Genomic DNA, 935,000 nt, shown 5'->3' with positions numbered 1-935,000 from the left:
CCCGGAAGTTCTTGTGCAACGTTGCTTTTGCTGGCAAGGACGATCTCCTACCTGTGCTTTGGTTTTGGAACCATAAATACGGCACGCTGGGAATGGAGGAGAATCTAATATCGTCCCCCAAACAAGCTTTATTCTCTCTGGCAGACGCAGTCTGGTTCACTTGGCTGGGTGTGTTAATAATATAAAGGGAAAGTGAACTTTATCAAAAAGTAGTGACTCATAGTCCTCATCCGGTAAAACCCATGAAAGATTTAGGCATGACCCAAACAATTTACATCTTAAATATTCATGCCCTGGTCCCGGCCCTGAAATGACATTTAAATTGTGTCTGGGGACGAGGTTGTGAGCTGATTGCACAGCCCACTTCGGAGGGCTTCGAAGACTGGCGAGAGAGAGGAATATTGAGAAGTTTCCATTTCAGAGATTTACGAGGGGGCAAATGAAATTCTCTCCCGGACAACCCCTGGGAAAGAAAACATTGTCCAGATCAAGTAAATAAGCCCCCCGCCCCATGTCAGCAAAGGCTGTGATGGGTGAAACAAGTGTGAATCGTAATCCTGGAGTGTCTCCGATGCGTTTCTTTTAAAGCGGCTTTCCCGACCTGAGAACTGCTGACGCTTGGGGCTGAGGATTCTGCATTGCGGGGAGGGTCTGTCTACGCGCTGTAGGATGTTCAGCAGTGTCATGGCCTCTAGGTAGATGCCAGTTGCGGTCCCCAAAATGCGACAACCAAAACTGTCTCCCGACACTGCCAAAGGTTGAGGGTGGCGGGGAGGGAAGAAGGAAGATAAAATCTCCCTCGGCTGACAACCGCTGTTTTAAAGAATTGTCACGAACGGAACACACCTGTGCTGCTGAAACCCAGGCCAAGGAGCCGACCATCACCAGGTGCCCAGGAGCCCACCTCGAGCCTCGTCCAAGCACCGCCCTCCCCGCAGAGGGCCCCCTATAGGACAGGTGGGTTTTGATGGGGCTCCCTGTCGCAGGCCTTACGCCGCTGGCCTGAGGCACTAATGACAGAAAAGGTTGTGGAGTCATTGGATAACGAACTTTTGCTGATTCCCTACCGGGGGCCAGGCTCTGTTTCGAACAGTGGGGATACCACCAGTTCTCGCTCTCATGGGGCCTCCGTTCTAGGGGAAGACGGGAGGTAAGCAGACAAAATGTTAAACTCATTGAGATAGGTCGAGACAGTGATAAACACGAGGAGAGAGATCTTACAACGGAAGGCAATGAAGACTTCAAGAGTGGGACAAGGGGGTCCACTAAAGATATGGGGACCGAAGAAGGTTTTTCTGAGGGGCTAATGGTTGAGCTGTAAGTGTGCAATACTGTGTCATACACTTACGATTTGGTTAAGAGCATATATCTCACGTTGGATGTTCTTACCGCAATGACACACAATTAAAAAAGGAAAGGAAGAAAGAAAGAAAGAAAAGAAAAGAAAAGGAAAGGAAAGGAAGAAGGAAAGAAAGAAAGAAAGAAAGAAAGAAAGAAAGAAAGAAAGAAAGAAAGAAAGAAAGAAAGAAAGAAAGAAAGAAAGAAAGTGAGTGGACTAGAGAAGTGCAGTGTGGTTGCCTGGCAGTGTTAAGGGCCCGTCCGAGATTCCTGGCAAGTTGGATGAAGTTTTGTATATTTCTCCAGCCACGTTCAGCTTCTCAAGGGCAAGTACAGACTAGACAGAGAGTCGAATTTAACCAGGGTTATCACTTTGCTAAGCACATAATGCAAGAAAGGGACTGAGGAGCCAAGAGTACGCGCGAGGAGGAGATTATACATGTTGGCGATAGCTGTGAGTTGGGAGAGGTGGGGAAGGGTCGACGTCAGTGGCTGGAGAAAGGAGATCAATGCCTTAGAGCTCCGCATTAGTATCCCGGGCAGAGGGGGGTTAAGACCACGGCTCCGCCTTCGCTCGACTACTTCCGAGCTGCATGACCTTGGGCAAGCTGCTAACCCTCCACGTGTCCTCACCTGTTATAGTGGGGTCATAAGAGAGCCTGCCTCCTACACTGCTGCGGTAAGGACCAAACGAGGCGATGATGGTATGAGGCTTAGAACAGTGGTTCACTAAGTGTGGTCCCTGGACCACCAACCTCAGCATCATCCACGAATGCTAGAACATCCTCAGGCATTTCCCCTTCCATCAAGGGAACCAGAACCCCTGGGGGCGGGGCTCTGCAATCTCTGTTTTAACAAGCCCTCCAAGTAATTCTGATACATGCTTAAGTCTGTGGATCATTAGAACAATACCACTGATTTATAGTAAAAACAATAAGATGAGGATGAGGATGATTGATGATGACGATGCTGATGAAATAGCTTTTAGTGTAGGATGGACTGAAATAATAGTAAATAACAGTTATTAATTATTAACAAGTTTCCAGGCAAGAATCTAAGTACTTTACATGTATTATTTCGGCTAATTCTCTCAACAAACTTTGAGGTGGGTTTTGTTATTATTCCCAATTTACTTGTTGATGAAACGAGGTTCATATTAAGTAGTTTACAGAAAGTCACATAAGCAGTAAGTGGCAAGATTTGGATTCAAACTCAGAATTTCCAGTAGCCCTGAAAGCCAAAATTACTCTTTGGAACTTTGGTTCTAGTATGTCCAATCAAGGATAGAGAACGGTGTTGTTACCAATAATGTAAATGATGTAATAGCAATTTCGTGAATTTTGAAAAACATCTAGATGGTATTAAGGGTTTGATAATCAAGAGTGCACTAACCAACCAGCAATAGCGAAAAACATTTCCAGTCAACAGATGTCAACAGTGGCATTTAGACAGCCTCTCATGCAATAACAAATGAAGCCACTAACTTTTTCAGTAAAGGGATAATTTATCCTAAAAAAAGATATTTTCATTTACAAGCGCATGTATAAAATGAACATATTCATTCTCTAGAGCATAAAAAGTAATTGGCATTAAAACTTTGAAAGGAAAATAACGACAAAGACGTTAGTGAATTTCTATTCAGATTCTTGATCTAATTGGTCATCCTGGTATAGAAATCACAAGTGACTACGGCTTTCTTTTAAGTCTAGATATTTTAGTTTCCATTTATATTCCCTTCTGAGAAGTTAAAGCTACTTCTGAAAAGTTAAGCCTTTTTCCCTCCATGCACCTTCCTTCTTTTTTAATTGTGGAATTTATCTTGCCAATAATAATAATAAATAATAATAATAATAATAATGCCTCCAATAAGAACTTGATGACAAGGTAATTTTAGAGCATCTTATCTGGATCACAAAATCAGAATTTAAAAAAATACTAATAATCATTCGAATTTTGATATATATGAAAAGTTGCCCAATCAATTAAAGAAATAAAATACAAAACAACGTATATTATTTAACAAGGATGAAATACTAAAATAGTATATGTGTATTTGTGGAAAACAGTTCCGTGGTTGGCAATTATGCGATATCTATCAAAATTCTTTGTCATGGTGATTTCAGTTCTAGACCAAAATCATAAAACCTTAGAGCTGAGAGGGACTTTCTTATAAATATTTGGACTAGCGCCATCATTTCCTAAGTGAAGAAACTAAGGTACAGAGAGCTACCCAAGATCTTACAGCCAGACATTGGCAAATTCCTTTTGTCTTCCGCAAGATTTTGCCTGCAGTGTGGTTCGGGAACTCCCGATCCCAAATTTAAAATCTCCTATCTTCAAGAAGAGTCCAAGATGCCTAATGCCTAACGTTTTGTCCAGCATGTCCACCAACTTTCTTTATTACCCCAGAACCACTGAAGGAAATGCCGATGCATTGATTGAGCGAATTGTTTTGAACGACAGTATAATGGCAAAATTGAACCTGTTTCATTTAAAATCCATGCCTTGGGTTTATTTCCTTAAAAAAATCAATGAAGTCTGTCACGAGCACTTAAAAATGGACCGGGGGTACTGAAGTACGGGAACTTATTTCAAGCTTCTGAAGTACGGGAACCTTATCTCTGTTTCCAACTTCAGTACCAAGGACAGCGCTCCCTGAATTCAATCATTAGAGAGGTAGGAATTCGAAATATCATGGGGGGGAAAAATCACGGAAGAGGTCCCATACATGAAAAGTAGTGCTGAAAAACAGAATGTAAGACAACATAATCCAGCTCTAAGTGAATGTCAAGGTGCCCTAACCCACGGGCCCTGGAAATTCACCTCCTGGCTCAGGACATCTGTTCCCTAAGCCATGCGCAGGCCGCTCACGCGCTCCGGGCACCCAGGCAGCCTGACCCCGCTGTGGGGATGTTCTTGGGCTCAGCCCAGATGCCCACTGAGTCCCATGCCACAACCAAGACGCCTAAGGGTTTCTCGTCCTTGAATCGTAAAATCAGCTTTTATCAAGAAGAGTCCATTCTCCTCATGTGGGAAGTGTCTCGTTGTCCCTTAGGTATGAGAAGGGGAAGAAAATAGAAGCAGATGTCTTATTTAGACGTTTTAGGGGCTGGCCATACCCAAGCAATCAAATCCCCCTTCTCAAACCAGGAAAGAACTCGGTCTGTTCCTGAGATCATAAGACCAGAAACGATCAGAGCCCAACATACAATTCATAAAGGCAAAACTCTCACCCTGTCATTCTGTGGACCTCCCTTCCTTATGAAGCCCCTGGGCACGGTCTCACCCTAACCCTACAGACACCCTCCGAGAGAAGCTAATGAGGCAATAGGCGGTACAGTGGGAATTCCCTGGTTTGGGTCCCAGATCTGCCTCTTACCAGCTGCGCCACCTTCAGCAAATCAGTCCTCTGACCTTTCGCTTCCTCGGTGGCAAAATGAGAACGGTACCAGTACCTCCCTTATAGGACCGCAATGAGCCCCAAATGAGATGCGGTATGTGCCAAGGATCAATAAGTTGTCTTTTTTATCACCACCAGTCTAGTCGGTCAAATATGACCATTGTCGTCCTCATTGCTTTTGGTCACCTCCATACTGGTATACTGACCACATTTTCCCTCCTACACTGATGACCTTCCTCTCCAGAGTACCTCACAAACTCCACAGGTGAAAAACCCTTCTCTGAGTACTCCAATTAATAATAATAATAATAATAATAATAATAATAGTAATAATAATGTCAGCTAGTATTTACTGAAGGCTTACTATGTTCATGGATGGCATTAGCTTAGAATGCTACTTGTGCTATCGTAAGTCCTCATACAACCCTGAAATGTAGGTTCCATTACCTAGATGTGAAAAATGAGCCTCGGAGAATGAAGTGGCTAGCCCAAGATCGCCCACTAACACAGGATGAAGCTGGGATTCACTTCCAGTTGGTCTGTCTCCAGGGCCTTTTCTTTCCCCTGGTACTCTAGAATTTTCTCTCTCTCTTCAGGAGTCCATAAGCAGTACACCTGGCTTTCACTGTTCTCTAAGTTTCCATGCGGTTTAATATTAAACCCTGAACTAGGTCTCTTGGTCTTCGAAGGCAGGGTCATCATCCTTGTTTGGCGGTCCAGCGGAACACCTAGTCTGATGCCACATGGTTAGTAAGTCCTTGCCAGCAGCATACATTAAACCACTTCCTCCTTTCTCTCCAGAATTCATCAGGTAAATGCCAGTCATTTAAGATGACCTCATTTCTCACCAGTCTCCTGCTCGTCCTCTCTGGTCCAGCCTCACCTGCTCCTTGCTGACTCAAACACACCAGCCACACATCCACCTCACGAACTCTGCACTCTCTGGTTTCGCTTCCTGGGACGTTCTTCCCACCGATATCCACATGGCTCACTCTCTTGCCTCTTCTCATCGAGTCTTTGCTCAAAAGTCCCCTTCTCCAGGAGACTTTTCCCGGATCGCTCCATTTAAAATCAAAACCTCCTCGATTCCTCAACAAGTTAAAAAACAGAACTACCATATGATTTAGCAATCCCAATTTTGGGTACATCTTCAAAGGGAACAAAACCATTATCTCAAAGAGATATCATCTGTTCGCCATATTGATTGCAGCTAATTCACAATAGCCACGTTATAGAAACAAACGAAGTGTCCATCAGATGAATGGATAAAGAAAACGTGATGTATGCACACAATGGAACATTATTCGGTCTTCAAGAAGAAGGAAATTCTGCCTTTCTGACAACATGGATGAACCTGGAGGGCATTATGCTAAGCGAAATAAGCCAGACAGAGAAAAACAAATGCTGCGTGACATCACTTAAATACAGAATCATTAAAAAAATAAATAAATAAAAATAAAAAAAGAAAGTAGAGGTGGGTAAAAGGGCGCAAATCTTCAGTTAGAAGATGAATAAAGTCTGAGACTCTGATACAAACCATAGTGACTGTCGTGGATAACACCGTGTTGTATAATTAAAATCTGCAAGAGAGCAGACCTTAAATGTTCTCATCAAAAAAAGGGGGTGGTAAATGTGTGAAGTGATGGATATGTTAATTACCTTGAGGGGGGCGACCCTTTCACAGTGTATACACCCTGTCGGATCGTCGCATTGTACCCGTCAAAATATTTACGGTTTCGTCAATTATACTCCAACAAAATTTTTTAATTAAATAAAATGATAACCTCCTCCACTCCCTCTCTGCTGTCCTTATCTCATTTTCTTGCTTAATTTTCTCCATTAAACTTATCACCTTCCAACATACTACATACTTTTCTTTCTTATTTTGCTTAACGTTTATCTCTCCCCGCTAGAATATATAGTAGTAAAAAAAACCAGGAGTGGGACCCCCCCCCCCAACTCCAGAGTTCCTTCTATCATATTAAGGTAAAATTTTAATAGAGATTCATGATTAAGAGGGAAATCATAATCTAACAACTTGAGCTCTATAGTCAGGTCGATTTCAAGTGTAAATTTTGGCTTGGCCAACTTTTATTTCTGCAATCTTAGACAAGTCATTTAACCTTTCTGTACCAAAACTTCGTATTAAAATTAAGAATGACGGTGTTAACCACACCACATTAAATGCTTATTCCTGACTCCCCCAGGGCGGACAGAGGCTGTCGTCCGTTTTGCCGACCGCCTTCTCCCTGGCACCCAGAGTGTGACCCGGAACAAAGCAGGTGTTCGGTAGATACGTGTTAAGTATCTCTGTCCACTGCTCGCCTTCACCCCTCCCGCAGAAGAAATTCTGCAAAGAAAAACGCAGTTTCTCTTCCATTTTCTGGGTCCTACAAGCAGGCTGATGAAAAGGAAAGGAAAAAACAAAAAACAAAAAAAAAGCAGCCATTTTTCTACCAGCTCCCCGGAAAACACTGAGAAGTCCATCTTCCCTAAGGGGCAGAGTCAGGCTTTCTGCTGTGCGTACAGGCCGGGGATAATTTCTAACAAGTGGCCTTCACTAAGGAAGATAAAAATCAGTGGGGAAGCTGGCCAGACTCCATCTGAATTATACAATTTGCCGCTGCGAAGTCGGGCTCTGTCTTTCTAAAGGAAAAACGATCTGGAAAATGAGGGAACCTGTGGTCTCAGGAGTGAGTCCCTCCAGCAATGGGCTCTCCCAGTTTTACTGCCTGTTGAGCAGGACAAAAACCCAGAGCCTGTGACCACACTGGGCCGGGCCGCGAACTTGGGCTTTCTAAGTTGAAAGCAGTGTGCTATATATATATATTTTTTCAGCCAACGACTAAAGTGCCTTTCATTTGCAGCATGGTGCCTGTTTCGCCTCGGAGCTGTCTAAGGCTTCAGAAACCTCTCCCTTCCATCATTGTCCCCGAGGCTGGTGGAGGGAGAATGTAGTCTAACTCAAGGGGACGTCTTTACCCTCACAAGAAGAGAGATTCCCATATCCAGTGACCTGCTCTAATGAGAGTTTCCAGGACTCTCCTCCACTCTGGGCCCTGGCAGAATCGAGGTGCTGGATTTAACGTGGCGTGGAAGAAAAAATGGACGCCTCAGCTCTGGCTTCTAGACTTCTTCATGGTTAGACCTTGGGCGAGTCAATTAACCTCCCTGGACATCAAGTTCGCCAAGCACCTATTACTGGGGCGAAAAGAGAGCAGTCTCACTGGCCGAAGTCAGAGCCAGAATCCACATCCCGCATTCATCTCTGCGGCACGGTTCTCCCTTCCCCTCTAAAATTTTACTCTCTCTTCCCTCAGACTAGAGATTTTTTTCTTTTCAAGTTATGTGGATGGTTTTAACAAAACAACACATTTTCTTCTTTGATATCATCTGAAGTAATCACAGTCGTTACTGTGCATTGCGATTCTGATAAAAAAAAAAAAAAAAGGCAAGTGTAAACATTATGTCTTTCCGAGACTCAATTTACACAAATTACATATTAGGCGAAGCGGGCCCGAGAAGGCATCGTGTCGGGAGGAGGGTGAGACGACGCAAGCATCAGGAAAGAGCCGAGCACGCTTCGGAGAGCCTTACGGGCAAGATGCAGCGGCGGACGGGGTGAGGAGTGTGGGCCGTGAGACACTCTCCTCTCTTACAATGTCACTATTTTCTGGTTTAATTAGAATCAGATAGTGTGCAATATAATCATCACCTGATAACATAATTCCGTCAAACATGGAAGAGTAATAGTCGAGTGATTGAAGCATGAACATAATTCACCGCAAGCAAGGAGAGAAATTGTGTTAGCAAAATGCTGCCAGGTTCACTAATTAATTTGCTATATTATGCATGACAGGAAACAGCATAGAACGGGGGAAAAAAGCCTAATTTTTCTGAGTTAGGGAGGTAGCAATGGATGTGCTTCCTCATAATTTATTTCTGCAATGGCTTCATTATTTGATCAAGGACTGGCTGAAAGGGGATTTCCCAGGGAGAGGCAGGAATACGGCAGGCAGCCGGGAGAGTCGGTGGACTTACTCAGTTAGCAGATGTCGGAATCCCTCGGCTTCACCGGGAGCTGTCTTGGTGTCGAGAGCGTCTTTCTCCAGTCGAACACTCATCTGTACCCTGCTTCTCTGCAAATGGGAAACTAGCAGGTGCGACCCTTGGGCAGTGCATCAGGACGAGTTGATAGTCTTCAACGCTTCTGTGTTTCAAGGCAAGCAAAATAATATCAAATTCTTTACTGTCTTACCTTGAAGGGACAGACTCGCACAAGGTTGAAAATTTCATTACATCCTTCAACCCATGTGTTGACAGTAATCTGGATTGAGGTCAACAGCGTACGCCTTCAAATAATTTATTTATAACTTTTCACACAGTGATTAAGATTTCAAACTCTGCGTTCAGAAAAAAGCTGGGCTCAAATCGGCACTCTGTCGCTGCAGAGCCTTGGTCGGGTCCCTCGTAAGTCTCTCTGGGCTTCAGTTTTCTCTTCCGTGCCCTGGAGGGGCAATAATGGTACCCATCATGTCACTGAAATAATACTCATCAAGGGTTTTGTTGACTAACTTGCCACCTTGTCTTCCTGCCGTATTGCGGCCTCTGTTGCTTGAACACAGATGTCTTATGTGGCCAGTGGGGAGTGCGACGAGCCAGGCACAGCTGGCCCCCGCTGGAGACCTCGGTGGCACCGTCACTCTCCAGGAGTGGAATAAGCCCTTGCCTTTTGCTCCCCACGGCTCAGCGGAGACCCCTCTGAGAATCCGCAGAAGGCGTGCGTGTGATGGAAAGAACGCACAACGCCAAGAACCATTCCCAGCTAACAGGACGTCACAGTTTAATCCAACCACGTTGGTAACGACACTAACTGTAAACAGTCTAGACACACACATTAAGATGCAGAGACTGATATAAGGGATTAAAAAAAAAAACGAGTCCCAGCTATACAAAATCTACAAGGAATCCACTTTAAATATGAAAACCTCAATGGGTAAAAAGCAGCATATACCATGCAAACACTATTGAAAACTATATATTTATTATATGTATGTACTTAACTAAAGAGCTTGGAAATAATGAGGCAAAAACTGATGGAACTAAAAAGAGAAAAAGATAAACCCACAATTGCACTTGGCGACGTTACGATGTCTCTCAGTGATTTATAGAACAGTAGACAGATAATCAGCAAGAATAAATAAGACTATCAACCATGTTGATCTAATTGACTTTTATAGAATATTTCATTCAACAAAAACAGAATACACATTCTTTTCAAGTCCACCTGAACCATTCAACAAGATATTCTGGACCATAAAGCAAACTCTATCAAGCTGAAATGATTCAAAGTTTGTTCTGTGAGAATGACAAGAATTAAATTCAAAATAGTAACATAAAGATATCTCGAAATTTTTCCAAATACTCGGAAATTAAATACAGTTCTAAGTAGCCCATGGATCAAAAAGGAAAATACAACAGAAATTAGAAAATATTTTTAATTTACCAAAAAAGAAAAGCTGACATAGCAAAATTTGTGGGGCATAGTTAAAACAGTGTCTAAAGGGAAATCATTAATTGTTTATGTCAGAAAATAAGACATAAATATCTTACTTATATGGCCTAAGCTTATACCTTAAGAAACTAGGAAAAAAATAAAAAATAAATAAAGCCAAGGCAAGCAGAAAGAGAGAAATACTAAAGATGAGTGAAAAATCAGTAAAACTGAAAACAGAAAAGCTATAGGGAAATATCAATGAAACTGAAAGTTGGTTCTTTAAAATAAATCAATAGATTCAATAAACCCTTAGCCAGACTGGTCAAGAGGAAAAAAAAGAGAGGACATAACATACCAACAGCAAGAATTAAAGAGGTGACAGCTCTACCGAGACGGTGGACGCTAAGATGATAATAAGGGATTGTTGCGAACAACTTTATGCCAATAAATTCAACCACCGAGATAAATTGGACAGATTCCTTGACAAACACAAGCTATCAATGCTCACTCAAGAAAGTAAAGAAGATCAATATACGAAAAGCAATTGTATTCTATACATCAGCAATGAACAAACCAAAAATAAAATTAAGATGGTTCAATTCACAGTAGTATCAAAAAGAATAAAATACTTAGGAATAAATTTAACAAAAGAAGTACAAGACTTGTACACTGAAAACTACAAAAACGTTGTTGACGAATCTAAATAAATGGAGAGACACCCCAAGTTCAAGGATCAGAAGATCCGTGTTGTTAAGATGGCAATTCTCTCCAAATTGGTCTATAGATCCACCATCATTCCTATCAAAACCCCAGAAGACTTTTTTCAGAAAGCTGATACTTAAATGTACATCGGTCCCCTCTAATACACAGGAGATACATTCTAGGATGCCCAATGGACACTTGAAAACGCAGATGATACTGAACCCTATAGATACCATGTTTTTTCCTATATATGCATACCTATGGTAAAGTTTAATCTGTAAATTAGGCACAGGAGGAGACTATTTAAAGAACACTTAGAACTCAATAAGAAACAAGCAACACAGTAAAAAATGGGCAAAAGATTTGAACAGACGCTCAACCAAAATATATATATATGTGTGTGTGTGTGTGTGTGTGTGTATATATATATATAGCAAATTAGCGCCCAAGAAGGAGCTCAAGCATCATTAGTCATTAACAAAAAGCACGGAGACACCACTACGCACCTATTAGAAAGGTTTGTCTGGTTTGGTTTTTTAATGAACAATAGCCTATGTTGGCGAGGATATGAAGCAACCAGATGCTCGTACATTGCTAGTGGGGATTCGAAACAATCCAGCCACGTTGGAAAGCGTCCTGGAAGTGTCTTATAAAGTTTGGTATGTACTTATCACGTGATTCAGCAAACCCACTCCAAGGCATTTCCCTCGTGAAATAAAAATGCATGTTCACACAAAATCCTGCATGCAAATATTGCGGCAACTTTTTCATAGTCACCCAGGCTTGGAAACACCCTAAATATCCTTCGGCAGGGGAATGAATCGATTATGCGACATGCCCGTGCAATGGACTCAGCGACAACGAGGAAGGAACCGCGACACGCCCAATGATCCTCCGAATCTCTAGTACTGAGTGGAGGGAGGCCACGTGCTGTGTGATTCCCTTGATACGACAGCCTGGAAACGGCGAAACGGTAGAGAGACAGATAACGGATGGGCGGTGGCCGGAGGCGGGGGGGTGGAGGAGGGCGGACTACAAGGACACAGGGGACCGTTTGGGGGGGCGATTGGAATGTTCAATGTCTTGATCAGTGTTTGTTAAAATTCACAACAGAACAAGGTTAGAGGACCGACACGTGCCATTTTCAAAACTTACTACCACTTTATCACAGCACCAAAAGATATGGACTGTCACGTGTCTGAGGAAGGTTGGCTTTTACTCTAGGTGAAGTATGTCTCGATAAAAAGGGTACATTTTTCTGTAAGCGATACCTCGATATGTTTTTTAATATGATGTCCATTTCTCATTTTACGATCTAAGGTAGGATCTAGACCCATGTCTGGCCCATAACAGATGCTGAATAAACATCTGTCGAATGGATACTGTCGTTATTAGTAGAAGTGACTTCTCATCAGTGTGGGGTCTACACCTCTCTGGCCACAATAACCTGGCCCACCGCGGGCACGTGACACAAATTTGGACAATCGGAGTCTTTCCTCGGGATTTTTTTCCACCTGAAACTAGTCCTTAAAGTACCTTTCTCCCGCGGAATACTACTCGGCCATAAGAAAAATGAAAGACGGCCACGTGCACCCGCGGGGCTGGGTCTTGAGATTAGCGTGTAAAGTGAAATAAGTCAGATGGAAAAAGTCAAGAACCGTATGATTTCACCCATATGTGGGATACGAAACTGAAAGCAACAAAGAAAAACTCATAGACACTGACAGGTGCATGGTGGTGGCCAGAGGGTACGGGGTGAGGGGGAGGCGGGCAAGGGTAACGGGGGTCAAACATGCGGTGACGGAAGGAGACTTGACCTTGAGCGGTGAACGCACGATGTGATATACCGAAGCCGTACTATAGAACTGTACACTTGAAACCTAGATAATTTTAAAAACAAATGTCACCCCGATACATTTAATTTTTTTTACAACAAAAAAATTTTTTAAAGCTTTGTCCTTTGTAGACTGTGTGCCCGATCGGCCGGAAGCGATGCCGTCCCCGCGCGGAGAAGCCAGTCCGCGCGGACCTGAGAGACAGCCAGGGAGAGCGGCCGGCGTGGAGTCCTCGGACCCCGTGAGGCCATTCGCCCCGGCCTTTCCGTAGGCTTGGTTACCTGAATCAGCAGATACCCCCTTTTCCCCTAAAACCAGTTTCTATCACGTCTATCGAAGATTCTGGAAGCCGGGAATAACATCGGGGGTAACGACAAGAGCCAACATTTACCGAACGCGGACCCTCTGCCAGCCGCGCTGTTCTTATTAATCTCCTCCAGTCCTCGCCATGAACCGATGAGTCAGGCCCTCCTTTTATGCGCATTTTATAGACAGGGCACCTTGGAGAGTTCAAGTCCAAGGTCTCGCAACAGGCCCAGTCGGTATCCACACGGCATAGCTACCATTTGTTTTCTATACATTAATCCGTTTACAGGGGAAACTCTGAACTTTAAAACTGGTTTATACAGTGCTTCTCTCTCAGCTGTGGCTCCACATCAGAGTCACCTGGGACGCTTAAAAAACAATGTCATCGGTCAGGTCACACCCGGTGACCAACCAAATCTAAACCTCTGGGTTGGGACCTGGGTGTCAGTATTTATTTAGAGCTCCCCAGTGGGGTCCAGGTCAAGAAGCCCGGACTCGAGAGTCTAGGGTTTTCTTTACCACTGAAGACGCTTCCTGCGCCCCCTCCCCCACCGTGACGGGAGGACAGAAATGTGATCCTCCGCAGATTTTAACGGGGATGCAGAATTCAAACGGGATTTCCAGAATTTCCAGTTAGATGGGGGATCTCCGTTAAAACGCTTTCAAGGAAGAAAAATAAGGCTTCTGTGCCAGGGTCTTGGAGGGGGGAATAAAAAACAGAGGTTTTCTATGCTGTTTTTATAGTGTTGTTTATCTGGGCCACAAAGGGAAGTAGTTACAACATGATAATGCTCAACCTTATTAATAAAAGCCCCAGTGACGCATGCCTTTTGCCCATGCAGCCAGCTGTCAAAACAGGAGACGCAGGAAGAATGTTATCTGAGCCCTGGTGGCTCCACAATTATGCCACGTTTGGGTCTGAACGCCTGGATCCTGGCTCTTACGTAACAGCAATGATAATACTAACACATGTCACCCAGACAGCGGGCTTTCATCCATCCCATTTTCAGGGAGTGTCTTGAAGGACAAAGACTTTGTCTTTGGAGGACACTTGCAGAAAGATAAAACTTGGGGTCTGCCACTGCATTTACCCATCAGTCTGTCACTGGTTGTGAGGAACAAATCCATCACTCCATTATCCTTCCGTTTTCCGGCAAAGAGAGTTGCGACTAAGGCTCTCAGCATGGCCTTTTAGACAGAAATAAAGCTGTTTCTGTCCCAGCAAAGAGTTTTCTTGTATTCTGCATTCTCTTGACAAGATGGAGCTATGTTGGACTCCAGCCCACATGAGAGAAAGGTTGGCAGGTCGCAAGCATTAGCCGACATCTGCTGGAAGGCTTAGGATCCATCCTGCCAAGTGGACATGACTTTGCACTACCCTTCTAGATTCATGACCCCAGGAAGGTTCTAGCCCTATTGAGGAGGCAGCCCCATCCTCAGGCCGTGGTCTGCAACGGTCCTTTATTCATGTATTAAACTGGTGGGCTCTGGCAGATGGGGAGCATGGTCGGCGTTAGTCGGCTGGCTTGGGGGTTAAAAAGCTGAGATCTGGACCCAAGCGGGCATCTCCTCCACCCATTCTCCTCCATCAGAGCACATATTTCCACTGAGGCATCATGGACCTGAGTTTGAATCCTGGCTCTGCTGCTCACTCATTGTGTAACACTACACAAGGGATTTATCTCCCTTGTCTTAGTCGGCTCGGCTGCCATGACAAAATCCCACGGATTAGGTGGTTTAAACAACAAACGTTTATTCCTCATAGTTCTAGAGGCCGGGAAGTCCAAGGTCCAGGGTTTGGTCCACTTGGTTCCTGGCTTGCCGAGAGCCACCTTCCCACTGTGTCCTCAGAGGATGGAGAGAGAGAGTTCCGGCCTCTTTCTCTTTTCATAAGAACGCTAATCCCATCTTGAGAACCCACCCTCATGACCTCATCTCAACCTAATTCTGTCCCAAAGGCCCCACCTCCAAATGCCACCACCCAGTGGGCTAGGGCTTCGACACATGAACTTTGGGGGGACATGAACATTTGGTCCCTAACACTCTCCCAGACTGATGCATCAGGACTTTTTCCACTCAAGTGACAGAAAACCCAGACCAAAGCGGGGGGACGAAGCACAGAAAGGACTTCGTTGATTCACAAACTGAAGAGTCCGGGGATGTCCCGCTCGGGGCATGTCTGAATTCAGAGGCTCAAAGGACAACGGGAACCGGGCTCCCTTTTCCGCCTCTCTTTCCTTGAAGTTGGTTTTTCTCTCAGGTAGGCTAGGATGCCACTATTTCTGCTGGGCTCACATCCTGCATCCTGAGCCAAGAAAAAAGACAGCGGAACTCATTGCATCTCCAACGAGTTCCCTGTCTAGCTCCCATTGGCCTCATACGTCCATCCCTGAACCAATCAGAGGCCAAAGGGGTAGGATATCCAGATGGGCCAGTTCTCAGGCAGGAGGGGCCGAGAGAGGTCCATCCTACTTGAGCTGCCTGCTGAGAACGGGGTGTGCGGGGGGAGGGATGCTGGGTAAGATAGACAGCAGGTGCCTCTACAATATAGAGCGCAGGTTTCCTAATCCGTAAAATGGGGAAATGGTACCAAACTTCCAGGACTTCTGTGAGAATAAAATTAAATAATATGTGTTAATATAATACTGCATGGTGCTGGCGGCACCAGCTGGGGCTAAATAAATTATTTAGTATGTGTGTGCGTGCACACACACACACACACACACACACACGCCACTCTTCTATTCCATAAGGGCCTGCCCTTGGCATCCTTGCTTCCCCCTACGATGGCAATCATACATCTCCTGCAACCCACGGTGGAGGTGATCAGTGGAGAGCATTTCGCAGGCATACGGTCCTCCCGAGGCAAGGTGTTAATGAGACCTCAACAAAGAGGGGGGACTCTTTCGAAGGGTCATCTCCAGCGTCTCCTGAGAGGGGGACATCAATGGCCCCTAAATGCTTTGAATGAGGGAGCCACTGGGGTCTCAGGGATTCCCCAGTGACATGCAAATGGACCGAGGAAGGGCTTATCTTAAATGCCAGCTAATAGCTCAGTTATCACTTCACACAGAGCAGGGATTATCTGAAATGGCACTTGATACCAGCTCTGGAGGGAGAAGGGAAAGGAAGCCATAAGAAGTGGGAGCAGAGAGAGGGTGGGGGGCCTGATTCCTGCTTTTACTTCTCCCTGGGGCGCGGTTTCCACCACTTCCCCCTCAGACCTGAGCTTAAAAGAATGTCAGCAGCTACGGTTTAGAGAGTACGCCTTGCCGGGCACCCGTGACTTTAGCTCCCACTGTGCTCTAGCTGTGTGGCCTTGGGCAAGGTACAGCAGCTCAATGAGACTCCATTTCTTTCTTTCTTTCTTTCTTTTTTTTCAGCAAAAATGTCTAATAATAAGGCGTTAACACATATTGAGTTTTTATTCTACATCGGGCATGTTTTTACATGTATTAACTCATTTGAGTTTCATAATATCCCTGTGGAGTACTATCATTATTTTACTTTATGGATGAGAATACTGAAGTTCAGAGAGGTTAAGTAACTTGACCGAGGTCACACAGCCAGGAACTGACAGCCTTGATTTGCACCCAAGAAAGCCCGAGCTTTTAGCCTCTGTACCGCTTCCTGACACTGAGTTCGGCAAACAGCATTTGATGACATTAGCTGTTATTGCTACTTCTTTATGCTAATAGGAAGAAATTAACAATGAAAGAATATTTTTATCCCCAACGCCATCATTATTAAAAGATTCCACAAAAGTATTTTCATTCGGGAAAATAAAAATAATAAAATAAACTACCACGAGCTATCTACATTTGCATTACTTAGATATATTTAAAATCAAGCAATAGAAACCTACCCTAACACACTAAAGCAAGAACTAATATTTATCAAAAGGTTACTTGGAAGGTCATAGAAATGAAGGAGATGATGATAGTGATGATGATATAGCTATATAGCCATAGATATAAATATAGATGATGATGTAGATATAGATATTGATGGATGTCTTAATTACCAGGTGGGAGAATTCCTTTCATGATGTGTACGTATATCAACTCATCACAACTTACACTTTAAATATCTTATAATTTTATTTGTCAATTGTATCTCGATAAAGGTGAAAAAAATTTTTTTTCAAGAAGGGGAGCAGAAACTTATCAACAGGCTTTGAAGCAAATGACTTTGCTTCAATCACCTCCCACCCCGGTGTGTCTTGGATTCCCAGAAGAGAGAGTGGGATTGACCTCGGAGGGTCAGAGACCCGGCCCTGCAGCCAGGGGTGGAGTTCCATGATTGACAGCCCCGTCAGAGCCATGCAACACAGACAAGGGACAGCTCCCCAAAGGAAGTGACACTGAGCAAACAGAAACAACCAATGACAAACACAGCCACTGCCATAGCACAGGACTCCTTCTAAGAATAACAGAATCCCCGGGGAGAGAGGTCCTTATCTAAGCTTTCACATCTATTATCGGAAGCAATCCAGACAGGGCTCAAATCACAGAGATAATGTCACACGCGGTCAGGAGTCTGGAGTGCCTTTGAGATTCAAGGCCAGAGCTGGGTAAGGACCTTCAAGCAGCTTCCCAAGGCGCAGCACCCAGAAGACGACGCTAACTGAATTTATGGGGCACGTTATTGATAAACTCAAGGACCATGTGTCATAATTCATTACGCTGACAGAGAAGCAATTGGCACTAAAGGCTTTGTAGTAACTTGATAGACTTGCGCCTGATTTATGTGTTGAGTGCAAATTGCTCCCAGGGGTACCCGGGGTGCCAGGTCCGAACTACCCCTTCGGACTCCCTCCTGTGTGCCTGAAAGGGTTCACTCGGCAGGATGACCTCTGCAATGTCACCACTGCTGGTTGCGTCCGTGTGGGGAGCTGGATATAAAGATACACCAGGGGTGAAGCCGTACCTGAGACTATTTGCCTTTGCAATGGGCCACGGCCACAGCTGGACATTGTTAAAATACTCCAGAAGGAGATATCGTTTCTCGTGTTTCCATGAGAGCTGCTCTCAGGGTATAACGAGCCATCTACTGGTTTCTTTTTCTAACGCTTACTGACAACTGTTAAGAAACAGACTCTCTGTTAGCGCTTTATGGTTACAAAAATACCTAAGAGGTAGCTCCCGCCATGAAACAGGAGTGAAAAGACCTGGGTTCTTAGTGCATCGGGACCGTTTAGCTATCTGCTCATACTCGAGCATACTACTCCCCCTCTTTGATCCCCAGTTTTCTCAACGGAAAGATGCAGATCACAGTGAATCTGTGCCTGTACCCAAAGGCCTTGGGAAGCTCAAAGATCTGGCACACGTAGAATTGCGTGATTCACTCTATAAATTCAGTATGATTCCCACATTCATGTACATTATCATACATTGCTTGAGCATCAGTTTTCACAGGCTAATGCCAAAGACAAGATTTGAATCCACTATAGCCCTTTAAACTTTAAATAAAAGCTATTCTTATTTATCCTAGTCTGCTAGGGCTGCATAATGAAACACCACAGACTGGCTGGATTGAACAATAGAAATTTATTTTCTTCCAGTTTTGGAGGCTGGAAGTCCCAGATCAGGGTGCCAGCCAGGTCGACTTCTGGCGAAACCTCTGTCCTTGCCTGGCAGCCTGGTGCCTTCTCGCTGTGCTCTCTACTTCATTTAGCTCTTTAAAGGCCCGATGTCCAGCCTGGCTCCCCTCGCCAACATGACCGCCAGCACGACCAGGGGCAGCGGGCCTCTAACTCAACTACAGTGGAGAAAAACTAAATTTTCCTTCCCAGAAGCCCTCAGCAAGATCCTCCCAGCATCTCATTGGCCCGGGTTAGCATGGGCCTGCCCATCCCTGAACCAGTCACTGACGAGGGGGTGGACTTCTCTCCTGGTTCAATAAACCTCTTGGAGTGAAATGGACTCATGGAGTCAATCATGGTTCCTGTCATGCTTCCCTATCCTCAAGGGGTTTCTATTCTAAAAATGAAAAGGCAAAGATGTCTTCAAAAAGGGGATGTTGGCAGGGGAGATGTTTCTTTTTCATTTTCCATTTTTCTTGATGCGTAATGGATATCTGCTCTTGGTATCCATCTGGTTAGAAAAGGCAACGTTTGTAAGTTGACTTCAAATGAAGAAAAGGGGATTGTTTCATGAGGAAATGGTGCCGCTGTGTGATAAACTTTTTACCTCTTCACTAGGGAAGCAAAGGAACGCCTTTCTGAGCATCTATGGGCCAGTCACTGTGCGTTACTAGTTTGTGATGTCATCTTATGCTCACATCCTACCTAGAATACGTATAGGATGAGCATTATTCCTGCTGCCGAAGAAACAAGGCCCAGAGATTCAAGAAATGTGTTCGAGGTCGCACAGCTAGCTCATGGCGGGGTCAGAACCAGAACACAGGGGTGTGTGTCTGGCTCCACGTTCATATTATTTATGGCATGTCACGATCATTCTTGTATACGGTTGGAGACTTCCCTCCACGATTTCCCCCCTTTTATAACAGCTATAACAATAGTAAGTACAATTTACCGAGTACTGGGTATCATGCAGAATATTTAAAACATGAGAGCAGCCAAAAATATAATGTGTCTAGGAATTAACCCTCCTCAAAAAAAAAAAAAAAATGAATGCACTAGAGCTTCATGGATAAAAGTAAAGCTCTTATAAAGACCATTAAAAAAGGCATGAATAAATTAAGACAAACACCAGATTCATGAATAGAATAACAACATTGTAAGGATATTAATTTTCTCCCAGCATTAATCCATGGATTTAATGTAGTTCTAATCAAAATTCCGGCAGAATTGTTTGAAGAATTTGAAAAACTTAGTCTAAAATATATAGAGAAATAAAAAGGCACAAATATTCAAGGTAATTCTGAAAAAAATAAAATGGAAGTTGAGGAAGGAATCACTTTACTGAAAATGAAGACATATTACCGTAGTAAGTCGTAGTAACGTTTTTAAGTGTGGTGTAATCTTAGAAACAGACGAGTCGATCTATAAAGCAGCATAGAGACTCCGGAAAAACTCCTACACGTATAGAAGATCTGGCGTCACATCCCAATTGGGAAAGAATGAATTATTGAGTAGATTTTGTTGGGAAAATTGGTTCACCAGAAGGAAAAAGAAAATTGGATTCCTTCCTTCGCTCCCGAAAGTGAAAGACAAATTATAAAAGTAATCAAAGAAGATGGAGGAAGTATTTTTGAGACTTCACAATAGGGCAGGTTCTCAATGAAGATCTGAAAAAAGCCAATAGGATGCAAAGTGTATGGCTACATCGAAATGGAGATTTCCACTCAAGAAAAGACATCACCGTACAAAGATACATGTAATGTCTCAAACGCCTGGTGCTGATTTCTAGGGAAACGCCTACAAAATTACAAGAAAAATTCAGAAAACCCATTAGAAAAATGAGCTGAGTCTATGAAAGAAAATAGAAGAGGAAACACTAATAAACGTATGACGAGATTATCAATCTCATTGCTAATCGGAGGAAAGCCCATTAAACCCACAATGATATAGCATTTTACACTCATCGGATTGGAAGAAATTACAATCCGAGAACATCGAGCCTTAGGGCCAAGCGTAACGGACGGGGCGGTCCAAGGAAAAACCTCGGGACTCAGTACTGCTAACTAGCCCTCCGCCCGCCGTCCACGTGGGCATGTGCCCCCGGAGGGGCTTTCCCACATGACCGTAGGGACCTGTGCGTAAAGACGTCCCCACAGGTTTCTCTGTGACCGCAACAACTCTGAAGTCCCCATTCTTCATCATTAGGGGGACGGGATAAGCAACTGGCATCTATAAACGCATGAACTCCTGGGCCAAAGTCAGGATTTAATGAATTAGATGGAAAGACATGAAGAGACGTCAAAATATATATATATATATATATATATAGCGTTGCATCTATTGTATCAATTCCGCGCACAGGTCTGCTGCATTCACGCACTAGGGCAGACCTGGGGAAACATGTATTTCATATGCTAGAATGACGCGGGAGGAGAGTTAAAGGGAGAACCGGGTTGGGGGAGAAGACACAGTAAAAAAAAAAAAAAAGTGAGGACCTTGCTCTGCCCAGGAACATGATCAAACCCACCCTGTGCCCCTAAAGTACCAACCTCGCTCGCCAAAATGGTGGGAAAATCGCTTGGCGCGCACGCTCTCACTTAATCCTCACAAAAAATGCTGTGAGGTTAAGTATCGTCGTTTGTCCTACTTTTGTTTTGAAAACGAAGGCTCAGAGAGGGTAAGGAACTTTTTTCAAGGCCACAGGGCAAGCAAGAGGCAGGAGAGGGGCTTGAAATGGGGTCGTGCCCCTCCGGGTCCTCTACTGTTAGCATCGTTCTCCACCACCTGTGTTTAAAGAAAAAAATCTGCCGAAGTTCTACATGGTAGAGTACAACAAAGTGCTGGTGTATTAAATTATTTCGCTCACATCTGAGTTTTCTTCGAACCTAAGATGTTCACTGCTACAGGTTTATTTATAGTTGAGTAGCAACACCTGACCAAGCAAAATAACAACTCGTGCTCAACAATTTCACAGCCTCTAATGGAAAACAAAGCCCCAACATAAACTGTTTCTTGCGGCCCATCTTTTTGCATGATGCAGTAATTCTACCGTAGACCATCTTTTCCCAAGTAAGTTGCATAAGGTTTTCAATGCCAACTGTACAGTTATATAAGCGTCAAAATCTATATAAACTCAATATAATGTTTCGCTTCACCTTAACAAAAACCCCGAGAGCAAATTTACCTTCCATAATTATATTGGAATGAAAAGTGCAGTCCTGGAACTCCCTGAGAACCAAGTATTGATAGTCGCAGATAAGGCCTAGTACTTTGTCTGTGCTTGACAAATGCTGAGTAGATAGGAAAAATGGATGGATAGATGAGTGGAGGATGGGTGGATGGATAGGTGGGTGGGTGGGTGGATGGATGGATGGATGGATGGATGGATGGATGAGTAAATGGATGGATGAGTGAGAGGATGGGAGAGTGAGTGGCTAAATTACATATGTCCATTCTTAGCCCCATAGCTGGGCTTCTTAAGTAATGACATAACCAAGATGTGTCCACAAGTCCATCAAGGTGATGACTGTATTTTACCCTCTCTCAAAAAAATGCCCTTGAAAATGTTAGTGCTATTTTTAAGCTGGTATTTCCTCTTAACCTTCAGAACACTTAAAATCTGCCAATAACTACTCTGAAAGTGTGGCATCTTTTGGGAGATGACAGCAGTGTGACTTAGTTCAAAAGCCATCCTTAGGGCCCCAGAGGCTACGGAAAGTGCTTTTTGTTATTTCTTCCCTTGCATCTTGCCTGGTCTCGGTGTTGGGACGAAAGTGGAAGAGGAAACGCATCGCCAGCTTGGCGGGATGTCGGCGCTTTCAGAGGAGGCTGCATCAGACCCTGGGCCCAGCGCCCACATCTCAAACGCCCTGGAAAGTGTGTTTCCTTGAGGTGCCCTTCAGAGATGTCACCCTCAGCTAACAGAGTCCCAGCTTCTGCTGCCGAGCACTAACTCGCCGCCTCCCTCCCCACGCTGAGCTCATCCCCCTGACCCCTGACACCGGGCAGAGCCACCAGAATGCCACATCGAACGCGCCCTTGACATAGATCTGGGCTCAGGAGACCAGAGACTAAGAAGTGAGGAATTACAGTTTAGGTTCCTAAAACGATCCTTTTGGTTTCCATTAAAGATTTCCCTGCTAGAGTCGTTTTCACTGGAGCTTGGTCCAGCACCGTTAGGCAATGTTCTCCCTGCTCGCGAGTTTGACGGAGGCACAGCTGTCTGTCATAAAAATGGCCACGCGGTTCCCTGCATGGTAACCCGGCCTGACGCAGCCTTCGTTAACCTATCTGTATTGGAATGTATGAAAACCCCAGAGAGCCCTTTAGCTTATATAATATCTATCTCAATTCTCGGCTGAAGGAGGAAATTTCGGGATTATCAGATTATACGTTATGAATGCTCGTTTCTGGCTTGGGGTAAGTTCCTTAACCATCCTAAGCCTAAATCTGCTCATGTGTAAAATGGAGAGAAAGTACTCATCTTATAAAACTGTTATAAAGATTCCTCCATTCAGTAAACAGTTCTGGAGGACCTACCCTGTGCGTACAATACGTTGAGCGCCGAGTAGGGAGTAGCTCAGCTGGACTCAGAGCCGTCGTAGCCTGGGCCGAAGCCTCGCTTGCCCCTTGCCCTCACTGCACACCCCTGGGACACCATTGACCTTTCTCAGCCTCAGTTTACCCTGCTACTGATGCCTTCCTCCCGATTTTATGAACATTAAATTAGGTGCGACTTGATAGGACACTTAGCACAGCGTCCGCACCCTAAAAAGCATCAAACGGGCAACGACCGAAGAGTCGTGGGAAACACGAGGTGGTATGAGCGCACGTAAGCCAATAGGGGGCCTGCGGCGCAGAGGGCACGCTGTCGAGGTGCGCCCACCCCCCTCGCTCCGTCATCTCTCCCCCCACAGATTACCTGAGTTGAGCGAGGTAAGGAAAGAGCTAGAAACGGATCCAAGATCTCAGAGACGCAAAGCTGGGAAAAGACGCCAGGAACCGGCTGCCGAGAGGGCTCCTTCCGGACTCTCCCTGGAGCAGAGGGAAGCACATGAGCATCCAGAAGCCATTCCTGGACTGCTGGGCGAGCACGGGGAGAGCGCAGGTAGGTACGGTGACCGCGGGGCATGGATATGGGGAGCCCTGAGTAACTCCAGCCGTGAGAAGTCCTGGGAAGATGACACGTGCTGGACCAAGATCCCCCGACGAGCTATGGACAGGAGCAGTCGCTCGGGCCCAAAGATAGTTCCATTATGCAATGGTGACCACGACAACCGGGCAAAGGGGGGCTGATGTCATATTATTATTATTATAGACACGGGTAACGCTAGTGCCGGACTTGCTGTCCCACACACGAGACTTTACTGAAAGTTGGAAAACACATGTGTTTAGGACTCTTTTAGAGGCAAGTAGTGGAAACCCAGCTTAACTGATTTAAGCAAAAATATTAAAATGTGCTAGCTTACCTAACTGATGGGTGAGATTTCAGGCATGACAAGATTCAAGCACTCAGGTGATGCCCTCAGGAATCTGTCTCCATTTCTCAGCCGTTTTTCTCTGTTTTGTCTCCCTTCAAGGGTGCTCTTCACGTGGAGAGGGAAGAGAACCTCTTTAAGGAGGTTTAGATCTTGTTCTTTCAAGAATTCCAAAAAGTTCCCTTTCCCCATAGTTGCAACAAAAGGGCCAAGATGCTCACTGGCTCTGATCGGTCCAACTTGATGGGTAATGTTTTGAAAGGCCAGGTCTGGCTCATACACTCAGCTCTACACTAGGAATAGATCAAGCCAGCTGGGCCACCTGCCCTCAAAGGGAAACGGGGCATTACTCCTCAAATAGGGGTCACGGCCCTGAGGACAGGTAAAAAGTCCAGATATAGATCACAGTTCCCTACAGCTCTTTCCCTAGGCATCCAAAGAAGATCTGAGAGCATATTCAGCAGTTAACCAATCTCATATGGTTTCAGCAGTGATAGAAAGAGAAACAGACTCAGAAACGCCATTATGACAGTTAATTAGGTGACATTTATCACCCTGATTGATCGCGCAGCATTTAGCCTCAACGTTTTTTTTTCCTTTGACAAATTGAGGCAAGGTTTACAAAAACTAGCAGACATGACGATGACTTGACAAATGAGAAAAGTAAACAGGAAACGCAATTTGATATGATTTAATAAAAGATTTTTTCCATCACTTCTTTTCCCTGGCACATTTTCTTTCCACCGACAATTCTTATCTCTACCTTTACTGAACAAAGACACTGGAACGCAACTGCTGAGGATCAGTAAAGAAAATCCTTCTTTTATTAACAAGACTGGTGTTAGTAGAGGAACAAAATCCATGTTTGGGGGTTCGCACTGAACTCGCGGGCCATTTCGAAGAAATATGGCTGACGAGTGCCGACGTTATTTCAGGCAATTTCATGATGAAATGTCTTATTAGGTTGTTTAAAATTTTTTATAGAGATTGTAAATCAGAACTATTTTCTAGTTGCCCTAAATATTTAGGTGCTACAAGGAAAGCAGATCAAATCGAAGGGTATTGTGCACATTTTTTACTGAGATCCCCAGGGGTATAAATCATTCCACCTGAAGCATGGACTTCTTCAGTTAACATAGTCGTGAAAACAACATTCGATGCTCTTTCAGCGACCTCATCAAAGGGGGGACTTGGGTTACAACAGCAGTGCCAAGCTCTTGTCCCCTTCAAATTGGGGACCACATGCCAAGAATCAAAGGATACTACTCAGAGCCTCCCCAGAGACAGTCGTGAGCTACTTTATTCCATTGTTTTGGCCCCAAAGAATACCGCGGAACAAGAATCAGAAGACAGATAGACAGACAAAGGTGTGTAGACACTTTGGAAGGAATTTAAAAACTTTTTATAGGAATTTTAAAACTCCCTTCTTTTTAAAAACAGAGGGTCACTACCCATCAAACTCGAAGGTACATATCCTTGGATCTAGCAATTTCTGTTTAGAGATTTAACGTACTGATATACACAGACCTGTGCACAAAGACAATGTCCCGGGATATTTAATGCAGCCTTGGTTACAGTGGCAAAGATCAGAAAGAAGGCAGAGGACTTTCAACATGGTGCTGATTAAATCAATGATGGCACAGCCTTGTAAGAGTATGGCCATTAAACAGAACAAACAGGTCTAGATGAACTGAATGACCCTACCTCCAAGATGTGTCATTAAACAAGAAAAAAAAAAAGGTACAGAGGAACAAGTACAGTAGGATGCCGTTTTGTTATTCGTTCATGTACGCAAATATTTTGTTGTGCACGCACAGAATATCTCTGCGACAAAAACAAAAACAAAAAAAAACACCAAAAACCTAGTATTCGCCTCTGTGGAAGGAAACAGGGGTGAGCCTCATTCTCACTGTTATGCCTTTTAGAACTACTTTTTGAAGTTTTTACCATGTGTTTGTACATAATTTTTTAAGTAGAATTTTAAACAAAAAGATATATGGTGGCTTGCATTAAATCTAGCAGGAAATATAAAAGATTTCTGAAAAAAAAAAAAACAAAGGAAAACTATTCAGACATACATGAGATCTCTGATGGTATGGCAGATTGAATTCTTGTCCCCAACTCTGCACTCTCTCCCTTAAAGGAATTAAACATCCTCGTCCCTTTGCAATCTTCCGCCCGTGGGTAGGGTGTTCCTCCCGACACACTGATCTCAGTCCTGGCCACGTGACGTGCTGTGGCCAGCAGTGTTCGTAGATGTGATGTCAGCAGAGGCTTTCAATGTGCCTCTGGGATCTAGCTTGGCCTCTTGCACGTCTGCCATCCACCATGAAAAGATCAAACCCTGGGCAGCCATTGGCCCCAGGATGAGGCACTATATAGAGCAGATCTGGACCAACCCGCCACCTGGAATCAAGCCAAGCTAATCCAACAGAGCCCAGAACTACAGGCTACATGCAGACCTGTGAGCGAGAAACGAATCATTTTTGTCACAAGCAGAGATTTGGGGGGATGTATGTTATGCAGCTCTATCACAGCCATTTCTGACTGATACAGATTGGAGACTAAACTGCTTGGGTGGCTCTCTCCCACGTCCCCTAGGAAATTGTTCCCGATCGTGACCTCTTCAATGGCACGGACTGTGCGCTATTCATCCCTGTGTCCCTTGACTTCTGCACCATGCCTGACACAGAATTTAAGAACTTGAAAAATCCTTCCCTGTAGCTATCTCTACCCACGAGTTCATCTCTATCATATCACACAGTTTACTTCCTTCGGACCATTAATCACAATCTGTAAATACCCTGCTTTTTTCTTATCTCGTCTCCCTCACTAGAATATAAATTCACCAAAGGAAATGAACCAACAAACAGGGGAGAAAAAAATGAAGACACGACTCTCTCACTCCGATTTGCCTAAGCACCCAGACTCTGTTTTGCTGCCCTCCCCGTTTCTTAGCCTGCCCTGAAAGGTCTCTCAGAAGCTGGCCCCGAACTGCTCCCCGTTCTAACACTCACTGTTCCCCTTATGTAATACCATGGAGTTTTCCACTGCTTCCCACCAGGGAATTGTGGTCATCTTTGCAAGGAATAGTCCAAAGAACTATAGTCTTTCCGGGGACAGGGGTGGGGAGAAGGACCCAGCTGGAAATTAGGGATTTTATTCCTAGGGAAGTAGAGGGGAATGGATATCAGGGCACGGCTTGCATGCTCTCTGACACCTGCTCCAAATCACTTCCTCCTCCTGGAAGCCTTCCTGGAACCACAGAGCCAGACTCCTGACCGCTGAAGACTTCCACCTGTGCGCTCTATGGCTCTCGCGTAACCACCGATGGAGACACGCCCGCCCATCAATGATTGTGCAAGATGTAGACTGTGAACCCTTAAGCCCTCCTTCGAAGCCCCGTGAGCTTGGACACCGTCTTTACTGAGGTACTAACATTTCTGTTGGGACGAGCGCCTTTATTATTTGAAAGTAATACAGCTCTTCTGCAAATGGCAAGGGTATGAGGCTGTGACTCTGCCTTTCAGCAACCCCACAAGAGGTACAAAGAACCCATGTGATCCAAAGACGATAGGTCAAATACTAGACCATGGGAGGAATCTCTTAACATCCAGAGCACAAACTGGCCCACGCACTCCACACCGGAGAAGGCGTGGGAACGAAGCCGACGCGGATGCGTTGGCGTTCTTCCTCCCTTTGTAATTTCTTTCCCTCTCTGCACAACTAGAATATCAATCAGTAGCCTGGAGTCCTTCTGGTTAGCAAGATTCTCATTTGGGAGGCTGCAGCCGAGAAGGCTATTAAAAAGAGAAAGAAAAGCTCCTTCTACAAACATTTCCTGCTGAGGGCTGGAGAGGAGGGAGGGGCCCAGGAAAGAAAATCCGTAAAGAGTAAGAACTCTTGGTCCACAGCTCTGGCTGGCGATCCATGAATAAAAGACCGACACACAAAAGCAAAACCCCCAGGGCAGGAAGGAGCCCCCCACTGCTGCCGGCCCAGGCTCAGCAGGAGGGTGAAAACCCTGAGGCTGCTTCCAGCTGCTCAGGACCGAACACCTGGACTTTAAAAGCTGGAGGAGGGGTGGTCCCGTGCCTCCCACACCCTCCATCAACGCCTACAGGAAAGGCAGGAAGTTTGTATTTGTTGGGCTATCACCTTGGCCAGCACAGCATTGAGCAACAGACTTGCATTTATTGTCTCAACTAACCTCCCCAATGCCATGGGGCCAGGGCTATTGTTATCCTCATTTTACTGCTGGGCCCGGTGATGCTCCTTCTGTGCCAAGGTCACGTGGTTAATTAGTGCAAGTGCCCCAGTTCGTTTCTCTGACCGCATGGGCTTTACCCTCGGACCTGTGCACCATCCTGCCCTTTTATGCTATGACAGAATGAAACAGGAGGTGTGCCAGGTCGTATCACAGAGCCACCGGTCTCCAGGGTGACCCAGGGGCGGAAACAGCTGACGGACACAGCCCTTTTCATTGACCAGCTCCTGAGCTTTGGGGAAGACACCTGAGAACCTATAAATAAGAGTACGGCAGCAGCAATCATGATAATAAACAGAGTCGCTGAACTGCACCAGGCGCTACACAAATCATCTCGCTCGATCCTCTGATGTAAGGATTATTGACCCTATTTCTGTTTTGTTTTTAATTTTTAAAAATTTTCAGCCGCAGTTGACATACAGTATTATATTCGTTTTGGGTGTACAACACGGTGATTAGACATTTACGGAACTTACGAAGTGATGCCCCTCATAAGCTCAGCACCCCCGCCACAATTCGGAGTTATTAAAATAGTATCGACGACGTTCCCTGTGCTGTACCCCACAGCCCTGTGACTGGTTTGTAACTACCAATTTGTACTTCTTAATCCCTTCCCCTTTTTCACCCGACCCCCCAAACTCACTCCCATCTGGGAACTGTCGGTTTGTTCTCTGTATCTACGAGTTCATTAGCTTTGTTTGTTCATTTATCTTGTTTTTTAGATTCTACATGTAAGTGAAATCAAATGGTATTTGTCTTTCTCTGACTTCCTTCGCTTGCATTAGTACCCTCTAGCTATCCATGTTGTAACGAATGGCGAGATTCCGTTCCTCTTTATGATCGTCCTCCTTTTAGAGAGGAGAACACAGCACAGAGAAGTCAGGTCACATGGCGAGGATGTCACAGCCGATGAGCAGCAGAGCTGGAATTCAAAAGCAGGTCCGAAGCCACGGAGCACTGGGTGCCAGCCCCGAGGTGGCTCCCCGCAGTCGAATCTGGTAAACTAAGCCCCCTTCGCCCAGCTCACATCCACTGCCCTGCTCAGGGGATTGCCAGATGCCAGTTGGCGTAACACATCCGGATCCATTCACGAAGTCTGGAGAAGACTGGCTGCCTGAACAAAGCCTAAGTTCTGTGAGGAAGGAGGATTCTGGGGACCCCACCCTTAGCCGGGGTGACCAAGGGTGTTCACTACCTTCTATAGCCTCCAGAATTCCAGTGGAACTGTTCCTCTCAAAAACAAAACAAACGGAAACAAAAACAAAAACAAAAAAGTGGGAAAAGACTCCATCTCCAGGGTAGCCTGGTGTGTGGGTGAGTGATCGGGGGTGGGAGGGGTTAGTAGTTGCCATGGATGTAAAACTTTGTAGTGAGACAATGGCGAACAGTCTCCCCTGTGCGTAAGGAAACGCGGTTTCCTGTTAATGTATCTCGGACACATCATTTATTTTACTTTAGAATAAAGGCGGAGAAGAAACACAAGATTTGGGGCAGTGCTTTACCTCTGGCAGGTGAGGCAGACATGGGTAAATGTAGGTCACTAGCGCGTTTTGGCTGGCGGACGCGGCAGTGGATTCACAGGTGCCCGTCCTGTCATCGGTGAGCAGATCAGAGAGAGGGCTACGGAGACGTCGTGATGATGGCGTGTCCCGACCCACCGCGCCCGGTGAATGCAACGCTGGGCCCCCCCAAATAAGATGCAGGGAGAGGGCCAGACGTGTGGTGTTATAGATCCATCCGCCCTATTTTTTTTTTTTTTTAGTAATTTGATTTATTCACCCTATTCTTTTTAATGGTGACACTGTGTTCTATCATATGGTTGTCCTAAAATGGATTTAGTCCAGCAGTCTATTGGTAGAAATTTATATTATTTCCAGTTTGGGTGTTCTTTTTTTTTCTTTTTTCCTTCTAAACCGTTTTTATTGTCAGGATGGTTTGGGGACAAGAATAAAATTGTCTCTCACGGGCAAAGAGATGCCACTTCCCTTTAGGAAAGGCCAGCATCTGTCCCCAGGTAAGTAGTATCCGTGATATGACTCATCCTGGCTGTGGCCATCGCGAAAGCATCTTTTCCCAGGATCCTCTCTGGCCCTCCGCGAATCGACTTCCAAGATCCACTTGAAAGCCGGGGACCTGAGACCCCAGCGGGCACCTGGGACGGCTGCGGAAGGCTGCGCAGACAGACCGCGCTTGCGCTGTTAGTAACACCTAATTACTCGTGACCACCAGACCGATTGTCCACGAGCAGCGGGTCCCTTTCCGCTCCGTTTGAAGAGGATGCTGAATGAACCCGGAGAGCCAGGAGACAGCCCCTCCTGCAAGCCGGCGCCTTCCTCGGGCTGGTCGGTCCTCCCCGCTCCATCCGCCGCTCTGGATAACCGAGCGCCCGTCACCGGCTGCGTAGACCTTTCCGTGCGATGTAATGACGATGTTGGCAATAACAACGGCCGTCGCGTATTGGACCGCTTACCACATGCTACGTGTTTCACGATTTTATTAACATAAATGTGAAAACAGGCAAAGAGCATAAACCTGTTGCCCGGTAACAGGCAGCTCGCACTGGCGTCCCGGGGTCTGTCTGCTCCAAGTCCCCAGGTCCAGTGAGATGAACTGAACCTGACGGCCAGGAGGAGGAAAGAAATAACAAACACTTCACTACTGAGATGCCCGAGATGATTTGCGTTATGTTTCCACTGTCTAGCTCTCTGCTTGGCACGTAGTAGGTGCTCGATACAATTTTGTCACGTGAATGGAGAAAACTGGGAGCCCTTAGGGGTTGCTTTGTGGGTTACGGAAAGTCAGCCAGGGGGGAAGCGTCACTGTAGTTGGCTGACTTGGTTTCCCACTCCGCAGGCAGCGCGCAGAGTCGGCGCCGGGGAACGCATGAGCGCTTACGCCGCCCGCGGCCCTCACAGGCCAGCCCTTCGGAGGGGGCGGGCGGCCTCGCAAGCGATTAGAAAGGTCCTAGGCATCTTCCATAGCTCTTCCCCAACATCACCGAGGGACGTCATAACCAAACATCCTCCAATCAGAAAGGACCAAAAAAAAAAAAAAAAGACTGCGTAACTATCCAAAATGAAATAAACGCAAAATATGGTAATTCACGACATTATGAAACCTAGGTCGGGCTTTGGTTTATTCTGCAGCCATGTGTGTAGCACAAACTCATCGACAGCAGAGAAACAAAAAAAATGCTCTCAATAGTAAAAAAGTTAAATCAATCACGACTATGAAAAGGACTACCTCGAGGCTACTACAAAGGGTAAATCCACAGATGCTTAAGGTCAAAGATGTTTTGAGAACTAAGTGAAGTCAGGAATAAAGCAGGAGATGTAGTATAATCCCATTTTTTCAAAAAGTATAAAATCATTTTGAAAAGAAAAGTCTGGAAGGACATAGAATAGAACAAAATATAAACGAGTTGTTTACCCATGCTCGGTTTATGGGTGATTTTTAAAATTTTACTTGATGTATCTGTGGGGTTTTTTTTATTTTTAATAATAAATATGTATTAATTGTCAAACTAAAACTAAATTAAGCCTGTTTTGCTGGTGGCGCTTCTTTAAAGAGAAGACTGAGAGAAGAACTTGGTCACGGCCCAGGGCGGGCCAGGAAACAAACATCGGAAACTGCAGACCCACGCCGAGGAACTGCCAGGGACCCAGGAGGACTTGGCGGGGCGTCAGAAGACGTCGAAACTAGTGGAAGAGTTTTTAAAACTCCACTCTGCTGTGATTCACAAGAAGTCCCCGCAAAACCCTGCTATAACTAATTTTAAATGTCGGTGAAACACATGTCCCTTGGAGACATCTAAAAACATCTCGAAGCCTGATATGCAGTGTGAAAAAAACAGCCAGCACTTGTCACAGTTTAGCTGTCACGTCGGCAAGCTCGCAAAGAACTTTCCTGAGTGTTGGTCAGCTCTCCGAGTGGACACTTCGATCTTCCCAAAGATGCCATATTACTTCATGGAGAAGGTCAGGCCTGGGAGTCAGGAGAGGGGCCCAGCTCTGCTATTAGGGCCGTGTGACCTCGGCCCCAGCTCTGCTACTAGGGCCGTGTGACCTGGGGCAAGTCCTTCCTCGCTCTCTCGGCCGGTTGAACTCTTGGACCCAAACAATAAGATTCTCTCCTTCGGGGATTCAAGACTTGGAAACCGAGTCTGGGGAGGGAGACACATCGATGGCAGGACTGAGGAGGTGGGCCATGAATCCCCCCCGCCATCCGCTCCCCAGGCCCACGCTGGCATCTCCCGTCCTGACAAACGCTTCCCTCACTCTGTGACAGCGCCCTGTGTTAACCAAGCGCCCATTTCTGTTGCTTAGAACCAACGAGACTTCACTACTGGGGCTCAGATGGAAGGAAGTCCCTCCCGCCCAGCGAGAAGGGAATTGTTCAGTCAGGCGAAGGACCTGACCCACGGGGAAAGGCTGCCACGCAGAGCAGCTGTCATCCCTGTGCTAAAAGGCAGGGGCCCGGCAGGGCGAGCTGTCACATTCGATAAGCATTCTCAGTCAGCCCAGCCAGGCTCTCTGAGTACCCAGGCATGAAGTCCCCAGGGGTGAGAGAGCAAAAACAGTGACAGTGGACATCGTGGGCAGTCTACGTCCGCCACCTTCCCCCACCTGGCTGACCACGTGCCCACCTGGAGCCACACCTGGCTGACGGTGTGCCAGCCAGACCCGGGGCACTGATTTCTTTCCTCGGTGACTTTTCGCAGCTGCCGTTAGACTCTTTCTAGCACGGTGCTTCTCCATCGAGGACGACCTTGTTTTCCCAGGGGACATCCAGCAAGAATGCCCGCAGACATTTGTGGTTATCGCGACTCGTTCCTGGCATCTCTCGGGTAGACACCAGAAGCATTCGCTGCTGGAACAAATCACTACAAACTCAGGGGTTGAAAACAACGCGGACTCATTATCTTACAATTCTGGAGGTCAGAAGAGTAAGCTGAACCCCCAGGGCTGGTTCCTCCTGGAGGCTCTAGGAAAAAAACCTGTCTTCTTGCCTTTCCCACCTTCTAGAGGCCGCCTGCATTCCAAGGCCCGCGGCCCGCGGCCCGAACCCCACCGTCAAGGCCGACAGCCATGTCTCACCTCTCCCCTGTCTGTCTCCATCATCACATCAACCTTTTCTCTTACGGAGACCCTGGGGTCAGATCGGACCCACCTGGATCACCCAGGACAGGTTTCCCATCTCGGGATCCTGAGTTTAAATCATATCTGCAAGGGGTTTGCTTTGATTTTTTTTTTTTTTGCCATGTAAAGTGACAGATTCGCAGCGTGGGGGACTTAGGCCACAGATGTCAGCGGGCGGGGGCTCATTCTCTCTCCCACACGGGGTCTGCTGCCGGGCTCCTGCGGCCCCCAGAGCAAACGCTCACCCAGTGGACAATATCAAGTGCAGAGGTGGGAACACCTGAGCGCTCTCCGCCGCTGCAGGTGCGCGTCCCACGTGCTTTAACCTCACACGGCTTCCGAAGGTGGGTGATGGCCGCAGACCCCTGACGTGACCGCTGCCCGCCCCTGCCCGATGTCGCTGCACCCCCGTGTTAGCTCCGGCTGGAAGTGAGGTGCAGGCCAGACGGGCCACTGTTTCCGATGACCCCGTGGAGCCCGTCTGACCCCACCCCGGTGCCCGAGGCGTGCGGGTTCCCTGGCCCTGCCCCGGACAAGCACAGAAAGCAGATTCCCCTTCCCTGGGCAAGTCACTCCCCGGGACCCCGTCCATCCTGCCCTGTCCTACAGACTCCTTAGCGCTGCCGCTGGGCGAGGGATAAACATGTTGTCTCGCCGATGCCCAAGACAAGCCTCATGTGTAAATTCCCCTAGCGAACTTTTAACATAATGATGGAGCCTCGGCCTCTTTCTCTGGTTCCCTGGCTCTGGGAAATTTTACATAACACCCCTGTTCCTTGATCCCATCAATCTAAGACGCGCCCTAAATTTTAAAATAGTTGTGAAAGTTGCTCAGCTCAAGTAAATGACAGTAATCCTGTTTCCCTAAAAGCAGCAGAAACAGGTATCCATTTCTAGCCTTGACACGAATCCTGTGATTTAGAGGTTGTGGGCTTTTCAGTGTGTGGAAGTGACTCAGGACAAAAGGACCGGCCTCTCCAAACTTAGGGACGGGCTCCCGAGCGCACACTGAATCCTACCAGTTCTCCAACTTGCCACTCCCGATGCAATTCCTCTTCTCCGCCTGTTTCTTTCTTTCTACTTCCTAGAAACCAAAGTCGGTGGGAGGAAACAGGAAACCGAAGTTGGTGGCGCGTGGCGCGTGCACCAGAAGCCCAGCTCCGGGCCGTGCGCCCCGCACAGGCCACCCTGCGGGACCCGTCTCCTGATTTCCATTCAACACGAGCAGACCGCGCATCTCTCCGAAATAAAAATTTGACCAAGGTTAGAAAGCCATTAAATGAGGGATCGAAATTCGATCTGCTTTGCTTCAAAGCCTGTGGGTTTGGGGACAAGATGTTTGCTGTTTCCTCCAAATGCCAAACCGGAAGCACCTCCTACAACCTTAAAAAGAGAACGATGACACCCCAAAAGTAAGATAACCTCTCTAACTAAATAAAGCAGGAATCTCTCTCTCTCTCTCTCTCTCTCTCTCTCTCTCTCTCTCTCTCTCTCCCGCCATTACACTCTGGGGTGAGAGCCCAAATCACGTACAGTCTTTCTGCAGAGCAGGTGAGCGATATGACCCAGCCACTCCATGACCAGGACGAGAGCGCTGACTGCAGGGGACGCAGGGGAAAGACTCCAACTGTCCACTGGTGACGAGTCACTCAACAAACGCTGCTACATGCAAAGCATTACCGTGGCCGTGAAATGATTAAAAGTAGTTTTACGGTTAGTGACGTAGAAACGAAGCCAGGATATATTTGAAAACCGGGTCATAAATGTTATGTGTGCGATCATCTTATTTTTATTTTAAAAATATGTGTGCATAGATGTGATTGTTCTTGTGTGTGCCGACTGGACAGGGCGGAGGTGTGCCCAGACAGCTGGCAGAACAGTATTTCTAGGTGTGTCTGGAAGAGACTAGCGTATGAACCAGCAGACTAAGGGCGGAAGGTGGTCCTCGCCATGTGAGCGGGCACCGTCCAGTCCCCTGGGGGCCCTGAGAGAACAAAAGGGCGGGGCAGGGTAAATCACTCTCTCTGCGGAGCCGAAGCATCCGTCACCTCCCGCCCTTGACATCAGCACTCCTGGTACCTGAGACCAGAACTCACACCATCAGCACCTCGATTTTCGGGCTTCTGAACTCAGACTGAATCCTGCCAGTTCTCCGGCGTGCCAAAGGCAGATCAGAGGACTTCTCGGCCCCCATCACCACGTCAGCCAATTCCCGTAATAAATTTCCTCTCATATCAACCTATTCATTCTGTTTCTCTGGAGAAACAATACAATAAATAGACTTTTTAAAAATCTCTAATGACCAATACCAAATGTTTATGGTGGTTATTTCTAGGTGGGAAGGGATTTTAAGGGTTTTTTTTTTATTATTATTATTGGCTTCTTTATTAAACTTGGTAGCTCCAGCGCTACCCAGTTCCACACCGGCACATAGTAGGTGCTCAGGAAAGGTTTGCTGATGAGGTGAAAGAATCTTCCCAGTGTGTGCTCATGCTAGAGCACGGGGAGTCCCACCTGGCTATAACAGAAACATCGTCGCCATGATTGGTGGGAAACACGGGGAAATATAATAAAAACAGCAGCTGGAATCACCTTTCCTGAAGATATTTTTTAAAGATTGGAGTCCTGATCTTAGAATCGGGCACAAATCCAGAAGCCATAAAAATGTATAAATATACATTTGATTACATAAAAGCGAAAAAAGAGAAACTCTGCAGACCCAGGACCCCCCGTAAGCAAAGTCAAAACACAAATGACAAGTCGGGAAATAATAATGTTTATAAAGCTTATCACAGAAAAGGGCTAATTTCCCAAACGTATAAAATCGATAAGGAAAAGAGCAGACCGATAGAAAAATGGGCAAAAGATAAGGACACTTTGTACGCGAAGAAATACAAGCGACTCTCGAATGCATTTAAAAAATGCCCCACGTTATTCCGAATAAGAGAAATGCAAATTAAAACCATGCCGAGATATCAATTTTCACCTATCGGGTTGGCAAAATTAAAAAGAGCCCGATAATCCACTGCGATCATGCCGCTGTCAGGGAACCGGCACCCTCGGACACGGCGGGGAAGGGGGTGTCAACCGGTCCAGCCGCCGCGGAGAGCATTTTGACAATATCTATGAACAAAGTGTATCATTTGCCCCAACTGTTCCACCTTTAGGAATTTATCCCGCAGATATATTACCACGTGAGCAAATTACACAGGTGTCAGATTACGGATTGCGGCTTGTACATAATAGCAAAAGGGTGGGAACGGCCCAAACGCCCCTCAGCAGGAGACGGCTTAAATGAACTGCGGGGCGGGGCGCGCTCCACAGATGGAGAAGGAGGAGGAGAAGGTTCTCTGCGCGGTGGTATGGAAGGATCGCTAATGTATATATTTAAGAGGGAGCGGGGAAGGCAAATAACAGAAAAAGTGGGTACCTTTTATGCTAATAAAAAGAGAGAGGGAATGTAGGTACACGCATGTATGCATAACACACATTTTGCTTGTGTATATATATTTCTAGAAGGGTTCGTTTGTTGCCTTGAGGGCAGGGGAGGTGGTAAAGGGAAAAGTGAGAGACTTCTCGCTGTTTATCCTTTTGTATGTTTTGAAGTTCAAACTATGTGAAAGTAACTATTTCGAACTATGGAAAAACTTGAGACTCCTTCGTACTTCAGAGCTTTCTATGCAGTGTTCTCAGGCAGAGGTGCTCTGCCCTTACACACACACACACACACACACACACACACACACACACACACTCCTCCTGGAAATATCTTGTTTTTCTTTAAGGATGCAGTTCAGATGTCACTTCCTCCAGGAAGTCTTCCCTGACTAAACTCACCTCCTCTGTGGAAAGCGAGCTATCTCTGTCATACCCATTCGCAGTAACCCGTGGCACTTGTCACGACTGGTGTCGTTAGTAATGCTTTAATACTTGTCTCCCTCGCTGGAGACGCCCCAAAGGACTAGTTCACCCAGGGACCCCTAGCACCGAGCTGAGCATCTGCCACATAAGACATGTTTGTAAGAGGCTTATCTCCTTTGGAAGGGTGGTGTTAAGGATTGAATGTTTGGGCCCCCACAAAATTCACAAGCTGAGATCCTGACCCCCATGGGATGGTGTTAGGAGGTGGTGCCCTTGGGAGGCGATGAGGTCGTGAGGGCCGACCCCAGGGAGCTGGCTAGCTCCGGTCCCCCCACGTGAGGATATGTGGGGAACATGGCCTTCTGCAGAAAGGGCCCAGGCACAAAGCCAACCAGCAGCCGCCCTGACCTTGGACTCCCGGCCTCCAGGGCTGCGAGAAATAAATGTTGGTTTAAGACACCCAGACTGTGGCATTTTTTTTTTTTACGGCAGCTCAAGCTGACTAAGACAGGAGGGAAGGAAAAAGAAAGGAATAAATAATAATAATAATAATAATAATAATAATAATAATACTAACAGCAATTGTCATGCCCCTCCTGTGAGCCAGACAGTGGTCTGTATGTTTCACTCCTGGTAACACATTTCACGCCACAACGAGCAGGTGCCATTATTACCAGCATTTTATAGACAAGGAAACGGAGGCGCGAGGGGACAAAGCCCCCTTCCCGCGGTCGCCACGCAGAGCAGGATGCAGACACAGGCGGTCTGGTTCCAGAGCTCACGCACTCAGGCCCCGGGAGGGAGGGTGGGGCGAGAGAGGAGGGAGGAAGAGGGAAGAAGATTCCAGAAACAGGAGGACGGAGCGCCTCACACACCCCCCCCCCCCGCCTCCGGCGTGGGGCCTCGCCAAGCCGGCACACCGCAGGCTCTATGGGAAGTTATAAAAACACCATTAAAAAGGGTTCTATAAGATGCGTGAAATGCTTGCAAACTGACAATATTGAACCTCAACAAAGAGACAGCAGGCTTGATGTACCGACGGCCGCCTTGTCTAGAGGAACAGGTGACAGGCATTGCAGATAAATGGATGATCTGATGTGGGTTAATAGGCCTCACTGAATTGATGGTCGCAGAATAATTACCACCACAAGCGACAGCAGCAGGGGGCTGGGGATTCTAACTGAGGATCATTCCAGCGCCAGGCGAGACAGGAAGATTTTGACTTTAGGACGATGGAAACTTCCCTGAGATTGGACTTTATTTTATTTTATTTTATTATTTTATTTTATTATTTTATTTTATTTATTTTATTATTTTAAGTCAATAGCATCTGCCACGACTTGTCTGAGTTCTCTGCAAATCACCAGGAAGTTATCTGCAGGACAGGAAATATGAATTAGAGAAACAGAAAGTGATTGGAACTTAAAAAAAAAAAAAGCAGAGTTCTGATTTCTGCCAATTGTTCTCGAGTAGGATTCGACCCTAAAAAATGGAGATTCCATTTAGGTATTCACGACGGCAGTAAAAACAGCTACCATTAATTGAACGCTGGCCTCCGGCCAAGCTCTGCAGTAAGCATCCTTTGTGCCTGGCCTGCTGAAGTCCCCAGATAATTGTGTGGTGTGGGAACGAACGTGTTCCTCTGTCTCCCGACTAAGACAGCTGCGGCTCAGGGAAGCAAAGTGACTTGCCCAGGACCACACAGGTGGGACGCTGCAGAAAGGGGTTCTAGACTGCAGTTGAGAAAGCAAAGCCTAGAAAAAGAACCAGTTCTGAGGGAGGCGGTAGAATAAAGCCCACGTCGGAGGGCCAGACCTAGGTACGATTTGTCGAGGAGCGCGGATTCCATTCAATTCAGTAAGGATCTGCTGGATACTTGCCATGGGCCCAGCACAGGGCAAGGCCCCTGCTGGAGGCTGTTTTCTCCAAAGATGGCCACGACAATAGCTCTCGTGCCACAGGTCCTTATAATGTGACCTTGGATGCTCTTCATGTTGAATGGTGGGGTCTCTGATCCCACTTCCTTGAACCTTAGCAACTGCCTGTATCAATAGATTATAGAGGAAACGATGCACTTGACACACAGAGGGAGAGCATGGAAATGATATGCCCTTCCTCCTCGCTGTCTTGCGCACGCTTGGACCCGGTCACCATGTTGTGAGGATGCCCAACGAGCCCGCGTGGAGAGGCCACCTGGAGATGTTTTAGATAACTGGCGAGCTGAGGTCCCAGCTAACTAGCAGCGTGAAACATAAACAGGTGACAAGAGATGCCTCCAGAGGCCACCAAGTTCCTCTCAACCTCTGAGTTTTCCCCGCCGAGTCCCCAGGGAGCCCTCCCTTCCAGTCTGAATCACTGACCCACAGGACCCAGGAGAATCACGAAACTGCACTTATGCCACTGAATATGGGTGTGATTTTTTACATAGAAATAGTAACTGATGAGCCCCCATTGAGTAATTTTTTAAGTGTACGAAACAAGATCTGCCCTTCTGTCTAACTTGAAAAGCAAGACTCCTATGACCGAATTTTCATCAAAAGACAATGTGCTTCATTTAGCACAGCCAAAGGGCGGAAATAATCCGTGTCCATCAACTAAGTGAGGGATGGATAACCGAAGTGTGGCATAGGCCTACAACGGACTGCTATTTGGCCATGAAATGGAATAAAGTGCTGGCGCATGCCGCGACATGCACGGACCTAGAAAACATCACGTTCGATGAAAGAGGACAGACACGGAAGGCCACACGTGGTCTGATTCCATTTACACGAAACATTCGGAGGGCAGACCCAGCGAAACAGAAAGTGGCCTAGTGCTGGCCAGAGGGCGGGGGAGGGGCAAACGAGGACGCCTGCTCAGTGAGTAAAGGGTGTCTTTTTGGGGGGATGCAGATTCACCAGAGTTACATAGTGGTGAGAGCTGAAAAATCCTCTGAATACACTCAAGCCCCTGAATCGCGCACTTTTAAATGGTGGATTTTATGGGCCGTGAATTACATTTCGGTTATTTTTAAAAGAAATATGCCGTATTAGGGGCTTCTGTGCGAGGGTCGAGTAGATCTGGGTTGGCGTCCGGGAATTACCAGTTTCTAATTGTGTGGCCTCAGACGAGTTCCTTGGTTGCCCATCTGTAGAATGGGAACAAGAAGCCTGACTTCACAGGGCTGCTCTCGGGGTTAGTGCGTGCCTTTGTCAGAGACTGCAACGGAAACCCACTCCAGCAGCGTGAACCAACTAAGTATTTCATTAAAGGAATCAGGGGTGTCTCACAGGAGTCTGGGTCATTAAGAAGAACTTGGCCTCATAAGAAACTTGAACCAGGAATTCAAATGCTATCAAAAATCAAAGCTGAGATTCATTCCGGCGTATGTGCATTGAATCGGGGAATCGCTTTCAAATTCTGATTCACAGAAAATTGAGATTTTGTATTGTATTTTAAAGGTAATCCATTCGAGTCACTTCGTTACTTACAAAAATAACATTTTTATAAAGGAGAAGTAATTTGAATACCAAATTAAAAAAGGCCAGGTATCCAAACTGGTAGAGTCGCAGATTAGTTCATGCATGGAGCAGTCGAGGCTTAGAGTACAGAATCAGCCTCCTGTGACAAATTTAGCCTGTGACCGCAGGAAGACAAATGGACTTTCCCTGCAACGAATATTCAAACAAACATAGTTTCCTATAACACATTTTTTAAATCTCAAAGTTATAAGTTGATGGTCCTAGGGACCCTTCAAACAGATGTTTTAATTGTATAGGAAAGTGCTTTCCTAGTTTATAAGTAAAATTAGAAAGATACTGAACTCGATGCTGACAAGTGGCTGAATTATAGATACTGCACTCAATTCTTCACGGTGGCGGCCCTCATATTCGATGGCCTTCTTTATTCACCTGAAGGTCTAATTCTCAGCCCTGACTGCATGTCAGAATCACGGAAGAGCTTTTTAAAAATACCAATGCCCAGGCCCCACCCCAAAAGTCTGCTTTAGTCACTATGAAATAGAGACCAGCGTGTCTGAGGGACGGCAAGGGGACCGCCGTGGCAGCCACAGAGTGAGCAGCGGCGGGAGGGGTAAGAGATGAAGTCGCTGACGTCGAGGAGGCTAGTCACGGAGGTTCTTGTCTGCCAACGTGAGGACGCTAGGTTTTACTCTAAAAGAAAGTGGGGAGCCGTGGGTTGCAAGCAACATAAACCCAACCCATTCAGCCTGAGCAAAACTGGGAAATTACCGATTCTGAATCTGAGAATATGGGGCTGATCTAGGCTCAGCATTATTCATTCTCTCTCTCTCCCACTCCCTCTCTCTCTCCCCTATCCCATGCTCGCTTTAATGAAACAAGCCGCCGCATAGCCAGCTGCCTTACAGAGAGAGCCATCAAGCTAGGAGCTGAGGCTCTCAGCCCAACGACGCTCGAGGAACTTAATCCTGATGACGGTGACCTGAGCTTGGAAGGGAAGGGGACCCTCCCCTGGTCCTCCATTAAGATGGTCGTGGCCCTAGCAGACCCTTGATGTGAAGCCTGCGAGACACACTGAGCCAGAGGACCCAGCTGAGCTGTACCCAAGCTCTTGACCCACAGAAACTGTGTTGTTTTAAGCTGCTAAGTTTGGGGGTCATTCGTTGTGCCGTCATAGAAAACTAACACCGTGACTTAGACCAGGAGGGGGACGGTGAGGATGGAGAGAAGCGAGCGAATGTCAGGTACACTTTGGAGGTTGAAATGATGGGTCTTAGGGACGAGTTGAATGATGAGAAATCAGTATGACCCCTAGAATTCTGTCTCCATCAGCTGTGGAGATGCGACGTGCTGAGACGGAGAGGAATGGAAGATGAACAGGCGAAAGGGATGAAGAAGAGTTCTCTCTGCAACGCCACGGTCAAGGTGCCTGTGAGACATCCACGCAGAGGTGCCGCGCGGCCGGGCGGCGGTTCCAGCCTGGAGGTCAGAGAGCGGATGACCCTCTGCCTCCCTGAGCCTCGGCGTCCTTGTCTCGATCAGAAAGGCCTTTCATCTCGTGCCCTCTGCTCTCGGGAAAGCTTTCCAGGACCAAGATGAACCCGATCCCTAGCCAGGTAGACCAGGTACCAACCCCGGATCAAAATGGAGCCAGTTCCCAGGGAATCGATCAGGGAATTGAAACAGAGACAGTAGCATCTCCCTGGCCCTTAACTCAGAGCGCCCTGGAACCATGACTCAGCCAAGCATCTCTAGTCATGTGGACCCAAAGTGCTGCCGAGGCAGAGTCAAGTAGGCGTGCCAAAAGAGACGCAGAGACGAGAAACGTGTCACCCCAGAGAAAGGGAAATGGGGAGAGGCTGCCTCGGTCACTGTCCTCCCAGTCTGAGCTCTAGTGGCACTTTCTGCCTGAGTCCCAGTAAAGATCCACATTTTCTTACAATAAATTCCCTTTAGTACTTAAGATATTTTGATAGGTTTCTGTCACTTGCAACAAAGAGAGCCCGATAAGACAGCGGCAACATCATATCGCCATGACGACTTACTCGTAAATCGTGTATTTGGAGGTGTCCTATAAGCTGTAAAGGACTAACCCAAAAAACAGCTACTATCATTACTTTAGCTATGCCTAATCCTACTTTTTAAAAGGCATCCTTAGATTCGCTGAGTAGCTGTGATGTCCAAAGGTCAAACATCAGAAGAGCCGCAGGAGAGAGGAGCAGGCATGTAGAACTAGGCCCTCCAGTACGGTCGTCCCTCTCCGACGTAGCTATGGAAATTTCAACCCTCGGTGGCACTAGCTGCATTCGAAGCGCTCGGCGGTCACAGTGGCCATGCTGCTACCCACTGGGCAGTGACTGTGAAGAGCGTCTCGGAACGGCTGGTTTTAGTGGGGCAGGGAGCTCTCACGGAGAAAGGAAGGGTGCTTGGGTAAAAAAAAAAAAAAAAAAGTTTCTGGAAGTGACCTCCGGAGAACAAGAGCATGTCCCCGCTGAAACTCCAAATTTGTAAATAATCCATTTTCAGAAATCTATCATTTTCGAGCTTACCTAGATGGTTTCATTTGTGTTTACATGTTCAGCCCGCACCACTGGTTTGCATAAAAATCCCAGGCAGGTCCTGCCCGAAGTGCGAAATCTCTCCTTTCATTTCGACCTCATTTTTATCCCCTGCCCCCCAACTTAAACTCACATTGTCTCGTTCTAGGCTGCTGGCTACGTGAGGTGTAGTGGGCCCTGCCGGGCGGCATCTAGGAGCAGGAATACAGCCAACCGCGCTGCTTTCAGAAACCGGGTTCGCCTTTTCACTAGAAGCCAGCCTCCCTCCTAACCCGTTGAAAGGGAGAATTAAGACACACAATGAAGAATTCCACCGCTACGCAGCAGAGGGCAGGCCACGGAAACGACAGCGTAAGAAGCTGGTAACTCGCCCACGCAGAGGTGGCCGGGTCATCCCAGGAACGAGCCCCCAGTTTCGACAAACAGAGAACCGTTTTCAGAAGAAAATGGTATGAGCATGAGAAGCTCCCTTTGACCGAGCACGTGCTACATCGGAGCTCTGGGTGCATTCTCTCAACCTTCACAGCGAGGGCGGGTGTTAGTTACTGCTCTGTCTTTTTAATAGAGATGAGGAAACTGATCTCGAAAAGGTTCGTGACTTGTGCAGATTCACACAGGAAACGAGAGAGACAAGAATTCCAAGAGTCTTGGATTCCAGAACCGGTGTGAAAAATCCCTAAGCCAAACTAACAAAGGTAAATCAAGCGCAGAGCGTAAAACTGGGGACCGATGTCTGTGCATTTACGTAATCCCTTATGCCGAAGTCTTATCTGAGCTTAATGACCGGACGAATTATCAGCTATCAGCGGCTTCTTTTTCTCTCTGAAACTCGAGCGGCGAGACAGATGCACGATAAGCTCCTTTTGTACTAGCAGGTGGTCATGATGGTTTTTTATTTTCTCTTTCCCTTCCCGAGGGGAATTATCTGTGTTTGGTGTAAAGGTTCAAACGCGACAGACTGGCTTTGAACGGTGGGTTACAGTAGTTCAGCACACGAAACGAACAAAGGAGCAAACTATAGAGAAACATTCAAACTCAAATTCCTTCTAGCAGTTTCAGTGGGAACAGTTAGGGCTGTGATTTGATCTCTCCACCCAAAGCCTTCTCTTTTAACATTTTACCCCGTATATGTGTTTTACATAGATTTCAAATTGCTCTCGTAGTCGGTATTTCTTGGTTTTCCGATGCTTTGTCTTCCTTCTCTATGAAAAAGGAGGCAAAGCGCTTCCGTCAGAACCTGGTACGTAGCGAGGGCTGGGGACAGGGCGGTTTAACGACAGTGCTGGTTTAATCGTGTCACCATTCGCTCCCCCAGCGAACACCTAGGTGGAACACAGCGGAACTAAAGCCAACATTCCCTCCATCCATAGTCCTAGACACCCGACGGAGCACCCAGAATTTCTATAGTGCAGAGGAGCAGAAAGGCAGCTAGGAATAGAAGACGAGACTCTTGTCTAGAGCAGTCACGGGGAGGGGCAGGCGACGGACTCTGCGGGAACTAAAAACCATCCTTCTGCTGCGGTCGCTTGGTCCTTTTAGACAAGGCAAGCGCTGTTATCACCGCCCGACAGATGAGAAATTTGGAGCGGCCGGACCTTAAGTGACTTCTCAAATTACAAGAGAAAGGTATGGGAGATCCGGCCCCCTAGAAGGAACTGAGCTGCGCAGGGTGGAGTCTTCGCCTGTCTTTTTAACCTCCGTCTCCAGGGCACAGATGCAGCGCCTGGTGCACAGTGGGTGCTCATCCTAGATCAGCTTCCCAAGAAGCAAAGCCCGGATTTATTAAGGGGGTGCTCAAGAAGTGAGTGAGGGAGGTGGGCTAGGAGGGTGGAAGAGGATGTCCAGCCTCCCTCTGGTCCCGTGGGGGACTCCGGAGTATGATTGACATCACAGAGTCGCCCACCCTGCATCTAGCAACCAGCCTTTCGGATGCCGCCCTCGGCGGGGGTGCGAGGCATAACCTCCCAGGCTTCTCCGAGCACGGTCAGAGGTCAGCTGGACACAGTCCCCTCACTCCGGGCCGCTGGGGGGTGGGTGCTTGGCCTCTGCGTCCGGGACAGTGCTTAACAAACATTTGTGGGATGAATGACTCACACGAGAGAATACAATTCTGCTCTCACTCTGTGTTTTCTCCACACACAAAACAGGACTTTCATCCCACAAAATTTCACCATCACTCTCTCTAATTCAGGAAGCTTCCCTGGCACAACTCAATAGTACTGAGCCCAGCTCCACCGGCAGGGGTCACAGCTAACCGGGTTAATTAGCACTTTGCAAGAGGAAGGGCATAGTTGTCAAGGTTTTAAGCTACAAAATAATACCTTCGCCCATCAGCCAAGACCACTACAAATCAATGGTTGCACTGGGGTTTTGTCTGAGAGCTGAATAAAGCCAATTTGTGTTAAGGGACCAGGGACAAAACATAATAGTCCGCTAGAATTTTATCTCCCAGAGAGGGTATCTGCTTCTCATATGCTTGTACCGCCCCTGGGCTGAGAACTCAGACTGGGGACCAATCTACCTTTCATACCAAGAGGGCATCGAAGCAAGAACGCGGGCTATAACCATTACTCGCCGGAGGAAACAAGCCAGGTCTTTCCACCTTATGCTTTCAATTACACCTGTGATCCGTCCACCCTGTCCTCAAATGCCCTGCCGTCCAGCGAGAGCTTCTACCCACCTGCTCCAGCCACCAGATCGTTCTTCCTCTTCTCTGTCCCACACACAAACGACACTGTGAGTGGAGGGGAAACTTGCAGAGAAGAGGGTTAGCCTGCAGCGCTAGCCAAAAGGGAGGGGTTCGATCCGCTCTGCACACCGCACCAGAGTGAGCTTCTGCGAAACTGCTGATGTCACCTTCACCCTTAAAACCCTTCGATCTTGGGACAAAATGAACACTCTCTCACAGGCCCTCTAAGGCCAGGTATAAGGTGGTCTGCACCTGCTCTCCCGACTCACAAGCCACCCTCCAGCCTCACCGGCTCGCAGGTCCTCAAACATGCCACGCCCCCCCCCACCTGGCCACAGGACCTTTGCATACACCGGTCCCGCTGGAGGAATGCTCTCAACTCCAGCTGCTCCTTCAGAACAGGGCTCGATGTCATTTCCCGGGTTCCCATGTGCAGCCCGGATTTGCTCTGGGTTGCCACGGTGCTTTCTCTTCAGAGCGCATCAGAGCGCGTTGCTAGAGTTTTGTTTGAAACTCTAAGAAAGCTCTTCTTTGAGGACTAGCAGATGCCTAAAACTGTTTTTCAATTAGCTCTCGATTCAGAGGAAAAAGGGGTCCATTCTCTCATCTTAGAGATGGGGAAATCGAAGCTGAGGAGGAAACATTACCTACCTGAGGCCGCACAGTTTGTTTGTCTGTTTGTTTGTTTGTTTGTTTTTAAAGGTGGCGTTGGCAGTTTTGCCCCTGAAATCGTCAACCCTCTTGCAAACATCCCGCTACTCTCGCCTTAGCTTGAGGGGTTACCGTCTTCCAGAAACCATCAAATTTCCTATCCCTACTCCCTCCCGACATCGCCTCAAGCATGTCTTTAAAATCACATAAAATGAAATGACTGGTCTCGCAATGAGGGTGCTGCTGGCCTCTGCTCGGCACTCGCCGCGACGCGCCGCACTCGGTGCTCGGCGCTGACACGTCTCGAGCCTCCCACTCCCTCGCCAGAGCCCCGCGGGGCGGCCCGGCCGGCGCTGTCGTTCCCGACGGACAGTGTGTCTCGCCCGATGTACAGCCGGCGAGGGCGGGAGCTGGCTTAGTGCCCGGCTCGATGTTCCGTGTCGCTGTGATGTGACCAGTCCGGTACGGGGACAGAGTCCTTGATCCCTCCAGCCACGGCAGGGACGTAGACGGTCCCCCACCCACAGCCGTCTTCCCAGGACGTGTCTGCCTTCACGGCCCGAGACGCCCCAGAGAGCAGGTATCCATCCATCTACCTAGCAAAAATGGAAAGGGAGCAGTGCGAAGCCTACTGGAAACCCCCAAGCCACGTCGAGTGCCGCCAGACACACATGGACCCAGGGGCAGAGAAGGTGTCCGCTCTGCGACCCACACCCGCTGGCGTCTGAGTCGCCCAGAACGCGCTAGAGCTTCGCCTTCGGAGAGCGGTGCCCCTCCTCCCCCTTTGCACCTGGGCCGATTATTACTCGCCATAAACAAGAACCGCCAGCTGTGAGTGGCGCTCAGCTCTCTCTGCTTAAAGTGCCTTGTCATTATTTCTCTCAGAGAAGAATTCTCTAGCCCCACGATGGTCCGGGACCTGTTTTGGTAAAATACTCTGTCTCTGTCACTGTCAGTCAGTCAGAGACGCAGGGCGCTGGCCGCAGGAGGGAGCGAGAGCGAGATAAGGACCCCCTTCCTCTCTGGAGGTGCAGCCGATGGCGGGTCCCCGGGAGGCTGGCCCTGGACAGCCTTGACAAACGTCCAGGGGCAGAAGAAGCTTTCTGCCTCGTGGCTTCACTCACACCCATTTCTCTCTTGTTTATTTGCCTCTGGGCTCCATTCGGGAGCACGAGATGTCTTCCTGGACTGAAGTGAGGGCGAAGCCAAGGGGACACGCTGGCCGTCGTTTGGAGGGACGAGGCCACCTGCGGTCGCCCAGCTCCATGTTCGCCCTGTCCTCCCCACGCCCAGCACGGGCAGCCCCCGGCGACTCGGCGGGCTCGGTTCCAGACCACCGCAATAACGCAAGTATCACGATAAAACGAACCGTGATCTTTAGCTGGTGGAGGGTCCGGCCTTCGATTCGCTAAAGAATGCGACATCCGTGGAGCGCGCACTCACAGCCTGTGGCGGCTCCGCCCCCGCGGTCCCGCGCTGGGCTGGGCAGCAGACAGACTCCGGCGCTCTCTCCTGAGTCACTCACTGTGGGAGGGATGGTGGCCGCAGGCAGCCAGCGGAGAGGCGGAGAGGCCGCGTGGGGAGGGCGGAGGTCTCCAGCCGCCACGTGAGTGAGTCGGGTGCAGACCCCACCCTGGCGGAGCCCAGACGAGACTGTAGCCCCGGCCCCCAGCCCGGCTGTGACCCCATGAGAGACCCTGGGCCAGGGGCGCCCAGCTGAGCTGCTCCCGATTCCTGACGCACACAACCTGTGGGATACACAGCACCTGCCGTTATAAGCTGCTAGACTTACATACAGCAATAGATAACTAGTGTGCATCCACATGTCGCTAGGACACAAAGTTGGTGGTTTTTAAATATTTTGATAACCATATTTTAGTGGAATTGGTTTCCTTTATAATTCTATGCACTTCACTTTGTTTATTTTCTGCATTGTTATGAGGAGTCCATAAACTTCACCAGATGCCAAAGGTGTCCTTGGCGCGCGCACACACACACACACACACACACACGCACACGCACTGGTTAGGACCTGCTGCTGGGCCGACTCAGTTTCCCCAGGGTAGCTGACAACTGACTGGGCTGTCAAACAAAAAATAAGCCCACTTTCTGTCACCTTTTAGGATGCAAATACCAATCTGCCATCAGAGAGGACAGCGAATTCATCGGTTGCCAGCTCTGTACGAGAATCCCCTGATAAAGCACTGGGTCCAATGTTCCTGGCCGGCAAGGTCAAGGTCTCAGAGAAAACTGAGCGTTGAGCAAAAATGTCTAGAGTGCCCTTACATCCGTGGGGTTCAAAGCACGGACTCTGGAGCCGGGCTCCCCGTGTCTGCGTCCGGGCTCCGACGGTTAGGATCTGCGTGACTTCAGGTGAGTCACTTCCCCTGGACGTGTCTCAGTTTCCTCATCTGTAAAACAGGAACCACGGACCCTGACTGTGATAGGCAGAAAAATGGCCCTTCAAAGACGTCCACGTTCCAATTCCTGGAACCTGTGACTTTGTCAGGTTCTGTAACAGGGGGAGATTAAGGTGACAGATGGAACTTGCTAGTCACCTGACCTTAAAACAGGGAGATTATCCTGGATTATCTGGCAGACCCGATGCAATCACAAGGGCCCTAATGTGTGGAAGGAGGAGGAGGAAGAGAGACAGAGAGAGATTGGAAGACGCAACGCTGCTCGCCGTGGGAATGGAAGACGGGCCCCGAGCTGGGGGATGACAGAGTCTCCAGAACCGGGAAAAGGCAATTTTGTCCCCTAGCGGCTGCAGAAAGAATGTACTCCTGCCGACACTTCGACGTTAGCCACTGAGACCCATGTGGGACCTCTGGCATCCAGAATTCTGAGGTAATAAATTTGTGTTGTTTTAAGCCATGAAGTTTGTGACAATTTGTTACAGTACCAATGCGAAACTAACACATCATCTCACATGGCTTTGTAAGGATTAATAAATCAGTTAATTTCTATAAAGCCCTTAAAACAGCGGCTAGCGCATAATGGGTGCTATATATTATTAGCGTCCTACAAATGGCAAATAAAAATTAGAGAAATCGACCACTTCCGAGACAAACCAGGTCCGTCCTGCTCTGTTGTGTAATCCCCTGACGAAGTCATGGATTTGGGCATTCGTCACATGGCATCCGACATCACTAAAACGAGAGGTAAACAGACGCCAAACGTCTCCCAATTGACAAACATGAAGCAGACCAAAACCTGACGAAACTTAGAGATCCAACTCTCAATATGTCAAAAACATAAAAGATAGAGAAACTCGTCGAATGGCACCACAGAGCTGTGATCGGTGAGATCTAGACTGGCGAACTCTGCGGCGACGCTTCTCAAACTTCAGTGTGCACGTAAGATGCCTGGGAGTCTTGTTAACACACAGAGTCTGGGCCAGTAGGCCCAGGGTAGGGCCTGGGACTCGGCATTTCTAATGAGCTTCCAGGTAATACTTGATGCTCCTACCCATGGACCACATTATGAGCATCAAGTCTCTACGAGATAAATAACCCCTTTTTTCCCAGTAATAAAAGAACCGAAGGGAAACGTATACATCAACCAGTAAAAGATACATCAATCATTATATAGTTCCACATTTGCACAAACGGGGGTGGGGGTGGGAGTCATCGGAGAGAAAATACAGCAGAGGAACGAGTTTGATGGAAGTTAAGTACTTTAGTTTTGAACCGGTTGTATTTAAAATGTCTATGGCATGGGGAGTGGGGGGATAAACCAAAATTCTAGAGCTGCCTAAAGCTTCCTTTACTTGAAAAATCAAATCAAATTTATGACTTTGCAAATCTGTACTCTTTGTAATTAAGAGATCGTTTTGCTATGACATAGTTCCATTAAATGTGATCTACCTTGTAAAAAAAAAAAGATACACCGACAACACCTAATGTGTAGGACTTCAGTTGGATTCTGGTTCAAAGAAACTACAAAACGTTTATTAGACAGTAGGAAATTTGAACAGCGACGGGACGGTTGAGGTCCTAAGGAATTATCATTAATATTCCAGACGTGCTGAAGGTACCGTGGCTATGTTTCTAAACTCTCTGTCTTTTAGAGGTGCACATGGCGACATACACGGGTGAGCTTTTAGTGGCTGGAACTGGCTCCACGACAGTGTCGACGGGCGAGCGGGTAGGGCTCCGGGGTGACAGGGTTGGCATGGGTCGAGCTAGGCCAGGAGATTCGTCACACGCTTCTCTCTGCTTCCCTACGTGCTTGGAATGTCCCCTAATCAGATTACTGTAAGGTGCGTACGTACTTTTAAATCTTCTCTGTTAGCCGACCCTTCTCTTGGACCATCCTCTTCAAATGTTCTGGAACAGACTACCAGGGCAGGCTCCTCTACAGCTTACGAGTTCTATTTTTCAGTGCTCACAAACGTGAAATTCCATGTTTCTTTCCATGCTTGCGTTCCCTTTTGTTTCATTTTTTTTTTTTTTGCGAGCCTCAACAAAACCCACAGGTGAAAGCACCTGATTATCACTCGCCGCGAGGCCAGGCACAGACCGCCAGGCCCAGTCTCCTGCCCGTTACCAAACATTACCTCTGCCTGGAACGCTCGTCTGTGGGACTCCCCCAGAACTCTCCGAGGGGCCCCAGCTAACACCCGACACAAGCAGACGCCCCATCTCCCTCCGCCCCCCGCCCTGTCGCAACCCTCGTGGCTCTCTCGCTACCTGAGACTGTCCCGTTCCTCTGACCGTGCGCCGCAGCCATCCTCCCCGCGGAACGCATTCTCCAGGAGCACGAGAACCTCGCCGGCCTGTCCATCGCCAGGCACAGCGCAGAACGGATGAACGAAGGCGTGCGTGAAGGCGTGCCTGCTGCGCGTGTGCTGCACGCACGGCTCTGCGGTTCGGCACACCGGCTGCGTGCTCGCTCAGAGGCTCACGCGCATCCATGTGCCTGCACTGCACGTTTGTCGTCTTCCTCACTGAATCAGAGGATCGGCTGTGAAGTGGCGATTACGTGTATCTTTAAGCCGAAGGAGCTGCACGGCCCATTCCTTTCAAAGAGAAGTTTAGGTCCCCGTCAGCTTTCCTTGGACACGCAAGCGCTGGGCTCACGATGCTGCATCACAGGGAGGTCTCTGTGAGAATCAGATGATGGGACATGTGACCGCTTATGGCCACAGACGCTCCCGTCACCTGGGAAGCCCTCGATGCCCGGCTACCTGGCCGCACGCCAGGGGTTCGTCAAAGGACCAAGCTCTGGCACTGGCCTCCTGGAAAAGGGGGGTTTCGAATGGAGACGTCGCCCCTAACCCCAGCTTCTTCGGCTGTGTCCCGGAGCTGGCGAGCCCGGTTTGAAGCTCGCCTATGGCCTGTGTGCCCTTCGCCGAGTTACATAACTCCCTGACACCCAGTATCACCTCAAGAATTGAGATAATAATAGTGGCGGTAACTGCATTGTCAGTTTATCGTGAGAACTAAGCGAGATGATATTAATAAGATGTTTAATCCAGTGCCTAGCGTAGAACGATCACTCAGTAGACGATCTCTGTTACTACTACTGCCACTGCTGCCACCGTCCCGTGACCTCGGGAGAGCCACTTGATTCTCCCAAACCTCAGCGGCCTCTTCTTTAAGAAGGAATAACAATGTCCCGTGTGTCCAAGAAGCCAGGTGCCTCCTTCCCTTATTTCCTTCAGTTTCCTGCTCAAATATCCCCTTTGGAAGAAACTTTCCCTGACCAGCCTCCCTTCCCATGTAAAACGGCCCGCGGTCTTTCTCTGTCCCATGACTCCCCATTATTTTTCATCCTCCCTGATTTATATTTATTCATTGAATGTCTGTCTTCCTTGTCAGAAGGTCAACTCTAAGGGAGGCAGGGACTTTGACCTTCCATTCACTGCCTACCCCCAGAGCCCAGAACAGTGTCTGGCATATAAAAGCACTCGATGACTATTCCTTGAAAGACGAATGAATGAATGGATGAAATCACTAACTGCTGACAACAACTAACCAGCCCTGAGTCGCTGCTCCATAGGTATTAGTTTCCTTCCTTCTTTCCGAGGCCAGAGAAGCAAATGGCCCGAGGTACCCATCTGGGGCGGGAGCAGGGGGAGCTGAGGGAGGAGCGCCTGCAGGCCTGCCTCCTGCCGCCGTCTCCGCCAATCATCACTCAAAGGGTCAAAACAAGAACCCAGCGCAGGTGCATCCCTCCTCCCCAGCAAGTCCCTCCTGGTTCTGAAACACCAGCAGAGGCCGGGAGCCCCCAGGACTTCCTGCTCATGGAGAAGAATCCGGGCAGAATTTAGCCAGCGGCTCCATTGCCCGTACCCCCCGATAAATGGTGTCCGGCCAAGCTAATATGGGGTTGCTGAGGGTTAGGGTCGTGCTGCTTTTGGGGTCTCAGAAGTGGAGAGTCAGCAGGTTTGATGTGTGGCCCCATTTATGGCACCTGAAACCGAACCTCCCTCACCGGGCTGGCCTTAACTACAACAACACGGGCGGCCTCTGAGTCTCGAAACGCACTTCCCAGAACCAACGGCCAGATGGCAGAACCGTCCTTTCCCCCAACGGCCAGGGAAGGTGACCGTGTCACCGCTCTGCTGAAGACCCTGCCTGGCTTCCCATCACCCCAGGGACGAAGCCCAAACCCCTCTCCCAGGACCCCGCCAGGTCCAACGGGACTCGCGCCGCCTCAGCCGCCTCGCGTCCTCCGGGCCCCTGCGCCGGGACGTGTCGCCCTGCAGCGGCCCGGCACCTTCCGACTCCTCCGCCTGCGCCGGCGCCCTCTCCGCGACAGGTCGCAGCCCGCCCCCCATCGCGTCCCCGGGCGGGGCGCTTGCGGCCTGAGCAGCGCACGCATTTTGTCGGCTTCGGTGCGCTCATTCCCCCTCCCCATCTCCTACTCGACCGCGGGTCCCGGCCCGCCTGTCTCACAGCTCTGGGCCCCTAAAGGAGCCCCTCGCACGGAAGAGGTGCTCAGTAAATACCTGTTACAGCAGTGAAGACGTCGGGAGTGTCTCCCTAGGCTAGAAGTTGGCAAACTTCTTGTTAAGATCTGGAGAGTAAATAGTCAAGGTTTCGCAGGCCTCGTGGACTCAATCACAGCTACTCAGTTTCCCCTTTGCAGCATAAAAGCAGCCAGTGACAACATGTAAATGAATGGGCGTGGCATTATGCCAATAAAATTTCACTTATGAAATCGGGCAGTGGGCTGCATTTGACCCCCAGACCGTAGTTTGCAAACCCCTCTTGCAGGCCGAGACCCTGAATTCGGGCGTACTATCCACGGTTATGTGACATGATTCCTCACGCTTGCTACGTCTACCGTGTGTTGTAGGAATAGTGCATAAACCGTCTGCGTTGTAGCCAACACTCTGCCTACAAACGCCTTCCATCATCATATAAACGGGCTTCATGCAAGGAAATCTCAGTGCCTGCAGCGCACCAGACTGAGCCGAGCGCTGGGAACAAAGTCCCACCGCGCAAAACAGACCTGGGTCTTCTCTAGAGCGAAGCGCTGTCCATTGAACATCAGTGCTGAACTGACTCATCTGATAACCAGGATCCTGAGCCCTTTGCCCGGTCCCACCCATTTCCCTCGCTGCTCATCCCCTAGCAACCAACATTCTGCCCTCTGTTTCCACGGGTCTGGCTTTTTAAAATTCCACGTACACGTGACATCACACAGCATTCGTCTGTCTTGCTCTGACTTATTCCACTTGGCATAACGCCCTTGAGATGTACCCACGTTGTTGAAATTCGCAGGATTCCCTTATTTTTTATGACCGAATAGTTCTCCATCGCATGTGTATATTATATACGCCACATATTTGTTATCTATCCATCCATAAATAGATATTTCCATTTCTTCAATATTGTGAATAATGCTGTCTTGACCATAGGAGTACAGATATTTTTCCAAGATCCTGATTTACTTACTTTGGATAAATGCTCATGCACATACTCAGAAGCAGGATTGCTGGGTCATGTGGCAGTTCTATCTCTAATTCTTTGAGGAGCCTCCATACTGTCCCCCAAGGGCCCAGTGCCCCCTGTCCCCCTACATCCTCGCCAGCACTTGATGTCTCTTCCTTTCGATGACAGCCGTCCTAACAGCTGTGAGGTTATAGCCCATCGTGGTTTCGATTTGCATTTACTTAATGGTTAGTGATGGTGAGCATCTTTTAATATCCCCGTTGGCCATTTGTACGCATTCCTTCTTGGGGAAAAAATGTCTATTTACATCCTCTGCCCATTTTTTAAATCAGATCGTTTGGAGGTTTTGTTTTGTTTTGTTTGCTTGAGTTGCATGAGTTCCAAAAACATTCTGGATACTAACCCTTTAGCACATAGATGGTTCGTAAACATTTTCTTCCATTTCGTATACTACCTTTCGGTTTTTTATTCAGTCTGCTGAATTTGGGTCTATATTCACCTTTACCAGTGCGTTGTATGTGTGTTGATGTTTTCATGTTACTGATTAGCGTCTTTTCATTTCAGCTTGAAGAACTCTCAGCGTCTCTTATGAGGCAAGTCTAGTGTCATGAACTGACTCAGCTTTTGTCTGTCCAGGAAAATCTTCATCTCTCCATTTCTGAAGGACGGCTTTGCCGGAATGAGTCCTCTTGGTGGGCAATTTTTTCCTTTTAACACTTTGAATCTATCATCCCACTCTCTTCTGGCTTGTAGGGTGTCTGCTAAGAAATCCACTGGGTCCCTGATGGGTGTTCCCTCGTAAGTTACAAGCTTCTTTTCTCTTGCTGCTTTTAAGACGGTCAGATTTTTGACAATTTTATTATAATGTGTCTTGGAGAAAAAAATCTCTTTAAATTGAGTTTGTTTAGTGACCTGTGAATTTTGTGAGTGTGGACATACAAATCTGTCTCCGGATTCGGAAAGTTCTTGGTTATTATTTTTTTAAATAAACTTTCTTCCTCCCTCTCCCCATCTTCTCCTTCTGGAACACCGATAATTCACAGATTGCTTCTTTTGATGGCATCCCGCAGGTCAGCGGACTTTCTTCATTCTTTTTTTGTTCTTTCGTCTTTGTTCTCCTTGACGGAACAATTTCAAAGTCCCTGCCTTCTACTTCAAAGATTCTTTCTTCTGCTTCGCCCATTCTGCTGTCGATGCTCTGTGTTGCACCTTTCATTTCACTCACCGTATTCTTCAGCTCCAGAATTTGTGTTTGGATTGTTACAATTCGTAGCTCTTAAATGTCTCATTTTGCTTGTGTATTGTTTTCCTGGTTTCACTGAATTGTCTTTCTGTGTTTTCTTGCAGTTCACTGAGCTTCTTTAAAATAGCTATCCTTGATTCTTTACCAGGCGGGGAGCAGCTCTCCATGTCTTTGGGGTTCATTACTGGAAGGTTGCTACAATCCTTGGGTGGTGTCGTGTTTCCCTGGCTTTTTGCTTCTTGAAGTCTTGCGTTGCTGTCTTCACATCTGCAGTAGCAGTCACCTCCTCCAGCCTTTACTGACTGCTACTTCAGATGTGAAGACAGCAACGCAAGACTTTAAGAAGCAAAAAGCCAGAGAGAAATACCTTCCCTCATCCCTGCTAGGGATTCTGTTTTTCTCAGACTTTCTAGGATATGCCTGCTCCATGCTCCCTCTTGTGACAGAATTCTTAAGCTTGTCTGACCCTTTTGGATCCTGCTAAGTACCAGGCCAAGTCCACACAGCTTCCTTTTTTGCTTTCCCAAGGGTGGAGCTAAAGTTCAAGTTTGAGGTCTGTCCCTGCACTGCAGATTCTGCCTGGATATCGGCATGCTCACTAGCCAGCTGCCAAAGCTCACTCTCACCACCACCAGGAGCGAACACAAAGAGCCCGCCACAGGGTATTGGGGGAAGGGAGAGGCACACAGAGCGCTGGGGTTCTCATGTGCCAGTTGGGGGCATCCATGGACAAGGCTTTCCCAGAAGCTCATGGGCAGGCTTCTTGATGGTGTCTACAACAGTAAGTAGGGTCTTTGTCCAATGACCTCCAAGAATCCTGTCCACTGCTCTCCCAGCCTCTTCCCACCCCAAGTCATGCAACTCACGACTCAGTACTCCAGACGGGGTGGAAGAGAAGCGGGCCTCCTTGGCCATGACCACTCAGCTGGGAGAGTCAGGCACTTACTCACACACTCTCACTTTACCCTACGGGAGCAATCACAGGCCGAGACAGTCTCACCTGGCACTGAGGTGCGCCACCTTGGGGAGGTAGTGACGTGGACAAAGTCATACTGTTCCTCTTTCCCTCTCTAATGTGTCCAAATGCATTTTTTTGTTGTTGTTCCAACACTCCAACTTCTTTGCTGGAAACCTGGACTTCCACAAAGGCTTCCTCATCCGTAGGTGATGGGCTAAGCCGGTGTTCTCCAGGGGCTCCCAACCATGGCTGAGAGGGGCTGCAGCCACAGCCAGGTCCACAGCCAGGACAGAGGTCTACATGCCTGTTATCCAATGCACAAGGGGGCAAGATTCCTCCTGGTCCCCTTAGCATGTGGTTGGTGGTCCCTTGGCTCCCACAAAGAAATTTTTGTCCATGGGTAGATGCCAAATTGTTGTTGCTGAGGGGTAGGGGGCTACAATGAGAGACATCTTCTTCAACCATGATGCTGATGGCACTTTCTGTTTCCCAATTTTCTGGACCACTTTTCATTCAAAACCTAGTCTCACCCTTCAGTATTCAGCGTAGACCCCTCGGAATTACAGGTCAACTCAAGCATCCTAAATTACCAGGAGTTTATGTTCCACATTAAGGTAAATATGTGCATGTGCATTTTTTTCTTTTTTGCTACACTCAGCTCATCCTTGTTTAAAGAAGGGCTGTAACTGGCTTCGAAGCCTACAGGCTACGTTGCATAACACAGATGTTCTAAGCCAGGGTTCAGCGAAGTTTGTAAAGTTCCAGATAGTTAACCTTTGAGGCTTTACGGGCTATGAGGTCTCTGTTGCAACACTCAACTCTGAGCCTGTAGCACAGAAGCAGCCATAGAAACTATGTAAATGAATAGGTGTGGCTGGGCTCCAATAAAACTTTATTTACAAAAACAGGTGGTAGGTTTGGCAGTTCCTCAAAAAGTGAAATTTAGAACTACCATATGAGCCAGTAACTCCACTCCGAGGTACATGCCCAAAAGAATAAAACCTTATACGCAAATGGTGATAGCAGCACTCTTCATAATGACTAAAAGGTGTTTGGCTTCGTTTCTCCCAAGGACGTCCCATGTGGTTGCACTAAAGGGAGACGGAGTGCGGACGGATAGGGTGGGCCGTGGGAACCAGAGTCAGAGTGTCAGGCCGTGATGAGACAGCTGGGTTTGATCCCGGGGGGGAGGAGGGGTGGAGTGAGAAGCCTATCAAGGTTTTTCAGCAAAGATGTTGGAAAACCGCGTTTGCTTTTTTGGTAACTGATTCTCCGTGTGTCCAGATGATAGATCGAGAGGGAGATACTCGACGTCAGGAGAGGTCGTGCAGAAACTTGGACGGTTCGCAGCACGCAAACAGAGCTTCGAGACAATGTCGCGTGGAAAAGCAAAGTTGGCCAGTTGGAGGTTTTCCACATCAGACGGATTCCTCTTTCAAACAGGAACGAGAAACTTTTTTATTTTTCCAAAAATGCAAGAGGATCATCGCAAGGGTCCAGCTGCCAGGCTTAGCATGAGCCGAGTAATGAAAAAATGATAGGGAAATAAAAACAAAATGAGAAACTATTGTCTACTTTTAATTGAGGCCAATAAAAGGACAGGAGCTTGCAGCTTGCCCGTGGATAATAACAGAAGCGAGAAATACACACGCTGTTGTTGTTGTTGTTATTATTATTAGTTATGTTAATAATTACATTCAATTACACTCCTTAAATAGCAGATGCCTTGGGGGGCAAAGACAGTCTCAGGAATTCCATTTTCAAAATTTCATTTGCGGCTCACACTCTCCTTAGCATTGCTAATTAATATTCATTCCCTAAACAAATAAGGATCTAGCGGGTTGGAGAACTATGGAAATACCGCTTATCACAGGAAACGAAGGAGCATAAACAGAATAAAAGGACCGGGTCGCACTTGCGATTATTGTCATAACAAAATGCTTCTGAGGAACAACTTGGCAAAATGCAGCATAACGCCTGGCAGATTGACGGCTTCGAGACAACTGCAAACGTTTCTAAAAACTCAGGTTCAGTCAGTGAATTGAAACATTGGGAAAATGCTCATCACGCTCCAGCCATCGTGTCAGGTTTGGGGTTACATTTTGCTCTGTCGTGTTAAACGCCAGCATTCGATCCCACGATGGGTTCCTCACAGTCTACTGCAAATACGCACATGAGGACGCTGGATCCTGGTGCTGCCCAGCGGTGACATTTGAACGTGGGTCTTTGGAGTGTGAGAGAGATGGGTTTGAATCCTGGCTCTGCTGCTAACTACGCATGCCCATGAGCAAGTCGCTTAACCACTCTGTGCCTCAGTTTCCTTCTCTGTAAAATGGGGGTGGTGATACTACCTAACCTGACAGGATTTTAAGATGAAATGGTTCTCAGGCAACGCCCAGCGCTTGGCCTTCATCCCGATAAGTGGCGGTTGCTGTGGAGTGATTACTACGCTACGTCCCTTCGGCTGCCTGCAGGGGAGAGAAGACACAGCCCCCTCCGAGCCAGACACTGCTCCAAGCTGTCACTCAGTATGTGCTGTGGGAATGCAAATGGATGCCTGATCCTGGTAACCGGGCGCTCCAAATTCTCACCCAGTTTCTAGAACCGTCTGACTTTCACCCATTGAAGTGGCAAGTGGATCTTCCTGTGTCCATTATAACAAGCCCTGTTTGACGGATAGAGATGAGCTCCCTGAAAGGGAACCGAGAGGGCGAGAGGCCCGGACTATTACCCTCAGGGGCAGGAGTCGGAGACGGGGCAGTTCCACTGGCCGAGTGTGCTCCAAGGAGACATTTTAAAACTCCCGGTAGCAGAGGGCTCTTCGGACTCAGTAAATGTTGCCAGTTATTACTGATGATAACCATGCTGATAACTAACGCTCGAGTGCTTACTATGTGCCAGATATTTGGCTTAGTAAATAGATTACCTCATTTAATCCTCACGTGATTACCATCAGGTCTAAATCTCTATTATTCCTCATTTTATTTTGAAGAAACCGGAAGTCTAGAGATGATCACTTTCCCAGATCAACCACCTGGGAATTCAAACTCAAGGTGCCTAGTTCTAAACATGCAAGCCCTTAACCACTCTGTGATGTCACCTTCCAAATGAACACAGACCTTTTGACAAGCGTTATAAGCCTGTCACCTGTATAAGTTCTCCATGGCTGTCATAACAAAGGACCGGAAGTCAGGGGCTTAAGCAACAGAAATTTGCTGCCTCATAGTCTGGAGGCCGGAAGTCTGAGATCAAGATGTGGGCAGGGCTGGTCCCTTCAGAGCGCAGGGAGGGAGAATCTGTCCCCTGCCTCTCCTAGCTGCTCAACGGCAGATGGCAGTCTTTGGCGTCCCTTGACTTGTAGATCCCTGCCTTTGACTTCGCACGGTGTTCCCTGTGTACACGGATGTGTCCAAATTTCTACCTTTTTATAAAGACACTGGCCATATTGGATTAGCGGGCCCACTCTATTGATCTCTTTCTTAACTAATGGCATCTGCAACAGCCTCGTCTCCAAATAAGACCACATTCCGAAGTACTGGGGGTTAGGACTTCGACATATGAATTTGAGGGGAGGGAACAATCCAACCAATAATATCACCCAAACTCATGTCTTAACTAGTCATTCCCATCTTCTGTCCCAAGGGGAGCCAGGTTTCCACACTCTCACAAACGTACTGCAAGATGTAACTCTTCATTCCAAACCCCACAGAGCCGTTTATCCTACGTTAGAAAGGAGAATTGAAAAGGGACACAGCGCGACAGATGTCAAACCAAAGCTAAACGCTTCTTCGGGGGCGGTGACTTCCAGGGGCTTGAAAAATGGACAGCTGTGAGACAAAGGCCCAGTTCCGTGGAGTCACCGATAACCCCCCGGGCAGCACCCAGCTTTCCCCGTGATTACAAACAGGGGGATCTGAAATGGGACCTCCGTCGCGTGGCTTTCAGAGGCCTCGGTGCCCAGGAGCAGTGAATCATGTCTACGGTAAGGCGCTTCCTTCGAACCCTGGGGGAAGAAGGAGGCAGATAAAAAATGATAACGTGGCAAGCAGATTTATGGACGACCTGAAAGCTGGGCACTGCTTTTTCCTGTCCCTTAAGACGGACGGGTCTTATGGCACATGTGGGAATAGGAGCCCCGGACTGAAGAGCAAGAAAAAAATCTCTCAGCATCTCCCCAACGCACGCGGGAAATCTCGCGCGAGGTCCTGCCCAGTTATTAGTGAATGTGGCGTACAACGTGGGTCCCTTTGTCCAGCCACAGACACGAAGAGATGGACGTCCGTTCGTTCTTTCAACAGTTGCTTCCCGGGAGACTGCCACATGCCTGGCACGGCCCCCGGTTCTGAAAATAAGCACCTGGAGGAGGGTTTCCGGGTTGGGGGGGGCCCCAAACTCTGAGTAAGCGAGTCGTGGCATTTCTGGGGTCTTTTACGCAAACAGGGGAGGGGAGCGGACACAGAGGAGGCCAGCGTCTGTCACTCCAGCCGCACGTCATCTAACGAACGCCTCGCAGCAGCCTTCCGAGGCGGCATCTTTCCTGCGAGCCGCCTCTATGAATCTCAGTCCCAGCGTTTTGCGAGACCCCACGGTGATGAAATCCCTCTCCTGCGGTCCAGCGAAGCTCATCCCCGCACCTCCGGGACCCACCCTTTTGCTTCTGAGCTCCGCCTACCTGGCCGAGGCTGGGCTTATTCAAGGAGGAGGGTATTGTCCCTCCCTGGGGACATTACCAGTCCTGAGGAAACCGCGGATGTATAAAAGGGTTATTTCGACAGAGAAGGGAATACAGTCAGGGATGTATTTACAAGGGTAGAGGTCGAAAACAGGCAACCCCAACAGGTCAGCTCCTGCCTGCAGACATTTTCGTTGGGTCTGTGTTTCCCCCCTTGTGAGAATTTGAAAATTCTCACATCTAAAGAGAAGTTCGAACAATAGTATAATATTCAGATATCCTTAAAACACACACACACACACTTGTTTTTCCCTGAACTGTTTGGAAACAAGTTGTAGACAACAGAAGACTTCGCTCCACGATACGTCAGTGTGAATTTCTTAGTAATGAGGAAGCATTCTCCACTATATGCACAACACCGTTATCACAGCTAATAAACAATTACTCCGTAATACAGATGTCCCCACCTGACAAACAAATGTTTTACGTAACATTTGTTAGCTAGTTCCTTTTGTAAGATTTAGACACTTTGCGTAAGAATCCAGATTTTCATTCCTTGAAAAATCTGAAGATTTGAAATACTACAAATGGATTATCGCACTGAAAAAAAAAAAATAGCAGCAACTGAGCCCCCCTCAGACAGGACCTGTGACCTTGATTTCACCACCATCTCGGGCATTCACTATTTGCCCCAGCCTAGCTGACCCCCGCGGAAATCTCTTTATGATCCCCGACAAAGGGCCCTCCCTGAAGTCACACCGGAGTGAGCTCCTAACTCTCTCGACGCTACGAGCTTCGAGGGGCTTCCATACCAGATCCGGCCACTCCGACCCCTCTCCCTCAGCTCTGTCCTTCAATGTGGACGCAAAAGGCCAGAGTTTAAGACACATCTAGTGTTGGGAGAAAATCTCAAATGTAACATGCTCAAAACTGATCTTGTCTCCCCAGGAAAACCCATTCCACCCGCAGCCTGTCCCGTACCGTGGAGTACCCGCGATTCTCGTCGCTCTCACACACGACCCTCATCCGACCCACGGGGAAGTTCTGTTGCTCTGTCTTGAAACCAGTTCCGGAGTCTGACCCGGTCCGTCCACCCCCACTGCACCCACTCTGGTGTGACTCGCCACCACGTCTTACGACCACGGCCTCCTTTCTAAACATAAGCCATACGGCCAGAACCCTCCCATGGCTTCTTACGTCCTTCAGCTCGAAATAAAAGTCCTTAAGTAGGCCTGCGGGCTCCACGTGACCTTGCCGCCCATCAGATCTCTTTCCGATCTCTTCCCTCCCCCTGACCCCCGCCCCTGCTCGCCCTGCGCCAGCCACACTGGCCGCGTTGTTGTCCCTAAACAAAGCAGGTGCCCCAGGGCCTTTGCGCTGGCTGTTCACCGGCCCGTGCCTCTTCCCCCGGCCACCCACGCGACCCACTCGCTCCCCCTCTGCAAGTCGGCGTCCAGTCTCCCTTTCTCAACGAAGCCTGCGACGACCGCCGCACTGAAAATTCTAACCCACCGTCCCCCAGGCCGCAGCTCCCTCGCCTGCTTTCCTGTCACTGCGCCCAGCACAGATCACCTCCTACACCGCGCTCGGTCGTCGATTACGTCTTCGCGCTGCCGCCCCCTCCCCCAGCCAGCGCACAAGCGCCAGTGCCGTCCATCGCGGCAGCCGAGCGTGTCAAGGAGCACTGGGACGGGAGTCTAACCTGGGGTGGCCCCGTGCTAAGCACTGTGGCAGTTTCTCAGCAAGCTAAGCATAGAACGACCCTAGGACCAGGCAATTCCAACTCCCTGAAAATTGAACACAGATACTCAAACAAATGTCTCGTGAATGTTCGCAGCCGCACACGACTCACGGTAGCCCAAGAGATGGGACCGATTCGAAGGTCCACCGATGAATGAGAGATAAACGCAGTGTGGGATTTACAGAACAGGGAATATTATTCAGCCACCAAAAGGATGAAGTGTTGATACACGTTACGGCGGGAAGGAGCCTCGGAAACATCACGCTAAGTGTAAGAAGCCAGACATGAAAAGGTCTCGTACAGGATGATTCCATTTATATGAAATGTCCAGAACAGGTGTGTCCACAGAGACAGGTAGCAGCTTGGTGGCCGCCAGAGGCCGGGGGGGGGGAGGAGGGATGGGGAAGTAACTGTCTAATGGGTGTGAGTTTTTATTCGGGGGTGATGAAACCCAAAAGTGCTGGCTACACAACATTGTGAACGAACTAAATGCCACTCGGTCGTTCGCTTGCAAATGATTCCCTTTGTGTTATACGAATTTAGCCCCTACTAAAAAGTGCACCTCGAAAAACAGGCCCTCGATAAACATCTGGCGCACGAATGAATGAATGAACAAGAAACAAATGAATGTGTATGGCCCTGAAAACAGCCTACACTAGAAGGTCTTCTATGGAAAAGCAGTGTTGGAATGTCCGTGACTCTTTACCAACCATCTTTAAATCGCCCTGTTTGGGGTGCAGTGGGGTTGGGCGGCACCGGAGCAGGCCTTGGCCTGGGGCCTGTGACCGTTCTTGGTGGTCTCAGCTGAGCTTCATTACTCTGCTTAACAAGGGGGAAAAAAATCTTCCTGTCTTTGATTTTTCAGAACCTCTCGTCTTCCCTACATAGTAAGGGAAGCTTCCGGCTGTCGGGAGGGAGCAGGGCCAGTGGGAGTTGGTCCCATCCGCCTGCAGGGGGCCAGGGACATTATCTGTCTAAATCCTTCTTCATCAGGAAGCCTCGTGGCCGGGGGCTTTTCCTCGCTGGCACTGTGACCTCAGCCTCAGGACCATGTTAGAAAGCATCACCACGGCATGGAGACGGGGCGGAGGGCAGAGACGGCCTGCCAGACCGAAACTAAATTAAAAATACGGCTCCCCTTATTAAATTCATAATTATGGCGAAGCCGTGAAATCTTATTTTAAACCTCCGGCTTCTTCCTTTTGTCGGGCTGCCTCCTTCCGAATCTCTATTTTGCTTCATGGACAATTTCTTTTTAGCATTCTGAGCATTTAACCTTGAAAAACAGTGTTGTTTTGCTGCTGTATTTTCTGATTGTTAGTCTCCAGGCATCTCTGTGGCATCTTTATAAATCGGCAGGAGCTGGTAAATATTTCTTGCCGACCAGCAGCTGAAATCTGAAAATACCAGCTCACTTTTTAGCTGTCAGGCAATTAATGTAATTCAAAGTAAATGAAAGGTATGGGCCTCTGGGACTGCTTTTAATAACAGGAGGGTTTCTGGCTCCGGCCTAGAAAGGCAGAAGAGAAGAATCAATAAAAGGCACGCGGAAAGGGTGGCCGAGGCCGCGGAGTTCTCCAGAAGCGCTCTGCCGGCGTCCTGGCGACACCGCTCCTGGTAAGCGCGGCCACCGGCGGTCAGCGTGGACGCGGCCTAGAGCCAGGTGCCTTCGCGCAAAAACGGCGGAGGAGCCTCACCTGGGCACGCGCATGAGGCGAGGGCGCCCCCTGCGGGCGGATGCGGCCCTACACCAGGGACGCGGGCGGTCAGACAGCTGGCCGGCAGCCCTCTCCCTCCACGCCCAGCCCTGCGCCCCGGCCGCGGACATCAGTTTCCCTTTCTCTCCCGCTGAGTCAAGGGTCAGCTTTGTTAGCGCTGGATCCAGAGGGAAGAGACGTGTAAGTGGCTTTCAACGTTACTTCAGCTACGGGGAGAGGGGACAGGGGACAGGGGACAGGGGCAGGGGCGTCCCCTCGGAGGGTGATGCCGGCTCGGTTCCCAGGCAGCCCTCGGCCGTCCGAAGGCGGGAAGCGCCTCTCCTTTCTGGGAGGAGCAGACGGGCTGGGCCCCTCCGGCCCTGGGGAGAAGGGTAACTCTGCCCACGGCCACCCGCTGCCGCGGACCTGTGACAGGGCCGTCGAGGCTGCACGACGTATGGAGCGCCGGTCACGTGCTACTCTGCGTAGACACCGCTGCCCTTGACCGTGGTGCGAACGCCGCCTCCTGGAGTCGGGCGCCTCGGCGACCCTGAGCTCCACGCGCGGTGCACGGGGGAGGCTGGGCCCGCACACTGGGTACGGACTCCCAGCCACCCCGCAAGACCCCGCAAGCTTTCAACCCGCAGTCCATCAGGATAAATATAAAACGGTCCAACGTACTCGTATGTACCAGCAAACACGCAGACCACGGAAAGGTTTTACGAGGATGTTTTTAAAAATTAAATACCTAGGAATAAATCTAGGAAAAGATGTAAAACTGGTACAGGAAAAACTCTAAAGTGTTGTTGATAAAAATTTTAAAACGTCTAAATAAATGGAAGGATAAATCACGGTCAGGCATTGATGGGAATTCTCTGCAAATGGATTTATAGATTTAACCAATTGCGACTGAATTCCCGGTTGGTGTTTTTATGGAAGTTGAGAGACTAATTCTAAAATTTACAAGCAAAGGGTCAAGACTAGCCAAGACAATCTTAAAAAAAAAGAAAAAAGAAATAGAAGAGTACATTCTACCAGGTGTTAAGATTTATTATAATGACAAACAAATGGAAGAGAATTGAGTCCAGAAACAGACCCACATTTCTACAAACACCTGGTTTATGATAAAATGGCGGGACAGCGAAGAAATAAATCTTTTCAATAAGTGGATATCCACATGGAAAAAATAAAATAAAACTTGACCCCTGCCTCACACCACATTTAAAAATAAATTCCAAATGGTTTCTAGATATAAAAGTAAAATAACAAGCTTTTAAAACATAATATAGGAGTGTATCTTCATTATTTTCAGGTAGGAAAAGACTTCTTGGACGGGCCACCAAAAGTACTAACCATAAGAAAAAAAAAAAAAAGATGGACGACTTGGATTTTATTAAAATTGAGAACATCTGTGCATAAAAAGACACCCCTGAGAGCGACAGGCAATCCTCGCAGTGGGAGAAGGAAGACGGGCCCCTATCTGACGTAGAGAATTCCTGAAAATCAGCGCTACAAGTGGTGATAGCAGTCACCCTGCACGGGCACGCTCCGACGCACGGCAGAGATGGGTCCAGACCACTGCAATACACCGAAGGGCGCGATAAAGTGAGTCGCGCGAATTTTGTGGTTTCCTAGTACATATAAAAGTCATGTTCACACTGTACTACAGTCTATTTATTAGGCGCGCAATTCCATAATGTCTAAAAAAAAAAGAGTATACGTACCTTAATTTAAAATCGCTTTTTGGTGTAAAATGCTAACCATCTCCTGAGCCTTCAGGGCGTCGCAATCTGTTTGCTGGTGGAGGGTCCTGCCTCAATGTCAAAAACACAATATCCGCGAAGCATGTAGAACGACTCTCGATAGCGCGAGGTACACCTGTAGAAAAATGGACAAAGGACTTAAACAGGCACTTCGGCAACAACAGAAAGATGTCTAAATGGCCAACAGAAAGATGAGGAGTTGTTGGACATCTTTAGTCATTAAGGAAATGACTAAACACTAGAACAGCTGAAACCAAAGACTAAGTCAAGTGTCATTGACAGTATACACCAAACGGACGCTCAGACGCTACAAGAGGGAGTTGAAGTTCATATAAGCACTTACAAAAATTGTTTAGCAGAATCCACTAAATGTGAACATGTGCTTCTCCTATGATGCAGAACACGTGAACCAAAACTCGCGTACGAAAACGTTCATAGCAACATTATTTTTAATGTCAAAACCTGGAACTAACCACAAATGTCCAACATCAATTTAAAAAGTAAATAAGTGGTAGTAGATCCACATGATGGAATGCTACGCAGCAATGAAAAGTAACTAGCAGGCCCAAATATCCAGAGAGACTTGATTACTCCTCCGCCTGTACCTTGGACAAGTCAGTTGTCACCCTCTCACAAGCCATTACAATTTGTTTTCTTCCCAGCCTGTGCCTCCGTTACACTGCAAAATCCTTGAGTGAGGAGAAAAGTAGATTTTGCCAGGGTGTTTGGTCGCCGTTGTTTGTTTGGTCATTGCCCGGCCACGCATAATTCATCTCCCCCTCCCTGACAGTGCCCTGCTTCTCCTCTGGGGACCCGCTCTCCCCTAGCTCTTGTCCTGTGTGCTCTGGGTGGGGCTCTGTGCCTGGGCCCCCAGGTCGAGGAGGTGACTCAGTTCTAGAACCATCAGCGTATATCACATGACCTAAACCAATCTAATCGGACGCAATCGATGTCAGTATTTGGTGGAGAATACCAGACCAAAGACAACTTGTGTTTCACTGAACAGGAAGCTGAAGAATGGGGTTCCTTCCAGGAGCTACTGCTGGCCATCCTATACCCAAACTTGGAACCGACTCTGAAGAAAGATGGCCTCGTTCAAAGGGACAAGATAGAGAACACAGAGAGAGACCTATACTTATATGGCCAGTTGTTTTAAAATGCATGAAGGTTGTTTAGCAGGAAAAGAATAATCTTTTCAAAAAATAGTGCTGAAATAACTGAGTAGCCATTTGCGAAAAAATTAAATAAACCTTATACAAAAACTAACTTGAAGTGGCTCGTGGGCCTAAAAGTAAGGTATATAACTATAAAGCTTCTAGAAGACGTGGAAGGAAATTTTTGTAATCACGAGTTAAGCAAAGATTTCTTAGACATGACACCAAAAGCATAAGTCGTAAAAGAAAAAACCGATAAATCAAACTTCATTAATATTTTGAACTTCAAAAGACGGTCAGGATCATAAAAATGCAAGCCACGGACTGGGGTAAAGTTTTTGCAAAACACATTTCTGCTAAAGGATTGGTATCCAGAATATAGAAAGAACTCTGAAAATTTAATAATCATAAAACTACAATATAATTTTACGTGATGTTGTTTTATTGCCTCTGGAAGTCTATGTTCTTTCACATATTTTAGATTTTTAAAATTAGGCTCCATTATATAGTTAATGTAGTTGTTTCTATTCACTTAAACTTGACCTATTAGAATTCTATCCAAGAATGTTGTTTATCCTCAAAATGGGCAGGAATACTTTTTTAAAATAGCAAAAGACATGCAAGGACACTTCACCAAAGAGGTTACAGAGACAGCAAATAAACACATGAAAAGACAATCAGCATCATTAGTTATTAGGAAAGTGCAAATTAAAACCACCTTGAGCTACCGGCACACTTATTAGAATGGCTAAAATTACAAACTGAAGGTACCTTACTTGAAACTAATTTAAATAAATAATTTAAAAAAAAAAAAACTGAAGATACCAGGTATTGGTGAGTATCTGGAGCATTTGAGACTCTCAATCACTGCTGATGAGAATGCAAAATGGTATGGCCATCTTGAAAAATAACTTAGTAGTGTCTTATAAAGCTAAATGTAGATTTTCTATATGACCCAGAATTCTCCTACTAGATATTACCAAAAAAATGACAAGTTATAGTCATGAAAAGCCTATGCGAAAATGTTTATAGTAGTTTTATTCATTTTTTTTTGGCCAATAATTGGTTACAAGCCAAATTTCCTTCAATTGGTTGATGGATGAACAAGGTGCTGCGCATCCGCCCAGCAGACCACTCCTCGGGAGGGACAAGGAATGACAGACGGCGCATGCAGTGCCCCGGGTGCCTCTCGAAGGCACTCAGGAGGTGAAAGAAGCCAGGCTCAAAAGGCAGCACACTGTACGAACCCACTGAAAACATATCCCGAAAAAGGCAAAATCGTAGGTGGAGGAAAGAGATCGGTGGTCCCCAGAAGCTGAGGCTGGCAGCAGGAGTCGGCCACAGGGGAACCACAAAAATTAGGGGGGAGGGTGGAAATGTTCCGTATCGTAATTATGGTGGTAATTGCATGACTCCACGTGTTTGTCAAAGCCCACTGAATTGGACACTTAAAAAGGGTGGCTTTTGCCATATGTAATTGTACTACAACTACCCTAATCCAAACAAATAATGAACAAACGGATAAAATATATTGCTTGAAGCCCTGAACTGAGATTTGTCCTTGGGCGTTCCAGTTATGCAAGCCAGTAAATTCTCTATTGTTTTAAACTACCTGGGTTAGTTTTCTGTTGCTTGCCATTCAAAGAGTCTGAACTGTTAAAAGACCTCGAACTTAGATGTGATGAGGCTGAATGTTTCCCCACACCAGACGCCAGACAGAGTTCCAGTCAGAAATGGAAAGTGTGCTGTAGGCGTAAAAAATAAAAAAATAAGGGATTGTAAGCTGACGAGGTCCTTGCAACCTGTGAGGTCAACCAAGGGTTGCCTCGCCTAAAAAAATAAAATAAATAAAATAAAATAAAATAAACAAAATAATTAATAAATAAAAAGAAATAAATAAAAAATAAAAAGAAATAAAAAGAAATGGAACGTGTGCAGCGTGCGCACACGTGCCTGCCTCTGCCCACGGCGGTCCCCGGCAATCGCTTGTCCTTCAGAGGAAGCGTGGCTTCAGGGGCCCAGCCAGCATGGAAGGCCTTGCTCCCATCACAGGCTGACACCGCTGCTCCTCCCAACCTGTCGCAGGCAGACTCTCAAATGTCCCCAGTTACCTCCGCCTCTTGATTTTCATGTCCTTGTGCAATCCCCTCCCTTTGGTACGGGCAAAACCTGTGACTCACTCCGAAGATGATGGGAGGTCCCTTCCATAAGTAGGTTACATGAGGTCATGACATCCACCTTGCTGGCAGACTCAATTTGCCATCTTGGTTTGTGTGCTTTGAAGAAGCAAGCTACCATACTGAGATGGCCAGCTGGCAGGGGACTGAGGGTGGCCTCCAGCCAGCAGCCCACTAGGAACTGAGGCCCTCAGCCCAACAGCTCCCAGGGAACTGAATCCTGCCAAGAACCACGGGTGCTTAGAAGCAGCTGGATCCTTCCCCAGCTGAGCCTTCAGATGAAACAACAGCCTGGCTGCCGTCTCGATTACAGCTCATTAGAGGCCCTGAAGCAGAGGAGGTGGCTAAACTGTACCACGATCCGTGCTCGTGAAACTGTAAAATCCTCAGTGTGTGCTGTTTAAGCTGCTTAATTTGGGTGTCATGGTCATGCAGCAATAAATTATCGATTTACTCCCCATCACAAATAATTTCTAAAGATGCGACCTCCCAGAAAGAGTTCTTTGTGGCATTTTCTTAATTATATGCTTATCTGATAATGACTGACCCTCACTCTACTAACCTGCCTGTGGCCTCTAAGTTTCCCTCTAATTAACTGAGAGCTAAAGCAAAGCATCTCGAAACACATTTTCTCTTTTTTTTCCTGCTTATTTTTTTATATCCTAATAAAGCAAGCTAATCTCTAGAAGCTAAGTGGATAATTCTCATGCTATAGATTAAAATTACTTGCATCGCGTGGACAGATAAAATTTGCCCTTTTATTTGGAGTTTCTGGCAAGTTGTACCGAGAATGCTATGGTAACCAACACTATTTTACTGAATCTCTCCCTTAAGCTTGTTTGTTAATGTAGAAAAATTGCCATCTCTATTTTCTCTCTTCAAAAAAAATTAGAAATAAAAAGAAACAGCGGTAGCTGGGTTGGAAAAGTAATACTGACTTTTGCTTGATTATCCTTATCGCTTCACACGCCGTAACTCTTTCCCCATTTCTTCACACTGAGCATTTGACTGACAGCCCCTGTTTCATACAGAGAAGCATTCATTGCCCCGGTCTTCCTCTCTAAGGCTCCAGCTGGGGACGCCACAGATCAAGGATCTGCGAAACAGGGCCCACTGGTCAAATCTGACCCATCGCCTCTTTTTATAAATAAAGTTTTATTGAAACGCAGCCACTGCCATTCATTTGCATACTGTCTAAAGCCGCTTTCACACTGTGGTGGCACAGCTGAGTCGTTGTGGCTGAGATCTATAGCCCGCGAAGCCCGACATATTTACTATCAGGCTTTTCATGCGCGCAAAAAATGTTTGTTGACTGCTTTCATTAAAGAAATTAGAGAGGCTTCAGAGAATGGCTGTATTTCTTCACTCGGCTATAGGGCACCGCGAGGAGCATGGATGGGGTCAGGAGACACGCATTCCGGTTCCAGCTCCATGTCTGTGTGACCATGCGTTAGTCAGTTCCTTTCTCTGAGCCTCAGTTTACCCATCATATTTCAGGAAACGGACTAGATTAGGATGCTTCCGGTTTTGAGTAACAGATCAACCCAAACAATTTTGGGTACAACAAACAGTCCTACTATTATAATGTGAAATGTAATGATTTTGTTTTCCTTCCCTTTGTTTATTGCACTAGACAGCTTAAACTTGGAATTATAAAATCTAAGTCTGTTTAGTCTTTGATGAAAAGAAGAACTAATTTCCATTTGGGTAGGGCTTTGGGCCATTTATATTTAATACAAAAGAACCAGAAGAGAGGAGGGGGATTGTGTAGAGTAATTTCCATCGTCATCACTGTCATAGTCATCACCATCATCATCATCATCACAAACATTGGACCTAAAATGTGCCGTGTACCATCCTAAGTGCTTTAAATGTTTTAATTCCTTTAAATTCTTGCAAAAGTCCTATAAGATCAGTATTGTTATTAACCCCATTTTACAGGTAGGGAAAATGAGGTACAGAGACTACCAGCTTACCCAAAGTCGCAGAGCTGGTAAGTTGCAGAGTCAGGATGCGAACCCCAAGAAACCTGGTCCCAGAGTCCTTACTATTAACTGCAGTGCCAGAAAAGAAAGAACATTCCTGTCCTTGACAGAGCGGCTTCAGCAAAGCAAGGGGAGGAGAACGGATTCTCCATCTACATCAGCCCCACTGAGACCAGAAAGACATCCCCGGGGACTCAGGGAGAAGAGATGACGAGAACACAGGGCTAGGGCGCATGGCCGAGCCAGAAGCAGCTTCCCGAAGATCCGTGTTCTCTGAGGGTGGTCTGCCACGTGCAAGGGGCAGTTTTCACGTACCCCAGAGTGTGTGGCCCGTAGATAGCGTCAGTCAAAAGACCCCACCAGCTGTCCGTCCAGCGACTGCCCATCTGTGCTCAAAGCTTTGCTCAGCTGACGATAACCTAAGTGTGGACGCGCACCCTGGACATCCATGGGTGGAGGTAGGGGAGGAAGCCTCTATTTCTGGGGGGTCGAATGGAAACGATTTGGGGACAGCCTCTCTGAAAGATGAGACAGCAAGCAGTCCATGCATCCCCAGGACCTCGTCAAAATAGTGACTTCGTGACAGGACCCTGAGCAACGTCACGAACTCAAACCTGAAATTGAATTACCAGACCTGGGGACTTCAAAAGTAGGAATGCATTCTTACAATGAATCTTCAGTAAGCACCTACTGTGTGCCAGGCTCTGTGCAAACACTGGGGCTGCAGAGATGACTAAGATTCCTGCAGTTCCCTAAAGGGTAGTGCTGTCTTACCCCTGAGCCTCTGCCTGAAATTCCCTTCCAGGATCCTTCACCTTCGCCTGGCCAAACCCTTCTCACAGTCGCCACACTGCCCAGCATGGTCTCCTCCCTGGGCTCTCTTGACCTTCACCTTGACAGTGATTTGTGGCCACCTGCTTGCCTTACGTTCTTTGGCAAGTTATATTTCCTGTCTGGCTCAGGCTTCAAAGGTAAAATAGGAATAATAATGGGTACATCCAGGGTTATTTAGAGAATGAAACAAGAGCATGTGTGTAATGTGTTTAGCTGAGTGTCTGGTCCTTTTTTTAATCCCACACTGTGTTGACATCTCCCCTCCAGACCAAGAACTGTGTCTAATTCATTTCTGTACCCACAGACCCTGTCATAGGGCCTGACACGTCACACATGTTTGACAAACTTTAGACAGAAAGGGAGGGAAGGAGACAATTCTTGCCTCGCCGAGTCCCCAATGTCAAGGGCGAGGCCCTTGCGTACATGAAGAACCAGAGCCCGATGGGAAAAATGCTATGAAAGAAACATGGAACAGAGTCCCACGGAATCGAAGAAGCAAGGGCCGTCGATGGCTGGCGGTCCTGGGCAACGCTTCACGAAGGTGAAGGCTGCTTGAGAGAAGGAACTCGCCGGGCCGAGCAGACTGACTGGGGCGTTCTGAGCAAGGAGGACAGCGTGACCACTGATCCCCTCGCACAAGGACGAAGTTCTTACCGAGAGCGGCGGGTCGAAAAAAATAAGCAGAAGCATAGAAAGTGTTTAAAGAACATAGGTCCTTAGCATGGAAATGGGATATAGGGATAATGTATGGGAAAGTATGACAATTTTACCTTCAGTGAATAACATAAAAAAAAGCAGAGAACGCTAAAGAGATTATTAGGGATTTTGATATGTCTTAAATTAGCAGCAATCAGTACTATACAACTCATTTCGCGTTTGCTGCCTCAAGATCGCGGAGGAATTTTCAGCACCAACCTCCCCTGCATCTGCAATAAGATGCTTACGAACTCCTTTTGCTTTGCTGCAAATAACATGCCCACTGAGAAGCGTTTTTCCTCTCCGTGACTGTACATTCATCCAAATGGCCCTTTTCTGATTTTAGGCTTGAATCTCTTAATGTTCACCGCTCAAGGTCCCTCTCGTGTCCCAGAGACACCGCGTTTGAAAAGCCCTGTTCATTCGATGTCCTGTAGAGTTGCTGTCACTTATCTATCAAGTGCTTAACGCGTGCCGGGCATGGTGTTAAGTGCCGTAGGACCGTTACATCACGTGATCTTCGCAGCCTGGGAACGCCTCTGCCGTGGCATTTATCCTCAGGTGACAGACGGGGACAGTGAGGATCGGAAACATGAATGCACTCTAAGACATCCAGACAACAAGTGGAAAAGCTGGGACTTGAACCCAGGGCTGTCTGACTACAGAGAGAGCCTTCGACTGCACAGCTGCGCTGCCAACTCCGCTTGGCCCCGGGGGTAGCGCCACCGTCCCCAACACTCAGGCGTCTAGAACTCTGCCTGTCCTGGTAAGACTCCGGGCCAGACAGGGCCCCAGGGCCCTGGGCGCCCGGAGCGCACAGCTCGGAAGCTCGTCCTGGAGGCAGGGCCGCGGGCGGCGAAGCTTCAAACGCAGGCTCGCGCTCCCGCTCCATGCTCCCTGCGGCATTTCTAGTCCTGCTGCTCCCTTCTCGTCCCCTCCCTTTTCCACGCACAGCCTCTGGCTTCATCGTCTCCAATGACACTCAACGCAGGCAGCTTGGCTCAGCTTTGCTGACCTCGCATCAAGATTGCGTTTTCGCCAGAAAACAGTCAGGGCCTTTGTAGTTTTCTGACAGAGCTGGAACTGTCTCTAAGTGGTGTTATTTGTTTGACCCCCGTAATGGCAGATGGCACCTGTCATCCCTCGCTGTGCTGAATTGCGCCTAGTGCTGTGTGTGCCTGAGCTCATGGGACCCTCCCAACCACCTGAAGCTACTCTTACGGCCCCACTTTACAGACGAGGAAGCTAAAGCCCATGTGTTTAAGTAACTCAGCTTCAGCCCTGTAGCAAGCAAGAGACGAGGAGTGAAAGGTCGCAGAGTGCTAGGGAAATAAGACAAAAACACAGTGCCGTTTCCTCCTACGAAGATGAATGTGGCTGACAGAGTCCCTCTCAAGTGCCCTTCAAACATGAGCCAGCCTCGGGGAGACAGGTGTGCTCACTCATTGCCAGCGGGAGCCCGAATGGGTACTGCTCCCAAGGAAAGACGACTTGGCGAGATCTACCAGACTCACAAACGCACGGACGATCTGACCCAGCAATTGCGCTTCTGGAAATTTATCCTAAACAGATGTAAAGTCGTGCAGACAAAAGGTCATTCACTGCCACGTGTTTAGCCTAAATAGCAGGATGTGACCGGTGTCCGCCTGGAGCAGACTGGTTACGCTGCCATGACACATCCTGTAATAAATCCTCTGCAGCTGAAAACGAAGAACGAGAAAACTCACTCTGTGCTGATATGCTGTGATCTCCAGGGTATATTAGCAAGTGAGACGCAAAAACAAAATCCCCAAGACACGAAAACGTATGAAATACGAGTTCTAATTAGTATTCGCGGATATGTGCAAAGCCACTCTGGACTCGTACATAAAAACGATGGCGGTGATTACTAGGGAGGAGGGCGGCAGAGACAGAGATGGGGGGAAGAGTTTTTATTGTAATTTTTAAAAATTTTTTCCTTATCTAACTTTGTGACTGTATTACCTATATTCCAAAAATAAATAAACAAGTAAGTAAAAGAAAACACGTTCACAAAAAGAAGTTGTCTTGAGTTTGGCCAATAAGAAAAAGTATCTAGATCCTACATTAAAGGTAAATTTTGGTTTAGAAGAGACCTAAGCCCTCAAAACACTGCTTTGGCTAACATCTTGATCAGCTATTCCCACATCGGACTGGATTTACACCTCTCTCTCCTGATCACGACACCCACTAATTTACAAATAGATCCTCAAAGGGAACACGGTTGTATTCTTATTTTGCACATCAGACGCCATTAACTGGCTTTACATCTCTCCCTCCAGATGCTGACATTACTGAAAAGTAAAGGATTATATTAATAGCAGCTACATTTTAATAATTGATGATTTGTTTGCTTAACATTCAGTTGTTACTTGATATAAGAAGTCTCTAGTGGAAAATATTCTCTGCTAATAGCTCAAATAAAATTGATCATGTGAGGTTGAGTGGTTTTTTTTCGTTGATTTCTTTTTTTTTTATCCAGAACCATAGCATTTGCCTAGTCCTTTATCTGTGCATAAGAATACTTGAGAATATATATCTGTGGCAATGCTTTTGGCCCACGAAAACAGAACCAACCATTACTAGGAAAATAATACTTGCATCCTTAAATGAAGTAGACAAGCCTGCCATTCTTTGACCCATAAAAGTCTCAGCTCTTAGGATTATTCACAGAACAGTCTGAAATCGGAAGTGAGAAAATACCACTCAGATAAAAAATGTGGAGAGAAGTTCCTACAAGCATCAAAAGAAAATGGTTTATCGATAAATTGCATAGAAGAAAATATAGGCACTAAACTCATGGACCTTGGTTTTAGAGAAGATTTTATGAATTTGACCTCGAAGACAAGGGAAGTAAAAGTGAAAATACATAAATGGGTCTATATCAAACTAAAAAGCTTCTTCTGCACAGCAAAAGAAACCTTCAACAAAGAGGCAGCCATCTGAATGGGAGAAGAAATTTGCAAACAACGCCTCTGATAAGGGGCTAATATCTAAAATGTACTAAGAACTCATACAACTCAACAACAACAACAACAACGACAACAAAAAAATCCAATTAAAAAATAGGCAGAGAACCTGAACAGACACTTTTCCTAAGAAGACATACAAATGGCCAACAGACATGTGAAAAGATACTCAACTTCGCTAGCTGTTAGGGAAAAGCAAATCAAAACCACAATGAGACACCACCTCACACCTGTTAGGGTGGCTGTCATCAACAGGACAAGTAATAACAAGTGTTGGAGAGGTTGTGGGGAAAAAGGAACCCTCGCACACTGCTGGTGGGAATGTAAACTGGTACAGCAACTATGGAAAACAGTGTAGAGTTTCCTCTAAAAATTAAGAATAGAATTATCATGTGACCTGGTAATCCCGCTTCTGAGTATCAATCCCCCCAAAAATTTGAAAACATTTATCTGTAAAGATATAAGCACCCCAATGTTCATTGCAGCATTATTCATGGTGGCCGAGACATGGAAACAACCCAAGTGTCCTTCGATAGATGACTGGATAAAGAAGTTGGGTCACACATATACAGTGGAATGTTACTCGGCCATGAGAAGAGATGAAATACTGCCATTTGTGACGCCACGGATGGACCTTAAGATTATCATGCTAAGCGAAATAAGTCAGGCAGGAAGAGTTGAGAACCATACGATTTCACTTACACGTGGGATATAAAACGGACAGCAACAAACGAACAAGGCAAACAAACAAAACTCATAGACACAAACAACAGTTTAGTGGTTACCAGAGGGGAAGTCGGGGGCAGAGAAGGGTAAAAGGGGTCAGATATTTGGTGACGGAAGGAAATTTAACTTTGGGTGGTGAACACACAATGCAATATACATATGACATGTGCTTGAACTGTATAATTTTATTAACCACTGTCGCTCCAATAAATTTAATTTTAAAGATGGCTTACACACCCCAAGTGTGTGGGCCCTGCAGCTCCTCCTCAAACCCCTTGCCACCCACACACATCTGCAGGAGCACCCTCAGACCTGAGCAAAGGGACCCCTGTCCTGGGTAGTTTCGTCCCTTGGGACCTGGCACGTAGCCCTGTCAAAGCACAGCCCACTACCTGAAATGTCCACCATTGTGAGCCATGCCTACTACCATCCGGGCCTGAGAGAGACACGTCCCCCGGATCGTGACCCCGTCCTCAAAACAGAAGGCAGCTGGGACCATTTGCCCACAGGGCTGACCACCTTTTTCTTGCTTCTCTTCGTACTCTAACGTGTGGCTCTGGCCCTCTGCAGAAATAGGTATGGCATTTGCAATGGCTGCAAATCGTGGCTGAGGAAAATGCTGGAGTGTTATACAAGTCATACTGTTTTTAATTTTGTATATGCAGAAGTCTGAGTATAATATAGGACCCATCAAACTGATTCTTGACGTGGACAACTGAATGGACATAGAAAACTAGAATTATGAATAGCTTTTAAATAAAAATACACATAAGACCTAATTAAAATTTCACAAATTAAATTCAACTTTATTTAAATTTCTTTACTATTTGAATATTTAAATTGTTCACATTTACTCATACTTTGCATTTGACCTTTTAATTTTAATGAATAATTTTAAATACCTTAGGAAGAAACATATGAAAAATAATTTTAATTTTTCAATTTTTATCTTTACCATAATACATTTTCTTGATGAAACTATGTCCAATGCTAAATATTTTTAATCTAATTATGCTGTATTTTTAATCATTAAACCATTAATGTCAATAGATACAGATTAGTGAAAAATCTTGATTATAAAAATAGTGATTTTGCCAAAAATAAGGCAAGAAATAGAAATGTCATGGAAATTTATATAATTTTATTTAACTTATGACTTATATGTATCTTTTTTATTCATCTCAGCGTTGCCAGCCAGCCCACCAGCAGAATGTCAAAAGTACCCAGTAACTTAGCTGAGCAGTCTTTGATAGTACGCCAACTTTCAGTCACATAAAAACCTTAGCTTTAGTTGAAGTTTTAAATTTCGGCATTAGGAAGGTTTAGTCACCAAGGTAGGATAGAGCAGATATTGATTTGCGTTTACATACGTAAATGGCATGTGAGCCTCCATTTGTTCTCCTAACCTGACCCTGCAGGTAGCAGGTGAGGGTCACACATGGCCCCGCAGTGTGGCTGGGAGAGGCCGGGCAACAGGTGCATCCCCGAGCGCGTGGTCCTAAAGAGCTCCTTCTAGGTACTACGTCGAGGGAATGGTCATTAAGATGGCGTGGGAAGCAGTGGGGGGGGCCAGAACCTGTCCGATTATTTCGTTCGACGTCCGTGTGTTGAGCATGTACCGCGTGTCAGACACTGTTTCACATTCTGAGGATGCAGCAGTGACGTAAACACAGTCTCTGCCCTCGCGAAAAGTATCTGAGTCGGGAAGGCGAAGAACGAGATAAATAAGGAAAATGCATATTAGGTGGGATCATGAAAAGCGTTTAGGAGAAAAAAGCAAAGCAGGAAAAGGGTAGAGGAAGAAGAGTTGGCGAGGCGAGATTTTAGATCGGATGTGCGAAGATCCCCGCGGAGGTAAGATGGCTGAGGAGTAATGAGGGTGCGAAGCCGTGAGGACACGTGGGAGCAGAAACGGCAGGTGCGAAGGCCCTGAGCGGGGCGCGTGCTCGCTGTGTTTGAGGAACAGCAAGGAGTCCGGGCGGCTAACGCGGCGGGCACCAGGGGAGAAGAGTGCGAGACGAGACCGAAGGGGAGAGCTGGCAGGGAAAGAGGGCGCGTTCCGGAGGGTCGATAGCTCTTAGAAAGGACTTCGGGCTCGCCGAGCGAGGGGGGAGCCACTGGAAGGGTTTGCGCGCAGCAGGGACATAACCTGCCTTCAAGTTGGAAGCACATCTCTCTCCAGCCGATGGCGGTGGAGAACGGATTACAGGGACAGCAGGGCAGAAGCGGGCAGACCAGTTAGGGGACCTCTGCTACTACCCAGACGAAGCTGGTGGTTTCTGGAACCCGGGTGGGGCAGTGAACGCGGTCGGAAGCTGTCGGATTTCACGTTCATTTAGCAGGTTGATCCTACGAGATCTTAGAATGGGAGATGACAGACTCGAGGATGTATTTCGGCCTGATAGACTGGATGATAGAGCTGCCACTAAATGAGACGGCTACAAGAGTCTGAGACATCACGTTCGACCACCGGTGCTGTGACGAGTGGAATTCTACGTGCAGAAGAATAAACTTTGACCCCATCTCGCCCCATGCACAAAAATTAACTCAAAAGGGGTCACTGACAGAAACGAGCTATTAAAACTCTCAGGAGAAAACACGGGAGTAAATGTTCGGTAGGCAAAATTTTAGTAGCTATGACCCCAAAAGCACACATGGCCAAAGAAAAATTAGATATATCGAACTTCGTCAAAATTGAAAACTTTTGTGCTACCAATGATTTCATCAAGAAAGCAGAAAGCAAATCCACAGAATGGGGAAAACTTATTTGCAAACCACACATCTTATCAGAGACTTGCATCCAGAATATATAAAGAACTCTAACGACTCACACTCGCAAAAAAGAAAAATAACCCAATTACAAAATGAGCTAAGAATATGAATAGACATTTCTCCATAGAAGACATACAATGGCCAATAAGCACATGAAAAGATGCTCCACATCATTAGCCATTAGAGAAATGCAAGTTAAAACCACGTCCCACCCACAAGGACGGCTATAATTAAAAAAGAGAGAGAGAAATAATGACAACCGTTGGCGAAGATGTAGAGAAGAAAATACATCGCCGGTGGGAATGTGAAACGGAGTGGCCCCTTTGAAAAACGGTCTGGCAGTTTCTCGCAAGAGAAACGTACGAGGGTAAGAGATACCGTACAAGGCAACGGTCCCCCTCCTGGACACATATCCCGACAGAAATGAAAACAGATGTCCACGCGAAACCTTGGACACGAATGTTCACAAGAGCCAAACATCGGAAGCAATCCGATGCCTACGACAGATGAATAGATGAGTGAGAGCCGTTGTGTCCACACGATGGAACGCTATGTAGCCAGAGAAAAGAACGAAGCCCCGATACACGCTCCAGCGTGAATGGACTTCGAGAATGCTATGCTAAGTGAAAAAAGCCAGTCCCGAAAGGCCACATAGTATGTGATTTCAGTTCTATGTCATAACTAGATGATGCATAGCTCTCTCTATACATCCAGAACAGGCATCTGTAAAGACAGAATCTATAAAGACAGAAAGCAGATTAGTGGTTGCCTAGGGCAGGGAGGTTGGTAAGAAACAGAGAGAAACTGCTAAGAGGTGCGGGCTTTCTTTGGGAGGATGAAACTCTTCTCAAATTGATTGTGGTGATGGTCGCATGACTCCGTGAATATACGAAAACCACTGGATTGTAACTTTAAACGGGTAAATTGCATGCTGTATGGATTATGTCCCAACGCTGAAACAACAGAAGCAGAAAGACAAACGAGAAACAGGGACACCGAGATGGCTCGGTCTTTGTTACGGCCTGGTGCCCTCCCGCCTCGCCCTCGGCCTGTCCCCTGGCTGGCTCCCTGCCCCCATGCCGGCACCCCACCACGCTAGAAAGAGCGGTGAAATCCCACTCCGACCCCCACCACGAGCCAGCGGAGAGCTACCGTGACGTGTGTGTGTGAGCTTTAAACCTAGCCCGGCGCGTCATCGGCCGCAGAGTAGAGAGAGCCGGCGAAAAGGGAATGCTGCTCTCTGAGCTGGTGCGTAACGGTCACGGACAGCATCTCAGCACCAGCCCACCCGTCGACGGCCGGGGCGGGCTGCGGCCGCTGCTGTTAGTCCTCTCCTCTCTGTTTCTCTCCAGGTCTAGATGCCCTGGTGACCTGCCCCCGGCTCTCACCCCCAAGGCTGGTCCCTCTAACTCCCTGAGCCCTCCCCTCATCGGTGGGGGTGGGGGCTGCTTTCCTGGCCGACTCCAGGCCCGTGTGTATTAACGAGCCTGGATTTGATGGAACTGGCGGCTTAGACACGTAAGCTCCTCGCATACGGCTGAATAATCACAGATAAAAAGTGCTTTCAGATGTGATTAGGGTCTAACAGAGACGGACAGGGCCCAGAGGGAGTGCAGCTCGCAAAGGGCAAGGGGCTCAGCTTCCGGCGCCCAGAATAGGCGATTAAGGTGCCCGCGAGAAGCCCTGGGATTTTCCTGGAGAAACTGTCACAGCGAATCTCAGCATCCCTGTCCCGGCCTCTCTTTCCTTGGGGCACCGTCTCGCCCTCCCCAAGCGCCGGGCCGCTCCTTTCTGGAGGCCACCGTTCTTCCTCTAGGAACAAGGCAGCTCTTCCCGCTGCGACATCTCAGAGCTGCAGTCCGGGCCGCCTGTCACCGAGTCACATGCAGAAACCCAGTCGGGTTTCTATTCACCATGCTGTCTTCCAGCTGGCAGTAATTTGCGTTTCTTTACTGACGTTTGCCTCTCTTGCCAGCGTCCCCGCCATCTATAAGCCCCATGACAATGGCTGACACCAAGGGAGAGTTATGCGCCGGCCACTTAAAGCAATTCACACATATTAGCTTTTCGAACCTTCGTAATAATCATATGAACTGGAAACTGTTATTACCCCTTTTTATAGATGGGTAAACTAAGCCCTTAGCCTCCAACCCATTCAACTATCTGGCTTGCAACACTGAAGATATTTACTATCTAACCCCTTCCAGAAAAAGTTTGCCAACTCCTAGTCTAGAAATTTCCCAGTACTAAATAGGGCAGGGATCCTTCAGGAAGTCATTAACAGAGGGTCCCACAGGAGCCATTCGACTAGGGGCCATTCATTCATTCATTTGATAAATATTTAGTGTGTGCCTGGCACCGGGCTAGGTGTTTCAAGGCTACAAGGATGAACAAAATGGGGCAGGTTCCCTGCCCCCGTGGAGTTTAGCTTCTAGAGTGGGAGACAGAAATTAGTACAATAATTACATAAATAAAATGGAAAGTTCCAAGCATGATAAGCACTATGAAGGAAATTCATGGTGCTCTGAGAACATTCAACAGGGGATTTTACCCAGTCTGGGGTGGGGTGGGGTGGGGTGCACGGTCCAGGGAAACGTCCCTCAGGAAGTGAGCCCATGCACCCTAGAAGGACGAGAAGGGACAACCGGGGGCGGAGGAGGGCGACGTGCTCCCGGCAAGGCTTTGACAGAGGAAGCGTGGCGCACTCCAGGCCCTGAAAGGTGGCCGGTGTGACTGAGCTGCAACGCAGGAGGGGGCTTTGTTCAGGACGAGTCCAGGAGCCGGCCAAAGCCAGCAGGTGCCTAATGTCCGATGAGAGAAAATGACATGAGGGTAGGAGCCAGAAGGATGAGAACGAGCCAGGGACAGGAAGGCCAGGGCGGGAACACTGCAGGTAAAGGAAGCGGCCCGCATGTCACGCACAAATCCAAGGACAGAGATGTGCTTTATAAGGGACAGATCTGGGTACCTCCTAACCCAAGGCTCAAGCTCGGCATCACCAAGAGGGAAACAGAGACGCACACGTGCCCCCTGGCATGATGCAAGGTGAGATGCACAGCATCACCTTGAAGAAGTCTCACCCAAATGTGTCACCTCAACCTAGCCAAGGCTCCGACGTGAACTTCCACTTTAGAGAAAATCTAGGAGACGGAGCAACAAGTTAAACACCACCAAGAGGAAACGTTAGACAAATCCTGATGTGGGACACTCTACAAGACACCTGGCCGAGGCTTTACCAAAAGTCTATTCAATTTGAAAAGAAGAGTTTTAAGCCACTGTCACTTTTAAAAAGGGCACTCTGTGAGACTTTCTACATCACGACCTCCACAATCGGTCTACGTTCTTCCAGTCTCTTTCGGACAACAAAGTCCCCACAGAGCCATCCCTGGCCCCACCCACCGCTCCCTGGGGGGCCGAGCCAGACGCCAGTGGGAACTAGAACCATCACGCTGACATCTAGACCAGACTCGGCCCGGACGTCGGAGATGGAGGACGGAGACCACGGCCGGTGGATTCCATTTTTCTTCTGGCCTTAAGCTTGGGATGGGGAGTCCAAGATTACTACCATCTCAGTTCTTTAAAATGTAGTTTCCTCTTCCATATTCTTTACTCATGCTCATTTTTTAAGAAGATATTGCTTTGGGGAAGGGTATAGCAGCTGTAAAGATCTCTATTAGCCATCTTTTATCAGTGAGATAAAGACCAGCTGTTTCACTAATTGCCCTTAACTGCTTGGGCTTGATTATTAATGAATGCCCTTGCCTTGAGTTCAAACAGCTTAATTAGCTAAAGTTAAGTGTTCCCAATAAATTTACTAACCTATGATAAGCTTTTCTTTAATAGGAAATGTGCAGTTCTTAATTAAATAGAATAATTTACAACTCCACGTCTATTATAAGTGATGGTTGCCCAGTTACCATGTTACCTAATTGGGTGATATTGAAATTCCTCCAGAGGGGAACCGAGGGTACAGTTGAACTTGCCCTTGGACAAACTAATTTGTTGTTAGCCGCACATGAGCGATGTACGGCGTGGAGTCCCAGACAGAACGTGGCCTTGACACCTTGGGATCTCCACCCTGCCTCTCACAGGGCGCCTGCTGCCCGACCTGTAAAATGAGGACCTGACTCCCAGCAGAGCCTAAAGGGGGTTGGAGGGGGGTAGATGGAACAACATTCTCAATCGCTTAAAGAAGGTAAGTAAATGCCCTCTTTAAACTCCTATGGGACCACATCTTTCTCGGCAAAATTATTCCCACCGAGACTTGTCCGGATCACGTGCACAAAGAACAAACCGCAACAATATAATCACGAGAAAAGCATCTGGCAAACCCAAACCAGGGAACTTTCTACGGGATATCCCCAGGTCATAAGAATAGGGTGAAAAACTGTCACAGACCACAGGGGACTGAGGAGTGACGACGATTAAATGCAGCGGGTGCCCCGGACTGGATTCTGGAACAGAAAGGCAGCATTAATGGGGAAAAGGGCGGAAGCCAGTTGAGTCTGGAGTTTAGGTCACAGCAACGTGCCAGCGTCCGTTTCTGAGTTTTGACGCAAGTGTTCTGGTAACATCGGATGTTAACAAAGCAGGGAACTGAGTGTGACACACCCACACGATGGAATATTACTTGGCTATAAAGAGGAATAAATCATTGACACGTGTTACGACATGGATGCACATTGAAAACAGTACGCCGAGTGAAAGAAGCCAGACACAAAAGGCCACATGTCACACGACCAGTTCCGTCCATGCGAAATGTCCAGAATCAATAGTCCGTGAAGACGGGAAGCTTAGTGGCTGTCAGGGGCTGGGGAACAGGGAAAGGGGGAGGGGCCATTTAATGGGCGCTAGGTCTTCTTTTGGGGTGATGACAATATTCTGAAACCGGACAGAGGCGATGGTTGCACGACACTGTGAATGCGCTAAATGCCACCAAATTGTACACTTTAAAAGGGTTAAAATATAACTTTTATGAGTATTTTCCCACAATAAGAAATTAAAATGAAAAGTAAGTTTGTCATAGCCGTCGACATGCTTGGCACAGTTTTAAAGACCTTTCCTGGAGCTTTTCGTCGTGACACCTCCCCTTCCGCTACGGGAGAGACCTGAGTGCATCTCAGCGGGTCCCGGGAGGTCCCCGCACTTCCGTCGGGCAGGGAGGGAACAGGACGACACACTGGCTCTGAGCAGGGCCCATCATGGACGCCGAGCCCTTCCGCGAAGCAGCCGGCTGTTCTCCAGTGAGCAAAAACGCGCACCGTCTGGACGTGCTCGGCTGAAACTTTGAATTTGGTTGATAACTGTGCTGTGTCTAAAGGTCTCTCTTAGTTTTAGAAGTCGTGCCTGTTTGTTCTTCACGTTTCCGTAAAAATTAAGGAAAACCTGGCTCATCGGAGTACCAAACAAGGCCAAGGAAAACGGTGGTTGGATGTCACCGTAGAGCCTTAATTTCTACTGTCAGTGACACAGTGCAAGGTGCGAGAACATTCCCCACCCCACGCCCCACCTCTCGTCGGTGGCCTGGTCATGCTCAAGGGGCTCAGCTCTGATCTCTAAAACCCACTGAGATGCGCCTTGGTGTGGGCAACACAGTTCCGGGGCTCCCTGAGAACCCCGCTTCCAGGCAGAAGGCAGGAAACAAGGAATAAAGAGAGAGAGAGAAACCCCTCCTTGCTTCTGTCCAGGGGAACCTCAGAACGTGATCTTATGTGGGTCTTGGCAGACGAGGCCACCCTGGAGGAGGGCGAGCCCTAAACCAATGGCTAGTGTCCTTATTAGAAAGGACACGGAGACACAGGAGGAAAGGTCACGTGACGGATGATGGCGGGAAAGATTGGAGCGGTGCATCCAAGCCCAAGAACTGCACGGTGGCTGGCCATCACCAGAAGGGTCCTCCTCTAAAGCCTTCGGAGGGGAGATGGTCCCGCCCACGCCTTCGTTTTGGACTTCCGGCCTTCAGAACTGGGACAGAACCAGTTCCTATTGCTTTAGGCCACCAGTTTGCGGTAGTTTGTCACAGCGGCCCCAGCAAACTGATGCGCTGTGTCTACCCCGCATGGCCCGGCCTGGCCTCCACTCGAAAGGACCCCAGGGTGGCGTAGCCCTGAGAGGGCCACTTCTCCAATGCTGGCAGACGGTTGTGTTTTATAGCTCACGTGGGTGGATGCAAACAGGGGAGTGATTTAGCAGCCGGGCCAAGCGGTGGTCCTTTGAACTTCAGCACAGTTGAGGACCGTGAATTCAGCAAAACGCGACCTAAAGGCACCCAGGCAGCGTCATTCTAATAGTTCGCCTTGAACGACACCAGCTATTGATTAGGTTGATTATTATTACCCCTGTCTGAGAGACGAAACCATGCTAGGCCTAGAACAATAAAATTATCTGCTCCAAATCACACTGCTATTTTAAGTGTCGTTTGCACATCATAATAAATCCCGCCATCACACGTTCGGGCAGAGCCTTGAACATTTCCAGAAGAGGCTCTAGCATTGTCTTATGAAATCCTCGTTTAAACGCTGGGACAACAATAAGATGGGAATCTTTATCCCTGTTTCTCTGGTGAAGCCACTGAGGCCCAGGTCAGGTTTTTCTTCCCTTCCCTTTTTGCTCGCCTCCCCAGGCCCCTCTCCCCACGACATCCCTGTCTGGCAATCCCTTTTGTTACCCAGAATACATCCTTCCAGATTCGCCTCCACAGCCGTGTGGTCCCACAAACGGACGTATCTCCACACTCCGTACAAGACACAGGCGTTCGTCACTTTGTACACACTTTCCTGTCTCCCGCTTTCTCGCTCTTCGATACGACATGCGGATGCCTGCAAGGCGTCTGCTATCGCTTGGATTCTTCGTCTTTTTAATGGCTGCGCAAAACCCAAAACCCCGCGTCGTGGATGTCCTGGCGTTTAGTCAATCATTAACGAGCACTCACTAGCGTCCGCTCTTTTCCGGCCACAAACAACGCGGCAATAAATACCCCTTCTACAAACGTCCTTATGTTCTGTGCCTTTTATTTCTGTGCGATGGCGTCCCAGGAGCGAGACTGCTGGATCAGAGGGCATACGTATTTCTCTGTAACTATTTTTACTAGAATAAAACAAGAGAATAGGATTGTGGGTATCTGCAGAGGAGTTTGCAGGGGGTTTCAGTGGCATAGGTAATAATCCAATTCTCAGGCTGCAAGTGGGCTCACAATTGCTTTTTTAAAATCATTCTTCTTTATAGTTTTCATGTATGTTATTACCTATATTATTTGGTGTATAGCAAATATTATATAACGATTTTAAGTAATCTGCATATTTTAATTTGAGTCAATATGGCCAAAGCAGCTGAACGAATTCTTATCCTCACCGACAACATAAGAGAACGACCCTTTCTCTGCTTCCCCACCACTAAGAGATGAAATTGGTCTTTTCTATTTTCTCTCAGCCCGAGAGATGGACCTCATTATACCTTACCTTACATTTCTCTGAAACTGGTGAGTTGGAGCATCTTTTCAGATGTCGTTGGCATTTGAATGGACATCTGTTTGAATGGATACGAACCTTTTAATTATCTACAAACCCTCTCTCATTAAGCACAAAGGGGAAGGCTGATACTTATCACCCCTCTAAACGAGAAAGCTCAGAATTTTCAAATACCACGAACGAAAACAATTAATCAACATGAACTGGTTCTCTCTCGTCGAAGTTCCAGATGCCCTGGTGACGTGTGCCACCTACAGGGAAATCCCCAGATGGCACCCAAGATCCCTGAAATACTAGACACCGATGTTACCTTCCCGTTGGGATCGATGAGACTAAGAGATTATGGCCCTGTCAAGGCGCGACGAACTGCATGTTGATGCTCCCCCGAAATTGTGTGTTGAAATCACACAGAACTGCCAAGATGATGGGGTTGGGAGGCGGGGCCTTTGAGAGGTGATGAGGGCAGGAGGGTGGAGCCCTCACGACTGGGATTAGTGCCCTTATAAAAGAGACCCCAGAGAGCCCTCTGGCCCCTTCAGCCATGTGAGGTCACAGGGAGAGGACAGCCGTCTATGAACCAGGACGTCCTCAGCGGACACCGAATCTGCTGGCCACCTGACCTTGGACTTCCCACCTTCTGTAACTGTGAGAAATAAGACTCTGCTATTTCTAAGTCGCCCAGTCTGTCCTCTTCTATTTAGCAGCCAAGACAGACTAAGACATGAGAGCGTGTGCTTTCCCTAACGACAGGCGACCTCTCTGCCCTGTGGGGGCGTTAAACGCTCGACCCCACCCCGCTGGCTGGTCTCTTCCCCCACCGTTCCCCTTGTCAGCACCGCCTTGCGGGGAGCTGGTGTTTGATCTCCTTCCCTCCCTTTTCTCACATGACAGCACACCACGGACGTCTGTCCAGGTAAATGGCCAGAGAGCCCACTTGTTTTAGTAGCCGCATAGCATTCCATAGCACAGATGGGCCAGATTTCATCCAATCATTTGTACTGATGGCCATTCAGAATATTTCTGATTTGTTTCATTTCTCATTGTTACAAATATCGCTGTGATAAATTATCTTGTGTATCTTCTGCAATTTTAGTTCAGATTCCTCCCCCCACCAAATATATATATTTCGCCATACCCTCTTCAGCACCAGATGTTAGTAACTGTTGTTTGTTTGTTGTTTGTTTGTTGTTTTTAATAACATCTGAGGGGCTTATAATGAAAAGGAAACTGCACTGTAGAATTAGACTCCTTAGCTACCTTCCACATAGAGATCACTTGTAATCTGATAGCTAGAACTTAATTTTTATAGTTTCCCATTCCTTTTAATCAACTGATGTATTTGCTTTTTTAAAGTTCCTTCCGGAATTTAGCTACCATTACAGAGCCAGAATTTAATCTCTAAAATTTCCAATTCCCCGTGAGCGATTTCTTGTTGTTGTCACAGGCAAGAAATTCGATCTGATAAGGACCCTGCCTGTCATGAACTAATAGTCTTATAGGAGCATCACCACATATGTAAATAAGAACAATTAATAAAATGTAAATCCCACAGTGTAAGAATAAAAGACGGCTCTGGGGTTCAGAGATGGGGAGGTCTTGGTTTTGACAGGAAGGCAGAAAGGCGACTGGAAGGAACGACATTAGAGTGAGGCCTTGACGTGTGGAAACGGGGAGTGGGCGAAGACCTGGAGGAGAAAGGAGCGACCATCTACCTTTCGTCCTCCAGGCCCTGGCCAGGAATACACACGGGTAACCCTGAATCGCGAAGAGGCACTGACCCTGGGTGACGGCTGCTGAAATGCTTGCGTAGTGATACGTGCTCAATGAATGCATGACACTTGTCTTCACTGTATGAGATACCGGTTAATTCACGATGACAGAAAGTTGAGGCGTTACACGTTCTCTTGATAGCTGTGTGATGGCATTACACGAAAGTAAATTTAGCGGCAATATGGAAAGATAAAAAGAAGAAGCTAAAACGTGTTCTAATAAACTTCGTGCGTTCAACAAATAGTAGATATTTGGGGTACGGGATAAGGAAGAGTGATGACGTACGATAAGGAAGACAGCTGGGGAAAGATGCGTGGGCGTTGACCAGGTACGTGAGCTTGGTGGTCGGGGAGGGGTGGGCCGGGAGAGGTGTGGGCAGGCCAAGGTCCTGAGACGGGTGAGGCAGGTACTGGAGCAGCTGGAGGAAGGTCAGCAGGTCTGGGATGCAGAGACCGAGGAGGAAGAACAGTAATTGATGAGGACGAAGAGATCCCGCAGAACGAAATATCTGGGTCTTTTTTCCTAAAAGTAATGCAAGCCACTAAATAGCTTTAATCTGTATGCAATATAAACGATATATCTTAGTTAAGCAGAATATTCGACTCCCCCCAATCAATGCAGATAAAATGGATCGTAGAGATATATAAATTGGTTAAAAGATAAATTCTGTTAATGTTAAGTGCTGGGGGCAAAAAAAAAAAAAGTGGTTATTTTTTGAGTGCAGATACCATTATTACTACATAGCCTGTTTCTCCACCTCCAATGGCTACTTGTGGTTCCTCCAAATAACAATCCCTAGCTAGATGCTTCTAAATACTACTGTGCTAAGTGCTTTGCATAAATGTTCTGACCTAATACGACATCTATTTAAAAACAAAAACAAAAACAAAAAAGAAAGACAGGTAGGGCACTATCCGACATGAGGCTCATAGCCGAATGCGGAACACGGAAAAGTTTAAAGAGTGATAAAAATAAAACGCGTTAGCCACCTGCCAGGCATGGTTTCTCGACGCCACTCTCCTGTAAAAGGAGCCAGTGCTCCCGGGAGATTGTAGAGCAGGGGAAATGCATCTTATAGTGACATAAACAAGGAAAGTGACAAGAAAGGAGAGGACATGTCAAAGGAACACATCTGAAACAGCAAAGCTGGAACGATTTGAACAACAAAATAAATAACGCCGCACGGGATGATAACCCAAAGTGTAAATAAGTATATATGAGTCCGCACCTAGATATAGAGATGACTGAATAAATAAATACGCTGGGGGGAGGGGAGACATCTTCTGTAGAGAAAAATGTCAAGTAATATCTGCAGCTGACTCACCACCACCGATTCCACACCCTCTGAGTGGGGGGGGGGGGGATTTAGCGACTGGCTTCCAACAAATACGCAGAATAGCTTGAGTACAAAAAGGGAAAATCGTAACTTTACAGCAGAGAAGCCTGGCAGACACAGCTTTAATTACGTGACCAAGGTCAACATCATTACTGATGACTTGTGTTCGTAGCATGCACCTCTGTGCTATTTCTCCCAGACAGCCATTGCTCAGCCTAAATTATGAAAATAAAACTTGAGACAAATCCAAATCGAGGGTCTTTCAAATTCAGCAAGACATCTGATTAGTGTTCTCTTCAAAACCATCAAGTTCATGAAAAACCGAGGAAAGACTCAGAAACTGTCACAGGCCAGAAGAAACTATGGACACAGGAGGACTAAATGCAACGTGGTGAAAACAACCTAAGTATTCAACAGAAGAGTCGATAAAGAAAATGTGGTACACACACACACACACACGCACACACAATGGAATATTATTCAGCTATGAAAAAGAAGGAAATCCTGCCATTTGCAACGACATGGATGGCCCTGAGGACACTTAGGCTAAGTGAAACAAGACAGAGAAAGACACACGGTGTGTGATCTCACTTATATGTGGAATCTACAAACATCAAACTCATAGAAACAGAGGGTAGAACGGTGGTTGCTAGGGGCTGAGAAGTGGGGGATGTGGGCAGCCGTCGGTCAAAGGGGACAAACTCCCAGTGATAAGATGAGTAAGTCTGGGGATCTAAGGAGCAGCATTGTGACTATAGCTGATAACACTGCGCTGTATTCTTGAGAGTGGAGCTTCCATGTTCTTGCCATAACAACAAGAATGAAATGGGAATTGTGCCGGCTGATGGAGGTATGGACCAACCCTACTGTGATAAACATTTTGCAACACACAGTACATATATATGTGTATTGGATCATCATATTGTACCCCTTAAACTTGTACAGCGTCGTTTGTCAATTATATCTCAATAAATCTGGGGGAAAAATAAAAATAAACACGATGCGGCCTGAGACCCTGAAAGAGAAAAGAGATGCTGGTGAAAAAACTGGGAAAGTCCAAATAATGTCTGAGGTTTCATTAAAAAAAAAAAAAAGTAAAAATAAAATTGAATAAACGCTATTAAAAATATGTCGGGGTGCAATGAGCATGTATACCGGGAGTAACCGATCAAGACACAAAGGTTTGAAGGCAGAATAGAACTCTGCATATAATATTATCAATGAAAACATTACAGGATGTCTGCCTCTAGAACCAGGGAACCATTATCAAGGCTAACTGACTTTTTTATTATTATCGTTATTGTTGTTATTATCAGTTATCATTTGTCTCTCCTTTGCTACACACACATACATTATAAGCTTCATGATAAAGGGAACGAGTCTGTATTATTCACTGCCCTAACCCCAGTATTTAAAACAATGTCTAGCATATAGCAGATGCTCAGAAATATACAGCGAATGAGTAAATGAGCCACAGAACTGGAAATACCATAATTTAGTCAACCGTTTCCCTGTTAACAGACATTCGAGCTGTCTCCAGTTCAGGCTGCCTTCTAGCGCCATTAGAAACGCTCTTACATGGGACGCAGCTGTACCTGCTGACACCTGTCCTTAGTACTGATGCCTTTGTTCCTGTAGAACAGAGTCCTCAAAGTGGGACTTCTGGCAAAGTGTCTGCCCTTTGTTTTAAATTTCAACGGAAAATGCCTTTTCTAACAGCTTAGGATGATGCGCTGTCACGCCAGTATTATACCACACTCCTTATTTCCTTTCCCGCTCTAAATAATAGCGACTTTTAAAATTTTTCCAGTCTGATGAATAAAGAATTGTATTTCATTTCAAATTCAAATTAAAAATCTTTAAACACTAGCAAAGTCGTCTACAGGTCAGACTTTCATTGGTCATTTGCGTGTCCTGCGCTGTAAATTGCTCGTTTACCTTCTTTGCCCAGTTTCCTGTCCGGATGTTTTTGTTTTGAGTTTTTCTTGTTTTGAATCAACTTGTGGGTAACTATGACTGCTAGAGGATAGTCACTCTTGGCCATGTGTTTCAAAAATGTCCCCGCTATTTATAGTTTGCTATTTATAGTTCTATTTACGCCTCAGAATTTTTCTTTGTATATGGTACAATCTGTCCGTTTTTTCTCTTTGGAGTCTCCTGGGGTTCCATCTCGCTGACATAAAATTGGCTTTCAATTCTAAGACCAACCTCCACTTCTCGGAGAGCTCACTGGGCAATTCCTGAAGACAGCCCTCAGCGCGTGAGCCCCAGACTGACCCCCAGCCGTTTCAGAATCCGTCTTCCCAGAGTGTCTGCGCGATTCCCTCTCCAGCTGAACTTGGAGACACATCCTTTGGGCAATGGCCAAGGATGCCAACACTTTTGACCACGGAAATCTGTAAAAGTGACTGTCACCAGTGCCGCTCTTTGCGGAAAAAGAGGTGGGTGCCAAGCAAGGCCAAGAGAGAATTGAAACCGTCTTGAGCTGGGACCACACAGGTGCATTTCCGCCCCGACGTTTATTATTCTAAAACTTCAAATTTATGGAAAAGTGGTAAGGATGGTACAGCGAAAGATCACACATCCTCCATTCAGATGTGACTAATTGTGAACATTTTGTCGCTTTTCTACACACACACACACACACACACACACACACCTATTGTGCTGGACCACTTCAAGGTACATGACAGACACTTCAGTCCTGGAGGGCTGGTCAGGTATTACTGAGAAGGAGGGGACTCACTGTAAAACTACAGTGACAACTGTCACTCTCCGGAGATTTACTGTCAGCACGCTACTATCACCAATGCTAAGGCCATATTCGAATTTTCCTACTTGTTCCTATAAAGTCTTTAAGGACTGGATTTTTTTTCTTTTCTTCTTTTCTTCCTGGTTCCAGGTCCAATCAGAGATCATGCACCCCATTTAATTGTGCTTTCTTTTTATTCTCTAGAACTATTCCCCAACATTTATTTGTTTGTTTGTTTTTATGGCATTGATGTTTTTGAAAAGTCCAGGCTAGTTATTGTGCACAATCCCTCTGGATTTGTATTCATCAGATTGTCTCTTCACAATTTTTTTCTTTTTTTCTTTTTTTTTTGGCAAAACTTCTGCATAGGTATTGTCGTGACATTCCCCGTGCTCAGAGCAGGAGGCGCGTGATGACGTTTGATTATTCGATTGGCCATGGTCGTTCCCTAACATTTCTTTGCTCTAAATGTAGCTTTACTGTGAATTAATAGATGCTCTGTGGGGAGATATTTTGAGACCGGTGCTATACTCTTCCCAGCATTTCCCCAACATTTCACCTAACGGTTTTAACCTAGGTTGATGATTCCCGCATGAATTGAGTATTTTCGGTGGTTGCAAAATGTGAGTTTCAAAGTCTGCCGTTGCTTCTCCGGTCATTAGTTGACATTCGTCAGCAGACAAGCACTTTCTCTCCTCGCCCTCATGTCTTCTTTCTTTCTTAATGTCAGCGTGGACTCGTGGATTCTCCTTTAAGTCCGTTTGTTATAACCCATTACTACCATTATTCATTCTGATGCTCAGATCACCCCAGCTTTGGCCAGTGGGAGCCCCCTTCAACCTGCCTCCTATATCATTGCGACATGACCCCATCATTTTTTTTTTTTTTAGCGATCCATACTTTCTGATGAAAAAAAGATGTTTCCAGCAGACCTTGTACCTTTTCCTGCCTAGCCCTGGAGCCGGCCACTTCTCCAGGGAGTCCTGGTTACCTTCAGTGGACGATGCTATTTAGGAAGCAAGACCTGAGCCCTGGGGTGCCCGCTGCTCTCGGGCCGTCACGCTTCAGTACAACGAAAGCGCTTTTAACAAACGTGACGTGGGAAGTCAGGCCCAGAGCCACCTACGGCGTCGCCAGAAGCAGATTTCAAACTGGAAGCAAGGCTGGCTCTCCGCGAGGGATCTGTCACTTTGGGTTGACCGGCATCTGCTCCTCATTCTTCCGACAGCGGCTCCCCTGGCTCCTCCTGGGGAATTCCCTCTCCGCTGTGTGAACAGTCATAGTGGGAATGGAAGCCGCAGTATCACGAACCGCTCCCCACGTCCAAGAGGTGGACGTTAAGCCCCTAAGTCGGGCAGGTGCCCCGGGCCCAGGAGGGGCGCTGACGGAGGACACAGAGGCAGACGAGAGCAGCAGCGGGTCTGACCGCGTGTGCAGAGCTGAGGAAGCCACGTGGCCACGAGGGGAAGTGGACGCCCCTTTCCAAAGTCCGCTGGTTTCTCATTTACCAGAGCCTTTCTCCCACACCGCTGAAAGCGTCCCTGTCTTTGTTAAAAAAAAAAAAAAAAATTCTAACACAGCGGAACCCGTTTCGAACTCCTTTCCCGAACATCGGTCCTTTCATGCGCCGTTTCCGCGTCACAGAGCTCAGCGTTTCGACATGTGACCGATGGTGAGCGACACATTTCCGTCTCCAAATCCTCACATCCGATGCCCGCCTGTAAATCGGCACAGTTGGTTAGTGGGGTTTTTCCGTCCCTGAGGAAAATCTAAAACGTTGCTCACGTGTGTCGATGCCTGGGGGTAGCTTATTTGGCTGCTTGCTCGTTTTGTGAGGAGTAGAAGAAAAGCCTGAAACCTTGAAATTCGCACCTTTGAAAATGATAAAATGTATTTATCTTCCATTTTCCTTTTCTTTAATCCTTTTTCTCCTTCTCTTCCTTGGCATTCTCCTAATCTCCAACATACGGTGTTACACAAAATGGTAGCTATAGGTGAAAAGAAGGAAGGAAGGAAGGAAGGAAGGGAGGGAGAGAGGAAGGGAGAGGGAGGGAGGGAGGGAGGGAAGGAGGGGGGAGGGGGAGGGAGGGAAGGAGGGAGGGAGGGAGGGAAGGAGGAGGGGGAGGGAGGGAGGGAGGCGAGAGAAGGAGCAGAGGAAGAAAGGTGATCACACTCCCCAATGCCTCATAATGTAAAAACATCACAGATTCTCTGTCTTTTGGCGCGCAGGTTTTTTGAATCACCCAACGCCTTGACACTGGGCTTGTTCATGTCACAAGATCCAGTCATCATGAGACAGCACTGCTCTGAGTGACAGGGAGAAGCAGGGATGCAAGGGTGCTGAGCCCGTGGGCGCCGCCTGTCTCCTCTCAGTGGACAACAGGACATTTGGGGTTCCACACGAGCCTCACAGCGACGGGCTCCCAGCGGGGCAGGCGGGCGGGAGGGGCGCTTAATTCGTATTCCCTGAAGACACTTGAAGTTCATCAAACACTTATTGAGGGTCAGTGCTACCTGGGAAAGCAAAGGTGAGCGAGCTCTCAAGTCTGCTCGTAAATGAGCAAAGCAAAAGGCCACCTGCAGCCTCGCCAGCGAGACAAGTCTGGTCCTTGTGCACGTGTGATCTGTTCCCTTCGGCTGGGGTGCCGCTGTTCCGGCAACTTCTGTGTGGCTTCCGTTGAACCCAGCGGGTCACACGAGACTGCAGAAGGTGGAGGTGAGCGCGGAACAGTAAGTTCAAGTGGGCGCGGCAAGAAGACGCCGCGGAAAGACATCACACTTCCCAGGTTCTCGCCCGCGGAGGGGGACCGTCACGCGGTGCTGGCCTGGGCTTTGGGAAATGCAGAACCTCTGGGCCCCCGAGACCTGTCGCATTTTAACAGCATCCCCGGTGACTCGCGTGCGGGTAAGAGTCAGAGAAGCAGTAGCTTAGAGCGTGGAAGATCCCACTCGTGTGGATGTGCGAGGGAACGCGGTCAGGGCATTAAACAGCCGGCCGGCATCCACGGGTCGGCCGCATGATTCGCAGGGACAGGCTAACGGTGGCGGACAGAACAAAGCCCGTCAGGCGAGGACTACAGTTAGCCCGTCCCCTCAGCGGTCACCACTGCCCTGCCAGGCAAGTGCTATGGGCTCTAGCGTCGCCTCCGTTTTACAGGTGGAGAAACTGAGGTTCTCAGGGGTCAGTGACTTGCTTGAAGGCACATGATTCTGGTGAGGTCCGGCTGGGACCTGAACACTGCCTGCCCAGTCGCAGGAAGGGTGTCCTCCCACAGCTGCTTCTGAACCGGCGACAAGGACCAGACTGGCTGTGTGATAAAGATAAAATGGGTGTGCCCCACGCCTGTGAGAAGACAGGATTTCTCTAGCGGGGAGCTGGGAAAAACGGATGAGCCGCCGTTATGCTGGAAGCTTTGCACATCGGGTCCCAGGTGTCCGGCTCCGTGAAGAAGCCACCGTCACCTCCGCACCCTTCCTAGGTACACGGGGGGAGATGATGTCACCAAGCCATCCCACCGAGACCCAGACACCATCCAGACAACACGTAGCCCTCTAATCTAGGACAGGTGCCTTCTTCCGGTGATAATGGCCTATTTTTCTCCTCAGCAGGGTGACAGAACTCTTTCCTTCACCTCCAAGTGAGGCTGAAAAAAACCCAGGTTTAGGGCTTCTTGCTGATATGAACTAACTTGAAGGGAAAAGCCATTGTTCGGCCTTGTTTCCTCAGCCACCTGCCTCTCCTGATTGTAGTCACTTAGAGAGAAGTTCCCCGCGGAGAGACTGAAGAGCTGAGCGTAAAGTAATCAACAGAGACCTTGGGGGCTGCTGCGCACCTCAGGAGACGGTGTGTCAACTGTGCCTGGGCACCTTCTCCTCCAGCCCTAATCACTCCTCCCGACGTCGTCTCTAAAACTCCGGATCCTGGGCTTCAATAAAAGGGACCATATGGATTCTAAGAAACAGGTCAGCCAGGGCAAGGCTGGAGAACTAAGGGCTCTGTGTAGGCAGATCACAGTTTTGTGGGTAGGGTAGCTTAGTTCTTAGCTCATCTGCCTCCTGGAGACGCTAACTTCATGTGGGAGGTCAGGGTAAGAGCAAACAAAGCAGAATCCCTAGAATGATGCTCGGTTAAACTAACCCGGTAGCTCACTGGTTCACCTCAGCCTCTCTTCAGGATAAACGAGAAAGCCAAAGTCCAAAGAAAAGTCTTAGCATCGATTACCTGGCATCCGATCACTGACTAGCTATGATCCATGTGTCATAATACAAAAAAGAATTAATAAATGTAATTTGGAAGCTGTCCTGGGCTCACGGAATTATGGTTGACCAATGGTTTTCTCATGCACAGAAGTGGACAATTTCTCATTGTTCCCCTCCCCCAACCCGCCCCAAATCAATGCCTTCCTATGCTTATGTTTCTGAAAAGCAATGGTAGCAGCAAAATAATGCCACTCTAGGTATTTTGATCAAAAGCGTTGGGGATGAATAGAATAGCAATTAGAAAAGGGGGTGTGAAAGCAAAAGAAAGAAGGAGTGATAACCAGGGACCAGAGGCTGCCAACGCCCATAGGTGGGCTCCATGAGCCTGCACCTGCTGTGCTGCTGGAGATGCTGCGGCCGTCTCTTCCGGATTTATCGGAGAGGGGCACCAGGCAGCACTGCACGAAAGGTGCTGCCTCCGCCTGGGAACTGGAGTCTGGAATCATCCCACATCGGCTGCTGTATGACTACGGAAATTTCGCACGCTTCCCACCTTCTGACCCCCAGCCGAGACTCCAGAAGAGGAAGCCAGATGGCAGAGGAGCATGGGAAACAGAGTGTGCAAATCCCCAGCCCCAGCAGCCCCAGCATAGAAGGACAGGTGTTTACAACCAGCGCAGCAACCAAGCTGTCCTAGGTCAACAGTGCCACCTGATGGCCAGCACTGGAAACAACATGACCCACCATCACTTTTTCTTTCTCTTAAGGTAAAAAGGAGATGATAGGTAACCTAGGCTTAGCTTCAAGGTCTAAGCTGGATTCGGCTCTGGCCCACATGTGTGCCAGAGCCTCAGGCTGAAGGCGCGACAGCTGCCGCGGGCGTGCGTTGCTATCGCAGACCATGAGCATGCCGGCCGGGGAGCCAAGGCGCACAAGCGCGTTCGAAGCGTCTGTTTGCGTCATAGTTGCTGACCTTCCATCGGCCACAGCAAGGCCCAGGGCCGAGACTGATGTTTCACCCTTCGCTGGGCGGTCAGGCTGCGCCGCAGGATAGAGTGTAACATGCGTGCGGCCAAAGTTAGGAGACAGGTAAGGGTCACCCAGGGAAGAGACCAGCGCGTGATTCAGTGTTGCTGAAACTGACCACGTGTACGCCGGGCTCAAGCGGTCCAGAGTTTACTTCCAGCAAGAGGAGCGGTGGAGTGTGCACAAGGGCCAGCCCAGGGCAGTGTGTCAGCGCCCCGTGGCCGGCGGGTCCATTCCACAGTGGACGCAGCACACCCCACCTCGTGCTACAGCCGAAGGACCTGAAACGCTGAGGGTCTGAAATGCCGAGAGCCGGGGGCGCGAGTCATTGATGTGCATGCTCAAGTTGAGCAAAGGAAGAGAAGAAGATGTTCCTCCACGTGGCAATGAGCCCTGGGCAGGCTGCGGGAGCTCTTCATCACTCAGGAAGGGACTGTTCCAGGCTCAAGCCCATTTTTACATGGCCAAGCCAGGGTCAAAACAGTGCGTGCAGGACACCGCCTTCCCCAAACCCCAGCATCCTGGGTGGGAAAATACATCACACTCACCTCGTGCACAGCAAGGTCGCATGGCAGGAGAATTGTGACTAATACGCCAATCTACCACAAGGGGCAGGAAAAAACTGGATCTCTGTCCTCTCTCCGTTCCTACCCCCCAGTCCAGGACCAGGACGGAATGCACACCAAGCCGTGACGGCCGAAATTAATTGATTATTAATGGCACAGAGTGACGCGAGCCATACACCAAATGCGGCAGTTAAACGTGGACTTTGGATGCACAAGGATCTGACTTTAATGTAAAATGGCAGAGCCACTTTAAAAAAACTTGTAGTTTCTTATCAAGATAAACATAATCTTATCATTAAACCCGGCAATTCCACTCCTAGGAATCAACCCAAAAGAAATGAAAACAGACATCCTCACAAATGTTCATAGCAGAATCATTCCAAACAGCCAGGACATGGAAATGATCCAAACGTGTATCAGTTAGCAGACGAATAACTAAAACGCGGCGTGCCCATGCGAATGAGTGACGTGCTAACACACACAGCAACGCAGACGTGCCTCTGGCGAGGTGAGAGAGGCCACGCGAAAAGTCCACACGCTGTGCGATTCCATTCATGGGAAGTGTCCAGGAGAAAGTAAATGTAGAGAAACGCGCAGTAGATTAGTGGGGTGCCTGGGGCTAGCGGCGGGAATGAAGACTAAATTCAAATGAGTACAAGGGACCTTTTGGGGTGACGGGAATTTCTGAAACTAGATTGTAGCGATGGTTGCACAACTTCTAAAAGTCTAAAAATCATTGAAATGTACATAGAAATGTACCTTCAAATGAGTGAATTTTGACAAAGAGGATCTGGGTTCAAATCCGGGCTCTACCACTTAGAGCTAAGTCTCCTAGAGTAAGCCGTGTAGCGAGTGACGTAACCTCTGGGAGCCTCACTTTCGCCATCTGTAAAATGGGGACGAAACAGAGGACGGTGGAGGGACCAGCAAGATGACGTGCGTCGCGCCCTGGGCACAGGGCCTGACCGGCGTCCGAGACGCTGTCGTGAGCTTGCCGAGAGCACTCCCACCCAAGGGCATCCCAAGTCCAAGGTGAAGGTTAAAGGGACAGACTTGGAAATAAATAAACAAAGCTCACATATGTCTGCTTTTAATGATAGTCTCTTCTATATTTGTATATATCATATAGTGTATATAAAAGTACATATAACATAGTATATTATACATACAGTATGTTATAGATGATTACTTACTATCTCTTTGGACCTTAAAATTCCCTCGACCTTCCCCCTAGTTTCTCTCCATGCATAATGAGGGATGACAAGGGTCCCAGAGGCGGCGGGACGAGCAGCTAGAGGCAGCTCTGTGGAATCTCACTTCCCCTACACTGCTCTGTGCCCTGCAGACCCTTTCCCGAGAAGGCGTCGATAGTAAGAAATTTCCGCTCTTATTTATAAAATGTAAATACATTCCAGATACCTTGCCAAGAATTGCCAAATTGTATCACCTATTCCTCCCCTAAAACTACCCCGGAGTATACAGTGCTGTTCACGGCCATGTTCCCACCGTAAGAGATTCGAGGCTCTGACACATGGGGGCACTTGCCCAAGGTCACGAGGTCGACGAGGAGCACAACCCGAGCCGTAGCGGACGGCAGAGCCCACTGCCAGCTGCGGCGTCCGGCTACCGGATCCCAGGTGTCGCTTCCTTCCGGTAGGTCTAGGGGAAGAAACGTACAATTTTCCTGTGCCGTTTCCCTTCTGAACTATTTTGTCTGTAGTAAAGGAGATTTCGAATTTGGGCTTTTGGACATCGGTTACGTTGCAGTTCAACTCTCTTCCGTGGAGGGGAAAAAAAAGGAAATCATTAAAACTGAGCCCGAAAAAGACATGAGGAGCACGTGGGCCGCGAAGACAGAGTTGAAGCCTTCGAAGATGGAAAGGACATAAATAGCAGCCTGGGTCCCTACAAATGTACGTTTCTCCCATCCAGGTTCTTCAAAGCTCCTGATGCAGCAGCAGACATGTGGTCCATCCTCTCTGCCCACGTCAGCAGCACAGTGCCCAGCACCTAGTAGGTGCTCAGTAAATGTTTGACGAGTGAATCGATGAGCAAACTAAGACTCACAGGAGTACGGCGTGCAGGGGTGGCAGAGAACACGGCCCAGGAGCGGCAGAGACCCGAGTGCGTGCCCGGCTCTGCCACTTACCGGCCACGTCATCCCTAAGTTTCGTCTACAAAATGGGCCCAACAGTGGAACCTGTCTCCTGGAGCTCGGGGGACGATTAGGTGGCATAGGGGACAGATGGGACTCCGGGAAGGACCTACATAAAGAAGTCGGCAGTCGTGATTTCTCTCCGGGAGTACCGGAGGTGTGTGTTTGCTTCTGACAGTGACATCCATCGCCTTCAAGTCCTTCCTTCCCTCTTCTTCTGGAGCACAACCCCTCCTTCCTGCGGGAGACCTATTGCTCACTGACCTGACCAGTCGCAGTACTTCGTCCGTGACTGTGGAGATTGGCTCAAGGGTGCCCGCATGATGCACACCCAACTGACCAAGTCCCTCCCTGAGACTTGTCGGCCTGACCTCTGAGAAAGGACTTCCTTTCTAGTAGGCTCGTTGGTTGGATAGGGATTAGCCTGGGGTAGCAAGCGTCCACCTTTCCCCTTCCTGGAGAAGGCTCATTGGAGAAATGGAGACAGAGAGAGAGGGGGAGAGAGAGAGAGAGAGAGAGAGAGAGAGAGAGAGAGAGAGAGAGAGAGAGAGAGAGAGAGAGAGAGAGAGAGAGAGAGAGAGAGAGAGAGGTGGTACCCTGCCAGGGCCGCCCGAGCCCTGGATACAGGGCCCGTTCATTCCTGGACCATCCTTGGTGTCTGAGCCTTTATAGTCTCTTGAATCTCTGCAGCCAGGTTGAGCTCTGACACTTAGAGCTGAACGAACTCTGACTTTTCCACTTCTGTTCTGTTCCCCTCTCTTGTCTACATTTTCCACAATGAGGCCGTATCGCATGTAGAACACGTTTCAGATTTAAAGAAAAGAAGAAGAAAAAGGAACAGCATCTCAGCATCCCCCGCAGAGCACTGGCTCGCGGCTGCTGCTCCTCCACGGCGGGGCCGCGCCTGCCGGGCCGGGGGGAGGCCGAGCTTTTCCTCCTGCGATTCTGCCGGTCCCTTTGAGGTCTCCAGCCGTACTCACTGCTTCCAGACTAAAGACGTGGCTCCCCCAAATCAAGAACAGAGCCAAACACACCTTTTCCAGCAGCCCCACTGGTCCCCGCTTTAAAGTGATAATTGATATAAAGTTGGGTGTCTTTTTCCCTCTGGGAAAAAAAAAATTCTTTAACGGCGGGAAGTGGAGCAGAGTGTGGGCGGATTTAAGGAGGCGGCGAGGACGCTTGTGTAAGTGGCGTTATCATATACGATTGTGTCGCCGGGGTAAGAGAAACGCATTCCTATTCGGGTGTGACATCAATCATTAAGCGTGGGGCTCGCGTGAAATAGATGAGGTAGAGATGCCATGGTCTCCCTCCCTCACCCAACCCGAAGAACATTCACGCGGATTCAGCCTTTCCACCTTCCCGTCGCAAGCTCTGTCGCAAGCTCCTCCCACGCGTTAAATCCTCATAGCGACCTCAGGGGTGGGGAGGGGTGTCGGGGAGTGTCATCAACATCCCCATTTTACAGAGGGGGAGACTGAGTTGCAGAGAGACTCGCCCAAGATCCCACCGCCGAAAAGCGGGAGAGCTGAGATGCCAACTCGCGCTGTCCGGCGCCCCACGTCCGCGTTCCGAGCCAATGGCGAAGCTGTTAACGAAGCCAAAAGTCGACCAGTGGGATCTCTGTTTGGCCAAGCACACGATGAATTAGTCGGCGACAGGGGTGGGGAAGAGTCAGTTCTAGATCAGAGGGTCCTCAGACACACCCCCCACGCCTGGTAAAACCCATCGAGCTACGTCCCTGTGATTTAGTGCCATTTTATCTCATGAATTCTTGTATGTTACAAGAGGAAATATTATCTGCCTTCTTGAACCAGTAGAGATGTTTAGGCCCAAAAAGTTTACATGACTTGCTCAGAGATCCCCTAATCACCAGCCCTTCCTGCCAGCCCACTCTCGCGGTTGCCAAAATAAACATTTGATACCCGAACAGATCTTACAATCTGTTCAAAATCCTCCGATGATGCCCAAGAACCTTGTCCGTTCTCAACCTTTGCTTTCCGCCACAGGACACACACAACAGGTCGCGTTCACCTGAGCGACGTCCTCGTTGGGCATACGGTGGGGGAGGAGGGGCTGTAATTCCCCACATACTAACCCCGTCTCTTTCTCTTCTGCTCAGAGAAGCACAGTCCCACGCGAACACAGAGAGGGACATTATCATGGCCATGCGTACACATTTATTCTGTTTGCACTAAGCAAACTGTTGGGAAGCTTCCTTCCAGGAACCATTATCACTTGTAAAATGCTCCCACCGGATGCTGTGAACTGAGGTTGCCACTCTGACCCAGAACCTAGCAGGTGCTCAGTAAACACGGGTCGAATCAATAAAGGCATGAACAGCAGAAAAAGGGAGATGTTGGGGTCTAGCGGGCTGCTGACTGTGGCCTACAGATGGTGGGGACTTCTCGAGCTTATGAAGGGCCCAGTGATCAGGGACTGAGTTTGCAGGACCCCGGGCAATCGAGGCCCAGGACCGCGTCTCCCAAGATGCAGTCACTCGAGGACCGACACGTCTCAGGTTCACCTATACTGTTAATTACTGCATAGCCTTATGCTAAAGCGACTCTCACTTCTAAAAAATTGAACGTGTTTATTGAAAATGGAAGCTTTACAAAACTCCTGCAAATGGAAAACCAAAATCATTTGTCATAAGCTGTAGGCTTTCTCCACGTTTAGAATTACGTCCCTGGGCTAGGTGACCAGAAAGCGGCTTATTGTGCCAATGAAAATGCCATGTTTAAGGTTTTGACACCCGGTGTGAAACTGTCTTCCAAAAGGGTCAAAGCCCTGGTTCTCACTGCGTCCAGGGTCCCCATGTCCACCTGACTCCACCGACCAAACTGGCATTACCCTAGTTAAATTCCTTACTAGGTGGAAAGGAAGCGTTTGTTGTTGCAATTTGCATTTCTTAGACTCCTAGTTAGGCCAATCTTTCCCATGTGCTTAGCTAATTACATTTCATCTTCTCCAATTGTCTGTTCACACCCTTTTGCTTGTTCTTCTACCCAGTTCCGGGATTTGTCTGATTGATTTCTTTGAGGTCTTTGAAAAATAAAGATACTCGCCCTTCCGGCGCATACAGCAAAGGCTCGGGGCTTTGCATTTCCCGATCTCGATCTCCGCGTGCAATGGTCGCTTCACATTTCCTCGTTCCTTTCTCACGTGTTTGCACCCATTTTGCATTTCTCTTTTCACTTTCACTCTGTTTCAGTTTTTTTTTTCATTGATAATCACTGAACATATACTTAGAGAAAGCCTCTAAAGGCTTCTCTCATCTCACTCCGGATACAGATCCGTTTCTTACAATCATCCCCAAGGCCCTCCTCGATCCGCCCCCTCCCCCCGCATCACGCCCTCCGACCTCAGTCCCGCCATCCTGCCCCTGGATCTCTCAGCGCCAGACGCCCTGGCTGCCCTGCCGGTCACAGACCCACGAGCCAGGCTGTCACCTCAGGACCTTTGCACATGCGTTCGCCGCTGCCTGGAAGCCTCTCTCCACGGGTGTCTGTGCGACTCCCTCCCTCGCTTCCTTCATGCCCTCCATGTCACCTCAGTGGGTCCTTCCCTGGCCACCTTGACTTTCAGTCCCTGCGGCAGATGGAATAATGTCCCCCCTGCAGAGAGGGCCACATCCTAATCCCCAACACCTGTGACTACGTTACCTCGCATCACACAAGGGAGGTTGCGGCTGTCACGGAGGTGATTCGGTTACAGACTTGGAGGTGAGGGGGCTGCCTGGGGGGCCCGACTGAATCTCGGGGTCCTCCTAAGAGGGGGGCAGGAAGGTCAGAGTCAGAGGAGGAGACGTGACACCGAGGCGGAGGAGGGAGCGAGGCGGGGCCAGGAACCGAGGGCCGTGGGCGGCCTTCGGAGGCGAGGAGACGGCTCTCCCCGAGGGCCTCCGGCGGCCCTGCCGACCCGCGTTTGGCTCTGACCTCGGGAAGGTGACAAACACGGGTTGTTTCAAGCCGCCGCGCTGGTAGTGACTAGTGACAGCAGCCACAGGAACTGACAGTCCTCGGCACCTGCCGTCTACCTCCCTCTTTGCCTCTTCTTAGCACTCGTCACTAAGTTCCTATAATTTTGCGTATGTCTCTTTTTTTATTTTTGCCTCCCCGAGGACAGTAGTCATTGTCCGTTCTGTTCACTGTTGCACCCACAGCCTGGCACGCAGCAGGAATTCGGCAAACATTCGATGAATGAATGGATACGGGACCGAGCGTGAGGAGCCCTTTGTTCTCCTGACACACAGAATAACCTCTTGGTCAGCTGACGCTGCTGGACGGTCATCGCATCCACGGGGCCACTCTGGGTAGAATGAGGTCTTGGAAAAGGCACCAGGCACTGGGGGAAGATGAGTCTGATATTCGGGGAATGCCCCAGTTTGCCCCATCCCCCACGCTCCAAGGACGCACCCCTGCACTCAAGGGGCAGACCGTACAATGTAGTTAGTGGCCAAACGCCTGAGCTCCAGACTCACACTCTCTGGGTTCACATTCTAGCTCAGTGCTGTCCAAGAGAATGACACCGCAAAGCACTTCCATCGTTCCAAATGTTCTAGTAGCCGTGATTTAAAAGGGTTGTTGAAATAAAGCACGCAGAAGAAAACACAGGCAATAAACTTGTGAACCTTGGTCTCGGATGGGTCTTTGTAAACTTAGCCTCAAAGGCAAAGGAAGTAAAAACAAAAATACATAGATGGGACTACATCAAACTAAAAGGCTTCTGACAGCAAAAGAAACCATCGACGAAAGAAAAACGCGACCAGCTGAATGGGAGAAGTTCTTTGGAAACGATACCACCAATAAGGAGCTACTATCCAAAATACATTAAAAAAACTCATATGACTCAACAACAACGACAACGAATCGATTAGAAAATGGACAGAGGACCTGAACAGTCACCTTTCCGAGGAAGCCATACAGATGGCCAATAGACAGATGAAAAATTGCTCAACATCACTAGCTCTAAGCAAAATGCAAATCAAAACCGCAATGAGGTATCTCCTCACACCTGCTAGAATGGCTACTATCAGTAAGATAAGAAAGAAGAAGAGCCGGAGAGGATGTGGAGGAAAGAAAACCCTTGTATGTTGCTGGCAGGAGCGTAAATTGGTGCGGCCGCTATGGAACACGGTACGGAGTCGCCTCAAAAAAATTAAGAATTGCCATATGATTCAGCAATCCCTCTTCTCGGTATTTATCCAAAAAATTTAAAAGCACTTATTCCTAAGTGTATGTACTACATGTTCATTGCAGCATTATTTACAGTGCCCAAGCATCCTTCAATGGATGATTGGATAAAGAAGATATACTACCCAGCCATAAAAACGATGAAACACTGCCATTTGTGACAACAAGGATGGATCTTGAGAGTTTCAGGTTAAGTGAAATAAATCAAATGGGACAAGAACCGTATGATTTCACTCGTGTGGGATATAAAACAAAAAGCAACAAACAAACAAGCGAAACAAACAAACGAGGAGCAAACTCACAGATGCAGACAACGGAATGATGGAACGGGGTGGAGGGCGGACGAAGGGGGTTCAGGGGGTCAAACACATGGTGACCCGGTGACGGAGGGAGGTGACTTCGGGTGGCACACCACAGAGCACACCACAGAGGACGCAGATGTCGTATTATCAAGATGTACACCTGAAACGTTGTAATGTTATTAACCAGTGTTATCCCAATACGTTTAATTTTTTAAAAAAAAATGAAAAATAAAAGTATTGTTAAAAGCTGAGAACGACTTGAATGATATGTTTTATTTGGCTTAGCATATCCGAGACATTATCATTTCAACATGTAATCAATATAAAAAAATTATGGAGATGTTTTACTTTCTTTCTTCTATACGGTAAGTCCTCAAATGCCCCTGGATATTTTATAATGGTCTAATTTGGACGTTCAGTTTCCAACATTAAAACGAAATGGAATCCCACTGAAACAATCAAGTTGTTTTCACAGACGACACTTTACACTGCTTTGGTTTCTAAATTAAATATAAATTAGTGAAAGTTAAATACAATTTAAAATTCACGCCCTCCCTCACACTAGGCACATTCGCAGTGCTCAGCGGCCCGGTGTCTGGGACCCCGAGCCGTCAGTGTGAACACTTGTGGGCCGTGTGACCTTGGGCACGTCATTTAGGCTCTTGAACCTTCCTCAATCGTCTACAGAACAGACGATGACAATAGTAGCTATTTTTGAGGTTAAATGAAATCTTGGGTGAAACGCAACTGGGACCCACTGAACGCTTTGTAAATCATAGCTGCTGTCACTCTGGGCGCGTCCTCACCTTCCCAAGGGAGGAGCTCCGGGTTGGAAGGAAGGGGGCCGAGCCTACAGGCATGGAACCCATACCTGGGCCAGCCTGAACTTCAGGTGTTCCCTCTCAAACCTCCCAGCACCGCCCCCCCGCCCACCTCCTGAACCACCCCTCCCCGGCTCCCGGCTCCCGGCTCCGGCTCCTGGTGTAACCAGCCCTCCGGGGAGACGGGGAGACAAAGCTGTGCCTTCTGTGCCCTTCGAAGGTGCTGCCTGGGCGGTGTCTGGGGCCCTCCTGCTCTTCTCCCTCTGCCCCTCCTCCCTCCCCGAGTCCCACTCCGCCTCCCCCCTTCCTCTCCCCGCCCCCGCTTCCCTTGCCCTCGCCTTCCCTCGCCTTCCCTCCCCCGCCTCACCAGAAGGTCCTGGAGCTGCCTCCCCGGTCTGTCTAGACTGAGCCAGAGCCTCGTCTGAGCTTTTTCAACAGTGTTTTTCTCCCCACGGGGAACGGGGGATGCCAGATGGCTGTTCCAGCCCGCTCTCGAAGTGGGAGGCCCACCTCCCACGGGCCCCTACTCGTCTGGACTCGAGCTTCCTGAGACATGAGTAACAAGCGATGGAACTCCCAGAAAAACCCGGCTGGTTCCCTCCGCTTGCACACAGCCCTGCAGAAGGTGGGCACAGAGCTCAGGCCTCGCCCGCAGGTATCGGAGCTTGGAAGCTGGAGTCTGGAAGACCGGGCTAACCCCTCTTCACCCCCGTGCCCCGGGCGAGCTGCTTAACCACTCTAAGGACCGAACAGCATCACTCAGCTCCGAGAACCTCCTTCACGGCTCCGTCCCCAACACCAGGGCGGCACAAAGGTGCCGCACAAGTCCGGTAGACATATAAAGACTTGATTTAATATCACAATACTAAGCGCCCTCCCAACCGATGAAAACTTGTGCGTTGCTAAGTGGCCAGCACGACGGGGAGGCAAGTGAGCCTTTCTCCTTACGTGCAAAAGTTAAGGGGGCGCCAAAAAGCCCCGTCATCAAGAGACATAATATTTTGGCGCAACGGTCTACGAAAAATCAAATGCAAAAATATCGATGATGAACCAAAAACAATCGAAGTTTTAAAATAAGAAAGGGGCCAATATTGCCAGTGTTCCCTTTGGCCCCCCGCCCCCCGTGGCTCTGCCAGGTGACATCTAAACGTTTTCCGCCGTCAGGACAGCCCTGCCAGGTAAGTGCTATTGTGACCTCCGATGCTTGGATGAGGGAGAGGAGGCCCGGATGAGGGAGAGGAGGCCCGGGGGCCGTGGCAGGGGCGGGGCAGGGGTAACTTGCCCCAGGTTGTTCGGCTCCCAAGTGGCAGAGCTGGGACTTGAAGCCCTGCAGCCTGGGCCGAGAGACCGAGGGCCCAACACTGCCCTGCACCTGCCTCTGACACGCTCTGCCCCTGGGTGCTGTACCATTAGATCATGTGCTCCGCTCCCAGCTTTGGTGGCTGACCAAGGCCCTCGTCCTGTCATTCTGATTGCAGACATGTGCCACCCCCTGGGCTGGGTTTCGCAGACACAGAAGCAGCTACGAGACAGAGCCGGTCCTCACAAGGGCGGGCAGGAGCCTTGCGCCGTGCGTGAGGGCTGGTGCTGACGGCTCTTAGGGGCCTGGACAGAGGCCTAGTGAGGCCGGAGGAGGGTGTGGCTAACTCAGCTTCAGCCGCAGGGTCACTTGAAATGCAGAGGCATTTCCTGCCTCCCCTGAGACAACTGACACACCTTTGAGAAGTGAGAGGCTGAGCTGAGGACACGAAGAGCCACGTCCCTGTGTGATGCACCTGGAAACAGCTCAAAGTGACGTTCATCAAAGCCACATAACTTACGTCCACTCTTCGTTCTTCCTCGCTATCACATGGCCCGAAACCGCCCTCGGGAGAGGCACCGAGGCAGACACTCTGCACTTTCTAACCTGGGTGCCTTGGACCGGTCACCTCGTCCCCCTGAGCCGGTGTGTTCATTCAGAAAATGGAAACGGTGATGCCGACCCCGCCGTGGCAGGGTCAGATGTCATCGAGGCGTATAAAGGACCCAGTGGGGAGCCAGGCATGTGGAAAGCACTTGGTAAGTGGTTACTACGGTCGTTGTTTTTAAAAAATGGGTCTCAGTGTCCCCTGCCCAATGTAACCTGTGTTTAAGAAACAATCCGGCACCTCGGTCCTCAAGAGAAATGATCAGTGAGGCGGCCTGTTTGACACCACGGAGCAGGGAGTTCACGGAGAAACTCGAGCACAGAGACAGGCACCTGAAACTCAGAGAAGCTCGGATGCTCGGCTGTGACGCTCCACCCCCCAGGGGCCGTTTCCACCGTCTGGAGGGGCTCAGCATCCTTATTTTGTGATCCCATGGCAGCCAGGGGCGACACCGACCCAGACACGCGGCTTGCAGTGATCTCCTGATAGACGCACAGATGCTCGCGTGAATAACTACTCATGCACAATGCCATCCCATTCCCATCACGTTTGATGCGATTTCGATCTGATCAAATGTTCTATTTTGGAGTCTTAACTGTTTACTATGGAGAGTTTTAAACGTGCACTAGGTGGAGGAACCAGTATAATGCAGCTTCGTGCACCGCCATCCAGATCACCAAGCCATCGACCCGCAGCCAGTTCGGGCCAGTTCAGCCCTGTGCACGCCCCGGGCCCCACCTACTCCAGCATTGTGAAAGAAACGCCAGACGCGAGATCATTCCATCTGCATTGCTAAGTGCGACTCCGAAGTGGAAGGGCTCTCCTTTAATGCCGCTCGCTACCATGAGCACACCTACCAAGTTAGTCATTGGCCCTCATCCTCGAATATCCAATCTATTCCAACTGTCTCATGAACTGTGCACTTTTTTAAACTTTTTTTCAGGATTTAAATTAAGACCCGCAGCTGGGCGGTGCTGGGCTGGTTTGTCTGGTTAAAATGCAGCTTCCGACTGAGGTCTGAGTGGGGCCTGAGCTCTCCATTTCTGCAGGGTCCCAGCAGGTGACGCTGATGCTGCTGGTCCACCACCCGCACTTAAGCAGTGAAGCTCCATTTTGTAAAAAAAGGAAATCTTTTTTAAAAGTAACATTTGCATCTTTAAGCAGACCCAGTGCTTTGGAAGAAAAATCAGGGCTGGCTGAGCAGTCTGTCACCCTGCCAGGAAGTGCAATTGATAATCACACCCGCCGAGGGTGTCTAAATGCCCAGGACGGCCCCTGAGTCTCGGGGTTGGGACCTGACACCCTGGCCATCCAGCTGTTCGCCCTAGCAGGGTCTGGCCCTCCCGAAACCGGAGACCACCTCCTCGAGAGCCTCGGAACCTCTGGGTGCGCACTGATTTCTTCTGTTTCTGGAAGGCAGGCAGGCGGAAATGCAAGAAATAAGGCCGCTGCCTTTCCTCGCAGCGATGGGTTTAATTAAAAAGCCCCACGCTGCCAGGCTCCAAGTGTCCTCCACTGATCTGTGAGCCCTATCGATTGCTGGTCTCTCCTCGCAAGACACAGCAGAGGGAAGACTTTATCTTTCTTTAATCAGGCCGGCTGCCCTAGGATCCGGTTCTGACAGGGCCGCCGCCTTCTCCTCCCCCAGTCGCATCGGCCAGCGCTCCGCCAGCCCGGAGGACAGCGGGCAGCGCCAGCACCAGCCACCGTGAGCTGGGGGGCGGTCTGTGCCCCCAGGGAGCTGCTGGCCTAACAGAGGTGGCATCGCTCTGACCACCGCGGCCGCCACGTGCCGAGCCCACGCCGAGGGCCAGGCGCTTCGGACACGCCCTCTCCTCTGATCCCGTAACGCAATCCATGGTCTGTGTGTCACGGCGCCCTGATCGCCCGACCCGAGGCTGCCGCGCCAGGCGCGTGTCCTCTGTCACGTCACCCGTTCTCCTTTCGTCACCGCCCGTAATGTTACCGGAAACCGCGTGTGTCTCTGCCCGTTTGCGCTCGGCCTCCGCCCTGGGCTGTGTGGCCCGGGAGGGCAGGGTTTGGCCCCGCTCGTTCGGTGCGGGGTCCCCGGCGCCTCGACGTGCAGACGGGAGTGCCCAGCGAGCGTCGAGAAGCTTCGCCCACGTCGCCCACGTCGCAAACACGCGGCGTCCCACTGCGGGCACCGACTCCGTTTTCCTCGCCCGCCCGTCCCTCAGCAGTGTTCGGGTTGTGTCGTCCGCATCCGGACTGCCGCTGACCGTGCTGCAGCGAACGCGGGAGGCCGGCGTCTCTCTGAAATCCCGAGTTTGATTCTCTGGGACAAATACCCCAAACGGGACTGCCGGCTCACGCCTCAGTTCCGCCTTGCATTTCTGGAGGCTCCTCCGATCTGTCTCCGCGGTGGCTGCACCATTTGGCATTCTCGCCAGCGGTGTGCCAGGCTTCCAGCTTCTCCACGTCCTGGCCAAGATCGGTTGTGTCCTTATTTGTTCAGAGACTAAACCTCACGTTAAATGGTAACGCGATGAGCGTGTCCGTGTGTGCTGGATCTGGTTCACAGCATCCGCGCCTCCCGGCAGCGCTTTGAGCTCACTAGTCTTATACCCGCTTTATAGATGAGGAACCTGAGGCTCGGGGAGGAATAGCGATTCGCCCTAATGTGCCCACACAGGCGGGCGCTCCTGGGCTGGGGTCCGTGAGGTCGTAACGCGGGGTTAGTGAACCTGGGTGGGAAAACGAGTCATCTCCTCATTATCCGGACTGAGACGGAGCCTTTCCTCCCATCACGGATGTAGGCGACAGCTGCAGCCATGTCCGCAGCCCCCGGGACCCTGTCGCCCCCTGCAACCAAAGACGCCTCCAAGGCCGCTGCCTCTGTGGCGGACATCCCGGGATACCACGGACACCCGCCGCCGCCTCGAAATTACAGCCGTGATGACGCGCCCGCCGCCGGCCCCTGGTCCGTGGTGGGCGGACAGCGAAGCGCATGCGTCGCCGTGCCACGGCGGTTTCGTGATGTCTCGTTAACCGAATTTCAGTCATCATTGGTTGCCTGAAATAAGCCAGACAGAGGAAGATCCAACGCCGCATTGTATCACTTCTATGCAGAATCTAAGTAAATCAGTCGAACTCATACGAGCAGAGTAGAAAGGTGGTCGCCAGGCCCTGGAGGCTGGAGGGCGGACGGCGGATAGGGACGGGTCAGCAGAATGGTACAAACCCAGTTACACAGCGAACGAGGCCTGAGGATTGAATGTAAAACGTGGCGACCGCAGCTGATAACACGGGATCGTAGAACTGAAATCTGCTAAGAGGGCGGAACCCCACGCCCAACAACGGTCACCAGGGGAGGCGATGGCTGTGTTAGCTTGACGGGGAGGACACCTCTCACTGTGCTTACGTGTATCATCACATTGTATGCTTTAAATACCTTACGGCTTTGTCACTTATACCTCAGTAAAGATGGAAATGACAGATGGACAGACAGACAGACAGCCTGGCAGCCTCTGAGAAGGGGCCCGGGCACTTCAGCGGTGAAGAACCGGCTCTGGAGCCGGTGCTCTGACTGCCTGGCGAGACTCAACTCGTGACTTAGCCTGAGGGTGACAGTTAGGAGGAGCCCTGCCCCGTACGGCAGCTGTCCTCCCGCCCGGGTGGGGACACGGAGGCCCAGCGTGGGGAGCTGACCTGGCGGACACGTGGGGAGGCAGAGTCTGGGACTCGACTGGAATCCAGGTGTTCCTGCTCCCGGCCCAGCGCCTTCGCAGCTGGACCGCACTGCCACCTGGGGACACAGAGCACTGCGCACCTGCCACAGCCGCAGAGCCGTGGCCCTCAGCCCAGGGCTGGGCCGCACGGAGGACACCGTGACGTGTGCTCACGCGTTCATGCCGAACAGTCATCGTTGTCCTGAGCGGGGGATGACGGAGGGGACTGAGAGAGGAAGCAGAGGCCAGCTCAGCAGCCACCGCGGTCACCGCACGAGAGACGCTGGTGTCAGGGGGGCGGGGCGGAGAGGACAGAGCCGAGAGATGGGCTGGAGGCAAAGCCGATGCCCGCGGCGACGGGTTCCGGGTGAGGGGCGAGGAGCCCGCGAACACGGCCCTTTGGCCAGGTGGCCTCTAGCCCGCTGCGGTCCGGGCCTGGCGGCCTAACCCCAGGTCTGCACCCCTCCGCCTTCTCCCTGGTCTAGCACCCTCCGCACCAACAAAATTCTGGCTACGGACGGAGCCTTCCAACGAGAAGAAAGAGCGCAGCAGAGTCAGCATATCTCGGATCGAGGACCGAAACGCCTCTGCTGGCTGACCGCGTCTGAATCCCTCGTGCCCGAAACTCAGCCTCCCTCATGGCACCGGCGACAATTAGGAGGAAACTGCGGAGACAGCTCCTGATTGGATCTAATTTCCTCGACACAGAGCATCGTGAGTCAATTACTCAGAGCAACTCGACTTGAAGGCCTGACACTCCGCCCCACGGAGGCGCCCCATCCTTCCTGCACGTCCTTCCTCCTTCCCACTGAGTAAAGTGTGAGCTGTGGTGACAGGGGCGGGCTATTCTCACTGGTGACTAAAGAAGTGGGTCCACTTACCCCGTTAGCGGCGAGTCACAGGTGATTCCCACCGGGATGGGATCGGTTTTTGGTTCCAGACACTGCCCAAGCGGTAATGAGTCTCACCCTGGGGACCCACATGGCCAGCCCCTTCACAACAGGGCTCCACGCACCGGCCACATCAGACACGCCACTCCAGCCCACAGCTCCCAGGCGTAAAGCTCCGCTCGGGGGCGAAGACCGAGGGCCTGCTGCGTGCCCGGCGCGGCCAGAAGCCCCACGCTCAGCGAGCTCACGTTCACGTGGCGGGAAACCCCAGAACAAAAACATGCAATGCGAAAGCAATCGTGTGTGCGTGCGCGCGCGTGCGCACACGTATCTGCGTGCACGTGTGCGTGTGCGCACATGTGCGTGTGTGTGTGCGTGTGTGTGCGTGTGCGTGCGTGTGTGCGTGTGCGTAGTATGAGGATGGCAGGCAGTCCTGGGGGTGGGGGCACCGGTGTCTGAATGAAGCGGGGCAGGGACCCCCAGGAGCAGGGGAGGAGGGGCTGTTGCGAAGTTAAACGACGCCATCGGGGCCGGTCCTGCCGAGTTGCCTCTTGCTGAGGCGACCTGTGAGAAAGGCCCAAAGGACGAGAGGGAGGAAGCCGTGGGGATGTCGGGCCAGGCACTCTGGGCAGAGGGACAGCAAGCGCCATGTCCTGGGGCAGGAGGGGCCTGGAGTGGCGGGGCGCCACCGGGACGCACCAGGACGAGAGCGGGGGGAGCGTGGCCGCAGTGCGGGCAGGGCGGCGACGGAGAGCCAGCGGCGTGGGGCATCTTAGGCCAGTGAGAAAATACCGCTTTGACTCTGAAAGCGATGGGAGGTCACTCGAGGGTCACGGTTCACTCTAGCTGCTGCTGCTGCTGCTGCCGATGACAGCGGTGACAGATAACGATGCTGGAGACGGGCCTTCTCGTTGCCATGTTGCAGTTCTGGTTTTTTTCTCGTTTTGTGCAGCATCTCCTCTCTTCCTCTTGCACCCTGGTAGCTCCTCTGGGAGCCCCCACCCCACTATGAATAGCTTTGAGCTCTGACCTACTCCAGCTGAATTTTAAGACTTTTTTTCTGGGGAATATCACATTTATGCAGTGACTTCCAGCCCGACTCTGCAGACCACTGCTTCCTTTGCAAATGCTGTGGCATTTGTCTCTATTTTAAAAAGAAAAACCTTATCTCCTTCTGGTTTTCAGTTGAAAGAAGAGTTGCCGGGACTTTCTGATCGCTAGCCAGAATCTGGAACTTCCTGTGGGTACACGCCACGTCCCTCCTCCCACCCACCCCGCCTGCCACTTTACAGGCTGGCAGATGGGCACCCCGACCAGGGACCTCCCGTCAGCCTCCCTCCTCCAGTCTGGAGCCTGCGTCTCCATGTGGGGATGTCCCCTGCCACTTCTTCACCCCAAGGCCCCATGGGGTCCAGGACCAGCTTACAGTCTCACCCAACGAGCTCCTCTCTCTGTGGCACCGGCCCCCCAGACTCCCCTTCCTCCAGAACAGGTGTGTGGGGCTGGATGGATCCTGTCCTGAGAAGAACCTACTCCAGGTCAGACACACCTAGGTTCGAATCCCAGCTCCGACCCAATTAGCTGTGTGCCCCCGGGCAAGTCGCCTCACCTCTCTGAGCCTTCTCAAACCACCGCTTCACATTCACAACTGGATTTCACATGTGACATTCCAACAGGCCATGAAAGCTCCCTGGTGCCCTAAGTCAGACCACAAAATTTTAGGTTTCCTAGATTTCACATGCTAGATGAGGGAAAATAAATCATCTTTTTTCTGTTGCAAGCTGCCTTGTTGAAAGAGGGCTCCTAACAGGCTCCAGCACCTGCCAGCAGGGTCCCTTAATACAATATCTAAGTCAATTACCGAGGGGAGAAGCAAAGCCAGACCGCCATCGGGACGCGTGGTCCTCGTGCCAGCCCGCCTCGGAGGCGCCTAGGGAAAGGGAGCATGTTTGCCTGACGTCTTAGGTCTCCGTGTGTCGACAAGGGCCCCTGATGCAGCCCGGGCAGATGCGGCCAGCCTCCCACGGGATGCTAGGAGCTGGTCGGACAAAGGGAGGAAGGGGCACGCAGGCACGGCGCGTGCCAGGGCCGGGGTCAGGGGCCACGCACTCCCTAAGAGACGGGTCTGTTCTCAAGGCGCTCTCTCGATGCCACACTCCTGAATCTGCACGGCCTCCTCTGGCCTCACCCTGAACACCGGACCAAGGCCCATGGATGTCCGACGTGGCATCGCAAATTCAAAGTGGTGGAAGCCAAGTCTTAACGTCTTTCTCTCCTCGAGATGCTTCCTCTCCCCCACTTTCCCACTTCTACAGGTCAAGCATCTGACTTTAGAGTCTGCGTGTGTAATCACACCTCGTGGTTTCCAGGAGGCTTGCTGCCGGCTGGCTCCCCGGCTTCAAAGGATCCCCAGTCGTCCAGCGACAGGGCTGGCATAAGGGGCGGAGAAGGACTTGGTGTGCCTGGGGCACGTCAGCTCACAGGGGAGGAAGAGAGAGATGTGGGCAGAGCGCGAGCAAGAAGGACGGAGTTGGGAGAACGAAACGCGGCCCCCCCCAGGACGCCTCCCACAGGCCCCCTCGCAGCCTCCTGGAGTCACAGAGGCCTGGTGTGAATCATGTGAATGATTTTCCGTGGCTGTTGTTGCTGTTAAAAAACACACAAAGAATGCGATATGCGGCAGGTCAGAGGCCTCCCACCAGGAAACAGAACCCTAGGCACAGGAAAGAGCCAGGGCTTAGCAGAAATGCTGGAGAGGCCTTGGGACCGCCTCGGAAATGGGATGGATGGAGGCAGGGACGGAAGAAGGGACATTCAGAGAGCTTTGACTGAGACCACAAGGCACAAAAGGCTCCCCAGATGACATCTGGTTTACATTAGGAAGTTACGAGGCAGGGAAGGGAATAATAATGTTAGAAAGAGTAATAATAGCAGAAATGCTGGTAACGGCACTGTGGACTGGTCCGAAGGTCTTCACGATCAGCTAGAAAGACAAAAACAACCTCACACTCAGCGAAAGACAGCAGCAGTTATTCTCATGGGGAGGCGCATGTGTGCGTATGTGTCATGCGTGTATGTAGACGTGTAGGTACATACATATATCGGCATACATGGTATCTACATCAGTGTGTGTAGACATGTATGTGTATGTGACACATCTGAATGTCTGTAAGTATACATGTCTGCATGATATATATCATGCACATGTATGCATATGAGTATCGGCATGTTATACATATGTGTACATGTATATACTTGACATACATCAATGTGTATGTGTGTATATATCAGTATGTACATGCATGTATATATATGTGTGTGTACCGACATGCATATTTGTATAGATGTGTACATATGTCGCTACGTAGGATATATCAGTCGGCACGTGTGACTGTGCTATATGTCAGTGCGTGTGTGTGTATCGGTTTATGTACATGTCCATCTATATCAGCATGTAGATCTACCAATAGAATAAGGTCTCCAACTCATTTCCTTAGAAACACTTTTTTCACTGGAGCTTAGAATAGATATGAATCGTCAAAGTCAAGCCTCTGAGGCGTCTGAGGTATTCACAGGCCCGGGGGATTCCTTCAAGTTTAAGGCTTAAACCGACCTTGCAGAAGAGCAGGACTGGCTGGTGCCTCCGTCTGATGCAGAGAACATCGACCTCGCGGTTCAGCAGGGTTTTCAGTTCCTGCGAAGGGCGGGCGGGGCTGAGGGAAAGGAAGGGCAGGCGGACTGGGTGGCGGCAGCACCTCAGACTCAGCACAACCCGTGAGGTGCATGGTTTGTTCCCCCACTCTGCAGAGGGAGCAAGGCCGGAAGGCAAGGGGGTGCGCTACATCACGGATGTAAAGAAAGGGTTCTAAGTTAGGGTGCCAGGCTAGCGCGGACAGCTCCCGCCTGAGTCTGTCTCGTTCCCCGCAGCATCCCCAGAGCCTGGGACAGGTACTCAAGATGGACGGGCGGGTGGATCACTCCTCCGTCCTCCGCACCTCGGGCCAGGACCCTCTTGCCTCAAGGCCTGCCACGTGCCCGCTGTCCTCCCTCCTGCCTCCTGCCTCCTCCTCGCCCCGGTGGCTAGTAAAAGCTCCACCCAGCATCTCCCAAGCGCTCTCTGCAGCCTGGTCTTCATCGCTGGGGCCCACCTTCAGGGCATTAGTGGTCGCATGCTGCCACCTACAGGGAGTCCTGTGGTACTGCAGAGCGGACCTCCCATTTGACTTCGATCCCAAGGAGTCATCACACAGGCACGTTATTCGGAAAGAGAAACAAGCGTGAGAATGTGCCTGGCAAGGCCGTCGCAAAGCCCACGGTAAACTGGGGGTCGGTTTAGGCTTAGCCGCCTCTTTCAGAGGAGGAGTCACGGGGCTGCCTGGGGTACGCTGGGCACAGAGATGCGGGGGGCGGGGGGGAAGGGGGTACGGAGCTGCTGCGGCGCAGCAGGCAGAGCAGGGGAGAGGGGGGAGGGCACAGCCAGGGGCCGAGGGAGCTCCCGTCAGGGGTCAGTGTTTGCTCAAAACCCCACGAGGTGTGTGTTCGGGTGAGCACTCAAACAAGAAAGGGGGCTCCGTCCAGGCGATCGGGCAACCCCCAGAACAAGAGGGGAACGCGGGGACCCTGGAAAACGCGAGCCGGGACAGCTCGGAAGACCCCGGCCCGAGGAACCCAGGCAGCCCCCCTCCACCCCACCCCGCCTGAGGGTCCCGGCCCCCTGCCCCAGAGCTGTCTCTGCACGAGAGGCAAGTCCCTGCTGCGGAGAGCTGGGCCGGGCCAGCCCGGGTTCCACGGCCACCTCGGCGGGGAGGTCCCATGACCGGCAGCGTCGTCGCCCCAGGAAGGCATGCGGGACTCGGCTCCTCTCACCCACGGTTTATGCTGACTACTCAAGGCCTCCGCCTACGACGTTCCTCCTGCCTCCCTGCTTCTGCCCCCGCTCCTGACACCAGCCCTTTCTCCAGGTCTCACGTTCAGATCCAACAAGAGCAAGGCTCTGAGTTGTTTGGCTGGCCCCCATGTCCCCGTGGGCTGGACTTCTCACGCCGGGACGGGCCTAGACATCGTCTGCCCTTAGGGTGGGCCTCCATTCCTCCAGGGAGGATCAGCCACTTCCCAGTTCCGTGCAGTAAAGCCCTCCAAAGGGGCTATGGGCGTGGCAGGTATGCGGACCTGACGGGGTCAGCGTATGGGCCCAGGCTCCCTGGTTCCAAGACTTTCCCCCCTGAGAACACAGGCTTCCCTGCCCTCTGAGATCAAGAAATAATAAGAGCCCGTGTGCCAGGCTTCACCACTGATGATCTCAATTCGCCCTGACCACAATCCCTCCCTAATGGTGCCCATTTCACAGAAAACTCTTTTGGAAAAAATAAATGCAGGCTCAAGGTTATACTACTAGTAGATGCAAGAAAGTGACTGGAGCCCAGGCCTGTGTGAGCTTGTAGAGGAGGAGGAGGAGGACAGAGAGAGACTTTTACTGGTAGAAAGGTACGAAGTGCCTAGGTTTGTGCCTTCCGGTACGGAAGCCAGCAGCCAAATGTGGCTACTGAGCATCTGATATGTTGCCTTAACTGTGAAATATACACTAGAGTTCAAAGACTTGTTACCAAAACAACAATAATGTGACACATCTCATGAATGTTTTACACCGATTTCGGATATTTTGCGTTAAATTATAAAAATTTACCTTTTCTTTTTAAAAGTTTTGTTGCTATATAATTCGCATACCATACAATTGATTCAGTCATTTAAAGTCTAAAACTCACTGGTTTTTAGTATATTTACAGACTCGCGCAACCATAACCACCATCGGTTTTGGAACATTTTTATCGCCCCCAAAAAGAAACGCTGCACCCCTGCGCGGTCGCTCCCCATTCCGTGTTTTCCCTCGGCCCCGGGCCCCCGCGTGTCCACTCTCTGTCCCTGTGGATTTGCCTCTCCTGGACAGTTCGCGGAAGCGGAGTCCCACGTGGTCTTTTGTGACAGGCTTCCTTCACTCAGCATGTGTTCGAGGTTCATCCATATTTTGTAGCATGTGCCAGTACTTCATTTCTTTTAACTGTCAAATAACGTTCCGTTGTGTGGATACATCGCAGTTAGTTTAGCTATTCATCGGTCCGGGTTTTTCCCACATTTTGGCTATTATGAATAATGCTGCTACAAACATTCACGTGCAAGATTTGGTGCAGTCGCATGCTTTCATTTCTCTTGGTCTTTTTACTTTTCTAAATAGAATTACCAGAAAAAATTTGAACTGTATATATGGTTGACGTGTTTCTGTGGGAGAGCACAAGCCTAGATCGTTCACCCTAGTTCTGATAGATGTTAAAATACACAGACGCCACAAATGCGCCCCCACAGGGGACCTGCCCTGTGCTAACTCTGACCTCGGGCCCCTCCCCACCAAAGCTGGGTGGCTCCCAAGTGGCTTGCGTACGGGCTAACAGGGTGCTGAAGGAGTTTCCATCAGTCAGGGGCCAGCCAAGCAATCCCAGCAATCCAAGGGCCCAGAAATGCTTCAGTCAATTCTACAAGTTCAGCACGCGCACAGAGACGCTTGCGGATAATAACCGGCAACCTTCCGCACAGACTGCTGGGTACCTGTCAAAAAGGAGATCCCGGGGGACTTAGCCTACGAAAAGTGGGCAGGCTCTCCATTTCATCGGCACCAATTTCCCCATGAAACACCAAGAGTAGGTGCCCTGCATCTCTGGGTGGCCCAGATTCCTTGGTGTCCCAACTGTTGTCATCTCTCAAAAGCGCCCTGCCAGCGGGTCATTCAGCACAAGAGCGCAAATCCCTTCCAGTGGCCTTTCTTCAGCACCGTTTTGACAGTCCTGCGGTAGCAATCATTTCTTGGATTTCTGGAAGGCAGGCATTCCTCTCTGAGCCATGGATGGTGACACGAGGAATTAGAGCCATCACTGACAGCGGGGCAACAGAACTCTGGTTCCAGAGGTGGACGAGCCTGAGTTCAAATCCTGATTCGGGCCCCCTTACCTTGAGACCTTGGGTCGCCACCTAACCTGAGCTTGGGTTTTCTCAGCTGTAAACTGGTGAGAATGCTAGTCACCCATCTCCCAGAGCGACTGTGAGGATCAGAGGAGATAATGAAGACAGGCACTCGGCACAGGCCCAGTGCCTGACGCACCCTCCATCCGAATGTCGAACGTCCTTGTCCTTGTTGTTTGCTGTTGTCGTTGCTGCTGTAGCTGTTACTCAGTGATCTAACCCCACCAAATCCAAAGCCCTTCCTCACTGGACCACGTCTTAAGCTTCTGAGCCAGGTACCCATTTACCTGAATCAGTCGAATACATCAGCTGCAAGCCACTGAACCTGACGCTAGCTAACTTAAGAAAATGTGGGGTTTGCTGGAAGAACATGGGGCTCCTCAGAGTCCAAGAAGAGACTGGAGCAGGCAGGCAGGTCATGGCGGCAGAAGTCTCTAGATGAGGGGCTCGGCAAAGTACAGCCTGTGTGCCACGTCCCGCTCTCCGGCTGCTTTCCTACAGTATCCGAGCTAACGATGGCCTTCAAAGGGTTGTCAAGGCAAGAGAAGGAGAGGTAGGGGCGGAGAGGAAGGCGAGAAAACAGAGATCATATGCGGCCTGCGAAGCCTAAAGTATTTACCGTCCTTCGCCCAGTGCTGCCCTAGACTGACAGCTCACTTGGTGCTGTTGTCAGAACGAATGAAATTCTCCTGTCACTGCGCCACTTCACACGTGTTTTTAAAAGTAGGTTTTATTTTTCACGTATGGTGAAGCCAGCAGATCAGCAGATAACTCCCACTGAAAAGACAGTTCACAGGGGCCTCAGTAAGACGGCAGAGTGAGAGGCCCCAGCCTTCACCCCGACAACGGGAAAATGGCCCAGAGAGGGGGGCCTCAAGTGTCCGATTAAGCACCTAAAGCAACAGAGCGGAACGATAAAAAGAGGCTAACTATACAGAAGGGACTGCTGGGGAGACGGCCTGAGACACCGGGAGATGGACAGGAACGAAGAAGGCAAGGGGCGCTCAGGATGGGCCACGCGGCGGGTGCCGTCGCAACCCCCATGGCCGGCTCTGCAGAGGACCCTGGCAGCTTTTGCCACTGAGGGCCTCGACAGCCGGGCTCCCACAGCCTTCGCAGCAGAGGAACCCATAGTGGTCACCGGCATGGACCTCAGCAGCCTCCGCTGCAGGGGACACCAGCCACTTTCCCCACTGAGGCAACCAAATCATCACCACTGCGGACCCCTGGAGAGCGGGACACTGCTGTGCACCGCCCCCCAGAAAGGAGCGGCCATCGGGCTTCCCCAGAACATGGGGAACCAACACCCCCAAATGTCAGCATGCCCCGAGCCTGAGAGCGGCAGCTGCTCTGCATGAACAGAGCCACACTGCAGGTCGTGGGGTCTAGAAGGATCCCCCAGCTATAAAATCCCCCATGGCTGAAAAAGAGACGAGGAGGTGCCCTGCAGCCTTCACCGCTGCAGACGCAGGCGTCCTCGCCACCAGGGGGGACGCACGCAGCCCCGGCTGTTCAGGAAGCCTGCAGTCCTCGCCAGTGCTAACCTCGCGAGCAGAGCCACGCAGAGACGACATCACTGGGCCTGCCCTGCAGCCAGGACCACCACGCCCCGCCCAGCCGGCTCCCACACACCCACCAACAGACGAATGTCACTGCCCCTCCACAACCAGTTCCTAATGTCTGGAAGAAGTGACTGCCCCGTCAGATGGGCAGACATCAATGCCTTGCTTTGCCATCAAGAAAAACGAAAAAAATCAAGGAAACATAACTACTGAAGGAACATAATAATTTTCTAATAACTGACCAACCCTAAAGAAATGGAGATCTACAAATTGAGGGGCAAAGAATTCAAAATAATTGTTCTAACGAAGCTCAGTGAGCTATAAGATAACATAGACAACTCAATGAAATCAGGAAAACAACACATGTACAAAATGATCAATTCAAAGAGTTCATAAAAAAAAGAACCAAACAGAAATTAAAATATGCATCGAGAGCATCAAAGACAGATTTGATCAAGCAGATCAAATCACAGATCAAGAATCTGTGACTTGAAGACAGGTCATTTGAAATTATCAAAGAAAAAAAGAATGATAAAGAAAGCCTATGTGAATTACGGAATACTATCAAGCAACACAATATTCACATTACAGGAGTACCAGAAGGAGAAGAGAGAGAAAAGGGGGGAGAAAGCTTATTTAAAGAAATAATGGCTGTAAACATCCCAAATCTGGGGAGAGATAGGGACATCTAGGTACATGAAGCTCCTAAGACCCCATACAAATTCAGCCCAAAAAAGGCTTCACCAAGATACAGTATCATAAAATTGTCATAATCAAAGAATTTTAAAAGCAGCTAGACAAAAGACTCATCTCACACAAGAGAACATAAGACACATTTCTCAGTGGAAACCTTGCAGGCCCAGAGAGAGAGAAATGAAATGTTAAAAGTGCTGAAAGGAAAGAAAAACTAGCTGCCAAGAATACTTTACCTGGCAAAGCTGTCCTTCAGAAATAGAGAAGTAAGACTTTCCCAGACAAACAAGAGCTAGGAGAGTTCATCACCACTAGACCTACCTCACAAGATGCTAATGGGCATTCTTCAAGCTGAACTAAAAGGATGCTAATTAGTAAGATGAAAACATATGAAAGTATAAAACTCACTGGTAAAGGTGAGTATGTAGTCAAATTCAAAATGCTCTAATACTATAAAAGTGGTTTGTAAATCACTTAATTCTAGCATAAAGGTTAAAAGATAAAAGTATTAAAAAGAACTACAGCTACAGTGATTTGTTAATAGATACATAATATAAAAAGAGGTAAAGTGTGACATCAAAAGCAAAATGTGAGAGGGGGAAGAAAAAGGTAAACTTCTTGTATACAATCAAAGTTACCAGATGAAAACAGACTATGGTTTATGTACGCCTCATGATAATCAGAAAGAAAAAACCTATAGTAGATAACACAAAAGAGAAGGAGAAAGGAATCAAAGCGTACCACCACAGTAAAATGATCAAATCTCTAAGGAAGACAGCAGAAGAGGAAGAAAGAAACCAAGGGACTAAACAGCCAGAAAACAAGACGGCTATAGTCAGTCCTTGCCTACCACTAACTACTTTAAATATACATGAATTTGATCTTCAATCGAAAGGAAGAGAGTGATTGAATTAAACACACACGCACACACACGCTGCCTACAAAAGACTTCAGCATTAAGAATACACATAAGTTGAAAGTAAAGGGATAAAAAAAGATATTCCATGCACATGAAAAACAAAAAGGGCTGTGGTAGCTATACTTATATCTGACAAAAAAGACTAAGAAAAAACTGTAACAAGAGACAAAAAGGTCACTGTATAATGACGAAGGGGTCAATTCATCTAGAGGATAAAACGATTATAAACATATATGCACCCAACATCAGTGCCCCTAAATATGTTAAACAAATATTAACATATCTGAAGGCAGAGATAGACGGCAAGGAACTAATAGTACGAAACATCACTATCCCACCTTCAACAACGGACAGATCATCCAGAAGAAAATCAAAAGGAAATATTAGACTTGAACGACACTTTATACCAAATGCTCCGAACAGACATATACAGAAGAGTCTATCCAACAGCAGCAGAATACACATTCTGCTCAAGAGAATGCGAAGCACTCTCCGGGATGTTAAATAAGTCTAGATTAATTATCAGTTAAATTGTCTGTTTGCAAATAACATGATCTTATATATTAGAAACTATAACGACTCTACCAAAAAACTATTAAAACTAATAAACGAATTCGGTAAAGTTGCAAGATACAAAATCAATATACAAAAACCAGTCGCATTCCATACACTAACAATAAAGTATCTGAAAGATAAATTAAGAAAGCAATCTCATTTACAATAGCATCAAAACAATGAAATACTTGGAAATAAATTTAAACAAGGCAGTGAAAGACCTGTACACTGAAAATTATAAAACAGTGATGAAAATTGAAGACAGAAAGATATACCATGTTCATGGGTTGGAAGAATAAATATTGTTAAAATGTCCATTCTATCCAAAGCAATCTAGAGATTCAATTCAATCCATTGACAAAATTCCCATGACATATAGCCAATAGGCATCAGAAAAGGAGCACTCAGCATCACTAACTATCAGGGAAATGCAAATCAAAACCACAATGTGATGTCACCTGACACCTCTGAATAAGGCTGTTACCAAAAAGAGATCACAAATGTCAGCGAGGATGTGCAGGAACGGGAAAACTTGCACAAAGTTGATGAGAATGTACATTGGTACAGATATTGTGGAAAACAGTATAGAGTTCCCTCAAAGATTTAGAAATAGAACTTCTGAGTTTATATCCAAAGTAAAGAAAAGCAGCATCTGGAAAAGATACCTGCACCCATGTTCATTGCAGCATTATTCACAATAGCCAAGGTACAGAAACAACCTAAGTGTCCATCGATGGACGACTGGACGAGGACGATGCGGTAGGTGGGTACACATGACAGAATATTATCCAGCCTTTGAGAAGAAGCCCTGACCTTCGCAACAACGTGGATGAACCTGGAGAGAATCATGTTCAGTGAATGAGCCTGGCGGAGAAAGACGAACAGTGCAGGTATCACTTACACGTGGAGCCTAAGAGAGGAAAAGGTCAAACACATAGAAACGGAGTAGAACGGTGGTTTCCAGGGCCTCGGGGGTGGGAGAAATGGGGAGATATTAGTCACATGCAAACTTTTGGTTATAAGATGAATAAATGCTGCGTATGTAATGTACAGCATTGGCAGCTATAGCTAATACTGTTTTATATCCTTGGAATTCATTGAGAATAGATCTCAACGAATTAAGTATTCTCACCAAAAAAAAAAAGTAACTACGGGAGGTGATGAATGTGTTTATTAACTCGCTCATGGCAATTATTTCACAATGATATGTATATCCGATCATGTACACGTGTTGGCATAAGAGGAGAGAGGAAGGGAGAGTGACAGCTGGCTGGGCTGCCCTCAAGCCGCCTACACTCTCTGGGGACAAATGGGACCAGTTAGAAAGAAAAGTAACTGAACCTAACCTGCGGCCCCTCAACAAGCCGGCTTCAAGCTCAACATCAAGGACAGCAGCGTCTGGGCGGTGGGGTGAGAGAGGAGAGGAGGCATCTGAAAAAAATGCGAAGGAAAGGGCCTGCGGAAAGGACCGCCCGGCCCGAAGGTCCACTGCTGACTGCCCCCTCCCCCCGCCCAGGGCTCTCCTGCTCGCATCTGTTGACTCATAGCTTGCTGTCCGACTACTGTTCTTATCTCTGTAGCTGTGTAGGAATAACAAGACTGTGCAACGCTGCCTGTCACGTTCATCAGAGCTCAGCCTTTGGATGGGAATCCGCGGAGCAGGTGCGGGCACGAAGTGCTGCTTCTTACTTATGGCCTCAATGTCCCATCTCTCTCTGTTCGAGAATCCTATAGTGATGCTGATAACGCCAAGGTCACGGGTTCCACAAAACAAACGACCTGTAAGACCGGTGTCTGGAAATTCCTCCCCACTGCATCCCCTCTCCCGAAGCTCCCCCCTCCCCATCCTGAGAAAGGAGGCCCATGTGAAACCGCAGACAAAGGAATCACGTGCCCCTTCATGGACACTGCAGACGTATATAAACTGTAAGACATCTAACCAGAGCGAGCTTGTGCGTGGAGCCATTAACCCCACGCGCTCCGCCGGCCTAATAAATTCTCCCTCCTCTAGGAGAATGGTCTGAGCGTCCGCCGTCAGGTGTCGCTTCCTGCAACAGGGGGACTGTTCGTTTTGTGTTTTCCTGGCCAGCCCAGACTAGACGCTATACATTGTTCTGTTCCCTCCACATTTTGTCTCTGCTGATCCCAGGCCCGAGTCCCACTAAAGATGTGGCTTATGTGACCGTGTCTGGAGCTGACGGATGGAAGAGCAGGGAGGGAGCGCACACTCTCCCCCCACACTGGTGAGCACTGGCAGCTCAGCCCCGGGTTGCAAGGTCAAAATCTTGCAAAATCTCCCAAACTGCCGTTCAGACGCCCCCAGCCCATGACTGAGGGAGTTTAACGTCCTGCGCAGACAGACGAGGATAGTGGAAGCAGAGGACGTGAGAGAGACGGATCGGCTTCTCGGAATCCAGACACTCTCCACCAAGGCAAATCCCACTTGTAAAAATAAGAGGATTATTGGGCTGTAAAATATGCTAAATAATTGAATAGGAAACTTATCTAGATTCCCGAGGAAAAAGTCAGACATTAAGTAATGCAAATTCCCATTCAGCCAGGAGCCAAATAAGCAGAAAAGATGAATCGCCAGGTTCTTCCCCGCACACCAACCTACAGTCTATTTCACGGGAAGGGAACAAAGAAAATAAAATTCCCTGACGCCTGGGTTTCACTCTAACGAGCAGACCGCGTTCCCGGCCTCCACACCAGGGCCCCCGGGAGTCAGCGTGGGGGACCGGCCGTACCCGCATGTTCTCTCCTGTGCCTGGCTCAGATCTTGCAAGAGGCTGGCTCACGACCAGGCGGTTTCACAAACGTGTGGTCAGCGCCCGGTTGGGGAGAAGCACAGGGGCCGAGGGCCAGTGAGGGGGTTCAGCTCGCCTAGCGAGCGGGGCCGGGGGGCAGGATGACGGCCGGCGTGAGCACACTGTACCTTCCCCGTGGCACAGAGGCGTCTGTGGCTCCAAGGGAAGACCCACCAGTGTGACAGGCAGCCGCAGGCCGCGCCACCCCCCACCCGCCGACCAAAGCGGAGGCCACGCCCGCTCCTGCCTCAGAGCTGGAGGACGGCGCGCCCGCGGGTTTGGGTTCGGACACTAGCGACAGCCACTGCGATTTCTGAACTTGTCCTGGGCCAGACCCTGGCCTAGGCTCGTCACGTGTCCCCTCACCTAAGCCTCGTGATGAATCCACGACACCAGTGCAGTGGTTACGACAGAGGCCAGGGTGTGACCCTACGTCCTTCTAACACCCAGCGACGTGACTTCTCTAGGTCTCAGCCTCCTCGTCGGTAAAATGCACATTAAAACAGCGCCCGCCTGGCAATACCGACGTGAATGTTCGATGAGTTCTCACACGAGCTGTGCCTGCCGGTATGCGCAGTCCAAGTACGGCTATCGTCGTCGTCGTCGTCATCACCGTCATCCTTTTTCACAGATGACACCACAGAAGCCCAAAGCTAGGCAGGCTAAACTACCTCCCCACAGCCCCGTTCTACTGCCGAGTCCCTCGTCAGGCCCCTGCCCTCCCCACACGCCCTCACGCAGCGGCCAGGCTACACTCGACGAGCCCCTGTCCTCTGCTCGCCTCAGGCAGCGGGGACACCAGAGCTCCTCTGCGCCCGGGGGGCGATGCTGGAAGCACGGCGGGGCGTGGGCCCCGTCCCCGCGGGCACCTGCCGCCACCTGCGCTACCACCGCCTTGGAGCCACGCACTGCTGGGAGCGCTTCCAGTTCTCTCTCGTCACACGGGGTGCTTCTCTACGGAGATACAGACGCCAGCCTGTGTCATGACCGCAAGAGGGAACGCGGCCAGCAGGGGCTGCTCGGTGTACATCTATTCTAAACACGTCCCCAGCCTCGGGGCCTCCAACACGCTGTTATTGTAAGTGACAGATGGAGACAGGAGGCGACTTTGGTTGACTTTCTGTGCCATGTTCCCCCTTCCCCTCCACAAAGGGGAGGAAAAAAGCAATTCTGGCTGTTAGAGACATTACATGACATAATAGTATCCATTTATTCAAAAAATATTCCTCAGACGTGGTTCTACAGTGTAGCGGTTAGCATGTCCACACTACATGCAGAAGGTTCTGGGTTTGTGCCCCAGTGGAGCCACAGCCCATGGTCTGCGGCCATGCCACCCTGAATAAGCCTGATCCCGTCTGATCTTGGAAGCTAAGCAGGGTCAGGCTGGTTAGTACTTGGATGGGAGACCACCTAGGAAGATCAGGTACTGTAGGTATAAATAATAATTTAAAAAATATAAAGAAATAATATATTTCTACGTGCCAGACATCGTGCCAAGCTCGACTCCACCCGTGCTGACAGGAGTGGTTTCTCCCCAGTTTGAACAAATTCTTGTAAAACTTACAACACAAATTTCTTGTTATCTGAGAGTCTGATATCCACGTAATTTGAATTAGCCTTAATAATAGTAACTTATCATTTCACTAGCCCGGTGCCCTGCTGGTTCCCAGGGGTCTCCACTTTCCATAAAGTGCACTTAGCATTCCTGGGAGTCCCCAAGTCACTCACGAGCCCCGCCCCATCGGGAAGCACCTGCTCCAGGAAGGGCCACCTCCGGCCCCGGGCCCTCCTCTCTCCCTTTTTGTGCCTTACACTCAGAGAGAGACCTCCCAAACCGGGCTGCTAGGCCCTCAGTGTCTTACGCATTTTAGAGAAAAAGACTTTCAGTGTTCGAGTTCAGCCCCTCTGCTTAGCAACAGACCTGAGTATGTCTCTGACAAGGGCCACACCAAATGACAAGAACATACTCAAAAACATCCCTCTTGGATTAGGAGGGCTAGCTGGCTCCTTCTTTGCCCTCTGATGGTCCTATCCAGCCTCCATTTGTCAGACACACCAAGACATGTTTAAATCCCATCAAGATGGGGCCCCAGATATACCTGTAAGAAACTTCGCTTCCAAAGGCATCGCCAGATCACACTCATCTTCGGGGCAGACGTCAATCAAGTTTTCAGGCCGTGCAGCATCTTTTTATTAACGTATTTATTTATTTGCACCTTTTATTTTTGAGGTAAAATTTACATAACAGAAAATTAGCCATTTTGAAGTGTACAATTCAGTGGTATTTAGCACATTCACAATGTTGTGAAAACAATCTCCATCTTCCAAAACATTTTCATCACCCCAAAAGGAAACCCCACATACATTAAGCAGGCACCCCATTCCTCCCTCTTCCCAGCCCCTGGCAATAATTAGTCTGCTTTGTCTCTATAGATTTACTTCTTCTGGACCTTTCATATAAATGGAATCATGTGTGTGTGACCTTTTGGGTCTGGCTTCTTTCACTCGGCCTAAGGTTTTTGAGATTCACTCACATTATGGAATGTGTCGATACTTCATCCCTTTTTACGGCTGATGATACTCTACGGTATGGTTACACCACATTTGGTTTATTCATTCCTCATGCGATGGACATTTGAGTTGTTCCCACATTCTGGCACCACTGTGAATAGTGCTGCTATGAACATTTGTGGGCAAGAATCTATTTGAACACGTTTTCAGTTCTTTGGAGTACATACCTCAGAGTGGACTGTTGGGTCACATGGTAATTTTGCTAGATTTGTTGAGCGACTGTCGGACTGTTCCACGCTGGCTGTGTCATTTTACGCTCCCACTAGCAATGTGCGAGGGTTCCAATTTCTCCACCTTCTCACCAACACTTATTTTCCAATTTTTGGGTCTAGCCACCCTACTGAGTGTGAAGTCGTGTCTTGTTGTTTGGTTTTGACTGGCATTTCTCTTACGAAGTTAAATGGCATTAAAGTTAATGACATCATCTTTTCCTGTACTTGTTTGGCCATTCCCCTCTCTCCTTCGGAGGCATGTCTACTCAAATCTTCTGCCTCTTTTTAATTACCTTGCCTTTTTGTCGTTGAGTTCTAAGAATCCACTATATATTCTAGACCCTAACCAGGTTTACAATTTGCAATATTTTCCCCCATTCTGTAGGCTGTCTTTTCATTTTGATAGTGACCTTTGATGCATAAATTTTAAATTTTTGAATAATCTCCCTTATCTAGTTTGTCGTTGTTGCCCATGTCTTAGGTGTCATATCTAAGAATCCACTGCCAAACTCAAGGTCATGAAGATGTACCATGTTTTCTTCTAAGGGTTTTATAGTTTTAGCTCTTACATTTAGGTCTCTGATCCACTTTGAATTAATTCTGTACTTGGTGTGAGGCAGTGGTCCCACGTCATTCTTTCGCACGTGCATATACAGTTGTCCCAGCACCATTTGTTGAATAAACTATTCTTTCTCCATTAAATGACCTTAGCATCCTTATCAAAAATGAGTTGACCATAGATGTATATTTCTAGACTTTCATACTATTGATCTATATTTGTGTTTATTCCTTCTGGGACTCCCATTATGGATGTCAGTATTCTTTCTGGTGTCCCACAGACCTCTTATGCCCTGTTCATTTTTCTTTATTCTTTTCTGCTCATCAGGCTGAATAATCGCGATTGACCTATCTTTAAGTTCACTGATTCTTTCTTCTGTCTGCAACTCTGCTTTTGAACCCCTTTTGTGAATTTTTCATTTCAGTTATTATATTCTTCAGCTCCAGAATTTCTGTTGTGGCTTTTTAAAGTTCCTATCCCTTTATTGATATTTTCCAGATGTCGAGACATTATTCTCCAGGTCTCTTCAGTTCTCTGTCCGTGGTTTCCTTTAGCTCTTTGGGCATATTTAAAACAATTGATTTAAAGTCCTTGTCTAGTAAGTCCAATACCTGGGCTGACATTTGGGCAGTTTCTATTAATTTTTTTTCCCTCCGTGAATGGTCATAATTTCTTCTTTGCATGACTTATGGTTTATTTTGTTGAGTATTAGATATTTTGAATATGTGGCAACTCTGGAAGTCAGATTTTCCTTCCTCTCCAGGGTTTGATGCTGCTGCCTATTGTGGGTTGCTGCTGTTTGTATATTTAGTAACTGTTTTTCTAAGACCTATAGTCTTTGCCACTGAAATCTGCATTCCTTTAGCTTACTGGATAACTGATATTTTGACAGAATAACCTTAAATGTCTGGAGCCAACAAAAGAAATAAAGAATTATTTTTGAAGGAAAAAAGAAAAATATTTCCCTGGTCTTTGCGAATTGGATCTGTATCAGGGCACTGCCCGAACACTCAGGCTGTTGATGATTCTGCCTGAGCCTCACTTCTTACTTGCAGGGCCTGAAAGGCAGCAAGAGATGAAAGCTTAGTCTTCTCAAATCTTTTCTGAGTGTGTGTCTTACTCATGGCCTGACGTGGCTTTCTCGATTCCCTGGCATACATGGAAGCTTTGAAATCTAAATCTAGACCCAGACATCTCTCTTTTCCAATCTTTTCTTTCCCAGGCTTCTTGGTCTATTACTTGTCCAAGTGTCCCTTGCCCGACATGACTGAGGCCAGTAGCCGTGCCTATAAATGCTTGCAGCAAAAGCCACCTTGAAAGCCACCTAGCCTTGGAAATTTCCTGAATGAACAGTAAGCCTTTTCACCTGTCCTTGAGAGAGCCACCAGACAGGCTGGCATCCACTACCACAGTTCTGTGGAAGTAAGCTCCTTATAGATCCTTCCAGCACTAGGAACCGACACCAGAAGTCTGGGCCACCATCTTCACGGCCACGAAGCGTGCAGAATGGTAGGCTCGCGGTTTAAAATGCCACCGTGCTCTTACCATAAACCAGTGTTTTCTCTCTTCACCAAGCTTTCCCTTGGTGCTTGTTTTTGACTAGATATCAGAGATCTTCAAAAGCTGATTTTGGGTTTTTGCCCGCTCATTAGTTGTTTTGGGGGAGAGATGGCACCCTTGATTTCCCTAGTCCATCCTTCTTGGTGGTCCTGCACCTTTTGAGCACCCTTTCTGTGTGTGAGGAAATTCCTGTTCCATGAGTCTAAAGATCCCCACGGTGGTAGCCTGGGACTCATTTTCCCAGCCTCCCTTGCAGCCAGTGGTGCACTGAGAGCCTAGCATCTTAGGTTTTGGGGTGTTTTTTGTTTTGTTTTGTTTTGTTTTTTGTTTTTTTATTAAAGAACAGAAGTGTGTTCTTGCTTCTCAGGATCACATGCTTAGTACTGATTCGGCATGATCTGTAATCCTAAACAACCCACTTCATAACACGGTTCATACTCCAAAGAATGTTCTCCTCACCTTTTGCCCTAAAATTTCTAAACAAAAGGCAATTGTATCTGAATGGCACAAAGGTCTGTGGGTTGTGGCCTCTGCCAGTGTTGCAGACAGACACTGTTTCAGAGAAGAATGAGTGTTGGAAACACTTAAGTGAGAGAAAGGACATATTAATTAACTTCTTAATGAACTTCTTCTCAAGTAGCATGCATGCAATTGAGTCGAACCAAACGAGTATCATTTTCCAACAGTGCTGAGCATCCATTTTTCTGTTCCTCTTCATGTCCCTGATTGCTGTAGCTGAGGAACATCTTGCAATTTAAACAACTCTTATCACTCTCTAGACACAAGATGTGCAAAGTGATACCAGTTCTTTATAACTAAATTGACACTGAATACTAGAATTGCAAAAAGCTGTGTAACAAAAATTACATTAATAAAGTTGTTTTCAAAATATTAAATTGAAAATTTTCAGCTTTAAACAATTTTGATTTAAAGCTGATATTCATTACTTATATAACTTGTATTTTGTCCCATAATTTTAAGTTTTGAATATTTTAGAAAGAAATTTTATTGATTTTAACTTAAAATTTTGAAAGCAACTTTATTGATTTTTTTAACTTAAAATTTCTTTCACTTATATTTTCTATAAAAATATATTCGAATTTTTATATTTTGAAACATTACTTATATTTTTTGTCCTCCGGATTATTGCCAGTAGAACATCATTATGCAAAAACTGTCACCATAACATATTTAGTGATTCTATGGAAATAAAGTCAAGGGAAATAAATTTTATGGGTAATAAAATATATGTAAAAATTATAAATATCCCTTTTCTCATCCAAATACTGCTGTCCCATCAACTTGCTCAGGTATAATTAAATTCAGTTTTGAATCTTTGCCAACTTTGTCATATAAAACCAGATTTGTTTAGTGTTTTGTTGTTGTTTTGAAGTTGTCAGGTAGGAAAGTATTTCACTAAACGTATTTTACTAAACAGCTTGTTAGCTTGATTTGTAACTTTCAAATATATAGGTATATGGCACACAGGCCTCTTGTGGATCCTTACCCGGGCACTGTTTGCCTGTAGTTGGGGTGTGACCTTTTGATCCCAGAGGGCAGTGCTTCTGGGCGACTTTGCCCCACAGGGGAACTTGGCAATGCCTGGAGATACTTTTGGTTGTCTCAACTGGCATCTAGTATGGGAAGGCTAAGAATGTCGCTAAACACCCTGCAGTGCACAGGACAGCCCCCCCCCCCCCCCCATAAAGAGTTATCCAACCCAAAATGTCAGTAGTGCCAAAGTTAGTTTAGTAAGGGCGATAGAGAAACCTCATGCCTCCAAAAACGGCAGGGGGAGAACTCAGGAGCATGTCAGGGACATGGATCAGGGGGAGTGTCATGTCTAGAGACCTGGCTGCAGCAGAGTCCTCCAACAGAACGGGCCAGAGGGACAGTGGAGATACTGTCACTAGCGGCAAAGCCCCCAAACGAATCTCTGGCCCTTCCCGTCGGTTACCTTACACCCTCCAGTAAGTCAGACCGACTAGAGTGGTGTCTGTGATTTGGAACTGAGAACACCGACTGATAAAGCAGACAGGACCAACGTCCCGGCCCCCACTCGACAGATGACGAGACGGATCCCCAAGAAGTCCCAGAGCAGATCAGTTAAAGAGTTGAGAGCGCTGTTAGTTTGCAAGTGACCAGAATTTAGCTCAAAACCAGTAAATTTAAATTTACCTTTATTAATTTTAAACTTAACTAAGTTTACGTTTAGCTTGAGGCTCACTCCCTGCTCACAGAACACAAACGTGGGAAGGCAGGGTGCGGCCGCGCCACGGGAGTGACTGGCAGCCGGGTTCGCACGCCACGAGGACCCGGTCCCTCTCTTCCGCGCTGCTCACAGGCGTTCTTCTCATCACCCCGACTGGCTTTTTCCACACGGCAGAAATTACGACAATTAATAGCACTCAAGGCTCTTATCTTACAATCTCTACCACTTTAAAGAGACGAACCTCACATCTCCCAACTCCAAAACACCCCCGGTATGTCATCATGGTTAGAAGCAGGTACCCTGCTCAAGAAATGGGCGTCTATAAGAGGGCTGAGAGCTGGGGCTGTTTAAGACCCACATGGACGCACAGAAGGAAAACAAAGTGACGAGAAGGCCACATGTAGACAGTCTCCTGGCATCCGCTCGAAGAAGGCCCAGTCCCTTTGCTATTCCACATCCCGTCCTCTTCCTTTCTGTAAGGAGCCCTGAATAATCTCAAAGCTTGCTCTACGCACTTCTATCAGTAGGTTAGTAACAAACCCGAACTGACAGGTGATTTCTTGTTCTTCCTACACTCCCACTGCTGGATGGCTGGATCTCTGCACTGTCCCCTCCGCCCCAGGCCCAGACTAACGAGCAGCCACTCCGCCACAGCGCCCCATCGCCACGGCAGAAAGACAAGAGGCGGACCTCACGGCCCAGAAGTAACACGCCACTTCTCGCAGCTCACTCGTTGGCCAGAATTAGTCACGTGGAAAGCTCTGCCTTGGCCAGGGGAGAACCTGAGTATTTTGCAAGCAGTTCCAATGTAATTACCACTCCAGCACTTCGCAATCGCTATACTGAATCTTCACAACTACTACAGGAAGTATGACTGTTTTCCCCATAATAAAGACGAGGTAACTGGCCCCGGATCACACAGCGAGTAACTAGAAAGGCCAGCATCTGATTCCAAAGTCCATTCTCTTAACCACATTTATTTATTTGGCTTATCTTCTGTATGCCCTTCAGCAATTCTACTGCCCCTTAGATGACTTAACATAAAAAGGGGGGGAACTGGGCACCATCACAGTGACCTTGAACTGAATCCTGCCCACATCTCACTCTACTCCGTGCTGCCCAGAGACTTATTTCGGGGTCCATGGAATTCTGTAGACTCAACACTAGAGCACAGGCACTGGACAGGATTCCACTTTCGAAAGCTAGCTCTCCCACCATGAGGGTCGGGCATGATTTTTTTAAAGATGCCAATGTCCCTTTTAATAGGCTAGATGCTGTGGACAGAGATGAGTGACAGGTTCCTGCTGTGGAGGACTCAGTCTGTCAGAGATTAACAGGCTCCAAACAGGAGACGGACTAGATGTTTCTGCACCCTTGGAGCCCAAGTGCCTGGACACGGTAAACACTAGCTACACGGAAGACAAGAATGCTAGACAAAACACGGGAAGAGTCAGCAAAAAGGCAGGCTGCGGTTTAAAAGCATTCACATCCTGACTCTGCCACTTTCTTCATAGCTCCGTGCTTACTTTTTTCACCTAGAAAACAAGCTATTAATAGTAGCCATGACTTAAAATTAATATTATATGAAATAATATACGTAAAGCTCTTAGTTCTATGCCTGACGTATACAGTAAACATTCGATGAGCACTAAAAACCATTATGCTTTCATGAATTCATTTGTTTAGGAAAAAAGATAAAAGTATAACACATGTTCCTTTGAAGATTTATGGTATAAGTGACACTTAAACTGGCTCTTGGGAACATCCCTGAGGAATAAGAAAAGGCACTCCAGGTAGGGTCAGCCGTAAGCAAAAGCTCAGAGGTTGGGCACGTGTGGGTCCATTTAGGACTTAGGATTGACAGGTTATGTTTTAGGAAGCAGCGAATTAAGACTAGAAAGCCAAGTGAGAATCAGATTTTGCCTTCAGGGTCAGGAGAAGAAAGCAAACTTCCTGACCTGGGATGAGGGAGGTCATCTTAGATGCTGGCTGACCAAGAAAGGTTGTAACTCTGCCTGGCCCAGAAAACTGAGTACTCTTTAACTAGCACTGTCACCCGAGACACCGGTCACCTGGAGCTAAGACAAAACAGCCTCCAAAGGCCCATGTGCCGTAATGTGGACAATGTCCTTATCGGTGGTTCAAAGTGGCCCCTTCAGCCTCTGATCAAAGGCTCTATGCTCTGTAGAATGCTCTCCGGAAAAACGCAAGGGCGTCAATTTTGTTTTCACAAAGTTCATCGTCGCCCTGGTATCTACGGATTCTAGGCCAAGAATCCAGGGTCAGGGTAAGTGCTGGCCCCCTTTTAACACTGACTCCAAGTACACCTGGTGGGCCCAGATGGTCCAGATGCTATCACCCCTCCCTATTCCATCCCCCAGGTCTGCAGCAGTGTGCGAAGTTAGGCTGGGTTCATATCACAGAAGGTAGTACTGACCTTTGAGACAAGCCATCCTGCCAGCAAGAACGTAAACTGTCTCCAGACCAGCCCTAGGTCATGCTGGAATTCTATGTGCTGGGTCTCAGAAACACAGAAAGCCATCTGCTTCCTCATTAACACCAAGAACATGTGCTATTAAACCCATCGACTGGTCACCCATTTCCCTACCCAGATTTTTTCCCATCCCCATCCCTGACCACTTCGAAGGCCACAGGATCCCCACTAAGTCTTGATGGCAGATGGGGCCATTCTCTCACCCTATTTTAGTATTTGTAGCCATTGTCCAGTAAGATGATTCAGTCAAATCAACACATGCTTGTTTAGACAGGTGTCAAGCTAGGTGCCTGATACACAACAGTAAACACATGGCCCATCCTCAGTTTACAATCTTGGCCTTAAGCCAAACGATCAACGATCTGCTCTGAGAATTCTTCTGGACTCACTTCACCTCTGTGCCTGACAAATATACCTGTATATGTGACTGTCAGGTAACATTGTAACTACATTTAAGATAACCTCTAACCTCATCTTTCCCTCATCAACTCTGAGGTAGGTTTTCTATTATTCCCATTATACAGAGGAGGGAACCAAGGCTATTAAAAGCAGACCTCAAATCTGGTCTGTTGAAAACCATCCCCCAAACATGTTCTCACAGCCTTCCAAACACGTGCCCCTAACCCAGACCTGTCTCAACTCGCTCATTTCTAACGCTAAAGTGTGTGGAGCCCTTCAAACGGGGCATCATTTGCCTCCACTCGGGCCAGTCTGGGCATTCCCAGCCACTCCACACATCTTACAGTAGGCCGTCCTTTCAGGAAGTTGAGTTGTTGAGGGCCAGCCCCAGGCCCTGGGCCATTTTACATGCTATCGCTTAGTGACCCTGAGGTAGGTTCTCCTTTTCTACAGAACAAGCCTCACAGTTGTCCCTAGAACGAGCCTCACAGTTGTCCCTAGCCAGAGGTATCACCTTAAGACAGCGGTCCCCCACCTTTTTTGCACCTGAGGCTGGTGCTATGAGCATCTAATGCCTGATGGTGGTGACGGCGGTGATGCCAGTGCTGGAGAGCGGCTGCAAACACAGATGAAGCCTCGCTCACTCGCTCACCACTCACCTCCTGCCATGTGGCCTAGTTCCTAATAGGCCATGGACCGGTACCCAGGGTTTACCAGCCTGCGGCCCAGGGGTTGGGGACCCCTGCCTTAAAGCATTCAATATCCCCACCCAGGCTGAGATTCTCAAGTGTTTACTGAGAAGTGCCTGATTCACCGGAAGTCAAAAAGCAGCCCTCAAGGATAGCTACCAAAACAATTCTAATGGCAATAGTGCAATTTATCCCTTTCTGAAGATAAAAAGAACCCACATCTATACATCAAAGACGTTAGCAGCCAACACCCTCCTAGCCTGCTGTGTTGTCATGAAGCCTGTCATCTTTCTACTGTGGCCCACATGACTAGAAGACAATTAAGAGTAGCTGCTGTCCTTCCCTTAAGGCTCTGAGATGCCCCATCCATCTCATTCCCAGGGACAGGCCGACTACAGATGGCTAGGTGCACAGCACCCCGAGTGCTCCTTGGCCAGACCCGCAAACCTGTGCTGTCCAATACAGAACACCAGCCACATGTGGTTATTAAAAGTGGCTAGTCCAAATTAGGGTGTGCTTTAAGTGTAAATATTGTACAATAAATGCTTTCAGACATTAAGAGTAAAATCCATTTTTCATGCCAATTACATGTTAAAATTTCAACATTTTGAACACAGTATGTTATGTAAAAAAAAAATCAACCCCAACTGTCCTAAATGTGGCAACTATAAAGTGTAGTTACACAAGTGGCTCTTGTCACATCTGCACTGGACAGCACTGCTCTTAGGAAGGGGGAGGGGAGCCACCTCCGGAGCCACCCTGCCCTCTGGCGGCCCAGCTGTTCTTTGTAAGACTTTCCCAAGTAGAGTGGTCTAGTGAATAAAGCCACCTCAACTCCAGGAACACATTGTGACAGATTTACAGTGAAACTAGTTTTTAAGATGATTCATTTTTTAAAAATAACATTTAACAAACACACATTGCCAAAATGGTGACATGCAATCCAAATTTACTTTGAGTCCTGGTGAGCCATGGGCTCTAGCCGTCGGCTCCCTGCCTGCCTCCCCATGAGCACTTACGCAACTCACTGCAACTGTGCCCTGTCTTTAGGGCAGTTACCAAGTGCCTGAAATGTGCATTGTCAAGCTAAAAACAGGAAAGCCACCCACCCCTCCAAGGGTTAACATAAGCCCCCAGAAGGACAGGCTTCACCACCTGGACCCCAACCCAGACTCAACCGTCCTGGGCGACACCCTCCTCTGCGGAGCCATGAGCACGATGGCTTCGGTTATCACAAGTCAAGACTTTCTTGTTCACGTCAGGGACACGGCTACCGCGAAGGCTGCACTGCCGCGGACGCTCTCGCTACTCTGCTGTCAAGTTCAAAGCGACCGAGTGAAGCACCAGAGTCCATTGAGGCATTTTATTGGAACAAATGTATTACATCCCTAGAAAAAGAATCCCAGGATTTTCCCTCCTGTGTGTTTTCGTCTTGCTTCTTCATGGTCCATGATGCCCGCTGAAGTTGTCAGTACAATGAAACTATGGAGAGTTAAAAAAAAATGCTGGTGAGTTTTTCCTAAATAGTTCAACAGAGAGCCACTTTCTGGTACAGAAAAACACCAACATTCATCATGCTTAGGATGCCTTCCCCGACACACAGCGAGACTCACACGGCCTACGCAAGCCGGCCACGCATAGGCATGGCTCCTGGAACCAGAAGGCTCAAACCCAGAGACCTCGGCCACACACACTCGTACAGCCCTCCCCTGGGCTGACGCTGAGAAACGATGCTATTAAGCTTAATGGAAACAAAGACTGGGAACTCCTCTACCCTCAAAAGGTCACTTTCTGCTCTCATGTAAGGAGACATGGCGCTTAAGGCATGACGGAACTGTTTCTGCCACTTTCTCTCTGGTCACAGGCCAGCCACCACTGTACAGAGGGTCAGCTGGACAGTGGGAGTCCCACCTGGCCTGGTTCTCGGGGTTACAATGGGGTGAAGTTAAGACACATAATGTAGAATGCCAACTGTGAGGCAAAAGAATTATCATCATACTTAAAAATCAGAAATGACCCACTCAAAACACTACATACAGTAAGCATGAAGTGGGAGTAAATCCAACCACATCACCAAACATATGACTGGGGGCTTACATTCCTAGCCACAAAGTGCTTTACCAGAATTAAATCAGGTAATAGAACTTAGAAGAGCACTGTTACCATTTTTATAGATGAAGAAATCAAGATTACATCACTTGCCAGAGGCCTCCCAGCTTTAAAATAAGAAAACAAGGATTTGAACTCAGTCTTACCAAGAATCAAGATTTTCGAACTGAGTTTCCCAAAAGGCCTAGGGTTCTGAAGTGATTCTGGCCACAGGGGGAGGGAGGGAGGGGAGGCGGGGGGGGGGGCGGAAATCATGTAAGATGAGCCATATGCACTGAACCCAAAGAGGAGACACTAAAGGGCACACAAATGCGCCTCAGCCTCAGCTCTCACATGCCCCTCAGAATCTGAAGCCTCGCCCAAGCTAATCCTTGAGTCAAGCGGGTTGGGAATGGAGACAATTACTACTGCTGTCCACAAAAAACCCGCAATTCAGCTCGCGTCAAAGTGCATCACAGCAATCCTTAGCATTAACTCATTTTATTTTTAGGCAAGGCAACCCTTGGTTGACCTCACAGATTGCAAGAACCTTGTCAGCTTACAATGTCTTATTTTTTAATTTTTATACCTACAGCGCCTGGTCTTCCTAGGTGGTCTCCCATCCAAGTACTAATCAAGCCCGACCCTGCTTAGCCTCCGAGATCAGACGGGATCTGTCTTATTCAGGGTAGGTTGGCCATAGACAGCATTAACTTGCTTTCAGTGAGGAAAAGCAACTCACCCAAACTGACGGGACGGGAGCAGGTTGTTCTGCCATTTTTCTAGATCTTTGAGTTGCACATCGAATCTGGGGCTGATCACTCCACACTGTAAAAGGGTAACAGAAAACGTCGTTCATACTTCACCAATAACAGAAAAACTAAACACAAAACAGCATTCATAATCACTTAAAATCCAGTAAACCAAGCAACTCTATATAAGCAAAGTCGATAAAAGAGGCAGAACACAAGGCAACAGTGTCAGTGCCGGGTCCCAGTGTGCATCCCCCCGGGCTGGAGCGCTGTCCCAGACCTAAGTCTTAGACAAATAAAACTGCAACCAAACTTTTTGTATATAGTAATGCTGAAATAAAAGTGTGGGGTCTCAAATCTTTCACCTATAAACTAAAAACGTACATTATCACAATTTCTAAGAAACAAGCTCCACAGGCTCTACACTAAAATCTAAGAACATAACTCCACACCAATAAAGTACAATAAACATCTGAGACATGCTATCCCACAACCCCGGGGAAATTTTACCAAACTAACTTTCCAAAGTGGATGGGCAGCACAAAGAGCCAAGTTCTCAACATTACCCCAGCTGCTAGCTACTGAGACACAGCAACACTGTCCTCCAAAGCGGCACTCCCCAGGAGCCAAAGTGCTCTGCTTCAATCGCCCCAATCACTCGCAGACAAATCCCAAACCCAGACGAGCGCAAGCATCCACTAACGGCCGATAGTTTACCTGCATCTGCGGGCTCGTGCCGGGCGTCTCCGACTAGATCAAACGGGTTTAGAAAATAGAAACTGAGGGGATCAAAAGCCTGTTTAATTAATTAAAGCTAAATGTGACCCTCCTGCTCACATCACTGCTCTAACAAATCGCTAGTACCCTTAAAACAGGCAACGCACACAGGCTCCCGCTACTCACACACAGGAAGCCACCGTGTGAGACACTCGGGATTAGCACCATCAAAGTGCAAACGCGAGGGGTGGGGGGACAACAGCAGGTGGCCGCTTTGTGCATACCCACCCGGGACAATCATTGAAAAGAATTCCAAGATGAATAACAGCACACTGAAGGAGACTATGAGGTCGGGGTGTATTCAGGTCTTTGGAGCAGTTATACTGCCCCAGGCTGGGAGGCCCGCTCAGCTTCTCCTCTTTGCTTAGCTTCTCCTCTTCGTGCCATTACCCTATTAGCTATGTCACTTGACTGCCAAGGGCAATCTCACACTGGACGGGGAAAAAACTACAGAAACAGGAACAGAACAATCAGTGCTTTCTCCGAGCAACCTGAAGGGAAAGACCGTCCCGAGGCTTCCACTACACGGCACCCAAGCTTTTCATTCCAACACCACCTCTCGCTCAGCCAGAATGAAAGCAGCACGGCCTTCCCAAACCAGATGAAGCTAAGGGGATGTGACCGAGGACATAATGTCCTCAATTTAGCTACAGTTTTTCTATACTACGGGATTTCGTAGCCCCATCACAGATCCACACAGGTGAGGGGACGTTCTGAGGCAAACTGAAGTCAGAGAAATTGAAAACTTGAGCTAGTTTTGCCCAAAGTCAGACAACTAATTGGCAGGGCCTGGATTTCAACCACCTCTCAGCCAGAATTTTTCAAACCAGCAGACCACAGAACAAGAATGCCATGAATGAGTTCCACTAGGGAAATGCTCTCTTCAAACTTATTTATGTGCAGTGAATGTTCAAGAAGAATCTGCTGCACAGCACTTCGACTTAGAGCTTTTAAGAAAAATGTTAAACTCTCTTCTGCAGGAGTTCTAAGATGTTCTATAAACTACCTACCGCCTCCCACTGGTCACTACCGAGCTGAGACCTTGAGCAGGACTCAGATCTTGATCTTAAAAACAGGAAAACACACACGCCCCTGGTCGTCTACCTCAGGAACACTGTGATGGTCAGAGTGACAATGTCGGCGTTGGGGTCTAACGGTTACTTATAACTGCAAGAAAACAAGACATACTCAGGCACCCTTGAGACCCTTTCGAATCTCTCACGGAGGCCTTCTGTTCAGCAGTTTTCATCTATCCCTCCACCCACACGTGAGGCAACTTCGCTCTACAGGAAAGCAACTTTGTAAAACAGACATTGCGGGACCTGGAAATACTCTTACCAATCAATCTGGCCGCTGCCACTAACCACAACTCTTTCCCGAGCCAGTTTTCCCCCCACTTCTGCTGGCTACAGGATCTAAGACTCGCTGCAAATCTGAGAGCTACAAATCCGAACACAGAAAGCAGGGTAGCAGCTCAGGGCCCCTAACTAGCTTACAGACACCTAACCCAAAATACTCAGTCAGTGAGACCACAGTCAAAAGGATCAAAAAGATCCACTGGGTGGTGCTGACAAGTCAAACGACAGGGAGCACGGACCTGGAAGACACACGTCCAGCCTATGTCAGCAGAAACAGAAGTATCAGTATTGTCATAAAACCCGTGTTCAAAAAACCCAACACAATCTCCAAAAAGAGGTCGGTCAAGAGCTATTTACACTGAAAGCATCAGTGTCCTTTGCCACCCAAGTTCAAGCCGCTGAGGCTGGCAAGTGTCACCAAAGACTCAAATACCAGTACCACCAGTCGGGTTTCACCCCAGCCCTCTCGCATCTCCTTCGGACAGACAGCTCGCACTCCACACACTGACAATTCTAAAGCAAATACAACCCTGGAGAACAAATGAAGTAAAATGTGACAGAAATGATTTTAATCAATTCCTAAAGTGGTTTTTTTTTCACCTAAGTAAAGCACGCCATCACCATTTGGTCTCATAAGGGTAATTATATGTTAACATGGTGTTAATTCTTAAATGTGGAAGATAATCAATTCTTACCTTGTTTAACCTGCCTGTGAGGTTCACAACAATTTTCCCAGCTCTGTGATCATCGATGATTTCAAATTCGCCAATATAACCTACAGAACATAACTGACTGTGTTAAATGGCAGGTATCAGTTGGACAGACCTGAACATTTCTGCTCCTCTAGCATTCCCACTTTTTCCCTCTATATTCTTTTCCCTCATATCATGTCAGTGAAAGTTCCTAAGCAGTTTAGGGAAAGACAGGTTGCTCTGGAACAAAACTAGTTTTTATAGCCTAATATTTAATATGTAAGGGACCCAAAACCACCCACCCTGCAATTCTACAGAGGGATTATGCCTTTGCCCCCCCACAGCTTCCCATTCCCAAAGGCCAAAGATATCCTTTGAAGAGCGCGGGAGCCCTTTCAATAACATGTCACAGATGCGATACTGCACAAAGGACATTTTAACTTCCCTCTAGCAAAACGAGTCAGAAACTTCATTCCTCCTTTGAACAACCTTAACCTCCTCAGTGTTTCCTGAAGAGGATCATTCGCCCAGACTATGCCGCCCACAGCAAAGTCAACCGCATCGGCTCCCAGGTAGCATGACACCTCGCTCCTCCATGCTCCCAGTCCTCTCAACCCCCTCAATTTCTACAGGACCAATTCCTTATTTTTACATCAAAATGTAAAACACACTTACCATGCTTCATCATCACAGTCAGAAACCGGACGATGACTTTGGAGCACGGCCTGATGAGAACCTGGCGTTTGCCTCTCTTTTCAGCATTGTTGATGCTCTTGAGTGCATCGGCCAGGACGTTCATGCGCACCATTATGGCTGTTCGGGAAGACAGGACAGGGGTTTACCGTCATTGCCACTGTGAGAACACATCTTTTTTCCTGCCTCTGTCATCGCACACTGGTCCCCCAGGATCCCCAGCTACCAAAACAAAAATATCAGCTCCGGTCTGTCAGTTATCAGAACGGGAGCCGAGTCACCGACGTTTCCCAAACGTCTGAAAATCCAGCAGTGACTGTGCTGTGTTAACATGGCCCTTCTACCCGACTAACTCGACGTCAGCCTCGTCCGAAAATCCGCAAGAGTAACTGTCACCTAACGCCGTCCAAGAATGTGTCCAACAGCAAGTGCCGCGAAGTGACACACATTTTACGTGCGCCGGGACGGACTAGGCCAACGGGCACGAACTGCGAGACACGGTGACAGTCTGAAAAGTTCTGAACGCTGAGGATTCAGCCCAGAGCGGGCTCGGGACGCCGACGACCGACAGCCGGGGGCCGACGTGCTTGCTCGCGCCCGACTGTGCATGAGCGGAGAGCCCGGAGCACGAAGACGCAGGTCAGGTCCCAGCAATCCGCCACGCCAGGCCGAGCGTCCGCAGCAACGGGAAGCTGCACGGCCCACGGCGCCCGCCGTCCCCGGTGCCGCCCGCCGCCAAGGCGCTGCCTCGGCCACTACGGGGCGGTCCTGGCGCCGCCTCCCCGGGCTGTCGGAAGCTCCGGTTCCCGCCAGCGCTGCGGCCTGCGACCCAGAGGCAGGCCGGGCTCTCCAGGATACGGAGCGTGGAGCGGCCGAGCATGACCCTCCCCTACGCCTGCCCAAGTCCCCGCAAGGCCAGTGCGCCCGGCCCACGCGGGCCCCGGCATCCTCTCAGAGCACAGAAGTCGAGTCTCAGACTGCACGATGGCTCCGATAGCCGGATGATGCTGGATTCCTCAGAGAAAGCTACTCACCGGCACGGAAAGATGGCGGAAAGAGAACGGGAGGGGCGAGCACACGGAGTTATGGGAAGAGGCCAGGCTATCGCGAGATTTTCAAAGTACCGCCAAAAAAAAAAAAAAGACTGCTGAGAGGAAGGAGGCGGGTAAAGGGGCGGAGCCTCTTCAGAGGTGAGCAATGGAGAGTCGATGGAATCGACCTTCCCAGGTAAGGCAGTAGTCGGAGGTTCGACTCCATTCTAGCATTTCATCTGTAAAAGCAAAAAATTGACGAGGACCAAGGTGTTTGCTAATTTTTATTGCAGTAGCTGTTTATCATTTATAATAAGCTTTGATACTTACGTTTTTATGATATCTCTGGAAGGACCCACAGAAACTGGTCATTGCCCCTGAATTGGGACAGACGACTTGCTTTTCTCCCTATCAACTTTGTTTTGTTGTTTTGAAACGTGTTTATATATTACATTTTCAAAGCAGTTAAAAATATTTTGTTTAATCGGTGGCTCCTCTTTGACTCCCTAAATCTTAGAAATTATTTACTCGGGCTCCAGAAGTTTCTTTCAAGTTCTGGGAAACACAATTTAGAAGAAAGCCACACATGTTTCAAAATAAACGCTCAGGATTCTGAGCCAGTGGCTTTTATCTGCTCTTCTGCACCCAGACAAGAACCAATTTGGATAAATTTCTTCTTATCTCTGAACTTTCCACAAATTTTAAACCAGGGTAAGAGTAATCATAATACCTGTCTCTAAAAGGTTATTGCGAGGGTCAATACGTATAAATGCTCAGTACATTTTGGCGAAAGAAAAACGGGGAGTTATGACTACTGCTTGAAGTCCGGGTATCTTATCACCTGGAAGGGAGCTGTGTGACCCAGGGTGAGTCACCTAACTTCTGAAATAGTTGCAAAAAACCTCCTGATCTCCCTGCTTCCACCTTTACCCTCCTCTCTACCATCCCTGTCTTACGGCAGCCGGAATGGCTGTTCAAAACTTAAATCAGTCAGATCATGCAGTCTCCAAGAGCTCCCATGACCTTCAGTCAAATCCAAAGTCTTTACCAAGTTTCCGAGGCCCTCCCTGAAGTGCCCACCTGCCTCCCTGCACGACACACCAGGCGTCATTCTCCCCTGGCTTGCTTTTTTAGACACTCCAAGGATACTCCACTTACTTTTCCCTGTCACTTGCACATCCTAACACCCGCCCCACACCTGTTAGCCAGGTGGCTTATTCCCTGGCTTCCCACAGACACACACACACATATCCAGCCTCCTCCCCATCCCCCCCAACCCAAAGCCCTGCTGAATTTTTCTCCATAGCACTTAACCACCGGAAACATTGGAAGTGTATTTATTTTCTGTCCCCATTAAGTTGCAAGCAAGCAGGGACTTAGTGCTGTTCGCCACAGCATTCACAGCTTCGAGAAGCTATCTAGCATATCGTCAGCCCGTGATACCTATTTGGTGAATAAAGGAATGGGCAAAATCAGTTTCCTCATCTGTAAAATGGGGATGGTACTACCAATCGCTTGAAAATGCTGTGAGGATAAATGAAATAATCCGTCAATAAGAGGTTAACGTAAAACCTGGCAGAGCGAGTGCTCATCAACATTCCATACTAGTAGAAAGCCTCTGCCTAAGGCACCCTCACTTCTCAAGTCCTAAGAGAACCCCATGAAAGCAAAGCTCCCAATTTGAATATCTCAGGGATATAGAATTCTCTGGTTAGATATACATTACAAAAGAACCATTTTCTTTTTAAATGAAAATTTCCTTGAAGAACCGGTTCCCCTACAGGGTACATTTTGTTTACTAAAAATGTGGCTTTCACCTTAATCAGGGGACCTTAGCAATGGTGGGGAGTTAAATGAATAAACCCACTTTCTTTCAAGAACTTTATCATAAATAGAAAAATAGCACCATCTACTATTTCTTTATATACTTCATTCATTCATTCATTGAACAAACGCAAAGTATCGTGTGCCAGGCACGCCATGTGGTAAGGGGACAAAAATCCGTTCCTGATGGTAAGGGAACTTGGAGGGGAGGGTAAAGGTTGGAAGCCTTGAGGTAAGGAGACTATTGCAGATCCCAGTAAGGGGGACAGGCCACTACGCTGGGCAATGTGTCATATGCTGGGAATTGCACAGGTGGGCTGGAATGCTGCCAAAAGCTTTCATAGAGGAAGGGCCATTTGATCTGTGTCCTGAAGGGCACTACCAGTTCATGACTGCCATTAAGCGCTTCCTGTAGATTAACTCTTTGGACCTGCAGAACAACCAATGCGATTATATGATGCCCCTACGGACTCAGTCTTAAAAATTTGCTTGTTTTCAAAGTCAAAGCCAAACATAGTGGTTACTTGTCTGAACTACTAGATAAATGACTTGGTAGGGTTTGGAGCTAGGGCTACCTGACGTCAAAATATTAGGAAAGGTGTATGGGGCAATAGATAGGTGTGTGGGGCAATAGATATTCTAGGCTTATAAAAGAGCTAGGAGGGCATGGAGTAAAGATGGATAATCTCAGAATGGCTAGGTTAGAATTGGGAAATCGGGTAGAGTGGAAAATGGAACAGAGGGCCATGTATAAATTGTCCTGAATTTGTGAGTTATGCTGTAAGCAAGCTGGAACCTGCCAACAAGGCTTCAAATGGGATTGATCGTGATCTAATTGTTAAAACATGTGGCAACGTGTGGAGGATGAGCTGCTGGCATTAAATCCCCTCTCCTAAAAACTCCCAAGACCTTTCACTCTTCTTGGCTCCGCTAACTCCACATGGCCTCCTCTCGACATCCTGTGAATTCTGGGATGATAAACCTCTGCTGGAGGTGATGCCCAGGTAGGTGTTAAAAAGTGACTTTAGCTGCTGCCGGAGCGGGCACAAGAGGAGCCAGGCTGGCCTGGGGGCAGAAAGCCAGCCGAGGAGATTGTCTGAATGGTGGGAGACCAGCAGGTCAAAGTATCAGGCAACCTTGGGGAGACCTGAGTGACTGGTTTGAGACGTCCCTTTTCTGCACGTCATCAAACCCCCAGGAGGCTCCAAAGAAGGATCCCAATTTTTTTTTTTTGGAGGGGGTAGGGTAGGAGACTCAGAATTTGATTGAAATCTCTTCCCAGGACCTACTACATATAGTGAGGCCCAATGCTAAAACATCCAGTTTGAGCTCTAATTCTAAAACGGTTAACCCATTTCCCCCTTAAGAAGTGCAGCTTGCTGCATTAATTTGACATAAACACGCTCTTTGAGGCTGAAGTCAATCTGACCCATGTTCAATGTGAAAATAAAACATAAAAACGGTTCTTGGAGTTATTGCTAAACGGAACTCATCTCTAATCCTAATGTAACAGAAATGTACACATAAATCAGATTCATAAAATGAATCTTCGGTAACAACTTGTTTGAGAATGATGTTAACATCATACCCAGGAATGCTACCTTTTCTAGGATTTGACATTTTCAGTAATTGAGAAGCACTGTATTTTGTAAATGGAAATACCACTACTAAAAACAGAATGCCATCAATAGAATGATATCACTTGTTACCTAAGACTAGATATACAACGATGCAAAATCGAGATATTTTGTGACAAACTGTGGGGAAGGTTAGGACTGTAATTCACAAGTTATCTTGAGGTTGACGCTGCAGCTTCAAAGTGCCACTGGCAAGTTCTTGGGGCAAACAGGAAATGGGGGGTGGAAGTGTAGACAAAAGTCACCCACCCTTTACTCACTGAGCACCTCGTGTGTGCAGGGGACAGAGGTGCCCATGGTGGACACTCCCTCTGAAGCCCTCATGGTTCCTGCCTGTCGTCCCCACCGGGCCCTCTCACAGGTCATCTTTGGCCCTCACTTACTCACTGTTTCCTTTTCCACCTAGCATGGTGCCTGGGTGTTTGCTGAATAAATACATTCAAGCCTTTTACTTTGTTTTGTTCTTAAAGAATATCTTAAAGGCATGTAAATGACCGCACGGGGTAGTTCATTAATCGGAGCCATAAATCCGACATGTGAGTGAGTACTGTACTGGCTAAGGAGAAAGAACCCTGGACACGAAGAGGGATTCCAGCTTTTATTTTTCCCCCTTTTCACAAAACAAAGTAGAAGAAATACAGGATTAAAACCACGAAAGTAGTTAAATTGGTAGAACACCTACGTACACACAAAAAAATTCCAGATAAGAAGACAGGCTTATTTACAATGAAGAAACACATGTAAATTAAGGTAGTTTGTGGTTTTCATATGAAACATTAAAAAAAAAATCAAAACAAATGCTACAGGATGCCTCTGTTTACAGAATATTCAAGGGGAGAAAACACTCATTTAGGGACAGATATACCACAAAGTCCAAGTTTTACAGCATCAGTGCAATAAATTCACAAAACTATATTACAGCTAATCAGAGTTTAAGAATTGTTCCCAAATCTGTCACATTTTCAGCCCTCAGGTTCATTCCTACAGATTTCAACTACTCTCAATTTCTAGCTACTAGGAGGGAGAGTGATTCTAAGACGCCCTGAGGGCGAAGTCTGTAGGCCTCAGGGCACCTACCGCCCCCACAGTCTGCTCACACCAACAGCCCTTGTGCTCTTCAGAGAACTATCTAGGGAAAAAGTCAGACGCCAGCATAATCACCACCTCATAAAACAAGAATCTTGAAGCTTACTTTTAAAGGCTTATTCTGGTCTTGAAAAATTAGTAGGAAAAGATTATTTTCTACTGGATCTTGACTGAACAAAGGAAGACTTTTGTCTTTTATTGGCTGGTTTTGAAGTGAACGTCACGGACATGAGTCTCAACCTCTTAGGTACTTTAGTTTCAGTCAGCTGAAAATCTGAAAAGTATGCTAAAAACGCTAAACCCAAGCTTTTGGAAGCCTGCTATGAAAGTCTTTAAGGACCTGCTGACTGAAGTCTAAGTGCAAGGGGACGAGAGCCGGTGAGATCCACCATTTTGGAGGAAGTATTGACGTTTCCTACGAGCTGCTCAGCTCTGCACCAGGAAGAAACCAGCACCTGCCAGGGCATGGAACCTGTTTCATTTTCTTCCATGAGGATTCTCCTCCCATGGTTTAGAAACAGAATGAGGAATGCATCTTGATTGGTCTCCTCATCGATGTGCTAAGCTTGGTCTCTAGATTCACAGAGCCAGTTTGTGAGCAGACTGTGTTAGCAGACAGAACCAGCTTCCTATGGCCACAGACCACCGCACCTGCGTCTAGCTAAAGCGAAGGGCAACTCAGTTATCCAAAGTCACTGCTAACCGTACTAAAGGGCGAAGTTCACCACTATATTATTTTAAAGGAAGGTGCCTAAAAAAGGAAGAATTCAATCAACCCTGGGTGAGAAAAATCAAAACAAGTGATATTCACGAATGAGCTGTCCTTATAAGGCCAACTGATGAGAATGCGCCCAGCTACACTTGACACGAGACACTATGCATAAAGCCTTGGGTGGCAGGTCTGAATTTCTAGTAACTAAGGGCAGAGGAGGGTGAGCGAAGAGCGGCTTCTGTAACATGTTAGAATCCAGGGAGCGTTACAGAAACCGCTCCTAAGGACAGTGTGTACACCGGCAATCATGTGAATAAAGCAGATGTGTTATTCGTTTTTCTTTTCTTTTTGTTTGAGAAGCTTGTTTATCTCCCTCTTGGCCATTCCAATGTACTTCAAAATGATCCCATGCTGGTTTAGTCCGGGAAGCAACAGTAAGAAAGTCACTTAAAAACAAACAAACAAATAAACACAATTAAGGAGGCGGCAGTTAACTTCCTGCGTGTTATTCCGTTTTAGAAAGGCAGTTTCCCAGACTGTCAGGCACTCTTACGGGGAGGGAGCAACTCGGGGAGGGAGCAACTCGGGGAGGGAGCAACTCGAAACCCATCACTTGTGCTGGTATTTACCCCCTGCGGTTTTCACAGCTCTCAACCTCACTGCTTATTTTTACCTCTCGCATGTTTCTTTCTATCCTGGATATGTTTTGTTTGTTTGTTTTTTCATTTTATGTTTTACGCCTGCAGCACCTGGTCTTCCTAGGTGGTCTCCCATCCAAGTACTAACCAGGCCCGACCCTGCTCAACTTCCGAGAATCAGACGGGATCGGGCTTGTTTGGGGTGGCCTGGCTGTAGACCACGGACTGGGGCTCCACCAGGACCTTCTGCGTGCAAACCAGACATGCTAACCGCTACGCTATGGAACCACGTCCTGGTTGTGTTCTTTGTCTTAACTTCCTGCAAGACCACGAACCCTGCAGGCAAGGACCCAGCTCTCAGTTATCTTTCTGGTCTGCCACAGTTCCGGGATCAGTGTCTTGCACGTGGCAAGCATGCGCCGGGTGGGTGACTGAGTCCCGGCGAGCCTTCCCCGAGGACATACCTATCAGGTAGGTGAGCAGAAGGTTGTGGACTTGCTGTCCCAGCCAAGCAACTGCAGCAAGAGACACGGTCACGGCCACGAAGTACTGAACGGAAATAACGAGAGCTGGTCAGTGCCGGGAACGGGCCGAGGGGCGTTAGCATGAGCGCGACGTTTCAAAAGGTTAGAAAACAATCCCGTTTCTCCTACCATTTAAAAATACTTCAGGTCTATATGTTATATAAAACCCAGAGAAAACTCTTAGGTCTGCTTTATAGAATTTAGATACATTCCCTCCTAGAATGACTGTAATTCTATATTGAAGTTAGTTTATAAAATGAATTATACCAATTTTACAATTAATAACTTCACATAGTAACTGCATGTGAAGCTAAGAAAACAAACACTTAAGTGTGTCTTTTATTTCACTAAAGAAAAAAAAACAAAAACAAAAATTTCACCCTACTAGAACACAAAATTCAATGTAAAATGTAATTTTAACTTCCAGTGACTCAGTCTAATGCAGATAAACATTTGTGAATGTACTCAAGGAAGTAATCCAATGGATGAGGAATGGCAAACTCCATTCAAACAGCAAGGCTATCATGATACTACAGGGAAGTAAAAACTAACTCAATCTTAAAATTTGGCTTCATTTGAATAGGTCAAAAGTTAAAAAAAAATAAGTACCATTTTCGGCTTTTCTTCCTTTAGCGTGAAGAGGCGTCGCCACCAGCCCATAGCCCTGCGTCGTGTCTTCACGAGATTGCTGCAGATTTCATGGAATCTCTGCTGTTGCTCGGTGGTCCTAGAAAAAGAAGATTCTCCCTTCGCTATAAGCAAATGTCTACGGTAAACAGATACACCAGCCTCTCAACTGTAAAAAGCTATCTTCCAAAGAAAGTCTAAATAAAAACACAACAACGATTCGCCCTTATTTTATAAAGATGAAAAAAGTTCTTATGCCATTGAGACATCTCCTACAGCACAGGAATGAAGTTTTTACATCAATGTACACGTGTCTGTGTACAAAGTAACGGTGACCTATGGTTCCAAAGCCACATCTGGTTAATGACAGTGATAAAAGACTTATACAGAAATCAGCATAAATTAACTTCTCTGTTCTCATATTTTCAGATCCCAGTAAATCCTGCGTTGTAGCCCACCAGAGTCCCACTATTTTGAGGAAGATGTGAACTTTCTGCTGAGCACTCTGCAGCGAGGTGAGAATTACTAGAAGGCGAAGCTTAACACCCTCGACTGGGCTTCATGCTTTGGATGCCGAGGCAGCTATGCACAGCTCGGATCCAAGTTTTTTATAAGTTTAGTCCCACTGAGGGAAAACATAAACAAAACAGCAGTAAAAATACAAAAGATCCTCGAAGAAAGCCCCTTTTATTCATAATTTTTGAGGGTTCCAATTAAAAAAAAGCAAACTGCCTTTGTACTCTTGCTATGGCAGAGGTAACGGCTGCTGTTATAACGCAGGCCCCACGCTGGGGGGCGTGCTGCCTTCTCTCCTCTAGTCCTGGCCCCTAAAGTTGCAGTGACGGATACAGTAGGAAGGTTTCTGCTGAGCCCTGGATCGTCTTGTGAACAATTCGCCCTTATATGCTACCCATGGTCAGGGCCGGGCTGTGGCTATGCTACAACGTCCTTTTTTCCCATAGAGATCAAACAACTAAACTGCTCTGTCATGTACTGAAACTCAGTGTTTATTTCTGAAAACTTTTCCCCAGGAATTACGAATTAGCAGATTAGAATGCCATCTGGCTAATAAAGTCAAGGTCAGAAGCTGATTCCCTTTGTTAAATTGCTACATTGTATGGTTACAAACTTGCCAGAAAAACACAGCAGCATAATTCATTACTGCACATGAAAAACAATTCAGAGGACATTTCCTAATATTCCTCCACTCCGCTATGAGAGAAACATCTTAAAATAAACATGCTTGATTATCCTTTAACTTAAGCAAACTCCCCGAAAATGCCTGAACTTGTTCTCAAAGATCCAGAATTTAAAATTTGTCCTTTTACAGAATTATTTTATAATTTACTATTATTAGGAGAACAAAACACTAAAGGCGCAGCTGACTGCTGAACATTAAATAAGCAAGGGAGAGAAGAACAGCTAGGAGGAAAAAAATCTATTCCAACATCTAGTTTTGTTCATTATTTGGATTAAAAAGTCAAAAACGCAACATTCCAGAGAGAAGTTAAAATATTTGAATATGATCCACTTAACTATATCTTGGGAACTCGTAAATAACTAATTCAAAGACTGGCACAAATGAAATCAGCCATCCACACGCATACACGACTTGAACCTATTCTGAAGCACTTGCTGTGCGTTTGGCTGACTATGGCTGCACCGCCTCAAAGTCTCAACCTGAAACACAAGATCAGTCTGAAAAGTCGAAATGTTGCACAGCACCCAGAACAGTGCCTCACATCGAAGTAGACATTCAATAAATAGTTGCTAAGTAAATAAACATAAATCTACTAGTTACTGTTTTCATAGTCATTCACATTTGTTATGTATTATGTTATCCTAATATCAATGGAAATGGAAATGTATACTAATAAATGTAAATTTATATGTATAAATAAATGTACATGTATATAAATAAATGTAAATGTATACTACTTTTATGGAAAGCTCATATGAGTTCTACGGGCCTTAATAAAACCTATAAAAAAAACCTCTTCAATAAAAAGTTCTAGAAAAGAAAAAGAAAAAGTCAAAATAAATGCTAGACCATAAAAGAACTATGGAGCCTTTAAGTACTGGAAATTCATGACTGATATGTGAATCAATCAGCTAAGAAACTCTTCACGTAAAAGCAATAAATCCATCCCCTAGATATGCGATGGTAGGCACTTTCTCTGTGCTTAACAACGGCATACTAATCACAGCCACCAGGGTTAAAGTCTCAGAAATGAGCATGCCAAATCATCACGTCACCTACCATTTATTGGAGCCGAAAATTCTAGGCGCTAGAATAGGAACAAGGTAGTCAGCCAAGCACAAAAACATAACAAAACTGGAAACACCGGACAGAACAGATGGATCTAGGTAGTAGATAGTCCTGCGGGGGAAAAAAAAAATTAATAAAGGTTAGAAAAACATGGTCATCATTCTTAGTGAAGACATTTCTTCACTTAGTCCTCTGGTTCTCAAAGATGTTACCTGCCCTTTTCATTCTAATTTTCTCGCAAGTGGTTTTCTGGAAGCTTCCTGATATCATAGATGCAATGTTAATATCAAGAGGAAAAAGCTCTTTGGGTCCTCGCCTGTAAAGGATTCTAAGGCCAAACGGTTTGAGTCACTGATTTATTCAACTGCATCAGATTACCGAGTTTACATAAGTACTACAAATTCTGAAAACTAGGCAAACTGCTCTAAGAAAAAAACATTCTTTAGAGATTATATGTTACAAAAGACTTAAGGCACTTCCTATCATAAATGGAGGCTGTGTATTTATTACCTGAGCCCTTATTAATAACAAGCGCAATCTGAAGTAACTGAATAGCTCACTTACAGAAACACCAGAGAAATCACACCCATGATGGCAGGTGGAAACCAGGCTCTTTCCCATCGCAGGACCTTATCGGCCATCAGCATCACTTCTCCCCATCCTTGCAGCTCCTCTTCCAGACTTGCAGTCTCTGCAGCCTACGTGTGATCAACATTGAAAGCCATCATTTGCTGCTCTCAACATGTCTGTGGTTCCTAGAGTTAGTCTTCCAAGGCACCATGCATGTAAAATAGCTGTTAACCAAATCGCTATCTTAAACATTTAGTTCCTACGAAAACTCTGCAACTTTGATACCAATGACAGCAATCAATGGAGGCAAAAAACTATCACTTAACAGTCACCTTCCAAGTCTAAGAACTGGGCTACTCTTTTCAGATATGATGTCACAAAATCCTCACAGAGCCCTTCAAGGTATGAATAATTAGACCCATTTTCTAATTAAAGAATGGTTAACTAAGTTTCCCCAAATCATGCACTACTAAGCACACACAGTACTCAGGATATAAAATTACATCACTTTATGTTTGCTCATTTCGGGTGGTTAGAATCGATCCATTGTTTTGTCATTTCATTGATTCAAACCCTTACCCCTAAGTCCATTAGGAAAAAGCCTTGATCTGAACAGCACTCAATTTCTAAAATAGCTCTTTGTGTAATGGAATCATTCGGATGTGACATCATTTGCACAATTAAGGAAAACTACTTTCACTAAATTCTGTAAGGCAATTTAAGCTCCATACGTCTCCTCTACAATGCTTCCTACATTTAGCAGGACATTTTGGTTAGACTTCAAATTTCTCTGCAAATCTGACAATGAGCTGAAAGTAGACTTCTAGGATGAGCTAATGTGGCAAAAAGCCCTTAAGCTCATTTTGGTAGAGGAAAGGAAAATTAGAACAAGAAACCCATGTGTCCTTATAAAGTTATCACAGGGAAATATGCAAATGATAGTAGACAGTGCGGCTTAATCATAATAAAGATGCTACCTGTGCCAAACTGATCACAATGCTTAATAAATAAGAGGTTATGATATGAAAGAAACTTAGCTAAGTACTTTATATGCTTATACGCTAATCCTCCCAACAAGGTAAAAGGAAGGTGTTGTTACTATCCTCCTTTTACAGATGAGGAAACCGAGACACACAGAGGGTTAATTAACAGATCTGAATCCAGGAAATCCAAGGCCAACTGCTGGGCTGGAAGGCATTTGAGCTCCAGGGCTGGATCTGTCATTTCAATAGCTGTGTGCACTCCGGCAACCCCTTTGCACATCCATCAATCCACTTAGAGAAACCTTACTGGGGCCAATTACAGAGATGGTAGGTGTGAGCGTGAGAGCGCGTGCGTGCACGTATGTGTGTGTGTGTGTGTGTGTGTGTGTGTGTGTGTAAGGGCAGGTCATGCATTTCTAAAAACGAATGCGTAATGAAAATCACAAACAGCCTTGCGAATTCTTTTCATTCGTTAGCACCTGGGCTCTTGGAAAATCGAGTGTCAGCGATTAAATTCTTTGCTCACTCATTGTGGTTGTGCTGCGTGCCCTGCCTTTTCCTGGGTAAAGCCGACGGAGAAAATGCACGGATTTCTCTCGTTTCTGCCTAGATCCTCTGTGAAATTCGTAGTGACGTCAAATTTGTCCACCTGTGATACAACCCGACTCCAGTTCCTTCGGACCCCTCCTTATTTTAAAGTCGTCCTGGCCTCTCCTCCCCCCTCCCCCCACCCCCCACCCACCTACCCATTCACAAATTCCAGGCAGCAGCCTGGACCTCCCGTTGTCCTCCCAGCTGGCCCCAGGTCCCGGTCCCCTGCCGTGTCTGGCTGTGCCTGCTCCGACACAAATTCTCGGCAGCAGCCCTCTGACCCTCCGCCCTTGTCCAAGCAAGGGAGCAAACAACGAGGGGGCATCACGGTTAAGCTCAAAGAGAAGGAAACTCGGATCCGGCTGGGGCCTAGGCCCCGAAAGAGCTCGACAGGCCCCTCGCGGCCCTGCCCGGGGCTGCACCCCAGGCTTGTCACAACCCCGCCCCCCCCCCCCCACCTTTCCCACTTCCTCCTCAACTCGTATTCGCGCTGACCGATCACGAGCCCTCCTCGTCCCTTTGCGCACCTTTTCCAGGGGATGTTAAGGGTCGACATAACTAGTGACCGCCACCCAAACAGCCCGAGGGGGCCGGCGCCGCCGCGGGTGACAGATACGAGGCCGCAGCACCGCCCGGCCAAGCCACGCGAAGTACAGAGGCTCCACTCCTTTCCCCTGCGACGCGGCCGCGGGGACTCACCAGCACGTTGGTGCTGCGATTATCTCCCTCCGCCATCGTCCCCGAGGTGCCGCCTCAGTGAGCACAAGCCGCAGCCCAAGAGAGCCGCCCGCCGACACCCGCACCGCGACCCCGACGCGAGGGCACGCCCCGCAAACCGCTTATATAGGCCGGCCGCGTTTCCCGACAGCCCCCGCGACGCTCGCTCCTCATTGGACGGATCGAGCCCAACCTGAAGGGGAGCGGGACCAACTGCTGCCCAGCGCATGGCTTGAAATCGAGGTCAAGGGAGAGCGAGGAACCCAGGAGGCGGGGACACAGAGTGGCCAATCAGCGGGCAGGAGCTGTCCAAAGCCCCGCCCAGGCTTTTTGAAAGCTGTTGAACGGCCGCTGTCCCGGGCTTTGCCTGGCTTCAGTGCCCCCAAGGTTGTCCGCCACTCAATCTCTCGGACCTTCTGCTGGACCTCAGAGCAGCTAAGGAGACTTTCTGAAATTTAGTTCTCGAGGAAATCTGCTACGCAGTATGAGGCGGAGGGCAGAGATGGGCAGGTTTCGCTAACCTCGCTGTGATAAAAGGGGGCCTGCTGGGGTGTCCTCCCGACCAGGCGGGTGCCCTCCGACCTCGCTATGCCCCTAGGAGGCCCTGTCTTTCTTCTCATCTCTGCCCTGGCTATCCTAGCCGCGCTACTGACCAGTTTAGCACCGATTTGTGACCCGGAGACTCGTGGTTTTGAGGACAAATTGAAACAGCTATTTATGTATATTTTCTCTACTTTTTCCTTCCTACCCATAGGAAAGAAGGCCTTAGTTTATTTGGGGGCGGGAAGGAGGCGGTGATCTGGGCATGGTTTGAGAACTCATGTAAAAAGCACCAACTTATAAAGCTGGTTTATTTACATAGGGTAAAAAATTGGGGGAAATTCTCTGTGAGGCACTTCCCGAGGTGTTCCTCCAGGACTGGTTTTGACAGCACCTTTCTTACAGGAGAGGTCGTGCTAAGGAAAGATGTAAGCCCTCTCACAAGCAGTGGAATTCATGAGCAATTCAGGAACTAGATGAACTGTGTTGAGGCACCTCGTCTTTTTTCTCCAGGATTTCAAATTAACAAGCACTTTTGATTTTCATTTATCAAAATCTTGCCAAACGTTGACCTGGATAGATGTCTGTTTTGGGATAGCTTTTAACTTCGTTTTTTATCCTTTTATAGTCATCTATAGTATGCCTTTGAATGTAAATGTTTTAAAAGCATTCCTTAGATAACTACCAGGTTCTTAAAAGCATAAAGAAATGTGAGAAAAGGAAGCTACAGACCACATGTCACCCCTAAGAAAGCCAGGGGAACCTGAGCATTGTAAATTTTAAGAAAAGGTGGGATCTTTGAAAAAATAAAGCATCTTGATCAGACATAAACGCTTGAGGGGGAAAAAAGTCTTTGCAAGGGAAGGGGACTCATCAATAAAGTGCCTCTTTGGGGGAATGTTGGGATTGGAGATAGGTTATGTACGTTAAGACGTGAGTTCACTTAGAGACCCGATTTGGCCAGGACTTCCCCTTTCTCTTCTAAAGAAAATCAAAGGTCTCAAACCATAAACAGCCACCATAGTTAATGTATTGAGCAGAGTGTGAAATCTTCCTGTAGGCACAGTAACACCCATTTCCAAAGGTGAGGCCACAGACTTATTAGGCTTCAAAGTGACATTTCTTTAACACACGCACACACGCACGCACACACGCCCTGACATTGCTATTTTGAGAAATCGACTTTTGCTACAGAATACTTCTGGTTTTCACCCAAGTTCCCTATGTACGACTTGATTTGATCATACAGCAGCTTGTGAAATGGAAGTAGGTGAAAACAAACGGAAGCAACTCAAGCAGCTCAGGTTCTTTTTTGTTACTAAGAAATGTGTTCCCAGGGTGATGTGCACCCTCAGGAACTGCGGGCACTGCGAAAAAGTCTTTAAAATTCCAATTGGCCTAATTAAAAAAACACCAACCCTTAGTATTGCTTTCTTTTGAGCTTTGTTTTTGTACTGCAAAAACAGGATGTGATCTTTTGAAATGTGCCAGATGACAGAACAGTTAAGAGAAAGCCTAACACAATCTAAGAGCAGCAAATGCGATCTAATTTCCAGACATTAAAACAAAATGGATATTTTAATTTTCCTTCAGAGCTTTTGCACGCCAGGAAATATACACGTCAGTAATGTTCTATAGTTTTGTTTTTAAATATTGACAATGTTAAGTTTAATAAATTGTGCCTCAATACCGAGAACTTTCCCATTGAAGTAAAATTTCTACTGATGTTCAAAAATACTATAGCATTTTAAGGGTGAAAAAAATTGAGGAATTTAAAACTTTTTTTGGAGGTATTAATGCTTTAAAAAAGCTACCCATCTTCCAAAATTAAGTTTTCTGGAAACTATTTCTACCAATGAATTCAGAGCTTAAATGCTATGTCTTTTAAGACTTTATTTTTTTTTTTTTGAAAAACAGGTATTTCATACAATCTTTGCCATGTTAATGCAAATATGCACAAAGTAGGCATGTGTTTTTGCAAAAGATGCATTATGAACATTTTCAGGAAGCTGGTGTGATTTATTCAACTTTTAATCTTAAATACAATCACAAAATTATAACCATCAGGAGGCATTTCAACCTTTTGTACATAGAAGCCACTTTATACAATGTTTATTAGGACAAGGAAGATTCGGTTCAACTCAATTTGCTCTTATAGTAAGGGTAAAGTAACAAGTAAAATGAAGTATGATGTTGCCACTGACATTACAGGTGGAAATATAAGGGAAATTTAAACCAGAAAAATAACAGACACAAGAACTTTAAACAGGAGCCGAAACTGGGACTGCCAGGAAAAAGAAAAACAGCCTATTTTGAAAGAAAAACATTCCAGAAGTCTGCCTCTCAGAACTTGTAGTTCTCCTAGGTACCACCTTCGAAAGTTGAGCTAACTGGACATTTTTTCATCAGCATAACCAACAGCTTTTCCCCAGTAAATCACAGTCGAACTCCCATAGAAAGCAAAAGACTTGAAGCGGTTCATGCTATACAACTAACCCTTGAACTTACAAAGCTGCTCTAAATCAGAGTCCATTTTGCCCATTTGTAAGTAAGGGATGGTGACATTGTTACCCAGGCCTAGAAATCAGGAAAAATGCCACAAACCCTTAGGGACATAACAGTGAATTTCCCCTTCCCCAATATTTGGAAAAATTTGTAAGGCTAGTTTTTCCCCATAGGAGAAATCTTTCTAATACAACCCAAATACTGAAAACGCAGTCTACCTTCTTTAATACAGTCTACCCTCTTTGATTTGGGGGGGGGGGGGGGAGTTGTAGCTCTAAATTACTGGCACTTTGCAAGCTCAAGAAGATATAGGATGGAAGGTTGTTGGTTTTCATCTTTATCTAATTTGATGTAAAACGAAGGGACTTAAATGTGCTAATAGCAAAACATGTATATGAATAGGGCTAAAAGCCTAATTGTAGGTGCTTTCTTGAATGAAAAGAATTGGGAGAAAAGAAGAACCAGCTCCTTACTGCCAAAACGAGTGAGCCCCAGAGTAATCACAAACACGTGGAGGAAAATAGGCCAGGAAGACTTTCCAGTTTCAGTTTAAAGTACTACCTATAATACCTCGGATTTAAAAGATCCTAAGATTGCACATCAACTCTAATATTTGGCTGTACTTACACTGCCCTGCGTGGCATTTTTTAATGGCTCTTTCCTTAAATATCACACATTAGAACAACCACAATAAAAAAAAAAATGCAGAGAACACACACTGGACAATTTTAAGAAAACTACATACTAAGCTTAGGTAAAGAGGCAAACGTTAAGGGCAGAAGTGAAGTTTTTTTTGAATTATAAACCCGCACCCTGAACCTGGGGTTTGGGCTCTAAAAAAAACAACATAGGGAAGCAGATCAAGAGCTCGATTATCAGTTCTCACACAGAAATCTCAGCTATCACAAAACAACTCACCCCAAGTGTCGGACACAAAAGAACCTTAATAATCGTCTAGCGAATTATGTTGAGAACTCATGACCAGAAATAAGGAGATACTGCAAGACATTCCAAAGAAATAGTAAAAGAGAAATACAGTCACTTCCACAAACCATTAAGCCTCCACAGCTTTGTAGAGAAGTCAACTAAACTTCAGGCCATTCTAGAAAATTGAAGACAACAAAACACAACTTCAATTTCCAAGGGTACTGAGTTGAATTAGAGGTTGTAGGTTATTCTGTACCCTCTGAGTCTTGAGAGAGCAAGCAGATCCCCAGTTTTCCACAGGTATTCTGTCATCAAAAATGTACAACTTCATAACCACAACACTCTAAACTTTATTTTACAAGACAATCCCCCAAATATAGCCCTGACCGCTCAATCTGCTACATCACTTGGGCCTTTTATTGTGGATTAAATCTCTGTTGAGTTCTCCTAACAGTTCAAAACGGCAAGGCCACCTGCAGAATGACGTCCCAGAGGAAGCCAAACTGTCCAGACTGGAGTCTCGTTGTCCAGAGTGTAGTGAAAAGCAGCTCTCAAGTCATGAATTGTTCACATCTGCCCCACAACCAAACACATATAAGCCACACTATTCTCTGAGGGGACCATTTTAAAATAGAAGTGATGGATAATTTACCAGAGGCACGTGTTTTCATATAAAGCTGCTTCGTTTTTGCTGGATAAGGTGCCAGGTACCTCTGAAGCCTGAAATTCACAGGCGATAAAATTTACCTATTTATCTTCTTTACCAAAGAGAAAGTAACTTCTAAATGCTACCTATAGGGACAAACTAGTGTGAACTGGTTTAATCATTTTGATGGAAGGTTTTCCTTTTGACAAAGAATGTTGCTGAAAGAACTGTTTAATCTTGAGAGCGGAGGTAATCAAGTGACGGATGCAGTAGCTCCCAAGGCCTCCAGGAAATAAAGCAGCATGCAAAACACAATATGGCATTATTATTCCAAATAGGTTGTTTTAATTGTGAAACTCGGGTTCAAATAATGAAGAAAATAAAATTTGATACATTAGGTTCCTTATCTTGCTATTAGACATACGGGTATTCAAAAATACCACCTTTCTTACAATGTCTGCCGAAGTATTTAAAAAGCACTGATACTGAAATGCATTCTCTGATGGGTATTTAAAACGTATAGATTAATGTGGCAATCGGAACACAGAAAAGGCCAAAGCTATGTGAAATTTTTCTTTAACACCTTTCAAGTTTGTGAAAATTGGCAACTAGAAAGTGATCACAGCCCTAATCTCTAAGGTGCAGGAAAGGACTAAAACAAGATTTTAATCGTATTCTACTTTGTGCTGGTACGTGATTTTAAGGATCTTCCTTTAGTCTGGATTTTTATTTTGGATCAACAATTGAGCTTACACAGTCAGCCAGTACTGAAACGCAATGCTAAATTTAAGGAAACCCTGACCGTGAATCCACTATAATGTCTTACTTAACAGCCAACCATAAAAATTATGCAAAAAGTACTTCACAGACTAATTAAACTTAAGATGGTGGTGGTTCTCGTTTTTGCTGACGTTTCATGTACATATGTCCTAAAATGCCAGGTCAACTAAAGCACTTCTAAGGTATGCCTTGTAAATTAAAAGTATCCAACAGGAAAACTGAATTAAAAAAACGTTTCACTTTACCTCCACCGGAACATCACTTTATTGTTAATCTGTCATCAACAATGTAAAACTCTAATAAGTACTCTATCCTGGTTTTTAAAAAGGTAAAAAGATTACACTGGATTAGCTACTTTCTAGGAAAGAAACTACAGCAATCACAGAAGGGGGAAAATTTGAATGACCTCCAAAAAATGCACACTATCAGCAGAGGGGAGTGTACATGAAATCAAATGTCTGTTAGATTCATTACTTTTGAATGCACAGTGACAATTCTGGAAACTGTACATGATAGAATCACAGAAATGACTTAAAATAACCAGAATTACATTTTGTGTGTGATCATCAGACCTTTAAACAATCCTTGGATTTTCCATGTGGTTTTGGAGAAATTTCCATTTATCACTCCAAATATGAGTTGTTGACAGCATCGAGATGGAAGTAGATGAAATATAAGGATTGAACTAAAAGTGAATTGGACAGATGGCTAATCTACCAGAGCAGGTGAGAGGGGGCTGGGGAGGTGGTGGGGGCTGGGGAGGATGGTGATGGGTTGATTTTTTTCCCTTCATTTCAGAAGTAAGTTCTTCCACTGTAGTGTATCTGTTACATAGCTCTCCGTTTTCAGTTCCATTTCTGAAATGCGTATCGCATCGCACAGCCTTTTGGTACTTACTGGTCAACCCAACCAGTACTGTTGCCGAGCAACAGGCGTCACCCGAGAATCTGGATGCGTCAGATCTGCCTCGGCTGTGATTTCTTCGCGGCCCCAGTGTTCTGTCTCTGGGCGGGGTTGGTTTGTTCCTGGGTTGTACACACAGGGTCAGGTGGAATGGAGTTCCAAATCACTCTGTGCTCCGCGGCATCCCGAGTTCTTTCTGCAGCTAACCTCCTGACACGTTCGCAGCTGTTCTGAGGCAGAAAGACAGCCTCTGTGTTCAGGCGGTGAGCTTTCTTTCTTTCACCCTTGACCCTGGGGTTGCGGGCCATGGTGTTGGGCGTATCCCTGAGTGCAGCTGCCCTGCAGGACTCACTTGCTAGCGCACCGGGATTTCCTAGGTTTCCTCAGAGTAAGCCCCCAGCTGCATCACCGCCGACTGTGGTGTGGCTTTGGATGCCTGAGGCTGAGTTGGTTCTGGTGGATGTCTGACCTCGCTTAACCAGACTCGTCTACTGTCTTGCCATTCATACCCAGGCTGTCCAACCTTCATACAGCTGAGCCAAGTTATCTAGATTAGTTGCTTCCTTAATGACATAGTCAACCTGTAAAAATAGGCAGGGTAGTATTTAAAGACAATTAAAGCTTGACAGGACGTGGCCCACGTACAAATTGTTTAAAAGTAAGTTTATGAGCACCCAAATTAATCACCTAAAGGAAACGCAGTTGCTATGGTGGAAAGAGGTTAAGTAAGCCGAGCTTCCCTCATGAGCCTACAGCTGACAAAACGTGCTGGGAAGGTCACAACCCTCCTGAGCCTTCTGAATCCATAGATGGAGAGCGAGCTCCACTGACCCCACAACTGCCCTTGGGGTTAAACACGTCAAGTCACCGGGTAAATACTTAGGTGCTGTGTAAAAAAAGTGCCCAGCAGATTCTGGGCACCCACCTGAGGGCTCAATAAATGCTTACAGATTCTGACTTAACTGAAGTTTTTTACTGTGAGAGATACAATCATCTCTATATCCAGGGTGTCCATCGAGGGCCAATTATAGAGTAAATGCTCACGATATGGCTGAATTATAAAACCCATACCAAAAGCCGAAAGAACTCTATCCTTACCCCACTCCTATGGGAACCTTTTATTCACGTAAAATAACTATCAGAACAGAAAGCACCATAGCCAAGCCTCCTTTAAAAGGGTGGCCAGAGAGCTATGACAGGCAGTCATGAAAGCACACAACCCACAGGGCTGAACACTGTCCCCGGCTTTTAACAAACTTGACAAACTGTTTCTAAAAAGTGACTCTTGACCAAGAAGATGTAAGCCCAGGTTCTATACAGCGATGTAATAGTGTTTAAAATAAATTTTTAAAAAATCCTTTTCTTGCTGATGTTAAAATTGAATCATGGATCCAATAGAAAATAGGATATTCAGTCTCAAATTTTTATAGAAGAAAAGTTACATTTGTAATGGAGAATTCAGGAAAACACTGTCCTTGACCAAGTGATCTAACTTTTGTCAAAGATGGCACAAACTGACGTGTTTAAATTCTTAATGTAAAATTCTGACATCACTGATGTAGCATTCCTGCCAAAAATGTTGACTCTGAATCTAATTATAAGGAAAATATAAGACAAATACAGACACGCATATTCTGCAAACCAAATGGTCTGGACACACCAAAATGTCAATGTCAAAAGAAAAAAAAAAAGCTGGGAACTGTTCTAGACATTAAAGGAGACTAAAAGTAGGCAAGCATATGAAATGAAGGATGAACGTTGACCACGGCGTGTCAACCGTGTTGACCATGGTCTAACACGAGGAGGGTTAAGTAATAAAGGACATTTTGGCATAATGAGAGAAGTCAGAAAATGGACTGAATGTCAGATGAGAGTCAATGCTGACACCAATTTTATGTTTGACTTGACAGTTACATAATTATACTGTAGCTGTGTGTTACGATGTTTTGTTTAGGAGATATATGCTCAAGTATCTAGGCATAGAATTTATGCTGCCGGCAGCTCACTGTCCAATGGTTCTGAAAGACTGCCCATGCACACACAGACACAGAGGAGTGAGGCCGAGGCAGGAAAGCAGCGGCAGGTTTACCAGCTCCAGGGGGAGTATGTGAGCTGAGCACTCCTCCAGTTCTGCAGGTTTGAATTTTTCAAAATAAACAGCTCGGGGGAAACAAGTCATCCTCAGAGTTATAGATACAATAATTCTAATGAGAAAATTGCAGAGTAATGATTTCAGACAAAGTGACACCCATAAACATCCAAAATGGCATCCTCAGTCCTCTTTCAAATTGTCTTTTGGTGGAGGAGCGGGTCAAGTCACACCTTAAATTTCTTTAAAAAAGGGCTGGGGAGAAAAGAAAGTGCTAATAGGGTAGGGTCAGAGTAAAACAGTGAATATTTGACGATCCCAGAGCTGCTAGTCAAAATCTTCTTTCAAAATGCTTTAAGTTTTAAAAGATTTAAGTTTCTCATTTCTTGATAAACCACCAGGAACAGGGTGAGGGACCTTGAAATCTATACTGTTTCTGCAGCATTAAAATGTGTAGCTCAAGTTATAAAAAATGGTCACCTGTTCAGCAACTGACATCCTCCTATTTGGATCAACATCTCGGCCCTCTAACTTGGCTTTCACTCTCTTCCACACACTCACTGCATACGAGTTTCTCTCCTGCACAGCTATGAAGCAATGGAAACATATGTACGTCAGTCAGACTACTACTACTTTGTATAAATATTTAAGGCGACCTTGTTCTAAATAATCACCTTTCCCAGTTTTAGGGTCTCTGACGGCCTTTTTAGGACTACAAGCAACACTCTTGCCAGTTCCCGGAACCGCGCTTGGTGGAGTATCTGCTGATGTAGCAAGATTTTTCTGCATTAGCTTTCTAGCATTCTGTGACATGACATCAGGTTGAGTCTTCTGGCCAGTGTTGCTTCGGACTGCTATAGAGAAAGAGAGGCGCAAGTCGCATGTGAACGGAAAGTAGAGGGGGACCGACAGCAGACAGCAGGGCGGTGCTCTCTCAATCATCGACTACAGAAGGGCGGCCTTGAAAATTGATATAATTTCATAACCTTAAAGACCGTATCCCTTGAAACAGAAACTGACTTCCTAAAAATATAGCCTAAATAGATTTTCAGATGCAAATTTATACAATGATGCTCCCTGGCTCATTGTGGCATCAAAGAACTATAAATAACTGTCCAGCAATGCAAGATTAATACGGTAAAGTCACAGAATGCCATATTGTTTGGCCATTAAGTCGTTGAAAAACTATAATGACAGGGAAATTAGCCATTTAATAGTAAGTGGGAAAAGGCAACATTCACGGAAATGTTCCCAGTTGACGAATATGTGTGTGCATGCTTAGAAAAATCAATCGACAAACAAACTGTGGGTTTTACCTCTAACTGGAATAGAACTACATATTTTTTATTATTTTTCTAAATTTCCCTAAAAAGAATATATTTTATAATCATATAATGAATTATTTAAAGACTATTTGAACACAAGTACTTTTAAAATTAAGCCAAAATCTGTTCGGTTTGCAATATGACGCAATTTAAGGAAACCCTTTTTAAAAAAGGTGATAACTATAAACACGTTAGACACTTATAGTATATTTAAAAGTCTTAGCATCTATATGTAGGTTAGTGACAGATCAAGATTCGGGTCTTTTTGAAGTAGGGAGTCTTACCTGCAGCAAAGGATGGCTGATACGTAGCCGATGACGTTGGACTTGAACATTCATTTGTTGCATCAGTGATTAAGGGTGATGCAAAACTCACTAAATTATTATAGATACTGAAAAACAAGATAAAATAGCTTATTTATTAAATGTTTTACCATATAACAGCTCATAAATATGAATAAAACAAAAAATTAAACGAATTACATAAACAAAACTGACTACACCAGAGATTCTGCTTTTATTTTAAATTTACGCCAGAAGGCACTCTTACCTCTGACTCTGTGTTTTCAGTTCTTTCAAAGTGGGAGTTATTTCTTGGAGCATTTCAACATGTTCTTGACTTCGCACCTGACCCATAGCTTGGACTAGTGTAAACAGCACCGTCTGAATGTTGTCTTGCCACGATTTATATTCACCCAAGAACTGCCTAACACTGTTCTCATAGGGGACATCTTCACCATCTGCCAGAGCAGCTTCCTCATCCTAGAATTCACATTAACGATTAAGAAAAGCCGGTGTTTGTTTCAGTAATTACTCTTCAGACAGTATCCTTTTGAATAACAGGGAATAAGTGTTTTCCGAAGGTCAATTTGTTTAAACCACTTATTACCATTTAACTCCTTTTCTATAGGAATCTTTTTTCCAGCACAAAATAAAAATTCTAAATAAAATAAATCCTAAAATTAAATGATGCACTGTTCTGTAATGATCAAGTAACTGTGCCTTTTCTGGGAGCTCAATTAGTTTCCTCATTAACTATATTATGTAGGAGACTGGAAAGAAGAGACCATATTTTGGTCATTATGGAGGCAAACTACATGAGTGTGGGGGTGAGGATGGGGAAGAGGAGAGGCTGGAGATCTAAACGCTCTGAGGCTAAGTTCAAGTTTCAGCGCTATTATATACTAAATGACTTTGCTGAATTAGTTCCTTTAAGCCTCTCTTTTTCTGTGTACAAAATCAGGATGCCACTGACTACTTAAAAAAAATAGTTGATGAAAACACAAATTAACTCAGTTACAAACAAACTGGAAGGTGTGACATGACAGAAATGGTTTCTGTTCATGTCATATAAATACAGCTACTTGTAATTCTATAAAAAGGGGAAGTAACTGTGTGTCACAGTCGTTAGTCTTACCTTAGCCATTGCTTTCAGGAGATGTTTGACATCTCCAAGCTGCCGGTTATGACCAGTGAGCACAGTCTTTATATTGTCAACCAGACCCTGAATTGTTTCACAGACTGTTTCTATCTGTTGCTCTTTCTCTGTCTGAACTGCTCTCTGAGTAGACATATCCTGGGTCAATTGTTTGTGTGCTGACAAAAGCCATTCAGAGCTGCCAATGGGATGTTCAAGACTAGTATCCTAAATAGAAGAAACAGTTGTTTGATTTTAAGTATCTGTTGGAATATTACATTCTTTTCATCATCATTACCGCCACCATCACCATCAAAAGGTAACTCAAACTAACACAAAGAACCTCAGTTGCCAGGTCATGAATTACCTACGAAATAGTTCTCAACGAAAATTTAAACGATCTATGAAATGCAAAGACTTTAAACTTTTTTGCATAATCATTCAGGGAATAAATGCTTTAAGACCTAATAAACATTATCTGGAATAACACAAATGACCCTTTCCAGGACCCTAAACTCCCTGTAAGTCACTCTTTAAAACCCAACCAGAGCTTCCTAGTACATAGCCTAAACCCTTTCCACAAAATATAAACACTGAATTTATCAACTTGATATTTCTGGCCTTAACTCACCGGTCCAGCACGCATCTTCCACCAGCCCCTGCTGCATGCTACGCTGTTCTCAGCGCGCCTGAGTCCTTTGCTATACGCTCTCTCCCGCCTTCCCTCTCAACCCCCACAGTACCTCTGAGAATCCTTTCCACTTTTTCATTCACTGTATTATTTGTGTAAATAACAAGTTTCTTAGAGGCTACGAACAAGACTGAATCATCGCTGTATCCCTCAGAGCACCTTATAAACAGTACACACGCAATAAATGTAAACAGAGTGACTATATTAAATTGATTTCAGTGTATAACACTGGCTTTATCATCGTAATCACCAAGTCTACTTGACCACGATTCAAAACTCACCACTCTCTGTAATAAACGAAGCTCTAACTCAGAGACTGAACTGTTAAACTGTGATGCAAATGAACACATTTGTTGGCAACGTTTGATTAGTTCAAATAATGCCGTGTCCAGGTTTAAGGCTTCTGCGGTTCTAGTTCGTAAACTCTCAAAATGGATGATGTTGCTGCAGAGGAAAGTGACCTGTGTAGAGGCAAAAGGGGAATGAAACCACCACAATGAGGAGAAAAATGCAGTTAATGAAAAAATACTACCTATTCATTGCCAGAATTCAGGATCAGAATGGGTCCTGAAAATGTTATGTATTCATATGACTCTTTTGAAAAACAGACCTAATCCTCTTTTTGTTGTTGTTGTTGATGCTGTTAGGTCCAGTGTAGCCTAGCGGCATTAGATAACCTTCTACATGACTGTTTTACAAAAATAATTTACTCCAAAAGAAAACTGTTATCCCATTCAGCTGCCCTTTGTGCTATGTCCCAATTTCAAGGAGGAATGTTCCCTTTCTGCTTCTACTCCTGCCTCGCTTCACAATAAAGGTCACAAAATGCTAAGCACATATTTGACAATATTAAGCATATTGTTTAAAGTAGGTAATAGTACTGTGATTATATTTAAATGGTTCTCATCTTTACAGATAATATTTACAGATAAAATGACAGAATATTTGGGATTTCCACGAACTATGGGATAGGAAGGAGAAGTAGGAAATATAGAGGAAATAAAATAGGACTAAGGCAATAATTATTAAATTTAGGTGATGAGTATATGGGATATGGAAATTATTATTAGTTTATTTGCACCTGATTGAAAATTATATGATAGTGTTTAGTTTTTGATGCTCCCCTCCCAATCACAACAAAGTTAATCCACAACCTCTGGCAGAACACTAAGTCATAAGACATTTCATTTGTCACATGAAAAAATAACATTAAAATCTTTGGATCACCTTAGTTGCATATAAAGAGTACCTCAGATAAATAAGGAATTGAACGCTTGATTTTCCAACAGAGGTTGAATCCACTTGTTTAACTGGGTGGCATAAGGGTCTAGGGAAATAACCGACTGGAACGCTGCCCCCGCCCAAGGCCCATTGGTCCCTCTTGCCAGGGCTGTAAACTGGGGAGTGGGGGTGGGGGGGAGGGGCGTGGGGCACTGCTCTCAAGCTCCCCCTACTTATCCAACATGTACCACCCAATCAGCTACGCAATCCTGCAACCAAAAACAAAGATGGCGTACATGGGCCCCAATACCTGACTTGCTCTTTGGCTCTCTTTAAGGACAAGATTTCTTCTTTCAGCTATCGTTGTTTCAAAATCTTGTAGTACGGGTGCCAGTGCTGGGTTGGCACCACCCGCCCACTTGAGTCGTTGTTCAATACTTGCTTCAAGTGCTGCCAGCTTCTCCTATAAAAGCCATCAGAATCTCGGTGAATATTTGACTCTCTCCACTTTGTGGCTATTGAAAATTTTATATAAATATAAGAAATTCAAAACAAGCAGGGTGGGGCATACATAATTTAGAAAACATCTTTAACAAACAGTCACCTTTTAGAATTAATTTAGATTTCACTTTGAATACTAAACATGTCTGAGGAAGTAAGAATTCACTTTCGGTATACTGTTTTAAAATTTGAAGTTTCTTTTTTAAACAGTCTTTATAACAAAACACCTGCTACATCAAATATTTACTGTTCTACATGAGCTATCTTTAAGAAAATCCACTATACTTTCGATTGTGAAAGATGAAAATCAGATTTCCAGAAATTCAAATTTATGAATAATAGTAAAAATCTATTCAGTTGTATTCAACATTTCAGGTGGAGGAATTCACATTCTCTCTTTTCCCTGCCTTTCTCTCACACACATCCTCCTCTAAAATCAGAAAAAAAAGGGCAAGAGTTCCTTCTCCTAAGTTGAAAACTGGGACCAATATGCTGTAGAGAAAAAATATTTCGATCTTCAAAAAAGTTTCATTAAAATTTTTTTAAATATTTAGGAAGTAATTATATTTATTCTATACTAATATTCATTTATAAAGAACGTAAAAATGTCAGATACTATTGAGTACATAAAGTATAAGAATACACGATGTATGTATACATGTAACCATTATCAAGACCAGGTTCTCTTATTTGAAAAAAGGAGGCAAGATTAAATATTTGGGTGACATGACAGAGAAATAGTCAATTGTCACAGTTTGGAAAAATGTTTTGCTGCCTCTGACATCACAAAATCCCATTAACGACACAATAAAGGTAAGAAATGCCTAAGCTTATCAGATATTAATAAGCTAGAAATGCTTGCTTATATACATTTCAGCAAACAAATTACGTATTCAAGTTTTTCTAATCACTAAGGTTCCCTTAATGTATAAAGGCATAGTAATCATCAAATTCAGTAGAAAACCTGAAATATTTAGTATATCTCTACTCCTCATTCAAAATATACTGCTACTGTATGATTCAATTACCTGGGAGGGAAAAAGAAAATGAAAACATGTAAAATTAAAAATAAAAGTATAAAAGTTATTCTCCTTTGGCTTAGAAACCGAGGAGGGCACGTAGATAAACTGAAGAACACAGCACTAACACAGTGTCGCTTATTTCTAAAAGAAAGAAGTCCTGGAAGATGTGACAGAACATACCTGAACTGTTGCAATTGAAGTTTCGATCTGGCTCAGAGTGTGAAGTTTCTTTTTCATGCTGGTTAGGATGGCAGACCGCGGGGGCGGCGTGACTGACATGGCTTGGGGTCTGTTGATGAGGAGATCTTCATGCTGCCACTGTTCAAAGAAAAAGAAATGGAATAAAATCAGCAACAACAACAATAAACTTTAGATAAACAAGGGAAGGGAGCTGTGTGTTAGGACCTGGCAAGACAAAAACCCAACTGCAGCAAAGTGGAGTGAGCAGGAAAAATAGAAGAAACATTACAAAAGAATCACAACCAAACTTAATTAAGTGTGTGTGTGTGTGCACGCGCACGCATATCAGGGGAAAGCCAAAAAAAATTAATAAATAAAAAGAATCACAATAAGGTGAAAATTTTCCTAAGGTAGAGACTAGCTGATAAAATTTCTTGGATCAGTGATATGCAACATCAAAATAGTAATTCTGAAGATATGTCCCACTCTATGTAAAAGTCTAGTACACAATCCCCCCAAAAGATAACCTCCGGGTAAGAGGCTGGAGCAGGGGTGGTGGCAGGGAGGGTTGTGCAGCATGGAGGCTAAGCAAGGTACCGAAAGAAACAATGGCAGCGGCAGGCAAGGGAAGATATCTCCAAGTAGAGAACCTAGAAGTGACACAAAATGGCAGGCAACTGTTGACAGAGGATCGAGCCATCCCGTATGTTACAAGGGTGGCCCCAGGAGGCCCAAGAGATATTCTGGTTTCAATTTAAAAGTAATATACTTTGTGCTGACAGCTTAAAATGTATTCAGATAAAACTGAATGGAGTTTCACAATGCTTTCCATACGGCTGTCAACTTTAAGGGAATAAATTCCAAAATGTATAAAACTCTCAGTATTACATTTTTTAGAAGTAAAAAAAATTCCAGAAACACATCCCAATGTGCTAGAGGGACTTACTATATAATAAATGCAATTTCGGAATTTGAATTAATTACTTTTCTTAACTTACAAGCTAAGAGAACAGCCAACAACAAAACTGCAAAGAGAAGGAAATACGGGTTCCACATACTGGGTGAAACCACCAACTCCACTACTGGGAAGTGTATTCCACATAAAAGAAATCACTGTGTGTGCCCGAAGAAATCCCAGAAAAATGTAGTCCCCAGACATGACTCCATGCTACAACTTGTTTGACACTACTAACAATACTGAAGACTATACTTGGAAAAAAAAAAAACAAATAAGAAAAACAGCTACCATTTTTATTGTGCTTGATGTCTTACGTAGATCACCATTTTTAACCCCCATGGTCATTAACCTTTGAGAGAGGTACTGTACTCACCCCACAGATGAAGAAATTGGGAAGGTTAAACAGGTTCATATACCTGAAACCGAATCCATCTCACCCCTAACGCCTGCGCTGTCATCATACTGCCCCCATGCAATGAAGGACAAAAACAAGCTTCTGAAAACAATTCCCAGATGAGACAGATTTATGCACAGAGCTGTTATGTCAGCAGAGCATCAGAGAAACAGAAGTCACTTTAGAAATAATCTTAATTACATGTTAAATAAAACATATCCACATAACGAGCGTATGCGACCGTCGGAAACTGTATTTGCAGTACTTCTGACACAGAGTGGTTAGATTATACTAACCACAACAACACCGACGGGAGTAATTCGAATCACAGCTGTAAAACGCAAAACATCTCGACTACGTAAAAGAGAAACAAGGAGTAATCGGAACGCGCCAAAATGCCCAAGCTGGGTTTGCTCTGGGCTGGCACAATTCAGGAAGTTTAGGAATTACTCTTCTTTACATTGCTTTATCTTCTCCTAATTGTTCAACTTCCTCCACTGAGGGGAAGCATGTTATAAACGAAAATCCTTACTTGAAACATGGCGATGTGCAGCTGAACACGCTGCAGGCTCGTCTTGCAGGAGGAAATGCTGGTTTCCAGCCTGCGCACCAAGTCGTGCTTCTTCCAAGCGGTGTCATAGGAACTGGCCAGCACGGTCGCCCGGTTCATGACCAGCTGGGAGAACTTCCCGACCTGGATATTGTGCTCCACGGCTTTCTTACACAAATCATCCACGGAAACCTTGCTTTCAGCACCAAAATCCTTTGCCTCTACTTGAGCGATGATGTCTACACCAAGCGCGCTGATGAAGCTGCAGAGCGTGAGGCCCAGGGCCTGGTTGGGCAGCCCAATCAGCAGCTGCCGCACAAAGTCGGCTGTGAAGGCCTTGATGGGTTTGGCCATCTGGTCTTCGCTGAAACAGGAGTTTCGAAACAGGGTTTTCACACTGACGACCTGTACAGGCCCATTTACGGTATTCTGATCGTCAAGGGAACTGGATCCTGAAAAAGGAACACTGCCTTAAAGTACTTCGTGCAAAACTAAAATGAGGTAATAGTGATGCTTATTTATAAACTGAAGATTTGATGAGTGTGCAATTAAGATAAACCTACTTCATGCCGCCCCCTTCCAAAGTACTATGCAACTCAATCCAGCCTGTTGGAAGGTGCACTATTACCTGACAAAGTTTTAGAAAAGGTGCCACAGAGCCTGAAGAACTCCTTAATTGTCTGTAGTCTTTTTAGAAAGAAAATCTCTTCGAGCACCTGCCGGTGATTGTCGTCATCAAAAAAGTTGACCTGGGTGCTCCGGGCTTCCCTGATGATGTCGATCTTTCTCCAGGCTACGGGGATTTCCATCTTGTTTAACTACATAAAGGAAAGAAAAGAAAGTTCATTTCTCCTCTCTACCTACACTGAACAACTCTGATACACTTGTTATTTATAAAACCAAGTCAGTAGTTACCTTTTCAACTAATAAGCCAAAAGCAGTTTCAACTTGCGCAAACATGCCATCAAATGCTACCAAAAGCATCTGGCCAGCTGACATTTTTGGTGTCTCGTCAACTGAACCATTTCTTGGTTGGATTAATTCACCATATTGAGCGTGAAGTATTCTAGAAGAAAAGAAGGGGGAGTTATAACCCTCACTGCAGAGTAATAAAATTTAGGGGGAACAAGAAAAGTCAACAAGTCTCACAGATTGCATGCAAAGTCTAGAAAAAAAGTCTTTTTGCATTAAGGAAGCAGCATAATGACAGAATGGCACCTGACGTCAGTCAATGTGACGTCAATGGTTCCAATTCCATATCAGTAACTGTTCACGTGATTAAATTTTATGCAAACTTGAATTCTGACAATTCATAAATTCAAAAGTTTACGGATTTAACAACTAACTTCAAATTGCTAGAAATTATGATAAATATGCTGTGCAAATAATTAAATCACTATTTAGCTGACACGTTTATGCTATAATTATACTGATTCTTTTGTATAGTAAAACAACTACAAAGAAACATGAAAATATTAAAAAACTTTGAACGCAGGATAACAGAAAACATCAAGGAATTATTATTACCTTTTTTGCTGAAATAATGGTACCATGAGTAAGAAAAATAAGTTGGCATTTTAGGTATGTACCTCCTATAGTATTTAGGAATGAAAGGGTATTTGCTGCAAAAAAGTTGAGGCAGCACAACTTAAATAAGACTGACCAGAGACAAGCAGGTGATCACCAAAGCTGATGAAATGGGGTTTCATTATACTATTCTCTATCCTGTCGTACACCTTTGATTTTCCCACGGGAGAAAGTGTGGTGGGACCATTCGAATTCTACCCTCTGAATTATACTTTCTGGAGCGCGCTTGGACACAAGAACAGCAAAGAAAGAGGTCATGAGTCACCAGGGACAAAGGGGCTCAGGGCCCAGCTGTGGCTACGGTACGTGGCTGGAGCAACCACCCTGCCTCCCTACAGGTTCCAAAGTCAAACTGTTTTTCTGGATTTAAGATATGAGAAATACGGCATTCATCTGAAGTAAAGTGTATACTCCACTAGCTAAGCGAACTGGCTAAGAGGCTTCCACAGGGCTCCAAGGCCTGGCTCGCAAAACCCCACACTCCCCCTCGTGTGCACGTCTGGTGAAGCGAGAGCACTAGGGGGACGTGAGAATGCACGTGATAAACACACGTGGAACTACGCACACGCACAATACTCAAAATGAGTGCACGTGTTACCGTCAAACCTTCGCCAGCTCAGCACACTGATTCCCACGTCATCTGCGTGGCGCTACTACGGCCCTGGAAGGACGCGGGACGCTAGCGCCGGGGTGGAGATGACGTGCACACGAGACCCTGCCCACTTTTTTTTTTTTACGACTTCTTATGAATCCACAGTTATTTTCAAATACAAGGTTTTCTTTTTAAAGGTACGTGCCTAAGCATTTCTAAGTAACCGTATCCGCTCTAAAAATGAACAATAAACTCAAACTAACGTAAGAGCTCAGAGCCCTTGGCTGGCTTCCCCGTGTCTTCCAGAAGGCACTGGGGCCCCGCTGGCATGCACTTGCCTGGCCACGTCGATGTAATGCGCGTGTGTTTCTTCCTCGAGTCCCATGGCTGCGTTTCTTAAATAGGCCTGAAGAGATTCGACAAGAGTCTGCAGGGGAACGCCATCGGTGGTCTGCTCAATGAGACCGTCCAGCTCGTGAAGCATACTTTCTAACGTGTGCTCTCCTTTCATTAAACACCTCAGTGCTTCTGGAAATATGATTTGCCGGAAATTTGAATTTAATTCCTATAAATATGTGAGAAATACAATTTAATGTTTTCTGAGTTTTGTTAAGTTACTGCCATAATTTAAGAACAAACTTGATGCAACTGTAAACAAGTTATGGATATAAACCTCGCACTGATCTCTTAAGTGACTGCTTCAGTAACGTCACAAAGGAGGACGTCAAAGTGCTTTCCTGAACTCAAGAGATGAGACATATAATTGTTCAATACCTAAAACCAACTTAAAATGTAAGCCCCATTTAAAAGTGTTCACCTGAAGCGAGGTGTACACTCCATTAGCTAAGTGAACTGCCTCCGATGCTTCCATGGGGTTCGGGATGTCCAGGTCCTGGGGCACCAGGTGGCACTGCTTCAGTAACTGAACCAGGCAAGTGACGTTTCCGCTCATACTGCAGAGCTCCTCCAGGAACCAGGCTCCATCCCGAGAAGTCAGATCAACCAGCTGCTCTCCGGCACTCGAAGCTGCCCCTTCCATCATCAGGTTACGCCTGCAAGTGACAAACGTTTGTATAGTGAAACGGACCTAGCTAGATTCACACACAAACAAGAATACATCAAGATCTTAAAAAAAATAAATCAGCTATAACACTGGGCAAGACGAATGAAAGTCAAAGAATATCTTAAGTTTGAGAGTAAACAAAAGACACATAAAATTTCAATAAGCATCAATATTCCTAAGACAATGGATGAGATGGTCTCGGTTCGAGGCCAGCTAACTCTACCTTGTGAGGGTACAAAGGGCGGAAATGATAACACTCGCTAGACTCAAAGAGCCTTCTTCTCCATTCTCGTGAAGGAACACTTTAATGCAACGTTCAATTTCTTTCAACTGATCTTCACAAACGGGCACCGTGACAGCTTCCTGTTTCAAGCGCTCCACCTGTCTGATGAGTCTGCTGTTTATGTCGGCTGCGAACCGCTGCAGGGTCATCTCGGTGGCAGTGATGAACTGACACACTGTTGGCGGTGGCTGGGGGGCATACTGCATTTCATATCTGTATGACATGAGCAGAAAGAGGTGTCGGTTTATAACATAACAACTCCCTACTTGTAAATAAAGTTCATGCTTTACAAAATACTGCATACTGAATATTGCATCTGATCCTCCAACAGTGAAGAGCGGGATTCATTACTTCCATGTTACAGTTAGGAAAGTCTCAAGAGCCACAGTGATGTCCTAAGATGACTCACTGGCGACAGAATCAATGTTTGCGTTTAGCTCTCTTTACCTTGGATCCCACCCACCACTCTTACACTGGGATACATTTTAAGATATTAGGAAAAACCATTGTCTTATAAGGGAAAGCGTGAATCAAATTCTCCTGAGACCAACACAAAAGAGACTCCAGTCAAATTCCATCCATCAGCCACTTGTTTCAAGAAAAATTATTATGCAATTAAACAACTGAACAGTACTGTGCCTCCAACCCCGAGAAGCGCGCGAGTGCTACCAGCTCACTTCCTGTAGAGCTCCTGGCAGCGCTCCACGGTGGTGCCGCACACCAGCTCCTCCATCCAGGCCTTCCACTGCTCGATGCGGTGCTTCTGAAATATGGCCTTCGGGTACTGCAGGGCCACGGTCGCGTAGTGATGCAGCTGCTCCAGGCAGCCTCGGAGCACCGAGCGCCTCTGCTGCAGCAGCGCGCCGACCTCCCCCTCCAGCTGCTCGCACTGGCTGATCAAGTGGGCCTGGCCCGCGTTCTGCAGGAAGGCCGTCGCTGGCACGTAGCTTGGAGGACCTTTCGGTAAAAGATAATTATAAATCGCGGTGAAATCATTTCAACTCGGCAGTCCTCACAAGGGCGCACAAACCAGAACCCCACACATCAAGACACAACCACGAAAGTCACATGCTCATGTGTAACTAAAATAAGTCAACTCATACCAAGGTCCATTTGTGTGCTTATCTCCTGAAGCAAACTTGCAAGCTGTGTTGCTTCTAAATTACTGAATGCAGCCTGATAATGTGTTATCCACTGTTCAAATTCATTCAGCTTCACCTGGATTGCTTCCTGAACAGCCCTTTGCTGAGTCTGTAGTTGGGTATGTTCAGAATACCTAGCAGAAGAGGAAAAAAATTTAAAAACTGCTTTCACGATCCTGACTTTGCTCATACTTGGGACTGCCTGATGTGCGCCTTTTCAATCCTGAGGATGCTGATCAATATCCCTTACTTCTCCGGTTTACCCTGACCCCATAGTTCCTTCAACTAAACTTACAATGTTCCGAGCAAAACTCTACCACACCTGTCAGGTTCTGAGTCATTAAAAGGTAAAAAAGACTTCTGCTTGATGAATCTTATCACCTTAGAGCCTCATGCAGCCTCTGGAACCTGCATATTCAAGTGCCCTTCACTGAACACCTGCTGTGTGTAAGGTTCCTTCACCTAGATCAGGGGTCCCCCAACTCCCAGGCCATAGCCGGCATCGGTCCATGGCCTGTTAGGAACTGGGCCGCACAGCAGGAGGTGAGTGGTGGGTGGGCCAGAAGAGTTTCATCTGTATTTGCAGCCAGCAATACCACTTCAGCTCCACCTCAGATCATCAGGCATTAGAGTCTCAGAGGAGCACCGGTCCCGGGTGCCAAAAAGGTTGGGACCACTGACTTAGATCACTCTAATTTAATGGTTAAAAACTGCCATTATACAAATGAATTAGGATTCAGATACAAGCTATAGAAAGAAAACCAAAACCCAAGATTTTCTGAATCCCAGCTGAGTGTTCTAACCACTATACCCATCCATCCTTCAAACTTACTCATTTAAATAAAATATAAGCAGAAAACTTGAGTGAGTTCTTATTTATTAACACTTAGAAACTGCAGTCCTTAGGCAAGCTTTTATCATTTACGTGGGATGCTGCAATAATTCTAATTAACTTGACAACGTTTACACAAATATGAAAATCCCCATTAACAGCACATATTTAGAAATGAGCTCGACACTTCTGAACCTGTGTTGTAGAGTGTGAGAAGGGTGATCCACTCCCTCGGCTCCTTCCAGAAACTCTATTTCTTCCAGCAGCTTGCCCTGCAGTTTTTCCACCTCCGTCAGTTGCTCCTGCAAGCTCAGGTACTCGTCCAAGCTGCTGTCCAACTTGGGGAGCACAACCAGCATCTCATCTCTGTTCTTAAACCAGTTCACCTGTGAAAAGACCGTAGTTATGGAGATTCTCACAGGGTCAGCCGAGAGACCGGACGAGGTCTGTCAGGAGCACATGTCACCCTATTTAAATCCCAACAAAACCCTGAGGGGGTGACAGCATCACCCATATTTTACAGCGGTAACTAAAGCGTCCAAGGTCACACAGCCATAAACTGAGACTTGGTTCCACATTGCCGCAAAGTTATGCTATGTCACGCCAAACAAAGTTAGCATCACTGGCTACAAGGATATAAAACCAAGACTGAGAGGAGGCTATCCGGCTAAAGAACACTGAAAACAGTCATTGGCAAACACAGTTCAGTCTATTAAAAAAGGGAAGACTTTGTCACATCCCTCACCCACCTCCCACGAGCGTGACTGCGCGTGTCTCGGTACGGCTGCATTTCGTGTAAGACGTCACATTGCCCTAATTCACTGCCGTCTCAATACAATACACTACAGTCTCGCAACAAAGTTTCAGAAAAACATTTCTACCTAACTTTTTCATGGATATGTTAACTATTACAAAAAGATGGCAATGACGTGGGGCCACGGGCTTCACCTTAATCTCAGCCACTCTGGAGGAGAAGAGGCTGCGGGTGATCTCCCGCTCCATCTCCCGCTTGCTCTGCTTGCTCTCGGCCTGCTGGCCGCCTCCGCCGTAGACGGCGCCAGCGAAGCCGGCCTCACCCCCCGCCGTCCAGTCCACCAGCGGGTCGTACACGAAGGCCTCCAGCAGCGTCAGCAGAGTCTCCCTGCCGCGCCGCATGATGTGTAGAACCTGGGTGCAGAAGCGTGTGAATTAAGTCTGGACGCAAACGTAGCTTCTCACGCGCGGGACATGTTGGCAAGAGGGACGCGGAGAGGTGGAAGAGGAAGCAGCGCACCTGCTCGCAGGAGAGCCTGAAGACGCCTTCCACCCCGGTCACACCCAGGGCCGTTTCGATGTTCTGCGTCATCCGAAAAGGCACTTTCTCGGGAACTCGAAGGCTTTTACCTTGAAGACAAATCACGACATTTTTGTCCTTTCACCAAAAAACATTTGATCCTCACATAAATGTAAAGTTCAAGTGAACGTTACCTTTCTCAAAGCAGACGTTGTAATCTATGTGAACGACCTCTCCAGTCGTCATGTCTATGAGCACGTTATCCAGGTGTCTGTCCCCAAGGCCAATTATGTACCCGACCATCGACATGACTGCGGTGGACCTGGCATACAACTGAGGAAGGAGGCAGGGAGCAAGGGAAGCACGTCAGCAGACAGCCTTCGACATGGACCTGATGCTCTAAAACTGACGAGTCCATAACCCTCCTCCCTCGTTTCTAAATAAACGGCTGGCACTTGGCAGGGCCGCCAAGCAGCTGCACTCAAAACCGGGGTCATGCTGGCCCGACCCGGTCATCGGAACACTGGAATTAAAAACACAGCTCCTCGACAGCCTCCCTGGTTTTCCCCTTTCTAAAGTTTTGATTCTTTTATTTCACCCACAATTCCCTCCGTTCTGCCCTCACAGAGTCACAGCCATGTTTCATAAATACAGGAGTGTACTATAAGGTTCAAATACAGATCTCAAACTTCCAAGTGTCGAGGGAGGCCGAGAGGGTGCAGCAGACAGCCAAGACAGGAAGCGGGCAGAGGAAACGACAATACTCACTACAGAGCAAAAACACACCTGTGTGACTCGCCACCATTCATCGGGGGTGGTGCAAGATGACCAAAGTTCTTTAGCAAGGAGATTCGGGGGCGTGGCCTCCATTAACTCTTCCAACACTGCCTTCATCACATGAAGGGGCCAATCCCGCCGAGACACATCCAGACTAAGGCCGACCGCTTTCAAAGCAGGCCCGATTTTACTGTAATAAAGTTCACTAGGACGGGGCACAATTCCAGGATTTTGAGGGGTTTGGTAGGAATCTTGAGCCTGTAAAAAAATTTTTTTTTAAGATCAGCTTTATTTAAATAAGGATAAAGATTCCTTTGAATGGAAAGTAGTATTTTTAAAATTAATTCTCCATGTCCCCAGGTGAATGCACCGAATAGTCAATTCTTCTGGAGTAAGTATCTTTCTTACAATCTACATGTTTTTCGCTTATTTAGGTACTTCTACTTTATTAAATACTTTGGCTTACTGTTACATTTCTTGAGGTTCAATTCAAACTCAATAGCCAAGTCACATTTATTTTTCTTTGTAACATGTAATTCTTTTTAAACTTTATCATTCATTTATGCACATTTCATTCTTTACCAACTTAATCATCAATATAAAATTAATAGATACTTAGATAAAAACTTGTATAGTCCTTCTCTAGTTCCCAGCTCGAATTTACCCTTCAATCATTGCTCTGTAGTCTCCTGTGCCTACTTTTAGAACCTGACTCCTTTCAAACTCTTGCCCCTTCCCACAGCTACCCTAATTAATTAGAATCATTTTCTTAGGCTAGATGTAGAAAACTGAGGTTGACACTGTTTAAAGTTTATCTTCATATCCATAGCACTTATACTACCGTTCCCGGCATATATTAAGCAGATACTTAACTAAAATGAACTCTAAATTAAACTTCTAGTGTAAATCAAAGTATAAATTTCACAGATATAAAAATAGGATGCCACAGTGTCTAACTCTAAATATAAAGCTGTGTATTTACATACTTAATTTAAAAGAACCTGGGTTTCGAAACTGTCTCTTATTTACAAATTTAAGACCCTAGTAAGCCCAATAAAAGGCATTAAGATACGAATTATCAAGTTCCTGAGTGATCGACAACCATGTTGCCATCCCCCTCCCATGTTTTTCTAGAATAAGATTAACCCAATGTCATTATCTCTGCCTCTTGAAACTTTATTTTTGTAAACTGTCCCTCAAAATCATCTTCCTAGACATTTAAAGTCTGTTCCTTAACTTTTACAAACTTGCAAAAATGCTCCAGTGCAGCAAGTCTAAAAATACTTCACACAGAACAGAGAACAGACTGACATATACACTGTGTAGGCACATTCAAACAAAAGGACGTGTACAACAGAATCTTTCTCAACCTTCTGGGCTTGTAAGGCAGCGTCTCGCTGTTGCCACCGTTTGTAAAGACCAAATAAGGGCGTGGCTCCGTCCACCCACTGGATCAGCCCGGACCGCGTTCCCAGCGGTGTCACGGAGTAGTGCCGCGCATGGAAACGCGGTGTTTCCTGGCGATTGATTGTAGCAAACATAGTATTCACGATAGACAGAAACTGCATTATTCTCTCATCCAGATGTAAATCCTCCAATCCTACAAAAACAAAGAGTAGTTAGAGCAGGTGACCAAATGGGGTGAAGTGTGATGGGATGGGGCTGGAAATGGGCCACTTTTTGTATCTTTCTCAAATAGCAACAGCAATCAAGACATGACAGCCAAAGAGGCGCACTGAGAGCTACAGAGAACCTTCTCAACAATCACAAGATGTTAGACACTAGCATTCTCAGCTGTACCTCAACTGCCCTGTTTGTACAAGTTCCTAAGCAGAGAGACAGGTGGACCTGGAAGCGCTGACTCCTCAGCATCCAGCCACTTCCATTCAAAATCACGTAAGATACAGGACACTCCCGGCCGATCAGGGCATACAGAAATTTATCTGAAACAATCCTCTCCTACCACGCATGCGCGGAAAGCATCGATAATCAGACTAACACTCTTCTTTTAAATCCCACCTTTGAAAAGATAAGGATAGCTCTTCCCATCTGAGCCCAGAAAGAGAAGTTTCTTTGGCTTGGTTTTGGTAGGTAAGATTGTGATGGTTCCGCCCACGCTGTGGATTGTGACAGTGTCTCTGGCGGAGACTTCTCCAGGAAGAGCAATTTCAGTGTTGGTCATGGCAGCCAGCCATGGGCTGATTTCTTCAAGACGCAAGATGTAACTTGCACGTTTCTGTGCTCTCTGTTGCAAACTCAGCATTATCTGCATTGATAAGATGGGAAAAACAAGTTTATATTGTCATTGCAACATATTTTCGTCCATTCAATTTGGCAGAAAAGTAACCTTACAATGCCAGTACAAATACCTCTTGTTCTAGCCCCTATGTTTAATTCGGTGTTACATATCTGGGCCATCCTGGGAGCGAAACGCTGGTGAGCTAGTGTGTTCTAGGGGATTCCTTACTTTGTTCAGACCCCCTTCCACCTCCTCTGTCCAAACAAGCAAAGAAATCACAGCAAAAAAGAGATCACTGCTGTGATGATAAAATCCAGGGCTCGTAGACTAATTCTCCACTGCTAAGCTATGTCTGACCAATGCCCATACGATCAACTCAGTCTTTACGGTAAAGCATAAAGTGTAGCCAGTGTTAGCTATCAGGCAGACAGAGCCTTTGGAAGCCACTTGAAATGTTGGTAACAATTCAGAGCTCTGAGTACTTGAAGTATTCAGAAAAACACAACTCCTTCTAAACAATTCACAGGAAGCAGAGCACACGGACAGTTGTGTCCCTAACCTGTAGCTAACTCAATTACCTACACCTGAATTAATGAATCCTCGGCTGTGCTTAGACGTGAAAAAATTTTAATCCTTAGCGAGCTTTGTTCATATAAGGAAAAAGACAACTGGGAAAATCCCAAGTATCCACTGACAGGACAATGGATAAATTGTGATATTTTCCCATAACAGATCAATGATCAGCTGCACACAAAATATGGATCATAAGGAAAAAAACCCTAAGGCTAATAAATCCATCAATAATGGAAGTAGTAAACGCAGACACATATATACAATAAGATCGCCTTCATGTGAAGTTAAAAAGTAGGTAGAAAGTAAACAATATACCATTTGGAAATGCATTAATAAATAAAACTCCTTTTTAAAAAGTAAGTAATGTTTAAATTCAGAACAGTCATTGCAGAGAGAGAGATGTATCATTAGGGAGGGACGCGTGAGATTTCTAAAAAGCTGGATTTTTTTAAGCTGCACTACAGATAAAAGGGGAGACACAGGTAGTCTTTTTAAGGTTTAAAACTCATCTTTAAAATGAACACAATTAGCAAAACTTTTTGACTTATTTCACACACACACACAGAGTTTTAAAAATTATTCCATCTCCTCTAGGTTTCTTAGTTAATAGTTACTGAGAAGGTGACGGAGAAGCAAGAAACAGCTGTTAATCCACAGAGAAGCAAATTTTGACCATGCTGCACAGAAGTTCCACCCTTCATGCTGGCCTCGTCCTGGGCTTCAGGCCACTTCCTTCCATTCAGCAGCTTGCATTACTAGTTACACGTAGGTGTACTTTGTTTCTACACCGTATCTTTGAATAGTTTTCTCATCACCAAAGTTCAGGAAGGAACGGGAGCAATAAAGGTAAGCGATAAAGAAAGAAGGAAAAAGGAAAAGCAAGAAGCTACAGGAAATACACAGGTACCCCCAACTAATGGTGCTACTGCTATAACTGATAAAAACCGAAGAAAATGTAGAATTAAGGGAACCAGAATATCAAAGATAAGGATTCTCAAATATTTAAATACACAAATCATCCCCAAATAGCTTATGCAGAATTGATTTCAAAACAATGACTTATAAAAATCTATATAGGCACAAGATTAAATTTCTTAATCTTTTATGAGAACATAGCAGGCAATCGATATTTAGCTCAAGGCCAGAACCTCTTCCTTGGCTAATTTCTTACGGTACATACTTCCTTGGTATGAACCCTCTGCTGACCGAATTTGCCTCCCAGGCCCACTCACCCCCAAATTCTCCAAATGAAGAAAACACACTTTTCTACATTTCTTATAAGCAAGTGATCACAGGCTGCCTTCCATGGGCTTCCAAATTTTCTCATGTTCTGAGTAAAGACCGTGCCCTTATTTAAATGTTGTATCTCATAAGGAATTTCCCATTTTAGAGGCATTCTTGAGCTTTTTCTTACCTCTTTAAATGGAATCCAACTGCTTCCAGGCTTTGCGGGGTTTGAGGGTGTCTTCAGTTTCTCGAGGGCATTTTCAATCGCGTCTCCGTAGCTATCCTGGAACCACTTCTCGTGCGGCGTTTCCGCGGGGGCGGCAGTGATGCTGCGCACGTGCTCCAGAGCAAACACGATGGGCTTCATGAGAGCCGTGTGCTTCTCCCGCATGATCGCGATTTTCTCCTCTCTGACCAGGAAGAGTTTCATACAAATAAGGAACGATTTAAATGTATCAAGTGTAAATAAACGGTACAAAAGAATAAGGCAAAATAAGTAATAAAATATTAGCAAAGTAACTTACAACATGGCATTGTCAAAAATCCAGCATATAAAAAAGGCAGCTTCTCTTGGCAGCAAATGGTGCTGGGAAACTGGATGCCCACTTGAAAGAGTGCTGGACCTTATCTTACACTACGTGCAAAAACCCGCCTTGAAACAAATCAAATACCTTAGAGCTTAAAATTCAAAGCTCTTAGAAGAAAACACAGGGGAGAGGCTTCCGGACACTGGATTTGACATTGATTTCTTAGATATGGCACAAAGCACAGGCAACAGAAAAGAGGTAAACTGGGCTACATCAAAATAAAAACTTATGTGCATCAAAAGACACTATCAAGAGAGTAAAACAACACACAGAATGGGAAAACATGCACATTTTGGAAAATCATGTGTCTGATGAGGGATTACTACCCAAAATATACAGAGAGCTCCTAAAACTCAACAACTGACGACCCAGTTAAAAAATGGACAAAAGATCTGAATAAGACATTTCTTCAAAGAAGATATACAAGTAGTCAACAGGCGCACTAATAGATGCTCAACATTTTTAGTCACTGGGAAATGCAAATCAAGACCACAGTGAACTACCACTTTTCTCATTAGGATGGCTACTGTCAAAACAAAACAAAACAGAACATAACAAACATTGGTGAGAATATAGAGAAACTGAAATCCTCACGCACTTTTGATGGGAATGTAAAATGCTGCAGCCACTGTGAAAAAAGGTCTGGCGGTCCCTCTATAAGTTAAACACAGAATCACCATATGACCCAGCAAATCCACTGGACCATATAGAAAATAACTGAAAGTCCCAAACAGACATTTGTACATTATTTTTCACAATAGCCAGGAGCAACCCAAATGTCCAGTGAAAGCACACAAACAAAATGTAGCATATCTATACAACAGAATGTTACTCAGCCATAAAAAGGAAGACAATTCTGACACATGCGACATGAACCTTCTAAACACTATGCTAAGTGAAATAAGCCAGACACAAAAGGATGACTACTGCATGATTCCTCCTTACATGAGGTACTTGCGAGTAGTCAAATGCAGAGACGGAAGGTAGAATGACAGTGACCAGAGCTTAGAGGAGAATGGGGAGGTACTGTTTAATGCGGACAGAGCTTCGGGATGATGAATAAGTTCTTGGAATGAATAGTGGAGATGGCTGCACAATACTAAATGCACTTAATGCCATTAACTCATACATTTAAAATTGATTAAAACAACAATTTTTATGTTGTCTTACTGTCAAAAAAAAAAAAGAAGAGGCAGCTTCATTTCCAGAGTAAGTCGTGTGAGTGTGTGAAAACGTACTTGCGTAAGGTGTTGTTGTTTTGGACTCTCTTCACCTCGTCTTCAAGCTGCTGGATTCGTCTCAAGACGTACATGTGCTGCTGCAACAGCACTCCCAGCCAGAGCTCGTCCCAGAGAACGGTGACCCTGCGCAGCTCCGCCACGAGCATCTGGACCTGCAGACAGAGCACGTCCGAACACGCTCACCCACACGTCTACACACAGCACAGCTCTGCGCACACCGGCACTGCAAGTTAAATGTGTCTTCTGTTCACCATACAGTGAACCTTAATGAGCAAGCCTGCCTATGAACACAAATTAGCAAAACCAATTTTGATTCTTCTAAAAGCTTTGTTTCTCAAACACAAACCATGGCGGTTTTTAATGGATTTTGTTTATAGAGTTTTGGGCGGGGGGAGAGAGAGGTTAAATTATTGTTTTAAAACACATGATCGGGGTTTTTTGTACCTGTAACACCATAGTCGGATTTGCAGAGGACAGCTTATCTACAATTTTGCTGTAACAATCCTGCATCATGGCTTGGTCTTCATTTAATCCGCTTTTAGGTTCATCCTTATTGCTATCCTGGGAAGCAGGAGCACTTCCTCCCTCACACTCAGAAACCAGCAATTCTTCTCCTTGAATATTGCCAAGTAAAGTTGGAATTGCAGAGGAAAACTTATTTCCTATGAGGAAATGTGAGAAGAAGGTGTACTTTGGATGTTTCTCCCATGTGCACATGTCGAATGAGGGAAAACATTGATAATCAACTTAACTCCAGAGCACTCATTTAAATCTCACTGGTGTTCTGCGCACTGAAGTGACCAAAGATCATGGATAAGTCTGCCTTTCTACAAATTGAGCTTTTATGTTAATATTAAAAGCTAACAGAAGATACATGGAGGGAAAGTAACAAATAAGTCTCAACAAATAAAGTGTTCTCCCAGCCAGAGTCCAGAACTTGGTTCTAATCCTTCTCCACCAGTCATCTGGCTCAGTGAACGTGAGAGAGTAAGTCAGTTTCTCCATGCCTCGGTGGGTTACTGTGACACTGAAGACAATGTGCAAAGCGCATGTCCTAGTGCCGGAAAGCACTTACTCCTTCAAGAAATGGCTATTATGTCGTTAAAAAAACTATAAACTCTATCAACTCCAGAACATAAAGCTCAAAAAAATTGACCTAACGAACGTCATTTGCAAAATAATTTATAGAGTAGCAGTATCTTAATAGTCCATACCTGAGGCCTGCGATTCACTGCTAAGCGATATGGTACCCACTATTGCCGGGTACAGGATGAGGTGTGGGGAATCCTGGGCCACCCGGCAGAGGAGGTTGCAGATGCTTTGGCGCACATACACTTCAGGGTGGTTTAAGCGTGAGAAAAGCTGTGGAATAATTCCTTCGGGATAAGAAGACAGAAACATAAAGTTACTAAAAATGGTCAACATAGAAGATGCAAATGAATGAAACTGATGTATGCCAGCATTACTTATACTTAAGAGGGCCGCAAATTTCTCTGATAACAAAGAACCATATGCAATAGTTCTTTGAATTGTAAGTCTGGTTAGCTACAGAGATATAATCAAAATCCAGAGCAGTTAAAAAATGTTCCAGAAAAATGTGTTTTCTGTGAATGCCAGTAGAAGAAGGTAGACGTAGACAATTTTTCTAGAGGATATATGAACTTTTCGAAACACATTCAAATCATTAACATAAAGGAACTACTACTTTTTTACTGTCTCATACATCCTACCCAAAACCAATTTTTTTCTGACCCATCCTTTGGACCATCACCTCTCCACGGAGCAGTGGGTGTCGTTTCCAGGCCATGTTCCAGATACTGCCTGAGCTCGCCGGCGTGTTTCACGAGCAGCCTGAGCAACCGCAGCGTGGCCATCACGATCACGTCATCGGTGCTCTGCTCCGCTCTATGACTTAAATGCAGCCTCGGGTCATCTTCGTCCAAAGGAATCTGGGGTGATGTACGAAAGGAAGAAAGAAGAAAACGCTTCAGAGTTAAGCACCGCTGTCACATATTGGGAAATCGTTTCACAAAAACGTGGCTAAAACAGAACAGTGAGCTGCTACCTGACCAGCGTTGAGCTTGAGGAAAGTAAAGTATGCGCTGCAAGACAGTTTGTACAGGCTGAAGATCCGGTCTACAACTTTCCTCCACACCTTGATAACACCTTCTGTCGCGCTTTCGTCAAGTTCTGACAGCCACGGGCAGCTGGACAGTAACTGACGCCAGATGACGTCGACCATGTCATCCTCCTCATTATCTTCACTTTCTGTTATCTGAAGGGTTATATCTTCATCCTGAGGAAAAATTGGGCAAAAAAATGCTATCTTAAACACAAAGTGAAAAGGGAGGAAGGGACTCAATTTTCCCATCATGTGATAATGCTTTTCTCATTTATGAAAGAAATTACTCTATATTTAGTGTTAAACATGCTAAATCAATATCAATATGCTTCTCTTTATACTTATAAATGTAGCTAATAAAGGATATAAGCATTTAGCAAAGATCAAAGACTGATTTTTGCACATCACATATTCTAAGTCACAATATGATATTCTGCCTGCAGAAAACCAAACAATCTGTTGAAAAGCCAGAGGCTGAATGTATACAGAATAGTCACAACAGATCTTACTCTGTCCAGTACTGTACACACACATAGCCCCAGCTCTGCCAGACAATGATACATGCTCATGTCCAGAGCAAGAGCTGAGTCCATATGGTTTAGCTCAGCAAATAAAATCTAAACTTGTAAAGTCTACAATCAAATACTTAACAGTCATGCATTCTAGAATTGACAGAACTTTGAGAGGGGAGGGAATAAATCTTACCGATCATCTAAGCCATTGGTTTTCAACTCCGGCCACATATGTGAATCACCCAGGATGCTTAAATACACGCGTGTGCGCGCACACTCACGTTCCTCCCAGGGTGTCTAGGGTGGCACTCAGGCACTGGCATATTTTACAAGTGCCCGACCCAGTGGTAAGAACCTAATTTCTGATCAGAAGAGCACTTATAAATCTACTTTACATAAAATCAACACCACCTTTTTTAAAAGGACCCTAAAGAAATGACTTGATTTCTCAAGAAATTACATTCTTCTTCAAAAACTATTATTATCTCACTGTCATCTTAAAAACCAGCTTTTTTTCTGAAACAAAACAACATTTAATCCAGTGTATGTGACCAACTTCCTCAAAATTAGTAAGTCAGAGTAGTGAGCTTGACACTCTTTCCCCCCAAAACTGTATCATGTTTTTCCTTGCCTGAATCCCCGCTGGCCGACACACAGCTTGACCAAGAATACCAAATATTCTCTCCTTTTCTTCTTCAGTTATAGTGTCTGGAAGCAGATTTTGAACTTCAGATTTTTCTCTAGGCAGCAGACGAACACCTTCTCCTTGACTATAAAAATAAGCACGTCATCAGTATTTCAGCTACGAAGACGACATCATGTTAGCAGACACTATTTTGCGATGCATTAAATAAATCACACATTTCAACATACATACCTGGCATTGTCGACCACCTTTCTGCCCCACCTATAAGCCCAACTGGCCAAGGCTGCCCAAGATTTGGCTACTTCAGGTGCCTGTACTGAAGACAGGTGATACAACTGTCCCAAAATGAAGTCAGGTTCTCCAACTCCGATATGTACTGCCGTAATGGGGGGGGGGGGGGGGGAGAAAACAATGTAAGCACTCAGCAATGTTACACTCAAAAGTTCTAACGGCATTCCTGTGAACAGTGTAGACTTTTACTACCTGTAAACCATAAGTTCTACGGCACAGTACACAATCTGATGAAGCATTCGTTTGTATTATGCTCTTGTATTATGTATGTTGAGATGAATCACTCAGTTTCTCAGGTAAGCTTAGATTATCACCCTGCAAAACAAGTCCATGCCTTTCATGACACTGAACTTTGAAAAGTTCAGGTGTCAGACATGTTGCAGAATGTCTTGTATTCTGGATTTGAATGGCTATTTTCTAATGATTAGATTCGGTTTCAACACTTGGGCAAAATTTAAATATAGGTGATGAATATACGATCTCATTCAATCACAAATTCATAAGGCAAATAACTTTATTCCCAGTTTAAAAGTGAAGAAATCACCAGCTCTAGTGCCATTTGCCAATATGATAATTTATAAATATCATCAGACAGTATCAAGACCCTAAAATGCATACGTCGGAATCATAAGACCAACGTTAAGAAAATTAAAATCCCAGGTTTCACAACGACAAACGAAGGTACACTCTCACGTTCCAGCAAAGTGATTAACAATCTCCCAGTCTGGGAAAGCTGGGCAGGGCGCGTCCCGCAACAGGCACGCAGACACTGACTGAATGCACTCGCCACATACTTGTCAGGCGCCTTTCTGTTACCAGCACAAGTGTCAGGATGTACAGCTGGACACTTTGTAATGTCTGTTCTCTACCAATCAAGGGGACCAAGGCTATTCATTTATATCTTTGTCACTCCTTTAGTGTAAGATGGAAACTTTAGATGTCCGGGGCAGGACCTTATTGCCAGCAAACATATTTAAGTCCATAAAAGCACCATGAATCAGGAAGGTGGGAAGTACGGCCTGGGGCGCAGAGCTCAGAGACTTCCACAGTGACTTCGATACGGATACATAACATACGAGGGAATATAACATACAACGTTTCCACAGAGCTACTTTTTGTGGCCAATTATAGCCAGCAAAACATTGCAAAGTTTACAACAGGGGATAAAATAACTTCTAAAATTAATATTTTAAAGCTAGTAAGAGAAAGAAATCCTACCTGTCGACTCGCTCTCGATCCGAGGATACTCCTCCTCCATCGTATTAACGGACGGCAGTTCTATCAGAGTGAGGATGTTTTTAGACAAGGTAGAAAGGCCCGTGAGGTTCTGCTGCTGCTGCGCTCTGTAGACCTGCTTCAGCTGCCCTGAAATTTCTTTCCATTCTGCCTGGATCCACTTAGCCAGGGTCAGAATCGACTTGGCAACTGCATATTCAGCTTTGGCAGACTTGCAGAAAGAGATGGCACAGGAACTCAACATTTCCATCGCGTGTGTTGACTGGCCTACAGAAAGCAACGACAACGCAACAGCCTTAGAAGCCTTCAAAGCAAACAATGGACATTATTTCAAAGTAAAATAATGAACCATTAAGAACATGTAAATTCAGTGACAAATGATGATGTCTTCAAACATTTCTTTAACACACAGTAACAAAATTACTTCTTTTAAAAGAACTAAATTATAGAGATAAGTCAATTATACATAAATTCTTATTTGGGACTCGAATGTTCTGCAGTGGCTAAAACAAAATCGACATTTCTATTACTGCTTTGCATCATACACAATAACATTCAAACATGATTTTTATTATAGTCGTGTATTCACCATAATTCATTTACTAACCTGCTGTATGTAACAATTTGGTTTTTTCGATGTCGAGTTCAGGCCCCCATTTTTCATCCACTTGACCTTGAGTTGATAGTTTTTTAAAATGCTGGACTAAATCCTGTGCAGTGGTGGTCTTTCCCAGCTGAACCTCACTACACTGTGCCAGCAGTCTTGTTGCAAGTGACACGTTGCCCCGTTTTCTAGCAAATTTTGCTGCTGTTAGACCTAATTCCATGAGATGGCTTCTAATTGGAACTGTTTGTTCTGGAAAGAAAAAGACATTTTATTAGTCCCTGACTGATCTAATAAGCCCAGATTGCACAGAAACACGACCAAAATGTCCTCCTCTAGCTACTCCCTTCCCCACCACCTCTCTACACACAGGTCTCATTTTTCCACCATCTTTAAATCCCTAGCAGTTAGCATAGTGCTTGGGCTACAACAAATAACAAATGTTTGTTGAAGTAAACACATACAACGAAGCAGACAAAAGTAACGATTATTTACTGTAAGAAATTAACTTTTTAATTTCTGAACCTTTTAAGTAAAGGGCCTAGGCCGAAGGGTGGGAATGGGGGTCAGGCCAGACCAGCGGCCTCTCGTTTAAGCACCCTCTACGCTCCTCCGCGCCGTGCTCTCCCGGTTTACTCCCGCCTTTCTAAAGAAGTCTCCTCAGTCTGCTCTCCACCACGCACCCCTTAAAACCGGAGTGCCTCGGGTCGGTCCTAGGCTCTCTACTCTCCTCGATCTGTATACTCTCCCTGGATAATATCTGCTTCCGTCACCATGCAAATGCTGATGACTCCTGAATCTTTTACTTCTGACCAAGACCTGATATCTGTGTCCCACCTGCTTACCAGTCACCTACACTCAAGTATTTCAAAGGCACTTTAACCTGTGTCAAGAGGACTCCATTTTCCACCACCATCCAAACCTTTTCTTCTACTTTCCCTTTCTCAAGGAAAGGCACGTGACCAACCTGGCTACCTGAGCAGGTGCCTGGCAGTCATCGCAGCCTTTACTTTCAACCCTCACATCACATCTGCTTATGTTCTGTCCCTACTGTCACTACGTTGGTTGTCTTTAGCAGGGACTTCAGGTTAAGTGGCCTCGTCGTCCTCAGTCTTATCCTCTTCTAATCCATTCTCTAAGCTGAGATTGAAACGCTCCGACATGAAAGCCAACCTGACCCCTTAACTCCTGTGTGATGGCTTCCGCCGTCCTTCGGATACAGCGCAAACTCCCGAATGTGGCTTGTGAGGCACTGATGCCTCCTCGCTTTCCACTCCAGGCTCAACCCCATCCAGCCACACCTGTTCCCACTCTCCCTCGGGCAGACTGTCATCTAAGAATCTGTCATCGTTGCTGCTGGCCTTCACATATTTTTTTCTCTAACTAAATTAGTCTTCTTTCTCAACTCTACCTCCCTCGGGTCTCAGCTTTAATGGTACTTAGTACCCAATTCCCACTCGAGCCCCAGGATTAAACGGGGCCCCTGGTGTGTGTTTTTCAGCACTACGCCTGTGCGCTTCCATTCAGCACACCGTACTGCTGCTCCCTGTTTGAAGTCAGTTCTTCCTGCTAGACTCTAGAACCCCTTTGGCCCTAGGAATGCGGACAACAGGCTTGTCTTGTTCACCATCGCACCCCAACTTCGAGTACAGTATCTAGCACAAAGCACACACTTGATAAACACTTGCTGAATAAAGAAACGACGTGAGGAAGAGTGAGGATAACCAATGGTCCGCTGACTGTTTCCTCCCAATTGTAAGGGACGGATGAGAAGGGAGATCCTGGCAGTCCTCTTACGTGCCATGCTCTGTGCAAAGGCTTCTGTGTAGCTTGTCTCAACTCCCATAACCCTTAGAGGAATTGATGAGTGGGGCAATCCCCACAACCAAAAGGAAAAGTGACTCAGAAATTTAATGATTTGCCCCAAGGTCTCTCAATTGGCAAATGTTGGGCTAATGAGCCAAGCCCATGTCTGTGTGGCACGAAGGGTACAGGTAAGACAGTTGTCACCCTGCGGTGCAGGTCCATATCCTGGCATTAGCTTAGCTGCAGTTTATCACTTGAACTTACTCAGTAATCCTGGCTTCCATGTTTCAACTAAAATTCTACAAAATTCTGGCAACTTTTCCATTTTAAAGCAATAGAAGTAAATTGCTAGCATCCCTTTAACATGACAGACGTTTCTTCCTTAAAAATGAGACATATATTTATACAAATACTAATTTTCTAACTCTTCATTTTAAGTGCTTAAAACTTAACATTCACAGTTTATATACCTGACAAAGAATTTGATTTCAGAACACATAAACAAGTCTTATGATTTCATTAAAAATGTACCAACTACGGCCATGCCACCCTAAACAAGCCGTATCCCATCTGATCTCGGAAGCTAAGCAGGGTGGGGCCTGGTTAGTACTTGGATGGGAGGCCACTTAGGAAGACCAGGTGCTATAGGCATAAAAAATAAAAAAATAAGGGATTTTAAGCTGACAAGGTCCTTGCAACTTGTGAGGTCAACCAAGGGTTACTTCACCTTAAAAAAAAAAAAAAAGTGCCAAGATTTGAACACTTTACACAAGATATACAATGGCCACTATGCAAATGAAGATAGTCAATACCATTCAACCAGGAAAATGTAAATAAAACCACAATGAGATAATTCTAAACTCACTCCAGAGACTAAAGTTAAAGACCTGACAATACTCAGGATGTAGATGCCAGAAGGAATGTAAATTGTACAACCACTTTATAAGAAACTACCAAACTATTTTGAAAGGTAAACCACAGGACCCAACAACTCCACACACAGGCACTTACAAAAGATACGCACGCCCACCCGAGACCTGTGCAGGAACTTCACAGCAGCTTTATACACCACAGGGACATTTGAAAACAACTTAAATATCCATCAGAGTCAACAGATAAACAAACTGTGGCATAGCCATACAATGGATACTATTCAAAAACTGGAAAGACCACACTGATACATGCACCCCAGGTGACCCTTAAAAATACAATGGTAAGCAAGAGGAGCCAGACACAAAAAAACATACTTTACGATGATTACATTTATATAAACCTTTAGTAAAGACAAGACTACTCTGTAGTGACAGAAAGCAAATCAGTAGTCGCCTGGGATGGCCAGATAAGAGAGACAACTCTGAAAGACATAAAGAAACTCTTTGGGGTAAATAAATGTTCTACGTTTTTATTTTATTAGTGGCAAAGATAGGGTAAAGACATGTCGGAACTCATGGAACTGTATACTTAAAATGTGTTAATTATATTTCAATGAAGCTATTTTTTGAAAAAAGCATAGTTACCTTTTATTTTCTCCAACAACTGACTCTGGTACATGGTATATCTTAATGCCTGCATCCACGGCCTCACATCGTGCTGTTTACAGGAACGCAAAGCTTCACTGAAGAGCGGAATGAGACAGTCCTGTTGAGAAAAACCAAACTCTTTCACATCATCAGCCTCCTTACACGTTTGTGAACTGAGTTCAGTTACGTCGCCACAGGGTGGCTACTTCGGCTCTGTTCCAGGTTTATCTATTAAATGCTCCCCTTTTTGTACTGTATCTTCTTACTATAAGTGGAACAGACACCCTAACAGAAAACCTCTTTTGCCCCTCCCCAAAACTGCTTTTCAGAATGTAAGTTAAATTTATTGATATACTTATCAATAAAGCAGGCACATTAAAAAACATAAGCATAGTATTTACTATATAAAGCAGAAGCTAAATTACAAAAAACAAACAAACAAACAACTGTTGCTTCATAAACACATTCTCGAAGATTTTAATTCTCTTGGGAAGGACAGATCTTGGTTAAACTGTATTCTGTCTGAAAAGAGGAGGCAGTGTCTTTGTGAACTCTAAAATATAATCTGCCCAAGAGAAATATATTTACGTACACCCCTCTTCCACAAAAAAAAAAAAAAAAGGAAAAGAAAAAACAATTAAGCAATTAGCACCCTTGAGATTCTATATCTTAGATTCTTCCACCTGCCTTCCACATTTCTCAAAGGAAAATCTGCCTGAAAATGGCATTTTAAATTTCTGGATTTATTAGAGTATGCAACAAAAGCTATAAATGCTCTTTTAAAAACCTGAAAATCAGTCTTGTTCTACATGAGCACCTGTTGATGTTAGGAGTGTCCTGGTGTGCGCGCGCGCGCGCGCACACACACACACACACACACACACACACACACACACGCACCTCAGTAGAAAGTCTGCTGGAAACGGTGTTCTCCAGCGCAGAGGAGCAGTACAGCTGCAAGGTGCTCAGCACTGGCAGAGACTGGGAAACTGTCAAAGTGGAAAGTCTCAGCGGTCCAATAGCTATGCGGGACGTCTGCTTCAAGTACTTCACCACATTTCTGAAACAAACACTTATTATTAATCAGTAAACAAGATTTCTCAGCTTGTCACCACTGAAGGGATAGAGGAGTTGGGTAAGACGCTTCCATACTGGTCTCCTACGCAGGGAATGGACAGGGAGCAGCCTGCCTTTTAGTAAAGGGATATAAGCAAATCAGGACATTTACTTTGGGGGATGTTTACAATTGTACGTAGTTTCAACCTCAGTATACATTGGCAAGCGGCATTCACACATCGTATGATCGTGACTAGCACTGCAAAGCTCTGGTAACTGCCCCACCCCCAAGGACAAACCTGCCCAAGGTCCACACAACATGCACGTTCGCCTCCTCAGCATCCTACTTACTCAGTCACAGACTGCCACTTCTGATCTTGCTCTATGTGGTTTAGGGCAGTTGCCAAACAAACGGAACTTCTCAACAACTGCACTTCAATGGATTTCTGAAGTTCCCTTGGATCGGGACTTAACATGTTAGGAAGCAGTTTTTTCATATCTACAGAAGTTAAATAGATTCCATTAAGTGAATCTGCTTTTGATGTACAAGTGATAAGATATCCGACACTATTAAAAAACCACCACCAAAAAATACCTCCTTTCACATTAGGTTCAGCCAGCTGATCACTGTGATTAAATATTCCTGATGCCTACATAAAAATTATACTCCATGTAAAATTATATCTCAGAACCCCCCAAATCAGTTAATTTCAAAGGTTCAACAAACAGTTAAGTCCCTTACTATTTATGGGGGCTGATCTAGACTTAACTTTGGCACATCTTGCTAAATCTAGCAAATCAATGCTGACACAGATTACTCACAATACTAACTTCAGTATAACATTTTACAAAATGTTTCAATTGTGATAAATTAATGAACTACATCAAGATGTCATGCACAAAAAATATTTAAACACTACTTGTACTTCTTCAAGCAAAATGGCTAGATAAGTCTAAGTATCACTACACCCTTTTCTAGTTTGCTTCATTTTAATTAAACTGTTTTTCATTTTCCTAAATTTGTTGCTTCACATGGGACTCGGCCCCAAAATAAACATATAATAACTTCCAGATTTCCAATAAAATATACTAAGGCAAAACATTCTGATCAACTTATCCATAAAAGTATTTTAAATTTTTAAATGATCTCAAATACCTATTTTTTCTTTTGATCCTCCAGCAAGTAGATTGATATTTTCTCCTGGTAACAATTCTAACTGCTCAGTACATTCGATGAATTCTCCAGACTCAAAACTGCTTAGTGATCTGTAATTAAAATATCGTTAGCTTGTATTACACCGCATCCAGCCTGCAGAACCATTCAAAAAGACAGAACAAATTCTAGGGAAAGACAGCATGGCTACGTAGCATTTTTCTGGTGGAGTTCCTTCCACGCAGGCCACCGTTTTATTTTATTTTGCAGATATGACTACCACCTTGATTAGCACTAAGATTGGAATGGCAAACCTGAAAGCAACAGCTATCAGCATTCAGTTGGGCATACTCAACCCCACCCCACCCGTCTCTTCCCCTGTTGCAGTGTTATCTTTGGGGCCCCTCCAACAAAGTGACAGTGGACTTCCGCAGGCTGACGTCAACATCCAGTTCTCCCCAAGCCACTACTAAGCTCCCTACATGGCCTCCCGTCACCTAAAGCACAAGGTCTCCTACGTCATCATCTCCATCTATGTCCTAGTCCTGCTTTCACTGCTGATCTCCCTCTTCCTTCTCTACCCTGACCACCAGGTTTCATGGAACCTGTTTCTCTTCTTTCAAAGAATCCTTCCTTTCCGCCTCCTCGCCTTCTCTGAAAATAGTGACACCCACGAGACTCCTCTCTCTGGTCCTGAAGCCTCAACGTCAAGATGAGAGCCTCATCGTCCCAGCTCCCGGCTGCCGCTTTGATACTGCACCCTGTTCCCGCTCCCATCGCAGCTGCTCTCTCATAGACACCTTACCGGTTTCTCAGGCTTTTCCATGCACCCCTCATCTTTTCCTGTCCCCCTCACTTTGTCACCTCCCTTACATCTGTGTCTGAATCCAGCACTAGACATGGACATCACCTGACTGTATGATGCATCACCTGACCGCCTCAAGCCCGGATCAATGCAACCACCAGCTGCTCAGGTGAGCTGTGTTTGCTGGGCGCCGATGAACTGGGGAGGCTGGGAGACCCACGCGCTCACCCCCTCTGCCATACAGGCCTAAGTCTCCTCCAGTGGCAGGTCCCCTCTGTGCCCACTGAACTCTACTTTCAGCTACTGGCTGCTTCCTCAGGCCAACCCACCATCCGCTCCCAAGACTGTCTGAATGGAACTTCAAATGCTTTCCTTGAGGCACAGAAAAGGTGAGATCCAGTTAATTCTGCAAACAATGGTCTCCATCCTAGTTCTATTAGCTCCGCCCCAGCCCCTACGGGGTAAAAGAACACTTAATCTCACCAATATTTAAAATAAAAACACAATATTCTCCTCCAGCCACAGCTTCCTCTCCTTGACTCCAAGAAAAACTCACTACCCAATGAACCTAACTACAGTTTTTCATTTTCCAATTTGTCCTCCGCTTAGGTCAGGCTGAGCTTCTCTTCCCTCTCTTCAGAGCCCCTCCCTGGCTCTCCCACATTTCCAACACTTCCTTCCTCAGGGTCCTTGTGTTTTCTTCAATGGCTCCTGCTCCCATCCCTCAACAGATGCTCAAAAGGATTCTGACCTTGGCCCCCCTTCCTTTTCACTCATTCTCCAGAGTCTTATCAGTGGTTTGGTGCTTTACAAAGGTTCCAGGGATTGGAAAGTGAAAAGAAAGTAGGCCTTTAATTATCGCCTATATACTAATGATTCCCAAATCTCTAACTTCGGACTTTTCTCTTTAGCTCCAAATCCAGCTCTTAACTACATACTAACCAATCTCATCTGCACGTTGCATGTGCACCTTAAACGTGACTCATTGTTCTCCCTCTTTTCCTACTTCAATTTAGAGCATGTTTTCTCCTCCCTCTCCCTTTGCCCCACACATCCGTGGTCTGTACGCTTCCGCTTCCGCCCCACCCTCCGCACCTCCGGTCTCTTCACTGACACAGCAGAGCGGACCACTACGACGAATCAAATGCCACACATGTTCTTTCTATCCCACAAGGAATTAAGATTTTTTCACATTTCACTTGCTTTATTATTTTTTTATTTGTGTCCACTAATTTTTCTTAAATGTATGTGTAGCTCACATATATTTCAGTGTTTACTATTGAAACTGTTTGGGGTCTTTATTTAGAAGTTCAGTGATGTTTTTATAACCAGAAATATGACACAGGAATTTAACTCTTGTTAATATCAATTAGGCTATGGTAAATTGGTTTTGTCATACGTTGTGGTGAAAGTCTGTTTCTAAAAAGCTAAATGAGCACTCACTGTATTCAAATCCAATTTAGAAACAAAGCCATCAAACATGAACCTTTCTAAAGCACTGACAAATTTCTCTTTACAGAAGCCCCCCATATCTGTAGTTTTAGTTACCCATGGTAAACAGCAGTAAGAACATGTTATAATGAAAAGTTCCAGAAAGAACCCATAAGTTTTAACTATGCACTATTCTGAGCAGCATGATGAAACCTCGCGTCTTCCTGCTCGGGATGAGAATCACCCCTTTGGCCAGTGCATCCTCACTGTACACGCTACCTGTGCATCAGTCACTTAGCTGTCTCAGTTACCAACTGGTTTTCATACTGGTTATGAGAGAGACAAAGAGACACAGCGAGAGAGACACCACATTCGCATAACTGTTATAATGGTATGTTTGTTCTATTTGGTAGGTTGTTATCTCCTCCTGTGCCTACCTTACCTTTATCATAGCAACGTACATATAGGAAAAAGCATAGTACATACAAAGTCTGGTCCCACCCGGTTTCGGGCATCCATCCACTGGGGATCTTGGACGGTATCCCCCGTGGATAAGGGGAGATGACTGCGTCTTCATTTTGATTTTAGAACAGGCTCTGAGAATCGATGCCATGACTGTCTCCACAGTCATGAGCTTATCTTCCCAGAGCATCATACCCTCCACACATCCAATGGTGGTTTCACTGTAGTCATTTTTAGAATGCAGTATTAGGAGAATTACGACCATCTTGCAATACAAGATATGACCAATTTTAATATTTTTCTGCCAGAGAGGAGGCCTTTAAAAGATACTGAACCCTTTAAGTATAACTTGCAGCTGAAAACTACGGCCTTACTTTATGTAGTTGAAGTCGGCTTTGAGGTTGAGGGAGGTGCTGCTCGTGCTCTTTTTCAGGTCGTGGATCGCATTCTGCCATTCCTGCACAGCAGCCCAATCGGCAATCGATATATAGCACTCGCATGCCTTGTTTCCCAAATAATTTATAACCTCAGGGGAAGAGTCGGGTGTTTTGGACAGCACCGTTTTTCTGGAGTCACCTGAGAAAATATTTTGGGGGACAGAGAGTGAAAAGGGGGGGGGGAGAGAGCCATAGCAGTTATAAAAATTTCAAAGAACACAGAAACCTCAAAATATATAGTAAGATCATTAGTACAAACCATATAACAACTTTTTCTTCAATGCTGAATGCTCACCGTTCAGAGAATGTTTGGGGCTGGCGCTGTTCCGCCCCGCATTGGCCAACGTGAGAACAGACTTGTCGAAGCCAGAGATGCAGCAATCGACGCCTGTCATGGTACACAGATGCTCCTGGTACTCCACAGAGGCCTTTTCAAACCTTCAATGCAAATGGAGACAGTCTTATTTTTAAGTTATCCACGTATTTCATTTAAAAAAAATTTTTTTTAAATGAATTACTCAATAAACTGAGCTAGCCAATGAGTTAATTATTTTGCATGGAGTTGGGGGTGCAAAAAACTAGATCTCTTCCTCACAACAAATAAAAATAAATTAGGTTGTTAAATGCCAAAACGAGACAGTATAAAATAACTCACAGAAAACACTGAGGTAACTTTTTGATCTCAATGTGTGCAAAGGATAAGTAGAAGAATAAATACAAGAACCTGCAAAGTGACAGCTCTAATGAGATAATAATTTGAAACTTCTGGATATTAAAAAAGCTCCATCGACTATAAAAACAAAGTACAAATCAAGAAATTAGACAGCATCAACAATCTTGGTGTATGTTAAAGTCTCATAGATCAAAAAAGGAAAAACTAAGAGACCATGAAGACTTAATCTGTGTTTTCAAAAATCGCAAATGGTCAATGTGACATATGAGGAAAGTTCTACTATTAATTCTTAATAAAGCAATATAAAATAAAATACTTTCACGAATGATAATGGCAGGGTTGTTGTTCCTCAGTGACCCTCAGTATTCAAAAAGGTGAGAAGAGATGTCTCTATGGTTGTGGATTTAAACTGGAACTATCTTTTTCTGTTGGGTAACTTAGCAACAGTATATATTCATAAATCTTATAGGCTATAGCCTTTCTTCTAGTAAATCAACTTGCAGAAATGAATTTGACAAAAGTAATCACAGCTATGAGCAAAGAACTATGTGCCATCATACATTAAGATTAGCAAAAAACATGAGAAACAACCTTACTGTCCAACAATAGGGGATATTAAATTCTGGTACACTCACAAATAAATACCACTGTGTCGTTAAATACCACTTCACAGAATATTTAACATGGCAAACTATTTTTTAAAATATTGTTCAATGGAAAAAACAAAACCATTGCTGAAACTGAACAAAGCTGTTTTAACATTTAACTACAATGTTAGCCAGTAATATAAAGGATTTAAACATAAACATAAAGAAATTTTAACACCCATCGTCTTCCTTCCGATTTACCTCCCTTCAGCCTGTTGGGCCACTGAGTTAATCCAGAGAAGGTTTTTCCCAACAACAGAGGACGACCAGACAGCAACTCCCTGGATAGCTTCAGGACAATGAAGTTCACATAGCGCTTCCACCACCATCATAATGGTTACTTCCAGTTCATTTCCCTGAAAATGACATTCAGAAAAATTAACCACAGAACTGAACATCATTCAAATTCACATATCTTCTAAATTTACAACTCCTGATCACAACCTAATCCTACGTAAAGTCAAACGTACCTACCAATTACGTTTATGACAATGCTGTTACATTAGTTAGCGCAGAATTCTTAAAATGTAAAGTGTAATGTGGCTGCAAAAGGTGACTGACAGAGCCTTAACAGCACATGGCTGTCAGTCTTTACAAAGCAAAATGTTACCCAAACATTTAAACTGCAGCGTCTGTAGGAGTGATACATGACGTAAATACAAAGCAAAAATTAAACATAAACACACATGAATTAAAAGATGATTAATTTCATGTCTCTGAATACTACCTATTAACATTACCTTTATTAGTAAACAATTACTATTTTTGGATTCCAGTTATTTACTGAGCCCACTTACAAGCCAGCACTTTCCCAAGTACGACATCATTATTATACACTTCTGCATAAGTTACAAAATTATTATACTTTCCTATGCATTATACAATCACAAACTATTATAAAAATGATTTCTTCCATAGATAAATTTCCTAAAACTACCTTTAATGTTCCATCCCTTAAATGTAAGTAGTACAGGTTCTAAGCACAAAATATTATTAGGTGACTTCAGAAGTTATTGCTTGTATAAAATAGTGGATCAAAAGCTTTGAAAATGAATAAAAGTTTTCATTTATTTTACCCATAAATTAAATCATAGCAAAGGAATTAACCCCAAGCTTTTCTAATCAACAGATTTAAAAGGAACTCCAAATACACTACTTTACCTGAGATAGATTGGTCTTCATCTCTGTAAGCAAGTCAAAGCCATGTCTCACAGTCACAGCAGGCTGGCCTGCCAACAGTCCAACCCTCATGATGGAGAGTCGGATCCGAGTCAGCCAGTCTTGACAAGTTTGGCGATTGGTATAGAAAAAAGTCCTAATGACCTTTAGAATAAACAGAAAGTAGGTTCACGTTATAGGTGCAGATGTCTCGAACACACATACACCAAAAATACAAGACTACTGTGATTCCGGCTCTGCACACACTTCTAGGTTCAAGCACGAAACTGCTATAACGCAACACAGAGCCCACTGAAACCAACCTTGGGAGGCGATGTCAATGCGTTGGCACATCCCTCATATGCATTATACATTAATTTCTCCAGATTTTCCAGATACTGCAGAAGAAGAACAAGTCTAAGCTGGTTGCTACTGTGGCCTTCATCATTGTCTGCAGTTGTCCACTGACTCACATCCTGATCGGGGTTTAAAGTGTGAGCTGCAAGACTTCTAATGATACCTAGAAGCAAATACAATGCCCCAAAATTTTAAAGCAATCTTAAAAAATTCTAGAAGTTCTCAGAGATAATTTCACAAATTCATTTATCAAGGAACTTCTATATATCCACCACTTAAAAACAAAATTCCCCACATGAAAGATCTTTCATTTTAAGGGGAAAAATGTTTTCTCCACACAAATCCCCTAAGTTTTGAACAAAAACAGACAACCACGTTGTTGCCAAAAGAATTAGTCAACAAAAGCTTACTGTAACAAACATATATAAAGCCTGTCTGGTAAAGCATTGCAGAAAAAAAATCACATAATCTCAAATTTTTCTTTTAACGAAGATAAATTTCTTAATATACGACTTGAAAGCATTCGCACCCAGTGCACAGAGCCGCTTACCTTCGATTGTCTGGAAGGTGTCCTGCGCTCTGCCCAGTGGGGTTCTCAGCTTGGAAAGGACAGTGAACTGCGCTGCCTCCCAAATCGCCCACTGCCACAGGACAGCGTCTGTCTTTAGGAGATTGCGGGGAATTGTTGATTGGTCGCGCTTGTCCAGTCTCTGGCAGCTATAGAACAATCTTTCTAACCAATTGTCCTTCCTGGAAAAGCAGTTTCATATTGAACAGACAGTGACAACTCCATTTTAGTAATAGCAAAAACACTGCAAAGGGAATGGGAGTAGGAGACTATAACTTTTCCTAGTCCCGAAAGGCAAAACCTGTGAAACTGAGCAGCTCTGTATCCCGCCCCCCTCATGGGGAGGACTTCCGCAGCTAAAACGAGATGGGGTTCTGTGCGGATGGATCATTAGAGGAAATGGCTATCAGAATAAAACACTTGCTGCAACTGAGCAGCTCAAGAACGTCTGCCCCAGGCCTCCCTCCGAAGCACGGATGGCTAGGTCGGATTGTTAACTGTCAACCACATTTCATCACTCAAGTTCAAAGGCCATTTTTCCTCCTTTAGACACTACCATCAAAGCAATGCTTCCTACTAAACACTAAAATAACCCATTTGAAAAGAATGTTATTTTCTACTTCGCCATCCCTGACATAGCTTATCCTTTCCTCAAAAGCAGGTGTAGGGTCAAGATATTCAAGTATATCTAAGTTACTTTTCCCCAGGAAAGAGTCAAATGTCTTACCCTGTCCTATGAGAGTTCCCATATAAAATAAAACTAATAACATCAGAGAAATCTTGTGGATGGAATGTGTTACTTGGTGCTTTACTCATGTGACTTCTCAATGCTAAAGAAATTTCTTGAATTTCTGTGTGATTGTTATTGCTGCAGAAAGAAAATAAAGTCATTGTCATCAAAACGTTTTAGTTAAAAGTATATACTATTAAATGGGTCATTTCCTTACTAACTAAATTTGGAAGTAAAAAATTAAATTGAGGCTTTAAAACAGACACAGAAATGTTATTACAACTTCGAAATTTCAGGTTCTTAAAAGCTGCCAAATTAACTTAATGAAAACCAGTAAAGGAGTAGAGTTTCGCTTTTCAAATAACTGAACAACAAAAAAGCACATTTTAGCTCTACATGAATTACTCTGTACTAATTATTGTGAACTTCTCTCTTCCATCACTGAGAAGCGCCATTCAAGATGTGACATTAATGCACTAACACGAGCGTCCCCAATCTCTGGGCCATGTACCAGTATCAGTCTGTAGCCTCTTAAGAACCAGGCCGCACAGGAAGTGAGCTGTGGGCAACTGAACAAAGCTTCATCTGTATTTGCAGCCGCTCCCCAACACTAGCATCACCGCCTCAGCTCCATCTCAGATCATCGGGCATTAGATTCTCAAAGGAGCACCGGTCCCTGGTGCCAAAAAGGCTGAGGACCGGTGCTCTAACAGATGTGTCTTTTCCTGAACTAAACTAGGCAGTAAAAACATGGTGGAATGCCTCTGCCCAATACAGCTGTCGTACCTCAGGACAACGTCTAAAGGAATGGACTTTAGCAGCTTCCCAAATGCTTGTCGGATACGAGTCCCACTATGGACTAGTTGAACACGGCAAACATCAACACACCTGTGAGAAAATGAAATAGATAATACAAGTGTGGTGATATTTCCAAGTTATGAGGGCCAGGATCAAGAGACAGGCTCCGCAGTCCCTACCTCTGTAAAAGATCGTCCGGCAGGGAAGAGGACAAAGCGTGCAGACTGCTGCATGCCTGCAGACAGATGTTCACATCTTCCACAAGAGCTGTGACAAATCAAAAGACAGTTACTTTCGCCTCGCCAAAAGTTCACATGCCAGTATGTCAATCTTCTGAATACATTCATTCCTTCGACAGTGAGCGCCTACTATGGAATAGATGCTGCCTGGAATTCTCACTGGCAGTAAGGTTTGGGAAAATGCTACATTGAGCGAAATCCACTTAGAGTGACTAGTCTTCACCCAAACCTTTTCCTGAGGGAAATTTTAAAAGTTTACATACAAGCATTCACCTAAGTTTTAAAATGTGACAATCACTTAAAACTACTTATTTTTCATATCCTAAGACTGAAAAAAGTTAAGGCTTTATACATCAGTCATTAAAATGTAGATTATACATCTGAGGTCATGGAAAGTACTCAAGTGACTATCCTTCTCCCATTACCAAAGATCCCTTTTTAAGAGTTAACAAAATTAAAGGAGCGCAGAATCTTACTGTTGGCTAAAAGGCCTTTGCAAAATTTATGGAAAGATGGAAGAGAGAATAAAGGTGCGTATGTTTCAGACTTCTTCATTAACACTGCCACTTCCAAAGCCCAAGTCATTAACAGCTTCCTGAAACACAAACCATACAGTTGATTGTACATTAAAAAGAAAATCAACTATAAAAATCTATTCTTCTTACATTAGTTTTCTTTCGGTTTTTTAAATATCTCAATCAGTAAGAAACAAAAATTCAAATTACAGAAATTCCTTTTGTCAAAAATGGCATGCTTTTAAAGAAAATCTCCTAAACTAGAATAAATTGTAGCAAAGAATATTTTTAAAATCTCCACAGATTCATTCTTCCATGAAACATTGTGAGGAGGGGTCATATCATTCTTTTGAGAAAGAACAAGAAATTCTACGTTAAACAATAAAACCAAATCGTCAAGCGTCTCATAAAAGTGGCTGTACCTGCCTCTTCAAGTAATATAATCTTCATTGTTTTATTCTCGAATTATGAAGCCAAATTAATAAAAGCTGTAGGAAATGTTCACATAAAACATTCCCGTTACCTTGTGTCCTGGTTAAGATTATCCTTCTTTAGCAATATTCCCAGGAGGTTTAAAATAATTGAGAAATGTTTTTTCGTAGCTGTTGTTACAGTGCTGATCACGGCGCCATCAAACAGAGACGGCGACGAAGAACTCAGGCTGCTGGATATGAAGTGATCGTGCCTGAAAGACAAAGACCGGACTGCCTTCTCAGCTCTCGTTTAAAACGAAAAAGAAAAAGCCACCCCAGAGTTAAATCAACACGTTTTTAAAAATCTGTACTTTAAAGGGTTCATCTTCCCCTTGAAAAATGAAAAAAAAAAAACAAAAACAACAACAAAAAAAAACACAGTTTTTTTTTTTTCTTCTTAAATAGTTGAAAACACAGTACCTGGTGCAATGAGAATACAAAGTGTAGAGCACCGCATACTGAATGGCGGGGAAGTGAACGGCCAGGTCACCGTGCACGGTCATCAGATTCCTACTCAGGAGCGCGAAGACGGTTGGAGACAGCGCCCACATCTGACGGCGTACAAGAGAGAGTAAATAGTAAGTAAACGTCTGGCTGCTCCGACTCATATATGCGCGTACAGAGTTTGTCCTTCTAAACAAGTATGTCTATGCATTCTATCAAATTAAAATATTCAAATCTGAAAACAACCCGGCACTAAACAAGAGGGTGGCAAACACTATCTGTGAAGACAAGAGAGTATCTTAGACTTTGTGGCCCACGTGACACACCTGTTGCCATGTCTAATTCCTTAACTCTAATGCAGTGAGAAAACAGCCAGAGACAAAAAATACAAATGAGAATGGCTGTGTCCCAATAGAACTTTCCATAAAAAATAAGTGACATTTTGGTGATGGCTGCATTCTGTGAATAGACTATAAATTGCTGAATTGTATGTTTTAAATGAGAATTTTGTGATATGTAAATTGTATCTCAATAAGAGTGTTTTTCAGAGAGAGTGAGAGTGAGAGTGAGAGAGAGTGAGAGAGAGAGAGAGAGAGAAACAGGCACGGAGCAGGATTTGGCCCACAGGCTGTAGTTTGCTAATCCCTGGCCTAAACAAAGCTCTTTGTACCCTCCAGGGCAGTAGATAGTGCTTCCTCAATAGTCCATACACTGCGAATGGCAAAGCACCCAGTCCAGTGAGAAAAGGGCTCATCCTGCCACTCTAAGCCATTTCTGACACTCCATTCCACCTGACTGCCCACCCTCACTCTCTCCTGGTTTCCAGAGTATAAGACATAAACCTCCTCAAATCCGAAAGCCATATGAAGTGCTCAAAAACCAGACTTTAGAGTGGAAAGAAAGAAGAGTCTATGGCGGCCTTCCAATATAAGCTGTGAGGAGCGGTGAGGGGGAGGACAGCTACGGAGGGACGCGAGGCATTCTGATCTGACAGCATGGGAGAGCACGTAAGTCTAAACATCAAATTTGGCTTTTCCCTCCTTTCATCTCTTAGAAAACAGTATCCCTTAGTTATATGCCATTACTTTTTATTAGAACTACTATTTTTCAATCCTGCAAGATCCAACAGAAGGGAGAAATATACAAACCACAGCAATAATTATAAATCAAAAACCACGTCCCTTCGAATTTCTTAAAGGAAGGAAATCTTTATTCTTTTTTGCAAAGCAAGAATATATGAATGTTCCCAGAGAAGTGGACAGTCAAAAAGCAAAGCCACGTGTTAACACCAGCTTTAGTGAAGAGAAGGGAAAAGTACCAGGGAAAGAAGAGGTTGCATATTAAAAGAACTATGCAAATCTGAGCTGTGGAAATTTTCTAGAAACATGTTAAAAGTAAATATAAGAAATTCATAAAATACATTTTATTAAAAACAAAACAAATATTTAAAAATCTTATCAAAGGTTGTCATAGAAAAGGAGAGAGCTAAACATATGGCAAGAAAATATTCCTGTTAAATTTTCTTTTTCCAGGCATGTCCTAAATATGGCCATTTGTTCTACAGGGATTCTGTAGATGTACTGATGTGATTGTAATGAGATGCATAAACATGCAATGAGAAGAGGCTTCGATGCGGGTAAAACAAAGTGAAGACTCACCCCAATTAGTGAGTTTTTGGCATTTCCGATTGTAGTCAGGGCACTGAGGTCAAATATAACTACAAATTTTGCATTGTCTACATTGAATACATGATTCTTAAAAGCCTCATGTTTTATTTCAGAACAGGCATCAGGAAGTTGCAGACTATGCAGCAGGTTGTTTAGGGCACAAGTCATTTCTCCCAAAATTAATTTATAAGCAGTCTCCAAAACAGGAATATTCTTCAGGCTGAGCACTGCTTGATAAACAGCATGGGCTACAGCAACAACCTTAAAAAGAGAATTTGGGAAAGTGATAATTAAATGGAAAATAAAGCTTCTACAATTATATGGAAAATAAATTACTATCTGCATAATAGTGATGTTGCAAATCAACTTAATACTGATAAATTGACTGTACAGAACGCTAAAATCTTAAGTCCTAAAAAAACCAACCTACACATATCAGTAAGTTTTTTTTTTCTCAGTAAGCTTTTTTAAATCTATAAAGCTTTATTACAGAGAAAGGAAACTCTAAATTAAAACTAGAGATATAAAATTTCTTAAAAGGCCATTTTTTTTAAAGCAGCCAGTGTCAAAACACATAAAAGAACAGCAACTTATTAAGATTGGTTTCCCACATATACTTAGAAAGTCTGTAATGGTTTAGACATGGGGTTGACTGAGAAACTAATGATGAAATTTCATTTACGACATGTACAGTACTTCTGAACAAATTTAATACAAACGAGTGATGAAGATCTGAAGACTATCCGGCATATCATTCATCAAAGTATACAGTGATAATCAACAAATATCAAGTTTGAATCATTATTAATCACTATATTCTAAATCAAACACTTATCATTTCATTCAATTTCATTTACGTGGCCTACTAAGCAACATCATGTCCAACTCTTCAACGTAGTAGCACTTACCTCTTTTTCTTTATGATAACGCAAAAACAGTAGTTTAGATGATGGTATAAACATTTTTTCTACAAATGATGATGGCAGTTTTGTATTTATCTGTTCAACAATCTAAAAGAATGAAATTTTTTAAAATGAGCAATCGAGCACAAAACATCAAAGAACCTTACATGCACATTGCTAAGTGAAAGAGGGCAATGTGAAAACCCTACGGACTACATGATTCCAACTATAAACTCTGGCAAACACAAAACCATGGAGACAGTAAAAGGATCGGTGGTTGTCATGGGGCTTGAGGGGAAGGAGGGACAGAAGGAGCAGGTGGAGCACATGGGATCTTTAGGGCGGTGCAACTATTCTGTCTGATACTGTAATGGTAAATGCACGGCACTACACATTTGTCAAAACCCACAAAATGTACGAAACGGAGAGTGAACTATGGACTTTAGTTAATAATAATGTGTCGATCTGGCCCATCAATTATACTAACTTTAACACAGCAGAGCAAGAAGTTAACAATAAGGAAAACTACAGGAGAAAAGGGTATATGAAAACTCTACTTTCTGCTCCATTTTTCTGTAAACCAAAAAACTGCTCTGAAAAACAGTCCACTAATTATACATATAAGCTATATTTTAAGGCCTTAACGCTGTAACATTTAAAAATGGCTACATACCTAAGTAGGATATATGTATTTAAACTTGTACACAGGCATTTTTTTACATTGGTTTGGGGAGGTATAAACGTTAGACAGAAAGTCATAGAGAATTTGCTTTATGCTAACCCAGTGGGGGGTGCAGGGACAGCAAGGAGGAGGCAGAGTCAAAGGCCTGGACGAAACCATACGGACCATGTGTTTCTAATCATAGAAATTAAGTTGTCTGAGAATCATTATATTATTCTGGTTTTTTTTAGTATGCTTAAAAATGTCCATAACAAAAGGTAGAAGGGAAGGAGAATATTTATGGTTAAGAATAAACACTGCAAAAGAAGTTGCATATGGAAAACGAAACATGCAGGGGCTTTCAAAATAGCTATCCAGCCCCTTCTCTTATGCAGTGTTTATCAGAAATATTAGTCTCACGTAAAGTATGTTTCAACAAAAAGACGACAAAAAACAAGTACATCTACACTGAGATGAGCTATCAAACACTAAAAGTAAATAGATACTACAGCGAAAGCAAACTAGATGATATAAATAAGACTAATGGGCTCAAAAAAACTCTAAAAACCACCAAGACCTTGATTTCTTCCAACTCGATTTAAATTTAAGGGCCTGAATAAACCAACGTATTAAAAAGCAACAAAAAAGAATTCACATACCAATGTGAGTAAATTCAAGACTGAGATGACATAATCTGTACCACAAGTCTGGCAATTCTCCAGTTGATCTAATCCGTATGTAATGACCATGTCACAATGTATAGTCATGCTAGGATCCAAGCTGCCGAGCAAAACACCAACACACTCATTAGCAGCTGTCAACACAGCCTCAGAAAAAAACACTTGGTTTGCAGCCGTCACACATCTCATTACTCTGTACAGAACCTGCAAATGGGGAAAACAAGCAGCTTTTTAAAAAAATTCACATGCTTCCACGGAGCAAACAAGTATTTTCTAGTTTCTATTTAATGCAGTTTCAGCTGAAAATTAACTGCCTGCCTTGTCGGTAGTCTCTTATGTTCTAGTCCTTAGAGACTGAATAATAAAGGTATCGTTGGTACAGTATATGAAATCGATCTTGCCTTAAAAATTCTTAAGTACTATTGTGACAGGAAACGGAATTTGCCATCCCCTATTTCCATTTTACCCATTTCCTATGGCCCCAAAATCACTAACTGGACGGAGCTCAGAACCTTTAGAATCATGAAATATCCCAGAACTCAGAACAGGAACAGCATGGAAATAACCTGCCATCAGAGTAACTCTCTATAATCTAGCACTTGGGCTTTTGGCGATCAGTCTTGTAAAACTAAGCATCCAAGTCTCCTTTAGCTTATAAAGGCCCATATATGAACGGCTTCTTTTAAAAGAAAGGTATTCTCATTCACAGCATGTAATACCTATATGATTATAAAACCATACAATTTCCAATCAGAAGTCCCACTAAACTGTAATAGTCAATATTAACGTACTAAATTTCTAATAAAAATAACTTAGGAAAAAAGAGAACTGACACAAAGGTTATTTCCAAAACATTTCTGTAATATCAAAGTGACTATCTATAGGTTTAAAAAAATCTATGTATAGGTTAAAAAGACCTAAAAGACCTTCTGGCAAAGGCCTAAATGACCTTCGTAAATGAATATATTTAAAACGTAACTATCTTAAGTTAACTGCCTTTATTTCAACACTGACAGTTATCTAACAAAAACCTTTGAAACAGCAAAAATGAAACAAAAAGATATTAAACCATTCTGATCAGGTTTAAAACATTAACCTGCTGCTTTTAATTATCTTCAAGATCTGACATTTCTGCTCAAATATACGATTAACTTACTAAGAATTACGGACATTATATTCTATTTTATCTAGCAACATGTTCAACAAAAACAAATGCTCGTAAAAAAAGCTAGAGTTTTGTCCTAACAGGAAAATGTTAATCATTTAGATGAAATCTCTTCTGACTGTATGTATCACACGTGCTTCTCCCCTCACAGTCAAGCAGCGTGTAATGACAGGCGTTCGCGTCACGTCCTCTAGGCCAAACCACTCACCACACTGTGATACAGTGCAGCTGACGCTGGGGTGCGGGAGTGCGGCACTCCAGCTACCCGTTATCATCGGTCTCAGATTACTGTACACTTTAAGCCCTTATGTCTTTCTATTTTTGAGGTCAGGCTATCAGGTTGTTTCATCCTGTCATGCTCACAGAAAATTACTTTTTGAGGCTTTCCCTATAGTGTGTTTTCTTAATAGGTTGAAAAACTAAAAGGAGACTCAAAAATTTAAAAGCAAAATATTATTATTAAAAAACAAAAGAATAAGATTTTAATGTATGTTTAAAAACAAAAATCTAAGAAGGCTCTCCTAAGAGAAAAGTTCATGGACATTTTAAAATTCAGAGTGCCTTTTTTTCCATGGGGGAATGGGAGAACTCGGAGGATAGGATACAGTAGGATTCCCAACATTCCCAGCTATTTCAGAAAGTAGCCAGATCTATACATGCTAAACAAATGAAGGGTAAATGACAGTTAAGCAGGTAAAGAGAAGCATGTACAATACAAAACCATCTTGCTTTTGAATGATGTCTAAAACCTGGGAAGACACTTACATCCGTCACGTACGCCTCGGTGATCGGAGGGCCCCGAATGGGGCTGAAGCGCTCCCCAATGCTCCTCACCACAGTGCTGAACACCCGGAGAAGTGCCGCCAGCTTCGGCAGTGACACTGACGGAGGAGGTACGTCTTCATCCACTGACTCCCCAGAGGCCACGTGGCTGAGGTCCTAAATGTGAAGTCACGGCATTCTTATTAAGCAGGCCACTGCAGAATTAACTTTATAATCGATTTTTACAAATAAAGACAAAGTTTTGACTATGAAAAAAGGAAGCATGCATCTAAACACAAAAGTGCACTTTATTTCTCTAATTAAATAAACCAATATTAACCTCAGTAGATTAAGGAAATAATCTCTTGTACCAAATCAAATAGGGATTGGTTAAAAAGAAACTCTAGTATGTACACTATAGTTGTATAGAGTTACAAATGGAGCCAGAAACTTTTACCATTCTTGAACTGTTTTTTGCTAAAATCTCATTTCAGGTATTCTTTGAACCACTCAACTCAATAATAAGCACTCCACACCAACATTTTACACACACAGTGTGTGTGTGTGTGTGTGTGTGTGTGTGTGTGTGTGTGTGTGTGTGGCGGGAGATTTAAATATTTTAAGATCTTGTTTACAGATTTATAATTCAGTTGCGGAAATAAGATATACTCAAAAGGAAAAGATGAGCAAAAAATGGGATACTAAAACCAATATAAACCTATATGTAATTAAATGCCAAAATAATGGAAGAGAATTGGATCTTATGGACACCAAGGGGAAGTCTCTTCTCTACAAACTAGAATGGGTGGCTTCAGAGAGGCAGATCGGCTTTAAAGGTGGGCTAGAGAAAAAGACGTTCTAGATATGGAAGCAAAATAGTCCCTGGCTTTTTTCTGAAAGGAAGCAAAAAGACTAGTGTAACTAAGATAGTGAATGTCTGTTGGCTAGAGGTAGCCAAGGTATGAAGAAAAGATGAAGCCTCGAACACCCAACAAGAATCATGGTGGACCTGAACAGGGGAAACAGAAAAAGGGATTCCGACAGGAGGCGGCAGGTTTAAGCCAAGACTGTGGGGCCAGAAAAGCCGAGAACTACTAGCAGAGACTTTGACAGCGCCCTCGAAGCGGCCCCACATACTCGCACGCCTGCGAAAGCTGGCGGAAACCAAGTCTTGTCCTCCAAAGTCTGACCCAAGATCCTCAACACACGCAAGAGGAAAGGTGTCAGAAGCTTTTACACAATAATTCACCTTGTTTTTTAGGACTATTTTGGAAATGGAAAATAAGAGTAAACTAGAGAAAAAAAATGTCTTCAGAAAACTACAGCTATCAAGATCACTTCAAGCTTTGCAAAGTTAGCTGCGGAAATAAGATCCACTCAATATTTCTTTCAGTCTTTCCGGTAATTCTGGTAACTTAAAAATATCTGAAAAATTTTTTAATGTTGTTTTGCTTTCTTAACTGAAATTTTAGGAAATAGCTGAGCTTTCTATATACTCACCTCAGCATATGCCTCCATGTCCTCTAGAAACTGACCAAGGAGAGTGGTAGAAAATGCAAGATCAGCCACCCAAAACGGCTCTAGACTCTGCAACCACCCTAGGAATCACAGAAGAAATTGCGAAGAGTAGAAAAAAGCAAAGAATCCAAGTTAAAAATATATGTGAGTACCTTGTTCTAAAAGGCATCTGGTTTTCGAGTTGCCCACTCTTAAAATGTGCCCTTCATATCATAAAACTAAGACCACTACCTGTTAAAACTGCTGATTGTGATTAACCAATGTCTCTTTTAATGCTACAAAAATGAACGCCCTCCAGAAATTAAAATGTGTATCTCATGTCCTTACTTTTTAGCAAATTTAATATCCATATTGTCATCACACACGTGGCTTAGACTTAAGTGTCACACTCTACCAGCCACCAGCCTGGTTATCTACTTGCTCCAGGGCCACGCCTAGCCAAGGTGTGCACTCATCTCCCCAGTGGAAATGGCACGGAATCACCCTCATCTGCATATCTTACTTTCAGAAGTTTATTGTTCCAAATAAGCTAAGAGAAACTATAGCAACTAGAACAGGCTGAAATGTGCAAATGAGTTATGCTAGTCATTCACTTAACTCAATCAGGAAATGTTTTCTTTATCATTTATGACAATTCTCCAAATCAATCCATTTGTTTAATTAAAAATAAAAAAAAAACCCACAAATTATAAATGTCTAGAATCTTCCAGGTTACATTTCAAGGTATGACCACTGCAATATCTCCCCTTACCAGCACATGCCACAAAAAATTTATTTTAGTTATTATTTATTTATTTATTTATTTTTGCCGCAAATAATTTAGTTAAGTCCTTTCAATTTCCCACTGGAACATTACATTCTGTACTTGTACTCTCCCTCTCCACCGCAAAGTATACAACATTCTTTTAAAAAGATAAATTTAGCTAACAAGTAATGTTCATTTATAACCAAATAGTTCCGTGAAAGTTATTTTTCTTGCATCATCAAATAAATAGTTTTAACAGCTGGTCTTTGAAAGACCAGTGCTCCCTCCCACAATATTTATATGACAGGGATTTGCTGAATGACTTACCAGACACCTGCTGTGTGAGCGAAGCTTTCTGAGTATGATCAATATGCCATCCAACTAAGATATCAACTGTATCCTGGATGGAGACAAAAAGAAGGGCACTAAGCATTTCAAGGTCTTACTGCTGTTCTACCCGTGGACCATTTCAGAGTAAGAGATTCTAGAAAGGGCATCTACGTTTCATACCTACTTGATGTTATACTAACTTAGAAAAGGGAGGGACATGGCAGGAGAATAATGGAACTTCATTTATTGACACTGATGAAATGATAGACACTTTTTAAAATATCTCAAGGCATTAATGTCAGAAAACACAGATAGTTATTTTTTTTTTTTTTTAGTAATATTGCTGCGCCTTTCAAACCTGAACCCTCAAATATCATTGATTATACGCAAAGGAGCAGCAGCTTTGTTTTCTGAATCCCCAGGTCCTCATACATGCCAACCAACCCCTCATCCAATCATCTGAAAAGACAAGGTTGGGAAACTCACCCTAAAATTAGTGCTGAAAATATGAGGGTAGCATCGAGCTACCAAAAGAATGCACTTAACACATTTGCAAAGTAATTCTGGTGTATCCACATTTTCAAGAATGGACTGCAGGCTGGTCATTACAAGCTAAAAAATAAAAGTTACAAACCATGAACATTCAATAAAACAGAAAGAAAAGCAAATTAGGTTATTTAATAGTGACGATACCCAAATCTGATTATGACACCAAAGAAAATAAATTCTACATTTTATTTCAAAAAAGTTGAAAACATTTCATTCCACTAAGAAATTAGGCTAAAAACAAATACTCTTTCTCTCTTCTTTACTGTCTGTTAACATTATTTCTAACTAGCAAGTTTACATTAGACTAAGTGCTCTCTTTAATAATATGGAATGTGAGTAAATTTCAAATCCAAAAACTAAGATGAGCTTAGGACTATTTCTTTAAAATACCACAATTACTTTCCAAATCAAAATACAGAACAAATTTTGCACTGTTTTAGTCTTAAAATATTAGTACTTGGCTTCAATTGGAACGACTTAAGAGAAAATTAACTCATGAATGACACGCAGGCTCACGTTACTACTCCATATATATATTTTAAAATAAATACACGGCATACCAATGACTGAAATTTTTGTAGCTGTTAATAACCACTGTTTTCCCAAAAAGGAAAGCATTTCTTTCCAAGAGCATGTTATAAATATAGAAGAAACGCTAGAATCAGAACCCAATATTTTGGAACAGCCAATGTTACAATCCAAAACAGGCACAGAATATAAAAAGATGCTAGAATAAGAGTGAAATATTACTGAACAGGATATTCAGAAGGTCTCATGGTATCACGCTCAGATTAATATCTACAAAGGGAGAGAAATAAGCCTTCACAATGGCAAGATCCAGTGGTCATCAACTCAACCAGGTGGTCCAACTCTTCATCTTGGAGACGGACAGCCTGAAGCTACGTGCCCGCTGGTGTGGTGCAACAGTAAGTATGAACTCACTTTGAGGCACTGGTGACCAAAATGTCTAAACTAAATCTAATCGGGAAGAAACAATCAGACAACCAGGGAAGTAAGCATTTTACAAAATAAGAGAGACAAAAAGGTGCGGAGAATTGTTCTCATTGTGAGATTAAAAATATAAAAGACATCTTAGGGGTAACTGCGGAAATCTGAATCTGTATTGTATTATGTAATAAAATTAATTCTCTTAGGTACAATTACATTCTTGTTATACAGAATAGCCTATTCTTAGGAGATGCATGTTGAAGTACTATAAACTGTCATGATGTGTGTAATTCATTTTCCAACAGTTCAATAAACAGGCACACGTGTATGTGTGTATGAGCAGAAATGAAACAACTGTAGCAAAATGTTCATAACTGAGAAATCTAGGTAAAGTCTGTTTTCATGTGGATTCAAAAATTTCCAAAATAAACATCTGGAGAAATGTTTATAATATAAAAACTGTATGCAGAATACGCCCGATCTGGCTGACATTCGTTTATACACAATTATTTTATATCACCTGACACACTATCAAACCTAAAAGGCCTAGAATAAGTTGCAGTCAGCTTTTTTCCGCCCTGGAAAAAAAGCTCTCCTTATGGAGTTCCTATTTTCAAACCTCAAATGACTCCAGTATTAAGCAAATCCAAAGGAAAGATTCTAAAAAGCAAAATAAACCTATCCTAAATTTACCATTAATGTGTACCATTTACTCAAATTCAGAAGGAGGAATTTTCTTTCCATCGTATTTACTGTCAGTTGATACCCTTATTCTAAGTTTCCTTCTTCGAGCCCCACTCCGAGATGTGTGTTAAGGGCCATTTTCTTTCCCAGCACACCGTCGCTCCCTTCCCCCTATTCTTACCTGCATGACAGATGAAAAGGCTTTCTTTTCTCCTACAGTCTCTAGTGCTTTGTAGGTGGCACATAAGTAGAGGAGTTTAACTTCATCTTTTGCAGATGAGCTAAATTTGCTAAAAATCCATTTGAAGATCTTCTCAGCCTCATAGCTCAGAGAAGCACAAAGAAGGCCAAGACAGCAAGCTCCCTCCTGTCTCAGCTCCTGAAGCAATTTGCTACTGCTCAATGCAAACAAAACAAAACACAAAGCGCTTAAGTTTTCAAAGATGACAGGAATGACACATCTTACAAAAAAAAATATCTTAAATGATTTTTTAAATTTTCTATTCAAACTACCCAAAAGCTTGAGATTTTATTCACTTTAAATATTGTCTATTCTCTCTCCTGCAGTGCCCAACAGTACCTTTGTTGGACATCAGACTTCCTTTAATATAATCAATTACTTAATAAACAGAAAGTGAATACCAAAAAAATACTAAAATTCAGACTTCGAATTCAAACTCAAGTGCCATTAAATGATTCATAGGAAAGGGCAGCAACAAATGATTAGATAAAACACTCTAAGTCCATACTATGTAATAATAATGTTCACTATGTAAGGACTGTAACTGTAACAGTTAAATGCAACTGCTGATTTAAGTATAATAGGTAACTACATAAAATAAAGCCGTCAAAACGCAGTAAGGCTCTTGACCTGCTGAGATGACTTTCTGGGTACTTTCCAACATTACAATTCTTTAGAAATCACCACATGAAATGACTGCACGAGGAAGAGATCCCGAGCAGCCATGCGAACTAGATGGCCTGAATCAATGGATGCCCAAAGAAGGGCAATCCCTTTCACCTCCACTCCCTAAGCAGTTTCAATATTCTCCAGCTTACAAATGGCAATCCTATTCATTCATGCCCACATAAAGACTTTATGTCACGCTTCGAGACAATGTGCAATTAATTATTCGGTCATGTTGACAAATTTTTAAAAAATGGTATTCCTTTTCAAGGATTCCATTTGTATTCAATGGTGATTAACATATAAATATTTTAACAGATAAAGATGACAAGAGAACCCAGTGAAACGTTAAAGAGATGTTCATAAATAAAACCAATGGGTTTATCATGTTTAATAATTTCTAAAAATTTACCTGAAGTTTTTCTAATTTAGACATTATTAGTTACTTACCTTTCATTAAGCACATCATGTACAGCAGCCAAGATATTATCCAATTGTTTAACTAGTACCTTAAAAAAAACACATTTGTAAAAACTTTAAATTCCTATACTTTAAAGAATAACATTGTGAACTTTTTTCCTTGCGTTCCCCTCCGAATTATAACTGGACAATACCTTACTTTCCTTATTATTCCCAATCCCCAATTAGCATATATCATTGCTTTAAATGGATAAATTTATTTCATAACCTTTCACATGAGGAAAGAAATTCATCCACACAAAACAGAGAGCTATGATCATCAATAAAAAAATAACCTCGAAAGGCTTAATTTACTCTGAAATGCATAAAAACAAGATGGATTAATGGAGTAAGAGATGCGTATGTGCTAAAGCAATACAGTAAAATGTTAATTTTACTATATCGAGATGACGAGCATATGGTGTTCACTGTAAAATTCTTTCAATCAGCTCTCTATCTAAAAATTTTCACGGTAAAATTTGAGGGTTGGGGGAGAAGCTCTGAACCAATGTTATTTGACTCACCACACCATTCTCATGAACTTTCTCCTGCTCCATATCAAGTTCTCAACTTGACATTAGGAAAATCACTTGGGGTGGAGAGAAATTTGTAATTGCTCCTGCACTTTGTTCTTTAAAGGGTTTTCCCATTTAGCTCTAGACATCAGACCAAACTTCCCCATGAACAAAATCTGTACCCCTATCCCAATTTCACATTATGAAAAACAGATATTCTGTCCTGGGACCCAGAAAAAAACAATTCTGAGAACAAGACAATAAATGCGTTAAAAACACTTTACTGCAGAAGGCACAAATGTGGATCCGACAATGAGAGATAAATTACACATCAGGAGTAGTAACTTCTAGATCATCACAGTCCAGGCCAAATTAACCTGGGATGAGGAATCACTGTTATTTTTCCTCAGAGGCAAACCTTTTCCCTTCTTAAAGCACTCCGGAGAACATTATCTTGCTTAGTACGGAAACACAAAAATCATCGACATTTCCAAACATACTATGCTCACCAGTTTATTTTCTGGTTGCTGAATAAATTCCTTCAACTGCTTCACGGTGGCCAGTCTCCGGTCTCTGTCGTCTTCCCGGGTGATCCTCCGAAGAAGATTCGACAGTCGAGACTCATCAGAATAAGACATCGATCGCTCTGTGAACAGAAACATTTTGTTACCCATTGGGTATAAATAACCACAGAAACCTTATAGCCCAAATATTTTAAAGTATAGCAAAAAGCATAGTCCATCGGACAATAAAAATAAAAGCTCGATGAATGCAAGTCCCGTCCCACTTCTGCTCATCGCTATCAACACCAAGCCCCAGCGGACTGCTGGGCGCATTACAGAAAAGATAAACCTAAGGAAACATCTCATTCCAGAGGACCAGTTGAGAGCGAAAAAAGGATTAGAAATCATTTTCTTCAGATCTGTTCCAAACTGCTTTCAATATCCAAGTAAAGAGCATGTGTACAGGCCAAAGACTTCTTTCTACAGGTTAAGGATAAAGCCACAATCAGGTAGAAACAGGCTCCATGCTTTTATTTGCACCTACATACCCCACTGGAGGGAAGTCTCTTGTTCATGTCCCATCATTTCCCTAAAGCAAAGTTTTGGTGAACTCAACTCATGACTCATCATCGTATGCCATATACAAGACATGCTGCCGCTCAGAAAGGGGCAACTCAGAACCCTCCTTCCTTTCGTTTTTTAATGACAAGAACAAGCAGAAATGCTCAAATAATGCTTGACACTAAATAAAGATGCATTTAAGTACTAAATTTTACTTTTTACATTTTTGACTGTTATTTATCATAATTAACCAAGGTATGTTAAAAACAAACCACATCAAAGGATCTGATAGTTTCCTTTATCTGTAAGGTGTGAAAGGAAAATCATTAAAAGAAACAACATGTGAGAGAGGAACAGGAGTTTAAAATCCCTAGCCCACAGTATTTCAGTAAGGATGGATAATGAATACGTCATTAGGACACCAGACAGGAAACTGCTCTGCCACTGGCAAAATGCATAATCCTGAGCCTGTGAGGAAGAGGAATTGGACTAAATTAGCTTTAGTCACTTTCTAGCCTCTACCATAGTAAGAAACAGTATACCCTTCAACTCAGCATTCCAATTCTGAAAAATTGTTCAAAATGAATCCTCTGAATTTTCAGGGCACTTTACCTACACAGCGAGGCTTGTGTTATATGGTGGAAGGTGGCACCGGTGTACGTAACCTCAGAAAGGAACCACTCCATAAACACCCACACCCCCCAAAGGCCCAAGAGTTCAAGGACTTGCTGTAGCAAGAGCCCACTGTACACTGTACATTCAATACCGACAATAATCAAGAAAAACCCTTAAGTCTTATCCAGTCTTCTAATCTTATTTTAAAAGAACTCTCTTCTAAAAAGTATTAAAATCTTTCTCATAGGAGTTAACTCTTAAGAAACAGTTCACAGGAAAAGGAATGCAAAAAAGCATCACCTGCACATCGTTTTCAACTCTAAGTAAGCAACCAGCTCACACACACTCAAGGTATTAGCAACGAGGCTCCAGGAGAAGACCCAGGTCTCTGTAGGGTGTGTGTGTTTGGCACCCAGTCTTTCCAGCCTTACCCTGTGATTTCCTCATGTCTTTGATGGCTAACGCACGACTGCCATGCTGAACACTGGTGAACTCAGGGCTGGTCACATTGTTAACCCTCAGCTCTTGCCCCATCGACTTCCGACCATAAGTATTTTCCCCAGATCCTCCATTGACACTGTAGCCACCTAAAAACAGCAACATTTACATTACGTTATTTTAATAAGGCTCTTTCATTCAACGACAGTTCAAGATCTTATCACCCAATCCACAGCTCAACCAGTCTTTGCTTCTCCTACCCTTTCCCTCTGCTGTCTGCTTTGAAATTATTTTGATTTCATCTTAATATCTATAATGGAAGAAGAGGAACAAAGACTAAATTTACGTCAGATTTGCAGTTTAAGAACTTTTTTGTAGTCTAGAGATGATAACTGAGATTTAGTTTCAGTGATAACACTGTATATGTTTTTTGGCAAGGAAATTGATTTACGTATTATTTATATGAAAAGGACATTTAAAATTTAAAAAATTAAGGGGGCAAACTTTCTATGAAGTTTCAAAAATAGAATTGTATTTAACAAATATATTAAATAAATTACTAAACAGCATATTAAGTAGCATTGTATTTAATATATAATAAATATGTATTAAACGAATATAGAAATATGAATTACTGTGTGTGTGTGTGTGTTTAATCACATAGCTCTAAGTGCAGGGTTTCTTTCCTCTGCACCATGGTGTATTGCCTATTATAAACTGCTGGTTTCTTTGACATTTTATATACATTTATATTTTAAACATATTAGGAGAGGTGGGGAAGGGAGAGAAAGGGAAGGGAGGGACATTTAAAAAACAAACAAAAACCCAGCCTCTACTAATAAGAAAACACATATACCCTTTTCGTCATTCTGTATGTCAGCGTGGACTCTGGTATCATCGTGCCTTTGCCGAGACACCACAGCTGAATTTGAAGGTTGCAGTCCATAAGAGGAAGACCCACCCCTATCTCTGGATGAAGAATATTTTAAATTATCTGGGTCGGCTGATGCACTATCAGTTCTGTAAAGAGAGAAGAGTATAAGATGAGAACGTTAAATGAACATTTTCATAGTCTAAATCACAAATCTTTCCTGTACACAAGCCTCTCTCTTCTCTCCTTTTGCATTTTTTATAGCAATATTAGAAACAAGTGCTCCAGTGTCTAATAAGTCTCAGCCGGGAAGGGGCTGTCACTGGATGCCGGCCCTTCCACTACTCTTGTAAAGACCAGGAGTAGGGTGCCCAATTTAGCCCTCTGTGCTGAGACTAGACTGGTTTTTGGCCTGAGAGTTTCATATCCTCAGAACTCCCTCAGTCCTCGGCGAACTGGAACAGCTGGCCACCCTGGTCCAGGATTCTCTTCACATGAGTTGATAAAAAGAGTAATTGTTGCTAAACTCTCCTCCCAGGAGAGAGTTAATCAGTAGAAAAATTAGTCTTCCCAGTCATAAAACTAAAAAACACTGGCGACATCAGGCAGGGGCGACATGCTACCAACTTATTTTTAAAGTACTGCCTCATGGCAATGTGGCATTCTCTCTCGCTTGAATTCGTAATTTGGTTATTTGGTGGGAAAATAAATTCTAGAATGGTATCTGAAAGCAAGCTCAGTGGGATATAAGAACACATTTGCTGCAAAGTATGGTTACTTTAGTGAACTGCAGTACTGAAAACTTCCTGAGGACTCCTTAACTATAAAGAATACCTACTAAAATTCTAAAAGTGCGGAAAAGATATTAGGAATCCAATAAAGCAGAATTTGAAGGTTGCAGTCATAATCTATTTAAAATCCAAGCATTGTCCAGAATAACCCCTGATACTTGAATATTAATAAGCAAGAGGTGAGGTCCCAGGGTTAAAGGAAGCGTCCTTATCTAAGATCGGCTCTCTGCCTCAACGTCCTCATCAGTGAAATGGGGAGCTGAGCTTCATAATCTCTCACGAGCCTTAATCTTCCAACCATCACTCATAAAGCACCAAGAAATAAGACAACACTATATACTCTATGGCAGCATTAAAAAAAAAAAAAAAAAAAAGTTCCTCTCCTGTTATTTCTTCTGAGAGGAACCACCTTTGGGGTAGGGGGGATCACTCTGATGAGAGCAGAAACTGATCTATTCCTCACCCTCCGTGACCCTCCCCCGTGTATAAAAATGACTGCAGTGTTTGGAAATATATTTCATTTAGAGTTTATCATCCCTTTGTTGCCCTCACCCATAAAAATGCTAAACATGAAACTCTGCATAGGCTCAAACACCCTGATCTGTATCTACGGCTGCAACCGCTGCTAACACAGAATCCAGACAATAGGTCCAAATGAACTTGAACACCTAAGTGGCACAAGTCTAAATTATTCCTACAGGCTCTCAATTTGAAACTTGATAAAATTCCGTAACCCTGGCATACTGAATGAAACAGCTAAGGCTACATCATGGAGTATCTTCTCCAACCATTCTGAGTTCACTAGTTGACAGACGAAGCCCAGTACTTCCAAAACATGGAAAAAGAAAATCTATGGAATTTCAAAAAAAAAAAATATGAGGATATTTTCTAAGTATACTAAATCTATATGCATTTAAATACCTTTAACCCTAAATAGAGCACGAAAACGTTTTAAAACAAATGTAAAGACATTCCCCATAGATCTAAAAGTAGCACATTAAATGTTCACCTATAATAATCCATAACATACCATTAATTTCTGAAAGAGAACCAAAACACAAAAGAGCATATGGGCTTTTCTGACAGATTTTCAATTTGTCTGTATGTCTAGCATCTAACACAAGCTGGAAGAATAAGCTGTTAGGAAATGAATAAATAAAATCTGAAACATCAAGATAACTGAGGTCCACCAATATTTAATTGTCTGAATGTCTTGTTTTCATTATCACATATACTTGTCTTGCTGTTTGTATCATTTTCTGGTGGCAAAGCAATGAACACAGACAGCAGAGAATACAGGTTTAAAAAAAGATCTGGGCTCACATCCCAGCTCCAGCACTGAAAAGGTATTTGTGACTTTGCACAATGTACTTCATCTCTGAGCCTCGGTTGTATCTTGCATAAAATGGGAATAATACCTATCTAACATGTACAGTTGTTGTGAGGCTTAAATAAGATAATGAATTCTTGGGAAATCCTTAGCTTACAGAGTACACTGAAAGATTACGACCATGATACTAAATAAACTCAAGGTTTCCCGTCTAACAAATAATGTATAAGCAGCTCATGAGCCTCTGAAGACAATCATAAAATAAGCTTTTATGCTTAATGTATGGCAGCTGATTTTAAGTTCTTCAATGAAGAAATTAAGCAACCTGCTGCTACCAACAAATCGATCTCCAACTTGGAAGTATTTGATTTCAAACTAAACTGAAAAAAAAAAAAAAAAGGAGCAACTGCCCAATTTGTTAGAAATACAGGATTTAAAATCCCAGGAGCTATGACTACCGAAATTTTTTTCTTCAGAATTTAGGTTTTCAGAAATATAACCGAAAAATTCACTAGGACAGAACCACTGTCTCAGAACTATCTAAAAACTCTAACTGCAAAGGTTTTATTTTTTTAAGACAAACAGATTAAAACATTTCTAATTAGAATTCAAGTTATATATGTTCTGAACCCAAAAGCACAAAATGGCTCAGCATTTACACGAAATCTCTATTTCATAGTATCTAGCCTGCTTCAGGTCTCAAAAAAAAAAAAAAAAAAGCCAATATCAGGTTGTTAGCACCAATAAGACCATCCCAGTCCAATAAACAGAAAACCGTTAAAGAGCATAAATGAACACTTGAAATAAGGCAATCAAGGCACAAAATAGAAAAGGCAGGTTTGAACTCAGAGAGACAGGCATAAATGTTAAGGCAGTTATAAGGGCTGAAAAAGCTATCATCTGCCAGCATAAGTGTCTCAACTTAGTGATAAAAGAAAATGTATCTGTTAAGCCTAAGATTCCTAGCAAGGATCCAAAAATACCTCCACAGCCCCTTTAATACTCTAAAAATATTACGGAGAGAGAGAGGAAAAAAAAGAAATGCATAAATTTCCCCAAAGTGATTAAACTGAAGTTAAAGCCTGATGTACATGCCACATGAGAGGTAAGTTTCTAAAGCTCATACCTCAAAAATCGCATACTGTATAATATGGAGCCTTTGTGATGTTTTGCATCAAGTCAATCTGTAAGACAGTAGTTACAATATTAGTGAAGGCAGTGGGTTAAAACATTTGTTGTTCAAACATGAAGCAAATACCATTCATGGGTTAGGTGCTTTTAGTCGAACTACGGCCCTCTAGATTGGCCCTCTAGATTTCGTATGTTGAAGCAAAAATGGGATGGAAAGCCACTCTGTGCCTTAGAGGATAGAGAGGCTTAAAGGTGGCAACCAAAATCTTTTGAGTACATAAAAGAATTTAAATGTTCACTATAACATACAAATCACATGCAAATAGTTACCGCTCCTTTTAGTTACCTATCCTCAGTACACAAGACATGTAAGAAATCTGAGAGGTCGTCCATTTTTGAGTGACCCAAATCCTCAGACCTCACATCAACAATCCACCATGTGTTAAGGGACAGTATCTCCTGGCTAAATGTGGTCTTGTGGTCCAGTTCTTGTAAGCCTTATAAAGAACAACAAAAAAAGCAAAAGAAAAAGAGCCACTCTGGAAGTATGAAGTCAGGGAATTCCACAAAGCACCCCGAAATGACTTGATGCAAACACCACGCCTAGTGGTGCCACGGGAGTAAGCATCTTGTTGCTTCAAGTTCTTTTTAACTAGGCTTATTTATTAAGGGATTGTGCTCTCATGGTGAGATCAAATTTGTAATGGATATCAACCAGGAAATGAGATTTGCACTAAAGCCAATGAGGTGGGAAAGTACTTATTCTCTGATGCAGTAGTGCTCAAAGATAGTGTCACTGTCACAAAGCAGCTGCAGGGTATGTTGTGAGTTTTTCATACTAAACGTACCACTTGAAAATGACTTCTCTTTGTCAGAAATTGCAAGGTGATTGCTGTGATGTCTCTTACTCACCTGTCTTCAGACATGCTTTCAGGAGAGATAAGAGAAAAGGTGACACTGTGCGTAATCTTGGGCCTTGAGTGTGTGTTACTGTCACATTAGAAACACTGCTCTAAAACATGAGCCCAGGGTAAAAATTCATTTGGGAGGCTCAGGGACTTCATTTATATGAAAACTCTTCTCACAGGAGAAAACAGTAAGTACAAATTTAATAAAACAGAATTGAACCATCATGCCAAAATTAAAAATGAATTTACATCCATTTTGCAGTACTAAAACATTCACAGTTCATGTAATTTTTTAATGAAACTTCCTTAGCTACTTAAGTATTATATAAAATAGCAAATCTTAATTATCTATTTATGGGTTCTCTTTTACCAATTTTTAACCATTACTTCAAACTCTCAACTAAACAGCCACTGTAGATGCAAAATATGAAAATATACCTATTGTACAACTGTACAGATTTTACCTTGCCCAAAGAGAGGTCTGGCCTTTACCCGTAGCTTCTGGAAGGGAATCTCTAAACTCCTGGAACGCCAGGCCTAGTAAGTGTTCTTTTTCACCAGGGGCTTTGGGCAACACCAGAAAGTATAACAATGTGATTTACGGCAGCGGATTTGAGTCACGGAGGTCACCTCGATCTCCGGAAGCGCTGGAGACTAAGTTCATGGAGCCCCAATAAAAACTCTGCACATCAAGGCTGGTGAGCATCCATGGTTGGAAAGACTCCACGCGTACTGTCACATGTCCAGACCAGGAAACAGCACTGTTCACGACCCACGGAGGACAGGAGCGCCACATTTAGAACTTCCCTGGACTCCGCCCCACACACCTTTACCCTTGGCTGATTTTAATCGATATCCTTTGACTGCAATGAGCTGAAACCATGAGTGTTAACGGCTTTCGATGAGCTCTGCAAGTCTTTCTGGTGAATTATCCAACCTAAGAATAGTCATGGGGTCCTCCAAATTTGCACCTGGTGTCAGAAGCAAAGGTGGTCCTATGGGTCACGCCCCCTCTAATTTTGCACCTATATTTAAAATCACTGAACGTACTCTCTATCCCAAAATTTAAAAGATTATAAAATTTTTAATAACATCTTTAGCAAACATACTAAGAACTGATTTTCAGTACAGTGACTCTTCAATGTCGTCGATAGATTTCTGCAACTTTAAGCGAAATAACATATAATAAAATCAACTTTACCTAATTGATATTAAACAAGAGTTAAGGGCCTATGGCATCTCATCAGCATTATAACAAAACGACATTATTAGAGGACTTGCTGTCATTTACACCCCTTCCAAGGACTCTCAAACATTCTCTACTGACAGACCTCTAATCGAGTTAACCAGAAGGGACAAAGCAGGTCACTCCGGGAGGGAGGGTACCACATCGGATTTTAACCTCTGCGCCGTGTGCACAACTGTTTCAGTGAAAAGCTTGGTGACACAGCCTCCTCGGTGCTGCTCATGCTTCCCCGGCCAGGCGCCTCGCCTTTCCGAAACAGCTTTCGAACTTTCTGCACCTCGCTCCTTTCCTCAGCACTACCGGTGGGCGACTACAGATCCCTGCTGCATGGGAAATACAAGCCATCCTACAGCACTTTCAGTAAGAGCTTGTCATTTTAATCTCCTGGCAAGTCTGGGAGGAAACTTACCCACGCCGTTTATATACATTTATTACCCAATTAATCTTTAACATTATCCTATCGGTTACCATCTTACCCATGAGGTAACTCAGTTGCATAACTGACCCAAAGTTGCACAGGTGACAAAAGGCAGGGCAAGAACTCAAATTCAGCTCTGACTTTAGAGTTCAACGTTCCACCATTACCGGCCAACTTCTTTCCAATAAACCTACAAATTCACCTCCATCTGCAGAGCCTTTTTCTCCCCATCACCCTCACCTGACGGCACACGTGAACCTCGTACCTACAGTAACCTGACCCTCCGGATCTGCACATCCTCCTGTCTGCGGGTGCGCCCTGGATCTCCCACTTTCCTACCGCTCATCACGTCGTCGATGCGCGCACTCTCGAGTCTTTCTTTTAAAAAAAATTTCAAAGCTTAACTCCCTTTTCCCTTCTAACTGTCTAGACTCTTCACAGCCAAACCTCTTGAGGAAAATGTATCCTCTCTGCCTTCACTCACTTTTCAACTCGCTGTAACCTGGGTTCCACCATGAGCACGCCACTGAAACTGCTCCTGCCAACTAGGAACTTCCTAACCTCCTTGTCTCTAAAATCCCAGAGACCGTTTTCAGTTCTCCTGGCTCAATATCCCCTGACGACTTGCTTTTGACAACTGCCTCCTCACACTTTCTCACTACTACTCCGGGTTTTCTGAGTAATTTCAATGCCAGCGACTCTTCTTCCCAGTCCAAGTACTTCCTTCTTCACTTTCTTCTTTAACTAGCTCAGATTTATTTCATGGCCAATAACACTCCTGGCAATCCCATTAAACTCCCTTACTATTTTCCTCGCACCAATCTGGCAAAACCCAACTCTAGATAAACCCAATGATCGATAATCCATCATCCATCGGTAAGCTCCGCATTCTCAGGGCCTGTTCATCTCCCTTTCTCTACATGTGTTATCCAGACCTTCCCCATTCTCTTCAGATTCCAAACTAGTCTCCTAAACCCCCTACGCACACACACATTCTCCTCATCCCCCCCAAACTCACACATGCTCTCTGTTCATACACGCACAAAAAAGTACCATAACACATCTGCACCCAATTCTAGGCCTTGATTAGAATTCCACCTACTTCCATCTCTTAACTCTTTCTCCAGCGGCATCTTGCCTTTCACCAAAGCGAATTCTCTCCTTAAACATGTAAAATTTTCTAACGTCTCCCCTTTAAAAATGCAAAAACCATTTTTTAAAAACCCATAAAAACAAAGAGAAAAGCATCGGCCCCACATGCCCTCCCACCAACAACCTGCCTTCGCTCTTCACAGTCAAACTCAGAGGTGCCTCTCCTCTCCACTCCATTTCTTCGCCTCTACTAGCTCCTCGATCCACACTGATCCACCTTCTGTCCCATTACGTTTGGCAAAATCAACTATGACCTCCAGGTTGCTAAATCCAGGATACAGTTCAGGCTTCATCTTACTCACCCTCTCGGCAGCTTTCACGGGCTGCCAATGAGGGTTGAGCAGGTTGTGGCCCGCACAAAGGTGCCTTGCAAAAGAATGAGGTGGGCTGAATGAAAACCACTTTTAAAAAGTCTTACGGTCACCCTCTGTGGTAAGATCCTGAGAGTTTAAAGTAACTGATTCTTCCCTTCCTTTAGCTCGTGGGATGTTGTACTCTGCATCTCTCCCCACCTCTCTGGTTCTATTTTCTCAGGAGCCTTTGAAGGCTTGCTCAGGCTCTTATATCAAATAACTCAATCCTGGAGCTTCTCGAAGTCTTAGGCCCTCTGTTCATCTCCTTTGTACTCTCTCCCTCGATCCATGCTGCTGGCAGTATTCACCACCTGTTGGCCGCTGGCTCTCAAATGTAGGGCTCCATCACAGATGTCTATTCTGAGGTCCAGCCCTATACACTCAACTGTTTAAAAAATGATCTCAGTGTTCTGATGCCTCAAACACAACAGCTGGCCCCTTTCCTCCCAGAATCTCCATTTTAATAAATGATACCATTATCAGCTAGTTTCTAATAAATGGCACTGTTTGATCAGTCAGACATATGTTTCCCGCCTCCAATTCTCATCTCTATTCCATCTCTTCTCCACATTGCAACAAAAGTAATTCTTATAAAGAACAAATCTGATGTCCTCCCACTGCCCTCATCATCCTATGCACCTCGCTTCCCCTTTCAGTCGAGTCTCTACCAACCACCCCTTTTCTGCTCCATGCCTCATCATCCTGACCTTTCCCCCTGAATCACCTTGCTCAGCCCCTATCTGCCTGGAACAGCCTTATCCTTGTCCCTTGCCAGCCCTAGCGGATTTCTCTTTAACCTTCGACCTTCAGCTTTCCTATATAAAGTTTCTGGTTTCCCTGGAACTTGCCAGGAGTCCCTGCTATATGTGTGTGCTACCAGAGAATCTAATGGTTCCCTTAGCTTGTGTACCATTTGAAAAGCTTATTTAACTGTGTTCTGCCAGAGGACTGTAAATACCTAGGAGGGGCCTGACAGTTTTGCTTATCACTGTATCCCCGCTGTCTAGATGGCATATAGATCACGTGCTGACTAAATGATTGCCCATCCTCATAGGTGTGGCCTTTCTCTTGATGTGGTCCCCTAACCTAACCCAACTCTAACTTTTCTTCCAGATTCAACCCGCAACCCACACTTCCTCTCCAAAATGTTTACTAAAATCAACAGTATTCTCTTGATCGTTTACTACAAGAGTACTTTCGATTAAGATTTAACAACTCCAAAAGATGAACTAAAACGGTTCCAACCCTGTAAGAATTTACAATTTAGAAAAAAAAAAAAGAACTGTAAGGCAGTATAAATTCCAATTAGAGGTATAAAATGCTATGATTTTTAGAAAAAAAAGCTCGTTATTCAACTCCTCCTTCAAACTCTTATAGCACTCAAAAAGTGTGTACAACACTAGTTAGTACTTTACTAGTTATATACTAGCTTTATTTGCTCACTTGTTTGAGATGCTAGTACTGAAGGCAGGTGTACTAACTTACACCATACATCCTTCGCAGGGAAGAGGGCAGACAGTGGTTACTGCACGCATTGGGGAAGGCAACAGATTAGAAGATGACTATTATCCTTAAGTAAAAATTTTGTCTAAATTAAGATTTCCATAACTAAAATTTGATCTATGCATATGATCTTGAGAATAATTTTTCTAAACACAAAAGAAAAGCCAGAAATAGAAATGGCTGGCTTCAGCAATACATTTAAATTTGGAATTTATCTACTTAATATGCATTTTCAAAACCTTATTTTTGAGCATTAAAGGACACTATCAAGAGAGTGAAAAGACAACCCACAAAATCAGAGAAAATGTGTACAAATCATGTATCTCATCAGAGGCTAGTGTCCAAAATATATAAAGAACTCCTGTAATTCAACAAAGACAAACAATCCAATCTAAAAATGGGAGAAAGCTTTGGCTAGAAACCCCTCACCAAAGATATGTCCAATAAGCACATGGGAAGTTGCTCAACATCATAAGTGAGAGGGAAATGCCAGTCAAATGCACGAGAAACCACACCCATGAGGATAGCCACAATTTTCTTTAAAAACAGAAAATAACTAGTATTGTGACGATGTGGAACTCATACATTATGCGTGGGAATTTAAGAAAACAGTAGAACTACCACATGACGCAGCAAATCCACTGCTAGGTATATGCCCAAAAGAACTAAAAATAGGTATCCAAACAAAAGTTTGAAAGCAAACGTCACAACATTGTTCAAAATAGCCAAAAGGCAGAAACCCAAATGTCCATCAAAGGATGGATGAGCAAAATGTGGTGCATCTATATAATGAAATACTATTCAACCATGAAAAGGAATGGAGTACTGATCCCTGCTACAGTAAGGATGAACCCTGAAAAGGTCATGCTAAATGCGAGGCCAGACACAAAAGGCTTCATGTCGCATGATTCCATGTGCATGAAACATCCACAACAAGCAAATTTACAGAGAAAGGAGACTTGTGGTTCAAAGGGGCAGGCTGGGAGGGGAGGAGAATGCGGAGTGACTGCGTAATGGGCACAAGGTTCCCATCTGAAGTGATGAAAAGTTCTGGAACTAGACAGTGGTGATGGCTGCACAACATCGTGAATGTACTTAATAACGCTAAGTTGTAAAATAGTAAATTTTATGTTCATTTAGCCACAATTAAAAAAAACTTTATATTTTTGAAAAGACAAAATTATGGGGGGGGGGGGGGAGGCCAGTGGTTACCAAGGGCTGGGAGTAGAAGCTACCAAGTGGCACAAGGAAATTATTTGGGATGATGGAACTAGTCTGTAGCTTGATTGTGGTGGTCATAGTTACAAAACTATACACATTTGCCAAAACTCTAAGAACTACACAGCATGTAAATTATATCTCGATGAACCTGGCTTTAAAGGAAACATATTTCTTTACAATAAAGGTATAAAAGATAATAGACTGTTGATTTATTTCTTAACAATTCAGTATTTCACGTCTTGTATGGCCTGCCATATTTGGCCATTCTAAATGGAAAGGCAAAAATATAGCAGTGGCTTAAAGTCACCGTGCTTTCCGATGAAACCAAAGACTGTTAGTGTCTGAATTAATTTATCAGGCACCAGAAGGGCTGGAACTTACAGGTCTGAAAGGATTAAGGTAGCCAAGGTACAGAAAGACACAAAACAATGCACTTATATGCCAGGAAAACACAACTGTTAACTATAATAATAATAAAGGGTCTAAATTTCTAGCAAAATGGAAGTTTTACTCTCTATCAATGCCTCAGAAATATCTAATAGTCCTTTAGCACTCAATGTTTTTAAAAAAGACATGCATTTTAAGTTCTATTTTATTGCCTGCCCATTTCGATAGCTTTCGAAATTGCAGCTGAATTCTTATTAACCACTGAGACAAAGCAAAAAATTTAGTCAACACACTAAGGCTTGTAAAATCAGAAAATTAATGGCTGAGACAGAGACATGAAATCAATGGCTAATTCATTTCAAGTATTTAAGATACTGTACCTCATCTGGCATAAATTAAAATCTTACTAGTATTAAGAATATTAGTTTTAAAATCTTGTATGCTTTTAATCTCCAATACAAATGCAAATCCAGTGTTTAGTATTCAACAACAATAATGGTGTTTATACTAAATAATCATTCACCTAAAGGCTCCTGAATCTAAGGCACCGTGTTAACCTGACTCACTTTCTCCTGGCTTTTATTTTTAACCCACGCTAGCTGACAGCCTTAAAAAGAAACCCTGCTCCAGTTCCCACCTGCATCACTTATCTTCCCCTTTGGTGAGCGAGTCCTGGAAGTGCTTTAGAAACATCCCATTCAGCCTGGGAAATGGCCAAGATTGAAAGGAAATCTCTTACTCCATGACCTGCCCAGCAGAGGAAGAACCAAAAAGATTGAAAGTCTACAAAGAAACACGCCACACCCCGTGCACTTCAGTGAAAAACCACACACAGCAAGTCAGGACAGAGATCAGGAATCACTGAGAGCTAAACACTCTCGGAACCCTAAGAGACAGAGTTCTGAAACCAGACTGGGACTCTACCATCAAGGAAAAGGCAGACTGTTTCGATATTATAAGAAATGTGCACGCCCACCTTTAAAACGTCTTGAAAACAGGCAAATATTGACTATAGAGCTATTCTGATAGAGTTCCTCCGGCTGACATCCCGGAGGGACTGAGGCTTGCGCGCTTCTCTAACCATTACATAGCTTAAATCTTCCCTTTCAAGATAATCTTAAATAATTTTTAAAAGAACTGTTCTTTAAAAATAAATGTTATGTAATGGATAACATCATTACCACTTTTTTTTTATAAGTGAGATTGGTCAAGAAAATTGGGTTGCCAAAAATCACATGTAAGAAAAAACAATTATGCAATTTTGATATAAATTCTTTTAAAAAAATTAATACCAAGTTAGGCACTATACTGCCACAATGGTATGGTACACCCTACAAATTTTGGACAGAGTAAAGTTTTGGGGCATCAAAAGAGCAATATTTCACCATGCATCCCTAAATACGTAACACATGTTAAATAATGGCAAATATGGAAAAAGACGCTTAACTGAATTGCATATTCCACATTTGTGACTCTCAACAAAGACATTACTAGAAATATCTTTAGGGAATTCTCAAATTATACACATTGTCTACGGCCATGCCACCCTGAACAAGCCTGATCCCGTCTCATCTCAGAAGCTAAGCAGGGTCAGGCCTGGTTAGTACTTGGATGGGAGACCACCTAGGAAGACTAGGTGCTGTAGGTGTAAAAAATAAAAAAATAAGGGATTGTAAGCTGACAAGGTCCTTGCAATCTGTAAGGTCAACCAAGGGTTGCCTCGCCTAAAAAAATAAAAAATTATACATAATACCCCCACCCTAACCTTAAAAAATAAATACACCTTAGAAAGAAATCTAAAACACTCTGGTTCTATTTCTAACTTTACTAACATATTTATACTAAGAGAGACAGTGGATTTTGAAATGGAGTGATTCCTTTCAACATAACTCCCGATAACTCCTCTAGGACCTATCTCCTTGTATCCTGAGGTAGGGAACACCAAACTGGTAAAGAAACATACTTTCTGCAATCAGAGATAAAATATGTATGTTAAACTCTCCTACTTAAGCTCTGGGGCCTCATTTAGGAGCCATCTTGAAATAGTAATTTCCTACTATCTAAACATAAAGAAATAAAAAGCTCTCAGATAAATCTCAAAAGATACGGTCTCTTAAATAGTTGGGAAAGGAAGGTATTTTTAACACTATTCTAACTGTAAGAAAACCTATGAAATAAAGGACATTTTTTGTAGTTACTGAAACATACTAGTAAGCAGCAATCAACAATCAAAAATCACTGTACTCACCTGTAGCCAGAGATCACAGAGGCATCTAAAGTATTCAGCCTTAAGTTTAAGAAAGCTATGAAACAGTTCTAAATCATCATGCCATCAAACCCACTAGGTCTATACAAACCCTTTTTCTTTTCTTACACTTTATACAAAACACACTTTAATTAGATTGATTAAATGGTTTAAAATAAGAACCTTTAATAATTCTCTTTCTCAACGAAAGAGAAAAATCAATGTTTCTAGATATGAAGTTCCTTAGGAAACATCATTTACTCATTTTGAGTAAATTTACAGTACCATAATTTAAAACAGTATCAAAATTTCATGATAGCTTAATACTGTAAATTTCATTAAGTCCTATCTTTGTTTACAGGATACATGTTTTTGTTTTTTAAGTTCTTCAAACTATTACACTGGCAGAGTATATCCTTTCCATGATTCCATGGATTGATCTTCCCTACTCCCTTTAAAACAAACATATATATATTTTCAACTGGGGCTGGGAAGAAAGCAATGCGGAATTCAACTGCTGTTCTTGTAAGAATTAGTTCTTAAATTCCAACTATATGATAAAAGTTAAGCAAGGTACAAGCTACCTTTCAACTTACCCTTTCTCTATTTAATTCCATTTGCACCTGCCCTCCAATACATGTAGTCACAAAGATGGTTATTTTTGCAAGATCAAAATTTTAACTGGTATCAAGTTCTTAAAGTGTGAACAAAAAGATATGTAAGAAAAATAAAAAATGATGCAGAGTCAAATGCCTCATCAGACCACTTGGAACACGCTTATAGGCTAACGGAAGCACAGCAGAAAATGCAGGAAGGAAACCACTGCCGGACTGGGAGGCAATTAAAAGCATCTCCACCAAGATATATCTTTTTAAGTTTGCGTGTGAATACCAAAATGCCAAATGCCATACTAAAGAGAAATTTAATAATTATGAGCTTCCATTCATATGTCCTCTAAAGGCCTTGCCATAAATACTCTATGAAATTTTTAGTACTATGCACACACAGAACAGAAAAATGAGACCTGGAGTGTGTGTGCATATGTGTAGTAAATTCTAAAACTTTTTGAGGAAGAGATGAGAGGTTCCTTAACATGCCAAATCTGATGCAGACATAGCAATATAAATAGCATTTGTGTAGCACGTCACTAGTTTTAAAAGTCATTTCCCCTACTTTATCTTTGACTCTCTAACCCTACGTTTTAGGAAGGCAAGAATTACCTCCTCAGAGGAGCGGCTGGTAGTGCCAGTACAGAAGACCTTTGTCTTCGCATTCATAGTCCACTGCTACTTTCAGGACACCAGCCTCTCCTAAGATAAATATTTGTGAAAAACGCACACATTCTTAAAAATAAATACACCTTGGAGAGGAATCTAAAACGCCCTGATTCTATTTCTAACTTCTCCAATGCAATCCTACTAAGACAGCAAGCAGATTTTTAAATGGACTAAGAGAGTGGGAAAACAGCTCTACTGGTACAATTTTTATATCATCAACAAGATTACAATAAAAACAGATTATTAGCATTACAGTAACAACAGACACGAGCTAGGCTGCTCTAGATAAAAGGCTTCTTTTACAAAACCTTGTTTTATAGGCAACTGATTATTCCACACACACAACTTTTATTAAGTCTAAGTTCATTTTCAATATCAATATTTTCCCAAAAGGAACAAGATACCACATATTACAATGTTACCAATATTTCAAATGACAGAATCAATCACTTTTAACAGTCAGAATTCTAACTCAAGTCTTTCAAAAATACAAATTGTCTTCAGATAAGATTCTTTTAAACCTGACTAACAAACACTAAATCTCAAGTATCATAGTCCTGCTGCTGGGATACCTGCAACATTTTTCATTTTTCTTGTTAGAAAAGAAAACCCAGGATGTATTTTCTTTTCAATTAAATAGATATTAATTCAACTGTGCCTACTATGTGATACTGGTGCTCACCCTGGGACCTTTTAAATCATCTAATCAGATAACAGTCTCATTCTATACAGAGGACAAAAAGTTTGACATATTTCCTCAAATAAATAAGATTTTTTGTCTAAATTCTGGCAAATCTCAGGAAGCCAATAAAGAAGACAAAGTTTTGCCTTTTGAAATATGGATTTTAAGCTGGTTATGAAAACACAAAAGAGGCAGAATGCTTGACCCTCCTCCTTTCCTGTCCAAGGGATTGAGAAAAAGACCTGCTCCAGGAAAGAAATCTTGTTCACCTTAGCTTGATTTGAATTAAGTATGGTAGAGAGGAAGGCACCAACCAGGGGCCTAGTAGGTAGGTCACCCCCTGTGTCCTACTGAACAAGAATTTACCTGCCCTGTAAGTTTCAGTTCTTCCTCAACTACCTGGAAATTGCCTACCTCCTTTAAAAGTCCCCCCACTACCCGCCCTTACTCCTTTATCCAAAATGACATATATAGCCAATTTTACCTCACTGTCCTTGGAATTTTCATGCTTATATAAATTCCACTTGTACAAGTATTAAAATTTGATTTTTCTCCTATTAACCTGTCTCTGTTAATTTGATTATTAGCTTAGCTAGAAGAACTTAGAAGGTGGGAAAAAAAGTATTATTTTTTTAGCCTATACACCAACACAGAAGACGTTATTAGGGCAATGAATCTGAATTTCCAGTGTTAGAATCAAAACAAGAATCTGGACATAAAGAAAGTGTTAATACTACAGACAAGAAATTCCAGGGTTCATATTATCAGGAATATAAACCAAGGAGGCCCTCAAGAGGCTGAACAGCAAGAGTCATGGATTGCTTCAAAGAACTAAAAATTCCAAGATGAAAGTTAAAATTTCAACCACACACAACTCGCATCTGTTAAAATCAGAAGATTCAAATGCTAAAGAGGAAAAAATAAAGTTTTTGATTAATACACTTAAATAAAGGGAAGTTTTAAATCCAAAGAATCAGTAGAAAAATAAAATGCTGCCAATGGTGTCATATATGGAGGAAAAAGTAATACATGTCACTATAAAGTCCAAGATGTAATTAATGAAAACTTTTCCCTAATCAATAGAAAAGGTATTAATATACCGAATGTAGTAGATATTTAACAATTTTTTCAAAAAACCTAGAGACATATATACATGAGTACACAATTACCTCAGGTCACTGAGTCATTAATAATTTTCTTGTGAACCTAAAAGATTGCTGATGAGGTTATTATTTAAAAAAGGGTAAAGGTAAAAAGGGGTGCCTCTCTTTAGAAACAAATAAATAGCAAAAAACTATCTATAATTCTGATACTGAAAACCTCTCTGAGAGAAGATTTTTAAATAAATGCAAAAAGCCTATGAGTTTATAAAATAATGAAACATGAGGTCCTAAACATGCTATGAATAATATGAATAGCAACATTTACCTCCAAAGGAATAATTTCTAACAGGAATACAATTCCCTTTTTTTTTTTGAAGGACATGAAGATTAATATAAAAGTAACTCACTGTTTAGAAATCTGTTGATTCTGGAAAATCTGGGTTTCAGTCATGCCCCAATCAGCAGGCATACGACTGGCAAAGAAGTTTGTTTCCTCAGGCCATTCTGATGGAATGCGAGAAAGCTCAACCCAGTGCTTAACTTTTTAGTGATTATTAGATTGTTTAAAGGAGGTACGAGTAGATACAATAAATACGGAATAAGATGATGTGTAAAAGAACTCTAAATGTGAGAGTAAGGCATTTTTTTAAGACGCATAAAACCTATGAATCTTAAATGGCCACATTCTTTCTTCTGTAGAAGACCTGGCCACTTCAGTCCACTAGAACATCGTCCTTTTGAACCTGTTCGACCAGGTTATTTAAGCGCTGTCTCAGGCTAACCAGGCTGCTGCACAAGGCACAGTTCCCCTCAAAATGCCTCCTACAGTTAACAGTGCTGTAAACTCTGAAGTGAACTCTAAACACGGAAACAAACTTGCAGAATTCTATTTTTGTGTATTTACTTGAGGAAGAAAACAGAAATACCCAAAATACACACAAAACAGTGTATTGTTTGATGCGCTAGAGTAAGGAAGGGATACAGAGGTAAAATGATTCGACAAGATTCATGCACACATGAAGGTTACGTTTACTGGGGAAGACACACTGGAAAATTTCAGGTAGTGGTAAGTGCCATGAAAAAACCAGTGAAGTGTGAGAAAACTCTGCTGCTTCCCACTGAGGGGGTGACATTTAGCTGAGACAGGATGAGAGCACCGCAGGTCAGGTACTCTGAGGCAAGCGAGCTAAGCAGCAGAGACACAGCGGAACGGGGCTTGCGAAGGCCCTCAGGCAGAAGAGAGCCTGAGGAGCGTTTCTGGGCAAGCGAGCCCCAGAAGCAGGGGAGCATCTGGTTCAGCCCTTCGGGACTTAAACTAGCTGGGGAACGAGAGCCCACTCACTGAAGCGGTGAGCACAGTGAGCTTTCACTGCAGACCTGCTGTAAGGTTCAGGAGGCAGAGGGATGGAGGAGGGAAGAAGTCCTAAGACACAAGGGTTAGAGTGCTGACGGCACGACCAAGAGCCACGCACCAGGAGGCATGGCGACAGTGGAGAAAGAAAGGCCCGAGGACCCGCAGCTCACAGGAATAGTCGGCCAAGCAGAGGAGGGCCGTGCCCCCGACACCTGTGCCCGTGGAGGCTGCGGGTGGGGCCGCCGAATGAAGCTGTTTCCTCAGGGATCTTCGGGGCAAAAGGAGTCACAGAAAACATGCTGGAGATGATGAGGTTTTCGATCCTTACAAACCGTTAAGTTGGTAATAAATCATAAGCTAATATTCAAAGATTTCCTTTCTACAAAAAAAAAAAATTGAAGGCAGATGCTACCTGAAGACACCACCAGTGCTTCTTTTAGGGGGAGGGCGGTGGGAGTGTAATCCAACTGAAAAGTCGCTGTGTATCTGCATCTTGTTTGGAGTCGTGGTTACACAGGTGTACACATGTGTCAAAATTCACAGAACTTAAGATCTATACATACGTAGATTTTATCTCTAAAACGAAACACAACGGAGTTCAAAAAAGAATTCGACTAATGAAAGCACACTCAACTAACCCAAGATGGAACAGAACTATTTAAAAAAAAACACAAATGTCTCTACACCAAAAAACTGTAAGATTGAACAGATCACATCTAAATTAAAAAATTAAAAGGCAATAGCTGAAGTAGTTCCTGTAGGAATTAAACCACAAAACGTGTGTAATCTTTACTGCTGGGCCTCTAGACCAGAGGGGCTGTGTTTTATTTTGTAGTCCCCAAAATAAAATGGGTTCTGAGAAAACTTTAATATGGCCAAAGACAAGTAACCAAAATAATAACAACGTGAAGAGAAACTAAATAAATGACAGCTTGTATGAATTCATAAAGTAAGTCCACTGAAAGGGGCCCCAGGGGGTTATTTTAGGTGATTAAAATAGGGAAAGAAAGGCAAGAAAGCCAGTGAAGGCAGGAAACCTTTAATTAAAAAGTTGTGAGGTCTCGGTGTTCCCCAAAACACCACGGGCCACACTCCATTTTCTGTGCACGACCATTCCGTATAATGTAAGTGTCCCAACCTGAACTGTAAGCAGATAAAAAGTATCATTTTAGTGATCATCTTCAAAATCAAAACCGGATTACCAAGTGACTGGCTTTTGCTTATGGGAATAGCCACATGTTGGGCTGAAAATATTTCTGTCTGAATTAAAACCATGAATTATTAACAGAATATTCAGGTCCTTAGCAGTCTCTTGACCATTCCGACTGCCTCCTACTGCGGTTACACACAATTTTAAGCTTCCTAAATTATGTCACCGTCCTGCTGGTAAAACGTCAATGGTTCCCTAAAGTCATTCCAAATACACTTAAAATAATGATTTAAGGCCTACAGTACAGCTCTTCAGCTCTCTTATTTCTATCACTCCTCGCAAGTACCTCATTCTTCTAACCAAACTAGAAATATTCTACCAAGGGCATTTTGTCATCTCCCTCCTTTCTTATGTTGCTTTTTTATTTTTTTAAAGACCCCACAATTTACTGTCAAAATAGCACAATCAATTTCATGGCCCCACTGCCCCCTACTCAACTGTAGCTTTTTCTCCTCTGACTCTCCGGGTTCTGTTACTCACAGATAAAAATAATTATACTGAGAATTAAATCACAATGAATATCCATATAATGCTTTACCTTTCACAAAATCATTTCTTATCTGCCATACTAACCTATTACCTCCTCTATCATAACAATCCCTAAAGCATCAATATTTCCTGAATTGGAATATTTTCACTGAATTAAAATATTTCATAATCTCCTGTTATTAAAATACCCTTCAGGTATACTCCCAATTTAAAAAGGAACCAAAAGGGGGGGAGGGAGGCTCAATTTAAAAATACAACTGCCAAATGCTTCATAAGAAATATTTTATTTTATAATGGAAAAAAATAAACTGCCTCCCCAAATTAAACACCCATACATGATTGTCTGAAAAACCGTAGTTTACTTGGAAATCTGTGGTATAGAACTGGTAATCATTAAATCCTATTTAATTAAATATGTAACTCCACTTAATTTTGTCCTTTATGTATTTTACTATATTATGTATCTATGGACATCAGACAGTTCAGACTCCTAAAAGGCTGAACAGACAACTCTGACTCCAAAAATCCAGCTTCTCACCAAGTCGGACATACTAGTTTCTGGCTTTTCTATCTTCGCAGCCCTCTTCCCTGTCTTTTGGTCTGTGACAATAGAGAATAAAGGTAATTGTAATTTTGAAAACTTTAAGCTCTGTACACTTTACCAAAAACGGAAGCTATTTTCAGTACACAATTTCATCCTTTTAGAACTGTAAAGAGATCATATTCAGTCATCATAAAGGCGCCCAATATATCTGTTAAACAAATAAAGTCCTAAGACTCTCGCGTGTAGAAGTAAGATATCCGTTTGTTTTCTGTTGCCCTGAATGCTTCCTCTTGGTTGCAAATGTACATTTGACTTCAATGTCAAATCATGTCATTTCAGAATATTAAAATGTACAATAACTAAATACACATTTAATTTTAAAACAAATCATTCTGACCTCTATCTTGATTGGTACGACTAGATCACTTCCTAAAATAAAGTCAGGAAAAGGACAAGCTTTGGCGAATGGCAATGATGAAAATATCATTCATTTGCCTAATCATTCTTAAATTTTAACTGATGTACAGGGAATGGAATTGAAGTCTAGAGGCCAGTGCTAGAGAAATGCTTTCTGCTAAAGGTATGCTTTGAGCGGAGGTGGGCTCGCTCTGTTCCATAAGACACTAGTCTATTCAGTGACACTTCCTGTCACTGTATGTGAAGTATCATGTGTGGCCATGATTGACTTAACAGCTGGTTTCCAGACTGACAAACTACCATTAAAAGAAACCAAGAAGAATTGCTTTATAAATCCCATTTTTTCAAAACCCTAAATCTAGGAAAACAGAACCAAAATCAGCAAAGGAGGAATGGTACATAAAGGCAAAGAATCTTAAAAAGACCAAAATGATTCAGATGAACCACACAAATCTGCCTGGGACATCTAGAAAATATATATAAAGCCCATTTAAACAAGGGGGAAGATCAAGTTCCATTCTGTCAGTTAACTGGAGTCTGTCACCTTTCTGAAGTGAAGAGGGGACGGAATAACAACCTCGAATTTAACTTACGAAAATTTATGACCTGGCAAACATCTGAGGTTTTTCTTTTATTGGCTATTTAACAAAACAACTAGAGTGACCACACAAATAAAACTAAGGGATATTGTCCATTCTTCTGTTTCCTCTTCTACAAAAGACTATTTCCAACATCCTAACCAACTGTTACAAAAACAAGTGTTATCTCACAGTATCTGTCCACCTAGGGATAAGTTCTGAAACTTTGTTACAGAGCACAGCTTCAAAAAAACTTATGTTTCCCCCCCACACACACAGCCCACAGACCTCATAAACAGCCAAGAAATAAAGCACTTGAAAAAAGAAAACATGGATAATATTAATAAAATAATCCGTGCTCATATCCCATAACTATCAGCCATTCTGCTTCATACCTTGTCAAATGAAGAAAGGTGGCCCCAGTAGGTGGCTGCGACTCTGCCACTCCATCTATTTAGAACTGCAAGCTATTAGTCTTTTCCAAAATTTCTCGGACTCTTTAGGAAGGGTACTTTATTTAGTCCTCTAAAGGGATACTAAATTATTTTATATATGCTGACCCCATACTGAATAAAGAAAAAAGTCCATTTTCAAAGAAGAGGTCTCAAAATGTTAAATTCAAGTTCATTTATCATCTAAAAAAAAAAAAATCGAATTTCACACACTTCAATGGGAAAGTACAACTAAGAATGTCAATTACAGACAAGAATATTTAAGCTAGTCAACTGCTTTTATGTAAAGCACTCACAAACCCTAAGTGGTAAAAGACAAGTAAAGCTATGCTTTTCACACAATTTTTTCAAAACTACTTAATATCTCAATTCTGGATTCAAGCATTAACTTTTAGAGTCAACTAGTATGTGTGTGGATATATAGTCAGTTCTCAACAAACACAGGACTTGGGGGAGGCATATTAAACAGAATAAGATGCATACCCCTTATTAGCCAAAAGGTTATTTTGATTTTTCCCTCAAGTCTTAAAATGTTACACACTAACATCTTACCAAGTGATTTCTTCCAAAACAAAGCTGGAATTAACATGTAACCAACAGGAAGCAAAAGTCATCCCAGCAATGTGTGTATCTTAAATGTTCCTGGACAATCATAATGCAATGTGCTCGAAGGTACAAAAGCTCCATGAATCAACTGACCTTAAAATACTATATACGTAGGGGATTCTAGGCACCAGGCTAAATTCTAAATAGTCTCTGAATATTACAAGCGCTTATTCAGTAAGAGGTAAGAATAAATCAGTCCTAACTTAGGCACAACTGCCCTATGATTAACCAGAAAGACACCAAAATTATTTTTTTTTAAAGTCGATGTTCCTATTCCATTCGATTCTAACTAGGCCGTAAAGCAGTCTGCGAGCAAATCCTCCATTCGAAAAGGAAATCCTCTACTCCTCTAAGTGCGAGGCCCGCTGAAGTGTCCAGGTGTGAATCGCTCTCCCAGGGTAACTGTCCCTTGCTCCTGGGGGGAAACTTCAGTTCCCAGGACCATTAACGCTGTCACAGTCTCATCTCGTGCCCCTGCCTAAAGCCAGAAGAAAACCTTAGAGTTGGGTGGGATTTTTAAGTCCTAACACGTGGGGGTCACAGTTAGAGAGGTCTTTCACATGGGGGGCAGGAGGATGCTGATAGGCAAGTGACCAGGTGGGTGAAAGGGCAACAGAGGGTCCTGGACTCTCACGACCCCTCAACTCTAACCCCTGCGTGGGGGAAAGGTGGGAACTAGAAAGTGTCCCCACCGCCAGGTCGCTTTCTTCACCCTCCTTCACCCACGACTCCGAGGCCGGTGCCTCCGCGGGGAGCCCCGGCTCTGGGGCCCAGCCCCGCGGGGAGAGGGGAGGCATTTAGGCCTCGCCTGCCGGCGGCCCCCCTCCCCGGCCCGGGCGGGAGGGGACCCAGGAAGCCGCGCCCGGTTCCCGGGGGGTGGAGGGCCTAGGCCGCGCCTCCCAGCCCAGCGGCCTTAGGCCTCGGCCCGCCCGAGGCGGGGCCCAGGGGTCGGGGCGGCGGGCCGGGCGCCGGCTCACCCACCTGGGTTGCCAGTCATTCCAGCTCCGCGGGTACTTGGTGCCGCCGCCGCCGCTGCTCAGCCGAGACCCCGGGGCTCTGCGGCTCATTACCTTCCCCGACACGACATGGCCAAGCGCCGCCGCCCGAAGAAGCGCGAGTCGCCGCCCGAACCGGCCGCCGCCGACACTCCGCTCCGACCCGGGGCTGAGAAGGGAGCCGAGAAGGAGGCGGCGGAGGGCGGGGGAGGCGGACGGCCGTTCCGGGTTCCGCCTGGGCCCGCAGCGCAGGACGAGGAGGCGGGAGCGGCGCGGAGAGGGGGAGGCGGAGGAAGGGGAGGCGACGTCTCTTCCAGGGCCGTACGCGGCCCACGACGCCGGGGCCCAGAGGGCGGAGGACAGCGAGGAGGAGGCGGTGGCGACGGCCCCTCACGCTCACACAGCCAGAGCTTCCCTGCCTCCCGGCTCCGCCCGCCGCGCGCGCGCACGGCATGCTGGGAGCGGGGGCGGGGCCGGCGCCCGCCGAGGCAAGGGGCGGGGCGGGTGGGCGTGGCCAGCGGACCGCCCTCTGGCGCTCGAAGCTCGCCACCACGCCCCGCGGGCGCGCCGAGGTCCGGGCCCCGCCGCGGGGGCTCATGGGAGAGGGGATCTTCGCTACCCCGCTACACGGACACCCGCCCAGCCCGCCCCGGAAAGCACCTGACCCTCGAGGGCCGGGCGGTCAGGTGTAAACAGGCATCCAATCCAGGGCCTGGGTGCCCTTTCGCGCGCGGGCGCGCACACACACTTGCGCTTAGGGTTCACGTGCGCCTACCTTCCCCACCCTGTACGACAGAAAGTGAAAATGATAAGAGAGCTTGAATATTCACCTACTAGCGCCCACCTGAAATGTGCCAATGGAGTTCTGACGCCTTGACCATTTCTTCACATTGCAAAAATCTAAATGGAGAAAGAAGGGGAGTACCCACGACCACCAACGCCTGTCCTCGAAACGCGAAGTGTGCTTTGAAATCCTTTCACCCTAGCACCTGCCAGCAGGAGTCTGGCTAGCGGGCAACAAACCTGAGCAGTATCCCCCCCGCACCCCCCGCCCTAGTTTCCCCTAAAGACTTACTAAAGAACCTAACACATAATGTGGATGCAGATACAAAGACAAAAGATGGGCAAGATGCACATCAAACAGGTAACAGGAATTGCCTTGAGGATGGATAGTCAAAGGGTCTTAACCTGATCTGCCCAGAGCGTCTTAAACCATTGTTTTATGTTGCAAGAAAAAATTCTTTATCACTGTGTCATTTAAAATTAATACCAGAAGTATTGGAAGATTACAAGATGTTGATATCTATACACATATTCCTTCAGCCTTTGGCTCCTTGCTTATCCCCACCAACCCCTCACTAAACTATGATCCTGCCCGTTCTTAAGAAGGATGGAAAGTTAAGAGTTTCAAATGGAACTCCACCCCCCACCCCCCACCCCTTTCAGGAAAAAGAAACTCCTGCTGTGAGCCAGGGCTGATTACTGACTCAACAGCAGAAATTACCACTAGGTCAGCCCCACGCATGGTCACCCACATGTGTAAAAAGGTAATTTAATATAATTTAATAATACATTTAAGTTAAGAGGGATATATCCCACAGGAACACACTACACCCTAAAATTTATCCTTGTCCCCTATACTTTCCCACCTCCCTCCTGCTGAGGAAAGAGGCCTTATGAGAGGTGTCCTTTAAAATTTCCTCTTCCCTATTCTCCTGTGCAGAGAAAAAGTCCCCCTTGAATCAAGTCCTATCATTAGAGTCCCCTGCCCATATGGTCCTCTGTGGGAAACTTATTCCTGCCACACAGTGTTTCATTTTTGTTTGTTTGCAGTTAATGTTGGATTACCTAAGCAGTAATGAATACATTGCCCTCGTGTAAGTTTTTAATGCACAACCTAATCGTGATTTATTCTTTCATTTAACGTTCAGCAAAATTTATTGAGCGTCTGTTACCAAGCAGTTGGAGACAGGATTAGTGATTGAGGCTCAATCCCCGTCCTCATGGAACCCTTGGAGGAGGGGTCAAAAAGAGAAATCTATCATAAGAAATGACTGAAATGTTTATGTTTGCCCTGTCTCCAGCACCCTGCAAGCCTGTCTTGGGATCTGAAAACAAAGTTTCCTCTCCCCAAACTTTTTCCTAATTGTGCATTCCTAATGTCCTTAGACCCATTTTCCCCAGACCCTTTACTTTTTATGCACCAGGTGAGCTGATGTTCCCCTCCTCTCTGGCCCCCTGGAGCAAAGGGTCGATGTGGCCAATTAATTATTTTGACTTCCTTAACAAGCTGATTGCTATAACGATGCAGTGACCAAATGAGGTCAATTCAGATTCCAAAGGGATGTGCAGCAGAATCACTAGAACCTTAGACCCCTGGAAAAGGTTAGAGGACTTCTTACCTTTCCAAATCACACAATACCAGCAGAGTAATTTGAGGAAGGGCTCTGGGTTCAAGTTCCAACTCTTCCACTTAAAAGCCGAGGGAGCACTTACAAACTCCCGACTCTCACAGTGTCCCGGGTTCTCCTTTGCAAAATGGACATGATAATAGTGCCAACCTCCTAAGTGTGCTGAGAAGATTAATAGAGATATTGCATGTAAAATGCTTTGCGCAGTGCCCGCCGCACAGTGAGCAATCAATAAGTGATCGTTAAAAATACGATCTACGACTTCTCTGAAACACGTGGTTATTTTGATATTTGACCAAGGAAGGAGAAGAAGAAGAAAAAAAAAGTAACCGGCATGGATTGTGCTGGGTTGCTCAAACTATTGGCTCTTATCATTACTTTCTGTACGTCTCCCATAAAAATAATTTAAAATATTCAGTCCTGGCAAAGCAGAGGTAGAAGGGCACAGAAGGTAAGGGACTGCCATTAGGGAGCGGCTTCCTGGAAAGCAATTTAACGGTGTGCATCTAAAGACCTAAAATTGTTGATACCTCCCCCCCTCCCCACCCCCAAGTAATTTCACTTCTGGGAACCCATCCTAAGGAAATCTGCCGTACTGCAGACAAAGCAACTTTCTTAAAATAAAAATCAGATCATGTCGCCATCGTACTTCAAACCCATCAATGGCTTCCCATTCTTCTTAGAATAAAATACAGACTTGCCACTACTAAGAGCCTATCAGAACCCCTAAAAGCCGGTTCCTCTTACACTGCAAATATCCCAGATTGAATCCTAACGGTGGTTCTCAATTCTGTCTTGACGGTAAAATCCCCACGCCTACGCTGTACCCGAGGCCAATGAAATCAGAACGGCTCAGGGTGGGCCCAGGTATCAGTATTTTTTAAGACTTCCCCAAGGGATTCTGATGTGCAGTCAAGGTTTAGAAACACTATTTTTGAGTCCCTAAGCACTGAAAGGAAGTTTCTGGTGCCTCCCCCCAACCTCGCCTCTCGATATACATGAGTTATAAAGATAATTCTAAATCGCTGGGGGAAAAGAATTGAAAGCCCAGTTTTTCCCATGGCAGCCACTTGCATACTTTCAAATCGATCTATCAAATATGATCAACTCTCGAAACGTAAAAATAAAAAATTCGTTTCTTATTTCTTTTGGTGGTTCTGCTTCACTGGTTCCGTTAGCATCTCTCCTCTCGACTCCAGCCATAGGGACCAATTTTCTGTTCCTAAAACACACCAAGCCTTTCCAGCCTCTGGGCTTTTTCGCTTGCTGTTGCTTGAGCCTTCAATGCCTTTCTTACACTTGTTCCCCTCGGCCAACAAAAAGTCAGCCAGCTGACTTTGTTAATGGGAGGAATTAAATGGAAATTGGCAAAAAATACAGACGAAGGTTAATATTCCAGCAGCAAAAAGGATTTATTCAGAGGGGAAAAAGAAAGCATTGCAATCCAGTATGTGCGGCCATGGTAAAGCCACACGCAAGTGTACAGGAGAGGAAGTTCTTTTATAGAGGGGAAGAGGAAGTTTTGGGGTGGGGGATGGTTTATAACAGTAGCGTTTCTCCCATAGGGCTTTCGAAAACTGACAGAGGATGTAAATGCTCTCCCTCCAGACCCTCCTCATTCCTGCCCTGGTTTAAGTCTCGGTCAGTTCTGCCCGTGTTCCACGGCCCATCTCATTCTGAGAGATTTTCCCTGATCGTCCAGCCCAAAAATGCTGACCAATGCCCTTTCCAGGTACCGTCCGTCACATACCCTATTCATTGGTACCACCCGCCAACCGCCATCTGCAAGTACTGGGCTTCTTTGCATATTTATTACCTGTCTCTCTCTCAGGAGACAGCTCTGTCTGTGAAAGCAAAGGCCATACCTGTTCCACCTCTATCCGGTCACATAGCACAGAGTCTGACCAGAGTAAGCACCTGAAAATAGTTGTTACTAGGAGGAATGAAATGGAAATTGGCAAAAATACAGACTAAGGTTAATATAAAAGTGTTATTGTCAGTTTCCTTATTAATAGCAAAAAAAAAAAAAAAAAAAAAGACATCATCTCAATGCCCAACAACGGGAAACTGATTAGGAGATGGTATGTTTGTAGCTGGAATTCTCTGCAGCCACTGAAAGTTGTATTTATGATGAAATTGGGAAAACAGTACGTTAACATGGTTTTTTTTCAAAGCGTGAGATTCAGAAGTGGACAAGTGCTATGATCTCAACTCTGTTAAAAGAAGGGGTTTCATAGAAAAAAGATTAGAAGGCTATGTATTAAATTTACCAAATATTGATGTTCTGTGATAAATGGGATCACGGGTGATTTTTATCCTGCTTATTGCTAGTTTCCTAATGCAGAAGTGGTAGTTATAAAACAAAATTAAAAAACAAAAAAACACTAAAAGTAAGCATTTGATAAATATGTGTTGAATGAACGGACAAAGAATGAATACTCGGTGTGGGCCTGACTCACATAGACCAATTAAATAAACTTTGGCCAAGGCATTGAGACTTAGCTCTAATAATAGCGACCAACCCTAGCTAATATTTATTGAGCATTTTCTAATGCCACGCCCTGAGCCAAGTGCTCTGTGCGGCTTACTTCACGGAATTCTCCCAAACCACGTTAATGAGGGAGGGTTCTCTGATGCCAAGAGGAACTAAGTAGCCTGCCCAAGTCACCCCGCTGGTAGCAAGCAGGGACTGTCACAGGCAGGGACAGAAGGGACATTTGGTCCCAACCTCACATTTGTCAAAGTCCCCAGATTTAGACCTTTGACGTTATTGCCCGCTGAGGTTATGCAGAGTTACAGTGACACGCTGAAAAAAAAAAAAAAAAAAAAAGTCTGGATTTTAAAACGCGTGTCCCCTGACCAGCCCACACACGTGTAGGGGCGAAGCATGAACACTTCATAATAAATGATATTATCACCTGGTGACTAGGTTATTATATAGCATTGTAGCCCCCCCCTTGTGTTAAAAATGTTCCATTCTAAAAAGAAAAACTCTTAAAATACACCATGCATTTTGTGCCCTGTTTGCTATTTCTCAGATTTTTAACATGCTCAGAGCCTCAAACACTGAAAGCTGACCCGAGCCTTTCCTAACTTCTGAAAGACCCTGGCTCCAGTACTGTGAGTGGAACCGACCCCAGAGTCCTTAACCACCATGACTTTCCCAAATAGATCTCCAGATTCCTAGATAGACACTGAAATGTATATCCCGAGCAAACAAAAGATAAGGCTTTCTCTCTTTTGTTTCCTTTAATCCCCAGAGCCAGCACGGGATTAACCCCAATTAGGCACCAAGCACAGAGGAACAGAGTTCTCAAAAGGAGAAGCCTTGAGTACAAGAACCATTTTTAAAACCCAATCTTAAAAAGCAAACCCACATCTGAGACGCATTACAAAAGATCTTTTAAAAAGAAAAAACCAGTAGCCCTCTTCTTCCTGCTCCCAGCTAGGTAACCTTTGTCACAGGTCAGGCCCCTTTCGTCAGGGCTATTTTTACAGCGGGTTTTCAAGTTGGTGCTGGAGGAATTTGGCTGGGAAATCTCATGACACATTTGAAATCGCCACTCGGGCTGCCTCGGCTTGGGGCAAAGGCCAGGCTTCTATGAATCAGGGCACAAGACGTGCTGTCCAGTGGCTCCTGCACTCTCTCAAACAATAGGGGGGCGCCGATGCCCAGCCAAAGCTATTTGTGACTTAGGAAGTGGAGAAAATGCAAGAGTGAGAACCCCTCATGCTTGGCCCCGCGGCGCCCAGTTTCCGTGGGGATTCTGAAGGAGCCACCTCCTTTGCTTCTCGAGATTAAAGCAATATCAGGGACATGTGTAAGTAAAATGCAGATTATGTAAATGAAATTTCCAGCAGCCATTCATTGCCATCGATAGTTTGTGCAGTTATCATTCAGGATTTCAAAAAGATATTCTGTGTGCGTCTGTTTCCTCTACCTAGTAAACGTCTTTCTGAAGAATCAGATTGTATGGACCCCAAATTTGTTGCTTCCAATGCTAATTGACACAAAGCCTTGTTTGGCCAGAGAGTGCATCTCCCTTTTTCTCTGGCTTTTTTAGTAAGCGTTCCTAGCAATGCAGACTTTGGTTTCCTTCCCTGTTTTAATCTGAGGTTTCTAGTGTCTTCCTTTGGGTTCTTACCCAATTCCAGCCTTCTTAAACATCTTGCCTAACGTCGGGTCAACCAGAATTGGGTTGAAAGCGCAAAGATGTTAATGTGTGATGGGGACAGAAAAGAGGAAATGTACAGATGCAAGTTAAAACGAGGTACCTTCAGTATTTGCTGTCACCACTTAGATGTCACCCAAATCTGATGATGATGATGATGATGATGATGCTACAATTGACAATAACAATAGCCAACATCTACTGGTCTCTTGTTACCCGCCAGGCTCTGTGCTAATAGTTTTATATAACTAGCTTATTGCTCAATGAATCAAGGTAAATACATAAAGGTGGTTGCTCCTCTTACTCCCATTTCACAAGTGATGAAACAGAGGCTTACAGAGGACACAATTTGTGCAAGGTCACATAGCCAGGACATAGTAGAGCTGGAGCTTAAACCCACATCAGTTACCTTGCCTGTGTTCATGCTGCCCCTCTAACTTACTTCAGCCAACAATCAACTTCATCTATCAGTTTGTGTGAGTAGCCCATGTTCTCGAGAGCAATCAGGTGTCACAAGTTTAATTCATTATAGTTAAAGAGTTCAAGAGTCCGCCAAGAGAAGGATAAATATCTCACTTCAGAACTTCTTGCTGAAATAGAACCGTTCAGCCTCTTCGTGGACTGCTATATGTGTCATAACTGAAATGATCCCTTTGTCTCATGCCAAGGAGGCAACCGAAAGCTTATTCTGGAAGGTTCCTTGTGCTAAAATGATTTGAAGGTCACAGTGCTTGGCACGATGGTTGGACCCTCCCCCCCCCCAGCCATACCACCTGAGAGAGGAACCTCCCTGCTGGGCCCAGGAAGAAGCTTCTCAGAAAAAGCATGCCTTGAGGTGGCTTTTGGATGCAGGCGAAGCAGATGGCTGAGTATGACATCACCTCGGGTAAGAGAAACAGAAATATGAAAATAATAGGATTGTAGGAAAATAATAGCCTAATCTCTAAATCGTCAGCAAGTGTCTGGGAAGCGTTTATTCCTAGCAAATGCCAGGGATGGAAGAGAATTAATAAATGACAAAGCCTGGCCCTGTTATGTTCCCCAATTTAAAAACAGATACCACATTTTCCACCATTTTGTTAAAATAATGAAGACTACCGCCTGAGAATTTGAATTGTATTTATTTCTAACTATCGCCTTTCCTCAAATTTGGAGAGGTAAATACTATCAAATCCTCATTTTCACATAGGGAGAAACTACACTAAGAAAATGTAATAACTTGCCCCTGGCCACCCAGCTGGTAAGTGGCAGAAACTGGTCTTGAACCTTGGGCTGTCTGATGTCAAAGACATCCCCTACCTGTGGGGCACATTGGGAAGAACATTTTTCTGACAATCCTATAATGTGTCAAAGGATACTGTGAACAAGTGAAAAGGTGACCCATGGAAGGGAGAAAATATTTGCAAATCATATATCTGAAGAGGGGTTCATATCCATAATATATAAAGAACTCTTATAACTCAACAACAATGAACGGTAAGATTTTAAAAATGAGCAAAGGACTTGAAGACTTTTCTCCAAAGACATACAAATGGCCAATAGGCATATGAAAAGGTGCTCAACATCACTAACCATTTAGGAAGTTCAAAACTACAATAAGATGCCACTTCTATCCATGAGGACAGCTATTACAACTAAACAAACAAAGATAATAATAATGAGTCTTGCTGGGGATGTGGAGAAATTAGAACCTTTGTGCACTGCTGGTGGGCATATAAAATGGTGCAATCACTATGGAAAACAGTACGAAAGTTCCTCAAATAGAATTGTCATATGATACAGCAATTCTGCTTTTGGGTATATACTCAAAAAAAAAAAAAATTGAAAGCGGGGACTCAAACGGAAAACTATACCCACATTTATTGCATCATGATTCACAATAGCCCAAAGGTGGAAGTGACCCAGGTGGCCATCAATGGATGCATGGATAAACAAAATGTAATAATATCCATACAATATTACCCAGCCTTAAAAAGGAAGGAAATCCTGAGATATGTTACCATATAGATGAACTCTGAAGACATTAGGCTAAGTGAAATAAGCCACACACAAACAGACGCATACTCTATGATTCTACCTCCATGAGGAACTTAGAGCAGTCAAATTCATAGAGACTGAAGCGGAAGGGTAATTTCCAGAGACTGGGAGGAGTGAGGAGAACGCAAAGTTATCGTTCGACAAGTAAGAGTTTCAGTTTGGGAGGATGACAAGGTTCTGGAGATGGATGGTAAGGATGCCAGCACAGCAGTGGGAATGTACTAAACGCCTCTGAACTGTACACGGGCATAGGGCATTTTACATGATTATATTTCACAATTAAAAAATGGTAAAGAGAGAGAGAGAGAGAGAGAAGGAACAAGTCACAGGAGCTATTGACTGCTCTCTACTTAATAACTCTGCCTTCCCTATGTTAACAGGAAAGAAAAACAACCTCTCTGATTTTTAAAAATTAAGTAACAATTTAAGTTATTTTTCAAGTTAAGAAATAATAGATTTTTCTTGCATGGTACTTATAGAAATACTTTTTAGATTAAAAATATTGCTAGTACCAATTTGTCCATCAGAATAGATTTGGGGGAAACTGCTGAAATCTCAATAACCGTATTCAAACTTTTTGCGAGAAAGAACATATGACCGAGAGCGGTGGTTTGAAGTGACATCCGATATGACAGCCACTTGCCACCTGTGACTACTGAACATTTGAAGTGTGGCTGGTTCCCATTGAGATATGCTGTAAATAAAATACAGACCAGCTTTCAAAGACTTATTACCAAAAACAGAGTGTAAAATATTTTATTAATAATTTTTATATTGATTATATGAAGTGATAATATTTTGGATATGCTGGGTTAAATAAAATATATTATTAAAGTCGGCGTCACCTGCTTCTCTTCGTATAAGGGATGCCTACACCGTATCTGGGCAGCTCTAGAGACGCAAGCTATTTGGGGGGCCTGGGCAGCTTGTCGGCCATCTCCACTGAGAATTCTCTCTCCGGGTCTCCTCACGAGAACTAACCTTTCCACCCTTCCAATCAACTGTTGCATGCAATTGACCTGAACACCTAAAGGCACTCCCGCTTTTCTGACCCTATAGAATTATCTTAACCACATTTAAGGTACTTACGTGTACTGAATCTTAATTCCCTAATCAAATCAATATGGTTTGTAAGAAGCCTCTGATTTGGGGTGAGAAAACACACAATAAGTATTCTATACCTTCTACCTATCTATATCATGACAGACATCAACAATCAATCACAGCACTACATCCCTACAGACAGACATTAAGAATCAATCATAGGACGTGGATCCATAGCGTAGTAGTGAGCACATCTGCTCTACACACGGAAGGTCTTGGGTTGGCACCCCAACGGAGCCATGGTCTATAGTCTTCAGCCATTGCCACCCTGAATAAGACTTGATGTCTGACCTCAGAAGCTAAGCAGGGTTGGACCTGGTTAGTACTTGGATGGGAGACCACCTAGGAAGACCAGGTGTTGCGTGTTGCAGGCATAAATAAAATAAATTTTTAAAAAATCAATCATAGCATATTCCCCCCCGCCCCCAAAGCTCATTGAAGGTCTTATTGTCATTTTCAGTACAGACCTCCGGGTAACTACTACCATTGATCAGAGCTGTCATGACAGAAGAAACCTACCTGCCATTTCTGTAATAGAGTCACTTAGTGAACAGGATTGATAGAGGGAATTCAGCAAACAGACACAAGTTTAAATTTCTTTCTCTTTGCATCGCAGGCTATGTAACAAAAAACTGAGTCTGATCAATGGCTTTATTAATAGTGGCCTTCAATAGAAACATGGGAATTATCTACATACTTAGACACACTATCATTAAATATTCAACGAAAAATGGATTCCCTAGTCAAATAAGTGAGAAACACCGGGTTTATAAAAAGAATGATTTATTGCGACTCTCCAAGGTGATCTAGTGCGCTTCCCAATCTATCCGACATAGAATCCTATTTTCACATCTTTAGGAGCTATGTTCTAAGAAGCATATTTTAAGAAATACTGTTCCAAAGATTAAGGCTGATGTTTTATTTTTGAAAATGGGAGAGAGGAGTGACATCGATGCCACTTGAAACCCAGGCATTTGTTGCCATCAATTATGTGATGGTAACAGGCAAGAGATGAATCATTATGGTTATTTAGAGTGGAAGACAACTAGACATGGCCTGACCCAACCTTTGCTGATGAAGGAACTGAGGCTCAAGGAGCTTACGTGTCCTGCCCAAGGTCACCAAGCACATCAGCATCTAACAAATTGGAAAGCTTAAAAAAATACAATAAAATCTGAAGTGGCTCAGAACTATCACCTCCATAATCTCGTGTCCCATCGAATACCCTCATCTATCATTTGTTTACCTGCAAGAGAAAATTACACTTTGCAGGAGGAATGTGGATATAACTCCTTTCCGCTGAACAGAAATAGAGAAGAGATTTATTACGGCAGAGAGCAATCGAGCCTTCAGATCTCGCTCGGCCTTCCCGAGGAAGCCGAGCGAAGTGAAAATTCATGTTGGAGCTCTTTACATAAGTCTCAGTAAGACGCGCAATCTTTCTGAGTCTTGGTAGTTTCATCTGTGACATGGGGAGCAGACTACCTCCCCATCGCACCTGTGTGAAGATTAGAATTTTGGCTACAGGGTGCCTGGCCCATTGTAGATGCTCAATAAGTAATGTTATCTAGCGCTACTATTTTTAATGTTACATTACAAACTCCTTGGAGTGAGGGGTCGGGTCTGATGAAAATCATGCAGTAGCGATTCTTAACTTGTAAGCAGCAGGTTGTGTTGCAAGGTGTATGCCTCAGAGCTTGTTTCCCATGGAGACGGCATCCGGGCAATTCTGAAAAGCCATTTAAACAATAGGATGGTCTAAACGATTGCACGATTGCTTTTTTTTTTTTTTTTTAATCAAAAAGCAACACCGATGTGATACAAATACAACAGAAAAGGCTCCTCCAGGTTATTTTTTTTACAACTGATGTTACAAGGATTTTTGCTTGTCATGAGTTGTGCTTGAGATTCTAGGGCAGGTTTATTTAGACTAAGAGCAAGAACTACATACTTGATTCTGAAGGGTGCTTCTAGGGATGTTTGAAGGCCTTTAAGATGGATGATTCTTGGTTTTTTAATTTGTCTAATTGCTCTTAAAAACATATAACTTTGCTTTTTCTTGAGCCTATTATCTCCGACATTGTTTTCACACTTAGGCTCAACGTACCATCCTTAGGCTGATGATGACTCTCAAATTTGCATCTTTAGATTACATTCTTATCAATTCCTCTTCATACTTGGCACTCGTACTAAGTGAGTGATCTCATCCACGTCTTGACTATAATGTGCTCAAAACAGAACTCTTGACTCAAATTTGCTTCCTCGCAAGCCTCCCCTATATCAATCAATGACATTGCCATACACCGATTTCTCGGGAAGCCTCCTTATTTATTGGGGCATCTCACTTAACTCTCCCACTTGCTCACCTCAGAGTAGAAACCCCATCTCATTCTTTTTTTTTTTAAATCAATTACGATTCCTGGCTTATAATGGGTCCTTAAATATGTATCGAAAGACTAAACCAGAGACACAGATAAGACTACACAAAAAACAACAGATACATTAAAAAGGGAGAAGTGGAATTCTATAGGAGTCCCGGGGTATCCCTTAGTCTAGAGGTCATTACTTGGCTGGTCCCAGGTGGACTACGGTCTCAGGAGTATTTTGTGCAGTTTCCAAATTCTGCAAACAGAACAAAACAAAACAAAAGTTATCTTCGTTCCCAATATTAAAAAATTGGGAAATTGCGAAAAGCCACATATATGTGTGTGTATGTATGTACGTATGTATATGTGTGTGTGTGTGTATTTTTTTTTTTACTTCCCTTGAAACCCGGTATCACGGGACCCATATTACCACAGGTTACAAAGAGAGGAAGGATGAACGGTATCTGCCCTTAGTCCCATTTAGAGTTCCACCCTGGCTCCCGTAGGCGTTTGAATTTGCAACCTCAACTGCCGTTATTACAGAAGCGAGACAACCGAGGCCCAGTATAGCAAAGTGACTTGCTATGAGGGACCCAGGTGTCCCTGCTTCCAGCCATGACATCTTTCCATGCCCACCCCCCCCCCCAGCACAAAACACGCAGGTATTCTGAAGATCTTGTTTGTCACGACTACGCATAAACGCATACATAACAGAGATGAGTGTACAGTCACATCTTACTCTCAAGATGATGAAAAAGACTATGGGGATTGGGTAATAAAAAAAAAAAAACGATCCTGTCAGCTACAAAAAAAATTTGCAAGGCAATAAAGTTTCCATTGTCTTTTGTCACAAAGTCGGCCTATTCTGATCTGAAGCTCTTTTCACTTCCTTAAGAAAATAGTCAGTCCAGGTTAATATTTATTCCAATTCTGAGTCAGCGTTGGTTTCACTTACTAAGTCACTGGTCTGTGATCCGGTAAGAAATGAATGAAAGAAGAAATTGGAGGGCGGGGTGGACAGAGGATAGGAAACAACTGGGTCTACGGCCACGCCACCCTGAAGGAGCCCGGTCCCATCTGACCTCGGAAGCTGAGCAGGGTCGGACCTGGTTAGTAAGTACTTGGATGGGAGACCACCTAGGAAGACCAGGTGCTGTAGACGTAAAAAATAAAAATAAAATACAATAAGGAATCGTAAACTGACCAGAAAAACAAAAGCAGCACCTGCTGGACCCAGTTCAGTAAATCGTGAACCTGTAAGTCAGAAGCTTCAGGCACAGACTTCAGATTGCCTTTTTTTTTTTTTTTTTTTGTACCCCGGGCCAGCGCTCGTCACATTTCACTGTGCTTGGGATCTTGCACAAGCGCAGACTGAGTCAGCAGGTCTGGGCTGAGGCCTGAGAGTCTGCATTTCTGGCAAGCCCCCAGGGCATTTGACACTGCAGGTCCAGATACCACACAGTCCTGAGCAGCCAGGCCTGAGAGCAGACGCCTGGCTCTCCAACGCCTGCCCTCTGAGTCACCTGGGGGATCTTTAAGAACTAATGATACTTGAGTCTCACTGCCAGATTCTGATTTACTTAGTGTGGGTGAAGCCGGGGCAGGAGGATCTTTCAAAGCTTCCCAGGGTGGTGATTTCCTACCTGTAGGGTGCATCGGGGTCACCTGGAGGGTCTGTGAAAACACATGGATTGCTGGGGCCCACCCTATCCGGTTTCAGTTCGTCTGGGTGGGGCCTGAGAATTTGCATTCTGACAGGTGCTGCTCGTGCTGCTGGTCGGGAGAACCACCACCTGTAGCTGAGGAAGAGGAGAGAGACCACACAGACGGCAGCTGCCACCTGTGTCGCCAAAGGGAGGCCCTGGTGCTCACGTAAGCAAAAGCGCTTCGGTAAACCTAAACCGGCAGTGCAAAGAAGCTCTGTTGGCTGCCCTCTCGCCTCCTGGGGAGGACTGCCCACCAATCACAGCCAGCCTATGGCCCCTGATTGATGCCACGAGACTTGCCAGCTCTCCGACCTGCCTAGTCCATGTGGACAACACCCTTTGCCATATTTCAGGCCAGTTGTAACCCCTGTAACATATAGGGTGGTGGCTTTGTCCCCAGAGAGCTGGTGCTGACAGGGAAGGGGAATGTCTGCGCCTGGGCACGCTGGAGATCTCCCACCAAGACTGGACGATCCCATCCAGCTACCCGGGGGCTCGGCAAAGGGCGGAGGGCTACTCTATCTATAACCACAGGGACATCGAGATGTGGACAAAAAAATAAGAATTCTCTTTTGGGGACCAGATGGAAAAATCAGAATTATTCCTAAAAAAAAAAAAAAAAAACACTCAAAAAACAAACAAACAAACAAACACTGAGCTTCTTACTCCAGAGTTATTTTCCAAATCAGTATGATCTTTTCTCCAGCTTTTAATTTGCTTTTTACATTGAAAATAAGAAAAAGGCTGCAGATTCACAACTAAGCTTCAAGAGGGAACACAAGAGAGACCCAGCAGATTTTTTAAAATATTCGTTTTTATCTTCCCCACCCCCAATTTTTTTCTTTACCTATTTATTGTCTTTCGGGGACATATTCATGAGCAGTAGTCTGAGTGAGGTAGCACTTTTGAAAAAATTGAAATAGATTTGACATATAACACTGCATTAAATTTAAGACGTACGCCGTGTTAATTTCGTACATTTATATATTGTAATATTATTGCCATTGTAGCGATAACGAGTGCTTGTATCACGTCATCTAATGATCATTTCCATTTAGTAGTTGGAACGATTAACATCTAGTTTCATAGCAAATTTGACAATATTGTTGTCTATAGTCACTGTGTTGTGCATTAGATCTGTAGGACTTAGCTTGTCGCGAGTCTGTTTAATCCTTAGAATAAAACAGCGCCAGAAACGAGGGAAGGACACTACCATTTATCAAGCACCTACCATGTATCAGGGATTCCACAAACCTCTTGGTCTTCATCAGTTTACAGATTGTGGTAGAAACCTCCATGATCACTAGGAGTTATTTCTATCCGGAATTTCTTTGGAAAAAAAATTTTTTTTTTAATCAAAATCGTCTGCTCAGATAAAGCATTCTCACGAGCAAATGACACAGATATCAAAGCAACACATAGAGCTGGGAATGTACGTGGGCCATTAAGCCATAGAAACTTTTGAGACCTGCAATGGTGGCCACTAAAACTCCTGCCGAGAACTGCTTATTTAATGACACCACAAACGAGTTTGAGCAATTGCTTCTAATGGTTTTTCCAGCCCTGTGGGGGACCCGGGCAGGGTTGGTGGCGGGTAAGGTTAATTTTTGCCTGTCGGCAGAGATTTTAAGTTTCATTTTATGTAAACCATAAATTATATAGCAAGAGGAAGCCATGACTTCGGCAAAGACCAATTTTTCTTCCCCCTCCTGAATACTATATCAAACATTGGCCTTGAAAATGACTATATGTTCGTTTATTTGATAGATATGTTTTGGGACTCACTACGTGCCAGGCTCTGAGTTTACAAGGGCGAACATAACGGGACATCATCCCTGCCTTCAAAGACCTTTAGAACCCATACGAGAAGCAGATATACGTAAATATACAACCCCAAGCTGTGTATTGAGACTTGTCTCTTTGCTGCAGAGATACAAACCCAAGGGGTACCTATGAGAGGAAGAGAACAAGGAGATCATTTCTGTCGGCCTCTGGGGAAAGTGGTTTTGGCTGGGCCCCGGGGGCAGAGGCAAGGGAGGTAGGTGGGGAGTGTGTGCGCGGGGCCGGGAGGAGCATTTCGGCTAGAAGTGAAAGGGCCTCGGGGTGGGAGAGAATATGGCCACTTCCAAGAACTGAACCGAGAACAGTGTAGGAAAGAGGATGGATTAGTCACGGCTCTCCAGAGAAAGAGAACCAATAGGAGAGAGAGATATATGGAGAAGGGGTGAGAGAGAGAGAGAGAGAGACTTATTATAAGGAATTGGCTCACACAATCACGGAGGCTGAGAACTCCCACAGTCCGCCGGAAGCCCAGGAAAGCCAGTGGTGCCCTTCCAATTCAAGCCTGAAGGCCTGAGAACCAGGGGAGCCAACAGTCTAAGTTCTCAGCCAAAGGCAAGAGAGGACTGACCTCCCAGCTCAGCCATCGAGCAGAAAGTGAGAACTCTCCCTTCCTCTGCCTTTTTGGGCTATCCATGACTTCAACCGATTAGGTGAGGCCCGCCCATATTAGGGAGGGCAATCGACTCATCTACTGAATCAGACGCTAATGTCTTCTAGAAACATCCTCACAGACACACCAGAATCATGTTTAACTAGGTATCCGGGCATCCCGTGGCCCAGCCAAGCTGCCACGTACAATTAACCATCGCGGAGGACGACAGCCAGAAGAGGCAAGAGAGGAGGGCAGGGAGGTGTGGGTGGTACTGTGTCAACGCACTTAAGTTGGAAATGCTTCCTAGAATCCTCTTCCCTGTCAGAGTGGCTGGAAGAAGCCATGGCAGCCGTCGCGGAAGGTCACCGCCGTCATCACGGTCAGGCGCGGTGACAGACAGACACAGAGACGCCCGCGGGGTCCGCCTGTCCTTGCTCTCCTCTGCTCTGCCTCCAGGTCCTCTCCGGACTGCCAACCTTGTTGACCGACGGCAGGCCGTGCCTCACCACCAGGAGCTTGGTGGCACTGCCTGCTATGAAGCCTTCCCTTGGCCGAATTTTATTGTGGCGGCCAAATGAGCTTGTCTGGTCAGATGGCCTGGCCAGAGGCTCCTATGACCCCCCCAGCTTCCCTCTCAAACTATCCATTCCTCGTCTCCTCCGGCATCTCTATAAGGTCTAATTCCTGGAATAAACCTTTCCCCCCATACGCCGTAGTGTCTCCACATCGCACCCTGACTGATAGATACGATGGACCAGACTACGTGGGCCAAGGTGAAGGCCAAGGGAAGCTATCGAAGGCCCTGAGCCAGGCATTTGGCCCATATCTGTGGCTGGGGCTCCTTTGACTACAGCCAGGGTTCAAGATCCGTGGGATTCTACACAGAGCAGGGCACCTATCAGACTGCCTTCCCGATCTGCCCCGAGGCCGGTCGGCCCCCTGGGCCTTCCCACCTCCCAGGCAAGAGGGTGTTATGACTTTGCTCCTGAGTCTGACAGGAAGAGAGGAGCTGTTTCTATCTAACAAGCAGAAGGATTTCTGAGCAGGAAAAGACTCCAGTCCTTGGTGGCAGTGGTTACAGGCAACAACTTTGGGGCGGACAAGGAACAGGTTAACGGCGCTGACTGTTGGATCCAGAGCAGCTGGCCCGCTGCCCTCCTGCTGTGTGCATGCTCGGGGCTCCAGGGGTGAGCCCTGTGTAATCGGGCCGAAGCGAGCGGCAGTGACTACACTTCAGAATCAACTTGGGGGGCCTTCAAAATATCTCGACGTTTCACAGCAGACCGTTTAAACTCGATTTCTGGGGCTGAGGCCCAGACACCTTTTCTCTTTCTTTCTTTGTTTTTATTTTTATTTTTTTTAGAGTCCAAAGCAATTCTGAGAAGCGGCCAGGGTTGTGAAACTGTGCTACAAGGGGACCCATAGCCAGAGCTGGCCCTCTGCCTGTTTTCGTGTGGCCCGTAAGCTAAAATGGCTTTTACACGTCGAAATTGCTGGGGAAAAGTGAGAGAATACTATTCGATGACGCGTGAAAAATGATAAAATTCAAACTTTTGGAGCCCATATTGAAACGGGGCCGTGACCTGTGCTTATTTGCCTATGAATTGCGGTACAAGGGCAGAGTTGGGTAGTACGTGGCCAGCAGAGCCTCAAATATTTACGATCTGGCCCTTTACAGAACAAGGCTGTTGGTTAAGAGAATAGGATTTAGAATCAAATCAAGTGAGGCTTGAACCCCAGACCTGCTATTGGCCATCAGAGAGAAGCCGGGCAGATTATGAGACCTCTGTAAGATGCGGGGGACAGATGATGAAGATTAGGTGACTATCCACAGCTCACAATTTCGTGCCTAGAAAGATCAGGATAAATTGTACCCGACAGAAGAGTGAGACCAAAAATCACCCTTTTTGAAATTGATAGTGGTTTTTAATGAAGACTGTAAAAAGAACCAGGTTCTTTAACTGCAGAAAAAATGTTTACTGCTACTCCCTTAAAGAGGTTACATAATTGTGTCGTTAAAGTCGCTTTGCAATAATAATTCAAACTGAGTTATCGTTCTACATTAGGTATCTTTTAAATGTGAAAACAATAATGTTTGCCAAATACGAAATCGCCTTTTTACTCATCGTTGTTAATTATTGTCTTTGTTCTCACGTAAAAGCCTTGGAAATAATAACCCATTTAGCATGAATAATAATTTAGTTTGCTCAGAAAGTGAACCGTCCATACCGAGTGAAAGCTGTCTTTTCTATGACATCACTTCATACTTTACCTTTGAATTCCATCAATCAACCAGGGGGCTGATATTCTCATTTAAAAAAAAAAAAAAAAAGTTTTTTTTTCCCCCATGTTTGATCAAAATTGGCCAAACCAAAGACTTGGCTACAGATAGTTTTAATCTCATCTGATCTTTAGAACTGCTCATGCGCTTAAAATATACATAAAACGGACCGTTTTAACCGTTTTTAAGTGTGTGACTGTGTGGCGTTAACTACGCTGACAGCGTTACGCGGCCACCACCACTATCTCGTTCCAGGACTTTTTCCGTCAGCCCTCGAAAGAAAGCTGGTACCCCGCTCCCCGTCGTTGCCTGAGTCCCAGACGACCACCGAGGATGCGCGCTCTGGCCCTACGCATTTGCCTAGTCCGGGTATTGCATTTAAGTGGGACCCTACGCTGTGGAGGCGCCTGTGCCTGGCTCCCCTCGTGCCGCATCCTGTTTTTAAGGTTCGTCTCCGTTGTGTTGCGGCTGGTTTCAGTATGCCCCTCCCTTTCCGTGGCGGAATTCCATTTTGTCGCATGGACGAGCCGCGATGTGTTTGCTCATTCGTCAGATGGTCGGCGTTTGGGTTTGTTTTCCACCTCGGGGCTGCCGTGAACGGCGCCGTGATGAACGCTCGGGTCCGTGTCTTCGCGTGAAAATCTGTCGTGGCTCTAGTAACAAGACCCTTTCGGACATTGTTAAGTGTCTTTGGAAGAAAAAAAAAAAAATGAACTCGTCGATGGGACGGTAAAGAACCGAGGCTTGGATGGAAGGGTCTCGATGATGATGCGTTTGTTTGCCGGATCGTCTCCTCCTGTCGATTGACAGCGATGCCAGGACCGGGCTGTGTCTGGTACGTTCCCCACTGTGCTCTGAGAGCCTTAATACACAGACGATGCCCTGGCCACATATGAAAATAGAACTCTGACCCCCGATCTGCTACCACCAGCCCAGGAAAGCCAGCCATTATCTACCTCACCAGCCCAGGGGGCCAGCCCGCTATCTCTATGTCAGACGTGGAGGAAGTCAGATCGACGTCCAAACCAGCCCAGGAAGCCAAACACTAACCCTTGGAACGATCGGCCCCAAACGGCCAGAACTCGATCGATAACTGACAGCTCCCCTACTTTTGTCCCCACTTCTAATTTAGGACCAACCAGAGAAAGCCACACGTGGGCTCCCAAGCGTGGAGGATGTCCCACCTGTGGTTAGCCCGCCTCCCGCTTTCCCACGTGACGGCTGCCACTCGGGGCGCACCTGGATCCTTCCCTTTTGTAACTAGAAAGCTTTCTGGCTCTCTGCCTGCTGGAGAGTCTGTGCCGAAACACAAGTGATGGTGGCCGACCCCCTGCTCTAGCCAGCTCTGGGCAAACAGCTTCTGTCTGTTCTCCTTCGGATCACCTCGGTCTATTTCTACGACCTCCGTCTGCTGCACAGGGCCTGGCACACACGGGGCGTCTGGGCGGTCACTGCTGGTGACTTGAACACACATTGCCGAGGAGGGGTCAGCTGAAGACTTTGCAAGTGCCCTGCTGGGACTCTGAGCCCAGCGCGCTCTCTGGTCTTATGGAAGCCTCACCTTCTCTCCAGAACACCAGACCTGCCCACTGGACATCTCTACCTGGACACCCACAGGCCCCCTGGGACTCAATGTGGCCCCGAACTGCTGGTCACCTCCCCGTCCTCCTCCAAGCTCCCAGGATGGCCACTGAGTCCTCCAGCTGGAACATGGGAGTCAGCCTACCTCCTCCCTCTCTCCCTCCCCAGCCGGTCACCCGTCAGTGAGTCCTGTTGCTTCTATCCGCCCCTCCTTCTGCTCCATTTCTGGGTCGGGCCTTCATTGCAGCCACAGCCCAGAACTGGTCTAGCTGCCTTCCGCTGGCCTCCTTTGAAACAGCCAGGGCACGTTCCCCGAAATGAGCCATTTCTGACCAGGAAACTCCCCTGCATAGCCGCTTCTCTCAGTCACCATCAGGTCAGAGTCTCAACGTAAGAGAAGAGGCTTTCTGGAGGCCCCCTGACCGGGCCCTACCCGCCTTTGCAGCTTTAATGCTGGTGCAGCCTACATCCTAACCTTGAGCACGCACCGACACTCCCTGCCCTCCCCCTCGCCCGGCTGCTGCCTCTGCCAGGCACACCTCCCTCCCTCCCTGCCTCCCTCCCCCTGCCTACTTGGCAGGTGGCTCCTCTTCTTCAAGCCTCTTGGCTGCTCCCACAATTCCCTCCTGACACCTGATCGCTCTGGGCTTGTGACACCAGGATGAGATTCGCCGGTGAGTCCCTTCTCTTGCCCTCATTGTATACATTCCTAGAGGACAGGAATTGTCCTTTTTAACCTCTGTCATCTCAGAACCAAACATAATGCAGATATCAAAATGTTGATATTTGTTGACCAAATAAATGTTTGCTAAAGAAAAGAGCTATATCAGGGTAGGGTTATCCAGCAGGGTTTAGGACCAATAACGAAACAGGGGGACCCTCCTCCCCAAACTCTCAGGAAAGAATTTGACATTTGATAGTTGCATAAAAGCGATGAAATCATCAATCTAAGAAAACGAGAAAATGACAAATTTGTTGAACTTCCTTACATTCCTTTTGCTATCTAGACTTTTTTTTTTTTTAATCGTAATGGTCTCAATTTTACTTATAACAGTCGACACGTGAAACTTGCTCTGAAATAAATTTTAGGAATATTGAGGATACGAACAATTCTATAACCTTTGATTAGCTTTTTTTATTAGGACCCACGGGAGAGATGCCTTTCATACTTCTTCCCTCCCTTTTAAAAAAACATCGTAACCTCTATTGAATAAACATATGTTTTTTATCTCACGCTTCTCTCTTTCCCTGGCCTCCGTGAAGCTCAGAGCTGAATTTGTGGCCCATTTTTATAATTACACAGTATCCTGGGCGTGAATTTCTGACCAATAACTTCGCAATTATTGAACCCTTATTTGAATTCTTGGTTTATTTTCTTTTTCAGGCTTTACTATGCTTTTTAAATTTTTTAAATGAATAGACTGTCTTTTAGAGCCATTTTACGGAAACAGCGAGCTTACAGAAAAATCGAGCAGAAAATACAGGGAGTTTCCCACAAACGCTCTCTCCTTAAATTTCCCCCATTACTAACAATTTGCATTGGTGGGATATGCGTTACAACTGATGTGATGACCTAACATCGACATGTTATGATAGCAGAGTTCATTCTTTGCGATGTCGAAGTCTGTGCATTTTGACAAATGCCGGATGCCATGCATCCATCATCTGGGTATCTCACACAGTAGTTTCACTGCCCTAAAAATTCCCGGTGATTCACCTCTCCCCCGCCCCCTCGCTCTGCATGGGGGACATGTAAGTTCTTTGAACTTCCATAAGCGAAAGGACAGAGAAGACTCCCGACCATTTTCTCCTCACATTTTATCATGAAAACTTTCAAACGTCCCTAACCGTTAGAAAAATGATATCCTGAACACCAGCATACCTTCCACCCGGATTCAACGATCGTTAACGTTTTTGCCCTCTGTTCTTTGCTTATTTTGTTTTCGTTGACTTACTTTATGATTTTTTTTCCCGACCCCGCTGAAAGTCAGTCGCAGTCATTGCGAAAATCCCTCAATATTTCCACATGCATCTTGTAGGAATAAAGACACTCTCCTGCACAATCCCAATGCCATTATCACACCTAAGGAAATTAACAATGATTCTACGCCCTCTTCTAATATCCAGTCCAAATTCGCATTTCTCCAATTGTCTTCACAATGCCAACGGCAACGGTTGTCCCCTTAGTCTCTTTTTATTAGAAAATAGTCCTCATCTTTATCTCTCCTTTTTTATTGGCATCGACTTTTTTTTAACTGTAAAATAGACATAATGCAAATTGGCCATCTTAATTATTTTTAAGTGATCAGTTCAGGGGTGTTAAGTACATCCCTATTGTTGTACAATCATCACCACCATCATCTCTAGACCTTTCTTCATCTTGTAGAACTGAAACTCTTTGCCCATTAAACAGTAAATCCCCATTGTTTTCCTCCCAGCCTCTGGCAACCAACAGTCTATTTTCTGAATGACATGGACTTTTATTTTTGACATCCAAAAAAGCTGGATATATGTAATGGATACGTCTTGATGAGTTTGAAGGTTAAGCACATACAGTGCTGTAAACATAACCATCACCCCTAAAAGTTTCCTCCCTCTGTCTTTTTTGTGTGTGTGCGGTAAGAATATTTGACATGAGATCTACCCTCTTAACAAATTTTGAAAAAATAATATAGTACCATTAACTAGAGCCACCGGGCACTACATGCAATATGCTATAAGGTAGATCTTTAGAATGTATTCATCTTACATAACTGAAACTATACACCTTTTAGCCACCACCTCCCGGAATGCCCCTCCATCTAATCCCTGGAAACCACCATTCTACTCGGTGATTCTATGAGTTTGAGTGTTTTTGATTCCTGGTATCAGTGGAATCATATAGTATTTTTTTCTTTTGTGTCTGGCTTATTTCGCTCGGCAGAACGTCCTCTAAGTTCATCCATGTCGTAGAATTAATACCAATCCTTTTAAAACTCTTCCAGAAAAACAGAAGGCAAGGGAATGCTCCCAAACTCATCGTAGGAGGCCAGCATCACTTGTATACCAAAGCTGGACAAAGACATTCCAAGAAAACAAAACTATAGGCTAATATTCTTGATGAATATAGATGCAAAAATCCTCAAAACATGAGCAGACAAAACTCAACAACACATTAAAAGACTCATACACATTGAACAAGTTCGATCTAGCCCTGAGATGCAAGGATAGTTTAATATACTCAAATCGATCAATAAAGATACATCACATTAACAGAATGAAGGATAAGAATCAAACGAGCATCTCAATTGATACAGAAAAAGCATTTGACAAAATCCAACACTCTTTTATGATAAAAGAAAAAAGGTATCTGCAAATTAGGTAATGAAAGAACTTTCTCAAAACAATAAGAGCCATATATGGAAAGCCTATGGCTAATATGCTCAATGGTAAAAATCTGAAAGCTTTTTCTAAAATCTAGAGCAAGGAAAAGATGCCCACTCTCACCAGTTCTATTTGACACAGTACTGGAAGTCCTAGTCACATCAAATAGATATGAAAAAGAAACAAAAGGTATCTAAATTGAAAAGGAAGAAGCAAAATTATCTCTATTTTCAGATGACATAATCTTATTGGAAGAAAATCCTAAAGATTCTACCAAAAAAACCCCCAAACCATTAGAGCTAATAAATGAATTCAGTAAAGCCGTAGGATAGAAAATCAACATACAAAAATCAGTAGTGTTTCTTTACACTAACGATGAACTTTCTGAAACGAACGACGTTGACTTTTGAGAAAATTATGCCAGTTGTTGTGACAAATGTCCCATCTTCGAAATGTAAGTTGCTTCTTCCTGGTGTTAACTCTCTTCTCTATATTTCTAGCAAACTGGAAATTAGTTCTAGAGGCTTGGTAGGATTCAGACTGTTTTGGGGGCAAGGACACTTTGCAGGTGCCATGCCCCTCAGAGTGTATCACATTAGGGAGACACACAGCATTATCTGCGATCATTTCCAGGGGCGCGAGTCTCCTGAAGGATTCTCTCCAGCCTCGAGTTGAATGAAAGCTCTTCTCCAGTCCCATCCCAAGTGTCTTCAAGTTGATGCCTCTACGGTTCCCACAGTTGTCTCCAGAAAACTTCATGCCATAGCTCCTCCCAGCCACTGTGTCCTGCCTTCAAACCCAACATTAACCTTCCGCAGCTCAAGAATGAGATGGAAATATTTGATTAAATTAGCTGCAAGCACCCCGTCACCCCCACCCGTATTCAAAAGACTGCTTTCATCTCAGGATGTATTTGTATCCTTTACTTTTTGATCACTAAATGGATATGAAGTTCTTTGCTTTGATTTTTATTATCCTGGTGCATTTTCCTTCCAAAGGGGGTCGAAGCAGACAATTTCAGAAAATTTCAAAGAGCTGTCTTAAGATCTGGCCCCTAATTCAATCATTATCTCTAGTTCCTTAATCATAAATATAAATGTCTAAATTGGCTTAAATTCTGTGCAGAAGGAAAGACTAATAAAAAACACTCACATGTCTCTGCAGAAGTTTGCAAAGGTTGGAGCAGGGGGCTGGTCGTAATGACTATGATGATTTTATAATTATAAAAATAGCTACTATTTACTGGACACCTGCCACATGGCTGGCTGCATGCCTTTTTTCTTTTTTTCCATTACCAGCTCTCTGATTTTCCAATACCAACCGGCTGTCCAATAGTTCATTTCAATTCTAACACTACCTGGATTTAGTATCAAGTCATGGATGACAAGCTCAAGGGCTCGGTCCCACAAGACCACCCCAACTTTAGATGCCAGTCACAAGTCCTGGCCACCCCCACATCTAACCGACTGCCTACAAATTCAGGGGTTCTTATAACTCCTCAAGTTCAATAACTTACTAGAACGGCTCACAGAACTCAGGAATAGACTTCACTTATACTTACCGTTTATTACAAAGGCTAAAACTCAGGAACAGCCAAACGGAAGAGATGCACAGGCAGGGTGTGGAAGGTAGGACCCCGGAGGTCAGCGGATGGCGCTGAAAGTTCCCACCCTCTAATCTCCTGTTTGGACCTTATTGTCATCGGCCCCATCCTGAGGCTATTGTAAATCACCTCGTTAGCATAAACTCAGGCATGAAGAATGGGGCTTATTATGAATAACAAAAAAATACTCCTATCGCTCAGGACATTCGAGGGTTTTAGGAGCTAGATGCAGATCAGATATATTTCTTATTATATCACACTGGTACCTACTCTCTGATTCTTTACTTTATGCCAGAGACCCAGCCCAAGTACTGGGACACTGTGGATGATGGGGGGAGGTGGGGGGCGGGGACCAGAAAGGCGTGGTTCCCCGTAGCTCGAAGTTTAGTGGGGGAGACAGATAAGTCAACAGACAATTACAATTCGGTTTTGTAAGTGATTATGAAGGAGATGTAAGGGTCGGTGGGAGCACAGATACAAAACGAACACAGAAGTTAAGAGCTAAAACTATAAAATTCTTGGAAAACATAAGGCGAAAGCTTCACAACAGTGGTTTTGGTGATGATTTCTTGGATATGATACCAAAGGCACGAGCAAAACAGAAAACAGACAACTTGGACTTACTAAAAATTAAAAATCTCTGTGTATCGAAAGCACTATCAACACAGTGAAAAGACAATTCACAGAAAGGGAAAAGATATTTATGAACCACATATCTGGGATTACTACCCAGAATGCAGAGAGACCTCCTAAAACTCAACAACAAGACAAATAACCCAATTAAAAAACAGACAAAGGAATCGGATAAATGTGTCTTCAAAGAAGACATCAAATAGCCAACAAGCACATGAAAAGATGTTCGACATCAGTAATCAAATCAAAACCTCACTGAGATACTACCTCTCACTCATGAGAATGAACAAACAAAAAAAAATCCCAGAAAATAACAACTGTTGGTGGAGATGTAGAGAAATTGTTCCGCTTGCGCACTGATGGTGAGCCCGTAAAACGAAACAGCCACTGTGAAAAACTGGACGGTGGTTTCTCGGAAATGATACACAGAATTACTGGACGCTCCGGAAATTCTACTTCTACAATTCTGAACTTTGATTCTTTCAAAGAACGGAAAGCAGGGTCTCTAAGAGATACGTGTACACCTGCGTTCATGGCAGTGCTAGTCACATTAGCAAAAAAAAAAAAAAAAGGGTGCAGTGGAAAATCTCCATCCACGGTTGGGCAGATAAACACGATGCGGTGTACGCACACGACGGAACATTATTCGGCCTCAAAAAGGAAACCAATTTTGACACGTGCCACGACACTGACGAATCTTTAATTCAGTGTGCTAAATGAAATGTCCAACGCGCACACAAAAATAAATACTGCATAACTTCACTAGTATGACAGCTTAGAGTAGTCGAAATCAGAGAGACAGAAAGCAGGCTGTTGGGTACCAGCGGGTGAGAGGAAGGAAACGGAGAGTTATTGTTTAATGGGAATGAAGTTTGGGTTTTGCAAGATGGAAAGGCCTACGGATGAGTGCGGGTGATGGTTGCACAACAGTGTGAATGTGCTTAAATATCACTGACCTGTCCACGAACGTGGATTAAAATGGTAAATTTTCCGTCTTGTCTATTTTACCACTGTAACATGGTGCAGCCAGTTCGGGAATGTCTGTCTAGTTTTGAAAAGACTAAACGTGGGGTTACCCTTTGACCCAGCCAATCCACTCCTAGGTGTACGTCCGAGAGCAATGGGAACGTACGTCCGCACACACACCGGTACACAAATGTCCACAGCAGCGTTATTAATAGTAGCCAAAAAATGGAAAGAACCCTGATGCCCACGATCGGCTGACGGCTGAATAAACAGAGTGTGATACAGCCGTAAAATGGAATATCTATCATTCATCCGCAAGAAAGAAGGAAGCCCTGTGAATGCTACGACACGGAGGAACCATGAAATCAGTGCGTTACGTGATAGAAGCCAGACACAACAGGCCACAGAATGTTCGAGTCCACATATGTGACGGGTCCAGGAGAGGCAAATCTATAGAGACAGAAAGCAGATGCGTGGCCGTCTGGGGCTGGAGGAGGGGTAGTGGGGGGAAGGGTGACTGCTAATGAGGATGTTTGTTTTGGGGGGGGTGTCATGAAAATGTTCTATAATGACTTGGTGGTGACAGAGTCACATCTTTGGGTATGTACTTAATAAAAACCACACAAGTGCATGTTTGAAAAACGGTGACCCGATGGTATGGGGAGCCTGTCAAAATGCAGGTTCTGAGTCAGGAGGTCTGCGCGGGGCATGAGAGTCCGCATTTCCAAGATGCTCCCAAGTCATGCTTGGACCGCACTAAGCAGACTGCAGCCTGAGCCTGATTTAGCTGCTCGCTTTACACAAACACAGCTCTGTCCCCTGAGCTCCTGACAAGGCAGCTGCCCCAGAATGGGACCCTGAAGCCAAGTGCACTTCAGCCCCCTCTGTCACTCAGTAGAATACACAAAGTCGCTGTAATTGGACAGTGTCATGAGATCGATGTCTCCCGCTATGAAAACAATCTCTGTGGCTTGGCCCGGGCATTCACTAGCCACAAGAGACCATCGCACACCTTGTATTGTAACCTCAGTACACACATAAAAGGTACAACTAAAATAAAATTAAGGGGCAGGCCACAGGCTGATTTAAGTTACTATTTCTTAGGACTGAGCAAGAAGTCAGTATTTTGATGCCGTCCATAAAACATTTGGTTATAGTTATTTATTAATCCTGTGCCATAAACCTCAGTTCTTTGAATGTTAAGTCCATAGTCCATGGTGCCAAGGGCTTGTTTTTAATTTCTTTCTTGAAGTCTGGAATAATGTTATATTAGAAAAAAATATATAATGTTGTATTAGAAAAATAGACACAATAGGAATGGCGAAGACCCATTGAAAGAGGCACGGATCAAAACCAAAGACCGACTAACGCTCAAATAAATTCCTTCCTTTTCCAGAAATGATACCATGTGGGAGAGTAACAAGAAAGCAACTGATATTTATAAAACATCGAACAGGTGCCCGGCATCCTTCGTGAGTTACTTGTTTATATTTGTCAAGAATGCTGTCGGGTGCAAGGAACAGAATACGACTGCGGTGAACGTGTTTGCCATCGCCTGCCGGGTAATGAACCATCCCCAGATCTCAGGGTGTGTGATTTATCTATTTTTCTCCAACAGGAAGTCTAGAAGCAGGGAGCCCATGGCTGGGGGAGCTATCCAGTGACGATGCCACACCTGGCCTTTCCTCTGTCCCGCGCCATCTTCGGCGTGTTGGATGCCGTACGTTTCCATGACTGCGGCACGGCTGCTCCACTTCCAGCCCCATCTTTTCTGCTGGAGCAAATGGGAAACAGGAAGGGGCGGGGCTCGATTCCACACGACGAAAGCTTTCCCAGCAAACCTCGGCTTATTGGTCAGTGACAGAACTTGTGTCACTTGGGCATCAGGGACATGAGTGTGCTTAAAGGCCCATTGTTCCCAAAATTGGGGTCCTTTTAGGAAGAAGGAGTAATGGACATTGGGTAGGCTGCTTACAGTATCTCTTATGCTGTCGAAATCTCCCCCAAAATTCTCTTGATATAAGCGTCATTCCCATTCCAAAGATGAGGAAGTCCTGGCTCAGAAAAGCTGAATTAACTCATCCAAGTTGGCTCACTCAGGACGTAAGGATGTAACCGGATTGAGATTTGAACATAATATCATGTTCATCTCACAAATCACCTCTTCCCACTGGGCTGGTGCCCAAAACACTCAGGGTCTGGTCTTTCTCTCTGTCAAGAATGCAAATGTGGTGACTTTGGCCTTACCAGCCAATATGAGTAAGTCTCAATTTCTCCATCTTCCCAATGTCCAGATGGGAGTAGACTAACTTTATGAGTTCTTTTTCAAGCTTGAATGTTCTGCGACTTCGTGAGCCACTTCTAATGTAAATGACAATGTTTTTCCCATCATTTATTATACATTTGAGGTTGAAGTGTATGTTGATTCATCACGGGTTGTTAATGTCAAGTTTCAAGTTTGTTAACTTTCAAGAGCACCTCCTCCAGCTCTGTTCAATTACCTAGCAATCTAATGAAAACCAGCACCAGAGAAAAATAGATGTTTGGATCTATACATATATCGTATTTTTCTCCCAGAGCATATAAACATAATGAATTACTTTTCTCTGGTCTTAAAAACCAATACAAAAAAACTAAGCTTCTTTTTAGCTAAACCAAAAGAAATTAATAATTTTACCCACGGCTCCAATCACTTAGAAACGATGAATGCTTCTAGAATATTTTCTATACATATATCTAAACAAATATATGTAATATGTATAATATGTGTCTTTATATTCAAATGGGATAACAGCATTTTGAATGTTTTGTTTTCAATTTATATTTTATTATAAGACTTTTTCCATGACAACGAATATTGTCACTTGTACTGTCTACTAATATTTGTTTAATTTATACAAATACACTATAATTTGTTTAACTGTTGCTGTTGTTTCCAATTTTTTGATGTTAAAAAGCAGTAATTTCCCATAATGCAATATGTGTAACTGGAGTCGTGCAATGTGATTTTGGGTAATACACTGATGAATTTTTAAACTTTTAAACAGTTATGTATTTATGTGTATACATATTTATTTACTTATATATTATATATTTATTGGAAACAATGTAACTAGCCCTTTTAATAGTCATGTAGTGTTTAATTTTAGAATAAAATGTATTTAACTAAATATCTTGAGTTAAGAGACTGAGAAAATAGGATGGTGGAGTGTGGATATAACCCAGACCACGAACTTAGTTCTCGAATGAGAGAAATTTAGAAAACACCGCCATCAACAATTCTATGATAAATATCCTCGGACACACATGTTTGTGTACTTATGTGATGTTTTCCTTGAGATGAATTCTTATTCGAGAGGCAGGCACATTTCTAAGGTTTCGATTACGATTTGCCAAATTGCTCTGCACGAAGCATGTCCCGATTTATCCTCCCCAAATCCATGCCGTTGGAATATAAGCTTCACAGACATAGAGACTTTATTTAGAGGCGTCGTTTCGTTCATCTCCGTAGATTCGACATTTACAATGGCACTTTAAAAATAGGTTTTCAATACGAATATACTAGACGGATTCATCAAACACTTCGAAGGGTCTGAGATCTTATTCTACTTGAAGTTTAACAAGGTAGCCTGCCACATCTTTATGCTAGTGGATGAAACAAGACTTGTAGTTCAGAAACTAAGGACTTTATTATTGTAATGGCAATGGCCGATTTACCACCAGCATTTGTGACAGTCCCCAAGCCCCATTCCCCAACGGCTGTACAAAAGGGACAGGGGATGCCACCAGACCCAGCGAGTTACAGAAAAGGAAGCTTGAGCTTAGGGACCCCGAATCTTGCATGATGGCCAATGAGCCTGCCAATCGGATGATTTCCATCATGGGGACAACTGCCCGCCATGTCCCCTCTCATCCTCGGGATACTGGGGTAGCCTCAGTTTCAGGGGAGTCTCCGCAATCATCTAAAGGCTTCAGGACCTATCTGTGACTTTTCCCTAAATACCAGGAGATCTCTTATGAGCTACGGGGCAAGTCATGGCGTTTCGGAAGAGAGGCGAGCTCAGGAGGGAGGCCTGGCTTCCACACAAGAATCGGAGTCCCGGAGTGCACGTGCTGCTCGTGGAGAGGGCGTGCCCGGCCACAAAGTCAGCCTGTCCATCCCAGCAGCTATAGTTGGCATCGTCCCCTGCTCACGCCCCGCCCTCTTGTCCGGAAGGCAAAGGATTGTCGTTAACCTGAGAGCGAGCCGTTACAGCCCCATGGTAGGGGGCTACTGTACGGGGGACTCAGCGAGCAGGGGACTCAATGGAATGGCCATTATCCTTCCCTTCTAGGACCATGTTATTCCAACATGAGACTCCAGATGGCTGAAGCGGAATTAAGTTTAAGTCTCCCAGGCCCCCTTTGGCCAAATTTCTCCCTTGTGATGGTCAATTTCGTGTGTTAACCCGACTGGACCACGTGTGGTCACCCATCGTCCTGGGCTTGGCTGTGCAGCTGTGTCTGGATGAGATGAGTCACCCTCTCTAAAGTGGGCCTCGGCCAATGCACTGAGGATGGGAACAGAAATTCGAAGGCTGGATAAGAAAGGCTCCTTTCTCTCTGCCTGACTGTCCTCCAGCTGGGGCATCGGTCCTCTCCTGCCTCCGGACTCAGACTCCAAACGGGACTTACACCAACGGCTCTCCTGGGTCTCCAACTTGCCAGCGGCACATCTCGGAGTCCTCAGCCCCCACGATCACATACGATGGACCACTGTTTCTTGCTCTTTCTCTTCCTTTGGTCATCCCAGGCTAACACGTTCCAGGCCGGGGTAGTTCAGGTGGCTATGAGCCCAGGAACGGTCCAGATGAAATTCTGAATTTTCAAAATAAGTCACCCGTGACACCTTTCATTCCGCTCATTACTCAGGAAGTGGCCAAGATGGTCCCTTTCTGGGGACAGCTGTGTTAAGGGACCAGGATGAGGGGATGGTGAAAGGGAGAGAGTCAGAAATCTTTCTGGGTTGGGTTTTTAGGATTCGATAAACCAGATGCTTATGGAGGTTAGGGAGTGTTATGGGCTGAATTGTGTCCCTTCGAAATTACCAGCGGTTGGAGATGGGGCCTTTAAAGGGATAATTAAGGTAAAATGAGGTCCTTAGGGTAAGCCCTAATTCAATTTATATAAAATATAAGCCAACCCTGTGCCCCCAGCAGCCACAGTGTCTCCACGTGAGCAGCCACCGTTTACTATGTCACCTGGGTCCCCGGGAATACACCAAGGATGAGCCAGGTAGGCTCGGGTTTGCCCATCTTAACGTCACTAAGGACTGGGACATCACTCTCTGGTGGGTCCTGCCTCAGGGTCTTCGCTGGCTTCTGAGCAGCCACTGTGGCTTGAGAGTCATGGTCAGGTCACCCAACCCAGCGCCCCCAGGTCTCGAAAAGAAGCAGAAGCCAGGAAGGTGGGACTTCTCGGGGCCAATCCCAACTCTTTCTCTCTGTGTTTTCTCTTCCTGCAGAACGAAAGGCCCCGCTGCTTCTCAGAAACCCCTACGCGCCTCTGAGTCCCCAAGTAACCAACCACTCAACACGGCTGTCAAACCGCGACTGGTTAAAACGGGATGTAAAACTTTGTAAATGGACAGAGAAGACGGATTTATTCAAAAAGAACAGAAGGACTCGGGAACATCCACCAGCATCTCTGTAGATGCAATACATTTCCGGTGAATAAATGAATAAAAGATACATGACTTGCCCAAGGTCACGCAGGGCTGGAACTCAACCTCGGGGCACCGGCTGAGGCTGCTGGAAACTTCTACTGTACAGTATGAGCTGGGATTTCTTTCTCCTCTTAACACGTGTCTGCCAGGGCATTGCCCGCACGAGGATGAAATGATTTGTCCACTTGTCTGTCTCTCCCACGTGACTCCAAACTCATGTGGCATAATACGTATTTACCTATTGGTTTAATTTTCAAACTACTCCCAGGGCTTTTTCCTTTTCTTTTAAATTGATGTGAAATTCCCACGAGACCAAGTGAACCACTGGAAAGGGTGCAACCCGATGGCATTAAGTACATTCACAACATTAGGCAAACGATCGCCTCCATCTAGTTCCAAAACGTTTTCATCACCCTAAAGGCGACCCCATACCACTCATCTATGGATTTGCCTATTCTGGACATTTCATATAAATCAAGTCATGTGACACGTGTCTGGCCTTTTTCACGTAGCACAATGTTTTCGAGATTTACCCACGATGCAGCAGGTATCAGTACTCCATTCCTTTTTATGGCTGCGTAATATTCCATTGTGTGGATGGACCCACGTTTTATTTACCCCATTCATCTGTCCACAGATATTTGGGTATGTCTATCTTTTGGCGGGTAGAATTTTTCTCATCCGCTCCTTTTTTTCCCAGTGCCCAGAACTGAGGAATGACAGGTAGGCCAAGCGTTATTAATTTCTATCCTTCCTAGTACATGACAGGCGTTACTAAAAGGCTTGTTGATCTGAGATCAAAAGCATGAATGATCACAGAGACAATGGCAGCAGAAGCCGCAGAGGGAGTAAGGGAGGGGCCGAACGAGAGAACAGTTTTCTATTTTCTACCTTTTGAACTTAAAGAAGTGAATCATGATGGCCATGGAGAGGCATGTTTATAGGCCCAGTTCTGAGGAATGAGGTTATTTATTATCAGACAGCAAAGGCACAATGATGCATTAAGACGTCGGGAGATTCACCGTAAATCAAAAGTAGGCGGAGAAGGCAGGGGCTACCTATGGGCGAGCTCCAGGAAGAAAATCACTGAAATCCAATTGCTTCCCCACAAAGGACTTCATTAAGTTGCTGAAATTACCAACGAGCCTATTGCAAAAAAAAAAGAAAGAAAGAAAGAAAGAAAAAAAAAGGGCGAAGGGAGTAATTTCTCTTTAATTGTCGATGCAAAATTTGGAAGAAATTAAATTGCAATTATATTCGTTTAGTTATGAGGAGACCGAGTGTGAACGCCCCAAGGGGACCCAATCAGCCTTTTGACAATACAACAGCTTTTTATTGGGGGTGGTTCCCTAGGGGCCGCTCTGGTCCTTGGCGGGTTTCGCTACTTAGGCGCGCCCTCTCGTGGCCATGGGTGGAAGGTTCAGCAACCGCCCTCCGTTCCCCATCGCTGTCAAGGACCGCGGCCAATTTCAGCAAATTAATTTGGACCCGCAAATTAATTCACACTTACACTACAAAGTCCGCCTCAGTATGTGCCACTTGGGGGTTCAGGAAAGGCTATCTAGGTCAACTGACTTTACAAATTTTAATTATAAAGTTAATTATGATTATGGTTACGATTTCAAGTAGGTTTGACGATGATAACGCGACAAGTCAGTTTCCCAGACCAGCTTTCTCTCACCCTAGATGGGATCGCTGGTGCATCTCAGAAAATTCCAGAGTTTCCCCACGCATATCCAAGCATGTCGGGCATGTCGCATAAAGGGGATCACATCATACACACTGTTCGCGCGATCATCACATAGAATTTCTCCCTCTTTCTCGGTTACAACAGTGCGGCAATGATCGTTGTGTCTTTGCATGTCCGTGCACGTGTTCCCGGCAGGGGACCGGGCACATTGCTGTCGATGACACTGTGAGTGCCTCTCCCCTCACCGAGCACCTCCCGGCTGCTGGGCTGGGAACTGAGGATACACAGACCCATAAGCCGTGGTCCCCGCCCCAAGGCACTCACAGTGTGCTGCGAGGAGGTAGACCCGTCAGCAAATGAAAGCCTGTCGTGTAATATGGTCTCCGGAAGAGGGGACACAGAAGAAACCTGTGCTCAGACCTGGGAGAAGTCGGGAAGGTACGAGGTGGAAAGCACTCGACACGCTAACTCGGGGCTGAGTGGTGGGAGGAGCTAGTCGGGAAGGGGCGGGGCCAGGCAACCAGGGACCCTGTCCATCATTCCAGGGAGCTTGGGTCTCATACTGCAGGGTACGATTTCTGCACAATGCCCCAGGGAAGGAGGATGTTTTTATTTAAAAATGGAGATTCCCAGGTCTCACCCAGATCTACTGAAGCACAGTCTCAGGAGATAGAGCTTTGAAATCTGAATTTTTTAATTGAGTTCCTTGGGCCGTTTTTAGATTCATTAAAGCCTGAGAACCTTGCAGTTGACGATTGTAAATGCGTAATTGTTTATTATCAGGTAGCACCGGTTATTTGGGTTACCGGTGAGGGAATCTGCTAGGAGCAAAAAAAAAAAAAAAAAAAAAAAAAAAAAAAAAAAAAAAAAAAAAAAAGCTCGTTTGAAGAGTTTTGGAGGGAACAAAGTAACAATCTAGAGAAGTCGGTGGAAGCATAGCACGCTAGGGGGAGATGTGGTAGGAATGCAGGCGGGAACAGCAATTAGGGACGGGGGTTCTGAGGCCTCTGTACGCCAGGCATGAGTTTTAACTGGGACCAAGCAAACGGTATTACTACAGGAGGGTGATGCAGTCAGTTTCAGGATGCTCATTCTGCTGGCGCTATCTCCAGAAGAAGGAGAGAGACGTGAGGGATGAGAAGTAGCAGATCCATCTGGGGAATGTAATGATGTAAGTGGAGAGAGAGCGAGAAGGTTAGGAGACCCGGGCGGGGGGAGGGGCGGGGGGGGGGGTGGTGTTGCTGGAGCAGAGACCTTAGAGTAGGGCGTTTGTTTCCCTCTCACATAACAGTCCACGGTGGAGGTCTAGGGCTGGAATTGTGGAATGAAAGGGTTGGGGACCCAGACTCCTTCCTTCTTCTGTTCTGCGTTCTCGACACAGGGCTTCCACCTTATGAGCCAAGACGGCTGCTGCAGCTCCTGCCAGCGCATCTACATTCCAGCCAGAGAGCCATTAGAGGCCACGCTCCTCACCTTTAAGGGCACAACCTGGAAACTGCACAGACCACTTCTGCTCACACGACCCCTCTAGCAGCAGAGGAGGCTGGGAAATGTAGTCTTTGATTTGAATGACCTAGTGCCCAACTGAAATTCAGGGGGTAAGAAGGTGAGGTTAGTTATGAAGGACAACTAGCCCTCTCTGTCCAGCAGTGATGATAGGGAGTGAGACAAGATGCCAGGGTCGAGTGCTGGATTTGGTCCTTGTAGGAATGAGGCCGCTGGGGAAAAGAGAAGGATCTCAGAGGACTGTGAGGTTTCTAACTTCCTACAGTTTAGAAGACACGTACTCGCTGACATGTGCCTCTCCGTCTCCAGGAAATACCAAACCCCTGACGATTCTTCTCATCCTGGGCTCATTCGGGCTGCTCCCTACCCCCAAATGCGCTACCAGCTGCTGTTTACTTAGGGAAGAAGAACTAATTTTAGTGTTAGCTTTAGCAAAACCTAATCTCGAAGCGAGTCAGCTGCCGCTGCTACCGCACAAGTACCAGAGGTTTCAGAGTCACACAGGAGCGACTTCTGACTCATCAGTGTTACAGAGTCACCCACGCCGCAGCACAACCCTACTATGAAGTTAAAAAAAAAAAAAAAAAAAAGATCCGCTCTCCTAAGGTTAAAAACATCATGCTTATTATATTTGCTTTTTCCTCCATCTGGGACATTCTTTCTTCAGGTTTCTGCTCAAATGTCACCTTATGAGTGACAGGGGGTGACTGCCCTGTGTGAACTACCACCCCACTCGACCCTGCTCACAGGCCTTCACCCCTTTAGTTTACTGCATAGCCCCATCTGACAAACGATGTGTTTACTTATCCAGCAGGTTATTATATACCCTCGCTCCTTCGGTCGATTATGAGTTCCGTGCAGGCAGGGACTTGTGCATTCTGGTCACTGCTGTCCCCCCCAAAGCCTTGAACAGTGGAATATCTTGACATCTATTGGCCCTGTGGCTGGTGCTGGTGCAGGTGGAAGGTATGGGAAGTGGATCCTTCAAACAAATTGCTGGTGCCGATGTTTCTCAGAATAAAATTCCCAGAAAACAATTTGGCTCGATTCTCTTTCTATATTGATCCTAAGACTATAATCAGTGATGTACACAAATATTTAGAACAGGGGGTCACTAACTCTTTCTATAAAGAGCCAGATGAGAAATAGTTGAGGCTTTGTGGGACATACGGTCTCTGCTGCAATGACTCAACTTGGCCATGACAGCAGCCATAGACAATATGCAAATGAATGTGTGTGGTTGTGTTTCAATAAAACTTTATTTACAAACACAGGCTGAGGGCTGGATTTGGCCATAAAGGCTAAAGTTCGCTGATTTAGATCTAGAACAAAATGCCATTTATCATGGTATACATTGAGTATATCCTAAACGTTCAACAATTGGGAATTAGACTACATTACATTCGTAAGAAGAAAAATGACGTAGCCATTAAAAATAGTGTTTTTGAAGAAATCATAATGAACCGGGGAGGTATTTAGAGCATAATCATGTAGATAAGAATTAGTTCATTCATTAATTACGAGCCCGAATTCTGGAGTCAAGGAAATCTAAGCTTGAGTCCAAATGGGCACTCCCTGGCTGTTTGACCTTGGGCAAATGGCTTAAATGCTGTGAAATCTTTTTTTTTTTTTTTTTAAGTTTATTAGAAAAGGGGAACACTCCACAGACAGAGTGTGGTCTCCTCTCAGGCAGAGAGTGAGAGGGACTCTGTTAAATCTTGGTTTCTGCATTCAAAAAATGGAGACAAAAAAATGACTTATCTAGTAAGGTTGAGAGATAACGCATATAGCCTATTTCTTGGCAAATTATAAGTGCTTCGCAAATAATTTTTCTAAACTTGGGACATTAAGAATTGATTTTTACAGTTTTGTGGATTGCCAAAAATATGTAATCCTAGAGTTCACGTTGCAGCATGGCCCTGAGCTCCAGCAGAGGGTGAGGTCGTGGCTACTGTTTCCATTGTTTTGGGCCCTTATAATACTCACGACGTCCTGACTTACAGGGCACAGTCTCCTGGCGTGGTTTTCTAGCAGTTAGGGACCGCATTTTTGAAGATCTAATTTCTCCCCCTTGCTGTCTCTCTCCTTCCTCTTCTCCCACGTAAAACTCCATGCTCTGCCTTGTTTTTTCTCTCTCTCTGTTTACTCGTCTCTGCCTCTCTCAAAATACAACTTTTTCCCCCATGATGGTTTCCACCTGACCCCTTTGTTTCACACATATTTCTACTCTTAGTACCTTTAAAATCAAATTCGACTTTCAAAGTTCCTTTTACACTTAACCCTTCCAAAAACAATCAGTTGTGTTCACACCCATCTGTGCATCAAAAAATCTGAGTGTTGGTAGAAAACACAGATTCCCTGGGCCCCAGCCCAGGCCCATGGACTCCAATCTCTGTAGGTGGGGTTTTTTGGTACAGATTATTCTAACAAGAGTCTTACGAGGGATCTGATGAATGCCAGATTGAGGAATCACTTGTCGCTGTTGACTTTCCCACACTTTTAATTTTACACTGATTACATATGGATGAATGTCTGCCTCCTCTGCATGAGCCTGAACCTCACGGACATAAGACTGCGTCCAGTGCAGATTACCTGTTGGGTATTTATTTGCTGGAGCAAATGACTACGGTTAACAGGATCTGGTGGTGCGGTTCCCACAATCAACCAGCAGGTGGCGCAAGAGGCTAGGCCATAGTTGAGAACTGAACAATCTGCGGCCATCCTTTCAAAGATTTAGATCATGGGTCAGTTTTTCTGTTTTTTTTTTTTTTTTTTTTTTTTTTTTTTTTTTTCTGGTGGGGTGTCAGTTTTAAAAATGGTTCTTAAACGAACAATTCCACAAATTGATGGAGTGATTTCTATTCATGGCACATTAAAAACCCTCTTGGGGACCCTTTCAAAACTCATTTAAAAATGGAAACGGTAATTTCCCTAGAAAAGAAATGATTCTCTTTCCTCCTATAGTCTCACTTGTTAGGGATTTTTGAGGAGAACTTGATATTCGAAACGTGCATATTTAAAAAATATATATATATAGTGGTACTTCCTGCACCTTCCTGACCTGTTTCTTCCTTCTGCAAAATGAGGTCAGGAGAAGATGGTTTCCACAGCCCACTGGAGGCCTGAGGGCCCTCTGGGGCTGGGGTGAGGTCTGGGAACTTCGGTTTCTTGTTTTGGGTGCCGGTGATACAGCTGTGGCCAGATTGTGAGCATTTACAAAGCCGTATGCTTACAACAGGTGTGCTTTTCTGTGTGTATGTTATACTTCAAAAAATGTAATAATAATAAAAAAAAGCAAAATCAATAAGGCCCCAGTATTAGTTTCCCATCGCTGTCATAACAAATCATTGCAAATTTAGTGGCTTAAAACGACACAAATTTACAGTGCAGTTGCTAGGAAAACAGTATGTGGGTGGGTTCCTCAAAAAAGAGCCAAGAGGTAGAAGCAACCTAAAAGTCCATCAACAGGGGAATGGATAAGCAAAATGTGGCATGCCCATACAGTGGAATATTATTCAGCCTTAAAAAGGAAGGAAGTTCTGACACATGCCACAACACGGGTGAACACCGAGGACATCGTGCTGAGCAAAATCAGCCAGTCACGGAAAGTCAAATACTGTTATGATTCCATGTATACGGAGTTCCTAGAACTGTCAAATTTACAGCGACAGAAAGGGGCCTGGTCGTTGCCAGGAGCTGGGGGAGGGAAAAAGGGAGGCTCGTTCAATGGTTATCAAGTTTTGGTTTTGCAAAATGAAAAAATTCTAGAGGTCTGTTGCACAACGCTGTGCAAACAGTTAACACTACTATACTGTACACTTAAAACATGGTTATGGCGGTATAGTTTATGTTATCTGTTTTTTACCACCATAATTTTAAAAACCCCACAAATTTATTACCTTACAAATCTACAGGACGGAGGTCCAAAATGGGACTCGCTGGGCTAAAATCAAAGTGTCAGCAAGGGCTGCATTTCTTTCTGGAAGCTCCAGAAGGAATTCCGTTTCCTGCTCATCTGAGTTGTTGGCAGAATTGAGTTCTTGTGATTAAGGGGCCGAAGCCCTGATTTTCTTGCCAGCTGTCAGCTGAGGGCTGTTCCCAGCTCCTAGAGACAGTTCCATTCTTTGGTTTGTCTTCAAGCCCGCAGTGGTGATGGGAGCCTTTCTCATGTTAAATCTCTCTGATCCTACCCACCCCTCCCCAAGGCCCTCTTCCATTTTTAAAGACTCTTATGATTAGATTGGGCCCACCTGGATAATCCAGGATAATCTCCCTGTTTCAAGATACGTAACTTAAATCGGCCAAGTCCTTTCTTTTTGCCATGTAAAGGAACAATATATTCACAAGTTCCAGGGCATTAGGATGTGGGCATCTTTGGGGGCCATTATTTCACCCGCCACAGGCCCTTTCCAGCCCTCACCTCATCTGATCATTCTCATTTATCGTCACATGACGGCAGGAGAGAAGAAAATAATACGAGAACGGACGCCAATATCGATTGTAATATGAATATCAGAGTTCACGTCTGTTGAGTGTTTACTACGTGCCAGACACATTTGAAACACATCACTGGTTTCCTCACATATAATTCTTCTAGAGGGTAAAAGTTGTTATATTACAGCCAAGGAAACTGAAGCCGACAGTGATTAATTAACCTGTTTAATGTCCCATTGACGTTAATAATAGATTCGCGGTAAATTTGGGATTTGTGTTCATATGCTTAATCGGTTGGCTCTACTGCCTCTTTAAAAAACGTAATATCGATGACGAACTAGGAACAGGAGAAGATCGCACTTGCACACTTGAAAGAAATATCAATGAAAGAAGCAATGAGTTCAAGAGGGTGGGGACTCAGCACACTCCCACATTTATTTTACTGTGGAAGACACCGGCGCTCAGAGGAGAGGCAGTAGTTATTTGTCCAAGGTCACACAGCCAGGTGAGGTCTTAGAATCTTAGGCTCTTCATACTAGAAGGGTTCTGAAATCTTTTACATCTCTCTGCATTTGGGCAGGACATTATATAGTCCAGCTTACAGAGAAATCCAGCGTTCGGGGCGTATATGTTGTGATGAGAATGTGATGAGGAATTTGCTTTATTAATGACGCGTAAAAGAAGTCTTCTTACCATCTTTTCTTACATTCAGAAGACCCCGCTGGGGGAGACCTCATTGGCCCTCCTGCAGCGTGAGTCCTGATTTTTACCCTGTAACTGGCTCCCCGCCATGTGACTCCAGAGTCAATCCTGATTGGTTTCAGCCCTGGCTTAGCCATAGGCATTTGGGGTTCTGATCTGGCCAATAGCACATGGCGGGAGTCTGGTAGGAATGGACTCTACTGAAAAACTCCTCCAAAAATATAAAGATCCATGTGGTAGGGTGTGCGCTGGTAGGCTGATGGCCAGTATCTGGCCTTCCTTTCCTGTGGGAGGGTTATACTTTCTTTGTCATTTGAACTCGGGCGAGGCCATGTGACTTGCTTGGCCAAAAAAAAAAAAAGGCGAGGTCACATGCGTCCACTCCCTGGCGGAAGCTTTAAGCCAGGGCGTGTCTTGTCACCCTCTCTTTTCTCTCTGTCACACCGCCCTGCCGATTCAGATGACGAGTGCTCCATCAGCCTGGCTCCTGGAGTGCGGACGGCAGAGGGCAGAGCCCCAGGTGGCTGACCCGAGGAAATGCGTCATGAGCAAGAAGTAAGTCTTCCTACTCGGAAGTGGTTTTCCTTACAACGGCCTCACCGAGCCCATCCAGGCTGCCATTGGGAACGAGGTGGCAATGCTCACATCTCTCACAGATGCATCGGTACGTGAAGGTCCAGTTTCAACAGGAGTCTGCAGCCCTAGCAACAGCGACAACTAAAGTTCGATCTCTATGCTGAGATGGAAGACTGTCCCTATTGTTACGGAAGTCGTGGAACAGGTGGTTCAATAGGACCACACTGCTTTAAGACAATTTACGTACATGTTTAGCAGGCGCACGGGGTGGGGGGAGGGGGGTCAGCACTGGAGGGAAACACAGCAGACCGCGTAGCAAGCGGCTCCCGCCCCCCTGTATGCAGATTTCTGAATCTGTCTGAACTTTTACAAGATCTGAGTCATGATCCCCTTTGCTCTGGGCTCTGGGCGGGTCTCTTTCATCCCTCAGGCAGTAGCCAGACTGGATTATGCAAATCGGCTTTCTCCTCCGCTGGATTTGACAGTCGATGAGGTTAAGTCTGGAGACAAACCCGTGGGTTTGTTAAGTCGGGACAGGTTGATAAATAAGGTGATTTGAGCAGCATTCCAGGAATTTTTTCCAAGCCCAAGGAACACACGTAATATAAGGAGCAGTCACTTCAGTTCTCAGCATAAACAACGGTGATTACGAAGGACGAACACTGGCTTAGGTGGTTTCTACGACCCCATTTGTCACCTACAAGTCTTGGATCATTATTTTCACAGAGCCGTTTTAACAGTGAGGAACCAGGTTGGGAACGGGGGATTTGTCTCATTCATCACGAATTCTTAGTACCTGCTTCCATAGGTATTCGATTAACGTGATTCAGAAAATGTCTGTTTTCAATAATAATCATTATTTAAAAAATTATCAGGCTTGTGTGTGTGTGCGCACACAGATCTATGAATTTTAACACATGTGTAGATTCTACACCCACCACCGCAATCAGAATACAGACAGTTCCATCACCCCAAAAACCTTTACCGTGCTTTCCCCTTATAATTGCATTCACCCCACACCCCTGACTCCTGGTAAACACTGATATGCTCTGTGTCGCTATGGCCTTATCTTCTCAAAAAAAAAAAAGCCATATAGATGTAATCATACATTAGATAATCTTCCTAGACTGACTTCTGTCACTTGGCTTTTTAATTGCCAACTACTATTCCTCGATAATATCTTTTGAGAACCCATCACGTGCCAGACTCTGTGGTAAGTACTGGGGATACAACTAAAGACAGGGCAGATGTGGTCCCCCCGTGGTCTGGAGTGATCCGACATCCACAGCCGAGGCACAGAGCATCACAGATCATCGAGCGCCATAGTAGCTACTCAAAGCGTGGTCCGTGGACCAGGATCAGCAGCATCCCTGAGGACGGGTTAAAAATGCAGAACCTCAGGCCCCACCCCAGACCCACTGAACCACAATCTGCACGTTGACGAGATCCACAGGTGATTCCTCCCCAGGGCCAACCAACCGCGGGGAGTCTGTCCTTGACCTCCACGGATCAGAGAGCAGAAACGCCCACAGCCCCACTCGACAGCCATCCGGTCTTTGCACGAATTCACAGGGGTCTTTTTTGCAGTTTGGTAGCCAGCCCTCCCACGCTGAGCAGCTCAAAACTATTTGCGGTTTTTCTTAGTCTTGGCGGAAATGTGCTTTTGTATAAATTCCACAGCCACGGTTATGGTTCTGACTTTTGGGTCAATCCAAAACACACACATTCTTTTGCACCTAATAATACCTCTTCGGCTATTTACAGACTTCCTGTCCTTTTCTCCGGGCTGTCTCTAGATGCTGCCGTCATTCTTTGTTTTCATTTATTCGCCCACTTAGTCTATGTTTGTTGGTACCCACTATGTTCGGTCACTGAGCTTGACCTATCTCAAAAGGATTTTGAACGTAGAGTTAAAATGGGTTAACTGGATGTTATAGTTCTCAGTATTTCTGATAAGTTATAAATAAAGTGGGGGGGAAAAACCCATTTAATATGGAGAACTAGGATTGGAAGACACGAGCCCAAGTGTTCGATAGGTAACCAAAACGGATCATTTCAAAGGGGACAGGGGTGACTTCTGAGCACCAGCTTATCATTCCCGTACGAGAAGTAAGCCTCACTATTGCGTAATCTTGTTTTTCGAGACAAGTCGGAGCTGCGGAATCTGATGTGAATTTTCTGATTTTCGGACGTGTGCGATTAACACCAGTCGGGGTTATCGACCGCTAACAGCATCCTCTGTGGGTGGCTGAAACAGAGAAAGGATTCATGGGAAAGGGACACCGGGTATCACAGAGAGCTGACCCGAAGGTGGAGAACTGGGCTCCAGAAACGGGCAAGAACGACAAGTCACGAGCAGGCTGGTACAACGCTAACACCGGCAGCACACGCAGAGGGCCCCTCCCGGCCCCCCAATCCCACCGCCTGTGACCTCTTCCATCTGCCCCCTCGTGCTGGCTGTCATAGAACCGAGAGAGAGAGAATATCAGCCCCTTTTAACTTCTTGAACGTGGGGAAAGAATCTATTTTGGAATTCCTATTTTGTGAGTTTATACGCGGAGGGTTTTTTAAAAAAAGTTGAAGACAGCAAGTATATAAGAAGTGCTTTCAGCTGCAAGTTCCTAAGAATAGCTTATAACACAAGGGCCCAAGAAACCAGAGACTGGCGGTCACGGAGCTGACGGAGGAATTCCACAACGTCGCCCAGGACCAGGCGCTCTCTCCCTGCACTGTCCGCCCTCACATAGTGGCTGTTCTCATCCTTAGGCTTGCTGTCTCATGAGCATAAAATGGCTACCACAGCTCCGGCACCCCATCTGCATTCCAGTTGTGCAGAAGGGGATGGATGACACCCCTGAGTGCTCTCAGGAGCACTCAGATCGGAGCAAACAGAAGATCAGCAGGTTTTGCGGGCCAGACTTCGGTCACGTGACTACTTTTTGCTTCGAGATAGGTTAAGCCGGTGAGTATCTGACTTTTCCTTTTCTTTCTCTTTAAAAACATTTTTCTTACTTCTATTATTTCTCGGTAACTTTAATTTGAAATAATTTCAAACTTCTGGCAAAGTTACAGGAATAATATAAAGCATTTCCACATATCCTTCCCCCATATTCCCCAATTAATTTTTGCTTTATAATTCTCTATTTTTTCATATTTTTCCCAAACTACTTAAAAATAAATTGCAAACAGAATGCTCGTTAACTCTCCACATCTCAGCATGCATTTCCCAAGTACACGTTCATTCTTACAGATAACCACGGTAGAATAATCAAAACCAGGAAATGCCATGTTCATACCAGGATCTGGCTTTTTCTGATCTCCGCAGTGGACAGTGGGCAAGAGAGAAGGGGTTTGGGGACAGCCATCAGGGTAACCAGCTGCAGCAACGAATTTTCAAGAAGTTCCATGGGATGGAGCCAGCAGACCGTGTCCATGGACTGGATCGATCCATCCTGAAAGCCATCAACCTACCCTGCCTGCTCTAAACTTCTGGAACGACCTTCCTTTTCATTAGAATACCGTGAGCCCACGCACACACTTTCACTTTTCATACTGATCTCATTTACTCTATAAATGGTGTTGAAAAGCATCTATTGAAGGTAACGGGCAAGTCTGCATTCAGGGTATCATTTTTTTCCAAATTTTCACTAAATAGACAAAAAAAAAACTGGGCAGGATTTTTTTCTTCCATTCCCTTTTCATGTCAATATCCTAAAAACCTTCTCTAAATGATATAATTGCATGGCTTTAATTCTCACAATTTATAATGAAATCGGAGGACAAAAGAGGGCTGTTGAGAATTCTTCTAGAAAAATTCAATTCAGATTGCGGTGGAGAGATAGGATACAGGGCAGGTGGAGCCATATTTTTATATTATCCTTTTTAATGTAGAGTGAAGAAAAGAAGAACAGCCTCCCTTCTTCCCATTTCATTGCTTCTCTCCTCCGAGATTACTCTTGTTAGCGATGACATGGGTAGAAACTTCAAAAAAAAAAAAAAAAAAAAAGACTGGGTGATTAATCTCTAAATAAGCCACGCTGAGCATAGGTATTTGGGACCAGATGATTAAAAGAGGGGAAATAATCTAATTTAGAGTTTAAAGAGCATGGGATTAGGGGCTCAGGTAGACCCGAGGTCTCTCCTGGCTCTGTGTGACCACAGACAAGTTACTTAACCTCTCTGGGCCACAGTCCTCCTATAAAATGGGGGTGGATAGTAATAAAATCTTCCTCATTGGGTTGTAGTGAGAATCACTGGCAGTTTCTCCGCTTCTGGTGACTTTCGGGATATCATTTAGAGATTATCTTTGGGTTTTTTGGGGTTGGTTGGGTGGAGAGAATGATATAAAGGATGGGGAACCGCCTTAAAAAATTTAAAATGTACTTGTGAATGGGAGATTTTTTTTTTTAACATTCAAGAATATATAAATAAATAGCTGAAGGGTTTTGCTCGTTGAGTTGAAAGCCAGAGGGCCTTTGACCACCAGGGGGCAGTAGACGCCAGTGTCTACAGACGCTAAGATCTCGTTCACGACCAGACTGGAGCCCCCCAATAGCTTGACTCCTGGAAATCGTGCGTGGGACAGTATGGCAGACACTATTAGTGGCTTACCTGGTAGTCACTTCCTTTTTCACTCATCAACCAAATTCTGTTTTTGTTCAGACATCCCGTGGGCGTAAACTTTAAGGATGGCTGGGCCCCTCCCCAGCCCTACTTGAAAGGGGAAGGTGAATCCCGAATATTTCAAGCCAGTCACCGTAATTCTGCTTTCCTGGCCAGGGATTGGTTGAAATGGGCATGTGACACCATTTTGGCCAATGAAGAGAAGCCTGGGGCGTGGGGGGCTCTGTGAAAGTCTCCTCATCTTATAACAGGACACAAGGAAGGACCATGTCCTCTCCCCTTGCTCTGGCCTTTGGATGCTGCTTTCTGGAGGTGCGACGTTTGGAGCTGTCAGTCATCAGGTGACCATGAGGAGCAACGCGATCATTGGCAATGTGGAAATTTTGAAAGAACTTAGGTATTTGATGATATTGCTGAACCACTGGGACTTTTTCCCCCCATCTCCTCATATGATTGTTTTATATGTTGGCCCTGTATTCTACAGCCTCGTTAAACTCACTTATTAGTTCTAGTAGTTGTCTTGTAGATTCTTTAGGCTTTTCTAGCAAAAAAACCTTCATCTGTAAATAGAGAGAGTTTTATTTCTTCCCTTTCTGATCGTTATGCTTTTATTTCTTTTCCTTGCCATATTGCGATCGCTGGAACTGCCCGTACAATGTTGAATAAAAGTAGCGAGAATAAGCATTCTCGCTTTCTGATTTCATCTTGTTATATAAAATTATACATCTATCATCGTTTAAGCCAGTCGGATTATGTTTTCTGCAAGCTTTCACGTTTCTAGCTTAAAGCACTGTAGCTATTATTTAAAAAAAAAAAAAGACTGATCTCAGAGGACTTGGTTATTTATATGTAGGTTGGAGTAAAAATAATCACATCTCAAGTTACTTCTAATTATAGATTTTTGGGGATTCCATTTGAGAATACCGCTTCTTTGCTGTCACCAGTGATGCTGAGAACTGGGGTTTGAAGTGGGGTGGCCTGACGAGGCCCCAGGTCTGTCTGTGTCCCATGGAGAAACTGGAGCCTGACTGTACCCCCTACAGAATCAAGAAAGTACTTCTGGGACCAGTCTCCAGTCTCCAGGAGGAAGGCCAGAATTTAGTGAGCTCGCCGATGCCGATGACCCAAAGAGGATTTGGTCCAGAAGCGAGACCAGGATCACCAGGACTCAGTAGGGGTTTGGCCTTCTGCAAGTGGAAAGATTAAATCTTCCGTTGGCTCCGAAAATGAAAACTAAACCGAATCCCAGGCAATCGGAGACATAGTGCTTTGCTATCCATAAGCAATTTTTAAACAATAAATAAATAAATGCAAACAAATGTTAAGATTGCTCAGACTCCAGGTTTTACACTGAAATCCAATGTCACATTCAAAGCGCCTGCAAGCCATGTCTGCCCCAGCAAGGGCTTCGAGAGTGTCGGGTGGCACTGGTGGGCACGTTCTGTCCCCAGCTGTTCCCATGCAAATGCCCAGACACACGGACCACCAGCGGCCCTCTGAACGGTCACCCAGACGCCCTGCCAAAACATAACGATGCCAATACAATGAGCACAGGACACGTGGCTTGTACCTGAGCGACCCTCTTTCAAACACCGGAGGCTTTGGGGTCTTTAGTTCTAAAAGCCACGTGGCAGCTCTCTCAACCTGCGGCGAAGGCACACGGGACAGCGGCTGTCTTTCAAAGCCTGACTTCGGTCATTACGGATAACTGGATTTTAAAATGCTAGAGCTTGTCATCCCTCTTCCAGCCTGACATTTCGGAGGAGGCGTGTCTGATGTTATAAATTTATGACGCATCGTGAGCCACAACGAAATCGTTTAAAGAATGGATGCGGGCAGCTCCTAAAGGGCCACTCCCACGGCTGCCGACACAGGCCATCGATGGGGCTGTGGACGGTCACGTCCTGTTTGGCTGCCCCTGGATCTAAACAGAGCTGAGCTCTCCCTGGCCGCATTTGCTTACGGCTCCATCAGCAGGCAGTAAGGCATGTGCGCGAGATCGCAGGCTGGGAAAACACTCTGAATGCAGACGGAACGGTTCTGCTCGTTCAAATGTCACGATGTGGCCAGCAATAGCCTTTGAGGGAAATCATAATACGAAACCCGCGGATCACTCGACATCAGTCCAAAATAGTCCAGACTTAGTGACACTGGATGAGCAAGCGAATGGGTTATTGTGGTAAAACATGACAGAAAATTTGCCATTTTATACTAAACGCCACCGAATTGGCCCCAATAGCCACTCTACTACTAATTGCTCTGTTGTAATAGGGTTTGGTTAAGAGGTGTTCCTTTGGCAGAATCTTAATATCCATCTCCCAGAGCCAAGGTCAAGGTGGAAATAGACCTGTTGCCTCTCTATTGTGATTTTAAAAATCATTATGTGTGCTTTGTGGGCACTACCGTCCTGAGCCTTTATATATTTTAACTAATTAAAACGTGGGCGTTATCAGTCTCCGCCCCTCCCCCCACTGCACAGATGAGGTCTCTGGGGTTAACGAACGAATCTGGAGGGCTACACAGCCCGTGAACTCAGGTGGGCTCTGTGTCTGCGACACTTACTCAGTGTCACTTCTGTGACTGTCACTGAGGGAGGGCTGACTGCGTGCCCTCGCCTATGAGGATCAGTATGTACACATATTTATCTAGGCGAATTTTGACAGCTCAGCAAGGCAGGCATCATCACTGCCTGGTTTTTTAAAAGCGAGGAGGCGGAAGCTCAGAGAGGTAAGCTCCCAAGGCCACGGGCAGTGGCAGAGGCGGGAAGAACGTGGCTCCTCCCTCCTCCCTCCCTCCACTGTCCCCCACGCTGCCTCTGGAGACGAAATTAGCAGGTGGAGAGCAGCTCCCCCAAAACCTTTAAGGGAAGCAGGAAGGTGGGCACCGGGCAGACGGCTGGGCCTGGTTTGAAATCCAGCATCACGGCCCGCTTTGCGACCAATGCAAGACCGACTCCAGAGAGAAAAAGATGACAAACGACTCACTGTTTTTCCTCCTGGGGTGCCGTCACCAGGGTTGAACCAAGGCGTGTGGGAACAGGGACAGGCAAACAATGCCGTGTCCTGACGAGTCAGGCGGTCAGGGTTAATCAGGCTCCATCCCCTACCGAGTTTGTGACTTTGAGCACGTTCCTGGGAGCTCCGTGTGCCTCAGTTTCCTCACCTGTTGGGTTTGATGATAGTGAGATCACCTGTACACATAGTAAGAGGCTCGTAAAAAAAAAAAAAAAAACCACTCCGGTTCTCTCCACCTGGTGACCTCCCCAGGGATGTTTTAGCACCCTGCTCGTGGTTTAGCCTCCGGCCCCACCCCCGCATCCGGCTCAGGCTGCGGCCTGGACCGTCTCCAAGGCCCAGCCACTTTGCTAATCAGGATCTTATCGCTTCCCAGTCTGGGCTCTCCCAGACCGGGCGGGGAGCCCTTGGGTCCTTCTGGTCTCCTGCCACCATCTGCGTGGCTCTTAGCGGGGGAAACAGAAACCAAATCCTTCCCAAAGACGCGGGGAAATTAGTTTAGCAGCTTCTGCAGGTGGCAGTGACTCAGAGGCTGCCGGCCCAGCAGGGCCCATGGGCTCTGGGGTTTGAACAAGGCTGATGTTGGCGTGGATGCAAAGCAGGGATTTGGGGCTGGGAGGCGGGGGTGGGGGTGGGGTGGGGTGGGGTGGGGAGGCGGGGGCAGGGCCTCCCGTTTGTCCCCTGCACCCGCCCTAGGTGAGCTGAGGCTTCGGGCAGCTGGGCTGCTGCTCACCATGATGGCGGGGAAGCCGGGGGGCTCTAAGCAGAGGACTGGGGTTCAGGGGAGAGGCAGCAGCTGGTTGGACTAATACGAGTGGGCATCTCATTCTGGTCACTTACCTGGGCAGGCAGCTTGACTTCTCTGAGCCCCCAACTCCAGGGGCTGTGGTGAGGAAGGGTGGGGTGTGGGGTGCAGAGCGATGAGGGGTGTAGACCGCGTAGCCTAGCGTGGCACACGCTAAACGATCAGAGTCGTGAGCAAGTCCTAACATAGGGATTGACAAGCTCCCTCTCCGTCCGTTTCTTCAAACACCCCCTTCCCTCGGACCCTTCAAAACGACACTCGGAAAGCAAGCACTCATCAAAAGGTTGGAGGAGAAGAGGGTTGGGAAAGGCGGGTGTGTGCGTGTGTGTGTGTGGTTATGTGTGTAAGAGAGACAGAGAGGGAGAGACACACACAGAGAGCGAGCCAGACACACAGAGAGACAGAAACATGGAAAGAAAGGAAGACAATGGCGTCCGAACCCTGGCTCTGCCACTCACAGGCTGTCACTCAGCCTCTTGGTGGGTCACCTTGCTCATCTGTGCAATGCGGACAGCACAGCCCCTCCTTCGTAGGGTTGATGTGAGGATTAAATAAAGCAGGGAGTAGGGAGCCTGGTACCCAGTCAAAGCTCAGTGAAGTGCGGCAGGCGGGATTCTAAGATGGCCCCCCAAGACCGGCGCCCCCTGGTGGACGCTCTGCACAATTCCCTTCCCCGGAGGTGGCTGGGACCTGAGACTGTGATTGAGATGCCACCCCACTCCTTAGGCTGCAGCATCCGGCAAAGGTGAAAGGATTGTATGGATGTAATTACAGTCCCTAATCGGGCAACCAAAATGAGGTTATCCCGAGTGAGCCTGACTTAATCGTGTGAACCCTTAGAATCTGGGTCTGAAGGACAAAACACCTCTGGTTTTCTGCCCCCGGAGTTCTCTGGCCCCAGGAGCCCACTCGACGAGCACTGAGGTCAGGCTAGAAATGTCTGCGGCTGTATGTCCTTGAAGCAGGCTCAGCCAGTGACAGATGGTGGCTGGCGGATAAATGCCTCAACTCCCTCACCCCTAAGACAAGTCCCGTACGGTCTCCCAGAAGTGCCCAGCGGGACTGGGTGCCACCCGCCCTGAGAAGTAACCTGCTCATGAATGCATTGGCTTCCTTTTCCCTTCCGTGTCCTACTTCTCCATCTCCTGCAGGGGCTTCCTGGGATCACCTCCCACATAAACTACCTGCGCCAAGGCCTCATCTCCAGAGTCTGCTTCTAGAGAACCCCATATGGTCTGGGTGGAAGAAATCCCGCTCCCAGCTCCCGGGGTTGGAAGTCTCCCACACCATCCAATCAGAGGAGCCTGCCTTTCTGACCGCAGTGGTTGATTGGAGGACGCGCACGTCACTCAAGCCAGGCCAATAGCAATCCAGTGTGTGACTGCTGCTGGGAGGAGCGGCCCTCCCGCGCTGGAGGTTATAAACCCCGCGAAGGTGTGCAGCCGGGCTGCGGGCAGACTGCCGCCTCCGAGGAAGGGCCGGTCTGGGAGCGAAGCCAGCACTGGCGAACGCAGGGCTCAGAGAGCAGGAGGGACTGCTTCCTGAGGTCGCTGTCTGTGTCCCTCTCTAAACAGGTTTTATTATTCTTTAGGCGTGGCAAGGCCAACAGACAGGAGATGACTGCCACTGAAAAGAGAGTTTATTACACTCGCAGATCTCAAGAGAGGACGTGCATGTCGCACGATGGGGGGACACGCGGGGAGGCACCGGTGTCAGTCCTGAGAGAGAGGAAGGCGGGACTTGTGGGTAAGAACCTTTATTGTGGTTTCTGCGGGAAGGAATGGGCGAGGCAGGGTAAACAGGCTCATGACTGACTTGTTTGATTTTCAGAGGACCTTGGGAAATAGGGGTTGTCCCCAGCTGTTTGGTACCTGGCTCTGGCGTGATTAGGCCAGGTGTGCAGTGGCCCCGGGGTTTAAAAGCCCAACAAGGAAGGTGCTTAGGGGTGTGGGCTCCAGATTGGTTGGTTTGTATCTAAAAAAGCAGGTCCCAGAAGGAGGACTCCTCCATGAGGGGAGGCGGAACAAGGGAGGCGGGAGGCCAACGCGAGGTGATCGGGACTCGGGTAGGTTGTCAGGGCGTCTAGAACAAGGTGCGTCCAGCAGGGGCCGGACCCATGGTAAAGCATCGAGTTTGCAGGAGTCAGAAGCACGCAGCGCGCGCAGTCTCTGGATCCAACCGCGCCTTGGTTTTGGCCTCTGACGCTTCCATGAGCCAATACATCCCCTGTCCTCTTGCTGAAGCTGCTGCAAGCACGGTCAATTGCAATCAGAAAAGAATCGCACAGCGGTTAAAGGCAGGTTCAGAACTTAGAAACCAGATATCGTAAACTCCAGGCTGGTGTTTTTTTTTCGCTGCACCTCTGAAAGGGTGCGACTGTGTCCCAAACCCATGCCATGTGTCCCCTGGGCTGCCAGAAACAGAGCAGGCGACACGACTCAGTGGAGCCCATAAGGGCGTTTGCGTGGGGAACCACAGCCTCGGGTCGCCGTGGGGGCGAAGGCGCTGTGGAGTGCTCGGTTAGGGCGGCGAGCCCAAGCCCGTTAGCAGAGGCTGGGCCCGCACTGCTCGCTCGTTCTCCCCGGGAGGATGGGTTAAAATTCCAGAAATGCACACCTGTTCTCTATTCAGGAGGTCGTTTTTGGGCTCAAAGAGACCACTTGAGACCCTGCGACAAAGCCCAACAGGGCCAAGTCAAAGTCTGGGAATCCGATGAACCAGCGTCCTTGGATGGAGATGGCGCGTTGGCATACATCGACGGAGCACATGCCACAGGGTGGTAAGGACACTTTGTCCTTCGAGATCCGCCATCAAAACAGAGCAGACGCTCAGCCTCCGCGGGGCGTGTTTTCCAGACACCGGAAGTTCTCTGAACGCGGGAGAAAGGGGAGGACGTCGCGCCCTGTCGCCTGGCCCCGCCTACCGCCACGTTCGTTCCTGCACGGTGAGCACCGCTGCTTCCACTCGGGATCGGAGAGCTGAGCATTCACGTGGTGGCGTCACTGTCACGCCGGAGTGCTGGGCATGGTGCATGGCGCGCAGGAAGAACTCAGCGAGTAGTTTAAACTACACACGACTCCTCGCCGCTCAAAGTACCTTAAGGCCCCTCGACCGGGAGCACGGGCATCTCCTGGGAGCTTTGAGGAGTGCAAACTCGCAGACCGACCAAATCCGGACGTGCATGTGAACAGGATCTCCCCGGCTGTCCACCTGCATGCACCATGGGAACTGGAGAGGCGCGGGCCTAATTCATGGACTTACTTTTCCACTTATCCCTGAGGAGGAAGTGACCTTCTGGACCACGAATCACTGAGTCTCTATTACTTAATAATCTTTTGGTTCCAAGCGTTAAGAACAGTTATCCGAAAGTTTGACATAAAGTAAAAAGATGGCTGTCGGACCCTTCAGAATCAAATTAGGACACCATCTGCTTATCTGGTTGTGTACAGGATGTGACATCCACTTTGTTATTGATTAGGCCCAGATTCTATAAAGTTAGATGTTAACTTGTAGAAAATTAAGTTGCAAATGATTTTTGTCCAGTGGAGGCGCAACTGATTTTTGCCTAGGAGAGAAGATAATTTCAAGATTATTGGCATGTCATTCTCCTATAGCGAGGGGTCAGCAAACTGTCCCTGTGAAGGGCCGGATGATATTTGAGGCTTTGATGGCCAGTCGCTTTTGCAACTGTTCAACTCTGCCATTGTACCGTGAATGCAGCCACAGGCGTCTACGAATGAGTATGGCCGTGCTCCAATAAAACTTTATTTACACACATTGAAATTCGAATTTGACGTCGTTTTTACGTGTTACGAAATACTGTCCTTTTTTTTTTTTTTTTTGCCAACTGTTTAAAAATGTAAAAAACAGCATCCTTTGCTCCCACTAAACGCAAGTGGCTGTGCACACGCTGGCGTGTGTACGTTAGTTTCTCCTGTCCTTTGAACCAGTTTTTCCAACCTGTTGGTTTCTCCATTGATGAACGAAACACACCTTTGACACACGCTCGCCGTGTATGTCCAATCCAGCTCGAATGTGCAGTTGGGCCGTCTTTTCTGTTACCTCGGCCCCCTCCAAGTATTTTATCATGATGTCCTAAATAAAGACAGGTCTGTCCCTAAGAGAAATTTTGATTCCTATAATTTCCTCCTACCGCTGTTATTACTATGTGGTCCTCTTTCCAACAACACCCTCTTCCACATGGCCAGTGGCGGGGGCTGCCAGGGGCTGGCCTGCACGGATGAAAGGTAATGCGTTAATGACACTGGCGGTGGCTTGGCAAGGCGGTACCAGCAAACATCAAGCTGCCAGCGCCCACGTGGAGGACAGCAGGGCACTGAAGGCTCCTGCAGCCTCTCTCCTCATCTCGCCCCTGCATCTGCGCTTGCTGTGGCAGCTGGAGCCGCACTCCTGTGGGCATACGGAATCATATCAACCGGGACCAGTGCTCCCTAGAAGACTCAGCTTTGACAGGCCAATGTCACTATTGGACACTTTCTATTGTAAGGCAAAGAGCAACGACTCCAGAGGGCGTGGGGGAAAGTATAGGTTCCTGCAGGGGGACAGTCACTGGATGCCTGATTGTTGTTTGGTTCCGCAGGGACAGGTGTTAATTAAATAGTCCCCGGGCCGTGGGAGGTTGGCGTGGCCCAGCCAGCGGGGAGAGGGGAAAAACTGGCACCCCTCCCCCCAATTCAAGACGGCTGAGAACGCCGAAACGCTGCTCGTCCTCCGCGGTAATCCAAGTAATACTCATTAAAACCTGCGCCAGCAAAGAATGTTTTCGTTTTTGTTGTTTTGCACAGATGAGGGTGGGAATCGGTACGACCTTCTTGGAAGCATTTTGGCAATAAATATATTAAACATACCAATGTTTGTCCCAGTAACTGTAGCTGGTCGCGGGTCCTTGGCCAAGTCAAGCCTAGCCCTGGAGGTTACGAGAGAGTGGGCTGAAACTTACAATATTTTAAAAAATAGCTATATACTTTGAACTCCACAATGACATATGAACACGATTATTGTAAAAAATTAAAAATTAGAGTAAACTAAAATTCTCCCTTGAGACCGTTACTCTCATCTTCGAGGTCCTGGATTTGATCATTTTCGTATCTTTCAAGACTTTTTATCCTGTATTTATAGATATGTGTCTGTAGAAATAAAAAATATAATTCCATGGGGGAGTTTTTGGATATATACGTGATATAAAACTTTATGTATTTTTTTTGCGTAACTTGCTTTTATCACTCCATGATACGCCTCGGGTATGTTTTGAATCTGTACGTAAAGGCTGGACAGAGTTCCGCTCAGCGAACTGCCATAGTTTATTGAACTGGCATCCATAGTGTAGGGCGATGGCTGTCAGCATGTCTACGCCCGTGTCCCTACAGGTGACGGAAGATGCTCCCTTTCGGAACACACTGTTGGCAGAGTCCCTGCTGGACTGTTGAAAGAAACAGATGAGTTTCCATGGCTGAAGTCTCTGACACTCAGTAGAAGGGCTGAGCGGATATACCTGGGTTGGAAAAGAAAGCCCTGGAACCTTCTGTTCACACGGCAGGTTTGTGAGGATGGGTAGAGGGGAGATTTGGCTTCCTCAAGACAGCACCCCAGCTGGATGGAGCCTCCTTATGAAGGCGGGCTGTGGCTCTGAAATTCGCTTCAGAATAAGAGGTCTGACTTCTCTCTTTCTTTAAGAAATTATTATTATCCTTCGAAATGAGCACACCACTGAACTGTGCCCGTGTGTTTATTCCGACGGTTGGCAAGAGGAATGCGGAGTCTCCTTGGGCAGCAATCCAGAGCACACTCTGCTCGTTGACTGAGAAGCCCCTCCAAGGACTCCTCACGGGGCCGAGAGGGTTACAGCTGAGTCCTCACTGTCTTCTCATCCATCATCCACCTATCATCTACCTACGTATCGATCGATCATTTAGATCTCTCTATAAATATCTATAATATCCATCCACCCATCCATCATTTACCATTGATCTATCATCTTTTCATTCTCATTCTCTAATTCTCTCTTTCCCAGATTATTCCCAGGCTTAGTTAGTTTCCTGGTTTCCTTGCCCACAGCATCTCGGCAGCAACAACCTAGAAGAGACGGAGGATTCTGTGGGTTGTCAAAGACTGGCACAGTGACACCCAGACACGATGACAGGAGACAAAAATACCTGAAGCAGACGCAGCCCACATGACCCTGAGTCATCCAGAAAAGACAAATCCTCTTGAGCATCTTCTGTTTAAGAAAGTAGAGAAATGTGTAACATGGCTCAGAAAGATTTCCATCCAGAGTGGAAACAAATAGAGACGGTTGTGATGCTTGATGAATCAGCTTTCGTTTTCTGGAGAAGTCACCCATGCAGGACTTTTTATTTCCCAAAGCTGCCCGATAAATCACAGCCAGAGCTGGAGGGGGCCGCGTCTCCATTTTGTGAAGAGAAAACGCAGACTCAGAGAGGTTAGTCCACTTCCGCGAGGTCACACAGTACGTGGCAGTGGCGGGAGGGGAACCCACGTATTTTCGATTCCAAACGTGATAACACGGACACGCACCAGCCAGACCCCCCTTTGCGGAAGGGGCGGCGGGGCCTGCAGCTGTCGGCTCCTTCAGGGCCGGCCTCAGTGGCAGAGAGCTGGATACTGGGGACAGCCTGAGGAAGCAGGTGACAAGATGGGGCTCAGGGGCCGGATCGTCTCTCTCCAGACGGGCCATCAGTGGTGGTGCGTGGAACACAGACAGCCCCTGGCACAGGGCGGTGTCCAGTGGTCCAAACGTTCACCGAGTGGACTGGGAGGGTGTCCTGGGGGTGAGAACATGTTAGCAGGAGCGACGTGTCAGGTAGCTGGGGTACCAACTAGCACCTCTAAGCAGAACTAGATGGGGGTGGCTGCTGCTGCTGCAAGCTTTATGCTCTACACAAACATGGGAAACAGCCGAGGACAAGGGACAGGCAGGCACCTGCTCCCAGAGCGAAAGCCAAGGAGCCTTTGTGATCGCAGACGGAGAAGCCCTCATCTCCTGTGACAGGAGGGGGGCAGACGACGCCCAGACTGAGTGACAGAACTTCGAAGGAGATGAGCTCCCAACCAGGGCAGCGTCTTCTGCCGCAGTCAAGGCCGCGACGACGGGATGCGGTCCCGGGGGGCGGTGTCCCCGGACGCGTTCCCGCTTTTCGGGCCACCATGCACAGCGCCGCTCTGACCCGTCCCCTTTGCAGCCCGCATGTTTTCAACACTCTTGGGTATAAACTCAGAATCGCACTTGCTACGGCATCTGGTAATTCGCTACTTAAAAGTTTCTGAGGAAGCGCCGGACGGTTTACCAGAAAGCCTTCGCCATTTCCCGCCCCCACCAGCCACGTGTGAGCTTGGCGAGAGCTTCGATTTCCTGCGGGGAGCCACACAGCCTCCTCTTTGGGCCACGTGGCTGAGGATCCTGACTCCCTCCCCTCTCTGGCCAACCAGCGTGGACGCCAGAGCAGGCGCTTCAGGAAGGGCGCGTGCCCCGGGCCAGGCCAAGGAGAGGCAGCTCTGAATCTAGAACCTGCGTTTTTATTTATTCAGCCAGTGGGGTTTCCTGTCGCTCGTGACTGAGTCATCAGTCCGTACCAAGATGCGCTTGTTTAAAATCTCTCGTCTGGGAGGTTTATCTCTGCGTGTTGCATTGAATTTACTGAATGTCAAGTCTACAATGGGCACAGCCACGAGACCACATTCCCTCCGACAGGGCAAGACTGGGTCACTGGATGGTCACAGACGCGATCTTGCAGACAAAGGGGAACGTTCGGCTGCAGGTGTTATCATTCCATGACCTCAGGGCTGTGGCGGGAAGAAGCAGAGAACCTGGGTGAAGGTCCACCCACTGCACTAAAAGTCCCCCGCCGCCCCCCCCCCCCCACTGGAGTAAGAGCCCGCTCCAGTAGGCCTCACGTCCAAGCTGGCACCCTTTTCTCGCAGATGCTCAATGAGGCTGCTGTGCATGCAGCCTTACTCTGCCACAAGGACGGTCTTGACTGGCCACCGTGGAGGGGCAGGGCAGACCTCAGCCAGGGGCTTGGCCAGTGCTGGCCCCCAGGACAGCCCGTCTCTGTCCCATACCCCAACCCCCGCCACCGATCAGGAATGCAAAAGGAGCAACGTGGGCCTGGGATCTGGAGTTCTGTAGAGCTAGGTTCGAAACCCAGCTCCTCCGCTGGGGCGCTGGCACGGGAGCACCAACCGCCCTTTGACTACTGGTCTCAATCCGAGTGCTTTCCTTTCATGCTTCTACCCCTGATGTGTTTTTGCCCGAATCACAGCCTGTGTGCCAGCGACCGCGCCCTCGTTCGCCAGGCTCCCCGGCACCCCCGCCCCGCAGGAGCCCGGCCCCCGGCGGTACCCACCGCCCGCCGGCCGGTGCCACATCTGCACGCAGTCCTCCTCTTCTGCGCCTGTGTGGACGCCGTCATCCGGCTGGCTTCCGTCCCAGAAGCTGAAGTCATAGGCCGAGCCGTCGGTCCATTCAAACTGGCCTTCCTGGGGGGGGGGCCGGGGCGGGGGGCGTCCGGAGGCGGGGAGCGAGCCAGGGAGAAGGCAGGCGATCAGGCACGCGAGCCAGGTCCGGCTGGCGCAGAACGTCCCCCCCCCCCGCCCCCCCCCAGAGCCAGCGACGCGCGGAGGTCCCGGCTCGGTGTTTAACCTGACATGCTGCCGCACGGGCCACGGCTCCTAGCGGCCATTCGCTGAAGGCTCGCTAGGTGCCACGCCAGGTGGCTTTCTCCTTTTCTGCTCATCACCCCGCAAAGCAGGCATCATCGCCCCCACGGAACAGATGACAAAGCTACGGCTCGGAGCGGTCTGCCCAGACTCACGCGGCCGATCCAGCCTCGGAGCTGGGATTCGAGCCCGGGTCTACCCGACTCCCGTTCCCATGGCCCTGACCGCTCCACTTTGGAAAAAAAAAAAAATTTACCGGCAGACGGGAGGCACCCGTCACCTCTTTCGTTTTTTGCCCCAATAGTGTGTGTTTTTCCTGCCTGATGTGGAACGGCTCTGTCCCAGCGCAAGAAAAGTCCCGTTGAGAATCTGATTGTAAATGAATAAATGTGTAAGTTAACTGCGGACAGAGCGACATCTTTGCAATGTCCTGGAACAAGAGTCAGTCCTCCATTTATTTAAGATTTTAGAAAAGTCTGCCACAAAGCACCAACGCTTCATGGAGGCCACGTCCTACAGTGGACGAGCCGGCTGCTTCTGAGGCGGAGACCAGGGCTTGACGGTCGAGCCGCGCCCACTTCCTGGCTCTGCAGTCTAGACAAGCTACTTATCCCCTCTGAGCCTCAGCTTCCACGCCTACAAAATGGGGCTGATTTCTCCCCGAGAGAGCTACTGTGAGAATTCGACGAATTCAAGCACGCGAAGGACTCAGCCAGTACCTGGCACGTGGTGCCTAGCCCCGACAAGAAAAAACAAAAAACGAGCCCTTTTGCCGTATTGTTTGTTATTCTTCTTAGGCCTCATAATACAAATTTCTTAAACTCTAATTAAGTACATTCGTCATCTAATTTTAAAGTTACTATTATAAATGGAAATTTTGTTTTTCTTTTTAAATTGCAACTTCTACACGTGTCTTTGCCAGATGAATTCTGTTGATTAAAAATATGTATCTCTCCTGAGTCCGGCCGCTACTGTTACTTCTGCGACCTTGCCAGTAATTTCTACCACTCGTAATGAATGGGCCCCTACAGAGTGTCAGGCTAAGCCCTTCATGGATGTTATGTTAGCTCATTTACTTTTTACACTATGATTATCATCCCGATTGTACAGCTAAGGAAATTGAAGCTCCAAGAGGTAAAAAAAAAAAAAATTTTTTTGTCCAAAGTCACCTATCGGCCAGGAAGTAGCAGAGCCAGAGCTAGAGCCGGAAGCCTGTATCCTGCCGTGCCCTGAGGCAGGGCTGGGGCACAGAGCCAGAACAGTGACAGTATGTGGCTTGCCCAGGGAAAGTTTGGGGATAAAACCTCTGGTGGAGTCTGCTGTGACACCGCCAGGCATGAGATCTGGCCTAAGCCATCTTCTTTAGCCTTATTCTCCACCGTTTTTCATCCCACCTCTGCCCCGTTTTGCACCGTCCCTGACTGTGCCACGGCCTCTCCCCTCTGGCTGATTGTCCATGAGACGTGAACTTAAATGTCCCCCACCCAGGGCCCCTGATTGTCCATGAGACGTGAACTTAAATGTCCCCCACCCAGGGCCGTGGCAGCGGAAGTGCACGGCTCAGAGCTCCTTCGGGAGGAGCGCGGCGGGCAGCCTGAGTGCCCCGGCCCTCCGGCTCACCGCTGCATTCACCGGGAGACCATGCTTCCTCCAGGCGGTGCCCAGTCGCTTGCTGGCGGCAACTCAGCATTCCTGTCATGAGCATCCTTTGCCTGGGACTCCCCGCTGGCCTAGTGAGACTTTCTCACAACTGTGCTGTGACCGGAGGCTCTTCTGGCCCCCTCTTTTGTCCCCCGTCTCCTTTCGCAGGTCTCAGACCCACACTGCTGTCTGAAGACCTCCCCAGCTTCCTTACGCCCCCTCCCCTTCCTTCCTTCACAGATGTTTCCCCCTCAAAAACCTCTTGCACATCTAAGCATGTTTTGAGGGCTGCTTTGGGGAGAACCCAAGCCAAACAGAGGCCCCCATCACGTCCTCTGCCAGGATGCTTATCGTATGCTAACTGGGGCATCCTGGAGTCCGATTTCTCTTTGTACGCCGGGCACGTGTGTGCGGCGTCTTGGCTGGGGCGTCCGAGAGGGTCTGATGGCCACTGCCTCCTCACCTGTCTGCGGTCGTGAAGTCCTGTCCAGATGTCGGCTGGGATGCCAGGAACACAGCTATTCACGAGGTCAAACACAAAGACGTTCTCCTCCCAGCTGAGAATGCGAGAAAACACAGCGGGATGTCACACATCGCCTGTGCTCGTGGGACGGAGCTGAGAGCTGAAAGCAACCCTCGCTACGCTCCCTGGACCAAAGCAGATAGTGGATACGATGCAATCTTTTTTTTTTTTTTTTAAATTAGGTCACCCATATGTGGCTGTCATCCCATGGACACCTCCGGATTTGGTCCATACCAGTGCAGTGCAGGACTCAGGAACCCTACTCATCCCGAAGACTGAACTCCACCTCAAAAACACTAGCAAAAAAGTTGGGCGAGATTGAAGAGATCAGGAGGAGACCCAAACAAGAGTGGTATGATTCTGAGGGACAAGGTGTTCTTCAGTCCAACAGGTCTTTGACCTTTTACCAACCTGGGTAAGCACTGGCATCCCCAAGTCCCCCCTCATGCACAATTCTGGGTCTCCTACGTCAACTGCTGACCGTGCATCTGGGCAGACACCGCGGAGTGGCCACCCCGTCATTTTGGCACTAATGCTCTCTTTGTCCAACACCGCCTGCTTGGGAAGCGATTTCAACATTTCCCTGAACCACCCCTCTATCTGGTCAAAAATAACTAGAAATATATAAACGTCCAAGGTGTTAGCTGCAAGTAAGAAGGAGCAGAGATCAGATGAACTCAATTCAATCCCTCTCTCGCCCGAAACGAAGATGAAATTTACGAGATAAGCTGGGAGCGGGAGAACCTTGAACTTCCATCGCATGTTCCGCGGACATAAGCCGATCACGTGTTTAATTCCAAAGGAAAGGACAAAATTCAAGAGCATGAAGACAGCGTCAGAAACAGAGAAGCGAACCGTGTCTCGAAGACAAGACGTAACTGGGAGTTTTCTGATAGTGTCTGGCTTTGTGGGAACTGAACCTCGCCGATTACACATTTCTTGTTCGAGTTCAACCTTTCTTCGTGTTTTCGGGAAACTCTGATGTGCCAAAGTGGTCAAAGAGAGGAAAGGGGGAGAATGCTAGCTGGCATGAGAGGGGGAGGGGGGACGTCAGGCGTTGAGAGAGGAAGAAGGCAAGTTGAGGCAGAAAGGCCCAGGAGGCGGGGCAGGGCTTACTGGAAGCCCCCTGCCTTTGCCCAGGGTGCTTCTGATGCCCGGTTAACCAGGGTGGGGTCCCGGGCACCACGAGGCAGCATGAGCTGTCTCTCCCCGGGGCTGGCTGAAGGGAAATCTTCATTTGCACCCACTTTTCTCCAAAAGTGCCAGTCCTGGGCTGTGCGCTCTGTAGCACAGGGGATTTGACCCCTGAAGATCGCCTTTCCCTGTCATCTCAGCGGCTGTCCAAGTGGCCGGGGTGCTGACACTGGAGGGGAGGGAGAGAGAAGCCAGGGTATTTCTGTCCCCTCTCTGCCGAGGGAGTCACTGGCCAGGGCCGGTGAGCCTCGGTGCCTCCAGCTTCCATGGGGCTGGAACTGGCTTCCTCTGCTGGGAGTCTTGAGATCGTGTAACTACCGCCTCTTAGATCCCATCCTTTACGTACGCAGTAAATCGTCCCTGTCTTAAATATCTGTAGTGGTTCCTCTCTTCCTGGCCGGACCCTGTGTTCTCACCTCATCCTTCAGCACTGCCGAGAACACAGTGGGCGCTCGACACGTGTGTCGGATGAAGAGACGGGAAGATTCGAGACTCCTCCGGAAACGGGGACAGAGGACTTTTTGTGTTTAACAAAACTCGGCGACTCTAAAGCATAAAGAACCAAGTAGTTTTCTAACTCCACGTCTCTGGGATTCTTGAAAAACGGAGGCAAGACTGTGACTTTGTAGTTCGGGTAGCAATGGAGCATATCACGCCTGGCCTCAAGGAACCCAGAAATCAGCAAGGAAAGAGACGTAACAACGGGTCATTAGGCTGAGATGAAGGAAGTGCTCTAGGAGAGGCCGGTGATGAATGGAATCGGGGTGCCACGGAGGCAGAGAGGGGGACTCTGGTGACGAGACGCTGTCAGAAGTGAGCCTTGTGGGTTGAGGAGGTGCCTACCTGGTTGAGGATGGGAGTTCTCAGCAGAGGAGACAGGCCGGGCAAAGGTGTGGCGGAGGCAAAGGGGTGGCCCAGACTGGAGAACTCCGGGGTGGCCAGTGTGGCTGGGGCTTGGGAGACACAGAGGACGCAGAAGGAGGCCGCGGTGGGTGGGCTACGGAATGCGACTCCCCAGGTTCAAAGCCCGGCCCCACCTCTGCAGAGCTGGGGAACGTTGAGCAAGTGACTTACCTTCTCGGAGCCTTCGATTTTGGACCCGTAAAATGAAGACACCTCCCTAACACAGTGTGAGGAAGCTTTAATACGATGATGATAAAAACGCTTAGCAAAAAACGTCAGCTCGTACTCCTCATATTATATTCTTCGTATGTAGACTACGGGAGTTGTAATGCAGGGTCAACCCCCTGGGATACAGAGCAGGGCAGGGCACAAGATCAGCAAGATGAATCTTCCAGCATGTTCTTTTGCTACCCTTGCTAAGTGCTTTGCTTTCCCCTGCCCAGGGCAGTTTTAAGGAGAAACTGGGCTGGATAAAAAAAAAAAAAAAAAAAAGAGCTTCAATCGCCCAAGAGGAACGCCAGTGGTGAACGCCAATCTCCACTCTCCCTTCCCAAAGTGGGTGCTTGGCTGGGCTCTGGCGAGCCGAGGGCCCTACTCACCTGTGGATGGAGGCCAGTTTGGCAGACTTCCTGCCGATGGAGAACTCCGAACAGTGGAAGTCGGCCTCGGCCCAGGTCTTGTTGAGAGGGAAGCATCGATAGCAGTGACCTTTGAACTCTGCCCAGAACAGCGGGCACAGGGAGGCTGAGGGCAGCTCCGGCATGGCTGAGGGCAGAGAGAAAACAGCCCGGAAGGCTGGCAAGTGCTGTTCCTAAGGCTTATGACATATTTCCAAGAAGGAAAGTGAAATGGGTTCCTTTATGATTCATGCAATTCCACCCTTGAGATCCGAAAAAAAAAAAAAAAAAAACAGACGTGTCCCTAAAATTCACAAAATAATGAAAGCAATATATGCTCATTAGAGAACACTTAGAAAACATCACGACTCTGATATGTTTTCCTTCCTGTCATGCTTGACTATAGCGATTTTCTTAAAAGATGCGATCGCAATTATATTGTCCTATAAATACCCGGCCGTATTCTGATTTCTGAATATTAGAGCATAAGGATTTGCCCCATGTCGCTGTTAAGTTTTAGTTGACAGTGTTTTAAATAGCTCTTGACTATGTCACTGAGTGGACCCTCTAGAGTTTATTAAATCATTCTCCTATTTATGGATAACTAGATTATTTCTCTTTAAAAAAAAAAACAAAACAATTACACATAATACTGAAATGACCAGCTTTGTGCACCAAGCCTTTCCAGCATCTCTCATGAAGCCACAAACAAAACACCCACTTTTGAGAGAGGAAAGTTCCCCCAAGCTTCGGCCCCTCCAAAGGGCCAAGGAGACGGGGGAAGGTGTGCTCAAAACCGTCCTTGAACTAGCTTGGATGGCTAATCCAGGAGGGCAGGCACTGGCCAGGGGTGACATCTGCTAGACTAAGATTGAGAAGCCTGGGTCCCCGCCACCAGCTCTGCACCTGACGGCACGTCCCTTCCCTTCTCAGCTGTCACGTTGGCTGATACTTAGGGTCCCTTTTGTGGTACCCACGGGTGTAGAATCTTTGCCTTCCAAGCCACTTATGATAGCCGGCTGAGCTCATGAATAAATTACGTAGTGGACAACATTTATCGAGTATTTATGATGAGTCACGTTCATATTAGACAGGAGAAGCGACTTGCTCCAGGTTATCCAGCTAGTAAGGGGCAGAGCAGAGATTTGAATCCAAGTCTCCTGATGCCAAAATCTTTCATCTTAAAGTCCAAGTGATGCTTCATCATGGGAAAGCTAGAGGGCTGAGAATGGTCGATTGCCTTTGCGCGTCCACTTCACAGAGTTGCTAGGCCATCTAATTGGGCCAAATAAACTTGGTGACCACTTGGCATACATGGATTGCTTTCATAGTATGATGATTAACTATCACCTCGGGCTTTCATAACTAGAGTAAAGGAGCTTTGGGGGTCCAGTAAAACCCCTGAAATTAAAAGCAAATCGAAAGTGTGTATGTATGCATATGCATACATGTATACCTCTGTGAATTTTTTTCTGAGAAAAAAAAAAAGGGGACCATTGCTTTAATCAATAGTGCTACATGCTAAGCAGGAAGGTTCCAAGCCATGCTTCCTGGCACTGGTCAGAGCCACTGGGCTTTTCCAAGTTGATCAGAACCAGCCCCTCCACCACCCCAGACGGCTGCACGGGTCAGTCCTGGTTGGTCCTGGCCAGCTCCTTTTCGATGTGCCTGGTGGAGTATGTGTCCTCTTAACCTTCCTCTCTAAGGCAAAGGGAGGTCGGTGGGCTCAGGGTCCTCGCCTGTCCCTGCCATCCCTGCCCCTCGAACCTCAGGTCCTCCTTTCTCAGCCGAGCACTGGGCTAGGGAGACACTGCCTCGATGGCTCCCTCCGCGTCTGGCTCCCCGTGGCATCAGCCGAGAGGGCTGAAGGATGCCTCGTGTTGCTGGGTGTTCAATGCTGGTCTCCCCCTGGTCCATGTCCATTGCGATCATTTCTGTCCCCAGGGCCTGTCACATACGAGGTGCCCAAGAACTAGCTTCGAATGACTAAATGCATGCTAGGGACCCACATACTGCTTCTTGGGGGCAACGGTCCTCTTTTGGGGACAGGTGAGAGGGGGTGCGCCCCACCCGTGTGCCCTGACTCTGGGATGGCGGTCGTGGACTTCCCTGAGCACTGAAGGCAGGCTGACTGACCCTGGTTTCCCAGACGAGTTAGCACAGGGATTGCTGGGAGGGACGGCATGGGCATCGCCAGCAACGCAGAACCTCGGCACCCCCGGCCCCAGACCTCTGAGTCGGAACCTGCGTTTTCACGAGCATCCTAGTGATTCGCCTGCACCGGAAAGTCTGGGGAGTGTTGGTGGGACAGACCAAAGGATGGAGCCTGTCGAATCACTCGGTCACTCATTCATTCACTCACTCACAGAGTGGGGTTAGGCAAGGGAGACAGAATAAGTAATTAAATGGGGGGTGGCGTGGGAGGGGGAGGAGGAGGGGTGGGGATTTGCTCCTAGAGGAGGCTCCAAGGCTCCTCTGGGGTCCTCAAGCCTGACGGCTATTCTAAAAGCAAGTCCCCTGTGTGGAAGAGAACCTACCTCCCCGAGGTGTGGCCTCACAGAGCGACTTACACCCACCTCCTCCCCACGCCTGGCTCCTTTGATGCTCTCCACTGAGCAGAAGGTGGTCACGGATGCCTGGGCTGAAACACACCGGAAAATGGGGCTCTGACAGATCACTGCTCAATTGCTCCCCTTCCCACCTGGGCAGGCAGAGGCCTTTAATCTGGGGGACCTGGGGACAGAAAGGAACCGCTAATGAACTCCACGCTGCCAGGTGTCCACCCCCTGCCCCTGCCCGGCCTTTTCCTCTGGGGTTTCAGAAACTGGGACTAGAAGCGTCCCAGGGGTCTTTCATCAACCTGAACCCCAAAGGAGCCTTTGCTAACCTCTGTCTCTCTCGGGATGGGATTTCTGTAGGTTTACGGTTTGACAGTAACGGTAACAGGACCAAGGCCAGCCCTACGGAGCTTCCGTCTGGGCTCGGCACTGTGTCAAGTGCTTCGTACTCACCACTTCCTTCAGCCTTCGCCCGTCTACAATGTCGGTCGCCCCCGGTTTACAGACAGAGAAACCGCAGCACAGAGAGGTTGAGTAGCTTGCCCAAGGTCACACAGCTCCTAAGTGGCACAGCCAAGTTACGAAGCCAGGCTGTTTGTCTCCAGATCTAGATTAGAGACTCGTGCTGCATTTAGGTCCGTTTCCTTTGGTCTCCGTGGAGACGGTCTGGACCCTCTGTCGTTCCCTTATTCACTCACAAGCCCTGCGGGCAAAAACTTGAGGGAGTAGCCCACACGTTAATTCAGAAGCTGGTGATTTGCCCTTTTTCTCTACCCTAGTTGAATGGGTGACTGCCCACTACTGTCCCATGGATGATTACAACAGGGCACCAGGGTCCCCTTCTCAGATACAGGGCATTGTTACGGGAGCACCTAAAAGTGGCACATAACCCCCATCTGGAGATCAAGGAGGCTTCCTGGAGGAGGTGATATCTCAACTAGGACCTGAAGGATAAATAGGAGTCACAGAGAAAGAAAGAGTGTTCCTTGTAGCGAAACAGTATGGGCCAAGGCCCAACGCTATGAGACAGAATGGAGTCTTTGGAGAAATAGGATTTTCAGCGCGGGGGAGGCCGGGGAAGAGGCCGGGGTGGGTGGGGAGGAAGGGGTGGGGGAAGGGAACGCACAGGGAGCTCGTTGCTCCGGAAACCAGGCTGCCAAACTACAGGGTCCTTCCCTTCCATGAGCAGCCACCGAGGCCCCGCCCCCTCCCCACGTCTCGGGGCTGGAATGGGAGCCTCTGGGGACATGGAGTTTGCTAAGGAAAGAACACACCGGTGGGGTTCAGGGCTCATTTCTTCTTTTTCTTCTTCTTTTTTTTCTCTCTCTTTTTTAAAGAATAAATTGTCACCTTCCCACTCAATCTGGCTGTTCGCTCCCCTGGCCCCAATTCAGCCACCCACGAATGCACTAACCTGCCGCCTCCTGCCCAGATCAGCCTTGGATGCCAGCCAGCAGAGGAGGAGGGGGAGGCTCTGGGGGCCACATCTGTGAGGGTCCCTCCAACGCCACACGCTACTGGGCCTCAGATGTCCCAGGGGGTCAGGAGGAGGGGTCTCTTAGTCACCTTCATCTCCTTCGCTTCCTGCTGCCTCCCTGGTCCGCCTGTCAGCCCATCCTCCTTGCCAGCGAGCCCTGGCTCCGGTGAGCGGAACCGGCGGTCCCAGACCTCCCGTGCCTGGGCTCTGGTTCCCCTTCTCTGGGCTGAGTGGCCACCGGATGCAGAGGAAACAGCACCTGGTAATTTCTCATATTGCTAATAACAGTGTCCATTCATTGGGTGGTTATCTGTATCCCCTAGAGACCAATCTAGGAGGCGCGTACCGGTATCATCCCCATCTTACAGGTGAGGAAACTGAGGCTCAGAAAGGTTAAGTCACTTGCTCCCACAGCCAGCAAGTGGCCGTGTCAGGGTGGGACTCAGGTCTGATGGGCTTGCAAAGTCCCAAGCACTACCGTGCCTCCGGAAAACACCGTTTTCTGATCTTGGTTTTCTCATTCGTAAAAGAAATAACATTAAATGCAAAACTTTAACAGTGTTATGGGCTGAATGGTTGCGTCCCCCTCCAAATTCCTATGCTGAAGCCCTAACCCCAGGGTGAGGGTATTTAGAGCAGGGCCTTTGGGAGGTTTTTAGTTTAGATGAAGTCACAAGGGTGGGGTCCCTATGACGAATTAGTGCCCTCCTAAGAAGAGGAAAAGAGAACAGAGCTTGCTCACTCTCTTTCTCTCTCCCTCTCTCTTTCAGCCATGTGAGGGCGAAGGTGGCCATGTGCAAAGAAGAGGCCCTACCCAGGAACCGACCTGGTCGGCACCTTGATCTTGGACTCTAAACCGTGCAAATTAAATTCCTGTTGTTTAAGCCTCCCAGACTATGGTATTTTGCTATAACAGCCTGAACTAAGGCCAACAGTTAATTAAGCAAATAATTCAACATTTCCTCGGTGCCTAATTGCCTTGAGGTCCGTGCCCTCAAATTGCTCAGAGTCTGGAGGGAGGAACACACAATGCCCGTGGCTATGAGTCCTCATGTACTAAGGAATGTTCTAGAAGAACGCGACGTGCTCTGAGACCACGGAGGAGAGGTGGGGAATGGCCCAGCATGTCCATGGGGCACTCCAGGGTTTGACTCTAGGACCCAGAATCTAGGGTCCTAGAGTCACGCAGTGGCCCCAGCCTCCGTGCTCCAGCTGAGGAGCCTGGACTCTGGAGTCAGATGACGCCGGCTGGAAATTCAGCTTTGGGTGCCTCAGTTTCCTCATCTGTCAAATGGGCCGATGACAGTGCCTACTTCACAGGAAAGCCAGTGCCTGGCTCACAGCAGGCATTCTAGTAAACGCTGGACATCGTTACAGCAGAAACACCCTGGGCTCTGGAACTTTCCCAGGACCAAAAGTGCAATGCCAACTTCTCGGTGGGGGGAGGAAGAGGCTACGGAACCTGACTAGTTCCTCCCTACAACCTCCCCTCCCCCCCCCCCCCAGAAGCCCTGCAGAAGTGGGTCCTGAGCCGCAGAGAGTTCTCGGGCTCAGGAAAGAAAGGAAGATAACTTTTTGATGCTTATGATTGAAGAATCGTAATAGCAAACATTTACGTAGCTTCGATTGGGTGCCAGGCCCTCTTCTAAGCACTTCTACACTCATAAATCCACTTCCACGATGTGATCAAGAGTCAGAAGAAAGGTTTTGGGAAAAGGATGGAGCCTGGCTGAATCCCCCCTAGGCCTCTCGGAGCCAAGAAAGGGTTTTTATTTCGCAAAGCAAACCTAGGGGAGTGCCTGAGACACGCTATCTGCATATATACACCTGTTTGGGGGGCGGGGGGTGGGTGACAACGAGTCCAGGCAGTGAGATGAACGTTAGAATGACTGATGCTCTGTCCTGCTTCGCACCTAAAGGCTGGGGGTATCCAGAAAAAGAAGACAAACCACCCCACTCTCAGTCAGGAGGAGGGCTTTGGGCTGTACGCCCGACTTCATGGTCTGCAAGGGCTCACGCTAGTCACGCCTCACATGCACACTGATGCTCACACACACGCCCACTTAAACACGTGTGCACGCAGACACGCTCTCTTCTGGGTTGCAATCACTTTCCTCTAGGGGGTCTGTCGGCTCAGCCGGAGCTGGGCCTTCTGCGGGGCTGGAGGCCCGCGGAGCCGCGGAACGGCCGCCCTGGGAGATGACAGCTTTGGTCGGGTTCTGCTGCCTCTGTAGGCCGTGTCCACAGCTGTAATGTAAAAGGGTCAGGCGGAACAGATTTCCAGGACCCGTCCTTCCAACTCCAACCCAGACCTCCACGGCTGCTGGCTGTGAAACGACCCCACTCCCCCGCCTGTAGAGCGGGGATGCGGCATGGGGACACACGCCTGGAAGTTCCTTTCTGTGACGGAGGCTCCACGTCGCCCGGCCAATTCCATCGTAACGTCAGCAGAAGCGGCAATGGCAGCTCAGCTTTCGAGCGTGCACCCCGTGCTCGGCACTCCACCTGCACGAGCTCACTGAACGTCCCCAAAATGTTCAGTAAGCACCATTATGATCCCTACTTTCCAGGGGAAGAAAAAACTGGAAAGCTCAGAGGTCCCACGGCCGCCGGCTAGTGAGGGAAAGAAGATTCCTTCTCTCTCTCTCTCTCTCTCTCTCTTACACACACACACATACACACACACACACAGTGAGAAAGATGGCCATCTGCGTGCCAGGAAGAGCACCCTCACTGGGGAACCGAATGGGCCAGCATCTTGACCTTGGACTTCCCAGCCAGAACTGTGAGAAACAGATTCCCAGTCTGTGGTATCTGGTTATGGCAGCCTGAGTTGAATGACAGGGACCCTCAGAGAGTTTATGACAGACCCGGAGCTCCTGATGCTTGCCCAAGTGCACTAAGACTACCTTCACCCCCCACCCCTAGTGTTGCCAGATTGTGGGGCGGGTGGGGGGAAGGCCAGTTCAATTTGTATTCCAGATAAACAATGAATAAATTTTAGCACAAGTACGTCCCATGTAATATTTCAGGCATACTTATACTAAAAATGATTTGTTATTTATCTGAAATTCAAATTTACCTGGGCATCAGGTGTTTTATCTGGCAGTCCTATCACCCCACTGTTAAATTCACCCCAGCGCTGGCACAACCCAATAATATAGCCTTCGGGGAATCTTATGGGCGTTTCATTACTAGTTTTACTTTAATGGAGATGAAAATAGCATATGTCATAGTGTTATTGCGAGGATTAAATAATTTATACGAAAAGTGTTTAAAACAGTGCTCGCACACAGGGAGGGCTATGTAAATCATAACTGTTATGGATAATGTTACTATTATATTTTTAAATGACTGTTTGGAAAGTATCCCCACAGCAGAGGTGGCAGGCGAGGTCTTGGGGAGACTGCGGGATTCAGGCCTCCTCCTACCCAGACGGGGGTCCCCAGAGTCAGAACCCCCGCCTCCCCATTGCAACGAGGAAGAATTTAAGCTCACTTGAAGCCCAGCACCCTCCAAATGGGACACCTGGGAGGCCACATGCCCGAGGCTTTGGGGTCTCAAGTCTTGGGGATGTCCCACAAAACCCACAGAGCTGGGTGTCCCCGGGCCAGGCCTCCCCTAGGGAGCAGTTCACAGCAGAGGTGGGGGCGGGAGCCCAGATGCCAAATCCCTAAGGAAGATGCCACTTTCAGAATTCCTCTGGTGCCAGGCGCCAGGGCCCTATGCACTTCCCCTACATGGTCATCTCCTGTGGCCGGCAGCCCCAGAAGGCGCCACTGTGCTCCGTTTTCTGGAGGAAGCTGAAGCTCAGGGAGGTTGAGCGACTTGCATGAGGCCAACAGATTCTAAGATGGAAAGCTGGGATTTAAAATCCGGACGCTGGGCCTGGTCCTAGGACAGCGCTGGTGAGTTGGAGGGGCTGCCAGGAGGCTCAGCTCTGTCCCCCGCACCCAACTCTCCTTGGGTCAGGCAGGCCTCGCTGATAGAAGCACCCCAAGTGTTTGTGGGGTGTCCTCCTGTCCACCTGGTCCACCTGATCCCCCTGGCCCCTGTGCTCACCTGGGCTGATTCTGATGTCCGTTTGTGGAAAGGCCTGTGCCCAGAGCAGGGTCGTCAGGGCGGCCGCGGCCCGCAGCCCCCACCTCCGCATCCTGGGCCCCGAGAAAGCCACCTCGCAGCCTGGGTGGAGGAGAGAGGCGCTTGGCGGGAGCTGGGGTCCAGACGGCTCTCCCTGGCACAGCGGGGACTGCTGGGGCTCAAGCCCATGGCCAGTCTCCTCCTCCTCTCCCTCCCCGCCTCCTTCCACTCGGCACCGCGGGAGACAGCTGCGCGTGACAGCGTGAACGCTGCCCCGGGCCACTTGCTGCAGACAGCTAAGGGGAAACAGGCGCAGAGCCACCTGCGGCCTTGCGCATGCGCGCATGCGTTCCCTTCCCCTCGACTCAGTCTCCGCCTCCGGGAGATGGGCTAGTAACGCAGCTCACATTCCGGCCTGTCGCAGGAGAGGAAGCAGCTCGGCCCCTCGGAGCAAACACGAACGGAAGGGAAAAAATGCAAGTGCAGAGGTCTCGGGCCAAAGCCAGCTCACCCATGAGTCATTAGGTCCCTGCTGTGTTTCAAAATTTAAAATCAGGTATAAAATCAGGAGATCTTCGGTATAAGTCCAGATTTCTGCCTTCTGTTTAAAATCGGAAGATCTGTTAAGACTTAGCCCTCAGTGGCATGGACAGACGGGATCAATTGCATAGAGCTGAGAAAGGGCGCCCCCTTCAGGCGGGGCCTGCGCGCTTGGGCTCAGCCCGACCCCACCCGTCTGCCTGGCCCCAAAGCACATAAGAGAGACAGGTGGCCCGCCTCCCCCAGGGCCTCTGGGAGGCTCAAGGAGGCGCGGGAAGAAGGTTCTTGACACAGAGTTAAGTGCTCAACAAAGAGGTGCAAACGTAATCATTAGTAAATGTTTTAAAATCCACTGGTTTTCATTGGGGTCTCATTTCATTATGGAGAATTAACATGGCTAAAACCCAGAGACTTCCTCTCCCCGACTTCGTGTGTCCTCAGGTGAGTCACTTTGCCTCTCTGAGCCTCAATCTCCTCCTTTATAAAACAGAGGATCGTAACAGTACTGACCTCGCACATGAAATAATTCGTTTATTATACTTAGTATGGATGCTGGCGAGTAGTAGGTGTTCAATAAACGACAGCAAATCCCGTTCTGATGATCCCTGACGCAGTGCCAGCTTCTTCCTGGCATCACCCCCACGCTCCTTACACGGCACACCCCTCACTTCCTCTCCTGAAATGCTCAGCCACGTGCCCTGACACAGCGGGGTACACTCACTGGCGTACCCGTGAGGAGTAAGGACTCGTACCCACAAGGTGTGCTTTGCCGTGCGGTCACCGGGGCCGAAAGCCCACCAAGGCCGGACTCAAGCTACCAGCACAGCCCAGAGCCCATCTTGGCCGGCAGCAAGTCTCGTATCTACCGGTCGCCTGAAAACTCTGCTCGTGCACTGCCCAGAGCATGCAATTTACGATTTATAAATGACGAGCATGTATTATATAAGTGACGTGCATGCACTACTTACAGTACTAATGTATCCCGTCTCCTATAAAACACCTTCCCCCCACTGACACTTTTAAAAAGACTGATACAAGATATAAATTTAGAAGAAAGCGTGGATATTTCCTCCCCACTCCCCGTCGTCTGGTGCCCTCCACGCCGGAGGCCTCTGCTGCCTTGGACATCACTCTTAAGTGTGAACGTACTAATGGAAAGCAGGGGTGTTTGTCAGACAGAGGCCCCTGGAAATTCTTTTGAAAAGTGAGGGATCCTTCGATTTGGCAAATAAGCCCCCTGAACGACCTGTGTTGATGACGTGCTGATATGTGGTAGCTGAAGGTTTCGGTAAATCAGTTCATGCCCTGTCTCTGGGTGGAAACTCACTAAGTATGTGTCATGTGCTCAGTCTCCAGTGTGGTCCGTGGACTGGCAGCGTCGGCATCTCCCGGGAACTTGTTAAAACGCAGAGCCTCAGGCTCCACCCCAGACCTGCTGAATCACGATGTGTTTCTCGACCAGGTCCCAGGAGGGTCGTGTGTACACTGACATTTACAAAGCATTGCTCTAGACAGGGGAGGGGCAGACTTTTTAAAAAATGAAACTTTTCAATAAAAATCGTGCATATTTAAGGTGCACGACATGGCGATTTGGTTCACATCTACACCGTGAGATGATACTACCGTCCAAAAAGTAACGTATCCTCTCCCCACAGGGCTACCTTTTCTTTTGTGATGAGGGCACCTGGAATCCACTCTTAGCAAATTTCCAGTGTTCAGAGGAGTATTAACTAGGCATCGATGGATCAGTCAGCACATTAGATCTCCAGAACTCATTCATCCTTTATAACTGTAACTTAAACTTCTTCTATAAAGAGCCAGACAGTATATATCTTAGGTTTTGCAGGCCATACAGTCTCTGTCACAACTACTCAACTCTGCCAGAGACTACAGGAACAGACCTGGCTGGGTCCCAATAAAACTTTATTTACAAAAATGAGCAGCAGGCTGGGTTTGGTCCATGGGCCATAGTTTACCAACCTCTGCTTTAGACCTCAAATTTACTGGGCAGAAAGTAGACAATTTCTTCAGTCTGTATTTTCTGGCCTCTTAAAGTTGTATTTATGTCACGGCGTTATCCACCCTCCTCCCTCCACACCCATTTGCACACGCACATGCGCTGTGTTCATGGTGGCCTGGGAATTCAGAGATCTATTTCCTTCCATCCATCCATCCATCCATCCATCCATCCATCCATCCATCCATCCATCCATCCCTATTGTCTGTCTATCTATCTATCTATCTATCTATCTATCTATCTATCTATCTATCATTTATCTGCCTACCTATCTACCTACCTACCTATTTATCACCTATCATCTCCTTTAACTTCTTACCTTTAAAAAAATGTTGTTTATTTACTAATAAAACAAAGCCCCCTGCCCCCTCACTACCATTATAAAAGGGACAATGAAGGCTAGTTCATTCCATGGCTTTCAGGTCAGATCCATGTTCAAATTCCAGACCTGCTGCTGTGTGACCACACACTGATTATTTAATCCCTCTGAGCCTCAGTTTCCTCAGCTGCAGACTGGGAACAAATCAATACTTCCCTCACACAAGTAAGTGCTTAGAACAGCGGCTGACACATATGCGTTCAGGACATGTGAGCTACCATTAGATCACTACGAACCCAGGAAAATACCGTACAGGGAGGTATAAAGTTGAGGAGTAACAACCTCCCAAAGAATTACCCTGCCGATGTTCAGGGCGATGGCTTCCCGTTTTTCATTTTTACACAGCGGTGATCGTTCCGGAGTGATTAAATACCATTAAGTCGTATTTCTGAACATGAAAAAGGGCAGGTGTCCTATTGACAGTGGAAGATAGGCCGCCCAGAAGGGAAAAGAATTTTTCTTCTATCCTCTGCAGCGACTCCCAGCTTTCTGGGAGGGAGATGTCGGTGCCCAGTGGTGGGACCCGTCGCGTCTGAGCAGGGTGGGCAGATGTCACAGCTTCTGTCGAGCCCCAGCAGCGGACTGGGGTCCCTCCCGAGAGGTCAGACGACTCAAGGATCGGCCCTGGGAAAATAGGCCAGGCTTTAAAACTTCACCCCCACCTCCTTCCTTTGTACTTGAGTCTGCGCGCCCCAAAGAGGGCGTGGAGGTGGCCCGTGTATCCCCTTTCACACCTCCTAACTGACAATCCTAATTAAAACGCGTGGGCAGCCCCGCGACAGGGCACCTTGGGTCCTGGTTTCTATGGAAACGAAGTCGTCCCTTTACCTTCCGATGCATCGCCCTCAGCTCCTGACAAACTCCATCCTTGGAGGCGTGGATGGCTCTGACACCTGTCCTACTGCTTGTCCCCTCTAGTCAAGCGGACGATGTTGCCTGCCGTGCGCTGAGCGGGAGGGGCCGTGGAGAACCGTGCGCTGAGACTTCGCAGGCATTATCTTGGCTGATCCTCACGGCAACCGTGTGGGGTAAGAAGTGTCACCCTAGTGTCACCCCAGTGTGACCTTAGTGTCACACGGCTCTGGCTGAGCCTTCTGGGGCTGCTGGAACCCAGTGCCCCTGACTGGGCAGCTCACACAGCAGGAGTTCATTGTCTCATAGTTCTGGAGGCCGGAAGTCAAGGTGTCGGCAGGGCCGGTTCCCTCGGAGGGCTGCGAGGAGGACCCCGCTCCAGGCCTCTCTCCTCGGCTACTCGGGGATGGCCGTCTTCTCCCTGTGTGCCTTCACATCACCTTCCCTCTGTATGTGTGTCTGTCATTTCCCCTTTATATAAGGACATCGGGCATAGCGGATCAGGGTCCACCCCAATGACCTCACTGCGACCCGATGACCTCTATAAAGAGTCTATCTCCAGATAAGGTCACATTCTGGAGTCCTGGGGTTAGGACACCAACGTCTCTTACTTGAGGACGACACAATAGAGCCCATGACAGGCTCGAGAGCCAGACCGCCCTGGGCCGGCACCCGGCTCACACCCTCACTCACCGCTTCCTCTCATGAAACTCTGGCTCCATCCACGTGGGGTGCTGCGTGGAGGCCAAATGTGACGCATGGGAGCTACGATGGCCCTCGTTATCACGCTGGGCACGTCTGAGCCCACAGTGCCCAGTCCACCTGGGCTCCCCGCGGCCGCCGTGGGCCGGGTCGTGCACGTGGATGCCACCCGATCATGCACGTGATTGCTCGGTGCTGTGGGAGCCTGCTCAGCCCACACGCAAGTCCCAAAGCATGAAACATCTCATGCCTTCGGGGGCGACCCTCAGGCCCTGAGGGATAAGGACCGGGAGTTAAACACATCCGGCCTCCCCAGGGTGATCGTTCTCAAGGGTATTCCGCGTGGGAACCGCAGCGGCAGCTAATGCAACTTTTCTCTCTTCCTTTCCCACGTTCTTCACCTCCCAAATAAACTATCTGCACCCCAGTCTTTGCCTCAAGGTCTGCTTTTGCGGTTCCCTAAGACAACGAGGGGACCGAGGCTCAGAGAAGTCACGTGGCTCATGCGAAGGCACACGCCCGGGGAGTGGCGGGCCCAGGGTTCCAACCACGGCCGATGGCCCCAGGCCCCGCCTTTCCTCATGGCCCGTCCTCGATGCCCGCTATGCCCTGCCTTCCGTCGTTCTGTTTGTCGTCTCAGGCATCTGTCCCCTTCTTGTAACCACAGCAGGGAAGACATTTTTACAGAAAAGGAAAATGCCTTCTCCTTTTCTCTCCTGATGCACATACCTAACCCCGACCTCCTGGCTTCCCCCCTTGAGCTCCATGCCACCTCCACCTCAGGGTGGGAGACGGCAGAAGGGCCCATGGGGGGGACCTGCGATGCCCACTGTGGCCAGGCGGGTGAAGCCATCTCAGCCCAGCAACATTCACCTGGATCGAGCCCGGAGCCAGGCACGGCCAAAAAAAAAGCTAACTAGCAACAGACCCTGACCTGGACAAGTGGACCGTTTTATAAGAAAGAGCTTCTGTTTCCTCATCTGGAAAATGGGGATTTTACTACTAGGTCAAAAGGGTGTTGCGAGAATTAAACAAGACTGTGCACATCCTGGGCTTGGCGCAAGCAGCGAGGCCCCCCAAAACGGTGACTATTATTATTACAACAGTCAAATAGGAATACAAGCTTCCGGCTGGAGGGAGGACAGGGGAGAGCTGTTATTTCTATCTTCGAAAATCAGCAGGTGGCTGTTTAAGCTGGGTCCCAAGTAGCAGCTGGGACTCTTCAGCTGCCGAAAACCCATGTCGTTCCTAGAATGGGGAGAGCCTGTCCAGGGCAGCAACGATGACCTGGTTTGAGCCCCTGGATCCAGCTATTCCCAAAGCCAGTGGGTACCACGGGGTCTCAGGTACCATGGGGCGTCGATGAGCCATCCCTGCTGGGCCTGGTCTCAGTGCTTGACCCACAAAATCCGCGAGCACAATAAATACAGGTGCTTTGAGTCGTCGGGATGGTTCGTTACACGGCAGTCGTAACGGAAACCCCCTCCCACACTCTATGGCCCGTGTTCACGAAGATAAAGATAACTCAAATACGTGGCACAAATAAATAATCTTTAATTTCCATAAACAGCTCCCCGGGATACCAGACAACACGCTGTGCGAAAGGATGCAGAAGCAACCGACAGGGAAAGGGGTCTGTTCTAACGACACTAATTCCTCGGCATGAGAGAAACGACTTGCTTCGCGCGCACAGACACGGGAAGAGCCTCAGAGCACACGGGGAAGGAGTCGTCTTGGATGGGGGTGTGGTGGGGGCGGAGGCTATTTCAATCCGTGTCACTGTCCTTCGAAGGTCTTCTGCGAGTCGCGATCACCAGGATTTGGTCAAAAAAAAAAAATGTCGCTTTTGCTTATATTCTATTTTTCTTGACAGACACACACGCTACTTACTGAGGTGGGGTCTCGACAGACAGGACACCGGGTGAAATCCCACTGACGGGAGAGGCGGGGACAAGCGAGTGCTCAGGACCGAGGCCCCGGCCCACGGCCTTGCTCACCAAGGGGACACACAGGCGCACACACGTGTCCACGTGTGACGGCGCACACACGAGAGCATCCGCGTACATACCCACGGGGGAGTCCCCAGGAATAAGCTAACACAAGGACAAATTCAGTTAAGCCAGGAGCAGTTTCTTGCACTGGTATATATTTTTGGTTGCCATTTGGTTCTCCAAATAGTCTAATCTACTCATCACGTCCACGAAAGAGAAGACAAAGTGCTTACACTCTGGGGGGAAAGGGTCAGGCTCGAAGAACCCCCCAGGGAACAGCGGCCTGTTCCGAAGTCACCCAGTGGGTGTGCATTTTGGGTGTGGGGTCGGACTTCCCACACAGTGGCCAGACTCTCGGGGAAATTTCATCTCGATGGTGGCCGGCATCCGTCCTTGGGAGGCCCTTGTTCTGGCCTGAAGGTAGATGGTGCATTTTGGGGCTGGGGTACCGACACGAGCGAGCATTGCCGGAACGTCCCGCGGCAGAGCCCACTCAGCTCGGAGCCTATGCACGGGGGCTTCCAGAAAGTTCTCAGGCCTCGCTCATCGAGGCGGCCATTTTGTGATCAGTAATAGTCGGCGTCCTCTCGGTCCCGAGAGGCGTCGGTGTGCGTGTGTGCGTGTGCATGCGCGTGTGGATGGAACAGGTAGGCGACACATTTTCTCCTGTCCTGAATGGTCTTCCTTTTTTTTTTTTTTTTTTTTTTATAAACAAACGACAGCCGCCTCCCCCCCCTCCCCCGCAGGCCTCAGGTCACCTCCAGCGAGGCGGGAGACACGCGGTCGCACTCGGCGCGGGACCGCAGGCTGTGCCACTGCCCCACGGCCGTGCGGTGGGCGTTGAGCATCCGCCGCCAGTGGTTGGCTTCGGAGGGGCCCGAGGAGTACTGGCCGATGACGATCCTCCCGATGAAGTCGTTGCTGCTCTTCATGTTGTGACCGAACACTAGGGAGCCACAGGGGCGAGGGTCGGGGGGTGGGGTGGGGGGGGACGAGGCGAGAGGAAGGAGGGGGACGGAACAGGAGGCAGGGACAAGACAGAGGCCGTTAGTCTACACGTTCCCCGCCTGCAGACTCGAGGCTGTCGCTTTTGGGGCCCTGCTTCTCTGAGCGGTGACGCTTCCCTGATTCCCCCCGGGCTCATCCTTCCACTGCGCCCCCTGCAACATGCACCCTGAAATTTACGGCCCGGAAGTTGCCTCACTGCACTGCCTACTGAGCTCCATGGATCGGATCGTTCTAGTGGGACAGGCGGCCATCGCCGGAGTCCGGCTGAGCGGTCACATCGGGGTTTCTCAGTCATGACACTGTGGGCATTTGGGGCCGGATAAATCCTTGTCGTGGAGGCTGTCCCGTGCATCGCTGGGCGCTTAGCAGCACCTCAGGCCTCTCTAGACACCAGTGGTAGCGCCCGCCTCTGGCTGTCATAACCCCAAACGCCTCCGGACTTGGCCAATTCATTCCAGATGAGAACCTCTAGGTTCTCATGGGGCCAGACGTCCCAGGTGAGTCCTGGTTGTCATCTGCCTAGCTCTGGGACCCCAAGGCAAGCAAAGGAACAGCTCTGAACCTCAGCTGGTAAATGGCAGTATCTTAACAGCACTTGACTTCACAGGTCACCGTGAGGTTTCGAAGAGATAACACGTGTACAGCTCTCAGCAGAGGGCCTCGTGCACAGTAAGCAATCCATTAATGTCACACTGCTATTCTGATCCTAAATTTCTGTCTGTTGACCTTTTTAAAAAGAGATTTCATATTTCCTCTGTTCCAGACTAGGGAGGCATATTTCCTGAGAAATGGCTATAGCAATCTCTTCTGCCCCTCGCTGTAAAGCACGTCTCTTTGAAAAGCGTCTCTGTTAATTCCAGTGCAAGCTTAACTTGTGTCTTTCAAGCCTAATGAGATGGTTAGCTTGATTTATCTTCCCAGCCCAGTTCCGCCTAATTCTTGATCTGCATGTGGGTAGTCCAGGCAGGCCATCTCGCTACTGGGAAAGCAGGCTGTGTCTGTGTTATAAATAAAGAACTGCGGAATGGGGGACATCACAGATGTACCCAGCGTGAGCCGAGCAAAGGCGGCTGGATCCCGGGACGAAAGCCGATGATCAAATAAACTAGCTAAAATATGCAGCTCCACACAGAGCCTGAATGCTAACGAGCCTCTCTGTTCTCCCACGTGGGGTTCGCATCAAGAATTCCAAGTGGGTGGAGGAGGGGAAAAAGGAACCCGAAAATCGCATCCATTGTCTAAAACCCAAAAAGACCCAGAGTGAACTAGGCTAAGTGAAATGCTACTCCATCTCAATCAAGAGTACCCCGTACCTGTCAGCTTCGTGGACAAAAATTGGATCGTGTATATTTTTTGTACCTTTGGTAAAGAGCTCAGTATGCAGAGGTGGACCTCATTGACACGGAAATCCCTTACAGAAGGGAAAATTTCGGAATCTCTCTTAATAAAGGAAACTGCTAAGGAGCTCTCTGACGCATTTGAAAAAATATTTTTTTTTTGACTAAGTTAACCCTTGGAACTAATTTGAACCACACGTAGGCAATGTGAGGTTTTGGAGTCCGCAGGAGGCAAGAGAATTCAAATGTTAAGCCAAGCTACTTTCAGAGACTGCGATACCTGATCAGGCCGCAGGATGCCTGCAGAACAAAGGCAGATCTCGGCCGCGACTGCTGACAACCCATTCCTCGCTCCGGGAAGGGGAAACGGGAAGAGTGGCTGCCCCACCCAAAATAAAAACGTCATTCCCTATGGCTAAGACCACAGGAAACTCCAGATCAGGGGCTGGGAACTGCCCGCAGGCCTTTCACGCTGCCTACCGTTCCCTTCCTCACTGTGGGTCCACATCACAGGAAACGGGTAAGCAAAGTCTTTACACTGTAACTCACGGGAACTAAAGAACTGGCATACAACCTGAACTCCCCGACGCTGGGCGGGGGGTCCCCTCTCTCTTTACTCCACCTCACTCTCTGTCTGAGAGGAGGAGACGCACTCTGTCTGCGGGGTGTCACCCCGCTTCTAAAAAACTTTCCTTCTGACTCTAACTTAGGCGCGTGGGTTGAAATCTTTCTACACTCTCTGCCGAAGGCCCAGCTCCTCCTCTCGGTGCGGAGCTGGTCCCCCACCTCGCCCCGGGGGAATGTGCCCCGCGCTGCATCAGTCTGAGCTCACTCAACACCGCCAGCATCCCCTCTTCCCTGTGGGCCTCGAATCTAAAGCCAGGCGCCGTGCTGAGACCATTTCAGGCCCCGTCTGACTTTCTTTCCTGGGGCCACAATGTTCTGTCTTCCTCTGCTCAACGGAAAAGGCAGAACATGCCCGTCAAGGGACAGAAGCTTTGCTTCCCTGGGAAAGGGGCTTTAAAGAGGGGAAATCTCTGCCACAGGACCCTCTCCCATGCCTTGTTGATGAAAGCGGGGACTGGTTCCACTTTTGGTGTAGGTTCACAGTATCTGCTCAAAATAAAGATGTTGTAACTCGTGATCCAGCAATTCTACCTCTAGGAGTTTGTCCCATAGAATTATCTGTACAAATGAACAACAATGAAAAATAATATATATATATATGTGTGTGTGTGTATATATATACACACACACACATATATATACACATATACATACACATATATACACACACACATATATACATACATACATACATACATATATGTACACACACACACACGCACACACACACACACAAGGATATTTTCTGTTGCAGGGGTCAGCAAACCAGTCTCCAAGCCGAATTTGGCCTACTATCTATTTTTGGTAAGTTTTATGGGAACCCAGGCAAACTCACTTGTTTGCATACTGTCTCTGGAAGCCAGTGCATTATGGCAGCAGAGCTGAATGGTTTTGAAAAGAGACGGTGTGACCCACACACCCGAAGATATTTACACCTGGCCTTTTATAGAAAAGTTTGATCCCTGCCCACTGCCTCAGCCTACCCTGCAGGCCACCCGTCTTCTGTGGGCAGTGTTCTCTGACCTCTGGAGCACCCACAGCTCTCTGCCTGGGCCACACCAGTCTACGCGAACTGTGTGATTTATGGTGGAGGCCTTGGGACACTCAGTATCAACTTGACCGCTGAAGGGGCAGGAGATGAGGGTCACCATGTGTCCGACACCCCAATCAACATCCCGGACACCAGCGCTCGAGTGAGCTTGGCCGTACTCTGAGCATGCTGTCACATGTCATTACGGGGAGAATCAGGGTGTGTCCAAGCGACTTCGGTAAGATAGGACGATTAGAAGCTCGTGCCTGGTCTCTCCTGGACTCTGCCCTACGTGTCTTTTCCGTTCGCTGACTTTGGTCTGTACCCTTTTGCTGGAATAAACGAGAACCATGAGTGTAACAGCTGTGAGTTCGGTGAGTCCTGGTGAATCACTGAACCTGACGGTGGCCTTAGGGACCTCCCGAGCTACAGCCACCCTTCGTCGACACCCCTAACGGCCCGCCTCCCGTCCCCATTCCCCGATCGGTGCTTTTGGGCTCACCTTCCTGGTAGCCTACTTGCACCCAAGTCATTGTCTTAGGAGGGGACTAATTAGATGATTCCTGATGTAACAATACCATGGAAACCAATGTCCCTGTTAAAAATGAGAACAGACCTATATATACAAATGGAAAAATCTCCAAGACTTATTGCCAGGAGACAAAAGCAAGTTGCAAAACAGTACATGTAAACAATCTTTTTGTTAAAAAATATTAATATGTAAACTAGAAAACAGTGTCTGGAGGAATGTGCACCGAACCATTAAGAGTGAGTGGCTCTCTCCAGGGAGGGGAAACTGAGGAATGGTCTGCTTTTTGTATTATATAAGCATGTACAGTTTAAACTTCTTAACAGCAAGTGCATATTATTTTGGAAAGAAAACAAAGAGAAAAAAAAATAAGTTTCTATTAGAGAAACCACATCTAGAGTGCCAGAAGGGGAAGAAGGCTAAAGGAAGTGTAATAGCCTACGCTCCTCATCCCAATTTGCAAAGAAACTTGGCGAGTGAATCACTCGGCCCTCGGAAGGTAGGAGCGCCTGAGTGATTCAGCCGTTTCCAACGGGAAGCCGAAGCCGTGGCTGCTGCGGCCATCTCAGTTAATTGGCAGGCGTCGTCGGCACTTGCAAATCACTGGGTAACGTTATGGCAATCTTAACGGTCTTTTAAAAAACCAAACACTTAGAATGCAAATTATAATAAGCCGAAGCTGAATAAAACTAATAAGTTCTATTAGGAAAGCTGCCTGGAAGAGGATCAAGATTCGCCATCGCTGCAAATCCTGGGGCGTCTGACGCTGAGGAACAGGGAATGGATCCGTGTAGGATGCAGAGAGGGGCTCGGCGACCCCCTGCGCCTCCTCCACGTTATAGATACTGGCTGCTGATAAAGCTCACGGTATCTGCAGCAAATAACCTGCAAAGGAAGCAAATGCCTCCCAACTAGATGCCTTATCCCAACTCTTTAGAAACAACGACAGCTAGAAATGTTGGCAGGCGCCCCACACGGCGCCCCGCTGGCTGTTACGGGGGACTCGTTTGACTGCAGTCACTAGAACGTTGCTGGACAATGCACAGACTCCAGTGCGGCCTAGTCGTCAGGAAGTGACGTCCCAGCCCGAACAATCCCAGGGTGGCCCAACACAGGACAGCACCGAGCCCGTGCACAGAACTCAAGAGATGCTTCTCACGTCTTCTCTAAGAGCCCGCATCCTATTCGTGGACACGGATAGAGTGAGGTGGCCCGAAATGTCAGCTGTGCTGACGAGAAGAAGCCCCAACCGGAGGGCGGACGTGAGGACTGACGTACTCCTCAGGACGTGCTTGGCCCTGGACCGTACACACAGTAGGTGCTTAATAAAGCAGCGTTACTCCTCATTCCAGGCTGTCGGCCGCTGTTCTGAGCACCTCTGGCACCTCTGCCCGCGTGGCACCCTTCCCCCAGCCATGACAACCAAAAGCATCTCCAGGCGTTGTCAAATACCCCCTCGGGGCACGATCTCCCCGACCCCACTGAGAACCCCTGCTCCAAGGGAGCCGCTATCGCCCATGGTGCAGGGGGGGAGACTGAGGCCCGGAGGGGTGCGGGAAAAGCTCCCACGGCCGCAGGCCCGGCTGCCCCGCGTGAGTCGCGGACGAGTCGAGTCTTTCGCATGTTGGTATGTGCTATGGGAATGAACTTGTTCTTCCCCGCGAGAGCTCGACCCTTTCGGCTGCTAATTTGGTTTGCCAAGGCAGTTCTGGAAGGGAAGCTGGATGACTGAAGAGTGTGGGTGTGATAAACATTGCAAATTAAAAGGGAGAAAAAAAGAATCTCGATCTATACCAACGGGAGCAGACGCGCCAGGCTCCCTGTTTTGCATGTTTGGTTGGCGAGGTGATGCCCCCACGATCAGCTCCGAGCCTGACGGCACTGAGCGGGGGTGCCCCCAGACCGTGGCTGGAACCCTGCCTCATCACTGTCCCCCATAATCCACCTGTTCGTGCTGTCCCCATTTCCGAAAAGATGCACTGAGCCAGCAAAACCTATGCCGGGCGGTTTCTCAGCCCTCCCTAATTCCTCACCCAGAGGGATCCCCACACTTCATCGGCACGCTCATGAGTCATCGCAACCCTTGGGGGAGCCCCAAAGCAGTCTGCACATCCCCGATTCCCCCCTCCCCCGAGAGGCCAGCTCCGACGCCACGACAAAGGAGGTACGCATCCTCTTTCAACTTTTGCAAAATTTCCTCACGCTGTATTGCAGCATTCCCTCTCTCTTCCTCTTCTCTCTGAAACCTAGAAGCTGTTTCAGGTTGTTTTTCAAAACAAGGTAGATCATATTCCTTCCCCAGGCCTCAGTTTCCCCAACTGAGGGGGGAATGTGTACAAGTTTTAAGGCCCCTCTCAGCGCTGACATTTCTTTGGTTCTAAGAAGTTTCATCTATGACTTAAGGGTGATGTTTTTCAAGCCTCCCTGGCTCATTTTGTGATTCACAGCAGCTGCTCGGACAGAACTTTCTTCCCCACGTTTTTTCCTCCAACAGTCATAAGGACAATTTAGATAATGGTATTATAATAATTAAAACTCGGCAATAGCGAATCCTGAGTTCTGTAAACGAGGCACCGAGCAAAGTACTTTATATACATTTTTGACTTAACCCGCACCACGATTCTATTGGGGAAAAGGTATATTTACACCCCCATTTTGCAGATGGGGAACGAGAGGCTCAGGGGGTAAGAGTCTGCGGGCCCAAGGTCACACGGCCAGTCCACGGCACACGCCAAGCTCAGAATCATTTCCCCTACTCCCATCTTAGAAAGAAGTCTTACCCATTCCCCTTTCCCACTGACCTTGACATGTGACAAGGACAAGGTGAGGAGCAGAGATATATTGTACCTGTGACCCCGCAGGGGAGTGAGATCCTCGAGCCAACAGTGAGAAAGGCCCTCGAGGAGCCCTCGTGAAGCGGCCACGCTGGACGCCTTCACACTCACTCTCTGGGGCCCCGCACAGCCAGGCTCGCCCCCGGGGTCTGAAAGGATGGCTGCTTGATCAAGCAGGTGGCAGACACGAAAGCCGTCTTATGTTTAGGGACTGCTGATGTGAACAAAATGATAACAGCGCCCAACACTTACATAGATAGCGTTTATCACGTGCGTTTAACCTACACGGCTCTATTTGCGAGGTGAGAACCGCTACTGTCCCCTTGGGCCTAGAGGACGCACACTGGCGTCACGCCCGCCTTCCTGAGGATGGCCCTCGAGAGCCCCGAGCAGGCCTGGAAACCGGCCCGGGTCATTCGGGCGGGGAATGCTGGGATTCCAGTGCTTGGAGGTGATCTAGAAAGGAAGAGATACAGGCTCCAGGTCTATCGGCAATACTGGCTTAGACCCGCACGTTGAATTCCTTTAACGTAGTGGTTCTCGGCAGGGGCCAATTTTGTTCCTGACATTTGGCAATGTCAGGAGACATTTGGATTGTCACAATGGGCGGGGGTGATGCTATTGGCATCTGGTGGACAGAGCCTGGAGGATGTTACTAAACATCCTACAATGCACCAGGCCAGCCTCACGACAAGGAAGGACCCGGCCCAAAATGTCGACAAGTGTCAGGGTTGAGTAACCCTGCCTTAAGGGAAAAGTGTATTATGACAGTTTCTCTCCATTGATACCGCCTCCCCGTCCTCCTCCTACTCTTCTGTCACCAAGGAAAGGCACCGGGATCTGAGAGGCTATGAAAATCCTTAGGGGGGAACAGCTGGCAGGCGTGGGCAGAGGGGAGCAGGGACATGGCACTGGCTGAGCCGGAAGGTGTGCGAGACCCTGACAGGTGAGATTCTAGAACAACCCCGGGGGAGAGAGAACGGGGGGAGTGGAGGAAAGGGCTTCCGAGAACCGTTGCCGCGACTTCCAGGTTCGATTTCTTTCTCCTGCCTCAAGGCATAGGAACCGAGATCGAAATTTCTTTTAAAACTCCTTGGGACCACGTCCGCACGCCTCTGCGTGGAAGCCGGGCCGTGCGGACGGCGTTTACGAAGCCGACATATGGGGCGAAGCCTCACTTTCAAATCTGTGTGTGAATCACACCGTCTAGGAGGAAGCGTTTAAAGTGTGACTGTACAGTAATGTGCTTGTTTTTACACGAGCCACCAAAATGTACACATCTGAATCAGGCCCGTCTTTGCACATTTGTTTTTGTAAGAGAGGCTGGCATTGCTTTGGGGACCATGTTCCCGACACTCTGTCTTCAGAACTAGTTGCAAGACACCTGTTGAAGCTTTAGGGGGATCGGCAATCAAATCTCCCCCCCTCCAGCTTCTAAAATAATCGAGGAAATAAAGTAAAAAAAATATCATGGATGTGAGCATCGCTCCTGGGAAAGATGAGAGGAACCATATTAAAACAGAGCCAGGTAGCCATTCCGAAGGAACTGGCCTGCTCATCTTATTTTCTTGATTTTCCAAACTGGACCAACCTACTGACACTGTAAGGAGTCAGTAAGAATGACAATATCCTGTTTGCGAGGGCCGAGGAAAAAGGACTTTGCTGGGACCGAATTGCTAACCAATCGACGAAGCAGGAATCTAGCCCTCTGCCTGGTGACCAAAATCTCACCCTACCTCATCAGGCACCAATGAACTCTTCCTTAACACGACTTACCTCATCTCCCTCCCGTTTTCTCATAAAAACCCTGAGTCCCTCTCCTGTAGCCAGGGACACTATTTGAGCTTCGCCTGGATCTGTAATTCTAGAATTGCAATTCCTTCGGTCCCAAATAAATACTTTTCATTTGATTATTGTCTCTAAGGTGTTTTGGTTGATTCTTGGAAGACTTTTTACAAATATCAGAGCTAGGGCCTTACCCCAAGAGAGTCTATTGAGTGGTTTTCAAATGCTCCCCAGTTGATTCTCAGGGAAAGTCAGGTTACAGACACCGTTAGTCACACAGCAAAATGTCAGTTGGAGTTTGGTGGGTTAGCTGCCTTGTAGAAAGGGATGCGACCTCACTATTTGATTTCCTCGAATTAAACGTCACTGACCAAAACCCATACAGGCCTTGTCCCCACAGCTTCAAGCCTGCCCAGCGAGCAGAGAAGGGCCACGAGAACGTAACACCCCAATCCCATCCCACAGAGGACCGAGGACCTCTGGATACAAACTCGCCAAGCTCCCAATGACACAGTCAGTTCTCCCTGGCCGGAGTGAATGAAAAACAGAAGAGAATAAATAAAATAATACAAAGAATGAAAGAGAGCCCAGAGGTGCTACTTTAGGGCATGGGTAGGCAACCTTTTCCCATAAAGGGCCAAATAGTATATATCTTAGGTTTCAAGGGCCACCTATAGTCTCTGTCATCATAGCAGAAAGCGGCCACAGACAGTATGTAAATGAACAGACACAGCTGTGTGACATAATAAAAAACATATATTTGGTCTCTGCCCGCAATTCCTGGCGCAGAGCTCCTAAAACCCTTGTAATTTCCTGAGTGATAAGGGAGATAGAAACATCTTTTGTTATATTTGGTTGTCGCCCCTGGTTCTTGACACAAAAACTTCTAGGACCGTTGGGATCTCAGGACTGATAAGAGTGTCTTTTTGTATGTTAATGAGATGCCTGCTTCAGGATGGGGCCTGGCTGTCAGAGAGACCAAGGCATGATTAGAAAGAAGGTTGGGACTCTCAGCTCCAACTCCCCACCCCAATCTCTGGGGAGAGGCGCAGGAAACCAACTTGCAACACCTACGTCATGATTTTCTCTATGCCCTATGCCCGTGTGCTGTACTTCAACAAAAAGTCAACTTTAAAAAGCAAATGAATGGGACTAATATCTGCACCTGACCTAGACGAGCAGGAAAAATATGAACTGAGAGACAAACAGGAGGATGGACAGATGCGTGATAAAGCAAACAGCAAAACGTTCACTAGGATCTAGGTGGTGGGAACGTGGGTGTTGGCTCAACAATTCTTTATATATTTTTAAAAAGTTCCTTGGGCTTTAAAAAACCCAAACACATAAACAGCTCAGCTGTCCTACTTTTATAGCCTCACTTGCTTCTTCATGACACAATGATCAATTTCTAGGGCTGAGTGGCTACTTACTGTCCACAGGCTCGCCTCAAGTCTACACAGAATAAAATCCATCCATTTTAAGGATATAATTGGATGAATTCTAACCATTATATACAGATGTGTAACCATTATATCACGATCGAGATATACAATAGTTCTTTCCCTAAAACAGTGCCTTCTCCTCCATCCTCCCTCCCCTATCCCATCAGGCCCTGGTCCCAGGCAATCCGCGACCTGCTTTCTCTCACTAGTTATTAACTTCGCCAGAATCCTATTAAAACGGAAGCGCGCTGTGTATGATCATTTGCATAATGCTTCTGAGATTCCTCCCCGTGTATGTGTATTAATATTTTGTTCTTTTTTTATTGCTGGGCAGAATTCTAACGTACGGACGTCTTGTAATTTGCTTCTTCGCTCGCAGGTCGATGAGCACTTGCAAGCCGTCCACGTTTTGGTTATTACAAGGAGCGCTTCTAGGAACATCTGCGTACGTGATGTTTTGTGGATGTGTTTTCGTTCCTCTTGGGCGTTTGCCTCAGGTTAAAACTGCTGGTTTGTACGGTAAACAAATGTGTATTTAATTTATAAGGCAATGGCGCAGTGTTTTCCAAAGTGGTTGTGGCATCTTGCACCCCCATTAGACGCGTATACAAGTCACGCTAGTGAGTGTGCAGCGGATCATACTCTGGTTTTACCCTGAATTTCTGATACTAAAGCAGCAGAGAACCTTCTCGCATGTTTCTCTGCCATCTGTACGTCTTCCCGTGAAGTGTGTCTGTTCGCGTTTTTCCCACTTTTTATTGGGTCGTGGGTTGTTTGCCTTGTTACTGAGTTACGAGAGCTCTTAAAAATCCTGGATACAGGCTCTTCGTTGAATACGTTTTGTAAAAACATTCTTTCGGGGTGTGCCTAGCTCTGTTATTTTCTTAGCTATGTCTTTCGAAGAGCATAGTTAAGAAAAAGTTTTCAATCATGATGGAGTCCATTTATCACTTTTTTTTTTTTAACCCATTTCATTAAAAAAAAAAAAAAATTCCACACCCGGGTTTTGGGAGTCAGCAACCAACGTGGGGCAGCTTTAGCTCTGCCAACTGAGAAATGAAAACCAAAGTCAAATCTGAGGCAGATCTGGGCGAGGGGTCCCTGACTGCCTGTGATTACTGTTCTGTACTTTGCCATACGTTTGACTTGTTACAAATGAATACATAATTTAAAATCAAAATGCTTCCTGAAGGTAAAAAGGAATGATAAAAAAAACAAAAATCACCACACAATCGTTCCGCACTTAATAATTTTCAAAGCTCGCCTGTTTTACCCTCACGAGCAGCTTTGTTAGGGGGGCAGGAGATGGGGCCTCCCTGGGCCACAGGGTGGGGTGGCGGCTAAAACATTGGCCCCAGCCATCCGATTCAACTGCATGTTTCCAGAAGACACAAAGGAGTAAAAACTGTGCCTCTTATTTGTTTATTTTTTTTGGAATGCCCATTTTGACAAGTTCTCAAAACTGACAAACATAACTGCTTTGACCAAGCAGTCGCACTGCTAGGACTTTTGTTCAGTGGATACTTGGACACATGAGTGGAGAGGCATGTGCCTAGACTGCACTCTAATGTCTCTAACTGCAAACAAACAAACAAACAAACAAGCAGAAATTAACCCCAAGGTTACCAACGCTGGACTGATCCGATAACTTGTTCTTTAACTCATAGGCCTGATGGAATATCATGCAGCCCTCAAAAATAATTAGGGGGCTCTACACTCCACATCAGCCACACTGATCTTGTTGCTTCTCCCACGTAAGGGCCTGTGCACTTGACATTCGCTTTGGCCGGAATGCACGTCCCACGAACAGCCACACGGCACACCCATGATCTCCTTCACGTCTTGGCCCAAACGGCAGCTCCGCGGGGCCTTCCCTGGCCACCTTTTAAAAACCTGCACCTCTGCGCCCTCCCTAACCACCCCCTTTTCCTCCTCGGCATTTCACGTCACCTCCACGCGGCGTACGTTACCGCCCGTCTTCCCGCATTCAGGTATTTGTCTGACGACACCGGGATTATCGTCTCATTTGTTCACTGCTTTATCCACGGTGCCTGGCTCGCAAGAGGGATTTAATGAATATTTGCTGAACCAATACGCATATGCTAATGTGGGAAAATGCCCGAGATGCGTGGAGTGGAAAGACCAAGTCGCAGAAAAGGACACACGTGTTGGATGCTAACGACAGGGGAGAGAGGTATGTACACACGCACACGGACCACGAAATGCCCGTTCGCGTGCACACGTGCACACGTACACGCGTAAGGGCGTGTGTTCCTGAAAGGAAGGTGACAATACATTGATGTATATGTTTTTTTTTTTTATGATAAATATTAAACAGCCATCGGTCCTCCTTTCCCTGTCACCCCTTCCCGTCACCACATGCAGGTGACATGCACCCATGAACCCCAAGGGGAGGTTCTTCCCGGAGGGCTGCCGCCCCCGCCGCCCGCCCCCCTCCCGCTGAGCCAGCTGCAGGCCGCCCGCCCGGAGGCCACGCCGCCTGGCAAACAAGGCCTGTTTGCAGAGCAAGATGTTTCTGTCGCCCAAGGTTTTATGAGCGGAAACAGGGAAGCCATTTGAAAAAATCTGCGCAGATGAGCGGGAATGCACTCGACAGGCGCGGCCTCTGGATCCTTCACACTCGGGCAGCTAAACAGAATGATGAGAGGTTAAAACGCCGTAAGGAGAATAAACGAGCCTCACGCTGGTGCAGGACAGGAGCCGACTGGCTTGGAGCCCCAGCGGACCTGCCCTTTGGGGCTGCGGGCAGACGTCACCAGCCCACCCCGCGACCTCCAGGGGGCTCGAGCTCAGGGCGTCTCAGCCTCAGCCCTGCCCCCAACGTCAAGCGCACCTTCTCTGTGGGGCTGTCCTGTGCACTGTCGCACGTTTGGCGGATCCCTGGCTCCTGCCCGCTGGATGCCAACAGCATCCCCTGAGGCGTGACGACCAAAACTGCCAAATGTCCACGGGGGGACAAAACCAACCCTGCTGAGAGCCACTGCTATAACCACTTTTCTAGGTCGGCAGATGCCCGAGGCTCACCAGCTAAGGGTGTTTGGTGGATTCTCTGCAAGGACGGCTCTTGTTAGGTTGAATTCCCCAAACCTTTGTTGTGGTGTGAGGTCTCTCATGCTGGCAATGATCATGAACTCAGAGGCAATGGCGTCCAGGGAGGCAGCAGAGCAAGCCCGTTCAGGGCCCAGGCTGGCTTTTAGTTGCCTTCCTGGGTGCCTGTGGCACCTGTGGCTGTGTAGTCACCAAAGCCTTCTCTTTCTGGACACGCAGCTGGACTACATTTCCCAGCCTCCCCTGCAGGGAGTTGTAGACAATAAAGTCTGGGTGGAAGAGGAAGTGATGTGCGTGACTTCCAGGCACGGCCTGTTAAAACTTCCCATGCAATCCTCAACTCTCTCTCTCTCTCCCGTGCCCCAGCTGGAGGTGGAACCCTCCAAGGCCCGAGAAGATGGCAGAGCCACAAGATGGAAGGGGCCTGGGCCGCTGAATCACTGCATGGAAGGCCACCCATGAAAGGACCCACAAAGGACCACTGTGCAAGCAAGAAAGAAGCTTCTACTGTGTAAACCGCGAACCCTCGAGGGCCTTATCTTAATAAAGTGACTTTTAGCCACCCACTTCTTCGAGCTTCGGTTAACTCCTCTGTCCACCAGTACCTCCCCGGTTTGGTTGTCATGGGGATGGGCCGCGGTAGTGCTCGGGGCACTGACTGGAACAGAGCGAGCCTTAGTAAAGCTGAGCTCCTACTATCTGTGGGAAGAAGAGCGACCGCGGAATTCCTGTCCTTGTTATTCCGTTTGTTACTTCTTTTCCAAGTCACATTCAATAACTTGGAGAGGAGTGATTTGTCCCGTCTTCCAATGTCTTAGGGACGCATCGGTTTTAGGAATACCTCTTGAAGCTGAGGAAATTCACTTTCTCCTAAGGTTGTCCGGGCATCTCTAAGTGTCCTGGCCCCTCCTTACCAAAAAGGCCACCAAGAGGCCAAGGTGACCACCCCCACCCGCCTCTTCTCTGCTTCTCCAGTCCTGATAAAATGAACAAAATAAACTCTGAGGGCAGACACAGAATGGGAACTTGGCACCACGCCAGGGGACACTATTCCTGGGCCTGCTCTATAACTCAGGACCCTAAAGGGAGTGGCCAGTTAAGCCCCGAAGACCCTCGCTGCCCTGGCCAGTGACAGAGGGAGGGCCCAGGGCTTTCTCCCACTGCTTATTCTCCATCCAACTGTTTGACAGTTTTTTTGTTTTGTTTTGTTTTTGTTTTTTTCCTGGTCAATAATGCCCTTGCCTAAGGCCACCTCTAGAAATGATATGGCCATTATAAAGCCGCTTACATTCTGTTCTGCTTTGACGAGGAGGTGGGGGTTAGGCAGGAACCCGGCGAAGTGGTTTTCATGTCAGCTTACAACCAGAGCAAGGCAGAAAATTACGCCCACCGAGCATCTGCTGTGTGCCGAGTGTCCCCACACACGCGACATCTCACCCATGCGTCACGGAGGCAGGGGGAGCACCTGTCTCGATCACCCCTGCTTCCCCAGCGCCTAACGCCGTACGCGCGTAGTAGGTGCTTGCTTAATCAAGACCATCTGTGCTCCTTACCACGGCCCCTACTTAGCGCTCTGACCTCATTGCAGAATTCATTCCCCTCCTTAACCGTGCTCGGGCCACCTTGGCCCTTTCTCCTCATCTTTGTCCCAGGCGGGGCCTGCGTACCTGCCCTGTTCACCCCTCCATCTCTGCACGGTTGGCCCCGTCTCAGCTTCCATCACTCTGGGGCCTCCCGCTCTTCCTTCCTTCCTTCCTTCCTTCCTTCCTTCCTTCCTTCCTTCCTTCCTTCCTCCCTCCCTCCCTCCCTCCCTCCCTCCCTTCTTGTCTCATCCCAACTAGAATGTCCAGCATAATGATGGATGAATTATCTCTGTTATTCTGCTGTTCCTCTAGCAACTAGGGCCACAGCTCAACACAGTCGGGGCTGGATAAATGTTTGAGGCTGTGTGACCCAGAGGCCGAGAGCCCAGGTTCCGGACGTGGTGCTGGCCGGAAGCGGCCTGGATCTCAGGTGAGCTACTCAACCCTGTAGCTGCCTCAGCTGCCTCATGCATGAGAGGAGGATTCCCGCGTCACAGTGTTGCTGGGAGGGTTAAACGAGTTAATCCCTGTGAAACACCTGGCGTGTGCCGCCTGGCACGTAGGGAGCACTGTTCGCTATTATTGTTGTTAAAAACTGAATGAACGGCCCTGAGGCAGGTTTATTATGTGCATCTGAAAGATGGAAAATGGGTCCCTCCGAAGGCGATACAGCCACTCAGCTCTGGGAATCTGCTTTTCTGATTTCTAAGCCAAAGCTGTTTTCATGACAGCCAAAGGCTTCCCTGAAATGTAGGGAGACCAGTGACATTACTGCTTGGGCCCCACAGGCCCTGGCATTTTAAGGGTTAAGCCTCCTCTCACTGCCAGGTGGCCTGGGTCCCTGAAGTCAGGAGGAGGAGGGGGACGGGAGGGACCGTCTGGAAAGGACGCTCATGGTTTCTGATTTGATTCCACGTGCAAACTTTCATCTCACAGCTAACCAGGCGCGGGCCTTGGCCGCTGAGCCCGACTGCTGGCCAGCACTGAGCCACAAGGCAAGGCTGAACCCAGCCTCGGCTGGCGACCTTTCCCATGTCACCTCGCTCAGGCTCTGCAGGGACACCTGTGGTTGGATAAATCCCAGCCTCCCGATGTTTTCTCCCAGGAGGATCTGCCTGGAATGAGGCTCCATCTGAAGGAACCAGAATCATTAAAGAGCCAGGCGAATGGAGCAAAATCCCCACGAGCCCTGGCAGCTGGCCCGGTCTTCAAAGGCTGTCGCTGGAACCCAAAATGGGTGTTTGAGATCCAGCCAAGTTTTGCCACCCGGGTGGACTTGGGCAGCCTCAAGGAGCTCTCTCTGGAGGAGAGGCCGAGGTGGGGGTGCTGCCGTGGGCCCTGCTCTGCCGCGAGGGCCCCGGGGTGACAGGTCTCCACTTCTTTCTCCTGACCGGGTGGCTGGAGCCTTCTCTGTCCACATCCAGGTTCAACGCCTCAATCCACCCAGCCCTCTCCACACGCCAGCTCTGCACAAAGGACACTGCAAATGCCATTTCCTTCCGTCCCCGAAACGCTCTGTGAAGTGGCAACTGAGATCTACAGACGAGGAATTCCTGCTTCAGAGGAGTTAAGTCACTTGTCAAGAGGACAGGGAATGGTCCTTGACAGTTCACCCGCCAGCACATTCTGCCAACTCTGCCCCCAATGTCACACCCCGAGACCCTCTGCCACCTCCCTGGTCCAAGCCACCGGGACCCCTGTCCTCAGCCAGCACCCCAGCCTCCCCCGTGGTCACTGGATTCCCCTCTTGCTGTCCTATAACCCCTGTCCTCTCGACAGCTGGAATATTTAAAACAGTCTCCAGATCCTAGCACTGACCCGGTCAAAACCCTCCAAAGGCCTCTTGATGCCCTTAGAACACACACACACACACAATCACACACACTCTCTTACAGGCTCTCCTTGGGGATGCTGCGGGAGAGCAGATGGGTCTTGCTAGTTGAACCGCGGTCCTCAGGCCGGCATTAGTATCACCCGGAGCTGATTAGAAACAGATGCTCGGGCCCCATCCCAGACGTACTGACTCAGAATCTGCATTTTAACGAGATCCCCAGGTGACTCATAGCACATCAAGCGTAGTGATTAAAAGAGGATGGTTTGGGGACCAAGCAACCTGAGTTGAAGCTCTGCTCAACCTCTCTCACCTGTTGGATGACTTTGCACAAGTGACTAGTCACTTCCTGTGCAGTGAAGAACTCACCTTACCCAAAGACAAGTCTCGGCTTTGCTCCTGGCTCCCGGGAGGGGGTCTCGGGGCCCCAGGAAGGTCCTGCAGGAGTGTCTGTGTTTGCCTGAGGGCTTTGGCCACAGGACAGTGTAACGACCTGATTTATGATGGAGCTCTAGGCTCACGCGGTATCACTTCAGACCTCTGGGGAAAATGATGACTAAAGGCAGGAGCTGGACCTCCAGGAGGCTTGAAGACTGAAGGTCATCCACAGGGCAGGGCAGGGTGTGACTTAGCCCCAGTAAAAACTCTGGACACCAAAGGCTCGGCACACGTCCCTGTTGGCAATGTCCTATGCATAGTGTCACCCTTAGTGACAGGAGGAGGTAACGCCGCCCACGGGGTAGTGACTGGAAACTCCGCATCTGGACTGCTTGACCTGTGTCTCCTTCCTGGCCTGATTTTAATTGTACCCTTTTACCATCATAAATCTGTAGCCATAAGCAGCGCTTTCCTGAGTCCTGCGAGGCATCCTAGAGAATTAGGGAACCGAAGGATGGTCACGGGGAGGCTGGTTCTGGGCACCCCTGACCGCGTGGCTGGTGTCTGAAGCGAGGCCAGCCTTGTGGGGACCATTCTTTCAAGTCAGAGCCTGAAGCCAGGTCTGTCTGCTTTTGGCCACACACAGCACAGTGCCTCTGCTGAGCTGGGCCCGGCAGCCGGGGTGCTCTGTGGGGTTGAGTCACCCGCCCTCATCCCAATGCTTCCCATGGCTTCTCTTCCCTCCTGGGATTCACATGACATAAATGTCAGACTTTCTGATATCATTCCATAGTTCTTTTTCCCCTTCGGTTCCTCTTTTCTCTCAACCTTTTCACGGTTCGGGCTGCCTAGTTTCTCGTGATCTGTCTTTAGGTTCATAAACTCTTTCCTCTGTCAACTCCATTCTGCTGTTAAGCCCATCCAGTAAATATTATTTTTGTTACCGTACTTTTCCATTCTAAAAATTTCATTTGGTTCTTTTCTACATCTTCTATTTTTCTGGTGATCTGCGGATCTTCTCTCTCTTCCTATCCTTTTCAAGAGGGTTCACCCTTCCTCCTTGGAGCATGGTTATAGTAATTGCTTTAAAGCCTTTGAGAATTCCAATAGGTGGGTCATCTTGTGGTTGGCGTCTACTGATTATACTTCCTCTAAGAACTTGATGGATTTTGCTGTCTTCGCAAATCAAATGATTTTGGATCGTATTCTGGACGTTTTGAATATTATGTTACGAGACTCTAGGTCCTGTTTAAATCCTATTTAATGTGATGGTTTTTTAGCTGTAGCAGGCAATTGACCAAGTTGGGTTCAGACCACAAGTTCTAATCTGCTTTCTGTGCACTGTTATTCCAACGTCAGTTAGTTTTCAAAATCTTTGCAGCACTGTTTATATCAGTCCCTTGGGTGTCTCCTGGGGGCCAGCTCAGTTCTTGGAGCCTCTGATGCCCTGTTGAGGGCCATATCCACTCACATGCAGGAGTTTACACTCAAGTTTATAGGATCTCATCTTTTCTTTTGCTATATTTGTAAAATTTCATTTTATTTTTTATGGGATCCCCTCTTGAGCTGCCCTCCCCCTCTTTTTTTTTGCAATCTTCCCACACTCCGGCTCTTAGGGACCCACTTTCATGGCCTTTTGGCAGAGGCTTTGGTGTCCCTACTCTGTCCCTCTCTTCCTGTGACTGGGTCTGAGTCTCGGAGTCTGGAGCCAAGTGCCTACCGCCAACGCCTCTGGCACAGGGCCACCCCCGGGGCACTGCTGGGAGCACACGTCGGTCTGGCTCTGTGACCGGGTTGGCACAGCTGTACTGTCAATCCCTGGCTCCTGGACACTGTACCAGCTGGTGGCTGTGGGGTGGCGGTGATTAGGTGAGAGGACGCTGGGGTGATGACCGGAGGCAGCCGAGCTGAGCGACGCATCTCGGAAGGGCCAGCGTTTCGACTCTTGGCCACACTGCGACTATTCCAGCGGCAGACGGGATTTTCTAAGCGGCCAATTCTGGGGTGAACGGGTCCACGTGCTGACTTGCCTTTAATTCCCATAATATAAATGATCTGCTGTATCTTACGCCAGAGAAAAGCTGGGACTCAGAGAGGTAGAGGCATTTGTTTAAAGTCACACAGCTGGTTCACAGTGAGGCCAAGATTCGAACCCGCCTGTGCGATTCCGGCGTCCGCTCCTCCACGGCGGGGTCCGTCAGTTTCTTCAATAGCATCATCATCACGACCGTCATGTCTGGTGGTTCCCGGGCACTAACTATGTACACAGCCCCAGTCTCAAGCTTTGTATACGAAGCACTGCGATTGGGAGGTTATAACAGAGGAGGAAACGTGACAGTCAGAAAAGGGATGTCATTTGTCCAAGGTCGCACACGCACGTGCTAAGTGGTAAAGGTGACATTCGAACCACATCGCGTCACACTCTGAACGGCCGTGCGACCGTCTCTCCAGGGCGCGGAGCTGGGTCCGGGGCCCAGTGAGGAGGGCTGGGCGAGGAGGAGCCACGGCTGCTGGGAGGCTGCAGAGAGGAGGCCCGGCGTGGGTGGGCCGAGGCCAGATGCTGGGCCACATCTGTGCCCCAGAACAAACACGCAGCATCGGGGACTTTCTGGCTCTCGCAGAATGACGGTGGCCCTCGCAGGCTGGCTTCCGGTGCTGGAAACCCTCAGCCTCTCCACTGTCCCGCTCCCGAACCCGACACCTGCTTTCAGCATGTCCTCTGGCGCCCATTCAGCAGCCCTGGGGTCTTCCCAGGCAACAGGGTGGCAGCCCTGTGCCCGACAAGCCACCTCACTCTCCACCACGCCTCCCCGCCCAGCTCATCTCACCAGCAGATTCAATTAACCGACGAGATGCTGCAGCTGCAGAAAGCCAAGCAATTATGGAAAACGGACCAGGTGCCTTGGAACTCACTCTCACAGCGGGGCCGGGAGTCTTGAGCGCAGGCAGCGGGGTGGGCGGAGGCAGAACGCTGCAGGCAAACGCTGGCCAGCCCAGCTGCACGAGGCGACCGCCAGGGGCGCCGAAACGGACAGCCCCGGCTGACTCGGTTCCCTGGGCTGCGGCCTGGGCATCAAGACTTTTAAGCCCCCATATAACACGAATGTTCAGACGGGAGAGATCGCTGCTAGACAGTCTGACTCTAGTCACCCTGCTGCACCTCCTGGGTCTTCTAGGATTTTGCTCCTCGAGCGTGGGCTGCAGACATGATCGGCGCCACTTGAGTGTGGTCAGAAATGCAGGATCCCAGGCCCCGCCCTGGACCAACTGGGTCAGAATCTGCATTTTAACAAATCCCGGAGAGATGCCTACGCATGTTGATGTTTCGGGCCCCGGGTCCGCCGGTCCTAGTTAGAGACACTAACAGTTGTCACTCAGTGCCTGGTTTTCCTTCTTGGATGTCCCCAGCTGCCCAGCCCTGGCTATCACCGAAGGGCCCCCTCTGAAGCCTGTGCCCGGGTCAAGTCCCGCAGCAGCTGCCTTGAGAAAATCTTAACGGGACGGGTGGGCAGCAGGACGTGGGTCTTCCATGCTGACCCCTGGTGGCCTGTTAGCTCCCGGGCTGCAGAGTGAAGTAAGCCCCGATCTCTCTCCCAGACCTCAGTTTCCCTTCTGGGCCTGGGCCGGAGCCTGCCTGATCTCTCCTCAGCCCCCTACGCCTTTTAGCTCCTGACTCACGCATCGCCTCACTCAGACGAGGTTGGGGACTCCTGCTTCTCTCCTTCATGAGCCTGGGACCAAGTCACAGTTAAATCGTCACTGGTCTGGCACTGAATCAGTCCGCCTGCCCTTGCTCAAATTAAGCTCGAAGACAACATGTGCCATGAATGCCTGTTTCCCTACAGAATATGTAGCATCTAGCGCACAGTGCCAGGTACACAGTAGGTACTCAACAGCATCCGACCCGTGGGAACTGACACCTGGTGGGCTCCTGCCCCACGGAGCTGGACCCCACCCTGCCCCGCCATCGGAGGGGGCGCGTGGGCGGCATGCTCCCGCCCACTCCTGCCTCTTCCAGGCCCCGGCAACCTTTTGGAAGCCAAGTGCCTCTTGACCGAGTTCACCAGACGAGGACGAGCTCTGGTCTTGAGAAGCCCAGGAAGCCCAGGCGCTCAGGGGCACTGAGGCAGGTACAGGGCTAGAGGCGCATCACGTAACAACGGACCCTTCACTTCCCCCAAAACTTCACCTCCGAGTAGACAGAGGGTCTTCCTCCGATGCAGGGAGGGATGGGGACAGGAAGACAGGGTGACACCCCGCCCAGGGAAGTCCGTTTTCTCTTCGCTTTTTGGGTTTGCCACAGAATCTCGGGCTCTAAGCTGACAAAGGGGGTAGAATACATATATTTAGTCATGCATCTGTTCAGAAGAGCATTAAGGTGGCATCTGGCTGCGTAAATGTGGCGTCTTTCAAGCAACAATAATAGCTAATACTTATGGAGCACTTTCTGAGCCAGCACCACGCTAAACCTTTACCAAATATTAAGCCGTTTTGGAGTTGACAGCAACCTGAGGACGTAAGGATGGGTGTGCAGAGGGAGGGATCGCCATTTTACAGATGAGAAAGCTGAGGCCCAGAGAGGCCGAGGGAAAGGCCACGGTCACACAGTGAAGTGCAGGATGTGGCCTGAGGGCCTGGCCCCCGACCCCTGCACTTACCCTCGGAGTAGCAAGGAGAGCACATTGTCGCGCGACCATCACTGCCATCCACCTCCAGAACCTTTTCAGCACCCCGGGCGGACTTCGTATCCATTCAAGCCTGACCCACCCCCGTCCCCCTGCCCCCAGCCCTGATAACCTCTGCTCTTTCCGTCTCTATCAATTTGGCCACTCTAGGTGCCTCATAAAAGTGGAATTAGACGGGATTTCTCCTTTCCAATCTGGCTCATTTCACTGAGCATGATGTCCTCAAGCTTCATCCAGGCTGGGGCAGGTGTCAGAATTTCCTTCCTTTTAAGACGGAATAACATTCCACCCACAGGGACAGGCCATTGTGTTTATTCACCCATCCGTGGCCAACTGGGTTGTCACACCTTTCGGCGACTATTAATAATGCGGCTGGGAACACAAGTGTACAAATGTCTGACTGAGTCCTGCTTTCGGTTCTTTGGGGCGCATACCCAGAAAGATGGCGGGATGATATGCTATTTCTCTTTCTAATTTTTTGAAGAGCCACCATCAAGCCTCCTTCCTTCCTTCCTTCCTTCCTTCCTTCCTTCCTTCCTTCCTTCCTTCCTTCCTTCCTTCCCTCCCTCCCTCCCTCCCTCTCTCTTTCTTCCTTTCTTTCTCTTTCTCTCTTTCTCTCTCTCGCGTGCGCTCTCTCTCTCTCTCTCGCTCTCTCTCTTTCTCTCTTCCTTTCTTTCTTTCCTTTTTTCCCCTCCTACTTCCAAGCACAGCTCAGTCACCTCAGCGGTCAAACTCCACTCTGCTTTCCCGGAAGGACGATGTGCTGCCATCTCGGGAGTCAGAAAAGCCATTGCCTCCCTCTTTTTTAAGCTTCAGCTGCAGAAATCACCTGACTGAAAATTACAGAAGAATCCCACACAGGAAAGGAACTGCTCAGAAAGCCCAGCCCGCCAGCTAATTACAGGCTTTTACCGGAATTCTCGGAAAATGCTTCAATTGCTTAAATCAACCTGACTTTTGTTATGGAGTGTTTGGAAACAGGCTAATGGGCTGGGTGTCAGACCCTTAGCCTGGAGGTGACAGCTCCTTCCCTTAGTTGATAAACAGAGCCAGTCAGAACCTTATGCACTCAAATTCAGGAAAACCGCAGCTCTGCCTAGAGATCTACCAGCCAATCGTACTTTTTTATTCCAGCCAGGGCCCTTTATGTAAATGCCGCCCTCTCGGCTGGGATTTCCACTCGTAGCTGTGGTTCTGGACCCTGACTGAGCATTAGAAATATTTAGAAAATTATATATGGGTCGGGGGAGGGATGGAGAGAGGGAGGAGGCGAGCGCATGCTTTGGACCCCAGCTTAGCAGGGTTCAGTTTGAGCCTCTAGGGCTGGGTCTGGCCACTGGTAGCATTTCAAAGCTCCCAGCTGATGCCGAAGTATAGCCAGGGTTGAGAAATTCCTTATCTAGGGGGCATGGAGGCCTACGATCCTTTCTCCTTTATAAAGAACATTTTCAATGGGCTTTTAGCCCTGAGGTGGGGGCCCCACACCCCACATTTAAATGAGAGAAACAGGTCTTGTCTGATGGGCGCAGGTGACAAATGTCATCTCCAGTGTGGTGGGTCGGATAAGAGATGTATGGGGGGTGAGGAGCTGGGAGCACTCTAGTTTGAGGCTTCTGCCTAATGGGGTTCACAGATGGGGTTCAAAAAAAAACCTCGGCATTGTATGTGAAATTTTCTGTCCTGTGTATTTTTCGGAGTTCTTGTTGAATTCTCTGAAGCTCTGTTGTCCATACCAACCCTCTGCCCCGACCCCAATGAATAACCTCTGCTTTTATCATAGGAGACCACGGAATGGTGTACAACGCAGTCATTAAAAACAGAGTGAGATGGCTTCGATTTACACGGACCTGGAGGGGCCGAACACTCGTGGTGAACGGCACGAAAGGAAGTTGCAGAGTGACGTCCGCGGCATGGTCCGGAAAGCCCCACGGGAGCAGGGATGGTCTGTTTTGTGCGCTGCTACGGTCCCAGCACCCGGAACTCGAGTCTGGCACAGAGGAGATGCTCACTACGCGCTTCCTGAATCGACGGGCACCTGTGTAAAGGAGCCGGCTCCTCTACACGTAGGCGATGCGTGCGAGAACCAGGTAAGACGTGTGGAATGGCACAGGCCAGGACGCTAAAGGTGCTGACTTCGGGGGGGGGGGGGGGGGGAGGGACTGGAAGGCGGGGGAGGAGGACGGCAGCACTTCCTCTGAGTGACAGTTAGCAGGTACGGAGCGCTCGCTACGTGCGAGGCGCGGTCTGCGGCACTGACTACGCATTCATCTCATTCGGCCCACAAAACCATCCTCTGAGGTGTCCTGGTATGGTGACGCTCATCGTACGGAAGAGAAAACCTGAGCACACAGCTCTCGTCCAAGGCCACGGAGCCGGGAGCTAGGCGCTGCCCCCGCAGCCCATGCGTACCGCCCCTCTGCTCTCCGATCCCTCGTCCTCACACGTGTCTGGGCTGCGTCACTCATCACAACGAGCACGTGCTGCGTTGGTCATAAAGTACGACAGCGTCAGGCTCTCAATGCTGTCTCCCCCCCTCCCCCCGAGACCACCCTGATCTAAACATCTGGTCCTTTACCATTAGTGGGGGCTTAGGAATCAACGGTTCATGCTTGGGTCTGGTCTTGGTTCAATATAGAGTTGAATCTAGAACAAAGCGGGGTCAGGGGTGCTGACCCCCATGCAGTCAAAACTCTGTGTGGGACCACATTCAAGCATCCCTAACTGCGGATCAAAAACACAGGTGATCTCGAACAGCATGGGTTTGAACGTCATGGGTCCACTTATACGCGAATCTTTTTTCAATAAATACTTACTGAATAAAGTAGAAATAAGTATTTATTGAAATTAATCATGAGTTCTTATTGCATAAATAAGGTTCAACTGTAGTTCTCACTGTCTGCCCTCTACCATTTATGGATTGGATGAAACCATAGCCTTCGGGCTTGACCTGAAACCTTGGGAGAGTGAGGACCTTGGACAGCAGCCATCACAGACAGCTTCAGACAGGATTGTAATACCTGCTTAGGGTAGGCATCCCCTAATGGGTTGAAGACTCTCCAGGTTTCAGGCCTTGAGAAACCCCAGAACCAACCTGCCTGGAGGGGTCTTGGAGCAAAGAACGTCTGAGAACTTGGTACTGAGAAGCAATAAGTCCCCGCAGAGGATGCTGCATGTGCAAGGGTGTTTTGGCCGCAGCCTGATTTCTTAGGAGACCTGCAGCCAAGGATTCTACAGTAGATCAAAACCAATGAGAGCTTCCAATTGCTCTGGATGGACTCCCCCAAAGCACGATGTCATCCCTGACGCCAGCACCCCCTGGGTGCTTGAGGAAACGCAGATCCCTTGATTTTTGGAACTAGCAAGACCAGAGCCTGAATCCTTACTCTGCCAGCTTGAGAGTCTGGGGGAATTGTTTAGGTTTGAAGCCTCAGTCTCTAGCCCTATACATTGATGAGGATGATACTGACTTGACAGGGTAGGTTGTAAGGAATGTTAGCAGTAACACAGGTGAGGCCCCTGCTGTGCACAGGACACAGGAAGTAATCATCACTTATACTGATTCTAACCATGTTGTGGGGGGCAGCTTCTAAAATAGCTCCCAACGGGCCCCGCCTCCCGGTATTCATGCCCAGGTGAGTCGCTTCTAATGAACAAAAGTGAAAAGATGTCCTTTTGAGATCAGGTTACAAAAAGACTCCGGCCCCAACTTGCTCACTCTCTCTAGCTCCCTCGCGTTGTGAGTTATCCTATGGAGAAGCCCACATGGTGAGGAATTGAGGAAGGTCAAAGGGCCGGCACCCAGGAAGGAATCGAAGCCCCTCAGTCCAACAGCCTGCAAGGCTCTGAATCCTGCCAACAGCTATGTAAGTGAGTTTGAAATCAGATCCTCCGCTAACTGAGCCTTCAGATAGCCCTGTACCCCAGCCAATACCTTGCCCGCAGCCTATCAGAGAACCTTGGCTAGAAGCACCCGCCAAAGCTGTGCCTGCATTCCTGACTCACAGGAACTGTGTGGTAATAAATGCTTAAGTGTTTTCAGCCCCTAAATTTTAGGGTGATTTGTTATGCAGCAGTAGATGACTAATATACCTTGGAAACGAGAGATTCAATTCCACGAGAGTGGCATTTGAAGCCTCTAGTTAAACACTAAGTCCTCCAAGATCCCCCTCTCTGAATTAGGTGACCATATTTTCTCATTTCCCTATTAGACTGTAAGCTACTTGAGTCCAATCATCAAAGCTTATAAGTGAGCACTTATTATTCCAAAGCTGTAAGTCGCTTAATCTTTACAACAAACCTACCAAGTACTATTATTCCTCACGTCTTAATAGATGAAGAAACTGAGGCTCAAAGGGGTTAGGGAACTTGTCCAAGGCTTCAGTAATTATGAGGAAGTGCCTGGAAATCTGGCCCCAAAGTTCGCATTTGTAACAATTATGCTATATGGTTCTGATCCTTGCCCAAGTTCACAGACGGTAAGTGGATTCAAAGCCAGGTGGCTGAACACCGGACACGGAGTTTTGAAATGGTACCCTCTCTGGGTGTGTTTTCCCTCTAGGAGAGTAAGGTGAACACGCCCCACCTAGGGTCATCAGGGTCTGGGACACTACCTACCTGTAAACACTAGGCTGGCGTTTTCCAGTTCTTCTTGAGGAACTTTGAAGCTGAAGGATTCATTGTAGAAAGGATCGATCGTGCCCCTTAAGAAGGACGTCTTCTTTGTTTTCACAAGCTTGAGTCCATGTACCAGCTGAATTTTCACAAAGGGGTCTGAGAATGGGATACATCACAGAAAGTTGTTTGGCCACAGAATGAAACCCAATCCATCCATCCATCCATCCGTTCAACTTCCCATCCACCCATCCATCCATCCATCCATCCATCCATCCGTCCATCCATCCTTTTCCCCTTCCTTCTTTCCTTCCTTCCTTCCACCCACCCACCCACCCATTCAGCCATCTATCCATCGTCCCATTTATCTGACAACCTAACCACCTACCCATTTTTTCAGCTCTCTCTTCCTCTTATCAGTCCATCCATCTTTCCATCGATCGGTCCAGGCATCCACCCCTTCCTTTCATTCATCCATTTCCCCATCCATCCATCTATTAATTCCTCCTTTCCCCCATCGAGCTGCTTTTGTGCTCATCCAATATTTATCGAGCTCCTCTCATGTGTCACACATTGTGTTCATTTTACGGATCAGGAGAGTGAGGAATCGAGATGAGAAATGACTTGTTGGCGATCTGACTGGTGGAGGAAGAGCCGGACCAAGAAACTGTCCTGGCTTCCTGTCCTGGAAACCTGTTATTGCGTTGGTGAGCCCACAGCCCATACATAGGAGAACGGAGATGGCAGAATTATAACTACCATTCTTAGATCACTTTACAGTTTACAAAGAGACTCATGTACATGATCTAACGGAATATCGTTATTTTCAGATGGAGAAACTGAGGTTTATAGAGGTTAAGTAACTTCCCCAAGCGCCATCATTTGCGAGCAGTAGAAATGGGGTTTGGTTCCAGGCAGCTTGACTCTAAAACCCTTAATCATTTTATCATACTGATTCTCCCACTGTGGTGAGTCTGAAATTCTCCAGCCTTATACCATTCCTTCCACTGGCCTCTTCGAAACCTGTTTCTGTAGTGAGGTTTTTTGAGAACGCAAACTGTCTTCTAAATTCAGCTGTCACCTTATAGTAAAAGCAATTTATTTTAGCTATTGCTTTTAGAGAAGACAGTGTTTCCACCACTGAGCTGAAGAGATCGCAGCAACCACGGCTGCTTATGATAATATCCTTTGCTGTCATGGGAGAAGCTACACACGGAAGGAATGAGACCTCTTCCACGTCATTAAAACTCATGTTTGAATTGGTTTGCTCTAAAGTAGATGCTTTAAATACAATATAGTCTTTTCAGAGCTGTGGCGTACAAAGATTTGAAAGGAGCTGGGAAAAAATCTTAGGGTGCGTCCATCACGTTAGCCCATTAGGCGGCATCAATGCACACTACCGCCACCTGGAGGACGGTGCCTCTATTGCAGGCATAACATTTGGAAAGTCAAGTAACTTCCTCCCAGCTGCATGAATACACGGAGGACGTAGATTTCAGCACTTATCACACCTGGTCTCTGTCAAACCCCAATTCAAATGGAGTTATGAGAAGGCATCATCTCTACCTGCTTCGTTTTAAGAGCTAGCACATCACTTATTTTCCCTCTTGATCTAATAACATCCTGGTTCTGGACGCTATCTCCCCTCAATGGCTGTTATCTGTTTTACCTCCCAATGTGTATGTTTTATTGCCATAAGGCGGCCGGGGGTAGGAGTGCCAACCCACGAGCCAGGCGACACGAAGGGGCTTTCCCCTGGTGGGAGCGCACGCTGAGTTCTCGGGGGGTGCTCTCCGGGCAGGTTGTCCTGGGTGCCACGCGGAAGGCTCCGAGGGGCACTGGCAGTGGGCTCAGGTGAAGGACGCACACTCGTGGAGTCACAGGAGGAAGGGCGGCTCCTTCTCCACGAGCAGAGGCTCTTCCACGGGACCGTGCCGTTCTCGTCGGCGAGGACCTCGGGGAGCTTCCACGTGACGGCGTTTCCCAGGATGCCCTTTCGCTTGGGCCAGACTTTCACCCACTTCCATGGCAGGTGGCCACCGTCCCCGTTCACGCACATCTTGCTGTACGTTATCAACTCTGACGTTACGGCCGGCAGCAAACTCGCTGACCTTGGCCTTAGTCCGCGGCCCCCGCCTCCTGAACTGGTTGCTAGGATCCGTAGACCTCGCCCAGCACACTGCGTGTGCAGGTCGACGAGCTGACTGTAGCTTACATCTATTTTGCCTCATTGCCTGGCAACGCCGGAGACGATGTACATGAAGCCCCAGTACTTGCCCAGGTTAACCATGCTCTGGGTCTTGTCTTATTAATAGTACCCAAGACGCCGAGAAAGAAAATTGGGTCCGAATAAACGGACGCCCCGTTAAAAGAAACTGGGAAAGGGAGGGGCCACACCATACCTGAACCTTGGCTCACATCTGTCTGAAGAAGCTGCTTGGCTCGGATGACATCCACATTCAGTCTCCCAGCACTCGGGAGATAATTAAGTGATAGGAGCAGCTCCCCCAGCTCCACTTCATTCTGGAGAGAAAGGAAACAATTAGTAAGTTGGGTTTTTTTTTCTCTTTTATTTTGCGCCTACGACGCCGGAAATCGATTCCAGCAGCTCACAAGTGGGCTCCAGTGGACCGTGGGTGCCTTTTTCTTTGACTTCTCTTAGCCTCTGTCCCCAATTATTTTCTTCTATCTCAGAAAGTTCTTTCTGCTCTTAGAAGAAACACTGAAGGGCAGAAACAACAAAGCAACGAGAAAAGTGTCAACGACAGGAAATGCCACGTCAAGTATTGCGTTGAGCACTTTTCACGTAATAACTGGTTCGATCTCCATAAGGAGTCTGAGACATTAGAATTACTCCCATTTAAAGGATGAGGAAACTGAGGCTCGCAGGGATTAAAATATATCCCCCAGGCCGCACAGCTAGAAGGCAGTAGTGCTAGCATCTGGACCCAGGTACTCTGACTACTATGGTTAATAATTTGGATTTCTAAAGTAAGTTAGTGAGAATTCTCCTTACAAATAACATTACGCTCACTTGTTTGCATTCTTGGTTTTCTGTGTGTGTTTGTTTGATGGTGAAGACAATGCTGGCTTCTCCCGTAGGCAGAACGGGGGTGTGCTCTGGGCTCCTTAGAAGCAGAAAATGCCCCGACCTCCACTTTAAATAAAAAGGAGGGCATTATTATGCTCGGCAAGAATTGGATATGTGCTATTTCGGAAATAATATTGGCAGAATCACTGTGAGGAAATTAGACCCTCCTGTGATTTAGAGTGGAGAATTATTATCTTGAACAGCATGTGACGAGACGCTCCATAATCTTCGGGGCTTGGGGTGTCAAGGGCATACCTTAACTCAACCCTGGAGACAGTGGAGGGTCCTCACTACTTGCAGGGCCCCTGCCCCAGACGGAGTGGCACATATATCCACGGAGACATGAAAAACTGCGGCTCTCAACAAGCCAAGGGAAAAGCTGGTCCTGAAGGACTCCTGAGGCCAGTGTCTTCTTAGCCTCTCGTCCCTAAAGTGTCTGATGCGACATTTAAAGGCACACCAGCAGCCAGCTGGTAAGGAACTTAGGCTACGGGAACAGAAAGCAGGACCGTCTAGTCCAGCAGCTCCCCAAGCCGACCCCCCTCTGAAGGGTCATGGGATTTACAGTGACCTTGTGGACGCCATCCATGAAGTAGCGGTGCATTAAAATTACATCAACCTGGGGTAATTTGACCTGCCCCCCACCCCCAGGGGCACTGGGCGATGTCTGGAGCCATTTCTGGTTGTCACGGCTGGGGAGGGGCTTGCTTCTGACACCTAGTGGGCGGAGGCCAGGAATGCGGCTAACATCCTGCCCTACCCGCAACACAGAATGATCTGGCCCGACACACCAAGCAACAGTGGCGAGGTCGAGAAACCTTAACTGAGCCTGTGAACCTCGAGCTGATCCAGTCATCTCTTATACATGATCCCAGCCTGCACGAATGTTAATAGCAACCAAAGATTCCATTTTTCTCCAGACCAGAAGAGGCCGAAGCACCAGCTGCAAGCCACAAGATCGAGCTGTGATTTCCATCTGTCCGCTTCCTCCTCAGGGCTTTCTTCTCCGCTGGGAGCGGAAAGCCGAGCGCCAGACACAGAGCTCCTCCCAGGACGTGGGTCTGGCTGTCCCAAAGGGAATAGATTAGACCGCTTATTCTAGGAGGATCTCCAACTCTTCGAAGTCTCCCTTCTCCTACCCAGATTTAGTCCGATAAGATCATCGTGTTGGAACTGGAATAATTTGGTCCAATACTCTATGTTTATAAAAGAAAACCGAACCAAGCCATCCCTTCCTTCCCGGCTTAACATCCTCCACCCCTCAGAATGAAATACAAAATCCTTAGCCTAGCCTGCAACAGGGTCTGTCGACCACGGCGCTCCTGCTGTTTGGGGCTGGGTCACCCTGTGTTGGGTCACCCTGTGTTCTGTGTGCTGCAGGATGTTTAAGAGTGACCCCCGTTTCTACCCACTATTTGCCAGGAGCATACCACCCCCAAAATATCTCTAGGCATTGCCAAGAGTCTCCTAAGGGAACAAGTGCCCAATTGAGAATCGCGGGTCTGCAAGATCTAAATAACGTGGCCACGTCAGACCCCGTCCGCCAGGCAGGGCTGTGTTCTCTCTGCTCCTCGAAAACACAAGACCATTTCTAGCCCCGGGGCGTGTGTCCGCTGTGCCCTCGGCTTGGGAATTTCGACTCAAACGTCACCTCCTCGTTTAAGTTTTGCACAACCGCCCGATGGAAAACAGTTCTCTGCTTCCAGTGCTTTCCATCACACTGCCTTGTTTTATTTCCTCCATGGCACTTGGTCCTTATTGGGTATTTTCCCATTCTCTGTAAAGGCAAGGACACTGTCCGAATCTCCACTACAATCAGAGCACTTAGATAACTTCACTCCAGAGGACCGTGGGGACAAGCTGCGCAGCCCCCAGCATTGTGGCTCACCGCTGCCACATCTCAGTCGGAGAGGGGTCACCCCGCATGACATCTGTCACCCGCCCCGTCCAACCTCAAGAGAACAGACGTTGAGGTGGGAGAAGGTACTGCCACGTCTACTTGTTCCCTTCCAAGGCAATGTCACAAATAAACAGGCCTTGTTTCCTTTTTAAGAGCCTGACGAGCTTAATTTGGTTGAGCCACGGCGGGTAGCTTGGGAGAACCAAAATAGACTGTAAATTACTCAAATGAATCCAGACACCAGCCACTCTGCAAGCTCCTAGCAGCCGGCTTGTGCAAACGCTCCGCTCTCTTCCCAGACAAAAATCCTCTCTCCCTGCAGCCTTTGAACAAAGCTAAGTTCTAATCGATAAAAAGAAAATCAAAGAAAACCATTTGGGACAAAAGGCACTTTTTGGGGAAAACAACAGCCCGGCTCTCCTCCTGCCATACTTCCTTCTGAAGTGATTCTAAAGGGCACGCTCTCTGTCGCACGGAGCGGAGGGTGTCGGGTAGGTGTGTGCACACAACTTTTACCAGTGCTAATGCCGGAATGCAGCTGCTCCCAGCTCCCCTACCTTTGTTCTCCTGGGTTGGGAGCAACATTTTATGTCTTCACGTACTGCACAAACATTAAAACAGGAATGCAGGGGGGCGATGGAGCAGATCCAGCCACAATCCTAGCACTACACACATCTCATCAAATGCTTTCTTTTCTCGAGTTCTTTTCCAGACTTATATCAGAACAATATTTGCAGAGCTGCACTGACCACAGAGGCGAATTTAGAAACCCTCCCCTTGCTCCTTAAATTTAAGTAGATACACATTTTCCATGTTCCTACTGTTTAGATATGTAAAGTATCATTTTTAATATCTGCCCAGAATAGCCCATTTGGCTGAAATACTTTTCCTTTTTCCTATTGCTAGGTGCTTAGATTATTTCTAACGACCTATCTTTGGGTGCTTTGACATTCTTCTTCTTTTAGATTACATCCTTCCAAAAAAACCCAGGGTGGGATCGAAGCATATATCACCTATAAAAAATATCCAGATCTTTTTCGGCCACTCAACATGAATTGCCAGAGCGTTAGCCAAAAGGTCTGAACTTCGAGGCCACTGGCAGAGACGGAAGTGTCCCCACGCGACTGGCACTGGGAATTAGCATTCTGACAAATGAGCGTGGGACCACCGTGGTTGCTAAAATAGTTATTGTTCGCTTTTCATCAAATACCTAGTCATATATCGATTTCAGTAGGAATGTTCGATGTGTCCATGCTGTGGCTACAATCCACATTTTGCACTGGATTGTATTTCTAATTATTCCTGTCCATGGATATCTCATTGCGGATTTGGCTTGTACCTCCCTGACTGTTTAAAAGGTTGAGCATCTTTTCATGCTTATCAGCTACTCATGCTTCTTCTTCTTTGAAAACCCTGTTTGTTTCGCACTGCCCATTTTTTTCTATTGTATTTATTTTTCTCATTAATTTACAAAAAGGCTTTTAAATATTATGGATACTTCTGAATTATTCACCAGCTACGTGTTATTACGGCTTGAATTCTGTCCCCTCAAAATGTGTATGTTTAAGTTCCAGTCCCTCGTATCTCAGAACGTGACCTTATTGAAAACAGGGTCTTGCCAGATGAAATTAGTTAAGATGAGGTCACACTGGAGGGGGGTGGCCTCTAATCCAATATGACCGGTGTCCTTAAGGAAGGGAGAAACGTGGACACAGTTTCAAGCACGCAGAGAGAACACCACGTGAAGAATGGAGTCATGCTGCTCCAAGGAGTGGCCGGAAGCAAAGGGACAGGTCTGGACAGCTCCTTTCTAGAACCTTCAGAGGGCGCATGGCCCCGTCAACACCTGGATCTGAGATTTCCAGCCCCCCTGAACTGTGAGCCAGTCAATGTCTGTTGTTGAGGCCATGCACTTAATTTGGGGTACTGTGTCACGACAGTCCTAGCAAACTCTTACATGCGTGAAGCAAACATATTCTCCTAGTTTGTGGGTCGGCTTTTAATTTTTTACCATATTTTCTGATGAACAGAATGCATAATTTTAACATGATAGAATGCATGCATTTTTTTCTTCCTCTATGATTCATACTTTATGGCTTTTCTAGAAATTCTTTGCTACACTAAAGTCACACAGATATTCTCCTTTTTCCCCCTAAAATTTAAAGTTTGGCCTTTCCAATGAAAGTCCTCCGGCCATCTGGACTTGACTTTGGCCTATGGTGTGACAGAAGGCTCTCCTTTCATTTTTGAGGTGGTGACCCTCCTTTCCGCTGTCTCTCTGGCCCCCCGAGGCTGTGAGCTCATTAAGGGTAGTGATCGGCTGTTACTTTGGTCCCTGTCCCCAGGTACGGGACGCACCCTCGGCGAATGTCGGCCAAGAGAAAGGTTTGTTTCCATCCTTCGTGAGAAGCTACACCTTCCCAGGAGGATGTGAGAGAAGCTTGCTCTTCTGACGTCTGAGATTTTACGTGTGGACTCAATGGCCATCCAAGTCAGATCGCCCTACTTCAGAGCTGCTCAAGCTTCTCGAAAGAGATATTGATTCTGCCCCAAACCGAGCTCCCAGCGTTGCAGAGACAGCTGTCTGGCAGACTGCTCCCGAACATGCAATGTTTCAGGGCAAATCTGAAATGACGGGCCTGCAGCCTGGCCTCCGGCTACCGACTCAGTGTTTATAACGAAAGACCAGCAGTGGACAGATTATGTTACAGTGAGTCCCCTTGAGTAGAAGCCAGGATGGCCCAGGGCACCTACAACGGAAGTGGCCAGGAGAAGCTCTGCAGGCTTCAGGAGGGCCTTCGAGCCAGCAGGGTCCAGCCCCCAGCCCCTCCTCTGCTTTTCTGTGTCCCACCAAGCCTTACCCATCACTCAGTCAACAGATATTCAGAGTCTCTACTACGCGCCGGGCACAGGGCTAGCACACAGTAGGTACACACAGTAGGTACACAACGACGATCCACTGGCTGGGTGACAGTACCCAGCACAGAGGACAGAGGCGTGGGCAAGACAGGCGAGGTCCCTGTAATGCAGCTCCTGTGGGTAAACGTTATTTAATTAACTATTATGTATAACGAATTAGTTGTGAGGTGGCTTAATTAGCACGTTGGCAGGTGCTGTGGGAACCGCTCTTCCTTGGACTTCCCTGCGGAAGCAGGAGCGGGAGTTAGAGGGCCAAGGAGCAGACACACCGGACAACTGAGGAGGCCCATACGGACCGTGAAGGGGGGACGAGGGGCGGGCCGGGGGTGTGTGTGCACAGAGCTGAGCCTGGGAAAAGGCAGGTGCGCTCACGCCTCGCTGCCAGGTCAGGGGTTTGGGCTCACCTCGAGGGCCAGGGAACCACAGAAGGCTTCACGCAGAGTCTCCTGATCGGATGGACATTTTTTTTTTAAAAGTTCCCTCTGGCTGCGCCTCCTTCTTCTTTTGATGGTTCTGGCCGTCTCTCCTTCTGACTCTCTCCCTCTCTCTCTCTCATTCATGGTGTAATTATTCGCTGCTCTGCGCCTCTTGTAAGAAACTCTCTCACTTTTCATGTACTATAACTCCCGTGGAAAAGGACCGTATCGTCCACGTCCTCGCCTAACTCTCCTGCTCCAGTAACTGGCGGTGGCGTGGCTGGTGCGCGTTGAATTTTGTCTCGCAAAAGATATGGTGAAGAATTACACCTGGCACTCCTGAATGTGTGGCCTTATTATTATTATTACTACTATTTTTGCAGATGTAATCAAGTTCAGATGAGGTCACACTGAAGTGGGGGGGGGGCCCTAAATCCAGTATGGGTGGTGTCCTGAGAAGAGGAAGGACAGACCGAGGGAGACACAGAAGGAAGAAGGAATGTCACGTGCCGACAGAGGCAGAGAGCGAGGTAATGCATCCGTGAGCCAAGGAACACCGAGGATGGCCAAGCAACCGGAAGTCGGAAGGAAAGCATGGAACGGAATCTGCCTCAGGGCCTCCAGAAGGAACCAGCCGAAGTGACACCTTGATTTTGGAATTCTGGCCTCCAGAACTGTGAGACTAAATTCCAGTTGCTGCAGCCATCCAGTTCGTAGAGATTTGTTATGGCCACGATGGTGGATTAAGCAAAGGGCTGAGTCGCAGACCTGCATTCCGGTGCCAGCTCTACCACACAGAGGGCCCGGGAAGTAGTATTTTAAATGGTCTCCCAGAAATACTGGTAACATGGGTGTTCGAAGGGACAGCAATCAGATGAGATCACTTAGGCATCTTTAGTCTAGCCCACTAGAAGTCTCCACATGGATTCGTCATGGCCGCCCTTAATACCCCACACCCCAAACTGAGCTCATCCCCACCCCACACCATCCTCGCCCCCGCCTCCCCCACACTGTGCGGCACTCACGGCCACCAAACCCCTTGATGTGGCAAACCGAGCGAGGCCCCGGTGGCCCCTCTCGCTCTTTTCCCTCGTGTCACTTTCAACTCCTAAACATCCTCCAAGCTTACCCACAGCCCTCCGTCACACCTGGACGCCTAGCCTGCCACGGTCATGGTCACTAAATAAGTTAATAACCACAGCAGAAAATACTGACTGAGCACGTGGCATGCATTATCTCATTCAGTTCTCTCATGAATCCTTTGATGGCGCTGATGACGATGCTGGTGGTGATAATGATGGTGATGACAACAGTGTTGATGATGCTGCTATGGTGGTGGTGATGATGATGATGGCAACGGCGATGATGATGATGGTGATGGTGCTATTGCTGCTGGTGATGATGGTGGTGGTGATGATGATGGTGATGGTGACGATGATGATGTTGATGGTGGTGCTGTTGATGATGGTGATGATGTTGATTATGACAGTGTTGATAATGGTGATGGTGGTGATGATGGTGATGATGTTGATAATGATGGTGTTGATGATGGTGATGGAGGTGATGATGATGGTGATGACAGCGCTGATGATGATGGAGGTGGTGATGATGATGATGATGATGGTGATGGTGCTATTGCTGCTGGTGATGGTGATGATGGTGATGATGATGGTGGTGGTGATGATGTTGATGGTGGTGCTGTTGATGATGGTGATGATGTTGATTATGACAGTGTTGATAATGGTGATGGTGGTGATGATGGTGATGATGTTGATAATGATGGTGTTGATGGTGATGGAGGTGATGATGATGATGGTGATGACAGTGATGATGATGACGATGGTGATGGTGCTGTTGCTGCTGGTGATGGTGATGATGGTGATGATGGTAATGGTGTTGTGATGTTGATGACGGTAGTGGTGATGATGATGACGGTGATGATGTTGATTATGACAGTGTTGATAGTGGTGATGATGGTCATGATGGTGATGGTGATAATGATGGTGTTGATGATGGTGATGATGATGATGATGATGACAATGTTGACGACGGTGATGATGATGTTAATAACCGGCATTACTGAGAGCACACCACGTGCCAGGCACAGAGTTCTGAGCAATTTCTTTTATTTTGCCACTTAATCTTTACTACGAACCTGTAGGAGAGGGCCTATTATTTTCCACATTGTACGTATGAACAAACTGAGACAATGGAAGGTCAAGGGATGTGCCTGACATGACACAGAGAGCAGGCAGCAGAGCCGGGGGGTGCCGCGGTAAGAAATATTTGGTCTTTGCCCTTGGTTCTGGCACACAGCTCCTAAAACCCTCGGAATCTCCAGAGTGATGAGTGTCTTCTGTATGCTAATGAGAGGACAGATGGCAGGGTCCCTAGATAGCTTCAAGACGGGGACCGGTCACCAGAAGAACCAAGGCAAGATCAGAGGGCTGGAACTCTCAGCTCCAACCCCCATCCTCTGGGGAGGGTGGAGGAGCTGGAGGCTGAGTCGAATCAGCAATGGCCATTTGTGTCCACGCAATGAAACTTTCATTAAAACTCCTAAATAACAGGGTTTTGAAGGCTTTTGTATGGGTGAACACGTCAAGACGCTGGGAGGGTGGTCCACTCAGAGAAAGGAAGCTCTGTGCCCCTCCCCCCAGCACTTTGTCCTGTACACCTCTTCCATTGGGCTGTTCCTGGGTGGCGTCCTTTATAACAAGTAGCAAGCGAAGCGCCATCCTGAGTTCTGCGAGCCATTCTAGCAAATTACGGGAGCTGAGGAAGAGGTCACGAGAACCCTTGATTTATAGCTGGGTCGGTCATAAGTATGGGTGACAAGCTGGGACTTGCTACCAGCACCTTAAGCGAGGGCAGGCTTGTGGAACTGAGCCCTTACCCCGCGGGGTCTGAGCTACCGCCAGGCGGTTAGGATCAGAAGTGGGGCACCCAGTCGGTGCCTGGACAAATGGGGGACTGTGTTGCTGTGGAGAAAAAACCCCCCGTACATTTGGTGTCAGAAGTGTTATGAGTGAAAGCAGAAAACAGGCTATGAACCCGAAGAGGCTGACTCCGGATCGTGCGCTCTTGACAGCCATGTTCTTCGGCTTCTAACTCCCTGCTCCCACTGGAAACTGGGGTTCAGAGGAGGCAAGTAGCTTTCCCGAGGTCACACAGTGAGCGTCCCCTGTGACGACACTGGCGTCCTGCCTGAATGCTCGGTACACGTTTACAGAATGGATGAAGGTGTAAGTAAGTGGTAGAGTCAGGATTCGAACTCAGATCTGTCAGACTTCGAAGCCCATAATCCGTGCGTGGCCTAGCAGGTGGTTAAGACTCTACTACATCAATCAACTGATCTAAAAAACAAAAAAGAAATAAAAGCACAGACCATCCCTTTCCGCTACTTTCCTTTCTTACATCTACTACCCTTAGAATCCGTCACTGTTAAGAAAAACGGCACCTCCTCTCAGTCTTGGGTTTGGGGGGGCGGCCGCGGGAGGTACCCGTTGTTTCTGTCTATCTGGTATCCCTCATCACTCCTTCCGGTATCATAACCTCTTTGGCTGCAGTTTGACCTTGGCCATTTGACCCTGCCTGGCTAGAGAACCCCCTCTGCTCCCCAGCCAGGCGACTGTCCCAGAGATAGCCACGTGACCAAACCAGCCAGCGTCCTCCCCCACGCTGAGCGTTGGAGGCTCAAGATCGGTGCCCCCCTGGTCCTCACTCACATTGAATAACTGCCCAAGGTCACAGCACTGGGAGTGACCAGGTGGACTCTTGCCTGAAGATTACGGGACTGAAGGGCCGTGCTCCTGACCGCCACATGGCACCACTGTCTACACGTGCCAGGCTCTGTGCTCTTAAAGCCTTCATGAACCAGCCCTCTGACTGCCCAGGAAAACTCTCCAAAGTAAATACTGCCGTGGTCGGTGGTGTGCTGACTGTTTAACTCTCCAGGGGGATGGAAAAGCCCTGATTTGTTGCATTTGGCCATTTCACACATATGGCTGACTTCAAGTTACCAACATAAAGTCAGTAACTTGTGAAATTCCTGAAGATTTAACAATCAGCTCCATGAGCCAGTACAAGCCTGCTGCAGGATACCACATGACCCCCGTTTTACAGATGGAGAAACTGAGGCTTTGAGATGATAAGTCAATCCTCCCAAGCCCATGCCTTTAGATAAAGGATGGCAAGGCTGGGACTTGAAGCCAGGTCTGTGTGACTCCGGGGCCTGTGCTCTCAGCCACCACATATCTCTTCCCTTGTGGGGTAAAGCAGTGTGGCACAGTGGCCAAGCCTCCCGCCTGGAAGTCAGGTGACCTAACTCTAGCCTCCTATCTGTCACTGAACGCTGTGTGACCTTGGACAAGCCACTCACCCTCTCTGTGCTGCAGTTTTCTCATCTATAGACTAGGCGTGGTGCAAATCATGGGGTTCCCCTCCTCGTTCACATTATAACCAGGAATCAAAAGCTCGAGGCCCTCGGTGGTGGGGACAGCCTGGACCATGAATGTGGTGACGGGCCCCCTTTCACCACATGGAACAAAGGTGAGGCTGGAGGGAGGAAGGCCCATGGGAATCCTCCCTGGGACTTCTGGAACTTTTGGAAGAGAGGATCCCATTCTGCTAAGGTGGCCTGGCTGTCAGGAGCCAAACCTGGGACAATTGTGGTCACTCTTGCTTCCACATGGGAAGGGCCTTCCTGAGAAGAAAGGGACAGAGGAAGGCGGAGCCGAGGAACATTCCGGCTGAGAGGGGTCCCCAAGACACAGCCCGAACCCGGACCCAGGGTGTGTGGAGCCCAGACTGCCACAGACCTTCCTTTTAGGTCGGAGCGAGCTTGAGAGGGGTTCCGTCAATTTTAACCAAGATTCCTGATGAATATAGACATTTTGGGGGCCACCGAGAAAGTAAATCCCTTTACTTTGGAGTCATGCGGTTCTTTTTTCTATTCCTCAATGAAAACAGCACTTCCCACACTGACACCTATCTTGGTTAGAAATCAGACTGTCCTTTGGCCACTTCCAAAAATCCAGTCAATCTGGTGCTCCCAAGGAAAGCCGCGATCAGGGCCCCCAGACTCTGACGGCTTCGTGAAATACCGGCTCCCGGCGCCCGCAGAATTCCTCCTAAGGCGATGGCTCCACAGGTGGAAGGCGACAAGATGCACACGGGCACGAAACGAGGACACACTTACGAAAAGTACGACCTCATCCTGCTCAAGGGACACGGGGCGGATCCGCCTACAAAGCCCTCGGGCAGGACTTTCTCCGTGAAATCCAGATCGTTTCATGGCGGTTCTGAGCCCCCAGGTTCAAGTCCCCAGCCCGGGGCGTGGCGCGTGGTGAGTGCCAGACACGTGTGTGGCTACCTACCGCCTCTGAATGTCGCTTGGCAAAGGGAACTTTACTTCCTAAGCCGCGGGGCCCCGAATTCCAGACATCCGAGGTCTCGAAGGCGTTCCTTCGGGCTGAACAAACCTCAGGTTAAAGCAATTTTCTGAAACATAAATATCCAGCCTCGCCGTGTGCAAATATCACTTTTGACTAAACACATTTGCTTCTTCTGGGCTCATAATCAAACATTCCTCCTCCGTGGGAAATCTGGCTGGGTGATAAACGATAGTCCACCCCATGTGACTCAGAATCATCCCTGAAGAACTTCTAAGGGCCCTTAACCTGAGGCTCCGTCGCACATAGTCCTGACGGCCGCCTAGCCTGGCCACAAAGGCAGCCATGCCAGCTCACCCCCTCCCCCGCCCCCATAGCCACCGGCGAGTGGCGGGGTCATGCTCCACACCCATCTGTCCAGCTCAAAGAGCCAAAGCCTGTCTGCCTTCCACCTGGCGTTCCCCAGAACGAGGCCCGTGGGTCACCAGCATCAGACTCTCCCAGCACATTCTCTCAAGTGCAAGTTCATCCGAGTCTGGGGAATCTGGAATCCATGAGGTTGAGGTCTGGGAACCCCCATGGTCACAGCTCCTGGGTGACCCGACACTTGAGAAAGAGGACAGTGTGACAGCAGAAGTCCCGCTCCGTCCGATGGCCCTTGTTGACAGTGCCCCCGAAGCTTGAGTTCAATGTCTAAGGGCTGGTCCTGGCACGAAACGCTCTTCCTCCAGACTGTCACGGAAGCCGGCCACCTGTCCGCCTGCACCTGACAGCTGGGTCCACCACCTCCCGCCTGGAAGACCGCAGCAAACGACTCCTAATGGTGGGGCCGCTTCCTTCTCTCTTCCGCCCCCCAACATTTTATTACGAACACTGTCAGATACAGAAAAGCTGAAAAGCACTGGACGGGGAAGCGCTCGGTACGCGTCACCCAGACACGACAATGAACAGTTGCCGTTAGCAATTCTAAAACCGGCACTTAAAACATACGCCGTGTGTGTTTGATCGTGTATCTATCGATCTTTTCCGAATGCGTTTTAGGGGGATTTGCAGACACAGCACACGTCCCCGTACGCTTCAGCGGGCACGTCATTAACCAGAATTTAATATTTATGGCTTTTTTTTTTTTCCGGATGAAATTCATACACAGTGAGACGCACTAACGTTGACCGCAGCAGACGAGTTTGCCCGACGCGTGCACCTGCGCCTCCCGGAGCGCGGGCGAGGCGTGGGGCAGCGCCTGAGTCCGGAAACGCCTGTCCCTGTCACCCCTTTCCCAGTCGACCCCCTTCTCCGCGGCGCCGGCCGCAGCCCCCGGTACGATTTTCCGCCGGAGGCCGGTGCTGTCGAGCCTCAGGCGCCAGGTCCACGCGACGGCAGGCGCGCCTTCTCCTGGGACCGGCTTCCACGCGGCGCGTGCGTGACGCCCGTCCAGGTGTCAGTCCTTCCCTGCTTCTTGTTCCCGAATACTGTCCCCATCACACGCCTGTCCCTGCTCCGTCACCCTTTGTTCTGTTGACGGGCACCTGGCCGCCTCCGGTCGGGCCGCGCTGCCGTGAATGTCGGCGTACCCGTTTTGGGGAGGACGCGTCATTTTCCAAGGAGCGGTCGCGGGGTGGAGAGCCGTTTCGTGTCACAGGAAGCCACGAGAGCTCCCTCCCAAGCGGCCGCTCCGCACGCTCAGCCACATTCGGCGCCAAGTCGTCGTCGTTCTCGACACTGTGGCGCGTGGGTCTCACGGTGCTTCTCCTCTGCTTTCCCCGCGTGGCCAGTGACGCCGGGCACCTTCCCACGTGCTTAGACGCTTCACACGCGTCTTCTTTTGCGAGGGGTCTGTTCGAAACGGCTGCCCGCTTTTAAATTGGGGTTCGTCTTTTACGCTGAGTTGCTGGAGTTCTCTATGCATTCTGGATAGAGGTACCTTGCCCCCCAGGATTCTCTCCGGAGAAGCCTGACTGGGCCAACCCCTCCTTCTCAAAACTCTCCAGGGCTTCCTGTCACACTTAGGAGTAAAATCCACGCCTTTACCTCAGCCTACGCGATCGAGGTGAGGTGACCGTCCCTTAGAGCACCTCAACCTCGCCTCCAGCTACTCAACCCTCGCTCACTCCACTGCCGCCCCCAACACGCGGCCTCCTCCTGCCGCAGGGCCTTTGCACCTCCTGGACTCTCGGGGTGCTCCTCCTCCAGACACCTCCAGGCTCCTTCCCTCACTCCGCACAGCTCTCTACTTAAACGTCGTCTCTTCACCCATCGACGTAGCTTCTCCCCTCTCGGCAGCCAGCCCGCCCGCCCCAGACCCTCATCCTGCTTTATTTTCCCTCTCGACGCAGACTCGCGACGCGGCATCATTAGAACGCTGCTGGGCCCGCCGAAGACACTGACTTACAGCTGTATTAGTGGCTCCAGCCCCTGAAATGTGATAAGCGCCTAACACACAATTAGCAGCTAAATAAATCAATATTTTTACATGTCCAATATTTTTATCATACGTTTACTGTGTAGAATATATTTATAATTTTCCCTGATTCTGGGGACCTTCACTTCCAGAAGCGACTTTCTCCCGAGAAGGTTTTCTGTCTCTACAGGGCGCTGGCAGTAGGCACGATGTCTCCTCTTGACGTGAGCAAACCCAAGGCCCACAGGCTGACATGACCCCAGTCACCACCGACCTGGTCAGAGGGCTGGGGCGGGAACTCTGGTCCTTCCTGATGCTGTGAGGTGCCCGTATGTCCCCGGGACATCTAATCTCTCCCCCTCCCTTGCCACTTCCTTCCCAAAGCCACATAATCTCAACAGAAAATGAGCTGCCTTCATCCTGGACATTTTTCTGCCTCAAAACCAGAGTTGACTGAAAAAATACTTATACACCCATGTGCACAGCAGCATCATTATTCATAACAACGAAAAGGCGGGAGCCACCCAAGTGTCCATCGACGGGTGAATGCAGAGACAGCCGAAACATGGTCCATGCGCACAGTGGAATATTACTCAGCCTTCGACAGGAGGGAAATCCTGTCGCGTGCTCCCACGGGGACGAACCTGGAAGACGTTATGCTGGGTGAACGAAGCCAGTCACAAAACCACCAATACTGTGTGATTCCACGATGGGGGTTCCCGCAGGAGTCGCATTTATAGAGACGCGACGTGGAGTGGTGGCCTCCTCCAACTGGTAAGGTGGTAAATTTTCTGTGTATTTTGCAACGATTAACAATTTCTTAAAAAAGAGTTGAGCCTGCCTACAAGGACTTCGCCTCCAAATGGCCGGGCGCCGACCCACCGCGGTCCGCTGGATGAGAATTAACCTCAGCGACCGGCGTACCTGTCGGCCGCCTGCACGCTTCCTACTTCCACGTCTTCGTTTTCATCACCTTTGAGCCAAACCTTATCAACGAGACCAAGAAAGATCTGCCATATCTGCATTAGCTGCTAATTTCCCGAATGCCAAGATCAAAGACGCGGTGTTCAAAGGAACAAGCCTGCTGGGATGTTCCCGCCTGAGCCGGAGGGTGCCGGAGGGTGCCGGAGGGTGCCGGAGGGTGCCGGAGGGTGCCGACACGCTGGCCCGCCGGCCCGGCCAGCCCCCAGCCAGGGCTCCCCGAGGCGAAGCATCAGGACATGACCCTGCGTGCCAGGGAGTCGGGCTGAGGGCGACAGCCTGCCCAGCTCTGGCCCCCAGCCCACTGCTCACTGCATCTCCCCCGACTCACCTCGCCCACCAGCTGCGCTGGAGAAGGCCAGCGAGGGCAGCCGTTCTCGTGGCCTCAGTGTACCGGGCGGGGACCCGGTTCTCTGTCCCCGGGACGGGCCTGTTTTGCTTGATGTGGATTTTTGTTCAGAACCAACAGCTCCTTTCCCACACAGGGAATGAAAAGCAAAGCTCCTCGCGCCCTCCATTCTCGGCTCGTCCCCCAACGAGCTTCTTTCCCTGAACAGCCCTCGTCACCCTTCAGGGACCCGCCCCTGTCACCCCGCCCGTCATGGTGGAGCCTGCTGCTGTCCCCACGACCCCCATTCTTCCGCAGCAAACTTTCTAACCCGCCCTCGGCACTGCTGACCTTTCGGACTGACCGCTCCTTGTCGCGGGGCTGTCCTGGGCAGGTGGGACGTTCGGCAGCTTCCCTGGTCTTGACCCCGTAGCACCTCCAACCCTCCAAACCCGGAACGTGTCCCAGCACCTCCCGAGGGAAAACTGTCCCCGTCCACAACCGCCGTTCGTGCTACGGGAGCTTTAGGGAGGCCCCCGGCCACCCCGCTGCAAATGAGATGGCCCGGTCCGACTCTCGGCCAGTGGCCGGCTCCCACGCTGACGCGAGTACGGTGGCCGGCTCCCCTGCCTGAAGGAAGAGCGGCATGGCCGCGCACCCACGGTCCAGAGTCCCCTCGGCACCCCAGCCCTGGTGGGGCCAGGCCTGACCCGGTGAGACACCTGCACCTGGCTATATCGCCCTTTGCCCAGATTGCCTTCCTCCCCACCCCACGGGGTTTTCTCCTGGGCGGACTCGATTGTGCCCCCAAAAGATGACGGTGACCTTATCTGGAAACGGGGTCATTCGTGGATGCGATTATTGAAGATGAGGTCATACTGACTAGAGTGGGATCCTAATCTAATACGACCGTTGTCTTTATAAAAGGAGAAGTGATGCACACACACACACACACACACACACACACACACACACACGCACACACGCAGAGGTGGCCCTGTGATGGCACTGGCAGAGCTCAAAGCGATGCAGCTTCGAGCCAAGGAGTGCCAAGGACTGCTGGCAGCCCCGGAAGCCGGGACGACGCGGGAAGGCTCCGCCTGCCGACTGCAGAGGGAGCACAGCCCCGCCGGCTCCTCGATCTTAGACTTCTGGCTTCCGGGACTGTGAGACAATGCATTCTGGAAGTTTTCAGCTGCCCACAGCAGCCCTGGGAGGCCAGTCCACGCCCAACCCCGAACTCAAGCTCTGCTCCCAGGGGCCCCGACCACCGCTGCGGGCCTCCCCACTCACGCATTGACACCAGCAGCTTGAGATGGGAGGGAGACGGGAGCCCGCCCTCCCCTAAAAGTTTCCACGAGACTTTCTTTGTCCGAGAAGAAAGAAGAAAGGAAGGAGAGAAGGAGGGAGAAGGAAAGACTTCACTCTGAGGAATCCCTCCCTTCTTTCCTCCTTCCTTCCTTTCCTCCCTCCCTCCCTCCCTCCTTTTATTCATTCAACAACTATTACTACTCCATGCGAGACACTGCTCTAGGGACCGGGATAGTAAATGAGGAAAACAGAAAGAACGCTCGCCCTCCTGGGGTTTATACACCAGTGGGGGAGACAGGCCCTGTAACATACAGTCAATGGGATGACAAGGGGGGCCACGCAGAAAGACAAAGCAGGAGAAGCGGATGTGGGGTGCCCGGGCTGGCAGCCGCATACACAGGGCGATGCAACGGACGCTGCGCCTGGTGGCAGCTGCCGATGCCCCCACAGTCCTGCCTGCTGTGGCCTCGGCTCAGGCAGGTGGCGGCACGCCTGGCCTCTTTCTCTCTCCTGCCCCAGCCCTTCCGCTAGGCTGTGGCGGCCCCTCGGCCGGCCGGTGTGCAGGGGCGAAGTCCACGCCCGCCCCACTGCTGGAACGGCGACTTCAAGAACTGCCCTTGACCAGGGACGGCCCTTCCTTCCCGTGTCCTCCTCTTCCTCACCCCTCACGCCTGCTTCCTGGGGTCCCCTCCTGCGGCCGCCTGCGCCCAGGCACTTCGGCTTCGCGCTAAAGGGAGCGAGGCGTGGGCTGTCCGGATTCTCCGCGTCCCCAGGGTCCTCCACAGACGTGACGCACGGCGCTGGGCCGCATGGGCTTTACTTTGTCGAGTGCGTCTCCCTCTTCCCGGTCTAAGTTTCTTGACAGTTGAAAACCCAGGGATATTGAACATGAAGGAGGAGGCATGGAAAGTATCAGGTGACAGGAAGGAGGGCTCGGGGTCGCGGCAAACGCTGCCGACACCCGGCCCACCATCTCCCGGCCCCGAGCGCTTCTGCACTCATGGGCCTGCGTCCAGCTGCTGGCGAATGTGCCATCTGCGTCTGTGGCTATGGAAGGTCTTTTTATCTGCGGCGTAACAGGCCAGAAATGCCAGAGAACGAACCTCCCCGTCCCCCGGTGGCTGATAGGAACGGTGCGTAAACGCCCCAGCTGGGCTCTTGGGCGTGGGTCCGACGCCGGCTCCCCTGGTTTCGGCCCCGGTTAGCCACAGTGGTACCGGCCCAGCAACGGGTCCTTTCTGTGACTTCCCCACTTCCTCCTCGAGTTTCCTCCCCATGCCACCTCCCTCGTAAGGGACTCCCCTTGCCTCGGGGTCTTCTTCTCAGGGAATCCAAACTAAGGGACAGATAAACCTGCTGTCTTTGAAGACGTATAGAGCCACACACACACACACACACACACACACACACTCTGGCTCACAGTGGGACCGCCCCTCCAGTCCTCGGCCTGCACCCCGAAGGTGCTGCTGGGTCACCAAATCCCCGGACAGCAGAGCTCAGCTCTGCGAAGCACCTCGGTGGGTCTGACACAAAGTGGTGTCGCCCTCGTCACACAGGAGCGCTGTCCCAGCGGGGGCAGGCCAGGCCGCCTCTGACGGCTGGGTCTTCTCCTTCCCTCGGACCCCCCGCAGCCTCGCGCCCACGGTGGGTGCACCGCCATCCTCCCGCCCACAGAATGCCCGGGGGAGGGGCCTGGCCTGTGGCCGGCTTCCCAAACGGCCACCCGCGTGTTCCCGGGCTGGAAGGGGGACGGAAGCCGAGCTCGCACTTTGTCTGAAAAACATCCATCCATCATCCTGTTCTTCGGTCCTCATTTTATTTTTCCCAAACCAATTTCTGAAAGTCAAAATGACTGATCGCTTCCTACTCTGGGCAGTCGTTCTCCTTATTAAATAACCTGGCATTGACGACCAAAGAGCCCCCAGGTGGCGGTGGTAACATGAATCTCTATGCGTGATACAATTTCCCCCAGCCTCCTCCCACACACACATACACACACACACACACACACACACACACACACACACACACACGCGCGCGTGTGAAAACTCAGCCAGGTCTGCCGTTCGCCTCCCCAGCGTCGCCGGCACGCTCTGGCCGCGAGAGGCGCACCACGGAGAGCCCGGCGACACTCCGCACCCGGCCTGCGGCTTCTCGGGAGCCGAAAACTACTTCGAAGTTAGGTTTTTCGAAAATGTGAAAATGAAATAAAATAATAAAATGCACAGCGACGCCCTGCGCCGCATCTGCCAACCTCTCGTGAGTCGAAAGCTATTTCAAAATAAGGTTTTTAAAAATGTGAAAAGAAAATGAATAATAAAATCCCAACGTTTATTTAAAAAACGAAAAAAAAAAACAAACAAGAAAAACGCCGCTTCCCGCTCCCCCTCCCCTCCCCTTCCCCCGCAGGGGCCCGCGCGCGCCCCCTACCTGCGAGCTGGGGATCAGCGCCTTCCACCAGTGGCCGCCCTTGACCAGGTCGACCTCGCACAGCGGCACGGCCACCTTGCCGATGACGCAGTGGCGCGAGAACTTGTCGAAGTCCAGCACGGTGAGCAGCAGGGTCCTCCGCTGCGCCTCCAGGAAGGGGATCTCGAAGGTGTAGCGCTCCTCGAACACCGGCCTCTGCGTCTTGCGCTTGACCGCCGTCTGCTTGGAGTTCTTCTGGTCCGGCAGGAGGCACACCTTGACGTAGGGGTTGGAGTGCGCCAGGTCCTGGCGCGCGCCGTCCTGCGCGATGGGGGGCGGCAGGTCGCGCGCCTCGATCACGCGCACCGTCAGGTGGTTGTGCAGCAGGTCGTACTGCGTGCTGAAGTGCAGCATGCCCAGCTGGTACTTGGACGAGATCTCCTCGTCCGTCAGGAAGTCCACGTCGTCGCTGCCGCCGTCCAGCGAGTACAGCCGCGGCTCGAACTTGCGGAAATAGTCGTCGGGGGTGTAGGTCCGTCTGAGCACCGACGGCTGGATGGGCTCCTTCTTGGCGCCCAGGACGCCAAACTCGATGGGTTTAATGTCGATGAGCGGGGAGCTGGGTCGTCTGGTCTCCAGACCTACACGGCCACCAGAAATAACAATGAACACGGACGGCCACGCAGGGGACAGGACCCCGGCCACTTCCAGGGCGGGCAACATCCCCCAGATTCGCACGCCGGCCACTCTGCTGCACTGCGCCCTGTCGCCTGAACTGCCGTCCTGCTCTGTGCTCTCCCTAGGGACAACCCTGTCCTTCCCATCTTTCCACAAGGGTGCTGAGTGTCTGGGGGGAGCCGGCTCCTCCTCTGTCCTGGGGACCTGGCTAATGGGATTTTAATTCACAGACCCTGCACGGAGGCCGGGCACACAGCATCACTGGGGCGGGGACCCCACAGGGTCGCTGCAGAGATGCTTACTGGAAATCCTCCGGGTCAGGCTGTACGTAGACTTGGACGTGTCTGAGGACGAGCATCTCCGATCTGGGGAGTTGGTACGTGGGGTCAGCGGGACGTCGCTGACTGTGTGGACAGAGTCCCCATCCTTGTCACTGCCCCGGCTGGCCATCCTATGGGAGAGAAGAGGTCTCAAACGGTTGTCGAAGGACTCCCAGAGACTGGCCTCTCTGTCCCTTAGAGCAGTGTGGTCCCCAACCTATTTGACACCAGGGACCGGTGCTCCTATGAGAATCTAACGCCTGATGATCTGAGGTGGAGCTGAGGCGGCAATGCCGGCCCCGGGGAGCGGCTGCAGATACAGATGAAGCTTGGCTCGCCCGCTGCTCGACCCGCTGGTACCGGTCTGCAGCCCAGGGCTTGGGGACCCCTTCTTTGGAGGACAGGCCCGTGACAGAACAGCTCTCCGACCCAGCTTATACAACTTGGAATAATGCAAATTTGGAATATAGTGCGGTAGTCCAAAACTCTCAATAACGTCTTGCTTTTTGTACAAAATGTGAAATGCTATGAATGAATAGTTCCCAGTTTAGAACAGTCTATCAAGAATTCGCATAATTCCAAAGCTAGGGCTGAGGGGAGGAATACGAACACACATTCAGGATATTGCCACACGGGGGCGCCACTCTGGTTGGGTCAAGGGGAGACCTGTCAATCTTCAGTCTGGAAGGACCCATGTGGCTGTTTAAATGCAGCCCACCTTCTCCAAGCAGCTTTTGGTGAGAAATGCCCCGCCATTTCAGCAGTCGCGTGTCTATAATTTAACATCTTTCAAAAATATCCTATAACGATGTCACTCAAGGGTTGAGTGGCAGTGCCATGGCTACAAAATGGCTCTGAAGAGTCAATGATTTCATCGCAACAGCTCGATGTGAAGAAAGAGCTACGAATCAGCAGCGGGCACAAGCCAATGTGCTACCAACGAGGACGAGAAATGTTGTAAAACTGAAAAGCTTTGGGTTGCGGGGTGGGGGCAGTAAGTAAGAGCCCCAGCTCCGGTGTGAACCCTGGCTGCGTGACCTTGAGCAAGTCCCTTCTTCTCTGTGCCTCCTTCTCTCCGTCTGTAAAATGGGACCAACAGCAGTACCCGCCTCACGCGGTTGCTGTGAGCACTGAATAAACTCACACGCGTAAAAAACGGAGATCCGTGCTTGGCAGGTGCTCAATATGTTTCAGCTCGTGTTATTACAGCTTTGAGGTCCCCCAGTATTCATAAGGCTAGGTCAGGATGCTGGGGGGGCGGGGAGAGGAGGGGGCAAAAGCTGGCAAAGTGGCCGTGAGACGGATGCTGCTAATACCACGCCCCGAAGAGGCCGCGTCCCCCTGCACTGACGTTTAAGCCTGTGGGGAAACTAGTCATGAAAAATGCCCAGTTTCAAATTCTGCGAGGTCTTGCGACGCATCCTGCGCACGAAGCAAGACGGATCTGGTTCTTCCGAAGCAATGGAAGGGTCGGGGCGATGGCAAGACAGGTCACGTTACAAGAGGGAGAAACTCGCAGGCCTTGCCTGCCTCCTGCTTCTGGTCTGCAGGTAGATGTGGCGGAGGAAATGCGGGGGGCCGGGGCGGGGGGTTGGGGAGGGCACAGAAATGGGATCGCGGGGTGTGTCGATCATGGCTCGAGCTCGCCCTAAAATGAAAGGCGCAGCACCTTCCAAAGAAGGCAGAACCAAGACATGGTGGCCACTGGGCCACGTCCGCCCGCACGGTCACGGTCGTCTCCCGCGGTCCCCTCCGCCTGTGAGGTCCCATCCAGGCTTCGGGGATCGGCTGGAACACCACCGCCCCCTGACGCCCGGGCTGAGGCCTCTCGGGCAGCGCCAGCGTCTGCCTGGGCCACCCCTGCCTCCTCGGCGACCCGGCTCCCGACCCTTCCCGCGGCGCGCCGAGCCGCGCTGCTCCTCTGCCCCGCGCCCCGCGCTCTTCCCGGCAGCGCCTGCTTCACTCCTTCCCATCGCCCGGCTCTCGGCTTCCACAGCAGCGACCCCAGAACGGCCCCGCCTCGCCCCGCTAACCTTCTCCCAACAGCCCTTACCACGGTAGCTCCTTTTTCCCTCTTCAACAAGGCACATCACTCATCCCTAGCCGGGGCCTGCTCGCTTCTCCTCGGCATCGGGCGCCAAGCCGCAGCTCCACAGGCGACGGCCACTGCCAACCCTGCCCCGCTGTACCACGTTTATCTCCTCGGCGAATGAATGAATGAATGAATGAACGAACGAATGCACCTTTCTTGCGGTTCTCATCCGATTTATCTTGGGTCACAAAGATCTGAGTGTACATTCCACCAGGGGACACTTAATGGTGACACGTGCACCTACTGTGAGCAAAGGTACCAGGTGTTGAGTACCTACTATGTGCCAAGGACTGTGCTAAATGCTCTGCGTGAGCCATCACATTTCACCCTCAAGACAATCCAGGAGTTAGTTACTAACAGTCCCCGCCCCCTTCACAGGTGGAGACATCGAAGCCCGGGGCGGGGTGGGGGTAGGGAGGAGAGACAATGACCTGGCACCGTGGTCACAGGGCCGAGCCCCAGCTGAGTCGCGCAGTGCCAGACTCTGGGGCGCAGCTCCACCCTTCCGGGCTGGGCATCCCCTGCGAGGCCTCTGGCGCCTTGTACACAGTAGGCACTCCATACGTGCTGGTTGGACAAACACACACTCTGACTTTAACGCACTCTTCAGTGAGGGTCTTTCTGGCATTGCCCCGAAAGGAGCCAGTCAGATTGCACAGCTTTCCTGACCCTCGCCAGGCCAGCCCAGCCGAGGAAGGCTAGGGACCAACAAGACACGAGCATGTGTGGCGAGGGTGTGCCCCAAAATCACACGCAGAAAGGCCCGGCTTATCTGCCAGCCTGAAGAGAGGTACGTCCCGTGGTTCCCGGCTCAAATGTCACAGTGGGCACGGCGCTGCAAAGCCCGTGCAGCTGACATTTCCACTCCCTGCCTGTTTGATAACATGCGACTGCCCACTCGGTAAGTAAATCTGAGGCGAGTGCAAGCTGTCAGGTCCCTTTCCGAAGGCTTTAACCCGCCTCCCCTTTCCCGGTTTCTCCTAACAATTTACATCACGGTGAGTGCCAAGAATGCACTAAGCGCCGCCCAGGACTCAAGGAACACCTGGGCCGTCCCGGGAGGCACGAGGTCAGGCTGCAGACTGCACGACTCCAGGGGGAGCCACTGGCGATACCCGCCCGGTGCACGGCGCCTCCTGCGGCTGTGTGTGCCCGCGCTGCGGGGACGTTTCCAGCCCACTTCTCTGCTTGCAGAGAAGCGAAAAGAAGCGTCTCCCAGAAGGTCGCACCCCTTGCCCCCGGAAGGAGTTCCCTGCTAGCACACAGGGTCGGCAGCCTGGTCAAAGCGCTCTGTCCTCCAACTCAGTGGCCGTGCATCTGGAACACTCACCTCCGGGGTCCCTGGGGGCAAAGAGCCACCCAAACTGTGATTTCCAGTGTTCATCGGGGTCTCCACGGGGGAGGAAGAAAATCCGAACTCCTTACCCTGGCATTCGAGACCCTACCCGAGCTGAACTTGCAGGTTCACTTTCTAGGATCCCCCCAACCCTTCCGAGACGCTGTGTCTGCTTGTCGGCTTTGTCTGCCCTGGATCCAGTCACAGCACCCCAACTGTCGGCTACAGAGGTCGGCACCCCGCGGGGCCACGCGGCTGCCTGATTTCCGTGGATGGAGCGTCGCTGGAACACGGTCATGGCTGCCCGTTAACGCACCGTCTACGGCGCCGCAGTGACAGACGTGAGCGGTCGCAATAGAGACGAAGCCCGCCAGGCCGAAAGATTTAATGTCTGGCCCCTTACAGGAAAAGCGTGCCAAGCCCTGTCCTGCTAGCTTAGTTCCTGTGTCGCAGGTGGGAACGACCCCTTCCCTGCTTCCAGGGTCACGGTCCCAGCATCCTTTCCTCCGAGCTAAAGTGATCGGATCTGCTGACCGACTCGTTTACACCAACCCAGGGCAATGAGAACCTCTCCTGGAGTTTCTTCTGCTGTTAAGAATGAAGCAAAGAAGAAATCGAGCTTAAGAATGAGGCCAATACGAAAGAAACAGAAAGAAAAGAGAGAAAGCATGTGAAGGCATACCCATAGAATTATTTGAGCCCCTGGATCCAGCTATGCCTGAAGCCATTTCCCTTGGATTTTCCCCTAAAGCAACTCTATGCAGGGCTGTCATAGGCATATGCCGGGTATAAAGGTACAACTCTAGGGGTGACTGGATTTAGGGACCCACTTTATCTCCTACACTATATTTTAAGTCCCTGGAGCATAGTAACAGGACTCTATCTAGCCTTGGGCATCCCACAGTGCCTGCAGGCCATACTCAGAAATAACTAGCAAAGAAACTGAGCCGAACTTTTCAGTGGGATGACTGGCACTTTCGGGATTCAATTTCTGCCTGCAGGTTAGTCAGCTGGTCAACAACTAGTTTTTTTTTTGAAATGAACAAGACAGGAAAAACAAAAACAAAAAACTCTACCTTCATAGAGTTGGCATTCTCGTGAGCATGGCTTTAAAGAACTTGGCTACGCCAACCTCTGTCATGTAAGGCACTGGGAAACGGACATGATTTCTTGATTAATGAGTTGGATTCACCAAACACCTCAACTCTACCCACACCTGCAGGATTCAGGCTATGACCTTTGAATAATGGAAGAGTTCCTTAACACCGCCTTGACGTCAGTTTAAAGAATCTCTCTCAGTACCTTATAGTGATAGATGTGAATGCTAACTACGTTTTATGCATAGCTCACGACTCTTAATAACAACCCTATAAAATAAGTTCTATCACTGTTCCTACTTCGCAGAGGAGAGAAACAGAGACCAAAATGGTGAAAAGCATCAGTTACATTTGGGACTGCCAGCCACACGGCAAGCGAGTCCTCTTCCACGTACTAATTCGCACAAGCACCACGACAACCTTATGAGATCGATGCTATTATTTTTTACCATCTCCATTTTACAGATGGGGAATCGAGGCCCAGAGAGACCAAGCAAACTGCCTAAGGTCACGGAACTAGAAAAAAGTAGGAGAAACAGGATTTGAACTCAGAGAGCCTGACATGGAACCATCTCATTACGGAAATATTCAATACTTGCTTCTAGGAAGAGAAAACGAGAGGACTGAGGCGTGACCCCCCCAATATGGAGGGAAAGATGGGGTACCGTCGGCTTCTGGAATCTCAGCCCAAGTATTTAGCTGAGACAGCACTGGGTCCCCACGGAGGCTCCACCTGCGGGCCCTGGTAGTCTGGCTCCCTCCCTGGGCCTCCCCCTCCGCACCACGAGAAGCTGACCTCGATGGTCCCCAGCCCCGCCGGCCCCAACCCAGACTCTCTGGCCACGCTCCCCTGCCAGCCACAGAGAGGTGGACCAGACACGTGGCTGAGAAGCTTCAAAACTGCGTTCCCAAAATATCCGAGCGACTGGCAGATGGAGATGTTGTATGCGGGCGCGGGAGGAGAACGAATTGGAAATAAAATGAAAGGCGCCAGAGAGAACATAAACAGCGTTGGAGGACAGGATGGAGCCTGGAGGTGCTTTCGGCTTCCCAATTCCTGAAGCCCTTGGTCAGACCAACAGAGATGCGCTCGGTTATGCATCCCATTCACCTATCCGTGCAACCAGTTTTTACTATGCGCCAACGACTGGGTCATGTGCTAGGACAATCTGTCACGCCGACCTGGATGCAAAGCTGTGGAATTCGTACATCCCTTGAAGGATGTAGAGGCTCGCAGCTCTCTTTCTCCTCTAAGAACGGCACTCGCCGTGATTAAAAGTGCCCACATGCTTAGCATGACACAGTCCACATCTCAGAAGACGTGAAACTGGCTGAACTAAAACGCCTCACCGCCAGCTGGCCACGCCAGCTTGCCAAACTAAAAGAGAGGCGCAAAGCATGTCCTCATCTTTCATACCCCGGACCCCCTTCTCAGAAACTGAGAGGAAGAAAAAGGTCTTAAGACGACTTTCAAGGAAGTTCGAGCGGTTTACTTACAGCCAGGGAGGGGTCTGGGCAGGGAAAGGTCCCAGAATTTCCACTTCATCCTCACTTGACTGGCAACAGCTGGACTCGTAGCACTTCTGACAGCAGTGCCTGCAAGTCCATCTGCACAGCAGCAGATCGGAGATTCTAGAAAGAAAACCCTGAGGCCATTGCGGGAGGTGGGCAGTGGGGGGGTGGGGAAGGGAGAGGGGGTGGAGGAAGGGTGGAGAGGAGGAAGAGGCAAAACACCCGAATTACAAGCAGCCCGTCCCCGGTGAGAAATGACATTCAAAGTCTGTCTCTGCTGTGAACGCTGGGAACAAAATGTTTTCCACTTCTGTTTACTAACTGCAGGCGCAAAAGACAGCAAACACCACCTCGCCGGGGCCGTTAATAGCAAGCAAAACATTTGCAGGTAGTTCTGTAGTTTATGGGGAACTCTTTCTTGACATGTGGGTGGTGCACACGGCGTCGTGAGGGCTATACAGCATGTTCCCGAAACACAATGAATGTTATTGTCTTCTTGAATGCAAAGCAAAAAAAAAAAAAAAACATATAAAAAATATCTCAGTGACATGAATGTAAACAGAGATAATCAGATGGAATAAGTCGGGGGTTGTGTGTGTGGGTGGGGGGGGGGAACCTATCTTGTCAACTTAGTGTCTTTTTGCCGGGATCTCCCTCCCACAGAACGGCATCGAAACCGTGCCGTTATCAACATCCGGTTATTGTTTAATATTCAGAATTCCCCACAGCCTCACATAAGACTCCACAGCGAAAGGCAAGCGTTCGTTTCCTGATTAGAAGCCAGACCAAACGATTCATTGAATTAACCCACCTCGTTTAAAGGTTCCAACTGCCCTTTTAGAGATCCACGATGAGGCCACGGGGTGTAGGGGGGGAGAGAGTGACAGAGAGAGAGAGAGAGAGACAAGACCAGTTTAGCAATATTCCAGCAACTCAAAAAAAGACCAAAAAAAAAAAAAAAAAGCCCTGGATCTTTTCACTTACCATCTTGGAAAGGGAGCTGACTTGCTAACAAGGTGCTGCTATTTTCCGGGCTGCTGGTAGCCTCCTGGCTAACCAACACCGAATAAATGGGAAACTTTAGCATTTCGGTTTGATTTGCACCGTCTGCCGTTATGAATCAGAGCGGGGTAGCTAGTCATGCTACCCAACGCGGCCACATTTCAGAAGAGCAAACCTTCCCATACAGAAATAGCCATGAAGCCAACCCCAGAAGGACAGGATTCGCTAGCATGCGGGCGGGATGGGACTGGGCTCCCCCCACCCGCCCCCCACCTCCTGGAGGCCCTACCTTCTAACTCTGCTCCAATGGTGACGGTGGGGAGCTTCATATGACCACCCACAAATTGAGGGAGCCACCAGAAAAGGCAGCCATCATCTGGTTCTCTGGAAAGGAGGGGCCCCCTCCCTCCTTTGGCCCCACCCCATCTTCTCACAGGTTCCCAAGGCACAGGCTCCCTCCCCGCTCTTCCAGAGAAGAGTCCTGATGGCTTTCCAAATCGGCCAAGTAAACCAGGAAGGTCAGGAGGAGCCTGGACTCGAACTCAGAACTCTGAATCAACAGGCAGAAAGCTATTTTCTTTTTCGATTCTCTTGCAAGGAGGAGAAAGATTCCGTTTGGTACCACTGTATGTGAACGTCTTTCTAACACTGGCGAATCTTCTCCCCACCCCTTCCTTTTTAAACAGAAAGCAGACCCAGCTCAGAACCTTGGAGAGATCCCTTTCCAGCTAGACTCTAAGAAGGTGGCATTATTCTCATTGTGGATTTCCACCCCCATTCCCACCCCCCCCCCAATGTCTTCTGTTTATATCAAAGGATCCTGGTTTTCTATTATGGTAATGACATAAAATTTCCTGTTCATATGATTTTTTTTTAAGTATAAAAAAGCAAGCCCATTTTTAGAAAAAAAAAAAAAAGCAATTAACAGGTGGTATGGAGCTTGAATTCAGAATCCTTGACATGGTAATGAAATGACTGCAGCTTGGGAAACAAAGTCTCGGCCACTGACCGCAAACTCTTCCAAAAGCAAAACTCAAACCGGAACAAGACCTGGAGGTGCAGAACCGCTAGTCGGGGCCTCGCCATTGGCCAATCATATGACGTGGGCAAGTCAGGTGCCACCCTGAGCCTCAGTTACCTCTTTTGTTTAGTGGAAGGGCTGAGCTAGGACACTGACTATAAAAATGTTTGTGTGCTACCCAGCTGCCAAACACCTTTCTCAAGGTGGCTTGTCAACACCAGTTGTAACCTACTAGGCACCAGGGACGGTCCTGGCCAATTCGGCAGTGAACAGAGCAACAGAAAGCTATGCCCTCATGGGGCATACGCGAGCAGGTGCTTTAAAATGTCTAGGATAAAGTGATACTTTTTCACAGCGATCTGTGCCATTCTCTTCATTTGGGGAAGCTACATGCTGATCAAAAGAGGACTACTTATAAAATCATGATGACAAAGCCTCCTCAGGGCCCCAGCTAAGGAACAACCATCCAGCCTTCTTAAGGCCCAGGTCCAGGATGAGTGTCAAGGGGCAAAGAGCAAACGAGAGGTGAAGGAAGAGAAAGGGCAAGATTCTCCACTACTCAGGTATACTTTGGGTCTTTCCTCACACTGGGTCCACTGGGCTCCGGTGCGAGAACAGAATCCAGTAGAACCCAGACATTCTAGAACAGCCTGCAGCCCATTTTTGTGCGAAGAATGTTCTGTACACTTTTAAATGGTTGAAAAATGGTCAAAAGAAGATTAATGCTTCTTGACTCATGGAAGGTATATGAAATTCAAATTTCAGTGTCCACAAATAAAGTTTTATTGGAACGTGGCCGTTCATTTACTATCGTCTGTGGCCGTTCAGCATCACGGTCAGAGGTAAATGGTTACGACAGACCCTGCAGCCTTAGAAAAAAAAAAAAATGTTTACTCTCTGGCCCTTTGCAGAAAAAGTTTAACATCTTGTTCTGGAAGTTAGGTCCACATCACCAGGCCATTCTCATACTCCATGCTTATCAAATCCCCACTGATCCCTGCCATCCCCCCTTTAAGACTTCGCCACCGTCCCCTAAGCGGCTGTGTGGCCTTGGGAGAGTGACTTACTTTCTCTGTGCCGAATGTGGTCTTTAAGGACTGGAAGAGCCTGTTCTCACTAGATGGTGCATTCTGAGGGGCAGGGACCCTGCCGTTTTCACAGCTGTACCCCTGGTGCACACACGCAGTAGGTCGTCACACAGGCATCTGCCTGTTGACTAGTCCCAAGGCCATCCAGCACACAGTGGGTGTACAGTACATATGACCTTCATTGAACTTGAAAAGATGACCTAGGGATTTCATGAAAAGGAAGCCAGTGGGGCTACTCTGAGCCAGGAGAGAAAGGAGGCAGCTACGCCAGGTGACAGGCAGAGTTCCTAGCAGACTGGTAAAGTCTGAGGATAAAATGAGGGGATGTGTGAGCCAGAGGGGAACCAGGGGACCAGCAGCCCCCCAACTGTGGCCGAGTGGATTGAGAAGGGAGCCCAGATGCACGCTGGATGTGGGAGACTGTGGGCTTTTCTGCAGGGCTCTGAAGACCCGGTCTCAGAAACAGGCAACTCAGCGGGTCTGACGGCGTGACCTTGACGTTGACCTGGCCTCCCTTCCAGCCTCGTATTAAGGGGAAAGGACTCTTAGTCAAGCAGCCCCACCACCTTCCCCAAAAATATGCTTGGAAATTATTTCAGCCCAAGGATTCTCGGGGCAGTTTCTCCGAGACGATAGGGGTCCGCAACTCCCAACGCCGGCGCAATGGCCTGAAGTGACCAGCTGCCCCACTGCCAGCAGCGCCGCGCCTCTGGTGTGTCCCCCACCCCTCAGCACCTAGGGCCCGGGAGAGGAGACGTCCTTGTCCCTCCTGGCCGGAACAGCTGTCTCAGGCTGGCTCCGCCGGCCAATTAGCCGGAGCCGTCACCACGGCAACGGCAGCTGGCGGGCCAGGCGGCTGGCGCCCCGGGCCGCCCTCCCCTCCCCGCGGCCCCTCCCCTAGGGTGGGGTGCAGAGGGAGGGGGAAGGGGTACTGGGGAGAAAAGTCCGCACCACCCCCATTCCTTCCCCGAGTTGAGGGCGCGCGTGCAGAGTCCGCAGGGGGTCCCCTCATTCCGGGGTGTGGGGTCCCCAGCCTCTTCTCCTTGGGGCGCACAGGTTGCCTGCGCTCGAGCACCCTGTTTCTCGAGGCAAGTTTGTGGGAGCCCAGGCGCGCGCCCTCCCTCCCGCGCGCTCACGGTCGAAGGGGGCGCGCCACCCCCAACACCGCGGACCTGGCCCCCAGCCTCAGCCCTACCTGGATGTACGCCATTTTCGCCCGCGCGACTCACTCCGGCCCGGGCATGGCGCCGCCACAGCCACTTTGCCCTCGCCAACGGGAAAGGGGGAGAAAGCGAAGGGGGAAAAGGAAGAAAAGGCAGCCGGGTGGCCCCAGACGTGACCGGCGTGGATGATGAGCGGCGCCCGCCCCTCTGCCGGCCGCCCCGTCCTTGCCTTTCCCTGCGTGCCGGCTCCCGGGGTGCGGGCCGCCTCCCTCACTGGGAGAGCTGGGGTGCCCAGGGCCCCTGTCTCCGCTTCCCTCGCTGTCCCGCGCTCCCCCCCCGAGGCGCTCCCCAGGCTGGAATGAGGCCGGGGCGCCCGAGGAGGGAGCCGGGGGCAGCCGCAGGGACTGCAGCGACCCCGGCGCAGGCGGGGCCGAAGACGCGGGGGCCGGTGCGCGCCGGAGGCGGGGGAGGGGACGGGGATGGGGAAGCGGGTGGCAGGGGGCGGTGCACGGGTCAGCCCATCCGGTCGGCGCGGGGGCTGGCACCTGCGGAGAGGAGAGCCCCCGGGTGGCCGCGAAGTCAGGGGGCTGCAGCCTCGCCCGCCGCGGAGTGCGGAGCTGGGAGGGTCCTCCCCACCCGCCCTCTCCCAGACCAGCCAGGAGAAACTTTACTCCCACCCCGCCCGACGCGCCTAGAACTGCGGCAGTGAGCAACGCAGAGGCCGAATGCACGGGAGCCTCACGTTAAGGGGTGGGGTGGGGGGACATAGGGCGCCCCAAGGGAGGAGCTGCGGCCCGGGGCGCAGGGGACGCACGGAGAGAGCCGAGCGCCCCTCTACCCTGAACCTGCCGGAGTTGCGCCCTGGGCGCAACAGGTCTGGCGCGGGGCGGACCGGCAGCGCCACCCAGCGTCGCGCCGGAGTCGTGCGCGCCTCTGCCCGCTGCAGGCTCCGCGCCAGCGAGCGGCGCCCCAGGGCGTGTCCACCCGCCAGGCTGCCCGCGTGGCAGGGGCGCCTGGGCCTGGAGGCCGATCCCACACCGGCCCTCGCGGCCCAGGGCCGCAGAGCTGGGGCTGGCTCCCCGCCCAGGGATTCGAGATGAAGCGTTGCCCTCCACCGGTTCTCTTTTTCAAATGCCCAGCTATGTCCAGCTGCCCGTCGCCACCGGTTTATCAACCTTTTAACCTCCCGGTGCCTGGCTTTTCGTCAGTAACAATGGCATAAAAATCTCCGCCCTGTCTATCCTCCAGCGCTGCTTCGTGGAAATAAGTGTGGAAGTAATAAACTAAATATGTGATATATCTACGTGTATATACTGTGTGTAAAAATCTAGCATACCTGCACATTTTGGGGTGTGATACAGTATTTCATTTTGAGCACAAGGCAATGGAACACACGCTGGGCGCCCGCCGGTAATTCGGCAGCCACTGAATTATTTCATGATTTCATTTCGTCCTTCTCTTTGCTCACTCCTATACATCTAGCAGACCGCCTGGCCGGAGCAGGCACCAGTCAATGCTTTTATTGTTGCTGTGGACTCCTCTTAACTTCACGAGGGAGGTGCTGTGACTGTCCCCGATTTACAGGCGAGGAACCTGAGGTGCAGACAGGGAAAGCCACTCGACCAGGGCGGGACAGCTGGCAGTACTGGCGTCTGACCACACGGGGTGGGAACTCCTGACCAGTGTCCGGTATTTATCCAGTGTTTCTCCAACACTGATGGCACGGGGTGCTTGGCCAGGTGTTCCCATGAGACTGTGTGCCTGAGAGACTGCTTTAGATCTTTTACACAAATTCAATCTTTTAATTCTCTGATAACCGCTGAATGGGCACTCTTACCATTCTATTCCTTAGATGAGAAAAAAGGAGGCGTAAAGAGGGTGAAGTAACTTGCTCAGGGGGTGTAAGGCACGGAGGAGCTGGGGTTCAATCACATCCTACAACGGAATTCATCTCCACGTCACCGCACCTGGCTGCCTCACAGTGCAGGATCTGGGCTGGAGGGAGATGACATCTTTAGGGTTAGTTTGGGACCTTAATCCCTAAATACAAAACTGAGAATGCCAAGCCCCCCTCCTGCAGTGGAAGAGATTATTTAAAATGGGGGTAACAGAACCTACCTCCGGGGGTATCAAATGCTTTCATGTATGTAAAGCACCTGGCACACCACAGGAGCTTAATAATTGCTTGCTGAATGAATAAGTGGATGGTATCGAGTCTCACATGGATGCTTCTGACTCGGGTCATCATTAAGGCTGAGGACTGAGCCTGCACGCGCCTTCTTTTTAATCCTCACCAGAACCCTGCAAGGTGAGTCTCACCCCATTTTACAGGTGAGGAGGCTGAGACTCTGAAGAGAAGTGAGTCGCCCAAGGTAAACAGGTGAAAAGTGACCGGGACGCGATGAACGTGCAGATCTGTTTGGCCCGAAAGGCCCAGCTCTGCGCAGCTGCGCCATCCTGCCTTGGATGCAAGAATGAAGGAGAAGTCGGTCCTAAGCCATTCGGGTCGGCTGTGAGCCTCTCCCTGCCCTTCTCAGGGACTGCAGTCTGGCTCTGAAGTGTAACCAGGACTCAGACAAAGGCCGTGTCCATTTGGACAAGGTAGCAGGCACCTTCACAGGTCTCGGAGAAGAAGCCGCCAGTCCAGGGGACTGACGAATGCGTGGATTCGCATGGGGCCTGCAGTGTGACCAAGGGAAGCCCAGGTGCTTGTGGGTAAACGGGGGGCGGGGAGGGGGTGCGCGCCAGCCTAGTGTGTTTATGGTCAGAGAAGGCTTCCTAGAGGGGGTGACATTAAGCTGAGTTCCAAAGAACAAAAGATGGGGAGATCGTTCTAGAGCCCAGTGGTGCTTAACTGGGGTGCGGTGTTGGTGATGGTGGTGGTATGAATTTAGATAAGAAAGAAGATGCATCTCCACGGTCACTAACCTCTACCTGAAATTCAGTGCCTCCTTTCGGGATGAATGCAGGCAGCAAGGATGACAACTTACCCGGGGCTTTGTCACCAAAAGAAACCATATATATTCACATCACGTTATGGTTGTTACAAATAATTTGAGATTTCTTTTACACTCTTTACTACTTGAAAATTACTAGTTATCAGGCCCAGCTATTTAATGCATAAATGAAGAAGAACATACAGTACCATATATATTGGTTTATATACCATATAAATTGGTTTTAATATTTTGATAACTGTGTATCAACAGAATTATAATTTCATTATAATCTTACATATTCTATTCTGTAATTTAAAAAAAACCATTATTTTGAGATGGGGTCTATAGGCTTCACCAGACTGGCAAGGGGGTCCTCGGCACAAAAAAGGAGTAAGAACCCCCAAAAGCAGCATGCGTGTTAGCGTAGAGGGCAGAGTGGGGACAGCCACACAGTCCCTTAGCTGGAGCCAGGGGAGGGTGAAGTCAGGAGAGGTGCAGCAGACAGAGGGGGCCAGATGTCAGGCGGCCTCATAATACCGCCACGGAGGCGCAGGAAGGATTTTCGCAGGGGTGCGCGTGTGTCTGTGCGTGTGGGGTGCACGAGCCTGGAGGCCGCGCGCCACGGCCGCAATCCAGGCGAGAAGTGACACGCATCTGAAGTCAGGTCATGGCATCGAATGACGGCGGGGAAGAAGGGGACCAGAGGAAAAGCAGGTTTGCTGGCCGGAGTCGGGATTTCGTGTTTGGATGTGTTGACTCTCAGATATGTATTCTCCAGCGTCCCTGAAAGGAACCCAATTCAATCCCGCTTGAGCGAGGAAGAACTTCTGGGCTCATTGACTGGGAGTCCAAGGGCAAATCCTACAGGCGTGGCTGGATTTAGGGTGCATTTGATGTCACGGGGACTCATGTTCTCTCCCTAAATCTCGCCTCTTCACAGCTTCTCTCTGAACATTAGAATTTTTTCTCCTAGAGTGGGTTTGCTTCGCATGGCAGAAAAATGGCTACTAGTCGCCTTGAGCTTATATTTTAACAGTTTATGCCCCAAAAGGAATAGGCTTTTTATGAAATCATACAGAAAAACTCTAACTGATCCTGTCTGGGTCACATGCCTACCTCTGGACCAGGTGCTGTGTCTAGGGGACCCGTACTCTGCTTGAGTCTGCCTGGATGAGGCGACCAGAGATGTGTGAGCATCAGGAGCCATGATCCCACAAAGACTATGTAGAGAGGGGGAGAAGCGGGTTCTCTAAAAACAGGTCTGGGAGACAAAAATGGCGTACCCGTGATGCTTCGGCCGTGAACTCTCCAGGCGGAGATGCTCAACGCACAGAGTAAGGGGTCCTGGAGTCCAGCCCCTCCTAAGGCAGAGTGAACCCTCAAGAGTTGATGATCAGGAGATGAGGCTTCAGTCACCTCGGGGTGGCACTGATGGGCTCACCTCAGTCTATAGCGTCTAAAAAGGAACCTGGCCTCTCACCTTCCCCCCCCAGAAACCCAGCTCCGGATGGCGGACGCAGGCACGTAATAATGGTTTTCACTGCCACCTTCGGAAGATGGTGCAAACTGCAGACCTCAGGATACCCATTATAATTAAAAAGCGCCAGACCGGCGAAAGCAGTCTCCGGCATCCATATGGGCAACGCACGTCTGGCTAGGTGGCTTTCTATTCCTGCCATGCGGGCTGATGGCACTTGTCTCCTAAGTCAGTTTTAATTATATAGCTTCCCCCAGCATGCCACTTAGACCCTGTTTCAGCTGTGCCCGTAAACCTGGGCCGTGTTTCTGAACGCCCGGGGAGTGAGAAGCCTCCTGGCAATTAGACGGCTGGTCTGGAAATGGGACGGGCGGCCGCCTGCTAAGTGTGGTCCTCGGGGCTCACATAACCACGTAACCCCGTGTACGAGTCAGATCCCTGTCGTCTCCGTCCTCACCCGCGGCCCTGCGTTTTGATGGCAGGAGATCCGGCTTCTAGTCCAGCCTCACCTAAGTAATAGCTACATGGCTTCAGGCGATCCACGTAATCACTGGGGACCTCGGTTTCCCTCGCCTGCGGAATGGGTATGATACTTCTTCCCAGGGCTGGTGTCAGGTAAGGCAGAGGAGAAAAATGCGTGTGGAGCACTAGCGCATAGTCCACAATCAGTGGTTTCTTTCTCCCCTGGCAAACATTCCATCCGGCCACAGTGCGTCTTATCCGCGTTTACAGCTGGAAGGGGAATGCCCGGCGGTTAAAATCCTGGCCTCCGGGGTCAGCCCGGCCTGGGTGCGAGTGGCCGCCTGCCGCTGACCACCTGTGCGGCCTCAGACACGTCTCTGTGCGACTCAGCTCCCTCTTCAGTGACTGGGATGCTACTGGCCTCTGTTTCATGAAGGGAGGGGTCCGAGGGCGACTCTGTACTCATCCCTTAGCACGGTTCCCGCCACTGAAGAGGCCCTCGAGAAATGCTACCTATTACTACGTTTTATTTTCAAAATATAAACACGCCACACGGACAAGTCACTGTTATCACTAGTAACTGTACTTGGTGCTTTTTTTTTTAAACCTGAACAGTTTTCCATTTTTGTTGGTGGCCAAGATTGAGAAGAAAGAGCTACATCACGCAATAGGACAGGCGTTTTCGAACCTGACTGTGCGCAGAAGCTTGGGGTGGGGGAGTTCGGGTCGAGGGTGGGGGCGCTCTTGTTAAACTCCCTATTCTCAGACTCCTCACCCAGAGATTCTGATGTGCTAACTTTTGGAGTGGACTCCGGGCTCTGCTTCCTAACAAGCCTCCCAGAAGATGCTGATCCACGTGGTCCAACGTTTGCCCTTGACCTCAGCATGCCAGACGTCATCTTCGTGATGTTCAGACACTTCCTACCTAGCGGGCCAATCACCACCAGCCAGGCTGCCCCACGAGTTGGCTAGAAGGGGAGAGGGTGGGAGGCTGCGCTGAGGTGGGGGTGAGCCTGATGATGCCTGTAATCCCCGAGGATACTGACTCACGGGTGACGCCTGCCCCCCAACTGATTCTTGCATCCTGCCGGACACCTCCTTATTCTGCAAGCATCACTTCTAAGGATCTTGCTTAGAAAAAGTCTGACGGTCTAGCCTCTGAAACCCCCACCCCTTCTTACCTCCAAGCCCCACCACTGGTTCAACGATTTCCACCACGTACGCTCCTATAGGGGGCTAGTAGCTATAGTCAGCCAAACCCTCACTACCCCGTGATTCGGAAAAGGGTAGCTAATTATTTAGTCTTCAAGAAGGAAATCTGAGGGCGATTTAATAATGGGCTGCAGACATGTGAAGAGTTCTCAGCAGGCAGCTGGTGACCACCTGGATCTTCTCCCCGCCCTGGCTAGGAGAAACAGGGGTGGGGTTTCACTGCAGAAACGGAACGGAGCGCCAGGTCCGGCAGGAGCGTGAACGCACTGATGCTGTTTCAAGAGGCAGCACGTGAAGTCTACCTTCCGAGGATGCGCGCACGGGACGCGGCTTTGAATGGGAAGCGGCTTTGAATCTGACGTGCTGTCTGCCCCCGGAGGCTGGGAGAAAGGCGTGATGCCGAAGGTGACGGCAAGACGGATTTTGTCTCACTCAGCCCTGAGCCCCAGCACCTGGCACGCTGTGTGGACATGGTCCCCAGGCCAGCAGCATCGGCAACATCTGGGGCCTTGCTAGAAATGCAGAATCTCAGGCTCCACCGGCCCCTACTGAATCAGACACTCTGGGTGGGAGGTGGGGTGGGAGTGGGAACCAGCGAGCTGTGTTTCAACACACCCTCTGGGTGGGTCTGATGCCATGAAGGTTCCAAGTTTCCAGTCACCTGGGGAGATTCTGACTCAGGAGGTCTGGGGTGGGGCCCGAGAGTCTGCATTTCTAACAAGCTTTAAGCGATGGCAATGCTGCTGGTCCACAGACCCAGTCTGAGTATCAAGGATCTAGAATAATGTGAGCTCACATCAAGCCTCCCCTCAAAATGCTCCAGTGATTCCTATTTAAAGCAAGAGTCGAAAAGGTCCCACGTCACTGGGCCTCCATTACTTCCCTACTCGGTCCGCTCCGGCCATGCTGGCCTTCTGGCTAGTCCTTGGGCACCCGGGCGAGTTCCCACCCCAGGGCCTCCTGGAGCTCCCCAGGGCTTGCTCACTCACCTCTGTGACAGGCCCGTAATGATCCTGCCTCCTGGTACTGACGCCCTTTTGTAATCTCCTCCCACTGAGTACAAACAGGACCTGTCACAGGTGATGGGATGTCACTTTTGTGATCAGGTTCCTTACGGCGGTCATTTCTGTCTCGGTAGCCGACTTTCCCTGGCTGGCTTTGATGGCATAAGGTGCCATGGTGGAGGGCCCCAGGTGCCAGGGAAATGAGGGCGCCCGGCTGAGGAGTGAGACTCAGTCCAGCAGCCTAGAGGAACTAGAATTCCGATAACAAGTGTGAGCGCGGAAGCAGACCCTTTCCCAGCTAAGCCTTTACTGGAGCCCCCAACCCCAGCCAACACCTTAATCAAAGACTCGTGAGAGACCCCGAAGCAGAGAATCCAGCTAAGCCATGCCCAGACTCCTGCCCCACAGAAGCCGCGCGATAAGAAATGTGTTTCAAGCAGCAAAAAGTCTGCGGTAATTTGTTAGGCGGCATTTGATGACACAGCCTCCTCGAGGTTTTCCTTGAACATCACCTTCTCAATCTGATCCTCCCCAACTGTCACCTTTAAAAAAGCCTCCTCCGCAGTCTCCCAGAACTCCTACCCCCGCCCCCCAGCTTAATTTTTCTCCATAATACATATCACCATGTGACATTTCTTTTCATATTTTTCATGGCCCATCTCCCCAACTAGAAATAAGCGTTAGTTTTTTTTGTTTTGGTTTGGGTTTTGGGGGGTCTGTTCTTCCACAGCTATTCTCCGAGAACAGTGCCTAGCGCACGGAAGGCACTCGGTCACATCACCGAATGAATTCTGCTGGACAGTCTCCTTCTGCTTAGCAACCCCAATGAGAAAAGAGATTTTTTTTCCCCAGACATATAATGACCGGGGGCAGGGCTACTTGGCCCCATCTGGGTCTCGTCTTGCCCTGTTAAGGGAAACGTGGGGAATCCCTGAGGCAGGGGCTGAGACCTTCTGACACCCCGAAACGATTCTGCCTTCTCAAGAGCAGTAGACGAGTTTCATCGCCCTGTCCAAGCGAGATTCGCAGAGAGGTTCTTCCCAGAGAGAGCTCGCCCCGCGGCGTGACGGAGACGCATGAACACCGTCCGAGGAGCCGCCGCTTCGCCCGAGGACGCACTCACGGACGTCCCGAGCCGAGGTATTCCCGATGGCCCCAGAGTGGCCCACGGTGGGCGAACGAACGGATGAACGGAATGCGGTGGGCACACGGGGGGCTGCCTGGCAACAATCGAAAAAAATGAGCCACTAAACTATGGACACGGCTACGACATGCGCAGCCCCAAAAACACTTTATAAGAGAAAGAAGCCGGACAGAAAAGGTCACGTACTACACGACTCTGTCTACGTAAACTGTCCGGGACAGGCAAATCTATAAAGACTGGCAGTAGATGAGTGGGTGTCTGGGGCCGGGGGTGGCCACGGGGGGTGAATGCAGAAAGGCACAAGAGGCTGAATTGTGGTGATGGTTGCGCGACTCTGTGAATTACTAAAAATCACTAAACTGTATGCTTAAAATGAATGAGTTTTAAGGGATGTAAATTACACGTCACCGAAGCCAGTGTTTCACAGAAAAGGAAATGAAAAGCCCTTGCTAAGTTTGCTTCGCCTCTACGTCTGAAGGATCTTCTCTCCAATGCTCTTTGAGAGTTATTCTCCCACGCTTTCTAGGTATCTGTTTCTATGGGAGATCAAGAAAAAAAGCACCCGACGGTGTCCTAAATCATAAAAACGGAGGCTATAAATACAGAAACCAAAGGCTTATTTCTGCCCCGAGTAAGGCAATGAAAGGGGCGGGGACATTCTGATCGTTCGGTGGGTTCCGGTCAAGGCCGCGACCCCTTCTCGTCCAGCTCCATCGGCTGAGCGAACTGCACTGGCTGCAGGATCAGTGCCCATCGGGGCAACCGATGGGTCCCCACGTTTCTGCAGGGCACAGAAACAGCTGCACTGATAACAGGGGGCTGAGGAGGAGTAGAATACTCTGATTAGCCTGCCTCTTGGTGACCTGCAATTTCCATCTCAATGCGATCGGAGGACGGAGGTAGCTTCGACTTGGGTAGCCCCCAAAATGGCAGCCTGGATCAAGCCCAGATGAGGGAGGGAATGTTGCACTGTGATTGACCCAGCCTGGATCACGTGTGCCTGGGCTGAGGACAGCGCGCCACGACTGGCAGCCCCACTGGAAACACGTGGAAAAGAGAAGGGCAGTTCCCACAGAGGAAATAAGGGTGCTGCGGACGCGGAGACATTCGATGGCCATTCTATTATCCCCACGTGCAGAAAAATCATAACACGGCCAAATGTCCTATGGGCGAGGGCAGCCATTGTGGACTTCGGGGAACCTAAAGCCTTCATAGGTGAGCACGTGGTCCAAAGGTGACGGTTACTGGAGAACCCATGTGGGCAGGCAGCTCGAGGTCCAACGAGTCCCTTCCACTCCTCACCCTTATACTTATGCAGCACTGGCTACACCAAATTTTCAGGGCTCAGTGTGAAATAAAAATTCAAGGCGCCCGATTAAAATTACTAATAATCTCAAGGTGACAATGACAGCAGAGCATCAAACCAAGCTTGGGATCTTTCTGAGTATGAGATCTGTGCCACTGCTGCTAAAACTGCCCTGTCTTCAGGACGCAAACTTCTTCCTTGTCCCACTGGAGGCTCCAGCGCCTCCTCTATTTCTGAGCCACTCCTGCACCCCCTCTTCCTTCGCCCCCAGCCTTGCTCTTCTCCAGTATTGGAAACTAAAAAAAAAAAAGAAAGGAGGGAAGGAAGGAAGGAAGAAAGGAAGGAAGGAAGGAAGGAAGGAAGGAAGAAAAGAAAAGAAAAGAAAAAAGAAAAGAAGAGGAAAGAAAGAAAGAAAGAAAGAAAGAAAGAAAGAAAGAAAGAATGAATAACTACTCCCCACTCCTGCAAGCCTAAGTCCAATTATTTCTGAGCCTAGAGAGCTCTGAGGAGAAAGGGATTCACAATTTAGAAGTTTTGTCCTTAAAATACATCTTATAACACTTACTGTCTTCTTCGTCCAGAAGCAGCAGCAATAGTTTTTGTGGGCCTTGGATGGAAGATGATGACGGGCTTTCTGAATGCAGCCCCAACCCTGGGGCTGTCACCACTTGGTGGCATTTAATAATAACCTTTTCCACTTGTTGAGCCCTTACGAGGTGACCAAGCACTGGCCTAGACACCGTGTGCGTGCCTTCCACCATCCTCACACGACCCTGGGAGCCAGGCACACAGGCGGTACCCGCTCTGTGGGGAAACGAACTGAGGCTCAGAGATACGCCGCCAATCGTCCGAGATCAGACAGCTCACAAGTGGCAGAGCTGAGTCCTGAATCCAGGAGCGACAGCGAGCAGAGTTCCCACTCTTTCTGCTACACCAAACGTTTGATCATTCCGTTTCCAACCCCAGCGAGCCCAGCAGACTGAACACAGGGCGAGTGAAGGCGTTATTATCTGAAGATGGGTTCTGAGGCGCTTTGCAGGGCTATAATGCCGTTAGAATTGATCCACTTGAAGATTATCATGACAAAGAATCAAAGATACGCCAACCAAAGCGCTTTCAGTGAGGACCAATTAAACCTACCAGAATACCCATTGTTTTAGATATTCGTGGGTTCACAGCTAAGATCGGTGAAGCTCGAGCTACTAATCTTCCCGAACGAGCCGAACAGTAATCAGTGGAAATGAGTAAGTGCAAACCGTCGTGCAGAGAAGGAATGAGCTGGGAGAAGCGGCTGTGCTGAACCAGTGGGAACCTCCCCAGCCCTTCGGATCACACTGCCTGGATCACCACTGCGCCACGTGCACTGAGCACGAATTTACACGAGCCAGGCGCTGTCCAAGGTGTGGGGTCCAGGGAATGCGAGGCGTACCGTTCCTCAGCCCAAAGACCTTCCAAGGCTTTCACGCCTGCAGGGCACAGACCGACCCCTCGGCCTGCGGTGTTCGAGGTCTTTCTGACCTGATCTCATCCCGTCCTGTAGAGGAAATGCATACAGCACATGGACAGCGGAAGAAGGGGAGGGGCCAAGAAAGCGCCTGCAACGGGCAGAAGGTAGGACGGGGCGAGGACGCGGGGCTGCCCGGAGCGGCCGAGCGAGGCAAAGGCTACGGCAGCAGCTGATGCCTCCTGAAGAGGCCGCGACAGGCGGATTTCCGCGGTGACGCACCTGCTCGCTCTGAGCACCAGTGCCCATTCGGCTGCACGCAGGGGGCACCAGGGACTTGCAGGGGGACATTGCCAGAGTGAGGACCCAGGGGAGACCCGCTGGGTACAGAAGTGCCGGCGGTACTCATTGTTCCCTGGTGAGCCCTCCCCTCTCCCAGTGAGCAGACACAGAGCAGCCGTAGCCGTGAGGTCATCAGACTGAGTAACAGAGGTCGCTCTGCCCAGAGGAGTCCCTGAAACCCCACCTCCCCCAACTCGGGCCCCACCCAAGCCACTTCCTGGTATATCCTCAGCAAGTCAGGTGTCCCTTGCTGAGACTCACACTGGAGGCAGCTGGCCTCGGTCCTTGGTGTGGCCTTTGAGGCAGCTATAAGCACAGCATCTGTGGATTGCTTGCGGGATCTTACCGGGTGGCCCCGCAGGGGCACAGGCTGGGGCTAAGTTTGGTCTGCGACCGAACCCCTCTCAGGACTGTGCCACCGGACACCTACGTCACAAATCCACACTGACAAGACAGAGAGATGTAAGAGCTTTGCTTAGCACATAGAAACAGACACGGAAAGGCAGCCAAGATGGGAAGACAAAGAAACAGAACCTGTATGAGAGAACAGAACGGAGATCCAGATAGAATGGAGTCGAGTAATCTAACAGATGCAGAGTTCAAAACACTGGTTATGAGGAAGCTCAATGAACTTTTGGGAAGTGTAGATAAATTCAGTGAGAACTTCATTCAACAAAGAGATTTAAAAAACAGAAAAATGGAAGTGGAAATTATAAAAGGGAACCAGTCTGAAATGAAGAACCCATTATCTGAGGTGAGAAGTATAGTAACTGGAATAAACAAAGGAATAAACAAAGTGAATAAAGAAGAGGATCAAATGCCCTACCTAGAGGACAGGAAAGCCAATCAGGACACTCAACCAGAATGGCAAGAAAAAAGATGCCAAGACCATAAAAATAATTTAAGGAGGATACGGGACACTATCAAGGCTCCAAATATTCATCTGATTGGCATAACTGAAGAAAGTTAAGATGTTGAACAGCTGTTTGAAGAAATGATGATGGAAAACTTCCCTAACCTGGTGAAGGAAATGGACATAAAACCCCAGGAAGCTCAGAGAATTCCAAACATCAGGGATCCAAAGAGGGCCACACCAAGACGCGTCATAATTAAAATGCCAAAGGTTGAATACAAAGAAAGAATATCAAAAGCAGCAAGAGAAAAGCAGATAGTTACCTACAAGAGAACACCCATAAGACTGGCTGCTGATTTCTCAAAAAAAAAAAACCAAAAAACTATGCAGGACAGAAGGGCTTGACACAAAATATTCAACTTGATGAAGACCCAGGGTTGACAACCAAGAATATTTTATCCAGTAAAGCTATCGTGTAGAGTTGAAGGACAGACAAAGAGCTTCCCAGACAAAAATAAGCTAAAGGAATTTATCATCCCCAAGCCAGTATTACAGGAAATGTTGGAGGGACTTCTTTAAGAAGAAAAAATAACGTGTCAAAAACAGGAATAAACAGCAGTAACAACTACATTCCTATCAACAAGTACCTCAAATGGAAAAGAATTAAGTGCTCCGACCAAAAGATAGAGTGGCTGGAAAGATAAGAAAACCAAAGACTCCTCCATGTGAAAAGGAAGGGAATGGGAAAAGATATTGCTTTGATGGACCTAGAAGGTATTTAAGTCAGACAGAGAAAGATAAACACTATATGATATCACGTATATGTGAGGCAAAATAAGGAATAAAAAGAACAAATTCATCAAATACAGATTCACAGATGTAGCGCACGATTTGGTGACGGACAGAGGAGAGGAGGGTCTTGGGGGGTCTGGGAGAAAGGGGCGAAGGGCGAACGAAGTGCAAATTAGTAGCTGATGGACGGTCACGGGGATGGGGAGCACGGCATGGGGGGTGCGGTCAGCACTGACGCGTTGGCTGGGTGGAGGGTCAGGGGAGGGAGGGAGCGATTGGGGGGATCGTTTCATGAACTATACAGACGTCTAACCAATGTCCTGTAGACTTGAAATTAACTTAAAAAAATTAAAAGAAAAAGCAGAGTGAGGTCTGGCGTGGGGAAAGGGAAGTGTCCCCTGACTGTCATGCAGTGGATCCTCCTTGTGACCGGGCTGACTTCATGGTCTGGGGAACCACATTTTGCCTCGCTGGCCACCAGAGCCACAGATGTCCCCGATCCGGTGGTCCCCCGCTCCCCGCGGCCTCAGAACAAACAGCATCTGACACCCAAGCTCGTACCCCTTGTAGGGCAGTGTGGCTGGTAACTCCAGGTCTTTCCCTGGCTCTGGCATGACCCAGAGACTGTCCCTGCCCCGTGGGTCCTCCTTCCCAAAGAAAACGCTGCTGGGAGAGCAACCAGGTCCTGCTGTGACACTCTGTGCAGCCAATTTCTCAGAGACAGGCCCACCCACAGCCCAGCCTCATCGCACCCACCGCAGACTGCGTCATGCATGCCTGAGCCTCCCCCCGAGCCCCTCACCCAAGTCCTACAGGGCTCAAATCCTGTCTTGCCTCAGACAAGTCTGCATTTGTCAAAACTTTTTGATGTAACGTATGTTGACTGTGAAATACCCCATGGCAAACTCCAGGCTTCTAGACTAGGATTCAGAGCAGGTTTCTTTTTTTCTCATCATTCTTCTCATCTGAAACCCCCTTCCTGGCCCTGGTTCAGGAAACTTACAAATAACGCAGTCACCTGCGATTTAAGACAGTCTTCCTCCGGGAAGCAGAGTGAATGGAAGTCTTTGCTTCAGCTCAGGAAGTGGGGAACGCGTAAGAATCCCAGCGGGGTTCTCAGGAGACTGCTGCGTCTGCGGGACCTCCGTGTGGGGGGTCTCCCCCCACTCGTTTTTGTGCAGGGCCTTTGAGCACTGCCCCTGCCCTTGATCTTCCCTCACTCTCGTGTCCCAGCTGCCTCACTCGCCTGACCCCGGTCCTAGGCCTGCTCTGCACGTGGGCTCTGTCCCCGCTGCATACTACCGAGGAGCAGCAGGTCCCTGCTGCGCTGGGCTCCGTGGGCCCCTGGGTTTCATGCTGGAATCTAGCACCAGTGATGGTGGGGCCCACTCCTCCTCCCGTCCTCATGTCCCTGTGAGAGCTTCTTCCCAGCCCCAGGTCTCTGAAGGGCCACAGTGACCTTCATGTCCCTGGGCGGGGGGTGCTGTAAACCCCTGGGGGTGGGCCCCGGCACCCTCACCCCAGTCTTTGTGCACCCAGCATTCCTAGGCCGCCTTCAGTGTGGTGTCATGCCGAGAAAGCTTCTCCAAGAACCCTGCAAACCGTGCAGGCTGCGGGAGATTTCTGGAGATTTCTACAACTCTCTGGCCTTTGCTACTTCCTCCAGGAAGTTAGGAGTTTGGACTCTTAAATCTAACCTCTTTCCTCACTTCCTCCTCCTCTCCCCTGCTCCTCCTAGCCCAGGTAGACATTCTACTTCCCCATCATGTCTGGTAGGAACCCCTTTTGGTCATTACCTCATAACCACTATCTTTCTGCCTAGCATTTCCCAAACGGAGGTCCTCAGCCCAGCAGTGCCCATATTACTCAGGAACTGGGAAAATCTCAGGGCCTAACCCAAATCTTCTGAGTCAGAAACTCTGGGGCAGGGCCTACAAGCCGAGTTTTAATAAGCCCTCCATGGGATTCTGATGCACACTCAAGTCTGAGAACCACTGCTTTAGGGTCTGAATCAATCGTTCCCCATCCTGCTTGCATTAGGATCACCAGGGGAGATTTTAAAAATTATTGGCAACTAAGCCCCGTCACAGACCAATTCAATGCAAGGCCTATCAGGAGACCCGGTCAAAATCGGCCCGCCCAGGTCTAGATCAGCAGAACTGCCCAACCGACCCACTTGCATGTAAGCAACAATAAAAGGTTGTTGTTTTATCGTCTACGTTCTGGGGTAGTTTGTTACGCAGCAGTAACTAACTGATACATGGCATAGGTATGAACTCGAGGTGAGGCAGTGATTGATCTCTTTACTTCCTCAAACCTAGCCCTCAGCTCTGTTCCCTGCCTGCTCTCCTAGCGGCTCCGGCCAGCGGGTGCGTACCTTGGCACAGGCCCCCAAGCCAGACCTTCCCACAGATCCTGCCCTCACCTCTAGCAAGGGGACCAGTCAGGAGCAGATCGAGGCTCCAAACCAGTGCCGGCTGATAGGAATATAATGTGAGCCACATGTTGAATTCAAAATTTTCTACTAGCCACATATTTTAAAAGGTAAAAAAAAAAAAAAGTGAAATTAATTTTAATAATATCTTATCACGTGTATTATATTTTCTTTAACTCAGTATATCCAAAATATTGTCATTTCAACGTGTGGCTCTAGACACATGGCAAGTGTTGATTAACCACACGTAGCTAGTGGTGACCGTACCAGACAGAACGGCTCCGTGCAGATCCCTACACTTGTCCCTTTCACAGCAACGATGACAAGAGGAAGAAACAGAAGGAGCAGGAAGAGCTGAGCCTCTGCCACCTCCACGTCCGCTGAGTCCCGACCCGGGAACAATCGCACCCAGCGCGCTGCCGGCTGTAAGACGCCTGCTCATTTTGTCCCCTGCCCTATACTCCTGCCTGCCTCAGCTCAAATGTCACCGCCTCTGTGAAGCCCTTCTTGAACGCTCACAGCACTGACTTCACAATTCTAAAATAGTTCTTCGTAGCCTGTCCCAATACCGGCTACGATCTACTGAGTACTTACTATGTGTCGGCCACCGGGCTAAGTGCTTAACCTGAATTATACCATTTGATGTTGGCATGAGGTAAGAATTAACATCCTTATTATATAGACGAGGAAACTGAGGCTCGGAGAGGTAAAGGTGCTACCCCCAGCTCACTCAGCTGGTAAACAGGGGAGCCAGGATTCGAACCCAGGGCCATCAGGCTCCAGAGCCCATGCTCTCAAGGCCTGGCCCCTTGCCAAGCAAGGTGTGGTCCTTGGTCCCTGGCATCAATCACCTGGGAGCTTGTGAAAAAGTGCAAAGTCTCAGGCTCTCCCCCGAATCTACTGCTCGGAATCTGCGTTTGAAGAAGCTCCCAGGTGGTTCGTGTGACTATCCTATGACGAGAGGTGCTGGACTGCACTCACCTGTATGGTAGTTACCTGTCCGTGTGTCTGTTTCACCCCTAGGCCACCAGCCCCTCTAGGGCGGCGACTGCACAATTTTACCTCTATTTCCTGAACACCTACTACAGAGCTCAGTGAACTTCCAGAACAGTTGCTGAATTGAGTTTCTCTTATCTCAGCCATTGAAATTTCTGTAAACTAGTCTGCTTCCTTTATTTAAAAAAATATATATATATATTTGCTTTCATTCCTGCCTGGGGAAAAGAACAAGAAAATACTGAACGGCCAATTTGCAAACATCTGCCAGTGTCCTTGACAATAACCTGGTCTGCAATGCCCTGGGGGTTCCTGGTGCCCAAGATAAACTGTACCCAGTGGCAGGCCTGGCCCCCGAAAGCGCCTGGAAGGGAGGGTCAGGACTCGGCTGGGCCACTCTGATGCCTGCATTTCAAGAAAGTATTTTTTCCCCAGTGAAACCCATTCTGATATTTTAGGAAATACAAATCCTTAGAGGTTACTCAACAGAGGGAGCTCTGGAATTTTTATACAAGGAGGAGCTTGGAACGGGGACTCTAGCAGGAAAAGCTACCTAAGGATGAGAATGTTCGATACCACACTGGTTTAAGAAAACGCCAGTTGCCCGTACCACAAAATGGGTGTGTTAATGGAAACTGAGGAACTGGCGAGGCTAAAGCTCCCACGTGCTGTCCCCTGGAGCCACCACTGGTGTTCAGCCTCAGGAGGAGAACCCTCACACCATGGAGAGGATGGGAATTTGGGGTTCAGTGTTGACCCCAACTAATGTGGCAGAATTTTAGGATCTTGGAACCTCAGAGCGGGCTAACGTTGGCACAAAAGGGGTGCTTCTGAAATATCTGTTAAGAGTTTAATAGAAATTAACTTGAGATGGGATTTTGCTCATCTTTTTCACGCTGTGAGACTGAGGATCCGAGGATGTTAGAATCTTGCCCCTATCAGTTTCCCTATACCTCCCCTCCCACTCGCCCCGCTCCCGAAGTTCCTTAGGGAGCCATATGCAAGGAATCGTAGCTAGATTGGGATCAAGACACTTCTTTATTAATAATTGAACCAATAACCACCAATGTAGAACTCTCTAAAAAAGTTAGAGAACTTAGTTTAAGTGACTAAAACAGGCTTCTTGATCACCCAACCTGAACCCGTGAACATAACTCTTAGGGTCTTACCAAATTTAATACAGAACCCAACCCAATGGCCACCGAGTAGAGGGGCGCGCACCATCTCAGGCAGGTGTGAGATCGGGGCCCCGTCCGGCCCTGTGAAGTTGGGGAGGAAGCAGAGTGTGGCGCTGCCACACGGGGGTCCCTCCCACTCGGCACGCATGGCCCCGGGAAGTGTCCCCGACTGAAGGAGCCAAAGAGTACCTTCCGCTCAGGGAAGAGCAAAAACGGTGATGGGCTGCGCACGAGGTCTGAAGAGTGCTCTCTGCACTCTTATTATTTAAATGAATAAATAAATAACCTCTCAGGCACCATCCAACCCCCACACTCTATGTGAGAAAATCAAGATCCTCAAGGGCCAGTGGCTAGCCCAGGGGCGCACGACAGGGCTGTCGGATTCCCTTCCAAGCTGGACACCACCTTCGAATCTATCCAACTCTTTAAAAGAATGAAATGGACTAGAGTATAACTGAATCTCCCGGAAAGGAAAGCGATACTTCTATTGGCCAGAACAGATCACATAGCTACCCACGGCTGCAAAGGAGTCTGGGAAAGCAGGAAATGGAATGCAAGACTGACTGGCTTGTGACCAACCATGGTCCATGGTCTAATAGGAACCTGCTCCCATCCTAGAACAAATCCAGAGGAGGCAAAGAATCGTTAATTTGAAGGTAACATTGTCTCAGTGATAACATCGTGTTCATATTACAAATGAAGAGCCTGATGTTAGAGAACTAAAGTGATTTGCCTAAGGTCACAACTAATTAAGAGTCAAATCACATTTCTGCCTGATTCCAGAGTCTGAGCTCTTAGCTGCAATGGAATCCTGACTTTCAGGATAAAAAAAAAAAAAAAAGCAAAAATATGGGACTCTTCAAGCGTTTGAGAATCACACTTCGCAAAGCTACGCCAACCTTCTTTAAATCATCTCAGTTGGATGATACTTGAAGTTTACACACATTTTCCATTCAGAGCAACAAGAGATCACTTTTCTTCCTTCATGATGGAAGCAAATAGGACTGTCCCAGGAGGCGTCACTCATACAGAGCCTGTGTCACACGGCGCCCTCTAAGCCGGGCAGTACACAGCCCGCTCAGCTGTGGATAGTAAGTAAATGGGGCTGAGTTAACCTACCTGGTCTCCAATATGCTCATCTGCAGACTGAATGATCCCGCGCTCATGTGAGACCCTACGATACTGCGACAAACCATGTGTATTTATACAGTAATAAACAAGCAAGGGCACCGAGGTGTCTTGCTGTTGCTTTGCCAAAGTGAAACACAGAGATAGTTCTGGACTCGCCTGTGTTCCCCATAATGCAGCCTTTTTTTGATTATAAAACACCCTCATCGACAATTTGGAGCTTAATTTACCAGAAATAAAATCTTTTAGAGTCATATAAAAGTGTTCCCTCTTCCTCGTCAGACTAACATCAAACAGGGCGCTGATCCCTGAAGGGCACTATTTATGGGCATTGTGCCCACTGAGAATTGGCATGACCTTCTTCCCCTCCTATCTGTCTAGTCCCTGGGGGGCGCAGACCCTCTTATTACATTTTCCCAGCCTGGAGTTTAGCTCCACAGGCGACCTCCTGCCATTTTGTTCGTCTGATGGGTATTATTTCTTCTAAGAATCTAATTAGGATTTTTTTTTAAAAGGGAGTAAGAGAATGAGATGTGACTCAGAGTGTGCGCTTCCCAAAGCCAGGCGAACAGTGAGGTGATCATTCATTTGATTTATTCAGTCCACAAGCCCTGACAGTGCACTTTTTTTGGGGGGAGGGGGCAACTTATGCTGGCGGTTGATGCAAAGTGGATAGAAATAGATAATCTCTCTCCCTGTTGGAGTTTAGCTCCACTTAGAGACAAGTAAGTAAACACGTAGCACACAGGGCCATGTAGTCCCCAAGTCTCCTTTCAATTTCCTTTTTTTTGGGGGGTCAAAGAAGGTTATATTTTATAGCTCCCTCGCTGCTAGCTGAGGCCATGTAACTAGAGAATGGTTGTGGCAGAAGTGACCAGGGTCTTTAAGAAGCAGAGTTCAACCTTCGATTCTCCCTTACCCTGCTTTGGGGACCGTGAATGCAGAGGGTTGAGGTGTATGAGCATCTGTCAATCCGAGTCTCTGGGGACTGAGTGAAGGAGAGCTCCACCCCTACCCCCACTACCCTAAATTAGACACAGAGCAGGAATGAGAAATAAACATTGGTTTCCTTTAGCCAGGGAGATTGGAGATTTGGGGACTGATCTATTACCACAGCATAGTTCAGCCTCATCCAACTAATTTAAAATCTAAATTTTTTTAAGCCAGTTAAACTGGTGGTGATGGATTTAGGAAGAACAATTATATACTTTATCTGGTAAATGTTTGCAGAGGACAGACTATTCTAGACACTGTGTCTGCCCTCACAGGGCTCCTGATCTGATAATAACAACATCACCATGTGTGACACATAGTAATTGCTCAATAAATAATGCTACTATAATTGCAGCTCAGATGCAAAGACACATTCACACAAGGCACACCCGTCAACACATCCACATTGTAACAAACCCCAAACCTGTTAGGGAGTGATCGGTGCCTCAGATTGGGTTCTTTTTGCTCTGGTTCTCCTGCTAACATTTTGTTAGCCTATGAAAACTTAAAACAGTCACTTCACAGGTCTCAGAAAGTTGCCCCCTTCTAAGAAAAGGCGAAGAGATACACCCAAATCTCACTTCCAAAAATATGGAACTTTAAAGAAAACCACAGTAATTAAATGCAGTGTGGTATGCTAGATTGGATCCTGGAACAGAAAAACAACATCGGTGGGAAGCTAGGTTAAATCTGAAGGAAGTCTAGAGTTTAGTGAATCATCCTACACCAGTGTGAATTTCTTAGTCTTGACAAATGGACCAGAATTTTGTAAACCGCTAACAGTGGGGAACTAGGCAAAGGGTATACCGGAACTTTCTTTACTATCTTTGCAACTTTTCTGCAAATATAAAATTATTCCAAAATAAAAATATTTTTAGGAATCAGTGTTCATGTTTTCCAGATTTCTACGCTATAGGTAATACAAGAGAGGTGAGTCTGTGTGTAGGGTTGCCAGAAAAAAAAATACAGGAAGCCCAGTGAAATTTGAGTTTCAGAAAAATATTTTTTTTAGTATAAATATATCCTAAATACTGCACGGGATATATTTATACTAAAAAGGTATTCATTGTTCATCTGAAATTCAAATTTACCTAGGGTTCTGTACTGGTATTTGTTATATCTGGCAACGCTATCCAGAAGTAATATTGATAAAAAAGCATAAATAAACCTTATTATTTTAACCGATACTGCACAGATTGTGTATATTTTAACATATTATTATTAATATGAAAACTATTATTGCACATTTCACTTATCTAATATTATATGATAATCATAATTTTATATGAATAAGTGATTAAAGGATTAGTGAAAAAAAGACTGGAAGGAAAGAAGAGATGAATGGAGGAAAAATGAATAAATTAATGAATGAATAAATGTCCCTAAATTATGAGAGAATATTATTATTTAATATTATCATGGAAATTAATGATTATTCTATCGAATATTGCTTTTCACTCCCAACATCTGAATATAAAAATTTCCAAACATACCAAAAAGTTTAAAGAATTTTACAGGGACCACACAGACTCTACCATTATATTTTACTCTCCGTGCTTTATCACAAATCTATCCATCCTGCTTTCCATCTGTTAATCCATCTTGACTTTTGATGTGTTTCGAAGGAAGTCGCAGACGTCATTCACTTTCCGCTAAATATTTTGCCAAGATTATCATTTCTTAGAATTCGATATTTGTTTATAGGTAAAACGGCATGATGCGGTTTGCACAAATCTTACGCGTCCCATTCACTGGGTTTTGACAAAGGGGCCGAGCTGTGCTACCCAAACCCCCATCAAGACACAACGTCATCATCACCCCAGACCGTGCCTTTGTGCCCATGCTTTTACTGACCATGCTGGTCCTCCACCCTAGGAAACGTATCTCCATGAGTCAAATGAAAGGCAAATGCGTGTAATTCTAAAATCGCAACTCGAAGCCCCCCCATGCCATGGAGGGGAGCCGGGAGGGTGGGGGGTGTGGATCGCTGTGGGTCTGAGAAGTTCTGGGGGTTCTGGGCAGGTCGCTGCTTGAAAAGCACTGTATCATCCATCCCTTTCCTCATACTCGGGAGAATACAGTTGAATCAAGTGATGGAGAGGGAGGCTACCTCTTTTATTCCTATGTTTGTCGACTCTGGTGTTTTGTTATAAATAAATAAGTAATAAAGTAGCTGCCATATCGTGACCCCACAGTGGAATCAGTCACCCTCACATCCGAGGTGTCAGGATAAGTCAGCTCCTTCCTCCCAACGCACGGTCCTTCAACAAGCTTTGGTCCGGCACTGCCTCCAGGCCACGCCTCGGATGAGGAGGTTAGAAGGCTGAAAACGATGTGGTCCCCGACACGCAGTATCTGTCAGCCCGAGTCCAGGATGGGAAACAGACACCTGGGTCCCCAGGTATATCCTGGCCCCTGGCACAGTACCTGGCAATAAGTCACAGCTCAGACACTGTCGACAGGTTGAGTAAATGCATGACATTATTCATTTAAGATACACTTATTGAGCACCTACTGTGGCCTAGGCATGTGGATGAAGTGGTGAACAAAACAGATTTAAAAATCCTGGCCCTTGCGGTATTTATAGACCAGTGTGGGGGGGGTGAATGGCGACAAATCCTTAAATGAGCAAATATATGAATTCCTGGATAGTGATAAGCACTGAAGAGAAAAATGGAGCAGAAAAGGGAAGTAGGGGGAATGAGGCAAGAGGAAATGAGGTCGCAACTTTAAAGACAGTGGTCAAGAGCCGTCTGGGTGACAGTTAACCAAAGACCTGCACGAGGCAAGGCGCGCGTAAAAGTGTGAATGAAGGAGGAAGTGAGTGCATCAGTGAGCCCGGGCCGCCACAGCAAAACACCACAGACTGGGGGCCTTACGCAACCAGAACTTCTTTGTCGAAGTTCTGGAAGTCCAAGATCAAGGTGTCAGCAGGTTTGGGTTCTCCTGAGGGCTCACTTCTTAGTTGGCAGATGGCCACCACTTTGCTGTGTCCTCACACATCCTCTGCATCTGTGTGTCTGTGTCCTGATCAATCTCCTCTTCTTTGAGGACACTAGCCCTATAGGACTAGGGCCCATCCACGCGACCTCATTTTACTTTAAGTATCTGGTTAAAGGCCGTATCTCCAAATACAGTCACGTTCTGAAGTACCAGGGGTTGGGACTTCCACGTATGAATGGGGGAGCAGATGGGGATACAATTCGGTCCATAACGAAGTGAATGAATGAATGAATGAATGAATGAATGATTAAATGAACAAAGGAACCAATCTGCCGCTTTGCTTCTGGGTGGCAGAGGAACACATGGACTGGGGGAACAGGGGACAAGGGACAAGCAGCCACATCGGGAGAAAAGCCAGGGACGTAACATGTGTTATTTTTCAAATTTCTCTTGGCAGATTCGAAATGCGTTTTTTGTTTTTTTTTTTTCTGACTCTGGCTCTTAACTATTTCCGGACACGGCTTTAATTAACTACTGGCCTGCAGCAGGATGTGGGAGAGGAAAGCCTTGAACTTGGAGCCAGAAGACCTGGGTTCTGTCTCTGCTCTGCTGGGAGACCTCGAGGAAGTCACTCAACCTCTCTGAGTCTCTTTTGCTTCATTTACAAAATGGAGATGAGGCTCCTGCCCCTTCACGGAACGGCCGGCCGGAGAAGTAAAGTGGAGCAATAGGCGGGCAGATGAAGGCGCGTGGCAACAGGTCTTAGTAAACAGGGAAACACGCTATAAATGAAAACGGAACGCACGGATTACCATGCGGCTTGCAGCGAAAACCACTGCGGACAGCTGGGGCCTCCTGGCCGCGCCAGAGGGGGCTTATTTATTAAACTCCAGCCCTGTCCTGGTTGTTTGCTTTCATCCCCCACCCGGGGCTGAGCTAGGAGAAGAAAAGCTTACAAAAGGGGAAAGGGAGGTTGATCCCACCCGCGGTGTGCAGCCGGCCATTCTCGCCTCATCGAGGAATGAAAAAAAATTATATATATGTATAATTTTATATAATATATAATTTATATAATATATATAATATATAATTTTATGTAATATATATTTTATATGATATATAATATAAATAATATATAATATATAATTATATACAGACACATATATCTATATGTATATATTATATATACACATACATACATATATATGTATGTGTGTGTGTATGTGTGTATATATGTGTGTGTGTGTATATATATATATATATTTTTTTTTTTTTCCCTCCTCCCTTTTCTCCTCACGATGACACAAAATGCCCTAAAGTGTGCCTGGTACCTTATAGGGGCTAAAGATACTCAAGGTATCTAAACTGTCCCGTTTGGATCCCGGCTCTGGCACTTCGCAGCTGTGTGACCTTGGGCAAGTTATCTGCCTTCTCAGAGGGCTGCCCTGCCTGCCCGTCAGCCTCCCCGAGCCTCGGCTCCCTTAGCTGTAACATGGGGTGATACGGCCCGCAGCCCGAGTGAGTGTAAAGCACTTGGCCCAGGACCTGGCTGCAAGCACATTATGACAGCCGTGGCATATACCTACGCCCCAGCCAGGGCGAGGAAGAAGACCAGAGACAGAAATGCAGACCGAAAGAATACATTTAAAAATTGCACGTTCTGACCCTTGCAGAACTTAGGGTCAAGAAAATAATGATCTCAGCTAAAGGCGTGGCCTTTTTCCTTTAATTAGAAAACAAGAAATTGTGTGCCGTGTTGTGTTTCCCTTTTTGCTTTGGCTGCCAGAAAGCTCAGAGCTCAATTTAATTCGTATTAATATGGGCTTAGTCTTTCTTTATGTGCTATGTCTTTTAAAATTTCTGTTCTATTTATTGTTCCCATAACATTTACTTAATTTTTAAAAATTATCATTCCAGTTCCTTGGTAAAATAATCAAGAAACATTATGCAGTGATAGCTTCAAGCAATGAATTTGAGATCAAGGCATTACTGCTTACTCGAATTTTCGATCAAGATAAAAGGCAGAGATGTTAGAGCTTAACTTCAAAGTGGAATTGGTTCGCAATAAAGCATTCGGAGAAAACTTTGTAAATCATCCTAAGCTGGTTAGTCCTGTCTGCAGGCAGGGGATGGTCAGCTCTAGGTCCTCTGGGCCAGGGTTCCTCAACCCCCCCGACCACGAACCGGTACCAGTACCCATCTGTGGCCTGTTAGGAACTGGGCCGCACAGCAGAAGGTGAGCAGTGGGCCAGCGAGCGAAGCTTCATCCGTATCTGCAGCCGCTCCCTGGGGCTGGCCTCACCGCCTCAGCTCCGCCTTGGATCCTCACGTGTTAGATTCTTGTAGGAACACCAGCCCCTGGTGCCAAAAAGGTTGGGGACAGCTGCTCTGGGCTCCGCCCAGCTGACATTCCACTTTCCCGATTCCCAGCCCGCAGGAGGAACGGAGGGCTGCCCCGTTTTCCCATGCCAAAACGGATTTCCTGTTTATCTCCCCAGATTGGGTGTCCGCTTGCACAAGACGTGAACCCGTGGCAGGAGACGAGATGACAGAAGCTATTCCTGTCAGTCGGTCTTGTGTTAAACATGCTGCGTGAAGGAAATTCACGCTGACGTTCCATTTCGGTCACGTTCCCGTTCACTGCCTGAGGCCTCCATGAAGAGCAGCCGCGTGAGGCACGGAGCATGCACGCGCTTGTCTCCAAGCGTGATGTTCTCCCTCTAAACTGACTGTGACAGAGGTTCTCATTTTAGTGCTGGTGCAATGGCCGGAGATTGGAAACTGTATAAAGTTCATCACTGGGGACTGGTAGAATGATCTATGCCCACGGGATGAACAAGGATGCGAGCATTAATCACGAGTGGGGATACGCCACCGTGGAGAATTGCTTGGCAGGATCGAGGTGATCTGAATAAAACCCGAAGTTCTCAGCCTGGTCTACGACAGGCCTTCTCGCTGGCTATCTGCGCCCCCGACGTTTGGGGCCAGCTGTTCTCTGTGGTGGGGCCGTTCTGAGCTGTAGGGTGCGTAGCAGCCCGGGTCCCATCCATCAGATGCCAGGAACACCTCCCTCTGCAAGTTGCGACAACCACAAATGTCTCCAGATGTTGCCAAAATGTCGCTACACACACCATAAATAAATCGAACTCATGTAACATTTAGCCAAAGAAGGCAGGCAGACACACACACACACACACACACACACACACACACACACACACACACACAGAGTGCACATCACTTACAAAGCCATTCTGGTGTGCGGAGGGGAGGGACAGGTGGGGAGCTTCAGGGATGAGGGTGGCATTCTGTTTCTGAAGTGCCGATTGATTTACTCAGGTTTTTTTTTTTTTTTTCGCTGAAAATTCATCATGCTGTGCACTTTTCTGTCATTGTGTTAAAATTCAATAAAATGGTTTTTTTAAAAAATGAGGCCTATCTAGACATGGAAAGATCTCTAATACACATGGAAAGTGAAAAAAAAAAAAAAAAAGCAAGTCGAGGAATGCACGGTGCGTGATTCGGTGTGTTTGTGAAGGACGCTCGAGGGCAGGGGAAGCGCGTCCCACTCATGGAAGGAAACTGTCCACCCCCGCAGGGCGCCCTGGCCCCCGCAATGCCGTCAAGTTGCCCACAGCACGGCCCCCAGGGGCTGCTCTAGAGAAACTCCTGCCCATCGCCCAAGGAGATGGGGACGGGGATGCTCACCGCAGTGATGGTGGAATAGCAAACTGAGGTTCAGAGGGGTTAAGTAACTTGCTGAAGATCACACAGCCTGGGAACCGGAGCGCCAAGATCTGATCCCGGTTCATGTTTAACCCGGAGCTTGAGCTCCTAACCTCTGTACCGTGTGACTACACCCTCCGGTCCCCACGTGGAGGGGTTGTACAGCCAGGCGCAGCATGGCCTCGTTGTTGGCCTACTGAGCAGGCGTGCATGGCATCCCGAAGACCAGGCCGTCCGTTCCTCGCCCATGAGAATCCACGGTGGCGTGGGACGGTCTCTGCAGTCCATTCAACTCACTCCTCTTAGCGCAGCCCCCCGCCTTGTCTCTACCGGCATCTGGAGCCCCCAGGCCCTGCCTTGCACCCTCCCTAGAATGCACCCCAGAGCTCTCCACCCTGCAAGGCGAGGGAGCTGGGTACCGATACCAGTCCTATTATCACTGGTCGAGGGCTCAATGTGACACTTTTCCACTTCTGTAAGCAGCTGAATCAGTTAGTTCCCCTCCTGATACCAGAAAACCTCAAAATAAGAAGGCTCAGATGAAATCTTATTTCTCTCATACATAAAAAAAGAGTTGGGAGAATGGTCATGTCCAAATACATTACATTCTGAGTACTGGGGGTTAAGGCTTCGACATATAAATTCTAGGGGTACACGGTTCAGCCCACGACACTGTCTCCCTCCCACGCACGGACAAGCTCCGTGAAGGTGGACTTCACATCTGGTCAGAGGAACCTAAGTTTCGTGTAGCTATGCACACGTATAACTGGAAGATGTATCGCATACATGGTTTACTTTGGTAGGTATTTAATGTATTAGAAAAATACATATAACTAGCAGAGTAAACTGATCATTTTACAGATACTGTTTGCAATAAGACTCGAGAAAAAAGAAATACTAAGAATAAAGATGTAGCAAAGCACACGGAGCTGGTGGCTCGAAGGCTGGAGTTGGGGAAAGACGGCACTAAGAGCCGGCTCTAAAGGCAGATGAAGTTGAACTCCTTTCCTGGCACTCCTGCTCCTGCTTAGGACCCCGGGCAAGTCATTCAGCCTTTCAGAGCCCTGGTTTCCTCATCCATCTAATAAGGACTCTAAAATCCCACGCCCCACATGGCCGTTCTGAGCATCACATCGGGCTCGTGACATAGAGCACGCAGCTCGGAACCAGGCACCAGTCCGAGCACCACGCTCACCAGCGGTGACCTCGGACAAAGTACTGCCTCCTCTTCTAACGAGAAGAGCGCAATGGTACCTGACTGCTGGGACGGTCCTGAGGATCGGATGGGTCGGTTCGCCTTGTGAGTGACGTCTGGGGCACTCTGAGGGTTCAGTCAACATCACTGTGTCACTCTGGGTGCAGCTCTGGATACAGCTGAAACAGTCCCTCCCGGAGGCCTTGATGCCATTGTCCCCAATACCGCAGCCTTAAGGCACAGAGATGACGTCATGGGAACTGATGTTTTTGTTCTAAAAAAATGGACGATGGTGGGCGGGAAGGGCGCGCATAGGGTGGCCCTTTTCTCCCACTGCTGGCTCCTCACAGGAAGCTTGGGCTGGAAGCTCTAGGGGTGTCCGAAGGTCTTGACTTCTTCCTCATATACTCCTGCGTGACTTGAACTTTTTACAGTGAGCATATATGTACCTGTACGATCACGAACAACCAAGAAAGCTATTTTCATTTTGAAAAAACAATCCGGAGCCAGCTTGCACCCTTCCAGATTCCCAGCGCCGGCGTCTGACCTTCCTGGGTCACTTGCTCCTCGGCCTGGCTCTCTGTGAAAACAATCTAACGGAAGGGAGAGGCCCTGGTTCCTTCGGCTACAGGCTACTCTGACGCTAGGGTGGTGTGGATGACAAAGCGGCCACAAACCCGACCTGACAAACTCGAGGGGGGGGCGGGGAGGGGCGGGGGCTTGCAAACTCGGAGACGGAATGTAACCACAAAGGATGGTGTGAACATAGAAATTCCTAAAAGTGGGTCATGGCAGGTGGTCATATCTTAGGCCCATAGCTTCTTTGGCAAAGGTCAGTCTTTACCTTGAGTGAGCCTGTCTCTTTGCACCCAAGATAACATCCCTCTGAAATGTCAGAGTCGTGTTCTTTTCCAGAGCCCTCGGGGCACACAGGCCCGCACCAGAGCAGGAGACCGCAGGACCCCTCACGCGGTCATCTTGTCCCCCGCCTGCTCTCTCCAGGTGCTGTAAATGTGGATTATTAACCGTCCTGTACCCGCCCCTGTAAAAGAGGTACGCGTCCCTCCGTTTTACCTTTCATCCAATCCCAGAGGTTCCCCGCTTTGCTTTCTCCCGCCCCCTTAATCTACCACCGACAGATTTCATGCAACCAACCCTCCTTACGCCTCGTCCTCTGATTCTCACGCATAAAAGCAGCTGCAAAACCGCCATTCTCTGCAGCTTTTTCGCGATCAGTTGAGATTTTGCTTCCCGGCAATTGTCACTGGTTTGGCTCAAATAAACTCATAGAAATGTTCTGCAGGTTTGGACCTTTCTTACGTTGACGGCGGAAAGCAGAAACCTCGCGGCCTCCGAGGCTCGAATGAGCCGCAGACTGTGACGTCTTCGGTAAGGTGCCAAGCATGCCGTGAGCACTCAGTGAATGACGCCTTTATTATCATTCGCGAGTGCTCATCACATCCTGCGCCAAATCCCTTGTGTGCTCTATTTTACTTAATCTGCACGAGGACCCAAGGGGCAGATTTCCATTTTACAAACGAGAAAGCTGAGCCTCAGAGACATACAAAGACTTCCCCAAAGTTCTGAAGTCAAACCACGTTGTGTCTCCCAGTTGGCGTGTCCTGCCCCTAAGTCTGAATTCAGTCTGACTTGACTTCCCTGAGGGGTCGCTCCATTAGCTGACTTTCTCTGACCTTGCTCCTTTGACCCTGCCTTCACATTTGGATCCTCTGGGGGAGCTTTCAAAAATCCCGTTCCCTGGCTGCACCCAACTGAATCACAGCCTCTGGGCATGACACCCAAGAAATCGGTATTTTAAAAATCTTCCCAGGTCACCGTCAGGTCCGGCTAGGGCTAAAGATGGCTGCAATGGATGACGACCCCGTGGAGGACATCTCTGGTGTCTGACTGTGAAGGTTTGGGGAGCGCTTCCCTTTTACCTGACTTTGACATCTCTGGTGTCTGACTGTGAAGGTTTGGGGAGCGCTTCCCTTTTACCTGCTCTCTGGAGCCACTAAGGAAAACCAAAACTGACACAGCCAAGAGGACTTTCAGTAGGCGAATGGATAAACCAGCTGTGGTCCACCCAGATGACAGAACAGTATCCGGCGCTAAACAGCAATGAGCTATCAAGCCATAAAGATGTGGCGGAACCTAAACTGCCCAATTAAGTGAAAGAAGCCCGTCTGAAAAGGCTACATGGATCACGATTCCAACTGCACGACCTTCTAGAAAAGGCAGAATGACAGAGACGGCAGAAAGATCAGGGGCTGAGGAAGATGACCAGGCAGAGCACGGAGGATTCTTAGGGCAGTGAAATTCACTCTGCGTGACCCCGTAATGGTAGATACACGTCCTTTTACATTTGTCCGAACCCGAAGAATGTACACCGCCAAAGGGGAAGGAAGCCTGATGTAAACGCCGGACTTCGGGTGACCACGATGTGTCAGTGTGAGCTCATCGGTTGTGACGAATGTACAGCTCTAGGGAGTGATGCCGATAAGGGGGGCAGGCCGTGAGTACGCGGGGACGGGGGGATGTGGGCCACCCCTGTGCCCTCTTAATTCTTCTTTGAACCTAAAGTTGCTTCTAAAAGAATGAAGGTTTTGTTTGTTTCTTAAAGCCAGTGTGAACGAGCACTTCCAGCTCACTCGGGTCATTCGGCACCGGGGTGCCCCCAGCACCTGCCCCGCCCCCCACCCCCACCCCAGCACCTGGCCCAGCTGGCAGCCGGGAGGTCGCTGTGTGCTGCCAGCCCAGTGGCTTCTGCCAGGCGACACTGGGCGGCGACGCACTGAACCTTTCTGTGCCTCAGCGATTTCTTCCATATCTAACATCAACCGAAGCGCCTGGGTTCACGCCCTGTGGTCATGCTGAGTGGACTGGGGATTCGGGGTCCCGGGCCTCTGAGCCTCTCTGTGGCAGAGACCACGTGACGCTGGGAAGGCAGCAGGATTTCACGGCAGCGGGAGCATGCTTCGTACAGGAGGGAGAGGGGAGAGGGTCTCTTAAGTCCCTGGAGGAAAATCACTGCGGTCAGTGGACAGGGAGGCACTGCGTGTGCATACGTGTGGTCATGCACTCAGACGCGTGTCCTCGTGTGAGAGCAGAGGGGTGTCTCTGAGGGTGTGTGAATACCAGAATGTGTGTGTGTGTGCGTGCAGTGGGCTGCGTACGTGTCAATGGTCATGTGCAAATACGAATGCACGTGTATGTGACCTTTCATGAGGACTTGGTGTCACTGAGAATGTAAACATGGGACTCTGTGAGTGTATATGTGAATGTGAATTGTGGATGTGTGTGTGATGAACATATGTATAATGTGTGACTACGCAAGCACGTGCATATTTGTGTGAGTGTGTACGAGGCTGTGTGTTACTAGCTGGACGTTGGTTGGCAAGTTATTTCACCTCCCCGTGCCTCAGTTTCCCTATGTCAAAAATGAAGATAAGGGCTTGCTGTGGTGGATTAAAGGTGGCCGAAAATTCCCTGCCGCTTCCCCTTGAACCCAGGCTGAACTTGTGATTTGCTCTGACCAGGAGAACTGGGACCTTGAGAGATGGCGACTCTGCATTCGCACGTGTGGGACAGCGCCTCTCAGAACCCGGCGGCCGAGCCGCAGGAAGCGAGGGCCGAAAGGTGAGGCCACGTGGAGGGAAACGAAGGCAGGTCGGTCGTCGGCGTCGGCTGAGCTCACAGCCCACAGCAGCACCGACTGCTGGCCACGGCAGCGAGCCCTCCTGGACAGGACAGCTCATCTCATCGCCCCTCGGAAGACTGTGGCCTCAGCAGACACCGCCAGCAGATCTGTCCACGCACGCAACTGTGGGAGATAATAATGGTGGTGGTCGTTTCAAGCCATTAAGTTTTAGGATGGTTAGTGAAGCGGCAAATAGTCGGCAAAAGGTCGCTGCCACCGATCCAATGCCAACAGGAGTCCCCGATCTGGGGTGCGGTAAAAGGAGAGACTTTATCTGGATAAACAGTTTGCAGATGGGAAAACGCAGCCTCAGGAAGAAACCCAAAGTACACTCCTCCAGACAAGGGGAGGCTGGCTCGCACAGAGGAAGTGCCCGCCTGGGTCCCTGATTGGTCCATTTTTATGCAAATGAAGGGTCCAAATTTGCAGTTTGATTGGTCCAAATTGCACCATCCTGACTGGTGGGTCATTATGGTGCCACTCTGATTGGTCAGTAAAGACGCAAATGAGGATATAGTTGTGCAGTTCTGATTTGAGGAACCTGGCCCATTGATTGAAATATAGTGCCAGGAACTCCTTTATGAGGGTCCACTTGGCTGACAGGTACACGGTGCAGTGGGCTTGGCAGCCCCAATCTGTGGTTTTCCCCTGAAATGCATGCAGTGTTTGGGAGCGGCTCCCCTAAACAACAGTTGCTAGACTCTGACTATGGATTTGGGCCCAGTTAACCACAGGAGTCCTTTTTGACAGGTATATTGCTTCTCGGGGTCAACAAAATTGATAACACTTTGTAGAGCTTCAAGCCCTTAGAACAGGAGTCGGCAAACTTTTCTTGAAAAGAGCCAAGTAGTAAATATTTCAGATTATGCCTCTGCCGTTGTAGTACATAAGCAGCCATAGATAACACATTAATAAATGTGCATGGCTGTGTTCCCATAAAACTTTATTTCTACAACAGGTTGCAGGTTGGATTTGGTCCACGGGCAGTCACTAGCCCAGGAAACTGCTTGGAACACAGTTAAGTCCTACAAAAGTGTTAGATACGAGTGTACGTGTGAGTTCAAGAGTGTGCATGTCTATGCATGCATACGTGTACACACGTCTGCGTGGGAAGCACGTGTCTGAATGAGTGTAAATGAGTCGATGTGCATACTGTTTAGTCCTGTAAAAACAAAGCAACAAGCTTGTGCCGGCCCACATTTCCACGCAGCTACCCCAGGCCTTCCCACTTCCGTTCTGGGAGAAAGGGAAGCGTCTGAGAAAGCCAAGAGAAGGAAGAGCTGGCATGTCCCTGTCGTTCCCACTGGGGTTAAGTTTGGAGGGAAGCCATCTTCGGTGGCTGGGCTACTGAAGGGCCAGCAGCCCATGTGTTTCCTTCTGCTGGAAGGAGGATGAGGTCAGCTCTCTGGGGCAGGGGGTGGGGGGGCACTGTAAAACTGAAAAAGGAACTCTGGAGCTTGTAAGAAAGAGCTTGAGGGCTGGGAGAAAGGGTGGGTGGCTTTTCCTGGCAACTTGTAAACATCTGCTTGCTGGTTTCATTCTGATCCCCCAGTGGGGGACTCATGAGGAGCCACTTCCTGCAGATGAACCTCCCTGGCTGGGTTTGCAAGAGCCAGAAGTGTAGCCAGTGTTCCTTCAAGAAGCAGCAAATGTAGATTCGAATCCCTGTGGGCACTTGCTAAGTGGCCTTGAGGCATGTGGCCTCATTTTGATGAGCCTGTTTCCTCATCTGTAAAAGGAGGATGATGTTAGTACCACCTCCTAGGACTGCTGTGATGACTAAATGAGGGTGATGTGTGTCAAGCATTTGGCACGGAGCTTCGCACACAGTAAGCGTTCTGCAAGGCGACACCCTGAGACAGACTGGCAAGGTTTAGCGTGCTGGAGTTCGAGAATTCAGGGCCGCCTTCCCTAATCTCCCCAGGGCTTCATTAAGGTCCCTTCTGATGTGCAGCGTTCACAGAAACCTGTTTCTTTCCTTCAAAGCATTCACTTATTCGGTGCTCGTTGGCATGCTTACTTGACAAGCATCTGTCTTCTTTCGCAGACTGGAAGCTGCAGACAATGAAACGGTGTCTGTTTTGCTAACCGCTCTATCCCCAGTGCCAGCACAGGGCGTGGCACGTCATTAGCACTGAATGAGTGAATGGAGATGGAGAACTTCCTAATCTGATGGCCCCTGGGGCCCTAGGGAAGAGCACCTTCTCCCCACCTTTAATCGACACATCGATCTGAGGGGCTTTCAATCGGGCCTTCCATAATGAGGTCATGACAGGAGTCCTCAGCAGCCTGTCAGGTTAGGCTGGGCTATGCTGCAGTAACAAAGAACCCCAACGTTTCATTGTGGAGGTCTAATCACAAAGGCCTTCCTCACTCATGCAGAGTTCAGTATGACTCAGGCGACAGGGGCGGCTGTTCTCCTCACAGCGGCTCAGTTCCATCCTGTGATGCTGCTGTCTTCATCGGTGACCTTTGTCAACCACATCTCTTTTGCTCCAGTCACTCGGCCCTGCCTAACTGCAGGGGGGCTGGGAGATAGTGGGCTCCTCAAGGATAATGAGCAAGCAGAAGTGTCTCTGCCGCATGTGGTAAGGGCTCAGACTTCTTAGCCGGTCTCGCAGGTCCGATTTTGGGGAGAGGACGCGCCCCAAATGCACTTTGAAGACTTATAAAGCGGAGAGTCCCAATTAGGTGGCTTTTGACAACCAGAACTTTATCAGAGGAAAAAGAATCAATCACCGCAAATCCTTTGCTCAGAATGTGGAGCAGTGTTTTCAATACAGTTTCTTGCTATGTAAGACTCTGAGGGTCCCCCACCTCCAAATGCCACACCATTTTTCTCCATGGTTGAAATCCATTGTAATGGTTTCGTTCTGATAAGGATCGACAGTTGCTTGTCAAGAGGCATGACTCCTAATTCGAGGAGACCAATGATTAAATAAACCGTGAAGATAAAGATCTTTTGAATGAGATAAGGTTTTCAAAAGCTTTTAGTTTGAATCTGGCGCACAGTAGGACTCCTGATTTCTCCTCTCTGGCTTCGCTGGAGGGTGTCTTGACGGACATTAACTCTTTGTAAGTGTGGGAGGTGGGGCGGGGAGAGGGAGGGAAGGCTGAGACAGAGCGTGGGCAAGGCCACGGAACAGTCATGGAAGAGCCAGCGCTTTGCGGACACGGGCTGCACCCGATGCATGTCCTTTCCAGGCCGGGAGACTAAAAGCATGAGGTCGCTGTCCCTCCAAATGGAGAGGCTTTTCTTTGCCGCGAAGTTTCAGGATGACTCTGATGGTTTTTTTTTTTTTTTTTTTTACTTTTTCAAAAATGTTTCATCGTTTCCATCTCCCTGGGGGAAGAGAAAAGGGGAAGTGCCGACAAGATGAAATCCTGTGCCTGCTTGGCAATGAATTTTGTCTGGTGTCTCTTAGCTAAAGGGTTCCGTCCTGGGATTTTATTCTACCACCCCCAACGACCCTGCCACAAAGCAAACGTCACACACATCGGCTAGTGGTCCCGCAGCGCCTGATGGCGAAATCACAGGTTCTCTGCTGAAAAATTCCAGAAGGAACCATCTGAGCTAAGTCACAACCCTGGCTGCATTCTGGAATCATCCAGGAAGCTGTGAAAAGTACCCGTGCCTGGGCTGCACCCTGAGTCTCTAGCCTCACTGGGCCGGGGTGGAGTCCTGAGCATAATTTTACAAAGCCCTTGCGTATATATCATACAGGATGGAGAACCACTAGCTTGAGCTTTCTGCCAGGATTCAAGCAAAAGAAATCAAATTTCATTTCAGAAATAAAATGGGGACGAAGCTTAGAAGAAGATGATGGTACAGTTCAGAGGAAAGAAAGAGACATGGGGGTGGTCAACCTTATCACTGGGTGTCCTTGCTGGGAACGTGTACAATGAATATTCATTCACAACTCAGTTCTGTGGCAAGGGAGGTCTGGTGATGGGCAGGCAGGCACTGGGCAGAGTGACCCCCTCTTAAGGAATGGATCCCCCTTTCTGTTGTTCCAGAGGTGCTGGGGCACTACTCCTGAGAGGCCACAGCTAACATCTGGAAAGTGTTTCTCAGTGTCACATGCGTTATTCTTTGATTCTCCCAACAAACCTATAAATGGAGGAACTATCACCCCCATTTTGCGAATGAGAAAACTGATGTCCACGTCAGTGAACTGACTTACCCAGAAGATAACGGCTAGTGAATGGTAGGGCTGACAATTCAATCCTAAAATTTATGGAGCATTTACTATATGCTAGGACTTAGGCAAGTATAAATTATAAAATTATAAAATTATAAATTCCTTAATTGCTTCTCATTTCTTTGATACACCCTTCTGCTATTTGTTTCTAGAATTCACGTGGTAGAAAATTACCGACCTACAAATACCCATTCTTCCCGCATCTTTTGCTCAGGGCTGCTAGATGCCAGGTGCCAGGCTCTCTTGCCCAGTTTCCCTTACAGCTAAGAGAGGTCATGTGACACCGTTCTGGCCAATGAGGTGTACGAAGAAGTCTGCTATGCTCTCTAATCCATCCTCTCTTCTCTGGGCCTGTAATAGCCCCTATGGGATCTTGACATGACCATTGTGAGGATAAAACTGAAAACACCCAGAACGGCAGAGCAAAAAGAGGCCTGGGACCCTGATTCATCCCTGAACTGCTGGCTGCCTACCCGACGAGGAAATAGAAACCCCTAAGTGTTTTAAGTCACTCTAGGTTAGGTTTTTGTAAGTTGTGGCCGAACGTATTTCTAAGTGATACCGTTTCCTCCATGACCTTCGTCACTGTCGTTCTGTTCCTTTACGAGGGCATGCGTGGCCCACCCGCTGGACACGGGCCAGCATGAAGCTCCAGCCTAGCCATCGTAGGTATACCGAATCAGTGTCGTAAGGGCATTACCTTTGAGACCTTTGGCATTTTGTCACCTGGATCAGCACTTCCATAAACTTATCGGCGTCCCTTTGTTTTGACACGATAAGAACAACTGCCGTGTAAGCACACTGCTCAAAGGTGGCGACGCTGCCCGCACTTGACACCGAAGGCGAGGCCAGCACCCCACTGTGCTTCGGCTGAGGAGGAGACCTGGGTCCACGGCGCGGAAGGCGGTTTGGGTGCCAGTCGAGCGTTTGTGTCAGAGTGTGGCTGTCTGAAAGTCAAATGTACCGAAGTCAAGGATGACCTGCATTTTCTCCAGTGACAGCCCTCATTCGCCAGTTTTTTTTTTTTTTTTTTTTAAGCTTCCAAATCAGTCAGCTATTGCTGAGGCAGTAACTACCACTAACTCAGTGGCTTAAAGCAATGTCCAGTATTGCTTTGGGCCAGCTGAGAGGTTCTGCTGACCTGGGCCAAGGTTGGCTGGTCTTAGGTGGGCTCGCTCAAGTGTTTCAGTCAATCCATTGTAAGGTCGGTTGTGACGAAAAAGGGGTTGGAGGGGCTGGTCTGGAATGGCCTTGATCACCTGTTTCACAGGTGGCTGGCTATCAGCTCTGGTGACAGGGTTGGTAGGGCCACACAATCTGTCCTTCTCTGGCAGGCTAGTTGTTCACACGGCGGCAGCAGGCTTCCGAGAGAACAATCGGAAGCAGACATTAAACAGGCGTGGCTGTGTTCCCATACTTAAAACATAAATTTTGTAAATAGAGAGAAATCATTTGTCAACCCCTGCTTAATTCATTCTCCACCTTGTAGGCAGAATGAGCCAAACTCAAATGCCACCCTGTCATTCCTTGCCTAAAGCGGTTCACCAGTATCTTCCAGATCAGTCCAAACTTGCAGCGTGGCTCACGGGCTTGCGATCAAAGTGTGGCCCCTGGAGCAGCAGCATCACATCGGGAAGCTTGTTAGAAACGCAGAGTCGGGTCCCACCCAGACCTGCTGAATGGAAACGTGCTTTCTGGCAAGATCCCAGGCGATCTGCACATTCCAGTTTAAGAAGCTCTGGCTTCAAGACCCCGGTGTCCTGGTGCCTTCCTACCTGTCCCATCTCACCTCGGCCGCTGAAGCCTTCTCCCGCCCGCCCAGCCCCGCTTTCCAGCTGAACTGAAATGCTCCTTTCACAGCTGTGAGTGACGCATTCCTCTCCAGTGCAACTCCCTTCTCTGGGCGAATTCCAACCTATCTTTGGATCTCAACTGAGACAACGCCTCTTCCTAGCAGCCCTCCCTGAACTACACAAGGTGCCTCTCTTCTGTGCTTCCTTAACCCTTCTCCACCCAGCGCTCTCCACACTGCGTGGAGATGATTTCTTTAATTGCCTGCCTCTCACAACAGTTTGTCCACTCCTGAGAGATCACATCTATCTTGGTCGTCACTCTGTGTGTCCTCAGTTTGCAGGGGATAAGAGCCCGTGAATAACTACTTGTTGAAAACTAAAAGGAACACACCCCACCACCTTCCCCCTGGGCAAGTGTCCTACACAACTACTGTTTAATGAGCCCAGGGGTGTGATTTTCCCTAAATTTTCCACCAGGTTCCACAGCCTTGAAGAATCCTACAGTCTCCAAGATTCCATCTCTCACTAAGCCTGGCGGTTTTTCACATTAGCGTTTCTTTGCCATTTGAAGAGGGCCCGAGGGTTGAAGAGATTTCTGAGCAAAATTTTTGAGCTATAAATCAGCCATAGGCTAAGATTCGAATTGGGTTTAGAAGTGTGTGTGGGAGCAGGGGAAAAGGGGGTGGGGGTAGAAGAAGGGTGGGGCAGAAGGTTCTAGACAAGGAAACAGAAGACCTTTAGGTAGGGCCCCAGGCCGCAAGCCCGCAGAGCTATGAACTGGCATCCTTTCCCACCAGTGCCTGGAGCCAAGTCTGTACTGACAATGATAACAATGATCCTAGCTTTGCTCATGGGAAAAGACTCCCATTCTCCTAGATGCTGAGAGCAGGCGAGGCTTGAGGCTTCCGGAAAGAATCATAAAATGTGGCCACAGGCTGCCGGCCCGGGAAATGAGTGAGACCCCTCCCCAAATCTGACGTCCAGTCCAGAGGTTTCTACAAGTTCCTTTATTAACAAAGCAAAGTATAAAAGAACAAGGCCCCCAAATGACCCATATGATTAAAAGTGCAAATTTTACTCCAACCCGAAATAGAAAATAAATGGCAGGCCTTGACTATTTGGGCCATGGAAATTTGGTGTGATTAAAACGCTTCTTAATCACACAATAATAGCAGCTGAACCATATTTGATTAACTCTTTGGTCTCTGTTGTTGGAACAAAACGCGCTATGATTGCAGCCGACATTGCGTCATAATATACAGGCTGGGGTTGAAATACACACTAAAAAATCACAATAAAATAAGAGGAATGTTTTAAAGTCAAGTGACTGAATCAAGGCACATTTTTTTTTTTAAAGCAAAAGGTGCTTAAAATATTCCTGAATATCTGATACTTTAAAAACCAGATCATATATAATTTAGCTGCATGTTTTAGTCTATTCTCTCTGTATCAACGGTCATATATATCTTTACCAATTTACACTTGCTTTCTCCTCACCCAATCATGCGCTACGTATGTATATAAAAGAAGCAGTAGTGTCTAAGTAACCGACATGAGATTTTTAAAAGATTAACAAACGCCACACGATAACACTGAACTTTTTTCCCTCTTAAAGGACTCTGGAAATGAAAATGAGGTTCGTTTTTTTCCTTCATGTGGAGAGGGATGAGTTAAGTCTTCAGCATCAAGGTTAAAAGCCACATTTCACAGAAAAAGGAACTTGTTCCATGAGGTTCAAAGAGACCCTTTGGAAGCTGGGTAGGTTAATTCAGAATGCTAGGATGTCATTTTGGTGGGAGCAGCCGAGTCAGAAAAGGGTAGACCCATCTGATCAGAACAGCATTCTTGGCAGTGGGAACGGTAACAAGTCTCAGAAGCTCGGCCTAAAGAGCCAACACTTTTTTCTGGTGGTCACCGCTACCAGCCACCGTTGCTAAGACATGGGCAAGGTTTTACTTAAAAAATAAAATGAAGAATTTAAAAGTAAGAATAAAATACAAATAATAATAATAGAAAAAACGAATAAAAAACAAGTTATTCTGCAATCCTTCCTGATGACTCATCTACAAAGTCCAGCACAGCCTAGGAGTTTAGCCATCAGGAAGGAAATGCCAAGAGCTAGCCTCCAGAGGTTTGACAGAGGGTCTGAGTCCAAAGGACAGCTCCGGGATCCTGGGTCCTTCTGGGAATTGCGAGTTAAATGATATCTGTGGCCCTGTTAATCCTTCGGTTTGTTTCTAAATAAAGCTTAGCTCTGTGAGATAAAAAAAAAAGACTTAAAATATCACTCCCCCAACTACATATAATATCACATCCATAACAATAAATATCATCTTATACATACTTGAGGGGTTAACTGTTTAAGGCAGGGGTTGCAAACTGGTGGACCTCAGGCGCAACCAAATGTTTTGTTTAGCCCACATGGTGCTCTTGACATTTGAAAATTACTCTGCTTAAAAATCAGCAAGTTTCACTTAAACAACAACAAAAAAATCCTGATTTCCTGCCCCTCTCTACTTCTTTTTCCTGTATGGAGACATAAGGGCTGTTGGCCCTAAGGCGGGCCGTCCCTACCGCCCACCCGCCCCTACCCTACCTTGCTCCTGCAGGCTGCTGAGTTTGCGACCCCTGGCTTGAAACAGCACATAACCTAAAAACGGGGTTCCTAACTTGCACCTCCCTCGTACCCTCACACGATTTCCACCCCACTTCCCTTTCCTTTCATTTCCATGTCCTCCTTCCTGAATCCTCTGGCCTTCGCCTTTGCTCACGTTCTCCCTCCTTTCAGCTTCAGTTTCATTTTGCAAAAACAAAAAAACAAAAAACGAACAAACAGAAACAAGCATCTACTCTCAGCCCCCGAGCATTCCAGGATGGCTCCCAAGGCTGGTCAGTGGGAGTTACTGAAGGGTGTCTCGTGGCAAGATGGCTGAGTCATTTTCCCCAGACATTTTCTTTGAGCACTGGCCGGGACAATTAATCTTTTTTTTTTTTTTTTTTTTTTTTTTTTTTTAATCATGAAAATTTCTGAGCTTTCCTATAAAAAAAAATTGTAGATATGAATCTCCAGTACCAAGTAAGTACACACCAAAAATGTGTACATTTCTGATCAAAGGCATGACGGCACCCTAATAAAATACAGAACTGAGCTTAATTTAAGTGCCTCGGGCAACCGTCACGCCTGGCTAATGCGCCGTATTATTTCATTTGTACACAGTACATGTTTAGGATTACTAAACATTGATCAAAATTGATCGAAATTTCTAAGTTTTGGTTACCATGTACAGAGAACAACTGCTCACCATGGCATTTAAATAAAACATTAATATTTAAAAAATTCACAAATACAATCAATGCCCCATTAATTTAAAAACATAGCAAAATTTTAAAATCTTGAGGATGAGGCTTTGAGTAATTAACCTGAAGAAAAAAAAATAACAAAAACCTACAAAAACAATAGGTTACCAGATTTAAACTTCAAAACAATGTTAAGATAAAAAAAGAACCTATCAACTCAGCTAGAAGTATTTGGAAAATTCGGCTTTTAAAAAGCTTTCTTTATAATCTCTCCAAGAGCCTCGCTGTCACCCACTCCAGTAGACTTAACGACCACAAGGGAAATTGTGGCTGACCATGGCAACATTATGAACTATATATATGTATAGTTTCTACATACATATATGTGTATATATACACACACTTCCTCTTGGAATCTATTTTTAAAAGTAATTTAAGAAAAGCTGTGCAGTTTATATCTTTGCAGGAAGTTGACAGACTGATCCCTTTGCTAAATGCAGTACCTTAAACCTTACGGTGACCTCAAAAGCTAAGAATGACCTCTGTGGTATCAAGAGGAACTGTTCCCAAAACAACCTCAAGGAGAAAACACATTCGCAACTGTTTCCCTTACAGTCTGAGGCTGCAAAGGATATGAGGAGTCTCTGCAGCTCTGGCGACAAGGATTTCCTATAAATCATTTACTCGCAGTGACTTCCTGTAGTGGCCAAGCAGGTCCTCTAAGGAAAGTTTAAAGAGTTCCCTCATAATAACTCAGAAATTAAACAATGGCCCTATTCAGGTGGCTACTTCTTCTAAGTTCTACCTTTAAGAGTCTAAGAGAGGACATGGCTTTATTAAAAAATAAAATAAAATCCCAAGTATAGTACCGGGACTGGCTGCAGTGCCTATCAGGCAAACATGTTGTGGACCATTATAAACCGAAACTGAGTTTTAAGTTGACCGATGCAATCGTGGGCTGTCAGAAATTTGGGAGGACAGAAGGGATTTCAGAATGGGCTCCTCCTGGCTGCAAGACACACCCAACCTGGTGATACTTCTGCCCAAAGACACCTACCTCTTCATTATCTCATTAAACTCAGAAAGAAATCTCATGCAAAGAAGTTTGCTCAAAAGCCTTAGAATGAAAAAGGTTTCTTTTCTTTTTTTTTTTTTTTTTTTCCCAGCCAGCAGCAAGTCCCAGTGAGACACATGGATAGGCAGAGATATACATCTTTCTTGAGACTCGATATGTTTTCCGCCCTCACCAGTGTTGTCTTGAGCATGGATTTCATCGCTACTTTGCACTGCGCCTGGCTCACCGTAGGCACTCAACTCAACAAATGGGTGTTGACTGGTACACATCCGGGCTTGCGCCTGGAGGGATGTAAATAAGCCTGCTCTTCAAGACCGCACATTTCTTAATGGTAAGTGTAGCTGGCTTCCCTTACACACACGACACTTAGCACCAGCAGTTACCACAAAACGAAAGGACTGATTAAAGTGCCATTTGCTCGGGAAGTTTCCCTAACCACCCCTTGACTGCCTCAACCCTTGTGACTGACTTCTTTACGATCTCATCACACGCCCGTGACTGCACCGTTTAAGAAAAACATTAATGTTAATTTGGATAGTGAAAACTATGACCCTCAGAACAGTAGCCTCTAGAATAGAACTTCAATTCCAGTTGGAGATAGTCAGATTAAAAAAAGAAAGAGAGACAATTGGGAACCCAGGACCTAGCAAGTAGTTATGCCAAAAAAAAAAAAAAAAACACACACACATCGGCTTCTTTAAATCTGGAGGCCAGACAGATCTGTGTGTCAAAAACCAACAGAGGGAAGCGTCCCCGAAGCTGGTTCCTGCTTCCTTCTTTGGACTTCCCTAAACGCCCGGATCCTTCCACAGAACCGTTCCACACAAACCCGCGCTGGCCCAGCTCTCAGCTGCTGTTCGGTGTCTTTCTACAGTCTGCCTGGGACGCTGGTGGGCCTGAAGAAGATCCCATAACTGTACTGGATTGTGGAGCCAGGGGTGACGTTTAAGGCACCCAATGTCACCCTCCGAACGTTCCAAACTTCCTTCCGCAGCTCCTCTTTCTTGCCATCCCCACCCCACCCGGTGGGAGACCCTTTAGGGGCGTTAGGCCGCCGAGGGGCCCTGTCAGGGTTTACGGTTCATCCTTAGGAAACCCCTGCGTGCGCTGACTGCGGGGCGGGTGACACCTGGCAAGGTAGCGGGGACCCCCATAGGCCCGCAGGAGCTGGGGCAGCCTCCGCCACGTGGACAGCAGGCGCGCGGCCGCGAGTTCCCGCGCCTGCCAGTCGAAAGGCGCCAGGAGGTCGACGGCGGCGGCTTCGCGCAGCGCCTTGGGCAGCGGGCCCACCTCGGCGGCCGCCCCGCCAGGGCCCAGGACGCAGTGGAAGAGCGTCTGGCGTCGCAGCAGGCAGTCCCTGAGGAACTGCACTAACTCTTCCAAGCGCCTGAGCAGGTGCTCCTCGTCCCAGGCGCGCTCCGCGGCCCCCTCGCGCAGCAGCGCCGCCAGCAGCGCTGTCTTGAGCACGTACGAGGACAGGATGCGTCCCCACTGGGTGGCGGCCATCGGGTCCAGCCCACGGGCGCCCAGGTCTCGCAGGGCTTTGAGCAGCTGCAGGCACTTGAGGTAGCAGGCGCCCGGCGGGGCCCGGTCCTGCAGCCAGCCCAGCAGCTTCTGCTCCTGGCGCGCGGTGTTCACGCTCCACAGCGCGTCGGCGCGCAGGCCTCCGGGGAGCTCCGCCGGGGACCCGCTGGGCGACGGCGGCGCTGGCGGGGCCACGAGGAAGACGCCGTCGCCTAAGTGGACGGCGGGGATGAGGCGCACGGCCATGGAAAGGCGGCAGCAGCCGTAATCGGTGCGGCAGGGCAGGATGTGCAGAGTGGGCGGCTGCTCCGCGCCGCCCGGGGTCAGGGTGACCCGACAGCGTCCCTCCAGGCTGTAGCGCACGGTGGCCAGGGAGCGCTGCAGGTGCGACTGGAACCAGCGCAGCACCAGGGTGGCCGAGAGGTGGCGCCGGCCGCGCACTTCCACGCAGAAGCCGTCCGCGAAGGGCTTGCAGTCCCGCAGCCAGGGGCCCCCGGAGGCCCCCGGAGGCGCCTTGAGCGCGCACACGAAGCTGCCGTGGAGGGCCGGGGACAGCGCGGGCTCGGAGCCCAGGCTCCGCGGCTCCAGCGCCACCAGCGGCGGCAGGCGCAGGGGCACCAGCACGTCGAAGCTGTCGGGCCGTCGGATTTTGTGCTGCTCGTAGGCGCTGCCCACCTGGATGAAGTCTCCGCGGAAGGCCAAGGCCAGCGGCCCCCCGGGGATGGGGCCTGGCGACCCGCGGGCGCGGCCAGCCCGCACCAGCTCGCCCACGATCCGGCTCACGTGTGCCTTGCTGTGGCCCAGCACGTGCGGCGACAGGCGCACCTCGTGCTCGTAGTAACTCTCCAGCAAGATGCCGAGGCTCGGCTCTCGGAGGTGTCTCGGCGAGAGGGCGGAGTGGCCCCCTAGGCGGGGAGCCCCGGGCAGGAAGCGCTGCCGGACGGCGTGGCGACAGCGCAGGAGGACGTAGCCGAGCAGCAGCAGGACGCCCACCTTCAGCAGCGGGAAGCCGCCGTCCGCGCCGTCGGGGGGCTCGGCCCGGGCGCCTCCGCTGCCCCGCAGGACATGGTAGAGGCACACGAGGGCAGTGCACAGGCCGGTCACCAGGGGCCAGAAGACGCGCAGGTTGAGGGTGTAGTGCACCGACATTCCGGGCGCCCGGGCAGCCCAGGGCGCGCGCCCCGGCGGCGCCAGCAGCCCAGCATGCGCGCAGCGCGCCGGCAGCGCCGCGGTCCCCGTCTCCTTCGCCCCGGCGGCGGCTCCCCCGTCGCAGGGGCGGAGGAAGCCGCCCTCCAGCTCGGCCTCCTCTCCCAGCTCACGCTGTCCTTCCAGCGGAGGCCGCGCTGCGCTCCGCTCGGGGCCGCGCTCGGCCCAGCGGCGCTCCTCGCCCCGCGCCCCGGCGCGCCGCCCGCGGCCAGCGTCTGGCCCCACCGGGCTCGCCTCCTACCCTGGGCGGCCCCTGACGCCGGGCTCCCCCGCCGATCGCCTCCGCGCTCGTTCCCGTTACTCCGGCCCGGGAGTTTCCTCTTCCGAGGGGAGGCGAGGCCGCCCAGCTGGCGGGGAGGAAATGCCGAAGTCTGGAGCTGCGCGCCGAGCTGGCGGGAGGGGTCGGCCCCCTCCCAGGCCTCCGCCTCAAAGCCACGGGAGCGGTGGGGAGGGACTTCGGGACACGCTTGGAACTGGCCTGCCGCTGGCCACCCTCGTCCTCCCTCCCCGCAGGCAGAACTGGGAAGGCCCGGATTCCGGGGCGGTGGCCTTGCCCGGGGAGCTTCGGGAGCTGGACTCGCACAAAGTTACACTGGGAAGTTGAAAGGAGGAGAAAGAGACACTCCCTCCCCTCCTCTCCCCTCCCCTCCCCCTCCCGCGAGTCCCAGCGGCGCGGTGTCGGTGGCCTGGCAGGCCCTGCGGTGCGCCAAAGTCTTCTATTCAACATAATGACTGCGCACCTACTGTGTGCCAAGCAGGAGGTTAGGTGCTGGGGAACTAGTTGACAAAACACACGCTTCTGCCCTTCCTAAAGCTTGGAAACTTAAAAAAAAAAAAAGGCAAAAGAAAGGGGATCCCATAGCAGAAAATGCTTTGAATGAAACAAAGCCCTATGGGGAGTGGGAAGGTGGGGGGTGCCCTGTGGAAGCTGGAGGTCCTCTGTGGGGTGCGGCTGGTCTGAGAGATCTGAAGGCGGAGGAGCCAGCCTCGGGACTGTGACGACAGCCTTTACCAAGGATGTGCTGTGTGCCGATCACTTTACATCCTCGCTCTCACGTTAACCCTGTGACATTATTATTTCCCCCATTTTTCAGATAAGGAAACGGGCACAGGTAGGTTCAGTGGCTTGCCGAAGGCCACGCAGCTTTAGCAGGGCTGTGCCTTGAACACAGGCACCTGGCTCCAAGTGAAGACTCGGGGAGGGGACCGGGGATTCCCTTCCGCAACTGCTGGGGTGAGTCTGTGTCCTTCTGCATAAGCTACACCGGGACCTCGGTCCGAGGAAGCTTTGTGTTGTGGCGTAACTCGGGAGCACTCCCTGTCATCATCTGGATTTAAATAACTGTATTACTTACACTCGCCGCACCTCCCGTGCTCCCGCTGCCAATTAAGCGAGGACGATGCAATAACAATGCCTCCTGGGAGTCAGGACTGAGGGTGGCTCGTGCGTTACGCGCCGAGAATACTCGCAGGAAATCCTGGGTCGAGCCTCTTGGGGGTAAGCAGAACTGCTTTCAGATCCCACGTCCACTAGTACTAGCGATGAGACCGTAGTCTATCGGTCAGGATTCTCGGGGTTGCGAGTGACAGAAACGCGGCTCAAAGAGTTGGCTGCATCATATTAACGGGGACAGACTGCAGGGGATCCTGCTTCAGCATAGCAGGACTGCATCTAGTTACTCTCCATCCACTCACTAGCTTGGCTTCTTCTAAGTTGGCTGCACTCTCTGCCAGGCTCTCTCCAAATGCCCCTGGCTGCTGCAGCCTCACATTATCCTTAGCACAGAGGAAGAGAGAGCTTTGCTTGCTTGAAAGTTGCAGCAAATGCCATGCCTGGGGACTGGTCATATGCCAAGTGACCACGTGAGAGAATGCACTGATTAGCCGGGCCTGCGGTGGTGCTATGGGCTCAACTGTGTCCCCTCAAAATTTATATGTTGCAAGTCCAACCCCCAATGTGACAGTATTAGGAAATAGGGCCTGTAGGAGAGAATTAAGGTTAAATGAGGTCATGAGCATGAGCCGTAACCCAACGGGACTGGTGTCCTTATAAGAAAAGGAAGAGAGATCGCTCCTTGAGCACACACCAAGGAAAGGCCTTGTGAAGGCAGAGAGAAGGCGACTGTCCATAGGCCAGGAGGAGAGCCCTCGCCAGATGCTGGACCCGGCTGGACCTTCATAGTGGACTTCCAGCCCCCGGAACTACGAGAAAATCAATTTCTGCTGTTTAAGGCACCAGTCTGTGGTATCATACAGGTAGCCCCAACTGATCACGACAGTTAGTACCAACTCTGGAGCCAGGAGGGAGAGGCCCTGCCCAAACCATGGGGACCATGGCGGGGGTACTCCCCAAGGAAAGTCCGGGTGCTGTGCTGGAAAGGGGGAGGGGATGTTTTGGTCTATGAAAACAGGTGGCACATTTGGATAAGTCCCTTAACCTCGCTTTAACCTCCCCAGCTACAGAATGGGGGCAATGCTGACAGGGTGACCTCTTCCCCTAAGTAGATACGGTGGCATGCTATAAATTTCTCAGGCTTGCGGGCCATATAATTTCCGCTGCAGCCGCTCAGGTTGGTTGCTGTAGTCCAGAGCAGCTGTATGCATTTTCTGGGGTGGCCGTGACAAAGTGCCACAAACTGGTGGCTTAGAACAGGTTCTGAGGGCAGCTGGGTTATGCTCCCTCGGAAAGCCTTAGGGACAATCCCTCCTGTCTCGGCCAGTTTCCAGTGACTCCAGGTGCTCCTTGGCTTGTGGCTGCGTCACCCTCATCTCTGCCTCCACCGCCACGTGGCCTTCTTCTTTGTGACAGTATCGTCTCCTTTTCTGTCTGTCTCATAAGGACACCTATCATTGGAGTCAGGGCCCACCGGGGTAATTCCCAATTATCTCGTCTAGAGACCCTTAGTTATGTCTGCAAAAACCCTTTTTCCAAGTAAGGTCACAGTCACAGGTTCCAAGGGTTAGGACGTGGACAGATCTTTTGGGGGGGGGCGTCTACTGGAAAAATCTGTTTTCCTTCCTGTGTTTCCTTTACTACTTACACCAACTCTTCACTTCTGACCCTTTAGTCACCCAACGTGTGAAGGTTTCCCCCCCACAACGAGCAATTCTGTGACACTAGCAGCAAGTCTGCCCCCGGCCCACATAGATGCCAATCGCCAGGTAGGAGGTCTCCACGTTCCCCACAACTTCTGTCTGACTTGGCTACAATTTGGAGGTTCCCTTGACACCCCTCTCGGATTTGATTTACTTGCTAGAGCAGCCCGCAGAAGTCAGGGGAACACTCGTGTTGACCCGTCTACTGAAGGATGTGATAAAGGATAGAGTGCTGGATGAAGAGACGCAGAGAATGGGGTCTGGGACGGTCCCAAGCACAGAAGCTTCTGTCCCCGCGGAGCTGGGTGCATCGCCCTTTTGATGTGCGGACGTGTCACCCACCTGGAAGCCTCCTGAAGCCCTGCTACTGGGATTTTTGTGGGGCTTTTTTTTCACGCAGGTATGATCACTGACTAACTCCGTTTTCCTCTGGAGGAGTGTGGGGAGGCCGAGCTCAAAGTCCCAAACTTCGCATCATGGCTCGGCCTTTCTGGTGACCAGCCTGCACCCCGGAGCCCACCGAGTCACCTCCTTAGGACAAAAGATGCTCCCAGTGTTATCGCTTGGGCGATTGCAAGGGTTTCAGGAGCTCTGCGCCGGGAACTGGGGGCAGAGGCCAATCTGTGTGTTTTCTGTTATCTCACAGAAGCCATGATTCACCACGCTAAGTGAACGGTGTGTTGCTGTTTCTGTTTTTCCTGCCTGCGATCGGTTTCCATAGCTCATTTCCTCCAAAGAGTTCAAGGTGCGGGCCTCAGAACTTGGCACTTGGAACACCTACTCGATGTGTCAGAGCAAATACAAACTCTGTGAATTCATGAATTTATGACCCACCTTTGTGGGTCCTTTCCATATGACAGGAGCAGGGGAATGTGCGGGCAAACACGGAGCCCCGAGCTGATGGATTTAAATGCCGCACGGTGTGGGTGGATTCAGAAAACAGCCACCGTCTTGTAGACTTCTGATAGTTACTTTATTAGAAACCTCTTTTAATGGTTAATGGTTGACAAAGGCCACTCCCACCCCGCATTTCTGATATCCCAGAGGTGTGTCTTATGGAGGAGGAACGGGCGAGAGAGGAGGTGACTCATGTCCCACGGGAGGCCCGGGGCCGGCTCACGGGAGGGGACACATGAGCGGGCTTTGAAGGATGGGAAAGGACCGTACTTCGTACCATGGCCATCACATGCCTCCTGGACGCGGCCCTTCCTGGCTATCTCCCGCAGAGCTCAGGGCAAACCCAGGGAGGTCGGTGCCATTATCAAGGTCACGTCGCGTGTGGAGAAAGTGAGACTGAGAGAGGGCACGGAACTCTCTCGAAGGCATGCGGCTGGCAAGGCTGGCTGCAGAGCCGGGCCACAGCTGCCACATCACGCTCTTTCCCCTCGGTATGGGGCGCCACAGCACGGAAGTCAGCACTGGGGAAGGCAGGGCAGTGTGTGCGCATCTGACTCCGCACCCAGGCGATGAGGTGCGCGGGAGCAGGGACTTGGCCACAGTCATCTTGGTATCGACAGCACCCAACCCCGTGCCTGGAGCTTGACAGGGGTTTGTTGAATGAATGAAAGAACGAGTGAATGAATGAAAATTATACTTCCACCAGGAGAAATTCGGGGAGGCCATTCCAGGTAACGGAAACGAGGTGTGTGAAGGCGCAGAGGTCCGAGAGTATGTGACAGAGGAGGGGAACGGGACGCGGGTCCTGCTGCAGAAGTCCGGAGATTCTGCGTGGTCACGGGGGCGTTCCGCGGCCATCTACTCCCGCGTGCTCCAGCGAGGCCTCCTCTGCGGCGGGGGCTGGACGGCGGGACACGGCTGCGCACTCCCCGGCAGGAGCCGCCCAGGATACCCGCTCTGCCGGGGCAGCTGGCGGCAGACAGGCAGACACGGTGCTTCTGAAGCCCCCTCCGGGCGCTGGCTCCGCAGGCTGCTCACTGGGTGGCCAGAGGTGGCGCTCCCTGGGTGGCCCAGTCTGCTGTGTGCATGAGGAATCCTTTCTGGAAGTTCTGTTCGGCCCTTTCCTGCAGCTTTCCCACAGCTTCTCAACCCATCAGAATCAATGACCTGTTGCTGTCTCTTAAAAATTTCCTGGTGTTTCTACTATGCGTGACCATAACAAAGCACATGGCCCCGGCCGCTCAGAACACCCACGCGGGTCTAGCCTCATGAACCACACTTTTGTGGAGGTCACACAATATGAAGTTGACGCAGATGTCGCTAAACACTTAATCTCAAGTGACTGGAGCAGGGCAGCCAGTAACAAGGGGGCCCGACACACAGCTTTGCCAACAATGTCACCCAATACTTGATGGTGACCGAGCTACCCAAACCTATCCAAGCAAGAGTGAGGGCCCCGGGGAGGTGAGACGGGGAAGGAAGGAGGGCGCGTGCGGCCCCGCGCTGAGCTGGCCGCAGCTCCGCAGCACGTGTAGCTGGCTCTCCAGTCTGAGTGGGACGCAGAAGGCCCGAGGAGGCAGAGGCGCGGAACAGGCACAGGCCTTGGGGAAACAGAAACCGTGGCACGTCAGGGGAGGGTGGGAAGAAGTGAGGGTCGTGAGCAGCTGATCCAGAAATGGCGGGTGTCAGAGCCGCTGCTGGGGCGCCAGGGCTGCTGTGTGCCTGGATGACATGCCGGGCCTGCCCCGGCTCCTGGTGGACCTTACGACAATCCCTGCTGAACTCAGGGGCGGCGGCATGAGGGGGAGGCATTTCAGCCTGGGTCCCTGGAAAGCAGAGTCCCAGGGGCCGGCTCTGGCGGTGCAGGGCCGGCGACCCCGCAGCGAGGGCAGAGGCAGAGCAGGAAGGCGCCTGCACCGTGCTGCGTCGCTGGGCTGGCCACAGCCCTGGGGGGACACAGCTGGCTCCACGATGGCTAGTTCCGTCCCGTCTCCGGTCTCTCATGCGCTAAAATGTGCCCACTGGGCATTAACGGCCCACACTTCCTGGCTAAGTCATCGGGCTGATGGAGAAGCCAGAGTCTCTGCAGGTCGAGCCTGGACTGCACACACACTGACAGTCTCTCCCTCTCAGATGGTTCCATGCAAAGAAAGTCCTCGGTTGTGGGGGGCAGTGATAGCACCCGGCTCTCTCTGAGTGTGAAAATGGAGTGAGTTATCACTACGGCTGCTCTGGGCAAGAACTAAGGCAAACAGCACGGGCCCAGGTGTGCAGACAGGGCCAGATGGATCTGGGGTGGCCCATAAAGTGGGTCTAGTACAGAAAACCCCCTGGGGGAGGTCTCTGCTGAACTGATTCTGGAGGATGAATTGCTAGACTAAGGAGAGAGAAAAGGGCAAACACTACAGAAGTCCCTTCATGCCTGGAATCCTGGACAATGAACGAGCATGGCTTAGACGTCAGCAGGTCTGAAGTTAGGGCTCTCTGACGGGGAGGAGGTTGAGAGATGAGACTGGGGATCTGGTCCCAGCCTTGTACGCCATGCCGTTTGGTTAGGATGCTCCTGGTTACTAGTAACGGAAGACCCCAACTCAGCTGATTTACACAGCAAGGGTATGTGACAACCTCACGAACTGGAAGTCATGGCTCCAGGCTTCCTTGATTCAATGGCTCGACCCTGCCATCGGTTCCTTTGATCTTCCTGCTCTACCGTCTAGAGACAGCTCTCCTCCTGGTTACAAGATGGCCGCCACGGTTCCAAGCATCGCATCCAGACACAGAAGACGGACCTATGCTTGGAACTTTATATATACAGCGGTGGCTGTGTCCCATGGATCTCTATTTTAGAACAAGGAAATATTTCGCAGAAATCCCCTAGCAGACCTTTCTGCAGGTTTCATGGCCTAGAACTGCATTATGTCCAGGTCCAAAGAGTAAAGGTGTCAGGGACTCAGGCTCCTTCCCCCTCCTTGCTCCGCCACGCCTACGTACCGCCCTGACATTTACAGTGCAAGATGGCATTTTCGCCCATGGGAAAGAGTAAAAGGACAAAGGACAGGCATGTGCTGGAGCCACACATTCCACGTCTGCGCATTCCACTGGCCAGAACTTAGCCGCACGGTGCGATAGTAAATAAAATATATTTGGTCTTTGTCCCCATTTCTGGCACAGAGCTTCTAAAACCCTTGGGGTTTCCTCAATGATGAGAGGAGCAAGGTCTCTTGTAATGGCAACGAGGTAACTCTTCTTCCATCGGCATCTGAGGTTCAGGGCTGATTGCTAGGATAACTGATCACTAGAAGGTTAGAATTTTCAGTCCCACCTCCCACTCTCCAGGGCGGGGAGAGGGGGCTGGAGGTCGAATCAATCACCAAACGGCCGATTATTTAATCAGTCATGCCTATGTGATGAAGCCTCCACAAAAACTCGAAAGGACAGGACTTGGAGAGCTTATGGTTGGTGAACACGTGGAGCTGTGGGGAGGGCGGCGTGCTTGGAGGGGGCGCGGACGCTCCAAGCCCCTTCCCCACCCTTCGCCCTACGCTTCCCTTCCGTCTGGCTGTTTCTGAGTTACATCGTTTCGTGATTAACTGGTGATCTAGTAAGTAAAACGTTTCTCCGAGTTCTGCGAGCCTCTCTAACAAGTCAATCGGCCCCGAAGAGGGAGTTCACTGGAATCCTGACCTGTAGCTGGTTGGTCAGATGCAAAGGTGACAACCCGGACTTGCAATCGGCATCGGAAAGGGTAGAAGGACAAAGCAAGGGCGCGACGTGGAAGTGAGCGGAACCGGAGGACACCTAGCCGGTGTCCAAGAGTCGCGCGGTGGTGTGGGAAAATGCCCTTCTACGTAGTGGAATTGGTCCTAGGAATGTGCATGGCTACCTGTAATAACGGCAAGGGAGGCTGGGAAATATACTCATTACCCTAGACAGTAGGTATCCTGCTAACAATAAGGGTTTTATTACTATGGGGGAAAAAGAGAACAAATTTCAGGGGATGGTCATCGGTCTCTGCTGTAGCAGGCGGCCCACAGCATCTGCTCCACGGGCTGCCGCTGGGTCAGTTCTATCCTAATTGTGATTCATTATTTGTGTACTTACTAATTAAATGTATTTCTAAATATACTGTAAGCTTTTCTTCTTGTGAACAGGGACCATATCTATCCTGCACACACTCGATTACTAATTGCTGAATGACTGAATGAATGAAATAACGAATGACTAAATCTTATTGCCGAAGTCCAGCAAAATAGCCCTGTGTTGATAAAGAGCTTTTCACTAGAGAATGTTCTACCCTGGTCTCCATTTTCAAAGCGACTGTTTATGTGAGAGTCATGAATAATGAAGCCGGCATCAGTCACAGGCAAGCTCTGGTCTGGCAGAGATGAAGGGCTGAGACAGCTAATGAGTCTGTAATGCAGTTTCGTGCCAGTAAAACAGAGCGATATTAAATTCCAGGCCGTGAGATTTACGCCGTAAACCCAACACAAGCGGAAGGAGCCCGACTCCCTACCTGCTCCGGCTCTTCCAGTCTGAGTCATTTTCTGGACACAGACTTCTCGCCGACACTGTCTAGTGATGTCATGGTGAGAATCCTGACAGCCATTTAATTTCTGACTGGAGGACCAACAGGGCCAGAAGGGCCTCAGAACTGAATGGAGCATAAAACTCGAGTTCAGGGAGCCGCTGTGTACAAAGTTAACAAATCTGGTACGCCCCCCCCCCCACCGCCCCCTTCTCTGTCCCCTGCCGTCAGCGTGGAGACAGGAGCCCGGGTGTCCTGAGTGCTTACCCCTGCCCTGTGCAATGCTCGCCTTGAGCACATCACATGACTTCACGCATTCAGCCCTTGCCTCACAGAACAACCTTAAAAGGGAAGTTTATTTTTATCTCCATTTTGTAGATGGGGAAACTGAGGCATGGGCACTTTGTCCCAGGTCACAGGGCAAGCAAGCAGCAGAGCTGGGATCTGAACCCACAGCTCCCATGCTGATAACTTTAACAACCCCTCACACCGCCCTGAGTCAGTTGGTTCCGAAAGGACCCTGGATGACGTTTTCCAGGGTCCGGGGAAAAAAAGATCAAATTAAGACACACGAAGGGAATGTTTCATAACGCCCCATTTACAGCGGAGCCTCCTCTTACAGCGTGAGGACATGTCAAAGCCAGCACGTGGCAGAAGAAAAAGGTACTTGGGTTGAGGGGCCCTTACTATGTCGGCACCGGGGTCTGGATCCCACATCAGTCAAGGCTCACTGAGCAGTCCGCTTGGGACTGACGCACCTCGCTGTACCGCAACTTTCTCTCAAAAAACCATCTACGCACGTTGGGTTCCGGGGAGCGATACACGGGCGGAGGAGTTTCGGGGCGCGGCGCACGGACTGGCCTCGGCGGCTGCCTTGAACATGTACCGGAAAGCGAGCGGGGCTGGTGAGGGCAGGGAGGCATGGGGACGGCGGCGTCTCGGCGGCCGCCACGTGGTATTCGCTGTTCAGATTTCTCGGCTCGTTTTGGAAGAAAAAATGTTTTTACTATGATGTTGAGAGAAAAAAAAAAAAACACGTTTGGAAATCTGTTAGGAAGCTGCTGTTTTGGAAACTGATACTCTGCCTCTCATTGGCTATCGCGGTCAGATTTTTCTCATCGAGACCAAAGTTTCAACAGCAGAGCCCCCAGTGAGGGCGCTGGTTTGCGTTCATGGGCCGAGCTGAGTGAACGACAGCGGCTGAGTGACATGGACAGCGGGAGACGACGGCAAGATTGAGATCGGCCCCGTGAGCACAGCGATTTAAAGTAAAGAGACGTTAGTCGTCCGCGCTATTCAAAGTGCTCTCCCACACCCCGAAGCGTGTTTGTTCACGTAGCCAAACCTCATCCACTTAAATGTGCATGCGAGATGGCTCTAATATGGTTAGCTCTGTCCTTTAAGAGCGTGCCCTTCCATTCCGTTGGATGTTAAAATAACTATTTTCTTCCGAGGAGAAACGGACATTAATGATCATCATGGAAGGCGGCTTTCCCTCCTCCAGGCCTGACTTAGCAAAATGAAGAGCGGGCGGTCCTAGGTCTTCCAAATCACTTCGTCTGCCACTCGCATGTGGGCACGGCTTTGTCTGCTTTGCGTCCTGTGATCTCCCCGGTGTCTGGCACCAGAGTCACTCTATAAACATCTGTTGAAGTCGTTTAACTGGCCTGTAAAATCTAAAGGGCTGGGGGGAAGGGCAGCCGGCACGCCGACCCCGCGGTCTGACAGATGACAGGCCTGCAGGGGGGCCGAGCCCCACTGAGACGTCCTGTGATCATCTGTCTAAGGACGCAGCAGTCAAGGTGTTCCAACCAGCGAGGACAGACCATGTCCTGGCGGGGTGCCCCCATGCGACGCACGCTCCGCACATTTCACTTAGGACGTCGTTCCCCCAAGGAGGGGAAGAACTGCTCTTTCAAAAGAGCAAGATCGAAAGCCCACAAGGTCCTTGTGTTTTCACACCCAAAAAAGGACCACTTGGGGTTTACATTTCTCTGGTACGGAAAGAAGAAAACAGACTCATCGAGAAAGCGCGGCAGAGACGAACCCCAGAACCCCCGCTGGGAAGCGTCTTTCCCTCACCCCGGGGTGGCACCGTGGAAAATTCTGCCACCTCCTCGCCAGACCTGGCTTCTTGGCACCCGGGCGCGTCCCCCAGCCCACACGGTTCACATTTCTGAGCCCCTGCTACGCGTCAAGCATTGTTTTCCAAACGTGTTATCACCAGTGCTCACGGCCACTGGGAAGGGGCGTTCATGCCATCTCCCAGTTCACGGACGAGGACACTGGAATTCAGAGGGATGACAAAGCTCGTCCGAAGCCAGACGGCCAGGAGCAGCGGGGACCGACAGCGAGAGTCAGCCGCGCCCGGCTCGCACACGGGCGCCTCGCCGCCGCGCCATGGCAAGTCTCTGGACTTAACGGCCAAGTGGCGGTGCTGTCCCGGGCGTCGCTGTCAGCGAGGACCAGGACCGAGGCCATCAATGCGCACTCCCACTCACGGCAGTCTGGCAAGGGCGTTCTCGTGGGTGCCTCCGATTTCTGCTTCCTTGGGATCCGTCCTCTCTTCGGGTGATGATACCCTGATTCTTCTTGGGACCTTCCTGCCAGCTCTCAGTTGTTCGATTAGGGTGGCACCGCCCACACCCCCAACCCCAGGAGCAGACACATGACCTAGGCCTGTCTGTCGAAAGCATAGTATTCCCCTGCTTGCTACGCGATTCAGAGGGAGAAGGTGACCCACGTTGATCCATAAGCATCTCTTAGCTTTTGCTACATAACAAATATCCCAAACCGTAAAGGCTTAAATAGCAAACATTTATTATTTTTCACCATTCTGTGGGTTGTGGTAGGGTAGTTCTGCTCTAGGCCAACTCAGCTGATCTCTGTGGTCTCTTGGTGACTTGCCCAGAGTTGCATGTCTAGGACGGCGTACTCAGTGTCCGGTGGGTCACAGGCTGCTTTGTCTAAGGACAGCCGGAACTGCATGCCTGTGCTCCACGTAGCTCCTCGGCCTCCAGCGGGCTGCTCCAGGCCTGCTTCTGTGGCAGGAGCTTGCAAAGAAACCCAGAGCAAAGCCTGAAAAGCAGGCTGAGCCTTGGGCTTGGAACTCACCACTGTCACCTTTGCCATTCCCCTGGTCAACATGACTTACACATCCAGCCCAGAACTGGGGAATGGAGTGATAAATTCCACCTCTCAGTGGAAGGAGCTGTAAAAAATTGAGGTCATTTGCAATTTTTTCCAGAGTCAATCTTGGGACTCTCGCTGGACAATTTAGAAAGAGAAGCCCTTTCTCCATCAGAGTTGCTGGTCCATTGGGCTGCGGGCCTGGAGATGCTGGCAGGCACCTGGCTACCGCTGGGGAGAGGCTTGCTGGGGGAGGGAAGGACCACAGACGCTAGAGACAGAACGTGCTGATGGCTTCGTCTGAGCGGCTGGATCCAGCCGGGCCTGTGGCTAAGCCCGTTTGTATTTAGGTTGGTCTGGGTCTCTCTTCTAAGGGGCGTGCGAGAAAGGAGGGTCTCCTTCCTTCCGAATGCTGTCCCCAGATTCCCGAAGGCCATCTCTATGAAACGGTGGCAACGGCTGTCCTCCGAAACTGGATGCTGCCCCAGCTCTTTCGGGCAGCTGCACCAGAATGCCATCGGCTGGGCGGCTTATGAACAACAAACACTTCTCACAGTCCTGGACACTGGAGGGTGCACGACTGAGACGCCGGCAGGCTCAGAGTCTGGCGCGGGTCCGCCTCCTGGCTCCCCGACAGCCGTCTTCCTTCCGGCTGTGTCCTCGCATGGCAGGAGGCGCAAGGGGGCTGGCTCTCTGGGGTCCCTTTTACAAGGACACTAATCCCGTTTGTGAGGGCTCCACCCTCATGGTTGAATGGCCTCCCAAAGGCTCCACCTCCAAATAACCATCACACTGGAGGCCAGATTGCAATGTGGATCTGGGTGGGGCGGGGGGGGGGGGCGCGGGTTGGCCAGAGTCATTCAGCCTATAGCACCCTCCCTTGGATTCCGTTTGAGCTCCTGGCCTATCTTTTGTTATCCTTCCACTACATGGAAATAAACGATTTCCATGGCAATGGGAGCGAGAGTCAGGCTGGCAAAGAAGGCAGCCCTGGTGTGTTTCACATGAGGGTCTGCTTTGCCTTCAACAGAAATGGGGTAAGGCTGCGGAGATTTTCAGAAAAGATGCCACGAAATGTGGTAACAAGCTAATTTCACGATGAGCAGGTCTGTTAAAGGCGCCTGGTTTTGAATACTGGTCACTTTTGTGGTGCTGTCTATATCTCTTCACGGGCATCCAAATCTCTACCACTCATAGTTTTCCTATTAGGGTCAAAAAGAGAAGCCCCATCCCAAAACCAAACCCCCAAATGTTCGCAATTTGGCTATTTGTGCTTGTAAGACTGTTCGGGAACAAACACTTGGAGACGAAGGCGGAACGTGTGGAAATGGATGGAAATCGTCGCATGGCGGAAAGAGGCGACCGCAGGAAACGGAGGCGGGGAGGGGGGAGAGAGGATGGGAGGGGCACGGTGGGACCTGCCACTGAGTCTGCCCAGCACACGCCCCCAGGAGCTTCAGACGACACTGGGCATGGGCCGCTGTCCCCTCACTCCGCCCCAGTCCCCACCTGCTGGGTGCGACTGGCATTTAAAGACGGCTATTTCCCTTCCACGTGGTCCCAAGAAACAACTACTTATAAAGCTCATCCAGAGAAACCGGGTGATGGGCTCCGGCCCTGGGGAAAAATCACCAAGGAGTATGGCGCTTGCGGGAGACAGCATAGCGCTGTTATTTTCTGGGAGGTTTAAGAAGTGATTTCAAGGATATCGTGGACAGTGCGTGCCTTTCGCCGTCCTTGCCGGCTCGGGAAGCTCCCCCGTCCCATCCCCGCACCGGAAGGGATGGGAGGGCATGAGCAAGTCGCTCCCTTTCTCTGCAAGCCGTAGCAACTGTCATCCTTTGGAACGTCTCTGTCAACCGGGGCTTCCGAGACTCACTGGGGGGTGGGACACCCTTCGTCCCACCCGCCCGAGCCCATCACTGAAGTAGGTGTGACTGCCGCGTCCTCGGGAGCCTGCACAACCGATACCGCGGCCTCAGGCTCCGAAGCTCTCGAGCCCTGGCCCGAAAGGGTGCCCGTCCGCTGACGGCCACACTGCCAGGTTCCCACCCGGCCGCGTCAGGCTGCCTGGGCCCTGAGCGGCACCTTATCCGTGGCCTGGTGCTCTGGCCGCCGGCCTGACAGAATGCTGAGGCGCCTTTGTGCGCCTTTCACGGGAACACACAAGCCCTTCGCTTTCCCTCCTTTGTTAAAACCACATCGTGAAGAAAGGAGTGAAACGAGCTCTTTTTACAGCCCTCTCCAAAGGTCAGGCTTTCTCCTGCGGCTGGAAGTGGCCCGTGACGCGGTGCAGGCATCAAAGGGATGGATTACCAGCCTGCCGTCGCCCCAGGGCTGTGCGCGGCACGTAATCTACCTCCCTTTTCTTCCGCAAAGTCACCTGGGGCTTGATTTGATGTGTTTCATTTCTGACCCTCGGTGAGGGAGCCCCCCCCCCGCCCCGCCAGCACCCCATTCTGTTGGAGGCCTCGAACAACACTTCCTTCATCTGAGAAGCCCCATTGGACCATCCTAATATGAAGCAGGTGTTTGATCCGCACCAATAAAAACGCAAGACCCAAACTGGGCACGACTTGCTGTAACCAAAGAGAGGGACCAGGAACCAGGCGGCCGTGTGTGTTCGGGGTTATTTTCTATGATTAACCCTCGCCCCACTCTGTGGCTCTCGTTCACCTCCCATCTTCCCTCTACTGTAGGCCTTGTTTTGACTATGGCATTTTACAGAAAAGTTGCAGATTTTTTTCCCGGCCCTACGTCTTGCCCCTAACAGACGCTTAACATCGTTTGCAGCACAAATCCTTATGCCTCAGGTCACACGGAAACGGGGATGCTGCGCCCACACGCTCGGATCAATACCAGTTGACTTTCTATTTCCTCATTTCACGTACAAAAACTCTTCAAACAGCTCAAGTAGATCCATGATCCTGAACCCTAAGTGAAGTCACTGCAAAATGCTCCAGCAGGATGGGGTGGGGACGCCGACAAAGCCCTCTCTGCCCGCCAAGGCAACGGATTCGAGAGCGATTCGAGGCGGTCAAACTACAGATCTGGATGGATTCGATGCGCGGGGTGAGAAAGAAGAACGAGTCAGAAGGCTGAATTCTGGCCTCTCGTTCACACAGCTGGGTAGATCTTTAAGCTCCAGGGGCTGGCACTTTATCCAGCACAGGACAGATACTGAATAAATAAATATTTGTGAATGAAAAAAAACAAAAACGAAAACGAAAACCATTTTTCCAAAACCAGTCACTTCCCTTGATATGATTTCCTTATTTCTGTCCTAAACTCTGATTGTTTTCCTACTTATTCAGCCTGAAGCTCACCACTGACTCATCTTTCCTTCAGGTCCTGTATTAATTAGTCAGGGTACTCCAGGGACACAGGACCGACAGGATGTGTATGCATAAAGACGGCTCACAAGGAACTGGCTCACATGATTACGGAGGCTGACAAGTCTCAAGATCTGCGTCAGCAAGCTGGAGACTCAGGAGAGCCAACGGCGGAGCGCCAGTCTGAAAGGCGGTGACTCCAGACCCACGAGAGGACCGAAGTCCCAGCTCAGCGGCGGGGCGGGAGGAATCCCCTTCACTTTCCGGAGGGTCGGCCTCTTGGTTCTGTTCAGGCCATCAACTGATTGGCTGAGGCCCACCCGCCCCAGGGAGGGCAACCTGCTTCACTCAATCTCCTGACGGAAACGTTCGTCCCGGCCAAAACCACCCTCCCAGGAACACCTGGAATAATGTCTGACCAACTTTGTGGGCACCCTGTGACCCAGTCAAGTGGCCACATAAAATTGACCATCACTAGTCAACTTTACATGTCCACCTGACTAATTAGCCAACGAGTCGTCCTCTTCTTCAGGGGAGTTGCTTTCTGTGCGATCCGGAAAGAGAGGCGCTCGAGATGGGGTAACTGAGTGGAGTCTGATGATGGGACTTGAACCCTTAGCTATCACCCCTGAAGACCCCCTTTTCCCTCAACCCTAGGTGATCACTAATCCACTTTCTGTCTCTATGGATTTGCCTACACTGGACATTTCATGTAAATGGAATCGTACAATCCACGGCCTTCTGTGACCAGCTCCTATGACTGAGCATGTGTCCGGGTTCATCCATGACAACCCAGGTGCATTCATTTTACGAGTGGGTAAATTAAGGCACGGAGGGGTTAGGTAACACCTGGTAAGTGGCAGAGGAAGAATTCACACCCAGGTGTTTTGGACCATTATACCACACTGCCTCTTGGTCACCAAGAGCCCAGATCCTCATCCAACCTCAAGGGGGAGAGCTATAGCAATGGCCCCGCGGTCTCGTCTCTGATCCGGTCCATCTGAAGCCACTGCCCCATTTATGTCCACTCAAGCTCTGTCTCCATCCTGGCCCCAGGGGACATGAGACCTTTTGACCTGCCTGACACCCGTTCCCCATTCTCCTGGAAGGCAGTGGGGCTCTGCCTCCCTTTGTGAGCCCACGTGGCTTGGGTGGAGCTGTCCCCACTCCATCGGCTTTAGGAGCAGCTACGTGACCAGGGCTGGCTCATGGGAGCACAATTCCCTGGGCCATGGTGATTGGTCAAGGACCAGGAATGTGACCTGACTGGAGCAAAAGGAGACTAGAGGTGAGGAAGGGACACGTGCCATGAACGTGAGGAAGCAAAGTTTTTTCTCTTCTTCAGAAGAGAGGAAGAGACGCTCACCCTTCTCGTGGAGACGGGTATTAGGTGATGTATAAAGTGCTACAGTGATCCTGCTGCCGTACATGAGGAGGGCCACTGCCACTGGGGACCACTGGGGACCCAATTTCTTTTACTATTATTTATTACTATTTACGCCTACAGCACCTGGTCTTCCTAGGTGGTCTCCCTTCCAACTACTAACCAAGCCCGACCCTGCTTAGCTTCTGAGATCAGACACTGGGCTTGCTCAGGGTGGCGTGGCTGTAGACCATGGATTGTGGCTCCACTGGGGCGCGAACCCAGGGCCTTCTGTGTGTAAAGCAGACGTGTTCACCTAACCGCTACGCTCCAGAACCACGTCCTTGGGAACCCAATTTCGACACTGTTAAAAGCAGAGGGAGGAGAGAGAGACAGAAGCCAGGTGTTTGGTTCGCTCTCCTGTATCGGACCATACCAGAGGAAAATGACCTCTGGCTTTTTCTTTAGCAGAGCTGATAGCTTCTCGTTAGAAGGAAAGGTGAGTCGTTTAACATCTCCCCTAAATGATATAAAGGAGGAGTGAGGATTTCACGCCCTAAAATTCTTTTAAGCACGTAGAATAATATGCTCCCTTAAAGTAACCAAATAACTGAGATAATTAATCTTTCGATGCCCACATCGCCTCATTTAAACACACGCACATACATAGCCAGCAAGCGAGTGCAAAAGGTGGAATCACCGCGCGATATTTTATCGTTTCAATAAAGCCACCTGGAAAAACATAAAGGCTGCTCCCCTCAGCGGAGTGGGGGGCACTGCTGTCACCGCTGTTTCCGCCAGATGAAGACGATCAGGACTGGAGCATGTTTCCAGCTGCCACCACACCGGATGGGCTGGAGAAATTCGGAACGAGTCATGTCTTAGCAGAAAACAGTGCAGGAAAAGTGGGACAGAATGGAAACCCCGAGTCAGCCCGGGAAGGAGGACGGAAAGCCGGGAAGGGCATCTATCTGTGGCCAGACTGAAAAGGAAGCCCTTGCGGAATTAAGCCACCGAGCCTCAGCCAGGACTGCACGCCGAGCCCCTGTGTGAGTTTTTAAACTACATGCGTCTGCTTCGGTGGACTGCGGGAGCAGGAGCATCTGTAATTTTTTTTTTTTATCTCAAAAGTTTATTCTGATGTGCACGCCTAGTTAAGACTTCTAGGATTAAGCATTAGGAAATTCTGTTTAACTGGAAACGTAACAGGTTTTTAAAAAGAAAAGGAAAGAAGTATATGAAGAAAAATTCTCAAAAAAAAAAAAACCCAAAAAACAAAAACAACCCTCCCCCCACAAACAACACAGCAGCAATAAATAAAAAGCATTATGAGGGAGAAGGATCGAGACATGGTTATGACCGTGCTATTCATCAGGCTCATGCAGGGTTTGGGGTGCAGATGGGCAAGAGGACTGAGAGACATCACAAAGTTGACCCCCCTTCCTCACTACATACTTTCGTCCAGAAGTTTCTAGGAGTGCTCATCGAGATCGGAGCATCTGTCATTACTTGTTGTGATTCATTTTGTTCCATGTTATGAGCCTGCGTAATTTTCTTTTCTAGCTTAGATTCGTTTATCAAAGAATAGCTCAGGGCCTGCTAAGCTCCAGGGGCTGGGGATGGCCCTTGGCTTTGAGAAGCTCGCTGCCAGGTTGGGGAGATGGTATAGGAAAGCAGAAACCACGCGGTGCCAGAATGCAATACCAAGGCAGGACGCTGGGGTATGCAGGGGTAGGACAGGGTGTGGGATGACATCATCTGACAGATGAAGTTTGGAAGGGCCATCAGAAGGGCAGAGCACGTGGATCTGAGAAAGGTGTGGGCCAGGTGGGCCCAGGGAGCGCGGGCTTTTCCATGTGGTACCGCTAGACAGCGACCAATCGGCTCCTCTGTGTTTTCCTCTCTCTTTTTCTGAAAGAGAAAACGCCTCCTCCGTGATGAAGATGCTCATCAGTGGCCCCGCAGAGGACGCGGCAGCCAGCCGAGCCCTCCGCATCTTGCCATGTGCAAACCTCACACTCCACTGCCGTCCAACGGCAGAGAGCAGGAGGTGGGATTACTGGGGCCGGATCATCGCAACACAGGGCACTCCCCCGACCTTGCTCGCCAGGCGTTGTCCCTGTGACACTGTGATGACTAGCGTGTCTGCAGGACTCCGGACGCTGGGCTGAGGGTGCCCTCTGGTGGCCACAGGCGGCCCCGGGAAGCCTGCAACCTTCCTCGCCCTTGGCGCGCTCAGTAGCGCACCTTCCTCCAGGGTCCAGGATCAAAGGACCCCCGCAGGGCTGCCATTTCCGGGGGCGAGACTGGGAGGAAGCACGTCCGGAAGGCGAGTGGCCTTTTAAACCCTGGAAAATGTATTCAACAGTAAAGTACTTTGAGCTGAGGCAGGGCCAGAAAAAGGCGGTTTTGAGGAAAGGTGTCCTTCCTTCTTCTTTTGGGAAAGGTCATGTTTTCCCCCTCAAACCACAAGGTCTTAAGGAAACCCCTAAAGGGGCCCGGGGTGGGAGCCCAGAGGTCTTGACACATTCTCAAGGAGGTACAGTAGCTCCCAAAGGGCTGAGAACTCCAAGGGATCCCTTCTCCTGAAATTCTATAGAAACCATGTTCAAAGGTGGCCCCCATGACGCATTAGAGGTCCCCAAAGGCTGTTAATAACCCAAGCGTCCGCTGACAAGGGGACAGAGGAAGTAAGAAGGGGCCGCGTTTTAGTGGTTAAGTTCAGCTGCCGCAGCGCCTGGCAGATTCCGTACAGGGGGGGCGAGGAGGGCCCGTGGTCGCGGGGCGGTCCTCAGTTCCGGGGTGCAGCAGTTAGGACCTACACTCAGCGGGGTGGGAGCTGACACCGCGTGGCTGTGGCTCTGCTGTCAAATGAGAGTTCTGCAGCCGATTAGGAGAATGAGGTGGATCGATGCTTATCGACTTGGAAAGATGGCCACACGGGTCACTGAATGAACAAGGCACACTGCAGCCCGAGATGCACAGTATCATTCCGTGTAGGGAACAACACAAACCTAAACGAGTGTTATGGATAAAAGATTCTTTAAGAGTCTGGAAAGGCACGCAATGAATCAGTAATAGCGGTGACTTCTTAGGAATAAGTTTCGAAGGGGTGTTTTCTTTTTTCTTGTTTAGATGTAATTTGTGTTGTTTGATTTTGAGGCAAGCATTACTTTTGGAAGGGAAAAAAGAAAAACAAATGTAGTGTCTTATGTAGCAGATAGCTAACTATATCACGAAATAAGGCAAGAGGTCGGTTTCCTGGTAATCAACAAGCGGTTTACAGGGAGACTCATCTGTGACTGTAAATACCCTTTAGTACTGTTGGACTAGTTCACCTCGTGGATGCATTATTACAAAAAAAAAAAAAAGTTTTAACTTTTTAAAATAGGGCAATTTAATTTTGTATTTAGTCTAAGGAAAATGTATTGAGTTTCAGGCACTGTGCTTGGCTCTGAAGACATGGAAATGACCAAGCCAGTCTCCGCCTTCCAGTTCATAGTCTAGTTCAGTGCTCCTCAAAGTTCACTTCCAAACCACCAGGAAGTGTTGTGTGATTGTTATCTATTGCTGCATAACAAATCAGCCCCAAACTGCAGCTGAAAACCACAAACATTTATTATCTAACACGGTCGCCTGAGAGGCAGGAATTCAGGAGTCATTTAGCTGCTGGTCTGGCTCCGGGTCTCTCATGACATCGCAGTCAAGATCTTGGCTGCCGTCACCTGAAGGCCTGACTGGGGCTGAGGGATTCACTTCCACGATGTGGCACAAACATGGCTGTTGGCACGGGGCCTCGGTTCTTGGCCGTGTTACCCTCTCCACAGATGAACTGCTGGAGTGTCCTCAACGTGGTGACTGGCTCCCCCCTCAGGTGAGGGGTAATGGAGAGAAAGGTGGCAGCTGCAATGTCTTTTATGACCTAGCAGCCTTGGCTGTCACACTCCATCATGTCCACGACCTTCTGTTTGTCAGAAACGAGTCGTTAAGTACAGCCCGCACTCACGGCAAGGAGCATGAGGTTCCCCTGAACAGAGGGGCACCGAGGAATTTGTGGACATACTTTAAAACCGCATCTTGCTAAGATGCATGTTCTGATTTAGCAGGTCTGAGGAGGAGTCCAAAGTTCTGCACTTCCAACGCGCTCCCAGGGGATACCACTGCTGTTGGTCCGTGGACCACACTTGGTGCAGAGAGGGAATCAAACACATGCAAAGAACGATTGCTCGGATCACACCTTTGGAACTATTGCTTGCAAGAAAAACATCCTCTGTCATCATGGCATCATCTTTGGATGGTGTCCAATTTTAAAATCACATTTCCCCTGAAAGGTCAGAGCAGTAAAGCAAGGGAAAGACAAGATCGCCTTGTTAATAAACGAGGACAAGCTGTAATGAAATAAAAAACAATCAGAGGGGGATTCGGAAAATCTCTCTGGCCTTGTTCTGGAAGCTCTCGGAAGGATAAGACATCAGCCATCAATTCCGAAGGGGATGCTAAACAGACAGCAGCAAAGCTGGCTTTTAATGCGGACTGCACCAAGTGTCTTCATGTGCCTAAGACTCTCGACTGTGATACTTAAAATGAGCTTTGGGATGAGAAGGCAACAAACAGCCCCAGCATCTTAGCTGATTGAGGCTTCTATGGGCTCTGTGGGCTTGAAGGGCTGTACGTTAGACAAAGTGTGTCCCCATTCGACAGCTGGATCGAAATTTGCTTTCGAATATAATATGAAACTGTAAGTCCTGTATTGTTTCATTGCTATGATTTACACACCATAAAATTCATCACTTTAAAGCGTACGATTTGGTGGTTTTTAGTGTATTCACAAAGTTGTGCAATTCTCACTATCATCTAATTCTGGAATGTTCATCACCCCAAAAAGAAACTCCATATGCATTAGCAGCTGCTTCCCAGTCTCCCCATCTCCCGCAGCCCTAGGCAACCACGTCCATCTGCTGTCGATGTGGATTTGCCTGTTCTGGAGATCTCCTCCAAATGGAGTCATACGATATGCGGCCCTGTGTCTGGCTCCCTTCACTCAGCATAATTATTTTTATTACTGCGGCAAAATACACGAAATACAAAATTTACCATTTTAGCCATTTTTATGTGTAGAGTTTAGTAACATTAAGGGCATTGCTGTGCAGCCATCACCACCACCCGTCTCTAGAACTATTTCCATATTTCCACACAAAAACACTGTACCCAAACGTCACATTTTTAAGGTTCATCACTCTTATCCTGCATGTCAGTACTTTGTTCTTTTTATGGCTGACTCTTACTCCACTGTATAGACATAACACAGTTTGGTTATCCATTCATCAACTAATAAATGGGCTATTATGAATAACGCTGCCATGAATATTCATATATAAGTGTTGTATATGGGTTGATATCTAGGAGATGAGTTACTATTTCATATGGTTAATTCTATGTTTAACTGTCTGAGGAACTGTCACACTGTTTTCCAAGTGGCCTGCAACATTTTAACAATCCTCCAGCGGTGTATAAGAATTCTGATCTCTCCACATCCTCTCCAAAATTTTTTTTTTTTTTTGATTTATTGTCTTTTCAATTATAGCCACCCTACTGGGTGTGAAGTGGCTTCTCATTGTGGTTTTCTCCAATGACTAATGATGTCGAGCTTTTTGAATGCTTATTGGCCATTTGTACATCTGCTTTGGTGACCTGTCTATTCAAACCCTTTGCCTGTTTTTAATTGGCAAAATATTTATCTTATTGTTGAGTCGTAACAGTTCTTTACATATTCTAGATTCAAATCTCTTATCAGATATATGATTTGTAAATATTTTCTCCCATTCTGTGAGCTGTCTTTTCACTTTTGTGATAGTGTTCTTCAAAGTACAAATTTATCTATTTTTTTTCTTTTGTTGCATGTGCTTCTTGTATCGTATCTAAGAAACCGATGCTTAATCCACAGTCACGTACATGTACCGTCTTCTTCTAAAAGCTTTAGTTTTAGCATTAACACTTTTAGTCCATTCTGAGTTAATTTTGTATAAGCTGGAAATAGGGTCCACACTCATTCTCTGTATGTGAATATCCAGCCTGTATTTTTTTTTTTAAATCATCAGCAAGAAGCACAGAGAATGGCCTTACTTTGGTTCCTGGAGCAGCTTTTCCGTTTTCCCCCAGTTGGAAGACTGAGTTTTACAGCAAAACAGTTTGTATAGCCAGGGCCCAGGGGCCCAGCCCAGCTTGGTAGCACCCTTACAATCAGTGCCCACTGAACTGTGCTGAGAAGCACACAGGGGTCATTTCGAATTACCAGTTATGTGAAAAGGACTTTTAACAAGGAAGCACTATTTCTTCATTCATCCATTCATTCCCATCAATAACTATTTACTGAGCACCTATTATGTGTGAGTGATTAAAACAAAGATCCCTGCCCTACGGAGCTTACGTTCTTACAGACGAGAAACATAACGAGTGCATTACACACACGCCAGACGGTGCTACGAGCTACGGAGGGGGAAAGGCGCAGAGCGAAGGGGGCGAGGCACGCGGCGGGGTTTGTGATTTTAAAGATGTGGTCAGCGCGGCCTCTTTTAAAAGGTGGCACCTGGGCAAGGAGTTGGTGAGGGATCTGACCACGTGGACATCTGGGAAGGCACATTTGGGGGCGGGGGGGACAGCCACTGCACAGGCCACAGGCAGGAAGGAGCTTGCCGGGCATTTCTGAGGAACAGCAAGGCCCGTGTGGCTGCAGCAGAGCGAGGAAGCGGGAATGAGGTCAGAGAGGACCGGATCGATCACGCGGGGTCTCTGTAAACCATTTTAGGGACTGTAACTTTCAGTCGGAGAGAACTGGGAAAAGACACTGGGAGGTTCTGAGCTGAGAAGTCATGTGGTCTGAGGAGGATCACTCTGGACTGCGGGAGGATGAGCGTGAGGCAGGAAGAATAGTTAGGAGGCTTCTAACATAATCCAGGTGAGAGGTGAGGGGGCCGGGCAGCAGGGAAAGCGGTGGAAGGGATCTGGTAGAGCCGCACGATGGCCTGGTCACGTGGATGGGAGCGCGGCAGAGGCAGGTGTCAAAGATGATTCCAGAGATTCTGGCCTGAGAACCGGAAGGATGCAGCTGCCTTTAACTGTGATGGGGAAGGCCACCAGGGGAGCAGGCCTAGGGGGAAGGGGAGGCAGGTTCGGCCTGGGGCAGGTGGAGCTGGAAATGCCCTCTGACTTCCAAGTGGTCGCGCAGGAAGCGGGATATTTGAAAATGAGCAATCTGGGGTGGAGATGCACATGTGATGGGATCGGCCACAAGATGGAAGGAGACACCAGGAAAAAAATGATGGACACACAGGGCCAAGGACCGCAGCGTGGGAGGCCGGGCATCGAGACACCCAGAGCAGAGGGAGAACGGCCCAGCAGGCGGCTGTCACCATTCCGCAGCTGCTTACAAACACGCGGGTCCCTCCCGCCCCTCTCCCTTCTCCCCTCTTCCTGCTTCTTCCTCCTCCTTCCTTCCTTCTCTTCTTCTTTTAAATGGGCACCTACCATATACCAGGGCCTGGAAGAGATATTTTGCCCTCCAGAAACTCATGGTCTCATACAGAAAAGACATAAAATGCACACAGACGAGACAATGTAGACGCTGAGGCGGTAACTGCATAAGAACTTTGCTCTTCGGTTGCTAACCACGACACCAGACTTGTAGCGCGACACACGCCTGTTTGTACCCTAGCGCAAGAGAGTCTGGACCCTCACACTGCCTTCGAACTTTCTCCCCCATGTTTAATTTACTGCAACTGATTTACTTGATCGCATAAGACTAAATTCACTCTCGCTTTAGGAAAAGAGAGGACTAACCCAAACTGTCCTGGTGCCCGCTGTCCTTAAAAACCAAACTCCCCTGAGGCAAGTCACGCCCGTCACACGGTGCTGACCGAACACAGGGTGCCGGTGGCAGGCAACGCCTGAGGATGTGGTTCTTCACCAAAAGCAGGGTTCAGTCTGGGCCGGGGGCTCCGAGTCCTGACTCACCCTGGGACCACTGGGGAGCTGGAAACCACTCTGATCCTGGGCCCCACCGGAAATAACTCAGAATGTCTGGCTGACGATCTGACAATTGTTAGAAAGCTCCTTGGGACATCCTAATGTGCAGCCAGAGAGGAGAACCACTGACCGAGCTTTTTCATAAATGATTTAAAACTTTGCAAATCACAAAAGATTTCAATAAAGTATAATGCAATTTCGCAAATAATCCATAACTCAGCCTATTCTCTGATGGAAGGAACCCACCCTCAATCCACGATTCAAAACAGAAACAATGGCAGTCTGCCACTTACCTGACGAACTTGACCATCCTGCTGTGTCCATAACAAACGCTCTGGTGCTTTACATTACCTTTTGTTACCAGTAAACTCAAATTTTTTCTCTTAGATTCCTGTTACTTTCATGATTCATTCTTGATATTTTAAGAAAAATTTAGCTATGGAACAAACAAGGACCAGCTTCGTTTGCCGTAATTTGCATGCATGTGGCGAACTGTCAGCCTTACAGCATACAGCAACGCAGGAAAAAATCAACACTAGAGAGTCTCATTTAAAAAACTCTCGCAGCTTATTAACAAAATTCGCATAACAATATATTCACATAACTGCAAAACCAGCCTAAATTGGCCTTGTCCTGTTTCTAATGAGATACTGAGTTGTTTTTTAGAGGTACCAAGGTGGCAGATCACGCAGTCGGACAGCTGGACATGAGTACCTGGGAATGAATTCACTCTGCAATGACCTTTCAACGTCGCTGGGTCAAAATCCACCACGGAATACATACTAAACCCCCGCCCCCGAATTCAAACATGCGACGCATGAAAAGCCGTGATCCCCAAGAGCCTGCAAACCCGGCTCTCACCCCGCTGGTCCAACGGAACTACAGAATATGCACAACGTCGCCCGCTTCCTCCTTTAAACGGAGCCCAGAACGCCCCGGTGGGGGAGGCGACCTGAGCCGCGCCTCCCGCCCCATCGCTGGTGGACCTCGCACGAAGCCTTTCCTTTTCTCGAGAGCCGACGTCTCAGCACCGGCTTCTGTGCGTGCTGGGCAGCCAGCCCCTGCTCGGTGATGGCAACTGGCTATTTCCTTTCCCGCCAATGTCACTCGTTAAATGACTGTCATCTTTTATAGACAGGGAAAAGTGGACATACCTTAAAATCTTTCTGATAGATATATCGCCACGCTGCACCCGGCCTGGATGACCCTCTTCAAGACGGCGTACGCGGGAGCCTGTGAGGGACAACGACGGTAAGCAGAGCGGAGGAGCACGCCCCGTGTGCGCGTCTAGCTGGGAGGGACAGGCCTCGCGCAGCGCGGCTGGGACTTCTCTGGCTAGCGAGTAAGATCTAAGAAACAATTCCTTTTAGTTTGGGGGGAAAAAAATCTATTCAAAAGATTCGAATGCTTAAGCACTGAGTCATCTGGTTTCTCACCGGAATGGGAACGAAGCTGCTAGGAACAAAGATAAAGGAGGAGGCAAGAAATCAGGTTCCCGGTTCGGGGCAGGGCCTTTGCTCGCTTTCTGTCACAGCGGTGCACTGGTTCTTGGTTTTCTCTCTTTGGCGGTCACTCTGAAATCTATTTTCCTGGGAACAGAAACCTTCCTGCCCCTCCGCCTTCCACGTAAGGTGCCCGCAGCACCAGGAGCCAACAGTAAGGGCAGGTCCTCACCAGTTCTGCGTCATGTTCGAGGCCTATGTCATGGTGCTCGAGCTCTTCGTCCCGAAATTTCTTAATCACCTGGTTAAAGAAATCGAAGCAAGTCAGCATGCCAACTGTCCCGCTGTTATGTCTTATTTTGGAGGCTAAAGCCTTATATTAGTATATAAGACAGGGCTTGGCAAACTTTTCCTATAAAGGGCCAGAGTCGATACTTTAAGTTTCACACACTGTATGGTCCCCATCACAACTACTCAGCTCTGCCATGGCAAGGGGACAGCAGCCAGGGACATGTTGATGAATGAATCAGTACGAATATGTTCCAACAAAACATTATTTACAGAAAAGGTAATCGGCCACAGGCCATGGTTTACCAACCCTTGATTTAGGATTAAAAAAAAAAAAATTAAACAGGTCTTTTACCCACTGTGGAAAGTTACCTGAGCGTACCCCTGAGTTTATTTAATCTGTAGGAAGTGTGCCCACAGCACTGCTCAGGGTCTACCAATAATCGGGAGTGGAGAGAATACAGGCCTGAGGTCAGGAGACACAGGTTCTAGTCTCAGCTCTGCCTGAGCATGTGACCGGGGCACAAGGCCTCAGCTCTCTGCGCCCCAGTTTGCTTGCCTTTAAAATGAGGCGCTGACCTACATTCCCACGGTCGCATCATTCCCTAACATCCTGTTTTTCTTCTTACCCAACTGCGCATGCGCCCCTTTCCCCTTTTCCAGCCCCGTCCCGGAGCGGAGTCGAATACCTGCAGAAGCTCCTCATACTTTTCAGGATCCTCCATCAGCGTCCTGATCTGGTTGTTGTAGTGATGCGCTATGGACTCTTCCACAGCCACAGTGCAGGCCATCGCTCCCTCCTTCCCCAGGAGGGCGGTTCCCGCGCCTGCAATTGTCAAATCCAGAGCGGTAAAGGATGGGATGATACCGCCGGCAGGGGGAGCATGTCAGGTCGGGCCTGTCAGCCTGGGCACCATGAGCTTTGGGCTGGATAATTCCTTGCTGTGGGGCTGCCCTGTGCATTGTGGGATGTTCGGCAGCGTGCCTGGCCTCTACCTACGAGATACTGGTAGCATCCCCAGGTGTGACACCAAAAATGTCTCTAGATGTTGCCAGGTGTCCTCAGGAGCAACCTGAAAACCGCGCTGAAAACCACAGTTTTAGATGGGACCAGGTCACAGTATTAAACCGTGAATCAAACAGTTCAAATGCTACTCTCTTTTCAATGCTCTTCCTAACCTGATTATGGCAAGGAGAAAGTCATCATATGACCTTGATGCTTCTATGCCATTTACTCTCCTCTCTTTTTAAGAGTGAGCAGATCTCAGGTTTAGAATCTGGATCAGAGAACATGATCTGGCCACAGTTGAATTACTCAAGCTTTCTTCCCCCCTCTGTTATATTTCTTTTTTACCCTTACCTTCTATTTATAAAACTAATTTTAAGATTCGATCTTAAATAAATTTAAGCAAAAAAAAAAAAAAAAAAGTCAATTTAACTTTAGAAAAATATTAAGTGAATTAAAAAAAGATTGTAAGAGGACCAGTTGTGAAGTGGCACTTAAATGATGTAATCACCCTGGGCCCCTCGTGCCCATGAACCCTTCTGGACAGACACGCACCCAGTGCGAACCCCACCACGTTCCAAAAGGGCATCAGCACCGTCGGCCGGACCCTGAATGTGACCATCAATTCGTCGAACTTCTTCAAGTGGTCCTTTTCTTGATCCCACATTTTCTGCAAACATAATAAAGACACGTGAGCGTTCTCTGCGGGCTACCTGCTACGTCCCGGGAAGCTACGTGCCCTGTCCATGAACCACGGTCCCAGCATCGGCCCCTCAGACCCACTGCGTGCCTATTTAAGGACGGGTCCGCACCCGTGAGAAATGAGTCGTTTAGCTCATTTTAAAATTAGGAGCACAGAATTTTAGCTCTCGTGTAATTTCCTTCCAGACTGCTAGCACATGAATATCACTGACATCGAGGGAGAAAAGGCGGGTGAGGATACCCGCTAACGCACAGCACTTCCGGCCAGGCGCTGTCAAGCAGCTCTACGGAGGCAGCTTATTTGAGCTGCACAACCACTTCGTGAAGGACAAACGATTATTATCCCCATTACACAGATGAAGAAAGTGAGGCACAGAGAGGTTAAGTAACATGCCCAAGGACTCAGAGCAGGGAATTTAATTTGCGCTAAGTGTCTATCACGTGCCGGGCATAGTATTAGCCGTTCCATACCAGCTCACTTATTCCTCGCCAAAACCCAACGAGGTAGGTGTCAGCCCATGTTGCAGATATGGAAATGGAGACCCGGAGGTCACGTGACTTCCCCAAGGTCAAACAGGTCGGAGGTCTGTATGACTGAGCCCAGGCCCCTTCCTCTGCATCGCAGTATAAAGTATGTCCACCGCACTCCACTGGGGACGGGGCCACAACCTGTTGGCAACTGGTACTTTCACCTAATGTGGTGATTCTCAACCTCTTTTTCATTGTCACCTGCCCCCATGGAATTTTACTACTATAGATAATACTGTGTGTCTGTTTATGTACAAGATGTCTATCTGTGCTCTATACATAAAGAGAATAATATGCTTTTCACTCGCCCCTCCCCAGTATCCGATTTTCACACTCTTTCGGACAACGGCATGTCCCCTGAGAAGGTATGACCTAATGTGATTGAAGGCCTGTGGCTCCTCCCCGGCCCCTTCCCTGGAGTCAGTAGCCCGGGCTGAGACAGAAAGCAGCACCCACCTGAATGACGGGCCCAACACTCGACCGACCCAGGACGGCCATCTGCCCTGCGTAGATGCGGTTCGCTCCGTATTCACCTGCGTGATCCACCCGGAGTATTCGACCCACTCCTGCCCGACTGACGCTGTCTAAGATCATTCCTGAGCTGCGAAACCGGACACCGATTCTTCTTCCATAAGCTGCAATGCAAGTGTTTATTCATTACTTTCAGGGAAATTGAGATGTTTCTGTTTTACGGACAGAAAAAGAAAGCATCTCAGAACAAAGGTCACAGATGAGTTCCTAGCAGGATGGTGGGCCCATAAGTGTATTCTATTTAACCTGCAGTGTTTTTTAAATTTTTTTTAATGAGTGAATTAGTTCCCAATGCTTAGAAGATTTTGGCTAACGATGTGGATTCTGGCTTCGCTTGAAGTGTATCTGGACACCCTGAGCATGTCTTCTCCCTAGGCAGTTACTGTGGCCGCTGTGGCCGGATGGGCGTGTTTCTCCTGTTCACTCCTCCTGGCCTGCCTTGTTCCCAACTCTGACTGCACAGAATCTCCTAGGGACCTTCAAAATCAAGGATGCTCCTCCCCAGTCGATTTCTGGGAGAGCAGCATTGATATTTTTAAAAAGCCCTGTGCATGAATCTTCTCTGCGGCCAAGGCTGAGGACCACAGATATGTTCTCTTAAAACACCTGCGCCCATGGGCATCTGATATTGAGAACTGAGCCTCAGAACTTAGGTTTCATCTCATTATGGTACATAACCAATTCAGCTGAACAACTCTTGCCTTCAAAATGTAAATTCTGCAGGACAGACATCTCTAAAAACCACAATAGTAACACCTTGACTGTATTCTCTGAACCTTGTATGAGGGCATCCCAAGTTTTTTCCTTAAGAGAAGAGTTTTGTAATGTGTTTAAGTGTGCAAGGTGTTATCACTCCGTTTTGCAGATGTAGAAGTGGCGAGCCAGAGAGACCATTTAGTTTGCAATGTGAACTTTGAAAGGTATTGGTATCATCTTGAGATGTGTTCCAAGGCTCTCATATATAACTACAATGTCTCCGAAAGATATTTCTTTTTCATTTAGGCTAACTTTAAAACCTAGGAAAATGTGTGGAAAATTTTATTTTGGGTACATCTGTACTTTTTTCATTAAAAAAGCTTGGGTGCTTTGGTCATACGGTGATGGGGTAGGCCTGGTGGAATTTGGGGTGGCTCTGCACTGGAACTTTTTGGCCACATGGAATTTTAAAAGCCTCACTCTAAGCAAAGGAGTATGCACGTGGGGTTCTGGAGCATGGTGACCTTGTTTTGACCAATTCTTCTGCACAACCTACTTGATCTCACTGAGCACATTTGACTCAGGAAACTGTACAGAGCCCAGGAACTGGACACAGAGTACTGGATGGAGTCCAAGTTCTGCCAAGTGTCATGTACCACTCAGTTCTGTGCCTTCAGACAATGGGTCACTGTGGTCCGTGGCTATGTTTTTATGTGGAGAACAATTTGAGATGTTTGATAAAGTCCAGCTAGCCTGTCACAGGTTTTTGCCTCCAAGGACTGCTGCTGCCATCAATCTGACCTCCTTGCAGGAATTGAAATTGAAAACGATGAGCTGGCTCTATTTCTCAAAATAATCTTGTTTGCTTGTTCTCTTATTTGTTACCACTACTCAAGAAGAATATGTTTATGGAAAAAAAAACTTTAAAGACAATTCAGTACTCATCTCTTAAAATCCATTTACTGAAAAATAGCAAAGGACTGAGTACACAGGATGAGTTCGAACACACAGCTGATTTTTGATGGGTAGAATTCTATTTATAATAAAAACATACTAGGCTGTTTCCTAGTACTGCAATGCCTTTTCAGATTCAGGCACTTAATAAACGATTTGGTGCAGGGGGCGTGGGGTGGGAGGGGATGCGAAGGATTAGGTATCACATTTGTTATTTCTATCTTTTTACAGTCTCTGCAAGGTGCCTTTAATTAAAGCATGGCTGGACCACAGGAAAGGCACAGAGCTAGTGTCAGAAAATACTTGTTCTGTCTCAAACACTAACCCTGGACAAATCAAACTTGCCATTTCTTACATAAGAGATTGGTAATAATCCATTTTTTTTTCTTTTCAAGAGAAAATATACCCCCCCCAAAAAAAAAAACCTTTTTATTGAGTTATAAAGACAAATGACATAGGAATCAAAGCAACTTTACAAATGAAAAAAAAAATGATTCCTATTCTGTTATGTTCATTGGCTCAACAAAGGAGCATTAAAATTCATGTTTAACAATCCTGAGTTCGGCCTGCAGTGTCACAGCCTAAAATAAAATTGAGAAAAAATAACTTGAGGCCCAGTGCTAGAAGCTCTCAAATGCCTCATTTCACATTCATGTTTTCCCAAAGCGTGAGACACAGACCAGTAGTGATACCCAGAAGATTTCAAGTGGTCTATAGGAAGATCTTACGTGGCTTACAGGCGCTACAAAACACCCACGTATAAAGTTATCCTTTTTTAATTCTCCTCCAATCCTTTTGATCTCATCAAGGAGACTGCCTCAGTTTGCAGGTGACATTATGTGAAGACCTGCCTAACACTTGCTAATCTCTTTTCAACAGAAAGAAATACGATCTTAGGCTCAAGCCTTGGTAGGCAACAATATCTAATACAGTTTAATAACTCTGTGTTTTCAGCGTATTTATTTTTTATGGTTACTCTATTTGGGGCAGGTGATACTGCTCTTCTGTTTACCATCAGGGTTTAATTCCCCTGAATTATTTACCTTAAAAATGTAACGTGGTTATAGAAAAAAACATATTTAATACTCAGAAGTACAAGTAGTGTTGCTATAAGGCAGAGACCTGAAGACGGCACACAAATGATTTAACTTTGCGAAAACGACCTCACAATTTTCTGAGGCAGCTCAGATGAAACAAAGAAGGAGCCCAAGTCCTACTGCAGAGTCGATGTTCTTTCTTTGCACTGCCGTGCTGCTTCTCGAACTTTCTAGTGCATAGGGATCACTCCAAGAGCTTGTTAAAATATTACAGATATAGCGACCCAGTAGGTCACGGGAGTGACCTGAGAATCTGCATTTCTAACAAGCTAGGGGACAGGAATGGCGGGAAGGAGATGCTGCTGGTCGAATGACCACACTTTGCTTGGCAAGGCCCTGAGCGATGGCAACGATGACACACCCCTGGGACACTGAACTTTCCAAGTCGCCAACTGTCCTCAGCCCGGAACGCCGACCCCACCTGCGGTGACGTCACGGCACAGGTGTGCAGTTCCCCAACGCGCCCACCCTGTGCGGCCGCCCCAGAGCGTCACTGCGGAAAACCGCCCGCGTCTCAGGCGCACCGCACCCCGCCGCCAGCGCCCCCCGGGTTTCAAGCCACAAGTTGCGCTCCGTCGCAGCCCTGTGACGTCTGTAAACGCGTCCCCCGTGACCTCTCCGGTCCAAACCCGTGGCGAAAAATTCCCTGACTAGCCAGCCCAGCGCACGGTGGCGGCCGCGCGCCCCCTTTACCTGAAAGCGTCCGGAGGCCGCCGCAGGTGCGCACCGGCCACAGGGAGCGGGACGCCACCGCCCCGGCGCCGCTCATTGCCGCGACAACAGAGCAACCACACTTGTGAGAGAAGCGGGCCAAGCGTGCCCTTGGGGCTGACTGATGACGCACGGCTTACGTAAGGAGAACGCTACCCGTATTTGCATTGGCGGAAACGTCCCGACCCCTGCTTCCATTCGATTGGTTGGAAATGGCAAATGAAGAGATTCTATTGGATGCGGTCCCTATCAATCACTCGGAAGTTCGACGCGGTGAACGAGACTTGGGTTGCCATGGGGATGAGGATGCTAACTTGTTCTTTCAAAAATCCCCACAAGGTAGATTTCCTCACCTAAATTCCTGGGGAAGAGGATTATGAAGAAATTATTTATTGGCATAACCACCTCCTGCTTTAGCAACGCGGAAGATTTTTTCTTTTTGTATCCCACATCCACTTTTAAAATAGTAGAAATTCTATGCTGAAATTACCACGTGACCAATGGTGTTATCTCTAGGCGTTGGGCTGACAGATGACTTAAAATTCCTTCCTAGTTCTTTTCTCTGTGTTTAGGTTTTCTACAGAAAACGTGTATTATTTTTTCTGTCCACTTCACTGTTGCCGTGTGGTTATATTGGTGCAAATTGGTCTCTTGGGGGATGGTGTGAGGAGATTTAGCAACATCCATTATACTTTTAAAAGTGCATAACCAATGTGTCAATGTAGATTCATCACTTGTAACAAATGTACCACTTTGGTAGGGATGTTGATAAAGGGGGGAGGGCTGTGTCTATGTGGGGTAGGGGTTATGGGAAATCTTTGTACTTTCCTCTCAATTTTGCTTCGAATCTAAAACTGCTCTAAAAATGAAGTGTTAAGGAAATTTTTTTTTGTTAGAAATGTTTTAAAAATGCATATCCACTGATATAGCAATCCTACTTCTAGGGATCTATCCAATGGAAATAATTTTTCAAATGTGTGAAGTGTGTATGTGAGGGCAAAAAAGATCAAAGCTGCATACCTGGAAATGATATATAACAAAACATTTAGTATTAGTAACTTCAGACGGTTAGAATTGTGAGAAAGGGGCTTTCATTTTCTACTTTACATTCTTTGATTTTTAGATACACACACACATATACATAGATGTCTTTTATCTAAGTTACTATAAAACATTTAGGATATACTGCTATAGTAAAATAATTGAAGTTGCTAGCTATTTTCAAATTAATACACTGCAATAATTTAAAATTATGATGAACTACTGTGTAACTTTTTAAACCCAAATACTTAGTGAAAGTGAGGGTGATGTAATAGTTTCATGTACGTCTCCCCAAAAGTATAAATCTGGCTCTCAAAAGCCTTAAGATGTTCTAAACCTTTGCTGTGATTTTACTTCTGGGTCTCTTATCTCTAAGAAAAAAAATATCGACAAAGATTTATGGATGTCCCAGTTATTATCAGTAAAATTTTGGGGGAAAAATGTTATGCAGCACAGGAATGTTTAAAAAGATTCATCTGTATGATGTTAATATTACGTAGCCCATTGAAATGTTTATAACGAACTTTTGATAACAGAAGAAAACACTTATGTTAAGTGAAAAATGTGAATACCAACATTCTTTTTCTTCTCATCCTCCCTCCTGCCCCCTGTACTTCCTATCTTAAAAGGAATTTTTCCAAGATTAACAGTGGCTGCCCACTAATGTTTATATAATTTTTACCTTTTTTCTCTGTAGTTTTCAACGTTCTCCATCTCCACTTTTCTATAACAAGTATTTTTATAATGAGAAAACAATTACAAAAACACAAAGCCTATTTTCCCCTAATTCAATCCTCAAAAGTGAATATATAGCTTATTTTTCCATTTAAGGATATGTGAACTTTATCCCAGAAAGGTGAAGAAACCTGTACAAAATTACACAAGTAAGCAAGTTCAAAGTCATTCCATGTCCCAAGCACATCCTGTGTGCTGGAAAGAAAATACTGCAAATGGAATTTACTAGGAAAGCCATACCCTATATAAAAAAGATACATCCGGAAGTTCTTTCTTCTTGGTAATCAGATGTTATAGTGCCACCCTATCAAAATTAATTCCTTTCTTCTTCAATACTTACCCAAGTAGTTAGCCACAATTAGATATGTAGCTGTAGGAATTTACTTTGCCAACTTGAGTTAATACAAACTAAAGGTTAATACAAACTAATTGTTAATACAATCCACCTAAGTGGATTCGTCTCTTTTTCTGGATGAGAATATTTTGTGATTGCAAGAATGTGGAGGGCTGCCTTGAAAAAGGACAAGCACCTGTAGCAGAATAGGGCAGAGCGGAGAAATAGAAAAATACTCTCAGGGACTTTTAAAATCCCAGCTCCCACTGTTTTTAATGGAAAGGGTGGTGGGGGGTGGGGAGGCTGAAAACTAAATACCCAGCAATGAGCAAGTCCTTAGGGACATATGCATCGATATGATGGAATGCTATATAGCCATTAAAAAGAATGTAGTGGCTACTTATATGGAAAGATCTTCAAAATGTTATTAAGGAGAAAAAAAGAGAGAAGCTCAGAAGTATATATTTCACACATATATATCTGCTCGAATATGTATTATAATTTTCTGGGGGAATAAAACAGACATCATTAGCAATGATTCCCTCTGCAAGGCTAAGATGGGGAATGCTGGAAATAATTTTATGTCTTTTAAGTTTAAAACACACATATACACCCCTCGGCTTTAACAGAGCCAAAGAGTCTTAAAAACACTTATCTGATGATTTCCTACAAATTAAACACTTCCTTCGTCTCTGATTCTAGGAATAGGCCAAGAGCAACTCTACAAATTGTTGTTTTCTGTGATCACATAACTGCTGACGAGAAACCTCCACAAAGTCAAATATACGCAATCACATTGAAAAACCAAGACTGTTTAATCAGTAGTTTTAATACACATTGGTTATTGAGTTGCACTTTAACCATTATACAGACATCACTTGAAGTTGTTAAAGGTATCAAAATATATTAAAATGTTCAAGAGGTATGCAAATTAGCAGCATTTAACTAAAACAAATAAATAAGCATATTTCGGTATCAGTTTTATAACAGGAAAGAAAACAGAGCTACCATCTCTGTCTGACGCACACACACACAGAAAATGTTACTGCCCTCGGAAGCATGGTGAAGGCGAGAACATCATATATATAAATACACTAGGGAGAAATGCCAGCAATTAGAATGTTTTCAAAGTGAGGGCGGAATGAATGTTTGTTTACTCAAAATTCTATGATGCTAGTTATTAGACTTAGAAAGTCATATATCTTAACCAGCCAAGAAAAGTTTGAAAAGATCATTGGTCTCACAGGCACAAAAACATCCCTTGCTAATGCCGACTTTGTGTCTGACAAAGGATAAGTACACAGAAATGTATAAGCTACGGTAAGCTTGCTTTGCTCCTCAGAGCAAAAAGCCAATCATTTTTTTTGAGTAATGGGGGGTTGAGAGGGTGGAAAATGCTCTTAGCATAAGCAGTGGGTTTCTAAAACTTGCACCCAGCCCGAAAATTCCACAGTTCCCCAGGAAAGGTTTAGAGCCAGTGAAAATAAAGAAGCCTCAAACGGTCCATTACAAAACTAAAGTACTTTGTAAAAAATTCTGCAGATATAAAAATGAAAACAGATTCCATTAAATAATAACTTAGGCTTATATTAAAAGGTTCAGAGCTATCAATTTTGGTGAGCTTATGATGAGGTATTTATTGCACAGTTTTTACTGTAATGAAAATCTCAAGCCACTCTACATGTTTGGTAACATAAAGGCACGTGCATTTAAAATTTTAAGCACAAGAAAACCAATGATAGCCCTTAAAAAAGTATGGATATGTGTAGTTAAGAAACCAGTATTGAGTCTAGTTTGGTACCCTGGCTCAGGCTGGCTGCATTTAACAGGTAGAGCTGCAGCCTGCATCCCCAAAACACTTAAGCACATGCACGCTCGACTCAAATAAACACTCAACAGCCCTTTCCAGCCTGGCTCTGAAACGAGTGTCCTTCAGAAATAGAGACCTCGATGCAGGAAGGCAAGTGGCATTTGGAAGAGTGAAAGACATACTTTGTCTGCTTCTTAATTTTGACGGCACAGAGCCCTCTGCCAAGGCTCTGAACTCAGTGCTGGGAGGGAAATGAAGGCTTGCGGGTACTCGGCCCCTCTAAGGTAGCTTTCCCCTGAATATTAGGCGGCAGCAAAATGCCCAGGAAGCTAAGAAATCAATGCTGCCACCCTAAGCAATCCCCCTCCTCCTAAGGCTTATTCTAGGGCACGTCGTTTAAATTACATAACCACCCTCCTCCATGTTCCCACCGTCTGGTTCAAAGCTTTCTCTTCATTTAAAAAAAAAAATCAGGTCTCATTTTAAGTCTACAGAACCATTCAAACAGGTCACTACTTCCTAAGGAACACTGCTCAGCCGAAACCTAGAACCTGGTTTAAAAGAATTATCTGGCAGGTCGGCCCACAGTTTAAAAAACAGCACATAGACGCTTTTACAAATATACAAGGTCTCTCTTCCTCCATTTTTTTTGGTATAAAAGCTTCATAAGTCAGTGTTTTTTTTTTGGGTAGAGTCACTGAGCAGCTGGTCAACAGGCAAAGATGTGGTTTTGAACCTACTTCTCTAAGTCACTAAAGCCCTAAGCAGGGCCTGGGTTATGTAAACATGGTCACTGGAGCTGCATTTCACTCAAAACCCAGGTGTGCTCTGCAGCCTCGGCAGGTCGGTGAGTCAGCTTATGAGTAACACGCGGCAACATCTTCGCCATCGGTCTGGTCAGTTCCTCGTCTCCCTCTGGGCTTCTGTGAGCTTCTGGATTAGGTAACGTTTGTCACGACTTTCCTAAAACATGAAATCGGTACACGAACACATTCAATATATTTGGGAACAAATAGCATTATTTAGCATTAATTCAACCTAGTAAGTTACCTCTTGGGCTGGACGCGAAGGGTCCTGAACACTGGACAATTGTAATGGCCTCTGAACCAGCCAATCATCTTTTAAAGACACGCATAAGACTTCCACTTAACACCTCCCGGTGGCTTCCTGTCACACTCAGAACTTCACCCAAACGCCTGACCAGAGTCCCCAGGCCATGTTGTGACTCTGGCTGCTAGCCCAGCATCGCCTCATCTTGCCTCTCCGGCCACACCATCCTTCCTCCCGGCCCCCAGGAGCACCGGGGAGCCTCTGCCTGCTTCTCTCTCCCGCAAGGCCTCCCATAATCAGCTCCTTCTCGTCGTCCAAGTCTCAGCTATCCAGTGTCGCGGCCTCAGAGAGGCCTTCCGTGGCCGCCATCTGCAGCAGCAGACGGCCCACTCGTCTAACTACCTTTTTCTACTGTCTTCAGAGCCATTATCGCTATGAGAATTTATCTTCTTTCTTCAGCTACTTAGCCATCTTGTCTCCCTTCTTCACCACGGTACCCCATCACCGTATGAGGCACAGATAGTACTCGACATATACACTCGAGGAATGAATGAGGCAGTGAATGAATGAAGTTAAAGGAGGCCCCGCCCAAAGGCAGAGTTTTAGGGGGCACTGCGGCATTCCTGGGAAAAGTACCACTTTCCGTTAGGTGTCCTGGCTAAATGTCCCCAGCCATGACCCGCTGGACCTGTGTCCTTCCTTACCAGGGACAGCTGCTCTCGGAGCTGATCGACTACCCGCTTGTGTGCTCCGGCCAGGGCGATGAAATAAAACATAATAAGGCTGCAACGCAAGGAGGAGAGGTCACGAGGGAGTCTGTGCCATTTGGAGGCCACTAGAAAGACCACCCGACACATTTCGCCGGGAACAATTTTACTTTTGCTGGAGAGAGAAAATAAAACCCACATGTCTCACAAGCAGAGGACATCAGAAACGGCCGGAGGGGGTGTATTCGGTGGCGGCAGCAGAGACTAACTCATGTCTTGCTCTTTAAAGTTAATATTAAAAATTTCTGATGTTCCCCCCGGCACATGCAACATGACAAGAAAAGGAGATATTCCAGAAAGTCAGCCCAGCACGGCATGAACTGGCCATGGATGATCACTGTGGAATCGCTCTGGCTTCAGTCTCCTCATCTGTAAAATGGGGATAAAACAGCAAAACCCAGAGGTAACAACTCTGAGTGAAAGCAATCGGCAATTGGCCCCTGGTTTCTGTTCCGCCTCAGATCTCAAATGCGGGTGGTCAAAGTGATTAACTTTGGGGAGCGGGGCAAGTGGAACGCAAGGCGAACCCCCAGGGAAACAGCAGCCATGAAAGGGAGGTGGTTTCCTGTCCAACCTCGCCCCACAGGGCTGAGGAAATGAGGGCCATTGGGAGCACTGAGGGAAACGAGACACTTTTCAAAGTCCCCGTGGCCAAGGACAAGAATGCTTCCCAAAGGTGGGTGAGTGGGCACATTCACGGTACAGGGGAGAAGAAAAAACTAGATTCTGTGAACAATGAGGATTAACTGTAATTAGAAGAATGTCTAGCACACTGTAAACTCTCCGTGCACAATTTTTTTTGGGGGGGGGGCGGTGAGGTAACTCTTGGTTGACCTCACAGATTGCAAGGACCTTGTCAGCTTACAATCCCTTCTTTTTAAATTTTTATACCTACAGCACCTGGTCTTCCTAAGTGGTCTCCCATCTAAGTACTGAACAGGCCCGACCCTGCTTAGCTTCCGAGATCAGACGGGATCAGGCTTGCTCAAGGTGGCCTGACTGTGGACCGCAGCTGCACATCCTGAAGTCATTCTAAGGTGATTAGACTGACTTTAACACTCAACGCGAGTCACTGTACAGCAAAGACGCCTGTCATCCTCGCATATAACACTTGTCATTTCCTGACCTTCAACGGCCAGGTTCTCTGCTGAGCACTTTACAGGTATCGCCACGTTCCCTTCTTCTCACAACCTTATGGAGCATGGGCTGTTCCTTATCCCCATTTTCCAGGTAAAGAAACTGAAGCCCAGAAAGGCTATGTGATGACTTAAGGTCACACAGCTTATTAATGGTAGGGCCGGGGTAGGGCGCATGCTTCTAACTTCATAATCTTCTCTCCACCCCGCAATCAGTTCCTTTTTCAAAGAGCAAGTGATTTCACGAATAATCGGTAATGTGAGTAAAAAGGTAATGATTATTGGGTTTTTATAAGTCAGGCACTGGGCAAAGTGCCTTTTATGTAGGGTCTTACTGAACCTGCTCAATGATCCTCTGAAAGAATAACTATCATTGGGCCCGTTTTCGAGATGGGAAAGTGAGGTTCGGAGAGGCTCAGTGACATATGAGTACAGCATGTGAGCTCCCATCTCCCCGTGGCCAGGAACCCATGTGCCTCAGTGGGAAATACTCGCAGGGGGCCAGGTGGTTCTCACTCACCAGATGATCATGAAGAAAGGCACGGCGAAGGCTTCCGACGTGACGCCGTGGACCACAGACTGCAGTGAGCCAGGGAAGGTGCTCACGGTCTTGGGGATCACTTCCCAGGTAGTGTTGTAGTTGATGAATGGCCCACAGGCTTTCGAGGAAGGGATGCTGCCAGCACATGGACCAAGTAGCTCAGGTGAGGCATGAGCGCAGGCTGAGTGTCCCTCCTCCCCACGCCCCCAAGTCTGTGTAGAACCACCTGACCTCATGGCTTTCTAGAATATTCTGGGCAAAAAAAAAAAAAAAAAAAAAAAAATGCTGAAATTTCATCAAGTCTCTAGACTTCATTTCCAGTTTATAGAAAATTCAGGACAGAAGAACAAGTTAAATGACACCATGAGAAAATCAGATGAATCCAGAATGTGAGGATTCGAGTCTTCAGTTTAACTTAGAGGTGCAGAAACGGGCCTGGACTCTTCGAAGAATCAAACATTAAAAGATTAAAAAGACATAACAATCAAATGCAATGGGTAAACCTTGAAAGATCCTCATTTTTAAAATAAAGCTATACAAGACTGCTGGGGGACAATGGGAGACATTTGAAAATGACAGGAATATGACGTATTAACTTCCTCGGGTGTGATAATGTTACTGCAAATGCATAAGGAGAATGTTCTTATTTTTGGAGCTGCATGCTCGCGGATTCAGGGATGAACATCATGGTCCCTATTACATTGTGGCTATTTACTTCAACTTTTCTATAGATTTGAAAATTTTCAAAAAAAGTAGGGAATAAAATAAAATAAAATCACAACGGAAAAATTTGTTAATTTAGCCCTACAAAGAACTTCCTATATTCACATCACAAAGTTCTGTGTATAAGATTTTCCATTGCAGCCGTGTTTTTACAGAAAAAAATAAGTTCCTGAAAACAACCTAAGTGTTGCTTAAGAAAATGCATAAACAATTTGTTATCCATTCATACGACGGAATACTAAGGAACCACAGAGACAGAGGAACATATAGAAGTCTCCGAGAGGTATTAAGTGCATAGTTAGGAAATAGGATGGGAAAATGAATTTCTACTGTATACTCTTTCATACTTTCTAGATTTTTGTGCCAGGTACATGAACTTATCATATTTTCAAAAATAAAGGCTGAAAAACTTTTAAAGAATGAGAGTCCTATATGTGTGGGCATGGAGAAGGGCAGGATATAAAAATAAAAATTAAGAAAGCTGCCAAACATTATCCCATATGTATTTTGAAAAAATACATTTTTCATAATGAATTCCCAGAAGTATTCATAAAATGTTTACAGTGGTTACCTCTGCAAAGTAGGACTAAGGTGAGGACAGGTGTGATTTTTTCTCTTATACTCTTCCGCACTATTTGAAATTTATATATACATGTTACTATAACAATAAAAGATAAAAGTATATACTCGAGTTAGTTAAAAAATAAAAAGTGAGAGACAGATTCAAAGTTCAAGGATTTTAACTTAAACATGGCAAAATGAAATTCCATTGAGAGTATCAGTCAGGGATTGGCAAACTAAATCCCATGGGCCAAATCTGGCCCACCATCTGTTTTTTATGAATAAAGTTTTATTGGAACACAGTCACACCCATTAGTTTACATACTATGGCTGCTTTCATGATACAGCAGTCGAGTCGAATAGTTGCTATAGACACCATACAGCCACACAGCATAAATTATTTACTTTCTTGCCCTTTACGGAAAAAGTCTGCCAACCTCTGGTATGAAAGGTTATACCCCTGGGGAGTGGCACCATTGGGGTTCGAAACCTCGATTTCTGATCCTTAGTCTTGAGCATTTCTGCAACTTCCAAATTCCACTCTACACTCTACATTCCTCGTGTCATATGTTAAATGTCTTTATACTCCTAGCAACCAGCATGGTGCTTGGCACACAGAAGGTGTTAAATAAATGTTTGCTAAGTGCAAAGCTTCAACCAAAGTGGGAGAAATATGGTGACTTCCTGCTTCTTTCTCTGTTTTCTGACACTCCAAGACCTCTGTAATGACCATATGTTATTTTCATAACCAGAAACAAAGAAACAGTCCAAAAGGGGACTAGAGGGGAGGTCTTCGAAGAAGGGAGCCGGGTAGGACAGAACCAACTGGCACTCTCAAAAGCAATGCTGATCCTGCAAGCCCACGTTCTAGAAGCGAACCAAGACATTCCCAAGTCCAAAGAGAGTTTGCAAATCAAGGGTGGACCTGGCTGAGCCAGGAGTGACCTACTGACCTCTGCGGGTGGCACGCTGTGAGGAAAGCCCATAAAGAATGTGAGGGTTATCTCAAGGGGCAGGGAAATGTTCTAGAAAGCCAAGTCGTACTTACTGTGCCATGCTGATTGTCAGAGGTATAACTGCCAAACACAGGCCAATCAGCAACACCAACAGGAAGAAGAAATTAGAATTGGACGCCCTGAACTGCCTCGGGGAAGGTCTGCAGGTGTGAATAAGACTCATCTAAAAGGAGAGACGGGAAAAGAAGAATGAAATGAAGAACGTGGCTTCCGTGAAGATAAATGAGCACATTCGCCCATCTCGGTGGGAGGTAAACTGGTCTAACCTTTCTTTCTAAACAGTAGTCGACAACATAGATCAAAATGAAACATGTTTAATCCAGACCTCAACATTTGGAAACTCATCTTGATGAGAAAATAGGAAAACTGGGCCAAAAGACACATAAGGAGATGTTCGCTGCTACGGCTGTTGGTAACGGGGAATAAACTGGAAGCAATTGAAATGACTAACAATGGGGTCCTTAAGGGTTCGAATGTGTCCACAAAGTGGACTTCCGCAGAGGCCTCGGGATGGAGGAGAAGGCGCGCTTTACATCCTACGTGGCGCTGTGAATGAAAAGGGTGGATTTCAGGTCTCTGTCCTTATGACCTCACTGAAGTTTTTTAAAAAGTACCCTCTGCAGGAGGTTAAATGTGTGTTAACGGATCTATAATAATATACAAATTAAGAGATATTTGCCTTGAATTTTTTATAAGCATATTTATTTTTCCTAGACATTAAAAATAAATATTTCCACTGAGGGAAAGAAGACTTGAAGGAAGTATCAAGTGTGGAGGGGGAAAGAGAGATTTAGTAACAGGCATGAAATTTCCCGTTAATATCTCTAAAAGCTACGTTATTGGGTGGAGGCATCAAGCCCTCTGACTTCAATAGTAGCCAGGACAAGTGGGCGGAGGGCATGAGTACCAGGGACACCTGGTGTCTCATCTTGGGGCAGCCGGCCGGTCAGGCCTGGAGTGAGTGTCAGAACTCAGCCCAGTGCCCACGACCCATTCCATTATCCCCACGCTGGCTTTACTGTGCTACACACCGGGACGCCACTGACCAACCAATATTTTCCAGAAAGGGAAAAGGTTCCTATGAGCTTTCTCACATTCATCTCTCCTTCGGGGACTTTAGCCAAATGAAAGTGTCAGAAAATTGATCAAAAGCCAGAACATCCAGGTAGAAAGTGTGGCCCAATTCAAGGCCCTGCTTAACCAGGTTAAATAGCTTTGGAGGGAGATAAACTCAGTTTCAGATCCCAGGGGTCACTTAAAAGCTGTGTGACCTTGGACTAGTTACTTAACCTCTCTGAACTTCAGCTTCCTAAGTGTTCAGCAGAGTGGGGGTACATGGTATTATCATCCTCTGCTATTATTACTGTCATTATATTAATGCTATTATTATTTAATATTTCCATTTCTGAATCCTCAGGGCTTGGCATAATAGGTAACCAACAAACTTTGGGCTTGTTCACAGAGGGTACCTCTGGAAGAAGGGATAGAAGTTACTGTATACATATCCATATTGCTTAAATGTTTAACATTGAGCATATATTGCCTTTATCATAAAGAAAAAAGAAGTTCTATTAATAAGCCGAGATAGGTTAGCGAGCTACAGGACCACTTCGCCCATTAAGTACTCAGTTTGGGCACCAGGCGTAGGGCCTGGGAGCTGTCCAAGGACCTACACAAATAACGGAGACCTGAAAATAAATGCACTGGCCCCAAAATGCAAACAGAAAATTACAAAATTTCTATTAATAAATGCTTCATGAAACATCATCAAAATGTACCGCTGTTAACCGATCAACCGCAACTCAGCTCTGAGAGAGTTGCACATAAAAATGACAGTTAAATCACAGGAGCAAAACGATCCTTAACGAAGCTCTCAAAATTACGAAAACGCAAAAATCCATTCAAAGTCTTTCTTCCAGAATAAAAACATGTGTCAAATAAGGGATGTCGTTTCGATACATCTGACAGGATGTGGTTGAAACTTCAAACACACATATGCCCTCGCAAGGTCAAAAATGGTGCAGGGGGTCAGGCCCCCATGCATACCTCTCCTTACCTCCTTCACATAGAAGATGATAATGAACTTCAAGGTTGCAATGGCAGGGAGAAGGGGTGAGAAAAAGGCTCCGATCCAGCAAATGGTTTGCCCGTAAACAATCCCCAGAACGTTATCGGGAATGGCAAATTCCTGCTGCCCCCAACACTGCATTAGCTTCCAAGACGAACAATACGTCACTAGGAGCCTGGAATATAGATGAGACATTTCTTCACTTGAACTACCAGTGTCAGCCAAGGCCACAGAACCACGGCCACAAGGCGGGGCAGAGATCACACAGACTTCTTCTGAAAACTGGTTACTCACAAGTCTAGAAGATGCAAACTATAGTGAATTCTGGGATCATTAAGGCCAAGTCTCAGTTCTATAACTTGCCAGCCAAAGAAATTAAGACGAGGCTCATTTTTCTCATCTGGAATGTAGGGAGAATTGTAACACGACCTACTTCACAGGCTTGTGGTGACAAAAAATGACAGGGCAATCTCTGTGCTCTGGCTTGCCACTCAGCCCTCAAAATTATGTGTATCCATAGATAAAATGGCTTACGAGAACCCTACCACGTAACACACTGGATCCGAGAAGCTTCCTACAGACACCCTCGGACCAGGGGCCTGAGATAAATCCACACTGTTGTTCACTGTGGTATTGCCCCATATTAGAAAAAATAATTTGTCAATCCAGCCCCTACTGATGGGCATATATGCATATATGGGCATATAAGCCATGGATACTGTGGAATAGTATATGGTCCTTAAAATGAATGAGGAAAATCCACGTGTCCTGACATGGAAAATTCATGATATTTTGTTTCTACAGGGGAGAAAAAGCAAGCTGTGGACCAATGTGGTTGTACCATGATCCTATCTTGGTGGGGGCAGGAAATGAACACTTCTGGCAAGACTGTGCGTTTACTTATACATGTATCTATGCGTGTGTGTGTGATTTTTTTTTTTTTAAGGTCTGCCGGATCTTCCCCAAAGAGTTTACAACAGCCACCTCTGAGGAGTGGGGGTGGATTGGGGAGTAAGGGTTATGATAACAAACAAGAACTCTCACTAGTCTCCAGACTTCTGTGCATCCACAGAGAAAATGGCTTATTTCATATTCAAATTTAAATAATAAAATTATTTAAATTTAATACATTTATTATTTAATATTTAAATTTTAAATATTCTAAACTTTTAAATAAGCACATATTCAGGTCATATTTGTGTAATTTTTAAAAAGGACGGTTTGTATTTTAATGTTTATTTTTAAGGGCTTACTGGACTTCTGACATGCCTGGAGAATTTGTACTTCTGGATAAAAAAGGGATTAAGTGAACAGTATTTCACTTAAGGCTCGAGGAGATTCTGAGAATAATTTAAAAAGCAACAGCATAGTAACGATAACTATAATGGTGACAGTGAATGTTTTGGTGAATTTCGGAGGCCTGGACTGTTCTTAGTACTTTTATCTGCATCTTTTCATTTAATCTTCAAACGGTGCTATCAGGTGGGTACTGCTACTCTCCCCGCTTCATAGGCGGGAAAAGAGGCACAGGGCTTAAATCACTTGCCCAAGGTCATGTCACTAGCAGGCAGCAGTGCTGGGGCTTGAACCCACAGCAGGAAATACAGCGGCCACTGTGATCCAGAGGGCTCCACTGATAGGGCCCACGGCTGTGCTAACGGCAGGAAACCATCCCTACTGAAACCACATGGAAAACGCCTTTTGACCCTGCCTTCGATGGGGCACCTAATGGACTACATGATCGATGGCCCGGAGCTGTCTGAAAGTCACCGGGTGGTGTCAGTGGTTTCCAGGGACCATGGAATCATCTAGTACTTTCTGGAGAGCAGCTGCGAGCAGCAGTGGGGGCAGGAGCAGGGGTGGGCAGAGTGGGAGGGGGCGGATAAGAGTGAGGGAGCCCTCATACTTACTTTCTGGGAAAATCCACAAAAAGCGTCACAGCCAAGATGATGATGAGGTCGAAGATCATCAGCTTGTACATTTCCTGCCCAACCTGGGTCTCCCAGCACTGCAACCAAACACAGGGAGAGACAATGAGACCTGGCTCGGGGCAGACAAAGCCAGGTTCTCAGACTCCTCCCGACGTTCTTGCCGCCCCCAGACCCCGCCGTCTGTGGGCCTGGCCCAGCCAGCAGGATACTCTCATCCCCACTGTCTCACCGGGTAGAGTTTCTGGTTGTAGCCACAGAGCTCACAGGAGTAGTTATCACAGGACGTAATCTTGGAGCCCAGAGTGAACACCAGCACACAGATGGTGGCCAGCCGCATGAAGACACACCTGCGGGAAGAGAGGGAGGAGAGAGGAGGGGAGGAGGCGGCTCTGGGGCAGGCCGGGCCCTGGGAATTGGGGCTACGCAGCAGGAAGCTGCCTTTCTTAAAAGCAAACCCACAAGGTTCCTGTTCGGGATGATGAGCAAGTTTTGGAAACAGACGGTGGTGATGGTGGCTCGATGTGGGGAATGTACCTAATGCCACTGAGTTGTACACTTAAAAATGGTAAATTTTATGCTAACATATTGCCACAAGTTTTTTTAAAAGGCAGGAAAAACAAAACAAAACAAAAAGATTAAAAAGCTGGGAATTCCTGAATCTACGATCATATAGCCACACTAGAGAACACTACACATCTCTGAAAAAGAACAAACCGAATCACATAAGTATCGACTTTGAGAGCTGTCTGGCAGACTGAGAAGTGGAAAAAGCATACTGCAGAGCTCTGCACAGACGCGATTTCATTTTTACAAGAAACCGCGTAAGCGTTGACACGTGCAACAGGAACCATGCGGATGAGGGCTGCCCGGGGCACGTGGAGTCAAGAGGAGACTGCCACATTTTGTTAAAAGATGCTTCTCTCTTGTTCGGTTTGCCATAAAAAAAGTAAAATAGAAACATTAAAAAGTGGGCGGAAGGGACAAGCCAGTGCACGCCATCTACGGGCTCCCGCTCCTCATTCCTCAGCAGCCTCCGGGTGCTGCGCGCCTCCCGAGAACCCGGGACCACCGAGGAGGTGCTGGAGCGGAATCTCCTAAACGGTCTGACTCTACACAGCGGTTCGCCACGACGATGGGCACAGAAAACGAAGCTCGCCGCGAAGAAACAGTGAACCAAATCCGGACCCGCAGGCATGCTGCAGGATAACAGCCCCGTTGCTCCCACAAATCAATGGTACAATACAGCGGGGAGGGAGAATCCTTAAAATAAAAGGGCCTGAAGAGACGCAATCACCAAACACAGCTCACGGCCTCCGCTGGCATCCTGGTGTGAAGAAACCAGTCGTACAAACCCAGCTGCAATCCCACCGGGGAACCAGCTCTAATTTCTTTAGGGGTCATGACGGTTATGTTAAAAACTACAGTCCTTGCCACTTACGGATGCACTGAAGTGTTTACAGCTGAAATGGCATGTCGCCTGAGATCTGCTTAACACAATCCAGCAAAACTGCGGGGGGCAAGACTAGCAAAATGTGGCTAAGGATGGAAACTAAGCAATGGCACAAGCGAGGTTCGTGACATCATTCGTTCTGTTTGAAACTTTCTAAAATAAAGATTTGTTGTTTTTCGACACAGGCAAATGCAATCCAAGGCATTTGAGAAACAGAAAGAAAATGCTCCAGTTTCACGGGGTCCCCACCTGGTCCCCTTCAACTCATCTGCGTTTACTCCCTACAGCCTGCTCTATAGCTGTCATTTAAAAAGTTAAACTGAATATTTATTTAAAATGAGAAGCGATATTACAATGGTTTATTAAACGTCAAGTGCAGCACAGACCGTGGGTGACCTGGCCACATTTTCTCCACCCAGGGCCCATGCATGGAAGCAGTGAGGTGGCAGTGTGGGCGAGTCAACACCTGGGAGCCAGCCACCCTGAGGTGGTAGAGGCTGAATCTCTGGTTTGGTGGGAAAATGCTAAGACGCTTCCCACGCAGACACCCAGAGTTACCCAGTAGGGCTGAGCCCCCATTGCCAACAGCAGCAACTTGCCCAATAACACACCCTTCTCTCTTTTACTCCCTCACATCCCTTGTCATTTCTAAGGTCTTCAGAGCAACGCCTTTTCCGAGGGCCCCTCCCTACCCCCTCCGCTGTTGATGTGCTGATACAAAACCAAATATATAATACTAATGAGCGGACTCTTAAATCAAAGAGATCTCGCAGCACCCCTTCATTCCTGGGTGCTGTCTGAACGTTGAAGAGGATTCTTGGCTCAGCAGGAAAATGTGCCACGATCGATTAGCAATGTCTGCCAGGGGCAAGGGAGCGAGCATGTGGCGATCCTCTTGGCATGTCTAAGGCATTACCTGAGGATGGTCAGCCGGATCTCAAAGCCTGGGGAATAATCCTCATAGTGGATGATCTTGGCAAAGATCATTGGGGTGATAAAATTGGCCAAGGTGATCACAATGGAAGGCAGGTACAAGATCAAGAGGTTCTCCCCAACAACCATCTTGTCAATTTCCTATGAGGATAACAAAACTGGTCAGGAGTATAATAAGGAAAGTTACATCACAAGTGAGTAGACCTTAAAAGAACTCAACTCTACGTAAGTCGTTATGCTGTATACCGTAAGCCTGTACAGTGTTATATGTCGATTATACCACCGTGAAACTGGAAGGGGAAAAAAGCACTCAACTATACATGTTTATTAGCCAAAAAAAAATAAAATAAAATAAAATGAAACAAAATAGAAGTGATGATGGCATCCACCTCAGAGGTTTATAAATTAATTGCTCAACATAGCTCCTAATCCTAAGTCATCTCCTTCCTTGGGTGTTTGAATAGAGGAAACATGACTAAGTACCATACTAAAAAAAAAAAAAAAAAAAAAGAGCTCTATTGGATTAATTTGGGTGAGGTATAAAAAGAAAATCCACGTATTCTGTATCAATGGTCAATGTGAAGTATTTTCAAGGCTGTAACACTAATTAACTTAGAATAGCCATTCTCTCCTTCTTTCATAATAGACTAGTTAGCAACAGGTATAGCTATCCAGTATAAAACTAAATTTTCTGGCCTCCCTTGTAGCTAGGTATAGCCATCTGACTAGGGATGTGAGTGGAAGTCATGACCTTGAAGGGAAGGGGTGTGCCCTCCCCATCTCCTTCCTACTGGCTAGAATGTGGCTGTGAGCTATCAAGTTATCAAGTACCAAACAGAAGAGTTCTACACCCTAAGGATGGCAGAGCCACAAGATGGAAGGAACCTGGGCCCCTGATGATTGATTTCATGAAGCAGAACCACTAGACCAATCTGAGTTTTTAAAAACGCTGTTACTTTAGGTAAACTGAGGCCCCAACTAGTAAGCAGAGGAGTCGGGGATTGCATCAGGCGGTCCAGCCGAATTTGAATATTGTGAATTCTAGAACAAATAAGTATCCTAAATACTCTATTTTGGATGCTTTTTATTTCCTTTAAGTGGAAACTGGTCACCTCTGATTTTTGGTTCTCTGTCATATCACCTCAGTTTACATCCCCCTACGTAAAATGGAGGTGCTGATGGCATCTGCCTCAGAGGTTTACAAGACACTTAGCGTAATGTCCAACCAGAGTAAAAGTTCATTGGCTGTCACCGCGTCCTTACTTTTTTCATGTGTTCTTGCGAGAATATAGTTGCTCTATAGATCGCATAGAAGCATGCCGCTAAAACGGCTAGAACAATACAGTTCAAAATCAGTCTCAAAGAGTAAATTCGTATAGTTTCTTCTGAGGTCCTATCTGCGATTTTCTGCCGTATCCTTTCTTCTTCCAGATCCGCCTGAGGACCAAAGAAAACTTAATTAGTGAGCATGGGGATAGAGGGATATTCCGGGGTGGAGCCTCTGATTCATCATCATTCCCTTCCTCTCCATCTTTAAGACTTTCCTTAAATATTTTTTATTTTTTTATAAATTTATTTATTTAAATTAGCTTCAGTACATTGGTTAGACATCTATATAGTTCATAAAACAATCTCCCTAATTGCTCCTTCCCTCCCCTGACCTTCAACTTCGCCAGCGTTATTAATACTAACTGCATTTCCTGCGCTGGGCTCCCCATCCCCGTGACCATCCATCGCCTACTAATTTGTAGTTATTTAGCCCTTTGCCCCATTCTCCCAGCCCCTCAAATCCCCCTCCCCTCTGTCTGTCACCAAATTGTCCACTATATTTGTGAGGCTATTTTTGATTAATTTGTTCATTTTGTTCTTTAGATTCTGAATAAATGTGAAACCATATAGTATTTATCTTTCTCTGTCTGACTTATTTCACTCAGCATAATAACCTCTACGTCCATCCATGTCATTGCAAATGGTAGGAAGACTTTCCTTAAATATTCATTTCCCCCAACACGCCTTCCCACATCAAGCTCAGGCAGTTGTTGTTTCTACTAAAGTCCTAAGTCAAGGAAGGATCCTTTATCTAAGAATGCAATTACACTTTGCAATAACTGTGAAAATATAACCTACTTATGACATTACCGATATATTGCATATGTTATTTCTTTTAACAGTATAAAAAGGTGGGTGGCTTTTTTTTAACCCAACCTGGTAGTCTCTGCTTTTAATAGGAGAATTCAATCTGTGCATGTTTAGAGTAACAGATGACATATTTGATTTGATTTCTTCCATCTTATTTTGTTAAGCTTTGATATAATTGTCCCCTCCCCCCCTTTTCTGGTAGGTTCAATCATGATGCTATTTATTACTCCTTTCCTCCTTATTCATTGAGAAATTTTCTTTTACTTTCTTATATTCTCTCCACTCGTAGAGAGCATTTCCGTCCATCCGTCGTATTTCTCTTGGCACAAGGGATGTTTGTGACAGGTTCTCGTGAAGTAGACAAATAACAGGGATGGAGCAGGGATGGAGGGAAGGCGCCATCTCCTCACACCCACTGCTACGTCCCACCTCCCTTCCCAACCCAAGTTCACCGCCTCCATCTTTGGGCCTAAGGTGAACAAACTCAGGAAGCTGTTTTCTGCAAAAACTACAAAGAGGAAACATGCTAAGCGCTGGGGACAACCTGGCCCCGGCATAGCTCCTCTGCCAGCTGCAAGGAAGCCACCAAGAGAAAACGCATCAGCACTCACTCGGAGCTCGTACCGCAGGCTGCTGTGTTTCAGGTCCGCCATGCTGCGGTTGGTGATACAGAAGTCCCAGCCAGCAAAGATCTTGTTGCAGTAACTCTGGAAGTGTTCCTCACTCCGGATCAGGTTGATCTTGAACCCTTCCACTGACCTGACCCCAAAACACAAGTGTGCTTTGTATAAGAACAACAACGAAATACAGGCCCATGTATGGGCTTTGTCTAGAAAAAAACAAATTACACACAGCAGCATTCGTCAACCATTTTGACATGGCCAAGTTTTGGACCATCCTAAATATACGTGGCAGCTAACCGGGCATCTCATTGTTGAAGATCATTTCCTTCCATCTATCCAATGGCTCCCTTCACAGCTGGAATAAAATCCGAACTCTGTAACACCGCCTGGAGGTCCTGCATGATGCCCCTCCTCCCATATGGCCACTCTGCTGCTGCTACATTGGATTTTTTTTTCCTTTTCATAAACATACAACCCCTGCACCTGCCTCAGGGCCTTTGCACTTGCAATTCCTGCTACTGTTTCCCGGGACGGTTCTTCCCCTGCCTCTTGCTATGGCTGCCTCCTTCCCATCTTTCAGATTTGGGCTCAAATTTCCCCTCCACCATCCCTTCTAAAGATGCAGCTCCCACTTCAAGTTGGTCTCTTCACAGCAATGAACCTACTCTACAATTATCTTATTTATCTGTTTATTACTTACAGCCCCTTACTTGGACTCAATTTTAGAATCCTTGAGGACAGTTACCCTGGCTGCCCTGCCACATTTATATCCAGAATCCATGGACCATAAGATGGTCACTAGTCAATCCATCCAACTAACGGATAAATGAATGAATAAATGACTTAAATAGTAAGTTAACCAAATATTTAGTGAGCACCTGTTCAGGTCAGACACAACTCTGTTGTCTACTTCATAACTGTTATTCATTCAAAGGCTTTCAGGGAAAAAATACATCCTGGCACTTGATACAAATCCATCGAATGCCACATACTGTAGATGCAACAGGGTTGTTTTCAGGATTTGCTAGTGAGTTGGTAAGGCAATAAGAAGTGGAAGGAATTACAGCGATCGGGCATTCTGCCAAAAGTTCACAGCAAAGAATTTGTATCAGAACCACCAAAGATGCTTTTCTAAAATTCAGATTCCCAGGTGTTTGCAAACCCTGAGATTTTTAATTCAGTTGGTCTCAAATGGGGTCCAGAAACATGTTATTTTATAAAGTTCCATGGTGATTCTGAGACCCCATCCCAGCTGAAAACCTCTAATTTAGACCAAACCCACATTGTATAGATGAGAAAGCTAAGGTCCAAAGAAGAGAAAATTATTTCCCTAGAATCAGAGAGTCAAAACTGGGGCAAATTTGATGATGATGATCATTTTAATTTAATTTAAATTAAATTTTAATTCACTTTTCCAGGTGCCAAGCCCAGTGCTAAGTTCTCTACCTGCCTTGTTTCAGTGAATCTTCCCATTAACCAGGTGTGTACATTTCATAGATGAAGAAAATGAGATTTAAAACGGTAAAGTCCCTGTTGAACATTGCTCTCTGGACCCCAAGGTCCCTGTTCCTTGCACCTCTGTAGCTCTTTGTCCCCCCCGGTAGGCGTCTCCCCATTATGTCACACCAGCCCTCCCTCGGGTCTTCCCCCAAAACCAACCAAGGCCCTGAGGCGAGGAGCATAAGCAAAATCTGGAGATGGAGTCACTCTTTGGCTAATAAAGCTTATCTCCTCTTCAGGGCGCCTGCCAAGGCCCTGGCAGCACCTCCGGCAATGTGTTCCTATGATCGTGTTCTGACTTTTTCACAATTTACCAAAGATATTTCTCTACTCTTTGTCTTAAACGGGGCCCTTCCAAATGGTCCGAACTGCCAGTCCGCAGCACTTGATCTGCCCCCGCCATCATCACAGAGCAGCAAAGCCAGAACCCCAATCGGTCACTATTTCTTTCCCAAGCACCTCTCTGCCCCTCCAAATGAGCCACTGCTCCTTCTCGCCCATACGTTGCCCACTTGGGTGGGAAATGGACACACACCGGGTGATTTTCATCTCATAGCTTCTGACTCAGGGATATGAGTGTCCAGCTGGGCACTAGGGCTTTCTCTGCAGTGGTGGACCCATGGAGGGCACACGCAGACCCCCAACATTCTGGTCTCTTCTATGCCTCGCTTGTAGCACTGCTCAAGCCCTCACATGGACAATAAAGTGAGTAAGAGAGGTGCCCATCCTGACCCTGTCTGCCAAGCAACACCCTTGGGATAAAGACAGCAAGCCATCCATTGAAAATGTGTGGTTCCCCTTCCACAGTATAGTGTTAGTGCTGGGAAGCGGCTGCTAGCCAGGGACATTTCCCAGCCTCTCTTGCCGTGAGCTAAGGTCACGTGACTAGCTGTAGCCAATGAACATGAGTGATGCATATGACTTCCAGGCCTAGCCCACGAACACTGTCCCACATGACACTCCTCCATGGTCGTTTTCTCCCTCCCAGCCCTAGAGAGGAACTTCAAAGCCACATGCTGAAGATGGCTGAACTCTGGCCACCTAGAATCCGAGAATGACTGAGAAGGACTCTACCATGGTAACCTATGCCCGACTCAGAACTTCATGCAAGAGAGATACACAGTTTCTGTTGTGTTTGGGCGGTTGTACTTTTTGGGAAGTTGTTTGTTAGTAATTAAAGTAATTAATATTCCTTGCTTTCTCTTCTTGGGAACTAGCATCTCCCACTAAACCACTTGTCTATCACGGAAAATGCCATGTTCTCATGTGACCCAAACCCAGTGGCCATGGTTGGAGGGTCAGGGTTGGGTATCCGAATGAAGCAGAACCAACAAGTCTTTTCAGAGGACTTCGGCACTTGTGACCCAGAGAGTCCCCATAAGGAAGCTGCCACCAAGAGAATCAGACATAAAGCAGCTCTTGCTTTTGGGTGTTTCGAAGCCATATCTGTAATTAAAGTTTCTTCCCTTCCTTGGTTCTCTGAGCCACTCAATTCTCCTCTGCCCGTTAGTTGGAGTTGGGTTTCTGCCATACACAACAACGTAAGAGAGACCTGGTTAGAATATACACCAGATCAAAGATAAGGCTGGGGGAAGGGCATCAGCAAATGTACACAATAATGATTGAGTAAAGAATGGCAAGGGTCCGCTCCAGCTCCCACATCCTGCCTCCAAATCCCCACAGCCTCCAACACACTCACAAATATTTTCCCCACAAAGCCCAATCCTGGACTCTGCTCATCCTTTGGGCGATGGCTCCCGAAGTCCACGATCTCCAATAAACTCCAGCCATCAGGGTTATTCATAAAACACAATGATAAGATAAAACTTTACCTTTTCACTATCCAAAGAAGGCTCAGGGCCAGGTAGGCAATTGTGCTTAACAAATAAGCCAGAGACAAATCATAGGTGAAGTTCTGAAATTTCACACCGTCAATGGTGTAATGTCCATAAAAGAGGCAAGTCTCCTCCAAGAAACCCTGAAACAAAGCCAAGGGCATGAGGTCAGATTGGTGAGTTCACTACAGGAAACCAGGAGGCCAGTCTCTGCCTCAAGAACTGACATTCCAGTGTCATTATTCATCTCTGAATCCCCAGATACTGGAACAACTCCAGAGTATAAGGGATGCTCAGTTGGTGTTTGGGGAATAAAACACAGATAAAACCTGAGCATTAAAAACACATAGGTATATGATCCAAAAAAAAAAAAAAAATTAAGAAAACAATTTCATGTGTAATAACATCAAAAAGAACAACACACTTAGGAATAAACTTAATAAATGAAATGTAAATTCTATATTCTTAAAGCTGTATAACATTGTTTAAAAAATTAAAGATCTAAATAAATGGAAAGGCATCCTATGTTCGTGAATCAAGATATCCATGGCAATAATCCCTAAATTGATCTATAGATTTAATACACCCCTATCAGAATCCCAGCTGGCTTCTTTGTAAAAACTGACAAGCTAATCCTAAAATTCATATGGAATTGCAAGGGACCCAGAATAGCCAAAACAACTTGAAAAAGAAGAACAAAGTTGGAGAATTCACATATCCCAATTTCAAAACTTACTACAAAATAACTAGCATAAGAAAAGACATATAACTCAATAGAAAAGAACTGAGTCCAAAAATGAACCCATACACCTAGGGTTAATTGATTTTTAATAAAGTAAAAGAATAGTCTTTTCAAGAAATGGTGCTAGGGCAACTAGATAGCCACGTCCAAATAAACAAACAAACGAACAAATAAATAAAGCCCTTGAACCCTTAACTTTGCATCATATACGAAAGTTAACTTAAAATAGATCAAAGACCTACGTGTAAGAACCAAAGCTATACAACTCTTAGAAGAAAAAAAGAGGGCCGAATCTTCATGACCTTGGATCTGACAATGGAATCTCAGATATGACTCCAAAGGCACAAGCAATAAAAGCAAAAATAAATTGGGCTTCATCAAAATTCAAAGCTTGCATGCTTCAAAAGACACTATGAAGAAAGTGAAAAGCAATGCAAAGAATGGGAGAAAAATATCGTAAATCATCTATGTGATAAGGTCTTGTGTCTCGAATATATAAAGAACTATTTTAACTCAATAATAAAAAAGATAATCCAGGTTTCAATAAATGGGAGGAGGATAAAAATAGATATTTATTCAAAAAAGATACACAAATGGTCAGAGTCAGGTAATAGCAAGTGTGGATAAGGATATGGAGCCATCAGAAACCTCGCACAGTGCTGGCGAGGGTGTAAAAGTCTGGCAGTTCCTCAAAAAGTGGAACAGAGTTATCATCTGACTCAGCGATTTCACTCCTAGGTATATACTCCCGAAGAAGTGAGGACATATTCCCACATGAAAACATATACGTGAATGTTCATCGCAGCATTATTCATAATAGCCAAAAGGTGGAAACGACCCCAATATCCATCATAAATGGATCAACAAAATGTGGTATTTCCATACCATGGAATCTTTTTTGGCCATAAGAAGGAATTAAAGACTGACAGATGCTACAATATGCATCAACCTTAAAAACATGCCAAGTGAAAGAAGCCAAGGACAAAAGAGCATGATACGTGATTTTGTTTATATGAAATGCCCAGAATAAGCTTTTCATAGAGCCAAAAAGTAGATTAATGGTTGCTTCTGGCTGGTCAGGGGAATTGGGAAATGATAACTGCACAGTATTAAATTTCTTTCTGAGGTGATGAAAATATTCTAAAATTGACGGTCATGTTTGGACAACTCAGTGAGTTTATATTAAAAAAAACCCACTGAATTGAACACTCTAAATGGGTGAGTTGTCTGACAGGTAAATTCTGTCTCAATAAAGCTGTTAGAAAAAAATAAAAAATAAATAAAAAGATAGTAAAAAATGACCTATTTAAAAATATAGCACAGAACAGACTCTTGACTTCTTATGGAAAGAATAATTAAACACCTCAAATTCCTCCTTGGGTGGCAGGAAAATTCCAGGGGCGTGAGAAGAGAAAGACGCAAAAAAGCGGAAGCAGTATAGGGAGTACAGAGATGCTCGCCACGGCATTATTTATAAAGAAGGAACATGGAAGCAGTTAGAATGTCCATCATTAAGGGCCTGGCTAGACGGTGAAAAATACACATCATAACGTATTAAGCAAGACCATGTAAATGCATGAGAAAGGGCGGGAAGGCCATGCACAGTGTTAAAGGTTAGCTGACCTCTGGGGAGGTGTACTTTCACCCGTAAGTCTATAAATTCTATGCTTTTTATGACATCCGAGTAAATAATTAAATTTTTTAATGGAAAAAATACAGAAATAGAATATTCCATCTTCTTTTTAACTCTCCCAAAGGCGAGGCACATAGGCCATAAAAACTTGCCCAAAGATATAAAACCTATTTATATTGCCCCAGGTTGATATCAGGTCTGTCAATTTCTCCCTCAAAATAACGTAGCATTACAGGGCGAAGGTCCACTGGACCAGGAAAATAATTTTTCTTGTTTAATAAGGAGCTTGGCTCAAACGTTTTCAGCAGAGACAAACCACTGTTAGATGTCTCTGATTATCTCTCTCTTAGGCCTATTTAAATTGAAATTACTGACGATAAAATTAGAATTCAGTCTCAGTCACACTATCCACACTTCAATTGCTTGAGAGTTAGTGGCTACTGCATTTTACAGCACAGGTCCAGAACGTTCTCGTCACTGTGGAAAACTCTTTTGTTCTTTATCATGCATACTTTATTGAACGTTGATGATCGAGTGTATTTAAGTGTCCTATTAAATCTTTTGTATAAAGAAGGTTATGATGTGTGGGGAGCTACAAATATCTCTTTGGGGATGCATTCTAAAGAAATGGGGCTCACAGCAGTTCTGGGATTTGATGCCATTTAGTTTGGTTTTCCCTAGCAGTGTGACCTTGGGCGAGTCACTGAATTTCTTCTTGCACAGTGGATATTTCGATACCCACATGACAATTCCTCTGTTTTGAGAAAAACATCAGAGATGTAAAAACAACCTTTTCAGAATCAAATGCAATAGACGGATTCAATACTTCCTACTTATTTATTCAGAAAGATGGAAGTTCGATGACATGGCATTTGACTACCAGTCACTTTCAGAAAGATATTTTTATATATTTGTGTTGTAGAAACACCTAAAGGTATGGTTCTCAAACAGGGGTGATTTTTGTCCCCCAGGAAACATTTGGCAATGTCTGGAGACATTTTCGGTTGTCACAACTGTGGAACTGCTACTGTATGCTGTCGAACATCCTACAACGCACAGGACAGCCACCCACGACAGAATTATTAGGCCCTTAAAGTCAACAGTGCCAAGCTGAGAAACCCTGATGTAGAGGGCAGAGGGGGTCATTTTTTCATAGCTGTGATCTCATTTGTTGAAAAGAAAAAGGGATTAAAAAAATAAAAGTTCACAAGAAATCATCTTTTGGAAGATTAAGAAAAACTTTTGGAACTATTTTAAGAAGGATGAGACTAATTCCACTTGAGAGCAGTGGGTGTTAACCTAGGCTTAATAGACTTTGAAGAGATTTCAGGGAGTGTGTGTGTGTGTGTGTGTGTGCGCACATGTTGTGTATACAGGCATATGTGTGAACAGGTGCACCATGCATGTCTGTACGTGTACTTTCTAGGGAGAAGAGCCATGGCTTTCATCCACGTGGTCTAGGACCCCCAAATTTAAGGGTTTGCAATGTTGGAGAAATTAAATAAATTCTATTTGGATTTATTTCCACTGAAACTTCTATGGGAGAACTCAGTATTTTGCTGCAGGTCAATACGAAGGTGGCAGGGACTAGAAAAGGGACCATGGCTGAAAGTAGCAAAGCGTATTTCCTGTAATTTCTAGCGGGCTGAGTGAACATCATCCTTGCAGATGAAGTCGCTGCAAATCCTATTTCTTTCCTTGGTACTTGTATCAACACTGTGTTTGGCTCTTACTGACGATATTCAGGAAACCAATGTTTAAACTAACCTATCCTCGGCATACTGAGGGCCCAAGTACAGAACTATGTTAGATACTTACAGTGCCAGAGAGCAAGTCTATGATATAACTGTAAAAGTAAATCAGTCCAGAGCTACTTATCGGGTACACTGTACATTGAATATCTGGAAAAAACAAAAAACAAAAAACAAATGAGAACATCAGTGAAAAGTTTTACAGTCTTTATAACTTGTCTATCACACTTTGTGCACACATGCATGTATACATATACGCACTTACATATGTCATATATATGGGCGTATTTGTGTATGGATGTGTTAACATATTTGTGATTTTTCTATTGCAGACCAAACCCCGGTGTACCAAGTACGGTAGCATCTACCCTTTCCTCGTTTTCCCCAAAACTCTAGGGATAGATGTTTTTTCTACACATTTTGTATGTGGGTCCACTTACAGAACATGTTTTCTGCTTATATTGGTGTTCTGTGTTTTGGGGTTCATGTTGGCACATATTCTGGAATATGTGATTGATATAATTGTTATTCCATCTTATGTAATCCAATCTTAAAAGATTTCGTGTGTGTAAACAAACATGCAGTTTCATTGAAAAATACATCTGTTTACATATGTGTAATTGACCAAGAAATCACTTGAATACCAACTTTAGTGACACCACCTTATCCTTGAACAACTAATTTACTTCCTCTGTTATCAATCAGCTATCACTGTGTAACAAATAACCTCGAAGTCTCAGTGACTTAACATACTGGCCATTTATTTTCTCATTCATGGTTCTGCAGTCAGAGTTCATTCAGCTCATTCAAGCTGAGCCAGGATGGACTGCAGGGCTTCCGGTCGGGCTCAGGTCTGCTCCACGCGACTCCATTCTGGGGCCCAAACTAAAGAGGAAATGGCTCACCTGGGAGCTGCTCTCCTCATGGCTCATCCCATAAGGTAAGCCACACAAAGCTATTTCAACCTAACACTCCAATAGACAAACACAAGCCACATGGCCAAGTGCAATATCAATGGGGCAGGGAGTAGTCTCCACCCACAGTGAGAGGCCCTACAAAGTCGCAATTACAAGGGAGCGACAAACTGGAAAACTACGGCCCTCCTTTTCTGGGCCGTAGTTTCTCCATTGTTAAAATGAGAATGTTGAACTAGCTCCTTCAAGGCCAATTTTCCACCTCTGCCATTCTACAATTCTAACATGCATGCGTTTGTGTATTCATTCGACAATCATTTCTTGGTCACTATGCACCAAGTAGATGCTAGAGAGAAAATGATGAGTAAGCAGCAGCTCCTGCCCTTGAAAAGCTCGCCGTCACGAGGTAAAAAAGACAAGTAGCTTTCAGGTTTCCATAAGGTGCTCAAATGGTTGCACGAACGCGATATTCCACAAACAGAGGAGGGAGACGATCGTCCCCGTTGAAGAGGAGCCAGGAGAATGGAATGAGATGCCTGCCATTCCACTCCTCGCTCGTGACCCTCAAGTCTAGAGGGCCGTGGGCCAACTCTGGCCAGCTGCCTGCTTTGTTAATACTTAGTTATGGGAACATAGCCACGCTCGTTCATGACATTTGTCGCTGGCCACTTTTGCGCCATCGTGGCAGTGCTGAATACTGGCAACGGACACTGTGTGGCCTGCAAAGCCCAAAACATTTATTTACTATCTGGCCCTTTACAGGAAAAGTTTGCCAACCCGCCATAGCCAAGCTTTTCGTTTCTCTAATATGTTTTTTCCCGGCTCTTGACCTTGGCAAATGCTGTTTCTCTGTGTGAAGATGCTGACCTGGGCTCAACCGCGGCCTACTCTTTGCCTTCCTGGGCTCCACTTTAACGCCCCTGCCTTCACAGAGAGCTTTGGGGACCCCTCGACCTCCTGTGTCCTACTGTCCCCCCTCTCAGTACGTTACCCTTTCTCTTCCCGTGTGGCCCAATTCATATCTTCCATACCTCGTGTGGTTAAATCCTCAACGCCCGCCTTCTGCTAAAATGTATGAACGTGGTGGGTGCAGGTGTGATGTTCCCTCTTGTAGCCTCAGTGCCTGGCTCAGGGCCTGGCACGCAGTAGGTGCTCAACAAACACTTGTTGAAGAAATGAAGGAGGGATGAAAGGTGAGGAAAAGGAAGAGCGGGACCTCTGATCCTTTTCTTAAGGGACGATGTTTACCGGGTAAGTTTTTTTGAAAAAAGCACGGGTGTGTGCAAGGAGAGGATATAATCAGAGAAAACAGTGATGAGAACGAAGGCATGCGTGGCGGCCACACTCAGAGCCCCACTGCATTTTCTCCAGAAGGTGGTTCCCGCCGACCGAGGCCCTGCTCATGGCCGAAGAGAGAAGTGAACGGGCAGTTGGGTCCACGGGTTAAGTGTCCAGGCTCCAAGCTCACGTGAGAGAGGCAAGGGCATGCAGTTCCTCTAGAAAGACATAATACTAAAAAAAATAAATAAACAACGGCTGCCATTTATTGAGCACTTTCCATGTGCTAAGCACTCTATTATCTTATTTAATACTCATTTTAAAATTATGAGTATTGCTTAAATGATAATTTTTTATTTTCTATATTAAACGATGTAGAATTTATATTATTTTCAATTATTTACAGTTTATATAATAAGTATTATTTTTCATTAATGAGCCAAGTCTTAATGAGCCAACTATTAATTATCTGATAATGGAATAACTGTCCTATTATTTAAATGAGCACTTCCGTTCTATCCATAAGGAGACGGAGGCTCAGAAAGTCTAATCCACTAGCAGAGCTGGGCCTTGAAAATGAACCCAGCATTTTCACACAGCAGCAGGTGATATTTATCTGTAAAATGCACACATTAGAACACGAGGATGTAGCATGTGATATACAGTAGGCACTCTGTGCCCTGAACTAAATCAAGGTGTCCATGTTATTCCTATTATATTTTGGGGTGTCATAGAATTAAGACAAATAAATATGGAGGAGGAGGAATGTTCAGGGCCACAGAAGTGATCCTAGAGGACAGGTCTTCCAGGAAAGGAGTTATGTAACAGGAGAAGCATGAGGCCTCCACTTCTAAGCCCCCCTCACAGAGCCCGGTACTAGAGGGTAACTGAATGTCTGTGGAATGACCGAAGCTCTCCCCATTTGAATAAACGAAATGCCCAGAAGATGTGACTTATGTTGAGAATTCAATAAGAAAACACGGGTCCGGCACTGGCCATTGACACATGATTGGTGTTTAATAAAGGGGTAGCCCTAAGCATCGCCATTACTGGAGATGAAAGTCTTAAAACAGAATCATTGGAGTCGATTGTATTATGTTTGCTAAATATTCCCCTTTCTGACCCTGCAGTTCAGCTCCCAAACGCTTTGCTGAACTCAGGAGTGGCCAAGTAACTTGCTCTGGCTATGGAGACATGGCAGAAATGACGTGTGTCATCTCCAGGTATCTTTGTCATGGCTCTTTTTCCTTTGAACATAGTGACAGTCAATGGTCCAGACAGAGGCTGTTCCATCAGTTTGGGCTCCAGACTGAAGACAACAGGGAACAAAGCTACTATCAAATAGTGATGGACAGGTATTGTGAGCAAGAAAAAAAAAACCTTTGTGGTTATTAGATGCTGAGAGTTATGAGGTCATTTGTTTCTGCAGCATAGCCTAGCCCATCCTGACTAACGCAGTCACCCAACACCAAGAACATAAAGATTCCTACAGAAGGAGGCATGGCCGCCAGGTATGCGGTGACGATACACTCTTCTGGGCAAACCAGGCCTTGGACTCACCCACGGCTTTGGATGGATGGAGTACAAAGCTGCTGTTGGTGATCTTGTATTTGGTGAGCAAGATGGGGAGCAAAACCAGCAGAAAGATGATGAGAAAGATCACCAAATTCAGCAACACCAGAAACCGCAAGAAGGAGAAATAGGACTGAATCCCAGTGCCAAATTTCCCTGGGGGAAAAAAAAAATCCAGACATCACCGACTAGGCAGATTGACCCACTACCCGCTGTAGATTCGATCAGCCACAGAGGGCTGAAGTTGGAGGAATCTTGGTGGCGGAAGGAGTTAGAAACATTTTGTTTTTTCTACTGTTGGTAGAACCTTAAAGGCTCTACGCCCTAATGGTTTAAACTTTAGCTTGTACGTCTACACTTAACCTTGAATTAACCATTTAAGAATGCGAGGGAGGTCTCAGTAATCTTTTCTCATATGAATGTCTAATTGACTCAGCACTATTTATTGAAAAGGCCCTCCATTCCCCCCAATGAATCACAGTAGTATTTTTTCTTTGTTTGTAATTGACTATGCATGTATCTTATGAATCTGTTTCTGAATTCTCTATTCTGTTCTATGGGCCTAAGTACAAGAGTTGCCGAAGGATTTTTATAGATATTTTTCTGCCAGATTAAGAAATTCCCATCTATTTCTTCCTTGCTAAGAACAAGAACTGAATTGTACCAATGCTTTTTCTGCATCTATTGAGATAATTGTATAATTTTTCTCCTTTATTCTGTTAAGGTAATGAATGACATTCATTGATTTTCAAGTAGAAAGTGAACCGTCCACCAGCTAATGATTAAATTTACGAAAGACAGACAAAGAGCACTTAAAGAGTGAGGCTATCTGCTTGTTCTTGGGGAGGGGTGGGGGTGCAAAGAACTTATCTTCTATGGGTGAAGATATAAGAGACCCACAATTTGCTTCTTTCGAAACGCAGCAGCCTTGCCAAGGAGCTAGACTATCCCATCTTCGTGTTCTGCCAAATGAGTACCCAGCCAGCCAAGAAATCACAGGAGTGGAGTCACTGAAGAGAAAATCAAGGTCCCAGTTCCCCAAGGGGAAATGACCCTGTGATACACAAGCACTTTGTGAATGAAACTCTCCAGAAAAGCCACCTTAACAGGAGAGGAAGCTGAGCATGGTGGCTAAAACCTCAGGCTCCAAAGCGTGATGGCCTGGGTTCAAATTCTGGGTCCGCCTTGTCCTAGCCAGTGAACACAAGTATTTTAACTTCTCTGAGCTACGCAAATGATAAATACCTACATGAAAGGCTCCTGTGAGGATTAACTGATATAATATGAGTGAAATGTTTAACACAAGGCCTGGTTCATAGTGGAGGCTCAGTAAAGGTTTGCTTTTATTATATTTTACTCCAAACATGATGTTCACTTAAATTTCAAAAGTGGATGGCCGAAGTTCTAAGTCTCTAATGAAACCCCTTAGAAATGTTTACATTCCCCCAATTAAACAACCACCAAAAAAAAAAAAAAAATAGTTCTTTGAATGGATCACGGTGGTATTTTTTAGGTCTTAAAATAGCAATAACAGGAGCAACAATTTCTTCTATAGATCCTACTACGTTCCTTACAAACTTTATAAAATTTCTGTTTTAGCAGTTTCGAGGAGACACTTGTAAATTGTTTTGCTTTACGGTAGAAACTGTAATCTAAAAAAAGGTATTTTTCCCCTTGGCTCTGCTATGTCACCCAAATATTGGAATGTTTTTTTTCTAATTTTGTATTTTGGCACAACTTCCAATTCTTGTATGCTTGCTATAGAAGGAATTGGGTCCCCCTGGCCCAATTCATATGATGGAGCCCTAAACCCCAACGGGACGGTATTTGAAATGGGAGGTGATGAAGTTTAGATGAGGCCATGAGGGTGGGTCCCTCGTGAAGGGATTAGTGCCCATTTAAGAAAAGGCACCAGTGAGAGCCTCTCTCTCTTTCTCCCTCTTCCTGAGAATGCACACAAAAAAGAGGTCATGTGAGGACACAGTGAGAAGGTGGCCTGACCTTGAAGCTCAGTCTCCAGAACTTTAAGAAAATGAATGTCTGTCGTGTAAGCCCCCCCCCCGTCTATAGTACTTTGTCACAGCAGCCCAAGCTTCCTGATCCAATACTGTATCCTAACTGTCACCATTATGAAAGAGTAGAGATTCTCATTATCTTCAGGGCTCTGGGCACCTGTGACAGTCTCTGGATGTCTAATGAACCCCATCTCAGGATAATGTTTTAGATGCACAAAATACAAACGAACATGTGGTTATCATGTTAAAAACCAAACCTGTGACAGAATCATACATGAGCATCTTCACTAACATATGAAATAACGAGATCTGCGGACAGATCTAATTGTTGTAATTTCAAAGTAGCGATGAGCAGAGACGGTTTTCTAAGATAACCACATCTGTGAGGGGCAGGAAGATATCTGTGATTTTCTTGGTGACAAAGACACAGGTTCTGCTAATCCTAGCTGTGGTGTTGTTCGTATTTACCATGGAAGCAAATGCTAGATTTCAGCTAAAGGTGAGTGAAGATGGAGGCGCACTCCCCCACCCCGCCCCAGGCACTGGGGACCTCTGCAGCGTGTGGGGCGTGGTACCTTCTATGCTGCGAATGTCCTCCCGCCACAGCTCCAGGTGGGTCGTCATCTCGCGAGCCTTCTCTATGAACCTCTTCCAAGACTTGCTGCTGTACCGTTTCCACTGGTCCCACTCGGATAAATACTTCATTTGGGTCTCCTGAATGTCCCTGCATTAAAAATGAACATGCCAGTGACCAGGGTAGCACGGCCACGCCTCGGCATCAAATGAAACCCCAGGGGACAGACAGCATGTGGAAAACCCGCATCCCTCATGCGCTGCTTGCTGGTGGGGATGTGACGTGGTGTGGCCATTCCTCGAAAAGTTAAATATGGAATTATCACGTGACCCGGCAATCCCACTCCTAGGCAGCTATCCCAAAACAGTGGAAAACAGGTCTCAAACAAAAAAGTTGTTCTGCAACATTCAACGGTCAAAGGGTGGAAACAAGCCGAACATCCATCAACAGGTGAACAAACGACATGAGCTATATATATATCCGCATGATGGAATGTCACTCAGCCATGAAAAAAGAACGAAGTGCAGGGACTTGTCACAACGCAGATGAGCCGCAAAAACATCACGTTCCGGACTGGCCCTGTGACCTGCTTGACCCGCAGAATGCAGGAGAGGTGCCAGTTCGAAGCCTGGGCCTCCGGAAGTCTTACGGGTTTCTGGCTCCTCTCTTGGATGCCTGCTGCTGCCCCACTAAGAAGCCTGAGCCAATCCGCTGGAGGATGGCATCACCCCAGACCTGTCTGTCTGCAGCCAGGTGACCCCGAGCCCAGATCATAGAGCCACCTGCCTGACCGCAGCTCAGCATAGGAACTAGAAGAACCTCCGAGCACTGACTTGTAGACTTGTGAAATTGTGGTTTTAAGTATTTAAATTGTGGGTGGCGTATTGCATCGCCTAGCTAGCTGGTGCCCTCGTACTCCATACTCTTTCCCCTTCCACTGGCTGGATGCAGACAACGGTGAGGCTTTGGCTGGGGGTGAAAGCATGGCAGAGCCACAAGATAAAAAAAAACCTGAATGGGTACCCGAATGACCGCGAAGTCTCCCACTGACCTGACCCAGGACTTTTATGTGAACAGGATATAAACTTCTGATACACTGAGCTTTTACATGTGTGGGTATCTGTCACAGCAGCCTGGCTTGCCCTAAGTACTAAGGTTTGGACTATGTGATCTCTTCGGGAAATGCATTCCATGCGGAAAACGCACCTCTGCGCAAAACCTACGTCAGATGCACAAACCTCAGTCTCCGCTTCTCGGAGATGTTCAGCGCGTACTTTCGAATGGACTGGCTGTTGAGGTTTTCAGTGATCCCTCCCTCCAGCTGGGAGCTGTAAGAGTCTGTTGGCTTCAGCAAAGTGCCACTTTGCTTGTCTCGGGAAACGATGTTTGTCCTCTTGCGTGCAATGGACCGGTAGCTTGGCAGTTCTTGGAGGAAATTCACAGGTGGAGGAGAAAAGCAACTGGAGTCCAAGGAGAGGCTCTCTGCTAAGTAAAAGGAAAACATCATTCACCCCAGTGAGCTCGGGAGCCAACAAACAAAACCTTAGGAGACTTGGACCTCAGAGACATAACTACATCTTGCAGAGTCAGTAGCCTGGGCCTCTGACAAAAGCATTTGTATCTTAATTACCAGGATGATGCTCTCAGGATAATGAAACCGTTTGCAAATGGGTTCCCTTTCCACAGATGTGTCTGCAAATATGCTTTAAATGGCGTGATATCTGAGTGCTAGTGTTTGGCTGTAGTCACTAGCTAAACGTGTGACCTTAGGCACTTATCTAAACTCCGGTCTTCATTCGTCAGCTGGGGCTAGTAATGCTTGTCCCAACTATCTTCACACAGTGTAGGGTAAAGACCTATTATGATATAAAACTCTGCTGGGCAGAAAGTGCTATGCAAATGCATAATGATGCCCACACGTTTATGGAGCATTTCCTATGCATCTGGCCCTGTGTGACGAGCTTCACACGCACTCACGGGATGCGGACTGGCTCTCTGATCAGCTTGGACTGACGGAATGCAGCGGAAGTGATGCTGTCCCCATTCTAAGCCCGCGGGGTTTCGGCTGCTCCCTGGACCCCAGCTGTTGCCACGTGAACGAGCCTGAGCGAACCTGCCGGAGGGCGAGACGCTCCGGCCCAGCGGACGTGACATGTGGCAGAGCAAAACATCTCCTCCATGCTCTGCTGATTTCCTGATGCACAGAATCAGCAGAAACAATAAAATGGCTTTAGCCGTCCCATTTGGAGTAGTTTGTTAAGCGACGAGAGGTGACTGGGACAGCGAATGGAGAAGCAGGGGTCAGGGAGCTGGCTGGGGCCAGACCGAGTCGGACTTGGGGGACTGTGCTATGACCCTTGGATGTGGCAGATGGGAGGCCCCTGAGGGCTCTGGGCCAAGCATGTCATGATCTGACCAAGTTTTAGAGAGTCACCGTAGAGGCTTTAAGGCCAAGGGGCCCACTCATGGGCATTAAAGGTAATCGCACAGTTAGCAGCACTCGGCCCCGTGCCTAGCACGCAGCGGGCTCCATAAATGCACACACAGCTAACAGGACAAGCAGGGGCAGACGGAGCGTGGGGCGGAGGGAAGCAGCCGAGGCCTCGCTCGGGGTCGGGGTGCCTCTCTGACGGGCACGGGCAGACGCAAGGCAGCAGCGGTCCCACTGCGGATGACACACAGCCGCGTGTCTGGAACCCTGCCAGCTGCCAAGCGCAGGCACGCCAGGCTCCCTCGACCTTCCACTCCCTTGCCACAGCACACCCTGAGGAGATGACACATTTCCAACTGGTAACGGCAGCTCCCTAAGCAAATGTGAGGGGTGAGGCGGGCAGAGGGCGGGAGGCTTGAGGGTCCGCGCCCTGGCCGGAGGCCACTCTTCCCTCTGGACAGCAACAAAGAGCTGTTATTAACCGTGAACAAAGGTCTTTGAATGTGGAACGGTACTGACCTACATTGAATATTCAGCAGTTGTGGGGTCAGGGACGGAGCCTGGGCTAGCTTGTCACCCACTAGCAAGGCCACCCCAGGCAAGACAATGACTATCTCTGAGTCCCATGTTTCTCATCTCTGGAACTGGAGATAGGACACCATGGACCTCACTGGCGAGATCATGAGGGCAGAGTCACAAACCACATGACGAATACCGGCTAGGATTTATTGAACGTTTACCCTGCATCATCCTAATCAAGGTACTCGGAATGATTACCACTCTTAATACTCTTTGAATAGAATTATCCCGTTTTACAGATGAAGAAACTGAGGCTCAGAGAGGTCAACTGCCTTGCCTACTCACACAGCCAGGAAGTGTTGGAACTAGGAACCTATCACGGGGTTGTCAAATGCCAAAGCTGTGGTCTTTGCCATGAAACAGCCGGTAGGTCATGGATTCGGAAGTGTTTCATGAACACCAAAATGCATACTAATTAATGACCTGATGGCTCCTACACGCCCCAAAAGAAAACTACGTCCTATTCACATTGCGTAACAACAGTCCCTGGTAGAAAATTATGTTTTCAAAATGACCATCACTGCAGAGGAATGAGTTTTCCTTCTCAGACATTCCAGGGAAGTGCTCCATCTTCGAACGAAAAGAAAACCACCCCATACCTTTGAACACAGGCATCATTATTTTTATAAGATCCAGCGTCTCCTGCTTTCGCGGAGGACCACACACTTTTCAAAGCCTGACGGCATCTCAAGCCAGCAGCCAGGGCAGACAGCAAAGGCTTCACGGCCCTGGCTTTTCATCAAGGACCCTGAGTCCCAGAGAGATGGCGGCTTGCTCGAGCTTGGAAGTCAAGACAGACTCCCGGTTCCACCGCCCCTTAGAAAGGCAGGTCACGTCACCTCGCTGAGCCTCAGTTTTCTCATCCTCGGAGAATGAGACTGTCTCATTACAGTTACTGTCAGATTCTCCTGAGCTGGCTGGTCCAGCCGAGAGTCGTCGGCATGGCAACTTCAGTCCTGTGGTCAGCGTATGGGCTGTTGACCATTGGCACAGGAGACGGGAACATATTTTGGATATCGGGGTGCCTCTATCTAGGAATCCCTAGGATCTGCTGGCCGTTGGAGCCAGATTCCAGCAATTAGATTAGTCTTTAGGTGGGCGGATAACTGGAGATGGGGGGCAGGGTCAGGCGTAAGTATTTCTCGCATCTAATATTCCTACAGGTTATAGACAAAGTCAGTCTCTCTGAGGCTTAGAGGAGTGTCTTGCTCCTAGAAGGGCCTCCATCTGAAGAGTGAATGAATGAATGGGCAGAGGCAGGCACCTCTGGAGAGCATCCTTAAGTCCTAACTTTCTTGGCAGCTCTTTCCGTAGGATACCAAATCCTACCAACGGGCACTGACCCTCCCAGGTTGCGGGCTCAGGCCAACTGTGATCTGAATGGTACTAAAAGCCCCACCAGCCTCCATCAAGTAAGTGCTTGCCAAGAACGGAGCCCAACCGTATTTGGTGCTGGGCTCACTTCAGGGTTTTTCTTCCCACTCACAGAACCTTGGAAACTCTGGGTAAGAAGGGACCTTCTGGGTCATCCAGTCCTGGCCTCTTGCCAGTGGCTGTGGGAATTAATTTCGTTCCACTGGAGTCCCTTTCTGCACGGGACTGCGGGCCGGGGCTGGGACTCGGGGGACCACGAGGGGTTGCAGACTCGCTCTGATGAGCTGCCACTCACTTCTTCAAGCAGCACATTTCCCCTAAGTGCTCATCCCTGTTATTACCCCACACTCCTCCCCGTTTACCTGTGTCTTATCTCTGACCCTCTCCCTCCCCCATTAGACTATAACCTCCGTGAGGGCGGGGACCCCATCTCTCTCCTCCGCCAATGAATGAATGAATGATTTATGGATGAAGGAATGAATGAATGATTCATGGGTGAATGAATGAATCATGAATGAATGGATTTGGTGCTGGAGATGTCGGCAATACTGGATCACCCCCCGGACAGACCAAAGTATGCGCTTAGCACACCAGCAAAGCAGCGGCACTAAAAAATGAGAAAAAGATTTAAGGATGATATATTTTTTTCACAGCTGAAAACATCTTAAAGGAAGAAGAAAAAGCTGGCAAGGAAATATTGAGATGTTGACTAGATCTTACATTCTTCCTATTTCGGGTACTTTATTCAAACCCGCCCAACTAGGAACAGGCTTCGCTATCATCTCACGAAATGATCAAATGGCATGTGCCCACTCAATCTGATATTACTAATAAGGCCACATGGTGATCAATCTCAGAACTTTGTGGACTTCTTTCTACTCATCTCCTATGGTTTGACACAGTTTCTATTGCCAGCCAGAGGCGGGGCACCTGAGTCATCTGTGCTCACAGAGACCACAGTCTTTCCCAGGGGCTCACAGTCCAGAGAATCCGCTGAAGCTGTGACATCTCCACCCAGTGCTCGAAACCCTCCAAGGCCAGGGATTCGTCACTGCCCTACCCCTGGAAAGGCCACCCACCCGTCCACCCGTCCATCCATTCATTCGTTCATTCACTCACATACTTGAAAACTTTACTGAGCAACTGCTATGTGCCGCACGCTATTCTAGACCTGGAAGACAGCCCTGAATACGACTTACAAATTACCCTACCTTACGGAGGCTTACATTCTGGCTGAGAGACAGAGAGCAAACACGCAAGAACAATGTATTTCAGAAAGTGATAAGTGTGGAGAAAAATAAGGCTGGGATGGGTTTGTGCGAAGCTTAGTAAAAGGGAGGGAAGGAACCACATAGCTAGTTATGAGAAAAGCAAGTGCAAAGGCCCTGAGGCAGGACCACTGGAAGAACAGGAAGGAGGCCAAAGTGGCTGGAGCAGAGTCAGCGGGGAGAGGAGCATCAGGGTAGGAAGTCGAGGCCACCAGGGCCTGTGGGCCACGGTGAGGCAATGGCTTTTACTTGGATAAGGTGGGAACCGTGAGGGGTTTTAAGCAGAGGAAGGACATGATCTAACCCAGATTGAACAGGATCTCTCTGGCTAGCATCTGGCTATTTCTGTCCTTGAGCTGCACGGGTTGGCATGGCGATGTCCCATGCCAGGGCATCATGTGTCAGGTGGCAATGTCCTTCTGCAACGGCGTAAATGTTCTATATCTGTACCGTCCAATATGGTAACCACGAGCCACGTGTGGCCACTGAGCAACTGAAACGTGGCCGTTGACACTGAGGAAATGAACTTCAACGGATTTTATTAAATGTACATTTCCACAGCCACATGTGGCTAGGGGCTACTGTCCTGGACAACATGCAGGGGCCTCATTCGCAGAAGCCCAGAGCCTAGTCTGAGGGGGGCAGGAGCCAGGGGCCTTGGGTGCCTCCTCCGTCTGCCAGACTTCAGAACCGCAGGGCTGAGAGGCCTTGCATGAATCATGGCACCTGGCACCTGGCACTGGGGTGAGGCCTGGGGACTGGCTGGGTCCAAGGTTTTATGAACATATGAGCAAACAGCCTTCAGGAGCAGTGACTCACCGAGTAATCAGAGCCACGCTGGGCCCAGAACCCAGGTCTCCTGGTTTTCAAGCCCGTGGATCATCCAGTGGGCTGTCCTTGGAGCAGCTGCTGTCATTCCGTCTGTTTGAGGAGCTGACATTACACGGTGGTTAAGACCACAGCGTCTGAAGCCAGCTGCCTGGATTCGAATCCCGGCTTAGGTCAAGTTTCTTTCTTTTTAAAAAAAATAATTTTTATTTCGCAGTTCTTTTCCCACACGTGACACACAGCCATCCCGAGGGTTAGATGGCTATATGTAGTGTCTTAGAAAACCGGTCAGCGAACCTTTTCTGTACAGGGCCAGAGAGCAAACACTATTTATCACACGGTCTCCGTCACAAGTACTTTGCAGCAAGAAGACAACCGTAATCCATAAATAAATGGGCGTGGCCGTGTTCTAATAACACCTTATAAAAACAGGTGGCACCCTGGATTCGGCCTGTGGCTGTGCTCTGCCGCTCCCCGGCTTAGAGCGATGCTGGCACCCTGTGCTACACACGCGTAGCCACTTACTGATGAGCCGACACTAGTTATTACCGACGAATAACCGACTCTGGCTTTTAAGGGACGAAGTTCATGTACATGAAGATTTCCGTTTGACGTGCGGACCTTTCTTGCAATGCCCCAAGCTACTTCTTATGTACAGTGTTTATCCTCGTTGGCCAGGACCTCTCCAAAACAGATATCCAAAGAGCCTGGAGGTGACTATCATGACAACCAGTATTTACCATTTGGCGTGATCATGCAAACTCTTTGCACACTTATTTCCTGTGATTCTCACAGAGACGCAGGCATTACCCTGATCTGCAACATGGAAAAGTTTAGAGAACTTTGCCCAGACCCAGCCAAGGTCTGAACCCTGAGCAAAGACTTCAGCAAGCCTTCCTCACTCTGACAGCCCTGGAGGTCAGTGTGGGGCCGGACATAGGTGCTCATTAAACATCTGTCCAAGGCGTACATGGACGCACTGGCTCTAAATTCACATTAAGGTCCTCCCGTTTCAGGAGCTTGACAAGTAACTTCTCAGAGCCTCCGTTTCAAAAGGGTAGAATGAGCAAGTAATGCCCCACTTCACCGAGTTCTGCGAGGAATTCAAGACAGTTACACACTTGAGCCCCACATCAAACCAGTGACCGGGCTGACCAGATCCCCAAGGAACCAGCTCCTGCTTGCCTTGCCTCGTCCTAGGATACAGTTAAGGCTCAGGGTCAGATCCCTTCCTGCTCCTCCTGGTGGGTGGAGGGGAAGCCCACCCTCTCCTGCAGAAGGTCTGGGTGGGTCCCGCAGCAAACAATGCTCTTTTAACAAGCAACCAGACTGCAACGAAGGTTACAACACTGAAAAGTCATTTCCCCCTTTTCTCCCTCTAAATTCTCCATTTCCTAAAAAATGGAAACAAACAAAAAAAAAGCCACCCAACGCCTTTGGGCCTGATCAGGGCTAGAGTTGCTGGGCCATAGCTCAGCCCCTTCCAGAAAAAAATAAGTCAGCCGAGGGGCAGGGGGAGGTGGGAAGCTCTTCAGAGAACCACTGCAGCCCGACAAGGTCCTGCTGTCGTCCCCAGCTGCGTCCAGATCTGAAGAAGGTCTCTCTTCCCAGGACACCTTTCAGGGTGATAAGTGACCCAGACGTACGCGCTTAGCAGATAAGGAGGAAGAAAAAAATAAACTCTGCAGATTGAATAGTTGCTTGTCTTCAGGCTTAATACATTCTGTTGGACTAAAATAGCCCAAAGAATAGTTGTTGAACTATATAAATACCTAATAGCATATCTCCAGAAAGTATGGGCGCACGGCCAATTGATAATAATACCAAAGGCCACCATTCGAGTGCATGGCTCCCACCTGGGGTGCTGCTAGCTTCCTGACGAGCTTATTTTGTCATATCTTCTCCGGGACCCTAGCAGAGAGGGGCCGGATTATCCCTACTTTACAGATAAGAAAACTGAGGCTCAGAGAGGTAACGGGACTTGCTCAAGGTCGCGCAGCTGATAACTGGGATTCCCGCCGGGCCCAGGCAGTTCCTTCCATAAGAACTATCGCCAGAGGTTCTCCTCATTTATCTTTGAAATAAACAAAACAAAACAAAACAAAACAATTCCAACTTCCTTCACAGGAGGAGTCCAAGGAGGCTGTTTAGTTTTATTCCTTTACCCTTCCGGGTGTGCCCTGTTCCAAAGGCCTAGACGGAGTCCCATCCTCCATCTAAATACGGTCACATCAGAGCCCTCTTGGGTCCCCTCCCAAGAGCGCAGCCCTTTGAGGAAGAGAAAGAGCCATCACGCAGGTTTCAGTCCGTCACATGGTGGCAATCTGGCATCCTCTTAGAGTCATTTAGGTTCCCCCACTAGACAATGGGGTAACGGTCATAGTCATTCCCTACAGCAAGCTCAGGAGTCTCTGAGTTTGGCCGGTCCTCAGAAAATTGCCATATCAGCCAGCAATTTTACTAGGTATAAGCCTAAAAGAATTAAAAATAGATGTTCAAACGAAAACTTGTACCTAAATGTTCACAGCAGCACTACTCACAATAGCCAAAAGGTGAAATGATCCGAATGTCCGTCAGTGGATGAATAGATAAGCTGGTATATCTGTACAATGGAGTATTATTCAGTCATGAAAAGGACTGACGTACAGACACCTGCTACAATACAACATGGGTGATCCTCAAAACCATTACTTACGCTAAGGGAAAAACCAGCTATAAAAGGTCACATGCTGTATGATTCCATTTATATAAGATGTCCAGAATAGGAAAACCCATAGAGATAAAAAGCAGATTAGTGGCAGCCACGGGCTTGGGGAGGGGGAAAAGGGGGACTGGATACTGAGCACAGGGTGTCCTTTGGGGGTGATGAAAGTGTTTTGGACGTAGACAGAGGCGATGGTTGCAGAACAGCATCGTGAATGTACTATAAATGCTGCTGAATCGTATGCTTTCCGATGGTTGATTCTGTTATGTAAATTATACCTCGGTTAGAAAAAAAGTCACTGCTCGATGCTGGTTGAAGACGAGCTGGTATAAAGTACTTAATGACCGGAATATTAAAAACACGTGGCAACAGGGAAAAGCCACGAAGAGTCATTCCACTCAGCAAACAGAGAACACGCCAGGTGCCCCACGGGACTGAGGGGCCCAAGGGTGGGTAAAACGTCTCCCAGTGGGCTACGTGCCATAGTGCAAGGTCTTTGCCTCTTGGAGGAGGTGACGTTGAAGCTGAGATCCGAAGCACTGAGGACCTGGCCACAGGAAGGGCAAGGTGACAGGTGTGTCAGGCAGAGGGAACGGTGAGGAGGGAGGCGCGTGGAGGGGCTAGCCAGTGGCGGGGGCCTAGGAGAGGAGGAACGGGGCCGGGAGTGGGGGCTGGGGAGACAGGCAGCGACAGGCCCAGAGGACAGTCCCCTCTAGAGGCCCTGGCGGCCCTCCACCTTCTACGCCTATCAGAACTTCCACTTCATAGATGGGGAAACTGAGGCTCAAGAAAAGGAAGTAACTTGCTCAAGGCCACGCAGTTTATGAGAGGTCAAGTCAGCGTCTGAACCTCGGTGTGTTCAGTTCCAAAATTCCTGCTCTTAAAGACGTTACAACACAAGATAAGCTAAAACAAGAGGAAGATAAACAGAAACCAACGAGAAGAATCCTTGAATGGCCACTACCGAAAGGCTGAAATTGAGCAGATGCCACCGGCATTAAGAATGAGCTAGAAAAAAATTATCGTTAAATCCAGTGTGAGTTCTGATTCCTGAGCAAGTTCTCAGGGTTTGGGTCGCTTTTGTGTATCTTCTTCTTCTTCTTTTTTTTTTTTTTTTCCTTTCTTTTTCTTCTAGATCCTGAGAACAGTCCAATCAGAAGAGCCTAATGCCCAAATCTACATTCATGTTTTACTGTAAATCCTTGCAACAAAACTGTTATTCTCAAACTGAAATAGAAAAAAAAAAAAAACACTGCAGATAAAACTCACAGCAAGGTCTTGTGTTTTGTTAAGCGCAAATCTAAGATACGAAGGCTACAAAGAAGCCTGCGTGGGTGCTGGCAACTTTCCTATCTTCATTGGGTGGCGGTTGTACATAATTCTGTAAAAATTCACGAAGCATCACACAACCTCTACCCAACAAAAAAGAAGAAAGAACAGAAGATTATAACGTTTGCTTGGCTACCATTTATTGCACCTTTCTACATAGGAAGCCACACAGGTCTTTCTCTCAGCTAATCTGACCGACATCCTATTCCCATTTCACTGTTGAAGAATCTGAGGTCAGAGAAGGCAAACAATAAACAAGCGAGGCAGAACTCGGTTCCAAGTCCCTCTGGTTGTAAACCCTGAAATGTTTGGGGGGGGGGAGCAGGCACCTCGTACCAGAATGAGAAGCCTGGCAAGGACCTCTTAATCTTTTCAGTTAACAGGTAAGTTCATTCAGAGACTAGCCCAGGATGCCTCAGCCAGCAACTAATTGGAAGGCGAAGAAGCCTCCACGGTCTGGGCTCCCATCCTCGGGCTCCTTCGATAGGGCGTGCGCTGTCTGAACAGGGTGCGGATGGGTGGGAGGAGGGAGAGCAGGGAATAATAAGAAAGATCCGCTTCCCCCACTCCCCCCAGCCCGGGAGGTGGGCAGGGGGCTGGGCCCGCGCCATGTTCCCCGCGCCCCGAGCGCGGCTGTCGCCGCCCTACCTGGGTGCACCAAGGGCTGCCGGCTGGGCCCGCCGGACGCGAGCGCGCTGGCGCTGGACTCGCTCATGGCTGCGCCCCGCGCCCCGAGAGGCCACCGGAGACCCGCGCCCGCCGCCGCCGCCGCCGCCAGCCGGCCTCGCCTCGCCTCGCCTCGCGGAGCCGGGATTCCAGGTTCCGGCGCTGACGTCACAGAGGCGGGGGCGGGGCTCCGAGGCCGCTCTTCCCACGCCCGCCGCGCGCTGGACCACCCCGGCGAGCCGGGATGCGAGGATGCGAGCCGCTGCGGGATGCAGATCCCCAGAGTCCCCGGGGCTGCGGCCTGAGAAGGGGCGCCCTCTCAAATTTAAAAAAAAAAAAAAAAAAGCATAATAAAAATAACCACGATGCGAATCAGTGTTTTTAGTAAGTTATCATTTGGGTACAAAAAGGTAAAAAAAAAAAAAAAAAAAGAATGCATTTGTACATGTTTGTAAAGGCGTAAGATATCTCTCAAGTGGGGAGCTGGATGGCCAGCGGAGAAAGGTGAGAGAAAGCGTTTTTGTTTTTTTTTCACTGCATGCCGTGTTTGTCTCTTAAATTTTACATCATATCCATTCCATGTTTCATCTCTGCCTCTATACGTCTGTCCATGCACAGTTTAAAACATAGAATTAAAAGTAACTGCCAAATATAAATAAATGCTTGATAAATAAATGAATGCGACTGAATATACATTTGTATATAAGTAATTGCCAAATTAAATAAACAAATGGGGAAGTGTAGCTATATCTCCTGTGCAGAAGAATTCCAAATAACATATATGGATACTTCGAGGAGGTGGAGTATAACTCCTCCACTCTTTAAGCGTGGGCTGGACACAATGACTTCCTTTCAAAGATGCTGGTATGGAAATGGAGGGCGAGGCACAAAGTAACTTTACCTGGATACAACCTGACAGACACGCTCAGACGATCAAGGTCAACATCAACACCGATAGGTCACGTTGCTGGTACGCACCCTCCATACATCATGACAATGACGTTATCTGTGGAGACTTTTTCCCCCAAACCCATAACCCCAGTTTAATCATAAGAAAAACAACAGACAAACCCCCAGTCAAGGGACATTTTATAGGTTACCCGATCAGCTCCCTAAAACTCTCAAGGTCATCAAAAACAAAGGAAGTCTGAGAAACCATCACAGCCAAGAGGAGCTGACGGGGTCATGACCATTTAAACGTAATATGGGAGCCAGGACAGGAATGTGGAACAGAAAAAAGTAACAAGTAAGCAAACTTGAATAAAGTGTGGACTTCAGATAATGACACTATGTTGATATTGGTTATATGTTGATATTGGTTCATCTACTATGAGAAAGGCACCATACCGATGTAAGACTAATCATCAGAGAAACAGCCCAAGGTGTAAGAAAGCTCTTCTGTACCCTTCTCAAAATTTTCCTGTAACTCTAAAACTATTTCAACATAGAAAGTTATTTTTTTTTTTAAATAAGAAGTCATTTCCCAGCTCAAAGGCTATGTTAACTGTAGTTGAGAGTGAGGTCACTTGGTTCTAATACCAAGTTTCCAATTATTTTCTAAGTGATCTAGGCCACATGGCTTAACCTCTCTGAGCCTGTTTTCTCACCCATAAAATGGGGACATAGTGTTAGTTAGGTCCCCAGCTGAGGACAATCACCTGAAGCGCCTGAGCAGAGCATCTGGGGGTGGGGGTGGGGGAGCTGATACCAACCTGGATGCCAACATCACACGTACACAAAAGAAAATACAAGCAAAGATATAAATGTAAAAATTAAAACCATAGCAGCACTAAAAAAAAAAAAGTGGGTTATGTATGCCAATTATAACTGAAAATTTAAAAAAATATTAATTTTTTAAAAGTGAGGTGTTTTTTTTCAAGTATCAGAGAGGGAAAGGCCTTGCTAAGTTTGACCCAAAGCCAGAAATCCAAAAGTATGATAAATTCAACTACATAAAATCTTTAAATTCTGCAAGACCAGCAATGACATTTGTACAAGGATATTCCTTGCGATGTTGTTTATAATAGCAAAAGACCAGAAGCAGCCCAAATCTCCATAGAAAAGAGGCTGGTTAAATAAATTTTGACACATACACCCAACTATTAAATAGCTCTATATGGAGACATGTAGAAAGTTCTGTCTATAGAAGAATATAATTGAGTGGGAAAAGCAAGGTCCAGAAGAAGTGTATTAGGTAAACTACCATTTGAGTAAGGAAACAATGAGACTATGTGTATATATGTAGAGAGAGAGAGACAAACAGTTTATTTGGTCACAAGCAGTAGAAAAAAATTCTTTTCTTTCTTCTGGTGAAATCGTGATAGTCAAACGCATAGCAACATGTAAGAGCTGCCTTGCAGTCCTTGACCTTTTGCACAAATGCAAAGATGCCTGAGTCGTGTGACTTGCAATTCTTATTTTCTAGACAGAAGTCCCAGCTGTTGTGCTTTCCGATGTATCAGCTGCTACACTTTCCTTCTTGACTTCTGATTTCATGGCAGGAAATAGAAATACTTCTTTGATGTTTTTGGTGACTCGGTCGCTGCCCAGGCCCCGGCCAGCTGTGGGCGGCAGCCCACATTCCAGGGTGGCATAGAAGTTTTTATCTTTGAATATGTCCTCATCATGGCCAGCGACCTTGGTCTTGCTTGGTCTGTTCTTGGAAAAGCTGCTGCTGCCGCGTGAGGTCATTCAGCTCAGTGTAAAGAATGCATATTTCTTTCTTCACGATGAACAGCTCAAAGCAGTCAGTCAGACCCTCTCTAGAGCAGTGCCACGTGACCGAAGACCTCATTATCTGCGGGTGATCGGCGATGGATGTGGGATGGATGTGTGTTGCATCCAGGAACTCCCCCACAGCTTATCAAGGAGCCTGTCTGTGGTCCAGGGAGGAGGGCATTTAGCAGCTTTGGTCACACAGGTATCAACAAGAATTTTTCAAGTTTCTTCAGTTTCAAAAGCGTTAGTTTCTGGAAGCTTCGCCTTCAGGGCTTTCTCAAGCTCTTCTACCACCTGATTCTCAGGAAGGGTGAGTGAAGTCAATCTCGTAGACTTGTTCTTCTGTGCCCTCTGGATGGTCGATGACCTTGTAACGTGCTTCACCATCCCATCACGACCTTTTCTCTGTGATTCCCATGAGATCATGCTAGTCCTCATAAGCCATGTAGAACTCCCTAGTGGCGAACTCAGGATTTGTGAGTCCATACCCATTTTATAGAGAAAAGAACCATGCTTTTCTCTAGAAGAGGGGCAGAGTAAAATCCCCCTCTTCCATCCTTCCTCCACAGTGATCACCTGACCCAAGCATCACTGGCACTGCCAAGGCAAGGACTGCCTCCTGACGGTCTCCCTGCCTCACCCAGGCCTGGCTCACCCCGCAGTCGGCACATTCGCTCATCACTGAGAAGTGAAAGTTATTCTTTTGAAACATAGCATACGATACCTGTTCTTTATCCATATGTTTTCTCTTGGTCGAACTCTTAACAGAAAACACAAAGACGCTGATCATATGATTTTTATCATTGCATAACTGGTAATAATAATCTAGTCCTAACCGATCATAGGCTCATCATACCCGTGGAGTCCTCTGATTTCACATTTGCAAAATAAATGGATCAGAGCAGTGTTTCTCAACCTGGGGTGATAGCACCCTCTGGGGAGCATTTTGGAAATGTGGGGAGACTATTTAGTAGTCACCGTGAATAGGGGATGCCACTGGCTTTTCATTCAAGTGTGAAAGCCAGGTTCCTCTCTAGCAATAAGCTGATCGATCCCATACACAACAAACATCCTGTTACCCCAGGACACCCTCCGTCTGAGAGCTGAGCAGACGCCAAAGCAAATGAAAAACTGTTCTAACGATCCGTGCCAAGAACCAAACTCCATTTGACAAGACAATCATTCGTATATGATTTGAATGCATACTGAGTTTTCCAAAACTGTAGCTCCTGTGTATGGTGTGAAGAGAATATATATCATTTAGTCCCCAATTCTCCCAAGAGTAATGAATTCACTGTTTCAGAAAATCAAAGCCGCTCCGGATGTTCGCATCGTCACTACCACACGCCTAGGTCACTCGGCTTTTGTAGCTGAAGCCTTTGCAATGTTTCTTCTAGAAGCTGTCTACGACCTCGTTATTATTAACTCATTATAAAATACTTTTATCGTCTCCCTCCTCTCTCTTAGAGTTAGGTCAGCATATTGTTTGGTTCTCTATGTTAGTTGTTCGAGAAGGCTTATACCATGTGCTGGGGACAAGAACCTTCCAGAAAGCCACTCCCTGGCCACCTCTTACATTACAGGAGACTCAAACGTCCTTAGTTCACCAACCTCCTCTCTGACCACTGCCCCCTTTAACTCCCCCCCACCTTCCTGAGCTCCTCTACTCCTGTTCTAAAGATTGTTGACAGCTATCTTGGAGGCTGGTCGCCACAAATACCTACTTCACAGGGACGCTGCATGAATTATTAACATGTGTTAATATATGAAAAGGATTCCAGACCAATGCTCTATATACAGTCGGTGTCCATAAATGTTAGCCTTTCTTACTCTTGGCCCAAAGGGTAGTAGTTTCACTCTCTTCAGCTACATATCACAATTTTTGAGGTAATAGTTTTTCGGTCTTTAATCTAGGACGCCCCTCCGAATCAGCTGTGGAGTTTTCCGTTTAATATTTACCTTTTAAAACAATTTCAAACGGCTTTCGAACTTATGAAAGTAATAATGCTTGTTTAACTTTACGGAAACACGTATAACGTATGCTAATTTCCGACGACATAGACATAATAAAAAGTAACATCCCTTAGGCTCTTGGCACCTGCTGGGCAGACTCCGGGACTTCCCACAAGGGGGCGCGGGCGAGCGGGTGTGAGCCGATGGCGGCCCTTGGGCTGAGCGTAGTCAGGGCTGGCGGACGCTCCGAGGCTGGCTACCTTTGTTTGTATTCATGGCAAGCATCTCTACAGTGTGTAAACACCATCCTCTCAGGGGATGGCAGAAGAAAATTGTGTCTTGGACGTAATGAGGACTCTGGAGGGTGGCAACAGCTCCGCTCCACGAGAGCCTGCCTTCTGGTTACTTAGGAAATTTTCACAGGCTCTCTGTTTTCAAAAGCCCTCGGTGAAATCCCTTTTTGTGACCGAGAGCCTGAGTTTTGCCAACTTTAGAATTAGCTGGAGTCATACTTTACAGGTTAGCTGAAGAAATTTGAGCACAGTTGGGGGCCACTCAAAAAAAGTACTTGAATGATCACAGAGTAGCATGCCTACATTAATATATATATTTATTTAAACCTGCTAGTCATGACATTCCAGATCTCATCTCATTCAACCCTTAGAACAGAACAACCCTATGAGGTAGGTAGTACCAGTGTCCCTCTTGGATGATTGAGAAATTGGAGACACAGAGAGGTCTAGCCACTTTCCCAATGCCACACAGCTAAGGAGCGATAGAGTCAAGTTTCAGTCTTGTCATCCAAACCGCCCTGCCTAACCACTGCACGCTTAGTTAGCCTTTCCGTTTGAGATAAAGACTGGAGCCAGAGGACACGGCTGAATCGCAGTTCTTTTACATTGAGTGAATGCGTCCTGGGCAAATCCCCTGGTTTTAACTGTTTCTCCATCATAAATTGCGTCCTGGAGAGAGTGTGGCTCTTTACTGAGATCCCTCTCATGGGGTTGCGTGGGTGTCATGAGTGACCACAGGAATGAAAGTGCTTTGCAAACCGTAAAGAGACGTACACAGCTGGGGGCAAGATGCAGACGTAACTCGTAACTGGAGTGCCAAGGAAGCCTGGCTGGCTACAGGAGTCTGATATGAGAGAGAGGAGGGAGTGAGTTATGTAGATTTCTAAGGGAAGGGGCGGGTGGAACAGCCCCGAGGCAAGGCTGCCGGAGTGCTCTAGAACGGAAAAGGCCCCTGTGCTGGAGCTGAGTGAGTGAGCCCGTGGGGAGCAGAGATGGATGAAGTTAAAAGGGTGATGGGACTTTGGCTTTTACTCTGGGTCAGGTGGGAGCCACTGACGTGGTTTGAGCGGAGGAGGGGCGGGATCTGGCTGTCTCTGAGCAGCATTACTCTACCTGCTGGCTTACGAATAAACTGCGGAGGGACAACGATGGGTGCTGGGTGCGGAGAGAACACGCAGAGATCGGTGCACTGGTCAACAGACGATGGTGGCCTGGATCGGGGAGATGGCAGCGGAGACCGTGAGAACGGGTCAGATTCTGGACATCGCTTACAGGTTGGACCAGCAGGACTTGCTGACAGAGCAGAGGTGAGGAGAGTAAAAATAGAAGAGACATGGGTGATTTCTCCAAGGTTTCTGAATTGAGCAGCCAACTGGAAGGACGAAGCTGCCATTTCCTGAGAGGGGAGAATAGGGTAGAAGGGGGGACCCCTATGGATCAGTTTCAGCCTTGCTGGTTTGAGATGCACTCTACTTTTATGTGGGAAGATGGATTCAGATTCCGCAAGGTTACATTTGCAAAAGGGTATGCATACAGGGATGGGAGGAATTTGTGACCATTTTGTATTGTATCATAGCGTGTAAAGTGGTTAGTATAGTAATGTGTAATTACATTGTATTTTGTTTTATTTAGCAAGTGCTTGTATAGTCCTTAGGGTGTGGCACACGCTCTGTAATATAACTCATGGTTTATGCTACCTCATAGATCCTCACAAGAGCCCTGTGTTCTTGCCCCCATTTTACAGATGCAGAAACTGAGGCACAGAGATTAAGTAATTTGCCCAAGATTATGAAGCTAATAAGGACATAGCAGAACTGGAATTTGAACCCAAGTTGCCTGGTTCAGAATCCTTGCACTTCACATTTACGTTAATTAAGACATTAACAAACTGAATCAATTTTTGTACACTTTGGCAATTATTACCATTATCATTGATCGGATTAATGAAGCAAGAAACTTAGAATTGCGCCATATAAAATAAATTCAGATTTACCATGTGCTCCGTTGCCCCGGGATCTTTGCATGGGCTGCTCCCTCTGCAAAACAAACAGACAAACAAACAAAAAAACATGGCATTAAATTTACCCTCTTAACCATTTTTAAGTGTACAGTTTAGTAGTGTTAAGTATATTGTACAACAGATCTCCAGAACTCTTTCCTCTTGCAAAACTGAAACGTTCTACCTATTAAACACTAATTCCACCCCACCTACCTTCCTCTCAGCCCTTTCTACTTTGTCTCTATGCTTTCGACTACTTTAGATACTCCACATGAGTTGAATGATACACTACTTGCCTTTTTGTGACTGGCTTATTTTGCTTAGCATAATGCCCTTGAGGTTCGTTCATGTAGTAGCATATACCGGAATTTCGGAATTTCCATCTTTTTAAAAGTTGCCTAATGTTCCATTGTTTGTATATACCACATCCGCTTTATCTGTTCATCTGCTGATGGACATTTGGGTTGCTTCTACCTCTTGGCCATTGTAAATAATGTTGCAATGAACCTGGATATACAAAGTATCTCTCTGAGATCCTGCTTTGAGTTCTTTTAGATATGTACCCCGAAGTGAGATCGCTATTTTTAATTTTTTAAGGACTTCCAAACTGTTTTCTGTAATGGCTGCACTACTTTGCATTCTCACCAACGGTATACAAAGGATTCAATTTCTCCACATCCTCACCAACACTTGTTATTTTTTTTTCTTAATAGTGGTCATCCAAATGGTTAGGAGGTGATACCTTTGCTTTGCATTTCTCTTGTAATTAGTGATGTTGAGCGTCTTTTCATGTGCTTCTTGGCCATTTTTATATCTTCTTTGGAGGAATGTCTCTTCAAGTCCTTTGACTTTTTAAAATCTGGTTATTTGTTTTTTGTTGTTGAGTCATAGGAGTTTTAAAAATATATTCTGGATATTGACAGTTTATCAATATATGACTTGCAAATATTTTCTCCCCACTTCGCTTCTAGCGTGGACCTCAAGAAGGACTCCTTGGGTTAACTGGGCACTAATTTATAGCTAGGGTCTAGCAGTCATTGCTGACAGAAGTCTCTCATACAGTCTGCATTCTAGGGAAAAGCCATAGACAGCTGCCATAGGAGTCAATTTTATAAGGCAAGTCCCGGTATCGTCTTCTAACCAATAGACTGAGACCTGCCCTGTCCAATCATGTGCGTCTATACTGACCAGCGACTCTACAATGACCAATCAGAATACAAGAATCCAACCAGTCAGACCGCGCAAATTTTGATTCCTCATTTGCAGAAAAAATTGACCAATCAGGAACCAGGGTGGGAACTTTATAAAAAGCAGCCTCTCCTTGGTGTGGGGTAAGCCATTTTTGATTTCTATCAGAGGGTGTGTTTCCTGGGTTTGCCAACTGTTTACCTGAATCGAGTTTCTCCTTTTACCACACACCAGGTTAGGGACTCCCATTGGCATTAGATTGGTGTCGGTGACCTCCTGTTGACACCAGTTGTCGTACATTTTATTGAATTGTCTTCTTTCACCTGACCTGTTAACTCTATTCAGCCAAGGGCAGTATGTGTTTTGCTCACTGCTCTATCCTCCCCATGTCTAGCTGTAGGGAGGAGTCATTGAGATGGTGTGACTGCCAATTGACCAGCGAGCTGGACCCCAGCAATCAGGGACTCCTCAGTTCCTTCTCTGTTCTTGGAGTGTAAGTTCCACCCACACGACGAGCAGTTTCGAGGATGCAGCTTTGAGAGAGCAATGCGTTGTTAACATCATCTAAACCATCATCGAACCTAGTTAAGATCTCTGGAAAACCAAGATTCTGGCTGGTGGGTGTGATGATCTATTCATCTTGTGGTCTTGTAAGTAATTTCCCTTCATTGTTAACCTGCCACTTACCCATCCGGAATGGTGTGACTGTTCATCGTGTGTGTGTGTGTGTGTGTGTGTGTGTGTGTGTGTGTTGGGGGGGGGGCAGGGGCCGGGGAGGCAGGGGAAGGGTCAGATGTCGGGAGAGGAGCTCCGGAGTTTGCAAATCTAACACTAGCGCTGTGGCTGGTGCATACTAGGTCTTCCCCTAAACATTTCCTGAAGGAAGTTAAGGAAGGGCTGAAGAAATTCTAGGTAGAAGAACTGGCAGAAGTATTTGGAAACACCTTGTGGGCTCCTGTCCCAAACCAACACTATTCAATAGAAGTGTAATAGGAGATAGAATTTTAAATTATCTAGTAGCTGTATTTTAGAAAAGGAGAAACGGGTGATACTAAATTTAATAATATATTTTATTTAACAAACTTTGTTTAAAATATTATTTTAATATGCAATCCTTTTAGAATTCGTAAATGAATTTTGTTTGTTTGTTTGTTTGTTTTGGGCCTATGTCTTAAAAATACCTCCGTTCAGGGGAGCCACAATTTCAAGTGCTTCGGAACCGTGTGTGGCTAGTGGCCAAAGCTTTGGAGAGCGCAGCCTTAGCCTGAGCGCCGTCTGGGTCCTCTGGGAGCCTGTGGCACCCAGGCCGGCGCCCCGGCATCTGGTGGGTGCTTGATAAGGTTTGCCGGATGGAAGGAAAGCATGAATGCAGACGAGGGCAGCGACTAGAGGTCGCCGATGCCAACAGGTGTACAAACCCAGCGCTCACAGGAACTTGGCTTGATTCCAAGAAGAAAGGATCAGCCTTCCAGGCAGGAAGTCCAACCCCGGTGCCAGGACGCTCAGCCTACGGGCTGCCCCAGGCTGGGGTCCAGGACATGTCCTGCGGACGAGCAGACCGGGTGGCGACAGGTGCTGGGAGGTGAAGCTCCTCGCCGGATCCCGGGACCAGCGCTGGGACAGTCTTCCCAGGTATCTTGCTGAACCCCCATTCCGGCTCTGAGAAGGGATGAATGGCAAGAACAGAGCGTCTCAGCGGGGTAGCGGGAGCGAGCAGGGGGATGGGGTACGGGAAATGTAGCGGGCATCCCCGCCTGGTGGGGGGGGGGACCCAGGAGGTGGCTGGCTTCAGCTCTGGGCAGCTGCCCGCTCACCTCCTGCCAGGAAAGCTTCCGAGGGGAGCGCACAATCTGTCGCCCCCATTCAGCCCGCGCAGAGCTGCAGGGGAGAGAAAGGATAATCGCTCCCATGGATCCGGGGCGCTGTGTTAACCGTACAGGATCCGGGAAGCTTTTGTCTGACCGCGGACGTGGGTCTGGGCGCGCGGGCTTTGGAGTCGCCGTTTATGCACTGAACGCTTCTGGGCAAGTTACTAAACCCCCTCTGGGAGTCAGGTTCCACCACGATTAAAAAAAAAAGAAAAGAAGAAGAAGAAGAGAAGGAGAAGGAGGAGGAGGAGGAGGAGGAGGAGGAGGAGGAGAAGGGGAGAAGGGGAGAAGGGGAGAAGGGGAGAAGGGGAGAAGGGGAGAAGGAGAAGGAACTAAAAACGGGACGTCCCCCATAGGATGTCTGCGTGCTGGGGACCCAGGCAGCACTTCCTAGATGTTAAATGTTATTTTTTTGTCGCTGGGCTAATCTCCTGAGATAGGGTCTCCGGGTCCCATTTTACTCATAAGGAGATGCGGGCTCAGCCAGGTTAAGTAACTTGCCCACAGCAATCAGATGGAAACAGCAGGATTTGGACCCAGGAAGTCGAACTCCGAAGGCTGGACATTAATGTCCAACTCAGGTCCCACTATTCCCTAGAAGGGTGAAGGAAGGAAGGGACATGAAGCTTCTGAGATCTCCTTCTCTCTGTCTGTAAAATGGGTACAACAGTAGCACCCAGCCGGTTGGTTACTGCGTGGTTTAACTGAGCCAGCACACGTATGTGTCTCTCTACTAGAGTGCACATGTCGCAAGGGTAGGATTTTTTCCCCCCTATTTTGTTTGCAGATACTAGATGCCTGGCACATACTAGATGCCCAATAAATACTGCACCAATAGGAGGAGCACATACTACTTTTTATTCTTAAAATAATCCCTGCTGGCCCCACATGACTAATAAGGAGGCTGCTGTTCAGAGAGGTCAGGTGGCTTGTGGGATGTCATACACACGGTTGGTAGAGGCATCAGCGTGGACCTGAACCTAGGTGTATTTGACCGTGAAGTGAGTGTGTGGTCTTGACGTCCAATCCAGGTTCTGTTACTTCCTGGTAGGGCAAATGTGGCAAGGTATTCAACTCTTCTGTGCCTGTTTCCTTATATCTAAAACGAGGACAGTAATGATACCCACTCCACGGGGTCTTTGTCCAGATTAAACAGTGAATGCTGACTGCCCCCTCGAAGAGGGGCGGGGATGGCACAGCAGGCTTGCCCATCTGGAGGGGACGGGAGAGGACAGTGGATGTCAGATGGGGAGGAGGTGACTAAGGAGCTTTCCTGCCTCTGTGTAGTCCTCAGAAGCAGGCTCTTGTTTGCTCTCTGGAACGTCCCCGAAAAGCCCCCCAACGCTCAGCGCAAAAGGAGGGGTGTCACCAGGTGTCCTCTCCATCAAGTGTACGGGGAGGAGGTCACAAGGACCTGCTACCCTTTTGTTGTACCAAGAGGTCGCAAAGTCCTCTCCAGCTCAGTTGATTTCCTGTTGCCAGGAGAGGCTTTCGGGAGGAGGAATTCAGGTGGCAGCGACTGTTATGCGGTGGTTATTCTCGCTAGACCCAGGTTCAGACACCATCTCTAAGTCGTTCCCGGCTCTGAGACTTCGGCACATCACTTCCTCAGCCTCAGTTGCCTGATCGGTTGAATGGGCCCAACGACAGGACCTCATAGGGTTGTTGGAAGGGAAATCCGAACTCAGGTCTAGACGGCGTTTAGCGCAGGGTCTGGAACATAAAAATACATGGCAGCTATTGCGGCCTCTGTATTATTTGATGCTTGATGCTTTTTTCCATTCCTGGCATGTTAGCATCTGCTGCAGTGCAGGCAAAACTCTCCAAGGAGGATTAAATAGAGTGGCTTTTCCTGGAACCTCTTCTCATCTAGAGAGTCTCCTTCCAGGGATCCCCACCTGTCAAATCCTTGGAGTTTTGTGTTCTGATGGGGCAGGTGCTGCCCTGAAGTGTGCCAGGCTGCTCTTGGGGACAGTAAAGCTGGCACGCGATGGGAAGGGCATTGTGCCCTCTGTTTCGGGAACTGTATCCTTCGATGTAGGTGCTCGGTGAGGATGGGGATCTTAGCCTTTTACTATCATTCGAGTTGTTAACGTTAGCCCTGCTTGCTCTGTGCCAGGCATTGGGCTAAGCTCCAGCCCCAGCGATCCATGGAACCCGGGCTCCAGAGCCAGGCTGCCTGGGTTCCAATCCTGCCTCTAGCGCTTTTTTTTTTTTTTTAGCTGTGTGACCTTGGGCCAAGTTACTTAACCTCTCTGTGCTTCAAATCCGTAAAATGGGAGGACTGTACAATACCTAACTAATAGGGCTACTGTGAAGATTAAATATAATCACTATATGGTGATAAGAACGATGTCATAATAAATATCAGCCATTGATATAGGTTTTGAGTGTCCCCATTTTACAGCTGAGGAGACTGAGGCTCAGGGAAGTTAAGAGTCTGTCCAACAACAGAGAGCTATCCTTTCTTCTCTTACAACTGCTCATTTGCTTCCATTCCCACTTGCTATGCCCAGAACACTCACCCTCTTCCTATCAAGAATCTCTGTTTCCTGTGTTAGGGCTCCCAGCATCTGCTGCTTCCAGAAGGTTCTCTCTCTTCTTCACTTCCAAAACTTTAAGGATTCCCCAGTGACCTTGGAAACAGTTCTTTGTTCTTTTACTCTTCCTATTGTTTTATCGGATTCAAGTTTAATGTATATACCAGTTACTTTCAAACTTTATGCCTTATAAAAATATTTGCCTAGGACGTGAGAAACTGCAATTTCATCCCCTGGTGATAAAAATTGTTTAGAGTTTCATGTATGTTCCTTTAAATTTCCTCTCCCTCCTCCGGATATAATAATAGAGATTTTTTTTTCAAAGTTGTCTTTAACAAAATGAGATCATACTATCCAAACTGTGTATAATTCGGAGCAGAAAATTTTCAAAATTTTAATTTAGTTTTTGAATGCTACTTTTCCACATGGTATCAAATATGGGACAATGTCTCCCTTAGTGTCTGTCCCCAGCCTCCCAGTTCCTCACTTTCAGAAGCAACCTCACTTGCCAATTTCCAGTCCACCTGCAGGCAAAGAAGAAACATATTTACAATTTATAGGACAGAATATGTTTCATGCGCCACAATATGTAAAAATATGGTATCATTTCCAGAAGTAGGGAAAAGGACAGGGAAGAAAACTTTCCTAGAGGAAAATGCTGACCCACTACTTTGCTTACGTAACGGCAAGCCGAGCTATACTATCCAAAGTTCATGGACTATATAACTCATAGCAGTGGCTCTCTATTGGGGTAGTTTTGTCTCTGTTTCTGCAGGCATTTTTGGTTGTCATAGCTTGTTGGGGCAGTGATGGGGAGCATCTTACTAGCATCCAATGGACAGAAAGAAGCTAGGGATGCTGCTAAACATCCTCCAATAGTACCGCTCCTTGCAAGAGAGAATTACCTGACCCAAAATGTCAATAGTGCTGAGGTTGACAAGTCTTGACTCAAACCTACAAAAGAACTACTGATTTGTCTTTTTGCCCCAGACTCCATTTTGACTCAGTTTCACACTGATTGGCAGGCAGGACCCTGCAATCCAGGTGTTCTGTGAGTCACATACTGCCAGGTATTGTCATCTCACCCCAGGAATACGTCCTTGGGGCAAATCAAACCATCTTCCAGAGATCACCACACACTTCCTCTCACTTTCAGACCTTTCCTTTGATCACAGAATTTATAAAACAAAAAATATAAAATCTTACCCAGCCCCGAATCATCTATATTCATCTTTCCATCTGAATAAACAATCCTCTTCCCAGAGATAACTGTGTGGAGGATTATCCATCGCCTGGGGTTCTCTCTGGGAACTTGAGTTTTAGGAGGCTGTTAATAACCTGAGCACTGAAATGGTCCACCCTTTCTCAAAGGTTAACCCACTTCTCCCTTACCAACACTCTATTGTCTCTATTTTGCAGATGAGGGTGGGAATCGAGGTTCAGAAGGGTAGAGTCATTTCAGAGCAGTAGGGTCATAAAGTGCCACAGTCAGGGTTTGATTCAAGTCAGCCTGCCTCGAAATGTAGGCTGGTGCCTGTCCTTTATCCCTGGAAGAGACATGCCATCCTAACTGTGAAGTTAAACCTGTAGGGTCTGAATGTTGCCCCAGGGGCTGAATCTGCAGAATAAGATGGCCAGGGCTGGAGGGTATCTAGTGGAGCATCATGTTCCAGAAGAATGTTTTACCGAATAAACAAAGTCTCTTTTCATTCCACGTCACTCTGCGGTGGGGCAGGAGGAGGGGACAACCCAGCCCACACTACTTACTTCCTTATGATATCTAAGAAATGAAATAATCTCTAGAAAGGACTTTGTTCCTTTTATTGCACTGATGCAAAAAAATAAAGAAAAAAAAAACCAAGAGCAACCCATTAAGGGGAGGGAGGGATTGGGGTTCAGGAAGAAAGAAATACACAATTTGGACCCTGAGTAAGGGCTTCTTCACAAACCCAGCACACAGAGGTCCTGGTACAGCCATGATGTTGGGGGTTGAGGTCTGATCTGCGTTTAGTGGGTGAGACCCAGTTATTCATTGGCCGGCAAAGGGCGACATGGCAATCTGAGTGGCAGAAAATTGTCACAAGCTGGTAAACATTCCCTCCCTGGGAGCCCAGCAGTGTAACTAAGAGATAAACAGGGCTGTGTTATAAGGCAGAATAAAAAAGAGAGGGCCCAGTGTCTCTGCAGAGTGGAGAAGAAACGTGGGCACGTTCCTACAGGTAAGGGAGGGTGCTTTGAAGGAGGGATGGAGACATAGAAACGATAGGGAACCCTTGGGGGTGTGTCTTGGGAGGACAGAAACTGGGGCTGTCTGGTAGCTTATCACCAGATGCCAGGTACAGAAAAATGCACAGCAAGTATTCGTTAGAGGAAAGAATGACTGTGGGGGCGGGGGGAGGCCAGGGAGCACCTATTGGCTGCAAAGGACATCTCGAGAGATGTCTGCCTCAGCTGGAATCTGGGCTTCCCTGAGTCCTAAGAGAACTCTGGGTGAGTTACTGTGCTGTTCTGGCCTCAAGGGGTAACATGCTAAGAGCTCCCACCTCTAAGGGGAGATGTCAGGGCTAATAAGAAAATATGGTGCACTGTAAGCACTCAATAAATGTTCCCTCTAACTTCTTCTCCTCTTCTCATATTTCTCTTCTTCTTCTTCTTCTTCTTCTTCTTCTTCTTCTTCTTCTTCTTCTTCTTCTTCTTCTTCTCTTCTTCTTTCTTCTTCTTCTTCTTCTTCTTCTCTTCTTCTTCTTCTTCTTCTCTTCTTCTCCTCCTCCTCCTCCTCCTCCTCCTCCTCCTCCTCCCCCCCCTCCTCCTCCTCCTCCTCCTCCTCCCCCCTCCTCCTCCTCCTCCTCCTCCTCCTCCTCCTCCTCCTCCTCCTCCTCCTCCTCCTTCTTCTTCTTCTTCTTCAAAATTCAGAGAGGCAGGTGTTCGAAGCCCATTCCGCCTCTATTTGGCTGTGCGACCTTGGGCAAATTACTTAAACTCTCTGGGCCTCACTGTAATCGTCATAAAGTGAGGCTAATAAATTCTCTCCGTAAGATCGCTTGACGCTTCAATTACTAATGCTTGGGAAGGGCATCACACAGTGCCTGGCGCTCAAGGAAGTACGGAGTCAACGGTGCTGTCTTTATGCTTAATACTACCCTGCCAGATCACAGAGTCAGGGTCAAGGTCTAAACATCTTTTTTAAAGTTCAGTGGTTCACTCCATGTTTGCCATGAGTTCCCAGAATGGAATGGTAGGAAATAGAGTCTTACAGCTCAGGTCATTTACAGCTGCGTAAGGGTCAATGTTCCGGGAGATAACCTAGCTGAGGGAGGGTCATTTCTAGGAAATATGTTCCATATTTATAGGGAAAGAAATAAAGGACTGGGTGATATTTCTGTATTTTTTTTTTTGATGAAATTCTTGAGAGCTCTCTCTCTACAGTATCATGTCATCTGCAAAGAATGATAGTTTTATTTCTTAGTTTCCAATTTGGATGTCTCTTCTTTCTCTTTCTGGTCTGATTGCTATAGCCAGGATTTCCAATACTACGTAGAATAGAAATGGTGAAAGTGGACATCCTCGTCTTGTTCCTGATCTTAAGGAAAAGGCGTTTAGCTTTTTCCTGTTGAGTACGACGTTAACTGTAGGTTTGTCATATATGGACCTTGTTATCATGAGGCATGTTCCCTCTGTTCTCAGTTTTTATTACAAGTGATTACTGGATTTCGTCAAGCACTTTTAATGCATCTATTGGTATGATCTCATGGCTTTTATCTTTCGATTTGTTAATGTGGTGTATCACATTAATTGATTCGTGGATATTAACCAACTTTGCATTCTAGGAATTAATCCGACTTGATCACATGTATGATCTTCTTAATGTATTGTTGAATTCGGTTTGCTTATACTTTTTTGAGGATTTTTGCATCAATGTTCATCAGGAACATCGATGCAAACGGTTTTTTCTTTTCATAATGTCTTCGTCTGGTTTGGAATCAGGGCTTCTAATGGTGGCCTCACAAAATGAGCTTGGGAGCCTCCCCGCCTCTTGAATTTTTAAAAATAGTTTGAGAAGAATTGGTGTTATTTCTTCTTTGAATGTTTGGTAAAATTCACCTACGAAGCGATCCAGCCCAGGACTTTCATTTTTCGGAAGTTTTTTGATTAGCGATTCGATCTCGTTGGTAGTAATCGACTGGTTCACATTTTCTGTTTCTTCTTCACTCAGTTAAAAGACTAGTCTTTTACATAAACCAAAAACATTCCTTACATAACCAAAAACATTCCTTGCATAAAAAATCAAGAAAATGTATGGGTTCACAAAAATATTACTTTCTAAAAAAAAATTCACTACTCTAATACTCTGCAGGGCCATGATGACCACTATTGTATTACTAGAAGCCTGAACTAATGCCTGACGTAATATTTACGAAATGAAGAAAAAGAACGAGAGACCTGTAGTTGTTACTAAATCTGAGCCCTGAAGGAAACTGATTCTAAAATCCCGATGACTTGGGTGGGTCTCCTTTTCATGAGCTCCTTTATTGACGCAGTCAGGTCAGAGTTTAGTTATTTCGTATCCAGATCACAACTTCCTCATTCGGGTTTGGGGAGATGGCTCCGAGCTTCTATTTGTCTTTAATCTGTTCTTGTCAGCGGAGAAAACGGACACAGCCTTCACCACGTCCCTGAGGTCACCCGGGTTCTTGCTCATCCTCTTTGTGAGATGGCATGATTTGGACTGACTCCTGTTCAGGCCTGTCGCATAGCTATTATCCTGTGATTTCTTTCCGATGTCTCATGAAATGTCATCCTGTCCTGTCTCTCAAATACTTTGTCTGTCTTGCTTCAGCTTATCCTCAAGCAATTTTTAAATGAAGAAGTTCACAGGTGATGAACTCTCTTATGCTTTGCCTGTCTGCCCACGTATCTGTTTTTGTCCTTGAACCTGAGTTTGTAGTTTGGCCGGGCACGGGATTTTAGTTTAAAATTCAGTTTTCTTCATAACTAAGGGCTTGGAGATGACCTCCCAGGAGCCAAGGGCAAAGGCCAGATCTCCCTTTGGGTAAGGGTATATTCCTTACCATCTGGTATCCGTGCTAAATTCAAAAGGCCCCCAGTAGGTATCAGGATGGAAGCTGCATACTCGCTCTGTTGCAAGATCTCAGACGCTAATGACTGCTGCTCAGCCTGTGTGGGCGATCCCTACCTACCCGCCCCAAGCTTAGCACCTTCTTCTTGGCCCTGAGCATGGCAGAATCTTCCACCTCTTCCCCTGGGGCCTGTTCTGATCTACTTTCTTCCACCCTGGCTTGTCCATCCGTGCACCCATCCACTTTCTGTCTTTTGGAGATTTATTGTCATCTCTAGTCCAATGGCTGCCTTCCCCTTACCCTGTTCTTTCCATCATATAGGTTTATTCCCCTTTATATACCTTTTCTGTAATTTCACTGAGACTTCAAGAGGGAGTGGAGTTCTGCCCCGCAGGCTCAGTCCGCCATCTTGAATGAGATTGCAATTTCTTTCATTATGTATTGAACATAAAGTGAGATTTAGAAAATTGTTCCTTCCTCTTGAGTGACGTCAAGGGATTTGTCATGTGACCAGCCAAAGACAAATCAAATTTTTCGTGTGGCTCAGTGAAGGCACCCAGGACTTGGAGTTCTGCAGACCCAGGTTCTAGCCTTGAATATGGACAAGCCGTCCAACTTCTAGCAAGTTTCTAGCATGTCTTTGGAAACTGTAAAGCACAATAATGCCAATTTTGGAATCGGTCTGCCTGGGTTTCTACCAAGATCTTCTCCTTACTGGCTCTGTTTCCTAGCCAAGTTACTTAGCCTCTGTGTGCCTCAGTATCCTTCTCAGTAAAACAAAGGTAATGATAATAATACCTATTGCTAAGGCCATGCTGAGCACTAAATGGGTTCACACTTGTCAGGTTCTTATCTCAGTGTTTGGCACATACATATTTTGTTATCATCAGTTTCTGCTCCTCTTTGCCTGTCTGTGAACCAGCAAAATACTACTTAGGTTGTGTTATATAGTGTTTGTTTCAGTAAGTTTTATAAGGACTATATTATATTATGAGGATCTGAATTAGTCTGACTAAGAATTAAGCTTCTAGTCCCAGAGGCGGATCCAGAAGAAGGTTCTGTTTTTTCTAACAGAAGCAGGCTTGACACAGACCCAGAGCCACAGGGTATGGATAAGGCTCAGCCCTGCCTTACTGCCTCCACCTGCCCCCTCCTCCCTTTCTGAGACCCAGTGGTAGAGAAGGCTGAGAAGGTGTTAGAGTTTATCATTTTTCACTGCTCATGGCAGGATTCTGAGCACGTGGAGAGTGGGAAGGGAACAGGAGGAGTTCCGTAGACTGCAGGTCTCCAGGAAACAGAGTCCTTCCCTGGGTAGTGGAGGAGCCCATTTCTTCTAGTAGATCTCAGTGGGTGCCAGAGCTGTGATGTATACTCCATGTTGTCTTCAGCCATCCCAGAGAGGGGTCCTCCTCCTTCTGGGAATGGTCGGGGCATTTCAGCCAGGCGGGAAGACACAGGGATGCAATCCACGAATCTGCCTTTCCCTCTCCTACCTCTCCGCCTGTTCTTTGCCACCTCCATTAACCTGCAAATCTGCGACGATTCCCAAACCTTGGTGCATAGAAGAGTCACCAGAGAAATCTGATAAAAAGGCAAATTCCCAGGTCCTACCCCGGAACACTGAATCGAAACTTCTAGAAACGGGACCAGAGCTAGGGTGGTTTCCCCAGGTTCCAAGAACACAGAATATCTAGTGCTAAAACTGAAAAAGTGCTGGGCAAACTGGGATGAGTTGGTCACGTGCTGATCCGCAGGCCCCCATGTCCAGCAAGCTCCCAAATGACTCTTGTGGGCACCCCAGCTTGGTGCTCCCTGACGCACACCGACCAGAAAAGCTTTAGATGTTGGAGTTCCATTAGGTTCTATCCTTCCCTAGATTTGCAAGGTACGATGTGGTAGCTCCATAGCCACTTATGGCTAGTCACATTAAAATTAATTAAAATTAAATAAAATGGAACATCCAGTTCCTCAGTTGCACCAGCCACATTTTAAGTACTCAATAGATACTTGTGCCTAGTGGCTGCTGTATGGACAGTGCAAGCACACAACAATTCCGTCATAGAAAGTTCTATACGACAGTATTGCCCTAGATGACATTCTATAGAGCGTGGTTTCTCAACCTCGCTGCTATCGACATTTGGGGTCAGATAATTCTCTTTTTTGAGGGGCTGTCCTGGGCATTGTAGGATGTTTGGCAGCCTCTCTGGCCTCTACTTAATAGATGCCAATATTGCATTCCTTTTCCCAAGCCGTGACAACCAAAAATGCCTCCAGACATTGTGACGTCTGCAACCAGGAGACAGAATTGCCCTCATCGAGAATCACTGCCCTAGACCCATGGATCCCACCCATCTCTTTCCAAAACAGAGTAAAAGCCGGCCACACACCCTGCACTTCAAACAGAGCGTTGGCCCCGGAATGCAAATGCTATCTTGCAATTCAGTTACAACAGCCAGCTTTGCATCTAAGGACTGTGGGTTTCACCTACTTTGGGGACGGTCTTATGTACAAGAAAGAAAGTCTTGTTACAAACTGTTATTTACATGGGAGGTGGCGGTTAGGATTATAGTAAGGGAGAGAACTCTGGAAAGGGGTCGGTCCGGAGATTTCTCACTGAGAAAGGATTGCAGTAAAAGAAGAGGCATTTTAGCTAGTGTAATGTGATTGGAGGGGCATCCAAACATCCATGTCAATAAAAGAATCATCCCATTCTAGCTTTTCCTTGAAATTTTCTTATGGAGATTAATTGGTGACATTTACCAACTCTATCATCCCAAGTTTCTCAATTCTCATTTTAAAAATATATTAGAACTCCTATAGCACATTCGACCATTCTCTGGATAGATTTTAGCCATGTCCGAAGGTGGTGGCCTTCATGAAATTAAAGTTCATGTCCACTTTTCAGCCTCTGACTCTTTCTCATGTACTTACGAAGCTAAAAATGTTATGTTCCTTTTGGATTCATAAAATATAATTACCTTTCCATAGTTATTAAGTAAGTGTCTTGAAAAATTAGTAAATTCCTTAGTGAAGGTAAACATAAATAACCAAAAGATGTACTCATTTTATTCCATTTATTTAGATTTTTCTGCTCCTCTTCATTGCTTTGATGTCGGCCTCTTGTGCGCACAGAAATCCTATTCTGAAGGGTCCAAATCTATGGTTACGAATGTGCCTGGGTCAGAGGCGGAAACTCGCTCTGGAGAGCCCAGCGGGGCATGTGACAACAAATATTTAGTTATGGGTAATTAGAGGTTATGCCCTCACTTGCTTTTAGAATAACCGTTTACATTGCTTTTATTTCCTTGTTCTAAACATTACACACTGCAGGGGAACGATTATGTTCGTAGTGGCAGTGACAGCTAGAGTAATCGTTAAGCTAACATGACAAGCCCAGAAAGAACAAGGAAGCCCTCGCAAACAAACAGAATTCACGTCTCTGCCGAAATGAGGGCGTGCTTGAGCATTGCATGGCCTGGTGCCTGGGCAACCTCTCGGGATCCGAGGTGGCTTTCACCCTTTGTGTTGGAATTTTCTTTCCAAGATCATGAGAAGGGAATTGAAGCTTCCAGAACTGTGACCATGAAAGTTCAGTGGAAATGAGATGCCTGAGAATGAGTCATTTCTTCTTTTTAAGTTCTTTTTCTTTGCTTTTCAGCAATTCTTAGAAGCATAGACTTGGTATTTTTGTGTGTGTTTGTTGTGGGGACGAGGCAAGTATGCAATTATATTATTGTATAACATCCTTTTATCCCCCTAGTTTTAGTCATTTGCATTCCGCCTTCATAATTTTTGCTCTGTTCCTTACCATGCATACTAATATTTATCTGTTCTTTTTAACTAATAGATTTATTTTTAAAGGAAACTTGTCATTACTGTAAATGGGAAATTTGCATCACTTGCTTATAAATATAGGTGACTATATGTTTATGGGACATCACAGAAGGGTAGAATTTAAAATATTTTAATGTACGTTAATTAAAAAAATAAAATAGATAATTCTAGTCATAAATGGTGGCCTCATGAAGGTTCTGAGCTTGGAGCTTTTCTCTATCTTTGTTGAAAAAGAGACTGTGGCAAATTCGGAGAGATGTTAAAAGACCTATTAGCACCAATGGAGACTTTGCCTAGCTGTTAGTTAGAAATATTGAATAGGAATTAAAATGAAAGAACTTTAAATTGCTGGGAGGTTCCTTATTTTCCACAGGGGAAATTATCCTTTCAAGAATCTCTGAACTGATCTGAAACCCTCAATTTATAAATGGGTTGTATTTGTGCTAAATACGGACCCAGGCATCAGAAGTACAGACTTGAGTAAACCCTCCCTCTCTTTCCAAACTCCACCCCCCACCCCCAGAGTGGTCCAGCTCTTGCCAGTGTCTGTTTGCTTCCCCTCCCACTGGCCGAAGGTGGCCACCACCAAGATGGACTCCAGGTGATGGATGAGATGAATGAGAACTTTGTGGGATGACATTCATTCAACTATATTAATGGAGTGTTTCCTACGTGCCAGGCATGGTCTTAGATGCTGGGGAGATACTGAGCAAAATAGAATAATCCTCGTGCTTACAGAGCTTTCAGTCCAGTGGAGGGCGAATACTGAATAATACGGGCATAATGCTAGTATGCAATTACAAACCAGGGATTCCTATGGGAAAAGGGCAGGACGTTACAAGAGACTTTCGAGGTGAGCTATTTGGATGTAGAGGGGAAAAAGGAGGCCTCTCTGTGAAAAGGAGTTAGCCATCCTGAGAGTGGAGGGAAAAGCATTCTAGGCAGAGGGAACAGCATGTGCAAAGCCTATGATCCAGAAAAAAGGGCCAATGTTTTTAGTGCAAGGCTTGATAGACAATGCTCCACAGTTCAAATGCGGCCGGCCGGTGAGCTGAGAATGGTTTTCACATTTTTAAATTGTTAACAAGAAGAATAGTTCATTGTACATACAAATTATGACGTTCACATTTTAGTGTCCAGAAATGGGAATGCACACACCCGTTCAATTATGTGCTGTGTGGGGCTGTCAGCTGTCTTTGTCAAGCGCAGATGGGGTCGGAAGTACTTTCAGGGCTGTTGGTTTGCTAATTTCCTTTTATTGCTGTGGTGAATATTATGTTCAAAGTTTTAACGACATTTTTATTGTGCTTGTCTTGAGGCTTTAAGTAAATGGCACAGTCCAGAAACTCAATACGCTTTGATTGTAGCTAATTTAGATTTATTTTAAAGCCTCCATAGCTTGTTTGGGGGTTGAGGGAAAAAAGCGTCCACAGCTTTTTCTCTCCCATTTGAAAACTACATCCACAGTGCTTTAATACTTTATTCTTTTCAAAAACTGGTTTTCATTTTAAAATGACGGTAGTTTGGAAAAATTCTTGTCTCCTTTTTTTTTTTTTTGTCTTTATTGTTTTTTATAATCGTAAAATACACATAAAATGAAATTTACCATCTTACCCATTTTTAAGGGTACAATTCCATGATGTTAAGTACATTGGCAGTGTTATGTAACCAATCTCCAGAACTTTTTTCATCTTGCAAAACTGAAACTTTATACCCATTAAACAACTAACAACTCCTTGTTCTCTATTTCTATGAGTTTGACTGCTTTAGATAACTCATATAACTGGAGTCATACATAATTTAGCTTCTCTGACTGGCTTATTTCGCTTAGAACAATGTCCTTAAATTACATCCATGTTGTTGCATGTAACAAATGTTTGTTCCTTTTTAAGGCTGAAAAATATTCCATTTATATATGCTGAATATTAATCCCTAATGAGATACATGATTTGTAATTATTTTCTCCATGTTCAGGTGTTGTCTTTTCACTGTTTTGATGCAACCTTCTATGCACAGACGTTTAAAATTTTGATGTAGTTTTCAATTTGTCTATTTTCACTTTTGCTGCCTTCCAAGAAATCATTGCCATGGCCAATGTCACACATCTTTCTCCATTTCCTTCGAAGAGTTTTATAGTTTTAGGTCTTACTTTTAGGTCTTTGTTCTATTTTGAGTTCACTTTTGTATATAGCGTAAGGTAAGAGCCCAACTCCATTCTTTTACATGTGGATATCCAGATTTCCTAACACCTTTTATTGAAAAGCCTGCCTTTTCTCTTGTTGAAAATCATTTATATAAAAGGGCTTATTTCTAGACTCTCTGTTCTATTCTCTTAGTCCGTGTCTGTCTTTATGCCAAGTCTTGCCTCCCTTTACTCAGCTTTGTTTATTATTTTCCTTTCTGCCAAGAAGGCTTCTTTTTATCTGTATCAGAATTGTGCTGTTTTTATTTTTCTGTCTTTAATAAGGGAAAAATCTCTGCCCCATTTCTCTTTCTGCCTGAGCAGTCGTCATTGCTTGGTCAGAAAATATAAGTAATTAAAAAAGAATATTAAAAAGTGAAGAAGTCAGCCTATGTGGGAGATGGTCAGGTGTAATTAGGAAACTGATATTACAATCTCTGTCTCCACCTACTATCTTTCAGAGCTTGGAGATGAGACCAAATCTTTCTAAGCTTCAATTTCCTTATCCATGTAATGGGAGTGGGAAGAGCCCCTCACGCCGAGGCTGAATCAAGTAAAGTGTTAAGAGGAGCGTGCACGTACATTGCTCTGGTCTATGCTTGGCTCAGAGCACACGGTATGAGTTATGCCTCAAAACGACACATTTTTTTATTTTGTCCACTTCACTTCCTGACTTGGATTTCACTTTAATGCAAAATGTTCATTTTTTTTTCTTGTTCACTTTAATAAGGAAGTCTCCCTTCCTTTTTCTTTTTTGTCGTTATGCCATTGACTTGGAGAGTTGGAAAAGTCCTTTCAGATAGCCATGTTAACCGCAGTTTAACTTGGTTATTCTCAAGCGCAGAGGGGGGCATGGGAGAAGTGGCAATTTTGTCCCGCAGAAACTTTTGGCAATGCCTGGACATTTCTGATTTCACGACTTCCGAGAGATGCGACTGGCACCTGGTGGGCAGAGGCCAGGGCTGCTGCTGTGCATCTTATGATGCACGGGACAGCCCCACAACAAAAAAAAATTATCTGGCCCAAAATGACTATCATGCTGAGAAGGAGTAAATTTAGTTTAATGGCGACTACGTCTTGTTTTTCTATATTAGCATCTTACACTTGCCTTTTTGCAAACTACATATGGTACTGACTGGGTGTAATCCAGAGAAAAGGGAAGAAAGATCAATTTGGGGGAATACTCCTCGTTGTCCTTCTTAGGTGACAATGTGAAAATGAATAGGCTACTTATGTGTAGCTATTAGAAATTAGGACAACTACTCGGAGCCATCTCCAGCGAAGCTGAAAATACCGAAACCGAACAACCTGGCAAAACCATTTTCGGGTCTCTTCCTTGGAGAAATGTTCTCATGTGGTCACAAGGGCATTCGGATGGGATGCACTCTGATCATTTTAATAGCGAAGAATGGGAAATAGCCTAAATGTCCCTCGGTAGGAGAAAGAATAAATACAACATAGTTTGGTCATATAATGGAACAGTGTGAGTCTTTAAGACGAATAGACTTCTAGGCTGTGTGAACTGCTAGCTTGGTTACTAAAACCACCAACATGGATAGATCTCGAAACCTATTTTATGTTAAAAAGAGGCAAATTCCCAAAAATAGGTAGGGTATGAGATGGATAGCTATAGATATAATTCGTATGCGTGAAGCTATCATATTGAAACTTGTCGATATTTATATGTGTGGCTTCGCTAGTTTCCTAGGGCTGGTGTGACAAGACATCACAAACTGGGCAGGTTAAACAACCGAAATGTATCGATCGTCTCACAGCTCTGAAGGCTGGAAGTCAGGAAGCGAGGTGTTGGCAGGGTAGCGGTCCCTCTGATATCTGTAGGAGAAGGATCCTCACTTGTGTGTAATGACAAGAAACTGTCCTTTGCAACTTCCGGTAGCCCCAGATGTCCCTCGTCTTGTGGCTGGATAACTCCGGTCTTCGCATGGTGTTCTTCACGTATTCCTCCCTCCGTCCGTGTCTGCGTCCATAGTTCCTTTTCGATAAGGTCGACAGTCACAATGGAGCAGGGCCCACCCTGCTGACCTCATTCTAACATGATTGCCCGTATAAAGACTCTATTATTAAATAAGATCACGTTCCGAGATACCAGGGGTTAGGACTTCAAGATATCTTCATCTGGGAAATCAATTCAACCGCTACCAGTAATCAAAGCGTAAACAACATGACGTAGAAAGTCACATACCAAATTCATGATGGTGCCGCTTTCCGGACAGCGAAGGGGAGGGCGGGGGGGGGGGGAGGGGCAATGCTGGTGAGAAACTGGACCATGCGATGACATGAGAGACCTGGAGCTTCACCAGCAATGTCTCATTTCCTTGATGCAATAAACACGAATCTGGAATTATGTACGAAAAAGATTAGTATTCGCTAATATTCATTTTTCTTTATTCTCCATATTTTACTGTAGTGCAATCTTTCGAAGTCATTAAGAGAAAAGGAAACCAAAGGCGTTCACGCCAGCATTTCTCACTTGCAGGAGCTGTACAGCATGAGATAAACTTTTATAGAAGTCAAAGTCCTCTGTCGTCTGATTTTCAGGACAGGCGGCTCCGCCTGCAATCGGCAGTTTCGAAAATTCAGGTTTCAGACAGTGTCAGAGATTAGAACCTTCCGTGATCGTTTGCAGTCCAGCGCCGATCAGAAACAGCCTGACAGAAGCCCCAAGCGCATGTGGTACTGGAGTGCCCCCACAGCATCTGCTGGTCACGTTAGTTCGTGCAGCTTGCATTTACTTGGGACAAAGTGAGAAAAATAAGGAAAAAAGGAGTATGTCTTTATGAAGCTAAAATTATTCGATTAAATGACCTCCCCTTTTTTGAGATTAGAACACTTTCCTTTTTTAAAAAAAAAAATTTCCATAAAACGGTTTAATGAAATAACAGTGATAGTAGGTCATGAAAGCTGCCACTGTTTTTAACGTCTTTATTCAGCAAAATAAAATGTTTTTCCCACAAAAATTAAAAAAAAAATTGGGTCTATTTTAAATCAAATGGATGGCGGCTCATTAGAACTAGTAAAGAATTTCTATGGAATCACTTTGATGATTCTGACCGTGGCCTTAAATCTGTATAAGCATAAGCGACATTGATGTCATTTAGGTTGAAAGATTTACCTTGCCGCATGTTGGCATAGCAAAGTGGGGCACCCCATTGGAAAATAAAAAGATTTACCTGAAATTACAACATGTGGCCTCGCTTTGCCTGTTACGGGGTGTTGTCCTGCATTTGACGGTGATCAGGTTTACTGTTTTATAAGTCCCTTGTGTTCTCTTTCCTTGTACTCCAGGTAATAAATAGCCTCAATGAATAAAATTAGCCTTTGCACAGTTCACGACTGCAGGGCCTTGATATTCTAGCCTGGACCTGGGGCGGGAGGTGGGAAAGGGTTAGAGAGCAGAACTTCTACGAGTCATCTTCTGCTGGTACTGTAGATCGAAAGCATCCTTTTTTGATAACTTCATGGTATTCCATCATGCAGGTGCGCTGTCACTGATTTGGCCCTTCTCCCGTCATTGGGGTTTTGGATTGTTTCCAGTTTTTTGTCATTACACACAAAGCTTGGCCTGACAACCCTTAATGACCCCATGCCCCAACAGCATCCGCCGGTCACGTTAGTTGTTGTTATTTTTTTTCCCGTGTTGTTGTTTTTTTTCCTTCTTTAATTCCCAACCCCCAACATGTCCCTGTGTTTTGTGAGGTTACACAAAACTCAGAACGGAGCTCGTGGGTGGCTTGCCTTGCCTTGTTGCTTAAGCCTGGCAAAGCTAAGAGGCGGCAGAGATCCAGATAAATAGCCATCATGATTAGGGAATGTATAGGAAGTCCTCGCTTAGTGTCGCGGATAGGTTCTGCAACTTTAAGTGAAAAGGCACATAACAAAAACCAATTTACCACGAGCTAATCGATCCGAACAAGGTTTAAGTCCCTACAGCATCTCATCAATGTTATAATAAAAAGACTGAACACAACGATGCTATTTGAGGAATTACTATGACTTACTCTTGAACATTCCCGACTAGCTCAGTGACAAACATAAGATTGGTATGATCACCCATTCAAACCAGGAGCCTTTCAAGACCAAATAGGTAGTGCACGTGTAACAGACTTAGAAGGCATGTAATTGCTTGAGAATGTGACTGCAAATCATTGAAACAGTGGGAAAACGCCAAATAGGATGTCGCAAGGACAATTCAGAATAGCGAGTTCAATGATCTTTATTGGGAAGGTACTAGAGCAATAACAATTGGAGGGGAAAAGCGTAGTATCTTTTCTGTGATTTTTCCAAGGCATAAAGCAAAATTTTTTCTTCGAAAAGGGCAGGATACTTGTTTCTCTAATTGTCAATAGGAACTATGAGCAAGGTTCTCAGAAGACCGCACCCGCTTCGTTTGACCATTAATACCAGACTATTTCCTTATAGTTATTTTCTCCTCCCTCTTTTTTCCTGATCCTTTTCTGTGGACTTAGTTTTTTGTTCGCTTAGGAATTTGTCCCGGTACAGGTGATAGTGGTTACAGCACCACTTGAGCCCGGACAGTGAAGAAGATACAGTACACGCGATCCTGTCAAATGACATCAGTAGAACAGAGAACTGTACCAACGAACTTGAAACTAATTGTTGCCTGATCACAAGTAATATCTTTCTCTCTCTCTCTCGCCCTCTCTCTGTCTCTCCATCCATCCATCCATCCATCCATCCATCCATCCATCCATCCATCCATCCACATCTATCTACCTACTTCCTGCTTATCTATCACCTATCTTTGTATCTATCTATATATGTGCATTATGTACGTGCTACATAAATATATATGTATGCGAGTAAATATATATATGAATAAATTTGTCAAAGATTCTAAACAAAGGTGATCTTGCTTGAGCCAGGTAAGGCAAGGCTCTGCTGCATCAAGAAACAATCTGAAAACCTCAATGGCTTACCACTTCGGTTTTTTCTTGCTCATGAAAAGCCGTTGTGGGTCGGTGGAGGCGGGACTGGACTGTGCTCCATCCTCCATGCAAGAACTCAGGCTGATGAATGGGACCCCATTCAAGGGCTGTGTTCGGGCTCTTAAATGCTTTGGCTTAGAAGTGTCACAGTCGCTTATGCTAACAGCCCACTGGCCAGAAACAGCCGTATGCCGCTGCCTTACTGCAAGGAGACTGCTCATCTCCTCCCACTGACCTGGCGGGGTCTCCAGAGTCTCTGCCTCACTCTACTCATGTCACCGGTCCGGGAGTTGCTAGAGCTTCTGAGCTCTTTGCTGGTGGCCCTGAGCCCTGGTTTTATTATTTGATCCCTTCGGAAGGCTTCTCATGAAGCATTATTTTCAGAAATTTATCCCGGGAAGGGGTGTGGCCCTCTTGAAAAACTGGTATACTTCCTTTTTCACAAGAAGTGAGTGTTAGATAACCTGTCATGATTTCCTTTCAGTCTTGGCTAATAAGCTCTCAGCAAAATTTAGTTTCGGTCACTTTGTCAACCTAGAAATTTTGTAGAATCACTCCTTCCTCTACTTGATTATAAAACATGTCCTTTTTCTTTAATCATGTCCTGGTTGAGTGCATGACTTCTATCGTCCACCAACTCTCTTTTGGAAGTTTCCAGGGTTTATGTTTACACATCAGTCGAAACAGTGGTAATAAATAGCTTCCATTTAGCGAGTACTTCCTTGGCACCAGCTGCTTTACATGCCTTTTCTCGTTCGTTATCTGCAACAACCCTGTGAGATGTTACTGCCGGCATTGGATGGGCAAAGAAACAGACTCGGAGAGGTTAAGTGGCGTGCTCAAGTCCACACAGCCAGCGAAGGAAACCGAACCCAGTTCTACCCAGTGCCAAGGGCTGGGTTCCTAACCTCTTTCATGTTATAGCATCACACAGACAATTTGATTCAATTCAGGTAATGAGTCCTGTCCTTACCTAGCTTTTGCGTTCACTAATTCAGCTTTTCAGTGTATGTATATAAGAAAAGTGGAAATGTGTGTGAGTCAGAATCCTCCTTCCTTTTTTTTTTTGTTTTTTTTTTTGTTTAAACTTGTATAGTGGCCTCTAGGGGAAATAGAAGATTTTATAGTATAGCTTCTGGTTTAGGTCTTTTTAATTTTCTTTTTTAAATTCAGGAGTAATCTATTTACAGAGCAGAGCACAACTCTTAAGTGTACTTGTTGAATTTTCACACACACACACACGCACATAACCACCACCTAGATCAAGATATGGAACAATTTCCAGCACCCCAGAGAGATGTCCTCACATCATTTCCCATCTCTTCCTTTCCCCAGGGAAATGACTATTCTGTGTCATATCACTAGTCACTAGTTCGCCTGTTCTTGAACTTTGTATAAACGTTACACAGTGTGTACTCCTCCGTAGCCGACTCATCATGACATCCGTGAGATGTGTCCATGTTGTCGTATATAACAAAAGTTGTCTTTGTTTCTGCTGTGTATTTCATCTTATGAACATGCCATGATTTCTTTATTTGCTGCTTCTGCTGTGGGGTTGTTTCCGATTTCTGGCACTTATTTTAAAAAAGGTTCTGTGCACACATACTCTTATTGCCTTTCAATGGATATATTCATTTGTTTGGGGCTGGTATTATTGTACCTATTTTTAATTTCTTGAATTTAGTAGGCACTATTTGGCTTGTTAGATGTAATAGCTAGGATTTTTGTAGGTCATGGAAATCCTAAATAGATATATTAATCTCTAGTCTCGCAATATAAGTAAATGAATGGATTCAGTCTCCATCTTATGAAAACTAATTAGTAATAAAGCATAGCATCTAATCTTCAGAGCACTCATAGGCTGTGTGGGTGTTTCTGTTTGCAAAATTCAGGATATTAATCAGAAGCCTTCTCTTAAATTTGCCAATTACAGAAACCCAACTCAAACTAACTTAAGTCAAAAAGAGAATGTAATGACTCAGGTGTCCAGTGGTTGGCTACCTTTAGGCATGGCTGGATTCTTTATTTGCTGCTTCTGCTGTGGGGTTGTTTCCAATTTCTGGCACTTATTTTAAAATCATGCCATCAGCATTTGATCCCTAATTATTTCATCTTTTGGCTCTGTTCTCCAACCTGTTGGCCTCAGAGAGTTTCTCTGTTTCTAACATTTATGACAGAACTCCCAGAATTGAATCTTATTGGTCATGACTGGGCTGTATACCCTGACCCAATCACTGTGACCAGAAGGAAAATAATTCTGATTGGGTCATACGTCCAGATCTGGCCCCCATGGACTGACAGTAAGAGTGTTACTTAAGGAAAAATGTTACCATGGATGCTGGGTAGGGACAAGTCAAAGAAAAATGGACTTTTATTATGCAGCGAAATATGGGACTGAGTTGGCAAATGAACATTTCTAAGACTCAGGCAATGGCAGAAGGTCAATATTGTTTTAGCTCTGGTTCCTCAACAGAAAGTCCGACTATTCTTGTTGGCCCAGAGGGAAACTTTTACATATGGGTTGAGCTTTAAAAATAGTCTACTTCTTTCTTTCGAAGGCATCACCATTCATGTAAAGCTGACTTGAACCCGGAGATGTTTTCGTCTTATTTTTCTTTCCTCTCGCTCTTCTCATATCGGGTCAGCCCGCAAATCTTATTGGTTCTTCCTTTAAGTTTCCTCCCCTACTTATTATTTTCTTCACTGTGTCTTGGCGACATGACACCAGCAGTTCCAGGCTTACGTTCCATCACTGGAGCCACCCCGGTGAGACGAGGGCACGTCTTTTCCAGTCACTCTACTCCAGGTCTTAGAAGAATGACTAGGGTTATGTGCCCATTCCCGAACCACACCCCCGTGGCTAGGGGCATGGTGAACACTGATTGGTCAGGCCTGAGTCATGTGACCATCCTCGGAATCAGGAATACCATCATCTCTTCCTGAATCACCTGGACCAAGAGGTCGGGAGGGGCAGATGCCCAGAGGAAAATCAGGGCATTGCTGCCAAAAGAAAGGGAAATGGATAATAGGCAAGTAAAAACAGGTACCTGGCACACTTAGAAACTAAAACTCCGCCACTTCTGGTTTGAAAGTATGCCATGTCTACAGATTAGAGCTCATGGAGCTCATAAAATGACATTTCAAACTGGAATTGTCTTTTTACCCAAGCCCTCTAGTTACCATGAAGCATTCTTCCTCTGGGCACTCGTACTAATTTACACTCTGAGCCCTAGAACCACCAGTGCAATCAAAAAGCCCTCCTTCCTTCCAGTCCTTTGGTTCATTGTACCCCTCCCTCTCAATCGAGGGATTGTATTAGTCAGGATATCAATTTAGCCACGTGTATCAGAGACCCAGAAAACAGTGATCCACATAAGATGAATGTTTTTTTCTTCTTCTTCTTCTGAGGAGGAGGAGGCGGAGGCGGAGGAGGGAGGAGGAGGAGGAGGGAGGAGAGAGAAGAAGAAGAGACGACGAAGAAGACGAAGAAGAAACTAGAAGCAAGCCGAATAGAAGCCGAAGAACAAAGAAGAAGAAGCGGTCCGAAGAAGAAGAAGCACGAATGAAGGCGATGAGGCGTAGGGATGAGGAGGGGAGGAGAGGACGGAGGGAGGAGGCGGGGATGAGGGAGGAGGAGAACGAAGCCAGAAGAAGAAAAGACGAAGGAAGAAAAGAAGAAGAAGAAAAAGAGGATAGAAGAAGAAGAACGAGGAGGAGGGGAGGAGGAGGAGGACGAAGACGCCGAAGCAGCGAAAGACGCAGAAGAAGACAAGAGCAGCGAACCGAAGAAGAGAGCGAGGAAAAGGAGGGAAGAACAGAAGAGAGAAGAAGAGCAAAGAAGAAGAAGAAAGGAGGAAGAGGAAGAAGAAGAAGAAGAAGAAGGCAGAGAGAAGGACGAGGAGGAGAGGAGGAGAGGAGGAGGCGGAGAGGAGGGGGGAAGAGAGAAGAGAGAAGAAGAAGAAGATAGGAAAAGAGAAGAAGAAAGAAAAGAAGAAGAAGAAAAAAAGAGAAAGAGAAGAGAGAAGAAAGGAAGAAGAGAAGAGAAGAAGAGAGGGAGAGGAGGAGGCGGAGGAGGAGGAGAGGAGGAGGGAGGAGATAGAGAAGGAGAAAGAAAAGAAGACACCAAGACTACAACGAAGACATCAGCATACCTCTCTCCTATCCTCAGACTCAACTCACTCCTCCTCCTCCTCCTCCTCTCTTCTTCTTCTTCTTCTTCTTCTTCTTCTTCTTCTTCTTTGTTACATAAAAGCTTAAGCCGATATGTCAGCACTGCTCCGCGAAGCCATCAGCAGCCCAGGCTTCCTCCCTCTGTTGTGCTGTTGTCCCTACAGTGAATGTCACCTTTGTGTGCTCGGCCCGAGATGGCCCCATTTCCAGATGCCGGCCCGCAGGAGGAAAAGACTGAGAAGGGGAGGACTAGCCCTTCCCTTTGACGGTGCAACCTGGACGTTGTGCTCACATCCCATTGACTCCCTCCAGGCCACCCCTGGGTGCCCAGGAGGCTGGGGGACACAGGCTTTATTCTGAGCAGCTGTGCAGCTTTATTCTGAGCAGCTGTGCACTCAACTGTGAAATAAAGGACAGATACTGGGAGATGACCACCAATCTCTGCGGGGAAGACAGAAAAACAAAATCTGACCATTTTCTTCCTTTTTACTTTTCAGATTTGCAGAAAGATCCCTGAGTGACTGCAAATGCAGAAACATTAGAGCACTCCAGGGTAAAGAATCTGAACCAGCATGTCCGCCTACTACAGGAATAATGGGTATGAGGAAGACCCAGATTACCCTGAGTATTCAGAATCTTGGAACCGCACCCGAGGGTATTTGAAAACTCAGGATTATCCGTATTCTCCGGGTCTTCTGAACAACTCAGATTTCTCTAAAACCAGAAGCGACCCATACTCTGCAGGCTCCAGAAGTTCAGACTATCCTAGATCTCTGGCTGAGCCAGATTATATTGGATCTTGGAGAACTCCATACCATCCAGGCTTATCCAGAGAGCCGGACTACTCTGAATCTCAACAAAGTCCTGACTTTGCAGGTTCCAGAAGCAATGGAAACTATGCAGGCTCCAGAACAAATGCTGCTTATTTTGACTCCTTTAGAGAACCAGACTATCCCGGCGCTCAGGGAAACTCTAACCGTCCCGGCCCTAGAGTCAGTTCCAACTATCCAGACTCCAGAACCAATCCAGAATGTGCTGGTTCCAGAATCATTCCATACAGAGACACTCTGCTAGAGCCTGATTATCCAGAGGCTGCGAATCAATTTAACCCTTCAAACAGTTTTGGGAAACCAGACTATCCCAATGCTGAGGACTATTGGGACTCTCCAAACTTTTGGGGAGAACCCGATTACCCAAATGCTGAGAATGCTCGTGATCATGGCTCTTCGAATGACCACACTCCGCAAATGACCAGGAAGTAAGTAAAAGCATCTCCCTCCACGGGGGGTGGGGGCCGAGTGCTAGGATGGCATTGTTTGGGTTAGGGATACTGCGTGTGATGGTTTCGGTCACCTGAAGTTGTGGTAAAACTTTCGTATCTACCTGTAGATCTCACCCGCCTTACTGTAAACATCACCTGGGCCATGGACTTTTAGTCTAAGGCTTTAAAGCCCTTACCTAAACATGATTGTTTATCACTTCTTTCTTGGATAACATCCTCCCCCATCTCCTACCTCTTCCTAACCAATCCCTATGAGACATGTAGGTCCCCATTGTTTTGACCTGCTGCTTTCCCAGTGAGGCTAGGGTTAAGATTTGAATAGTTATAAACCCAAACATTTTAACCCAAATTAAATCAACAGGAATGCATTATAATCAAGACAATATTTTGAAGATCTAACTCTGTGAAGTTGATTTAATTCCTCAATTTCTTTTTATGTCTGAGCCATAAAAAATCTTTAATCATCTGTTGATTTTTGATCATTGGCAAATTTTACTAGGTGCCGTTCTGGATGTTGACGATGCTAGTTTGGGTGACTTAGTTATATCAAATTTAATTTTTTCTGCATTAAAATTTTCAGTGTTCATGTTGCCAACAAGGTGTGATTCTGTAGTTCGGTTTTTTTAAAAAAAAAAAATCAAAAACAAATTTTTCCACGTGAAATTTTAATCAACGGGAGTCTCATCTTGCGTGTGCTATTGCTACTGGTAATAATTATGAAATCGGCAAAACCTAATGGCTTATATTTATCTCAAGGAACAAGGATATCGAATTTGGGTGTGTAGCAGGATCGAAATGTCCTCAGGTCCTACACGGGGTTTACAGGACCGAGTCTCAGAATATTCTCCTTGGTCTTGTCCTCGCTGCGATTCATCGCTCCAGAATACACCTTTGCGCCTGTCACCTCGTCTTCTGTAATTCCGCGTAGCCTTTGGGGGAAAGGCCACACTGCTTCACCTATGAGAACATTTCAGAGAGGGAGATGCACTGGCTCATTGTAAGATGCCAGCCAGAGAGCAGCTTGGCCTGACCTCCTTTTGCTTCATCTACCCTTTTCCTACCTCAGTCCGATACTTGACCTTTGTTGATCTTTAGAATTATCTGATCGCCTGGGGAACTTAAGAAATAATACAGATTCCTGGGCCCGACTTTCGGAGCTTCTGATCTAACTGTCTGCGGTGGAGCATGGGAGTTGATATGTGCATATTTTTGAGAACCGTTGCTCCAGGTTAATTGATTTTCACAGCGTTCCTTCTATATAGTCCCCACTTTCTTGTCGCACATCTTTATGCTGTTCTTCATCTTTGAAATGCCCTCTCCTAACACTTTATGTGTGAATTTATCCTTCCCATCCCAGCTCAGAGGTCCCTTTTTCCTGCAGTTTTCCCCCAAACTCCCAGCCAGAATCCTTTTCTTCTTCCTCTGAGCTACTCAGGACTGTCTTCTGAGACTCGTCAGTCGCTGCTTGTATTGTAATTGCTTGTGGTTGTATCTAAGAAGTGCCACCAGATTGTCCTGGGAGTTGCTCGAGGGTAGACGCCCATGTCTTTATCTTTGTGTCTTCGCCGTTAGCCATGCCTAACACATGGTTGGCCTTCAGTTGGCATTTGTGGGATGGATGGATGGATGGATGGATGGATGGATGATTATCTTTACTATCTTTATTGTCTTTACTATCCTTGATACTGATTCGTTATTTTTGGATTTCAGGGTGCTCAGCAGAATGTCTTCAATCCAGCCTTCATCTCATCACGAGGGTGATCGCCCCTTAGGCATCCTTATGAGAGAGAATGCGTATTATCCTGAAAGCATTGAAATGAGATCCATGGAGATGGGCAGTCCGTACGGCCACTCTATGTCAGGTGCTCCTCGCAGCGGCTATGGTAAGCATTTGTGAAGGTGAGAGTATATCCTAGGAGGAAAGTAAAATTCAGTGGACCTAAGGGAGCAGTCATTAAAGATTTACAGCAATGGAAGAATTGGTTTTTCCTTCCCTCCTCACACACCTGCTTTACGTGGGTTGAGAACTCACTATCTAGAGAAGAAGCAGTATCATCAGTTATCAGAGCAGGCCAGGTAGGGGGTGTGAAAAACGGGGCGTGTATGCCCTGTGCTACGTGACGTAGTCGATGTTCAGGTTCAATGCATTGTGGGGATGTGGAAATGTGGGCTTGTTGTGGCCAGATCCTCAGATTTTTCTAAAGCAGCAAAAAATCCGTTTTTATGTGATTTTTTTTTTTACCTGCTCCAAAATGATAATACAAAAGTAAAAACACTGAACTTGGCAAACAAAAATCACTGCTGAGCTAGATTCAGTTTGTGTGCTGCAGGTGGCCACTTTAGCGTAGTGAGCCCTAAAGCGGTTCCATCAGGATCTGTCAGAACCTACGGGGGGACAAGGGGAGCAAGAGGCAGCTCTGTCCTCAAGTTACCTGAAACCCCAAGTGGGCAGGTAACACTGGCACATTAAAACTGAAGAAAATTAGCAAACAGAGTATTAACATGTAAAAAATCACTCAGTCTTCCAAATCTGCTGTTTGTAAAGGTTTAGCTCTGGGAGGTAAAGGAAATGCTGCTAGTTCTTATCTTCTTGGAGAAAAGGGGACATGTTGCTCGTAGAGGAAGCCGGCTTATTACACACAAGTCAACGTTACAGAAATTCAGAGCCCCCAGGGGCGAGAAAAGGGTGGGTGCTCAGCCAGGAACAGAACGAGGGCCCCAAGAGCTGGTTGGTTGCAGAGGAAGGGCTGGCTCAGCCCTTAGGGGGCAGATGGAGAAGAGAAGAGGCTGAGGGATGTATTGCCGTGCACTAATGGAAAACACTGATCCTTGCACATTTGCACAGAAAGCATTCACTTGGGCTATTTCAAACCTTATGCCGTGAATTCTCAATGGGGCAAAATCAATCCCAAGGATTGGAAATATATTGAAAGCCAGAAAAAAAATCTTTCTCATTTTATATGTAAAGCACAGGTACACACATTGGGCATGAATGGACATAGTCTGTCTGTGGTATTAACATTTAAGGGGGGAAGGCAACGAGGAAGAAATGCCTAAAGAGACTTTTTATGGGGCCGGTAATGAAAACAGGATATTTCTGTTTCAGAGGCTAAGATATTGAAGCTCAGAGAGGTTAAGTAACATGCCCGAGGGCACACAGCCCTTGGCAAGAAGTCCCAGAATGTCCCCCAGTGTAATTTTTTGTGTACGTCACCATCGAAATATGCTCATTTTCTCTGTTGAGGAGTTTAGCCTGTAATGTTCACTGTGGGTTGAATAAAAATATATTGAAATGTAACACCGTCATGTAGGTGCCAAGACTGGACTCTGTCTCTAAGAAAATAATGTCATATTTCAAATTCATTCCTACATCATCATAAAATGCTACAACTGAAAGGAATCTCTATAATCATCTAGACAAGCATATATATTTTTTGCTTAATTTTTTTTTAAATTAAGATTTTTTTTTTAATTAAGACTTTTTAGGGTAGTGTTAGGTTTATGGTAAAATTGGGGGGAAGGCAACAGAACTTTCCCACATACCACCAGCCCCCATATACATAACTCCCCCATTTTCAAGATCCCTCCATCAATGAACCTACATTGCTGCGTCATTATCACCCAAAGTCCATAGTTTGCATCACGTTCACTCTTGGTGTCTTACATTCTGTGGGTTTGGACAAATGTATAATGACGTGTATCCATCGATATGCTATCATGCAGAATATGTTAACTACCCATAAACCCTTGGTGCCTGCCTGTTCATCCTTCCCCGACCCCAGGCAAGGATTTTTCAAGCTCCGAGTTGTAACCCATTAACAAGCCATGAAATTAATTTTTAAAAATAAAATAGAAAAGACAGGCAAAAAATAAGAGTATATCAGAGTGCTGTTTATTTAGTTAAGCAAAGTATTGTTTTGTGAAACTTCTTTTTTAGTTACGTGTGTATAGGTATGTCCTGGATCTCAGTGCAATAGTTATTTTTAACTATGGCTTGCAGTCAAATGAAAACCGTCCATTGAGGCTGTTTGTATTTACCAGCACTGTTTTCGTATTTGTGTCCTATTTTCCACCCAAGTGCTTCATCATCAGTCCGTTAGAACCTCAAGGTCAAGGTCTCAGTCTCACTGACCCTCGTGCGTTCAGTAACACCTAACGTAGTAGGATTCACGGCAATCTCTTCTGCCTCTTCGTTCCAGTGAACCCCGCGTATGTGGGTGAAAGCGGCCCCAGCCGAGCGTACGGACACCCGCCTTATGGAGATGGCTGGCACAAGTCACCCCAAGGTAAGGCTTAAACGGACAGTGACAAAAAATGCAAAGCTGGGAAAGGAACGTTCAAGATAATGCGGACATCACCATTTCCCCTTGGCCTCACCAGAGCAGTACTTCCTGAATGGATTAAAACAGGGTTTTCTTTTAGACACGCAGAGTGTTTTCTGGATGTCGAGGTGTCTTCATTAGGACTCTCCGAGTTGCAAGTGACAGAAATCCAACATACGCTGGCCCAAAGTGAATTTATCGGCTTGTGGGGTCGGGGGAAGGATGTGGGGGAAACGAAGAGCTGAGGAGAGAATTACTTTTCGGCATAGTGCCTGGCACACGGTGGATGCTCAGAGATAGTTGTTAAATTACTTTGTTGAACGAGTTACAAGAACCAGAGGCCGTGAGTCTGAAACCAGGGCCTCGGCGCTACCTGAACTCTGGTTTTTTTTTCCATCTGTTTCTCTCCTGTGCTTGACTCAGCTTCTATTTAAGCTTGGCCTCAGTCATCTCAACCATAGGCAGGTTTTCTCCACAGGCCACGGAGCATGACCAGGAGCAGGCCTAGGCACACACCCTCCGCTCTGCAGGCTCTTTAGAAAGTCTTCCTTCTCTGTGGGTCTGTTAGTCAATGCTGAGGGAAGACTCTGTCCAGCCCTGTCTGGGGCATGTGCCTACGCGTGACCCAAGCATTTTTCCTGGAAGAAAGAAGATTGGGTCACGTGTCCATCCTGTGGCTAATACACGAGTTAGCGAGGTAGCGATGCATTGATCAAAATTCTTCTGAATCATCATATAATTATTAATGGCGGTGGCATGTAAAGCGGTCAGGCAGGCAAAGGACAGAGGTTTTGAAATCAGTCAGGAAGCTCTGTAAGGATCACCGTGTAGGGCGATGAAGGTCTGAGCAGAGGCAAAGACAGAGAGAGCGAAAGGAAGAGACAGAGGAGAGAGGCCAGGGAGTAATGGGACCTAGAGGTGTATCCGTGAACAACAAGAAATAAACCTACGGCATCTTCAATCTGGCAACGCAAATCGAGGGGCCCCATGACTTAACACTACAGGATCTCTCGCCTTCCGGCCCACTAGCCTAGATGGTAAACTTTAGCCCGATTCTTAAGATCCTTCTCAGGGAAGCATGTGTCTTCCACAAGGGTTAGCTATTGCTACCTGGGAAGGAAAACCATGGGGACATCATCAATCTCCATTTGGTTCCCACCGGAGCAGAGAACGGCTGTAACTCTCGAGGTAAAGAAATGTCTTTAAATTTCATCAGACTGTTCCAGCAGGAGGTTTGGGGGCGTCTGGTAAAAGAGGACCCCCCCAACCGAACCCCCACAGGGCATAGTGCCTGTACAGGAAAGGAGCCTCCTGCCGGAGGGACAAAGGTGGAGAATGGGTATCAGGAGGCGGACAAATACTAGGGCGGGCCACCCAAGGCAATTAGGAGATAATAACAGTCTCACTAGAAACCTGTTGGTATATAAAGTTATGCATGTAAAATATATGTTTTGGGCCAGAGGCACGAAACTAAGAAAGGAAAGCCTTCTCTTTGATCACAAGCCATTCAGAAGGATTTCTGCTGGCTGTTTCTAGAATCCCATTGTCTTTAATGAAGGATTCTGTTTCCGGTTTCTTACCTGGCTACCGAGACAGAACTCTCATCAGAAAAACACACCTCCTCCTAGGAGACCCTTCTGGTGTGGACATGGGGAGGAGTCATGTTGTGCTTCGCGTGGGGGCTGGCTCTGGTCGTCTCATCCTGGCATTTAAACAGATGTGACTGGGGGATCCCCTCTGTGACTGTCACCACCGCTTTGTGACGTCTGTCGGGGCCCCAGGTTTAAGAGAGGGGGCGAGGGATGCTGTCTGAAGACCAAGGGAACGAAATCGTCATCGAGGTCGAGGATGTGCCGCCCGAGGTCCAAAGGCATCTACCCTCCAACCGGATCGTGCCAGAAAAGACGCTCCGGCTGGCGAACTCCAGCTTCAGCATGGTCTCGTCCACGTCTGACATTGATGTGACAGACGCTCAGACTGGCAGTCGCCGGCATCACAAAAGGGCCAAGCGGTCGTTACGGTTTTCGACATCTTTGACTGAATCGTTCTCTCAGACCCTTCTTAGCGCAGAAAGTGTGGGTGTAGACACTCCCTGTCCTTCGCATGAAAATATTCAAGGTAGTCGGACGCTGGGCGTGGGGGAGGATGGGAGCAAAGAAGGCTTCCGGGAGGCCCTCGGGGTTTTCAGTTGTAAGACATTAAGTAGGTTCGGTGGATGACCTGAGGATGCTATGGACTGAGGAGAGGGTCACCCTAGAGCATCTTAACACCTAGAAAGGGGTTGACCTTCATCAAGCTTTTTTTCACGTGTCTGGCGCTCCGCCAAGAATTTCCTTTTTTGCTGTCCATCGAGTTTCATTTTATTTACCCCCCCACGCTCCACACCTGTGAGGGGGAGGTGCGTCATTTCCATTTGCTCGATGAGGGAAATTGAGGTTCAGGGGGATAAAGTGATCTGGCAGATAAGGTTTGCCCGATTCACGACCCTGACACCTCAACCACGCTCACGTCCTGCTTCGGGCCACTTCCTCCCCACCCCGGGTCTGGCAACGCGGGTGCCTCTCACTGCCGAGTTCGCCATGAAACGGGGCCTTTGCTGAGACCTCCCTGAGGCCAAATACTGCTTGGTTTCTTGGATGCTGTTTCTGTTTCATCCCATCGTACTTCAGGGGTGAAGTCCAGCCTCTCTCGGTGATTTCTAAGAGGAAAAATAATCCATATACGGCAAAGCGTTTTGTGGGTTTAGCCTCTTTAGCGAAGGTCGGGGTATCTCCTGTCACGCTGCTCTCTCCCCGAATCTTTTTTTTGTCTCCTCCTCCCTCCTCCTCCTTTCTTCCTCTCTGTCCACTCCCCTTTTCCTCTCAGGAGAGATGCAAATTCCTCGTCTTCAGCCAAGTGATTTGGTGGCCCTCTTCTGGGGACTGTCCCTCCACCTCAACTACAGTATGTCGTTAACGTGAGGGGCTCTGGCTCAAGAGCTGGACCAGGGAGCCAGCGTGCTCCCGTTTGCCGCCCCTGCCGGCCGCCCAGCTGGCTCGCTCACCGTTACCAGATGGCGGCCGCAGTTCCAGAAGAAGAAAGATCTGTCTCTTCATTGTTTTCTGAGGTTTGCTTTTTTGAGGCAGAAGAAATCTTTGCCAGGAAGCTCCTCAGCAGACCCTCTCTACACACACACACACACACACACACACACACACGCAGAACATTGACCAGCATCATGTCACATGCCTGTGCCTAAGTCGGTCACCTGCAAGGGGCACAGGGCCATCAGGATTGGCTTGGACTCATCGGGACCTGTCCCCTGTGCCTGGAGATAGGTCCCACCCTCAGACTCGGGGCCATGGGAGGGAGAGATGTAGATTTCTAAACAAAACTGGGATTTTATTATTTTTTTTTTTTTAAAAAAAGGAGCAATGGCTTTGGGGTAGGCCACCAACAGTGTCTGCCACCCTGATCCAAAATGTGACGGTAAGTTAGCGGGAGAGGAGGGGGCAGTCAGTCATTCCATGGGGTGGAGAAGCCTACGACAACAGTCAAGGATTGTAAAGAAGGTGGCGGGGAGAGAGGCTGACCGAACTGCAGGGTCTCATCGGCCCTGGGAAAGGATTTTTGTCATGGGAAAGGAGATCAGTGAACTGGAATTGCCTGAGAGGTATCGTGTGCGTTGGCCTTGACCTTTAACACAGATGCATGCTGTCATTTAATTTCATTTCTAACCTTTGGGGTCACTAAGTCCTTAGGTCCTTCTTTCCTCGTGTTCTTATGAAAACATGCTCTAGCCTCAGCGCCATATTTTAAAATGCTATTATCCTGGGAAAGGACAAAAGATGGATTCTGTTTATTTTCTCCCACAGGACAAAAGTTAATTGCATCTCTGATGTCCATGACTTCTAGAGACAGAATGAAAGCCATCAGGAATCAGCCGAGGTCCATGGAAGAGAAAAGGAACCTCAGGTATGGACCGGAGGCTTTTCGTCTGTCCCAGATTACACACGAACCTTAATCACCTACTTTTGCCTTGTCTTAGAAAGATAAGAAATAAACAAATGCGAGAGAAGAGACAATCTTTCTACAGAAGAATCCCACATAACCTGCATAGGTGTTCCTCTCTCCTGTCACCGGGAGTGTGGCCGTGCTTAGTGACCAGCTTCCAAAGAGTAGAGTATAGTAAGTGGGGAAAGCACCTTTTCCAGAGATGAAGTCCAGTTAATGCTACCTCAGTCGGGTGGTCGAGATCGATGTCCCCGGAGATGAGTAATGTGACGAGAAGGACACATCCCCTTTCTGACAATCTCCTTAGACTCGTCAGTCCAGTCTAACCAAAGGAAACCCCAGGTGAGGGACGGTCTACAAAATATCCAGCTAGTACCCCTCCGAACTGTCAAGGTCATCATAAATGAAACGCTGAGGAGCTGTCACAGACTAGAGGATTCTAAAGAGAGACACGACAGCTAACTGCAATGTGGGATGGGACCCTGGAATAGAAAATTCCAGCCATCCTGGTCTCCTGGTGGCTTTAAGTTAACCGTTCCCTGTGCCTGGGGCAGTCCCTTATTCATACGACTAACCTTTTCCCTCCTTCAAGACTTTGCTCAAATATCACACTATTCGGATTGGAACAGGGTTCCCACCCCAGCATCTCCCATCTCCCTAACCTGCTCTGTTTTTCCATTTCCTTTTCCGTAATGCGAATCACCTTTTAACATCCTATCACTTACCCGTTTTATTGTCGTGTTTATTGTCTTTCTATTCCAACTAGGATGCCAGCTCCACGAGGCAGGGAAGTTGGGCTCTTTCTCTTCACCTGGGACCGTGCCGGGCACGTCCTAGGCACTCAGTAAATATTTGGGGAAGGAATGTATCACAGCATTGGTTCCTCTCTCTCTCTCCTGCCGTTCACCACAGGAAAATGGTCGACAAAGAGAAGAGCAAGCAGCCCCATGGTACCCTGGAGCTCAGCTGCTGTGCTCAGTGTCTGAATTCCATTTCACTGGTGAGTCAGCCTTTACCGCAGTCAGCAAAATGGGCACGAGACGGTGGAAACGGGGAGATGGGGGAGTGGGGATCAAAGGGGACCCACGGAGAAGAGGCGCCAAAATTCAGGGCCGCTTCGCTGAAAGCCATAGAACTTGGGTCAGTGCAGGTGCGGGGAAGTCAGGCGGGCAGTCGAAGGTCCGAGTTATTTGGCCAAACGTAGCCACTGTGAGCGTCACTTTTTTTCAGCAAATCTGGAAAGGTGATAACAGCGTTCACTTCGGGGGGTGGTCCCGCGGATCAAATGAGATGGCGTTTGCAAAGGAACTTAGCGAAGTGCCTGGCATACTGTAATGCTCTCGAAACGGCGGCCGTTTTTGCTCTGGTAGGACCCGTTAGGTAGATGTTTGTCGAGGGCCCGTCAAGCCTCGTGCTCTGTGTCCTAACCCAGGCGTACCGGAGGCCCAGGAGCGGCCTGTCGGAGCTGCTCGATTCCGTCAGCCTGTGGCAGAAGACACTCAAAGTCATCGGAGGCAAGTTTGGGACCAGCGTCCTGTCCTATTTCAACTTCCTGAGGTGGCTTTTGAAGTTCAACATTTTCTCGTTCATCGTGACCTTCAGCTTCATCATAATCCCTCAGTTAACCGTGGCCGAAAGGAACACCCTCCGATTCACCGGACTGGAATTTCTCACGGGGGCGGTAAGTTCTCCACGTCCCGAGCCTGGCATTCACCACCCAGGAGACCCAGAGACACGCCCGGCTGGCCACTGGTCCAGACCTCTCGTTCTTCCTGGGAGTCGGCCGATGGGGAAAGTGGGCGTTTAAAGAATGTTGTTCTCTCCCGCTCTGCTCAAAAGGAGCTACTGGACAATGCAGTAGAATTTCTGTCTCCAAAAATAACAGATTCCGTTGTTCAGAATCCTCTTCTCCGTGCACTCGCAGACGCATATCTGCGTGTTCACGCGGATCCTTTTCTCTTTCTTGACAAAAGATGAATTATTCTGCTATGTTGCCTATGACTTGAGTTTTTAACCTAATATATGGTGGATGTCTCATATCGGTGTTCGTAGATCTACCTTTTCTTTCTTTTTTACTTTTCTTTCTACAAAATACAATGCTCCTTTTGAAAAATTCCTACCGTGGAAGAGAACAAACTGAGAGTAAGTCCATTTTACCCTTCTTCCCTCGTCTAACTCCCCGGTTCAGAGGGTATCTTTGCCCACTGGCTTTTTTCCTATACAAATACAGATACATACATAGGTAGGTAGATAGACAGACAGACGGATATTCTTTTACAAAATTAAAAAGAAGATAGGACACTACAAGTCTTGCTTTGCAACAATTCCTGCTTCGCTGTGTATCTTGTGTATCTATATAGAGCCATATTGTTCTGTTTAGTAGCAAGCGTAACTTATTCACCCGGCTCCTCAGTGAGGCATGTAGCCCCTGCCTTGTGAGTTCACCTTCTAGAAGAGATTTCTGCCATTGATATTCCGTGGACCAGGGATCGACAACTGCGGTCCGAGAGCCAAATCCGGCTGGCCACCTGCGAACGTAGGCCTGCAAACTGAGACGGGTTTTCCGAGCAGTGAGAACTGGTCCCTCTATTGTAAAGTTATGTTGGTTTGGGATTCTCTTCCAGCTCTGAGAGCCTAGTGATAAAATGTCTAGGTTCTCAGTGGCCTTGGGGAGCTACTTTCTTGGCAAGCGAAATGTCTAAATTGTTTGGTCCAAGCTTCGTGTAGATGAGAGAGGTCAACTATGCTGACCATAGTCATTTGTCATTTTCTCAAGAGACTCATCTGACCTCGGGCCTATGGTCCCTCCCCTTCAGGGTTATTTTACAGACACCGTGATGTACTATGGCTTTTACACCAATTCCACAATCCGGCACAGGATCGGTGGCACCTCTTACCACATGCAGCTGGCCTACATCTTCACGATCGGAACCTGTTTGGTCATCTGCCTTTTCAGTTTGCTGTTCAGGTATGCACAGTCTGTATTTCCGGCTTCTACGCTCTTTTTCGATTTAGGTAAAATTCAAGGACCTCAAAAGTTACCCAGGAAACAGTTTCCTTGTAATCTGTTGAGCATGCCTTGTTCCGCAACATAAAAAACGAGTTTGGGCAGAGGACAGAGGTTTTTGTGTGGTTTTAAAGAAATTGCTCAGTTCGAACATAAGCATGCAAAGACTCAAGTAGTTATATATACAGAAGGACGTGGATGGACAATTGTCAATTGACAGCCGTCAGAGAGGGGGTATACAGATGTTTGACCTTTGCATTCCTTTGCTAGGTCCGCAGTAACAAAGTACCACAGATTGGGAGGCATAAGCAGCAGGAATTCATTTTCTCAGTTCTGGAGGCTAGAAGTCCAGGGTCAAGGTGTCGGCAGCACTGGATTCTTCTGAGGCTTCTGTCCTTGGCCTGTAGATGACCATCTTCTCCCTGCGTCCTCACGTAGACCTCCCTCTGCCCACGTCTGTGTTCTCATTTCCTCTTTTATGACAACACCAGTCATACCGGATTAGGGCCTAATTTAACGACCTCGCTTGAACTTAATTACCACTGTAAAGACCCTCTCCCCAAATACAGTCGCTTTCCGAGGTACTGGAGGTGAGGACTTCGATAAACAAATGTTTAGGGGGTACGGTTCAGCCTGGAACAACCTTACTGGCAGGATGATACTTCAAAGTAAAACGAGATTTTGTTTTCTCCTATCAAACCAGGAATTGCTTCCTAAGCTGCTGTTCCGCAGTGGTGGACATTTTTAGAAAGGTAGTTGGTTGTCCATTTCACTCAGCATTTATTTATCTCGGGCCCGATGTCATTGAGTCCACCTAATACCCTTGTGATAATAACAGATGCCTTTATCGGGTGCTTACTGCTCTGAGCGCTACTTGACTCTTGCGGTGGGCTGAATAATACCCCCCACCAACGTCCACGTCCTCATCCGCAGAACCTGCGATTGTGTTACCTTACCTGGCAAATGAGAATTTGCAGGTGCGAGTAAGTTAAGGGTCTTAAAATGAGATTATCCTGGATTATCCAGGTGGGACCATGTAATTACAAGGGTCCCTCTGAGTGGGAGGCAGGAGGGTCAAAAGGCAGAGAACAAGTGGAAGGCACTACTCCGCTGAAGAGGGAGGAAGGGGCCACGAGCCAAGGAACACAGGCGGCCTCTAGAAGCCCGAAAAGGCATGGAAATGGATTCTCTTCTAGAGCCTCCAGAAAGGGCGCCCCCTACCAGCACCTTCATTTTAGGTCCATTTTCTCATTTCTGACCTCCAGGGAGAGAACGGATTTTGTTCTTTTAAGCCACTGGGTTTGGGGGGGCGATTTGTTATTGTCCCCATTATATAGATGTGGAAATGGAGGCTCTGCCCAGTTAAAATGACAGAGATCCCCCAGCTGGCAATCCAGGATTGTAAGTCAGGCCTGTCAGATCCTGAAGCCCGTGCACTTGACCATGATGTTTGCGATCACATGGTCCCCAGAAGGACTTGGAGCTAGCTCTCTCATGTCGCCTTTCACCGTTAATTACAGGACTTTCATTGCTGTTCATTTTAATCCCCGCATTCCCAATGCTCGTCCGAATAACCCTTGGGTATTTTGGTTTCTGCCTTCCCTAGTATGGCCAGGTATTTCCGGAACAACTTCATCAACCCTCACATTTACTCCAGAGGGATCACTAAACTTATTTTTTGCTGGGACTTCACCGTCACTCACGAAAGAGCCGTGAAGCTGAAACAGAAGAATCTTAGCACCGAAATAAGGGTGAGGCGGCACCTTCCCTGGACTGTCTTCTTTCCTCCTTCAGTGTGTCAGTAAATTTTTAAAAAAGTAATAATGAATTATTTTTTTTTAATTGCCCATGAGATTGGCCAAAAAAAAAAAAAAAAACCCACCCCCAAACCCAGAAAAATATTCCTAATGCCGGGTGTTTGTGATGGTGTAGGAAGATGGACGTTTCCTCCTGGTGTGGTAGCTTCGTAATTGGTACAGGCTCACTGGAGGGCAGTTTAGCAATTAATATCAAAAATAGTGCATGTGAATACTTCTTGAGCTCATAGTTCCAGGTTTACATTTTCATCCAGTGGTTTTTCAACCCGGGACAGTTTGCCTCTCAGGGGACATGTGACAAGGTCCGGAGACTTTGAAGGTTTTTACTAGCATCGAGTGGGTAGATGCAGCTAAGCATTCTGCAATGCACGGGGTAGCCTACCTGGCCCCAAAGGCCAGTGGTGCCCGGGTTGAGATACTATGGTCTACAGAAAAAAAGAAAAAAAAAACTTCTCAAAAAGAGAGAGCAAGCAGAATGTCTAAACAAAGGGGCTTTGTCAAGAGGACTACAGATGTTAACTTCTTATTCTTCAGGAAAGAGCTTCATGACCTCAATATTTTCCTCAAGTGCTCAGTACCAACTTGTTGGTCCTGCCTGTTCCTCTGAGATAGAAAAGGCGTTTGGTGCAGCGATGGGGGTTCTTGCCCATTTGAGATTTTCCCATGGGTCTCCCTTAATCCGTGTTCATGATGGACTTTCTCTCTCTCTTACTTATGGATTTGGGGTGGGTGTGTGTCTCTGGGAGTGGAGAGCATTCACCTGGCGGGGGTGGGGGGGATGTCTTCGCTGACAGTGGGGAGGGCCAACTGTCTTCCTCGTGTTTGTAGGAGAACCTGTCAGAAATCCGTCAGGAGAATGTCAAGTTAACGCTCAATCAGCGGCTGACCCGCTTGTCCGCCCACCTGGCTGCCTGGGTGGTGTCTACTGGAGTGGCCGTTGCTTGCTGTGTAGCTGTGTATTACCTGGCTGGGAACAACTCAGAGGTAACAGGGGAGGCTGGACAACCAGGGTCCTGAGTGCAGAGAACCGGGCGAAGGGATGGGGTGCTGGAGGGGAGAGCGGAGTAGACCCCGTTACTCAAACCATTGGCGCCGGCTGGAAACTTGTTAAAAAATGCAGAATCCCAGGTCCCTCCCTTGGTCTGTGGACCCAGAATCTGCATCTTACCAACGTCCCCAGCTGACGTACATGTACAATTTCGCCTGACAAGCTCTGGGCTAGCGGAGAGGTGGAAACTTCAGCCACAGACCCGGGATCAAGATCTGGTTTCTTCCTCTATTATGATAACCCTGACGCCTCTCGCAGCCGCTGGCACTGAGTGGACACTCGGCAAGTGTTGTGATCTGACGGACTCTGGCAGGGGATTTAAGCTTTCTGAGCTCCAGATTCCTCACCTGTGGAATGGGAGTGGTCACACCTGGCTCCGCAGGCGCGCGGTCAGGGCCAGAGAAACGCTATGTGGGGAGTCTACTCAGTGCCTGGTATTGTGGGTAATGAAGGAATGTTAGGGTTTTTTTTTTTTCTTCTTCTTCTTCTTCTTTTAATGATATGAACTCTGAGATTAATCAGTTGGGTGGTCTGGGCGAAGTACTGTTTTTCTCTAGTTTTCAGCTTTCTCTTCTGTAAAATGGGGCCAATTGTAGCCAGTTTGCTTAAGTCTAGAATTGTGGTACAGGTTGGTCCGATAATGCCACTTTCTTTAATGGCTTCCCATTACCCATAATATAAAATCTATCCTCCACGGCGTGACTGATAGATCTTTTATGATCTGACCCCTGCCCACATCTCTAGCTTCAGCGCCCCACGACCACCCCCATGCCACACCAGCAACACTATGGACACACCATGCTCTTCCTCACCTCTAGATGGGAAACATGCAGCTCCCTCTGCATCCCGCCACTTGCCTTCATCTTGCAAGCTCTTCCTCTTCCTCCTCTAAACCTCAGCATGGGCATCGCTTCCTCCGGGAAGCCTTCTTTTACCTCCACCACCCTCACTAGGCTGAGTTAGGCGCTTCTTTCTCTGCAAGGTTTTCTTCTGTACTCTTCACGTGCAGCATTGGAAATACCCGTTGATGCATCTGTTTCTTCAAAAGACTGCAGCCGTTTATCTGGCCCCAGACCTTGCAGTTGATAAATAGGGGGACAAAATTTGTTACGCTGGTTTCAAAGATAATGCACAAAATTTGAGTGATGCTTTCAAAACCATCTGGAGGCAGATGCAGGCGGGGTTGGGCCAGGGATGGGAACCCTTGTGCCGTAGCTTCAACAGACTCGAGCTTTTGTTCCCACAGCTGGGGAGCACATTCTCATTGCTCCAGACCTTTTGGTAGGGAAAGAAAAGTCACAGAATGGCGATTGGAGCTCAGGCTCCTGAGTCAGAAAGACCTGGGTTCAATCTGCCACTTTCTAGCTGGGTGACACAAGACAAGCATCTTCACCTCTCTGTACGTCAGTCTACCTGTTAGTTAAGTCTATAAACACCCATCTGCTGGGCTGCAGTGAGGATCCATGCAGTCACGTGGGTAATGCTCGGCACAGAGTAAGCACTCAGTAACCAAGGGCATGATAGCTGACCTCAGGGGAGCTGCTTCTGGGGTCTTCCCCTCACGGGGGCGCTGCCGAGCAAGGCAGAGAGGGGTCCCGTGCACAGTGGGCATCTCGATTCTCTCCCTCCGTCCCCTGCAGTTTCTGGAGAGCCACAGGAACCCCGGGGCCGTGCTGTTGCTGCCTTTCGTCGTGTCCTGCATCAACCTGGCTGTGCCGCGCTTCTACTCGGCCTTCAGGCTGGTGGAGCGGTACGAGACGCCGCGGCAGGAGGTCTACATGCTTCTGATCCGGTGGGTGTGCACGTCCCTCCCGACGCCTCCCTCCGTCGTCACGGAGGGCGGGGGCGTAGGAGTTAGAGGGGGGTTATGTTCAAGTGTCCAAGCTCCGATTTCCCGAAAGAATTTCAAGGGTATAGTGTGTTTGTATAGTGCGGGTTAATGGCCAGAGAATCCAAAGAGCCAGGGGAAAATACAGGTTTGGCGTTCACCTGCCTTTCGCTCAGAACGATGGCGTATCTTCCGCACTTGCCACGGGCCTGGGGATTAGCACTGCTCTCAGTTATAAGATGTGCCGATGGGCAGGGTGCAGCACCACACGAGGGTTTCCGGCTGAGAAGCTGCGTGGGGAATGACGTCATCCAGTGGTTCCATGAGTCAGACTGGTACCCGTGGCCTCAGCGGCAGGAATAAGTGCATTTTTATGATGGAACCACCCAAACAGAGAGGGGAGGAGGTACCTTTCTGCGAATCCCACAAAGGCGCTGCACGCGCTGGAGACGACCTCAGGGTTTTGGCAAACAGAACCTAACGCTGCCCAAATCGTGCCCTTATGGCTGCTGCTTGGCTAGTGTCCTGTCCAGGTCTTGGTTATCATGGCGTTTCTGATAATAAGGTGTACCATGCAGGTGGAGTTTCTTTACCGGTCAGCTCCAGAGCCTTTGCCTTATCATGGCCTCTGAGGTCTGGCTGCTGGTCAACTCTCCAGCCTCATTTTCTGCCCCCTCTCCCCCTTCCTCAGCGCACCCCGAGACTGGCCTAACTGGTCACAAACATGCCAAACCGTATGCCCACCTCTGGCCGTTCTGTCTTCCCGGGCCCCCTCCTCAGGTTCTGTGAATTTGCTAGCGTGGCTCACAGAACTCAGAGGATCGTTCTATTGACTGGGTCACTGGTTCGTTATGAAAGGGCATAGCTCAGGAACAGACACACGGAGGAGATGCGCCGTGCGAGGTACGGGGCAGGGGCGTGGAGCTTCCGTGTCCTCTCCAAGGACAGCAGTCTCCCCACGCCTCCATGTGTCACCGCCCTGGAAGCTCTCCGAACCCTGTCCTTTTGGGGTTTGACTGACGAAACCATTGGGCTTCAACCTCCGGCCCTTCTCCCCTCCGCAGAGGTCAGGGGCTGAGACAGAAAGTTCCAACCTCTTAGGTGCAGGTCAAAAGTCACTCATCGACATAACGAAAGACACCTTTATTGCTCTCCTCACTTACAAAATTCCAAGGGTTTTTTTTTAGGAGCTCAGTGCCACAAACAAGGACGGAAGACCAGATATCTATTTCTTAAAATCACGATATCACAGTTTCCTAAGCCATTATGAATCCGGTCGATCCCGACCGTGGGAGTGGGAGTAGAGGCTCAGCAAGAAGTTGAGGGTCTGGCATTAAATGAGACAGAGCTGGTTCCTTTCCTTCACAATGGTGTCTAGCACGGTGGTTCTCAACTTCCGTGGTGCACCAAGGAGTTCCCTGGTGGGGTTGCTAGGCCCCACTCCCAGAGCTCCCGATTCAGTAGGTCTGGGGCGGGGCCTAAACGTTGTCTTTCTCACAAGTTCACGGCTAATGCTGCTGCTTGGTTGGGGGACAACACTTTGAGAACCACTTGTCTAGTGACACATGATTCTTGGCACACGAGTCCTGGAGCCCTGTTAAAATCAGCAGATATTGACTTAAGCAAAGGGGCAGAGTTTAACAGCTCAGGCTGTTGAATCAAAAGGTCCTCAGTTTGAATGGACGTGCTTAACGCAGTGTACAGTCTGTGACCGGCATCCACTGAACAGTATGTACGGTCACTATATCACGATGAGAAATGAGATATGAGATCAGATAGTTTGGAGATGCACCAAAAGAAGGTATATTGGTCAGAATAAATTAGGGTATGCTGCGGTAACAAACACGTCTCCTTGCCCAAACCTCAGTGGCTTGAAACACAAAGGTTGATTTCTTGCTCATGCTACGTGTCCATTGTGGATTGGCGGTGGGGTGGGGGGTTTGTTCATGTTAGCCATGCAGGGATCCAGGCTGAGTGCAGACATCATCTCGGATACTGCCGATGGCCCTTTTAGAGGGAAGGCAGCGAGTCCTGGGGGATCTCACCAGCACTTAAGTGCTCCAGCATAGAAATGATGCAAAGCGACATACATCCCTGTTGCTCACAACTCATTTGCCAGAGGTAGCTATATGGCCCCACTCAACTACAGGGGGGGACGGTCAGGAATTTCATCCTGCCATGTGCCCCAGCGGAAACACTGGGGACTGGCTCTGATGACTGCCGTAGAAGGTAATAATAGTTGTTTTCTCTTCTGTTCCTTAGAAACATCTTTCTGAAAATATCAATCATCGGAATTCTTTGTTACTATTGGCTCAACATTGTGGCCCTGGCTGGTGAATCGGTGAGACTTCAGTGCTGTTCTGCCTTAACTTTGGTTTCTTAGTTTTGGACCACCAGGGAGGAATTTCTCAAGTTTTTAACAGTTTCTGCTCATGATATTAGAGTAGATATATTATTCTTCTATCCATCCATCCATCCATCCATCCATCCATCCATCCATCCATCCATCCATCTATCTATCTATCTATCTATCTATCTATCTATCTATCTATCTAAATATCTATCCATCTATCTATCCATCTATCTATCCATCTATCTATCCATCCATCCATCCATCCATCCATCCATCTATCCATCCATCCATCCATCCATTCATATATCTTTCCATCTTTCTATCTATCCCTCCTCGGGCTGTGCACCCAAAACTTTTCTTTCTTCGTTCGGTCAAATCTAAAATTTCCCAGTCTATCAGCTCACAGCACTAACTTTCTGCAGAGGTAAATGACCACCAGTTTCATAAACTAATTCGAACTTCCAGTGTGTACTAGCCCACTAAACCTCTAGTCTGCTTTCTTAATCAAGCAGATATTAATTGATTTTTTATATGGTTGATAAGCAAAAGAGTGGAGCATTAGTCACCATCGATGCCTCCTGCTTTTCCAAAGAAACTGATTTGCCCTGGCTGAGTAACAGGATCTGGAGAGCGTAGGAAGGACAGAGATGAAAAGAATTAAAAAGAGAGAGAGCGAGAAGGGAAAGTTTGGGTGTATTTGGAGAGCAGGCCTTAATGGGGGAAGAAGGAACATAGTAAAGGAATAAATACCTTGAACACAAATTCGGCCTAATGATGCGTTTCTGCCAAGAGTGGGTGTGCTTTTCTGGGGACTCGAGAGCTGGGTCAGGCTGAACCACCAGCTACGTCTTCGTGAGCACAGAGTGGTGGGAAGAGATGGAAATTAAGCGGGGGCAACAGCCCCTCCCCACATGCAGACTCTGGTTTGCCTTGCAGTGCTGGGAAACCCTCATTGGCCAGGAAATCTACCGGCTCCTTCTGATGGATTTCGTGTTCTCTTTAGCGGATTCCTTCCTGGGGGAGTTCCTGAGGAGGTAAATATTTATTTGACCATCCGTCTGTCTTAAGTAATTAGCAATTGGATTTGTAGCCAGAGCCATTTCCTTGACTGAGCAGGAAGTATGGGTCCCTCAGTTCTGTAAGGTGCATTGTTCTAAATCTGCCTATTGTCCTTCGGAATATTGTGGGGTTTTGTTTTTTGTTTTTTGTTTTTTCTTTTTTCTGAATTAACTGAAATTTCACCTTGATGTGACAGTTCTGTTGTCAAAATTTATTTGGTTCAGTTGGCCCTTTCTAACCTTTTTTAAAAAAAGTTCTAGAATCAAACAAACACAGCCATTTGAGATCTTTTCCACCATAAATAATTTTAATATTCTAATATCTACGACTTCAGACTTTTCGATGCACATACGGCTTTCTGTGTGCATTTGTACTAAATAATCTTCCGAGATAAAAATGGATTCATACTGTAAAATCATTGTGGAGTTCACTCTTATTAACCATTGTTATGCCTTGCCATCTTTCCATGCCAGTATTTATTGGTTTATCTCATGATTCATTTAATCGAATTTAGTTAAAGTATCAATTTTTATTTTAGAACCCAGGTGTACAAAAGTCAGGCAATGTCATCATTGGCTCGTGTGTAGTTCCCTTTTATTTTTTTATTCATTTTTTAATAATATGATGAGCATCTCATTCCTTACAGACATTACATATTTTGCAAGCTGCTCTAGTGGTAAGATGGCATGACGCAATGATGATTTTTTTCCCAGCGGGTACATTGAATGCCCAAATTTTTCTCAGCTTCCGTCTGGGGTCTGGACATAAGAAACTGTTTTTTTTTAAGTAATTTTTATTGGCACCTTCTTTGTATGCGGAAAGAAAAGTGGTCTCCAGCTTCCTCACAGTACATAGCGATCTTGGTTTCCTCCTTGTGATTTTAGAAATGGGGAAACACCATGAATTCAATAGCAATAATTAAAAATTGGGGAAAAAATCAGTTTATTTGGGTTAGGAGGTACCGAGTTTGTTTGGTCATGACAATAAGGTTTAAGAAGCCAAGCTAAGAGTTGTATAAACAAGATAATAGGTGGAATAGTTTAAATAAGCTAACAAATGTTCTCTAGAATTTTTCAAAGCCATTTTAGCAGTACTGCGCCTCCCGCCCCATTTGAATGCATTGTGTTAATTTCATTTTCCCTCAATTCCCTTAATCATGTCTCTAAAAACATGCTTATACTTGGAACTTTTCAAAAAATTTGTCAGGGGACTTAGGAGTTTATTCCAAACTGGTGAGGGTCTCCTTGGTTGACTGTGGGGAATGTTCTGAAGGAGTGAATAGTTTGGTTACTAAACTCAGTGTGTCGTTGCAGAATCATTGGGATGCACTTCATCAAGAGTCTCGGCTTACAGGAGTTTGACATTGCCCGGAACGTCCTGGAGCTGATCTACGCCCAGACCCTGGTGTGGTGAGTTTCGAGCATCTCCATTGTTCCCAGTGGCTCACACTGTGGACTTGGGGTTTTGGTGGCAAGCCCCAGAATCTGTTATTTTCAAAGCTGCATGGGCGATACCAAATCCAGCCCAGTCTGAGAACCATGAATGGATGTCCCTTTTCCTCTCTGAGGACTTTGGGCAAGAGCAAATGTAGGTCAGGGACCAGAACTTGCCAGCCTGCAGGTGTGTTTCGCTTGTCCCAGGCAGTGCTTCTTCTAAACGTTTGAGTTAACCACCAATATTTAAAAATCAGGAGGCTTCACATAAAATTTAAAAATTCTGGCTTTTCTCCAATAAAGGAAAGCTCTGGACCATGTCTCATTACGGTAATATTGACCTTGAGCTGGGCTCAAGTTTGCCGCTCTCCCTACCTTGTATTTTCTCCCCAGCATGGACATGCCATTTCTTTTTGTCTTTAAGCTGTTAGTTTTCTCCCGGTAGAAAATTTTACTTTGCACCCGTGGCTTGCCGGAAGTGGGAAGATAAAGGCAGGCAGAGAGAGCTGTTAGGTTTACCTGGCCTGCTTCACTCACTGACGTAACACCTGATGGTGCCTCTGGAGCCTTGGGCATTTGCGACCGACCGTTTTAGCGACTGTGTGTGTACATGCGTGTGTGCATGTGCTGGTGTGTTTCGGGAATAGCCAGCTAGTTACATCAAATTTTCGACAAACTCACCTAGAAACTCAAACCAATAGCCAGTGACTACTTTAGTTTATTTAGTTTAACACCCAGTAATTAAGGCCAAAATTCTGCTTGGTGTATTACATTCCCAGATTCCATCTTTTTTTGGGGGGTGTGGGGGTGCTAATTTGAAAGTAGGGGACTTGGAGATGGATAAACGTGGATTCTGGGGCTGGCTGTACCACTCACTCAGGTCATTGAGCTTCTCTGAGCCTCAGTCTGGAAAATGCAAATAATAATAGCTACCTTCAAATTATGTCGAGGATTCGTTCAGATGCTATATGGAAACAGCTTTGCAAGCTCTGATATGCCATCCAACTGGAAAGTGTTTTATTTTTCAACTCTTTAAAGTTTCCCTGGGTGATTTGGCTATCTTCAAATAACTAACTAATGTCAGTAATATTTTTTTTTTTTAGAGATAGTGAGCACTTTTTCTTTGTGTGGTTTTAGGTGATACATTTGCATACCACCAGGTCACCCCCTGCCACTTGGGCAGCTGACAAAAGCTTTTCGCCCACATTATGTCAACTAAAGAGATGCCTTTGGGCACGTTACGTAAGTGGGGGAAAAAAATTACAATCAGAGATGGCCGTTATTACTTCCGAGGCTTTAAGGTTTTTTTGTTAAAAAATCATAAATAAGCACCATTGAAAACATCCATATCTTTCTCTGTGGCAATGCAGATTTAACTTCCCTGTGGCAATTACAGATTTAACTTCTGTGGGTTTTCAGAGAATATTGCCTTTGATGGTGAGCTTTAAAAGAAGGTAATGTAGTGACAGAAGTCAAATGGTGTCAGGGATGAAGTGACGAAAACGTTTCCCAAACTTCAGTATTTTGTACGCCAGCCCGCCTATTTTTGGCATATCTACGTATCACCTGTATTTTTTTTTCACCTGATATTATCTTTTAAATTATTTGCCTTTTTTGAACTTGAACACATTGTAAAAGGAGTCTTTATTTTACAATTATAAATGAAAAACCTGTGTCATTTGATGGAAATTGCAAAAAGTTTGAAAAATAAAATCTACCCCATCACAAGCAGTCTTTAAATTCTAGCCTAGATACTGCTGTCTGCCAGGGCCCTCAGTCTAGAGCCTGCTCCTTTCTTCAAAAGATGAGAGGCTGGCGAGTGTTAGGAGTCAAAGGCCTTCTAGAACCAAACCGCACAGGGCTCAGGAGCCCTGAGGGCAGTCACAGAGGCTGTGCCTTCTCCGTAACCCATAACAATTTAACGCCTGTACCTCCCCGCGAGGCCTCGGACCTTATCTAATGCCATGGAGGGAAGATGGGGATGTGTCTGTCCTACACTTGGGGCACCTAGGTTAGGGCTTGCTGGCAGCCATCTGGTGGTTTAGTGGCTGTGCAGGTGGGGATCTCTGCAAAATCTCTTTTCCAGAGCTGGGAAGGAAGCTGTCGTGGACACCGGGTATTATGGGAATTTGCCTGGTTCGCGGTGATGAAAGCCGGCTCCCTCTGCATTAGTTTATTAGGCTGCCATAACAAAGAATCACTGACCAGCCAGCTTAAACGACACCAGTTTATTTCCTCACGGTCCTGGAGGCCGGAAGTCCAAGATCAAGGTGTTGGCAGAGTCAGTTCCTTCCGAGGCCTCTCTCCCGGGCTCACAGATGGCCGGCTTCTCTCAGGGTCCCCACAGGGTCTTCCCTGTGTCTTGTCACAATCTCCTCGTCCTTTAAGATGGGATGTGGACCCACCCTGGTGGTCTCATTTTACTTTAATTATCTCCTTCAAGGCCTTTTCTCCAAAGACAGTCGCATTCTGAGGTCGGGACTTCCATATATGAATTTGGGAGGGACATGACATGACACAGCCCAGAACAGCCTCTTTTCCTTCCCCCGACACCCCATATCTGACCCCACTCCCTGTGTCTCCCCGATCTCTGACGTTCACCTTCTCTCCCTCATAGGATTGGAACCTTCTTCTGCCCTCTGCTGCCTTTTATTCAAATGATCACTCTTTTCATCATGTTTTACGTCAAAAACGTGAGTCGGGTTGAAATTGGATCCAACGAGCTTTGCTCAATGACGTGAGCCAGAGGTAGTTGGACTTGGGTTGGAGGGCAGGGAGGCAGGAAGGGTATCAAGAAGCCAGTGTCTGCCTGGGGTCTCTCTAGCCTGCTCCCCTGGATGCATATGGAAGTCGGCCGCTTCTCTCTCTCCAGATCAGCCTGATGATGAATTTCCAACCTCCGAGCAAAGCCTGGCGGGCCTCACAGATGATGACTTTCTTCATCTTGTTGCTCTTTTTCCCGTCCTTCACTGGGGTCCTGTGTACTCTGGCCATCACCATCTGGAGGTAGGAGGTGGCGGCCTTAGGTCGAGGTCTTAAGAGATGGGGGCGAGTGTTTTAAAATGCAGGTTTTTATTAGTATTTGGGTACGGGGAGCCCAACAGATCAGGAGACAACTCCCATTGAAAAGATAATTTGTTAAAAGTAAAATTTGTCGTACTCACAGATCTGAGAAAAGGGGCAAGACCCCACAACATAGGGGGATGGGAAGGTGCCAGTCTGGGTGAGGAGAAAATGCAGGCAGGAGCCTATATTGCAGTTCCCACGGGAAGGAGTGGGTTTGCTGGTTTTAACGATCTCAGTGGGCTTGGGGGCGTTGGGGCTGCCTGGAGTTGCCTGATGCCTGGCCGAGGGGCGATTAGGGAAGGGGACGGAATGCTGGCCCAGAGCTGGGAGAGCTTGTTGGAGGCAGGGGAGGGGGAGGCCGTGTGGGCTCCGGATCTGCCGGTTGGCGTAAGAAGGACCTGTTTTGCAGGCCGGCCCTGGGAAAGGGCAGTGTCTCTCCAGGGTCAGTCAGAACCCAGATAGCAAAACATCAAAGTGAAAAGACGTGTTTAAGGCAGCGTTTAACCCAAGGTCCCCTGATAAGAAACAGACAGTACAACCCAGGGAGGAAAACGTGTTCTAGGTAGGCACCCACGGTCGCGACTGGTACGGCTTGCTGACGTCCACCAGAGCGGAGAGCAGGACGTCATCTAAAGAGCACGACGGCCCGTCCGATGGGGCCTCTCCAGCTTCACCCCGCTTTGGCTCCTTCCCCCTGCAGGCCCCGGCTCCAGCTCCATCCCTGGGGCCACGAGCGGCCCTCCCCACACGGGGGGCTCCTCCGTCGGGAGTGCTCACCCCGCTCCCTTTGCTTTCCACGCTCTGCTTCTCCGTTCTCCAAGATCTGACCTTCACCGCCACCCTCATCTCCCGTTGGTCCCACCTCTGCCGTCACTCAGGGCGGTTTCTCTGCTTCGTTCCATCATGCAGAGTCAGAAACGCCTTTGTCTAAATCTTGGTTTGCCTGTTTACTCGTTGGTGGCCCGTCTTGCGCACCAGAACTTGAACCAGAGAGGGCGGGTACCACATCTGTCTTGTTTACCGTGGAGCCTCCGGGGCTTGGATCTACCACAGCGCCTGGTACCAAGCACAATAAACCTTTGCAGAAGGAACGAATGGGGGAAGGAAGCAGCAAACAAGGAAGTTGCTCTTGCGGACCTGGGACCATCGGCACTTCGAGTGGCTGTTTCGCGACGTCCTTGCCGCGCTCTCTCTTCTCTGTCTTTCCCTAACCAGCTCCTCGTTGCCCTCCAGTTTCTCCTTGTTCATAACAACTGACTGCACATGGCTATCGCTGTCACGACCGCAGCTTGCCCAGATTTCTTAGTTCGAATTCCCAAGAAAGAGAATCTGATCCCCTCCCCGACTCCCCCAGTGTGTTGCTTTGAGCTAGAATACGACAGAGGCCACTGCCGGGCCTGTGGATTGGCTGCCTGTGGATCAAGTGGCACCACCATCCAGGAGGGGCGTATGGGTCATGAAGAGGAAACGCACCAGCCCAGCCGAGGCGCTGAGAGCGGGAGGGGTTCCTCCTGCGGGGTGGTGTGGGCGGAGCAGGCAAGAATGGCTGACCCCAGGCCCAGAGCCTCCCCCCGCCCCACGTTAGAGCAAACTACACCCGAGGCTCCCCCTCGACATGCTCCCCTGTCCTCTGCTCCGCCAGGTTGAAACCGTCGGCCGACTGCGGCCCGTTCCGAGGCCTGCCCTTCTTCATCCACTCCATCTACAGCTGGATCGACACCCTGAGTACACGGCCCAGCTACCTGTGGGTGGTGTGGATCTACCAGAACCTCATCGGCAGCGTGCACTTCTTTTTCATCCTCACCCTCATTGTGTTGTGAGTGAGGCGGGTCGGGAAAGTTGCCCAGTAAACAGAGTAAACAACACAACACTGCAGATGGCCCTAAGAACGTTCCTTGGGAGGCCAAAGGGCTGCGGCAGAGCTCAGCCTTCTGCGTAGTCCTGACTCTGCCTTTGAATTTTTCAAAAAAGTTATTTAATATAGTCTTATCCTAGTTTTTTTTTTTTTTTTTTTGGTGCTTGTTTTATGAAGAAAGCAATACCTGCCCTTCTCCTCTTAAGAGATAGCATGCAAATAGAACGACAGAAATGCACATGAGAGAGAATGCCTGAGGAAATGACGTGTGCGGTTCTTTCTGAGGCCGATATATTAAAATGGGTTGGGCGTTATCCATATATAGGATGGTGTATTTGCGTTTTCAAACAGAAGAAGATTGGTTTGGGACTTCTTGTGAAAAAGCAGTCCTGCCAAGACGAGGCCCATTTTCTCGCGGGGACAGTCAGCCAGCCGACTAATGGCTGTCCCTCTTCAGAATCCAGCCCTGATGTTGCTCTCGGTCAGGCCTTCGCTCCCCAATACTGGGTTGCCATTGGCCTCTTTAAAAAGCTGAGTTCTCCCGGGGTCTTGCTTCTTCAAACTTCTCATTCCCTGGGGAGCTCGTTAGAAATGCAGAGTCCTGGCCCTACCCCAGACCTACGGAATCAGAATCTGCTTTTTAACCAATTCCCAGGAAATCTGCATCACACTGAAGTTTGAATGGCGCTGTCCAGATTCACAAATTCTGGCCGCACATTAGACTCCTGTGCATTTTTAAAATACCGACGTCTGGCCCCTTGCCCGGAGAAGCTCAGTTCATTGGTTTGGGAAGAGGCCATGGCGTGACTCTCTTTCCCACCTCCCAGGTTATATTGCACATGCAGAATGGTGGGAATCGTTGTGTTAAACTGATAACCAACTCCAGGAACGCAGCTGGACCAAACCGTTTGCAAGCAAATAAACCAGTTCCTTTGCCCCCCACTGGAAGTCATTTTGCCTGCAAAATGCTGGCGGAAGTGTCTGCCATTCTTCCTCCTCTTCTCTTTCAGAATCATCACCTATCTGTACTGGCAGATCACAGAGGGAAGGAAGATCATGATCAGACTGCTCCACGAACAGATCATCAATGTAAGTTCTGTTGGACCCCTGTCATTCTCCCCGCTTTTAACATTCTATAATGGAACTTCCAAACTTGTTCCAAGACAGAATAGCACGATGAACCCCCACTTGCCCGCCACCCCGCCCCATCGACTGTCGACCTTCATATACTCCTGTTTCATGGACACTATCCCTTTGCCGAAAATCTCTGGATTACTTTACATAGAATCTTAGACTTTATACCATTTTATCAGTAGAAACTTATATGTGATTAAGAGATACAGACTTTAAAAGAAACATAACCACCACACCAATCATCACACCTAAAAGAAAACTAAATGATTCCTTATTATCATCTAATATCCAGTCGAATGGTCTAATTTCCCCGACTGTACCCTCGAGTGTCTTTTTATGGTAGGATTGTTCAAATCCAGATCTGAAAATGCGCCACAGACCGTATTTGGTCGATACGTCTTTTATGTGTCTTTCAATCTATAACCTGTTCACCTCTTCTCTCTTTTCTTGCCATTTATTGTTGAAGAAACCAGGTCATCGTCTTGTAATAATTTCCACATTCTGAATATAACTGATTTACAATCCTCTGGTACCATTTGGCATGCTTCTTTTTACTTTTTATTTTCTGTAAACTGGTTGTGAGATTTAGAGACCGATTAGATCCAGATTCAACTTTTTAGCCAGAATACTTCATAGATGATGCTACACACTTCTTATAGCATTGAGATATAAAATGTCTGATTGTTTTTGTGTGTGTGTGTGATGTTGAGGGTGATCAGTGGGTCCATGCTTTGTCAGCCTGACCCGCCCATCTTACAGCTCCCCATCAGCCTTCTACCTAATGGACTTAGCAGCCTTTGATGAGTATTGTCTAGAAGATCCATTTATTTCATTAGGGATTACAAAATAGGGATGCTCTAATTCTAGAACTTCTTCTGTATATATTAGCTGGAATCCTTCTCACCAACTATTTGATTACCTTGAAATATAGTTCACACAAGAAAGGGAAGGTAAATGCATGATTCTTTCTCTATATTTACTAGTTTTTAAAATGTCTAGTGTGTTTGTTTCCTAGGGTGCTAGAAAAAAAAATTACTACAAACTTAGTGGTTTCAAACAACAGAAATTTATTGCCTCACAGTTCTGGAGGCCAGAAATCCAAAATTAAGGAGTTGGCAGGGTTGGTTCCTTCTGAAGATTCGAGGGAGAACCTGTTCCATGCCTGTCTCCTAGCTTCTGATGGCAGCTGGCTCACCTTGGCGTTTCTTGGCTGGGGACTTCCTATCTCCAGCCCTCCACCCTCTATCTCCATCTTCATAAGGCCTTTCTCTCTGCATCTTTTCTCCCTCTCTTCCCTTCCAAGGACTTGTCATTGGATTTAAAGGTTAGGATAACTTGGACATACCTGTTTAAAAGGGAGACACTATTTAACCCACTGTACCTAGCAACCTCCACATATGGCTAATAAGTATTTTAACATTATCATTATGAATTTGTATATTTTGACATTTTTTTCACTTATAGTTATTTGTTTATGCTTAAATGGCCTCATCCTTTGCTAGTGGAAATCTGGAATTAGTTCACGGGTTCACGTGATACGACTTCAGAAGTCTTTGAAAGCTTCCTTGCTCCCCGGAAGGATAAGATTTCCAGACTCATCACATTCATTTCCTGTCCTGGAACAGGAGTCAGCTGTTTCTTCAACTTATTCAAGGAGTCTTGCTGAAATGGTATTTAGAGACCATAGTCTGGGCACAGAGATTACTCATCACTATTGGGTTGGTTCCCTTTTCTTCTAAATGCCAACATAGCCATGACATGTGAGCACTTACGTCTAAGAACATGGAAAGAAGCAGGACTCGCCAGGGTCCTACGTGCTCGAATCTTTGGGGTTTCAGATTATCTGAGTTGATTCTTTCTGGAGTGTAAAGAAAGGGTGTGGTTAGGTTATGCTCTTTCCCTGCCTGTCCCCAGAAACACCCACATTTTTTCTGATGCAGCATTCTAAATGGTTTGGGCAAGGCTTACGAAGATCTCAACACGGGGGGAATTTGAGTCTAAAGCTTTAAGGGCAGTGCCAGGCACACCAGGGAGGCATCTCAACCTGCAAGGGCCGTGCAGAAGTCTTGCCCTGAGTGTGGACCACAAAGCCCAGGATGTGGTCTCCAAGATAACTCAGAAAGGTTGGGAGTAGGTTCGGCGACAACCCCTCTCCAGTTTACATCACTACTCCTGGATGCTTAATAAGTTGCAAATTCCTGTGACCCTTCCCGTTTCTATCCAAAAATGGCAGCAGATAACATTTGTCGAGCACTTACGTGATGCCTGGCACTGTGCTAAGTGATGAGCAAAAAATCCTTATTTAATTTTCACTCCTCTCTCTGGGGCACCTACATTTCTTTAAACCCCTATTTTAAAATTAAGGAAACTGAGGCTTACAGAGTGAAGTGATTTGCCCAAGGTCACAGAGCTAGTAAATGATGGGATGTGAGCCAGGTGACCCCAAAATTTTTGCTCTTAACCACAATGCACTTTTGACTCCCTGAGTCAAAATCTGTTGGGGAATTCAACCTATGAATTTGCATTTCTGCAAGTTTGCCAGGCAATTCTAATTCACACTGCAGTATGAAAATAGCTACTACACACCAGAGATTTTCAAGCAAGTCAGCTACATTCAAGACAGGTAGGTGACTTGTTGAAAACAACAATTCTCATATTTGGCACTTGCTTAGAGAAGAACTCCAATTAATAAATGTAGAAGGAATGAGGGAAATAGAAAATCCTCACAGAGCAAGTACCATAGTAATAATTGCTGCAAGTAAGATCCAGTGGTGGATGCTTATATTAGTAGGTGAAAAGTTAAGGAGACACGAGAGGATGGGAAGTGGGATTGGAGGAGCCTGGAGAGGCCATCGGTGATCAGTGATGCTTGCTAGCCCACTTCAACACAGGTGGGACATACCACTCTCTTATCTGCAACGGATTCGTAGAAAGTGACTCACCCTCCTGGAAAGTGACTCGCCCTCCTCTGGGAGACATATCCCCTTATTTTCTTCCCCTTCCTAATTCAGGAACTATTTATCTGGGTCTACTCTATTAACACAGATAACTTTGATAAATGAGATGTATTTGATGTCCTTGGGTACAGAGCTATAAGCTTTGACATTCTCAGTGGGAGGTCAGGGCAGACCCCAGGCAATGCTGGGTGCCCAGACAGCGTTCTGGGACAAAGGGTGTGCCAAGAAGGAAAAATCAATAAACCATTTGTCCTGAGCCTTCAGACAGTGGCATGTAAGTTGCTTCCAGCAGCCAGGCTAGAGGAGGCTACTACCTAAGCCCACTAGGACAATTGCTTTAGGGGAGAATATTCTAATTCAGGAAGGCTTTGCTGTGAAATGTTTCTTTTCTTTCATCAGGAGAAAACCTGGCAGCAGTCACCACCCAGTGTCGGGGACCCTAGCTGCCTAAAACATCACCCTTCTTTCCATCGTGTGCTTCTCGAGCCCACACCATCATTCATCCTCTGGGTTTTGTTTTCTTCTTCCTTCTTGGCAGGAGGGCAAAGATAAGATGTTCCTGATAGAAAAGTTGACCAAGCTGCAGGATGCCGAGAAGCGAGCAAACCCCAGCTCGTACGCACTGGAACGAAGAGACGTGGAGGTGAGGCCGGAGGCCGCGTCGGGACCCCTGGGACACACACTTGCCTCCCTGTGCAAAGGGCATCAGGGCACCAAAGTCACATAAGAGCCCTTCGCTGTCTCTGTTTAAACATTCCTGTATTTTTTCATTTAAAACATAGTTCTCACTCATTCGACACTTCCCATGCCTGGCCTCGTTCTAGTTCTGGGGTTATTGTGATGAACACGACAGAGGCTCCGCCCTCATGGCCCCTCGCATGTTGAGATGAAAAGTGCCCGGAAATGTCACTCCACTGGATCAGTGCGTCAGTATGTTCTTCCAGATCTTTCCCTTTAGGCATCTGCACGCATACTGCGTCTGCTAACGTTTTTGTTTATTCATCACAAAAGTGGGGCTACGCGATACACATGAGATCATAACCCCCCCCCACACACACTTAATAGCTTTGAAGTTGTTTCAGTGTGTACGAATTTGAATATCTGAGTTGTTTCCAGGTTTCTTTTGAAAGACTAAAAACAGTGTGTGATGAGACACTCTCTTAAAAAGATTTTACAAATTTCATTCTTGCCAAGAGGGTGTTAAGAGATGGTTGGAGCCTTGCTCTAATTCCGGAGCCCATGCTGGCTTCCTTGGTGTCCCGGAAAATACAGATAAACAGTAACTTCACCTTACATTATATGCCACAAGTTTTGGAAATTACGGTCTTATTGGAAGAGACTGCTGTATCATTTACTATCTGTGTAATTAACACTATCGCGTGATTTAGGTAAGGGGTCTAGAGGCCCGACTCTTAAACCCTTTGAAGGCAGGGGCCATATCTGTCCCCTTGCAACCCCAGGTCCTAATCTATTACCCAGCATATTGTAAATGCTCCCCAAATATCTCTGAAGCGAATGAAAAATGAGCGGAATCGCTGTCCCTATAAAACAAAACAAAACACGTTCGATATTTCTATTTCTCTAGCTGATTCTTGTTCTTAACCTCTTAGTTTTATAATCGCGGGGGGCTCACAAATCTTACCAGCGAGGCAACAGGACCATGGGTGTACATTATCTTCCAGTAATGAGGCCGCCTGTTTTTTTCTTAGCAGCCAAGCCCTTTCCATGCCTGGGGACATGACGCTGCTCATGGTGAGTAACCAAACTGGCCGTGAAGACCAGATTTATCTAGAGGACATACCCCAAGACAGAGGGTCAGAATTGTTCATGTATCTGTTTACTCATTCAATTGCAAGAACTGACCCGAACTGGCTTTAACAAAAACCCAAGGATAATTCTTGCTTTTAGAAGCAGGGACTCACAATATGTTATTAGAACCTGGTTTCTTTCTGTTCGACGCTTTTCTGTGTTAGCTCCTTTCTCAAATAGGCTCTTCCCGATCATTGTGAGGCAGCTTTATCAGCTGCTTATATCGTCTCAGATTCAAGTCGAGCGGGGAAAAAGTGAGAGACCCAGAATTCTCACTGATTGGGTGACGGGCCCTTCACGAACCAATTGATTTCATTGGCCAGATCTGAGTCACAGCCCTCATCTAAAGATATAGACCACAGGGACGAAGATTGGGGGAGAGTGTCTTCCCAAAGAAAATCTCTAGCTAATACCGGAAGGGGAATGAACAAACCTGTTCATCTTTTTGGAGACAGCATTTACTGACGACATCCAGTGTTGGGAGTTCAAGGGGAGAATTGAGGACCCTTAGAGGGAGGGGGCCAGGAAGGCATGAGAATGAGTGATATTGAAGGCCGATTTGGTCTTTCCCGTGGAGACACAGGGCAGTGTGTATCTGTGCTAACTTCTCTTTCCTGTGTCAAACCCAGATCTGAGATTCAGGCAATCAGTTCAAGAGGGTAATCCACAGGCCTGATGATGATCGTCGTAGCCAGACACCAATCAAGTAAGGAGAGAAGATGAAAAGGGAACAGCTTCTTCCCTGACACCTGGGCCTTTCGGAGCTTCCCAGAGGGGAATTCAGAGCGTTTGTCACAGGTGGAAACTGTCCGCAATGTAAATACTGAAGTAAAATTGGTCACTCTCTGCTGGTATTTCACCCCGAATTCCAGATTTTTCAAGAGAAAATATTTGGGGTTTTCTAATAAAGATTATTGTATTATTTCAACTAGTTCACCAAAACCTGAGAAGAGAAAACCTGGGAATGATATATTTTATCTTTAAGACATGAGCATATGGATTATTCATCCTTAGAAATCTCTCCTCCCAGATCTCCCAGACCTGACAAAGGTTTGGAAACTGGCACTAAGACTAGTCCAGCCGGACTAAAGATGTCATCCTCGGCCTGGACCATGACACCTCTGGATTGTGGAACTTGCGTTTGTTCATGACTCTGATCTAAATGCATCCCATGTTACCCAGATGCGAAACATAACCAGCGGTCTCACCTGAACTTTACTGCATATTGAGTCCATGAGTCTCTGGGGTCGGACTGGGGTTGGGAGGTGTGCGGACTGGGACCCTGCCCCGTGAGGTTCTATACGTGACCAGCAAAGTCTTACATTGAACCAAACATGAGACCAGTGATGATGTGTAGAATATATATATATATGTACATGTGTATGGAAAGGATATATATGCGTGTAATACACACACATATATAGCATTCTTTTGCAGATTTGCCAAATGATTCACAAGGCACGTGACTGTACTTAAAACCGAAGGGTCCAGCGCAAAGGTACAGTTACCAAATTGCTCAGAGGGGAGAAGTCTCCTTTTGAGTAATCACTGTCACAACATCAAATTGGACCTGAATTTATAAAACATGTAAGATACATTCGAAATGCAAACATCCAATGTGTTCGGTCATTGACTCACTTTTCCATTCACTCGTTTATTCGTTAGTTCATTGCATCAACTGAATTCACTTCTTTTGGTATCATCTTTGCTAGTGGTCCCTAGCAGTGTTCATTCATTTAACTTGATTATAACTGTGACAAGTGCTTAAAGGAGAAGCCCAAAGGACTATGGGATACGGGGTGAATGATAGCAGCGCATGGAAGTGATTTTCCGCCCGTTTCATTTTCATGCTGTTTGTGCATCTTTGGCTTTTACGCTGACGTTTGAACGCCCTCCGAAAGCATCGTTTTTGCTTACTTACCATATGCTACGGGCTCATGTCTTCGTTCCCCTCCATCTCTTCTCCACTTTTCCGTACAGCCCCTGCTTCTCCTGGAAGTGTGAACACAATAGAAAGATGTAGTCTGTAGGTCTCACATGCATATTTGGAAAGGAGGTTGCTTTTAACACTTGGTCTTGAGATGGGAGATGCATTAGTTTCCTGGGCCTGTCATAACCAAATACCGTGGACTGGGTGGCTTCAACGACACAAGTTCATGTTCTCAGCCTGGAGACTGGAAGCCCAAGGTCAAGGAATTGGTGTCCACGGTTTCATTCTGAGGACTCTCTCCTTGACTTGCAGATGGCCCCCTACTCAGCATGTCCTCCCATGGCCGTCCCCTGCGCATGCATGGCCTGGTGTAGCTCTACGTGTTCAAATATCTTCTATAGGGACGCCAGATTGGATTAGGACCCACTTTAATGGCTTAAATCTTAACTTATTCACCAGTTTAAAGGCCATATCTCCAAACACGGTTCCATTCTGAGGTACTGAGGGTTCGGACTTCAGCATATGAATTTTGAGTCAACACAACTCAGCCCCTGATAGGGGTGAGCTCTCCCCTAGTCCTGTCAGGGACTCTCATTAGGCATCAGGGTTCTCGAAGCTGGCTCCCCTCAGAGACACACAGGGCGCTGTCCACCAGCAGCCTTGGCCAGGCTCCACTCCAGGTCAACTAAACCAGGCATCCATGCCGCCTCCTTAATGCTCCCTAGATGGTTTCATTGGGAAGCCAGGGCTGAGAACTACTGAGCTAGAATCTAGAGTAGTCTTGTCCAAACTTGTCTGACCGTGAAAGCCACTGAGGCATTTTTAAACAGACAAATGGTGAGCACAGAATATTGTGTCGGGATCTTCAGGGAACAGTCCTCATCCTCTCCTCCCAACCCTTATTTGAATTAGTTCAAAATGGTAAAAGTAACACGCCTTCCAGCAGTCACTTGAAAGATGGATAACCCCTGCAGTTTTAAGCGTAAACAAGGACAGGCTCAAGCGGCCACAGTGAGTGGCCCAGTTCATTTCTTACGAGGTTATGGAAATGATTTTATGTGAAGTTCAATTTTAAGAGGAGTGGCTAAAATAGCATAGACTGGCATATGTTTTTATAGTCTCTGAATCTAGGACAGGTGGTCAGGATTGAGCTCATGGATAGGAATTTCCTCTCAGTGCAGTAGTACTTAACTTACCTCTAACTTGTGAGAGCTGACCTTTTTTTAGCACTTCTTGTGTGATCAGCTGCGACACGGACCACTGAGAAGAGCTCAGGTGTGGAGCAGACGGGGCCTCTGTTTTCCTCGTGACTGCACCTGCCCGATGCGAGCAGTGCCTCACACCTGCGGAGTGGAACTCCCCGCCCGGTGCTTTCCCCACCTGAATCACCTGGGGCTCTGGTTATAAAGCAGATTCTAATGTGTGGGGTTGGGACGGGGGCCCGAGAGTCTGTGTTTCTGTCTAGTGCTGTGGGTCAGAGGACCATGTCGTGAGTAGTATGATTTTAGAGCATCTTCACATTTTTTCTCTTATTTTATAACAGTATTGTTACACTGTGAACGTATTTTTCAAAAACACTTCCACTTTTACCATCTCAACCTCATAACATTATCGCTGTGAGACAATAAACGCAAATAATCATAATCTCCATTTGATAGATTATGAAAACAGGCATACACTGGATAAGCGATTTGTCTGTCTCATAGCTAGTTTGTGGCAGAATCGAGGACTTTGGGTTTTCTCTGGTTCAGTGGTTCTCAGACTTGTGCATGTATCAGAACCGCCTAGAGGTCCTGAGCCCCACCCGGAGCTTCAGAATCAGTAGTTTCGGATGGGCTCTGACAATTTGCGTTTCTAACACGTTCCCATTATGTCGATGTTGAATGAATGTCTAAAAGAAAAGTATCTTTTGAGAACCTCTGTGCCTAGCTGCTATCCAGCCTCTTAACATTTAATGTGCTGCAGATTGCTAGATTTTGAGCATAATTTAAACTTAGATAATAGAGCACGTAAAGTCATTAAATCTTCAGTATTTTCGATCAAAGAAATCAAACCACCTTACCCTACAGTAACCATCACGCCGTGCAAAGGGTTTGAGTAGACGTTTGGAACACTTCATTAGCTCGCACCCTCCCTTGCCTCAGAGCCGTGACTTATTGTCCTGTCGAAGCATTATTCTCACTTTAGGAAAAATGGTAGGTATAATTTTATTAGAAATTTGCATCTAATAAATAGAATATTTTTGTCTTGGTGAAATTCTTGTCAGAACAGAATTGCGGAGACTGATCTCTAAATAAGAAAATGAGTATTGTTTAATCAAGGATCGGATTTCTCAAGCCTTCTGAGGTAGCCTTCGACGTCTCCAGCATCCTGAGCGCAGAGATGCAGTCCAATCAACAGCACAGGTTATTTATCTGTATCGTCCGTCTTGGAAAATGCCGTCGTGACTTTGGATGGCCCCCTCATGCTGCCGAATGCCGAATCACTTATTTACGCTCCCAAATTTCCATCTCACTTTAGATCTGTATCTCCAGTTTGCTTCAAGAAGTTTCTGCTGATATCTCATAATTCGTTCCCTTAACATTTATTGAGCACCTACTACATGATGGGCACTGTGATAGTTATGGACGGGATATGATGCTAAGCAGGGGTTTAGGGTGTGGGTTTTAGAACTGTATCATCTGGGCCTGAATCCTTATGCTATTACTGTTGTGTGAGTTTAGGCGAGTTACTTAACTTCACTGTGCTTTGATTTCCTGCAATATAAAATGGGATCATAACAGTACCTACCTCATGTGTTACAGAAAAAAAAAAAACACATAAAAAAAGCATTTGAAAGTGTCTAATACATAGCAGGCAGTGAAGAAATGTTACTAACAAGCATTTTACATGCGCTTTCATTTAACCATAACCACCTTCTGGGGTGGTACTAATATTGCCCGTTTTACAGATGACTTAAATAACTTACTCAAGGTCATACAGGTGGTAAATTGTTGATCAGAAAATGAGATTTAGCTTTCTCTGATCCCAAATGCTGTTACTAAACCCTATACTAAGCCTTTCAAATAAGTGCTTAAAAGTAGTACTTATTCACCTTTCTGCACCCAAATTCTCCATCTTTGAGGCCTCTTTAGCATAGGACCTAAATCTTTAATCAGGTTTGGCCGAGTCAAGAGCAAAATGTATTTGGGACAAAGGTCAAGAGGCAGCAAACTGGCTCTCAAGGTCTTCACACAGCAGAAGGGATGTCACCTTTACCGCCCCCAAGAGAATTCCTTCCTTGTTGGTTGATGTGCAGTCTCTGAAGGTATGTCAAGGGGGAGTTCAGTCCAGATTTTTTGGGGTCACTTTCTCCTGTTAGTCATAACACGGGATGGAAGTACATGCGGTTTGTTTATTTATTTTTGAAGTACATGCAGTTTAGGTATCTGTTCCATTCATTAAATAAATCCTTGTCTTACTGTTAAATTCAAGAAAATGTCCCAAGCCCCATCTACTGCCAGCACCAACTGTGGCAAATCAGTTTGCTTCTCACTGCCATCTAGCTGCGTGGACTGGTGGTCTGCCTGCTGAGAGTGAGGCTGGAGACTCGCTGGGACTCGGGAGTGAAATCATGACCAAGCTGTACGGCCTGTGATCGAGGCCGCAGGAGGGCAGCTGGGGAGAAAGACAGCTTTGCAATTTTTCCCCAAGACTCACCTTCATTTTAAACATTGTTATTTATAAGACCCCTGGAAGCTCATGTGGGAAGGAGCTGGAAATCAAGGGCTTTCTAAAGGCAGGTGAGTGGTTAGGAGCAGGGGCTGTCGGATCTACCTGGATCCGAATCCCAATTACATCAAGGAATTCGAGACTTCGAGTAAGTGACTTTAACGCTGCAGTGCCTCGGCTTCCTTATCAGTAAAAAGAGAATACCACCTCTGTAAATAAGATTTTTGTGAGTTAAGATAATGCGTTAAACCACTGACGTTCCCGGCACACAGTAAATAAGAAATTTACTTATCACGAGATCAGGCTCTGCTATGTCACCGGTAAAGTAATTTCTGAGGAAGACCCTTCCCTCCCACAGGTTCTGGTTTTCTCATTTGCAAAGTGAGGACAAGCTACATGTCCTTAGAAGTTTCTTCCAGTTCTAATCGCGTATGATCATCTGTCAGAGAGTAGCCTGAAAGAAGGTTACTCTGCTCCCTAGTGGTTTAGAGCTCTTCCTCCGAGATACCAAGAGCAGTCAATCCCACAGGCCGGGGTCAAGACTCCCCTGCCATTTTTGTTGGTCCACACTGAAGCCGGTCAGTGGACTGTAGACAGTGGCTTCCCTAAATTCCCTGCGTCTCAGGATACGCTGCTTGGCACACGGTTTTCCCTTACTGCTCCTTTGAATGATTTTATTAGTATGGTCACAAGTTTGGCGTCTATCGTATACTGATAACATAGCTGAATACAAATATATTTTAAATAAGTGAGTTACATAAACGCGTCAAGTTTTAAAAATGTCATCTCTGAGTGATCATGCACGTCCCATGCATTTGCATCCGTACCCCCCAAACTGCAAAACTCAATCTGTGCTTATTCTCTCTGGGTCTCGGTGCAATGCCTCGGCTGGGGCCGGGCAGGGCTGTGCCTTTTTGCAGACCCAGATTTTCAAGACCAGCAGTGTGGAGCTCGGGCCTTCTGCGGAGCATGGTGGCAACACTGGGCTCTGCTCTGACTCAGGTAAAAATGCAATTACTGAGTATTGCTTGTGTGGGTCACCTGATCCCCCAGGGCATGGGCTAACGCAACGGGTGTCCCTGCATGAGGCCAGCAGGCAGTTTCTGTCCCCATGCGTTTCTTCCCTGGGGAAAAGTCTAGAACTGAGATTCGCAGTCTTCCAATATGCTGTCAGTGATATAGCTGGTTTGAAGATGAGATTCATAGTAATTTTTTTCATCAAAAGTATTAATAGTCCAAGCAACAACTTGAATGTCTTTAGCTGACCACTTCTTCAAGTAGTTCCTGGGGAAAGAGGAAAAACCAAGCCTGTTAGAATAATGGCCAACTGGCCCAGGAATCATGACAGTCACTAAGGATGGTGATCACAGAGCAGTAAGAGGTGCTCAGAAAGAGCCTCTTACCCGCCTCCGCACTGCAGCCAGAGGGAATGTCCCAAAACGCAGCGTGAGAACCTCCTCTGCATTGTTCCAGCTTAAGACGCTTTGGTGGCTCCCGAAAGACCACACCCCCGGAAAAACAGTCACATGGGGGGACGGCACCTGGCTTGCCCTACCTGTCTCTTTGGCCTCATCTTTTCTCACACTCTCCCTTTCCTGTCTGTGCTTTCATTCCTTGAAAGAACCAAGCTTCTCCTGCCGCACACCTTTGCAAGTCTTTCTCCCTGACTTGGGTCTCCATCCCCTGCCCCCCTCGATCCCTATGTGCCCTTCAGATCTTGGTTTAGTTCTCACTTTCTCGAGGAGGTTTTCTCCTACACCCCATTAGGTCAATTATAATGTACACGATTCTCTCCTACACAGCATTTACCTTAGCTGTAATTTTGTTTATTGGATTTTTATTCAATTGGCCTCTATCTCTTCCATTTCACTATACACTCCACGAGGACAGACCATGGCCCAGTTTCTTTACCAAGCATCTTCAGCTTCTTAATACAGTACCTTGCAATACTGTAGGCATACACCAAAATACTTACTGACTCGAATGCATGCATGCCTGAAATAAACTGAAACTTAAGAAATTAGAGTTGGCTAAAACATAGCTATAAAATTGCCAAAAGAAAGATTCTGAGATTGCTAGGTTAGGGAACAAAAAGTTTCTTGCAAAATGATGGAGCAGAGACCATGATGTGGGGCGGCGGGAGGAAAGATGGGAGAAATGAGGTGGGTGCCCCAGGATGCCTTCGCTGTGGCTTTGCCCTGGATCCTAGTTTGGTTTTCAAAGACAGCCAATCATAAGGAAACGTAATCTCTCTTATCACAGTTTGGCTGCCTTTTTTTTTTTTTCTTTAAAATGCTCTAAACACCAGAACATTTGATCAACTTGTTTTGGAAATAGTAAAATATGCCTTAACTCTTCCCATATAAGCAGACAGTGGCATCCAGCTTACAAATGGCACGTGGGCGTTGTGGGTGGGAACTAATCCAGGTTGCCCACTGTTAACTCTTTCCAAGAACAACAGTCAAGAAATGTGTCAGGAGGAAATAATAAAAACACGCTCCCAACTTACGGGGACACGAAATCCTTCTGTATGAGGAAAGCTGAAATTCCACACAGGTACCACAAAATATTATGCAGGCTCCAATCGAGCAAAATGTCCAGTACCACAAAAACAGAATGTTTCCATACGGCATCGTGGCGTGGTTTCCCAGCTCCTGTATGGCTAAGGCTCCAAGGTCTGTGAGTTAAAGCCGTCACCACGTTCTGATCTGCCTGTCTCATCTGAAAAGGAATTTTGGAAAACAGAATAATTTTCGTATCTTAAGTCTAATACTTCCCACTTGTTCTTTCGATTTAGCCAATGTACTCGACAGAAGAGAACAGAGAGGGAGAAAGTGGGTGCTGGGGCTAGGAAGCGGGCACAGGAGAAGTGGGGAGATGGGGATGGAATTCTCTCAGTCTGTGTTCTGTGCTCCTCGGGAGAGTCTATCACCCATGTTAAAGGCCTCCGTGGTCAAGTAAGCCTGGGGGACACTGATTCCAATGCCTGAAAGCCCCAAGGCCCTCTTCATCCCGATGGCCATTCATACCCGGGTAGGCTGCTCTGCCACCGTAAAACTGGAACACACACGCTCTGTTGGGCGCTGCTGAAGAACGCTATGGAACCGACTCATTATTTTGGAAACTGGTAAGTTAAGGAAAAGATTGAGCATTTATTTGCTTATTGGGTAACTAAACTGTAAATGAGTTTCTTTTTATAGAAGTGGTCTAGCTAATACACGAAGAAATGTGAGAATTATGTACTAACATTTCGTAACCCCCGGGAAATGGACAGAGCTGGCCACCGGCATCAATAACAGCTGTTAACAACAAGAGAGCTGGCCGGATGCCGTGTGCCTCCTGATGGAAGAACACTCTCGCCTGGGAAGTTATCTCGCCAAACATATTGAACCTAATCTGATCAAGCCTTTAGCTGTCCTACCAATTTACAGGAAATACACAGTGGAGAAGAATGTGTTAAATTAAGAAATTAGCAAAATCTAGACTCAAGTAAACTCTACAAAACAACTTGGTTTCTTCAATAAATACATCGCAAGGGGGAGGGGGAAAGAGAATATGCAGGTTTTAAGATTTAAAATGATAACATGCAGTCTTTCCTTGGGTCTTGATTCAAATTAGTTACTCTATATAAAAAAAATTCTGCTATTTGGATATTTGGATGGATATTTGATAATCTTATGGACTTACCGTTAATGGTTTTGGATGAAATAATGATATCGTGGCTATGTTTTTTTAAAAGAACCACTTTTTCAAGATATTTTATGTAATTTTTATGGATGAAATGATATGATGTCTGGGATTTGCTTCAAAATAACACCGGGGAAGATAAATGAGGCTATGAATGAATCAGTGGGTCTTGGTTAATGAGGCTCACTGTACTATCTAGCTTTATGCATATTTAAAAATCTCCCAAATTCAGAAGGAATTTTTAAAGGTATATTCTGCTGTGAGTTAGTGAGAAGTAGAGCTACATACATACTTCTTTCTGTTTTGAGGACATTTACCAAAGTAATCTCAATGAGCCTATAAAGAGCATAAAAAAGGGAGCTAAAGAGGAATCGAGGTATTTAAAAACGGGGTGAGTACATTCCCTTCTGAATGTCTCTTGTTAATTTAAAAGACGAGTTTCTGAACAGGTTCGGTTTAATTTCTCGTGCTTATTTACACCATTGCTATTATCACCAGCAACTAACATAATATTATGTACAACAAAAATCCTGAATTTTACCTTATAGATAACTTCTGGCAAGAAAGAGCAGACAATACTATTATTGTATAGTTGAGGAAACTCCATATATATTTTCTTTAGTGCATCGGTAGCCTGTAAAACAGAGATTCATGTATTTTAAAACTATTAAAATATAACAGTCTTAGGCAATAATTATTACATATTAAGTATGACCCTATCGAACAAATCAGAAGTTTCCGAATACACGGGGACATTGAAAAGATGGATCCACTATCCGTTGGGATACATTTTAAACTCACACTTGCAGCAGCAAAGGAAAAGTTGGGGTACTGCCGCTTTACCATCTTGCTGAGGCTCACCCCTTTTGTCGCAGTTTTGGAAAGTATGGCGGACTGCAGGCCAGTGGAGGCTAGAAGCAGAGTTTAAAATCTTTTCCTTATGCCCTAGCGTAGCCGCCAGGGAGAAGTCTTTTTTATACCCGCAGCTCTATCACCCTCTGCACTTCCTGGCCGAAGCATGAGCCAGCCAGCCGGGGATCTACAGAGGGGAGATTTCCTCAGTCCAGTGCACTGAGAGGAAACATCATTGATTTTAAGGCAGAAACAATGGGACAAGGGAGGAAATGGGAAGAGCTGGAAGTCTCCTGACTCTTCCCATGGTGAGCGGAAATTTCTTTCTGCCGTAGTCCAGCTAATAAATGAAGAAGCAATGCTAGAATGAAATCACTGACATTGTGTAACTTCTAGTGAATTAACCAAATGTAATGTTGCTACATCATAACTCTTGAAATATTGCTAATTTTTGGAAAAGTCCCACATACCTATACCCAAATAAAAGCAACAAAATGCATTCCAAAAAAGAAAAAAAACACAGAAATTACTCTTGTCATGTTTCCCTTGACCAACTAATATGAGGGATCGTGAGCTATAGAGTCAAAATGATTTTCTGGCCATATAAACTATGGAACTCACCGTGTGTACCTCTTCACCTACGTTATTTATTTAATTCTCACAACAACCCTATGTGATGGTTTCTTTAATGATTCCCATTCTGCTCATGAGGAAACTAAAGTTTATCAAGGTAGAGGTTATGCTGTGGTGAGTGACAGTACTTAATTACGGTCTGCTGGACCCTGAAGCCCATGACCTTGACTCCTGTGTTCTACTGTCTCCAATTTGCTGCCAACACTTGTTCCTTTATAGGACATTTTGGTGAATTAGATCACTATGTTCTACCCAAACCACCTGTGAACATCCAAGCGGAAAGCTTAACTAGCTAGATTTTTAAAAAAGATTTTGTCTGCCTCCCACCCACGTATTCTAAGAGAATAAGTATATAGGTCAGTACATTGTAGGTAAAATGTAGGACCTATCAAGGTTCCCAGAAGTGGGCCATATTATCATCAAAACCTGAAGTGCTCATTAAAAATACATGTTCCTTGACCTCACCACCCCAGACATTTTCAGAAAGGCCAAGAAATCTCTATTTTTAAATAAGCATTCCTGGTCTGTATCGTAAGTACAGAGCAACTGAAAAACCTAGAAGTATACAATTATCAATTAGCGGAATAATAAATTAGCCCGGGGATTCAAAATTAGAGGTGTTTATGGTACTAAAGTTATAAACACACTGAAGCTCACATTTCAGGTTTTAACAACTGGTTTCAACTATATTCTGGGATTAATAAAAAAAAAAATCAAGATCATCGGAATTCTCAACACACAGATGGCCATTCCTGATTATAACTGCTGGGTGGAAAATACCCAAGTTGTCTAAATGTGGAAAAAAGTCTTTGTCCTTGTAAAGGAGGTTATAAGAGAACAAATGTAATCTGAACTGTATCTTCCCAATGATTTCCATTGCAATAATGTTTTCATGAGTACAAGTTCTAAAATCTTATTTAGCAATGTCATACATATTTGAAGAAATTATATTAATTTTCTGATACAAGTATAACGAATCCTAGAATAAAAAAAACTATACATAAGGGATAGAAATCATAAAGGAGATAAATCTATATAAAAGATAAATATCTATTGGCTATCAGAAGCTCTAAATATTGGAGTTCTCTTTAAGTTTACTCCAGTTGTCTAAGACCCTTATCAGCCAGATGCAACTGGTCTTGTGTCCAACTCGAGTTGCTTTTTATGAGGTAACCAGATGGTGTGTTCAAGAAGTGCCTTTTTAACTGTTTGTTTAATATCTTTGGTAAATGCTTTATGCAAATAAGAGAAACCTGACTCTTCTATTTGGTGCTAATTGTAGAATATCAGGAGTTGTGAAAAGGTTCCATCAAAGGTAAAAAGGTTTAAAAGGTTCTGTAATTTACCGTTTCCTTAAAGATGTGGATTTTCACATCATTCACATCCACTAAGCAAAAAAAAATTTGTAAAAATAATTGAAGAATAAATAACAAAATACATAGTTAATTTTGGAAATGACTAGCATTTAAAGATGTCTTTTGAAAAAAATGAAGTGTACGCTACAGACTGTACCATATTTGCATGGCCCTTGACATCAAAGAAGATCGTGAGGTTATGGTTGAGGCTCTCTGAAACGGCTTCTCTCAGGGTAGGGATCTTTTCATTAGGGAAATCATTCCTGGAAGAGAGGGTAAAGGTATAGTTCACGGTAGGAAAAAGAATCCAAGTCTAGTGGAACAGATATTTGACAAGTATCTCCCAATCAAAAGGAAAGAGTGTTTTCCCCAACCTTCTTTTCTCAACCATACCAAAGTCCGAGGGTAATTTACTACATGTACTTGAACCAAAGTACAGATATTCTTGATCGAAGAACAGCAATAACAACAAAAATCATTTAACTCCTAGGAAACCACTGGATTTCTAATGAATTAATAATTTAATTAGTAGCTCTGCTCACCAAAGGGCAGAGTATATGCCAGCTTTACAAACTCAGAGACTTCATTTTAACATTGTAATTGCCCTAACAGCCCCTTTGCAGAAGAAATTCCTAGGACTACATAAATCTGTTGACTGTATTATTGTACATTTATGTGTCATTATTTAATTTCCTAAAACATAATTTTGATAGTTCAGTGCCTGATACGTTAAGAAATTGGCTTTTTCATATGAGATTTCACCGTACATGATTTAATTTATGTTAACGCAACTATATTATTTCAACTGTAAGATCTTTGCTAAAAAATAAAAGACAAGGATAATTTAAATAGTACAGGCGATTCTGCCAGATAGTCTATTCAATGCCTATTCCCTGAGACTGAGAGATAAGAGATGTAAATTTGCTACTCCCTTGGCCAGTCTTGGCTTCTATGCCCTCTCTCACGAAGAGCATCGCTTCGCATTGGGAAATTCTAGAGAAAATAACTACTTTTCCTACAACATGGTCCCTAAACACAAGCCAATTGTTCATCTGGTGTTCAAGCAAAGAAAATGCAACCTGTTTCAATTGTGGAATAAAAACACTAGTTGCCTTAAAGACATGAAGAAGCTATATGGACTCTGATATCGTGCCTTCTTAAAGGATTTTAAGGGCGATGCTGACCCTAAGCATTTTTTGCATTACGTGTTGATTATGAACCTGAGAGCTTATGTGCAACATCACTGTAACGTTAAAACCGGCCTTTCCCTCGCATACGACAGAGCGATGAACTATCTGCTGACAGTAAAGAGTTAATTCCTGCAGCCTGGACTCCGAACTTTCAAGTGTTACCAAAATGCTTTCTAAAATATGATTTCCCTTGGCTGACTTTTCACTTCTTTCAGATCCTAGGAAAAGAAAGTCAGAATCATCTTTTAGGAAGGACGATAACTAACCACTGGGTGGAATGCTCAGCACTCAAGGAAATCATCATCATTGTCCAGAGAGCTGACAGGACATGGTAACAGCGACCTCATTTTTCAGTATTTCAAAGAAGACTAGAGGAGAGGAATGAAAATAACCACATCCCAAAGTATATTATAGCCCCATACACCAATTCCAAGGGGTTTATAGCTCTTAATGGTGGGAAGGGTATGGGGTCTGTGGTTATATACATTTAATATACACTATATTAAAGGTAAGAATTTGACTGATATAATTATTTATTCCCCAAGGGGAACATTTTGAGTCCAGTATTTGATTTTTTTAATCATAGTATCCTTTTCTAGGGGAACATCTTATAGGATTATACATATACGACAGTACAAATTGTCATGATAGTGACTAGACAGAGTATTGTCTTGAGAATAATTCTGAGGCCAAATCTGGCCTCAGTGGGAAGAGATGAAAACATCCACGCCATATTTCTGTTGTTCCTGGCTTATTACTTAGGAAACATGTCTACAGTTCAAAACAAAACACAACAAAACAACTCTCCCAGAGCAGAGATGTAATTTGCAAGTGCCAGTGTCCCTCTGTGATCTCCGACAAAAGCTGAAGATACGTTTAAGTGACAATAAACCACTTACCTTAATCTGTGATTTGCTGCAGGATTAAGCTTCCTAATCTGTTCAAATGTCAAATCACACAATCGACCAGTGCCATCTGTCGTCCTATCGACCGTGTTATCGTGCATTAAGACAGGGACCCCGTCGGAAGTGAACTCAACGTCTAACTCCACGCCTGTTGCTCCATTCTTAGCTGCCTTAACAAAAACATCAACAATATTAATGTCAAGTGGCCACAGATGTCATGTTGCAATCTAAACGCTCCAGACGACCAGCAGGGCTGGGTAAGCTGACAGCTGCCCTTCCTGGAACCACCAGCAACCTGACCTGTTTTTCGTGGCTGGTAACCGAACTTCAACTTCTACACTTAGGGATTCCTCAGAAACGTCAACCTCTCCACTCTTTCCACTCTTGCAGTGGCAGCTGGGGAGACTTCTGGAACTTAAGTTTTCTCTGGCCGTTAATGGCTTACAATGACATGTATTTAGACAAATTCCACTGTTTACTTATACTGTTTGGTACAGTATCTCGGAGAAGTGCCCTGTGTTTGCTGATTAGTCGGATATTGCACTGCTTTGGCATAAACAAGATGAGTCAGGTTTTTGTTGGTGTAACTCCCCCACCGAAAGCAAAACACCAAGCCCTTGTGTGGGGAATAGGCTGTGGGCATAACTTCTTTTGTCACTGTTTAGTGTCGTGTATGCGTTGGGAATACATTCATTTTACCTCTCGGATTTTCCCTTCTATATCTATTATATAACCTGCCAGAAATTCTACCACTGTCAGAACATGCTCCCTGATTTTTTACATAGTAAAATGTTAAAGAATATAAATTATGAGATGCAAACATGCAGAGGGAGGAAGAATAGGACAGAAAAACGAACTTTCATGGAAAAAACTATATATTTCTTTTGAAGTCAAGAGGGAGGGAGCGACCTTGTCTTCTGTAGTCTGTGTTCAGCAGCTAAATTCTGCTTTGGCTAAAAAGTTTATTGATAATGACCTTATTCGAACTGGTGGAGTTACCACATCTCATTTCCTCTTTAGACCGGGAATCAACTTGGCACAATGTTTATTTATCATCATTACATATATTACAGACGTGTTCAACCTAAACATACAAGACACGAATGGAATTTAGCTGTAATTCTCTTGCAACACAACAGGATATGAAATACTACACATGTATGTGTATTTCACATACATTTTTCCTCATTTTATATTCAAACATGTTCTGGCCAAACCACCACATCCACGGGTAAATACTCATGAATACCTTCTGCGCTCAATTAACACTGTGTTATACTTTAAGGCAACTTACCTAAAGGTAAGTTGAAATGCAAGCCAATGACAATTGTGTTCTTTTGTTCCTACAGTAATTATCACCTTTCTTTTCACACCAGTGCTATCTCCTGTGTAGCTATATTACTTCATCAGACCTCTCTATCTTTAGATTTCTTTTTAAACAGAAATCTAGAAGAACTGCTCTGTCTCCCATCACGAAGAACCACAGGCAAAGAAGCAGAAGGGAAGTTTAACTTGGTTTATAAACACAGAGTCGCGCGCCCTCCACTAAATTAAAGGCTGCTTTCCAGATCTCCCTCCTTCTTCACACTTAATTTTGTTCCTTTCACACTGAGATAATTTTAAAGAATCAAGCCATCTTTAGATTCTTGGCCTAAAGAGCTTACATCAGTGGAGGTCTTGCCACGGGCCAAGCACTTCACGTGGACTACCTCACTGAATCACAACCTACTAGGTGGATGCCAATGTCATTCCCATTTTACAGATGGGGAAACTGAGGTCAGGGCTGGGACTAGCGTGAAGACAGGTGTCCTAGGAAGCCTTGCCTGCCACACCCTGGTCATGACTCTTATTGGGACACAGAGAGCTTAAGTGACTTGCTCATTACACAATACTTTTGTGTCCTCAGGACAAAGGACGGTCAGTCCAAGATTTTACATCCTGGAACATAGTCTAATCTATGACCCAGTGCACTGAGACTTAGAATCAGAAGGCCGAATTTTAGAAGGAGTCACGTGTTTGAGTCTGCCTTCTTACCCATTCAATGTTAAAATAATGTCTCAAAGAAATGAGAGGGTCAGATCTATAGCCACAGACCCAAAAGTGCACAGACAACTGAAAAGCTCTGTCACTATTCCTGCTGTCATTATTCCCAAGTCAGGACACTGCCAGGGGAGCCTTGTCAAAAGGGGAAGCGGAAACTGATCAAGAGTCAAGCTAACAGGGTTGTCTGAACCTGAATGCGTGTTTTGGGGGGGAAAGTGACAAGGAAATGACTTGGACAGTTTGGAGAACAAGTAAAACGGCTCCTGGGAAGGTGATCCATTTAGAATAAATTCAATCACGGGCCAAGATATTCACTCAACCTGGCCTCATTTCTTACTGTAATCACACACTAGCCTTTGCTCTGTTCCCTTGAGAGTCAGGCCACATACTGCCTATTCTGTTACCCAAACATTACAACGGCGTTAACCTCAGGACATTTGCGCTTGTTGTTCCCTATTCCCGGGACGCCTTCCCTCTCCTCCCTCCCAGATCCCCGGTCTGGGTCTTTTTCACCATCCCGGTTTCAGTTCAAAAGTTCTTCTCTTCGAGAGGATTCCTCTGATTACCTAAAACCGCATACATAATCCCCTCCTCCAGTCATTCATTCTTTATTCCATTACCCCATTTCTTCATTGCGCTTTCCATTATCCCAAAGTGTCTCATCTATGTGTTTATTTAAGGCCTGTCTCCCCCCCCCCTCCAGTGCAGGCTCTGTGAATATCTTCTGGGGGGTACTGGGAAGGAAGGCTACCACAAGAAGACTGGGGAACCTTCGGAAGGATGGGCAGAAGTCCAAGCTCCCAGGAGGGGCGGGCGGCGCGAGGCATGGGGGGCTCACCTGCCGAATGGCCGCCAGCGTGTTCTCGGGCGCGTCGTGGCTGCCGCCGCGGTGAGCGATGACTGAAACGCGGTCCCGGGGCTTGAGCACCTGGAGGGCCCTGCAGGTGGGCACAGGCTCAAAGCTGAAGAGGCGCAGCAGGAGGTAGAAGCTGCCGGTGAGGACGCAGGCATTGAAGGGGCTGCGTGTCACCAGCAGCACCAACAGCAGCAGGAAGGAGAAGGGGCCCAAGAGGCTCTCATGTTCATCCCACAGCCACATGCCGGCGCCCGCACCGGCACGGACGGGAGTCCCGGACCCGCCGGGCTCCCGGGGCAGGAGATCGAGAAGCGAGGGCGAGAATGCAAAGCACTCGCCGCAGGGCTAACCTCGGGAGACAGCAGAGCCGCACAATGGCGGTGGCGGCGGCCACATCCGGGGAGAGATCCGGCCGTCCAGCCAATCAGGGCCGGGGATCTCCAGAGATCGGGGGCGGAGCCACTGCCATGGCAACAGAGGCGGGCCCAGGCCTAGGCTCGCGTCCAAACGGGGCTTTCGGGTTACTGCTGGGGTCTTGACTTCCACCTGGGCTTTCAGACTACGAAGGCGAGGGATACGATAGCCCTGTACGGTTGTACGACTGGAAGGGGTCTTAGTGACATTCTGCCCCCGAGGACACTGCCTAGGGAGCCTCTAAGAGGCACGACGCTTAGACTATTTGGTCAATTCGAGTCAAGATGTGCTGCTTTTCCATCTACTGAGGGCTAATAGTGGGGTTTATGAGCCAGGAACTGTGAGAGAATTATCTGCTCTTCCTCATAACCACCCTTGCGACAGTCACTTTTAAAACTCTCATTTTACATATGCAAAAATAGGCACGGGAAGGATGAGTAAGAGAGCGGAGGGTAAAAGCCAAGTTAGGAAACGACAGGGGCACGCACCTACATCATAATTTGGAAAACTGGTAACATGTTTACATAGAGAACTTTGGCAAAATATTCGGGTCTTCTCCTGCCATTTCAAACCTTTCTTTCTTAGACGTTTTTTTTCCCACTGATTTGCAAACGGGTAGGGGATGCCTTAGGACGTAGCGTTGGCATCTAGGATTCTGCAATAATTTATTTAGAGAAAAAGATTGGTGAATATCGTATGCTTTCCAGTAGCCAGAAAAGAGAGGTTATCATTCTGCAGATGGCTAAAAAACAGCAACTTCGAAGAACGTTTCAGGGAATTTCAGACTTAGGGGAACGTTCCTACTCGAATTACAACGGCAGACGGACTACCTTGCGGTCAAGACTGTTTCCCGGCGTGCACCGCGCCTCGCGTAAGTACTACGCCATTCATCGCGCGTACCCAAGCGCGCAATGCACCTCGGGGATTGTAGTTTCTTGATGGCCCAACCGTTTCAACGGCCGGGGGAGCAACGGCCGGAAGTGCGGGCCCTGAGAGGTGGAGCCCGGGCGGCCGCGGCGGCAGCCGTTGCCAGGAGCCCGCGTTGCCGCCTGAGACCCGTAATATGGCGGGGAGGAGGAGGCGGCGGCGGCGGTGGACGGAGCTGCTCTCTGTTAGTACCAGTTGAGCCGTTCGCTTCCTGACAAGGCCCGTGGTGAGCAGCGGAAGGCTGGCGCGGCCGTGGGAGATCGGGTGTGTGCATGAGGAGGGGGCTCGACTTAGAGGGTCCTGGCGGCGCAGCCACCGGGCGGAGGGGATCTGGCGCCCTGAGGAGCTGAGGGCGGGCTCCGTACGGACCCCGAGCGCCGGTGCTGGGCTCCCTGCTCTCGAGTCTCTGGAAAGGCGCGGACGTGGGGCGGCTGGGGCCCCGGGGTTGGCTGTCCCTGGAGCGGAGGTGATGCTCGGGTGGTGGCAGCGCCCCGGGGCCCTGGGGATGGAGCCTGATTAGAGGAGCAGGGGGAGGTGGGCTTGGGGCGCCGGGGTGAGGGCGGAGGGTCTCGGGTCAATAAAACTCCGGCCCGAGCTGGAGAACCACCTCCTATTAATAAAACTGGGCCACGATGCTGGCGAGGGAGGCGACCCCCGGGTGTGCACTGTCCATTTCTGAACGCGGGTTTCTACATCCAGAGGCCCAGCAGCGCTGTTCACTCTGCCTCTGCGACTCTCTAGGGTATAAGCACAAGGGTAATAAATTGTCTTGATGGCCCCCGATGCTGCTAGCTGGTTCCCCCCCTGCTTCTATCTGGTTTTGAGTCCCTTTCCCAACCCCCACCCCATTTAGGCAAATGCAGAGACTAGAGATTGATTTAGTGGAGAGGAGTCTGGAAAGAGAGAAACGAGGAAGCTGTTTGTCCCCCTTTCTATGTTTTTAAGTTACGTTTGAATCTTACCAGGAACCAAGCACTGTCACTGCCTTCCAGGAGTTCATAATCTAGTGATAAAAATCATCACCATCATCATCATCATCATCATCATCATCTGCAAAATAAAAGCAGCCCCCATTTATTGATGCTTTCTGCATGTCCTGCAGTACACTAATTGCCATACGTGTATTAGGTCATTGAATCCTCAGAGAATCTCTTTGAGACAGATGAGATTGTCCCTGTTTTACAAATGAGGAGACTGAGGCATAGAGATGGTAAGTGGATTGCCAAGAACTTACAGCTGGTACCTGCCTGAATGAGAAACCTCCCCCTTTATTGCCTCTACAAGTTTATACCTTTGGGAGGACTGATGTGTAAACAACCAGCTAGAATCTAAAAACAAGGCGAGATCTGTTCTGTGTTCCTTTTACCATTTCCTTCAGTGACGTTTCTGGTAGAGCACTGGTGAGGAGCAGGTAGCAAGGGCCACACGTCTGTGGGGTTTGCAAAGAGGCTTATTTGGAGAAGAGTCATGGTACAAATTGTGAGGCAAGGCCTGTCTGAACTTGATGCAGCTGACAAATTAATAGCTCAAGTGGACCAGTAATGCTTGATGAGAAAGTATGGGGCAGTAGATTTATGGTTGGAGTGGCCTCGTAGTCTGGGTTCCCTTAAAAGAAAATGCTGCTGACAGATGATAATCGCATTTTGAGAACGGAAGAGCCTCTTGCTTAATCATACAGGGGACAGATGCTCACTTTTTAAGTGGTTGCCTTTGCAGTTTAGTGTCATTGTGAAACTACGATTCTCTAAATCCATTTTTCCTTGTTAGCTTCTTCACTGTGTAGTCCACTCTTCCTTTTTTTCTGGTTTACATTATTGTTTGAGCTAATTACCCTGACTTATTTATTCAGTACTTTCCTCGAGTGCTACTGAGTGCCGATGCTGTTCTGTGTAACGGGGATTCAGTGGTGAGCGAGACTGAGAAAGTACCCATGCTTATGGAGCTTACGTTTTGGTGGAGGAAGACAGACAAAATCCAAGGAAATAAACAAGATAATTTCAGATAGTGGTAAGTGCTATGGAAATTGGGAAGCAGCAGTATAATGTGGTAGTGACTGATGCAGGGTTAATTTAGGTGGAAAAAGGATAAGAAGGATCCAGTTATATTCAAGGATCATTTGGTAATTTCCAAAAATCATCATATTAACACTTGGATGTTTAATGCAATATCATATGCCATAAGATATGTAATAATAAATCACTCTACATCTATAATATGTATGACATACATGTACTGTTTAAGGAATGTGAATTTAACTTTATGAAGTAATGAGGCATGTCTGTAATGTTGCAAGGAAAATAAAACCATTACCTGAAAGATATTTTATTTCCTTAAGTTTCGCAGACCTTTAAAATAGAATTTTATGCTTTGTATATCCACAGGAAGTATATTACATTAATTAGTATATTGTATAAGTAAATTAACTAGTAATCTGTTTATGAAATGCTGAATGCTAGGTTGTGTTAAAAATATTTTGAAGTATTTTAATAGAAATGGGGTCATTTGAATTTCTCTTACATCTTAGCTTCTGCATATTTTGGTTGTTAGGATATAACATGGGTTGAAATCTAGACTGAAACTTGAGGCCTTGCTATGGTTATCATGCAGGAAGGCGGTGTGTTTTGTTTTTTACGAATATAAGTTTGCAAAATAATCTCATACTCTAGAGAACCATTTTCTTTGAAATTAAACTCTCACTTTGCATAAACCGAATCTAGAAATAATTAGACTCGATGGGATGGCAGGACAAAGTTATTAGCTGGACAGTCTAATCATAATTTGAAATATACCTTTTCTTCATTTCTAATTGTGCTATAATTTGTCCCTGACACTTTAGTGTACTGAATTTTTAAGTACCTGAGGCTTAGGACAGTATCAATTCTATCTTGTTTCATCTTTGCATATCCTAAATCATGAATTGAATTTCCCTGCCCTCTGTCTTTTTTCGTTAATTAATTATTTTAAAAGGAACACCGAAAGGAACATTAATGTATTGGTTTTTCTGTTTTCATAGTTCATTCCGTTGTTGGTTATGAGTCTGACGATGTCTCCCTTTGTATTTTCCCTTGCTTATTTAAAGGAAACAAAGCCAGACATAGTGCTATGGAAACAAGCAATCAAATATTTAACGCTTGCTAGGTGAATGAGTGCGGTGGGAATCCTTCCTGGTTACCTTGTAGTTTCATAGCCGCCGTCACAATTTTCCAGAAATTGTGAATTTGCTGGGCTGATTATTTTAAATAGTTTGACAAGATTCCAATTTTCAATAACAGAATAGAATTATCACTAGAGCCAATAAGTTTTTTGTTTTCCACTGATGATTTATTTGGCTAGTGACCATGGAGTCAATGTATTTTTAAGATATGCAAGTAATAGACTTTGAACTCCATGATAGAAAAAAGAATTTTTAAAAGTAAATATCCTCTTTTATATAAATAGCCTTTTTGTTTTTTTTTTGGGGGGGGGGGGCTAGTAAAGCATTTCTGACTTTGTATAATTTAGTTTTTATTGTGCGGTGTACATAAGTCCCGCTGATGAAAATGTATTCTATTTTATAATCTAAAGTTAGTAAAGTCATATAAAACTTTGTGTCTTTTAAGTAGGTTTCACTGGTGAGTCCTTAATATTTTTCTAAAGTAATCACATTTAAAAATTGATTTACATCCAAATGTTTAGAAACATTGAACATAGAAAGCAGCCCTTAGCCGGGTAGGATCTTGACCTAGACTTACCTTATACTCAAGATTTAGCTCTTGATCAGTGAAAGGTCAGTTCTAGGAATTGTGCAGTCCAGGAGTGGTTTGGTGTTCTATAAAATTTGCCAAATAAACTGTTTTTTCTCAGTACATTAAACATGCCATTTTTCTCTTGTAGCATGGTGGTGGGAAGATGGAGGAATATGAGAAGTTCTGTGAGAAAAGTCTTACCAGGATCCAAGAAGCATCACTGTCCACAGAGAGCTTTCTACCTGTTCAGTCTGAAAACAGCTCACTTATTCGCTTCCATGGAGTGGCCGTGCTTTCTCCACTGGTAAAAGTTCTCTGGTTTTTAAATAGCCGTTTTCTCTATAGTGAACCACAAAGGCAATTCACAGCAAAACAAAAAAACAAAGGATTATAAACATCAAAAAGATGCTTAGATTATTTATAATGAAAGAAATACAAATGAGTGAGCTTTTTTTACCTACTTGGCAAAGATCTGATAGGATTTGGCGTTCCTTAGGTTGTGGGGGAAAGGCATTTAGATGCCCTTTTGTTGAGAGAATCCGTTGATTTTATTTTTTAGTGAGCAATTTGGTAGTGTTTATCAGAATTTGTAAGTGTTCATAACCTTTGACTCGGCAATTCCATTTTGGGGAATATCTCCTGATTATATCTATGTGCCCAAAGAAGTATCCATAAGGTTATATAGTAGCACTGTTTAAAATAGCAAAAGCTTGACCACCCTGCACGTCTAACAGTAGTGGGCTAGTTAACTAGTTTGTTTTATAGAATCTCATACACGCCATTAAAATGAGAACAGGAGACCTAGATATGTCGGCACAGAAGGGTCTCCACAAGCTACCGTAAATCACTGCACACAGCACGCTCTCCAAGGCAGGATGGGGTAGTGGCTCAAAGCCCAACTCTGGTGCTTACTGGCCTGGGTTCAAATCATCGCTCTGCCACTTATCTGCTCTGTGAACTTGCACGTCCATTTTCTTTATTCATTAAATTAGAATAAAAACAAGGCCTACCTCATAGCGCTATTTTGAGAATTAAATGAACTAATACATTTCAAATGTTTACAAAACTACCTAGATCATGGGAGGTGTTCGCTTTATGTTAACTATTTGGATTTTTAAATAGGAATATTGCACTGTTTCTCTGGGGAAGGGTAAGGGGATATAGGATGAAAGAAGACACAATTTTTATCGTAAATCCTTTGATACTGTTTGAATATTTTTTGATACTGTTTGAATATTTTTTAAATATGCGTGATTGTATTTCAAATCAGAAAATTAACATGATTGAAAGAGAGTTAAGTTTTTTAATATAACAGGAGTTAAAAGATCAATATTTTCTGCCAACTTTTTATAATGAAATGTTCAAACATACAGAAAAGTTGAAAGGATAATGTGACCACATATATATCTGCTAGTTAGATTCAACAATTTTTTACGTTTTTGCCATCTTTGCTTTATGGTGTTTATGATTTTATATATGTGTGTGTATATATTTACCTACTCATCTTGTTTTATTGCTGAGCCATTTGAATATTCCAAATATACAACAACTTTCCCCTAAATATTTTGGTATACTTATTTCAAAATTAAGAATATTCTACTGAAACTCCAATACCATTACCACACCTTAAGACAATAATAATTTTAATAGCATCTAATATTCTGTTTATATTTCTCAATTTGTGCTCAAAATGTCTTTTGTAACTTTTTTTCCCTCTCTGTTCTGGATCCAGTCAAAGTTCACAAATAGCATTTACAGTTTTTTAATCTCTTTTTATCTGGAACAGTTCTTCTACCTCTTAAGAAAAGTTGTTGTTGTTGTTTTTTTTTTTTATGGTAGTGAAAATATTTTAAGAGACCAAACCAGTCTCGTAGAGTGCCTTATGTTTTAGATTTGTCTAATTGTTTTTTATATGATGATATTTAACTTGTCCACTGGTACCTGACGTATTTTTACACTGGAAATTAAGTCTAAAAGTTTGATTAGTCAGGTTAAACATTTAGCCTGGCAGGAATTCTTTGGAGATGATGCCATGTGCTTCATAGTAAATTAAGTAAAAAATTCCTTAATGTCTAGTTGTTTCTCTATTTTGATGTTTAGTTTGCACACTTATTTTTATAGCGGTGACTGCCAGATGACTTTTTAAAGGTATATATATTTTTTCCCCCTTTTTTATTAGCAAGTAAACTGTGGAATGATTCTTTGGTACCATGCAAATAAGAAAAAAATTTAAAGCAAGATTTTAATCAACTACTTGATGACATGTTGCTTGATTAGTTTAATATCGACAAAAATTTCTGAGCCTTATAGCTTAGGGTCTGTACCTCCATCAGTTACTTCTTTATAAGTCAAATCCTATGTTTATAGACATTAATCCATGTTTTTATGTTGTATTTGATGGAAGAATATTGCACCTTTCAAATTATTTTTTATGAGATGCTTCCATGTGATTAAACTTCCCAGGACTTAATAATTACGATTTAAATCCACTATAAAAAGATATAATGCTTAGAAGAGTTCAGTTTTTTTAGGTGCATTATATTCTTCTAGAAGTAGAACCAAATATGTGTTCTGATTTTGTAGGCAAAACATTATGTTTCTTTTATTGTATAACCTTCGGACATTTTCTCGAGGTAGCAGAGAGGTAAAACAGACACTGATGAGAAATCGAAGGATCTGACTGGCTCAGTCAAGTACGACATTGCCAGGTGACAAGCTCGGTGGCCAAAAGGGCTAATTTTGTCTCTCATTTGAGAGCATTTGATAAACAGTTTTTTTAAAACCTTTTTTTTTGGTTGAGAATAATTTCATCCAGTAAAATGCACAGATCTCAAGCGTCTCATACATTTCAATACATGGCACACACTCGCGTAACTTACACCCCCACAGAACATTTTCATCACCGCCACCACCAGGTCTCACGTGCCCCCTCCCAGCCATTACCTCCAGCCGCTGTTATGCTTCCGCTACATTTTAATGATTCTGCTTAAAAACTTACTGCTTTTATGCCATTTGTATGTTTATGAGAAATAATTACACACTTATGACATTTGGCAGCTTAACATTGAGAAAAGAAAGGAAATGCAACAAGAAAAGCAGAAAGCACTTGAAGTGGAAGCGAGAAAGCAGGTCAACAGGAAGAAAGCTTTACTGACTCGTGTCCAGGAGATTATTGAAAATATTCAGGTGCGTAATTTAAGCTGTTTTCAATTATGATTATGAAATCATGAGGTAAGCATTGATGATAATATTTTAGAAACGTATTTGCACTTACTAGTTAGTTACCAATATGCTTTACTGTTCTGTTTGAGAAGCTTCATAATTTGCGATGTTTCATTTCAGTTACTCCAAAGAAAATTCACTCGCTCGTTAGTGGTGCCCAGTACTTGAGTCAGAGGGTCCTTAGACAATGGAGCCTTACACTGAAAGTAGTTACTCATTGTCTGTGTCTCATGACTCTAAAAACATTGAATTCTCAGTGACACAATGACAGAATTGGCCATTGTGGTTCACCTCTGAACTAATCAGACTGTTGACTCTGTGACTTTATTCTCATTCTCTGCCAGCATAAATAACTGCTTCCATTTTTTTTGGTGACTATTCTCTTGTGTAAATGCAATTTAAATCAGATGAATGGAATTGCCTAAATGCATCTTAGATCCACATTAAAACCATTTAAACAATACATCTATGCCTTTCGTAATTGTTTTTATTTAGTTTAATTTAAAATTGTATAAACAATTGGTTTTAAGGTCCAGATCATTTCATACAAAAAAGAAAAACGAATTTGATTGAACAAATAATCTCTGCCACATATAGCACTGTTCCATTGGTTAGATCTTTATTTTTTCTTAATTTTTGGGATTTGTGGTTTGTAATTTCAACTAGATGTCGGTAATTCCTCCTAGATGACACATGTACAGTGAACCTTAGAATATTTCCCATTAACTGCTACTCTCATTTCTCTGTAGGTAGTAGATTTTAATTTGTGGGTTGTAATTACCGCTCATACTAAGTTTAAAAAATATAATGTGTAGCACAATAAGAGCAGGTTTTTGAATTACTAAATCTTTTTTATTATTGAAACAAAAATGGCATATCATTTTTGGTATACCAAATATGTTACTAATGAGATTATTGTTGAGTCTGAAAACTTTCTCCGTTTAATAGAGTATGTACAATGTTGAACTGTAGAGTAATGAATTAATTACGCAGGTAGAGAAATTTTACGTATTAAAAATAGATTTCTAAGGTCGGTTTCATCTGTAAAACCTATGATTCTATGATAGATCTTTTTCATTGTTATTTAAATCATCTAACCAAAGGCTCATATTAGTGCTGTGCAAAAAACATAGCTGCGGAATCTCACAAATGTGAAATGTGAGATATTTTAAGGAAATAATTTATTTAACTTAAATCTATGACTGTGTTTGTGGATTTTGCAAATATGTATTCCTTTTGTTTTATTTTGGTCCTGAGGTTGTGACTGAGTACACCTCGTACTGTTAATTGCATAGTACCTGGAAACCATTACATGTCTTGGGATTTGTAAGGCAAACTAGGAGTGCCATATGGTCTAGGAAGAACCATGTAGAAAACAACCGAGAAATCTTAAAATATTCAGGATTCTGAAGTCTATATTTATATGATAATAATTTCTGCCATTTTAATATGTGCTTTTATAATCTTTAGAAACCATCTTAGTTCACTTTTAATTTTTTTGAAGTCTATTTAGATTCAAATGTAATTTTATTGTTTTTTTCTATTGACTTTCTCGTTACGCAGTTATGCTCATCTTAATTTATCATTTTTTTACTTGTTTCACTTGTTCTGAAACTCATTAACAGGTTCCTGTTTGAAATAATCGTCATTTAATCACAATGAAATTTGTTTAATAAATTGGGTTTTAAGTTGAAATTTTTCTTATTTTTAAGTAACCTAAGCTTACATGGCTGAGCTATCATTTACTACAAATTTGCCTAATTATACAAAAGGATTTTGGTTAAAATTTGGAGTAAGCGTGTGGGAGGTAGGAGTCTTATTATGGAGGTTTTTTTCCTTAATATCCAGGGCACCTTAGTTTTTGTCAAGAGGGAACCATTTATATAAGATACTTAAGTACTTGCTATTTATCTTGTCTATCATTGTCGTTAGCTGATAGCACTTATAAGAGGAATAGTTGGAGACGTTAATAACATATAACCAGGAAAATGCTTGTATTCCAAGATTAAATTGCACATGGGCATATGAATATATGTGTGTATACACAAGCACATGTGTCAATATTTGCATCAGATTAGATAATTTCCCTTTTAAAAAAATTTTAACAGACAGGCCGTTCTGTCCAATAGATGTTATTTATAGTAATTTAAGCTCCATGTGATATAGAAAAAGGTCATCTTAGTTTTTGTTTGTGTTTTCAAATATTAGAAGTCTGAATCTTCAGTTTCAGTTTTAGAAAACAATGAAATCAAAGGCTTTTGTGCAATGAGGCAATATTACTTAAAAATTTTTCTTTTTCAGGTTAGAAAAACACCTAACGCCAGTGATTTTGATCAGTGGGAGACCGAAACAATTTACTCCAATTCAGAAGTCAGAACCTTGGACGTCCCTGCCACATTTCCTAACGTCTTGCCAAGCCCTTCAGAACACTCTACTTTCACAGAGTTTGAAAAGTTAATAGGGATTTTGCCTTTGGATATTGAGGATCAATTTAAATCTAATGGGATAGACCTAGCGAGGGACTCAGAAGAATTTAATTCTCTGAAGCAATGTGACAGTTCAAATATGAGCCCCATGGAAAATGAAGCTTCTCTAAAGTCCTCCCCAGCAGCTGCCGAGGAGACTCTTATTTCTGATGGTCTCTTCCCACAAAATGAAAAACAGGATCCATCACTTTTGGAAGAAGTTACTTCAGATCCCTACATAATGAGTCTTCAGAAACTGATGAAAAAGTCAAAGGAATATATAGAAAGAGAACATTCTAGACGTAGTCTGAAAAATAATGCGAAGGGGAATGTTAATGAGAGTCATTCAGACAAAGAAAACGATGCTGGTCGAGTGACAGCTGAGTGTGTGAAGGAGAAGACCCCGCCGATGGGCAGACCCTGCGGTCCAGTTATTCCCGACAAACCAAGCCTTAATCAGTCCAATGTTCTTCTCCAAGGTGCTTCCACTCAAGCAAGCAGCACGAACACGGCAGTTTTAGGCAGCTTTTCTAAAGCCGACATACCTGCAGGCACTGGCCATCCCACTGTTTCAGATCCTGATTCTGATTTTAAAGTCATTCCCACTTTTGTTACTGAAAACAATGTGATCAAAAGTCTTACCAGTTCATATGCCAAATTACCTAGTCCAGAGCCAAGCCTGAGTCCTAAAATGCATCGAAGGCGTTCTAGGCCATTATCAGCATGTCATATACTTATAAATAACCCAGTAAATGCTTGTGAATTAAGTCCTAAGGGAAAAGAACAGGCAGTAGACTTAGCTGTTCAAGATACTGATGGAGAAACAAATGTCCTTGAAACCGTGCCAAAGTTACCAATTGATTTAACAAGAGTTTGTTCAAGCAAGATATATGCCGGCAAAAATACGTCCGAAGCCATACAAGAAATGGTTTTAGGTAAATCAAATCAGGTATGTCAGTCTTCAGGAAATCAATTAGAAAAGAAAGTTTTTCATGGGCTTGCTGTAGTGGAAGGCCAGTTAACATCTGATGGGAGAGGACCACACACCCTGGACGGTCGGTGTACCACAGTGCCAAGGTCACATGAGCCGTGTGCCACTGGTCCGTGTGTAGCGACTCAAAACTTTGGAACCCTGAGTGGACTCAAGTCAGCCAGCATGTCAGAGAAAAACTGCAATTCACAGATGGAACTGAATAAGTCTTATGATGTAAAAAACCCATCTCCCTTACTAATGCAGAATCCGAATACCGGCGAGCAGGTGGACACCCCTACGGTGTCCTGTGGAAATGAACGGTTTTTGGATAACAGTTTTGAGAAAGTTAAACGGAGACTTGAATTAGATATCGATAGTCTGCAAAAAGAAAACTGCCCTTACGTCATAACGGCTGCAATAGGTGAACAGGAAAGGCAACATTTGCCAGAAAAAAGATACCATATCGGATCTGTCTGCATCAACAAGAATCACTTTTTAGAAAGTTTCAAAGGTAAGGAAAACCGGAAGTGTCTGCCGAGCAGATGGCACTTTTGTTTAATGCTTTTAATTGACATTTTGCAAAATAATCATAATCGTTTTCATCTGATCATTAGAGTACGTCATTTATCTGAGAGCATATAATAATTAGCTACAGCTTATTACCATTTGATAGATTTTCTTAAAGGATTTTTTAATTGAAATGATGAATCTTTCACAATCCACTTGGTGTTAAGAGAAGATTATTATGACTGGAGGAAAAAGTTGCGGCATGCAACATTACTCATAGTTTTAATCCAGTATATTACTCCGATGTCTTCCTTTTGGATTATGGTTTTCAGTATTTTCATCAGTTGGTCCTTTCATTTGGGATGAGATCTTCGTGTAGTTGGCCCTTCAGTAAACACTTTAACATCCAATTATTAGAGAAAATATCACAGATAAGGCTCTGTGTCTTTCAGAAAGTGTTTTTATTGATAGAAATGATTTCAAATTTCTGTTGCATCTAGTGTTGTATTAACAACAACTTGTTCAAACATCTCTTCATCACTCCTTAGTCATCACGATTCACAATTCTTCACTGATATGGAAGACATATTAAGTAAATTCAGTTCTTAGACATTGACATTTCAGCTCTAAACGAGTATATACCTTCCTGAAAAAAGCTTCACATTCTATGAACTGACACATGAAAAAATAACAGTGTTTATAGGAAAAATAGGGTTGGGGCAGACTTTTTGAAACCTGTGCAAGGTAATAGGAACTCTCAGTTGATAACCTGAGAAGCTAACTTGTGTTCTCCAGGTAAACCACATAACGTGGCTAGAAGCTGTCTCAGTGAATCCCAGGTGTACCCAGATCAACAGCCGTCAGTGATGGCACAGCCAGGTTGCTCTCCAGGTGGGCGCGGGAGGCAGTGCAGTGCGTCGAGAGCTGCCCACAGCTTTTTGTTGTCATCGTTGTGTCCCAGGAGGCCCACCCTGGAGGTGGGCCTGCGGGCTGTCTCTGAGGGCGTGCTCTTTTCTGTTGCATCTAGTGTTGTTCTGTTGCATCTAGTGGGACCAGCACCTCGGAAGGAGGGGACGAGCTGAGTGAATCGTGCAGTGACTTAGCCTCAGCCGAGACCTCAGCCGCCCCCATGGGGCACTCTGCAGTGTGGATGGTCCTTCAGTGGTCCAAGCTGGGGTAGAGGGTCTGGGTCTTGTACTGCATTGTTGATCGGACATACGGTGCAAGCATGAACTTGGGAGAAGCAGTTTTGTTCAGCCAAGGCCAAACCCAGAGAAGGCCGACGGCTGCGGGCTGTCGGGAGGCACCACTCTAGGGCGGGGCGGGGGGGGGGCTGTCCCAAGTTAAGTGGAGTAAGGAGAACCTGGACTGGTTCCATCAGTTCCAATCCTGACGGACTCTGTCACCTGAGTGGGTAGGGACGGTGAGAGGCAGGCCTTTACCTGCTAGCTCGAACTAAGAGTGGCAAAGGAGGACGCGGGACACAGTGGGGACCTGGGTGTGTCTGGATCACATCACATCAGATCCAGGGATACCGTCTGGCATCAAGCGTAATTTAAGTCGACGATGGAAAACATCACGTGCCAGCCTTGGACCTTTTCCAAATCTGAGGGAACACGTTTCCTTCCAGAAGGTGAGGAGACGTTAAAAAGCAAGATGTTAGCTTTTGAAGAAATGCGGAAGAGGCTGGAGGAGCAGCACGCCCAGCAGCTGTCGCTGCTCGTAGCGGAGCAGGAGCGGGAGCAGGAGCAGCTGCAGAAGGTGAGCCCGCGACGCGCGGCCCTGGGGCTGCCCAGCGGCTCCAGCCGGGGGCCTGCCACCTGGTTGTGCCTGGGACACCTGCAGTCCCCCTCATGCATCTTAATCTGAGGGGTCATCGGTTTCGATGCATGGATAGTGTTTGTATTACCAGAATGTGAGGTTTAATGCTTAGATTCTTTAGCTAAAAATAATGTAGAATTTACCAAAAGAATACTTTCTCGAATCCTTAATTCAAAAATTTACATTCGTAAAAGGTGTTTTATAATTAGATGCTGAAATACGCATTCTGCGAGATTATCGTTAATATAGCATTTTAGAATCAACTAAATTGTCGATTTTATTCAAGGGAGGAAAACTTGAAGTAGTTTGCTGATACTTATATGTACTTTTAGCTAAGCCTAACATCATACTATTTTGGGATATGATTTAACAAACTATCTACCATATTTTGTTATCCTAAACGGTTAACCCCCAGGAAATAGAAGAGCAGGAGAAGACATTCAGAGAGAAGAGGCTGGTGACGGCAGAGGCCTCGGAGCCGGATCCCGGCAGTGCGGCGGGCTTGCCGTGGAGACCGGCGAGCGGCTCCGGGGCGCTGGAAACGGTGCAGGCTTCGCGTCCTCACACTTCCGGTTGGTATTTAACCATCCCTTCCCCTTGAAAAAATGATCCTATAGCAGGGTATTTTATTTGGCACACTTTAAAATCGCAGCTTTTTCCTTCAAGTAATTCCATGTCCAACCCACTGCTGTCTGCCAGCTGCTTAGTGAGCAGTGAGACATTAAATGATAGCAGATCAAAGACCAGTGAGCAGGTGTTCAGGAGAAAAGCCACGTTAGCAAGGAAAATATCAGGAAACCTGGCTCGTCAGAGTCCAGTCTTTGTTCACTCATGCAGCAGGTGGTATGCTTCAGGTGAAAACACAGTTTGCTGTCTCCAGAGTGCTCTTGAATTACTACATCTAATCCCCAGTAAGAGCTTATCTGTACATCATCAGTTATCCCGAGATGCTGTTTGTGTTGAAAAGATCCATCTGGTGCATAAGCTAAAAGTCCATAAATATTTTAAGTCTGCATGTAGATCAGTTTCAGAGGTAGTTGTTATTGATTGGCAGAAGTGTCTGGGTGTTGGGCGTATTCTGATTATATGGCATCAAGGATAACACTAGATGTATATATTTCTCTAGGTTTCATAAATCCTGCCCTACAACACAGCTTTGGTTCTACAAATGAAGCACCATTCTACCTCTGGGGGTCATCAGCTAGTAGCCTGACCAAACTCTCAGTAACAAGGCCTTTTGGACGGGCCATAACGAAATGGTCTCAGGTGGGCAAGTGTAATGCTATATAACATATATGTGTCTATTTTCTGTCTGTCTCTTTAGCTATCTAGCTATCTTTCCATATTTTTATTTGTTTGTTTTTTTTAGGCGAGGCAACTCTTGGTTGACCTCACAGATTGCAAGGACTTTGTCAGCTTACAATCCCTTACTTTTTTATTTTTTTATGCCTACAGCACCTGGTCTTCCTAGGTGGTCTCCCATCCAAGTACTAACCAGGCCCGACCCTGCTTAGATTCCGAGATCAGAAGGGATCAGGCTTGTTCAGGGTAGCATGGCCATAGACTCTTTCTGTATTTTTAAAAGAGCTACTTTATCTTAGGTTGTACAAATGAGCATGAATATTTTTGCCAAACATCAAGTAGCTTATTAGCCTTTATTAAAGATGAAACTATGCAGAGCATACATGTGTAGAAGAACTTAGTTCCTTGTAATAGATTCAGAAAAACAATCCTGATGTAATTTTGAGATTCCGAAAACGTTATGTCTATCTTGTTTCTTCTAGGTTTGCAGTCTGGAAATACAAACAAAATTTAATAAAATAACGGCTGTGGCAAAAGGTTTTCTTACTCGTAGGCTAATGCAGACAGATAAACTGAAGCAACTTCGACAAACTGTGAAAGTAAGATTGTTGAAAATCATTTTCATTCACTTCTTTCTCAGTTTATATCAGTCTCTTTGTTATAGCTGAGTTGGCAAATTAGTTCAGAACTTAGATCACTTTTTAGTTATCATAGGCAATTTTAGGAATCTGGTTATTAATCCGATCCAGGGAATTCTTTAAAATATGTAAACGAATTAGTTTGTGTATTTTCATCTCACTTTAAAGAGAGAGCTGTTTGACTTCTAATAAGTAATAGTTTTGTGTTCTTAGTAATTTTTGGATTGACTGAGAAAAAAAAGGAACTCCAGTGATCATCATGAATCCTTCTAGAAACGCAGTTTCTGATGGAGCATTTTTTCTTTCAGGATACTATGGAATTCATAAGAAGTTTTCAGTCAGAAGCACCATTAAAGAGAGGGGTCGTTTCAGCACAAGATGCTTCTCTTCAGGAGAGAGTGTTGGCTCAGGTAAACGCCAGGTCCCGGAGGCTTTGGGAAGCAGAAAAGTTTTCCTTCTCTTATTTAATCCCTGAAAGTACACTTCAATTAGAACTGTAACCTCTTTCTCTAAATAAAAGTATGTGTATACTGAACCCTGACCTCATTTTTTTCAATGGACACAGTATTTTCTTCTTTTGAACCTAGTTGCGAGCTGCCCTGTATGGAATTCATGACATATTCTTTGTCATGGACGCAGCTGAAAGAATGTCTATTCTACGCCAGGATCGAGAAGCTCGCAAAGAGAAAATGCTAAGGCAAATGGTATGTCATCTGATCTTCTAATGAGTGAGTGAAAAAGAAACTCCATTTCTTCTCGTCACAAAATGCTGCTGACATCAGGCAGGAGTTTTTTCCCCCTCACCGACCAGTCGTTTGACAGCAGCTGGATGTCCTGCAGTTCAGTTCATTCTGACACTGTCAACCCGGAGTTATCAGATCCTAAAGGTCAAGGAGGCAAGTAAGACTGCCCCTACTGCAGACCCTATTTGCAGGGCCCAGGTTGTCCCCTGTACTTCTGACTGACAGCTATAAATCAGGGTTCCCGTGACACCCTCCTTTGGGTCTATAATTTTTTAGAATGGCTCACAGAGCTCAGGGACATGCTCGCTCACATTTACTGGCTTATTCTGTACTAAAGGCTGCGGAAGCCTAGGCAGATGGAGTGGTGCCTGGGGTGAGATCCAGGAGCTTCTGTAGAGTTAGCTCCATCTTCTCCGCACGTGTGTGTTCACTAGCCCGGAAGCTCTCTGAACCTTCGTCACGTAGGCAGGATCGATTACTCAAGCTCTAGCCTGTCTCCTGTCTTGGGAGGTGAGGCTGCAAGTTTCAAGTTTCTGATCACACTCAGCCTTTCTGACGACTATTCCCCTTACAGGAGTTCACACAGAGTCACCTCACTAGAACACCTCCTGTCACCCAGAAAATTCCAGTGGTTTAGGAGCTCTGTGTCCGGAACCAGTGTCAGAAACCAAACGCTAGAGCAAAAGATGTCTCCGCCAGCCCTGTCACTCAGATCACAAGAGTTTGAGGAACTTAGCACTGTGTTAGCAGACCATGTATTAGCAGGAACCGGGGGCTGAGAACAATATATTATTATTTCACGATGAGGTTCTTCTGGGTTTGGGGTAATTGATATGAAATATTCTCTGTTGACTTCAGCTCCCTTCCTACGATTTCCATGCACAGTTAAGTCCCAGGATTACCAGCAACATTGAAATCTGTAGATGGATTTAAAAGAAATGGGTGAAAGAATTGCACATTGTTTTGTGATTGGATTTTGGAGTTGGAGCTTTGTCCACAGAATATTGATTGCTTGGGTGGCTTATAGAAAATTATCATTTGCTCCTGATGGAATGTCCTTGAAACTATCGTGTGGCTTTGGCCTTTTTTGGAAATCAGAAACAGGCTCCAAGTTAATTTGAAATATATCAATGTTGAATATCTGCAATTTGAATTAGAGACTTAAGTGTGATTGGCAAAAGAAGAAAAAGCAAATTTTGTATTATTTCATTGGGAAAAATAATTTTTATTAATTTTTTAAAAAATTGAACTGCTTCAGTTATGAAGACAAGGTTAAAGTTCAAAGTGCTAGTAAGAGACGCTTGCCCATGTGATTGCAAATCATCCCGTGCTATCATTTAGTGGTGTTACTGGTCCCGCTAGAGCTTTATGTGACTTTTGTATTTTAAAGGATAAAATGAAAAGTCCACGAGTGGCGCTTTCAGCTGCAACACAGAAGTCTCTTGACAGGAAGAAGTACATGAAGTAAGTGTTTTTGTGTGTCATGTCCTATTTATTTAGTTATTATCAAACCAATTTATTTTAGTCATTGGTCGATCTGTTTGTATGTTCATGTTAGTTCACTTTTCTGCAGCCGAACTGATGGAAATCCCTTTTTCTATAAAAAATTTTATTAAAATCAGGTGGTAAAATCTGATTTCATCTTTAAAAAATTCGTATTAACTATTAAATTTGTCAGGGTTCAACTTGTGTAATTGGTAGCCAATCAAATTATCTTAAAAATAGTTCATCCTTATAGTCAGTGTTAGTTTTTATATCTTTTAAATATATTTTCTTTCTAATATCCTAACAATGTCATGAGAGGAAAAAGCTAATGCAAAGAATATCCTAAGAACTTTCACCAAAACTCTTTCTTGACAGTAGTCTCTAGGCTCCTTAGTGTCTCTTCATGGTATACCAGCTTTGAAATGGTGGTTTGTTTCTGCCATCCTGTATCACATTCGTAAACATGTTTTTCTCCTTTTTTAAATACATTGTTTGTGTGTCCTTATTTTTATACTCTGTTAGAGCCGCTGAAATGGGAATGCCAAATAAGAAATTCCTGGTTAAACAAAATCCTTCAGAAACAAGGTGAGAAAAAGCACTTAGTCTCAGTGAGAGGCTTTTTTTTTTTTTTTTTTTTTTGGTTATGTTTAAAGAAAAGAAAATGTTATAAATCCCAAGCTCGCTTTCCGTCGGTTTCTTCCACGTTACATCAGTAGCACACTTCCTGTTGGAGGATCGTGGGGGTCAGAATCCGTGTTAATGCCTGGTCCTGTACCTTGTCATGTGTCAGACCAGATGTCCCCGCTGTCCCGGTGGGAATTGGAGCCCCTATGTCCCGAGATCAGTCCACGGTCCGGGGGCCTTTGGTCCTTATTTCAAAACCTGAGAAAGCCAGCCTCATAGTTCTGACCTGTTTCTACACGTACATGAGTGAAGTTTCTTCTCTTAGATGTTTGAGAGGAAAAGTTGGCTTTTGGAAAGTATATAAATAAATTATCTAAAAGCAGAGGAGTTAATACTCACATTGGACATCTTTTTCCTGACAAAACTCAAAGGTTTGGGTTCTTGTTGAACAAAATATAAGTACTATGTTAATTTGCTTTAATCATTTTGCTTTGCTATATATTGGCCGTATCATTGCATAGATGACTTCCACCTCACTGCTGTCGTCTTTCATCTATTGAAAGAAATTGGGGAGAACATGGGATTTACTTTGGGAATTAATTTTTTATTTACTTTGTCCACAGAGTCCTTCAGCCAAACCAAGGCCAGAATGCCCCCATTCACAGGCTGCTTAGTCGACAAGGGTAAGAACGCAACACGCAGGATTAAAAACATTTAACTCAGCGTTGGCTTTAAGGGGGAGAATAATTTAGTGCTCATTAGATCGCATTTTCCAAATGTGATCTTTTATAGCATCAGAAAGATCTCGTAAAGTTCCGTGTTCAAAGATGACCCGTTGGTGTACTGTCAAATGCGTGTTACATTTTAATTTTCGTTTATGTTGGCATGCTTTTACTTTTCATTTCATGCCATTTTGCTCATCGAATACTATAAACATCCGTAGAGTACGTTCAGCATCACCGAAGTGATTCTCCAGCAGAGTACCCGCCATGGTTACCGACTCCTGCTGACGCAGAGGCGCAGCTTCCTTACTGAGTGTGCATGAGACTTAAGTTCTTTTCAGGCTTATCTGTGCTCAGAACAGCCGATGCAGGACGGTCGCTTTTGTTGAATGTCGAACATTTAGACCTTGATGCAAGTGACTTATTACTTCTTTTATGTTCAATTAGAACCCCTAAGACATCAGTGAAGGGGGTTGTGCAGGACAGACAGACGTCCTCACGGAGCAGAGCGCCTCGCAGAGCGCCTGTGGCAGGTGTGTAGCGACGGCTTCCCCGAGCCCCTTCGCAGGAAGAGGCCTGGCTGCCCCGTCACGCGGGCCCCACGCCTGGCACCGTTGTCTGTGCTGCCACCATGCTTACCAGTCGCCCTGCTGCCGGTCGTCGGTGCGTCCGCATGTCGTGGCAGTCGGGAGAGCTTGGAAAAACCGTGGTTCCAGTCTTGATTTCTGTAATAATTTTCTGGAAACACTGTTTTCTATTTTGTAATCTGAAAAATTTGTAGAATTGTAAGCGCTTAGTTCAGAAACCTTTTTATAAATGATGGCGCCGTGACGCCTGCATCTGTGTGTGTCCAGGGCGCCACCCAGAGGACCCGTCCGCACCTGAGGGGGCGTGGCTCCCGCCGACCACGTGATCGCGCGTGACCGGCACAGGTGTGGGGGGCGGATTTTGTTTTGGGTGTCTCTTCTTAATCTTTTGCTCAGTAAGAAACTTGAGCTAACTCTCTGTTTATATTCATTATTTGAGGATTATTTAAGGGCTAAACTAAAAACTTTAAAATTCTATGTATGGTGGCAAGAAGACAAATTTAATGTTGAGTTAATGCAAAACCCTTAATCTAATGTTTAATATTTTTTAGGTATCTTTGCTTAAGACACTTTGATAAGCTCACCAAAAATTACGTGATCCATGAGAACCACTTTCAAAATACTTTGCTTTAACTATACTGCTTTCTAAGCATTAAAAAACCTAAATTAGTCACCAATGAAGATTAAACCTTAATCAATTCTAATCTCATTAATATGTAATTAACATATTTTAGAGTTTTTATTACTCAGTAATTTCCTCTAAATTAGGAAGGAATAAGCAACATAAGAAATTTTTTTGTGTTATCACCATCCGTTTACATAAATTCCAAGAAAACAAGATACTGATCCTAACTTGGAAGTGCCTGCTGGCATTCTGCACATAATGTTGCCTAAGATCTTTAAATGTCATCTTGTGCAAGTCACTGCCAGTGACGGTCAGTGGCTTCTTCCCAAGGGGGTTATGGAATCGAAAATCTTTATTCCAGAGGTAGTCAGAGTCACCCGGTCTGAGACGACCAGAAGCGCTCAGACCCACCACAGCCTGTCGCTTGCGAAGTCGTGTGGAATTTTAAGACACTCAGTTTCTCCCCGCCGCAGCCTTACGCATCGTGTTACGTCCTCGCGCGCTGGCAAATCCCTGCGGGCGGGGTCGGTGCTGTTGTGCCCGACGCTGCCCCTTCGCTGCATGACGTGTCTCCATGTTCTTTTCTCATACATTTCATCTCCACTTTTTGTCACTTGTGAACCAGTAAGCAAAATAGCAACCGCCGGTTGTGTTTAGTGATACTCAGCAGCGTCAAGGATGAATAGAGAGTCGTTGCATTAATAATATACACGGCGAAGTTTGGTATTTAGAACTATTATGGTTTAATTGCATCGTAACATAATTATTAATACACATGAAGTTAACCCTTGAATTAACATGTGTTAATATGGATCTAAACAAGTACAGAAATTCTTTCCTATATCTCTAAAGATTTATTTATGTATGAGTGCTTATTTAGATGGCCGAAAAAGACTAAAGAATTTTATTCATTTACACAAAACAGAAATTTGGGATATGACTGATTAAAAATCTAACTATGAATCTCAATACAGGGATCCATAGTTGTTTTTGAAAAGATAACTCTTCACTGCTTAGATTTTTAATGGCCTAGATTATGTTTCGAAGAAATTTGAAAGTACGTCTTGATTTACATGGAGAACAAACACTTTATTAAGCAATTTATAAGACACTTATTTTTGTTAGATGATAGAATATCATACTCTCAGACCAGAGTAGAATTCTAAAGTATCAAACTTCGCTGCAAAGCACTCGAAGTCGATTATGGTTTTTACAAACTAAACTGCAATCTTCCATCTCCTGTATTTTAAAACATTTGCTCATTTAATGTTTTATGCCTGACTCAGGAGTTGATGGCGAAATTCAGAAACCACTAATTAAAGCCGAGTAGGGGGCAGTCACACAAAACGGTTAAGGGAAACATCAGGTCGACTGGGTTCTGAGTCTCTGCTTCCAGCTCTGTGACTCTGGCAAGTGACTTGCTCTCCCGCGCCTCAGTTTTATTATCCTTAAAATAGAGATGACAGTTTCTGCCTCAGGATTGTTTTATATAAGGATTAAATATGATGGTTTATATTGCTAGCTCAGTGCCTGGTACGTAGTAAGCACTTATTAAATGGTATTATAGAAAAACTAACATTGAGAAATAATACTAGTTTTGCTCTATTTTTAGGAGTATATGCAGGAAAAATCCAAAGAAAGCGGCCAAATGTTGCGACAATTTAAGAAGACAACATTCATTAGGATAAAAAGGGGTGAGGGTTTCACCCATGTCACTGTCCCTGCCCAGGGCCTTTTACTTAACCCTGGACTCTGTTTACACAGACCAAGTGACGTCGAAGGACTGAGCAGTTATTTGGATAATTTGGTCAAATCCGGCTAAGTCCTTCCCTGGACGCCAGTTTCCTTAATATTAAGTTTGGGTGAAGACAAATTAATATTTAGTTAATATCTAGGCTTGATCTGTACAAACACAAGTTTGCTTTATGTACCCAGATGTCTGCCGAGAACCTTTTTGTAAACTCAAAAGGAAATTTAGGTTTATTTCTATAAAATATTGAAAATGTATGATAAATTATAGGTTCTGAAATATAAATTTTATCCATCTCCACATATGGTCGCTGAGTTTGATACCCGAATCCGGTGCTGCTCTGTTCAAAGGGACGTCATCACAGAAAACTGTTCCCAGGCTTTGCAAGGACTCGGACGCATCTCGGTCTTCACGTTCTTGGACCTGCAGGATAACCACAGAGGACAAAGCAGTCGCCTGCGGACTGCAGGCCACCCGACTTTGACCACAGGAGTAGCTGGGGTCACCATTTTGGTCACAAGTGCACACTCCTCTCCACAGCTAGTCGTCTTACAGAAATGTTAGACGTGGTGTGCGCCACCCCAGTGCTCAGAATCGTTTCCACTCTGCTCTAAAACCTTCCTGCGGAGGGTGGCGGCTGGCGACGCCAGCTGGGCCGTCTGACCGGAGTGGCACTTAGGCATGCGTCGCTCGTCACACGCCCACTTCCGTAGCCTAGGATGACATGTCGCATGCAGCTCGTTTTCTGTTCCGTCTGTATTGTTTCTTCACAGTCTGCTTTTTATAGCATGCTCGATTTAGGAGAGAATAAAGGGCTATATAATATATTCAGATTTTCAAATGGGGTAGTGATATTGTCTAGTTGAAATTCCGCATTACTTAAGAGGCACTGATTTTTAAAGTTTTTCATCACTAACATTCATTTAAATATAAACCAAAAAATGTTACCAAGGGAACGTGATGTTATGAAAGAGAATGTCACTGCTGATTTGTTGTACGATTTCCAAAAAGGGCATTGTGCTGCTCACGTAAAATCGGGACTGTGTACATCTTTCTAACTCGAATTCTAAAGAGATACTGGTACTTTGAAATAAAATCGGGACTGTGTACGCTTGATCTTTCTAACTCGAATTCTAAAGAGATACTGGTACTTTGAAAATGCAGACTCTCCATGTCCTTAATATCCTTTTAAGAATGTGGAGGTAAAGATTGTTTGATTTTTCTGTTCTATTTAAAATTTAACTTTTACATCTAGCTGTAGACAGAGAGTACTCTGGGTGTGAACCCAATTTTCTTTATTGGGATGTATCACTTATTGAATGAATGAACCAGGAAAAGCTAGTCAAAATTGTCTAAGTTACCGGTTACTTGTAGGCAAAGTACATCAACTTATCTTCTTAGTGTGATACATTGTGCTTTATTATTCTGAAAACTCAGGATACAGCTTATGCATGTCCTTGTAGGTCTTTGCAGTGGGGTGGATACTAAAAGCTGTGTGCAAACCAATGCAAATTAGCGCAAACAAATGGTATGTTTTGGAGAGAGTTAAAACTAGTTTGAGATGAAGGATGAGAAACTTGAGTGTTTTTTTCATTTACAGATAAGAGCTCGTGTGTTTTATACATTTTTTTAACGTTCACAGCTTTTTCCTCATAAAAGTGCCATTGTTTTATGCTTTTAATGGATTTTTATTTATTTTTTTATTTTTTACTTTGAAGTGGAATGTCCATTAATGTAAATTGTATTTATTTTTATACTTTAATTTTCACTAGTTTTGCTTCTAGGGAAAAGGCAAAATAAACTTTTCATCTTAACGGAAATCCAGTTTGATCTTTTATTTACCAAGGAAAGGACTATTAAAGGACAGATATTCAAAAGTATCTCGCCAAAACGATACCGCTGCAATATGATCATTTTTTACAATTTAAAATCCCATGAAAGATGGTTCCCAATAATATGGCAGTCCTCATTCCAGCATTAGAGTTGGCGTGAGTTGGCCTTTCCTTTTTTTTCATCTTGGTATTTGTCTTTCATTTTAGAGTCTTGCGTAGGGGCTGATGGCTAATTATTCAGATTGAGCCAAAGGCAGGTTGACTTGCAGCTGGATTCGCTTATCTGAGTTTTGCCACCTGGAGGATGTTTCTTCAGGGTGAGTGCCCAGCACGTGGTTATTTTCTGGGGAACCCTAAAGTGTAAGCATGGGAATGGGGGCACCGATGCCTCCTGCTCCTGCCCGTCGTCCCTAACATGTTAAAGCAACGCATTCTGATTTTAGGTCTTTCCAGATATACGTGGAATCGGGTGCAGGCATGGCCGTCACTCTGTGACCTTGCCTTCGGCCCTGCAGACCCTCGGGCCCTCTGCAGCCTGGCAGGCAGTTTAGCTGGCTCGGGGGTTAGAAGCCCTTCTGCTCGTCATCAGCGGGTCTACTGTTCACTGTCTCCTGGACATCGACTGACATCTTCTCATGGCCTCCATCTGGTCTTCATTGCGATTTACGAAGGGCTTGCTTTTCTATCGGACGTCACTGTCCCATCGACAACCACAGCCAACCCCCCTCCCCACAAAGTCAGTTATAAAACAATAAGCAAATGGAGTTGGAGCGCTTTCTCTCTAAGGGGCCACAGCGGACATTCATGCGGGTTATAAAAATACCTTTAAAACCCGAAGACTTTTAGTTGCCGAATACAGCAAAGGAAACTGAGTCACGTCCTTGATCCGGTTCTAAAGACAGTTCTGGGGGCAAAACCCGCGTCTAACCAAAATTCTCTATGGCCCGCAATTCCTCAGCTTCTCGGGGAGGGTGACGAAGTCGCCCCCCGAACCGTGGTCTCGCGTCTCGGCGTCTGGTGGGGACGATCCCCACTCTTCCTGAGCTTTAACAGCCCGGTCCGGGGCGACACGCGCGGTCTGCCTAGGGCGCCCGAGCGTGGACGGGATGCCGCCCCGGTGCCAGGCCGCGCGCTCCTGTCCCCGGGCGGCGGCTTTGCGAGAAGTGCGCGGGCCCGGGCCGACTGCGACCCCGCGCTGGCGGCGTGCGGGGCTCGGCGCGGGGGCGCGGGCCGCAGCCCCAGGTCGCGGGCGGCCGCCTCCCCCGCGCCGGCGCCCGGATCTCCCCGCGTCGCACGTCGCCAGCACGTTCCGCTGCCTTTCCCGAGGCGCTCTTTCGAGAACGCGCTTTTCCGACCTCACCGGGTCAGAGAATACACTGCGAAAGGGAAAAGGCCTGGTCGGCTGCCTTGTGACTGACTACGCGACCGCCTCCCGCAGCGGGTCGGGTGGGCGGCCCGCGCCCCGGCCTGCGGCCGCGTTGGTGCTGTTCGCTGCGGGCGTTCGCGGTGAGCGGCAGCATCGCGCGCCGAGGGGCCCGCGTGGTGAGCGGCCAGCGAACGGGCACGGTTTTCCGCGACTTCGGTTAAGAGAGAGAACACTGCGTGTCGCCCGTCCTGGAGACTCCTAGAGACGTGCCGCTTTGCCAAGCGGGGCGAAGAGCTAAGCCCGGTTCCCCCGCGCAGGCGCTGTCGCGTTTGCGTCCAGGGCAGCCCTCTCGGACCCCGGTTGTCCGCCCGGGACTGGGGGTGCCGGAAGCGCTGGCCAGGCTGGGGGGCGTGGCTTACCAGCCCAAACAGTGAATGAGCAGTAGGAACACTGGCGGGTCCAACCTGAGACCCTCTTCCCACCCCACGCGGTGGTCACTGTCCTTGTTTAGCCACAGCTAGAATACTCTCCCGCTCTAGAAGGCTCAGGGGAGCCGGGCGACCCGCTGCCCCTCACAATCATGGCACCGGAAGGCGGCGCGCCTGCATACTGCAGGATGGGCATTTGCCCTTCACAATCATGGAGTCGGGGAACAGTGCGCTTGCGCCCTTTCGGACGGGTGACTGCCCTTTTCAATGATGGCGCCGGATGACGTCGCGCCTGCGCTCTGGGGAACGGTTGTCTGCTGCCCTTCATAATCATGGCGGCGAGGAACGGCGCGCCTGCGCTCTTCGGGACAGACATCTGACCTTTACAAGATGGCGCTGGAAAATGATGTGCATGCGCTCTGGGGGTTGAACATCTGCCCTTCACAACAATGGCGCCGACAAGTGGCGCGTCTGCTCTCTTGGGGCGTATGAATTTTTTTTTTTAGAATCACAGCTCCAGAAAGCGACGTGCCTACACTCTGAGTACACGAACTTGCCCTTCGCAATACTAGCGCCGCCGATATACAACTCGGGCGGGGGAGGTGGGCGGGAGATGAGAACTGACCTTTACAATCATATCACCAGAAGGTGGCGCACTTGCGCGCTGCAAAATAGGCATCTGCTCTTAACATTTATTAAACTGAGAAACAGTACGCTTGCGCTCTTTGCAATTGGCTACTCCCCTTCACAATGATGGCGTCAGATAGTGACGCCTGCGCTCTGCGGCACGAGCATCTGCCCTTAACAATTATGGCACTTTTTTTTTTTTTAAACTGCGTCTGCGCTCTACGGGTCGGACGTCAGCCCTTAACAATGATGGCGCCCGAGAACGGTGCGCCTGCGCCCTGCGGGGCGGACGTGGGCCCCTCACAATCATGGCGACTAGGGCGGGGCCTATCGAGGTCTGGAAGAGAGAAAAGAGCTGTCAGCCCCAGAACAAGCGGTCATGTGACTGGGAAGATGGCCGCCTTTCCCTGGTAAGGAGGAAGCGGCTGGTGGGCTTTGGGAAGGCGTTGTCTTTGGCCGTCTCTGGGTCTCTGCCTCGGTGCGTGTCTCAGCGAGTGTGTGTGTGTGTGTGTGTGTGTGTGTGTGTGTGTGTGTGTGTGTGTGTGTGTGTGAACTGCGCTCCCCGTTGGGTGCTGGTGGAGGCTCCCACCCCATCCCGGGTTGTCTCGGCTCAGAGGAGCTTCCCAGAGGCTGCTCCAGCGGGATCTTGATTCTCACCCCGGCCCCGCCGTCCCCTAGAGAAAAGTCACGTTCCCAGCTCCCCGTGGCCCAGTCGAGTCGGTGCGGGGTCTGGGGCCGCCGGGCGCAGAGCGCGCTGGATTCCGCTGGGTCTGAGCGACCAGGGCGACGCGGCCGCTCCCTGAGCTGCCCGCGGCACCGGCAGGGGACTCGCTTTCCCGCTGGGGAGAGGCCGCCGTTCGCCCTACTCTGCGGGGCCCCCCGGCGCCCTCGCCTTCGCAGAGCTGACAGCTGGCGTGGCACAGACGCGGAATGGAGGGGCGACGGCCCAAGGAGGCGTTTGGATGGGGCCCAGCCGCACCTGGGCGCTTGGGCGTGGGGGCTTCAGGAGGCAGTTTTGCAGGATGCGCGGAGCTCGTTCCGCAGGACAGAGTGGCACCTGCGACGCTGGCGGGCTCGCGTGGCTGTGACGCGGGGTGACTGCGCTCCGAGTGTGACGCTGATGGAGTTAGTGCGAGACGCGAACTCTCCCCTCCGTCTCAACGAGGGAGAAAGTGTTCTGACCTTTCTCTCCGAATGGCGTGCAGGGGTTGACATTGAACGAGCGAGTGAGAAACGGAAGACTGTTCCGCTCGGGAGCTCAGGACTAGTCAGAGCCACGCGCGTGCAGCCTGGAGTCCGCGGCTTGGGACAAAGCGAGTCTTCATCAGAATTTGCTGGTGGAGCGTTTTGCCTTCAGTTTGTAGAGGACGCACACCTGCGCGGCGCAGCGAGGGGTCTGCCCAGCCTTCTGCTGCTTTCCCAGCCGTCGCCCTGTGTCCCCTCCACCTGGCTGGCTCTCCAAGCGGCTTCCTTCCTAAGCCGTGAGGTGCCGAAGCGGGTTGGGTACCACCGGGCCCCTCCGCGGCCAGCGGCTTTTAGGGAGTCATTAAGGCTTAAACACCAAAAGGCATGAGAAACACCTGGCTTCAGTTCCCTGGGATTTTGTGATCGGAACATTCAGGAAGATGCCGTTTTCTCTCCGCCTCCTGGTACACTTTGACCTTCGGCGTTTTCCACTCTAAGTACAAACAGGTGCCCTAAGCCTTTCCGCGTCTGAGGTCTCAGAAATGGCCTTGGCATTTCTCCGTGCGGTAGCCCATGGGCACCATTCAGTTTCCCTACCCGACTTGTTGCTCCTTAAGTGAAAAGGACGTTGTCACCATCCCCGGGTCCCCAGTGCAGCCTCTTGCCTGACCCTCGGGCGATGCTGTTTCCCAGGTGAGGGGCTGGAGGCGGAAGGGCGAAGCCGTTTACGGAGTCGTGGGCGCGGAGGTTCCAGCGCCTTACGCATTGCCGTCAGCCGGGCCTCCAGCCCTGGGCCGCGGTCTCTGGGTGGTGGGCGCCCCACGGCCCTCCGGAATGCCTCTTTCCCGCACGTTTTGTTGTCCCTTGAGGCCCGGCCCGGCGCGTGAGGCGTCCAGCGCTCCTTGCGTTTCCTCTTTCCTCCTGCGGCACTCCTAAAAATGCCGCCCTTGAGAACCAGAATTTCTGCATCATTTTTAGTTTTTTTGGTGGGGTGCAGGGCAGGGGGCTGGGGCGCTGTATTGTGATTATGTGAGAACATACTGTGGCCAGATGGTCATTGTGATTTAAAAAAAAAATCACCGGAGAATGTAAATAGCCGACAAAAATCGGTGAGTGGACCTTGGCGTTTCCGGTAGGAGGTTAGTTAGGTAAGTGGCGGTGGAATTTCTGCGCAGCCGTGTTCTCAGGTGTACAGAGGGCGCCCTCAGCCCTTAACGTGCACGAGCCACCTGGGGATTTTGATAAACCGCGGATCCGCCCAGAGCCTCTGTCCCTCGCCGCTGTCACCCCCCCGAGCTACCGACACGGGCAGCTGCCGCTTCTCTGTCTGCAGGTGGACAGCATCGCACACCTGCCTCCCAGGCTGAGCGGGGCTGAGGGAGGTGAAGCTCCCGGCTGAGCCCGTGGCGGACGGGAACTGTCACCGTGGCCGCGTGCGGGGCTCTGCCCGGCCGTTCAGCGCCGGGTCGCAGGGCTGAAAGCCTCTGACCCGGATTGCAGGTCCGATGCCATTTCTCCTCGTCCCGCTAAGTCGGCCTTTCCAGAGTCTGCTGATCAAGTTCAGAGCGATCCAAGAGAAGCACGGTGTGGCTTTTGCAGCGTCGCCGCGGCTGCCGATGGCTGTCACTCCAGTGTGCTGATTCTCCGCGGTTTGCTCGTTTTAGAATCGGGTTGGCTGGAAGCACGTCCAGGGGAGTTTGGAAGAGTGTTTCGCAGATGACTCCAGCTGCGGCGTGGTTTGGAGCTGAAGCCAGTGTGTGTGTGTTTTAAAAAAGGGCAGCTCGTCGGGGTTTTCCCTTAAAGGGGAGGCCGGTCGGTCCACGTTGTCAACCAGCCTCTCTGCGCTCAGCAGATTCACTTAGAGGAGGTGGAGATGAACTCGCGCGGGAGCCAGGCTTTCTGGCTAGTGGGGGACGCCGAGTGAGGCAGGTTGGGGGCCCGGGACCCACGCGGCCGGGGCCCGTGCTCGTGGAGTTTCTCCTCTCCCTAAAGGCGGTGGCACGAATCGTCCGCCGTGCCCAGAAAGGCTGTTTGTCTGGCATGTGATGGTTTTCACCTGGGAAGCGCCCGTGTCTTTGGTTGAAAGGCACCGCTCGTCAGACCCGGGGTGGCTGAGGGTGCCCCCCAGCCCCGTGGGAGGCGGCAGCGGTGGGGGGGGGGCGGCCACCCAACAGCACGTTGTCTCTCTCCCCGTGGACAGGCGGAGGGTTCCCAAGGATTTGCATCTGTTTCCCTTTCGATTGGCCCCCCTGCTTGTGAGGCGCGTCTCCTCGCGTTACCTGTGAGCACCCCTCTTGTTTTTAGCCGTTGTACTACGAAGCCCCTGAGTCAGTGGTTTGGTTTTGTGTTGGAGGCGCGCTTGGGGACAGGAGTTCCTCGACTCTGGCTTTCGTCCGGGGACGTTTTCGGCTGTCATCTCTCCGCGTGCAGGTGCCGCCGACCTGCCGAGCGCCTGGGAGGCGGGGCAGGGCCGGAGGCCTCCCACCTCTGCACCCCCGCATCTTCCGAAGCTCTTCCTTCGGGCCCTGGCTGTCTCGATGGCCCGAACCCTAACTCATCCATCCAGCCCTGCGAGGTTTCCTCAAAGCCCTTGGAGCTGATCTGCCGCCCTCGGCCTGGCTCCAGCCTCTCGTCCAGCGTCCATCCGCGGCCACCTTGTGGGCCAGCGGGGCTGGCCCCCGCCTTTGGCTTCCCTGGGCTCTAGGGTCTGGCCTCGCCGGTCTCGGGTGTCCTGGCAGCTCCTTGTACCTTCAAACCGATCCCAAAAAGATTTTTTTAAATTTCGCACTTCCTGTCGGCGCCGGCAGAAGCACGGTCCCCCTGTGAGCCTCCTTGTCGCGAGGGCCCAGCCGGGGTCTTGGTGTGCTTGGCGCCACCATCGGCTAACGGGCGTCTGGCTTTGCTGTCCCCAGGCACCCCCGGAACAGGAACTACAAGGCCGAATTCGCATCATGCCGGCTGGAGGCCGTGCCCTTGGAGTTCGGGGACTATCACCCCCTGAAGCCCATCACGGTGAGTGTCCGGGCCCCGGCCGAGGCCCCTCCGCCCACGGCACGGACGGCCTCCCGGGCCTCGGGGCCAGCGGGAGCTTCCTGTGCACGCGTAGATCACGTGTGTCCCACCCCCGCGACCCCCCCCCCCCCCCCCCCCCTCCCCCCCCCGTCACGCACCAGTGTGGGGCGCCTCGTTCCCCGGGGAGGCGTAAGCAGAGTACGTCGTTACCAGTGGGGGGTGCTGTCCTCGGCTGCGGCTTTGTTTAAAAATCTAAACGAGAAGCAGGAAGGGCGTTTGGCGGGTCCCCGTCTCCCGGGGTAGCACCCTCCCCTCCCCGTTGTCGGCAAGTGAGAGAAGCCGGGGGGTCGGCGCCGCGGGTGGCGGTGAGGTTGACAGACGGGTGCCCGCGGGCACCGAGGATGTGAAGTTCTCGTGGTGGGGGACCCGAGGACCCGCAGACGTGCCGACATGAGGCGGGAGGTCACGGGGCGGGCCGGCCCCCCGCCGAGCTGGTCCTGCTCTCAGGCCCTCAGCCCGGTGGTGACAGAGGCTGCTCCGGCCTCCCGCCCGGCGGCTGGGGCCTCGCTCCTCCTCCGTGGTGTTTGGCCCGCCTGGCAGGTGGCGGTGGGGCCAGGGCCCGCCCTGGGAGCGGGAGCAGAGTCCCGAGGAGCCGGGAGGCAGGGAGGCCTGTGTGCCGGTCGGGATTGGGGCCGCCGGGCCTGGGAGGGAGGCGCAGGGCTGGGTGCCAGGCAGACAGACGGCACCCGCCCCAGTGACGGGCACTGGGCCCCGTCACCCCGGCTCGGCGTCAGGCCCCAGGTGTGGGGCACGTCTTCAGTGAGACCGCCCTCGCTTCCAACACCAGCTGCAAACCGGGGGCCCCCGGGAACCCACACTTCGGATTGTCCTCCGTCCAGCGCTCTGCCCCTTCCCGTGTCTCCGAAGGTCGGCCTCCCCTGCTCCCGGGGGGCACGTGTCCCGCGTGCCCGCCACTGGCCCTCAGGCCCCGGTTCTCGCGGCTTCACCCTTGGGCCTTGCTCGCCCGCTGGGCGTCGCTCTGGTTCTCGGCACAGACCGGCTGGCTCAGGCGGGGTGGCGGCCAGTCGGATGGAAACGTGGCTCCACGCGGCCCGGGACGTGGCACTGGGCGCATTCTCCCGAGAGGGCGGGGCCGGCACCCCCTCCGCTGTACGGAGCCTCCGAGCCCGCAGCGAGGTGGCGCTGGGGGCTCACCCGTCCCCGTCACGCCCTGCCCGGGGCGTCGCCGCCCGGTGCCCGGGCAGGTCCGGGTGGGGCGCGACGTCCGCCTGTTCTGTGGGCTCCCGGCTGCCGCGTCCGGGGACCTGCCGCCACCTTCTCGCCGGCACACCCCGTCTGCCTTCCTGGCCCTGGCTTCCCGGCCGCCCTCCCCGGCCGCCAGGATTCGGAGTCTTGCCAGTTTGTCACAAAAATTAGTGTCTCTGCCATGGAACTAGGAAAACCCATTCGAGCGTGTTCCCCAGGAAAAGTCGGCAGAGACGCCCCTTGACCTTGACCCCCACGGTGCCCCCCCCAGGTCACGGAGTCGAAGACGAGGAAGGGGACCCGGAAGGGCAGCACCTCGTCCACGTCGTCCTCGTCCTCCAGCTCCGTGGTGGACCCTCTGAGCAGCGTCCTGGACGGGACCGACCCCCTGTCCATGTTCGCGGCCACTGCTGACCCCGCGGCCACGGCGGCCGTCACGGTAACACGCCCTCGGGGCGCCGTCCAGCCGGGGGGCAGTCCCGCGGGGCCGGGGCTCGGGGGCTCCTCTTCTTGGGTTGAATCGCAGCCGGGGTGTGTCCTAGTGGTGACAGTTCAGGTGACACGGAAGAGGCTGGCGTAGGTCACGGGGCTGCTTTGTTCCTTTTTTTTAAAGTTTATAAGTTTATTTTAACTTCTTTTATAATTCTTCTGGACTTATTTTTACTTAGTTACGTAAGCACCTTTTTCACATAAAATTAGCTGCGCAGCCCAGACGGAGCCCCGTGGGCCACGCCCGCCCGTTCTGTACCCGCCTGCGGCTGCCCGGTCACGACCCTGCTGTGCAGTTTTGCAAACTCTTTCTGTTTTCGGAGGTGTCGTGACAGGAGATCTGAGCACACACATGCTCACTCCTTTGTAAATAACAACAGCAGCGTCCCCCGACGGTGACGGACCCTGCCAGGTGCACTCGCTGCTGGCCTCAGACGCCCTCCCGGGAGGCGGCGTGTCCCCCACTCAGGAGACACGCGGAGGAACTGGGGTGCCGAGTCACGGGGAAGCTGGGCTTCCCGCCGGCCAGGCTGACTTCGGAACCCGCGCTCCGAGCCAGTGTTGCATGCTAGCGTTGCGTACAGTGAGGTCGTGTTATTTTTCTTAACATGATTTGAATTATATACTTTTTTTTTCACCTTGACGACATGCCTGAGCTCCGTGCTAGTCCGTACAGTACAGCCTTATTGTCGGTGGCCGTGTCGTGCTCTGAAGAGTGGTCACCACACGCTCTAACTCGCGGATCGCCTTCTGGTCGGGGTGTAGCCTGTGTCCTGGCGTTGGCTGGTGTAGACGGCCGTTCCTTGGCCCTGGGATGCACAGGGGCCGCGGGGCGTATGTGTGGGGGGGGGGGTTCCGGGGCTCCTGCCGGGTTCTCCAAGGCCTCGCCGGCAGAGCTGAGGGGCCCGTCCGTCTCCCCGCCCCCTGCCAGTGCGGACATCGTCCGTCCTGCGAAGTCTGTGCCCTGCTGATGACCGAAAACCTGTTGCGGAGATGTTAGGAAGAAGAGTCGCGGTCCGGAAATGCAGTAACTAACGTGGACGAGGGAGAGGGGGTGACCGAGGGAGAGGGGGTGACCGGCAGTGCCGCCTCCCCCAGCCCTGTCTCCGGGGCTTTTTATTCGCTCCCAAAGCTGGCTTTGTTGTCGTTATCAGTTACGATCAGGGTAGTAATGACAAGCTACAGCCATCTCCCCAGTTCAGCCTCGAGGCCACCACCGCTATCAGCCGTTTCCTGTCTTTCCTTATCCTTGTGCCTAGAGCCAGAAATCCCAGAACGGGTGGGCCTGCATGTGCGCCCTCCCTGCAGGAGCTCCTGTGCAAGTCCACACCCACTTCCCTGACCTTGTTCCTCCGAGCACCAGGCCTCCCGCTAGGCCTGCAGGGGTCTCACAGTAAAAACGATCTCCTTGAGTTTGATTTTCCTGATTCTTAACGATCCAGCGTGTCTTTTGATACGTTTATTGGCCATTCGTGCTGAATTGGCCTGAGAAATTTACCATAGCAAACCCGTAGGTAGGTTAATCTCATTCTGCATTGAGGACTATCTGCTTTCTGCTTAGACATTTTTCCTTCCCTACTGTTATCAAGGTATAATTGACATAAAATCAAGAGAAATTTAAAGTGCAGTAAATGCGGATATGCAGTGTGATGGTTTGGAACACGTTACATTATGAAAAGGTCCCTCCCGTGGAGTCGATCGGCACATCCGGAGCCTCACGTGTTCACCGTTTTTTTGTTTTTTTTTGGTTAGAACATTTACGTTCTACTCTCTTCGCAAGTTTCGGCCGTAGAATACCGCGTTGCGGGCCGCGGTCAGCGCGTCTGCGCGTCCTTCTCCTTTCGAAGAGTAAAGCGGCACCCCCCCTGAGGAGACCGTCTCGCTTTCCGTAGGACGGTTCCAGGAAGAAGCGCGACCGGGAGGACACGTCGGGGGTCGGGCCAGATTTCGAGCCGTGGGCCAGCAAGCGGGACGAGATCCTGGTGCGGCACACGACCACGGAGAAGCTGTCCATCGTGAGTGGGGCGGGCCGCCCGGCCCGGAGGAGTCCCCGGTGACGGCCCAGTGCGGTGGGGGGGGGGGGGTTGGCGCCCCCGCCGAGCGATGTGGGCACCAGCAGGGCGTCCGTCTGGCTCTCACACTGTCGACTGGGAGGTGGCGTCACACCCCACGGTTCAGGGGTGCGAGACTGCCCCCCACGTCGGACAGCAGCACCGCCGACCGCCTGGCTGTGAATCGGCGGTTCCCACGACTGCTCCGCACGGTTGGTCAGTCTGCCGGGGCCGCCCGCGGGACTCGGGAAGCCTGTTCCCGCACCAGCCTCCGGTTCATCAGCCAGACGAGGAGATGCGTGGGGGGACGCCCCGGGGACTTTGGGGTTCGGCACAGTGGCGGGAAGTGGTCTGGTTCTCTGAACCCCGAACCGTGTCCCTTTGGGTTCATGGGGCTGTCATTACCTCGGTGGGGTCGATTAGCCCCTTGGCCCCGGGAGTGCCCCCAGCCGGCCTCCCGCGGGGGTGGGGCGGGTGGGAGAGATGGGGTGGGGCCGGGAGTCAGCCCCTTCCCCGGGAGCTTTCCACAAGCCTCCTCGCCGAGGCAACCAACAACTCTCACCACTTAGGAAGTTCCAGGGCTGTTAGGAGCTCTGTGCCCGAGACCAGACGTGTCGTAGATCACAGGGCCTCAGTAGGGTTGCCCCGGCTCACGGCTCCCTGAGTTTCATTGATAATGTCTGCGTCACTTGGGGAAAAAAGTGCCAATTGGTTTCTCAAAAACCGAAGAACGAGGGATCTGGGCCAGGTCGGCGGGGCCTGGGGCCGCGGCGATGTCCCCGAGGCGCGAGGAGGGTGAGTGCCGCTGTCCCCGCGCGACCCCGCGGCCGGGCCCTTCCAGGTCACTTTCTTTGGCCGCTGGGGGAGACGTTGGCTCGTGCCTGGGGACGGTGGGGACTGGAGGTCGCCGCGGCCCGTCCCCGGGGACAGTCCCCGTAGGAAAGGCCGGCGGAGCCGAGACCCGCCTGGGAGAGCAGGCTCACGCCCGCGTTGGGGAGGACCAGGCAGGGCGCAGTGGCTCGTCCCCAGAGCCCCCCATGTCCCACCCCCACCCCCCGATGACAAACAGGAGAGACGTTTCTCTCGACACTGAAAAGAAGCCTGGGGGTGGTTCGTTGGGGCCCAGCAGGGCCGCTCCGGGGTCACCAGGGACCCAGCTCTCTGCTGCTCTGCCAGAGGCCATGTCAGTCACCTCACGTCCCCGAGGCCCCCTCTCCACGCCCAGTCACGTCGTTCTGAAATGCGGCAGGCGCGGGTTATACGCAGTGCAGGGGAGGTGGGCAGGCGTGACCGTGAGCCCCCGGGAGGCAGGCGTCAGGAGGGCACAGAGCGCGGGCCCAGCGGGCACACGGTGGCCCTGCCGCCCGCCTCGTCCTGCCCCGCCCGGCGAGCCTGCTGCTTGAGCAGGGCGACGGGCGAGATGCCCAGACCGTGACGTTTTTTCTTTATTTTCTGATCGCCTCGAGTTAATTGAGAGCGATGCTTCTCCACCCGCAGTCACGATGCCCTCCCAAGGGACATGCTGCAGTGTCCAGAGGCATCTTTGGTCGTCACAGCTGTGGGCACAGTGCTGGCACTTGGCGGAGGCTGGCGATGCCGATAAACACCCCGCAGTGCACGGCACGGCCCCACGGCAGGATTTTCCAGCCCGTGACGTAAACGGCACCGAGGCCGTGACACTTGCTTCAGAGCACGCTGCATGCCGTCACGTGACTGCGCTGTCCTCAGAAGTTTGCTCTTTGTTGGCTCTTCAAGAGTCCTGAATTGAGTAGAAATGTGAATCTCCAGCGGTTCCTAGTGAGCTGTATTCTTCTTTGAATAAATATTTCTATTTTTTGTTTGGCTTTGTTGGAAAACGACAGGTCATATTGTCTCAGCGCTACGTGAATGCTGATTTAACCTACAAGCTTTTTCTGTGTCATGGAATCCAATAAGGTTTTCAAAAATACTAACAATTTTTTTCTTCTTCTTTTTTTTTTTTTTGCCCCTGCAGAATCTGTTTATGGGATCCGAAAGAGGTGAGTTTGTGTTGTTATTGTGGGGAATTCTCCCATTGCCCTTAACATAACCTCACAAAGGATAAAACGGTTCGTAGTGTCCATTCCTGACCCGTGCTTCAGTTGAAGCTGTCGCGTCCTGGTCAACGTAGCGGAATCGAAATAATGTTTAGGTGATGGATCAAGGGCCAGGAGGTTACGTGCCGTAGAACCTAAGCTCGCGGCTGGATCCTCTGGTCGCAGAGCCGTGATCTCTCCCTCCCTTGCCAAAACGCAGATCCGCTGGTCGGGTCGGGGGCGCCCGCGCTCAGACTTCCCGGCCACGGTCCCCGGATGCAGAGCGTCTGTGTTTCCTCTGCTGGGACACGGTCCGGGTCTGGGGTCTGGACCTGGCCCTGCGGCAGGCTCACCTCATGCACACACGGACCGACCGCGGCCCGGGGGGCGGGGCACGGGAATTCCTCTGCCGACTCTGAAGGCGCTGACGCGTCGTGGGCCCCGCTGGGCGAGGCTGGCTTTGGTTTTTGTGCAAGTCGCAGGCATGTCAGTGGTGACTCCGCACTGACAGCAGGTTGAGACAGCGCATCGGGAATCAGGAGACTGGGACACCTTTGTTATGGGCATAATTTTGACCCAGAACGGTAAAAAGGTAGATTGTGGCGTTGCACACCCACCAGAAACATCAGCGACACTCCTTGCCATAGAGAACGAAGGCGGCAGGAGCTGTTGTGCGTTCCTGGCGGGCGTGCAGAATGACACTCCCTGCCCTTTGACCTGGCAACGCCACTGCTGGGACATGTCCTAGAGCAGAAACTGGCAAACTGCGTGCCGTAGGTCAAATCTGGCCCTCTGTTTGATTTTGTAAATAAAGTTTTATTGGAATGCTGCCATGCCAGTTTGTTTACGTACTTTTTCTGGCTGCTTTTGTGCTAAATTGGCAGAGTTGAGTAGTTGTGACAGAGGCTATGTGACTCACAAAATCTGAAGTGTTTACATCTGGCCTTCTACAGAGTTTTCTAACTCTGCACAGAAACATGTTCCTTAAAGTGTGGTCCACGGACCAGCGGCACTGACTTCACCTGGGAGCTCGTTAGAAATGCGGTCTCAGGCCCTGCCAGACCTGAAAGTCAGAATCCACAAGTTAATGCACCCTTAAGTGCTTCCTGTGAAAGTTTGTGAGGCCGTGCCCTGAAGGAAGGCAGACATGCCCAGAAGTGTCCGTAGCAGCGTTGCTCAGGGTAGCCCCAGACAGGACACGTCCATCGGCAGCAAAGTAAGACGGTCGTAGCGTCTTCACACGTGTTGAAAACTACACAGGAAAACGAGTGGACTGCATGCAGCTCTGTCCAGCAACGGGAATTAAAGTTAACGGTGAATGAGAGAATGCGGCGGTGGTCACAAAGGTTTTATAATGTGTTCACATGCGCACGTGTGCACATTCTGTGTGATGTTTCAGAACAAAGGCGGAAGTGGAAACAGGTAGAAATTATTTGGAAACTTCAGTAGTTGTCAGTTAAATAATTGTGCCCTGCTCAAAGCTGATTGCAGCCAGATCTGAGTTGGCACCAGAGCTAAGAAACCCGTGCCTTAAAATAATCGCCCTTAGCTCCTGAAATGTGGGTCTGGGAGACAGGAGCAAAGAGACCCCAGTTCCAGCACAGAAGCCCCCTGTGGTGGGGAAAGGGTTTGGGACTGGGAGGCCCTGGAGAGGACAGCCAGGTGGCCGGAGAGCCTTGGCCTGTGGCCGCTCATGGCCTGGAGCCCTCGCCTTCCTCTCCGCCTGTCCCCGCTGACGGGAGGAGCTGTGCCCACAGGTAGCGGGCGATGGCCCCGCTGGCCCTGGGTGCTTGGAGAGGAGAGGGCCCCGGAGCCCTGGTGTTCCCGCCTCCGGGCAGGCAGCAGCGGCGTCTAGTAGGCGTAAGGGCATGACAGTTCACACTGCGGCCTCTTGTCTGTGGAAAACAATCAGATGATGGATGTTTGGCGTCCTCATCTGGACCACCTTTCTCTAGGAGAAAGCCGATGCAGTGAAAGGCTTGTAAACATCGGAGAGGGTGGAACCGTTCTGAGGCCAGCCTCCCGAGCTCCCGGCGGCTTCTAAGCAGGAATGCCTGATGGAATTAGACTGCGGAAGGAGCTTGCTCTCAAAATCTCGGTTCGAAGTTGTTCCCGGGCCGCTTTCTTCATGAAGCGGTGTAGAGAGAGGCCTGCCTTCGGGCGGTGGTGATGGGGAAAGCTGCCCGCGTGACATGAATCTGTTCTGTTCAGGCAGAGCCGGGGCCGTGGCGTCTGCGGCGTCAGAGAAGGTCCGCACCAGGCTGGAGGAGCTGGACGACTTCGAGGAGGTGAGCATGTCGCCCGCCGCGCCCCCGGGAGCCTGCCTGCCTCGGGCCGGTTTTCCAAAGGCGTCTTTTCTCACTGATGCCTGAGCAAGCCCGGGTCGTGTGGGGACGGGCTCACTAGACGCGCCAGCTGGAGCCATGTCCCCAGGACGCGTGGGATCTGGGCCCCAGCCTGCTCGCTGCTGCAAGGGCTGCACGCGGCCGCGGCTGGCTGGACAGGGCCCTCAGGACTCTTACGTGGCCTGCGTGTGCTTCAGAAAGCGTGACTCCCTCGCCAACTCTTAAAAATTGTATATTCAATGCACACATCCAGATCTCTGGCTTCTCTCGAGTCCCGTGTGACAGTCCTGGGCCCACACTCCCGCAGGCGCCCAGGGCAGGCACCGTCCGGGTTGTGCAGTCCTCCCTGCCCCCACGCGCTCAGGAACGTGACGGGGAGGCCGGCCCCTGGAGACGGGTGGATTCGTGTCCTCCGCAGAATCGTTGGGTGGCCCAGCGTGGCACTTAAGAGGACGCTGGAGCCAGACTACCTGGCTCTACCTCTCGGTCATTCTGCGATTTGGGGCAAGGTGCTTACCAGTTCTGTGCCTCAGTTTACGTATCTGTAAAGTGAGGATACTGCGCAGTACCTGCCTCTTAGGTTCGCTACAGAGACTAAGGGAGTCGACACACAGGAAGCCCGGAGGCCAGCCCACGGTCCCTGCTCTGCGGGCGTTAGCTGTCACCACCGGCACCCTGCGTCCAGGGGCCAGAGCGCGACCCTCGGGCAGGCACCTCTCCTGCACCCGCTTCCTCCTCTGTAGGGCGGGGGTGGGGCTGCAGTCGTGTGGGCCCGATGGGGCCGCGCCGAAGTCGCCGGTGCCCTGTGCTGTGCCTGCCCTGGGCTCAGGCCCTTCCGGCTCTGAGCCAGAGTTGTCGGGGTCTCGGCAGAGTCTAACCGTCCAGGGTCTGATTTCTCAGTTGAGGCCGGATGCGCTTCGGAGCAGGGTGCCCGAGAGCCGCCGTCGAATATCGCTGAGGCAGCTTGGCTGGCAGCGAGGGAGCTGCTGAGGGTTTTACAGCTCTTTAGTCTGTGAGTCTCTGAAAGTCGCTTGAGCTGGCTTAGGTTGGAGATGGGGACTTGCTCGAAGGACACAGGGGCTCTTCCCTGGGCCCAAGGGCACAGCGGCCTGGGGCCGGGAGCCGGAGACCTGCCCGGAGACCTAGCAGCTGTCCCGGGTGGCCTCCCGGCTCGGCTTCTCTTCCCCTGCAGACGGCGGAGACGGCGGCTGTGTGGCCCCCGCTGGCCGCAGCGTTAGTCAGGGCGAGGCTGGGCTGTGCTGTGGCAGCCGACGAGCCCCGTGCCTCGGCGCCGAATACGGCGAGGGCGTCTTTCTTTCTTACGTTACTCATCCACCTCAGGTGACAGACACACCTCCACCTCACGGTGCTTCCGTCTCAAGAGGTGGCTTCCAGGTTGCCACAGCAGAGCTGAGGAAAGGGTCAGTTTCCAGCCTAAGCTCGGAAGAGGCACCTTCCCTCTGCTCACAGCCCGTTCTCCCAGACGAGTCCACGTGGCCCCTCGCCCTGCTCAGGGGCAGGGAGGGCCCCGTCTCCCAGCTTGAGGGACCTGCTGGGAGCAGTCCCCATTCCCTGAACCTTCTGCTCGTGTTTTTTTTGTTAGGTGAGGCAACCCTTGGTTGACCTCACAATGCAAGGACCGTGTCAAGTACAAACCCTTATATTTTTTTTATTTTTTACACCTACAGCACCTGGTCTTCCTAGGCGGTCTCCCATCCAAGTACTCACCAGGCCTGACCCTGCTTAGCTTCCGAGAGCAGACGGGATCGGGCTTGTTCAGGGCGGCGTGGCCGTAGACCGCTCACGTTTCTCTGACAGAGTTCTTCACGTTGGATTCCAGGGGGCGTTCGTTTGAAGAAGGCGAGGCCCCTGGTCTCCTCGTGGGCTGGGCGGGGGCGGGCAGCAGCAGCCCGGGGAGGGAGCACGTGCGTGCGCCAGGCCGTGCCGAGCCTCACGCAGGGCCCCGCACCTGTGCGCCGGCCTCGCTCTCCGCCGCGGCCATTCGCTCCCGTCTGCCCTCCGTCCGGAATGCGCTCTCTCTGGTCCGGTTACTGCCCCCGCCCCGCCCCGAGGCCTACTTGACGCCCGTGGTCCTCAGAGCGCATCTCAAGCATTTTCTCCTCCGGTCTAGTGCCCATTCCTCGTTCCCATATTCCTTCCTTCCTGAGATGGGCCTTTCCCCCATGTTTGAACATCCTTGAACTGGCCGTCTCTCACTTGGTACATGTCCACGATCAGCATTTTTTTTCCTCCGTGGTCCACGAAACAGTCGTGCTTTTCACCGTGGGCGCCTCCGGTCCAGGGACCCGTCTGTCGTGTGCTCCCGAGCAATTCGTATTTGTATTCGCATCCATCTCGTTCTCTGTGCCTTAAACTCCGTTAGTGCAGAAGTAACGTCTGTTTGCTCGCCGTCGTATCTGCGTCTGGTGTACCATGCCCGGCGCGTGGTGGGCCCCGATCACTCTTGGTCCCTGTTCACATGCGAGGCTCTGGGAGCAAAGCAGCTCGCCCAGAATCCCGCGGGAGCGCCCGGGCTGGGAGCCAGACTTCCGGCCGTCTCCACGTCACTGGGCTCTGCCGGTCTTTGCAGAAAGCTCGAGGAATCTCTTTGATCACAAGACAAAACTATCAGTCCTGGACGTGGCTCCATAGTGCAGCGGTTAGCATGTCTGCTTCGCACGCAGAAGGTCCTGGGTTTGCGCCCCAGTGGAGCCACGGCCCATGGTCTGCGGCCAGGCCACACTCAACAAGACCGATCCCGTCTGATCTCGGAAGCTAATCAGGGTCGGGCCTGGTTAGTACTTGGATGGGAGACCACCTGGCAAGACCAGGTGCTGTAGGTGTAAAAAATAAAAATAAAAAACTGTCAGTCCTGGTGGGGAAATCAGGAAATCAGGAAACCTTAGAGAGCGGAGCTCAGCCACCGCCCGGGGTCGGACAGTTTCCCTCCAGCTGCCACCTTGTCCCCTCCGCCCGCAGGGCTCCCAGAAGGAGCTGCTGAACCTGACTCAGCAGGACTACGTGAACCGCATCGAGGAGCTCAACCAGTCGCTGAAGGACGCCTGGGCCTCGGACCAGAAAGTGAAGGCTCTGAAAATCGTCATCCAGGTCAGGCCTCGTGACTTTCTTTTTCCCCCTTCAGAATGTCCCGTAGACGCCTCCGCGGCCGGTCGCGGTTCTGAGAGGCCCGGCCCCGGGCGCTCGCCCGCTGCTTTGTCTGTCCCATCCATCCTCACGCACTTCCTGTGAGGGCCGGGCCTGTGGGGCTGCGTTTTCACGACAGGGCTAGTCCCGAGGCCACCGCGTGCAGTCGCACGGTTCCCGGGGACGCCCCCGAGACGCCGGGATCGGCGGTGTCCCCCCGCGTCACGCTGTGCCTCCTCCCCGGCACGTTCGGGGCGGCGCAGGCCCAGGACCGCCTGCCCGCCCGCCTGCCCGCCTTTGGGTTTGCTCCACCAGATTTCCCCCGTCTCTTCGGAGCTAACGGTCGTGTGTCCCCGTTACGTGCATTTCAGATCATGTTCTGCATAATCACGTGACCAGAACCCCCCCCCATGTTTACGGTGTTGGGGGAGGTGCTTTTGTTGAATCCCTTTGTTGGTCTGTGACAGTTCTTGGATCGCAGGGGCAAGCTGTGGAAGGAAGACGCCTCGTTCTGTTTCTCGACCCCCAGGGACTGTCTCGTCTTGGCAAAACATGTTCTGTAGGAAGAACAGCGGCCACGTTCTGATTTTCAGAGCAGAGTCAAGAAGGCGTTTTCAAACAGCTGTTATAGTTCAAAAGGACAGATTCTGTTCTTTCCCGGTGTTATGGCAACGTGACACTTGTTTGCTCACCTGCTGCCCGGAGAGTTTGGGAGACTTTGTGCCAGGCACTCGAAGTCTTTCACGGTGACACTTGGTGTGGTGGGTGCGATGTTTTTTTTTTTTTTGGCGTCTCATGAGCAAGGCCACCCCGCACCCTTCGGTCCCGGGTGTTAGTTTACAGAGTAAACACACCTGCAGAGGAGCCATGTTTTACTTATCCATTAAAAGTGAGGTAAGGGACATGCAGGCCGTGGCCACTCCGGCTGCCACGAGTCATGTTCACACTCAGCAGCGTGGACATGTTTTCATTTCCCAGGTCTGTTCCTAGGTGCGGAGTTGCTAGGTCGTGTGGCCAGTGTACGGTTAGCTTTTTGAGAACTGGCTGACCTGCTTCCCAGAGTGGCCGCCCTGTTTGCCTCTCCGCCAGCCATGCACAGAGGTCAACACCTGTTCCCACGGGCGCTGTAGTCTGTCTGATCATCCCAAGGGGTTTCGAAGGGCGTGTGGTCTTAATTTGCATTTCCCTACTGACTAATGATGTTGAGCAGCTTTTTGTGTGCTCATGGCCATTTTTCTATCTTCGAGTCTAGACTTGCCTATTTCAAAAATCAGGTCAACTTCTCATTTAGTCGTAACAATTCTTTATCCTTAATACAAGTTTTTTACCAAATATATGATCTACTGGTATTTTTTTCTAGTCTGTGGCTTTTTTCCTTTTCATAATGGTGCCTTGGAAGTTTAGAAGTTTTAAATTTAATGGAATCCAATTTATATATTGTCTCTTTTTTTGCCTCATGCTTTTGGAGTTGTGTCTAAGAGCTCTGCCTAACCTAGGATCGTGAGAATCTTTTCCCGTGTTTTTTTCTTGAAGTTTTGTAGTTTGAGCTCTCACATCTGGGTCTGTGGTCCGTTTTGAATTAATTTTTGTGTAAGATGTATAAGGTCTAAGGATTTTTGTTTGTTTATTTTTTGCATGTGGCTATTCGGTCGTCCCAGCGTTTGTTGGAAAGACTGTCTTTTCCCTAGGGAATGATTTTGGCGCTGCTGTCAAAGTCAGCTGACCAGAGATTATTTCCAGACTCGGGTTTAGCCCACGGGTCTGTCATCTTGCCTTATGCCAGCGCCACACTGTCTTGGCCATTGTAGCTTTCTGGTTAGCCTAAGTCTTTTAACTTTGTTCTTCTTTTTCAAAATCGTTTTGGCAGTTTTGGGTCGTTCGCATTTCCATGTGATTTTTAGGCTCCGTGTGTCAATTTCTCACCCTCAACCCCTCAAAAAAACACAAACAAATCTTTTGGGCCTTTGATAGGACTTGTGTTGACCCCATTGGTCAGTTAGAGGGATTTGTCGTCCTAACAGTAGTGAGTCTACTGATGCATAAATTGCGGGTCCTTCGCTCTGTTGACGAACACCTGGTTCCTTTTCTTCTTCCATCATTACAAACGACATTGCTGCGACCACCCCTGGGCGCATCTGCCGGCCTTTCTCTGGACCAAGGCCCCTACCCTAGGAGTAGGGGGGCCTGGCGAAGGGCATGTGGCTGTCCAGCTCTACCGGACGGTGCTCGTTGTCCACAGTGGCCGTGCCGGCTGACTCGCTGGCGGCAGCAGAGGGGGATGAGCCATTGCGATGCCTCCCAGTGTTCGGTGTGAGCAGACTTCCTCTCCGTTTTTCCCCATTTAGGAAGTGATGACATCCTACTTTATCATGGCTTTAATTTGCAATTCCTCAATTATAATAGGATTAAGCATCTTTTCACTTGTTTATTGGACGTTGGTTTTTTTTTTTCTGTAAAATGCTTCATGTCAACTCCCTTTGCTCATTTTTTTCATTGTCGTTTATATTTTTCTTACTGATTTTTAGGATCTCTTTTATATATTCTGGGTAGTCATTGTCTTCTGATTACCTAGTCTGCATCTTTCTTTCCATCCATCTGTCCGTTCATCCTTTCTTAGTATTCAGCCGTAGGTTTTCTTTTATCCATTTGCTTTGGTTGTTCAATTTGAAAAAAAAAATCCTAACTTAATTAGAAATTGCTAGCGTTTTTCTAGAATATTGCTAATCGGAAACAAATGGAAAACAGCCCGTTAGTATTTTTCCTGCCGTGTTAATAAGTTCGATAGCGAGTATTTCAGGCAGAGTAATTTGTCAGGCGTCCAGGAAACGTTTATTATGGTGGGTCCCAGCCCCGGCTGCATGTTGGGGTTGCGTGAAGTCCCATGTCCCAGCTGCACCCAGACCGGCATCCTCCGGGTCTTTGGGGGCGGGGCCCAGCTCCATTATTTTTAAAAGCCCCCCAGGTGGCCCCAAAGCTGGGAACACTGGTTTGTTGAGGGCATAGGCCGTTCAGAGTCTGCTGCTAATTGTGGATGTCCCAAACCCGGTGCGCCCCCCGCCCCTCCAGTGAAGGCCACCTGGAGCCCCGGCTGGAGGACTTGCCCAGCCCACCGGTGTGGTGTGGGGCAGAGAATCTGCACTTTTAACACTCACACCCTGGGCGCCTGATTTAGGAAACCGTACCAAAGCTTTGAAAACCTGGGGAATCTTCAGAATTGTGATTGAAAAGGTAATCTCAATTCATAACACTGTTACACCTTGAACTTCGGATTAAAAAACAAAACGAAACAAAAAACTCCGCTTCCTGTCATCCTCCGTGACACACGCGGTCTGTGACACACGCGGTCTGTGACAGCGGCCGGGGCGGGGTCGGGACACAGGCGTTGGGACGGCCCAGGCGCGTTGAGCCCGTCCGGGTTTTCTCTCCCGCGCCTCGCCAGCGGGCCGTGGACTGTCCGCGGCCTCTACGGTTCAGCGCCGTCTCCCTTCCCCAGGCCCTGGCATCGCGCGGGGTCGTCGTTTAGGTCGCAGCGCTCACACCGGGCGTCACGGAGCCCGAAACGGAGTCGTGCGTGTGCGCAAACGCCGCGTTCGGCGTCCCCGCCGCCGTTCTGACGGCTCACCTTCCCCCCCTCCCCTCGTGAGCTGTCAGAGGACGTTCGCAAATGAGACACGGTTACTTCTAGGCACGTAACACTAAGCAGAAACTCGGAGAACCGAGCGGTTTAGGTATCGGGTAACAAGCGGAAACCAGACGTTGACCCACCTCCAGATAGGATGAATGTTAGAACCGTTCCCAGACGTCAGGAAAGTGCGTCTTAAAGGCCCCTTTCTCAGCGTCCACATAGTTTCTAAGTGACATTTGCTGTCTGAGGGTCAGCCATCAGAGTGATAAAATGCTACCAGGGTGGTTTAGTTCCTTCTGCTGACCTTTGAATTTATAAAGACTTCAGGGTGTTACATTTAGTTCTTCAGAGTAGAAATGAGGTTTTTGTTTCTGTTTATAAACGATAACTTAATCTGGGGTGTTGTAAGCCCGAGTTGTGTGGCTCCAGTCTTTTGTTGAGTCGTGGACGTGTCGATGGCCCCCTCAAGAAACCTTGGAGACTTCTTACGGGGTCATTTCATAGGAAAGAATGCTTAAGCATCGAGACCATCCTGAAATAAACCAGAGGTGGCCGTGCTGAGGAGTCGTCTGCAAGGGCACCGGGGGGAGCGGCGTCTTTGACTCCCCCGGGTGACCTTGAGTGTGGACCCCGGTCCAGCGTGTGAGCTGAGACCCTTCTGGGTGTGGTCCCTGAGCCCTGTAGCTTACCTGCGGGAAGCTGCTCATACCAGCCTTTCCTTAAGAGACTGTCGTGAGCAGAGTCCGCTCTCTTTGTCAGAAGCAGGGGGTTTTGTTTATCATCGTATGTCCCGTGTCCAGCGGGGGTCCCGACGCACAGTCGACACCGCACCTCTTTGCAAGTCGTGAATTTTCTAGGCCCGGAGCGTTCCAGCCAAGCGGAAGCTGACAGAGAACTCTCTTTCCTTTTCCTAGTGTTCAAAGCTTCTTTCGGACACGAGCGTTATTCAGTTCTACCCAAGCAAATTCGTCCTCATCACCGACATACTCGATACGTTCGGTAAGTACTAGTTGTATTCGTCTTAGATCCAGGAAACGTGTTTGTTTGTTTGTTTGTTTGTTTGTTTAGATCCAGGCACTGTGGCGGGGGGCAGAGTTGCTTTAAATTAGGTTCTGTTTCGGTTTAAGTCATTAGGTAAATAGTGAGGCAGGCCAAGCCACCTCCCTGCCCCGTTCATTGAAGGGATGCTGTTTTTGAGAGAATCGTAAGTGATGTGCGAGCGAATGCAGCTGGGCCTCTGTCCAGCGCTTCCGCTGCCTGGCGGCTCTCCCTGGGGACGGCAGCACCAGGTCCCTGTTGCCGAGCTGGATGTCTGAGCGGCGTCTCTGCTGGGCCCAGCCCAGTCCGTCTCCAGGCTCCGTCACCAGGCTCCGTCACCAGGTGCACTCTCTTGGCCATTTGTCCACTTTTCTCAGCCTCCACCGCTGAAACCTCAGTGCAGGCCACGGCCCTCTCCTGCTTGGCTGACAGATGTAGCTCTCGCGAGATCTTCCCGCATCATCGAGGCTGCTCTTTGTCCCGCGGGCCACCCCTCGGGCAGAGCGGTCTGGACTGAAGAGAATGACTGGAGAGACAGGTGGCCTCTGGGCAGCTTGGTGGCGAGCCATGCCTCCCTCTGGGCTGTCTGTGATGTTGAGCAGTGTGGCAGGAGCCCCACAAGAATGGGCAGAGTCGCCTCTAGGAGCTGGACACACAGAGCAGAGCAGAGACATTCCCTGTCTTAGCAAGGAAGGGCCGGTGGCTCCCAGCCCGCAGGTCTTGTCTGTAACTGTCAGAAGATTCGACGTGTCAGAAAACAAATGCCCGTCAGAGAGACCAGGGACCTGAGCGAATTAGCTAGAACCAGTGGCAGAAAACCTGACTCATACGAGTTTTGGAGAAAGCGGGTAATTTTCGGCTGCTGTGGAAAAGTCCAGGGGTGGTCTCAGACACAGCCGGATTCGGGAACTCAAACAACGTCTCCAGGAGGGGCCTGGGCTTTTTTTAAAGTACCTCCACTTGGGTTGGCGTCATTCTCAAACCCTACAAGATATCCTCAGCTTCTGTTCACTGTTCCAGGAAAGAACTTTTTTTCTAAGCATTTCCTCAGAGTCCCGGAATTCAGTCTCATTGGCCTGGCTTGGATCACACATCGGTCCCTGAGCCATTTGGGGTATCCGGGGACTGAAAAGGCCAGTTATCCAGATCTGGGTGGGTCTGTCGCCAGAAGGAGGGGAATGGACGTTAACCGGGCTGTAAGAAGCGAGGACCCAGCTAGCAGATGGCATCTCTCGGGTTCCGATGGCCCGGAGAGGTGGCATCAGGCACTGCTGGGCGTTGAGGATGCGTCAGCAAGTAAGACAGAAACGTCTGCCTTTGTGGGCTCCTGTGCCAGTAAGAGGGGGTTTACAGAGCACGTAAGTAAATCTGGTTGGATGTCAGGCGACAGTGCTGTGGAGTCGCGGGAGAGGCTGAGGGGACTCGGAGCGCGGACGGGTGGGGAGCCCGCGTTCTCGAATAAGGCGATGGAGGAGGCCCCACCGAGAAGTCACTACGTGGGCAGGCGCTTGAGTCGGGGAGCGCGGGGCACGCTCCGCGGGGGTGGGCGCGCAGGGCCAGGCCGCCCGAGGAGCAGTGGGTGCAGAGGCCTGGGGCGGGGCTGCGGCCGGCAGATGTGGAGAGCTGAGAGGCTGGGGTGGCTGGCGTGGGGTGAGTGGGGGGCGGGGCAGGAGCCGCCGTGGCCAGAGTTCCCGGTCGGCCATGGGAAGGACTTGGGCTGTGACCTTGAGGACGTGAGGAGCCAAGGGGGTGTCTAGAAGGAAAGGGCGCGGTCAGATTCGAGTCCGGGGGGCTCCTCCGGCTGCTGTGTTGAGGGACAGTGGGGCGGGGCGGGCAGAGATGGCGGGAAGCGACCCGGAGTGGTGGCGCATTAGGCTCCAGAGCAGACGCCAGGCCAGGCCGTGCCACCGCGCGTAACAGCCTGTCCTCGGGGCGAGCGCGTCGGCCGGGGGCATGGGCCGTGGCCGTCCAGTGCTCCTGACGGCTCCGCTTCTCACGGCGAACGACCGCCAGCCTCCTGCAGCTTCCGTCTGCGTGAGTCAGCGCCCTGCGCCGGACCAGCTCAGGGACGCGGCGAGATGCAGTCTGTACCCCGCAAGCAGGCCACATCCAGACATTGCCCTCGCGAGACCGTGGGGCCGCCCCCCTGCCAGCCCGTGCTGGCGGCCCCCTGTCCCCGAGCTCACCAGGCCGGGTGCCATGCACATGCCGCTGTCCCCCAGAGTTGGCCGGGCTGGGAGCTGCCCGCAGCGGAGAACGGCCTCGGGCCTGGCCGTCCTGGGCACTTTAGTAGTGTTAAGTCACGCGGTGTCCGGAGCAGCCCTGCGAGGCCGGGCCTGCCCTTACCCCTGTTTCTCAGGCGAGGAGGCCGAGGCACACACGTTCCCTGGCTTGTCCAAGGCCCCGAGGGCGGTGAGTTCTCTCGGCCGTCGGGGCACCTGTTTTATTTCGCTCGGACTCGGCTCGTGGGAAGTCACGTTCTTCCCAGAGGTGGCCGGATGTGTACACCTTCGCCCCGGCAACGTCCGGGAAGTCTGGGAATTCATCCGGACTGTGGCGGCAGCAGGTGGGGGCAGCCCGGGTGGCCTTCGGGAGGGGCGTCCGTGCTGGGAGAGCCGGGAGCCTCTGTGGTGGCCGCGCCGTGCGCCTACGGGGAGCACCTCCTGGGCACGTCGCCTGCAGAGGCAGCGAAGGCGCGGGACGGACGGCTGTGGCGCACGCCCGGTCAGCGTGGGGCGGGGGGTTAGAATGCCGTTCACACCACTCGGGCTTGCTTAAGGACGCGGCAGAAGGACACCCAAGAAACGAATAAAAGTGGGTGCCCTCGGAGGGCGGGGGGCGCAGCGAGGGGCAGGGGTCGGGCTGGGGGAGAGACTCCGACACCTCGGGCTGCCCCCGGGATGTTTTCCCGTCCGACGCGGAACCGGCAGCCACGCGCCCGCCTTCGGCACCGGGCCCCTCGCCCTCCGCCTCCCGCGGTCCCAGCGGCTCCTGCGTCTGGACTGTTGCGAATGACCTTTCCGAGGGCGGTGGGGTGGCCGGTGCCTTTAGGTGCTCAGGGAGACTGCTGCGCTTCGGGGCTAGTGAGCGGTTTCTGCCTTTCAAAGAGGAGTGGACTCCGCCTTGCTTGGGTGGGGCGTCGGGGCGCCGGGTCCACCTCGGGGGTGCTGGGAGCTCGGGCAGGTGTGCGGTGTGCGGAGGCTGTCACCGGGATTTCCCTGGCGGCCCTGAGCTCAGCTCGGCTCCGGGGTCCCTGCCCGTGTCCCTCGCCGGGTCCCCCGTGTGAACTTGAGTCTTGGTTTCTCCATCCGTGAAACGGGACTAGCAGACCTTGCCTCTGGGGCTCTGGAGAGAACTAGACGAGACACAGTGTAGAAGCAGTCGTGTTTTTTCTCTTCTGAGAACTTCCAGGATCGGTGTAAACGGCTTCGAACGGGACCCGGTACAAAGTGGGTGCTCGGGAAACGTTTGCTGTCACCCCTGTCGCTATTTACCTATTTTAGCGTCGTGGATTTATAAGAAAGCAAATTAAATGAGGAAATCTCAAAGCAGTTGTCTGCTGACCTAACAAAGGGGGAAAAAAACATTCACCAAATTCGTTTGCCCCAAAGCGAGTTTGTAGTTAAAGGCCCCTTAGAATACGGGAGTGAAATATAACAATTGTCCGTGGTTTTGGAGGAGTGGCAAGCCGTTGGTGGAGGAGGTAGAGGTGTTGTTCTGTGCTCTGGAGGCCGGTCTGTGCGCCCTGGACGTGACAGGTTTGGCAAGCCGCCCGGCGTGGCTCGCCGTGTGACTTCCGGTGCCGGGTTCTGTGGCCATCACAGAGGTGGCCCCTCATTGCACCAGGTGTGCCTGCCACGGGGAGCCCATGGCCGCAGGGAACCAGACACTCCCTGCCAGGAGGACAGAGGCCGGTGGCTTTGAGAACGGGGTGTGTTCTCCGAGGCTTCCCGCGAGCTTCGGACTCAAGCGGTGGTTGGGAGCAGTGGTTCCCTTCCTCGCCTGCACGCCCAGGAGCCTTAAAGACACTCCCAGGGGTCAGGCTGCACCCCCAATTGTTACGTCAGCACTTCTGAGGACGGACGCAGGGAGCAGCATATTTTCAAGTGCCCCCAGGTGCTCCGAGTGTCCCAAACCGCTGGGAGGAGGAAGGCCGGCCACAGTCTGTAGAGATCCCCATCTCCGAGGCAGGCTTCAGCTCCGAGGCCCCTGGGGCCAGTGGGTCTCGCACTCGAGTGTATGAAAATGTCCTAGCGAGGTTACTCAGCATTCGCAGTCCTAGTCCTTGCCCTCCAAACCACTCTTCTTCGCGTGCTCCGAGGTGGGCCCAGGATGTGCATTTTCAGCGAACGCAGGTAAGGATGGTGTAAGGCCACACCCACCGGGAGAGGCAGCTTGGTGGCTTCTTGCCCGTAATCCCAGCATCGTGTCATTTCTTGGTGGTGTCATTCGATCTCATGTTCTTTGATCAGAAATGGTCCTTACAACTTTCCTGTCTCTTTGTCTGTGTATGGACAAGGTGTGTGGTTCTCTATTGCCCTGGATGGAGGAGTTACCAGAGGTGGGTAGGGGGAACGGACTCGTGAACCCCGGGAGGTACTTTTGACATTAAAGGTGATTCGGGAGGGTCCAGAAAATGAATAGGACTGTAATGTTTATCCCCGGAATGTGATGGCATTGTCTAGAAAGCATGCACAGAATAAATGAAGTTTCTTGTGCTAGGCTAGGGGTTGGCTATAGACCAAGTGCAGACTGCCCATTTGTTATTGTAAATAAAGTTTTATTGAAACACAGGCACAGCCCCTTGTTTGCATACTGCCTACGGCTGCTTTTGAGCTGCAGCTGCAGACTTGAGTAGTGGCAGCAGTGACCTGTGACCCACCCAACCTAACATTTGTCCATCTAGGCATCTGACCAGCAGTGAGCATCCACGGTGTGCCCGCGGTCCAGGCACTGGGGAGACGTCAGTGTGCAAAACAGCCCCGAGCCTGTGCCCTTGCACAACTCGCCTTCCTGCTGCTGGGCCCTGGATGCGTGAGACGCGGGAGGCCGTGGCAAACCGGGCAGTCCGTATGCCGTTCCGGGCAGCTGCCCATCCCTGGAGGGATAGGGGTGCATTTTGGGAACATCACATAGGAAGCAGCAAGAAATCTGGGTTTTCACGTGAATCCTCCCAATTATTACGTGTCGGCAGCTAAGTCAAAAAATGTTAAAACGCTTTGTGGGCTGCCATGTGGCGAACCAGACAGAATGGATCACAGCTGGATTCAGCCCACGGGCCACCCGTTTGCGGCCTCCTGTCTGGAATGGGACGTGAGCCGTTCTCCGTGGAGCGAATGGGGGTGCCTGTGACTCCTCTGACCCCGAGGGTCACTTACAACTTGAAGGGGAGAGTGATCACTCACCTGCCTCTCTCGGAAAGCAGAAGTCCCTCCCTTCATTAAAAACAGAAACAAAGACGCGTGGCTCCCAGCCCGGCCCACCAGGTGGCAGCAGGTCTCTGCGCTCCGAGGTTCGAGGTTCGGTGGGCGCCGCCGCCCTCGTTCCGCGTGTGCCCCCGCGAGTGTGACACTAACGCACCTGCCGTTTTCTCCTCAGGGAAGCTGGTGTACGAGCGCATCTTCTCCATGTGTGTGGATCACCGCAGCGCGTTGCCGGGTAACGTCACGGTCCCCGGGGTTTCGTCCTGCCCCAGTCAGGGCGAGCTGCATGCCGAGCCCGCGTTCACTGAGACCCCGTGCAGTGTGCGTGTGTGTGCGTGCGTGCGTGCATGCGTGTATGTGTGTGTGTTTAATTTTTGGTGTGTTAAACATAAAAGGAACACCTTTACAGCTCTCTGACCATCTCGGTCTTCTGAAAACATTAGAAGGTTTTCACATAGCCCGGCTAGGAATTCGGGCAATAATCTGAATGTGCCAGAATGAAAGGTATTATGTTACAGTTACTTTCACACCAGCTTAAATCCCTCTGCTGCTTGACGTTATAATCTCTCTCCCGAGAAGCAAATGGCTTTTAAAAACCAGCTTTATATGTAAAAGGAGACCGTCAAGCAAATCGATAACAGATGCTTTGACTCTCCAGTCTTTGCCCAAGTGATGTTTGCGTTAAATTTATTGCCAATCAATTTTGAATTCCCAGGAGGTCAAAGTGGTAGTAGATCATGAATTTCTTTTGTCATATAAATGGTGATAATGAGTCTGGCAACCTGGAACTCGCAACAGCAGCTTCCTCCTCCCCCCCCCCACCACCCCTGGGTCCTAGTGCTGTTCCGCGTAAACGTAGAACAGCGGGGTTTGCACCCCTTCACTTTGCCGCCTCCCGCTCGTGACCGGACGATGGCATTGACAACGATAACCCATAATTTGACCTTCCTTCCTCCCCTTTCTCTTTCCTTCCTTCTGTCCATCCGTTTATCTACGTACCTGTATGTTAAGAACTTTGTGATATACTTATTAGAAAGAGGCAGAATCCTACAGACCCTTAGGGCTAGAAGGAGCCATCTGGTCTCATCGCAGACAGGAAACCCAGTGCGAAGTGGCCTGGGACTTGCCCGTGGCCTCGCTGCCCGCTCGCGAGAGCCTCGCCCTTAGCGCTGGCCCTGAACTGTCGGTCACAGCAGCCGGTCCAAACTGAGACGTGCTGTGAGTATTAAAAAAGTACAGTGGATTTCAGAGACTTAACACCAACAAAAGACCATAAAGTATCTCCCCGATGATTTTTTAAGATACCGATTATGTGTCGCAATGATAGTTCAGATGAATCGGGTCAACGAGAAGCACGTAGTAAAGTTTCGCCCGTGTCCTTGGCCTTTCTGGACGCGGCCCGCACGGTGTTCCTGTTGGACAGCACCTCCCCCACACCACCTCACGCCTGTGATGCTTTAACAGCTCCTCCCACGTTCTGAGTGTCGCGAGATGGGGGGGGAGGGGGCGGGCAGTGAGCCCCGGAAGGCACACGGGGCCCTGGCTGACTCGAAAGGCCTTCTCCGTCCGCTCAAAGATTTGAGAAATCCAGGCGCATTTATTTTCACTTGCCAACCTGTCCTCCATGGGCTCTACCTGCAGCAGCGAAGTAAACGCAAATCGGTGTTTTCCTCGGCTACAGCAGTATTTTCAAAAATGCTTTCGGATACAGGTTCTGTTGTTTCCTATGGTTGCGTATCTAACCGTTTAAAAACGTTCATATTACCCGCCTGGCCCCCAGAGGCATTCGCGTTTGCGTCTACTGTAATTTTCTTTCTCCCAGTTTTTATTAACTGTACAAACAGCATTTTAGAGCCAAGTAAGGGAAACGTTACCAATAACTTACTCCCTTATGTGAACTATAAAAGTGCAAGATAAAAGGCGATTTTCGTCTTCACTTGCAGTCTTTAATTAGTACTTTTGTCATTGAAATCTCCCTTCCCGAAATATCTATTTTTTTACCTTGAGCAGTGCGGATCAGGCTTTCATTTTATTAAAAATGACTTCATTTTTCCCCCCTTTCAGTTAAAATCTTCATTTGCGTGTATTTTCTGGTTCCAAGAACCGGAAAGGAAAAAGGGTACACCTTTCTCAAAACCATCAGTGATCTCGGGGATGACTCTTCATGATGATGAAGAGAGCTTTCACCACCGCTGTGCAGAATTCTGCCTGAAGAGATTAAGCGTAGACAGAATCGGGTGGTCCGTGCCCTCATTCCTTCCGTTCGCATCAGGTCCCGATTGCTCAGTTTAATTTCTGAGCCTTTACCCAGGAGCTTGAACTAAGGCATAGCTCTTGTGAGTTTAGAAAGACACCAGCCTCCTTCAGGTTCATGGACAGGCTGTGCTACTAGCTGTAATCATTTTTAAGCATCTCAATCCAGCATATATGTGACGAGACCATCTACTCTGTGATAAAATTTTGTTTGCATTTTGGGAAAAATAATTTGGGTTTATTTTCTTGTCCTCGTCAACCGTGGGCAGTCCTGTCTTCAGTTTTAATCCATGGCTGACAAGGGTCCCATCTGGCTAAGCACGTCCCCAGCCGCCCTGGCCTTTCAGGCTAAGATGCCATTGTGTTCCTGTAAGCGCTGTGGCTTAGAGGCTTCTCACTGCTGCCGCAGAGACTTGGCAGGTGACAGAGAACGAGACCCGCCGGTCTCCTCCCTCCTCCTGAAATAGCCAGAGAAGGTCAGGGTTGGGGGAAGCAGCGCTGTAAGAAAAATAAGTAGGAACTCGAAGGACGGAAACTCTGCTGTGTGTTCCATCGAAGTCTCTTCTGAATTACATTCTAAATTGCGAGTCCGTTCTCCACGTAGCAGTGCAGATACGAAGCGTAAGTCACGTCCTGTCATTTCTGTGCTCAGGAGTCTTCAGGGGTTTCCGTAGCTGTTAGAGACGCTCTGACTCCTCAGCCAGGCCGCAGCCTTCTGTGACTTGGCTCGTGACGCCTGCTTCTCCCCGCTCGCCTGCCGCGGCTGGCCTGCTCGCTCTCGGTCCATGCCGGAGGTCACAGCTACCCCAGGGCCTTTGCACTTGCCGTTACAACCTCTTCCTGGACATACAGTTCCTCCACATCCGAGCGTGGCTGGCTCCTTGTTGCCATTCAGGGCCCAGCTCAAATGCCACCTCCGTCTAATGACATCCCCCAACTCAAGTCGCTGTGTATTCCAGTACCTAGTTTCATGTCTTGCATTGTGATGACTACTGTTGGATGTTACGTGTTTGCTTGCTCATTTTTCCTGTTCATTGTTTCTTCCCCCACTGAAATGTAAGCTTCGTGAGGGCAGGGGTCTGTCTTATATACCGTCAACATCTCTCCAGAGCCTAGAGCACTAACTTTGGTTGGTTCTCAAAGCATTCGCATTGAGTAAATAAAGGAATGTTACATATCATTTTGCTGTAAGATCTTGAAGTCCTGCGTAGAATAAAACTTTTCCTAAGTTATCTCTTGAGTTGGAAGGGAAGCCTAAAGCCTCTATCGGAACACGCAGGCCAGTGTGTAGCTTGCAGTTGGTACACGTGCCCTTGGCCGAACCCTGGTTCCCTCAGCTGGAAAGCGAAGGGTTTGTTTAGATGACCTCATAGGCTTACTTTGGCTTTGGGATTTCAAGTCACGTGATTGTCACGTGTTGAGACGTTGACCCTGCCTCTCCATTTTCCACATGGCAAGACTGACAAATGAACTTCAGAATAACCTTTATCTTTTCTCGTCTGGATCTCTTGGAGTTTGAAAAAAGATTAAGTGCCCAGGTTCAGGAAAGGGAAAAATGGTAATTACTCTTCCCTTCGAAAATGGCTAGTGAATCATTTGGGAATGAATGAAGCATGCCAGAACATCCAAAAATAGATAAATACTTGAGATAACAACTCCCCAATTGTTTGCAGTTGAGACTAGTGACTGACCGTTCTCTGCTCGCGAAGTAGCTGAGGTTGATCTTTTTGCTGATTCTGTAGGAATTTTGATCCCCTTATTCGCGTGCCACCAAGAAGTAGGAAGCAGAACCAGGGGCGAAAACTGCCTCGCTGCGCGTGGCGGGAGCCGGGAGGCCACGTCCCCTCGCCGGGCTCTGCAGCCCTCAGCCCCTCCCCTCTTGGTTGAATCCCGAACGCAGAAAGCACCTGCAGTGGCGAGAGCAGCCCCCGACCCGTGCGGGCTTCCCTGTCCTTCCGAAGGCCATTTCCGTGGAGGGTTCAGCCGTGGCCTGCTTGGTGTTGATGAGTTTGGTTTTTTCCCCCCATTTTTTTTTTTTTTTCTGTTCTCCCTTCCATTCCTTATTAAGATGTATGTCAAGCTGAGGCTTGGGCGACGGTGCCTGCAAGCTCAAAACAGCGGGAACGCAGGTCGGGCTGGCGCGGCAGCGGGGCGGAGGTGCCGGGGACCCTGACAGCTCTCTCGTTGCTCCGGGGCAGATGGTCCTGGAGGTCCCGGCCTTCGTGCCACGTTCCAGCCCCCAGGGGAAGGAGGAGCTGCAGAGGTCAAGCCCCTTCTTTTAAAGCTTTTTTCCCAGGAGTCCGCACTTCCCTTCATGTCCTGGGACCAGAGCGTGGCCACGCCTTGGGGTGGCGTTTGCCCAGCAGAGAAGTGAGAGATCTGTTATTAAATAGGATGATAATGAGAGAAAGGGGCAGTTTTGCCCCAAGGCGGCCTAAGTCTCGGAGCCAGTACGGAGCTGGCTGCCCTGTCACCATGGGGCCTTCCTCGCCCTCCCTCCAGGTCTGGCCCACGTGCTGTTCAGAGCACAAGCTTCCATCACGTTTCATGTTCCAGTCACAGGCGCGCAACAGCATCGCCATGGTTACCGGCCGGTCCACCGAGAACCTGTGGATCATGTTAGAACAGCGCGTGCGGAGCGCCCGGGCGGAATGCCAGCTCTCAAATTCCAGCTCTCGGCTTGCGTGCTGTGGACTCTGGGCAGGAGGCTAAACTCCTCTGTGCCCCTCACATCTGCAAAATGATGATGAAGTACATCCCTCGGAGGGCTTGTGCGGGCATCAAGTGAGCCGACGTCTCTAATGCACTCCGAATCGCCCGGTGCTTAGAAAGCCACCGCGTGCGTGTGTGTGTGTGTGTGAGAGAGAGAGAGAGAGAGAGAGAGAGAGAGAGAGAGAGAGAGCGAGCGAGCGAGCGCGCGCTGTCGTTGTCACCAGGCTTTTCCTAATAACGATTTCTGGAAGGAAAGGCGGAGAAGGTCGGGGACCCGCCCCTTCTGCCTCGCCGGCGTGTTCCCGTCCCCGGGCTCACAGCTGTGACAGATCCTGACACTCAGGAGGGCTGATGGGTATTATTTTTGTATTCCAGATCACTTCTCTCCAGAGAATGTAAATGACACAGCCAAAGAAACGTGCTTAAATTGGTTTTTCAAGATTGCTTCCATCAGGGAACTCATTCCAAGATTGTATCCTTTCTTTTTTTTTTTTTTTTTTTCATGTCTGATGACTTTAAAGAGGTGAAAAGAGTCACGGTGTTAATAGAAGCCACATGATGCCCTGAAATTCCTGTTGAAACTTTGGTCCCGTCTCGGTCGCTAGCCTGAGAACACAGTGGCGCTGTAGAAAAGGCCGTGGACTCCTGGTTTGTCACTTAGAATGCTGGGCCATGGACCAGGCTTTCGCTTCCTCGAGGAGCTTGTCCTCTCCGTGTGAGAGCTCCATCCGTGTGTGTCGTCTGTGGTCCAGGGACCAGAGCGGGGCCGAGCCACTCTGCACAGATGATGTTGGTGAGGAACAGGGAAGCCGACTTCCACGCAAACCGAAGCTTCGTGCCCCGAAGTTCATCTGTTCCCCACCAAGTCTTTGATCAGCTATGCTCCAAACCGTGTACATTCCAGCGTGCAACCCTGAGTCGGCACGTAGCAGTTTCCAGGTTTTATTTTAAATAAGTATAAAACCTTGAAAGCCAAATATAGAAGCCACAAGCCACTCGCTCGCTCACTCTCTGGGTTGTTGAGAGCCAGCGTGGCCCCCGCCTCCCGGTTCTGTTCAAGAATAGTTCAGTCTCTCCCCGGGGAACCGGCCGTCTGGAAAATGTCTTTCTTAACGGAATGTTTTTGCAGTTACGTGGAAGCGTCCATCCTGAAGTGTAACAAGTTCCTCTCCAAAACGTAAGGCTCTTATTAAACGTCTGGAACCATAGCATTGCCAAAAAGTCAGTCTTCCTCGCTCTCCTCCCCTCACCCCTCCGACCGACACACACACACACACACACACACACACACACACGTGCGCGCGCGCGCACACACGCACACACACACACCCCAATGACAATGAGACAGTAGCTGTCATTCTTTGAGTACTTAGTGTGTACTAAGCACCTTTCGTGCATTTTCTTGTTTAATCCAAACGAAAACTTAACGAAGCAGAGATACCATTTTAATGCTCATTTTACTGAGGAGAAAGCTCAGGCTGAGAGAGGTTGGTGGAGCGGCTCATGGGAGACCAGCTCAGGTGTTTGCATCCTGGCTCTGCCATTATCAGCCATGATGTCTTGAGCAAGTTATTCGGCGTCCCTGACCCCCCGTTCTCTGCTCTGCGAACGAGGCCCTAGGAAGAGGCCTGTGAGGGTCCCTTGAGCCACCCACACTGCGCCGAGAGCAGCTCCTGGCCCGCAGTCGGCCTGCACTCAGTGTGTCGCTGCCGGTCAGGACGGCGATGGTGATGTATCGGATGCGAGAGCCTTTGCTCCTGAGCGCCAGGCTGCTCCAGGTCACTGCGGTCGTTGCTTTGAGGGTGGGGGACCAGCGTCCAGAGCACGAGCTCCCTGTGGCCACGGCCCCCTCAGGGTGCCCCTAGAGGACTAGTTTGGGTTTAGAATCTAGCGCACCAGCTGCGTTTGAGCAGAATCTAGGGATGCTTCGGGTCCTCGCGATAACGTTGGTGCTGAGGACAGTGTATTTTTGCCTCGCAGTGGGGGAGGATACCGCCTGGGGCGGGGGGAGTCCCACGTCCTGGAGAAGCCAGTACGGCACCTTTCACGTGGAGGGGGGCTGCGGGTGCCAGCCCCAGGTGGAGGTGTCGGGAGCTGGGCAGGCGCAGGGCGAGGACAGTGAGTCAGTGCCAGAGGACTATAGATAAAGCGAGGATCCTGGGAGGGTCAAGTGGTGACCTGTACATGGAAAGGAAATACGGGACGGAAGCGGCTACATCAGTCAAAGAGATGTGACCTGAAGCAGGAAAAAGGTGAAGGTTAGATTCCGCCATCGCACAAATTTTGGTCCAGATGAAAGAAACCACTCAGTGAACGAGAGAAACGCTGTTACGTGGCGCCAGAAAACGCCCCAACTTCGACCTCGGTGCTTTCCCGCCTCTGAACTTAGGAAGCTCGGCTTCGCCTTCATTTTAAAAACAAGCACAAGGTGCCCTCATGCGAGTAACGCCGCCCTCTCTTGTCTCCCGCAGGGGGATTTCCGAGTGTCTGCCCCGCCTGACCTGCATGGTCCGAGGGATCGGAGACCCGCTGGTGGCCGTGTATGCCAGGGCCTACCTGTGCCGGGTAGGACGCGGCGCGCCCCCTGCTCGCGAGCGTGGCAGGGTCCTGCCTCCTTTGGTGTGCAGCAGGCTTCTCCGCCACCTCATGAGTCACCAAAGGCAGGCCTGTGTTGGCTGCCAATTTTAGAACTCGGCTCTTCCGCAGAGCTGTAGGATTTTCTCCTAAAATTAATTTTAAAGTAGAACCACTTCTAATTAGAGGACACGTAAGGTCATCTTCCTACAAACGAACCGGCTTTCAGAATTAATTTGTTTCTTCTTGCTGGGAAGAAGGCCCCCAAGGCCTTTCAGCTGATGGGTTGCTTTTCATTGACTTGAAAAGTGCTTTCCCTTTGTCTAGAATTTGATCTTTTTATTAGTTTTTTGTCCTGGTGTTCGAGTTGGCGCAGAGTGGAGGTGGGGAGGGCCGGCCAGTGGGGACAGGTGCTTCCCGCAGTGATGGGAGGGTGCAGGCCCCTTGCCCCAGCTGCTCTGGGGGGCGACGTGGTCTGCTAGCACCTCACTTAGCCTTTTTCTCCTTTAATGCACCAGGAAGCTTCCACCTAAAACTTTTTTTTTTTTTTCCATTTATGAAAAATGCAAGCTGCAGAGAGTTTACAACTCCTAATGGGGGCTTCGCCTCCGTCAGCTTTCAGTGGGGGGAGTCCTTGCCCATCCTGTCCCATTAGCACCTTTCGGGTGGGCAGTCGCCCCTATTTCATGGGGTCCCGGTGAACCAGCTTCCTTGAGGACAAACCTGCATAGACTCCTCCATCCCCCGCTAGAGATTACTCATCTTTTGAAATCAGGTGAGAACTAGTAGCTTTTGATCAACCGCTTTTATGTGATATCCAGCATGTGACAGATGCTCTGTAGTCTTGACTGTCACGAGGAAATCAGTGATCGCCCCCAGAGTGAGTGGCAGACACCCTTATGAAGGACACTTTCATAGGTCTGCTGCTTGATCCTGTGAATGAAAGAAAAAGCCATCATTCCAGGGTGCTTCCCCCCACCCCCAATCCCCTTTAACAGAGGCCAAAGTGTGTATGCCTTGCCATCTGCTTGAAACTTGGAGTATCAGGTAGGTTTCCTCGAGTTTCAGCTTTGGAATATATTGACGCTCGAGTACGTTTTCTGAGGCAGCGTTGGCTGAAGGTCAGCTACACAAAACTCGGCTGGGTCCTGTTGGGGAGATGCCGGGTTGTGGCTTTTTGCATGTTTGCGAGCTACTGCCTTTTCCCTATAGAGCATAGCAAATGCTTTGGACACTCACCTTGACATCAGTTGAATAACAGAGTAATAAATATTTAGGAATATTTTGTGCCTTACGAAGATGCTTCTCTCAGGAAAAAGAGAGTAATACTCATTCCTCACCATCCTGTTCAGGTTTAAAGTTTGAAGTGGGGGGCATGAGTTAGGGAGGGGACGTTCGTTGCGTATGAAGTGCCTTCGCATGGCAGATGAAACTTTAAAACTCAGCGATGGTGAGGAGAGATCGCAGACCCATCCCAGGAAGACTAGTGATGAAGTACACTGTACCTGTCGAAATCCTGTCCGTCGATCCAGGCGGTAACATCAGGTCCCCTGATTGGATAGTTACCAGAAATCTCGGACGTAAAAAGAATAAGGCAGTCTGTGCATTAGTCAGAATTATTTTGGTTTGCAAGGGGCGGAAACCCAATTTATGCTACTCGAAGCAGAAAGAGTGATTTGTGGGCTTTGAGGAGTCTCGGGGTTGAGCAGGCAGGGCTCGACCCACGGCCTAGAGCGTTGTCAAGATCTGTCTTCTCCCGTGGCACCCGCTGACCCCCCGTGGGCCGGCTTCGCCCCGTGGCTCGCTCTTTCCCGTGGTGGCCCCCAGCGGCGCCCGGCTTCCCGCCGCCCATCGGGAGCCACAGTGGAGCGCGCGCCTCTTCCCAGCCGTGCCAGTCCGGGTCTCATGCCCGAGTCTCAGTGATCGGCCTCGGGCCGCGTGTCCATGCCTAGACCAGTCCCGTGGCCGTGGGGTATGCTCGCTGACCCGGCTCGGGTCCCGTGCCCAACCCAGGAAGTCAGGGTGGGCCGCGTCCTCCCTGCCACGGCCCACGACAGACACCGCGAGGACGGGGGCCGGGCGGGCAGGAGCGGCGGAGGGGAGCCGTGAGCAGCCACCCTGGCTTCTCTGGGCGGAAACCTTCAAGGCCAGAGCAGATTTCCAAGCCGCTCATCTGGCTTGATGGGAAACGGGAAACAAAGCACAGAAGCAGCGAGTGGGCAGGGCGTGGGGGGCGCTCGGCGCTGTTTATTAACGGAAAGTGTGATTAACTCCTTCAGAGTCGCAGCCCCTCCGCTCATCTCCACCGCCTGTCCGCTGGGCCTCTCTTTACTGTCGCCTAACAGATAATTATCGCCTTTTCTACGATGTGATTAAGTGGAAGGAAAGACAGTAGAACTGGATCTGACATTTGTTGTTAGCATTTTTTTTTTTTTTTTTTTTTAAATCTACTACTCGTCCTTGGAAAATCTCCCAACAGCCGTGGAGCTGCCCTTGGACTTGAACGCCCCAGTGGGTCTTGCATAATTTTCCTCCGAGGAATTCATCACTAGCTGTCTAAAAAAAACACCATGATTGTTCATCTTTATGACCTCTGGGTAGTAAGGAGGCAAGAGGCAGAAATCTGTCCCCATTGGAAAAAACCAGATCCCAGAAAAGCAGCTTCCCTTACAAAGTTGTTTTAGTGCCGAAGCCAATAATTTGGGATCGAGGTGGACCCGAGTGTCCGAGGGGCTCTGTTTAAGGGACAGGATGGCCCTTCGTCTCGTTTTAAACACGTGTGCTCCCCCTCCACAGCTCAAAACTTCCCTTTTCCACCCAACCCCAGGCCTCTGGCCACCTTCCCTCCTGATCAGCACATTTTTTTTCAGCTGGAAATGTTTGTCTTTTTTTTTTTTTTTTTTTTAAACAGCGAAAGCGGAAGCCAATGGATTATACAGCATCGTTATACTTCATGCTCGTCTTACATAAAACTGCTTAAAACATGTTGAAATTTATGTCTGCTTCCGTGACCGCCCAGCCTGCGAAGAGCGAATTCGTATATCTTAACAATGCAACAGTGAGGTCCCAGCTGACTCTTACATACCAAACTCTTTCGCTTCATTTAATAAGTACAGCCACATGTGTGTTTATCGTTTTTTGGAGAGGAAGAAAAAGTCGTATACACAGTCTCGAGGGAACGTTCCTGCTTAGTGCTGTATTGATTTGTTCTCGTGGTCATCCGTTCAGAAATACATTCATTACCTTTGGGAAATTGCAAAGATGATTACTGAAAATGTACTCTTTTTCTTGTTAAAAATAGTTCCTGTGGTTTTTCTTAAAAACAACAACATGTGCTTCTTGAATAAGAAAATAGATAAGCAAAAAGTAAAAATTAACTTTCTGGACTTTTCTCTATGCCTCTCTCTCTCTGTATATTTTTAATTTACAAAAATGGCATCACATTGTAAATATTATTTGCAACTCTTTTTTTTTATCATCGAGGTAATTTGGATTTTTTTTTTTTTGGCTGCAGGTGGGAATGGAAGTGGCTCCGCATCTCAAGGAAAGCCTGAATAAGAACTTTTTTGACTTCCTTCTTACATTTAAACAGGTAAGAAACAGAACGCTGTCAGAACAGCTAATCGACATAAGGTACGTGATCAGATTCACAAAACCCAGTTGCTTTTCCCAGTCGAGATTGCCTTAAAGCTCTCTAAATGTGTAAACCCTAGAAAATTACACTAGCATCTGTTAGAAACAATTAAAATGTGTTGATTGTAGTGAACAAGCAGAGAGAATTAATGTGCATGTGTTAACAGGAAGCGTCTCTAGTCGATCAGCTTTTCTTCTGAGCATCTGCCGGCTCTGTTTTTATCGGCTTACTTCTTTGCACAGCGCACATTCCCAAAACAGCTCAGCTTGGCGACATGGGAAACTTGGTGCGTTTTTTTACTAGTTTAAAAAAAACAAAAACAAAAACAAAAAAAAACCTGAGAAACGAGGCTGTTTCTCTCGGGGCCATCCAAATGCTTACCAGTACGCACAGTCTGTGAGTTCGTTGCACGCTCTTTGTTATGTGACCTTCCCTCCTTGGCTGAGTGTTTATTTGGTCTCCTGTAGATCCACGGGGATACAGTCCAGAACCAGCTGGTGGTCCAGGGAGTGGAGCTTCCGTCCTACCTGCCCCTGTACTCGCCCGCCATGGACTGGATCTTCCAGTGCGTCTCCTACCACGCCCCCGAGGTAACGTCCGGGGGGCCGCGGAGGAGGAGATGCTGGGGCCTCCACGGCAGCCACGGCGGCCCAGTGCTCGCCGCTGCGCTGGCCCGTGCTCAGCACTTTCCCCGATGGTCTTGTTTGACAACGCTGGGAAGGGGGCGTGGAAGCTGGGAGGGGCCGGGTACCGCTGCGAAGTCGCACAGCGGGCTTGCGGTGTGACTGAGCACAAACCCGTGGCCTCCGACTCCAGGGCCAGCAGGCTTCCTTGCCTCTTTCCTGACCTTCACACACAGCGTCGCCGGAGCAGGCAGTGGTAGCCTCGTTTTGCAGAAGGAAAGTGAAGCTCAGACATGCAATCGCTTTTATAAGATTTTCTTTTTGGCCTAATCGAAGCATCGTCAGGAATTAAAGTGAAACCAGAATCATAGCAGGTACAGCTTTTTCTTCCCCAAGACCGAGAAGCGATGTCAGTAGCACACCGGTCAGATTGTCGTTATAACTGTGCACGACGAAGCTCCCTGGTCTCCTCGGTGACGGTTGAGAATTTATTCTGTAGGGACGAGGAAAAGGGCTATAAAATAAGGATGCTCAGTGCAAAATTCAGATACACCTGCCTTTTCCCAGAAGCTGCAAATGTGTTGACAGCCCTTAAGAAAAAACAAAAATGTAAAAGGACATGGCTTTGACTAAGCAATCTCATGTATAAGAATATCGCATGGAGGTAATTGGACAAGCGCACACACACACGCGCGTGCATCCGTCTGTGTAGGTTCTGCCATGCCAGCACAGATGTGGACAGCCCCACAGGGGCCGGTTAAGTGACGGTGCGTGTCTTCAGCGGAATGTTACGGGCCGTTTAAAAGGATGGCGACCCGCGCTGGTCTGTGTGTGGTGACGTGAGGCTGTTTGCAGGGTAGTGCCGAGCGCAAAAAGAAGGCCACACGCACTGTCGTACGTGTCCCCAGCAGTGAGGCGGCCCAGGGGTCAGTGCGGGCCCGGGTCCGAGTCCGGCTCCGTTGCTTACAGCCGTTGGGACGAAGCAGAGGTCAAGCCACCCGTCCCTCACTGCCACTCTGAGCGTTTTCTCGTCATCCGTAACGTGGGCGCAGTGCTTTGTTTTCTAGTCCACTGCGTGATCAAGCAGGGTGACCCACTTACAGCGCTCCGGGGAGCTCCCCACGCACGGCGCGCGAATGTTGGTGGCATCGTCAAGGTCACAAACGCAGTTGATTTTTACACCCGCGTAAGAGAACTGGGGGGGTGGGGGGCGGGGGGCATAGGACCATATCGCTGGAGGGCGAGACTCCGGATCCTCTTAACTTATTTTTCTTGGCCTCTGTTTTCTAACTTTTCAGCAAGTGTAATACATCCCTCGCATTTTTACCTTTTCCAAATTCTACAGTATGAGGAGAAAATAGGGACGTGTTGTATGTCAGGTGAATTTTTTATGATTAAGTCGATTGATTTCCAGTCAAGCTGGTGTAAGTGGAAGATTGTTTGACATTTGCTGGCCTTCTGCATGGCCCATCCCAGCACCCACGCCCTGGCAAGGGCCCCTGGGGGGAGGTACCATGAACTTGACTGTGGACAGGGCGCGCTGCCTTCCAGCTGAGCAGGACCGATGTGTCTGAAAATGAGCACACTTATTTTTTTTTACCCTCCCTTATTTTAATGAAAGGCAAAATCAGATTAAAAACAAAGTACATGGCATAAGCGTTCTTCCTTTTATTTTAAGCACCAGAAATCTCAGAGGATGGCAGAGGCGGGGGATAGAGCTTTCCCGCGGAGCAAAACTCGAGGAAATCATTATTGCACTAGAAGAAGTGATTATAAAAATTAGGTCACCTGAATAATAATAAACTCTATTCTTAGGGCACTTAAATAAGGAACGTGCAGTGTCTTGTAAAAAAAAAAATTAATCATTTCAAAATGCAGAATCGATGTCAGTGAGGAGGGTGATGTTGAAAATGCGTGTGGCAGTGTGATGCCCCGAAGCCCTAGGACAGCGTCCGGAGTGTGTCAGCTGGGCCGTTAGAGCCGTGGCTGGCTTTAAGAGGCCACTCCTCCAACACGGGAGTGTCAGGTTTGGCTGTAGCAGTTGGTCATTTACAGGACAGGCAAGGGGAAAGAACCTTCTAGATGAGAGGAGGGAGAAATGCCTTCAACTATGAATATCTGACATACAACATTTAAATCAAAATTGAAATGCAAGACCCCAACCCCTCACCCCCCCTCCAAAAAAAATCGGAGTGATTATTCAAAAAGGCTTTTTTGTTGTTTGAATACAGGTTTTTCCTCTCTTATGCAATTCAAATTATAAGAAGTAAAAGAGGGATTTCTGGCCCCTACACCCCTGGATGAGCGTCTCATCGTTTTCGGCAGCTCTCTGCCGTCGGGGTGGCGTGGGAGGTACAGAGACCTGATCCCCGCCATCAGGGGCGAGCCTTGTCTGGCATGGAGTCCCATGCGATGTGCTGAGCTGTGAGAGGCAGGTCGTAGATGCTGCAGGGAGGAAGAGGCACTTGGCAGAGGCTCGGGCAGGTCAGGCGTCGGGCAGACCTGGGGGGGGGACCCTGGCTGTGTTGCCTTGGGCGCCTCAGCCTCTCTGTGCCTTGGTTTTGCCAGCTGTAAAATGGGGCCCATAATAGAACCTTCCTTGAAGGGCTGTTAGGAAGTGACCATGATAATGCCCTCAGGGTATGGGCAAGGGCCAGGCGTGGTGGGCACCAGGCAGGTGGGACCGGCTACTGTCTTTGTGCTTGGCCTTGACGAGGCTCACTGAAGGGGGTGGAGGCCTGAGCCGACCTGAAGGTTAGGAGCAAGCAGGGGGACAGTAAAGGAAGGGCCAAGGACAGGGACCTGAACAAACAGTCCATTGAGGGGCATAATGAGACTAGTGTCGTGGGGGAAGAGTGGGAAGTTAGGCCGGCGGGGGCGGGCCAGCCCACGAGCTTGTCCCACATAACGTAGCGGAGGTCAGGCAGCTCTTGAAGATTCTTGATGAGGGAAATGATCCAGAAAAAGTGGCTCTTAAAGATCGAGCTGGCGGAAGCATACGAGGTGGAGTAGAGAGAGAACCGGTTGGTAGCCATGGAAAAAGAAAAGAAACAGGACAGAGTGAAAATAGGAAATTTCATAATCAAAACATTTATTGATAAAGTACGTATTTATTGGAAATAATTTTGAAAACATAGAAAGGTTAAAAGGAGAAAAACAGCCACCTAATATCCTGCCATCCCTAATATTTGGTACATTTCCTGTATAATTTTATGGTGCTTTTCCCTCACTCAACATCATAACAAAACCTATTATTGTTAAGAAAGTTCCATGACCCCCAGTGATTTCAGGAGGCGTTTAGAAAGCAGAGTTTGTTGGATGTGGAGAATGAAGGATGGAGATGAGTCAAAGATGTCGCTGAGTTTTTGAGCCATTGACACAGCTACCTGTTTTCCAAGGTCACTCTATGCCACCTTGGGCTGTCATCCATCACACACAGCCTCCCTAGGCGAGGTGACATCATCCGCATTTTACAGATGAGGCCCCCAGGGCTTACAAACTTGCCAAGGTCACACAACTAGAAAGTGTCAACGCAGTGTAGACTTTTTGGCAGTAACTCTGAAACCAGCATTCTGTTTTCTCAGCCCCTAAACGCTTTTTTCCCCAAATCACTCCTGTTAACTGCTGTACTTGAGGTGAGACCTAAAGACCCTGGCAGGTTGGCTCTTGGGACTGTTATCCAATGGTCATACTGTAAACTGCACTCTAATAAACATTCAAAAAGACGATTTAAGCTAATAATGCAAATCTAAGACTAGCCTTGGCCATTGATAAATCCCTCTTAAGCACACAAGTGTGTTATCTTCATTCTTTTGAATTAGGAACTCATTCCCAGTGAAAGAGAAATAATATGGCAAATTAAAATTTCTCCTTTTAATGCCTGGGGTATAGAACTTTTCTTTGCTTTATTTAAGTTTAGCAATATTGAGAAAGAATCATAAAGTTGGAGATATCACTCTACCTGATGTCAAACTATACTACAAAGCTATTGTTATCAATATAACAATATTAGTTATATTAGTTTCAGGTGTACTGTATAGCGAATGGACATTTTTATACCTTATAATGTGATCACCCCACTAATTCTAGTAATCCCCTGTCACCCTGAAAACCTACCACAGTATTATTGACTGTCATCCCCTTCACCTTTCACCCATCCCCCACCTCCGTCTCCTCTGGCAACCATTCCTTTGGTCTCTTTCTATGAGTCTGTTGTTTGTTCATTTGTGTTGCTTTTTTAGATTTTTCATGTAAGCGAAACTATACAGTATCTGTCTTTCTCTGACTTACTTCACTTAGTGTAATACCCTCTAGGTCCATCCATGTTGTTGCAAATGGCAAGATTTCATTCTTTTTGATTGCTGTATAATATTCCATTTTAGATATGTGTCTATATATCACATCTTCTATATCCATTCATCTATCAGTGGACATCTAGGTTGCTTCTGTATCTTGGCTATTATAAATACTGCTGCAGTGAACATAGGGGTTCGTATATCGTTTCAAATTAGTGCTTTTTGATTATTGCTTCAGATAAATTCTCAGGATTATTGCTGGGCTGAATGGTAGATCTATTTTTAGTTTTTTTTAGGCATCTCCGTACCGTTTTCCATAGTGGCTGCTCCAGTTTACAACCCCACCAACAGTGCACAAGGGTTCTGTTTTCTCCACATCCTCGCCAATGCGTGTTATTGACTTTGATGATAGCCATTCTGACGGGAGTGAGGCACTATCATTGTGGTTCTGATTTGCATTTTTCTGATGTTTAGTGATGCTGAGTATCTTATGTATTTGTCGGCCATCTGTATGTCTTTGGAGAAATGTCTTGTCTTCTCCCATTTTTTTGATCGGATCGTTTATTTTTTTGGTTGAGTTGTATATGTTCCTATATATTTTGGATGTCGACCCCTAATCAGATATATCACCTGTGGATATACTTTTTGATTCAGTAGGTCGTCTTTTTGTTTTGTCGATGGTTTTCTTCACTGCGCAGAGGCTTTTTTTGGTTTGCTGAGGTCCCATTTATTTGTTTTCCTTGTTCAAGGAGACATATCCAAAAAGATATTACTCAGACCGATGTCAGATAGTTTACTACTGATGTTTTCTCCTTGGAGTTTTATGGTTTCAGGCCATACATTTAAGTGTTTAATCCATTTCGACTTTATTTTTGTATATGGTGTCAGAGAGTGGTCTAGTTTCATTTTTTTTTTTTTTCTCGCATGTATCTGTCCAGTTTTTCCAAAACCACACGTCGAAGAGACTGTTCTTTCTCCATTGTGTATCCTTGACTCCTTTGTCGTAAAGTAGTTGACCATATGAGCGAGGGTTTATTTCTGGGCAGTCTGTTCTAGTCTCTTGGTCTACGTGTCTGTTTTTATTCCAGTACCATGCTATTTTGATAACAATAGCTTTGTAGTATAGTTTGATATCAGGTAGAGTGATATCTCCAACTTTATGATTCTTTCTCAATATCGCTTTGGCTGTTCGTGGTCTTTCATGGTTCCATATAAATTTCAGGATTGTTCGTTCAAGTTCTGAGAAGAATGCCATTGGTATTTTGATAGGGATTGAATTGAATCTGTAGATTGCTTTGGGTAGAATGGTCATTTTAATGATAATCCTTCCATTCCATGAGCATGGCGAATCCTTCCATCTATTTGTGTCCTCTTCAGTTTCTTTCTTCAGTGACTTATGGTTTTTGGAGTATAGATCTTTTACATTCTCGGTTAAATTTATTCCTAGGTATTTTATTCTTTCTGCTATAGCTGTAAATGTGACTTTTTTTTTCTGATTGTTCATTATTAATGTATAAGAATGCAGCAGATTTCCATATGTTAATATTGTATCCTGCTACTTTATTGAATTCTTCTATTTTTTGGTGCACTCTTTAGGGTTCATTCTCTCTCTCTCTCTCTCTGGAAATAGCGATGGTTTTACTTCCTTCTTTCCAGTTCCTTTGTCTTGTCTGATTGCTATGGCAAGGACTTCCAATACTGTGTTGAGTAATAGTGGTGAGAGTGGGCATCCTTGTCTTGTTCATGACCTTAGAAGAAAAGCTTTCAGCTTTCACCACTGATTACAATGTCAACTGTGGTCTTGTTATATATGGCCTTTATCAACTCGAGAAAAGTTCCTTCTATACCCACTTTTTTGAGAGTTTTTTTCATAAATGGATGCTGATTTTGTCAGATGCCTTTTCTGCATCTGTTGAGATAATCACATGATTTTTATCCTTGGTTTTGTTGATGGGATGAAACACATTAATTGTATGAATGTTGAACCACCTGGTATATATAAATCCCACTGGATCATGGTGTATAACCTTTAAACAGAATGTCAAATTCAGTTTGCTAGTATTTTGTTGATAAATTTTGCATCTGTGTTCATCAGGGATATTGGCTTATAATTGTCTTTTTTTGGTGTGGTGTTTTTGGTTTTAGCATCAGGGTAATGCTGGTCTCATAGAATGAGTTTGGAAGCATTTCTTCCTCCTCAATTTTTTGGAATAGTCTGAGAAGACTAGGTACTAATTCTCTTCAAATGTTTGGTGTAATTCACCTGTGAAACTGTCTGGTAGTGAGTGGGCTTTTGTTTTTTGGGAGTTTTTTGATTACTCTTTCAATTTCATTGCTAGTAATTGGTATTTTCAACTTCTCTGTTTCTTTCCGGTTTAGTCTTAGAAGGTTGTATGTTTCTAGAAATTTATCCACTTGTTCTAAGTTGTCCAGTTTATTGGCATATATAAGTGGTCATAGTATTCCTTAATGGTTCTTTGTATTTCTGTGGTGTCGGTGATAATCTCTCTTTTTTAAAAAAAAATTTATTTTAGGCGAGACAGCCCATGGTTGATCTCACAGGTTGCAAGGACTTTGTCAGCTTACAATCCCTTATTTTTTTATTTTTTATTTTTTACGCCTACAGCACCTGGTCTTCCTAGGTGGTCTCCCATCCAAGTACTAACCAGGCCCAACCCTGCCGAGCTTCCGAGATCAGACGGGATCGGGCTTGTTCAGGGTGGCATGGCTATAGACTTCTCTTTTATTTCCGATTTTATTTATGTTCTCTTTTTTTCGCTTGACGAGTCTTGCTAGAGGCTTGTCAGTTTTATTTATCCTTTCAAGGAACCAGCTCTTAGTTTTATTGATTTTTTCTGTTGTTTTTCTAATTCATTTATTTCTGCTCTGATCTTTTTATTTCCTTTCAACTACTTACTCTGGGTTCGTTTGTTTCTCTTGTTCTAATTCCTTTACGTGTAATTTAGTTGGGATTTTTCCTGCTTCTTGAGATGGGCCTCTATAGCTATAAGCTTTCCTCTTATAACTACTTTTTCTGGATTACATGAATTTTGTACAATTGTGTTTTCATTTTCATTTGACTCAAAGTAGTTTTTTAATTTCCTGTTCGATTTCTTCTTTAATCCACTGATTGTTTAGAATCATGTTGTTTAATCTCCATTGTGTGCGTGTGCGTGTGTGTGTGTGTGTGTGTGTGTGTGTGTGTGTTTTCAGTTTTCTTCCTGTAGTTGATTTCCAGTCGCATGCCATTGTGGTCAGAAAATATGGTTGATATAATTTCAGTCGTCTTGAACTTATTAAGGCTCGTTTTGTGTCCTAAGATGTAGTCTGTGCTGGAAAACGTTCCATGTGTGCTTGAGAAAAATATGTAATCTGTTGTTTTGTGATGAAATGTTCTATAAATGTCTGTTAGGTCAAACTGGTCTAATGTGGAACTTATTTTTATTTTTTGTTTTTTTTTAGGCGAGGCAACCCTTGGTTGACCTCACAGATTGCAAAGACCTTGTCAGTTTACAATTCCTTCTTTTTTATTTTTTACGCCTACAGCACCTGGTCTTCCTAGGTGGTCTCCCATCCAAGTACTAACCAGGCCCGACCCTGCTTAGCTTCTTAGATCAGATGAGATCGGGCTTGTTCAGGGTGGCGTGGCCGTAGACAATGTGGCATTGTTTCTGTATTAATTTTTTGTGTGGGTGGTCTACTTGGTGAGGTAAGTGGGAGTGTTGAAGTCCCTAACTATTATAGTAATACTGTTAATTTCTGCCTTTATGTTTATTAACATCTGCTTTATATACTTGGATGCGCCTAGTTGGTTGTGTAGATATTTACAATTGTTATATTCGCTTCTTGGATTGAACCCTCAAAATTCAGTAATGTCCTTTGTCCGTTTTTGCATTCTTCATTTGAAAATCTGTTTTGTCTGATATGAGCATTCTCACCCCAGCTTTCTTTTTGTTTCTTTTTGCATGGAATGAGTATCTTTTTCCATCCCTTCACTTTAAGGCAGTGTGTGTCTTTCGATCTAAAGTGAGTCTCTTTTAGGCAGCAAGTAGATGGTTCTTGTTTTTTTCATGCATTCCACCACCCTTTGTCTTTTGATTGGAGCATATAGTCCATTTACGCTATCCTCACTTTTTAAAGTTCTTTTTGCATTTTGCTGTCTGATTGGGTGATTTCCACTATCCCGTCTTCCAGGTTGCTAATTCATTCTTCTGTCCTTGCTAATCTGCTGATTCCTTCTACTAATGTATTTTCCATCACCGACTGCATTCTTCAGCTCTGATTGGTGCTTTATTTTCTAAGTCTTTGTTGAAGTGCTCTCTGAGTTCCTCTCTTCTATCCTCATGTTTGTTGAGCATCCTTATGACCGTTTCTTTGAATTCTTTATCATGCAGATCACTTCTGCTTCATTAGTTTTCTCCGGAGTTTTCTCTTGTTCCTTCATTTGAGGCATATTATTCTGTCTCCCCATTTTGTCGTGTTTTCTGTGTTTGTTCCTATGAGTTAGATGAAATCGCGTCTCTCCCAGTCTTGAAAATTTGGGTTCTGCGTGGACTGTGTGCTGGTCGGTTTTGGCAGGCGGGTTGTAGTCAGGGTAGGCGTGGACAGTGCCCGGCCACAAGAGCACACAGCTTGACCCACTGTTGCCACACTTTCTCGGGATGGAGTAGCCCTGCAGGCGGTACTGCCACATCTTACTAGCTCCGCACGCTCTTCAGGCAAGGGAGCCCTGCGTGCCCACAAAACCCAGCGGGTGCGCGAAGCAGGTCCCTACCCCACCTGCTGTATCAGTCTCCCGGTGGAGGGACCTCTCATGTGCAGGTGATGGTGCCCAGTAGGGATGGCTGGGGACGTGTTACAGTGACCCTGCAGGTCAGCCAGAGAACCTCGATGGAGCTCGGGCCACCTGTCCACTGGCAAGGAACACACAGAGAACGGCACTCACCACTTGCTCCCGTCCCGGGTGGTCCCTCAGCTCTGCGGTCTCTCTTTCTCACTGGCTCATTGTGCAGAAACGTTATACTTGGCTGACAGTTGTCTTTCAGGAGGAATCGCTCTAAATAAAGGTGCATATTCGGAGTGTCCTTGGGAGGGGACGAGCTCAGTGTCGTGGCCACCTACGCCACTGCCTTCAGCCCCTAGGATTTCTTTTTAGTCACGTTGAAATAGTTTATGAGATCCGAGCCATCTTACCCTGGATTGGAAGAAAGGCTATTAGCTCTTAAGATTAGTTTATGATTTTACTTACCCTTTACAGTTCTGTTTCATTTAGAAAAATAAGAAAATTGTGATATGCATATCATTTAAATCTTTTTTTCATGAAGCAGTATTTACAAACACTGATTAGAAAGTTATTTAGTAAAAACAGAAGTACAAATTTGTGAGCACTCTGGGCTGCATATGAGTCAAATTTTGTTTAGCAAATAGAAGCGCTGGCCCAACTTCTTTTTTCTTGACCTCTGCTTTTAAAGTGGGGGGTGTAACCCTAACCTGTAACCTTAAAAATCCAGTATTTAAATATGACGATGGTTCTACAGACCCATGTTAACGAAACGTCACAAAGGCAAACCCTTCCTCCCACAACAAAAAGTGCGTGTAAAACCTGGTGAGGAGACGAGTCAGTTGTGTACACAGTGTCAATTTCCTGGCTTTGGTAACGCACTAACTATATTTATGAAAAACGTAACCATCAGGGGAAGCGGGGTGGTGGGTCCCCAGGACCTCTCTACTATTTTTGCAATTTCTTATGAGAGTCTATAATTGGTTCAAAATAAAAAGTTTTAAAAATACATCAGTTAGGGCAGCTCGAACAATGACGTTATATTTATGGTATGGATTCCTCAGCCATTAAAAACGTGAGGTGGATTTGTGTGTACTGAGAGGAAGAGGGAGGCCCCGCCAGGTTCTCGAGTGAGGAAGACGAGCTGCAGCCCAATGTGTGTGATTATTTTTGTAAAACGACGACAAACAGGTTTTGATAACAAAAGGCATGTATTCACAGGGGACAGACAAAGGCTTACAAAGGTGAAAACCACAACGTTGGCACCGGTGACCCCTAGAATGTGGGAGTTGGGGGGGGGCATTCGCGTTGTACCCAACACGTGACAATATTGTGTGAACTTTCGTCTGTAAGCATTTGTTTTTCTAATTTTTATAAAGACAGTTATGTTACACATTAACGAAATGTAGGCGCCTGACGAAGCTTCTGGTTCTCTTGTGTCTGCAAACGAACGTGCTGAGTTGCCAGTTTTCCAGTGGTTTCTCTCAGCCAACGGGTGTGTCGCGATCTCAGTCCAGTTTGAACTATTGTCCTTCTCGTTCTTGCCAAAGATAATCAATCCTGTCCCTTTTCAGAAAGAAATGTTCGTAACCTCTAACAGACCTGCTTGAGAGCCATGACGTTTGGCTCCCTGTACGTGTACGGGTATTCCTGTATGACAATAGTCTTTGATTTTTTTTTTTTTAAGTTAGAGTCTTGGATGCGTTTTTAATGCATTCATCTCTTACAAAAAGAGAACATGGTAAGCATTTGTTTTGTCTTAATGGCCAGATGTTTTGTCCACATGTTGGCATTCTCCCTGCGTCACGTTTTTAGAAGAGGTGCGCCAAGATGTCTCATTCATTTGTGTGTGTGTGTGTGTGTGCGTGTATGTGTGTGTGTAAGAGAGAATAAGACATATGAGGGCATAGATTTCTATCTGACTGCCTTCCTGCCCTGTCCCCAGTGCCTGGACTAGTGGCTAGTACCTTAAAGTTGCCCCCTGAGTGACTATTTGTGTGTGTTTGTGAGTATTGGTGTGGTAATTATATAGAATAGCTCTTTCTCTAACTTTCCCAGAAACCACTTTGGTACTGGTCTTCAAGAATGACTTTTCACATAGATTTGCCCCGTGAGTGAGTCAGGGAAGCCATTTGTGACATCAGCAATTTTATCTGCATATGGATGCTTCTGGCTGCAAGGACAGACAGCTCATGGGCCCCAGAAAAATAATTCACCGTGTTCTCCTGCGTTAACAAGCGCGGGCACGGGGCCAGGCAGGGCGGTCCTCTCTGCTCCGTCATGCCCGGATCGCAAGGTGGCAGCCGTCACTCCAGGCGTCATGTCCACATGTGGCTGCACCCGAGGCAGAGCGATGGGAGCCTTCAGTCTCTTGGGCTCCTGTTTAAGAACAAGGAAATCTTTCCTTGAAGCAACTAGACATGGGTCACGTGTCCATGTCTAAACCCCCCACTGGTGGCAGAGTGAGACCACCATTATTGATTTGGACCCATATTATTCGTTTACCGAATCCATTTGGGCTGCAGTAACAAAATACTACAAACTGGGGGGCTCAGAAACAACAAATTTCACACAGCTCTGGGAGCTGGCAAGTGCAAGGTTAAGTGTCTGGCGAGAGCCCTCTTCCTGGTTCATAGATGGCTGTCTTCTTGCCGTGGCCTCATGTGGAAGGAAGGGGCAAGAGAGCTTTCTTGGGCCACTCCTCCAAGGGCACGAATTCTCTTCATGAGGGTCCGACCCTCAAGACGGCATCATTCCTGCAAGGTTCCACCTCCTAACACCATTACCTCGAGGGTTAGGTCACCATAGCAGGTTGCCATAACAATAGAAATTTATTTTCTCATGGTTCTGGAGGCCGGAAGTCCAAGACCAAGGTGCCAGCAGGGTCTGATTCTGTGAGGCCTTTCTCCTTGGCCCGCAGACGTCCATCTTCCTGTGTCCTCACGTGGGCTTCTTCCCTGTGTGTGTGCATTCCTGGGGTCTCTTCCTCCTCTTCTAGGGACACCAGCCCTGTTGGATTAGGGCCCTACTCTTAGGACCTCGTCTCGTACTTATTGCTTCCAAGGGCAGTCACTAGGGTTTGGGGCTTCAGCATATGAAGCGGGGGGACCTCTGTCTATAAAAGGACCCAACCTGATTTTTGTTGGGCAGAGACATAAGTCTGAATAAAATCAGGGGTTCTGTGGGGGCGGGGGGTGTTTGGGGCTACCAACACTGTCTCCATAGTCGGCTATCACCTCGATTATTCAGGCATCACCTGGGACACAGAGGAACACGGCTGGAGAGGGCGGAATGGCACTATAAAGAAGACTCTCTTATTTTTTTGACCTCGAGGCCAGACCAGATACAGATCTCATTTCCACTTGCTAGGAAGTGGCTTAACTTATCTGAGCTTTGGCTTCCTCGTCTGTAAAGTGGGCCTCACAGGGCTATTGTGAAGAATAGATAAGAAAAGATTTGTAAAGTGTGTAGCCCAGTGACAGGGTGAGTGCTCTTTTGTCCTAGGGGTGGCCTTGTCCGTGCCATTCAGAACCTTCCAGGAGCATTGCCCTATAGGATACTTCCACTGACGTTTTTTTAAAATAGGAGCTCTTTTGAAGATGCACAATAGTCTTAGGTTAGCTCTAAGGCTATTAAGAGTATTGCAATGAGTAAAATATTTGCTTCCTTTGGGGGGAAATGTTGCTTTAGAATCTCCAACCTGATAATTCTCATTATTTTTAAAAATTTATTAGACTCTGCTCACCGAGATGATGGAGCGATGTAAGAAACTTGGAAACAAGTAAGTTTTAAAAAAATTCACAAGGCATGAGTTTGAAAATGGAGTCGTGTGTGTGTGTGTTTTGAGCTTGGCATGCTTGTGTGGGCAGGAGGGTGCAGGACAGTGTGGGGGGCAGGAGACCAGAGTCCAGTCGCCTGGCTGCAGAAGCCTGGATCTGCCCTTCGTAGCTTGTGAACTTGACCTCTCTGTACCCTATTCTCCTTATCTGTAAATTGGATTCAAGTACATTCCGTTCCCCGTGGGGCTCCGGCAAGCAGTAGGTCAGGGCGAACTCTGTCTTCCTCTCTCTCCTCTTGGTGGTGGATGTTTCTAAGTCACAGTGTCCCTAGGTCCCAGAACAGGGCTTTTCATGAGGGATGTGGACGGCTATGTGTTTGCAGCCGGGATCAATACTGTTCCTTAATGTTTAGTTTTATTAGTGCACCGGCCCATCAAAGGCTCCATTTGCTTCTCGTTGGATGGGTTTGATTGCTCGCTCATTCACCTGTCCGTCCATCACTCCAGCCACGCGGCCACCCACCCACCCGTGTGTCCATTCATTCAGTCATCTCGACATTTATCCACTTCCCAATGTGACCAACCACCGCGTCGATCTCTAGGGGTTGCCTTTGTACTTTAGTTTTTTTTCAGCCTCGCATTGAAGGGCCGTCAGTCATCCTTCTGGTGACATACGCCCTAAGGGAAAAGAGGCTCTCTCGCGGGGCCGGTCTGCTGACATGGGGCGCGTACGCGTGTCTTGCAGTGCCTTGCTCCTGAATTCCGTGATGTCAGCGTTCCGGGCCGAGTTCGTCGCCACGAGGTCCATGGATTTCATTGGCATGATTAAGGAGTGCGACGAGTCGGGTTTCCCCAAGGTGGGCCGCGGGCTGAGTGCGCAGCGGGGAGCAGAGATGGGGCATTTCCCCGAAGCCCTGGTTGGGAGAGAGTCGGCTGCGGGGTGGCCCGGGCTGATGGGAGAGCAGGCGAAGGCTGGGTCCCCGAAGAACTCGGCGGAAGTCGAATTAGGGCTGGGCCTGCCAGACCGGCGTGGCGGCTGCGGGCCATCCGTGCAGTTCGCTCCCTGGGGAGCATTTAGGGAAGACCGTGGCCTCGCGTGTTTAAAGGCAGGTCTTCACTCGTTACTTGCGAAAAGCTTTGTCCAGCAGAATGTTGTGGCCCAGGAACTAGACCAGGACGTGGAGCCAGCCCGTTACGTTGCGTATCTTCGTCTAGCTTGTGGGGCCTGTGGTCTGTGGCTGAGCTTCAGGGAGAGGAGCCGTGGGAAGATCAACCCCGAGGCGGGCCGAAGGGTACGACCCTGAGCCCGAAACGGCTCTGATTTAAAATCTCCAGCATCGTAACGGTTTGGTGTTCTTCGTAGCATCTCCTTTTCCGCTCGCTGGGGTTGAACCTGGCCTTGGCCGATCCTCCCGAGGGCGATCGACTTGCGATTCTCAGTGAAGCTTGGAAAGTGATCACCAAATTGAAGAATCCACAGGTGGGTGGCCATTCCGACCTTAGATTGACTGCTTTTTGTCCAAGTTATGTTAGTGTATGCTTTCTTTTTTAAAAAATTATCTTTTAACTCATTGCACCTCTTTTTAAACAAGAAGTCAACTTCTTTTAATTGTATCATTTGTTAACTTACGAGGGGGAACCGATAGCCTTAAAGATACATTTCTCTGGTTTTCGTATCCCAATGATGTCTCATTCTTGATGCCTCAGGATGCACTAAAGATGCAAAGTCGCAAATACTTGAAACTTTAAAAGACCTGTCACTTTGCAAATAGCATCCAGATGCGGCTGTCAATAGTGTTTGGACTTGAAAATATCAGTTTAGTAGGATATTCCGGAATCAAAGATCAGCCATCAGGGCAGAAATTAGCAAAAGGGAATCCCAGCTTCTATCCCTTGAACAGAGATGGTGGAAGCCTCTTTTATCCCCAGACTTCCAGTGCAGGAGATCTTGGGGAGACGGACCACCTGCTGTTAGTGCTGAGGTGCGCGCGGTAACAGCCGTCGTGGTGGGTTTCGTGGCCTCGCTGGCCTTGTGGCAGCTCACCAGCAGCTCGCGTGGTTTCTGGTAGGGAAAATGGTATTGGCTGTCTCCGTGGCTGCGGGATCGGCTGAAGCCACACTCCGGCACACCCTGCGCTGGTCCTCTCCTGCCCACAGTGGGTCCCAGTTCTTTCCGGCTGCTGTAACGAGACGGTGACTTATGAAAAACAAATTTATTTCCGACAGTCCCGGAGGCTGGAAGTCAGAGATGAGGGGCCGGCAGGGTCGGGTTCTGGTGCGGACTCCCTTCTGGGTGGTAGACTGCAGCTTCTCCTCCTCACATGGAGAGGTTGGGAGCGCAGCGATCCCATTCGCGAGGGCTCCACCCTCATGACCTAATCACCTTCCAGACACCATCCCCTTGTGAGCTGGACAGACGTTCAGTACGTAACCCAGCGAATAACTGGGTAGAGATGTGTGCGGCGTTTGATAGAATCATTTCTGAAGAGAGAGGTACTGAAATGAGCGCAGCCGTAAACCCCTTGCTAATCGCATTTACGATAGTATGTTGAGAATGGTGGTATAATTTAGAAAAATTAGAAACAATGAAAAAATGGGACATCTAGGTTAGGTTTAGCAAAAGCCTCACTAAAATCCAGCTGTCGAAATTCTCTGCTTAGCCTAACTCTGATTGGCTAACTAAAACAGCTTATTTAGGGTATTTAAATCAAGAACTTCGGGACTTACAGTGCCTGTACTCGAGTGCTTCAAAACTGTATTCATGGTTTTCTCTTCACATGGTGGAGGGACTGGGAGGGAGCCCCCTGACCCAGCATTCCAGTCACACCTAGAATGTTCCTGGCCTTTCTCGTGTGAATTAGATAACCGTTTTCCCCACCCCCATTTGTTTCTTTTTTTTCTTTTTTCAGAACAGAAGAGGTATGTATACTTGCAGTCTACATTTTTCCTTGACCATTTTTTTTTCCCATTTGAGTGACTTCCCAGGCGTGAAGCCTTACCGAGTTGATCACTCATTTCCTTAGCCATCTCGTTGTTTCTCCATGGGTCTAACTCCTACTTGAACCTAGCACATGATTTCTTCCCTAAAACCTTTGTGCTTTCTTAAACTTTTTACAATATATACACATCACCCTTTTATAGGGCAGATGGTTTACTTTGTACAGGCAGGAAGCAGACGAACCGCTGAAATTCCTGTCAGTTGTCAACTCTTTCAAGTCATCACAGCCCGTGAAGGGGTTTGTTTGTGCATGACGACCTGCTCGCGTCGGGTCGACCACGGTGTTCTGGTTCTAAAGACATTTTTCTTTTTCCCTGCAGGATTACATTAACTGTGCCGAAGTGTGGGTCGAGTACACCTGCAAGCATTTCACGGTATGTGTGGCTGCAATGTTGTTTTGGAAAGAATTATGTATTTTTTTCACGCTTATAGTAAGGAATAAGTCTAGCTTAGGCATTTTATAATGGCAGTTCTTAATTTATAAAACGAGTTTTATACTGGAGTGTGATGGAGCATTAATATGCGTGCAGTAACAAAAGTGTTCCACACACACGTGTGAATTTGGGAATTGCTGCGTTGCACAAAGTTAAGCAGTCTTTTCACGGTAAGATACGTTAGACGCTTATATGCTAAGGTGCATTGTGACTTTCCGTGGGGGCCTAGGAAGCAGTATTTCCCAGACTCGCATGTAATTATTTTCTAAGCACACAATGACACTTCTTTCCCGAGGCCCAGACTGGAACCGGAGTGTGAGAAATACTGGGCTTGTCACAGAGCAGAGACTTTAGAAGCAGAAGAACTGATTTGGATCCCAGGGTTGCTTATTTTAACCAACTTTTAAAAATGGAAGCGTAGCAAGCACATATATTGTAAGTTTGCTGCCCAGTGAATCCTCACAAGGTACACCCAGATAATCATTGTCCAGATCGAGAAACAGGAAGTAACCCCAAGTCCCCCCCAAACGCCCTTCCCCACGTCGCAGCCCCCAGCGTTTGGGAGCCGAAGGTCCCACCGTCCTGGCACTTAACTCCAGATCTTGGCTTTGCCTTGTTTTGAGCATTGTATAAATCCTGGTCTATTGATTTTGTTTCTTTTGTCCAACTTTTGTTTCATGTTTTACTATGGAAATTTGAAACACGATCCCTTTTATACTCATCACCCAGAAATGGCCAGCTTATGACAAGTCCTGTTTCATTTACGTCCTGACCCCTTTTCTCCCCACTCCTGGATTATTTTGAAGCAAGTCTCAGACGTCAAATTTCATCTGTCGTTATTTTAGCAAATGTGCATAAAATATAAGAATTCTGTTCTCTGAAACAAAATCCCAGTATGTTATCCTAACTAAATGGATAATGCTTTAATATCGTGAAAAATTAGCGTCTGGATTTCCCCAATTGTCTCTTTTTTTTTTTTTACAGTTTATCTGTTGAATCAGGATTCGAATAAGGTCCATATATTGGGACATAGGGTCTTAGGGTTCTTTTGCTCGGGAAATTCTCTCTCATTCCCTCTCCCTTCCCTTTTTTTCGCGGTAACTCATATATGTTGAAACTGGGTCGTTTGTCCCGTGGAGCTTCCGTAATTGGCATCCCTATGGCGACATTCAGCGTGTCCTTTTGCCTTCCGTATTTCCTATAAATTGGCAGTTAATTCTGGAGACTTAGCTTCAGATTTGCTTCTGTGGCACTGTGGCTGGTGGTGCGGTGCTCCGTGTCTCTGTGGCGTGAGCACGTGAAGCACGTGGCAGCTCATAGATTATCACAGGTTGCGAAATGGTGACACTCAGAGTTATCGTGTCCTCTCGATTTGTGTAAAGAGAAGCTCCTCTCGTCAGGCATTTCGTTACCCTGAAGGTGCAGTCGGTACAGGAAAGGTAGAACCGATGCCCGTTTTTGTCCCACGACTAGTTTATTTACTAGTTTTCAGAACATGAGTTCACCTCCCCACACCGCAAAGCGGCTGGTGAGTTGTGGCTACTCTCGGCGTCTTGAGTCATGTCCTTGTGGACGCTCAGTTGTCCCACCTGTGTCCTGTGGGCGGCTTCCAGCGGGCTTCAGAGTCCTCGGACACGCTCTCTGTCGTCTTCGATGCTTTCTTTGCTTTCTAAGCTGTTCCAGCCCCCTTAGCACATTTCTTCTCCCAGTTTTCGAATCAGCTCTTTTTCCAAGGAACTTTATTTACTTTAGTGTTGTCATCAGATTTTCTTTTTTTTTTGCTGTGTGACCCTAGCTAAGTCACTTAACTTCTCTGAGCCTCCACGTCCTCATCTGTAGAGTGGGAATAGTGATGTCCATGTAATGAGCATTAAACCAGACAGTAAAGTTAACATGATGGCAACTCTTTAGATAACACGAACTGAGGGCCGGGCACTTTTCCTCTGAACCGGGCGGCCTCAGAGCCACCTCGCTAGGAGACGTCACTGTTTTCGTATAGACCAGAGGCCAGCACGCTTTCTGTAGAGGGCCAGACAGTAAATGCTTGAGGCTTTGCGGACCCATACGATCACTGTCACAAGTATCCAACTCTAGTGCCTGTTACGAAATACCATTCTTCTTTCGGTTTGATTGTAAAAACCATTCCTAGTTCACAGGCTGTACAGAAACAGGCATCGGGCTGGGGCTGGGCTGTGGTTGGCCGACTCCTGATGCACACGACAGAAGGGAAGTGGGCAATGGGTCACCTGGCTTGTAGGGAGCAGGTCTCTGCTCTTCCCACAACGCCTCCCTGGTCTCTGCAGCACCCAGGGACGGGCCTGGGACAGGCGGGTGGAGAGGGGCACGGCCGAATTTGCCAGCACCCAGGGCGAGCGTGGAGAGCGCAAAGCCAGTCCTGAGGTGGTGTAGACACGGCCTCCTTTAGGGCTTTGGTATGGGTGGGACTTTCTTCCCCTCGTAACATTTCCATCGGAGCACTCAAAACTATTTTCTGGAAGCTGTGTGATATATTTTAAAAATGTTCGTTTTTTTCCCCGGTAAGATGGTCAACAACCACCACGCAGTGTCTCATACAGGTTTCCTCCATTTTCCCCACTCAGAAACGCGAGATCAACACCGTTTTGGCTGACGTCATCAAGCACATGACCCCGGACCGTGCGTTCGAGGACTCCTACCCCCAGGTAGCAGACTCTCCTGTCTCACGCCCACACTGTTGGGGATTTCGTTCCGTCGAGTGAAAATGGCATGTCACGTGGGTCAGGCCACGAAGTCTGAGTCCCGGCTTTGCCAGATCGTCTTCGCGTGTCCTTTACTCAGTTACTCGGCCTCGTGTCTCAGTTTTCTCATCTGTGAAAGGGGGGTGACAATCGTCCTACCCTCGGAGAGGCTGCGAGGGCTAGCTGGGATGCTGTGTGGGAAACCCGGGCACAGTGGCTTGGCTACAGTAAGGCGCCTGTGGTTTTCAGTTCAATTAACTCTTATATTTGGAAAGAAATTGAAGCTGATTGGAAAGTTGAAAGAATAGCTCAGGGCAGCCCTGTTATTCTTTGCTCACATTAACCAGCCGTTAACTTTTCCATCTCTGCGTCATCATTATCGTCATGTGACACACATATCTATGCATGCATGTGTGTGTGTAAATCTTTTCTGAATCGTTGGAGGACGGATTGCGTATATCATGCCACGTTGCCTCCGAATTGTTCAGTGAGTGTTTCTTAAGAACAAGGACGGGCGGCACAGGTTAGTTACCAGCTCGAGGGAGTTTAACGTGAACACGTCACTGCTGCCTACGCCACGGTCCGCGCTCCGCCTTCGTCAGCGGACTCAACGATGTCCTCGGGAGCGGATTTGTTCCCTTCCAGTCTAGACTCCAGCTCAGAGTCACTTACCGTAACTTTTTTTTTTTTTTTTTCAGGCGAGGCAACCCTTGGTTGACCTCACAGAACGCAAGGACCTTGTCAGCTTACAATTCCTTATTTTTTATTTTGTACACCTACAGCACCTGGTCTTCCTGGGTGGTCTCCCATCCGGGTACTAACCAGGCCCGGCCCTGCTCAGCTTCCTCACTTACTGTGACTTTTGACGTTATTAAGATTTTATGTTTTATTTAATAACATGACGTTCTGGCACTTATTGCCTGTGATCGGTTTCCAGCTTAATGTAGGGAAATTAGTTACATATTCTTGTAAGAATTTTAGAAGTCTTAAATTTTGCTAATTTACGAAACTTTCACCATTTGCTACTGAACGTGGTTCGTCATTACAATCTGTTGACCAGTACCGACTGCCTGACGTTTTTTAGGCGTGATGTAAGCAGTTCGCAAGCTACACAGCAGGCTGTTGGTAAACATCGCGTGAATAAAGTGTGTAATGTTGAGGATATTTCAGTAAGACTTTGCTAGGGACCGAATTAATTGAAAACTTGAAGTAATGTAATGATTTGAATGCAATCCATTCCTGAGAGAGAGCAATTATAATTCAGGTGCCCTGGGGTCAGCTGGCCTGCATTCAGGACAGCCACCCGTATCCGTCCTGAGCCTCCGGTCTTAAGTGAGGATCACGTCACTGTGGAGAAGTGGCTTACTCCATGTTGGGGATAGGGAAGGTACAGAGTGAGCCTAAAACATTTTCTTGTGCCAGAAAGTAAGGAAGTACTCAAAAAACTGATTGGATGGTAATGGATTATAGCCCAGTGAATACAGCAGGGTCCAGGAGATTATCCTTATGACAAATAGATAAATACAGAGATGTAGGGAAAAGTGGGCAGGGGTGCCAGTTGAGAAATGTGGAAGAAATGGTAGAGTTAAAAAAAAAAATCACCATTTGCAGCTATCTCAATAAAGACAAGAATCATTAATCTTCAGGCAAGAATCATCAACAGATGCGACATCTAAGGAGGCGGTCTGATGAGCAGGACATTTTCATATCTCATGGGGTCTTGCTGTAAAATGAGTATTAATTGCAGGAGGGAACATAGTAACTATGCAGTGGAGAAATCGGACAGCCATTTACCTGCTAGTCAAAATTCATGTCACCCCAGAGGAACAGGTAGACATCTTGAGACAGGCATGGCATCATCTTTTTTGCATTCCAGTAGATATACGTTCCCTGAATCTAACCACGAGACAACATCGGTCATGCCCGAATTGAGGCGCACTCTATAAAGTAATTGGCCTGTGCTCTTCACAGATATCGTCATTAATTAATAACAGAGAGAGGCTAAGGAACTGCTCCAAATTAACGCAGACCAAGTAGACATGACAATGAAATGCAGCCCTGATCCTCTACCGAACGGAGGAAGAAATAATGCCGTAGAGAACGCATTGAGACAGTTGACAAGGTCGGAATACGGATGGTAGATTAAAGCATCACAGTCATTCCAGTGCTAACTTTCCTGACTTTGATAACAGCAGAAATGGAAATGTCAGAGAATATGATTATTCTTAGGAAATACAAATGGAATACGAAGTGCTAAAGGGCACGACATCTATGCGGTTCACCCTCAGATGGTTCTAAGAAAAATACGTGTCCTACGTAGAAAGAACGATAAAACAAATACGGCAAAATATTGAAAATGGGTGAGGGTGAATTCGAGTAAAGATAACGTGGGAGTTATTTGTACCTATTCTTTCAGTTTTTCTGCAAGTTTGGAATTACTTCAAAATAAAAAGTTAAGAAGTGCATGTGGTGGTGTGTTTACATATTCTGCCGTTGGACGGTTAGGTGAGATGAAGCGAATACAGCAAAATGTTGGTGATTGTAGAATCTCAGTGATAAGTAAATGGCGCTTGTCATATATCCTTCGAATCGTTTTTGTTTCAGCATTTTCATAATGAAATGTGGATGGAAAAAATCTATATTTTAAAATCAGAAAATGCATGATGTGTGACTGTACTTAAGTATTAAAAATCTTTTCCTGTTCTTAAGGGATAAGTGGCTATGGATAAGTTTCAGGAACCGTTTTAACCAGGGTTACAATGTCTTATAATGCTCTGTGTTGGAATGTTGCTTGTTAGGAAGTTTTAAAGTACTTTATTTTGCTTGACTGACCTAGTCAGCTACTTAATTATGAATTGGGCTTATGCTTATACCTCTGAATATCATGTTTTTGGAACGTGAGCAATTTCTTTTGCAAAGGAGTTAAGCAGCAATATTTTTAGTATAAACAAAGGTAATTGTCAGTAAGTTTTCTCTTCTTGACTGTAACGTCAAGAGTTTACATTTGATTTAGAAAAAGCAGGTCTTGGTCCCCTCGAGCCAACGTCCTGTCAACAGGACTGTGTGCACCTTAGGGTGACCTCAGTACTGGGCACTGGGGCCGGCCTCACAGACTGTGCCACCATCCTCAAGTAATGATGTGGCCTTCGACTCGACTGGCAAACACGGTCCAGTGCCTGTCCACAGTCACGATGGGCTCCACTAGAGGGTGGCAAACCAGGGCCCACTGCCTGTTCGTGGGAATAAAGTTTTATTGGCACCCGGCCCCACCCATTTGTCACGTTTATCCACTGCAGGAATCGTCACAGCTGACTTTAATGGCGGGCTTTGAAGGGCAGGCACTGTGTACCTGAAGCATCTCATTTAATCCTCACAGCGAGCAAGATGCTGCTTTGCTCTCCATTTTACAGAAGGGGAAGTCGAGGCTTAGAAGCTGTTTCGCTAAGACCACAGAATATGGTGGGCAGACGCAGGCTGAGACAGGACTGACAGGAACTCCCTGTTTTCTCGAGCAATCCGGGTCTCTCATCATAATTTTGATTGCAAATTATGAAAAGGTTGCCTTTTTAAAGAAATCTGAGTTTTAGTAAATAAGATGTGGTTTTCATTTTGTTTTGCAGCTTCAGTCAATAATTAAGAAAGTGATTGCCCACTTCCATGATTTCTCAGTTCTTTTCTCGGTGGTAAGTGACGTTCCTCAATTATCTTGGGAAATTTATATCTGCGTCAGAGGTTCCCCGAGCGTATCAGCCATTGTTTGTTTTTGGTCATGATGACCAAGGCCAAAAGAAACACTTTCATAAAGTTCCTTTTATAAAGTAGTTGGGTCTAAACAACTTAAGTATTTATGTCATAACAACTTAATCAGCGTTTGAAAAAAGTGTGCAGAGACCGAAAGAGAAATCAGACGTGGCCTCCAGCCGACGCCACGCAGCTCTTCAGACCGGGGAGTCACGCTGGACGCCTCCTTCCACATTTCCCCTTCTGCCTTGATTTTCACGGGAGAACTGGCTTTTTTACCACGCAGTCTAAGGTCGAAGCTGTGAAACACGTCAAGCTAAGGCTTGTCTCAGTGTCTGACAGTGAAGATGTATTATGTTTCCCTCAAAAACTTAAAAAATCCTGCGACACCCTTGTGAGTTTGCAGCAGCGCCCTGGCCAAGTCCAGACCTGGGTGACCGTGTGTGTGCGGACCTTCCCTGCCCCTCGCTGCCCTCTTCCCTGGCACCCTTCCCTCTTCTGGTTTCCATTTATGTGTATTTACAAGACTGTATGTTTCTGGTTTCTTGCTTATTTAAAAATCGAAGCTGTTGTTTATTGGACATTTGCCGCGCTCCACGAGCACTGTGGTAGAACTTTCCACGCATCGCTTCGTCATTGTCACAGCACTGCTGAGAAGTGGGAGGAGCTGCTGTTCCCACTTCACAGCTGGGAGAACTGACGCTGGAAGCAATGGTGTAATTTGCTCGTCACACAGTCACTTCCTTGGAGGCAGGACGCAGAGCCCACTATGAACGGCTGACTCTTCTTTCTGTGTGCGGCAGGCCCATCGTAAAAAGACGCAAGCCCGCTTTTCATTGTGTTAGCCAGAAAAGCTTAGGGTCACCTACACGTCGCCCAGGTGACGTGCCGGACCTGGCCCTGATCCTGTTTCATAAACCTCGGGGTTCTCCCTGCTTTCAAGGGGGTCCGCCTCCGACCCACTTCAGATGGGTAGACCCCTGCCTCTATTCTGACCTTCAGAGAAATAGTGACCCATAAATTCCTTGCAATAACTGGTGAAAATTGCATGTAGAGTGCTTTTCTTTTTTTTTTTTTTTTTTAGGAAAAATTCCTGCCATTTCTGGACATGTTCCAAAAAGAAAGTGTGCGGGTGGAGGTTTGCAAATGCATCATGGACATTTTCATCAAGTAAGTGTAACACATCGTGATCGGAAGTTCCAGTTCCTGATCCCTGTTGATAGGAAACCAGTTTATGCCCTCCGAGGTCCAGTCACGTGTACGTGTTTCGTACCTAAAATACGTGGAGAGGGAAATTACATTAAAGGAGCAGTCGTGATCAAAGTTTATAATTAGCACCTAAGAAGACAAAGTCATAAGTGTCAGCAGGAGCCTGGCCGTCACTGCATGTGACTCCCGTGTGTTTTTGGAAGGCACGAGGTATTGATGAGCTACGTAGAGAGTAATGTTTTATGAGATAAAGTCATACTTTACTTGTCAAGGTTCCATCTTCAGTATATAGATTCATGATCAGTTTTCAAATTCAGTTCTTTTCATGTTATTAAATGTATTTTTCCCAGTTCTCGTTACTGCTGGTACATGAAATAAGTATAGGTGTGGCCCATAGAGGAGAGATTTTTATTTTAAAGGTCGCATATTTATGTTTATTTTAAAGTTTTGTTAGATAATATATAACTAGTTTAGTCTGATTCATGTATATTATTTTTTCAGGACAAGTTTAAAAGTCTCTTTAAATATTAAGTATGTAGATTTGCTTAAAAAAATAGGATGCAACTCAAGCACAGTTGGGAAAGTTCCGTTGGAATTTGCTCGAATAAATCTTTGAAGCTTTGTTTGAAGTGTTGTTTTCCTAAAAGATTAATTCCATATGCTTGGAACAAATATCCCTACTTTACTTACATAAATGTTTATTTTAAGAGCTTGTCCTTTTATGTTATTTGAAAAACCAAATTAATGATTATGCCCGGCACTTTAACACAGTTGTAGACAGGTTGCGGACAACTTCAGAGGGTTCCAGAAACGTGATAAGGAACCAGGTTTACCCTTTGCCTGGCTTAGGGAAACGTAGCAGTTCTACCAGGCTCTCGCAGTTACGGAAAGCTATGTATAGAAGAGCGAACTCGTTAGTGAAAGAAGAATTAAGAGGGAGCGGGAATATTGTCCATTAGCGGTGGCCGAGCTGGGTTCACGCACACGGATCATTTGTTGCTGCCGAAGTTGTCCAGTAGATAAGAACTAAGTGCTTTCATTGTTCTCAGCGGATGTCGCTTCTCCTTTAATCTCTAAATGTCTTCTAGGCATCAGCAAGAGCCCACCAAGGACCCCGTCATTCTGAACGCCCTGTTGCACGTTTGCAAGACCATGCACGACTCTGTTAAGTAAGCCCCACTTAAGGCCGAAACGTAACCTGGATTGGGTCTTCATACCACGTAATGGGACGTGAGGGAATGACGGCTTTAAGCTGCCACTGCGAATGACACTGTTTTACGAGGGCTGTTAACATTCCTGCTAACAAGGCCATTCCAGTGCAGGAGAGGAGGGAGGCTGAGGGGTAACCTTCGTGAGAAAAACGAGGTGGCAGATGTTTTCACAGAGAGATTTCTGCGGGGAGAACAAGCCTGGTTTCATCCAAGTGAATTCAAACTCCTTGTCTCAGACATTTCTGAGAGCAGCAGATAGTCCAATGAGCTCACTCATCCAGTAACATAGCCTTTAAGTTTTTCTTCTTAGCCGGTTATTTGAAATTCAAATGCAAATGGGCATGCTCCTTACATGAAGGACTTTATTTTTTCAGTATGCAGTGAGGTTCAGACCTGTCCACTGGCCTTACCTTTGCGTCAAAGACCAAATTATCATCCTTTTGCTTCCTAGCCTCCCTCCCCCCACCCCCACATGTTTCCATAAGGCCATTCTTATTTGTGGCTGAAATTCTAGTCCCCAAAGAATTTTTAAATAGAGCAGTTTGATTTACTGGAAAATGTTACAAGCATTGAGAAAATTGTTTTAGATCTTAACCATCAACAAAGACGAATTGTAGTTCTTTTTTATTTCTCTGAATTTTAGAATCTTTATTTCGTGACTTTGTGCTTTCAACTTTATGGGTAGCTATAAAAAACAAAATATCAAGACTTTTCATAATAAATGGAACCTATAGAGTTTCATTGGACAAAATAAAAATAAAGCCACAGAAAATATTCAGAAAGGCACTTGTATTAGTAGGATATTAGGTGTTGGCTTAAATAAAATAGGTTTGTTTCCCAGGTTCCTTTTGTCTTGTAACTCTGCCATACCTCTAGGTGTTGTCTCTGTGTTCCTGGTGGAGGCCGACCGACCTTGACCATGTCCGTGGGCATTGGAAGCTCATGCATAGCTCACACTCACACTCACATCCCATCAGCCGGAACTGTCATGCGGCCATACCTAGCTGCAAAGGAGGCTGGAAAATATAGTCTCAGAGGATGAGGAGCCGCAGTGTATTGGAGGAACGTGTGAAGACTCTGCCAATACTTATCTCCCCCTAGAACAAACCGACAAACTAAAACCTTGATTTCTGTTATCTCCAGGCTCTCAAAACTTCTTTAGATTAAATTTGGGGAACTATTTATAGGTTTTCACACGTATAATCAAAACTATAAGGCCTTGAAATTTTCTTATTTATAGTAGTGTTAAATTTATTGTTAAATAGAAACGATTGAATTTAAGATGCATCCCTAAAATAAGAGGGATTGATGGATGGAGAGGGGATAGTTATGTGATAGTTATGTGATAAAGCAAATATTATAAAATACTATTGGTAGGATCTTCATGGCTGGATGTGTGGGTAGTCAACTTTGCTTTCTGTTTGAAATTTTTTATAATGTTGAACAAAAGTTCTCTGATATACAGCATTTGACGTGGGACCTTTCTGCCCAAAAAAGAGAAAGTTACCTTCTGTTTTGTCATTAATAGACATATCTTGAGAACAGCATATTTGAGAGAGATGAAACACATTTAAATTATATTAATTTAGGTTACATGTTTTCATCACAGGAAACACAGCCTGTTGGGAGTTTTTTAAATCAAGAAAATGCAAAATGTTCCTCCTTGTTAAATTGCTTAGTCCTTACATACATTTTGTTCTTTTAGAAACTCATTTATTCCCTCAGTGTTAATTATGTACAATTATTGATTTCAGTGCACTCACTCTTGAGGACGAGAAGAGAATGCTGGCATGTTTGATTAATGGATTTATAAAAATGGTAAGTATCGAGGAGGGCGCTTCCGTGCTCTTGGAAACGTGAGGTAATTGTTTACCTTCACGCTGGGGAGAGCAGTTCACGTCGTGTTCTCTGGTGCTCTTCGTTTTTATTGAGATGAGATGGAGTTAGAAAACATGTGACATTAGCCAGCACTCTCCCAGGGGCAGAGGGAGCCAAGACAAACTGACCTAAGGAAAAAAAAAATAGAAAGGCGAGGCGGGAGGGGACACTTACTGGCTCCTGCGACAGGAAGCCCCGGATGGAACCCTTGGCAGGAGCCGCTGGGCTCGGGGTCGCCATGGCGTCGTCAGGGCCTGCCGCCTGTGCGTCTCTGGCTCGTGGCTGAGCTCTGGGTTTCCCCCCCGGAGGCTCCCTCCTCACGAGGCTTCCTCCCAGCTCTGCAGCCGGGTGGGCAGGGCCGCAGCCGAGGTGCTGGGTCATCTGGGTCACCGGCCCACCCCCGAACAAATGGCTGCCGTGAGGGAGGACAAACACACCCACTGGCCAGGCCAGGGAGACACGTGCACACCTGGGCACCTGGAAGCACGTGGTCTGGGACCAGGAGAAGGGCTTTTCGAGACACCGACGTGCTGCTCATCAGACGGTGAAATGAGGCCGAGTGCCGAGCGTCCACTCTCTGTCCATCTCGCTTCCCCTGCTGCATGGCAGCCCACCCCAAGGCCTGGTGGCTTTAAGCGACAGTGTTTTGTCAATCCTTACAATTCTGTGGCTTGGCTGGGTCACAGGGCTGCTCCGCGTGGCAGGACGTGGGGCTGGAGGGTCCAGGATGGCCGCGCTCATGTGTCTGGGGCTCTGCTCCTTGCTGGCTGCTGGCCGGGGTGTCTCATTTCTCATCCACGTGACCTCTTTCTCTTCGATCGTCTCATCTGAGATGTGGCGAAGGCAAAAACAGAAGCTTCAGGGCCTTCAAAGGCTGAGGTTTAGCGGTCTCGGTGGCTGGCGCTTTGTCCGACTTCATCCTTTGGGTCAGAGCAAGTCACAGGGCCAGCCCCGAGGAGGGGAGGGAAAGCAGACCCCGTCTCCGATGGGAGGCGTCCACAGGGACACGGAAAGGACAAGCAGAGTGGGAGGGATTCCCGGAGCCTCCTTTGGGAAAAGCCCGCCATGCCTTCCTCGCCAGAACAGCCTTCGCCTCCACTCCTGGTGTGCAAAGCCGGACGCCAACTGCTAACAGACACGTCAAGACAAAGGCCGACCGGGATGAAAATACCTAGATGGCTTTGAAAACAACCTTGAATACGTGACTCACTCAGCAGCAGGGGTCGTTTGCACGATCCTCCTAACTTCGCGGGCAAAATACCAATTTTGATGACAATTCAGTATCGGCCTTCCGATCCCCCCAGCAGGAGGTGTATACCAATGGCTTTTACCAGCAGCACCTCCCGTGCCCTTGAGTGATTTGCCGATCACGTGGCATTTGCCCCTTTTCTAGCTTTGTCTGAAAGCCGCTGAGTTATAATGGAAAAGACCGTGAGGAAGTTAGGTGCGGAACCCGGCAGCAGTGATGGAGGTAGCAATGCTAAGCCTCCTCCTCTGGACAAAAACGATCGCCGTAGCAGCAGAATTTGTCCTACTACCCAGCTGTTCATAAATCTGAGGAAAGAGGAGAAGAGGGGATTTTTAATGCTGGAGAAGCTTCCATCTGAGGCTCCCACAGCCACCGTGAGCCGCTGACGTTGGAATCTCGCCGAGGAAGCAGAACGGGCTTGCCCTTGTTGGGGACACTCCTCTGACGATGGCTCCCGGTGACCATGTTCGTGCTCTGAAGAAAGGCCACAGCTGACAGAATTCCGTCACTTCCTTCTCGTCTGGGAAGCCCCGTTTACGTTTCGAGATTCTGTCCTATAGCCTTCGGCCTTCTTATGTTCTACTCCAGTGCCCATGTCACAACGATGAGGTGGCACTGGTAATGTCTCAGCTCCGTGCCTGGCGAAGTAATGTCACGTCTAGTCAGGGTATTTTCCAGTGAGTGAGTGAGTGAGCGTGTGTGTGTGTGTGTGTGTTTGCTCGCATACTCTTGACATTTCCACCCATACCTGGGGGATCTTCGGGGGCTCATCCTCACCGCGCCTGTCCCTGCCCCCGGGAAGCTCACGGTTGCTAGGGCGTCAGCATCTCTCTCCCTGACTCTAGGTCTCCTTTGGCCGTGACTTTGAGCAGCAGCTGAGTTTCTACGTCGAGGCCAGGTCGCTGTTCTGCAATCTGGAGCCCGTCCTCGTGCAGTTGATTCACGTAAGGCTTCTCATTCGTTTGTTTGTTCTCTGAATAAACGTTCGTCGAGCATCTATCTGTCAGGCGCCAATTTTAATCTGAGATTCTTCTGACCGCCCCCTCCCCCCCCCGCGCCGTATGGTTCCTGATCCCGAGGTACAAAAGGTGTCTTCTCAAAGTCATCAGTAAAATCTACAACCTTGCTTAAGTCTTTGGATGGTTTTTAATTGATCTCTTTTTCTCCAAAAACGTGTTTTCATTCCTGCATGCCAACAGCAAAGAGTTAGTGAGTCGCACTGATGACTTAGTTACAGAAATACTAAGCAGAGTGTCCCTTAGGTCATGGAGCCTTTCAGTAATCTGTCACGGTGCCTTCGGGCCAAAAGAAATAAATAATAGTTCGGCATATTAAGAAGTCAGGCCCAAGCAGCTTAAGTGTTTATGCGCTTACAATTTGATAGCCCTTTGAAACAATAATATGCCTAGATTGAAAGAAAAATAATAGACTTTGACCTCACTCTTGAATAACCGTAATTATTTACTAAAGAAGTCTGTCCCCACCCTGGGCACTGCACAGCTTCGCAAACGTTGGAGTCAGATGGGACGTCACTGCACTTATTTTCTGCTCCACGTTGCAGTTTGCACAGTGCTTGCTTTCCGTCACGGCAGGTGCCTTAAACCCAGTCTTGCGGAGATGGGCTGTCACTGCAGGAGCGCAGTGCATTCCGGTGGCGAATCTGTGAGCCGCCTCTCACCGGTGCTTTGCCCAGTGCTCAACAACTGAGCATTGCGGTGTCGTCCTTAAAAAATGTGGAGGGGCCTCTGAGAGTTTGCCGAACGCTCCGGGGGTGGGGAGGGAGGTCACAGTGCACAGTTTGGGAACCGCGGGTCCAAACCCCTCCTATCTGTGCAAAGACTCCCGAAGGCTCTTTAACTGCTTCCCGTAAATTCATGGATGAGCAGCTTTCTTATGTATCTGTTTGCTGGTTATCAGGTTACGTAGTGATACTAAACTTAAGGCACCCACCCGAGCTGGGTGAGGAGTGGGTGCGCTGGCGAATGCACAGCTCGTAGGCCAGCCCCTGCCGCCGCCTTCCTCGTGGTTCTCGTTAGCATTGCGGAGCTGCGTCGTGCGGCTCACGCTCCGGTTCGGAGGTTTCTCCGAAGACCGCTAAGATCTTAAACGTAGTGCGTGGGATTTTTGGAAATGGAGTAAGGAGTAAGTAAGTGAACCCTAGCTGTTCATTAAGCCAGAAACTGCTCACTTGTAATGCCAGCTGACAGGCGTGACTAACTCAGTAAGTGCCTTTCGTTCCAGCCTCCTGGAGATGTTTGCTCAGGCCCAGATACAATCAGGTCCGATGACCCCGTTAGCCCGTCAGGGTTCAGCGCTGCCTGGTCTCGGCCCCACGCAGTCCGTGTCGTTGACGCGCATGCAGTTAGCGCCCGTGTCTCTGCGGAAGACGCGAGTCAGCCGCCGTCATCTCATCACCCTTTCTCCTTCGCTTGTTAACAAATCTAGAGCGTGAACCGCTTGGCAATGGAAACGAGGAAGGTGATGAAAGGGAGCCATTCCAGAAAGACGGCCGCGTTCGTCCGGGTACGTGCCACGGATGAGACTCGCAGACGCTGAGCCCCGGCGGGTGGCTTTGCCTGTGAGTTCCTAGTTTGCTATTCCCAGAAACAGACAAGTGTGTTACGGTAAGCGTGGTTTCGTATCGATTTCCCAGATTACCTTTTCCTTGCGTTATCTGCGGACTAACCAGTTTTCGGAATGTTTTCAAAAGAGACGCTCAGAGGAGTCCGAGTTCTGACGCGCGTCGCGGGGAGCCGGCCGAGGCGGACGTGGGTTCTGTGTGCCAGCCCGGCCGTCTCTGTAGTCATGCCCGCGTCTGGAAGGCCTTGTACCTTTTTTCTCTCTTGGTCAGCGGCCAGCTTTGAAAAAAAATATTTCAGCTCCTTAAGCAGGCTGCTCAGAATTTTATCAAAGCAAGGCATATCCACAGTTTGCAAAATGAACTCCTACCCCCCAGATTTCAGGGGCGCATCGGCACCTCGGCCCTGGCCGGCCCCGCCTCATCCCGGTCTCCTCAGCGACCTCAACCTTTTTCTTAGGCAACTTCTTCTTCTAATTACTTCTGTTATGTGAAGTAATCGGTTTAAATGGCCACTTTTAAACCCAGTGTTAGCCGTTACCTGTGACGATGGATGAGGATTTACTTTTCACACACCACGACTCTCCTTATTTGTCCCTCCTCCTCCGTGAGAGACAGACTCAGCAGAGGCGAACGGGAGAAATCGGGGCTCGGAACGGGGGAGGTTACGTGTTTTTGCTTGAAAATGAATACACGACGGGTGAAAACAGGGCGCTGACCCTCCGCGACGGCCTTGCCCGCGTAACCTGGTGTCCCCGCTTCCTCCTAGGCCTGCGTCGCTTACTGCTTCATCACCATCCCCTCCCTGGGGGGCATCTTCACGCGCCTCAACCTCTACCTGCATTCTGGTCAGGTGGCCTTGGCCAACCAGTGCCTCTCCCAAGGTGAGCCCGTCACGTCAGCGTCTCCTCTCCGGAAAGCCGGCTTCGCGGGGGCGTGCGGCCCGTGTCGGGGGAGAGAGGGACTCCTCAAGGGGCCGTCAGTAAACGGGGAGCTTTAAATCCGTTGCGTTTGTAGGGAGCACAGCGGACGCGCACACGTGTATCGTCAGATGACGGAGCGGGGCGTTTTCCCGCAAGGACCTTCGAGTCCGTCGTAGGCAGACGCGGTCAGGCAGCTCAGACCTCCGGGCCGTGTGTGCCTGGAGCGCTGTTCAAGTTAGGAGTGCTTCCTCACAGCAGATTCGTTGGGTTTTCATTGTTGACATTTGAAACTCCAGAGACACATGAGTAGGATCTGGTAAGTACGGAGTGAACACTGTCTACAGCTGCGGTTGGGGCTGGGAGTTCTGCTCCAGGCGCTTGTCGGTACTAGGCACAGACGCTGTCCCGGAGGTAAGGGCGCGTGTGAGTGGCTTATTTGGGAGGTGACCCCGCCATTGTCACCTGGGTGATGGGGAGGGGCGAGGGAGAAGGCAAGGAAGCCAGCAAAGGGCGTGCTAGTAGGCAGATTTTTCTGCGGGCAGCTGAGGTCCGCCCCTGCTGGGGACCTCTGCGGGGAGGGAGGGTCTAGCGGCCTTGGTGTTAGCCCACCCGAGGTGGAGAGGACAGGCTACTTACGCTCTCCTCCCATCTGCCATTGACCGAGGGCTGCCGTGGGTCGTCAGCTTCCTGACGCTCCAGCCTGCTGCGCACTCCAGCCGAGAGCAGGCCCTCGGCGGGTCACAGTGTCTGCTGCAGGGTGCCCTCCTCACCTCCGGGACGGGGTGGGCCAGGTGCGTGCAGGCACCTGTCCAGCAGGCCGTAACAAAGACTAAAAGAAATCCTGGCCCCACGTGTGGAGCGCTGGTCACGAGACGAGCGCTGTGCACGTACCGCCTGATCTCATCCTCCCAGCGGCTGCCAGAGGCCAGTTCCGTGGTTGGCAGCCCACTGCCCAGGTGAGGAAACTGAGGCAGGAACGGTGGCGGAGCTGGCTCAGGGCCACAGCCAGCACTGACCCAGGGCCACGTCCCTTCACCCGCCCAGTGGATGGTGTGGACTGTGCAAACGGCCAGGGGGCGTCAGTGGATGCCGTGGTGGTCTCTCCAGCACTGCCGAGGGGGACCACTGCCTTTGGCGATGGCCCCCCGCCCCCCACGCTGGCTTCTTTTCTGGTCTGTGAACATGCTGCGCTTTCTGACTGTGTGTGAGTCTACTCATCGTCTGGACACCTCGTTCCCACTCGGACTGCAAGTCCCACAAGAGCAGGCAGCCATCCGTCCTCATCATTTGTCAGTAAACGTGGCACTTTCCCCTAATGCCCGCTCCGGTAAGGACGACAGGTTAGCTAGAAACAAAGTAAAACGGAAATTAACAGCCGCCACCAAAAACCCAGTGATGTGCAAACTGAAGATTCAGTTAACTTAATTAGTTTGACTGTTAGGAAATTTCAGTTTCGTATAAACCAGTTTCCTCGTAAGACGTTCAGGATCAGTAGACCGCGTGGGCATGCCTGAGTTTGGTGTCACCTATGAATTAGGAGTAAACTGCTCTGTGACCTGCGCGTGGAGGCCGAGATCTGCCCCCAGCCTTGTAGACTTGTATCATGAAATACCATGAATGTTGTCGGTCCCAGGCAAGTTTATCATGGCAGGATCTTCAATGGAGCTTCATGCTGTTTTCCTTTCTTTCTTTCTTTTTTTTTTTTTAAAAAAAAAAAAACGCAAAACGAAAATTCTCACGCTAAATAAAGGCTCCCATCCCCACCAGAGATTTGCCGCTCCCAGGACTGTTGGAGGGGAGCCGCGAGCGGCCGTTTGCTGTCGCGTGACCTGTAATGCCCCCGTGCCCCACGGAGACGAGCGGTGTAAGGACCACCCCGGGGGTCCGCGCCCTCGGACTCCTCTTCGGCCTCAGCCCTCCCTTCGAGCCGCCGCAGGGGAGCAGGAACGTGGCGCCCCCTTCGTATTTAATAATTCATCCGATGACTTCTCCTTGCGTCTCTAAAGGCTGTGGTGCGAAACCTTAAAAGCCCGTTATTGTTCCTCTGAAAGCCACACGTAGCATTTGCTGGCCAAAATAAATGATGCATCCAATTGGGGGCGGGAAGGCTAAATATAAACTAAGTGACGCTCGCGGCAACGGGCCACTTGCGTGCGCCTCCCCAAACGTCTTCCCTCGCAGCCGGTTGTGCAGCTTCCCCTCCCCCCATTCATTTTCCACCCTCGCTTGACCCAGCCTCCCCGATACCTTCTTTATCAGGCTGCGGCTTTGCCCCATAAGTAAACGCCCCCTGAACTTCCAGCGTGGAGGGCCGACGGGGCTTATTACAGGGAGGCTTATTGCAGTTCTGGTCCTCGTGCAGCACGCAGAGCAGACCCGTCCACCGCCCCTGAGCACTGAGGAAAAACAAAGGACTTTCAGGCCCGCGCTGGTCACGCGCTTCTCCCCGAGAGGCGGCCGGCGGATGCCTGTGTCTCTCTTCGCTCAGCCGCTCCTCTAGGCACTTTCTTGGCCCTGGTTTGTCAGTGGTTCTTTCCAGAAGCCCGCCAGGCCGTAGCAAGGACAGGAATGGGCTGCGAGCTGCAGATGCCAGGGCTCTGGACGGCATGCGGAGGCCCTGGGAGGCCTCGGTCTTTCGTCTCCCAGCCTCTCCGGCCCTATATTTCATGTTCGTTCCGTCCTCACAGTTTCTAGTCCTTGAAAGGAGGGTGTTTTATAACAGAGAGAGATGTTTCGGGTGGGTCTTAAAAGAGCATACGTTTACCAGGATGCGGGGAGGGGAGAGGGGAGAGTGGGCATTCCAGGTAGTGCAAATGGCCTGAGCGAAGGCTCCTGAATGCGGTGGTCCCATCCGGACTCTACTACTATGAGCTGGACGCCCCGGGACGAGTCGGCCTTTTTTGTGCCTCAGTCTCCCGTCTACAAAGTGGAGACGATGGGGCAGTGGTACCTGTCTGTTGTAGATTAAATGAGATAATGTATTAAATGAGGTACATAGAGCGCTTGGCCCCCTGGCAGACAGGAGCCGCTCCGTAAACATGAAGTTAGGTAACTAACGACAGAAGTCTGTCGCGGAGTGTTAGGCACTGACTGCACACAGGGACTGCTCAGCGCTTTCAGAGTTCTGACAGCCAACTTCTTGCATGAAAACCCTTGAGAAGTCTGCAGGAAGGCGGACCTGGTTTCAAGATGAACCTGCTGCATATCCTGGAAATAAAAGATCTGTAGTTCCTTCCAAGATGAAATGCTAGAGAGAACGGGCGAAGCAAACCGTGGTGAAAGTCTTTGTTCTTATCAGTACGCGTGCTTTTCCCGCCTACAGAACCCTCGTGCCTTCCTTCCGAGTCTCATTTTCTGCATCTTCACCTTTCAGAGCTTAGCTCATAAACCACTTCTTAAGGAAAACCGTGTTTGGCCTCTCCACCTCCCAAACGGACGGGTCAGGTGATCCCGTAGGACAAGTTCCTTCAGCGCCCTCATCACCCGCGTCGCCTGCCCGCTAAACACGGAGGGAATCGTCCGCCTCTCTCCCCGCGAGCGTCGGCGCCCTGAGGTCTTAGCTGTCTCGGTCGCCGTCATGTTCCCGGCACGTTGTCCACCACGTCACCACGTGGGTGCTCGAGAGCGTCGAACGGATGAGCAATGCCACGCGATGGCAACGGCTGATCATTCTTAATAACACCGGCGAATGTCAAATGGCGCCAAGCTTTCTATGGAACGGATGTAAGGACCCCGCGACCCCGCCGTTCCGGAGGGAGTCCCATCAGAGCCCTCTTCGTTTTATAGTTTTTTATTTATCGATAAAGCACATTCGGTTCGGACGTGCGCCGAGGCTCATCGACATGCCGAATGACGCCGTTGTGCCGGTTTGATCTGGGAGGAGCCCTGGGGAGCACAGGGAGGGCCAGAGCTGTTCGCGGGAAGCCCGCTGGCCACTGCGAACTGTAACTGTAGGGTGGCCAGGCCCACGGAATGAGCGGGGAAAATCTGTATTTCCTCCTCCTGGAGAGAGAGGAGAGGCCTGTGAAGGAGAAAAATGGTCTCCGTCCACTTACTACGTCTTTAAGGTTTATGCTTAAGATCATTTTTTCCAGTTCCATTGATGAGACTGCCCCTCGAAGAGTATGTCTGATGTGACTGTTTTCTCAAACCTCGAGGCCTCCCTGGTCGGTGGTGGACAAAGCAGGTTACTTTTGCCGGAACAGCTCATAGGTGGGCGGACGGCATGAAGTTCGTCGCCCACCTTCACGTCCGAACATGCTCGATCCATCCACCTGAGGGGCCCGGGGCGGGCGGCGGCCCCTGCTGGAACCCACAGAAGAGCAGCAGAGCGAGTCTCCCCTGGAAGTCCGCCCAGCTCCTTACCCTAGCAGACACCAGCGATTCTCCTCCTCCCGCCAGCATTCCTGTGTGAGCCGCAGTGCCAGGCCCCGTGCCGGACCAGGAATGCGCTTGGAGAGACGGCACACGAGGAGGACAGAGCGGGTCTGTTTACAGTTATACGCGGCAGCACGTGGTGGATGTCACGCAAGACGCGCATAAAAGGGGCCAGGGAATTTCAGAGGAGAAATGACCCTTGGCTTGGACGAGCAAAAAAAAAAAAAAAAAAAAAAAAAAAGCCGTGTAGAAGAGGTGTCACTGACGAGCCTGGAGGCGAAGGGGGGTCTGTCATGCTGAAGTCAGGCGGGGGCATTCTGGGCTGAGGCAGCAAAGCCCTGGAGAGTGGAAACAGAGCCTCAGGGAGGAGCGAGTGGGAGGTCAGGTTGGCAAGACGGCTCGGGGCCTGGCTGGGAACTGAGTCCCCAGGAAAGCAGTTGACTTACTCAGCGTGTATTATGTGCTAGGTGGTTTACATTCATCTTACAGAGAGGAAACTGAGGCGCAGAAGTGTGACGTGGCTTGCTCAGGAGCATCCAGCTAGCACATGGCCTGATCGGACCCCCGGTGCCCTCCCAGCCACTGCGCTTCTCCGCAGTTAGGTCGGTCCCTCGAAACCACAGCACCGTTTTACTGAGCGCCTGTGGCTGCTGGAGATCAGCTACCGTAGATTGAATGTTAGGTAAACTTGTCGAGGAAGCATCCAGAATTACGGTAAAGGAGTACCTCATCCTTCCCGCTCAGGGAAACTGAAGCCTCACCTCCACAGAGGGACCATCACGACCTCCCGCAGCCGCTGCAGGGAGGGCGGAAGGGTGCGCCACTCCTGCAGCGTCCCTGGGGTGTGCGTCAGGTCACGGGTGGGCCGAGCGTGCTCGGCTCCGCGAGGGAGCCCTGGGCGAGCCGGAGATGACAGGGGCGGGAGCATCCAGGCGTCTCCCGATGCCGCCACCGAGACTGCGAAGTCATCAGGCGCCCCGTGGACTCTCACGTTCGTGTCGATGCTCTGAATTTAAAGGCGTCCTGCATCGTCCAAGTGGCAAGGGCGAGGTCAGATGGCAACCGTTAATGAACATGGAATTGAATTGCCTCTCGTTCGTATTTCTCTAAATCTTCCCCTGTGCACACGCGTCAAAATAGTGGCCCTTCAAGGCACAAATTTAACTGCTCCGATAACAAGCTGTATCACACGAAGACAGTTTTTAGTAACACATAGTGTTAAATCGTGATGGATGACTTGCCCGTGGATGATGACTTGGCCGTTCGGACCAGGAGGCTTTACCCAAAGGCACCCTTGCCACGTGCTCATCGCAGCCGTAGTCTGTTCGGGCTGCTGTAACAAAGATACCCAGCCAGGGTGGCTTAACACACAAGCGTTTGTCGCTCACAGTTCCGGAGGCTGAAGCCCAAGGTCAGGCTACTGGCTGATCCGGTGTCTGATGAGGACCTCCTGGTACACGGACAGCTGTCCTCTCGCTGAGTCCTCACAGGGAGGAAGGGGTGAGCGAGCTCTCCGGGTCCCTTTTATAAGGGCACTAATCCCATTCATGAGGGCTCTACCCTGGTGACCTCAGCACCCCCAAAGGCCTCACCTCTGATCGCACCTTGAAGGTTAGGATTTCAACGTATGATTTCAGGGCGAGACGGAAGGGAGGTGCACAGAAGCATGTAGTCCCCAGCTCAGAGTCTGAGGCAAGACCTTATGTCCCGATACTGCATTTCGTGGAGTAGTTTGTTACATCACTCGCCACTCCATACCTAAGCCTACCAGAGATGGAAGCTGTTGGAGGCTAGGAAAGACGTTTAGCGTGGGTTGACAGAACTCGAGAGTGAGTAATTCTTAGAGCCAGAACCCCGCTTTAACAAAGTATCCATGAGGGACGGGACTCTGTCGACCCTCTGCAACATCTTGCCGTAAGGAGTGGTGTACTCCCCTTCCGGGACCTCCTGGACTGGGCGCTGTAGGTCCGGGTTGCCCCCGAGGGCACGTGAGAGCCGAAGAGGGGGCGAATTACTTTTGAGGTCTTGTTCAGCCCCAGGAGGTTATGACTGTGGCAAGTAGTCGAGATTTTCTTTAGCTCTGACCTAATGCGTTATCGTAAAAAACGAAACGCCGTCTCTGAAGGCGGCCTGGGCTGTTGCTCCCGACTCTCAGCGATTCTCGTTCCGAATCACATTCCGGGTCCACAGTGCCAAAAGGATGAACTTACTCCGTAGGTCACAGTTAATCTGAGTTTATTTTATCCTGTTCAGAGGGTGTTCGGGGCAACTGTCTTGTATCCTGTCCCAAAACAGCCTGTACGTTATTTTGCACTTTAATGATTTTTATTATAAAAATAGTGCATGCTCATTTGAAAAAGTTCCAACGATACAGTAATGTAGAACTTTTTTAAAAAGCTCCAAAATAAATCTCCAGTAATATTCCGTCTCCTCCTCTCACCTCCCCCCACCCCGAGAAATTCAGTTCACAGTTGAGATATTTTTCTTGCTTTTTCCTTCTAGCTAGCCATTAAAAATATTAGTTCTCGTGCGTTCTGCTCTCCTCTGCCCACCGTCCCGCACCTCCTGTGTTCCTCCATGTACACATTTCTCCGCCCCGCATAGAAGGGAGATTGTGTCGTCCACAGAGTTTTTCTGTTGGCTTTTTCCACTTATCGGTAAATCGGTAAATTATGTCCCCACCCTCCCTCCTTCACTTTTTTCCCCAAACCCCTATTGAAAAATACTTGGACACTTTCCACGTTTTGTGCTCTTGCAGACAATGAGCAAGCTTCGCCTCCATCCCAGGCATGTGGCAGCTCTCCGGCGGTCGTCCAGCTGACTGGTGTCTAAGTCCCTTAGAACATGGAACCCTACTATGTGCAGAGCCTTGGTGCACAGAACAGAGAGAAGTGGGGGGCCCGTCAGGCGGGCGAGCTGCGGGAGGCCGCCGGCCCCCGACTTGTCTACAGGAGACGGGGGAAGCTCCTAAGCCTTGAAGAGAATAATTTCCTGTAGGTGGAGGTGTCTAGAGAGCTGGAGCCTGAAGTATGGCCGACTTTATGGAGCGGTTCGTCAGAGAGGAACCTTCCTGGCCCATTGGCTGTGGGGTGTGGAGCAGCACCCCGGGCCCTGGAAGGTGTGCGCCACCCTCAGCTCAGTCGAGGGGGTGGCCGTCCCTTGGCTCAGCAGTGGGCGGCCCTTCCCCTCTCCCTCCCCGGCTGTCCTGCTCTGCCTGTCTATCTTCCGGCCTCACTTTCTGCATTTCTATGATTGAAAATTGTACACTTACAACCTGCTGGGACCAGTGTCGTGTATACAGTTCGACGGTTTGTCGTTGACTGAAACCTTGTGCGGCACATGACCGGACCTTGTTCTCTTTATTAGTTACCACGTCTCCGTGGTGCGTCAGGGCAGAGGTTTAACTCGTCCCCACTGTCGAGCTTAGAGCTGACGGAAAGATGCTTCATCCGAAGAGCAGCCCGGGCCCCTCAGTCAGTCAGTCGCCCGGGATCTGCAGCTGCGCCCTTATTTTCAGCATCTCATCACGGCCCGCCTTCCACCAGGGTTTGCTAGCGGCATGTACTTTGGTGGCCCTTAGCGATTTTAGTGGCTTTGAGTTTGGGGCCCTGTTCGATTTTTCCGCGACCTCGCAGAGGTTTCTGGAACTGCCATGCTCCTTCAGTGTTCTGCAGACCCTCAGCCCAGGCTGCATCTCAGACAGAGAATGGTCAGAAGGGTCAGTGTCAACCGTCCGGCCGGCACCCTGGCCCTTGCCGTCCACGCGCGTGCGACGCCGAGGCAGCCGGCCCCGGCCGCGTTGCCCCGTGCCTGACGGCTTCCGTGTGCTTCTGGCTGAACGTCTCCAGGTTCAGTCCTTCATAGTACACTGTTCACTACTGGGAAGTCAGAGTTTATCCAAAGGATTTCGAACAGTTTTTTTCGAATCCCTTGAATAAAATTCACTAGGCAAGCTTTTTTAAAAAACAAATGGGCCAAATGGTTAAGAAGGTACATTTTATCTGTATTTTAACACACACACACACAAATTGGGAGAAACAGCAAGTGGCCCAGATTCCACTTTGTTTTCTGCGCCTTGCTGGAATGATCACCAGGATGATGTTAATTTGGGCGGAGAGTTGCAGAATGGTGTCTGTTGTATTAACACCTTCCTTCCCGAGGGCAGGTGTTTGCTCGCTCGCTCTCCGCTGTGCTGGGGGGCCCTGGCTCTAATTCGGGGTGCACTGGACTGCGCTCTTGGCGTCACGGGAAGTCACTTCAGACCACCAGTGTATTTGGACCATGCCAATGTTTGATCTTGTCGGGCAGTTTAAATTTCATTTGTTGGGTCAGTGTTTTGTCTGTTTTGACCTTGAGACTGTTTCTCACGGTTCACACTCTGGCATTCTAGAAAGGACGCCCCCTCTCCGTCTTACCCCCTGCCCCCGGTGCTCCCCCGTCACCCCACCGCTCTCCGTCCTCCTCTTGCTCCCTCGCCCCACCTTCTCTTTCCATGCCCCTCCTCGTCCCCTCCACCCTCCTCTCCCCCCCTCCTTTCCCTCCCTCCCTTCCGTCCTTTGAGGTCTTCTTATTTTACAGACGACTTCGTATTTCTAAAAGTATCTTCATTTCTGGGAGGATTCTCTGGAACCGTCACCTGGTCAGAAGTCTCTAAAGCTGTGTCCTTCAGACAGTTCAGTTGTTTCTTTAATAAATACTCTGCGCACGAGAGTGAGATGCAGACAGACCAGAGTTTGAGCCCCGGCTCTGCCACCGGTGCTGGAACCTTCTGTGAGCGCGTGCACACACACACTCTGTGGCAGGACCGGTCACTGCCCCTTCCACGCCCGACCTCCCTCGGTGACGTGGGCGCCACGGCAGCACTGTCCTCGTGTCCCTGAGAAGGTTCAGTGAACCAGTCCAGGCGGAGCCCCCAGCCAGGCGACTGTGATTCCGAGGCTTTCTATAAAAATTTGCCACTGGCTTTTTTCACTTAGTCATCTAAAGCCAATGTGACTGGGGTTCTTTGAGCCACATGGCTCAAAGAAGGAAGAGGGGGGAAGAGGGGGAGATGGGGAGCCCCAGCAACGCCTCCTCACGGAATGTTCCAGCAGGTCAGTGACGGTTTGCAGGAACCCTTTCCTGGGGCCTGCCCTCGGCGTGGCCTGACGTCACGTAACTCCCAGGCCCAGCGTCCGGGCCGCGTGAAGAAGAAAGCAGACCCTGAGTGCTCCAGAGTTCTCAGACCTGGACTTTTCTTGTCTTGCAGCCGATGCCTTTTTCAAAGCCGCTATAAGCCTCGTTCCGGAAGTTCCGAAGATGATTAACGTCGACGGAAAGATGCGGCCGTCGGAATCGTTCCTTCTGGAATTCCTCTGCAATTTCTTTTCTACTTTGTTAATAGTCCCGGTACGTCTCCCTAAAAGAGCCGTAGGTGCTGCCTGTCTCTGACCCGCTTTACGTGCATTCGTAGCCCTAGAAGTACAGGGACGTCGTGTGGTTTCGTAGTCAGATGTGTGACTTTCCCCATGGTTTTTCCATTCCTTCTGTGTCCTGGTTGCGTTAGTCGAGGCGCCGTGTATGTCGAGGGGGTGTCGCCTAGTGGTTAAGGGGGCTCTGGCGTCGGGGCCAAGATGCCTCGGGTGGCATCCCAGCCCCTGTCTTTCCCACTCTGCGGTCGTGGGCAGCTCTGTGACATCGCTGGGCTGCGGTTTCCTCGTCTGTAAAATGGGGAAAGGAACAGCATCCCCACCTCAGCGTTGCCGCGAGCCGAGTGGGTGAGTACGCACCCGCGGTTCGGACAGCGCCTTGGCGCACCGTCAGCTCTAGGAAAGGCGACGGCGGCGTTCTTCTGACGGCAAGGGCCAGAAACCAAAACGAGGCCGCGGAGGTCCAAGGGGGACGTCTCCGGGAGGGCGCCGGGGCGCTCATCTCACGTGACCCGTGCGCAGTCAGGCTTGGGCAGGAAGGAACCGGGGCCGCTCCCAGGACCAGCACGAGGACCCTCACCCCAGCAGGGGTTCCTAACCTAGGTCCAGCTACTCCCTGGGGACCTGGCAGGGTGGCCATGAATTTAGATGAGAAGAGGAAAATGACATCTTTGTTTTTACAAACCTCAGTGAACTGTCGCCTTTTGCTCCATTTTGAATTTGAAGCGGTGAGGCACAGTGGCAGCTGCAGTAGCTGGGACCTTGTCACCAGGACAAATCAGCATGTTCCTGCGACATTTCAGGTGCGCAGGACATTCAGGTCATTTATGTGCGTCCTCCTTAACCAGCACGGGAGTTCTTAGGCCCGCCTTTAAGTCTGTCATTTAAACCCATAGCGCTCTGGGGAGCCCACAGGCCAGGCTGTGACAGGGCCAGACGTGCACAGGCATCAGGGGTGCTCGTTAACAAGTGCAGAGTCTGGGGGTCCTCTCCCAGAGGGTCTCACTCTGCAGGACGGGATTGGCCCCAGGTCACATTTTTGACAGCTCCCTCATCACTTCAGGGGTAGGTGGCTCTCGGGTCACAGTTTGAGAAACATCCTTCTGGACTTGGGCCGTGACCGTGACTCAGCACCTGTGAGGGCAGAGTTCCTTTTTGGGGTGATGAAAACGTTCTGAAGTTGATCGTGGGGATGACCGCACAGCTCCGCGACCACGCGCACCAGCGGACTGTGCGTTCTGAATGGCGTGGCGTGGGGGGGGGGGTGAATTACGCCGCAGCGAGGCCGAGGAGACGGAGTGGCCCTGCTCCCGACTCGGTTCAGGTCCCAGGACGTCTGGGGGGAGGACGGGGTGGGCAGGAGGCCGGCTCGACGCTCGGCTTCAATGCTCTCAAATCTCCTTCTTAGCATTCCATAATCAATCTCTCTTTTTTGGGTGATCTAGCTATTTGTCAAGTGAGGGGACAAAAGAAATCAGGTTTTCTAAGGAGGAAGTTGATCGTGTTGCTGTTCATTGATTAATCAGGATGCATTTCCTGCTGCATGTGGTCTGTGTGGTAAAACTCATCGGAGCCCTGATGGAAAGCCTTGTCCTCGGAGTCAGAATCTTGGGATCGGTCCTGACCCAATGACTCAGTAGCCCTGTGGCCTTGGGGTGGCGGTGTAACTGCTCAGAGCCTCAGTTGCCACCTTTCTAAAAGGTCATCAAAATGCCCGCCTGGCGGGCTGCAGTGAGTGAGGGCTGTCTGAGATGATCGTTAGGCACGCGCTCCGTGAACCGCTCTGTCCCGGGGGTGGCAAACTCATGACCAGGTGACAGACCGATGCCAGTGGTGGAATCCAGCCCGTAGACACGCTCGTTGGCCAGATCTCGTGGAAAACGTTTGGAGTGAATAACCCATGTTTAAAACATGGTCGATCACAGAAAAAACCAGTTTTTTGGTTCCCCTTGAAAACCCAGGCGCTGCCGTGCGGGGCCGTGTTCCTCGACCGGGCCACGGCCGGAGAGCAGCTGCCCCGTCGGGGGGCGGCGGGGGGCTTGTGTGCTTTCTCCTGTTCCTCCGGGCACCTCGGGACCCGGGGCTCCCATTTCCGTCGCCTCCCCGGCCCCCGGGCCCTCCTGGCCGTGTCCCTGGTCTCAGCCGATTGTCGTGTTCCTGGTGTCCGTCTTGCTGCTTTTGCTGGGACTCGCCAAAGATGACGAGTTGCAGAAAAGCCACAGGTTGTCACCTCTTACTACAGATGACCCTGGAGCGCAGGTTTGAACTTCCAGGATCTGTTTGTACAGAGATTAAAAAACAAACAAACAAACAAACATGCCGTCGGCCCTCTGCGTCTCCGGGTTTTACATCCACAGATTCAGCCAACTGCAGATCAAGCGCAGTGTTTTGAGGCTGCGGACGCAGAGGGCCGACCGTCCGCGCTGACTGCTCCACGCCATCTTACGTAAGGGACTCAGGCATCCGGAGGTGTGCACGGTCATGGGGGGTCCTGGATCCGATCCCCCGTGGGTACTGAGGGACGGCAGCCAAGCTTTGGGGGAGTCAGGAGTTATATGTGGGTTTTCGACTGTGCTGTGCGAAATGGGAGCCCTCCGCACAGCCCCGCGAGGTGGGGTCCGGGCGCCTCCCCACTGAACGTGACGGGCCGGAGGCCGCGCAGCTGCAGCTGGCGGGGGTCGCACAGCCGGTGCGCAGCGGTGCCCCTCGTTCCCGCACTTCCTCCCAGCGCCCCCCACCCCCCAATGTTTTGGCTCCTTTTCTAAAAGATTTATTAACTAATACTTACATGCCTCTCACAGTGAGCCAGCCAGCAGTTCGCAAATATTCACTCCACACACGCCAGTTTCCTCCCCTCCTCTCACCGAGGCAGACCCTGGCACACAGAGGTGAAGGGACTCGCCCAGGGTCACCAGCTAGCAAGTGGCCAAGACAAGATTCAGAGCCAGGATGTCTGTGCCCAGCGCTGTCCTCTCTGCCTCTCGTGTTAGCTCTCCTGGGAAGTCCGTCACTTCTGGGGTATTCCCTCTGCTCCCAAGTTGTGACAGTTAATAGAATTCCTGCAGGTGTTGCAGGTGGCGGAGGCCAGGCCCTGTCTGTGCAGCTGGGCAGGAGGTCTGCGTCCCCTCCAGGAGACCCCTAAGAGCCCCCTGGGAGCCTCCGCGTCGGCATGTGTGTGCAGGCAGGGACATTTGGAGCCTTGGCAGAGACACCTGGGGGAACATTTCCCACTCGGATTGCCAGCTGAATCTGAGGCCTTTTCTTTTTCTTTCTTTTTTTTTTTTTTTTTAAATGTTTTGCTTTGGTTCATTTGCTGGCACTGAGCCATTGAAGTACAATTCAAGAAAAATGTCACAGCCATTGAAGCATGGACAGCGTATGGAAAATCTTTTCCTCGTGAGGCTGGAGATGACCTCTCACCCCGCTGGTTGTGGGCGGACGCGCACAGGAGGGGTCCAGTTGCTGACCTTTCCGTCTTCACCCCCGTGTTCCGCCTTTCGAAGCGTGTCGAACGGCCTCCCACAGTAGTAACGGCACTTTGTTGACATTACGTTACTGGAACATTCAGTTTGTTGTCTTTTTCCAAGGCGGATCCTTAAATAAAATGTATTTTTGAGCATCCACATAGCAGAACAAAATAGTCTAGTTAGAAACAGCTGTCAGGAAAGAGAGGCAGCAGTAAGTCGCCAGCTGAGATGGGCTCTAAACGGACGGACGGCAGCCCGCAGCCCGGGCGCTTCTGAGGCCTGGAGTTCGAGGCATCGGACTTTGGAATGTCACGTGTCCTCTTCCTTGACATAACAGCAATTCCTGTGGACGTGAACAGCTGTACAAACCACCTCGCACCCCTCCGCCCGCATCCTCACCCACTGGAAGTCTTACTGCTGTGTCCACACACACGGGTTTGCTGGCCGTTAACTCCCAGCCAGATCAGTTGGAGCGCCTGGCATTCTCCAGGCCCACTTTCAAAATAGCCGAGCGCGTGTGCGCCTCCCCCAGCTGGCCAGCGCCGGGCCGTCAGAGGCGCGCAGAGGGGCCGCATAAATAGAGCATTAGCTGTCAGGCACGTTCGCCGTGGAGCCAGACTGCCGGGGCGCAAATCCTGGTTCCCCCAAGAGCCGTCGTTGTGACCTTGGGCCCCTGACCCTCTCTGTGGCCCATTTCCCGTCTGCGACATGGGAAGGCGAGGCGGGTGGTGTCAGAATCGTATCTTCCTGGAGGACAGATCGGCTTTGGTAGCTGCGATGGCCACCACAAAGTTAGCTACTGCTGCTCGTTTTTACAGCCACCTCAGTTCCCGGCGCATAGAGGGTACTCAGAAATGTCCTCCATTCAGCATGTACCGAGTGCCTGCCGTGTGGCCAGCACTGTCCCGGGAATCGGACACGGGGCACCATTCAGAGTGCTCCCCGGGCAGTCCGGCAGGTGTGTTATTGGCAGACACGACAGGTAATGTACCTGCCCTGCTCGAGGTGATAGGCTAGGATGAAACAGCTAAACAGACAGACCAAGAGCTGGTATTGGGTACTTCACTGAAGGAATAAACACGATCCCTTCGGTGGGAACTACCCGGAAAAAGAGGATGGGATGACTCGGGGTAGAGACTGGGGAGGGCGTCAGGGGGCTCTGGCTGGTCAGGGACGGCCTCACCGAGGAGCTGACAGCTGAGACCTGGGGGCTCTCAAGGAGCCGGTCCGGCCTCGATGATTCCAGCAGAGGGAACAGCGGGGCCGGCGGCCAGGGCCTCCCCGGCACATGCGCTGTTGTCCCCCCCGCCCCCCGCACCCTCTGCCCTTCCGCCCGATCCGTGTGGGAGACTGGCCTCTGGGGCCGGCCTCCCCTGGGCTTGCTTCCTCCGGCTGCCAGCTCACTCAGCCAGCGGGAGGACGCAGTGGCCGACCGGAGCGGGGAGGGGAGCGAGGTTGGGTGCTTGTCTCCCCACGCTCGCTAGGCCACAGCTTTGCCAGTGGCTTTTGCCCTGCGCCCAAGGCCACAGCCCCTGCCAGGTGGCCTCGCCCAGCTGCCGGTCTCGACAGCCCAGTAACGCCACCGCCCGCTCCGGTGCGCCCGCAGCCCCGAGGGAGCTGAGTGCCCGCCCAGCCCGGGCGCCTCACCTGCCCACGTCGTCACGAACAGTCCTCCATTGAACTGTCCTCGTTCAGCGCTTCGAGTGTGCCCTCTGTGTCCTGGCAGGACCCCGAGTGGCCCGTCCGGTCCCAGGGGCCGTAGGCGTGGCTGGCGTGTGGGACAAGGCGTACTGGCTGGGGCAGGGCGGTGACGGTGGCGGAAATGGACACACATCCTCAGTGGGAGAAGTCTCCGGAGAGTGTTGAGTGGGACAGTCACATGATTAAATGTGGCTTCTTGGAACGTCACGGAAGCCACAGACCTGTCTGCGTCCCCTTTCTGTTGAGTTTCGCATCCGAGGAACACCGTGTAAATTCCGTGACTGGCTTTCTCCTCTCCCAAGCGAGAATCCCCAGTTTAGCTGTTAAAGCTGTTGAATGCCCTCACGAGCGAGGCTATTTTTGAAGTTGGCGCCCCAGTGGTGACAGTGATCTTTCGGGGGAGCTTACCCCGAGTAGGTGGCCTCTGCTGTCATCTGCAGCGAGACCTGCAATCTTGCACGCGAGCACAGGGCTGTAATTTTGGAAACAGGCCATTAAGCTGACAGGTGACGTTGCTTTCTCATTCCACGGGCCCCAAAAGGGAGGCTCTCAAAGCCGGTCCCCGCAGACGAGCGTGGTGACGAGTGGGATTAACGATGTTTTGTCATTTTCCTGTGCTGTTTATCGTAGCTGGCACTTTAATTTCTCCAAAGCTGCTAAGGGTGGGAACCTGGGTTTCTGTCTTTTTTTTTTTTTTCCCCTCCTGCTTCGTATCTGAGATGATTTGTCTTTTTTGCGTTTCCATTAGGATCATCCTGAACATGGGGTCCTGTTTCTTGTTCGAGAGCTTCTCAACGTGATCCAGGACTACACCTGGGAGGACAACAGCGACGATAAGATCCGCATCTACACCTGCGTGCTGCACCTCCTGTCCGCCATGAGCCAGGAGACCTACCTGTACCACGTAGACAAAGGTAGCGGCCCCTTCCCGCCAAACGGCACTGCGCTTGCGTTTCGTGAAAGGGAAATGTTTCCATTTTCTTTTATTTATCCACCTTGCGTTTTTCCTACCGTGGGCGTCTAGTTCAAGGTCTTGCTAAGTCTGCCCAAATGTAAGAACTGCCTGAGGCATCTCTTAAGAATCCAGATTCCTGAGCCCCGTCTGCCCCTTCTAAATCACACTCCCAGGAAGAGGCACCAAGATCTAAGATTCGACAGTTGGTGCCGCCTCTGGCATGCTGCAGAATAACCTAGAACAGTGGTTAAGTGCGCACGCGCGTGAGCCGCACCCCTGGCCCGCTCCTCGCCAGGCTCAGGAGGACCCTGCTCTGGGTGTTTTCACTCTTTGCTCCAAGTGCTGCTGAGGCTCAGCCAGCCCCTGGTCAGGTGCCCGGGAGGAGGGAGATGGCCTCGGGCCCCCAAGTGCTCCCCGCCGCCTTGCACTTGCTGCTGTGAGTCTGGGAGCAGCCTTCTCAGGTCCTGGGCATACCGTGGGACAGTCCCAATTCCGGACCTCTGCCCACTGGGCCTAAGCATCCTCCTGCTTCTCAGACGCTCAGTTACACTTTTCGGTTCCCGGAAGATGTCCCTGTGTTAAAAGTTCTGCGGCCAGTAATTGTGTGCCTTAGAGGTTAAGCAATTGTCTGTGTATTTGGAAGTTTCCGGGAACAAACCTGCAGTGGTAATTATGCTCCCAGAGGTTCTCTAGCTGGGACTGGAGGCTGATGGTAAAGGTGTAATGTGGGAAGGCTGGTTAATACAGGCGATGACAGCTCCCAGGCCCGCGCTCCTACTGCGCGCCAGGTACTGCCCCAGACTCGAGGGGCTTCTTACCCCGTTAGTCCTCACGGCACTGTGATGAGGAGGCATCTGTGTCTCCATTTGATATACCACCAAGGGGGAGACCCACGTTTCAGGGACTCAGGGCCTGATGGGAGTGGCCTCATGCCCAGAACTGTGGGGCGTACGTTATGCTCCTTGATTAGAATCTGACAGTGTTCTAATTAAATATAACATACATACAAGAAACTGTGAAGCTCAGTGAATTACCACAAAGTGAGCACGCCCAGGAACCACAACCCAGATGAAGAAATCGAACGTGACTCGTTCCCCAGAAGCCCCCACGTGCTCCCTTCCAGCCGGTGCCACCATTTTCCTCTCTGCTCTCCTGACTTCCAGCCTTCCAAATTAGCTTGCCAGTTGCTGACTTTTGTGTAAACACACATTTAGCAAGCACTTTTTGGTGTCTGGCCTCTTTCACTCAGTATCGCGTCGGTGAGAGTCTTGTGTGCCGTTGTGTGTAGCTGTGCATCCTTTTGCAGCGCTGTATAGTATTCCACTGTGCAAATATCGCCGAGTCTATCCATTCCTTTGTGGATGAATGTTCGCGGGTTTCCAGTTCCAGTTCTGGGCTGTCATGGGTTAACAGTGCTGCTGTAAACACCCCTGAGTATTATTAATTCTTGGTGCTCATTTCTGTCAAGTGTATGCGTAGCGGTGGACCAGCTTAGCTAGCTCTTAGGACTTGCTTAGTTCAGCTCTGGTAGATAATGTCACAGTTTTCCAAAATGTTCGTCCCGATGACACCCCCACCGGGTTTGAATGAAGCCTCCATTTGTCCCCTTGGCTTGGTCAGTCTTTCATTTGGGCTGTTCCGAGTGTAGTTCGCATCTGATGGCTAACGAGGCTGAACACGTTTTCCCGTTTGTTGGCGTTCTCGTTTCCTCTCCCGTGACGGGCACGTCGAGGGCTCCAAACAGTACACTTCTGAGGGCTGGATACCTGTAAACCGAAGGCCCTGGCCGAGGAGCAGGCCCTCGGCTCTGTCCCCAGTCACCGTGTAAACCACACGGCCAGGGCGACCGACGGCAGGAGCCCGAGGACTGGCACGTGCCGGGCTGCCACTTCTCCCCGCCCTGAGCGCGCCAGGTCTGGACTCGGGGGACCGGCTTCCTTCTAATTTGTCAAGTTCACCCTTCCCTGCATTCCATAGGCGGGAATCTAGTTTTCCAGCTTTTAGAGATGAAGACGGAAAGGTGATTTTCTTTTCCTTCTTCTAGGCCCAGCTGTGTTTATTTTGGATGCACAGTTGTGACCCGACAGTCGTGTTAGCGGGGAGTGTCCTGGGGCCGCGGGGGGCTTCACGGGGGATGGAGGGTTCCCTTTCCCCATCCCAGTCTTACTCTAGGCAGCCTTTAGACAGCGACGACATGGGTTGAAACGTCTGGAAAACTGGGGACAAGGACGTTTTGCAGCTATGAAGGTGCCTAGGCAGTTTTCTGTCCAGACTTAGAATGTTCCGAGAGTACGTGGCGTGAACGCGTGTTTTCACATGGGAGGGAAGAACGTCGCCGTGCTGCAGGCGCGTTCAGCATGCGGATGGCGCCCGTGTAGTGGGAAGAGGGCAGCGCAGCCACTGGCCAGGCCCCTGGAGCGTTCGGGGCTGTGACCCCGGGGCCAGGCGGATGCAGAGCTCGGGGGCTGTTTCTGGGGCCATGTGCCAGGGACCACATTTCTCCCGCCCTAAGCATCAGGTCCGGGCTCAGGCCCACTCTGCACTTTGGCCTGACCGGCTTCCTTGTAATTCTCAAATTCAGCCTTTCCTCCCTCCCTCCCTCCCTCCCTCCCTCCCTCCCTCCGACACCACCAAGCGTCAGGATGGACACTAGTTTCTTTGCTTCTCACCCCTTTCTCTGGAGAATGCAACCTGTAGGGCTTGGCCTGGATCTGGCTAATTCTCGACTTTAGGATCCTGTACTGACCCCTCCTGACATTCAGCACAGGCGAATGTGGTCACCGCCTGGTGCATCTGCATCTCCTGATGGCCCACGAGCTCTGGCCTCCCAGGGACCAGGTGGGCCTTGTTCCCTGCTGGGTCCCCAGCACCTAGCCCAACCTGGGGCACGCCGGGCCCTCCTCTAGTAGGTGCTGACTGCACACACGTGAGCGGCCTGCTGCAGACACACCTCTGGCCCCTGTGGTCAGGAGGCCTGCAGCTGGACTGACTGGCACGGGCCTCTTAGACCTTCCTCCTGTTCTCCAGAACAAGAGTAGACTCCAGCCCGAGGAAGACCGGGAATTTATGCGGAACTTTTCTCATTCTCAGCAGAGACGTGAGAAATTCCGTTACCAGCTGCAGGTGTGCCGTCCCGCACAATCAGGTGGTGAATCCAGCTCTTTCGCTTTTTAAAATAACTGCCATCCTCCCCATGGTGGGTAGCAGTCAGCAGTCGCGACACAGGGGCCAGGGCTGTCTTAGAAAAAATCCCGGTACAGACCCCCGGTGCCCAGCGCGGGTCAGAGGAGCAATTGCAAACCAAACGGCCAGCCCGGGAGAGTTCTTCCCGGAAGAGTCGCAGAGACTTGCATTATGGACCACCTGCGGCCAGAGGCGCAGGGGAGCACGGAGACCGGGCTCCCTGCTCTGGGGCAGTATTTGTCTGCAAGCCGCTGACAGACGGCGTGGCTGTGTGTGTGTGGTCGAGAGCGCACGCGAAAGCGTGTGCACAGAACTAGCAAAATGGGACCAGCCAAGAGGCATCCCAGTCTCCAATTTTTCCTACTTTTCTATAGCTTTGACATTTTTCAAATTAAAAAATTGGGCCAAGAAAAGCACAGTAAATTTTATTCCCACAGATGATCTAAACTGAAATGTTTATTGAAGACGTCCCCAGACTGTAAAGTGGATTAGCGCTGTGTGCTTGGGGCCACGTACACAGCCACACCCTCCCGAGGCACCGGCACGGCCTCGGGGTCGGCCTCGGGGTCGTCAGATGTCACAGCTGCGACAGTGGCCTCTGTCAGGTGGGAAGTAGCAGAGTGCCCCCGCCCTGTCCCTTGGCCGCATGGCCTGCGGGTTGTCCGCTGCGTCAGGCCCTGGAGCGCTGCCTGGTGCTCCACCGCAGTCATTCGGGGCTGGGGGCTGAGATGGAAGCAGCCGAAAACAGGGTCCGGCGACAAAGGAGGGGTAAGCTCGTGTGGGTGGAGGGCAAGGATGGGCTCTGCGAGGCAGGGATGTAGTTTCATTGTGGACTCCAGGACTCCCCAGCGGCCCGACCCAGCACCCCCCCCACCCCCAAAATACAAAGGAAACAGCCGAGAAGGCCGCAGCAGGGACATTCAGCTGTGTCGTACAGAGGGACCCTGGTCAGCTTCTCCAAACCTAGCACATGGGCACGTGCGGATACGGAAGCAGCGCGCACACCGGCGCCGTGTGGCCTCGCCGTCCCCCACCCAGAGCAGGTGACGCTGCGCGCAGGGCAGCTGATGGGCAGGGGGTCGAACTCAGCCTGTCCTTGCTGGCTGGTCATGCTCCAGGTAGCGGCTGTCACAGGAGGTGCCAAAGCAGAGAGTGCGGGACTTCTGGGCAAGAGGCATTAGAGACCTTGTCAGAGGTATTCCAGTTCATGGGCAGACAGAACTGTGGCCCACCCAAGGGAGCCTGAGCGGGGTGACGGGGCAGGGAGCTGGGTGCAGCGCGCAGCAGGCTCAGGCGTTGGAATGGTACTTCCTGGTTTGGGATCCTAGCTGGGACGACCTCTGAGCCTCAGTTTCCCCGACATCACAGGGAGACATTACTGTCTTCTCCCCATGCTGGTCATGAGGACTGGCAGACGTGTGTGGGAAGCGCTTAGCCCGGTGCCCGGGCCCTGGGGGCTGCTCAGCACTGGCAGCTGCTGGGATGGTCACGGCGATTCTCACTGTTCCCCTCCACCCGTGGTCCAGGGGACACGACTCCCACAGCCTGGTCTGGCTCTGACTGACCAGGGGCCGGGTGTTTTCTCTGTGACCCCCAACGCCGGAAGCCCAGCGGGACACACCGCGTGTATCCATCTGCCCCGCTGGGATTTCCTGCCGCCTGCGGACACTGCGTGGCCCGCGGCTGCCTCTGCCTGGATGGCCTTGCTGACGACTCCCTGCGCTGGTTTCTCCCTCAGTGGACTCCAATGACAGCCTGTACGGGGGGGACTCCAAGTTCCTGGCTGAGAACAACAAGCTGTGCGAGACGGTGATGGCGCAGATCCTGGAGCATCTGAAGACGCTGGCCAAGGACGAGGTAGGCGCCCCCGGCGGCCCCGCCGCTGCCGCTCGCTCTGCAGGTGCCGGCCTGCAGCCGGGTGGGTGCCGGTTCATTCTGGAAGGAAGCCTTCCTGTGAGTGATGCAGGCCGTTTGTCGAGTGCTCAGTGCGCCTCCGGGTCCCCCTAGACTAACAGAGCTGAAAACTTCCTATGGCCGAGTGACACCGCGGCCACCGACACGCAGCAAGGCCTCACCGTGCTTGTGGCAGCGCTGGTGTGAGCAAAGCCCGCTGCCGGTGCTGACCGCGGTCGCCGCAGCTTTTCCACGCGCGGACGTGTCACGCTGTGTCACAACCGCCTGCCGTGTCGGTGCGGAACGTGCCGCAGGCTGCAGCCTGGGAGCGGTGCACCCACCTCAGGCCTGGGGCGTGGGCCGCCCCGCCCCGGCGAGCGTGAGAGCGTCGTGACGTCCGCACGCCGATGAAGTCGCCTGACGGCACATTCCTCGGAACGTGTCCCCGTCGTTGACTCATGACTTCGCCTGGTCCCCTCCCCTGCACATGCCGGCCACGAATTCCATTTCTGCGGCTTCGCTGCAGGCGCGGGCGACAGCTGGATCCCAGGGGCCCCGTCCCGAGCTCATGCCCGTGGCTGGGTGTGCAGGCCTCGTGTCGCGCCGACGCCTGTTGTGTGGCCGAGTGGGGACGCTGGCAGCGCCATAGGGGGCGGCGCCGTGCCCCTTTGCCCTGCGTTCTCCCACGGGGCGGCTGCTGGCGCGCTCACCTGCCTGCTTGAAGCTCTGCGCGTTTCGATTTTATTCCCACTTAGCAACTGACAATCTGGCGGCTGCTTCCTGGTCTCATCCTGGCGGGCCCCGTCTTCTCTGTCTTCCCCGCCCCATTCCCTTTCCCAAGCCCAGGATGGGTTGCAGGCTGCTTGGTTTCCACTGGCCGCCTGGCCCTTCCCTTCCCAGAGACTCTCGTTCCTGGGTTTTGCTTCTACATCCCAGACCCTCTGAAGACAAAATGAGATCAAACTGGATTTTAAGTTTAATTTTCATTTCCAGGACTATACAAAAGCAGTGTTGCCCTTAACCCCTTCCCCACCCCACCAGAAAACCACAAGAGTCTTATGTAGCCTTGGGTTCCCATTCTCCCCAGGGTATTCAGAAAGGTGATGGAGAGAGCAGAAATTTTTTTCTGGACTCCATTCCCTGGTGGTCTGTCTCTCAACCTTAATGGTGATAGTGACTCTAAAACAATTCCGAAAGGACAGTGAAGCCAGCTTTGCCCAGAGACCATTCTGGCTGCATCGGTACAGGGCCCTGCACTGGACGCGTCACATACGCATCTTCAGTGGACGGAGCTGAAGTGACAGCGACGTGACACTCACAGGCGACGCAGCGTGGCAGGGGCCTGGGGCGGGGCCGTCCGGCCTGGTGCTGGGGAAGCGCCTCTCCGTTCACTGTCCTCATGGGGGCCGAGCCTCGTGCTGTCCGCAGACCCCGCCGCTGATGCTGCTCCCGGGGCCTCACGTCATGGTGCCGGCAGCAGCCCTGCTTCCAGATTGTTCTCTAGCTCCCTGTGAAGGAGCCAGTCTGTCTGAGTGACGAGCCTCACGAGGTTGTCTGCTTGGTGTAGTGGAGCCCGACCCACACCAGGCCCTGGACGCCTCCCGGACGTGACAGTGACAGTGATGTGACAGTTCTCACAGAACGGGGATGAAACATTGTTCCGTGTGAAGCCTCTGGAGGGAGGAGGGCGCCAGGGCCTGCCTGGGCCTCTCGGGTGGTGGTCCTGGCTCCTGGCTCGCATGCTGCCCGTCGGCCGGCTCGCTTCTCATCCCTCAGACCGGCTCTGATGACTTCGGTTTCAATGGGCTGTGCGTTTACGACACTTGTGAATTGGGCTGTTACGGTAAAATGCTTACTGCGGTGTGGGATGGAGAAATACTCAGATGTTCACTGCACTTTTTCAAAGTGTCTCCCCCTTCACAGTGCAGCCGAAGGGCCTCTCTCCGGGGAGACCCGTTAGGGGGACTTCTAGCGTGGTCCTCTAGACCCAGCAGAAAATGCAGCCCTCGTGGTCTCCAGGCACCAGACGACGTCCCGTGTAAAACGGGAATGGGCTGGGGCCCGCCGAACGGTGATCTCTGCCCAGGTTCCCGGCCAGGGCGGACCTGCGCTGGCGGATTAAACGAAGGGACACAGAGCGGGCAGCTGCCAGCCAGGGTGGTTCCTCCTCCTCCCCCCGGGCCCGAGCAGCGTGACCCCACTCCTAGACCGTAATGCTGTGCCGTAGGGTCAGCTGCTTCTGTGGCTGTCACCTGGTGCAGGCCACTGCCAAGGTAGGCTCACTTTAGGGGAGGGTCGCGTGCGACTCAGTCGCCCTCACCCAAGTGCACTTGAAGCTGATCTTTTGCAGTTTATTGTATTGTTTTTTCCCCCACTAAGAGACTGTTTTGTATTTTTAAATTCTTTTCTAATTAGAGTTTACATGCAATGTTAGTTTCAGGTGTACAACACAGTGATTAGACGTTTATGTACCATGTGCAGCGATCACCCCAGTAAGTCCAGTACCCACCTGACACCAGTTATGTTGACTTTATTACCTGTCACACTTCGCATCCCGCGACTATTTCTATAGCTGGCAATTTGTACTTCTTAATCCCTCTGACTCTTTTCGCCATTCCCCACCCCTCCACAACCATCAGTTTGTTTTCTGTGAGTTTGTTTCTGATTTGATTGTTTTTTAGGTTCCACTTCTAAGTGAAATCATATGGTTTTTGTCCCTGACTCATTCCACTTAGGTTGATTCCGTATCTTGGCTCTTTTAAATAATGCTGCAATGCTCATAGGGGTACATATTTTCTTGACTTAGTGTTTTGGATTTCTTTGGCTAAATTAACCCAGAAGTGGAATTGCTGGGTCATAAGGTAGTTCTTTTCCTTTTTTGAGGAACCTCCATACTGTTTTCCGTAGTGGCTACACAATTTTCGATCCTACCAGTAGTGTAAGAGGGCTCCCTTTTCTTCAAACCATCGTCAACACTTGTTTGTTGATTTATTAATGATAGCTATTCTGACAGGTGTGATATTGTGCTGTTAATTTGCATTTCTCTGATTAGTGACGTTGAGCATTATTCATGTCTACCAGCTAACCATCTGTCCTCTTTGGGGAAGTGTATATTTAGGTCCTCTGCACATTACTTAATCACATTGTTTGTGTTTTTGGTACTGTTATATTCGTTTCTTAGAGATTTGGCAAACACCTTCTCCCGTTCAGTTGGTCGTCTTTGCTTTGTTGATGGAAATCTTAAAGTTTTGGTTTTGATGTAGTCCCGTTTGTTTACGCTTCTGTCTCCCTTGCCCGAGGAAACATCCAAAAAAATATTGGCTAAGACTGACGTCAGAGCATTTACTGCCTGTTTTCTTCTGGAGCTTTATGTTTCGGGTCTTTCGGTTATCTCAGGTGTCAGAAAGCGGTCTGGTTTCTTTTTGGCGTGTATCTGTCCAGTTTTCTCAACACCATTTATGGAGGAGACTCTTTATTCCACTGTACATTGCTGCCTCCTTTGCCATAGACTGATCATGTAGGTGTGAGTTTATCTCTGGACTCTATTCCGTTCCATTGATCTGTGTGTCTTTTTGCGCCAGTACCATGCTGTCTTGATGACCATAGCCTTGTAGTATAGTGTGATATCTGATAGCGTGATACCTCCAACTTTGTTCTTCTCGGGATTGCTGCGGCTATTGGGAGTCTTTTGTGGTTCAATAAATTTTAGGATTATTTGTTCTAGTTCTGTGGAAAATGCCATTGGGATTTTGATAAGGACCGAGTTGAATCTGTAGATTGTTGAAATGTCCATACTACCCAAAAGAATGCTAATTTTTCCTAGCGATGAACATAGTATACACTTCCATTTAATTGTATCTTCAATTTCTTTAGTGTCTTCTAGTTTTCTGACTACATGTCTTTTACATCCTTGGGTAAATTTATTCCTAGGTATTCTTTTTGATGCAATTTAAAATGGGATCGTTTTCATAATTTTTCTAATAATTTGTTATTGGTGTATAAAGTGCAACTCATTTCTGAGTATTACTTTTATATTCTGAGTATTACTTTTATATTCTGCCAGTTTACTGAATTCCTTTGAGTTCTAATAGTGTTTTGGTGGAATTTTTAGGATTCTCTCTATATAGTATGTTATCTGCGAAGAGTAAGTTTTACTTTTTTGCTTTTAAAACCTGGGGCTCGACGTGCATCATCTCGTGCGATCCCCGCGTGCACTCTGAGGGGGCTCACCTCTCTCTCCTACAGGTGAAGAAGCTGGGACTTGGGAGCGTGAGCACCTTGCCCTCCAGGAGATCCCTAACCCAGCTGGCACCTGCACCTGCACGAGCATCAACATGGGGCCGGCCCGAGCCTGACCGTGACCTCTCTTTTCTGTTTCAGGCCCTGAAGCGCCAGAGCTTGCTGGGCCTGTCCTTCTTTAACAGCATCTTGGCCCACGGGGACCTGCGCAACAACAGACTCAATCAGCTGTCTGTCAACCTGTGGCACCTGGCGCAGAGGCATGGCTGTGCGGACACAAGGACCATGGTGAGTCACTCCGCAGCCCTGGACAAACCCCTGGAACACGGGGTCGTGTGAGCGGCACAGGCCACTGGCCAGAGCACAGCTGCCATCAATGCCGCTTCACGGCCAGGACACCAAAGAGCCTTAATCCTCCCTTCTAGAAAGGGGCCAGGCCCACGACTTCTGCAGCTCACTTCCTTGTGCTACAAAGTTTAGTATCAAAGGTTTATTTCCTCTGCATAAAAACCACACATATTAAAAGGTTAGTCCTTCCTGCTCACATCCAAATTTGATTTTAAGGCAATTTATAATTTAAAGAGTTTTAAAAACTTTGTTTCTTCCTGTTCCTGTCCTTCAAAACACTTTACGTGTGCTGTGCTGAAAAAAAAAAAACAAAAAAAACAAACAAAAAAAACCCAGCAGATCACAGTATGGCTAATTTGGGTTCCAAGGATAATTATGAACCAGAAAGGAGCTGGGTCATTCTTTTTCTTCCTAGGTGAAAACTCTGGAATACATCAAGAAGCAAAGCAAACAAACAGATATGGGTCATCTGACAGAGCTGGCCCTCAGGCTCCCTCTGCAAACAAGGACCTGACCTTGGGGCCCAGACCTAAAAGGCCTACCTTTTATTTTTATACATAGTCGACTGGTTTAAGCTTCGGCCTCTACCCAGAGTATTCTGACAAGAAGTAGGAACTGTCAGAGTGTAAAAATCCAGCCTTGTTCACCAAGCAGCAGAATGCAAGTAACATCTTTCTGGTAGGTGTCTTTTAATTAGAAAAAGAACCTTGAAAAGCAGTCCATTTTTAAAAAGCCACTGTTTCTCTATCTCTAACCTGACCGTCTCAAGTCTAATTAAATGTTACCTAAACCACCTCGGAGCAGATGGCTGAATTCATTCCTTTTTCTATTACAAAGCAGCTCTGATTGGACTGATTATACTGTACCAGAATAAACCACCTGAAGGAATATGTCTGTCCACGGCTGTTCATTTAATTACTTCTGACTCTTCCTCCTCAAGGAAGAACGTGTCTAAGCTCATTGCCTGCTCTGCTTTGCATCTGTAATTCTAAACAGCATGCGACTCTGTCCGCTTTTTTACCACCAGTTTGATGGAGTGCGGAATCTGACTCTTGCGTCACCACCGATGAGCGTCCCCTGACATTCTGTTTTGAATCAGTAAGAACAGTAATACCGATCGGCAGCGATTCCCAGCCTAGAACCTCTGTTCAGGAAAACGCATCCAACTTATACGTTCACAGTGCCCCCAAAATACTGTACTTTTGAAAGGTATACACGAGACATAATTATATTTCATCTCTACCCTGCGAAACACAATCACAGTTCACTCAGTTAGTAAAAGTGGCTGATTTTTAAATTTATATACACGAATGTTTTAACTGACTAGTTTAGAACCAAGAATGTGCCATGTAACTTTTCTGGCCAACCAAATAGTGACCCCCGCCCACCCACGGAACCCTGTTGAGAAAACAGCCCTCATCATGGAGCAGCAGGTATAGAAGGCTGCCTCCCACCCCCCGAACAAATGCAGAAACGCGGAGCCCATGCCGATACTGCTCAGACAGTCCCAAGTGGCCTTTATTTCACAAATTACTTCCAATATCACTTTTACTATATACTATTGAAATAAAAAAATGGGCAAATTCACCAATTAAAAAGTCATTTCTTCCACTTTGAGGCCGTACACATCAGCTAGCATTAGTTCTTAAGCCTGAGACATTGAATTCTTAATGCTCTTGTAGTCCCCTGAACTTGAACTGTCACGTCAGGTCAGGAGCTTCTGCAACGTGCTGCCTGGCCAGGCAGAGGCTTAGATTTTCTATGCTTGTGTGTGGTTTTCCTCAACCCATTACTAAATCAATTAGCCAGTCTCTGAAAACCACAGCCTACCCAAGATGACATCTACTCTTCCTAAGAGGATGACAGAATAAAAAATCCAAGAATTTTAGTAAATAAAGTAAAAATGAGAACTTCAGGAGAGACCTGTATCTTCTATGACTGCTTTAACAAGTTACCACGACACAATTTTTATCACCGGACAGTTCTACTGGCCGAAAGTCCACCTGGGGGCAGTGGGCTTACCTTCAAAATGAAGGTGTCGCGGGGCTGGAGGCACCAGGGGCGAGTCTTTGCCTTGCCTTTTCCAGGTTCCAGTGGCTGCCCACATTCCTGGCTTGCGGTCCTTCCCGTCTTCAAAAGTAGCAGCAGCTGGGAGTCTTTCTCAGAATCTCCTCCACTCCTCTCCCTCTTCTCCATTGAAGGACCCCGGTGATTAGACTGGGCCCACCCACATAACCTAGGGTCTTATTTTAAGGGCAGCTGATTAGCAACCTTAATTCCATCCTTTTGTTTTGTATCCTAATATATTCACAAGGTCAGGATTGGGAAAAGGCCTGTTGAACTAAGGGAGAAACAACAGGAATCACCATAAGAAATAAAGTGGTTAAGAATCATGAGGTCTGGGGACAGCTAGATAAGGGCAATTTTGAGGGAGAAGGACCCTGCCACAGGAGGAGGATCAGTGAGCAATCCCTGAGGGAGAAACAGCCAACAAGTTCAAGAGCAAAGATATTAAATACTCAACTAAGATGCTGGCCGCATTAGATGCCAGACCTCCTGTCCCTCTCCCCCAGATCCTGAGTAAAACCCCCAAACCGCCTTGTTCTAGTGGACACAGGCTGTATGTTATGGTCAGGGTGTGAAGAACATGGAAATCACACCAAAACCCCTTGCAGATGGGTAAAGGAGGGCCCTGGGCATGAGAAAGGGGGCGAGTGTGGCTCGAGCCAATGTAGCCTAACGTGCAAAGGACAGGAGCCCAGCTAACACCCGAGGCTCGGACGTCAGCCGTCCCCAGACTGCAGGACAGGAGCTGTTCCCGTGAGCGATGGCCGTCTGCAAAGGTGAGCTTCAGCCCCTTCTGGCGACACTAGCTGTCTTGCCTGCCCGACCTCCTCTGGCTAGACTCTGCCTCTGGAACAGACTGTAATAAGCCTTCCCTGAGCGAGTGGCCTTCTCCAGCCAGTGGTGGTACTACAGCAAGTTCAAAGCCAAGTCCCACTACAGAGACCACGTACGCTAAAGGGGAGGAGAGGAAAGGCCTGCCATCCACACCCTCATGAGAGCTATCGCTGTGGGGACAAGACAGTGGACAATCTATCTACCACTCTTCAGAATCACCTGGTGCGTCCTGACAAGCCGAGGCAGGCCCAAACCAATGTACGAGGTCTCAGCCAGGTAAGAGTGATCAGAGGACAGTCGGCTGGTCCCTTCCACACGAACAGATTCCTGTGCTGACCAAGGCCAGAGCATCATTTACTCCCTGGTCAAAGGGCAGGTGCCCACTGCAGAGCCTCACCTGCTAGGCATCTGGCGGGCCTCTTGCATTATGCACCTCAAGACTGAACCCAGGAAAGGCCGAGGTTACGCACTGAGGGAAGGGGCCCAGCCGAGTCACTGCCAGCAGGCCTGTAAGATTGTTGACCCGGCCACCACTTGCTGGTCAGGGCCCGGGCAGGCCTCCCTCACCTTGGCCCCCTGGAGCGGCAGTGGACCCCACGTTCGTCTGGCCAGCATCTGTGCCTCACGCTTCCTGACTGGCCTGACTCTTCCTCCACGGATCAGGGGCTGGTTCAAGAATGGGCAAGAGTTATGACAGAAGGTCTTTTGATAGGATTCTCGAAGTTTCTTTGAGTGTTCTTCCTCTGGAATGTTCTAGTGTCTTGATAAGCTATCTGGAATCGCTAGAGCCATGCTTCCACCAGCTTGATGAAGCCAATGCGTAGGACGATGGAGCAGAGAGGTAAATGTCCCCTGGGTGAGCTGCTGGGACGTCCTCTACATTGGGACATCCTTCCATCAGAGAGATTGATTGACTCTGCTACCATTGAGGCCTGCCTCAGACAGGTGTGTGAGGGAGGCGTTCAGGCCAAGCGATGTGACAACGTCCCAGTCAGAACCTGTATTCTGGGAAGCGAAATGCTAGGTGACTGAAGAGGTCGTCACGTGTCACTTGGGTCACCGTGCCTGGAGCTCTGAGGCTGGCCGTAGAGTCCAGGCTCGGAAACATCGTCCCCGTGGCTGATGAGGCAACTTCCTGCGTCATCCCCATGCGTCTGTGCCCCCTGGCACTCAGCCTCCACCGCGGAAGTCACCCGGGATTCTCTTCCTCGTGATGGAAAAACGTTTAACAAACATCCCAGGGACTCTGCCGGTGGTTCCCGCGGAAGATTCTCAAATGCCTGTTTAACTCCTAAAGCGAGTGAATCCAGGCTCGGCCCCGGGGATGGAAGCAAGGCAGCTGGAGAAGGCAAGCCTGGGTTAGACACCCGTCTCCCAGCCGCAGGCCAGCCACACCTGCCTGGAGGCAATTCAGACGCGGCTGTGCCTGTGGCCACTCCACACAGGAACGGAAAACGAGCTTGCCGTTTCCTGTTTATCATTAGTTCTGCTTCCCTGTTTGAGAGTTAGGCTGGTAACAGACTTCTATTCCTTCAATCAGAAGACCTTTCAATCCCCAGCGAGCATTCTGGGTGAAGTTCCCAAGAGGGGGGCATTCAGGGCAGTGACTAGTGACTCAGGGCTTGAGGTACGAATACAGCACTTGGCACTTCCGGGCTGGGTGAGCCCGTGCATGTGTTATGCATCCCTGACCTCGTTTTCCTCATCTACGAGATGGGGATAACAGCAGCACCTATTTCATAATTAACACGATTAAGTCCATCGATGCACTAAAAACACTTTCGTATGCGTCTGGCACATACTGAGAACGAGCGTCGGCTACTCTCGTTTATACACGATTTCCTCGAACGGGGATGGAAGGCGTGACACAGAAAACAGCAGTAGCTTCTAGTCACTCCCACGTTCTCTCGGCTCCTGAAACAGGAGCTGCCCCCACCCCAGGTCGTCCTTAATCTTGGCAGGAGTTCAACTCGAGACAACTGTCAGATGGCTTTCTGCAGGACTGAATCATTGAAGCGATTCTGGCTCTTGGTGGTGGTGGCGGCGGGGGGCCGGGAGCGGGGACAAGACAGTAGAGTTTAATCTTCAAACCTGACGGACTTGGAAGCGTTCCTGTCGATGTAGAAGGTCTTGCTGGGGGCGGCGGCGAAGCCGAGGCCGGCCCCCCTGTGGCGCTTCCAGCCCGCGGCCCGGTCGTAGTCCTGCTGCAGCCTCTGCTGCAGCGCGTCGGCCGCCCTCCCGCTGAGCGCCATGCTGGGCCTCCCCGCCGCGCCACGCGGGCGGCTGAGTGACGGCGACGGGTTTTTAAAGCCACCCATAAGTTTGAGAAATTTCAGTTTCTGTTGCTCGTTTTCAAAACCGGCAGTATCCCACTGGCCAAACCGAGTTCCCTGCGTTAAGAGAAAAGAGGCGGTTATGGTCCTTGATCCCAAAGCCCTTTGCTTTGCCCAGCCCCGGCCTCGCCAGGGAGGATCCTGCTCGGCGAATGCGCGCCATGCGCCAGGCCCAGGGCTCGTGAGCCCGCGAGTCTTAACTCTGAAGAGAGCCTTCTGCGGAAAGCTGCCACTCCCACTTCACTGATGAGGAAACGGAGGCTCGCGGCGTCACCGCGGCCCCAGCCTCGTCAGCGCTGCTGCTGGCCTTCCAGGCCCGGCCTGGCCCGCCCTCGGGCCCGCCTCTGACAGGCTGAGCTGCGCCTGTCCGCCTCCTTCCTTCCCCCCGGACGCGTGGCTGCAGCATGGCACGCCTCGCCCGGGACACGGCGCGCCCCACCTCACCAACACCTCAGCAGCAGGCCCCTCGTCCCTCTGCCTGAGGTTTGCGGCAAGTGGGACTCTCTTCCCAGAAGCGCTGCGTTTTGTAGCAGGGAGGGGGCGGAGGCCCGGAGAGAGCGGGTCACACAACAAGTTGGAGGCTGAGCCAGACCAGGAACTTGGGGCCCCCAGCTCCCGCCACCTGTGCACAGATCACCCGTGGGCGAGAAGGTGCAAAGACTCCCTTCCTTCTTGCGTCTGTGAGGGAGGTAAGAAACCTACTGGGCCCTGAGGTCACACAAAGCAGGATCGAGGAAGGAAATCAGCTCAGGACAAACTCTGCGAGCAGGAGGCAGCTGGCGGGCCGGGCACTCTGCTCCTCATGCAGCAAGGTGACGGGGGGAAGCGTCCAGGGAGCTGAGTGTCACCTCGCAAAGCTCTAGCATCAAACTTACTGTCAACTTCCTGGTTTCAGACGTTTCCGTTTTTCCCGACTCACGATCGATCTCTTCCTGCAAGGCCTTTCGCCTCACCTGAGCACGTGGGAGGAAGGGGGAAAGAAAAACGAAGTCACAGAACTCTTCCTTTGAAATTAAAACCCAGGACAAAGATGGGGCGGAGGGACTGGAGGGCGACAGCGGGAAGGTCAGCCTGACTCCGCTGCAGCCTGCAGGAGGCGTCCGTCCGCCGGGAACGCACTGCGGCTGGGTGGCACCCCTGGCGCTGCGCGCGCCCACCCAACCGCAGCCGGCCTGCCAGACCACCCCGCACGCAGTCCGCACCGAGGCCGCTTTTTCACGACTGGGACTGGCAGCTCCTTCCTCTAACGCATTGGAACAAACAGAGTATCGAGCAAAGTGGAGAGAGAGAAAAATATGCCCCACGTGAAGGAACAAGAAAAAAGCCCAGAGAAAAACTAATGAAATGGAGAATGTGCCTGGTAAAGAATTCAAAGAAACAGTCATGAGGATGCTCAACAAACCTGAGGGTAGAACTGAAGAACTCAGAGAGCACTTCAACAAGGACTTAGAAAATAAAGAACCAATCGGAGATGAAGAATGCAATAACTGAGATGACTACATTACCGGGAATTGACAGCAGATCAGTTAATGAAGAATGATTAGCGACACAGAAGACGACAGTGAAAATCACGCTCAATCGAAACAGCGAAATGGAAAAAGGATTTTAAAAAATGACAACAGCATAGGAGATCTCTGGGATGACATCGAGCACTCTAACATTCCCATTACAGGGATTCCAAAAGAAGAGAGTGAAAGAGAAGCAGAAAAATGTTTGAAGAAATGATGGCTGAACGTTTTCCTCAAGCAGGGGAAGGAAACAGATACCCAGGTCCAGAAGACAGTTTCAAACAAGATGAATCCAAAGAGACTCACAACAAGAAATACTAAAATGGCAAGAGATAAGGATAAAGAGACAATTTTGAAGGCAGCAATAAAGAAACAAGAAGTCACGTGAAAGGGAACCCAAATGCCTATTGGCTAATTCTAGCAACAACTTTACAGGTGAGAAGGGACCAGTAGGAAATACTTTAAGCACTGAAAAAAAGGAGTCTACAACCTACAATGCTACACCTGCAAGGTTATCATTCAGAACTGAAGGCCTGCCAAACCATCCAGCACGCAGTCTACACCGAGGCCGCTTTTTCAAGTGAAAACAAGAGTTCGCCACTACTAGACCAGCTTTACAAAAAATGTTGAAGGGTCTTCTTTATGCAGAAACATCCATCACAAGAAATAAGAAAACAAGAAAGAAAAAATCTCACTACTAAAAGCAAATACATAATATACACAGTGAATCAGCCACTTAAAAGCTAAGATGAAGGTTAAAAGACAAAAGTGGTCACGTTAACTACAATACTGAGGAAATACACAAAGTGATTTAAAACACATCAAAAACAAAGAGGGAGGAGTAAAAATGTACTGCTTTTAGAATGTGCTTGAACTTAAATGCCAATCAGCTTAAAATAGACTAGTACATATATAAATGAACGTACACGAACCTCAGAGTAACTGCAAACCAAAAACCTCCAAAACACAGAAAAATGAAGTGTGGGGGGGTCAAGATGGCAGGCTAGGTAAAAGTGGGGTTCGCCTCCTCAGCGCCGCATTAAAGCCAGTCATATTATGAAACAATCGACACGAAGCACCACGTGAAGTCTAGCTGATCACAGCACGTCAAGTCTGGGGATACAAAGAAAAGCCACGCCGAGGACGGCAGGGGCAGAGCCGCGAGGGGCTGGTCCCGCACCTGCACACGGCAGTTGAGCACTGCCAGGGAGGGGGCGCTGCAGAGCTCCCCCCCTGCCCCTCCCCCCCAAGGAGAGAGGGGTCTCAGCCCCACCCAGGAGCTCCCAGCCCAGAGTCCCAACCCTGGGAAAGGGAGCTCCCACAAAATCTGACTGCAAGAATCAGTGGGGATTCTGGCCGTCCAGGTGAAGCGGAAGGAACCAGAAAACCCAGACGCCCCCTTAGAGGGCTGATGCAGACTCGCTCGGGGACAGGCCCTGGGCGCCGGTGCTGGGCTGGCAGCTCGGGAGGTACAAGGGACCCACTGGGGAAGACGGACTGGTGCGGAGCTGGGGAAGGGCTGCAGGGGCAGCCACCACTGTTCCTTTGTCGGTCCCCCGACTGGGGCAACCTACAGACAGCGCCAGCTTGCCTGTGTCGGCCCCTCCCACCCCCGCACGGCGGGCCCTGAAGCTGCACTGGCCGGGTGAGACCGGCCCGCCGTGTGCCCAGCGGCCCCACGGCCCTGCCCCCTTCGGGCCGCACATCCCGCACAGGAAACACGTCGGCTCACGCAGCCCGCCCACTCCAGGGACAGGGCTGCCAGCACCTCTGGGCGGACCTGCGGGCGACGCAGACGGCAGCTGGGCCCCGCTGCGACCTGCGACCCTTGCGGGAGCCCGCACTCACAACTGGCAACACTTCGGGCGCTGTGCTGGCCTGACGGGGCTGGTTCGCTCCCTGAGACCCGCCCCTGTCTATTCCCCGCTGACCAAGCACGGGGAGGCCGTCAGGAGGCTGCCGCTTGCGAAGCACAGGTACGGCGGGCCCCTGCCGGGCGCCTCGCAAACATGGGCTCGTTTGATCTTCACCTACGAGGGTCGGTGAGCTTAGTGACTGCCCAAGGGCACCTCGTTAGGAACGGTCAAAGGCTAAGCCTGTGTGGTTACTGTACTGTCCCTCCAGGCCTTGGGGTCCAGGACTGTGACAATATCCCAATTCCAGGAAGCCCAGCTCTGACAAAGGATGCACTTGCCAGTGAACTTGGCCGACAGAAAGATGCCAACCCGAACAGAAGCGCTTTTCTAAAGGCTCCTGAACTGAGGCCAGGGGCTGGCAACACATGGGCCCGGCTGAGCACGCTCCCTGCCCTGGCTTCAGGTCTCGGGGACATTCCCCCCTTCTCACCCCACAGTGGTTTGCGGGGAGGAGAGCCTCAGCCTGGGCTTCTCAATGACCGGATGGCCCCCCAGCCAACACCAGCGTGAAGTGGGACAGGCCACCGTTCCCTGCCACTGCAGGTGTGGCACACGCGCTGTGGTGGCCTCTGGAGGCCGGGGGCGTGAGGCCGGGATCCCGTGCCCCGGTAGGCGGGGGTGGCGACACGCGGAGGGGGGGGGGTGGCGCGGACGGCACCTGGTCTATGTGCGCCTCGTCCATGTTGCCTTTCTTCTCCAGCACCACCTCCAAGTCTGTGTCCGGCTCCTGCACAAAAGAACGGGGGGAGGGGGAGTCAAGCACGGGCTGGCCTCGGCTCGGCAGCCCTGCGGGCGCTGCCCCAGCCCCCGTCACTCGGTCACCCACAGAACATCTGACGCCCTCTCTTCCACTCTTCCCCCCAACGCCGTGGCACTGACCAGTTTGACAGATGAAGAAACAGGCTCAGAGAAGTGACGTGACTATCATGACGTCACCCCCACAGCTCAGGGGCAGGGCTGACACTGACCCAGGTCTCCTGGCTCAGGCTGGGTGCATGACCCTTCCTGGCGCACGTCACCTGCCCTCCTAAAGTGACACTAAGCAGAGAGGCCAAGGGCCCTGCCGAGGGGGGAGAGGGCGGGGTGCTGGTAAGACTGCCAGCAGACCCGAACCCACCCGATTCTCTCCTCCACGCTCCCCACCCCCGCTCCCCGGGTCCTGGTCCCCACCTTCCTTCCCGCCTGGATGACCACGACAGGCTCTTAAGTCCCACTTCCTCACCCCTAAACCTGGTCCATTCTGAAAGCAGCTCACATGACCTAACAAAATGTTAGGTCGATGATAGCTCAAAAAAACCCTACAACTCAATCAGCTCGCCAAAACCCTCCAGGGGCTCCCCTCTCGTCGCACAAATTCAGGTTTCCGCGGCCTCCATGGCCGTCACTGGGCCCCGCCTTACCCAGCTCCCACCACCCCAGCCTCTCTGCTCCTCCCGAGGCCGCTGCAGCTGCTGCTCCGTCTGCACAGGTGGCCGAGGCCCCTCGCAGGTCTCAGCGCCCACGGGCGTCCTCCCTGGGCCCACCATGCTGACGCGGGCCACACTCCTCTCTGGCCTCAGCCCAAGGGACCCTTGGCCGGCCGCCCTCCCTTGGCCCTTTCCATTTCACACAACCCCTGAATGGTCGAGTTCCCCTCGCGTCGCCTCTCCAGACCCTGAAGACACGCACGCACTTCCTGCCTCAGTGGCTGCCGCAGGAGGCCGAGTCCCTGTCACGGGACGTGTTGAGCAGAGGGGACTGCCGGCCTGGGGCTGGGCTCACGGCGGAAGGGATTCTAGATTCTGATGGGGGCTGGGCTCTAAAGCCTCTGGGGCTCCTCCTAGGCCCTGAGGGTTTCAAAACAGAGGAAAAACCAACTGAAATCAAGTCGAAGGGACCAGAGCAAAGCTGGCAGAAGGCCAGGACCCAAACGATCTGTCCATCTGTCCTGGGCCCCCCACCCTGCCCAACCGCGTCTAGCTGCGTGGAGCACAGGCCACGCCGACACCTTCTTGATGACCCAACTCGAGGAGACCCACCCCTCAGTCGGCAGTAACTGAGGCCCCTCTTCAGGCCCACCCTTCAGAAAGTGCTAGAAGGCTCTTACCTGCTCCTGTTGCATGCAACAATAATCCCTTTTCTGGCTGAAGTCAGTTTAACCCAGGTTCCGGCAGCTAAGAGGTTGAGCGGCCCTTGTGTGTGCGCACGGGCACCCCCTCCCGCACACGCGCACACCCCGACGCGCCCCCAACTTCCACCCTTGTTCTCCCACAGCAGAGTCGTCTTCTGAGGGAAAACTCACCTCCTCCCAAGGGTTCCCCGCTACTTCGCTCTCGTTCCTCCTCTTCTTCTTCCTCTTCAGCGCTGGCTCCTCGACCCCCGGCTGCCCTGCCTTTTTCCCGGACTTGATCTTCTTCTTCGCAGTGGCCTTGGAGCCATCTTCCAGCAGGATGTATTCTGAAGCCTCTGCTTTGACTAGCTTCTTTTCGCTTCCTTTCCTGGGGCGGCCTTCCACAGACCCAGAAGGCTCGGGGTGGCGCAGGGGGGTGTCTCCCTCTTGGTCAATTTTCTTTTTCTTCTTCTTCTTTATCTTCACAGTGTGCTCCCTGGGGCTCCCCTGCTTCCGTTTCTGCCTCAGGACTGCCTGTCCCTGGCCCTCCTGCCCCACTGAGCCAGCCTCAGGCCCCACCTTGCAGAACCAAGGGTCCTGGGCCAAGACTGCTGTGGCCTCCTGGGCCTTTTTCTCCTTCTTGTGTTTTTTGGGCTTCTTGCCAACTCTGGTCACCTCCTCGTCCTGTGTGGGGTCTGGGGAGGTCTTCCCCGTCAATCCAGGCGACATGGCCAGAGGCCGCGAGGACTTCCTCTTCTTTTTCTTCTCCCCGCTGAGGAGCTTGGTTGAACCAAGAGCCTGCCCCCTGGGGCTGGGCGACTCCTCTGTCCACCTGGCCCGTACCGTGGTCTCGGGTTCCAGGTGCTCCTCGCAGACAGTGCTGTGGCCCTTCTTTTTCTTTTTCTTCTTCTTCTTCACTAAAGGCATCTTGGGTGCCTGCCCCTGGACCACACTCTTCGAAGGGGATCTGGCTCTTGAGGGACAGACCTCAGTGGAATGATTATCGCTGTTTAAAACCGAGGATCGAGTCTCTGCTTCTTTGACCACTACCTTCTTCTTCTTTTTCTTTTCTGGGACCCCAAGGCCCGGGTCTTCTTTGTGGGTCTTGGTGACCATTCCTGACAAGAGAAATGATACGAGTTACCCCCACGCCAAGCCACTCTGTGCACAGATCGACTAGGTATCATCGAGAGCCTCGTTTCTTTGTGTGAAAGGTCTGAAATGTTAGGGAATGGAAAATGGGCATGGCTCCTATGCAGCAGAGCGAAATATGAGCAAAGAAGTAGACCGGAGTTAACATTCAGACGGCCCCAGGTTCGAATCCCAACTGCTCCCTCGCCTCGAGTCAATCACCTATCCTCCCCGAGCCTTAATTTCTCCATATGGCAAATGGGGGACAATACCACTTCCTTCTCAAAGGCCTGTTGGACAAAGTGAGATAATCCAAGGCTACACTGTTGACTCCTTCTCCTAACCCCCTTCCTCAAATCCAAGCCTAGTTGCCCTGTGCCAGCCACTGAGGGTACAAATGCAATCAAGCCAGACAGACCAGGTGCTCGACTTTTACTAAATGAAAAGGACAGAAAGCCTGAGGTCAGCCCTGTGGCACAAGTAAGCCATTACCTTGGTTCATCCAAACAGCTCCTCTGCTTGTGTCTGGAAATTAATTCCCCCCACCTGCAGCCCAGGTGACTTATTCTCCTAACTGCTTTCCCCTATGACTAGTAATAAGAGCGGAAGCGAGGTGTGGTGAGAAGAGCCCCAGCGAGGACCGAAAACACCTGGGTTCGAATGGTGACCGACACTCTTGCTGCACAGCCGCTGGCTTCCTAGGCCTGCTCCCCCATCCCTCAAAGAGGGGCCACACCAAATCAGAGGTGGAGAGAGAAGGATGAGGACATCCCGCAAACTTGCTTTAAAGTTTCAAATAAGCCGCTAACGTTTACTGATTGGAGAGGACGCATCACCACCTAGAATGCCTGGGGTTTTGTTTTTGGGTTTTTTTTTTTTGGTGGAAAATGTCAGAGGGCACCTGTGAGAAGGGGCTGGGGCCCCCAAGTATATTTCAGCTTCCAGCTGGGCTACTCTGTCACCAGCCCAGTTCCTGCTGCACCCTGGATCAGATGACAGAGAGACACTCAGGGACTCCAAAAACGAATGTCCCCTCACAGGAGGTTGGACAGTGGAAAGGAAGGGTCAGGAGCCGCTCCACGCTGCAGCTCTCCTCAGCCTCAGACCCAGGGGTCCACATTGGACCTGCCTCGCTCTTGGCAGCTTCAAAGAGCCAGGCCTCAGGCAGAGTTCAAGTACATTCATAACCCACTCCAGGAGCATCTGGAGAGGCAAGAGAACACCAACTCATTCACTCGTGTTTTGCTTTCTGCTGAACAAGCAGACCTCAGAAATATCACAGGTTTGGTTCCAGACCACGGTAATAAAGCAAGTAGTAAACTTTTTGCTGGTGGAGGGTCTTGCCTTCTGTAAAAAAAAAAAAAAAAAAAATACACCTGTGAAGTGCAATAAAGCTAGGCCCAACGAAACGAGGTGCATCTGTGCTCCCGGCCTAGCTCTGTACCTGGTACACAGCAGGTGCTCAAAAATACGTACTCAGTGAATGAAGGTCTGAATGCTGGACAGGTGAAAAAATAAAACTCCTGTCACCGAGAAGCACGCAGGCGTGGGAGGAAAAGAGGTATAATAACTCAGGTGACACAGGTTAAAAAAAAAAAAAAAAGCAAGCACAGTGGTAACATCGGGATGATGGTGGTAGCCTGACCTGGTCTACCAGGGGTCAGGAAACTTTCTGAAAATCAGAGTTTTCTAGCTTGGGCAATTGCAGGATGGTGGTGCTAATTCCTGGGACAAAGGAAATGAAGGGGGAGGGGTAGTTGACGGCTGGAAGGGACATGCTGGTTTGAACAGATGCCTTCAGATGCCCAGGTGGAGATGTTCAGTGGGTCTGAGGCCCAGGGGTGGCTGGGCTGACATATATTTAAGAATATACGGATGGTAATTGAGCACTGAACAGAAAGGGCCTGAGACGGAACCTTAGGGAATACTGACATTTAACTGGGTGAGCAGAGAAAGAAGGGCTTGCAAAAGAGAAGGAAAAAGGTTGCAAACCTGGAGAGGATGGAGTCGTGGCCAAGAGACTGGTAAGAACAAAGAAGCCAAGGGGAGGTTGCTGTCAACTTTATCCCCTTCTCTCCCCATCTCTGCCGTTCAGAACACTGAAGCATCCTTTTTAGCACTGAAGGTCCTTCTCTTCAACCCTGCACCCTCAAATGTACTCACTCCTTCAAGAGGGAAGAGGAAATGAACCTTAGTGTCGCCTGCGAACGATTTCTGCAAAAGCTTTTAAATTCCCGCGGTAGCCTCGTGAGGATTGGTGTGAATACCCCACGTGGGACACTTGCAGACTGAGGCCTCCAGACTTTAATTCACCTGCCCTGGCTCCCAAAGCACGGAAGTGACGACACAGGGATTCGAACCCTACCCGCAGGACTTCGGAGCCTGTGCTCTGCACGTCGGCACCGACACCCCACTCCCACTGGATTACGAGAAGAAAGCAAGGGACGCAGGAGGCGAGGCTGGTACCCCGAAGGCTCGCGGCGCCCAAGTTTCCGCACAGACACATTGGAAGGGATTTCCCGGGGGCCCGGGCCCGGCTCCAAAGCTGGAGAACTTTCTGGAGGCGGCGGCCTGAAGCCCGGGCAGGCGCGCACTAGCGACTGGGGGGAGCGAGGGCCCGTGGACTCGGGGAGTGCGGATCGCCCGCTTTTCCCTCTGTTCGTCGCGCGGGTCCCCAGGCCCCACCTCCGGACCCCGCGCGGCCCCGGCCCCGCCGAGGTCGCGCCCGCCGCGCTCACCTGCAGGCCAAACTTCACCTCCACGTGAGAGGCCGCTCCGCCGCGACCCGGAAGTCGATCTCGACACACTGGCCCGCCCCCTGCGAGTTCCGGCTTCTTCCGGGTCGCGGCCGGCCGAGGAGCGTGGTTGCCGTGGAAACCGCGGTTATGGCGGCGCCGCAGTATGTGGGCAGCCGCACCGGCCAGAGTGAGGAGCGGGCGGGCTCTATAGAGTCGTTCGTCACGAGCAGGAGGACATTGCCCGCAGTGTCCCACGTGTCCTTCGAGCGGCCCGTCTCGCCGGGGCAGGTTGCGGAGCCGCCGGGCAAGAGCATGTGGGAGCAGATCTGCGAGGGTAGGCAGCCCCGGCGGCCGTCCGCGTGCACCCGCCGAGCTCCCCATTGCACGCACGGGGAAACTGAGGCTCCGAGAGGCTTGCGGGAGGCTCCGCAGCGCGGCCTCCAGCCCTGATCCGTGGTCGGGCAGAAGGCGAGGGAACGCGGAATGAAGACCGCGGGGTGTGGGTCAGGGGTGCCCAACCTTCCTTTTGAGACCGCCATCATCCTGATGTGACCAGTGTTTCCTTGCATCACCTGTGTCGTGACACCTCTTTCCCTCCCCCGCGTGCCCGCTTCTTGGTGGCAGGTGTTTTATCTTGTTCACCTCTATCTTTAGCATTCATCCCTTTATTCAGTGAATACATTAGAAGGTTTCCAGGACCTGCACGCAGACCTCCTAATGGAGTGCAAGGTATTTTCACCTTTAATGAACACCCCGTTAATTCTGATGTTGATCATTTATGACCCACACGTTGAGCAAGCATGGTCTCTACTTCTCACTTTCTCTTAAGATCCCCAAGCAGATCCTCACCTTCTGTTTTGGTCCTACACATATATATATACCCTTGGTCATAAAGCCCTATAAAAAATACTCCGCGTAGATTGGACACGTTATTTAACTTGTTACCTACCCTCTCTTTGAAGTGCGCATAATAATGACACCTGTTTTATGGTGTTGGGAAGATGCAGAAAGTACTTAGCAAACTGCCCGATTTATCCATGTTAGCTCTTAATAAGTAATTCTGGGTGTCCTTTTTCCTCCCCTAGGCTGTAGACTCCTCAAGTTGGAGAACTCAGATTCTTCATTCTCATGGCTACCGTCACTGCCTCAGCTGTCCGAAAAAACTGTCCAGTAGAACTTTCAAATGTGCTTATCAAAGCACTCGCAGTGCGGGCAGTGCAGCTTTGGAACCGAATTTTTTAAACTTTATTTTAATAAATTTAGGTATCTACCTGTGGCTGGTGGCGTCTGTGTTGGACAGCGCCACTTGGCAAATGTTTCTCGAATGGAAAAAAAATGAAAAAAGAATGAATGCCCTAGTGTATTTGTTCCAGGTGGAAAGAGAGACAGTGATGAGTGGGAAATGCAGAGGAGGAAGAGAGTGGTGGACTCAGCTAATAAGCATCCTCAAAGGCCATCTATTTCAACTTCCATCCAGTGCTCGAATTCTTTCTCAAAGCATTACATTGCATTATATTCAGAAAATTCTGTTTCATCTTGAATTCTCTCCTTATAACTTGTACCCTTTGGTCCTTACCACCTAGGTCCTGTGACCGGAGGTGCTAATCACGCTATCATAAAGAATCCACTCAAATATTTAAAAGTTGCTATTATGCCTGTCTTTCCCCAAGAGCTTTCAATTCTCCAAGCCAAGCAGGTCCCCATAATACAGTTTGGTAGTGGTGTTTTCTTGGGGAAGCCGCTCAGCCTCATCTACAGGAGAGGGGTAATCCTTGTACCTACCTCACAGGGCTGGTGTGAGGACTGAATAAGATAATGAACGCAAAGGTGCCCAGCCGGGTGCCCAGCGTTTAGAAAGTGCTCGTTAAATGTTCGTTGTTGTTGACAAAGACATGCTTTGCATTGCGTTTTAGAAACATGAGGTTTATTTTAGTCAAACAGGTCTGTCGGGAGAAAGCAAAGACAGGGTTTTGGTGCTCTCTGAAAAGCAAGCGAATCGATGCCACTCACTCAGTGATAGAGTTACACCGTGAAGTTAGCGAGGTCAGAGATGGCAAATTACACACACGCTGGCACTGTAACGATTATTATAACCTAGGCGAATAAGCCCAATTTCTCAAAACAAACATGCTAACAAATACAATTTTCTATAACAAACATAGTGAGTAAATTCAGTTTCTCACCACAAACATGAAAAACAGGCTTTGAGGTAATTCCGTCTTCGAGGTCAAGTATTACATTCCGTTACGATATCTCCATTTAAAATGCAAATTCTCATAGCAAACAGACCCATCAGAAACTCAGTCTCAGAGAGGTGGGAAACAGAATAGGTAAACATCTAACCTAAGATCTCCATCCTACCTGACTAATGCTCTTTGTGTGTGTGCCTGCCTTATGGTACTTATTTATAAAGGTTCTTTAGTTTTTTCGTCTTTCCAGTGACAACTAACTCAGGGCTTTTTACTCTCAAGACCACTCGTATGAGAGTAAGTGCCCACTGAGAGTACACTGTTGCGTAATTGTGGTCCATACATATGCGTAGCAGCCTTGAAAGATGTCTAAGTTTCAGCACCTAGAATGTACATAGTGGGCTCTCAGTAAGTATGAATGAATGGATGGATGGATGAGTAGATAAAGGGTCAGAAATTCTTTACTGTAGTTTGTTTTGTCCGTTCATTCATCGTTTTGTTCAACAAATATTCTTTGGGAATATGATGGTGAGCGCAAACAGACCCAGGTAACTCCCTCACAAAACACAGTATTGGAAGAGAGAGTCATGAATCTTTACAAATTTCAAGTAAAAGGAAGGCTGATAGGAGTTATGAAGAAAAAAGACAGTGTTATAAGGTTCAGTATTTGGATGATTGACCTAGCTTAGGAGATCTTAAGTAAATAAATGTGTTTGTGTATTATATACATATGTAAGTAAGTGCATTGACGTTTAGGTTGGATCTATGTTGAATGTGACAATGGCTATTGGTTTTAATGGGATTAGATGATTTATACTCTCTGCGTAAGACATCTCTGTATTGTTTGGAATTGTTTCACAAGCATCCGTAATCAGAAAAGGCTACACGTATATAAATCTTAAATCCAGATAAATAATTTTCTCACTATATTGGTGGTGCTCAAAGTGTTGGGGAAGAAGGGTGAATTTACATGTTTGCTTGAGAGGAAGAAAAAGCAGAACTAGATATAGCTGTTGAGGCAGGTGGAATTTCCAAATGGTCCCGTGGTCCCCATCCGCCAGTGCAGTCAGTCACCTCTGTTATTCAATCAATCACTGATCTAGGCACTGCTGCTGTCAAGGGACTCTCCAGAAGTAATTAAGTCTTCAATCAATTGACTTTAAATTAGAGATTATTATAGGTGGGCCTGACCTAATCAGGTGAGCACCTAAAACAAGTCAGAGAGATTGAGGCAAAAGAGATCCTTCTTGCCACACTCCTGTGAATTGCCCGTGATAAGGACCTGAAAGCAGCTTCTAGGAGCTGTGAGCTGTCCCCACCAACAACCAAAAAGAAAATGGGGACTTCAGACCTATAACCACAAGAAACAATCTTGCCCACAACCAGTGAGCTCGGAAGAGGATCCCAGCCCTCAGATGAGATCATGCCGTGGCCAGCATGTTGACTTAGCCCGACGAGGCCCTGACCTATACCCAGAATCCCGACCCACGAGAACTGAGATAACAATTTATGCTGTCTGAAGTCGCCAATTTGTGGTAGTTTATTACATAGCGATAGAAAACGAATATAGCTAGTATTGGAAATCAGAATTGGTTATAACCTGTGGCCTGGCATACTTGGCTCCAGCCTGAGTACTTAGGAATTTTTAAAAACACTTGTTTCGAATGCGCTACTACCCGATAAGGAGCCTAGGTAATGGAATAAAGTCTGTGTTCAGTACACCTGTATTCTGTCAATACTCTCTCGCCCCATCACTGCAAAGCGACTCTGCATGTGCCTTTAAAATATTGCCCTTTCCAGAGATTTTTATAAGTCTTTCTTGTAGGGCTGTAACTGATATGGCCATGAGCGTTTTCTGTCTCTGAGCAATAGTTGTACCCTGTAGAGTTCGTGTGGACTGTTCTTTGCATTAAGCTCTCCCACAGGTTGACTGTGATCAGTTTTGAAGCCTGGTACCTGTTCTCTGCCTCACTGCCTGATAGAATCAGCTGGAGAACTTTAAGAAGACTGGTTCCAGGCTCTTGCCCCAGACCCACGGAATCAGAAGTTCTGGGGTTGGGCCAAGACATCTGTATTTTCAGAGCGTTTCCAGGCGATTCTGGTGTGCAGCCAGGCTAGGGAACTACGCTTACGGGCTTATGGCAGGGCAGGGCCTCTCCAACTTGACTGAGCACACAAGTCACCTGGGAGCTCGTTAAAATGCTGATTTAGCGTCGGCAAGTCCGGGGCGGGGCCTGAGATGGTGGATTTCTAACTCCCCTGGGATGCCGATGCTGCTGGTCCTGGGGCCATACTTGGAGTAGCAAGGGTTTGTGGGATGGCTGTTCCAGTCGTGTCCCCCAGACTGGCCGTCTTACCTTCATGCCCATCCCCGTGACTGCCTGGGTGGCTCGTCTTCCTTCTGTCTCGTTCTGTCCCCCCACCGCGTTCCCCTCTTCCGTCTCATTTCTGTATGCTTCTGGCGTCCTCCCTTGGGCCCCTTCCTCATTCTCCTCCTCCTTTTATTCCTTGTGCCTGTCATAATTTGGGGGCAAAATCTAAGGCTGTACCTTCTCGGGAAAAGTCTCAGACTCTTACATAAAGCCTAGACTCCTTTCACACAAGAGAACCGTCATCCCTTATCCATTTTAAATGAGATGGCTCACATCATTTATTAACCTGAACGGCCAGTTGTTTTTCATTTCCATAAACCACCAACCGAAATAAAATTTAAAGACCGTTTTGTTTAGAGGAAAGACAATCACATCATAAACTGCAGTGAAGTACGGCACTGAGGATCGCTTCCCCCACTCCTTTCAGAGTACGAAGCCGAGCTGCCCACCTTCCCAGAGGTGTACAAAGCCAAACCGGAAGCCGTGATTTCTGTGAGTATCGCCCCCGCCTGCCCCGAACCAAAGGCTCGGGAATGAGAACAGCACTGATAGCCGGTGGCCGTCACCCAGTGTCAGGAGTTAGGGAAGGCGTGGCAACTGGAACCAGAAACCTGGGGCCGGGCCTGGCTCTACCACTAACCATGTGACATAAAGGGCAACACGTGACCTCCTTGAGCCTGGGTTTCCACATCTGTTAAATGGATCGGATGATCCTTGACTAACTCATAGGGACTCAGGGGGGCTCACAGGAGATCCTGGATGAGAAAGGCCTTTATGGTGGAGGCAACACCATGCCCATGTGGGGGACCGTTGCGGTTAAAGCGAGTTCCCCAATACAAGCCCGGACGGGCAAGCGGAAGACAGCACTCAGGAACGTGAGCCAAGAACAGGGTGGCCTGGAGGCAGGCCCTCAGGCGGCCTACTTGGAGCAAAATAGGAACTTAACTGGAGTTTACAATGGAGAAGCAAGGCTCCGAGAGATGAGGGGACAAGCAGGGGCACAGTGATGGGGCCAGAACCCAAGTCTGGGTTTCCAGTACGTCGCTGCAGCTGCTGCCGTTGGAGACTCTCGTGTCTGAGAACTGCCTTGGCCTATGCTCTTTTATTCGTGGCATCCCTTTCCTGTTTTGAGGATGCAGTGTTTTCTCAGATTCCTCTGCAGACACTAACTGCACTTCCCTTCCCTGCACTATTCGTGTTCCTTCCAGGGGCAGTTCTTTGTGGATCTTGGTCTTTGCCTTTTGTGCTGCTGATGTTCTTTATCTGTGCAGAGAGCTTCGATTGTCTATTCAGAATTTAAATGGAGGCCTAGCTAGTATGGTTCTCTTCTGCGGTTGTACCTGCGGGTTTGTTTTCTGGAAGGGTCTCTTCTGTGAGCAGAAACACTGACTGGGAGGTCTTGGGGAGCGACGACCCCTGGGAGACTCTCCTTCAGGGTCAGCAGGCAGGGAGCCTCCAAATCTTGGGGAACGATCGACCCCTGGGAGACTCTCCTTCAGGGTCAGCAGGCAGGGAGCCTCCAAATCAAGAGTGAGTTCTGTTTCTTTCGGCCACCGGCATGGCACCCTGAGGAGTTCTCCTTCCAGGCTGTTGGTTTAACTTGTTCCCAGGAGAGTAATCGGGAAGGAGAGCTGGGTAGAAAATCCTGGTGTATGTCGAAGGGGGCAGGAGGCCGGCGGAGCCCCAGCCGCATTTTCACTTTACGCCGCCTCTTGTCTTCCCCGCCGTCTGAGGAATGGAAGCCCTGAGCACCGAAGGCCTGTGGTGGGAGGACGGACTCCCCCATTGGGGCAGTTTCCTCCTGTGGCTTCTGGGCTGCCACTTCCCCGCTGTCTCATCCGATGACAGGCTTCATTCTTGTTTCTTTTAGAGATGTTTGCAAATCTCTCATCCGCTTACAGTCTTCCTATTCTTTTTCAGAGATGTATTTCTTGATTGTCATCAATCAAGGAAAGGAAGGAGGAAAGATAGACTTATGCCAATATACCCATTGAACCTAAAGTCTGAATTTTATTCCTTTGTAAGGTTACAAAAGAAAATGCAATTATTTAAACTATTTCTATGAATGTATTCTCTCCCCTACCAGGTTTCACCATTGGAGGGAACATTTTTCCATGGCTTCAATGCAGAACACCTTTATTCCATTCCTCACCTGGCCAAGGACTCACACATAACCTGCACACACGTTAAATCGGAAACGGCCGATCCAGAAACATGTGAGTCAGGAAGAGTTCACCTCTCATAGCTCGGGGCTTGTAACACTGCAGAACCACAGGACGGGGAGGGGGATGGACAGACAGACCTCAGGGAGAGCACGTAAATGAGAGAGAATTTGTCCTTGTTTTAATTTTAATTTTTAAAAGAAGTAGTCTTTATTCCATGGGTTCATCTTTAAGGTGGAAATAGAATAATGATGACAAAAACAAGCATACTTTGATTCTACATTAAATGCAAAGGGGCAAAAATGTAAAAAGCAGACGAGAACACCGTGCTTCGTAGGTCGAAGCCGGAGCTGCGGGCGTCCTATGCCCTCGCGCCCAAGCCACAGTCCCTCTGGCCCTCCCCGGTGCCAGGCCCGCTCCTGCTCGTTGGTTCCGTTCTGGCTGCTCGTGTGCTTCGGGCCGCGGCAGCCAGCGCCGCTGGCACTGCGGCCTCAAGGCCCTGTCCTCTGTGCCCCCACCCCGTGCCCCTCCGATGCCCCGCTCACTTCCCCTGGCCCTGCGTGGCGCCCGGCCCTCCCCCTCGCCAGACTGCGGAGGCGCAGAGAGGCTTGAAGTTTCCTCAGCCCAGCTTAGCGGACCCAGGGACGTTTAAGGTCACGTTATCTCGTGGGCAGGACCTTTCTTTGGTTCAGAAGCAAACGTTTCTCCCAGATTAACTTGGCCATTTGGGATTTTCAGTGGGATGTTTTTTTGTTTTTTTTGTTTTTTTTTTTTGGGTCTGTTTTAGGTTCTCCCAAAGAATATTTGGAAACATTCATCTTTCCAATTCTGCTTCCTGGAATGGCTAGTCTGCTTCACCAGGCAAAGAAAGAAAAATGTTTTGAGGTCAGTCGTTTTATTTATTTCTAAACGCCCAGTGATTCGTTCGTATCAGCTGTTGCTCATTATCTCAGTACCATCAGGCGGTTGTTCTCGAAGTGACCCCTTTGGGAGGGAAGGCCTGTGTTTTGGGTCGCTTACCCAGCTCCGGCCGTGGCATGGCATGCAGTCGTGCGCACACGTGCGCGGCCATCTGTCTGGGTCCCCGGGTCCCGGAGAGGTTTCCGCCTCGCGCGGCCCCGCTGCCCGCCCTCCGCCCTGGCAGTTTGGCAGCCACCCGACTCCTTGGGCCTGCTGCTCTTGTTCGCGACGTGCGTGGATTAAAGCCCTCCCCACCTCTTATCCGCCCCGCGTTGGTCCTCCCCCCTCTGGCCTCCGCTTCCTCTGCTTCCTGTCAGGTGCTACGCATATACCTCGCTTCAGAGGAGGCCTGCACTCAGCGAGTGCTCGGCCCACTGGTCATGGTCACACTACAGCCAGCTTCCGCCTCGAGTACCCTGGGAGGCCCCCTCTTTCCTGCAGTCAGTGGGACACTCTGGGCGTGCGTGGTCCCTGCATGGCTTTGAATACTGGAATTTGGATGGTGCGCATGAAAAGAATAAAACAGCGACCACGTTTGACGCTGACCACGCACTCGCTCTGCGCTTTGTTCGCCGTGATTTCGTTCCGCCCTCGCTGCGGCCCTCCGAGGGGCCTTCTGTTATCCTCGTCTGCATTTTGCAGGTGAGAAAACAGAGGAACGGAGATTCGGAAAGGGGATCAGGGGGAAATGACCGAGCTGGGATTCAAATCCAGATGAAATGATTTGAAATGAGACAAAAGTCGGCAGTAACTACGGTGCAAACCCCAATCAGCTGGACGCATCGCAGGGTCTTTAGAGCAGGCACAGTTATGGTGTCCCCTGCCTGGTTGCCTTGTGGCATGGCATCTCTGAGAACTGGATACTGCCCCAGTGGCCCTTTTACATGCCGCGGAGACAGTGTTTCCATAGCGCTCCGACAGAAATGCTTAGTTTTGAGACACAGGCCTGGTGAATTCAAATCTAGGGGAACGCAACTCCGCCTCATTCTCCTGACTTCCTGGTACAGCCAGTTGCCCGGACTGAACCAGGAAACACCACAGTGATCAGGTCCCTGTTTTCATCAACAGCAGAGGACGTTCTGCTGAAGGGGACTAGAAACAAAAGACTGGCACAATAAACGACAGCGATTCAGGTGCCGACTGTCACATGCAGGGACGCCCCCTTCCCTGTGCTCTGACTCCTGCCGTGCCGAGTCATGGTACTAGTGTCAGAGAAGCTGTCTCATTGATTAGTTGCCCACTGGACACATTGCTTCACACACATCATCTCATGTCCCCCGAGAGGGTTACAGAAACCGTCAAAGCCAGATCCCCTTTTACAGAGGAGGCCCCTGGAACTCAGAGGAGACGGGCGTTTCCTGGATCACCCAGCTCGTGAGCAATGAAGCCATCTTCAGCCAAGACCCGAACGATCCCAGAGCCTGGGCTGTCATCCCTCCCGAAATGTGGGAGTTAGAGGCTGTTGCCTAAATAGCTCCAGGAAATACTGATTCTTTTTTTCCCTTTCATGGTTATTTTCTGAACAACAGATTGCTACTTGCCTTAGGTTATAAAATCTAAACTGCTTCTGTTTCTTAGTATTGTTCATTTGCCCATTCGGCTTCCTCGACAACTTAATTCTTGTCCCCTACTCTTAATTGACCCTTTCCCAACGTGTGGTGTTATGAAAACAAGGCATGGGCAGGTGGAATGGTAGTGAGGCCGGAGGCCTGGGAGCAGAGCCCTCAGCCTGGCCCTGCCGTTGTCAGATGGCCTTGACTCTCTGGTTTCAGGAACTGCCGGGCCATCTCACAAGTCACATTTCGGGGGTCTTTTTAATCTTGCTGTTGGCCGCAGTACATTCAGTGTGCTTGGCTTTTTGTTAAACTGGACAAGGGAGGCAGTTCAATGAGTAGACAGTGGAATGAGCGCAGGGGAATGACCTTTCTTCAAATATAGATGTAAGGAAGCTTTGCAGACAGATCGTCACCCGAGTTCCGTTCTATTCAGCAAACATTTATTAAGACCTACTATGTGCCGGCCACAGGGCCAGGCCCTGAGGCGTGGCGAACGAAGGTCATTTTAATTTTTCTCCCTTTGCATCTGTTCTTTTTTGCTTCTCTGAAGTACGAATGGACGTGGAGAAATGGCCAGAGTGGATCTGGACCTGAGGGCAGCTGTGTTCAATTGTGCAGCCTTCACTCTAACGTATTCAGCTGTGATTCTTCTGATTTATACCCTTCCGAGGGCACAGAAATCAGCTAAAAGGGCAGTAGTTAAGATTTCACATTGAGGGTTGCATATCTAATGTCTCTACATAAATAATTTTGTAACAAGGAGCCTGACAACAGTTTCCAACCTCTAGGCAATGATAAAACGCCTTCAAAGAATCAGAAATTTCTGTTTGTATTGGAGATCAATGAGGCATCGTTGTGTCGACTCACATTTCATCTTTGACGTCCCGCAGATGAGCCGCCTCGGAGACCACGCGCTGCAGGGTGCTCCAACGGAGCATTAGAGTTTAAATGTTATAATGAATGATCAGGAATGTAGAAAGTGTGGGTTCTTCAAACTGTCAAACTTGCAAGAATTGATAAACTTGAGTCCGACATCACCACGCCTTCGCAGGGCGACCCCAAGTAATCTGTGAGCCTCAGTCTCCTCACCCCTTAAAGGGGTGCCAGAGGCGCTCCTGTTACGGGAGGACAAGGGGGCGTATTTAATGATGCTCATGGCACCACGGCGTGTGAGCTCCCCCCACCGTCCCTGCAGGCTGGGCAGGGAAGCTCGGGACTTTGAAAGCTACAGATACGCAGTGCGGGCGAATTACCGTTAACTTCCTTCATTTCCTGACTTCAGATTTCTTAATTAGATCTGATTCCCTCCATTCCACATCCTCCCTGACCCCGGTCCTGTGGTCTTATGGATTATTTTCGAAGGCTTAAAAATTACATTACTGCCATCTCGACATTTGTCAGACCCAAGCGGCACTCCTGTTATCCAGATCGGCACGACAGATTTGCATTTTCTCGATTCAGCTGTTCCTCACCTCCTGTCATTGGGAATAGATGCTTAAACTGAATGATACCTGGCCTTCAGCCAAAATTACGTAACCAGAGCATTCTTATCTGTCTCCCACAACTGACGTGCATCCAAATGGCATTTAAACAGCGGTGTAATTCATTGTTTATTGGGGCCATTAAAATCATATATTAGGTTGCTGAAGAATAATTGCCGATTTGTATTTGCCCTTAAAATGCTGACTTCTAGTTATTTTTTTCTCACTTATTTTATGTTTTATTCTATGATATAGCCCCCGTGGTTCATAGTAGGGACCCACTAAATATTTGTTGGACGAAGGAGTGAATATGGTTCTTTAAAAGTCAGGGTCCACTTTTAAGACACCAGTTAAGTTACGGGAGCTCTTGTCAGTTTGCCGTGGCGGTTGTGTGCAGGAGGCAACGTGCTGACTTGCCTGTGGCGTCTGGATTTGTTGCGTCTGGAGGGAAGTGGGCTGTGGGCGGCCATCCGGGTCTGTTGGAGTTGGAGCAGAGCGAGGAGCAAGTCCTCTGAGATCGAAGGCACCTCCCAGCACGTGGAGAGCCAGAGTGGCCAGGAGGCTGGAATTCAAGAACAGCGGTTTCTAGCGCTTTTAGCGGCTTGCCCCTGGACCAGACGTTGTCGTGAGCACTGCCTCACCCGCAGGAACCCACTGAATCCTCGCGGCAGTCCTCCAGCGTGGGTGCTGGCGTCGCCATCTCAGGTGAGGGCTGTGCGGCGCCAGGGCTAACCAGCAGGCGCAGGCGCACGGCTAGGAGGTGGCAGAGCCCAGATTCAAACCGAACGGTCTGGGCCCTGAACTAGGAGTCTGCCCACTGGACCACGCCGCCGGTTGGTCTGAGGGCCTGCCAGGCACTGAGGCCAGACTCTGATGGGCAAGATGGGTCTGGGGGTGTGGAGGAGGGGAGTGAGAAGCTAGGCGGGCCTGGGACCGTTGTCACCCAGACCGGGCCTTCAGTCAGTCCCCTAGGGGCCTGTGAGTGCCGACACTTTAAAACAAAACCAGAATAAAACAGACAGACAGACAGACGAGAGGCAATGCCTGATTACTACGCCATAGAACACTAGGCCATTTACACACATGCCCAGGGTGTGCGCGTGCGTGCGTACGTACACGGATGAGGCACTCTATGGTACGTGGTCCCATGGTTGAGAACCTGGCCTCTGGAATCAGACAGACTACTTCCAGCCCAGCTGTGCCCTGAACACGCCATGCAAGCCCGATGATTTTGATTCATTAATAACCAGATTCTTTTATATATTTTATTTTAAATATTATGAATCAGATTCCCATGAATTTCATAGAGATCCTAATCAAATAGTTTGCTCATCACTAGATATTTAAATCTCTGAAATGCTCAGAATAAAATTCAGCTTATTTAATAAGCAGATATTTCTCTATTAAGTTTTGGAGGAGATCACAATTGGGAGACTAAACCTTCCATGTCTGATTCCCATGAATTGTCACAGCCTTAGGATTCGATGAAGACCTCGCGCATTTCGTGATGTGGATTTAGCGAGTAAAACACATTTGTTTTCATTTATGTGTAAAAAGGTCGCAGAGAAGATTAAGTGGCACGTGTGTGGCATTAATGTGACATCTGTAAATGAAGTCGGTGGGCATTTTAGTTTTGCTGTGAAATTAGCTGGTTGCTAGCGGTGTTTTAGAGTTTGTTAAATGTACTCCGGCAGGTGAAGAATGGACAGCGATTCCTTTGTACAAATAGCTGGTGGGAGTATAGCCGTGGGCCCACAACAGATACCGCACGGGCATTCCTCTGTGTAGACTGATTTATGTCGCACACGTGCGACTCTTCTCAGGTTTCCTTAATGACCCAGGACTACCAAATTCAGGGGCCTGTTCCGGGGACAGAAGGAAAGGAGGCCGGTGTGGCAGGAGCGGAGTGAGCGGAGGAGGTGGGAGGTGCGGCTGGCAAGGTTGTTCGGCCACAGCCATATCTCATAGGCTGGTAAAGAGTGAGGGTTTCCTTTTCAGAGCAGTGGGAAATCATCAGAGCGGTGGTCCTCAGCCCTACCGGGCCCAATGCCCACTTGTCACCACATTTTATAGTGCTTTTCTTACTATCCTAAAATGAAACACTTAGACGATATTACCTGTTTATCAGATACCTGATTACTACCTGAAAGCTTCGCGACTTAAAGCAGCAATGCTTTATTATTTCTGTGGGCCGCCTGACTGTCTCCCCTTGGTCTCACCTCGACTCACTCATGTGGCTGCTTTCAGCTGGCGACGGGACAGGAAGGGAAGGTCCAGGCTGGCCTCTCTCACGTGCCCGGGCCCTTGGTGCTGGCTCTCGGCCGGGGCACTTCGCTTCTCCTCCACATGGCCCTCACTCTCCAGCAGGCCAGCCCAGCTCCCTCACAGCCTGGTGGCTTCAGGGCCGCCTTGCGAAAGGCCGAAGGCAGAAGCGTGAGGCCTGGGCTCTGAAACTCCACCAACATCTCTTCTACCGTGTTCCATCAGTCAAAACGACTCAAAAGGCCAGCAACTCAGAAAGCAGCTCATAAGAGGGGGAGAAATAGACTCATCTAGAGGAAGTAGTAAAGCCACATTGCAGAGGGGCACGGACCCGGGAGGCATGATTAATCAGGGGCCACCATCATAATAATGTGTGTACTTGCAAAAATATATATGGTAGCCATTTATATTATAGCGGGCTATAAAATAAAGGAGAAATAGAACGAAAGTCTCTTCTACATATTTTCCTTTTTAAAGTTTGAGTAAAACCACAAGGAGGCGTGAAGCAGCCCCTTGCTCGCCCCGTGCTCAGAACCACCAGGACACGACGGCACAAAGGGCAGACCGAATCACGCGTGTTATTTTAGTCCCGCACACACTGTAGGTGATCTCGTCCCTGGCGATCTGATTTTCTGAAATGGTGAGGAGCTCAGGTTCTGAGTGAAACAGTACGGTTTTCTCTTATGGTGGTTGCTTTTCTGGAAAAACCAATGTCTCTTAAAACCATGTTTTTAAAAAACCCTCTATTTATCTGTTAAATGGAGCTAGGTTCTTGACTCAGATCCTTAGAAACAAGTTTTTTACCTAGTAAGTATTTAGCGGGATATTAGTAAATATTTAGGCTGCAGGACAGAAGATTCTGGAAATAATACAATTCATAAGCTTTAAATTGTGTGATGTTCTCAGTAGCCCGTCTGTTGGGATGTAAATTTAGCCCCTAAATATGAAGTTAAGGGCCGATTGGTAAGGCTCGCCCATTGCTGGTGATTAATGACAGCCATTTGTAGAGTGCTTCCTATAGGCCAGCCTTATTTCGCTAATTATCACAGTACTCCTTTGAATGGGCAGCTTTATTGTCCCCATTTTGTGGATGAGGAAACTGAGGCCCAAGAAGTCCCCAAATTCACATGGCTGCTAAGAGGAAGAGCCGGAGTTTGAACCCTGAGTCTGGCTTCAGGGCCTGGCACTCAGTCCTGCATCGATAAGGCTGTTAGTGTTGAAAATACTTCCCTTTGAGACTCTTGGAATTGCTGTCAGATCCAGTTTGTAAACCATGCAAGAAAATCTTATTATAACTTTAGAGTCATGCCTCTTTTCTTCTTTTTAACAAAAGCAGCATTGATCACTTCATTTCCAAACTCGGCTAGGACTTGCTTTTGTTTCTAAAAATCAAAGTCGTCCTCAAAAGCCAAGGCTTTGAAAGGAAAGTCAACAAGCTGTGACCCAAGGGTGACCCCATGGTTGCCTTACAGAATAATGGGCCGTGGCTTTGTGACAGGATTTTCCTTCTCTGCTCTGGAGCTTTGTCCTCTTGCTTTCGGGGGCGTGGCTTCGTGCCAGGTGGCTCTCAAAGCCATCCTGACTGGCCGCTGCATAGGGAGAACATCACCACTTGGCCGTGAAGTGCATTTCCAGTTATTGTACAGGGCATCGGTTCACTTTTTACTACAGAACAAACGTCCTCCGAAGTTAGTGGCTTAAAACACCAACAGTTTGTTGAGCTCACCGTTTTGTAAGCCCGCAGTTCGGACCAGGCTCAGCTGGGAGGTTCTTCCAGCGTTGGCTGTGGTCGGCCACCAGGTTGGCTAGGATGGCCTCAGCTCTGTTCCACCGGGTCTCTCGCCCTGCACCAGATCAGCCCCAGAGTGTTCACAGGATGCCTGGGGAGGGTCCCTTGGACATCCTCACGGCCCCTTAAGCCTGAGTCTTGGAGCTTGCACTGTGGGGAAATAGGTTCCACATCTGGGTGGGAAGAGCTGTGGAGTCACTCTGCGAAGGCTGTGGATACAGAGGGGGGGTGGCGGGGGTGGAGAATGGTGGCCCTCGATCCGTTTACCTCCTTCCTCTATTAGACATAATACGGGTTTGGCGGCAGGCGGCGGCAGGTTTGAGTCCTGGCTCTAGCTTAGTGACTTCAGGAAAGCTGCTTGTTCGCAGCTCTCGCCTCTGAATTTGTAAACCACAGGCAGGATTATTGAGAGGATTAAATAAGGTGATATGGGCAAGGGGCCAGCTCTGGGGTCCAACTGGGTCAAGTGTTTTATCTTCCATTTACTAGTAAGTGACTTTGGGCAAGATATTTAGCCTTTCAATGCCCACTTCGTAGTCTGGGAATAAATAATAATAACAACAATAATAATAATAATAATAATATAATAGCAATAATAATATGTAGCTGTCATGAGGATGAATAAGTTGAGTAAAATTTAGAAGACCATCTGGCACACAGAAAGCACTCATTACATCCTAACTGCGGTTGGCACTGTTAATGTGCTCAGAAAACTGCACGTCCGTGAGGGGACTGTCATTCCCCACGGCCCCTTCTGGGTGGGCAGTTGTTGCTTGAACGAGTGCAGGGCGGTATCCCTTAACAGGGGTACTTTTTGGACATTACACACGCCCAAGGACGGACTTTCCTCATCATTCTAAAAATACCAGCACCTTAACAAACGACATATATTTGTAAAAATCTAAACATAGCTCTTAGAAATAATGGCGAGCTCAGAACCTGAGAATGCAATGCGAGGAGACTCCGAGGGTTACAGAGCCCCTAGAACCACAGCGAGTGACCCAGAAGAAAAGGAGAGCGGCAGGTATTGCAGCCTTTTCTTGAGAACTTGTGTCTGAAGGACGCGAAGCCTTTTTTTTTTTTTTTTAACGAATGAAAATTAAGTAAGGTTCAATTGATTCTTTTTTAGAAGAACGTGTCTCAACATAAGTCACCGATCCTCTTGGTTATTTAGAGAACCACATTTCTCCTGCTGCTTTTTCTCAACAGGAAACCCAAGCCATCAACTAGTCCCAGATCTAAAAGATGGATCTGGGATTTAATCATTCCAAGATCATCCCTTGGAATAATAAAGTTTCATTCAGGAAGTAGAGAGGTGAAACAGAGCTTTCTTGAAATCAGACTTCTGCGTCGGAATTGAAGTGCCGTGGATTTTTCCAGGCTTCTGCGTGAGATGATTATCTGCTGCCGACAGCGTTCTGTAGCAGGGGTTGCAGAGTACGGCCCGGCCAGCTCCCTGCTTTTGTAAATGAGTTTTGATGGGAGCCCAGTCACACGCATTCCTTCCCACGTTGCTTATGACCACTTTTGCACTACAGGGGCAAAGCCGAAGAGCGGCGACACGGGCCTAAAATATTACTGTCTGTCCCTTTGAGAAAAGGCTTACTGACCCCTGTTTTGAAGTCCTGGAACTGTCCATATTTTTGGAGTCGCAGGTGCTGTTTTTGTGATGTGGGAGCCAGTGTAAGGGACGCTTCATGTTAAGCGTAGAATATGGAACTGTGCTCACCTGAGTTTAGGGCCCAGTTCTACTTCCTTCTAGATGCGCGACCTTGGACCTTGCTAGTATCGTGACCTTGTAACCTTAGCCTTCCTAAGCCTCCGTTTCCACCTCTATAGAATGAAAATAATAATGTTACTCTGCTTCATAGAAGGGAGTTTGTGAGAATTAAATAAGATCGTGCATTTAAAGCATTCGGGTCGGTGACTGACACAGCTACAGTGAGAAGTCGCGACAAAATAAAAACAGTGAAAATGGAGAAGAGTTCCTTAGACCTGGGGTGGAAGACGGAAAACGAGGGCAGGATTTAAACGAGAGCGTGGCCGCCCGCTGGGTTGAATGCTGGGATTGAAGACTCCAAAATGCGGAGGGCTCTGGCAGAGGACGGTGATGAAGGGTGGGGGCGCTGGAGGCAGGCAGGTGGCCTCGACCCCCCCTCCGGCTTTTGCTGGGTCCCTGGGGAGATTCCTTACATGCTGTGAGCCTCGGTTTCCTTATCCGTGAAGTGGGGAGGGTAATAACCATCACACCCACTTCACCAGGGCCATGGGAGGATTGAATGACTTGGTGTGCATGCCGCACCCATAACAGCTGAGTGCTCAGGAAGGGATGGCCATTGTCGTTGAGAATCGTGCTAGAAGGAAGGACTCAGGAGGAGAAGCAAACGTCAGCAAGCGAAAACCAGAGTGAGGAGAGGCGGGTCCAGGCTGACAGTGAAGGAAACGATAAATCCAGTTTCAGCCAGGTGTAGTGAGCAGGTCCCTCCTGCACAGGCCCTGACACATCTCCGGCTTGTCTGAGCAGGGGGCGGGCCTTGTCGGGAATGCTCCAGACCCCTTGGTGTCCTGTCGGCATGACTGTGGAGCTAGCTTTGCAAATAATTCGGACACTGAGACAGGAGTTTTCATGGAGGAGAGTTTCCAGGAAGACTCGCCTGTTCCTTACTGAGCCTCCACTGACACTGGCCTTCCCGTCTTCCGTTTATAGCATAGCCACCTTCCCCGGAGCCCCCGGGCTCGCCAGAGTCTGCGTGAATCGGGAAGGGAACAAGGTTCCAAGGCAGGAAATCACATACGCAGTCGTTAAGCTAGACCTTCAGCATTCTCCTTAGACTCTACGCGATTCCATTCCTTTCTTCTGAACTGGGTTTTATTCCACTGGAGCCAATTAAATTTGAGATGTGTAAATATCATTATAAAGATTAGACATCACAGTTGGGTCGATGTTCTTAAACTGTCCCCTGCCATCCCGCCATGCTTTCGGATTAGTTTAATTGGAACACGAGAGATCAGAACTTAATTAGAACTTAATGGGCCTTCTATATGAAACAGAGCTGGCTTAGCGGCTGCATTGTAAACTTCACTTGGAAATTCTTGTGTAAAGTGGATGATTATTACTGTAAGCAATCTTTGATAGGAGGTTTATATTGTTAGCAATAAAAAGTAGTATGAACTCAAAAGAGTTAATTTCAGCCGGATGTGTTCGTTAAGTATGCAGAGGTAGCGTTCCCACAGTGGCTGGAGTTAACTCGTCACAGAAAACCCCATTCAAACTAAAATAGAAAAGGGTTGTTTGTTTGTTTCTGTGGACAAGAGACCCACAGGGAGATCTTCCTGTGCAGCTCGATCTGGGGGCCCAGATGATGTCTTCGCAACTTGCTTCCCACTCCATCTGTGGACTGTTTCCTCCAGCCCAGCTCCACTCTCAAACGGCCCCTCCCTTGTGGCACCAACCTGTATCCCACAGGCTCAAGTTTAGCAGAGAAAGAGAAAGTCTCTCCCAGAGCTGATTCAGGTCGGTTACCTACTTGGGAATCAGTTCTTGGACCTGGGGGGATTTGGTGGGCTGTTAAGCAGAGGGAAGGAGCCTTGCCCAAGGCACATAGCTTTAGAGTTGGAGAGCGGGGCTTCCCAAAAGGAACACAGGGTGCCGGTGATAAAAGAAGGCAGAAGGGACGCTGGGCAGCTGTCTTAGCCAGGACTCATCATGTCGCAACTAGCAGAAAACTGGCCGAAATAGTAATGGAGTTACTGACTAGAAGATTGTGAGGTAGAGGAGGAAGGCTTCAGGACTGGTTTGATTCAGGGGCTCAGTGAAATCACCGAGGACTTAGTTCGCTTCTGCCTTCCTGCCTGGCCTCTTACAGCGTCAGCTGTATCCTTAGGCTGGCTTCCCCCAAAATAGCAAAACAGCTCTGGTCGCCAGCCTAGGCTTTGCCTCCGCCTGCTCCATCCACTGGAAGGAGAGGATGGTCCTGCCGAAAAGCAAAGGAAATGATTTTCCAGAAGCCCCAGCACACCTCCCGTCACGTCCTACCACTCTGAACTTGACTTCCTGCTCGTTCCTGATCCAGTGAGTCCCTTGGGCCAGGATAAGTGTGGGCCAGATTGGTTTAGGTGTAGGTGGCGGGCGTGGGCTTATCTGGGCTGCCTTATCAGGGTTCACACTAGAGCTGGACGTGAGGTCAGTCCTCGACACCTGCCACAGCTACTGCTCAGTGTGTGTGTGTGGGGAGGATGTTTGCGAGACATTGAATTAACCACAGTGGGGCCACGTCTTACTCATTCTTTATCTCTGGCATTTAGTACAGGGCCTGACACATAGTAGGTCCTCAGTAAATGTTTACTGAACATGGCCAACCTGGAACAGTGTACCTTGCTTGATTTGGAAAGAAATCGGGAGTTTTATGTATGAGTAAAATGATGGATGAAAATCCATCTTATCTCGGCTTTAAATATGTATTAAATGCAGGATCTGGACCGAGGCGATAAGGCCTTCTACCTCTGTCCCCCCCCTGTCACATGCAACATCAGATTTTCCCTCTCGGCCTTTGGTTGCTCATCAAATTCCACCACAGTGAAGAGTACCGTGAACAATGGTCGGTGCCAGGAAACGATTTCTAACTCCTGATAAGTCCATCGATGATCTCATGACACTGAAATTTGCTACTATGACTAATTCAGTGAAACAAAACCTCTTTTTTTTTTTTTTTTACATTCCTTGCCCATCTAATGGTCATTTCTTGTAGTTTTTAAAATCAAATACCTGAATATCTTTTAAAAGGTGCTAAGGCTCTGGTCAGTAAGGGAAGAAACTCCGTTTCCTGGCCTTGACCAATAAAGGAAGTTAGTTAGAAATACCATGAGCTTTTGTTTGAAAAAAATTTCTAAGGAGTGGAAAAAATAGATTCTTCCAGGAAAGGTGTGGTGGCGCCATTTCAGCGTTACTCTTGTTAATCAAGAACACTTTTAGAAATGACCACGTGGCCCGTGCTGGAAGTCTCGGTCAGTGTTTGGTGTTGTGAGTGCTTATTTTTAACTTCTTTTTGGAGCATTGTTTTTCTCTAATGAAATTCCGATGTCCCAGTGTGTGCTTGCCTCCAGGGTCCTGGTTATGTCTGAGGTGGGTCTCTGGGGGTCTGGGAGTTTGCTGGGGAGAACAGCTACGTGGGAGAGGAGGCTATGACGGTCTAAGTGCAGGCCATGCCCACAGGCTTCTCCGCAGCCCTTAACTGCTTTGCCCACGTCCCCAGTCCCCTGGCCACAAGTGATTGAATTGAACCAGGATTGGGCGTCAGGCCCCGTGGGCAGCCACTCAGTGGCTATGAAATGGCCCGGTACACCTGCTCTGCCCAGCGGGACGGTCTGTCCTTGGCGGCGTCTCGCCAGCCTCGTCAGTCTCCCGTGTGGGGACTGGGGCCGCCAGACACAGGGCGAGCAGGCACACCGTGGTGTGGGTTCCAGACGAGGCGGCTTGGGAGGCCGGGAGTCAGCAGACCTTGGAGCAGAAGGAGAAGGAAGCAGTTAGAAGAGCAGCAGAGAAAACGGCAGGCGTCGAGGAAGAAGCCGTGGCCTGGGAGCCGGGTCCACGCACAGCCAGAGCAGAGCCGTCCGGGGTCACAGAGCTGCTGGCGGACGCCTGTAGCTAGCCGTCCTGTGCCTGGGCAGCCGTGGACACCGGTCCACTTCTCGAGGGCCGGCTCTGCCCCCAGCCAGCAGTAGTCTCGTGTTCCTCGCAGTAAGCTCTGTGCCGGAACGTATCATTGTTCAAAAACGCCCGTGGCCTCCCCCCGAGGGAGGCTTGGCCGTGCAATTGCTTTGGTCAGTGGAATGAATGATATGACGTATGTCATGGCCAAACACACTTAAGAGTCAGCGCATGGTCCACCATCTTCTTTTTGGATGACAACTAGCCGTACGAGAGAGCGCTTTACCCTGTCAGCCTGAGGCCCGGGTGAGGACAGCGTGGGGCAGAGGGCCACAGCCGACTGAGACGCTCACGTCACGTGAGAAAGAAAGAAACCCTTGATGATATGAGCTCTCAGATTTGGGGTTCGTTTCTTGCAGCCAAATCTAGTCTAAACTGACTTAACGAAAGCACCCAGTAGCCAGGGTGACCCAAGCATATCTCTGTCCCTCGCAAGCCCCAGGATTGTCAGCGGCGCAGTGCCACGGCCCGCCACATGTCACCGACCTTGCCGCGCGAGCTTTCGGCCTCCCTGGGTGGAAGCGCATTCGTCACCTGACGCGGAATCGGTGGCCACAGCGTGGTGTTCTCTTTCCAGTGTTCGGTCTCCCGGTCGGTCTCCTATTATGTGTACCCGACATAAAAATCAGTACAAAGTACAGTCTGAGTCAAATCCCGATTTCTGCCTTTTTCTCTCTCTGAGATTTGGGTCCTTTGTGATGTTGTTCTCCTACCCTGTTCCCTTCCCTAGTTTTATTCGAACATTGTTTTTCCAACATATAAATAACCGAAAGACTTCTGGAGTGAACAGCCTCATACTTACCAGTGGATTCTCCAGTCGCCATTTCGCTTTATTCGTTTCTCTGTGCATCCGTCCGCCAGTCCGTCCATCCGTCCTACCCAGCGATCTCGTTTTCTTGGACGCATGTCAGAGTAAGTCACAGACACATGACGACGTGACGGTGCCTTCTCCCTTGCCATTTAGTCTTTTTCCTATTAATTCTGGATTAAAAATTGCTTTTCGGCCTCACCGGAGGTTGAGGTCGTCCGAACTGTGTCCTCTGCTTGCCCACACTCGCACGTGGTCGCCCTTTGCCCATCGTGAACTCTGTATTTGTCCGCGTTACGTAAGCCCCGGGCGCCCGCACTCCCTCAGTCTCCCACTGTCATTTTTCTCTGTTACTTCCTCTCTTATCTCGTCACTCACCACAAGTTTTCATTTGCTTTCCCTTCTCTCTTTCAGCTCCCAGTAGATAATTTTTAAACTAAACAACAGCTGAACAATATCCCCACTGTTCTGTGTGTCTGAGTATTCACGGCACGTCCACGTTTGCCCAGAACAGAAGGAAAACACAGTTTCTTCTATTTTCTTTCTTCGCATCAAAAGCGATTAAGTCTGTCTGCATGACCTTCATACATCAGACCATTTGGCTATTTTAAAACTCTATTTAATAGAGTAAGTCAGGCCGCATTCCCCTCGTCGGAAGAATCTTTACCACCAAACAGTGTGGCAAATGCCAAGGGAACAATGCGTCTTTGTGGCGCAGGAAAGAGACTGCCACCCTGCAGTTGCTGGGTTGTTTAAATTATTGTACGGCAGTTCGTGCTGGACACATATTTGCGTTGTTGTACAAGTATTTTTCTGTTTTGGTTTTCCACGGCCTGTCGAAGGGAATCCTCGCGCGGTGCGGAACCAGAAGCCCCCGTTACGTGGTCTGCTGCATTTAATTTTATTGCGCTGGCCTGCAGTCTTTCAATTTTTTAATAAAAGGCTATCAGCAATGAGGTAAAAGACTGCAAACCATCTCCAGCAACTCCGGCCCCACTACATTTCATTTACTAACAGCTAGAATAAAGCTTTCAGTGAAGAAATATCTTACATAGCACTTTCCTTTTTAATGAGAATCAATTCTACACCAATCTTTACAACCATATCTGAGATTTCAAAGCTGAGCTGGCTATTTCAAAGCGAAGGCGAAAAAATAAGAAGGAAAAATATCCATTAAACAATATCGTGGGAAGAAAGTGAAGAGAAATGGTGTGGAATTAAATGTGCAGTTCCCACTCGTAAATGTCAGGGGTTCTTCTGCACAAGTTGTCGCCGTGATAGTTCGGAGTCGAACGGCGACCTCATTCACTCATTTACTCCCCACTCGTCCATCTCTTATCCTGCACAAGGCACTCAGTGAAGCACTGGGAATGTGCCCTGTCCTCGGGGAGCGGTCGCTTCGGGAGGGGAGATAGACATGTGGCGTGACACTTATGCTCCACTGACATCAGAGATGCCGTGACGGGCTCGCAGAGACCTGGGGGCAGGTCGAGCCTCCCTCAGACTGGAGAGAGCGAGAATGCTCAGAGAGGCTTCCTGGAGGCGTCTTGAAGGACAAACGGAAGTTAGCCAGCTGGGGAAGAAGGAGTAGTTGTTAAAATTCTTTTTCTTGCAAGCAATAAACAGCTCAATACAAACTGGCTTAATAAAAAAAGGGAATATATCGGTGCATGTGCCTATTGGCTTCAGACATAGCTGTGTCCAGAGTCTAGTGCAAATTGTATTTGTAATGATCCTGTTTTCAAATACATTCTAAAGTACCAGAAGCCAGGACTTCAGAGTATGAATTTCGGGGAGGGGAGACACAATTCAACCCACAACACCCTCCCTTCCTGCCTTTCTTCTCCGATCTCCTGCTGGTAGCTCCCATTGGCTGGACCCAAATAGAGAGTAAACGTCACTCCGTCTCTCCGGGACATTTTCCCCTGCGGCTTATTAGCTGTCTGTCACCTCGGGACTACATCCAGTTGCATGTCATGAGAACTCAGGAACAGTGGTAATAATTCAAATGGAGTTTATTTTCCTTTGCGTATCTAGACATCCATAGTAAGTCAGGCCCAAGTGGGTGCTGTGGCTTAAGGAAGTCACCAGAGGCCCAGATTCCTGCCAGCCCACTGCTCCACCACTTGTAGCACGTGACTTTTGGCTTCATGGCCCCACATCTGTGTTCCAGACTGAAAGAAGTAGAAGGAAATTTCAAGGAAAAAGGGCAGGAGAAGTCAAGAAGGTGGAACTTTCTCAGAAGGCCACGGGACGTGGCCATTTCTGTCTCATACCGTGGAACTGTGTCATGTGGCAGTCCCTTCCCACACGGGAGGCAGAGAAATAAAATGTTTCCTCCGGGCTGATTGTCAATTAGGTTTCCGTTAATAAAGATGAAGCGGGGAGTGGCTATTGGATGGACAGCCGGCAGGGTCAGCGGCACGGGTCAGCGGCACGGGCCAGCGGCACCCGCGAGCTTGGCCTCCGCCTCGGAAGGTGGTACCCAGACTGGAGCACTGCTCTTCTGAGGATTCGAGTGGATGGGGAAAGCAGTGAATGCAATCACTAAGAATCAAGGTCTAGATTTAAATAAAATCCTTCTGAGAAAATTCTGAAAGCCCCCTACTGTGGGTACTGTCTTTTAACAGTCTCTGCTCTCAGAAAATATGCTGGGCCCAAGATGACTAGAGAAATGTCTTCGGAATTCTTTACATCTCCCAAGTTACTGTTTGTCGATGTGCTTATAAACCTCATCGGGGACTCATGCATATTTCATCTAACACAGCAGTCAATAAGCCCTCTTCCTTTGTCCTACTCAGACATGTGGGCAAAGAATATAATTTAATTCTCTCTTCTCTCTTTAGAGGAAAAGAACCAAATTCATTGCCTGTGATTTTCTGACCGAGTGGTTGTACAAGTAAGTTTTTCATGTCTTTGAATATTCAATGACCCTAAGGATTTAATAGCGTTAATTTGCAAGCCGAATAGCAACAGTTGACCTGAATTCTTCTTGTTTTCTTGTCAATCAAACATATGGCATCACGACCAGTCAAAATCCAAAGAGGAAAGGAGAGCCATTCACAGAATTCTTCTCCATTCCATTTGTGGAGCAGTGGCTGAAGCAACAGTAAGTGCCTGACGTGAGGCTTTGGATAATTCCCTCCGAATTTTAAGGTCGTATTAGTGATCATTTTCTCCAATCTAGGAGAATTAATCTACCCAGGACCCCAGGTCAGTTACATTTGTGGCTTTCGTCTCTGGTTATGTTCAGTCTAGGCCAAGGAAATGTCTACATGCAGTGATTATTCAAGAAGCACTGCAGAAATAAAATAGAAAACTTTAAACAATTCTTATACTAAGTAATTCAGCCCTCCATTCTCTCTCCCCTCCCTCCCCCTCCCCCTCTTCCCACTCCTCTGAAGGTCATCATGTCTCAGGAAATACGACTAACCTTTTTCAAATACTAATTTTTAGTTCCATGCATCAATTCTGCACTTAAAGTATTAGAACATGACAGATACAACTCTCTCTTTGACCTTCATTCTACTGAGTCTTCTCTCCTCATGGATGTAATCAGTTTGGTCTATAGTGCATACTTCCAGAGTTCTTAAAATTAGATATTTAACCACAAAAAAATATATAGCATATAAAATTGGTAGTATTTTTTGTGAGCTATTTTTCATCTGTGATATAGCAACAATGTGATGATGGCAACCGACATTTATCGATGAGCGCGCTTGCATCAGACAGGAGCTGAAAGTGAGAGGAAATTCAAGTTGGAAGGGGAAGAGTGGAGAAGGGTCCCGGCGGTACTGTCGTCTGATGGCTCCTGTAGGTGTGAAGGCACCTGCTCAGAGGGAGGCCCGGGCGGGGTCTGAGGCTCTGGGGGGAGGGGAGGGGCTGCTGCAGCTGCTGTGGTGAAGCCCAGGGGGGTAGATGGGGCTGATCCCGCTGACTGACGGCCTGACTGTGCGGTGCACAGAACAGCCAGCTTCTGCGATCATCTCCAGCAACCCTGTAGAGGGGGTGAGGACAATAGACGACCGGGCAGGTCGGGGTCGAAGACTGGCAAAGCTAATACAGTGCAAGGTCTAGACTGAGCCCAGGGGACCGTAAGTACAAGGGAAGGCATTGTTAACCTCCCTAAGAGTAATATCGCAACGTTTTCCTGATAAATTACCATGTTTTCTGAATTAGGTTAACAATTTAACAACCAATTTTCAGGCAGGGAAAGAAATACTACATTATGCGTTCACATTGGAAGTAAGAAATATACCAAACCCAGAAACACTAAACTGGGAATGGTCGGGTCCATATGGGTTTTTGATCCAATGTGTGGATCTTATTTGGATCCTGATTCAAAGAAACAAGCTAAAGATAAAAATGAGGCAATTGGAAATTTGAACACTGAGTAAATAGTTAATGGTATGAAGAATTATTTAAAGTATGATAATGATTTCATAATCACGAAAAAAGTTATTACCTTTTGCAGAAACATGCTGAAATATTTATGAATGAAATATGAAATGATATGGTATCTGTGGACAGGGCTGGGGGCAGTTAACTGAGTGACTGATGTGGAAAGCAGAATAATTGAAGCTGCTGACAGTATCATGGGTTCATTTTTTTTTTCCTGCCTACTTTGTCATGTCTCTGAAATTTTCCATAATAAAAAATTAAAAGGGAAAGAAACAATGAAAATTTTCAGAGCTCCTCGTGAGCGCCTGATTGAATGGTGGCTGTGCTGTGGGCGAGGAAGTAGCTGTTGACGGGCGTTGGACCAGGAGAGCAGAGGGCTGTTCTTTTCCACTGGAGGTGGCCGGAGTGACGGAGTTTTCCTGTGACCACGCTAGCGTGGCAGGAAATGCCCCTGGGGCAAAAGGAGAGTGGCAGGTTGTGGGCCCAAGGGAGAGGTCTCACTACAGCAGGGGTGTGGGCTTGCCCTAGGAACATGGCTCCAGTAACCTTAGTAATCCTGGGGACCAAGGGAATGGCTCTCGAGGTCAGGTCAGCAAACATTCTGTAGAGAGTAGTAAGTCTTTTGGGCTTTGCAGGCCACATGTAGTCTCTGTTGCAATTATTCAACTCTGCCATTATAGCTTGAAACAGCCATAGACAATAAGTGAAGAAGCAGGCATGGCTGTGTTCCAATAAAACTTTATTTACAAAACAGATTTGGCCCCCCAGGCTACATAGTTTGCTGCTTTCTGTTCTAGAGGGCCACCAATAACCTTCCCAAATGATAGCCCCACGTAAGGACAAATAATATAAATAGAAATGAGCAGGTGGGAAAGATGAAAAGCTAAAGAGAGTTGTGATCAGAGTGGGAATTTGGGGAATCGAGATGCGAGAGTCTTCGGCGATTACCCATTCCAAGATGTTACCGCTCTACTGAGCAGCAGACCCGAGGAAGATGAGTCACGTGGACTCGAGGCCATGGTGTTGGAGATGTCATCCGTGTGAATCATACAGTCTCTGAAAAGGCTGATGGGGTGGGTTGAAGACGATGGCAGGAAGTCACATCCTGGAGCTATCGAGTCAAAGACGTGATGGCAGTAAAGTGTAGGGGTTAGGAGCTCGGGCGCAGACATCACAGCTCCGCGTTTCAGTCACGCTCCACCACTTCCGGCCGTGACGTGACTCCGGGCAAAGTCAGCTGACCCTCTTCGAGCTCAGTTTTTCCATCTGTAAAGTGGTCTTTCATCTAAACAAATCTATTTCCCTGCATAAGAGAAATTCTGGTGACAGCTATTAAGGGAATGCATTTGTTTCTACTACTGATACATACACACCAAGCAGGTAGGTTCCAGCTACCCAAAGGGAGTGGTTTAATTTATTTGTTCATTTGTTCAGCTCATATTTATTGAATGATTAAATGTGCTCTGTTCGTATTCTTAAGCTGGCTGGCTGCCATCTCTGGGACACTTACTATGTGCCATGGTCCCTGGCACATGGTCCCTGTCTTCCTGGCAGACAGATTTTGTGTATAGTTGGATTGCGGTATGTATGGACTTAATTTATGCCGATTCAATGCTGTGCTCTTGGGCGGTAGAGAGAAGATTCCACCCTGGAGGTGAAGCATGGAATAGGCCACCAGACTCAGCTTTTTCCTTCGTAGTTCTTAGTATTATCCGCGTCTTATAACGTGAGCTGCTCATAAGGCAGCTCTTTCCTCTGTCTGTCTGTCTACCTGCCTACCTAACCAAGCATTTATATAATGTTTCGTCAGGTACTATTCTGAACAATTTAGAAATATTACCTGATTTAACTTGCGTAACAGCTCTAGAAAGTAGGAGACATTTCTATGTTCATTGCATTCATCAGGCTAGGCTTAGTGGTTGCGTTTATAAACACTACCAAATACCAGTGGCTTAGCCCAATAAGAGCTCATACAGTGGCTGGTACAGGTTGAACAGCCCTCTTATAAATTATAGCTATTTGGAACAAAAGAAAAGAGTAGAGGAGGCACCCTGGTTCTTAACCATCTCAGCCTAGAAGGTTCTTAACTTTCTCACCTCTCCTCACATGGCCCCAAACCAACTGCAAGGGAGGCTGGGAGACGTAAGGGAACACGTGGATATTCTCTGAGTACCTAGTAGTCATGGTGACAGCCAAATTTCAGAGAAAGAACTGCGGCACGGAGAAATTGCGGAAGTTGTTTGCCCGAGGTCACAAGCTAGTAGAGAGCCGAGGTGGGATTTGAACCCGGGCAGTCTGGCTCCACAGTTTGTGCTGTAAAGAGCGTGGCTAATTACACTACTGCCTTCTGCATCACTTGGTACTTAGAGTGAGCAGCACTAAGAGTGAGAGGAAACTGGCTATGAGGCTGATTGGAAGATGCCGTGTCTTTATATGGCTACGTTAAAGGATGCTAAGGGGAAAATCACTGTATGTGATTTTCATTTTATGCCCTGGCTCTAGAGTACAGCTCCTGTGTAAAATGCAGCTCCTCTGTCTGTGCTAGCCCTTAGGGCCTCAAATAATCCCACCTGCCGGCCCGCGGAGCCAGCTCAAATGTGAGTTTGGGTCATATTTTAATGCTGTTGGTAGGATGAAGTCAACCAAGCCCTGCTGTCCTTGATGCTAGATGTCATTATATTGTCAGGTCGGAGCTGGGCGGCTGGGGTCATTTGTTATGGGAGGCTGCCGATTGCTTATCTCATAAATGATGGGCCTTTCTCCCAGAGGGTCCCCATAATTTAACATGTTCTTCTCTCTGTCCATCCCTTCTCGATTACCCGTTTCTATTTCATGACTTTTTTTTTAAAAAAAAAAATAACCGCATTTTTTATGTAGCCAGGGACATTGACAGCCCTTTAAAAATTCTCTTAGGTTTATAAAAATAACAGATTTATCATACATAAAACATACTTATTTGTTAAATAAACTATACAATGAAAAGGAAATGTTTAAAAATCAAGGATCATCATAGAATTAACGAACTCTAGACCTAAAAAGTCGTACTCCAAACAGCAGGAACATGGCTTTTATTTTCTCTTCGGTATTCTTTTTTAGGCTTCCTATTGTCTATAGAATTACTTTAAGAATTAAAAACAATTGCAAAACTATAGGGTAGTTATTCCATTTCCTTTTATTCCCACCTCTGGCTTTCCATGGTAGACAGTTCTGTTTTTTCCAGCCCAGCACTGATCCCCCCCCTCCCCTTCTTTTGGTTACAGAACTGTGTTCCTAGGGGCTCACCCCAGCCAGTCTCAGCTCACGGGGTGAGTGAGCTGACTCCACCTCGGGCTCTGAGCTGGGTATGTGACCGAGGCCTGGCCAGTCAAAGCAGGGAATCCACATGACCCCATGGTTACTCCAGATCTGTTCAATCAGAAATAATCCCAAGATTTGTCAAGAAGCAGCCAGTAATGATTTTCTTTCTTCTGGACTTGGAGCTTTGAGGTGATAAGTTGGAACTGCTGAGGGCAGCCTGTTTAAGAGACTATGCCTGAGATAAAGCACAATTGAGAGGCGGCCAGGACCCGAGTCCCTTGTGGCATTGTTTTGAGCCTCTCTATATGGCCATACTTAAAGCCAACTCTACCCCTATTAGTTAAATGAGCCAGTAGATACCTTTTTTTATTTCGTAAACCAGTTTGAGTTAGGTTTCTAATACTTGCAAATAAGAGAGTCCTGACTGATATGTGTTCCCGAGTAGATAAACACAACTACCCTCTGGTATTCTGTATCAGTCAGCGTTCTCTAGGTTCTGCCGCAGTAACAAACAGCCCTCAGGTCTCGGTGCTTTATAACAACAAAGGTTTATTCTTTACTCTGTCGCATGTTGCCTGCTTGTCACCTTTGGCTCTGCTCCACGTCTCTTTTTATTCTGGGATCCAGGATGAAAGAGCAGCCCTGTCCCTAAGTCTCAGGCAGACAGCAACGGCCGACCTATGCAATGACAGACATTACTTCCGCTCGCATCTTACTGGCCGGCGCAAGTCCCATGGCCAAGCTCAATATCAGAGCTACAGGGAAGTTGACACTCCTGATAGGGAGAAGCTTCAAGGTGGATGGCCGGGAGGAGGGATGCACGGCGCTCTCCCAGGGACAGGAGTAACGATCGGGACCAGAGTACGATGGATGGTGTGCTCTAATCAGAGCTGGGCAGGGGCGTCTTCTTCCCCACCTTCCAACAGTGGCGCATTGTGTCACATCTCTTGTTGGCTTCACTCCTGCTCACGAATCCAGCACCGCCCTATTTTGCGGTATGTGGTCTGTTTCAGCCAAATCAGTCAGAGGCAATGAAATTATTCGCTATCGTATTATGATCAAGAAAAGTTTTGCTTTTCGTTTCGACCAAAAGGAATTGGTCAGGTTCATTTGCAAGAATATGTCACTAAATAAGCACAAGGAACAGAAATGCACTGCCACCTCTCTGGTCCCGTGTCCCCGGGGAGAAGGCTCGTGAAAGACGACATTAAAGCCGAGACCTTCAATGAGGCAAAGATCGTGTTTTAGAAGAGAAAAGGTTGCTTCGGGTGAAGTGTCTTTTCAGCTAAGTTCTACCCTTGGACAAACAAAAGAAATGAAAAACAGAAAATCCACGATACTTTTATGTCAGTGAAAGGTATCTTATGACCAAAAACTGAGGTGAAAACAAAAGTGTCACCGTGCCGTTTGAGGACAAGCACCAGCTGTGCGACGGTCTGCTGGCACCGGGGTTAACAGCGGGACCGAAAACGCTCCTGCCTTCCGAACGGCGCGGGGGTCAGCGTCATCCTCACTGCAGCTCAGACTCAAACGGTGAAAATTTGCCATCGTGCCCCATTGAAAGAAGAAAAAATCCCTTTAATTTTGTCTTCTGGCAAGGTAGATTTGTGGCTCGGTGATTTCAGAGGCCAGGGAGGCTCACGAGGATGGTAAATGGTGTTTGTTCCTTAGGAGAGCGTTCGTCGTCACACAGGAAGGAATCCACCTGCTTCCTGAATTCGCGCCGAGCTGGGGGCGGCAGCCCTCCCTGCCCCCGGTGCTGTGGCGTGTGGGTGGCCGTTCCCTGAGGCACACAGTGCTGCTTCCTTTCCTCTTCCTGTTGTTTCTGGGCCCCTCCGGGGACAAGCTCAGGGAGCCTGCGTGCGGCAGCGGGGCTGGTACATCTGGGTCTCCGCGTAGCTCTGCTGCTCATTCGTCGGTGTGGCTTAAAACAGCACAGATTTATTCTCTTAGAGCCTGGAGTCTGGCAGTCCAAACTCAGTTCCTTCTAGGGAGAATTTTGTGTTCTTGCCTTTTCCAGTTTTCGGAGGCCACCTGTATTCTGGAGGGCTCGTGGCCTTCCTCGCATCACTGTGACCTCTTGCGTCTGTTGTCACATCCTCTACATCTGCAGGAGGGCCACCCTCTGCCTCTCTCTCCTAAGGACCCTTGTGACGGCCCACCTGGGTAATCTCGAGATGCTTAATCGCATCTGTAAAGCCCCTTTGGCCACGTAAAGGAACATACGTATTCACAGAGTGGGGATTGGCCGTGGACACCTTGGGGGCGGGGGGGCCATTCTGCAGCCTGCCGCAGTCAGGGCCCGGGAACTAATCCCTCCCCGTCTCTGAGCCATGCTCCTCTCTTCTGCCCCTTGAGGATGGAAATGATACCGGCATCGAAGCATTGCTGTGAGGGTTAAAGATGGGATCACAGTTCTTTGTTGCAAACCACGGAAATGTAAGGGTTGCTTAAGAAAAGGTAACTCACCAACATGAAGGAAAAGGCGGGGACCTGACCCTAGAAAGGCGTGGGGGCCTAGGGAGCACAGGCTAATGACCCACGCCTGCAAGACACCTCTGCCAGGGAGAACCCTCTGGCCTCTGCCACTCCGCTCAGGATTTCCGTTCCAAAGAAAGAGCATCTGTTTGGCCGAGCTTGGGTCTCAGGTCATGCCTTGGTCGCAAAAAGACAGGAGACTGTGACCCACCTTCCCAACTTAGGGAAGGGAAGCTGTGAAAGAAAATCTGAGGGCTGATACCACAGGGAAGTCAGGGATGACTCGGAGACTTCAGGCCCGAGCACCTGGCTGAATGGGGAGCCATTGACCGAAATGCAGGGTGGGGAGAGCGGGAGGGGCAGGAGTCTGTTTGGAAAATTTAATGACTTTACTGAAGAATCACAACTTACTGGGGGTAAAATGTAAAACTTTTATACCCTCCCCACCCCCAACTGCCTCACTATATTACACTGAATCTCTCTTCCATCTAGGAGTTAAAATAATAACTTTTTGGCCAAATTCCATAACTTCCCGGTCACTCTGTTTTTAGATATTCTCCTTTCATTGTTTAGATCCATCTTGTTTATTTTTAAATCCTGAGTCTTCAGTCTCATCCTGGGTCTGAAACTCATTTTCCCCCCTTTGCCCAGCTCCAGCCACAATTGTCTATGATTCAAGGGCCCTTGAACTTGGAAGAAGGGGAAATTATCTTTTTTTTTTTCACTCGTCTCGAATAGAAATTTAGCCTCTCTTTGAATTATGAACGCCGGCCACAAGCCTCCGTCGCATCTACCGTGCCTGTGGCTGTCACCAATAGCGATCAGATATTTTCACATCACATGGCAGTTGGTGCAGTGATGACAGAGATCATTCACACTCATCACGCCTTTCAAATTACAGTGGTTAATTGACCCGCCATTAGCTCTTCTTATTTACTGTGTAATTTGGAAGCACATATATTACTATATCACCACTGTTTTCTTTTTTAATGTTTTAATAGCTATATTTCACAATATAGTTGATTCGCTTTGTCATCTTATGTATTTACTTTTATGTTTTTTAAATACATTATTCTGAGAAGGACTCCTAACTGCCAGAGCAGAAAGGGGTCCGTGGCAGGAAACAAGACCCCCTGCAAGGGGTTTGCAAAGGGTGGAGAGGCTCCTTTTCCGCTTGGGGAGAGGGAGGTGGTCTGCTCTTAACCCTCCCCGCCCCCAACCCGCACCGCACGTTTGGAGTGGGAGGAGGGGGACAGGAGGAGGCAGGTCTCCGTAAGGTTTTGTTTAGGTCACGTTAGAGAAAATATGTGATCGGTCCCAAAGAGACGAAATAATACAGCAGTCTGGGTGTAGTTATCAAAAAGCACAAGTCTCCGAGCCCCGATTTTCATGGTGGCTGTACCTGTGGCCCGGGGACCAGCGTGTGGTCTTGTGGCACACTGTTCAGTGCGCGCCATTAGCTGGACCCATGAGCATCTTCCCACGATGGTCTCGGCAAAATGGGACTCGTCTGTGTTTCTCTAGGAGAGTGATTCAGCCCGCTGCTGGGGTGATCCCTGCTTGTTGGTCTCCCAGGTGGAGTTAGCAAGGGGGCAAAGGCAAGACCACGTCCCATAATATCCTAGTAACATTCCCGAATGTGCTTCAAGGCCCTGGACAGTCAAGCAGCCGCGCTCCCTGCTGGTTCTGGGGGCTTCTCCTCACGTCACAGAAGGCCAGAGCTGACAATTCTTTGAGATCCCGTCCAAATGGCTGGTCACTCTGTCTGGACGGGCCATTCCATATCATACTTCTTCCACGCATTTGTAGTTCGCAACTCAAGACCGCCGTCTTCAACACGGAATGTTTAGGAAACCAGTTAAGGCCGAGGGCAGGGCCGGGCAGTCTGTTTCGCTGAATGCGGTGGGGAGACCGTATCTACTACGGGGCCCTGAAAGGCTTTACGAACGATGGTCGACGTAGGGCCCATGTCGATTTGGAAACAGCTTTGTGTCTGGTTGTGTGTTCTCTCGTGTTCCAGGAAAACTTAATCTCTTACCTAATGAAAACTGGGTAGGATTCGGAGTCCCCTTTCTGCTTTACTCTGCTTACGTGCCATTTTGGATGGTACCTCTTAGGGCTAGATGGAGACATTAATGAAGGATGACTTCTCGGGTTCTCTCGTGTGTTCCGTAAGCATACTGTCTGTTCTTTACTTAACATCCAACGAAGGGGAAAGAATTGTGTGTGTGTGTGTGTGTGTGTGTGTATGCACGCACAATCACAAATTATTTTTGTTCCTCAGAATTATGGAATCAATTCTTGGGATTCGAATATATTGAATTCACATGAATTAATTTGAGAAAAAAGAACATGACAGATGAGTGTTACCAATAAAACGGTTCTTCTTGGACACGTACTCAGCAGTACATTCTGCCCATGGGAACTCGCAAACCTGTCTGCTCGGCTCGGGGGTGTCCAATTTTAGTCCTTGCTGAGCCTCAGCTGCCTTCTCCTGTGATTGACGCGCTCACCTCCTCGCCCCTCCCCTCCCCGGGTCCCCAGGGATGACCAGTTGCCTCTTCTCAGTCTCGTATTTGTATTTGACCTGAAGCCAGATGCACTGATTTCAAAAGAGAGAGAAGGGCCTGCCTGGCTGGCGTCCGTGCCTCCGGGCTCGCCCGCTGAAATGATTGATGATTCCCAGGCACGACTCGCCGAAGATTGAGTCCTTTTCATTTGGCCTGATTTACACTGGCGTTCTCATGCTCATTCTTGGTTTGAGGGCTAGACGGCGCCCATTATTTAGCCATGAAAGCAGGGATGTCACTTAAGGTGGCCTCATATTACCGTTTAAAGGCCTATTAGGAATCTCGTTTTGCTTTTGGGGGCTATTGTGATGCAAAGCAGCCAAGGGTTTCATGACTGGTGAAAGCCCTTCCCTGCGTGGGCCCAGCCCGCGTGTCCCCAGACTTGCAGTCCTCTTTTTCCCTCTGCCGTTCCAAAACAGGGATTCTGTCACTGTGAGGAGTTCATGACGTCAGCAGAGAAAAACATACTCGAGGCAGGAGGATCGCAGCTGAGCAGAAAGGCGCCATCGAATCTTCCCCAGACGCCAGTGACAAACTCCATTTTGCCCTGCCATTCTGACATCGGATTTCCCTGTGGAGCTCCAGACAATGAATTCCTGCCGAGTGATTAGTGTAAGGATCTCGAAGAGGGCATTTTCTGTGATCGCGGCTCTTCCCCCTCATTTTTTTTCTCTCAGGCAAGTGACTGGGTTTCCCGCTGTTCCACACTTGCAGCCGTGAGACCCTGAGTTCTGCACGAGCGGCCTTGTGAGCTGCCCTTCTCGTCTCCTCAATCCCTGGGCAGTGTGCGTTCTTGGCAGGAAGTGGTCCGTGACCTTGAACGAGTCAGTTCATCCCTCTGTGCCTCAGTCGCTTCCCTCTGAAAGAAGGATAATCATAACTCATTACAGATGTGTGAGGGTTTGAGGAAATCGTGTGTGGAAAGTGCCAGACGCAGAGGCTCATTCCACAAATGTTTATCGAGTGTCTCCTACGTGCCCGACATCGTCCCCAGGGCTGGGACGACCAGGAGGAGCAAGCACAGGTCCCACCTCTGCCCTCCTGGAGCTTTCAGTCCAGTTGAGGATTTGGGCGTTAATTAGAGAATCATACAGATTTTTATCTCCAAATTGGGCCAAGGACTAGAAAGGAAAATTACGCAGAACTCCACCGGGCCCTGACCTAATCAAAAGGCATCTTCCAATAGCATTTGAATGGAGATGGAAAGAAAGGACAGGAAAGGTGAATCGGGAAAAAGAGGCGTCAGCCCCCCCCCTCCACCCTGAGGTGCCTTTGTGCATTAGGAAAGGGTGGCCCTAGCCTAGGGCAGGTGCAGCCCTCTGCCCTTGAGCGGGGCTCAGTGAGCAGAGCCCGGTGGGGTTTCAGTGCCCCCTGGCCCATCCGAGTGCCCTCGAGCAGGGAACAGCCTGCACAACTGTGCAGTGCAGTTGGGCTAAGGGGACACGAGGCAGAGGAGAGTCTCTCTGCAAAGGCCCTGAGGTGGAAGGGCCAGCACGGCTGGAGCGCAAGGGGCAAGGCTGGTGGGAGAGGCGACGCCGGTGGGAGGGGCGACGCCGGTGGGAGGGGCGACGCCGGTGGGAGGGGCGTCTGGAAGCTCCTGGTTCATATCAGCCAGCGTTAACGAACGGTGGCACATAGAAGTCTCCTGAGAAGCATCAGGGTCTCTGCAGAAGCTGTTGGCTTTTAACTGGCAAAGGAGAAGTACTAAAGCCGTGTGATTTGTTGGTGTCACACAACTGAGATTTAGAGAATACGGACAACGGGCAGAGAGACGTATCACGTGGAAAGCGGGTGGCCGGCGCACCTCCAGGGGCAGCCCTCCAGCTAACACGAGTGCTCCACCACGGCCCACCGGACTCGGCCGTAGGCAAGAAGAAGCGACTGCAGAAACAGAACCAGAAAAAGAAGAAGCCAGCACATCATGCAAATGAAGATGGAAACAGAACGTCAGGGAAGGGTTTCTGATGATGCTGTCATTTTGAGGGTGTGATTATCTCTCAAAGAGGTGGGAGAATCTCCTTTACTTGGTGTCTTAGGCAGGAAGGACCTGCGTGGCCGGAGAACCCGCTCCTGGCAACACCACTGCTTGCTAGAACAGTCTCGATAATCCCCGGGGTTCCTCCTGGCTTTGATTTCTCTGATTCTGGAATCACTCAAAAGAGCATTCATTCATCCCCACAAACACCCTGTGTCGAGGGTGGGTTTTTTTGGTGGTGGCTGTGGTGCTTGTTTTTAAGTCGGTTTGGAGGGAACTAAAACCCCAGACCCTGGAGGATCGGGTGCCGTTGCCTGTTAGCTGTGCGGTCTGTGCCAGGCCGGGCGCCTGCCCGTGCTTGCCCGCTGGAGGTCTGGTGTGAGCTGGGCATTGCGAGGGACACCGGGGCTTTGGGGCTGCGTGGGTTTCGGGCCCTGAACTGGGCCACCTGCAATTGTGTGACCGTGGGCAGGTTAGTCAACCTGTCTCCACGCAGGAGTCCCTGTAAACTCAGATGATGGCTGTCACTGGGGACAGCTCTGAGGCCTGGGCACTTGCGTGTCCCGTGCTCGCCAAGTTGTTTCTGGGGACCCTGCCCTGGGAGCAGCCCCATGAGACCCACATCCTTTCAGAGGTTTTTTTCTTTGTACTCATCTGAAATGTCTTGACTCCTGCTTTTCAGAGGTAGCTGTGCTTTGGGAAAACATAAGCAACCAGAATGAAGTCAGACTTGTGAGCTCTTATCAGCGGGTAGTATCTCTATAAAACTTTTAGGGGGGAAAAGCAGGGGCATTTAGCCATGATTTTTAAATCCGGTATCTATGATCAGGAATCATACCACATGGAAACAACCTACGTGCCCATCAACAGACAATTGGATAAAGAAGTTACGGTACATACGTACAATGGAATATTACTCAGCTGTTAAAAATCGAAATCTTACCATTTGCAATGTCATGGGTGGACCTAGTGGATATTATGCTGAGTGAAATAAGTCAGAGAAAGATAAATACCATGTGAATTCACTTATATGCGGACTCTAAGGAACAAAAGAAAGGAGCAAACCAAATGAAAACAGACTCACAGATACAGAGAACAAATGAGTGGGCGATTGCCTGAGGGAACAGGGGTTGGGGGCTGGGCGAAAAGGGTGAAGGGCTGAGGAAATACGAATTAGCAGTTACAAAACAGTCACGGGATGTAGAGTACAGCACAGGGTCTGTAGTCATCGTCACAGTGACGGTCGTGTGTAGTACCAGGCGGATGCTACACTCATGGGGGGATCGCTTCGTAAATCATGTAGGTGTCTAACCATCGTACTGCATACCTGAAACTAATATAAAGTAAAAAAAGAATCACATGTGAAAAATCCCGCAAGAGCAGACACTGTCGACTGACCCAACGCTTGAGATATTTTATCGCTTGTTAAGATGTAGTGACAGAACTTAAAAATATGCTTGAATTTAAGTCACATTTAACTGGAATGCACACCGATCAGAGATAAATTCTAACATTTTGCTTTCGGGAAAGGGGCAGACTAGCGAATTTCCCTTCAATAGACTGTTGGAAAAAGAGGCCTTTATTGTATCTTAGTCGTAACGCAGTTCGTACAGGTCGCTTCTGTCCCGCCTCTTGCTCGATGTCAGTAACGTGTATGTCACACCTTCCGGACTGTCGTGCAGCTTTGCTACACCCAGTGTCAAAGCAGAGCCGGCTAACAGTGCTTTAAGCGCATGCTGGTTACAAACAAAACATGCGTTGCAGAGTTTAAAACGAGAAGATGCTAACTCAAGCCTGAACTTTTCCGTCACGTGACGTAGTTGCTTTGTAAGCATGAGAATGGTTGAGGCACTTAACCAGAGAGGCCATTGTGTTGTCACAGGCCTTGCTGAGGCTGAAGCACGGATTCTCATGGGCCTGTGACCATTTTGTTGCTTTTCAGCCCACGGCCACCAATCCCACTCTCCCTCCTGCTGACAGAAGAGGAAGCCGCGCTCTATATTCAGGCCTTCTGGAGAGGCTATCTGGTAAGAGTCACGCGCAGTTATGGCATTTGGCCTGACGGGGAATTTTTGTGATGTAGAAGGCCCGTGGGAAAACCGTTAGATGAATTTGAAACAGAGGATGTGATAGCTAACATCCTGACCTCAGAAACAAGGTTCTCCGTAAAACAGTTCTCAAGAGTGATTTAGAATTTTTACCAAAATGTACTTTATAATTATCATTAAAAGTACCCTCTAACCTTTTAAAGTTTGGGTTGACTGGCCTGTATCACCTGAAAAGTAGTATCACATACATACAGACAGCAACACAAGCTCTTTTTAGAAAAAAAATAATAATAATAAGGTAATTCAGAGAAAGGAAATACAAATTTTGGGGTCATGGATAACTCGGTCACCCAGAGATGATTATTGTTGACATTTTGGTGTGAACCTTTCCAAATCTTAAAAATCGTAATACATAGAATAACATAAAAACCTAACATACAGAAGGTCACTTTTTCTTTTAAAACCTGTCTTTTCTAACCACTTTTCTATTGGTTATTTCCGGTTTATCATTATTAACTGGGTTATTAAATGTTGGAGTGCAGATCTTTGTGCAGCTATATTTATCCGTTTGTTTATATAGGAGGTATTCCAGAAGTGGAATTTCTAGGTCAAAAGGTGAGTTTCTTTCTAAGGCTCCCGATCCGTATTGTCATGTGGTCCTTCAGGAAGGATGTACTTTTAAAAATTCTTACCAAATATATGTGAGAGTGGCACATGTATCTCGTGCTAAAAAGTATACAGCCTCTGTGATTAGTCGGCAACTAGAATATCCGTGTTATAAGCTTCCAGGTAAACACGAAGCCCCCATCCCGGGCTGCATAATGGCTGCACGTCTGAGTGTCACACATCAGTGGAACGAGTTTAGATCAGTGGTGGCAGACGTCACCACAAGAGAAGGTCCCAGAGCGTTCACATGGAGGCCAGAGAGCTCCGTACTGAGGCATTCCTCAGAGCTGGTGTAGAGGAAACGGACCGAGGCGAACACACCAGCAAAGTCACCCATCAAGAAGTTAGATTAATTCTACAGTCAGTTAATCAACAAAATGCCGGTTGCGTAACCATTACATGAGACCGTCATCGATTACGAGGACCTCATGGCCTGACGTGATATCGTCCAGTCATTCCACTCCTTTTGTGCACGGCACATTCCTAAAGACGTGGGTCCAAGTCCAGTGCGAAAGTTAAATAGTAGACTCGCACATTATGAGAGGTCTGTCCCCAGAGAGTTAAAACCAGTCACAAAACCCTCTGTTATTCTCCACGATTTAGACACGATCCTTGACAACATAGCTTTCCAGTATTCCATACATATTTTACAAACGCGGTCTTTTTCCTTTACAAGCGAGCACCCATGGGTTCGCTTGAGTTCAGCGATGTCCAGCCCAAGCCGGAGACCCCCAGCCTCCGCATGCTTCCTGAGTGCCACCTTTGTCAGCAGTGCCTTTATTTGTGAGGCTTAGACTTCTTATACTGAAATCAGCAATTCCACTTTTCTATTTTCTCTTCCATTTTATGAAACAAGAGCAAAATGCAATAACGTAGCGATTTTCAGACTTTGTTTCTTTGAAACAGCAAAGCCCTGTCTTCACAGGAAATCATACCCAGAAGCCTGGTGTGAAACCAGACTGTAATAATAAGTGGAGATGTTCTTCCCCTGATTCTCCCGTGCAGCAAGACTCCCCTATCCCCCCCACCCCCCGCCCTCCTCACAGGGGCCTGTGTTATGGGCACTAAATGAAACATAGTCTGTAAGACAGCTGACCGCAGCTCATCACGCCAGCAAACACTGCCGTATAAAGAGGTCCAATTGGCCTAAAATTGAACCGTGGCTAAAGCAGCGTCATCGTACAATGGCTGGAAGTGTTCCTCAAGGTACGAAAGACGCGTGGGGGGTCCGTGTGTGCCGCGTGGGAGTTTGGGCGGCTCAAAGCCAACCTCTGTGCTAAACACAGCTGGAGGGGGCCAGGGGACGGGGAGAGGTCCCGCATTGTCACTAGAAGGAAAACACGTCTGGTGGGCGGGATGACCTTGGGAGTTCCCAGGGAAGGCAGGGGACTTGACTGTGGCCGTTAAGAAAAGACGGGGCACGGGAGTATCAGCCGGGAGCAAGTGACGATCCCAGGGAGAGGAAGCAGCATGTGTCTGTTATACCATTTTTGGTTAAAATACAGTGTATATTTTCGACAGCCACACACACGCACGCACACACGCACGCACACACACATCACGCATAGGAAAATATCTGACAGGAAACAGAGCAGCTTGATACCAGTGGGTACTCTGGGGTGCCTGGGGGAGAATCAGGGAGATTCTAGCCTTTAATGTACTGAACATATTTTTTTTACAAAGAGAATGTAGCATGATTCTCATTGATTAAAAATAAATTTAAACCGTGTAATCATCTGAATGGATGCAGAAAAGGCATTTGACAAAGTCCAAAACGCTTTCCTAATAAAAACTGTCAACACACTGGGAATAGGAAGGAACTTCTTCACCTGGTAAAAGGGCAGCGAGGAAAACCGCACAGTGGCATCGTAAGGGAAGACTGGACGTGTCCCCCAAGACAGGCACGAGACAAGGACGTCCTCTCCTGCCATTTCAGTTCAACGTAAGATCGGAGGGGCTAGCCAGGGAAATGAGGCAAAAAAGACATAAAAGGCACTCATATTTGAAAGGAAGAAGCAAAATTATCTCTAGTCATATATGACGTGGTCTTTTACGTAGAAAATCCCAACTAATTCACTAAAAGAACAATTAGAATAAATAAGTTCAGCAAGTTGAAGGGCACAAGATCGATATACGGAAATCAGTTGGATTTCTATATACTTAGCAGTGAACAGTCTGAAAATGAAATCAGCAAGTTAAGAAAATTCAACCCTTAAAAGGGGTGAATTTTAGGGTCTGTGAATTCCATATAACTAACTAAATAAATATTATGGAAAAAATAATGTGAAGCAAACCATCATTTTATTCCTTTTGATCGCACGTTCTTCAACTACTGATTTTTGGCCCAGCTTTGTCAGTAACGACTAAATATCCTATGACTAGAAAAAGGGATTTTCAGGAATTCACGGAGTGTGCTCCTAACAGCCAGCACGCGTGTAAACTTCCTCCTTACACACTCCCGTGTAGTGTTCACTACACTTAGCCATGAAGTTATTTTTTTTTTTAATTAACGAAAACCTTTATTTGCACTTCTTTAAACACCAGGAGGAAAAAAACAGTGTCTCTGCCCCAATTTTTTTGTATTTGGTTTCCATAACATAAAGTTGACCATTTTAACCATTTTAAGTGTACCGTTCGGTGACATGAAGTACATTCACATTGTTATGCGACCATCACCACCGTCCCTCTCCAAAACTTTTCTCATCTTTCTAAACTGAAACTCTGTCCCCATTAAACAACAACCTCTGTGTCCTCTTCCCCCAGCCCCTGGCAACCAGCTTTCTACTTTCTGTCTCTGATTTTGACCAATATAAAGTGGAATTATGTAGTATTTGTCCTTCTGTGACAGGCTTATTTCATTTAGTATAATCTCCTCAAGGTCATCCATATTGTAACATGTGTCAGAACTTCCTTCCTTGTTAAGACTGAATTAATATTCTTGCCAGGAAGTCTTAAAATCCAGAAATTTGACATCCTCACTTATAAAGCTAGCCGGACTTCTCATAAAAATATTTTTTGATCGACCACATTAACAGAAATGTCACACGACATGAAAAGCTGTGGGTCGTGAACCATTCTTGGTAGCTGTGACTTTATGAAATTAGCATTGTAAATAGGGTCCTGATAGTTTTTTACTAGACATTGAGCACTTCCATAGAAATAGACATACTCTCTTTTCTATTTTTTTTTTTTCAAAATACCCAATTAACGGTTAAAAAACCAGATTGAGTGTTGTTGTTTTTTTTTAAGTCCACTTGGATACAGCGAATGAAATCTGGTCCCCTGAACGCTCTCCTTTCTGAAGTGTGGTTGGTGATAAGCCACCCTGCCACACCGGTGGGCTCTTCCGCTGATGCCACGCTGGACGCCATAGGTAGCAACCGACGGAGAAAACTGTTCTCTCCTGGACTTCACGTAAGGTTCTCGTGGACCATAACGATTGAAATTTCTTTAATGATGTAGGAGGCAGAGACCTGATAAATCCACTGCATATTTATTCTGTCTAAACAAGCTCCCGGGGTTGTGCGCCTTCTGCCCATTTATTTCATTTGATTCTGTCTCACTCAGCCCAGACACCAGCCAGGCCTCCCGCCTTCCCCTCCTCCCAACATCAGCATCCCTGCCAGGCATCGTGACAACTGAGAATCACAAAGGCCATCAATCATTACCGTTATTTGATGAACAATACAGTCAGTGTGAGGTCGCTCCAGCAGCCCCTCTGTGGCTTTGCCAGTTTTTTTTTTTTTTTTTTTTTAATCCGATATCCTGATCCCCATCTGCAGAGAAAAATGAGAATCTGTGTATTTATACCTTTGTCTAGAGTGAACTGACTGACCTGGGGTGAGTGAGGCGCCCTGAGGAGAAATGGCTTGTATAACGGAAGAGAACAAGATTTAGAGCTGGACTGGGGGTCCCCTGCTCCCCCCGCCCCACAGCAGAGGCGGGCCTGTGCCAACTTGGGCACTCAAATATGGCATCCCTCTGGCTACAGGGATTAGTTGATGGGAAAGGCACCCAAGCCTGGCCGGTCACATCTATGATGCTCCATTCTGGGATCTCAGAGGAGCCTTTGGGACAGAGCGGCTCGCGTGGCACTGGGGTGGCCGAGAGGCGGCCAGGCTGAGAGGCGGCGCGGGCCTGCGCCTGCGGGCATCGGTGGAGCACCCGCGTTCAGCCATGCCAGCGAACTCCCTTCACGGCGGAGCTCTGCCGCAATCCAGAGTCCTGACGATGATAATTTTCACTCACACACAAAGAAGGCTTTTGGCACAAAATAAAACTCGGGCTCTATTTGCGCATAGCAGCCATCCTAGTTTTTCCCGGGAACGACTGTGGCCTGTATTAGCTGGAGGCTGGAGAGCAGAAGTTTATCCCAACGAGCAGATTTTCCTAAAATCTATTTAATTTAAAATTTTTTTAAAGTAATACATTACTGTTGTAGAAAAAAAACAATACAAAAAGGGTTTTTTTTTTTTAATTACACGATGTAGTCATTCTTCTAGAATTTTTCCTTTTCACATAGGAATTTTTTTCCACAATAGTGATGATAAACACTGCTTCCTGCCCTCACTGATGTATTGGAAATGTCTTTCTTTGTCGGTATACGAAGATTTATCTCGCAAGTTGTAATGGCTTCGTGACAGATCTCTCATGAAGGCACCAAAACACAATTTATTTAACCGTAGTTGGTTGAACAGTTCTAGTTTTCTCTCTATGTGAAGTACATTATGAAAAAATCCTGTTCATATGTTTTTGCACCTTTTTTCAGAGTTTGATCAGTATCACTAAATTACCCTCTAGAGAGGCTGAAGCCTAGCCTCTCTTCTTACTTACATGCACCATCAATGTATACAAGTGTGCCCTGGGCGTAGGTTTTGATGCCAGAGTGGAGCGGGGAGAAGAAAGAGATCGCGAGCGCGAAGCCTGGGGAGGACGGGGTCACGTGGCCACTGCGCTGGGTGGAGCGTACGAGCAGGTACGGCCAGCGCGTCCAGGCAGGTGGGCTGTGTAGCGGACAGCTCGCAGGTGGCGGGCACCATCTGCAGTCATACACGGCAGTCCTCTGAAGCTCCCAGAAGCCCGGGCTATGGCCTGAGCGGCCTCTCAGTAGATGGTTCTTTATTTAATCCCGCGGGCCTAGGCAGCTGCGAGCCTATAGGCGCATAACCCTCCTGATAGCTGGAGGCTGGATGAGACGGTGAAGATTATATCTGTGGTACAGTCTAGAAGCACTACAGTTTTGATCCAGAGTCTGAGAGTTTTCTGCCGGAAAGTGTGCAGCACTTTTTAGATTAAGTGAAGTGTATAAACAATTAATTTTCAATAACATAATGATTATAAAGTAAATCTTGGGCTTTTTGCAGAAATAGGCAAACCCATCTTAAAATTCCTTTAGAATATCAAGGGATCATGAATAGCCACAACAATTTTGAAAAAAGGAACAAAACTGGAGGACTCACATTTCTTGATTTTAAAACTTATTACAAAGCTCCAGTAACCCAAACTGTGTGGTATTGGCGTTAAGACAGACATATAGATCAATAGAATCGAAAGCCCAGAAATAAATCTTCACAAATATGGTCGAATGATTTTTTACAAGGGTACCAAGGCTATCAACGGGGAAAGAATAGTCTTTTCAACAAATAGTACTGGGGAAACTGGACGTCCATGTGCAAAAGAATGAAGTTGGACCCTTATTTAGCATCATATACAAAAATTAACCCCAGATGGATCAAGAACCTAAATTTAAGATCTAAAAGAGTAAAACTCTTAGAAGAAAACATAGGACAAAAGCTTTATGACATTGATTTGGTGGTGATTTTTCAAATATGACACCGAAGGCATGGGTAAGAAAAGAAAAATTAGATAAATTTGATTTCGTGAAAATATAAAAGTTTTGTACATCAAAAAAGACACTATCCATTGAGTAAGAAGACAACCCGCAGAATAGAAGAATCTATTTGCAAATCATATGTCTGCAAAGGTATTAATATCCAGGATATATAGAGAACTCCTACAATAACAACAATAGCAACAATAACAACAAAACAACCCGATTAAGAAATATGCAAAGGACTTCAATAGGCATTTCTCCAAAGAAGATATATGAATGGCCAACAGGTCCATGAAGGTTCTCAACATCACTAGTTGTTAGAGAAATGCAAATCAAAACCACAGTGAGAAACCACCTCACACCTATTGGTATGGCTATTATTAAGGAAAACCAAAAAACGGAAAACGACAGGTTTTGGCGAGAATGTAGAGAAATTAGAAGCCTTGTACGCTGTTGGTGGGAATGTACAGTGGTACAGCCACTATGGAAAACGGTACAAGTTTCCTTAAAAAATTAAAAATAGAATTATCATATAACCCAGCAATCCTGCCTCTGGGTATATACACAGAATAACCGAAAGCCGGGTCTCAGATATTCGCATACCCATGTTTACAGCAGCATCGCTCACAAGAGCTAGAACAGGAAAGCAACCCCTTGACGGATGAATGGATTAGCAAAATGTGGCATATACATAAAGTGGAATATTATCCCACCTTAGAGAGGAACGAAGTCCTGACACACGCTACGACATGGACGGACCTTGAGGACATTAAGCCGAGTGAAATAGGCCAGTCACCAAAAGACAAATGCTGTAGGATTCCACTTCGTACTTAGCGTAGTCAAACTCATAAGGACAGAAAATACAGTGGTGATTGCCAGGGGCTGAGGAGAGGGGTGCCGAGGAGTAGTTATCGTTTACTGGGGACAGTCTCAGGTTTACAAGATGAGAGCGTTAACGGGGTTGGACTGTGGCGATGGCTGCGCGACATTATGGATGTTTTAAGACCTCTGAACTGTATGCTGAAACGGTTAAGATGGTGAATTTCATGTTGTGTGTATTTTACCACAAGAAAAAGAAAAAGAGATGCGTGTTCAAGTGTGTTTTGATTCAACTTCTTCCCCCCCTCCCCCCCCGAAAAGCCACCCCTTTCTGTTTAGTGATGACCTATATAGTTAGGTAGAAAATGGATGATGAAAACAGCCCAGGATAAAAACCAAGCAACCATGAAAAGGCTCTCCAAAGAATACAAAAGAAAGGTTTGTTGTACCTCCCATATTTTTCTGCAGAAAGCAGAAATTCGACCTTGAGGCTTTGCCCTTAGCGGAAGCGAAAGTGTTCTCCACTTTGGGCTGCTGGCTGGGCTCTAGGGCATGACAGTTTTTATTTTGAAAGATCGCGTGATGGTCTCATCATTCCTCCTAACTTCCTTGTTCTTGAATGTCATTGCTGGATGAAAACACCCGTTTTATTCTTTCAATGGGAAACATGTACTATGGCAACTTGTTAAAAATGTGGGCTCTGACAGCAGACAGAGCTCTTTGAATCCTGGCATGTCGCGTGAGGTTATCCATAACTTTGGGTAGATTATTTAGCGTCTGAACCAGTTTCCTGTCTATAAAATGGGGATAATAATAGTTCCTGCCTTTGAGGATCGGCTCAGATGCTTAGTCCACGGAAGGGGCTTGGCACAGTGCCAGGACGGCACTATCGCGTCATTGGTTCTATCTTTGTACAGAATCTTTTAAAAATCCAGCTAGCAGCCTCCTCGCATTCCCTCAGAGGCCCCAAGCACGTTCCTGTCGCAGGGCCTTTGCACCTGCTGTTTGTGCTTTGCCTCTGCAGCTGTCAGTCATGGCGCCTTCTCTTCCTTCATCCAGAGTTCATGGATGTCCCTCCCGATCGACCTTTCTAAAACAGCACCCTCTCATCACTCTCCGGCCTCTCACCTGGCTTCATTTTCTGCCTGACATTTATCATTAGATTGGATATGCACTCGTCTACTGCCTGTCACCCCAACTAGAACGTGAGCTCCGTGGGGGCCGACGTCGCTCGGCTTGTTCAGCCTGTGTCCCCAGCCCCTAGAACACTGTCTGGCACATCGTAGGCACTTCGTAGATATTTCAGTGAATAACGATCTCATTAAATGATACCTCTAATGACGACATTTGGAAACGAAGAAGAGCTGACCGTATTGCCGCATTTTATAACCCTTCGAGGGTCGACGCGGGCACCTGAACACGGACGTCCGTGGGGAGCCGCGTGTGCACCAGGATCCTTGAACTCAACAGCCGTGCCCGTGAATCCCAGAGATTCCCCTCGTACGTGTGGGGAATGGAGCGTGCCGTGGTACATCTTGGTCCCCCAAGCAGGCCGGAAAGGGGAGCACCCGCTGAAGGCACACCGGGTGTGTTAGGTCGTCTGCATACGGGACAGGAAAGATTTTCTTCATTTGGAATTTCTCCCGCGGTGGCTGATATCCGCCGGCAGGTGGACAGACTTTGCCAACAAAAGCCAGACATTGGATTGTGCAAAAGGAATGCCAAAAATGGGCAGTGCCTCAGATGAGCAGCCGTCCCCCGCTTGGTGCCGCACCCCCATCTCCCTGTGACCTGGAGGGGCCGGTCACACCTTTCGTGACTTGACGAGCAGTCTCTGCCCGGGCCACTCTACTAGGACCTCCGTATGGAAAGATATAGTTTCTCCATGGAATCTTCTCGGTGTTTGCTGGCTCACGAATACAGCTTCAGTCCATTTTAATCACCGCATTACCTTCCCAACCAGACAATTTGAACCCAAAGAGGTCTTTTCCTCAGGCTCTCTTGCAAGTATTTGTGAAGCCCACATGTTCGAAATTGGTCGTGAGCATTTCGTAGCACATGGAAAGTGTCTATAAACTGTTAGGGTCGAGGCCACATATACAGGTCCCACCGAACAAGTGGCATAAAATTCTTGCATGCACAGTGTCGCAGGGGTCTTTGTTTTAGGTTGCGGGTTCCAACATCAGACCACGAACATTTGAAGTGGAATGCTACCTGGGGTGGCCGCCGCCATCTCACTCAGAGGGGCTGTATGCCTTCCATCAACTCCTGGCTTCCTCTACTCCTTTCATTGGGCAAACGTGTGGACAGCCGCCTTCTTGCTAAGGACAAAGCCAGGTGCCGTGGAAACAGGAGTCATCCATCCTTTGAGGAGTCCAGAGGCCGCTACGACAAGAAGAGTGACGATGATATTCAGAGCAGTGAAATCTGTTCTTGGTCACAGCATCCAATGCTGGTGCTGCGTGCCAGGCACCACACGCAACACCTCACAAGCATGATCTCCTCTACGCCTTACGCTGACCCTGTGAAGGAGGCAGGTTTACACTACCACTGTCTCGTGTAGGTGAACCAGCCGCGGCCCAGAAGCCCTGACTGGGCCAGCGTCACGCAGGGTTAAGCGGCGGAGGCAGAGTGCCAGCCCAGGTCCGCCTGTCCTCAGAACCCCATCCCCCTCCTTAAAAAAAACCGTTCTGCATTTCTACCAGCAACGTGCGACAGCTTCAATCGCTCCATGTCCTTGTCGATACTTGGTATGTCAATCTTCTTAATTTTAGCCATTCTAGTGGGTTGTAGTGGTGTCTTATTGTGTGTGTGTGTGTATGCATGCGTGCACACACATATATGTATGTGTGTGTTTTAATCAGCTTTATTAAGATACATACAGTAAAATTTACCCTTTTTATTGAACAGTCTCTCAATTTTGACAGTGTTTACAGTCAAACCACCTCCATCATCAAGATATAGAACATCTGTATCTCTCCCAAAATTTCCCTCGTGCCACCCCTCTGCAGTCAGCCCCTGGCACTCCCGGATCTGTTTTGGCCTTTGGGGTTCTGCCTCTTCCAGACTGTCACAAATGGAATAATAAAACATACAGCCTGTGAGTGCGGCTCCCTTCCCTTGACCCGAGGCAGTGAAGCTCTCCCGCGTGCCCGCATGTGTCAGTACGCCGTTCCTTTGTGTTGGGCAGTGGTCCACTGTAGCACTCCCGTAAGAGGGAGCTGTTAACCCCAGTGACGAGCAAACACATGCGCATTTAACATAAGACTTAGTTACACCTGTGGATCGCAGCGGCCTCCAGCCTCACGGTGTGTCAAGGTCATCCGTGAAAGGTTTTCTTTTTAAATTCTAACACCCAGAGCCTCATCCCCTGAGATTCTCGTTGAGCTGGCCGTGTGAGCACGGGAGATGGGCTTTTTTTGCAAGCCCTCATGACTCTAACATGCAGCCAGTGTTTAGACCCACCGATGAGTCGGAATCGACTTTGCCGCCTGCCAGTCGGATGATCCAGGACAACTCACTAAACGCGGAATCTGGTTTTTTTTTTTTTCTCTTTAAGTTGAGAATAATAATAGCTGCCCAGTCGAGCTCACCAGGTTATCGTAAGGATCAAAACGTAGTGACAGCATGAGAAAGTGTCCCATGCATGAGCTGTAGGTGCAGAAATGAACAGCATCACTACGGCTATGAACATGTATCGGTGTCTTTCCTATTTGAAAAGTACCAGAGGTTCTGTTTCCTAGAGAGAGGTTTTAAAGACCCAGTGGACAGAGCAGTCTCTCGGTGTCAATTTTACATGTGCTGTTAGAAGATTGTTTGATACATGAGAGTAGCTGGAATGCCAACAGGCGGATGCAGACAAGGAGTGGGGTGAACGCTCTCCCTTCCGAGACCAAGGACAGGTCGGCAGACCCGGGCACCGCTGTGGGCCGTGACCTTCAGCAGGACGGGGTCGGTGGGCTTGCAGAACGTCAACGCCGGTGTAGCTAGAAGGTCAAGGTGAGCAGAAGCCAGGCACCAGGACGCAGCTGGAGGGCACAGCTCCCGAGCCGTCCTGCGGCAGCGTGAGGGAGGGGAGGGCCCCTGGTGACGGGCAGGTGTCACAGGAAGCGAGACGTCATTCTACAAGCTCGTCCGACCACCTCTGAAAATACGGCAAGGAGCGACATACCGGTTTGGGTATGGGGGGAAAAAGGCCATCTTTGTATGAAGAAGTCTTTTATTGATATTTTTGTCGTGAAAGAGCAGGCACTCATGAACAAAAATCAAAACGTGGAAATAATGTCTTAGTTCGGGCGGCTGTGACAGAATACCACAGACCGAGCGGCTTAAACGTTTATTTCTCACAGTTCCGGAGGCTGGGAGGTCCCAGGTCAAGGTGATGGCAGATCTGGTGTCTAGCAAGTTCCCTTCCTAGCTTGCAAGTAGCTGTTGTCTCTCCGTGTCCACTCATGGCCGAAGGAGAAAGAACAGGCTCTCCGCTTTCCTCTTACAAGGGCACTAATCCCCTCGTGACAACCCCATCCTTGTGACCTCATCTAACCCTGATCACCTCCCAGAGGCCCGCCCCCCGATACCATCACACGGGGGTCAGGGGTGCAGGGAGCCAAGACCTTCCGTTCACAACGAGCAGTTTAAGGTAAAAGGTGAAACGCCCGCCCTCCTGTTCCGCCCTAAACCCGTTTCCCAGGTGGACCTGTCGCTGACGGCCGGTGCGCATCTTTCCCACAGTTCTCTTGCGTACATTTGACACTCGTGAGCATTTACGGGTATTCGATCGCGTTTCCTCCCGGTGCGGAATGCCTCTCCATCGCTGGGCTCATGCGTGGCGGCCTACATCCGCCTCTCGTTCCGCACCTAGCCATCGGCACACGCAGGTCCGATGTGCGTGTTTGCATCCGAAGGGAGGCGCGCCCATGTAGTTTCTCCCAGCGCAGAGAGAACCCCGAGACAGCAGGGCTGAAGAAAACTTCAGGAGCTGGCGTCCATTTTTTCCTTCCTCAGCAAGTCCCGGGACGAGTGATTTAAGGACCGGCTCCCCTCTTCCTTCTGCTTTCTCGTGAGTCTCGGCCTTCCCGGCTGGGTGGCGAGCGGCGCAGCTTTCCTGACTTCCTCTTCCTCCTTTCCAGAGAGGGGCGTCTCCTGGCGCAGCTGTTCCAGGCGGGGGGGTCGGGGTGCATTTCCTCCCTTTGTGTGTGGCATCAGCCATCTCTCTGACTTTCCTCTGGGGACAGCCGCCCAACCAGGTGAGCCAGCGTCATTTGAAACAGCACTTCCGTTCTCAGACAGGGGTCGGTTGTAGTTTCTGGATGACTTCTGCTCTGGTGAAGAGGGACAGTGTCTGGCAGACCGTGGTGTGAGTCACATTTTCCTTGTGAAGAACGTACTGCCTAGAACTGTCGAGGGCAATTATTTTTCTTAATACTTCGTAATTTGTTAGGCTAATTTGAAGGCGGTATAGCATGAGGGTAAGCAAGCAGCTCTACCATTAGATCTATTCATTCACTGATATTAATCCACCGGTATTGAGTACCTACTATGTGGCAGGCAGGCATTGTCCTAGATGCTGGGCATTCCACAGGGAAGAAGACCAAGTCCCCGCCCTCTGTGAGCTTGTGTCCTTCATAGACTATGAACAGATATAAATAGACACATAATCTAATGTTGAGTAGTGGGCTGTCGAGATGCTGGGCGTAACAAGCCACCCCAAACCTCAGTGGCTTACGGTGTGTATTTCTGTTACATGTCTGCAGATCAATCAGATTTCGCTGCCCTGGGCTGGGTTTGGCTACACTGGCTCTCGGCGGTTGCGTTCGGTTGAGTTTCGTCCTAGGGTCTGGCTTTCTAAGATCGGTAGGCTACAGCAGAGGTCAGAAACTCCCCAACGGGGCGAGCAGAAACACGCGCTGCATCTCGAGGCACAGACGGGACCCCGGCACCTGCCGCTTCCCCACCCGTCCCACCGGCCAACGCGCATCGCTGACCGGGCCCCGCAGCAGTGGGGCCGAACGTTGTCCACTACAGAGAAATGCTTGGAACAAAAGGAGGCGAACCACAGGGCGAGAGAACACAGCAGCCGCTGGTTTAGGTGGCGGGTCGGCTCGAGGGAGGCCTCTCCGGGAAGGCGTGACGTGAGCAGAGCGCCGCACGGGGCTCATCCTAAGTGGAAGGAGAGGCGCGCGCAGAGGCCCGCGGGGCAGGAGGAAGCTGGGGTAGCAGGGCCACTGTGAGGGTCAGTGTGGTCGATCAGAGTGAGCTGGCGATAAGGGAAGGGAGACGAGAAGACGGGCGGGGACCAGATCCCGCGGAGTCAGCGGCGAGCTGTCATCGAGATGGTGGAACTTCGGGTTCTGTTCTGACTGATGAGAAGCAACGATAGGGCTTTAAGCAGAGGAGCGACGTGATCCGATTTATTTTCACGAGGAAGCCGTGGCGGTCGGCACCCACAATGACTCCCCTGTGATCCCCGCCCCTGGGGACTCCCATCCCTGGGTGTCCCTTCCCGCCTGTGTCTCAGGATCGATACGTGACACCAGCAGAACGTGGCGGCAGTAATGACATGCCACTCTCAAGTCTAGATTGTGAAAAACACTGCGGCCTTGCAATCTTCCTCTCCATGCCTTGGATCATTCGCTCTGGGGGAAGCCAACCCTGCAGAGATGCCCAGCCAGGAGCCCTGTGAGTGAGCCATCCTGGACGCGGCTCCCCCACCCAGTCGAACCTTCAGGTTTGGCTTTCTGCAGGTGCAGCTCACATCCTAATTGTGACCTCCTGAGGGACCCCGAGCCAGAACCACCCAGCTTAGCCGCACTTGGATTCCTGATGTTCATTCAGAAACTGTGCAAAATAGTAAGTGTTTGTTGTTGTTTTAAGCCTCTAACTTGTGGAGGTCATTTATTATGCAGCAATGAAAACTAACACAGTAACTCAGGCCGCTGTAGAGAGCGCAGATCGGAGGAGGTTTCAAGCAGAAGCAGGAAAAAAATAACTTTTGCAACATCTCCATCCTTGCTACCCAAAGTGTGGTCCGGGGACCAGTGGTATTGTCATCACATGGCAGCTGGTGGCAAATGCAGAATCTAGGCCCTACCCCAGACCTCCAGAATCAGGACCTTACAAGATCCCCAGGTGATTCTTTGCACGTGTAGGTTAGAGATGTCCAAGCCGTAGGTGGCAGCTAGGACAGGTGCAGCTCCATGATGCGGGTTTGAACCCCGGGTCGCCAACCCTGTGAACTTCCGTAAATTAATTTTTCCAAGCCTTAGTTTCTGTTCCTGTGAAATGGGGATACTAATGTCACCCCGAGCTGCCTTCACAGGGTTATATGTGAGGGTATAAATGCCTGGCACATGGTTAGGGCCTAACTCTTAGCCCTTTACTGACCCGATCTGATCTGTACATTTTCTTCCCTGTGAATATATTCCTGACCATTTCCTGGCAGTTTTCCTTAATTTTTTTTTTTCTTATTCCTTGTCAAAGAAAATCCCATCAAAGAAAATCCTGTTTTTCAAAATGTCCTTGAGCTCCCCAGAAAGACTTTTGTCTGTGCCCAGCGTGAGTCCAGCCATACCCCAGAATGAAGGCGCCTGGTTTCCATCATTGGTTTCCAGGCCCAGTTCTCAGGGTAATTTTCAGGGCCACCCGGCAGGCCAAAATAGGCCACAGCACTATAAATAGTGAGTTTGGGCTGCTTGGGACCCAGCTTCCCAGGCCAGGCCTGTCCCTTCCCCCTGCCTGGCCCCGTAGTTGTTTAAATGTTCTCCGAGTTATATCTGCAAGTGGATTTTCTTTAATATGCCCAGAAAATGCTTTGCCAACTTCCAGACTGTTTACTAACCTCCCCACCCCCCCCCACCACCACCCTTTTATTTTCTCAGTCACAACGTGTCCCAAATATGTGACGAAAGCTAATAAATCAAACTCCTAAGGTTATTGTGAGGAATAAATGAGAGAATTGCAAATTAGCAGGACCGGCGACATAATCTGTTAGGGCCCAGGGAAAATTAAAATGCAAGGCCGCTTGTTCAGAGTTATAAAGAATTTCTAGGTGGCCGCAGCAGAGTGTGATACCGAGGGAGGCCCTCACTGACAGCCTGTCCGGCAGCTGCGACCAGCCAAGTTCCCGACTTCCCTGGAGCCTCTTCCCTTAAAGGACCAACCAGTTTCCCTTCAGGACGACATTTATGGGTAAATTGCACAACTGCAATTCAGTCCTTTCTGCTGCTCAGTCTTAGTGACTTAAAACCATAGGAATGGATCTATTTTTCATGATTCTGCGGTTTAGCCGGGTGGCTCCTCCTTGACTCACTCACATAGCTGTGTTTGGCCAGGGCCCGGCTGGGCTGCAAGGTTTCAACTTGCCTCCCATGTGGGGCCCGGGCGCTGGCTCCTTCGGTTCTCCTCTCCGTGGCTGTCGTTTGTGGAAGGAACATTCCCGGGGGGGCGACAGTGGATGCCGCGAGCCTTCTCGAGGCACAGACTCTGGAATTTGCAGGGTAGCCTTTCATTTAACTTCTGTTGGGCAAAGCGAGTCACGAGCCTTGCCTGGATTCAAGGTGGGGGGCACAGCCTCCCCCACTTAATGAGAGGAGTGGCAGAGTTTCAGAAGGGGCAGGGATCCAGGGAGCCATGATCATTTGGGGGCACAGCATAAGAGTTCTCAAACAGAATTATCTGGAAAGCCTGTTAACACACAGATTGCTGGGCCCCACCCCGAGTAGCTGAGTCAGTAGGATGGGGCTAGGGCCTGAGAACTTGCATTTCAAACTAGCTGATGCTGCTAGTTTGGGGACGGTTCTTTAAGAGCCACCAGTGGAGGGGCTGAGTGTCCACACTTTCGAGCATGGGCTCACAACCTTGACTGCACGTTAGACACATCTGGGCAGCTAAAACTACACCAGCGTCAGCTCTGGGTACTAATGGTCGAGAAGAGATCAAAGCATTGTGCAATAACGTGGTCTTCGGCATAGCAAACTCTGCTGTAATTTAACCCTATAAATCATCGGGAAGTTCACTGAATACCTTAAATGCTTTTGCAACTTAATCATTCCCTGAGTATTTGGGTAAGCAAGTACCAGGAAAAGCTGGATGAACTTTATCTCACTTGTCATCAGCTGAGCTGTTGGGGGGAAATTCCATTTTTTCCAAGGACATACTGCGATGTGCTTTATTATTAAAGGAACTTTAGTTAAAAAAAAAAAAAATAGGTGTGGCTTCCTGGGAGAAGGCCTTTCGAGAGCTGCTGAAAAGACTCCCCACCAGGGAACAGCTGCTCTGTGAGTCACACGTACACTGCCTCCCGACCACACACTTACAGCCAGAGCCTTCTCAACCTTAGTTTTAGAGATTTGCAATCATCAACTAGCATTGCATGAGCAAGAACTAGGGCAGAGACACACAGATGTTAGGGCAGGAATCTTGTAACATTAGGTTTCTTCCTCACAGTTTCTTCCCTTAGGAATTCCTAAACTTTTCAGATCATTGAATCACCTGGGTCTCTCGCTAAACACTGACACCTTGCTTCCGCCTCATGTGGACCAAATCCGAATCCACGGGGTAAGAACCTGGGATTCTGTGTATAACAGGTGCCCCAAGTGATTTTGGTAACATCAAGTAAATTGGGTTAAAATAGTGAGATTTACATAATACACACAGAGAGATGGAAGAGACAGAAAGGGAAGCTGGGTGCTACAGTTCTCATGCCCATTCAAGGATCAGAGCAGGAGTCGGCAAACTGTAGCCTATTGACCAACTGTGGCCCGCTGCCTGTTTTTATAAATAAAGTTTTATTGGAACACAGGCTTGCCTCTTTTCAGACATTGTCCATGGCTGTTTCTGTGCTGTAATGGCAGAATTGGGTCCATTGGAAAGACTGTATGGCCCATAAAGCCAAAAATATTTGCTATCTGACCTTTTACGGTAAGTTTGCCGGCCCCTGGATAAAAGACAAGACCTCAGACCTGGGCAAACTTGGAATTAGAACTAAAGTGATTATGAGCTCAAAAGTAATCTGCCTCTGTGCCGGAGGTACAGGAAACACAAAAATGGAAGTAAAGAGGTGGAAACAGATAGACAGCACAAATACCGACCCCGTGCGGAGCGCCCTTGGAAAGTGCCCTCGCGTTGTTAATATCAGATGAGACAGGCTTTGAGACCCAAAAGAAAAAACCGATGAGATAAAGAGGTTAAGTAACTTAGTGATAAAGGAGTAGCTGTTATTTTCCTATTGGATTAGAATTTTCTAATCCTTTTCACAACCCACTAAATTGAATTTAGTCCTCACTACTGGGCTGCAACCCAGCGCTTTAAAAACGGTGCACTAGCCCTCGCTTCCAAGCCTCACGGCGGTGCCAGCAGGCCCGCCGGCGTCCCACAGAAGAACACCTGTCACACCTCTACAGTAGTGGAAATACGCGATATCCGCAGATTTTTACAATCAGTTCCTCAAGCCAGTAAGGAACACTTGTGACCACCAGGATGAGAAACTGACTTTTCCTTTTGCCGAAGATCTGAGAAGAAATCACAAAGCTTAACTCACAGAGAGAAAGTCGAATTCCTGAGATAGTTGGGAACTGTGACTGTTTCTTTAGGTAACTGAAAGGGATTTCGCAAACATACATTTCCTTTATGTCGGAATTTGCTTTTCTCGAGTATAAAATCCTTCAGCACAATCATGGGCATGTCAAGCCACGGCAGAGACGTCGTTAGAACCTTCTATGAGGAGCCTCGTACGGGGTCGGAGGGTCACTCGTGAATGTCACTGAAGGGCTGTCCATTGTGTCACTTCTCCAGCAACTGTGATATATTAAGTGTCTTCCTCCAAAGCAATTAGAAAACCTCCAGGGATTCATCCAGGGAGGGTAGCTGTTGCTATGTTTTGGTCTGTTTTGCCAAGAAGCAAGGAAAACAACTGAGCTAAGAGGAATTGAGAAGTACAGATCTGTGAAGGGTAATTTCAAAATCCCAGGCAAGAGCCTCTCTCTCCTCCCCTGCCAGCCAGCACTGCCCTTTACCAGCTGACCAAAGCCTAAAGTTATACAATTACAAAATCATTTATGTATTCAATAAATTGTAAACCCTTGGGAGGAGGCCTCCCTGCTGATTTTATGACCCCTCAGCTACTTGGCTCCATGCCCTAACAGTGATTGCAGAATGCAGCCTCAGAGCTGGATCCAGATTATTCTCGTTACTTTATTAACTGATTTAAGAAATTGCTCACAGTGAGAGCTTACCGTATGCCAGACAATATCTCACCTTGTTTTCACTCCAACTCCATGAAGGAAATATTTGTATTATCTCCTTTTCACGGACCAGGCTATCAAGGCCCAGAGAGGGTGAGTAACTTGCCGAGGGTTTCTCAGCTTGCAGTTTGCAGAGCTGCGATCCAGCCTGAGGCTTTCCGATCCAGCGGGGCCTCCCCTCCCCAGCATGCTACCCTGTATTGGCTTTCGTGGGAGTGTTATATAATTACGAGAATTTGATTGGCTCGTGAGTATTTTTCAAAAATAGTCACATTCACATAATAAATTTTCTCCCCGATCTTACTCCAAGATCAAGTATGCAATAATGTGTATAGTACTCAGTGATCCTATCTTGGAAGAGCCTGATGGACCCGACGTGGTAATTTAAAGGAGTGAACGTAGAAAGGGCCTCATAAGGGAGTCTCTGTTTTGCAATGAAATTGTTTATGCGTTAAACATTACACTGCGCTCTATGGTATTTGCTGATTGGGACAACCACCGCCATTTAAATTGATTCCCTGATCATGACAATAATGACCGGGATTAGCCCAGTTCAATGGGTGACACTTTCCTCAGGGCTCACAAAAGCCCTCTCTAGCAATCCAGTCTTGCCTGGTAATGCATAGTCAACTGACAAGGCTAAATAACAGTGCTCAGTTCGAAATGAAGGAAATCAAGGAAAAGATGCAAGGTCTCTAGCTCCCAAACAATCCAATTCCAAAAAATATGGAGTAACAAGTGAAAGCACCCCGTCCAATTTCACCTTCTCTCCGGAGGAACCCACAGTCTTTGTGCACCCTTCCAAGCTTTCAGAATAAACCAATCATAAAGAAACAAGCCGACAATGATAAAACATAGCTCGCTGATGGTAATTAGTGTTAACCTTCCATTAGTGATTCAAAAGATCCTTCCGGTTTCTTCTCATTAAGGATGTTGGCTGTCACTACACAGAAATGTGGGGGTTTCTGTGTGCTGGGGTCCTGATGAACAGCGGCCTGTGGGAAAGCTGTGGATAAGCCCTTTTGGCCCCGCGGGAGGGTTCGGGCCACAGCGGGTAACCCTGCCACCCCGGGCAGAGATGTTGAAGGCACCAAATCTCATGACTGTGAAACCTTAGGAAATACTGTAAAAACATTGATTTGGAATTAGGAAGGTTTGGGGTATTACCTAATGTTTTATGGCATTCACACAGGGCTGTTTTTACTCTCTGAAATTTGTACAACTATATTTGTATATATAATTTTTAAATAGATATTTATAGATAAGTTGTGTATATGTGTGTATATGTATTTTTTCTTTTTCTTTTCCTTTTTTTTTTAACTTAAAGCAAGAGCAGCTTCCATTGGTAAGTTCAGCTGGAAACAGTTTTCTTTATTTTGGAAGAAATAAATTACTAGAGTAGTTTTCTTAAGTAGAGTATGTCGTGCCCTGGGAGAGGGAGTAAGTAATAGGAAGGACTTTATTTTTCTGGAGTTTGGCAAAGCCATCTCCCCAAACTCCTCTTGGTGAGTAGAGCTTGGGGGCGCATGAAGAACCTATAAACTTCCTGGAAGGAAAGGGTTTGAGGAAATCCCAACCCCAACATTTCTTCCCGAGGTCACTACTTGTAAAAACCATGGGACTTGTAGAAGACCGCGGGACTCTTCTAAGGCAGGAAGGTAAAATGTTGAAGGATGTTTCTCCGAAAAAAGATTTATCAGTGGCCATCAAGCACGTGAAAAGATGCCCAGCAGCATGGCCACTAGGGAAACGCAAATCAAAACCACAGTGAGATGCCACTTTATACCCATTAGGATGGCTATAATAATAATTTTAAAAATGGAAAATAACTAATATTGGCAAGGATGTGGAGAAATTAGAATGCTCATACACCGCCGGCGGGACTATAAAACGAGGCAGCCACGTGCAAAGCAATCGGTGGTTTCTCAGTAAGATAATGGTAAAATTGCCATACGACCTAGCAATTCCACGCCTCGGTATATACTCAGAAAACTTGAAAATAGTTGTTCGAACAAAACAAATGGTTAAACGGAATGGAATATATTATTCAGGAAGGAAGCACTGATACATGCCACGGTGTGGATAAACCTTGAAAGTATTATCTGCTAAGGGAAAGCTCCAGACACAAAAGGCCACGTGGGTATAATAAGGTTCCATTGATATGAAATGTCCAGAACAGACAAATCCTCAGAGGCTATGAACCCGAAGACTTCACGAAGAGATTGTGGAGACTTGGGGTGCCAGGGACGGGGAGAGGCGAGCATGAGGAGTGACTGCTTGACGTGGATGGGGTTTCCTTTTGGGGCGGGGAAGATCTTCTGGAACTAGTCAGTGGCGATGGCCGCACCACATGGCGAATGTGCCAATGGCCCTGAATTGTACACTTTGAAATAGTGAAGATGCTAAATTTTATGTGTATGTTATCACAGTGTTTTAAAACTCGGGGTTACTGGTGACCGATGAAAGTCTAGTGGGGAAAAAAGGGCGACAAGTCTCCCCAAAGTCAAACTGCTGAGAGCAAAGGAAGCGGCGGACCCTGTCGAGGGGTGAAGCGGGGGGAATGGCGGTCGCCGTTGCAACGCAGCTCAGTCTGGCTTTTTCTGGAGATTGTGTTTGTGTTCCCGGGGGGGTGGGTGTGGGGGTGACTTTAAAGTGGGAACTCAAAGAATTGCAGTGATCCCAGGAGGAAGCCCGGATCCCAGTGACTGGAGTGGGAAGTTACGGGGCCCAGCGGTGTTCTGGAAGGGCAGGACGTTGGGCCCTGTGACATCGGCACGTTCAGCAGAGCTGGGGGGCAGCCGGCCCCTGCGGACAAGCCCGTGCGCCCCCGTTCGCCCTCCCCCAGGGCCGCCCTCGCTCGTTGGCTGTCAACGCTGGCCCCCGCGGGGGCGCGAGGTTCCCATGTCTGCTTCCGTTCATCCCGACCCCTCCCAGCAGCTGGAACACCCGTCCCTGACCTGCCGGCTCAGCACGTCTGAGTCGTGGCTTCAGGAGGAGAGGAGGCCACCTCTCTGGGCACTGCGGATCCCTGGATCGATGGGAGAGGGCCACTGCCTAGAAAGGACACGCTGGTCTGCACATGGCAGCGTGTGACCCCCCCAGTCCCACACGCTAATTCCAGTGCAGGCGGCTCTTCCCCCAGGATAGAAGGCTACTTACTGTCTCGTGTTAAAGGAACAGCCCGCTAAACAGGGAGCCTTTCAAAGTGCCCGCGTTGATAGTTAATCTAAGGATCTGGGTCAGGAAACCGTTCTCATGGGGACACCTTCTCAGGACGTCTTGAGCATTCTTTGGCACTTTCACTTATCTTTCGAGATAAAGGCGGCACACGTCCGCATACATGAATCGCTCGCTTTCGGCGCCGGAATCCACCTCGTGAGGAGCTCGACCTCCGGCCAGTGGAGAAGGAGAACGATGAAACGGGAAGGGGAAGGGTGTGCGTGGCCGAGGATCTTCTCTGCTCTCTCGCCTTGGCGCTCCGGGTCACCCAGCACCGCTCACCCTCTGCACCTTGGCGCAGGCCGGTGGCCGTCACGCCGCACCCCCCTTCTCCCCGTGGCTAACTCTGGTCCAGCCGGCGGTCATGCCCCCCCCCCAAAAAAAAAGTGTCTCCCGACCACTCCAGGCTGAGTTTAGTGCCCGCCCCATGTTTCCTCGTGCCCACGGCATCCGTAGCCTTCCCTCACCGCCCTGATCAGACCCCCGTGTGCCCCGTCTGCCTCCGGTTGAATTCCAGCTGCACCATTTCCTAGCTCCGTGACTCGGCAAGCCGCCTAACCTCAGTTTTCTCATCTGTGGAATGGGGATCATCGTTCCTGCCTTACTGTGTTGTTCTGATGATTAAAATCTCTAAAGCACTTAAACAGAGCCTGGGACGTAAGTGCTCAATAAATATGAGCTATGGTAAGAAAAATAATAATTATTATTACAGTACCATTAATTGTCTCTTTTTTTCCAATGCCTAGCACAGAACCCCACGTGCGGTAGACATGCAGACAGTGGGTGTTAAACAGAAATGTGGGTGATGTGTGAACTGTCGTTAATCTAGAACTCCCTGTCCAGTATGTAGCCACCAGCTATACATGGCTGTTGAGCACTTAAAGTGTGTCCGGTCCAAATCGAGACGCACTCTAAGTATAAAGTACATACCAGATATTGAAGACTTAGTGTGGAAAACAGAAAGTAAAACTGTCTCACAAATAAGGTTTTTACACTGATTACATGTCGAAATGATATCTTGGCTCTTTCAGGTTAAATAAAATATATTCTTAGAAATAATTTCACCAGCTCGTTTTTACTTGTTAAAATGAGGTTGCAAGGAAATTTTAAATTATGCATGTGGCTGCATTATATTTCTATTGGACAGCACTGCTCTAGAATGTTCTCAGCCCACCATTAGAATTGCAGCCTCATTGATGCTCAAATGTCACGTGAGCTTTCGGAGTAGAGAGAATTCATTTAGAATCGAGAGTACATCCAGTTGTAAGGGGATTCCCATGCAGGCTTAACGAGTGAGTGCCCAGGAGTACGTGGACAGGGAACTCAAGCTTTGTGGGCATTTTCCAGGTCCGCTGTGATCCCGAGGTTCAAGAATTACGTCGGTGGCAGAAGAAACTGCGCGAGGACAAGCACATTCGCGAGCGAGTCAAAGTTTTCTGGGCCAGACAAGAGCAGAAAGGTCAGTGGTTTGATCTCATTCCTAGCGCCTCACCTCCCGAGCTTCCGACCTGATGTTTCTGGGGGTGGCAGGCTCCAGTCCTCCACGTTCATGCGGCGTTCCCCCGGTTCTAATGGTCAGCCAGATGGGAGACCGGAAGGAAGCTCCGGATCCCCAGTTCTGTGCCCCTCGAGATGTCGAGTCCCCTAGGCATGCATGTCCCAGGCAACAAGGGAAGTCCTGCCAATGCACGACCGTGCCTCGTTACTGGTTTACTCAGCCATCATGGGTTTGTCTGGCCGTTGTTTGTCTTCCTCACTAGTCTGTGTGCTCCACGAAGACAGAGACCTCGTCCTGGTTCAGTGCCTGGCACCAAGCGAGCCCCCAATAAATAGCGGTTGAATGAATAAGTGAGCGAATGAACGGATGAAAGAATGGCTAGGTGCTGAGGCGTCGGCGAGCCGGCCTGTGGACGGGGCCTGGTGCGGGGTTGGCGCTTATCAGGCGGGCGGCTCTAGTGTCCCTCGCTCAGAAGCAGCTCGAGCTGTGACGGTCTGGCCGGCTCAGCACAAGCCTCTCTTCCCCGCACAGCCGCCGTTTCCGTTCCTTAAAATTGGAAGACAGTCCAGGCCGTCATCAGTTTAAAGGTCCGGGAAATGCGACGCGCCGGTGTATTTCTGTTACTTATTCTTTTGAGTCGATCTGCTGCTGTCCGTCGACTGACTGTATGGCTCGCCGTGTGGCGGGAGGGGCGGGCAGGGTTTAACGTGCATGATCGGGGGGCAGTGGGGGGGGGCAGGAGAGGGGCTCAAGAGCATTCCCGTCTCCACCGCCTGCCGCTCGCGTCCCTTGCCCACCTTCTAGAGCTCCAGTAGGAGCAAGCAAGACGGGGACTTCAGTCTTTGCCCCAGTGCGAGCCCGTGGATAAATTCCTGTTTACGATGAGACCGTGAAATGGCCCAGGGGTAAAAAAGCCAGTTCTAAACACTGTCCCCAGATCTGTGGCCGTTGAAGAAGGAAGGCAGTGCAGCACCGTGAGTGACAGACCGGGTTTGGGGACTGGCTAGACACGTCGTGGTGTCCTCACTTTTATCTGTGTGACCGTGAGCTGGTTAACTTCATCAAGGCCCAGTTTTCCCACGTATAAAACGAGGCGAGCTTTTATAACAAGCTGTCTCGTGTGGTTGTTAAAAGATTACAAGAGGTGATCTTTAGAACAAGTCCTTGCACATAGTTCTCGTAAATGTCGGTTATTGTCATGATTGGTATTATTAAAATATCCGCGCACCTTGAAACAGTCTCAGCTTGCTCCCCTCCTCTAGATCTGAGCTTCCTGGGTTCTGCGTGGGGACCGTGCTTGCCTTACTCATCATGATGTTCCCACGCCCGGCACAGACCCGGCAGGGAGCGGGCAGTACATATTTGTGGACTAAGCCCTGGGCTTCGTTTTACAGACGAAGAAATAGAGGCCCAGGAAGGTCAAGGGGCTTCCCTAAGGTCACAGAGACAGTAGCGAGACTAAGGCTGGAGCCCAGGCACTCCCTTTCTTTGTCCAGTGTTCTAGCACGTTCTCGAGGGGAGAATCAGAGAGACAAGATGCTCTCCTACCAGACCCAAACCCCAGGATCTCCTGAACGTGACAGGCATCTTGTTTGATTTCCTGTGACCCGGGCTTCCGGTTCTCGGCCTTCATGTTTGTGTTGACCGAGGCCTCTAGGTAGGGGTCGAATTGCAAGTTGCAAGGGACAGCCTGCTGCCACTAAGTGAAGTGGAGCTTTCTGTTCCCTTCAAGTCCCAACAAATTCAGTCACTGAGCTGAATTTGTTAAGCTCGGTTCTCCCTGTTTTAAACCTTATGATTCCGAGTAGCGTGGAGGTTTCGAAAATAAATCCCCCAGCCAAGGTGACACCATAATCAGACCCCAAAGGCCTGTGATGAAGCAATTTAAAAATGATCGGTAAACATTTGCTAGTCCTTGTTTAGATCTGCAATAAGAATGGTGTTTCCAGCTTCATCTAAAAAACCCATGAACTCATCTATGTACAAATCCGGCAAACAAACATAACGTGTTTCTTGAGGGGATGCCGTTTTATCCATATTGTGCGCTGGTATTTATAGCATGAATAAACTTTGCCAGGTTGGTTTCTTGGAGCGACCTTGGTGCAGACAGAAGGTCTGGGGGACAGGGCGGCGGGGGCCGGGGGGTGGAGAGGTGAGGGCGGGGAGCAGCGTCAGCTGTCAGGGCAGAATCATGGTCACTTACAGCCTGTCTCATGTTACACTGAGTCAGAGACCTTCCCAAACAGGATTTTCTTCTAGAACAGAAATGGTATGAAATTATGCTCAAGTCCTACCCATCGGGACAGTTGCAAGAATTATTTTAAAATGTGTGTGACAGGAATTACACCGATGTAATCCAAAAGAAGATGCCGAAGACATTTTTGAGTTGTGGTCAAAAATCCCTTCTCAATTAATAGCATATTTTTAGCTTCATATAGTCAGTAATTGCTTTCGAATGTGCTTTGTAATTGAATATCCATATTTTATTACAAAATCTAGTATGAGTAGGAAGAAAGAAACCATAGAAATTGTTCCTATAACATCAGATTACATTTCATGTATATGCATATATATGTGTGTATATATATATATTTAGATTCTATTTCTCAGGTACGTGCATACTTTATAGATGTTAAAATACTCTTTAAATGACTTTTCCCTTGTCACAGGAAACAGATTGTGTACTTTCATTTACCTTTCTATTCCCTACCTCATTCCAAGAATGGTTCATAGTGGCTGTAGAAACTCATATAATATTTTTAGGCCAACGTGGTAATCAATTAGGGAGAAATTAAGAGACAAGGAGAAGTAAAGTCGCTGAATGCAGCAAGCAGAATACTTACTCCAAGGCCTACGCTTGCTGGAGATTTCTCAGAGACAAAGAAGAGTGGGAAATAGGGACCTTTACATAATTCACGGCGTACACACAACGAGAAGATAAGCCAGTCGTTCAGAAAGCACTGGGACCTTCCCAAATCCGTAATGCTACATGAATGGTAACCTCAGAAATACTCCTGTAACAAATAGAGGGCTTCCTAGAAGCCACAGTGATGAAGGAAATAGAATCATGACATTATTTATCGTGTCCTCGAGATTTAAAAAGTTTCGTGGAAGCACACATTCTTGGAACTAAGATTTTTCTCTCATAAAGAGGACACTGTGACATAGTGAGCATCATCCTTTCTCTGCGTGTAATAACAAGTTTCTTGTAGCCGCATTTGCTTGTGAAGAGAAAGATGAAAGCCTGAGATGAGGATGGGGATGAGGCAGAAACAGAAATCCCTTTTCCTGATTTTAAACCTAGAATTTGAAGTTTAGCTTGCGGTCACAAACTTTCAGCATTAGGATTGGGTTTTAAGGATAGTCTCGGCATACGCACCTCGTCTTGGCCACACACGTGCTTGGGACCTTGGGATGCTCCTGGAACTTAGTGTCTTAGAGCAGAGACACATGTCTGGAGCTAAGTTGTAGCTGTAATGTGTGGAGCGTAAACCACGTGGCAGACACTGTAATGAGCACGTTGTTTCCACGTAGTCCTCACACCTGCTCTCTCAGAACGAGGATCTAATCTCTGTTGCACAGACGAGGAAGCCGGGGGCTGGGATGGTACACGACTCACACAAGGTCACATAGCCAGTAGGGCCAGAAACCAGAGATCTGAACCCAGCCCTGCCTGATGCCAGAGAACCTGAGACTATCTCATGCCATGATGCCCAGTTACTGTTAGTCCGGGGCCCAATAGGGCACGTTGGCCCAGTGCAAAGTTTTCCAGTAGGTACCAGGACCCCCAGGCTGAGCAGCAGGCAGTGTCTGGCCATGCTCCCGCCCTGCACACTAACACTGAAATGACCACAGGCCACTGAAATGGGGGAGATTTGGGGAAAGGGGAGGCCGAGTCCCCAGTCCAGTGGTTGCAGCATCTTTAACCGTGATTCCGGGGGACATTTCCATCGGAGCAGGAAGCCAGGGGTAAGCGGACGAGGATGAGGATGTGCTTCTCTCCCTCCCAAACTCCCTTCTCCCCCGTAGATGAGGAGCAGGGAAGGGCTTCGCCACCGAAGAGGGTGCCCAGGCACAGGGAGCACTCTGTCCTGTGGCTGAGGAGGTGGGGCCTGGCATGAGCTGTTACCCTCTGTGACTGACAAGCCTCATCTATCACACAGCGATAAAGGTCAAATCTCAGTGACCCATTTTCCAGAGACTGTTGGGTAAGTCGGCTCATAGAGTTTCTTTATCTATCGGTATATAAATTATATACACGCACGTATATTTATAAACACACAACCGTGTTATGTACAGTGTACTGTAACTGGCTTTTTTCTTCGCTCGGCCATAGATCTTTGATATCTTTTCATATCAGTGTATATAGATCTGTCTCATTATTTTTTGTGGTTCCATAAAAACGATAGATCTGTGCAATATTTTTTTTTTTTGAGCCAATCCCTATGAATGGATATCTGTCTCGTATCAGGAACAATACTTCCATAAACATTTTTATGGATAGAGTTCTGCTTACTTATAGAAGTATTTCTATAGGTTAAATTCCTAGAAATAGAATTTCTGGGTCAAAGGCCATAAACATATTAAGCTTAGACAGTGACCACCATATTGTCATCCAAAAACATCGCATCAATTTGTACCTAATGTCATCAACCGACTTTGGAGCTTTGGATGGGTGATGTAATCTTTGTGCTTCGTTTTCCCTACTTGTAAAATGAGAGCGATTATGCCTCAAGAATAATTCTAAGTGAGGTCATTGCTCTCATAATATCACGGCTCTTTAAGAAGAAATACATCTGTAAATATGAGGTGTCATTTTCATTTTAATTTTTTCTCTCGTCTCCTCAAAACTTAGTTCCTTCTCCATTTTAACCGGCAAAAGAAATTAAAATTTGATTAAAAGAAAGCCAGTGATTTCGCGCCTTGCTATTATTACTTTCATCAGTTCTGTTTTTTAAGACTCACCACCAGTGGGTGGGGACGTTTTCATGACATCAACTTTCATACATAACTTTTCATTTAAAATTTGCAAAAGTCTGCACAGCTACGATACGCCTTCTATTAAAATACCCGAGGATGCCCTGCTATTCTGCTGAAATTAAAAAGTAAAAGGAAAGATGATTTCCTTTTATGAATGGTCTTTCCCAAAAGTTCACATTCACGTTTACGTAAATGGATGCTTCCGGCCTCCTCATCTTCACTCCTTCATCTGGTTGTTCAGCATCCTTTGCAGCTACACAGATGCAGAACGCTTTTGCAGGGTCTGAACAAAGCTACAAACTTCTGGAAGGCACCCGGAGCCAGATCGGATGGAGTTTCCCATTTACCAACTGCGTAGAGTTGTGCAGGTTACGTAACCTCTGACTCCTTTTGCACAACAGTAACATGGAAATACTAATACTAGCAACTAGCCCGTTGTGTTTTTGTGAGGGTTAAATGAACCGGATTTCTGCCTGAATCATCATAATTAGTGATCGATAAATGGCAGCTACTATTAGTAATATAAATGTTCAACAGATGGTTAACGTATGTCGTTAGTAAGAATATTGGCTCTGGGGTCTGACAGAACCGGGGTCCTGCCCCTTGCCATCTGTGTGGCCATGAGCGACTTGCTCTTCCTCTCAAGGCCCCGTTTTGTCCTCCGTTATGTGGGCGTAATTAGGGCGTGTCGCAGAGGGCTCCTCTGAGGCTTAAGTCAGATTAAACACCACGTGCGCTATTAAATAGCTCTCTGGCACAACGTGGATGGTCAATTTAAACTGGTGGCCGGTTTTAGTAATATTTTTTAAACTGTTGAGAAAAATAAAGTTTTTATTCCATGTAGTTTACCTACATCAGTGGTTCTCGGTCCTGGCTGCAGGTTGGTATCCCGTGGGGGACATGTAGAAGGACATGTCAGGCTAGAGGCCAGAGAAAGTGATTACACGGGTTTATTCTTAGTGGAGAATGTGCTGTAACCACATCAGCAAAATCCTAAAGCTGTGGATTAGCTGCAGGATCCCGGTAATAGCTTCGGATTCACAATCTTCCTTTGCGAGGCTCTTCTCGCTAATGCAATTTCGTTTGGATTAAAATTCAAAGGCTCTGAGTTCCTGGCCCAACTCTGCAGTTTACCAGCTAGATGGGCCTTGCTTTCTCCTTTGCAAAAACGGAAGAGGCGAGCCGAGAAATCTCTGTAAAACGGCCAATCCGGGCGGTGTTTGCTGTCGCGCCTGCTGCTCCCCAGGCAAGAGGCCGGGGATGGGCAAATCCGCACGTTGGGGAACTTTGCTGTCGTGTAGCTGGTACCTGGGCTTGGCAGTTCGGTCTCAAGACTCACGGTAAAAACAATGGATGGGGAACCGGTGGGCTTTTGTTGAGGGGGCGGGGGGAAGGTGGGAACAGTCGAGGGCCAGAGAGCAACTGGGAAGGTTTAGTTAGATGCAGAGCGGAAAAGAGAGAGGAGCAGACTGAGTATTTGGCTGTTTAAGAGAGTTTGGGGATAAAAAGGAGCGACGTCAAAAGAAGGTTTTTGTTCGATCATGTGTTTGAAGAGTGGGAAGGATTTGTTGTAGGTTGAGAGCCTTTTCCGTCACTGCGTTTGGGTCTGTCACACCCAGGGGTGACTCTTTGGAATGAAAGTTGGAGCTAGGAGAGAGAGGGCGGTGGGAAAGGGCTCCCGCCATGCGGCGGCCCAGCCTGCAGGGTAGCGTAGCCTGTGCCCTTAGCTTCCAAATCTTGGCTGTCTGCAGAGATCCGCGATCCTCATGAAAGCTCTGATGTATTGAGTGTCTGCTATGTGCCAGACACCTTACATGTATTATTTCTAATCTTCACAACAAGTCGAGTAAGTATAAACTATTATTACCCCCATGGAGAGGTAACTGTGTCTCAGAGGTTAAGTCACTTGCCTTTGGTCACACGGCTGCTCAGTGGCGGAGCTGAGGATGTTTAGAACGTCCTACGACATCATCCTACCTTGCCGTCCTCACAACCTTCCCGTCAGTCCGCGAACAGTAGGCTGAGAGAAAGGTCTGGACGTCACGCTCTCTGCAGGTGCACCGGAAGGTCAAAGCAGAAACGAACGCCCCACCATAGCAAGGAAGGAGGGCCTAACGCATGCTGCCCCCTGGGAGAACCTCGAAAGCATCATGCTAAGCGCAAGAAGCCAGACGCATGCTAAGATGATATGGTTCCGCTTACATGCAAGGTCTAGAAAAGGCAAAACCGTAGAGCTGGAAAGTAGATTAGCGGTTGCCTGCAGCGGGAGGAGTGGCGGGGGGTACGGGGTTCCCTTTTGGGGTGATGAAATATGGTAAAATCCATTGCAGTGATGGTCGTACCTGTCTGTGAATGAACTAAATACCATCGAAGTGTGTACTTTCAATTGTACGGTGAATCATATGGTATTAAAATTATATCTTGGTAAAGCCGTTACAAAAAATAAATAAATAAAGATGAAGGCACACAGACCAGCTCACACCCCTTAGGATGGATACCATCAGAAAAATAGATAACGAGTGTCGCCAAGAATATGGAGAGATTGGAACTGTCGTGCAGCGTAAAATGATATAGGTAAAGAGGTTCTTTTAAAAAATTAAAAATGGAATTACCAAATGATCCAGCGGTTCTGCATCGGGGTATATACACAAAAGGAAGTGGAGTCTCAACGGGATATTTGTACACACATGATCACGGCAGCGTTATTCGCCATAACCCAAAAGCGGAAGGTGCCCCAAGTGTCCGTCAGTGGACGCATAGATAAGAAGAATGTGCTGTATCCACACAGTAGCATGTCAGTCGGCCTGAAGGAAGAGGTTCTGAAACGTGCTCTGACATGGATGAACCCCGAGGACGTTGCGCCAAGTGAATAAACCAGTCACGAAAAGACACCTACTATAGGACTCCACTTACACGAGGTACCTGGAGGAGTCAGATTCAGAGACGCAAAGCAGAAGAATCATCGCCAGCGGGTAGGAGGAGGGGAGAAGAGGGAGCGGCTGCGGAACAGGCACAGAGTTTCCGTTTTACGGACCGTGAAGAGTTCTGGAGATGGACGGTGGTGATGGTCACACAGCGGTGGGACTGTGCTTAATGCCACTGAGCTACTACTGTACCCCGTAAATGGCTAAGATGGCAAAATTTATGTTACGTGTGTTTGACCACGGGTTTAAAAATTGGGGGGAAATTAACGAAGCCACAGACCCCAGATCACCCCGCGGCTTGCCGTCTCTCCGCCATCAGGCTCTGCGTAGTCTCCCCTTGTCGGCGCGTCCTCGCTGGCCACTCCGCCCTGCTCGTCCCCTCTAATGTGTGACCTGCAGGGGGATTCGAAAAGAATCGGCCACTCCCAGACTTTTATTACAGCATGCCACGTCTGGCGGGCGTAGATCAAGAACCTGGCGTTGGCGGCACCTCTTCTTTGCAGCCTTGCGTAAAGAAAGAAACATGTGGCTGCGTTTCACCCACGGCGACGGCGAAGGATGGCGGGGTGCCATGCTTCCTGTGTCCCTTACGTCGGAGACATACAGAGTATCGGATACCTCGTAATTACTGTGTCACTTCCTTTACAAGTTACCTTTGACTACATAATATATTTAATAATATTACATTTAGCCATCGATTGATTTTTAAGTGTTACTCTTTTGAATCGCTCAGGATTTTAATGGTTTATGTTACTGTCTGTGCGACAGTAACTTCACGAGAATGTAAATTCTGCGACAGCAGGGACCTTTTTCCTTCCTGTTTTGTTCACTGCTACCATCCTCAGCACCTAGAACAGTGCCCAACCTGTGGTAGTTGTTCAGGAAATAATCGTCGACTGAACGAACAAGTCTGTGTTACACAATTCGGTTCCCAAATCATCCAGCTTAGTAAACACTCTATGGACAATCTAAAATAAACAGAATGTTTTCCAAGCAAACAAAGGGAAAACATACACTCACACAGCACATATAAATGGACAAAGGCGCAATACCCACTAGACTATCACCCCGAAATGCTGATCGTGATTATCTTTAAGTGGTAGTAATATAGGCAGTTGATGGGTTGATTTATTTCTTCCTTTTTTCCCCTAAAATAGAAATGCAGGTGATTATTTTTCTTTTTCAATGATTAATATTTCCTAAAATAGTAACAAAGATTGTTCACATCCGCTGCATGCGTACCACGAGGCAAGCACGAAGCACTGTTCTAGGCCCTTCCTTAGCAGTAACTCAGTCTTCACGGCAGCCCTTTGAGGTAGGTCTGCCGTGGTCTCCATCTTATAGATGAAGAAACTGGGCACAGCGGGGTTGAACAGTGTGCCTCGGGCCACACAGCAAGGAAGTAGCAGAACCAGGTGGCTCATAAGCCCTCCTTCCCCGCCTCATTGCGCTGCAATGCACAGATGTTATTTAGAGAGTTAAAATGCTCAGGAGGAACCCATTGGTGTCGGGTTTCATAAACAATCCGTCAGGATTCAACCTCTGATTAAATTGCTGGGGGCAGGAAGCGTTTGTTCCTTTATGCATGTGAGCCTGGTTTAAAGGGCATTGGTCCCTCCCGTCTAATCTAATCGCGCCGCCTTCTCTCTGAGCCAGTCCACCCCGTTGACACATGGCATCCACCCTTAGGATCTAAATATAGGATCCGAGCAGCTAGCGTGTCTTGCCGACTTCCAGACTCAGCACTCATTAGTCCAGGACGTGGAAAATGCGAAAAGTGTGGAGAGACGGAGGCTCGTTAAGGACAGGCTGGTTTCCTCTTAAATAATTTAAAAATTGCACCTCTGTCGAAATACTACATTGTCACTATGAAAGTACAGAAAAGTAGTGAGAGATACAAAATAGGTTACCCACCGCTCCATCCCTGATAAAACTTTGGTATATAGGAAAAATTGTGTAAAGTGCCTTATTTTGTCTCATCTGAGTAGGAGGGAGGTAGAGGACACTGAGTTGCCCTCATTTGCTTTGAGAGGTTTCAGAGTGACGTTTCAAGCTGTGCAGAGTGAGCAGCTAATCACGGCAGAGAGAGTTCTGGGCTCGGCGTCCCAAATCCACAGTCAGACGCTGCTCGGAAGCTTCCTAGCTGTGCGTCTTTGAGCAAGGCCCCTAACCTTCCTGATCTTCTACCTTCTAACTGTAAAATGAAATGAACCATACTCCAAAAGCTCAGCTGAGAGACAAGGTCGTTTGTGTTCAGAACACTTGAGCTAATGGTCGCCCACGAGTTCTCACTGGCTTTGTGACCCTGAGCAAGTCACTTAACCTCTCCCTGAGCTCCAGCGCCTCATCCGTACAGTGGAAACGGTATAAGGACCTGCTTACTGGATCCCAGCGGGGCTGACAGGAGACAGTGCATGTGACATCCTCGGTCCGATGCCTCACACACGTTAGCTGCTCAGTAATTATCAGTGACTACTCTAAACCATACAACTTTTGCATCGGGTTTTTCCCACTGTAGGTGGTAAAGTCAATTAGTGGGTTGTGACAAGCATTTAAAATGAAACAGACTAGAAACAGATAGAAAAAATCAGTATGTGTTTCTTACAGTAAAGGAAGTACTAATTTTTGAAATTTTTGTTGCAGGTGTAAACGTTTGCGTTCTGTCAGCAATGTAAATTGTGTTTCCCAATTGTGGGTGTCAGTTTAAAAAATGTGAAAGCCACTGGATTAGATCAGATTATAAACCTGGATCCTATGATCTTAGATTTTAGCTGAATTTGCCAAAGCGGTATATCTTTGGTTTACAAAACCAAGGAAGCTCCAGGAAATAGCCATATTAAATGTACTTTAGCATCTTCTGTAAAGATGTTATTTGGAGTAAACTCTATTAAATCTTTTTATGAGAATAAATTCCCATATGAGAAATGTTGTCTAACGAATGGTGGCACAAAAAAATGCTTCTTTGAGGAAATGGTTTGCTTTTTCTGTAACTTTCCCTTTTTGCCCTGTCTGCCAGGCACCTCTGAGTTCAACTTAAAACTCATCTATAGCAACTTACCGGCTCTTCTGGTTGGCATATCTAAATTTGCTATTTTCCTTTGGACTTGATTTTCTTTTTTTATTAACTATATTTTGTTCTAGAATGATCTGAAATCCTATTAGGGAGGAAACAGGATATAAATACATTCAGGAAGAAAACAGATATTTGCCTTGTTGACAACACAGAGAGGCCGTGAGTCTCCCTTGAGATGATGTATATTAAAGAACACGAAACCCTGAGAAGCCTGGCCCAGGAGTTGTCATTGGGGTGCAGCCCACTCTTACAGATGTGTGAGTTCTATCAGCTTTGTAGAAAAGGAGAATACTTCTGGCATTCGTTTTACCAGAATTTTAAAAAATAACTTTCATAACTGATTTTAATACCTGCCCTTTGTGGAAAATTTGAACAACAGCAAAAATAAATAGGTAATTATAAGTCTCACCACCCAGGAATGTTATCTTTCTTTAAAAAAAAAGAAGAGGAAGGAAGGAAGGAGGGAAGGAAGGAAGGGAAAAAGGAAGGAAGGAAGGAAGGAAGGAAGGAAGGAAGGAAGGAAGGAAAGAAGGAAGGAAGGAAGAAAGGAAGGAAACAACAGCTTTATTGAGATAAAATTCATATATCATATAATTCAAAGTATATAGTTCAGTGGCTTTCAGTATATTCAGTTTTTCGCCATCATTACAATCAATTTGAGCACATTTTCATTCCCCCCCACCCCCGCCCCGTCAGAGAAACCCTGCTCCCCAAGGATCCCCCATTCCTCCCAGCCCAGACAACCCCTAATCTGCTTTCTGTCTCTAGATTCGCCTTTGTGACTGGTTTATAGCCCACTTAGTGTTTTCAAGGTTGATCCATGTCGTAGCGTGTATCAATACTCCATTTCTTTTTATGGCTCGTGTTAGCTCGTGCCACCATGGCAAAACACCATAGGCTGGGCGGCTTAAACAACAGACACTCATTCTCCCCCTGTCCTGGAGGCCGGAAGTCCGAGCTCAGTGTGCCGACATGGCCAGGTTCCGGCGACAGCTCCTCCTGGCTCCCAGAAGCTGCCTTCTGGTTGCATCCTCACACGGTGCGGGGAGGTCCCCGGTGTCTCTTCCGCTTCTTTTAAGGGCACCGGTTCTGCTGGATTAGGGCTCCACCCTGTGACCTCAGGAACCTCGGTCACCTCCTGATAAAGGCCCAGTCTCCAGTACACTCCCTGAGGGCGTCAGGGCCTCCACGTCTGAATTCGAGGGGAGATAGATTTCAGTCTGTAACATGGCCGAATAACGTCCCACTGTCTGGGTATGTCGTCGCATCGCATTCATTCATTTGTAGGCCGTGGACATTCGAGTTGTTCCCACTTTGTAGCTGTTACGCATAACGTTGCTATGAACAGCAGTGTGCAGGTTTTGTGTGGGCATGTTCTTTGATTTGCTTAGGTATTTACCTAGGAATGCAATTGCTGGGTCATATCCTAACTCGCTCCAACCGTATGGCCGCCAGACTCTTTTCAGAGGGGCCGCACCGTGTCCCGCGCCCGCCAGCGAGGTAGGGGGGCTCCAGGTCTTGCACATGCGGCCGGCACTCGCTTCGTTCTGTCTGTTGGGTTACAGCCATCCTAACGGGTATGAAGCGTAGCTCACTGTGGTTTGATTCACATTTCCCTGACGCCTAATGATGTGGAACATCTTTTCACGTGCATGTTGGCCACTCATACGTCTTCTTTGGAGAGATGTCTATCCAGATCCTTGGCCCATTTTCGAATCGGGTCGTTTGTATCGTTGAGTTTTAGGAGTTCTTTATATATTCTAGATATTCGTCTCTTATCGATAGACGATTCGGAGTTTTTTGAGGTTGTCTCTTCACTTGCTTGGCGTCTTTTGGGGCACAAGAATTTTTACTTTCGATGCTGTCCGGTTTATTTTTTCATTTGTTGCTTTGTGCTTCCGGTGTCATATCACAAAGATTTGATTTTTTCCTGAGAGTTTTAAGATTTCAGTGCTTTCATTTAGGTCTTTAACCCCCAGTGAGTTAACATTTTTATATGGTGTGAGGTAAGGGTCCACCTCCATTCTTTTCACATGGATATCCAGTTGTCCAGCAGCATTTGATGAAGAAACTATTCTCTCCCCATTGCATGGTCTTGGCGCCCTTGTTGAAAATCAGTGGCCATCACTGAGAAGGTTTGTTTTGGACTTTCAATCCTCTTCCATTGGTCTATTTATCTCTCCTATGCCAGTTCCATACTTGATTACTGTAGCTTTATAATAAGTTTTTAAATCAGGAAGTTTGAGTCCTCCAACTTTATTCTCTCTCTCTCTCTTTTTTTTTTCTCCTAAGATAGTTTTGGCTATTCTGGGTCCTCCTAATTTTCAATTATCATCTTTCTTGTCCATGTTTTTGGAAATGCATCTCTATCTTTAACTTTACATAAGTAAGATCATACTCCAAAACAAATATTTTCCCATCCTGCTTTCTTCACCTAACTCTATGTTATGAACATATCCCCCATATTATAAACTTATTTTATAGATAATTAGCTCCATAATTTAGTTATTTTCCTATATTGGACACTTCTTTCTAAGTTTCACCATTGTAAATATTGCTGCTGTGGCCGCCTTCATTCCTAAGAGAGTTTAATTTCATTTGTGCAGCTACTGAAGGTATTTTTATACATTGAAAACACTGATTTTTAATTCGAACTTTGAGATGATTTCCCTAAAAGCAGTAGGACAGGCACAGACAAACAAGGGGTTAAATACCGCATTCGCAGCTTAGCAAAGTCACTAACCTTTCTGAGCCTCAGTGGTCTCATCTGAAGCATGGAGGTAAGAATACCTTCACAGAGCCGTTTCAAAGATTAAAGATAGAATAGGGGCACATGGCCTAGCACACACCTGACACGTTGGTTACCTTAAAAAGCAGCAGAAGTCTACGGCCACGCCCCCCTCAACAAGCCCAATCCCGTCTGATCTCAGAAGCTAAGCAGGGTTGGGCCTGGCTAGTACTTAGATGGGAGACCACCTAGGCAGACCAGGTGCTGTAGGCATAAAAAAATAAAAATAAAAATAAGGGATCGTAAGCTGACAAGGTTTTTGCAATCTGTGAGGTCAACTAAGGGTTGCCTCACCTAAGAAAAAAAATAAAAATATAGCAGAGAATGAATAGTACTCATAACAATCCCTATTGTCTCTTTCGTCATCGTCGTTATTATTGCGAGCTACCGTAGAAGTCGCAGAAGCACAGAGACGGAGCAGTGTTCCCGTGAGGGGCGGGCGAGGTGGCACCCGGGACTTCCTGGCCAGCCCGGGAGTCGCCGTCGCGCTGGGCTGGCATGGAAGGGCTTCCCACAGAGCGAAGCGTCGGGTTCTAGACCTCGGCCTTTTGGGTTTCCAGCGTCATTTCCCGTCAGTGGCTGCGAGAGCATCTGACTCCACTGTGTACATATGGAAGACGCCTTTCCATTTCGCAGATTGGCCCTCGGAAAGAGCAGTGGATCTGTCTGGCGTGTTCGCTGTTTCCGGTCCAGCGTCCGCGCAGACACAGTAGGCACTGCCAAGGGCAGGCACGAAGGAGGGTGGCGGGCCTTGGGGTTATACCCCGTGGCTGCAGCAGGGGCGAACGGGGCGTAGCCTGGGGCACCGGGCGAACAGCGGCGAGAGTCCAGACAAGGACCCCCGGTGCCGTGCGCCTGTTGCGGGCCGGGCACTCCTCTGGTGCGTTTCTGAATGGGATCTCAGTTAGTGAGATCCACGAGGAACCCAGCTTCACAGGTGGAGAAACGGAAGCTTCAAGAGGGTCAGCGACCGGGCCAGGGGCGTGCTGGCAGCACGTGCCGGAGCCCGACCCCAGCGCTTGCCTCTCTGACTCTGAAGTCTGGGCGTCCCCACCGAGCTGGAGCAGCCTTTCTGTTGCTGGGAGAGAGGTGTGTCCTTCTGACAGCCCGGAGGCTGAGAGAGAAAGGGCTTGGGGCTTACAGAGAAGCTGGAGCTGGGTTTCTCTCCTTGGTTCGACAAGGAGTGACTGAGCACCTGCGCTGGGCGTGGGACCAGACCTGCCAGGGGCTGGGATTCAACGGAGACCGTAAGCCATCACCTCGCTCTGCCGGAGACTCGCCGTCTAGCGGGCGAGCCGGACCCTCTTCCAGTAACCTCCAGACCACGTGATCACTACCTGCGATGAGTGCCCCGAAGAATTTCAGGAGGACACGGGAGACTGGGTGGAAATAGGTGGCCCTGGGCTGAGGGCGGAAGTGAGCGAGGCGCTAACTCAGCATGAGGGGCAGAGGGCTCTCCCGGAAGACGGAAGGACCTGGACCAAGACCGGAACGGGGGCTGAAAGAAGAGCCGAGTGATGAAAGCAGGGAGCAAGGTGACGGGGGGCGGCCTTGGGGGGCCTTCTTAAGGACTTTGGACTTGATCCTGAGGACGGCAGGGATCTTTCAAAGGGCCGTAGCTGGGGGCGGCAGCATCAGATGGGCTTTGTAGCAAAGTGAGTGCGTCTGAAGGGGGCATGGATCGGATGACCCGGTGGCGGTGGGAGTGGACAGAAGTCGGGGGACGTAGGAGACATCGATGGGGTGGGAGTGACACAGATGAGTGAGCGATCCTTTCTAAGTGGTTCCGTCTGGTGATACATTTCTCACCAAAGTCAGTGGTCGAAAGTATTCACGTTTTCCTTTGAATACACCTTCCTAATTTCCTATTAGAAGGAAGCCTGTGAGTGAAACGCTTGGTCTGGTCCGTTGCTTCCCACCCCCTTCTCTTGAAGTTTGAGTTTGGTTTCTCAGTCCCTGGGTTTCTCCACTTGAGCCCTGTCTGCCTTGGATTCCGGACCAACCACCAAGATAATGAGTGAATCTTGGCCCAGTCTGTCAGCACCGAATGAGATAATTTCTCAATTAGTTATTAACTTGTTACGGGCGCTGTTAAAAAAAAAACAAAACTGGAGGATTTGTTTTCATTTCACTCACAGGCAACATTTAATGTCCGGAGCTGCTGCCGGTCCGAGCTGGCTGAGCCGCTCATGCCCCCAGCCCGTCCGGCATGCCTGGGATGTTTCTGCAGGCTCAGTCTTGGCGGCAGCAGCTGGGAATGCAGAGACGGATAAAAAAGGCGTAAGCCAGGGCCGACGGGGGGTGTCTATGTTCGTCCGCGCCCCTGACTCACCACGCTGCGGAAGACAGAATTTCCAAAGACATCCAAGTGCGGCGGATGGTGGCCGTTTGCTGTGCGGCAAGTCCACCCTCGATGCAGTTCAGCTAACTATGAAGCAGGGTGACCTGAGACGGAGAAGGAACGTACTGGAAGGTGTGTAAACACACGTGAATGGCACTCGGCACCTACCTACTACTTACATGATTTGAAGAAAATGTATTTTAAATACTTGTTTAAAAACAGCGCACGTCCCCGTCTTTCGGCAGTCACCGTGCTCCTTGTGTGATCGAGACACTATTTTATTAAGCACGTGCTATGCGCCAGGCAGTGGGTGCCATCCCGCGTCACCCTGGCACTCCGTGGAGGGGAAGGTCTTACCGTCCCCATATTTTGGAGGACAGAGCTGAGGCTGCACAGAGGTCGGAGTAGGGGGGACTCATGCAGACACCCAGCTGGTCAGTGCCGGCAGGGCTCAAAGCCAGATGGCTCTGGCTCCAGAAGATGTGCTCTTCACCACCAAACCCTGGTGGCCCTGTGGCTGGCTCTGCGTTGGCGGCTCCCTCCCCGTTCACTTTTCCTTATCTATCAAAACAAAACAAAACAAAACAGAACAGAACAAGCCTTTTATTAACTCTCCCCCTTTCCAGGAATCTAGATCCTTTCCAGGGTCAAAACTTCATAATCCCTGTGCCTCTGCGTCAATGTAACTGATGTCGTCCCTTCCGGCACCAAATGTTCCCATTTACGGTACCGCCTTCGAGCACACGTCACGGCGTTGACTTTCGTAACGTCGTTCGGGAGTCAACAACAGAAAGCCGTGGCTGTTGCACATGTAGGACTGTCACATTCGCCCCAGTGCCTGTGGCTTCCACGTCGGCTCAACCGTCCTCAAAATAACGCCACACCTCAACATCAGGAGAGGGAGGTCATCGTGCCAGACCGCGGCGTTTATCCCCAAACGTCGGCATGGCTTTCTTGTCGGAGAGGAACTCTTCCATGATTTGTTTGTTCTTCCAGTGAGAGGACATGCGGGGTTTTTTTCATATTTTTTCTGTATTCTCCAAAATTTCTATACTGATTATGTATTGCTTTTATGATGGAAAAATAATCTTACTTGGAAAATTCAGCCCAGTAAAACAGAAAAGAAGAAAACTCCTGCTAGTACATGTTATACACTCTCCTGCCTTCCTAACCGGAAAGTGTAGGACGTGACTCAGGCTCCACGGGAATGTTCTCGGTAGTGATCTGGGACCCCAGTTCTTCCTCTGTGTTGCTGTGACACGATGGTTAGGGCCAGGGGTTTTGAACTTAGACCAGGCGTGGCAGCCTGGCATGCCATTTACTTAAGTAGCTCTGTGACCTTGGGCAAGCCGCTTAGCGTCTCTGAGCCTTAATTTCTCTGTTAATAAAATGGAAACGCTAACACCTCCCTCCAGAGTGGCTGGGGGAATGGAATGAGATGCGGAATGAGCATAATGTCCAGCGTGCAGTAAATGAAATTTTTCTGATTGATTATGTGATATTTTAATAAAGCCAGTGAGGTGACCACAGAGACTTCTGTGGCACCCGAGACTCTCTGCCCTGGATCTGAATTAAAGGTCCTCAGATCTTGATGCTTACTGTTCCCTTCCACCCCATTTTTCCAATTTAATTTTTGTTGTTGTTGTTGTTCTCAAGGTAAAACTTCCATACCGTAGGGTCTCTACAGCTCAGTGAATTTCTGTTTGGACACACTGCATAACCACCATCCAGCACCCCTGTGGGCTCCCTTATCCCCCGCCCAGTCAGCAGCCCCGACCCTAAGGAAAACTCCATTTTGACCTCACCATAGACTAGTTTTGCTAATTTTCAACTTTCATATAAATGGAAAACAGTATGGACCCCTTCGTGCCTGGCTTCTTGCTGAACATTATGCCTGGGGGAGTCAACCAGATGGTGGATGGTAGCCGCAGCTGGCTCTTTTTCATTGCTTTGTAGTATTCTTTTGTATAAATATTATCGCAGTTTCTACATCCATTCAATTATTGATGGACACTTGGGTTGTATCCAGTTTTCGGCTGTTAAGAAAAATAGTGCTGTTATGAACATTCTTGGACATGTTTTTTGGTGGATATAAATACTTCAGTTGCAGATTGCCCAGCAATGGGATCGAGAGGGTCCGAAGACATAGAAATATCTAACTTTAGAAGATACCGCCAAATCATTTCTAAAGCGTTTGCACTGTTTCGCATTCCCGCCAGTGACGCGTGAGCATTCCAGTCTCTGCGTCCTCGCCAACACTGAATATGATGAGTCTTTTTCACTTTAACCACCCCGGTGGGTATGTAGTCGCTGTCGCGTCACGGCTGTCATTTCCGTGCTCTCCGATGACATTGCACACTTTGTTATGCTCGATTCCAAAGTCCGCCCTCCCGTTAGAAAGCCACCTGAGGGGGGAACATTCTTCTAGCCATTCTCCAGAAACTTTTCCCAGCAGATATTTTATTAATATTTTTGGGACGGCCACTTCTAGTAAGGCAGCTTCCCCTTTGGGCGCGCGCTCTAGGGCCTCCCAGAGCTGGTCTGCGGTACTGAGAGATCGGCTCTTCCAGAAGCCCTGCTTCTGCCTGGCCCCGTAACCCCATTTCTTATCCTTCCTGCCATTCCCCGTCTTCAGACCCTGACTGATGGCAGCAGTATTGTGTACGCCTTAGTTTCCTGACAGTCTTTTTTTTTTTTTTCTGTCTGATATATTTTCTGATAATTTGTTCAGAAAATAAATTTTTCCCAATTGCAGAGCAATACATGTACACCGTAGACATTTGGGGGAAAAAACAATTCACCCATTTCCTTTCAATTGTTTTATCAATGTTTAATTTTAGTCTTTAAAAAAAAAAAACATAGTTAAGATGCTGGACCATAACTTAGTTGAGACAATGACTATAATTTTAGGGGGATGAATGTCATTTTGTACATTCATTTAAAGGATGTACAAATGAAGAGCTCACCCAAGAATGAATGTACTATAGGAATCACTTGTTCTCAAAAAAAAAAAAAAAAAAAAGGTTTTAGAAAGGCAAGAGGGACAGAGGAGGCAGAGATGAATGAATAAAAAACCAGTTTCTGCCTTACCTTCAGAGGCATCATCACGGTTGGCTTCCAACACCAACGGGCAGAAGCCTCGGTCCTCTGAACCGTCCATGTCCCCCTTGGAGACGTTCACTTGCAGATTCAGAGTTCAATTTTCATATTTATATTGTTGAAATTAACAAGAAATGTGCCCACACTGTATTTCCCCCTTGGCATTTCTCCCCGTTCCTTCAAATTTTGCGGAAGTATCACATTTTTAATGGCCGCATTATATTTTACCGAGTTCGTCAGGGATCAGATACCTCATCATTCCCTGCTTTGGGGCATGTCGGTGGTTCCCAGGCTGTTTACGTGATAAATGACCCACCTCTGTCTGCACGCATCGTTACGTGTCTTTTCACTGTAGAAATCTCCATCCGCCAGGTGAGAGAGAGAGAGCTGTGAGACCTTGACCCTGGCGAGGCTAAAAGCACGAATGCAGGAGCCGGACAGCCCACAGTGACCTTGGGCAAGTCACGTCGCCTGTCTGTGACTCAGTCTCCTCGTCTATAAGACCAGGGGACAGACATCACCTGCCTCACTGTCACTTCCTGTGTGTAAAGGGCTCAGTGAGTACCCTGAACGTGTTTGCTCTTACCCGGAACCATAGAAACTGGGTGCTCATCGGATCAAAAAAAATGAACACTTTAAGGCTCCTTATATATAAATTGCTGCCTTGAGAGTGTGAACCAGGCTCCCTCTTTGTAGCTCAGGCCCCAGCTCTGGGTTGGGCCCACGGCTGTGCGATGGATGAACATCGAAGCAGCATCTCTCTGCGGTACCCGAGCGTCTCTTGGTTCTCACAGTTCCATTTATTTTTCTGCCCCTAGGGCGTGAGTTCCCTGAGGTCAAAGACTTTGCCCTAAAAATAATAATAGCTCATCTTTAGCGAGCGCGTAGCTCTGGGTCATGCTTGGTACAGAGCGCTCTGCAAGCCTCCTCTGGTGTGCTACCCACAGCGACCCGAGGGGTCAGAGCCATCGTCAGACCCCGGCCTCGGGAAACAGTCACCAGTGACAGCGGAACGATACGGCTCCCTTTCCCACGCTTGCCACCTCAAACGACCAGGCAGAGCTCAGAGGGGGTGAGGTTGGGGGTGCGGGGTGCCGACCCCCAGGCCTCGCTTTTAGAGATTCAGATTCTAGAGATCTGGGGCAGGGGCCCAGGAAGTTGCACTTTTGTGCCAGGTGACTTTTTTTTTTTATGCCGAGGCCAAGGCCGAGGCACACCAGAAGAACGGCCGGATGACCCGGTTGTCCCTGAGGCTCCGGCAGCCCCTCTGACCCCAGAGTCCCCGCTCCGTCGCTGACTGGAGCAGGAGAGGCCGAGGGGGCGCAGAGGAGACGCGGCGAGTCTCGTTAGCATGCAAGGCCTTTCTTGTCACATCGCCTTTAATTGAAGCCGAAGGGCTGGCGCATCTCCCCGGGATTTTCCACTCCCTCCGCTCTTCCGGAGCTGGCTGCCAGCTGGCCTGCCAAGGGGACGAGCACAGCACCGGGGCAGGAGGCATCTGCCTGACGGCGTTGGAAGCCAAGCACGGCGATGTCGCTGAGCTGGGGCGCGAGCCCCGTTCTCTCAGCCCCCCGGCCTGCTGCTCCCTGCCGCCCGAGCACCTGCCTGCGCAGGGCTCTGATCTGCCAAGACCAGGAGGAAAAGCGCCGAGGAGACTTCATCTGCGTCTTAATTTCTAACAAAGTCATCCTTGCGCCTGCTTCCCACGGTTATAGATACGTAGGTTATAGACAAAACCGAAGGACGGAATGCGCTTGTCATCTTCGCGACACCCCCTTCCACCCCGATCGCTGTGAACTCAGCGGCTCCTCCGGGTGGGCACTTCTGCATCCCGAACAGAGAGAGAAGGTTTGCGACATCTTCTGCCGGCTTCCGGCCGTGACACGTGAGGACTAGCTCCTCTGCATCCCCTCCCCGCCCTCCCAAAGCAGCTAAATTGCCTTTTCTGTTCCTTCATTGGTCGACTTGGTAATTTCTAGTAGTATATTCCATACTCCTGTCTTTTTTTCTAACCTGGCTGTGTGCGCGTGCGCGCGTGCGGGAGTGACCTATACATGCAGTAGTGACTGTAAAACACACGGAACTATGAAGCAAACGCTCAGGCCACCACCATCTCCATTAAGGAAATAGAGTGCTGCCAACGCTTTTAAAGCCCCCTGGTCCCCGTGTAGCCACTTATCCTAACTTTTGTGATAATTGCTCTTTATTTTTATTTTTATTTTTTATTTTTGTCCCTTCGGACGTATCTTTCAACGCTTCGATTTGCTATAAATAGACTCACACAGTAGGTATCGGCCGCGCTGTGCGCCTTCCCTTCGGCCTCGACAAGCTGATCTAAGCTGACGTGTGGCGCTGTGGTTCATTCGTGTTGGCCGCCGTGGACTCGCTGTTCAAGGAGACCATGATTTATTTATCCGGCCAGCTGTAGATGGACATTTGGCTTGCTTTCCATTGTCTGCTGTCACAGACGTCCTGATTCACGTCTCCCAGGACACGCGTGCAAGGGTTTGACAGTTAAATGTTGATAGTTATTAAACAGGGCACAGACACGAGTGGAATCTCTGCCTTGCAGGGGGCGTGCGCGCGCAGGGCCCCTCGGTAACGCAGTGCGCTTGCGCGGACAGTTCCCTCCCCCAGAGTCTGGCTCGATGCGCTAGGATGGGGCCTGGCACCGGGCCATTCAGAGCCCCCAGGGGATTCCAGCCGGAGGCTCCTCATTCACTGTTACTTCCAGTCCATCAAGTCTAGGTAGCATCTTGACTCTCTGGTCTGAAGGACATCCCTAGTGTCCTTGTGTCCTTTCCATTCTCCTCCCTTAAGATTTTTGTGCCATGATCCGAAAGGAATAGATAATAGGCCCCGCCCCGCAAGGTCAAAGTGTGAGTCGGGGCTGGATAAGAGAGCCTCTCAAGGGGTGGACAGGAACTGGTAAACTTACTGGGACAAAGGCTTGCAGGTGAGTTCTTCCTTCGGGCAGGGTCCGGGAACTAGAAAACCCAAAGGCTGGGAATCCTGGAAGCTGGTCTTTCCTTCCTCCAGTCCCCAGCGTCTGTCTGTCTGCCGGCACTAGGTCAGAGAGGATGTCATTCTGATGGCTTAAATGTTGAGACACTCATACTCCTCTGAATTGATCCGAGGGTCTTTCCAGTCCTGTTTCTTTAAAGGGACACTAACCACGTTTGTGTTTCTCAGCCCTGGCTGAAGTTAGCAACACCTGGGCACTTCGAATACGGTGATGCCCAGACCCATTACAGCAGAATGTCTGGGCCGAGACGCCAACGGCTTCAGAAGCTGCCCAGGTGATTCTTAAATGCAGCCGGGTAGAGAACCAGCGCACACACGTGGGTTCCACTCACAGCTTCTGAGTCTGTAGGTCTGGCATCTGGCCCCTGGACTCACATTTCTAACAGGTTCCCAGTGATGCAAATGCTGGTGCCCCCGCCACACCTGGAAAGCCACCTTGCACCTGAGCTCTCCCTGCATGCTGTCGGTGGGGAGCCGGGGCAGCCGTGTGCCGAGCTGCTCGTCTGGGTGTGTGCTCTTCTTTCCAACTCTGTGGTACACTCGCTCATGTCGTCGGGCCGGGAGCTCGAAATCGGCTATGGAATTGGCAAATGCTGCCAGTGAGGACCCCACCGCCCCCGGTCAGCTGCTGAATACCCGTGTCCTGGACGACAGCATGGGTCAGCAGGGTGTCAGGAGAGCACCAGCCCTCTGCGATGACGAATCATTCACTGTCACCATCAAGAGGGCGTCACTGTGGTCACCCGAATAGCTCCCATATTTATGGAACAAAAAAGGTACACACCTTAAAAAACTTTTTAAAAATTTCCCATGACCACAGGCTCCAAGTGTTCAAAACACTTTTCTGATTCGAGTTATTAATACAATTACTCCGACTTCACAGAGCCAGATAACTACTACATCATATATTTTGATAGTGATTAAAGAGAGGAGACTCTGGGGGGCGGGGGTGCCAGCATTTCGGATTGCCTCTTTATGTGGCACCTGGGGATTTTTACACACTGGGCGATGCCCGGATGGGGAGAGGTAGGAAAGGGGGACCGATAGAAACCCTGTAACTGCAAGCCCACGCGTGGCCGCTGAAGATTCGGGAAGTGGCTTCTCTTCGAATGAACCACGTCCCGGAGCCCGTGGGCAGGGTTTCTATACCCTGCGTTTGAAACTGCTGGGCCAGCCCGTGCTGCTGGAAGCCGGCAGCCCCTCGCATCGGGAAGTGACCGCACGGTGCGTGGCGCTCTGCCCACCTCGCCGTGACCACGCTTGGGTCTGGCCAGTGCGTGCCCGGTCACTGGGAGGTCAGGCCCAGGCCCAGGCCCTGCTGACACCTCTGTCCCTGCTTGGTACCAGCCTGCAGCATCCTTCCTGCTGGGAACATTGCCGTCCACAAATAACCAGAGCTGTGACCTTGCTCGCAATAACCCTTCAGGCGTTAACAGCCCAGCAGGCACTTGGACACTAGCAGCAAAGATATTTAAAAACAACAAGAGGGTCTTTCCAAAAGGACCCCTCCCCCCAACCCAGTCGCCGGGTTTCCGTATTTTGAGGAAGGAGCGTTTGGCTATTGGGGCAGTTTCCCTTACGGACAGTGCCATGCTCCGTGTTCAGCGAACTTTCCTGTTTGGCTGACTCAGGAAATCACCCGGATCTCATTCTGGTCCGGACCGTGAAAGACTAGAAGATTCTCTTCTGACCTTGTACTGACCCCAGTGTTATCCCGAGCTTTTAATTTTGCGTGCGTGTGGGGAACAGGGTGAGTGGTGACGGACCAAATTGAGTCCAGAGCCTGGAATCTGTCATCGTCCTCAGCAAAACTTCCTTCCTTCTGGACCCTGACCTGCAAAACACGGCCTCACCTTCCTCTGAACCGAGAACGGCCTCGACCGCTGCACCAGGTGGTTTGGGAACTTCGGTTGCTGCCCTCGGAGCTCAGAGGCCCCGTGTTCTTCCCGGCGGGTCCGTGGGGCCAAACCTGTACCAGCTCGGTGGGTTTGGGTGCAACCAGCCTCTCCACCCTTCAGAGTTGTTGAGGACGAGTCTGTCCAGGTATGTAACTTGATCCTGACTTTCTCTTTCCTTCCTTTGCAGTGAAATGCACAATGGAAGAGGAGGAGGCGGAGGCTGAGACTCCAGCGCTTTAACCACTGTTGGGATCTTTCTGAGATTCGGGACAGATGTCCCCGTTACGCTTCCTCTGCTGCTCTTCGATTAAGGACTAGGTTTGCTGCATTCGAACCCAGAAGCTTCTCCACATAAGATGGGATTTGTTGCAAACATGCTTTAGTGCAAAAGCGGCTTATCACAAAGAAGTACCAGTCTTAACTTTCTGTAGGATACCCAGATTTGGGGGTTTCAGCCACCTCGTTCTCCAGCGCCATGAAAAAAATGGACAGTGAACTCTTCTAGTTCCAAGAGACGTTAAAATGTCCTGGTTACGAGTTTTCCGCTTTTGGCCACCTTTGCAAAGAGCCACATTTAAATTTCTGTCCCAAACTCTGCTGTGAGTTTGAAGCTCATCTGGTGAGTACTCTCCATTAGACCTTATTGCCTGAGATCGTTTTCAAAGGAGAATGGCCCTTATCCTTTACACCCAACAAGATGAGACAATTACTTATGCCCAGACAACAACCAAGGATGTCTGTTGTCTAGGCCCCAAAGTATTATAGCAAGTTCTTCATTTTCTGGGTAGGCTGGCCGATTACCTTCTTTGTTCTGGGATTTGCCATTAAACAAGATTCTCCCATTCCAAGAGAGCTACAAGCTGAGCCTCTGGGCGGATCCGAAAGCCTAGTAGTCCCATTGTTTTGACAAGCTACCACGAGTCTTCAGTAAATAGTAAAGCCTTTATTTTTGTGTTATGAACAGCATTTTGAAAATAAAACCTATCTGCCCATGCTTTACAACCTTTTCAATTTGTAATATTTATATACAGTCATTTATGGTACACATTGATTGTCTCGAAATTTCTTGTAATGTTTTCTTTTTTTTTCTTCTAAGTATGCAACAGTCAGCCAGGGGAAGATAAAGGTACATTATAAAACACACATTAATACATTTAATAAATATATATTATCTATCAAAAAACGAGCCGTAGCTCTTTATCAATTAATAAAAAGCACCTGCTGAGAACTCCTGTACGCTGGTATCATCGGTGCATCACTGGATTATAAAAGCCACAATGCTCCCTTTCCGTTCGGGATTCAACGCGGCATCCGCCAGCCTGGAAGGCCACCCCCGTCCACACTTGTTCAGTGGCCCTGACGGAATCGGTGCTAAAGTACTGGATCCCCAGCTTTCAACTCCAGAACCAGAAACCCTGGAGGCACCCAGCACTTCCCAGCCTGTCGGTCGGTTCTGTGAGCTGGGCCCCTCACTCCCACCCTCTGTCCTCAGGGGAGAAATCCAGCGTAGAAAGACCATTTTTCATTACAAAGGGGGACAAGAGTGGCTGTTACAGTCCCAAGGAGATTTTAATAACCAGACATGGAAAGATTTGTGCTTACAGTTCGGCATTTTGATCACAGATGTCCCCTTCCAGGCCATTTTCCCCAACAAGTCTCATTCACAGAAACAGATCTTAAAACAGAGGCGCCATTAATTTTATATTTCCACTTTGCTCCTGGGGGCAGCCGGCCGCCAGCCTCTTGGCAAAGACGTTTCTTTGTACCCTCCGGGTAAAGTCATTAGAAAAATAAGTTCTCTGCCCTCTCCCCTGCCCTCCCGACCTGCACCCCCAGTGGGAGGGCATTCAGCCCACTCTCCATCTTAAAGCCAAAAGAAAAACAAAATGCAAGCGAGCGCAATGCGATGACGTATCAGAGGCTTAAAAAGAAAAGGAGAACAAGGTCTCAGGTGCGTTCCCCGAGGCTCGAAGCTGGTCCCGTGTTCGTGGTGGCGAGACGTGACTTTCCACTCGTAGCCGTTTACGCTGAGCTCACCTGACACGCCTGGACCACCAAGCACTTAGAAAACAGTCGTGTGAATTGCTCCCTCCTGCAAGGGGGCTCTTGCGGACCAAGTCACAGGTGGGGTCAGGGAGCTCCGAAGGACCCCAGGGAGCGGGGGTGGGCGACCATTTCCTGGCACAACAATGTGTAACGCAGTCGGTTTTCACCGGCCTGGGCCCAGGTGTTCGCCGACTTCTGCAGTTTGAGAATTGTGGGTCTGCATGCACCCAGCCCCCACCCCCGCCCCTGCCCCCGGTGCCAGCTTCCTCCCCTCCGCCCCCTCCCCAGCACTCAGAGTTTCTAAGCCACCCGGTGATGCTCCTCGCACAGCAGACTGGAATCTGACTCCCTAGAAGCAAGCGCATGCTCTGGGCAGGGCCGGGCGGCTTCCTGGTGCCATGCTCTCCCTCCCCCAAGCGTGGTGACAAGAAACGCACTAGCAGGACAGGAAACCCCCACAGAGGGCCACGCAGCGCCGGCCGGATCGGCCGTGGTTACCCCAGCGCTCTGCAGGGGAAGGGGTGGGTGGGCGAGGACAGGACACAGCAGAGACTAGGGCCTCGAGAAAAATCAGAAGGTTTATTAAAACACTCAGCTCAGACATATCGGCTTCCGAGGAGGTCAGTTCCTCCCCCCCCAGACTAACCTTTTTCATTTTATTTAAAGGTTAAAGGCTTATGGGTTGTTTAATAGAAACAAGCAATGCAGTGATTAGAGTGTGTGCAGAAGGGCCCGCCCTCGCGGATGCGTTCCACGCCGCCAGGTGAAGGCCCTCGGCTTTGAGTCGTCGCTAGCGATTATGCTGGCCAAACAGTGCAGAGAACATGGGGCTGGGGATGGCCGAGATGTTCAAAATGCCACAGAACCAAGGAATGACTCGCTGAGGACAGATGGAAGGAACCATGACGGAAAAACGATGGGCTTTGAAGAGAACCATTTCCATGGAACTTGCAGAAAACCAAGTCAAAAATGTCCCCCAACCCTCCGGAAGCAGCAGGGGAACTGTGGGTGACCCCCCCACACACACACATCCTGGGGCTCTCACTACATCAGGGTGCCACCTCTCCATCTCAGAGGGCACCCCGGGATGCCACGCCACGTGACATCGTCTCGCAAGACCCGCTGGGGTGCCCGCCCTCCGGCCTGCCAGCCCAGGGGGTTGGCCCCCCTGGAGCTTTTGAAATGAACGTGGGATCAAATTGGACGAGGGCCTTGGAGGGGGCACTGCTGAGCGCGGGAAGAGGGGGAGAGGATCGCGGGAGGAGACCTGCCCCAAGCCAGAGGGTTGCTATGGCAACACCAGGGCCGGCGGCTGCCTTGCGTTCCTGCCTCCGATGCTGGAGCAAGAGGCCCCCGGAAGGCCACCACTTTCTAAACGTGACGGTCACTTCGATGTCCGGATAGCACCCCCTTTTTGGCACATGTCAACATCCCTCCAACCACAACTGGTTGGAGCGCTCACCCCGTGATTCGCCTGGGCCTCTCCTTGGATTCACACCCACAACCTCCTGAAACTGCTCCTGACCACCACCATCCCCCCCTCCGACATGTGCGGGCCCCCACTGGCCCTCAATGAAACGGGCACCTCCGGGAGGCCCCCAGGGCGATGCTGTGGGGGGGCGGCCCTGTGCCACCAACACCAACCGGCCTGGCCCAGCGGCTGTGCGCTGGGTTCTGTTCTACCCTCGGGGGTGACTCAGGCTTCCCCGCTACATTTCTGAGTGAGCCTAATACTATTTGCAATTAGCTTTGCTTTAGTTCGCAGGGACTGAGGTTGGTTTGGTGTGTGTGTGTGTGTGTGTGTGTGTGTGTGTGTGTGTGTGGCGGGGGAGGGGGAGGGCAGTCGGTGTGTTAGCTTTTCGGTTCAGCAGTGTTCACATTTACACGAAACCCCCTCGTCTGGGATTTCCAGACCTCCCGGCTGCGAGGCGGCCTCGTTGGGCTGCGGTCACTGCTTTCCCCCTCAAGAAAGACACAGCCAGGGACTAAAATCGGTCAGAGTCTTACTCTCTGGAACTTAAGTCTTTCACCAGAGGTGTCTTCCAGTGTAACTTGGCGGAGCAGTTGGGATCTAGAAACAAGGATAACACACTGAGAACTCGGCGCTTCGCAAAGTCCGCGTCAGTTACCAACGCGTCGGCAGCGCGCCGAAGACCAGCTACCTGGCTTTTTCTCAAGGGGCCGCAGGGTTCCCAGAAAAAGCAGCAGCCACCGTGTGTCACGCTGCCCCGTCCTCGGGAGGGCCGGCTCCCCTTTTCTGTAACCATGCACCCCAGGCACGGGTGTTTGCTTACCCAGAAACTATCCCGCTTTCTAAGTCCAAGGGCTTTCATGCCTTGAAGGGACCAGGGGGACTTTAGATAGGGCTGCCTGCTAACCGTATTTATTGTAACACACAGGCGCCGACTGCCTTGAGTCAGGCTTTTCTTGGCACCCAACAATAAAACAGCCCAGCGGATGGGCAGGGGGTCTTGACAAGGCAAACCTGTGAGTCTTTTTGTCTTCGAGTCTGTCCCAAACCCATGCAGACCAATGCCTGGCAGGCCATTCACAAAGGCCAGAAGAACCAGACTGCCCTCAGAGATCAAAGACCATCCCTGACTTAACATCAAACACAAAAGCAGCTCAGGTCGAGTTATGGAACTGGCACATGAGAGAGAGAGAGGATGGAAACCCAAGTGACACATGTAAGCCGGCTCATGCGTTGTTTCTAGAAGAAGCACAGAGCTGTGTGTGGAAAATTAAACGTGGGGATGAGCGTGCGTCTGGCCCGCTGAAGAAATAAAATGATGTCATTCCACGCAGGCAAACAGAAACAGTGACGATTCTGCTGACGGTCTGTTTGGCATCAGATAGTAAACCTGCTTTGGAGTTCGAGGCAGAGAAATGATCATCGCCTCCGCTTGTTAATAAGCAGTAGGGGAGGGGGACCCGGGACCTGTCTGGGACAGAGATGGGGGGAGGCTGAAGGGGACCTAAACTAGGCTGGATGTCAGCAAACTCCACCGGGGCTTCCTAATTCTGGGCTTTTCCTGAACGTCGCCTCCCAGGGACAGGGTGGAAGTGGCTTCTGTGCCACGAAAGCAGAGATTTCGCTGGGTAGAGGAGCCACAGGAGACAGGGGCTCTTGCGAACGAATCTACAGGTGGCGCCCCACGCACGGGCGGATCTTGGCCTGGAGAAAGGGGCCGGAAGCCTCGCGTGCATGCAGCTGCAGGGGCGTCCACGCGAGCGCCCCGCAGGCCCGTCCGCAGCCTCCACGGAGCAGCGGGGCCCCTCCTCACCGACCGCTCTCACTTAGGCTTCCCGCCAGAACATCCCCTCCGGATACTTACGGTCCCGCCGTTGAGCACGACGGCCATCTCGGTGGGCTGATACACGTTGCTTCTAAACGGAGCGCTGGGTCTGTTTCCCAAGCTGCCATTACGAAATCCTGCTGTCCGCAGGGCTGAGGGGCGGAAAAGCAACAGAGAAACACCAAAAAAAAAAAAAAAAAAAACAACAGACAAATTTGTTTTCTTCCCCTGCATCAACACCCTGCTCCGGGCACACAGCCCTCGGTGCCCGCCCCCCGCCCCTCCCCCACCCCCACTTTTGTCACAAGCCTGATTCCAAACAAAAGTCACAAAGGGGCTTTGTTCTCTGGCGCTCTTGGAGCCTGACCTATCTCTCCGAGGTTGGGAAGTTTGTAGACTCCCAGCTGCAGCCCCTCCCCCCCAAGTGGGTGGGGGGGGCGGAGGGGGGCAGGGTTGCGCCTCCACCCCTCCCCCGCTAGTCCCCGCAGGCCGTGCGTGGGTGACTGACAGGGAAGCACCTCGGAATCCCTCAGACCCTGTCCTCTGACAAAGACCCCCTCGCTACAGAATGCCACTCATGTCAAGTTCAGCATCACACGCTCAACACCAGACCCTGCACGGCTGTCCGCTGTCTCCGGATACACGCGGGGTGGGGAGGCCTACGAACAGGGCATCGGGCGCTGATAGAGGCCGTCTTCATGGGACAGTGGCGGGGAGGAGCCCAGAGGGACGCCAGCCGGGGCAGGGTTACCTCTAAGGGAAAACAGGGAGATCCGAGGCAAAGATGGCAAAAGAAGTTGGCACTTTTTACCTCTGAAAGGCAGGGAAATGGCGTTGCTTATCGGCTCTGTACTTTGAGAGGTTCTCCCCTTTTTTAATAGAGAATGAAGCAAATTACACAAATGACACGGAGGAAACTTAAATGCATCTTGCTAAGTGAAAGAAGCCGGTCTGTAAAAAGCTCCATACTGTATGATTCCAACTATAACATTCTGGAAAAGGGAAAGTTATGGAGACAGTAAATGGATTGGTGATCGCTGGGGGGGGTGGGAATGAGTAGGTGGGCGTCGGGGCCTTTTTAGACAGTAACGCGAGTGGTCGCTAACAGGGAAACCTGTTATGGGAGGGGCACATGGGAACTCCCTGTATTTCCTGCTCAATTTTTCTATAAACCTAAAACTGCTCCAAAAAAAAAAAAAAAAAAGTCTGTTAAAAAATAATGGAGAAAGTAGAAGCACTCTAAAAAGATCAAAAACAAGAGTCCATCTCAGTCGTGTGATGGCATCTTCATTATCTTCATTCTCATTGAAGGCACTAATCTCGCTCTGCTAAGAAATGCCTTTCCTAAAAGCCTTTCTGAAGGGAGTCACTTTTTTGGCTAAAAAGTAGCAAGAGAGTTTGGGACGTTTATACAGTCCTTGGGGCAGGAGCCCAGATCAACCTTGGTAATGCAGGTAACCTTCACGGAGTGCCCAGCACTCTGGAGAATATGTACTTTCTACATATTATTTAATTTTTTGTAACGCAATAGGTGCTTTTACTATTTCCACTTTACATGGGGCACAGAGATTAAATAACTTGTCCAAGGTCACACAGCTGGTAAGCAGCAGAACCAGCATTCAAACTCAGGCAGAGAATCTGTGTTCTTAACCATGACACTATTCTGGCTCCAAATACTATGTCTTTGACCACCATACTTAGTTACTTAGAAGTAACTTGGATTTAAGTGGCATGAAGGGCAGCTCAGCCCAGACAGGACCAAAGAAACTGAGGTGGAGGGGGCGGAATGCATGTTCCAAGGCACACTTAGAAAAACGCCTTTTATGTTAGCACCTCCAAGCCTTCAGCAGCCCGTTACCCACGTGCTGAGTAGCCGTGAGACACCTCGGCCCAATGGTCCCTCTCTGTAGTGGATTTGGGGTTCTCCTCTGGTAAACATCTCTCTCACATTTTAGGTCCCTGAGTGTTGGCTGCCTTCTCCCCTGGCCATGCTCATTGGTTCAGGCAAAGGCCGTCAGGTATAATCAGAGATAACTCTGGGATTTTTGCTCAGGCGTCCTGGGAAATGTTCCTCCTTTCTACTGGGACAAGCCTAGAGCTGTGAGGTACCATGATGCTAACAGCCAAGAGATGCAGAGAGACCAGATCTTATTACCTTAAGTTTCCTGGATCCAACCATTCCTGAAGCTTGCTTGATCCCTATAGCACATTAGTTTTGCTGTTGTTGTTTTGGTTAAGCTGATTCAAAACAGATTTTTTTTTTTTTATTACTTGCAACATCAAGAATTCCAACTAACACCCATTCTGACCCTTAGTCAGCTGTGAAAGATAAGCAGGGCTCCTCCGTAAGGGGGTCCCCACAGGAATCAAAGATCGTAGGCTGAATGCCAGCCTTCTCCTATTTAGAGTCTGCCCCAAAGCCGACCCAGAGCTTGCCACTGGGAAGCTAAAGATCAGAGTTTAAATGGCCCGTGGCCCTGACGAGACCTGAGCCCAAACAGAAGAATACTCTTTTTTTTTCTTTCCTGCTCCTTTGCGAGGGGAACATTTAATGCACCTTGTTAACGCTTTCTAAGATGTGATCAGAGGTGCTACATCCTTTGGTGTGTATTTTAATCTTTTTACTCACATACCTCATGCCTTGTCAAAATACTTATTAATGAGAAGCAGGCTGGTGAAGTATATATCAGGGGTCTCTCTCGGAGGAAGAGAAAAAGGGAGTGGAGGTCGCTGGGGCACGGCTGGGCCCCAGGCCAGCCTGGGGAATGCCCTTCCCACCTCTCGAAGAGTCAGGGACAGACGCTCAGGGGACGAGAACCTAAAAGGCTGGCTGGTTAAAATGCAAGAGGAAGAGGCGAGGCTCCTGGGCAAGGCCCCCGTGCGTCCTGGTTCCCTAAAGTATAAGTTGGCTGAGGTCAGCACCAAAGATGACAACAGCTGTCCTCATCATGGCAAGGGGGTGTGCCCCGGCGTCCCCCCCAGCCAGCAAAGCAGGGGATTCTAGAACAAAAGCGGTCCTCGCCAGGCTGCCAGTTCAACATCTGTGAGTTTTCTGGAGGAACCGGCGCTGGCCGGAGCCCACCCCGCTCGGTCTCGTGTGAATTTTGGTGGACACACATTTGGGATGATGCAAAATGGCTCTGAAAAGAAAAAGTCTGACGACATCCAAGGTTGGTGAACAAGTGGGGAAGTCGGGCTCTCCTACGATGATTAAGGGGGTCAGTATAACAGCCCGCGATGCTGGAGACGCTGTCCGGCAGGACAGACTGAGGTTTAAAGTTGCAGATTCTCTGATGCACCTGTAGGAGCAGCCTGGGAATTTTTTTTTCCTTGCAAGGAGTTCACTGATTAAGGGCACAGAGATGTTCCCTGCAGCATGACTTTATATGGGAAGCCAGAATATTCGCCAGCTAAAGATCAGGACACCAGATTCTGGCTCCTCATAGAAAGCTCTGCATCTTGACATAGGCCCCGACCTGGATAACCCTGCAGCCGTGACACAGATTTAAGCACACACGCTGCATGTCACCGCCCGGACGAGGGGTCTCAGCCTGCTCACCTCTTAGAATCACTCGGGGAGCTCGAAAAACGCCTAAACCGAAACAGACTGCATCAGAATGAGGGGGCAGGCACTGGGGATTTCTTTAAAGCTGCCCGAGTGATTCTAATGTGCAGATAGGTTAAGAACAGCTTTATGGGTGTGTGTGTGTGTGTGTGTGTGTGTGTGTGTGTCTGTGGGGGGCGCCGCTGTGTGTGTGTTCATCGAGATGTCTGGCAAGGTGGGAACAGTCAGCAGGAGCAGCCTTTGGGCAAGGGGATTTGAGTCACTTTTATTATTTTTACTTGCTAAATCTTCTACGTGATTATTATTGATCTTTCGTCATCAGAAAGGAATAATAAAGCTATTTTTGTTTTGGAAAAGAAAGAGGGGGACTGAAAGACAAGTTACTTGGCTTTGGTACATGTCAGGGTATGAAATAGTTGGGGGGGGGGCACCTCTGGACCCACATCGCCCTCTGGGCCGGGCCCGGCACTGCTGGTACTAACCTGGTTCCCTCCCCTCTCTGGATCTCATGAAGTATTGGCTGCATTTTCGCAGGGAAGGGTACATGTAATGGGATGTAGAAAACCAACGTTCTCCCTTCCTGCTTTGCTATGCATTTCCAGCCTGAGCTTGAACAGGTTGCCTCAGTTTCCTGCTCTGTAAAACGGGACCGATAACTCGTCTTCTCAATGCACAGAGTTGGCATGTCACATCAGTGAGATGAGGGACGTGCTTGGAGAAGGGCAGAGTAATTCTGGGGCAGAGCGGCCAAGCGTGGGGCCTCTGGAGTCCGTCTGTGTGGGCTCTGCCGCCTGGGCAAGGCTCTTAGCTGCCCTGTGCCTCAGTTTCCTGTCTGCAATGTGGACCTCACTGGGTTGGGGTAGCCAAAATGCTCCAAATGGTACCTGGCTTGTGATAAGCATGCAGTAAGGTTGGACATCCTTACTTTTGAAGACTTAAAACTTGGGTAGTTCCAGCACCCCCATTTCACTGCAAGGAAACCAGAACATCAAGTTCTTAACCTTCTGGGGGTCACAGATAGCTCTGAGAACCTGACAAAGTGCCAGACCAATTCCCCAATGTACAAACATTTACATCAGGTGTTCCCATTACCACTGAGGTGGCAGGGGAGTCCAGGGGCTCAGGTGAGCAGAACCCCATTTCCAGGGGAGCCGAGGAAGAGGTGGAGCCCTGAGGATCACAGGAACTGGCCAGGCTCCTGGCCCCTGCTCATTCCTGAAGACCCTCTGGGCTCCCAGAGACCCCCATCCCGACCTCCCGAGTCAACCGCCTACACCAGGCCTCAGGCTCTGCTTTTGGGGGAACCCACCCAAGACACGCATCCAACGTGCCGGGTGCCATGGGAGCCCCTCGATGGGTCCCACTTAGCATGTTACTTCTCAGGCACGCACTCTTGTTTCTATTCTACAGATGAGAAAAACTGGCTCAGAGAGGTGAACTAATTCGCTCCAAGCAGCACACCTAAGAAGTGGCGGCCACAGGATCTGAACCCAGACATCTGACTGCAGGGCCCAAAGTCACACTCTCGGTACTGGAGGTAGGGCAGGGGACTCGAGCCTTGCGCCTTAGCGTCTAGCACACAGGCTGCAAACACGAACACTTTCAGGGAGGCCAAGCGATTAACGTCAACGTGTTAGGGCGGCCGGGTCAGGGACAATAGGGAGCGGTGGGGAGTCCAGTAAACAGGAAGTGGATCCCTATGGAGAGGGGCCGCCACACCGCAGCCACCCAGTGAGGGGTAAGAGGCGGGGCCTTCTAGCCAGGCCCGGGTGACTGCTGCTAGCTGGGAACAGATCCAAATGTTCAAAAGAAGTCAGAAACCTGGATTTTAATATTAAATTCATTGGCAATTGATAGGGGGGAAAAAAACCTAAATAAATAAAAGTTCTAAGTAAACGCTGACAGGGTCCCCGTTCGGGGGTCCCCGTTCGGGGGTCCCCGTTCGCGGGCTCTGCTCTGCCGGGACCACCCGTCCCCACGGGAGAGAAAGAAGAGGCCCTTCAGGACAAGAGGCCCCGCCCTCGCTAACCCACAGGCGGCGGGGTACCTGCGTTGTGCTCGTCCATGGAGAAGGCCTTGTTCTCCATGTAGGTCCGCTGCAGCTGCGCGTCCTCCTCGAACGCCGTCTCGCGCATCCTCGGCTGCGACGTGTCGAAGTAATTGGGCGTGTTCTCCTGCGGGGCGGGCAGGATGGTGCAGTGGACCTCAGGGATGGCGTGGAAGATGACGAAGACCCAGCCGCTGGCCACCAGCGTGATGGCCAAGGTGGGGTCGCCCCAGGCGTCCCCCTGCCGCAGCTCGGCGTTGCCGAAGAGGTACATGGTCATCCAGGCCACCCAGATGAGCGCGGACAGGAACGCCGTGACCAGGACGCACGCCCCGTTCTGCTTCCACTTACGGAACTTGCCGCACAGCGTGCAGAGCGCCAGCCCCAGGGCGGCCACGAGCAGGACCATGTCGTAGATGAGGGCCATCACGAAGTCCATGGGCTCGTAGGCGCAGGCCGGCTTCGCGTCGCGCAGCACCGTCAGCACCAGCCACTCGATGGCGATGATCACCTGCACCAGCATCAGGCACAGCGCCGCGCCCGCCAGCTGCCAGCCCGACGGGCTCTTGCCGTGCCGCACCAGCCTGCGCACGCGCCACGCCTGGCTCAGCAGGCAGGAGAAGCAGAGCGCGAAGAGGACGCCCCAGAGGAAGCGGCGGACGGCGCAGATGGTCTCGTCCTCCCGGATGATGAAGGCGAACGTCAGCCCGAAGAGGCCCAGGGTCCCCAGGAGGAAGAGGAAGTGGAGGCCCACGGGGTCCTTCTTCTCCTTGTCCTTGATGAACGGCAGCCGCACCAGGAGGATGAGCATCAGGAGCAGCGTGATCAGGGCGCCCGCCCCGGCCACCGCCTCCACCACGATGCCCCAGATAGTGTCCAGGTCGCACAGGGACACGTACTGAGGGAGGAGGTCCAGCCCGCAGCCCCGGGACGTGCTGGCGTTCTCAGAGGCCCCGGAGGCGATCACGAAGAGCAGGAGGAAGGCGAGGGCTGGGTGGGTTCTCATCTTTCTCGCTGACGCCAGGAACATTGCGGGGGGTGGGGAAAAAGTTGCGGGGGAGTGGGGGGAAAGATGATTCATCGTCAGACCCCCGCTCCCCTGACTGCCTTAAACCCACCTCACTGCAAACCTGCCGGCCCAGACGGGGCCTGTGGACACTCAGGAAAAGGCCCCCCTCCCCGCCCCGGCCCCCAACCCCCCGCAGCACAGCCGGTCATGGCGGGTGGGGGTGGGGTGCTGGATGGATCGGCCCCCATCTGCACCCCTGGCTGGGCCCAGTGAACAAGCATGAATCGTTGTCACTAGAGGCTTGAAGAGAGGGTGAGAGGGAGCCTCGCTTCCTCTGAACACCCTTTCAGTCTTTGAATTCGAGGCCACGTCTGACCTCTTGAAAAATAAGGGAATAAGATGAAACTTTAAAGACGCAGCCATGGGCCCAGGCCTGCTGGGAGAACGGCGCGCATCACCTGGAAGAGCGATGACTCACTCTAGGCCAGGCACGCAACACATCCAGTCCTCACACGAGGGACAAAACGGTCTCCCGGCTAGGACGCGGGCCCAAGGTCACACAGCCCAGCTCCTGGAAGCCTCCCGGCTGCTCAGATACAGTGCCGCACACTCTCGGGTTCCACGTTCCGCACCCCCATGGCTCCCTCCCCCACGCAGAGATTTCCAGGCGGCCCATCCTCTCACTCCACGCCAGTCCATGTCTCCTGGGGATACCTGCAGGGTGCTCGTTGGCACTCTGGCCCCCATGCAAACCGGGGACCGGCTTAGTCTCCCACGGTCCTTCCTGCTCCCGCTCCTTCTGTACGGATGCTCCTCCCGCCGCTGGTCTCAGCTCCAATGTCATCCACTCGGACCTTGGCCAAGGTCACACCCCCATTCCTCTCTACCAGAGCCTCCTCTCTATTTCTTAGCTCTAATCCTATCTGTCATCTTTGGGCCTGTTTACTTTGTTTCTCCCATCCCTTCCTCCTCTCCTCCCTTCCTGCCTTCCTCCTGTGAACCACAGGAGGACGGGGACACTGTCTGTCTTGGCCATCAGCAGAGACCGGGGTTTCTCAGCTCGGAACTGCTGACATTTTGCGAGTGACCGTTCTTCGTTTCGGAGCCTGTCCTGTGTACTTAGGATGTTTAAGCAGCATCCCTGGCTTCCACCCACCAGGTGCCCAGAGCAAACCCCGTTCCTCAATCGTGACAGCCCAAAAGATCTTCAGGCCCTGCCACGTGTCCCCCGGGGGGCGAAATCACCGGGATGAGCACGACTGGTGTAGCCTCGGCACACAGCGCCGGCACGAAGTAGACGCTGAGTAAACACCGACGTCACCAGGTCTCTCCCCCATACCCCCGGCACTGCCGCGTGCTTCTGAAGGGAGCCCGGGGCCGTCGGAAAGCCAGTTTGCAGGCAGCTCCAGCCAGTCATGCGGCCTCAGCCCCGCCCGCACGTGGGGCCGTAACCATCCAGTCCTCACACGAGGGGCAGCTCCGGCAGGTCCCTGGGGCTCCCCTAAGTAAATGTGGTATCGACCACCTCTCTCTGCTCTGTTACAGGATCTCGTGAGCATCTCCTACCCTGCGTTGGCCATGGGGCCATCGACTGGGACACATTACTGAGGCCACCGACCTAGAAGGAGCCTGGTGCTTCGGGGACCATCACCTTTGCCTATAGAAGAGAGAAGGCAGGCTCGGAAGGGAAGGTGTCTGGCAAGAGGCGCTCCTAACAGGCATCCCGGATGAGGAGGCACCCCAGACATTGGCGACCGGGCCCACCGTCTAGCCAGTATTCGTGGCCCTGCCACGTCGGTCACTGGAAGGCCACCTTGGCTCCTACGCCTTGTTGACACACTGCCTGTGCAGGTATTTATTTACCTGGCTCACCAAGTCCCTGAAGTCCACTCACTTAAAACTCAACACACTGAAATACCCATCTCTTGAAATGTTAAAACTGCTTGTCGACGTAACTCACGTTTGTACACCCAGCACCGTAATCCCAACAGACCACCTTTGGGAAGAATATCGTCCTGGCCAGAGCTGCTTTGTCACAAAGGCCTGTAAGCATGCTGGGGATGAAAACTGAAGGACCGGATGTGTCAGAACGAAATGCCGGCAGCCCCTCCAAGGCGGTGGAGGGGCCCCGCGGTGCCGTTTCCCCCGGATATTTCATTAATGGCAAATGTGAGTAAGTGACTTCTCAGCAAGTAACAACGGGACACACGCGGGCAGCCTCTCCAGGTCGCGGAACAGCCAACCTCACCCCTCACGTGGCTGGGAGGATGAGGTAGGAATGTGCTCCCGGAGTCCCGACCACCAGCCCTCTCCCTACACGCCCTCTAGGCCAGTGATTCTCGGCCAGGGCCTTCTTGTGACCCACAGGTGGCATTTGGCTATGTCTAGGGAAATTTTTGGCTGTCGCAACCGGGGAAGTAGATACATCTGACATCTAGTGGGCAGAGGCCAAGTACACTTTTAAATATTCTACAATGCACAGGACGCCCCCCGCCCCACCCCAACAAAGAATTGTCCAGCCCAAATGTGAGGAGTTCCAAGCCTGAGAAAGCCTGGTTTGTACACTCGAGGTCTGGGTTGATGGGGAAGATGGCAAGAAACCAGCCAGGCCTCTCAGCCTCAAGCCTGCACCCGGTGCCGCTTCCTTGCCAGAACCTGGCTTTCAAATTTGGGACTCGGCTTCCCCAGCTCCTCCGCATCCCTGACTGGCCTTCCAACGGGAAACCAACAAGGATGATGAAAAAAACAAGATGGAGACCAAGCTTCTGAGCCCGCGCAGCGTCCTTCTGGCTGGGGGCCAGGTCCCTAGCTCCCACCCCTTTCTGTCGTGGTAAAGGGACACACCCTTGATTTCTGCCTTCATTCCTGAGGGTGGAACCCTCTTTCCGGGACAGCTGTTGTTTTTGTTGCCTAGCATCCACTTCTCCCATCTCTGAAAAGAGCTCCAGATTCTCCTTTGGAGAGCTTCCTAGAGCCCCAGCGCGACAGAGCCCCTGACCCAGGCCTGGCCAATCGGAGCAGCCATCTCGCCCTCCGGCCACACTGACTGGTTCATGGATAGGCACATGGCCCCACCTGCACCCAGGGTAACCAGCCCTAGGATATTTGGTAGAAGTAACTGGAAAGAGGTCTTCTCCTTCTACTGGGATCATCAGGCTAAAAGGACACAGGCCTGGAGCTGGAGCAGGCCCATCCACTACCACCACGGGGAGAGAACCTGCTCTAGGGTACAGCTGACCCAGACGGAACAGCCGGATGATGGCGTACTGTCCTGATACCCCCAAGGGCTGGATTCAGCTCTGCCTGAAGCTGGATACCCCGGCCTTTGCAGTTCGAGCAGCCAGTGGACACCCCTTTTTGGGATTAAGCCAGTTTGAGAGGGGTTTGTGTTATTTGCCAACAGAGAAGTTCTGTTATTCCTCCAATACCCTGTCGCCCTCTTCTTCCAGGAAGTCCTCTGTACCCAAAATTTAGGCAGCCAGGGGCTTTAGTAGGTTCCAGCTGTCTCAAGTGGGTCTTTATCATTGCCAAGGACGCCTATGTGTTGACAGCCACTCCACTCTATAGAACACCGTCTGTGGCGATAAGGAGGAAGGCTATATACCGCCTCACAGAATGAGGCTGAGTTTGGCTCATCTAGGGTTTCTGGGGGATTCAGAATTGCCCTGCAGAGTTTTCTGTTACTGCCATGGTGACAGTGACAATAACCGTTAACTCATAGCGCTTACCGTGCCCCAGGCGCTCTGCTACGCGCTCGGCGTGTATATTAACGCCTTTACAACCCGCGCCACGACTCCATGAAGCAAGTACTATTCTCTCCATTTTACAAGAAATAAAACAGGGAGGTCAGCCGGCTCGTCCAAGGTCACACAACTAGAAAGCAGCGGAGCCAAGAGACAAACAATCGCGTTGTTGTTACTGGACCCTCACGACAGACCAGGGCTCTAGAAGTGTCACCTGGTGAGTCCTTTGCTGGCCAGTCGATCTGAATTAGGTCCTCCCCACCGCCGTGATGCTCTGTGCCGTACTTTTGATCTCTGTCTTTGTCCCATGTGCCACGATTTCCGGTTATTTTATGATTCCTTCGGGCTGTCCCCCCACCCTCCCCCACCCCCACCCCCACGCCCCGGTCTGTCCTGTTCTGCACCGATTCTCCAGTGCCTGCCACGTGGGCAGGGCTCGGCGCCAGTTGCCGAATGAATGAATCGCTAAATATGCTCTCCAACCCCTCCGTCATCAGCAGCGCAGATGCTGTCATTGCCATCTTCCAGAGAGGATGGAGGGAGGGCCTGAGGTTCAAACCAGAGTTTGATCCTTGGACAGGCAACAGCAGCAGACCCTTGGGGAGGCCCAGCCCCCCCCCCATTTCCACAAGCCTCGCGACAAGCCCCAAGGGTGCACAGATGTCAGGACACACTGAGGAATGAGGGGCTTGGACACATCCTCGGGCACCAGCACCCCGACCCGAGACCAAGCAGGCAGTGCCCACTGTCAGGTGGCGCCTCGCCCCACCGCAGGCCCAGGAGCCCCGAGCTGAACAATCCCCGTTAGAGGTTTCGAGTCCGCCGCCAGGCAAGGCTGATCGGGACAGGATGAATATATGGCAACACACCCGTGGGACGGGGGCGCGCAGCTCCTCAAAAGGAGTGATGAACAAATGTGAACGAATGTGCGAGACTCGGCTCTCATACTAATTACCTTTGCTGCCAGCCAGGCTCCCAGAATGTGACTCATTCAGATGCTCTTAAAACACTGCATCCATCTCTCGCTCTCTCTCTCTCCCTCTCTCCCTCCCTTCTTCTCCCTCCCTTCTTCTCTCTCTCTCTCTCCCCCCACCCCTCCCCTCCCTCCCTCTCTCTCGGCCTGCAGTGGGGCTGGAAGCCACCAGCAGGTAGTGGAACATCTCCACCTCTCCGCGAGCTGGGGCCTGCCGAGGCTGCAGAGAATGCAGGCCAGATTCCTTGCGTGAGGGACGGCCCCACCCGCCCGCCTGCAGGCCATGTGCAGGGCTGGCTCCCCGAGCCTGGGCCCTCAGCGAGCAAGCAACTGTGTCTCTCTGAATGAGACCTTCCAGTTCCAAATCCTGTTCCTGCCACTCACTAGCATCCTGTGATCCCGGGCAGCTGATTTAATCTTTCTTGCCTCAGTTTCCTTATCTGCAAAATGAAGATAACAGAACCCAGCGAGTGAGGCCGTTGCAAGGATTAACATGATGAATAATTAGGGTTTAGGACAGTAGGAAAGGTAGGGCGAGCACTTATATAAAGAGATGGGGTAATGCTCCCGCGTCTGAGCCTGTGAACTTTTCTGACTGCTTTGCCAGGAGGGGCAGTTGCCATGGAGATGGAGTTGGAAGTGGGGCTCGCCCAGGTGTTTGTCCACCACTGGTTCCCAGCCTCCCTCTCCACACACTGAGCAAAGAGGTCCCTGAGGTGGCGTGAAGGGGAGATGCCTTTGGGGGCGGCCTGGCTTGGGAACCCCTAAACAATCCCCATCTCCCAGCAGGCGCTCTAAGTGAGACCCTCAACTGTGAGGATGATTCTCCCAAAAGGAACCCAGGCTGGAGGACACGAGGCCAGCCCGGGTGCCCTGGAACTCGGCGTCTCTGAGGAGTCAGATCCGGGACACCCAGAAACCAGACGGGAGCCAGGGTCCCATCGCCCTCCCCGCCGTGTGAAAGGGGACGTAAGTGGTAGAGACCTGCTCTTGAACACACCACTGCGACCAGCCTCACCGCACCTGCTATGACCAGGGCTCATCGGAGGCCACTCGCCCTCCACCCCAATGTCCCCTCCCAGTGCCTAGCTGATGAGAGGCATCTTCAACCCACCTTCTCTAAAGATGCATGGAAAGGAAAGATGAGGGGCTCTCCTCGTCCTGGGCATGTTTACTAGTGCGGTACCCAGAATTCACACGGCCATCTCTCTGTCCAGATCCGGGAGACCTCGGTGGGAGGGAAGCCAGACAGAACTATGGGACCCTGGACATTCCTTAACCTCTCTGACCCTCGGTCTCTTTGTCTGTAAAATGAAGATAACGACAGTGCCCAGTGCCTCCTTCACAATGCTCGTGTGAAAAATACATGAAAAGCACCCAGCAAGGTGCCCGGGACACAGGGCATCATAGTTATTAAAAAGACAATTGCGATTCTCATTGTCCTGCTGGGAAACTGAAAGTCGAGGTGAGAGGCGGCTTGGCCAGAGGCTTACGGGAATGTACAGGCCGAGATGAGACTAGACCCATTTCTCCCAACTCCTGACCTCAAGACCTTTCCACCGCACCCCTGGTTTGGCCTCCCCCGTGTCTGGCAGGGGCCCAGTGTCACACTGTGTCCCAGCCCACTCCAGTTACAGCCCCTAGTGCGTTTCCTGCTCTGACAGGATTAAACTGTTACAAGGTTTCCCCGACATAAAGCTCTCGTCTAGAACGGCCACCTCACCCTCCGTTATCTTTTCCAAGTTAACACCATCTCATCATCTTCATTTCTCAACGGTGCCTGGACCACTAGCCAGCTCTGGGTGGGGGGGGGGGGGCTCGAATTTAACAACCCTCTGAGGTTAGTAACCGGGATTGCCAGAACGCAAGCTCTCCGTGCACGAATATGCAAAGCAGCTCCCAGCCTGTAAATAAAAGCAATCATTGAAATGCAAATTGTATCCTTGGCTGCCCATTCGGGCTGTAATTTCAAGAAAATGTGACTAACTCAGAACCCCCAGGAAGCTCTGCGTGGAAGCGTTTATGGGGCTGTGGGGCTCTGGGTGGAGGCTGCTGAGGAGGGACCAGAACTGCTTAAAAGTGGGGGGTGGGTTTTAAAACCCGAGCTACTCCCTCCCTGAGTGGGCTCCCAGGGCTGGCTGGGCAGGGAGGGACCCTCTGAGATTCTAGGAGCCTTGCCATCCCCAGAGGCAGAATGTCAGGGAAGCTGCTTTCCGTGTCCTTGTTGAGGTTTGAGGCGCTTTTAAAAATCAGATTCTGTGGCTTCCTGCTCAGATTTCCTCTAAGGGTTTGCTGGCCCAAGGAGAATAAAACCCAGACTCCTTTCTGTGGCCCAAAAGATCGAGGTCTGGCTGGTCCCAGCCACTAGGCACCCCCACCCCTGCCACACACACACACACACGCACACACACACACACACACACACACACACACACACATCTGCCTTGGAGCTCTAGCCACAATGGCCTTTGTTCGGTTCCTCTAACTTCTTTCCACCTCCAAGCCTTTGCATCTGCGGTGCCCTCTGCCTGGTTCCATCTTCCCCCCAAGATCTCCCTGTGGCCCGGACCTCCCATCTTGAGCGGCTCCAATAAATGTCACCCCCCCCCCCCCAACAGTCTTCCCCACCTACACAAATCCTCCTAACTTTCTCTGACGGCATCCTGGCGGCCCTTATCCTAATGGGAAGTTATATCTATTTACTATACATCTACTTGTTTAGAGTTTGCTCGCCACCTCCCCGGCCCCCCCCCCCCCCAGAGAGCAGGGCCTTGTCTGTGTCACACACCGCAGTGTCCCAGACTCGGACCCGTAGCTGGCACACTTATTTAAACAACAAATTAACCAATCAATTTCTCGAGCTTTTCTTTCCAACGAGACCGCTCGCATTGCAGACTTGTGCCCCAAATGGCGAATCCTTCCCCTTCCATCTTCTCCCCTTCCCGGCTCAGCTGACCCCTTTTCAGACTTAGAGCAGGGAACGGATAGCAAACGTCCACTCCGGAGTGTAGAAACAAAACCGGCCGGGCGGAGGGCTTCCCGCCGACAGACGCCGAAGTGCATTCTCTGTCCGTGCCTTCCCGTACAGCTTAACTCCAAGTCTGACTCTCCCGAAAGCCCCGAGCCCACCGAGGAAACTTGTGAATCAGAGTTCCGAGGCTGAAGTTCCGAGGCTTTTGTGCCAAGTTCCCCCGCCCCCAACTTCTCTAGTCTTTGCGAGGACCCCCAGTTCGTCCCGGGCGCTGCTCAGGTGGCTCCCCACCCCCCCGCGCCCTCCCCGCACCCCCCCCCCCAACTCCATCCTGGCGCAGCTGGGCAGCCAGTGCGGCGCGTGGGCCCCAGACACTCTGCTGCCCGCGCCACACTCCAGGGGCCTTTGTCCGCGCTCCAAGGAGCCGCCCCCTTAGCGAATAGGGGACAGTGCGTGTGTGTGGTGTGTGTGTGGGGGGGGGGGACTGGCAAGACCCGGGTGTGACAGAGCAAGGGCCGGGGAATGTCCCCGCGAGCTGCGTTGGGGCCGCCCTCTGTGGCAAGGTCGGGGCCCCCTTCCCCGGCTGGTTAAGCAGGCGGGTAGCGGGCAATAGAGATCCCGGGGTGGGGATGGGGATCCCCAGGGAGAGGAGACGCAGCACTGGCCCGGTCCTCACCTCAGCCTGGCCCAGACAGAAACGCCAACCCCGGCCATTGTACGCGGCCGCCCCTCATTCGTGCCCCAGCCCCAGGTCGCAGCTCTGCCTCTTTCCGCCCGCGGGGTCCCCTCCTTGTCCCGTAGGGCGCAGCCACCGCCGGCGGCGAGCTTGGCCCCCAGCCCCTGCGGCAGGTGCGGCAGCTCGCCCCCAAAGCCCGGCCCTTGTGCCCCCGGCCCCCACGGGCTGGCCACACGGCCCCCGAAACCTGCTGCGGCTCCCGTCACACGACGAATCCCTCGGCGCGGCCGGACGCCCTTAACCCTGCTCCCGGCTGCCCTTTACCTGCGGTCGGCTCCAGACCCTCCTCCGAGACCTGATCTCCAGCTGGTCCGGGGACGCAGCCACACCGCCCCCCAGGTCCCCAGCCCTCCCCCCTCCCCCCCGCCCTGCCCTCTGCGGCTCCTCTCCCGCCGCACTGTGGTTCCCCCCAGCATCCGGAACCCCCATCGCCCCCAACAGACGAACCCTTTGGGGAGACTGGAAAAGCACAAGAAGCAGAGCCCGCAATCCTCCCAAGTCCACAGCGAGAAAAGTTTCTGGGGTCCCCGCAGCGTCCTCCACCCCGTCCGCAAGGCTCGCACTCACCGGCCCCCGCGGCCCCGCAGCGCCGACGCTCCCCCGCTGGCCTTCGGCCCGAGTCACATCCCCGCAGCGCGGCCGCGGCCCCCGCCCCGCGCGCGCCTGCCCGCCGGTCCGGCCTCACTGCATCGCCCTCGGGAACTGCTGCCGCGCGAGGCGCCCCCTGGCCCGGCCCGCGCCGCTGCAGCCGCCGCAGCCCCGCCCCCCGCAGGGCCCGCCCACCCGAGCCTCGGAGCCCCGCCCCCGGGCCGCCGAGCCCCGCCCCCGAGCCGCCGAGCCCCGCCCCCGGGCCGCCGAGCCCCGCCCCCGAGCCGCCGAGCCCCGCCCCGAGCCGCCGAGCCCCGCCCCCCGGGCCGCCGAGCCCCGCCCCCGAGCCTCCGAGCCCGGGTCCCCGCCCCCGCCGTGCGGTCTGTGATGCACCGAACCCTGCACCAACTGCGCTCAGCCGACCCGGGCAAGGGCCACCGTCCTTGTCCGGAGCTCTGAGGCGACCCCCTCCATGTCCCAAATTCAGGGACACTCCCCCCGCAGCCGCAGTGCGCCACGAGCAGTCCAGACGCGCGGGACAAGTCCCCAGGTTGATCCAGCTGTAGGAACCTACACACGGAGGGACAGTCCCACGAGTGTCTCAGTGCAGGGCCTTCGCCCCGCCCAGGGAACTCTGCCACGTGCGTTTCTAAACAGTAACTCCCCCTCCCACCCCCAGACCAGCACCGGACCCAGGACGCGGCGAGGGCCCCGTGGCGCGCGTTCCCGAGTCACCAGCGCCCCTGCACACCTCTAGGCACCGACTCGAGGCTCGGCCTGCTCTGCGCAGGTCGGGACGCAGCCTTTCCTGCCTGGGCGCGCTCCACTCCCCCCACCGCCCCACGCGTGTCCTCGTGCCTTTGCACACACTAGGTCAACACCCGCGTCCTTGACCATCCCCGACATACACGTCCGCACGGTGCACCCATCACGTGCGTCCACACGCGGGACCCCCACCACCAACGCCACACACACACACACACACACACACACACACACACGCCCACCCCTCCTCCGGCGAGCGCAGACGCTAAGCGACCCCGGGTCTCCGGCCTTGAACTCCTCATATGCTCTGGGCACAGCCCGGACGTGCGCCCACCTGGCGGCCTCCTGCCCGGCTGGAAAGCAGGGGCAAGTCGTCGGGGCCCTGGCGCTGAGTCGCGTTCCTAGTTCGCCCTGCCGTCCGAGATGGGTATTGTCGGTGCCGAGTCTGGGGCTGCGCTCCAGCACTCCCCTGGTTCCCTGGGTGACTTTCAGACCCGGTCTCCCCTAACCCCCTTCCCCCAACCAGCCCTAGTTTCTCAGGGTGAGACTCTATCCCCACCTCATCATCTGATCTTGGGGGACCACGGACCTTCCGTGTAGCCTCCTCCCTTCCCGCGAGCCTCCCCACGGTTTCCGCCCAGCCAAGCCGGCTTTCAGCTGGTCAGGCCCCATAGGCTTGTCCACGAATACCTTTTTATTATTTTTTTTAAGAAAAAGTAGAAAGGAAAGGAATATTTTTTTTCCTGTTTTATTTGCCGGCATATGCTCGGCGCCTAGCACGGTGCCTGGCACACCGTCGGCGATCACGAATTCTTGGCGGGTGCACCGCCCCTCGGCGATCCCGGCGGGCTGCGGAACCGGAAAGTGAGTGGGCGCTGTCACCTGGCGGTACCTAGTGGAACTGACGCCGAGATCCTTTTCTTTCTCTGCGGTGTAAACGTGAGCAAGTCCACCTTTCAAAGCCTCAATTTCCTCATACGGAAAAATAGAGATAATTTTAGAAATACATGCGTGTTAGGGTGGTCGGGAAGATGAAACACATAGTACAGGTGAAGCTCTTCAGGCAGAGACCGGGGAGTGGAAAGCCCTTAGTGTCAACGTTATCTTCCCTTTCCTGGCTTATTTCCAGAGGGACCCTGGCTGTGACGATCCGTTTAGTTTTGGGGATGGTACTTTGGGGAGCAAAGAGTGAACATGAAGGAGGCTATTGAGTGGCGGGGGCACGCCACCCCCCAGCCCCCACCAAAGTTCAAGGATCCATGAATAGTCATCATCGCTGTGATAACTTATGTAGAACTTACTACGTGTCAGGTGCTTTCTCTTCTTTTAAAAGATTCAGTCCCCTCAGGAATGCTCGGGGCAGATGCTATTGTTCACCCCATGTTGCAGATGGAGATGCCCAGGGCGAGAGGGGTTCACTGCTGGGCCACAATCGTACAGTCGGCAGAGCTAGGATCCAACTCAGGTTTCTCTCAACCAGTGGCTACACTGGTATCATTTGCTGCGAGGTCAGACATTGATCGTCACAGATGAGCTTCATGTCCCTGCAGCCTTCCCCGAGTCTCCAGCCCTGGCTGGAACAGCTCTAGAAGGCCGGGGACCTGTGTCAGGCTCTCGAACGCTCCATCCACTTCAGCCTCATGAAAAACATGCTTTTCCGGCTCTAGTCCTCGTTGAAACTAACGAGGCACTGCCCACGGCTTCCTACTGACAAATGACATGGTGTGCACTTAGGTTTTGCCTGGCTGTCTGTTTTGTGTCTGTCTCCCCAGCTGGACTGTATCCTAGCACTGTCCCCACGAGAACTTTCTACAACAATGGAGAATGTTCTATATCTGAGCCACTAGCTGCATGTGGCTACTGAGCACTTTACATGTGACTAGTATGGCTGTGGCATTGAACTTTCGATTTTACTTCCTTCTAGTTAATTTGAATTCCAGTAGCCTCATGTGGCTAGTGGCTACCAGGTGGAGAGCATATCTCTAAGCTCAGTGAGAGCAGGAACTGTATCTGGCGTCCATCCTTGTAAGTCACGGCCAGTGCAGGGCATGCTTCTTCAGGTATCTGTTGACTAAACGGATAATTAAACTCCAGCCTTGCCTTCCTCTTCCAAGTGCGTCTATTCCGTATGCAAACCCGTGAGGAGGACCCTATTTTCTCTGCTAAGTATTTCATCTCCCAAACGGATACGCCACTCGGGGTTCTGGAGTCGCCCACGTCCATTTCCGTGGGTCATCTTGCTTTAACCACAGAACTCCCCCCCGAGAGGTGTCCGTTTCTTGCTGTGATGATACGGAGGCTCGGAAAGGTTGAGTGGCTTCTCCAAGGTCTCGCAGCCGGTAAGCGGCAGAAGCAGGATGCAATACTAGCCCCCTATGCTCTTCCCACCTGCGGTTCTCAGGTGGGCAGAAGGAGGGTCCCACCCTTGAAGCTCCAGGCCAGGGTCAGACCGTCTCACTAGATTGGGAGAGGTAGTTAATTAGTGCAGGGCATTGTGGGAAGGCCCCCTAATTAATGGGTCCTGGCAGCCCTTGTTTGGCAAGGCTGAGAGGGGGCTCAGGGTCCCCAGAGAGACTTGACTTTCTCTCTAGAGTGGGAATGAGGGACACCTCAGGCCAGCAGCCTCTCTGGGTTCCTTCTTGGAGTGAGTGGCCAGGAGCCAGTCAATGTGGGACATGCTATTGCTACCCCTTTATTATCTTGTGCCCATGACACAAGCTCACTAATCGATCACCGCACTCTCTCCCGGCCCTCGATCTGTGACTGAGGCTGCCCGTGATGTCTTAGAAGACTCAGTCACTCTTGCAAAGGGCTCCACGGTTATTCCCAGGGTCCCCGACAGAGTGCCTCCTAGGTGTCCACGAGTCAGATCGCAGGGGTCACCTGCCATCACCATGTGGCAGCCACCTGCTCTGCTCTTCCTGTCCTGACCCCCACGGGCCCTTGTCTCCTTGTCTGTGGTCCAGGAGAAGTAGCTTGGTCATGGCCCTTGTGAGACCATCATGAGGATACTCTCCCAGTGCCCCCGAACATCCAAGTAACAGGACAAAAAATGGTCTGAATCGTAGGGAATTTTGTTATCACATAAAGAGGACCAAGGTCTCGTCACCCTAAAATATACCTTTTGGGATACTGATTTTAAGGTGGTTCTTAAGGAACAAAATCTTTGACCCTCCCCCCCTGACCTGCCCAAAGGAATTGAGACAGAGGGCCTGCTCCAGGAAGTGAGACATCATCACAGACGACTACAGCTTGACGTGAACTAGTGTGTGCTGGACAAAGAGGAACCTAGCAAGGCCCATTTGATCAAAGTCCTCTCTGCGTTTCATTGTTAAAGATGACCCAGCAGACATTTATCCACCAAGCATCTGCTTTTCCGTCTCCACGTGAATTGCCTTCCTGCCCGTTGACCTCCCAAACCACAACCCCCCCCCCTTCTCCTTAGCTCCAGGATGTCCTGGAAACCTCCACTGTGCCACGCCTCCATGGGTCTCATAGTTTGGCACCCCCGCGTGTACATCCGTAATGAAGTTTGGACGTTTTCTCCTGTTATTCTCTCTCATGTTAATTCCATTACTAGCCCAGACAGAAGAACTTAGAAGATGGGAGGAAAATTGTTATTTTTTTTACTCTGCCCCCACCAACAGTAGTAAGTTGGGATGTGGGGGTCTGCGAGATCGAAACTCTTTTCATGATAGTACTAAGATCTTATTTTTCCATTTCGCCGTTGTCCTCCCAAGAGCGTACAGTGGAATCTTCCAGCGGCTTCAAGACACGTGATATTGCAACGGGCTGAAAGCCGCCCAGATGTGGGATCCAGCTGCCGTCTATTAGGCGAGACGGTACAGAGATGTAAAGAAAATATAAACTCCCACTGCGCTTCTCACAAGTGCTTTTCGATTTGGGAAACGGAGTCATTTTTCATGAAAAGATTAAGTGAACAAGTAATGAGTTTGTTATGGTTAGGTGAATACATATTTTTAAAAATTCCTTGGTTTGAATTTAAAGTGTGGTAAATATCGGTAGTATAACCCACCTGAACAAAAGCTCTTTGAGGTCATCTAACAATCCGAAGAGTGTAAAGGGGTTCCAAGACTGTAAAAGTTTGAGAACCATTGATGCAGGCACACCTCCCTGGATCTGATCCCCCAAAAAGAAGAGCAGACAGTTCTATAATTCTTATGGTGTGCCAGGCGCTATTCTAAACATTGATATATATATATATATATATATATATATATATATATATATATATATGTTTACTTTTCTGGTCCCGTGACAATCCTATGAGGTGTACCACACCCCCACCTTATTTTATTTAATTTTTTTCTAGCTTTATTGAGGAACGGCAAATAAAAATTGTGTGTATTTAAGGTGTACAAAGAGGCAACATGATACACGTACACGTTGCAAAATGATCAAGCTCATTAACACATCCATCGCCTCACACAGTTACCATTATTGTTCTTTTTTGTGCCGAAACACTTGAGGTCTATTCTCAGCAAATTTCAAGTACACACTACAGTATTATTAACTCTGATCACTATGCGGTGCGTCAGAGCCCCAGGACTTATCCATCTTATCACCAAAAGCTTGTCCCCTTTGACAGACATCTCCCTGTGTCCCTCCGCCCCCAGCCCCTGGCAGCCACCATTCTGCTCTGTTGCTACCGGGTTCACGGTTTAGAGTCCACGTGTAAGTGAGATCATGCAGCATTTTGACTTTCTGAGCATAATGGCCTCGGGGTTTAGCCCTGTTGTCAAAATGACAGGATTTCCTTCTTCTTTTAAAGGCTGAATAATATTCCATTGTATGTGTACGCCACATTTTCTTTATCTGATCATCTATCAACAAACACTTAGGTGGTTTCCATGTCTGGGCTACTGTGAATAACCCTGCAGTGAGCACAGGGGTGCAGAGGTCTCCAACTCAGTCTCACAGAATGGGAAGTTGAGGCAAAGAGGGAGGAATTATCAGGCAGCCTGCTCGAGGTCCCGACGTCCAGCTATGAGCCAGGGCTTTGGATGTAGGAGAGGCTTCTCCAGGGCTCGGCCCTGCTGGTAAGCCTCCTTCCAGCCCCGTCCCTGGGGTGGGGAGTGGCCTCCTCCCCTCCCCGCTTCCTCTCCGGGTGTTTCTCGCTGAGGGCTTGGCGCAGTCAACTGTGAAAGATCGTTCCAGACAGGCGAGGCCGAGGTAGGAGCTGCGAGGTGGGGATGGGAGCCTGAGGTGACTTGGGTTACATAAAAGTCCCTCCCTTGGGGACAGGGGACAGTTATGTAAGGAGAGGCAGGCAGGGATGGTGAAGTGAGTCAGGGCAAGAGAAGAAAGCAGGAACCCGGGGAGGAGGACAAGAAGCACAGATCGGAGGGCACGTGCCCGCTGTCAGCCAGGGCAGCTGCCAGGGGACATAGAACAGGCCAAGGTCGGGGCTTCCTCTGGCCTGTCACCTCCCCGGCGCCCATGCCTTGGGGACTCCAGCGTCCCTCTTGGCCCCTTCGGGTACAGACGATTCCAGAAGTTCCCCCAGCATCTTTTGATTGAACGCCTTTACCACGTAATTAACTAGAGCCAATTTCTGTGTCTGGCGGATCAGAACCGTGAGCTGTCGATACAGAGCCTTCTCCTGCCTCGGGACTGGAATGCGTGGGGGTCTGGAAACTTCTTGGCATGCGGCTGGTGCTCCGTACACGCTGGTTCAGTTAATAAAAAACAGTGGATATTTCTGTATTTTATCGTAATAGGTTTTCCAGTGGTTCACCTGGGGGCTGACCCCGAGCTTCACCCACAAGGGGCCCGAGCCCCTGGTCCCATCCCCAGCAGCTGCGGCTGCTACACTCCACAGTCTCCACGGGCGAGAGACTGAAGGTTCGTGTCCACCCAGATCCTGTGTTGAAACCCTGCCCCGCAATGTGACGGTGCTGGGAGGCGACAGGGTCAGGAGGGCCCCCCCACCACGAAGGGGAGACTGGTACCCTGGTTGAAGGGGTCCCACAGGGCTCCCTCTTTCCACCACGCGAGGACACAGTGAGAAGTCAGCAGTTTGCAGCGTGGAAGAGGAGTCCAGACAGAACCATGTGAGCACTGAGCATTATCGTCCCTGCCTCTCTCTGGGGAAGCTGCCCTGTCCCCCTGGCTGGCCTGCGGTGGTTCTTCCTGCCAGGACAGGGGTTCCTTTCTCTGCCTGCTCATCTCTCCACGAGTAGCCCAAAGGGACCCGATGGCGACTGCGACTTGAAATTCAATGGGATATTTGCTGTGTCCCCAGGTGGAGATGCGTCCCCTCCGGGAGGGAGCCCGACATCCTACACAGCCCAGAGTTGTAGCTCACAGGCTGTGGCTGCCCGAGGTCACGTGGGGCTGTGCTCGCCCCAGTGCCCCCCGCCGCCCAGCCTGCCACCCCACGTCCATCTCCTGCTGGCCCAGAAGCACTTGAGTCTGCAACCCTGGTCTAGATCACGACGGTCATCCAGCCCCACTGTCAAGTTCTCATTCAGAGGTGAGTTTGAATGAGGCTCCTTTCTTCTTTCTCTCAGAAGGCATTTCCTGCGACTCCCACTTGGGGGCGCCATCTCTCTTGGTCCTGTGTCACAGGTTTATTCCAGACTTTTTTTTTTTTTTTTTTTTAAATCCTGACAGCGTCTTGGGTGTGTCTCATGCTTTGGGCTTTGTTGTAAGTTGGTGGGTGGGACCGAATGGAGAAGTCGTGGTGCCTTTGAACTGACAGCCTCTGCAGGGCACCCTGGGCCCACAGACCTTGTGTCTGAGACACAACACGGGACATATTCTTAAAGGTGTGTGAGAACATCTGTCATCTGAAGATTAATAACATTATTTACAATGTGTATGCATATGTACATCTTTGTTTATTAATTCATTCAGTTTTTCATTCATTCTTGGTCCTGTGCCACAAAGAACCGAGGTAATCCTGTTAATTATTGAGTAATGTTGTAAACGACGCTGTAAACAAACAACTCAGAACATGCTTGTGGCTAAATTTGCTTGGGGTCTGAGTTGTCCGTGCGGTGTAATAAATTAATCCAAAAGGCAGTGGCTTAAAATACAGCCGCCGATTTGCTCACGGCTCTGTCGTCTGGACAGGGCTTGTCTCTCCTCTGCATGGCATCCGCCGGGCTGGCAGGTCCAAGGCGGCCTCTTAAGCTCCTGGGCCTCTTTTATGTGGACTTTCTCTCCAGCGGGAAGCCAGACTTTAACTGAAGTAAAGCAACCACAAATGCCCGCTTTACGCTTTCGTTGCATAGGAACCTGTACGAATTTCTGTGACTGCCACAAACCAGGAGGCTTTAAAACAGCAGAAATGTATTCTTGCACAGTTCTGGAGGTTAGAAGTTCAAAATCAAGGTGACGGCAGAGCCACAAACCCTCTGCAGGGGAGAGTCCTTCCTTGCCTTTCTCAGCTGCTAGTGGCCCTAGGCGTTCCTTGATTTGTGACCTCTCTGTCTCCATCTTCATGTGGCCTCCCTCCTGTGCGTCTCTCAGTGTCTTCTCTTTGTGTGGTAAGGCCACCAGCCGTTGGGGTTAAGGCCCGCCCGAATCCAGGGGGACTTCATTTTAACTAATTACGTCTGTAAAGAGGATATTTTCCAATGAGATCACATGAGCTTTAGCAGCTTGCCTAAGCCGCCGACCTAGTTCGTTCACCCATTCGCTCATTTAATAAATAAATGCGGTGTGGGCCAGGCACTGTCCCAGGCGCTGGGGGACACAGCAGTGAGCAAGACGGACAAAAATCTCTGTCCCGTGAGAGGGATGATGAGCAAAGATGTGTGGTCTAAGGTACTAGAACACGCCGTCCCCTCGATGGAGACGGACAGCATGCGCGGGGTGGGGCGCACGCTGGCACCGCCAACTTTAAAGGGCGGAGAGAAAGGACACAGGTGAGCCAAGGCTTGGAGGGGAGAGAGGGGGAGCTCTCTGCGGAATAGTGTTCCAGGCAGGGGAACAGACTCCGCACTTCCCAGTGTGCCATGTCTCGCTCAGTCCTTTAGGCCTGGCTGAATTTTGCCTTCCCTCAAGGGACCACTGTGCCTTCCTCTCCATCTTTTGAATCCCATGGTCTCTGAGCCCCTGGAGGTGGCCTGCAGTTCACACAGGTGGCCACAGGGTGGCAGTGTTTACCGCAGATTTGGCTTCTCACGCAGCTCCGGGGCGCTCCAGCTGTATGTTGTCAATGCAAATCTGTTTCTCTTCGGCCTTCAAAGGGCAGCAACTTTTGGCTCCGAGGAGCAGTCGTCTTTGAGTTATTTTATGGTGCTTTGCTTCTCTACCTCTGTCTCTTGAGGATGAGGTGTGTGTGTTGGGGGGAGGGAGGGGGAAGTTCATGGCGTGAGAGGAGGGTGGGACTCTCTGGGGGCTGTGAAGATGACTACAGGGTTTGGGCTGGGATGAGAAACTTTGGCTCAGAGAAGGCGCGTGAGTGACCCAAGGTCATACAGCTGAGTGGTGTCAGAACCGCACCTTCTGATCCCGGGACCAGTTATTGTGGCGCTCTGCCTGCTTCCCTAGGCCTGAGATGCAGATGGAGTCAGGGGTGGGGTGGGGGCAGGGATGAGCACTGAATTGAGAGTCCAGAGAGGTGAGCTTCGCACTCAGCTTTTGAGAAATGGGATCAGAAAAGGAGACTGTTGCTACTGAGGTAGACTTTTAAGACCCAGTTTCCTTGTCTGTAAAATGGGAATACAGAATTGAGTGGAACCCACGTGCAGAAATCGAATGTGGGGTGAGACCTGGATTCTGACCCCTCGATACCTATGTTGGGAGAACTTTTAAAACCTTTGGGGAATCAGGTGCAGCTGGACTGAGAGCCCACTTCCCAGCTGTATGATCTTAACCTCCCTTGGCCTCCTCTCCTTCCTCTAGAAAATGGGTTTAATAATATTATAGATTAAATGAGATAATATAGGTAAAGAGCCAGGCCCAGTCCTTGGCATGCTATAAATGTTCACTACATATTAATACAGGGTTGGGGTTGGGAGATGGGTAGCTAAGGTCAGAATGGAGTTGGGGAGGCTCAGACAGAGTGAGGTTGGCAGCTGGAGAACACCCAGTCATTTCCCTGGGCGGGTGAGGGAAGGCTGAGGACCCAGGCTTTAGACCAGAAGTAAAGGTACCGTAAAACCCTCAGCATCTGCTATTTCTTGAGCACGTGTGTTATTTCTCACAGTCATCCAAGAAGTAGGAGCTATCGTCCAACCCATTTTATAGCAGTGGTGACTGAGGCTGAGTAACGTGCCTAAATGTGCACGGCCAATAAATAGCAGAGCCTGAGCTGCAGGATGTCAAACCATCGGACTCAGCCACTGTACCGTAATGCGTTCCGGCTTCCTAACATTCAGTTACTCGCAGGATGATCAAATCTCCAGGGGCTCATTGTGTCACGTAGAGTCTGATGACCATCTCTCACAGGTAGTCTCTCATTCTGCTAAAAAAAAAAAAACAAAAAAACCTCAACCAGTACAAGAATTATAAACTGACTCCAGGAGAAAAGTAAACCAACCTCCACACAAATTTCTCCCTGGCTTTATTGAGATATAATTTAAATATAATGTTGTATAAATTTAAGGTATACAATGTAATGATTTGAGATATACATACATACATATATATATAGCAAAATGTTTACAATAAGATAGATTAGTTAATACATCCATCACTTCGCACAGTTAAGATTGTGTGTATGTGTGTTGTGAGAACTTTAAAAATCTATTCTCTTAGCAACTTTCAAATATACAATACAGTATTGGTAGCTACAGTCAAGGAAGAATGTACTTTCTTTGGTTGAGACACAGCCAGAGTTGCTCCCTCTCTATTTCAGGAATTCGTGTCACTGACGGCAGCTCGCTCGGTGGTGTTTGAGGGACCATCGGCAGGTTTATGTCCGTCAGTGTTTGTGGCTGATGCTTTTACGGTGATTTAAAGTTGAGCTATAAGCATCCGGCGGCTTTATCCTGATGTCTTCTGGGTAGTGATGTCTGAGCATCGATATGTTGAAATCTGTATTATTTTTTACTATGAGCGTTCCTTATTTTTTTCTTTATATTACAGTCAGGTCATTCAATTGATGTAACGAAGAGTTATATGTCTAAGTACCCTTGAATTTCCCTTCAGGGGAGTGATGGGGGGTGGCCGTGGGGTAAGAGACCATCGATGTCTATCTTCCACTGATGGTGGGTTCCAGGGTCTCAGCAAAGGTCTCGGGGCCCCAGGGTGGCTCAGAAAGAGCAAAGCTTCTGAAGATGAGTGCGAGCTTGGCTGGGGAGAGGGGCGAGGATGGGTGTGGGCGGGAGGGGTTTTCCAGAATGTCTTCAGTGTGTACATGGATGTGTGTGTGTGTGCATGTACACGGGGCACACACGCATGTGTGGTAAGTGTGTGTACATGAATGTACATGTGTGCAACACGTGTGGGACAGATGTGTGATATGTGCATGTGCACGCACACAAGCACACATGCACTGTGATATGTGCATGCGCACATATATGCACACACATGTGGATGCGTGCAGATGTGTGCGGCATGCACACATGTGACATGTATGTGTGTGGCATACACATGTGCTGTGTGCATGGCATGCATGTGCATATGTGCACGTGCACACACATCACGATGTGTGCAATGCGCACGCGTGTGGCACGCACACACATGTACGTGTGTGGCATGTGCACACACATGTGTACACATGCGTACACACATGTGCATGTGGCACACATGCCTGTGGCGTGTGTGCACGTGACACGATGCACGTGTGGTATGCGTATGTACATGTGACACGCACGTGTGCTATGTGTACACATCTACACGATGACCCTGGAGCAAAGCGGGTTTGCACCGCGGGGTCCGCGTGCACACGGGTTTTCGCGGCAGGTCCGGCCCCGCCCGTCGCGAGCCTCACATCCGGGGCCTCGCGGCCACAGCGGCCCCGCGTGGTTCGCGGCGCGGGTCGACACGCGGGTTCCCGCGGGCCGTGACCCCGGGGCCCCCCGGGCCGCCCGCCCCGCGCTGCTCCAGGGTCCGTGGTACGTGAGCCCGTGTGCTCGGCCTCGGGGCGGGGGTGTCGTCCACATAAGCGGGAGGTGGCGAGAGCGGCGGTTTGGGTGCGAAGGAGACGTTTCGCTTCGGGCGGGCCGTGCGGGCCCCGGGCGGCCTGGGCAGGCGGGACACGGCGCGGGGCCCCCGGGTTCCCGGGCCCACGGGGGGCTCGGGAGAGAGGACCCCGGCCTGGGCCGAGGCTGGGGGGTCCCCGGCTTCCCGGGCCCACGGCGGGCTCGGGAGGGAGGACCCCGGCCTGGGCCGAGGCTGGGGCGCCCCCGGCTTCCCAGGCCCACGCGGGCTCGGGAGAGAGGACCCCCGGCCTGGGCCGAGGCTGGGGGGCCCCCGGCTTCCTGGGCCCACGCGGGCTCGGGAGAGAGGACCCCGGCCTTGGCCGAGGCTGGGGGTCCCCGGGTTCCCGGGCCCACGGGGGGCTCGGGAGAGAGGACCCCGGCCTGGGCCGAGGCTGGGGCGCCCCGCGGTCGTTTCAGCGCGCGCGTGGGGGGCGCGCGCTACCACGGGACGGGACGTCTGCAGGCCGCGGTCCAGCCTCAGAGCCGGAATCCGGGGGTGCGCCGGCGGCCCGGGGTGACAGGCGCCCTCCTCCAGTGATTCCTATCATCCTGCAGTTCGGGGGACAGCGTACCGTACCGCGGGGGCTCCGAAACCCGAGTGAGCGAGCCTCAGACTCGGCCAGAGGACTTAGGAAACCACAGGGCGCTGAGTCCCACCCCGGGGGGTGCAGACCCCAGGGGTTGGGGAAGGACCGCAGGAGGGTTTGTGTTCCTCACAGGTGCCCAGTGTCGCTGATGCGGCCCCGCTCTGAGAAGCACTGGCTTGGCGCAGAGCCCCCCAGCCCAGGCTGCAAAGCAGAATCTTCTGGGAGCTTGAAAGAGCCCAGTAACCTGGCCACATATGGGCTCTAATATAGCAGAGTCTCTGGGGGAGGGGAGCGGAGTAGATCCCCGCATTAACAACAAAACAAAACCCCCCTAACCTTTTCTAGACGGTTCCAGTATGTAGCTGGGGCTGACAACTGTTGTCTGAGCTGATTATCAGAAACATGTCTTCAGCCGCCCCCCTCCATGGTATCTGGGCATTTATATATTGAAATCCCGTTATTTTTATTATAGATATCTCATTATTATTTTTAATTTATATTACAATCAGGTCATTATGTTGATTTAACAAAAAGATCGCATATGTAGGTATCCTAGGATTTTCCTTCAGGGGAATAAATGGAGGATTACAACCTGTTTTATTATTAAAAAAAACAAAAACCAAGAAGCTACGAGATTTGAAAGGTCGTGACCCCTTAGCTTGGAAGTATCTCCTGGAGATGGGCCACCTGAGTCCTGCACGAGATTGAGAGTTGCTCTCTGGCCACAGGGTTGCTGCCAGCCCCCGAACTTCAGTGGCTGGGAGAGATGACATGGAGATGACCCAGGTTATCGAATACTGCCGTGGATAACAGCACTGAGTCCTCACTGCAAGCCGGAACGTTCAGATAGGGCATCTTCTAATGCCCAGCGCGACCGCGAAAGAGGTGGAATTATTAGCTCCATTTGACAGATGGGGAAACAGAGGCTCAGACAGGAAGCGACTCACTTGAGGCCTCTCCATTGGTAAGTGGCAGAACCAGGATCCGAACCCCGGAATCTCAGGCTTTAAAGCCCTCGTCTTCTGTGCCTGACGGTGTTGCTTGTTGCTTGGGGTCTTCTTTGGGCGGGGGTGGGGTGGCCATTGGGGAGATTTGCAGGAGAAATATAGATTTTTATATCAATGAAGATATAGCCGTGAATTTGGGCCAATTATTTGTGGAATGTACGATTAGCAAGATTCGTGAGCCCAGCCGTCTGGCCGGCCACCTCCTTCTGGGACTGGCTCGTTAGTGTGGAGGGCCAGGGGGCCTCATTCGGGAGGCTGTAATTAACTCGCTGACTGCTGAGGCTTTCTCGGCCACAGTCGCTCCCAATGCCAGAAAGCGTTGCTTAAGGCAGTTTGCTGCTCTGGGTCCCAGGCCTGCAGGGAAGCCGGCCCCAGGCTCAGGGCGGTCAGCAAAAATGAGAACTACTGGCGTTTTCAAGCCGTCGGCTTGGCTCGGGCGCTTATCGTCTCCCTGTCCAGCCTGGCATCGCTTCTAGAAGCTTAATTAGAGGGGCCTGAAGGAAGAAGGCAAGCACCCCTCGAGGAAGCAAAGGGGAGTTTGGGTTCGTGTCCACAAGAGCTGCTCAGAATGTGGTCATCAAGGCTTTGGGTCGGACAGCCTTGAGGTTAAACCCCACTCTGCTGCTCTCTCCGAGAGAAAAAAAAAAGATATAATTCATTTAACATAAAATTCATGATATTAAAGCGTATAATTCGGCGGGTTTCAGTATATTCATTGAGTTGTGCAACCATCATCACTAGATAATTCCAGAGTATTTTTATCCTCCCCCCCCCCCGCAAAGGGACCCCATCTCCTTTGCAGTCACCCCCTGTTCCCTGCTAATCCCCAGCCCTTGGCAGCCCCGATCCGCTGTGTGTCTGGGTGGGTTCGCCTGTTGGTGCGAGGCTGTCGTGCCTGGCTTCTCTTCCCGGGCGAGCTGTCCTCGAGCCGCGCCCTGCTGTAGCAGGGGTCCGGGCTTCCTTCTCGTGGCTCAGTACTATTCCCTTGTGCGGATATCCCATGTTTTGTTTGTCTGTCACCTGTTGATGGGCATCCGGATTTTTCCCGCTTCTCGACTGTTGTGACGAGTGCTGCTGTGAACCCTCGCGCCTGCGTTTTCCTGTGGGCAGATGTCATTTCCGTTGGGCATGTACCGAGGAGTGGAGCCGCTGGGTCACATGGCGACTCCACAGTTACCTTTTTGAGGAACTGTCAGACTGGTGTCCAAAGCATCGACTCTGTTCCTTTACTGGGGAGGCGACCTCAGCTCTCCGAGCCTCGGTTCCCTCCTGCGTCAAATGGGGACCATTTGAAGTGCCAGCCTCTTTGGTGCTGATGGGGCAAAATGACGGGAGCAAAGTCCCACAGCAGCGCCTGGCACCATGCTGAGCACTTCGTAAATGTTCGCGCTTGTTATTATTTACCTACACATTTACTTATTTATGGAAGGAGTGCGGCCCCGAAATACATACAGCCCTCACCGGGAAGAGGAACAATAAAAATAGGCTTTGAAAATCGATGGGGATGTAAATGGCCGTGGCCGCTGGTGTCGAAGTGTGGGTTTTGTTCAAGTTCAGCGCAGTAAGCATTTCTGCGCCGATGCCGAGGGCACTCGCTCAGGGCCCGAGCAAAACAGACGGTGTGGGGCTCTGGCCAGGTGCTTGGGGGTCTGTCAGAAACCTGGGGTGGCACTTCCCACCCTGGCGCCCTCCTTGCTAGCTTGCCACTGCAGGGGTAATCGGAAGGTTGGGTGGATCTGTGGCTAGTGGGGTCGGAGGAAGGAGTCAAAGAAGAAGCTGGAAGAAATTCCGGCTACTGTCGTTGGCAATAGTGACAGCTACCGTGTTTCGAGCACTACTACGTGCCAGGCGATGTGCTCAACGCTGGGGATAAAACCTTGCCTGTTGACTGGGTCACCATCGTGTGAGTCCTTTCGATGAGGAATGTGCTTAATAAATACTCATGTGCGCTAATACGTATTAGGCGTTGTACTAACTTCCTTACACGCATTAGCTCCCTTAATTCACATACTAAAACTATGGGTTGTTCCCACATAATTCCTGTTGGGCAGGTGGAGAGACGGAGGCGCAGATGAGTGAGAAGACGTTCCCAAGGCCATCAGCGAGTAAGAAGTGAGTTGGAGCAGGAGCACGGGTCCGTTTGACGCCAGGGCTTGGCCCAGAGTGGAAGGCAGGCCTCTGGGTTTGCCGATGTGCGCAAGGGGGCTGGGTCCTCCTCCGTCGTCTGGTTCCTCCTCCTCCCGTTCGCTGTCTTCCAGCCACCCTGGTGTCCTGTCAGTTCTGAGAACACGCCAGCTCTTTCTCTTCTCGGAGCCCCCGTACTTGCTGTCCCCTTCGTCTGGAACGCGATCCCGCAACTCTTAACACTTAATTAATTCCTGTTATTCTCGCAATCCACAGCACAGGCTGCTCTTTGCTTCTCCATAACAATTTCCCCCTTTTTGATAACAAGGGCGACAACTTAGACACTACATTTCCCAGCCTCCCTTGAAGCACAGTGTGTTCGTGTGACCAATTTCTGGCCAATGACACAGGAGAAGTATACTCTGTAAGACGCAGTCAGCTCCTTAAATGGGTGGGGATGTGTTCCTTTATTTCTCTGTCCTTGCCCTGTCCTGTCATTGGTGATGCAGACGTGATGGCTGGAGCTCTAGCAATCGTTTTGGACCATGAGTCAGCCTTGAGAAGGGAAGCCACATGCTAAGGAATAGGGAGTAGAAAGACAGAAGGAGGCTGGCGGAGCTGCCAAATCAGTCCTGGGCTGCCTACTTCCGATTTCTAGTGGAACGAGAGAAAAAGGACACTCTTGTTTTGTTAAAGCTACTAAGTGGGATCTCTATTACTAGCAGCTAAATAAAATTACTAACTAATATAATTTCTTGGTTCAAATATTACTTCCTCAGAATGGTTTATGTGAAACTCAAAATAGGTCCCTCATTTTGTTCTCTTAATAATACCTGGTTCTTTTCCTTCGCTGTGCTGATTGCAATGAAAAGAAATACATATGGCTTTGTTTAGTGTATCTTTTCCACTGGGTTAGGGACATCTGGGCAGGGCTGCTGGGTTTAGCTAGGTAGGTTTGCAGCGCACAAATCCAGGGACGGTGGTTAAACAGTCTGTGTGAACGGCTGTTCCAGAAACTGCATAGTCACAGCCCGTGTGACTGTACACGGCAGCCTAGTCTGCAAGGTCAGGAGGGACCTTGACCGTGAGGTTTATCAGTGTTCTCTCGCCACTTAGCATAATGTCTGGACGATGGTCAGCTCTCAACAGATATTGGTCTCAAGGTGAACGGTCGAACAAAAGTGACGGATGCCCTGAGCTGGGTCCTGAGGGCACAGAGTCGGACGAGAGATGGGGACGAGGGCTGGGGAAGAATGAAGGGTTCTGGGGCTCGGGGAGGAGGTCCCATGGCGTGGGGGAGCTGAGACTTCGTGGGTGAAGGAAACCCTTCTCTTACTGGGCCTCACTTTTTCATCTATAATGTGGGGATGCTATTGTAGACAAGTGGTTTTCTTTAACCTTTATTTTAATTAATTAATTGATTGATTAATTAGTTATTTGTAGGCGAGGCACCCTTGGTTGACCTCACAGATTGCAAGGACCTTGTGAGTTTACAATCCCTTATTTTTTTTTATTTTTTTACGCCTACAGCACCTAGGTGGTCTCCCATCCAAGTACTAACCAGGCCCGACCCTGCTCAGCTTCCGAGATTGGATGGGATCAGGCATGTTCAGGGTGGTATGGCCATAGACTAACCTTTATTTTATATCTTTGTTTTAAGTAAGCAGTGCTTTCATGGTTAAAGACTCAAATAATACAAAAACCATAGGAAGAAAAGTATATTTTCTTTTTCTCCTAAGTCCCAGGGCCTCTCCACTCCAAAAAGAGGAAACCAATTCCCACTGAAACCAATTGTTTTAAGAATAAATTTTTCTTATTTCATAAGGTTAGTTTGAAAAATCAGCACTGTGCCAGGTGGGGATGTAGCTCAGTGGTAGAGCGCATGCTTAGCATGTATGAGGTCCTGGGTTCGATCCCCAGCATCTCCATTTAGTTGTGACTCTGCTGGGGAAGCATTTTCTTTAGGTGCTGGCCACACCCCATCCCTGCACAATCTGAAAATTAATCATCTTGCTTCAAATATCTACATTTTCTTGCTTCCAGCGCTTATACGTTGCTCCAGTGCTTGTAACCCTTCCGTTTTATTTTTTACTGAGGAATCATTGACATATAGCATTATATTAGTTTGAGGTCTACATCGTAATGGTTTGATATTTGTATATCTTGCAATATGATCACCACTATAAGTCTTTTCAACATTGGTCACCATACATAGCTACGAATCTTTTTCTTGCGATGAGAACTCTTAAGATTCATTCTTTTAGCAACTTTTAAGTATACTACACAGAATTATTCGCTGCCGTCACCATGCTGTACATGGCATCCCCATTTCTTATTTGTTTTGAATCCCTTTATTTCTCCACCCCTCCCATCCCCTGCCTCTGTTCTCTGTATCTATGAACATGTTTCTTTTTTTAGATTCCATATTTAATTGAAATCATATGGTTTCTGTCTTTCTCCGTCTGACTTATTTCACTTAGCATAATGCCCTCAACATCCAGCCATTTTGCAAATGGCAAGATGTCTTTTTTTATGGCTGAATAATGCTCCACTGTATATATGGACCACATCTTCTTTACCCATTCATCCATCGATTGATACTTAGGTTGCTTCTGTATCTTGGCTATTGTAAATAATGCCGCAGTGAACATGGGGTGAATGTATCTCTTTGAGTTAGTGTTTTTGTTTTCTTTGGATATATTCTCAAAGGTGTGATCGCTGGGTCATATGGCAGTTCTCTTTTTAATTTTTTAAGAAACCTCCATCCTTTGTTCCGTAATGGCTGCACCGATTTCCGTTGCCGTGAGTGGTGCATGAGGAGTCCCTTTCCCGCACATCCTCGCCGATGCTCGTTATCTCTTGCCTCTTCGACAGTAGCCTTTCTGACCGACCCGAGGCGATATCGCACTGTGGTTTTGATTTGCATTTCCCTAATTAGTGATGTTGAGCACCTTTTCGTGTACCTGTCGACCATCTGTATATCTTCTTTGGAAAAATGTCTATTCAGATCCTCTGCCTTGTAACTATTTTATACACACACACACACACACACACACGTATCTTTTAAATATATACACACACATATATATGTATCTTTCCAGACTTATCTGTATAAACAAGTAGATATGTGCTATATATGTATGAATTTGAGTGTTTTTAAAATAGAAATTTATTCTTTAAAGATAGCTAATTATTTATTTTCAATCTAAAGTATGAGTCGAGAAATTAAGATTATTAGTGATTATTAAGTGATCATTGCTGAAAATAATTTTGCCATTAAGCACACATGATTGTACACCTTGTAATTTTTTTCCTTTAAATGTCTTGGGATTATTTCATCGATCTGACCCCTTCTTTTATTTAAATGGTTGGTTGTCTAGTAGAGTATTCCGCTGCATGGCCGTAGTATAATTGATTTGACGGATCTCCGGTTAGGAAATGGGCTATTTCTGATCTTTTGCTGTAACAGACAGTGTTGAAAATGAACATCCTTGTATTAAAAGTTTTTCACGCATGCGGAATTATGTCAGCTTGTTGAATTCCTAGGAGTGGAATTTATGGCTTTTGAAAAGATGAAAAGCACTTGTAATTGGCATGGACGGGGCCCGCACAGGGCTGTACCAATTTGCCGTCTCAGCAGCCTGTTTCCCCGACCTTATCAGTGCATTACCAGACTTTGGGATGGATTGTTTTATTAGATTTTCTTAGTCTGAATGAAGTGATCATCTTTTTATATGCTTAAGGATAATTCGTATTTCCTTTTCTATCAATTATCTGTTCATCTCCTCTGCCCTCCCCATTTTTGGATTAGATTATTGGTCTTTTCATTATCCGTTTGTAGAAACACTGTATAAACCGTAGCCGTTTGTCTACGGTTATCAAACTTTTGATCTTTGTCGGTCTGGTAGGCGAACATAATAACACGATGTGGGGGTCCCCGTCTCTGGGCATGGTGAGCATCTCGTGTCCGAAGTCCGCTGGCCTTGCCTTCTGTAAACTCTGTTCATGCTGTGCACAGCTGTGGTTCTTAATGGGTGGCACCCGAGGACCAGCTGGGGGGACATCTCGGGGCTATGTGGATGCAGCCCCCAGCCCCGGGGGCTCTGGCGCAGGGGGCCAGGGCACTCCCAAAGGGCGCCCGGGCTGATGCTGATGTGCTTCCTCAGTTATAAGTCAGAGGCATCGGTGACCCAGGGGCCTCTTCTGCTCAGCACTGCCATGGAGTAAATATGCGGCCATGGCAGGAAGGAGGAGAGTCACGCAGGGAGAGAATCGATAACCTGCCTCACGATGTGGTCCAGCGGGGCTTGTAGATGGAGCAGCTTGTGGCTAGCGGGCTCAGCTCTCGTTGCCATGGTAGCCAGTCGACACGTGGGCACTTGGTTTGGGAATTGGTGACCCCGTGTTCCTGCTCGGGGGTTCATGGCCTCATAGGATATGGATTGACAGACAGCTGGGTCTTCAGATCCTGGGGGACAGGTCCAGAAGGGGCACGCTCGTAGGTCAAGGGGACTATGGGGACCATGGCTGGAAACTGCGTGAAGGAGAAGGGCCCTCTGCCCTCATCCCCTGCTCTTTGGGGGAAATTCAGCGCGTCCATCACTTTGTTTTCGAAGCAGCAGCCAGGAAGAGGAAGGTTTAGGAAACTTACAACCCCAGCATTGCCGTTTTCTCTTAAGAGCAAAGCTTGAAACAAAGTGTACGGAAAGGAGGGAACAAATTAATTTAGGGAGGGTACAATTACAGCATGGAATTTAGAAGGTAAAATTTGACCTAGTCTGTATTTCCTGGTGCTGTGTGACTTAAAATTGCCTTAATATATTGAATAAAGACCAAGTAGTATTTATAACAATACGATGAGTACAAACCTAACGTTGTTATTACTGAGCGTGCCCCCCATGGAACACCTAGTATTTTGCTCCCATGGCGGATTATTTTTTAATACCTCCTTCTTTTGTGCAGCAAAATTACTTTCAGTAGGGATCATTTAATAATCAGTAATAATCATTATTTTCTTGAATCATACTTAGACTTAAACAATTCATAAAGAAGTATTTCAAATAGATTATTCAAATTCGCTAAAATATTTAATATATAAATCAAAATTTGGACCTATCAAAAAAAGTGTACACCTCGTAGTTCATGCTTTTTCACTCTTTTAAATTTTGAACACAAATAAGAGCTCCCAGGGGTCAGGTAGAATGACAGAAGTGACTAGACGCACGTTCTCTTTCTCTTCTTGAGACTACTGTGCTATCCTGGTTTATTTCCACCATTCCTGTTTTAACGCAGGGATATGTAATATCACAGAGGTTAGAGATATGAACTGCACCCAAAACAAACCCAAACAAAATCGAACTGTTACGAATTTATGATAGAAAATGAGTGGATATTGCTGAGTCTGCTGTTCGTTCAAATCAACTTTCACGCAGAACACAATGTTTACTAAAAATTCTCTCAGGGACCATTCAGGGGACATGAACCACACTAGAAGTTTGAATAGGGAAAATTTTATAAGGAATTATTAACTCGTAGAGGGGATTAGCTACAAAGAGAGGGAAAGAAAACTCTGGACAATATGGGAGTAGAGGATGTAGGAAGCAGTCACTGTCTTTAGGGTCGAGAGAGAGTATGCAAGAGTATTGTCTTATTGCTGAGTAACAAATTAGCATAAATTTAGCAGTTTAAGACAATACCTATTTAGCTGTTGTGGAAAACATTATGGTGGTTCCTCAAAAAATTAAACAGAATTACCTTATGACCCAGATAGTCTACTTGTAGGTATATATCCAAAATAACTGGAAATTGGTTCTTCAAGATATATTCGTACAGCTATTTGTTTAATTTGTAGCAGAACATGTGTGAAAATCCGGGTCAGACTCAGAGGAAGGAGGAGTGAAAAGTGTTGGAAGAAATGTCAGTAACTTAAGATGTGCAAATGGCATCACCTTACCGGCAGAAAGTAGCAGTGATTTGAAATGATTTCTGATGAAAATGAGAGAAGAAAGTACCAAAGCAGGATTACACGCGAACAAAAATCACGACGACAGAAGGAGCATACGGTTTTAACCGGGACAGCGAAGACGCTGAAACTGTTCAAGATTTTGTTTACCCTGGTTCGGTCATCGGTTCGAGTGGAGACTGCAGCCACCACGTCACGAGAAGGCCGAGACTCGGAAGGGCGGCGGCGGGAGAATCAGGAATGGTCATCAAGAGCAGAGACGTGTCATTAGAGACCAAGGCCAAAGTCACCCACACCCTCGTCGTCCTGGTTACTGTGCACAGACAGTGAAGAAGGCCGAGGGGAAAATCATTGGTTCATTTGCAATGTTGTCCCGCCAGCGGGACCGGTTATTTGGTGGGAGAACCGAGGAGAACCCAACCTAAAGAGGGGTGACACGGACGAGAGAAAAGAGTGGAGGCAAGACAGTATTCTGATCAAGCCTCAAATTTTATTTTTGGATAACAAACATATTTATACGGCAAGAACAAAGGGGGGCAGGCAAAGGGTACCTGTTGCAATATGATTGGTCTTCAGCTGGTGGTGTGAGGAGCGGTAAGGACAGGGGGAAGTACGAGGTGGGGGGGAGAGCAGGAGACTATCAGCACCTTTGGTGGTCAGCCAGCTTCTCGGAAAGACTTGTTTATCATGGGTTTGGTTCTCACAGCCTGAGGGCTTGAGAGACCAAGGGCGCAGCTCCCAACACAATGTGGGGTGTCTCTGGATACCACGGACCACAGGAAAGACGAACAGGTGGGTCCTAGAGCAAGTGAGGCCTGAAACGTCACCGGAGGCGAAAATGGCACCACGGAAGCTGTCCTACTTTGGGCGCGTGATGAGAAGGCAGGGGTCTTGGGAAAAGAATGCCGGGAAGGACGGAAGGCAGCAAAAAAGAGGAAGACCCAATGTGAGATTGACTCCATAAAAGAAGCCAGGGGCCCGAGTCCGCAGGAGCCGGGCAGGGCTGTTGAGGATGGGACATGGCAGACAGCACGCATTCGTAGAGTCCAGGAGTTGGAGAGAACTCAGTGACCCCCCCCCCCACACACACTCACTCTCTCTCTCTCTCTCTCTCTCTCTCTCTCTCTCTCTCTCTCTCTCAGCAGCATTGTTCACAAGAGCCAAAAGGTGGAAGCCACCCAAGTGTCCATCAGCGGATGAGTGTGGCAAATCTATGCAACGGAATATTCCTCCACCTTAAAAGCGGAAGAAATTTTGACACGTGATACACCGTGGATGAACTTTGAAAACATGCTGAGGGAACTAAGCCAGTCCCAGGAGTCCAGACACTATGATCACATTTATATGAGGCACCGTGAATGGTCAAATTCATAGAGAGAGAAAATAGAACATGGCCGCCAGCGGCTGGGGGAAAGAGGTGTGAGGATTCATTGTTTAGTGGGTAGAGAGTCTTAGTTTGAGATGAGAAGTTCTGGAGATGGTGGGTGGTGATGGCTGCACAGCAGTGTGAATGCACTTAATGTCACTGAACTGTACACTTAAAAGTGGTTAAAATGGTAAATTTTATGTTACATGCATTTTATCACCGTAAAGAAGAAGAAGGAAAACAGCAAGCCGCCCGTTTGCTAGCTCACAGGCGTGTATGGTTAGCAGTTCTTTGCTCGGGGTGTGGCTAGGCTGAAATCAGGGTGTCAGCTGGATGAGGTCTCGTATGGAGGCTCTGGGGAAAAAACCATGTCTGAGCTCATCTTGTTGGTAGTTTAGTTCCTTGTGGTTGTAGGACTGCGGTCTCCATTTCCTGCTAACTGTCAGCTGGGGGACACTCAGCTCCTAGCCACGACCTGCCGCCTTTAGTCCCTTCTGTCTTTAAACCATCAATGTCAGATCCTTCTGTGCTTTGAAACTCGACCTTCGAGTGTTTCAGTGGTACAGCCCAGGGTCTGTCTTGCATCCCATGAGAGTAACACTTGATTCCTAAGGGTGGGAGTAAATTACAGTGGCCGTAAAGAGGTGAAAATGTAGCTCGAGGCATCAGTGGGTCCGACAGCTCCAGCTTCAGGGGCAGTGAAGGTGATCTTGGCAATGGCATTGGCCTCAGTAGCTCTAGCTCAGTTATCCCTGGGAACCACCTGTAGCGATATCTTTAACAGTAAAGGATTAACAGCTTTGAACCAGCGGAAGCCATCGCTGTAGCTAACAGGAGCAGGGAGTGCAGGGGCTGGAGGTGGCCGAGCAGCGAGGCCACCGTGTTTGACACTGCCGACATTGCTGGCAGCGTTCTTTTCTTGGGAGGACCCCTCCCCTGCCTTCCCACGCGAGAGGAGTTGTGCGTCGTCGTGTCCCATTTTGACCACTGTCTGGGCCAATCAGACTGTAGCTTTCTCCTGGATTCAGCGATTGGTCCAGAGGTGGTTACACACCTCAAGCAGGACCAATCCCAGCCCTTCTGTGAGATTTTCTGTCCGGCTGCTGCACGAGATGGCATCATTTGGGTCCTTTCTGTGTTGGTTATCCAGTGCGGTGTAAAAATGAAACCCAGAACACATCGGCTTAAATAACAACAATATTTTATTATCTCACAGTTTCTGTGGGCCATGGGCCAGGGCTTCAAACGGGCCACAGCGGGATGCATTGTCCCTGCTCTGTAAGCACTTCGTCCTCAGCTGGGAGACTTACAGGCTGGAGACTAAAGTTACCTGAAGACTCGTCGACCCACACATTTGGTCGTTGAGGCTTGCCTTCAGCTGAGCCAAAGGAAACACGATTGTGTGTCTCTAGCCTCAGGAGGTGGCTGAGCCACAGACCAGAGTCTAAGTACCCTCACGCCACTGGGAAGCCAGCCCTCGGCCGAGTTCGCCAGGCCTGTCCCGCAAGGTGACTTTCACAGGGACGCCACGGGATTCGGTGTGAGTTCAGATCCTGAGAAGGCAGGATGTCGTTTAGCCAGCTCGAGAAAAAAAAGTTCAGCCCCAAGATAAGTGGAAACCAAATTCGTGCACCTTTCATCTAAGTCCCAGGGCTGGGGAAAGATCCGGGGAGCGGCGCTGGTTTGTGACATCCGACTCGATGTTCATTACCCGAATGGGTCCCACCTGATGCTTTTAACCCTGCGGGTGTTGCTCGGGGAGGCTGGAGCAGGTGGTCTGGTTTGGGCTGGGGCAGGACGTGGGCGAGGGTTCATAGATCCACCTCCCGGGCTGTGCTGAGTCCATTCTCGGGCTCACGAGGCTGGCGTGGTCAGGCCTGGCGAGTGAGATTTCTTGCCCCCCTCCGTTTTGCTGGGACTCGGAAGCGTTGCGCTGGGGTACGGCGGGGGCGGGCGTCTCTTCCCCTGGCTGTGTTCTCTCAAACGCCGCTTTTTCAACACCTCATGCAGGTAGGCGGCTGTACGATTTCTCTTCCCAACTGAGACATACTATTAACAATTACCCTGGGACGACAGATTCGAATGAAGATCTCAAAGGATCAGTGGAGTTGCATAGTCGTCCTAGGTAATCGGGGCGACATGCTTGTGGAAAGACGCCAGAGGAAGTGCCATGAAAGCAAGAGTAACGGGCGGATGCGGATAGGGACGGGTGTCAGAGGCGGAGCTTCCTAGCGGGCTGGCTTCTGCCCCAGGCCCCCACTGCCTGAGGGTGAAACTTGGCCATCCTGAGCTGTGAGCAGCCGCTGCCCCTTCCGGGCTGCTGACTCGCTCGGCTGGCTTTGGGGGGATTGTGTGACATGGTTGTGACATTCACTGTGGCTTTTTGACTTTTTAAGCGACGTGTAACACGTACAGAAAATTTGTATATGTTGATGTACGCACGCCCCGCCAGCCAGATCAGGATTTGGGACGTTCTGGCTGTAACATTTGAAGGTTTTCATCCTGCTGGGAGGAGAAGTCGCTTGTTGTGTTCACTTCGGCCTCCCGGTCACTCTGCATTAGTGTCCTATGGGTACGAAGACAAATGACCGCAGACTCGGTGGCGTAAAGCAGCGCAGATTTACTCCGGGGCGCAGGAGTCTGAGGTGGCTCCCGCTGAGCTGAAGTCACGGGGTCGGCGGGCCTGCGGCCCTGTGCGGGCTCCAGGAAATGCGCTTTCTTGCCTCCTCCAGGCCGCCCACATCCCCGGGCTAGTGGGCCCGTCCGTCTTCGGACCAGCGGTGTCCCTGTGACTCCCGCTCACCTCGAGTGCCTCTGACACTCACTCTCCTCCCAGCCCCCAGCACTGAAGGACCATCGTGGTCCCAGTGGGCCTGCCTGGGCACTCCAGGGTAACCTCCCTGTTGAGCAGCCTTAATTCCGTCCCTCCGTTACCGTGAAACCTATTTACAGATTCTGGAGATTGGGACGTGGACGTCTGTGGCTGGGGAGAGGGGACAGTGTTCTGGCTACTACACAGGCCTGTATCACCTATTCACTAAGTAGGGGGAAAAAATTCCACTTCACAGTTGTTATACTGTTCGTCATCAGACAGATTCCTGTGAGGGGTTTTGGGAGGAGAGACGTACCCGTGTGGAGTCCCTCGTGTGTGTCTGGCGCACAGTTTTATGATTTCGTACAGATTATCTCACGTGTCCTGGATGTCCTTGGTGGCGGGTTAGGGAGGCTTTTAGCCGCAAGGCACGTAGAGCGTGACTCACAGTGGCCTCAGCAAACAGGGTTCTTTCTCTCCTAGAAGAAGTCTGGAGGTCGCCAGCTGCCGACCTTAGCACCTCCGCGGTGTCAGGGCCAGGATCTCCCTCGTTTTCTTCTAACTGTTGTTACCTCATAGTCAAAAAAGAGCTGCCACTGCTCCAGGCATCATATTTGTTTTTGATGCAAGGAGGAGGAAAGGATGGTACCAGGTACAACTGTTCCTTTTATTTCTTCGTCTTTAGTCAGAAATGCAAAACCTCTGTGAGACACCAACCTACGTGTTCCTGTATTTGGCCGCATGGCCACCCCTGGCTGAGGGGCCGGCCGGGCGAGTGGGCGAGGAGCTGGGCGGCCAGGCAGTGTTTACCACAGTGATGTCGTTTCCATTTTCCCTCTTGAGCGGTCTCAGGTTCAAAGTCAAGACTCGAGTTCCTGCGGTCACACACGTTTCCCCGCCCTGCATCGCCTCTCGACAGCTTTTTTTTTAAAAAGAAAATTAGTGGTTAAAAATTTATTGAGGTAAAAGTTACATAGAGTAAAATGCACAGATCTTTACAGTTTGAGGAGTTCTGACAGATGTATAGCCCGAGTCGCCATCGCCCAGATTAAGTCATAGAACATTCGCGTGGCCCCTGACCCCTCCCAGGGACATCCCCTCCCACACCAGAGGCGACCAGCCCTCTGATCCTTAGCACCGTATCTTTACTTTGGGTTTTAGACGGATTTCGCGGACATGGCATCCTATAGCACGTAGGCTTTTGCGTTTGGCTTCTTTCCCTCGCCGTGAGGTTTTAGAGGTTCGTCGTGTTTTGTGTGGATCAGCAGCATCTCGTTCCTGTTTGTAGCCAAGATGCATTCCACCAAGTGGAGGTACCGCAGGTACAGCCCTGTCTGCTGCTGATAGTGAGCCGGGCTGTTCTAGTCAGGCTGTCGCGAGCAAAGCCACCGTGGGTGTTCTTGGGCAAAGCTTTTGGTGGCATGTAGGTTCGTTTCTGTGGGCTGGAAACCTAGGAGTGGAGTCACCGGGGCATATTTTGGGTCATTTACTTTATTAGAAACTGCGTGGCTGCTTCTTGATAATGGCCCTCTTAAAAGACGGGGATGTAGGGAGGGGCGGGAGGGGGCACACGGCACCTGCCGGGTTATGGGGTGCCCGGCGAGGCCGCGTGGGGGTTGGGCGCAGCTCCTCAAGCTCAGCACTTTGCGCCCCGTGGAAAAACAAAGCCAGAGTTGCCACATCTTCTGATCTTAATCTGTTGGTTCTCAGCCCGTCGGAATCACTGGGGCTTTAGAAAATGCTGATGCCCAGGTCCCAGCGTCTGGATGTTTTGAAAGCTCTTCTGATGTGGTTCTGATGTGCAGCTCAGGGTGAGGACCACCGCGTGAAAGCGAGTCCTTCTCAAAGTTCAGTGATAAAATGTGACTTCTGGTCTGGAACGTCTGGGGCAAGGCCTGAGACTCTGCATTTCTGACACGCTCCCAGTTGGCGCCAGCGCTGCTGCTCTGCGGGACCCACTTGGAGTGGCGGCGTTTAAAGAGAAGCTGCAAATGTGGAGTTTGAAATGGGAACTCTTCTAATTAGGAAACAAACAAACAAACAAACTGTTGTGCACACTCAACAAGTCTGTGGGCCGGCTCTCCCTGGGGGTCACCGGAACTGGACGAATGCATCTCTCTCTCTCTCTCTCTCTCTCTCTGCATCGCTAGGGTTCCTCTTGTGACCAGGACACAGGCGCCTCGTGAGACCTGAGACGAGGCCCTCTGACTTTCAGGGGCTCCGAGCTGGGAGCAGGGATGGATAGGAAGGTGGCCGGGCTGCCAGCCTGTTTTGGGACACGGTGATCTGGTAGATGCCTGGGAACAGCCCCCCCCCCCCCCCCGCACCAGCCCGGGGCGGTCTTGCCCTTAATTGCCGTAAGTGCTTTCCCTGCAGATGCGGGGAGGCCAGACGAGGTCCAGACGGCTCCCCGTCACACCCCGGCCTGAGCAGCACGCGCTTCTACTCTCTTTATTGGATCAAAGTCTTCCATCAAGCTGTCTGGTTCTGTCTTATTCAATTAAATTTTTTAATTCAATTTGACCCATGCATTCATCTTCTTTGAAATCTGAGAGACGACAGCATCCGCTACAAATTGAGAGTAAATGGCCGAATTAGCTTTCAGAGAGGGTTCAGTGAGGCTGCGTCTTCCCAGGGACCAGCAGGCTGTTTGGAGGCAGCTGGGCGGTGGAGAGGGCCGGCCAGGGGGCACGGATGGCTGGGAGGGGTCCTGATCACCACCCACCCGAGGCTCCTTTGGGGGACGGCATGGCACGCGGCCTCCGGAGCCAGAGCGTCCGGGGTCAGATCCAGCTGGGTGATGTCAGGCAAGTGCTTGAAGCTCCATGCCTCAGTTTCCCACCTGTAAGATGAGAAGGAGAGCAACAGTTCTGACCTCCCAGGGCCGTGGGAGGATGAAGTGCACCCAGACGTGGAACACACAGAGAGCGGCGGCCGACCCCTGATGGCTGTGTGTCAGCCACGGCTGTGGTGGTGCCGTGCAGCTCGCAGCGTGTGCACGCGCGCGCGCACACACACACACACGCACGCACGCACGGGACGGCGGAGCCGCTCACACGCTCACTTAGCCTCGCGGGGATTAAACTGTGCAGGCTTGGCCAAATATCTCCCAGTGAAACAGCCCCCAAGTGGGTGCTCTTCAGGGTGTTTGACTGCAGGAGCGACATCCTGTTTTCGGTGCCGGACGGCGCGGTCTGGGAGGACAGTAACACTCACGCCCTGCTTCATGGGTGATGCAAGGGTGAAGTCCGGATGCCGTACGACTTCTGTCTGAAATTGCAGTTTTTCCATTTTCAGCAGAGTATCCGTGGGATCTTGGTTGATCCCTGCCCAGCCTGGCGGGGCAGGCAGGCTGCGTGGCGATGATCACAGCAGCAGCCGATGGCAGTTCAGACCGAGTTTGGCAGTCAGACTGCCTGGGTTCACGGCCCTATCAGTAAATGGGAAGATTATTTTTTAATAGAAAATATAATAATACTAGCACTCATCTCATAGGTTTGTTCGGAGGTTAAGCGGATTAACATACCTAAAGTCCTTGGAACAGTTCTGGGCGACTGTGCTAAATAAATATAGTTAAAAGTCATGGCGATGGTCCTGGAACGGTGGCCCGTGCCACACCCCGTGTGACGCCTTCGCGGCGTGTTCTTGCATTTGAACTTGGCGGGAGCCACCTTCGCAGAGGCGGCGGAGCTTGCGCGTGCGTGTGTGCGTGTGCGCTGCTGTCAGCGTATGCCCTCGGCCTCAGCCAGCACCCCGTGAGAGGGTGCATGTCGTGCGAACCCGTCTGCTCTACGGGTGCACACCAAGTTCAGCTTCCCGAGCACCTGCCGCACGTGGGGCGTGTGCTAAACGCATTGTCATTTAGCCTTCGCCGGGACTCTGGGCCAGGTGCTTTCATCAGTCTGTGTCCCCGGAGAGAGTCTGGTCTGTGTCTGGCCCATGCCCAGAGCCCCTTTACCCAGCCTGCGTCTGTCGGGGGTAACTGTTTGCCGAAGGCTCTGGGACCAGGGTGTGGTCTGTCTCACTGATCAGGAGAAACGAGGGGTGAGAGCTGAGCGGGGTTTTGAGGGGCGCACACAGCGTGGACAGTGGGGCCCAGGGCTGAGAGCCCCCAGGAGAGGCGGGCTGGGCACGTCACCATGTGCCGTCTCACTGCAAGCGTTCACGGGGTCCGCCTGACAGAAAGCCAGCCAGACAGCAGCGGTGGCGACTTACAAGCTCAGCCGGAGGTGTCTGGTCAAGGGCGAGCCCAGCGGGAGGACATCTGGGGTGTCTCCCCCAGCTCGAGATGCTGGGCTCCACGCAGGGCCGGGGAGCAGGGCGTGTGCGTGTGTGTGTGTGTGTGTATGTGTGCGTGCGCGCGCGTGTGTACGTGCGTGTGTGAGCATGAGCGGGAGGAAGGTTGGATAGTCTCAAATGAGTTTGCTTGTGACCTTCACATGACTTTCACTTTAGCCTTGGGAAGAAATTTCTTGCAAAGCATTTGTAGCATTTAATGTCTCAGTCTGCTGCACGGGAACACGGGAAAGGCAGGGTCCAAACTGGGTTCGGAGCCAGCCTGGCTCTTCGGGCCACCTCGCGGTCACCGGGGAGCTTCACGACGGGCTGTTTCAGGGGCTGCAGCGGATTGCAGGGGCCGAGTCGTGCGTGAGAGGGAGGAGAGGGACCCACGGCAGAGTCCTGGTTCTGAGACGCTTGCCGCGAAGGGGCGGCGTTCACAGTTTCCTGATCGCTAACGAGGTCGAGCCCCTTTTTCACTCACATGCGATAGGTCATTTGGATATTCGAGGTGTTGCAGTTTAAAAGGGGAGGTGCAGGCAGAACCTCGCTGAGGAGGCGGCATTTGAGCGAAGATTTGAAGGAGATGAGGAACGTGACTCGGGGAAGGGAGGGCGGGGTGGAGGGGCCAGGACGCGGGGCGCACAGGGGCTTCCGTCCCATGGGGGGGGGGAGGGGTGGCACACAACACGCTTCGGCCTCTTTAGCCCCGGCCAGCACTGGACCGAGGAGCGTGGAGCTCAGAGAGGTGAAGCTGGCAGGCGGCAGAGCCGGATCAGAACCCAGGGCCTTGGCCCTGTGCTCCGTGAGGGGCGGGGGAGGCCACCGGTCCTTGCACGAGAGGCCCGTTCCCGCCGAGGGAAGTGGTCAGCAGTCCGTCTGCTGCACGCTGAGCTCTGGGGAGCACCGCGCTGAGCGGGGTTCTGGGAGCGGGAGCCCGAAGGACTGTGTGTGCCAGGAAATTGATTTCTTTACGCCCCCGTGCTGCTGGATTACAAGAAGTGAGTCCGGCTTGCTGCTGCCGGGGAATCCCTGGGGAGGTGTTTGGAAGCCCCTGTTGCCAAGGCAACCAGGCCACCTCTGGCAGCGTCTGGTCCTGCACACCTCCTGTCTGCCTGGTCCCAGCTGGCCGTCTGGACCTTGGCTAGCTTTCCTGCCATGCTTCCCGGGGAAGGAGAACTCAGGGCTTCCCCGTGACGACTGCTCCGTCCAGCGCCCGCTTGCTCCTCTGCTCAAAACCCGGCAGACGCCCCCGTCTGACCCGCGGGCCTGCACGATCCGGCCTCCTGGGGCCTCTCTGCCGGCATCTCTCGTCGCCCTCTCCTGGCTCCGGGCTAGCCTTCCTGCTGGCCCGCAGCACTCCAGTCCGACTGCCGCCCCAGGGCCCTTGCACTTACGGCCCCTCGCTGCCTTCTTGGCGAGGACTTGCCCGGCTGCCCTGCTCACCGCGGTGTTCCCAACCCTGTTCCTTGCTGCACTTTCTCTGAGAGCTGCTGCGCCTAACGTACAATCGAGCTTGCTTGCTTTTCTGGCTCACGGTCTTGCTCTCTGTGGCAGGCAGCTTCCGTGACGGCGCCGGCGACCCCTGCCTCCTGCTCGTCATGCCCTCGTGTAATCCCCTCCACCGAGTAACTCGCTTCTGGCCAGCAGAGCGTGGCCCCCTCGAGGGCATGTCAGTTCTGTGGTTAGGCTGTGACTTCCATCTTGGCGGCAGGCTCTCTGTCGCCTTCTTAGCTGGCGTGCGGCCATTTGCGGAGGCCCGTGTGGCAAGGAATTGAGAGAGGCCTCCAGCCACCCTCCAGCAAGGACACAAAACCCTCGGTCCAACAGCCCTTCGAGGAACTGCGTCCGGCCGACGGTCATGCGAGGTTGGGAGCAGATCCTCCCCCAGCCGAGTGTTCAGATGAGACCCCAGACTGGCTGACCACTCAGGTCCAGCTTATGAGGGGTGCTGAGCAGAGCAGCCAGCCACGCCGTGCCCAGACTGTGCCCCACAGAAACCAAGATGAGAGGCGTGTGTTTTGTGGTTACACGGTGACAGGTGACTGATACTCTCCCCTCCTAGAATAGAAGGTCCGTCTGGGCTCTCGTGAGTTCGCCAGGGACCTCAGAGCCTGCCATGCAGGAGCCGCTTTCCAGGCTGCAGTCTGCTCACCCAGCCCTGGGCCCTTGGATGTCCACCTGCCTGGCTGGCCAGCTGCCCCTGCGGTGGCGGGGCGTCCACGCAGCCTCCCGTGGCAGGGTGACCTCCCCTGCCCCATCCTCTTCTCCACCCTATTCCGATGTCCCCTCCATGGCGGCCGAACGTGCAGCGTTCCACGCACACCCCATCCATCAGCTCAGGTCGCCGCTGAAAGGTTCACTCTCAACGCGAAGTGCTTTCTCTGCTAAACTCATTATTTCTTCCAACAGAGGCAGGAAAGGGTATCATCTCTAAAACCCGCTCTTGCCCAGCCAGCCATGTTTCTCAGCACTGTTTGCTTCTCAACAGAAAAGGCATCATCACTGCCTCCTGGATCAGCCAGGGTCTGATCAGGGGGAAAAAAAAAAAAGGAAAGAAAAAGAAACGGAAGTTTTTAACGTTTTTAACGCCGAGGGAATGCGTATCCAACCCAAGGCGGGAAGCTCCCACCGTCCGCAGGGCCGAAAGCACAGAGGAGGGGAATCAGGTTAGTGGAGCCTTGGAAGCTGGGACTGTGGCACGCGTCTGATGAGGGCTGGAGCCCCGGAGACGTCAGAGCTGCTGTCCAAGGATCTAACCAAATCTGGGGTGCAGGGAAGGAGAAACATCCTGGCTTTGCCCCTTGCCCACCATCCCATGTCCTGCCGACTGGGGCCAGACGCTAACTGATTCAGGAGCCTGCAGGAGTCAGGGGCGGGGGAGCAGGGTCCGCACCAAACAGGCCTAGGACCTGCACATCCCCGTTCCCTAAAATGTCCTGGGACAAGGGTCTGCGAACGAAGAACAGAGGGCTAAATCCGGCCAGCCGTGTGTTTTTGTAAATAAAGTTTTATTGGCACACCGCCACACCCATTTATTTCTGTATTTTCTGTCTGTGCTGCATCAGCAGAGTTCGACAGTAGCAGCAGAGACCGTAGGGCCTGCAGAGCCTCATGTATTTACTGCCCAGCCCTTTACAGAAAAAGTTTGCAAATTCCTGCTCTAGAGGAAGGTGTTTATGGTACAAGTGCCTCCCCATGAAAGGCATCTGCTAAGAGCTTCTAGGGCATCTGCTAGGCCCGGGGATGTTTCGGGGAGGGCAGAGAAAGGCGAATGACACAGTGGGAGTCATGGGAGGCTCTCTCCTCCACTCGCTTTGGCCGCAGAACGTGCGGCTTGATCGGAAGGGATTTGAGCCTTCCAGCTAGACGGAGAGTTCCACGAGGGCAGGCACTTTGGATCCCAAGGGTCCAGTAGTACTGGCTGAAACCTGCTGTTTGTGATTTTGAGGAAGCAGCTTATTTTAACTACAGGAAGGCCTTGTTATCGGAAGATGATTTATGTGAGGGCCAGCCCATTCAAGAGTGAAGCTCCTTTAAAAGGGAAGCAAGATTTCATTGTAGACAGTGGGGAAAAAATGGAAGGATGGAGTTAAAAATTGGAAAAGCTAAGTTTTCTATTACGTATGATGCGTTTAGTATAATTCCAGTTTTACTAACAACTCTGTACTAGGTCTTAGGATGAACACAACATGAGTCACTTTTTTTGCACATATTTTTCTACTAAAATTAAGTGACAGCAAGATATGACATCTTTCTCTTCGCATTTGACTGACAACACCATCATAAATAGCATTTATTTCTCCCACAGTTTGAGAGCTTCACCCATTTTTACAAGGCCTTCTCAATCCACTGGTATTTAATTCTAAATTTCGGTGGCCTGGAGCAAGTGTCAATCACCTCATTCTAGTTACATCTGGGTCTGACACATGCTGGTGTTTCGTAATGGAGTCAACTCGAGAAGGAACAAAAGAAGCCAGAATTGGTTCCGATTGGTTATCTTTTGGAAACTAAGAAGCACAAATATATCGGTTTGGTCGAAAGTGACAGAAATCCACCTTGGGTTTGCCTAGGCCGGTAGGATATGCACTGGCTCACGGGAGCCGAGCACGGCGGCCTCAGGTGTTGACTTTTTCAAGTCGTGGTTGCACCTGCCGGGGAGGGGCTACCTGTTGCCCTCTGTGGGTGCAAATAAAAAGTCTTGGCCTCTGAGGGACCCAACCTGGGTCAGATTCCCATCCCAGAACCCACCAATTGTGTCTTGAGGTCCAAGAAGAACTTGACAGCTCTTCTGGCAATCTTACTGCTAGAGCTGGGAAAGGACCACGCGCCAGACGAAGAGCACGTGCAGCGGGAGATGAAGCAGCAGACACCCCTCCCGTGGGCCGGCTTCTCCACCCCTGGGTGCTGCAGCACAGAGAGCCTCTCGGACCCCCGCAAGGCCCAGACTCTGGCGGGGCCGATCGCAGACAGAGGCTGTGCTCTGCCCGTGGCCGCCTCCTGCCTTTCAGCCTTCGCCTGTTCCACGAAGCCGTTGCAGTCCCTCCGATCCAGAGGGCGTTGTCTGCTTTTTTTTTTCTATCTCGTGCCTCAGTATTTAATTTATACGTCTGTGCCTACGCATCTCCTTGCCTATGTGCTTACAGGTCTCCCCACTGACCCGTGAACGCCACGAGGGTGGAGTTTATGGCGCCCAGCAGTGGGCCTTGCGCACAGCACGTAGCACACACTCAGCACATCTTTGCTGATCGGAGGTAGGGCTTCCCGATGGCTGTCATCGGTGAGGACGGCACTTGGCGCTTCCAGGTGTATGAGTTTGGGGAAAAGGAGGCGGCATGACATAGGGGTTAAAAACCCGCACTTTGGAATCAGCAAATGCGGCTTCTAGTTCTGGCTCTGGCACGTACTGGCTGTGGGCCAGTCGCCCGCACTCTCTGAGCCTCATGGGGTAACACTGGGGCGGTGGTGGTGATAACGGTGTCTTCTTCCTGCGACACTTAGCACACTGCCTGGCACACGGTAGGCACTGTATCCTCACTTTTTCTTTTTTCGCGAAATGGAGAATGTTACTGTACCGTAAAATTGAGGCGATAAACCAGGCAAAGAAATTCTTCTGAGGAAACACCCCTCACGTCCAAAGCTCACGAGTCGGGAATCTAAGTTTTTCAGTAGGGCACTAGTCGAACCATATTTCGGGCAGTGGCTTACTTGGATTTTATTTATCCGCTTGAATTATTTTGGTCTGAATAGCAGCGTGTCCAGGGGAGATCGGATGTATTCGATTGCAGCAGGCAGCTCACACTCGCCCACCCAGCCCTCTAAGTGGTAGACCCCGGCTCCAGCTTCTACAGCCGAAACTTCCCTTGCGAATAACTTATTGCATTTTCCTTTCGAGCTCCTATTTGAGATTTCATTACATTTAAGATAGGGTGGATGCTTTATATAAAACTCATGTCATATCCATTTAAAGTTCTGTTAATCAATGATCGCAGGAAAAACCACCTTCGTCTGCTGCCCTGGCAGTGAAGGCAATTGTAGTGAGCCTCTCTGGTCCCGCCTGCGGCGAAGGCCAGGGTTGAAGGGTGTCCGTGCCATGCCATCCTCTCCGCCTTGTAGCCTTGAGCTCCGCCAGGTGAGGGCACAGGCAGGAAGGAGGTTGTCTTTCTGTCTTGATGCTTATTTTCCCTTGTGCATCTTCCTTCAGACTGAAAAAGGAAGAGGCTTTGCCATAGCTGGAACCCCATTAAGGTAGCGATTCCCAACTCGTCTGACCTGAGCATTAGCTGGCTCTTATAAAAATACAGATTCCCGGGCCCCGCCACAAAAGGTTCCGGTTCAGGGCGTCTGGAGGGGGAATGGCGGATGTAAGTTTGTTCATCCATCACAGGTGATTCCAAAATCAGAGTTTGGGGAAACAGCGTTTTAGGTCAGTGCTTGTTAGGAATCACCTGAGATCTTATTTACACGCAGATGCTGATTCAGCAGGTGGGGCCTGAGAGTCTGCATTTCTGACATGCTCCCGGGTGATGCCCATGCTGCCGGTGTCTGGACCACACTTGGGGAACTGCAGCCGCTAAACTGTGGGGTCTGTAAGAGTAACATATTGGTTTGCATAAGTGGTTCATTGGGGATTAGAGATTTAAGAAGATACCGATTTGCATAGATTATTTATTGGGGGTTAGGTAATTACAAACCACCTCGAGGAATATCATTTTGCGTAAATGACTTACATTCAAATTTTCTTTTGGGGACCTTCGTTGTTTAGGGCAATGGACTTCTAAATAGAGACATCCCATGGGTGTGGGAAGAAAAATTAGACTTCTCTTTCTCTTTGTTTTTTCATTCCATACTTAACCCCTGCACCCCACCCCATGAATGTTTTATGATCGTCCCATCTATCTACGTAATAGGACATGCATGTAATCTATATATACTTGTGTATATTTATGGAGCTATGCATGCTCGAAACATTTTATTAATGGGGAACACAGTAAAAATGCTCGGAGACCGTGGTTTTCGGTTCTCACAAAAAGGATGAGTTTTATGGTGTTAAACAAAATTCAGCTGTGTAAATTTTAAAGATACTATTGGCTTTATTCAATCATTCATGAATTGGGCAGCATCCAATTTAGCAGATAGAAAGGAGCTTTGGGGGGCTGTACAGAATGAAAGACTCTTGCAGGCGGAAGGGAGCAGGAACAGAAAGTTGTAGGAAGCACAGATGAGGGTTGGTTACTGCAAGGTTTCTTTCCTTCTAGGGAAGGACAAGGGTCTCTCAGGTGAGTACCTACCGGTGCAGATCAGGTGACTCCCGAGTCACTGGACCAAGGTTCCATTTCCGGGAGAGCCAAAACTGTAGTTAAGTCTTTGGTTTGGTGACATGGGGCTTAGCATCAGTGACTCTATTTTGGGCCTTTTAAAAAGTTTTTGACAACGGGGAGGAGAAGTTTCTCAAAAGATGAGGTCGTTGTTTCTACAAGAAGAGAAGAGATGAGGCAGACGGTGCTCATGTCCACCAGCTCACGGGTCGCAGTAGTAGAGGTCATCCAAGGGCAGAAAAGGTCAAATAGTAGCACATTCCCTAAACTTCTGAACTTTTCTTATGGTTCCCTCTCTCCCTCCCTCTTTCTTTCTCTCCCACACACATACACGCTTTAGTCCTCTGCCTGGAAAATATTTGTGCCCAGGTGGCATGAAGACAGAGCTTGGCAGGACGAACTAATAGGCATTTTCCTGAGCATGCGAGAGCGCTCTGCGCTGTGGAGAGCACCTGTAATTTCATCTTTCCGTGATTTGCTTGGCCCCGCTGTTCAACTTCGTGCCTTCTCTCCTTTCTGACTGAGTGATGCTGAAAGGTTTGACACACATCACACACCTTCTGATGAATATGCTCAGAAGAGTCGGAGATGGAGGTGGATTCGGGCCACTGATTTATGTCTCACGAGAGCCGAAGGTGCAAGTTCAGTGATCGGAATTGCCTAGTAACTCAAAGGCAAGACACCGATGACTCGGCGGGGTGCAGGATCACTGGTTATCAGGTCGGTCCCCATTCCCACTGTTCCAGTGGGTCCTCCAGGACCCTCAGGGCAAGACACTAAGTTAATGCAGAGACATTGGTCAGCAGAGCCACAGGAGACTTTATGGGGTCAAAGGTGTGTTCCAAGGGAGTTAAGTAATGTCCAAGCCCGGAAAAGGCTCGATGTGAGAAACTAACTTGGCACGATCCAAGAACAAAAACGATGCCAGCGTGCCGAAAGGTATAGTCAGGGTCCAGTCACCCTGGAGACCCGTGGGCCCTGGTACAGATGTTTAATTCCATTCCAATGGCAGTGGGAAGTTGCGGGAGGGTCTTAGGAATCGATTTTGGTTTCCAAAGGACTGCTCTGATGGATAGTTGGAGAATGGGAGGCAAGAATGAAGGCAGAGAACCCGATAAAGAGGCTGCCGCAGCAGCCCGAGCAGGAGGCGACAGCAGCTGGACGAGGGAAGCAGAGTCCTCGGCGGGGTGTGTGGTGGGGCTGGGAGCCGGGCCTGGGGCTCAGGTAACGGTGCAAGACTAGACAGACCCTCAGCCGAGGACCAGGCTCTCAGCGAAGGCCTGAGTAGCTTGGATCTGGACAAGAGACCGGGAAGCAGGCATGGGACACTACTGATTACGGTTGACCTTAAGCCTGCTCTTCAGTGCTGGCAGCTCCTAATAGATTTCTGGTTAGGGCTGCCACTGGCCAGAGGGCGTACGTGGCCTGAACCGTTCAGTAAGGCAAGAAGGCACACCAGGCCACAGTGGAGATTTGATACACAGGTGGCTGGACGATTCCTCTCACTGATTGAAACTTTCTCTTGGCTCCCGACAAACCTACGGACAGCATCCAAGCTGTATTAGACCCACAGCACCTTCTAGTGGCTGCCCTGGGAACTTCTGACTCATTTTCCTTCCTGGTTTTTCTTCCTAGCTCCTTTTTTTTTTCTCCTGCAAGGGGATTTTGTGCAGTCTCATCCTCTGTCTTTGAACACAAACCTTAGTTACGTACTTCATAAATTTCACCACTGTGTACGTCCTGTACATGCCCCTTTAACCGCCACTCTTTTTCCCATTTCCTTCTGAATTCTTCTTACTCTAAGGCAGTTTTTTCCTTTCTTTCCTTGTATTCTCTTCATTGCAAATAAAGGCCCCAAAGGGTCATCACAGGCCTGCTAAGTGGCCGAGCAATTTGAGTGATATGTTTGTATTAATGTGAAGGAAAAGCTCTAATTTCACTTTTCCAAGCTTTATTGAGGTATAGTTAACAAATAAATGGTGTGCATTTAAAATGTATGATGTGATGATTTGATATACACATACTTTGTGAAATTATTACCACAGTCAGGTTAATTGATACATCCATCGCCTCACATAGTCACCTCTATTTTTTTCCTTGGTGGTGAGTACACATAAGACCTGAGCTCTTAGCAAAGTTCGAGTACACAGCATGGTATTAACCGGATGTCTCTTACCCTCCAGCCCCCGGTAACTACCAGTCTACACTCTGTTTCCGTGCTTTCAATGAAAAGCTCTAGTTTTGAACTGGCAGTGGCGATGTCGCAGAGAACCATCTTGTTAACCTCAAAGACCACCGAAAGGGCCCGGGGTTGCGCTGAGAATCTACGTGAATGCCTCCCTCAATTTCTCTGTCATCTTGTGAATTAAACTGCTTTTCATCCTCCCCTCATTGATGTGCATCTACTGTGTGCAGGGCATTTGCCTCTAACCTAAGACTCTCTTATTTAATATTTTAATTACCAGCACTCACCAGAATTGCTTTCTGCTCTTTTAAAGATTGCAGACATGGAGGGCTTCAGCCACTTTAGTGTTAAGCAAGCTATCGAAAACGACTCTGGGAGCTCAACCACCGCAGATTCCTGCAGGATGTACTTTATTTAACTCCAGAACTGTTTATGGAGCACGTAGAATGTGCCAGGGCTGAGCCGCGTGACAAGTTGAATAGGATTTGGTCTCTGCCCTCTAGGAGCTCACGGCGCGTAAGTCAAGTAAACAGATATGTGTAATACAATATTTGGAAGGATAATGTGTTGGTATGTTAATTTGTGTGCATTGTACCTTTATTTTACTCTTTTCCTGTTTCAAGCAGATTGCTAGACATCACATTTCCTAACCCTTGGGGGTGTTTACGGGATTGAGAGACGACTCTGATTAAAGTCAGTGCTTCTTTCTGCCTTGTAAAATGACTAAATCACTTAAGAGATGAAAGAGGAGAGGGAGGAGGGAGGGCACTGGAGAACAAGGTCAGAGAAAGGACACGACCTTGAAATTTAGAGGGCTGTGGGTTGGCAGGTCACTCGATAGGCTGATGTGATGATAGTTAATTTTATGCGTCAACTTGACTAGGCTGAGGGATGCCAAGATAGCTGGTAAAACATTATTTCTGGATGTGTCTGGGAGGGAGTTTTCAGAAGAGATTAACGTTTGAATCAGTAGACTAAGTAAAGATGTAGTCCCCACCAGTGTGGGTGGGCATTGTCCAATCCATTGCTCTCTGCTTAAGCTGAGACATCCGTCTTCTCCTGCCCTTAAACATCGGTGCCGCTGGGTCTCAGGTCTTTGGGTTCGGGTGGGGTCTCAGAGGATCACCAGGGCGGGGCGAGAGCGGTGTTAGCCAGGTTGCTGGAGACTCAGATTTGGTGCCTGCCTGTGCCTGCAGGCGGTATGGGCTGGAGGGCTCAGCGAAGGGGCAGTGGTGCCTGCCGGCACTCTAGTTCCAGAGCAAGCTGCCCCTCCAGCCCGCGCCCTGAAACCGGACAACTCGGTGTCTCCCCATATGTCCCTGGCACTTTTCGAGCTGCTGGCTCTTTTCTGGAACTTAGGGTGGGTGTTTGTGAGTGGGTGGGTCCGTGTGTGGGCCCTTTAAGAGGATGCCTGGGTCCACAACAGCCCTCTGTGTCACCTGGACTGAGTCCCGCTGATTTTCACAGTTGGATGTTGTGCTGGTGCTCTGGGCCGGGGAGCTGGTGGGAGGCTGGGACCTCTCACTCCTCAGTGGGGACCTCCACAGCTCAGGATGTCCCTCCTGGTTCTTAGCCATCACACGTGGGTGTGGGACAAGCCTGTTTCACTTCTCCGCTCCTCCTACCAGACTCGACATGGCTTCTTCTTTATAAGCTTAGTCATAGGACTTCCGTTCAGCTTGTCTTCAGATGGTTTTCCAGGTTGATATTTCTATAATTTAGTTGTAATTTCGATGTGGTCATGGGAGAAGGCTAGCACAGTGTTCATCTATTCTGCCATCTTGACCAGAAGCCCCCCAATCCTGCAGTTATGGTTGCTTGGGATTGCACGTCCTGATTGGTTGTTATGGAGCAGTTCTGATTAAAGGGGGCAGGTCTCAGTCCACTGGTTGAAAGACAAAACCAGGAAGTCCTTTATAAAGGTGCAGGCATAGTGTGGAAGCCGAGAGTCGGTCACAGACTTGTCCTGTTAAACGGTATGCAAGAAGCTCCTGCCAGCAGATGGCTGCTAGACTGTTATTATTTATAAAATTTAGGCTCTCAATTGACTATGGAGAGTCCATCTGTGCAGGTAAATTCTTTCTTGGGTTCACATCAGATGAATCTCTCAGGGTCCACTCTGCTTTTGCAATATAATGGCAGTACTGAGTAGTGGTGACAGAGACCATATAGACTACAAAGTCAAAAAATATTTACTACGTAGCCCTTGATAAAAACCTTTGCCGACTGGCTTGGGCAGTGTACATCTCTTAGCAGTGACAGCGTGGGCCAAAAACTAGTGAGTTTCCCTGCTATCGGAAAGTAGTGTTTCTATGAAAACATTCATAAGCTGAAATGGCATAAAGAAGCAATTACCATTGATTCATATGAAAAAAAATTGAGCATTCCCAGACCTTAAAGGTAATCTAACAGGTCATACCAAATAACAAAACCCGGAATAACACTAACATACAGGAGAAGCAATGTCAGGGTTCATTCACAGGCGTGAATGGGGGTCTTCCGTAAAAGCGAAGTGCCGTGATGGGAACTTTTGAAAGGCTGGGGGATACCTGTACCACCTGCGGGGCTTGGGCTGAGTAAGACCTTAGATTTTCGCATGACTCTCAGAGGGAGTGGGCGGTGCTTGGCAGAGGTGTTCTCCAATGACCGAGGTGTACTTCCCCACTAGTGCAGTAGGATGAAGGTCCAGGGTGGGATTTAAGTTGCCGTAAGGGAGATAAAGGAACGGGAGAGCCTTGCACACTGGAGATTTGCACCTGCTTTGGTAAAAAGCACGATGACGTTATAAAATGGTATGCAGGGCATTCTTACCACTCCTGGAAATTCCTCCCATCCTGTCTTTCCTACCTCGGGCTGCAGCGTTCCAGCCTCATCACTCTCAGGGGCAGGATGCTGCAGTCGGGATGCAGAGAGGCGAAAGAAGACCATGCTCCGGTCTTGAGTTTAAAAACGGTCTTTCGAATTTTGAAACTCTTGGCACTTTACAATAATTTTGAGAACCAAGGCGTTTGCTTTATAAGAGCCAGGTTGTTTATGGTCTCAAAAGCTTAAGGTCTTGAAGAGCTTGGGGTTTTATACCATAATTTAAAAAAGTAGGAAACGGTAGATGAAGAGGCAGTTTTATCGGTAATGTGATAAAATTTCCTCGGGAAGAGAGAGAAAGGAATATTAGGTGCTGATAAGTTTTGTACCAGTTGTTTATTGCTGCATAACAAATCCCCCCAGACTTAGTGGCTGAAAACAGCAGCACTCATCTGTTTTGCTCAGTATTCTGAAATTTGTGCAGTTGGATGTAGAAGCCTCCTTGGCTGGGATGGCTTGGTGGGGTGGGTTTAGGGATGTTGGGAGGATCCATGTCAAGATGGTTCATTCACACAGATGGCAAGTGGTGGCTGTGGCTGGCTGTTGGTAGGAAGCCTGGCCAGGGCGCTTCTCTATGAGGACCCCCCTAATCCGTGGGGTGCTTGGACTTTTTGCATAGCATGGGGTCTGGGTTTCAAGAGAGAAAGGTAAAAATGTGTGGCATTTAAATAATCTAAAGTCACATAACATCTCTTCCGTCTTACTTGATTGGTCGAGGCAGTCACGCTTTGCTCAGTTTCAAGGGAAGGGGACATAGACCTCAGTACTCAATGGACGGACTGTCATGCTCACACTATAAGAGGAGATGTGCGATGGGGGACATTGTCGTCACCATCTTTGAGAAAGCCAGTCTGCCATGAGCATGTTTTAGAAGGGGCCTTGTCTCCTGCCTCCTCCCGATCTGAGTCTTGCGGGGAGGGACTGAATAAACTTCAGGTAGGTTTAGGGGCCCAAGCAGAGAGGACCTGTGCCTCAGTCATCGAGCTTCACAGATGCCCCTGTGCCGCCGGGCTTGAAACGATGAGTAAGAGGTGGCTGTGAGTGGTGTCTGAGCAGACTGGCCAAGCGCGGGCTCCCCGAGTCCTCAGCATCTCCCAGCATCTCCCAGGGAGAGGGGGACACAGGCCTCTGCTTCGCAGGTCATCCAGGGTCAGCGTGGTTGGGGCACTGCGGCGTGAATGAGGGGCGTGGCCGTTGGTGACTGGAGACCAGCAGGCTTTAAGAAGTCCCTGTGATGGCAACAAGGAGTAATGATGTTGATTAACGACACGACAGTGTGTTTCTCAGTAGACACCAAAGGGATGACCAAGGGCTGGGTAGTGCCCCCAGCAATGCCGGGATGCCGTGTAAGCGCCCCAGAAATCAGATGCGGCCTGAAGGAGAAGGCGGGAGGGACTTGACCGTGAAATAACTGCTGAAACATTAAATTCGCTGAGTTCTTCCTGAATTGTCCAAGTTTATCCTCTACTGAACAGGATTAGATTGACTGCAGCCAGGCAGAGTAGGGGATCTGGAAAATAATAACGTTCAGTTTTAAGGCAAAAAGAAAGGTTGTATTTTTGCTCACCTGCGTTGGTGGCTTTTAAATGTTACACCAGCTGCCGAGAGATATGCATTGGCTACAAAAGGCAGAACAGAGCCAAACAGTTCGGAAGAAAGAAGGTCAAGGGCTTGGTGAGTGAGTCAGTAGGGGACCTGGGCAAATGACCTTTAAGAAGACCCAGCATCGATGTAAGGTGCCTGTCTCCCCCGAATCTTTGTGGAACTGAGGGGTTGCCTAGGGACAGACACAGTTTTAATCCCTCTCTTTCTGAAATGCAAGACGGAGCCGCAAAATTGAACAAAAAATGATGGACATTTTTGCATTGCCGTCCAATTTGGCCAAGGCTGTCTCAGCTCCACAAGCAAACAAGCATTTGGCATCCCTCGGCAGGTTTTTCCTCGAGTCTCGTTAGTTCCCCAAATGGAACAGCTGCTGCCAAAGCAGTTCGCTCCATCAGCGCGGGCGCCCGGCTCGCCCGGCTCCCTCGGCTCCTCCGGAGGAATTAATTTCATCTGCGGCAGAGCTCGGCGGCTCCGTGGGGGTTTCTGCTGGCGGCCAAGGGGCTCCAGACAGCCAAGCTACACATGGCCGGGAGGTGAGCTCTGTTGACCCAGCTGATGGCTGGTGACAGTGCCGGAGACCCCATTAGTCACAAGCACGTCCCCGAATGGGCGGGGGCGGGACCAAAATCCCAGGTTGGGGGCGGGACGGGGATGCTGCAGAGGGGGAAGCCGTGCTCGGAGCTCCGCCCCCTGGTACCCGCGTTTGGGGCTGGACGTGTACTTTTCCCTATTCACGGCCTTTGCCGCAGGAGCCTTCGCACCCGTGGGCAGCGCCTCGGAGACCTCAGCCTGCGTGCGCGTCCTCGGGCCGTGTTGTTAAAATGGCAGGGCCTGGGCTACTCTCGCATGTGCCCTGAAATTGCATGTTTTGGGGGGGGCGAATTATTATTATTTTTTTTATTGTGGTAAAATACACATGAAATTTACCTAAAAAATAAAACGACATAGAATTTTCCGTGATAACCATTTTTAAGCGTTCGGTTCTGCGGCATCAAGTCCATTCGCATTATTGTGCGGTCATCACCGGCATCCACCGCCAGCATTCTTTCATCTTCCCGGGCTGAGACTCTGTCCCCATGAAACAGCGAACCCCCATTCTCCCCTCCCCCAGCCCTCTGCTTTCTGTCCATGTGCATCCGACTGCTCTGGGTGACTCGCGTACGTGCAATCACAGAATACGTCTTTTTGTGGCCTACATATTTCATTTAGCATAACATTTTCGAGGTTTACGAAGATCGTAGCATATGGCAGAATTGCTTTCCTCTTTGTGGCTGAATAATATTCCATCATATGGCCATGCCACATGGACATTTGGAGTCTTTCCATCTTTTGGCTGTTGTGGGTAATGCTGTTAAGAACATGGGCGTGCGTTTTAAGTAAGTTCCCAGAGATGCTGCTGCTACCTCGCTCTGAGTAGCTGGGGTCCAACGGTTAAGGGCCCAGGCCCACGCAGACCCTTTGGGTTTATGTCTTAGATCTATGTGTATTTTTTTTTTTTTTTTTTACTATAGGCAAATAATTTAACTTCACTGGTCTCAGCCTCCTCCTTTGGAAAATGGAGATAATACTGGGACCCGCCTCAGAGAGATGGGATGAGTATCGAATGAGACGATGCATTCTAACTGCTTAGCACACAATGCCTCGCATGGGTGAGGTTGAACCATGTGAAATTGCCATTTGTATAGGTCAGAACTGGTCCAATATCAATAAGCACTTAAAATGGTTTTTAAATAATCTTTATTGCACAATGTTAATGCAAGCCTTCATTCCCCAAACGTGGTTACTCATCTTTTTAATATGGGCTGTATCCAGGGGCTTCAGTGGTGAAAAGTCGCCATTCCTTGACTTCCCTCCTCACCCGCTCTGGCCCGGCCGGCAGTCACGCCTGCCACCTTGGCTTTACCGCTGCAGCATGCCCCGGTCCTCAAGCCTGCCGGGGTGAGAAGAAGCCCGTAAGTGCTAAGTGATGCTCTCTGCATTTTTCTGCCTCAAGATAAGTTTTTCGTTTGTGTAAATCTCGCCCTGACCTGATTTTACAGGGCTCAGCAGCCTTTGCGAACCAACGGGGGCTTAATGACTGGGACGGTTAGTTGGCTTGGCTGGCTCGTGGCTTTGCTGGCGCGGTGCAGAGCCCCAGTGGGCCTTTCTCAGAGTTGTCGCCCATCAATCCTGCAGTCCAGGGGGTCACGTGACCTTCTGGGCCAGTCCTCTCAGCTCCTGCTCTGCATCCTCTCACAGGAGGAGAGTCACTGTGGCTCCTGGGCTTGTGCCTCTGAAATTGCCAGCCCCTGGTCATGAAACTGTTGCCCTTCTCCCCCTGCCACTCCCCCCCCCCAAAAAAAGGACAAACCCTCAAGGTGCTGAAACAGCATCTGAGGCCATTCTCATTGTACCCTGTCACAGTGCAGGGGAAACACCTTTCTTGGTTACTCTGGGTCATATTTAAAACTGTGCTGGGGTCTCTGCACCTGAGACCCCACTTGAAACTGGCTCCTTTGGCTGCTTCTTCCAGCCTGAAGGGCCAGGCAGGGGACAGACCCTGAGCCATCTTCTCCATCCTTCTGTAGATCTATCTTTGCCCCTAAGAGCCTAAACTTCTCCTCCTGGCTCCTTTTACCATGTATGAAAAGCATACTAGCTAACTTCTACTGAGGGTTGTGTTAGATTTTATAATTTTTCTCAATTATTATTATTATTTTTCTCTATAAGAGGACCGTACATTCCCGCCCATTGCCGCATAATTGAAGGGCGCGAGGAGCAACATTGGGTTTGGCCATGTGACTCGCTTTGGTCAGTGGCTCATGGTCAGATGTGATGGGTGTGATGGATGCCTGACCGAAAGTCTTAAGCTGTTGCCTTCTGCCAGCTCTCTGTTCTTTTCCTTCTGCCACAAGAGTGGCACGTCTCAGGGCTCACCCTAGATGGGGGCTGCACTTCATCATGAGACAGGAGGCGAACTCCGTGGTCGTAAGCCACCGAAGTCTGGGGTTATTTCTTACGTAACAAAGCTGATCAATACAAGGGTTTTCCATGCTCTGGGTACTTGTTTTACCTGTGCTTATTTATTAGTTTAACTCTTATAACAACTTAATGAGATCCGTTCCAGTCAGGATAAAGTAGGTTTTGCTGCAGTAACAAAAAGACCCTCAGTACTCAATCGTTCCACAAGAACTTAGTTTTGACTCATGCTGTGTGTCTGTCTGCTGAAGGTCAGCAGGGGAGTCTGCCCCTCACTGTTACGGAGGGACCCAGGGTGATGGAGGCGCCATCCCTGGCATGTGGTCACACTATAGGAAAGGGCACAGAACTAATTGTGCATTGGCTCTTAAAGTTTCTGCCTCAAGTGAGATACATCATTGAGGTCACCTTTTATTGGTCAAAACAAGTCACATGGTGATGCCTAACTTCATGGTGATGATTGTCTTAATTCCACGTGGTGACCCTGCAAAGCAGGTGGGCTCCTCTTTAGTCTACGGATGAGGGATGAAGGGGCGAAGGCCCGGCTAGGTGAAGGACGTGCTCAAGGTCACACTAGGGGGTAGATCTTGCATTGGACTCAGGTCTGTCTGACTTCAAGGCCTGTTCTCTTAACTACTCAGCCCTGCTGCCTTACAAAAGCTATTTTTTTTTTTTCAGGTCAGAGGACCCGTGGTTTCCACCCTGAGAGGCTGTCTTATTTGCAGACTTTTCAACTTCCCTTAGCTTTGAAATTGCAAACTGCTGGCCCACGAGTTGGATTTGACCTTTAGATGTAATTTGTTTGGCTTGTACGGTGTTAGAAACATTCTTAGCAATTAATTGCAGGTATTTAAAATTGAGAGACTTTACATACATACACACACACACACACACACACACACACACACACACACACACACACACACACAAACAACAAATTCCCCTTTTCCCAGTTTCCGGAAGACTGAAGATCTGGTCCCATTGGAGTCCCATCTGCGCATGACAACAGTGGTCGGGCGAGTAAGGCCATACTCTTTAGATGGTGACGTCATTCTCTAATTCATCGTTCCCTATGTCCCCCAGCCCAATTTCCTCATTTGCCATACCCCTCTGGTCCTGGCAGGTGTGGGAACTTGGGCCCCTGCCCTAACCTCCCCCTGTTCAGCTTAGAGAGTTGTCAGGCAGAAAACTACCCTACGTCTCCATCAGCAAAGACTGGTGGTAACTTCTCATCCAAAGAAATGAGCAAACAGGCTGCCCATCAATAAACCTGTAACGTGATAATCCAGAGAGGTCCCAGCCACTGGGACAAGCAGGTTAGACACGCAGGAGCAGGCCCGGGGACAATCACGTTCAATAAATATGAATTTTCTATCAGCAAGCTTTTGCTGCCAGCTCATTAACCAGGAGTAATAAGCATGGGGTCGAGGACCCACTTAACACAGTGCGGCCAGAAGGAGGCTTGATGAGGAGGCGGGCTAGGGCCTCACTGGGGGGGTGGATGCAGGCAATGAGGAGACATTCATCACAGCTGCCGGGGAGGCCGGAGAAGGCCCCGCCGTGCACAAATGCAGCCCTGGGGCAGGAGAGGGCAGAAGGCGAGCAGGAAGCATTTGAGCCAGGGCAGTGTGCCAGGGGTCCTGGCGAAGCGAAGGGCGTCCTGGCCATCGCCTTGCTCCCTGTCCCCCACTTCAGGAGTGCTTTCTTCCCATCCCAGCACAGGATTGTGGCATACGGCCGTATCCCTGCAGGTCCGTAGGGGGTGCCGTGGGAAGGTGGCCCCAAACTTGTGCAGTGCACGGCCTGGCTCCTTGTTTCTGAGTTTCACTCGTCCTTCCCAGAACAGTTCAAATGTCAGGGGCTTCCAGAAGCCTCTGCCAACCCTTCCTCTGAACCGCATCTGCCCTTTGCTGTCTCAGCTTTGGGACATTTGTCATTTCTGCAGAGTTCTTCCCTGACCAGCTGCCCCCCCCCCCCCAACCTCCCCAACCTAAATGCATTTCTTCTTCTTATTCTTTCTCACAGCATCATGTTCTTTTCCTTTGTGGCATTTATCCCAATTTGTAATTAAATATTTATCTGTGTGATTATTATTTCATGTCCCTTTCTGCAGCTGGGCTGTAACTTGCCTGAGAGCAAAGACTATGCCTTGATTTGTTCACTGCTGTTGTCTTACCCCCCGCCCCCAGCACATAGTAGGTGCACAATAAATATATAATGACTGAGAGAAAGTGCACACATACCATTTCACTTACCACTCTCTGGCTAAGAGAGGCAGGGACTGGTTTTATTTATGCTTGGGCCCCCTGAATACTTAACAGAGGCCTAGCACACAGTAGGTGCCTAATGAATGTTTACTTGAGGAGTAAATGACATGAGCTCTCATGATAAGACTGACTAAATTTGCTCTGACTTTTCCCAAAGTAAACATCCCATCCCAGGCCTATACATGTCTGCTACTTCTCTGTCTTTCTCCAACTTTTTGTCTGGAAGGTCTGGGTGTACGATGGACAAATATGGGTTCAAATCTTCCTTAGATCAATGCTCGCCTAGCTCAGGGGTTCACAAACTACAGCCCATGGGTTGAATCCTGCCCTTTGGCTGTTTTATAAGCAAAATTTTATTGGGACGCAGTCAAGCTTTGCATTCTAGCAGCAGAATTGAGCAGTTGCAGCAGAGACAGTACGGTCGTGAACAGGCCCTTTCCAGGAAACCTTTGCTGACTCCTGCCCTGGTTCAGGAGCCTTGAACAGGCCACTTAATCTTCCTGAACCTGATAGTCCTTATTCGTAAAAGGGCTTAGAATACCTACTTCATAAGGTGGTCGTGAAGTTTCACGTGTATTTAGTAGGTACTCACTAAATGCTTGTTTTGTCTCTCCTTGTTTCGCAAACAGAATTCTGGTCCCTCTTCTAAATTCCAATAGAATCCCTGTTTGTACTCACCCATTCAGCATTTTTTGAGCACCAACTATGTGCTGAATATTTTGGTAGGTACCGAGAATTCAGTGGTGGACAACGTGCAGGCTTTGTTCTCGTGGATCTCCTGGGTTATAAGAGGAGACAGTAAACAGATAACCCAGACCCAATGCGATCAGTGGCTGGGAGGACAGGAGGTCCAGCGGACTGGGATCACACAGCAGGGCAGCTGATTCAGCCTCCTCAGGACCAGGAGGTGTCCTGGGGGAAGTGACATTTAAGCTGAAATTAGAAAGAGAATGGGTAAGTTAGCCAGAGAAAGATCTTAGAAGGACCATTCCAGAACTGCTGCTAAGCTTGGAACATGGGGTGCAGTGAGGCCACCGAGTACCTGCAGCAGTTCTGCAAGAGTCCAAGCTGCAGGGGGAGAGAGGCAAACCGGGAGGCGGGCGGGAAGGCAGAGGTTTGCCTGGAAGGGCTTGCAGGAGCGTCCTGTGCCAGGCCCGTCTGTGGGAATGCAGATGCTGGGTGTGGCTTGGGCGGGTGCTCCTGGGGAGAAGCCGTGATGGACATGTGCTTCTAATTCAGCCCTCAGTGTCACCAATGTGAAGGCCTTCAGGGCAAGCTGAAGAATCTCTGTGAGGTATGGCCAGGTGACTAAGCAATGTGTGTGCGGCGACCTCTCCCCACAGTCCAAGCTGGGCAGACAGCAGCCACCTGGATCCATGTGATGATCTAAGTGATGCCATGGGATAATCAAGAAAATCGAGGACTCTGTGTTTTAATATTAAGAGCCAACCCTTATCAAGTGTCGACTCTGCAGCAGGCACTCTTCTCTAGGCCTTCCTTTCGCGAGCACGTTTAATGCTCTTACGTCCCTGCGGGGCATGCACTGGGGTTACCCCGTTTGGTGGTGAGAAAACAGATCCGGAGGGTGTCAGTGGCACAGCTGGAGACTGGAGGGGGGCCGGGATTTTAACCCAGGGGGTCTGTCTTTAGGGCCCTGACCAGATTCTTTTCAAAACCCTGGATGAGGAATGGGGGTAGGGAGACTAAACAGCCAGCCAAGGGCTGGAGGCCGCCTGCCTTAGAGCTCTGATTAAGGGGACAAAAATGAACTTCATAAATGTAAAATGATGATGGATTTAACAATTTGGCTCACTAATATAAAATAGGCCTCTTTTAAAAGCTGCCTTCTCCTTCATGGATCAGGATGTACCAGGCACTCGGGAAGGGCGCCTGCGATGTGGGTCTCAAGTTTCGGTGTGCGTAAGTCTCTTGCTGGGTTTTTGTTTAAAATGCAGACATCTGATCTTGTGGGGAGAGCGTTTGATTCAAAGACCAGGGTCAGGGCCCAGCAATATGCATTCTAACATATTTAATGAAGCCCCGGTTCCGTTCTGCTGTGCATGAATCCAGGACCAGCTTTCAAGAAGTAGTGCAATCTACATGATCAGAAAGGGTCTGATCCAGCCTCCAGGTGAGGGATGAAGAGGGCGAGATGCTACTTCTGTCTCCGGGCACCAAGTCAGGAGAAAGGACTCTGTGTTTGAGTTCAGAAATAATGACCACACCACATCTCAATCACGTGCTCCTCCCCGGGAAGGGCCCCTAACCTCCCAAGCCTCAGCTTGCTCATCTGTAAACTGGACATAGTAATGTGACAAGGACCGTGTGGTATTGAGAAAGTCCCAGAACCTCTCTGAGCCTCAGTTTTCTCATCCATAAAATGGTCAATCATAGTAGTGAAGACATTATAAGACTGTTGGGTAATAAAAATAAAAATAAAAAAGACTAGTAGGGAAAATAAATGGGAAGGGAAATGGGCAAGTAATTAGGAGACTGCTGATAAATGTTTCTTCTCTGCTCCATCCTACTTTATTGGTCCAGTTAATTGCTTCCTCCGGGTGAATTTATTGCTTTGAAAGGAGATGCTCATTCACAGTAGGCATTTAGCTCAGATGGTTAAGATGTGGAATTAATGAGATCCCAACTGTGGCTTGATCCCTAAGGTGTTGGGGTGTTGTTTCTGTTTACAAGCCTCCCCTCCCCCCAGTGGGTTTCCTCACTCCAATGGGCAGCCCCTGCCAGCGCAGGGACCTGGCAGATTAGGGCAGATGAGGGAGGGTAGGCAGCTGGATGGGGTCACTCATCACCATGGCCAGTCAAACCTCTTTACAGGACACAGGGTCCCCTCTGCAAGGATCAGCAGCAACACTGTTGAATGAGAAGACAGCTCGTTATTATGCGTTTATTGATGGATGGCTCAGCAGGGCTGGAAGAGCTCACCAGGTGACCTGGAAGGCCCAGCCAGACCAGAATGGCACCTGGACAGCCTCTGAGCCCCTTACTCAGACCTTGGTCAATCTGTAGGGGACTCTTAGGTGGGACTTCCCTGCCTTCAGACAAAGGTGACAAAGGAAAACTTGTTTATGGAGAAAACATCAGTGGGAGGGGTGGCTCTGGAGCAGGTCACATTTTCCGCAAAGCCTGCCTTGACACCTGCCCTGCCTTTGGAGGGAGCAAACTACCTGCTTTATGCCCACAGTTCCTGAGCACCTGTGCTGCTCCACTGTACCTGTTTGACTTTATTGATGGCAGTTGCTGGTCACACAATGGTTTAAACATTGTCCTTGTGAAAAATGGAAAATTATAGGTAGGTCTAAAGACCCTTTTGTCCTCTGTCCTCATCCCAGTACCCTTCTCAATGTAATCATCGTTTTTATTTTTGTATATATCTTTCCAGACCAACAATAGTAATGACAATAACAATGACCATTGTATTAGTATTGATAATAGCGGACACCCATTGAGCACTGGGTATGAGCCCTATGTCAGCTCATTTAATCCTCACAGCGCTATGATGTAAATACCAGGTACGTTTGCCTCATCTTACAATTCCCATTTTACAGATGAGGAGACTGAGGTTTAAAGGATTCCAGAAGCGTGCCCGAGGTCACACGGCCAATCAGTAAGCAGCATGATGGGAGGTGGGTCCTGAGAGCCTGAGCTCAGAGTCTTGCCCTCGGCCGTTATGTTCCATGTTCTCTGCACGTTTACGTGTCCATCGAAGACAAATGCCCTGTGTGTTCACGTGTATGTTCGTGCAGAGTGGATTCTTTTTAAAATATGAATGGTATCGCATCAAATAGGAATAGCTCTTTTTGTTATTGCTTAATTTTTTTTACGATTTCAACCAGCAACATCTTTTGGAATTTTTGCCACATCAATAGTATAGACTTATTTCATTATTTTTAATGGCTGTTATTTTGTTATTCCCCTGTCGACAGACACATTTAGGCTTTTCCTTTCTGCTTTATTTTAAACTAAAATTTACTTTTCAATGTTAATTGAAGCACACTTTCTTAAACACTTAGGATTTACATTTTGACAGAGGATATTGCCACATATATTGACCCTGCGTCCTTGAGCGCAGATCGTGCATGTTCTTGTGGGCTGTGTCCCTTGCTCTCACTTATATGCATGTCCGACCCTGCGTTAGACCGAACAGACTGAGGGTACAGACCACGCCCTAGTCCCTTCTGTGTCCCCAGCCCTGGCCTTGTGCCTGAGGTAGGGGCTCTGTGAATGTTTGAATGAATCAATGATTAAATGGCGTATTTATTATCTATTGCTGCTTAATGAACTTCCATAGAATTTAGCAGCTTAGAAGAACATGAGTTTATTGTTGCATCTTTTCAGTGGGTCAGGAATTCAAGCAGAGCTGGCTGGGCCCTGGGACTCAGGGTGTCTCCCAGGCTGCAGTCAGGGTGTCAACAGGGACTTCTGGCCATCTTGTTATGGTGCGATCAAATTTAAGACCCATGGAGCCAATTGAGATTCATTATGAGCCTTTATTAGCCAGTGGCACTGACTCTCCGCACTAGAGAATCAGCCTCTAGCCTTTAGAAGGAATAGCTTAAAAAGCCCCAAAACCCCCTCTAGCAAGCAAGCAGGTTTACAGAAGCAAAGGCTGGCCATTAACATATCTTTACACAGGATAACTACACTCTTAACATTAGCATATCTTTGCACAGAATATCTCCTAGAACTACACCCTGTTTAACATTAAACAATGGAAGCAGAAGTTGGCCATTTGAAAATTTTCCACCCTTAACAATCTCAGGGCTCAAATGGGGAAAGGCTGCTTTCAGACTCCTGTGGTTGTTGGTAGGATGTAATTTCTCATGGCTGCTAGAGTGAGGGCCACAGTTTCTCTTGTCCCTTGCCACCTGAGCCTCTCTATCGTGGCAGCTCGCCGTATCAGAATGTGCAAACCGAGAAGGTTATCGTCTGCTAACAAAACAGGAGTCACAATCTTTTGCAACGTAATCATGGAAGTGACTTCGCCCATCATGTTCCTTGTGTTCCATCAATTAGAAGCAGGTCCCAGGCCCCAGACACACTCAGAGGGAGGAGTTTACAGAAGGGCTTGAACACCAGGAAGGCAGGCGTCACTCAGAGTATAAACCCTGCCTAGGATCACACAGCCAGCAAGGGAACAACCAGGATTTGAAGCGAGGAATTTTTCTATGAGTTTAAGCATTAAAACAGATCATTCAGTCCTGAGGTTTGGCTTGACATATTCTCACATGTAAGGGGTACATGACGGGAGAGTTTCAAAGAGGCATCCTGGTGTGGTGGAAAGAGGAGAGAGTCGACTTTGGAGGCAAGAGACCGAGGGTTGAATCCTGGCTGTGTGTCTTATGCTGCATGACTTTGGGCACCGCCTTTAGTTACCTCCCTGACCCTCGGTCTCTCCATCTGCAAATGGGGCCGTTGTGAGGACGAAGTGTGGTGACGAGTGTATTCAGGAAGTGCCCCTCAGAAGTTCTGGCACATGGCCTGCAGTCTGTGGATGCAGCTGCCGTTTCTGCGGGAGCTGGTTGAGCGATGCTGTTGTTTATAAACATGCATTACACGCTTTTGAAGTCTTCTTCAAAATCCAATTATCAGTTGTTAACTGGGCTGAGTCCGTGGCTCTCCTTCTGAGGTATCGTTGATGATGGCTATTTTCTGTTTGTTGACTTCGCACACACAAACCCACTCGATTAAGAATTGATGGGGAAAAAAGTCGTAATTCAAGTACATAAAGGATGTTCCATGAGAAGGAATCTTGACAGCCATGAAATTAGTGCATAAGTGTGGTTGCCATGGTTAATCGTGACTGAATAACTGGCCTCAGTGGGAAACTGACAAGTTAGACAATGGCTGTCAGGGGAATTTACCCACTGTGGGCTGAGGACAGGGCCCAGAAGGCACGCACCAGGCGGTGGGGTTTTAGGCAGATGGTTGCCCCTTTTCTTATGGATTTTGGACCAATTGAGAAATTAATAGATAGCAAGAGAGGGATACAAATATCAAATCTGTTGATGGCTAACCTGGATCGAAGAACAGAGCTTGGACATGAGAACCTAATCAGCTTTCTTAATACCCCTCTTCTTGTCTAGAACTCGAGACTCTCTCATGGGGAGAGCTGGGAGTGAGGAACAAGGGGAGAAAGAATGGGAGCGAGGAAGAGGGATCAGGGGAGGGGGAGGAAGTTGGAGACACCAGAAAGGAACAATGGACCAATGGAACGCAGACTCTTGCCAACTTACCAATCAGATCATTGCTCGAGCTCTCAGGGGGAGGAGTCAGTGGGAGGTGGGAGGAAAGGTAAAGGCTTACGCACTAAATAATGGTACAAGTTCCTGTTTTATGAGCCAGCCTGGACACTGGGCGAAGACTGGCTCCTGCCTCTCATGAGAGAATATGATTGTCATGATCATGCCAAATATTAACTGAGTTTTTACTGTTTGTCAGACTTTGTGCCAGGCCCTTTAAGTGAATTATCTCGATTAGTCTTCGAAACAATCCTTTGAGAGGGAAAATACAATTAGCCCCACTGTAATACCTTGTCAACAATCCGAGGTCCCATAGTAAGTAAATTTCAGGCTGAGATTTAAATCCTGATTTTCCTGCTCTCAAACCCTATGTTTTTTAAATGCCAGTTTTCTAGAAAGTGATCCATGTACTTCCTGATTGAGAATCATCAGGGGTGTGTTCTAAAAGTGCAGATTTCCGGCAGATCTGACTCCCATCCCACTGACTCAGGAGGTCTGGGGACGGGCACAGAGATGTGCACTATAAGTCAGGACACCAGGTGACCTGATGCACACAAAAAGTTTAGAATAATTGCACTGGAAAGATAGATTTCCAATTCCGCTTCTGCTAATTTACCGTTGGGACAAGAAAATGGGCATTTGTTTGCAAACGGGATGTTTTCTTCCTGATTTTTACTAATTTATCAAATTTGGCAGCTCCTTGGGGGCTAGATAAGTCAGGGCTCCCTCATTTGGGGTATCTGTGCTCCTGCAGTGGTCTGGATGTCACCCTGGGTACAATTTTTTTACAGTTTTCAGTGTAGGGTTTTTTTCCTTTCGCCCAGTGGTGACTCCTATACCAAGAGAGGTCAAGACCAGGGGACATTTCCTTCTAAAAAGCTGATCCCCTCTTTGCTTTTCAGGACAGGGGCATTTGCATAGACCGGGGTAGCCACTTACAGGCATTTGCATACATCTGCATAGATTTGCATTCATTGGGGATGTGCTTGGATTCTTTCTGTTCCTTTGAATCTATGCGTGGGTGTACTCTCTGTATATTACAACTTCCTACCCTCCTATCCTCCAATTTGAACCAATTTAACTCTGATTTCAAAGTTTTTAAAATTTTAAAAGTTTTCCCCTTGGGGTCATTTGGCTTTAGGAACCAGACCTGATTTAATGGACTGGTGGAATTTCCTTTATTGGCCATGGGAGGCAATGTAGAGTAGTGGTTAACAACACAGACTCTCTAGTTAGATAGACTTGAGTCTAAATCCTAGTTTGTCCAATTACTAGCTATTTAACATTGAATAAGTCACTTAACTACCCCAAAGCTTCATTTTCTCAACTATAAATGGGAATAATAATAGTACCTGACTAATAGTGTTGTTGTGAGGATTAAATGAACATAAAGCATTTGCCTGTGAAGGCTCATGGCTCAGAAAATGGTAGCAATTAATATATGGCCATTCTTTTGTGTTAATAAAGGTGATGACGATGATGATGATGATGATGGTTCAGCACTCATAAGGCTTCCCAAGCTGTGGCTGTCTTAATCCCAGAAGACAAGCATTCATTGGGAAAGGAAAGATTCAGTGTTACTGTAGTTTTAAAAATATATCCACAAATTTTTCGATTCTCTTCCCCTCAAGACATGGCATGTAAGCTGGTCTTAGTGCCTAACTTCTAATGAATGGAATATGACAGAAGCAATTGTGTATCACTTCCAAGATAAGGTTACAAAAAACTGCAGCTTCTGTCTTGGATCCATGTGATTTCTCTCTCCCGGATCACTCACTCTGAGGCAAGCCAGACTGTAAGCAGCTCTGGCCGACAGACATAAAACTGAACTTGGAAGTGGAGCCTCCATTGCACCTACAAGAGATGGCTTGACCGTAATCTCATGAGAAACCTTGAACCAGAACCACAACGCTAAGCCTCTCCATATCGCTGCCCTCAGAAACTGTGAAATAATGACTGTTTGCTCTTTAGAGCTGCCGAGTTTGGGGGTGACTCGTTACACACAATATATAACTAAAACAGTTGGGAAAGGCTGTATTCCCATGTAGATGCCCATTCTGGGATCAAATGGGGTTGCAACCCTTGGTCCGAAGGCCGAGTGCTCAGGGGCAGTGCCCGGAGGGGTTTGTGCAGAGGCGCATGGAGGCGTAGCTGGGATGATGGTGAATTTTCAGTTGACCGTCACCACGTGACTAATGCCTTTACTTGCGTGACACACTCGCACATGTTTCTAAATTATGAATAACTTAAAAAATCGTGGCGAAGGAAAACCTGACTGCAGTGTGCGACAGCTGCGAAGGTAAATTAGTAATGATATTTGATAGAGGCTGTAGTACAGGGGGGATGGGCCGAAAGCTGCGTCCCAAGGCCGGGTGCAAGCCTGTCCCTCTGTCTCGTTCGTGAAGCTTAGGGGATGTTACCCATTCATGTACAAAGATTTATTGAGAAGCTACTCGGAGCACTTCACTATTCTAGGCCCTGGAAAGTCTATAGTGAATAAGACAGTCTCTTCCATCATAGAGAATATAGTCGAGTGGAAAAATCTGGAGGTAGCAGCCAATTAAACAAGCAAAAATAATAGTGTGTGGCAAATTATGTTAGATGTATTCATTAGAATGTCTTTTAGCTAGAAAGGCATAAAATCTTGTTTAAAATTGCTTAGGAATAAACTAATTACATAGAGCTGGAAGTTCATATGCAGGGTGGACTCTATGCAAAAAAAAAAAAATGGCCAGCGGCTCAGTGATGCCTCCCGAGAGGACCTAGAACCTTTCCATCTCCGCTCTGCTCTCCTGGTTCTCCCTGCAGGTGGCAACTGGGTCCCCATGCTGCATCATTTACACCTAGCAGGAAAGGTGTTGAAATCTCCCTACTCTGCCTAGGCCATGTCCCTTCTCTTCAATCCGATTGGCCAGTTTAGATCACTTTATTTTTCCTGAGCCAATAACAGCTGCCAGAGGCATGCCTTCTTGTGATTGGTTAAGACCAATTAGGACTTACCTCCTGGAACCGGGGATCGGTAACTGTTGGCCTATAACACGTGGGAGGTGTGAATGCCTGATGTGATCAGGTTCTGTTAGGAAGGAGCTAAAGGGAGGAGGGTTTGAGATTCTGGACAGGCAGCCATAGTGTCTGTTATAATGTGAGAAGGTTGGGGAGATGTGGGAATAAATGGCTGGGAGTTTGAGAGGACTTCGCTAGGCCAGCGATGTCGGCAGAGGGATCGAAGGATGAGGAGGCGGAAGCAGGTGAAGGGAAGTGCGTGTGTGCGCACGCGTGTGTGCAAGTACGGTTACTTAGTAATAAGTTATTCGCAGCACATTTCACCATGATCTCCTTCACTTTACCATGTTAGGGTACAATGGCCTGACTCGCAACCACCAACACTTTTTTAAAACGTTGGGGCCCAGTTTATCACCAGGGCGTCAGCTTGAAGTGCGAGTAAATTAGTGCCTGACCCCCAGTACCTTCCACTCAACTGACAGGAGTCTGTATATAAGTATTTGAGCACCCCTGTGCCTTGCAGGGACAATTCGGGCAAGTGTTCTCCATGGGTTTTCAGAATTCTCTCAATGGGAGGAAGCCCCATTGCCCGTAGTGGTAATTGGGATAATAACTCACTCTTTACTGCTGTCTTATCCTCCCTTTCTCCTTCCCACTCCCCTTCTGGTGCTTCCTGGGGTCAAGAACACTTGGTGTCAGGATCCGCTTTCGGGGAACCCAGACTAAACCAGTCACTGTGACCGAGGCTTCTAGTTGCCTATCCAATGTCCATTATCCACCCCCCTCCTTTACTATCAGAACCAATCATCAGGGCAATACATAAGAACACATTTTCCAGTCTTCTCAAGTAAGGGTGGCCAGATACCACTGGGAGGAATTTCTGGGAAGAATCTTCAAATGGACTGACTTCAGTGGGAGGCTTCTTCTTTTCCTCTTCTCCCCTCCCTCTTTTCCTCTGCCTGGAATGCAGGTGTGAGAGCTGGAACTGCAGCAGCCATTGTGGAGACGCGAGGTAATAATGACTATGGAAGCCACGTGCTAAAGACAGCTAATGAAAGGACACTGATTATGTGAACTTATTTTACATGGGAGAAAAATGTCCCCCTAACTGATTAAACCACTGTTTTACGACTCTTTGTTATTACAGTTGAACACAGTTTAGTAGCTTTCCCCTTTGCTGCACAAGTGACAGGCATTAAGATAGAATATACAGACAGACAAAAGGAAGAGAGTTAACACTGCTGGTGGGGGCACGGGCCTCACCCCTGAGATGGCCCTTGGAGGAAGCACTTGTTGCCCAGAAGCTGGGTGTGCTTCCCAGTGGTAAACCTTCAGCCGTCGGCCCATTCGGGGATTGACCTGGTTGCAGAAAGCCGCCTCACCTGATGTCACACACTTAAAGGGTGGCACGGGTCCAGTGACCGATGGACGTGGGAGGCATAAAGGTCTGGCTACCGTGGTTCAACCCAGGACGCTTTAAGGACTGTCCTAGATCTGGGGCTCCCCGCATCAAGCTCAGGCTGTCCCTCTGCCCGCTTCCTGCCTCCTGCCACTCCCTCCCGGAGGTATTGGTCCCAAGGGCCCTTTGTGCTAAACCGAAGCTCCCACGCCGCTGAGGACCTGACGTCATCAGTGTCCTTGGGAGATGAGCACTGCGAACGCTTTGGCACCTATCAAGGCGAGTCTTTCGAACTCTCTTTCTACACGTAACGCGTTTTGGCTTTGTTTTTGCAAAACCAGGGTCACGCTGCACAAACACGTTCTGCTTCATGCAGCACTATGTGTGGGTTAAGGCTGCAGACATAAATGGCCTAGGTTCAAATCCCAGCTCCGCCTCTGCCTGGGCTTGTAATCTCAGACATGTTATACGACCTCTCTGAGCCTCAGTTTCCTCCTCTGTAACGTGGTGGATAATCACAGTACCTCTTTCCAAGACTTCTGAGGATTCAGTGAGTTAGCACGTGCGAAGCGCTGAGAATACTAGCACAGAGTAAATGAAATCCTCAGTGAATATTAGCTGCCAGTTGGATTCGTAACTGGGTTTTCTCAGTATTGCACCATTTTCCCGTGGCACCTAATAGTCTTCTCTCCCAGCATAGTCGATGGCTTCACAATCTGCTGTTGTAAGAGCATAGCATAGTGTTCTCTCATGGGAGGACATCTTTGGCAGAGGGACCAGCGTGTGCCAAGGCCAGGAGACAAGAGAGAACGCGGACCCGAGACCCGAGCCGCGTGGGGGACACCGACCAGGGGCGCTGAATGACAGCCCTGTGCAGCTTCGGTTCAGGCTTTACCTTGAGGCTGACGGCTGCCAGTGAGCAATGGCTCTTGTGATGGGGTTGCAAACATGGTGGCACTTGGATCCGAGACAGATATCTGTCTGTAGGAAAGAGGAGTCTTCTCTGGAGCACATCACGGATCAGTCTGGACCCGGTTAGTGAGGCTTTGGAGCTGGAGACAGAGGCAGGGCCGGAGGACGAGGCGCTGTCTGCCCATTTGCCTCCAGAGAAGCAGCTGCCGTCTGACCCCCTAATAATAACCTCACATCCTGAGTGGTCAGGATGCTGCAGGCTCCCTTTGCCTGAATGCACTCCTCAAATTGAATTCTCGGAGCGGGCAAACAAACCATCGTTAGCTGTTGTGGGCAGAGTCAATTCACTTGTGGTGAGGGATGGTTAGCTTGGGCAGGGAGCTCAAGCGCTGGGCCGGAGGGAAGGTGAGCTCATCGGGAGGGGGCCTCGCTTGCTTCCTCTGCACTTTGGACAACCAGTGAGCAAACAACATTCTTGAACTCCCTCTTGGATGGAAGAAAACAGGCTTTTGGTCGAGGCTGGTGTGCATTTTGAGTGATAAAACTTTTATACCCTGGAGAAGGCTAGGCTATGGGAAGAGGAGAGCATGAGATCGTGCGGGGTGGGCACCGAACACCCCCTTCTCATTGTAGTCGGTGGTACTGGCAGCCCCTAGGGCCGTGCAGTGGTCAGCCGGAGCCCTTAAGTAATGACTTCTGGGGCTGGGAAGAAGCAAACACTGGCCTTCTGGTTCTTCACAAGGAAAGAAAATAGAATTTCCCAGGTGTTCGCAAAGGGGGGCATGTGTGTATGCTTGGAGTTCCTCTTCCATGACAATTATTAACTTAGCCAACTTTAAAAAAAAAAATCTACATATTATATTTGAATATGCAACAGTTCCACTGGGGTTCAAAATTCAAAAGGCATGAAAGGTTTGCGGCGGTAAGCCTCCCCGCCACTCTGTCCCTTGACATCAGTTGTCTTCCCCTGAGGCGGCCAGCGGGGCCAGCTGCCTTTTCCTCGGCAGGCTCTGAATCTCACTTTCAGGATTTAGGGAACTCTCTCCACCACGTGCCCCTGTAGCCCACCATCACTCTCGGTGGAGTTTGTCCTTCGTTCACCAGCCGGCCGGCCCGTCTCCCCCTTTCCTTTCTCCCTCTCTTGGTTTTTTTCCGGATCCCGGGGGCCAGGGGGTGAGTCGTCCAGCCTCCCTCTTGCTCAGCAGATTATCAGCATTTGCCTGGACGAAGCCCCCTTTTGTCTCATTACTGACTCTCCTTTATTCCACCGCCCTCCGACTCCCGGTAGGTAGCATTTCTAAGGCTTAGTTTATATCCCTTTGTTCATCTGTGCTCTTGAGAATGGGCAGTGATGCGTTTTTAAAGTGTCCGCTCTGAGTCAGGCCTCGTGCTGGGGCTCGGGGTGACGTTCAGGGGAGGACAAGACAAGCTGCTTCCTGCTTTGGAGGAGTGGCCAGGGTCGAGGTCGTTCGGGAGTTTTCCTTTGCTCTGTATTCCCACGGGAATCGCTTTCCTGGTACTCTTTCTACCCCTCATCTGCTGTCTCTCTTTCTGTCCGTTTTCCGATTTCTGTCTCCTTTTTTCCCTTTTCTTTCCTTTTACTTATAAAGGCTTGCTCCAGGCCAGCCAGCTGACACTGAGTCTCATGAGTCTTCACCCAGCTCTGTCAAGCAGCGGACCCAGGCTGTCTGCAGTCCCACCAAGAGGCTCGGCTCCTCAGCGCGTTACCCGTGGGGCCGTTTTTTTTCTGATGACGATTCTTAGATGTGGAGGAGGCGGCTCATGTCGCACAGTCAGAAACCCGACCAGGTACCCCATTAAGACCAGGTACCCCATTAAGCGTCTGTGGCTGGGCCCACCAGGTTTCCTGCCCAGTGGGGGCTTGTCTCTCCCCATCCGTGTTCTCTTTTTCCCTCCATTTCCCCCTTCTGTCTCTCCTCTTCCTCCCCCACCTTGCAGCCTCCAAAATTCCTCTAGTTTTGGGAGGAATTCCACTCTCACCTTCAGTTAGCATCTCTCTTTATGCAAGACAGAAGCTAGAGATTAGCTGTAAAGGCCGCCCCTTGGCCTGAGCAGGAGAGAGGATAGGGTCAGGGGGCGGAGTGGGGCGGGGTGATAGCTGGTCAAGGGGTAGGGTGACAGGAGCTGTCTGCCCAGCAGGAAGTGAAAGACGGGAGGGGGGATGGGGCAGTGGGGGAGGGGTGGCAGGGAGGATGTCATTGTCTGCACAGAATTCAAATCAGTATTGAAACTGACTGAGAGTAGGCATGCTTTTTATTATCACTGAGCATTGGCTAGAAACTTTAAACAATGTCCGTGATGACATCCTCCCCTCTCCCTACATGCTGCTGCCACGACAAGAGGGTGCAGTCGAGGCTGGAGTGGGGTGTGGGTCCGTAAGGCAAAGCTCTGTGCCCCAGTTCAGGGCTTCCAGGTCTAAACTGTGCACACCGGTTTTAGGTGTGTGACGCCTGGCCCTGCGTTGACGTCTGGCCCCGTGAGGCCTGGCTTTCCACGTGCGACGAGACCGCCCTCCCGCCAGCAGGGGGTTCTCCCTCCCTAGCTCCGATCCCTTGTTTCCAAACCGGTAACCGAACTCTTCCTTCAGTGGTCATGTGTGTACCCCAGATGCAGCAGGTCTCCCGTGAGGGGGGCATACGCCGCCCTGCGTCCCATCCCTGAGAGCCTAACCCAGTAGGAGCTGTTAAAAAACGAAATTCACCTGAGTAAATTCGAGGCCCTAATTGGCTTTATTCAATGATTCCTAAATCGGGCAGCGTCCCTTCTAGGAAGGAGCAGGAGCCCCAAGGACCTGTATGAACTGGAAGGCTTTTAAAGGCAGAAAGGGGGTGGGAAAAGAAAATTAAAAGAATGGATTATTTCGGGCAAGGTCACCTTTCCTTAGCGGGGGAAAGGTAAAGGGGTCTGTCGGGCAGATGACCTCACTGGTGTCGATCGGGAGGTTCCGGACTGACAGGTTAGAAGCGCCATTGGGATGGCCGGAAACTGCAGGTAGGTCAGGCACCAAGTCCCGGCTTGCTGCCCCAGGGCTTAGCACAAGCGACTCCATTTTGGGCCTGTTCTCGCTCTCTCTCTTTCTCTCTCTCTCTCGCGAGCGCTCCCTCTCGCTCCCTGTCTGACGGTACTTGTGAAACATGAATCGTTTACCGAAGGAGTCACAGAGGGACGAGAAAGAGAGTGTCCGTTACGCACCGCACACCAGAAATTCACATTCCCTCCTGTTCTTCGCCCCGACTTTCCTTGTCCCGCGCCGCCACCTCACGCCCTCCTCTCTTTCTCTGCACAGACTCCTGGGTCCTGCTCCGATGCACGGAATCAGATTCCCAAGGGCGTCAGGGCCGGGAACACGGAGGTTCATCAGCGTCTCCGGTCATCCTTCTGCACGGGGAGCTTTGAGAGCCCTAGCGCTGTGAGATGCAGTCCCAGCGTAGAGGCTGGGACTCCTGGGCCCGTTGGCTGCAGTTAAAAAGCCAGGCCTTGAATTACGAACTGCCCGAGTTTGAATCACAGCCTTAATTTTATGACCTGGGCAAGTCGTCTTCCCACTGTGAGCCTCAGTTTCGTCATCGGTAAAATGGGGCTAATGATAGTATCTGTTTCGTCGCGTGACAATCGAAATCTGCTCATTCATTCACACATGCATTCATTCACTTGTACGCTTGACAAGTACTTATTGGGCCACAGGTGGTTTCTATCACATATTTTTTTTTTTCCCCTAAAACCCTTTAAAAATGTGAAAACCATTTTTAGTTCACGGGCCATACGAAGACAGGATCTGGATCTGGCCGACCCCAGATAGCTATTATTCGGTGAAATAATAGCTATTAAGTGTTTCGTGGTCATAGTGACGATGCAGAGTGCTGATCACGGCCCCTGGACCGGAGTCCAGGCCAGCGAAGAGTTGGTTGGCCGTCGAGCTTGCCGACTTCAGGCCCCGATGGCGCTCGTGCTCTGTGCTCCCGCCCCGGCCCCTGTCCCCAGCGTTTTGTCTCTGACCCCGACCCGTTGGCGGCTCTGCCTCGCGGAAGTGAGCAAGGCCCTCCCCGCAGCTCCTGCCTCCCCACGAGGTCAGCGGGGCGGCCGCCGGCGTCCGTCCTGCCGGCCTCGCCTGGCGGCCCCCGGCAGGCCGGCCACCGGTCTCCTGCCTGGACATACTTCTGCCAGCTCCTCCGCCTCCCAGGGAAAACAGCCGGAACCAGCTGGGACGATGACTCAGTGCCGCGGCCGTGGGCTCAGCTCTTCACGCCCACAGGCTCTCGGTGTCCGCCGAGGGGGCGGTGGAAGTAGACGGGCCACTGCTCCAAATGTCCTCCTCTCCCCAGGACAGGGCGCCCCGAGGACATCTCTCAGCGGCTGGCGTGAAAGGTCCAGGGCTCGGTCAGGGGCCCCTACCGGGCGGTCTCATCAGCCCGCACATCCCGCGGAAAGCAGGGGCCGAGCCCGCCCCTGGCCTTTCAGGAGCCCCTGCGCTCCCGCGCTCACCGACTGGGCACGTCCTGCCCTGATGCCACCCTGCTGTCTTTATTACGGGGCATGAGCTGGCCCCGAGAAGGCCCACTCTCCAGGCGTGGCTCGCTGACCACGGCAGCCTTGTCCCCATGTTGCCCCAGGCCGGGCTGTCTTCCATGCTACACCAGCAAGTTCTCTTAAAAGCGCGGGTCTGATCTTGACTTTGCTGCTTTCCTGTCCCTCCAGTGGCTGCTCGGACTCTAGGGTAGAGTCCCGGGTGCCCGGCTGGGCCGAGGAGCGGCCTGCGGTCCGGCTCCGGCCTCGCCTCCCCGACTTGCGCCACCTTCCTGCCGAGTCACGGACGTGAGTTCCGGAAGTTCCACGTCTTCAGAGCCCCGGGGCTTTGCGTGCACTCTTTTCTTGGCTTGGAGTCGCCTCTCCCTCCTTGTCAACTAGCTCGTTCTTTTCAGTGCCACTCGACTGTCGCCTCTTCAAGGAGCCTTCCCCGAGCTCTCTACCCGAATCCTTCCTTCCCTCCTCTGAGCTCCCACTCACACTGACTTTAATCCTGTGACCTGAGTCTAGGGCGAGTGCTTAAGAGCCTCGCTGGAAGTCCAGCTGCATCTCCTGCTAGCTGTGTGGCCTCGGGTGAGCCGCTCGACCTCTCTGAGCTTCTGCCTCATCTGTGAAGTGGGACTATACTACTACCTGCCTCATGGGGTGCTTTCGTCATAAAGAGTAAGTGAGCCGATGCCTGTGAATGCCGTCGCACTGCGAATGGCCCACAGTAGATGCTCGTTAAATTCACGACCGTGAGCATTGCATGGCAGTGCGAACTCCGAGGGCAGAGCTGGTGGCTCATGCACCTCCGGACCCAGCACCCATCACAGCGCCTGGCTTCTATCAGGTCTTGGTTAAATTACCTTTTGTCTACATGCTGGTAAATGAAGGTCATGAAGAAAACTTTCCGATGTATCAAAATTTATCTATCTAAGGATGTGCCTTGCAACATTCATTTGGAGAGTAAAATATTGAAAACCACTGAAAGCCAAGCAATAAATTATGTGCTTCTTTACTATGGAATACTTTGCAGTGATTAAAAACAATGAGATCACCCTATGTGTGCTGACGCAGAAGAATGCCCAAGACATATTCTGTGAAAAATGCAAGTTTATGTCAGCGGGTATAGGGGTGTGTGTGTGTGTGTGTGTGTGTGTGTGTGTGTGTGCGCGTATTTAAAGGATATTTATTCATAGAAAATGATTTGAAGGCCGTATGAGAAACCAAACAGTGGTTATCTCTGGGGAGAGAGAGGAAAAAGGAGTTTTCTATTTACTTACACGTTTATTTTTATCAAGATATAATTGGCATATAATATGGTATAAGTTTAGTCGATGCGATACACTTACATACTGCAGTGTGATTATCACTAATGTTAACTAACATCTCTATCATGTCACATAATTGTCATTTCTTTTGTGTGGTGAGAACAATTACGATCTAATCTCTTAGTAGCTTCGAAATGTATAATGCGGCGTGGCTGGCCGTCCTCACGTGCTGTGCTTAGATGCCCAGGACTTATTTATTTCCTGGATGCAAGTCTGTGCCCTGAAATGACATCTCCCCCGGCTGTGTGCCAATGAAGCTTCATTTACAAAAATAGGCAGCCAGCTCCATGTGGCTGTCGTTTGCTGGCCTCCGCCTTACACGCAGCAGCTGTTGTGGTCTACCCTACCACCGCCTTCTGCGACCGTGAGGTTTAACTGGAGAGCGTGGGGCTGTCTCGGTTTCTTTCTATTTCAGACACGGCAAAGGGACGTCCCTCCTGAGCTCCGGGGGTGTTGGGAAGGTCATTGAGAGGATGTGCCTGAGGGTCGACCCTTGAGCTGGCCCCGGGCAGTCGGAGGCTCCTCCCCGCGCCCCATCCTTGGAATGTACGCTCTGCCCACCACTCTCTCAGTCAGAGCCATTTTTCAAGGACACAGCCAGGAGCCGGCAAGGTGTTGCTGAGCCCATCTGGATGGTACGTGTGACTAGATCTTGGTAGGGTCCTGGCAGGCGAATGCGGGGATCCCTTTATCTTGGGGCTGCTCAGGACAAGCCTCGTTTGTAACTCTCCTTGCCGATTAAACCTGCCACTTAACCACTCTGGAGTGCCGTCTCCGCCTTCGGTCCCTCCGCGGGGGCTGGTGCGGATGAAGGGGAAATCTCTTCTGGTTGCTGGTGGTTGCCTGCAGACCTTGGCATTCCTTGGCTTGTGCAGGCATCTCTGCCCTGGAGTCACAGGGCGCTCTCTCTGTGTCTGTGTGTCTTCTGAGGACACCAGTGATTGGATTTGGGGCCCACCCCAATCCAGCATAACTTCTCCTCAACTCACATCTATTTCCAGTGGAGGTTTTGGACTTGAACATAACTTTGTGGGAGATAAGAGTCGACCCATTCTAGGAGGGAAGGAAGACCAGTGTTGTTGGAATGGTTTGCTTTTCCATCAGAAACCAGGGGCACATGGGACCGTGAGCAATGATTAATTCCCAGGGAGCAGAGAGTCACCTCTCGAGAAAAAGGTAACTCTTAGTTTCCTGGCGTAAGACACAGGGTGGATGGCAGTGCCACTTACGAAGTTCTTTGTTTCAAAGTGACCTTTAAAAACAGGCGAATCACGCCTCCCCCTGAATCCTTCTGCGCTGCACCCGCGCGTCTGCGTCCACACTCACCGGCCCGGGCCAGGCTCGCCTCATCTCTTGCTCGGACCCCTCACTGTAATCATCGCCTCGGCCGCATCCCTGGAGTATGCCGGGCGTCTTCGCACCTCAGAACCTTCGCACATACGGCTCCCTCCGCCTGGCATGCTCACCCGCCCAGCTGTTGGCCAGCTCGCTGCTGGCCATTGTTCAGGTCAGGGAGGGGTCTCCTGAGTCCCTAGTCGAAACGGGAGCTCTTCTCTCCCTTGGCGCCCTGCTGGTTTCCTTCACAGTGTCTGACGATTTAGAAGGCTTTAGATAATTGTGTTTGGAGATTAGCGCCTGTGTCCCCGTTAGACCGAGAGTGACGAGAGGGCAGAGCCATGTCAGTCCAGTCTGTTAGGGTCGTGCATGTCCACGCCCGGCGTCGTGCCTGGCAAAGCGCAGGTGCTGCTCGCCGAGCGGGCGCACGAGGGGCCGAGCGGATGAAGGAGGCTGGGAACAGCCGGCTCAGGAGAGCGGCGCCGCTCTGCAAGTTTGGAGGAGGGCAGCCGGCCGGCGCGAGCCGGACGTCAGCCAGCGTCGCCGCTCCCCGCGATCCCAGGGCCCTCGTTTCTAAATGTTTGCTTTCCCTCCGGGCCACGGCTGAAGGTTCTGATTCCTACTCACGGAGCGATGGAGGCGTCACCTCCGTGCTCCTCTACCTCGGAGCCACTGTCCGTCACCACTCGCCTCTTCGCGGAGGAGCCGCATAGCCCTCCGGCCCTTCCCCCACAAAGCCGTCCCAAGCGGTCCGCCTCACACGCACATCTGGCTACGCCCCTCTCCGTCTTCAAAGTCTTTACGGGCCCGCATTGACTATGGGAGAAGTCTCAGCTTCAGCTCTCCTTGGTGGTCACCTACCCACTCCTCACTCTCGCCTTTTCCTGCCTTAAGTTTTACTTTAATAATCTCTACTAGTTTAGGATTTCCCCTTGACATCATTTCGCTGACTTTCCCCCTCTTCCCGTAGAGCCATCCCCTGTCTTACCCAACAGGAAAGCTTCTGTTCATTCTTCGAACCCCGTCTCAGACGCCCTTTCCTCCGGGAGTCTTCCGCGAAAGTTCCTTTTCTGTCCACACAGAGTATTTTGCTCCTTCTCTTTGCCAGACTGTAGGTGTACATGCATTTATTGTGGTCCTTACCTCGCCATATCAAAGTTTATTTTGTTTCGTGACAGTGCGCCCTGTTGGAAAGGGGGTCCTGGTTGGAGTGACCAGCTGTCCTGGTTTGCTCAGATCGCAGGGCTTTCCAAGGACACGGGACTTTCAGCACTGAAACTGGGACAGCTCCAGGCAAAGCGGGAAGGTCGGGCACCCTGACGGTGGTTAAGAGCATGGACTATAGGGCCAGGCGGTCAGGGTTTGAATCCCGGCTCTGCCACTTACTAGCCATGTGATCCTGGGCAAGCTTCTCGAACACTCTGATCTTCACTTTCCGTTTTTGTAAAATGGGGATAATAATAGTACTTAAGGCAAGAGCTGTCGTGAGGGTTTAAATGACTTAATATGTTTGTTAATGGTGTAGAGAGGATGGGTAAGAGTTTAACAAATACTATTATTCTTGTTGTCTCTGTCAACAAATATTTGCCGAGCACTTTCTGTCTTCAGAGCCTGGGCTTGGAGCTTGGGGCACAGGGTGGTCACGGGTGTGGAAGGCAACAGACATTTCAGCTCATGGTGGTGTCTCCCAGCGCCCAGCCTATTGCGTGGGTCTTGGGTGATGCTCAGTAAATATTCGCGGGGTGAGGGAAGCGGTCTCAAACCACATCCTGTGGAGCGTTTGTGCTGATGTGCCCCACTGCTCTGGGCTTCAGAACCGTGGGACCTTTGACAACCTTCCGTACTGACCCAGTTCTTCCGAACGAGGGTGAAGGGCAGCAGCTGCCCCTCATCGCCTCTCCACACCAGGGCCGCGAGGCCGCCTCGGGGCCTTCGCACCTGCCGTTCCCTGTGCCTGACACACACACGGCCCTTCATCTCCCGGTGGCTGCCACCTGTCCCCCTCCAGGTGTCTCAGAGATGACTTCCCCGACCAGCTTGGCGAAAGGGCACTCTCTGCTCTTGGCCCCTCTCCTGTCCGGTCGTCTTGTGTCATTTCCTTCAGAGTACTTATCTTGTGTTAAGTTTATCTAGTTGATTTGCACGCTTACTTTCTCTGTCCCCCATGAGAATATGGGCTCTGCAAGGGCAGAGGCGTAGTCTAAGGGGCTTACCAGTGTCTTCTGCACTGGAACTGTACCGGACATGTGGCAAGAGCTCAATAAAAGTTTGTCCAATGCATAGACCAATGTTTTAAGTTGCAGTTTGTGGGGCATCTCCATGCGCCAGGCACTGGCCAAGCACTTGGGCTACCCCACCTGTCCGGCCCTGTAAACGTTACCAGCTTGCAGAAGCTGGTCCTCCGGGGGGCACGTGGCGCCTGCTGAAGTCACACAGATAGCCGTGTCGGAGCCCGACTTCGGGCCCGGCGCCCGCTTTCCAAAGCCCTCTGCTCACAGCATCGTGCTGTGTGCTCTGCCTCCCAGGGCTCAGGAAGGCGTCCGTGCTCTCGGTGCCCCACGCACCCCCCCCGTGGGCCCCCAGGAAGGATTAATCGCAGACTCCCAGATAGCCCCCAGCCTCGTGCAGGAAGCTCCCTCTCCGGGGTGGGGGCGGCAGTCGGGAGGGGCACCGGGCACCTGCCAGGTCTGGCCGCGTCTCAGGCCCCAGAGCCCCCGGGTCTGCGTGCCGCCTGCGCCACCGCCGCCTGTGCGACAGCACTCCTGTCACGTAGGGCCGGACGGCAGGCGCCCTGCAGCAGGCCCTCTCGCAGGCAGAAAACGCAATTAGGGCCGCACAGTCGGCAGGCTCCGTGTCCACGCTGCCTTGGGAGAGGACTCAAAGGGCAGCGGCCGTGCGCACGCACGTCTCGGCTTCACCCCCGAGAATGCACAGGGCATTGTCAGGAGGGGGAGGGCCACGCTCTTCACCATCCTGCCGGTGATCTGCCCCCCCTCCTTCAGTCATAATGCCTCGCTTCTGGAGAATGCACCTGTGCCAGGTACTGTGTTGAGCGCTCTACGTGCACAGTGTCATTTGAAACTCCTAACCATCGGCGAGGCTAGTGTCGGCTGGTGGTCGTCTGAGCCTGGAATTACACGCAGGTCGGTCAGACTCCGCTTACCTGTCGCATCGTGCCCCCTTTCCTCTCGGGTCGACATCGCAGGCTGGAAACCTCGCGCGTTGACTTGACACCTGCTGGTAGATTTCTCTCTGCCAGCGACGTCCCCTGCATGTCGCTTTTCGTAGGTGCCGCTGCTTCGTGACCCTGTCGTAGTCATCCTCGTGTTGCTCAGGGTAGGCGCCGCGAAGCAGCAGTAGCAAACATCCCCCAAAGGCAGCCACCTAACAGATTTATTTCTCACTTATTGAGAGTTTGCTGCGGGTTTGGGTGACTGACCTCCGTGTGATGGCTTGGCCCCAATTCTCACAACAAGGGCTTGGCAGGAAAACCGTGTGCAGAAAATCACTTAGTGACTCTTCGGTTGCCAAAAGGGGATTTATGTCACTTGTGCTCACATTTCATTGGCCAAAGAAATTCGGATGTCTGTGCCTCACCTTAAGAGGGTGTCCACCCAGGAAGAGAGAAGAACCCCAAGTCCTGGTGAATCCTAGTAATATCGCCTACAAGTGGCGACCGTCAAGTCTGCTCAGTCTTCTGAGTGTCATATTATTACCCCTAGTCATATAAGGGACGGATCCCAGACCTCGGACACACCGAGACCCGGATGAGGGTCGCGGCTCTGCCGCTGAGTGATTTCAAACGAGATGACTTTGCCTCTGTTATTTCGGAGTTTCAATGTCCTCACCTGTAAAGTGGGGTTGCTGAGAGGTCCTGCCTGGAGGGGCGAGGCTACGTGAGGTAGCCCCCGCGAAGCTCCCGCACCGTGCCTGCAGCGCGGACGGCAGGAACAGTCCATGTCGCAGGTATCCTCTGAGTACTTATAGCAGGTGCTCAGTAAATGCTGTCTGGGAGGATGATTTCCACCAGTCCTCCTTTTAAATCACAGTGCGGTTATTTGTGACGGCTTCTCGTCTCTCCTCTGTTTACTCATTCCTTCATTCGGAAGGCCCCCCGAGTCTTCTCTGTGCTGTGTGCTGACCCCCTCTCCCCCCAGAGGGAGGAGCAGCAGGAGAGGGGTTAGACAGTCCCTGCCCTCAGGGGGGGGCACAGTCCTCCCCTCCCTTCCCCGCCCCACTTCGCAGGCCTCTCTCTCTCTCTCTCTCCTCTCCCTCCCTTCTTTCTTTCCTTTCCGCCTTACTCAAGGTCCACCTTCCTTAGATGGGTAACAGGTTTTCGCTGAGTGTCTCTGCGGTGTCCCAGGACGTGGGACTTTGGGACATGGCGGAGAACACAGCAGGTACCGCTCACGCCCCAGAGCGGCAGCGACTTCGCCCGGAGCGCGGGCAGTGCGGGCCCCGCCCCTGCGTCCTCAGTGGGCCTGGCTGCGTGGCCGCCAGCCGGGTCACATTGCCCTGCCCGCCCTCACCCTCAGCATCCTGCCCGAAGCGCTCTCGCGTGCTCTCCTCAGCGCCGGGGGGCTGCAGGGACTTCCTGGTCCCTCGCGAGGCCGGGAACAGAGCAGGCACACGGCCCCCCTGGCCTCTGACTGGCTGCTTTTCCGGGGTTCTGGGGCCCTGCCCCGCTTTTCGGTGTGAAAGGCCAGAGTTGATGACGAGGCTCCTATCGCCTGAAGAGAGACGTGGCCACGGATCAGAACAAACCGTAGCTTGTTGGTTTAAGGTCTGGATTTCGCGCTGGACGTGGCGCTCGACCCGTCCGACTGTGGGTTTCTGCCCGCATTACAGGGCCTTGGTGAATGGGGCCGTGGCCTCGCCGGAGCAGTGTGTGTTTGGAGAGCACGGCTGGTGGTGACGATGATGTCGCGTCGCAGCCACGTCCGCTCGGCGCGGTGGTCACAGCGTGGCCGCGTGGTGCGATGTCCAGGCGACAGCCCAAAGCCGCGCACCAGGTCCGCAGCGAGCACCCCTCGCTCTGCGAGATGCTCCCGTCCGCTCGTGCCTTCTCCCCGGGGGAGACGCCCGCGCTCAGACCACGGTGAGGCCGGCGCACGTTCCGGGGGCCGTGATCAGCCGCCGTGCGGCGAAGCCGATGGTGAAAGCTGCAGTCTTCGCGTCCCGTAGTTTCTCGTGAAACGTCCCAAAGCTGAGAGAAACAGGGGCTGGGGTCCTCGTGTTCTAAAGTGCAGGGTTAGGGCCTTTCAAGAGGACTCTGGTGGGCCCCCCAAACTGGAATTCCTAAAGGTAGCCCGTCCCCAGCCCCCCGACCGTGGAGGAGAAGGCCGAAGACCCACGCGGGAGCGCAGGAGCGCGGAGGGCGAAGGGCCGGAGGGGAAGGCCCGGAGGGAAGGGAGCCCGCGTCTCGGCACATGGCACACGTGCGAGGTTTCCGAGCCCGGGAGTACGCGTCTGCAAGCAGAACCGCGTGGCCGTGAGGCAGGCGTCTGTGTCTCCTCAGGGCGCCGTGTCCGTTTGCACTGTCACCAAGGTCCTTGTCTTTTCCACGTCTGCCTAACACTTGAGGTGTCTGTTTCTTTTACTTATCGTCAGCCCGATGGGTATAAACACTGCCGATGTCGTAATGTTTGCGTTCCTGAGTTTGAGTGACCCAGGGCATGCTTTTTATTTTTAGTAGCCATCCAGGTTCCTTCTTCTATGAACTGCCTGCTCATAGTCAGAACCTTCCTCCATTTTTTTTTTTTTTCCAAAATGTGTGCCAAGGCGACTTGATCTGGAAGAGGGACCATTTCCTGCCTCTGCTTGGAATGTGTCCCTACTCTTGATTCTCGTTGGCCTTCTCCTGGTGGCCTCTGCCTGTAGCAGCACCAGGAAGGTCCCCTGAAGCTCTTCATAACTGGGAGGCACCAACGAGGAGGACTTAGGGGGGAGGGACGGGGAGGAGCCCCCGCGGAGATGACCGCTGGCAGACTGGGACTGTGTGCAGTGACGGCAGAGACTCTCGGAGCCATGGAAGGAGGGACCCGCGTCAACACACAGAGGCAGGATGTGAACACTGTGGGGCGTCGTGAGTAACAGGACATCTTCAGCGTGGCTCTGTGTGTCCACGAGGTGGTGAGGCAGGGGCGCATTTGGATTATTAGACTTCTTCGCCTTTTCTGGACCGTGGAATCGCATAGCGTCCACTAAGTCCTTTCGTAACCCTAGCAGCCTACGTATAAACTGAAGGAGAGGTTGACCCCCCAGAGATGCTGCTGCTTCCCCAGGCAGGCTCCCCCCCATCCCGTGGTCCGATCTCACCTTATTTTCTCTCCGGGAGTGGGCTCCCGCTTCTGCAGCTGTGCTGGCCCTGGGTGGGGTCACACTCTTATTAACATCTCCTTCAGTTGAGGCAGGATGGGATATTCGAACAGGACTTCGCTCACGGTCTGTGACTATAGCAAGAAACCAGCAAAGAGACCCAAAGGAAATGGTCAGACTTGAAGGGGAGCCGCCCTCCAGGCACCCATCTCATTAACGGGGTCTTGGGAAGAGCAGCCCATCCTGGAACTTGTTGGTCTGGCTTCTGGCCCCGCCGTTAGCATCTCCTGCCCCAGGGGCACTGCTGGGGACACCCAGGCTGTTCAAGTCAGGACAGAGGGCAGTGGGGCTCCCCTCTCCTCCGCCCTCACACCCAGTTCCTTCCCCGCCTGACTGACGACCGCTTCCCCTGGATGACAGACGCGGTGACCACCTCGTTCTTGGGGATGACCCTGTCCTTTCCCCTCATGGTCGTGGCCTTGCCCTCGCAGACCTCACTGGGACAACGATGCCAGGGCATGTCACCACCCCCCGGCAGTCGGATACACTGAGAGGCAGACCCATTTAGCAACAGGGAGTCATTTCTTTACAGCCTCTCAGAAATCAGGTATTTACAGGATTAATTAACAGTAACAAGAAGTCCTTGTCTCCAGCCAGGAATGTTTGTGTCCTCTCCCAGAGCCCTGGAGGCACACTTGACATCGTGGGGATGGGTCACCTCTATTAACCTTCAGCCACCAGCAGGACCATTTCCATTTTTCTCAGGACCGAAGCCAGTACCCGCAACCCTAACGAGATGGGCTGGTGGCCTCTGTGTGGCTCCTGTCATACCACCCCGAAGGCTGAAGTTTTGCTCCAGAGATTAGCAGCGGCTGCAGGCTGTTTGAGAGAAAGATTAGGGTAGAACTGGAGGCCACATTTCTTGGTACTGAAATTGAGTATGGAGTGACGGATGGCCTGCCTCCAGTCTTCCAAATCCTTGACGCTTTTTTTTTCAGGGACTGTCACTGGATGACTGCAATGAATGATATGTTTTTCTCTACCTTGGAAGAGAGAGAGAGCTGGAACATGACATAGTTAAACCCGTTCTTCCTGGGAGTGGCCTCGTCATCTCAAAGGTGACCCAGTTTCTCAGAGAACTCCCAGAATATTCAGCGTTTCTACTGTTCCTATCACAGGGAACGAACTGATAACATAGTGTATTAATAACACAAATATGTTCCAGACACTTAAAAAGATTATAAATCATTCCCACCACCCCCTTTTGAAGTCAGTAGTATTATCTCATTTTACAGATGACGCACAGCAGCAGCTCAGAGGCTAGCGGCGACGTCTCCAGAGTCGACCGGCCGGGGCGGTCAGGATTCGGGCCTGGAGAGCGTGACACGGGTCCTCGCGCCCGGGAGCCCGCCCCCGGGGGTGGGGCTGCTGTGAAAGTGCCTGATTTTGCCACCACCTCTTTTCGCTCCTGCAAGTGCTGTTTGGTGTCCTTATTTTAATCAAAGTCTGTTAAAATTCTTTTTGATTTCAGAGCTTTTAGAGAACTGCGTGCCAGCTGGGAGACGCGGGTAGACCTGGGCCGAAAGTTTCCGGCCCTGAAGATGGAAATACGGCTCTGGAGGCAGCCAAGTAGCCTTGACTTGAGGACAGCAAGACACTGGGGAGATCAGGGGGTCTTTTTCTTGTTGTTGTTTTTGTTTTTGTTTTTTTCTCTAAGTATTTTTAACAGTACAGTGCACCTGACTGTCTGTCTCCTTGCAGGCTGTGAAATTTCCTGAGGCACTTTTGTACAATTCTCTAAGTTATGAGGAGGGGAGTATAGGGGAAACCATTTTCTCTCTTGAATAGTTCTACCTTGGCCTGCTATTTAAGAGTTCTTGACCTTATTCTCAGAAGTATTTGCAGAGTAACTTCTTCCAGCCTCTTTCAGGCTACCCCAGTGGAAAAGGGAGGCTTCTCCCGACTTGTGAGATTGGGAGAAGCATAATACCTGGGACTCAGCCCCTCTCCCTCTGTGTTTCTCAGGCCAGTCTGCCCTCCGGGGGAGGGATTCTTCCTGTGCTCCATCTTTCCATGTAGGAATCCTGACTGAGTTGTGGCAAGAGGTCCATCTCTGACTGTCCTCCGCTTGAGGGGCTGTCTGGGGAACTGTCTTCCCTGCAGTTTCAGACTGTCTCATGGGTGTTTGCGTCCAGATCTAAATAGTTTGGGTGGGAGATCCATTGCCCTGGCTCCAGCCAAGGTTCTCCAGCCCCTCCTTCCCCTCCAGTAATAGAGCTGATAATTTCTCTCCACCCATCCATTTCTTGAATCCCTTTCTCCACTGGTTCCAAACTCAGAGTGAGGGGATTTATGGGTATGATTTGTCAGCCACCCTGGTCCTCAATAGTGTGAAGCGCTCACCTGTGAAACCTCCACCAATTGTGAGGAGTTTGATTTGGGAACTGGTCAAATCACAGATTACTTGGGAAAGCTGTATTGTAATTTCTCTGTTCTTACAGCCAACCAAATGTTACCAAGTCGACAAGCGGTTCTGAATCCTGGCTGTGTATTAGAATCACTGGGAACGTTTTAGACTATTCCGATGCCTTGAGCCCATTCCTAGAGGTTCTGATTTAATCATCTGGGGGCGGGGTCTGGACACGGGTTTAAAGAAAAAAACCTGCAGAGGCGTCTAAAGTGCAGCGAAGTCTGGGGACAACTGAAATGAAGAAGCCGATGAGTAGATCAGTGTTGTCTGAAGTACAGCACTTGCGCCGTGCAGGGTGTGCGAGAGGGTGCAGTGGCAGGGGCTTGCCTTCGGTGGCCCCGGAGCGCGCTGCGCAGAAACTTCCGCTTGTCAATGTGCTCTCGGTCTTCCTGATCAGGGGAGGGAGGGAGCCCCAGCGTGTTGGTGGCAGGCGCCTAACACTAGCTTTTGTTTGTTTGTTTGTTTTTTAACAAAGAGGAAGGACACTAGTGCCCCAATATCCATGGGGACATGTCCCAAGACTCCCAGTGAGAGCCTGAACCGTGGGCAGTACTGCATTTGTGTATACTATGTCTGTTCCTGTACACACACGCACCTTTCCACTTCAGAGAAGCACTTCACGGCTCCTCCTTGGCATATTCGCATTGCCGGCATCACCGCTCTTGCATTTTGTGACCATTATTAAGTAAAATGAGCGTTACTTAAACACAAGCTCTGCGACGCCACGACCTTTGACCTGATAACCAAGGTGGCTGCCATGCGACTCAGGCGGGCAGAGGGCAGCGTCCGCAGCACGAGACGCTGGACGGAGGGGCGGTCCACATCCCAGAGGACTGAGCAGGGCACGGGGAGATTTCACCATGCTCCTCAGAACGGCGCGCGATTTCAAACTTACGAATTGTTTATTTCTGGAACTTTCCACTTCGTGTTTTTGGACTGCTGTCGACTGAGAATGCGGAAAGCAAAAGCACGGATGGGGGGGGGGGCTAGTGCAGACGTCACTCTCAGACGGTCGTTTAAGGTAAGAATTGACGGTCTTCGGTCTTTTTAAGAATGGTTTCTATGTATCTACGGCAGGCGATACCGGTTTTCCAATTATGGTAGCGATGCAGAGTTTTCTTTAGAAAAATCTGTGGCTGTTCTTCTCGGCTTCACATTGGAATCATCTGAGGAGCTTTAAAAAATACTGTCTGGATTTCACCTCAGGTGTTGGGATTTTAAAAAGCTTTCCGAAGCTACAAAACCACCTTTTTAAAGAGGAGCAGTGTAGTGTCGCTCAAGCTTTAACGTGCGTGTGAATCACCTGGGAATCATGTTAAAATTCAGGTTCTGGTTTAGTAGGCCAGGTGGGGCCTGTGAGTCTACGTTTTCTTACAAGGCCCCAGGTGGTGCTGCTCCGGTAGGTGGACCCTAGCTTGAGGAGCAAGGCCCTTGTGGAAATTGCTTCTATAAGAAATCCTGTCTTAAGTAGTTCCATATAAATAGAAATAATTTCATGTAAATAACATTGCATCAATTCGTGTGTGTGTGTGTGTGTGCGCGCGCGCGCGCGTGCATGCATTGAGGGGGGCAAATCTGTATTTTCATACATAAAATTTTCTTAACATGTATATTGCCTTCCTTGTTCAAATGCAGTTGCTCCCAAATGATTTCAGCACCTTGGACAGAGCAAGGCAATTGTTTTAAAGGGCCAGCGCCTAAACTTGGGAAGGACCTCAAGAGATGAAATCTATGTATAAAAGCTTTGGGGGTGGGGGGGAAGGATTTTGAAAATATTATTAAGGGTTGGGCTAAAAAGCTTTAGAAAGTATATGCCTTTTCAATGCTTTAGCGGCCTGTAGAGTGTGTTATTTCATCTGCCATCTCGTGGGGCTCATACCCTGTTGGATTATGTCAGACACATGAATTGGGTCGTGAAATAGAACCATGTGATATTACGAACTGACGATGCCCGACTCCTCATTAGTGAGACCAGAGGGCGGCTTTAGCCCAGATATCAACCTCGCATGATGAAAAGGCTAATGGGAACAAGCCACTAATTCAGGGGAGAGCGTGTGGGACGTCAGGGCAGAGACGTCAGACAGAGTGACTCGCGGAGCCAGAGAGGCCTGGGCTCCGGTTCCAACTCCCAGACGGCTCGCTGAGACCTTGAGCAAGCGCAGTTACTCCCCCGAAGACTCAGGCTCCTCGTCCGAGACGCGGAGGCGAGGCCCTTCCTTCCGCGAGTTGTGATGGGTAAGAAGCCCGCAGTGGTTCCTCACCCGGGCCCACAGATCTCAGCACGATTCTGCTCCCGCGCACCCCTGCCTGCCTTCTCCCAGACCTCGCTCCCCTGAGTCGCTAACTTCAGCGATACTAGCCTTCCGTTTGTGCCGCAAGCATCGGACATTATTTCCGTCCCAAAGACTTCGTCCCTTTTGGCTCCTGGGCCGGGAATGCTCTTTGGGTCCCTGTCTCCCTTTGATTTGGGATCCAGTTCTGTTGCCGCCGTCTCGGAAAGGCCCTCTCCGTTCGACTCGTCTGTGTCGTTTCTGCCCGTCCCCTGCCACTTTCCCTCACTCACTTCCCAGAACTCACCACTCTCTGCCGTTACCTTATTTGCTTCCTCGTGTCTTGCCTCTCCTAGTAGTAAGTGCCGCAGGGGCAGGGTTTCTGTCCGTCCTGTTCACTGATGAGTCACTATGTTCAGAATGGACCCTGGCACGTAGTACGTTTCAATGCGTATTCAAGTAAACGAATCGCCGTGGGAGCGAGTGCCTGGTACACGTGGCTGTTAAACGAGAGTCCACCCTCTGATTCTCTTTATTTCCTTCCCCAAACGTGTTCAAGTTCATGGTCTGGTCATTGGAGATGCTGAGGATTAGTAAAAGAAATTTCGAACCGCGAAGGTCGGAAAGCGAGCTTGTGAAGGTCTATAGTATATATTTCTGGGAATGTGCTAGAAAATCATTGGAAAGAGGGCCTATCCACATCAGGTTGTGTGACTTTGGACGAGGTGAGCTTCTGGGCCTCAGCTTTCTTTTTTGATATTTGAGTGACGTAATTTCTAAGATCTCCTCCTGCCTCCAGCGGTAAGTGAAATAAGGGTGTCACCTGTGATGGTTCATCCACAGTCCCTTTCTGTCTCACTTTGCCATTGTTTTATTTTCCACTACTTTGTGCTTTGGCGTCTGGCCACTGGGGACTGTGCCACCTGCACTCTCTCCCTGGCTGACTTCGGTTTGAGCTTGGCCAGCGGAGGTGTCAGCATGATATGGAAGGTAAGGAAGAGAGAGGTTGGGGTATCCCCACCTTCCTGTCTGGCATCCTATGTCTGGCCATGGTGTGACATCTGTTTCCTGGAAGTCCCCTTCTCCAAAGCATGGGCCACACTGAGCTGCAGTCACTCCGCTTCCTCCTGTCACCTCATCAGGCCTAGGGGGGTAAGGCTTCCCATTATTTCTAGTTCCTACGTGCTTTGGTAGCTCTTCTTGATTCCCTCATTCCTGCTCAGACCCCTTTTAACCTTCTCTCGGTTAAAGGCTTTTCATCAAAACCAGCTGAATGAGATTTGCTTCCCTCCAAGAGGGCTCTGACTGATACGCAGTCCATTTGGAGGTATATCCAGAGAAGCAGATTTGAAGAACTCCCATGAAAAACCATTCATGGAGTTAGTAGCCCTCCCTATGAAGAGTTCTTTTTGGATTTGATGTGGATCAAATAGTTTAAGCCTCACTCCCTCTTGCTCTCTCTAGTGGAGACAAAATACTGTGTTTCTGACATCTACTAGGTCACACAGCTCCTTAGACCTAATTAGTCCTCATGCAGAGCTGATGAGAAGGCATCTCTCTCCCCGGTGGCCCCACTTTCTCCTTTTTAATCAGAAAAGTTTTCTTTCTCTTTTGCTGGAATGACAGTGACATGTTCTCCCAATAAACCCAGGAAGTTCACGGTATCTATTTATCCCAGTAGATGTGAGCCTCTAATCCACCTTGTTGTGTCTGGCAAGAGTGCAGGTTAATTGCACACCTTCCATCCATGGAGCTGAGCCATCACATCGAGCTGAGCGCACGAATAGAAGGGTGATGACTTACAAGTCTAGCCTCCAACGGCTCACTCTTGTCTCGCCTCCCTGAGCCGGTGAACAAAATTAAGGACGACACAGCGGTCATGTCCAATAGCTTCCGATGGCGACCTTTTTAACAGTTCTTGCTTTTCTGTACTTCCCTCTCAACTACTTGTAAGTTACTTCCATTCTCCAAGTTGATGCAAAGATAGATTGTGACAATAGTTTGTGGGTGGCTGTCAGAATTGATGGTGGTTTGTGTGGGAAATGCATAGCTAGTTTGAGAGCTATGGTTAGGATTCCAGATAGAGTCAATTTTAAAAAGTTTCTATCTTACAGGGAAAGGTCAAACTGAGTGTTTTAATTATGACGCTGTTATAATATATCTCATGCTTGGCTGGCCTGGGTTTGGAGAGATGGAAAACCATGCAGTATACACAGCTCTAAAAAGGGCACAAAAATAATGTGATCTTCTGGGCGATGAGTCAGAATCTTGCAGAGAAGGCAATGAGGCAGGGTGGAAAGGATGACCTGGGCTCTACTCTGGACAAAATCATTAACCTCTTCGTGGCCAGCATCCTCACCCACGAGGTATGTGCTGGAGTCACTATTGGCCCTATGTTATGGGGAGGAAACTGAGACTTAGAGAGTTGAGAACATTGCCCAGGGATACACAGCCAGGAAGGGGCAGAGCCTATAATAAATGACTTCAAACCTTGGTTTCCTGACCAGGAGAGCTTCTACTTACCTTGCAGGCAATTGGGGGGGATGGGGAACTTTTGTACCGTTTTCTATATGAGGACAGTTTTTCAGATATCTTCAAGGATTTACTCAAGGCCACACATCTAGTAAATGGTAGAGCTGAAACATGTACCCATGACTGACTGAAATCCCAGTTCTTAGCCATTATGCTAGATTTGCACTTAAGATTATAGCTATCGCTGTCTCAAAGAATGTGGTCAGAAGAGAATTCAGATTTATACCCAGTAAGCTACCTAATTCAGGGGTATTGGTAGCAGAGTCCAGTGGTCTTAAATTACGAAATATATCTGGCTAACCAAGAGGCAGGTAGGACTCAGATCTCATTCTAGCAGAAGCACAAAGCATAAGTAAGATGCTCACTTAAAAAATTTTAATCAGAGTTCTGCAATGGCTTGAACATATATGCAAACGCCAAACAAAGTGTGCAACCATATAAGAATTTATTATAATACAAACAAGTCTAAACACAATATATTATCTGGTTAAGAAAATAAGAACATTTACTCTTTTTCTGTGGTAATGTTCTATTCCGTCTTTGAACTGGAATAGCCAACATTAGAGTCTTTTATTCACTTCTGACGGGCCCCCCATGTTGGACCAGTAGGTACCAACTGTGCAAAGCAATCTTTTCCAATTGCAGAGGGTTTGCAAAATGGAAGTTCATGCCTTTTCGTGGTCTGTCTCTTACGGTTTATCTGTCGTCCTCCTCATTTCCTTCCCCTGGAGACATTTTTGTCCTCGCATTGTTCAGTGGAAAGACACAGCGTGTGTGTGCTTAGTGTCACTGCATGTCCAGGGAAGGACACAGATCACACAACGAGAGGAGAGATGCTAGTTAACAGTCTTTGAAGGAGGAAGCATCACAAAAACCCGATGTAAGGCAATCGCTTAAGTGCCCTCAACAGCAGCTGTTTACATGACAGGCTTTAAAATTCAAGGCTTTGTTTCCAAAACTGGCCTGAAAGAAAACACTTAAATTAAAAAAACAAAAACAAAAACACCTTTTAATTATTGTCCATAATTATCACTATAAATAATAATAAATTAAAAAATGTGTAGATTATCTGAGAAAAATTTTAGGAGAAATAAATCGACCTAACCCAATGGGCATTCATGTGTGCATTTTAACCGGAACACAGAAACTCATTAGAGTGCCTTCAAGAATCAGACCTCTTTTACATATTATTTTATCAAAATGTAAAATATAGTCAGAAGGCAAAGAGACCACGATACTACTAGGTATAGTCTCTGTTGTCAAGAGAAGTAACAGATTAGTGTACAAGGAAAACATTCCAGATGCACAGCAGTTTTTACTTTTTAAATATCAGCAATGAACTTTTACATATAATTAAAAATGTGGAGCAGAGAGCATCGAGATCCACATACATGTTTTCCATCTTACGTACATTCCGAAAAAGGAATCGCTTGACCTTTATAGATATTGCACTGTGATTCATTCATGTATAGCTCAAAGTAGCATTTTTCAGAGCTATGCATTTAAAAAATAAATGTGTATATATATATATATTCAGCGTAGGTAGCCTTTGGTCAGTGTTCATTCATCAGGGAGTGTGGTGGAATCACATTGCACACACATGGAATGAACACGCATGTGACCACACGTGCTTGGCAGAAAAGAAATAGAGAGATGCGATTTATAGGATCTGGGGAGTCCGCCCACTTTTCCACTCGATGCACATGTGCTCTGGGGAGACGGTGTCACTGGTGACGTTGGAAACACGAGTCTCTTTGCCCCTCAGACGACTTCCACGAACCTTCCCTCGTGGGAGCACCTTGCCGCACCAGTGTGAACCTAATGTTCTCAGATACGTTAGTCATGCAATATGGCCCCGAAATGCAAGCCAACTCTGTGATGTCCTCAGCCAAACCCCCCCCCCCCCAAAAAAAAAAAAACAAAAAACCAGCCACCCGTTCATTGCTGGAGAAAGACTTAGCTGTACTCAGCGGTGTTAGGTTGTCTACGGGCTAGAATGTGGTCCCAACTGGGCTCATTCCCAAAAACTTTGCAGAGGCGACTGAGCCTGCCAGATTGTTGTATTTTGCACTGACTTTGGAATCTAATCTTTGGGTAAGATGAGACTCTATTACAGCCGTTTAAAGGGAGTAGGAATTAAAATCGGCGCGAACATGGCTTACGATTATACTGAGTACTGAGGGCGTTGGCTGAAGTTCAGGGCTTGTGTTGCTATGTGCATTTACCGCCAAGTTCCCCTTAAAAAGGATCAGACAGGCCTTCTCATTTAGAAGCAAAAATGCGGTAAAAATCCCGCCCGAGGTACCAAAAATATTATACAGTTCCAAAGTTGGAAAATATCTTTCCAAACAGGGACAATTTCAAATACTGGGAATTTGGAGAGGAAAAAAAGGCTCAGAGGAACTCCAATGTGTTTTCTCTTTCAAAACACATCACTGGATACATAGGAGCCTAATAGAAGTGTGCGTGTGTGTGTATGTGTGTATGTGTGTGTGCATGTGTGTTTGTGTGCATGCGTGTGCACGCACGCACGCACATACACACAAAGTGGTAATTCCCAGGGAAGCCCCTATTAATTACCCCCTTGAACTGTTCTTGCCTTGGACAGGCAAGGAGGAAATAAATAAACTCATATTTTATCATTTTGCAAGGGATCTGGGTTAAATAGCTTCACGGAAAACTGGCACTGCCCCTCGGAGCCACCCTTTCCATGTCAATTGCATCTGTATTTGTGGCTGGATGGCAAAGCCAGCCAGCTGGACTGAGGGGTGGGGGCAGGACCAAGAATGCCTCTCTCCACACCTGGAGAGCTACGGTCCCTGACCCTCGAAAATTGAAAATTAAATCCAGTTCGGAAGTCACTTCAAAGAAAGCAATTTGGCGAGGGCTTCAGCAAGCGAGGGGGCGGGGCTGGCAACTCTGTGTCACGAGCTTCTCCAGGAAGCCTGAGTGGTAACCGTGAGGAGAAGCTGTTTTGAATAAAAGGACTGTATGCAGCTTACACAGGGATGGATTGGAACAATGGCAAGAGTGGGCTTATTTTTTTTGTTTTTCTGGGCTCAAGAAATCCTCCTTCCCCCTCCCATGCACCAGGCAGGGTCTTTGTTTTGGAGGAGCTAGATAAAATCTGTACATCATGGCGAATAGAAAGACTGCCTCTTGGACCCCAGGTCTGAGGGTCAGAGTTATGTGGGTTTGGAGCCTTTCCAAAGGAGCTCTAGCCAGAGTCTGGATGGGACTCAATACGCCCCTGCCCTCACAGTGTCATTGTACAGCTGGGGGTGCCAAGGCCACGTCAAGACCACAACCCTCTCTAGGACTAAGGGCACCTTGGGAAAATCCCGAATCGGTCAGCACTGTTAGCTGCTGGGAGCAGCACACGGAAGTGATGGATGACCCAGCTCTTGGAAAAAAGAGCGTGGGCTCAGCTAAGATGCTACTGTGGCTTGACGTGTCACATGAATGAGCAGTTCCCAGTGACTGAGGACGGTGCCAAAGCCGAGTCACAGACTGTTTCTCTACTGTGTGTCCCTACTGGCCGCAGGATGATGACAAAACTTCCAATGGCATCTTCAAACTCGTAGGAACTTAAAGCTGTCCACATGACTCTGTGAAAATAAACGCACAAATGGAGACAAGGTTCACGCCCTTCTTTCTTCCCTTCCATCTTTTCTCATCTTCTGATCTGAGAGGTGCTGAGTCTGTGAAGACAGGAAGTCAGGTTAGCACTCTTAAGGAGAGCCGTTCAGCTGTCGCTTGGGCCACCCTCCCCCTGGAAGCGGATTAGACAGAGGCACCAGGTGCCAAACCAACGGGGTCACGGGGACACTTTTATAGGTTTTCCGTTTCTGTCGTACTGGTACACCAGCATCTTGATACAGTGTGAGTTGGCCGGCGAGATCCAGGGGCTACTCGTTATGGAAAAGTTATGGTTGGTGTAGAACTGTGCAGGTTGCTTCTGGCACTTGAAGAAGGCAGTGAGCGTGGCCGCCGCCATGGCGCGGAAGCGCTTGCTGATGAAGCAGTAGAGGAAGAAGTTGATGGCCGTGTTCAGAAGGGCCAGCATGTTGGCGACGTCCGACACGATATGCACCAGCCAGCGGTTCTCGATGGGCGCCCCGTACAGGTGGTAGAGAATCATGACGATGCGGGGGGCCCAGAGCGTGGCGAAGATGGAGGTGATGGTGAACAGGATGGCGGTGGTTTTCCCCGTGGGGTAGCCTCGGAGGCGGAAGGTGCTCTTTCTCCGGAGCTTGTACACGATGATCGAGTTCAAGATGAAGAAGATGGAGCAGGGCACCAGGTACACGGTGAAGCAGTGGACCCAGACGAGGACGTGGTGCATGGACGTGCTGACGTAGTCTTCAGTCCAGATGTTGGGCCACCAGTAGTAAGGGATGCTGGTCAGGAAGCAGGTGAGGTAAACGCCGACGATGACTTTCCGCGTGCGGGCCGGGTAGGACACCGTGTGGTACTTGAGCGGGTGGCAGACGGCGATATACCGGTCGATGGTTAAGGGCACGGTGATCCAGATGGACGTGTGGATGGAGGAGAATTCCAGCACCTCGATGACCTTGTCGGGCACCTGAGGCATCTGCATGTTCAGGATGAAGTCTTCCAGCAGGAAGTCCACGAACACGATGAAGAAGAGGACCAAGATGTCGGCGGCAGCGAGCGCCAAGAGATAGTTGTAGGAGGACTTCTGTCTCCTCGCCACCAACTGCGAGAGGATGATCACCGTCAGGATGTTTGCTGTGGAGGCAAGAGAATCTGCTTTATCTCTCGAGGAAGGTGACTTTATTGGCGGCTGCGGGGCCCCAGGCCTATGTGTGTTGGGCCCTCCCAGGAGAGTCCGAGGGACTGAACCAAGGGACAGTCTGCATGACCAGTCACACCTCATCCAGACAGCTGGATACATTTTGTCACAGTTTTATGCTCTCACTGTAGTTTAGCTGTTCCTCACACAGTCGTGGCAGGTGACGCCATTCCTGTCCTCAGAGAGCTGAGGGAGCTGGTTTAGAGTCACACAGTCAGTCAGTCCTGGTGACAGGGACCAAGCCTAGACTTCCGAGTCCTCAATCCCAAACTCTTTCTTTTGTCCGATCGCATGCGGATATGGGGCTGGGATGGCTTTTCGTGCCTTGCATTTGTGTAGGAGACCGGACTGTATGACCTCGTAAAAACCTTTTTAGAAATTGGATTTTAGGCCCTTTCCTTTCTAAGTGGACTTAAAACTGTAGGAGCAGAGAAGGACATGACCTTCAGGTTAATTTAAAAATAAGCTATACTTATTTTCAGAGTACGTAATCTACGTACATGGTACATAATTAAAACTAATAGCAGAGAAAAGTAGAATTTCCCTTCACTCTTGATCTCCAGACACCGCGTACCCCTCTGTTGGGGCGATCACAGTTAATAAGTAATCCGTTTATATATGTTCATATAATATGCGTATATAGAGTTTTTGCATAAATGGTAGTGACGTATTATTTTTCTTGGAGTCAGATTGTTTTGAAAATGTACCCACATAAATTTCTGATCGGCTTTAAAAACAAACGTCTCTTTGAACAAGACGCATGTGGAAAGCCATTAGGGACTCACTCTAGAACGATATTCCAATGGATAATGTCTCGAAGGCATTCTACATGTTCACTCTCATTAACTCTCACAGTTGACTCTGAAACTTGAACACCATTCATCCTGTTTTGTAAACGAGAATCTCAGGGAACTCGTGTCCCTTGTCTGCGTCCAGCGGAAGACCTGGCTTCTGGACCTGGCTTTTTCTTTCTCTCTTTCTCTCTTTAAAATACTGTGCAATAGTTCACATGTAAAAAACGTCTCATAACATGCACACCCCGATGTACACAAATTAAACAGATTTTTAACACTTTGCCATCTTTGCCTCAGTTCTTTAAAAAAACAAAAGTAACCCTTTAGAGACGGTCTAAGTCCCCTTTGAAATCGCTCCAGCTCCATCCTTTCCCTTTGCCCCCCCACAGAGCTGCAGTCGTCAGGGCCGAGTTGGTAAACTCTTAACACGCTGCTTTCTGCACTCAACATTATATTTTCGAGACACGTGTTTGGATTTTTAGGTAATTTGCCTCAAACCACATACCAAGTGAGTGAGGGAGGCAGAAAGTGACCGTAGCTCCCTCTGACTTTAAGGCATGTGAAGTTCTGCTTTGCTGATCCTCAGCTGGAGGGAAGGGGTTCCTGTTCCCTAGGTTGCCCTGACTAAGAAAATTGCCGTCCTTTCTCAGACCCTCTTTCTCCCTAGCCATCAAGTGATGATGCTTCCGTTCTTTCTCGTGTCCCCACCTCCCACCCCCACCGCCACCCCCACCCAGGCTCCGGGGAAGCAGGAATGAATAGTGCTGGGGTCTCCCTAGAAAAAAAGGCTATAAATATTCTGCAGAGAGTGTGAGCTCACCGCTGTCTCTCACTTCCCAGGTCGAACCCTGCTTGAAGTGTAGTACTAAAAATTCTCCATATCCAAACTCTTTAAAAATATTTCTGCCCCATCTAATTAATGCTTTAAGTCAGGCAAGTCATCAGCTGCTAAGGAAATTGCCAGGTATTCATATTTGACATTTCCTTAAGTTTCTAGTAATTGCCTCCCCGGAGAAACTAACCCGCAGACACTGAGTTTCCCATTCCTTTTGTAGAGGTAGATGCCCCCAGGGCACCATCGAGACCACTTAGGTGATCCTCCAGATGAGAGAGACCCGCGGGCCACAGAGGCCCGCAGGGGAAAGGAAGGTTGCTTGTGTATCGATTTTCTGAAAAAGAAATGAGAAGGCAGTTTTCAACTCTTAAAGGCTTGACATTTGCCGTAATTCTGGGAGCACATCAAAAAGTCTGTTCTTTTCCACAGTGGCATGTTTTTCCTCAAAGAAAGGGAGCATTGTTGACAGAATCCATGTGTATTTATAAGGGGCGAATAAGCGAAGAAACCCAAGTCACCACTGCCTGAAATTCCATGTCTCAGCTTTTCTCTCAGACTAACTAACCCAAGACTCTGTTGTGGAAACTCAGCCTGTCCAACCAAGCGAGCCTCGGTGGACTCCACGACCAGAAGGTCTGTGTGTCTGGGAGGCAGATCCCATCCGTCAGTAGTGTCACTGGACGGGCTGAACTCTCAGGTAATACAAAGCTCATGTTTTGTGCCCGCAAAGCTTTCTTGGTTATATTCTTGGGGAAATTCATTTCCTGTACTTTTTGCAGCTTACTGTGCTCAGATTTGAGAGGATTTGGGGGAGCGGCTGAGAAAACGACACGGGTGGGCTGTCAGACTGCACCGCGGAACGGTCTCCTGGTGCAGAGCGGAAGGGCCAAGGTCTTCCAGAGGCGTATTCTGTGTCCGTGAGGACTGAGAGGTCCCTGCAGGTTACTTGGGAGGGGCATCTGGAACAGAGCACCGTCAGGGAGTTCAGAGTTTGTACCTCTTACTTCCTTTTCTTTTTTGTCTTTAAAATTAAGTTTTTTTAATTACAAAAGTGAAACACTTGTAAAAAATTAAACATGATATCACTGTATAATATTATTAGCTGACTTCACTATGAACAGGGCATTTCTAAGCATCTTACGCACAATATCTCACTTAATCTTCACAACCGCCCCATGAGATTTGTGCTATTGCTGAAGAGCGTGGCGGCTCAGAGAGGTTAAGTAACTTGTCTGAGGGTAAGCCAGCACAATAAACCAGGCTTTTCGCGTCCCGAGTTTGCACATTTAGCTCCTACTTTGAAACAAGGAAGTGAAAGTCTGTCCAAATCCCACCTTCCAGAGACAGTGCTGTATCTAGCCTCATGATGGCCATGAAACGAGCGGCCTCCTGGTATTTACACCTTTGTATTGTCTTGTCCCCTTGGGCTGGAACTGGTCCTGTGACTTAATTTTGACCAATAGACTATGGCAGGAGCGAGACCGCATGCCCAGGTCGTACGTAAGTGGCCCTTCTGCATACTTGCTGTTGAAGTGAGCCCTTTGGAACCCAGCCGCGAGAAGCCCAAGCCCACGGAGCATTCACGTGCATGGGCTCTAGGTGAAAGGCCCAGGGAAGCTCGTGGCTGACATCCGGGAGCCACCTTGAGCCAGCTCAGTGGAATTCCCAAGTGACTGCAGAACCAGCTGCCCCTGGCAAGAGCCACCCAGCTAAGCCCAGCCACCCCAAGTGCCATGATAATCATCAGTCGTTATTTTAAGCCTCTTAAGTTTTAAGGTAAAGGTGGGTCGCTGTGCTGCAGCAGATAACCAGAACAGAGATGTAACCAACATTTGGTGTTGGTGATCTCCAGGATGCTTATACGCCTGTATTTATAAGCATAATTAACAATAAGGATGGTCACGAAACGAGATCAGACAATAATATTATTGTGCAAGTTGATTTTTTTCTAGTTAGAAATAAATCATGCCTTTTTTTTCCCAATGTCAATAATATTCACAAACTATTCACCCATGGCTAGATATTACTTATTCTGTTTTCGACCACTAAAGAGCTTTGTTAAGCATCTTTGCACATTTCCATAGAATAAATTCCCTTGAATAGGAATTCCGGTTCAAAGGGAGCTATGAGCTCCCCCGGGGCTTTCACCCAGAGCCCCTCCCTTCCCTTCCCCTTCCTACTCTCCCCCCCTCCCTCCATTCTCGAAGGTAGCTAAGAGGCTTTGTAAGAAAAAGAGCTCAGGTTGGAGCAACAAAGGGGTAGACACCAAGAAGGACTCTTCGATCGCAATGGTGGTTATGTGAACAGGAGCAGGCTGCGGAAACGCATTTGCTCGACCCATGCCGGTCTTCAGAAAAAGCTAGAGAATTGCTTATCTGGGCTGGCTAAATTTCTGGGATTACCTTCTGCAAATCCTCTTTCTCTGCATCCTACATTATATTCTTGTGAGTGCCCCCAAAAGAGCCATTCGACCCTTTCAGCCATCTTCCCTCCCCTGTGACTTAAATGCGTCCCTCCTCCTTCCCTTGCCTGCCTTCTGCACTAGAAGAGTCGGCCCTTGTGCCCGCAGGCACACAGGGACCCCTGGCACCGGGACCATGTGGCCCGCAGGCACACAGGGACCCTGGCACCGGGAGTGTTTCCCATGCTGCCTTCGGAGCCATTCCCAGGACGTGCCCTAGGGACAGAGTTTTAGAAAAAGCAACACCTAAGCCTCCCAGGTGAGAAGCCAGCACTGGCCTTGTTTAGATCAGCTGCGGAGTGGAGACCGAATCTCATGATGGGACATCACCTCCTGGTGACGGTCACCTCCTCCATTCTTAAAGCAGGAGGAAGGGGACATGAAAGGTGCCGCCGGCGGGGCTTGGTGTCAATCTTTTCAGCTCCTGTGGGTGGTGCTGGGAGGTCTGCAGAGGTTCTGCTCTGGGGCTCCCAGGAGAGGAGCCTCCCAAGGCCAGCTGTCCCCTGCCGCGGTTGCGGCCTCAGCTGCTGCCTGCCGGCCAGCGGCCATCCATGTTTCCCATGGTCCTACTTGCCTCAAGGCAGACGCTTGGAGTGTGGCCTGTCTTCCCTGCAACTGGTTATTAGGGACACCACGCTGTGGGCCAGTGAAGAGGCCGTCAGGCAGTGGGATCCCACCCTCCGGGAAAGTCCATCCGTGGGCGATGGCTTCCAGGTTTCCGGAAGGGTCCTCGTGCTTCTTACAGGCTGAACCTCGCCCCCCAAATTATCCAGGTACTTGAGAACCTATCCTAATTGGAAGAGGCTGTGGAGTAAAGTGGCTTCTCTCTCTGAGCCTCAGTTCCTGCATCTGTGAAATGGGCAGCATGAGGGACCCCCTCACGGGTCGTGACTGTATGAAACCGTGTGTAAGAGGCTGAGCCTAGCGAGCGCTCGGGGACTGTCGGCTATGGCGACTTTTCACACCTGGCCAGTTCAGCAGACAGTTGTTGAGCTAGAGGCCAGGCCTTGTGCCGGAAGCACAGGCGAGCAGGAGAGAGTCAGCTCTCCAGGAATCCAGAGAAGGTTCTAGTCTCCGTTCACAGGCCGTCGCAGGCACTGACGGCCCTGTCCCCCGATCCAGACGCTCGCTGTTGCCCCTGACCTGGTCCTTCTAGCCGCAGCTCTGTCCTTCCTCCTGCCCTCACTCTGTCCCTCTGCTCACTGGAGAAGGTCGACGGTCGTTATCCGCGGCACTCCACCCTTAAGCGCCGTTACTACACGATGGCTCAGTTGTCTCTTGCATTTTCTGCAACAGCCTCTGTTTTTTTAGAGCCAGAGTTCTTATTTTGACAACCGGTTTACTTTGGAGCGTTACTCTCACGTTCCTCTCTGTCAGTTTTCTCGGGGAGACCCCCGTTGACCGATAGACTGCGGCAGGGGTGACTCCACATGCCCAGGTCGTGAGTGCCCCACGTTTAGCACTTGCGTGGATGCTTTTCAGAACCAGGGTTAGTGCTTCTCCGTTCTCTGAACCCCCTTCCTCGTGGGCCCCCTGCTGGACGGAGCGCACGGCCTGGAGCAGGATGGCAGGTGACTGGGCGCCGTGTTGAGTCCCACAGCCGCGCCTGGGCTCTGCAGTGCCGCAGTGGGTTGGCCGTCTGCCGGGGCGGGGCACACGCGTCGGCTTGTCCCGAGGGTCCTGGCCTCCCCTGAGATTAACAAAGCGGCGTGGACCAGGACTAGGAGGGTTCGGCCGCCTCTCGCAGTTGAGTCGTCGGCAGGACCTAAGAGCTGCCATCCTGGGCGGTCTGACTCGGGGCGGCGGGGTCAGTGAGTCAGCGTCCGGGCCGCTGTGGGGCTGGAGCCAGCCTTGCCACCCAGTTGGCCTACCCTCGACCGCAGAATTGGTTCTGGCTTTTGGACCGGGGCAGCATCTCTGGGTAACCATGACGACTGCCAGGTCTCAAGTGGGAACCCACATTCAAACAGGCCGACAGGCTCAGCGGTTTCCAGACCATACTCCTCGGCGCCAGAGCTCATTTCCTTGGGACCGCCGCACGTTGAGCACCTGCCGTGTGCTGGGTGGTTCCGTGTAGATGAGACGGTTTTATGTCATTCGCTGGTGCACACTTCTACTTTAAAAGTTACGTATTTAGTTTAAATGGTGTTTAGGGGAATGTTGCTCTTTCCATGTAGGGCGGCGATGAAAGCCGGCTTGTAAAATAAGTTCCGTTTATCTAAAAGGTCAGTCGACTTCACGAAAACCATCGGGGGGTAGGAGCGTCAGCAGCATGGCGTCCTCGGTCTCCATTGTACAAACGAGGACACGTTCGGAGAGGGTCAGCCACCTGCCAAGGCCGGGCAGCTGGTGCGGCGAGGAGGCCTCCGAGGGCCCTCGATGGTGCCGTCAGGGGTGAAGGAGTCACAAGTGATGGGCGCAGCTGTTTCCTCAGCCCGGGGTTTTGTCACGGAGACAGGTGGGCTTGAGGTGGCTCTCCAGCAAACACAGAGTGGAAGTTCCCGGAAAGGACAGGCCTCTCAACACGAGAGGCATGAACTTTGGAGTCTAGCGGAGCCGGGGGCCCCTGGAGCCGCACAGGTCCAGCTGTCTCAAAGAGGCGAGCCTCACACCCCTCGTCAGGATGATGGGGGTCGTGGAGGTGTCTGGTTCAGGGGGCTGCCGTGAGGGTCAGAAGGACTCAGTCACACAGAGCTCCTCGCTCAGAGCCTGGCACAGGGAGAGTGTGTAGTAACGCCCAGGCACGGGCATTGCGTGTGGGTGTGGCGAGCAGCCCTGCCCAGGTGACAGACCGCACCAGGCAGAGGCCTGAGGCAGAGGCGGAAGGCCCGGCAGATTTGGGCTTCGCTCTCCAGGATGGGAGAATCGGCTCGAGAGAAGACTCAGTCAGTGAGACCGTCCTTGGACCTCCCGGTTTCGTTGACATCGAATTCTGACGCAGACCCTGTGTGTCTGGGGACAGCCACTTCCCTTCCCAGTGCCTCAGTCCCCAGATCTGCAAAATGGGCCAGTTAACAGCAAAGCCATGGTAATAATGATAGTGTCATAGGTCATTGGTAATAATGATAGTGTCATAGGTCATATCCAGGGAAGCTGGCTGGGGAGTTGAGCAGGCGGACAGGGCAAGGGGGTTCTCCGGGAGGAGTGAGCGGTGTGCGGAGAGGTACAGAAGCGCAGAGGAGGGGCCCCCACATTCCCCCCATGCTTGCTCCGTCAGGCCCTGCGCTCACGGCTTCATACGTGTGAAGTGCATCTCATATCTAGAATATTAAGTATTACCTACTATTCCACCTAATAGTAAGTTCCCAGTGTTAAATCCTTACTACTAAAGTAGGTACTGTTTTCGTTCCTGTGGTTTTTACGAGGAAGGCTGAGGCTCAGAAGGGTTAAGAGACGGCTGAGGTTGGACACAGAGGCACCAAATGCCTCTTCCAGGTCTCCCACCCGTGATGCCTGTTACACGAGAGCTGAGCCTGTTTCATAATAACTCGTACTTTTATTAATAATGGTTCGCTTTATTAGGCACTTAACTATATGTGGATCACTTGTGAGAGGATTTCCTTTCCTTAAATCCGACCCTCACGGGACAGTCGGAGATGGATACCGTTAACAGCCCCATTGTAGAGACAGGAACACTGAGGCTCAGTGGGCAAGAGACTGGCCTGGTCAAACGTCAGGTGTGAGCTGAACCTGGGACTCAGAAACAGCGTTTTGGAGCCCGCTCAGTGCACCTGCTTGTCCAGCTGCCTCCGTAATGAGCCGGGGACTGGCCATTAAGTGGACGCGGACCAGGTCATTCGCTCTCTCTTTTCTCTCGCTCTCCCTCGCTCCCCTGCCTCTCTCTCCTCCTCCTCTCCCGCCCTCCCTTTTTCTTTAAACAGTGTACGTCAGCTGGCATGTACGTGGCATGAGGGAAGTTGGGGGAAGAGTCCCCTTCAGAGGGGCTGTAGGGCCTCTGAGGACACCCGCCACCCCCAGCGCCTGGGGCTGAGTGGGGGGTAAAGAGACAGTGAGTTCTTCTCGGCGCGGAGGATCCCATCACTTTCTCGCAGTCCAGGCCATGTGACCGACACCCTCTCACTGAGCTCCTCCCCGCCGGCCAGTGCTCCCTGGGCGTCTTCCCAGGTGCTCAGTGTCTGCCCGCACTGCCCACCCCCTCGCTTCCAGCTGGTGGCTGCTTTGTGCACAGGATGCTCGTTTGTCTCTGCTGTTCTGTAGACCCGGGGTGATGGTCACTGGGTGCCAGGGGACCAACAGGAAGTCAAAGGCTTCTGGCTCTTCATCTGAGTTCACTGGGGTGTCAGAGGCTAATTATGGCTCTGCTGGGGTTGTCGCTGTTTGATTAAACATCTTGAGCTAAGCACTATCCATCTGCCTCCCAATGGCTGCCGGGGGTAGGTATTTTTAGCTCTGGGCAAATAACTTATCAATTGTGAATACAAAACAGCCAACACAAAGCCTTCATGTTCTGTCGCTTGTCTTCTTCCTTGCAGACAAGGACAGCTGGAAGACTTAAAGGAGGCTGGTGCTCACTTATTCATTCGACAAACACGCACTGAGCTGTTCAGTATGCACTGGGCACCGGGCCAGGCATGGGGAAGCAGCACAAACACGCAAGCGGACGGAGCCCGCTTGCAGCTTACGATCCGTTCCGGCCCGGTGGGATTCTCCAGTGCCGCCTCCGAGCCCCGCGGCCTTGGGCGAGTCACACGTGTTTCTGGGCCACCTCCCTTCCTTCAGAAAGCATAGGCTACGTGCCAGGCGCCGTGCTGCAGCCGGTGGTGAGGGGAGGCAGGCCTCTCCTCTCCAGGGAGGGAGGCAGAAAGGGAAAGAGGCTGCGTGTCCAAGCAGCGAGTGTGACCGGGAAGGAGGTCCAGGCGTTTTCTTGGGCCCACGGAGAGAACGTGGCAGTGCATTCCGGCGTCGGGCCCGGGAAGGCCGCACAGAAGCAGGCGGGGGCGATGGGGATGGGCACTCTACGGGCCAGCGGCGGCCCGGGCGAAGGCGGCCCACGCCGTCTTTCCATCCGTGAGGCGTCTCTGCCCAGAGACGGCTGGCTGTGCTGTAGCTGAGACCACGTGTGAACTACAGCCGTCAGCTGTCGACTTTGCACCTCTCGCTGCTGCTAGTATTAGTCCTGCATCAAGTGCCTCCGACTTAAGAAAAAGCATTAATGCGATATCAGGGGAAAAAAAAATAGCTACTCTGTACACAAGTTTCAGAACACGTTATGGTGAATCTCCCAGCCGGGGGCCCCGTCACTATGACGCCGCCAGAAGTGAGCACCACCCTGGACCTTCAGGAGGCACCTCAGGGCTCCCGAGTCCCCCCAGGAGGACCGGCAACAGAGAGGACGGGTTCCGGGGCCGCGCTGTGAGGGGTCCAACCCGACGCTGCCACGTGCGAGCTGTGTGATCGTGGGCCATTTGTTCAACCTCCGCATGCCTCGGTTTGCTCCTCTACGAAAAGGACGATGACATGGCACTCACCACAGGCTTCAGGGAGCGGCAAAAGGGGCCCGGGCCAGTGCCGGGTGCCGCGCGTGCGATAGAAATTTTACCGCCATAACTGTCAGGTAGGCTAGAAGTCCTGAAGGGCAGGAAGTGTGTCTACTGTGCTTATTATTATTATTATTATTATTATCATCATTTACTATGTTGCCAACCTCTTACATGGCCTGTCGCATGCAGTAGGTGCTCGATAAATACCCGTTGAACGAACGAGTGAATGAATGAATGACGACTGCGGACGAACGCAGCATCCAGACAGGCCGAAGTGCCCGTAACAGTTTTGAGGACACGGAACGTTACTAACGGTTTACTGCAGAAAATGAGTCGGGGGCTGCGGTCAAGGGTAATCGGAAATTAATTGGAAATTAATTTAGTGTTCAGCGTGTGAGATCTTTTCGAGACTGTCAGCTCCCCAAGTAAAGGTTTTGTGCCAGAATCTTCCATGTGAATCCAGTTCAGCTCAATGTAAGTTTAGTGAGGCCCAATTCTGTGCCAAGCTCAGATTGGGCTCTTGGGGGTACAAGACTCGTTCCCGGGGTTCGGGGTGCTCAGACATCGCTCACAAGTCCCAGCACGAGGAGTCATGTCAACCCCCCTGCTCCCTTCGGTGGCTCTGTGCCAGGGCTTGTAAGCCGAATGGGAGCCGGGCCAGGCAGGCAGGCGGCGTCGTGTGTGAGGCGGGCGTGCGGGCGGCTGCAGTGAACCGGGCAGCGCACGCCCCGCTCCAGCAGGGCAGTGACAGTGTAGCTCCAGCTGCTGGTTTCCCAGCAGGAAGTGCTAGCTGGCCGTGGCCAGGCCCCCCAGGTGGGCCAAGAGAGGCCCGCAGGCGACGCGCGGGCACGCGTGTACGCACACGCACACGCACGCACACGCTGTGGCCCGTGGGTCGCTGGTCGGAGACCGCTGCTCAATAGCCAGAAGCCTGCGTCTTCGCACAGCCGAGCAGATGCCTCCACAGCCTCGGCCGCCGCGCACACACCTCGCCCTGCGCCTCGCGAGTCGGCAGCATCCTCTGGCCTTCGGGGCGCTGCAGCGGCTCGTCCCCTGCCGGGAGCGCCCACCCTGCCCGCAGCCCTCTGCTTGGCGGACTCGTCGTTTTAAAGCCTCCCTGATCTCGGCGAGCCGAGTTAAGACCCTCATTGACCAGAGCGTTTAACACGTATGTGTAATGATTTCCTTCAGAATCTTCATCGTCCATTACCCGATGATGGGAGGGACTGAGTCTCTTTTCTCTGAGCCTTGAGGGCCTGTCACAGGGCAGGCAGAGTACGCACTCCGTCAGTGTTGGTGGGATAAGAGTGACAGACAGATGGACGGATGGCCGGACGGGCGGATGGACGGGCGGGCGGGTTCATCAGGGCGCTCTCTGCGGGACCCGTCTGCTCGCTGCCCGTCCGTGGCTCTCCACTGGCTGCGTGGTGACTGATCTTATCCCTCCTCGCTGCTGCCTTCTCCCCTGTCGTGGCTGGTGAATCTGACTTTCAATTCCCCATACACTCGCCCGGGCATGACACTTAACTCACTTTCCTCACCTGTGCAGTGGGGACGACGCCGTCCTCCCAGAGGGCTCGTCACGAAGCCTGAGTAACTTAACACAGGACAGCATTAGTAGCATGCTTGGCACGTAGCAGGTACTCAAAAATACTGCTCCTTTCTCTGTTGGAAAGCGGAGAGGTTTAGGAGAGCCAATGTTGAGCCCGGACTTCGAGGGGCTTGAATCCAAAGTTTGCCCGTTTCTGCCTTTGTGATCCTGGTGAATTTTCTTGAACACTCCACGCCTTAACGTTCCTCATCCGTAAAACGGGGCCGTGACAGCCGTGTTACAGGGTTCTGGCGGGCATGAAAGCCCGTCCCGAGACGAGGCCCTGGCGCGGAGGCAGTGCTCGGCCAATGTCGTTTTTGCTGCTCACCAGCCCGCCCCAGGGACCCGGCTGAGGAGGATTTTGTGTTTCACCAGGACCGCGTGGGCCAGCGTCCCTCCCCTTCCTTCTGCCACCTCAGTCGACTCCCGACTGTGCTCGGGCGCCTTGCTACCAGCTGCCCTGTCACGGCAAGCCAGAAGAACCCGTGTTTTCCCTCTTGGAGCCCCTAGCTCGGCAGAGCCAGATAGATACCCAGAGGGAAGGCCCCAAACGGCAGAAGACAGAGATGGGAGCACTTAGAGGATGCTGGCTCTCGGAAGGCTTCTCGGAGGAAGCGGCACGGGTGCTGCGAGGTGGAGGCGTGGGAGCCAATCACGCGGCCGGGGAGCAAAGCTCGCCCATGAGCGGGAGCGGACCGTGCAGAGGCCAGGAGGTGCGCTGCTGGAACGGCTGGAAGTCCAGCGGGGAATCGAGGTCACGGACCAGGGGCCGAACGGGTGTGTTCTGGGCTGCCGAGGAGTCTCTAAGATTATTTCGAATCAGTCGCCATAATACAAGTTATAGTATTTCATGTCCAATTGGCGATCTGCGCTTCCTTTGAAAATCAGAAGGGGAGGCCGAGCCGGGCCCACATTTCCACATGGGGCCGCCCTCAACTTCAGCAGGTCCCCTCCAGGCCTCACTCTTTTCTGTCATCCACCCGCCCCTGCGGGGAGAGAGAGCTGGGAGGGGCGCCTGACGGGAGAAGAGGCAAAGGAGCAGCAGCACCCAGCGCTAACCAGGCAGGTGGCTGCGCAGCCCAGGGCGGGTTCTCTGCGCTGGGGCAGCCGCGAGCCTCGGCCGGGCTCCGAGCCTCAGAGGGTTTACTGAGCGAGAACAGGTGCTCCCAAAGGGCGACAGGGTGGGTGGGGGGTGAGGAGCAGAGAGAGGGCCCTTGACACACTTCACTGAAACTTTCAGACGTGGGTGGCATTGTCTCTCCCCCACGTGCAAAATTCGACAGGAGCCAGCAGAAATGCGGAGAGGCGACACTTCTCGAAGGGTGCGCCCGCTTCCCTCCTCGGGTGGCAGGGATCCGTGGGATCCGGGTGTTCCTGGGGAGTTCACCGCTGCACGGCGCTCTCTGAGGCCTGGTGGACGTTCCGTTCCACCGTGGGACCTGCATTCTCCCAGCAGACGCGGGGCTCACGGGCCAGCACCTGCGCCAGGGGACGTGGTTGGACGGGGAACAGGCCATGCCCAGAAGACAATGTCTGATTACCTGGGGACCTTGGGAAGCAGTTTTGTTTGGTTGGAGAAATTGGTTTTTGTGCCTCTGGCCCATGCAACAGCCGAATGACATGTAGGTCAAGGAGGCGTAATTATATAGAAATGGTTTTATGTTCGGGAACTTCGAAAACCCACCTCTGCATGCTGGGGGGGGGCGGGGAGAGGAGAGAGAGAGAGAGAAGCTTCCAGGCCACCCACGCTGGCTTCTGCTTGCTTCCTCATGACTCCGGAGGGCTCTGTTTCTTTTCTGGCTTTGGGACACCTGTCCGAATGTCACAGAGAAGAAAGAAGCAGTGCCTTCCTGGTACCGTGGTCATGAGCACGGGCGTCGGATGCGGATCTGACATGAACTTGCTGTGTGACCTTGGGCAAATTACCTAACTTCTCGGTGCCTCCATTTACTCATCTGTTGAATGGGACCGACTGTGAGGACCGAATACGTCGTTGGACAGAAAGGACTTAGAAGAGCACGGGCTGCGTAGGCGGCGCCCCTGGAGTCGTGGCCTCTGCGGCCTCTCCATCCCGTTTGCCTCCTCCCTGCCCTCTGTCCCAGCCAGGAGGAGCCACTGCGCCCGAAGCTCCCCGAGTAAGCCACGCCCCGTCCAGCCTCTGGGCCTTGCCCTGGTCAGGTCTCTCTTCCTGACAGTTCTGTCCGTCCCCCGTGAACCCGCCGGTCCAGCTGCCAGTGATGACTCTGCCCGCCCTGCTTTGCCATTCCCCCCGCCCCTGATGAAACGAACCCCCCCCCCCCCCACTGTCATTTCCAAGGGAGGACAAGGACAGTGTCGGGAGGAGAAGCAAGTGTTTTTTTTTTCCCCCTTTTTAGAAGGAAAAATGTAAATAATCATAGCAACGGTAGCAGTAACAGTGATAATGTGAAAAAGGATTCTATACCTTTTTCTGCCATGAGAGAAGTCATCTTAATAGTAAGAATAATAGCTTCCGTTTAGCGATCTGTGATTATAGAAATCTGGATAAGTGTTTTGCACTGATAGTCACTGCTGCTTCCCTTACGTTGAAGGCGGGTATTATCAGATCCTTTCCACAGAGGAGGGAATTTAGAATTAGGGTGAGAGGCTTGCCCGAGGTTACGTAGCTAATAAGTCGCAAAGTCCGGATTTGAACTCGCGTCAGTCCAGCCACGAAGCATTGCCTGCTGCACTCTGTATGAAGGCAGAAGGCCTGGGCCCTGTTGCTGCTGGCGACACCCGAGTCAGCTGCAGGACGGAGCTGTCCCCTTGGCCTGCGGTGCTCCCCCTGATGTGGGGACCGTGGCCGGGCGCCCTCGACTTGGGGAGGCCTGAACCTTCCCTGCTGCCCCAGGGAACAAGGGCCTTTCCCCACCTGCCCAGGGTTTCCCGGGACGAGTAGGGTACTCCCTGGTCGAACAGGGACGGGATGGGCTCCTTTTGGGCAGAGAGAGCCACAAGTGCAAAGTCAAGGAAGAGCGAAGTCACCGTGTGTCTGCAGAGCTGTGAAATGACAGGCCTGGCCGCGCGGACTGCAGGGAAATGAGGCATGAGAATTCAAGAGTCCAGTGTGATAACCTCTGTGCAATTGCTTTGCAGACTCCCAAGGTGGTTCTGGGGACCGGAGGAGACAATGCACGGGGAGCAGCTTTGCAAACTGGAGAAGCATTTAGGCAAATGTTAGTTATCAGAGGCGGCCCGGATGGTATCCGGAGCGAGGTAGCAGAAAATTAGAATATCGGCTAATTTCTCTGGAATCTGCCTTCTCAAAAGCACTCGTAAATGAAGAATTCTAATTTCACTGCTCTCATCTGCTTTTTTTCAGATGACTAGATTGTCACAGATTTCAGAAGCTAATACGAATGCAGTCAATTTCTTGGTTATTATCAATTACCTTGCCAGGCTTTGAGACTTGCAGTCATTTTTTGCTGCCCACCCGTAATACCGTGTCCAGCTAATTTTTCATCTAAATACCTCTTAGATGCACTCTGTCCTTCCTCTCTCCTTGGTCATCCTGACACCAGGAGCTCTGGGAGCTCGGTGTCCGTCTCATTCTGGGCCACATTCTTAGTCTCTAGCACAGAACCTGACACATAGTAGGCACTTGTTTGTTTTGGTGTAGCATCCAAATCTAGACATCATCATATAACCCCTGAATTACGGCAGGGACTTCTTGTGCCTCCGCCTCCTTTCCCGCTGTGGGCTGCTCGTGGGGCTCAGGTCCCCATGCGGCTCCGCTTGTGTCCAAAGTCTCCGCACAAAACTGTTCCGTCCGCTCTGGCTCTCCCCCGTGTAAAAAGTAAGGCTCAAACCCAGGCCGCCGGTTGGGGGCGTCAGATGCCACCCCATTATCATGCCCGTCCTCGTCTTGGGCGACATTCTCTACTTAGTTGGTGAGGACCCACGTCGCCCTCCGACGTGAGCAGCCTTTACGATTCTCTCCCTCCGCGGTGGCGGTCTCGTCTCCACATCTCCCGTGTCAGAGGACGAGATCACAGCTTGAATGGAAAAAAACAGCCACCGGGGCGACCTTGGAACTAAGGAAGTGTCCTGAGCAGCAGCTCCGTGGAGCAGGTGGGAGCCCGGGCTCCAGGTCCCGGTGTCCGCGCCGGAAGGCCGGCTTTGCCGTAGCACCAACCGCATGACCTCGAGCCACGCCGCAGCTTTCCACGCGCCTCGGCGTCCTCATCTGCAGGATGGGGGCAGTAACTGTGCCCACTTCATGGGGCTAGAGGGCTTGGTTCATTCACAGCGAGTGCTTGGAGTAACGCCTGCCAGGTGGTAGGCACTCAACTAACGTTAGTTATAGTTACGGTCAACGACTGTTCGCTTCGTTTCTACCGCCAGCCGGGCCTCCCAGCGTCCAGCGTGGCTACCGCTGTGCATGGGGGTGCGCGGCGGGAGTGGGGTCACGGATGCCGCCGGTAGCGGCCGCTGGTCTGCGGCTCCCGCGTCATCCCGAGCTTTCCTTCAGGACGGCGAATCATCACACTGTCAGGTATAAGTCTGCGCCACGTGAAACGGTCTTTTTAGAAGGTAAAAAATGGCGAAATGTTGACCGTTGCATATGGCACAACCTAATAATTTTCAGTTTACTTGTTTCGCCCACTGGACTGTACATGTCTCGAAAGCATGGGCCAAGGTCATTCACCTCCCCTGTCCTCAGTCCTTGGCAAAGGCTCAGGCGCCCAGGAGACGCTCCGCGTGTGCGTATGACAAAGAAACGGACCGCGCGTTGCCTGCCGGGTTCCGGAAAGGAGGCAGGGGAGTTCCGGACAGCAGCGACACGAGGCCTGCCCCGCAGGCCCCCCTGCCTTCCCCGCACCGCCCCCAGCCCAAGACGGGGGTGGCACCTTCCGCCTCGCCCCAAGGTCGAGGGTTCCCTTCTGGAATATCGCACGCTGGTCTTCACATCGAGGTTGCTCATTTCTTCATCTTTCCGACCAGACAGTGTCCTGAAGAACAGGAAGTCCTAGCGGGATTCAAAGAGGCGGCTCCATTTGGGGACGGGGTGGGTCATTCTCATCCTTGACAGCTTTGCGTATTCGGCGGAACGGTGGGCTCTGGGTTCGAGGTCCGACGGTGGAGCTTTGGTTTTCAGCCTGGCCAACCAGCAGTAACTGAGAAGAGCTGTTTAACTCCAGTGAGCTTCAGGTTCATGATGGATGAGAAAGCCCTTTGTAAATCTTAATTCACTTTGCATGTTGGCCAGCGCCACATTAATATCGATGGCCGTTATTGATGGTGTCTGTTACGCATTAGGAGCAGAGCCTGGCACGTAGTAGGTGGTCAGTAAGCCTTCACTACCTGAACTGGACTTGGGATTCTGGGCACTTGCCTGAAATTAAGCCCACTTATGGCTGATAAAGGAAACCTTGGAGGGATTTGGAAGATGGGAGATTTTTCAGGGGATTGTTTTATGACAACCTGCTACTTAAAAAAAAAGGGGGCAACTCAGTTTTCATTTCGTAGGTGAGGTGTGGAGCGGAGAGGGAATTCACCTGCCCATCCTTGCTTAAAAATAACTTCAAGTAATTAAACCATCTGCTTGGGGGGAGGGCAGTGGCAACGCCGGGGGAATCGTCAGTCGAGAAGAAAGACCTAGTTCCTCAAAACATCTGCAAAGACCGGGCTGGGAGGGTGAACCAAGGTAGAGGTCTGGACACATGGCGTTCGTCTCTTCTGACACCCGGATGCTGATGTCTGCCGCGCGCCCAGTGCAAGCACCGAGCTCCGCAGCGTGGCGCAGCTCCTCACGTCTCGGCTCTGCCGCCCGGGAGCTCAGTTGCCTCGGCCAGGGCACTTCGCTTCCCAGAGCCTCAGTTCCCCATCTGCCAAACGGGGGCGACAGAGGTACCACCTCACGGGCACCGCTGAGAGGATCGAATGGGGGCAACGGGAGACGATGGCTTTGAGCTAGCGCTTGGCTCAGAGTGAATGCTCAATGACCGGGGTGTGTGTGTGTGTGTGTGTGTGTTTGGGGGTGACGATGGCGAAGAAGAAGGTAGTTATGATCAGCTTTGTCTTTGATCTCTTCCACGTTCGTGTAGTATAGGAATTACATTCAGGGGATTAAGAAGGCAGTCATCCGTTCATCCATCCGTCCACGCATCCATCCATCCATTCTTCCACCTAGTACTGAGGAAGCCCCTTGCCGTGCGCCGAGGGTACTGGAGTCAAAGCGAGGGCTCCTACTCTGTGCCTGCAGTCGGGGGCTCGCGGCCTAACTCAGTATCTCTTGGACGTTCCCAGGCAGAGACAAGTTGGAGACCCCGCAGGGATTTACCTGTGACCCGTCACGGCATGTGTCACGCTGTATTCCGATTATCGATCTCCCTTCCTACCTGGCTGGAGTGTGCGTTCTCTAAGGGCGGGGACCCTTTCATGGTCGTCTTTGTCTTTTCCCCGTCGCTAGCCGGCCCCCAGAACCGCGGGCACGTTGTTGGGGCCTCAAGAAATGGAGCCTTGTCCTTAATGCAGCCTGGGGAGCCCAGGTGGGGATCCGATAGGACATTCTTGTCAATTTTAAGAGAAAAAAACCTCTTCTGTTTGTTAAGCGCTGTGCCAGGCACTGCGTGGGCATCGTCTGTGTGTCTGTCCCCTTCGACAAGGCGGGGTGGGGCGCTCATCCCATTTCACCGATGTGGAAATAGAGGTTCAGAGAAGTTAAGTACGCACCGCTGGAAAGTCCAGGCCCGCAGGGGCGAGCCGGGCAACACGAGCTCCGCGTGGAGGAGGCTGTGGCGGTGCAGACCCCGGCACCTGGCCGCAGCCCAGGGGAGCGCAGCATTGCCAGATAACATTTCCCCGTAGCCCGAAGTTTTATGAGCTTGGCTCTGGATGTCAGGGGGGAAGGCACTGCTTTTACGAAAACCTTCAGCAGGCTTCTCTCCCATTCCGGAAGGGCTGTGTTCCAGGTGGCCGTGGGCTGGCTCCGGCTCTGGTCCAGGCCTCTGCAGGGCGCCAGGTGAGGGTGGTCGAGAAGGGTGTCAGCCAGCTTGCATCTGACTAGCGCCTCGTGAGTACGGAAAGAAGTCCTGCCATTCCCCAGAGCTGCTGTCCCCGGGCCGTGCGGAGGAGGTCCGACCCGCCTTCTCTTCCCTCCGCCCCCGGCGCTCTCTGCCCATTTCCCAGATGCGCTTGGAGTCTGCACGCAGTCTCAGGGCGTCACTCCCCTTCCCGCTGGACTCTGGGTCACCAGAATGCACGCAGTCACGGTGACCGTGGCCTTCCCCGCGCCAGCCAGAGCGCAGTCCTGTTCATTTGTCAAACGACAGTCGGAAGGTGACCCTGTGCTTCCTGTCCAGCTCTGGCTTCCTCTTGGTTCCAGGCTCCTGAGGCTGACAGCTGGGTCCTGGGCCGGGCTCGTCCACCGCCACAACAGAGACGCGGGCTCTCCGTGTGCTGCAGATGCTGTCCATGGCCCCCCGGCGAGCCGGCCGCACATGTCCTTGGCGTCTGAGGACATCGTTGGTTGGCTCGCTTCTCTTGCTGCCTCCGTTTTACTTGGAGGCTTTGGTCGCAGAGGATGGGGTGGGAGCAGGACGTGAGAGGCTGTGACCGTGGCCCTGCCCCCCATCCTGCTGTGTGCCGGGGTGACGGGCACTGTCGGCCCCCTGCAGGCGTTCCCGCATTCCCGCCAGAGCTGGAGCTTCACGCTGAGCCGCCCCCTCCCCGTCCAGGTGCCGCCCTCGCACCGCGACCCGCCAGGCACCCTTCCCGCAGCAGCCAGAGCCACCTCTGAGAGGCTCACATCAGATCGTGTCCTCTGCTCGAAAGGCTCCTGTGTCTCACTGCGACGTGTAGAGTGCTGCCGCCCCGCGGTATTCTCGGGGGGATCGGTTCCGGGACACCCTTCCCCGCCCCGCGGACGCGCAAGTCCCAAGTGCAAAATGGCGTCGTGTTTGCATATAACCCACGCGCGTCCTCCGTGTACTTTAAATCATCTCTAGGTTACTTAGAATACCTAATACGGCGTGAACTCTATGTAGATACGTGTACTCTGGTTTGGGGGTCAGTTTCCTGGACATTTTTTGGGGGGGCGGGGAGTGTTTTCGATCCACAGTTGGTTGAATCCGCAGACGTGGAGCCTCCAGGTGGGGCGGCTGCCGGGAAACTCCGAAAGCCTCGCCGCGGACCGAGAGGCCCACAGGGTGCCGCCCGCCTCTTCCCCGTCATCCCC

General features: G+C 48.5%; 16 protein-coding genes, 4 long non-coding RNA genes, 3 other non-coding genes and 13 pseudogenes across 70 annotated transcripts in view; 13 read left to right on the top strand and 23 right to left on the bottom strand.

The window, feature by feature from the left end:
- The window catches only part of LOC107516847, a 175,678-nt gene extending 108,715 nt beyond the window's left edge, over positions 1 to 66,963 (bottom strand). Inside the window, exons 1-2 of the long non-coding RNA XR_001598390.2 lie at positions 66,704 to 66,963; positions 8,780 to 8,948 (exon numbers count right to left, since the gene is read on the bottom strand). This is a non-coding gene — a long non-coding RNA (uncharacterized LOC107516847). The remainder of the gene's footprint in view (positions 1 to 8,779; positions 8,949 to 66,703) is intronic.
- A 62,046-nt stretch (positions 66,964 to 129,009) lies between these two features.
- On the top strand, positions 129,010 to 129,127 carry LOC118607480 (annotated as a pseudogene).
- A 10,609-nt stretch (positions 129,128 to 139,736) lies between these two features.
- On the bottom strand, positions 139,737 to 145,857 carry RPS15A (ribosomal protein S15a). 3 transcript variants are annotated; one of them, XM_016156918.2, is made up of 5 exons: positions 145,783 to 145,857; positions 144,731 to 144,868; positions 144,059 to 144,138; positions 141,219 to 141,304; positions 139,737 to 139,870 (listed from the first exon to the last, which is right to left on the bottom strand). In XM_016156918.2, exons 2-5 carry the CDS (start codon positions 144,861 to 144,863, stop codon positions 139,777 to 139,779), a joined length of 393 nt encoding a protein of 130 aa, XP_016012404.1. In that variant the 5' UTR covers positions 144,864 to 144,868; positions 145,783 to 145,857; the 3' UTR covers positions 139,737 to 139,776. The 3 variants fall into 3 exon arrangements, with proteins under 3 accessions (XP_016012404.1, XP_036081765.1, XP_036081764.1); XM_036225872.1 differs by lacking the exon at positions 145,783 to 145,857 and adding an exon at positions 145,196 to 145,214; XM_036225871.1 differs by lacking the exon at positions 145,783 to 145,857 and adding an exon at positions 145,145 to 145,163.
- On the bottom strand, positions 141,063 to 141,181 carry LOC118607533 (annotated as a pseudogene).
- Positions 145,858 to 149,824: 3,967 nt separating the features above from the next.
- ARL6IP1 (ADP ribosylation factor like GTPase 6 interacting protein 1) lies at positions 149,825 to 158,086 on the bottom strand. 2 transcript variants are annotated; one of them, XM_016156917.2, is made up of 6 exons: positions 157,940 to 158,086; positions 155,661 to 155,794; positions 155,088 to 155,207; positions 152,810 to 152,927; positions 152,141 to 152,225; positions 149,825 to 151,484 (listed from the first exon to the last, which is right to left on the bottom strand). In XM_016156917.2, the coding sequence occupies exons 1-6, from the start codon at positions 157,973 to 157,975 to the stop codon at positions 151,366 to 151,368; spliced, it is 612 nt and encodes a 203-aa protein (XP_016012403.2). In that variant the 5' UTR covers positions 157,976 to 158,086; the 3' UTR covers positions 149,825 to 151,365. The 2 variants fall into 2 exon arrangements, with proteins under 2 accessions (XP_016012403.2, XP_036081763.1); XM_036225870.1 differs by lacking the exon at positions 157,940 to 158,086 and adding an exon at positions 157,768 to 157,786.
- Positions 151,776 to 151,895, bottom strand: LOC118607462 (annotated as a pseudogene).
- LOC118606679 lies at positions 152,844 to 155,204 on the top strand. The gene is made up of 2 exons (XR_004952574.1): positions 152,844 to 152,971; positions 153,257 to 155,204. It is a non-coding gene; the product is annotated as an uncharacterized LOC118606679 (long non-coding RNA).
- A 2,289-nt stretch (positions 158,087 to 160,375) lies between the features above and the next one.
- SMG1 (SMG1 nonsense mediated mRNA decay associated PI3K related kinase) lies at positions 160,376 to 246,987 on the bottom strand. 2 transcript variants are annotated; one of them, XM_036225869.1, is made up of 64 exons: positions 246,563 to 246,970; positions 227,432 to 227,489; positions 224,170 to 224,333; positions 223,307 to 223,462; positions 221,706 to 221,842; positions 220,673 to 220,731; positions 219,497 to 219,710; positions 217,621 to 217,746; positions 217,132 to 217,204; positions 216,042 to 216,139; positions 214,545 to 214,718; positions 212,594 to 212,818; positions 211,280 to 211,381; positions 210,363 to 210,632; positions 208,681 to 208,811; positions 208,311 to 208,472; positions 207,749 to 207,867; positions 207,213 to 207,300; positions 207,022 to 207,123; positions 206,233 to 206,373; positions 205,488 to 205,687; positions 204,904 to 205,100; positions 204,584 to 204,745; positions 203,624 to 203,778; positions 202,398 to 202,540; positions 202,040 to 202,241; positions 198,971 to 199,080; positions 198,166 to 198,313; positions 197,659 to 197,818; positions 196,756 to 196,876; positions 193,436 to 193,684; positions 192,811 to 193,095; positions 191,533 to 191,677; positions 191,287 to 191,425; positions 190,087 to 190,317; positions 189,793 to 189,970; positions 189,236 to 189,397; positions 188,466 to 188,683; positions 188,019 to 188,173; positions 186,381 to 186,603; positions 184,174 to 184,420; positions 183,525 to 183,754; positions 182,164 to 182,412; positions 181,572 to 181,710; positions 181,378 to 181,487; positions 181,053 to 181,271; positions 180,300 to 180,490; positions 179,234 to 179,406; positions 178,808 to 179,087; positions 178,071 to 178,343; positions 177,602 to 177,836; positions 177,123 to 177,349; positions 175,521 to 175,671; positions 175,234 to 175,423; positions 174,588 to 175,057; positions 172,704 to 172,841; positions 171,311 to 171,463; positions 170,061 to 170,240; positions 169,089 to 169,316; positions 168,222 to 168,433; positions 167,957 to 168,063; positions 167,022 to 167,201; positions 166,828 to 166,934; positions 160,376 to 164,839 (listed from the first exon to the last, which is right to left on the bottom strand). In XM_036225869.1, exons 2-64 carry the CDS (start codon positions 227,443 to 227,445, stop codon positions 164,762 to 164,764), a joined length of 10,905 nt encoding a protein of 3,634 aa, XP_036081762.1. In that variant the 5' UTR covers positions 227,446 to 227,489; positions 246,563 to 246,970; the 3' UTR covers positions 160,376 to 164,761. The 2 variants fall into 2 exon arrangements, with proteins under 2 accessions (XP_036081762.1, XP_016012405.1); XM_016156919.2 differs by lacking the exon at positions 227,432 to 227,489 and having other exon boundaries at positions 246,563 to 246,987.
- LOC118607499 lies at positions 195,771 to 195,889 on the top strand (annotated as a pseudogene).
- On the top strand, positions 236,154 to 236,272 carry LOC118607257 (annotated as a pseudogene).
- Positions 246,988 to 257,102: 10,115 nt separating the features above from the next.
- Positions 257,103 to 260,421, bottom strand: LOC118606811. Of its 2 annotated transcripts, XR_004952640.1 has the most exons (3): positions 260,310 to 260,421; positions 258,867 to 258,922; positions 257,103 to 258,029 (listed from the first exon to the last, which is right to left on the bottom strand). It is a non-coding gene; the product is annotated as an uncharacterized LOC118606811 (long non-coding RNA). The 2 variants fall into 2 exon arrangements; XR_004952639.1 differs by lacking the exon at positions 257,103 to 258,029 and having other exon boundaries at positions 258,096 to 258,922.
- LOC118607322 lies at positions 259,706 to 259,828 on the top strand (annotated as a pseudogene).
- A 43,128-nt stretch (positions 260,422 to 303,549) lies between the features above and the next one.
- On the bottom strand, positions 303,550 to 318,050 carry CLEC19A (C-type lectin domain containing 19A). The gene is made up of 5 exons (XM_016156902.2): positions 317,960 to 318,050; positions 309,845 to 310,010; positions 307,089 to 307,182; positions 304,672 to 304,804; positions 303,550 to 304,108 (listed from the first exon to the last, which is right to left on the bottom strand). Exons 1-5 carry the CDS (start codon positions 318,048 to 318,050, stop codon positions 304,029 to 304,031), a joined length of 564 nt encoding a protein of 187 aa, XP_016012388.2. The 3' UTR covers positions 303,550 to 304,028.
- A 5,947-nt stretch (positions 318,051 to 323,997) lies between these two features.
- SYT17 (synaptotagmin 17) lies at positions 323,998 to 384,118 on the bottom strand. Of its 7 annotated transcripts, none has more exons than XM_016156994.2 (8): positions 383,695 to 384,118; positions 380,200 to 380,217; positions 379,374 to 379,522; positions 373,334 to 373,482; positions 372,375 to 372,994; positions 353,610 to 353,730; positions 351,211 to 351,366; positions 323,998 to 325,404 (listed from the first exon to the last, which is right to left on the bottom strand). In XM_016156994.2, exons 1-8 carry the CDS (start codon positions 383,707 to 383,709, stop codon positions 325,208 to 325,210), a joined length of 1,425 nt encoding a protein of 474 aa, XP_016012480.1. In that variant the 5' UTR covers positions 383,710 to 384,118; the 3' UTR covers positions 323,998 to 325,207. The 7 variants fall into 7 exon arrangements, with proteins under 7 accessions (XP_016012480.1, XP_016012482.1, XP_036081402.1 ...); XM_016156996.2 differs by having other exon boundaries at positions 380,200 to 380,222; positions 383,695 to 383,923; XM_036225509.1 differs by having other exon boundaries at positions 379,374 to 379,508; positions 383,695 to 383,767.
- Positions 379,543 to 460,485, bottom strand: COQ7 (coenzyme Q7, hydroxylase). 5 transcript variants are annotated; one of them, XM_016156998.2, is made up of 7 exons: positions 460,329 to 460,485; positions 456,814 to 456,992; positions 455,683 to 455,797; positions 454,811 to 454,947; positions 454,066 to 454,134; positions 453,546 to 453,624; positions 379,543 to 380,222 (listed from the first exon to the last, which is right to left on the bottom strand). In XM_016156998.2, exons 1-6 carry the CDS (start codon positions 460,402 to 460,404, stop codon positions 453,547 to 453,549), a joined length of 654 nt encoding a protein of 217 aa, XP_016012484.2. In that variant the 5' UTR covers positions 460,405 to 460,485; the 3' UTR covers positions 379,543 to 380,222; position 453,546. The 5 variants fall into 5 exon arrangements, with proteins under 5 accessions (XP_016012484.2, XP_016012485.2, XP_016012483.2 ...); XM_016156999.2 differs by having other exon boundaries at positions 379,862 to 380,217; XM_016156997.2 differs by lacking the exon at positions 379,543 to 380,222 and adding an exon at positions 447,964 to 448,693.
- On the bottom strand, positions 421,917 to 431,656 carry ITPRIPL2 (ITPRIP like 2). Its single transcript, XM_016156991.2, has one exon. The coding sequence runs from the start codon at positions 427,968 to 427,970 to the stop codon at positions 426,372 to 426,374; it is 1,599 nt and encodes a 532-aa protein (XP_016012477.2). The 5' UTR covers positions 427,971 to 431,656; the 3' UTR covers positions 421,917 to 426,371.
- A 2,769-nt stretch (positions 460,486 to 463,254) lies between the features above and the next one.
- On the bottom strand, positions 463,255 to 504,313 carry TMC7 (transmembrane channel like 7). Of its 2 annotated transcripts, none has more exons than XM_016156990.2 (16): positions 504,180 to 504,313; positions 494,257 to 494,503; positions 493,020 to 493,168; positions 490,418 to 490,585; positions 486,733 to 486,815; positions 482,537 to 482,682; positions 479,193 to 479,340; positions 477,706 to 477,879; positions 476,426 to 476,583; positions 474,289 to 474,406; positions 474,039 to 474,136; positions 472,117 to 472,303; positions 470,093 to 470,223; positions 467,740 to 467,895; positions 466,021 to 466,099; positions 463,255 to 465,229 (listed from the first exon to the last, which is right to left on the bottom strand). In XM_016156990.2, the coding sequence occupies exons 1-16, from the start codon at positions 504,244 to 504,246 to the stop codon at positions 465,164 to 465,166; spliced, it is 2,175 nt and encodes a 724-aa protein (XP_016012476.2). In that variant the 5' UTR covers positions 504,247 to 504,313; the 3' UTR covers positions 463,255 to 465,163. The 2 variants fall into 2 exon arrangements, with proteins under 2 accessions (XP_016012476.2, XP_016012474.2); XM_016156988.2 differs by having other exon boundaries at positions 494,257 to 494,500.
- On the bottom strand, positions 466,972 to 467,090 carry LOC118607387 (annotated as a pseudogene).
- Positions 504,314 to 506,618: 2,305 nt separating the features above from the next.
- Positions 506,619 to 514,000, bottom strand: LOC118606680 (annotated as a pseudogene).
- Positions 512,529 to 572,299, top strand: TMC5 (transmembrane channel like 5). Of its 2 annotated transcripts, none has more exons than XM_016157037.2 (22): positions 512,529 to 512,998; positions 513,540 to 513,980; positions 537,485 to 538,245; positions 539,980 to 540,152; positions 542,469 to 542,555; positions 546,446 to 546,545; positions 547,497 to 547,584; positions 548,017 to 548,265; positions 549,401 to 549,552; positions 551,198 to 551,342; positions 552,237 to 552,392; positions 554,097 to 554,248; positions 556,547 to 556,625; positions 557,574 to 557,671; positions 559,010 to 559,105; positions 561,747 to 561,822; positions 562,002 to 562,135; positions 563,838 to 564,011; positions 565,061 to 565,139; positions 568,680 to 568,784; positions 569,854 to 569,893; positions 570,580 to 572,299. In XM_016157037.2, exons 3-22 carry the CDS (start codon positions 537,560 to 537,562, stop codon positions 570,624 to 570,626), a joined length of 2,916 nt encoding a protein of 971 aa, XP_016012523.2. In that variant the 5' UTR covers positions 512,529 to 512,998; positions 513,540 to 513,980; positions 537,485 to 537,559; the 3' UTR covers positions 570,627 to 572,299. The 2 variants fall into 2 exon arrangements, with proteins under 2 accessions (XP_016012523.2, XP_016012522.2); XM_016157036.2 differs by having other exon boundaries at positions 569,851 to 569,893.
- A 2,955-nt stretch (positions 572,300 to 575,254) lies between these two features.
- Positions 575,255 to 587,508, bottom strand: GDE1 (glycerophosphodiester phosphodiesterase 1). 2 transcript variants are annotated; one of them, XM_016157022.2, is made up of 6 exons: positions 587,095 to 587,508; positions 584,208 to 584,383; positions 582,276 to 582,381; positions 579,820 to 579,912; positions 578,101 to 578,312; positions 575,255 to 576,875 (listed from the first exon to the last, which is right to left on the bottom strand). In XM_016157022.2, exons 1-6 carry the CDS (start codon positions 587,353 to 587,355, stop codon positions 576,728 to 576,730), a joined length of 996 nt encoding a protein of 331 aa, XP_016012508.1. In that variant the 5' UTR covers positions 587,356 to 587,508; the 3' UTR covers positions 575,255 to 576,727. The 2 variants fall into 2 exon arrangements, with proteins under 2 accessions (XP_016012508.1, XP_036081472.1); XM_036225579.1 differs by having other exon boundaries at positions 584,208 to 584,379; positions 587,095 to 587,233.
- Positions 587,509 to 588,510: 1,002 nt separating this feature from the next.
- Positions 588,511 to 610,469, top strand: CCP110 (centriolar coiled-coil protein 110). 8 transcript variants are annotated; one of them, XM_016157018.2, is made up of 17 exons: positions 588,511 to 588,679; positions 589,419 to 589,663; positions 590,303 to 590,460; positions 592,327 to 592,482; positions 595,236 to 595,364; positions 597,702 to 599,349; positions 600,979 to 601,106; positions 601,582 to 601,738; positions 602,293 to 602,432; positions 602,951 to 603,067; positions 603,415 to 603,516; positions 603,694 to 603,810; positions 605,240 to 605,313; positions 605,857 to 605,919; positions 606,582 to 606,641; positions 607,128 to 607,213; positions 609,505 to 610,469. In XM_016157018.2, the coding sequence occupies exons 4-17, from the start codon at positions 592,342 to 592,344 to the stop codon at positions 609,555 to 609,557; spliced, it is 3,015 nt and encodes a 1,004-aa protein (XP_016012504.2). In that variant the 5' UTR covers positions 588,511 to 588,679; positions 589,419 to 589,663; positions 590,303 to 590,460; positions 592,327 to 592,341; the 3' UTR covers positions 609,558 to 610,469. The 8 variants fall into 8 exon arrangements, with proteins under 8 accessions (XP_016012504.2, XP_036081470.1, XP_016012499.2 ...); XM_036225577.1 differs by having other exon boundaries at positions 588,516 to 588,679; positions 589,446 to 589,663; positions 600,976 to 601,106; XM_016157013.2 differs by having other exon boundaries at positions 588,516 to 588,679; positions 600,976 to 601,106.
- On the bottom strand, positions 602,613 to 602,731 carry LOC118607227. The gene has a single exon (XR_004952742.1). It is a non-coding gene; the product is annotated as a 5S ribosomal RNA (ribosomal RNA).
- A 3,740-nt stretch (positions 610,470 to 614,209) lies between the features above and the next one.
- Positions 614,210 to 709,573, top strand: VPS35L (VPS35 endosomal protein sorting factor like). 3 transcript variants are annotated; one of them, XM_016156903.2, is made up of 31 exons: positions 614,210 to 614,305; positions 617,993 to 618,092; positions 619,630 to 619,797; positions 621,740 to 621,862; positions 623,892 to 623,916; positions 626,164 to 626,240; positions 629,277 to 629,405; positions 633,981 to 634,065; positions 639,703 to 639,762; positions 644,868 to 644,964; positions 645,622 to 645,669; positions 646,964 to 647,057; positions 650,581 to 650,658; positions 651,168 to 651,290; positions 664,133 to 664,179; positions 664,922 to 665,033; positions 665,540 to 665,656; positions 667,495 to 667,548; positions 670,209 to 670,289; positions 673,946 to 674,008; positions 675,151 to 675,236; positions 676,364 to 676,444; positions 678,241 to 678,304; positions 680,459 to 680,557; positions 682,059 to 682,136; positions 682,961 to 683,075; positions 692,740 to 692,879; positions 698,816 to 698,981; positions 703,944 to 704,062; positions 708,479 to 708,625; positions 709,101 to 709,573. In XM_016156903.2, the coding sequence occupies exons 1-31, from the start codon at positions 614,289 to 614,291 to the stop codon at positions 709,197 to 709,199; spliced, it is 2,892 nt and encodes a 963-aa protein (XP_016012389.2). In that variant the 5' UTR covers positions 614,210 to 614,288; the 3' UTR covers positions 709,200 to 709,573. The 3 variants fall into 3 exon arrangements, with proteins under 3 accessions (XP_016012389.2, XP_036081351.1, XP_016012390.2); XM_036225458.1 differs by lacking the exon at positions 619,630 to 619,797; XM_016156904.2 differs by lacking the exon at positions 639,703 to 639,762.
- On the bottom strand, positions 627,977 to 628,095 carry LOC118607163 (annotated as a pseudogene).
- TRNAA-CGC lies at positions 628,940 to 629,012 on the top strand. Its single transcript has one exon. It is a non-coding gene; the product is annotated as a tRNA-Ala (tRNA).
- Positions 629,022 to 629,140, top strand: LOC118607530 (annotated as a pseudogene).
- Positions 658,236 to 658,354, bottom strand: LOC118607557 (annotated as a pseudogene).
- Positions 659,156 to 659,274, bottom strand: LOC118607111 (annotated as a pseudogene).
- On the bottom strand, positions 677,891 to 682,962 carry LOC118606471. The gene is made up of 2 exons (XR_004952428.1): positions 682,733 to 682,962; positions 677,891 to 682,471 (listed from the first exon to the last, which is right to left on the bottom strand). It is a non-coding gene; the product is annotated as an uncharacterized LOC118606471 (long non-coding RNA).
- A 599-nt stretch (positions 709,574 to 710,172) lies between the features above and the next one.
- Positions 710,173 to 723,370, bottom strand: KNOP1 (lysine rich nucleolar protein 1). Of its 3 annotated transcripts, none has more exons than XM_016156906.2 (5): positions 723,302 to 723,370; positions 719,625 to 720,550; positions 718,002 to 718,070; positions 714,795 to 714,872; positions 710,173 to 713,976 (listed from the first exon to the last, which is right to left on the bottom strand). In XM_016156906.2, exons 2-5 carry the CDS (start codon positions 720,546 to 720,548, stop codon positions 713,665 to 713,667), a joined length of 1,383 nt encoding a protein of 460 aa, XP_016012392.2. In that variant the 5' UTR covers positions 720,549 to 720,550; positions 723,302 to 723,370; the 3' UTR covers positions 710,173 to 713,664. The 3 variants fall into 3 exon arrangements, with proteins under 3 accessions (XP_016012392.2, XP_016012394.2, XP_036081352.1); XM_016156908.2 differs by lacking the exon at positions 723,302 to 723,370 and adding an exon at positions 722,929 to 723,025 and having other exon boundaries at positions 710,177 to 713,976; XM_036225459.1 differs by lacking the exon at positions 723,302 to 723,370 and adding an exon at positions 722,556 to 722,671 and having other exon boundaries at positions 710,177 to 713,976.
- On the top strand, positions 723,284 to 810,316 carry IQCK (IQ motif containing K). Of its 18 annotated transcripts, none has more exons than XR_004952427.1 (9): positions 723,284 to 723,635; positions 728,290 to 728,354; positions 729,949 to 730,078; positions 730,812 to 730,909; positions 747,434 to 747,486; positions 747,603 to 747,696; positions 761,251 to 761,335; positions 784,481 to 784,592; positions 808,946 to 808,964. XR_004952427.1 is itself a non-coding variant. In XM_036225461.1 (9 exons), exons 1-9 carry the CDS (start codon positions 723,449 to 723,451, stop codon positions 800,543 to 800,545), a joined length of 819 nt encoding a protein of 272 aa, XP_036081354.1. In that variant the 5' UTR covers positions 723,284 to 723,448; the 3' UTR covers positions 800,546 to 800,667. The 18 variants fall into 18 exon arrangements, 16 of the variants coding, with proteins under 16 accessions (XP_036081354.1, XP_016012402.2, XP_036081356.1 ...); XR_004952425.1 differs by lacking the exons at positions 761,251 to 761,335; positions 808,946 to 808,964 and adding exons at positions 800,535 to 800,869; positions 801,364 to 803,523 and having other exon boundaries at positions 747,619 to 747,696; XM_036225461.1 differs by lacking the exon at positions 808,946 to 808,964 and adding an exon at positions 800,535 to 800,667 and having other exon boundaries at positions 747,619 to 747,696.
- LOC118607400 lies at positions 798,491 to 798,609 on the top strand (annotated as a pseudogene).
- A 1,047-nt stretch (positions 810,317 to 811,363) lies between the features above and the next one.
- On the bottom strand, positions 811,364 to 829,866 carry GPRC5B (G protein-coupled receptor class C group 5 member B). Of its 2 annotated transcripts, XM_016156912.2 has the most exons (4): positions 829,712 to 829,866; positions 819,713 to 820,726; positions 814,140 to 814,252; positions 811,364 to 812,875 (listed from the first exon to the last, which is right to left on the bottom strand). In XM_016156912.2, exons 2-4 carry the CDS (start codon positions 820,716 to 820,718, stop codon positions 812,831 to 812,833), a joined length of 1,164 nt encoding a protein of 387 aa, XP_016012398.1. In that variant the 5' UTR covers positions 820,719 to 820,726; positions 829,712 to 829,866; the 3' UTR covers positions 811,364 to 812,830. The 2 variants fall into 2 exon arrangements, with proteins under 2 accessions (XP_016012398.1, XP_016012397.2); XM_016156911.2 differs by lacking the exon at positions 829,712 to 829,866 and having other exon boundaries at positions 819,713 to 820,757.
- Positions 829,867 to 847,191: 17,325 nt separating this feature from the next.
- Positions 847,192 to 847,263, top strand: TRNAA-AGC. Its single transcript has one exon. It is a non-coding gene; the product is annotated as a tRNA-Ala (tRNA).
- A 67,107-nt stretch (positions 847,264 to 914,370) lies between these two features.
- The window catches only part of GPR139 (G protein-coupled receptor 139), a 35,421-nt gene continuing 14,791 nt past the window's right edge, over positions 914,371 to 935,000 (bottom strand). Inside the window, exon 2 of the mRNA XM_016157031.2 lies at positions 914,371 to 915,554. Within this exon, the coding sequence (XP_016012517.1) occupies positions 914,620 to 915,554 (935 nt within the window). The 3' untranslated portion in view covers positions 914,371 to 914,619. The remainder of the gene's footprint in view (positions 915,555 to 935,000) is intronic.

Source organism: Rousettus aegyptiacus, unplaced genomic scaffold (assembly GCF_014176215.1).
Source record: "Rousettus aegyptiacus isolate mRouAeg1 unplaced genomic scaffold, mRouAeg1.p scaffold_m13_p_8, whole genome shotgun sequence".
NCBI lineage: Eukaryota > Metazoa > Chordata > Mammalia > Chiroptera > Pteropodidae > Rousettus > Rousettus aegyptiacus.
Note: the sequence above shows the minus strand (reverse complement) of the source record. Positions and strands in the feature narration are given on the sequence as shown.

What these genes read in the sequence shown, in the direction of transcription:
- CLEC19A (XM_016156902.2), bottom strand. Translation starts at nt 318,050, where the DNA reads ATGCGGAGGTGGGGGCTGCGGGCCGCGGCCGCCCTGACGACCCTGCTC. An exon ending in GACTTCACGACCGCAGACAG is followed by an intron (nt 304,805 to 307,088) that starts GTGAGGAGGCAG and finishes CCCCCCCCCCAG; the next exon opens with GAAGGCCAGTTTGAATGGAC. An exon ending in GTGGCACCGGCCGGCGGGCG is followed by an intron (nt 304,109 to 304,671) that starts GTGGGTACCGCC and finishes TTCCCGCCACAG; the next exon opens with CCCTGAGGTCATGGAATGAT.
- TMC5 (XM_016157036.2), top strand. Translation starts at nt 537,560, where the DNA reads ATGTCCGCCTACTACAGGAATAATGGGTATGAGGAAGACCCAGATTAC. An exon ending in TGGCCCTGGCTGGTGAATCG is followed by an intron (nt 556,626 to 557,573) that starts GTGAGACTTCAG and finishes TTTGCCTTGCAG; the next exon opens with TGCTGGGAAACCCTCATTGG. An exon ending in CTGGGGGAGTTCCTGAGGAG is followed by an intron (nt 557,672 to 559,009) that starts GTAAATATTTAT and finishes GTGTCGTTGCAG; the next exon opens with AATCATTGGGATGCACTTCA.
- GPRC5B (XM_016156911.2), bottom strand. Translation starts at nt 820,742, where the DNA reads ATGTTCCTGGCGTCAGCGAGAAAGATGAGAACCCACCCAGCCCTCGCC. An exon ending in CATGGACGAGCACAACGCAG is followed by an intron (nt 814,253 to 819,712) that starts GTACCCCGCCGC and finishes TCCGCCCCTCAG; the next exon opens with CCCTGCGGACAGCAGGATTT. An exon ending in TCGTGCTCAACGGCGGGACC is followed by an intron (nt 812,876 to 814,139) that starts GTAAGTATCCGG and finishes CCTTGTTTCTAG; the next exon opens with ATCCCAACTGCTCCGCCAAG.
- GDE1 (XM_016157022.2), bottom strand. Translation starts at nt 587,355, where the DNA reads ATGTGGCTGTGGGATGAACATGAGAGCCTCTTGGGCCCCTTCTCCTTC. An exon ending in GCAGCAAATCACAGATTAAG is followed by an intron (nt 582,382 to 584,207) that starts GTAAGTGGTTTA and finishes CCTCTCTTCCAG; the next exon opens with GAATGATTTCCCTAATGAAA. An exon ending in TCAAGGGCCATGCAAATATG is followed by an intron (nt 579,913 to 582,275) that starts GTACAGTCTGTA and finishes TCTGTTTTACAG; the next exon opens with GCTACCGATGCACTAAAGAA.
- CCP110 (XM_016157015.2), top strand. Translation starts at nt 592,342, where the DNA reads ATGGAGGAATATGAGAAGTTCTGTGAGAAAAGTCTTACCAGGATCCAA. An exon ending in AACTTCGACAAACTGTGAAA is followed by an intron (nt 603,068 to 603,414) that starts GTAAGATTGTTG and finishes TTTTTCTTTCAG; the next exon opens with GATACTATGGAATTCATAAG. An exon ending in TCGCAGAGCGCCTGTGGCAG is followed by an intron (nt 607,214 to 609,504) that starts GTGTGTAGCGAC and finishes CTCTATTTTTAG; the next exon opens with GAGTATATGCAGGAAAAATC.
- SMG1 (XM_016156919.2), bottom strand. Translation starts at nt 246,648, where the DNA reads ATGAGCCGCAGAGCCCCGGGGTCTCGGCTGAGCAGCGGCGGCGGCGGC. An exon ending in GCCCTTTGTACCCTCACAAG is followed by an intron (nt 177,837 to 178,070) that starts GTAGAGTTAGCT and finishes TGTCACTTGCAG; the next exon opens with GCGTAACCTGATGATGGAAG. An exon ending in CTGAAAACACAGAGTCAGAG is followed by an intron (nt 168,064 to 168,221) that starts GTAAGAGTGCCT and finishes CTTGTTTTTCAG; the next exon opens with TATCTATAATAATTTAGTGA.
- RPS15A (XM_016156918.2), bottom strand. Translation starts at nt 144,863, where the DNA reads ATGGTGCGCATGAACGTCCTGGCCGATGCACTCAAGAGCATCAACAAT. An exon ending in TCACAGGCAGGTTAAACAAG is followed by an intron (nt 141,305 to 144,058) that starts GTAAGAATTGAT and finishes ACCCTTTTACAG; the next exon opens with TGTGGAGTGATCAGCCCCAG. An exon ending in CTCCCGTCCCGTCAGTTTGG is followed by an intron (nt 139,871 to 141,218) that starts GTGAGTTGCTTT and finishes AACTCTCCATAG; the next exon opens with TTTCATTGTACTGACAACTT.
- SYT17 (XM_016156992.2), bottom strand. Translation starts at nt 380,475, where the DNA reads ATGCTAAAGTTTCCCATTTATTCGGTGTTGGTTAGCCAGGAGGCTACC. An exon ending in AGTTGGAACCTTTAAACGAG is followed by an intron (nt 379,523 to 380,199) that starts GTGGGTTAATTC and finishes CAATGGCCTCAG; the next exon opens with GGTTTTCTTTCTAGAATCTC. An exon ending in CGCCAGCCTAGTGTTTACAG is followed by an intron (nt 325,405 to 351,210) that starts GTAGGTAGTGTC and finishes GTGGCTCCCTAG; the next exon opens with TGTTCGGTCACAACATGAAG.
- VPS35L (XM_016156903.2), top strand. An exon ending in CCAGGGCCTACCTGTGCCGG is followed by an intron (nt 647,058 to 650,580) that starts GTAGGACGCGGC and finishes TTTTGGCTGCAG; the next exon opens with GTGGGAATGGAAGTGGCTCC. An exon ending in GTGCGGACACAAGGACCATG is followed by an intron (nt 708,626 to 709,100) that starts GTGAGTCACTCC and finishes TTTTCTTCCTAG; the next exon opens with GTGAAAACTCTGGAATACAT.
- IQCK (XM_016156913.2), top strand. Translation starts at nt 723,449, where the DNA reads ATGGCGGCGCCGCAGTATGTGGGCAGCCGCACCGGCCAGAGTGAGGAG. An exon ending in AACGGCCGATCCAGAAACAT is followed by an intron (nt 730,079 to 730,811) that starts GTGAGTCAGGAA and finishes GGTCTGTTTTAG; the next exon opens with GTTCTCCCAAAGAATATTTG. An exon ending in CTGACCGAGTGGTTGTACAA is followed by an intron (nt 747,487 to 747,618) that starts GTAAGTTTTTCA and finishes CATCACGACCAG; the next exon opens with TCAAAATCCAAAGAGGAAAG.
- ITPRIPL2 (XM_016156991.2), bottom strand. Translation starts at nt 427,970, where the DNA reads ATGTCGGTGCACTACACCCTCAACCTGCGCGTCTTCTGGCCCCTGGTG.
- COQ7 (XM_016156998.2), bottom strand. Translation starts at nt 460,404, where the DNA reads ATGAGCGGCGCCGGGGCGGTGGCGTCCCGCTCCCTGTGGCCGGTGCGC. An exon ending in CGTGGTGGGGTTCGCACTGG is followed by an intron (nt 454,948 to 455,682) that starts GTGCGTGTCTGT and finishes TGACAATTGCAG; the next exon opens with GCGCGGGAACCGCCCTCCTG. An exon ending in TCGAACATGACGCAGAACTG is followed by an intron (nt 453,625 to 454,065) that starts GTGAGGACCTGC and finishes TGTCCCTCACAG; the next exon opens with GCTCCCGCGTACGCCGTCTT.
- TMC7 (XM_016156990.2), bottom strand. Translation starts at nt 504,246, where the DNA reads ATGAGCGAGTCCAGCGCCAGCGCGCTCGCGTCCGGCGGGCCCAGCCGG. An exon ending in CCTTTCTTCATGATCATCTG is followed by an intron (nt 466,100 to 467,739) that starts GTGAGTGAGAAC and finishes CTTGCGTTGCAG; the next exon opens with CCTTATTATGTTTTATTTCA. An exon ending in TCCGAGAGCAGCTGTCCCTG is followed by an intron (nt 465,230 to 466,020) that starts GTAAGGAAGGAC and finishes TTCATGTTTTAG; the next exon opens with GAAAGTCGTGACAAACGTTA.
- KNOP1 (XM_016156906.2), bottom strand. Translation starts at nt 720,548, where the DNA reads ATGGTCACCAAGACCCACAAAGAAGACCCGGGCCTTGGGGTCCCAGAA. An exon ending in CGGGGAACCCTTGGGAGGAG is followed by an intron (nt 718,071 to 719,624) that starts GTGAGTTTTCCC and finishes TCTTTTGTGCAG; the next exon opens with GAGCCGGACACAGACTTGGA. An exon ending in CTGAAACCAGGAAGTTGACA is followed by an intron (nt 713,977 to 714,794) that starts GTAAGTTTGATG and finishes CTCTTAACGCAG; the next exon opens with GGAACTCGGTTTGGCCAGTG.
- ARL6IP1 (XM_016156917.2), bottom strand. Translation starts at nt 157,975, where the DNA reads ATGGCGGAGGGAGATAATCGCAGCACCAACGTGCTG. An exon ending in ATTTTCGGCTCCAATAAATG is followed by an intron (nt 152,928 to 155,087) that starts GTAGGTGACGTG and finishes TTCTTTTTCTAG; the next exon opens with GACCACCGAGCAACAGCAGA. An exon ending in TCTGCTCACCTACCTGATAG is followed by an intron (nt 151,485 to 152,140) that starts GTATGTCCTCGG and finishes TTTGTTTTTAAG; the next exon opens with TGACTTTCTTACTGTTGCTT.